Source organism: Chelonia mydas, chromosome 2, assembly GCF_015237465.2.
Source record: "Chelonia mydas isolate rCheMyd1 chromosome 2, rCheMyd1.pri.v2, whole genome shotgun sequence".
NCBI classification, from domain to species: domain Eukaryota; kingdom Metazoa; phylum Chordata; order Testudines; family Cheloniidae; genus Chelonia; species Chelonia mydas.
The window spans coordinates 89,223,694-90,377,126 of NC_057850.1; the positions used below are offsets into that span (position 1 = coordinate 89,223,694).

General features: G+C 42.7%; 6 protein-coding genes across 22 annotated transcripts; 4 read left to right on the forward strand and 2 right to left on the reverse strand.

Annotated features, from left to right (window-relative positions):
- Nucleotides 1-8,982: 8,982 nt before the first annotated feature.
- Nucleotides 8,983-216,748, forward strand: LOC102929707 (centrosomal protein of 192 kDa). The gene is made up of 56 exons (XM_043538822.1): nt 8,983-9,365; nt 11,650-11,700; nt 13,570-13,716; nt 15,368-15,579; nt 17,785-17,883; nt 19,292-19,432; nt 19,799-19,956; nt 20,773-20,923; nt 24,206-24,393; nt 30,731-30,910; nt 31,842-31,917; nt 33,893-34,081; nt 36,864-36,989; nt 44,722-44,879; nt 52,667-52,716; nt 53,819-53,951; nt 61,290-61,444; nt 73,764-73,910; nt 74,187-74,331; nt 77,461-77,651; nt 80,879-81,239; nt 81,885-82,049; nt 85,024-85,088; nt 85,183-85,386; nt 86,615-86,741; nt 98,176-98,306; nt 103,326-104,415; nt 104,514-104,640; nt 106,124-106,298; nt 109,639-110,536; nt 113,240-113,388; nt 115,699-115,929; nt 118,949-119,074; nt 119,520-119,663; nt 120,263-120,326; nt 120,686-120,825; nt 120,932-121,024; nt 133,293-133,411; nt 139,537-139,713; nt 144,214-144,304; nt 144,807-144,983; nt 146,189-146,449; nt 146,707-146,828; nt 151,326-151,435; nt 160,756-160,906; nt 175,554-175,726; nt 176,107-176,230; nt 184,023-184,128; nt 191,708-191,909; nt 194,747-194,826; nt 195,477-195,572; nt 198,510-198,629; nt 205,548-205,669; nt 207,050-207,173; nt 207,748-207,806; nt 216,238-216,748. Exons 1-56 carry the CDS (start codon nt 9,255-9,257, stop codon nt 216,374-216,376), a joined length of 9,651 nt encoding a protein of 3,216 aa, XP_043394757.1. The 5' UTR covers nt 8,983-9,254; the 3' UTR covers nt 216,377-216,748.
- Nucleotides 216,749-259,541: 42,793 nt separating this feature from the next.
- On the forward strand, nt 259,542-695,081 carry LDLRAD4 (low density lipoprotein receptor class A domain containing 4). 4 transcript variants are annotated; one of them, XM_027826292.3, is made up of 6 exons: nt 259,542-259,917; nt 432,094-432,555; nt 489,861-490,001; nt 671,995-672,149; nt 684,342-684,395; nt 685,737-695,081. In XM_027826292.3, exons 2-6 carry the CDS (start codon nt 432,516-432,518, stop codon nt 686,277-686,279), a joined length of 933 nt encoding a protein of 310 aa, XP_027682093.1. In that variant the 5' UTR covers nt 259,542-259,917; nt 432,094-432,515; the 3' UTR covers nt 686,280-695,081. The 4 variants fall into 4 exon arrangements, with proteins under 4 accessions (XP_027682093.1, XP_037748821.1, XP_007063919.2 ...); XM_037892893.2 differs by having other exon boundaries at nt 259,542-259,744; XM_007063857.4 differs by lacking the exons at nt 259,542-259,917; nt 432,094-432,555; nt 489,861-490,001 and adding an exon at nt 667,940-669,048.
- A 15,677-nt stretch (nt 695,082-710,758) lies between these two features.
- Nucleotides 710,759-742,896, reverse strand: FAM210A (family with sequence similarity 210 member A). 4 transcript variants are annotated; one of them, XM_043539912.1, is made up of 6 exons: nt 742,469-742,798; nt 738,473-738,509; nt 731,615-731,805; nt 717,709-718,200; nt 714,593-714,704; nt 710,759-711,895 (listed from the first exon to the last, which is right to left on the reverse strand). In XM_043539912.1, exons 4-6 carry the CDS (start codon nt 718,167-718,169, stop codon nt 711,596-711,598), a joined length of 873 nt encoding a protein of 290 aa, XP_043395847.1. In that variant the 5' UTR covers nt 718,170-718,200; nt 731,615-731,805; nt 738,473-738,509; nt 742,469-742,798; the 3' UTR covers nt 710,759-711,595. The 4 variants fall into 4 exon arrangements, with proteins under 4 accessions (XP_043395847.1, XP_007063922.1, XP_043395848.1 ...); XM_007063860.4 differs by lacking the exon at nt 738,473-738,509; XM_043539913.1 differs by lacking the exon at nt 738,473-738,509 and having other exon boundaries at nt 729,629-731,805.
- On the forward strand, nt 742,806-767,426 carry RNMT (RNA guanine-7 methyltransferase). 10 transcript variants are annotated; one of them, XR_005224370.1, is made up of 12 exons: nt 742,822-742,889; nt 743,935-744,039; nt 744,204-744,501; nt 745,735-745,870; nt 747,897-748,019; nt 752,630-752,745; nt 755,397-755,578; nt 756,230-756,394; nt 759,980-760,097; nt 762,124-762,287; nt 762,820-762,921; nt 763,688-763,723. XR_005224370.1 is itself a non-coding variant. In XM_007063861.4 (12 exons), exons 3-12 carry the CDS (start codon nt 744,268-744,270, stop codon nt 766,847-766,849), a joined length of 1,248 nt encoding a protein of 415 aa, XP_007063923.1. In that variant the 5' UTR covers nt 742,822-742,889; nt 743,935-744,039; nt 744,204-744,267; the 3' UTR covers nt 766,850-767,426. The 10 variants fall into 10 exon arrangements, 9 of the variants coding, with proteins under 9 accessions (XP_043395844.1, XP_007063923.1, XP_043395842.1 ...); XM_007063861.4 differs by lacking the exon at nt 762,124-762,287 and adding an exon at nt 766,812-767,426 and having other exon boundaries at nt 763,688-763,721; XM_043539907.1 differs by lacking the exons at nt 742,822-742,889; nt 762,124-762,287 and adding exons at nt 742,906-743,035; nt 766,812-767,426 and having other exon boundaries at nt 763,688-763,721.
- A 45,582-nt stretch (nt 767,427-813,008) lies between these two features.
- MC5R (melanocortin 5 receptor) lies at nt 813,009-820,051 on the forward strand. 2 transcript variants are annotated; one of them, XM_043539914.1, is made up of 3 exons: nt 813,009-813,792; nt 814,799-814,871; nt 816,451-820,040. In XM_043539914.1, exon 3 carries the CDS (start codon nt 816,534-816,536, stop codon nt 817,509-817,511), a length of 978 nt encoding a protein of 325 aa, XP_043395849.1. In that variant the 5' UTR covers nt 813,009-813,792; nt 814,799-814,871; nt 816,451-816,533; the 3' UTR covers nt 817,512-820,040. The 2 variants fall into 2 exon arrangements, with proteins under 2 accessions (XP_043395849.1, XP_037747551.1); XM_037891623.2 differs by lacking the exons at nt 813,009-813,792; nt 814,799-814,871 and adding an exon at nt 815,105-815,489 and having other exon boundaries at nt 816,451-820,051.
- A 54,244-nt stretch (nt 820,052-874,295) lies between these two features.
- On the reverse strand, nt 874,296-876,193 carry MC2R (melanocortin 2 receptor). The gene is made up of 2 exons (XM_007063864.4): nt 875,241-876,193; nt 874,296 (listed from the first exon to the last, which is right to left on the reverse strand). Coding segments are annotated over exons 1-2 (954 nt in total).
- Nucleotides 876,194-1,153,433: the final 277,240 nt, after the last annotated feature.

The window sequence follows — 1,153,433 nt, forward strand, 5'->3', positions numbered from 1 at the left end:
CTTGCAGCTTCCTAAAGAGGCCAATGTTCCGAAAGATGTGAGTGTCATGCACCTTTCTGGGCCAGCCTGCGTTAATGTCAATGAAACGCCCATGGTGATCCACAAGTGCCTGGAGAACCATAGACAAATACCCCTTCCGATTAATGTACTCGGAGGATAGGTGGGCTGGTGCCAGAATTGGAATGTGTGTGCCATCTATCGCCCCTCCGCAGTTAGGGAAACCCATTTGTGCAAAGCTATCCACAATGTCATGCACGTTACCCGGAGTCACAGTTCTTCTGAGCAGGATGCGATTAATGGTCCTGCAAACTTGCATCAACATGATTCCAACGGTCGACTTCCCCACTCCAAACTGGTTAGTGACCGATCGGTAGCTGTCTGGAGTTTCCAGCTTCCAGGTTGCAATAGCCACCCGCTTCTCCACCGGCAGGGCAGCTCTCAATCTCGTGTCCTTGTGCCGCAGGGTGGGGGTGAGCTCATCACAAAGTCCCCCAAAAGTGGCTTTTCTCATCCGAAAGTTCTGCAGCCACGGCTTGTCATCCCAGACTTGCATGCCGACTTGCATCCCACCACCCAGTGCTTGTTTCCCGAGCCCGGCGTTCCATGGTGGTGAGCATGTCCATGAATGCCACAAGCAAACTCATGTCATATGCATTACTCAAGTCGATATCATTGTCGGAGCCCTCACTGTCACTTTGGATCATAAGGAATAACTCAACTGCCAAACAGGACATGCTGGCGAGACTTGTAGGCATCTTCTCAGCAGTTTGGGCTCCATTCCTGCAGACTGAAAGGGAAGACAGCGCACGCAGTACAAAAAACGTTGAAAGATGGCACCAAATGTGGACAGAAGCACAGGGATAGCTGGGATGCTAACTGATGTATCACAGGGCGTTGGGACAGGTCCCAGAATGCCCCGCACCCCTTGCACCCTTCCCACAACCCACAGCGCCAGAATGGGAAGAGGTGCCCTGTGGGATAGCTGCCCACAATGCACTGCTCCCAATGCCGCTGCAAGTGCCACAAATGTGGCCACACCAGTGCGCTTTTTTCTGTCAGTGTGGACAGACTGCAGCGCTTTCCCTACTGCGCTCTCCGAAGGTGGGTTTAACTCAAAGCACTCTACATCTGCAAGTATAGCCATGCCCTTAAAATGCTACTGTGGCTCAGCTGCAGCGCTGCAACTGCACTGCTGTAGCGCTTCATTGTAGACACTCACTACAGCAACAAGAGGGGTTCTCTTGTTGCTGTAGATAATCTACCTCCCCAAGAGCTAGCTTGATGTAAGAATTTTTCTGTCGACCTACCACTGTCTATACCGGGGGTTAGGTTGGTTTTACTACGTCACTCCAGGTGTGGATTTTTCGCACTCACTAGCAACGTAGCTGGGTTGACTTAACTTTTTAATTTAGGTGTGGCCTCCGACATCTTCTCTTGAATATCCTGCTGCTAGCTCAGAGTAAATATGTCAAACAATGAAGTATTTATCTCTTTTCCAAAACCCTTATCTTCCATTCTCCATAACTATCAATGATGTTACCATCCTCCCTACCCTTCTAGCTCACAACCTAGTATAACGGTTTTAAACTTTCTCCTTCTCCCCCAACATTGTCACTATCACTAATTTATGCTGTTTTATTCGACAAAACAAGTCAGAAACCCGATCGTTTCACCTCTCCTACCACCAACACTTGTCCATGTTTTCATCATCTTGTGTCTTGACATCTGTACCCTCCTCCTTTCTGTTTTCTGTGTTTCATACTCCTCCAATCCATCCGAAACTCAGCTGCATAATGTATCTACCTCACCTATAGCTCTGACCCCATTCAGCCCATTTGCAAATTCCTTCACTTGTTTCCTCTCACATTCTGCATCAAATGCAAGTTCTTTGTCTTTGCCTTTAAAACCTGCCACAACTTAGCCCCGTCTATATCTAGACCTAGAGGTTGGTCTCGTGTTCTGATGATGGGCGATCACGTGTTACTGAGTATGATCATCTTCCATGAGAGTTATGGGACCTCAGGTGGCTAATAAGACCAATCCTTGAACCACAGGTTCTATTACAATGAGAGCAGATGTTTTCAGGCTCAGCAGGAGGCTGTTGACCATGACTGGAATCCAGTCTCTCCTTCGTCCTGCGCCTCTTGTCCTTTTCAGCTTGTCGACGAGCAAGTTCAAAATGCAGGGGAGCATCATGTAGGACTTTACTCCATTTTAAGTGATCCTGGGCAAGTGTCTCCCAAGTGTTAATGTCAATATTACACTTTTTTAGATTGTCCTTCAGCAAGTCCTTATAACGCTTCCGTTGTCCACCCATGTTACGGTGCCCTTCTTTCAGCTGAGAGAACAGGACCTGTTTTGGGAGGTGATGGTCTGGCATCTGGACAGTGTGACCAGTCCAGTGGAATTGCTGACGGATGATCATTGCCTCGATACTGGAGGTCTCTCCCTCTTCCAGAACACTAATATTGGTGCACCTGTCTTCCCATTTGATCTTCAGAATCTTACAAAGGCAACGTTGATGGTGCCTCTCAAGGACTTTCAAGTGGTGTCTATAGGTTGTCCAAGTTTTGGACACATACAACAGTACTGGGAGAATAACAGCTTGATAAACAAGAAGCTTGGTGTGTGTTCGAATGTCGTGATCTTCAAAAACCCTGTGCCGTAAACAAGAAAAGCTACACTGGCACAGCTCAGGCGATGTTGAATTTCTGCATCAATATCTGCCTTGGATGAAAGATGACTTCCAAGGTAGAGGAAATGATCGACATTCTCCAGTGCCACTCAGTGGTGAGCTGGAGCCAGTTCGCACTGGTTCGCTGGAACCGGTTGTTAAATTTAGAAGCCCTTTTAGAACCGGTTGTCCTGGTTGGTTTCACTCTTAATATCAAGAAGACTAAAGTGCTCTATCAGCCTTCTCCAAATGAAGTATTACATGCCCCATCTATCAAAATAAATGGAGTGGCACCAGTGATGAGCTGCCAAAATCTTAACAATCCCTCTTCACCCCACGAGGGGGTCGTGGCCCGCCCCCGCCCCCGCCCCCCGGGACTCCTGCCCCATCCAATCCCCCATGTTCCTTGACGCCCTCCCCCCCGGGACCCCTGCCCTGTCCACCCCTGTCCCCTGACTGCCCCCAGATCCGGGCTGGAGGGTCTCGTGGCCCACCGTAGTGGCACCATAGCATCGGCAGACACATTCAAGATAGTTTGGAGATCTTTTTCAGAGTGGGCAAAGATTGTGTTATCAGCATACTGAAGTTCCACAATAGATGTTGTGGAGATCTTACTCTTGGCTTTCAGCCTGCTAAGCCTGAACAGCTTTCCGTCCATTCTGTAAATGATTTCAACACCAGCTGTAAACTTCCCAGCAATTAGGTAAAGAATGACGGCAATAAAAAACGCAAACATGGTTGGAGTGATGATACAGCCCTGTTTGACTCCTGTTTGTACTTTGAAAGGTTCACTCTGGGAGCCAGTGCTGCTCAGAACAGTTGCTTTCATGTTATCATGAAGCAATTTTAGGACATTGATGTATTTACTGTATCAGGACATCCAATCTTAGAAAGTACAGTCCAGAGGGCAAAGCTATTCACTGAATCAAAGGCTTTAGTTAGATCAATAAAAGCCATGTACAGTGGTCAGTTTTGCTCGCGACACTTTTCTTGCAGCTGCCGTGCTGTGAAGATCATATCCACAGTTCCACGACATGGTTGGAAACCACTATGTGACTCCGGTAAAATTTCTTCTGATGGGGCAGAAGTCGGGTTGCAAGGATCCATGTCAGAACTTTGCCTGCAATGGCTGGGAGGGAGATATCATGATAATTTCCACAATCCACTTTATCCCCTTTCTTGAAGAGGGTGACAGTCAGGGCATCCCTCATTTCACTCGGTATCTCCTCCTTTATCCAAATTTTAAGGAGATGAGAATGGCATTTCGTGCTTGGCAGAATGACATAAATTGTAATATAAAGAGAGAAGTCCATGCCAAGGTGAGGCTGGAAGTCCAACGTAAAACCAGAGAACTCAACAACAAATGGTGGACTGAGAAAGCACAAGAACTCCAACATCTCACAGATATCCACAATACATGTGGTTTCTTTGTGCCACCAAGGCTGTTAATGGGCCAATTTGCCATGGTATGAATCCTCGTCGCTCTAACGACGGAACCACACTTCTGAAGGACAACAAAGCCATCAATTCTCGCTGGAAAGAACATTTTGAAGATCTCCTTAACTGTAATTCTATGGTTGCAGATGAAGTCCTTGAGCAAATCCCTCAAAGGCCATTTAGGGATGAGCTCAGAGACCCTCCCAATTTGTATGAGGTACACAATGCCACCAAGCAGATGAAGAACAACAAGGCAGCAGGTCTAGATGGGATCCCCGCTGAAATCTTTAAAGACGGTGGACCAGAGCTAATTTGGCAGCTTTACCTGCTTATCCTTCTCATGATCTAGACTAGAGCACAATATTACCATGGGCTGATGAGACAATCACCATCACAGAGCATACAGAAGTCACAGCAGAATCAAGCCAGTGGTCCAACAGGGCCAGACAATATGAAACCTAAAGAGAAAACAAAAGTGAATTATAAACTGATGCACTGAGAATTCCTCTTAACCTGCTTATTAGGTACATTAAATATGCATTGCCATAACAGAGTGTTTTGTAGATTGAATTTTGTCAATAATCACCTACTGCCATCTAGTGTTATATAATATCCACATATAATTTATATTTTATAAATATAATTAAAGTTACCTTTTAATGTTGTAAATAGGCTTGTATAAAAACACAAAGGGTGACATTCCCCTGGTGCAGAAGACAAGACGATAAATGTACAGCTTTCAGTATTGTCAGGAAAACATCCCAGATTTCCCATGAAATTCTATCCTGGTATTTAAACAGAATGGTAATACTGTTTTTTTCTAATCTAACTTTGAGTCATTAATGTGAGTAGATTCAGTTAGACATTATTTGGTATTCATTATTTTGTGCTTTTGTATGATCCATTCATAATTTTATACAGCTGTTGGTTTGTTTGTGTGCAGTTGTGAAACTCAATCAGCAACATCCATTGACATCTTTTTTTTTTTGTAAAGATATTTCTGTGGGGAAGGGTGTAGGCTTTTTTAGGTTCACCAGAGGCCTATAAGACCCAACAGAACAGATCCAAACTTGGAGCAGTCCATTTGTCCAGAACCATCAAAAAGGTTGTTTAAATCTATAGCATGGTAGAAAAATTACTGGTTATAACTAGGGGACTGGACACTTGGTGGCTTATTTAGTCTGAGTTTATTGCACACACCAGGAGCGCCTTCCATTCCTCCATAAAGTTTGCAAATTACACAAAAATTGGGAGAAGCGTTAAAAAATGAAAAGGATATATCACTGATTCAGAGCAGTGTGGATGGCTTGGTAAACTGGGTGCAAGCAAACAATATGCATTTTAATATGGCTAAATGTGAATCTATATATATATAGGAATTAAGAATATAGGCCATAATTACAGGATGGGGGACCCTATCTTGGGAAGCAGCAACTCTGAAAAAGATTTGGGGATCATGGTGAATAATCATCTGAACATGAGCTGACAATGTGACACTGGCCAACAGAGCCAATGTGATCCTGAGACGCATAAAACGGGGGAATTTCAAATAGGAGTAGAGGGGTTATTTTACCTCTGTATTTGGCACTGGTGCTACTGCTGCTGGAATACTGTATCCAGTTCTAGTGCCCACAGTTCAAGAAAGATGTTGATAAATTGTAGAGGATTCAGAGAAGAGCTACACGTATGATAAATGGATTAGAAAATATGCCTTATAGAGATAAACCTAAGGAACTCAATCTATTTAGCTTAATAGACAGTTAAGGGTGACTTAATTACAGTTGATAAGTACCTATATGGGGAACAATTATTTAATAATGGGTTCTTCAGTTTAGCAATTAAAGGTATAATACCATCTAATGGCTAGGAAGTGAAGCTAGACAATTCAGACTGGAAATAAGGTGTACACTTCTGTCAGTGAGGGTAATTAACCATTTGAACAACTTACTGAGGGTCATGGTGGAATCTCCATTACAGGAAATTTTGAAATTAAGATTGTATGTTTTTCTAAATTGATGTGTGTACGAATTCTTTTGGGATAGTTACAGCTTGTGTTACACAGGTCAGGCCAGATGATTACAATTGTCACTTCTGGTCTTGGACTAGAGGAACATCATTCACCCCAAGCTCCATGTGCCACCCTTCCATCCTCCTTTATTTCGGGGGCTCTCTGCAACTTGTCCCACCCCCTTCCTCAAGACTTGGGCTTTGTGTGGCCCCCATTTTTCCCCCCCTTATAGCAGAATCCCCCATTCTTCCCATCCTATCAACGGTTGTGTGCATATCCACATTACTCCTACACCATTATTCTGCTTTCTGTCAGGTGATAAATAATTCAGCATGTCAGCATATGAAACTCTGTTGTGAGGATGAGAAGATATGAGGAGTTATGCTAGAAAACAGTAACTGGTGTTCTCAATCTGTTCTTTGAGCTAGACTATTGCAAGTGCTTAAATCCTGTTGTCCTAATTCAGGGGTTCTCAAACTGGGGGTGGGGACCCCTCAGGGGTCACAAGGTTATTACATGTGGGGTCACGAGCTGTCAGCCTCCACCCCAAACCCCACTTTGCCTCCAGCATTTATAATGGTGTTAAATATGTAAAGAAGTGTTTTTAATTGAAAAGGGGAGTCACACTCAGAGGCTTGCTATGTGAAAGGAGTCACCAGTACAAAAGCTTGAGAACCACTGTGCTAATCAGAGGACAGGGGCTCCATGTGTCCACCACTTTTCCCCTTTCAGTTTTCCAGTGGCCCCCCAAATCAATGGGATTCTGACCATTGATACTTTGAACAATTCCTGACCATTTGGAATTGGTCAGACGTGGTGCTAAAAAGTCACCGCATTACAGACAATTACTGCGGTGTCTAAGGCCTTCGGGAGCTAGGCCACTTATATTAACAACAATAAGCTTTGAGATGGAAGATGCATCCTTGGGCTGGTGCCTGGGCAAGGGTCAGTGGCGACACAACCCTGGTGTGAATGTAATGGGCCACATCCACCCTGATTGAATTGGCCTCATTAGCCCTACAAAAAGCAATTTTCCCTCTATTGATATTCACCCCTTCTTGTCAGCTGTTGGGAATGGGCCACATCAACCCTGATTGAACTGGCCTCTTTAGCACTGACCCCCCCACTTGGTAAGGCAACTACCATCTTTTCATGTGCTGTATATTTATACCTGCCTACTGTATTTTTCATTCCATGCATCTGATGAAGTGAGTTATAGCCAGTGGTGCAAGTAGAAATAATTTCTTGCTGGTACTGCACTCATGGGAGGAACATGGGGGGGGGGGGGGGGGACACGAGACCCTCCATGTGACTGCTCCCCACCCCGGGGCCCTCACGCACTCCCTGTCCCCTCCGACATGCCTTACCTGTCTAAAATTTTACAACTGCATCTGTTTAACAGATGCAGTTGTAAAATGATGCTTTGGGCCCCTGGAGCCATCGGTACTTCCTGGGTTTAATGGAAAAGAGGCATAGAACTGTGTGTGCCATGTGCATCTTGACAGAACTTTAGCCAAATTGTTTTATTATTTTCCGCAACATGATATACAGGATGGGCAATCAAAATCAGCCTGGCAGAATGTGCATGAGAACTGTCTCTGGACAGATAAGCAACTGATCAAAATCACATTCTTTTATCTCTTCAGGCCAAATCCTGTTCCCATTGAAATAAAAAAAAAGTTTTGCTGTTGAGTTCAATGGGAACAGGCTTTGACATTTGGAGAGGAAAGAACAAAACCACTCAAGCAAGGGCTATCTTGCTTATACCACAGATCTCAAAGGCTGCTGACTTGTATGAGAAAATCAGACGATATCTGATCTTTGTCCATTGCAAGGGACAAATCAGCAATCAATGAGGCTAGAACAGTCTGTGTACCATATCAAACTCATAAGTCCATCTGCAAAGGATCAAGGAAATATGAAGGCTCCAGATTACCCTGAAGTCCTCAGTCCCTTGGTTAGAATGCTTCCATCAGTCTATGTTCATAGTCCCAAGCAGGTGTGGACAAGCTGTGGCTCTGGAGCCACATGCGGCTCTTCGGAAGATAATATGCGTCTCTTTGTACAGGCAGGGACTCCAGGGCTGGAGCTACCGGCACCAACTTTCCAATGTGCTGTGGGGGGCGGTGCTCACTGCTCAACCCCTAGCTCTGCCCCAGGCCCTGCCCCCACTCCACCCCTTCCCACCCCCTCCTCTGAGCCTGCCATGCCCTTGCTCCTCCCCCCGTGCCCCCCCCCAGCCTCCTGCACCCCACAAAACAACTGATTGGGAGGGAGGGGGAGGCGCTGATTGGCAGGACTGCCCGTGAGTGAGAAGCGCTGGGAGAGGGGTGGGGAGGGGAGCTGTTTGGGGGCTGCTGACATATTACTGTGGCTCTTCGGCAATGTACATTGGTAAATTCTGGCTCCTTCTCAGGCCCAGGTTGGCCACCCCTGGTCCAGAGGCTTGAGCAGGAATCAAAACCTACCTTTTAAACACCTTCCGTCCCCGCACCGCTCCTCTCTTGAGGACTCCTGGCCACTTTAACAGCACAATACATACGCTAACAAGCTTTAAAAAAGGGTTTGTTTGAGTTTGTTAGCATATGTAGTGTGCCGTGAAACCCATATAAAGAATGAATGCCCTCCCTAGCCACATTCTGCGCCTCTAAAGACTGAGTGCAGCTCCGGCCCGCCGCGGGGGCTAGCGTCTCCAAGTCCTTCCAGTACCCCGTACCCGCTAAAACCCTCTTGCTGGTACTGCGTACGGGAGGGTACCCCCCTACTTGCACTCCTGGTGCTAGCCCACGAACGCTTGTGCCAAACAAATGTGTTAGTCCCTAAGGGCCCACAAGGCCTCCTCGTGGTGTTTACCTTAGACCCGCGCAGCCGCAGTAGGAGGCGGCGGGGCAGGGCCACGTTGCGCTCGCGCAGATTCCCAAGGGCTTGGCAACAGCCTTCCCTGCGCCGCGCGCGACGCCTCGGCTCGCCCCTGGTGGAGCTTGAGGGACGCTCCCTGGTGCGCACGCGCTGGGAGCAGATGCACGCGCGAGCCACCCTCGCTCTGTCGCGGGGCTGAGAGCGAGGCGCGCTTGCCCCGCGCCAGGGGAAGCCGTAGCGGCGCGCTCGGAGGGAAGCCGCCGCCCAGGCCGGGGGATGTTCGTGGCGCGCAGCATCGCGGCCGATCACCGCGACCTCATCCACGATGTCTCCTTCGACTTCCACGGGCGGCGCATGGCGACCTGCTCCAGCGACCAGAGCGTCAAGGTGCGGGGGCCCCGCCGCTGCGTTCCTGCCGGGCGTCAGGGCGCGCCAGCCGCTCAGTCCCGGGGAGGGCGGGAAGCGGGGCTCCGGGCGGCGGGCGGGAAGCACCAGGCTCAGCCGTGCCGTGGGAGCTCCCCCCTCGTGTGCGGCGCTGAGGAGCGGCCAGGACTGGGCCGCCACGCGTTCCCAGTGCGGCGAGATCGCTTCTGCCGCCCTGGGCCGGGCCTGCCGCTCCCCGCCACGGCCTCCGCGGGGAGGTGCCCAGCGTTGGTGTTTTGTTCGTCTCCTCCTGGCAGCTCTCTCAGAGCCACGGTGAGGGGGGCAGCCAGCCACCCTTTAACCCCTGGCACGTGTGTCGCGCACCAACTAACTAGCGAGCCCTTAGTCCTGGTCAAAGCGTCAAAGGCAGCCGGTGTGAGAGTCTGCGGGCAAAAGAAAGGTAGTGTCCGAGCACCTTACTGGGTTATCACCAGAGCAGTGAGGAGGGTCCGAGTTTTGTTGTAATTACTGTAATAAGTAAACGTAAGAATTGTCAATTGTTAAAACTAAGAAATCAAATACACAAGTCAAGAAATGCCAAGTAGTCAGGGTTTTCCTGCCCAGGTTTAGCCACAGTGCACTAAGATGCTGTATTCTATTTGCGATTTTCTACCTTGCTGTAATATATTATGAATGATACATATTATTACACATACCATAAAATATACACTATAAAAAAGACTAAGTTTTACGCTTTGCAGAGGAAACAAGAATAGAAAATATTTTGCATGTTGTTGTGTTCATATTGCTTTTGGAACTGTCAACTTTTGGCATTTCCTGACTTGCAAATACGTGATTTTTCAGGCTTTCTTTTATATAGTTAAGATTAACATATTGCATTTACATTTATTCTTTTTAAAGAAAAGAAAATGTTAACAGGTTCCTGTAGAGGATGGATGTGACAGTAAACTTAACTTTTCTATATTGTTTGGAAGATTTAATAGTACTACTATTACTACTATAGTGTGATTTAAAATTAAGCTGAGGTAACATAAAATAATGAGTTAAATGTTCTATCATGTATGCTCAGACAGGTACTTTTATAATTCCCACAATTTCAAAAAACTACTCAACTTTCACATTTAATTTGCTTTTTTCTCCCTAAGTGAGGATTAAAATCATGGCAAATTGGAAATGTATAGTATCAGTTGCTTTTAAGTTATGTGAAGTTAATGGAATGCTGGTCAAAGTCTTGAAGTCATATGCTTTTGCTGCTCAAAAATAACTTGACCAGTTTACCTCAAACTTAAAAAAACAACCAACCTTTAATCTGAGAACAAGTTTGTAAAACTTCTGCCTGAAGAAAATGCGCTTGAGAAAGTTACAGGTGATTGATAAAAGTGGGAAATATGCTTGAGAATAGAACAGGGTTCTCAAACTGGGGGTCGGGATCTCTCAGGGGTCGCAAGGGTTATTACATGGGGGGTCATGAGCTGTCAGCCTCCAACCCAAACCCCGCTTTGCCTCCAGCATTTATAATGGTGTTAAATATATTAAAAAGTGTTTTTAATTTATAAAGGGGGGGGGGGTCGCACTCAGAGGCTTGCTATGTGAAAAGGGTCACCAGTACAAAAGTTTGAGAACCACTGGAATAGAAGGTTTAGCTCTAGAGTTCGTTGCGTGAACACTAAAATATTACTTTCCATTTATAATAGTACCTTTTTATCAATATTAAGCTACAACTTTCAGCACTGTATTTGGAATGCTAAGATTTTACTATTTAAAGGTTTTGTTTACAGTTATATAGTTATCTTTCTGCTTGGACACAGTGGAACATTTTGGATTTTTCTTTGCACAAAGTAGCCTTACAGTAGTAACCTTTAATTATAATATAATTTTACACACATGAAGGCAGTCATAATTTCACATCTTAGTTATTATAAGCTTTTACCCTGAGTGTAACAGAGTATGAAACTAAGATTTTTTGGAATTCTCATGCTCTTCGCAGATTAAGATGAAGTGAGCAGGCTGTGTACCTTTATTAATAAATTCTTTCATACAAAAATAAATAAGGCAACTATTTTTCAAATGGCTTTTATGACCTTAGTCCTGCAACTGCCTCCATGTAGATACAAGGGTATGTAGGAATGGGCAGGGTTTTCAGGGGGAAAAGGTTACTACATGGTATATGTGGATTGTGCCTCTGTGTACAAGGGCTGTCTTGTAAGCTTTGCTTACCTTCCATTTCTTGCAGGAAGAAAATGCTTAGATTAACAAAGTATATGATTGCATTTTGGTTTCTTAATAGGTTTGGGACAAAAGTGAAAATGGGGATTGGCATTGTACTGCCAGCTGGAAGGTAAGGATTATTATTTCAGTATAACTATGAATGATTATGCCAGTATTTGTCAGTAAATCATTTTACTGAAGTATTTGCTGGCTCATAGTTTTGTATAATAGAAACTCTCTGATTATCATCTTGCTAATCTGCAAATCCAGTTGTTCTCATTTTAAAAAGTCCACCAGTCTCACCCCACTTCTCAAAGTTTTAAAGAGCAGAGGCTGTAGTGAGGTCTTTTACTATAGACTTTATTACATTTACAGATATGTTTAGTAAATGTGCAGTAACTTCAGGAGCCAGAAGGGAGAAAATACAATAGAGAGTTTTGGTTATTGTTGCTCAGACTTTGCAGTGTGTCGCTGGGACTATTTTCTAGTTCAGGGGAGGGCAAACTATGGCCTGCGGGCCGGATTGCCAGCCCTGTGGCGCAGCAGGGCTCAGTCAGGCTCTCTGGCCCCGCGCCGCTCCTGGAAGCGGCCGGCACCATGTCCCTGTGGTCCCTGGGGCCGGAGGGGGTGGGGGCAGAGGGTTCAGCGCGCTGCCCTCGCCTGCAGGTACCTCCCTCTGCAGCTCCCATTGGCCGGGAACGGGGAACCGTGGGGGCAGTGCATGGAGCCCTCTGGCCACCTGCCCGGGCTGTAGGGATGTGGTGCTGGCCATTTCTGGGAGCGGCGGGGGGCTTAGGCAGTCAGGGAGCCTGCCTTAGCCCTGTTGTGCGCCGCTGCCACCCTGCAGCTGCTCAGGGTAAGTGGTGCCGGGCCGGAGGCCACACCCTGCACCCCTGCCGCACCTCTCCTGCACCCTGAGCCCTCTGCCACACCCTGCACCCCTCCTGCATCCCAACCCCCTGCCTTGAGCCCCCACCTGGACCTCCTCCCGCACCTCTACCCCAGCCCTATATTCATGGCCCTGCATGCAATTTTCCCACCCAGATGTGGCCCTTAGGCCAAAAAGTTTGCCTACCCCTGTTCTAGTCTCATTATGGGACATGAAAATGAAAGTGGCAAGAAGTTTTTTTATCAACTGTTATAGGTAGAGAGCCCTGCGGAGATACAAAATTTATCTCCGCATCCAATCTGCAAAAATGGTCTGCGGGTGTCCGCATCCACAGATGTATTGCAGATATCCATGGATTTGAAGGGGTCTAGTATTAGGACATGACTTTTCCGTATTTTTTTCCTGAGAAGAGCTTCTCAGTGAGGCCAATCCACATAGTTACACAAGAGTACTGAGGTGGTCAACTTTTGAGTTGTACTGTAGTTTGTATAATAGGAATTAGTGTATCAAAATCTTGTAATTCTAAAGTTGGAAATCCAAATGAAGCTTTTGGAGTCCTTTCCTCTTAAGAAAAGAAGTAGGTAGCCAGAGAGACTTGAAAAAGGAGCAGCAGGCAGGAAGTAAAATCAGCTGTATTCAGTATGGACTTTGGAGAAGTGCCCATGAAGCCAGAGATGATGGCAGCAGCATATGGCAGTTTAAAATATAGCTTTAATTTCTATGTTAAGACGTATTCTTTAGCTTCTTAACCACTTCTTCAAATTTAGGGGTATAGTAGTAATTTCTAAACTTGAGAAATAAACCCATATACTTTATTGGTTAACTTATAGTAGTTAATCTTACCAGGTATTATGGAATTTTGAACATGGTTTTCAATAAGTAGTGTAGCTGATGTAGAATTTGGAGCCTTGTAAGTGAGGATTCACTTCAAAGAAGTACTCTAAAAGCCTTTTAGATTTGTTACTTTTTGCTTTTATAGCTGTAATTTCTTACCTCCCTAGAAAACTTGATAGTACTTAAAAATAAGATATTAACTTTAAATTTCCCATGATTCCAAGTGAAATACGCATTCTGTAGACTACAATGTTTTTGTTTTTTTTTATTTCCCAGACACACAGTGGGTCCGTGTGGCGTGTGACATGGGCTCATCCTGAGTTTGGACAGGTCCTGGCCTCCTGCTCTTTTGACAGAACTGCTGTAGTGTGGGAAGAGATAGTGGGAGAGTCGAATGATAAACTTCGAGGGCAGAGTCACTGGGTGAGACCTGAAATGTTGTTGTTAGTTTTGAGACGCACATACTTTAATTCTCCTATATTTTATGCCTCATCTATTGATTGTTAAGTATTAAGGACCACAGACTTCAGCTGCTAAAACTCCAGAATTAAATAGAGGACTGAACTTGGCTAAATTAGAAATTGTTCCAAACTGCAAGTTATTGTAATCTGGTGGGAGTTTTCTTTTCTTCAACCCATTTTCGATTCCCAAATAGAGCTAGAGAGAGTGTGTCCTTTTCTATGGAGCTTTTCTGTTAATATAAAATAATAGTCATTTATTTGACAGTTTCCCTTGTTAATTTAGGATTGTACTTTGTCTAGGCTCGTTTTAAATGACTGGCATGGTTTACAGCATGCAACCTGACAAATAGATGTCGCTGTTAAGTGTTTCCTAACATCAAGCGAAAATGTTTCCTTTTGTCAACTTCATTATAGAGTGATGTCTGCAGCTCTAAATTTGCAACCTTTTTATATTATACATTTTACTTTGGTATCCCCTCTCTCTGTTCAAAAAATATCCACTGAGGAAAAAGTGTTTACCTCAAAATTCTAATGTTCCGTATTGCGCAGTAGACCCTTTCTATGCAGCAGGAATCCCAGAATTATGTAGGACTGTTCCCACCTACCCCCACACTCAGTGCAGCATGTAACAATAAGTATGGTATCCTTTATTATGATATTCAGCCCATTTTAGGCTGTTACCAATTTTATCGTGCAAAATTTTTGTATTGAAAATGTATAATTACACTAAATATGATGGGTGGGGATAAAGTTGAAGGTTTGACTTCTGCACAGGGGATATTTATGGCTTTTGGCACTCAAAAACAGGGGTGGAAGCTGATTTTGGTGGTTTTTTGGTGCACAGGAAACAGGCTTTGATACAGGTAAGGAAATGTATCTCTGTGTGCATGCATATGCTCTCTCATCTTTTTGGCAGAAGGGGTGATTACTCTAAATATGGGGGAAGGAATTGAAATTTCTCATCCCAATAAACCTTAACAAATTATCTGCCCCACTGTAGCTACCTGAAACTATCTCCAAGAACAAAGTAATATATTATCTTGATGTTTCTGCTGAAATGATCAACAGTGAAATAGTTAACAATATTGATATTTGAAAGCATCATCATTAGGCCTCAGAGTCAACATATGAACAGAGCATTTCACGTCTCCCGGACATATGGTTTCAAGATGTCTGCAAATTCAGGCATATATACTTGTCAGTGCCCATTTGTTCCACATTTTCAAGATTGTTTCCAAACTTAGAGCTTGACGGTATTTGCTGGCCTACATACGTAGTTTGTACACTGATTTAACTATTTGGTTAGAAACTGGTTTTGGTAAACTTACCAAATCAAGCTATATCAATATTAATACTTTTATATGGATATAACTGTGCCCACAATAGATTGGACTAATTTAACTGTATGTGTTTCTTAACCAGTATAGTTACACTGGTGCTGAAGGTGTCTGTAGGCAAGCCGTTAGGGATTTTTAAGATGAAACTCTAGACCTTGGAGCACTAGTATATGACAATTTATATGGCCACATAATTGCATCCTAAACTGGTGACTAAATAATTGATGGACGCTCAGAAGCATTTTTTTCTTTAACGATTACTGCGTTTACTTTCAGGTAAAAAGGACCACTCTGGTAGACAGTAGGACATCTGTTACAGATGTGAAGTTTGCTCCCAAGCATATGGGTCTTATGTTAGCAACCTGTTCGGCAGATGGCGTAGTGAGGATATATGAAGCTCCAGATGTTATGAATCTCAGTCAGTGGTCACTGCAGCATGAAATCTCATGTAAGCTAAGCTGCAGTTGCATTTCTTGGAATCCATCAAGGTAAGTTATACAGCATCACTTAAACAGGTTTAAAGAATGAATGGAAGAAAAGTCCAAAGATTAGTTTGTCTAAAACTTATTAATGCAGAAAAAATACAAAAGATTTTGTCAGGTCTAGAAGAAAACTTTACTAAAGACTTTGACCTAGTTTGGTTGGATCAAATCATAAGTGTCTGAGAGTTTGAGAATGAATGATAATTGTGGGGGTGGGGGAGTAGTGACCTCTACATTAAGCTTGCCTAATTTTGTTATAAAGGATTCTTGAGAGCTTTCTTTGAGAAACTCTCCTTTGTTGTTTTCAGCAGGCCGTTGATATTTAACAGGAGGAATCTGTCTGGGCTACAGAAGTCTTTTCTTTGTTTCATGAAACAGCATTCAGATTTGCCTGAGATACAGTGTTAAATATTACCATTTCCTTTCTGTCACTTGTGTTCTTCAGGAAAATGTTATAAGACTTCCCAAGTCACTGAACATTGAGGCCAGGTTGATGCTACTGCTAAAGCAGTAACACATGCTGAACAGGGAATACCCAGTGACCTGTCAAAGCGGCCTTTGGGGAAGGAGGGGAACTTAAAAGAGACGTGGTCTGGGCTCACTCCGTAAACCCTATATGGCCCCATGGGGGAAGCGGCTCCTCCATCTCTTAGGGAGGGACGGAATGGAAGACAGGATGGGTCCCTACCAGGCTACCCCTAGACCCAGTGCATGACACCAGTCTCCTCTGGGGGGGAAACACTTGGGACAAGAGTTCCCCCAACACCAGGATTGGGGCAAGGGGACACAGACAGGGCTACAGTTCCTTGGATTTTTCACCTTTGGACCTGGCAACCCACCCCTTCTTTTGAGACACTAGTCTTCTCCTGGAGACAGCGAATGTGTTTAGCTCACATAGTAGTAATCTGTGCTTCAGTACTGAAGGTTCAGGTTCAGACATTCCTGATTAATTATGTGAGGTGGAAGCTGTTAAAAGTTATACAGTTTATTTTACCTTTGACTTTACTTAAAAACACTAAGAAATTACACATCAAATTAGTAGTTAAAAATGTTATTTAGGTTGCAAAGACAAACACTTGCAAGTTAGGAAATGCCCAATTTATGATTACAACCCCAATTCTATCTCCATGTGTATTTGCATTTGTCATAAATATAAAGGGAAGGGTAACTACCTTTCTGTATACAGTGCTATAAAATCCCTCCTGGCCAGAGGCAAAACCCTTTCACCTGTAAAGGGTTAAGAAGCTAAGGTAACCTCACTGGCACCTGACCCAAAATGACCAATGAGGGGACAAGATACTTTCAAATCTTGAGTGGGGGGTGGAACAAAGGATCTATCTGGTGATGCTTTTGCTGGGAACAGATCAGGAATGCAGCCTTTCAACTCCTGTTTAGTAAGTAAGTAATCTAGCTAGAACATGCCTTAGATTTCCTTTCGTTTAATGGCTGGTAAAATAAGCTGTGCTGGATGGAATGTATATTCCTGTTTTTGTGTCTTTTTGTAACTTAAGGTTTTGCCTAGAGGGATTCTCTATGTTTTGAATCTGATTACCCTATAAGGTATTTACCATCCTGATTTTACAGAGGTGATTCTTTTATCTTTTCTTTAATTAAAATTCTTTTAAGAACCTGATTGATTTTTCATTGTTCTTAAGATCCAAGGGTTTGGTCTGTGTTCACCTGTACAAATTGGTGAGGATTCTTATCAAGCCTTCCCCAGGAAAGGGAGTATAGGGCTTGGGGGTATATTTTGGGGGAAGACGTCTCCAAGTGGGCTCTTTCCCTGTTCTTTGTTTAAAATGCTTGGTGGTGGCAGCATACGGTTCAAGGACAGGGCAAAGTTTGTACCTTGGGGAAGCTATTTAACCTAAGCTGGTAAGAATAAGCTTAGGGGGTCTTTCATGCAGGTCCCCACATCTGTACCCTAGAGTTCAGAGTGGGGAAGGAACCTTGGCAGCATTATATGATAGTCTTCAGTTTCATGCTGTTTTTTCCACAGTCTCACTCACTGAGGAGGATGGTCATTCTGGGGGACAGAATGATGGTTGCATGGCCAGCTGAAAATCTGCCATTTCTTAACTTTCGAGTGCTTGACTTTGCAATCTAATTAACATTTTTAATTTTTTAAATCTGTAATACTTAAAATAGCTTAAATTGTGTTACGCATGATAGTAATTTGTAAATATAATGGCACTTATTTTTCACTTGTAGCTCTCGAGCTCATTCTCCGATGATAGCAGTAGGAAGTGATGACAACAGTCCAAATATACTGGCTAAGGTTCAGATTTATGAATACAATGAAAACACCAGGTAAACTAAGGAATTAACCTATACAGTAGAACTTCAGAGTTACAAACTGACCAGTCAACCACACAGGTCCTTTGGAACCAGAGGTACAGGATCAGGCAGCAGCAGAAACCAAAAGAAAAAAAAAAGCAAATACAGTACTGTTAAAAGTAAACTACTAATAAAATGGAAAGCCTTTTTCTTCTGCATTGTAGAGTTTCAAAGCTGTATTAAGTTAATGTTCAGTTGCAAACTTTTGAAAGAACGACCATAACGCTTTGTTCAGAGTTACAACACATTTATGAACGGCCTCCATTCCCGAGGTGTTCGTAACTCTGAGGTTGTACTGTATAATCTTTATAATGGATTTAGAATGGCTATTTGCTGGTTTATAACAACATGGTGATTAAATAATTCTTACTATTGTGAATGGATAGAAGTATAAAATATACTTTTGAGTAATAAAACATGTACATTGTGAGAAGTTTGAAATGATGTTTGAAATACTGCCTCATTGTAGTTGCTGCATATATTCCTGTATCATGGAATGGGTAGAAGGAGAAGAATCTCAGAATGTTGGCTGATGTTGTATATCATGGTTATGGACCATGGCTAGTGGTGCCACTCCGAACACACAAACCCAATGAGTGTCGCTAGGATTTTCACGCAGAGCTCTGAGGCCCCAGTCCTGTGGCCCCAGTCCTGCAAAGATTTACTTAATGTGCTTAAAGTTAGGCATATATATATATATATAACTCTTAGCAGGATTGGGGCCAAGGTTGGTACAGTCCAATGTGCATTGTGCTTGAATACCATTTTTTAAATGCTAATATGAACAATGATTGTTACTCCATGACCTTTTAAAAAATTTATTTACATGTAAAATATTTTCAAAGTTGATGGTAGAAAATCCTGTGAATCATCAGCATTCTTTGAAATCTATTAAGAAAGCATTAGATTTGTTAAATTTATGCACTCCAGTAAGAAAATGCACAGATGTGCATATGAAACCTTAATTTTATGATAAACTATTTAATTATGTGATCACATTAGAATCCTGCTTTATTCAGTGTGCCTGTTGAATAGTGCATGAGGCAGGAAAATTCTGAGGATTCATACCTCATTCTGGGCCAGATTCTGTCTGCAATGACAGTAGAGCAAATCTAATATAATTTACTCTGATAAAGCAGAATTGGACCGTAGTACAAAAGATGCTTATTATATAGCAAATGAGGCAGACAATTGAACACAGATTACATGAATTAAAAGATATTAATTTGTAACTATAAAATTAATAATTTTTCTTTTAAATTTATATTTGATTGCTGGACCCTTCTCTGTACAGTAATTCCCTCTGTCTACTCCATTTATTTGCATCACTGGCTATGATGTCAGCACTCATCAAACGAATAACCTGTCTGTTGCTCCTCAGGAAGTATGCAAAAGCAGAAACTCTTATGACAGTCACTGATCCTGTACATGATATTTCATTTGCTCCGAACCTGGGAAGATCCTTCCATATTTTAGCTGTAGCTACCAAAGATGTTCGAATTTTCACACTGAAACCTGTAAGGTGAGCTTTTGAAGCAGATTTCTTAACATGAAAGCATATAGTTGTGTAGTCTTAGGCTAATATGCTCTGGAGATCAAACAAAACATTATCAGTACTTAATACTTTAATAAGCCTATCCAGAAAGGGTTGCTCTTAGCAGTCTATTAAAGGCAACCAATGAACTAGCACAACAAAATTTTCTTTCACCATCATTTATTATTGCTTGTTTGAGAAAATATTGTCACAAACCTTCTTGGAAAACATAGCTCCCCTTTGTTGTTGCACATTCAAGACAATTTGTATTTTCTTTGGTCAGAATTAGTAATGTTTGTTGTCTTAAAATACAGATGCATGTAGAAATTTTTACCTGCTTTTTTTTCTTAACAGGAAAGAATTGACTTCTTCTGGAGGACTAACAAAATTTGAAATTCAGATAGTAGCTCAGTTTGATAATCACAATTCCCAGGTCTGGCGAGTGAGTTGGAACATTACAGGCACAGTGCTTGCATCATCTGGTGATGATGGCTGTGTTAGACTATGGAAAGGTAAGAGTTCTGTGGGGCACAAGTTAAGCTATTTTAGGTTGCTTTGTCAATGCTGAAAGATTAAAGATTGACCTGTACTTATGGGAAAACTTAATTGTTTTCTGGAATGCAAGTTCCTTTGAATTGGTTCGTGGACTGTAAGACTTTCTATTGCTGCATGCATTTGGAAAAGAAAATAAATCTTTTGTTTGCTGGCCCTCAGAGGGCACTTGCTTTGTTTGATTTAGAATACGGTAATAGCCAACAGAACTTGTCTTCTGAATTGTTCAGTTTGTTCTAACTAAGGTAGAAGAAGTTAATGTGACCTTTTATCTCATGAACATGTCTACTGCAGTCAAGAATAAATGTGAGATGTATACAAAACTCTAAAATACCAAAGTTACAATTTCTGTCTTCGCCTGATGGCAGAAGAGTGAAAAATCTACAATCCCCAGATCCTGCTCAGGGAACAGTACAGATACTTAATCTTTAATGTGTCCAACTAATACTTTGTAATGTTATCAGTACTAACATTTTTGTATGTAATTACTTACAGGAAGGTTGAACTTTACAACTTTGTATTTTACTGATTTACTGTACAGTGGAGTTTTCAAGCTTAATAAAGAGGAAATTGCAAAAAATAGTGTGGGAAGAGAATGTCAACAGTTAAAGAGCAAGATCCTCAGCTGTCTTAAATTGTCTCCTCTGACTTTGGTGGCACTTCACTGACTTACACCAGCTGAGAATCTGTCCAAAATGTTGTAACCTTATCAAATGTTCTTGGAGATTAGGGATGGAATTAAAAACTATTTTTTTTTTTTTTTGGTGATTTTGCAGCTAATTACATGGACAACTGGAAGTGTACTGGTATACTGAAAGGTAACGGAAGTCCAGTCAATGGTAGTGCTCAGCAGGGAATGTTTAATGCTTCTCTAGGTTCAGCCAATACAAGCCTACAGAATTCATTAAATGGATCAGCTGTTGGCAGGTAGGCTAATTTATACATAGTGTATTCAAAATTCCTAGAGTCTATCTTTTGTGTACCTATTTCACTCTTAGTTTCACTCAGTTCTGATGTGTCTCTTCTGGTTTTTAGGTGTGGTAATACTTGTTTTTTATTATTGCCCTAGTGTTTTTTCCTGTTATGCTAAAATTTAGAAAAGTGCTTACTAAATTCTTTAATTTTGCATTTGTAAGGCAATCACAGATTCCAGCATATAGCAGGTACCCTTTTTCAGGGCTCTGTGTACTCTGCAGCACAATGGGACCAAATTCCACAGCAGAAATTTCCAAATTATTCAGCAAACATTATTTTATACTATCATTGTGAAATAACTTTCATTTCCATTCTTATGCAAATACAACTGTGGTTCATAGTTCAAAATATTCATTCACATAAAATTCAGTAATTATTTTTATGGCGATTATTTTTGAGGATGGGTATCTTTCCTGTGCTCTCCAGGTGGCCTGGCTCCACAACCCAAGCCTTGGCTCCCGCGATGTTGTCCAGGAGGCCCAGCTCAGAAGCTCCTTCCCTTGTGTGTACGAGGGAAGGGGGAAGCTTGTAGCCGGCTTCAGCGGGTTATCTCCCTGATTTCCCAAGTGTCGGCTGCTACTCTGCTATCCTGGCAGCCCAGCTGGCCAGCCTATGCTTCTGGCTCCTCCTTCTCTTGGCTGTAAGCTGAACTCCAGCTCTGGCCCTCAATGGAACAGTGCAGGGATCATGCACTATAACCTAATTAACTCTCCTTTGTGGGGAAAGCTAGAGAGCCAAGAGGCAGCTGCAGACCAAATCCCAGGAGGACAGGAAGACAAAAGTCAGCTGGTTGCAGCAAAAATGTTGAACTCGATATCATCTTGCAAAAATGCTGTATTCTACAGCTGTGGAATTGTAGACTCCACAGGGCCCTGACTGTGGTGGATGGGACAGTTTACACCTCTTAGAGCTATTGTTTCAGGCTCTCGGCAGACTCAGGCAGCCACCACTTCATTGATATGTTTCCAAGGTTATCTCCACAATTCTAAGGACTAGAAACATACTTTTTAAAAAAAGAGAAATGTAAGATTCTTGTTCACAATTCTGCAGCAGGGGTGAATTCCACTGTGAAGTCTACGGCCATGGAATCTCTGACTATACTGGGTCCTGTCCTTTATGATAGAGCCTTACTGTGTGAGAAAGTATTTACCTACCTATTTTGCTTTGTGATTACATTGGTTTGAAAGTTAGTGTAAAAATCATAGCTATAATGTGCTTTAGTGGATTTTAAGTTTAAAACAAAGCTTATATTAACTATTGACCAAATTGGATTGGACCACCATTAGATTGCTTTTTAGGCTGATTTTCAATGCACTGTACATTTAAGCAGCTAAGGGACAGTTAAACTATAATAAGATTTCAATCTTTGGAAAATCAAATTTATCAGAATAAGTACATCATACCACTTATGCTTTCCAAACTGTGGGTTAGTGATAAAAATAGTTTTGGAATGATTGAAACATGAAAATAAATAACTAGAAAACACTCAGTAGTGCTGTGTTCTTATTGTGCTGATAACCACGTGTGCCTAGATTTGTGATGCATTTTCCCTTCTCCATTTGTATTATGTCCTTTTTAACAGAAAACAGAGCTGATATCAACCTAACTGGAGTAACTTTGCTGTTTTGCTGCTTGTTGCATGCACACAGGAATGGAAAGAGAACTTTTTTCCCCTCCCCAACGCCGTTTGACCTCTCCCAAGACACCAGCAGCTTGATAACTACTAAACGCAATTCAAAAGGCCTTTTAAAAAATACACTGTATACCTTTTTGTACTAGCCATTGCAGTTTGACACTGTTGCAACTTCTGAAAGAAAGAAATAACTGGAGAGGGTTCTTGTTGAGACAGATTTCCACAAAAATAGGTTCTCTCCCTCCCCTCCCTCCGAGAAAGCTCATGAAACTAATGGACTAGTATATGGGTTAAGAGGATTTGTTGTCCTTAGCTGGGGTGTGAGGAGGGAAAAGACTGCTTAATGACCATTAAAGTCAATTAATTTTCATTAAAATTGTTTTGAGTGTTGATTTGTTTTCCATTTTGTAGTGTTCAGATATATAATTGATTCCTAAACATTACAGCTTTGTAATTACTTTGTAATATACTGAAACTGTTAATCTTAAAGGAATAAGAGAACAGTGTGATTTGACAACTGTACAGATAATAGCTTAAATTAGTGTGGTGTTACAAAACATTTCTTTGAAATGAAGCAAGTGCTGTCATTCTTTCTTCAGGCTCGCTAAAAATACTTTTTTCTGATATGTGCTTGTATGTTCCTGTGGTGTAATTCCAGGGCGTAGTTATGATTCCCTCTGAGCACAACATTCTGAAATTGACAGTAATCTAGAAAGCACACAAATTCAGATCAACATGCATCTTCAAATATGGATTGTCCCAGGATTTTATTAATTACTTGGCCATGCCATTCTGTAAATATTCTCAGAGCAAAAAGTAAGACAGATAATGTCTACAAATATTTTAATAGTTCTATTAAAATGCATAAATGTTACGGGTAAGTCTTAATAGAAGTTGGCAAAACAATTGCATGAAATGGCATACTCAGCATTGTGTTGAACAGAAATCTTAAGCTTGTTCTGAGGTTTCTACAGAAATATGTAAATACATACAAAGATTGTATTTAATTGAAAAAAGTAGTCCTTCCTTGTAAATGTATATTGTGATATCTAAGTATTATAAAAACAATCTCATGTTTTTACATCTGTTCTAGAAACTTGCAGTAAAATTGATCTGAGTTGGATGCAAATGCAGCATGTGTACTTGCATAATATTTAATGTCTGCCTGGTGTTGCAAATGAAGCATTATTAAAGTCTCTGTTAATAAGTTGCATGAAATTCTAGGAGAACTGTGTGCATCAAAGATGTTGATAGCTGTGTTAGAAAATCCTTTTAATTTACAAAGTAACTTGTTTCTGTATTTATGCATATTAGGAATGTATTTATAATAATCTTTTTTTATGAGGCTTTCAGTGGAAAAGAGTATACTTTAAGGAAAAAAAGAACAGTTTCCAGACTTGTTCAATCAATCTTGTTTTGAATGAGGGCCTTGATTTCTGCTGTTACGTTTCATTGGTTTTGGCATGGATATACTGAAGCTTTTTTTTTCCAACATGTCTTTTCTCCCCTTTGGTTCTCCTTGTATTTACTACTTTTCTCTTTTTCTTCTGTTTTTTTTTGTTTTTTATTTTGGTGTTTTGTTCCTGTCTTAATTGTTTCAGGTATTTCTTTCCCCCTCTGGATTCCCCACGGGCTGGATCGAGATGGTCCAGTTATGCCCAGCTCCTACCTCCTCCTCCTCTGATAGAGCACTCTTGCGATGCTGACACTGCCAACCTCCAGTATCCTCACCCAAGCAGACGATATATCTCTCAGCCTCTTAACCTTTTACCTGAGAACGAAGGGGTTTAATATACATATTTAAAATAAATCCTAAAGGGCCTTATTCAGATGCTTGTAAATGCTTCAGTTTTTGGCTGCTTTCATTTTTCACTTTTCCTCCAAAAGATTTTCAAAAATCAGGGCTTTCTTGCATGTTTTGCAAACACCACAGTATTTGGAACCTAATGTTTGTGCTTGTGCATCAAAGGGATATTAGCTCTATTGTTTTGTATCCTTTGATGAACTATGACTACACACAAGCAGCATTAACTGTGAGCTCTCTCTCTCTCTCTCTATATATATATAGAGAGAGAGGGCTGACTTTAAAGTGCCTATCTAATAGTAGGGGGGTTTTTGTATTCTGTTTATTGTGGTGGTGAGTTTGTTATACAATATATCACATTGATAAATGTGTCATCAAAGTTCAACATGCCTTCAAGAAACTGTTCTAGAGCTATAAAAGATAATGGGAATTGACATCTAAAATAAAAGAAAATATTCTTGTATATACTACAGTAGAAGTTTAATTAGGCGTGTTTGGTCACTTAAAATTTTCCACCTCATTGCATAAAATAAATTTTATAATTAGGTAGATCAATTAAACTTATTTTAAAAGATTTGTATTTGCTTTTTTTATCAAAAGGAATACTATTATGATAAAAGAGCCTTTCTGATGCAAATATCTAATCTAATACATACTTATAGTGGGGCACATGTGGGTGAATTAAGCAACTTTTTCTTCAGATGGCTTAAAACTCAAATTTAGGGTATTGTTTCCTTTAAATACATACTAACAGCCAAATCTTGTTTAAAAATAAGACAGCTTGCTGATTGTGACTACTATAGTTGAGTGACCACCAAAAGTCTTGTCTGGTACACTTTCACTGGCTTATGATATATAAAGAACTGAAAGTAAGTTTTTTTTCCCCCCCTCGTTTTTAAATTGGAAATGCAGGTTTTGTATGAAATTACATCAAAAGGGGCCAAATGTGTGAAAGGTAAGGAAGTGAGAGGGGAACTTTTTAAAATGATTGTCACTGACTTTTGTATACTCAGTGATAAGCATTTTACATCACAGATGTCTTAAGATTCAATGCCTCCTGCCCTTTCAGTTGAGGTCCAAGGCACTGATACACCTCCTCAGAGCCCCTGCTGTGTTCACGAGCAAAAGAACAGCGGACTTGGTGTTGCCATTCCCAATATCGAAGATTTTTTAAAAAGCAGAAAAAAAAGTTAGACCTTTGTGCTAAATACATAAAATGGTCCAAGCCCAATTGCTCAAAAATCAATAACAGATTATCTTTAAGACTGCAAAACAGTTGCTGTTCTACCCCTTATTTTAACATACTACAACTTTACACAAGATTTGAATTGAAATTTTCCAATATTCTGCAACACTCAAGGACATGCTTTAACAGTGTGAGAGTATTCCCATTCACTTCAGAGGGTCTGCTCCCCTTTTAAAGTTAACCACGTGCAGAAGTGTTGGTAGAATTGAGAACTGCTTGAAGTTGACTGCTTTTTGTTCTATTTTAAGTTACAGCTTCTGGTTACTGTCCTGAGAGTGAGGAGTAAAAAGCTTGTGCAGTGCGCAGTTGGGAAAAACAAACAAAACCCCAAAACACTTCTCTTTGCCCAACCAGTATTCAGTGTTACATCTTTATGATAACTGAAATGCCTGAATGTCAGAGTTTAAAGTGTGGTGTGTAAGTTAACCTTTATGATTATTTTTAAAATAAAGTATAAACATTTGAAAATGCAGGACTAAAAATGTGCACTAGAATAACGTTTTCTGTCATCTCATACTTTCAGTGTAGATGTGTATGCACAGGTGCTTGTGCAGCTATTTGGTATAATGAATTTACAAGCTCAGCTGCTGAAGCAAGAGAAGATTGTTCCACATGGCATGGGTTGTTTAAAAAAGAATTTCTACACAAACAAAGGCAGAATAACTGTAGTGAAAGAGTGAATCCAGATGATTTGTGGTGGTTGTGGATCATTGTATCCACGCAACTCTGGGTATTTTTTAAATAGCTACGCAGCATTTTCGGCAGATATCCCATGCTGAAGTGGCTCCAATCCAAATGCATTTATGAGGAAGGGTCACTGCCCCTTTTCCCCCATGCAGCAGCAGGTAGCCATATTGTAGCAGGACAGTCCCCCCCAAGTGCAAGGTTTATGCTTAGGGGAATTTTGTGCCCTAAAATGAAAAATTCTACACAAAATATTTAAAAATTAATACACTATAATCATGGCAGCTTGTTATTTTGGGAATTTATTTCAAAATACTTGTCAGCAAGTATATAACAATACAAAGTCAATGAAGGTTTTCTGACAAATAAGGTTCCTTAATAGGCATACTAATACAGAACTCTGCATAATTCATTTAAACTACCCTACAGGAACTTATTTCCGGCACCCCTCAGAAGCAGTGCAAAGGCTTGGGGGAGTTGGGGATAATGGAGTAGCTGAGGAAGAGGGAAGTAATTGCTAGGAAAGAGCCTAGGAGTGAACCTGGAGGGCTGTTAGGTGTCGATAGGAGAAGCAGGGAACCGGGTTTTTTGGGGGGAGAAGGCTTGTTAAGGACGGGGGGAGCCTCCCCTAGGCCGCCCCCCTGGCTGACCCCGTCTCTCCTATTCAGTCAGGCACATCTGCCTGTGTCCCCATGTGCCCCTGTACCCCCACTCAACCACCTCTCCTTCCTGTCCCAGTGTGTCCCTGCACCTCCCTCTCCCCATGTGTTTGTGCACCCGCACTTAGCCACCCTTCTCCCCCTATCCTCATGTGTTGCTGCACCCCCATGTACCTCTCCATCTCCCTGTATCCTTGCACTTCTACACCTCTGGCTTAATGCTGTCACCCTTCTAGCTGCTGTGCCCCCACCCCAGACTGTAACCACCCAGCAGACCTGTATGCCCCATTTTCCTGGTAACCCATGTCTCCTTACCTGGCCCCAAAAGCAGGGCGCAGTGAGGAAAGCAGCTTCTCCATGGCTGGCTGCTCTGACCCAGAGCAGACTGCTGTCTTTTCTGGTACCACAGCAGCCCCTGGTGGTCAAAAGGTGTAATTGCAGTACATCCCAGGCAGAATGTATTTCCGGGGGGCCTTAATTCTCTGTGTGTGCAGTGTCAAGGAGTAAAGTTGCTACTGCTGTCAGCACAGGTGGAATGGCCACATCACCTCAGTGCTACAGTATGGGGCTGTGGCTATGGCCTCTAACAGGGGTGGGCAAACTTTTTGGCCCAAGGGCCACATCGGGATATGGAAATTGTGTGGTGGGCCATGAATGCTCATGAAATTGGGGGTTAGGGAGCGGGAGGGGGTGAGGGTACTGGGGATGAGGGGTTGGGGAAGCAGGAGCATGTTCTGGGCTGGGACCGAGGGGTTTAGAGGGCAGGAGGGGGATCAGGGCTGGGGCAGGGGTGCAGGCTCCGGGCGGTGCTTACCTCAAGCAGCTCCCCGGAGCAGCGGCATGTTTCCCCTCTGGCTCCTAAGTGGAGGCACAGCCAGGCAGCTGTGCTTGCTGCCCCCTCCGCTGGCGCTGCCCCTACAGCTCCCATTGGCTGCGGTTCCTGGCCAATGGGAGCTGCGGGGGTGGGGCTTCGGGCAGGGGCAGCATGCAGAGTCCCCTGGCTGCCCCTACGCGTAGGAGCTGGAGGGGGCACATGCTTCTGCTTCCAGGAGCCGTGCGGAGCGGAGCAAGTCCCCGGCTGGCGCACCGGAGGGAGCAAGCCCTGGTCCCTTCTCCCCAACGGGATCTTGAGGGCTGGATTAAAATGTCTGGAGGGAGGGATGTGGCCCCTGGGCCGTAGTTTGCCCACCCTGACCTATAGTGTGTAAGAGCAGAAGGGGTGAGTGCGAGTAAGGTAGTCGATAGCGGAGACTGTGTTCTTCCAAAACTATAGTAACTTCCAAGGATAAGCTTTTTTCTCTCTTGTCCTAAATGGTATTTTGCGTGCACTTCATACGTAATGGCTGCAGAGGCTGCTTCTTATGTGAGTTGCACCTTCTCTTCTCAGTTCTCTTAGTGTTGCTTAATTTTTGAGTGTTTTGTATTAATTTAGTCCTAAAAATACGATATTCAGGTTACTGATCTAGTCCAAGAAGCACTTTCTGGTGGTACACAGAAAGTTGGCTGCTCACAGGGTGCTGGCTCTTGTTTTCAGCTAAGAGAAATTAAAGTAGAAGGAGGGGGAAATGAAATGACCAAAAGTAAACAGTGAGGTTTATTTTCTTTAAAAAAAAGACAAAACACATGGAACTGAGACAAATAAAAATAGGGTAAGTACTTTTGAAATACTATTTTTCTATGTAATTGCTGTAGCAGCCAGTCAGACGTTATGTCCTTATGAAGAAGAGGGAAATGTCAGGGAATGGAAAATTAGAGCCAAAGTGTTCGTGAAAAAATTGGTCTAGTAACATAGGGCGTGCATTATGAAAAAGGTGGGGAACCACTCAACTAGTAGCATCTGCCTACCTCACAGCTCCATGATCTGTTATTCTAGTATAGATTCTCAACCTGTTCCAGACTGTAACCCCAAGAACATTTGGAATTACCCTCCCTTCTAACTCTCAAGAAAAGGATGGTGGATAGGACATCCCATGCCCCCCAATCCAGTTTTGTAAATATGTTCTTGTATGTTTGTACTATTAATGCCCAGTACTGGAGGGAATGCCAGGCTTATGATTGTACAGTCATGTTGTCCATTAAAGCATGTGGCCTATAGAAGATAAGCTCTAACTCTAGTACTAACACAAAAACATAAATAAGTCATGGCAAATAGGTGCTCAGAGGAACCTACAAAACAGAATTCAAAACCTGACATGAAATTTTCCTTTAAAATATAACTTTGGGAAGAGAAAAGCCTTAATCTAAAACAGGAACGCTAAAGGAAAGACTTCAACTAGTATTTTTTTGACAAAAAAGAGAACCTGTTGACGATTGTGCTTCTGGGATTCATTACCTATGTATGGTAGCCACTGAACTAGTAGCAATTTTTCATTATCTTGGGTATTTTTTAGAGCTTCTACGGTTTTATTTAGGCACTTGTCCAAAAGTCATCTTATTTTCCTACCTATATGAGGAAGTACTGCTATTCCGTATTTTCCATTAACAATCCACCAGTCACACTTTTTCCTCAAAAGAAGCTGTATTTATAGCTCTCCAGCATGAGAGTCGCTATTCTAGCCAATGAATAATGTATGTTAGAAATATCTCCTTTAAAAGCCTTGGAAGTTTAATTATCTGTATTTTGATAGTAATGAAACATTAATGTGCACACAATAAGGTATTTGAAACATTTATCTCATAACTTTTTTTTACTGTTAATTCAGTGTTAATGCAAAATAAACGTATTGCAGGCTCAGGGTCTCAGATAAGATGTTTTTGCGTGGTTGTTCTATGCATACTGTTGAATTGTGTGTGGAAATTTGTTTTTTTTTTTTAACTTTTAGATCACAATCAGGTATGCCGGGTAGCCATCTGCAGTGTGTGTGAATTCTGGCCCATCTCATGATTCAGACCGTATCTATGACAGGTTTCAGAGTAGCAGCCGTGTTAGTCTGTGTCCGCAAAAAGAAAAGGAGTATTTGTGGCACCTTAGAGACTAACAAATTTATCTGACCATAAGTGAGCTCACGAAAGCTTATGCTCAAATAAATTTGTTAGTCTCTAAGGTGCCACAAGTCCTCCTTTTCTTGTTGCCGTATCTGTGGTATCCCAAAACAGCTATTTCACACAACTGGGTCACTAATGCAGCAGGTGCAGCTAGACAGCTCTAGAAGTGTATTTAGTTAAGTACCATGTGTCATAACAACTGCTCCCAGCAGGAACTCAAAGGCTGTCCATAGGGCACCCTGCCTTATGCTTCGCATGCTAGGCTCTCAGGGAACGCAGTGTGGTAAGGCCTCCCGCTTGACCTCAGCCTTCACAGGAAGGCGCACATTGCTTCTGAGGAGCCCTTGCGCGCGAAGATGGGTGGGCCCAACTCTCTCCCTCCCTCCCACCGCCCCGACGGGCTGGGCTGGGTGTCACTCATAGCAGCTGGGGGCGGGGTTAGTGACGTCATGCCTCTCTCCCCCAATCACAAATCCAGTCCCGGCTTTTATTTTTATCCTGAGCTGCCTAATGCCGATGGCCAGCTCCCGCTTTTTTTTTTTTTTTCCCGGTTCCTTTGGCCTAGCCCCCAGACTAGCACGCGCAGCCTTGCGCTGCGAATGCGCGCCCCCCGAAGGGAGAGAAAGAGTCGCAGGGGCTGGTGGGAGCGTGCGCGCGCGCCCTGGGCGGGTCTCGCGCTACAGCCGTTCTCGCGCACAAATCCGGCGGAGCGGCTGTTTCCTCCGCCTTCTGCGCTGGGGCTGGTGAGTGAACGAGCGAGCGCGGCGTTTGTGGGGGGAAGCGGAGCGACGGTTTGAAGTTGTGGCGGTTGGGTGGCCGGGGTGCTCCTGTCTCCGTTTCTGTCCGTGTGGGGGGAGGTGCCGGTGTCGGGTCCTGGCTGCTTCCTGCTCCCCCGCCCCAGGCACACGCGGCAGGGCCGGGCACTCAGGTGCGTGGGGGGAGGAGGGGGCGTGAGGCTCGCTCTCTGTCTCGCTCCCCAGCCGTCCGGGGGAAGCTGTGCCCCGGACCCCGCGGGGCGCCCCGCAGGGAGGCTCCTGTCCGAGCTCCGCAGAACTCCCGTGTCCCTGCCCCACTGCCCGGGGCTGTCTCTGGGGCTGGCGGCGTGAGGGAGGGGTGGAAGGCCGGACTCGGTTGCAGCCTGTGGCTGGCTGTTGAATGGGCAAAGTGATACGAACTAACCCAGGAAAGGGCGCCCTTATTCTGGGCTGAGCGTGTCCGCACGGGGAGCGGTACCGGTGTGAGCCTCCTGGGGTCATTGGGCTGGGCAGATGAGTCCTCACTCTAGCTCAAAGGTAGGCAAACATTTTGGCCCAAGGGCCACATCTGGGTATGGAAATTGTATGGCGGGCCATGAACGCTCATGACATTGGGGCTGGGGTGCAGGCTCTCGGTGGCATTTACCTCAAGCAGCTCCTGGAAGCAGCAGCATGTTCCCGCTTTGGCTCCTATGCAGAGGTGTGGCCAGGTGGCTCTGTGCACTGCCTTGCCTGCAGGTGCTGCCCTTGCAGCTTCCATTGGCCAGGAACTGCAGGCAATGGGAGCTGCAGCAGTGTTCTGCAGAGCCAGTTGGCTGTAACACCATGTAGGAGCAGGAGGGGGGAACATGCCACTGATTTTGGGAGCCGTGCGGCGCAGCCCCTGACCCATCTCTCCAGCTGCAGCGCAGCAAGCCCCAGTACCCAGTGGGAACTTGAGGGCTTGATTAAATAGGCTGGCAGGCTAAATGTGGCCTGCGGGCCGTAGTTTGCCCTCCCCTGCTCCATACCCTACCCCGTCCCCTGTACAAGGAGCTTCTGATTCAGCAGGTTTAATGACATCTAAGGAAGGTGATGCTTTACATAGGTTGTTTTTTTTTTTAGGCTCCATCGGGTGCTTGAGGCCTGTAGATACAGGAAGATGCTGTCTGCTCCAAGCAACTTTACAAGCTAAATACAGGTCAGGCACCTGAGGGCTCTAACTTTTAGGAGTTAATGTCTCTTAAAAAAAAAAAAAAAAAAAGTCTTGATCTGTGCCTTCTTGTTCAAAATACTGAGGAAGAAGTTCAAATGAGTTTGTAGATATAGTTGTGCTTATGTCAGTAAAGGATATGGTCAGTGTATTGTCTATTTTTTTATCGGAAGCAAACAGGGAGCTGTAACAAATTACTTACGTTATTGTAAATACAGTTGATTTGCTCTTGTATTCAGATGTTCCTTAATCAGGATGAGTTCTGCTGTCAAACAGTCTCTTCTGGGGCACCTGTCACAGTCTAGTAAATTTACTATCAGTTGCTCTTGATGTTTTGAGATCATCCTACTTAGAAAGTACAAGCTGACTTCTTGTCCCACCATGCTGCTTTTTGGTAGTAGTAAAATTGATGTTTAGTGGCTTCCCAGTTAAACTTCAGTACCTATTCCAGTGCCAGAATGTGATCCTGTTGGGTGATAGTTATTTTCTTAACTTAAATAACAGGGGCTGGTTGTACAACTCAGGGTGTTTTCTCTGTGCACCTTGAAAAAAATCACCAGTCTTACTCTTTTATTGATTTTTTTTTTTAAAGACTTTATTAATATGGTGTTGAAGATCTTGGATGGAGTGCGGTGAACAGTGAAGGAGATAAAGTAAAAAGCTAGTTTCCTTGTGCTTCTAATTGGGTATTCTAAATGTTTTATTTTAGTGGATGTGAATCTGAAAATTTCTGAAATTGAGTTTAAATCTCCCAAACGCTTAGGTAAAGCACACTTTAAATAACATGCCTGAAACTTTAAGGTGAATGTTTTCAGCTCCCTTGTTGAATTTTTATGAGGGGCTTTTCCGCAAAGGTGACATTGATTATAAAAAGTAATAGTGAAACTGTTTATATTCAGAGCTGTCAAATGCATGTTTTCACTAGCATTCTGTAACTCATTTCAGTTCTGACAATGTTGTGTATTAACGACAGTAGGTATAAAATTTAAACAAATGTGACTTTTTAAAAACAGTGGTTTTATTTGGATTTGGAAGTCAATTGGCTTGAAGACTAACAAATGGATAAAATGTCCGTTGGTTTTTTTAGTGAAAGCCAAGGAAGCATACTGTCAGCTTAGATTTTTCTGATTTTATTTTGAGTCAGTGTTAGAACATTTGGACTCAACCACTGGTTTAAAGAATACATTTTTTGCTATACATGCAATATTTTAGCCAACTGTATATCTATGCTAGATTTTTTAAAAAATATATGAAGAGTATTGTTGCAGCTGGCAGTCAGCAAAACCACCTCCAGACCTTGTGTGTACTAGTGACTTTAGGGAAATCTAGCAGTTTAGCCCCCAGTGGTGCTAATAATAGTGTGGTCTGGTTACCAGTGATTTTGTCATTGTTTAACTTTGTGGTATAGATGACATGTTGGAGTAACACTGCTGACTTGATAAGCTTAAGCTAATGCTGTTCAAGTAACTACTGTTAGTACTAAGAAAAGGAGTACTTGTGGCACCTTAGAGACTAACCAATTTATTTGAGCATAAGCTTTTGTGAGCTACAGCTCTGCTCAAATAAATTGGTTAGTCTCTAAGGTGCCACAAGTACTCCTTTTCTTTTTGCGAATACAGACTTAACATGGCTGTTGCTCTGAATACGGTTAGTAGTGCTGGTGAAGCGTCAGTGCTAGTACAATGGAGGTAGATGGCTCTGAAATTGTTGCTTTTTAGGCCATGAATAATTAAGAACGGTAGTACGTAGTTCAGAATCAGGACTACTTTTGTGAAAGTCAGGTAACTGGACTTGGAGTCCTTCCATCCTGGTCTGTGAAAATAAAATCTTTCTATATTTGCAGTGTGAAGCATCTGGCTATGTTGTTTCCAATGGGAGTTTACGTGACTTTAGTGACCAGTGAATTCTTTGAGTATCATCTTGTTTGTTATGCTGAACTGACTTATTTCAATTCATTTTTAAGCAGTGTTCTATTGTATAGCAGCATGGAAGATTTCCGAAATATTGCAGATGAGACGTTTCCCAGCTTTTTGGGTAATTCACTGAACAGTAATACCAGTGGGATTTTGGAAAATGTCACCATTTCATCAAACCTTGGCTTACCTGTTGCAGCTTCAACTGTTGCCAGGAATAAAACCAGTTGTGACAACAGGTAAGACTGTCCTCATAATAGTCTTTCATAGCCTAAAATACACTTGCGTTATGGGGAAGAGTGGAGGTGTCTGATCTCCTCCAGAAGGATTCCTCTTACATGCTGTATGCTCAGAAAGCTGAAACTGGTTATTTGGATACTTCTGTAACATGGTGTGAATTTGTGATGTGCTGAAAAATGTTAGTATGTTGCTGAATGATCTTCTGATGACTGCTACAAAATGAGTGACAAGGTAGATGAGGTAATACCTTTTCTTGGATCAACTTCTGATGGTGAAAGAGACAAGTTTTAAAGCTACACAGAGCTCTTCTTCCATCTGGGAAAGGTATTCAGTGTGTCAAGTGGGCAGTTAACACCTCTGCAGTCATAGGACAAAAAAGGGGGGTTTTAAGGTTACAGATTGTTGTAATAATAAGCCATACATCCGGTGTCTTTAAGACCAATATTAATAGTCTCTAATGAAGTTATGGATTTAAGCTCCTTGGCTTGTCCTTTGAAGGCGTTTTGTACTTTTCCCAGACTTAAGAGCTCTGTGTATCCCAAAAGCTTGTCTCTTTCACAACAGAAGTTGGTTCTATAAAAGATATTACCTCATCTACCTTCTGCCTCTACTATCCAGGAAGTAATGCAGGTACAACACTGCATGCTATAAAATAAAGCATTTTGTCAAAGAAAACTTAAGTTGCCATGCTTCATTACAAAACGTTAACTTGGGATTTAGACTGGAGTTTTAAATGTATACTGAGTCAATATCCTTTGACATGAACAGTAATCTAACTCTGGAGAATCCTATATTTCTTGCACATAACATCAATAGTTATTAAATTTAGTAGTTATTCAGAGAATAATGGTTCTGTAAACCTTGAAACCAGAAAGATTAATTATGTACAATTAACTTACAGTAGTTTGAACCAATACTATAGTGGGAAAACAGTTAGGAGATACTTAAGCTACTGTTGTATTTTTGGTCACAATTATTGTTTTTGTTCAAGGTGACTATTACACTATACTGACTCAGTGGTTGGAACAAATTCTGATACCAAAGATAAAACCTGTGTAGTCGTGAGTAAAGCATATGATCCAACCTTAAAATTTAGCCAAATGGCACATAGTATCTGTTGCCTCCTCTATGGATGTAAAGTCAAACTGAGTTTGGGATCATTGGGCATTACTGCTTCCAGGAGAGTGTGATGTAGAGTCTGCAGAATTAAATTGTGTAGTTTTCCCATAATTCTCTTCTCCTGGAGTCTTTGTGTTGATCTATTATATTGTACTCCAGCCCAGTCTTGTTTGGCTCTTGGCTTCTGGCCCCATCTGTTTTTTTACCAGTGGGTTTATCTGAGATGTCAGACATCTGAGCTACATTACATTCCTTAAAAAGAAAAGGAGTACTTGTGGCACCTTAGAGACTAACCAATTTATTTGAGCATAAGCTTTCGTGAGCTACAGCTCACTTCATTGGATGCATTCAGTGGAAAATACAGTGGGGAGATTTATATACACACAGAACATGAAAAAATGGGTGTTGTCATACACACTGTAACGAGAGTGATCACTTAAGGTGAGCTGTTACCAGCGGGGGGGGGAACCTTTTGTAGTGATAGTCAAGTTGGGCCATTTCCAGCAGTTGACAAGAAACTCTGAGGAACGATGGTCGGGGGTGTGTGTAAATATGGGGAAATAGTTTTACTTTGTGTAATGACCCATCCACTCCCAGTCTTTATTCAAGCCTAAGGTAATTGTATCCAGTTGGCAAATTAATTCCAATTCAGCAGTGTCTCGTTGGAGTCTGTTTTTGAAGTTTTTTTGTTGAAGAATTGCAACTTTTAGGTCTGTAATCAAGTGACCGAAGAGATTGAAGTGTTCTCTGACTGGTTTTTGAGTGTTAGAATTCTTGACGTCTGATTTGTGTCCATTTATTCTTTTACGTAGAGACTGTCCAGTTTGACCAATGTACATGGCAGAGGGGCATTGCAATGTATATAAATCTCCCCACTGTATTTTCCACCGAATGCATCCGATGAAGTGAGCTGTAGCTCATGAAAGCTTATGCTCAGATAAATTTGTTAGTCTCTAAGGTGCCACAAGTACTCCTTTGCTTTTTGCGAATACAGACTAACACGGCTGCTACTCTGAAACCTAACATTACATTCCTTGCAACTATATGTGATAGCTTATGGACAGAATGCAAGTTCCTGTAGTATATTGACCCATTCCACCAGCTATTCCTTGGCTATGCAGCTGGCCATAATGATGGAGTATAAGAATTGTTAGTCTAGTGACTGAGAATTATCTGTAACTGGTTAATTGATTCCTATATCAGCCAGATATCTAGGTTGGCTCAAGAAGGTTATTTGAGAACACTTCTATCACAGTTTTATTTTCTTTAAACTATCAGAGTTGCTTATAGTGAACAGTTCTTTGTTGATCATTACAAGCCAATAACAGTCTAATAAAAGTAATTTTTTTGAGTTTAAATTTATAAAATGCAAAAATAAAAACTAAAAGGCTACACAGCATGAATTATGGATGGACTTGTATTAAATGAAACCACTTGTTTTTCTTGCCAAATAAGTACTCAGAGGAAATCAGAGTAGCCATTTAGCCTGATGAACCCCTGACTAAGCTGGGAATCCCTTTGCCATCCCTTTTTATATGGGATTGGATTCCTACAGTCCTTTTGTGGTACTCAAGTAATATTCAGATACTCTACAAAAAACAAGTTAAGAGTTGAAAAGATGCAAATTTGAGCAGTTAAAATGATTGGGCTTTTTTCCAACAGGCTTTCTGATATTCAAGCTTCTTATCTAGAAGAAGGGAGATTTTCACCGCCATCAGCATCTTGTCATAGTGGTCAGTCTGCTTCGGAGCCAAGGGGGAAGTTAGCTCTCAGCTTTCAGGGTGACTTGTAAGTGATATTGGTGTTTGATCCTTTTAAAAAAGATTAGAAAAATTACTTATAGCAAATTCTGTGTTATAATTGTACATATCAATGACTTTACTCTGAATTTTTTCTTTATGAAATAACGGGATTGGCTGCCGTTAAATGCTTTATTTTGCTCTGACCTACTTGTCAATAAAATTTGTAGAGTTTTTGATGATTCATTAGAATTTGTTGCTTAAATCCAAGATCTGACGAATATATTTTCTTTAAAAGGAATGTCTGAAGACGGTGAAGTTATTAGAGCTTAATTCTAGTTCAGTGGTTCTTTAAACTTTTTTCATTTGCTGGGTAACTTCATAAGGAGAACAAGAAGTTCCTCCAGTTTAATCACTTGTGCCCATTTCAAAACAGTTTTTGCTCTGGAGATATTTCCTTCCTTATAGTTTGTGCAAATATTTCAATTTATTCTTCTGTAGTCTTGCTACAGGATTCTATAAGCTTTCTAGGTAGAGCTCCAGTGCCATACATGTGAGGTTCATAGAGTAGTTTGTGAATTGGTAATCAATTAAGTTATAAGTGCAAGCACATATAGCTTTTACATATAGCTAAACTGTGTGAAGTGACTTCAGAAGAAATAGCTTACGAGTATCTTATCTAACGGTCAGTATTCTGCAGAACACAGGGAAGTGGGAGATCGCTGCTTCTTGATATCTTAACAAGAACTTATATGGGTTGTGAGCAGATTATAAAAGCCTCAATAGCAACTCCATGGTTGAGATGGAGTTTTTCACTTAAAGCAGGGATTCAACCTTTTAAGTGTGAAGAGGGTAATTTTGAAGAGTACATAATTTACTTTGAATACAGAATAAATTTTCTGAGAATTCAAAGTAAATCTCTTATTTAGTTTAAGAAATAAAATTAAAAATAGGCCTCTTGAGAAATTTGGTACTTTGTGTCAGACCTCTTTTTGCCCCGAATAATTGCAGTAACAGAATAATACAAATGCTATAGCAGCACAGCTGTAGTGTAGACACTTTTCACAGCAATGGAAAAACCTCTTGCATCACCATAATTAATCCACTCCTCCAACAGGTGGTAGTTAGGTTGGCTTTACCTTCTCTGACAGATGTGAATTTTTCACATCCCTGAGTGATGGAGCTAGATTAACTTAAATTTTAGGTGTAGATCAGGCATGAATTCTCTAAAATCCATATGGTTACTCATCGCACTAGGGTCCATATGGTAAGGGTCCATATGGTTACTTATCGCACTAGGGTCTCGGTTGCTTGAGAGTTACCCCACCACTAGCTCTTTGGGGAAAATCAGATTAAAATATTGTTAGCATAAGTTTGGTCCCCCAGTCCTAAAGCTCTTGCCCCAAACCAATTAGACTGTACATGTGCAGAGAGGCTAAGGGTTAAGCTAGTTATGATTTACAGGAGCTGAGTAGCTCCAGGAGGTATGTTTCAGCCATGGAACCTCAGCAACATCCAGGCACTGAGAGTTCAAATCCAACCCTATGTGTAGAAATCTGAAGGGTGGGGAAAAATCAGAGGCAGATTGTAGCAATATGGGATTTTTTTATTTTGGGGAATTGTATTCTGAGGACAGCAGAATATATAGAAGGCGCTGAAACTGCTTTTGGAAAAGAACAATTTGCACATGCAAATACTTGTTGGAAGAGGACAGTGATTGGAGGTGGAAGAGTAAGTGGGAATAGGAGGAGATGGGTTTAGGGTACAGTGCGGGGATGGGGGATAAATGGTGATGGGTGGATAGGAGAGGCTTGCGGGGGGTCAGGTGATGGAGGGGATGGGGTCAAGTGGAGTGGGAGGACACCTGAGGAGAGGAAAAGAGGGTGAGTTTTAGGGGGACTGGGAGAATAGAGGCAGGGGTCCCTGCCAGCAAGCATTACAGTCCTCTCCCATTTTGTGCTGGGATCTGGAAGTGGGGAGGAGAGCAAGGGGACTGCCTGTCTTTCTGTCTTTGTGCATGTGCCAGGCCCTGGGGGGCTGGGTGTCTAATCCCTCCATCGGCATTCTCTCTCAAGTGAGCTGATATATGGGGGACTCTCCCTTCCAGGGGTATCTGATCCCCTCTCCTTGCCTTGTGTATGGCAGGATTTTTAGAGGCCCCTGCCCATCTACAGGTGTCTGACCCCCTGGCAACTAGGGTCCTTACCTGCCATATGTGCCTGGGTCAGGAGAAGCCCTGCCATCTGGGTGTGAAGCTGAGAACTGGCATAAGTACCAAGAACATACTGCTGACACTGAGGCAAAGAGTTGAGAATAGGCATGCTTGATCCATATCACAGGCTCTCCAGTATTGGGTGAGGAGGGAATGGGAACACCTACTGACATGAATGGAACACTTTACGCATATTAGGGCTGTTATTTCAGGTGTATCCATCTACATCCAATGATCTCACTCAGCTGAGATTATCTTATTGAGATGAATGGGCCACTTAACACGGCTCAGGGCTTCTTACATTTTCAGGATTATCCATTGCTGGGGAATCTGCACACAGCAAAGCAGTTATTAATAATTAATTTTAATATATGTTATGGCTAAGGCCCTACTTAATTTGTGATACTGTGGAAATTACAGATCCTGCAATATTAAGCATCCTCTACAATTTTGTCAGCTGGGTGGCTGGTGGCCCGAGTCCCGCTGCTGGACTCGGACGGCTGGTGTCACGAATCCTGCTGCTGTCCCCGGGCATTAATGACTGTAATAAAGTTGCAGCAAAATATCTGGGTATCTACTCTTCCCCCCCCCGCCCCCCCCCCCCAAAAAAAAAAAAAAAAAAAAAGATTAGCAGGCATAACATGATGCTTGAGTGTTTAAATTGTCCCAGGAAGTTTTTCTTAAGCAAATAGGTCTTCTCTGGCTTTTCCAAATTTCTGTAGAATCTCAGAATTCTGTAGAACCTCAGAATTATGAACACTTCGGGACAGTTCCTAACTCTAAAATGTTTGTAATTGAACAAAATATTATGGTTCTTTCAGAAGTTTACAACTGAATATTGACTTAATACAGCTTTGAAACTTTACTATGCAGAAGAATAATGCTACTTTTAACCATCTTAATTTAAATGAAGCAGGCACAGAAACAGTTTCCTTACCATGTCAAATCTTTTTTTAAATTTTCCCTTCCTTTTTTTATTAGTTTACGTTTAACACAGTACTGTACTGTATCTGCTTTTTGGGGCGGGAGGGGGGGATCGTCTCTGCTGCTGCTTGATTGCGTACTTCCGGTTCCAAATTAAGTTGGTGATTGACTGGTCAGTTCATAATATTGGTATGTGTAACTCTGAAGTTCTACTGTAATAAATAACCGTTATTACTTTTCCATGATTTTCCATGTCTTGTCTGCAACTCAGCTGCAATTATTTGACAGTCATCCCACAATTCAAGTAGTGCCATAGTTATGGTAGAATGCCAGCTCTGCTACTCTTAAGATTGAGAAGTTTTTTTTCTGTTTAAAGGACAACGTTTCTAAATATTCCAAAATTCTAAGATGTATCCGAGTTGTCTTGAAATTTGCTGTGCCTTTGTTAGTTAGTGATGCAAATTTGAAATCATTTGAGCAAGAGGTTCCTGAGATGGAGGAACAGTGTGTTTTGTTTGTTTTGTTTTTAAGTTCACAGATTCTCCAGACTTGCTTTGTGAATACCTGGCTTCTAAGATGCTAATTACTTAATGAGACAGGAACAGGAGGATGAGCTGGAAATCATGTTGGTGTGTGTGTTTTGAGGGAAATAGTGGGAGGAGAGACCAGTCTTCCTTAGTATACTTAGTTAGTTAGTTAGTATACTTAGTAAGTTACTAAGTAACTATACTTAGTTACTGTAACCATGAGGTAATAAAACTGTCCCATTCTTGGGATGTAGACTATGTCTGAGACTTCTCTTATTGGCTCTGTTAGCAGTTACAGACTCCAGAAATTTTAAAGCCTGACCATTATCTCCATTTCAGTACAACAGAGCATACAGAGATAGGGGGAATCACATAACAGGGTGGCCTACTGAAGAGAACAATCAAAGAAACCTGGGCTCTATTGCTGGCTCTGCCACTCTACTTCTGGGTAACTTTGGCCAAGTCACTTCACCTCTGTGCCTCAGTTTCTCCATCTCTAAGGGGAAAGTTTCCTTTTTTTGAGATCTACTGATGAAAGACTGCGTTGTAAGAACTAGATGTTATCATTGTCCACAGGACCATCTGATCTGCACACCTAGGTGATAATTATAACTGCCTAGATTACCACCAACTACGCCCAGTAACAGTTCTTTCTGTTTTTTTTTTTTTTTTTGTTTTTTGTTTTTAACATAACCAGACCTTAGTAATTCACCCTTATGGTTGCCTGGTGATAGCTCATTCCTTTCCAGAACATAAAATTCAGCAAGACTCAAAAGTTGTGAAAACCAGGGAATACGAAGTTAACGTATGCTCCCACAAAACTTTAACTGCCTTCTTTTGAGCAGTGTCCTAGTATGTCTATAACACATACTTGCTCTCTGCCTTTGCTCTCTCCTAACAGGAGCCCCTTACACTCATACCTCCTTTCAGTCCTACACATCTATTACATTTTACAATTCCATCAATCCCTCTTACAACCATATGATTCCCAGTGGCTATTCCTAGGTGCAAGAGGGGGCACAGCCTGGGCATGTTCTGTAACTCTGTATTTCCTGGGTTTCACAAGTTTATTTTGCTGAACTCTGCAAAGAGCACAAGCTATCACCAGTCAACTTTAACTTGGCATTCACAAATGTTTTTGCCATTTAATAAAAACTTGCTCAGATCTTGTGCATAGGTTACGTTTGAGTAGTTTTCTACAAGGTTTTAATGGTCATTTTCTCCCCTCACCCCTTCAGGTTTTAACTGAAGAAGAATTAACTCAGCTCTGTAGTGACACCATGCCAAAACATATGATGATGATTAAAGCATTTTAGTGTTTGTGGAGTCAAAATAGATGAAGTAGGTTTTCAAAGACAAAGCAGACATCAACATTTTTTGATTCATGGTTTTGTGGTACGGCAGAATTAAGCCTTTCGCTGAAGGAAAAAAGACCATTAATCCTTGTAAAGAAAAGAAAATCAAATGTATCCTATTCATAAGATTTCAGTGAGTTTTAAGAGTATATGGGAAGCTTGAAGAATCTGACATGGTGGAGTTTGGGGTGCCCTAATTGCGTTTTCATACATTAACATGTTTGGATTTCTTTTAAGTTTCCTGATTTTTATAATGGTTTGCTTTGTGAGAATTACAATATCCCTGTTTATGTAGCATCACATAAGTTATTAACTCTCCAACCTTAACTCCATTTTAGCAATGATTGACTGAGACTATTAATAGTACCTTAAATAGGGTCACAAACGTAAGCGTGGTGTAAACAGAGTTGTACCAATTTAACTAAACTTGTGTCTTAAGCTAGTTGAGAACCTTGTGTTGGTTTGAATTTGGCTTCTATTGGTTTAGCTCACATTGGTTCAGAGTTAAACTGCTGCAAATCAGGCTCACACAGGTAGAAGGATTTGCACTGGTTTAAAATCTATTTTAGTTAATCCTGGTGCAACTTCTATCTGTAGAGAAGGCCATACATTGTTACAGTTTTCAGTTTCATCGTAAGTACAGTTAATTGCCTAGGAAGTACCTCAAATAGGTTTTTCTATACTCTGACAAAAATAATGTGTATAATGTTTCATCAGTACAACAGGTGTAGTGCCATTACTGGTAGAAATAGCGGAAGCAGTAGCATAGGTGGGTATAGTATGTGTACCAACTCATTTTATAATCTTGCTCAGAGTATTATTAAATACAACTGTGGTAAAAATGCAGAGACCTATCTGTGCTACAGCTTCTACCGTTTACTCCTGGGGGAAAGTCTGAGTGACTGCGCCTGTAGAATATGCCCACCTCCCCCACATATTTACTGTGATTCTGTGCAGAAAATGGCAGGGAAACAAAGGGAAACGGCATGGGTGGGGGGCCGGAGCGGGACGACCACCGACACAGTTTTTTGGGGGGGATTGTTCCCCCAAACAGAGGTGAGGCATGGGGGGGCTCACGGGGTTATGTGCCGCTGGCCTCTCCCTCCCTGCCCATTTCTGCAAGCGCAGAGCTGCCCAGCTGAAGGAGGCTGTGTCTGGGCTCCCCTGACTCTCCAGCTGAACGCTGCCTCCTGGGTCGTAGTGCCAGTCCAGTTCCCCTTCTGTGTGCTGGGAGCCTTCCTGCTTTCTGTGCAAAAGTGAGTGCCCGCAGTGGGAGAAATGAGGAAAGGAGGTGTGGGGGGAAGGAGGTGGGGTGGAACAGGGCAAAGGGAGGGGAAAGTGGGAGTAAAGGGAGGGGGATGGACATGAAAAGGGAATAGGGGAATCGCGGGGAAGAAGCGGGAGCTCAGTATGCAGTGTCATTTTGGCAGCAGCTGGAGCTCCCACATTAAGCAGGTCTATCAAGCCTTCACCCTGACAAGCCCTATCCCCTATACCTGGACCCCTCTGAGCGCCCCACACCAAGACCCCTATCCCACTGATCCCCCAATCAGCTGCACCCGGACCTCCACCCCATCAAACCCCACTCCCCCAGCACCCTGACCCCCCATTGAGCGCCCCAAACCCATATCTCCCTGCTGAGCCCATCTTCCCACACCCAGACCCCGTTGCTGAGTACCAACCACCTTCACCTGGATCCCCCTGCAGAGTCCCATTGCGTCTGCACCTGGAACCCCCAACGAGCCCTGTGCATTCAGAGCCACCTGCACTGAGTTGCCCGCACCCAGATTGCACCACACAGAAACCTCTCACTCCATACCTGGATCCCCCCCACGCTAAGCCCCTCCAAACTTGGATCCTGCTGGGTTGAGCCTGCCCACCCACACCTGGTGTGCCTGGCGCAGAGGGGCAGGGCCCTGGTGTGTTTCTGGAGCAGGCCCAGCCTTTGCACAGGGTCAGGTGCAGCCTCACTGCCAAGTCCCTGTACCGGAGGGAAGTGGGGACTTCAGGGTGATCGCCCACATCAATACAGCCAGTGGCCTATGCTCCCCACTGCCATGTTGGAGCCACATTTATTTGACAAATAAAATTTGCAGAATTTTAAAATATGCACATTTTTTATTTTTTTGCGTATAATTTTTAGTGTTTTGGTGCAGAATTCCCTCAGGAGTAACCGTTGATGCCACTGGTGGAGGTGCAGTAGTGGTGATTTGTGTGCACTTTGACTGGTGTAGACAAGACCTAGGCCTAAAGGCTTCTACCTGACAACCAGAAGCAAGAGGGTAATTTGAAATTGGGGTAGGAGAATGTTATTTAAACCTTAGATTAAAACGTAATACTATATCTGAAAGACTAAAGGAATAAATACCTCTTTATTTTAATTATTTTGAGCATTTAACAGTGTTTTGTATAGCCAGTCTTTTCACACAGCAACAGTAAAGAGAAACACTTGTAATACATTTTCCTATTTGTCAAAACCACAGATGATTAGCGGGAGCTCAGTGACAAGTAGTACCTTGAACTACTTCTTTGGAAGTGATTAGATTTTTAAAGTTGAGTGTTCTTTTAATAGGTAGCAGATATTTCTTGCCATTTTAGAATAATCTGTAAATCTGTCAGGACTAGGTTAGTCAGCAGTGTTTGTACTCGGGGTATAAAGGAAATAAAGACACACTTATATGTCCACAAAGTAAGAGAAATTGTATACTGATTGTGATCAAACTTTGGCTTAAGTAAAGTGTCACGAAAATTATTTTTTTCTAGGGGAGTTACTACACTAATTACAGAAGCTCATCCTGTTTCTGATGGCTTGAAAGAGTCCAACTTAATACAGAGAGGGCACAACCAGAATGCCATCGCTGAGTGTTCAAGTCTCAGTCAAGATACTTCGTCTGACATATTACCAATTGAATACTTGGAAGGTATTTAACTTTTAGAATCTCTTGCACTTAGTGGTCCAGTGTACTTACACCTTTGTTATGGTGTATTTAGTTTTGGTATAACATAAATAAGAATAGCTCTTCTCTACTGGCAATCTTTTAAGTGACTTGTAGAGAATGGAAATTGAAGTAGTCTTTGGTCTGGGACTTGTTATATTAAGTCTAAATCTGTGGTAAAAAGACAAAGCAACTCTAGGGAGCCAGTGACAAATCTAAGGTCTGATGTCTTACAAACAAATGAACTAGAAACAAATCCTGAACACTACTGGGGAAAATTGTGGGTTTCAGTATTCCAGTGGTATAAGTCACGTATTTATCAGGTATGAAACCACAAAATCATATATTTTTATTAGCATGTTTCCTTTTTCCTCTTCCACTCTGACCTGAATTCAGTGACCATTACCTTCAGTTGCACTGACTTCGGGATCTTGCTTTATATTGTCTAAAAGCATTTAGTGTAGTTCTTCGAGTGATTGCTCATGTGTATTCCACAATAGGTGTGCGTGCTCACCATGTGCACCGGTGCTGGAAGTTTTCCCCCTAGCAGTACCTGTATGGGGAGCACCCCAGCGACCCCTGGAGTGGCGCTGGCCTGGCGCGCTATAAGGGGAGCTGCGTGCTCACCTCACCCTCAGTTCCTTCTTGCCGCCAGTGAAGGTGCGTTGGAACTACTCTGCTCCAGCTTTGCTGTAGCTCATCCCCAGAACTGTTCGTTCATTCAGTGTTAGTACCTGTAGTTAGTTAGCTGTTTAGTTAGTCAGTGAGCCCGGGCCGGGGCATTCCCTGCGTCCCAGGGTTTAAGTCATGTGGCTCTTGTAGGCATTCTGTGCCAAGAAGTGACCCGCACATAGACTGTGCTGTTCGGGAGAAACCCATATCAGCGAAAGGTGCAAGATTTTCAAGTCGTTTAAGCCTCTGACCAAAACAGAAAGGGACATTAGGCTCCGGGCCATCCTGATGGAGTCGGCGCTGACCCCAACTCCGGCACGCTGCTCCTAACTGGTGCCCAGCTCCGCAGCGTCGGTACACAGCGACCCTCTGATGCCATCGACCAGTCGGCACTGCTCCCCGTCCACGCCAAGAGGGCCAGGAAGATTCCCTCTTTGCAGTGGCACTGAGGGAAGTCTGGGACAGAGGCTAGGCCCATGTCGGGCAGTCCTTGATTCCCACCGGGCCCCAGACCTCTGACTCACGTTGAGTGGAGTAGCCCAGCCCCTTCAGAACAGGCCTCTCCAGATGTCCGGATGCCATCCATGCCTGAAGCCTCCCAGGCGGCCCGGGACGTTATGTTCATGCCTGTGCCCGGAGCGCTGCTGATGTCGGCCCCACGCTCCAGAGGCAAGCTGCCGCTGGGATCTATGCAGTCGCCTCCGGCCCAGTACCAGTCTCGGTCGAGGGTTCCTGACGCCGTTCACCGCCCAGCGACCGTTCGGGGCAGAGTCCACGTGGATTGCCCTCAATGCCGACCAGACTGTCTGTCTGGATACCATCCATCTGGCACTCTAGGCATCGCTCGTCCTCAAAAAGTGAATATTGACGGGACCGCGGCAGGCGTCGCCAATGGTCCTAGCCTCAGAGAGGGTACCGGAGTCGGTCACGGCCGTTGTCAATGCCATTCCTGCTCGGACTCCCTCTCCAAGTCTCCGCCAAGATATCGCAGCCCTGGGCGTTGATTGCCAGCATCTCGCTGTTGCGGGTCCGCCCATCAAGGCCATTTGCGGAGCAGCGGTTACCGTAGGTACCGGTCCTCCACGTCGAGATCGCGGTCCCGTGGCCGATGTGGATCCTGGCACCGCCGCTCCTCCTGGTCCAGAAACAGCAGCAGACCTTACGCCAGCCCAACTTCCATTCGTAGCTGTCCTTCGATTGGCCAGGCCAGCCAACCAGAACAGCTGGCCCTGCTGGTGCCAAGGCAGGTGCAGTGGCACTGAGCATTGTGGTTGGCCCAATGGTACCAGTGGGCACCGTGGCCTCCGGCGCAGCCCCTGGTGGGAGCTCGCTCGGTGGCCGGAGCTTCGGAAGTACCGTCGGCCTCCCTCTCCAGACACCTGAGAAAGGAGTTGGTGGGACGTACGTCCTCTGCACCGTGCCTGGAGTCTGACCAGGTGGTGGACTCTCCGGTGCTGGCTGATACCCAGAGCACAGCATTGACCTCCTCACCCCACCCGGAGGAGGTGATTGCAGCTCCACCCCTCCGCCCCACAGGAGGACTTCAGGGCCCATCAAGAACTCTTAGAGGGTGGCAGCAAGGCTCCACCTCCAGGCAGAGGAGATGGAGGAGCCTTCAGACTTCCTGTTCAATGTGCTGTCCCCGTCAGCACCGGGTAGGGTGGCCTTGCCACCCCATGAGGGGGTGGCTAAGATTTCAAATGCCCTGTGGCAAATACCGGCCTTGTTGGCCCCCATCTCTGAGAAGGCGGAATGCAAGTACTTTATATCCACTAAGGGGCATGAGTATTTGTATACCCACCCGGCGCCCAACTCCCTTGTGGTTGAGTCGGTCAACCACAGGGAACGGCAGGGTCAGCCAGCCCCGACCCCCAAAGAACAAAGACGCTCAGAGACTGGACTTCTTCAGAAGGAAAATTTATTCGGCTTCGAGCTTCCAGTTATGAGTGGCAAACCATCAGGCTCTCCTGGGCTGGTATGAATTCAGTCTGTTAGGCTCCCTGCCCAAGTTTGAGGACTCCCTCCAGGAGCGTGGTAGGAAGGAATTCAAGGTGCTAGGGCGTCCCTGCAGGCAACCTCAGATGCTGCAGACACGGCCGCCCGATCCATGGCCTCCACAGTGTGAATGAGACGGGCATCATGGCTCCTGCTCTCTGGGCTGTCCAGTGAGGCGCAGTGAGACTGGTACGTTACCCTCGATCTACAGGACGCATACTTCAACATCCATGTATTCGGGGGGCCCAGGTGCTTCCTCCATTTTGTGGTGGGACAGAATCACTACCAATTAACGGTCCTCCCGTTTGGTCTGTCCCCTGCTCCCAGGGTGTTTACAAAATGCCTGTCAGTGGTAGTGGCCTACCTCAGACGGCGGCGGTTCCAGATATTTCCCTATCTGGACGATTGGCTTGTCAAGGGCACCTCCCGGTTGCAGGTGAGGGATGATGTAGCGCTCCTCCTGTCCACGTGCACCGCCTTGGGCCTGTTGGTAAACAACACCAAGTGCATGTTAGTCCCTGTCCAAAGCATAGAGTTTATCGGGGCGCTCCTGGACACAGCATTGGCCAGGGCCTGTGTCCAGACAGATTTGAGACCCTGAAAGGTCTCATCGACTTGATCACAAGGTTCCCCGTGACAACTGCCAGGGTTTTTCTGCAGCTCTTGGGTCACATGTCGGCGTGCATGTACGTGGTCTGTCATGCCAGACTCAGGATGAGATCCCTCCAGCTCTGGTTGGCCTCGAAGTTTTCCCAGGCCACGGACAGGATGGACAAGGGCCTCACCATGCCGGACTCTGTGATCACCTCCCTATGGTGGTGGTCTGCCCCAAACAACAGGCTCCAAAGGGTCCCGTTCAGGGATAGGGCCCCGTCGTTAGAGTTGGCGTCCGATGCGTTGGACCTGGCTTGGGGGGGCCCATGTGGCGAACTTTCAGACTCAAGGCCTGTGGTTGGTTCAAGACCTGACCCTACATATAAATGTCAAGGAGCTCAGGGTGGTGCGGCTGGCATGTATGGCCTTCCGCTCGCACCTGGAAGGCAAGGTAGTCAGGGTCCTCACGGGCAACATGGCCTTGATGTTCTATATCAACAGGCAAGGCAGGGCCTGATCCTCTGCCCTCTGCCACGAAGCCCTAGAGCTGTGGGACTTCTGTATAGCCCACAACATCCATCTGGGCAACACCTACCGGGCACCCGGAACAAGAGGGCGGATGCTTGAGCAGGAACTTTTCCTTGCAACACGAGTGGTCCCTCCATCTGGAAGTGTCCCACCAGCTCTTGCGAAGGTAGGGAACTCCCCAGATGGACCTATTTGCGACTCGGCAGAACCAGCGATGCCCCCGATTCTGTTCCAGGTGGGACCTGGGGAGGGGTGCTATCTCTGATTCCTTTATCCTGTCCTGGTCAGGCCGGCTTTTCTATACCTTTCCCCCGTTCCCTCTAATCAGCAGAGTCCTGGAGAAGATAAAGATGGACAAGGCCTGGGTCCTCCGGTGTGGCCCAGGCAGCATTGGTATGGGACCCTAATGGGCCTGGCGGTAGCTCTGTCGTGGCCGTTGCCGCTCTGCGTGGACCTTCTCTCTCAGGACCAGGGCTGCCTCCTCCATCCCAACCTAACGGCTCTTCACCTCATGGCGTGGCTGCTTAGTGGTTAGGTGGAAAGGAAAGGATGTGCTCAGAACAGGTTCAGCACGTCCTCCTCGATAGTAGACGGCCCTCCACTCACCGCGCTTATTTGGCAAAGTGGTCCCGGTTTTCTAGGTGGGCGGCAGACCAGGGTATCGCCCCTGTGGCCACCCCGATCCAGCTTATCCTTGATTACCTGCTCCACCTGAGGGCCCAGGGCCTGGCGCCCTCGTCAGTCAAGGTGCACTTGGCAGCCATATCGGCCTTCCATCTGCCGGTGCAAGGGCACACAGTATTTTCCCATGCTATGACTGGCCGGTTCCCTAAGTGTTTGGACTGTCTTTTTCTGTATTCTAGACTCCCGGTCCCGCAGTGGGACCTAAACCTGGTGTTGGCTCGTCTCCTGGGGCCCCCATTTGAACCACTGGCCACATGCTCCTAGTCTCACCTCTCGTGGAAGGTGGCCTTCCTGGTTGCAATCATGTCGGCCAGGCGAGTCTTGGAGCTCAGGGCCCTGATCTCCAAGCCGCCGTACATGGTCTTTCATAAGGACGAGGTCCAGCTCCGCCCACACCCTGTGTTCCTACTGAAGGTGGTCTCCGCCTACCACATGGGTCGGGACATTTTTCTACTGTTCCTCTGCCCCAAGCCTCATGTGTCCAGTGAGGAGCGCTGTCTCCACATGCTCGATGTGCAGTGCGCTCTGGCTTTCTACCTCGAGCGGACTAAGCCATTCAGAAAGTCCTTGCAACTGTTTGTCGTCTCGGCTGAGCGTTCAAGGGGCCAGCCGATTTCCCTTCAGTGGCTTTCCAATTGGATCACTTCGTGCACCCGTTCCTGTTATGAGCAGGCGGGTGTCCCCTCACCACCCATTGTGAGGGCACACTCGACTCAGGTGCAGGCCTTGTCGGCTGCCTTCGTGGCCCACGTCCCCATCCAGGACATTTGTAGGGCTGCCATGTGGTCTTCGGTTCACACGTTCACCTAGCACTGTGCGATTGTCCCCCAAACCAGGGATGATGCCAGGTTTGGTAGGGCTGTCCTCTGTCCTGGAAACGTGTGAATGCCTACCCACCTCCAACAGATATAGCTTGGAATCACCTATTGTGGAATACACATGAGCAATCACTTGAAGAAAGGACAGTTAGCTTTTCCGTAACTGGTGTTCTTTGAAATGTGTTGCTCATGTCTATTCCACACCCCGCCCTCCTTCCCCTGTGTCGGAGTTGTCTGGCAAGAAGGAACTGAGGGTGGGGGTAGCGTGCAGCTCTCCTTATACCATGCCAGGCAGGCGCCACTCCAGGGGTCGCCGGGGGTGCTCCCCCCCACTACCGGTACTGCTAGGGGAAAAACTTCCAGTGCACGTGGCGAGCATGCACACCTATTGTGGAATAGACATGAGCAACACATCTCGAAAAACACCAGTTACGGGAAAGGTAACTCTTTTTTCAAATGACATGATACATTAATACCTAACTCCAGTGGTTTGAAATACCAGCTGCTAAAATCTTGCTGCCTTGAAATAAGAATAGAGTGTTAAGGGAAGTAAGATAGTAATAAGTAACCTGATCTTAAACTGTTGTCAGTATTTTGTTAAACTAGCTTTCCAATAGTTGAGTGCAAATATTAGGAAACCCCAGGGACTCCATAAAATGCTCTATTTGTACTTTGGTTCCCCGTCCAAATCCCACCCCCCCAAACCAAACAAAAACAAAAACCCACAAAAAAAACTGCAAGGAAATTTGCATTCCTCATAGCTGCTGAAGTTCTGTGGGGTACAAAGGGGTAACTTTAAATGGTTAGAAGTAAGGTAATTTTGTTTTGTAAACTACTAAAATATTTAGTTTAGAGCAGCAAGAAATGGTAGGCCAGCTCTTACTAGGAGCACTTTATCCCTATATTTTATGGTTTGATAAGGAGCTTCAGTGTTACTTCTCTTTGAAGTCCTTTTTGTGCTTTCAGTTGGTCTTTACAGTTAAAACTCCCATCAAATATTCTATATAAAGCGACCGTTACAACAACCAAGATAACATCCATTTTTCAATACCTAGTGTAAAAGAAATTGGCACAAAAGATGAAAGTAAGATAGTGTAAAATACAGACTTTTTTGAATTTATATAAACCCTTTTAGAGGTAAGTAGGGAAATTTTAGGGAGATCTTAGAGAAATTTGCTTGTTCTTGGACAGAAAGGAGAAACCTTCTGCAATTTCTTTAATCAGTCTGTTTTCTAACGTAACTAGAATATACACAGATATTGTTATATTTTCAGTGGGGCTGTCAAATGATTAAAAAAATTAATCATGATTAATTGCACTGTAAAACAATATTAATATTTTTAATAAATATTATTTTATGCATCCATAGTGAGATCTCGCTCCTATATTCCTGTTTCTCCATTCAATGGGAAATAGTAGCTAGTTGCTGTTCAAAAAAATATCAGACTGGAAAAGATGCATCCACTTTAGTGGCCTAATGAAATTAGAAAATAGTTCCTCTTGAACATAAAACAGATTTCTTGAGATGTCAGCAGTAGTCGTGGACTCAAATACCCATTCGTATTTTATAGGGAGACGTAACCATTGCAAAAATGCCAAGACAAATTTAACTTGTGTGTTTTTTTTGTTTTTGGAACCGGGAAGCTTGCAAAGTTAACTGTCCAGTATTCTTGAATTATTATATTAGGTGATACTAATGCTTTCCGGTAGCATCTTATGATCCACTAGGGCTTGAAACATTTTTGTAGACCAATAAGAATAAATTCTGGATTAGTGAATTTCATGTCAAGCTGTTGGTGGGAGTTTTTTGTTTTTGTTTTCTATTGCAGTGGTACCTAGAGATCCCACTTGGGGTTCAGGGCTCTAATGTGCTAGGTACTGTACAAAGACAAAAAGAAAGGACCCTCTGCTCACTAAGAGCTTAAAATACAGCAACTGAAACAATGTGTGGGTAATGTATGGAGGAAACACAAGGTAATTGTAAGTGTTGAAAGAAACAGTGTGGCTCAGTGGCTAGAACACAGCACTAAGACTCAAAAGACCTGTTGTTTCAGTGTCTGCCACCAACAGACTCTGATCTTCAGCACGTCACTTCAACCCTCTATTTCCCTCCCATCCTATCTTGTCTAAGTAGATTCTAAGACCTTGGAGCAGACATTCTCTTGTTCACTTTGTGCACTGCCACCCACCATGAAGCCCCAATTTCTACTGGGGTATTTTGATATTAGTGTAATAAAAATAATGATCAGAAATACATAATCCCATGAATGTGGATTTTGTCTTAAAGTAGCTTATTTTGTGGTACTGTAAAGTGTGCCTAATACTTGACAAACTAAATAACAAGTCCTTGCCCAAAGAAGCTTAGTCTGTTGAAGTTATAATTATTCCTTGTTCGCAAGGAAAGTGTGAATATACAAATTTAGTAGCCTAATATAGGAACAAATTCAAGGTGCTGTTAAATAACACACTTTTTTGTTACAGACTTGTCCACTGGAATATGTTCACTGCCACAAAGTAAAAAGGAAAACCAGGTAAATCTGTTCCACGTGCTGGGAAACAAAAGAACTCATTTAAAAAAAACAAACAAAAAAAACACCCCCAAAAAACCGTATTAACATAAATAAGGGGATAAGTTTTCTGTAGAGCGAAACAAACTCTACTGGCTTAGTGTCTTACCTTCTGTGTCCCTTAAATGTGTAACATCCTCCACATTACAACATAATGCAGAGTACTAAAGGCAGAAATAACTTGCTGCTGTCATTTTGCAGCTTTGCCAAATAATGGCTTGATGGCTTTCCCCTTGACTTCTGGAAAAAGGGATATTGATCTTGCAATGAGTTACCCAGATAATTTTATTTTTGTCCTAGGTGGTTTAATCTTTCATTTTAGAGGGGACTACTAATTGCCTTTAAACTCCTAAAAATTGATTCCTTATTCATAAGGCCCTATTTGAATTGCATCCAAGAAGTTTTGTAATTTCTGTAAGTTCTGTGTGTGTTGATAGTCTTACAAGTGGAATTAGAATGAATCATCTGCTTGTTATGGTGGTGTTGATATGATGTAAATGTATGTGTGTATGTAGATCTCAAAGGTATAGAATTTTAAAAATACTTTATTTTTAGTTAACTGGATTCAGCTGAAACAAAATTTCAAAACTAACATTTCAATAATTGTGTGAAGTTCCTCACATGCAGCAATTTCAATTGGGTTGGTGTATGAGGCCCACAGGGGCTGGAGTTTTGCTTTAACAGGTCATGAGCCTTGTTCAAGCAAGTCCTTCTGCATGCTTCAATGTAGGATATGGGAGTAACGGATCTTTTCCACATGGAAAACTTCAAGTGCTTAGCTTTCCCTCTAAAAATCTTTAAATATGGTTGAGTAAGCCTTTTCCTCTCTACTTTCCAAGCTCCTGTCTTCCTTGTACCTGTCTCTATTACTCTTTCTGGGAATGGCTGCAAGGAGAACACAAGGTGCCTCACAACCAGAACTCATGGTGAAAGAATGCAAAGAGAAGGAAGAGTTGTGGTCAAATTACTAAAGAAAGTGACTAACATATGAAGAAGCTGTTTTAACTACTGATTTATACAGTACTTGGGAACTCTTAAGCACTTACATGCTTTAATTTTTTCATAGATTGGTGCACCTGAACCTGGAGAAAAAATTTCACCTTCCACCAACTTAAGTGACCATTTCAGCACAAGTCTTTCAGGTTTCTTAGAAAATGAGAAACTGCTGTCTCTTGCAAGCCTAGAAGGAAATTCAACTGGTACAGTATATTATAATTTAACTTGTAGCATGTTTTCATGTATATTGGTTCCAGCAGAACTTTTTTAATTACATGAATCCACTCTCACTACTAATCCTGCATGAGAGGAGCATGAACTTTGATGGAAATGAAGTACCTCTAAAATTTAGAAGGCTAGATTTTTTTTTTTTTGAAGTAGTGCTTAAAATGAGTACCTAAACTTCTACAATTAAAGGTACCTTCCCAGAGACACTCTATGGTTGTTAAAATATTGGTGCATAGAGAATTCATTGCTAAACTTGGTGTTAATTGACATGATCTTAGCTAGTTAGAAGTTAAAAGCTGAACTGTACTCTGTTGGTGCTGTGAAACAAATACAAGTTTAAGGAGAAAAGCAGTCAACTTATGTAGAAACTAGCAACTCTGGGTAGGGAATACAACTAAAATTAGTTGTCTGTCGTGACAGAACAACTGAACATTTAAGCCTGAGTTGTAGACTTAGAAGTGTACGCTTGAAACCTTCTAGTTCTTTATTTCTGTTTGTGTGACTTCTAACCTTATTTGTATATTGCATAAAAAAAACGTTAAGAGAAAGTTACTTAAATTGCAGTGTCAGGAGTTTTAAATTTGCAAAAGTTCAATCAACCTTAATTCTATCATCCGTTCTGATATGCAATTAAAGACTTCCTTCATCTCAGCATCTCCCACAGTCCTTGAGGGATGGGCTGGTCTCCTCTCTCTGAAGTTCATGGAGGCAAATCAGAGTTTTAGAGTCGCATCGTCTGGCCACAGCTCCTGCTTGCTTCCAGTTTCTCTGCCTCTGGCAGCGTGCAGAAGGTGATTTTTACAGCTTTCATCTTCATATCTGCTGGCTCCCCTGGACTTCCAGGTATGGCAGAGCCGCCTAAAAAGCACTAAGTGAAATCCAAACAGTGCTCAGTTTGTGAGACTGCCCTCCCAGACTTGGCAGATGGTGAGTTCTGCCCAGCCTACACCCAGCATTCTGTCCCTGACTCTGTTCGGTCCCTTGCCTATTAGTCAGACTGGCACATGGGATCCTGTAAATGTAGAAGCAGCCACAACTCCGACACAGGAAAAACGGACCAGAAGTCTAGAGCCTCTCCCTGCTCTGGCCAAGGATGAGGAGGACCATGGTCTGCCAACTCAAGAGGAAAGTTCCAAGGGGCCACTGGAGAACACAAATGGCACATATGAGGGGTCACAATCCCCCTTTCCTCTCTTCCCCCCGCCCAGTCCTAAAATGGTTTCTGAGCGCTCTTGGAAAAGCAGGGTTCATCAGCTCTCTTCTCCTTCCCAATTTGGCCAGAAGGGTTCTGGAAGTGTTTCCCTCCCTCCCTGGGGATTGGGCAAATGGTCGCCTGCAGAGGATATTCTTCACATTAACCTCCTTGAACTCAGAACAGTCAGAAATGCTTGCGTTCACTTTCTTCCATTGATCAGAGGTATACAAACAAAAATCATGACAGACAACACCATGTGCACGTACTACATAAATTGTTGGGAGCGCGAGATCATCTGCCCTCTGTGCAGAAATGCTAAAGCTTTGGAATGGATGTATTTCCCAAATGTTCTAATATCAGTGACCTATCTACCAGGAGTGCAGAACACAGCAACGGACCATCTGAGTCGCAAGTTCTCACACGAGCACAGGTGGGAAATGAACCCAGCAGTACTTGACAACATATTCTGTCAATGGGGGATACAGATGATAGGCTTGTTTGCCACTTACCTGAACAAGAAATGCCTATGCTACTGTTCCAGGGCAGGCCTTTTACAGCACTCATTTGGGGATGCTCTCCTCCTTCCATGGAACGAGGTCCTTCTAAATGCCTTTCCCCCGTTCCCTCTGCTGTTGAAGGACCTGTTAAAAATTAAAAAGAGAAAAAGCAAATGTCCCACCTGGCACAGCTGGTGGTGTCCATGGATCCCTTTTCAACCCACTCCTTACCTCCTCTGGCGGAACGAAGGACGCAATCTTCATCCCAACCTGCAGATACTCCGGCTCAAGGCCTGATTCCAACACAGAGCTCCTGCTCTGAGGAGGTACAAGAAGTGTTACTACACAGTAGGAAATCAGCTACTTGTCAAATTTACCGACAAAAGTGGACCAGGTTTCAAGTTTGGTGCAATTCCCAGTCAAATTACCCTGGCATCTGCTACTCTCCCCATGGTTTTAGACAACAGACTGACTCACGAAATCAGGATTATCTCTCCATTCACTCAGTGTACATCTGGCAGCCATCTACAAATAGAGAGATACTATGTTTTCTCACACTCAACTACAAAGAGGTTGCTCAAGAGCATAGCAAACCTCTTTTCCCAACCCAGACATCCTACTCCAATATGGGACCTGAACTTAATTTTAAAGAGCCTGACTAGATCCTCCTTTGAACCTATGATCACTTGTTCACTCACACCCCTGTCAATGAAAACAGCATTTCTGGTCGCCATCACCTTGGTGAGGAGAATAGGGGAGATAGCGGCACTTATTGTGCACCCCCGTTTTAGTTTTCTTTAGTGACAAGGTTACTCTCAGGCCACACCCAAAGTTCATATCCTAGATGACCTCATCTTTTCACATAAACTAACCAGTTCACCTCCTGACCTTTTATCCTAAAGCTCACCGTGATAAGAGGCCATACTACACATGATCGGTGTTAGGAGAGCCCTGGCCTTCTGGATAAAAGGCTTTTAGGAAATCTCCTAAGCTCTTCCTTTCCATTGCAGATCCGGCTAAAAGTACGGCAGTATCAGCCAGAGGCTTTCCAAATGGGTCTCTTAATGTATTAAACGCTGCTATCAGGTTCGCAGTGTAGTACCTCCATCTGGAACTGCACACACTCAAGGAGATTGGTTGCCTCCTCGGTTGCCTTCCTCAAGAATGTCCCAACTTGAAAATCTGCAGAGCAGCCACTTGGGTGTCCATGCAGACCTTTGCATAACACAATGCAATTACTGGGAACTCTGCTTCTTACACTAGTTTTAGCTGTTCAGTATTATCCATAACAGGCTCAACTCGGAAGCCCCAAACTCCTATCTGGGTACTGCTCAGGAGTCACACTGGAGCACCCATAGGTATGTGTACCACTGGTTGAGAACTACTGGTGTACATCACCATAGTATCCAAAGCTTGCAAACATTCGCTTATCTTGATGGTTACCTTGTGAGATAGATCATTATTCCCATTGTACAAATGGGGAATTGAGACTTAGGGAGACAGAGGCCAGATTTTGCGAATGTCACCACTAATTGGAGGTCCTAAGTTGAGACACCTAGTGCCTGACTTTTCAAAGTACTTCAGCATTATATAGCACTAATGTTCAAAGTACTATACAAATATTAATTAATGGGTTAGTACAAGGGTCAGCAACCTATGGCATGCGTGCCAAAGACGGCATGCAAACCTATTTTTAATGGCACGCTGCTACCTGCTGGGTCCCAACCACCAGCCCTGCTCAACCCACTGCCGAACCCAGGCCGGGACCCCGGCAGGCAGCAGCGTGCCATTAAAAATCCTTCCTGCCCTGGCCTGCTCTTCTCCATGCCCCCGGCAGGGTGAAGAAGCTGGCTGCTGCTGCAGGGCAGGGGAGCTCCCCCCTCCCCCGCCTCTTCGCCCAGCGTGGTGGGTTCCTGCCCCTCCTCCTCTTCCTCCCTGCCACCGATCAGCTGATGGCCCTTACACAGGAGGGGGAGAAACGGAGCTGCAGTGCGCTTGCTGCTCTGGGGAGGAGGCAGAGAAGAGGTTGGGACGGGATCTTGGGGAAGGGGGGGTGGAATCAGGGCATATTTCCTCCAACCCCCTGCTGTGAGCCGCTCTGGCAGGGGGTTGAGAGCATCTCCACAACTCTAGCCCCCCAGCCCTCTGCCCTGACCCCTGAACCCCCCCATGCCCTGACTCCTGCACCCTCCTCACACACCCGCAGCCCCCTGCCCTGACTCTTGCACTCCCCACATTCCCACCCCCGCCCTGAGCACCAAATAGGAGCTCTTGCACCTCCCCACCCCCCACACACATTCCCACCTCCACTTCTCGCACCAAATGGGAACTGCCTAGGTAAGCACTCCACACCCAAATCTTCTGCCCCAACCCTGAGCCCCCTCCCTCATTCTAGCTCCTGACCAGATCCTGCACCCTAACCTTCAGCCTGCTCCTTCACCCACAGCCCTGTGCTCAGTGCACTCCCATCCTTCTCTCAGTGCAGAGAGAGGAAGAGAATGGGCTAGAACCAGGGAGAAGGTAGGTACCTACTCTATGTGGGCAGGGCCGGGATCCCAGATGGGCAGCAGGCTGAGAGGGGCCAGCAGCTGGGGCAGCAGGCTGAGAGGGGCCAGCAGCTGGGGCAGCAGGCTGAGAGGGGCCAGCAGCTGGGGCAGCAGGCTGAGAGGGGCCAGCAGCTGGGGCAGCAGGCTGAGAGGGGCCAGCAGCTGGGGCAGCAGGCTGAGAGGGGCCAGCAGCTGGGGCAGCAGGCTGAGAGGGGCCAGCAGCTGGGGCAGCAGGCTGAGAGGGGCCAGCAGCTGGGGCAGCAGGCTGAGAGGGGCCAGCAGCTGGGGCAGCAGGCTGAGAGGGGCCAGCAGCTGGGGCAGCAGGCTGAGAGGGGCCAGCAGCTGGGACCCCAAACTGGCAGCGGGCTGAGCCACTCAGCCCACTGCCAGTCTGGGGTTCTGGCTGCCAGCCCCTTGCCAGCTGGGTCCCGGCCACAGGCCTTGCTCAGCCTCCTGGTGGCCTAGATGAATGGAACCCCAGGCTGGCAGCAGGCTGAGCGGGCCAGCGGCGTAAGATCAGCATTTTAATTGAATTTTAAATGAAGCTTCTTAAACATTTTGAAAACCTAGTATACTTTACATAAAACAATAGTTTAGTTATATAATATATAGACTTTTAGAGAGTCTAAAAAGGTTAAAATGTATTACTGGCACGCGAAACCTTAAATTAAAGTGAATAAATGAAGACTCGGCACACCACTTCTGAAAGGTTGCCGACCCCTGGGTTAGTATATCCCCATTTTACAGATTGAGCAGGAATTGACAAAGGCAGTATGAACTTCCCCACAGCCACACAGGAGAGTCTGTGGCAGAGTGATTATTAGGACTTTGGACCTCTTGGCTCTCAACTCTAGGCTCATTCGTCTAGGCAATGTTGCTTTACTACCAAAGTTGCTGAGCATTCACATTTTGCATTTGACTTCATTTGTTGGTGTTTAGTGCTCAGCATTTCTGTGGATCAGGCCCCAGGCATCTCAAGTTGGCCATCCAGAAACAGAGGAACACACTATTAGAGGCCAACTGTGAAAAGCTTGGTTTAAGTGACTTGTCCAGCTTTATAGAAGTAGGGATAGAATACAATTCTCCAGGGAGGCATTCTACTGCTTATACATGAGACCATACTTTATTATCCTGCAATCCTTTGTCTTATTCACGGCACACTTTCCAACTTCTGCAGCAGATAAAACAGGGGTCCACAGGCCAAGGCCTCCTTTGACCAAAAGGGCTAATGTGATCTTTGGATATATAAATAGGGGAATCTTGAGTAGGAATAGAGAGGTTATTTTACCTCAGTATTTGGCACTGCTACTGGAATACTGTGTCCAATTCGGTGTCCACAATTCAAGAAGGATATTGATAAAATGGAGATGGCCCAGAGAAGAGCCACGAGAATGACTGAAGGGTTAGAAAACATAACTTTTAGTGACAAACAGATTGAGCTCTTTCAGCCTAACTTAACTAAGAAGGTTGAGGTGATTATGATTAGTCTTCAAGCACATACATGGGGAATAAATATTTGATAATGGGCTCTTCAATCAGCTGTTGTGATGGTCTCCATCGCTGACTACTTTTAAATCAAGATTGGATGCCTTTCTAAACGATATGCTTTAGAAATTATTTTGTAAGTTCTGTGGCCTGTTATACAGGAGGTCAAACAAGATCATAATGGACTCTTCTGACCTCAGAATCTATTAAGCTGTGAGACTACCCTGAGGACTGTCCATTCTGTTCACTGAATGAGAATGGCTCTGTGGGGAGTTTGGGGTGGGTGTGGAATGTAAGTAATGAGTAAAGACTAATGCATACGCACAAAGGGGCAGAGTTGGTTGTACGGCATTCCTAACTGTTTCCATTGTGAAGATAATTTTGCCAGAAAATCTCCAAAGTGTCCAAATCAATTTGAAGACAAATTTTCTTCCTTTCGTTTGAAAACAAACTCTTTGCTTAATATCTGTATGCAACTCCTTTAGGAGACTATCTTCTTAAGCATTTTTAGAAAAAATATAGTGTAGCATAAAATGTTCTCATGACTGCAATGAAATAAGAGCAAATCTTAGTGTTAATTTAATACTTAAAATATATTTTGCAACAGTTCTGAAAGTTGTACCTTTGTCATGCTTTAAGATACTGAGTTGCAGTTACAGTAGCAGACTATATTATCAGCTTTCTAGTAGGAGACCACCGAAGTGTAAAGGGCGTGGGTCTCTTAGGGTATGTCTGCACTGCAATTAGACACCCACGGCTGGCCTGTGCCAGCTGACTCAGGCTTGCGGGGCTTGGGCTGTTTAATTGCAGTGTAGCCGTTCAGGCTCGGGCTGCAGCCCAAGTTCTGAGACCCTTCCATCTTGCGGGGTCCTAGAGCCCAGGTTGCAGCTCAAGCCCAAAAGTCTATACTGGAACTAAACAACTCCTTAGCATAGGCTTTTTGGTTTGTGAGAGCATTTGAAATTTTAATTTTTCATCCTGATTCAGGAATAGGAAGAATTTCCAAAATTTTTGAGATAGGAAAACAAATTCTCTTAAATTGACAGATGTGCGGCTGTTGATCAAGTGTACTAGGTTTCAATTTTGACCATTTTTATTTTAAAAAAGGCTTTGTACTATAATTAGCTTACATTTCAAAATACTGTAAAAGTTTATAGTTCATTTTGTTTAGAAAATGTCAAAACATCTTGTTGAAACAACTTTGAAACTTTTTTCAAATTTTTTGAGTTGAGAAACTGATAACCAATCCCTTCCTGCAAAATTTTTGTTTTGACTAATTGGCATTTTTTAATGAAAAGACATTTTATCAAAAAAAAAAAAAATCCTGATTAGCTGTACTTCGCAGATCCAGGTCCAGTTGCTTGCTTCACCAGTTCTCTTGTGTAACATTTGGGTAAGTCATAGTCTCTTCGCCTCAGTTCTCTGTTGATAACATGGGGACAATAATAATTCCCTGCCTCATTATGGTGTTGTGATTTTCAGTACATTGGGTATTATGAGGTGCACTGATGCTATGGTAATAGGGATCATTTTTATCGCGTGCGCGGTATAGCAATGCAAACTTCGAATGCATTTTCTCTATATCAATAGATGAGGATATTGATGATGAAGAGTTCTATGACAACCAACTGGAAGCCTATTTCAAGCAGCTGGTGCCACCAGAAGTGCCAAGAGGTGATTGTGAAAGACAGCAACTTTCAGAATATAGTACAGCATTGAAGCTGTCTGAAAATAGATTAAAACAGGTAAGCCAAAGCCATAATTCCAGGCTCCCTATGCTTAAAGGTTTTTTAAATTTGTGTGGTAATTGACTGTTAGTCCTCTTTTAGTACATGTTAGGTTTTCATCTCTTCCAGCAGTCCAGACTTTTTCAGAAATAGTCCTTCATTAAAAGGAGGATTTGTCTTCAGGATATTAATGTAAAGGCCTAATACAAAAATATAAATTAATAGTTTTGTTCTAAATTTGTCTTGTTTCCTCCTCCATTTAGGTTTCCCTTCAAAAGAAAAAGATACAAAAGGGGCAAGCAGCCTGCTAGTCAGACTCTCCTGCTTCGCTTGCTTGCTTTCTTTTCCTAGTGCATAGAGCTAAGAGCAGATGCAGTAGTCAGTTATACTAGTTCCTGTGTACAGGATTGTGTCAGGGAAGGGGAGTTGACTCAGGCTATGGCTACACTAGAGAGCTTACAGCAGCGCAGCTGCACCAATGCAGCTGTGCCACTGTAGTTCTCTAGTGTAGCTGCTGAGCCAATGGGAGAAGCTCTCCTGCTGACATAGCGCTGTCCACTCCAGAGCTTGTGTGATAAATGAAGTGTGGGGAGGGAAGGGGTAGCTCCCTTTGATGGACAGCCAGCCAGTTAGCTGAGAGATCTTTCTTGGTAACTGTTCTCTACTTGCTTTACCTGTAAAAGGTTAAAAAGTCCCGCAGGTTTAAAAAAAAAAAAAAAAAAGTGGGCACCTGACCAAAAGAGCCAATGGGAAGGCTAGAACTTCTTAAAATTGGGAAAGAAACTTTCCCTTTGTCTGTTGTTCTCTCTGGGCTGAAGAGACAGGGTAGCAGGAACGCTGTGTAAAGTTTAAACCAGATATGAAAATAATTAGATCAGATCTAGAACTAATTTTAACAACCCAAATATGTAAGTAAATTAGGAATGTTTCGGAAGGCGCGATTAGGTTTATTTCTGTTTGTTTTTTAAGGATTGTGAACTCCTTTGTGCTAACCCCGGGTGTTTTTGTTTGCTTGTAACCTTTAAGCTAACTCCAAAGAAAGCTATTTTGGGTGCTTAATTTTTGGAATTTCTCTTTTAAAATCAAGCAAAAGCCTAAGTTCCAGATGTATTTTCTTCCTTTTTGTTTTTAATAAAATTTACCTTTTTTAAGAACAGGATTGGATTTTTGGTGTCCTAAGAGGCTTGTGCATGTTGTTTGATTTGCTGGTAGCAACAGCTAATTCTTCTTTGAGTGCTTGCTCATATCAATTCCAGTTGTGTGTGAGAGTGCATCGCATGCACGGCTGTCGGAAGTTTTTGCCTCGCAGCTACCCATTGGGCCGGCTATGGACCCCCCTGAAGTGGCGCCAGTATGGCGCTCTATGTACCACCTGCCGGCCCGACCTGCCCTTCAGTTCCTTCTTACCGCCAGTGACGGTTGTTGGAACAGTGGCTTCTTGCTTTGCCGACTAATCCCTAGCTCCTCTGTTATCTTCTGTAAATAGTTCGCTTTAATTAATTGTTAATCGTTAGTGGTTAGTCTTGCTATTTAGCAGGTTGGCATATTTAGCATCCGGCACACACCCCACTGGGGATGTAGGGCGTGCGTCTCAAGGCTTCAAACTCTGTAGTTGCTGTGCGAAGCCTATGCCCCTGGGTGACCCCCACGACTCCTATCTGTGGTATCTGGGAGAAGCCCACGGGTTGGACAAGTGTAAGATCTGCAAGGCTTTCAAACCTCACACCAGGAAGGAGAGGGGCATTCCTCTGAAGGAACTCCTAATGGAGTCAGTCCTCCATCCTCAGCAGGACCTGGCCCCGAGTGCTTCGGTGAGGAGCACTTCCCCTGCAGTCCCATCTACGGTGCCGAGAAAGGACCCGGCGCGCCAACCCAGGAGCCACCGCTTCCCCCAGGCTCCAAAAGCGTTCTCGCCGGCACCGCTTTCATTCCCCGGCTGCCTGCAAGAAACGGGCAAAGGGGAAATACTCCCCTCGGGTTGTTACTGCAACTGTACCCCTGGAAGTGAACAGTGCAAGGGACAGGCCTATGGCTGGCAGACCCTCGGGCTGCATACAGCCAACGCGGGCCCCATCTCTCCAGAGAGTCCTATTTTCCTGGACTCCCAGTGGCTGAATGTGGGGGAAGTTACGATGCCTTCCACCCTGGAAACCTTTGAAGCCACTAGGGACCTCATTGAGATGACAGCACCTAAGTCTCCGACTATGAGGGACAAGCCTCCACTCGCTCGGAGAATGGCACCATCCAGAGGCAAGCCTGCCATGTTCATAGAATCATAGACTTTGAGGTCAGAAGGGACCATTATGATCATCTAGTCTGATCTCCTGTGCAACGCAGGCCACAGAATCTCACCCATCCACTCCTGTAACAAGTCTCTAATCTATGTCTGAGCTATTGAAGTCAAATCAAATCGTGGTTTAAAGACCTCAAGGTGCAGAGAATCCTCCAGCAAGTGACCCGTGCCCTATGCTGCAGAGGAAGACAACCCCCCCCCCCCCCCCCCCCGGGCCTCTGCCAATCTGCCCTGGAGGAAAATTCCTTCCCGACCCCAAATATGGCAATCAGCTAAACCCTGAGCATGTGGGCAAGACTCACCAGCCAGACACCCAGGAGAGAATTCTCTATAATAACTCAGATCCCACCGCATTGAACGTCCCATCACAGGCCATTGGGCATATCTACTGCTAATAGTCGAAGATCAATTAATTGCCAAAATTAGGCTATCCCATCATATCATCCCTTCCATAAACTTATCAAGTTTTCTCTTGAAGCCAGATATGTCTTTTGCCCCACTGCTTCCCTTGAAAGGCTGTTCCAGAACTTCACTCCTCTGATGGTTAGAAACCTTCATCTAATTTCAAGTGTAAACTTCCTGATGGCCAGTTGATATCCATTTGTTCTTGTGTCCCCATTGCTACTGAGCTTAAATAATTCTTCTCCCTCCGTGGTATTTATCCCTCTGATATATTTATAGAGAGCAATCCTGTCTCCTCTCAGCCTTCTTTTGGTTAGGCTAAAGAAGCCAAGCTCTTTGAGTCTCCTTTCATAAAACAGGTTTTCCATTCCTTGGATCATCCTAGTAGCCCTTCTCTGTACCTGTTCCAGTTTGAATTAATCTTTCTTAAACATGGGAGACCAGAGCTGCACCCACTATTCTAGATGAGGTCTCACCAGTGCCTTGTATAACGGTACTGATACCTCGTTATCTCTACTTGAAATACCTCGCCTGATGCATCCCAAAACCGCATTAGGTTTTTGCACGGCCATATCACATTGGCGGCTCAGTCATCCTATGATCAACCAATACTTGGAGGTCCTTCTCCTCCTCTATTACTTCCAACTGATGCGTCCCCAGTTGATAACAGAAATTCTTGTTGTTAATCCCTAAATGCATGACCTTTCACTTTTCACTATTAAATTTCATCCTAGTACTATTACTCCAGTTTACAAGGTCATCCAGATCTTCCTGTAGGATATCCCGAACCTTCTCTGTATTGGCAATACCTCCCAGCTTTGTGTCATCCGCAAACTTTATTAGCACATTCCCGCTTTTTGTGCCAAGGCCAGTAATAAAAAGATTGGTCCCAAAACCGATCCCTGAGGAACTCCACTAGTAACCTCCTTCCAGCCTGACAGTTCACCTTTCGGTGTGATCCGTTGTAGTCTCCCCTTTAACCAATTCCTTATCCACCTTTCAATTTTCATATTGATCCCCATCTTTTCCAATTTAGCTAATAATTCCCCATGTGGAACCATATCAAATGCCTTACTGTAATCGAGGTAAATTAGATCCACTGCGTTTCCTTTGTCTAAAAAATCTGTTACTTTCTCAAAGAAGGAGATCAGGTTGGTTTGACACAATCTACCTTTTGTAAAACCATGTTGTATTTTGTCCCAATTACCATTGACCTCAATGTCCTTAACTACTTTCTCCTTCAAAAATTTTTCCAAGACCTTGCATACTACAGCTGTCAAACTAACAGGCCAGTAGTTACCCGGGTCAGTTTTTTTCCTTTCTTAAAAATAGAAACTGTTAGCAATTCTCCAGTCATACAGTACAACCCCTGAATTTACAGATTCATTAAAATTTTTTGCTAATGGGCTTGCAATTTCATGTGCCAGTTCCTTTAATATTCTTGGATGAAGATTATCTGGGCCCCCCTGATTTAGTCCCGTTAAGATGTTCTGACATTAATAAGGTAGCTTTCCTTGCTAATCCCTCCCGTCTTCCACTCCTTGTAGGCTTTCTGCTTTTTCTTAATCACCTTTCTAAGGTGCTTGCTCATCCATCTTGGTCTACAATTCCTGCCTATGAATTTTTTCCTCTTTCTTGAGTTGCAGGCTTCTGATAGTTTCTGCAACTTTGACCTGAAGTAATTCCAGGCCTCCTCCGCCTTTAGATCCACAGGTTCTTCAGTCCAATCCACTTCCCTAACTAATTTCCTTAATTTTTAAAGTTAGCTCTTTTGAAATCAAAAACCCTAGTCACAGATCTACTTTGGTTTATCCTTCCATTTAGTTTGAACTGAATTAGCTCATGATCGCTCGAACCAAGGTTGTCCCCTACAACCATTTCTTCTGTGAGGTCCTCACTACTCACCAAAACGAAATCTAAAATGGCATCCCCTCTTGTCGGTTCAGCAACTACGTGGTGAAGGAATCCATCAGCTGTTGCATCCATGAAAATCTGAGCCCTATTATTATTACTAGCACTCGTCCTCCAGTCTATATCTGGGAAGTTAGTCTCCCATGATCACACAATTCCCATTAGTATTTGCTTAATTCAAAAACATTAAAGAGGGCTCTATCCATATCCAGATCGGATCCCGGCAGTCTATAGCACACCCCAAGCACTATCCCAGGGGAGGCTTTAGTATCTTTCTTCCCCAACGTGATTTTTGCCCAGACAGACTCTCTTATCCATTTCATCACTTATTTTTTTACAGTCTGCCTCATCATTGATATACACTGCTACTCCACCACCTTTGCCTTTAATTCTGTGTTTTCTAAACAGCACATACCCTTCAATACCGGTGTCCAGTCATGACTACTATTCCACCATGTTTCTGTTATCCCTATAATATCTGGTTTCGCTTCCTGTGCCAGTAGCTCTAGTTCCTCCATTTTGTTCCCTAGGTTCTTCGCATTAGTGTACAAATACCTTAATTTTTGCTGTTTGGCCTCGCTCGCATTCTTCACCCAATTAGACACAGACGTTCTACTGCCAGCATCACCTATTAGACTGGTATGTACACTACCCTTCCTCCTTATATACAGTCTCCTACCCATGGCTGTATCCTTTCTTACTTCATTTTCTTCTCTCTCAATGTTAAAATCTGGCTTGGAGATTATGTGGACATCTCCCCATCAGCCACATGCTCTGAGTCCTGGCGCCAGTCAAGGTGGTCGTCAGCATACAGGTCATGGTCCCGTTCGAGATCCAGGTCTTGTTCTGTGACCTCGCAGCACCACTCCCGGCACCGGCCCCAGTCTGCACGCCACTCAGCTTCCAGGCATCGCATGGCTGACTGGCACTGCTCCACGTTGCGGCACCGTTCTTGATCGCGGCATCGTTCTACACCGCGACACCACTCTACATTGTGGCATGACTACGGTACCCATCCCGTCCATCGGACAGCCGCCACTCCCCCTCTCAGGAGGGTGTATCTCCAGTGCAGTCTTGCGCCGCTCCCCCTTGGCTGTCCCACTCAAGGTTGTCCTTTTGCTCAGGCAGGACATTGGGGGCATCTGAGGCACTCAGATCAGTGGGGAGTTTAAGGCAGGACGCCAATGGAGGACTTCAGCACCCCAATGGCCACCACAATGGCAGTTTTGGATCCCATGGACGTACCATCAGTCCCAGGGCGTCCCACCCGGAATCCTTCCACCACCCCAATCAGGACCTTGCCTCCCAGAGGAAACTCTGAGCCGCCCACCCCAGGATCTTTTGCAAAACCCGGCTCCAGCACCACATTCACCGACCACGGCTGCACCCAGTACCCATGAGGACCCAACCCTTAAGGAACAAGTGGTCACTATGGAAGCAACCCTGCTGGTGGTTTCCTCATAGTTGTCCCCTGATGAGGTAGTGGCAGGCACCTCAACATCTGGGCCACCACCCATGGATTATAGGGTGCTGCAGGACCTCCTCTGTCAAGTAGCCCTAAATATGAACCTTTAGGTGGAGGAAGTGGTAGAACAGGAGGATCCAAAGGTGGACATCTTGGCACCAGAGGGCCCCTCTAGGGTAGCTTTACTCATCATAAAGACCATCCAGTCCAATGCAAAGTCCATATGGCAAACTCCCGATACTTCCTCGTTCCCAAAGCGAAGGGGGGCCTCAGGCCTATTCTGGACCTGCGAAAACTCAACAAATTCATAGTCAGCTTGAAGTTCTGCATGGTCTCCCTGAGCACAATCATCCCTTTCCTAGACCTGGGAGGCTGGTATGCCACCCTCGATATGAATGACGCCTATTTTCACATATCCATCACGCCGGCTCACAGACAGTTCCTTCGCTTCGTAGCGAACAAGGTGCACTACCAGTTCACGGTCCTTCCACAGCACCTCGTGTCTTCACCAAGTGCATGGCAGTTGTAGCAGCTTTTCTCCTTTGCCGCCACAGACATGACTGGCTCCTCTGGGGCCGCTCCTGTCAGCAGGTGGAGAAACAGGTGAATATAGTCAGAGACACATTCTCCCATCTAGGTCTCATAATCAGTATCAGCAAATCCGTGGTCACTCCAACTCAAAGAATAGAGTTCATTTGAGCTGTCCTGGACATGACTCAAGCGAGAGCATTCCTGCCAGAGTTGCACCACCTGTTCCCCTCACAAATAATCAGCCTTTCCAGCTTTCCCAGCACTACAGCGAGGCAGTGTCTCAGGCTGCTAGGCCATATGGCGGCCTGTACATACGTGGTTCAACACGCCAGGCTGTCACTCAGGCCCTTGCAAGTGTGGCTCGCGTCACTGTATCGCCTGGGCTGCGACAGTCTGGACACAGTGTTAATTATCCCTCGGCATACCCTCGATTGGCTACAGTGGTGGCTGAATCCTCACGCAGTAGGCGCCGGAGTTCTTTTTCCACCCCCCCCAACCCACCCTGACCTTATTTACAGAAGCGTCCGTGTTGGGCTGGGGAGTGCACTTCGGGAGCTTAACAACTTGGGGCTTGTGGCAAGTAGAGGAACTGGCCCTACATATCAACATCAAAGAACTCAGGGTGATCTGCCTACCCTGCCAGGCATTCTTGCCTCGTTTGCAGGGCCATTGCATAGCGGTGATGCTGGACAACACCACGGCTATGTTTTATATAAACAAGCAAGGTGGAGCCCGCTTGTCTCCTCTCTGTCAGGAAGCCTTCCTACTATGGGAATTTTGCTTAGCCAACTCTATTCTCCTCCAGGTTTCGTAGCTGCCAGGCATTCAGAACGTGCTGGTGGACAGACTGAGCAGATGCTTCTTCACACACGAGTGGTCAATCTGCCACTCCATCTTCTGCAGTTAAGGGTTTCCCCAAATTGACCTGTTCGCCACACGGGCCAACAGGAAGTGCCCAACCGTTTGCTCCTTCAGGAGTCTCAGTCCAGGCTCGATAGCAGATGCATTCATGATCCCATGGAATGGGCAGCTGCTGTATGCCTTCCCGCCATTTCCACTGATCCACAAAGTGCTCCTCAAAATCCGCAGGGACAAGGCGGACATTATTTTGGTGGCTCCAGCTTGGCCTTGCCAGTACTGGTACCCCACCCTCATGGACTTATCGGTCCAACCGCCGATATGACTACCACTCCTTCCCGACCTCATTACGCAGGACCACGGTCTCCTGCTTCACCCAGACCTTCAGTCCCTCCACCTCACAGCCTGGAGAATCGGTGGCTAAATCAGGCAGAGCTTGCATGCTCGGATCAGGCAGGTACTCCAGGTACTTCTGGAAAGCTGCAAACCGTCTACTAGGGCCACATACAGGGTGAAATGGAAAAGATTCTCCAGCTGGTGTGCTCATAGGCAGGTTCTCCCATCTCAGTCCAGTATAGAAGGAACAGGGGCTTATCTCATGTACCTAGAGGACCAGTGTCTTGTATTTTGGTTCTCTCAAAAGTCCACTTCTTGGCCTCTCATCCAGGCGATTCTGGTTGTTCAGTGTTCGCTAATCCCATTGTGGGGTGTTTCTTGATACATCCCCCGATAAAGCACCCCATCCCGGCTTGGGACCTTAACCTAGTCCTCTACCACTCATGGATCCTCCCTTTGAGCCCATAGCTTTCTGTCCACCCCTTTACCTCTATTGGAAAAGAGCTTTTCTGGTGGCTATCACCTCGGCCCAACGTGTGTCTGAGCTGCGGGCCCTCACCTCCGAGCCCCCGTACATGATTTTTCACAAAGACAAGGTGCAACTTAGACCTCATCCAGCTTTCCTTCTCAAGGTGGTGTCCCATTTTCATATTAGCCAGGATATATTCCTGCCTGTCTTTTACCCAGAGCTGCACAACAGATCTCAGGAACAAAAACTGCACTTGCTGGATGTCAGGAGAGCGCTCACTTTCTACATTGAGTGAACAAGGCCGTTCCGAAAGACAACTCAGTTGTTTGTTGCAATAGCAGAACAGATGAAGGGATTACCATTCTCTTCCCAGCGGATCTCCTCCTGGATCACCTGTTATGACTTGGCAAAAGTTCCTCCACTTGCTATTACAGCTCACTTCACGAGGGCACAGGCCTCGTCGGCAGCCTTTCTAGCCCAAGTACCTCTCCAGGAAATCTGCAGGGCTGCAACATGGTCTTCTGTGCGTACTTTCACGTCTCACTACGCCATCGTTCGCCAATTCAGAAATGATGCGGTCTTTGGTAGAGCGGTACTACGGTCAGCAATTTCTTGATTCTGACCCCACCTCCTAGGTAAGGCTTGGGAGTCACCTAACTAGAATCGATATGAGCAAGCACTCGAAGAAGAAGAAAAGGCGGTTACTCACCTTTGTAACTGTTCTTCAAGTTCTCATATCTATTCCATTCCCCACACCTTCCCCTCTGTCGGAGTAGCCGGCAAGAAGAAACTGAAGGGGGGTCGGGTCGTATATAGAGCGCCATACTGGTGCCACTCCAGGGGGCTCCCAAGCCAGCCCGATGGGTAGCTGCTAGGGAAAAAACTTCTGACAGCTGTGCACGCAGTGCGCGTGCATACCTAACTGGAATAGATATGAGCAACACATCTCAAAGAACAACAGTTACAAAGGTAAATAGCCGTCTTTTTTCCTTTGTTTTCTTTCTCAGCTCTTCCTCAGAGGGAGTGTGTGAAAAAGGGCTTGAGGGTACCCCATAAGAAGGAATTCCCAAGTGCTGCTTCCTGGATCCAAGTGGGTTTTTTGCGTTTGGGTGGTGGCAGAGTTTACCAAGCCAAGGTCAGAGAAAAGCTGTAACCTTGGGAGTTTAATACAAGCCTGGAGTGGCAAGTATTAATTTTTAAAATTTTTGCAGGCCCCCACCTTCTGTACTCAAAATGACAGAGTGGGGGATTAAGCCTTGACAACTTAGGTCAGTGTAACTTTTATGTCGCTTGGGAGGTGGCTTATTCACACCGCTGAGTGACATAAGTTATACTGACATAAGTGACAGTGGTGTAGACACAGCCTTTCAGGGTTATGGGAAGTAGGTTGGGATAACTGGTGAGACATAAGCATGCCATTTCCAACAGGGTAGGGCATTGTCTTGGAGTGTAGGCTTTGCTTCACATTTTTTTCTTTTATATCATTCCTTCCTCTCTCTCCTTCTTTTGTGCATTTTCCTAGCCTCCTTCTTACCACTGGTGGGCACTAGTGGCAGAGAAGCCTGTGGGTTCAGTTCTGTTACTGCTGCTGTGTCTCCTAAAGAACAAAACTATAAGCATCCATGTCTAGATCTTTTTTTTTTTCCTGTGGGATGGCTCGGAACTTATAATCAGGGAAGGGGTTGTTCTCTGATGGACTTTTGCAAAAAAGTGATGTTAGTAGAAGATAAGCCTTTCCACGAGACTGTCTGAGCCTTCTAAATTTGCCTTTGCAATATGGACCAAGAATTAAGACTTCCTCAAAACCAAGTCCTTTGCTTAAATGAAAGGACTACATTTCTGAACAGCCCAGGCCTAAGTCCTTAAAGGCTTAATTTTATACTAAGATATGAATATATGAAATTGGATCATCTTGGTTAGCTTGATCTAATGCATTCTGAAATGTTACTGAGAACAGGGCAAGTTTTTAATTTAGCTAAACTGGACAAATTGAAGCCAACTTGCCAGTTCAGCATGTGCAGAAGTACAACTTGCGTTGGCTGTAGCAGTGTTTTAAATAGATCTTAGATTGATCAAGCTAGCTAAGGTGATCTAACATCATACCTTTTTGAGGCATTGTCTTGACTAGGATTTAGAGACTCAGTTTAGAGAGAGGTGTAACCATTTTTCTGTCTATTAGTCTTCTCTACAAATTCCTCATCCCATCCCAAATGCCTGTTTCAAGATAGTGAGAGATTTTTCATGCTAAGGGTTCAGGGTCCTCTGAAGACTTCTGGAAGAAGGAGCTCTTCAACTGTGACTAAGCAAATTTATAGTGGACTGCCAACTCTACTGTAGTTAAGGTTTAGACCAGCTTTCTGTTTAAAGCTCAATTCCTAGGTCCTTTAAAATCTACATGGTTGCTTGAATTGCCTTGAAATTTGATGTGCCCCATGGGGCCTGCAGGGTAGAGGTAATGATCCAAATAATTTCATCAGGGGATTCCGAAGATACAGCCTCTCGGGGAAAAAAAAGGCTTTTTTGAAGGCTCATGGTTTTTACCAGCGTATTTTTTTTAACAAGATAAGATTCAAACCAGAGCTGTGATCATTGCATCAGAGTCTCAGTTGCTTGAGAGTTACCCCCTAAGACTGCATGCCACCTACTAGCCCTTTAGAGAAGCAAAACTCACATGATTAGCAAAAGTTTAAGCATACCTAACACTTTTGAACTAAACTGCGTACGTTGAGCATGCATAGAGGCACAAGAGAGTTTGTAGCCTTGAAAGCTTCACAGAAGCTGGGGAGAGCTCAAGGGTCCTTTGTGTCAGTAATGTGGCACAGAGTTGGCCTTGCTAATGGGATTGTCAGCAGTGAGGTGTGGCATGAGAGCAGTCTGTGAATGACAGGTTAGTGGAAGTATAATGTTAAATGGAATCCTATAAGAGTGGGGGACTGTAAGATTTAACAAGTGTGCGCTTGTTTCTGGGGAGAAGGCTTAGTGTTTGAGTGTAGAACAGGTGTAGGCAGCTCCTGTTCAGTACAGCTTACCTAAAAATGGTAAAATAACTATTACTTTTAATCCCAGGAGTCTCTGGTGACTGTATGCCATTCAAACTAACATTGGGGAAATCAGTCAGGGCTTGCCTGATTTCTCTGAATGCAGAGGAAAATTTCCCTTACAGGAAGCTATCCTTCCTCTGAAACTACCTATTATCCATGAATTACTTGCCTTTATGACTTTAGTTTTGAATTTAACAGTCCCTGACAATGTCTCTTGTCTCATAGTAGTGGTTAAGCCTGTTTCCTATTCTTTCCATTTTCATCTTGGACAAAGTCTCCCATTCCATTTTTCCACATTTACCTTGGCTTGATATTTAAAGGTCTTCGAAGTAACTTAAGAACATTTTCATATTTTAAAGGGCTTTGAATCATTTGTTCAGTATATTGGGGGCCACAGGAAGGCCATTACAGTCTCCAAGTGCACATCTTCATGTTGTTTAAGACAGTATTTTGGACATCTCTCTACCCCCAGAAGGAGAAATCCCTTCTTGGGGGAATTAAAGGCTGCTCCAAGGAAGGGTGTGCACGCTACCTTACAGTAACTACAGAGCAGTCAACTGGCCCTATTTCACGTTTAATTATGTTGAATGTTGCTGCACTTGCTGATTCAGCATTTAGAATGACATTAATGTTAAATAGTTCTACTTAGGGTTCTGTGAGGATGGAATGGGAGTATTTGAAGACACTCAATTAGCAGACAAGCAAAAACCTTGCTGATCTACCAAGCCTTGTTCCACTGCTTTTCTAAAGTTTAAGGAAATGCATGTTTGTTTTTTTGCACAGTATTTTCGTATTATTTACCACATTAATCTGCAAGACCCTTAGCTAAAGAATCTTGTAATATTGTCTGCAGAAACTATTGTAGTTATAACATCAGATTATCATCAGGGATTATAACACGAAAGTGAACAGTGTACTTCTGGTCAAAGGAGGTACTTTTCTTCACACAATTCAATATTATGGAGGCAGTGACTGTTTAAGAATAATCAAATGTTGTTACTAGAGCTGAATTCTAAATGTTAATGTGTTAGGAGAATTTCCAAGTGCCTCACATTCACCAAGCTGCCACAGGAATGGATTCTGTAACTGCTAGTGATGAAGATTCACATGAATTGGAGAAAGCTGGATATCATGTACAAAGAGAACCATTCTTCTTGCCAAAAATGGTAAGACAACTGGTATGTACGACTGTTTGACGACTAAATCTTATTAAACTGTCTTCTTTGGTATCTAAATAACCTCCTTTGGAACCGAAGTCTGAAAGTAAGTTTGAAAGCTGATAAGTGACTAAGCTAACAGAGGGATAGTACTTTTCCTCATCAGAAAGTTTATTAAAATTGAATAACTCTTAATCTTAAATATTTGCACAACAAATGTTTTGTAAATGGTTTACTGTTAACTTGAACAACTCTGTAGATGTACCTGTTGTAGCTCTGCACCTATTTCTTCAACAGATAAGCGAAACTGACAAGCCAAGTTTTAGACCTGGACTAGAAGGCAGTAGTTCTGATGAGACTTCTGTTGGAACAGTCGCCAATAATTCCAAAATAGAATACAGTCAGTCTGCAGAGGATCAGGTTATTGGTTTACCGGTAACAGGTATGTGTATTTCACAGTTGTGTACTTCCTTTTGGTAAGTTTAGAGCTTATGTTCATAAATTGCTAATGCGCACTACTTAAAAACTTTGTCACAGGGAAGACACTAAAATTTAGTTGAGATTGCACTTCCTTTTCAACCCCCTTTTAAAAAAAAAAAAAAAAAAAAAAAAAAAAGCTAGGCAACTCTCCCCGAAAAATGAATACAGAAAATTAGTGTGACTACCTAAATCAAAATAAAAATGGATTGACCTCGATGTTACTCCATGTGTCTTGTAATTTAGAATCTTCCCAAAACAGTATTTTTACTAATTTAAAATGATAAACAGTTATGGTTCCAGAACTTCTCTGGTGATTAAGTACTCAGCTGTGTCCATCCACTTTTTGAGGCTGGGGAAAACAAAGCCCACAATGAGTAAACTTAGCAAACTGGGACAGTGATAGAGCACTCTTAAAGGTTGTTCATCCAAGAAGTCAAGTTATATAGAAGGTTTTGGAATTCAATTGGTGCTGGGCATTCTTGCTGGGAAGGAGATGGGGGTAAAAAAGCACAAAATGCACATATTTTCTTAAGGTTAGCTCTCAATAGTTCAGTTCCTATCCCTCATCTCAATCTTGTCTGGCAAAGTTTTTAGTTAGCAATTTAAGAACATTCAGATTCTGAATCTGAGGAATTATATCCCTTCCGTAAGTCTCTTGTTTTAGGGCTTGATTCAAAACACTCCTGTTAACTTAAGGGGCTTTGGATCAGAACAGAGTCCATTCATGGGTGGAGCAGCCATTTCTGCTGAGCTAATCTACTAAATCATTTTGGATGCCTGATAAGTGAAGGACTATTAGGCTGATCCGATGAAGGATACAGTGTTCATCTGGCCAAAGATGTCCGGTTTGATGCTGCTGTCAAGACAGTGGACTGATTTTTGGGGATCATTTCCTTTTCTCTCGTCCTTTTGGCAACTCCTTTCTTTTTTTGAGGCTGCACAGAGTGCAGTTACTACTGACCAATGGGTCTTGCATGTCCCTTCTAGATAACTTTCAAGTCAACTCCTTTGCCATCTCCTGTCTCTCTTCAGGGACGCCTCTCAGAATTGCCTGCTGCGTTCAGAGAGACTCTTCTTCTGTTGGGTGCAGAGGAGATGGTGCCTCGAGTTCTGCAGCAAGGGATTCTATTCCCATTACTTCATTATTCAGAAGAAGAAAGGAGGATGTTATCCTGTTCATTTGTCACTTCAGGCGTCAGATGTTCATCCTTTCTTCTATAATCCGCACTCTAGATCCCATGAATTTTCATGAGTCAGTTTGTAGATACTTCCATGCGTGCATTCGTTCAGCTAACAAATATCTGTTCTTCATGGTCAATGACCTTCACTATCAGTTCAGAATCGGACCATTTGGACTGTCAACATCTCCAAGGGTTTTTACAAAATCTCTCTTGGTGGTAGCAACTCACCTGAGGAGACAAGGCCTTTACTTGTACCCATATCTTGATAACAGGTTGATTCGGGGGCCACTGATCGCAGCAGGTCACAAAAGGAGGTTCAAATAGCTGTCCATCTATTCTCCTGGCTAGGCCTGAGGCTTAATACAGCCAAAATCCACCTTCACCCCATCCATTTTATAGTTTATATGGGTAGTGGTGGATGCCATAGCTGTAAAAACGTACCTTCCTCAAGGAAAGTTTTGCGCATTGTGTCATTTCACTTCACACCACTCTTCTCTGCCAAAAATCTCAGTGAAGAGTCTGCGTCAGTTTGCTGTGACACATGTTTTTGTGACTCCGTGTGCAAGGATGAGTCTCTACCCTCTTTAAGGATGGGTGAAATCTGTTTACCAGCTGATCAGGCACAGCATGGACTTACCTGTAGAGGTCCCACAAAAGTGCTGGAATCTCTGCTGTGGCGGACAGACCTTTAAAATATCTGCTATGGTGTAATGTGTTAATTCTCTCTCCCCCGCCCCTCAAACCCTTGTTACAGACTCATCCAAACAGGGCTGAGGCATCTAGACAACCTTTAAGTATAGGTCCTGTGGTCCAGGGTGGAGCACGTTGCATATAATCCTGCTAGAATTCAGGGCTATCCCTCATGCAGGGCATCACAACCCAAATCCTGATGAACAGTAGTGTGTTACAGAAACAGATGGAGTGAGATTGTCTCCCTTAAATCAGGAAGTGGTATTGGTCCATCCTTCATCTTCATCCTAATGGTCTTTCACTTACCAGGCATCCAAAATGATTTAGTGGATTAGCTCAGCAGATATGGCTGCGCCACCTATAAATGGAGTCTTGGAACTCGATCCTTGATCAGAACTTCCTAGAATGGTGGGTCCCCACCACCACAGATCTCTGTGTTGACTTTGGTAGCATAGTGTCCTATATTTTTGCTCCTGGGGAGAAGTCTGAGTTCTCTGGCAAATACATTCCTGATTCAGTCGGAGGAGAACTCCTATATGTTTCCTCCCATCTTGTTAAATCCCAGAATCCTGAGGAAAGTATGACAGGACAGGGGCCAGCTGATAGTTCTGGCATTGGTGCATCGGTTCCGGTACTCCAATGGGATGCTCCTGACACTCTCCCCCACTTCCAAACTTTCCAGGCATCATTTCTTAGAACCAGGGTTCTATCTGGACCAGGCAACTCTGTATCTAACAGCATGAAGACTAGCTGGCTGGCTGTTGACAGGAGCTGTTCCAAGCCAGTAAAGGACATTTTGACACAGTACAGGAAGGGTTCTAAAAGACTGACACAGAGCTAAGTGGAGGTTTTTTTCAGTGTGGTCCATTAAAAGATCTCTTCAACCCATGGATTCCTCTTTCCTTGTTACCTTGGACAATCTACTGTCTTTGAAGCACTCAGGTCTGTCTGTTAGCTCTATTGCAGTGCACTTACTGTCACCACATCATCCACCTTTTGAGGATCATTCAGTTTTTCCTGCCCCACTGTATTAGGGCTTCAGGTGGGTCTGCTTCATATGTTTCCACCAGTCAATGAGCCCTTTCTTTTCTAAGACTTGAATGTGGTGCTTCTATCATTGATATAACCTCTTTATTTAACCTATGTCATGTTCATTGTACCACCTTTCCATTAAGGCAGTGTTTTTAGTGGCTATTACTTTTATTTCTCTCATGCTGCAGGAAATGGTTGTGGCTTTGGAGATCTTGGTAGTGGAAATGAAGAAGCAGCTTTGGTACCATTATTTCCCCCTAACATGCAGAGTTTTGATACAGGGGGAATTGGAAGAAATATAACTGGAGAAAAAAATGAAGTCTTAGTCCAGGCTTCTTCCAAATATATAACTCTTGATGATATTCCTACTCACAATGAGGTAATAAAAGTTAGAGGAACTGCTTGTTGTACAACAAAGAAAAAATTCAAACTTTTTTGTGGTTGAATGCTTCCAATAAGTCTGTATTAAAATATTCTGTCTTAATTTTCTGAGGACTTATGTATTACCAATGTGTGGGGTCTTTTGCAATGCGTCTGCAACTCCAGGTGTCAATAAACATAGTATTTGGCTCTGTAGTGGGATGTGAAGCAGAAGGGCTATTGCTCCTCTAGCGACGAGCAGGGAGGAGATCTATACGTAGTCTATACAAACTCTTTGTCTTTCCCCCTCCTCCAAGACAGTGCCGAATGGGCTGATGTGTACAGATTTCTGAAACTGTACTTCTGGAGTCTTCCCTCTGCTCTAAGGACTGACTCAGAAGAGGGGAAGCAGAGTTGATTGAGACAGGTCCTCTTTTGGTGGCCATATAATAAAGACTAGTATATCTCCTACTCCTGAGGGCCTTCTATGCCAAAAAATTAAAAATCTGCACACACAAAATAAAAAATTCTGCGCACAATATTTTAAAATTCTGCAAATGTTGTTTGTCCAATAAATGTGGCATTGGGGAGCACAGGCCATTGCCTGCACAGAGGTGGAAGATGTCTGTGCAGTTCCCCCGGCACATGAACTCAGTGGTGAGACTGCATCCAACCCTGACACAGTGCAATAAATGGGCCTGCCCCAGAAACACCCAGGACCCTCCCCCTCTGTGCCAGGTGCACCAGGGTGGGCCGGCAGGGTCAGCAAGGAAGGATCAAAGTATGGAGGGGCTTGGTGTGGAGGGATCCAGATGTGGGTTGAGAGAGTTCTGTATGGGGCAGTTTGGTCCGTGTGGCTCAGTGGGGAATCTGGGTGCAGTGGGTGGGTCTGGATGCACAGGAGCTTGTTGGGGGGTTCTAGGTGCAACGGTAATTGGATTCCGCAGAGGGGTCCAGGTGAAGGTGGTTGGCGCTCAGTGGTGGGTAGGGAGAATCTGGTGTGTGGGAGGATAGAGCTTGGTGGAGGTGAGGGGGGTTAGGTGTGGGGGGGTCCAGGTCCTGGGGCTCGGTGTGGTGATCCAGGTGCAGCTGGTTGGGGCTTGGTGGGGTGTGATGGGGATCCTGGTGCGGGTGGCTTGTCGGGGTGGTTCAGGTACAAGGGGAGTGGGGCTCATCAGGGAGGGTTCTGAGTGCATGGGTGGGGTGAGGCTCAGTGGGAGGGTCTCAGTATGAGGGGGTCTGGATGCCTCGGGGTTGGGCAGATGGGGGAGCAGGTCCCTGTACAGTGATCCTTCCCCCTGAAGCTGAGGAGTGATGGGTGCAAGAAGCAGGGGGCAGGTGCGTGTGTTTTTGCAGAGCTTCCTGTAGCTGGGGGAGAAATCTGGGGGTGGGTCTGACCCGGCCCCAGGTGCCATGCAGGGGAAGAGGAAGTCCCATCCTCCCCAGCCCAGTTGGGACTAGCAGTTGAGCCCATCACAGGGTCGGAGCCATCAGCTGGGTGTTCCCCAGTCCCACCCCCTGCCCCATAGGGATTTACTTCTCTGCTGGCTGCCCTGGGCACCCGGAACATACTGGTGGGGAGGGTCGTATGACCAGTCTTGTGGCTTCCCTTTGCTTCCCTGTCAGTCATTTTTCTGCAGGGAAGCAAAGAGGTCTGCAGGGGACATAAATTCTGTGCATGCGCAGTGGTGCAAAATTCCCCCAGGAGTAATCTTCCTGGAGTATTTCAGGGTGGTTTCAAAATAGCTTTCCTAGAGTTTTCGTTGGCTCAAGCCCACTTCATCAGATGCATGCACTGGAAAACACAGTCAGAAGATAGACACACACACAAAACATGAAGAAATGGGGGTTGCCATACCAACTCTTAATGAGACCAATTGATTAAGGTGGGCTATTAGCAGGAGGAGGGGAAAAAAACCTTTTGTAGTGATAATCAGGATGGCCTATTTCAAACAGTTGACAGGAAGGTGTGTGTAACAGTAGGGGGAAAATTAGCATGGGGAAGTAGTTTTTAGTTAGTGTAATGACTCATCCATTCCAGTCTTTATTCAAGCCTAATTTAATGGTGTCCAGTTTGCAAATTAATTCCAATTCTTCAGTTTCTCGTTGGAGTCTATTTTTGAAATTTTTTTGTTGAATAATTGCGACTTTCAGGTCTGTAATTGAGTGTCCAGGGAGGCTGAAGTGTTCTCTGACTGGTTTTTGAATGTTATAATTTTTGATGTCTGATTTGTGTCCATTTATTTTTTTAAGTAGAGATTGTCCGGTTTGGCCAATGTACATGGGAGAGGGGCATTGTTGGCACATGATGGCATATATTACATTGGTAGAAGTGCAGGTAAACGAGCCTCTGATGGTGTGGCTGATGTGATTAGGTCCTATGATGGTGTCCCTTGAATAGATATGTGGATATAGTTGGCAGCGGGCTTTATTGCAAGGATAGGTTCCTGGGTTAGTGTTTTTGTTGTGTGGTGTGTGGTTGCTGGTGAGTATTTGCTTCAGGTTGGAGGGCTGTCTGTAAGCGAGGACGGGCCTATCTCACAAGATCTGTGAGAGTGAGGGATCGTCCTTCAGGATTGGTTGTAGATCTTTGATGTTGCGCTGGAGAGGTTTTAGTTGGGGGTTAAGGATGACGGCTAGTGGCGTTCTGTTACTTTCTTTGTTGGGCCTACCCTGTGGTAGGTGACTTCTGGGTACTCTTTTGGCTCTGTCCACTTGTTTCTTCACTTCAGCAGGTGGGTAGTCTTGAATAAAGACTGGGTGTGGATGAGTCATTACACTAACTAAAAGCTATTTCCCCATGGTAATTTTCCCCCTACTGTTACTCACACCTTCTTGTCAGCTGTTTGAAATGGGCCATCCTGATTATCACTACAAAAGTTTTTTTTCTCCTGCTGCTAATAGTCCACCTTAATGGATTGGACTCGTTAAGAGTTGGTATGGCAACCCCATTTTATCATGTTCTCTGTGTGTGTGCATGTACATATATCTATCTTCCGATTGTATTTTCCGCTGCATGCATCTGATGAAGTGGGCTTTAGCCCACGAAAGCTTATGCTCAAATAAATTTGTTAGTCTCTAAGGTGCCACAAGTACTCCTCGCTTTCTGCTGATACGGACTAGCACAGCTACTACTCTGAGACCTAATCTGTGTAAACTGGACTAGAATCTAACTAGAAACACTTGCTAGTTTTGTTTGTGTACAAAGTGCGAACTACTTCGTTAATAATTTTTTTTGTTCTTAAGGATGCCATGAATGGTGAAGATGTACTAGATTCCATCAGTCCTGCTGAATTCAAACTAAATTCATTATACTTTCAGCACATGGGCATCAATAAGACGGTGGTTGATCTCTCCAATGCCATTTTAGAGCAGAGAACACAATCTTCTAACTTGTGTCATGCTTTTTCATCTGAGGCTGAAGAAGTATTGCACTTGACAGATGGAGTATTTGTGTATGACACAGCTCCTCAAAGTCCTGTTAATGAAAATGTAGTTGTGACTGATACAAATCCAGCTGATGATTGTGAACTTGGTTTGGCTGATACTTACCTGTCTCCAACTGCTGGTGGTAGAGCAAATGAATATCAAGATACAACAGAGGAAGGTTAGTTGCTGTAGAAATAGTCCATTAGGGCAAATGAGACAAGATTAGTTTGTATGGTGAGGGAACTAAAATTGCAAGTTAAGCTTTTTCCTAAATATACCAGAAGCTTATAAGAAAAGATCTAAGGGTACGTCTACATGGGCAGGTAGCGATCGATCAGGGATGGATTTTATCGCGTCTAGTGTAGATGTGATAAATCGATCCCGATCGCTCTGCCGTCGACTCCTGTACTCCTCTGCATTGACAGACGGAAGTGGAGTCGATGGGGGAGCGGCGGCAGTCAACCCCATGCTGTGAGGTAAGTCAACCTAAGATACATCGACTTCAGCTATGTTATTGTTGTAGCTGAAGTTGTGTATCTTAGGTCGCTCTCCCTCCCCGCAACCCCCAGTGTAGACCAGGCCTAAGTCTAACTTAACTAGAAGAAATTTCTAGTTCAGTTTTGAATACTGTTGTTTATTGATATTTAATATATTAAATCACACAGTAAAGCTTAAATTGTGGAGTGTCGTACAGTTCATAAAAATGTTATTTCAATGACAGTAACTAATATAAATTACAAGTTAGAAAATGTAGCTAACCAGCAAACAAATTGCTAAAATTTAAGAGACTTTTTTTTTTGTACCCCTTTATCTTGATCTAAAGTAAATTCAGTATTTTATGGCCTGGATGACCCACCACAAAGTGTTGTCTATCAAAATGAAGAGGGAAAATGGGTGACTGATCTGGCATATTATACCTCATTTGATAAAGAGCAAGACATAAATCTTCCTGCAGACAATAAAATAAATGAAGACTTCGTAACCGCATGTAAGTAACCTTTTTTTCTTCTTCTGTTGACGACTCAGTTGCATATAATTAAGATTGCTTTCTTTCCTATACATGAACATAGGAATGATTGGTGCTAACGTGACCCCTGGTGTCAAGTATAAGCCTCTGGTCCTGGGAATTTATGGATTTTCCAAGAATGGATCATATGGTTAAGACTGTGTTTGTCATGGAGGTCACGGAAGTCACAGAATCCGTGACTTCCAGAGACCTCCGTGACATTCTCTGCTTTAGTCCCAGGGGCTGGAGGACTCTGGAGGTGACAGTAGGGTGACCAGATAGTAAGTGTGGAAAATCGGGATGCGGTGGGGGGGTAATTGGCACCTATATAAGAAAAAGCCCCAAATATCGGGACTGTCCCTATAAAATTGGGACATCTGGTCACACTAGGTGACAGCCAGTGGGGCCATGGCTGGGATCCGGTGACAGCAGTGACAAGTGACAGGGGGCCCCCTGCAAAGTTCCAGAGACAGGTGACAGACTCCTGAAGGGGTACACCTCAAGGTTCCAGTGACGGGTGACAGCCTCATGTGGAGGGAGAGGGATGCCTCAGCGATCAGCTAGGGTGTCCCGTTTTCTCTTTGGGAAATATGCTCACCCTGCAGCTCCCAGATGCCCTAGGCGGAAGGCAGAACCCCACAGATCCCAGCCACCATGGTGGTGGGAGAAACTATGGAGTCACAGCAGCAAAAGTCAGACAGGTCACGGCTTCTGTGAATTTTTGTTTGTTGCCTGTGACCTGGCCATGACTTCTACCAAAAATAACTAAGACAAAATCTTAGCCTTAGGTATGGCTAATGGCTTCTTTCCCATGTCTTCTCCCTCCATCCTCCAGTGAGGATTGTGGTTTAAAGGATCTGTTAACTCTTTCACAGATGTGTCTGATTACTGTTGTGTAAGTGAACTGAGACAGGATGTCCCAATGGTACAGGAGTGTAGAACAAAATTGCTTTTGGAAATTGGTCACTGCCATCCTATGATCCCACAGAGAGGCTATTATAGTCATTCTGTATCACCCTGTGGATATGGAAGTCTCCCAAAGCTACAGGAAACTCCCTTGTAAAATGTTTCTTCTCCCTTTTAACATCCATAGTTCTACGGGAAGCTGCATTTTCTGAACTGTATATATTCTAATTTCTTACTAAATGCTTTATTAAATATTTAAAGGTTGCAAAGTCAATTTCTAAGTTAGGAAAAAATCTTAATTGCTTTCCCTTTGAGTGTGCATGCATTCAGATGGTCTTAGTTATAGGAGTCCTTTTCCACAGGACACAACCCTTACTCACTTCCTGGGATATATGGTGCTCAGCAAATGAGGCTGACATTCACTGCTGCATCCTTATTCAGTGGATGGTCATATTTACTACGTGCCAGTCAAATGTTGAACTGAATGTGGAATATTTTATTTCTGCATGGGTATTCTTATTTTGGTCACCAGCAGAGTGAATGTAGTCTCACAAACCATTTATTTTTTATCATCACCTTGGTAATTAATAGAAGTAATATCCCTATTTTGCAGCCAGGAACAGAGTACAAACAGACTGGGCAGAAATGTAAGCATTCATTAACTTTGGGTGCGCAACTTGACCTCTAGGGGATGCTTTTTCCAAAGGTACTGAGCATTAGCAACTCCTATAAACTTCAGGGTTGAATGCTTAGCATTTCCGAAAGCAAGGTCCTAGATGTCTCAAGTGTTGTGCACGGAATTATAGGAACACAAAACTAACTCGAATCTTCAAAAGTAGTTGCTATAGTGACTTAATTTTTAGAAGTCTGTGGCAGAGCAAGGATAGGAGTTATCCTAGTTGCCAGTTCTGTACTTAACCACCAGATCATCTCCCTCCCCCCCCCGCCCGCCCGCACTACCTGGTGTTCCCCTTCTTCATTTACTAAACACCTTTCAACTTCTGCTTCAAATGAGTCAAGGGTCATGTGGAAAACAGCCTTACTTCACAACATAGCCCTGTAAAATTCTCAATTCATTCTGTACGCTGAATGAACAGGGTTGTTACATTGTGTGATCGTAGAATTAGAGACTGTATCATAATGTACATGTACAAGGAGACAAGTAAGCTTGCATGGTGACATTACGATAGACCTATGTTCTCAGTCACAACTGCTTATTGTAGGGACCAAAGCATTTATTATTTTGTAATAATAATAATAATGCAGTGTAATTCAAGCATGTACATCTAAAACATAAAGCTGTGTTAAATTTACCATATTGGTTATTGTATATGGGTGTTGCAAAAACTGGTACACTACAACTCTGAAATCCTTTAATTCATGGGAGGTATTTTAGAAGTTTGAAAATTTTTCATGGAGGATACATGGGTTTGAAAGTCAAAAGCTAGTTCAGAGGTCTGTTTGAGATAGTCTTCAACACTGTAGGGCCTATTGCTACAGACACTGTACCAAAAAAGTATTCGCAAAAAGAAAAGGAGTACTTGGGGCACCTTAGAGACTAACAAATTTATTTGAGCATAAGCTTTCGTGAGCTACAGCTCACTTCATCGGATGCTCAGGAAAGCTTATGCTCAAATAAATTTGTTAGTCTCTAAGGTGCCACAAGTACTCCTTTTCTTTTTGCGAATACAGATCAACATGGCTGCTTCTCTGAAACCTGTCAAAAGTATTGACAGCTATGGCTTTTTTGCTGCCAGGAGGACTAAATTACATCTAAAATGAAAGCTTAATTTTTTACACTTAAGGAGTAGGGGCTATATTTGCAAAGGTATTCAAAGCAGGGGCTTCTGTAAATCCCCAACTTGCATCTTTGTGTGTCTATATACCTTTGTAAATCTGGCCCTTGCTGCCTTGTATGCATAGTTACACATGCTTTAGTATAAAGAATCTGTCATTGACTTGGAAAAATGCTGCAAACTTAGAAATTTTAATTTCAAATCAGTTTTATATCAATGGCTATGTTGTAGTTAATTATTTTCATTTTTTAAAGCTGAAGCAATAGCTAAGATTGCACAAGATCAAGAAGAATTTGAGAGGGATCACAGGTTTTTGCAGGTTAGTGACTTTATAAAAAGTTAACTTTCTGAGAACTGCAGAAGGGTGATCTACTTATTCTGAACAACTTTCAAAATGATTTTTTCATTCACAGGAAGAGAAAATAGACACGCACAATACATCTGAAATAGAGGATACATCATGGAAATCTGCCAATAACTATAACCTGCTGAGAGCGTCCCATACAACATCTGATCTTAGTAAAGATGCTAGCTACTTACGTTTGTCTTTGGGGGAGTTCTTTGGTCAGAGATCAGAAGCTCTTGGCTGTCTTGGCGGAGGCACTGATGTGAGAAGGGTATGTGGCTGACTAGCATTTTAATGCAAAGAACTGAAGGAAAGGACAAGAGGAACATAGCTGGAACTCTTGTTCTTCTATTGCATTTGTAGCTAATGCTTCCAGAAGAGTCTGATCTTCTAGACTAATCCAGTTGCTAGTGATACTCTGTTCTAGCATGTGAGAGATATTGGATGAGTTTTGTTCCCCAGGTTGGGAGTTATTAGAGAGCGGGTATAGGGCATGCCTTGTGTTTATTTAAGGGGCCACTTTGACTACCAGTGGGTTTCAATTTCCACCTTTTGAAGAAGTGATATTGTACATTGGGCTATAGCAGCAGTGGGCAAAATATGTTCCCACGGTCCGCATCTGGCCCATCTAACGTTTCTGTCCGGCCTCCTCTGCCCCCTCGCGATCTCAAAGTCTGGGCCACCAAAAGTCCCACTACACAGTGGGGTGCTCAAGCAGGCTACCTGCCTGTCACGGCCTCACGCCGCTCCCGGAAGTGGCTGGCTGCTGCTGACATACCTCTGCGTGTCCCTGGCGGGTGGCAAGGCGGCTCCGCGCACTGCCCCTGCCCTCAGCACTGTCCTCAAAGCTCCCATTGGCCAGAAACTGGCCAATAGGAGCTGTGAGGGCGGTGCTAGCAGGTATGGGCAGCGCACGGAGACCTGCTGCTCCACTTTCCCCCTGAGAGGTGTGCAGAGATGCTTTTGGGAGTGATGTGGGCCACGGCATGCACGCAGCCTGCCTGAACCCTGCTATGCCACCGGTTGGGAGTCTCCTGTGGTAAGTGCCTCCCAGCTAGAGCCTGCACCTTGCACCCCCTCCTGCACCCAAACTCCCTCCCAGACACTGCAACTCCTCCTGCACCCCAACCCCCAGCCCGGAGCCCCCTCCTGCACTCAAACTCCCTCCCAGACCCTGCACCCCCTCCATTAATAAAGTAGAAATGTGTGGCCTCTGATAACTTCCCAAAATTTGTGGAGTGGCCCTCCTGTGAAAATTATTGCCCACCCCTGGGCTATAGTATGTAGTAAAAGTAGGCCAGATACAGAGCATTATTGGAGGTCTGTGGCGATTATCCTCTTTTGGGATAGAGTGAGAAAAATCTGTTTAAACAAAAATGTTTTAACAATGAGAAAAATTATGTAGTGTTTTTTTTGTATGCTACCTAAACACTCTAGAGACAATTTTTAGGATGTTATAATACTTACTGAGGAAAAAATCACTGACTTATTTTTTACAGCCATCTTTTGGTTATCATATTACATCTCCAGAGAAAAGGCAACCTGTAGCTTTGTTAAGGCAGTCTGATGCATCAAGAGGCAACTCTGAGCAAGAGCGTTCACAGATTTCTGATACGTTTTTTCCAGGTACTATAAAATGGGTAAAATAGCAGGATCAATTTAGAGAATTGGTAGCTATATGTGAATATTCCTAACCATTAAAATTAGTGAAGACTGTTATGAATGGACTGTCAAAGGGGGCAATCACTGAAATGTTTTTCACCAATAGTTATTTTCTTTTCTAAGATTAAAGAACATAAAATCTTTATAAGGACTACATAAGGTTCTAATGCCTGAGAGAAAATTGATTTGTTCTGGCCATCTCAGCATCTGTCAGGAACACTGGAAAATTGCAGGAAATTACATTTTCAAGTCTTGCGGATCACTTTGGGACACTTAACACTTATTTAGCCTATTCCTAGTTAAATACTATTTACACAACAACATCTACATGTCTACTTTTGTACAGGAATACAAGACTAGGTCCCTACCTGGAGAGACAGTAGACATTGGGTGGGCAAGGTAAGGGTGAGGGTCATAACCTAGAACTTGCAGTAATTTGTTTACTTCAATTTTTTGACGTGTTGGGAAGAACAAGCTTTTGCTTGTGAGTAGAGGGTAAAAGTTGTGGGGGTAGAAGATTTCTGTGAACCTACTCTGGACGTCACCCTTAAAGGAAAAAAATCCCATAATTCGCTTATCTAATAAAATAGATTATTGTTGTCTGGGGCGCAGAGTGGGGAGTCAGGCATCTCAGGTTCCCTCCTCACTGCAGAATTAAGGTCCCAGAGACCTACGCTGTTAAAGCTCGGGAGGAAAAGCCTCCAGAATCTTCAAGAAGTTATACTCTTTTTTTGTCATGGTGCAGCACTCAAACTTCCTCTTAATACTTCCCTCTGCAGCCCCTCTCACCAGGAGCAGCACAAAGTCAGCCAAAAACATATCTCCTCTCAGGAAGACAATACCCTTTTGGAATCCCACCATAAAGGTGAGGAACCCAATAAACAACACGCCCACACTCTCCGAAATTGCTTGAGAAAATGACCAGGAGAATCATAGTAGCTATTGAAATCATGAAAGTGAATCAAAACTAAAGAAAACAATTGTGGACTTGATTATTCCCTTCCATGCCTCGTTGGAATAAGTCTTATAGGAAGAGAGGAAAATTCTAAGTGAAGGAAAGAGACTGCCAAAAAGCCCTGAAATTTGAACATATCCAGGAATAAACTCCATGTTGTTGGTGGCATCTGTTTTTGTCATTCACAAGATATGGCGGTCTCCCTTGCAGCAATTACTAACCCAAAGAACCTCTGACCAAAAGATCAAGAGCACGCTATAAAAGGACTTGAAAGCATCCTCTATCTCTCTCAAAGCGGTGCTGGCTACAATACTCTTTGGGAGGTCCACTAACAGGGCGTCTGTTCTGGTGCGTTGACCTCAAAACCCACAGACATGTGCACCAATGAAAAGCTCCAATATCAGACTTTTCGACAACATGAATTTTTTTTGATGATGGTTCTAAGGATGTCATGCTCTCTGCAACAAGAGCTGTGGTGTCCCCAGTACTATCATCAAGTGACAGCTCTGGCTTCCACGTTGGAGAGCAAACAACTATTCTAAACTAATTCTGTACCTTATAGGAGGGCCGTTTGAGGGGAAAACTGGCGAAAGTACACATCTAGAGTCCACCAGCTTGAATTAATAAATTTCAACTGCCCTAAATTATCAGGTTCAGAAACCTACCTCTGACTTCTTTAAAGTGCCTTATGGGGATTTAGCATGTGTGTTATAATGAAGTAAACTTTGTAGCAATTAGGCCTACTTTACAGTAACAAATCCTGTTACTTGCTGTGTAGGATTTGAAATAGATTAAGTACCATACATGAATATCTCCACCCCCAAACAACTCTGATTTCCTCTTAATCCACAAGGCCTAGTACTGTGAGCTGTCTGCCAGCGAACATGAGAAATAACACGGTTCACTAATCTAAAACGTTCGTCACTTTTCTTTTTTCAGTGAAACTTACTTTCTGTTGCACAGCTTCTCATTCATTCATTGTGCTAATGCTGTGACCTGTGGAATTGGGGTCCAGTGTTGTTTCTGGAGGCTCCAGGACTAAGTTCTGCCCTTCAGTTCAGGAACCCAGATTTTCTGTTCTGGCAGTGGAACAAGTTGGTCAGTTTCTCCTGACCATTTTGTTCTAAAAGTTTTATTTTTATTTGTTTCATGAAATTGCGATTTACAATCTTCCTTCTCCTCCTTTTTCTGGATTGGATAAATAGTACGTGCATCGGATCTGCTGCTGCAGTGCCTCCCTGCTGGACTCCTTTGTGCTCATTCAGGCATGGCAGCGCTGTCCTGCGAACACCTGGCTTAAATTCAAGTGGTATTCCTATGTGAAACAGCATTTACAGGCTCTACAATGGGTGAATTATGCCCTGCCTGTTCCCTGCCAGCCAACACTGGTGTAGGGCTATGTTGGACTGGCACATTGTGGGCCCACCCTGGCCTGAAGAACTGCAACTCCAACACAAAAAAGGTGTTCCCTGACTGGCTGAAGTTCTTGCTTCAAGTTCTACAGGTACAGTGTGGATTCTTGGGTATCTAGCAAGCACAAAACACCTTCTGGGCCAGTGGAGAACTAGGAGGAGGACTTGAACTCCCTCTTTTTTGTATCCTTTATGTGAACTGTCTTGAAAGTTAGTCTTCTCTACCCAGGACTTTATTTCCATGGTCACAGAAAAGTTTTGACTTGCTATTTCTTGCTTTTGGAAGGGATATAAATACTTAAGCCTCAATTATAAGCCAACCTCCAATGGGAGATAGAAGGAGACTTCCTCTGTGAGTATTGTAATTTCTCACACTGTGATTCTTGCACCTTCTACTGATGCAGTTAGTACTGATCACTGTCAGACAGAACAATGGACTTGATGAACCACTAGCCATGTTCGTGGGTTTTGCTTTTATTTTAATTTTTTTAAGTGAGAGACTGATGTGTTGAAATGAACTAAAATGATGTATACTATGAATCTGAGCCTTGGTGACTTTTCAGGAGTTAGTGAGGCAGGTTGTGCCTTCTCTTTTTTCCTCCTTCCTTCTTGATGGCAGGAGAGGAAGTAGTCTGGTCCAGGCCCAACATACACACCTTCTCTATCAAAGGACTTTTGGGTCAAATATCAACACATTCTTAAACACCATTACGGACAAAGATTGAAGCCCCAGCTGGCTACTGCCCAGAAGGCTCTTCAACGCAGGAAAAGTAGCTAAAATTCTCACTCTTTTCAAATGCAAAGGCTAAAACCAACCTTCCTTTTTTCTTGGACAGTAGCAGGATTTTTAATATGCTTTTCTGGCTATACGTCTAGCTGAAAGGAACATCAGGAAGATCTGACAAGACAAAGCTCATGGGACGTTAATAGCTTTAACTTGAATGTCCTTTTTAATTCTCCCTTGGTCATGGTTTCAGTATCTCCAGTTTGGCTTCCAATTCTACCAGATGATTTTGCTCTTACAAACAATTAATTCTGTGGTTCGATCTGAAACCACTGTAGTGGCATGCACAGTGATTTGAGTTTAGGCATTGAGTCACCTTAGGAAGTTCAAGATAATTCTTTTGCATAGTTAAAAGCCTTCAACAACAAAAATCTTGAGGTGCAAGTTTTTATTGCAGATGTTCTGTTGATTTCCATAGTTCCTTTCATTTGGGTTTTACTCAGTTTGGTTGTCTTTCAATGCTGGTTGAAGCATGTCTGAATATTGGCTTTTCAGTTGGAGCTGTACCCGTCTCTTTCCAGTGCATGGTTCTTCCATCTTTTTACTACTCCTTTTGTGAAGAGAGATTTTTGAATGATCTTGTCTTGTGAACCAGCACCTTCTTGGGACACAGACTTGGAAACCAAACAACTGCCTTTGAGCTGTTAGCTAATAGAAGTGTTTTCCTATGCTTTTAAAAAAATTGTATTCTTAGAGCAGAGGTTTGAGAAGGAATTTGAAGGTAGATAATGTAGCTTTGTGGATGTTTACAGGACGTACCTCCCAAGTGTGTGGGGTAGCATGGGAGAAAACAGGAAGCTGCTTGTTTGTAGGAGGCTGCATCATGGACTGATCAGAAGCGAGCATTGACAGTTTGATAGCAAATGAGAGATATGGTGGGGATTGACTGGGAAGGGCCTAGAAAATGAATACAAGTAGCTTGTGTTTGATGTAATATAGAAATGAGGGAAGGGAGTGGAGGGATTCAAAAGAGGGGTGGAATAGTCAAAGCACCAGGTTAGGAAAATGATCTTTGTTGCAGCGTTCTGAATGGATATGAGATGGGTAAGATTGGATTTGTCATGTTCATGGAGAAGGACATTTTAGTAATCAAGATGCAAGATAAGAATTTGGGTAAGAGCTATTTAGCTGTGTAGATAGGAAAGGCCATGTCTAAAGGATTTCAGTCAGAATTGGCAAGATACAGACAGGACACAGGACCTAGAGAGACGTCAGTTGAAGATGGCAATGTCTGAGTAATAGGCAGGATGATGGTGTCCACAATGATCGAGAGGAGGTAACAGGCAGGGTTTTGGGGACAAGATTAGGAGCTGTTTTAGTGCAATGTTGAGCTTAAGCTGACAGTTAGGAATCCATGAGGAGATGTCTGAGAGACCGACCAAGAATTTATATTGTGCAGAAGGTGACAGATCTGAAGCAGCGAGTCAGATCAGTGAATTGTCCACACAGAAATGGTAATTGAACTTGTGGTTGCAATATTACTCAAGGGTAAGGTGTAGAAGGAGAAGAGAAAGTGACCGCGGACAGAGCCCTGTGAAACCTCCAAGGAAAGCTGGAGGATGAGGAGGGTCATCCAATGCTCGTGCTAGGGAACGATTGGAGAGAGGGAGAACCGGGACAAAGATTTCAAGAAGAGCATGATCAGTGTTGTTGAAGGCAGCTGACAGGTCAGCGAGGATGAAGAACTGGTTCTGAGCTTTAGCTAGGAAGAAGTCATTAGTGGTTTTTGGTAAGTGGTTTCTGTGGAGTGCAGGAAGTGGAGGCTGGATTGGAGAACGTCTAGGATGGAACTGCAAGAGAGCAGCTCCAGATAGTGATTGTAGATTGCGTATTCAATGAGCTTAGATATCAAAGGAAGGTGTGGTGGTAGTTGGAGAGGCAAGTGGAGTCCAAGGTGGGATTTTAAGATGAGAGAGACTAGAACATGCCTGTATTATGAGGGGAAAGAGCCAGAGGAAAACAAGAGCTTAAGGAGAACAGTAAGGGAGGGGATATGAGAGGGCACAAGGGAGATCTCGAAATGGGGTGAGGTCACTGCGGGCAGTGAAGGGGTTAGGGTAGGGGAGCAGACTGACTTCTGCATCCATGATGGGAGAAGAGAGAGTTGGAGGAGGAGGAGAAGGAGAGGCAAGCTGAGGAGAGGGGGGAATGTTTTGTCAGTTTTCTTTTGGAAGATATACGTGAGATCCTGTTAGGAGAGAAAAGTGCAAGCAGGAGGAGTAGAGGGTCTGAGGAAGGAGTCAAAAGGTGGCTGGGTGTGCTGTTTCTCAGGGTACCCAGAATGAGATTCACTTTGTTGCCACCTGCCTCCAGTGTGAGGTGTTGTCTCTGTAACACAACCAGACTGTCAGCCACTAAAGCACTCTCCTCTGGGCTATAACAGTCCTGCCTTTACCCTGCAGATTAAGAATAGATGCACCCTTGTGGACGCTACTTAAGTGTTCTTCTGTGATATTCAGCCCCGATCATTGGATAGCCACAGAAATCCCATATCTTCCATTCCCAAAGGAGCCATGCATCCCAATTTTACCTTAGTCCAGTGCTGCTGTGTCTCACACACCAGTTGAGTTCAATTTTAGTAAAACAAAAGAAAAGTTATTTGAGAAAGAATAGAGATTCAAGTGAAAGCGAGTGTGAATGATGGAAACACAGTTATGTACAAAACAAAATCATAAAACTAGGGCCTATACTTATTAATAGTTACCTTTCCTATCTCCTAAAGTAGATTCTCACCCCAAAGTTCAGTCTTTTGCAATGTTTGCTAGCTCAAAGGAGCTAGGAGCACAGCTTCTTTCATGAAGCACCCTGGCGTTATCAAGATACCTTCTCGGTGAGTGGCTCCAGGGGGTCTTTCTCCATCCTATGATATACTGAATCCGTGTTCTGTCTTCATTCACAGACAGGGCAGTCCCCTTGCTGTCAGATCAATCACTTCCATGTCATTTTCACATCCAAGTGGTTCTGATGTTTATGGTTTGTCTTTGATGGTTTTCCATTGACATTTCTGGGTTGGTGAAAAGGTAAACAATTGAACACCACATTATGTAATCAGCTAGTCAGGGAGGGTTGACAATTCCCTCCTACCTGAATGGGCCATCAACAAGACTTATTATTCCCTGATGACTTACTTTCACTCCAGTATTATAGGGCATAACTTTCAACATAGTTATATTATTGTATACACATCTCACAATGATGAGTATCAGTAAGTTACAAAACTTCAGTAGAGACCTCACATGCTGCCCTTTATGGATGAATACCATGACAGTGGTGCTTTGGGTGTAGTGAGTTTGTCAGATCTGAGATAGGAGTTACTTCCAAAGAACAGTGAACCCTTTGCCAGTTGGCACCAATGGGCCTCTGTGCCAAACTGGTATTGTGTGGTAAGTTTCAATTAAATTGGAGAAATAAAGTTGTTTAGCAGGGAAGATAGCAGAACTGAGGGAGGAGAGAACAAATTTGTAGTGTAAGTCAGTTGGATGTTGGGATGCTCTGCAGTGTGAGAGCAGGATCATAGGAAGCAGATGGGGGTGAGCTAGGATTGGCAAGTTTGCATCTTGTGATGCGGGAGAGGGGCAAGAGTCAGGGGTGGAGGAGAGAAGCATGCAGAGACTCAACAATCCTGTTAAGGGAGGAGAGAGCTGAGAGAAGACACAAGAAAGTAATCAATACTGGTGGACTTGAAATCATGGAAAGGCAGAGTGACAGGTTGTGAGGAAGGGATGGGGCTGATGAGCAATGCTGAACGAGACCAAGTGATGGTCAGAAAAGGTAAATTCTGTAACAGAGAGAGAACACAATGGTTGGTGAAGAACCAGCCAAGTGAACAGCCTTCTTAGTGAGCATGGGAATTGAATGAGGATTGCAGGTTGAATGGAGAGATGAGGGTGAGAAAGTGAGTAGCGAAGCGGTTGAATGAAAGTTGGTGTTCCTGAGGGTTACTGTGGGAGATGGGAGAGGAAAAGAGAGCCAGGTGTTAATCAGAGGATGGATGATGTGGAGAAGTTGGATGGATGCTAGATGAGAGCAAAATGGAGGGTGAGAGGAGTTGCACTTTTTCAAAAGAGGAGAAAAAATGAGAAGGGAAAGGAGTTGGGGGGGAGGTGTTGGACTTGGATTGGAAGAGAAACCCAGCACCCCCACCACAGCCTGATCTGGGGTGCGAGGGGGAAAGAAAGGAATGTGATGCTTCCCAGGAGTATCTAGGGTTGTGAGGCATCTTGCCACCAGCCACAGGCAACACAAGCAGCCCCTCTCGGTCTATGCAGGCCCTGCTCTCTCTCTCTCCAGGTTAGTGATAGGCACACACTAACCACCAAGCTCTCCAAGTATCTCCCTAGAGCAGGGGTTCCCAGTGTGGTGCCCACGGGCGCCATGGCACCTGCTGGAGCATTGTTGTGCACCCGCAGGACACCCCGCTGCCGAAATGCCGCCGAGAAGCGTTGCTGTTTCTTGGCGGCATTTTGGTGGCGATGCTTCTTACCGCTGCTACTTGCTTGTGGCAGCATTTCAGCAGCGGGATGTTTGGCGCCTGCCAGAGTCTTTCACAAGAAAGGTTGGGGACCACTGCCAAAGAGTGTCTGGCCCCTGTTCCACTGGATACTCTCAATATTTACCGATTCACTGCTTCCAAAGAAGCTATAAAAACCAGTTTACAGGTTACACCTCAGATCACAGCTCCACTAAACACAACACTATGATGTGTTTGTAGTGAAAACAAATAAGCTTATTAACAAAGTATAGAGATTCCTGTGATGGCAAGTAGAAAGGGTTACATGTAAAACGAAATCACTCTCATTCTGGTGCCTAGACTGTATTAGACATGAGAGTATCTTGTTAATTAAGTATTGCTCACCAGTGCTTTTCAGCCCGGCAGGCTGTGTGATCTCTTTTTTATGAAACAAGACATAGAATCAGAAGTGTAGGACTGGAAGGGACCTCAATAGGTCATCTAGTCTGGCTCCCTGCACTCAAAGCAGGACTACATAATAACTAGACCATTCCTGATAGGTGGTTGTTTAACCTCTGTTCTTAAAAACCCCCCAGTGACAGAGATTCTACAATGTCCCTAGGCAATTTGTTCCAGTTCTTAACTACTCTTACAGTTAGCAAGCTTTTCCTAATGTCCAAACTAACCCTCCCTGCTGCAATTTAAGCCAGTTGCTTCTTGTCCTATCTTCAGAGGTTAACAAGAACTATTTTTCACCCTCCTCCTTGTTACAACCTGTTATATTACTAAAACTGTGTTATGTCCTCAGTCTTCTCCATACCAAACAAACCCAATTTTTTTTCAATCTTTCCTCATATGTCATGTTTTCTAGACCTTTAATTATTTTTGTTGCTGTCCTCTGGACTTTGTCCTATTTGTCCATATCTTTCCTGAATTGTAGCACCCAGAGCTGGACACAATACTCCAGTTGAGGCTTTATCAGCATGGAGAAGAGCGAAAGAATTACTTCTCATGTCTTGCTTACAACACTCCTGCTAATACATCCCAGAATATTTGCTTTTTTTTGCAACTGTTGACTCATATTTAGCTTGTGGTCCAGTACGACCCCCAGATCCCTTTCCGCAGTACTCCTTCCTAGGCAGTCATTTCCCATTTTGTATGTGTGCAACAGATTGTTCCTTCCTAAGTAGATTACTTTGCATTTGTCCTTTGTGAATTTCATCCTGTTTACTTCAGACCATTTCTTCAATTTGTCCAGATCATTTTGAATTTTAATGCTATCTTCCAAAGCACTTGCAATCCCACTCCGCTTGGTATTGTCCGCAAACTTTATAAGTGTACTCTCTGCCATTATCTGAATCATTTATTAAAATATTGAGAAGAACCAGGACCGATCCCAGTGGGACTGCACTCGATATGTCCTTCTAGCTTGAGTGTGAGCCACTAATATCTATTCTCTGGAAATGGTTTTCCAACCAGTTATGCTCCCAGTTGTATAGTAGCACCATCTAGGCTGTATTTCCCTAGTTTTGTTTGAGACGGTCATGCGAGACAGTATCAAAAACCTTACTAAAGTCAAGATATACTTCAACTACCGCTTCCCCCCACCCAAAAGGCTTGTTATCCTGTCAAAAAACACTATTAGATTGGTTTGATGATATTTCTTCTTGATAAATCCATGTTGACTGTTACGTATCTTATTATCTTCTAGGTGTTTGCAAATTGATTGCTTGATTATTTGCTCCATTATCTTTCCGGGTACTGAAGTTAAGCTCACTGGTCTGTAATTCCCTGGGTTGTCCTTATTCCCCTTATGATAGATGGGCACTGTATTTGCCCTCTTGTAGTCCTCTGGAATCTCTTCTGTATTCCATGAGTTTTTGAAGATAATTCCTAATGGCTCAGATATCTCCTCGGTCGGTTCCTGGAGTATTCGAGGATGTATTTCATCAGGCCTTGCTGGCTTGAAGACATCTAATTTGTCTAGGTAATTTTTAACTTGTTCTTTCCCTATTTTAGCCTCAGATCCTACCTCGTTTTCACTGGTGTTCAGTAGGTTAGCTGTCAAGTCATTACTAACCTTTTTGGTGAAAACTGAAACAAAAAAGTCATTTAGCATTTCTGCCACTTCCACATTTTTCTGTTATTGTTTCCCCTTCCAATTGAGTAAATGGCCTGTCCTGTCGTTGGTTTTCCTCTCGCTTCTAATGTTTCTAGAATGTTTCATTGTTACCCTTTGTGTTTAGCAAGTTTAATCTCATTTTGTGCCTTGATCATTCTAATTTTGTCCCTACATGCTTGTGGTGTTTATATTCATCCTTCATAATTTGATCTCGTTTCTACTTTCTGTATGACTTCCTTTTGAGTTTCAAATTGAGCATCTCCTAGTTAAGCCAGGGTGGTCTCTTGCCTTACTTCCTATCTTTTGTACACAGTGGGATAGTTTGCTCTTGTGCCATTAATAATGTGTCTTTAAAAAACTGCTAGCTCTCTTGAGCTGTTTTTTCCCTTAGACTTGCTTCCCATGGGATCTTACCTACCAACTCCCCAAGTTTGCTGAAGTCTGCTTTCTTGAAATCCATTATCTGCGTCATTCTGTTTTTCTTCCTACCATTCCTTAGAATCATGAACTCTATCATTTCATGATCACTTTGACCCAAGCTGCCTTTCACTTTCAAGTTCTCAACCAGTTCCTCCTATTTGTCAAAATCAAATCTAAAAGAGCCCCCCACCCCCTCCCAATTGCTTTCTGCACCTTCTGAAATAAAAAAAATTTCCAATAGACTTCAAGAACTTGTTGGATAATCTGTCTCCTGCCATCAGCTTGTTTCCTAGGTGAAAGAAGCTGTTTCCTTGTGTTACCTGATATACCAGACCAATCCTTTGATCTTACCCATAAAGATAATACCTTTGTGCTGATTTTTCCTGTAGGTTTCCTTGTAGATTTCACCATCTGGCACCTGGTATCTGGCTTGGTATGCAAATAGGCATCTATTGTATGTCATACAATACACACATGACCAGACAAATAACTGCAAGAGAAGTGTAGAGAGATGGGTGTGAAGCTAGGGATGGTGGCACCGGAGGGGTGGAGGTTCTGGTGAGAATGGTTGTGGCAGGGAGAGAGGATGGGGATGGAGGGAAGGGCGGGGTTGGGACAAATGGCTCCAAAGGTGAGGAGAAGGCAGAAGAGGAGTGTGGATGTAAGCTCTGGATTAATGCTGGTGGAAGGAAGGGTTGATGCTATGGGGAGAGTGGCAAATGGGTGAGAGGAAAAAAATAAATTTGATAAATGCTGTGTAAGTTATGTTTTTGTAACCCCCATCAGGAAGTTTGCTGCCTTTCCCTTGCACTCGATGAAGTGAGCTGTAGCTCACGAAAGCTTATGCTCAAATAAATTGGTTAGTCTCTAAGGTACCACAAGTACTCCTTTTCTTTTTGCGAATACAGACTAACACGGCTGTTACTCTGAAATCTTTCCCTTCTGAGGAGGAGGAAAAGTGAGCAGCAGAGTTCTGGCATTGGTACATTGTGGGCAGGGGGGGACCCAGGAGTTGATCTCTTCGGGTGCTTTCGCAGCCCCTCTCATGAAGCTGGAGTTTGTAAAAAGGGCTGTTGCCCCAACAGGCCTCACTGTTTGGATTTGCAAAGGAAGATACGAGGTCCTAATGATCACTGCTTTTAGCGGAACTTGAGGGGTGGGATGGGGTGGGGTGGGCACATCCCAAGAATATGGGTATTTAAACAGTCAGTTTATCAGTAACTACTACTTACCCTCTTTTTCTCTGTTTTTATAGAAGTCATAGAAGTGCACACAAAGGAACATCCAGACTCTGTGTCAGCCACATTCACTGTTGATGAAATGGAGACTACAGCGGGAATAAATAAAAGCATAAATATGCAAACTGCTACTGAAAGTAAAATAGAGGTATCTTCATGTATTTATAATATGAAAGTATAAGAAAAACTCAATTCATCTGAGGTGTGATTATTAATTAAAATTAATAAGGTATCAAATGTGAGCTTTCACAATGAGCCATTGCCTTTTTTCTTTCTGTAAAGTAGATCATGTCAGATGATGCTGATCTGCTCTAGAACAGCAACAATCTCTGACTCGGTTCAGGATCCTTTCATATTAAAGAAGCTGCCTCTTGATCGCCATCTTTCTTCCACTCCCGAACTATCTGAGATTTCTTAGTATGTTGACTCTTTGGTGGATGGGGAAACAGTCTTTAGTCTTTAGATAGTCTCTGCTATCTAGAGCTTGAGTTTCAAAATTGAAAGGCATGTCTTGCCTCAAATACATTTTCTAAAGAAAACTGTGGTCATTAGCAGCTCAGCAAAGTTGTTTTGGCGTTTAGCAATGCAAAACCAAAATAAGTTTGATCTTGAAAATAGCTAACTTTGTATTTGTTAATCTCGGTGCTCTTACCGTTTAATCTGGTGAGGCAAGATTTATCTCCCCCTGTACGTAGAAACGGTCACCCGGTGGAATTGGTGTATTAGGAATTGAATCGTCCTGTTGACAACTTACCTTCCGAGAGTTCAGGGTGTGTTGGCGGACACTTTCATCAGGCATTTCACCATTGATCATGAGTGGGAGCTGCATGATTTGGTAGTGAGTAGTATCTTTGCTCAGTAGGGACCTCCCTTCTGGGTTCTGTTAGTCTCCCAAATGAATAGGAAATGCAACAACTACTGTTCCAGGGAAGCTCTAGGTCTAAACTCTCGAGGCAATGCTCTCCTTCTTCCCTGGTCAGGACAGCTGAAATAGGCCTCTCTTCCTTTACTGCTCCTATTGTGAGTTCTATAGAAATTTGACAGAGCAGGGACAAGTCATCCTCATCACTCAATTGTCCCAGGCAATTTTGGTTCCCAGTTCTCCTTTTAATATCATTTCATCCTTCAATCAGCATCCAGTCCTTTTGCAATCTCTTGATGCGGGGAAGGACAGGATCAGGCAGCCTGACCCTAAGATGTTTAATCTCATGGCTTGGTTTTTGAATGGGTATCAACCTTAGAATATTCCGGCTCTGAAGCTGTATAAAGGTAGAAAACATTCCAATAGGAAATGCTGTTCAGCTGAGTGGAAGTGGCCACAGCTGAAACGTGTATCTCCTGAGTCAGCAGATAGCACAAAGTAAGGTGAATATGTTCTTTCTCTCAAGATGACTGGGCTGTCCTTCAGTTCTGTATGAGTCCACCTGGCAGCAATCAGGGTGTGCTGCCCACCATGTGATGGATTTGCACCCAGTCCAGTAAGGGGTTGTCACTGACTGCCCTGTAATGATGGGTGCTTCTGTGCTATGCAGATTTGGCGTACATCCCTGACACCAGCAGTCTGCTGACGGTACAGTGACCTCACTTTGGCTTCCATCAGGCTTTTTATTCCTTGCAGAGTGACACCAGTAGTCCTTCTAGTCCTGAGTCTCGCCAAAATCATCTCCCCTTTAGTGTCCAGTCCTTCACTGGACCCTCACAGAAGTTATCCAGTTTACTGTTTCCAAAGAGACAGAATGCATTATATATCCATTCCTGTTAATTTGGCTGCAGACCCACAATTTGGTTTAATACACAGCACTGAGATGGCTTTGTAATAAAACAAAAATAAGTGTATTAACAAAGAACGTAGGTTTAAGTGATTACAAGGAAGAGTGAAAGAGGGAGGAAAGGTTACAAGTAAAACAAAACATGTTTTCTAGTGACTAAATCTTAATTCTAGCAAGTTACAATACTTAAGCAGTTTCCTTACTTACATCGTTATCAGCATCCCTCCTACTCTAGACCAGAGGACCCAACTTTCATTGATATGAAGGATGCTGCACCCTTCATCCCCTCAGTGATGGATGACAAAATGGCTTTTTGCCTTTGCTGATACCTTCCCAGATCATTGACCCTGTTTCAAGAGATAAGAAGGCTTCCTGGGGGTGCAGTCTCCATCCCCCATTGATATTAAGTGGTCATTTTCCCCCCACTTGTTTACCTGATGGCTTTGTTGACCTTGCATGTAAATGTGCTTTTCATAGTCTCTGGTCACACTTTGCTTAATTTACATTGGAGACAGTCAAACCTGCCAAACAACATTCCTTTGTCTGGGATAGGCTAGGCTTAGGCATTGCCTGTCAGACACTTTAAGACCATATTTCCAGCACACAGCTATAATTCTTTATACACCACCCATATATACATAACACAGTATTAATAATGACCAGCATATTATCAGTTTGCATATGAAACATTACATGATGCCTTTTTAGATAGAGATTATGAGAGCAGTGAGTTGGGGCAATGAGTGTATGGGGCCTGCTTCAAGTTATGTTGTGGTGTGCCCTTTGCCAGTTTGCAGAGGGGCTACCTGCGTCACATACTTATCAATGAAAGTTGCATTCCTTTTGGCCTCACCGCAGCCAGAAGTGTAGGTGAGCTTGGAACCCTAATGATGGATTCACCATCCATTCGATTAGGACAAAGTCTCATTATGACTACATCTGAATTTCACCCCCAATGTACTTTCGGAGTTCTGCTTAAACCAGTCAGTTCGCTTACCTGTGTCTTTTTTCTGAAACCACATGGATCTGAGGAGGAGAAGAGACTTTCATTTCCTCCTGAAGTAATGTAATGAGCATTGGCTTTTTACCTAAACAGGTCAGAATCAATCAGAAAATCACCTAGACTGTTTTGTGCCATAGCAGAACAACTCTAAGGTCAAGCTGTATCTTCCCAGAGGCTCTTTAAATGGATCTCTGGCTATTTCCTACTTTGCTGCCAGCTGTAACATCTTTCTCCCCTTACCTGGTAAGGGCTCATTCTATAAGAGCAGAAGCAACATCAGGGTCATTGCTTCAGGATATAGCTTTACTTGATGATTTCAAGGCAGCTATGTGGAGTTCCATCCACACATTCATAAGACATTATGCTCTTGTACTGGACTTATCTACTGACTCATCCTTTGGGACAGGGGTCTGTCAAAAAGTTCTGCTGCCTGCATCCTGCCACCCTTCTCCTACTTTAATACTGCTTCAGCCACCCACAGTGTAATTATACATAGGAAACAGCACTCAAAGAAGAGAAAGGTACTTACCTTACAGTAACTGGAGATTCTTCGAGATGTGTGGTCCCTGTCTGTATTCCACTACCCACATCCTTCCCCTATGCCTCCAGTCATTCCTGAATTCACTGTAGAGAAGGTACTGGAGAGGCAGTTGGTCTACTCTGCCCTTTATACTGTGTTTGAGGCATGAGGAGAGCAAGGGTGCACCTGTGGACCAGTGGACACTGCTTGCAAGAATTCTCTGTTTCCAGGTACTTGAAGTGAATATGCACCTACAATGGAATACAGACAATGACCACTCACTTCCCAAGAACCTCCAGTTACTATAAGGTAAGTAACTTTCTTTCAGGCAGGACAAGAAGTATAAAAAGGCCTGATGGTGAGTAGTATGTATTCAGAAATTGGCTTCAGTTAGGGCTCTCTCTTTTTATCCAGAGATTATCTCTCTTTATCATGTTTGTAGCCTCTCCCCTCTTCCTTGTAAACTGGCATGTTTCTGTCCCAGTCTCCATTATCTTAGTCCCGGTTTCTTATGTTGAATTCATAGGAGGCACAGAGAGGATGTTCTTTAACTGTGATGGCTTCTGTACTAATTCTTATAAAACTTGCCGGCTCGTTGCTTTCATTAGCTCTTCTCTAGACGCTTTCTGAAACTCTTGTGAAGTATGGATCTAACTTCCTATGGTATTGATTTTTATAAACAAACTAAATAATGTTTTTGCCTTATAATATATTCCAAGTTATTTACAAGTCACTTGAAAAAATTATAACACTCCTCTAGGCAGTGATGAGCTTCCAAAATCTTAACAACGGGTTCCCTCCTCACCCCACGAGAGGGCTGTTGCCCACCCCTGTCCCTCAGGATCCCTGCCCCATCCACCCCCCTCCCCTGTCCCCTGACTGCCCCCAGAACTGGGCAGGAGGGTCTTGTGGGCCACCGTAGTGGGTGCCCACCCCTAGGAGCCAGAGGCACCTGCTGGGGGGCGAGGTGGGGAGTCCCGGAGGTGCAAACCTGGGGCAGCTCCCAGAAAGCATCCGGCAGGTCCCTCTGGCTCCTAGGGGCGGGGGAGCATAGCTGGGGGGAGCAGGCCACTTAGGCACCGACTCCATGGGTGCTCCAGTCCTGGAGCACCCAAGGGGAAAATTTGGTGGGTGCAGAGCACCCCGCGCCCGGCCCCAGCTCATATCCACTCCGCCTCCTCCCCTGAATGCACCACCCTGCTCTGCTTCCCCCCACCAGTTCCCGCAAATCAGCTGTTCAGTGGGAAGCCGGGGAGGGCTGAGAAGCAGGTGGCGGCTTCCTGCTCAGGCTGAGGGTGGCGGAGGTGAGCTGGGGTGGGGAGCGGTACCCCTGCCTCCCCCTCCTCCCGTGCCCCCCCCCCCCCCCCGAGTTACCTGCTGCGGCGCTGGCGGCCCTCCTCCCGCCCCCCTGCCCCAGCTCATCTCCGCTTCCCTGGGCCTGAGCTGGAAGCCGCGGCCTGCTTCTCAGCCTGCCGTGACTTTGTGTGCGAACAACTGATTTGCGGGAAGCCGGGGGGGGGGGCGGAGAAGCAGAGTGGGGCAGCGTGTTCAGGAGAGGAGGTGGAGGCGAGCTGGGGCCGGGGGTAGGGTGGGGAGCTGCTGGTGGGTTCTCTGCACCCACCAAATTTTCCCCTTGGGCGCTCCAGGGCTGGAGCACCCATGGAGTCGACGCCTAAGGCACCACTTTTGGCCGGTTAAATTTAGAAGCCCTTTTAGAACCGGTTGCCCCTCGTGGAACAACCGGTTCTAAAAGGGTTTCTAAATTTAACAACCAGTTCTAACTAACCGGTGCGACTGTGCCTGTAGGAGGCTAAGGCTGAGTTATTTTTAACTAAAACTTGGGTTAAGCTTGTATTTAACTTTATTTCATTTTAGGAAAGACTCGATAAGAGCAAATTTGAAGACAAGCTGCCTGATTTCACAGATCCTATCCTGAGCATAAGCACAATTGCTTCAGCTATTGCTAATGCATCTGCTAGTGCTGATCCTTTCCAATTAGCTGCTATGATAATGGCGCTTTCAAATAAAAGTAGAGAGAAACCCTTCCTCCCTGAAGCTGGTAAAGATACAGACCTCTCCTTTATTAATCAGCCTTTATCCAGCAATGAAGAAAAGCATAATGCTTTTAATATGGAGAAATATCTTAAAAAGACTGAAGCGGCTGGGCATGAAAGTGAGCCTGAAAACTTTACAAGATCTGATGTATCTGTCCACGACCTTATTTGGGATAGCTCTTTACCGTATACACACAAAAGTCAAGATACTCAGGCAGCAGACTTGCTAAATAGTAATCTTCTTACGAAGCAACAAGGAGGGAAATGGTTTCTGGACTTTACGGAAAGCTTTTATGAAGAAAATGGCACCCAGGATTCCTCTTGTGCATCTAACTTTCCTGAGAATAGAAAGAAAACTGTAAACAGGGCTGAGCCTTCAGAAAAATCATCTGATTTGATAACTGGTAAACATCCACAGCCAAAGAGAACTAGCCTTACTTCAAATGTACTAGAGACAGAAAAGATATCTAGTGAAAATGAGACACAAGGATTTTTGAAAGTTCCTGCAACAGAAAAGGAGATGGTGTATATAGGCAAGGGTGCTTCATTAAAGCAATTTGCTAGCCAAACCAATAGCCTCACAAACTCACATATTAACTATTCCAATGAAAATAAAGAAACAGCTCATCGGGTGATGAACAACATTGTTCCTAGATCAAGTAATGACTCAGTGAAGAGAGCAACTACAGAAAGCACAGTGTCAACCAACAGCTTAAAACTTGTCCAGCAGCCTAGTATTCCGTTACCTATAAGTCATACCAAAGCAAAATCTACACAGAAACTGAGCAAAGATGAAGAGAGACAAGGTGGAAACATGCAAAAAAGAATCAGGGAGGCTAGTGCTACTTGCAATAATTTTGTAAAACACGTGACTTTTGAAAAGCCTTCTGTGACTTCCCCGAAAAGTATTGGTAAGTAAATGTATAGCCTCAATCCATTTCCTAAATGGCCCGTTTTGAAAATAATCTTGTTACTTTAATTGTGCTTAAAGGGATTATTCTGTTAACAGATCAGAAACCCACGTCTTCTGAATGTGATTTACAGTCTTCAGAGGATGAACAATATAGCTTCAGACCCTCAACTTCACCACTAATTCATTCTTCTCCCAGCGAAGTTTCTGGAACAACTCTTTCAGGGTAAACTTTTTTGATGGGGGAGTGGGGAACTAACATTTCTATATACCTCTATTTTGAAATGCCTACCTGAAAAGGTAATGCCTGAACTCAATTTATTGTAGGATCTTGTTTCAGTAATGTCTAACTCTAGTATCCCTCAGTTATAAGTATCGGTAGTTTTTTTTTTTCAAATATGCAAGTGACAGGAGCCTTGAGCAATAGTTGGCTTCATGTATTTCCCTGCTGGTTTGAGCAGAAGATCTCTGCTTCAGATACCAGCTTTAATTGTTTTGTGGCATTGAGATGAATGTGGCAGTTCACACTTCTCACAGGTATTTTTTTCTAGGCTAACTCAAGCAGACATCACTGGATTGGTTGTAGTTTGTGGGCTTTTAAAGTTTTATTTGCAACCATAAGGGCTGGAAGTTTTTTTTTTGTTTTTTTTTTTTTTTTTAATGACAGCTCAGGTTCTAACAATTGTGAAATTTAATTGGGATTGTAGGCCTGGACCTGTAATACCGATGTTTAATTTGGCCCTGGTGAATATATAGTCGTAAATTAATATCCTGACTCATAGCTCATGATGATAAATGGAACATGGCCCCCTCAACAAAACAAGTATGACAGCTTTACCCTAATTTTCATGTTTTCAGTTACTCTTAAACAGTAACTTTTATTTAGAATTAAAATGTTGTACATGCTGTTAATTTTCAGAATTATGGGGCATGCAGCTTTCTTCCAGAAGCTAGTACACAATTTTGGATGAATAATCTATTTTATGCTGCTTATGTATTACAAGATGTAAAATGTATAGCTTTGGGGTATCTTGATAAATAATAGTATGATAAAATTATAGGTGACTCCTATATATATATAAAAGCTTTCATAGTTGCCCCTCCCTTGAACTCTGGAAGGGTGTTCTCCATGCAGAAAATGTACATTTTGGGTGTGAAGTAAAAAGAGATGTTGGATGCTCTTTGGGAAAAATATCTACTTCTGTTGATCTGGATGTTGAGAAACGCCATATGGTGTTAAACATAACTCAAGAAATACAAACCTGCTTACAGTGAAGCCCTCTTCATGCCATAGCAGTTGACTTTTTAGTTTTAGATTCTTAAACCATTTCCATAACTATAGTATCAGTGCGCCCAAGCTTCAGTTTTATGGCTCAAGAAGTGTCCTTGGCACCCCAAATGAAGATCGTATTGAAATTGGGGAATTGTGCATACATATCCAAGGACAGATTTTGGACTGTTAACAGAAATCATAAGAAACAGAAGTTTTACTATTCAGAATCCTAGTGTTGATTTAGGTATCTTTTGGTGGTTGACCTATCCAGTTATTTTTCAACAGTAAATAGTCTACAGATTTAATTGAACAAAGCAGCTAATTAAGATAATTGAATACCTAAAAAAGTGGTTTCTAACATTTAAATTTTGATTTTGGTGGGGATGAAGTGCGAACATACAAGTTAATATTGACATACTTTGCATTTCCTCCTCAGATCTGAAGCGGATTCTCCTTGCACAGCACCTTCTTTTCAGAGATCTGCCTGTAATGATAGTACCTTAACTCAGTCAGTATGCTCAAATCCTAGCATGAGTCGACTGACGTATGTCTCTGCAACTGATAATACCCTTAAGAATATAGCCATCACACCTAGTGCAGCGAGACATGAGGTAAGATAATCTTGATCTCTATCATGTATGTACAAGTATTGTTAAAAAAAAATCATTAAATTGTCTTTGAAATACTGAACATTTTTATGACTGTCTGCAGTTTAACGTTTGACAGGAGCTTTAAAATATAACTTGAATGAAAAGTTTGTGGCAATTTTTATTTAAGTGAATAGTTACTTTTTACGGAATCAATTTATCTTTAAAATTGCCTTGTTGAAAGAGTTGCCCTTTTTTTGCCTCTACATTCATTAAAGGAAACGTGAGGCTTTTCCAGTTTTTTTTTTTTTTTTTTTTTACACTGGGGAAATATTCAGGTCTTGACTTACCTGTTGGGTGCCCTTCTGAGAGTGGAAAACATGAGAAGAGCACAAAAGACTAAACCCTGAGCAGTTAAATGCGGAAGGTATTTTAGTTATTGTCTGAAATTGTTTTTGCTAATATCTATTTAATTCAAACTCTTACAAACACTTTGGGTAGATGTACACTGCGGTAAACCCCATGACACTGACTCTCTGAGCCCAGGTCAGATGACTCAGAGTCCTGGGGCTCAGGCTGTAGGGCTAGACAATTGCAGTGTAGACATTTGGGCTTGGGCTGCAGCGTGGGCTCTGAAACCCTACCCCCTCGTGGGGTCTCCAGAGCCCAGACTCTAGCTTGAGCCTGAAGGTCTACACTGTAATTTTACAGCCACCATGAGCCTGTCTCAGCTGATCTGGGCCAGCTGTGGCCATACTGCTGGGCCTTGATTGTAATGTAAACATACCTATAGAAGAGAAGTTCGGAGATTTAACACCCCAGCTTTTTCAGTTGAAGACTGAGGATGCTCCAACTGTAGTTTTCTAATCCTTTGAAAAAATCTACGAAACCAGAAGAAAATTATTTTTTAACTTTAAAAAACATTAAACAGCTTTTTAAAAATAAAAACAAAACACAACAAAAAATCAGATTTTCATATGAGTTATAAAGGCAAAACACACTTCCCCATTTGCAGGTTAACTTTGATACAGTTTCTTATTTCTTGAGTCTTTGAGCCTCTGTATGTGGGCACTACATTGAGCAAATGATGCATTGGCAGTGTTTCACAGCACAGTTTTGATTTATGTTAGACTTTTCTCTTAAATGTAAACTCTCTTCCATGTGTTTCCATAATTCTATCCTTAAACCACTGTTCAGTAAAATCAGCTCATCTTATCTGTGAGCAAGCATGCTTTTCAAGTGACTGCCCCAACAAAATGAGTTATTTTAGTCCTTACCTCCTGGACTCTTGAAAGTATCAAAGTATTCAGTCAACACTACGGCATGAGAAACATTGATCTTGGTTGTAATTTTGAATTTTTATCTAGTGTTCATCATGCTAAGGTCCACAGATATGCAACAATGGGTACTTCACCCTGTTCATAGCATGGGAGCAGAACCAGCCAGACAACAGAGGAATGCCTCACCTCCTGAAATTTTTGCCACTTCTATTTGTCTCCAAGGCAGGCTTATCCAATCCTCTCAGCTATAGAGCTTTTCTGATAGATGCCATACGTTGACTTCAAATTTCTAGCTAACAATTCGGCTAATTTGTAATCATGTCCCAGGCCTGTACTTGGCTCTTAGGAAGTGTTTCCTCCCTGCTCAGTTCTCTCTTCTCAGTCCTTCTCTGGCTGGTGCTGCTTCAGGGTGAGAGCTAAGCTGAGAGCCAAAGATAAAAGGAAAAGTCTGTGTCCCCTTGCTCTTCCTCTTCTTATCAAGTGTCTCATTGAAGCTTGGCCTTCTCTGTGGGCAAAATATAGCTTCCATTTAGAAGCCTGGTTTAGGCAGGGTCACTCTAACCCCATCTCCTGGCCAAGAAGGGAGTTTGGCAGGGTTAGAAAAGCCAACTTCAATGCAAGCAGCGCATTTGCCCCATCTTTGAAGGGATTGATGCCAAAGGGCAGCACACCAGATGGAAGATTCCAAAATCCCTGGAGCCCACACCAGCAGTCATGCTCTTGATTGCAAAGCTCAATTGCCTCCTCCCCTCTCTTATCAGGCTGTGGTGGACAACAGTGGACGGAGCATGAGCACTGCCAGCACCAGAAAGTACAGTAAGGGATTTTTGGGTCCAGCTATCTACTTGCTGACACCTCTGTCAGAAGTCTCCCAGGGGTCCTTACTCATATTCCAAGATGGGGGCTTAATATTCAGTTAAGGTGGAAGTGGCCTATACTCAACAGTTGACAAAAAGGGGAGAAGAACTTGAATATTCAACCCTTCTTATCAACCGTTGAGAATAGGCCACTTCCACCTTAACTGAATTGGCCTCGATAGCAGTGACCCCACCGCACCACTTAGTAAGGCAATTCCCATCTTTTCATGTGCTGTAATATTTATACTGCTTACTGTTAGTGTCTAAGGTGCCACAAGGAACTAGTTGTTTTTGCTGATACAGACTAACATGGGCTACCCCTCTGAAAAGTGATCATCCAGAGTCAGATAAAAAACTGACATTTAAAGGTTCAGGTTTATTTAGTTAGGGGAACCCATCCCTTGCTCTACAGTAGAAGAAACTTTGGGATATTTATTAATTAATTTATTTATTTTTATTTAATTAATTTAGAAATGCAGTTAGCACAATATATACTTTAGGAAAGTGGGATGGAGTTACACTAGCCATGGAAGCTAACTTAACTGGTGGGAACTTGAGGAAGTGGGGCATTCCTCAGCAACTTACAGGTGTAGTTCTGTCCCCAAGTTCGAAGCAGGTGGAAGCACCTACTGTAATTGATCTGTGGACCTTATTACTAGAAGAAAGGGAACTTTCAGAAATTTGGTTAAACTTTATTCTGTCAAATGGCCCTGTACATCCTTCCAAGCAAAGATTCCTGATCCACTTTTTGGTATGTACCAATGTAAACCCTAATTGTTTTCCTATAATTAGGTTAGGCAGAATTCAATGTTTACTTTTTATAATTTTGATAGATAATATTAATGGTTATTTTAAGCTTTTCCTCTCCCCCTCAATTTTTATCTATTTTTAAATTTTCATAGTGGCAGGAAATTATGGTGAGGATATCAGACAATTATTTAATGACAGTAGATGATGATATTCAAAGTCAGCTTTATAACTGTTAAAACAGTGTCAACATCATATGTCAAAATATATAAAGTAAATATCCTTATACTCTAGTTTTCAAGCAGCATTTTTCTTTTTATGCCTATCCGTAAATTTTGATTTAGGGATGGAAATTTTTTTCATCAGTTTATGTACAGTGAAATTGACATTTACTGACCTTTACGGATAAAAATCTCATCCTTCCAAGCCTGCCTATAACTTGTAATATTAATGTGTGATATTTAACAACTTCTGTTCTAGAGTAATAATGCTAGTGAGTTGAGCACAACAATAATTCGAGCCAGTCCAACTCCATTAGTAGAACAGACTACTGAAAAACCTGAAGACTTCTCATGGCAAAGAAATAGAAGAGGAACATCATTAAACACTAGTCAGAGGAACGTGAATAAGAAATCAGAAGCAAGTGATTCTACAGGTACTAGCAACAAACTTGAAGATTCAGTACCTAACCATAAATTGTCCAGAGAGTGTTTGCCAAAAAGTGAAAATGAGTTTACATCTAGTCTTCCAAACACAACATCCAGTCAGAACGAAATGGGACATGTTAATCCAGCTTTACCAAGCAAGTCATGTGTCCTTCAGCCATTATCTGTTAATGTCGATACACCTGTAGCTTGGCAGGATTATACAAACAAAACAAAGAAGCCAGGATTATCCTCTTTAAATATGGTACCCGCATACAGTGCATTAGGTGTTTATATTCCATTAAATCAAAACACGTGTGGTGAACAGTATATTCCTATTTCAAGTTTCAAATCCCATGGATCTGCCTCTGAGACTCAGACAGAGTCTTCTGCAATTCCCACTCTACTTACTGGACGCTCACTTACAACAACAGCATTTGCTCAACAATACCTGGGAAACATTCAATCAAGTGGAAGTGTTGCTTTGCCTCAGTATGGTGGCAGCTGCACCGGTTGTTGTCTTCCAGCAGGACTTCCTTTTTCTAGCATCCCAGCAGGACACATTCAGAATTCAGTTACAGTAGGAATTCCTTTAGGTCCTGTTGGGCCTGGATTGTTGGGTACATCTTCCCTTTGTAATCCACACTCTGGTTCCTGGAACACGAATATTTTAAGTACAGAATCGCATATTGGGCAATCTAATGGAAGTAAACGGTGGGAGCCATCTGGGTTTGGTAAGTTTTTTTTTCTTTTCTAAATGTCATAATTTTGTTTAAAATACTGTTACTGATCAAAACAGTTTAAAATGGTAAATCATAAACTTAATGTACCCCAAGAAATAGAAACTTTGTATTTCACTGGTATACAGCTGCAGCTGTCATCTGGTTTGTTTCATATACACTGGTTTTATTCTTTCCCTCTTCATTTAATTTTTGTATTAAATCAACATTTACTTAAATAGTATCTCTGAGACTGATACACTGTTTTAGTCATTAGAAATACTAGGTCCTAGCATTCTTCTTTCTAGAGGATTTGGTAGGATCTTTAGGGAATGTGAGTGGTGACATGATGGAAGAAACCTGTACTGCAGTTCTTCCTGTTTCCAGCTGAGTGAGTCGGAGATGGTAAGTCACACGCCACCTAAAATCCAAGACTCTGCATTCTGTTCTACTCCCACAGGACATTAAAAGTGCTGTAGCTCTTGGGTTTTACCCTCACTTGCTGTCACTGCTCACCTCAGCCAAATATTTTCCTCTCCCTCAAGCAAAAAATAATTAAGTCCTGACATCCCCTTTTGAAGAAGAAAAAACTTTTGTCTTTCACTGTACTTTCTCCTTTGCTATTGAAAGCAGGAAATGGGAGCTCCTGACTTGGTTTTCGCATACCTTCTGTTGTTTCTTGTTTCTGACCTGGCTCCTCTCTTAAAGAGCATTAGAGGCACGTGAACACTCGACACTGAGGATATTTTAATCTCAAGCACTTCCATTGTTTTTGTATGTCTTTTTCTGGTTATGTGCTTTCTGAGATGAGATGACCGAAACTAAACTCAGTATTCAAGGTCAGGATGTGCCATTGATTTACCTCTGGCTCTGCAACCCTTGCAGAATTATTTACTTTAATACAAGCTAACATAGTGACACTTTTGACTGTTGCTCCTGAATTGAGTAAATATCTTAATTGAGCTTGTTCACAATCCCTTGGTCACCTTCCTGAATAGTTAGTTAAACTTACTAGCCATTGATATAACTAGTTCAGTCCGTTCCTTCCAAAGTCCATTATGTAAGTCTTAGGCAGATGCACAAAGTGTTGATACGTTCTGTTGTCCAGATTCCTGGCATTGTGAGGCTCTTCTAAAGATATTCTAATTCTGGTATGGAATTGGCTCACCTAAATTTTAACATCTCCGTAGTCACTCCCTTTTTCCATGAATTTAATTCATTTATACTGATCTTAGTATAGATCTCTACCTTAATGTTACATTAATGGTGCTCATTTAATTTAATTTTCCTTTTAAGAATGGGAGAATAAGGATAGATGGCTTCTAAATACAAGCATGTATTTCAGCTAAGGCAGCCCTAAAATAAAATTTATGGTTGTTGCAGGCATACAAAAAATGGCGATTTCAAACAATTTCAGACCTACTCAACTCGTAAACAGATTTAGTGTTAAGTTCTGTTGTAATAGGAGAGGTTTTTCAATTTAATGACACAAACCAGTGTTTAATTTATTTAGTGTTCTAGAACTTAGTTTAAAGAGTAGAAACCTAAAGTCAGCAGTCAGTTTTGTAATAAGTTATGACTTTAAGTAAATGAGCCTGTAAAGGAGTGGACTCACCCCTGCTGCTGGTCGTTGGGAATTAGCTCTTTTTTCCAACCTGGAGCTCCCTCTACAGGCCGGTGATCCACCCAGCTCTGGCCTTCATGTCCTTCACAGACGCTGGTGCCCCTTTCTCTGGGGTTCTGCCCCCTGACAGTACTCCCACACTCTGCCTCTGGGTCTCCCCTTCTTGGGGAACCCCAACCCACTATCCCCACCTTGCCTAAGTCTGGGCTACTGTCAGTCATCACCAAGCCCCCACTGCATGGGGCAGACTGCAGTATAAAGGCCAGTCATCATAGGCAAGGGGGTTGGGACCTGTTGCCTTCCTCTGCCTCCCAGTACCTCTATGGGCCTTGGACCAGGCCCTACAGCCTGGGGAGTTGCCAACCTGGAGCGCCTCTGCTCAACCTGCTCCTTCCCCAACACTGCACCACCCTCAGTACGCTGTCAGGCAAGCAGCCAGGCCCTGCTCTCTCCCAGCCTGGAGAGAGACTGCTTGGGCCTCTGGCTCACAGCCTTTTTATACAGGCCAGTGGGTGCCTGATTGGGGCATGGCCCTGCTGCTGCTGCTGCTTCCCCAATCAGCCATCCCCAGCCACAGCCCTCTCTAGGGCTGCTTTTAACCCCTTCTATTTTAGGAGCAGGGTAGCTACCACGCTACAGAGCCTAATGAGTATTGTGATGCTGGATGCTTACAGAAACAGCACATTTCCTGTAAGGTGTACATAATGAAGCCCATAGTTACTATTTGATGCGAAACCTTAAACTGCATACAGTTCAGCTAGTACTGTTTTTTTTTGTTGGCTCGAGTAACTGTATTTGGCGCAGTTCTCTTAAACATCCTTGTTTTTAAGGACACTAGAATCTTGAATGCTTAACTAAAATGCTCAAGTTCAAGTTTATGGGGAAACATTCCCAGGAAATATCAGACCAGTGTTAGTAATGCTTGAAATGAGGGTGTATTTGTCAAGCCAGGTTATGAACTATTTTAACTCCATGACCAATTTGATAGTCTGGTTTAGTTACCTTTATCAGGGTGCTCATGATAAAAATTGTAGATAGATATATTAGTAGATATACTAATATTGGTAATTAATAGAGATGGTTTTCTTTCATAGGACATGTGAGAGTACCAGAAGAGCTGAAGTTCCCCAATGCTTGTTGTGTAGGAATTGCATCACAAACTAATCTTGGTATTTTTAATCCAACTGAACGATGGTTGCAGGTCAGCATTGGAATATTCAGTATTTCAATTAATGGAGAAAAGGTAAGCTTTTTCAGTATAGCTTTTAGTGTACAGTACAATATTTAAAATGCTAGGGACAGTGACTATAGAGTCCTATGAACTCTTAAACTCTTTCTAAACTCGTCCCCTCCTGCAGTTTTAATGCATCAAAAATTTAAACTCCATTCCTTTCCTGCTATTATGACTCAAATTCCAGTGGAAAAAAAGTTTTGTGGTTGGCTTCTTCCACACTAGTTGGTGCTTATTTTTTTTCCTTCTCTTAGCATGTAGCCTCTACTACATTAGTAGCTTCTTATCAGCTATGCACTCATGATCCCAACTTAAATCCCTGCATGGTAGGTGGTGCAAACATCTACCTACCAAACTCACCAGAAATTTGTTGCCACGTCTACAAAGGTTGATATCTCTGGGGTGAAACTTCCAAAACATCTCACTGATGGTACTTTAAGAAGAAGAGGCTGCATAAGCCCAAACATCAAGAAGGCGAGATCTTTGACACTGAGAGAGAAAAATATGAGATGATAACAACGCAAGGCAGACCAGAAGACAGTGGACTTGCAAATCCTGTCAATAATCAAGAAGGTGCCTCAGCTCTGTGGCTACCTGCGTTCTGTATTTTCTCTCTCCAATGGAGTTTAGCCTCACAAATTGGTGTTCTAAATTTTCTGAAAACACATTAAAATTGGGGAAAAAACTGGAGGGGGAAAAAAAACAAAACAAAAAACAAAAGCTGGCTGATACTTAGTACAGCTTTAACATTTGAAACCAGAACTGGTAAATATTTACATTGAGTTTTATGTAGCAGCTTACTCTTCTTGTGTACTCTGCTCTGGAACAGCCTTAAGATTTTTTTACTGTGTAAGCTATATTACTTCGTTTTGTAAAACTAGTTCTTCATGTACAAAGTCTATAGGAGTAGTGGAGAACAAACACAAATATGTTCATGTTGCAGGAAACTGAGGATGTAAAACATTCCTTCTTCTACAGTAACTCCTCTCTTAATGTTGTAGTTATGTTCCTGAAAAATGTGACTTTAAGCGAAACAATGTTAAGCGAATCCAGTTTCCCCATAAGAATTAATGTAAATGCGGGCATTAGGTTCCAGGGAAATTTTTTTCACCGGACAAAAGACAATATTTTTTTATAAATATATAATACACATACACAGTATAAGTTTCAAACAATTTAATACTATACACAGCAATGATTGTGAAGCTTGGTTGAGGTGGTAAAGTAAGAGGGTGGAGTATTTCCCAGGTAAGGCCTTACTGCTAAACGATGAACTGGCATTCGGCTGAGCCCTCAAGGGTTAACACGTTGTTAATGTAGCCTCACATTCTACAAGGCAGCACAAATGGAGGGAGGGGAGACAGCATGGCAGACGGACACACACCCTATGTGTGGGGGGGAGAGAGAGATGTGCATTGCCCCTTTAAGTACGCTGACACAACATTCTAAGTACATTGCCTTTAAAAAGATCAGGAAGGTGAGATAGCAGCTGCGGCCAGCTCTCTCTGTCCTGAGCTCTGTTGTGTCTCCCTCCTGCTCTATATGGAGAAGGGGTAAGCGGGGGGGGGCAGCAGTAGGGGGAAATGGGGACACCCTCACATTAGTCCCCCTCTTCCCCCCCTCCCCTGTACAGCAAGCAGGAGGCTCCTAGGAGCAGCTCCAAGGCAGAGGGCAGGAGCAGCACATGGCAGTGTGGGGAGGAACAGCTAAACTGCTGGAAATTGGTAGCCTGCTGGGCAGCTGCTGCACAGGCAACTTAGGGGAATGGGGAGCTGATGCGGGGCTGCCGGTCCACCCTGGTTCCAAGCCCCCACCAGCTAGCTCCAACGGGCTGCTCTTCCTGCAAGCGGTGGACAAAGCAGGTGGCTGCCAAACAACATAAGGGAGCATTGCACAACTTTAAACGAGCATGTTCCCTAATTGATCAGCAACGTAACAATGAAACAACTTTAACTGGGACGACTTTAAGTGAGGAGTTACTGTACTTGTTCTATACAGTCTTGTGTATATTACAATAAGCTACAGGCCCTGAGCAGGCCAGTGATCTTGGTTCTGTACAAACTGGGGGAAGGATTTTTCCAAAAACTGAAAATATAAAATTCAACTGATGCAACAGTTGGATGAGACAGACACATGGGGAAACGGGCAGGAGAAGGTAACATTAAAACCATTAAGCAAAAACATGATCAACAGGTATCAGTTTACCACCTACCAAGCCGTTGTTAGATAGCTTTGTGGGCATCATCTTAGAGGTAAGTCTTAAGGGTGGAATACTTAGCCTTTTTTTACTTTTGCAGAAACTAACAAGGCTTATTTTTTTAGATGGATCCTCTGAAATATCAGTGTCTAGTGTTCAAGAACAAAACCATCATAGGACCTCATTCTACAGAAGAGCTGAAAATACTTTTCTTACCTTGTCATCCTGGAATCTTCCAGTGTGTCCTCAGTATTTCATCTTGGCCGGTTTCTGCAGATACTGAGACAATAGTCCAGGCAGAAGCTTTGGCAACTAGGGTAGTTTTGACAGCAGTTGCTGAAAATCCTAATCTCAAGGTAAGAAGCAGTTTGTTATATTGAACTGGTGTATTCTTATGTGTTTGCTTTTTCTAAATAGTTAAAAACTATTTGGAGAGCTCAAGATTACTTTATTTTGAAAAGAGATGAGGATACTTCATGTAAATGACAAGGTACCCGAGGTATAACCTTTAACCCAAGATACTTAGCAAAATTTATTTGCGGAAGGGCCCCTATATGGGGCATTGGAGACTACTGCTTCATGGGTAATTGGCATTTTGCCTATGCTAAGGGATGGTGCACAGTTTCTCATTTCCTTTAGTCTTAATAGTTGGGTGGCTAAATATGAGGAATAAGTAAGTTTTCTTATTTGAGTAATTGTCCACAGAGATCCTCCTTTGGTGCACATACTCTGTTTGTGAGATTGGATTTTTTTGGCCGTGTGTGTGTGTGTGTGTGTGTGTGTGAGAGAGAGAGAACCATTCTTGTGCCGTGGATGCTCATATGCTCCTCCACTTGGGCCCTTTACCCTTCATCAAGCTGGTCGGTGGTTTCTACTAACTTCTGAAGAAAACACTTGATCTAACCATTCATTCCTGTCTGTTCAATGCTGGTTAAAACAAGGAGGCAAGCCTGGTTTTGAAAACAGAAAAACCTATTCTGGAGTCTCAACTGTGGCAAATTCTTGCTGTCTCAGGAGCTGATCAATTTGTCCTCGGTTCTACGCTGTCACTGAAGTGTTCCTGTTGGAGTCTTTGTGAATTTGAGTGAGCAAGTCAGTTCCTTGACCCAGTTAAATTGTCACAAAATGGGTGACGTTTCTGGTTCTGTGATTCCAGTCCTAATGCCATGGGCATGCTTTCAAATATAGCTGCTCCAGCTTTGTATACTTGCCTGTTGGTCATGCTGCTCAAAGCTCTCTTGCCTGTCTCTGGAGTTACTAGTTCTCTTTTCCTCACCTGTTGCTTGGAAATTAAGTTTGTAACCAGGAATAGTCTTTGGTTGCCACCATCACTCAGATTGGAGGGTAGTCATGACTAATTCGTTGCTTGGGGTACAATTCCATTGTGGCGTAAGTATGCTGATCAGGAGAATGTTCTGCTGCTTACTAGGAGTCATTTGTTAGTTACAACTTGCGTCTTAAACTAGGGAGAAGCCAAACACTGTCATATATTAATCAGGAACCAAAGAGCAGGGGATAGCGACAGAGGCTTGTTTAGTACTTTGTAAGCAAAGATCTGTTTTGTGTTTCTCTGAGCCAACTCTTCTGCCGAGGTTTTGAAATCCAGGATACAAGCAGCTGAGCTGTGGCTAGTACCACCTGGAAAAATGTGAAAAGACACAACTTCAGCACTCTCCTGTCTTTCTGCAGTGGGGAACTTCAAGGTGGATAAAAGCTTTCAAGTAAAATGTGGAGAGGATGGGGTGAGAATGAGAGGCAAGCTGCAGACTTTGCTGGCCCCTGAAAAACCTCTGATTCCCTCCTTGACTTTGACTTCCTGTGTTTGCCTTCAAAGATAAAATCTGAATAGAATCATCCTGTGGTAACCCTAGATACCCACAAAGGGCCGTGGTTTGCTGGAAATGCTAAATCTCTATGGATACAAACTTACCCTTTCTGGTCTTCCCATCCTCCCCAGCTATACCTTTTTTATGTCATCAAAAAGATAGAAATCACTTAAGCAAAAAGATAATTCTTGATGTTGAAAAATTTTTGAGCAGGTTTTTACTGTGCTCATAGATAGGAAGTCTAAAACTGCATATTTCGTTCTTGGTAACCTTCAGAATCTGGTGAATAGATTCAAATACCACATTTAAGATGATTGTTTTACAGGATTGTATGGATAAAGGCTTAGGGTCCAAGTGGCAATGCATGTTCTTCAAAGGGCCTGAAGCAGAGCTTTATGTTATGAGTCCTCATTCAGAAGTGACTTATCTTGCAAAGTGTATACTCTGGTCTCCTTTGGTCATGCATTCTAGTTCTTAAATCATCCTGTCATGTTCTCTTTGAACTCTTGAGAGATTCTCCGATATCTGCTTCATTCATGTCTATTTCCTTAATCAGAGTGGGGAGTTACAAACACTCTACCTATTTCATCAGGATGTGGAACGTGTTTGATCACTATTTCATTTCCGGGTAGTACTTTTCAAAATATTCACAAATGTGAGCATTGTCAGTCTCATTCATTAGAGAGCTTTTCTTTATCCTGTCTGCACCTTCTGATTGGAAGACTTCTTACCATGATCTGTACTGCACAGAATGACTCTAAGGAATTCTGTTGAAATAGCAATTATTTCTTATGTATCTTTTCAGCTTCTCAGAGATGGATAGCATCTCTTTATTGAAATAAAGGTTTTAAGGTCACTAATGGGTAGCTATTCAAAATGTAAGTGTACATTAATAAGTTAACAAAAATCAAAATTTACTCTTCTGTGAATACCTCAGTGCAGCATGTAACTTGGTTCAGTTCTTGATATTACCAGTACGTGAACATTATACGTATCCTTTCATTCCTGTTTAACAATCTTTTTAGCAGCCTATGAACAAACGTTCTTAGTGTAGTTCTCAGAAGGTTCAATTTTTGTTTTTTCCCTCAAACTGTCCTCCTGAGATCTCACCTGTAAATCAAGTGAATCTTGAAGAAAGGATAATAAGTTTTTGATTAAATAAGCTGATTTCATGAAGTGTTTATATCAGACAAAACACACTTCTAAAATTAAACATCAGGTTTGTGTTCTCCGTGAGATGTGAATTCTGCATTTTTACTGAGCTGCTTCCACAATGCTGCTGTTAAATTCCTGTGTCCTGATGCCCAGCCTGTTCCACTACTGCTGGCCTTGTGTGCTTTACCCTGCCTACCCCATAGAAATAGATTCAGGCTCAAAGTGTGGGAGACAGTCCATCGGATGGTGCTGCTTGTTGGTGTCAAAGCCAACTTCTCACTTCTGACAGCAGGGGAACTCCGTTGTATTGCTGGGTGCAGGGAAGCAGAGAGGTAATGTAGAAAAGCATGGTCCTTCCCTCAAATTTATAAAGGCTATATCTGTCTAATATCAGGTGGAAGCAGGAAAGACAGATGGTCTAGATTTTGGTGACCTGTCATCTGGCAGCTGGAAGGCTCTCCCACTAAAACTAATCAACAAGACACATGCTTCTGTGCCCATCAGACTTATTATCAAAGCAGTAAGTACATTAAGTTATATATATCTAAAGGTGGAATCAGAGGACTGGAAGGGACCTCGAGAGGTCATCTAGTCCAATCCCCTGCACTCATGGCAGGACTAAGTGTTATCTAGACCATCCCTGACAGGTGTTTGTCTAACCTGCTCTTAAAAATCTCCAAATGATGGAATAAACTTTTCTGTAACACTAATTCTAGTAATCAGTGTTGATAAGGATGAACTTGTCATGGGAGAAGCATATTTTTAATGTATCTGTTATGGCTTTTTTCCTGTATTGCTAGGATATGTTTTCATAGAAGGATAATTTTGAATGATCAGTTCTATGACACCCTCAAAGGCTATACCCATACCTAGAGATGTGTCCTCAAAACTTCCATGTCTATAAATTACTTTTGAAAATATGGAGCTTAATATTTTATTTTTAAAAAGTGGTTTCATTATGACAGAATGCTGTAGCGTGGCGTTGTTTCACATTTTCCAAGGAACCAGTTAATACTTCTATTGAATGTTCACCTCAGACTGATGCAATCTCTCAGCTAGCAGCTCCGTCAGTTGTAAACCATGTGATACATGCAAGTTATGATGGACAAGTAAGTAGCTCATAGCAATATTAGTTTTTGCAATTGTTTCTCTAAAATGATTCTAGTTACAGATAACTGAATTCATACTAACTGTTTGTATGAAGGGTAGTGATGTGATCAATATTGTTTTCTTGTTGAGTTCATTTTGGTTTTCTGGTAGTGGGAGTGATCAGCCGGTAGTTTAACTGTAAGAGCGTTTTTGGGTGGTGGAGAGGGTAGGTAACTTTTTTATCTTCATAATTTAAAATATTAACTAAAAATCAAACTACTGGGATTTTCCAAGAAAGCGGATTCAAGATTATTCAGCGCTTTTACTTTACTGTTTAATTCCCTCTTACACTCCAGGTATGCTAAGGGAAACCTGGATAGCTTCTCTGTATATTAGCTCACTTTAACTAAGAAACTATTTTTGTAACCTATAAAAGGAGCCTTCATAGTAAAACGCTCTTTGGTTGTTTTGTCTTAGAAACACTGCTTTTCCGGATTTGAGTCTAGACATTTAAAGCTTCAGTATAATGAATGTCTTGTTCACACTGTCTATTGGACAGCTTAACAGTTGAAATTTTCAGTAGATGTGTGTAAAGTATCAAATATATTCCTTTTTTCAGGATCCTGAAAGCTTAGTAGTGTGGGTCCTGTTCCATGCACCAAAGAAACAAATCTCTCTTTCAGGTATAGTAGTTTGACTTCCATTGTAACTACTTTTGTGTGTTACAAGTTTCCTTTAGGACTAAAAGGATAAGTCACTAACGTAGATGAAACATTTCAGTAGCTTTTTTGCTCTGGTGCCCTAATCTGTGCACGTCCATCCTGGCATTGACAGATCAGTTTTAATACTTGAATATTGTGAAATTAAATACTCAAAATAAAAGTGCAGTTCTAACTTAAGTAATTAAGGCCCCCATTACCATAATAACCACTTCAAAATAAAATATTGAGCTTCAAGTTGGTTTTTAGTTCAGACATCAAACTTTAAGAATTTTGCAGGTAAAAAATGCTTGACACTCTTGTTGAATTTAAAATCCTTCTAGATATCTTGGGTCCAGCAGATGAGTTCTTAGCAAGAGTTGATGTAGAGGTTGACAGTCCAGGGCCTACTAGTGTGATAAAAAGTATTCCCCTCAGAGCAAGAGCTGGAACAGCTAGGATACATGCTCCGAAGGACTTACAGGTATGCTACAAAAAATTATAAATTAAGTATACTTTAGCTTCTTTGTTTTTGGTAGTTCTGCATTCTTTGTTGTAAAATACAACCACTTTTTTTGTTTGTTTTTAAGGCCATGTGTTTGTCTGCTAGTGTGGGTTCTTCAGCCAAGCAGCAGCTGCCTTTAAAGAATGCTGGAAATATTGAAGTCTATTTAAAAATTAAGGTAGGGAGACTTCTTACTTTTCTAAATAGTGGTCTTAAAATCATTGGTTTTGTGCTGCCCACATTGCATTGAAATTAGAGCTGGCCTCTGGAAGCCCCACAAACCTTGCAGTCCGGCTGTCTCTCTGGTTTTTTGGAGGGTCTGTAGCTGGCAAGGGTGTCCTCCATATTATTATTTTTTTAAGTAAAGTTTCCTGCCGCTTTGTTAGAAGAAGCCTTGAAAATTAAATCAGTCACTAGGGTTGGAAGTTTATTGTAGTGGTTTTTGTTCCCTGAAAGTCATAGGCTATTCAGTCACTTCTATAATTGCGTATGCGTGGCTTTGTGAGTATGTCAGTACTAAACAGCGAATTTTGTGAGTTTGCAGCTGTAGGTGGTACAGCTCTGGAGGTGGTACAGAGGCTCTGCGTGTCCAGTGCAGGGTTGATTCACTGCATCACACAATCAGGACTCTGAGTTGGGCCGGGCAGCCACGATTAGGAACTCCGGCCCTCTGGTTGGAGCGGAACAAGTGAAAAGTCTGTAGCTCTTAGCCTCCTGACTGGGGCTGACAATAACATGGCCCTCGGGCGAGGCAGAGCAAACAAAAACTTATCTCAGCGATCCCTGACGGTAATGCATAGTGGCAAGTGCAGGGTGGGGATAAGGGCAGGGCAACCTGGTCCAACCCAGGGCCCTAAGAAGCCGATGATCACCTTATTAAGGGTCAAGTGGCGGCTCCCAATGTGTTCCCTGCATCACTTCCTACCCTTAAGTCTCCTGCAGGGTTGTCCTCCACAGGCCGTGGCTTGGCATCTCTGTTTGCCTCTGTCAATAGGGGATCTCCCATAGTGTAGCCAGGGATACCCTACTTTGCAGTCTGGAGATGTGACAGTACTTCAGAAGGAGTTGGCAGTGCATGTCCATTCTCCTCCTCAACCAGCTCAGACTGGAGAGAGCTGCTTCCTTTTATACGCTCCCTCCACCAGAATCATGTGCAGCAATGTTGAGGGTCATGGCCACTTGGGCCTACAGTGAGTGATGAACTCCTGCTTGCCCAGTCCGGGGTTGATACACCCCGTCACACCACTCACACTATGCTTCAAGTTTCTTCCCCAGTTAGTTTCTGCAAGTGAGTCTGCTTTTTTTGCTCAGCACCCAGTATAGTCTCTCAGTATAGAAGGTGGGTTATCTACAGTAGTTGCATGAAACAGTGTGGAGTAAATGTGGGATTGAACAAAGGTTTCCTTCATTCTTATTCGTATTCAAATATTGACTTATGGCTTTGATCAAATCATTTAAGTTTTCTCTATCTCAAGTACAAGGGATAATAGCTTTAACTAGTCATCCAAATAACTCTCCAATAATGTGCAGTGGATATCTCTTTGGAGATGAGAGCTTGGGGAGAAAACCTAAGGGCAGAACAAAAGTGGATTCAGGAAAGGAAAAACAGTAATACTAGAGCAAGCTAAGAGTTGGACCATCTAGTATGGGATGAATATGAAAGAATAAGGGAATGGGGATGTTGATCTAAAAGAGAATAGAAGCAATAGGCAATGGAATATTGACATAGAGGCAGAATGAGTGACATGGAAGAGAGAATTTAAATAAAAAACAACAAAACCCACCATAAAATTGTTTGTTTGTGCTTTCCTGGTAGATGTCCAATATCTCCTTTCTGAAAGAAAGGGGTGGAATGTCTATCTTGAGCACACTACTATTTTTATTTCAGTTTATGTACATTAACACAAAAATATTTAAATATCCCAAAGTGGTATTATAGCAAGAGATGGCTACCTTCATATGATCCAAAGATAATCAGACCTTCATGTAGATCCAAAGATAATAAGACCTCTTTAAAGCCGATGTGTGCCAAGTAATCTTTCAGGCTCAACAGAAGGATTGAATAAGACCCCTTTTTGTAGTAAGAACAGCTGTATGCTATGGAGCTACCACTCAAGGCACTAGGCAACATAGCAGGTCAGAGCTAAGCTATATGGAGTGAGTCGTTTTCTCAGTTAGACACGGTCTAGAAGATTTAATTGCACTGCATATGTTTTGGAGTCAGAAAAGCATGTAGAAGGAGTTGAGCATGATGCTGAGAGGAATTAGAGAGAGAGCTTTGTGGGTGCAGAACTTGCTGGATGGTAGACTTGGATTACTGAGCAAGAAAGCTGCCTGCTAGGTTTTTTTCCTACTTCACTGAAGGAGACCGAACTTTGTATATATTTTTTGTAAATGAGCAAGATTGCAGTAAGAATATATGTCTCATATCACTGATGTATTCTTATAATGGAAATAATCCTAAATATTAGCCAGCTTTGTGGGTCGAAAAGGCAACACTGTACTAGATTGTTAAATTAGCTGTCACGTTAAAATTGTTAATATTACTAGCTACACAAGATTATAATTAAATTGCAGAAAGACTTGATAAATAACCCAAAATAAGCGTGCACACATCTCTCCAGAAAACAGGAATTCTGTAGCCCTCAGACTATATGAGCTTACTTGGAGAATTACCCTTTGAAATGCTTTCAGCATTTTGGCAATTATCTATAAAGCTATAGGGTTCCAATTCTATGCTAAACACCCGCTGGCAGCAAAAAGTCGGTCTTCCCTTCTTTCCTGTCATGAGTCAGTTGATGATGCATTTGGATGTACCTCAAATAATTACTTCAGATTTTTTATTAAAATCCTGAGGCGGTCCTGGACAGGCATTGGTGGTTTTGTGGGGGGAAAGTTTTTATAGACCAATCCTACATATCAAGACTACTGGACCTAGTAGAAATGCTGCTGTGATATAGATTTTTAGTATTCCCAGCGTGCTAAAGCCCAGGCTGAAAAAGGTTACAAACAAAGCCTTGTGTTCTCTGTAGCAAGTTGTGATGAGGTTTTTAGGTTCTATGAAATGGTCTTGCAGAAGACAGAAAATTTTCATTTAATTGAAGGAAAAATAGTAAAAATGTAACTGAATAATCATCCCCCTATTTGTTATAGCTTTCAGCTGAACAGTCCTTTAAGATTAATGGAGTGGGTTCATGTCTTTTACAGCTATTTTTTCAGGCTGTCTACAAACTCAAGAAGACAGCACTGCATTAACTTAAATTTGGTTCAGGTTTTCTTCAGCAATGGTTAGAAACATTTTTTTTTTCTTTTTAAATGGAAACATGATTTCTGGAGCACAGCTTTGTGATGAGGTAGTTCTGTGGCAAATTCTGTGGCCCTGGGACTTCAGAATGCATGGGTCTCTGATTAGAACACTTGCTGTCAACTGTTGATAAATAACTTTTAAAACAAATCTGCCAAGAAATAGAACACTTGACTAGTTAATATACTGACCAATCTAGATACAAGAACTAAAATGAAGGCCCAGAGAAATTAATCACTACTTAACCTAACATTTCTAACTTGTAGATATTCTTCCAACTCAGTACAATTGAGTTGTCTTTGATATACACTGGAGGCAGCTGAAAATGTATCTATGGGGTATGAGTTTGGCTGTGCCTCAAACGGTCTCAGACCATATTCCCTGCCTCCAACCAGCTAAACAAAGCAGTGTCTCTGCTCTCTTACTTGCACTCGTCCTGGTTCTTAAAGCCATTCTAAAGCTGTAGTAATGAATCTAGTTCTCTTCTTCTAGCCTTCCTTTCCTTGGTTCTCTGGAGACCAATTTAAAACAACAAAGATCTTTCCCAGAATAAGACATCTATTATGTTCCCCGTTTTTCGTGCTTTCCTATCCCATGGCAGAGCTGGTCAAGTAGAGCAGGCAAATGGCCAGAGGATTCTCTCCATGTGATAAAGATCCTCTGAGGAGCCACAGAAGGGGAGCTGTGCCACATCTGCTCCTAGCCTGTGAACCCTGGCTTTGCCAGGTGAAGGGTTTAGAGCCTATACAATTTTGGGGGCTCCTACATTTCCCCATATTGGTTGTTCCAGCAGGACCTCTGCAAGGATAGATTGGTTCTTCTCAACAGGCAGCCAGGACCATGTTTCTAAATTAGGGATTCATCAGAGGTGAATGTTCCCCTTCTCTGAGCAGTACTGGCTTCATCACGTCACAAGGGTTCCTTGTCAAATCTTGGAGAGTAATAGTCTCTTGACAAAAAGACTAGAATTCCTGATGACTCCCATTCCTCCCAGAGGATGGTTTGGACTCCCTCAGGGATGTGCTCCTTGCATGTGATTTTTAGAAAACTCATCGGACAAGGAGCATAGGCATTTAAGGCCCCTCTCCACAGGCTAAAACTCAAAAATAGCACTATCTAGGAAGAGGGACTGAATCTCAGCTGGGAGACAGAATCTTCCCTTTAACTCACATAAGGCTGGAAATCGAAGGAGGAGAAGTTATTTCAGATCTTCATCCTCTATAATTAGCTTCAATTCTTACCCGAAAAAGTTTTCAGATTACAATAACCCTAAACTAGACAAGTATCATAGAATCATAGAATATCAGGGTTGGAAGGACACTCAGGAGGTCATCTAGTCCAACCCCCCGCTCAAAGCAGGACCAGTCCCCAACTAAATCACCCCAGCCAGGGCTTTGTCAAGCCTGACCTTAAAAATATCTAAGGAAGGAGATTCCACCACCTCCCTAGGAAACACATTCCAGTGTTTCACCACCCTCCCAGTGAAAAAGTTTTTCCTAATATCCAACCTAAACCTCCCCCGCTGCAACTTGAGACCATTACTCCTTTTTCTGTCATCTGCTACCACTGAGAAGATTCTAGATCCATCCTCTTTGGAACCCCCCTTTCAGGTAGTTGAAAGCAGCTATCAAATCCCTCCTCATTCTTCTCTTCCATAGACTAAACAATCCCAGTTCCCTTAGCCTCTCCTCATAAGTCATGTGTTCCAGTCCCCTAATCATTTTTGTTGCCCTCCGCTGGACTCTTTCCAATTTTTCCACATCCTTCTTGTAGTGTGGGGCCCAAAACTGGACACACTACTCCAGATGAGGCCTCACCAGTGTCGAATAGAGGGGAACGATCACGTCCCTCAATCTGCTGGCAATGCCCCTACTTATACATCCCAAAATGTCATTGGCCTTCTTGGCAGCAAGGGCACACTGTTGACTCATATCCAGCTTCTCGTCCACTGTAACCCCTAGGGCCTTTTCTGCAGAACTGCTGCCGAGCCATTCGGTCCCTAGTCTGTAGCGGTGCATGGGATTCTTCCGTCCTAAGTGCAGAACTCTGCACTTGTCCTTGTTGAACCTCATCAGATTGCTTTTGGCCCAATCCTCTAATTTGTGTAGGGCCCTCTGTATCCTATCCCTACCCTCCAGCGTATCTACCTCTCCTCCCAGTTTAGTGTCATCTGCAAACTTGCTGAGGGTCCACACCATCCTCCAGATCATTAATGAAGATATTAAACAAAACCGGCCTGAGGATCGACCCTTGGGGCACTCCACTTGATACCAGCTGCCAGCTAGACATGGAGCCATTGATCACTACCCAATGAGCCCGACAATCTAGCCAACTTTCTTTCCACCTTGTAGTGCATCCATCTAGCCCATACTTCTTTAACTTGCTGGCAAGAATACTGTGGGAGACCGTGTCAAAAGCTTTGCTAAAGTCAAGGAACAACACGTCCACCGCTTTCCCCTCATCCACAGAGCCAGTTATCTCGTCATAGAAGGCAATTTGATTAGTCAGGCATGATTTGCCCTTGGTGAATCCATGCTGACTGTTCCTGATCACTTTCCTCTCCTCTAAGTACTTCAGAATTGATTCCTTGAGGACCTGCTCCTTGATTTTTCCAGGGACTGAGGTGAGGCTGACTGGCCTGTAGTTCCCAGGATCCTCCTCCTTCCCTTTTTTAAACATGGGCACTACATTAGCCTTTTTCCAGTCGTCCGGGACTTCCCCCGATCGCCATGAGTTTTCAAAGATAATGGCCAACGGCTCTGCAATCACATCCGCCAACTTCTTTAGCACTCTCGGATGCAGCGCATCCGGCCCCATGGACTTGTGCTCGTCCAGCTTTTCTAAATAGTCCCGAACCACTTCTTTCTCCACAGAGGGCTGGTCATCTCCTCCCCATGCTGTGCTGCCCAGTGCCGTAGTCAGAGAGCTGACCTTGTTTGTGAAGACAGAGGCAAAAAAAGCATTGAGTACATTAGCTTTTTCCACATCCTCTGTCACTAGGTTGCCTCCCTCATTCAGTAAGGGGCCCACACTTCCCTTGACTTTCTTCTTGTTGCTAACATACCTGAAGAAACCCTTCTTGTTACTCTTAACATCTGTTGCTAGCTGCAACTCCAGGTGTGATTTGGCCTTCCTAATTTCACTCGTGCATGCCCGAGCAATATTTTTATACTCTTCCCTGGTCATTTGTCCAATCTTCCACTTCTTGTGAGCTTCTTTTTTGTGTTTAAGATCAGCAAGGATTTCACTGTGAAGCCAAGCTGGTCGCCTGCCATATTTGCTATTCTTTCTACACATCGGGATGGTTTGTCCCTGTAACCTCAATAAAGATTCTTTAAAAAGAAGAGAGGTGGTTCTTTGAGTGATTGCTTATATCAGTTCCAGTTAGGTGTGTGTGTACTGCATGCATGGCAGCTGGAAGGTTTTTCGCCAACAGTACCCGTTGGGTTGGTCTGGGCGCCCCCTGGGGTCACACCTTCATGGTGCTGAATATAAGGCCCTGCCAACCCGCCACCACTTCAGTTCCTTCTTACAGCCTGTGATGATTAGCGGAAATGCTCAGAGCTCTTGCTTTGCAAGCGCAACTTCTCCAGTAGTTCGAACTCTTGTCCTGTAAATAGGTAGGTTTATAGCAGTATAGTTTAGTATAGTGCTAGATAAGTTTCAGTTGGGTGTAACCCCCTCCTTTTACCCCTTTTTCCCTGGTACCAGGGAATGCTTCGATCCACAGTGTGTGGCAAGTCTATGCCAAGAAGTGACCCCCGCCACTTCCTGCTTTAAGTGTTTGTGGGAAAGCCACCAGAAAGAATGCTGCAAGATGTGCAGAGGATTTCATCTGAGAGGGATCAGTGCCTCAAGATCCTGCTAATGGAGGCTGCTCTACATCCTCACTTGGACCCTAGCTCAGTGGAGCTGACGCCGAGCACCTCAGCATCTGTGCACAGTGTGCCAGCACTGACAAGGCATGAGTCGGTGCCGAGGAAGGACTCTGCCAGAGACCTTTGGCACCGGCAGGGTTCCCCGCATAAGCGTTCAGCACAGGGCAGTGGGCAGCACCATTCTCAATCCCCTGTTCCCCACAGGAAGAGGACACCCAAAAGGGGCTGCTCCCTCAAGCCCAGACTGGTGCAGGAGCCCACCACCATGAGATCTGTGTTGGGCCACGGGAGTTCGGCTCCACTGACAAAGGTCACATCGACTCCTGCCCCAGCACAGGAACAGTCGAGTCCAGGCTCCCAGCACTCCTCTCTCTGGGAGGACCACGATCTCCAGCTGCCTTCCACGCCGGAGGCAGTCGAGGCCGCCAACAACCTCATTGCCTCTGCAGCACCACCTTCCCCTCCTAGATGAGACAGGACACCGAACTTGGTTTCAGCGGCACCCGTGAGACCCTCTGTGCTGTCCAGAAGCAAACCTGCAATGGTACTACACCAGTTGCCATCTCCTTGGTACCAGTCACCTGTACAATCCACCACTGGATCAATAGGGGAGTGGCACTGGTCTCAAAGTTCCAGGCACCACTCCCCGGCACTGCGGGGCATCGCTCCTCCGTGGTCCTTGTATAGTGAGTGCTTGGAGTTGGAAGCAGACTCCCACAGGTCCAGGAGGAGCCGTTGATCCAGGTCTGACAGATGCAAGCAACAGGAGACTCATCCAGTGCCGTGGCCTGTCGGTGGCGGGCCCCTAATCAGTGGCCATTCTGGACCCCCTGGACATTCCGCCACGGCTAGAGCCAGAGGTCCTACTCTAGGTCGGTGTCAGTGGCCTTAGCTTCATAGGTGCCTCTGGCACCTATCCAGGGGCAGGACCTAGCGTTGGCTGCACCAACACCTCCGGCACCCACTGCACCACTACCAACATCAACCGCGCCGAAATACTAGGTGCTGCATGATCCCCTTGGTGCCATGGGCAGGGAACAGGACCTGGAGGAGAGTGGGGTGTGCCAGCAGCTGCTGAGGAGGGCGGTGCAGAACCTGGGGATCCAGGTGGAGGTCGTCATCGAGACATCAGACCCCATGGTGGACATTCTTGCCCTTTCTGATCCCTCCCGAATTGCCTTGCCATTTATCAAAACAATTCAAGGTACCACCAAGTTGCTGTGGCAAACCTCTGCTTCTTTACCACCATTAGCAAAGAGGAACAAACAGAAATACTTCCTTCCCTCTAAGGGGTTCGAGCACCTTATCACATGTTTCCCGCTAGACGCCTTAGTCGTATCAGTGGCTAATTAACGGGAGTGCCAAGGCTATCAGAGACCCTTCCTGAAAAACCGGGAGGCTGAAAAGCTGGACTTCTTTGGAAGAAAATCTATTGAACGGGGAGACTCCAGCTCCGAATTTCTATTCACCAGACTGTTCTCAGTAGATACAGCTAAAAGTCCTGCCGAGCAATGGCAAAATTTATGGAGCTGTTGCCGCAAGACTCCAGGGCAGAGCTCTTCTCCTTGGTAGAGGAGGGCAAGCTCATTGCCTGGGCTTCGCTGCAGGCAGCCCTCAACGTGGTGGATTCGTCCACTCACACTATGGCCTCTGGGGTAGCTATGAGAAGGAGCTCTTGGCTGCAGGTCTCAGGTGTACCATTTGAGGTCCAACAAACCATCCAGGACCTCCATTTTGGGAGCTCGACCCTCTTTTTCAGAAAGAACGGACTTGCAGCTTCACAGCCTCAAGGATTCGAGGGCCACCTTCAAATCCGTTGGCCTGCACGCTCCCGCTACCTAATGGAGGCATTTCAAGCCGCAGCCCCCACCTTGTTTTTACCACCCTCAGAACAGGCAGGATTTTTCTTGGCGGCAGAACAGAAATAACAGGAAAAGACCTCACTCTTCCTCAGCCCAGGGCTCTGGGCAGGTGAAACAATCCTCTGGCCAGAAGAAATTTTGAAGGTGCGACTGGGGGCGACGCACCAGTCCGAACTGCAGATCCATCCCACCTCTCCTTTTTGTGCTGACTGTCCCGTTTCTGCCCTAACTGGGCCTGTATTACATCGGATCGCGGGGTACTCCGCATGGTAGAAAGGGGGTATGCCTTCCAGTTCTCCCTGCCTTCCAACCCCTTCCCCGTCCCTCTTCAGGGACCTTTCTCGCGAGCAACTCCTTGTGCAGGAGGTGCACTCGCTCCTAACTGAAGGCAGCGGAAAAGGCTCCTCAGGAGCTGAAGGGGAAGGGTTTCTATTCACGGTATTTCCTAATACCAAAAAACAAAGGCGGCCTAAAGCCCATCCTAGACCTGTGAAATCTCAACAAGTTCATGAAGAAACTGAAGTTCCGCATGGTCTCTTTGGCCTCCGTTATCCCTTTCTTGGATCTGGGGGACTGGTATGCCACCCTGGATTTGAAGGACGCTTACACACAAAGTACCTCAGGTTCATGGTGAATCACACTCATCAGTTCATTATCCTACTGTTCAGCCTGTCAGTGGCTCCTTGAGTGTTTACCAAGTGCATTGCAGTCATGGCTGTGTTCCTACGCAAGTGCCAGGGGCAGGTGTTCCCGTACCTCTACAACTGGCTAATCAAGGGCTGCTACAGGGTGCAAGTGGAGACACAAGTGAGCATCATGCGGTCTACTTTCGATGACCGGGGCCTTCTACTGAAGGTACAGAAGTCAGTTCTGTCCCCCGTTCAGCGGATAGTTTATAGGGGCGGTATTGGACTCTAAACAGGGGAGAGCGTATCTCCCAGAGTCGCACTTCCGGTCCCTGTGCAACATACGAAGTCTCAGGTAGTTCCTCATTAGAAATTACACGTTTTTCCAAGGCCACAGAATCTTGAGAGACAAGGATTTGTTGTGACTTATTTGCTGTCCATCTTCAACCTCTTCAAAATATTTAACAACTTAAGTCATGACTGAAGAAAGTGTCTTTGACCATTGTTTATGAAATCCAGGAGGCTGTTGGTAAGAGCCATGGTAGCAAATTCAGTGGCTAGTTTTAAATCAAATCCTGGGCAGAGCATAATTAAAACAAATCCATGTTTGAGAAGGCTGTAGGCAAATCTTATTAATTGTGAAGTTTCTTAGGTAGTAGTTGAAAATATGGACAAGACAAAGTATTTGCTCGCTACTCCTGACAAGCGTAAAAATTAAAAGCCCTCATACAGGAGCGAAAGATTAATACTCACAGCAATAGGTGCGTGAGAGATGAGATGTAAGCATGGAACTCCAGAGGGAAACAGATCATGAAATGAGCCCAATTTTGTCAGTAAGTGTATACAGTCAGTCTAACAGCAATCAAGCTTGCCCGCACCTGGAAATAGATCTAGCCTACAATTCATAGACTGTACTAAACTCAGCAAGTAGGTACAGGAGAGTGTAGTGGGATTATTCTGGAATTTCAGGCTCCTCCACATCTGATCTTAATTTCCCTTCCAAACTTCAGGTATTCTGAGAAGCATCAAACTATTGTGAAATAAGTTACACACCACCTGGAATGAGGGAAATACAGACTGCCCTTCAATGTGAAAGATACTCAGGACTGTATCGCTAGCATTACCAAAAATCTCAGTTGGGAATTGGCCCCATATACTGGCCACTGAAAAAGCACCAGAAAGAGACAGTCCCTGATTTGAAGGGCTTAAAATCTCAAGACTCCATATTTTTCATAAAATAAAGATCTGAGGAATGCAAGTGGTCATACACTAAATAGGTCAAAGGCAACAAAATGTAAGGAGACTGTAGCTTCCAGAACTATTACAATCTCTCCAGGAGACTTCCTGATATTAGATCTGGTAGAAACTTCTCCATATACCCGCCATATTTTACTACCAGAAGTTACTTCAGTTTGTCTTTGGAAGTAGCTACTAGCAATACAAAATGCTGCTCTTCAGCCTGTCTGCTTCCCTCTTTTCCCTCAGTGTTCATGAAGGTATTGGTAATAGGCTGAAGAGTATAGAGAATTCTAAATGTTCATTCCTATCAAGCATCACTCGAAATGTTAGATGAGGTGACTTGAAAGACCCTTTCTGTGCTTTAAGCACAGGGGATTATGGTGAATTTTAAAAAGTTCCAGAGCAAATCATACTTTACGGATAAAACAGAGGGAGGGTCAATCTTCCTGAAACAACAGAAATTTGTTAAGATCTGGACACTAATCTCCATGATGTCTGTCCTCCATCCAGTCCTGGCTGTAGTTCCGAGGTAACTTCTGTAAGATTACTCCATGGACGGGGGGCCTCCTAGATATTTCTTGAAGGCTCAGAACTGCGCTGTAAAAGATGCTGAAGAAAGAGAGGGCAATTTCCACTGTCTAGTCACCTGGTTGGTTGAAGCATGAAGCCAACCTTCTAGTAGATCTTCCCTTCACAGACTGGATTCCAAAAAATACTGACCATAAATGCTTAGCTTTCTGGGTTGGAAATGTACTTGGTGCACCATAAGTTACAGAGAATGTGATCAGGGTCAGAGATTTCAGCACACTGCTGTCTGAGATGAGCAGTCAGACCGGCTTTTCTGGTCTTTCAGGATCACCTGAGAGGATTATGATTCTGGTCCAACTGGGAAAACAAATTGGAAGGAGGCACAAGAAGCTCAAGCGTAAACAACAGAGCAATGCATTCTCTCCTAGCTTCTATCAGGGTAATCCATATTAAAGTGCCAGTGAAAATCAGAGCAGCCTAGTTGAGCTTTCAGACACCTTGGAATGGTCCCTGAACCAGGAGTGTTTTCTGGCTGATATCACAGGAACTAAGCCACTCTATCTGCAGCCAATCAAAATGCTCACCTTTCCCCCACTACTTATGTTTCCATATTGCTTGCTATGTTCCAATCCTATATGAGTGCACAGAAGTCTGGATCCGTAAAGTAAAACTTACCTGACGTCATTTTGTGGAGTTACTTCTTCCCAATCAACTCCACCCAGAATGTTCTCTGGGTTCCTCTACAGTGGCCTCTTCATTGTCTGTGTATGTCATTAGCGTAGTTGAATAAGAAATTTCTATTTAAGAAGTTTATATTTAGTTTGCTAACATAGGGTTTCTGCACAGCGTTGGAACTATTATTTAGTGCAGGATTGTTGGCCGTTTTGGGAATTTCCCATGTATGTGTCTAGGCTGCCTCTGATATATGTACTGAAAGAGACGCATAACACATCATATCAGACTGGAGGGGATTACTCCTAAAAAAGTAAATTTGTTTTTGTATCTTTAGACATCAGGTCAAGACAACTGCATTTCTGTTGAACCTGAGGATCTCTTCCTTATGCCTGGAGAAGAGCAAGACGTGGCAGTCCTATTTTCTCCAAAGGATTTAAAAACCAGTAGTGAAAGGTAAGGGTATAATCTGCTTGATGATCAGTTATTTAAAACAGAGGTTCTCAATCTGGGGGTTGTGAACAGATGTTAAAGGGTCCCACATAATTTCATATAATTCAGAGTAAGGGATTTTTATCAGGATTTGCCAGCCTCCCAAGTACCTTGTATTTATTGCAATTTTTTTTGTCATTTAGCTTCTTAGGTGTTCAAGGATTGATTCTAAGCATTTTAAATGTGTCTACTAGACTGGGAGCAGAGGGTGGGGGAAAAATAGTGTGATCCTCTTTTCTCCTGGTTTTATTTCCTGAATGCAGAGATCTTTGCTCTCCAGTTAGTTCTCCAGTTCCTTTGGAAAGTCTGATTCCTGGTAATTTTTCTACAAGTGTCCACTGTATATACCCACTGTTGGGCACGTCAACTGGTGCAGTGTGGATGGTGGAATCTTCTGGTGGCAGCGCTTGTTAGAGTGTTCATGTGCCCCTTCCAATCTTTCCTGTCAGCGGTGTAGCATGTTTTGAGGGCATGGCCAAAGAAGGGGGCATGGCACCAGTTGCCTCCTCGGTGACTTGCAGGCACCACAACAAAAGGAAATGTACCCCTCCAAATTACAAGGATTGATAGCTAAAACTAGTGCCTTCTATTTTTGTAGATTAGTTTTAGGATGTTAGTTTAGCTAAGATAGTTAGTTAGATATTTACCTGGCATAATATCGTGGCAGAACTGAACTTGAAAAAGCCCGGATTTAAAAGGTGTACATCATGCTCAGCGGTCTTCCCAGCATCCTATAATCATGTCCAGTGCCTGAAATCTTAGGAGAAAAACATTCTCCTTCACATTATACTATTTACAGCATATTTACTTCTCGGGCCCATAAAGAGAGACAGAAAAGACTTCCATGTGCTTTTGTTATAAGAGGCTTTGTCAGCCAAACCTCTGGGGCCATATATAGCTATAGGATGCGAGGGTAAGGCTCGGACATTTGTAGGGACAAAATCAGGAAAGCCAAGGCAAAGCATGAGTTACAGTTGGCAAAGAAATGCTAGAGACAACAGGAAGGGGTTCTTCAAATATGTCAGACAAAAAAGAAAGATCAAGGACATTGTGGGTCCACTGCTCAATGGAGGTGAGCTGGTAACGGAAGATTATAGTAAGGCAGAGCTGCTCAATGAATGCCTACTTTGCTTCGGTCTTCTTTTTAAAAAAAAAAAAAAAAAAAGTGACCAGATGACTAACAAAGTTACCATAGACAGTAAAGGAGAAGAGATGCAGATTGGGATAAGTAAAGAACACATCAGAGATCTTCTGACCAATCTGAATTAATTCAGATCAGTGGGGCCAGACGCTAATTACCTGAGGGTACTGAAGGAATTAGTTGAGGAAATCTCAGAGCCGCTGATAATAACTTGTACAAACTCATGCAGGACAGGAGAGATCCCAGAAGATGAGAAGGGCTAACTTTAAAAAGGGGAAAAAGGAGGAGCTGGGAAACTATAGGTCAGCCTAACTTCGATACCTGGGAAGCTACTAGAGCAGAGGTGGGCAAACTACGGCCTGCGGGACTGTCCTGCCCGGCCCCTGAGCTCCTGGCCTGGGAGGCTAGCCACCAGCCCCTCCCCTGCTGTCCCCCCTTCCCCCGCTTATGCCGCTGCGTGGGCAGTGCTCTCGGCTGCAGGGCTGCCTGCTCATGCAGGGCAGTGCGGCAGTGTGTCTAGCTCCAGCCGGGTGGCACGGCAGCCAGACATGCTGCTCTGAGTGGCATGGTAAGGGGGCTGGGGCCGGATAAGGGGCAGAGGGTCCTGGGGGGGCAGTTAGGGGACAGGGGGCGGTTGGATGGGGTGGAGGTTCGGGGGGAGGGCAGTCGGGACGGGGAACGGAGTGCTTGGATAGGGCAGAGGTTCTGGGGGGGGCAGTCAGGGGATGGGGAGCGGGGTGGGGGTTTAGATAGGGAGTGGGGTCCTGGGGGACGGTTGGGGGCGGTCAGGGGACAAGGAGCAGGGTGGGGTTGGATGGGTTGGGGATTTTAGGGGGGCAGACAGGGGGCGGGAAGTGGGAGGGGGTGGATAGGGGCAGGGGCCAGGCTGTTCGGGGAGGCACAGCCTTCCCTACCCGGCCCTCCATACAGTTTTACACCCCAATGCGGCCCTCAGGCCAAAAAGTTTGCCCACCCCTGTACTAGAGCAATGTTTTTTCTATCTTAATCCAAACGAAGGAGAAACTAGGGCATTCTTTGAAGCTTAATGGACCTTCAAAATATATTTAGACATAGAAGAAACAGTCCAGGGAATGGATTCCCTTCTTGTTCTCTTCCAAGATTAGAAGAGGCCTCAGGAAGTCCCGATGAAGTCCATTTATGGGCAAATGGATCAGGTTCTTAAAAGGCTGCAGAAGATCTCTCTCCAATAAGATTTAAAGCTAATTCCTTTAGAGCGACAGGCTAGAGAAAGGGAGGTATCTGTGGCCAAATTAGCAAAGCTGCTTTCTGGCACTTATTGCGCATGAGTGTGCCCTTTGACTACGAAGTGCTCAAGGCTTTTGTGAGATACTTTTTCTTCAGGACAGTGTGTGCAGGGGTCAGAGATTCCCGATTCCCATAACTCTCCTTTAGCCGCTCACTTCGATGTCAGTTTCAAGTCTTTTTCCGTAGATTGATAGATTCTAAGGCCAGATGGGACAATTGTGATAATCTAGTCTGACATCCTATATAATATGGGCCATAGAACTTCCTCAGAATAATTCCTTTTGAACCAGAGCATATCTTGAGTTAAAAATTGTCAGTGATGAAGAATCCACCAAGACCCTTGGTAACTTGTTCCAATGGTTAATTACTGTTAAAAATTTACATCTTATTTCTAGTCATAATTTGTCTAACCTCAACTAACTTTTGCATATGCATGGTGCTCACTTAATAAGCAGCTATTCAATATTTTTCTCGTGTTTGTTTAGTGTGTGACCTTCTGCCTTACTTACTGCACGCTATTCAAACCCTGCTCGAGAGACAGAATTCATTTCCTCATGGGCTTTTCTGTGGTGCTCATCAGTATAGTATTCAAGTGCATCACAACATGAATTTATTTTCACAACATAACTTGCATATTAAGGGGGAATTATCCTCATTTTACAAGGTGGGAAGTGAGACACAGAATCAAGTCAAAAGTAGTCACGAATTTTAGTGTCCAATTTGAGACATTTAAGACCTTATTTTTCAAGGTACTTAGATTGAATTTAATTGCAGCTGTGAGTGCTCACCTCTTCTGCAGTCTCAAGTCAGGGACTCATAGAATAAGGAGTGTAATTAGTGGCCTTCTCTGAGAAGTTTTGTGTAAGTAACTGATACTTCCAGGGGGTATTCAGTGTTGTGAGGGCTCCTCGCTACTATCTGCCTATAGCATGAGGAGGCCTTGTCTGAGCATGCCAGGGGTCAGCTCCCCGATGCCGCAGGCTACACAAATACTCCCCTCTCACCTGCGCAGGCTTAGCTGTCCCTCAGCAGTAGGGTGACCAAATTTCCCAAAGTGAACATTGCATTGGGCTGGCCTGAGGGATTTCCTCCCATCCCCCCCAGCAAGGCTGGCACAAGGGTCGCCCCATCTCCTCCTCCTCCTACCCCCCGCAGGGCTGGCTCGAGCGGGTCCCCCACCGTGGCACTGCTGAACACACCCCTGAACTTTCCTCCATGTCCTCTTAGAGGGGTGCGCCCCACTTTTTTGGCAAAACTGGGCCTTGATCGTCAGTTGGCAAGAGCAATCCAGACAAATGCCCAGTTTTGCCAAAAAACTCAGGATGACCAGGACAGGGCATAAAAAGGGGACTGTCCTGGCCAAATGGGACATATATGATAACCATACTCAGCAGGTGAACAATAGGTATGCTACAATCTATGAGTGCTTTGAGCTTCCCACTTGAGTGTCCAGCCCCTGTTACACTGGACACTTGCAGAATTCACAGATAAGGTGTTCGCAAAAGAACATAATTTTTAGTATGTATACATGACTCTTTACATATTATCCATACATACATTTCACAATGGTTGATATTCACTTGGACATAAGCTTTCATTAGAGGTCCTACATGACATTTTTTGACAAACTGTTATGTAGGGTCCAAACCCAAAAGATCCCTCTAAACCCTCTTTGTGCCTGTGCAGTGTGCTAGTTGGCACCAAGAGGTCCCTGGATCACAATGGCTTATTTCGTATCACGTAAGAAATCTGTGGCAGAGGAAGGTATACAATCTACTTCTTCAGTGGAGAATTCAGCTGTCTTAACCATAAAACCGTCTTTTCTCTTTCTGCACTTCGCTGCCTTGTTTACTACACACCTTCCAATTTCAGCAACAAATGAGGCAGGTGTCCTACCGACAACAGCCTACTTCACAACACAGCCCTCATTTCATCCCTGGAATACTGTTCATCTTGTTCATAGAATGAAGCAGAGGGAAGGGAGGGGAAGTATGTGGTCATGGAATTAGACGGTATAATAATGCATATGCACAAGAGAGCTGAATTAAGGTAGCGTAGACAACCATAATTTTAACACTTCCAAAGTGCTTGACTTTTCAACCTTACAGTTCTTTGAATGTAGGGTTTTGTGTGTAATTTCCATGGTGTTTAAAAAAGCAAACATAATAACCACATTCCATCATGTGGTATATTGAGACCCACATGGTTCATCAGCAGGGTTGGATTTAGATCTGTGCTATAGATTCCTGCCACTTGAGCTAATGGAATTAATTATAGGAATAGTAAATTGTTATTTTCTGTGGACCAACACTAGAGGGAGATGGGACACTGTGCCAGTGTATTTCCCAGATGCTATTTGCTGACAGCAGAGGAATGGTGAGACTAGGGAATCTTGAGTTTCATTCCAGGCTTTGGATGGGAGTGTGCTCTAGTAGTCAGACACTTTCTGTGTCTTTGCACCCCCCCCCCCCCCCAAAAAAAAAAAAGCTTGACCCATCTGCCCATCTCCTTCAGTGTGCCCCTGATCCATCTGCCCATCTCCTTCAGTGTGCCCCTGATCCATCTGCCCATCTCCTTCAGTGTGCCCCTGATCCAGTCCTTTCTGTTCCCTCTCTCTGGCTCTTCCTCTCAGTCTCAACTGAGGCTTCCTATACAGTAATTCATAGTCTCACTCCTCTGGACTCCTCACTAGTCTCCCCATCCCCCAGCTCCTTGTTCCCAGTATTGGTTAGGATGTCGGGGGAGAACTGGCATTGCCTGCTGTTTATGTAATCTGTCTTCCCCCCACCAGTTGGTTCCCAATCCCAGTCTATTTACCCAACTAGTCCAAGGCTTCCCCCAGCTCCTTGTCCTATATCTTCCCCCCATGGCTCCCACTCCTTGTTTCCTTGACCAGCTAGTTCCAGTTCCTTCACCCCAACCAGTTTCACATGCTCCTCCCTTCGGTCCCAGATCCTTGTCCCAGTCTACTTCCTCTGCTGTGCTCAGCCCAACGTCCAGGTCTTGTCATCTTTATATTCAAATAAGGCAGTTTTCTCCTCCATGCTGCCTGGGCCAAAGTGCGTGGACGGTTAGTGAGAGCACAGGAGAGAAAGGGTCTCAGTTCTAGTGCCTTGGCCCACAGCAGTAATTGCTGGGAAAGTCCTGCTCAGCCCTGGGCTTTCCAAGCATGGACAGAATCTTAGGGAAATCTAACTGTGGAGCTCTAGCAGGTCTTTACTGGGTATGTGCAAGTTAAAGTTTTTTTTTGTTTTTTGAAGGCTTGTAACTTGGCCGAATTTGAGTGGATTTTCACGTGGATGACAAAAGCATATCCCTGACATGCTGTACACCCCCTGGATAAATTTGAAGTCTGATTCAAAGCATGGGGTACTAGTGTCTCTCAAAGAAAAGGTTGCCAAAAATTTTAGATGCACAAAACAGTATTTTCCCCAACATTGTTTTTGGAAATGGCACATTTGTTTGAAATTTTCCATGATGAGGGTGTCTCAAACAATTTAAAGTTTGGCGATTGAAAATAGGGTCTTACATTGGGAGTGGTTACCCAACACTTTTTGGATGGAGCAACTTGCCTTGCCTAAAATAAATACTGTGGGTAAGTTATATACAACTAATTTACGTGACCATTTGCATGATGAAATCCCATGCTTATCAGCTGACTTTCAGGATTTTCTACTTGTAGTATCTTGAAAATCCTTGTGTTGCCATCTGGACCTCAGTATGAAGTGGTGATAAAAGGTGAGGTGAATATTTTGGGAAACAGACCACTGGCAACGACTTCCTGCTACTCAGACATTCCACCCATTCTCTCCAATAAGCAGTTCATGGCATGGGGAGGGGTTACACTCGGAAGAACAGTGTAAGTACCAGCAGTTCAGTTCTTCACATTTAATGTCCCATTAATATTGAAATGCACTTCTTTGCAGAGTAAATTTTTTTGCTATGCTTGCATTTAGAGACTGAAAATGCGATGATAGACTGGTTTTATTAAATGTCTTCCTAAGTTCATGTACCTAATGTTGAGCGTACATTACGTATATAAACCTTTTACTTTTTGTGCAGGAAATCTTTGGAGACTTGAACTGTAATCTTAACTTTCTGATGGCAGTGACTGAAAAAATATATTCTTTTCTCTAAAACTAGTTCAGGAAACTAGTTCAAACAGTTCTATAGTATTAGGAACACGTCCAAAGTATCTTGTTGGAAAATTGTGAACGTATACATTGTTTTGATATCAAGCAGCCACCAGCAGTAATAGTTTGCTATAAATATGGATCACTTTAAAAGCCCTGTTTTTTAGATTTTAAGACCAGAAGGAACTACTGTGAATGTCTAGTATGATCTGTATGACAAGCCATAGGAACTAACCTGAATCAATTCCAATCTTGATGTTAAAATTTCTATTGATGGTGAATCCATCACAACCTTTAGGAAGTTGTTCCAATGGCTAATTACTCTTATTAAAAACTTGTGCCTTATTTCTAATTTGAATTTGTGTAGCTTCAAATTCCAGCCATTAGATCTTATTATACCTATGTCTTCTAGTTTTGAAGAGCCCTCCGTTGCCAAATTTCTGTTCCCCACTTAGATACTTACAGACTGTGATCAAATCACACCATGACATTCTGTTTAGGCTTGCTGGATGAGATCTACTCCAATTCAGGATTAAACGTTTCTTTTAGCTTTTATTATGCTTGTTTTATCACCTCTTAATTATACATACATGGAATAACAGATTCAGAAGGAAAAGTAAATGATCAAGTTACTTTCCAGAGGGACAGGGCAACTCTTTTCACATCTCTGATCTCTTCAATGTCCCTTTATTCTTCCCCTATATCTTCTCCACTCTTATTGTCAATCCTCTACCTTTTATCCTCTGTTCTGTACCTTTATGCAGCTACCTCATCTGTGTTCTAATGAAAACATTTTCATGCATAAATTCCAATAACTAACCTAATCTACAACATTTTTGCTTATCCTCCTAAATTTTACTTTTTTCTCTCTGGTTCCCAACACATTTGTCCTTGCTATCACCCCCATTGGCTCCATCCAGTTCTTATCTTAAAATAGTTGTTTTTACTGGTCTGTTTTTGTGGCCTGGCATTTTTACTTGTTAGCTTTTCTTGTTAGGAAAGTGTGTGCGCACATGATTTATTGCAAAGCTAATAGCTCTCTCTTGACTCTCTGCTTTACCTTGCTATCTGCATAGCCAAGATTTTACAAATAAAGCACACAAACCACTTTTCTGATTTAAAAACACTCTTAGCAAAATCTGAAGTGCTATGTCAGTAGAAACATTCAAAAAGCAAAAAAAATTTTCTTATTTACAAATTCATTTCTCTCACATTGAATATATATTCAACTAACATGATTCATTACACAGTTCTCTAACAAGCTAATAAGATTGATATCCTTGAGTTTGTTACTATAAGGCTTGTCTTCTGATCCTTTAATCAGTCTCATAGCTCTTCTCTGAGCTCTCCCTCTAGGTTTTTTGATACCCTTGAATTTTGGACCCCAGAACTGGACACCCATTGCTGAATACAAAGGTAATGTAACTTTCATACTAGATATTGCTCTGTTAATACATCCAAGGATCACATTAGTCCTATAGCTACAGTGTCACACTGGGAACTCATGGTCAGCTGATTATCCACCATGACGCCCAACTTCTCTTCAGTGCCACCACTTACTAGGATATTCTCCCAACGTGTAAATATGGCCTATGTTCTTTGTTCCTAGATGCATGACTACATTTGGCTATATTGAAACGCATATTGCTTCCATGTACCCTGCTTATCAAGCAGTCCAAAGCACTCTATATCAGTGACTTGTCCTTTTCATTATTTACTGCTCCCCTAGTCTGTATCAGCTGCAAAGTTTATCCATGACTTTTATTTTCTTCCTGGTTAAATGATAAAAATGTTAAGTAGGTGTAGGACCAAGAGCGAGTCCCTCCAGGACCACACTGGAAACACCCACTTGATTTCAATTTCCAATTATGTTTTGAGACTATCAGGCAATTTTTAATCCATGTAATGTGTGCCAGATTGATTTTGTATCGTTGTTTTCTTAATCGAAGTGTTGGTACAGTATCAAGTCAGAGAATTTAGAGGTCGAAGTATATTACATAACCATACTTGTAATCTCATTTTTAAAAAAGTCAAGTTAATTTGTTAAGGTCTATTTTCTATAACATGCTGGATTGGCATAATGTTAGCCTCTTTTAATACTTTATTAATATAGAGTCATGTATCAGCTGACACTTTTGCATGGGATCAATGTCAGACCTATAATTTCCTGTATCATCCCATTTTCTTCTTTTTTTTTTAATATTGGTGCAACGTTAGCTTTCTTCCAATATTCCCAGACTGATTGAAAATTGACATTAATGGTCCAGCTAGCTCTTTTAAAACTCTCTGAAAGTTATCCACGCCTGATGATTGTAAAACTATCTGTCTTCAATAGCTGATGTTCAATATCATCCCGAATTATCGTTTAAATGGAAAGTATTTCATCACTATAAGATATGAAAACATCATCTGCCTTTTTTCCAAATCTAGAACAAAACTTACCAAACTCTTATGCCGCCTTTGAATTATTGACCATTCTGCAGTTTCTATCTAGACCAACATCGTTAGGATCCTTTTGTTCCTAATAAACTTAAATTGCTGTTGGCCAAAGATTTCTCAGTGTCTCCTTTAGCTTCCCTTATCATTTTTCTATATTTCCTAGCTTCTAGTTTATATTCATTGCTATCAACTACCTATTTTTTCTGTTTAATATTGCTTTTTTAACTTTTATAGCTGCTTTCACTATCCTTCAAAATCAGGCTGATTTTTTTGAAACCAGGATAGCCCTCTTTCCCTATTGTGGGATCGTAGCTTTATGAGCATCTAGTAAAATGTTAAATAGTTTCCAATTATCATTTTAAAGTGATCCATATCTATTTCAAAATATTAATGCTGATGGCTTTTTTCCTAGAAAAAATATTTTATTTTGCTTTTTTGTTTTAATTTCCAGTTAGGGTAACTTTTAAATATATTAGTTGGTGAATATGTATAGTTCTTTTTAGAAAAGTGTGTTTTCAGGTACTTCATTGCTGATGTTTATATACACACACACACACTCTCTCTCTAAACTAGTGTATTACCCTGATGTGAATCAAGTAAAAAACTTTATTTAGAATGTCTTAATAAAATGAGCTTTATGAAAGGATTCATGTGGTCGGCTATGAAATATTGCAGTTGTGCAGGTATCTAGTGCTGATTCACAGGCTAGAAATATAGTTCACCATTTAAAGTTTTATAATTGCCTCTTTCAAGTATTAGACGCTAACATGGTGATTCTTATATAAAATGTTTCATTAGATGAAAGGTAAAACTAGTAAAGAGCTCTTTTGAAGGTTATTACAGCATTTACATGTTAGCATATGTTTTAAGCTCTCGTAACTTAAAAAGCAACTCTTATTGTATTCCTTCTTGAAATTTTGTCTTTTCGGCAATGTGTAGTCTAGGATTTAAAAGTGTGATGTTAATATATATTGGGATGGAGATAGCCTTGTAATATAGATCTTGTATTCCACTCAAGGCAGGTTCTTGGACGGACCCCTTGTTTTCAATCACTCAAAACTTCATTTTCTGGGAAATATCACAAATCCCGTGAAATAATATCACAAATGCAATGGACATGTTAAGAACATAAGAATGGCCATACTCGGTCAGACCAATTGCTCATTTAGGCCAGTATCCTGTATTCCAGCAGTGGCCAGTGCCAAGTTCTTGTGGAGGAATGAACAGAACAGGGCAGTTATTGAATGATCCATCCCCTATCATCCAGTTCTTGCTTCTGGGAGTCACAGGTTTTGAGGACGGACCATTCCTCTAATGTTAACTGCTAATTGTCTAATCTGAGGCCTTGAAAAAGCTGCACGAGGTCAATTTAAATTGGTTGTTTAACTGATGCATAAAATGTGTGTTTTAAATTTACATAAGCCTGGTTTAAGGTGAAAGTGTCTGTTCAGCCTTTTGAACCCCATTTCACTTCAATCTGTTTAAATAACACATTTTGTTAAAGAGGTAAAGACACCAGCCCCCAATTATGCCCTTTGGAGAGGAAGCAGTAATGTAACAACTTTCTCCAAAAGAATGTAGCAGGGTATAAATAAGTGTAACAAAGAGGAATGCTATTTGCATCTAATTGGCCTGCAGATAGCAGTCACTTCTGCAGCAGGTAGAACTTCAGTCCCTCTGGCTTGGTTTGAGGGGTGAGGGTCAGAACCACTATTATCCCTTTAACACGAATAAACATGTGTTTAAATAAATCCTGTGTCACTGAAACTATCCTAAATATTTTTCAGTCAACAGAAACTAACTCTAAGAAATAACTCTCCATCTGCAACTCAGCATTTACGACTTTTGATAAGAGGTCAAGATCAGAACTGCTTTCAGGTTAGCGTAATGCAAACTTCAGTAACACTTTTAATCGACTTTATAAGAAAAGTCTTTATTTTCGTAAAACTCCAAAACTCTGCTTGTCTAATATTTAAGCTTGAGATGGCATTTTATCTAAAAATGTTTGCTCACACAGGTAGCCTCATTAGAGAATCTGAATTTACATTAAGGGATCATATTTCAAGAGTCATATGTGAATCAGTTTCAGTACAAACAGTAATATTCTTGAGTTCATTCTAAAACAGCAGGCTGATCCATCTCCATTTTAGAGGATGGGTTAAGTCCTTTCAATTCTCTTTGGTGCCGGTCTCTCTGAAATAGTCAGTTTGACGTACTGTAAGACAGATGTTAGAGGCTGCCATCTCAAGTGTCTGCCTTCACTGTCAATTTCAGGTTTAGTTAGTTTGAAACTCAGTTTAACTTTATAAACTTTTTTGAATTAATAGTGAAATATTGTTGCTGGTTTTTATTGCACTCAATCATTTTATTTTTTTTATAGTTGAGAAATACATTTGGTATGGAAGAGCGGTTGACTAGTAATCAGGAGCTCAAAATCCGCCCAAGAGACGATACCAATATCTTCTTGATGTTTTCACCCACACATGTAGCTTGCATGTTAGCAAAGCTTGAAATCAAACAGTTGGGGATTCAGTCACAACCAGGAGTTAAATTTACTGTAAGAGTCCTGACTTAATTTCTGATATTTCTAGTGAGTTTGCTCCTGGCTTCTCCCTTCCTGGGGAGGCAGAGGGTGGCAGGCAGCAGCAGTGGGTGTGTGGGAGGCTTGTGTGCGGGAGTGCTGCGGGGAGGCCTAGGAGGTGAGTAGGCTCCTGACACTCCCTGAGAGGTGAGGAAGGGGTGAAACGGGCCTCACTCACCCTTCTGTGTGAACCCCTGAGAGGCTGGGGGTGCAGGCAAGCACTCTTCCCAGGTGTCTGGGGAGACAGCATGGAGCTAGCAGGAGCTGGTGTGGAGAAGGGAGAGTGCGTGGGGGAGGCTGAATGCTGAAAGGAAGGATACATGGCCAAAGGGAGTGTGGGTGGGGGGGTTGGGGTGACTTGCCTCTTGCCTCCCCCAAGTCTAGGTGAAGTGGTGTTGTTTTATGATTTTAGCAGCTGGAGTCTGGGCTCTAGGACCCTGCAGGACCTGGGACCCTCCTATCCTGCAGGGTCCTGAAGCTCGGGCTCTAACCCAAGCCCAGAGGTCTACACAGAAATGAAACATCTCCACAAGCCCGAGTCAGCTGGCCAGCCACAGGTTTTTCTTTGTTGTGTAGACATACCCTTAAGGCCTGAGAGCTCACAATATACAACTGAAAAGGCGATGCGTGTTGTCCCCACTTATCTACATGGTAGGGTAACATGCACCATAGGGGTGTAATTTCTGAAGCATGCTAATGTGTTGTGTATGTATTGTTCTGTGTAGACCCTACCAGTGCTCCTTAAAAGTTCCTTAATGGGCTTTAACATAGTTTTGTGCTATATTAAAATGCACCAGGAAACACTCAGTTTTAGCAGGGTTTACCCAGACTGCTGGATATGCTTTACACAGGTTTATATTGTACCAACATGTTAGTGCAGTTCAGAAATCACATCCCCATACTGCACATTACCCCATCATGTAGGCAAGCCCTCAGATGTTCTTGCAACTGTTAGAAGGATGTTAACAGAATTTTAAACAGTCTGAGGTAAAATACAATAAAAGTAATTTAAACTTAATGTCACTTTGAAAAGGTCTATTTTCAGTGCATCACATTTAAAGCTTTTTCATGGGTCCCTCCCTTAACTATTAGGATTCTTTGCATACCTTTGTCTCTAACAAAACAGTTTTATGAAAGCTACTTTCTTAAAATGTTAGCTGAATTACTATTTTTATTTTCAGATACCTTTGTCTGGATATGGGGGAACAAGCAATGTAATTTTAGAAAACGTTAAAAAACTGTCTGACAGTTACATGGTAACACTGAATGAATTATTGCCTGATAAATTGAGAGAAGTTTCTTTCCTCATAAGAAATATGGGCTCTCGAGCTGCCTATGTTAAAGCACTATGCTTTAGGGACCTTCAGTCAAAAGCTGTCATGGATCCTAAAGCGATGATTGTTTCTCCAGAGAAATTTGTACTTAAGGAAGGAACACAAGAGGTAAGTGTAAAAGCACAATTCAACACAAGTTGTATTCATGTAAATGAAGCTGACATATCCAGCTATTGTATATGACCTGTAAAATGTGTGTAAATTCTCCAATTGAACTGTATTCAAGTTTATGAAATCCAGAAGACTAAACTAACTTGGTGTTACAGCACATTTGATTGGTAAAATAAAGTGAGGGTCAAACTTAATACTAATTTCAAGGAAAAAACTTTGAAAATTCAAGTATTTAAAGACTTTCTTTCAATCAGGTGGTTACAGTAACATGTAATTGTGTGGAAAGGGAAGAAATGTTACATAAAACAAGCACGTCGTTATTATCTACAATATGCTTCTTTTGTGGAGATGAAGTTTCCAGGCAACAGTATCGCAGGTAGGGTTGAATTTACTACTCTGAAATAGTCAGCTGTTTTATTACAAGTATGTGAAAAGTCAAATGTAAAGTACCACATGTGGTTTCTACAGCTTCTAGAAGGATAACATTAATATCCTTGCTGATAGAACAGAAGAATGAAATGTTCTCTTTGGCAACTTACACTTTCTAAAATTATGAAGCCTCATTAAGTCTTCCACTAGCATACTTTGAATTTGTGTTACTCTAGTATCAGAAGAGAGATTCTACCTTTTTATTCCTAATATGCTTTGCTCTTAATTTTATGTAGCTTTTACTTAAATTTAAAAAAATTAAGAACTCTTGAGGGGAAGAGTCTAGATGTTACATTTTTTTATATTAGTCTTCAATGAGACCCTCACCTTGGCTTGCTCATATGTACTCTTATGTGTGGAAAGGGTTAGGGATGTGTGTATATGCACAAATATCCTCTAGGATATCCTCTAGGATATTTAGGCATTCACACTTCAGAGGTTATTCAAGTGTGCGCAATGGATCTGAGGTATAAATATTTAATTGTAATAAGATGAAAACCAGCCACTCTACTTTTAATAAGCTACGTTTAAGGAGCACTTTTGCTGTATCTAGCACACGTGATCTGATCATATATTGAAGTTGCAAAATAAGTATCAAAACACCAAACCATTTGTCACTCAGAACATTCAGTCCAAGTTTTCCAAAAATGGATTCCAAAATTAGTGAATATAGACTTCTTATGGGGGAGTTGGCTGGGCTTTAGGTTGACTGACTGATATTCACCCATGCCTTGCAAAGTTCTGGAAGACATAGCTCATTGAAATAAATGATCCTTCCGTAAATCAACTTTGTTTCAAAAGCTAAGTTTTCCTGTTTGTGCACCAGCTATCGGAGGCCATAGGGCAGTTCTATGGAACACCACTACACAGGTCAGAGTTGCTGCTTACATTTACCCCAGGACTCATCAGGTCTGGGATCCTGACCTGGAGGGAGGAAATATACAAAGCAAACACTTTTTCCAATTTTAAAATTTTATTAATGAAACTAAGTAAACAACATCATAAAATAAAATACATATAAATTTTTGATTAAGTTTATATCAAACCAATCAAACAGTACCAAATAAACCAGCAGTTCCTTGTAAGTTTCTATGTAATAACTTAGCTTATCAAGACTGCCCCCAAAGTAACAGGGCATGATCAGTCTCACTGCCACTCAATTATATTTAGGTTCCAGCCAACTAGTTGGTACAGTCATAGAGCATCAAATCACTTCCAGGTTGAAGCTAATGTTGAGACTACAGCTCTGATGCCAATTAATGTAGGCATCCCAAATTATATAGGTGGTTAGGTAAGGATTAATATCTTCACTCTCATCCCCAAACATAGAGGGTTACATGCAACATTCCAATACAATTTAAAATGACACAGCAGGTTATATTTGAAATTCAAATAAATTTAGGTGAAAACATGATTTTTTCCTGATTAAACATACACCATCTAACCCATGAAATAGATGCATGTGTGATCTTTTAGACAGCAAGGCAGGTTAACTTAGGAACTATTTGATAGGCACTTTTCTCAGATGAATTCTGTTGGTTCTAGCCATCCACACGCGCTCACTACCAGCCATCTGCCAGAGTTAAAAACAAGTGCAGGAATGTTGAAGTAGAGGCATCCCTCTACTAATACCTAGAAAACAAAATAAATTTGAGAAGTTGATACTTAGAAAGGATGGGTTTTTACACTAGTGGCTACATTCAGCTTCAGGAAACTGGTACATGGTTGAAAAGATTAGTTGGCGCTTTCATTGGCTTAGATGTTGTAATGTGAATGGACTCACCGGCTAGCTGGAGGCTGCTTGCTTGTAGATGTCAAACCTCAAATGTTGCCTGTTGATAGTCTAATCCCTTGGTAGCCAGCCAGCAGGGTGGCGGAAGCACAGGGTCTCTGTTGTGCATGGTGGCATTGCTTAGCCAGAGGCCAGAAGTCAGTGACTGCAGCAGTAGCCATTGGAGGCACGTAAGCAAGCCAACAAGTAAAGTCATCTTCCTTTCATTCAGTTTTTGAAGATGGTGGCCTAACTTGGTTCTCATGCTTGGAACTACTCCTCAGAAGTCGCATAGCGAATCAGAATGGGGGGACTCGCTTGATGTCATTGACATGGGGGCTTCATTAATTCACATGTATGTAAACCAAGAACTTTCCCATTCCAGTAATTTCATGCTCAAAGTCCATGAATCCAAAAATATATCCAGTCAGCAGGTCTTTAGGTTTTTGTGACATTTGAGTTTTAGGTCAATCAGCCTACCAAAGTCCTGAATTAAGATAATTAAAAAATTTAAAACTAGCAAATATTCCTAAGCCATGCTCATATAGGTACATTTACTAGTCTATAGACAGATAACTTCCCCATGTGTTTTGATACTCAGTGACTCAACTTTAAATAATATTTTTGACGCACAAAGGTTGGGTGAAAGGTTAGACTTTTAACTCCGAGCAAAATCTGTCTTCCTCCTAAAATCACAATTTTGGGGTTCAGTTTTTATATGCAAGCCTAAATCCATATTGGTATCCCTAGGTAACTAAATAGGTGGCCTAACTTTCAAAAGTGACTTCAGAAGGACTTGTTAGCACTTGTCAAAATCAGATTGAATCAGTTAAGCCTCATGGCTACAGCACTTGCCGATGAAGGACTGCCACTGGAAACACCCTCAGAGAATGGGGCGATAAATGGCCACACCACACTAACATTACATCTACTTTGAAGACACTATTTGTGAAACTCTGACTTTGTAGAAATCCAGGGAAAAATTAACATTTTAGAATAGACTTATAAATTCCTGAAGCCCAGATTGTAACAACCATGTGAATCCCCTTCAGACTTCAGATTTTTGGAGTGCTAACATCTTACTCACTCTGAAGATGGAAGCATTGTGTGGTACCATAGACTACTTATTTAAAATTAAAACAGTGTGGGAGCGGGCAAGTTCTTCAGAAATTCATTTAACTGAACCAGCAGTGAAAATAAAAAATATCAGACTGTCTCAGTGCACTAGTTCCTACATCATGGAGCAGTAGAACAGATATTTCTTGGATGAGGTATGCTCATAAAAACTGTCAAATCACTGAAGAAAGTTACAGGTTTGGTGTATTCAAGAAAGAGAATCAAGGTTGTTTTGGTGGTAGACTTCTTTTTTCCATCCCACTGAGGTGTACTTTTTGTGACTGGTTGGGTCACAGAGACCCCCTTGGGACTGCCACCTGATGTGTTGAGACTACCTCTGAGCCCGTTTTCCCTGGCAGCTTGGGACTTCAGTACCCTTTCTTGTTGAGCCAGACATGCTAGCCTGCTGCAAACATAGACCCAGGTCTGAACCAAGTCCCCCAAAAGCTGCAGGCTTCATTGAAAACAGCTTAAGAAGTGCTCCTGTCTCCAACACCCAAACGCCCAGCTCCCAATGGTGTCCAAACCCCAAATAAATCCGTTTTACTCTGTATAAAGCTTATACAGGGTAAACGCATAAATTGCGTGATCTCTATAACACTGATAGAGAGAGATGCACAGCTCTTTGCTCCCCCAGGAATTACTTACTTACTCTGGGTTAATTTATAAGCAAAAAGTGGTTTTATTACGTATAAAAAGTAGGATTTAAGTGGTTCCAAGTAATAACAGACAGAACAAAGTAAATTACCAAGCAAAATAAAACAAAAACACGTAAGTCTAAGCCAAATACAGTAGGAAACCAAATGCAGGTAAATCTCACCCTCAGGGCTGTTCCAATAAGCTTCTTTAACAGACTAGACTCCTTCCTAGTCTGGGTCCAGCAGTCACTTGTTCCCCTGTAGTTACTGTCCTTTGTTCCAGTTTCTTTCAGGCATCTCTTTGGGGTGGAGAAGCTGTATTTTTGAGCCATCTGAAGACAAAATGGAGGGGTTTCCAGGGTCTTATATAGTCTCTCTTGTGGCTGGAAACCCCTTTGTTCTCCTGTGTAAAATCCCCTCAACGAGATGGAGTTTTCAGTCACCTGAGCAAGTCACATGCCTATGAATGATTCAGCTTTTTGCAGGCCGACGCCATTGTTTACATGTTAGTTTGGACGTTCCCAGAAAAGCTCAGATGTGGATTGGCATCTCCCAAAGTCCATTATCAATTAAATATGTGTTGACTGGGCACTTACTGAGAATAGTCCTTTTCTCAAGAAACCCACCAAACGCTTCACTGAGGCTACTTAGAATCAAACAAATACATAGCCAATATTCATAACTTCACATACAAAAATGATACACACATACAGCATAATCATAACCAGCAAACTATAACCTTCCCATAGACACCCCACTTGGGCTCCTCTGTATAAGAACTGGTGCAACCGTAGGACCCTGGTTGCAACAATGATCTGTACGGTCACAGTTTGTCAATAACGTCACACTTTTGTCTTAGCCTAAGTGGTAAAAATGAGTGGGGATCCCAAATACATTTTTCTGATATTTCTCTTAACAGAGCTGTGCTGTATAAACCAGAGGCAGCAAAACAAATACTCCCTGAAAACAGCATGCTGAGAAACATTACATTTGATGAAGAATTTCAAGGGGAACAGCTAGTGACTGAAGGTAAACATGTAACTTCTGAGAAAGTACCATTACAAATATTTATTCCTTAAATGTTTGTTCTAGACATCACTCCTAATAAAATATTTCTGTGCAATATTTGGTAAATACAGAATAGAAATCCTGATTTGTACAAAATTTACCTCCTGTTATTCCTACCCAGACCTGCTTATTTTTATCTACCCATTATGTGGGTTTTTTGGTTGCAAGCTCTTTGTGGCAAGGACAGTTATTTGTTGAGCTTGTACAGTAAGCTCATGGCAAAACAGGACTCAGACTTGGTTGACGATGAGGCAGTATTGCATTATAAATGTTAAATAATTGTTTCAGTAGCTTCTTCCTCTCATTGCTGCTTCAAAAATATTATATTCAGACACTTCTTCAATGCAAATGTCACTTAATTTTACAAAGATCAGAATAAATTCACTTTAAGAAGTGACCATTTTATAGTTTCTAAGGAACATCTTTTTGAAGTAGTGCAAAAATTACTTTTCCCAAACAAGAAGTATTTCAAGCAGTGCCTTTTCTTTCTCTCCTTTGTACCATGAAGGAATTTATTATCCAGATTAAGTAAGTCTACTTCTGCCTCTGAGGCTGTCCTTTTTTTGTGAGTTGGTGAAAAGCCTCAATATCTCATATGAACAAAGAAAAATTTCATATTAAATGCCAAAAACTTAATTATTTACTTACTGAGCACTGAAAGTGTTAAATAGTATTCAGGCACACACAGAAATTATGTTGCTTAAGGATTTACAGGTGAATATAATTTAGACTGATTCTTTCCCCATGTATTCTTTCCTATAAAATGTTTGCTTTGTCTTTACAACAACAAAAGAAGTGAGGCTTGAAAGCTTGTCTCTCTCACCCCAACAGAGGTTAGTCCAATAACAGATATTACCTCACCCACCTTGTCTCTCTAATATCCTGGGACCAACAAGCCAAAAACAATGTAATATTGGTGAAGCATTCATGGTATGTTGAGCACCTTAGAAAAATTCATGAGGAAATTAATTATTATTAAGGCTGCCAAGTGATTAAAAAAATTAATTGCGATTAATTGTGCCGTTAATAGAATACCATTTATTTAAATATTTTTGGATGTTTTCTGTGTTTTCAAATATATGGGTTTCAATTACAGCACAGAGTACCAAGTGTATAGTGCTCACTTTATTTTTTATTAAAGTATTTGCACTGTAGAAAAACCAAAAGAAATAGTACTTTTCATTCACCTAATACAAGTTCTGTAGTGAAATCTCTTTATCGTGAAAGTTGAACTTACAGATGTAGAATTATATACAAAAAAACTGCATTCAAAAATAAAACAATGTAAAACTTTAGAGCCTGCAAGTTCACTCTGTCCTACTTCTTATTCAGCCAATCGCTCAGACAAACAAGTTTGTTTACATTTGCAGGAGATAATGCTGCCCACTTCTTATTTACAATGTCACGTGAAAGTGAGAACAGGCATTCACATGGCACTGTTGTAGCCGGCATTGCAAGATATTTATGTGCCAGATGCGCTAAAGATTCATATGTCCCTTCATGCTTCAACCACTGTTCCAGAGGACATGCGTCCCTGCTCATGATGGGTTCTGCTTGATAACAATCCAAAGCAGTGCAGACTTTTGTTTGTTTTCATTATCTGAGTCAAACACGTTTGTTTTCATTATCTGAGTCAGATGCCACTAGCAGAAGGTTGATTTTCTTTTTTTGGTGGTTCGGGTTCTGTAGTTTCTGCATCGGAGTGTTGCTCTTCTAAGACTACTGAAAGCATGCTCCACACCTTGTCCCTCTCAGTTTGGAAGGCATGTCAGATTCTTAAACCTTTGGTCGAGTGCTGTAGTTATCTTTAGAAATCTCATATTGGTACCTTCTTTGCGTTTTGTGAAATCTGCAGGGAAAGTATTCTTAAAATGAACAATATGTGCTGGGTCATCATCCGAGACTGCTATAACATGAAATATATGGCACAATGTGGGTAAAACAGAGCAGGGGATATATACAATTCTCCCCACAGGAGTTCAGTCACAAATTTAATTAACGCATTCTTTTTTTGTAATGAGCGTCATCAGCATGGAAGCATGTCCTCTGGATTGGTGGCCGAAGCATGAAGGGGCATACGAATGTTTAGCATATCTGGCACATAAATACCTTACAATGCCAGCTTCAAAAGTGCCCTGCATATGCCTGTTCTCACTTTCTGGTGATCTTGTAAATAAGAGGGCAGCATTATCTGCTGTAAATGTAAACAAACTTGTTTGCCTTAAAACTGGCTGGACAAGAAATAGGACTGAGTGAACTTGTTGGCGTGAAGTTTTACGTTGTTTTGGTTTTGAGTGCAGTTATGTAACAAACAATCTACATTTGTCAATTGCACTTTCATGACCGAGATTGCACTACAGTACTGTACTTTTATGTGGTGAATTGAAAATACTATTCCTTTTATCATTTTTACAGTGCAAATATTTGTAATAACAATAATATAAACTTTGATTTCAATTACAACACAGAATACAACATATATGAAAATGTAGGAGAAACATCCAAAATATTTAATAAATTTCAATTGGTGTTCTGTTTAACATTGCAATTAAAACTGATTAATTGCAATTAATGTTTTTTTTCACGATTACTTTTTTTAGTTAATTGCGTGAGTTAACTGCAGTTAATCGACAACCCTAATTATTATATATTTAGTGCAGGGGTTGGATGGTGTGCAGTAAATAAAGCCAGTGGCTACATATTCAATGAGGAGAATAAAAACAAATTCTGAATAGCCAGTCATTCGGTAACTATAGTCCATTTGTGTACTGAATGAGGCAGAGGTCCTGTGGAAAAAATAGTGTGATCATGTAATTAGAGAATGTGTCATTATGCGGATGTACAATGGGAGCAAACTAAAGTTGCCTGGACATCCTTAGTTCTACCTTTTTCTAACTTTTTGATGCTTTACTAAACCTCTTCTAACATAGTTTTCTGTAAGTAATTATTACATACATTGACTTATTAAATCTGTAACTTCTCTCCAAGGTGCAATACTAGCACTTCTGAGACACTATCTAGTAGTCGCATTTAAATGGCATTTCTTGTTCCGAAAGATTCCCAACTGCTTTATGAAATGTGTACATACTACATACTGGATCTTCAGAGGCATTAGGTGGCAAGGGAAGGCTGTGCTTCCTGACTGCTATAAATAGATATTTTAAAATTCAGTAGTTTTCAACTTGTGGTCCATGGAGTCCTAGGGGTCTGCAGACTGTCTAAGGGGTCCACAAAGTATTGTCGGTACCATAGAACAGTGGTTTTCAACCTGTGGTCTGCAGACCCCGGGGGTCCTCAGACTATGCTGAAGATTTCCAAAGGGGTCTGTACCTCCATTAAAAAATTTTTTAGGGGTGAAATGAAAAAACATTGAAAACCATTGTTTTAGTTGGTTTCTGTGTGTCAGGTAAAATTGACATTTACCAACAACTAACAAATTAAATCAATACCTGCCAAGCCTAACACCACCAATTAAATATCAGCATTAACTAGTTAAGTGGTGATCACTTCAGGAAATAAAAATGGGGAAGAGTGAAGAAGTGACACAGACTGTATGGGAGGGATGGGTTTGGAACTGAGATTTTTGCAGGTAGAAAAATGCAGCAGGAGGGAGATGTCAGGAAAGAGGGAGAGAAATAAAAGGGAGAATAGGATGAAGGGGGGTAGAAATAGTGTTATTTCTAAGACTGACCATATTTTCTGGCTAAGTGGTGCTAAATATGCCAGCTGCAGAACAAATAGCACAATTCAGTTAGCATAAAAGCCAGATTCTGCCCTTGATCGTTTTATAAACTTTCCGTTGACATCAGTGAGTTACATGATGAGCTGGAAATCCAAATTAAATTTGATACTCCACAGAATGTGTGGCACTCTTGATCCAAGTATTCTTAATCTGAAGCGTAGGTGCTATACAAACAGTAATAATCATCCTTTCTAGCTACTGTGCAGCAGAGCCAATAATATACATTGACCTGTGTTGTTTATAGTAAGAAAGTACATATCCTGTGAGAAGTTTCTGTTCATTTTCTTCTTTGAGTGATGATCCCTATTCCCTACATGAATACCCGTGTGCACATTGTCCCTCCTTTTGGAGATTTTTAGTAAGCACTGTCCATTGGCGCAAACATGCGTTGTTGTCCTTGTGCTCCAAACAGAGGGTATGGACTGACGGCTCTCTGGTTTCCAGTCTTCCATGCCAGTTGATCCCTCATAGTGGCACTACTGGGGACCTTGGGATCCTACCCTAGGCATTTGGAATGGGTACATGAGCCTTATTTACCATCTCCTTGCCAACCCTGACTGGTCCCATCAGAGGATGAAGGTGAAATGGAGCTGATGGTTCTGACTGCTTTGGGAGAGGTTTCATCATCTTGCCCTGGATGAGGTGGTTACCCCTGACAATTTCAGGAACTGTGTCAGAAACTCTTACACGGAGTGGTGTCTCAGCTGCAGATACAGTTTGAAGTTCAGGAGCTCCAACATAGATTGCTGGACATTTTGCAGCCCTCAGCCTTTTGGATCTAGCAAAAAAACTGTGGCACATTCCCACTTCTTGTGCTCCCACCCTGAAGAAGGCTGAGAAGCGCTATTTTGCCCCATCCAAGGGGGGAGAGTTTCTATTCTCGCACCCACTGCCTAACTCCTTGGTGGTACAAGTGGCCACTGAGAGGTGAAGGCTGCAACACTCCAAAACTGTTCCCTCAGACAAAGGTCCAAATGGCTTGGTCTCCTGAGAAGAAAGGTAGTCTTTCATCTCACTCCAGTTTGGTATTTCAGATTACGTGACTCTTCTAGCTCAATATGATTTCACCAGTTATACTAAGCTTTTAAGTTTTAAAGACAAGCTTCCTCGGGAAAATAGACCCTGCTTCCATTTCTTAATTGATGAGGGCAAATTGGTGGCCAAGGCTTACCTTCAAGTGTTCTTCCATTTGGGCTAGCTACAGCACAGAGAGTCTTTACAAAAGGGTTGTTTTTTTTTTTTTTCAGTGATGGCAGCTTGGATGAAAAGAAATGGGTTTACAGTCTTCCCATATCTTGATGACTGGCTTCTAATGAGCAGGTCATATGAGGAAGTCCAGTTGGCAATCTGTTTCTGCTTTGCCTCTTTACTTCTATAGGAGTTTAACCATGAGAAGTCTGCTTTGAGCCCCCACAAGGTCCATAAACTTCATAGGAGTGAACTTGGACTCAGCTACAGCAAGAGGCGAACTATCTATGGAGAGATTCCATGCCATGCAGGCTTTCATAAACCAGGTCACCCTCAGGCCCCAGACTTCAGTTAGAACATGCCTGTTTCTCCTAGGCCACGTAGCCTCATGCACACATGTGATGCTGTTTGCCAGGCTCCATTTCCGTTGTCTGAAAACCTAGCTTCTGTCTGTCTACTCACCAGAGGAGTGCAATATCCATGCCATACTGATAGTTCAATCCAAGGTTCTGGGCTCTTTCAGCTGGTGGACAAAGCTGAAGACTGTTTGAGTGGGGATCCTTTTCCTCACATAGACACCCAAGGCAGGCATCTTTACTGATGTCTGCCTGTTAGGTTGAGTAGCTCATATGGATGATTGTTCTGCACAAGGCATCTGGACCCCCTCGGGAGTCCAGAATACATATCAATTTACTAGAAGTGAGCAGTCTGGGCCTGCAATGGCTTCTTCCCACTTATCCAATCCTGGCATATCCAAATAATGCTGTACAAAATGACAACTGTCTTCAGTATAAAGAAGCAGGAGGGAACAAGATTCCTCCCTCTTTGTATGGAGTCAGTCAACCTTTGGACCTGTAGTATCCACCATGACATAAAACTTTCAGCAGCATATTTATCAGGTGTGTAGAACTGCCTAGTAGACATTCTCAATAGGCATTTTTCCACAGATCATGAATGGGAGATTGACAATTCAGTCCTGGATGAGGTCTTCACCCAGTCTTGGGACCTTTTTGCCTCACAGCTTAACAGGCAACTTCCCCTATACTGCTTGAGAGGAGCTCTAGGCAGAGGCTCAAAGGGAAATGCCCTTCTGCTAACGTGGAAGGATCACCTCAAGTATCCCATCCCATTAATAGCACAGGTCCTACAGAAAATTTATGACAGAGCTTGAGTCATCCTTACACCCAACTGGCCAAGACAGTTCTGGTTCATGTATTTACTGTAGTTCTTGAAGTGAGTGCACATGTGTTTTCTGGTTATAGTATGAGCGTGCCCATGCACAATCATCAGAAATTTTTCCCTTAGTAATATCTGTTGGGGTGGCTTGAGCACCTTCTGCTACTGCACATCCCTGTGTGCCAGTGTGACGAAGTGGGACTGTTCTTAATGTTCTCTCTGATTACTGTGTGAGTGCCTCCGTTTCCCCTATGCATTTCTTAAGTATCTCTGTGGTGGGATAAGGGTGTGTGATTGTTGCAGGGCCCTAGAGGGCCAGTGTCTGTACAGAGAGTGGCCGACACCCTGTCTCCTGGCAACTGATGGTCTGGGCCCCTCCCCTGCAAGGTGCCAACTGACAGTGTTGGAGAACCAAGAGATCAGGCAGCCTCCTGGCCCAGGAAAGAGACAAAGGCCAGAGGACGGGTGGGAGAGTTTCAGTTTGGCGTTGGCTGTGGAAATGGAGGGAGGCCCAACCTGTACCTACAAGCTCTGCTTTAGACCGTGTTCCTGTCATCTAATAAACCTTTTGTTTTACTGGCTGGCTGAGAGTCACGTCTGACTGCGGAATTGAGAGCCCCGCCTGTGCAGACTTGCTTTGGGAAGCGCACTGTGGGCCGGGGATGCTGAATGCTCTGAGGTCAGACCCAGGAAGGTCAAAGCTGTGGAAGCTTCTTGCCCTGGAGACAGTCTGCTCTGAGAGAGGAGGCTCCCCCAGTCCTGACTGGCTTCGTATTGAGTAGTTCCCGAGCATTGCCCGGTGACTCCATGACAGCCAGTATAAAGGGCTCCGCTGCCTCTAAACTCATTCAGTTCCTCCTTATCGCCTGTGATGGTTGTTGAAATTGCTTGGCTTGCCTTAACAAGTGCTCTCTGTGTTCATATAACTGTTGCATGAGATGTGTTGCACATGTCCATTCCACAGCCCTCCCTCCTACACCTCTGCATTGGAGTTGTCTGGCAAGAAGGAACTGAGGAGCCTTGGGGGGCTGGGCCCTTTATATCCATGCATGCGGCAACAGGGGTGCTCGAGCTGCCCAATATGTACCACTGAGAAAAATTTCCAATGACTGCGTGCCCGCATGCTCACACCAAAGGTGGAATGGACATGTGCAACACATTTCAAAGAAAACATTTAGGGAAAATTAGTAACTTTTTTCTCAGCTTGTCCGCCCATAAGCATTCACCCATTTCCAGACCACCGAACACAAGCAAACCTTCAGACATCTCAGCCCAGAATCACTGCATTTCAGGAACTAGTATTTGGATGGGCATCAGATGTAGAGTGTTAATGTTCCAAAACGGTGCAATCCATTGTCAATCAAAGTAGGAAAGAGTCTACCAGGAGATGTTCTTCAGCTAAATGGAAGCATTTCTTCTCTTGGGCTCAATGACGCCAGTTATTTCCAGAATCTGCTGGGAGCCTTGCTATTCTGGAATATATACTTACTGTTAAGACACTGAGTCTCTCTTAGTTCCCGTTGGGTTCATTTGGCAGCAGTCGGTGCTTTTCCTTCCCCCTGTTGACAACCACACTATTTTTTACTCATCCTGCGACAACTAAATTTTTGAATGGCCGCCTTCAATCCTTCCCACCTTCGGTGGTGAAGCTCACATCCCAGTGGGACCTTCGTTCTTTTGTCTCATCAGACCTCACTTGCAGCCTTCTGTACCACGTATTTCAATGAAAGTTGCTTTCCTATTCACCATAACCTCAGAGGTTTATTGCAGGAGTGGGTGGGTGAGATTCTGTGGCCTGCATTGTGCAGGAGGTCAGACTAGATGATCATAATGATCCCTTCTGAACTTAATATCTAGGTACCTGTGTATCAGCCAGAAGAGCCAGTGAGCTGGGAACACTCATGGCAGACCCCCCACATACCACCTTCCAAAAAGAAAAGGTTTCATTGTGCCCTGACCTGAAACTCATCTTAAAGGTACCTTTAGAGGTTCACATCCACTTACAATTTTTCTTCTGAAACTATACTTCTGATGAAGAGAGGAGGCTTCATTCTCTGGGCATCTGAAGGGCACTGGCCTTTTATTTACAAAACAAAGGTGATTAGAAAGACACCTAAACGGTTTGTTTGTTTCCATAGCAGCGAGGTCATGTGGTCAACCTATATCTGTGCAGAAACTTTTTATAATGGATCTCTGGTGATATCTTTTGCTACATCCCTCCACCAGAGCACAGGCAAGGTCTAATGGAGATATGTACAGTAGCTGTCTAGAGCTCCTTGCATGCTTCAAGAGACATTACACTTGGGTCTAGCTGTCTTCTACATATATACCTGTGCAGACAGCAGTATTACAGTCAGCTATCACTTCTGTGTCTTCGTACTCACCTCCTGTTTGACTACTGCTTGCTAATCTCCATGTGGAATACACATAGGGACCATCACTCAAAGAAGAAATGGAACTGGAGGTTCTTTGAGATGTGTAGTCTTTTATCTGTATTCCACTACCCTCCCTCCATACCCTCTGCTTCAGATTATAATCTGGATTTGCAGTGAAATAAGGAACTGGAGAAGCGCTGGTATACATTGCCCTTTATACCCTTGGTTTGGAGCATGAAGAAAATAGTTGTGCAAGTGTGTACCAACAGACACAGCTTAGTAAAAATCTCCAGACTCAGGTTAATGGTGAGCGGGTGTAGCCTCGAGTGGAATACTAATAAGGACCTCACATCTCGAAGACCTCCAGTTATGAGTAAGTAACCTCTATTTCATACATCATTTTACCTTTTACCTGCCAAAACTATTTTATTGTGACTGGTGAGCCTAAAATCATAGCATTGTAGCATGTGCATAAAAATGTAGAAGAAACTTAAATATTCTTAATACAACCTTTCAATCCAAATATGCAGAAGCACTATGGTAAGGCTCTCATTAGGTCCTCAGTTCATGTTGGCTCATGTCTGCAAGTTGGAAGCCAACCAAGACTTATTTTCCAAAAAATGAGTCTATTTTAGGTTCAGTAATGCAAACTATATTAGGTTACACAATCCATTTATTAGTTTATTATGGATATCTTTTCTGAAACTTCTAGCCTATCAATTCACAGTTACAATGCGTTATTGTTGTATGTTATCCTTTTTAGATTTTTTTCCTTTTAATCCTTCAAAATGTCTTTTTAGTGTATGACCTACCACAAAGGACAAATGACATTGAGCTTTTTTATGGAAATATGCGTAAAGTTATTCTTTCTGTGGTTGGAGATGCTGGAGAGTCCAGTTTTAAGAGGAATTGTCTTCAGCAGTCTGCAGGACATAGCTTGGAATCAGACAGGTAAAGTGAACATTAGATTTAATACATATAAAAATAATTATGATTTACTGCTAATTGAGGGGGTCACATTACCTTTCACATTAAAAGCTTGATAAGGCTTTTTAGAGGTAGTGGTGCTTGGGACAGTGACTTTGTCAGTGACAAAAACTAGATCAAAAGTTCAACTGTCTTTTCTTTGTACTTCCACTCCCTCGTTTCTCCATGTATTAGGAAGGGTTTCGGCAGTACTCTGAAAATGCTGTTTTCTGAGTTGACTATTACAATGAATCTTGTTTTTGCATTTTGATGTACATTCCGATAGAACTGTGATAACTAAAATTCTAAACTAATAAAAAGCTGATGATACACCCCTGCCTGCAATTTATGGATCTGTTCTGCTGCATTCTGTCAGCTGGCAAAGAGAATGTATTTTTTCAAAATAAAGTATGCCCCTTATCTGAGAGATTAAGGCTTGTTTGGGGGTAGCAGGGAGAAGCTAGCTGAAGTTTTGATGCCTCTGTGAGTAGAATAAACTTATTATGCGGAACTGATCAGCTATTACACTGACATATCCACCACACAAAGCCCTCAAAGATTGTGGAACCCATATTGCTTCCTTAAAGGAATAATAAGATCAATCCAGAAGTTAACTTTCCCTCAAACTGCTAGTATTCCAGTTCAGGGATCAGTTCTGTGAGGACTATGGAGCAGTTCTGTGGAATGCCATTATATATGTCAAAGTACATTTGTCCCTGTTTTCCTTCTCTCATGCCCAACAGTTAGCGACTGACAAACATTGTGGCACCACCTACCAGAAGCAATGAGGCAAAATATTTATCAGTCAAGTCTGATATATGTGTCAGTGTTCTCTTTTCTCTGCCTCCTAACCTGGAAGCATACCTTATACTTCAGTTCTCAACTGTTGATCTGTCTTTCCTAACCACCTATTCCACCTTCTGAACTTAATAGGGAAGAAAAGGGAAAAATCCAGTGAGTGTAGGAGTCTTCTGCTGCTGAGATCTGCTTCAAAGTTCTCTAGCCAGACAGGAGCCCTACAGGAGAGGGCAGAATATCATCCACTCTCTTCCTCCCTGTCTTCCTCAAAGGCTCTGAACCCCTGGGGACAGAGTGCTCTTAAGATTCAACTCTGTCTCCAAGAAGTGATGCTTGTCTTGTCTTCATGGCCTGGAAGCCAACTTTAGAGCTTCTGGTGCAGGTAAAGCTACTTGGGAGTCGCAGTCCAAATTTACAGACCCCTGGCAGGCTGCATTACACCAGGATAAACCCAATTGTGCAGGCCCTTCTTTACTTTCAGAAATTTTGTGCTTCATTGGCCTGGGCCAATCTTATTGGGTAAAATCTACACCCTTCTTCTGCTAAATGTTTGTGCCCCATCGCGCCCCGCCCCCCCCCCCCCCCCCCCCCCAAGTATCAAAAAGGCTGCCACCACAAGGGATACTGGAACTGACTGCTGCGTACTTCAGTATTTCAGACCCTCTCCATTTCTCCTCAGACCAGTTCCCTCTGGGGCTGCCACTGTCTAATATAATTCTGAAGCAGATTCTTCCTGTGTGTATGATATGCCACCTGCTACTGAAGTGCTGTCTCTACCTGTGAAGATTCTGGGAAGAGTGCTTCCTCTTTTTCAGGCTTGTCAGGTCCTTACTTTACCAATGATATCCATAAATGAAGTTGCAGAATGGCTTCTTTTTTCTGGCCTAGAGTAATTATTCCTTTATTATGTTATTGAGTAATGAAACAAAAGTTTGTCACGTGGTGGGGAGGGTCCTGCACCTGGCTGCAACTTTAGCCTCTGGGTATAAATTAGGTAGGATTTAAATTCTGCGCCTCTCAGAAATGCTGAGGTGGTCTTTCTCCCACTTGCTGCTAATTTCTCTCCAGATCAGGGCAGATTTGATACCTTCTAGACCCTGCTCCCTACTTTGTTTTCTATGCAGAGTCCTAAAACATCCAGCACAGCCCTGGGGATTTAAACCCTCCCAGTCCAAATCAATAAAGATTACTAGGTTGTCTGCCCTTTTTTTTTTTTTTTTTTTTTTTTTTTTTTTTTTTAAGGGCAATGTACTGGAGCTCTGGCCCCTATCCTGGATAATAGTACCAAGTCCTCCATCAGTGCTGTGTCTTTGAAATGTAGCAACAGGATGGCCATGGCCTGGGATACAAGGAGGAGTCCTCCATTCCAAAGCCTTGTTGCTGGTTTCCTGAGTGAAATCTCTGCTTCTTTGAGTGTTGATCCCTAAGTGTATTTCATTGAGGGTATGCATGTGCTCCATGTGCTTCAGACTGGAAGACTTCTGCTAATGATGTCTGTTTGTCCATGGTTGCAACCTCTCATGGTCTGAATTGAGGATTTAAGGTGTGGTATAGACTGAGTGCCTCTCCAGTTCCATTCACTGCTGTGTGGTCTGAGAGGGACTCCTCCATTGTCCACAGAGCTGATCCTGTAACTTCGAACCTGTAAACATTTCTCAAGAAATTTTATTACTTAAAACTAACCAGAACTAATATCTGTTGGTTTTTAGGGACCTCTTCCACTCATGGGCTGCCCCAGCCTGGATGGGATTCACATTATGCCCAGGTTCCCAGGGTTCGTGATGCATCTGGGGCAGGAGACAGTTCTTGGTCAGCAACAACCATCAAAGGTGCCTGTACTGCCTTGGAGAAGCTCATATTTTGGCTGGGTACAGTATCTGCCAGTCTTTTCCAAGCAGAACCTGGCAAGCATGGGAATTCAAACTTAGGATGCTCCACAAGGAGTATATTTTTATGAGGCCTCAGTCCGATCCAAAGTGGGCAGACCCCCTCTTCTCATCATGCAGAGGTGTTAAGGAATGTTCCATCTAGTACTGTCACCTCTGACACATGGGTGAGCAAAGTTAGAGCTAAGAAGACCTCTTCCCCAACTCACCATGAGGCTAGAAAGCCCTCTTAAAAAGCCTAAAGAAAAATCCACTTCCAGAGCCATGTAAATGAAAAGGGGTACTTCCCTGATATCCTTCTCAGCTGAGTGACTCTTCATGCTCTGTTCTGAGATTCAAGAGCCTATAAAGGACACAGTACCAACCCACGGGTTTTGAGGAGTCAGAGAGCCTTTTCATCGGCACCATTGACAGAGGAAGGACTGTCAATACCAAGAACGGAGTGTAACAAGCCAAGACCGGTACAACCACCTCTACCATCAAAGGATACATGAGAACTTCATGGACTGTTGGTACTGACACGAGCGCATAAGGAAACACCAGTGTCCAAGAACAGACAAATATACCACTCCTGAGGATATTTTTTGTCGTTCTGAACCCAGAATCCCCCCTTCTAATGGACCTGGTCTTTACAAGGATAATTTTAACACTAGCAGTCTGCAAACGCTACAAGAGAAACTGATATCTCATTCTAACTACTAGTTGCATTAGTGCTACGTAGACTGTACCAAGGGCACCACAAATGGAACTGGAACTCTCATTTTCCTCTTCAGGGGAATCTCTGACATGGAGATGGGACTGACATCACCCCACCAAGAGCTATAAGCCCAGACAGAGAAGTTAGAATGTCCTGGGCTCTGCCACAGCCTCATAATATGGGGTTCCCTTCCCTCACCCCAGGACTGTTGGTATCCTCTATGCCAGGGGTTCTCAAACTTAATTGCACTGCAACCCCCTTCTTACAACAAAAATTATTTCATGCCCCCAGGCGGGGGGATGGAAGCCTGAGCCCGCCCAAGTCCCACTACCCTTGGTGGTCCTGCAAGCCCCACAGCTCCAGGCAGGGGGGCCAAAGCTGAAGCTCAAGCGTTTCAACCCCGGGCAGGAGGCCTGCAACCTGAGTCCTGCCACCCAGGGATGAAGCCCTCATGTTTTGGCTTTGGCCCTGGGCAGTTGGATTCGGGCTTCAGCACTGGGCCCAGCAAGTCTAAGCCAGCCCCACTGACCCCATTCAGGGTCCCGACCCATAGTTTGAGAACTGCTGCTCTATGCCTTGGGGCCCTTCTCAACCTACGTTGGATCCCTCTCATTGGCCGTACTGGGGACTGTGGATAATATTCCAGAATTGGTACATGCTCATCAAGAGCCATCCATCCATCCATTCTCTGCCCTTCCCACCCAAGAGGTCAGCCAGAGCGCTCTCAGGAACTTGAGGAAAAGGTAGAGCCAGTTCCAGTGGTACTGCCAGTTCCAACAGGAGTATCTTCATCTCCTGATGAGGTGCTTGCCTCGTCATCTCCGCCAGTTGACCATAAACAGTTTCAAGATTTATTGAGGAGAGTTGCAGATGAGCTCTGGATTCCTCTGAAGGAAATTGAGGAGACACCCCACAAACGCTTGGATATGTTATAGAGTATGGGACCTAATAGAGTCGCACTCTGTTAACAAGGCCATGTTGAAGCCTGCCAAGATGAAGTGACATACTCCAGAGACATATGCACCGAGCCCCAAGAGGACAGACAAGAGGAGCTTTGTTCCAGCCAAGGGAGCAAAGTTTGTATTTGCTCATCTTGCCTTGAAATCTTTTTGGTTCAGACAGCCACTGACAGGATTAGGCAACCACTCCCAGGTCCACTCCTTCAGATGAAGAGGCCAAATGTGTACATACCTTCTTTGGAAGGAGAGTATTTGTCTTCCAGCCTGCATTCTGAATAGCTAATTACCAGGTCTTGCTAATGAGAGATGATGTTGTCAACTCTTTGAAAATTTCGGAATTTCAGGCCCTTATTGATGAGAATAGTCTGGCCAGAACATCTTTACAATTTTCATTTAGCACAATCCATACATCTGATGGCTTTTGGGATGCATTGTGAATCCTGGCTGCATTCTGCAGGATCCCTAGGGAGGTTCGTTCAACTGTAGTGGGTATGCCCTTTGATGGAAAATAACTTATTTAATGAAAAAAGTGAGTCTTTACACTCATTAAAGGACTCAAGAGCAACTGTATGCTCCCTAGGTTCATACACACTGTCACTGAAGAGGATGTAGCATAGCCATATAAACTGACACAATTACCACAAGTCGTCTGCCACCAGAGGGGCTATGATGCGACAGAGGGTGCAGACAGACTACCATAACGCTCCCCTTTCCTCTTTCTCCCTCATCTTCCTTTCAACCACAACCTCCAGCAAGAAGATTCTTTTGATGGGATTTCCAAGAGTTGCAAATGAGTTCAGATGCTATCTCGTTGTAACCCAGACATCCAGTTTGGTGGCTGCCTAGCCCATTTTTCCCATATTTTGTGGATGATAACTACAGACAAATGGGTCTTTGATATAATCCAGTTCAGCTACACCGTACAATTCATTTCCCATTCATTTTTCAAGGAACATTCACAAGAAGATGTTCATTCAAGAGGTAGACACGCTGCTTTAGTGGGAACCATAGAAATGATGCCACCCTCACAAGACTTCAACTTCCCTGTCTAAAAGCTTGGCTCAGGATAGTATACATTATGCCATTTTGGAGTTAACCAGCTTGTGTTACCACCTGCCCCGCCAATGCTGTGTGCCTTACATGTTATGCTGCTGTGGCTCACAGCCCTGACCCCAATATCCAGAATACAAGCATGCAGGTCACACTCTGGCTTCCACTTTTTCCAGTTACTTTTTTCAGGATGACCCCAACTCCCACCAGTCCCGCATTTTCCCCATAACCATCTGCCCTGTAGTGTGCAGCCCTTTGCTGAAGGCTTACAGAAATTGTTTGCTGCTCCCTTTAAAAAGACAGTGCCCCACAGCTCATTACCTTAACTCGATTAACAAACACTATTTTAATCGAAGCACTGAATTGCTTTATAGTAAAAGTAACCAAACTAAACAAAAGGTGATAGGTTTAAGTGATATCAAGTATAAGGAACAAAGATTGAAAGTGTTAAAAGCAAACAAAAGTAAAAAATACAATTCTAAGACTAAAACTTGATTTCAGCAAGTTACAGTCTTTGCCGAAGCATGTTTCTCACCTATACTCAACTCCCAGAGACTTCAGTACCCTTGGTAGAAGGATCCAGCATTCTGTGATTTCAAGAGCTCTGACCCCTTTAGTCCATCAAGTGATGGATGCCAAAATGGCTTTTTCTCTCTCCTTATATCTTACCAAAGTCCACTGACCCTTTAAGAGACAGGAAGGCTTCCTGGTGGTGCAGTTTCCATCCCCCATTGAAATTTTTAAACAATTGTCTGTCTTCATTTGCTCTTCTGATGAGCCTTTTTTTAATCCTGCATATAAATTTGCTTAATTTATATCGGACACACATTCAGACAGGTGGAACCACATCCTTTTATCTGGAGCTAACGTAGCTTAGGCATTGCTTGCCAAATACATTTTAAGAACATATTTCCAGACCATAAAGCCCTTTGTTTACTGGATATACATTCCCACAAGAATATTAGTGATCAATGATTTATTAGTTTTCTAGTGTATATTACATGCCACCTTTTGGGTATGTATCATGACAACAGCGTGCCAATTGGAACTAGTGTGTTCTTAGAGTTACAACATGCCAAATACACACACTATGGACAAGCTAATCACACTTCACCCTGGAGCGAGGGACTCTTTGGGTTGGTGGTAGTGCAGGGACAAGGTGTGCATAGGAGTTCCCTTCATCCCACCCTCACCACAGAAGACATGGATTAGATGCCTCCCTCATAGTATGCCCACAAGGAACATGGACACCCTAAGAGTCCAGGATGCATATAAATCTCCTAGAAGTGAGAGCTGTTCAAGAGGCCTGTGTGCAATTCTTATTGCTTATACAATCCCAACATATTCAGGTGATGTCAGACAAAATAAGTGTTTTACATCAGTAAGCGAGGGGGAGCAAGATCCATTCTCCTCTGCATAGAGTTGGTCAGTCTGTGGAATTAAGGTGATTTGGTGATGAATACACCATCAGCGATACACCACCTGGGGAATACGGAGTACATTAGCAGACAGCCTCAGTAGATACTTGTTGAGCAACCACAAATGAGAGATACCCGACTCTGTGGTAAAGACTATATTCAGGCAATGTCACAAGAAAACAGGAAATCCAAGATATATTGTTCCAGAGGAGTGTAGGGCTGGGACTCCAAAAGGAATTCCTTCCTAATCTTAATGTTCACACACCACCACCCCCAAGTTCCTCTCTTAACTCATGTCCTCATGATGAGGCAATGATCATTATCCTCATTGCTCCCAGGTGGCCTGAACAGTTCCTCAACCTTCTCCAGCTGTCAGAACAACCATACATCAGTCTCACACCTTTCCCAGATCTCTTGATACCAGATATGGGCCAAGATCAGACATCCCAATTCAGTGCCTCTTCATCTTGTGGGGTGATATTTGTACGGGCATTGAATGGACACAGGCATGTTTTGTTAATGGTTCAGGTCATCCTTAGCAGCAAGAAGGAATCCACCAGAATATGCTGTTCAGCTAAGTGGAAGCATTTTTCTGTTTTAGACCCAGAATCACCAGATGTCCCCAGAAGAATCAGACATTTCCAGTATCTTAGAGTGCCTGCTCACTCTGAAGTCTCTGGTCTTTCCCTTAGCTCCCTTTGAGTGCACTTGGTGGCAATTAGCCCCTGCTCCCCTCTGCAATAGACAACCATTTTATTTTTACCCACATCAGAACTGTGTAGTGAAATCCTTTCCTCCAGTAAATAAACTTGATCCAACATGGGACTTTCATTCGGTCCTCTCAGCATTAACGAAGCCGCTGTTTGAACCTTCAGTGACATGCTTCATCTCCCATCTCTCTATGAAGGTCACCTTTTTGGTAGCTAGCACATCAGCTAGAAAGGTCGGTGAATTGGGTGTCCTTATGAATGAACCACGGTACACTATTTTCTATGCTGACAAATGTATATTGAGATTACCCCCGAAATTCACCCCAAAATCCACTTGGATTTTCACCTAAACCAGGCTATATGTTATCATAGATCCAAAAGATCGGTACTGTGCTTCCAGCTTTGGAATAGTCTCTTAAAGGAATCCTTGTGATGTGCCCGATTCCCCAAGGGGAGCGGGTGGGGTGTCTCTTCCTTCAGGGTAGGCCATGCAGTCTTATTGCTTCTAACGACTGAACTGCTAAGTCTTCAACTCCTGCTTCACACTGTGAGCTCTGCTCAGTGAGCACAACTGAGAGACTCCTGGCAGAGATGTGTACATTCTTCAGGGACTAATGCACCCCAGCCAGTATTTGTAATGACTCCCCAAACAGTGTTTTCAAAACAGAATAGGATTTATTAGTCAAGAGGAACACAGCTTTGAAAATCCTTAGGTCAGCATACAGAAATGAAAGTTAAAGTCCATTCTGTTCAGCTCAGAGTAATTCACCAGCCAAGCTGTAGTGAACTCCATTTTCAGGAAAAAAGAAAAGGAGTACTTGTGGCACCTTAGAGACTAACCAATTTATTTGAGCATGAGCTTTCGTGAGCTACAGCTCACTTCATCGGATGCATCGAAGTGAGCTGTAGCTCACGAAAGCTCATGCTCAAATAAATTGGTTAGTCTCTAAGGTGCCACAAGTACTCCTTTTTCTTTTTGTGAATACAGACTAACACGGCTGTTACTCTGAAATCCATTTTCAGGCTGTCTCTCACTGGCACACTGACTTCCTTCCTTAGTCAGTTCCTACGTGAGAGAGGTCCCAGCCTCTTCTAGAAGCCAATACTTATTCCCTCCACCTCACACTCTGTCCTTTGTTCTCGAGCTGGAATCTTTGCTCATCTTTCCTGCTGAGTGTTTCAATCCATGAGTCATTGGAGCTTGCACTGTCTCTGGACACAGTGTTGATCTGGATTGGTTTCTGCCAGGTCCTTAAACTATGTTTATACAAGCACTTTTGTTGGTATAATTTATGTTGCTCACGGGTGTCAAAAAAACATCCCTCTAAGCGACATAAGTTACACCGACAGAAATGCCGGTGTAGACAGTACTACGTCGCCAGGACATGGGCTCTCCCGCTACTGCCATTCGGTGTGGTGGTTTAATTAGGTCAACAGAGAGCTCCCTCCTGTCGGCATAGAACAGCTAAATGATCAATCTTACAGTAGCACAGCTGCATCGGTACAGCTGTGCTGCTGTAAGTTCGCTAGTGTAGACATGTCCTTAATAAGTCTGTTCATTCCACCCAAACTGGTGGTTTTCATTTTTTCCCTAGTTTAGGCCATTCTTTGGAATAAATTGAAAAAGAAATAATAATCATAGACTTTAAGGTCAGAAGGGACCATTATGATCGTCTAGTCTGACCTCCTGCACAATGCAGGGCACAGAATCTCACTCCACCCACTCCTGTAACAATCCTCTAACCTATGTCTGAGTATTTAAGTCCTCAAATCGTGGTTTAAAGACTTCGAGGTGCTGAGAATCCTGCAGCAAGTGACCCGTGCCCCACGCTGCAGAGGAAGGCAAAAACCTCCAGGGCCTCTGCCAATCTGCCCTGGAGGAAAATTCCTTCCCAACCCCAGATATGGTGATCTGCTAAACCCTGAGCATGTGGGCAAGACTCACCAGCCAGACACCCAGGAAAGAATTCTCTATAGTAACTCAGATCCCATCCCATCACAGGCCATTGGGCATATCTACCGCTAATAGTCGAAGATCAATTAATTGCCAAAATTAGGCTATCCATTATATCATCTCCTCCATAAACTTATCAAGTTTTCTCTTGAAGCCAGATATGTCTTTTGCCCCCACCACTTCCCTTGAAAGGCTGTTCCAGAACTTCACTCTTCTGATGGTTAGAAACCTTCGTCTAATTTCAAGTGTAAACTTCCTTAGAATAGAATAGAATATCAGGGTTGGAAGGGACCTCAGGAGGTCATCTAGTCCAACCCCCTGCTCAAAGCAGGACCAATCCCTAACTAAATCATCCCAGCCAGGGATTTGTCAAGCCTGACCTTAAAAATATCTAAGGAAGGAGATTCCAACACCTTCCTAGGTATGGCTGGTTGATATCCATTTGTTCTTGTGCCCACATTGATACTGAGCTAAAATAATTCTTCTCTCTCCGTGGTATTTATCCCTCTGATATATTTATAGAGAGCAATTATATCTCCTCTCAGCCTTATTTTGGTTAGGCTAAACAAGCCAAGCTCTTTGAGTCTCCTTTCATAAGACAGGTTTTCCATTCCTCGGATTATCCTAGTAGCCCTTCTCTGTACCTGTTCCAGTTTGAATTCATCTTTCTTAAACATGGGAGACCAGAACTGCACACAATATTCGAGATGAGGTCTCACCAGTGCCTAGTATAATGGTACTGACACCTCTTTATCTCTACTGGAAATACCTCGCCTGATGCATCCCAAAACCACATTAGCTTTTTTCATGGTCATATCGCATTGGCGGCTCATAGTCATCCTGTGATCAACCAATACTGTGAGGTCCTTCTCCTCTTCTGTTACTTCCAAGTGATGCGTCCCCAGTTTATAACAGAAATTCTTGTTGTTAATCCCTAAATGCATGACCTTGCACTTTTCACTATTAAATCTCATCCTATTGCTATTACTCCAGTTTACAAGGTCATCCAGATCTTCCTGTATGATATCCTGGTCCTCTGTATTGGCAGTACCTTCCAGCTTTGTCATCCGCAAACTTTATTAGCACATTCCCGCTTTTTGTGCCAAGGTCAGTAATAAAAAGATTGGTCCCAAAACCGATCCCTGAGGAACTCCACTAGTAACCTCCTTCCAGTCTGACAGTTCACCTTTCAGTGTGACCCGTTGTAGTCTCCCCTTTAACCAGTTCCTTTTCTACCTTTCAGTTTTCATATTGATCCCCATCTTTTCCAATTTAGCTAATAATTCCCCATGTGGAACCATATCAAATGCCTTACTGTAATCGAGGTAAATTAGATCCACTGCGTTTCCTTTGTCTAAAAAATCTGTTACCTTCTCGAAGAAGGAGATCAGGTTGGTTTGACACGATCTACCTTTTGTAAAACCATGTTGTATTTTGTCCCAATTACCATTGACCTCAATGTCCTTAACTACTTTCTCCTACAAAAGTTTTTCCAAGACCTTGCATACTACAGCTGTCAAACTAACAGGCCTGTAGTTACCCAGGTCACTTTTTTTACCTTTCTTAAAAATAGGAACTATGTTAGCAATTCTCCAGTCATATGGTACAACCCCTGAGTTTACAGATTCATTAAATTTTTTTGCTAATGAGCTTGCAATTTCGTGTGCCAGTTCCTTTAATATTCTTGGATGAAGATTATCTGGGACCCATGATTGAGTCCCGTTAAGATGTTTAAGTTTGGCTTCTACCTCGTATGTGGTAATATCTACCTCCATATCCTCTTTCCCATTTGTCGTCCTACCATTATCCCTAAGCTCCTCATTGCCTCAGTCTTTAATGAGGCTAAAGTATTTGTTTAGATATTGGGCCATGCCTAGATTATTCTTAACCTCCACTCCGTCCTCAATGTTTAGCGGTCTCACTTCTTCTTTCTTTGTTTTCTTCTTCTTTATATGGCTATAGAACCTTTTACTATTGCTTTTAATTCCCTTTGCAAGGTCCAACTCTACATGGCTTTTGGTCTTTCTCACTTTATCCCTACATGTTCTGACCTCAATAAGGTAGCTTTCCTCGCTAATCTCTCCCATCTTCCACTCCTTGTAGGCTTTCTGCTTTTTCTTAATCACCTCTCTAAGGTGCTTGCTCATCCATCTTGGATAACAATTCCTGCCTAAGAATTTTTTCCCCTTTCTTGATGCAGGCTTCTGATAGTTTCTGCAACTTTGACTTGGAGTAATTCCAGGCCTCCTCCGCCTTTAGATCCACAGGTTCTTCAGTCCAATCCACTTCCCTAACTAATTTTCTTAATTTTTTAAAGTTAGCTCTTTTGAAATCAAAAACCCTAGTCACAGATCTATTTTTGTTTATCCTTCCATTTAGTTTGAAATGAATTAGCTCATGATCGCTCGAACCAAGGTTGTCCCCTACAACCATTTCTTCTGTGAGGTCCTCACTACTCACCAAAACCAAATCTAAAATGGCATCCCCTCTTGTCGGTTCAGCAACTACTTGGTGAAGGAATCCATCAGCTATCGCATCCAAGAAAATCTGAGCCCTATTATTATAATTACTAGCACTCGTCGTCCAGTCTATATCTGGGAAGTTATTCTCCCATGATCACAAAATTCCCATTAGTGTTTACTTAATTAAAAACATTAAAGAGGGCTCTATCCATATCCAGATCGGATCCCGGAAATCTATAGCACACCCCAAGCACTATCCCAGGGGAGGCTCTAGTAGTTTTTTCCTCAATGTGATTTTTGCCCAGACAGACTTTCATTCCATCACTTCCTATTTCTTTACAGTCTACCTCATCATTGATATATAATGCTGCTCTACCACCTTTGCCTTTATTTCTGTGTTTCCTAAACAGCACATACCCTTCAATACCTGTGTCGAGTCATGACTACTATTCCACCATGTTTCTGTTATCCCTATAATATCTGGTTTCACTTCTTGCACCAGTAGCTCTAGTTCCTCCATTTTGTTACTAGGCTCCTCACATTAGTGTACAAACATCTTAATTTTTGCTGTTTGTCCTTGTTCACATTCTACCACCAGTATCATCTATTAGACTGGTATGTACCCTACCCTTCCTCCTTATGTCCATTCTCCTACCCATGGCTGTATCCTTTCTTACTTCGTTTTCTTCCCTCTCAATGTTAAATCCGGTGTGGAGTTTACCTGGACATCTCCCAACCATCTCCCCCGAATTCCTAGTTTAAAGCTCTCTTGATCAGTTGTGCCATCCGCAATCCTAGAAGTCTATTTCCCTCCTTACTCAGGTGAAGTCCATCCTTAGAGAATAGTCCTCTGTCCATGAATGCTTCCCAGTCGCCATACATCCCAAAGACCTCCTTATAGCACCAGTGCCTGAGCCATTTGTTGAGCATCATAATCTTGTCACGCCTTTGTTGCTCTTCTCTAGGAACAGGCAGAATCCCACTGAAGATCACCTGAGCCTCAATTTCCTTAAGCGTCTTCCCCAGCCTGGCATAGTCTCCCTTGATACGTTCCAGTGAAAATCTAGCTGTATCATTTGTTCCCACATGAAAGACAATCAGTGGATTCTTTCCCGCTCCCATTAGGATCCTCTTTAGCCTGAGGTCCACATCCCCTATCTTAGCACCCGGCAAACAGCACACCCTTCTGTTCTCTGGATCAGCTCTTGTTACAGGCCTGTCTATTCTTCTCAGTAAGGAGTCCCCAATCACGTAGACCTGCCTTTTCCCCGGCGATGGTGTGATTCTCCAGTCTATCCCCTGTTCCCTCTGGCCACAAGTCCTCTCGATTCCTATTGTCCCTTGCAATCCTCTGCAACCCATCCCATATCCTGGGGCTCATATTTGGTGGTGTTATCTCCATTGACACTTGCCCTCTTCCAATAGGACTAGCTGCTCTTCTCTTTTTCCTTGCCCTCTCACCTTCAGTGACCACCTGCTGTGTCCCTTCATTTTCCAATTCCACGAACCTGTTCCTGAGCTCTGTTTCTCCTTCACTAGCCTGTCTATTCCTCTGCCTGGCTCTTAGTCATATGCTTCCACTGTCCACACAGTCTCCCCTGAGGGTCTTTGAATCAAAGATGAGTTTTGTGTTAACTAGCCTGTTTTATCTCCAGTGTCGCCATCTTTTGTTGTATCAGAGAAGGAATCATTTTGGAGTCAAGCAAACTATCTTACAGAAAGATTTAGAAGAGTTGTGGGTTTTTTTAAAGATCATAACAAGAGACAGATGAGAATCAAATCCAAAATAACTAGGTGGTTTAAAAATTGCATCCAAAAGCAAGCTAATCAGCTGCATCCAAAATCGTTATACCTTTTTGTAATAGGTATGACAACTCTCTAGGACCAAAGGATAGAAGTATCTTTTTTTTTAAAATTTTTTAATCACCTGATTACTTCCGCACATATTAATCTGGCAATGTCAACTATTTTTTTTTTGTGAACTTCTCTGCTGACATTTGTTGACCATGCTCCAAGCACAACTTTGAAGTATGCCCAGCTCATCTGGTTCCCTGCTTGCGACTTCTGCTATCAGAAATTTTTTCTGGGTGGGAAGTAAGATACATTAAGGGAAAATTACTTGCAAGTTGCATTTGTTTGTAGTTGTCCTCTTCTATCCTCTGTCTCTCTCTCCTGCCTTACCTCAGAGTGTTGCTTGGAGTTATGACCTCATTATCTAATACTTTGCTCTGGAAACGTCAAACTAGGGCGGGGGTGAGAAGTAGTAAGTTCAAAAGTCGACTTACTTCTGGTAGGAAGAGCTATTATGCTGTCAACAATTTATGTTGCTGGGCAAGATGTCAGGAGACTACTATGAAATTTAGAATTACCAACAAGTAATTTTCCCTCACCAGTTGCTAAAATGCAGCCTTCTCTCAGAATATCATTTGATACTTTTCAAACTTTATGTAAACTAAACTACCCACTGTCATATGCCAATTATATATGGCTACTGAATGGTTTCCTATTAATGGAAACTTCAATTGAAATTGAGGCCCTGGTAAACTGAGAATATGTATTAGTTTCAGATGCTAAAATCAGAAAATCAAATTAGTGCTCAAAAGAAAAACAAAATGTTGCCATGGTTAACTAACTTTGCATAAAGAAATTACTTTTGTCTGCAGTGAAAGCTTTTTCTTATTTCATTATTTCATTTCAGACTTGGAAGCTCTGAGACACATACCAACACAACTTTGGATGTTCTTCCAGTTAAAGGACCTCAGGGTCCCCCATTATCTTTAAATATTGACGACCCTGTTCAGAATAAATTGATTTCTCGAGAGACATGGGCTGTTCAGCCTGAACACTTAATTTTGACATCTCCTTCTATTAGTGAGTATTTTTTTAAGTTTGGATAAGTAAAATAACTGGTCTAACTAGTGAATGTTCCTAACCTACTGTAGTATGTAAGTTTGGCTTTGGTGATATCTTTCTATAGTTCTATTGAATTTCCTCACCAAATAGTCTGAGCTGTGGTTTTGGTTTGTCAGTTGAAGTTGCTTTCAGAATACCCTGAGTTACCAGAATGTGCCCTGAAACAGAGATTCTGAGATTAATTAATTTCTAAAATACACTCCATTGCCAGCAAGAAGAACCACCAAGGTACGAAGCATGACAGAGGGGCGTTAAATAGCAAACAGTTTCCTTCTTAATCAATGGAGCTGTCAGTTTTTGGTCTGCTGAACTAAAACATGTTTTGTATTGCACAATAGGTGGAACAGCAGAAACTGGACATATACAAATTATGAACAATTGTAATAGGTCATTGAAATTTGAACTTTCTTGGCCAGCTCATTGTCTTACAATAACACCTCAACATGGAGTTATTGAGCCGGAGTAAGTCTCTTTTCATTGTTCTTTTTCTACTATGAAAGATAAGTGGATTTTTGCAGATGGTACTGGATTTTTTGCTCTTCATTGAATCTGGTAAAAGTTTGATCTTTCATGAATATACATACCACATAGGCCCTAATATTAGATATTTTACTGTTATTTTTGGTGTTTGAACAATTAATCGTAATTGGAAATTAAAATTGGATATGATTTATCTAAAAGTCTTTGAGATCAGTTATATAATTTCTCACTAAGCACATACCACTATAGCTATGCCAGTATAACTCCACATGTGAACACATTTCTCGAATAAATGTGATTTTTATTTCAAGTATAATTGTATGGAGTAATTATACTAGAGTAAAGTCACTTATTCCAGAATAGTGTCCACACAATAAGTTACACCAACATAGATATATTGGTATATTATATTGCTATAGTTCTGCTGGTCAGTTTTCCAGTGTAAAAAGCCTCTCATGAAGGATCTTATCACTGGGTAGGATTGGAAAAGAGGGGTGCCTACTCATTAATGAGGCCATTCTGGACCCAGCTAGAACCACTTGGCAAATTCCAGCATTGATATTACCTACCTACAAGCAGATGGACAAAAAATATTATGTCCCAGCGTGGGAGAGCGTGATCATCTTCTGCCACCTTGCACCCAACTCCATCATGATGGATGCTGTTAATTCCTGCGGCTGACAACACCAGATGAGGTCCACTCCCTACAACAGGGACTAGAAGTGTTTGGACCTTTTCAGGAGGAAGGCGTACTCCTCGGCCATCCTTCAGTTTCAAATCGCCAACTACCAAGCCCTGATGACTAAATACGGCTACATAAACCATTAGAAACTGAGCAATTTTATTGAGAAGTCACCTGAATCACATTGCGACCAATTCAAGGCCATTGTTCAGGAGGGACTGTTAGTAGCAAAAGAACGCTACAGTCTGCCCTCGACACAGCAGCCAGGTCCATCTCCAGCAGTGGTGATGTGACATGAATCATGGTTCCATCTCTTGGGCTTCATGAAGGAGGTACAGTCAACCATCAAAGACATAACCTTTGAAAGCACTAATCTCTTTGTGGAAAAGACTGATGCCTCTCTTCACATGCTGAAAGATTCTCAAGCCACTCTCCATTCTCTTGGCATCTATATGCTGGGACAAAAGAGGAAGTTTAGTCCGCAGCCCCAGCACAAACCACGCACCTCCCATTATCTGGCTCAATGCTAATATGACCACAGGGGAAGAAGAATAAATTTTTGAGGCGTAAACAATCTGGCCTGCAACCTTCCTCATCCCAGCCATCCACGTCCAAGCACTAATTTTGATGTGTTGGTTGAGACATTGATAGACCACTCCCCCCCATTGCTACAACCGACCACTGCCATCCACCCATTTGGCCTCCATCCGGTAGAATTCTATGGCAGAATTCCACAGCACCTGGGAAAGCATAACGTTGGACCAATGGGTCCTAGCGATCATTCGCAATGGGTACTGTATCGATTTTGCCTCCCTGTCACTTGCATAACAGCCTTTCCCATCCTTCTTCAGGGACCCTTATCATAAAAGTTTACTATGGCAAGAGGTAGGTAGTCTCCTCCAGTTAAGGAGCTATAGAACTAGTACCTCAACATCTATAGTGCAAAGGGTTCTACTCGCTATTTCCTAATATCCAAGAGGAAGGGAGGTTGGAGACCCATACTAGACCTCAGAACTCTCAAGTTTGTCAAAGCTCAAAAATTCAAGATGGTCACTAGCAATGATCGTTCCAGCATTGGAATAGGGAGACTGGTTTTCAACCTTCAAGACACATGCTTTCATGTTTCAGTCCAACCAACTCTCAGACGATTTCTCAGATTCTCTCTGGGACAAGACAACTACCAGTACTCCCCTTGGGGCTGTCATTGGCCCCTAGAGTATTTTCAAGGTTCTTTCAGTAGTGGGGCCACACTTATGCTCCCAAGGGATCATGATTTACCCTTACCTGGATGATTACCTCCTTAGAGCCTGGTCTCTCCAGGAGACTCACCGAGTCATCAAAGCTGCAAGGTGCTTGTTTACAGACCTGGACTTACAGATCAATGACCAAAAATGAACCCTCATTCCAGTGCAACACTTGGAATTCATAGGGGCCGACCTCGAGTCGTTAGAGGCCAGAGCTCTCCTACCTCATCACAGATTTCTCTCCAGGGCCACACTTGGAGACCATTCGAAGTAGCCTGCAAATATCAACGAGACAGTGCCTCCAACTCTTGGGGCATATGGCAGCAACCACAACAATAATACCACATGCCAGGCTTCACATTTGATGCCTCCAGATGTGGTTCAGCTCAGTTTGCAGACTACAGAGGGACAGACTAGACAAACCCCTGTTACAACCCACCGGAATCAAGAACTCCTTAGACTGGTGGAAAGACCCAGCCACCATTTGCAAGGGGATTCCCTTCTCCCAAACCCCCCTGTCGTTGTTTCTCTGGTAGGGTGGAGTGCACATCTAAACAACCTCAAGACACAAGACAAGTGGTCACCCACAGGCATCTCTTCACACCAATCTCCTCAAACTAAGGGCATCAGGAATGCCTCGCCCACTTCCTCACACTGACCAAAGGATCGCACACAAAAGTCCTAACAGACGACGTAGCCTGTATGTACTGCATAAATCAACAAGGGGGAGTCAGGTCGCCCCTCCCTCGGTGAGGAGGTGATGAGACTATGGAACTGGTGTATCTCCCGTGACATTACACTGTCAGCAGCCTAGCCCCTGAGCACACAAAATTCAATAGCAGATAGTCTCAGTTGCAAATTCCCACACGACCACGAGTGGGAGCTAGAACCAAAAATACTACACTATCTATTCAGTTGATAGGGGATGCTGAACACAGACCTGTTTATCACTTACCTGAACAAGAAATGTCCACACTACTGTTCCAGAGCAGAGATAGGACAACACTGCCTGGGCGATGCTCTCATCTCCACTGGGACAGAAACATTCTCTATGCCTTTCCTCCATTTCCCCTACTGTTGAAGTCCTGCTGAAAATAAAGAGATGGAGCATGTCATGTACCCTTACCTGTCACAGCTCGCGATATGCCTGCCAATCTTTCCCAGCCACTCCGTACCTCTTCTTGCAGAACCAATGACATTCTCTTCATCCCAACCTGAGGATTCTCTGTCTCAAAGCATTGCTTCTTCTTAATTTCCAACATCTAGAAAGCTCCTGTTTTGAAGGAGGCACAAGAGGGGTTACTACACAGTAGAAAGTCCTCAACACGACACTTATCTGCAGAAATGGTCCAGGCTTTTGGATTTGGTGTACTTCCCAACAAATCTCCCCGACCTCTGCAACTCTTCCACATATCTTAAACTATGCAGTGACCCTAAAAAGACTGGGACTCTCTCTGAGTCCACCTAGCAGCTATAGCAGCCTTCCACCAACCAGTAGAGGGATACTCAGTGCTGTCACACCCAACCTCTAAAAGGTTCCTCGAGAATATAGTAAACCTTTTCCCACAACCTCGAGTGCCTTCTCCCACTTGGGACCTAAACCTGGTACAGTAACTCCTCACTTAAAGTCGTCCCGGTTAATGTTGTTACGTTGCTGACCTGTTAACGAACACGCTCATTTAAAGTTGCACAATGCTCCCTTATAACGTTGTTTGGCAGCCGCCTGCTTTGTCCACTGCTTGCAGGAAGAGCAGCCCATTGGAGCTAGCTGGTGGGGGCTTGCAATCAGGGTGGACCGGCAGCCCGGCTTATCAGCTTCCTGCTCCCCTAAGTTCTGTGTGCAGCAGCCACCCAGAAGGCTATTAACTGTTGGCAGTTCAGCTGTCCCTCCCCTCACTGCCATGTGCTGCTCCTGCCCTCTGCCTTGGAGCTTCTCCCAGGAGCATTCTGCTTGCTGTGCATGGGGGGGAAGAGAGGGGCAGGAGGACACCCTGACATTAGCCTTCCACTTATCCCATTTCTGTATAGCAGGGGGGACATGACAGGGCTCAGGACGGAGAGAGCGTGCTGGCAGCAGGGGCTGTCTCAACTGGCTGATCTACTTAAAAAGGCACTGCACTTAGAGTGGAGTCAGCGTATTTAAAGGGGTAATGCATGTCTCTCTTTCTCACACACACAGACACGGTGTGTGTCTCTGTCTGCCATGCTGTCTCCCCTCCCTCCATTTGTGCTGCCTCGTAGAGTGTGAGGCTACATTAACAATGTGTTAACCCTTGAGGGCTCAGCTGTTCTAGTTCATCATTTAACAGTAAGGAATTCCCTGGGAAATATTCCACCCTCTGACTTCACCACCTCAACCAAGCTTCACAACCATCTTTGCTGTGTACAGTATTAAATAAATATATAATATATTTAATTTAATATATAAATATATATAATATATATAAAAAAAAACCTTGTCCCAAAATATAATTCTTTTGTCTGGTGAGAAAAATTTCCCGGGAACCTAAACCCCACTGTTTACATTAATTCTTAGTCACATTTTTCAGGAACATAACTACAACATTAAGCAAGGAGTTACTGTATTGAAAAGACTGATTTGGCCTCCCTTCAAACCAATAGCCACATGTTTATTTAAATACATCTCAGTGAAAATGGCCTTCCTGATAGCAATCACCTTGGCAAGGAGAATAGGAGAAATACGGCTCCGATGGCACATTCCCTCCTACGCCCCACTATTCTTTTGGGACAAGGTTACACTCAGGCCACATCCAAAATTCATCCCTAAGGTAACCTCCCCATTCCACGTGAACCCATTGATCACCTTCCAATCTTCTACCCAAAGCCGTACTGTGACAACAGGGAGGCTATATTACACACACTAGATGTCAGGAGAGCCCTAGCCTTTTACCTGGATAGAAGAAGGCTTTCCTGAAGTCGCGTAAGCTTTTCGTTTTTGTTGTAGCAAGATCTAAGGGCTCAGCAACATCACCCCAGAGGCTCTCCAAATGGGTCTCAAACTGCATTAGACAATGTTATCAGGTTCACAACATGACCCCTCCAGGTAGTATTCGCACGTACTCCACAAGGTCTATCTCCTGATATGTCGCCGCCTTAGAAATCTGTAGAGCAGTGACATGGGCATCAGTCCACACCTTTGCAGAACAGTGTGCAATCATCCAGGACTCTGCCTCCAATACCATCTTTGGCTCCACAGTACTGTCATCTGTAACTGACCTAACTCCCAAGTCCCAGCCCTCCAGTGAGCATACTGTTCAGGAGTCGCCTACTGTGGAGAGCCCATAGGGATACTACTCGAAGGAATTACTCACCTTGCGCAATAGCCATGGTTCTTCGAGATGTGTCCTCCTATGGGTGCTCCACAACCCACATTCCTCCCCTCTACTTCAGAGTTCTTGTCAACGACTCTGAGATAGAGAAGGAATTGAGGGGGGTTAGCCTGCATGCGCTGACTAGCCTTGTGGCAGGGCAGAAGGAGAGGCAGCACATGTGTGGGCCTAGCAGACACTGCTACAGAAGTTCTTCAATCAGCAGCGCAGGGACGCAAGCTCTCCTACAGTGGCGCAACCACAGGGGACACCTCTCTAAGAACCATTGTTACTGCATAAGGTGAATAACTTCTTCATCTTAGAGAGAGATTAAAAGATACAGATAGTAGAAAATAATATACTGATGTTAGTGGGAGGCAACCAGAGGGTAGACAGTGTGTACATGGAAGAAATTAGGGAAAAGATGAATTTGGGACTTTCAGCAATAGGCTGGAGAGGAGGGTGTGTTTGAGGTGGGCTTGATGTGACAAGAATGGGAAAAGAATCGCCAGCACCAAAAGCATGGGAGGAAGAGGACAGCAAGGAAGGATGTGGAAGACTGAGGATATGATGGAAAGACTCTGTCAAGACAAGTTTGAAAAGAAAAGGACTGGAACCCATGCCATCAACTGGGAGTGACAAAGATTCACGGGCACCTTCAACTTCCTGTAAACAAGGTGAAGTACCTTTGAATTGAAGTTTCTCACATTAAAAGATCAAATTGTGGCAGACTTTAGTTTTAACTTTCAGACTCACATGACTGATTTGTTTCTATATTAAATTCTTCAAACACTGCTAGAGACGCATCCCAAATTAATTTCTGTGGGTTGGGTTTGGGGTTGTCCCAAAATGAACCATTCTGCCAATTTTTTTCTTAGTTCCATTTTTATCCCAACAGAGGTTTGCTCTACAAACTAGATGTCAAAGATCATAGACCCAACCTGGTTAGACTTTAGACTGTCCACTCAGCTATTAGCTTAATACCAACAAAATCCGTCTTCAAGACAGATTGTACTTCTCTTTGTTTGTTTGTATTCTGGCAGGGAAGTAGCTCAAGGTCATACATCTCATGCAGGATATTTGTAAAACAGCCACAAGTAATTCTCCACGTTCATTAATCTAGCATTTTGCATTTGCCTTGGGTCTTGTGTTCTGGTGTGTGAGATATTTCTGTATTACAAAATGTGATCAATTTCTTCAGCATCTAGGGAGGAAGGAAGACCAGCCACTCAGGCTCATCCATTTAATTCTGTTCTGCTGCATTGACATGGCTTGAAATTGTCTGCTGTTTCATTCTCCTGGGAGTCAGCCACCAAATGCAGGGCGGTGCCTACCTATAAATGTCTCCTGAACACTTAAGATATGTGAGACTGCCTCCAAAGTCCTCCTTGAGACACTCTAGAAAGATTTCCATAAGTCCAAATCAAGACCAGCCTGGAGTGCTTCAAAGGGTAAACTCTAAAAGTAATGGCCTGATTTCACCGTGGCTACTGAGTCCCAAGACACTGTCAGCACTGCAAGCATTCGAGCAAATCCAGAATTCCCTGTGTAATTTCATCTCCAAAATGCCTGATACACTCATGCTCAAAGTAGAAAGGTTCCTCAGATTTCAGATGCACTTGAAGCCTCAGCACTTTGTCAGTAGTACAGAGTTCTGGAGCATCTGATGAGGTGGAGTCTTCCAAAGAAGAGGTCAAGACTCAAAAGAATTGAAAAAGCGAGCACTTCTGACATATCGGTGCTCCTAACTTACTGCAGCTTTGTAACAAGATCTTTTTAATTCCAGCGTACTCCCTTTGTACCCTCTCTATGCATGTTCATAGTATAGAAAGCTAAATCGGAGTATCTGTGTGCTCTCTGATTTAGCCAAACTTTGTGTTGTTCTGAGGCCATGAAGTCCGCAATAGACTTCAAGGTATCTGCCCCTGCATTAGGATTGGTGGGAACCTTCAGTGCAATTGGAATGCTTTTATTTTCACCATAATCAGTGGCAACTGCAAGGAAAAGAAGAGGAAAGCTGGCTTTTATGTTGACTGGTTTAAAGGGTGTCTTAAATATTCCTTACCCAGGTCACTTTGCCCCAACAGTACAAACTAGAGCCCACAAGTCCTTAAGTCCTATTTTCAAGGAGTATGACAAAACTATCTTTTCTAGGGATTCTGGAACATATAGCCAGCTTCCTACTTTCTCCAAAGCAGACAGTGACAACTTTTACAACCATTGGCACTTACATTTAAGTGGAGTGTACATATATGCAGTTATCAAGGTTTTGAAACATACAGAGACCATAAATTGCAGTAATACATAGGATATAAATTTAGTACTAGGAATTATGTTTACCCACTGCATTAAGATCTAGAACTTTAAAGTCCTATATTTAACGTTCGCTCTTACTTAGATAGCGTTCAATGATTTTTATATGTCATGAGTTATGATGTGCAAAGAGAATTAACGGTATAGATTTTCAGTTTTGTATGTAGATATTATAGTTTTTACTGGCTTTTTTATCCTTTGTTTAGGACCAGTATCTTAATTCTTGTGAGTCCTAATCCATCACTTGCCACAAAGCCTTCAGTATTTCCTTGGAGTGGTCTAATTTATATACATTGTGACAATGGACAAAAGGTAAAAGTGGTTTTCTTAAAGATTCCATGAAGTCTTAATATAATTGTTGGTTACCATATTGCTAAAAGTCAGTTTAATTTTGGGACACTAATTCATTACTTTATCATTCCACTAAACTTACTTTTCCCATGAAAGTCTGTTCTATAAGCCTGTAAAGATAATTTTAAAACCCTTTGGGGATAAAACTATTCAAGTAGGAGTTTATTTAAATGTAAAAATAGGTTACTGATACTTAATGGGGAATATTTCATTTCATTGAATAGGTTAAAGCTATTGTTTTGGGATCCAAAGGTTCTTGGTTTGATAGGGGTTGTCAGTCTTTGAAGAAGAATGGTGGGCTCCTAAAATGGACTGAGTTATATCTAAAATTGCCACACACCTGTTAAGCACTTACACTTTTCTGTACTTTAATTTAGTATCTCAGCAAGTAGGAGATCTATAGTAGTTTGTTGCTAGACAAAGGTGGTGAGCACTTGCTTGTTTGGGGCCTGATTCAGCAAAACGTATCTAGCTTTCTGAAGCCTGCAGAACTGTAAAAAGCAATAGACTAGGTCTGTGGCAAGGAATATACAAACACCAGTCTTTTCTCGTCTACCTGCTTCTGTCCAAATACGTTTATTTCTGGCAATATCTGTTTTGAATTAAGGCATTTAAATGCAGAAATATTACTAAGGGAATAAAGTTTGCCACTGATTCCACTGATTTGTTAGTCTCTAAGGTGCCACAAGTACTCCTTTTCTTTTTGCGGATACAGACTAACACGGCTGCTACTCTGAAACCTACCACTGATTTAGTGTATTTAAAAGGTACAAGGTCTCTTGTGAATCTCAGTCAAAGATATTGACATCAGTCAGTACTACACCATTGAATTGGCTTGAGAGATTCCTGGAATATTTTATATAAATATGAAACAACACAAGAAAACTTCATGCGCTAATATTAATTAGGGAAGGCAAAAGTCCCCTTGCATTATCCAGTTCATCCTCCTGCCAAATATAGGATGGTTCCCTGTGCGGTGGTCTTTCTAGTGTTTTCCCAACTTGTTTAACATTACCAAGTGATGGGGGTTATGCTTCCTGTGGGAAAGTATTCCGCAATAGGAGTTCACTGTTTAGTGTTTACAATGCAGAGTTTGGTGTACAACAGATATGAACTCAAACCATTTAAAATTCTGATTGTAACGTTACAATTTAATAAATCTGATCAATGACAATATTTCCGTAGAAATATCTTGTATATGCTAATTAAAACTCTATCACTCATAAAATGAACCAGTCTCTTTAGGTATTACCACCTTTAGCTAACAAAAGTAATCAGATTTTGGATGTTTCTAAAAGCTTTGTCATGAGGTAGGGCCAGCTGATCACTAATGCCAAAACAATTTTTTTTATGTACTTCCAAAAAAAATTCATGGGTGCCCATCAAGTGCTTTGGATGCCATTTGGCACTAAACTAAAATACACAACAGAAAGAGTTAAAGTACTTCCTCGGGAAGTCACTTCTCTAAGAAATCATATACTAATTGAATTGAATTGACAACCTGTACCTCAGATTCTGAATAAAAGTTTGTGAAATAAAGATTTGACTACATTCTCACTGCCCGATATAATGTAGGGCCTTTTATAATGTATTTGTCCAAAGAGGCAAGGTAAAGTTACTAAGATTAAACTAGTGCAGTGCTGTCTCCTTAAAATCTGCAGACACACCGCTGACTGTAGCGTTTCTACAAGCTTCAAGAGAGCTTTATCAGATTTCACTGCTGTCTTTCAAATCCCTGTGGTCAGCAGTAAAACTTGAAAGAATCAGTTAAATTTCATCATGCTACATCATGGGAAAGCTAGAAGGAACAGCAGAGACAGCTACTGGAACTGTTTGTTGCAGAAGGAGACTCAAAAATGAAGGCTGTGGAAAGAGTAGTAGCAGAAACTTCACCTTGCAGCAGCCAGTGGGCTCTGCGAAGGAAAACAGAATAATGTTCTCCCTTCCAGCTGCCAGAGATGGCTAGATAGGCAGAGCTTCAGATTCTTCCCCTACTAGCTGGAAGCTGCTAGGAATTGTAGCAGCTGAAGGTGGGTTGGGTGTTGGCTTCTTGCTTTGGGCACTGCCTCTCAATGGCGGGGTACCCCATCTTTCATAGCTCTCTGTAGAGCTATGTCCTCCAGCTATTCGGTGTCTAGTAAAATTTCCAAATCAGTATTTTGGGTGCCTGGCTGAGGATGGGCAAGAGAAAAGTACAATTTAGAGACATTTTGGGAGAAGAAAGGTCGAGAATGGGGTAAGATGAGGAAGTGAGGAAATGGGTACCACAGAAATCAGCTCAAGATCTGCTATACTCTACTGCAGAAAAAACTGGGGTGAAGACAGGAAAGTTATAACAGAAACAATGGATGTAGCAAATAGGGTTTGCCCATTCAACTAACTTTAACTATATGGAAATTTGTTAATTTGCTTAAACACTATTTTGTGGCGTTTGACCTGCCAAACATGATTAAGCAAATAAATAATAGATTAATACTTGCGGAATTCAAATATAGTTTATGAATACTTTTTGTTATTTGACCAGCACTTACTACTATAGTGGGCCCATTTGAAGTTCATTCCAATTTTAGAGGTATTACCATTTCCAGCTACATTCCCCATTTTAAGTGTAGAGAATATCACTATAATCAGTAGAACCTCTAACCAGACTATACTTAAAGAATATTCAGAAGGCTGCATCGTTTGTTTTTTTAAAAAAACTACTATTGGTTAGAGGAAGGGGCACAGCCTCTTTGAAGTGGCATCACGTCACCAGTATTTTTCATCTTGCCTGCTAAGCTTAGTTCTCAGGCTAGTAGCTTTGGGGTAAATGCTTCCATCCTTGTTTGCGAAACATTCAGTTTACAATGCATACACCATTTTAAACTTTAAAAATGAGACCACATATCTTCAGAATTGTTTCTGGGCATCTGAAAGTGTTTCTGTCTCAAGTAAAAGGGTCCTTGTTTCTTTTAGGGGAGGAAGAATATAATCTGGTAAACTACGTAGGGAGCCACCTAATTGAAAATACTAGTATTTTGACACTGTAGTGGAATCATTTGTTTTCTAATATAAACCTTTCTACAGTCAAAAAACAAATACACATTAGAATTATCTTTCCTTCAAACTATTTTTCTTTAATGATTTACTTAGAGAAGATTTTTGAAACCAAGGATAAAGGATAGGATGGCGTATTCACTGACATGGGAAATATAAAATCAAATTAACCAGATTAAAAAAAGTATAGCACTGTCATCTCTAGAGAGAGAGAGAGAGAGGAAGAATAATGTGACTAAAAAGCTTTCCAAATTTATATTATTCAGCTCTTGTGACCGTGCTCACTCAAGAGTTTTCAGTTAAGAGTTTCATACTGGGACAATTTTAGTCCCTACATTAGTAGAAGAAACGTAATGATTCTGTGAGTGCTTGCATATGTCCATTACACAGTAGGTGTAGGTGTGTGTGTCTCATACATCAGCGTAGGAGAGTTTTCCCTAATGATACCCATAGACTCTTGTCATAAATATAAAGGGAAGGGTAAGCCCCTTTAAAATCCCTCCTGGCCAGAGCAAAAATCCTCTCACCTGTAAAGGGTTAAGAAGCTAAAGGTAACCTCGCGGGCACCTGACCAAAATGACCAATGAGGAGACAAGATACTTTCAAAAGCTGGGAGGAGGGAGAGAAACAAAGGATCTGTGTCTGTCGGTATGCTGCTTTTGCCGGGGATAGACCAGGAATGGAGCCTTAGAACTTTAGTAAGTAATCTAGCTAGGTATGTGTTAGATTATGATTTCTTTAAATGGCTGAGAAAAGAATTGTGCTGAATAGAATGACTGTTTCTGTCTGTGTGTCTTTTTTGTAACTTAAGGTTTTGCCTAGAGGAATTCTCTATGTTTCGAATCTAATTACCCTGTAAGGTATCTACCATCCTGATTTTACAGAGGTGATTCCTTTACTCCTATTTACTTCTATTTCTATTAAAAGTCTTCTTGTAAGAAAACCGAATGCTTTTTCATTGTTCTCAGATCCCAGGGTTTGGGTCTGAGGTCACCTATGCAAATTGGTGAGGATTTTTACCAAACTTTTCCCAGGAAGTGGGGTGCAAGGGTTGGGAGGATTTGGGGGGGAAAGACGTGTCCAAACTACGTTTCCCAGTAAACCCAGTTAGAGTATGGTGGTGGCAGTGGATATTCCAAGGACAAAGGGTAAAATTAATTTGTACCTTGGGGAAGTTTTAACCTAAGCTGGTAAAAGTAAGCTTAGGAGGTTTTCATGCAGGTCCCCACATCTGTATCCTAGAGTTCAGAGTGGGGGAGGAACCTTGGCACTATTTGTCTCCTCTTGCTCTGTATCAAGTGTATAAAGGGTGGAGTCATTGTGCCCCGACTTCAGTTCCTTCTTACTTGGTCTGTAGTCAGGGTTCTGGGCTTACAAGTTGTTTAAGAGCTAAGTATCTTTCCTAATGGTTTTCTGGTCCTTCGGACATATATTTTTATTTTATTTCTTAGAAATCTCATTTTTGTTTTGCTTAGTTTAGGCTCAGTTGGGCCTCTGGGCCTTGCTGAGTACCAGCTGACTTAGTCATAGTCCTTCAGCTTTAAACCTCATTCTGTTGCTGGAAACCCACCCCATCAGTAACATTCATTCATGCTTTGTAAAATATTGGTGAGGGACGCATTTGAGACAGGTGTTCCATCTGCAGGGGCATTAAAACCAGAAGAAAAAAACAGACAGAAATTACTCCAGTGTCTCTCATGGGGGCTGCCTTAAGACTGGTGTCTGAGCCCCCTCGTTGTTTAGAAGGGGCTTTGAAGACTTTTTCCAAAGCACTCCCCCTACTTTGTCTACCACAAGAGGTAGAAGCTCACCATTGCTGGGTCTTTCTGAGAGACCCAGGGCTTCAGAGCAGTCTCACTCTGAAGAGGAAGTCAGAATCAGGTTAGTCAATGTCTCGAAGAATGCAATCCTCTGAAAGCCACTCCAGTATCTATGCTAAAGTGCATCCTTCCGGCTGCTCCCAGTGCGGGCTTATATGGTCTCTCCTGACCCTGAACCATTAACTCCAGTGCCCTCTCAAGGGGCCATCAAGTCTGGCTCTTGCTGCAGCTGAGGCACTGGATTGTTCTTTACTGATCTTAGCAGAACCACTACAGTTCTCAATACTGTGGTTAGAACCAATGCTGTGGTTAGAAATCTGTATCTCTCAGTGCTCAGTGGCAGTCCAGGATGTCCTACTTAATAGCAGGAAGCCCTTTACAAAGGCTGCTTGCATGAGTAAGTGGAAACAGTTCTCTTTCTAGGCAGCTTCCTGGAATCTGTCATCTTCCCTACATTGATTTAAGACATTTTAGTCTCTCTCTCTCTCTCTCACATCAATCAATTTATTTTATCCTTCAGCTCTCTTAAAGTTCCTTTGGCCACAATTTCAGCATTGCATCCTAAAATCAGTGGTAAAACTGAGTTCACCAATCCTGTCATGGCCAGATGACTTAACAGTCTAGAAAGATCAGAGGTGGGCAAACTACTGTCCGGCTGGCCCCGGCCCCTCCCCTGCTGTTCCCCCTCCCCCTGCAGCCTCAGCTGACTGTGCCGCCAGCGCAATGCTCCAGGCAGCGGGGCTGCGAGCTCCTGGGGTTGCACAGCTGCAGAGCCTGGCCTGACCCGGTGCTCTGTGCTGCGCAGTGGCATGGTTGGTTCCAGCCGGGCGGCGTGGCTGTAGCGCCACCAGCCACCGGTGCTCCAGGCAGCGTGGTAAGGGGGCAGGGAGCAGGGGGGGTTGGATAGAGGGCAGGGGAGTTCGGGGGGAGTGGTCAGGGGTCAGGGCGGTCAGAGGGTGGGGAACAGGGGTGTTGAATGGGGGCAGAGGTCCTAGGGGGGCAGTCAGGAAGGAGGGGGGGTTGGATGGGGTAGCCGGGGGGCAGCCAGGGGCAGGGGTTCCGGGGCCTGTCAGGGGACAGGGAGAAGGGGCGGTTGGATGGGGCAGGAGTCTTGGGGGGGCAGTCAGGAATGAGAGGAGGGGTTGGATGGGGCAGCGGGGGGTAGTCAGGGTACAGGGAGTGGGGGGGGTGGATGGGGAAGGGGTCCCAGGGGGCCGTCAGGGAAAGGGGGGGTTGGATGGGGCAGGAGTCCTGGGGGGTGGGTATCGGGGCGAGAAGCAGGGGCTGGGCCACAGCTGGTGAGGCACAGCCTCCCCTAACCGGCCCTCCATACAATTTCCAAAACCTGATGCGGCCCTCAGGCCAAAAAGTTTGCCCGCCCCTGAGATAGATTATACCCTCCTGTTTGTGGCCCAGTGCCCATTTGGGACTTCACATTTAGTGTTGTCTGTTCTTATGAGTTCCCCATTTCAAACCCTTAGCATCTCTTTTTGTTTCTGCATCTTTCACTGAAGTAGGCTTTCTGATGGTCATCGCTTCAGCCAGGAGAGAGAGGGAATTGCAGGCACTTGTCACGGATCCCCAGTACTGTTTTTTATATGGACAAAGTTCAGCTCAGACCTCATCCAAAATTTCTGTCAAAGGTGGTTTCAGATTTCCACCTTAATCTCTATACTTACCTGTTTTTTTTTCCTCTCAAAGCCACATCTTCACAAGGAGGAAGAAAAGCTGCACACCCTAAATGTGCATTGAGCTTTTGTCATTTTACCTCGACAGAACAAACCTTTCAGGGTCTACACCTAGTTGTTTGTTTCCTATGCAGAACACATGAAGGGACATCCAATTACGATTCAGACTCTCAAAATGGATTACCAGTTGCATCTTTTTTACATTGCAATGGGCAGGATGCTACCTGAAAAGTTGATGGCACGCACTACCAGGACATATGCAGCCTTGGCAGCATTAGTGGTACATGTCCCTATTATGGATATTTGGAGACTAGTGATGTCGTCTTCTGTCCAAACATTTATTGGTCACTGTGGTCTTAGGACTGCATCAGGAGGTGACACAAAGGTGGGAAAAGCAGTCTTGAAGTCCTTCCAATGAGCTTCTGAGACCCAACACGTTTGATAAGAGCTTCATAATCACCTACAATGTAATGGATATAACCAACCACTCGAAGAAAAGTTTACTCACCTTCTCATAACTTTTTCAAAATGTGTTGCATATGTCCATTACATGACCCACTCTCCTTCCCCAACACACTGGAGTCTACCTTCGGTTTTCGGTGCTAAGAAACTGAAGGGAGGGGTATGATAACATCACCCTTTATAACCTGGACATGGAGCACAAGGAGACAAGATAGGACAAAGCCACCCTGACAGTGTGAGGGAATATTCGCTGTTGATGTATGAGACGCACACACAACTGCAGAGTAATGGACATGTGCAATATATATCTCTAAAAACAACAGTTCTGAGAAGGTGAGTAACCATTTTTTCTATTTGTTAAAGTCATTGATACGTGGTTACTGCTTTTGTACCATTGAGACATGGTTTTGAGACGAAGGGCATGAGCAGAGCCTGTTGTTGGGATGTGTGTGGCTCAAAGTAAATAAGAACTAGCCCTTTGGATTGACTTGTAATATAACATTGTTCTTTTTTTACCCCAAAATTGTGCAAAAGTTCATTAAAGTTCAGATTCGAGAAGACATTGCCCAGGATGTATCTTCAGCCGGCTCAATATCTAAAAAACTTGATGTCCTTACGCCAGCATCTGAGTCTGTCATTCATATGATAAAACCACTTCCAAAGCTACCTTCAACAAACATTGAAATAAAGAACAGAACTATTATTTTTCCTGAAACAGGATTTGGTGAAAGCTCAGGTAATATCAATTATTCATAAAATTACCACTTCCACTAGCGTCAAATATTCAGCCTTTAAGTTTGCTACGTTGCAAGAATGAAAATAACTTATTTATCATTTTTATTCCTTTAGTTACTAGTATGACTAGTCAAACCCATTCTTTTGATGTAATTTCATGTAATGACAGTTTTGTCTGCAGAGCTCTTTTTTTTTTTTTAACACAATATAGCCACATAAATTTCTGATAGATTGTGTACAAACACCCCAATGTTGAGAAGTTTTGTAGATAATGTTTCTCTAAGAGGGCATTTGTGATAAATGAAGGGATGGGAGGGGGGTAGCTCCCTTTTATGGACGCCCAGCCAGCCAATTAGCTATAAAATTCCTCTAAGTACCTGTTCTCTATTTGCTTTACCTGTAAAGGGTTAACAAGCCCACAGGTAAAAGGAAAGGAGTGGGCACCTGACCAAAAGAGCCAATGGGTTCCCTTTGTCTGTGTGTTGTGGCTCTCTGGGGAAGAGCGGAACAGGGCAGCAATTATGCTGTGAGAAGCTTTAAGCCAGGTATGAAAAACCATCAGATCATACCTAGAGGTTGCTTATCTGAAACCCCAGATAGGTAAGTAAATTAGGGAATGTCTAGGAAGATGCGATTAGGTTTATTTCTTATTGGCTTGTGCACTCCTCTATGCTAACCCCAAATGCTTTTTGTTTTGCTTGTAACCTTTGAGCTGGACCTCAAGAAGGTTATTCTTGATGTTTAATTTTTGTAAGTTTTTTAAATCTAGCAAAAGCCTAAATTCCAGATGTATTTTTTCTTTTTGTTTTTAATAAAATTTACTTTTTTTAAGAACAGGATTGGATTTTTGGTATTCTAAGAGGTTTGTGCATATGTTTAATTAGGTGATGGCAACAGCTGATTTCCTCTTTCTTTCTCAGCTCTTCCCTGGAGGGGGACGCGGGGGGTGAAAGGACTTGAGGGTACCCCACAGGGAGGAATTCCCAAGTGTGCCTTCCTGGGTCCCAGTGGTGTCTTTTGGGGTTTGTTGTTTTTTTGTTTTGTTTTTTTTTGTTCTGTTTTTTTTGCACTTGGGTGGTGGCAGCATCTACCCATCCAGGGTCAGAGAGAAACTGTGACCATGGGAGTTTAATATCAGCCTGGAGTGGCCAGTATTAATTTATAGAATTCTTGTGGGCCCCCACCTTCTGCACTTGAAGTGCCAGAGTGGGGAATCATCCTTGACAATATTGTTGGTAATAAAGTAGATCTGTGAACCCTCAGTCCATTTCTATAAGTCCAAGAATGCTCAAAACTACAGTATTAAATCGCCTCGCCATAGGTATCTACTGAATTTTCATCAGTATCAGCCATTTGTTACAGCTAATAGATCAGGAGTTACATAGTGATGCATTAGCTTTATAGTTTACTGAATCATCATATTCCAAGAATTTTTTAGGCTTATTTGATCAATTCATTTTTTCCTATTATATTATTTTGAGGGAAAGCTATGTTGTTTGTGAAACTGAGATGGATATTCTCTTCCCATTCCTCCCCCTGTAATGTCTGCCTAGTGTAATATAAGCAGTTTAACTCCTTAAAGTGCTACCTGACGCAGAAGTGATTTTGAAGGTATTGTTATGAGCAATAGGTTTATTTGCCTGGGAAAGGTTCATGATATTTCAAGGTATGAAATGTGTTCCAAGATGTAACTTTGACCCATCATCTCCTGAGAATACCATCAGGTGATTATTCTTGACCTACTTCAGGTCAAAGTTAATGTTATTGTTTAATGGTCCACATTGAGTTTTCACCATGTTTGGCATTAGGGCTGTGTTGGAGACTTGGATACAGGTTTAACTCAAATAGCCCCAAAGTGAAGCTTCAGCAGTCACTATGTGCAGTGAGCATCAAAGCTTCAGTAGTTAAAATGCCAGTGCTGGAAGTTTTGATTCTGTTTTTCCCATGGTCTGAACTTAATGGAAAAGGCATCAGATGTCCAGGAGAAAATGGTAGGGTCAGACCTGACAAAGATGTAGAGAATGAGTTTGTAGTATTTATCACCAACTATGGCGGTGTCGTACCTTGGACAGTCAAATGCCATTGTTTGGGAAGGGGTCAGAAGTGCTTCTCTACTTGTGGGTTTTTTGGATCAGCTTATCCAGTAATATGTGGAGACATCTGCCCAGGTCTCAGTGCACTGAGTTTGGATTGTCTACATCTTGGTGAGCTGGTAAACCTAGCTGCCATTCACCATGCTGAGTTCTGTTTATAGCTACAGGTTTTCTAGCACAAACTAGCCACTGTCTTACCTAGCATCAGCCAAGTCTTGCATCAGCCAAGGTGCAAAGTCTGTAGATGCCAGATCTTCTTCATCTGATGAGCTAGATGCTTGAGTTGTCCCTTGCCAGTGATTTATACTCTGAAGATGGAGTTCATTAATTTACCATGAGAGGGTAGCTTGTACCATTCAGATTCAGTTGAGAAACGCCAGGGATGTCAAGGACAACTTTAGTTTGAGGCTTTAGGTCTTGTAGATGTGTCCATATGATCCTTCATTAGATGATGAAGAATAATAGGCGTAAATCCACATTCCAGATTAAACACAGCAGGCTGTTCAACCCCCAAGAATTTTGTAATAGAGGTTGATAAAATGTACAAAGCAGAATCGAGCAAAGCACGTTATTTGGCACTGAGATGTGAAGATTGTTCATGAGTTGTTACTACTCTTGTCAACAACACAAATATTTACTCTTCATCACTCTTTAAATAAAGATATAAAGACTCAAAAAGAGTTATAAAACACATATACTGAATTTCTCACTTCATGTTTACTAATCTGAGGCTTTTTTTTTTTAGAAAACTACCTTGAGATTGAAAATCATGGGAATGAAGATGTGAAGTGGCACTTATCATCTTTTGCCCCACCATATGTCAAGGTGAGTTAACATTTGGAAATAGTGTGTGTGTGTGTGTGTGTGAGAGATTTTCAACAGGCATTTTTAAAGGAGATGATACCTGTTAACTTACTCTTCAGATAATATTTCTCCTACCTTAAAAAATCTCTGTTAGGAAATATTTGTACTTGGGTAGCTAGATGACTTATTCATTGCTGTTCTTCTCTAGTTCAGTGGTCCCCAAACTCTGTGTGTGGTTAGTGGACAAGAAGTTGTCCATGGGACGCTACTGGATTTGTAGAGAGCTGGATGGTCACATGATGTTGGCTCTCATCGTCTCCCGCAGCTAGATTGCATTAAGAAATCAAACATACGTCATTTTCCTAATATTTTCTATGGTCAGTTGCTGTGGATGTGAGGGATAACATTTGATTGCCAGTGCGTGGGGGCTAGGCCCATGCAAGCATGAACTGGAGAGAAGGTGGTCCATGAGGCAATCTTAGATGTGACCCACACTATGAAAATACTTGAGAAAAAGCTAATGTACCACTTTTTCTATTATAAGTCATTAGACCATGATAGTTTTGTAAATATTTATAGAATGTTCTTCATTTGCTTGGATGCTTCTAGAACACTTTTTATGAAGCAGATTATTATATTTGATTTATGAAAACTTAATTACCCATTTGTAGGGCGTAGATGAAAGTGGAGATGTTTACAGGGCTACCTACACAGCTTTCAGATGTTCCCGTGTTTCTGGTACACTTGGAGCTCACGGAAAAGAAAAAGTAAGCTTTTTTTAGTGTTATGATGAATTTAAGCAGATGAATGCTGTCTTAACTGTAATGTAACTACCTACATGAAGCATACGCACTCTATGAAATATGACTTCTTTTCAGCTGGACTTCTTCAAAGTTGGAAATAGTTTAAACTGATCTAAACATCTATTTAAATGGTAATCCGAAATAGGGCCAGATGTACTTCATTTTCAGATGTATGAGAAAGGTCATTAGCATCCACTCATCAATATGTCTCTTCATGTAAACTCAATTGACAATACTAGAAAAATCCCTACAATACATACACTATATTTTGCATCTATGAAGCTATTTTCTTAGGAGAGCGACTTTTTTTTAACACTTTTTGAAGATGAAACATGTATAAGGAATCACTGAATATTTGTAAATTTTCTTTTAGCTTTAGACCTACTCATCAGTTGTAGTTTGTGAAGCTTTTTGAATAACATATGTGCAGTGATGCAGTTTTATAAAGCCTATGCTAAAAAACATTTTGATCTTTAAGTGTTGCAGCTGTTAATATAATGGAATAGAGCAGTGGTTTTCAACCAGGGGTCCGGGACCCCCTCGGGGGGCCGTGAGCAGGTTGCAGGGGGTCTGCCGTGCATGATGCCCCGTTGCGCAGGACTACAACCCGGGGCCCCAAGCCACCACCCGGGGCTAAAGTCGAAGCCTGAGCAACTTAACTTCGCCCCAGTGTGGAATGGGGCACTGAGCAGTTGCCCTGCTTACTACCCCCTAACACCAATCCTAGCTTTGCTATGCAGAAAAACAGTTGTGGCACAGCTGGGCCATGGAGTTTTTATAGCATATTGTGGGGGCCTCAGAAAGAAAAAGGTTGAGAACCCTTCAAAGAAAGAATGCTTTCAGGCTTCCCGATGATAGAAGCTATTGCAAATGTATGTGGTGAACTTAAAAGAATATATGCTTTGTACTGCTGGAAAGCTTATTGCTAGTCTGCTAGCGCTGAAAGCTAACATTTCAGGGGAATACCATTCTAAATGCAGAAGTTTCACCAGTTCAGCCTGAGACTTCATTTTAAATAGACTTCACAAAACTCATGCAGAAGACTGTGTGGACGCTTGCTTCAGTTAAAACCAGACTTATTTTGGTTTTATTTAAGTTAAATTGACTTGTGCACCAGTTTAACAAATTTGCGTTAAAATGATTAAGTCAAACTAGTTCACTTTTGACCTTGTCTTCACACAAACTTCCACCGATTTAGTTAAACCAAAATGAGTGTCCACACAAGTGTTTACAGTTTAAATGTCTTATTTTGGTTCAGCTTTAACTTGTTTGACTTAAGCTAAACTAAAACAAGTTACGCTTACAGTGCACTAGGAACTTCTAGTTCTCAGTAGCCGAGTCTATGCAGTCCGTTAGTATGTGCAGGCTAGTGCATTTTACCTTCATACCCCAGTTTGCTGTGTACACGGGTCCTTAGACTATGAGTACTCATACAGGGGTTTGCACCAGGTTAACTAAGTCTGTTTTAAATTAATGCTTTAGTTAAACTGATGCATTCTTCCACAGAGACTAGCCCTTTCTCATGTAGACAAGGTCTAAGGCTGTTCAAATGAAGTTGACTCGTACCCAATTCATTGTAATGCAGATTTAAATCACCTCTAACAAGTGTAGCACATTCACTCACAAGCAAGTTTTGAACTTAGGGAAGCTGAGCCAGTGTAACTTGGTGTGACAGGGTCCCTGGGTGCAACCTGGACTGCTGAGCCCTCTGTCCCACCAACCTGGGGTATCCTTCTCACACTGTGATGCTGTGGCAAGCCGCAAATCTCTGATAGGTACTGCACTTACGCACAGACGTCCATGGGTAAGGACACACCCAACTGAGTTACATGAATGCTTTCCCAGCCTTACATGAACCATCAATAGCTCCAGCCAATTTTCTCTAGCTCCCCAGTACTGTACCATCTTGCACTGGTCAGAAGCCTAGCCAATTCAAATTCATTACCCACTCCACCCTTCCCTTGATGTGGTGAGGAAACACACTAGCCTTTGTAAACTGAGCTGAGATTTCCCAAGTACTTCAACCAAAACACACTGTTTTAGGTAAAATATAAAACAGATTATTAACTACAGAAAGCTAGATTTTAAGTGATTATAAGTAGCAGGCATAGAGATCGGAGTTTGTAACTTAAGGTACAAAAATAAATTCACAGTTTAAATTCTATAAACTAAACAGGATTTGAATCAAGAAATGTCTCACCTTGGCAGATGGTACAAACAGGTCACAGATCCTCAATACACAGGCTGCGATTCTCTCAGCCTGGGACCACCCTCCGTCAGTTTAGAGTCTTTGTCCTCCAGATGTGTTTCCAGGTTTTGAGTTGTGGCAGGGAGTGACTCTAAGTGATGATGTCACTTCCCCTCTTTTTATAGTTTCTTCCAGCTTGCTGGAAAGATCTTTCCTGTGAGGTGGGTAGTCTTCCCTCATTGGTCAAGCAGTCTCCATTGTCTGTGTTCTCTCTGAGATAGTGGATTCTTTCCTTGATGGGTGTTGATGAGCCATTAACTGCTGTCTGGCTACTCCATTGTTGTACCTGAAAGGCTAGTTGTGGGTGTTCCCAACCTCAAAACATATTTCAGTCACACACACATAGCAAGACTTCATAATTTCACATACAGTGATAGGACATACAATCCAACAGGATAATAATCTTCAACAGATCAAGACTTTTAAAATGATACAAGGCATACTTTGTTGGAAACATATCATTACATGACGATGGTAAGTATGGAGGTTCCAGGGTGCTGCTTTGAGGTACAGTGTGTCACACTTAGTTTGTGAATTTAAACTGATATAGTTAAACCAGTACAAAATACTGCAATTTTTTCATGTAGACAAGGTTGTAGTGGTATATAAAAATCTAAGTAAACTTTCACTAACACTTTACCCTACCCTGGTAGGTTGCTATCATCTTTTTACCTAGGGATAGAGGAGACTATGCTCAATTTTGGGACCTTGAGTGTCACCCACTTGCAGAACCTCACATGAAACATAAACTAAGATTTCAACTTTCTGGAGTGGTAAGTATCTGAACACCATAAGCTAATGTTCAGTATTTGTCCACATCACTTGGCTAAAGTGGGATAAAATATATACATATATATCACACTTCAAGACTGTGTGCTATTTGTCCAAAACATATTATTAAGCACATAATTAAATTTTAGAGTAAATCTTTAATTGCAGGTAGTCTCAATTCTATTTTTCATAATCATTATTTTAAAAAGATATTACACACTTCTTGAGCAACATAGCAATTTGAAGGTTTATATAACCAAAATGTTACCTTACCCTAACTCTAGCATCTTCTTTTGCATTTACTGTTTTGAAGGGAATTATGAAATACTTATCCCTTCTGGTAACTACCTGTTTAGTAACAGATTTACCTCTTTTGTGGGGCTTTAAATCCATGGACTTGTATTAAATCACTCATAACTCCTGCAAAATAAGATTGTCTTAAAAAAAAGTAATGATACGCGTAAAAAATTGCATTAATTCAATATTACGGTTAATATTTAAAGATTCTAAGATCAGGAAAACGTGCGGCAGGCTAGTGCGCTATACATTCACACCCCAGTTTGCGCCACCTTTTGTGCATGCATACTTTGTTGTCTGTGATAATCCCCATAACATTAGGCAAAATGACAACACAGATTCTTAACAAATTTTCCAACTACAGTATTATAGCTGTGGAAGAAAAGTAGGGGTATGTGCTAAATGCATCGCACGGTCAGATCATAAACATAATTTGATGTTTCATAATTTTCTGTTAATCCCACTCTAGGATTGGTGCTCTGTTCTTGTTTGCCTTGGAAACATAACAAAGCAGTAAAATATTTAGGGGCACTTGCCTGTTGACTCGTGGATCCTAATATTCTAACTCTGATTTACATAAAGGTCCAATCCTTCCATCAAATTTAAGTTCTTATCCACTTGCCCATGAAGTGAGTCATGGACTAGTTCATCTGTCAGCATTTTTTGACACATTTGGTTTACTTAATTTAACTGGGTGAAAAAAATGTATTTAAATTATTTAAATTTTAGACCTCTTTGGTCTGTTTCCAGTATGAATGGTATGGAGAGGGTCAGGATTTAAGAGATGTACAGTCTGTGACCATAAGCCTTAGATTTAACTGTTTGTATAGAGATTTAATCATTTCCCTGAACCACTAGCTTCTGGATCTGAGGGTCACCTATCCGACTCCAACTACAGGGCAAGCCTTTTATATTGGAGGCTGCTTTGTTCTTCTGTGAGAAAACGGAGAATCATCAGCTCAGTTTCTTTCTGGAACTGAATATTTCTCTGAGCAATAGACCCAATTCTCTGGTAGTGTAAGGTGTAAGTTAGAGCTATTGCTCAATTCGAACATGCCGGGATTCGGGCAGTGTGAGATCGGGAAGCTGCAACCAGCATTCTTATGGCCTGTCCATCCCCCAGTTTGAGCTCATTCTATTGCATCCAACTGGACTTTGGGTAGGGTGGAGGATCGTACCCTGTGGGTTCAGTTGCAAAGGAGAAGGGTGTAGCCAGAGAACAGCTTGATACTTTAAACATGCCATGTATATATATAAAAAAAAAATGTAGCATTGGCTGTTGTACTTAAAAGGTTCTATGCTTTGGACCTTTTCTAGGACATGTAAACAAAGTTTTGGGACCTTCCTTTTAAGGGACAGGACTGCTTCAGTGCTAAGATTCCTTTCCTAGAAAAAGTTACCGCAATGCAAACCAAGTCAGCAATCTGGATTTCTCCTAGTTTATGTTAAAAGGTGGACCTATTAATTCCAGAGAAATGCAGTTCAGCTTAATACTCCTTTGTGCTGAAAAGATACTCAGACTCAGTCACCATAAATAATTAAGTGCCGTAGACTTTGCCCTGAAGTACTCATGGACTGATTCAGAGCTCTCAACCTTCAAGATATCCTATATCCATATCTCCAAAAGGAAATCGTGTGAGTGTAGAAACAAGTTGGGCGCCTGTTATTGGCTATTATCAATGCAAGGACTTGATGCGTAATTTAACTGGATCTCATGGATTTTAACAACTGTGCAGCTACCACAGCCAGTGTTCATTGTCTAGGGCTAGTATCTGTATTTGGTACATTTGTTCATAAAGGCCCCTAATTTGTTCATTAGGATCTTTCATGTTTTCTATTTCCTTCTGAAATATCTGTGTCTCAAGTGGACAAGTTAAACTTCATTTTTCAGGCTACATGAGCTGACTTTAGTAGGGTGTAACTTTAGGCTCAAAGGGTAGTTCAGCTTTTCTTCAAGATAAATCTGCATTTACAAATTTATATCATGATTGTCATACATCACCAAGAAAATCCAGTTAAGAACTGTTTTAGAATACTGTGATGGTGTATATACGTACCACTGTTTCTTGTGCTAGGCATAAGACAAGCACAGTGTCACTGGTAAGCAGTTATTGTCCAGTTGTTCATTCTAAATATACTAGCTCTTCCCCAAGTAGTTTGGGAAACATTGATGCAATGGCTGATTCCATCCATCATTTGAGGAATTCCTTTCATAAGGTTCCCCTCCCCCCCAAACTTCTGTTTTATAAAGATGCCGTTACGGAAAAATAAACACGTCTAGTTCAAAGCTTGTAGAAATCAAGAAAAGCCAAATTCCATAAAAGTGATCTAGAGCCTTGAGCAATTCCTTCAACTTTCAGAACGTTATTAGTGGTCAATAAAGCTGTTAGCCTTTATGAGCAACATAGCAGCCATGTATTATTACTGGTTATAAAGCAGTAAGGTGGGGCTTGTTCCCCTCAGTTTTCAAAGCAATCTGCCTCTGGGAAATAGTGTGTTCACAACCAGATCTTTCCATTAACTCTCCACCTCGCTCGGAAAGAACGTTCTTAGCAGCAAACGTGAGGTGTGTCAAGACCGCTTTGAAAAGATCTATGAAAGAGCTTAAAGTAGAATGGCTGTTTAATCAAATAGGGTCATTAGCCATACATCTGTTTGCACCACGGTCAACACAATTTCTGCTTCAGCTATTGAAGATCTTCCTTTTCTAGCAGATGTCTTTTTAATTAGGAAGAGAAGGCAAATGCAAGGTCATATCTAAGAAAAAAGAACATAGGTCACTTTTAAGATGACTGTATCCTGAAATACAGGGACTCTGAAAAGGGCTTAGGGGCTATGGTAGATATACAGCTAAATGTGAGTTCACAGCACAGTACAATGACCAAGAGGGCTAAAGCGATCCTTGGATATATGAAGGGGGGAATAAAAGGTGGAAGTACAGAGTACATCTCTGCATAGGGCATTAGTGGGACCATTACGGAAATAGTGGTCAGTTCTGATATCAGCACTTCAAAAACGTTGAAAAAACATATATAAATGTAAACCAAATGTATACCCATTCTTGGACAACATCCCAATCAGAGCCAGCGCCGCTTCCAGCAGCTCCCATTGGCCTGGAGCAGCGAACCGTGGCCAGTGGGAGCCGCGATCGGCCGAACCTGCGGACGCGGCAGGTAAAGAAACCAGCCGGCCCGCCAGGGGCTTTCCCTGCACAAGTGGCGGAACAAGTTTGGGAACCACTGTTCTAGAACAAACATTGTATGTATACCTTTATTTAGATGCCAGGCCATAAATGTACATTATGGTTTTAGAAATACATTAAACAAGTTAAGACATGGTCCTTGCCCCAAACACCTTACAACTTAAACTGAGTAGGGAAACATACAGAAATCACAGGGGAGTGGAGAAAGGAGATGAGAATTTAGACATTAAACCTTCTCCCCTAACACAAAGAGAAAAGATGTACAGCCATTTAGATGCCTGCTGCCTACCTAGCATAAGTGCATTAAAAATATTTTTTTCTTTTTAGAATTGCCATGTGTTCGTGTAATTTCATTTTTCTTTTCTTTAGTAACTGTTCAGTCTTGAATAATATTCACAATTAAATGTTACCCTAAGATTGCTAAAAAAAGGTAATGTACTTTCCATTTTTTAAAACTACATTTCAATGTTTTGCATTTTTGAGATAAAATAACTCAGTTAAGTAATGTTTGTTTTGTAACTAGCCATAAGTATTTAAGGCTATTGGGGACTATAAAGTCTCATTTTATTACTACTCTTGTCCTAATAAATTAGTGCTTTAAAATATTTGACCAGTCAATTGACCAGTTACTTTTTAGACCCATCAGAGGTAAGCTCTGTGGGGCAGGGACAGTGCCTTGGTTCATTTGGTCAGGTTTTTTGGTTTTCATTTCTGATTGGACGGTAAATAAAAATCCCAAAGATTAGTGATTTCAGCTACACTAGAGTTTCTCTAGGATGGTTTGGAGGGACAGTCTTATTAAGTACCCCAAAAAAATAGTTACCTCTCTCTAGTGACACTTGTTATGCAGATACATCAGATTCCTTGCACTGACTATCCCCAAGATTTAGCAGAATGCCTGGATTAGACAAACCTGTGGTGAATCCTACCTCCTTGCAATGATATTTACCAGTGCCCTTGTGGCACATTTCAAAATGACTGCACATAATTCTTTTTTTGTCAGTCATGTCCTGCTTTTCTGATAATTACTTCTGAAAGACTGATGAGCAACTATATTAACAGAAGTCAGTTCTGCTTCTATAAGGACAATTTTGTCCTCGCATCTTGAGAAACACTTCTGCCAAAGGTGTATGCATCTTTTTAATCTTCCCAGGAGATGAATACGATCATTTTTTCTATCTTCAGTATCCTTAGAAAAATTGTCATAACAGGATGGTCGTAGAACTCTAGAAGATGTATTGATCATATGGAGTACATGCATCTATCGTATTACTCCTGGGGGAATTCTGCACCACTGCGGATGCACAGAAATTTGTCCCGCGCAGATTTCTTTGTTTCCCCGCAGAAAAATGACTTTCTGACAGGGAAGCAAAGGGAAGCCAAAAGAGGCGTCATGCGACCCTCCACAGCAGTATGTTTCGGGTGCCCAGGGCAGCTGGCAGAGGTAAATTACTGTGGGGCAGGGGGTGGGACTGGGGAAGACCCAACTGGTGGGTCCTACCCTGCGCCAGGCTCAGCTGCTAGTCTTGGGTGGGCTGGGGAGGACGGGACTTCCTCTTCCCCTGCACAACATCCGGGGTCAGACCCACTCCCAGATTTCTCCTCCAGCTTCAGGAAGCTCTGCAAACCTCCAGCCCATGCGCTTCCTGTACCCATCGCTCCTCAGCTGCAGGGGAAGGGATCCCTGTATAGGGAGCTGCTCTCACATCCATCCAGACCCTCTTGCCGAGCCACCCTTCTTCCCCCTGATAAACCCCCCCCTGCACCTGGACCACCCTGATGAGACACCTGCACTCAGATGCTCACCCCACCAAGCTCCAACTAACTGTATCTGGATCCCCAACCCACTGAGCACCATTGCCCCAGCATCTGGACCACCCACTGAGCCCTCCACACCTGGACCCCCCTGACAAGCTCTATCTCTCCACACCCAGGCCCCCCGTGCTGAGCCCCAACCACCTTCACCTGGACCCCCCTGCAGAATCCCATTACTGTTGCACCCAGAACCCCCCAACAAGCCCCTGTGCATCCAGTTCCCCCTGCACCCTGATCCACCACTGAGGTGCCTGCACCCAGATTGCCCCACACAGAGCCCTCTCAACCCACACCTGGATCCCTCCACACTAAGCCCCTCTACATTTGAATCCTGCCTTGCTGAGCCTGCCAGATGCAGGCAAGCACACAGGGACAGGAGCCTGGGGTGTTTCTGAGGCAGTCCTTGGGCTTCAGAGTAGCTGCTGACAAGGTATATGCCAAGCAATGCAGAACTTAATATCCGGAAAACCATTCCTTTGAGGGAGTCTAGGCTCGACGTGCAAGGTCCCAGGAGGAATTGTGGGCCAGAAATATTTTTATGTCAGAGAATTTTCATAACCATGCCATGATCCTCATACAGTTCATTATTAAACTCTGCAAAATAGGTTTCTGTTCCTCTATGAAGACCACCTCTTACTGGAAAATACTATATGGTTATGGCTTGCTTTCCAAATTAGAAATCTCTCACGTTATGTAAGAATGCATATTTCTATCTATCCTACTGTAATAATGTTGGCTTTATCCTTTCCATCCCTGCTGCTTTGTTTCATTGATCACTGTTTGCCATTTGTAGAGTATGAGGGGAGAAACTGCAGCAGAATAGAAAATTCTTAGCACAATCTCCTCTGTTAGCAGCTTTTCTCTTCATTCTAACCACGCGGGTGGCTTGTTGCAGGACCAGAATGATAACTTGTAATATTTGGAAATTTTTGCTCTAAAGGGCAAATCATACACATGTTGCGTTAATTTTAATACAATTTCAGGTTCTTGGTTTTGTATTAACCAACTATTCTTTCAATGCTGTAAAGACACTAACTTTTCTGGTGGCCAGACTTGACGGGTGGGGCTTCAAGGAACAACTTCTAAATTCCATAGGGAAAAACCATGGCCTGTTTGTAGCGAATGAGGAAAGTTGCTCACAAAGAATTAATATTAAGAAATCCATTCATTTACCACAACCCTCATAATTTGCCTGGAGAGGTAAAATTTCATGTCGTGGCTAAGATGATAAATAGTTCATCGAGAGGCTGAAGCCTCTTAAGAAGTAATCTCATTTGTACTCCGTGATGAGACGTTCCACAGGGAAACCTACTGTCTAAATGGATCCGTTACCGACAATCTTGGAATAGTTTACTGCTGTGAAGTGGTTTAAGAGGCATGCAAGCATGGAATATGATTCCTGCAGAGGCAATGTATTTCAAAGAACAATAAATAAATTCCCTTCTTCTAAAATATTGTAAAACTGCGGCACAAACCATGAGCTAATATTTTCAATAAAGCAAAAACACTATTCAGGTTGAGCAATATTTTGGGAACGATGTAAATGTTGTCACTTAATGTTTAACTTTATTCCAAATATTAACTGTAGGGTTTTTCTTACCAATAGGGTGCTAAAACAGAAAATGAAGCTGTAAATGCAAAACTTTCCACATGTGCCCTAATAAAAACTGAAATTCCAGTTATGCCGAGAAGAAGAGCTGGCTCTGAAGCTTCTGCGCTTAAAACTGGGTAAGTATATTTTTAGTTTAAAAAAAAAAAAAACGTAAATAGTTGAGAACACTTGTGTGGCAGACCTCTTCTATGATTCTTAGCCTTTCACCACTCATAAGCAAACTTGCCATATTTTCATTAGTTCAAAACTAGTTATATGTGTGGTTGTGATTTGCTACTGTGGGACAACTGGTGCAGGCATTTGAATCACTTTGAAGTGTGAAACCTTTTAATGCACTCTTCGCCAGCACCATCATTATCTAGTGATTTCTAATAAGATGAGTTTTCGCAATATTTGTCTAGCTTTCTCCTTTGTTCCTTTCCCTTTTTGCCAATCGGGGCTTGTCTACATGGTGCATTAATCCTAACTAGATGGGTGTAAATTATAGTGGGCACTAATGTGTTGCATGCTAATTGGCTCGTGTGGGCCCTGCTGGCACACACTAAATGTTCCCTAGTGCACATTAATGTACTACTGTTTGAAATGGACCACATGGGCCAGTTAGCGCACAACGTGCTAATGCACGCTACCATTTATATCCCTCTATTTTGGATTAATTCACCATGTTGATGAGCCCTCGGTGTTTGTTCTCCCTCTTTAGTTTTCCCAGGCTCTTGGAAGTATTTCTGTTCCTGTTCTCATCTGGAGTTAGTTACAAGAGCCCAGGATGTTTCCAAAACCCTTCACATATTTAGATAAGTGCAAATCTTCACCAATGGAATCCAGTTGCCCTTGGTTTGCTATTCCAGAGCAGTCCCTCCATTTGTGATCTGCATGTCTGGTTTGAGCTTGGTGCAGTTTTGCTGCTTTTCTCAGTCAATTACCCAGAGTTGAAAGTAGCATTTGACTCCTAATTGGGTTTTAGGCCTGGACGTATTTCTCACACAGGCCTTTCCCTCAAAAATATGATTTTCCCCAAGATCACTGTACTAATTTTTCCCTGTCATCGTCCAACCTTCAAAGATTGAAATGGTAGATGTGAAACACTTCCTTTTTATGGGGGTGAACTGATCCCTGGTGCACATATGGAAATGTTCATCTCCTAGGTCTCCAGTGAAGCATATGGGCACAATTCAAGGCTGTGAAAGTATAAAGTAAATTATTCTGATTACTACTTCACCACAGTACTCCTCTAAATTGTAATCTCTTAATTAACTGAAAGTGCAAAATAGTAATCCAAAAAGCCTTTAGAGTGGCACAGTACTGCTTTAAAACTGACAGAATCTTACAGCCCAATATCTTGTAAGAACAAATTACCTTTGACTTTCCAGTGGTTCTGAATGTATTTCTGTTTTGGAACTGCTTTTCAAACCATTTGATAGGAAACTGTCGGTACATCCAGACCATGTAATATAAATAGGGAACTTAATGATTTAAACCTATTGTTTGAAAAACAGGCAAAATGAAGTAATTCGAGGAGTGTATGCCCGAGAAGATCAATATACCTTTCTACCAACCAGAGTTGGGGAATCAAGCACCTTAAAAGTCAATTTGCGAAATAATACTTTTATTACTCATATGGTAAGTTTTTGACACTTTAAATGTTTTGGATTTTGTAAATAAAGTTTAAAAATTGCACTTAATTGCTTGAACAATATCTAACCATTTTCTTTTCTGATATTTTCATTAACCTTTGATACTAAGAATTTTGTTTTAAGATGGTCTAATGCTCGGTGCGTTAATAGAAACTATTGGTTCCAAACTTCATACTCTAAATCTTTATATATTCAAAGAAAGTTCACTTTTATAGGCTTCTTACAACTTTTTAGTTTTTCTTTTGCTTGTTGACTCTTAATTATCAAGAGCTTTAAGGATCAAGAGTTTTCTGAATAGCATACTTAAACTATCACCTCTTTCAGCTGTTTTATAGGCTTATGGTTGTAGTCTAATTTTTAAAACTAATTTAATGTCTTAAGTCCTGCAGTGTGATTTTTTAACTTATTCATTATATATAAAGCTGGGTATGTTCCATTCTTAAATCTTGGCTTTTTCTTTAAAGTTATATCTAAGTCATGAGTTGTATTGAAGTGTGTGCTAAAATAGTGACAGTAGTGCTTGCCTGTTGTTTTTTAAAGTGTTTCATATTAATTTGCAGCTGAAGTTTGTAAATCCCAGAGAGCCTTTCCACATCAAGCACTCAAAATATTCTTTGAGGTGAGTTAAGTGTGTACTAAAATTTTACTCAGAAACATTAGAGGTTTCAAAACAAATCCAAGCTATTTTGTTAGGTAAAGCTCTATAACTAGTAAGGATATATCATGCTGAAATACAGACTTACAGTCCACTTTCGGACTTTAGAGTAACTTCAACATTTTGACCTTCTAGTTAAAATGTATATTTTTGCACAAATCTTAACCAGTCTCCCCATCTTAAAGATGAGAAAAGTGAGGCATAAAGCAACATCAGAGACAGTGGAACAGCCTGGATTAAACCCAGGTCTCCTGACACCTAGTCCAACATCCTGTCCTCTGATCCATGCTATAACACCAGATTGTACACCATTTTTTTTTTTTTGGCTGTCTTTTATCAAAATAGTGACCAGGATCAAACCTGTATAGCTAATGAGATCTGACAAGCTCAGTCTGAAGTGGTAAAACTGCAGGCAAAAAACAGGATGATTTAATAGCTCTTCAGAAAGACGACCGTGACCACCTCAGAGATCTACTTAAGTAGCTCAGAAACACCATAAAGTACATTGTCAGAAAGCTATTCATTGTATTTGCTGTGATATAGTGAGGATCAGATGCACTCTTACTTAAAGCAAAGATATAGACATGGTGTTTAAAGGTGGTAGAAAAAATTTTAACTCATGAATTGCATTTATTTTATTCTTTCGTTCAATAACCTCCTAGAAGTTTAGTTTTCCAACCAATTTTGATGCTTTTCCATTTGCAAATATTGTCTTTTTGTCTGAGTTTCTAGTTTTTCTTATTTACAGCATAAGTCAGCATAACTCTTTGGAAGAACCCTGCAGTTTCTGAACACAAAGCATTGCAGAACTTATTCTGGCTTAGGGTATGTCTACACTACGAAATTAGGTTGATTTTATAGAAGTCGATTTTTAGAAATCTATTTTATACAGTCAATTGTGTATGTCCCCACTAAGTGCATTAAGTCGGCAAAGTGCATCCTCGCTACCGTGGCTAGCATCGACTCATGGAGCGGTGTACTGTGGGAAGCTATCCCACAGTTCCCGCAGTCTCCGCTGCCCATTGGAATTCTGGGTTAAGCTCCCAATCCCTGATGGGGCAAAAACATTGTACCCAAAACCACCCGCTACATGTCGTCAGTCTCCCCTGCCTCCCTGAAAGCAACTGCAGACAATTATTTCATGCCTTTTTTCCTGGGTTACCCGTGCAGACACCATAGCATGGCAAGCATGGAGCCTGCTCAGCTCACTGCTGCTGTTGTGAGCATTGTAAACACCTCGCACATTATACTGCAGTATGTGCAGAACCTGGCTAAGAGACAGCAGCACGAGGACAATTGTGAGGAGGACATGGACAAAGACGTTCCTGAAAGCACGGGAAGTGGCAGTTGGGACATCGTGGCAGCAGTGGGGCTGATTCTGGGCCTGGCAAACAAGCACAGCCTGGTGGGACCGCATAGTCTTGCAGATGTGGGGTGATTCCCAGTGGCTGCAAAAGTTTCACATGCGTAAGGCCACTTTCCTGGAACTCTGAGTTGCTTTCCCCTGCCGTGAAGTGCAGGAATACCAAGATGAGAGCTGCCCTGATGGTTGAGAAGCAATTGGTGATAGCCCTGTGGAAGCTTGCAACGCCTGCCTGCTACTGGTCAGTCGGAAATCAATTTGGAGTAGGCAAATCTACTGTGGGGACTGCTGTGATTCAAGCAGCCAATGTTGTCACTGGTGATCTGCTATCAAGGGAGTGACTCTGGGAAATGTGCAAGTCATAGTGGATGGCTTTGCTGCAGTGGGTTTTCCTAACTGTGGTGGGGCGATAGACGGAACGCATATCCCTATCTTGGCACCGGACCACCTTGCCAACCAGTACATAAACCGCAAGGGGTACTTCTCAATGGGGCTGCAAGCACTGGTGGATCACAAGGGACGTTTCACCGACATCAACATGGGATGGCCGGGTAAGGTGCATAGGGCTTGCATCTTTAGGAACTCCAGGCTGTTTGAGTAGCTGCAAGAAGGGACTTACTTCCCAGACCAGAAAATTACTGTTAGGGATGTTGAAGTGCCAATAGTTATCCTTGGAGACCCAGCCTACCCCTTGCTCCCATGGCTCATGAAGCTATACACAGGCAGCCTGGACAGTAGTAAGGAGCAGTTCAACTATAGGCTGAGCAAGTGCAGAATGGTGGTAGAATGTGTCTTTGGACATTTAAAAGCTCGTTGGCGCTGTTTGCGGACTAGATTAGACCTCCGCGCAACCAATATTCCCATTGTTATTTACTGCTTGCTGTGTGCTTTATAATATCTGTGAGAGTAAGGGGAAGACATTTATGGCAGGGTGGGAGGTTGAGGCAAATTGCCTGACTGCCAATTTTGAACAGCCAGACACCAGGGCGATTAGAAGAGCACAGGTAGGCACGCTGCACATCAGAGAGGCTTTGAAAACCAGTTTTATGACTGGCCAGGCTACGGTGTGACAGTTGTGTGTGTGTTTCTCCTTGATGCAAACCCGCCCCCTTTGTTGATTTTAATTCCCTGTAAGCCAACCACCCTCCCCCCTTTGATCACAGCTAGCAAAGGAAATAAAGTCACTATTGTTTTGAAACCATGCATTCTTTCTTTATTAATTAAAAAAAAAAAAAAGGGAGATAATGGATAAGGTAGCCCGGGTGGGTACGGTGGGGTGGGGGAGGAGGGAAGGACAAGGGCACATTGCTTATTGTAGCCACAGTACAAATCAAAACTGTAGGGTAGGCGGTTATACAATGAATGCAGCAGCAGTCCTGTGCTCTTGTTGCCTGTCAGATGCCTGAGCATGTCCATTTGCTCCCCCATTAGCCTCAGCATTGCATCCTGCCTCTTCTCATCGCACTCACTTAATGCTTTCCTGGACTCTGCCACTGACAGCCTCTATGCATTCAGCTGTACGCTATCAGTGCAGGAGGACTGCATGAGCTCGGAAAACACGTCATCACAAGTGCGGTTTTTTCGCCTTCTAATCTGCGATAATCTCAGGGACAGAGATGATAGGGGGAGCATAGAAACATTTGCACCTGCAGGGGGATAAAAAGGGAAAGTCAAATTTAAGATGATACATTTCTGAGAACAAAAGGGAGACTCTTTCACAGTAAATCAAGCAATTCACAGCAGACAGCACATGTGCTTTAGGTACAAGGTCGCATTTTGCCTTTTATATTGAGCGCCTGCCAGTATTGTGACACATCACACTCGGCTGGGCAACAGAATTTGGTTTCCAGGCGGCCATGGTAAGCCAAAGGGTAGACGGGTTTGGCTTCTAACGCCTTCGTAACATGTGGGAATGTTTTCAAACTGCAGCGTTCTCCTTTCCCATAGCAAGCAATGCCGGTTGGGTTTGCCATTTAAAAGGAGGGGCTGTGATTTTCGGGTGGATGTGCAGCACACACCTCCCCCCGCTTCTCCACGTGGCTATTTGGGATGATCTCTTCACCCCTCCCCCCGCTGCTTAGCTATGGGATGATCCCTTTTAGCCAAGTGCAAACTGCCCAGCATGAACGGGGTCCTTTTACTGTTCCCTTACAAAAATTCCCCTATTTCAACCAGGTGACCATGAATGATATCACTCTCTGCTGAGGCTAACACAGAAAGATAAAGACCAAAAGTTGCTTGAATGTGACCAAAACCCAGGATTATTCGCTGCCATGCTTTGTGCTGCAGTGATTCGAGACTACTGCTACAGGCTTGGCATGGTAAAGTGTCCTACCGTGGAGGACGAAATAAGGCAGCGCTCTCCAGAAACCTTCTGTAAAGGCTTTAAGTACCTCCAGGAGAACTTCATGGAGATGTTCCTAGAGGATTCCCACTCCATCCCCAGACACGTTAACAGACTTTTCCAGTAGCGTACTGGCTGCGAATGCATCCCAAGTCTTCACAGCAAATCAAACATTAAACACTATTGCTTTTAAACCCTGTACTGTAGTTACAAATGTGCACTCACCAGAGGTGCCTTTTCCGCCTTCAGGGTTGGGGATCCCGCCTTGGGAGGGTATTGGCTCCAGGGTGATGAAAAGGTCCTGGCTGCCGGGGAGAACATATTCACCGCTTTCCTGCTGTGCATTCGCCGCCTCCTTCTCCTCATCCACAAAATTCTCCATGTTGCATGAGACTCCCCACCCTTGCAGGTGTCCATGGACAGTGGTGGGGCAGTGGTAAGGTTGCCCCCCAGAATGCCATGCAGCTGATCATAGAAGCAGCATATATGGGGCTCTGACCCAGAGCGACCGTTTGCCTCCTGTGTCTTTTGGTAGGCTTGCCTGTGCGTGTGTCCCTGTTGTAGCCTCTGTCCATCATGCCCTGTGCGTTTTTATATATATATATATATATAAGCATTTCTTCTTTTTGATCGGAGTTCGGCCTGCACAGATTCTTCTCCCCATACAACAATCAGATCCAGTGTCTCCTGTTAACTCCATGCTGGAGCTTGTTTGCAATTCTGGGGGGACTGCATGGTCACCTGTGCTGCTGAGCTTGCCATGCTGACCAAACAGGAAATGAAATTCAAAAGGTCCCAGGGCTTTTCCTGTGTACCTGGCTAGGGCATCGGAGTTGAAAGCGTTGTCCAGAGCGGTCACATTGGAGCACTCTGAGATAGCTCCTGGAGGTCAATAACGTTGATTTGCATCCGCACTACCCCAAATTCGACCCAGCAAGGTAGATTTTAGCGCTACTCTCCTCGCCGGGGGGAGTACAGAAGTCGATCTTAAGAGCCCTTTAGGTCGACGGAACGGGGTTGCTTGTGTAGATGCATCCATTATAAAATCGACCTAACACAGCTAAATTTGACCTAATCCTGTAGTGTAGACCAGAGTATGGATGCCCTTTTAAAAAAAAATACTTGTAGGAAACTCCTTAATTGTCCCATAAACCTTTTTTTAATAGAAAGCAAGTTAATATTTTATTTAGTGTTGGCTTATATGTTTTAAGTGCTTCTGTATGGAAGCTAGTCAGTTAAATTAGATTACTTCCCAGTACCATATCCAATTAATGTTAAATGGTAATTGCATAGCAAACTGCATTTGCTGAAAGTGGGACTGTAAGGCTTGATTAAGAAAATATAATAGAATGTGTGTTCTTACATCTACTCTTCAGACCAAGAAGTGTCACACTGTGAAACAATCATACATTGTAGTGATATGATTTTTTTTTAAAGAACAATTTGTAGAAGCAACAGTGTATCCTATGTGAACAGTCTTTCAAATGTTAAATATGGCAACAAAATTTCAGGGTTTTGTTTAACGTACCAGTGTTTGATTTTTCCGGGTGCAGTTGTGAGCTTGGTTTTCTTCAACTGGCCATGTGTGTGCACATAGAAAAAGTTCAGCTGTACTGATCTTTACTACACTCAGTCTAATTTAAGTTAGCTACCAATGTAATCCAAATGCAAAATCTTGGTATAAAATTGAAATGAGAAGAGAGGCAATTTTTATTCTTTTCACCCAAACAAGGCAGAGCACAAATTTTTTTAATTGACTGTAGGGTATTCATTTGGCTAATAGAGGATGTAAGAACTGATGAGGAAAGGAAGGAAGAACCTCTGACCAGAAATTAAATTCATAAGAAGAACTTTCAAGAAGGGGCTCACAAATATCTTAGATCTATGCTGCAAAGTGAATATTTTGAAGATCCCCTTGAGGTCATCTTGTTAAACATTTGGATAGCATAGTAAAGCATTAACTTGACTCCTTTTATTGGTTAGATAATTCTCAAGTGTAAAATAACAAGGATCTTTTAATCGTCCATGATTTTCACATTTGACCGTTGTATTTAAATTTTATTCCTAGAGGTATGGAGTATGATGGTTTGTGGGAGAGGAAGACACGAAGACCATTAAATATATATCAAATAGAATCTGCCAGCCAATCAAATTGCTGGGCAGTAGACACACATTTAATAGGAGAAACCAACTTATGCTCACGAACTAGTTTAATCCTTTATTTTTGTGTTCCAATATTGCTTACTGTGAAAAGTGTCTGTATCAGTTATCACAGTTACAACAACATTACATAGTTATCACTCTTGGTATTCTGAGCAGAGTGTCACTATACCTTGTCATCTAGAACATTGTTCCTCAATGTAAAGGGGTTCACAGGTGTACCTCCTGGTGGCCAGGTGTGGCATAGCAGCTGTCTTTCCCTCTGGCACCCCCTGCTGATAGTCCTTCTGGAGCTGCGGTGGTCTCTCTTCCATAACTCCGCCCTCTGGCCAGGTCATGATATTTATGTCTGTCCCTTTCAATGTAACAAAGTTCAACAAACAAAAGTCCAATAGATAATTCCAAGACCTTGTGTCAGATCTCTGGCACCTGACTCTGGGCTTGTGCCATTTTGCCAGCTGCTGGTAGGGGGAACCTAGGCACTCCGTACACACTGGGTTCCAGCCCAGGGACCCTATAGTGAGCAGCCAGGGTCTGCACAGTTCCACCCCTTATTGCTGTTTCCCTGGTCTTCCTCCTTTCCAGCCTCTCTTCCCTGCAACTTCTTTGGTTTGACCCTTGGGGGGTAGGAAGTCAGGGCTTATTCACCCCTCTGGGTTCCCTCCTTACCACCTCGCTGTTCCCAGAGAATGACTACAGACTCTGTCCCTGCAGCCCTCTTATACTAACTAGCCTGCTCCTGCCCAGCTGGGCTTCTTGTTCCAATTGTTTCCTAACAAAAAAGGAGTCAGGAGCATGGAGACCCATCCCGGATCTGAGATCAACTGATTAGTCTCAAAATAAATTCCAAGTGATATCTGACTAATTCTACCTCTTTAGAAAAGTTGTGTGTGCAGGACCTTAAGGATGCTTGCATTCATTATGATGCAGTAGTAGTATACCTGAATTTCATCAAACTTGCACTCTAACAAAAAAAACCTTAACATGATCTTGACCTTGGCAGAGTTGAGGCACAATAACTTTGCAAATGCATGAAATATGTGACAGACTTATAACGGATTTAAAAGCATGAGGTGTTACTGTTACGTTTTTTGAGTTAAAGCATGAGTTTGAAGTTGGGGTATCTATTGCTTTTGGATATCTGGAGATGAAAGTGAAAACCTTATGGAGGGTTGTAGTGTGTTGTGTGGTAGGCAATGTGAAGGTGGAAAGAAATGCACAAGTCTTTCCCCTTATTTTCAGCCTTTTAACATTTTGTGTGTATGGAGTGTTTCCAGCTGCAATCTCAATTGTCAGTAAATGTAGTTGGTTGGCTAACATAAGACTAAATCACAGCTGTGAGAAGTAATACATAGTGCTAATACTCTATCTGTAGATCTAAAAGCATTTTACAAATGCTGATGAAGTATCTTCACCTGGATCAGTAAACTGAAGCACAAAGGTTGACTTGCTGAAGGTTGTATAATAAATCTGTGTCAAAGGTGGGGAATAGAACCCAGATCTATGCTCTAATCACACAGTTCAGTGAATTAAGTGTTTTTTGTTTGGTTTGTAAACTGGGGTTATACCAAAACGTACTTGTAGCGGCAGATGTAGGCAGAAAGGGTATTTGGACTCTGTTAGGACAATTAACTGATGAACAGAGATTCTCTAGAGGGGATCAAAATATTTCAGCAGTAGGATGCTAAAATCATTAGTGTTCTGTAGCATCCTAACTAGAGAGGGGGAAATATAGCTTGAACAAGAGCAGCATAAGAGCTTCCATGTAAAGGGAAAGATTGAATTGGTAGAGAAGAAGGTAGGTGAAAGGTGAGAATAAGGAAGAAATGGGTTTAGACTGACATAGGATTAAGTGGATGAGAGCACAGACAGCTGTGGGGGTGTATGAGGGGAGAAAACTGCACAGATGATAGAGATGAAACTCAAAAGAGAGTAAAGAATGGTCTATACTGCTAGATGGTGACTTTGTGAATTTAATCTTTTAAGAGTTTTACATCAAACTGCTACATTCAAGTTCTCATTCCTCTTTTTTTTTTCAAGATCCCTATTGCTTTGCTTATGTTATGTAGTAAACCAGGTCTTGATGATGATGCAAAATGTCTAATTATGTGAATTCCTTCTATATGATGCCTTTTAAATTAAATTTTCTGTTTTTGTGATCAGTGGATGTACATATGAAGTTTGTTTGCAAAATTCTTTCTAAACTAAAAGCAGGCAATATTATTGCTTTTTAATAAGGCTTCCAAACTGTCAATAATATAGCAGAGATAGAGAACAGTTTTTCTTCAGATAAGCCAGCAACAGTAGCTATCCAAGTATTGTAGTATTTTGACTGGCTGATAGGACAGCTGTAACTTCATATTTCTAACACTTAACACCAGTAGTGTGAACTTTAAAAAAGATAACTCAAGGGTATCTCCAGGTCTCTTCTCAGAAAGCATAATAAACTGGAAAAATATTTGTATGCCTAGCAAGATTTGGTTTGTAGCATTAGTGACATTAATAACTAACTAATCTCCTTTTTACAGATCCCAGCATTATATCAACCTGCCAGTCCAGTTCAAGCCAAAGTCAGCAGGCAGATTCGAAGGTCTGTTGGTTGTGCACATAGACAAATATGGCAGTCTTGGTATTCGATTACTTGGTGAAGCTCATGCAAAAGAGTAATTGGAGAGCAGCTTTATTAATAATCCAGACTAAATTATTGAAGTATTGGTGTAATATTTTCCTTACTAATTTACTAATTTTTTGTACATTATGATGCTACTTTTATGTAAAATCTTTTGTAAGTTAAATTGAGGTGCTTGTGAAAACAAAGATTCATTTGTTAAACATTCTAAAATGAGGGTAAATCACTTTGTATGCTTAAAATTATCATGTTCTAGCTTATATTTCTGCACCTTTTTATACGGGAGATAAGTGTTCTATTTTTTTTCATTAATTATGATTTGCTAAATACAGATTATTTATTTTAAATTTAGTTAATTCAGAAATAAATTTGTAATTCATACTTTTTAATAAACTTATTTTTCACGTGAATTATGTTAATGTCTTGAGTTTTTTAGAGTACCCATCACTGTAGTTTCCAAATATCATATAGCTTAAATCCAAAATTGTCATTAATCCCCACAGCAATTTCACTTATATTGATATTGGATCCTTCATAAGATACTTACACAAACATACAAAATCTCAAATTGAGGGGGACTCCCATCTATATGCAGTTTAAGAGCGAGCAAATATCAACAATTGAGGACTAAAAATTTGGAATATGAAAAAAAACCTCTGAAGATATCTAGTACGGTGCCCCTTAACAGCTCTAGTACAATTATATCCCAGGTATGCAGTTCCCTTAAGCATCATAAAGATATTAAACCTAAATACCCCTGCTGGGCTATACAGGATTAATTACATGGCACTTAAACTCAGGAATATAAATCTGTCAAAGGTTTTGATGTACTGTCCTTCTGGGAGCTGTACTATAAAATCTGGGGGGAAAACCAAAACAAATTATTTGTTATGAAGGCTAGATTATTTTTTCCTGACCTGGTGGTGAGTCACTGTACAGCAATGTAATACTTCAGTTGCTTAGAACACTTACATAACAGTACATCAAAACAATCTGTATACATGTTTTATAAGGGTCCGGCTAAAATATTTACAAATAAATAATACCTTGCTGCTTCCGTGCAATTTGGTTTTGCTATTGATGCTAAATTGGCACCCTATAGAATGAAGTTCTCTAGCCACAGAAATAGCATGGCATATGCAGTAATGTGTTCAAGTTTCTTCATGCTGCCCTTCAGCTGTGCCTCAACCTTGAGCTGAGTAATTACCTCTTAAAGGCTTTGTTTACACCTTTTTTCCTCATAGAATTTCCCACCACTGCTACAACTAATTCAGCTGTGCCCATAGGAGTTTTAAGATAGACATGGTGGCCACTGGGCTCCAAGGGCCTACTGGCATTTTAAGTACTGTTGTTCAACCCTATTAAGTTACCTGTTTATATAAGCAGTCCCTCTGGTTGATCTTCAGTGATAGGAAGCTTTTATTTATGGAAAAACACTATTGTAGCCACAGCTTTGGGGTGCGAGGACAACTCACCCTTTTGTCTTGTAAGTCCCTATGCCTGAAGAAATACAGCAACAGAATGTTGGCTTGACCTTTTAGAGCTAGTGGCTGGACTCAACAGCAGTCCTGAGTTTTTCAAGCAGTCTTAAATGTTTTGATTGCAACCCTTGGATGAGGCATTGAGATCCAGTCTGGCTGAACAGATTCCATCTAAAAAAGTTACTTCCCATAAGCACTGCAGCTGCATTAGTTGAGCTGGGGGTCCTAACTCCATTTTATAATACAGTGCCTTATATTGGGATATCTCCCAAAAGCCCCTTCTCCCAGCATCTGTGATGGGCATCATGGGCAATGTGCTTGAGGGATTCAGAATACAATGCTGCAACCATATTTGTAAGACTTATCAAAATGATTCTGTTCTTAAAGTACTTGCTTGAAGTGTTCGTTCCACTATAGGTGTGTACTCACCCCAAACACAGTCGCTGGAAATTTTTCCCTCATTGGTACTCGTCAAGGCTGCTCGAATGCCATCTAGTGCTGCGCATTCATAGTGCCAGTATAAAAGCCCAGCCCAGCCCACCCCACAACCATCGGTTTCTTCTTACTGCCCGTGACAGTCGCTGGAACTGTTCCCTTGCTACGGCAAGCTTCTCAATGGTCTTTGTTTTTCTCCATTGTTATAGTTAGTAGTTCTAAATAGATATTTAGTTCTTTCAGTCAGTATAGTTTATATATCTCTCTGTTAATTAACAGAGTTTTGTCTGCCTCCAGTGCTGAGGCATGCTTCGGTCACCAGGCTTCCATCCCTGTACCTCCTTCAACAAGGCCATGCTTCTGAGTGACCCACACTGCAGCTTCCTGAAGTGCTTGGATGAGGCTTACATAAGGGACCACTGCCAGATTTGCAGGGATTTTAATCCACGTATGAAGAAGGACCGGGAGGCCAAGCTAAAGTTTTTGCTTATGGAGGCGGCACTGTGACCTTCCTCTGAGCTGAGCTGGTCGGACTCTACACTGAGTACCTCTGCATCGGTAAGGAGCATGTCTCCTATTGTATGAGAATTTTGGCACTGTTTGCCATCCCCAGTGCCAACGAAGCGGCACAAGAAGCAGTTGCCCAAGAAGGGATGTTCCCCGAATGCCAAAAAGAGCCAGGAATGGGGAGCAGAGTAGGGTGTGACCTAAGTCAGGCCACTCCTCTGCCTCGACATCGCAGCAATCAGCACCCTTGACTCTGGCCCGTACACAGGCACTGTTGAATCCAGTACCAGACGAGCTGTTGGCCTGTGAGGAACAACATAGTACCAGTGATATTGCGGTGCCATCCACGCAAGAGGCGTTTGCTGCTGCCAGAGACCTGCTTTCGCTGTCGATCATTGGCAGTACAGGAGTCGATGGCATTAGTGCCAGCGGGCAGGAGGGAGCACGTGGCCCCCTGTTACCGTTTGGTTTCAGGCTCCACGGTACCATTGAAGGGGAAACTGCCCATGCCACAAGCTTCCCACCTCAGCACCAGTCTCCGGCACTGATGGGAAGCATGCCTCCATGGTCAACGGAGGGAGGCCTCCTCATCTGAATTGGAGGTTGGGTTGTACTCTGTCATCTGAGGAATCGACCCTGCTACTCCTCCAGTCATCCCTATCCAGCTGTGGACCCAGGCACAGGAATGGCATTGAGTGCTTGGCGTAAAGGTCACTAGCCTATGCCAATGCAATGGCCCTTCTGGAACCAGTGAGGGTTTCCCCCAATTCCAGGGCCCCATTTTAGGTGCTCCTATTAGTTGGCTTCTGAGAGAAGGGCACCTCTGTCTCATTGGGCAGCACCCAATCTGGACTTTGGTACCAAGCCCAGTGCCGAGTTTCAGGAACCAGCTCTGTGGGATCCTGTCAGCTCAGAAGGAGAGGAGGAGTTCTCTCACCGGGTGCCAGCCTCCTCTTCCTCCCTGAACGAGGCTGTCCAGGGCGGGCGTGTCACATTTGTGTATTAGCACTTATGCACATTGTCAATATTTGGTTGCTTGCCTTCATATGTTATATTTAAATGGGACCACTGTTTAGTTCAGGGGTTCTCGCAACAAATTTTTGGGTGGCCTCAGAGTGCAACCACCAACTCTTTCTGGTGGCTGCTCTGACAGTTTTTCCTAAAATACTTAATTAACTTTAGGAAAAACCAATAAATATGCACATATCCATGTCCAAATCATTGTAATTTATTTACATAGGGTTTTTTTGCAGACTCAATTAAAAATAATGTACAGCTGTCTCTATTCTTTACTGGACCTAAACAGAATAAAAACACAAATAAGGTGCTTTGCATGTTTTCCTTCAATATCACTTTTCATAGCAGACTTACTCAGCCCTGGCAAGCTGGGGGGCAAATTAAGCCTGGATGGGGAGAGGGCAGGGGAGATGGGGAAGGGGAGCCTAGGGCCCTGGTGCACGGATGGGGACTGGAGGAGGTAGCAGGGGCCAGGGGCAACGTACAAGGGGTGAGACTGGGGCCCTGTGGCTGGGGGATGGAGCACGACCAGAGCCTGCCAGGGCTGAAGCCTGAGCCCCGCTAGCCCCAGGAAGGTGGAGAACTCAAGTTGGCCACCTACTCTGACAGTGTTTGTAGCTCCAGAAGGGGACAGGGACCAGACCTGGCCATAGGGGAGAGTTACTTCCCACCCATCATCACCTAGGAGGCTCTGGCCACAAGAAAAGAGCCTGGTTCCCGCATTTGTGAAACACAGGTTTAGTTTGGCTCTTCCTCACTAGCTCTTACCTGTATTTTATCAGTTTCTTTCCTGTCCTCTTTATTATGATATAGAGTTCCCCCTTTAATAAACTCATCCCGAAGGCACATCTCTGTCTGAACCATGTGCTCCTCCACACCTGTTGGCTTTCCCCCAGTCCTTAGTTTAAAAAATCCTCTACAACCTTTTTAATTTTACATGCCAATAGTCTGGTTCTACTTTGGTTTAGATGAAGTTTATCCTTTATAGGCCACTCCTTCCACAAAGGTTCCCCAGTTCCTAATAAACCTAAATCCCTCCTCCCTACACCATCTCATCCACTTAGGGTGACCAGATGTCCCAATTTTATGGGGACAGTCCCGATTTTTGGGTCTTTTTCTTATATCGGCTCCTATTACCCCCCACCCCTGTCCTGATTTTTCACCCCACCCCTGTCTGGTCACCCTACATCCACTCATTGTAGTTCTGCCTGCCTTACTGCCCCACCGCCACAACTGGAAGCACTTCCGAGAATGCTACCCTGGAGATCCTGGCCTTTAATCTCTTACCTAGCAGCCTAAACGTGGCCTCTGGGACCCCCTCCTACTTTTCCATATGTCATTGGTACTTATGTGTTCCACACCATCAGCTCCTCCCCAGCACTGCCTAGACATCTTGTGAGATCCATTACCTTTGTACCCAACAGGCAGTTTACTATATGCAATTCTACCAGTCATCACAAACTCCACTACCTGTATTTCTAATAATTAAATCCCTCTCCCACTATTTCCTGTCTCTTCCTAGTAAGTGGGGTACCTGCTCCCAGAGCGCTAGCCTCAGTGCGAGGGGATATCATAACATTATTGGGAAGGTAGGTCCCAACTATGGGATCACTTTCCTCCACTCCAGTTTGATATTCTCCTGTTCTGAGACTTTCATCCTCAACAGCTAAGGGGCTGTCGGACAGGAAGGGGGATCACTCTAGTATGTCCTTGAAAGTCTCTTCTACGTTCCCTTTGCTCCGCAAATTCTGCAGCTCTGGCCTCCAGATCCCATACTCTTGTCTCTGAGGGCCGAGAGTTGTTTGCACCATAAGGACACATGGCACCGATCCACGAGGCAAATAAGTACATATTACACTCAGTGCAACAAACTGGGTAGCTCCCACCTTGCTGCTGATCTTCTCCATGCATTTTTACTCTTGGGGCTTTTTTATTTAGCCTAAGTTTAGGGTATGTATATTTGGTGTACTGATTACTTGGGTTCTGGCCTCTCCAAGCTATTCTTTTCATCAAGGAGTATCACTAATGAGCTACACAGTGCCTAGCACCTCCAAAGGGATTTTAGTCACTGGTGCAGCCTCTCTGATGACCAGGCTTGGAAGTTAAGGTTTAGATCTGGATAAGCCTTTAGATTTTAAATGAAGACTTTAAAATGGTTGGCCTATAAGATGCTAAGCTCCTACATACTTAATGTCTTTTTTTTCTTTCCTTTATCTAAAGAATATTTTTCTTCCCTATTGCTGGGTGAAACTCAAACTGAGAGGACTGACTACACAAAGTGCTGTCAAACCATATCAAGTAGACACACTGGATAAAATCTTTCCCCTCTAATCTCGTTATTTATAGTAACCTTGGTATTACTTGTAAAATATTAGGTAAAAGTATGTAAAGAAATGCATTTTTTTAAAGCTGACTACCTCACTAATTCTGAGGCTGTATCTTTGCTCTAGGTCCATCTAATCAGAACACTGGTATATCATCATTATTCAACATTGGAACATTTTCACATCATTGACTGCAAATCGATACAATACATTACACATACCTCCTTCAGTGTGTTTTGGAGATTGCGTTGCCTTGGCATCTGTAACCAATTAATGTTGAAGACATGGTAAAGATGCATATCAAGGCCTGGATCTCCAGAAAACAGGTGTAATTTTATGGAGAATTAAACTACAGCTTTGTGTTTCTCTCTCTCTCTCTAGGTATAAATCTGGCAAATGAAATAGGTTGGTTCTTTGCCTCATAGTAGAGGCAGAGTGCCATTTCTGAGCTGTGAAGGGTTAGGATGTGAGAGGCTGATGCTTTGCTGTGAATGTTTGGGGAGACCTAAAAGAATGTTTGTGGCTCACATGAGGCAATCAGGAGATGGTTTTTATATCTCTACATGCAATATGTGAGGGGTTGTAGCAACTATTGTAGATGTAGGTAAGGTTTGAATTGAATAGTAGTGTTCTTTGAGTGCTTGCTCATGTCCATTCCACATTAGGGGTGTGTGCTCACCACATGTACCAGTGCTAGAAGTTTTTTCCTCAGCAGTATCCATAGGGGAGCAGCTCTGGCACCCTCTGGAGTGGCACCTGCATGGCACGGTATAAGGGGCGCCACCAGCTACCCCCACCCTCATTTCCTTCTTGCCGCCAGTGATGGTGCATGGAACGTTCGCTGCTCTTACTAGCATTGTTTAGGTTTCATTCATACATACTAGAGTTCTTGTAAAGTTAGTGTACATAGTTAGTAATCGAGTTAGTTAGCCCTTAGCAGTAGTTAGTTTTGTTAGTCCCATTGGGGACTTAGCCAGGGGATGGGGCATGCCCCGGTTCCCCAGGCTTTAAGCCCTGTGATCACTGCAAACGGCCTGTAGCAGATTGCTGACTCACTGGCACAGTGCCTACTGCTGGTCGTCCAGGAATTGGCTCTCTCAGCCCTGGAGCGCCCTCTTTGGGTCAGTGTCTCGCTCTCTGTTGCCTACCCCTCTGCAGTCCCTTTATCTCCACCACATATAGGCCCCACATCCCTCCCAGACCACGATGCCCCTTACCTCGGGGTGCTACCGCACTCTCCTGAGCCCACTTCGCCTCAGTGACCCACTGCCAGTCTTCAACTAACCCCTTTTACTCAGGGACAAACTGCACTCATCATTGGCTAGGGGGTTGGACCTGCTGCCTTTCCCTGCAGCCCCAGTACCTCCTTCAAGCTTCCTGTCAGGCCTCAGTCTGGGAAGTCGCCAAGCCTGAGCTCCTCAGCACTGCGCTGTTGAAGGTACCCTGTGCTACCAGGCAGCCGGGTCCTTCCCACCCCAAGGCTGGAGTGAGACTCTGTCTCCTAGCTCACAGACCTTTTTATACCAGCCCTATTGGGCCTGGATTGGCTGCTATCTGCCTTCCCCTGATTGGCTTCTTGGGGCAGCCCTTTCTTCCCGCAGCGGGATGCTCACCCCGCTACACGGCCCTTGCCTGTGAGCAATCGGCACAGCAGCTGTCTCAGGTGACTACGACTTTAATATGTGGCCGCGGCCAAGTTCGAGAATGCCCTCCCAGAAGGTTCCTGTAAAGAATTCTGGGCGATCCTCAACGAGGGCACAGCTGCTGCCAGAGTGGCCCTTAAAGCAGCATCGGACGCTGCAGACTCCACCGCCTGCACCATGGCATCCGCCATCTCCATGCAGCAAGCTTCCTGGCTGCTCCTATCTGGGTTGTCCTCTGAGGCTCAGCAGTCGATTCAGGCCCGGTTTGTGGGCAGACGGACAAGAAGTTACGTGGGCTGAAGGACTCCCAAACCACCCTAAAAACCTTGGGGCTCTGTGTTCTGGGCCCAGCACATAAGCAGTTCAAACCGCAACTTCCCCAGGGGCAAGGGAGCCAGCCCCGGCAGGACCAGCCGCACTAAAAGCCCAAGGGCTACAGATGGCGCACAAGACACCCGCCCCAACCCTCTGCCTAGTCGGACTCAACCCGCTCCAAGCAAAGAGCTAAAAAGTCATTCTGAAGGTGCAGCGGGGGAGATCTACCAGTCTGTGTCCTGGATCCAATTGTCCCACCTTTTTTGCAACTGCCTTTCCTTTTTCCTCACAGCATGGTCGGCGATAACAGGACCGCTGGGTCATCAGTACCATAGCGCATGGCTACACCCTCCAATTTATTTCCACTCCCCTCTCCCCATCCCTCTTCAGGGACCCTTCTCACAAGAAACTTCCCAAGCAGGAGGTTCAGGGGATCTTGCAGCTGGGAGGAGGTCCCAACTCCTTACTGGAACAAGTGTTTCTATTCCCGGTATTTTCTGATCCCAAAGGCCCAGGGTGGTCTGCATCCCATCCTGGACCTGCGAGACCTCAACAGATATCTAAGGAAGCTAAAGTTTCGCATGGTCTCCCTGGCCTCCATTATCTCCTCCCTGGATCCGGGAGACTGGTATGCCGCCCTCGACCTGAAAGATGCATACTTTCATGTAGCAATCTTCCCAGGACACAGATGCTTTCTCTGTTTTATGGTTGGCTCAGCCCACTACCAGTTTGCAGTCCTTCCATTAGGCCTGGCTACAGCACCAAGGGTGTTCACCAAGTGTATAGCAGTAGTCGCGGCCTACCTCAGGCATTGGGGTATCCAGATTTACCCGTACCTCGACAACTGACTGGTCAAAGGCAGCTCCAAGGCTCAGGTTCCAACACGACGTCACTATACTGCAAGCCACATGCCGCTCCTTGGGACTATTGATCAACCAAGAAAAGTCCACATTAGTTCCAGTTCAAAGGACAGAATTCATTGTGGCTGTGCTTGACTTGACCTGGGCGAGAGCATTTCTGCTGTTAGACAGGTTTCAGGCCCTCACAGACCTCATCATAGAAGTGTTCGCGTTTCCCTTGACAATGGCCGGAGTGTGCCTGCGCCTGCTGGGCCACAAGGCAGCTTGCACATACGTGGTCCGCCATGCCAGGCTCCACATGCAGCCCCTGCAGCAATGGCTGGCATCGACCTATTCCCAATGCAGGGACCACCGGGAAAAGATAGTAACCATTCCTCCAGCAGTTCTCTCCGTGCTGTGGTGGTGGACCGATCGTGAGAATGTCCTGGAAGCCATCCTGCTCCATCTGCCGAGCTAGTGTCAGATGCTTCAGACCTCGGTTGGAGGGGGTGCACCTCGGACATCTCCAGACCAGAGAATGTGGACCCCAGAGAAGACAATGTTACACATAAACATAAAGGAGCTCAGAACAGTCCGGTTGGCCTGCGGGGTCTTCCTGCCGTACCTGTTGGGCACAGTGGTGAGAGTCCTGACAGACAATACGGCCTCTATGTTCTACATCAACAGGCAAGGAGGAGCGCACTCGTCAGCTCTCTGTCAAGAGGCACTCCATCTCTGGGACTTCTGCATTGACCATGGCATCCATCTGGAAGCTGGTCACCTCCCCGGCATCAGGAATGCCCTAGCAGATCATCTCAGCAGGGACTTCTTTCACCACAAGTGGTCGCTCCACCCGGACGTAGCCTGCATGATCTTCCAGAGGTGGGGAACTCCCCAGGTAGATCTGTTTGCCACCAAGCAAAACAGAAAGTGCCATCAGTTTTTCTCCCGGCAGAGCCTGAGCAAGGGCTCCCTCTCCGATGCCTTCCTCCTGTCGTGAGCCGAGGATCTGATGTACGCATTCCCTCTGATCCCTCTGGTCAGTCAGGTCCTCCTAGTAAAGATCAAGAGGGACAAGGCACACGTTATTGTAATCACCCCTTTGGGACCTCGTCAGCACTGGTTCAGCATGCTCATGAACATGCTGGTGGCCCCTCCCTGGCCCCTTCTCTACCACCCGAACCTGCTGTCACAGGATCACAGTCGGCTCCTACACCCCAACTTCGAGTCTCTACCCCTCTCGGCGTGGATGCTTCATGGTTGAATCTGGAGGAGCATACCTGCTTGGAGGCAATCCAGATTTACGGAAAGGCTTGGTACGCTACTCCTTGGAAGTAGGAAGCCATCCATGAGACTAACTTACCTGGCTAAGTGGACAAGGTTTTCCCATTGGGTGTCAGAGCGCAGCATTTCTCCCTCACGTTCTTCAGTGCAGTCCATCTTGGACTACTTACTACAGCTCAGGAACCAGGGTCTGGTGCATTCTTCCGTTAGAGTGCATCTTGCGGCCATCTCTGCATTCCACCAGCCGATCCAAGGTCAGACGGTCTTTTCTCACGACATGACTGTCAGGTTCCTGAGGGGCCTCGAGAGGCTTTACCCACAGGTACGGGCCCCTGTCCTGCAGTGGGATCTTAACCCAGTCCTCTCCAGGCTCACCAGCCTGCCTTTTGAGCCGCTGGGCTCCTGCTCCCATTCCTACTTGTCCTGGAAGGTCGCTTTCCTGTTTGTGGTGACGTTGGCAAGACGAGTCTCAGAGATTAAGGCCTTGACATTGGACCTGCCTTACACAGGGTTTTGTAAGGACAAGGTTCAGCTGCGGCCCCATCCAGCCTTCCTACCGAAGGTGGTATCTTCCTTCCATGTGAGCCAGGATGAATTCCTGACTGTATTCCAAGCCACACGAGTGTTGAGGAGAGGCGTCTGCACACACTGGATGTCTGGAGGGCCTTGGCATTTTTATTTGGAGCGTACCAAGCCTTTCCGTAAATCGACCCAGCTCTTCATCGCTATGGCGGATAGGATGAAGGGCCTTCTGGTTTCTTTGCAGAGGATTTCCAACTGGATCACCTCTTCCATAAAGACCTGTTATGAGCTGGCAAAGGTCCTGCTCATCATCGGCCAGAGCACAGGCGTCTCCAGCAGCCGCCTTTGGCACACATTCCCATCAAGGACATCTGTAGAGCCTCAACATGGTCCTCTGTCCACACGTTCATGTCTCATTATACCATCACTCAGAAGGCCAGAGAGGATGCTGGGTTTGGCAGAGCTGTATTACAATCTGCGTAGCTGTGAACTTCTACCTGCCTCCACGGGAACTGTTGGGAGTCACCTAATGTGGAATGGACATGAGCAAGCACTCGAAGAAAAGACAGTTACCTTTTCCGTAATTGGTGTTCTTTGAGATGTGTTGCTTGAGTCCATTCCACAACCCGTCGTCCTCCCCACTGTCGGAGTTTCCGGCAAGAAGGAACTGAGGGTGGGGGGAGCCAGTGGCGCCCCTTATACCACTCCCCTATGGATACTGCTGAGGGAAAAACTTCCGACACCGGTGCATGTGGTGAGCACACACACCTAATGAGGGATGACATGAGCAACACATCTCGAAGATCACCAGTTATGGAAAGGTAACTGTCTTTTTCTGGTGGATATGAAAATGGTCAGACATTTGATACAGAGTTAGAGTTGTTCCTGGAACCTTAACTGAATATCCTGGTTTTCAAAAACAGCTATGTTGTTCTAAAGTTTTAAATTAAACTCAAAGAGTAATAAGGCAGAGCAGAGTTCATGGCCTACTTACTCCCCTGTCTGTGTAAATATGGTGTATGTCTTTAAATCTTTATGTAAGATGCTGAATATTTGGGAGTACTGCCCATTTGCTTATGGTGATGTCTAATATGTTTGGTGTAAAGTCCTGGTGAGGCAACAGTAAGTGACTAAAAATCTCATTGTGGAGGTCAGTGCTGGTCTTGCTGACTTCCAAACCACATTTGCAAGTTAACAAGTAAAGCTATGTTTATTCCAGTTATCAGCCTGTAAACTCAGTTTGGGATTGAAAAGTAGGTCTGGGTTCTTCCAAGCTTTCACATCATCTTAATAAAGATTCTGATATCAGAATATAGCAACAGATCTGTTGATGCATGACCCACAACAGATTGCAGTTCACTATTCCATAGCAGAGTTGGCTGTATAGTACTAACAAACATATATATGTACATATTACTTGCAGCATGCACTAGGACTGCATAGAGTTAAAAGGAGAGAAAAGGTAGGTGAGGTAATATCTTTTATTGGACCAACTTCTGTTGGTGGAAGTTACAAGCTTTCAAGCTTCAAAGAGCCCTCCTTCAAGTCTGGGCAAGGAAATCAGTGTGTCCAAGAGCTTGTCTACATTTGGAACACTACAGTGATACAGCTTCAGCTGCACTGCTGTCACTCTTCAGCGTAGACACGACCTACACCAATGGGAGGAGTTCATTTGTCAGTGGAGATAATCCACCTTCTTGAGAAGCGGTAGCTAGGTTGACGGATGAAAATTCGTCAACCTAGCGCTCTCTGTGCAGGAATTGAGATTGGCTTTTTCACACCCCTGAATGAGGTAGCTGGGTTGATCTAATTTTCTATTGTAGACCAGCCCTCAGATAAATACAAGTTGAGGTACATGGTTAAACACAAGGGGTTTACAGCGCTGTAAGAGACCACTAAAAAAGGAGATGGCAATTAAGGGTTAGCTGGCAGTGCAGTGAGTTACAAATCGTTGTAACAAGCCATAAAGCCAGTGTCTAAGTCAAGTCCATTGTTTTTAGCTTCTAGCAGAGTTATGAATGTAAGTTCCCAGGCTTGTCTTCTGAAGGTGTGCAGGTTCCCTTTAAGGATAAGGTGCATTTTTACACAGGCATTTTTTATTTTAAATATTCCTTAAGGATTTCACAAGCTTAATGTAATGCCATGCTGAATTCCATAATACTAGTTTGAACACCTTTAGTATTGCCAACCGCAAATGTTCAAAAATCATGAGATTGGCTTTAAAATCACGAGATTAAGTACATGTAATAATTTTGGTGGTCTTTTTGTTTGCCTTTAGGGTGCACTGGTGTCACATGTTGAAGCTTTCTCCACAGCTATGAGGGCTAGAAATTTACTCTTTCTTTAAGAATGAAGGCTGAAATCATCACATCTCCACTTGACTCTAGGACTTGGGGCTTTAAGGAAAACAATTCTCATGAGAAAATCATGAAACTTGACAACACTGCACCTTACATGCAGCAGAAGAATTTCAATGACATACAGTAGAACCTCAGAGTTAGGAACTGACCAGTCAACCATACACCCCATTTGGAACCGGAAGCATGCAATCAGGCAGCAGCAGATACCCCCGCAAAAAAACAAATACTGTACAGTACCATGTTAAACATAACTTAAAAAAAAATTAAAAAAAGATTTGACAAGGTGAGGAAACTGTTTCTGTGCTTGTTTCATTTAAATTAAGATAGTTAAAAGCAGCATTTTTCTTCTGTCTACTAAAGTTACAAAGCTCTATTAAGTCAAAGTCCCAATGGTGGGTAGGTAAACCCAGGCCTGTCCTCTACTCTGGGTTCCAGCTCAGGGATCCTACAACATGCAGCCAAGGTCTGCTTAGTCCCCCACCCCGAACCTTGCTGCTTACTCCCTGGGCTGCTTCCTACCCTGGCCCTCCCCCATCTCTGGGGTTTGCTGGCCTCTGTACTCCCTTTTCGCAGGGAGCAACCATGGTCTGCTTCTCCCTATAGCCCTCAAAAATGCCTCTCTTCTCCCAGGCAAACTCCCTGCATCCCCCTTTCTGTTATCAGCTCCCTGGCTTTATTAGAAACCCCGACTCTTGCACTGAATGCATCCGATGAAGTGAGCTGTAGCTCACGAAAGCTTATGCTCAAATAAATTTGTTAGTCTCTAAGGTGCCACAAGTACTCCTTTTCTTCCTCCCACACAGGCAGGCTTCCCCTAATCAGGGCTTTCCTCTCAGTCTTCAGCCTAATAGGTTAATTGGCCCATCTGGCCTCCATTAACCCCTTCAGGGCAAGTATTGGGTGGACACCCATAACAGGGGCAGAGACAGCAGAAACATGGGTTTTTTTTAAAAATTGAACCTGTCTGGCTTCTGCTATGCTCCACAGTGCAGAGCAAGAAAAATTCTAGGATGCACACTGCTCAACAGGGAAGCGAAGGACCACGGGATACTCTTAGTGAAGGCCACATGCTTAGTACACAGCAAACCCCTGCCATGTGTACATAATTATGTAACCTGAAAGAGGCACAGTTATCCCTTGTGTATGCTATTAGTGCGGCTTATATACTGCGAGTTAAATAATGTGCTTCTAATCAATCCAGTTTAAACCCCCATGTAAAAAAGCCCTTACTCACTTTTACTCTCTATAGGCTGAGTTGTGATATGCTTACTCATGTTGCATAACACCTTACTCCACCTGTAGTCCTGCTGATTTCAAGGAGACTTCTTGTGAAGCAAGTAGCTATGCAACATGAGTAAGGGTATAAGTCTACCATTTAAGTAGTACCTTATTCCATCAGTAGTCCCACTCAAATCAGTGGAGTCCCACTCTATTCATGGAGTAAGGCTAGCAGAATCTGGCCTATAACTTGTTTTTCAGTATTTTTTTTTCCTCTCAAGATCTAATTTGAAGAAAAACTTTGCAAAGAAGCTTTCATAAGATGTGATTCAGTGTAGCACAAATATTCTTCTGGGGTTTTATAATCGTTCCTAACACATTCCTGGCAATACATTTAAACTTTCTGAAAAGGGTTGTATTCCACTGTAAATGGTTATCTGGTATTCACAACACAAAATAAGCATTTGAATATTTATTGTGAGCAGGTTGCATTTTGCAGAGAACACACAAAGATCTCTTACCACAATTATCTTGTTCCAGCTTTAATATATTAGCTGTCACCTCTTTAACGGATCTTGTGAGAAAGGAAAGTTTCTTTCTTTTACTCTTTTTCCCCCTGAACGCAATTACCACCTCATTCACAGCTCTTTGTGTCCACCTAATCTCTCTGATTATGTCTCTGACACCATCACAATACTACATGACTGACATACCTGACAGCTCTGACTAGCGACAGAACACTCACAATGAAAACCAGCTCTAGGCAGGATGAGTGTTACCTACCGCTAGCCTTGCAGAACAAACATGGAAGGAAGGTAAAAAAGGGGTGGAGGCATTTCAAGACTAGTCTAACCCCAACTGATTTTTTTTTCCCTTTTAATGTTAGAGCCAAATAGCATTGACGAGAACAGTCTCTTTGTACATACCTACCTAATGAACACATTGTTGAATGAACACAAAGAATGCCCATTAGTATTTTAATTTTGAATTCATAGAGTGGAAAATGCATGTTTGGAGATCTGACTTACAATTAGGCCTTGATGAACCATTTTGTCTTCCCCCTGGCCCTTTTACGTTCCTACATGACAACTCCCAGCTGGAGCTCAACTGCCAGGTTTAGGCAGGTGGTAACGCATTACAGCCTGCAAAGAATGCTGCACCTGAGTACACCATTCTGCCATAGCAGGCTGTCCCGCCGTGCAGTTTCGGTTGAAAAGAACGGTTTCAGAATGCGGCCAATCTGAGCCATAAATAAATATAAAATGGCTGCAATAAAGAGCTCACTAACAAAGTAACACATACTAATGAGGAACAAATATAAAGAGACAAAGCACAAAACACTTTGTAAAATATTCTAAACAAGTTTTGTCCTTTCTAATCCATCCACCGCTTGTTCCAGTAAAAGAAATTCAAACAAATCTGACTTAGTCAATGGTCAAAATTTTCAAATGTAGATATCTAAAGGTTAGTCTCCTACACCTATATTTAGGGCTCCAGGATTTAGAGATTCTCAGCACCTTTTAAAATCATGCTACATCTCAAATATAAATTTAAAAGCCTAACTTTTGACTCCCACATGTAATTTAACATGTATGTAAATTATTATAAATTTCACAACTGTCCATTTAAGAACTCCTCAGGCACTCAAAAACAAAATAAAATCCACAACCTTTAAAAAAAATACCCTGATGACGACTCTGTGACTGAAATGTGGGCTACTGACAGCTCTCCTGCTCATGTGTTACTGTAGAACCTCAGAGTTACGAACACCTCAGGAATGGAAGTGGTTTGTACCTCCTGAAATATTTGTAACTCGTTGTAAAACGTTTTGGTTGTTCTTTCAAAAATTTACAAAAATTTTAGAAGTGCCACTGGTGGGGCAGTAAAAAGGAAGATTGCTGGGGTCACTGTGCGAGTGACAGAGAACGTGAAGGACTGTACCCTGGAAAGGGGGAACGGTGGGTGACCTGGCCAGAGGGCTGAGTCATGAAGAGGATGCTGCAGTTCCTGGAGTGAGAGAGGGGCTGCAGACCCAAAGGAGAGAGGGAGTGAGGGCGTGGGAAGAGGCGTTGACCTTGTGGATCTAATCCCTAGAACGGCCACGAGGAGACACCAGACTAGTGGTGAGTGGATCACCCCATCATAGCCCCAGGCTTCCTCTCTGGGCAGGCTAGCACCACGTGCAAATTGCTGTCGACCAACATGCATAGGCGCCGACTCCATGGGTGCTCTGCACCCACCGGCAGCCAAGCTCTCCTCCCCTTCCCCCCTGCTTCACCTCACCTCTGCCACCTCTCCTGAGCGCGCTGCATCCACGCTTCTCCCCCTAGCTCCAAGCGCTTGCTGCTGCTAAACAGCTGTTTTGTGGTGTAACAATATGGGGTGGGGAGGGAGAAGCGGGAACACAGTGCACCCAGAGATTTGGGGAAGGAGTCCAATAAGGTCAGGGAGGAGGCGGAGTTGGGGCGGGGACTTTGGGGAAGGGGTTGGAATGGGGGCAGGGCGGAGCTGGGGGAAGAGGGGGATTGAGCACCCTCCGGCGCCAGCAGAAGTTGGCGCCTATGCCAACATGAATGCAACAATGCTCCATGCCACTGGGCTGGCAACTGAAAATACACAGAGGCTGTTTGGGCTGTATTTCATCCCTCAAAGCCGGTCAATTTGGTTTTGGACTTTGCCTCCTGACCAGAGCATGTGGCAACAAAAGCAGCTCTTCCAGTGGCAGAAGGGTCTTCAGCCACAGGGCTGGAGCACAGATGGAAAAATTTTGGTGTGTGCTTAGCACCCGCTGGCAGCCAGTTCCCCCCTCCCCCACTGGTACCTTCTGTCTGCTGGCGGCCCCGCTGATCAACTCCTCCCCCTCCCTCCCAGCGCCTCCCGCCCACTGCAGATCAGATGTTCTGCGGTGTGCAGTCGGGGAGGTGGAGGAGTGGGGATGGGGCACGCTGGAGGGAGGGGGCGGGATGAGGAGGGGGCGGGGCAGGGCAGGGGTGTGGACTTGGGGGAAGGGGTGGAGTGGGGGCAGAGCCTGGGGTGGAGCGGGAGTGGGGCCTTGGGGGAAGGGGTGGAGTGGGGTTGGGGCTGAGCAGGGGTTGAGCACCCCTGGGGCAAGGAGGAAGCCGGCATCTGTGTCTACAGCAGTAGGAGAGGAAGTGGAACAAGGACAGGTAAGAGGACACTGAGAAACTGATAGTAGTAGAAGTGTTCTGCATCCCAGCATCTCCCACAGTTCCTGAAATCTGGACTGCTTTCCTCACCCTGCAGCTCACGGAGATGGATCTGCATTTTGGTGCCATGGCTCTGGCCACAGCTTCTCTGCTCCTTTTTTGCAGCCGAATTCTCTGCCTCTGCGGCACCATATGGTCGCTGGCTCTATTGCTCTCGTCTACCTTCTGTCTCCAATGGCTTTTTTTTTTTTAAATACATTTGGGGTAACAGTGAGCAGTGTTCTCTTCTCTAGCCCTATCTTTCTCACTGTGTTGGTTTTTAGTCTGGTGACTGGACCCACCTAGAGTTTCCACTGCAGTTGCTTTCCTGCTGGTTCTTCTGCACCTTTTCTGGATAGCAGAGCAGCCTGAAAAGCACCTTAATCTAAACAGTGCTCCATCTGTGATGCAGCTTTCCTGGGCATAGCAATTGTGCCCAGCCTGCAATCCCTCACTCTGTAAGGTCTCAGGGTTATGCGTTGGACAGGCCTGTGGGATCTCCTGTACACCAGATCAGCGGCAATTTCAATATGCAGAAAAGGATCAGGAATCTCTGAGCAGAGAAGGGTGAGGCTCCAAAGATGAGGAGGACCCCAGCCAGCCAACTACAGGGGCACAAATCCCCCACCCCCCCAAAAACTCTTAAAGTGGGTCCAGATTGCACTGGAAAAAAAGAAGCAGGGCTCGTTAACTGTGCCTCTCCTTCCCAGATTGGGCCGGAGGGCTCTGGCAGCATATCCCCTCCCCTTCCCTGTGGGAATGGGACCTAGCAGGCAAGTACTCAGAGAGCTCATGAGAGGACTTCGGGCCCTCAGGAAGGATAGCCACAAAAAGCCTCACCAGAACTCCTATGCTCTCAAAGCATGCCGAAAGGAAAAAAGGGAATGAAAAAGCACAGACAATCCAGGAGGTACGAGTCCTCTGACTTCTCTTCCTCTCCCTCCTCCACTGAGGATGGTGAATTGTTGGACTCTGAATCTGAACAGGACCAGGGACAAACTAAACAAAGATTTCCCCACACACACACACCCCCCAAGAAAGTTGAGGCCATGTGTGCAGCAAGGTGTTGTCTCCACTATTCAGATTCAACCCAAACAGACACCTGAAAATAAGATCCAGAGTAAATTCCTGCCCTCTGTGAGAGTGAGGGATCATTCTTCAAGATAGGTGGTAGATCTTTGATGATGCACTGGAGAGATTTTAGTTGGGGGCTGAAGGTGACGGCTAGTGCTGTTCTGTATCAAGTGTTCTTAAAACTACAATACCCACCTGCTGAAGTGAAGAAACAGATTGACAGAGCCAGAAGAATACCCAGAAGTCACCTACTCCAGGACAGGCCCAACAAAGAAAATAACAGAACGCCACTAGCCGTCACCTTCAGCACCCAACTAAAACCTCTCTAGCACATCATCAAATATCTACAACCTATTCTGAAGGACGATCCCTCACTCTCTCAGATCTTGGGAGACAGGCCAGTCCTCGCTTACAGACAGCCCCCCAACCTGAAGCAAATACTCACCAGCAACCACATACCACACAACAAAAACACTAACCCAGGAACCTATCCTTGCAACAAACCCCGTTGCCAACTCTGTCCACATATCTATTCAAGGGACACCATCATAGGACTGAATCACATCAGCCACACCGTAAGAGGCTCGTTCACGGCACATCTACCAATGTGATATATGCCATCATGTGCCAACAATGCCCTTCTGCCATGTAAATTGGCCAGACTGGACAATCTCTATGCAAAAGAATAAATGGACACAAATCAGACGTCAAGAATTATAACATTCAAAAACCAAGACGTCAAGAATTATAACATTTGGAGAACACTTCAACCTCCCTGGTCACTCAATTTCAGACCTAAAAGTCACAAATCTCCAATAAAAAAACTTCAAAAACAGACTCCAACAAGAAACTGAAGAATTGGAATTAATTTGCAAACTGGACACCATTAAATTAAGCTTGAATAAAGACTGGGAGTGGATGGATCATTACACAAAGTAAAAACTATTTCCCCATGCTAATTTTTTCCCCCTACTATTACTCTCACCTTTTTGTCAACTGTTTGAAATGGGCCATCCTGATTATCACTACAAGTTTTTTTTCTCCTGCTAATAGCCCACCTTAATTGATTGGTCTTGTTACAATTGGTATGGCAACACCCATTTTTTCATGTTCTCTGTGTATATATATCTTCCTACTGTATTTTCTGATGCATCTGATGAAGTGGGTTTTAGCCCACGAAAACTTATGCCCAAATCAATTTGTTAGTCTCTAAGGTGCCACAAGTACTTCTTGTTTTGTTTTGTTTTTTGCCTCACACTTTAGTTCACTTTGAAAGACGATTCCAGAGTTTGCGATAAATACAGAATTAGTGTGCTGTAATGAATTGTCATGTGTACACAAACATTTTCAAAACTGTTTAACTTGACTTCGGGCAATGAAAATGATTAGGGAGCTGGGGCACGTGATTTATGAGGAGAGGCTGAGGGAACTGTGCTTATTCAGTCTGCAAAAGAGAAAAGTGAGGGGGGATTTGATAGCAGCCTTCAACTACCTGAAGGGAGGTTCCAAAGAGGGTGGAGCTAGGCTGTTCTCAGTGGTGGTAGATGACAGAACAAGGAGCAATGGTCTCAAGTTGCGGTGGGGGAGGTCTAGGCTGGATATTAGGAAACACTATTTCACTAGGAGGGTGGTGAAGCATTGGAAAGGGTTACTTGGGGAGATGGTGGAATCTCCATCCCTAGAGGTTTCTATGGCCCAGTTGGACAAAGCACTGGCTGGGATGATTTAGCTGGTGTTGCTCCTGCTTTGAGCAGGGGGTTGGACTAGATGACCTCCTGAGGTTTCTTCCAACCCTAATCTTCTATGATTCTATATCTACATGTAAACCACTCCAGCAGCATGATTGTGTAGTTGTAGTGCTTCAGTGAAAACACCGCCTGCGCTGACAGGAGGGGTTCTCCCATCGGTATAGGTCATCCGCCTCTCCAAGAGGCACTAGCTAGGCCGACAGAAGAATGCTCCTGTCAGCGTAGCACTGTTTAGGTTAGGGGTTACGTCAGTTTAACTCCATCACTCAGGGGTATGGATTTTTCACACCCCTGAATGACGTAGTTATATCAATCTAATTTCCTAGTGTAGACCAGGCCTTAGTTTGGTTTTACCCCACCCTGTGCAGATAAGCCTTGTTAGGTGAGAATCTGTTCCTAAACATGTATTGCATCTCTTGTTGCCCCATTTGCCACTGGAAAATATTAATGAGCCAAATCCTGTTCAAATTCCATTAGCATCAGTGGAGCTACACCCAGCAGGGATAAATTTTGCACAGTGCCTTACTAGGATTTTAATATTGGCTCAAGCGAAAACAAAATAAAGACCCAATCCTGCAGTTCGGGAAATTTGCAGAGTAAAGGCTTTTACTCAAGGTCCCACTGGCGTTGATGGGCACTTTAGCTGCACAAGAATACAAATTGAGGCCCTGACATTTCATACCTTTGCTGTCTTTTCTAAACAAATTTTAAAAATTCCCTTTCTTCTCTCCCTCCTTATCCTCAACATTCTGATCAGTATTCCTTTCCAGTGTAAAACAGGAGGTCAGGGCTAGCAACATCAGATTTTAATATTAAAAATGCCTGCTGACTGTTTCACATATAAGAGGACATTTTGGGTATTTTCTTTTCAGTTTTCTCTGAATATTAATGGTTGAAGTAGTGGTGTTCCAGATCATCTACCTTGTCTTAGCTATACTGATTGATGCTGAAATGGTGTGAGAAATGTCTTCTCAAAGGCAGAGTGAGAGATTTGACAGGTTGCCATTGTAATGATTTTGTAAGCATTTTTTAGACAGCTGAGCCACCATGTGTTGGTTTGATTGATTGACCAGTTTGATCCTTTGATACAGGTAAAAGCATTTTGATGCAGATTAATTCATGCTGTGTTTACAGAGGTTACCCTTCCCTTTCTGAAGCTGCTCAGTATGGTTTTATAAAAAAAACACAAAAGAAAGCCATGTTCCCGGCTATTCACAAAATAGTTTTTTTCTTCTAAACTGAGCCTTTGGGCACATTGAAGCTTGACAAATTCAGTTTCTTACATTTTCATCACAAAACCTTATCAGTCTTTTAAAAGTTTTCTTCTTTATTTTTGAAGTTGGCATTTTTTAAAAAAGTTCCTGGTCACTAGAGCCATGCGAGTTTCAAAACCACACACAGTTTCAATGGAGCTGTGTGAACCTGCTTCAAAATCTGTGCAAGTTTTCCAAGCTTTTATGCTCTCGTATGGTTTACAGACAAAAACCTACAGGGGTCCCATTTAAAGACTCCTAGCAGCTAAAAGATAGGGGGAAAATGGCTTTTTCTAAACTGAAGTACCCTCTTATGAGTGCATTAAAAGCAATTTTGTTTGCTTTCCACTTTCAAAATGCTTCAAGCAGCCAAAGGTGCCATGTTAGAAAATGACTCATGGGCACGAGAGAAACTGATTCTTTGAAAATCTGTTCATAATATAGGATGATGGCAAGACAAGTGGGACTTCAGTGTTCAGAGAGAAATCTTTGTGTCTTCAGACTGAGGATTTTTCTTCTATTTATTCAATAATCTGTTGAGATGTTCTCCATCTTTACCCTGAAGGTTGTTTACAGCAATGGCATGAAAGCATTGTGAAAATCAGTTCAGAGTCTCAATATGTTTGCTCATATGGATACTGTCAGAGTGAGGAGACAACAAGGGCCTCCAAGGAAAGGAGAGAGAAGGGGACTCAGTGGGGATCAGATCTAATCAACCATTGCATCTAAGTTCCAAGGGATGTAATGGCCTTTTCTCTCTTCAGATAACCACGAGGGCTGCTGTTTATCATTCTCTGCAGAGCACACTCTTTGGGCTGAGCACACTCCAAACCCTGCAATGTTGGGGCTTTTTATTTAATTTTTTAAGATTGATTTCAGTATCTAAATATATTGGACTGGTTCCTCAGCTTCAAATGAGGAACATTTGGTGTAAGACAGATTCTTTTCTTTATGCGCATCACTAGTTCCCAGGCAGTTTCTAAAAACAAAACATGATAGAGGCTCAAAACAACACTAGGTCTGAACATTCCTGAACTTTGGAAAAGTTTTAATTCTGTTCGAGGAGGAGCAGCTACCAGTGCAGAGTAGCAGCAGAATGCAGAGGGTACTTTCCTGCCCCCTACTTGCATGGAATTTTTGCAGAGTCCACCATCCTGGTTCCAGGCACCCATGTAAAAATACATAGATGTTGAGGGCAGGACCAAGCATCACCAGGGCAAATTAGGATGGTCAGTACAGTTTTGGGAATGTTCAAGATGTTTGCAAAACTGATCAAATGAGGCATGCTTCAGCTACTCCCCAGAGATGAAGGATCTGTGTAAGATGATTTGAAGAACTTCAACCCTTAACATGGTATTTAAGTGGCACAGACGATCTTATGCAGCCCTTTACTTGGGTGGATTCCACCTTGAGTTTAGAATGGCGTAGTTTATGGATGCAGAATAAAACAAGTGACTGAGTATAGTAAAATTCACATCTTGAAGTGCTCATGATTATGTCTGGAACATGAAAAGAGCGTTCAAATGACTGTTAGTTTGAGTATGTATTCAGTGTTGTAGCCATGTCCTGGGATATTAGTGAGACAAGGTGGATGAAGTAATATCTTTTATTGGACTAATTTACATGAGAGAGACAAGCTTTTGAGCTTACACCCCCCACAATAAACCTTTCAGGATCCTTGGGTCCTACACATGACTATCACCATATGTGGTGTACCTCATCCAGTGCACTAAATGCCCTAATAGCAACTATGTGGGTGAAACGAGACAATCACTACGCTCTCGAATGAACTCACACAGGAACATGATAAAAGGTCATCTAGTCCAACCCCCTGCTCAAAGCAGGACCAATCCCCAACTAAATCATCCCAGCCAGAGCTTTGTCAAGCCTGACTTAAAAACTTCAAAGGAAGGAGATTCCACCACCTCCCTAGGTAACACATTCCAGTGCTTCACCACCTGCCTAGTGAAAAATTTTTTCCTAATATCCAACCTAAACCTTCCCCACTGCAACTTGAGACCATTACTCCTTGTTCTGTCATCTGCTACCACTGAGAACAGTCTAGATCCATCCTCTTTGGAACCCCCTTTCAGGTAGTTGAAAGCTATCAAAGCTATCAAATCCCCCCTCCTTCTTCTCTTCTGCAGACTAAACAATCCCAGTTCCCTCAGCCTCTCCTCATAACTTATGTGTTCCAGTCCCCTAATCATTTTTGTTGCCCTCCGCTGGACTCTTTCCAATTTTTCCACATCCTTCTTGTAGTGTGGGGCCCAAAACGGGACACAGTACTTCAGATGAGGCCTCACCAATGTCGAATAGAGAGGAACGATCACATCCCTGGATCTGCGGGCAATGCCCCTACTTATACATCACAAAATGCCATTGGCCTTCTTGGCAACAAGGGCACACTGTTGACTCATATCCAGCTTCTCGTCCACTGTAACCCCTAGGTCCTTTTCTGCAGAACTGCTGCCGAGCCATTCGGTCCCTAGTCTGTAGCGGTGCATGGGATTCTTCTGTTCTAAGTGCAGGACTCTGCACTTGTCCTTGTTGAACCTCATCAGATTGCTTTTGACCCAATCCTCTAATTTGTGTAGGGCCCTCTGTATCCTATCCCTACCCTCCTGCGTATCTACCTCTCTTCCCAATTTAGTGTCATCTGCAAACTTGCAGAGGGTGCAATCCACACCATCCTCCAGATCATTTATGAAGATATTGAACAAAACTGGACCCTGGACTGACCCTTGGGGCACTCCACTTGATACCGGCTACCAACTAGACATGGAGCCATTGATCACTACCCGTTGAGCCTGACAATCTAGCCAGCTTTCTATCCACCTTATAGTCCATTCATCCAGCCCATACTTCTTTAACTTGCTGGCAAGAACACTGTGGGATACTGTGTCAAAAGCTTTGCTAAAGTCAAGGAATAACATGTCCACTACTTTCCCCTCATCCACAGGGGAGCCAGTTATTTCATCATAGAAGGCAATTAGATTAGTCAGGCATGATTTGCCCTTGGTGAATCCATGCTGACTGTTCCTGATCACTTTCCTCTCCTCTAAGTACTTCAGAATTGATTCCTTGAGGACCTGCTCCATGATTTTTCCAGGGACTGAGGTGAAGCTGACTGGCCTGTAGTTCCCTGGATCCTCCTCCTTCCCTTTTTTTAAAGATGGACACTACATTAGCCTTTTTCCAGTCATCGAGGACCTCCCCCGATCGCCATGAGTTTTCAAAGATAATGGTCAATGGCTCTGCAATCACATCCGCCAACTCCTTTAGCACTCTCGGATGCAGCGCATCCAGCCCCATGGACTTGTGCTTGTCCAGCTTTTCTAAATAGTCCCGAACCACTTCTTTCTCCACAGAGGGCTGGTCACCTCCTCCCCATGCTGTGATGCCCAGCGCAGCAGTCTGGGAGCTGACCTTGTTTGTGAAGACAGAGGCAAAAAAAGCATTGAGTACATTAGCTTTTGTTAGGGGGCTTATTCCTTCACCCACTTACTTCCCTGGTCCTTCTCACGTGAACAGAGAGCAACAATACCCGAAGTCCAAAGGTGCAAACAATTTGATGTTTATTGGGATGAACTTCCAGCAAGCATGATTCCAGTTTCCTTCCTTAGTGTCCCCCTTCCCAGCTCTGACACCACAGAGCCTGACCTGTAGCCCTGTTCCCATTCCTGCCCTTAGCTAAACATGATTCCAATTTCCCTACCCCCATTCCCCCCCACACACACATCCTGATTGACTGCAGACTATATAGTAAAACTTGAGTTCTGCTTAGCTATACCTTAACCAATCATTTTACTGAAATTTAACTAACCAATCCTAACATATTGTAACCTGATTATTTAACCAATTATATCCCATCACCTTAATTAGTTTACACCCAGCAAAATTAATTATACAGCAGACAGAAACAATCACAGAACCAGACAGCGATTATACAGACAAACAATAGGGAAATGGGGACTACAGTGATAGAACAAACACAGAAATGAGGATTTCACATCCCAGCTATTGATAAGTGAGTTCTTACAAGACAGGATGCTATCAAACTAAGTTTACAGCCCAATAACACCTTATTTCAATGTGACTAGTTTGGAATGTGAGGATGTGACCGTTTGCTTCCCAGCTTATGGCTGCCTCTGTTGCTTAGCCAAAGGCCTTAGCCTAAGAACAGGGCCTCAGACTGTCACAGTAAGAGAAGGCTCTTACACCGGCAGACAGTGACTTTGATTCTTTCTTTTATACCTTTATAACTAGCTAAGTGATAAGAATACACCTAAATTCTTAGAGTATAGGCCTTTACAGACAGGCCTGAATATCTATATCCTAACAGCTTTTTCCACATCCTCTGTCACTAGGTTGCCTCCCTCATTCAGTAAGGGGCCCACACTTCCCTTGACTTTCTTCTTGTTGCTAACATACCTGAAGAAACCCTTCTTGTTACTCTTAACATCCCTCGCTAGCTGCAACTCCAGGTGTGCCTTTAGCCTTCCTGATTCCACTCCTGCATGCCCGAGCAATATTTATATACTCATCCCTGGTCATTTGTCCAATCTTCCACTTCTTGTAAGCTTCTTTTTTGTGTTTAAGATCAGCAAGGATTTCACTGTTAAGCCAAGCTGGTCGCCTGCCATATTTACTATTCTTTCTACACATCGGGATGCTTTATCCCTGTAAACTCAATAAGGATTCTTAAAATACAGCCAGCTCTCCTGGACTCCTTTTTCCCCTCATGTTATATCATGTGGGGATCCTGCCCACAGCATGAACTGTGTTGTGTCTCCATCATTCTTAACAGACTCATTAACACTCACCGGTGTGCTCCTTGGTGGAGACCCAATGGAGACTCAGATTTCAGAGGTGCTTTCACATGAGTTCACCTCCCAGGTGGGAGGCAAGAAGGCACCTTGCTCCTTCCTCCAGCTGGTCACTGTTCGCTCTGGCCACTGTTGTTTGTTGTGCTACTGTTCACTCCATCACTCTGTTGCCAATGGCCCTGCGCTGTCACCTTCTGCTGCCACCTGCCACTGTGACCCCTGCTAGTTTGTCTCTTGAGGTTCCACCCAGCTCTCAGTGATTTCAGCTGAGCTCTCAGTGGGGGAACCTCGCTGCTAGTGCAGACTGGGCCCTCTCTTCCACAGAAACACTCTCCCACAGCAGGTCTAAGCACTTAGACCTGATTTCAGCTGTAGTGGTCACTTAACAAAACAAAAGACTATCTATGGAGCCTAATCAGCTCTGTCTTTAAACAGTGGAGAGGGGCAGGTCAAATAGTACTTGTGACTCAGATAGACTATCAAACAAAACACCTGTCCCCACCCTCTCTCTTGATGCCCTCAATCAGCACAGGCTAAGTACAGTTCTACTACCCTTTGCTCATACAATAAGAACAACAACATTTCATCCCCCCCAACCCCCACATTGAAGTGATTTGTAACCCAACCCCAGCCAAAATCTATCACTTGGGCAAAGCAGCTCTGTTTGCTGAACATCTAGGTAGATTAGGTGTGAATGTAAATACAATCTGGTCCTGAAGTCTTTCCCCCCAGCTCATCACTAGCTGTCAGGGATAGCTCATTTAGATTTTGCTTACAAATCATAATTTGAAGTTATTAGGTTGGCCAATGTTACTGAAATGAATGCACTGACATTGTCATAAAAAACAGCTGTATAAGGAAGCTAGTCTATGTTGATACTTTTCAAATCTATTATACTTTTTCAGATAGACATATTTTATCATACACTGTATATGCTTTTAAAGTGTGTATTAATGTTTCAATTTCAATTCAAATTTCCAAACTATCACTAAATTGGCAACACTGCATGTAACTAGTTCACAAAACTGGGGAGGGTAGGGAAATCCCTGCACGAAATATCATGAAATGAACAGACATTGGATTTATGGCTTATTACAACAGTCTATAACCCACTAACAACTCCTCCCCAGCTGCTTCCCCCACACTTTCCTCTCTATGACTGTAGGGGTGTTAATGCAACACTTCACCTTGAGTGGTCCCTTGAAATATGTGTTAACTACTTATGCTAAACAATCTGTTCCACCTTGGGTTTAGCTGTGACACTCTAAGTTTCACAGACCTGAAGTAGAGCTCTGTGTAAGCTTGTCTTGCTCACCAACAGAAGTTGGTCAAATAAAAGATATTACCTCACCCACCTTGTGTCTCTGTTAGTTTTGGTGTAAGAGAGAATGAGACAGACGCAGGTAAGAGAGTTGAGAGGGTTACTAAGGCTCTGTCTACACTAACACTTTCATCTGTCGGGGGTGTGAAAAACACACACCCACGACCGACATAAGTTTCACCCACAGAAGCACCAGTGTGGACAGCGCTACATCAGTGGAAGACCATAGCTACTGCCACTTGTTGGGGGTGGTTTAATTATGCCGGTGGCAGAGAGCTCTCCCGCCTGCATAAAGTGGCTACACAGGAGACCTTACAGTGGCGCAGCTGGGGTGGTACAGCTGTGCCACTGTAAGGTCCGTAGCATAGACATAGCCCTAGGTCGTCTTCATGCACTGTGAGAGTCCAAGTATCTTTTGAAAGAAAAAGTAATTTGGGAGGAGATTTTGCATACTTGTACTTCATGCATCCGATGAAGTGAGCTGTAGCTCACGAAAGCTTATGCTCAAATAAATTGGTTAGTCTCTAAGGTGACACAAGTACTCCTTTTCTTTTTGCGAATACAGACTAACACGGCTGCTACTCTGAAACCTTGTACTTCTTGGACACTTAGCAGGGCAGGGAGAGTGATGGTAGATTAAGAAGAAGATGCTTCCCCTGTTCCTTCTGCTTCTCAGTAGATGGCGTTAGCAGAACAGATATATAATTATACTAATACGGTTTTCTTAATGAGTTCTACACATTGTAGAAAATAACCTCTCTTTGATCATATTAAGGCCATGACTATACAAGAAAGTTATAGCCAAAGGTGTGATTTGAAACCAATTTAGTTAAATTGGTGCAAACACGCTGTGTGGACTCTTATTTCAATTTAGGTTCAGCTGATTAGAAATCTGTTTCAGATAAACCCAAATAAGCCACTCTGAAACTGAATTTGACTTAGTCATGAATGACATTGTGATAAAAAATAGCATTATATAAAATCTATGTAGCCCATGTTAAGAAACTAGTTTACTAATAGATTTTGAAAATAATTGTAAATGGGACTTCTCAGCCAATGTTTCTAGTGGAGTTCTTCAGGCCCAATGTTATTCAATATCTTTATGAAAAATCTGGAAAAAAATATAAAACCATTACTGGTAAAATTTGAAGATGACACAAAAATTGATGGAGTAGCAAACGATGACCAGCCAATCTGGATTGCTCGAAAAGTGGGTTGATTTGAATACTTTGCACATTAATGCGCTAAATGGAAGTTGTTAATCTAGGATCAAAATATGTAGGTCATACTTATAAAATTGGGAGATTTGCTGGGAAATGACTGCATCCTGGAAAGCAGTAATTCCGAAACTACCTTACAGGTATAGCGATAACCAATTGGCCATGAGCTCCCAGTTCAATGCTGTAGCTAAGAAGGCAAATGCAATCCTTTGACAGAGAAGCAGGGGAATATCAAGTAGAAGTAGGAAGGTGGTGTTATTTCTTTATACATAATTAATGAGACCATTACTAGAATACCATGACCAATTCTGGTTGTCTACACTTCAAAAAGGATTTTGACCAATTGAAAAGAACAGACCAGAGCTACAAGGACAATTAGTGATCTGGAAAATATAAAGATTAAAAGAGCTCAATCTATTTAGTTATCCAAGAGAACATTAAGAGGCGATTTGATCATGGCCTACAAGCTCCTCTGGGGGAAAGAGTTTTCTGATAGTAATCTTTCTCTTTTATCTAGTAACAAAAGGCATAACAATACCCAATAACTGGAAGTGGAAACTAGAGAAATTCATACTAGAAATAAGATGAAAATTTTTAACAATGAGGATAATTAATGACTGGAACATTTTATCTAAGGATGTGGTAGATTCTCCATCACTTTTTAAATTCAACCCTGGATATATTTTTAAAAGCTATGTTATAGCTCAAACAAATTTTGGGTTTGATGCAGAAATTTATTGGATGAAGTTCTGTGGCCTGTGTTATGCAGAAGGTCAGACTGAATGATCATAATGATCCCTTCTGGCCTTAAAATTGATGAAGTTAAAGTGACCACACAAAGGTTTGTGCCAATTTACCAACATCCGTTTAAAATCACACCTTTAACTGGTGCAGCTTTCTCATGTAGATCAGCCCTGAGTTCTGTGTATCACAATGGTAGCTCACAGGTATATATTTTTCTCTTTGCTCCCTCCTGGCTGGCTAGTCACAGTCACTTTTGCTCACAGAGTTTATACCCATAGAAATGAACGATGAATAGAATATCTAGATGGAAAAATGTGAGTGTTCTATCTGACCTGGTCTTCGGTAAGATGGAAAAGACTAAGGACCTGATCCTGCATTTGTTTGCACAAGCATGGAGCTCTAACTAAAGTCACTGAGTGTGTGTTATAGGCACAAGGAATGCAGAATTTCCAGTGTTCGTAACTCACTGACAGAACACGGTGATGCAGTTTACACAGTGATGTAGATTAATTCAGGTTTCCTGAATTTCAGACTCTCAAAGAACTTAAGGTAACCACTATATTATAGGTTGCTGATGTGATGATGATTCTGTTTTTTAAAATGGTTCAGATTGTTAATGTCAATCCAAGAACGATAACTGGAAATCAATTTAGAACCAGTGGATGGAGAAAACTTCCTCTCTCTGCTGTATCCCATCTACTTATCTGCTCGTCCAGTGTTCATTTCTGTGGGTCAAATTCTAGGAGGAAAAAATGGCTGGAACTAGTGTTACCAGATTTAAAAAAAAAAAAAAAAAGTATTAGGCAATTAGCCTAAATAGCTCCATATATTGTACCTCTTTTTCAGACCCTATTGAAGAGAACACAGCAGGAGGCTCAAACACAAGCCTTTAATATATACAATAAAGGAGGTTTTGTTTAGGTGCATTTCTATTTGTGCCCACAGAAAACGAAGTCTACAGTCCCTTTTTGAGAGGGAGTTCTGGGAGCCCATAGAAGGCAAGCAGTAGGTTACCTGGCTTTAGAGGCTCCTGCACGGTTGGGCCTGGGGGATGGTTGAATGTTGTCTGCACACTCTGTTCAGCATTGGCCTAGTGCTGATTTTGCTTTCTCTCTCATTGTTTGGGATTCAGTTAGCCCATCCCCTTCCTTTTTTCTATTGTTGAAGCAATTTAATAAACATCTTTTTGGACCCTTCAGATCCACCTTTTGGAGTGATGTTTTTTCCTCAGCTGAGGCAGTGCAAAGCCCCAGCCTCCCTCTGACGATTAATGGGACAATTCTATCAGAATGAGGTCATGTCTTTTGCTCAAAATAATGGAGACCTTTCATGAACAAAGAGAGCTTTATTTCAATCATTTAAAATAAAGTATTATTTTACACAGTGGAGCTGGGTACTTGCTCAAATTTGGGCAGGCACAGATGAGAGATGAAGGAGAATTCAGGCAATGTATAGGAGCAGGGAGAGCTCTTACAGTGTCTGTCAAAACACAGTAAGCAAAACCTCCTGCTGACTGCCCTGAGGACCATCCATTGATTTATCAGGCAAATTGGAGTTTAGACAAATCTAATACCCCCTAGGAATCAAGAAATTTCAGCACATTATTTGCTAGTAACACAAAATGCCAGATCCTGCTTTCCCAACTTCCATGGGAGTTTAACCTGGGCAGAGTTTGCATATACAGTTCAAACTGTACAAATGGCCACCCCTGCACTTTGTAAGCCTACTTCTAGTCCTAGATTAATTGTAAATTACAAATGATCGGCAGATAGCAACTTGGAAGTGTTTTGCTTTTGATTCAATGTGGAATATTCTAAATATTGTACAGTTGTATAATGCCTTCCATTAAAAGATCTCAAAGCACACAAAATAAAAATTTAGTGCTGCCTCTATCGGTGGGTGGTCTGGACACACTGCTCTCTGGCAGCAGCTGTGCAGCCATTGGTTGGATACTCCATGCAACTGTTGAAGGGTTCTATGCTATATTACTTCATGCTAAGATTTCCATGTGGTTGTCAGGGTGCGATGCTAGGAATAGCTCTGTGGAGAGCAGTCCCTTCCTTGCTCAATCCCTTCTTGCCCCCAATCCCCAGTTCAGGGGGGCCGATGTGTAGGGGTGTGCCCACTTCCCTAGTGAACCTCTGAGGTCCCTGGAGGAAGAGCCTCACTGCATGTGGAATGATCTAGGTTTTGATGTTCCTGCCTCTCATTGTTTCAGGATAATAAACGACTCTACGTCCAATGGCAAACCAATAAGTGAGCTTCAATATAAAAACAAAAAGGATCAGGAAAATAAATAAAATCTAAAAATTAAAGTGACCTATGCACAAGGGTGGGGGAGGTGATTAAAAGGCTCCTAGGACAGCAACATTGAGTGGGGGAAAAAAGCAGTAAGAAAGGAATTCAGGATGAGTCAGCAAGAGAGAAATAACATAATGATTTTGTTTTGAGACGCTGTCTGAGCAACAGCAGAAACTGTCTTTTCAGCCATGGAATATATTTGGTCACAGCAACAATGACGCAAACTGAACTGCTGTAGCCAGCAGCCAGCTTCTTTTGCTTACATCTCTGGACGCTAGAGCAGCTGCTAGATACAGTCCTGGGCTGTGTTTAGGCCTGGTGGTGCCCAAACTTGGCTCCTAGACATGAAGGGAAGTCAGCCACTATTCATGTGATAGCATATGTAAGTGGAACCTTCTTGTCGGTTGTGTAATGTATCCAATCTCTTCATCTCCATTTTAATTGTCTCCCTTGTAACAGCCTTCAAATCTGGAATGTTCAATTAAAGCAAAGGAAAATAATTAAAAAGACTTGGTCTGGAAATAAAAAGGAACAAGAAGGGATTGGTCACTGGGCACGCTCTAGCTTTCTCTTTTGGCAGACCTTAGGGGCAGGACTCTGGGAAATTTCTTTATGTATGGTTCTAGATTACCATGGTTATATTTATTTTTTTCAGCACTGATATGTGATTTATATTGCACAAGATACACAATAAAGATTATCTTTACCCCTTGAACAGTTTACATTCTGGTGGACAGAAATGAAGAAGAGGGGGAAAGCATTGTGAAACCCTGCAGAAGAATAACAGAGTAGCTTTAAAAAGAAAAAAAGATTGGAGAAGCAAATCATTAGGAGGGATTCGATAGCAGGAAGGGTGGCTGGCTGAACTGATCCAAAATGGGGGTTCCTTGAGTAGGAGGCAGCAGGGAAAAAAAAAAAAAAGAGCACAAGGGAAAGATAATCTTCTTGTTTGAGACACACCTCTAGTATATACCCTCCAAAGGTGAGTATCACCCTTTCACATGTAACTTTAGCGCCCTCATGGCCAAGCTGGTGTCTGCTCTGCAGGCAGCTACAGCCAAGAAAAGGTGCGTGCAAGAATTCAGCAGGGAAAGTCCCTTCCACCTCAGGGGTACCTGTTCCAACCCCCCTGGAGTGAACACGCACAAACACCAGATGAGTACAATGAATATAGGAATGGGAAATATTTAGTTACAGAGGAATGAATGGAGAAAAACAAGAGTGGGAGTGATAAAACAGGGTTACATTCAACACAACGACCCACAGGCCCAGTGGTAACACAGTCAGAAAGTACAGACACAGAGCAATACGTCTGCACCCAGAGTTCAGGAATCCTGGGCAAAGTTCCAGTCTGGTGGTGAGTCTTGGATGCTCCTGGTCATCTTCAGCACCAGTGAATTTTTCCCACAAACCCTTCTGGTGCCCTCTTCTGACACTCTCCGCAAAGGCGCACATAGTACCAACCTCCCGACTTAGCTAGCTAACAGCCTCCTTCTTATTCTCAATGCAAAATCACAAGCCCCAGCACTCACAGACCCATACAGCACAGGGAAGACGGTGTACTAGGTCCAGCTCCGGTTTGTCCTTCTTGGGTGATTCCTCCTTGGCACCATGCTCCTCCTGGCTCCTGCCCAGGTCGGCCACTCTGTCCCTCCCTGGCTTTGGGCAGGTTCTCGGCTGCTTCGCTATGTGAGGGCCTTCTCCAAAACAGCACTTCGTCTTCTGGAACAATCAGCACCTCCTCCCTTTAGGACAAAGATTTAAAGGGGCCAGGCTCTCTAAACCCCAAAGGAATTAGACGTGTAAGATTATCATAAAAGTTATGGACTCATGGCTTAATTTATGTGGGAACAAGGGTAAAAACAATGCCCGTTATTAAATAATGATTGTCTATAGATAGATGGCAGAAAGGAATTTTCTTTGTAAAATGGGCCTGATCCTACTGTGATTGAAGTCAGTGGGAGTTTTGTCATGGACTTAGTAGAAGTAGGATCAGACCCAATGCTACTTACATCAATTTTCATCTTGAAAGTGCTTTACAAGTGTTAACTAATTCTTTCCTCTTCACTCAAGTTAAGACTGCATGACAGAATTTGTAACTAAGAATGTACTTCTGGCTAGCTCTTTTATAGTTTAATACTTTATGGTGTATAGTGATTTATAGTTTAACATTTTAAAATAAAAACCTGAAAAATAATGAGCAAACCTGAATCTTCTGACATGGTGAATTGTATTAACATTAACTCTAATTACATTAACTATTTTCTTGTCAGGTCACTTAATCATTAAAAATAACCAAGATTTGCCTCTATGACCAGATGACATTTACATTCCTGGCTGGACACAGTGGCACTGTAGTCATTCATAATAGTATCACAGTAGTGTCCCTGGATACATAATCATACACTGGGAGCTCTGTGCATTGCTCAGCTATTGCTGCCACATCTTGAATGGAAAGTACTTAAAGGCATTTCTGGGACGGTTTCAATCTTCTAGTTTAATGTCAAAGCTCCATAAATATCAGAGGGAACTCTCCAGAACACAGCAATTCTTTGAACATCAATAGCAAGATATGTAGAAACAATCTTATTTATAGACTGGCTGTGTATGCTAATATTTGATGATTAATTTTAAGAATGCCCAAATTTGCACCATAGATAAGATGAAAGCTTAATTAATAGCAGTGACAACAGCTTCTGTGTGGTCCCGTGGATCGAGCACTGGGGTAGGAACTAGGAGAACTGGCTTAAATCCCTAGCTCTGTCCCCTGATATGCAGTGTACCATCAGGCAAGTCACATAACCTCTTTGTGATTCAGTTTCCTTGTTTGTCATATGGAGACAATAATATTTACGCTCTACATAAAGCAATATGAGATCTTTGGATGAAAAGCAGTATATAATATTTTAAAAAATTCTAAAATCTTGACTCTCTGACAGTAGAGGAAACCAAATTGGCTTTTTTTGCAGAACCGAAAGCAGGGTCATATTCCATTTGTAAAATGAGCAAAACAGAGTAACTGTCATTCTGTGTTGCTATATGAAATTGTTAAGGCAGTGTCCAAAGCCTTGACTTAATGTAGAAGGTTGAGGAACAACATTTTATCATCATTATTTAAAATAGGTACTGGCCTAAAAAGAAACAAGTTTTGTGAGTTTATTTTGCTAATCAGAAAGACTATGTTGTCTGTTGTTATACAAAATAGGCTATATCCTGTCCTGGTCAACCCTCTTTCATGTGCATTTCCCAAAGCGGACAGTAGATTCTTAGAGAGAGAACATAGGTGAGCCAGTATCTTTTATTGGACCAACTTCTGATTCTTACCTATTTTGCAAAGTGGGATCTTTTTGCATACTGAAATGAAAAGTTTGCTGTCTAGTTTGTAAACTAGGCAACCAGTTGTTGGAATACCCTGGAGGATGTTGGTGGTGACTTTTTCTTTTTAATCCAGTAGTATGTCCGAGTAATAAAATAATAATTAATTAATAAAGTATCATTTGTTAAGTCTGACATTTCAAACACATGTTAGTCAGGAAATTCAATCTGGAATTAAGGTTGAGCATTTAAAAAATATATAAAAACAGTGTCAAAGGAGTAAAAATTCTGTGTTAGATTTCTATCTGGCCAGCTATTCCGCTTGATTAGACCCAGACCCTATGCACAGTCCCATTGACTTCAAAGTGAAGGGGCTTGGCTCTGTGGGTTAGTGCATAAAATCAGGGCCTATGTTTGGAAAACTAGCTACCTATCTTTGTAACAAAAACAGAGGGGATAGCTAAGCTAAGACTCTCACATTTCAGCTTTGTTTCCTTATATCTGATAGTCAAAGAAACCTGAATATTGCCAAACCATTACATAAAAGTTCTGTATCCCTTTGCCATCATCCTAAGTCACAAAGGGATACAGAACTTTTCACTTTTGGTCACTGGTTGGAATCTAGCCTAGGTTGGTAGTGATTGAAAGTTTTCCTATATATGAAAGCTTTGTGACAGTTTGTGATCTGTCTGATTCCAGTCAGTCAGTTTCCCATAGTTTCTAGCAGCAAGTTTCCACATCATAAAACGATCACAACCGGCATCTTTATTGGCTATCTTTTGAGAGGCCAGGTATTGACCCGACATACAGATGACTCCTCGTTGCTAGTGGAGTTCCTTTCAGGTTAGCCTTGGGGCCTATATTGATGGTGTGGTGTGAGGAATCTTGCACTACTGCTGCCTATGCTGTAACAGTTCTTTGACTATCTGAAGACTTGTAATCAGGCACCTTTCACAAGTGCCAAATTCACTAATATTTTTGCATTGTTTTATGAGAAATTTCACTCTGATTCGGAACATGATTGCAACCATAGGTACAGAATGAGTGTGTGACAGATTACTATCATGTCTTTCCAAGGTGAAGGGCCATAGGGAATGCAATACTCCTATAACAGCTAGTTCAGGGATCGGCAACCTTTGTCACGCAGCCCGCCAGGGTAAGCCCCCTGGTGGGCTGGGCCGGTTTGTTTACCTGCCATGTCCGCAGGTTCGGCCGATTGCAGCTCCCACTGGCCGCGGTTTGCCACTCCGGGCCAATGGGGGCTGCGGGAAGCGGTGCAGGATGAGGGATGTGCTGGTCCCATTGGCCTGTGGGAGCTGCGATCGGCCGAACCTGCGGACGCGGCAGGTAAACACACCAGCCCGGCCAGCTAGGGGGCTTACCCTGGTGGGCTGCGTGCCAAAGGTTGCCGATCCCTGAGCTAGTTGTTAAGAGTTACATTCCTGATCCAGATGATTATCACCTTCCCTAATTATGTTCTTTCCAATGTTTTTTTGTCTCTAAGCTTATTAAATCAAAAGAATTGGTGCTGTACATTGATATAAAAATGTTAGCTCATTATTAAAAGTTGGGAATTCAACACTGATATTCACAGAGCTCTCACACCTAGTTTACATTCTCACTCTGCATTTTACTTGCTGTGAAAGCCTATGGTTTGTTTTTGTTACATCCTAACATGACACGACAACTAAAACATGTCTTGCAGATTTGTATGATTATCTAAAGCTGGGATTGACATCCAGTGGAGAAGTCTTCAGGTGTGTGGGTGAAATTGGCAGAGGAACTGCCCAGAACAGAACGCATGTGTGAGTGACAATAGAAACAACAAACTAGTCGCTGTAATTTCAGTGAATGAGCAAGGTTCCTCTATGGTGTGTTATAAAAAGGCTGTGGGTCCCTAAATCTAATACATAGGAATGAGAAGGGAAATTTAAACACCAGAATATTATAGTTCATTTTTCTTATGCTCTCTAGTCTACATACACATTTACTTTTTCCCCATTTTCTGAAACTTATTGCCTATTTTAATCAGACATATTAGATGGTGATTTTCAGTGTAATACTACAATTCCTTATGACATAATGGAATACCATTCCAATAGCTTGATCCTGCAATCTGATCCACATGGGCAGACCCTTGTACCTGGATGGAACCCTGATGGGGTCAATAGAATGTGCATGAGTGCAGATGTCCAACCACATGGATCAGATTGCAGGATTAGTGTGCAAGATAACAGTTTAGGCCTTGATCCTGCAATGGAGGTCTGTGCATATTCAGAGGTCCACATAGCATTGCCACTTGCCAGGTTTCTAGTTTTTGACTGGAACGCCCAATCAAAAAGGGACCCTGGTCATTAAAAGTCCAGTTGGTGCTGGGCTGGCAGGCTCCCTACTTGGCTCCATGTGGCTCCCCAGAAGAGGCGCCATGTCCCTTGGCTCCTAGGTGGAGGGATGACTATGGGGGTTCCTTGAGTTGCCCCCGCCCCGAGCACCTGCTTCACAACTCCCATTGGCCTGGGGCACTGCCTGCAGGCGGAGGTAGCGCGCAGAGACGCCTGGCCGTACCTCTGCCTAGGAGCCGAGGGACATGTCGTTGCTTGCAGGGAGCTGCCCAGGGCCACACCCCAAAACCCCTCCCACATCCTATCTCCCTCGAGCCCTGACCCCATTCTGTGCCCCAAACCATAGCCCTGAGCCCCCTCCTGCACCCAAATTTCCTTCCAGAGCCCACACCCTGAAATCCTCCTGCACCCCAACCCTCTGCCCCAGCTCAGAACTCCCTCCCACACTCCAAAACCCTCTGCCTCAGCCTGGAGCCCCCTCCTGCACCCCAAACCCCTCATCCCTGGCCTCACCCCAGAGCCTGGAACCCTCACCATCCCTGCACCCCAACCTCCTGCCCCAGCCTAGATCCCCCCTCCAGCACCCTGAACTCCTCATTTCTGGCTGCACTCCCAGCCCAGAGCCTATACCCCTTCCCACACTCCAACCCCCTGCCTCAGCCTGGAGACTCCACAAACACTCCGAACCACTCAGCCCCAACCCCACAGCCCAGAGCCCCCACCTGAACCCTAAACCCCTCATCCCAACCCCACCCCAGAGGCTGCACCCCCAGCTGACACCCTCACCCCCTCCCACACCTCAACCTCCTGCCCCAGCTGGTGAAAATGAGTGAGTGAGGGAGGGTGGGGGAGAGCAAGTGACGGGGGGGGGGGGTGGAAGGGGGGCAGAGCCTCAGACAAGTGGCGGGGCCAGGGCCTGAGGGAAGGGGGCAGGACAAGGGTGTTTGGGTTTTGTGCCATTAGAAAGTTGGTCTACACAGCTGAGACTTGTTTGATTCATCCAGCTGCATATGGTATGGTCTCCCTGAACCATTCATTAAGGGGTGGGGGAAATAACTGTTTGCACCAGCAACAGGGAGCAGTTCTGTACTGCTTCCTCCTCTATTGTCAGTGGGGAGACTGCTTATCTCCTCCTGCTGCAGAGACCATACGGGTTTGAGGGTGTAGTTGGCCCTTCTTAGTGGCCTGTCAGGGTTCCTTCCCCACTCTGAACTCTAGGGTATAGATGTGGGGACCTCCATGAAAACCTCCTAAGCTTACTTTTACCAGCTTAGGTTAAAACTTCCCCAAGGTACAAACTATTTTACCCTTTGCCCTTGGACTTCCACTGCCACCACCAAACGTTTATCTGGGTTTATTTTATTAGGAAAGCGTTGTTTGGAAACGTCTTTCCCCCAAAAATCCTCCCAACCCTTGCACCCCACTTCCTGGGGAAAAGTTTGGTAAAAATCCTCACCAATTTGCATAGGTGACCACAGACCCAAACCCTTGGATCTTAAGAACAATGAAAAAAGTATTCAGGTCTTACAAGAAGAATTTTAATAGAAGAAACAGTAAATAAGAAGTAACAATAAAAAGAATCACCTCTGTAACATCAGGATTGTAAATACCTTACAGGGTAATTAGATTCAAAACATAGAGAATCCTCTAGGCAAAACCTTAAGTTACAAAAAGACACACAGACAGGAATATCCATTCTATTCAGCACAACTTACTTTCTCAGCCATTTAAAGAAATCATAATCTAACACATATCTAGCTAGATTACTTACTAAGTTCTAAGACTCTATTCCTGTTCTGTCCCCAACAAAAGCTTCACACAGACAGACTCTTTGTTTTCCCCTCCCCCCAGCTTTTGAAAGTATCTTGTCTCCTCATTGGTCTTTTTGGTCAGGTGCCAGTGAGGTTATCCTAGCTTCTTAACCCTTTACAGGTGAGAGGATTTTTCCTCTGGCCAGGAGGGATTTTAAAGGGGTTTACCCTTCCCTTTATATTTATGACATGGCCTCTGGACAACATTAGGTGAAGAGTAATCCACCCACAGATGCCAGAAGGGGACAGCAGGCCAGCAGTCTTTTTCTGCAAGATAGCACCAGGAAAAGATGATCGGCAGTATTTGGGGGAAAGGTCTGTCATTATGGCCCTCCAGGCAGTAAGCCACATGCAGGGAGAAGAGGTTGTGTGGCCTGCTGGGGTAAAATAGTTAAGATGAGCACCCAAATTCCAAACCTAAAATTCTCCTAGTGATAGATTTAGATGTAGTTTTGTTATGGCTAGAGTGGTTTGCAACATGCTTTTACTTGTAGTTTAGCTGTAGTGAGACTGGTTTGGTATGTGCTCCTGTACATAATTTAGCTATGTTTGTGCTGTGGTTTCTGTGTTTTGAATTGGATCTCCCTTGAACTCGTAGTGTTACAGATCATAAGAATCAGTAATACTTAGAATATATTGCTTGTGGTTTCCTGGCTGGAAACAGGCCAAGTCATCTACTCCCACACCATAACAGTAACCAAAACCAACATCCATTATGTCCTCAGTCTCAAACTCACTCCTCTGACTCCAACTACCTGAAATACTAGCCTCCTTGATTGTCTCGCCTCATAGGAGCCTGTTGCATCCTTTGCCTTGTAGGGGCAAAGGGGCTTTCAGTGGCAGGATCAGCACTGGGCCCAGAGGAGGTGCCTAACTAGTAGTGAGTATTAGCTGTTTTCTCTCCAGACCTTAGACACATTGACCACCCACATCACCTTCCATAAGGCACCAGCAGGATGGACCTCTGTATTCCACACTGCAGCCAGAGCTCATGATCCTCCAGTGTATTTTTGCAGTGAGGGAACAGGGATTGACACAAAGAAGAGCAGTCTTCTTTTTTGTGTGAATCCCTGCTTCCACGCTGCAAAAATATCTAGTAACAGCTGTTCTCTTTCCAGGTGCTAACATCACAGTGTCTCAAGAATGGACTTCTGTTTTGTCTACTTCTCTGGGTATTCCATTCTCATTCTCCTGGCATATGCCAATGAAAACAACGTATTATCAGTGCATGTGTGACTGTCCCTGTATTGCTCCTTTCCCAATCTTCCTTGCAGAAGCCCAAATTGCCAAAAGAAGCCTGCCATCATACTTTCGTGTGAAATTTGAAATGCATATAAACCTTTGAGTCAAAAGTAGACTTTGGTCTGGTAAACCATCCTGGGTCCATAACATTTTTCAAATAGGAAAATTTCACTGGCTCAAAAGTTAACTCCAAAAAAAAAAAAGGATGAAAAATGTGTGACACTGTGAAAATGTATTTGCATATTTCTCTCAACCTCATACTCTAGCCTTTTCTGTGAAAAGTTAGAAAGAAGGAAAAGGATGAAAGAAGTTAAAAACATTAGAAAAATACCAGTATTTTAAGTGTTCATTAGCTATAAATAATACTTATAAAGTGTGTGTTAGGGCTAAATGAGCAGTTTGGGTGATTGCTGAACCAAAGGAGTCATTTGACAACCTACTTGGCTTAACCAAATTGTGTGAGTTTGGCATGATAGAGATTCAGTAAAGTAGTGGCACAAATTCCCTCGAGTTGTAACAGTGGTAAAAGGCAAAAGTCATTGCCAGAATACGGGGCGGGGGGGTTGTTTCCATTCACCTTTGCTGAATGTTGTGGTTATAGCATGAACTCAAACTTGTTTTCATTCATCCACCCCTAGATATTAATCAAATAGGGCCATATTGTACTCTTGGTTACACTGGTGCATCTGAGAGTGTAATCTGGCCCATTACTGAATGTCTAATATATGACATCAGTTTATGCCTGCCCATACCTGCTAAAGATACATGAGAAGTGTTGCTATTCATTGTGTACTTATCAGGATGGAGATTGGTTTTCTGTGTGATGGCAAGCAGAAATAGCCCACTTTTCCCTATATCCTGTCTCCTTTTTTAAGAAGCAAAATCCCTCAGCAATCTGACCTCTGCTCCAGAATCTGTACATGGGGATAATCTGTTAGAGGGTGGGTGATTTGTTATGTTTCAAGAATTTTTCTTTGGATTAAAGAAGTGCCTGTGGGGACTTGGTAAAATTCCGTGACAGAAGTGAAGGACTTTAAACACAATCTGCATTTCTTTCTCTTTGCAATGGCATTGAGGAGGATAGGGCTGAGGATAGTCTGTGCTTGGGAGTGTAGAACTCTTGACCTTCAGCTCCAAAATACAGAGGCATCTATTTAGAGGACTTAAAACTGGAGCTCTGCCAATTTGAGCCAGTAGGGGAAGCATTGAGTGAGCAAGGTGTCTCAACCTTTTCCATAGGAAGGGCAGGGTAGTTGTGACCTTCTGGTTACTGTTTGAGACCTCCAGGTTGAAAATCCATGGTGATATCAGATTGATTGATGCAATCTACCTTCTCTGGGCTACCTAACACTCCTATTGCTCCTTGCTCTATTTCATCCAAAATATGAATGTTAAAATTATCTTTGTCAGTGTCAATCTGACCCTGTATGCCCCTTTCTTGGATTCCCTCTACTAGTTCACATTTTCCATCTAGTTCAAACTGCTTGCATTACTCTCAAGACCTGCATAACTGTTAGGTATCAGGCATTGTCTTTTCTGCATGGCAGCCAGGCCCCTTTCCTTTATTTATAATTCTGGCCTGGATGCTCTGTTCATCTGCATCTCCCACAATAATTTGTGTGCCTCTTACCATTATGCTATGTAGGTATGGAAAGCCTTCTCAATTCTGATCTGCCAAATCACTATCCTTGGTGCATCCCACTCTAGCCTTACAACTCACATCTTAAACAATACCTACAAAAAGGGGAAGCAGAAAAATCAAGCAACAAAACAAAGCAAGCAAGAAAACACAAAACAAAAAAAGCAAAAGCAAAGCAAACAAAACACAGCCCCACAAATAAAAACAAACAAAAATTCCCCTAAACACATTTGAACCATCGGAAATGCACACAGTAATCTTACAGTTGTAACTCTTGTCATTCTTCACCATCTCCATTTGTTACTATTTGCTCCCCGCCCCACACAGTACGTCTTATCTAAAATTATCCAGTAGACTAATTGCAGGGAAGGAACTTGGGGAACTACACCCTGGGTGGGGAAGGGCAATTGAGTGGGTCATGTGCTTTGGCAAGAAAAGGGGATTTGGTATGGAGGGTGGCCTTCTTTTAGGGAGGAGAAACGTCATATTAAGCAATTAAGAGGATTTTTGTTGACAGGGGGAGGTTATCTATGAAAATTTCCATGCTTAACAAGCATAGGCACAAAGGACAGCAGCATTAGCTGCCGGTGGCACGTCAAGCATGCGATGACCCCACTTTATGGAAGTAGTGCAGGATGGAGCAGAGGTACAAATAAGGGTGAATCAACATTTGAGCCACTGTAGTGCTGGTCACTGCATTTGGGAGGTAAGGCCCAAGAGGCTATCAGCAGAGCCGGGAAAGGGCATGTGGGACCTTTGACAGCAGAGAGTTTCATCGCTCTCCTTACAGTGTGTATGGCAGCACCCATTGTTTCATGTTCTCTGTGTATATAAATCTCCCCACGGTATTTTCCACCGCATGCATCCGATGAAGTGAGCTGTAGCCCAGGAAAGCTTATGCGCTAATAAATTTGTTAGTCTCACAGGTGCCGCAAGGAGGCCTGTTCTTTTTTCGCAGTCTGTAACACCCTTCCAAGCACTGAGGCATGGACACCGGTTTGGACCCCCCGTGCAGTGCCAAGCCCTGCCCTGGCCTGATGTGAGGGCAGGTCCCAATAAATCCCCTCTTCCGGATCGCGGCGCCCGGCCTGGAGGGTGGCCCCCGCCTGTGGCCCATCCCGCCCAGCAGATGTCAGTGTGGCCTGTGAATACCGGCGGCGGGGCTGGGCAGGAAGCTTCCCCTCCCCCCGCAGCTTGCTTCCTTCCCCGTCTCTCCGGCTGCCTGTCACCGGGAGCCAGACAGGCAGCAGCCAGGGGAGGCGGGGGAAGGAGGCGAGCCTGGGAATGAGCTGGAGGCAGAGCCGGGCTGAGCGCACGCAGAGCCGCCGCTGGAGACAGACAGCGGGAGGCGGCCGGCGCTGCCTGGGCTCTGCCTGAGACACCCCCCGCGCCGGGGCGGCAGGGCTCGGAGAGGCGGTGAGTGGCAGCGCCTGCCCGGGCATTTCTCCCCTTCGCTCGGCGGCCGCCTCGGGGCTGGAGCCGGCGCTGCTGCTCCCGGGGATGCAGCTCGGCGGGAGCCCCTGTGAGCCGGGGAGTTGCTGCAGCAGCCAGAAAGTGCCTGGGAAAGTGCGGGGAGGCCCACGTTTAAGGTCCGCGGCTCTTAAAGAGACAAGCCCCAGGTTGCTGTGGAAAGGTGGCTTCCCTGTGACCCGCGCGTGTGTGCCCGTGGGTGGGGGGCGCACCGCATGTGGGTGGGTAGCCAGCCTGCCGCTCCAGCCGCCTGCGGACACACCTGGGTGTGCGCACGGGGAGAGAGGGCTGGGTTCCGGCTTTTTAGCCCGGGTGAGTGTGCAGGAGCTGCCGGTCGTTTGCACTGGCTCGGCGCTGCCTTCCCGGGGTTGCGGCGACCCAGCCTGCTGGGAGAGTGGGCTCTGGAGGAGGTGTCTCTGGGGCTGGAGCGCAAGCGGCAAAGGGGACTAAACGGTTGCCCTGTGCGCCCCTTTGTTGTTCGTGTTACCTTGTCAGTGGGGGCTTAGTTTGCGTGGGAAGGAATGACCGGCTGTAAGGTGAACATGGCTTTTAAATCAAAGGCGATGATGATATTCCACCTTTTAGTTGGATTTTTTTTTGGGAGGGGGGTCATCCTTGCAAAACTCTGACACAGTTGTCTGGAGGGTTTTGTCTACGCGTGTGGAATCACCGTCTTTCACTCCTCCCTCCAGCGTGTTTGTGTTCTTCATCCTTGAAGGGAAATCTGGAAATGTATCGTGCATCTGTTTGTCTTGCTTTGTGGGCTGAATGGATTGGTTTGGTTTGGGATGCTGCATGCAGATGAGGGGGGGACTTATTGGGGTGCTTCAGCATAGGTCACTATAAAGGTGGCTTCACTGAAGCTTTTCAGAGAAGAGAACAGGCTTCAAAACTAGAGTTATATTATCCAATCTGCTCTCTGTCAGCATGTTCCTTCAGGAGGGTACTTAAAATATTCATACAAAATGTAAGGATTATTCATCTGTTGCTATGAAGAGTTAATTTTACCTAGCACAGTGAGGTAATATTAAATGGCAGGTCTGCTACATCAATCCTGTGCTGCCCTGAAGAAGAAAGATTATAACAGAGGTGTCTGTACTGTAAAGAAAACTGTTCAACAGACCCATGCAGACAACTTTTACCGGATGGAAGGGAGCAGATAAGCATTTGCTTGTATCTGTTGAACTCATGGAAAATAGACTCCTATTGACTGAAATCTGTTTGTTTGTTTTCTTTTCCACCTATTAGCACAAGTCTAATGTAGCCTTCTCTGTATCTCTGATCTACCTTGATGGCATTGAGTAGGGTAGTGGTTCTTCAACTTTTGTTCTGGTGACCCCTTTCACACAGCAAGCCTCTGAGTGCGATCCCCCTTATAAATTAAAAACACTTTTTTTATATTTAACACTAATATGAATGCTGGAGGCGAAGTGGGATTTGGGAATGGAGGCTGACCGCTCACGACCCCCCATATAAAAACTGTGTGACCCTTTGAGGGGTCACGACCCCCAGATTGAGAACCCCTGGAGTAGGAACATCAGAAGTTTATGGCATGAACTGGGAAGCTAATTTTGCTGTTATATGTGAATGTATGTATAATATTCATATAATAGTTGCTGAGAAATTTAAATGGATAAAATACATATTTTAGTTATTTTCTTTTGAACCTCACGATGGAATAAACAGGAAACAGGCAAAACCAGAAAAGAACTTCCCTGTGTTCAGTGGTCTTAAACTGTACATCTATGATGATGTGTGGTCTAAATTGAGGATTTTTCTGTAATGTTCAAGGTTGAGCAAAATGTATTCTTTTATGTGTAACTGGTGGTGATTGTGCATGACAGTAAAATCAGGTAAGTAATTTTATATGATACTGAAAAGGGCATTTGGAATTATAAATGTATAATTTTAGAATGCCTAGAGTAATATTTTTTTCAATTAGGACAGAGTCATATTTAATTAGAAAGGATCTGTTTTAAAAAGACTTAATTTTTTTAAAGTGCTTATGCAAGGAAAAGGTGCATCGCATAAAGGTGTAGAGAAAAATATATGCAGGATCTCATTTCTCAGGTTAGCCAACAGGTCAGAAGTATTTCAGCAATAAGAAAGCAGAGGGACAGTTACTGGTAGTTATACAGCAATCTAAAAAGAATAGACTTCAGGGAAAGTTGATGAACTAATATGATGGATAACTACAATAACATTTGCTGCTGGGAAATGTTTTTCTGCATTAGAGTTTTCAAACCCTAAGTGTCTTTAATTGGACAGAGTTTTGTTTTGCCCCCACTTGCTAATTTATTTTCTAGGATAACATTCTAATGGCTTTGCATTTCATAGCAGTCCAAAATTGGTTTAAATAAAATGATATTCGTTTTGATGCACTGCTAAGTGGAGCTCTCTGGTGATGGTGCAGGCTGCCACTAGCAAGCATGCAGACACTGTAGCTTCATCTTGTTAGAAATAAAAGGGACTCTTTTGCTGGAAAGACATTGAGGGGAGACAGTCTATTAACTGATGAATGTCCCCACTTCACTGCCAGCTGAAATAGTGACAAAATGTTCTCCACATCTATATCTGTACTGGTGATGCAGCACTGAGTATTGAGTTACTCTGAGTATGCCACAAAGTCAGTAGTAAGAGAATTTTAACTGCAGTGTGTCAAATATATATCTACACATGTGTATATACATAAAATACATCTTTATATGTTCTGTGTTTTTGGCTATGTATTAAATTCTGCCACGTGAGTACGTGAAGATTGCTATTGCACGTACATAATGCATCTCAGTGTGTTCTCTTTCAGCAACCTGAGGTGCCCATACAAAGCTAAATGATGATAAATGTAAGACACACAATGAGTTAACAATGTAAGATCAGTCCATTGGCTTGCATTAATTGAAACATTCCAGGCTCTGACACAATTTTTGATGGATGAAGTTGAGTCTATGTTTCAGTGTCTTGGACATATAAGAATATTTGGGGAAACAAGAAGAAAATTGGATTCCAGGATAAGATACAACTGTCCAAACTTTTTGGGAGGCTTAATGTTTATCAGTAAAAATATTACTGGAAAATCTTGAAATAACTCATCCTTTCATCATTTTGAGGGAGCTAAACAGAGTTATGTGCAGTTCCTTATAGGTAAGATCTTTCAGATGAGACCTTAAAAGCTGAGTTATTGTCTTTTGTGTGTGTAAATTAAAAGTGCCATGACATTCTTGGAAAAGTTTTTTTGCCCCAGTTTGCTTGACCAGAATTCCATTCCTTCCTTTTCCTTAGCTGTTGTACAACATGCTCTGTTGTGTCTATCTGTCTGGCTCCTGCCCTTTACCCAAGAAGTGGCAGCACTCAAGTGGTGCTGTATATGAACAGGCCTTTGGTATCCCTTCAGGATGTAGAATGCTGTCTGAATGTAAAAAATTACTATGAAAATCATCCTAGATTTTAAAAAACACTTCCTATTCAGTGTAAACTTTAAGAGAAATGCACAATTTTAAAGAGTTACGCACTTTTACATTCCATATGTTAACATGAAATGCTATTGCATTTTATTTTTTGCCCGATGATTAGCCTTGGAAAAGTTTTACGCTAGCTGAAGTTGCTTGTAATTCAGAACAACTTTATGCATATACGTATGAGCATGCCTGTCAATAACAGAAAGGGACTCTATACACTTCTAGGAGATTTTAGTGCAGTCTTTTTGCAGGTTTGGTGTGCATAACTGCTGAATTCTTCAATGGCGCCCTGCCAGCACCAGCTGCTTGTTAAAGGAACTTGTGCCAGTACATTGGTGCATCAGTTGTTGAGAATCCACTCCCTCAGTGTAAACATTCATACACATTTTTCTATTACCCAGCTGGTGACTGTTTCTAAAAATAGCTGTCTTGCCTGGCACATTGAGACCTGGAAGCAGTCTGCTAAGGTAGTTACCCCTCTGGACACAATGGGAAATTCTGAGTTAATTTGGTTTGTAATTTTGTAGATCCTTGGGTGACCTGCTCACTGTCGAGGGGAGATTACATCTTGGAGTTCTGCCATTCATTCAGCAAACTCTTGCCCAAACCAGAATTATACAGAGAACAAAGTAATTGATGGCCAGTATATAGCAATGTCTTCAGTGCTACTGAGGAGAGGTACCAAGGGACTTGCCCTGCAGCCCTTAGTTTAGTAGTCCCATTGAAGTTAATGGGACTATTCAGGTAAGTACCTCTGGCTTAGTAGGACTGCAGGATCTGGCTCAAAGCACAATGAAGCAGGAGAAGTTAAAGTAAATGAGATAAATGTATGGTTCATGGATTTACTTTTTCCCGTGTGTTGTACACAAAAAAATGAATGTTCCAATAAAGAGCAGTTAAAATTTCTTTCAGTTGTGCTACACATATGAAAGAAAAATGTCAACACTTCATTTTAGTGTCTTATTTGCTGACTACCAAACCCTACAGACAATTGTATATGTATGTAGATTAAAGAAGATTATATGTTGAGTACAAAATCATTAGTTTTTTGTGGCCTAAACATCTTTGTGTATAATATATATATATGCATTTAGTAAAATGCTTCACTAGTATAGGCACTGATTGGGGATACTGTAGGTAGTGTATTTTGTTAGTTACTTTTCATGTCAATAACTTAGTTAGGCACAGGAAATATGCAGGCACCTGTAATATCTTTAATTACCGGAGTAATACTGTGCAAGTTTCTTCTTCCTAATTAAGATAAGGAAATGAAAATTAATCTTTTTGTGTGTGCTATGATGGATCTCAATATTGTTCACATCTGGATTCCTTTCTTTGAAATCCTATTAAAAATGGCACTTTGGCTTTTAAAATTGTATTTGTGAGGCACTTTCTTTCCACCGAGCTTGTTTTTCAGATGGAGGGCTTGGAAATGACAAAGAATCTAAATGTAATTTCTCTTAAGATTGGCAACTGAGAGCTTTCCCGGATGAAATAATTTTGCACTGTGCCAAATGGTTGACTTTTCTAGAATAAAAACTCTAAAGGGTAATGCGAAAAGTCCTCTGGTTAATATATTGGCATTCCCAGAACCCACTAAAACTCAGGCAGGTTGCCAGACACCACTTAATGAGGATGCAGAATGTCTGGCACAAATCCACATGAACAACAGCAAAGAAGTTTGGGGGTGGGAGTGTGTATGTGGTGGGAGGAGGGGCGGGGAAGCTGCGTGCCCACACCCATTATTAATTTTTAATTACTGTATTTTGCAGTTAAGCTTCACAGAAATCCTCTCCACCAGATTCTGAAAGCTTTGTATGCACAAAAATGTGGACGTGTAAAATTAAAATAACCCTGGTTTGTGGCAGAACTGGTATAGGGATTATTTTGTGAGGGGTTTCTTATGTGGGTTTTTTTTTCTTTTTTGGTCAGTGGGGAGGGCATGGAAGAAGAATGGGAGATGATAGCTATTTTATGAAGTTTTGTTGTTTGCTAAAACAGAAAAGCATTTAAGAAACTCTGTCTGTCAGACAGTTTGTGACAGTGCAAGTCAGTGCTTGCCAAGAACCAGGCAGACAGACTGTTAAAGTTACATGACGGGGATAAATAAATTACTGCTGTCTGAAAGACACACAGTCACTGCAAACCTGTGATGTGCCCTTGCTTGCGGTGGTTGTGTTTGCTTACGTTTTGCCTCATGGCAAGTCTTCTGCTCTCTGATGAGAACTGTGTGACTTGGTTCAGAAATACATATAATTTGGTTGTAACAGTTCAGTAAATATATCCATCCTATATTTTGTAGCTGTTTTTTAGGATTCTGATCCCAAGTTTGAACCTTCCTCACATGAGCTTCACTCTGCCTTACGTAAAGCAGCACCCATTTCTATTTGTAGGCTTGTTCTGGATAAAACTAAATTATGTCCTCTTTACATCTTGAGCTCCTGGCATTTTTGACATGATTATGTAATACAGATAGACCTGTGAGTGTTTAGGTGTATATGTCCCAGAATGAACCAATAGAGGGAGAGGGAAATGCGTGGGGAGTACTGAGACAGTTGTGTGGAGCTCTTTGTTGGTGGTATAATGTACTTTGATCTCTGCCAATGTAGATTTCTAGTTGGCTATGTGACAGGTGCAGCAAGTACTCCTGGAGGAATTCTGTGCCAAAAAATTAAAAATTCTGCACACAATATTTTAAAATTTTGCATATTTTATTTGTCTAAATTATGCAATATAATCACACCAATTTCAATTATTTAGGTAATTTATTTAAACTACAATACAGTGGATGGAGAAAGGGAGTGGGGAGCACTGGAGAAAATCCCCAAATCCCCTTTGTCTAATAGTAATGTAGTTAGATTTGACCCTTTATTTCTAGTTATTAGTCAAGGAATATATGTAGCCATATGCTCATATTACGTCATAGGCAACTGAAGAGCAAGTGAGGGATGGGGAATCACATCACAATTTATATTGGCTACTGACCATCTCCAGAAAGGTCAGTAATAAACAGTTCATGAAGCGCATTTTGATACGAAAATTTTTCAGTCAAAAAATTTAGACCAGTTCTCATCACTAAAGCATCATAAGCATTTGTCAGGCCATATTGTCATTTACAATAAGGCTCCTTTACACCATTCTGGCAATGTAAAGGAGCCTTAACTCTTTTATACCTGTTTTATACTCCTGGGGGAAGTCACTAAGAACAATGGAAACAATTCACTAAGCAGGCAGGCTGCTACATTCTGCTCTGCCGGAGGGGACAGAGCCTGCCTCACACCAACCTCCTTAGAAACACCCTGAAGCCTTGTCCCTCCACGCCGGATATGCTGTAATAGTAAGTGAGAGGGACAAAGTCTCGTTTGCTCGCTCACGTGCCCACCCCCACCTCCCAGCAGTGATTGACATCTCCCCATGCATGCAAGCCCGCCTAGCCCCGCCCCCCCAGTGGTAATTTACATCTCTGCAGGCTACTCCAAGTGCCCAAACCAATGTGCCTGCACTACCAGGGAGGGGTGCATGACCACTTTTGTGGCTTCCCTTTGCTTCCCTATCAGAAGTAATTTTTCTGCAGGGAAGCAAAGAAATCTGCCGGGAACATGAATTCTGTACGTGCACAGTGGTTCAGAATTCTCCCATGAGTAAACAAGCTTCATGGTCTCATCTTAGTAGTGGTGGACATTGTGCCAAAATTTCCAAATCAACCATTCATTTAGGACCAGTTCCAAATAAGAGGGGCAATATATCATAGAAAAGAGACAGCAACATTCTGTTGCAGATGAGAATGAAGATGTATTGGGATAGTACTTGCAGTCCATTCATTATGGTTGGCACCAGCTAGTGACGTGTTTCTTTCATGTTAAATAGATTAATTTAATTTTAAATAAAAGAAGTGAAAATATCACAGTATTTTATAACATAGCCCAAAGTCGACCTTTCAAAAACAGTAAAGATGAAACCTTGAATTTGCTATTGTGTATGTAAAATACCAGGTGCAGGCATTACATCTTATACTTTTCCCATCTCCTGCATAATTTTCTGACATTAATATTTCACTTTGACTGTAACGCTTTCTAGTCTGTATGTTGCTCTAAGGTTGTCTATGTTTTTTTTAGTAAGGTTTAGTGTGGTCTGAACATTTGTGTCTGGCTGAAGATCCTTGCAGCTGAATAGTTCTATCACAATTCTAGGACTATGAACATGAAATCTGTTTGGTTATGATCTTGGAGCAGAATATGAAGTTCTTATGAAGCGTTAGAATAATTGTGAACTTATAAATAGAGTAAATGCCCTAAACTTTCCCAGCAGGAGAACAGAATGTCCTCCTTATGAGGAATTCTATGTTTATTCATACTCCTAAAGTTAGCGATGTTTCACTGGTCTAGTGACTATCTGAGCATCACATTGTTATATTCTGATATAAGGTTACCGTATCTTGTTTTTCATCTTCATTTGGTGTCCATCATTATGATACTTATTGTAACAACTTTTTAATTTTAAAAATAGAATTCCCACCCTGCTGGGTTCCAAAGGATGTTAGAATGAAAGTGTGTGTGTAGGGTGGAGGGGTATTAAGTAACCTCTTTTTATTGCGTAGCTGTGTTGAAATGGTTACAGTTTTGGTTTCTCATACCTAAAAACTATTCGCATTCTTCTGTTTCATGAAGGGACGCTCTGTGACTGAGACACAAGAAAGATATTGCAGAGCAGTCTATTCAACACCTCTCCTCTACCAGTAAGACTGGAGTGAAGCTGTTATAGTGTATGCATTAATTAAAGAATGAGCCATTTTGACTTATGACATGTAAACTCCTGTAAAAGTTGCCTGTCTTTTTTCTGACACCTAGAGCAAGGATTAGTATGAAAGTATGCATTTGTGCGCCCTCACCAGTAGGGTTAGGTAAAGCTATTCTATGGGATTTCCTGAATGTAGATGTTTTTGTTTAAAAGAGAGGACATGTTCAGATCTAAATGCTACTGTTACAGCTAGCACTTACTGCTCTCATTTAACCACAAGTTATTTTGTTCAATATGTTCACTTCCATAGCGGGGGAGAAGAATTCCTTCCACTGCAGAAAGTATTCTTCAGTGAAATTCTATGTTCCGTGCTATGCAGACTAGCAGATTGTAATGGTCCTTTTTGCTCTTAAAGTATCTTAAATCGATGAAACCTTTGTTGGCATTTTCAGCAGAGGCAATAGTCTGTCAAGAGTGACTTCACGGCCTCATCTCTTTTAGCTTAGAATTGAAGAACGTTTTGGGTAGTGGCTGGTGTGGCTTGTGCTGTGCCTGATTTGATTTCCAGAGTTGTCAAGCTGACACCTGTCATGAGAATTGAAATTCACAAACGCTTTTTAAAAAACAAAGTTTTGTTTTGTTTTAGTTTTTGTGCTGCTCTTCCACACATCATCCTAACAGATGCCTGGCCTCCCAGGATTTGACTAGTGTTAAGCAAAATGAAACTGAATATTTGCAGAACTTAGGTGGAGGAGACATGCAGTTCTTTGCCACTCCAAACAAGTGACTATGGACATGTTTCTGGTCTGCCTCAGTGAGGAACAATTGCTGATGCACAGGTGTTCATATGAGAGCTTTTTTTCTTCAAAAGTTGCATGGGAGAAAATGTAATAGAGAAAAGAAAGAGTCTTTACAAACTGCTCTTCCCGCAGTGTCCAATGCATAATGTTGTGTGAGTGTGTGTGTGTAAGTGAGAGAGAGATGTGTTGGGTTTTACCCTCAGTCCAATACCCAGCCAGCTGTAGAGTCTAGTAAGGTGGGGCTTGTGCCTCCTCCCTTTCCCACAGGCTCTGTGTTAACTTCTGACAAGACCTACAGGCAGAAGATAAAGCCCCTGCCAGTTCCCATACTATTCCCCCCAAGGTGCATCTCAGGTGAGTTCGTATGTTCCTGTCAGGCTCTCATGGCTTCCAATTAGTGCTTTTTCTTCCCCATTGTTTTTTCAATCCAGAGTTAACCTAAACAAGACATTCAGTGAGTCCAAGCTTCCACCACCTAGTGTCCCTTTCCACCCCTTCATTTACCCCTCACCCTGTCAACCTAACTACAGTAAACCCAGGCATACATCCCTGTGGGATTCAGAGGAAGAAGGGAAAATGTCATAATCTTCTTTGGTGTCCGACTCTGAACTTGTCTCTCTGAGGAGTTTTTTTGAATGCAAAGGCCAGGGCATGAGCCACTTAGAGTAGTAGTCAAGCATTACGCTTGTCTGAGGATTCTGTAACACCTACTGCCTTCCCAAAAAGAAAAGAGATTTCTGTACTGTTTCCTATTAGAGGAAAGGATTGATGTTTTGGGCAAAATGCGTATAAGCTCTGCAAGGAGGAAAAAGAACTGGGTCTCCTTGCCAAAAACCATCCCTATACTGCAGGGTGCTCTAAGATACGTTGTGTTTCCTTACATGGAGCATCTTCTTCTCTATGTAACCATCTGACAAGAAGATAGCTTCTGTCTTAACAAAATACATAATCTAAGGGTTTGGGAGCAGCTTTAATTTGTTTTTGTCACAAGAGCTCTTATTATCTCATTTAAGGATGTTGAGAAGGTGCTAGCCTCCCTTGAGAGGAGGAGAAAGAGACAAATTGGATCATGTCACTTTAGCTACTGCTTTTCTAGCTGACACCTCTTTATATTTGCTAAACCCATGGGCAGTGGAGCAGTAGCTGATAAACCTCCTTGGACACTGAGTTTAGGAACAACCTAAATCTCCTCTCCCTACTACTCTGAGTAAGTATACTTTTTGGGGTGGCCTATATAAAATAGTTTTAAAGCAGGGAATTTTTTTTTTTTAACTCTATACAAGTTCAGATATTTCCAAGATTGGCCAGTCCATTTCTGCTTAAAAGTTGAAAAACTTCTTTAGAAGATCATACCAGCCTCATAGATCTTCCCAGTTTGTGACTTGGTGAGCTACAGTATATATTGAAGGGACAAGAGACGATGCTTGGGAGGTCCCCCTTCCAGTATTTGCAGTTTCTGACTTCCTGCATTTGCTACACTCTGACTCCCCTAAACTTGTTCTCGTGTAGTCTGGATGGGTAGTTTTACTATTTTCTCAGAGTGGGGGAAAAAAACTATCCAACAAATGGGTTCTTGCTGTTTTTTTCAGAGAGTTACTACATAAAATTTACCTCAGTTTTCCTCATTTCAATAAATGTGTCCCTGAACCCTGCCAAAAGTCATACTTATAAGCAAGTGTGTCCCATTCCTCCTAGATATTTGTGCTAGTCTTCCTGTCCCTTCTGAGAAGTTAGATGAAGACATTTACTCTCTAGTGCTGAAGGATATAGAAGCCTCAGAAGTCTTGCATTTGAAATGGTTAAACTGCTTTTTTAGAAATACAAGAAATTCCAGATAGAATCTCTTTGTTCTCAGTAGCAGCTGTACAACAGAGAACTTTTAGCATCTACAGATCTGAAAGGTGCCTCGCTTTCATAATACCTATTTCAGCATCTTATCATAAATATTTAAGATTCAAGATCACCCAGTCCTTTCAGTTTTCACCAAGCTCTTCTAGCACAACTCCATGAATGTTCTCCTAGAATCTGATTGTAGCAGCCGCCACCTCTAATAGGGAGGCTTTCTGTTCTGTCATATTTATACAATTGCTAAAAGTGAAATTTATTTCATAGACCCGTGTTGTGATTCAAAAAAATGTGCTCCCTTCTTTCATTGTAGGGATTTATAATAAGACGTCAAGAGAGAACTAATCCACCTGGGAGCTTGCGTCAGTGCTTGGGAGAGCTATATGTGACTGCTTCAGACAAGGCTTCAGAAAATGGTTCCACTAGCAACCAAGGTGCCCTCACAGACCCATCCATCTGCCAGACAGTCCTGCAACTCATTGGCTTAATGACTTCTGTCTTTGATTTGATGTCTCTTCACAGCAGAGCTCCACTTTCCTCCCTGTAAGTGGTCTCACAAATTTCACGCTTTGGAGAAGAAACTCTCCATTCTGGAGAACGTCAGGAAGTCTGTTCTCTGGTCAACCCAACCTGCTCATCTTCTCCAGGGAGCTGGGCTCCCCGGTCCTGATGAGACTACTGTTAATGATACTCTCGTCGTCTTGGATAGGGAGCTTGTGCAAACTAGGCGTCTGGGTAGAGAAAGGCTCAATAGATTGCACATGAAACAGGTCTGACCTCACAAGCAGGTAGAATCCAGTCAAGCTGCTACGACTTAAAGTTTTATTTTAGCACACAGAGCTGTACGAGGATTTGCTGCAACAGCAGTTGGAAATCTAATTTGCATAACGGTGTATAAACTAGATGCTTACAAATTTCACCTTATTGCTTAATGGAAATGCTTGTCAGACTATTGAGGTGTCCATGGCCTGCAGTGTGTGTGTATGTGTGTGTGTATATATAGTATAGATATTTGTATTCTTAGATGACCCTGTAGAGTTAAGAGCTACAGGAATTATGTGCTGTGGGGAGATAAATCCTGTAAACTTCAGATGGTGCTTGTACTTTTTGTGGTAAAATTGTGCCCATTGGGACCAGCTGTCACAGGATCAATCAATCCTTTTTTCCAGCCTCTCTCTCTCTCTTTCTTTGTTTATTTTTAGGCTAAAGGGGCTAAGTCTCTGTTGCAAAGTCTAGGCTGATCTCTGATTTCTAATCCTTCCACCAGCCAAACAGTCGAGCTGAGAAGAGAGAAAAACTGCTCTCGGTAGCAGTACAGCTTGATTCTTTATTGTGATGATCAATATGTAAGGGCTGTGCTGCCTCAACAAGTCTACTGGAAACATAGAAACCTGGAGGATAAAACATTTTATTTTATTAATGGTAATTATATGAGTAAATCTGTTCCTGTACTTTGAGCAGAGGTAATTCTGTCTCTAATACTTAAAAAAAAAAATTGTACAGCAGAAAAATAGTAACATAAATCTGAATGAAGATATAAGCAGTGAGTCAGTCCTGGAAAAGAATCGATGTGCAAGGACTCTTACTCCGGTGTAGTTTCATTGATTTCAGTGGGATTCTGTGTGGGTGTAAGAGCCCTTCCTGCTTGAATCAGTTTGCAGAATTCAAGGTTTAGGACAGTAACCTGCAGGGGATGAGAGATAAGAAGCACAGAAAGTGAGTTTAGCTCTTTCCTGTGGGCTGGAGATAGTCTTAGCGCGATATTTTTAGGTAGAGGAAATGTGGGTTGTGGTGAATGCAGATTGGAGTAGGAGGGGGAACTCTCGTAGCATCAAGCATGGAAGAGGGGAGCTCCACTTAACAAAGCTAAAGAAGAGGAGGGGCAGTTGTTCTCCCCTCTCTCTTAGTTTAAAGTCTGATTATATGAAGGGGAAAGGGTGCTAGGGACTTCTAAAAGAACACTTTTGACTCTAATGTTTGGCTGTCAAAGTCTTCATTTCAAGACTTGAGCATGGTTTTTTTTCCTACTTTCTGAAAAGCTTCTATGAAGGCAGTAGCTTTGTCAAGCTGAAAAACCCCTAGCACTGTAGAGAGGGGATAGGACGAAAACATAGAATGGGTGCAGAGGGTGTAGAGTGACTAAAAGCCAGTTTACTAAAGGCTCAGAAGATGAGTGCTGAAAAAGAGAGAGGTTTATGGCAACTCCTGTGGTAGGTAGGAGGAAAGATTATCTACACTAGCGTGGCTGGAAGCTACTGTGGGTGTGCAATGAAGTTGGGATGCTGTGTTTGAAGCAATCCCTGCTATTTTATTTCCTTAAGGTGTGTTCTTTTAAAGGGCGTCTATATGATTCTATATTCTCTTGCCGTGTACTTCCTGTGAAGTTTTCCAGTTGGAGGAATTCTTCAATGATATGTGCTAAATATATATAGTTTTTCTTCATTGCTTTTAGCATAATAATACTATCTGGTGCCAAAGAACCACTGCTAATCCTCCTGCTCCATATTGTATAGCAGCATGGAGTACCTTGTTTTGCTTGGTCTCACCAGTATGCAACTTTGTGTAGCCGTACCTGGTCGCCACTGATGAGTTAAGATACCTTCACCGACAACTAGAGCTAAGGGGGAACTGGATTTTTCATTTCATGGGAAAATCCACATTTTTGAATTTTTTCCATTCCAAAATGGAACAAAACTTATTTTTTTAAAAATTCCCCACAAAATTAAATTCTTAAACCAGTTTCATTTGGGGTTGATCTGATTTGACTCTTGTTTTCCACTTTATATTATAATTTATAATATAAAAAAGGTTGAAATAAAAACAATTTTGAAACAAAAAATCAAAATGTTCCAATGTCGGAAATTTTGACCTTATCAAAACAAGCTTTTTCAGTTGTGTTGAAATGGACAAGGTTCCGTGAAACTTTTGACAAAATCCACTTTTGACAAATCTGCATTTTCTAGGGAAAAAGGTTCTAATGGAAAATTTCCAACCAGCTCTACCTAGAACTCTTGTGTTTTGTGGGCTTTTCTCAACCTCTGTTATTTTAACTTTATTTGTTTAAGATCTTTCACTTCTTTGCAATCTTCCCTTCTAGCTCAATGCAACTTTACTTCAGTTATATCTGGTCTCCTCCATGGGAGTCAGTCACTAAGCCCCTTTATTTCTGATTAATTTCTTGACAAATTGCTTCCTTTTCACAGTTGTTTTACCACACAAGATCTTCTGTGGGCCTGCTAGTCTGTCTGCCTGATGAAATTCTCTGCTGTTGAATATGGTTACTCTGCCTTGGTTATCAGTTGTTTTAACCTCCTTGTTACTACTTTCAATTGCAGGTATATTTGACTATCCACACATCATATATTAGTTTACCTGTTGCAACAGACTCTCCTGTTTCATTTATCTACTACTAATTCTACATGGTTGGTTGTTTCCATAGTCTGGAGAAGACTTGGGTGAAACATAATCAATCTATTTGAATTTGTTCTCTTGTTTGTAAGGTGGGCTTAATTACAAGCTAAAACTACCTTTAGTTTCTTAAGAGCATAGAACTGGAGATATCAAATCACTGATCCATTTAGCCAGGTGCCCTTCCCCTAACAGTGGCCATTATCGGATGTTTCACATGTGAACTTCCTACTATATGATGCTCCTGTCCATTTACTCAAAGGTGCTGATTTAGGAGGGAAGATTACCTTCCTGAATCTCCTCTCCTTCCCCTTGCCATTTAGCATGTGATTTAATAATCCTTATCATTATTGAAGTTGATTTCAGCTAAACAAAATTTGTTACACACAGGATATGCAGACAGTGCTCTTATCTGGAGTGAATTTTCAGCATGAGGTATGCAGTTAAATCCTGAGGCACTAGTTGAAATTTTAGGTCACTCTCCTTAATTTATGACACTTCTTAGGAGAGAAAAAAGAGGTAATGCTATTTGCTAACATGGGACAGTCATCAACCTTGCTGCTTAGCGTCTTTTTTGTTTGGTATTGTTTTGTATTACAACCTTCATGCAATTTATGTGTAGTTTTTTTTTAAAAAGTCGTCTTCTGCTTTGAAAGACAAACATTCTTATATGAAAGTGTATACGCTTGTTTTGTGTATGCAATAGATTTGAATGGTTCTGTCAGAGCCGACTGGATTACTGTGTTATTGTACATTTGTACTGCATTAACTGTGCTAAATGTTTAACAGGCAATATGTTTAGGGCCTGTACTATGACATTAATAGTGAAACAGCCAATAGTGAATTACTGCACTAGGGTTCTGAACAACTGAAAAAGGGAGAATATAATATAAAGTGTAACTATTGGCTGCATGAGTTGGCCGGAATAATCAGCTCACCTTTTTATGTCTGTTTAGCAGTCTACTGGCTGACACAGCATCATTTTTGTTTGAAGGTTTTTATAACAAAGTAAATGACGTGCTACAGGGCACAGTTGTTTTCTGAACATCACTTTTAGAGTTGGAACCGTAGGCTGCTGGATAAACAAGTTATGTTCTAATTAGGTATGTCTGTTTTCAGCAAAATGATGTCAGAATGTAAAACCATCAGATTAATTAGGGCTGGATTAAAGCAGCATAAGTGTGTCATTGTGCAATTTCCTCCGCAGTAATGGTTTATATGCTTGGTACTATGAACATGTTCTCTTTGTAGTGGATTCTAATATCTAAACTGTATCAGTAAATGTATTCACCTAAATTTGGGTTATTGCAGACTATGTACTGTATGTATTTTATGATTTTTAAATCGGATTTTGTACTTTTTTGATCATCTAAGCACTACACCCAGATGGACAGACATTCTTTCCTTAACCTGTGTATTATATAATTTTAATATTAGCTTTAATAAAATTTTAATACCTGTTCTTATCAAAACGTATCTCAAAGTTATCCAGGAGAAAATTGGTATATATTGTAAAATGTAGTTTGTTAACTAAAAACAATTAAATTCCCCAGGAGATGTTTCTATACATCTGTTTTCTCTTAAACATTTAGAAAAAGAGAGAGGCATAACCACGTATATTGGTAATTTTGGGTATCATTATTTTTTTGTCATTTTGAGTTTAAAGATGCTGTAGAGGGTAATAACAAATAGAAAACAAAATGAGTTTCTAACTTTTTTGGGGGCATGTTTCAAAAGTTCATGAATGTTTGAAATGTGATGTGAGCTAATTGCAAAAATAAATACGAAATTTGAAAGATTCTGAAGTCAGTTTTGTATAACTGTTGAGATTTTTGCAAGTGTCGGTATGCTCTAAATTGTAGCTGTATATTCAAACATCTTTTCTCCTCACTCCCCACCCTTGCTTCTCAAACATTCAGTAGGAAACAGTGATTCTGTCTGGGGACTCCTCTATATTGCTGTTGCCAACTTTTCCCCATTCTCTACTACTCCAGCTTCCGTTCCTCAGTTCCATCTTTCCAATAAAATTTTTGCACAAACATTAAGGACAAAGTTATGAGTCTGCTCACACAATCACACAAGTGGTAAAGGGGCATGATGAGACCATTACTTCTGTGACAGGGTGGACTAGGCCCTGTGGACCCCTGCTGGAGGCCTTGCAGCCCTGACACATCCCAGAAAAGGACAGTGGAGAGGATCCGCCAAGCTGCCTAGAGAGGCTGTCTGGGGCTCAGCTAATCAGGAAAGAGGCTGCAAGGAGCAGCCAATCAGGGCCCAACAGGTCCATTTAAAAGGAACTGCAGGGAGAGAGAGAGTTCAGTCTGCTGGCAGGGCCTGTGGGAGTCTGAGAATCGCTCCTGGCTGGCTACTGGGACTAAGCAGGAAGTTACTTGTGGGGACTGAGGGCATGAGGAAGGAGCTTCTGGCTGGCTGCTGGGACTCAACTAAGATGGGCTAAGGGGAAGTGGCCCAGAGAAATGAAGAGCAGCAATTAGTAAAGGGACACAGCATGAGGGTGCTATAGAATCATAGGACTGGAAGGGACCTCGAGAGGTCATTTAGTCCAGTCCCCTGCACTCATGGCAGGACTATCTAGACCGTCCCTGACGTGCTTGTCTATCCTCCTCTTAAAAATCTCCAGTGATGAAGATTCCGCAACCTCCCTAAGCAATTTTTTCCAGTGCTTAACCACCCTGACGGTTAGGAAGTTTTTCCTAATGTCCAGCCTCAACCACCCTTGCTGCTATTTAAGCCCATTGCTTCTTGTCCTATCCTCAGAGGTTAAGGAGAACAATTTTTCTTCCTCATCCTTGTAACAACCTTCTATGTACCTGAAAACCGTTATCATGTCCCCTCTGTCTTCTCTTCTCCAGACTAAGAAAACCAATTTTTTCAATCTTCCCTCATAGGTCATGTTTTCTAGATCTTTAGTAATTTTTGTTGCTCTTCTCTGGACTTTCTCCAGTTTGTCCACATCTTTCGTGAAATGTGATGCCCAGAACTGAACACAATACTCCAGATGAGGCCTAATCTGCGTGGAGTAGAGCAGAAGTATTGCTTGTCATATCTTGCTTACAACAACACTCCTGCTAATACATCCGGGAATGACGTTTGCTTCTTTTGCAACAGTGTTACACTGTTGAATCATATTTAGCTTGTGATCCACTATGACCCCCATATTCCTTTCTGTACTACTCCTTCCCAGGCAGTTATTTCCCATTTTGTAGTGTGCAACTGATTGTTTCTTCCTAAATGGAGCACTTTGCATTTGTCCTCATTGAATTTCATCCTGTTTACTTCAGACCATTTCTCCAATGTTTCCAGATTATTTTGAATTTTAATCCTATCCTCCAAAGCACTTGCAACCCCTCCAAGCTTGGTATTGTCCACAAACTTTATAAGTGTATTTTCTATGCCATTATCTAAATCATTGATTAAAATATTGAACAGAAACGGACCCACAACTGATCCCTGCGGAACCCTACTTGATATGCCCTTCCAGCTGGACTGTGAACCACTGGTAACTACTCTCTGGGAATGGTTTTCCAACCAGTTTTGCACCTATCTTATAGTAGCTCCATCTAGGTCAGAGGCGGGCAAACTTTTTGGGCTGAGGGCCACACCGGGTTTCCCGCGGGCCGTAGTTTGCCCACCTCTGATCTAGGTTGTATTTTTCTAGTTTGTTTTTTAGAAGGTCATGCAAGCCCGTTTCAAAAGCCGTACTAAAGTCAAGATCTATAACATCCACCGCTTCACCCCCATCAAAGAAAGCTATTAGGTTGGTTTGATATGCTTTGATCTTGATAAATCCATGCTCACTGTTACTTATCACTAGAGCTCCATGTTTGTCACAGAGGTTGTGGAAGTCATGGATTCTGTGACTTTCTGTGACCTGTGTGACTTCTGCAGTAGCCAGTGTGGCTGACCCCAGGGCCACCCAAGCAGTTTGCTCCAGGGCCAGCTGCTCAGGTAGCTGCTGGGACAGCCACAACAGCCACTCCTGGGAAGCTGGTGCTGCTGGCCTCTGGTGTCCCCTCCCAGCAGCAGCTCCCTAGATGCCCTCCCCGCAGCGGTCCCCGCTCCCCCTCCAGATTTAATCACAGGTATTTTTAATATGTCATGGACAGGTCACGGGCCATGAATTTTTTTTTTATTGCTCGTGACCTGTCCATGCTTTTACTAAATATACTTGTGACTAAATCGTAGCCTTGCTTGTCACCTTATTATCTTCTAGGTGGTTGCAAATTGCTTGCTTAATTATTCGCTCCATTATCTTTCCAGGTACTGAAGTTAAGCTGACTCGTCTATAATTCTCTGGGTTGTCCTTATTTCCCTAGTTTTATAAACTTGCACTATATTTGTCCTTTTCCAGTCCTCTGGAATCTCTCCTGTATTCTATGACTTTTCAAAGATAATCGCTAATGCCTCAGATATCTCCTCAGTCATCTCCTTGACTTGAAGACATCTAACTTGTCTAGGTAATTTTTAACTTGTTCTTTCCCTATTTTAACCTCTGATCCTACCTCATCTTCAGTGGCATTCACTATGTTAGATATCCAATCGCTACTTCCCTTTTTGGTGAAAACTGAAACAAGAAAGTCATTTAGCACTTCTGCCATTTCCACATTTTCAGTTATTGTTTCCCCCTTCCATTGAGTAATGGGCCTACCCTGTCCTTGGTTTTCCTCTTGCTTCTGATGTACTTGTAGAATGTTTTCTTGTTATCCTTTATCTCTCTAGCTAGTTTAATCTCATTTTGTGCCGTGGCCTTTCTAATTTTTTCCCTGCATACTTGTGTTATTTGTTTACATAATTTGTAATTTTACCTAGTTTCTACTTTTTGTAGGATTCTTTTTTGATTTTTAGATCATTGAAGATCTCCTGGTTAAGCCAGGGTGGTCTCTTGCCATACTTCCTGTCTTTCCTATGCAGTGGGATAATTTGCTCTTGTGTCTTTAATAATGTCTCTTTGAAAAACTGCCAGCGCTCTTGAACTGGTTTTCCCTTAGCCTTGCCTTATACTTAAAGGGTTACTGAGTTGAGACCCGGAGCAATGGGTGGGACTGGGTCCCCCACTACTACCACCAGCCACTGGCGGGGAGTGGCTACACCCTAAGGAAGGGAATCAGAACTGTGGCACCCTAGGGAAGGGGGCTGCCCAGGGACTGCTCAGCGGGAAGCTGTGGTCAGAGAACGGAGTCCAAGAGGGATGGCTCAGCAGGAAGGCTGGGGTCATTGAGGATGCAAGTAGAGGGAAGGAGTCCCCAGGGAAGAAGCCCTTAGGGCACTGCTCAATTCCAGAGTAGGACCCTTGCTACCTAGCTGGACCAAGCAAGGGTACTGTGATGGGCACTGTTGGATTGGTTAAAGACTAAGTGCAGAGAGGGCTACAGAAAGATGAACCAACTGAGGGGGTATTGCGACAGGCTCCCGTTGGACTAATTAAGGGCCTGGGAGGGCTGCCGGATATTGAGGACATTTTTGGACTCCGGAAGGGGTTTGTTTGTTTTGCACATGGACTGTGTGTGACTCGTCTGGAAGGCTGGGTCACTGAAGATCCGTCTGACAAGTGCAGCAGCCGAGAGGGGGCACCATGAGCGGGAAAAAAACCAGCAAGCATGCACACACTAGACCAGGGGGTACTCATGAGAGGTGGCTCCTACTCTGTTACAAATTCCCTGTCTGGGATACTTGTGTAACCAAACCTTGCAGAGGGGGAAGAGTACGAGCCATCAGCGTGGAGGGGGAGGTTGTGCCAGGAAAAAGGCTGGCTCAGTTTACTTCCCCCATGGAGCAAATGTAAGCAGGGTCTCAATTGTGTCTGAATCACAAATTGGTGCCTACTTTGCTCCTAAAGCAGCAATTAAGGTTCACTGCCAGGTGCCAATCCAGCCCTAAGTTTATACATACTTATTTATGAAGAAGGCCAGATTCCAGACTGACAGTACTTATTACATTGGGAGAGAGAGAGAGAGAGAGATGGAAATAATCTTCTATTTTTAAATTTAATTTGGACAAAAACACATTAATTTGAAAAAGGCACCATAAAGGCCTTTTTGTGAGTTGATCCTTAGTTTATTATCTTCTATTTCTAACAGACAAAAATGTAGACTTATTGAACTTGATTCTTCAGGAGTTCTGTGCAGAGAGGGCTTGTAGGCCTAGGGCCTGCTGCCATCAACCGTGTTTACTTGGAAGAATATAAAGATGACAGTGCAGACTTTCCTAGCTACACTTAGAACAGATCCCACTTCTATAATTAAGGGCCGAATCCTGCAATCAGAGCCACGCAGGCAAACTGCTCTACCATTGGCTTCAGTGGGGCACTAGGATCTGCTCACATGGGTCCAGTTGCAGGATCAGGACCTAAACTTTGTTTATTGTCACGTTTCTTCTAGCTTTCTGTATTCTCACAGCAGCAAAGTGTTTTGTGTAATGCTTTCCAAACAGTAAATACTCTGTGTCTTTATTGGTTGACACAAAACAAAATTCACTCCTCACTTCAAGAGGATTTTTTTTCCATGTCATGTTCCTTTAAAATGTGCTAGGAGAATTGTAAATGTGCTTTAAATGTTCAGTTTTCAATTCCCAATAAAAGGTTCTCTCTCCTTTTTTTTTTTTTTTTTATATGAGCGAATTCACATCAAAGTCATTCAGTGAGGGAAAATCATCACACTTCTTATTCTGTCGATAAATTGTTAACAATCTGCCATAAATTTAAGCTGACGTGTGCCTATTTCACACTGAAAGGAAAAAGCAAAATATGCAAAAAGGTGCCTCCCAATGTGAACCTACATAGTTGAAGTGAAATAAACATATGCCACCGAGAAAGAGGATATGTTCAAACCTGAAATCGTTTTGTTTTCATATCTATGTACAAGGAAGAAAGAATATGTATAAAACTTATTGTATATGTCTACACATTTGACAAATTGGTCCTGATGTCAGTGGGTGTTCTTATACTGTACTCTTCGAGATCAGGGTTTGGTGTTTAGAAAGTAAGAAAATGTTAGATAGGTTAAGACTGTTAACTGCCATCCAAAATAGACTGCTGTATTTTAGATAGTAAGAAAAATACTTTTATAGCTGGAATTAAAAAAAAGGATGTCTAGGAGGAATCTGGCAATCCGATGCTGTAGTTATGTGGTCTCATGATTTGCTGCATTTGCAAAGGAGAAGCCAACAGTTCAACTTTTGCAATGCCTGCAGTTCTGTAGAATTTGAATAAATCTTTTGCCAGATGTAAAAAATGATGGTTTATTTATAGTTGGTTTTGAAAATGGAAAACCCTTCCTTTTCTTTTCTAATGCTATCTAAACAGTGACATTCGTACAGAGTATGAGACAATATCACTTATTACTCAGCGTTGGGAATAAAAGAACATTCTGAACATTTGAAACTTGGTTTTCTTGTCAAGCAAAAAAAGTTCTGTCGGTCAAATGCTGAAAACATATTTTTGTTTTAAATTTAATTTTTACAGAACCGTTTTGACTCATTGTGAAAGATGTCCCAATAAACTACGGTGCTACCAGTTTGTTTTTAGTTCCAAAACCAAAAGAGTGACCCCCTCCTTAAACTTTAAATAAGAGGTGAAAATAGTAATAATGACCCAGATAGGTATTGGTCTGCCTAATCCTATGGTATGCATAAGAACTTCTGGGAATGTGACTGTAGTTTTACCCATCAGTGACGGTGGTACTATTGAGGGCAGACTAAGCATTCCATCTAGATGTTACTGTAACACAGCAAGGCAGAGCCACAATAGCTTGGCCACGTACTGAAAATCACCTGTAAAATAAAACAATCATACTTGAAAGAGAAAGGGGTAGGAAGCTAAAGGATTCAAATTCAGAGTTTGCCTGCTGTCTTGGCTGGGGTGAGGAACTATTCTCACATCCCTTCTCCTTTACAGTGGTTCAGGGAATGATCCTTTCTATCCTCTAAATACAAGGTAGGTGAAAGTGCCTGTTGCTCCATGGGAATGCTTCCGACTTCTCCAGACAGTTTTCCCAGTTATCCCTGTGTGTACTGTACTGCAGAGGTAATTCCCAGTCCTCTCCCCCTTGAATGCCCAGGTACTGTTCTAAACATGCTGTGGATTAATTGTGGACTGTTTTAGTTTAAAAAAAAAAAAAAAAAAAAAAAAAAAAGTAGACTTTCTGCTACAAACTGGGTTAGTGGAAGAGTTAGTGGGTTAGTGCAGATTCTCCCAACTTAACATTGCTCACCTTATCCCCCTCAGCAAAAATTAGTGTTTGATTATAAGAGCTGACATAGGGATTTATGATGCAGTTACTTGATGTTAGATGATGGCATCTGGGACTTGCAATTTGATTGCATTTGCTTTCTCTAAATTAAAATGAGAACAGATGTAGGCAACAAAGGGATATAAGGTGAAGGAAACAAATATATTTAAGAATGCTACTAATTTGTGCTTCTCAGCTTTTCTTTAATGGATAGTTGCCACCATATCTCTGGTTTCAGAGTAGCAGCCGTGTTAGTCTGTATGCGCAAAAAGAAAAGGAGGACTTGTGGCACCTTCTGTCATAGAATCATAGAATATCAGGGTTGGAAGGGACCTCAGGAGGTCATCTAGTCCAACCCCCTACTCAAAGCAGGACCAATCCCCAACTAAATCGTCCCAGCCAGGGCTTGTCAAGCCTGACCTTAAAACCTTTAAGGAAGGAGAGTCCACCACCTCCCTAGGTAACCCATTCCAGTGCTTCAGCACCTTCCCAGTAAAAAGTTTTTCCTAATGTCCAACCTAAACCTCCCCCAATGCAACTTGAGACCTTTACTCCTCGTTCTGTCATCTGCTACCACTGAGAACAGTCTAGTTCCATCCTCTTTGGAACCCCCTTTCAGGTAGTTGAAAGCAGCTATCAAATCCCCCCTCGTTCTTCTCTTCTGCAGACTAAATAATCCCAATTCCCTCAGCCTCTCCTCTTAAGTCATGTGCTCCAGCCCCCTAATCATTTTTGTTGCCCTCCACTGGACTCTTTCCAATTTTTCCACTTCCTTCTTGTAGTTTGGGGCCCAAAACTGGACTCAGTACTCCAGATGAGGCCTCACCAATGCCGAATAGAGGGAAATGATAACGTCCCTTGATCTGCTGGCCGTGCTCCTACTTATACAACCCAAAATGCCATTAGCCTTCTTGGCAACAAGATATAAGCTGTTGACTTATATCCATCTTCTCGTCCTCCGTAACCCCTAGGGCCTTTTCTGCAGAACTGCTGCCTAGCCACTCAGTCCCTAGTCTATAGCAGTGCATGGGATTCTTCCGTCCTAAGTGCAGGACTCTGCACTTGTCCTTGTTGAACCTCATCAGATTGCTTTTGGCCCAATCCTCTAATTTGTGTAGGGCCTTCTGTATCCTATCCTTACCCTCCAGCGTATCTACCTCTCTTTCCAATTTAGTGTCATCTGCAAACTTGCTGAGGGTGCAATCCACGCCATCTTCCAGATCATTAATGAAGATATTGAACAAAACGGGCCCCAGGCCCAACCCTTGGGGCATTCTGCTTGGTACTGGCTGCCAAATAGACATGGAGCCATTGATCATTACCCGTTGACCCCGACGATCTAGCCAGCTTTCTATCCACCTTATAGTGCATTCATCCAGCCCATACTTCTTTAACTTGCTGGCAAGAATACTGTGGGAGACCGTGTCAAAAGCTTTGCTAAAGTCAGGGAATAACACATCCACTGCTTTCCCCTCATCCACAGAGCCATTTATCTCGTCAGAGAAGACAATTAGGTTAGTCAGGCATGACTTGCCTTTGGTGAATCCATGCTGACTGTTCCTGATCACTTTCCTCTCCTCTAAGTGCTTCAGAATTGATTCCTTGAGGACCTGCTCCATGATTTTTTTGGGGACTGAGGTGAGGCTGACTGGCCTGTAGTTCTCTGGATCCTCCTTCTTCCCTTTTTTAAAGATTGGCACTACATTAGCCTTTTTCCAGTCATCGAGGACCTCCCCCGATCGCCATGAGTTTTCAAAGATAATGGCCAATGGCTCTGCAATCACATCGCCAACTTCTTTTGCACCCTTGGATGCAGTGCGTCCAGCCCCATGGACTTGTGCATGTCCTGTTTTCCTAAATAGTCCCGAACCACTTCTTTCTCCACAGAGGGCTGGTCACCTCCTCCACATACTGTCTGGCCTAGTGCAGTAGTCTGGGAGCTGACCTTGTTTGTGAAAACAGAGGAAAAAAAACCATTGAGTACATTAGCTTTTTCCACATCCTCTGTCACTAGGTTGCCTCCCCCATTCAGTAAGGGGCCCATACTTTCCTTGACCACCTTCTTGTTACTAACATACCTGAAGAAATGGTATGTTAGCAATCTTCTTAAAGTTACTTCTTGTTACTCTTCAGCACATCCCTTCCTAGCTGCAACTCCAAGTGTGATTTGGCCTTCTTGATTTCACTCCTGCATGCCTGAGCAATATTTTTATACTCCTTCCTGGTCATTTGTCCAAGCTTCTACTTCTTTTAAGCTTTTTTTTTGTGTTTAAGATCAGCAAGGATTTCACTGTTAAGCCAAGCTGGTCGCCTGCCATAATTACTATTCTTTCTGCACATCAGGATGGTTTGTTCCTGCAACCTCAATAAGGATTCTTTAAAATACAGCCAGCTCTCCTAGACTCCTTTCCCCCTCATGTTATTCTCCCAGGGGATCCTGCCCATCAGTTCCCTGAGGGAGTCAAAGTCTGCTTTTCTGAAGTCCAGGGTCCGTATTCTGCTGCTCTCCTTTCTTCCCTGTGTCAGGATGCTGAACTCGACCATCTCATGGTCACTGCCTCCCAGGTTCTCATCCACTTTTGCTTCCCCTACTAATTCTTCACTGTTTGTGAGCAGCAGGTCAAGAAGAGCTGTGCCCCTTGTTGATTCCTCCAGTACTTGCACCAGGAAATTGTCCCCTACGCTTTCCAAAAACTTCCTGGATTGTTTGTGCACTGCTGTATTGCTCTTCCAGCAGATATCGGCATGATTGATGTTCCCCATGAGAACCAAGGCCTGTGATCTAGTAACTTTTGCTAGTTGCCTGAAGAAAGCCTCATCCACCTCATCCCCTTGGTCTGGTGGTCTATAGCAGACTCCCACCACAGCATCACCCTTGTTGCCCACACTTCTAAACTTAATTCAGAGACTCTCAGGTTTTTCTGCAGTTTCATACTGGAGCTCTGAGCAGTCATACTGCTCTCTTACATACAATGCAACTCCCCCACCTTTTCTGTCCTGCCTGTCCTTCCTGAACAGTTTATATCCATCCATGACAGTACTTCAGTCACGTGAGTTATCCAACCAAATCTCTGTTGTTCCGATCACATCATAATTCCTTGGCTGTGCCAGGACTTCCAGTTCTCCCTGCTTGTTTCCCAGGCTTCTTGCATTTGTGTTATAGGCACTTAAGATAACTCGCTGATCGTCCTGCTTTCTCAGTATGAGGCAGGAGTCCTCCCCTCTTGCGTTCTCCTGCTTGTGCTTCCTCCTGGTATCTCACTTCCCCACTTAACTCAGGGCTTTGGTCTCCTTCCCCCACTGAACCTAGACTGAGAACAGTGCCCACTTATGTTCTAATGAATCAGTATTAATTTTTATGAGTCGAGATGAATTACAGGTATTAATTATTTGACAGTCCAAGAAAGTTGCTGGTTATCCAAATGAGTTTTCAACAGCCAGTTCAAGCAGATAACTTTTTATCTGGCTATTTAAAGTCTAACTTTACTTTTAAAAAAGTTTTTCTTTTTCTTTATTTTTTTTTAATAAAGAGAAGCTAAAAGAAGGCATAGTTAAGCCAAGATGTGACTTTAGCCTACTTGGTGGCTACAGAAAAGCTAAACCTGAAGCTGACAGTGTCCTGAAATCCTCGTGCCTCATGGCTACATAGTAAGCTTGTGAATTATAGAACTTGTGCATGTCTCATGTTGCACCAGGTTTATTACTAGAATGAAAATATCACACAGTCAAAAGAGAAGGGCATCTTTTGTACATTAGCTTTCCCTCACAGCATCAACCTTGACCTACCTAATTCCTGGAAGCATGTTCTTTTTGGTTGCTGCTGCATGTGATGTATTCACTAAATAATGCCGGCATGTTTGTCTATGCTCCATTTCACTGCTAGTATGAAATGTACTTCATTGTAAGGCATTTATGATTTTTTGGGGGGTAAAGAATGTTCTTGTTTTCTTCTTGCGCCACATTGCAAAAAAATACAATCACTAACTGTTTCCATGCCTGGGTATGGGAGTCTCTTGAGGTACGAAGCCATCAGTTAGATTCTATATATTACATTCTTTCCACCACCATGTACAAGGCATTTTACTTACATACCATTCAAATTTGTTGATGCTAATTGATCCTAACTGATGCTCAATTGTTTTAGGTGGACCTTGAATCTTGCAGTCTCTTCCAAATATTCATGCGATCTTTTACAAATATGCACAAGCATCTAATCCATTTAATCATTGTTCTGACAGCATCCTGACCCTATCACAGTGAGACACAGTGCATTTCCTGGGTACATACAAGGCCAATCTGACAAACTTTTGATATTGACTTCATGACATTCTGCTTTCAGATAAAGTGGCATTTTGTAGAGCTGTTGTCTTGACAACTAAATTCCAACTAATAATAGAAAACTGAAGAAAAATGTGCTCTGAAAGTCCAAATTTGCCATACTTTCTTGAAAAATAATTCAGATTTACTTTTGAATGTAGAGCTGGTTGCAAAAAGGTTGGGACATATATATAAACTTTATTAATTGTTTCTGTACGTTTTTTTTTAAATTTCACCATAGTAGCTTAATTTTATAGCAAATTTTTTTGTTTAGTTTTATTTGCATTGGAAGAATGTTCTGTGCCTTTTGTCCGTAAGGGAAACTCTCCCTTTCTTTACACTGGAATGGCTGCTCCATACATCTGTGGGTATGTGTTTAGTGAGTTAAAATATAAGTATGTAGGACAGGTTGATTTAGAATCATAAATGCCAATGATAAGTACAAGTGCTGGTCTGGGGGAGTTCCAGCTGAAACTCAGAGAACAAGAATGCATTGCTGTCTTCAATGAGCCACTGTATGCGTGTGTGAGAGAGAAAACAGGAACCGGTTTAGTCATAGTACATAATCCATACTTGGTGTAACCCTTTTGATCTCCAAACAGTTACTCATGGTGTATCAATACTCAAAAATGGCAATTGATGATGATATTTGAAGAAACCAAATGAATCAGTGATAACCAGAGCCACTTTGAAACAAGATGGTTAACACTTAACATTCTGCAGTAGAAGTCTTTTTTCCTTTCCTTTTCTCCTCTACTTTTTCCCTCAGCACATTCTAAGATGACAGCTGAAGTATCTTCTTTTGCAATAGTTGAGATTGGATATGGTGCCACAATGGTATGTAATGTGATAACCATTCCCTTGGTCACTTGACGTTACCTACCATAATGCAGTGAATTTGGAGAAAGACAAAATGTTCTAGTTTTATGAATTTTTCCAAATTTATAGGCAGGGCTGGTAGCATCACATATTATTAAGATTGTCTGACATTTCCCATTAACAGAGACTGTTTTCCAGTTGCTTATAACTTTGCCAAATGTTAACCATTCAGCCTGAAATTTTCCATTCTTAATGTCTACCTCAGGCGGAAGTATTCTGGAAAATTTCAGTCAGAATGGTTCATCAGTTTCCAAGAATGAGGCTTGGGAATAATACATTGAAAAAACAATGTTAAAAAAATGTCTGGCAATCTTTTCTTTGGGAAATTGTAGGGGCCCCTTATGGCTTTGGAGCAGGGACTTCGGATTTGGTAGGGGGATGGCCCTTGTGTCTGGGAAGTGCCTTTTGCTTTGCATGTGAAAACTGGCCCAATTTTGGCCAAGTTATAAATCTGAAAAATTGCAGTTAGAATTTCAGAGATTTTAGCTGGTAAGCTCTGAAGGTTCCCTCCCTGAGCATACTTGAGCCTCTTACAGCTCCTCGTGCTGACCAGACTGAGCACAGATTGCACAGAGGGACTGAGCATGCTCCGATCTAGAATTACCTGGGTATAGCCAGACATTGCCTGTACTGGCTACTTCTAGCTGCTGTGGGCTGGGGTGGTAGAGCCAGGTTCTAAAACTAAGAGCAGGGAGCCTGTCTCTCCTGTGTTCTCATTGACATCCCTGGTTGGCACCCAGGCAGCATTGAGATTGGGACTGGAGGGTAAGGAAAGTGAAACTGTGACTGGGTGGGCAAGGAGATTAGGAGTAGGAGCCTGTCTATGTGTCTGTAGGAGAGATACAAATTGGACAAGATGCCAGAATGGGGGGACTGGGATGAGAAGCCTGATTTATGGAGACTGGGACTCTGTAGACAAGGAGGGCGGGACTGGGCCAAGGAGTCAGGTGTGGGTAAGACAGGACAGGAACAGGTTGAAGGGGATGGGGCAGAAGAGATTGTGCTGGGGGGAGAATGGCAGCTGTCTTGTGCTGTCTAGAGTATACTCCCTTCCAGGACCTGGAATGGAACCCAAGATTCCTGAGGCTCACCATTCCTCTGCTATCAGCCGCTATCTGTGAAATCTTCTGGCAGCGTATCCCATCCCCCTCTAGTGCTGGGCCACATAGACAATAACAATCTACTACTGCTGTCAATTACACCGCTAGCTCATCCAGCAGAGGTATGGATGGTGGCTCTAATGGTTCCAACTCAGCTGATGACCCATGTGCATGTCAGTATGATGCCACATGATGCAATTTGTTTTTCTCAGGGCTTGTCTACACTACTGCACGAGGTCAATCTAAGATACACAACTTCAGCTATGTGAATAGCGTAGCTGAAGTCAGCATACTTAGATCTACTTACTGTGGTGTCTTCACTGCGGTAAGTTGACAGCTGATGCTCTCCCATTGACTCTGCTTCCACTCCTCGTTCTGGTGAAGAATCGGAGTCAACGGGAGAGCACTCAGCGTTTGATTTATCATGTCTATACTAGACACAATAAATCGACCCCTGCTGCATCGATTGCTGCCCGCTGATGCGGCGGGTAGTGTAGACAAGCCCTCAGTTTGCTTTTGAAACAACCTAGGAAATTGAACACAAAAAGCTTAATTCAAAGAATATTATTAAGGTTGTAAAGTCAAGCACCCAAAATTTATGATGATGTCGTCAATTATACAATCACATGGTATTTCCATAGGATCCCTGTCCAGTGTACAGATGGACCTGCTCTAGGTGTGCATCAGGGTTGTAAAGGAGACTGTTGTCTGTAGGACCCCTGGTTCAATTGTTGCAGACATTGGAAGGTGCATAGTGAATGAGGCAGAGGACTGCAGTAAGGGAAAAGCATCTCATGGTTAAGACATTAATGTAAACCAACATATTGATACAGGAAAACCCAATGACCCAGTGTAGCTACACAGGGGCTATCCTACTAACCAGATCACATGCAATATTCATAAAATTATTACAGATCAGTATTTCTAGATTGTTCTATAGCAGCCTCTACACCTGCTACAGACAATTAGTGACCACAGGTGGTTTAAGCGAGTTGACTAGCATCACACAGTACCCTAGGGGAGCATTCAAAATGTCTTAACCATGAGATGCTTCAGACATTTTGAATGCTCCCCTAGAGAGTTGGATGCTGCCTCTGCCTAGGGTTATATTGGTTTATAACCCTATCCCTGCCTCTGTCACAGAGGTCCTGTGTGATGCTAGTCAAGTCACTTAAACCACCTGTGGTCACTAATTGTCTGTAGCAGGTGTAGAGGCTGCTACAGAACAATGTAGAAATACTGATCTGTAAAAATTTTATGAATATTGCATGTGATCTGGTTAGTAAGATAGCCCCTGTGTAGCTATATTGGGTCATTGGGCTTTCCTGTATGAGTATGTTGGTTTACATTAATAGTGGGTTTTGGAAAAACAAGCAGGAAGGCAACACAGTATTTCTAAATAAGCAGCCTCCCAAAACGCAGTAGGGGCAATTACAAGACCATGGCCTAGCTATTTGTGCCGAAGATGCTCCTTCTAGGTTTTGGCCATAGTTGCACAGCTGTTTTGCCAAGGCTGGCAGTCTAGAGATCAGAGGGACACTAAATGGTTAAAAAGATTCTCTGGAGTGATGGGTGTGGGGAGTTGTCAAACAGCACTGCAGGAATGGCTGAAGCAGTTGGTACCTCCCGAGATTTTTAGTGGATGGTAAGCCTTAAGGTAGACAGGCATAGGCTGGCATATACTATAGCTATTAGGCTTGGGCCTGTTGAGGTAATCACAAGCCCAAATCTGAAAGTGGGAGAATTGGCACCTTGAGAGAGGTGACGGGATATCAGGTGCAGTTAGCCCGATAACTGATAGCGTGTTTCTCATTTTCTGCATGCCTAACTTGAGATCTGGGGGTAGGATGGGGTGGTGGTGGTGTTTGATTTGCAGAAGTGCTGAGGGTCACACAGCTGCAACTGAAGTCAGTGGGACCTCTGCTTTGAATGTGCCAAGTGCTGTCTCTGAAAAATCACGTTCCTGGTATCTCAAATTGGGCGCCTAAAATTAATGGATCCTTTTGACCTTAATCTCTCTATGCATTAGTTCCCCTTCTGCAAAATAGGGATAATAACACCCCCTGCACTGACAGGGGTTTTGTGAAGATAAATTAATTATTGTTTGTGAATCACTCAGATGTAGTGATAGGTGCCATAGAAAAACCCATGAGGAAAATAATAATTTTATCTTCAGAGAAAGGTTTGAATATTGTTTAGTAAAATAAGTCATGGGGACCACACATTAAACAAAGAGGAGAAAACCAAATACTGAATAGCTGCTTATTAAACTATCAATCTTGTTCACTGAAAGAGGCAGGGGTCCTGTGAAAAAAATAGTATGTGATCATGTATTTAAAGACTGTATCATAATGTATACACACTAGGCAGCCAAACTCTGGCTCCATTGGCAACCTTAATTCTGGGCTTTCCTATCTTTTGAATGATTGACTTTGCAACCTTAAAGTTCCGTGAACATAGTTTTTTGAGTGTAATATGGACTTCAGTTATGAACTTTGCCGAAAAAGTAGGATAATAATGATTTGATGAAGAAGTATGACAACCTCTGAACATGAAGACAAGAACCAAGCCTGCCCAGTTTCTAATTGAGCATTGAACTGTACTCCATAGACCCTAAACATACAGGGGCAGATCCTCAGTTGGTGTAAATTGTCATAGCTCCTTTTGCCTTAAAAGTTGGGCCTGTTTTCATTGTTTTTTCTCCTTCCGTATGTTTTGAAGTACATCTTGAATTATTTGGCAGTGTTCTGAAAATTAGTAAAATCAACATTAAAAAAACCCCCAAACTGCCCCTGCTCACACTAGGTGGCACTGTTCAGTTTCACCACATTTTAGCTTGTTCTTCAGTGGTTCAATTTCTGTCCATTTCAGTGGAAAGACCAAGGTACATGCTTTGTCACAGTGCATCCTCAGTGAAGCTGAACAGCTCTTCAGCATTTTCTACTGTGGTAATATTTAATCTCAAAGAAGGGCTTAGATAAGTCCTCAAGAGATGCTTAGTTATACCACTCATTCTGATGAGAAACCCATGACGTTTTGGCTCAGTATTAAATTGATTCTCAAAGTGTAAGTTATTTTGGAGAAGAAACTGAAATGCACAGACAAAGACAAGATACAGGAATTCATATTAGAAGTCACTTAGGAACAGACTATTCAGTTGCTGCGAAGAAGACCTGTAGGATCCTAAGCTAAATCAAAATGGGCTATTTGAGTAGAGAAAGGAAATTGTTATACCACAGTGAAAAGTCCCATGTTGAACATCTTTATGTGGGGGTGTAAATTGGGGTGAGGAGCTTGTATAAATTGGTGTAAACAAGTTCAATCTTGCAACTCAGTCTGTGGTTTTGAGTTAGGGATTTAATAGAGGTACTTACTACATCCATTAAATGCTCAGGAGGAGAGAATATTTGTGTTTAAAAATATCTATACTAATTTATATTAGTATTATATTGGAACTTGGATAAAAATCCTCTGTAAGTGAGGTAACTGTACTGCAGAATCTTTGTGCTCAGACACGTATTGGCAAAGGGTCTCCTGTTTTTTTGCAACATCTCTCACCTCATACCTGACAAACATCCACAAAGAGTTACATATAAGGTGCATGTACTGAAAGCTCATACCTTGTCAAGATTCATAATCATTATGAGATGTATGCACAGGTGATGTTGAAGGAATAATGTATTTATACTGAAGGCATTCTATTTATATTTTAAAAATGGTGTGTATGACAGTTCTCGGGGTACCCAGGACTAACAGGTGAAATGACATCTGACCCACTCTGCCTTCTAACTAAAAATAAGTGACCAATATAAAATCCAACCTGTTTCTCTTCCCTGGCTCAGGAGGGATTTTAAATAACAGGTTTTCCTTGTGTCCATTTGATAAGATCCACGTGTGTGGTGTGGATTTGCAGAGACCCTGGCCTGCAAATTTCCTCATTATAGCAAGTCAGGCTGGGGGGATGGACCATCCAGTGTGAGAGGTGCCCACTGGTAGAATCTCTCAGGAGGCAGGTGGGAGAGCTACAGGGAGAGGTGGCTAGGCTGCGGAGCATCTGTGCAGAGGAGGAATTAATTGAAAATATACATATGGAGATCTCCAAGTTTGAGGAAGCAATCCAGCTGAAGAGGACTGCAGTAGTACCACCAGGGGAGAATGAAACTGGTCCTTCACAGGGAGGAATTGGGTGACTGGTTACTTCCGGCAGCAGGCAGTGCTCCACCCCTGCTCCCAATCCACTGCCTATAGAGATAAAAAAAGGTATCCTTCCTTGGCGATGAGGGAGGATCGTGGCCACCATTCCCAAGAGGAAACAAGGAGTGGTGGTGGTCAGTGACTCCCTTCTAAGGCAAATGGATGCATCCATCCGCAAGCCTGACCTAGCATCCCAGGAGCTGTGCTGCCTGCCAGGGACCCATATCCGAGACATTATGGAAGGATTGTCTAGGATCATCCGGCCCTCTGACTACTACTCCAGGCTACTCATCCATGAGGGTATTAGTGATACTGCAAAATATAACCCATGGCAGATCAGAAGTGACTTCAGGGCTCTGGGAGTGAGGCTGAAGTAGTTGGGGGCGCAGGTGGTGTTTTCTTTGATCCTTCCTGTCAAGGGTAGGGGCCCAGGCAGAGACAGACACATCCTAGAGATAAATGCATGGCTGCGTGGATGGTGTTCCAAGGAGGGCTTTGGCTTCTTCAACCATGGGATCCTGTTCCAAGAAGGACTGCTGAGCAGAGATGGGGTCCACCTTCTCATGTAAGGGCAAAAGTATCTTTGGATACAGACTGGCTAACCTAGTGAGACAGGCTTTAAACTAGGTTTGTTAGGGGCAGGAGCCAAAAGCCCACAGGTAAGTCCAAAACATGGAGCTCTCGGTGAAGGATCAGAATCTGGGGGGAACATGGGAAATTGCAGCATGGATAAAGGACAAACAAGAAGAGAATATAGAGGAGAAATCAAATGAACATCTTCGATGTCTGGTTTCAGAGTGGTAGCGGTGTTAGTCTGTATCAGCAAAAAGAATGAGGAGTGCTTGTGGCACCTTAGAGACTAACAAATTTATTTGGGCATAAGCTTTCGAGGGCTAAAACCCACTTCATCGGATGCATGCAGTGGAAAATACAGTAGGAAGGTCTATATACACAGAGAACAGGAAAAAATGGGTGTTGCCATACCAACTATAACGAGACTAATCAATTAAGGTGGGCTGTTATCAGCAGGAGAAAAAAAACTTTTGTAGTGATAATCAGGATGGCCCATTTCCAACAGCTGACAAGAAGATGTGAGTAACAGGAGAGGAAAAAAATAGCATGGGGAAATAGTTTTTACTTTGTGTAATGACCCATCCACTCCCAGTCTTTATACTTGTATAAAGTGCATTAAAATTGAAACTTTTTCAAATAACTTCAAATGGATTCCAGTGAAATATGATTTGAATACTGTATCATATACCAATTGTAAGGAGAAAATATATTTTATACATACACGTATATGAGGGGTGCATGTGTGTGTGCACACACACTCGGTAGAGCTGGCAGTGCCATCTATAATTAAAGTTGCCAGACGCTTTTCAATTGCTTATAACTTTGCCAAACTTTTAACTATTTGAGCTGAAATTTTTCAAGTTAGGTGTGTGCCTCAGGCTGAATTTTTCTGGGGGGGAAGTTTCAGCTAAAACAGCTCAGCTTTTACTGCGGGTGAGGTTAGAAAAAAAATTGTTTGGCTTCTGTTTAAAAAACATGTTCTTACAACTGCTTTGAAAAGCTCCATGATGTCTCCAGGGTGTGGAGAAAGGACTTGAAATTTGGCAAGGGTGAACGTGTGTATATGTGTCATTATGGTGTCAGGGAGGATGCTCCTTTTGCCATCTCTGTAAAAATTAGTCAAAGCTGTAAGCCTCTGGGGAGGAGGAACACTCTCAATTCATACTTAGTAGAAATTTGTTATAATTTAGAAACATAGTGTGTGATCATGTAATTAAAAACTTTGTGTCATAATGCAGTGGTTCCCAACTTTTTTATACGGTGATCCAGTAGCTGCATTTGGTCTTTTTTGGGCAACGACTATTACTTCTGTTTCTCTCCCCTCCTGCCCCCACCTGGTTTCCCAGCCGTCCAGCTCCCTGCTCAGCTCCCACTGCCCTCTCACTCTTGCTTCCCTAGTCCTGGCCCCTCCTGCAGCCATGGCTGGCCGTGATGTCTCTGTGACCGGCCTGTGATTGCTGCCAGGCTGTTGACAGTCTGTTCATTGGCTCCGGCCATTTCCTCCAAGCTGCCGCTGCCCAGATCTTGCTCCCCGGGCTGCTGCCTGCTGCCCAGGGAAAGTGAGTGTACAGGATGGTGGAGCACTTCCAGGAAACATGCATGGTGGAGACAGGCTGCTTCCTCAGTGCTGCTGCTACTGCCTGCAGGAGGCGAGGAGGCGAAGGAGTGCCTTTGGGGCATATGCACGAAGAGGCTGAATTAAGGTGGTATAGGCATCTCACTTTTGAGTGATTTTGTAATTTTCATATTCTTTTACTGTAGTTTTTAAAAATGTAATATATTATTGTAGAGAAGAGCACTCCACACTTAAAGCAAAAAGTACAACTTCTTGTTTCAGAGTACAAGGAAACCTCATTTAGATGCAAATTCGCTGTGTACGAAAGAAGTTTGTTGGCCGTGGGTCAGTGTTTTCAGAGTGCCATTGACAAGACTGACTTGAAATAAAAATCACCATCCTGGCAACTATAACCAGCTCTTTTTGGTCATTTGAATAAGACTGTGGAGAAAGTAGAGCAGGGGTGGCCAGCCTGAGCCTGAGAAGGAGCCAGAATTTACCAATGTACATTGCCAAAGAGCCACGGTAATACGTCAGCAGCCCCCCATCAGCTCCCCCATCCCGCTCACAGCACCTCCCACCCACCAGCAGCCCCGCCAATCAGTGCCCCCGCTCCCTCCCCGCACCTCAGGGAGATCAGATCAGCTGTTTTGTGGCGTGCAGGAGGCTCTGGAGGAGTGGGGGAGGAGAGAGGGCGTGGCAGGCTCAGAGGACGGGGCGGGAAGGGGATGGAGTGAGGGAAGGGCCTACGGTAGAGCCAGTGGTTGAGCAGTGAGCACCCCCTGGCACATTGGAAAGTGGGTACCTGTAGTTCCAGCCCCAAAGTTGGTGTCTATACAAGGAGCCGCATGGGGCTCCGGAGCCACAGGTTGGCCACCCCTGAAGTAGAGCTCCTATTTTGAATATTTCAGATATACCAGATTATGGTCACTTTCCATCAGAATGGGAGATAAATTTTTATCCTACTATGCCATGTGTAGCTATTAAATAGACAAGGATCAAAAACACTTGCAGAAACAGCATGAGTACTTTTCTCATATTTTGCTCTGAAAAATTCTCACTGAATAAAAACTAAGAGGGAGAAATGATTTCTCAACTTCTGGTTAAAGTATTAAATAGATACTTGCTGAACAGTGTGAATTTGATATTATGTTTAAATAACATCTTCCTAGTAGGTTGGCTTGCAGTCTACATAGTTAGGTAATACAATTATGCCTGTTCTCTGAGCTTAGTCTCATGTACAGTACCAGAAGAAATTAGAAAACTCATTTGCTCATGGCTGGTCTACACTGGAAACTTACATCAACTTAGCAATTTTTCATGCCTCTCGATGGCATGAAAAATCTAGACCACCGAGACACATGGCTATGGTGACTTAACCTCTGCTGTAGACAGTGCTAGGTCGATGAATGAATTGGGGAGGTGGATTTACCACAAAGTGAGAACCTACCACATCACTGTAGTGAGTGTCTACACTGAAGCAGAGTTTGAAGGGTAGTCATAGCCTTAGAAAAGTTCTCTCCAGGGAATCCTGGCCTCTGAATGCATTTACAAAATGGCAGAAGGTATCAATGGAATTTATAAACAAAATTTTAAGTAGTCCAGAATTATACCAGTCCTCTTTCCAAGTATATGCAGTTTGCCATTTCCCCTTTAGTATTCTATCACTGGTAGGTCACTTCAAACTTGTGTGTTCCCACTACAAGTAAACTGGGCTTTTTTTAGACTTTCCCCATAACAAACTCCTTAGAAAACATTTCTGCCTTTAATGCAAGCTCTCCAGGTCAATAATCTTTCCTGTGATAAGGTGTCTTAACACCTCAATATCTGCTTAAGAGTTAAACAGAATCTACATTAGCAATACCACCTCATTTTCACATTCTGTTTTTATTCTAATGCATTCCAATAGCCCATTAGCTTTTTTTTTTTAAATTGCTGTCACAACAGCGTTCCCATTCAGACGAAGCTGTATATGATGAATTGCATAAGACAAGAACATTCATACTGTACAGCATGTGCAGTCTAAAGAATGCAAGATGCATGCTTTTCACTCTGTTTATCTCAACATGCTTTCACTCTTCCTACTGTTCCCAAGTCCCTTTCCCCTACTGCTTTGCCATGCACTATGTATGCTAGCAACACCATGAATTAGATTGGAATTCCAGACTCTAAAGTGCTCTGTACTGCCACTTCAGAAAAAAAGTAAAAAGCTCCGAGTCAAGGGGAAGTGGCAGGAAAGTGCAGAGTAGTATCAGGAGTGAGAGAGGAACTACTGTTTAAGGCAAGGGACTAGAGAAGAGAAGAAGAAATGGGGGAGTAATGGATAGATCTCAAAGAACAGTGGAGATGATTTGTGAAAAAGCTGAACCGAATGGGTGGTAGGGGGAGAAGCTCGTCTGAGAGCAAGTGATGGACAAAAGATGTACCAGCTTGGAAAAGCAACACATGAGAATAACAGATTATTGTAAAGAATGTACACAGCACTACAAAAGCATGTCCAAAAACCAAACATTGAGAGTTCTATCCGTTTTAGTTGTTTTAATTTTTTATAATCTATTAGGAACACTGACGAATCAAGGAACTGGGAATGGGATATATAGTGTCTTTCCTTCAGTTTACTCATTCAAATCCAGCCCAGATCTGAAAGTTGTTACCTTGTGATGGCTATGTAGTGACCTATCTAAAATGCCCTTTGTGAACTTAGGGCTTGTCTACATGATGCGTTATTCTGCACCAGCGTGTCATGCACTAATTGCCCTGTGTGAACCCTGTTGAAGCGCACTAAAAGTTCCCTAGAGCACATTAATTTAGTCTTGTTTCATCAGGCTAGCAGCTTGAGTTCAACCCCAAGCTCACCTATAAGTTTTCACTCAAGCTGCTATATTGAGTGAAGAGTTGATGTACCATATCTTCATAGTGTCTCTGTACAAGGGCAAAGGAACTTGCATGAGTGTGGCAACTACAGGCTGATCTTGTTGTTACTGGTCCCTGGTAAAGTCTTTGCAGCTGCTCCTAACAGACATAGTTGTCCACAGCAATCAGGTTTCATTGTTGGGCAGATGACAAGGGTCCTTACTCCAGCTTCTGGCTGAGCTACACTGAGAATTTAACCTCCTGCTTCATGTGGAGTATATGACCTCAAAGTGGCTTTTGATTCAGTCAGCTGGTCAGCATGGGCTTGCACTGAAAGGAGATGGTGTTCCAGATGTTCTGCTAAATCTGGCATGCAATCTTAATACTGGTATTGGTGTATGTCAAGGTTCCTTCCCCACTCTGAACTCTAGGGTACAGATGTGGGGACCTGCATGAAAGACCCCCTAAGCTTATTCTTACCAGCTTAGGTTAAATAGCTTCCCCAAGGTACAAACTTTGCCTTGTCATTGAACCGTATGCTGCCACCACCAAGAGTTTTAAACAAAGAACAGGGAAAGAGCCACTTGGAGATGTCTTCTCCCAAAATATCCCCCCAAGCCCTACACCCCCTTTACTGGGGAAGGCTTGATAAAAATCCTCACCAATTTGTACAGGTGAACACAGACCCAAACCCTTGGATCTTAAGAACAATGAAAAATCCATCAGGTTCTTAAAAGAAGAATTTTAATTAAAGAAAAGGTAAAAGAATCACCTCTGTAAAATCAGGATGGTAAATACCTTACAGGGTAATCAGATTCAAAACGAAGAGAATCCCTCTAGGCAAAACCTTAAGTTACAAAAAGACACAAAAACGGGAATATACATTCCATTCAGCACAGCATATTTTACCAGCCATTAAACAAAAGGAAATCTAACGCATTTCTAGCTAGATTACTTACTAACTTTACAGAAGTTCTGAGTCTGCTTTCCTGATCTGTTCCCGGCAAAAGCATCACACAAACAGACAGACCCTTTGTCGTGCCCCCCCCCCCCTTGATTTGAAAGTATCTTGTCTCCTCATTTTGGTCGGGTGCCAGCGAGGTTACCTTAGCTTCTTAACCCTTTACAGGTGAAAGGGTTTTGCCTCTGGCCAGGAGGGATTTTATAGCACTGTATACAGAAAGGTGGTTACCCTTCGCTTTATTTTTATGACAGTGTAAGAGTGTTTGTTGGTGTTCCCCACAACCTTAGGTGTGCAGACATGCATTCTCACCCTGGCTATTCTGTTGAGCTATCAACTGACTATTAGTAAGGCTACGTTTTAGTCACAGGTACTTTTAGTAAAAGTCATGGACAGGTCATGGGCAGTAAACAAAAATTCACGGCCTGTGACCTGTTCATTACTTTTACTATATACCCCTAAATAAAACTTGGGAGGGTGTGTGTGTGTGTGTGGGTGCTCTGGAGGGTGTGGTCTGGGGCTGCTGCTGGTGTTGGGGGAGGTAGCCCAGGACCCTGCTGGTGCTGGGGGAGGGGCGAGTAGCGGCGTGTGGCCCCGGATCCCTGCTGGTGCTGGGGCAGGGGAGAGGGTTGCTGGGGCTCGCAGGGGCTCCCTACCCAGCTCCACGAGTCCCTGCAGCTCCTAGGTGGCGGAGGTGCAAGGGGGTTCCACGCGCTGATTCCACCACAAGCTCTGGCAGTGCAGCTCCTATTGGCTGGAAACTGCAGCCAATGGGAGCTGTGGGGGCAGGGCCTGCGGGTGTGGGCAGTGCGCGGAGCCCCCTGGCCCTGTCTCCACCTAGTTGCTGCAAGGACATGCCAGTGGGAGCCAGGAAGCCCCCCACACTGAGGTAAGTGCCTCCCCCCTGTACCCCTCTATCCCCTGCCCCAGCCCTCTCCCCCACACCCAAACTGCTGCTGCTGGCCCAGGGGCTGTCCAGCTTGGGCAACCCCTGAGCCAGCACCAACCGCTGCAGAAGTCATGGAGGTCACGGAAAGTCATGGAATCCATGACTTCCGTGGCCTCCGTGAGAGGCTCACAGCCTTAGCTATTAGGACTTGCCATTCCTCACATCAGATTCAAGGTTGATCAAGTGACTTCTTGTTGTCATTTCTTCTGCATCTCACAGAAGAATACAACTCCTAAAGAGAAATTATCCTTGAAATTTGAGCAAAAGTGGTGACTGGAAAGAATAGCATATACTGTGTTGAACTCTGCACAACTTGTAGGGAGACAGCTTCTTTGACACCAGGGAAGATTCTTAGGCATTCTCTTGTGAGTTTTCCCTTGGTTGCTCATTTTTCTGAGCAATCGCCATGTTACACCACTCTGATTCAGAATTAGTATCCTCTTTGACATCTGAGCTAGTTCTCTGAGCTTTCCCTTGAATCTTTACCCAGAAGGTTTCTTTTTTGGCAGTCATTTCTTCAGACAGTATTAAATTTTTTTCAAGGGTTGTAATAAGAATAGAGTTGTCATATGCATTATGGAGGAAAATGGTAGCAAAAAGATGAAATAAAAAGGTAAATGCTGCGAGTGTATTACCAAGAGTTAGACCCTGAAGAAAATAAAACTTGACTGGCTGAGTTTATTTTGTATGTTTCAATGCATTTTGCTTTGCCCCTAAGCATATTGGACTCTGATTTGGCCTGGTTCTTGTTTTTAACTTTGCTGGGATGACTTTCAGGTGCAGTTTTTCCAGCTGTTACTTATTTTTCCCCCCAATACATTATAAGTTTCAAAACACCAATTATTGGGGCATATTCCTTCTAAATCACATTTCACAGGTCTAGTTAAGCGCCCCATCTTTGCCACCAACCAGACTTCTGGGAGGGGATCCAGCTACCGAATAAGTGCTTTAAACCTCTGGAACTGAACAGAGACCAAGCGCTGTCTCTGTCCTGGAGCATCTAGGCACATTTTTGGGGTGCAAACCTTCTGTCTAGCTTCCCCTCCTGAGAACTCAAACTTCACAATCCACTTACCTAGCCAGTAGGACATGTACTGGCCTTCCAGACTCTCTTATAGGTTTCATACCTAGAACTCCAGCGGTGTTCACATGTTAACTCTTCGAGCACCTGTACATGTGACACAATATACACACAGACTTTGCATGGGACTCCAACCCACCCTTGTTCCTTACTGAATCGCACGAGAAAAACACAGGTCTATTAAAAAAAACAAAACTAAAAAACCCCGAAAACCTATAGGCATGCCTCAGTTTCCTCATCACTCCAGAGCATTCTTTTGGGGTGGGGTCAGAGTCTCCAGGGACTGTCCAGAGTCCTTCTCTGGCAGCGCTTGTCTTCTCAGCCATGGGAGCCTCTCTAGACCATCCTGGTTGGTCTGTGCCCTTCTTCTCTACTGCCCAAAGCTTCTTTTCTTGTCCTCGTGAATCTCACTAGTTTTTATGTCCCACTGAAACCTGTTTCCTTTGTTCTCTTTCTGGTGGTTTTCACTCTCTCTATTTCCCTAGCCCCATGCTTCAGACAACTTCCTTAGCATCTTCAGTGCTTGGTCAAATACAGTGGTTAAGGTTAACATCTCTCCATTGTCTGGCCCGGACACAGCCCTTGTGTATGTCGATTCCTACTGTGCTGACAGCAAGGTATACACTGATAGAGCAATTTTCATAGTAACAACTTCATAATAACAACCAGAAATCACAAGTTGTACAGACAAATTCCCCAAGCCACATCCTTGTGCAGCACATTAATTTCTTCATGAATACTTCAAAGTTAGTAATGTTGCATCAATCCTATGTACTTCTCAGCTTCATCCTTTAGAAATAGCCTCTTCATATTTTGAATAGTAGTTATTAAATTAGTATCTAAGTAATTAAAATCTCATATATTCGTACATATGGTTGCCTTCTAGGCAATCTCTGACCTATCAGAGTTTTTTCCTGATTGATTTTACCAGACCTGTGTGGGTATGGCTTCTGAGGAAGAACAGATAGTACAGTGACTATCGATTTATTAACCATGTAATTATGGTGGGTTAGCAGTGACTCCATAGTTTAATATTGCACTAAGCTTTGACTTAGAGATTCAAATCCCTCTATTTTGCAGTTCAGTAATTTAATTTAGTTTCCAAATTTACCAATTGCTGTTCAGAAGACGACAAAATATTTTGTTTCTTTGGTTTTATGCATAAAATAAGTCTTCATTTTTAAAGAGAAAACAATAACAAAATCAGTTGCATCCGATGAAGTGAGCTGTAGCTCACGAAAGCTTATGCTCAAATAAATTGGTTAGTCTCTAAGGTGCCACAAGTACTCCTTTTCTTTTTGAAAATCAGTTTTGTAATTCAACATCGATAACACTCCCTTTTTTGCCTCACTATTGCTCGCTGAATCACCCTAGCCACCACAAAGCAAAAACTTCTCTCACTCACATATGCACGTGTACCCACAGTCATAATATCTTAGACATACGACACTTTTGAAATCTGAACACAGAGGTCAAAAATTATTCCCTGTCTTTGTCATAACAGTTGTTACTTATGCTAAGGGAAGTCAGCACATATGTCAGTATATATCAATGGGAGTTTCACATTAATATTGGGAATCCTTTTGGGTTTCAAGGTGAGCAGACTGCAATCCCATATGATTATGAATTGTTAAAAGTAGTGGCTTTACAGTCTCCCTCTCTCTTAAAAATAACTTGTTAAATATGGAGGCGGGTATGTGTTTGTGAGGGAGTGTGTGTGTGTGAGCGTGCGCGCGAAGGACTGGAAGAGCCCACATGCCAGTGAACATTGTGAAAAGTTTACTTTTGTTGGTCTCACACTATCTTTCTGCACAGATTAATAATCTACGTCTGATGTGAAGGTTGGGAGAGGTACAGAGGTTTCAAAGCCTGTGAAAAGTCAGTGTCTGCTTGGTAATACTCCTACCATCTGCGGTGCTGGAACAACGTACAAACATTGGTCTTGAAAGCCTCTTAGAAATGAGGTGAAAGGACAGCTGCTGTGTGTGCACTCGGGATGGAAGGGATAGTTGACATAAAGAATAAATTGGGTGGAAAGGATCAATATGAGGCATAGTTCAGGTACTACAGCTTCTAGTAAATGTGTGATCATTTATAACATCTGCTAAGTGAAAATATTAGTATGGTTAAAGTTGAATAGTCATTTCACTGAAAGTGCAATTATTTGGAAAATGTTATGCATCCTATCTTACATTTGACATGAACAAACACATTCCTCTGTCAGAATGAAGGGAAAATTGTATGTGTAAGAATTTGCTAAGTGCAAATTTTGAAATATGTTTTCTGACAATAGTTTATTTTCATTTCTGTGTACACACTAGTCTAGTCCCATTTAAGATGCAACTGCCATAAAATGTGACTGAGATTGCTATGTTTGGGAAGAGCAGGGATTGCAATATAGAAAAATAAATGTATAATAAAATAGTAGTATCTGGTAGTCATGGTTTTATTTACACTTGCTAGAATTTATTAGAAGAATATACAATATTTCTGGCGTGGAGAGAGACCAGATGTTTTTCTAGATTTTCTCTGAGGCACACCTGCAGCTGGTGTAAGTTGTCATACCTGTATTGAAGTCAAAAACTCCACTGAAGACAATAAAGCTGTGACAGATTGTACCAGCTGAGAACCTGCCTCTCCATCTCTTATTCCTTACTTGGTGCTATTGGTACATTTGGTTAGGTGGTATTGGAAATAAACACATCAATTAGTTTTCAGTCAGATTTTTTTTTGTGCTTAGAAATAGGTCCGTGAGTTCCAGATGAAGAGCCCCAATCACCGAATAACCGGGTCCTGTTTTTCTTCTGTACTTTCTGTCTGTATGCTGCTATTGTTGTTTTTCTTTTTATCCTGCTCCACAGGCCTCATCCTGCATCCTTTGGAGTCAGTGGCAATCACCCATTGACTCAACTTGGTGCAGGACTGTGCCCATGTTTAATTAGGGAGATGGGATTCTGGCACTGGAGGTAAATATTTACTGGGGAACACCAATTAAGGTGAAAGTCAGGGTGCAGCAGACTTCAAGTGCAGAGTTCCCTTCACATACAATAGCATTAGATGTTCATGGATGAACAGTATGGTATGTTTTAATAGTAATTATTTAGTAATGTTTCAGATTATTAGCATTTAAAAATATGCTCATAGGGAAACTTAAGACAAGGGCCACTAGGAGGTGAAAACTGTTAGTAAATGAGACATTACAGATAAACCACTAGCCAAAGGTTTAGCTGGACATTCCTCTAGATAACTGTTTTTTGTCAAAGTTTTTGAACTGAAAAATGGCTAATTCTGCATTCTAACCAATATAATTTCCTGTTGATTTATTCCCAAGAAAGGATAAACTTTGCAGAAAACTCCTAATATGCAAGAGTCAATTGGGGCAGAGGGGGAATTATATTGAACTAATTCCTGATAAATATTTCAAAACAAAGTCATCCTTAATGACAAGTGTCCTTTGAGGATGACCTATGATTACAACCCACGGTTTTGCTGTCACTTAAGCTAGAGGGGACATGTGTAACTGTCTTGCTCAGTTGATGGGATTGGATGGATGATTGAATGATGAGACCGCAGGCCAGGTCTTTAGCTTGTCAACTTGTATCTAATTCAGAATGATAGTGTGCATGCAAGGCAAGTATCTCTGTTCTGTCATACCTATGCTTCTAGCCAGAGCCCTCAGTGTGTGTGAATGCTGTACGTATTCCAGTACCGACCACCAGGGATTGAGGTATAGAGACATCCATCAGCTCAAAATAAATTAAAAGCTTTACAGTTATTGTATACATTTTACTTGTTTTTCATCATTTTTGTGTAAAATGAACTTGAAACAAATGTTCTCTATGAGCAAAAAATGCTTTAAAAAATCTGTAGACTCTCTGATAATATAATCCTTCTGGTTTTTAGGACATAAATTTGCAGCACTCCTTTAAAATTCCCCTGAGCTGTTTGATTTTATCTTTCATTTTCCTCATTATTCTCTCCCCCATTTCTGCCGTTTGCCCTCTTCTGCTCTTTAACATACACAATAGAAGCTGGGAATTGTGTGGCTACTAGTAATAATAAAAGAGACATCATCACCCTTAACTCATTGCTTGGAAATTACTAGATTTCACATGGTTTCTGGTACAGCTAATTTTTTGTTGATTTTAAAATCAGTTTTCCTATTTTATTTAATATGTCTCTTCCTTTTTGCCAGGTGAAGAACCCACTCAAACAAAAGGGGAAACTGACTGAGTAAACCTAAAGTGTTGTCAAATGAACAACAGCTAAAAAAAGAAAAGAAAAAGACAAAAATGGATAAGTTTTTGCTATCTTTATTACAGTAATTTCAAATATTAGTAGGTTTGAAAAAAATCAGATGAAACTGTGTGATCTTTTTAAAGTTGGTATCACTTAAGGTGAATGCTTATTTAGTTATTTTTTATAACGTCGTCAAATGTGTGTGTGTTTTAACTGATCAGTTAACTCCACCTTCCCTTCACTTGAATTTTATCTGAAATGGTTATATAAATTGTCTTGGTTTTCTCAGAGAATCAAAGAACTCTGTTTTCTTGTCTAAACTCCCTGTTCTCATTTTTTCTTTTAATGGGTTAAAAAAGCATCTCTTTGTCTAAAATATCAAAAGTTTCACAGGTAGAATATTACAGGCAAAATGCTCCATTTCTATAAATTTATCCATAGTTGTTTTTTGTGTTGTTGTAGTTGTAAATTTCTTTCTTTTCAGAGGTTGTTTTTGTTTCTCTCTCCCATTAGTGTTTACCCCATGATTGTCTCAATTTCTTTGACCCGAAACTACTTTCTCCCTTCCACTGTCTATTTTATTGGCTTACCCACTAGTTGTGTCTCAGGTGTCATTCTCCAGACAGTGGGAGAAGGCAGCAGTTTGTTTGTTTTTCCTGTGCTGGGATCTGGTGAGTGGTATTTTAACGCCATCAGGCAATACACAAGAGTCGGCGAGTATTCAGAAACAGGGTGTGAAGTTGATGGCATTAGTATTGAGTCCTTTTAAAAAAACCCAAAAATGAATATTAGCTCTGTGGCAAGTCTAACCATGCTGCACATGCAAAGTTTCTGTCTTAGGGCATGTCTATGCTGCCCAACAGTCCTGGCTACCGGGGTGTAAATAATAATGTGCACCAAAGTGCTGTACTGTAATTGCCCCATGTGGATGCTGCAGGTGTGAATTAAAAGGATCCTAGTTCTCATTAGTGTCATTGAAGAAGACTATGTTAATGTGAACTATAGGAACCTTTTAGTTTTTGCCCACAGTATCCATGCAGGGGAGTTACAGCACAGTGCTTCAGAGCGCACCGGTATTTGCACTCCCATAGTCTGAACTGAGGGGCGCTGTAGACATGCCTGTAGTCTCAGGAGGCCTGTTTATTCACCAGTACCGGGGAGTTTATGTAAATGGCATCTCCTGCTCACCCGAAGGAGAATTAAACCCTTTGTAATTGTAGTGTTGCTCCGAATCATTAGACTTAAATTTTCTGCGCTTTGTTTTCCAATAAATATGTTCTGATTTTCAGTAAATCACTTGTATTATTGGTTCAACACAGAATATAAGGGTTTTATTTATAGACAGCAAGTATATATTATAGAATATAATTTGTTTTACTGGATCAGTAAATAAATAATAATACACAAAAAGTTTTGGGTCTGAAAACATGAATAACATGTTACATTGTATTGTTTTCTCAGTATCCTTCTCAACGTGTGATGCAGCTACAATTTTATTTCTGGTAGGTTCGCTTTTACTTTACTTTTCTAGGAAGCATATTTGTTTTCCTTTCTTAGAAATCAGAACTGAAGGGTCTTAGTTGTCGGTAAAAACCAATTTATAAACCAGAGGACCCTGACATAGACTAGTGAAAATCCTGCGACATTCAGAAAGACCAGACAAGTTAACCTGCAACAGGAATACCATTTTGTTTTGAATTTTTCTCTTGAGAACTATCAAAACTAAGGAAATTCCCAGACAAAAATGTGTTTAGTTGGCATAAAGGTTATATCAACAACTTAAGCTTAAATCTTAAAATTAACATTGTAAGGTTGCAAAGATACTAGAAAGTTGGGAAAATAAGTTAAATTAATACTTTGTTTTAATATAACCTTAACTCTGAATAGAAGTCCCTGTTAACTGGGATACCCTCCACATAAAGTATTAACAGGTGACCCCTATCACACAATGTCGCAGATAGCTTATTACTTGAACGTTGTATACTTAGGTTACTTGGACTTACCTACATGGACAGTGTGTTTGACTTGGTGGATGGGAACATCTTAAACTTTCTGTACTTTTGCAATTTGCATATAGATTTTAAGAAGCCTGCAGGAATGTTTATCAGTAGTTTATGTAATGGGATATACACACTCCACTGGGGGTTTACAACCACTAGTGGGATCATTGTGGATAACTAAAAGTAATGCTGTTATTAAATTTCCTTTGGCTGGCAGGAGGGAGAGAAAGTACAAGGGTTTATAAGAAGAATAAGACATGAGAAGTTGGCATGTTCCACTAACAAGACAGCAGCACCTTGAGGAAATGTTTCATCATATAGCTGGAATTTATGTAGTGTATGAATGTTGAATAAATAATTAGTACAGTGTATCAAGTATGGAACAGTGTAGTGGAAGGTTTGTCACTGATGTGCAGGTATAACATTGTCTTGTGTATTTCGGTGAAAGGTGATTGGGGAGTTGGGACAGAGAGTTATTGGGAGTTAAGGTTGTTTACGGTATCTTAACTCTGCATTTCTGTACTTCCAACATTTTTAAAGAAAGTATTTTAAAATCCCAGTGTTCTGTCACCTTGTTATTTTTTATTTTAAGGTATTGACATTTATTTACAGCTTCGAAGTATATAAGAGAAGTGTGTTTTCAGGGACCCTATGTTGAATAAGTTTTGTTTGAGTGCATTGCTCTTAAGGTGCTTTTATTTTGTTAGGTTTCAGAGTAACAGTCGTGTTAGTCTGTATTCGCAAAAAGAAAAGGAGTACTTGTGGCACCTTAGAGACTAACCAATTTATTTGAGCATAAGCTTTCGTGAGCTACAGCTCACTTCATCGGATGCAAGTGAGCTGTAGCTCACGAAAGCTTATGCTCAAATAAATTGGTTAGTCTCTAAGGTGCCACAAGTACTCCTTTTCTTTTTATTTTGTTAGTCATGTTGTTTTGTTTGCATCCTAACCAGCTGGTACTGGATGTCTAACAACACAAGTAAATAGTTTCTTAATTAGGAGATTAGACTGTTACCCGTACTAGGGCTGTACTAGGACCTATGGTATGGTATGGATCTTTGTTTCTAGAATCATTTAGAACTTCAAAAAATTATTTTGTACAATTATTGACCAACTCAAAGTTTAAATAGGAGGTCAGAGAGAGAGAGACCACCTAGAAAGTCCATTAGTAATCTTTGTACCTTGATTTATATTCTTCTTAACAAAGATTAAGCAATTTATTGAGTTTGAAAAATGAGATACCAGGATGATGACGATGATGATTTAGTATCTTTGTATTCAGCATCTAACAGCGTGCCAGTCACTTCATATAAAAAATAAGAAGACATGCTCTGTATAGTTTGATTGTTTAACCTATTTTGTTACTTGGTTCACTTCCCTCTGGGATAACAGACTTATACCTGCAGTTTACTTGGCAGATTTAGGAAGGTTGTCAATTTTATTTAACTTAGTCTTATCAGCACATTATCATTATTTGTATTACTGTAGTCTTTTATCATGAGCTTGTATCCTGTTATCATACTAACGGGTGGAAGAAGAATCTCAAAAATCTGTCTTTTTTTCAGGGTGCCTTTGAGGACCTGATGATTGGATTTTAGTTTCCAGATTTTTCTGATACATAAACAAATGTGCTACTTTTCTTAGCCAATTTTGAGTTCTTTGAAACAATTAACTACAAAGCTCTACTTTATTTCCTTCTAACTTTTCATGAAATGTGCACTACTTCCCAAAAATGCTGATTGCTGGAGAAATAGTCCATTCTTCCACTGAGAGCAGGCCTGTCTAAGCATGTCCCAATTTCTGAATTTCTAGAAATTAAAATTAAGAATTCTTTGTAATTAAATGTGAGTAATTGCAATGATGTGGGACGTTGTGGTAATCGAAAGGTGGGGGCACAGTAGTGTCTTTTTGTTGACTTCTCCATTAAATCCTTTCTAGAGCTCCTTAGAAGAACTTTCTTTCCAGCAGTTGCTTTCAGAGCTAGTGGCAGTGCTGTGTTCAAGTTGGGCAGCGAGGGATAATATTGGAATTTGCATCCTAAACTGCTCTTTGTCAAGGCCAGATAGATTAGGGCTGTAGCCAGCTCTGACCAGGCATTGTCATTTGTACCCAGAGGCAGCAGAGTACACTCTTGTTCTCCACACTGATCAGGGTTGGTTTTCTAGATTAAAAAACAACAGGTTCTTAGATACCATTAAACTTCTTTCCTGCTCATCTGTCATGGCTGGACTTTGCATTTTTTTGGTAGCTCAGTGAAGCAACTTGTCACAATCTCCCTCTCCCACTCACCTGACATTCCTTTTTCCTTCTCAAAATACTGAATCCCGTTCTTCCCATTGTACATTAATGTAAGTCCTGACCACCACCAATTTAGTTTTTATAAATAAATACATGTCCTTATTTTACAAAAAATTTTCCCCCAAATCCAGGGGCGTGTGGCTATATTTTTAGGGATCCCAAAGTCCACTTCTTGTTGGCTGTGGGGGGATTGTGAGTAACCTCTGCTCTGTAAGAAACATCAGTAACCAGTAGGGCTGTCAAGGGATTACAAAAATTAATTGCGATTAATTGCACCATTAAACACTAATAAAATACCATTTATTTAAATATTTTTGGATGTTTTCTACATTTTCAAATATATTGATTGTAATTACAACACAATACAAAATGTACAGTGCTCACTTTATATTTATTTTTGATTACAAATATTTGCACTGTGGAAAAACAAAAGAAATAGTATTTTTCAGTTCACCTAATACAAATACTGTAGTGCAATCTCTTTATCATGAAAGTTGATCTTACAAATGTAGAATTATGTACAAAAAATAACTGCATTCAAAAATAAAACAAAGTAAAACTTTAAGGCCTACAAGTCCATTCAGTCCTACTTCTTGTTCAGCCAGTCGTTCAGACAAACAAGTTTGTTTACATTTGCAGGAGATAATGCTGCCCGCTTCTTGTTTACAATGTAACCTGAAAGTGAGAACAGGGGTTTGCCTGGCATTGTTGTAGCCGGCATCGCAAGATATTTACGTGCCAGATGCTTCGACCACCATTCCAGAGGACATGCGTCTATGCTGACGACGGATTCTGCTTGATAACGATCCAAAGCAGTGCGGACCGATGCATGTTCATTTTCATCATCTGAGTCAGATGCCACCAGCAGAAGGTTGATTTTCTTTTTTGGTGGTTCGGGTTCTGTAGTTTCTGCATCAGAGTGTTGTTCTTTTAAGACTTCTGAAAGCATGCTCCACACTTCATCCGTCTCAGGTTTTGGAAGGCACTTCAGATTCTTAAACCTTGGATCGAGTGCTGTAGCTATCTTTAGAAATCTGATATTGGAACCTTCTTTGTGTTTTGTCAAATCTGCAGTGAAAATGTTCTTAAATCAAACAACATATACTGAGTCATCATCCGAGACTACCATAACACAAAATATATGGCAGAATGCGGGTCAAACCTTGGAGGAGAATTGTATGTCTCCTGCTTCATGGAAGCATGTCCTCTGGATTGGTGGTCAAAGCATGAAGAGGCATATGAATGTTTAGCATATCTGGCACATAAATACCTTGCAATGCTGGCTACAAAAGTGCCATGTGAATGCCTGTTCTCACTTTCAGGTTACAGTGTAAATAAGAAGCAGGCAGCATTTTCCCCCGTAAATGTAAACAAACTTGTTTCTCTTAGTAATTAGCTGAACAAGAAGGAGGACTGAGCGGACTTGTAGGTTCTAAAGTTTTACATTGTGTTGTTATGGAGTGCAGTTATGTAACAAAAAAATTCTACATTTGTAAGTTGCACTTTCATGACAAAGAAAGTGCACTACAGTACTTGTATGAGGTGAATTGCAAAATGCTATTTTTTTTGTTTGTCATTTTTTACAAGTATTTGTAATCAAAAGTAATATAAAGTGAGCACTGTACACTTTGTATTCTGTGTTGTAATTGAAATCAATATGTTTGAAAATGTAGAAAGCATCCAAAAATATTTAATACATTTCAAATTGGTATTCTATTGTTTAACAGTGTGATTAAAACTGCGATTAATCGTGATTAATTTTTTTAATCGCGATTAATTTTTTTCAGTTAATCGCATGAGTTAACTGTGATTAACCGACAGCTGTTTAACCTTGGTGATGAGTTTGCATTGGTTTATGTTTTCCAGGCTATCTTTGAAAAAAAAGCTGCCAAGTTTTATGCAACTCCATATGTTCAAGTAATTATGCAGATTATTTAATGAGCTAGTGTACATACCTGCAAATAATGTGCATAACACAATTCTGTTTTTTAAACTGTGCGTATTTAGTGCCGGTGAAAGCCATTGCCTTGACAATCCCCATGAATAAAGTCTTCAGCTTATCTGCAGTTTGAGCTTTCCACAAACGTTGTCCTTCCAGCATGTTACAACGCTGATCAGGAAGTACCTCCCTGTGCAATTTTAATTCAGCCCCCTTGTACTTATGCATTACGATAGGCTTTAATTACATTATTATTATTTAGTAACAAGATAGTATGTATTGTGAATTCCACATGGATGGTCAGCAGGGTTTGAACCCAGGGTCTTTGTATCTAAGACACAGACCTCTTCCTGTTGAGCTGTAGGGACAAAGGGAATTGGAAGCAGGCTTTTATCCTTTATGGGTACGTTTACACAGCAGTTAAACACCTGCAGCTGGCCTAGGTCAGCTTACTTGGGCTCATGGGACTTGGGTTGCGGGGCTGTAAAATTGCTATGTAGATGTTTGTGCTTGGGCTGGGGCACTCCCCTCTTGTACAGTCTTTTATTCCAGTGTAGACATGCCCTGTGTGGGCTAGCCCCTTGTAGTAAATGTAACACACAGTTAGCAAAGCGTCAACAACTATTTGTGAGACAGCAGTGCAGTGTTGGGAATGAAGGTTTTTGGATTCTATTCCGAGCTGTGAGAGCAGAGTATGATCTGCTGGTTAGCAGTGGTTACCGACAGGAGAGTCAAGATCACGTAGCTGGCATATAGGCATTCTGAAAACCAGAGAGACTGAGCAAATTAGACTTTCTTCGATCATATTGTTGTGAGTTCATGAGTCCGGAGTTCTGTTCACAGCTCTGAGCTGACCCTGTGTCACCTTTCGTAAACTGGAAGGAATAATGCCTACATGGCGTTATGACAGAGATGTAGTTTGCTTACTCTAAAATATATTGATTTAACTGTAGCGAACTGAAAAGCATCCACACCACTTGTTAGGGCACTTTTGTTGTTAATCATTGTATTCACACCGTTCAGCGTTAGTTCAAAGTGACCCCTCAACATTCTTGGCAGATATCCCATGATGCACTGTTCCATCACACTGCTCTATGCCCTGGCTTTTTGTGTGGTACATTCTGGCATGCATACCAGAAACTAAAGAAATTGTGGGACTTGGGATCAAACTAACAAACTCCCACAAATGATAGTTGCCTGCTGCCTGGAGAAGGGGACACTATTAATTAGAGGAGATGAGATCAAAGACTAGGGTCTCCTAGCTTCAAGCTTAGTCTGCTTCTCCTAGACCAGGGGTGGGCAAACTTTTTGGCCCAAAGGTCACAACAGGGACTAGAAATTGTATGGCGGGCCATGAATGCTCACAAAATTGGGGTTGGGGTGTGGGAGGGGGTGAGGGTAAGGGCTGTGGTTGGGGATGCGGGCTCCAGGGTGGGGCCAGAAATGAGGAGTTCAGGATGTGGGAGGCTCTGGGCTGGGGGATGAGGACTCTGGCTGGGGGTGCGGGCTCTGGGGTGGGGCTGGGGATGAGGAGTTCGGCATGTTAGGAGGGTGCTCCCGGCTGGGATGATGGGTTCGGAGGGCAGAAGAGTGATAAGGGCTGGGGCAGGGGGTTGGGGTGCAGGCTCTGTCTGGGGGGTGCGGGTTCTGGGATGGGGCTGGGGATGAGGGGTATGGAGTGCAGGAGGGTGCTCTGGGCTGGGATCGAGGGGTTCAGAGGGCTGGAGGGGGATCAGGGCTGGGGCAGGGGGTTGGGGCACGGGGAGAGGCTCAGGTGTGCAGGCAGGCATATGCAGTTAGGCATATGCAGAATACGCAGCTGCATAGGGCACCACGTAATTTCGGGCACCAAATTTTGTGGTGCCCTAGGCATGCTGCGTATGCGGCACTGGCTCCAGCAGCCAGCCCCATCCCCCGGCCAGCCCCCCTGCTCTGCCGCCGTCCTGCTCCCATTCGACCCCTTCCCCCAAAGCCCCACCCCGCCCCACCCCTTCCCACCCCTGCTCTGCCCCCCCCCCCCCATTCCATCCCCTCTCCCAAGCTCCCTCCCCCGAGTGACATGGCCCATGGGATTAATGGGGGTACTGGAGCTGGCAGAAGGGGTTGGGCCCGACCCCTCACTCACCAGCGGTGGCGGCCCCAGCCTGCTCCGCTTGGCCAGCTCCCAGCTGTGTTGCTCCAATTCCCGCCGCCACTGGTGAGTGCGGGCATGGGCCTGACTCCTCCCTTCAAGTCCTCTCCCCAAGCGACAGGGCTGGGAGCTGGGGGAGCGGAGTGCGCTGGGGCCAGGTCGCTCTGCTTCCCGCTGCTACCAGTGAGTATGGAGGGGTGGGCCCGACTCCTGTTGCTGGTGCCAGGCCTCCCGCTAATCCCCCGCGCTGCCCTCGGCCTCCCTGCCCTGCTGCTGCCCTCCACAGCTCCTGCCCCCGCGGCCCTGCAGCCCTTGAGCACTGCCCCCCACCAGAGCGATCACTCCCCCCGCAGGGGGCGTGCAGGTGCTCGGGCTGCGTCGGGCACCACCATAGCTAGGGAGGGCCCTGGGTGCAGCGCTTACCTCAAGTGGCTCACGAAAGCAGTGGCATGTCCCTTCTCCGGCTCCTACGCGGAGGCGCGTTCAGGCGGCTCTGCATGCTACCCCGTCCACAGGCACCACCCCTGCAGCTCCCATTGGCTGTGGTTCCCAGCCAATGGGAGCGGGGGGGCACTTGGGGTGGGGGCAGCATGTAGAGTAGAGCCCCCTGCCTGCCCCTACGCTTAGGAGCTGGAGTGGGGCCATGCCGCTGCTTCCGGGAGCTGTGTGGAGCAGCTCCTGACCCTGCTCCCCGGCTGGAGTGGGCTTCACAGTCTCAAAGGCCAGTTCTACATGTGAGTTTCCTCTACTAGAATATTAGATACCGCATTGCTTCTAGTTAGTATTTTTTTTGTTTCAGTTTAGTGCTGTTGCTCATTATACTGTGTTGTCACTGTGTATGTGGAAGACTATCCCATACAATTTACCTTAATCTCCAGTTCAGCTTCTGCTGCAATCCAGAATCATTGAAGACCACTTGCAATTTTCATGCATTCGTTCTCTCTCTCCCTCAACTGCCTTTTTAATCTTTTAGCTGCACTAGTTTTTTGAAGGCTAAGGCACAGTACAAAGGAAATACAATGTGTTCAGAAGCTAGGCACAATTTTGCTTTAATAAAGATTCGTAGCCAAGTTAATGGTTTGGAAGTATTTTCATGAGAAACTGCTTCAGCTGAAAGTTACTAAAACCAAATTCCTTAAAAATAACTGGGAACTCCAGTTTATAATAAGGTCATTGTTGGCAGCCTTAAGTTTAAAAACTTTCCACAGCTTCAAGGAGGGGAGGGAAGAATTATAGAACAGTGTGGTTTGGTGGCTCTGTGCGTGCATGTGTGTGTGTATCTCTCTTTCTCTTTTTTTAAATAAAGAAATTAACATTCGGACTTGATCCCCTATGACTGATTCCCCTCCTTCCAACTTTTTACCCTGTATTCTGGATAAGAGAGACGTTATGAGGAATGGGCTGGGGAGGTACACTGGATTCATTTTTTTTCTTCCTGATTAAAATTGGTTCCACAGAATGGAAATTTGGCAACCTGTATGGAAACTAAGCAAATCTGTTTACAGAGTTCTCTGCCTCTTAGTATAACGAAATCGACAAGAATGAGGATAGGCTGAGCAGCATCAAATCAAGGTTTTAATGATGAAGCCACATTGTGCTGGATTTTGAATTTAGTTTCTTGTTCTTTTATCCTGTCAAAATACAGTTATGTGTCTTGCATTGTGGTGCTAGTATATTATGCAAACAAAAACACCCTCACAGCTCAGGTTGCTATCCGTTCTCTCTAAAACTTGAGACTTAGTTTTCAGGGTAACATGCTTGGCAGAATGAACCTGGGACCAGTGATGTGGAAGCACCTGTGGGGGTGGTCCATGTACTTCTGTAACAGCAGATCTTATGGGGGAGTCATTGGCAGAGTGCTGGTGTAAATATAAGGGCCAGGTTGTGGTTGGCCCTAATGCAACTGCACAGGGGACTAAAGTGGAGGCATCTCCCTCTCCCTGACTTCCTTGATCAACAATCTTAAGTCCCTCTAGGTCTGGGTGGGAGGAGCCTGGACCATGCAGAACAGTAGCCCCACATACTCCCGGAGCAGGTAAGCAGGGAGTGGACAGGTAGGGTGTGAAGTGGGGGAGCTAGGTCTGCACCCCCATCAACTTGCTGGCTATTGGAGTTGAACCAGTGGAAGGAGTTTGGTACCTCTGGAAAGGACTGAAGTAAACTACTCCTCCTCAGGAACAAGGAGAGAGGTGGGGAGGAATTGTGACTGAGTCACACTTTTCTGGGGTGCTGCAGCAACATGGAGCATCAAACATAGTTAACTTAAAAAAATCAAGTTTATTTTTCATTATTTATGCTGTTTGTTTACTCTTTGTACTTTAGCTTGGCTATTAGAAGAACAAATAAGGGCTTGACTTTACTGTAGAATTAACCCAACCTCTTACCTGTGTGTTGCCCCTCTCTTGTCTTCTGTCCACACATGCAATCCATTGGCCAAGTTTGGTGGCACTTTAAACCCTGGCTAGTTGGCCCATGAGGGGCTATAGGCTACAGCCTGAATGCTGCTTACCCTTGGAATGGTAACCTGCCCACTTTGTAGTGAAGACACAGGCTAAACCACTTGAGTGTTGATAGTCCTCAAACACCTTCCTACAGTCCTCCCCCCCCCCCCCGCCCCCAATGCGCCCAGATCCAGAAGGACAGACAAGTTCTCTCACAATTTACTGGAAAAGAATCATAGAGCGTCTTGGCTTACTGAAACACAAAGAACCATGTGATATGCCCCCACAAATCCTAGTCACAAACACAGGGGAGCACAGCACCCATGTGTCTGCGGCAGCTCAACTGGTTTTGCAGTTGTTGCTTCTCAGACTCAAATTAGGTTAATCTGGGTGCTCAGAACTACGTGCTGATCACCGAGGTTAACTCTGCCATGAAGACTTATCCTTAGTCTGCTTCCCTTCTGTTTTGAGTCTGTTTCACTTTCTTGTTCGGGCAGACTAGCACAGTATGTGGGTTGTAAACACAACAAGGGAATGTTTTAATCCCAAATGAAAACACTTTTTAAATTGAAATTTTAAAAGTAATTAAAAGATTTCTGTTAGGATTTGTAAATGTTGATCTTTATCTGACCCTCTCTAAACATTATTCTTTTGAATGTCAGAGAAGTTTGAGACACACAAAGGATAAGTTATTTGCTCAATCAGGAAAGGCAGGAGTTCTATCACTCCTCTACTCTAATCAATCTGCATTCAGGCATTTTCTTTTCTCCTGAAAAAACACTGATTTACAGGTCTGCTTCAGAATGCTGACATGTATTTCGTGAGTTGTGTATGTGGTGTTCCCTGCCTTGCCTTTCCAAAGATAACTTGCACCATCCGTGGCACGTATGTGGAGTTTTAAATTGTCCACATCCACCACTGCTTTTTGATAAAGAGAAAAAAACGCCTTGGAGTTCTCCTGTGCTTGTTCCTCAAGGAAATCCCCTTTCTAACTTCCTAACATCTCCTAATCTGAGTTGATAGTCTAGATCAGTGTTTCCCAATAACCGGTCCGTGGACTGGTGCCGTTCCCTGAGATCTCCCTGACACAGAATAGGAAGGCAGCAAGCTGATCCTTGGTATCAAAAAGGGTGAGAAATACTGGTCGAGATGATTAAATTGATTTCTCTGCACTATTTTCTGTCAGTCTATTAATTTAACACTATTTAATCACAGTCTCTTTCAGTCATGAGCTATAGTTTTAAAAACATCCTGTAAATACTGTAGCCTGAATTCCAATCAGTCTCTCACTAGTATTTTCCAGACTCCCAGATAGATGTGACACAGGCCTGTCTCCCAGGTAAGGGAAGTGAAATGTCTAATATCTTTAGCTGACCCAGATGTATTTTATGTGTTGCCGATTGTGTCTAACTTTTAAACAGTATTGTAAAACAGTAACCTGTTTTAAAAGTAGAAAAACTGAAAACTGCTATTAAAAGCCACCTGGTATCCTTACTACTTCAAGTTCTCAGGCAAACTTTCTTTCTTGCAGGTACTGTCCCTGCTGCTCTGTATCCTTATCTTCTCCCCAAATGCATTAAATCCTTATGTTTGTGTGCTCAAAGTGGTCATTCAGAATCTCAGTCTGTAGCTGCCTGATTCAGAACCGCAAGGGGTAGGGAAGCACCAAAGCATCAATATTTATCTTGAAGTTGGGCAGGTATGTCTAGCAGGTTTGCAATACCAGAAGGAAACGAATCATGCTTCACTCCTAATCACAACAACTCAAGTGTTTGCAGTGACTACTAACCCCTTCTAGGGGTTCCCATCTCAGATCTTTATTTCAGTAAAGTTATTAGTTTAAGTGGCCTCTACCACTTCTGATACAGAAGCATCAGAAAGTGTGTACTAGCAAGGGATTCTGCTTTCTTTTTTAGTGATGTGTCATGCTTTCAGAGGGAGTGCAGTGATTCATATTCAACCAAGCCAGGCAATCTTCATGTTTGATTTGCAAATATTTGCCTTGTTGGTGTCATGTTATACATTTGTGAAATTTCTTGAGGGAAGAGACTAAGACCATGTCTACACTTATAAGCTTACAGTGGCACAGCTGTGTTCCCCTCTCTTATTATTACACGTATGCCAGAACTGACAAATATATTTTGCAATATCAGGGTTTTCTGTAGATTTCTCCTTCAGTTTCAGGATGGACTTTTTCCCCCCTCTCCCCAGTAGCCAGTTACTCCCTGCAGGGAGCAGTGATGTGAGCATGCCACTGAGAAATGACATGGCTTCCCTGAACTGGTAAAATGTCTTTACTTGGTATAAAAAAAAAAAAAAGATTATGGAGGTGGTTACTAGGCAGGGGTTCTCTGCTGTTCCCTTTATGCAGAAATGGCTTCTAAAGCATGTGTTTACCTCAGTTGCACACGTAGCACAGTTGCATTAAAATGTTCTGATTTCAGTGGCCTCTCTGAGCCATAATTTTGAGGTGGGGCATTATAATCCTCCTCAGCTTCACACACCTTCACTAAGGGCAGTTTTGAAATTGCCCCTTAGTCATGAAGCGTGGCTGCTGTACTCTTCAATGCATTGCAGAGGCACCGTTTCTGAAGTGCCCCTGCTCTGGAGCCTCCCACTGGGATATACGCTGCAGAGTTTGGGGTACTTAAGTGGCTTTTCTTGCATGGAGCTTTCCTGTAGAGAGAAGGAAGCTCTTCAACAGCAGCTTTGGTGGCCACTGATGGAACTGCACCTACAGCAGCTGTTCCACCACAAGACCTAAATTGGGAGCAGGCTGGTCACAAGAGCACAAGCAGCCACTGCAAAAATGTTGGATGAGCAGGGACTAGTGGAGTGATTTTTGTCCCAAAGTTGGTGGAGGGTTAAGGAGTTGGCTCCACAGAGGAGCTCAGTTCCCTTCCTCCTGAAAAGCCACTAGCATCACCATATCCTACACTGATACCGTAAGTGTGCGCATCTGCCTGTGTGATCATTATGTCTGTGTATAGTGCTATTCATCCCCTTCCTCTCCTAGTGTCTCCGTAGCACCCTGTGGCCCTCCAGCACCATCACAAGAGGACCTAATAGGCCCGCTTGCAGTCTCACCAGGGAACCCTGGGACTAGGGTGACCAGACAGCAAAGTGAAAAATTGGGACGGGGGTGGGGGGTGTAATAGAAGCCTATATAAAAAAAAGACCCAAAAATCGGGACTGTCCCTATAAAATTGGGACATCTGGTCACCCTACCTGGGACTGACTGGACATGGAGACTGAATTCCCATTTTTAGCCCTAGAAGCAGGTCCCTGCGTGTCAGTATTGTGTGTTTGCAGGCCGGTGGGGAAGCTTGCAGTGCTGCTTCTTGTGCTTCAGCTTTTCTGTCAGACGATTTAACTCTCCAACACCTCACTTGAGCAAGAAAATCAACTTCAGCGTGGAAACCTCTCTTGCTCACTCCTGACGAAGGATGTATTCCAGTAGGGCTCATTTTCCTCCCTGCAGGGACTCAGAATCTCTAGTAATCCCTACTGGGATTGTAAGAATTTCATCCTATTCTAGTCTGGGCTGCCATTTTCTGCTGTAGAAAACCTCTCCCTCATACAGTGTTGTTTCTCCGTTGGCTGCTGAAAGGGTTGATGATCTTTCCAGTACCTCAATACTGGGTATGATACTTTTCTGCACTGGTGCGTAGTATTCACCTCTTAAATGGGAAACTGTAAACTCATGATGCTCCTGGAGGCTCCAGATTCAAAGCATGATAATTCATGGTGTCCTGACAGTGTGAGAGTCCCAAAATTTAACAGGAGCCAGGGTCTCCTGCATGGTAAATTGTTGTGCTAATAGAAGATCCATTTATTTCCTAATTAATCAAAAAGAGTGTGCTTTTTATTTCAGCCATCTGGCTGGAGAGCATGTTGTTTAGCTACTTGCTTACAAATTGGAGCCACACAGGAAAAAAGATGTTTCAGCTCCTGTTTTGGCTTGTTTTTTTCTGGATTGACATAGTCTAAGGTGTGTTAAAACATATACTCATCACTGTAGTTCTTGTTTCTCAATTGCTGCAAGAATCCTTATTAAACCATTTTCTGAAAAAAAAATGGTATTGGCAATCTAACTGCTCACTGTCGTCTGTTTCATTCCACTAAGTTAATTGTAATTCATCGATGTGTTGTTGCTCTCATGCATTTTGGAGGTATTCTAGGCTACTGAGTTGTGTGTTTTCCTTGGGAGGGAGTAGATAATTCTGCTGTTATATGTCTTTTTGATTACTGTTGAAAATACAGTGTATTTTTCATATAATTTGTTGTTCAGTTGGCCACCTTTTTCTGTCCCTTCATGGTGACATTAAGGCATCACATTCTGTGTTCTCCAAAAGTCCCCTTAACATGCTGTCTCTTTGGAGGCTGCATTGTTCTTGTGGAATAAGTTCCAAGGAGCAGACTGTCCTATGTGATGTTTACTGTAGTTCTGCCTTGCAGCCAGCAGATTTTAGTACAAACTTGCCTGGGGGTGGCCTTGTCCTATTTTCCTCTTAGATGGTTCTGGCATTTATAAAGCTGGGGAGATCGTGCTTCTGAATTTTCCAGTCTGAAGAGCTCGAGCCAAAACAGCAGGGAGGACAGCAAACCTGCACGTTGTTTGGCTTAAGGCAGCTGGGCCTGTTTTTATTTTGAGCCTAGAGCGATGGCAGATTTTCTTGGGTTTGGTGTGGAGGAGGGGGAAACAGGGGGAGTGAGTTTGGATGAGCAGAGCAGAGTAATTTAATCTCTGTTGCTTTGAAAGACTGGGTCTGTTTCTCCCTAGCCCCTCTTCTCATATCCCCTATTGAGTTAAGCTAGCAAACCTTGAATTGTTTTTATTCCATGTTTAAAGATTTTGCTCACGTGAGTTATGACTTGCATTTAAGTTTCCAATTAGAGAGTGGGGTAGAGTTAACTTTGTTTTATATACTATATTAACATACCATTTCATAGCAACAAGCTCTCTTTGTCTCTGGTACCAGGGAGCTGCAGCTTTGACCTTATAATTAGAGAGGGGTAGCTATTACATAGTTTTTAGTGGTATTTGATAAGCTCTCATCAAATTGTGTTTTTTTTAACTAATTAGGTTCTTGTTCGTTTCTGCCCATTATAATCTTTGCTGTGCTGATGACTTTGAGGAATGAACATTAGAAATATCCCCACTGAACCACAGAATGGAAGTTTGATAAATATGAGAAACTCTTTTGATAGCTTGGCCTCAGTCTAAGAGGAGAGTAGTTGTCTATAAACACATTCTCAACAGCCTTCCTCTCTGAGTGAAGTTTCCCATGGAAATAGAGACTGCACTGCAGCTGCCCTTTACGTACATTAGTTGTATAGCTATTAATAGATGGTTCGCTAGAGTTTTGCATAAATATATATATGAAAAATTTTAGCTGCCTCCCAAAGTGACTTGTTTCCTAGGGGCATGGTTTCTGCACATAGCTGTGTACGCTTCACAGGCTTCTTTATGGGAATCTTACTGAAGAGCCAGTGAGTGCTTGAGAGTATAAGCCATGGTGATTCTTTATGTTCCCAGTGTGTTTTAGGGAAATACAAGCAAATGCTCCCTCAGATGTGCATTTATGTCTTTTGAAGACACTAAACACCATATAATTTAAGTGCTAATTAAGTAATATTGAAAGTAGTAATAGTTCTCTAAAGTTACCAGTGTACTGAGTTCCTACTCTTGGGTCTCCAGTAGTGTGAGACAAGCCAGTGACAAATATTAACACATCTGATCATGCCTAGTGGAAAATGAGAAAACCAAAGTCATTCCTTTCCCCCCTCATTGTGACATGTTTTCCCTCTATGTTGTTTGCCTCATTGCTTCTCTGTCCTGATGCATGAGGGTCTTCATACTGGCTGATATAATAGGTTCTACTCTAATAGGTTCTACTCTAGTTTTGCTACAGACTGTACTGTAGGAGTAATGTAGCTGGTGCCACCTGAGGAAACTGAGTTTACTAACTTTGAGCAAGGGTTGATCAATAAGAACTTTTGAAACTGGCAACACAGGATGATTTCACTCTCCTTCCCATACTTCAACCCACTTCCAACACTTTGGAATCCTCTCAGACAGTTAGTGACACATGCTACCAAAAACCATGTTTTATCGCAAAGAGAAGATTATTTGGGTCTAAAGAAGGGAAAGGTAATGGGGGAAGGTTGCCAGTCAGAGCAGGGTGCGGGGATGCGCTTCAAACTAGTGGTTTCATATTGAGATGGAATGAGCCACCTGAAATTTCATGTCATGGAATTCATATGTTTAGTTTTTCTTGGCTGAGGGGAGAGAACACGATAGTCTGGGTGACTAGGCTAAGGAGGAACTGAATGTTGGAGATATACTGATTTCAGGGTCATTACCAGCAAATTGAGATGGGAGTATTATCTAAGCAAGTGGTTAAACTGTACCATGTTTGCTTTCCTACAGTCTTTTTCTACCTGCCCTAGTAGGTGGTGAGACAGCAGATTTTGTTTTGTTTAACTTTTTACTTTAATTCACATTCTTTAATTTCACATTCTTAATTAAGTACTCCTTAGAACTAAGAAATCAATCCAGTCAGTTCCTTGTTGGTATTAAGCTGGTGCATAACCAAATGCCCTTGAAAGTCACTTGGGTAATAGTAAATGAACCACTGGTCTATGAGTTCAGTTTTTTTAAACAGTTGTAGGAATCACCATATTTGGTGGCCTTCTTGAGCCTGAAGTAAGGTGGTGAGTCATTTTCCATTAGATGCATCCTGATCACCTGAACCTTATTAAATTGGAGGCTTAAGATTTAATTAGATACTAACTCTGGATAGAAGCAGCCAGCCTGGATGCAACACTGTGGTAGAAAAAAAGCCTATTAAATCATTAACATTTTTGTTTGTTTGGAATGAGAGCTATTTGATTTTTTTTTTTAATACCAAGTAAAGTTTGGACTTTTTATTGGAATTAGGTATGTGCTAAACTTTGTTTTTTTGTGTCTTATTAATTTGGTTATTATGAAACCCAAAGCACATAAAATCACGAACTCTTCCCTGGTTGCCCATTGGGTTCTGTCTCCAAAATACATTATGCTCAGTCCTCTTGAGACTGACTAAAAGTGCATGGTCTGTGGGCAATGAAGTGTAGTTGCATCATCCAAATTACAGAGCTTTGGGAAAATGTGTTCAAGTTCCAGCCATACAAAAATCACTAGAGGTTAGGGAGGACCTTGCTATTTGACAAACGCAGCCTTGGCCAATCTCCTCTGGAATTCTAAGAGGGTTTTCCAGCTAGACAGTCATTTTTTCCCCCATTGTCTTGGTATGGCTGATCACTCAAGAGTGACATATGGTAGAAACATGCTCCAAGGGACAAATCTTCTGGATGGCGCACAGCACCACGCAAGATAGACAGATGGTGGCTTATTCAACCTTGGAAAGTAGTTTAATCCTACATATTGGCAAGGCCTGGGTGCTGAGAGAGACGCACACACATACACAAGCCTGTGGAATCTGAGGCAAAGCTTTTATGAGTTTACTTGCAAACCACTTAGCTCTAAAAGCAGTAGCAGCACTGAGCTGATAAAATACAGCATAAATATCTGTGAAATTGTATATTGCAGTATACCAAAGGAAGGAAAGGTCTGAATGCAATTTTCACTAAAATCACAAAGTTGAAGGATAGTATAGAAATCAAATTTACTTAACTTTCCACACCTTCCCCTGGACTAAAAAAGCAAATGTTAATGGAGCAAATTGACTTAAGTAATTGGCTTATTCATTAAGTTCTGTAATTTTCATTGTTCACATAGTTGAAACTTTTGTTGGGAGAAGAGGCTTTTTTATATTTTTTCAGACCTTTGTCTAAATTTCAAAAGCTTTGCTGGTTTTGTGACGTGCGATTCCCCTGCAAAACACAAACAGTTCATACTTTGTGTATTTTAAAAAATATTTAGAAAATTTTAAAGATTGACAAAGCAGTGTAAGCACAACTTCTCAAATGCAAAATTAGATTTGTAATAGAAAACCTAAGCTCCATTTTAAATATTTGAAAGCAAACAAGCCTCTTACTTTTATTAATATTAAATCATCTTTGCGTAGGAGAGAGTTAAAAGGGGCAGATAATATTCTGAATGGAAAAACTGGTCACTTCATGTCATCATAGGTGCTGGAACTGGGGGTGCTACCGCACCCCCTGGCTTGAAGTGGTTTCCATCATATCCAGAGTTTACAGTTTGATTCAATGGTTCTCAGCACCCCTACTATAACATTGTTTAAAGTGCCTAGAAAAGGATGCAACTGGAATCTTTCTGAAAACTATGCAATGAGTAAGTAGCAGTGTGGGTCTTTCTGATGTTCTTGTGGGAATATGAGTATAAGATAGACGACCTAAATTCATGCCAGTAACACTTCAAATAATATTATCAGGGTCTTGTATATAAGATGTATAAAAATTTATGCACATACAGACACGGCATAATTATATTTAAAGCTGGTTGGGATTATTTTTTTAAATGCTTTTTTTGGAAAATGTCCACTATTTGAAACGGAAACTTCTTAGGCCATGTCTACACTACCCGCCGGATTGGCGGGTAGTGATCGATCTTTCGGGGATCAATTTATTGCGTCTAGTGTACGCGATACCACGGAGAGAGGTGGAAGCGGAGTCGATGGGGGAGCGGCGGCCGTCGATCCCGTGCCGCAAGGACGCAAAGTAAGTGATTCTAAGTCGATCTAAGATACATCGACTTCAGCTACACTATTCTCGTAGCTGAAGTTGCATATCTTAGATCGATCCCCCCCAGTGTAGACTAGGCCTTAGGTTTAGGATGGAATTTCTGTGGAGAGGTACACCCACCTTGAATAGGCAGTAGCCCAGAAGTCAGGGCACTCACATGGGATGTGGGAGACCTGGATGAAAGTCCTTGCTCTGAACTAAGGGTGTTAGTGTTAAGTGGAAAGGCAATCCCTGGTGTCAAGGTGGTAAAGATAGAGGGGCACACAGTGTTTGTGGATGGGAAGATTTACCTTTTGATAAATTTCCTCATCCTCATTTTATTCCTCTTGCTGCATACCGTTGCACAAGTCAATGTGACACCAAATCATTGCATAACCTCAAGACTGATGAAGACTGCCACAGAACTGATGCCTCCCCCATGTTACTTTGAGCCACTTTAAGCATTGTGTCTAGGACCCCATCCTTTAAAAGCTGTAAAAGTTAAACTCGATCCATGCCCATATGCACAGATAGTGAAATGAATGCAGCAGCAGGTAGGCAGAATACTCTCTGCTTGTCCCTTACAGTAATTAGGTCAATGCATCCTGTACAAACTGCAGGGGAGGAATCAACTTTGTTTGGCAGCCCATGACACCTCAGGACAGGAGTCCAGCCTTGATGTCACAAAGCATACCTCATGATCTTTCAAGAATCAAGCAAGAGGGAGAGCAAGCAAGTGAGCTGCAGTGTGATGACATTATTTAAATGTTTCAAATCCATAGCTGATACCTGATCCTTTTAAAACTGGTCCTTGACCCAGATCTACAGTTAAACTCATGACCACTTTAGATAGCTGAAGCCTTGTGTACGCTAATTACTGTGGAGTTATTTGAAGGGACTCCATAGTTAGGTTGTGTTGAGATATAAATTAGGAATAAAATCTCCTGTTTCACACTTCAGTGACTGAATTTAGTCTCCGTTGATTGCTGCTGACCCCAGGACGCTCTCAGCAAACGTCTTGTGTGGCTGAAGAAGCACAAGAACTGTAAAATGTACCACTCATTGGGTCAGTAATCTGGTGATACAGAGGGGTAGGAAGTAAAAACTGTCTAGTTCTTGGGTGTCTTGCGTGTTTTACCCTCCGTGAGAGTTAAACTGTAGAAGTAGCAGCTCTATTAATTTAGTGTCAGTTTATTTTAAACAGTGGTTTGAAAATGAGGCCGTGCAGGTTGAGGTTTCCTTGTATAGGTGATGTAAACAGCCGTTTAAATATGGGTACAGATGAAAACTGCTGTGATCATTTCTATCCTTCAGTCTTTCTTCCTCCCTCCCTCCCCCTCTGTCTCTCTTGCTCTCTCTAGTTTAACACAGTTGAACAGCACTGAAGTGTAAAATGTGCTTTTGCCAAGGTCAGTTTCTTGTGATTACTTGCCTGTGGCAACTGATGCCAGTTATAACAGACTGAGTCTCAGCAGTCCACAAAGTCACATTGGTGCTTATGCAGAGGACAGCCAGTCTGGGTTATAGTAACTGTAGTTTGGAATGGCTTGTAATGCTGCTGAATTTCAGCAAATTTATTTAACTCTTCATGACTAGCCTGGGCCTGCCTCATGGCCTGGAATCTGTTTTATCTACGAGATGGACAGTCCTGCTCTACAGAAGCCCTTAAAGAAGCTTTTGAGTAGACAAGAGTGATTTCAATCATTTGTTTAAATAGTGGGCTGCCTCATATTCCAGGTACTCTTCATAAAAGAAGATGGACTGTAATAGAGCATCACCATGAACCGAGATGTCTGTTTTGGGGGTTGTATGGAGGATTTTGTGGTTGGCTTGCTTCTTGAGAAAGTCATATTTAGTACTGCTGCATTAAAAACATAAAAGGGGGAAGAATGGAAAAATCCATGTTTAGCAGATGTAAATGGACAAAAGCATTTTATAAAGATTCATTCAAAGCCTTCAGAAACCAGCTGCTGATTAGAGGAGCGTTTAAAAAAAACATTAAGACTCTCTCTCTTTTCTAAAACTTAGATTTAGTCCCGGAGCATCAAATCTTGTGTTCAAAAGCTGGTAATTGGTATGACTGGTATAACGGAGGCAGTAACATTGACTCCCCCAAGGAAAGAGAGTCTCTATTAGGGTTGGAATAAGAATCCCTGGATCCAAGTCTACTGCACACAACACTGGGCTTTGCCTCTCTTCCACCACTTTCATTCCCTTACTTAATGTCTGACTGAGCCCCTTCTGAAGGAATTTTACACCTAGAATAACAGAGCACAGTATTCCTTTGTTAGTTTCCTCACCTATAAACATGCACATCAACATTTAATTTAATTGTAAAAGTAATCACTTCTGTAGGAAGCATCTAATCCCATGGTTTTGTGAGATCGATTGAGGTGATCTATCTATAGCGGAAGATTGACTGTTGGGACCACTTATTAGAAGTTTAGAGTATGGGATGTAGGGATGGGACTGGAGATGAACTTCTGGTTGTTTGACATCTACATCCTGATTTTGATTTTGTGGCTTAAAATCCATCTGTAGTTGAAAGATGTACACTTTCTCAGCTATACATTCAATTCACTCTGCAACTGTGTTTCTATGTATCACCATCTTCAATTTCTCTCTTGGGTTTGATGTTGGATTTTGAATGACTGCAGGTCACAAGTAAATTAGTGAGTCAGTAATTTAAGGCCTTGATCCTGCAAACACATATTCACAGAAGTATGCATATGGGCATGAGTAGTCCTATTGAATTCATTGAAACTACTTACATGTGTAAAGCTGCTTATGTGCTTAGATATTTTCCGGTTCAGAACCTTAATGACACCCCCAGCTTTGTCTTGTGTCACAATCAGTTATTTTACCTGAGATGTTCACTTCTTTTTTGGTCACAGAGCAATCAAGACTTTAATGTATTCTGCTCTTTCTGGTTCTCTGTCTCATGTACAAACCTGTTTTTGAATTTAACTGTTACCTCAGTATTGCAGCCCAAAATGGTAATGTATTTTAGGGGTTACACTTACTTTTTAAACTAACCCATAGGTGCTGGAATTAGGGGTGCTTAAAGTGATTTCCATCATATATAGGGTAACAGTTTGGTTCAATGGCTCGCAGTATCCCTGAACTAACCCCTTACTCTTGCCCTAGTTCTTAATTTATTGGAAACCTGTAAAACATATAAATAAAATATCAACAATTTTTCCCTCAGCCCTTCCGACAAAAACTTAAAAACCCAGATTCTTAGCTGGAGCTATGATGTGTTATCCTATCTGAGGATCTGTCTTTGCACTTTTTAGAGGGGAAGGCTTTTGGAAATGTTTATTTTTTCACCAAAGGGAAAACTTCAGGTCATGGTGAAAATAATAATAATTAATAAACTATTTAGAGATATGGGGAACTGAGAAATCCACGCCACTGAAGCACCTTATGAAGGGTTCCATGTTTTCCCATCTAACATTATTGTTTAGGCTTTAAAATAAAAAAATTATTGAGGAAAATGCATTTTTTCCTTTCTTTTCTGCAGTCTATTGAAAGCAGTAAGATTAACCTTTTTTACAAGTACAGTAGGAGCAAGTTTTTATCTGACACCCTCACGTAGTTTTTCATAGCCTACTTGGCTCTAAAATTGCCAGAACATCAGCTGCAGCCCCAAGTAGTGTATTTGTACTAGTGTATTTCACTGATCCAGCTCTCGAAGGAAGCTCCATCAAGAAACCACAGTAAAGTAGTTTGGAAACATCTACCAGTTTGTATCCTCAAGCCATATAGTTTTAATTTTCCTAGTGAATAACGTGGAAATGAAAAGATCAGTTTGTTTACTGTGTACAGCAACAACTCTCCTCTGTTTTGTGAATAGCTGCTGCTTATTCTGCTTGTGTTGAGGGCAGTGGAAAGACACCATCAGAGTATTTGGTCCCAGTGCAGAAGATACTGGGAAATCAGACCTGCAGGGCCAGGTGTAAAACAGGCATTGGCAGGAGGGAGAGGAAGAAGAACCCAGCTGTTTGGTCCAGACTATGAGCTATGTTGGCTTGTGGGATTAGTAAATGCCTAACACCCATCACCCCATGTTTTAGGAAGCTGAAAAGGAATATTTAGGGAATCTCTCTATTTTTCTATGTACTTTGTTTTGGGAAGGAAAGTTTATTTTCAAGCTTCCAAAGAGTTTTTAATAAACAATAGCTTTCTACCGCAGCTGTGATGGAGCAAAATCCAGGTTCTTCTTTTACATACCAAAACAGCAAAGTCTAGTGATAACAGCATAGGATTAGGATCCAAAGTTTTGATCACATTTTAATCCTCTGACAGTGAATCATTGCACAGCCTTGGGCAATCATGTAACTGTGCCTTAGTTTTGGCATAGGAGTAATAAAATTTATCTGTTTTACAGGGGTGTTGTGAAGATTAATTATCTGTTCATTAAATTAGCTAAGTATTGTTTTTATTTATGTACCATCATTACTGATCATGTGACTGTACATTATTTCTGAGGAGATAGCAAAATGAGCGCACAGAATAAAAGGTGACTGACTCTGATTAAAAAAACTAAACAAAGCAGATGTTCATTTATGTGTCTGTTGGTGATTGTTGTTTGTGTGTGTTCAGCTGTTTGGGAATCCAAGGTCATTGCCCACTTCAGCCTCCAGGTTTCACCTACTTGGATAGAGTGTTTGAAAATCTTCCTTAACTTCCTGTTTGAACTGAGAATGTCAAGTAAATGGCACATACTGCAAATCCAGTTGACTTTTTGTTTAAAAATGCATAATTATGTTCCATGGTACCTACACTATATTATGAACATTAGGTAAACTGAAAATTGTTAGCAATGTCATGATTGGCTATGTTTAAAAAACAACTAAATAAGAGATGATATGTGGAATGCTACATACAGTTGAGTTGTTTCTTAGAAAGAGAGCGTCTTTCTGATTTTAGTAATGAACTTCTAATTTTTGTTTGTTCAACCAGTTGACATTAAAATTAGTTTTTCTGTAGCTATTGGGAGGACTGTTAAGAATCTCCATGGTCATATTGTTAAATATACTCTGTGCGATTTTGCGATCTGTAAATGCTCTGGTACTATGAACTAGAATGAAGATTATAGGCCATACTTTTACTACCTTCTTTTTATGAACATACATAAAATATGACACGAGAGATGGTTAACTACATATTCAAAATTAAAGTCACACAGTTACTCTACATTCAGTTCTACACTTTTTGTAAGTAAAATAAGTCTTTAAGACAGGTTTATCTCTTATGTTGTTCATGGGCTTTTCCATTTCTCTAGAACTGAATCTGAAGCAAAGACTTATGAATCATATTTTAGATGCCACTCCTACAGCTCTTATAGTATAGCTTGACTCATCAGTAATTTTCTTATGGCATGATTTGGGAAAAATGCCGTGAACTCTGATTGAGACAAGGTTGGTCCACTCTTTCACCAACAGAATTTGGACCAATAAAAGATATTACCTCATCCACTAGTCTCTCTCATATCCTGGGACAAACATGACTACAACAACACTGCAGACGTGAAGTGTGACTGTTAATTCTTAATTCTCCCCTTCCCACTTTACATTAATTATCATGACTTGGGGAATGACTCATCTGCGTGAGATAACACTTCTTTCTCAATTATCTGCAAGTAATCCACAAAATTGATGTATCATTTGAACAATGATGGAGGTGGACAAGTTAGTGTCTTGTAGTCTGAAGCGTGTATTTTTTCAGTATGATATTTGAGGACTTGAACTCCACGACTCCTGTCCACTCACGTTGCCAAATTCCTACAGCCTATGCTGAACATTTTACATCTTAAGTGAAATGAAGCATCTTAAAATAAAAGACCGTAAACAATTTATGATATCAGAGTTGTTATAGATTATACAGTAACTAGAAAAAGGAGATATGTGACTCTGGTATGTAGTACTGTCTCTCTGCATGCTTGTACTGTATCTGAGCAAACATACCATTTATAAAATGCTCAGACTCATATTAACAATTAATTTGTATCTTATTTCTGCCTGAGAGTGATTTCAAGCTGTTCAGTCTCCTGCAAAAGTGTCAGCATGTTACCACTCATTTAAATTGAAGTGTCTTTAACTCTGAATTTCCTGGTGCGTGTGAGAATAAATCGGACAACTACATTATTCTCATCAGTTTGGGCCAAATATTGGCCTCCAGATACACTGAGATGATGTCTCAGTGAAAGAGCTTCAGGAAAGTTATAAAGATGAGATGAGAAAATTTCAATTATATTTACCACTAGGCACATAACCAATCTCCCTCACACAGAGATTGGAGACAGTTAGCTGTTGCATGTTGTCAGGTTTCTATTCTTTTCAAACTGACTGACACACAACTATCCTGCCCAGCAATTTTTAAAGGAAAGGAAAACAAACTTTTTTTCTCAGAATCTCTGATTTCCACTGTCTGCTGGACTCATCTAACTGTTCTCATGGTTATGCAACAGATTAGATCACTAAAAAACACAGAGCCTAATGATGCAGTGCACTCCACTTGTGGAAGGACTAAGGATTTCAAAGGAAGGTAGTGTGTGTGAAGCAGCTTCACCAGAAAGCCCAGAAGGATCAAAGCATATGTAAGAAAAATAATAAAAAAGGATTGGTTACCCGGAAGAAATAGCCTGAAAATAAAACAAATCCTAATGAACTATCTTGAAGTTAAGGATATTTATTTTAGCTTTAGGAACATTCGATGCTGGAACAGATCAGAGATTTTCAAGGAAGATGTGTGAAACTCTTAAGATTTTATTTTGCATACACTTGGCATCGGTACTTTGAGTATTATGCAAAATATTGATATCTAGAAATAGGTTTGTTGCACAGAATTTCATTTAGTTTCATTATTTGTTTCTGGATTTAATTATTTGGGAATCTTGAGAGACTTTCTTTAATAAACACATCAGTTTTTCACAATTTTACGCAAATAAAATGTTTTTAAACTGCATCAGTGGAAAAATTACTTGAAAGAAAGAAAAAAATTTATGTCGTTGATGCATTATGATTCTATAAAGTTTTTACAGTTGCTTTAAAGGCTTATATTTTTCTAAACTGAATAAATACAAAGTTTTTAAAAATTCACAATAAAAATTTCCTTTCAACATAACACCAAATATCTCATTGCATGGAACCACCTAACTGAAGTGAAAACCTCATTTGTGGTGTTATCTTACTTCAAATTCCCAGAATTAAGATCTGTTTACCATTTTTGTAATGCTCAAAGTCTGGGTTACATAATGGAATAAAGAATACCAAAATGTCAGGTTTTAAATCAGCCCTTTTCACTATGACATGTTCAAATTTTCTTTTGAAGCTTCAGATCCTGAATGTTTTTGTCTTCTTTACAATAGGAATAAAAACTGAACATTTAAATCATATTTTGGGCTTTGGATTTGTATGCAGAGTTTGAATTTGGGACTAATTTAGCAGGGGTTATAAAGGAAATGTTGACAATCTTAACTATAATATTGCTAGTGAAAGCTGCTATAACATATAGAACATTAAGTAAGGGGAAGCCACATGACTTCATCTCATGTAGGGACCTTTATAATATTGTTTCATTCCATATGCTATGATCCTGTGATTTACCTGAACATCGCTTCCTGGGTTTTATGATAGGTAATATGATTGTAACATGTTTTCTTACTTATCTATCCAAACTGGCAGAAGAAGTCAGGAAGGTAACAGGGGAGATGTAATATATCTACTCTCTTACTATCACCCTTGTTTTTTGTCCAGTTCTATAAACTTTATTCCAGCATGAATAATAGTGCCTATGTCTGTTAGGCATGCAGTTGGTTTGATGATTGGCATGTGTATAGTGTGTTTCTTATACTGTGAATCCTAAGAAGTATCCTAAGGCAGAATGTAATTTATAACCCTTGGTGGAGAATGATTAAAATGCAATACCCATGATAAAGTCCATAGAATTCTTTGTATAACCATGAGTATTTGAATGATTATTTAACAAGGAATGTGGACACACCGGTATTGGCGCGCTCTCTCTTCACCTTTCCTTCTTTTGCTAGGAAGATTGCTCTATTAAATATATTTACAAAGTGATAGTCTCTTTAAAATGTATGTTCTGTCAGTGAGAATATGGGAACTGGTACTCAAGAGTCCCAGCTTCTACTCCCATCTCTATCACTGCCTTGCCCTATGTGGTAGTGTCTCAGTTTCCCTTGTTTATATTTCCTTAGGAGCGAAAGGGGGCAGACAATGGTGGTAGTTTTTATAGGTCTAAATAGCACCACAGATATGCACTGTATTTTATAAAACCAAGACAGAGTCCTTGCCGTGAATTTTTATGTTGTCTGGATGCAAGTCTCCACACAATAGTATAGTTGTCCCTGACATAGATAAAAGATGGTTTCAATTTGCCATGTGAACAGGAACTTTAACTGTTTTCCTGAACTGTGTATGTGTTAGCATGGCTTGGGAACATGGTTAAGGCTCTGTCTGCAGTACACAGAAGTTGGAACCATGCTTGAACCGTGCATATCAAAGTACCCAATTATGGTTCCACTTCCCTGGCCTGAAGCAGCTGGGAGCAGCCATTCCAGGGAAAGCTCCCATATCTCAGGGCTAGCACATGCTCAGTCACACTGTGGAGATGGTAGATGTGTAATCCTGTCACATGTAGGAGCTATGAGGTCCATGGCTTATGTATACTCTGGTTGGCACTATGAGAGGCTCAAGCAGGCTCAGTGAGGATGGAATTTGCTGAGATTTTAGTTAAGCTCTAGCAAGTGCCTACTGAGCATGTGTGAATTGCAGTTTTTCAGAGGCTTACAATGTGACTGAATTTGGAAGGACTTTCACAGGGTCAGCAAACGGCACATGCCTGACATAAAGCCCACCCACTACCAAGCTTTAAAAAAAAAGTCATTAGAATTTTTTTAACATTGTGTTTGTGGAAACAGCTGAACCATTTTGGCTGAAACTTTCAAAAAGAAATTAGCCTGAGGCAGACACCCAGCATGGAAGATTTCACTCCCCATGGTTAAAGTTTTGTCAAAGTTATAAGCAACTGAGAACAGGTTCTTAAAATGGGAAGGATTAGGCAACCTGAATAAATGGCAGTGCCACCAGTCTTGCCTGTAATACAGAGAAAGTTCATCTGGAGATGTTTGCTACCTGACATTTTAGAAAATATATAGTAAAAAAACGAAATACAGGCACAACATTTCAAGTTGCGTGACTACATCCTTCCCAGTTGGCTAGGATGAAATCTTCACCCCACTGAAGTCAGTGGGAGTTTTGCCATTGACTTCAGTGATGTCACGATTCCCCTCCCCCACAGTATTTCATGTAGTAAAAGGCAAAAAGTTTTGGTTTTTGTTTTGTTTTCATTTTGGCTGAAGAGGTAGAGACCTTTACATGGGAAGAATGCATTGTACCTGTCTTCTTGCTACTTCACCCTCTCTGGTAAAAACCTTTCGTAAATGTGCTTTTTGTTTTTTGTATTGTTTGCTGCCTTAGCTTCTTCTAAGGCAGTGTTCCCCAAACTTGGGACGCACCTGCGGACGCGGCAGGTAAACACACCGGCCCAGCCCGCCAGGGGCTTTCCCTAAACAAGCGGCATCCCAAGTTTGGGAAACGCTGTTGTAAGGGAAGGATTTATCTGCTGTTCTGACACAGTTTGAATCCTGTGTGTCACTAGCTTTGAAAATCTGAACTGTTTCTTCTTGTCAGATTTCTTTTTAGATGGTATAACATCACATTACATGATAGCTAGTTGTGTATACAGTAAACAAGTCAATTAAATATCATCTCTTCCCTTGGTTGTATTTCTATTCCAGTTAAGTTATACATGTTTGTGTTGCTTTGTTAAACATAGTGATCTGCTCACTACACTTATGAACAACTGTATAGTTCGCCTTAAACTCTTGTTTATAGTTATAGTGTTTCTTACTTTGCTGTCAGAATGAGAGCAATTTGTTGGTGACACAGTGGAGAGAAATCATGCAGGCATTGATCATAGATCCTGCAGGAGAAGAGCCATTCACAAGTCTTTAAATAATCATAATAATGATGTTTTGGATGTGTTCAACATCCATCTAATCTGTATTGTACTGCTGTCTGTCGTCCTCTTCCATGTAAAATAGATTGGCAACAGTGAAGTTCCTGATGGACTTCATGGGGGCTCCAGTTCTTCTCCCTTTTTGGGTCTTAGAAAGCTCTGCTTTGGATAGGTTTTTGTTTTTTCTTTGTTTGTTAGGTTACTTTTGGTGGAGGGAGGAGTTGGTGCTGAAAATGCCATTCTTTGATTGCCATGTTAAAGCTTTAAGAAAGGAAGATTTTTGCACCATTTCCTAAAGGTGGTCAGATTCTAAATTTGCTAACCTCCTATGGAAGTTTGTTTCATAACTGCATCGCTTTGACCGAGAATCTTTATCCTGGCTCTTCAGTGCTTCTAGGCTTTGTGATTTTCATTGTTCTAATAGGAAGGAGGGAAAGCTCTGATTTTTTTTCACTGGATGAGGTGCTGGTCACAATAAGAGATTAGTACACCCTAATGTCCGCTCCTAGGGTGAAGACTGGATCTGATGATGACCCCATGTTTTCTGGGTACCATGGTGGCACCCTTGGTATTGTCTATCTGGAAGATGAGGCAGCCAAGGGATCTGGGGGATTCCATTGTGTTGGTGGGCAGTATGTCTGTTTAGTTCCTGAAGAACATTGGCAGGGTTTCCCTTTGAGGTCAGTACATTACTAGGAGTCCTAGATTCTTATTCTTCTTTGCTTCACAAGTCAAATAGATGGATTCAATTGTTTTTGTTTCTAGGCTGGAGCAATATTCTGTATCTGAGAAAGGACTACAATTCTGATTCTGTTTTTCTTTGTTCTGGTTCGTTCAGCCGTCTTTCTCAGTTTGTGTTATATTGAATATCCTGGGGGGACTAACTGTGCTAGGGTCTGGTTCAAAGTGGCAATTGAACCAGGAGAGGCTGGGACCTGTAGCCAAGCTAGACATAGGAGCCCTGAGAATCCTTGCAACCCCCTCCCCCGTGCGGCCAGAGGAGCCCTGGGCCAGCTGGAGCCTGGAACGCCTCCCCCCAGATCTGTTCGGAGAAGCCCCCGGCTGGCCGGAGCCCCCACAGCCATGCCTCCCCTCTTCAGACCCCAAGCCGCTCTGCGAAAAGGCAGGTTCTGAGATGGCTGAGGAGGTGGTATGTGTTACTTAGTGTCCAGGGAGATTACAAATGAACCCAGGAAGCTGAATAGCACATACTGCCTCCTCAGCCACCCCGGAACCTGCAAGGGGCATAATAAAAAGCAAAAATTTTCCCCACCAAACCTGCAACCGGATCCCGTGGCAGCAGCTGCGCTGGGGAGGCAGAGCCTCCCCTGGCCTATTATATCCGCCCCCTATGACGCTAGATCACGAATAGTGCTATTTTTTTTTGACAGCTGACCTTGCAGTTTGCAGAAGGATCTCTGGGTTGCATCATTGTCTTTATCTGACTTTGCTTATTAGGCACTTAGTTTTAGCTGCCAGCTTTTGGACTGATTATATTGTGTAGTGTAGATCCTTTCAAGCAGTGGTTCTCAACCAGGGGTACACAGAGGTATTCCAGGGCATACATCAATTCATCTAGATATTTGCCTAGTTTTACAGCAGGCTACATAAAAAGCACTAGCAAAGTCAGTAGAAACTAAAATTTCATAGAGACAATGACTTGTTTATACTTCTCTATATACTACCCACTGAAATGTAAGTACAATTTTTTTATTCCAATTGATTTATATTAATATGATAAAATGAGAAAATAAGCAATTTTTCAGTAAGAGCGTTCTGTGAGACGTTCGTATTTTTATATCTGTTTTTGTAAGCAAGTAGTTTTTAAGTGAGGTGAAACTTGGGATGAGGTGTAGTTTTTAAGTGAGGTGAAACAAGACAAATCAGACTCCTGAAGGGGCTACAATATTCTGGAAAGGTTGAGACCCACTGCTTTAAACGAGCTGGTGTTTCATTTCTTCAAATTTCAAGGGTCTGGCAGTGCTGTACTGTAGTACATATGTTTCCATGATGGTGCTTATATGGGCCCAGCTGACGAAAGTTGGTGCTGGCCTAGTGTATTGTGATGTAAGGAGCATTTCTTTCTTCCCCTTTTATTTATGTTTAAATCGCCTGTTTGACGTCTGTAAGTGGCAAAAGTTTGAAGGCTCTCTGGTGCTGTGCAGAGTTGGGGTGTGGAACTGAGATGGGAACCTCATTTGCTGGATAATGGCTGGAGTAGTGGGCAGAGACAGCTTCTCCCTCATAAGGTGAAGGACTTTGAACCCTCCTCCTCCATTTTAAAGTGGGGGCACCCAAGTCCCACTCACCAATTACCTCTGAAACTGGAGAACATGTTTTAAAGGCTCTCAGCTCTTCTGAAGAGAGCTCTTCTGAACCCTTCTTAGAAGGGGATGAGCAGAGTACCTTTCAGGGTAGGATCTCATAGTGCTTCACAAAGACTGATGAATAAAGTGTTTCCATTTAACAGATGAAGAAACGGAGGTATAAAAAAGTAGTGACTAAAAGGTCACACTGTAACATGGGTTCAGAGTTGGGAATAGAATCCAGGTCTTTTGACTCTTTCTGTCACCTTCGCTAATCGCTTCCCAGCTGTAAAAATATAAACATCATTCTACTTGCGGTTGAACTTAAGATACAGCCTAGTGATACGACTGATAAATTATTTCTTGAACAGGTGGCATATGATTTCTAAGCAGAGCAGGGTTCCCCTTTTTTCCTTAGTAGCTGTATTTTGTTGAGCATTGCAAACCAAAGCTTTTGAACTCTTAAAGGCTAAATGCTGGAGCTTCTTGTGTGTAATCATGAGAGAGCTGACGGATACACCTTGTCAAAGTGATAGCTGTTATAGAGTCTAAAAGGATAGTGATATATTGGTAAGGTTCTGTCACTGGGTCTTGCCCAAATTGTGAAATTTTCAATTGTGTGACCTTTTCCAGTTTAATTAATGTAAATCTGGAAGGCACAATACTCCCATGATTGTAAAAGACAAGACTGTTCATGTATATTACTAAACAACGTCTCTAAATTCATATTGAAATCTACTAATTCACTGCAGGATTTAAAAAATGAAATTTATTTTTAAAGGAAGCTAATCTAAAGAAACTAATCCACATCTGTATTTCTGACATCATCAATACCTCACTGATCTATTTGCTGCTAGTAAGTCAGCTGTTATATATTTGATTTGTATAACAAAAACTTGCAAGTATCAACACTAGCATTTACATAGGAAAAGGAAAAAGACAGCAATCTGATCATGCAGAAGATGAAAAACGCTTCTTACAGCAAATTTCAAGCCCAGTTAAGAATTTTGTAGTCAAATGTACAAATGAAAACTGAACTTCAGATTCATACACTTTTCAGCTCTTGTTTGTGGAGAAAAGGAAGCAGTGGGAAAATGCTTAGGATTCAACATGTGTACTTAATTATCATTGGATATCAATTTGTTTATACAAAACTTTGGATAAAGAAGTTCTTGTCTATTATGCCACCAGCTGTGAAAATGTGTCTGTTTACTAAGGGATACAAGATGTTTGTCTGTTATCCTATCAGTGGGCTCTCCAAGTTTTCGGCTTCTAATAGCTTCTAATAGCTATTGTCAATATATGCCCCTTTGCTTCAGTTTTTCACAAAGATTCAAAGTCCTGAAGAGACAATTTTGATCATCTAGTCTGACCGCTTGTATAACACAGGCCATAGAACTGCCTAGGAATTGTAGGAAATTGGTAAGGGAAGCAAAGAATCACAAGGCGAAATCTATGGCCAGCAGAGATAAGGACAATAGGTAATAGTTTTTTACGTTTATTAGGAACAAACAGAATCCTATAATTTTTTTGGGCCATTACTTAATGGAAATGGTAGAATTATCAATAATGATGCAGAGAAGTGAAATGATCAATAAATATTTCTGTTCTGTATTTGGGGAAAAAACAGATGATAAAGTTATACCATATAATATCACTCTTTCCAGTTTACTGCTAACCTGGGAGAAGGTTAAACATTTAGACAATTTTTAAATCATTGGGTCCAAATAATTTGCATTCAGTAGTTTTAAAAATGCTGGCTGAGGAGCTGGTATGTCTTAAGACCAGTAGATGTATATGTCTCTTGTTGCCTTCAGAATAAAAGAGGAGGCACAAAGGTCATAACTGTGTTGGGGACACATGGATGCTGGTGGACATTGTAAGATGCAGAGCAGTTGCAAACTCTGCATTTTGCTGTGTTTGACCTTGATTTGATTTGAAGTTTTAGATAAGATCAGAACAAATCCGATTATTCCCTGTTGGGTTATGAGATCCTATTTCCAGAACCAGGTAGATTCTGTTGCATGGCATGTTCTACCTGTGCTTGCTTTGAGGCAATTATCCTTGCCCAGTAGACCTAAACAAATTAAAATATCAAAACCTTAATAATTAATTTTAACCTTAGTGAAAGATCCATAATACAATATATAGTACTTACCTGTTTGGAAAAATAATTTCTCACACTTATTGACACTAGTACAGCATAAAAATGATCATAGTTGGTGTGGTCAAAGAGCCTTTTATGCATTAAGGCTACCAGATATGACTAATCCATAGTTTGAGCCACTGGAGCAACTATGACACAATCTGTCCAAACTCACTTTTCTTAATCTTCCCAACACAAATACTTCCAAATACTTTCCTGATATGTGAGAAAGTAGCAGAATCAGTGTTTACCTTCTCCACTAAATATTTTCTTTCCTACCCTACAGGGATATTACAGTGCTCAACTCATTAAATTTTTAAAGTGCTTTGAGATTTTCCAGTGGAAAGTAATGTATAACTGCTAAGTACTGATATCCATCCAGTTACACTTTCCTTGCCAAATGCCTTGAAATCCAAACTGATGATAGAATCATAGGACTGGAAGGGACCTTGAGAGGTCTTCTGGTCTAGTCCCTTGCACTCAAGGCAGGACTAAGTATTAGCTAGACTATCCCTGACTGGTATTTGTCTAACCTGCCCTTAAAAACCTCCAATGAGGGAGATTCCACAATTTCCCTAGGCAATTTATTCCAGTGCTTAACTATCCAGACAGCTAGGAAGTTTTTGTCCAATGTCCAATCTAAACCTCCCTTGCTGCAATTTAAGCCTATTGCTTCTTGTCTTACCCTCAGAGGTTAACAAGAACAATTTTTCTTCCTCCTCCTTGTACTTTTTATGTACCTGAAAACTGTTTTATGTACTTGAAAACTGTTATCATGTTCCCTCTGTCTTCTCTTCTCCTGAGTAAACAAACCCAATTTTTTCAATCTTCCCTTATAGGTCACGTTTTCTAGACCTTTAATCATTTTTGTTCGTCTTCTCTGGACTTTCTCCAATTTGTCTACATCTTTCCTGAAATGTGGTGCCCAGAACTGGACACAGTACTTCAGTTGATGCCTAATCAGCACAGAGTAGAGCGGAAGAATTACTTCTTGTCTTGCTTACAGCGCTCCTGCTAATGCATCCCAGAATGATGCTTGTTTTGTTTTTTTTTGCAACAGTATTATACGGTTGACTCATATTTAGCTTGTGATCCACTATGACCTCAAGGTCCCCTTCTGCAGTACTCCTTCCTAGGCAGTTCTTTCCCATTTTGTGGGTGTACAACTGATTGTTCCTTCCTAAGTGGAATACTTTGCATTTGTCCTTATTGAGTTTCATCCTATTTACTTCAGACCATTTCTCCAGTTTGTTCAGATCATTTTGAATTTTAATCCTATCTTCCAAGCTTGGTATTGTCTGCAAACTTTATAAGTGTACTCCTTATGCCATTATCTAAATCATTTATGAAGATATTGAATAGAACAAGACCCAGGATCAATCTCTGCGGGATTGGAAAAAAAATGGGGATCAAAAGAGTGCTTTTGTGAATTAATATGGATTGTTAATATGGCTTCCTTCAAATATCATGGGAAATTACCACTTTCTGCAGAGTCTGTGCTAACTTTTAACAGACGTTAGAGTAAAAGGTTTTAAAGAACTTGTTACAAACAGGTATACAAATATCTCCACTCTTTCAGAGAACTATGGATTGAATAAACAAGCAGTGTGGGTGGACAGCAACATAAAGGAAGAGATGCTGCAAGCATCAATTATTTCCTTTCCTTTAGTGATAAACTACCTTTTTCAAAGTCCCTCTTGCCAGGGCAGTCTGGAAATGATACAAGAGATGGACTGTATCCATCCTTTTATATTGACTTTTTTTGTAAGTTTCTGTTAGAAATTTGGAATTCTGTCACAACTGTCATAAATCAAAAACAAAACCAAAGGAAATGTGTGTTTGTGTAACTATATGCCAATTTGTTCAATGGTTTATAAACTGGAAAAAAAAATAGGGAGAACAATTAGTGGAGGGAAGAATCTTAAAAAGAATTTTGTCTTCTCTTCCTTGGTGGTGGGTAGGCAGTATAACTTTGGGGTCCAGAACTAATGTGGAAGGTTAAAGAAATAATCGGATAAGCACAAATTCAATCTATAATATAACTGTCTCTTTATAGTTTATGACAAGACCAGGCTTGTCTAATATTATGAGACCAGCATGGCTACAACAATACTGCAAATACTGCAAAATGGAAGATATTGAATTTTGCTGTGTGAAATGGAAACTCCACAACATGAAGAAAAAGGAAGCAAAACTTAACAGTGACATCTACTTTCTGAGCAAATCCAAGAAACAAATCATTATCCATAGAGGACTCACCATCTATAAACCTCTGACCACTACATACAATTTGAAATATGCTGAAAAGCTTTGCAGAAAAACTGAGGAACCATCTCACACATTTCACATACTCCAGAAACAGGAAATTATCACATAGTCCTACACACTGGAAAGGAACAATCCGGAAGCCTACCAGGAGATCATGCTAGAAAGCCAAATAACTATCAGACAAACCTGATGACACCCATTCAACACAAAATAAAAAGTGGAACCAACTACAACTCCACAACTCACAGAACTTCATCTCTGGCACCACGACCCGCTATCTGCGCACTACATGACACCCCAGCATCGTGAATTTATCAGGAATATCCCTAATTGGAGATGAATTATCTCTACTCTCCAAGGGATTGAACTTTTGCCCCACCACAGAACCTGATAGCATGCTTACATATGGAGAACTAGAACAATTCTTTTGCCAACTCTACCTCAAAGTATTCTTTCACAACCGTGACACCCCCACCCACAACTACTATGACGCCACTGATGGTCATAAGTAAAAAGAATCATCTGAGTGGACACTCCACAGTGGATGCAGCCACACACTTGATCATTAAATTGTTTGCTTCAGGAAAATAAATGACTGTTAAATCCTTAACAAACATCACATCCAGACAATCTCTGTTCTGCCATCTGGGCACGTAGTCTCACTAAGGGCAGTGACATTGATGTTATATCTCGCAAGCTCCCTGGTGACGATAGCAGTTCTTCTTTCCGGTTATACATTATTTTTGTTATCCATCAGGGTGCGAACATTCCATGTAGCAAAAGTCACTTTCTTTTTATAGCTTCGACTGCAGGCAGAGTGATCCCGCTGGACACGGTAATCCAGCCAGGAGTGGTTGTGAGAGCCTAGGTTTAGGGCACCTTTTTTAGCCCTCTCCCCTTGCAGGGTGAGCAGAGCAGATCCTAAAGAGGACTGCTCAGTTGCTATAGTAGTTGCCGAATTGCACCCCTGTCTCAGTCCAGGTGCCAGACGACCATCTAACTACCATTGCCTATGTGCAGATTCATGGCTGGGGACTGCCAGATTCACTAATCCTGTCCCAATCACCACTAGTCCGTCACTGCAGGGCTTCGAAAATTGGAAAGATGTTATTTCCCATGGTAGAAGCCTATGCTTGATTTCTTTTAAAGCGACCACATGATCATGACAAACTGAAGGACTGGTGCCCAGTGGCAGGGAAAGTCTGAGATGACTGGAGATCTCCAACTTGCTGCAGCCTTCATCTGCTTTCACAGCCATTGAGATCCAAAGTCCCTCTTCCACTTGATCCATCATTGAGGACTTGGGGGGGATTCGACCGTGCTTTGTCTGGGACCTCCCCTCAGACCTGTTTGCCTTGGGAGACCCTACTGGGAGCATGATGCTCCCGACAGCATAGTTCTGAGGATCATTGGAACACACAAGCCCTTTCACCAGAACAAGGTAATGGTCCCCGAAGAAGTCAACTGAGAGAAGAAGGTGGAGGCTACATTTTTTTTCTAAAAAGGAAAATCTGCAAAGAACAGGGGCATTCATGGTGTCGGTTTTGCAATTAGGAATACGTTTGTCAGTCAGCTTACAGAATTTCCTGTAGGAATCAATGAACGTCTTATGGCTCTTCGTCTTAAGCTCAGCAACGATCAGTTTGCTGCTGTCATCAGTGCATATGCCCCAACGCTCGATGCTGTTGAGGATATCAAGGAACAGTTGTATACAGATCTTGACAGAGTCTTGACCAACATTCTCAAGGAGGACAAGATCATTCTCCTCTGAGATTTTAATGCTACAGTTGGTCATGAGTCAGATCTCTGGAATGGCACTATTGGAAACGGAGGAGTAGGTAAGGCCAACTCCAACGGCATCCTCCTTCTGAGCAAATGTGTAGAACATGGCCTGCTCATCACTTTAGACAAAGTGAGAAGTATAAGAACACATGGAGACACCCTCGCTCCAGGCATTGGCACCTTCTTGACTATGTTGTTGTTGTTAGAGCTCAAAATCAGAAGGATGTCCGCATCATGAGGGTCATGCGTGGAACTGATGACTGTTGGACAGACCTTCACCTTGTTAGATCTGTCATGAATTTCCAGATCGCCTCAAGGCATCGCAAGCAGGCAAAATCAGTATGAAAGAAATTCAACATCAAGTTCCTTGAAGATATAGTGACTCCAGAAAAACTTCAGCAGCCTCTCCAAGAGAGTTTTGCTGCTATGCCTACAGCTGATGATAATGAAAATTTCTGGAAGGATTTAAAGACTGCCATTTTTTCAGCATGTGCTGAGTCCATTGGCTGTGTCACCTGCCATCACCAACATTGGTTCGATGAGAATGATGCTGAGATTCAGGGCCTGTTCGACCAGAAAAGAAAAGCTCATTGCATATGGCAAAACAACATATTACATCAGAAGAAGAAAGAGTCATATAAGCAATTCAAGTCTGAAGCCCAAAGGAAAATCCGTGACATCAAAAATAAGTGGTGGTGAGAAAAGGCCAAGGAAATTGAGCTTTATGCTGATAAACATGACATGACGAGCTTTTTCAGGCAATAAGGGCCATTTACGTTCCATGCTCCTGTGTTCCCACACTACTCCGACCGCAAGAAGGGTTGACGTATTTTAAGGACAGCGAAGCCAGATGGAAGGAGCATTTTGAGTTACTTCTGAACTAAGTCAACTGTCTCTGATGCCACTATCGAATCTATTCCTCAACGACATGAAAGAAAATCTCTTGCTGACCTTCCTCCCCCTCGAAGAAGTAACACAAGCCATTATGCAAACTAAGAACAACAAGGCAGCAGAACCAGATGGCATACCAGCTGAAGTCTACAAATTTGGAGGTGAAGAACTGGAAAGGAAGCTCCACAAACTTTTTCTTCATATCTGGTATAATGAGAAGATTCCGGACGACTTGAGAATTGCCAACATTGTTACAATCTTTACGAAAGGAGATAAGTTGGAGTGTGGAAATTATCAATGCATTGCCTTGCTATCCACAGCAGGGAAAATTCTTGCCCCTGTCCTCTTAAACCTATTAGTTCCCCTTGCTGAGGAAATATTGCCGGAATCTCAGTGTGGTTTTAGAGCATCCCGTGGGACAACCAATGATCTTTGTTGCCCACGAAATCCAGGAAAAGTCTTGGGAGCAAAACCAGGATCTGTACATGGCCTTCATTGATTTGACAAAGGCCTTTGACTCCGTCAATCACGAAGCCCTGTGGAAGGTGCCGGCCAGATTTGGCTGCCCTCCAAAGGTCCTAAAGCTTCTCCATGAGCAGATGACTGTTTTAGTTCTCTTTAATGGCCTTTAGATGGATCCTTTCGCCATCAAAACTGGGGTTAAGCAAGGATGCATTATTGTCCCAACCCTGTTCTCCATCTATTTAGCAGTCATTTTAGTCCTTGTTAAAGACCGCCTCCTCAGTGGAGTTGATATTCAATACAGAATAGATGGCTTTTTAATCTTTGACGTCTCAACTTGAAGTCTAAAGTCCTCAGGGCGTCTATTACTGATCTTTAGTATGCTGATGGATCTACCATCCTCGCGCACACTGAGAATGACCTTCAGTACACACTGGATTTTTTTGCACAAGCTTACCGAAGCACGGGACTCTCACTCAATATTGAGAACACTAAAGTTCTCTATCAGCCTACTTCAGGCCTTGCATATGACCCACCACAAATCACTGTTGAGGGATAGACTTTGGAGACAGTCAAGTACTTTTGCTACCTCGGTAGCCAACTTTCTCAAAATGCAAAAATCGACAGTGAGATCCAGCACAGGATCCAGTGCGCAAGTGCTTCCTTTGAGAAATTACTCCAACACGTTTTCATGGATAGTGACCTGTGGCAGGACACCAAGATCCAGGTCTATAAGACAATTGTTATTCATACACTCCTTTATGGATGCGAAACCTAGGTGACCTATCAACAGCATTTCAAGAGTTGGGAGAGGTACCACCAACGCTGCCTCTTGAAGATCCTTCGCATCAGGGATGATCACTGCACTAAGGCCAGCATCCTCACTGAAGCCAATGTCACCAGCACTGAAGGAATGAGTCTCATGCACCAACTCCGCGGGGCTGGACAGTGTGTGTAGATGCCAGACTCTCGCCTCCCAAAACGAGTCCTCTACTCTTAGTTCACCCATGGTGAGAGATCCTGAGGTGGTCAGAGGAAACTCTAGAAAGACATACTGAAAGTGTATCTCAGGAAAACTGATGTGGACATCACAAGCTGGAAGGAGCAAGTCACCAACTGACCCCACATTCTCCATCAAGTAGTGGCCCACTTCGAGGAGAAGCGCATTGCCCTCAAAGCTGAAAAGAGAGAGAAGGAAGGAAAAAGAAATAACTTTTTCCTAGCAGGCAACTGGGCCAACAGGAAACGTCTGTACTTACTGCAGGTGGATCTGTGGTTCCAGGATCAGATTCCTTAGTCCTCTCAGGACCTATATGTAAATCCGTTGTAGAGATCATCCTTGAATCGAGGGATCACCGATGATAATGATGATGACAGCCCCTGAAATCCAACCACCAGATAATGATCAGACCAGCAGACAAAAGGAGTACCATCGTTTTTCTCAACCATCATTAATATGTCAATGAGCTCAATCGACAATGCTGTGATACCATCTACTATAAAGACCTCAAAGAAGACCCCTCACACCACAGTTCACCCAGGAATTTGGGATCCTATCAAATCCTTCCCCACATAACTCCAAGAGAAACTCTAAAACCTCATTCCCCATGAACCCACATCAGAGATATTCGACATGCTTCCCAGATACACAAACACAGGAACCGATGTAGACCCATCATATCTGGCCATGTCACTTTTATGGTGGACTTTGAGGACTCAAAGAAACCATCCTCAGACCACTCACTGCAAAAGGGCCAGCTTCCTTCAGGACACAACCAACTTCCTCCAGAAACTCAGCAATGTTAACATCCTTGCTTAGAACACCATCCTTGTCACCATGGATGTCACCTCCATCCCTTGCAATGATGGCATCACTGCCTGCATGAGATATTTACAAAACAATGGACAACACTCAAATATCCACCCCAAACACATTACTAAACTTATCCATTTCATCTTCACCCATAACAATTTTACATTCAACAACAAACACTCTGCCCAAATCATGGGAACAGACATGGGTACTAGGATGGTTCCCCAATATCCCAACGTCTTCATGGGTCATCTTGAGGAAGAATTTCTGGACAAATATTCCTAAGATACATCAATGATATTTTCATCCTCTGGACAGATGATCGAAACTCCCTCATATAGATTTCCACCACAATTTCAACCACCACTATCCATCCATTACAGTTTTTCTAAAACACTTCCATGCCAACATCAATTTCCTGGACACCACAATCAGCTTCAGTAATGGAACCCTGTAGACAACTCTGTACAAGAAACCCCTGGATCACCACACTTATCTTCACAGATCCAGTAATCACTCCAAACGCCAAGAAATCTGTTTTATACAGCCAGGCCCTCAGATACCACAGAATATGCCCTGAGAAGAAAGTCCAGCATATATACCTTAACACACTTAAAAGTGCCTTCACCAAACAAGGACACTCCACCAGAGCAGGAGATTGCATCACAGAATGGATCATCCAAAGACTCCACGAGAACCTGCTTCAATATAGGGGAAGAAACCCTCCTACTGCATACGCCTAGTGGTCTCCTACCACCCCAGTTACACAATTACAGCCCATACTCAATGGGAACCAGATACTGAAAGAAATCTTTCCCAGCCCCCTTCTTCTGGTTTTCGACAAGCCCCCAACCTTGCCAAGCTCATCATCAGAAGCAGGACCCACCAACTCAGAGGCACCAGAGCCTGCTGTAACAACAGATGCAAAAGCTGGAGACATATCTCTGCTCCTACAATGATCAATACCACCCACAACACACCTTTCGAGATCCTTGGGTCCTTCATACGCCTATTGCAACATGTGATGTATCTCATTCAGTACACTAAATGCCCCAATAACAACTATGTGGGTGAAACCAGACAATCACTACACTCTTGAATGAACTCACACAGAATAATGATAAAAGACAAAAACCAAAAAGACCGGATCACCTGTGGGTGAATGCTTTTCACAAAACGATCACTCCACCTTTCACTCCTCCTCATCAAAGGAAACTTGCAGAACACCTTCAAAAGACAAGTCTGGAAGCTTAAATTCATAAATTTGTTAGACACTGAATTTATGGCTTACTACAACAATCTATAACTCATTAACCCCTCTTTTTTGCCACTTTACCTTGAATTATCCCTTAGAATATGTGCTAACTACATATGATAAACAATCTGTTCCACCTTGTATTTAGCTGTGTCACTCTGAGTACCTTTTCCAGACCTGAAGAAGAGCTCTGTGTAAGCTTGAAAGCTTCTCTCTCACCAACAGAAGTTGGCCCAGTAAAAGAGACTACCTCACACATCTTATCATGCTGATGAAAACATTCTATGGATTTTATAACGGATTTCGATGTTTATACATGCAAACCAAGTATTTTATGTTTTAGATAGGAAGAACAAGAGTCTTATGCTTTATATCTGTAGGAGAGAGCACTGCCTTAAACATGGTTTCATATTTATTATGCATACTGCATAGTGGATAGTCTCATTTTATGTAACTACATTTGATTTCTAATGTGAAGAAATGTTTTAAAAATGGTTCATTTGCTTAGCTATTAGCTATTCAGAAAATGTCACAAATATCTTTTGATATTTCAGGATTTTTATATTTCAGGATGTATTTTAGTTTAACTAAATTCTTCTGTATTTCATTGACAACAGGGCTTGAGGCAGGGTTTCAGACATATGTTTTAAAGTTTTTGTGACTTTGGCATTGTGTAGTTGAATAAACAATTTCCATTTGAAGTGTAAAAAGGTCAGAACCAATGAGGTTCCTGCACACTAGCAAACTGATCTACTGTTATAGCATAAACTAATCTAAAAAAACTGACAAGAAAGAAGACTTCTTTGCTGTGGAGGATTTCCTTTAACATACAGACTCAATTAGCATTAGCTGAGGAAGGTCATTTTTTAGTCCTTAAGTTGTGATCTTGATTTGAAACTAGAGCTCAGTTAGTATCGTGTGTAAAATGATGATCTCTTGTGGGACTCGAGCAATACTACTGTGTACTGTAGCTTAAGATAACATGGTTGCCCTTGGTAGTTAGATGTTGCATTGCTTAAATATATTTCTCATGCTTCTCACTTAACAGTCCAGAAGGAATAAGTCAATCTCTTGCATGTTCAAGTGCCAGAACAGCCAATCACAGGTTGAGATTTGTATGCCCCTGGAAGTATCCAGGTCCCTGCATGATGGTTTTTCTCTAGTCTCTGCTCTGCTTTTCTTCAGACAGTCTGACCTAGCTACTGTTTGAACCTGTCTCCAGTGGTATCTTGATTGGTGAATCTCTGTCTTTCACCTCATGGAAGAATTTGTTTGGATTGCCTTACACAAATGATAGCTCACCTTCATAGAGCTTAAAGCTAGAAGGAACCATTTGATAATCTAGTTCGACTTTCTGTATCACACAGGCCACTAAATTTCACCCCTGCATTGAGCCCAATACATTTCACCAAGTAACCCCTATACTGAGACTAATAAGTTGTGTTTAAAGTATATCTTACAGACAGATATCCAGTCTTGATTTGAAAACACCAAGAGATAGAGAATCCACCACTTCCCTTGGTAGTTTGTTTTGTTTCAGCGGTCAGTCACCCTCAGAATGCCCTGTGGTACCAAGTCAAATGCCTTTACAGAAGTCTAAGTATATGAGATCTATGTTGTTCCCTTTATCAAACAAACTTTTAATCTTATCAAAGAATGAAATCAGGTTGGTTTGACCAGACCTGTTTTCCATAAAGCCATGTTGACAATAATTCCTATATTTTGATTCTTTATCAGTTGAAGCCTGTCAGCTTTTCTATTATTTTTCCAGGAGTGATGTCAGTCTAACCAGCCGATTGTTACCTGGGTCATCCTGGATATAAATAACACAGTTGCTCTCAGTAAGAGCTCCTGGCTGCTGTGCACTCTGGAAAATCTGGCCACTTATTTGGGTGCCTAAGTGGAAAGAGATGGTTTTGGGTTCTTTGGAAAATGAGGCCCAAATTGCCCAAACTACTCGATATCATTTAATCACAATCAGTGCAGAAGTTAGTATAACTACTTGATTTTCAAAAAGACTGGGTTAAGTGCCAGGCAAGGCATGTTTTGCTATATAAATGGAATAAAGCAGCAAAATGTTTGGTAACTGTTTGGGCCTACAAGTCTATAGTCACCTGCTGTATATACAGGTACCAGAACCGAGCCAGCCCCGGGGGTAAGTATCAGTCCTTAAATGACTGACCTGGTTTCTAATGTTAGAACACTCCAAAGTGAGGGGGCAGAATACAGTCATGTTAGTTAATGACTTGGCCTTCATATGTCTATACATTTTTTTCTATCCTCTGTGTATCCCTATCCAAAGGCTATCATCTAGCAAACTTTGTATAGCAACTGTTTATGCTTTCAAATCATATCACATATGGCCCAGGTACTGCCTAGTACATTTTAACCATAGGAAGGTATGGATCATCTCTGTACCTCAGTAGTTGTTAATAAAAGCAGCTTCTTTTTCTGCAGCACAGCAAAATATCTCCAGGTCTCTGAAGTTTTTCCACGGTTTGATGAGCATGCTCAGCTCTCTACAGAGAATCTTTCTTGTCACTAGCACTATGGCGGAGAAAGTATTTCCTTCTTCGGAAAGACCCCTGAAATAAAACAAATCATATGCCACTGCTAATGGAAGTCATCAACATCTTCTACAGAGAGCAAAACTGACAACCTTCCTGAAAAATTGCAGTACTCTGCCTGATCTCAGAAAGCCAACACTCATTGTGGATAACCTCTTCAGCTACTATCACATATTTCAAACCTTCCAGAAATAGCAATGAAAAAGCTCTAGCATGTGGTAGCTGCCAACTTCCTGGATGCTTTGTAGTCTGGCTTCAGATGTAGTAAGGAGAGAGCTTTTTCCACTTTTTTTCAGCTTCCACCTAGTGGGGTTCGGTGAAATAGAACCTGTGAATAACCGAAGAAGAAAAATTTGGTCATGTTCCACAAGAGTCTTCCAGTGCACTGAAAGATTACTTACTATTGGCAATAGATGGAGGTCATGTCTCAAAGCTTATATTACTTGACCTCTGTGTAGCATTTGACACAGTCAGTCACGGTGTATTGCTGACTGTCTTGTATGATATAGATGATGTTGCACTGTGGTGGCTCCAGTCATTACTCTCTAACAGGAGCCAGAGATGGCAGTGGGCAACTGTTCCTGTTTTCCTCCCAAATTCTCAGCAGTGGAGTCCCAGAAAGATTTGTCCTGTGCTCTCCTCTTCAATATCTACATAGACCAGTTGGTTAGGTGGTGAATCAATAGGAACTCTACTACCAACAATATGTTGATGACACCCAGCTATATAGCTCCTTTTGGAGACTCAGTATGAGCCAGTAAATCAGACACTGGACTGTAAGCCAGGAGACTTGTGTTCTGTTCTAGGATCTGCCTCTGACCTGTGCTGTTGGGTGAAATCACTGTCCAATTGGATCAGTCTGTAAATTATTATTATTATTTCTCATGGGGGAGACTAAAAGCCTTGCAGTAAGGATTGAAGTCACGTTGTGCTAGGCACTGTAAAAACACAGATGTAGATGTGACCTCCGACCCGAGGAGCTTACCGTCTTGAAAGACAAATGACATAAGGTTATGAGGAGAGGGAACTGACAGAATATATACAGATTCTATATTATAAAATCCTAAACCTACCCATCATCTCGTCTGTTGGGAGTTCTCTTGACAATGTCAGCCAAAGAGCATCACGAGAAGGGGGAGAGTAGTGGCAGCATGGAAAAAAGTCATTTTGGTTGGAGGGTCAAGACTGGCTGTTAGCAGAGCAGAGAAGCTGGAAGGACAGGATAGAAGGCAAATGAATAAACAGGTAGGAGTAGAATTGTGAAGAGGCTTGAAGGAGAGGACAAAAATTATTCAACAAAATGTGTATCTATAACATGTCATATAACTTCTTAATTTAATATAGCAAGAAAAATAAGAAATCCATTATTGTGTACTCCAATCTCCGTCACTCTTCAGAAAAGATTAGACTGAATCAACACTTTAACTGCACAAGAAATTGTATAGCATCATCTCTAATCCTGTTTATTAAAGAATGCAGCCTGGGTTAGTGGTGCAGGACATGAGGCTGAAAGATTTATTCTTGGCTCTGACATTAACTGGCTGTGTGGCCTTGGGAAAGTCACTTAACCTGTGTGTTTGTTTCCCAATCTGTAAAACGAGGCTAATACTTCTCTCTGAGATGCTGTGAGACTTACTGTTTGCAAAGTGTTTTGAAGACGTATTTTTTAAAATTATTTTTAACATATATTTATCAAAAACTGTCTTGAAAATTTCATATTCTCCTGGAAACCTACTGTGACAAAGCCAGACCTGACAGTTCCGGAAGGGTGGTTGAAGGCAGGTGTATGGTTAAAGCCCTTTTTCCCTATGAATTGAAAGAGGTTACCTCAGGTTAATGATGGACAACTGAGTCTAATTAAGGGCAGGCAGCCTGTGACCTTTGAAAACTTCTTACAGCGAGTGGGATGTGGAAGGAGAAACAAGCTACGGAAGGATTGTGTGCAGCCAGGGGAAAAGGCTTCTCTGAGGTAAAGAGCTGTTTTTCCCTGAAAAGAAGAAATTGTGTGTTTATTTCTGTCTGGGGAGGGGGTCTTGGCTGCCAGTGTAGCTGGGCCAAGAGTGGGTTAGAGAGGGTGACTGGCGATTGGTAGCCATCATAAGATGAGACCGTACTCCAGTGGGAGTTAGGAAACTTATTTGCCTTGTTTTTGCTTAAAGAAGCCCTTGGGCCAACCCTAAGACCTAACCTGTACGTATTGTAAATAAACTAGTGTGAAGTATTAAACTTCTGATTTACTCCAGGCCCCTTCAATGTCAGAAGGAAAAATGCGGAGCCCTGATGTGATGAAAGAGGTGCATTGTCACACTACATACAGGCCAACTGGCTCCTGTGATTTTGATCTTTAATAGAAAACAAAAAACCTGTAGCCATCAGCTGTTTTTAGATGCAGACTAGTGATTAGCCTGCAGTTGGTAATTCATAGCTGTCTCAAGCACTGGTTGTTTCCTTATTCCAGTGCTGAATATTAGGAGATGAGGTTTATCTCACTTGGAAATGTTGCTTTGTCAAGACCTCCAAAATGTCATCATGAGATTAATCGCCTTTCTAGCAAAAGTTCACCAGACCTGGCATTTCCATTGCAACTGTTGATTTTAAGCAGGGTGCTCTTTAGAACAAAGCTTCACCTTGATAGACTAGAGCGTAATGATACTTCATTTCAAAGAAAACTGTTCTATCATTTAGAGCTGCAAGGACCCATGTGGCATTGGGGGAGAAGGTGTTAAAGAACAGAGAATTTTGTTTCATTAAGAAATCTTACACTTTCCTTATATGTTTCTAGGTTTAGCTTTCTATTTCTGTCTCCACTGGGGAGAGATTTTTCATTTTATAAATCAGGCTTCAGAGAGGATAATGATAATACAAATAAATAATCATAATAAAAATTACTGTGTTCCTATATAATTATAGTTAAGGCTACATTTTAGTCACTTTTTTTTCCCAATAAAAGTCATGGAGAGGTTACAGGCAGCAAACATAAATTCACAGCCCATGACCTCTCCATGACTTTTACTAAATATTACCTGACTAAAACTTGGGGGTTGGGGTGGGGGCTGGAGAGTGGCTCAGAGTGGTGGTCCTGGGGGGCTGCCGTGGATGCCTGGGGGGCACAGCTTGGGGGGGTACTCAGCCCGGGGGTGTGTGCTGGGGGTCGGGTTCCCTACCCAGCTCCTGGGAAGCGGTGACCTCTAGCTCCTAGCTCCACGTGCTGCCTCCGCTCCGCCCCAAGCTCCAGTTCTGCCGCTCCCATTGGCTGGGAACTGCGGCCAGTGGGAGCTGGGGGTGGTGCCTGCAGGCAGAAGCAGCATGTGAAGCAAGGAGCTGAGGGAGGGGAGTTCCTGTTGCCCTTCTGGGGAGCACCCCCAGGTAAGCACCGTCCTGCACCCCAGTTCCTATTAAATGTTCTTCCTGCTTAATGCTGTCAACTACCAGCCTGAACTTGTGATTGTGCTTCCAACTCATCTCTGCTTTTCCAAATGATACTGAAGTTTACCTAAATTAATAAAGCACTTAAGTGCACATACTTTAGTTCTTTCCTAGATCAGGGCCATAGTTATTAGGCCTTGGATCTTTTTGTGTAATTAAATTAAGTTGATGAAAACTTCTTCAGTGGTTACTTAACTTGCTTTTTGCGTTTACCTTAGAGTTCCAATATATAACAGCAGCCCACACCACGTTGATGCCGTTTTCCATTAACAGCATATTAAAAAGGAGTGTCTGTGAGGAATATCCTTGGAAGATGAAGAGTTTGCGTGTTTTAGGGAGAGGTGTTTGTTCTACAAGGCCTAATTACAATGCAGTAGTTGAAACTAAACTGAAATTCTTTAGAGAGAGATTCATTGAAGGCAAAGTATTTTGCCAAAAGAGGTTTGTCTGTAGAATTTTTCTTTTGTTTTATTCAGGCTTACAATTGCCTACTTTAAACAACTGGTTCTTTCTTTAATTCTGTATATTTTTATTCATACAATCCAGTGCAGAATTTGATATTTCATAGTATTAACCAGGAGGAACTATGAGCGCTCAGTTATAGGATGGTATACAAAGTTCCTATTGAATGTTCTTCCTGCTTAATGCTGTCAACTACCAGCCTGAGAAGAATTGCGTTCATTTCTGTTAGTAACTGCATATATTTCTGTTGGTCTGACAGAATACAAGTAAAATGTTGTCCTCTTGGAAATTATTTAAAGTGAATTTAGTCTGTCTGTGATTTTGAAGATTTGTAAGGCTGTTTGGCAATAAACTGAGGAAAGAAAAGCATATTTTCCTCTGTTTTAATAGATGCAAAAAGAGTTACTTGTCTGTTTCATAAAAACGCAATCTGTAACACCGGAGTCGGGATTCATCATCTTAACATATAAATTTGGTTTTGTTAAATCAAGAAGTCTAGATTTTTGTTGTTTGTTTCATTAAGACTTTTGCAAAACACTTAAACCTTTCTTAGTTGGTCTTCTAAAATATTCCTCTGCTTTGAAGAATGTATGAAACATATAGGCCAAAAGATGGATTCTGTAAAAATACGTTGTTACAGTACTGAACACCAGTAGAAATATTTCCATGAAATGCTTTGTATTTCAAAAGAAAATTTAGTAGAAATATTGTAGTGCATTTTTACTGAGTGCTGTATCTTAATGTATAGAAATCTTCCCATAATTGCAGAGCCTGCTGGATTGTAACTGCATAACCCCCTGTTCATAGATTCATAGATATTTAGGTCAGAAGGGACCATTATGATCATCTAGTCTGACCTCCTGCACAACGCAGGCCACAGAATTTCACCCACCACTCCTGCAAAAAACCTCACCTATGTCTGGGCTATTGAAGTCCTCAAATTGTGGTTTAGGAGAATCCTCCAGCAAGTGACCCGTGCCCCATGCTACAGAGGAAGGTGAAAAACCTCCAGGGCCTCTTCCAATCTGCCCTGGAGGAAAATTCCTTCCCGACCCCAAATATGGCGATCAGCTAAACCCTGAGCATATGGGCAAGATTCACTAGCCAGATACTACAGAAAATTCTTTCCTGGGTAACTCAGATCCCACCCCATCTGATATCCCATCACAGGCCATTGGGCCTATTTACCGTGAATATTTAATTACCAAAACCATGTTATCCCATCATACCATCTCCTCCATAAACTTATCGAGTTTAATGTTAAAGCCAGATAGATCTTTTGCTCTCACTGCTTCCCTTGGAAGGCTATTCCAAAACTTCACTCCTCTGATGGTTAGAAACCTTTGTCTAATTTCAAGTCTAAACTTCCTATTACAACTAGGCAGCACAAGACCCAAATATTTTTTACCTTATGTCTAAAATTTTCAGTTATTGCATCATCCACTTGGCAAATTCATATTTTAATGACATGGTACAACATGTGGTGACTTTCATTTTTCTCTAGATCACTGATTTTCTACAGTACTTAGTCTCCTACACCCAGCCATCCAGACCATCAGTTTTTGCTGGTAGCAAGTCTAACTTCTCCTCAAACAAGGACAACAGTTACCTGCAATTTGTTCAATTTAGCATGAAGGAATTCCAGCAAATCCTGCAGTGACCTTGTTGGGTGTGGAAAAGAAAACACAAGTTGGTATCTTACCTTTGATAACTTGATTTTTCTTTCATGGAGTCTGAAATCCTATATGCATTTTTCTACCACTTGCCATTACAATGAATGCTATCCAGGAGTCTTCCTAGTGTCCTGCCACCCTCTGTTCTGACGTCAGTGTCTGGACAAGTAACCACCCAACAGAAAATGTGGTCAGAACATCTGTGTGCAGAAGCGGGCTTGGAGCATTGAGAAAACAACATTGTCTCTCATTGTGATACAGTTATAATGCACTTCAGTTGACAAGCTGTAGTAATATTATTTGATATAGTCTTTTTAAGAAAGAGAGATGGGTATTGAAAGGGTGCATATTTTTTATGGGAGAGAAAGGAAATACTAGTCAAAAATGAATCTCTGATCCATCTAAATAAATTGTCTCAGAGATGGGGTTTGAGAACCATCAGTACACAACCTCATGCTCTAATACAGAGTGGAATTTGTATATGTGACCATGTTATGGCAAAATATAGTCTTGATTTGTTGAAGGTGGAGTGACAGCTACCGAGGTGGTCACTTATGGTGAAAACTAACCTCCTTCAGGTATGTTTCAGCTGCTCAGTTTTTTCCAAGCAGAATTACTGCAGTAGAGGATAATGCCTATAGATTGAAGAAAAAAGCAAATAATTTCCCAAGCCTGACCTCAGCAAGAAACCTCTTCCTTCCCCTAAGCCAGCTATGATACAAATGACATAAATTTTCTCCACATGTCCCAGTTGTATTCAAGCGGATTCTGATAGAGGTTTGAAGCAGTAATCAGATACGTTTCCTCCAGAGAAGTGGGACTGAATTTCACCTTGTTCTTTTCAAAATGTTTTCTTTTGGCTAGACAGTTGAGTTATATTTGTTTGGTTTTTCTCTCCACAGGATGCCTGCTAGTGAAGGGTGACATTGTTGGTTGTACATTCCAGCATTTAATTTTTTGGATCAGTGACCCATAGCTCCCTTTGTTGGTATTTTTTGGGAAGGGAATAGATCAGTGTTAGTGCTTTGTCTAATGTATTAAGTAAAATCCTTCACCCCTTACCATCAAACCTTAAAGATACAGACTCAGAACAAAGAAGATGGAACATTAACTTACAATATTTATTTTTAAATTGATGAATGCAGATTAAAGTATGCCTCTTTCCAGTGAAAGGGGAAACCTTATCCAGAATTTTAGTGTAAACATCATTCTTTGGCTGTGGAATGAAGTACAATGTATTGTATTATGGTTTACTGATGGAGATGACTTTAAAGAAGAGTTGACCTTGACACTGAGGGCTTGGTCAGAGTAATTCATTCCCTGGGGTAGCATCTCTGTGCAGCCAATGGCACCGTGCCAGGGTACAGCTGGCTCAGTTAGCTTTGTTGATCCCATTTGTGATGTGAAGCAGTTCTGATTTGTTTAACATCTTGTAAAGCAACTATGAGTACATACTAGGTGTGTCCCTGGAAAATTCAAAGCAGGAATTTAAAGCAGAATGAGAGAGCAGGTCTCAGAATTCTTCTTACTATTCAGCCATTTTGGTTATCTCTGTGATTTGCCCAAAAGGTTAAAAAACTGTTGCCCTGTGTTTTCAATGAGGGGAACTCAGTGGTCTTTCACATTGGCACTAATGAAGAAGGTCCAAGTCTTTCTTTAAGACAGTCTCTCCTGGGTTTCAGAAAATGTTAAAGGCAGGTGGACATTTACAGCTAGAGGACAGATACAGGAAAGGGGAGAGACAGTATCTTAAAGTTTAAATAGTTCAGTATGTTTTGTAATACAGGTGTGAGGAGAAGCAATTCTTTGGCTGCGGTGATTGAAAATTATATCTTTAAGTAGAGTCAAAGAAGATTTCTTAAATCATATTAACGCAAGTTACAGTAGAACCTTAAAGATATGAACACCAGAGTTACGGACTGACCAGTCAACCAGACACCATGTGAAACCGGAAGTAACCAATCAGGCAGCAGCAGAGACAAAAAAAAAATCAATAAAAAATAAAAAGCAAACACTCTACTGTAGCTGTATTGCATCTTAAAGGTAGGCATATCTGGGCTGCCTGTCCCCACCCCATGCGTGGGGCAGCCACTTACAGCAAGATGCTAGGGCTGCCACCCAAGGCATCTGGAGTTTTCACCCCTCCCACTCCTCACTCTTCCCTGGCCAGGAGCGGGAGAGAGGGGGTGCAGTTTTTACCCCCCTCCCCCAACCGGGAGGGGAACACAATGTTTACATACAGATACATATGGTGTCCGGAGGGGGACAAGCTCGCAAACTGATGCTTGGGGCTGAGTAGGGTGCTTTGGAGCCCGAACTGCACTTTGTTCAGAGTTATGAACATTTCAGAGTTATGGACAACCTCCATTCCCGAGGTGTCTGTTACTCTGAGGTTCTACTGTACATAACTAATTATATAGCCTCCACCGCTCTGACCCTAGAACACCTGCTGTAATCTCAAATTGCTGCTTTGTTAGTTGAGCCGTCTTATGTATGCAGGCAGACTTGAGAATACAAGGGGGAGTCCCCTGCTCAGATAGTAGGGCTCAGTGACCACCAAAAACGTGGCGAGAAGAAGGCTAGACTGTGGTTAAGAAGAAATGGATTCATTGGCTGGCTCTGCCACCAACTTCCTTTTTGACCCTGGACAGTTCACTTAATTTTTCTGTTTCTTGGTTTCTCATCTACGAAACAGGAATGTCAAGGTTCCTTCCCCACTCTGAACTCTAGGGTTCAGATGTGGGGACCTGCATGAAAGACCCCCTAACCTAAGCTTATTCTTACCAGCTTAGGTTAAATGCTGCCACCACCAAAGTGTTACACAAAGAACAGGGGAAGTGCCCACTTGGAAACGTCTCCCCCCCCAAAATATCCCCCCAAGCACTACACCCCCTTTTCTGGGGAAAGCTTGATAAAAATCCTCACCAATTTGCATAGGTGAACACAGACCCAAACCCTTGGACCTTAAGAACAATGAAAAAGCAATCAGGTTCTTAAAAGAGAATTTTAATTAAAGAAAAAGTAAAAGAATCACCTCTGTAAAATCAGGATGGTAAATACCTTACAGGGTAATCAGATTCAAAACATAGGAAATCCATCTAGGCAAAACCTTAAGTTACAAAAAAACACAAAAACAGGAATATACATTCCATCCAGCACAGCTTATTTTATCAGCCATTTAAACAAAACAGAATCTAATGCATATCTAACTAGATTGCTTATTAGCCCTTTACAGGAGTTCTGACCTGCATTGCTGCTCAGGTCCCGGCAAAAGCAAGACACAGACAGACAGACCTCTTTGTTCCCCCCCCCCCCCCCAGCTTTGAAAGTATCTTGTCTCCTCATTGGTCATTTTGGTCAGGTGCCAGCGAGGTTATCTTAGCTTCTTAACTCTTTACAGGTGAAAGGGTTTTTCCTCTGTCCAGGAGGGATTTAAAGGTGTTTACCCTTCCCTTTATATTTATGACACGGAATAATAATACTCTTCTCACTCAGTCTTCGGGCCTGATTCGCTCCTTTTGTTATCCTTATGTTAACTCCATTGACTTCAATGGGGTTTACTTCTGATTTCCTACAGGTGTAAGTGAGATGAGAATCAGGTTCTTGATCATCTTGTTCATTTAGGTTGTAAGTGCTGTGGGACCCCAGAAGCTGCCTCTTACTGATGTGTTCAGCACCTTTATAATGGGGCCTCTGGGTGCTATTGTAATGCAAATAATAAAGAGAGGGAAGTCAAGATTATTCGCTCTTCAGAATATAAAGCTACCAGCAAATCTGCGAGTGTGGGGGTTGGGGTAAGCATTTTCATTATTAAAATACTTTGGGAGTGAGTATCTATAAAGGATTCTCTAGTTTATATAAAGGTATTAGGTATTATATGATGCTGATGATAGAGTCTTAGTTACATAAGAAAGCTTCCAGATGTCAGTGAGAACTTCAGTGGGTTTTTTTCCACACTTCAGGTTTCTCCTGCAATGAAAGGCCATTGCAGTCTGGAGTGTTCCTCCTCTAGATATGCTAATACACTGTGAAAGTGCACATCATGCCTGGATGTGCCCTGTTGATAAAATACTGCCTGGAGATCTCTCAAAGTGCTAATGTGTCAAAGTGCCCACAAGCACAGGGTGAACGTTACTACTTTCTAAAGGTCGTGTCTGTTGAAGTTAGCTTGTACACTGTCTTTGTGCAAACAGTGATTCTACTTTACAAAAATAGGGAAGCTTTTTTTTTAGCTGAAAATCTAGGGATTAATAAGAAAAATCAATATAGCTGATAACGTGTCTCTTAATTTGAGACAAAGTGGATGAGGTAATATCTTTTATTGGACCAACTTTTGTTGATGAGAGAGTCAAGCTTATACAGAGCTCTTCTTCAGATCTCTTAACTTGGACAGTGTTGCAGAAAATCCAATCATTAAAGCTCAAAGTCAATTGATTTGAAAACTGGTTCACAGAATTAGCACAGTTATCTGATTTGAAGTCTGATCTGTCACAATATTACCAAAAAAGTTTTTATGTTGCCTCCTGAGGCAGTTCTCTCTTTCCCTTTTCCTATCTTCCTCCTTCCCATTCCCAGTCTGTCTTGTTCATTTGCTATAACTTTTAAAGAGAAATAATTTTTTACTTTTGCAGTAATGATAGTCAACCGCAATGCATAACAATTTCCAAAGAATTATTAGTTACTCTTATAAGAGGCTGAGAATTTTTAAATAGCATAAAATACAATTGGAATCTCTTATTTATTTTTTCTGTGTTTCATTTTGCAGCAGCATGCAGATGTGCATCTTCTGGAGTTTTATTCTAAGATTAGTGTTTGATGCTTTGGTGAAATCTCTTTCCCATTATGCATTTAGTTAATACCAATTATGCAATCTTTTACGCATTGTTATTGTATCATTTATTTTTATCTACACAAATAGTAATGCATGTACTATTAAAATATTATTTGAAATGACTTAATTTTAAAAATGTATGTGTTGTATGTATATGGATCTGGAAACAGTTTTAAATTAGTTTTAAAACAAATACACACATAGTAAAGCTAACAGAAATCTTTACAGGACTTTTGGGTGGTAGTACCATATATCAGGCCTGTCAACTATTTTTAGTATCTCTTCAGACATTTGTTTTTATAGATAACCACTTGTCCTGTACTTTCCCTTTTTGTTTATAAAGTGTGTGTCTGTCTTGAACATACAGACTGTTGTACTTTAAACCCATGTATACCTTAGTCCATTCTTTGTGATTTAGCTGCACATTTCTTATCTAGAGCAGCAGACGCTGCTGTTTATTGAGGAAAAGCTTTATCATCTATTCCTGCAGTTATGGGACTATGGGCTTAAAAGATTTACTAAGAGGAAATTCTCTTCCTCCTTGTTTTGTTTCCTCCTCTTGCCCATTCTGAAGAGCTGCTCTGTGGTACTGATTAGGTAGACTTCCTTTGTTTCATCATAGTAGCCTAACTGGTTCTCTAAATTGGTGTTATTTAGAGAGGCATATTGAACCTATTGAATGGATATGTTTAATTACTGCTCCTCCCTCTCCCCATTTGGCTAATACTTTTATTTCTAGGCATTTAGAGAATCAGGCATATTTTTAAGGGAAGTATATTTTTCAAACATACCCTTTGTCAGTCTGCTCTTTTGGTGAAGCTTATCTGTATTCATAGGGAACTGTCCCTGTAAGCTAAGAAAGTTGTCCTGGGTCAGCTGCTGTTTCTTCCATTCCTGGTACTTATTGAAGACTAATGAGCTGATACCATTTCTTTGGTATAAGTGGAACTGTTGACATCTTACGTCTATTCTAGAAATGCTACAGTGGCACACGACACTACTCACAACAACAAAAATCACTTGAAGATATGAGTGGATGATGAACAGAGGCATAAATGTGGAGAAGACCTGTTTGTTTAACTGAAAAATGTGGCCTGAGTGTAGCACATATTTTAACGAGTTGTTAAATGTCTCAATGTTGAAATAATTTGACATTGTAAAATGTTTAAATTTTTAACTAAAAAGTAAAACAAGTCTGACATTAGTTTATAATATAAGTACATGAAGGGCTTTGCTAGGAATCTCAACAGCAGACTGGTTGGTATAGTGATAGAATTTTGTTATGAAGTCCTTGGTTAATGCAACACTGGGCAAACTACTTGGCGTAACTAGATGTTTGGAACCAAAAAATGCAGTTTTATTTGCTGAGCTTAATAAAAAAGAATATCCAATGTGTGAACAAAGCCAAGGGGAAAATAAAAAAGGAGACAATAAAACCTGTTCTTTTTTTTTCTAGTGTATGAGTGATGAAATGGTATGAGTTTATATGTGTATATTAAAAAAAAAATTGAGATGGCTGTGTTTAGGAAGATGGTGTAGTTTTTCTGCCTTTATGATGCCTAAGGCTGCTCACGTGATTCTAGCAAGGTAGGACACGTAGGATGACAGTGTCATGGAGTAGCACTTTCACCTTTTATACCAAACAAAACATATTTTGACTTATTGAAAAGTAGGACAATCCTACTGAAAGTAGGACATCTGGCCACACTAAGCTGCCTCCAGGAAAACTTTGTCAGTGGTAGCAGAATCCAAGTTCTCAATGACTCTTCCATATTATCACATCAAGCTGTCTGACTCCTTGACTGCCTGTATTTTTATTCTTCTGCATTTATGCAACTTCCTCTTTTCATCACAGTTTTCAGTCATTCAGTGCTAATTTTGTGTGCATACCTGGCAAGTAACCCTCTTTCTTCCCTAAATATTATGATTCTGGTAGTCAGGGAAATGAAATACGTCTTTATTTTTAACTGTATCGAATTTCAGCTGTTGAGGAGTCTTTTCTCTGTGTGTCACTTATATAAAGCCTCTCAGATAATTTGGTTATGGTAGTGTACAATGTAAACTGGTGGTGTAATCTGACAGAAAATTAGACAGCAGGTTATTAAGGATGCGTTTATAAGGGTTAATACATATTGATGCTTTAATAAATGGTTAATAGATTGTTGGAATAAAATAGGTTTCTAATAACCATCTTTAAACCTTTTTACTGATATCCTTATAACACAAGCTACTTGTGTCTGTAATGTGCTTATAACCTCATATATTAACCATTATAAATGGAACCTTAATATGAAGTGTGACTGACAGCAGTAATCAGCCAGCATTTTTGAGAAGGAAGGAACACCATAGCTTTGGTACGTCATTATGTCCTAGGCTTCTGATGTTTATTAAAAGTTGTTACCTTAAGCTGATTCGTCCCCCTCCATGATGAAGTGGGATTTTTTTGTAATATTTTTATGAAGTCTGTGTGTGCCTCAGTTTCCTTTGGTACTTTGCATTGCTACCCAGAGGGGGCAAAAGAGTTAAGTATGCTCTTGGGGCAGAACAGGAGACATGAGGTGTCCCCTCACTGTCTGGGGTGCAATGAATACTTGTTAAGGAACTGGCTTGGAACCTGCTGAAACCAACCCATGTCAATGGAGAATCCGAAATGGACAATGGGGAGCCCCAATGACAAGAATGTTCTCACCTGACAAATAAGGAAAAAAGAGCCAAGACCCCAGCTCAAGAACAAAGGAAAATATGTCAGGTGGCAGGATTAAATGTGGCCCTCTGGAGAGACACAAAGTGCTCAGCTTGGACTGACAAAGGGACAGAGAGACCGAGCTTGAACTGGAGTCCATAGCAGCTTGGCCAGATGGACTATGTCTTAACTTTTATTTGCTAACTTAAGGACTTCCGATGTTGTAGTCCAGTTGACTAATATACCCTATTTTGTTTTGAAAAGGCTGCTGTGTGTCTGCATATATTTGCTGATGTGAATTGATCACTGAATCATGTAAAATTCTCCGACTAGAAGTCTATCGCAGTTGACCTTGCAGGGCAGAACTCAGAGGGCGAACAGGAGATTTGGAGCCCAGGAGCTCAGTCCTGAAGGTGTTGAGTCTACAACGCCTATCCTGAAGGAAGAGTGGAGCCCTTTAGGGATCTTCCACCCTGAAAGGTTCCTTTAAGAGACTGTTTAAAAGTTGGGACTTAGCACAGATCCAGTGGATCCGTAATACTGCTGCCAAAGATTGGAATGATGCAAGTCACCTTTACAAAGTCAAATCTTTGGCTTGGGGTGGTGGTTAGGGGGAAGAGTCAAACCCAACAAATATAGTTAGGAAAAGACTTCAACTCTACAATTAGAGAATCAGGTTCTGCTTCACACCTTACATTAGCAAAGCCCCACTCCTGCAAGCTACTCTGCAGGGGAGACCTCTGCCCCTGCATACAATTGCATTGATCACATTGGGGTTGTGTGCAGGTTTTGGAGGTCTGTTTACAGAAAGAGACGAGTGAGGGGGGATTTGATAGTAGCCTTCAACTACCTAAAGGGGGGTTCCAAAGAGGATGGAGCTAGGCTGTTCTCAGTGGTGGCAGATGACAGAACAAGAAGCAAGGGTTTCAAGTTGCAGTGGGGAAGGTCTAGGTTGGATATTAGGAAACACTGTTTCACTAGGAGGGTGGTGAAGCACTGGAATGGGTTACCTAGGGAGGTGGTGGAATCTCCATCCTTAGAGGTTTTTATGACCCGGCTCGACGAAGCCCTAGCTGGGATGATTTAGTTGGTGTTGGTCCTGCTTTGAGCAGGGGGTTGGACTAGATGACCTCCTGAGGTCTCTTCCAACCCTGATATTCTGTGATTCTGTGAAAGATTGCAGGAGTAGTGGGACCCAAGGCCAGCAACTTTTAATTTGCACTATGTTGAACTTTCCTTCCCTCCAGAAACATCCCTAGTATGGATTTCTCCCAGACTTGAGGGCCTGGGTGTAGAGCCTTGTCTTACCTCAGGCATTCTTTGACTTCCCAATAACCATTTTTATAGCTCCTCTCCATAGCACCTGGTCAAAGGGTGAGAAAAGGGAAGCTAGACTTAATACCTTGCTTACTGTAGTCCTGGTATTGCCACTGCATCCTGTCGCAGAAAATTTTCCATTGTGTTGCAGGCTAAAAGGTTAGCCCGCTCATTGATTTTAAGTATGAGGTAGAGAACCTGGAACTATGAGTACAGAATTTAAGAATTTTCCCATCTCTGTAGGCTTTTGGGGTTTTATTGTTCAAAGGCTTGACTTTGGGAAGGTGAGTTGCGTTAGTTCATTGTTTGGTCAGAAAAAATCCAATAAGTTTACAGTAGCAATGTTGAATTGAATATATTAATAAGAAGTCTAATATATAATAGCAAGAGGAGCTTGATGATAAAACATGAGACGGTTCTTGAATGGTAGATTGCAGAGGGATTTAGTCTCTGAACTAAGAGGAAGTTATAACTTAATTCTGTTTTAATTTATGGATGGTACAAATTACTATTTGTCTAGTTAAGAATAAGTAAATTCTGCATTTGAGAAGGTAAAGGGATTTATTATATAAGAAAGAGGGTTGCTCCCCATCCTCCTGGGTTTGCTGCTGCATAGGTAGAACCTGCAGTGAAAACATGACATCTTTAACAGTGTAATATTTTACTGTCCACATACTGATATTTTTATAAGAAGAGCATTATGGTGGCTCCCACAGGACCCAATGAGGCTGTTTACCACTTTTATAAATGAAAGAAAAGGAAACAATCAAGTATGACAGAATCAGACTTTGTCATTGATGATTTTCAAGTGTGGCTGGATTAATAGTAATGTAATTTAAAAAGAAAATCGTGGCATTTGACCTATATTTAAATAACCCCTCCAAACGTGTGGTGGTGATTCCTCAATATATTCCCTACATGTGCCACCCCATCCCACTTCGTTGTATCAAGTGACTCCATTTCCTCCTTCAGGTCCACCCATCAAATAATTTCTTCCATGTAATCATCTGTCAACTGATGGAGTGACTAGAAAAAATTAAAGGCAGAGATGCAGCCAGCAAGATTTTCTACAAAGGATAACATTTTATATCCAGAAACCAAAACAAGTTAACATGAACAACAAAAGAGTAACAGAAAACTTTAGCTTAAGGTTCAGTCTGAGTCTGTGAGACCAGGTTTGCTTTTTCTGCAGGCATACTCCCTTCTGTCTCCTGTTTAGCCAGTTCATAGCTCTTCTCTTGAGCCACCTGTGCATGAGACGTGAAAAGCTGAGCTGCCTCCGGGATCTGCTCCCTATTCAAAAAAATAGGCAGTGATCAGGGGTTCTAGAAAAATTTGTACAGTTGAGGTGCTGAGAGCCATTGACCCAAACTGTAAACCCTGTATGTGATGGAAACCGCTTCAAGCCAGGGGGTACTGCCACACCCCGAGTTCCAGCACCTGTGGCTGTGACTGAAGAAAGGTGAAGAATAAAATGTGGCTCCTTTTACAGGATTTTGGTGTTTTGTTGCTTACACAATGTATGCTCAGATACTGTGGTCATGTGACTTAGAAATCCAGGTAATAATACGTTGGTTGTGAAGGAAGTAATCTCCCAACACTTCCTTAGGCCGGAAATTGTTACTGCATGTGTGTGTTGTGTCTATTGTAGATTGTAAGTTCTTGGGGGGCAATGACCTTTTTTAATGTGATTTGTAAAGGATTTACTATTCCAATTTAATGTAGTATATTGATACAATTGTTTAAAATTTAATTAGCATTTAGGCTACAGTAAGCTATTGTAAAGGAATTGGAACTTATTTATAAAATATCCAGGATAAGAAATGTTTTTTTAAAGGTATTTTAAAATGGGAGCATTGAAATTAGTATGAAAATTTCCACATTCGTATAGATTTGAGCAGGAATCCTGAAAACTTTAGTTTGGGCCCAACTTCAGTGATAAGTTTGTGTTTTACCTCAGATATTCCTCTGTGTAGCTGTGAATCCAGAACAGAAGAAACAAAATGAAACAGATTGTAAATAAGGGAAACTGAACAATGTATTTTCGCTTTGTCCAAGTTGAATGACATTTTTAAAAAATGATAAATGGTAGAAGGGAAAGTAAATTTTAAAGATATTTCAGTTTCAAAAGTCTTGGATATTACTAACAGTGTAGATGAAGGTTATTTTTAGACCATGATTTTACTTTTAGTGTCATTTCGATTGGTCAAATACTGTTTTGCGAACCTCAGCTGTTCAAAAATTATGAGTCAAGACCCCAAAACCATGAAATAAAGTAAGTCTGTCTTTGAGCATTCATGTTTCCTGTTTTCAAGATTTTGTCTGTAAGCATGAGGGCTGGAAATTTTGCAAGTAGGAACCTTAGCAGTTGTTATACTCAGTGTTGCTATCTCACAATTCTCAAAAATCAAAAGGCAAACAACCCCCCTCAAATGTACTATTAAAAATGTGGGGAGGAAGGGTGGGAGATGGCTAACTCATGATTTTTGAGTCCCTGTGGTTGACAATACCCTAGGTCAGACCAGTGGTCCATCTAGTTTACTATCTTGTATCCAACAGAGGACATTGTCCAGTCACACCAGAAGAAAGATGGAAGGCAATGAATGTTGTTTAATTTGGCCACAACTTTATTCACTTAAAATATCTGGGAGTATCCAGCAACAAAATTGTACAGTGCAGGTCCTCCTTCTTTCCTTAGTCATTTCCAAATAATCCCCACCCAGGACCCAGCCATCCCATGGCTGGGACCCTGCTACCCTGCCCTTGCATGAGGTGAAAGTAGGGATGCCAGGTGTCTGGTTTTTTTACTGGAATGCCCGATTGAAAAGGGACCTGGCGGCTCCGGTCAGCACGGCCGACTGGGCCATTAAAAGTCTAGTTGGCGGTGCTGCGGATCTAAGGCAGGCTAGTCTCTACCTGTCCTGGCACCACACTGTGCCCCAGAAACAGCCAGCAGGTCCGCTGCTAGGCATGGGGGCCATGGGGCTCCATGTGCTGCCCCAGCACTGGCTCCGCACTCCCATTGGCCTGGCCCCCCCACCTAGGAGCCGGACCTGTTGGTCACTTCCAGGGTGCAGCGTGGTGCCAGGACAGGCGGGAGCCTGCCTTAGCCCTGATATGCTGCTGACTGGGAGCCAACCAAGGTAAGTCCACGCCCCAACCCTGAGCCCCAACCCCCTGCCCCATCACTGAGCCCTCCCCCAAACCTGGAGCCCCCTCCTGCACCCCAAACCCCTGCCTCAACCCACAGCCCCATCCCGCACTCCGAATCCCTCAGCCCCACCCCCCCAGCCTGGACCCCCTTCTTGCATCCCAAATCCTTATCCCCAGAGCCCACACTCCAACTCTCTGCCCCAGCCCGAAACCCCCTTCTGCACTCTGAACCCCTCATTTCTGGCCCCACCCCAGAACCTGCACTCCCAGTTAGAGCCCTCTTCCCCAGCCCAGTGAAAGTGAGTGAGGGTGAGGGGGATTGAGCCATCTATGGAGGAGGAATGTAGTGAGTGGGGGGGTGGGGCCTTGGGGAAGAGGCGGGGCTAGGATTTTCAGTTTTATGCAGTTAGAAAGTTGGCAACCCTTGGTGAAAGAGGGCTATAAAAAGAGAATGTTCAGCTCCCCGCTGTCCCAGACGTAGGAGCCCAAACCCACTTCCTCAGCTCCCTCAAGGGATACTTTCTGTCAAACCTTTTCCAATCCATTTTCTCCAATAACCATATCCCCTCCATGCTGAGTATGTGCACTGGACATCTGCCACACTTTTTATGTATTAAGTTGCGACATTATAACCTAACCCCCTATTTCACTCCACCAGGTCCCAGACCAGCTGTGGTGGTGGTGGTGGTGGGAACCCACCTTGCCTTGGCCAGTCTGGCAGTGAGGGAAAAAATCCTTCCGAGCCCTTAAACATCCCTTTTCTTCCAGCTAGCTGCACAAAGACACCCCCCCCTCCCCGAAGGCTGAAGTGGGCACATTTTATTAGATGCTCACTACTTTGTAGTGGAGAATCGGTTTTCAAATGATTGTGGAAAGTTTTAGTGGTTATCATCACGTTTGTTTACTTTGAAAAGATAAGATTTCAGAGAAAATGGTACGGCACTGTCTGGAATTCTTAGTCATTGCAATTCCACGGAGAATATTGATTAGTTCTTAGAGGCTGCAGAGGACTCACTATCTCTTTTCATTGTAGAATGCTGATGAAATCACCAATATGTAAGGTTTGTGCTCCTTTTTGTTGTTGCAGTCTGTCAAAATTGACTACCCAAATCACCATGGTGTCTTGCTAGCTAACTTCTGCATTTCACGTGTTCCTTTTTCAGTAAAGCTGAGGATTCTTTCATGGAGGGACTACATAGGTGGGAAGGGGAAAGAGAGGGAATTTTTAAAATCCATAAGCATTTGTTTTGCTCCTGATATGGATAAAGATGAGTCTGGGAGATTTTACTTTTTTGATTATTTTTGTTCAATGTGGAACAAAGATTAAAAGAGAATTTATGACCCCAAAGTGTTTACAGTCTGAAAGAAAACATTCTAGACTGGGATGTCCAACTCATTTCATATGGTAGCCCTGATCTGATACCCTGCCACTAGGCATGGACCACATTCAGCAAAAGTTATTAAAATATAAAAGCCACGTTGGTAATTGCTTAAATTTATTTTAGATTTTAGGGACTGTGAGTGGTGCAATAGGCATTCACCCTTTGACTTATTTGAAATTTCCTTTTCTTTGACTTGCCAGGCTGGGCTATCTACTCTCCAGCTGGTGGGTAAACACTCTCCCATGCCATTTCCCCTTGCCCGGTTATGTGTCAGCTTCCACCAGACTTATGCATCTCCAGCACCTCTTAAAAGCAATCAAGTGGTTCTACACCTGTATGCAAGGTTTTTGCTGGATTGCTACATGAAGTCTAGACTATCGGGGTATGATTTGTAGAGTCCAGCAGTATGTTGCACTCTAACTACCCAATGTGGACCCTGCTGGTGTGCACTAAATGTTCCTTGTGTGCACTGATGATGTCCTCTTTGAAACTGCATCAGTGCACACTAGCAGAGTCTATTCAGGGAGCTAAAGCGCAGCACCCTGGGATGCTATACAAATCACACCCCTGTACTGCAGACTGTGGGGTTGTGTAGACAAGTCAAAGATTAATGGAAAGTCCATGAGTCTGATGAAACCCGGCCCACAGACTGTATGTTTGGCACCCCGGTTCTATAGGATAAATTCTGCTCTCGGATATGTGAGTTCAGTAGTCAATGGGAAATGGACATGTGTATCTGAGGGCAGAACTTGTCACTAAAGAATAGAGGAAGTGTCAGAAACAAAATTTAAAACTACGACCCAGCTAACTTTCATTTCCTGTTCCATATCCATATTTTAAAACTTGGGACTTTTGCTGTATTTAATTGGGGGGAGGCGAGAAAATGATGGTTAGAAAGTACAGAAATGCCTATTGTTTGTTGTAAGGTACCTTATTTCTACTCGGTGACTAAGCTTTCCAGACCCATTGAAAAGTCTTAATGGTATGTGGCTTTCAATACGTTTTCATCCTTAACTAAAACAACACAGCTCTTTTTATAAAAAAAAAAAAAAAGCTTCATTTCATTACCTGCTCTGAGTGCTAAGCATGTTCTGTGTGTATATCAAACAAAATGTCAATTTAAAAGGCTCCCTGAGAGTTTCTGATGGAGTGGTGATGGGAAGTATATTTGTGCAGACCTGTATAAAACCACAAAGCCAATTATCTACTAGACACCTGCACTATGAAGAATGCCAGCAGTGATTTTATATTCTTAAATAGTGAACTGCAGTGTCCAGTAAACTAAAATTTCCAAATCTGTAAAAGCTGAGTTACGTTAAGCTTGTATAAATGTGATAAGAAGATTCCTTTTTCTTATTCATGGGATTTTAAAAAAGTAAATTACCATGGGGAAAAAGTAATGTATGATAAATTATTGTAACTTTTCATTTGCATGCACTAAAAAAGGAAAGGGAATACATTTTGGAAATTGCATGCTTTTCATGAATCTCACAAGCTCAAAGTAGTACAGAATTTGAGACACCTGCTGATTATTCTACCACAACAGTCAAACACACATACATTTACTTTTGGTTCAACTTCAGTAACTTACAGAGTTAGCAGAATCTAATATGGAGCTTTGGTAGTCATTGTGGTCTAATAAGTAGCAATATGCACTTAAAGAAATGCATTTAGTTTTTGTTTAATATATTCTGCTGGGGTTGAGAATAAATTCTACTAAGGCTGTCGATTAATTGCAGTTAGTTCACGCGATTAACTCAAAAAAATTAATCATGATTAAAAACATTAATCACTATTAATCACAGTTTTAATCGCACTGTTAAACAATAGAATACCAATTGAAATTTATTAAATATTTTGAATGTTTTTCTACATTTTCATATATATTGTATTCTGTGTTGTAATTGAAATCAAAGTATAGTTTTATTACAAATATTTGCATTGTAAAAAATGATAAAAGAAATAGTATTTTTCAATTCACCGCATACAAGTACTGTATTGCAATCTCTTTGTTGTGAAAGTGCAATTTACAAATGTAGATTTTGTTGTTCTTACATAACTGAACTCAAAACCAAAACAATATAAAACTTCAGAGCCTACAAGTCCACTCAGCCCTACTTCTTGTTCAGCCAATCACTAAGATAAACAAGTTTGTTTACATTTACAGGATAAAATACTGCCCTCTTTGTATTTACATGTCACCAGAAAGTGAGAACAGGCATTTGCAGGGCACTTTTGTAGCCGGCATTGCAAGGAATTTTCATGCCAGACATGCTAAACATTCGTATGCTCCTTCATGCTTCGGCCACTGTTCCAGTGGACATGCTTCCATGCTGATGATGCTCGTTAAAATAAAATGTGTTAATCAAATTTGTGACTGAACTCCGAGGGGAGAATTGTATGTCCCCTTTCTGGTTTAGCCTCATTCTGCCATATATTTCCTGTTGCAGCAGTCTCAGATGATGACCCAGCACATTTTGTTCATTTTAAAAACACTTTCCCTGCAGATTTCACAAAACGCAAACAAGGTACCAATGTGAGATTTCTAAAGATAGCTACGGCACTCGACCCAAAGTTTAAGAATCTACCTGCCTTCCAAAATCTGAGAGGGACAAAGTGTGGAGCATGCTTCGGAAGTCTTAAAAGAGCAACACTCCGATGCGGAAACTACAGAACCCGAACCACCAAAAAAGAAAATCAACCTTCTGCTGGTGGCATCTTATTCAGATTATGAAAATGGACATGCATTGGTCCACACTCTTTTGGATTGTTATCGAGCAGAACCCGTCATCAGCATGGAAGCATGTCCCCTGGAATGGCAGCTGAAGCATGAAGGAACATATGAATCTTTAGCCCATCTGGCACGTAAATATCTTGCAACACTGGCTACAATAGTGCCCTAAGAACTCCTGTTCTCACTATCAGATGACATTGTAAACAAGAAGTAGGCAGCATTATGTCCTGCAAATGTAAACAAACTTGTTTGTCTGAGCAATTGGCTGAAGAAGGACTGAGTGTACTTTTAGGTTCTAAAATTTTACATTGTTTTATTTTTGAATGTAGTTTTTTGTACATAATTCTACATTTGTAAGTTCAACTTTCATGATAAAGAGATTGCACTACAGTACTTGTATGAGGTGAATTGAAAAATGCTATTTCTTGTGGTTTTTTACAGTGCAAATACCTTGTGATCAAAAATAAATATAAAGTTAGCACTGTATACTTTGTATTCTGTGTTGTAATTGAAATCAATATATTAGAAAATGTAGAAAACATCCAAAAATATTTAAATACATGATACCCTATTATTGTTTAACCATGTGATTAATCATGCGATTAATCATGCGATTAATTTTTTTAAATCACTTGACAGTCCTAACTTCTACATATATCAGCTGTCACAAATATCAGTCCTTAAATCTGCTGCTTTGGAACCTACTGTTACTGTGTATTGGGTCCAGTATCATGAACCCAAAACATTCAAAATTCATGTCAGAAACTACTTCCCCTTTCTCTCCAATCATGAGACTTTTAAAATAATACATTTTGTATTTTTTTTTTATTTGCCTTCTTGTTTTTGAGCCTCTAGGCTTCATTTTTTTCCAGCTTTTCTCCAGAACTTTGATGGCTAAAAACCATTTTTTTAAAAAGAAATCTGAGGTTCTCAGGTTATTACCTGACTCCAAGATCTGGTGCATTAAGAAAAACACCAAATATTGTTAAGACTCATGATAAAGTTGCAAGAGTTGGTAAAACTGAATTGGGTCCCAATTTGATTGATCAGAAATGTAAAAGGAAAATGAATGAGAAGGAAGAAGAGCTTGTTTCAGCTACGTTTACTTCCAGATTTGATACTTTCATGATAAGCGTAATAGATGAACAGATTACAATTGTTAGGCATATCATACGGTGGTGAAATGCTCATTGTCACAGTATATGGATAGAGCATAATACAAATGATCTGTGCAATACTCTTCTTTTGTCTGTGTTGTCAATTATTTTTTTGCTTATTTTAACTACCCAGTCTCTAAAACCTTATTGGTACCCTTTGCAGCCTGTCTCACACCACCAAGAAGACCAAACATTTCCCTCTATAAACAGCTACTAAAATTTTTAATATAGGTAATGCAGTTCCCTCTCACCCACATCAGATAGCATTTGGAAGAGCTAAAACTGAGGCCAGGAGAGGTTAAGGCTAACATTTTCAAAGTATTTGCTAATTTTGGGTGCCCAGCTTGAGAGACAAAGGCTCTGAGTTTGAGGGAAGTGGCACCTTCAGCTCACATTGTCTCCAGTTGGAATTGTCCGGCTTGGTAACTATGAACTTCAAGCTAAAATGTCTCAAGTTGGGTGCCTAAAATTGGTAACCACTTATGCAAATTTGGGCTTAAATACTTGCCCAAAGTCAAATAAATCTGTCAAAATCAGAACTCAGATTTCTGGATGCCCTGTTCTGTGCTTTAGGGCCAAAACCATCTTCCTCCACCCTGCACAAACCGTTTTCCATGCAGGTAAGCCAGGAGCTCCTTATCCAAGGCTGAACTAAACATTTGTCATTCTACATAAACTTTCTTAATTTGTAATACTCTTAAATTGAATTTTAATAGTTGAGATTATTCCTAAATATTTTATTTGTTGCATCATCTTTTCTGTCTTATTTATTCAATCCAGTTTAATATTTGAAATTGGTCTGATAATATTATTTATAAAGAAACCAACATCACAACAGTATGGCATGGGCCACAAATCAGTCACACAGGAGAAACATAATAAAACTTGTAAACAGTTATTGAAAAAAAAACCATTCTCAAAACTTTAAAGAAGGAACAAGTGAGATGAGTACCAATAAATAAATAGGAAGAAGGGGAAAGGTAACAAGGGGCCAACAGTGATAATAAAGCTGCTCCTTTGGAAAAAATAATTAAAAGTTTTAGTAAATGCAGGGCATGAAATAGGATGCCCTGGAGTATGAGAATAAGGTACAGTGTGTGACTCAGACACAGGGCTCAGTTTGTGGCTGCGTTATGCTAGTGTAACTCCACTGAGATCAGTTAATTTACAGTCATAAATCTGTAGTAAACCAGGGCTGAATCAGGCCCTGTGAGTTCATAGGGCTGCTAATTTAAAGACTGTTCCTGCTTCCATTCAGTCAGTATGAACTTTCCCAATACAAAGCTTCCTCCACTCCCTTTACTTTTTGTGGGAGTGGAGAATCTAGCCCTTACTGAAGTCTTTCTCTGGGATCCAGCGGTGCATAGACAATCCAGGAAGTTTTTGGAAAATGTAGGGGACAATTTCCTGGTGCAAGTGCTGGAGGAGCCAACTGGGGGGAGCTTTTCTTGACCTGCTGCTCACAAACCTGGAAGAATTAGTAGGGGAAGCAAAAGTGGATGGGAATCTGGGAGGCAGTGACCATGAGTTGGTCGAGTTCAGGATCCTGACACAGGGAAGAAAAGTAAGCAGCAGAATATGGACCCTGGACTTCAGGAAAGCAGACTTCGACTCCCTCAGGGAACTGATGGGTAGGATCCCCTGGGAGAATAACATGAGGGGGAAAGGAGTCCAGGAGAGCTGGCTGTATTTCAAGGAATCCCTATTGAGGTTACAGGGACAAACCATCCCGATGTGTCGAAAGAATAGTAAATATGGCAGGCTACTAGCTTGGCTTAACGGTGAAATCCTTGCGGATCTTAAACATAAAAAAGAAGCTTACAAGAAGTGGAAGATTGGACAGATGACCAGGGAAGAGTATAAAAATATTGCTCGGGCATGTAGGAATGAAATCAGGAGGGCCAAATCACACCTGGAGCTGCAGCTAGCAAGAGATGTTAAGAGTAACAAGAAGGGTTTCTTCAGGTATGTTGGCAACAAGAAGAAAGCCAAGGAAAGTGTGGGCCCCTTACTGAGTGAGGGAGGCAACCTAGTGACAGAGGATGTGGAAAAAGCTAATGTACTCAATGCTTTCTTTGCCTCTGTCTTCACGAACAAGGTCAGCTCCCAGACTGCTGTGCTGGGCAACACAGCATGGGGAGTAGGTGGCCAGCCCTCTGTGGAGAAAGAGGTGGTTTGGGACTATTTAGAAAAGCTGGACGTGCACAAGTCCATGGGGCTGGATGCGTTGCATCCGAGAGTGCTAAAGGAATTGGCGGCTGTGATTGCAGAGCCATTGGGCATTATCTTTGAAAACTCGTGGCGAACAGGGGAAGTCCCGGATGACTGGAAAAAGGCTAATGTAGTGCTAATCTTTAAAAAAGGGAAGAAGGAGGATCCTGGGAACTACAGGCCAGTCAGCCTCACCTCAGTCCCTGGAAAAATCATGGAGCAGGTCCTCAAGGAATCTATCCTGAAGCACTTACACGAGAGGGAAGTGATCAGGAACAGTCAGCATGGATTCACCAAGGGAAGGTCATGCCTGACTAATCTAATCGCCTTCTGTGATGAGATTACTGGTTCTGTGGATGAAGGGAAAGCAGTGGATGTATTGTTTCTTGACTTTAGCAAAGCTTTTGACACGGTCTCCCACAGTATTCTTGCCAGCAAGTTAAAGAAGTATGGGCTGGATGAATGCACTATAAGGTGCATAGAAAGTTGGCTAGATTGTCGGGCTCAATGGGTAGTGATCAATGGCTCCATGTCTAGTTGGCAGCCGGTATCAAGTGGAGTGCCCCAAGGGTCGGTCCTGGGGCCGGTTTTGTTCAATATCTTCATAAATGATCTGGAGGATGGTGTGGATTGCACTCTCAGCAAATTTGTGGATGATACTAAACTAGGAGGAGTGGTAGATACGGTGGCAGGTAGGGATAGGATACAGAGGGACCTAGACAAATTGGAGGATTGGGCCAAAAGAAATCTGATGAGGCTCAACAAGGATAAGTGCAGGGTCCTGCACTTAAGACGGAAGAATCCAATCCACCGCTACAGACCAGGGACCGAATGGCTAGGCAGCAGTTCTGCGGAAAAGGCCCTAGGGGTGACAGTGGACGAGAAGCTGGATATGAGTCAACAGTGTGCCCTTGTTGCCAAGAAGGCCAATGGCATTTTGTGATGTATAAGTAGGGGCATAGCGAGCAGATCGAGGGACGTGATCGTTCCCCTCCATTCGACATTGGTGAGGCCTCATCTGGAGTACTGTGTCCAGTTTTGGGCCCCACACTACAAGAAGGATGTGGATAAATTGGAGAGAGTCCAGCGAAGGGCAACAAAAATGATTAGGGGTCTGGAACACATGACTTATGAGGAGAGGCTGAGGGAACTGGGATTGTTTAGTCTGCAGAAGAGAAGAATGAGGGGGGGATTTGATAGCTGCTTTCAACTACCTGAGAGGTGGTTCCAAAGAGGATGGTTCTAGACTATTCTCAGTGGTAGAAGATGACAGGACAAGGAGTAATGGTCTCAAGTTGCAGTGAGGGAGGTTTAGGTTGGATATTAGGAAAAACTTTTTCACTAGGAGGGTGGTGAAACACTGGAATGCGTTACCTAGGGAGGTGGTAGAATCTCCTTCCTTAGAAGTTTTTAAGGTCAGGCTTGAGAAAGCCCTGGCTGGGATGATTTAATTGGGGATTGGTCCTGCTTTCAGCCGGGGGTTGGACTAGATGACCTCCCTGAGGTCCCTTCCAACCCTGGTATTCTATGATTCTATCCCTGATGAGGGAGTGGCAGAATAAAGGTGTAGCAGTGGAGAAACCCAGCTTTCTTTCTGTCACAAGAAAAGTGACCTGATGCTTATTGTTATCTGTAATATCATCCATCTTACAAATATAAAACCAGTTTTCCCTGAACACAGAATTCTTGCTGGAAATAGTTAATTCTTAGCTACTTCAAAATAAGCCTTTAGAACAAGCAAATGTATTGATGTGAATCCAGCTAAGTGTAGCAGCCAAGCAGCACAAAATTCTTCCCTTTCACTCAGTTCTACCCCCCAACTCCTGCCCAAAACACTGTTAGGATTTGTCTGCATATTTTAAAGATTTCCTTTTAAACTGCAGTAATATGGCTTACGCACAGCTGGAAATTGGTTAAATTGGTTTCAACTGCCACCTGCCTTTCAGATCACCTGGGACTAAAATCTCTGCTTGTGACAAAGTACAATGGAAAGTTAGATGGGGCTGTGGGTGGGCTGTGAAACAAAAATAATTAACTTCAAACTGCTGAACTTAGCTAACTTGGGTTGACAGTGTCCTGTTAAGACCGCAATGCAAAGCAACCCCAAGCTTAATAGACTGGCGGAAACTTGCGTTTTCCTGTAGTTTCCCTCAGCTTTCAAACCTTTATATTTATTTACTAGTAGCTTCATCTGTTATAATGACAAGCAGGCCTGCACTGGGAAGGTAGCTGTTTATACCATATACATTGCAAGAGTTAAAGAAAAAAGTATATTAAACTTGCTCAGTTGACTAGTATTGCACTGTGTGTTGCACTATAAACTCAAGACCTGACACTCAATAAGCGACAACTGAGTGCACTGCATTATTGTTGTGTTACAGTGTTTAATAACAGCAGTCTTAGTTACCTGGCATTGGCATGTATTAGTGAAGAAATTACTTGTTTGCTTTCCCAGATGGAAGTAAAGTGCTGGTGTCTTAGCATGTGCCAGTGAGTTTCAGGAAGTGGTTTAATAAAATAAGTAACTAGGGGGAAAAGTTGGTTCAAAACACTTTATGGCAGCACGAACAGGTGGTGTCAGTATCATACGAACAGTTGGCTGATTTGATATTGGCTGTGATGTTTTTCCTCCAACAAAGAACTTTCCATGAAATCCATTGACTGCATTACTTCTCAGTGGCCACAAGTTCTTCAGTACCAGAGCTTGACAAAATATATGTCAGTGCTCTCACAGCCCCAGGATAATGCACAGTTGCTAGTGGGATTTAAAGTATTCACAGGTGCCGTAATATTCTACACTTATTTCTCTGGTGACTTTATGACACTGAAATTAAGCATTTTTTCCCTTTTCATCAATAAGCCATTTGCAGAACTGTAAAGGTTACCCATCTAGTATGTGTATGTGTGGGATGGAATGGAGTTTATTCCTCAAAATATACCTGGATGAGGTGGGAGAATCTAATTTCATGGACAAAGCCATGAAAGAAAAAAGGTTTGAGGGCATCTAATCTACAGAAAATCATGGTTCATTCTTTTGCATGTACCCAAGTTACTGGACAGTTAATTTTCTGTACTGCAGAAGCTTTTTTCATGATTATTTCTACTTAGAAAACAATTATTTCTGTTCCCTGGTTGGAATATTGTAATTCTTAGTCACCAGAGCCGAAACCTCACTGTCAAGCTGTCTATTTACAGGCCTCTTTGTGGGAGAACACAACTTATTCTGAGAAATATAGGTTGAAAAATAGGATTTTTATAGGGCTGTCGATTAATCACAGTTAACTCATGCAATTCACTCAAAAATGTAATGGCGATTTAAAAAATTAATTGTGATTAATTGCAGTTTTAATTACACTGTTAAATAGAATATCAATTGAAATTTATTAAATATTTTTGGATGTTTTTCTACATTTTCAAATATATTGGTTTCAAGTACAACACAGAATACAAAAGGTACAGTGCTCACTTTATATTATTATTTCTGATGACAAATATTTGCACTGTAAAAATGATAAACAAAAGAAATAGTATTTTTCAGTTCACCTCATACAATTACTGTAGTGTAATCTCTTTATCATGAAAGTGCAACTTACAATTGTAGGGTTTTTTTTTTGTTACATAACTGCATTCAAAAACAAAACAATGTAAAACTTTAGAGCCTACAAATCCACTCAGTCCTACTTGTTGTTCAGGCAATTGCATAGAGAAACAAGTTTGTTTACATTTACGGGAGATAATGCTGCCTGCGTCTTGATTACAATGTCACCTGAAAGTGAGAACAGGCATTCATATGGCACTTCTCTAGCTGGCATTGCAAGGTCTTTAGGTGCCAGATATGCTAAACATGTGTATACCCCTTCATGCTTTGGCCACCATTCCAGAGGACATGCTTCCATGCTGATGATGCTCATTAAAAAAAAATGCGTTAATTAAATTTGTGACTGAACTCCTTGGGGAGAATTGTAGGTCTCCTGCTCTGTTTTACCCTCATTCTGCCATATATTTCCTGTTATAGCAGTCTCGGATGATGGCCCAGCACATGTTCATTTTAAGAACACTTTCACTGCAGATTTGACAAAACACAAAGAAGGTACCAATGTGAGATTTCTAAAGATAGCTACGGCACTCGACAGAATCTATCTGCCTTCCAAAATCTGAGAGGGACAAAGTGTGGAGCATTCTTTCAGAAGTCTTAAAAGAGCAACATTTTCAGATGCAGAAACTACACAACCCAAACGACCAGAAAAGAAAATCAACCTTCTGCTGGTGACATCTGACTCAGATGATGAAAATGAACATGCATTGGTCTGCACTGCTTTGGACCGTTATCAAGCAGAACCCATCATCAGCATGGATGCAGGTCCTCTGGAATGGTGGTTGAAGCATGAAGGGACATATGAATTCTTAGCCCATCTGGCACGTAAATATCTTGTGACGACAGCTACAACAGTGCCCTGGGAACGCCTGTTCTCACTTTCAGGTGACATTGTAAACAAGAAGCGGGCAGCATTATGTCCAGCAAATGTAAACAAACTTGTTTGTCTGAGCAACTGACAGAACAAGAAGTAGGACTGAGTGGACTTGTAGGCTCTAAAGTTTCCAGGCGTTAGGCCATGGCACTAGTCTTATTTTTGCCTGTTGAGGTGACTTTGGATTTTCACTGAAAGTGGGTGGACTATGACAGTTCTTGTGTTTATGTCCACAACCAGTCTGAGATTCTATTGCGGGCTGGCTGTGCATGTGGGGCTGGAGATAACCTCTGAGAAAGCTAAGGTGGATAAATTGATAGGAGAGTGTGACTGAGGCACAGGTGAGGGAAACTTTTATGTTTCCCTGTGAGTGCTCCACCCCTACTCTGCCCCGAGTCCCCGCCCTCGCTGGACCCCCTGCCCACCTCTGTGCCCCCTCTTTCCCTCTAGCACTTCCAGCCAGCCACTCAGTGATCAGCGACCAGCCCTGGGGGCCCTGCCAAATAGCTGATCGGTGGCGAGCCCCGGCCAGAACCTGTGTGGCTGGTGGGTGCTCAGCGCTCCCTATTTTTTTCCATGGGTGCTTGAGCCCCCCTGATCACCTATGGAGTTGGCGCCTATGGACACAGGCATCAGTTGCTGCCAAGTGATGGGGCACAGGGGATGCATAGGGTTTTACAGAGATTCATAAAGCGCTGCAAGGATTTGGGGTGAGCAATATTCTACAAGACATGAGAGTATCTTGTTAATAAGTTTAGGCTCTAGAATGCGAGTTATGATTTTACTTTATGTGTAACCATTTGTTTCCAACACTTCTTGCTATCACTTCAATCTGTGTGCTTTGTTAAATACATTTATATTTGATTTCACTATAAACGTATTTAAATGTTGTGTGTTAAGTAGAGGAGTGATCTGAAGTGGATCTGGTAAGCAGGGATGTACTGTTTTTTTGAAAGCAGTAAATCTGTGAATACTGTGAGTGTCCAGTGGACCAGGGGCTGGACACTCCAAGGAGTCACTCAGAGGTCTCAAGTGATTGGGACACTCCAACCAATAACTTGTGGTGTGACAGTGGGGCCTACAAGGCCTAGAGGGGAATGCTTGTGTTGCCCGTGGCCGGTGGAGTTGGGGAACTGACCTGTGGCAGGCACAGACCAGGCTTCCTCACGCTAAGGTCAGGTGGTAACAAGGTGCGTGATCGTCCTGGTACCTCCGGGGAGTGTCACAGAAGGCTATGCCATTTTATCAGAGGTAGTCTCCAAAGACTGAGCCTTATATGTCTGTCAGTCCCTCCTGGAAGCCCTCATGTCTGGAAGTCTATACATTAACAGAATGCCCAAGTTAGTCTTGTTTCTAGACTCTCAAATTAATTGGCTTCAATAAAAGGGTCTGTTTCAAGTGAGCCTCTTTTTGGATTTGAGCTGAGCTGGGAACAGCACAGAATGGCTATTTTGCCTCCTGATTTGTCTTCTCTGGCTCTGTGGAGTACAGAGTATCATAAAGGTACAATGTGAGTCAGTGCTGGGCGTGAAGAGTCATTTAGCCAGGTTTCCATGATGCACATGTGTCAGGTGACTCATTTGTGATAAAACTGTAACGGGTGAAGGGATTATTCACCATATGTTTTTTGTTGAATAGCATTTGGCTAAAATCTTGCTGAGGTTCCCTGTAGGGAGGAGGAGGGAATGGGGGAGGGCATAGTTGACCTAATTGCCCTTGGTGGTGAACTCGTGGAGTACCAGATTCCTAGAGAATAACAAGTCTACTCCTCTCTCTGGAGTTCAGATTATGATGTGGGTTTGTGACAGCAAAATCTATGACAGTACTACTCTCGTGTAGCCTATGGATAGGGCTATAGATAATTTACTTATCTAATCTTATCCTCTGGGGTTTACTTGGGCATCTTAAGCACCTACTTGGAATTTAAATCTTACTTTGGTAACCCTGACACCTTCAGCAAGTTTTATGTTATGTGTTTATGTTCTCGAATTATTGCACTTAACAGACATGTAGCAAGCTCTCTATTCCAATCCCTGCCATCCTGTTGCAGTGTGGACGTTTGTTGGCATCTGCTGGAGAAGTTGCTATAATGTTGTCATCACTATTCATCTTTTGTATTCAGAGACAAAAAGAGTGATCGTCTCTGAGAGATGGCGTTGCTCAGTCTGAATTGTCCTCCTTGGAGGACAAAAGGATGGAGAGCAATTTCCAGAGTATTCTGTGATTGGCAATGATACATCAGTTGTGGCTTATGCTACAGTTTCTTCCGCTAGTATGTGTCTTATTGCCTCAGGCACTTGGATAGGTCTCTCTCTCCTGGGCTAGAACAGTTGTTTTTCTATTCTGATATACCTCCAGAGAGGCAGATGTGCAGTTCTCTAGGCTCTGATCTAGCTGCAGCTGTAAGGAATGGAAATTAAATGTCTCTGTGGGTTTTTGTTTTCCAACTTTACCATGACTGTAACATTGGCGTGTAAAGATAATATATTTAGAGATTCTCTATTTATCAGTTTCCTTATTATCCCTATTCAAGGTATCAAAGACTCAGAACACTTACTACTATAAATTTTTATTTGTACAACTTCAGAAGGGACCATATCATGGTTCTGTGCTCATAGTCCTATTTGAAATCCAAATACTACTTGACTCTTGCAAGCACGTCTTTTTCTGACACTCACTGGTGTTCAGTAGAAAGTGACATGAACAACTGTCAGTCCTCCTAAATTTTATCTCCGAAGAAATAGTCTGCCCTTTGCCTCCTCTTCAGTTCTCTCTCTGATTGACCTTCTAAAACTGTGTGATTGGTGCAGCATTTGAAGGCAGTGTAAAAATGAGCTGTCTAGTGGTGTCAGTGTTTGCTTATGGAAGCTGGTTTGTTCCAGGCATTGTACAGCAGGTGCTCTTCATGTAACCACCGTGTGTCTTGTTGGTGTTTTTTGGAGTAGATCATAAACGTAGGAACAAGAATATTTACAATGAAGTACAGAATCTCATTGAATTAATTCTGAACTAAACAAAATTCAGCATTTTATGGTAAAGCATGGGAAAGGGGCAGGGACTGTCTTTTGTTCTATTCATTTTGTTTGTGCAGCATCTAGTATTTATGGGGTCCTGCTTCACAACTAAGGCCGCCAGGCTGCTGTGTTTGGGTCCCAACATATTAGAACCATATGTTCTTAAGCTTCCCTTCTTCTGAGTAGATTGCAGCACTGTCTCTTTCTTTGGCCTCTCTGGTGTACTTCATAGGCATAGGCTCTCTGTCTGTTGCCCCTTCACAGAAATGGGACTTTGCAGTCCAGTTCCTTTAGGCCACCAGTACCAGTGCTGACCCCTCAGGTTCTCCCTTGTGGGCATTCTAAGTTTATGTTACAGTTCAACTCTTCAGGGGCATGTGATGGGTGAAGTAAACAAGCACACAGGCTTTGCAGAGGTACCTAAACCAAATTACTCTTCACATTAGATAGCACAAAAGTTATACAGAGCCAAATAAAATGAAATCCTCCATGCATTTCCCTGCCTCATTGTCCTCCCCATTCTGGAGCATTCTTGGGGCTTAGGTCAGAGTCCTTTGGGTTCCCAGGCTTCTATTCCTGCAGTTCATGGCTTCTCCTTGGACTCATGAAGTCTCTTTCTAGGTTGACTTTTTTTGATCTTCACTGGTCCCACAGGCAGAATAGTTCCCTATGCTAGGAAGCCATGCCCTTTTGTTCCTACCTTTTGCCCCAACTTCCTTTGTGTCCCCTAAGTGTAGAAGTCCTACCACCAACACCTGATTCATTTTTTCTCCTTCTGGGGAAATCCACTGCTCCAAACCACCTCCCTGCAGACAAATTTGGGTGAACTGTTTTCCCAGCTCAGGCATCCTCCTCAGCATACCTGTTGTTTGGTGGTCAGAGTACAGTTATTAACATTAATGGCTCTCCATTGTCCAGGGTCTAGACAATATTTGACACAGCCATAACAGCACATGGTTGACTCCACACATACAGAGACATCTAATAATACAGTAATTTCTTAATCCACCAGAATTCATAAATTGCACATAGACAGATTCCACAAATCATCTCTGTGTTGGTATATGACATGTCTCAAGTTGAAGAAACAGTGAGTATAATTCAAGGCAGTGTTCTTTCTTCCATCATTTTAGTCTGGCAAATGTTAATGGAAGCTGTGGTCTTCTACAGAATATTACTCTCAATAGTTTTGAAGTTACAGCATGGAATTCAAAAGCTTTCCACTGATATATTCCTGAATCTCTATGAAATTTTTGGCTCTAGGCTTTTAACAGAACTGATGTCGTCTTATAAGAGTCTCTAATAATTGTGGTTGATGATCGGGTCATTTTTTTATTTCATTCATGCCATAGAGGACATTAAAATGCTTTAATTCATGTATGGCTGTAGTTTCATTTTTAGAGGTTGTATAACTTGCCTTTGTTCTTCTTCTGTCTCCGCTGTCCTGTTTGGTGCTTTACCTTGAAAAAATGTGTGAGAAGTGAAAGAATTCAGTCAATACCTATTTCATGTAATGGATTCCAGGTTATATTTGAGGATTGAACTATGGCAAGGGATGATGTTACATGACAAATGAAGAATGGACCAATAAAAATTAAAACAAAGGAAGCATGTGTCAAAGATTCAAAATGAGATTCCTCATGTGTCTGGCATCAAGACAACAGGCTCTCTGTCTGTTGCCCCTTCATAGAAATGGGACCTTGCAGCCCAGCTGCTCTAGGCCACCAGGAACAGTGGTCATTGAGCATCCACCAGTACCAGTAAATGAGCTGCTTGTTTAAAAACTGGTGTAGACACTGAACAGAGCAGCATGATGAAACTCATGATACTTGTCAGTTCAGCTGAGTGAGAAATTAGTGTGTATTTTTTTAACCTCCTTAGAAAAATCGGTGACTTCTACCTAAATGTATCAATTTCCACATAATCTCTGAAAAAGCCCATAATGTTAATTCTATAATACAGATATTATTTGTATCTCAGAACCCCCCAGGAATTGCTATTGCATTATTTTTAAACCTAGATTTAACAAAAATCAGGTTAGCCTATCTACGTTTTTAATCAGGATTCAATAAAGCAGCTCAGGAGCAGTTCTTCTACATGCTATTCTGTTCTCATCCCTCTATTTCAATGTGCAGCAGATTTTGGTGCTCACAATGACCCCCGTACTGAGTTTGAGGGATGGATGCATTTTGCCAACCCACTCTGACAGTCAGTGTTAAAAATGTGTGCCACTGATCTTCTTGTTGACCAGCAGCATGACATCATCAACCCAGACCACAGCTGAAATGCCTCCCAGCCACATGTGGGAATATTTCAGTACACAGAGTGGCAGAAAGTGAGAGAGAGATTATTTGTTCCTTTGTTGTTCTTGGACTGAAAGTTGGCTTGCAATAGGATGACAGAATAGAAATGGGGAATAATGTCCCAAATTCGTCAGTGGCACTTTCGTTATTTCAGCAGTTCCAGAAAGGTAAAAGGGCCATCAAATAATATCTTAAGTGATGTGGGTGGGGTGAGGTGGGGAGAGCGAGGCTGGTTTTAGGGCCAGACAAGCTGGCTGCCAGCTTCCAAGGAATACTGATCTACTGGGTCACTTAGAAAGAAAAGGAGTACTTGTGGCACCTTAGAGACTAACCAGTTTATTTGAGCATGAGCTTTCGTGAGCTACAGCTCACTTCATCGGATGCATAGCATGAAGTGAGCTGTAGCTCACGAAAGCTCATGCTCAAATAAACTGGTTAGTCTCTAAGGTGCCACAAGTACTCCTTTTCTTTTTACGAATACAGACTAACACGGCTGTTACTCTGAAATGTGTCACTTAGGTTTTTCTTTTTTCTTGCTCTGCTCTGATTGGCCACCCTTTTTTATTCTCCCCTCTGATTGGCTGGCTGTGTGGTTTTTTTTCCCATCCCTCTGTTCCAGTTCTGTTCTGTCCCAGCTGAAAATGTTTTCCCCCTTAGCTGATAAAGCAACGAACGCAGCTTCTGGTGGGGGAGAAAGGAACAATTAACACATGTAGTTCTGTTTGAAACAGGACTACATTAATGCATACTAGGGAACTTTTAGTATGCGCCAGTAGTGTCCACATGGGCCAGTTAGTGTGCAACTCACTAGTGTGAACTAAAATGTTCCCCCTTCTGGTGCAAACTAAAGCACTGTTTAGACAAGCCCACACACCAGACCCCCTTGGTTCAATCTCTGTTAAGTACAGTACTCTGCCGTTAAAAAGTCTCATCTCCAGGATGGTTAAGCCCATTGTGAAGTGCACATGCTTCTAGTGTTTGAACATGGTAAATTTCTGATGGGCTGCATGAGAAAGGTTGAGTAAACAAGCTTGTTCATCCTTACCTAAAACCATATCCAGCCATGTGTTACAGCTCAAGGCTAGCCATACCTTTGATCCCTCTCTAGTCTTTCTGAGTGCACCCTTTCAGGTGACTGGTTCTGCATCTTCATGTCTCTCAAGGTGGAATACTCAGTTCTCCCACTCAGACTGGATCTCCAGGTTACAGCACCCTCTGCCAGTTGTCATTACACAGCAGACCCAAATGTGTTCGGCTCCTGCAAGTCATGCTTTGAAGAGCTGTGACCACTGGTTAATACAGTGACCCAAAACAAAGTATTATTTAATCATAACTGTAAAAGCAAAGCATAACTAGAGAAAAGGGGCTAAACACAATGAACAGTCTACATGTATATCAGTCATATCTAAAAGCCTATCTTATCCCACACACGGCAACCTCTGGGGAGTGGGATTCAGTCTGTACCCCAGCAGTCTCTGCCTGTCTTTCTCCTGTTGTTCAGGGGTTCTCCTTTTATCTTTTCCAAAAGTTCTTTGTTCCAATTTCCCACCAGGATTCCCTCTTCTCTAATTACAAGCCCGACTGTTGAACTCAGTATGTGTGTAGGTAAATGTCACCACAAATGCCCCCTGCACAGACCTTTATGTATTAGTAAATGGGGCTATCTGAAGCTGTGGTCCACTTTCCTATGCATGTAGAATTTAACCCCTGTTTGTATGAACTCTTTGAAGTAATATAGTAAACAACACAATAACAATCAGACAAAGGGAACATATAATAGTAATAAAACATTGCAGGCAGATTCCACGTCCTTCATAGCATGTACTGAAATAGAAGGGAACTATATGATTCAGAGCTTGGAAATGTTTGTTGTAATAGGCAGGATGGACATGAAATGATGAGCTGTGAGTTTTCCTTCGTGCTGTAGTTGTGTTGGCAATTACATTTTTGGAGTCCTCCCTTGTGTGTGCTCAGTTTTCTCTTGGAACATGATCATTACAGAACTGAGTTGCCATCTGTATATTGGCATAAACGCAAAGTACAGTTAGTTCTAATGCGCAAGAACTTTTTAAAATGTGTCCTCTCCCAGTTAAAAAAAGAAGCATGTTTTAGAGTCAGAACAGGGAAAACAGCATGTGAAGTGGATGCTAGGTTGAAAAAATATATTAAAAAATTAAATTAACACAGGTTGGAAGAAGAAATGAAGAAAAGGTGGTTGAATCATCAAATTGATGAAAATTACGAACTCCTTGACATATATCAAGGATTGATTAGGAGAAGAGTCTGCTCAATGGGGAAAGAAAACATCAAGATGGTAAATATAATAAATTACTGTGGAATAAAATTTAGCATTTATTTGTGTTAAAGACCGATTTATTCTGGCTGCCATTATGAAAATTACTTAAGGAGGAGAAAGATTTCTGAATATAAACTTGTAGGGAGCTTTAATGCCTCAGGAGAAAGAGTTTAATTGGAAAAATGATTTTTTAAGAATTATTATTATTATTATTATTATTATTTATTAATATTTTGCTGGTATGAGAGCTTGGTTCATCCTTTGAAAAAAATCATAATGCTGATAACCTGAATACTCCAGTATACTTAATGTGTTAACCATAAATGCTAAAAGGCATGTCCCTCCAGACTACCAAAACCATTAAAGATGAGAAAAGGGCTAAAGTTAGGTCGTTGAATGTGTATATTCTAGTACAAAGCCCAAAAGGAAATCAGGGTCAGATCCTTAACACTTAATACCGAGAGCCTGTAACTCCTGTTGGAACCAGGACTAGTGCTCAACATCAGGCCACTAATGTAAATTAAAATACTGATTTTTCCTGATAGTGCAAATTAGCAAGATTCAACTGACTTGAGATCTCTCACAGATTACTGAATTCTGTGAAATAACAAGTAAAACAAGCATGACAAACAAAGATCACTGCATAACAAAATGTACTTTGCTCGTTTATTTTAACAAGTGTACTTTAGTTTTAACTGGATTTAGGCCTGAATTTAAAACCTGAGTCCCAAACCCCGAAATATTAATTGGGATCTGGACTCCATATCTTAGGTACAACTTCATTTTATATTAGAAGAATACATCATAACACAGTATGTTGTTATTTATTTGTATTACAGTAGTGCCTAGCAGCTAAGGCCCCATGGTACTAGGCACCACACAAACACATTAAAAAGAGACAATCCCTGCTCAAAAGAGTTGCTAATAAGTTTGTTGTATATTTTGGAAGCTGTTATTTTTTATTTTTTTGAGTGGTACAAGTGTGCTCAGTGCTGAACAGAACAGAGAAAGGAGACAAGGTCTGAGCCCAGAGGCACAGAAATGAGAGAAAAAGGCAAAGAAAATCTGTGTTATCTTTTTCTCTCTCTCTGCTTCTTTTCTCTCATAACACTTGAATAGAATATGGTGTCTTCTGTATGAGACTCTCCCTGTAATGAATCATGCTTCAGAACACTCCAGTGAGGTAGATATTATTCCCATTTTACGGATCAGACAATGGAGCGGAGAGTATATGTAATGCAGTCTTTGACAGAGCCAGGAAGAGAACAGTCCTGATTGCCAGTAACGTGCTTTGACCACAAAGCCATGCTTCCTGTGTTAATAACATGCGATCTCACTATCTATCTCTTTTAAAGCTTTGCTGAGACCACAGGGTTTTGGATTTTTTTGTGAGATTTATGAGATGTATGCATTAGTGAAATAAAAAATAGCAAGTTTCTCCTGTAGTTTAAAAAACACATAATAAAAAGAGGCTTCAGAAAGTCTGAGACAAATCATGGTACGCATCATGTTGAAGGAATTTTGGGAGTCTTCAGTAAGTGCAGTTATGTGTTTTTAGCCATCACATTATCCTTGCATTAGTTTTGGCTTAGGAACCTTATTTTTATTAAGTGTTTTAACAGCTGACAGTGGTTACGTGAGTTCTCTCTTTCAGACTAACGTATATAGAAGTGATAGTGATAGTGCAGTCAAATTAAAATCATTATTTAGTTATGCTTTCGGAGATTTTATTTATAATCGAGATGAGCCTAAACTCATCAAAATTCAGATCTGGATTCATATTCCGATTATCCAGTAGTTCAGGCTTTTGCTTTGAGCCCATCTCTCCTTCATATCAGAAATAATATTTTATACATGAGCAGTGCAAAGGAGCCTAATGCTTTACAACAAGCCAAAGAAGGCAGAGTTCCTGCCCCAAGAAACTTGCTGCTAAAATGGACTGACAGTACAATTCCAAATGTTTAAGCCAACATTTTCAAAAGTGGCTACTGATTGTGGATGCCCTAAAGGTTTGGTGTTCGACCTGAGATATGTTGGGCCTGTTTTTAAGGCTGAACACCCATAGCCCTCAGTGACTTCATTTGGAGTTGTGCGTATTCAGCACATCTGAAAATTGTTCACAGGGTATCTCTGCTGAGGTCCCCAAAACTGGTGGACACTCTTAAAATCTGGGCTGTAATAGGCTGGATTGATCAAAGGGCTGGTGTCAAAGCAGTGCAGGCATAGCATTTTAATATAATCAGGGCATAATGCTATTGCATTGGTAGGTTATGGTTGAAAGGTTTAATGATATCCAGTTAAAATATTTCTCATTCTAAAAAACAATAAACTTTCGAATAAACACCACAGTACGATGTCTTTTATTAAGTGGAGTTTTAAAACATTACATCACTGGACTGTTGAAACTGCCTATCAGTACCTGGAGCTGCTAAATTATTTCATGCATTATTCTTTTGAAAAAAGTTTGTATTCTCAACTGGAAATGATCTCCTTGAGTAGAGACAAGTTTTTTAAATACAAGTCCCAGTCATTTTTATCCGCTTTAAATTTTAAAAAGGACACTCAAGAATGTTGGGGGATGTGTCACATTCTCCAATTTTTTTAAATAGTTTGTAATCTGTTGGAGAATTTCCTGATGCTGTTGGACTTCAGTGGGAGTTTTGCCTGATTAAAAACATCAGAGTTTTGCCTGAATTTGTTAGCAAAAATGACATCTACTTATTTGCTGATATTAGTTGAAATAGCCATCATAGTATTTGTAGTACTTGTCAAAACAGTGTGTCTAGATTCTCAGCCAGTGCAAATCAGTGTATCTCTATGGATTTCAATGCAACTGTGTTGATACACAGTAGCTGAGAGCCTGACCAGTGGGTTTTGTGGTTTTTTTCCCCCCAGTTGTTGTGCTTTCAGTGCTGGTCCTGAAAATCCATTTAAGTTAGCACTGTTCACAGAACTATGTTGACAGCATTGCTAATGATGATGTGCACAAGCAAGGAAGCAGACTAATGAGGGTTTTAAAAACATTGTCGTATCGTATAGTAACTGCAATGTAAACATATAATACTGAGAGGTAATCAGATACCTTGTCAGGCTAAAGGATTTTACTGATTACTTTAACTTTCCCTGGCACTCCAAGAATTCTTCTCCCAAATATGAGCATGGATATCCTTGTGCCCATAACGCTGTTGTTCTTAGTGTGAAACTCATGGTGGCCTAAAACATAAGCTGTAATTATTAGTTAACTTTCTTATCTAGCAATCAGTAATTCGTAATATGTTACTTTTTTCAAATACTCTTTCTGATCATTTCTTGCTGCTACAGTAACAGTTTGCATCAATTATTTCTGGTGCTTTCTTGTAACTTCCTTCTTGTAGGGGAATTTTTTAAAAGTTTTGCTGACTTCACATTTGTCACTCATGTTGTAGTTGCCAGGAAATGAGAGGGATACTTGTTGAGTTGTACTGTGCTTGATTCCCCCCAGCACTAAATCAAATGCTACATTCATAATCCTCAAATACTATTGAAAGAAGAATAATTTCTAGGTCTTTGAATTTTTTTTTAAAAGTAACAAATTCCTCCTGTAGGAGGAGATGGGGTAGGACCTGTACCGCCCATCTCTCAAAAAGTGAGAGAGTACACAGAGCACCCTATGATTCTCTTTTCCTAACTGCTAATGCCTAGTTCAGTGGAGAAGAATCTTTGAAGAATTTTTGTGTCAGTGTTTTCCCTGAGATTTTAAGACTGCAATAGAATTAAATTGTCTTCAAACATTTTACAATTTAATAAAGAAAGAGTATGCTGCTTTAAAGTTTGGATTGAGATTTTAAGTGCACCAAACTCAGGAAACAGAAAAATATAGTGCATACAGTAACCACTTGCACATATGCAATGTTCTGTATTGTTGCATATGAAAGTTCAGTTTAATTCTTTACTGCTCATGTGTAATGTGACTGAGTAACCATTGTAGTGAGAACCTTAAGTTTTAAAATTCCTGATATGTGTGTTTAAAATCTCATCCAGAACTTTGCATTCAAATAGATTTTCAATTTTATTTTCGTCTCTTAAAATACATTCAACTGGAGCTGCAAGCTGTACATTTTTAAAAAGTCTATGGAAAGTAGTTGATTTAAGAAACTGTTAATGGCTCTTGATTCTTTCACCACGAGGTCACTGGTATGAATTTAAACCTGTTTGTCAATGACCAAAAATCATTATTGTCTGAAGGCTGTTCAGTGATCTATGTGAAACAAATTTGGTCTTGTCCAGTTTCTACTGGACAGGTGTCCATATCACAAAATCTCTACCAGAGCTGGCAGTAGCTGTCAGCCTTGTTGGAAATTCTAGCAAAGGAGACAAGATTTAAATATGTGCATGGAGTTTGAATTATCTTTTTACCCCTAGAAATAGTTTTTCCAGATCTGGAATGAGGATGGACCATGTGGGAAGCACTTGCACTGTTGCTGCCTGTGATACCTGAAGAAGAGATCTGTGTAAGCTTGAAGCTCGTATCTTTCACCAACAGAAGTTGGACCAGTAAAAGATATTACCTCACCCACCTTGTCTCTCTAATACATCTGTTCTACTGATGAACAGAGAACTTCATTCTGAAGTGACAGTTCATTTACCCTGCATCAACACTACACTGAATTTCTTTTTATGAATATTTGAGGGAGTTACTCCCTTATTGCTTAGTCAACTAAATTGAAACACTGTGTCCATAGCAAATGTTATCTATTAAAATCAATTCATTTGACATCTTCAACTGCAGTAAAAGCTTCAGAATACATTAATGGTTACAAAACTTTTTATGTTCAGACAAAACAGATGCCTAAATGGATTTTACCAGACTTTCCAAACAGACTTACATTAGGGGTGAGAATTGTTTTGAAAGAAGAGAGGCCAGAAAGGATTCTTTTTCTTGATTTGAAAAGATGACTAAAAATAAAGGCTGAGGGTACTCATTGAGTACTCTAAGTCTTAAAAATATTTAGGACAGAATATTAATTTGAAGGGTTACTTTTTCAGACTGAATTTGGGAAAGGCAACAAGCATGGAAGGCTTAGTGATTTAAAAAAACAAAAACAAAAAAACACATTCTTTGAACTGTAATAAGGTTTGTATTGTGTCTTTGGAATTACTTACTACTTAGCTGTGAAACCAAAATGACTCCCAAGAGAGAAATCCTGGCCCTGTTGAAGTCAATGGCAAAACTCGCATTGACTTCAGCATTTCACCCAGTGTTAAATTTTTCCCTCCCCAATTTTTAAGAGAGAGATTATTTGATGATCTAACGGAAAAAGAAAATGGCTCTTGCTCAATGTTTTTCCATTTATTTTATATCCTTGTTAAAATCAAATTCATGTGTATAAGTTTCACCAAAATAAACGGATCTTTGTTTGGATTTCTGTGGTCTACATTACTATGTCCAAACCAGACTCAGTTTGCCTCCTGAAGATAAATTGTGCTTATGAATGTTATCAGCAATTAGAGAGACAGGGTAGGTGAGGTAATATCTTTTATTGGACCAACTTCTGTTGGTGAGAAAGACAAGCTTTTGAGCCCCACCAGGTATGTCTACACAGAAATGTAAGCCCAACCTGGAGCCTGAGCTCAAGCCTAGCGCCTGTTGCGTGCACCCACCAACTGTGCTAACCTAGGGCTCAAACCCAGGGTCCCAGGCCCCTGCAGTGCTGAAGGGTCTGAGCCCATGTTAATTTAGGACTTACTACTTTCTTGTGTGCATGCAGCCCCAGCTTGACCCAGAAGTACTCTGGATGTATCCCAGAGTGCCTTGGAACAACTTTCTTAGTCCTCTCTATGCCGACAAGCTGGGAGTGCAGCCACACCTCCCTTTGCAAATGGCAGCAGTTCACATCAGTGTTAACTCATTGTCTGCTGATGACCGGTCTGCAAGCGGACTATCAGAACTTGCAGGGTTTTCAATGGAGACCAGTCAGAATACGTTTTTGTAAAGAGAGCTACTTCTTGGTCACAAGAGCACAGCCGGATTTTGGTGCATGCTGCCCAGGCTCACCTGTACTCGCAGCCCCAGGGGGCCCTGGCAGCAAGGGTCAGAGGCTAGAGTGGGGGCTAGGTGGCTGCCCTGCAAGGAGGGGGAGTGGCAGAGCTCCTGGCTCAGCACGGTTGAGGAAGGATGACCCTAACACTCCAGCTGCTCCCCCTTCCCTGCTCGGCACTGGCCTGTGGCTGAGTATGGAGGGGACGATGCCCGGGCAGCATACACTGTCAGGGCAGTGAATAGGAGCTAGCCCCAAAACCTCCCTGCAGCGTCCTGTGGTGGCAGCTCTGGCTCCTCCTCATTGCTGCAGGGAGCAAAGCTGTGCTGAGTTGAGAGCTATTCTGCTTCCCCGCCCTGCAGGTCAGCCGCTTAGTCCCCGCTCTGCTCTCTGTCCCTTGCTCTGGGACCCCTCCTGCCTCCCTGGGGCTGTGTGTGCAGAGGTGCCCAGGCATGGTGCACTGTAAGCGAGAGCCAGCCACAAAACATTACACAGCGTCCTGGGGATTCCTTATTTCTGCCTCCCAGAATGTGGCGGGGGCAGGGATAAAGGATCACCCTGCACCCCAAACCCTGGGGATGCACTTCACTGCTCCACAGCCGGCAGCAGCCAGGGGAAGGGAGTGTTTTTCCTCTGAAACCTACAGTTTACGTCAAACTTCAAAACAAACAGACAAAAATAAATAAAAAAACAAACCAAACGAGACCACCTTCATCCAACACCCCATTTTCAAAATGAAGAATTGCAACATTTCATTGTAATAGTTTGACAGCTCTGGAGGCTAATGTCCTCATTATCCTCAGACCAGGTGCACATGGGTATCTTCCTGCCATGGGATTCAGCCTAGAGGTGGAGAGCCCAATTCTCAGACTAGATGGTAATTCAGTATAAAGGCCTTCTCAAACTGCACTCATTCTACTGAGACAGCCACCAAAGGAGCTAATTATGCTGTTGATGTGCTCATGTGCTCCTTATGGGCACTGTCACAGTTAGGAAACAGGGTGGGCAATAGAGTTTTCCCACAGTGCAACACATTCGTAGGGGTAGAGTGTTGACACCAGGGGACGGGGGTGCTAGGCACTCTGGGATAGGGTTACTTTGACTTGGGTCCATGCATTGCAATGTGGATGCCAGAGCCCTAGGTTTGAGCATGGGTCAGAAAATCATTAACCAAGGGTTAAAATGCAATGTTGAGATTTATCTAAATCAAAAGCTCATAAAAAGCCCAGGGTTCCCTGACATGGATCAGCTGACCTGAGTCCCACTAACCCTGGGCTTACATTGCTGTGTAGACTTACCCACAGAGCTCTTCTTCAGGTCAGAGAAAGATACTCCCAGCATCACAGCTAAATGAAAGGTGGAACAGATTGTTTAGCATAAGTAGTTAGTATTTGTTCGTTAATATCTCTGCAGTTACAGGACAAAAAGAGGGGGTTAGTGGGTTGTTGTAATAAGCTATACGTTCAGTGTCTGACCACACCATATTAGCAATTATTGACATTCATAGCTTTACTCAAATATTCCCCTAAGAAGTCATGTCCTTGCTTTACATACAGAGAATTACTTTGAAATAGTGGAATGGGTGTTCATGACTAAAAAATTGTAAAGACTATAAGCTGAATCCTAAATATTGTAAATATTGACATTGCCCGTGGTACTAAGAGCCTGAATTTTAACACACACAAATTATTCTGGTGGGTTTTTTGTTTAATTCCAAGAGACTGGACAGCATGCCTTTTGCCTTTTACATTTCATTTGTATTATTATACTGTAACTTATTCAAAGACCTTTCAAATTAGAGGATGCTGCCTCCACTGATCTCTGAGTATTGTGGATGAAGAATGGTATCAACTGTGATATTAGTATATCAACACAATAATCTAAATAATATAAGCGAAGGGTAAATTGCAGTTAGATTGTTATATTGGTGAGGTCCATCAAGACCTTCTGTTTCTGTGGCCTTGTCTACACTACAAAATTAAGTCGACCTAAGTTAGGTCAATGTTCATGTCCACACTGTGCCCTCTCTGTCGGTGGTGCACTTCCACCAACTTAACTGTGTTGGACATTGTGGGGGCATTGATAGCTGGACCACCTCTTGGGGGGGTGGGGCTGACAGGGCTCCAGCTATAAGTCCCATGCGGGGCTGACAGTTCAGGCTGTTGGCCCCGGGGCATGGGGCTCCAGCTGTGAGCCCCATACGGGGCTAACACCCAACAGGCGATGTAAGTAATGCAGTGTCTATACAGTCACTGTATCACCCTAACTACCTCAATCTAAGTGCTACGCCTCTTATGGAGTTGGAGGTATTAGGTCAGTGTAGTGGGTGACTTACATTGGCGGGAGCAACGTTATAGTGTAGACGCTTACAGAGTTAGGTCAACTTAAGCTGCCTTATGTTTACCTAACTCTGTAGGGTAGACCAAGCCTAAGCTCTCATGCGTAAGGCTCCCCTAGGGTAGTCTGAATACGACTCATTTTACTTACATTGGAGGGACTGAGATGACCCGTCTAGAATCTGAATTTGTGATTCCAGGGAGTGTGTTCCACATCTGGTGCTTAGTCCATGTAACAGAGTATGGTGGCTCCTTTAAAGGGGAAGCCCTGCTACCTGGGGTCACTAGGTCATGGACCTTTAAGGAAAGAGAATTGCAAGTGTCATCTTCTTAGTATGTGCCCAGTAAGGGGGAAGGGAGCGGGCAGAAGGCCTGAAAATTGCTGGGAGAGGCCTGCAGGGAGATTCTCAAGCCAGAGAAACTTGGCCAGGTTGTGGTGAAGCCATATAGGAAGTGGCTTGGAAAGGAGTGAAGCAAGGGTTTGATTGAAGGGAGTATGCTGCCTCAGAGTCTGTGAGCTCCAGGTCAGAACCTAGAGTTGGGAGAGGTACCTAGGTTCCCTTACATCCCAACTGTGCCCAGGAAGTGACAAGTTAATACCCTGCTGGAAGAGAAAAAGGACGATTATATTCTCTCTTTGCTCTCCCAATGAGGAACAGAAAGGACTTCTGAGCCCAGAGAGAGCAGAGGGAGAGACTGTGTTGTTTTGGGGACTTCTGTATTCTTTTGTCCCCTGTAAGGGGAAGGCCTCTAATAAGAGGTGTAGCTGGAACACTAAATCTTGTCTCTACCTTCTGCCAGCTGGAGACAGCAGACCACTTGTTGTCAGAGGGAAAACTGAGGTAGATGCAGGATCAGATGCGGGAGAGGTAAGAGACTTCATTACTGTCCACTAAGTTGTACCCTTCCGTTTGGGAAAGTGGTTCCTCATGCAGGGATGTCCTATAATCTCTTTTTACAAAGGCATTTTTCCAGATATTGTTTTTACACAGTTTGTGTATAATATGTATTGTAATGCATTTTGGCTTTATTCATTTTCCCCCTTTCCATCTATCTGTACTGCTTGCATTTTCATAAATTATCGAAACAGATTTCATCAACCCATAAAAGATCACACTCTTCAAGATTTAATTTTATTTAACAACTAATGTACTGTGTATGAAGATATCAGCGAATAATTCAGTTTTTGGAGGCAAATATTAAAGTACATGGCTTATTCCCTACAGTTTATTTTGGATTTCACATAGTGTTTTATGTTAGCTAGGATTTCACCTAATCTAGTATTTTTAGACTAGAACCTTGAACTTCCTTTTTATTTTCCCAGACAATTTAAGGAGTTTTCTACTATACTTTTTAGTGCTAAAATTCGTCTTTTATGAAAGTAAGCATCTGTGGTTTGACCATATGTTAGAGATAACAAGAAGTCATCATTCATGTGATTGATGAGAAAGTTTCTGAATTTTTCATCCAGGTTAGCTTGAAGGAATTTTGGGATAAATTGGCTCCATTGATGTTCTTTCAGTTGAGGCGATGAAGGTACACGCTAAACTTAAATCTGTTAATAGGTCATTTGCTTTAAGTAAACAAGGGTCTAACACACTGAAATAGATTTACTTAGTGGTGGTGTTTAATCCCGGCAAGCAGATGTAGCTTCTGCTGCTGCTTTTCTCTTTTTGGTTACAACTTACCATGTAGATATGATTTATTTGTTGCTTACATTCCTCATTTACAGTCTTATTTTTTTAAAATTTGGCTTAGTTATAACATCTAAGGTCTGATCCAGCAGAGTTTACGCAGGCAAAATGCCAGTTGAAGTCAGTGTGAGCTGAGACTGTAAGTGACTTTGGGTCTTGCCTTCCCACTAATGGGCTTTGACAGGTTTTTATTTTCATCTAGAAAAGTTCCTCTTTGAAAATGTTGGCTTTGTAAGGTGGGAAGGTCTTTTGTGTTGGGACATCTTTGTTATTTAAGGGAAGGAAAGGAAGCTAGCAGGGAACTCTTCCCTTCCTACTTCTTCTTGAGTCACCATTTCTGTCAGACACTGACTATACTCTTCAGGAAAGCACTTTTTTTAAAAAAACCCGTATAATTTCTTTCCCACTTAACGTCTACATAGCTCTGCTTCCTCCCCACACCATCACTTTCACCAGAGACCAAGTGATTGGGTGGGAGCTGTTTGGGATGCAGGGGTCTGGGTGAGGAGTTATTTCCTGGCTGTGGATGGGTGGTTGTGGTCAGGAGAAGCTCAAGGGTGTAAAAGTAGAGGGCAGGGGAAAGCATGAATGTTTCTCTCCCTTCTCCACTGGATGAATCTCTTCCTTTTCACAGCAGTAGGACTCTGTGCCAAATCCCACAAGAGATTGAGTAGAGAATGCAGGGAGGCACTAGTGCTTCTCCCTGATTTACTCTTGGGCTCCTCTGGAGTGTTCTTGAGCTTTCCCTGATCCTCCCTCACTCAAATGTAAGCATTCAAATTCACTAGAGTGAATAGCAACAGATGATGCTGTCAATGGGGTGGCAATTTCCTGGACAAACCTTATTGAATTAAGTTTAAGCATTTTAGGGGCTCATTGTATTAAAAATGCAAATGCTTGTGTGCTATTGTGGGATTGTATGTAACTTGTCTAGGAGACATGAAGGTAATGTAATGTAAGCCTAGAGAAATGTTCTTCAAAGGACTCTTTTTAAAAAAAAATCGAACAGTGGGCTAAGACAAGAAGTGTTAGTTGAGTAGGTTTTCTAGGAAATACTTGGGAAAAGGGTTGTTCTGAGCCAACATGGTTATGAACTGGTAACCACAGAAAAACCCCTTGATGTGGTTTGAAGGAGTCATCACCTACCAGAGCCGTTGTTGGAGTGGGGGTGATCTCTGGTAAAGCTTAATAGCATGTGTGTAGGTTCTTTTATTGTTTTAATATGTTTTCTCTGTAATGTTTTCACCCTAAGAATAAATCTGTGTGTTTAGAAAGAGCTGTGTGGTAACTTAACTGTGGCAGTTACAATGTTTACCATTTCTGAGGAGGTAAGTAAAGCAGGCCTGCTTAGGCAGTCTAATTTCACTGGGGAGTTCACAGTGGAGACAGGGAGCTGTGCAGCCTGGCAATATCCCGGACAGGAGAGAGAGAGACATGGGTGTCTGCCAAGAGAGGTGACAGCTGGGAAGCTGGAAGCCTCAGAGTGGGCACCATTGCTGGACCATGGGGGGGAGTACAGAGGCAGTTGCTCTCCTCTGTGATAATACCACAGTGATATCTTCATATTTCTGAGGTCCATGGATCCATTACAATGGGTATCTTCAGCCTGCTCGCAGCTTGGGGGCAAAACCAGACCTGACACAGAATTTTTTTCCCCTATTCTCCTATTCATATCCTAAGTATAGGAGAAAACTTAGGTATCATTGTAATAGTTGGTAAATGCTGACTTTTTTAATGGTTGCTGCGCTGTAAGTGTTGTAAAAATATTTACTAAGTTGTTTAAAAACCTGGTAAATAGTATAGTTCCTCAGCCTGAAACATTGTGATTAGAGGATGCATTGTACTGAAATCCCATTTTAAGAATAATTAAAAAAAAACCAAAACACCCCAACCCTGCTAATGTGACTCTGGTGTGTTGCTTGTTATGGAAAGTGCCGTTGGGAAAATTCTTTTGAAGTTTTGCAGTTCTGCTCATGCTATCTAGAGTTTCTGACAGGAATGTACCTTCTAACTCTTAGACATTCTTTTAATATGAAGGAGGAAATGTGCCAGATTATAAAAATGGGAATATCATGTAAAAGAGGCATTATTTTAAATTGGTAGCCACATATATTTATAGTTTTCTGTGACTTTATTACTACATTTTTGGATTGCACTTTCTGGGTTTCTTAGTAAAAGTTTTATTAGCATCATTATTGGTAATAGCATTATTATTGTATATAGAACTCTTTCCTCTGATTTCTGTATTGGTCTTCAAAGCATTCCCAGGTGAGGAGTGGAATAAACATGCAAAATGTACATATACATACAGAGTATAATGAATATACATGTGGGGCTGGGAGCACCGACTATTACTAAGATTGCCCTGTACTTCCCATAATAATATTCTGTTTTCAGCTACATATAACTTTGCAAAATTTGAACCATTTGGGTAGAAATTTTCCATACCAGGTGTCCGCCTCAGGGTGCATTTTCTTTTTTTGGAAATTTGACCCAAAAAGATTTAGCCATTTCCAAGAACAAGGCTACGGAAAAATACCCATGTTAAAAAAAATTCTGGTCATCTTTTCTTTGAAATGCTCTAGCCATCCCCATGCTTTGGAGCAGGGACTTAACATTTGCCAAAGGGATTGCGGGGCAGCAGGCCTTTCTATCAGGGATTTATTTTTGCTCTCCTCGTGAAAATCTGCTCAAATTTGGCCAAGCTATAAGCTTCTGAAAAACTCTAGTTTGCACATCTCAGGTTTTAGCAGCTAAATTTCCCAAAGATTCTATCCTCACTGAGCATGCTTCAGCCTAGAGCCGATAGGACTTTTGCTGTAATCATGGGTCAGGACTGCTGTGGGTTGCTCTAGGTCTGGGCCCTGGAACTGAGAGCAGGATGCCTGTCTCTATCCTTCACTCTCAGTCCCCCGCGGTGAGGCCCATGCAATGTGGAGGAGGAAGCTGCCTGAGTCGCATGCAGAATGGAGAAGAGCTGAACCTGCAGGGAGGGGATAGATTGGGACAAGGAAGCCTGGGGTGGTTGTGAGGGCCACTGGCAGCTGGTGGCACAGAGGGAGGGGGAGGCAAAGACTTTCTGGGCAAGGAGGTTCAGACTGGAAACCAGTGAGGTGGAGGAAGGAATTGGGGAGAGGGAAGACAAATCTGTTGAGGAGCCAGGATGAAGGACTGGGATGGCTATTGGTATAGAAATAAAAAAATCACACCCCTTAATCGTCATTGCTATACTGGCAATAGTTTCTAGTGTAGATCTGGCCTCAATCTGTGTGTGTATCTCTTTCCCCTCTGTATTTGTGGATGTATATACACCTTCCCTCAAATAGCAGGGTCCTATATCATGTACAACTATATATTTTATCATCAATTACTTGACCTGCACTGCAAAGTAATTAAGTAGCCAGGGAGGAGGGGGAACCCTGGATTTATTTGTTCTGAGCCAAAGTGGTTATGAACTGGTAACCACAGAAAAACCCCTTGATGGGGTTTGAAGGAGTCATCACCTACCAGAGCCCTTGTTTGAGTGCGGGTGATCTCTGGTAAAGCTTAATAGCATGTGTGCTGGTTCTTTTATTGTTTTAATATGTTTTCTCTGTAATGTTTTTACGTTAAGAATAAATCTGCGTGTTTAGAAAGAGCTGTGTGGTAACTTAACTATGGCAATTAAAGGCTTATCCCACTCCAGAGATGAATCACTGCATTCTACACCAGTTGTGAAAATTCCAGTTTTATTATTTATTTTTTTCCAGGGGTGCTCACAAAGTGCTAGGTGGTTTGCATGCTTAAATGCCGTTAATTTCAATTACAGCTTGATCAAACTGCTGGTGCTTGATCGTGTCAATTAGAACCTGTATAGAAAATAGCAAATTATAACTAGGGTTAGCCAGGAGTGCCAGTGTTTGCTTCAGTGAAGGAAAGAGAATGATGAATGGGTGCACGGTTGTAACTAGATGTCTCCAGGGAGCATGAGGCCCTGGCGGTAATTGTTTCAGTTGTGTCACTTTGAGCTGCTGTGTCTGTCTCTCTCTATGTATATGCGTGTGTATGTATCTATATAAAATGAATAGCCTCTCAATGCTTGGTGGAGAATGAAATAGCAGAAGATGGGTTGGCATTAAAGAGGAGAGTCATAGTGCAGAATAAGGCATGAGAGTTACCAGTGCCCTTGTCAATGATGGACAAGATAAACTAAGTCTTTGCATTGGCGAAGTAAAAATAATAATAATTTAAAAATCCTTTAGTTCATGAAGCTGGTATAGGCAATGTAGTTATAATAATAAACAAGTTTATTTTATGTAACATCTTTCTCACTATACCAATGTTTAGCAAATGCTTCAGTGATACAATTTAGATATCAAGCTAAACAATAAATAATAACATAATGGAAAAGAAATCTGTAAATTCCAGGCACAATGAATGATTTCATGGTTATGGGTTTTATTTGTTTTTTAATTGTGTGTATTGGGAGCGTTAGCCTGGATCCTCAGCTTTCCCTTCCCCCCCACCCCCAAAAAGCAGATCCAGCTGTGATATAGTAATATTTCATTGACATAATATGGCTGTTTTTGTTCCAGTTGCTTGTATCATGGTATTGGCAGTATATCTAATGAAGGAGAGGTAAACATTTCGGTAAGAAAAAAGCTCATGACTTTGCTGGTGCTATTGTTTAACAGGACTGCAAATTTAACCAAACGATAATAAATTGCCAATAATAACTGAAAGTCAGTATCCTCTGATGGCTGTTCAGTGGCCTGTGTGATCCTAATCCAGTTCTCAGTGGGCACATTGACAAGACAGTTCAGGATGTTGCACTGCGGCTGCCCATGTTGTAACCTGTTCCATGAGTAAACAACAGACTTCAAACTCCAGGGGTGTTATTCATACATGCACATATACTTAAAGAGAACAAAATGGATTTTAAAATGGGGTGGCTATATTTCAGTCAGCTGTTTTAAACAGAAGTTTTGACACTAAGTAGTGTGTCAAGAAAGAAAGAAAGACGTCCTGAACCTTCAGAATTTGCAGACTTAAATTACAATTGTAGTAGCTTTTATATTTATTTTGTACATGTTTACTTTTTTTTATGGTTAAATTTGTAACTTTTTTCCTATTCACCCCCATCACACAGAAGACCTTGCTGAGTTACATTGATCTCAGCATTATTGTTTTGGTAATTTTTTGCAAAACCTTAAAGTGAGTTTTGTCCCAAAGAAGTAAACAGTTTCCATGTTAGTGCCTTAGTTCTGTTTAATCCAACATGTACCTTGTGTGTATATGAATATATTTCTGGGACAGGGTTTGTTTCACACTATATGTTTGTATATGCTTATTATTACAGTGAGGCCCACATCGTGGTTGGGGGTTGGGCTCTAGGTAGTATATTCTCATACAAACAATGGTTTAATAAAAGTCTTCAATGGAATAAAATGTGCCATTGGAGGCTGTATTTGAGTTTCTTTGGCCTCTTGTGATTCAAAGAGTCTGCAGAATGTGAAGCTGTCTTTGCTTATCTGGTGAATAATCAAACTATGGATGGGTTTTGGACACATTACAATACAGGAACATTTTTCAGAAAAATGTACAGAAGAATTCATAGTTGTTTTATTTGTTATTTTAATTTAGCTGATTTAATATTTTTAAAGGATGGCTTGCAATGAACATGCACTTAAGAAAAGGGGGAGAAACTAAGTTTCCTGTTTCCTCCTGCCCCTGGATGGAGGCTTACTCCAGCTGCGAACACTAGTAACATCTGTATAAAATGCTAGTTCATTGCTTGAGTGCTTCAGCATGGTTGAATTAATATCTTGTCATTTTGTCTGCTAAAATCTTTTTAAAGTACAATTTTGTGGCTAATATCATGCAGCTGAGTAATAGAGGAAAAAGCAGATATTTGCAAGAGACTTCTAGCTGGAAACTTGGGTTGAATTGCATATCCTATACTGTTTGGAAAGGTGTGATACGTCGGTAGTTTTCCAGAATGATAGTGTCACTGAAAATAATTAGCCCCGTAGGCCAAAATTTTTCATATTTCTCTTCAAAGCATCTACACTATTTTATTAATCTTATCATTCAAACAGATTTCTTTAGAGCTTCAATCTTGCCATGAAAATAGGCCCCAGCCCTACAATGAGTTCCACTTGGCTTAGGGGGCATCCTAGAGCGCATTCCTTGTGAGTTCAGGGCTTTTGACATGTTGGAAGTACTGTATATACTCGATCATAAGCCGGTTCGTTTATAAGCTAACCCCCCCAAGATGGATAAGTAAAAATGGAAAATTTTTATGACCCATTCATAAGTCGACCCTATAATTCCAGGGTCGGCAAACTTTGGCTCCTGGCCCATCAGGATATGCTGCTGGCAGGCCGAGACGGTTTGTTTACCTCGAGTGTCCGCAGGCATGGAGGTAAACCTAAGTAAACAAAGTGTCCCAGCCTGCCAGCTGCTTACCCTGACGGGCCGGGACAGCAACTGGTGGGGAAATTTTTTGGGGGGGAGAAGCTGGGGGTCAGGAGAGTAACCCCTGTGACCCCCCATATGACCCCACCCCTAGCCCAGGACCCCCACACTCTTCCCATCTTATCCCTTCCCACCTTAGCTGCGGAGGGCCGGGGAGGATGTCTCTGACCTGGCTGGAGCTGCTCTGGCAGCCTGGGTGGTGCAGCTGCAGAGTGCTCCAGCGGGCAGGGCTGGGCGGTGTGGCCACAGCATGCCAGCCCCGGAGCTGCAGCTGCTTCAGAGGTGGGGAAGAGAGCAGCGTGGCCAGAAGCGGAGAGACTCTGGCCCCGCCTCTTCCCTTCTGGCTCTGCTGGCTGTGCTGCCTCTCCTTGCCCCCTCTTTTGCGGGGAGGGGCTGTGTCCCACCTCTCCCTCTCTATACCCGTTCAAAAGCCGACCCCCTTCTCTGATGCTTCCCTTTTTTACTAAAAAATTCAGCTTATGAACAAGTATATACGGTAATTTTGTTTTGGAATTGTAAAGTTATAGTGCTTAAAAACTGCATATTACAAATACAGAAGATGTGAATTTACACTATACCAGGGGTCTCAAACTCAAATGACGGTGAGGGCCACATGAGGACTAGTATATTGGCCTGAGGGCTGCACCACTGACTACCCCCTGTCTGCTGCCCCGGCCCCACCCCCACTCCACCCCTTCCATGAGGCCCTGCCCCTGGCCCACCTCTTCCCACAACTTCCCTGCCCCCATTCCAACCCCTTTCCTGAAATCCCCACCCCAACTCTGCCCCCTCCTTGCCCCCAGGAGGTGCAAGAGGGGTGCAGGGTGCGGCAGGGGGCTCAGGGCAGGGGGTTGTGGCGCAAGAGGGGTGCGGAGTGTGTCAGGGGGCTCAGGGCAGCGGTCAGGGTGCAGGGTGTGGCAGGCAGCTTAGGGCAGGGGGCTGGGGTTGGGGTGCAGGAGGGGTACGGGGTGCAGCAGGGGGCTCAGGGCAGGGAGTTGGGGTGCAGGTGGTGTGCAGGGTGCGGCAGGGGTCTCAGGGCAGGGGGTTCGGCTGCAGGAGGGGTTCAGGGGGCAGGCCCGGCCTGGCGCGGTGCAGCGCGTACTGGGGGGCAGGGCAGGCTCCCCGCCTGCCTGCCAGCCCTGCCCCAGTGCTGCTCCGGGAAGCGGCCGGGACCTGTTGGCGGGAGGGAGGCTCACAGGGGTGTGTGTGTTGCCCTGGCCGCTCCTCCAGGTACCTCCCCCAAAGCTCCTTAGCTGGGAACGGGGAACCGCGGCCAATGGGAGCTTTGGGGGAGGTACCTGGAGGAGTGGCCAGGGCAACACACAGACTCCTGTGCCCCTGCCCCAGGTCCTGGCCGCTTCCCGGAGTGGCGTGGGGGCAGGGCAGGCAGGCGGGGAGCCGCCCTGCTCCCAGTGTGCGCCGGGCTGGAGCCACTCTAGGTAAACGCTGGAGGGGCGGGGGTGCAATGGGGAGCTGGCAGGCTGCAGCAAATAACCCCTCAGGCCGCGAGTTTGAGACCCCTGCACTACACTATGCTACAGAAGTCCAGGTAGAGACAAAAAGAGGCAGTATGGCCTAGTGGATGATAAAGCACGGGACTAGGACTGAGTCGACTTGGTTTCTATTCGTGGCTCTGCCACCTGCATGCTGGGTGAGCTTGAGCAACAAACCTCCCCTTCTGTGTCTCAGTTTCTCCATCTGTAAAATGGGAATAATGATACTGACCTCCTTTGTAAAGTGCTCCGAGATAGAGTGGAAAAGAGGTGGGTGGTATTAGTATACTACACTTCCTTCACATGTTGCTCACTGAAATAAACATTCATTTATTGTATTTTCATTTTTAAAAACTAGGAAATGAATTACAAAGAACTTGCTTGTGGATTGTTATGTTTTTGAATTTTTAGCATACAAAAGGCAAGTGGTTTAGAATTATATTTCATACAGTAACTGAGACTGGATTGCATTGCACATATAAATTAAGTCATTAACACTATATATATTATTAAAAATCCTACATGTGTGCAAAGGGGCTGAGCTGTAGTGTCTGCGGGAACCAAAACCTTTGAGGTTACTAAATACTGTGTTTAAAATCTCAGTCTTCATCGTTACATTAACTCAGGGTTTTGTGCTGACTGTGACCATGAACACAAGACTTTCAGTGGTATTGCTGCTGACATGGGAAGTGAAGCACCTGAAAAGAAGTCTGAACAGTGGGAATAACCACTGAGAGCAGTCATTTTAGCGAGGTGTAGTTGGCTTAAACTACACTTAATCCAAATCTAAATGTAAAGTGCTGCTGCTGCTGGGTGTGATGTCCGCAGCAGGAATCAAACCCAGATCTCTAGTTTTAAAAGTTAGAGCCTCTACTGCCTGAGCTAGAAGACCTATCCCTGTTATCTAAAAGCCAGTAGAAAACTCATAAACCTCTCTGTGTGCCCAGCCACTGGAGAGGGACAGAGAGAGACACTTCAAAAGTGTGGGATATGTGACAAAATGCTAAACTGTATAATACTGTTCAGCCAGTAGGTTGCACTGTGTGTAAAATGCCTTATTTAAATGAATCATAGACATACCTGGAAGAGCAGTAAAGGATCTTATGATGAACACATCTAGTGTGTATGAGCAAGCACTGTAGCTAGTCAATACCTGGTACAGGAGCATGACATGGTGTCAGGAGTAAACTTAGAACAGAAACAGAAGGAAAACAGCAACAAAGGTTGCAGACCCAAGGAACTTCAACATGCCACTCTTCAGTGTCCCAGAGAACTTCAGCTTTGACAAATCTTCCCAATGGGCAGACTGGAAGCAGTATTTTGCAAAATTTCAAATTGAAAACAAATTCCACAAAGGACCTGGAAATGTACAGATATCTTCCCTAATTTATGCTTTGGCTAGGGCTCTACCAAATTCACAGTCCATTTTGGTCAATTTCATGGTCACAGGATTTTAAAAATCATAAATGTAATGATTTCATATATTTAAATCTGAAATTTCACCGTGTTGTAACTGTAGGGATCCTGAAGGGGATTGTTGGTGGTGGGGGGTTTTGTTTGTGCAAAATTATTGTAGGGATGTTGTGGTATTGCCACCTTTATTTCTGTGCTGCCTTCAGACCTGTGTGGCCAGAGAGCAGCGGCTGCTGGCCGGGTGCCCAGCTCTGAAAGCAGGGCTGCTGCCAGCAGCAGTACAGAAGTAAGGATGGTATGGGATGGTATTGCTATGCTTACTTCTGTGTTGCTGCTGGTGGGGCGCTGCCTTCAGAGCTGGGTGTCTGGCCAGCAGCCACTGTTCTCTGGCCACTTAGCTCTGAAAGCAGCGCAGAAGTATGGGTGGCAATACTGCAATTCCCCTGCAATAACCTTGCGACCTCCCCCCACAACCTCCTTTTGGGTTGGGACCCCAAGTTTGAGAAGCGCTGGTCTGTCCCATGAAATCTTTATAGTATAGGGTAAAATAAACACAAAAGACCAGATTTCATGGTCCATGACACGTTTTTCATGGCCGTGAATTTGGTAGGACCCTAGCTATGGAGAAGCAGGCAGAGAATATCTTTAAATCCTTTGACATTACTGAAGACAGTCACAAAGAGGACTATGAAAGGGTTCTGGCTATGTTTGATGCATACTTCATACCTCAGAAACATGTGGTTTATGAAAGAGCATGTTTTCACCAGAGAATTCAAGAATGAGGGGAAATTTTGAATGTTTTATAAGAGTTCAGCATACATTGGCTGAAAACTGTGATTTGGGGAATGGAAAATATGAGAGACAGGCTGCTTATTGGTTAACTAGATAAAAGCCTTTCAAAGCAGCTACAATTGAAGAGAGATTTAACCCTAGCCAAAGCTATACAGACAGCAAAAGAGTCAGAATTAGTCAAGAAACAGAACAAAAGCAGGGGCAACTGAAAAACCTAAAACTAACTTAGAAGGTATAAACAGACATGAGTGTTAGAAGTCATTATCATAAAACCCCTGAGACAAGCAGAGAGAACTAAAAAGAGCAAATTCTATCCTACATGCGGAAAAAGTCATATCCCAAAAAATTATGCATGTCCAGCCAAAGGCGCACAGTGTAATACATGTGTGAAATATGGCCATTTTGCAATTGTTCCCACACCAGAGCAGTCAGAGAGTTGACTCATATTACAGACTATCAAGAGCTATTGTTTCTGGGATATATCACTTGTGATGACATAGAGCCTGCCTGGAGAGTGAAAATGAATATTCATGGAAAGACTGACTATTGACTTTAAAATTGACTCAGGAGCTGACATCACAGGCATCTCAGAAGGGACTTACAATCACCTTTACCTTCCCAGAGCTGAAGTCACCTGACGCAGCTCTGACTAACGCTGGAGGTATTCTAAACCACCAGTTCACCACAGAAACAACGTGCAAAGACAAAAGCTATGCATTCAGAGTGTATGTGATCAAAGGATCACAGACCAACAGTCTTCTTAGGCACAGCATGGCAACCATGATGGGCATAGTGGAAGAAAGGTGGAAGAACTCAATGGAATATTTGGTGAAACTGGACTTAGGAAAGGAGTTCCAGTATAAATAATCTTAAGAGAAGATGCGGAACCATAAGTATGCATACACCTTGCAGGATTCCTTTTCCATTACTTCATAAAGTGGAAACTGAGGTAAAAAGAATGGAGGAAACTAGCATCATGGAGAAAAATCTCTGAGCCCACAGCATGTTGTGTCACAATGGTACCAATTATAAAGAAAAATAGAAAAATACAAATCTGTGTGGATCTTAAGACTTAATGAAGCTGTTGTGAAAGAAAAATATATTCTCCCAACAAGGATGACTTCCTCCCCAAAGTGAAAGTAGCTACAGTACTCTACAAGCTGGATGTCTCAAGTGGATTCTAGCAAATTCCTTTAGCCAAAGAAAGTGCTAAACTGACTACATTTCTCACAGCCTTTGGGAGATTTTGCTTTCAAATATTACTTTTTGGGATTAATGCTACACCTGAATTTTTCCAAAGAAAGATGGCAGAATTATTAACAAACACAAATGGAGTTGTAGTATTCATGGACAATATTCTAATACATGGATCTTCAATGGAAGAGCACAACAAAACTCTCAGTGAAATCCTGAGCCTAATCAGTCAGTCTGGACTGATGCTAAACAAGGAAAAACAGATTCCTAGCCCTGAGAAAGTAAAAGCAATTTAAGAATTGAATACCCCAACTCATAGAATCATAGACTTTAAGGTCAGAAGGGACGATTATGATCGCCTAGTCTGACCTCCTGTACAACGCAGGACACAATCTCACTCACCCACTCCTGTAACAACCCCCTAACCTATCTCTGAGCTATTGAAGTCCTCAAACCATGGTTTAAAGACTTCAAGGTGTAGAGAATCCTCCAGCAAGTGACTCATGCCCCACGCTGCAGAGGAAGGTGAACCCCCCCCCTCCCCCCGGTCTCCCCAGGGCCTCTGCCAATCTGCCCTGGAGGAAAATTTCTTCCTAACCCCAACTATGGCGATCAGCTAAACCCTGAGCATGTGGGCAAGACTCACCAGCCAGACACCCTGGAAATAATTCTCTATCGTAACTCAGATCCCACCCCATCTAACATTCCATCACAGGCCATTGGGCATATCTACCGCTAATAGTCAAAGATCAATTAATTGCCAAAATTAGGCTATTCCATTATACCATCCCCTCCATAAACTTATCTAGCTTAGTCTTGAAGCCAGATGTGTCTTTTGCCCCCACTGTTCCCCTTGGAAAGCTGTTCCAGAACTTCACTCCTCTGATGGTTAGAAACCTTTGTCTAATTTCAAGTGTAAACTTCCTGATGGCCAGTTGATATCCATTTGTTCTTGTGTCCCATTGGTACTGAGCTTAAATAATTCCTCTCCCTCCCTAGTATTTATCCCTCTGATATATTTATAGAGAGCAGTCGTATCTCCCCTCAGCCTTCTTTTGGTTAGGCTAAAGAAGCCAAGCTCTTTGAGTCTCCTTTCCTAAGACAGCTTTTCCATTCCTCAGATCATCCTAGTATCCCTTCTCTGTACCTGTTCTAGTTTGAATTCATCCTTCTTAAACCTGGGAGACCAGAACTGCACACAATGTTCCAGATGAGGTCTCACCAGTGCCTTGTATAACGGTACTAACACCTCCTTTTCTGTACTGGAAATACCTTGCCTGATGCATCCGCAGACTGCATTAGCTTTTTTCACAGCCATATCACATTGGCAGCTCATCGTCATCCTGTAATCAACCAATACTCGGAGGTCCTTCTCCTCCTCTGTTACTTCCAACTGATGCACCCCCAGTTTATAACAGAAATTCTTGTTATTAATCCCTAAATGCATGACCTTGCACTTTTCACTACTAAAAAAGCCCTTGAGGAATTCCACCATGATTTCAACAATTTCCATCCCACCATCAACCTCAGCCTGGTCCAGTCCACACAAGAGATCCACTTCCTGGACACTACAGTGCTAATAAACAATGGTCACATAAACACCACCCTATACCGGAAACCTACTGACCGCTATTCCTACCTACATGCCTCCAGCTTTCACCCTGACCACACCACACGATCCATCGTCTACAGCCAAGCTCTGCGATACAACCGCATTTGCTCCAATCCCTCAGACAGAGACAGACACCTACAAGATCTCTATCAAGCATTCTTACAACTACAATACCCACCTGCGGAAGTGAAGAAACAGATTGATAGAGCCAGAAGAGTTCCCAGAAGTCACCTACTACAGGACAGGCCTAACAAAGAAAATAACAGAACGCCACTAGCTGTCACCTTCAGCCCCCAACTAAAACCCCTCCAACGCATTATTAAGGATCTACAACCTATCCTGAAGGATGACCCAACACTCTCACAAATCTTGGGAGACAGGCCAGTCCTTGCCTACAGACAACCCCCCAACCTGAAGCGAATACTCACCAACAACCACATACCACACAACAGAACCACTAACCCAGGAACCTATCCTTGCAACAAAGCCCGTTGCCAACTGTGCCCACATATCTATTCAGGGGACACCATCACAGGGCCTAATAACATCAGCCACACTATCAGAGGCTCGTTCACCTGCACATCCACCAATGTGATATATGCCATCATGTGCCAGCAATGCCCCTCTGCCATGTACATTGGTCAAACTGGACAGTCTCTACGTAAAAGAATAAATGGACACAAATCAGATGTCAAGAATTATAACATTCATAAACCAGTTGGAGAACACTTCAATCTCTCTGGTCACGCAATCAGAGACATGAAGGTCGCTATCTTACAACAAAAAAACTTCAAATCCAGAGTCCAGCGAGAAACTGCTGAATTGGAATTCATTTGCAAATTGGATACTATTAATTTAGGCTTAAATAGAGACTGGGAGTGGCTAAGTCATTATGCAAGGTAGCCTATTTCCCCTTGTTTTTTCCTCCCCCCCCCCAGACGTTCTGGTTAAACTTGTATTTATGCTGGAAGTGGCCCACCTTGATTGCCATGCACAGTGTGGGGAGAGTGGTCAGTTTGGATGAGCTATTGCCAGCAGGAGAGTGAGTTTGTGTGTGTGTGTTTGGGGGGGGGGGTGAGAAAACCTGGATTTGTGCTGGAAATGGCCCACCTTGATTATCATGCACATTGTAGGGGGAGTGGTCACTTCGGATGAGCTATTACCAGCAGGAGAGTGAGTTTGTGTGAGTATGGGGGTGGGGGAGTGAGAAAACCTGGATTTGTGCTGGAAATGGCCCACTTTGATTTTCATGCAGGTTGTAGGGAGAGTGGTCACTTTGGATAGGCTATTACCAGCAGGAGAGTGAGTTTGTGTGTGTGGTTTTTGAAGGGGGGTGAGGGGGTGAGAGAACCTGGATTTCTGCAGGAAATGGCCCACATTGATTATCATATGCATTGTGAAGACAGTGGTCACTTTGGATGGGCTATTACCAGCAAGAGAGTGAGTTTGTTTGTGGGAGGGCGGAGGGTGAGAAAACCTGGATTTGTGCTGGAAATGGCCCAACTTGATGATCACTTTAGATAAGCTATTACCAGCAGGAGAGTGGGGTGGGAGGAGGCATTGTTTCATGGTGTCTGTGTATAAAATGTCTTGTGCGATTTCCACAGCATGCATCCGATGAAGTGAGCTGTAGCTCACGAAAGCTCATGCTCAAATAAATTGGTTAGTCTCTAAGGTGCCACAAGTCCTCCTTTTCTTTTTGCGAATACAGACTAACACGGCTGTTACTCTGTATCCTATTACTATTACTCCAGTTTACAAGGTCATCCAGATCTTCCTGTATTAGCAGTACCTCCCAGCTTTGTGTCATCTGCAAACTTTATTAGCACATTCCCGCTTTCTGTGCCAAGGTCAGTAATAAAAAGATTAAATAAGATTGGTCCCAAAACCAATCCCTGAGGAACTCCACTAGTAACCTCCTTCCAGCCTGACAGTGCACCTTTCAGTATGACCCATTGTAGTTTCCCCTTTAACCAATTCCTTATCCACCTTTCAATTTTCATATTGATCCCCATCTTTTCCAATTTAGCTAATAATTCCCCATGTGGAACCATATCAAATGCCTTACTGTAATCGAGGTAAATTAGATCCACTGCGTTTCCTTTGTCTAAAAAATCTGTTACTTTCTCAAAGAAGGAGATCAGGTTGGTTTGACACGATCTACCTTTTGTAAAACCATGTTGTATTTTGTCCCAATTACCATTGACCTCAATGTCCTTAACTACTTTCTTCTTCAGACTTTTTTCCAAGACCTTGCATACTACAGCTGTCAAACTAACAGGCCAGTAGTTACCCAGGTCACTTTTTTTCCCTTTCTTAAAAATAGGAACTATGTTAGCAATTCTTCAGTCATATGGTACAACCCCTAAGTTTACAAATTCATTAAAATTTTTTGCTAATGGGCTTGCAATTTCATGTGCTAGTTCCTTTAATATTCTTGGATGAATATTATCTGGGCCCTGCGATTTAGTCCCATTAAGATGTTTAAATTTCGCTTCTACGTTGGATATGGCAATATCTACCTCCATATCCTCATTCCCATTTGTCGTCCTACCATTGTCCCTAAGCTCCTCATTAGCCTCATTAAACACTAAGGCAAAGTATTTGTTTAGATATTAGGCCATGCCTAGGTTATCCTTAACCTCCACTCCATCCTCAGTGTTTAGCAGTCCCCACTTCTTCTTTCTTTGTTTTCCTCTTATTTATATGGCTATAAACCCTTTTACTATTGGTTTTAATTCCCTTTGCAAGGTCCAACTCTACATGGCTTTTGGCCTTTCTCACTTTATCCCTACATGTTCTGACCTCAGTAAGGTAGCTTTCCTTGCTGATCCCTCCCATCTTCCACTCCTTGTAGGCTTTCTGCTTTTTCTTAATCACCTCTCTGAGATGCTTGCTCATCCATCTTGGTCTACAACTCCTGCCTATGAGTTTTTTCCCCTTTCTTGGGATGCAGGCTTCTGATAGTTTCTGCAAGTTTGACTTGAAGTAATTCCAGGCCTCCTCCGCCTTTAGATCCACAAGTTCTTCAGTCCAATCCACTTCCCTAACTAATTTCCTTAATTTTTTAAAGTTAGCCCTTTTGAAATCAAAAACCCTAGTCACAGATCTATTTTTGTTTATCCTTCCATTTAGTCTGAACTGGATTCGCTCATGATTGCTTGAACCAAGTTTGTCCCCTACAACCATTTCTTCTTCTTCAACTAATGTAATGGGATGGTAAATTACCTTGATCAATATCTACAAGACCTTTCTATAGTGACAGAACCACTGAATGAACAGTTAAAGTGCAATACATCTTGTGTATGAGGGCCAAATTAAAAAGGAATGATCTCAACAGCTCTAGTTCTCAAATACTGTAATATGAACAAACCCACAATAGTCCGTGCAGACACAAGCTATGGCCTAGGTTGTGTACTGTGGCAACAACATGGCTCTGAGTGGAAGCAAGTTGCATTTTGTTCTTGCAGATTTACAGAAGCAGAAAAATGATATGCACAGATTGAAAAGGAGTTCCTGGCAAGTGTATGGGCACATGAGAGCTTTTAAAGATACCTGTGTGGACTGGATTCATTTACACTTATAATAGACCATAAGTTGCTTGTAACCCTTATCAAGGGAAAAGGTCTGGATCAAGCACTTCTGAGATGCCAGCGTCTATGCTGAGGTCAATTCAATATTCCCAATTGCAAAAATATGTTCCTAGGAGAAAACTGGTAGTAGTAAAAAGAAAAGGAGGACTTGTGGCACCTTAGAGACGAACCAATTTATTTGAGCATGAGCTTTCGTGAGCTACAGCTCACTTCATCGGATGCATACTGTGGAAATCGCAGAAGACAGTATATACACAGACACCATGAAACAATACCTCCTCCCACCCCACTCTCCTGCTGGTAATAGCTTATCTAAAGTGATCGTCAAGTTGGGCCATTTCCAGCACAAATCCAGGTTTTCTCCCCCCCCCCCCCCCCCCCAGACAAACTCACTCTCTTGCTGGTAATAGCCCATCCAAAGTGACCACTGTCTTCACAATGTGTATGATAATCAAGGTGGGCCATTTCCTGCAGAAATCCAGGTTCTCTGTCTGTGTATATAATGTCTTCTGCGATTTCCACAGTATGCATCCGATGAAGTGAGCTGTAGCTCACGAAAGCTCATGCTCAAATAAATTGGTTAGTCTCTAAGGTGCCACAAGTCCTCCTTTTTTTTTTTGCGAATACAGACTAACACGGCTGTTACTCTGAAACCTGGTAGTAGTAGACATTGTGAGCTTGAAGATGATGCAAAGGCATACGTGGATGCATACAGACCAGTGTCAGAAACAAGACTACTCCTAGTTACAAACAGCAACTTCAACAGACACACAACTTGAGGAAGTTCTAAGTTACATTAGGGGTGGCTGGCCCAAGTATCTAAAGGACACTAAGAAAGTGACCAAAGTGTACCTTGTGGTGCATGGACAATGAAGTGAGTCAGCTAGATTCATGATCAAAGACAATTGCACCATAATTCCAAACAAAATGAGAGAAGAAATTCTAAACTTCATCCATTAAAGATATCAAGGATTAACTAAATGCTGTAATGGGTCAACCGGTCAGTGTGGTGGCCGTGCATCAATAAGGACATGAAGAATAAAGTATCTGCATGTGAACGTTGCAGAACTAACAGACCAACACAACACAAAGAGCCTTTAATAACAACACATCTACCAGACAGATTTTGGAAGAGACTAGCTGCAGATCTGGAACGGGTCCCATATGAGGAGAGGTTAAAGAGGCTAGAACTTTTTCAGCTTGGAAAAGAGGAGACTAAGGGGGGATATGATAGAGTGTGGTGAGTGGTGTGGAGAAAGTGAATAAGGAAAAGTTGTTTGTTTGTTCCCATAATATAAGAACTAGGGGCCACCAAATTAAATTAATGGGTAGCAGGTATAAAACCAATAAAAGGAAGTTCTTCTTCGCTCAGCGCACAGTCAACCTGTGGAACTCCTTGCCTGAGGAGGTTTTGAAGGCTAGGACTATAACAGGGTTTAAAAGAGAACTGGATAAATTCATGGAGGTTAAGTCCATTAATGGCTATTAGCCAGGATGGGTAAGGAATGGTGTCCCTAGCCTCTGTTTGTCAGAGGGTGGAGATGGATGGCAGGAGAAAGATCACTTGATCATTACCTGTTAGGTTCACTCCCTCTAGGTCACTGGCATTGGCCACTGTCGGTAGACAGGATACTGGGCTGGATGGACCTTTGGCCTGACCCAGTATGGCCATTCTTATGTTCTCATGATTTATGTGAATTCAGAGGACCTCATTTCCTGGTCATTGTGGACTGTTTTTTCAAGTATGTAGAAATAATGTACTTCAAAGCAATAACAGGTTGCAGTGTTATCGACATACTAAAGTGCACTTTTGTGCCCTTCAGTATTCCATTACAACTAGTGATGGATAACGGACCACAATTCACTGCAGCAGAATTTAAGTCATTCCAAACAAAATGTGATTTTGATCATATTACTAGCAGCCCACATTACCCATAAGCAAATGGAGAGGCTGAGAAAGCTGTACAGACAGCCAAGAAAATCCTATGGCAGGAAGATCCATTCCTTTCTGAGTTACAGATCAACACCAATAGAGGCTATTGCATATAGTCCAGCACAACTCCTGATGGGAAGACACCTCAGAATTACTATTCCAACTTTCCAAAGTGGTGAGACATGAAGAGAGCAGCCAGATTGGAGAAAAAGGCTAATAGTTTATGAACACTTTTTACAACAGACATCACTCAATAAGAGAAATGCAAGGTCTAGAACCCGGTGACGATGTTCATGTCAAATTGTATGAAGAAAAGGATGGACAACTCCTGCTGTCATAAAGAAAAAGAATTCATTTGTGATTGAGACTGACAGGGGAGAGTTCAACAGAAGCTGTTGACATCTACAGTTTGTTACTCTGAAAGAACAACCAACAGACCAAACCCTACAGATGGCAGACACAGAACAAGAAGAAGAAGATTAAAGGATTCCAAACCAACCACAGTCAATTGTTGCAACTAGTGGACAGCCAGATAATAAAGTGTTGCACATTCAGATTGTGCAATTTTGAAAATCAGTATGATTCAGAGACAATTAACAGATTGATCCATACTGAACTTCAAAGACTGTGTAATAGTGTAAATATTGTATGTGGTTGGAATGTAGAATTAAAGGGGGAGATGGAATGGAATGCTAAACTGTTGTATACTATTCAGCTACTAGGTGGCACTGTGTGTGTAAAATACCTTATTTAAACAAACCTCAGACACACCTGGCAGAGCATTAAAGCACCTCATTATGAACACATCTGGTGGGTATAAGAATGCTCCATGACCAGTCCATATCTGGTACAGGAACCTGACAGGTTACAGTAAAAAATGTTTTTTGGAGATATTTGGTACTTCCTGTTTTTTTTTAAGTTGTTTTGTTTGCCAGTTTAATAAACTTGAGGGTTCAGCAAAAAGCAGTGGGAGAAAGACTGAAAAGTATCAAAATGAAATCCCTAGATAGGCAGTAAGAGCCAGATTCTGGCATGGTCACACTGAGTAGTAATTTACTCCTGTAAAAAAAAATTAGACTATTAACCGAATAAGGTTCAATTTTTTAATGAATGCAGTCAGACTCCTGCACCCACAGTGGACTGCCTTAGTTTTAGCAACATGGCTCTGCTACTGTACCTCCTTCACTAGAAGACCTTCTGTAATAAGAAAGACCATGATATCACTGGGAGGACTGGTTACATGATGTATAGAATCATAGGACTGGAAGAGACCTTGAGAGGTCATCTAGTCCAGTCCCCTACACTCATGGCAGGAGTATTATTTAAGTATTATTTAGACCCCCCCTGTCAGGTGCTTGTCTAACCTAGTCTTAAAAATCTCCAATGATGGAGATTCCACAGCCTCCCTGGCAATTTATTCCGGTGCTTAACCATCCTGACAGGAAGTTTTTCCTAATGTCCAACCTAAATCTCCCTTGCTGCAATTTAAGCCCATTGCTTCTAGTCCTATCCTCAGAGGTAAAGAAAAACAATTTTTCTCCCTCCTCCTCCTCCTTGTAATAACCTTTTACATACTTGAAAACTGTTATCACGTCCCCCCTCAGTCTTCTCTTTTCCAGATTAAACAAACCAGTTTGTTTTCACTCTTCCCTCATAGGTCATGTTTTCTAAACCTTTGATCATTTTTGTTGCTCTTCTCTGGATTCTCTCCAATTTGTCCACATTCTTTCTGAAATGTGGCACCCAGAGCTGGACACAATGCTCCAGTTGAGGCCTAATCAGCATGGAGTATAGAGGAAGAATTGCTTCTCGTTTCTTGCTTACAACACTCCAGCTAATACATCCCAGAATGTATTAGCTGGAGTGTTGTAAGGGAGTGCGAGATGTGGGAGGGGGCTCAGGGAAGGGGGTTGGGGTGCAGGAGGGGGTGCACAGTGTGGGAGGGGTCTCAGGGCAGTGATGCAGGGAGGGGTGCAGGGTGCGGGAGGGGACTCAGGGCAGAGGATTGGGGTGCAGGGTGCAGGCAGGGGTTCAGGGTGCGGGCTCTGGCCTGGTGCCATTTACCTGGAGTGGCTCCGGGGTGGCAGCGGCATCCGGAGCCAGGGCAGGCTGCCTGCCTGCCCTGTCCCTGGCCCCGCGCTGCTCCGCTTCGGGAAGCGGCCAGCACCACGTCCCTGTGGCCCCTGAGGGAGAAGGGGCAGAGGGCTGAGCACGCTGCCCTTGCCTGTGGGTACCTCCCCTGAAGCTCCCATTGGCTGCAGTTCCCCGTTTGGGGGAGGTACCCACAGGCAAGAGCAGCGTGCGGAGCCCTCTGCCCCCTCTCACCCAGGGGCCGCAGGGACATGGTGTTGGTTGCTGAGCGGAGCGGGGCCCGCGGCGACACGGGGGTGGCAATCCCACGGGCCAGATCCAAAGCCCTGAGGGGCCGGATCCGGTCCATAATTTGCTCACCCCTGCTCTATGTCATTATCTAAATCACTGATGAAGATATTTAACAGAACCGGACCCAGAACTGATCGCTCCGGGACCCCACTCGGTATGTCCTTCCAGCATGACTGTGAACCGCTGATAGCTACTCTCTGGGAACGGTTTTCCAACCAGTTTTACACCCACCTTATAGAAGCTCCATCTAGGTTGCATTTCCCTAGTTTGTTTGTGAGAAGGTCATGCGAGACAGTATCAAAGGTTTTACTAAAGTCAAGATATACCACTTCTACCGTTTACCCCCATCCACAAGGCTTGTTACCCTGTCAGAGAAAGCTATGAGGTTGGTTTGACATGATTTGTTTTTGACAAATCCATGCTGACTGTCACTTATCACCTTATTATCTTCTAGATGTTTGCAAATTGATTGCTTAATTATTTGCTCCATTATCTTTCTGGGTACAAAAGTTAAGCTGACTGGTCTTTCTGATGATTTGCAGTTTTTCTCCAGCATTCCCTCTATTTAATTTCTGTGGTAAATAGTGCCAATATATAACTCTGTGTTGTTAATGCTCTGTGTAGCAGAGGGAACTCTCCTACATCAGTCTCAGTGCACCTTGGGGGAATGGCTTGCATTGTCAGGGACTGCAGCTCTCTAATGCAGGTTAATGCAGCTGGGATGTTTCCTTCTTTCCCTTGTGTTTCCTGTAACTAGATTTGTCTCTTGCAGTGAGAAATACTAAAATAGGGCTCAGTGACAGTCCCCTGCTGTCTGCACAGAAAAAGCACTCCATTTACTTGAAACATTTTCATATTGGAGATTAGCAAAGGAGAAGATAGCCTTCCCTTTTCTCTCATGCATTTGTCCTTCGTTGTTTTATCAATAAGTCAAACTTCCTTCCACCCTCCTTAGCTGTGAGGTTAGTGACACAGAGGGCAGTGACCCTTTATTAGAAAACATTCCACAACAACTGAAGATGATTTATTGAAGGCCACTAAGTAAAACTTCTGTTGACACTTAAATTGGGTGAAAAAACTTATTCTGCCCACAGTAAATATGTCTGTGCATTATGATTGATGATAGGTAAATGGCCATGTAATAGAAAGATACGCTATTGCTGAATGAAGGATCTAGTGCTTTTTGTGTGTGAATATCATCAGTTTCTTCTAACCCATGGTTGCAGTATTTCTGTTTGTAACTCTGACTCTTCAATTACATAGCTATCCATAAATTACGTTTGTGTGGGCCCATTCCTTTGCCAGAGAACAAACAGCAGACTTTTTCCATGTTACCAGTTAGGCTGGGCATGTAGGACCATACATGCAACTTATGGACATATAAAAGTAAACATAATGTTGTAATCCAGATGAGAACAGCAAGAAACACAAACCAGAGACAGGGTTGTCAGTTATCCATAAATTTATGGACAATTGTAGAAGAAAAGAGAGCAAGGAACTGCACATCTTAAAAAAAAAACAACAAAATAGCCTAATTCTTGACCATAAAAATAGTAATTTTAGACCCTTTTCTGCAAAGTGTATTTTCCCTCTTGTGGCCTTTAATGAATTGATAAGAGAAAGTATTGTTAAAGTTGAACTGCTACCATACTTATTTTAAACAAAAGTGATATGCTATTCACAATGCTTTAATTTTAAAATAAGATACATGAGCATGGAAACAAATATATCAAAATGGTTTTAGAGAATGACCTAGGGTATTATTTATTAATATTATTTATTTATTAATTAAAAGTTATCAATAAAAAATTGGGTGTCAATTTAAAAAATAAAAATATCCAGGTGGTTGGTGAATTGTTTGGCATTGTAGCTGTCCAAAACCTCTGACTGAACTACATTTGAAAAGAGAGTGTCAGCTTGCTATGTCCTGCTCACCTTCCTTACATTAGTAGTGCAGAAGAGCTGATTTTAATGGGGTTGTTTGGATGCAGCCGAGAACAGAGTTTAGTCCCTTGTCTCTATACTATTGCTTTACAATTACATAAATAAATACATTACACACCAAATTGTCCTCTGAGACCAGAAAAAGCGCTAGTCTCTTTGTTTTTGGCATATTAAGTGACTCTGAATTAGGGCAGAATACTCTGTGCTGCTTGCTGAGAAAAAGGGTTTTACCTGATTATCTTTGGATATTGTTTCCACCTACTATATTTGTGTTTTGCGCATGTGGAATTGTTTTGTTGTCAGATACTGTTTCTGAAATGCCAAGAGGTAAAGGGGAGCATTGGTGGTTGGCAGCAGGAATGACTCCATGTGGAAGAGCCTGCTGGGCATGGGAGAACAATATGGTTGATCTATACTTAAATAAAAAAGAGTGGTATCAGGGGTGATTTTTAGAACACAAGAAGAGCAAGTCACTTGACATTTACAACAGGATTGGTTCATCTGAGAGCTAAATAAATATCGGTGGAAAAGCCCTATGGAATTTGACCTACATTTTAAAAGTGAGTCATGATTTTGTGTGCCTTGATTTTTGGGTGCCCAACATAAAGTGCCTTTAGGGCCTGATTTTCATAAGTTCTGTGTACCTGCCCTATCAAAATGATGCTTTTTAAGGTAGGTCAATTTGGGCACCTACTGTTAATCATTTTTTTTAACCTATCCTTTTGGCTCTTTTAACATCAGTGTGTTTGGCAGACTGGTGTGGTTTTTATTAAATACAAGCTTGAATTCCAAGTGTCAAGAAGATGTGTTTTCCTACCCCCCCACCCCGTTCCTCAGACCTTCTTGTTAAACCCTGGATTTGTGCTGGAAATGGCCCACCTTGATTATCATACACATTGTAAGGAGAGTGATCACTTTAGATAAGCTATTACCAGCAGGAGAGTGGGGTGCGGGGAGAGAAAACATTTTGTAGTGATAAACACCCATTTTTTCATGGTCTGTGTGTATAAAAACATCCTCACTGTATTTTCTACTTTATGCATCCGATGAAGTGAGCTGTAGCTCACGAAAGCTTATGCTCAAATAAATTGGTTAGTCTCTAAGGTGCCACAAGTACTCCTTTTCTTTTTGAGAAGATGTGTGTAGATTCCATTTGTGGCTTAAAACTAGCAGCCATTCCCCCTTCAAGTTTTGCCTGTCATTCTCTCTGTCTGATCTGTTTTACTAATTTGGCCTCCATTACCTGACCACTTCACAATATTGCATGTATAAGGAAGTAGTAGTCTACTAATTTTACCAATGGGGAACAGAAACTAAGTGGCTTCTTAAAGGTTATACTGGAGGTCTTCAGCAGAACAGGAAATTGAAGCTGAGTTTGCCAAGCATTAGGTGGGGGTGCTTAACCACTGGAGGATCCTTTTTAAAAGTTAAAATTCAAAGTAAATTTTAGTCAGTAGTACCCAGGATGGTAATTATTGATTCAGGACAGCATTTAAGCAAGAACTTAAGTCCCATTGACTTCAGTGCTTGTAGTTAAGCACATCCTTAAGTGCTGTCCTGAAAAGGAATGCTTTCCTGAACTGGGGCCTAGATTAGCTAGGACTACAGCAGTCCTGACTCCAGCAGAATACCCATTGACTTGAGTGAAAGCTTTGCTGAATTACTTGTACTAGTTTGACCACTTCCTAGGTGTATAATGCAGAAGACGGTGTTTATTCAAGTAGATGGTCTATCAAGAGCAGAAGGATGGTATTGTGGTTAAGACACTGAATTGGGACGCAGGAGGAATGCCAGTTTTGGGCATATCATTTAATCTCTCTGTTCCTTAGTTCCTGGTCTATAAAAATGGAGATGATAATACTTACTTTCTCCCACCATGTTTTTGTTTTGCCTATTTGGATTGCAGATTCTTTGGGACACTGACTTTATTTTATTATGTATTGGTGTAGTACCTAGCAAAACAGGACCTTGATCTCAGTTGTGGCTTTTAAGTGCTACCTTAGTACAATTAATGATGATAAACAAGGTTTATATTTTTATTGTTCCATATAAAAACATTATTGCTTAAACCAAATGTCAAAACTGATGGAATACAGATCAGCAAACTTGTGGCTTTTTCACATATAGAGAACCCAGGACAATCCTTTAGTAGAGGTTTTTGTGATTTCTTGCAATAAATATTAGTTCTGGATAAAATGGGTATAATATAATTTATTTGTCTTTGTCAATTTGCTGAAGTGGATTTCTCCAGTAGATGATCAAACATAACCAAGGGTAAATAAATGCAAACCTTCTCTTATGTCACAAGAAGCTTACTCATATAACTCTTATTTTTGGAGGCTGCCACTACTGTATTGCAGGAAGACATAGTTTCCTATGTTACTAACAATGGTTCCAGGAATACCCTACAGCTGATATGCCTCATCAATGTCTGGTTTGCTTGTCTAGATAATGTTCTATTTGCACTTCTTTATCTAGCGCACAGACAGACGACTACTTGACTACTAAGACACTGTAGATATATCAAATGAATTATTTCAGCATGGTTTGATTTGCAGGACAAACTAGAACTGGATTTACATAGTAATTCATATAAAATACTAGGAGGCCTTTCCCCTAAGTTCCTTGCACTCCTGAACAGCTGCTGCTCACAACAGATGAACTTTCACAGCACTGACTGATCCAGCCTTCCAGGAAGATTTGAAACTCTATCAGTGTTTTCTCAAGATAGAAGGTGCTCATTAAACAATTTCATACATGGTTAAGTCTTTTACATATGAGCTTTTTTCTTTACTAAGGGCCCAGTTATGTAAAATGCTAAGTGCCTCTTCAGAGGTGCTGAGCACCCTCAGTTCCCATCAAAAAGTGAATAGCACGATTGGGCCTTGTATTTAACTACAGCAAAGACAGTACCTCATTTCCCTTATGTCTTTGACTTCATCATTGCCTGACCTATTAAACATCAACATATTTTGTATTACAGCTGACGTAAATATAGTGTTCTCATCTGCATCCTGAAAGCATTTGCTAATGTGTGCATCTTGTTGTGCCTTTGCAATCAAATCAAATAATTCTACAGAAGTTAAATGACTTCCTTGGCTGACTCTTCAAGCTAACCTCTGTATCTGCAGAGTCCCATGCGGAGTTAGTCACACAATTCCCATTAAAGTTCTTCGTAGTGTTGAGTGAGAGTGGCTGTGTAGCTCTCAAGATTTTGGTTTGAGTTGAGGACACAATCTATGTCTTTAGGTCCCCGTGGTTCCCAGAAAAGCTATTGAGCTCAAATGTGTTGCTTTTTAAAAAGAACTTAAATAAAACTTTACTTAGGTTCAGAGACAGACTCATCTCTATGAGCATGCTGTGTGTGTGTGTGTGTGTGTGTGTGTGAGAGAGAGAGAGAGAGAGAGAGAGAAACTCTATCAATGTGTGTATTGTGTGGGCACGTATGTATGGAAATATTGGCTGTTGTAACCAGTTCTGTGGGAGGGGTTCCTTCCAGCTGTGGACTCTCTCCCCTGTGCACCCAAAAGGCGTTGTCTCATGTTTGATTATCTGGCAGATGACCACCCCAGGGTCTCCCAGGAGGTTTATGGTTGACATAACTACCATCTGCTGCAAGAAGGAAGCACTGCCAACTTGCCTCTCCTATAAAAGGTTTGTCAGTTGAGAGAGAACAAATGGCTTACAAACTTGTTTTATAGCAAAGGGCTAGGAGGTAATGGAGAAACCAGGAAGGTAATTTGGAGCCAGAAGGGTAGAAATTGGGAAGTCTATGAGGTAAAATATTTGGAAAGACCATTCATTTTCTAATTTTCTTGGGTCAGTGAGTACACTTTTCTGTGTGGATATTGGAATTAGTGATGAACTAAGTGGCTGAAATATTTAGCTGCTGAGATAGCCCTGGCTAAAGTTACACATTGTGCAGGTTATTTTTGTGCTGCTGCTTTTGTTGAGATGAAGGGAGGCAGGGAAGGTACTTTCTGTAGGAGCAGCACAGATGTAAGGTGGAGAGGAGAGAAATATTAATTTCTTCTTCCACTTTGCTTCTTTGGGAGCATTCCTGACAACAGCAAAATTTATCACTTGTGCTGTTCCTCCACTGTGTCCCACCCAAGAGGCACAGCAGAGTGAAACAAATAGGAATCATGTCAGCTTCACTTTGCTTCTCCTGCTGATGTAGGTAACCAAGTGCTGTGAGCAGGTGCCACACTCCTGATTCTCCTGTGGAGACATGGGGGCAGGAGGAACTAAATTGGAGGTGTAGCAGGATACTGTAATCTTGTGCTATATGTGAACCCTTTGTCTCTAGCAGGTACTGTATTTGTAATGTAAAACATCTGAACAGAAGTCAAAACTTGTGGTACCTACATCACAGTCTACTTTTTCTTGCATATAGGTACTCAGCTATTTGTCGGTAACAGAGGACTATGATTTTACTTTGGCCATTAAATAAGAATGTGGAAAGGCTTTCAGATGCTGTTCCTCAATGTTAAAATAACAAATTAGATATTGTTAGACTCATTCCTAAAATATCACTTTCTTCCATCCACTCTAATTTATGTGCCTACCAGTCTTCTGCAAATTCAGAAACTGTCCAGACCAAGAGAATTTTGGAAGGGGTTGCTTTTGCCAAAGGTAAATCGAAATTGAATCATGTTGCTATAATGTTTAGTGTTAATTTTTTTGGAAAATAAAACAGTTATCTCCGTGATCTCTCTGGGTTCATAGCCTAATGTGATTGAGGACTTTTTCTCCTGTGAATTGCTTAGAGCCAACAAATTAAGGCCAGAATCATTGTGATCATCTCTACAACACAGGCCATAGAATTTGTTCCAGTAGTTACTGCATTAAGCCCAATAATTTGTGGTTCAGATTACATTGATATTTTCATTTTCAGTGGTTCACCTCAAATCCAATTGGTTACATTTTTCTTTAGAACGCTGAAAATTTCAAAGAAATGAAAATACTGGATTCCAAAGCTTGATTCCCAGTCCTCAGCATTCTTTGAGAGTACTGTAGAGACCACGTGCTTGAGAGTGCTGGAGAGACATCGGCCTCTCCTACAAATTGAGGAATGGTGTTGAGGAGCTCCAGAGGATGATGATCATGATTGCACACATTTCTAAAGCTTCCATCATTGGTATTATGTCACCCTCAGCCAAAAAATGGTTGCCTCCCAGGTTGTATGGAAATGTAAGGCTCTTTAGGATGAAGGCCCTGTCACGGGGTCCACGTGACAGGTGGTGCCTCCTTCTGGCCCCTCTGGGAATTAGCTCCTTACAGGTCTGAGGCCCTCTTCTGCTGTTTGCTGCACGCCCTGCTCCTGCTCTCTCTGTGGCCCCTCGCTCGCTCTGGGCGCTGTAGCTGCCTCTTTGTGACTTGGCCCTCCGGCCAGGTCACTATTTGTGTTTCCCCTTTCAGGGGGTATCCAAGTCTTTCCTGACAAATGAGCTCGGGCTGTCTTCCCATATACTGCCCAGCAAGTGCCATTTCCTCAGTGGCTGGTTGGGGAACCCAGGCTCATCCTCTACTCTGGGTGCCAGTTCAGGGGCCCTTTCTTCAGCAGCAAAGATCCATTCCCTTCTGGTCCTTACTGTCCTTCCCTGAGCCTCTTCCATATCCTGTCCCGCTTTTGCCAACCTTACAACTCCCTTCTCCCAGTGAGTGACTGCAACCTATTCCCTGCAGCCCCTACCTGCTCTCAGCTTCTGGGCTTTATACAGGCCCTGTCTGTGTCTCCACAGGTAAACTTTCCCTAATTAGGGCCTCTCAGCCTTAATTCTCCCAACCTACAGCCTAATAAGTTAATTGGCCCATCTGGCCTGTATTAAGCCCTTCAGGGTGAGTGTGGGGTGAGCACCCCATCACAGGCCCGAAACCACAATTATTTTGCTTTCAGAATGAATGAGAGGAATATGATGTGGAGGGCTGGCCTTATGGATGGGCGACGTGGACAACCGCCCAGGGTACTATGGTCAGGGGGCACTGTGGTCAAGAGGCAAGCATCGGGGTAGGCCTGGCATGCGAGGCTGCGGAACGGAGCTTAGGGCGATGGGTGGGGAGAGGCAGCAGTGATGGGGGTGAGGGGTGGGGAGTGAGGAGCCTGGGGAGTCAGCTGGGGCTGGGGGAATGGGTGGGGACCCTGGGGAGGCAGCAGGGGTTAGGGGTGCCAAAATACAAGTTCGCCCAGGGCACCATTTTCCCTTAGGCAGCCCTGATTAGGTGTGCTTGCTGGTGTTAGGAATTGCATAGAATATTGATTGATTTCTGTAGGTAATATGCATGAATAAATCATTGAAAGGACTACTATAATTGAAATATTCTAAGCTACATGATTTACTAGTGACTGCTTAATTTGGTGTGGGGAGACGCTCAAAGGATTTGTTTTACCGCATTGCTTATTTCCCAGATGGCTTCTTGGACTCAGCTTCACCCAAAAGAAAATAACTGTGATATAAATAACTTTCACCCAAGCAATTTTTAAAAAAAGAAAAGCAACTTGGCCCTGTGAAGAGCTCCACTGGCAGCACATGGTTGGAATTTGGGGTGAATCTTGGTCTCTTATTTTCCAAACTTGAAGTGGCTTGGAATGCCACAGATCATTTTCTTGAAAGGGCGGGAAAGAGGACGCTTCATACGTTACTCTGGGAACTTCTCTTCCTTGCCTAGACCCATCTTCTCACCCCAGCCAACCCAAAAAGAGCATGACTGGATCTGGAGGGAGCTGGTTTTCTTGTCTAGAAGGACAGGTCACCTCAGTGCAGGGCTTTTTGTAATAAAGGGAGGAAATTGGCGATTTCAGAGCACCCTACTTCCTGAACAAGCTAATGATATCCCAAAGGATCTCAAACTGTGTGGGTACACATACACCCAATACATACAGTAGGAATCATGTCACCCATCATTGATGTTATGTAGTAGGGTGGAATGCAGCAGCTGTTTAATAGTGCACAGCAGTGCTACACAACAGTTTAGGACACGTAGTGAAGAGCACCAGAAGCATTTGAAACTGTGTGTGTGTTGGGTGCAGTGGTGGTGGTGAAATGAGATAGGCATAATGTAACCACCTGACTATAAACTTGGCTTGCATACCTTCTCTTGTGAAAAATGTCATGAGATCTTTAATGCGCATAAGTGGTCTCATCTGAAAGGTGGCATGTCCTGAGGCCTGGTACTCCATTAACAGCATGCTCAGGCACTGACACAACACTAGCTCACAAAGAAAAGAAATTTTACATAAGAGCCAGAGAAGTAACAAAGGATCACACAGAAAAATACATACCTTACTATCTAACAAAGGAGACTGTGTAACTGGTAAATATTTATGTCAGACTGAGAAATCCCAAGGGAGAAACAAAAGCAGAGCTTAAAATATTAAAGACTGCTTTCAGAGACAGCAAAATATAACCTACAAAACTCTGTGTGATTGCTCAGGAGAATGAAGAAGTAAGCAGGACTGATGAAGACATATATGTATAAATTGTAGGCAGTTTATATATGTTTACATTCTGATAGTTTCAGTCGCTTCAGCACATCTTTAAAATCCTTTGTGGTATTTTATAAAATGTATACCAATCCTTCCAACCAAATCACTATTATAAATATAAGGATATTAAGATATAGTGGAGATAGGCCTTGATTAAACAAAGTATTTAAGCATGTGCCTATCCACTTGAGTAGTGTCACTGGCTTCAGTAGGGTTATTCAAATACTTGAATTTAGGCAAGTGTTTAAATACCTTGCTGGATCAGGGCCATAGTGCTCTTGAAAGCTGCCAAACTGACAGTCATAGCTTTGTCATCTCTTTATCCACAGAACCCAAAAGGCAACTAATGGACAAGCTTTCCTACACTTCTCTGTCAATATGCCACAAGGAGTAGGTATTAGGATAGTTCAGCCCCTCTGTCCTTAAACTCTCCTTGCCCGCTGGTGAAACTACCAACAAGAGAACTGATCCTTGGCCCAGGTTAAATTAAATCACAACCATGCAATTAATTTCTTACATTTTTCAAAAGTATAAATGTATGGGCTTTCATTGTAGCTGTTCCTGGTATAGATTTAAAAACATCTTAGCTAAGTATTTACTCTTTTTTTGGACATCACGTGCAAATGGCTATCACAGGAGATACTGCCCACAACTCTGATCTTTCTGAGAATACAATCAACTGGCTCTCACTGCATATCTATCACCAAGGGAACAGCACACAGCCAGAGAAACAGACAATACTCAGTGGAAGGAAATGTGGGGGGGGGGGGAACCCTGCAATATTTACTTTTTAAATATATTTTGAATTAAGATGTTACAAAGGTATCAGTATTGGAAAAATACGGTTGCACTTCTTGTTTGAGTATGACCCACTGAGGATTGGCTTCAACAATTGTACAGTGTGTAAATATTATTACAGGATTTAAATCCACTCACTACTGCTGCCACTTTTCTCTCTCATTTCCATTTTTGTTAAACTGGTCTGCTGGTGGTGTTTGGCAAACACTGGCAGAAGAGAAGAAGATAGCAAGGGATAAAGAAGGAGGAGTAGGTAAATCTAGCATGAGACTCTCTAACTGACTTTACTATTCTATACAGTGTGTTGAGCAGTGAAAATATTTTCCATATTCGCTGTGTATGGAAATGGCATGGTCTTTCTCTGATCTTCCAATCATTAACAAATTTGAGCAGAGTGGAGAGGACAGAAGCAAAGGGATATAGTTTCCCTCTTCCTTAGTCAGTGTCTCCTGGGCTTCAATCATGGGAGGCATAAGTAGCTAGAAATCTTTAAAACACCAACATTTTTTTAAAACAATGTTTTCTTTTGCTTCTGAGACTAGCATAACAGCACAGTAGTGTAAGTGGAAGCAGAACTAGAAGCAGAATTCCTGTAGGAATTGGAATGGAGATGATAGATGGAGCAAAATATAGTCATTGTATCATGGATGTGGTTTTGCATCTGATCAATATAATGGAGCCTGAGCCTCATTGAGGCTCCTAGGGGCTATTATAACATTAATAATAACTTGGGATTTACAATAATAGTGATAGTGTGTCTCCAATTGTTACTGATCTTTTTTTTAAAATATTGTCAAACTCCTTTTAGAAAGTTAGTTTAAAATCTATGGGCCAGCTAGTATAAATTGGTATAGCTGAGGACCTGGCCTACTGTTTCTAAAAGGAGTTTGATAACTAGGTTCTGGCCCGTGTGTGTGTGTGTGTATACACAATCATGTATTTAGAAAATAAAGAAAAATCTCCTGCTATTTAAGTACAAGTTCAGTTTTTACTAAAATGTTTCCATGCAATTCCAGTGACTATCTCTTAATTGTAAACTCAAGTAAATCACTGACTTACTTTAGTAGCATAAAATACCATATTATAAAAATCATAGGAAATTTGCCGTTTTGATGGTTGGCTGCCGTATAGGACAGAATGAATTACATTCAGCATTTGAAAGCATTGGAAATCTGAGCGATCAAAAGAATTTATACCAACTCTAAAACAGAGTTTTAAAATGCTGAAGTTGATTTCTAGCAGTGGTTTTGGCCCTGCAGACTGCCAGAACGATGCATCCTTCCCCAAAATGGTTTTCCAGAGCACTGTAATCCTCTCTTACAGCACCCCTGCTAGTTCAGTACTGAGTCTCTTGAGGGAAGCTTATTGTGTACCAAGTGAGATTATGGTTTTGTGATATCAAGATATGTCCCTGAGATATCAGAAGTTTTCTTTATTTGTCACCTAAGTTAAGACTTTAAGCCAGAACTCCAATGGTGAAAGTTTAATGCACTAGCTATGCTGCATACAAGTCTTATTACACTATGTCATACAACTCCATAAACACTCCAGCTGAAGAAGTAAGGGATGCTGAACAAGCCTATTTGGAACAATTACTAAATAGCTTTGGTGTCTTGACTGATTGCATTGATAATGTTGCCCCTTGCCTCTCTAGTTTGAATATGAGTACTTAGCCAGCCAACCTGCCATCCCTCTTTACCCCTAGGCTGTGTCTTGATGGACAGAAAGGATATGTTTTTCAAACGTGTTGTCTTAACACGATGAAAAAGTCCATTGAGACTCAGGCTAATCCATTTGCAGGCTATGGTGTCGCCTGGGTGGGGTGGGTGGTCAACTGAGCATTAAGCTAACTCCACGGAGCTAACAGAACAAACAGACCCTTTTTGCCTATCAAGATAGGGCCTTAATGATGAACCTGAGGACCAGCTGCCCATGCACTGGTGCCCTTTGCAGCATAAGGTGCTCCAAAAGGCACAACTACACAGGGCCACTCAGGAAGGCTAAAGTGAATCAACTAAAGGTGTGAAGTCAGTACCCATAAATTATTAAGTGCTTGAAATTGTGTGTATGCCTCCTTGGAAGAGGAGTTAAAGTTAAAGTGATCTAAAGCCAGCCATTTGACTGCTGAATGTGAACCTGGCAGAGCTGGGCAGGGGATTAGCGCACTTTAATATATGCTCATTGACATCACACCTTTAGTTGAGTCAGTATAACTTTCCTGAGTATCCTTGTGCAGGTAAGTCCAAAGAGAGTGTCAGAATCTCCTGTATAGTTCAGTACCATCCAGGATATTAAACCTTATGCTACAAGGTTTAAGCAGATCCCCTGAAGTAGTTGGTGGTGGCCACTGACAGAGACAATATATTGGACTAGCAGGACCTGGGGTCTGATCCAGTATGACCATTCCTATGTTCCTGTGGAGGCTCTTATCGGATCAGACAGCTCCGCATTGAGCGTGTCCTTCAAGTAGGAAATTGTGCACCAGAGGTTGCTGCATGGAAGGAAGGAAGCTAAACCATCAATGGGTGGATTGAGGGAGGGATGATTATAGTGGACCCCACTTCCAAGCCTCCTTCAGCAGTCGGCTTTCCTGTACCCCACAGCAATAAGTGCCTGAACCAGAGAATGTCTCAGATACTGAAACATTACTTCATCCCTCTGGACTAATCTTGTTCCCAAAATGCACAAAATACTTCCCTGGCTGCCAAAACCATCCCATATGCACCCTACTGGTGTCCCCATAATGAGACTAAATGTATGTCCTTGTTGAAATAGTCTGGTCACCCTCCTACTTAACATGTATAGTCATTCACAGATGCCTGTTCCTTAATTCTCCTCGAGAGAATAACAAGTACTGGGGAGAAGTTCAGCCCCCTTTGTCCTCAGGGATTCTCAACCTTTTTCTTTCTGAGGGTCCCCCAACATGCTATAAAAACTCCACCGGCCACCAGTGCCACAGTAACTGGTTTTCTGCATATAAAAGCCAGGGCCAGTGTTAGGGGATAGCAAGCAGGGCAGTTGCCTGGGGTCCCATGTAATGGGGGCCCCTGCAAAGCTACATTGTTCAGGCTTCAGCTGCAGCCCTGGGTGGTGGGGCACAGGGCCCTGGACTTCAAATATGGTGGGGCTTCGGCTTTCTGCCCTGGGCCCCAGCAAGTCTAACGCTGTCCCTCTTGGCGGACCCCTTAAAACCTGATCACAGCCCGCCAGGGACCCCTGGTTGAGAATCACTGCTCTATAACCTTTTTTTAACCTTGCTAAGCATCTAGGTAGCATCTTCTGTGCTTCAACTAAGATTCTGAACAAGTACTTAACAGCACCTGTAGCAAAGGGATTTTAACCATGGAAGACAGTTGTTAGATGCACACACGCAGGTTCACAGTCTGCAGTACTCTGCATTTTACTCAAGAAAAGAAGGGAAGCAGCTTTATAAAATGCTGCTAACCTCATTGTGGTTGTGAATAGGCTAGACTTGAGATCCTTAAGTGTTTTTCCTTTTCCCTTTTAACTGCAATTTTGTTATTGTACTGCTGCCCCCATCTCTACTAAATATGGCTTTTGAAATGTAAATCATATCATGTTCTCAGCGATGCATCTGACACCCTCAGCACTGTTTCTCTTTGCACTTCAAAGAGCTGTGCGGTCACACTTTGCATCTCAGCAAAATCACAATATTTGCCTTCTGAAGATCTCCTTTAATGTGTACAATCAATCTCTGATCATGTGTTTTGGGGTTTTTTTGTTCCCCGGAGTCTATTAATATTAATGTTTCTAGAGGTCATCAGGAAACATAATCTCTTCTTTTTTTAATTTCTCAGTGAGTGCGCCTGAAGGGGGAGAGAAGCACAAGAGAGACAAGACAATTGAACATCACAAGTGGCTCAGTCCCAAAAAAATGATGTTGGATGAACAGTGGATTAGAACTAAATTTTAAAAAGGAAATACAATCTCAGTGTGACAATTGTCTTCACTTTCAAATTCATGATGGCCAAAATCCACTGGCTGGACGGCTGAGGTGAGCGTCGTACGTTTGCTGTTTGGGCTCAGTGCATATCCCTTGTACCTACGGCTCAAAGGACCTGGGAGCAGGTGGGAATTGGATGATGCCAAATGCGGGAATGGGGAGACAAATGGACTGTGACAAGCTAAGATGGAAGTGACTTGACAGCTTCAAGCCTCGCAGTTGCCTCTAGTAAGGACAGGTTAAGATTGGAATCACAAGCTTCACTGGGAGAGCAGTATGCAGGAAGCTGGTTTTCAGGCCACAAATGCTTTCACAGGTAAGGACCTTTGTTGCTATCATTAAACTAATAATTTCTGGGCTGATTACTGTTGTTTGGGAAAATAAGTGGCATAAATATGTGGCAGTAGACAGCACTTGTGGTGAGCATTACATTCATTGAAATAAATAATTCAACTCTTATAAGATAACAGAGACTAACGCAGCTTTTGGTTCAGTTATTTTAAGTTCTTTGAAATTGATGGCTGCGTGCCTTCGGAAGGGAGCCCCCAAACTTCGCTGATCCAAGTGTTTCACTGACAACTTGCCAGAGGCAGGAGGGGCCACCTAAATTGCATAAAATGTAGCAGATTACAGCTGCTCTTATTTTTAATATGGAAGTGAGTCCTGGAGAGACTACAGGTCACAACAGGCAAAGTGCCCTGTCTCGTCTCAAACAGAGCTGCTGCATATTGAATTTTGTAGTCTCCATGAGCTGTATCTCCATATGCAAGTGATGTCCATGGGCTGAATTTGCCACATGATTGTCATTTGGGCCATTCTTGCTTTAGTTAGGTATTTAGCCTTTAGTTCAAATTTATTTTCCTGTAGGTGTGTTGGAAACAAAATAAAAAAGCAAATAAGGCTGTACTTTCTTCTCAAGAAATCTTCTAGTGAAAAGTCCATTAGAAATTCCATTTTAATCTTTCTGCATGTCTCTCTTGATTTCTAAGGGGGGTGCGGTGGGGTGGGCAATAGACCCTGTTGCTTTGTTCCGAGCCTACTGGCCAACTGAGAACCAGCAGGAACTGGCTGAAAATTCTACTGGAATTTCTGTGTCTTTAGAAGAATTTAGATAATGGTCTTGTACCACAGCACAAATTAAGTATAGGACATGTAACGTGCATTTTTCCCATTTTTAAATCAGGTGACGAATTACTGAATTTTTGTTGTTATTATTTTTTGGATACATATACCCAAGAAAGAATATTTTCCCTGTTTCAGAGCTACTTTCATCAATGTTCCTGGCTGGACTGGTAACTTTTCCTAGGACGGAAAAATAAAGGTTTTTCCAAGGGCAGAATCCCAATTGTCCTTTCTGGTGGCAGCTTCCTCAGCACAGACATGTTTCCCACTCTTTCTTGCCTGAATTTGAGAGTAACCCTAAATCCAGTTATTTTTATATTGAAGAAACACGATACTAGGGTTTAAAGCTTTCTCTAAATGAGGTTATGTTGTATTGTAGTGTGGTGTGCAATGTTCACTCTGTCTCATAAGGGATTACCCTTTCTTCCTCAAAACAAAAAACTATACTCTTAAGGAGATGCCCTTACCTAAAGGCATTAGGGGACTCCTCCATAGTGAAGAGTTACTAAAGTGTTTAAATACGTTTATAGGTATATATGCATACACCATAGTTTCAGGTGACTTGTAAAGGAACCAAGTTGAAAACTCATCCCTTTATGTTATGACAAGGAGAAAAACATATTTTCTTCAAACTTGTTTCAAACTACTTTCTGCATTTGCTTCCTTGTTGTTATTTCAGTACAATATCTAGAGATAAACAATGACATTCAGTGGACAGCTTGTGAGTTAACTGCATGGGTAGGTGAGTGTTCCTTAGAGAAATGCCCAGGAATGCATTTAAAGACATTTTTATTTTAGTTTAACAGTTGCAGTCAAAATGTAATGTTAGCAGTGTACTATTGCTCCCACAACCCACACTTACTTCAATGATGGGAGTGGAGGTTTAGCCTCACAACAAAGTAATACAATGATATTCTGCAGTTAGTGTAGTCTGTAGTGAGGGGGAGGGTGTGAGCGTATGAAAAAGGCAGTTATTTGCCTCATTAGCATTTATATGTACAATAAAGAAGCTTTGAAATATGTGTCAGTGTTGAGCCTAGCAGTACTAAGGGAGAACAACTATAGCTACAAGGAGACTAATAAACACTTTCACTTTACAGCTGAATTAAGTGTTGGTGAAAGGAACCTTGGAAGACATTATGCTTCTGTTTATCCATTATGGTACATCAAGGCTCACCAGCTCACCAAAAGGTTTTAACCCTGAGCCTGGAAGGCCTACTGTTAAGACTAAGAGGGTAGTTCAGTCCAGTCTCCATGCTCATTTTGTTGGGACAGCTGTCAAGGCTGCCAAACTATAATTTATGTATTTGTTTGGTGATGTGATCACTTGTCCCTAAGAAATGGACTGAAGTAATTAAATCATTTCACATAGATAACCCAATAGCATCTGATAGTAACAGCTTTTTGTCTGTACTTACTATGTACTGATCTGAATGGCTGACTTAGAGGTGAAAAGCTCAGTATCCCATTACCAGTTCCCTGAATTATCTAGTCCCTCAACAGAGAGTAGTCTTTATATAAATCTGCAACCCACTGTCCATTACCATTTCTTCTACTCAATAAGAATAATTGATAAGAAACAGATTCAGTTTATTATATGTTCACAGTTTTAATACCATTTTTACTGGAGCAGCATTTAGTTATGCCCTTCCCCCCCCACCCCTCCTCCATGATTTTGTTGAATGCACAGCTTTCATTGAAACTTTCTTCTTGTGTGATATTCTCTGTGGATAGAGACATAATAGATAAAAATAAGTAAATAGTATAGAAATGCTTGAGTGTTAAAGGAATATATTACCCATTCTGCTCTGTCCAACTATCTCAGCATTCTCAGGGTACTATAAGAACCACAATACTACATATATATGTAATGACAGCTTTTAATGGCAATTAAAGTTAGGTCAAAGTGAGAACCATTTATCCAATTACCTCTGAAATTTGGGAATCTGGATAAACACGACCCAGAGCCAAACCACTCCTGATATTGTCTTTACAAAACTTGACACAACTTTTGCAAAAACAAAGCCAGACTTTTCCTCATCTCTAAATATGTAGTTAACCTTTTTGAGGTAAATGCTGGAGGTAGCCATCTTTCTCAAAAGTCAAGTCATTGGCAGCTCAGTGTAAAACAATATAAGCATTTTTCAAATCTGTTCTAGTAAATAAAATATAATAGCACTAAAGATACTATTAAAGGGAGTTGGAAATTCATTTATAGATTGACACTGGGCTACCACTCTGCCATTGTCACAAATTTACATGACTTTCTAGCAAGATGGCCACCACTGGTGGTAGGCTCAGATATCCAACTATAATGAAAAAACTATTTTTGAAAAACACTACTTGAATGTACAGTAGAACATTCACTCTCCTTTCTGTGGCAGGCATGTTTGCATCTGCCTCATTAGGTCAGTCTGACCTTCCTGGGTACTCAGGAATTGCTTGTACAATCACAATTCTGTAGCCTTTATTTTAATTTTGAATTGATTAATAGTTCTGTGGTAAAGCACAGTGAGTCTGGCTCCTGTGCGGCCACAGTTTTAAGATTAATAGCGTAGAAATCACCCTTAGATTTGGAGGCTCTAGGAACACATGAAGAACAAAGACCGTGACCACATGCACAATCATAGGTAAGAAGTTTTTTCTGTATTATAAGTTTTACTAAGCAGATAATTAGGGTTACAATCTCACATTTGGGTATAAAACCTGAGAGGCCATTTCACATATCCAAAGATGCTATATAGATTCTAGTGGATTTCTCAACAGGTAGTTGTCGTAGAAGGATGGTTCCAACTTGGGTTGTCCCAATGAGGTCTTCCCTCCAGGTGTTCCCACTTTATCCCAGCCAGAGCACCTCTTTTATCTTGTTGTTCTGACCATGCCTAACACCTTATGCACATGCATGAGGGTTCCAACCCTCCTTTTTCTTATCTGTACTTACACACCCCAGGAATTTTGGAAGTGCTCCACTTTCTATAGGCCATTCTCTTAGTTCACCTTTTTCTTATTAGCATTTAAGTCAACCTGTTTCCAGGGCAACCTGTGCTCAGAACAGAACTTTTCATGATGTTACAGTCAGGTGTCTTGTGGTCTATTTTTCCATAACATCACCTATTGGCACATTCTTTGTAGTAATCTTGTGGCTTTCATGGCATAGGGTCAGTCTTAGGTCACTCACTCATATCAAGTCTCCTTAAGCCTGAGTCCTAGTGTGGCTAAGCTGAAATCTTACAGGCCTTAGCCTGTAGGCCTTACATTACTGTCTTGTTTTACTTATATACCTAATACACACTCATCGCTCCTATATACTTGTCAACCTTATATCCTATAGTCCTATCCTACTTATATCTATTCATTTCACATTGATTATATATGACATAACATATGAGTTTACCATGACAATAACATATTTCAGTGATAAAATGAACTAACTGGATACAATCCCCCGTTTGTGAATTTTTAAGATTAGTGTGTCAGAGACAAGTCTCTCACTGCCTCTTAATTCTTGGGAGATACTGATTGTATTTTGTTAATGCCCCTTAGCACGCAGATAATAGTAGATTGCATTCTGCTATAGTTATTAAATATTTGATTTGTAGATGTGTTATATGTTGAGCTCTGATAGTATTCTCTGCACTTCAGTATGCAGAAGAATACATGATCCCTGCCCCAAGAGCTTACAATCTAAGTATATTGCACTCAGTAAGATTGAGAAAAACATAGTGAAATGAAACTAGTTTAAATATGGTAACGTATATTGCACAGGTCTATTTCTCAGGCTTAAATACTTTAAAATAATTGCTGTCATTACAGATAAGAAAGCTACTCATAAAGCTATTCAGCAATGACAGTGCCATATGATAGTGATAATTGTCAATTACAGCATTGTTAGATTTAAATCAATCTACCCTGGAATCTTCTAATCAATTACTGAACAAATATTGACTTTAGTAAGCTGTATTTTCCATATACAAATAGCCATTCATTTCATACAGATGGAGAATTTTATATTTTCAGTGGACCCCTTTATAGATTTTGATTCAGACAGCAGAATGTGTACTGAATACTTATTGCCAGAAGGGACCATTCTGATCATCTAGTTTGACCTCCTGTATAATACAGGCCATAGAACTTCCCCAAAATAATTCCTAGGGCATATCTTTTAGAAGAACATCCAATCATGACTTCAGAATTGTCAGTGATGGAGAGAGCCCACCGTGACCCTTGGTAAATTATTCCAATGGTTAATTACTCTCACCGTTCAATATTCATGCTTTATTTCCATTTTGAATTTGTCTAGCTTCAGCTTTCAGTCATTGGATCATATTATACCTTTCTGTGCTCCATTGAAGAGCACATTAGATATATTTCAATTTTTTTATCACAGTAAAAAGGGTGGATTTTCTTGACTGAGCAAAATGAATGCAGTGTTCTTCAAGTAAAACTCAGAAAATTAAAAAGGATACTTTAAAATGAAAATTGACTGTAAAAATGCCATTGTATTTGTAGTTTCTCCCTAATTAAACATGATTATTCATTTTATAAGGAAAAAAAGATGGGATATGGAAGTCCAGCTGTGTTCTTGCTGGTTCATGCATGATTACTAATGATGAAGATTTTGCATTTTGAATGTAGCAATTCATTTGATAATGCATGAGCCAGAAAAGAAGCCATTGCACATTGGCTCTGAGTGGCTGACAGGAGTAACAAGCAGTTACACAAGCAGATAATACACAAGAAACAGATGTGTTATGCAAGAAGATGCTATTTGAACATGTCAGTGCTCTTACCCTACCTGCACTGTAGTTAGTTCATCCTCAAATTTTGGGGCTGAACTATAATCAAGATCCACTGGGTAAGTAATATCCTCTGGCTTCTAAATACCTGCTTTTTAAAATGAATCAATCTTCCCCCAAAAAGTCAGAGAGAGGAAAGAAGCCACTTGTGATGCCTTGAATAAAACCCATGCTGGAGAGTTAAGAGTGCAGGAACAACTCTGGGCCCAAGAAACCATACCTGGACTGGCTTACTAGGCATGCTCCAATTGGAGAGACTTAAAAGAGGGTGATTTCAGCACAGAATGGAGGTAGACGGGGAGGAGCAGACATGCACTTGTTGCTGAAGAGGGATTATGGCAGGAAGGCATTGCCAGGGGAGGTCTGCAGCACAGAGCCGAGACTCCTTACCCTGCTGCGACCCCTGGACTAGGTCGCCAGGGACAACCATCAGCCACTATGCGCCACAAGAGGAGGGGCACAGCACTAGGAAGAGGCCCAGGGAAAAGTAGAGTTGCCAACTTTCTAACTGCACAGAACTGAACACTCTTGATCTGCCCCCTGCCCTGAGGCTGCCCCCCTGCCCACACCCCTTCTCTGAGGCCCCATCCCCTCTCACTCCATTCCCCCCTCCTTCCGTCACTCACTCTCACCCACCCTCACTCACTTTCACTGGGCTGGGGCAGGTGATTGGGGTATGGGAGGGGGTGAGGGCTCCGGCTGGGGGTACGGGCTCTGGTGTGGGGCCAGAAATGAGGCGTTCAGGGTGTGGGAGGGGGCTCCAGGCTGGGGTAGGGGGTTAGGGTGCGGGAGGGGGTGCGGGCTCTGGGGTGAGGTCAGAAATGAGGGGTTCAGAGTATGGGAGGGGGTATGGGAGGGGGCTCTGGGCTGAGGTAGGGGGTTAGGGTGCAGGAGGGGGTGAGGGATCTGGGATGGGGCCAGAAATGAGGGGTTCAGGGTTCTGGGAGGGGGCTTCAGGCTGGGGCAGGAGTGTGGGAGGGGGTGTGGGCTCTGGCTGCGGGTGTGGGCTTTGGGGTGGAGTACCTGGCCAGTAGGAAATGTGGAGATGGCGCTAGGGGCGGGGTTAGTACATGGAGCCCCCGTGGCTGCCCCGTGCTGAGGAGCCGGACATGCTGGCCGCTTCTGGGAGCCGCGTGGAGCCAGGACAGGCAGGACAGGATATTGCTGACAATGTCGATGATGACAGTGACCATGCTGATTCAGAAACATGGAGGTAACCAAAACAAAGACAATGTTAATATAGTAAAGTAAGCACAGCCAGAAACAGTTGGTGGCTGCCAAAGGGGAATTGGCTGGAAAACCCATTTAATTTTCAAGCTTCTAAGAGAGTTAAAAAGTGAAGCATAAAACCAAAAGCAAAAATAAGATAAAACTGTTAAAGTACTTTCCTGTGTCCTTTTTAAAGCTGAAGCTGATGCATCATGTTTATTACATCTTTGGTTAATTGGGTGGAGGCAAGAAAAATATGGGAAAGCAGATCCCTAGTCTCAGTGCAGTAATGCAAATGAAGAATGCTAGGCCAAATTCTGCTTTCACAAATGCAACTCCTATTAAATTGGTAGGGTTTGGTCAAAAGTCTAATATTTTGCTGCTTGGTTTCAGTCAGACCATTTGACGTAATACAGTTTTTTTTTCTTAATTGCCATTAAATAAAGAAAAAGAAACTTTCAATGGAAACATACACAACTATGTTGTTATGCTATTTTATGTATTCATAAGCTGTAGAAATGCCTATAATCGTATAAGATAATTATTTACATTTTCTGAGATCTTGTGGGGTCTGTGGAGGTATCAATATATTACCCCATTATTTTTCAGTGAGCACTAGAATAGGTCAAATTACACATCGATTAATTGCTTGCCAGTTATAATTGTTCTTAAACCAAAGCTTTCTTGTGGGTAGGCACATAAAAATCCCTCTGTTAGCTAGTGGTTCCCCTCAGCCTTCTTCTATTGTATTCCACACAAGTTCCAGTGGGCTAAAATTTGCCCCATTCCTGGGGTTTGGCTTTATTTATAAAAGGCACTCCTAGTGAAACAATATAAAATCCAGGCCAAGTCTTCTCCCCAGGCTTGGCTTACTCCCAGGTTTCCTCCCCCAAGGACTTCCTAGCTCAGGGTTGAGGTTTTCCCTCGAAGGAACTTCCCTTTTCGCAGTGGACTATCGAATCATCAGCAGCAATGAGTAAGCAACATTTACTCAAGTTTCTAGCATCACTTGGGTAATTTACAAACACTGCCAGCTTGTTACCTGCACTCAGAACGATTCCATTTTATTAGGGAAAGAAAGAAAAGGTACACGTATATCTTTACAAACCTTCATTCTTTTAGATATTGGTCCTTTTCAAGACAGGTTTGTATCCAGTGGAAACTGCTGAGTTTTAAAATAGGGGGCAGGTTGGCCAGGAGGAATTGGCTGTCTCTGAAGCATAGCCCACAACCAGGCTCTACCTAGTTAACAACAAAACAACAACAAAGATTGCACCCGAAATATGATCACTCCTCTTCTTTCCTGATATTTAAGTTGTCATAATTAGACTTTAGAGCTTACTCAACCCCAGTGCTCTGATACTCTGGTAATGAGTGCGGTATAAAAACCTAATAGAACAGATGTGAGTAAATGAGACAACGTATACTTCTTAGCTGTTATTTCAAGCTGTCTGTAGACTCAGACAGTCGTAACTGCTCTCAGTTCACATTCCTAAAGTTATGTTCACAGCCACAAGGGCTAGAGACTTACTTTTTAAATGAGAATTTTGAGCTGGATTCTCCAGTTTGCTGAGCCTATTTTGTATAAACAAAATGGCCTGGAAACAGCATTGGGGAGAAACCCTTGTGTAGGGAAACTGACTACTTGCAGAAAGTTGGCAGAGGCAGCAAGGCTGCCTCTTGTGCCAGCTGCCTCATATCCCAATGTGAGGGGGCACGTTAAAGGTGTTAACAGGAAGGAGTGTGGTCCAGTGGAACTCCACTACACCTGACCTCCCTGCACCCCATCTCCAGAAGGTATATGGTGGAAGTTACAGTAGTTTCCTTGCTTCTCCAGCTTCTGACTGGGTCAAGCGGTTGAAGATCAGGAAGTTTCAATCAGCTCCTTGCAGCTGTTCTAAGTACCTAAAAATGTAAGTTTGTCATGTGACTCATTCAGTACAACACTGCCATGGTAACAGGTAACAATTGTCTAAATAAAACCAGAGCAAAAATAAATCAAGAAGGTAGTAAATCTTAGAGAGCAGATGCTGTATAAGAAAGAACAGAGAAACATAAGGGATGTGAGAACTGGCCATGGACTCTTTGATTCTGAACTTGTTCTCATTTTGTCCTAATGTTTTCTGTCCAGTTTTGAATCCTCTTTGGAGGAAGGTAAACCATTCTTTGTGTCTGTGATGTTCCCATTTTCTACACTACAAAGGCACTCCATTTTGATTTAAGGGCGGGAATAGAGGGAGCTTTGTTAAGTAAAGAGGAATTCCACATTTTAAAGATGAACCCAGCCAAGAATGGTACACCGCCGGATCTTCAATCAGAGCTTCTGAGAGTGAGATTGTACCTGTTGACAACTGGTGAAACAGCTTAGTTGCTTATGACTCTGTGTGTGCGCGCGCGTGTGTGTGTATGCATACTGTGGTAGTGGGAGAGGGAGCACTACAAATAGGACAAGGTGGTAGCTTCAGAAAAGCATGGAAGACTTGTTTGGGATATGACCGGTTAAGAAATTGTCTGTTTATCCTGGAGGCTTAGGCTATATAAACCTGTAATTTATACTGGCTGAAGATGAATTTACAGACTGGCTGTGTATTCAGTCAGTCCTTGATTTAAATGGAAAAATTGGAGATTGTGGATGACTCACTATATTTTTCCCCCTTCTGAGACTTATTATACTTGATTTGTTTATTTCAAAAGAAATGCTCCATATGCTCAGTTACAAATATCCGCTCCCAATTGCTCAGAGCAAGAATTTTGAGAGGCATGTGATCTGCCAAGATAGTGGCAGAATAATAGTAAAAACTTCTCTGTGGTTAATTCAAGAGATTGGTAGTACCTATAAAGAAATAGGTTTCTTTTGTGGAGGAATGTAATGTTCTTGCCAAACATAATATTGTTTTTAGAAGCTATTATACTCTTGTCTGTGTGGTGCAGAAAGCAGGGTATACTATACCATTAAAAGCAGGAAGTGTGACTCCAGAAGATGCATCTTTCAGAGTATTTCTATAGTTTGGGAGTGGAAAAAGTCATTCAACATGAATTCTCAGTCGGTTTTGCACAATCTCTCAAGTGTGCTGCATTTGTAAAACCATACTATGCAATCTAATGATATAAATGGGAAGGGTTAGCACCATCTCCTGAGTACCATTGTTGTTGTTTGTATTGCAGTAGTTCCAAGGGTACCCAGTTGACTTCAGGGCCCCTTTCCTCCGTACAAGCAAATACTAAAAGACAGCCCTTGTCTGAGAGTTTACAATCTAAATAGATAAAATAGACAGGAAGGGAGATCAAAACTGGGAGGAAGGAAATATTATTATCCTAAGTTTACCAATGAGGAAATGATGCACAGAGGGATATTAAATTACTTGCCTAGGATTAGACAGGAGGTCTTGGAGAGCTGAAAACTGAACCCCAGATCTCCTGAGTCCCAATCCAGTGCCTTAACCACAAGTAATAATCTATTTTTTTTAATATCTGGGTCAGCATCACCACACCACTTTCTTTCACTTTTATCCTTGTTCACCCTGTCTCCTATGAAGGGTAAAAAGCCCTCACTCAATAGTTGTTTGTTTGTTTGTTTGAAAGATGAGCTATTTCATAGGATAGACTTAATTTTTTTCTGCAGTTTTGGAATTCAAGGACATATATTGATATATGGCAGAAATGTTGAAGAAGAAATTTAACTTTGAGTACTTCTTAAATCAACAAGATAGAAGAGTGTGCATATCGGGCTGGGATGATGGGAGGTTTCGGGTTTATTGTGGAAGTAAAAGCAAAAATAAATATTCAATAATTGAATTCAGTAGTAAATAAATAGAATATCATGTGGCTTGGATTGTGGTGTTAAGATTATTGTTCCTAGGATCAATTTTTTAGATACCTATAATAATCCTAACTGGCATTAACTGCTGTGTCATCCATAAATCTAGGTTGTGAGGAGAATGTGATTTGGGGATGGAGGATTGCATAAGGGTTATTTAGTATATTACTTTTTTAGTGCTTAAAAAAACCCCAATTATTTAATTGCTAACTAGAGAATGGAATTACTTGTCCTGGTGCCAAGGGGGAATAAAATTTATTCCATGTGGAAATAAAATTTAGTAAGACATGGAAATAAAACTGTTTGCATGAACATCACTTCCTTTCTCCAACAGATGGAAATTTTTCTAGAAATGTAAAATAATTTCACCAGGTTTGTGGTTTAATTCCCTTTATTAGTTGATTTTGTTTAGAATAAGGCTACCGTGTGGACCAGTATCTTTGAAATTAGTGATTGCAGCATAAAGTGAGTGACAGGGCAACATATTGGTTTTGTTGCTTTCTTCACATGGACCACATGGAACATTTTAAAACTTATTTCTAAGGCCCCCTCACAAGGGCTGTGCATGAATACTATAGATATGTGCATTACAAATTATGATCAGGAATCTGCTAACTTTACTCTGCAAATAGGCCCTTTTTCAATCGAAGGGGATACTTTTGAAGTAAGGTACTAATGAGTAACAGTGGCAGAATCATACCTCGCTGTCACCTTAGTAAAGATTAAAGGTCTCAGGAAAAACTAATCCTGTTTACCATCTTCTTGGAGAAAACCATGTCATAGAAGTGGGGCAAAAGTTCAGTTTATGTAGGACGAGAGAGAAAGGAGACAGAGATTATTTATGTTGCATCATTAGTGTATAGTTACTTTTACAAGAGGTGAAGTATGCCAAATAGATAACAGACTCCTGCGCCAAAGTGCTAACTGTCTAACGTGAAGGTCAAGTACAAAACACAGAAGCAACCATGGAATGTTGCACAGTGTCTATTGCTGAAATGCTTCATGGATATAGATGGGGTCTGTTCTTTGGAAAAGAGGGAAAAAGGTGGGCAGACATCAGTTGATAGGCTGTTCCAAGTATGTGGGCTGGTTAAAAAGAAGATGACACAAACTTTGAAGAGGGTAAAAGAGACAAAATAATGTGTTGGCAGAGTACAGGGAATGGGAAAGCTAGTAGCAGAAGAAGAGGGTAGAGAGAACTTTGAAAGTGAGGAGAAACTTGTGCTTAGTGGACTTCCTAACTTGATCTTTATTGGTCCAGATGCTAATGTTTTTATTTTTTTAAAGGCATTATGCATCTATGGCTTTTGGGTGTTAAAAATAAAAAAAAATTAATTCAGGTTTTTCACGCTAGAGTTGCAACTCATGCACCACCTCAGATTGCCAAGTGATGAACATCTGTAGAAGTAACTATCACCACAGGACATGAATTGCTTTCATGAAACTTTTAGGGGGCTTTGTGTGTGTGTGTGTGTGTATATGTTCTTATTAGTCATTCTAAGGGTGTAAAGAAGCAGATATCCTCTTCACCCTAGTTGCTTGTCCTTCTTTCCCTGCAAAACATGTCTCCTTAAAGATGGTGTTTACTTAATTCCACAGCAGCCATGAGTCCCAGTGTTTCCACCATTCCTTCCATTCTTGCTCTAAGCTGTATCTCCCATTAAAGCATCTTACTTTCAGTTGGGAGCGTAGGTGAGGCTCACTCTCAAGACCATAAATCTGGTGCAGATTGTACATATCAACATAAGGGGTTTAAAACTTGTCTTGTGATTATATTTTCAAAGGACTCCATCTAGCTCCTATTGAAGTCAATAAGAGTCTTAGTCAGTAAGTGCATATAATCTTTGTGTCACTTCTTCTTCAAGTGCTTGCTCATATGAATTCCAATTAGGTGTGCGTGTGCCGCGTGCATGGCCATCGGAGAATTTTTACCCTAGTAACGCTTGGTCATCGTCGTTGAGACCCAGGTCCAGATCCAGGCGCCGGTCCAGGTCCCAGCACCAATCAAGGTCCAGACACCGCTCCTCAGCATCGCGGCACTGTTCTTCTCCATCTTGGCACCAATCTCCAGCTTCGTGGTACCAATCAGTTGACGTGTTTCGTTGACGTGATTTGGTGCAGACCCCCTCAGCACCACCATGGTCATCGCATTCCGCCTCTCACTCATCACGGTCTGAAGCAGGGTCACGCTTCTCAGACCGCCACCCCTCGGATGATGGCTGTCTGGGCTCAGGGGCGGATCAGTGGTAGGCGCAAGAACAGGGGCCCGCTCAAGGGTCCACCCAGTGGCCCTTTTGGACACCCTGGGCATACCACCAGGCCCAGGGTGCTCCCTCTGAGGCTTCTCGCTCGGCCTTGTCTGAGCCGTGAGCGCCTGAAGCCTCTGCCAACCGTCCTGCTCCCGGAGGCATGGAGACGGTGGCATCATCCTTACAGGTGCCAGCTCCTCTTCCTCCAGCTCCCGGCCCAAACACTGAGGTCGCGGGACTGGAGCAGCAGGGCACAGCTCAGCAAGAGGCCCCGGATGATCCTCTCCCTCCTGTGGCATCCATCCTTCGCCCGATGAGGCTGTGGCAGGGACTGCTATATCCGCCCCCCCACCCCAATAGACCTCCGCGCCCACCAGGTACTCTTGCGCAGGGTGGTACGGAACATGAACCTGCAAGCAAAGGAAAGCAAAGGAGGTAGCTGAGGTGGAGAACCCTGTGGTTGACATTTTGTCCACAGAGGCTCCTTCCAGGGTGGCCTTACCACTTATCCGGACCATTCAAACCACAGCCAGAACAATCTGGCAAACACCCGCCTCTGCTAAGGGGGCGGAGCAGAAGTATTTCGTTCCCTCCAAGGGATATGCCTTCTCTACACTCACCCACAGCCCTGTTCACTGGTGGTGCCCTCAGTAAATGAGAAGGAGCGTCATGGTCAGCAAGCTCCGGCACCTAAATTGAAAGAGGCCGAGCGCCTCAATTTATTTGGGCGCAAAGTCTACTCCTCAGGGGGGCTCCAGCTCCGGACTGCGAACCAGGAGGCTCTCCTGAGCTGATACAATTTTAACTCTTGGAACTCCATGATGAAGTTCAAGGAACTGGTTCCTCCAGAGTCCAGAGAAGAGTTTGGGGCTCTGGTAGAGGAGGGCAAAACGGTCGCGCGAACTGCTTTGCAGGCCTCATTGGACACCGCGGACTCTGCCACTCGGACCCTGTTTTCAGGGATAGCAATGAGGCACATTTCTAGGCTGTGAGCTTCTGTCTTACCACCAGAGCTTCAGCAAACTTTGCAGGATCTCCCCTTTGATGGAAAGGGCCTGTTCTCAGACAAGACAGACTCAAGGCTTCAAAGCCTCAAAGACTCTAGGGCCATAATGTGTTCGCTGGGGATGCACAGACCATCTACCCTGTGGAAACCATTTAAACCGCAGCCTCAACGCTCCTACCCTCCTCTCAGCTGAGGCAGGACTTCTATAGGAGATGGGGGGCGCGGTGGCAGGAGAAAACCCTCCAACCACCAATCTGGCGAGGCCCAAGCTCCTTCCAAGCCCTCGGTGGGTCCCAAAGAAAACTTTTGAAGGGACGCCTGAGGACGGTGTACCAGACCTTACTCAGGATCCTACCCCATTCTTGAATTGTTTATCCTGTTTCCACCGTGCCTGATCCCTCATAACCATGGACCGTTGTGTTCTTTGCATGGTGGAAAGGGGATACACTCTCCAATTTTCATTCTCCCACCCCCACCTCCCCTCCCCATCCCTCTTCAGGGATCCCTCTCACGAGCAACTCCTTATCCAGAAGGTGCAGTTGCTCCTTGCCATGGGGGCGATCAAGGAGGTTCCAAGGGAGCTAAGGGGCAGGGCGTTCTACTCCCATTACTTCCTAATCCCCAAGGCAAAGGGCAGACTTTGGCCTATCCTGGACTTGCGCGGACTCAACAAATTCATGGTAAATTTGAAATTCCGCATGGTCTCCTTGGGCACCATTATACCTTCCCTGGATCCTGGAGACTGGTACGCCGCCCTCAACATGAAGGACGCGTATTTCCACATTGTGATTCATCCAGCTCACAGACGCTTCCTCCGCTTTGTTGTCAACCGTGAACATTATCAGTTCACGGTCCTTCCCTTCGGCATCTCCACGGCCCCCGGATGTTCACCAAACGTATGGCGGTAGTGGCAGCCTTCCTTCATCGATGACGGATATAGATATATCCGTGTCTTGATGACTGGCTCATCCGAGGGCGTACCAAAGAGCAGGTGCAGGCTCACCTTCAATTCGTCACAGACATGTTTGAACGGTTAGGCATCCTACTCAACGTGGCGAAGTCAATGATAGAGTCGACCCAGAGGATAGAATTTATCGGGGCGGTCCGAGACTCTGTGTGGGCTCGAGCCCTCCTTCCAGATGCTTTGTCAGGCCTCATCAGGAGCCTTCAAAGCTTCCCAACCTTGACAGCAAGAGCGTGCTTGAGTCTTCTAGGACATATGGCTTCCTGCACATACGTGACCAGACGTGCCAGACTACAGCTCTGCCCTCTTCAAGCCTGGATGGCATCGGTCTACCGCCCAGGTTGAGATAGCCTGAACCTGGTGGTCACCGTTCCGGACAGGGTCCTGGCCTCCCTCCAGTGGTGGTTAGACCCAAGGGCAGTATGCGGAGAAGTCCCCTTCCACACCCCTCAGCCTTCCTCGTCACGGACACGTCAGCCCTGGGATGGGGCGCCCGCCTTGGGGACATCCAGACACAAGGTCTATGGGCCCCGTCCGATCTCTCTCTCCATATCAACATACAGGAGCTGATGGCGGTGCGTCTTGCATGCCAAGCCTTCTGGGAGCGGTTGCATGGTCGTTGCGTGGTGGTCCTCACAGACAACACCACGGCCATGTTCTACATCAACAAGCAAGGGGGGGCTCGTTCCTCCCCCCTCTGTCAAGAGGCCATTCGACTGTGGGAATGCTGCATAGCCCACTCCATTCACCTGGTGGCGTCGTTTCTCCGAGGGGTCCAGAGCACATTAGCGGACCACCTCAGCAGGTCCTTCCAATCCCAGAAGTGGTCGCTCCGTCCCGATGTCATCCACTCCATCTTCCTAAAGTGGGTGTTTCCCCAGGTTGACCTGTTTGCCTCGCGCGCAACCGGAAATGCCTGGCGTTTTTGCTCCCTCCAGGGCCGCTCCCCGGGCTCTTTCACAGGCGCCTTCCTACTCCCGTGGATGAGCAGGTTGTTTTATGCCTTCCTGCCATTTCCCCTTGTACACAAGGTCCTGCTCAAGGTGCGCAGGGACAGATTACAACTGATTCTGGTCGCCCCGGCATGGCCCAGACAGCACTGGTACACCATGCTGTTGGAGATCTCGGTGGACGCCCCGGTTCCGCTGCCTCTTTTTCCGGACCTGATCACTCAGGATCATGGCCACCTCTGTCACCCCTAACTACGATCCCTCCACCTCATGGCGTGGATTCTGCATGGCTGAGCTACTCTGAGCTACTCTGTTCTCATTTGGTACAGCAGGTTTTGTTGGGCAGCAGAAAACCTTCCACTCTGGCCACATATATGGCTAAATGGAAGCGATGTGCATGCTGGTGCACTCACTGCAGCACGCCCCCCCTCCAGGCATCCGTGCCTCTCATTTCGGACTATGACCTGAGCCTGAAACAGCAGGGCCTGGCGATATCATCCATCAGGGTTCACCTGGTGGCCATTTCGGCTTTCCACCCGGGAGCGAATGGCCAATCTGTCTTCGCCAACCCCATAGTCAGTAGGTTCCTTAAGGGCCTGGACTGTCTACCAACAGGTTTGACAGCCAATCCCCACGTCGGACCTGAACCTGGTCCTCTCCAGGCTTATGGGGGCCCTGTTCGAGCCCTTGGCCACCTGTTCCCTCCTATACCTTTCTTGGAAAATGGCTTTCCTTGTCGCTATCACGTCGGCAAGGCGTGTATCCGAGCTCAAAGCTCTTACCTCAGAACCACCATACACGATCTTCCAAAAGGACAAGGTGCAGCTACGACCTCACCCAGCCTTTCTTCCCAAGGTGGTATTGACCTTTCATATCAACCAGGACATTTTCCTCCCGTTTTTTTACCCAAAACTGCACGCTACTCATCAGGAACTACGGCTACACTCCCTAGATGTTCGTAGTGCCCTGGCCTTCTACGTTGAGCGTACAAAGCTGTTCAGGAAAACGACCCAGCTCTTCATCGCGGTGGCGGAACGGATGAAGGGCCTCCCGGTCTCATCCCAGCGGATCTCCTCTTGAATCACTTCCTGTATCTGTGCTTGCTATGATCTGGTCTGTGTTCCGATCCCGCCCCTCGCCGCTCACTCTACAAGGGTCCAGGCCTCGTCGGCAGCTTTCCTGGCCCAGGTCCCAATCCAGGAGATCTGCAGAGCTGCTACTTGGTCTTCAGTACATACTTTTACCTCTCACTATGCCAACAAGCCAGAGACGATGCAGCGTTTGGTAGAGCAGTCCTACAATCCACGGTACTTCACTCCGACCCCACCACCTAGGTAAGGCTTGGGAGTCACCTAATTGGAATCGATATAAGCAAGCACTCGATGAAAAGACGGTTACTCATCTTTGTAACTGTTGTTCTTTGAGATGTGTTGCTCATATCCATTCCAAACCTGCCCTCCTTCTCCTCTGTCGGAGTAGCTGGCAAGAAGGAACTGAGGAGCGCTGGGTCGGCTGGGGTATATATCCAGCGCCATGAAGGTGCCACTCCGGGGGCTCCACAGCCGACCCACCGGGTGTTGTTAGGGTAAAAATTATCTGACGGCTGTGCACGCGGCGCGCACACACCTAATTGGAATGGATATGAGCAACACATCTTGAAGAACAACCGTTACAAAGGTGCATAACCATCTTTTACAGTTGTTGTACTACATGTAAATTTATCCCTTTCACAAAAAGATCTTGAGAATTTTAATGGAGGTTTTGCATTTTAAATGTGCTATTAGAAGCTGCTTGTATGATCTAGTATATTTGGACATCTAATTTTTAAAATGCTCTGGCCTTTTTTAGCGTTTTTTTTTCTTCTCTTTACAAATAGGAGTCGTGATTTAATTTTTTTGTATTACGTACAAGTTTCTCTTTAAAGTCAGACCCAATACATGTGTTATTTCCTATGTTATTGCCTTATAAATAGTGTTTGTTTATAGTACACAATATAGGCAGTCATTGTATAAATAGTACAAGAAGACCCATTTTTAATATGACTTGCTCAATGGTTAGAAGCAGTTATTTTGGCTAGATGCATCTGCCAAAAGTATACAACTCCATAAATATGTCTAGTACATTTTAAATGGAATGTTTCAAGTTCTGCTACATGATTAAAAAGAATTTTATTCAGCTGTGGTACAAGGAAAAAGATACATCACTGCTGTAACCCATATTGAGAAAGACATTTGTTATATATTCTCTAGTGCTGTACAAGTATTCTAATGTATTGCTGGTGACACCCTTCTACCGCTGTTGACCTAGATGGCTAAATAATTTCTTGTAAAATGAGGAAGTAGACCAGTTCCTTCCCTCCCTGTCACTCTGTTATTTTCCATTTATTCTGCAATTCCGTTAAATGTTAATACTGCTCTTCTTTTATTTTTTTTCTTTCTGTCAGTTTTTAGAATTTAAGTAGAATCCATAAGAAGTTACAGATGAAAACTGCATAGATTCAATTGGATTTCTGTATTCAAAACAGATAATAGTCATTTGAGTTCCGCTGTCAGTTTTTGTATGCATGTCAGAAAAATCCAAACAAAGCTGAAACCACAAACTCAAAATAGCAAATAGGGTTTATATTAAAATAAGAAATTAAAAGAAAAGCCAAAGAAAAACAAAAAGAGGAGAGGAGACTAACAAAGGATCAAACAAAACTAACAGCAATAGAAAAATTGGACATCAGAACACAGTTGTGACATAGTTTTGTCATTCTCTTTTTAATAGCAACACCAGTAGCTTGTTGTGCCCCAAACAGATTCCTTACAAAATGAGATGATTCTGGGGTACTGCTTTATATAGCAGAGATGCTGAAATTTGGAGAGATTTCACTACACTAGCCTGGATCACTTTTATCTGACTGCAGTTACAAGATAATTTTTTTTGACCATGTACAATATATTTTTACTCCATTTTATTCTGTTTTACTTTTTCTGTGTTAGACAGGTATTTGCTGATTCAATTTTACTTAATGACTTCTGGTGATGTTGGAAGTTTAACCGTGTGTCTGATCTCATGCATTGGACCAGCTGTTCACATCACATAGCCTCATAACTGACAAGGGCAGTTCCCTTTGCTGTGAAATATTTGAAATCCAGCCACATGTCCCTGTGTTTGTAATGTTATCAAGCTGTAACTGAGGATACACACTTTTTTTACAGCTTGAGCTGGAGTTATATTTTGCTATTTCTCTTTTGATTGACTAGGTTCCTTTTTTAAATTTCAGTAGCCTCAACATTTTCAGGAAGGAGTTGTCCCTTCCCACTCTGTTTCTAGCTCACGGGGCTGTCTGATCCACCCAATGACTTAAGCTCAAAATGTATTAGGGTGCCAACCAGATAAGGTATTTGAGCCTATGATTTGCCCTTTTAGTTTATTCCTTTCCAATCTCTCCTCCTGCTGCAGATTTCATACCTCACTGGTACACAAGTGGCCAATCATTTGCAATGCCACTATCCACTTGTAGCTTGATCTGATATTCCTTAAGCAGATCACCTTGGCTTCAGTAGCAGAGAAATACAGGATTTGGCCCTTTAAAAGATGTTCCCACCCCCCACCCCGGGGGAACAGCTCCATCAGTTTCTTCTGGAAACCAATCTATGTTGATACCTTCTTTGCAGTATTTACAGTCAGTCTCTGTGACTTTAGAGATAGAGGCCTCCTCATGATTCCCAATTCCTCTGATGAGACCTAAGCCTTTAAAGTTCTTTACATTTCCAACATCCTGAGTCCCTGAACATTTTTAGGACTAACAAAAGAGGATGAAAGTGAGTCAACACAGTAAGAGAGAGAAAGGTTCCTCTCAAAGGAGTCCTGCAAGTATTTTAGCATTCCCTAAACCTTCTCACTTATTCTCTGGTACCAGGATTCAGAACATAAAAGCCTTTGGATAAAAACACTATCACTTCGGGAAAGAGTATGGCTTTTGGGATGTACCTGCTCTGATGAGTAAGGGGATATGAGGGTATTTCTTTGCAGGCTACCCACATTGTGGGTTACAGCACATAGGATGGAGGGGGGAAGACCAGCCTCCGTCACATCACACCTCCTCCCGTGAAGGTAGACGGGGTACAGGAAGAGCCTTAACTTGCTCATCCCAGTGTGCCATCTGGTGCAGCTTGAGCTGGTGCAGAGGGGGAAGGAATCTGCTGCTGCCACCCTTTACCTGGTGCAGATTACTTCTCCTTAGAACAAAGAGAGAACCAGGGTCTGAATTGTGACTCTGAGTCACAATTTGATTCCTGGTCTTCTCCAACAGCAACTATAAATTTCCAACCTAACTCACTCTAAATTAAGTTTGTTTTTTAATTATTCAAAAGACGTAAAGCAGTTAAAGTATATTTTGTCAATGCATATAAAAATTTGTTTTTCAGTTTACCTAATTAGAAATATCCTGATATGTTGATAATTCTTAAACAATACTGTGTAATTGTAAATTCTATACACAAATTCTCAATTGTTAAAATAGCTTTTAAAAATGCTTTGAAGTACATTAAATAGTCAAAAGAGAAAATAAGAATCCTGTTTGAGAATAACACTTACTAAATAAACTTTTACATAAGGTATATGATCAGACAAGCCATTCAAAATATTCTCTAACAGTTATGTACATGTGTTTTGCTGAAAAACAACTTGAGACATATTGCAGTGATAAGATTATTAAAATGCATTTCTTATGAGACAAGAAAACTTACCGTATAAAAATTGTCATTAAAATATACTGTATCATTGTCAAATTAAATATACATTTAAAAAGTAATTGCAAGATATTTATGTTCTAATGTTATAGAAAGTTTGTAAGATATTATTTGAGAAATAGTATCTGAGCACATAGCTGAAGTTCTTTCGTAATACATAGGTGCAAGAGAGCAGCATTAAGGTTGTATGTCCAACGTTAATTTTGGTGTTTGCTGACTTTTGAATGCAACTTTGTCCTGTCAGTATGGTATCTGGATTTCACACAGTTGAGAGTGAAGTGCCGATTGTCGGTATAGTCACGTTAAAACCATAAAGCTCCAAGATTGGACCTGGAAGTGTATGGGCCGGCTGGGCTGGATTTGATTTAAATCAGTAATGTTGGTAAATGTCAGTTTCAGATGACACAGGGAAATGGATGAAAAAAATTCACTGGGAACAGTTGTTGGAAACCTCCTGCCCTTGTGCCTGCAGGGATTGGGTGTAACTGGCCCTCTGGCAAAGCAGGGAGCCCTTTGCGACTCCACAGACCCACTCCCTCATTCCTGTGACAGTGGAGCTGCAGGGGCCTCCCTCTGCTGCCTCAGGGCCAGTGACACCCAATCATGCAAGGTGCAGGGAAGGCTACGGTCCTGGCCCGGCAGAGCGGAGATCCCCAGCCAGGACTGCGAGGAGAGAAGATAACAACAAGCTCTTTCCTGGCTGCATGGGAGGCCGCTCTGCTGCTGAATGACTTTGTTCCTGGGCAGTAGCCATTCAGCAGTGGGGTGGCTTTCCCCAGGACTAAGAGCTCGTCATCTTCCTTGTTGCCCTGGTCAGAGGTCTTTGCTCTGCCCTGCCAGGACTATAGCCTTCCCTGCACATTGTGCCTGCAGAGGTCGGGTCTCACTGGCCCCACAGCGGAGCAGGATGCCTTCTGAAGCCCCGCTGTCATGGCCCCGCTCACTAAGTTACCAGACAGAAGTGTGGGAGCTGTCCTTGGGCAGTAAATGTTCACCAGCGCCCTGGGACTGGGGGCTCGTCTCTTCTTTGCAGTCTTAGCCGGAGGTCTCTGCTCTGCTGAGGCAGGACCGCAGCATCCCACACATCTTGCACCCCAGTGTCTTGGGCCCCTCAGCTGTGCGGAGAGCCCCTTGAAGCCCCGCTGTCCACGTTGCCCTACTCCTAACTCCAACCCTAACCACTCTTTAATTTCCTGCAATTATAAATAAAAAGTTAAAAATAAAAAAAAATCTTAAAAATAAAAATTGACATCAATTGTCAAAATTAGAAGAAAAATCGAATTCTGCCAGGCCTATGTCTGGGAGACTTAATAAAGTGAGGGTCTCATTCTCTCTGCCAGAAGCACAGGGTGTTTGTACGTTTATTGACCTGCTCCCAAAACACTAGACAGCAGTATGGAACACTTGAGGTATGTATTTATTATTAGTAGGCAAAATCCAAAAAATACATATTTGAGTTTCACCGTTGAACCATGCTTCAATACAGGCTTTATTCAATCCGTCATCATGGTCATTACTTATTAGTATTACTTATATACTTCTCTTGAGGTCAGAGAGTCTCAAGGAGCTTTGCATGTCTCAGTTAGGCCTTAACCTTTTGAGGTACAGACAGTAATATTGCATCTTATTTTACATATGGATAATCTGGAAAAACAGTTATCTGAGACCACGCAGCAGGTTAATGGCAGAAATAGGAAGGGAGTCGGGGAGTCCTAACTCCCATTCCTGTGCTTGAAGTGTTGGACCATATACCCTCTCTCTTTCTCTATGATTTTGTAAAGTTACTCTGTCTGGAACTGAACTGAGACCTCCAGAGAGCTGTCACATATAAGTATTTTGTTCACAAGTGAGTAAGTCCATGTTCAGACTAGGACTCTCCCATTTTCAGTCCCTTGTGCCACTTTGTCCCTGTGATGGTGTTTGCAAACCCCACACTAAGGCTGAGGCAGAGAAAGGCTGGAGCAGTAAAGGAAAGCTCGGACCCCAGGCACTAGTGCCAGGCATGCTCCTGGGGAAAGAGTGCTCCAGCAGGGGGGAGGAGAGAAGCCATTCCCAGGAAGAGCACCACCATGAGGCAGGAGGAGAAGAAGCTGTTACCAAGGAGGTCTGGCTATGAGTCTTTTCTCCCCTTCTTTGTCACATCACCCCACAGGTAGGAGAACAAAATACCCCTCGCTACACCAGATTCCCCTACACCTAGCCCAGGCATCAGCAGGACTTGGGGGTTACCAACAAGGAAACTGACCCAGCTGAATCCCATTCAGGTGTTCCCAGACACACTGAACTAAAAGAGATACTGGAGCAGCAGGGCCTGACCACTAGACCCACTGATTGAACATACACCCTTGCCACAGTCCCCTAAGAAGAAATGTTTAATAATAAAAAAATATACTTGTTCCCATGGTAACATCTTTTATGGGGAGGATGGGGGTACAATGAATTAATATCTAAGCAGGCTGGAAACAATCTCTGAAATTAGAGTTGCAAGAACAGCATATGTTAAATCTCCCAGTTTTCATAAAGATCCATCGGCAGTAGATTTAGAAATGTCAGTTTTAGAGATGAGTCTGAGCTGCAAAATTTAGATCAGTTTGAAAATTTCCACAAATTTCAAGGGGATTTAGATTCCATATTTCAATTCCAGCCTCTCTCCAATAAATTATAATCCACAATGATGTTATCAAATAATATTGTTAATAATAATTGCACAGCTTTTATTTTATGTAAACTTTTTACATGGATGTGCTGAGCAGAGTGAATATAGTTTCTGTAGTACACTTGTATATAATGTGTTTTATTTCCCTGTTGGCCTTGCAAAACTGCCATGAAAATTTACTACTCTAGGCACAAAAATTCTTCACCCTCCCTCTACTATAGTGCTTGATAATTACCAAAATATTCTTTTACTGACTCATCAAAAAAATTGCTTGTCCCAGATGAGTGGGCGATAGACTTTTGATAGGCTGATTTACTACTTAGATTGGTCTTAGCCCTAGAAAAATGTTGTTTGCATGGCTTTCTCTGTTAAAAAGATATAGAAACTCACTTTCATAAGATATCAGGGGCTAACGGCAGTGTTATATTTGTTTAAAGTTTTACATTAGTGGTGCTACAAGAGCAATGTCTTTGTGACATAAGAAAAGAAAGAAAAGGAGACTGTCTTCTTCACGTCAGCTGGAGATGGGACAGAGAGCAAGCTGACGTGAAGAAGACAGTCTTCCTTGCCACTGCAGATGATACAGCATGCATCAGGATTTTGCTTAATGTGGAAGTTGTTCTCCTTGAATACCGAATCTGCCAGCTCAGTAAATTCTAGACATGCTTAATTATCCTGCTCATTTTCCTGGAATAGGGGAACTAGGAGAGGCACCTGGATACTTAACGCTCAGCAAATATATCTGCACGAGTTAGTAGGGCTCTTGGAGAGGAAAATCCTTTCCATCAGCCTTCTGTGCATATTGCTCAGTTGGAGCTTTGGGAATATCAATCGGGACAGCACTGGAGTGCAGTCACAGAAATGGACAGTTTCTGTGTAAAGATACAGTCTCACCTGGCCTACTGAAAACTGGTTGTGAAGAGAAATATTATCACCAGAATGTTCAGAATTGAGGGCAAAATGTCAAATAAAAGTGGATTTGAGCCCTTGACCTTTTGATGCTAATGATGGAATTGGAAATAAAATATAATGACTGTTCATTATAAGTGGTAGTTTAAGTCAAGAGCTACTGCCCACTGCTCTCTTGTAAGTCTCCCAAATTTATCCCTCACTGTCATATTGTGGAATAGAATAATAAACAAAAGATACTATCTTGATTACTGAAGCTGAATTCTATCACTGGCTAATAACTTTTTATTGTTCTTCACTGAAGATCTTTTTGAAAGTATTGCATAGGGAGAAGCAGTAATGACCAAGTAATTCTTTCCTACTCTTGCCATAAGTTAGTAATATATTTAAAGCATACGTAGTTTCTTTCATCCTGAAGGATCCCAGAGTTCTTTAGATATTATATATGTCCTGGACCGGCATAGTTCTGCAGTCTCAGGAGTGGGAAGGCAACAGGTACGTGGATAACTGGCTCTAGCATGTCACATTGTAATACAGAGAAGGGTGCATAACAGCTATCCATTTTTACAGTTTCTAGTGTGAGCTTGCCTCATGCACAGGTAAGGACATTTCTTTATCTGAATACATGAATTAAATTGAAGTAGCTAGGGAAATTATCATTAGGGAGAGAAAAATCTTGTAAACTTGCATAAGGAACTTCTAATCATCCCTGATATTGGTCCTGCATGATTATAGTCAGTGGGAGCTTTGTCAATGACTTCAGTTGAGCATAGGGGCATGCCCTGACTGTATAAGGTAACTGAAAGAAAAAAGAATGTTGTGGATTATTCTTGTAGAACAGCATTCCACCTGGTTTCTCCACTAGGTGCCAGATCTGTTTCAAGAAATTAAAATAATCAATACAAAACTCCCCCAGCCAAGATTGCAATTCTGGTACAGATTAATATGACTATTTTTTTTTCATAGAAGACCATAAATAGAACATTTTGCACACAATTTGAACAAGTAAAGATAAGAGCAATTATGAGTCTGAGATTTAATAAAGGTTTAGTTTTACTTTAAGGTGGATGAATCTCTGAACTGAAGGGAATTTGGAAACTTGGAAATGGAAACCACTGAAACAGGACTCCTCAAAGGCTGTCTTCTGATAGAAATGCTTGTAGTGACCTTGTAGCTTGTCTCCATCCAGGATGCCTGTACAGATACCAGAAATGGATTCAGGCAAAGGAGGGATTCTTGTCAATAATAAAATAATGGGAATACTTGTGTCACTTTAGAGACTAACAAATTTATTAGAGCATAAGCTTTCGTGGGCTACAGCCCACTTCATTGGATACACAGAATGGAACATATAGTAAGAAGATATATATACATACATACAGAGAAGGTGGAAGTTGCCATACAAACTGTAAGAGGCTAATTAATTAAGATGAGCTACTATCAGCAGGAGAAAAAAACTTTTGATAATCACTACAAAAGTTTTCTTCTCCTGCTGATAATAGCTCATCTTAATTAATTAGCCTCTTACAGTTTGTATGGCAACTTCCACCTTCTCTGTATGTATGTGTGTGTGTATGTGTATATATATATATATATATATATATATCTTCTTACTATATGTTCCATTCTGTGTATCCGATGAGGTGGGCTGTAGCCCACAAAAGCTTATGCTCTAATAAATTTGTTAGTCTCCAAGGTGCCACAAGTACTCCTGTTCTTTTTACGGATACAGACTAACACGGCTGCTGCTCTGAAATAAAATAATAGTAAATGATGTATGGCTCCTAGTTCTTTGAACATTTTAAGGCATTATAATAATTTGCACTACTATTAGCACCTTTCATCTGAGGATATCTACACGTTTTACAAACCTTAGTTGAACTTCTTAACTCTGGCAGGTAGGTAGGTTGGTAGGGAGTATCCTCATTTTGAAGATGGCCTTCCTGAGCCACAGTTAACGAATTGACTTACCTAGTGTCATATAAGTTGGTGGCAGAACCACAAATAGGAATCAGAACTGTGGTGTCCTGATTCCAGTCTCCAGTACCCTGCTCTGCTACTACAAAACCCTCCTAGTCTAATAACACTTGACAGAGTAGAATACACAGAGTTCTTTTCTTCAGAAAGGTAAGGTAAGGTTACGTTGTAGTTCTGACCAGTTTTTAGCAAGGTGATCTTATGCTATCCATTTCTCTCTCTCTCATGTTTGCACATTCGTTATGAGAGCATCCTCAACTTGCAAATTACTACTTGCACTTTAATTATCCACAGTTGTGTCATCTCAGCCATGAAATAAACTGTAGCCTCTTAATGCCATTGCCATGAAAAGTTATGCATTAGCCGTCAAGGAGGTTTTTTTTAATATAATATATGTTGGATTATATTTATCTGTTAAGGAGGGAGAAGTTATTGATGTCTAAACTACAGGTATCAACTTTTGTTTGTTAGAATAGCTGGTCATACCAATAGGTTAGTATAAACTCTAGGGAGAGGTTTTCTTATATTTCCCTCTACAATTACCAAGAGCACGAATGGCATTCACCAGCTACCAACATGGCAAATCTGCCTCCCAGTAAATAGTAGATCTGTAGAATTCAGTCAGATCTCTCTTGCAACTTGCTCATTCTGCATGCACGATGTCAGAGCATAAAATGAAGTTGGAAAATATGGTGCAGTATAATATGAAAGGAGTGTTTCCTGTGTGGATTTGAAATATGTCTGTGATGCTGCACCCCATATTCTTCATAAAAATATTGTTATAACATGAATATGGCATAACTAAAATATGTTTTATGCAAGATAGGTCATCTAAGATATCATTGGAAAGGTTATGATTTGCTGAATGTAATCATCCATTTGTATGCATGTGTGAGTTCTGTATCTGAAGTTAGGAATATTAACTATGTAACAATTACAACTGTGTGGATACTTGGGGAATGCCCACCAGACATTAGGCAGTCAGCCTGAATGGTCCATTAGGAAAGACAATGGAATGGGTCTTTAAGGATGCTGGTCTCTGGTTCCTGGAGTTCCTTCCTCTGGATGTAACAAATAAACCTTTTCTCATGATTGCTTTAACACTGAAAGGTCATGTGATAATGGCACCTGGTACGGAGTACCACCTTGGACACTGCTGGTATTTTTCCACTGGAGACAATGGATTTCTGCCTTATGTAAATCCTATTTAAGTCTGGAAAGTGAGTCAATCATGGCTCTTCTCCATTGCCTCCAGGCCCAAGAAGAAAAACTGCTAAAAGCACCTGAAGAAACAAAGGAACTAAGCTGGGGAAAGGCAAGAGCTAAGTCCAGGCTGAGACGGGGTCTAGCCTCTAAAGAAAAATAACTGAAACTCTGAGCTGCAGAAGCTCTGCAACTTGCTTAAAACAACATTTAGGATGAAAAATTTCTATTTGTAACCTGTTTCTTTAGTGTATTGAGCTTAGTTTGCGTGTTTTGTTTTATTTGCTCAGTAATCTGCTTTGTTCTGTTTGCTATCCCTTATAATCACTTAAAATTTACCTTTTGTAGTTAATAAACTTATTTTTTGTTTACTCGAAAACCCAGTTTGCTGCCCCCCCCAGTTATGAATTGCACAAAGAGCTGTGCATATCTCCCTCCACACTGAGGGAGGGGGCGATTTTTATGAGCTTACACTATATAGATCTCTATACAGCGCAAGATAATATAATTTTGGGTTTACATTCCAAAGGCTGTGTGCACAGGAGAGCTGAGCATTCCCCTAGCTGAGCCCTCCCACAGAGAGCTAATCGCAGACTCTGTGATTTTTTTTTTTTAATATGGAGATACACCTATCTCATAGAGCTGGAAGGGACCTTGAAAGGTCATCGAGTCCAGTCCCCTGCTTTCACAGCAGAACCAAGTACCATCCCTTATTTTTGTCGCAGATCCCTAAATGGCCCCCTCAAGGATTGAACTCACATCCCCGGGTTTAGCAGGCCAATGCTCAAACCACTGAGCTATCCCTCCCCTTCTAGAGCTGGGTGTGTCACTGCCTGTGTGTGTGCTGGAAAGGGGTGTAAGAGCCTGTCACAGCAGCACAGAGTAAGGGAAACCCAGGCTGGTAGGACAGGTGGGCTCAGTTGGACCCCAGCACATCCGGTGGCATCCCAAAAAGGGGATCTAATGCATCACAATGTCTTTTCATTTTGTATGTTGTGAAGGATGATTTAATGTAGACAACACACACTTCTAAATAAGAACACTGTCCAGAACTGAGTATAAAGAATTGCTGTTTGAACTAGTCCTTGTTTACATTTCATACTGCAAACAAGGCATATTGATCTCAGTAGGTTATTACTGATTCCAATATTATTATATGATTTCACATCAGAACCAATGGCTTGTTTCCTAGTGATGTGTGGGAATTTTCAGAAACCAAATATTGTGTATATATAGTTAAGTATGCATTTTTATGTGACCTTAACAGAAATGATTTTCAAAATCCAGTAAAATTTAACAGTTGCTTTATCTTGGAAAACTGGCTCAGTAAAAAATATTTTAGTGTAATTTGTGTTGTGTGATCTGTTTAAAAGTTAATGCATGATAAGCAAAGACTTTTATGAGACTTTTAAATGTAGATTTTAAGTGTGTTAGATTGTGTGACACACCTCACAAATCTAGCACTTAGAACCCACAGGCGTGATTGAGTGCATGAACTTTGAGGTCAAAGGTGCCTGACTGAGCCAGGTCTACACTACAAACTTTTGGTGGCATAGCTATGTTGTTTGGGGTGTAAGGAGGTGTGATCCCTGCTTGACATAGCTGTGCTGACAAAAGCCCTTCGTATAGGCTCACTTACACTGGCAAATGCAGTTTTCCCAGTATAACTTATTTGTTTGGTGTGAGGCCGGAATAGGCTATACTGACGAAAACACAGTTTTGCTGGTAGAAGCTGTGTTCACATAGGAGCACTTTGCCGATGTTGTACAGCAATACAGGGAAAGTGCTCCTAGTGTAGACCTGGCTCAGGTCTATTCATGATCTTCATATAATATCTTCTACAGGAAACACTGTGGAAGAGTTTTACAAAAGGAAAGGTTTGGAATAATCAGTGTTTGAGTGCAGGGCCTGTATTTTTAGTGATCAAAGTACTGTAGAGCAGAATTGAACATTCTTTTCTCTGTGTGAGAGGAAGGATTGTGTGCTCAGAGATTTGGAAGATTCATGACAGTCCTACTTGTGAAATCTACTTTATTAAATAATAAATTAGAGTGATTTTATTTTCATATCTGAGGAGACCTAAATCATGATCCGAGAAAGGAGGTGGGGGATTTCCAGTGGCTCATGGGTACGATTGCACATGTCCTTGGAGGAGTTGGATCCATTCCAGAAACTGACCTCAAACAAGGCTACTTTTGTCGTTTGGGGAGGAACTTTTTTCAAACTTCCAAACAAAAGTTTTGTCTTTCAGTTTCCAGTATAGACAAAGCCTTAGTCTCTTGCGTTCAGCGTAAAAGCTTGATTTGTAATGAAGCCCAAATATAACTCACAATGTTCTTTTTTATAAACACTCTAGACCTCTGACTGATGATGTCTCTTGAGAAGGAATCCTGGATGTTAAATCACTTGTTTTATTTGTATTTTTAAAGTATTCACTTCTAAACACTTGGACTCTCTCGTTGGAGTCTGTTTTTGAAGTTTTTTTGTTGTAATATTGCGACTTTTAGGTCTGTAATCGAGTGACCAGAGAGATTGAAGTGTTCTCCGACTGGTTTTTGAATGTTATAATTCTTGATGTCTGATTTGTACCCAGAAGTTACCTACTACAGGATAGTCCCAACAAAGAAAATAACAGAACGCCACTAGCCATCACCTTCAGCCCCCAACTAAACCTCTCCAGCGCATCATCAAAGATCTACAACCTATCCTGAAGGACGACCCATCACTCTCACAGATCTTGGGAGATTAGCCAGTCCTTGCTTACAGACAGCCCCCCAACCTGAAGCAAATACTCGCCAGCAACCACACACCACACAACAAAAACGCTAATCCACGAACCTATCCTTGCAACAAAGCCCGTTGCCAACTGTGTCCACATATCTATTCAGGGGACACCATCATAGGGCCTAATCATATCAGCCACACTATCAGAGGCTCGTTCACCTGCACATCTACCAATGTGATATATGCGATCATGTGCCAGCATTACCTCTCTGCCATGTACATTGGCCAAACCGGACAGTCTCTACATAAAAGAATAAATGGACACAAATCAGTCATCAAAAATGATAACATTCAAAAACGAGTCGGAGAAAACTTCAATCTCTCTGGTCACTCGATTACAGACCTACAAGTCGCAATATTACAACAAAAAAACTTCAAAAACAGACTCCAATGAGAGACGGCTGAATTGAAATTAATTTGCAAACTGGAAACCATTAAATTAGGCTTGAATAAAGACTGGGAGTGGATGGGTCATTACACAAAATAGAACAATTTCCCCATGTTTATTTCCCGCCCCCCCCCCCCCCCCCCCCCCCCCCCCCCGTTCCTCAGATGTTCTTGTCAACTGCTGGAAATGGCCCACCTTGATTATCACTACAAAAGGTTGTTGTTGTTGTTTTTCTCTGCCGCTGGTAATAGCTCACCTTACCTGATCACTCTTGTTACAGTGTGTATGGTAACACCCATGGTTTCATCTTCTCTGTGTATATAAAATCTCCCCACTGTATTTTCCACTGCATGCATCCGATGAAGTGAACTGTAGCTAACGAAAGCTTATGCTCAAATAAATTTGTTAGTCTCTAAGGTGCCACAAGTATGCTTTTTTGCGGATACAGTCTAACACGGCTGCTACTCTGAAACTTCTAAACAGGATACCATTTTTGAGGACTTTGTACAACCCCTTCCCCTCAACTCAGTCATTGCTGGAGATCATAGTGTAACTTTATCATCCTCAGGCCAAGATGGAGTCTGCTCTGCAGGCAGCTCTGGGCAAGAGAAGGCGCACGCAGGAATGCAGCAGGAAACAATCCCTTCCACCCCAGGGGCACCTGTTCCAAACCCCCCAGAGTGAACACACCCACCCACAGGAAAAGTACAATGGATATAACAAAGGGAGATATTTATTTACAGAGGGATGAGAGGAGAAAAACAACAAGGGGAAATATTGGGGGAGCAGTAGAACAGGGTTGCATCCAAACCAAGATCCCACAGGCCCAGTGGTAGCACAGTCTGAAAGGGCAGACACTGAGCAGTGTGTCTGCACACAGGGTTTGGGAGGCCTGAGCAAAGTTCCAGTTCAGTGCTGAGTCTTGGGTGCTCCTGGTTGTCTTTGGTGCCAGTGAATTTTCCGCAACAAACCCCTCCGGTCCCCTCTTCTGCCGCTCTCTGCAAAGCCACACAGAGCGACCACCTCCCCACTTAGCTAGCTACAATCTCCCTCTTTATTCCCAGTTCAGAGTCATAAGCCCCAGTACTCACAGCCCCATGCAACTCTGGGTAGCAGTGATACTCGGTCCAGCTCCGGCCTCTCCTTCTCAGGCGATTCCTCCCTGGCACAGTGCTTCTCCTGGCTCCTGGCCTGGGGTGTCCCCAATTGGCCGCCCTGTCCTTCCCAGGCTTCAGACAGGTTCTCTGCTGCTTCACTTTGCGAAGCAGGCTGTGGCCCTTCTCTCTCTCTCTCTCTCTCCCTGCCTCCAGCTCCACCTGGAGTTTCCCTTCTTTCTCTCACTGCTCCCCCTCCTCCCTTAGGAAAAAGATTTAGAGGGGCCATGCTCTCTAAACCCCAAGGGGTTACAATAGCAACAGCAAACACTGATGTCTTTTAGATGCCTATGGTATTTCTTAATGTCTAAACATATTTTTTTAAACAGCATGGCTCTTGTTTGAGACATGTTATGGAACACACCATGAATCTATGACACATATTTTGTTTGTTTTGTTTTAGGAACTGACCTTTTTCACCATAATGGGTATTCCTGGGTTCCTTGTGTATTTGATTCCTGCAAATAAGAGAGTTGGAATATGAAGCTGATCTCAGTTTAATTAAAATGGTTTGGTAAAAATACAGAAGATTAGCACGATTCCTAAACAAGATACAAATAATCAGTTGGTCTGACATGTTCCAAACTACATCAGTTACAACTGAATTACAATTTAACTGACTTTGAGATATTGATGGTCTTGCTTATTTATTGCATTTCAGTGGATGATATGTTTTTGGTTTTTCTGTTGCAGCTATCACTTACAGTATTTTTTCTATTATTATTATTAGCTATTATTATTTAGCATTTAGACTGCGAACTCATCAGGGCAGTGGGTGATATTTATATTTGTGTCTTGTCCAAGGTGGAGCTCATTGCCAATGTTTGTTCAACAATAATCTTTCAATGAATTGCACAGAATGTCTGCTGATTAACTTGCAATGTTAAATATAACTCTAGAAAAGGAAACAGTTGTTACGACTGAGTAGGCATAGATATCTCTTTTTTGTTTGGTCTGCCATAATAGTCACCCAAAGTATGTGGTGCATGGGTAAGACATGACACAATCCAGTTCCGTATTAATCATGTTTTCATGTTCACTACTGAAAACATTTCTTAAAATCAGCACAGCTGTTTCTCTGGTATTTTTTATACAAAAAATCTGTATGAGTGAAGACATAGTCATCTCTGGTGTGTGTGGCATTATCTGTTTAGTCTATAAGCAGCTTGAGTAGGGCCTGTATCTTCTATGCCTTTTTCAGTGCCAAGTACACGGTTGACATTTAACCAATATTATATAATAATTACATTGAAGAGCCTACTTTCAAAAAATGTTATTTAGGTTGCAAAGTGAATCAGTCAAAAGTTAGAAAACACCAGATTTACAGTTTGCAAAGCATCCTTAATTCTGCCCCCGTGCATCCATCGTGGGCATTAAATGAGAGAGGATCCTGTGGAAAAAATAGTATGTGATCATGTAATTGAGGATGGTACCATTCAGTCGGGGCTCTCAACCTTTCCAGACTGCCATACCCCCTTTCAGGAGTCTGATTTGTCTTGCAAACCCCCAAGTTTCATCTCACTTAAAAACTATTTGTTTACAAAATCAGACATAAAAATACAAAAGTGTCACAGCCCACTGTTACTGAAAAATTGCGTACTTTCTCATTTTTACCATATAATTATAAAATAAATCAGTTGGAATATAAATATTATACTTACATTTCAATGTATAGAGCAGTATAAACAAGTCATTGTATGAAATTTTAGTTTTTGTACTGACTTTGCTAGTGCTTTTTATGTAGCCAGTTGTAAGACTAGGCAAATATCTAGATGAGTTGATGTACCCCCTGGATGACCTCTCTGTACCCCCAGGGGTATGTGTACCCCTGGTTCAGAACCACAGCCAGACAGCATACACACAAGGGAGTAGAGTTAAGGTTGTATATTGTGGGTCTTGGCAGCAAAGCCCCTTCTCCCTTTGTTACAATTGTTCTGGCTGCTCCCATGTGTCTTAGTACATTTTGTGCTGCTGATGCTGCTGCTTCTTCGGTGGTAGAATCCTCCCAGCTTCAGAGTGCTTGTATGTTTTTAGTTAGTTTGGAATGTTGCCAAAATTTTCCTGACGGCACAAGCAAGAAAAAGGAAGTGGTGATTTTTAACAGTTTATTTTTCAGCAAAAGCTGAACAGAATTTCCTGGGACAAAGAAAAGGCATTTTTGTAGCCTCTGGGCATTCCCCTGCAAAACCTCAAAAGCCGGCTGCAAACAGAAGAGGTTCTCAAAGAAAAGGTTGCAAAAAACTTTTTGTAGTAGAAAGTGTTAGTCAACGTAATCATTACCAGCGCTCCCTATACTGTGTTTTGACAATCAGGATCCAGACATCCCAGGGTGAAAACAGGGTTTGAACCCAAAAGAATAAGCAATTGAACGTTATATACTATAAAGGTGTATTGAGTAAGGTCTTTTATGAAAGCTGGTGACATACTGGTGATTAATGTCATTGTGAAATGTATGTATTGACACTACATGAGGGGAATTATGGACACCTACTGATATTATGCTTTAAAGTCTGTGACCAGACAGGACCGACAGTCGCTATCTACCTGTCTCCAATGTAATTTAAGAATGATGGAATCAAAACAGTGGAAGCCCCATTTACATACAAATTAGCAGGAGGATGGAAAGTCAACAGGAAAGGAAGAACGGCAGAGGTCTTCCTGACTGGGGACAAAAAATGAGTTTTGGGAAATAAAAACAGAAGCGAAAACCATTTTGGCATCCATTACTTAGGGGACATACGCAACAGCCTGCTGTTAATTCGTGAAAGCTTGATCTGGAGGGCTGAGGATGCTGGTAACTTGATGTAAGTAAGAAACCTGCTTAGGCAAAGATTGTAACTTGCTAAGTTTTAGTCACTAGAAAGTGTGTTTCATGTTAGTTTTGTTTGTACCCTAACCTTTCTCTTTTTCTCTTGCTTAGTATCACTGATCTCTGTTCTTTGCTAATAAACTTATTCTTATTTTCTTACAAAACCATCTCTGTGCTGTGTACTAAAGTGAAGTGAGTCTTCAGCTAACCTACCAGGTTGCTGTGCACTCTCTCTCTTTTTGGAGGCAGCAAATTTAATCATTTCTGTGAGAGGGTCTGGACGCTGCAGGAGGACAGACATCTCTGGAGACCTGAGCTTCACTAATTGTTACCTGCAAGACAAGGTTTAGATAGCAGAATAGACACAGAGCTTAGCAGCAGCAATGCTCTCACTCTTGGCAACGAGACAGGTAACACAGTGGCTCGCAATTCTCGGTGTCCTGAGCATGATGTACATATATATAAATGGGTGTATGTACATAGCTGCCATTTAGGAATTTTTGGGAGTGGATATTAAACATTAAAAATAAGGTATGGTTGCTTGATAGCTCAATATTTAATATATCTAAATAGTGGCAAGTAACACTGAGTATTTAAGGAAGGATCTCAAGATATAGATAGTGCAGTAGAATATTTAAAATATGCAGGCTGTTATTTCCTTTCCCTTACCACATGTCCTCAAATGGAACTGAGGGGGAAAAGAATCTATTTTCCGTATGGGAAAATCTGCTAAAAGGCTTAAACACTTTAAAAAAAAAAAATCCAGCAAGCCGATTCCTGGAATGATGGCTGTCAGTGGCAAAGTCAGTGAAAGAACACAGTGTGACTCATTTTTGAAAAAGAGTTAAATAACCAACGAACTGATATAATACCGTACTTGATTATAGGCTTGGTTGTCTCATCTGTAAACGGAAGGCCACTGACAGAATTGTACATGTCTGTTTTATGTATTGTTTTTCTTTTAATTTGTGTGAAGTGGTACTCAAACACAATGGCCAAAATTAAGCACTAGTTAGATAATTGTAGCCTTCTTAAAGAGAAATCACTCTCAAAGTACAGAGACTGACTGCAGTGAAGTCTGTACTGGATGAACATTTAAATCTTTACTCATATGGATTAAAGAATATATTCTACAGACATCTGTAACTAATCACATTCAAAGCTGCACTGTATGTAATAGAAACTTGGTATTAGTCACATTAGGGCACATTGCACAATTCAAATGCTTGGAGAAATGAAAAGAGACTACTCAACCCAGTTGTTTGAAATTCACTCCCTCATGAAAGCTGCCTAATCATTCTCCATCCTAAGGGTATGTCCTAAGGGTATTTCTTCACTAGCAACCTTAAAGCCTTGCTGCTGCAGTGCTTTACCTTGGCTGTGTAGCCGCAGCACCATCGCTGGGAGAGAGCTCTCTCAGCACTGTAAAAAAAACCACCCCCACGAGGGGAGTAGCTACCAGCTCTTGGAGTGCGGCTCCCAGCGCTGGTCCAGTGTCTACACTGCCACTTTACAGCGCTGAAACTTGCCGCGCTTGCGGGGGGCGTGTTTTTTCACAGCCCTGAGTGAGAAAGTTTCCATGCTGTAAAGTGGCAGTGTAGACAAGGCCTTTGTAAACTCATCTGTTGCTACAGCTACATAGACCCAGACAAATAACGTTAGCAATAGTTGAGTAATTCACTATCTTCTGAACAGCTACCCAAAACCCTGGAGAAACTGGCCAGGGTGCACTCTCTCTGTGTTTTATATTATGTGTAGGGAGGGACAAATTCTTAGCTGCACTTGTACGACCCCACTACCTGAAATGAAGTTACGTAGTTGTAAATGAGAGCCAAATTTAACCAAATGTTAAATGTTTATTTAATATTCAGATTCTTTTTTGCCCAAAAGACCCTCTGAACAAAGTCTGCTACAAATCTAGAGGCTACTGCTCTGTCCTAATCTGAAATCCTTTTCAGAACCACACCTGCAACTTGGCGATTTGTTTGTTAGGTGGAACGACATGATCTGCACTAGCCCAAGCCCAAAGAATGTGGTGCTCCCAGAGAAAGTATTTTACACCTGTAGTTTACTATGGAAACAAACCTTCTGACGTAGAACAAGGAACTGCCACAGTAACATTTCTCTCCTATTTATAGCCCCCTAATTGTGCACACACGCCTGATGACGTGAAAAGAATGTGAACCAGTCACTCCTTGATCTGCACAAGCTGGCAACTGACAAGAATGACCCTCATTTGTGTGACTTCATAGTAATGTAATTGTAAAGTTTAATAAGACAAAAAATCAATGAAAACAACTTTTAAAATTAGGGTTTAATAACGTAATGCTGGGGGTCTCACCGTTTTTCATGGGTTGGACCACACCGTAAAGTGTCTTATGGGTCACAACCTTCATTATAGGTTTCAGAGTAGCAGCCAGGTTAGTCTGTATTCGCAAAAAGAAAAGGAGTACTTGTGGCACCTTAGAGACTAACCAATTTATTATTGCTCTTCTTCTCCCATAACATTCAATAACATCCCTGTGGTAATGACAGCAATTGCTTGCATGGGAAAAATATTTAAGGCATTTTTAGCTATCTCTTCATGCAAAACTTTACAGCAGGAAATAAGGAGGAGGAGCCAGCATCCTACGGTCAGCCAGCTCCTGGTTGAGCCCTCAACATGTGCTCCACAGACCTCAGACCTTTTTCAATGTATTGTAGGAGAACTTGTGTGTCCTTCATGGGCCCCTGTGTGAAAGTGTTCTTAGCCCTCCATTTCAGTAAACTAGTGCTTTTTCAGCATGCTCTAGACTTCTGACAATGACCTCCTTACCAACTGGTAGCAAGGCATGGCTCCAGCTCAGGACAATGACCTATTCCAGCTGTTGGCATTAAAACAACTCTCTTTCTGGCAACAGCAGGTGAGTGCAGGGTGTGAGACACAGCGGAGGGCATTTCAGCAGCAGCTTATCACCCTGAAAAGGCAGTGGCATGCCTTGCTAAGGAGATCATGCAAGCTGCACACAGGTATGGAACAGTGGAGACACTTGGTACTGGTTTTAATTGCTGTGGGTTCCCCTTTGCTGACCAGCAGTTCTTGAGCAGAAATCCCACCACAAAGTGGTGGGACAACAGCATCATGGAGACCTGGGATGATCAGCAATGACTCCAAAACTTCTGTAGCTTCATGGACACCTTCAAGGAGCTGTGTGAGGAACTTGCCCTGACTTTACAAACAGGGAGGGTGGCCATACCAGTCCAGAAGCAGGTGCTATGGCCATCTGGAAGCTGGCTACGCCAGACTTCTACAGGTCAACAGCTAATCAGTTTGGCATTTGCAAGTCAAGGTCAGTCCTGTGGTGATGGAGGTTTGCAAGGCAATTATTGCTGTGGTGAAAATTTCTAATGTCCTTGAAATAGTAATGGGATTTGAGCGAATGGGCTTCCCAAACTATGCTGGGACTGTTGATGGCACATATGTGCCCCCTCCACTGCAAGGTGCATGTGAATATGTAAACTAAAAGGATGCTACTCGTTTGTTATTCTGGTCTGGGCTGACCTCAGAACAATGTTTCCTGAACATCAATGTGGTGTGATGCATGAACAGTGGGGGAGCTAGTAGGAGGCAGCTGCCCCCCTCAGCAGCCTTTAGGTGTATGTGTGGTGCCTGTCACATGGAGCTGGAGAATAAGTCCATTCCACATTCACTCAGAAATATTGGCTCTAGTCCACTGGACTGAGCCCAGTTCCCTGCTCCAGGTGTTACAACACAGTGCATGGGGTCACCTCCACCAATGACCCATTGCCCCCCTAATTGCAAAACCTGGCTCTGCCACTGTGCATGATGCTAGGTTATTCTGGTGATCTGGCATTTACATATTTGGGCAAAAAAGCATTTTAGTCCCTCCCAATAATATAGCTATTAGTGGGGTATCTGTGCCCACTTTACTTTATGACAGGTTTCAGAGTAGCAGCCATGTTAGTCTGTATCCTCAAAAAGAACAGGAGTACTTGTGGCACCTTAGAGACTAACAAATTTATTTGAGCACAAGCTTTCGTGGGCTACAGCCCACTTTATCGGATTAATTAATCTTCATTAATTAGCCTCTTACTCCACCTTTTCATGTTCTCTGTATACATCTATCTATCTATATATCGGATGCATAGAATGGAACACATAGTAAGAAGATAAAGTGGGCTGTAGCCCACGAAAGCTTGTGCTCAAATAAATTTGTTAGTCTCTAAGGTGCCACAAGTACTCCTGTTCTTTTTGAGGATACAGACTAACACGGCTGCTACTCTGAAACCTGTCATAAAGTTAAGTGGGCACAGATACTCCACTAATAGCTATATTATTGGGAGGGACTAAAAGGCTTTCTTGTCCAAATATGTAAATGCCAGATCACCAGAATAACCTGGCATCATGCACAGTGGCGGAGCCAGATTAATTAAGATTAATTAGCCTCTTACTCCACCTTTTCACGTTCTCTGTATGTATATATCTCTCTTCTTACTATATGTTCCATTCTATGCATCCGATGAAGTGAGCTGTAGCCTACGAAAGCTTATACTCAAATAAAATTTGTTAGTCTCTAAGGTGCCACAAGTACTCCTGTTCACTTTACTTTAGGAGACCCAGCCTAGCCTCTACGGCCCTGGCTCATGAAGCCATTTCCTGATTTCAGATTATCTGGCAGAAGAATGTTTAATTACATGCTGAAGAGCTGCAGGATGGTGGTGTGGCACAATGCAGGCTTCCCCTGTGCATTTCCTTGAGGTCAGGTGTGCTGTTGCTGGTGAGGCCTGCTTTGATTTCGCTTCCGCCAGAGTGTAAACAAGTTCAAATGGGCTTCTACTATTAAGAAGCACCCTCTTTGTAGGGTTCTCATTTATTTACCAGAAAGTCCACCACCACGTATAAACAAAAGCTTTGTCCCAGCTTCCTAGCTGAGAGACTGAGTCAATCCCAGGTGATCCCCCCTGAGTCCACGGCTTGCCTCCATTCAGGCTCTTCACCTGGGTACTCTTGGCTCAGGTTTACATCCTTGGAGTCATGTCTCCTGCTGCTGTCTGGATAGAGTCCTCCTCTGGAATCAGGGTTCATGGAAGTCTCTTAAAGGGCAGCTCTTCCCAAGAACAGTTTGTAGTTCCTGACAGGTCAGACTTCCTACCATTGTTTGGGGGCTTCCCCTGTTGAGGCCAAGCTCCCTTGGATGCCTGCCAACTGCAGCTCTCCCTACAGAATTCTTCCTGCTCTGCTAGGGTCCCCAGAGAGCTCCCTGCCTCCAGGCTGCCTGCCCTAGGAGCTCATTTTCTGCTTTACTCCACTCCTCAAGAGCTTCCTCTTTCCCAAGCAGTGCCTCCTTTAACTGAGCTTGGCTGAGCTGTGCTAGACTAGGTCCCGGTGCTTGTTTACTAATGAAACTGTTAATTGGCCACCTGGGGAGTCATTTACCCCCTGGTAGGCCTTAAGAAGGCCGTCACAGACAGACTGTGGCCCTGATTCCTCTTAAAGGGCCGGTAGTGGAATGTGCCAACAGAAAGCAAGATGGTACTGCCTTCTGACCTGTTCGGATGCCACTGTGTGTAATGCCATTCATGTTATTGCTGCATACTGCACAGTATATGTGAGGATAAGATAGAGAACTTTCACCAGGAGTGGATGTTGGTTTATGGGCCTGCAACCAGAATGTGCGCACTCTGATAAGAGGGACTTGGTCCAAAAGAGGGAGAGAACAAAACTATCACTAAACTATCTAAACTACTATATGCCACAAGAGGCCACAGCAATGGTTCCCTTAACCCACGCAGCAATAATGTTAATCTATCCAACTATACTCTTAGCCCAGCAGAAGAATCTGTCCTATCTCAGGGCCTCTCCTTCTGCCCCTTCGCCCCCACGAACATGATACAGTTCTGTGGTGACCTAGAATCCTATTTTCGACGTCTCCGACTCAAGGAATATTTCCAACACATCTCTGAACAACATACTAATCCACTGAGACCTTCCTATCAACACTACAAAAAGAAGGATTCTAGGTGGACTCCTCCTGAGGGTCGAAACAACAGTCTGGACTTCTACATAGAGTGCTTCTGCCGACGTGCACAGGCTGAAATTGTGGAAAAGCAGCATCACTTGCCCCATAACCTCAGTCGTGCAGAACACAATGCCATCCACAGCCTCAGAAACAACTCTGACATCATAATCAAAAAGGCTGACAAAGGAGGTGCTGTTGTCATCATGAATAGGTCAGAATATGAACAAGAGGCTGCTCGGCAGCTCTCCAACACCACTTTCTACAAGCCATTACCCTCTGACCCCACTGAGGGTTACCAAAAGAAACTACAGCATTTGCTCAAGAAACTCCCTGAAAAAGCACAAGAACAAATCCGCACAGACACACCCCTGGAACCCCGACCTGGGGTATTCTATCTGCTACCCAACATCCATAAACCTGGAAATCCTGGACGCCCCATCATCTCAGGCATTGGCACCCTGACAGCAGGATTGTCTGGCTATGTAGACTCCCTCCTCAGGCCCTATGCTACCAGCACTCCCAGCTATCTTCGAGACATCACTGACTTCCTGAGGAAACTACAATCCATCGGTGATCTTCCTGAAAACACCATCCTGGCCACTATGGATGTAGAAGTCCTCTACACCAACATTCCACACAAAGATGGACTACAAGCCGTCAGGAACACTATCCCCGATAATGTCACGGCAAACCTGGTGGCTGAACTTTGTGACTTTGTCCTCACCTATAACTATTTCACATTTGGGGACAATGTATACCTTCAAATCAGCGGCACTGCTATGGGTACCCGCATGGCCCCACAGTATGCCAACGTTTTTATGGCTGACTTAGAACAACGCTTCTTCAGCTCTCGTCCCCTAACGCCCCTACTCTACTTGCGCTATATTGATGACATCTTCATCATCTGTACCCATGGAAAAGAAGCCCTTGAGGAATTCCACCATGATTTCAACAATTTCCATCCCGCCATCAACCTCAGCCTGGACCAGTCCACACAAGAGATCCACTTCCTGGACACTACGGTGCTAATAAGCGATGGTCACATAAACACCACCCTATGCCGGAAACCTGCTGACCGCTATTCCTACCTACATTCCTCCAGCTTTCACCCAGACCACACCACACGATCCGCTGTCTACAGCCAAGCTCTACGATACAACCGCATTTGCTCCAACCCCTCAGACAGAGACAAACACTTACAAGATCTCTATCAAGCATTCTTACAACTACAGTACCCACCTGCTGAAGTGAAGAAACAGATTGACAGAGCCAGAAGAGTACCCAGAAGTCACCTACTACAGGACAGGCCCAACAAAGAAAATAACAGAATGCCGCTAGCCGTCACCTTCAGCCAACTAAAACCTCTCCAGCGCATCATCAAGGATCTACAACCTATCCTGAAGGATGACCCATCACTCTCACAAGTCTTGGGAGACAGGCCAGTCCTTGCCTACAGACAGCCCCCAACCTGAAGCAAATACTCACCAGCAACCACACCACAGAACCACTAACCCAAGAACCTATCCTTGCAACAAAGCCCGTTGCCAACTGTGTCCACATATCTATTCAGGGGACACCATCATAAGGCCTAATCACATCAGCCACAGTATCGGAGGCTTGTTCACCTGCACATCTACCAATGTGATATATGCCATCATGTACCAGCAATGCCCCTCTGCCATGTACATTGGTCAAACTGGACAGTCTCTACGTAAAAGAATAAATGGACACAAATCAGATGTCAAGAATTATAACATTCATAAACCAGTTGGAGAACACTTCAATCTCTCTGGTCACTCGATCTCTGACCTAAAAGTCGCAATATTACAACAAAAAGACTTCAAAAACAGACTCCAACGAGAGACTGCTGAATTGGAATTAATTTGCAAACTGGATACAATTAGCTTAGGCTTGAATAGAGACTGGGAGTGGATGAGTCATTACACAAAGTAAAACTATTTCCCCATGTCCCCCTCCCCCCCCCCCCCGGCTGTTCCTCAGACGTTCTAGTCAACTGCTGGAAATGGCCCACCTTGATTATCACTACAAAAGGTTGTTGTTGTTTTTCTTTGCCGCTGGTAATAGGTCACCTTACCTGATCACTCTCGTTACAGTGTGTATGGTAACACCCATTGTTTCATGTTCTCTGTGTATATAGATCTCCCCACTGTATTTTCCACTGAATGCATCCAATGAAGTGAGCTGTAGCTCATGAAAGCTTATGCTCAAATAAATTGGTTAGTCTCTAAGGTGCCACAGGTCCTCCTTTTCTTTTTGCTAAGACTAACACGGCTGCTGCTCTGAAACAGAACAAATAAGGTATGCCTTGGTGTGCCAACATCCTTACTTTGCAGTAGGAAATGTGACAATGTGATGTTATATGCAGTGTTATTGTAGCCGTGTCTGTCCCAGGATATTAGAGAGACAAGATGAGTGAGGTAATATCTTTTATCGGACCAACTTCTGTTGGTGAGAGAGACAAGCTTGTCTCTCTCACCAACAGAACTTGATCCAATAAATGAAAGTACCTCACCCACCTAGTCTCTCTAATGTGGAGTTACGTAGTTCATCTGAACGACATATAGCTCTTTATCTATTCTTAACCTGTGACTTTATTAAAAGCTTTGGTTTGAACTTCCTGTCTCCTTATTGTTTCCCAGGCGCACTCACAAATTGTGCTCCTTACTGACCTTACAGCAGGGGTCCACTAGAATCTTGGTGTGAGTCTCTGGCCGTCTAGTAACACAATGGGAAGCGGATTCCCCATTTGGCATCTCGGTTCAAGAGCTCTTCTAGTGCTGAGCAGGAATGTTGCAGGCTATGTAGAATGTAGGTTTTAAATTAGGGATGTAAAATTTTAATTGGTTAACCAATAAACTTGATGCTTATCGGTTTCAGTTAACGATTAAATTTGGCTGCTGCCCCACATGCCTGGAGTCCCGACTGCACAGGGCCAGCAGCCAGGATCCCGGGTGCACTGATATCCCAGGTGTGGGGGCAGCAGCCGGGATCCCAGGCACGGGGTGACGGTGGAGCGCTGCGTAAAATGTGGCAGTGCTGCAGCACCCTCCACCCTGCACCCGTAGTTCCCCAGTTAAATGTTTAACTGTTTAACCGATAGATTGTAATAGGTTACAGTGTTGCATTTTTTACGTGCTATTTACATCCCTAGTTTAAATGTGAGAGTTTTAGATTGATTTTAAGGGGAGTTGCAGGGGGGTCCAATGTAATAAACAAAGCTGTAACTTTTTAGTATCATGGATGATGCTAGAATAGCACAGCTAACTCTAAATATGTTGTTTCCAAAGAGGAGTCAGCAAGGTGGACTTTTGGGCAAAATTACATAATTGTTTTTAGACATTAATAGTAAAATGAGTGCTCCCAGTGTTGTTACAGGTATTTCTGCAGCATTCATCCCAGTAGCGTCTGGCTGCTTTATGGTAAACAACAAATGAAACAGAGAAAAATCTTGTCACCAATAAAGATAGCAATAACATTTCCCTCATTTGATCTTCCTGGAAATGGGCCCTCCCCCTTAGCATGACAAATCTGATTAATCAGGTAAACTTTATATGGTGCCCTTATGGCCTCCAAGCTCAGACTTTGTAGCATTGTCAGGAAAGGCAAGTTTGAGATGAGCCCCTCCAATGAGAACCCTCTGCTCTTCAGTCTAGAAAAGGTCCATGCAAGGAAACTGCTAATCTCAACTGCATGGAAGAGGTGGTCAGTTACCTTACCTTACTCCTTTCGTTCTGGTGGAGTACCAGAGTTGACCAGAGAGCGCTCTGCGGTTGATTTAGCAGGTCTTCACTAGACCACTAAATTGACCCCCGCTGCATCGATCGCAGCAGCGTCAATCCCCGGTAAGTGTAAACATGGCCCTAGTGTCCTGATGGACTCAAGAGGTGTGATTGCGGCATTCTGTACTTGCTTAACCTTCTGGGCAGTCCTCACGGGTAAGCAACTGCAGGGGACATTCATGGTTAACAATGGTAAGGTCTGTATTAGAGAAAAAAGATCACGGACTCCTAGCCAGCCATAGATAAAAACAGGTTCTATGGACAAAACTTGTCTTACGCCACCCCATTTTCAATTATCCCAAAGGTTTCTCGTGTAATTTTTTTCAATCTTTTAGTCAAGACAAACATAGCTGGGTGTCCAAGTTCTGCTAGCCTGGTGCTTTGTAGCTTAAGACACGTTTAGTCTCCTTCTATGATTAGTGGAAGTAATAGTAAACAGTTAAATAAAGCACGATGGGTCTTCTTAAGTTAAACATTCCACTATGCGGGATGCCTTAATAAGGTGGTTGAAAGGTAATCACTGAATGAGCAAGGAGTGTAAGAACTGAGAAAAGGCAGCAGTTGAATTTGAAGTACAAATGAAACTCTCTTTGGTCTTATGTCCTTCCTCAAATGAGTTTTTTAAGATTGTAAGCTCCTCCAGGCAGATGCAGTCTCTCACGCTGTGTTTGTACATTGTTCCATAAAAGCGCTGGGAGTGGGGAGGGAGTTACACTGCTTGGGGCCTCTGGATACTAACAAAACACAAATAATAACATTTGCTTAGGGTGATCAACTTTGAGTACAGCGGGGGTTGGCAACCTTTGGCCCACGGCCCGCCAGGGTAAGCCCCCTGGTGGGTTGGGCCGGTTTCTTTACCTGCCGCGTCCGCAGGTTCAGCCGATCGCAGCTCCCACTGGCTGCGGTTCGCCGCTCCAGGCCAATGGGGACTGTGGGAAGTGGCATGGGCCAAGGGATGTGCTGGTCGCCGCTTCCCACAGTGCCCATTGGCCTGGAGCGGCGAACCGCTGCCAGTGAGAGCCGTGATCGGCCAAATCTGCGGAAACGGCAGGTAAACAAACCGGCCCATGATCCCTGGAATACAGCTTCATCACTTACAGTTCTGCTACTTGTTCTACATAAGCCGATTATTTCTGATTTTTGTTCTGCTTGGCATCCTTTTTAGGAAGTGCCTTTTTGTTTTGTAAGATCTTTTTATCCCTGCCTTGCCTGCACCAATGGACTTTTGCTTATTAGATGGCAGCTTGCCATATTTCGTATTAACGAAAGCTTTTTTCCCAAATAAACATGTTCCTTGGTGTGTATGCTGCCGTCTATTTATGATTTACTTTCCATTATAAAGCTACAATCTATAATATTAAAAATAATACACAGCCAGATGTTTATCGGAGTTGGAACAGGGTTTTATTGTACTGAGTCTGGTATTTGTGGTTTATATTTCTTTAATCTCTAGTGAAGTGTGCTTCCTTCCCCCCCTCCCCTTCCCCCGCCTCTGGTACCCATATAGCAGTTGATGGTAATCTTGTGAATAGATTTTCTTTCAAACCTTCCAGTGTAGAAATGTGAAGAGATAGGAAGAACTCAATATCTCTTAATGGTGTTTCCTTTAAAAGCGAGTTCTTATTTGAGAAATTGGATCTAGATTGAGCAGGTGTCCTGGTTTACTGGGACTGTCCTAGTGGCTGGTTGATTCTAGTGAAACAAGATCACCCCCAAGCCCCTTACATTACACCTACAGAATATCTGGTCACCCGCTGCTGACTGCCTCTTTGCAGCAGCTGCTATTAACTTCAGTGGGCTTTGGGTTAGGCCTTTATATGGTTGTGTCCAAGTTACCGTGTTAAGATTTCATCATGTGTATTGCTGCTACACTTTGCCATAGCAGTTTTAGGCCAGCATAGTTTGCATACGATTGTATTCTTTTATTTGAGTGGATAGAATAGAATTATGCCCCAGGGGCAGATAACCATTTCAGATCTGTTAAATAAAGAGCTGTAACTGACATGCATCATAACACTGGTCTAAAACACCATCTTTTCCCCCCAATTAGATACTCCCCCCCCATTCCTCCTTTTTGGCCTGTGATTGGACTTATATTTATGAAAACAAACAGCATTTAGCTATAATTAAAAATTATACAGCCCCCCAGTAAATGGGATGGCAAAACAATAGTAATGCTGTTTATATGTGTGAAGTCAAGTGCAAGGGAAGTCTAAAAGCATTAAGTGTAATGCCAGGGTGGGATTGTCTGGTTGAATTGATACAGCAGGTGTAGATTAAGCATTAATTAAGCAGGTGTAAATAAAGCAGAACTTGCATTTCACAATTTATCATTCTGTAATCAGAATAGGTATCGCTATAGTTCCTGGGCCAAATTCTTCCCTGCTGTTGTTACTGAAATCTTACCTTTTGCATTTTATGATTTTTAAATTTTTTATTAAGTGTTCACAAGCTCCGAGCTGAATTAGTGGAGTATGTGTGTGCAATGTGTCTATCACACGCACACACACATCTGCCTTGAGTGTGAGATGTTATATACACATATTTTATACATAATTTAATAAACGTAAAATATATAAAATACATATACATAAAAATATGGAATTCACACAACAGTGATCTGTCCTCTATATCAGACATAAGGTCCCGTCATTAACAAATATGCTTGTTCAAAAAGAAAATGTTAACTAACAGTATATTGGCTAATGTTTTTTATAATTGTGTTCTAGGGAAAAATAACTAGACATCATTACAGAAAGATCTAATCTTTTAATCTTCAGCTGCTAGCATTTGCTAGCTTCAGGTTTAGCTAGAGAGAGATTCCTGTCTGACCAACCTACTGATGCCTCACTAATTGCCATTGAAAATGAAGAGGGGAAATCTGGTAGCCTTGGAAAGTTATTTATAAAAGAATGATCATGCTGGCTTGTGTTTAGAATCAGAACTCTTTCCCCCCTCCTTCTGTCTAGGCAAGCCATCACATTGAAAAGAGCTCTCTGGTGTGTTGTTAGGTACATTTGTCTAGTCTGGATTGGCCCAAGTTTCCCTGTCAGTTGAAGTCACTCCAAGTGGCTCCATACAGCTTTCTGTTCTTTTACTTACTAACACTCAGTCTTACAAAGCTCCATAATATATTATCTGCAGTGAGCTGGGTTTGGTCCATGTTGTTCTAAGATAAAATGTTCTGTCCTGTTTCTACTTATAGGGCACACTGTTTAAATGTGTGTTTGGTACACAAATTATTTTCGGCTTTTAATTTTAGTGTGCAAGTTGGAGGTTTTCTAATAATACACAGGTTGACTATGTGGAAATGTCTTGCCACATTTTGCTGAATTATTTAATTTATATAGGCTCTATCTTACATATCCGTGTTTATTGGGTTAACTTTCACTATGACTACTAAAAAGAAAAGGAGTACTTGTGGCACCTTAGAGACTAACCAGTTTATTTGAGCATGAGCTTTCGTGAGCTACAGCTCACTTCATCGGATGCATAGCATCCATAGCATGCATAGCATGCATAGCATCCGATGAAGTGAGCTGTAGCTCACGAAAGCTCATGCTCAAATAAACTGGTTAGTCTCTAAGGTGCCACAAGTACTCCTTTTCTTTTTACGAATACAGACTAACACGGCTGTTACTCTGAAAACTATGACTACTGTGTATGAAGTCTATGTAGATATGTGTGTACATGTGTATCGATGATCCCTCTCTTTCCCCCCTTTCCCTCTCCTGGTTTCCCTTAAAAGAGGACATAGCAAACTATAACAACTTTGGAAAACGATATTATACATCCAAGCAAGGTCTTCTGGCATCTATAATTTCCTGTGAGGGATAGTAGTTTTAGGGCATTGACTGTGCTGTTTCACATTATCCTTATGTAGCTAATAGAAAACCCCTTTTGGAGAGGGATCAGTGGTCTGATTTGGTAACCCACCCAAAGGGGCCATGGTGGAGATGAGGGAAAGGCTAGCCAGTGTCGCCTTGAAGAATTCAGGAAGAGCGTGGCATCCCGACAAGCTTTTTTTCAGAAGACAGCAGTGTTGAGTGGCTGGGGGAAGGAGGATGTAAGCATAAATCTCACAACAATAGCTAGCTGTTCCTGTGGATTTGTCAGCATTTTTAGTTTAGTTATCAGATGTGAATTTGGATCTGCCAGAGATGGGATAAAAATACAAACACTGAATTCTTACTTAGGCTGACCTGGCAGCATCCACATGCCAATCTCTAGTAATGCATTAATTGGTTAGTTAATATAACACACTTTGAAAATTGGAAAGAAGTACTGCGTATTAATGTGTACTAGTTTATTTACTGTTTGTAATCCTTGCTGAAATGCCACATATGGTGGCAGTTAATGTAAAGCAAATTAATGATTGGCTTTAATTGATTTGAACTGCTGTCATGCTTGAGTTTTTTATCTTGGGGGGAGGTGTAAAAAGTCTCATTAAATTTCAGAATGAAGACATTAAAAGTGTAAGCCCAAAGTAGCAGTCCAGATATGCTAACCTCCAGCAATGTTGTGTTTGATATTGACCAAGCAGAAGTGGTGTATCTCTTAGCAAGATGTTCATTTGCATTTTTATGTTAGTTTTTATAGAATTTTCCCCACAGTTTCTGTTGCACTTTTCAGTTAAAATATCTGCAGAATCTGAACCATTTAGAATGTACTTTTCTGCTCTTGCAATCTGCCAGAGTAGCTTTTCTCCCCTGTTGTCACAGTTATGTATGGTACTACATTGGTGAACTTGTTATAGAAATGAGTTCCAAACTGCTGCAACTAGAAATTGTTAATATTGAAACAGATCTTTTAATTGCCTTTGCAAATATGCAGATAGTGATACTCTTAGTTTCAAAAGATTGTTCTGTTTAGCTATGACTTTATAAGAACTACTTTAGTGGGGGGAAAAAAGATAACCAAGCCCTCAAATTGTTCTTTACTCTTGAACAATAGGGCAGGAAGAGAAAAATATTTCCTTGCACAATTTGTGCAATCAAAATATTATGGAGTAAGAGTGAAATAAAATTAAAGCTAAATCGTGAGGACCTTATTTAGGCAAAATGCCTAGTGATTTACTGGAGTAAGGACCTCAAGATTTGAGCCAATGTAAATAAAATGTAAAAATCTAAGTGCAAAGTAAGTTGGTGAGTTTCTTTAGTAACATTTCCATACAGTACCACCACATGCTTGCTATAGTATGTCCAAAAAAAGTGTTCAGTACTCTTGATGTAATATAGCCCCCCAAACCACTTAAATTTATGCAGAAAGTTCAGTAGGAAAAGTTATTATCATTCTCTTCTCACCATTCATACTTCCCCTTCTTTGCTCTGACCATTGTTATCTTTCATACCAGACATATGGGCAAATGCCATGCTCTGGAGCTGTTTGAAGTGCTCTGTAGGGATGTGATTATTGTTCCTGCGGTGTCTGTTCACAGTGGGTCGAATGCAAGCCGCATTGAGGTCAATGTAAAGACTCCATTTGACTTCACTGGTAGTTGGTTACGGTCCCATATCATTAGTGAGAGGGATCACAGATCACTTCGCAGTTACGCAGAATCAGAATTTTGGCTATTCCAGATTTTAACCCAGGGAAGCCTTGCGTACTGAAAAAATCCACTTAAAATAAAATACTTTTGCAAGTTTCTTAAATTGATATTAAAGAGACTCTTCCATTTCAGTCCTGCTACTTTCCTTTTGATTACATATGAATGCCTGGAATCAGAATACCCCAGAAGAATATTGCCAGAATTCTGAAAGACTGATTCTTTTGAATTATATCTTTGTTTAGAAATAGATACTTCCTATCTCCTGTGAGATAAATCTAGAGAATATTTGCCAGGGAAATTGGCCTAGTGAGGAAGCCTAATGCAATCATATGAATAGAAAAAAGTATTTTTTTACATTAAAATTTAAATATTTACTATTGGGCTTCATTCCTTGGTAATTTTTCCTCTTTTGCCTGAAAACAAAACATTTAAACATTTAGTATGAGAATCGTGTGGTGGCTATGGAGGAAAGAATTGTATTCATAGCCATTTAAATGTCTGAAAAATAAATGACTGTTGAGACAACAGAATGGCTCTCTACTTTTCCAGAAAGGACAAGAAAAACAATTCCAAGGAGGCCCTAAGACAGTCCTGAAATGTGTTTTGTACAGTGGTTGAAAATCTTGTAAGTGCTATTGCTGTGAAATAATAGGACATTATAACCTGGCAGAAATAGTAAGTGTAGAGCTTAAAGGAGAAAATACTATTAAACGTTTACAGTGTCTGGGGTCTGTTTGGCTTCAGGGCAATGGAATTTTCATTATCAACATGAGGAATCGTGGTGCATCCTTAGTATTCACAAACACTGCTCAAGGATAGATTGATACAGTTTGAGAAATAAGCCAAGTGATCTCGAGGGCACCCACTCTCGGCTCCCGGCTCCTCAGCTGTCACCTCTCTTGGGCAGAGACCCTTGTCTCTCTCTCTCCTGACTGGGTTTTTTTCAGGCTGCACAGTTCCCTGCCTACACTGTGAGTTCCCCAGCAAGCCAGACAGCCTAAAGGGCCAGTGTCTGCACTTTCATTTTCTCTCCTGAGGTATGAACACCATAAACCCCTGCATTTATTAATTATCACACAGCCCTTTCTAAGCAAGCACATTTATTCTTTAGGTGAAAGCCTTACAGAGAAAATATATTAAAAACAATCAAAGAATGTATATGCATGCTAATAAGCTTACCAGAGATCACCGCCAACTCCAACAAGGTCTCTGGCAGTGTTCAGTCCTTCGAACCTCACTAAAAGTTTTTCTGTGGTTACAAGTTCTCTCCTCAGGGCATAGCTTCAAAAGGTTGGGTTTGGTGGTGGGAATTTGCATTTTCCTCCCTCCAGGTGTTTCCTAGGAAACCCACATAACTTTGTCCCAGAATTTCCTTCTTGTTTGGCACAGTATTTAAAATAGTCCTTTGAAGCTCATAACACTTCCCAGGGTTTAATTTACCTGGGTAACAGATACCGCCTCCTCAGCCACCCCGGAACCTGCATGGGGCATAGCAAAAGCTCAGATTCTTCTTCCGGAAGAGAGAAGAAGAAACGCGCTTTTGCATTTTCACAGCTTGGGGTCTGCGGAGGGGAGGTGTGGCTGCAGGGGCTCCAGCCAGCCTGGGGCTCCTCTGAGCAGGTGGGGGGGTTAGGGTTCTGCCTGGCCTGGGGCTCCTCTGGCTGCATGGGGGAGGGGGTCTTGGGCTGCAAGGGGTCTCACGGCTTCAGCCACGGATGGAGTCCAGGGGTCTCGGGCTGTGGGGTGGAAGGAGGTCTTGGGGCTCTGGCTGTGGGTGTGTGTGCAGGGGGTATCTGGGCTCCAACCATGGAGAGGGGAGGGGGTCTTGGGCTACAAGGGGCACAGGGGTCTCAGGGCTTGGGCCTGGGGGTGCAGGGCGTCTCGGGGCTCCAGCCATGTGGGGAGGGGTGGGCATAAGGGGCAGAGCCAGGGGCTAGCCTCCCTGAAGTGGGGCTCTACCCGCTGCCCATGACGCTCGGCTTTTTTTTAACCTTTTCTCATAGGTTAGGTTTTCTAAACCTTTTATCATTTTGTTGCCATCCTCTAGATTCTCTTCAGTTTAGTAGAATTTAGAAATAAGCCAAGTTTAGTAGAATTCAGAAGAATTAGTAGGGGAAGCTAAAGTGGATGGGAACCTGGGAAGCAGTGACCATGAGATGGTCGAGTTCAGCATCCTGACACAGGGAAGAAAGGAGAGCAGCAGAATACGGACCCTGGACTTCAGAAAAGCAGACTTTGACTCCCTCAGGGAACTGATGGGCAGGATCCCCTGGGAGAATAACATGAGGGGGAAAGGAGTCCAGGAGAGCTGGCTGTATTTTAAAGAATCCTTATTGAGGTTACAGGGACAAACCATCCTGATGTGTAGAAAGAATAGTAAATATGGCAGAGGACCAGCTTGGCTTAACAGTGAAATCCTTGTTGATCTTAAACACAGAAAAGAAGCTTACAAGAAGTGGAAGATTGGACAAATGACCAGGGAAGAGTATAAAAATGTTGCTTGGGCATGCAGGAGTGAAATCAGGAAGGCCAAATCACACCTGGAGTTGCAGCTAGCGAGGGATGTTAAGAGTAACAAGAAGGATTTCTTCAGGTATGTTAGCAACAAGAAGAAAGTCAAGGAAAGTGTGGGCCCCTTACTGAATGAGGGAGGCAACCTAGTGACAGGTTTCAGAGTAACAGCCGTGTTAGTCTGTATTCGCAAAAAGAAAAGGAGTACTTGTGGCACCTTAGAGACTAACCAATTTATTTGAGCATAAGCTTTCGTGAGCTACAGCTCACTTGAAAAAGCTAATGTACTCAATGCTTTTTTTGCCTCTGTCTTCACGAACAAGGTCAGCTCCCAGACTACTGCACTGGGCAGCACAGCATGGGGAGGAGGTGACCAGCCCTCTGTGGAGAAAGAAGTGGTTCGGGACTATTTAGAAAAGGTGGACGAGCACAAGTCCATGGGGCCGGATGCGCTGCATCCGAGAGTGCTAAAGGAGTTGGTGGATGTGATTGCAGAGCCATTGGCCATTATCTTTGAAAACTCATGGCGATTGGGGGAAGTCCCGGACGACTGGAAAAAGGCTAATGTAGTGCCCATCTTTAAAAAAGGGAAGAAGGAGGATCCTGGGAAGTACAGGCCAGTCAGCCTCACCTCAGTCCCTGGAAAAATCATGGAGCAGGTCCTCAAGGAATCAATTCTGAAGCACTTAGAGGAGAGGAAAGTGATCAGGAACAGTTAGCATGGATTCACCAAGGGCAAGTCATGCCTGGCTAATCAAATTGCCTTCTATGACGAAATAACTGGCTCTGTGGATGAGGGGAAAAGTCACGTGTTGTTCCTTGACTTTAGCAAAGCTTTTGACACAGTCTCCCACAGTATTTTTGCCAGCAAGTTAAAGAAGTATGGGCTGGATGAATGGACTATAAGGTAGATAGAAAGTTGGCTAGATTGTCGGGCTCAATGGGTAGTGATCAATGGATCCATGTCTAGTTGGCAGCCGGTATCAAATGGAGTGCCCCAAGGGTCGGTCCTCAGGCCGGTTTTGTTCAATATCTTCATAAATGATCTGGAGGATGGTGTGGATTGCACTCTCAGCAAGTTTGCAGATGACACTAAACTGGAAGTAGAGGTAGATACGCTGGAGGGTAGGGATAGGATACCGAGGGCCCTAGACAAATTAGAGGATTGGGCCAAAAGAAATCTGATGAGGTTCAACAAGGACAAGTGCAGAGTCCTGCACTTAGGACGGAAGAATCCCATGCACCGCTACAGACTAGGGACCGAATGGCTCGGCAGCAGTTCTGCAGAAAAGGCCCTAGGGGTTACAGTGGACGAGAAGCTGGATATGAGTCAATAGTGTGCCCTTGTTGCCAAGAAGGCCAATGGCATTTTGGGATGTATAAGTAGGGGCATTGCCAGCAGCTTGAGGGATGTGATCATTCCCCTCTATTCGACATTGGTGAGGCCTCATCTGGAGTAGTGTGTCCAGTTTTGGGCCCCACACTACAAGAAGGATGTGGAAAAATTGGAAAGAGTCCAGCGGAGGGCAACAAAAATGATTAGGGGACTGGAACACATGAGTTATGAGGAGAGTCTGAGGGAACTGGGATTGTTTAGTCTGTGGAAGAGAAGAATGAGGAGGGATTTGATAGCTGCTTTCAACTACCTGAAAGGGGGTTCCAAAGAGGATGGATCTAGACTGTTCTCAGTGGTAGCAGATGACAGAACAAAGAGTAATGGTCTCAAGTTGCAGTGGGGGAGGTTTAGGTTGGATATTAGGAAAAACTTTTTCACTATGCAGGTGGTGAAACACTGGAATGTGTTACCTAGGGAGGTGGTGGAATCTCCTTCCTTAGAAGTTTTTAACGTCAGGCTTGACAAAACCCTGGCTGGGATGATTTAGTTGGGGATTGGTCCTGCTTTGAGCAGGGGGTTGGACTAGATGACCTCCTGAGGTCCCTTCCAACCCTGATATTCTATGTTTCTATGATTCTATCCACATCTTTCCTGAAGGGTGGCACCCAGAATTGGACACAGTACTCCAGCTGAGGCCTCACCGGTGCCAAACAAAGTGGGACAGTTACCTCCTGTGTCTTACATATGACACTCCTGTCAGTATATCCCAGAATGATATTAGCCTTTTTCGCACCTGCATCACATTGTTTACTCATATTCAGTTTGTGATCGAGAACAGTCTCGGATCCTTTTCAGCAGTACTACTACCTAGCCTGTTATTCCTCATTTTGTAGTTGTGCATGCGATTTTTCCTTCCTATATGTGGTACTGTGCACTTAGAATCATAGAATATCAGGGTTGGAAGGGACCTCAGGAGGTCATCTAGTCCAACCCCCTGCTCAAAGCAGGACCAATCCCCAATTTTTGCCCCAGATCCCTAAATGGCCCCCTGAAGGATTGAACTCACAACCCTGGGTTTACCAGGCCAATGCTCAAACCACTGAGCTATCCCTCCCCCCAGACAATAACTTCTCTTTATTGAATTTAATCTTGTTAATTTCTGTTGATTTCCATCATTTTGAATTCTAATCTTGTGTTGCCCCCGCCCCCTCCAGCTTGGTGTCATCGGCAGATTTTGTAAATATACCTTCCACTCCACTATCCAAGTCATTAATGAAAATATTGAATAGTACTGGATCAAGGACTGACTGCTGTGGGACCCCACTACATATGCCCTCCCAGTTAGACAGTAAACCATTGATAACTAATCGGAGTACAATTTTTCAACTGGTTGTGCACCCACTTTATAGTAATTTCATTTAGACCACAGTTCCCTAGTTTGCTTCTGAGAATGTCATCTGGGACTTTGTCAAAACCCTTACTAAAATCAAAATGTATCCCATCTACTTCTTCCCCCTCATCCACTAGGCCAATAAACTGTCAAAGAAGGAAATAAGGCTGGTCTGGCATGATTTGTTCTTGACAAACCCATGCTAGGCTATTCCTTAGAACCCTATTGTCTTCTTGGTGCACACAACTGGCTTATTTCATTATTTTGTTCCAGGATCTTTCCAGATATTGAAGTTAGGCTGACTGGTCTATAATTTCCTGGGTCCTCTTTGTTTCCCTTTTTAAAGTTAGGTACTATGTTTTCCCTTCTCCAGCCTTCTGGAACATCACCTATCCTCCAGGAGTGATCACAGATACTTGCTAACAGTTCCAAGATTGCTTCAGCTAGCTCCTTAAGTATCCTAGGGTGAATTTCATCAGGACCTGCTGACTTGAACGCATCTAATTTATCTAAGTATTCTCTAATCTGGTCTTTCCCTGTTTTGGCTTGCATTTCTCCCCCCTTGCTGTCAATATTAATGAGTATCTGGTCATAATTAACCTTTTAGTGAAGACTGAAGCCAAAAGCCATGGGAAGACGTAGCCAGAATAGGGATGGATACTGAATGCCCCTAAAGGTGATCCTCTACATCATACATGTAGGATGGATGATGTGGGGAAGCGCTTGGACAGTCATTGCTTGTGCTGGCACTGCTCCTGCTACGTGTTCTTTGAGTAGATGAAGGATTTCAGTCTCCAGGGCTGTTAGCCTGTCATCTTTCACAACGAAGAGATTTACGCCCTGGCTTCACTTGCACTCTCGTACTAGTAAAGAGAAAGGCAGAGGGATAAATAGGAACTTGAGGAAGAAAAGTTTTGTCCCTAAGCTTTACAGAAATTTGAGGCATAGATCTTCCATTGTTAGAAGAACCTGGTGAAAAAGTAGAGAGTAGCCAGACTCCTGGGTAAACCCCATTGATTAGTGAGAAAATCTTTCTCTTCCTTTGCACACTTCCACAGTTGAGATTAGCAGAGGCACTTGAGTAGGAACTGCCTCAGTATAAATGAGAGGAGGCTGGCTGGCAGGATGTTCTCTGTCAGAGGTCCTTGATTTTGTAACTCACTCCCCCTGCGTGGTCTGCAGAGCTGATATGTGTTAACTTTCCGGGCATACTGCAAACACCATCTTTCCCATTTTGTTAGGGCTATATTTGTGGATGGTAGCAAGAGTTTGCAGGAGCAAGCCTTTGAGGAGGATGGAATATATAGAGATCCTTCATGTAGACTCTTGACTGAATTGTGTCCTTAGAAGTGTGTGTACATCTGCTCTGGATTTCAGTGGGAATTGCATACAACTTCATGAGAGTAGAATTTAGTCCTAACTGGTCTAATCTTAATTTGATGAGTGGGGCCTTAGTGGTATAACCCTCAGTAGCATTACTGGAAGCTATGTATATATAGATATAGATAGATGGATAGGTTTTGATGTCATTATCTATTTATCTATGAACATTAAGGTTACAAACAACATTACAAAAGAACATTAAGGTTGCAAAGAACATTAAGGTTACAAGGGCAAGCACTGAAAAATTAGGCTAAGCCAATATTAAGATTGGCTTCTTGAGTGTATGCATTGTGACACAGTCTTTAAATACATGATCACATATTAATTTTTCCTCAGAATTCCTGCATCATTCAGGGGAAGTCATCTGTTTCTGTGTAGTAAAACAGAATTTAGGAATCTAGAACCCCCTGCTCTACACCTTCATGGTAAATTGAAGAAGTTTTGGAAACTTACTAATATGATATGTAACCGTTGCAAAGCAGTAGGGGCATCTGGGAGTTCAAAGTGCAGACAGTGAATTCCTGATCATAACTAGCTAGGAAACTGGCAGTTGGGAAGGTGAGTAAGGGAATAACTTTACAGGGCTGGACAGGACTCATGGAGATTATCGACTACTCTATCTCTTTAAAAGTTGATACCGTTTTACATCATGCAAGTCTGAAACCTGGTGGTATAAAATGTAACTGGTACAATTGATCATTATTCACTATTTACAGTTATTAAGCCAGGACTATATTGTGTGATTTAGCAAAAGAATGAGAATGGCACATCCACTAGTATAGCCTCTGCCTGAAACTAAATTTGTTTCAGTAATTGTAATATCTGCCATTATAGCAGCATTGTACAATGAAAGAGAAAAGTAAGCACTGATTACATGACAGTTTTTGTTGTGCTTTTTCAGAGTGCAAATTCACCTGCACCAGTGGTAAATGCTTGTATCTTGGTTCGCTGATTTGTAACCAACAGAACGACTGTGGGGATAACAGCGATGAGGAGAACTGTCTACTTGTAACAGAGCATCCACCTCCAGGCATCTTCAGCTGTAAGTACTTAATTTACCCTTTGCGTATGTCTATTGTGCACACTGTCACTTCAGAATTTACTTTTATGGTTGACAGTTTGGTTTACAGTATGTTTTGGGAAGGTGCTGGATGAAATGGGAATTAAAGGTTGTTTTTCTTCACCAACAGTTAACTTGTAATTTGCTTTCTCTAAGCAATAGCTTCCTTCATTCAGGAAGTTTCTAACTCTGGAAAGTGATGGTATCTTTTTTTCGGTCCTGCAGCTATTCACATGACGGTGAGCTCTTATGGGACATACAAGGTTATTGCTAGTTGAGAAAGTTTGTTTCGAAAATATACAATCTGCATTCATTTATTTTACCACATTCCTAGAAAAAATAAATGTTATGTCGATTTCCAGAGCTTAATTTGGTTGCATGTACAAATTGTGTTTTCTGCAATAGTTGTCCCTGTTAAATAAGTTTATTTTTATTCTAAAAGCAGCGCTTGCTTTCTGACAGGACTGAGTTTATGTGCTTGTTTGTGCATCTGTGTAAAATATTTTAATTTCCTATTCTTTGAAATATAATATTCTCTTTGCACAGAATGATAGAAATTCATTGGCATCTGTGTATATTTCACATTGACCGGTGTACACTAAGATGTGGTCTTAATGCTTTTTCATATTTTGGCATTGAAAATTGTTTGGCTGTAAATCTATTGTGCATACAGAGCCATTCCATTTTCAACACCCATTACAGAAAGCTTCCTATACCCCAGTGGAATGGGGCAGCTAGCACATTTTCTTAATAGTTTGGTCCTGTTATACAGTACTGGTTAAGCCATTTCAACTCAGATTGAGAGGATTGATTTTTCAATCATTTTATTAAACAAACAACTCTTTCCACATGCCAGATTCTAACTACCATGTACAGACTGCAGTGGCCGGTGGAAATCAGATGGTTATATGTGCTACTTGGTATGCTTCTGCAAATCCAAGTGTTGGAGTGTTTAAAATTACGTCATAACTTGGACAAGTATTAGGGTTGCCAGGAGTCTGGTTTTCGACCAGAACGCCTGGTTGAAAAGGGGCATTGGCTGCCGTCAGCACTGCCGACGGGGCTATTAAAAGTCCAGTCAGCAGTACTGCAGGGGCTAAGGCAGGCTAGTCCCTACCTGTCCTGGCACTGCGCGGCACCCCGGAAGGGCTCCGCGCATTGCCCCCACCTCAAGAACCGGCTCCTCACTCCCATTGGCTGGGAACTGTGGCCCAAATGCTTTGGTACATGGTATGCAAGATGCCACTACTCTTTCTGTGCCATACTGCTGCAGTTGTAATCATCCTTGCTCTACATGGCATGGAGGAGCTGGCAGGCTCCATGAAGGCTCCATGACACTGGAATTTGCTGCCTCCTTGATCTCTCAGATCCAGGATCTGTTAACTTTCTGGTCATACTTTAAGGCCTGTTCCTTTTCCCAGGCATTTGGAGGAAGGGGGTTTGTAAGAGGGAGCATTTCATTCATTGCTATGGGTGTCGTGAAGGGGGTTAACTGTTTATTTACCTATAGTGGAATGGACAGTGCATTTTTTCTTATACTGGATATTATGAGGTTGTCAGTTTTAATTGTTGTAAGGACTCCTAGAGCTCAGGATGGGAGCCTGTTATAAAGAAGCATCTGTTTTAAATAAAAAGAATAAGTAAATAAAATATATGGGGAAATAATAGTCTCAATGGTGAACCAAGGAGAAAAAGATAAAAGCCAACAGTCAAAATAGTAGTTATAAACAGTGCTCAAACTAATTGGGATTGGTGGTATTTGTCATCTACTGGCCATTAAGTATGTTCTTATATTATTCAAATTAGTACCAGTGGTGTTATGTAACAGAAGATTATTCTGAATAAGGCAGTAGATCTAGTAGTCTGTTAGCTTTCCAGCTTAGGAAACTAGCTTCTAAAATAGTTGTTAAATTGAAGTCCCCAAGCTCTAAAGAGATGACATTTTGAATTAAGGGAGTTTTTGCATGTTTTTGCACAGGTTTTTAATAGGAACCCCTACCAGATGTTGTGTGGGCTTGAAATGACCTAACAGCTAATATCTGTAGTGGCCCCCATATCAGTGACTGAATGGTAATAAAAGTAACACCACTGCTCACCAGAGGTGTTTTCAAACAGAGATTTATACCATTGGTATCACTATGTCACCTGGATCTTTTGGTTGATATGCACCACCTTCCAGAGAATACACAGGAAATATCACTGAATATGCATATATGCTGGAAATCTCTGTCTTGGTCTAAAAGTTCCAGCAGGATTGACCTCCTCTTTTTCTCTTGGAGTCACTTTGTCTTTTGGTGGTGTCACCTGGCACTAAAAAGTGCTAATGACTTCCCACTGCTATATTGTATTTAAAAGTGACCCTTCTCTTTTTGTTCTTTCTTTCTCTACAAACTATGTATATCTGACTTCACAATAATGCTAAATTAACACAGCTATGAAGGTTCTGCTTGAATTTGTTTAAACACTCTGTACCTTGATAGGGGGAGGGATAGCTCAGTGATTTGAGCATTGGCCTGCTAAACCCAGGGTTGAAAGTTCAATCCTTGAGGGGGCCATTTAGGGATCTGGGACAAAAATGGGAGATTGGTCCTGCTTTGAGCAGGGGGTTGGACTAGATGACCTCCTGAGGTCCCTTCCAACCCTATTAATCTATGAATCTATCTATAATCCATGTTAGGATGTGCATTCCTTGGCTACTAGTGAATTTCTCATTCACCTGCTTGTCAATAGCCAAGCACTGAACACACTGTTTTTGCTTATTGCTTGATCTAGTTAAGTTATGTGAAAAGTGATAGAATGATTCTTTTGTGGAGTCTGTGATGCCTGGACTCAGTGATGGCAGAAAAGATTATTGCATTGTGCCTAAACATTTGTAATGGCATAGATCTGCTACCACGACCTGATGCCGTTGTGAACTCTACTGATTTGGTCTTTCCGGATACTGTTACTGACCTTTTTTTCATGGCCACCCATAATACTGAGAATAAATGAGTGCAAAATGGCAAAGACAGTGCTTTTCAGAACAAGGATCCAAGGAAAATTAAACATGACAGTACTAACCAGGACACTTATGGCAGCATATAGGGACCACAGCTGCAGTCCCTGTATCTGGTCAGACACAGGCTTTCCTGTGAAGGACATCCTATCTGGTGTGTGGGAAATATTTTTTGCTTAGCATGTCTAATTACCAATCATTATTATTATTAGCTATTTTTGTGGTTTGAAACTGCCCAATCCCAAAATTATTGTTGTTCCCTGCATTGCAAGTAACTTTAAGAGCAAAGGATTTAAAACTCATTAAATTTTATTTTACTCTTTTAACTAAAAGTCTTAGTTTTTGGATGAATCATCCACGTTTGCTTTACTCTGTATTAAAAGCCAAATTTTGTCCTTTATCTGCAGTTCCAAGGTTTTTTTTACCCTGTTACAGCCTTATGCCCAGCAAACAGCTACCTACTTAACGTTGCATGAGTCGTCCCACTTCAATGGGACAACTCACATATGAAAAGTTAAGCAAATATGTAAGTGTTTGCAGGATTGTGGCCTGATCACTTTTCCTCTGCTGATTTACCGGAAGAGTCTGTCTCCCTCTTGAGGGATTTGCCCCTGTACAGCTGTGAGAGACTGTAAGCCAATTAGGTCATATGTATACTAGAAAAAAATGTGTGTTTGGCTAACACGAGTTAAAATCCTAGTGCAGACAAAAAAAGTTGTAGTATTAATGCATGTTAGTTGGGGCAGGTAAATTCTAAGCAGCAAACATATTAAAACTACACCTTGCCTTGTCTACACTAGGGTTTTAACATATGTTAGTTAACGTGTGTTAAAATCCACTTTTTCTCCTAGTTAAAACTAGTGTGGTGCATGACTGTCCAACTAGCCTCCTAGAAAGCAGCCTCTGTCAACTTGAGGCAGCACAATTTATCATTTGTATTATTACTAACAGTAGTAGTACTTATTTATTACTCTGGTAATAGAGCACTTATCACATAGCAGCTATGTGCCTATTTAGAGGGCTAGCATACAATAATTACAGAAAACTGTGATAGGAAGAAGATGAAACCAAAGCTCCACTAAACTTGCACTGGATAAGAATGCAAATTCAGATTTTTCACCATTGCAGTCTTGGGCTCAGTAACGACTTGACATGCCTTGCAAAGTTACTGTACGCTTCCTTGTGTGAGACCTGTAAAATCAGGACTGTCTGAGGAATTTAACAACATGCCTGTTTCTACCAGGGCACAGTTCATTTGTCATAGTTTTTTCCAGTGTTTGTGCAGCATGTGATCCCCCTACCTTAGCCTGCCCGGGCTGCTAGGAAGCAATTAGATTTTGAAAGTGGCATAAGGAATGAAAAGGTTAAGGCTGCTGTCTCTTTGCAGCACACAGTACTGCAGCCAAGTGTAACTGAGAAGCATTGCATCTTCTAGAGATGCTCGAAATCTAATTCTTAGTTTGTCTGGTTGACTGTATAGCCTGTTTTCAGTGAAACTGGTTGTGTGAAGTGTTCTGTGTGTGCACATGGGCATGCTATTTAAACAAAATACTGACTTGCGTGAAAATGAGGTGAAGTATAAAATGAGGCAGAATGCATCTTCTCATGTCACATGAAATTTATGTACACATCAGGTGCATTAATGAGGTTGACACTTCATGACAGTTTGGGGTAGTAATGTCAGGGTTTACTGTGAAATCTTTATTTTCCTTGGTGAGGTAAATAAATATTACTTCCCCACACCTTTTGTGACAGCTGTGTACCTTGTAAAAATCTATAGGGGGGTTGAAGAATGATTCTGCTTTAAAAACAAGAAACTCAAACAAAGGGAAATATTTTGTTTCATAAAAAAATAGAGAGTGGTTCAGAAAGGCCTTTTGCAAGGCTCTCTTACTGTTTCACTGAATTTGTGCAGATAAAAACAACCTCTCAGATTTACATTTTGATTGTGTTTCTGCTTTCATGTGTGCCGGGCTGTCCCACTTCAGGTGAAATTTATCCATTTCTTTAAATATTTAGCAGTCTAGCGTAGATGTTAATGAAAGTCTGGCACTGCTATTTTGAGAATTGCAACAATGATAGTAATTTTCAGTGTCAGATTACTGCTTTGCAGAGGGAAAGGGAGATGGGAGGAGGAGAGAGAAAAAAGATTGTTTCACTTCTAATAGAGTTTGCCATCAGCCTGGCTGTGCCAGACAGATGGATCATGAATACTGTCTAGACGGTCTCTGCCTGAGTGGAGCTGTGGTCTCTAAGGACAATCAATGAGACGCCAGCTTAAGTAACTGGGGAAAGTCAGGACGAGCTCTCCTCTAATCAGATAGCAATCAATGCAGATCCTGCTTCACCAGGCTAGACACAAGGCCCTCTGTTACTGATAACAGGTCAATGCTGATTTTAGCTGAAACTTGTCTATTATTAGGCTTTAGAGGGAGAGAGAAAGAGGCATAGTATTTTAACGCTATTGATTCCAACTGTATATGTCAAGAGAATGATTTAATTCAGGAGTGTGGTACTTGGTAGGAATGGCGGATAGGGGGAAGCCGTCATATGGCTATAAAACACACACATCAACCTGTTTAGGTAGGGCCTGTATTTATTGATTGGTTTAGTCAGCGTATACACTTGGAAATACCCCTGCTGCTCACTTTCCCTCAGTTTGGTCCACTTGGTCAGGAAGCATTTTTTTTCTGGCCTTTTTTCCCTCCTTCCTACATTCAGATGATGTGATGTGGGGTATCCAGCCAGCTCTGCCCTCGCTTTGGTGTTGGGATGCTGTGCTAACCAGGGAAAGCCTCTGGGAGATGTTATTGAGCTTAATGCTCTTTAGTACTGTAAATTTTCGTTGCTTTGCTACTAAGTACCAGTCATTTCTTGCTAATTAAATAAATCTGTGTGAAGTAGAGCTAGAAGTGTATGCTTCTTAACCAGCAGAGTTATAACAATGGTTGGATTTAATGAATTTGGTATCTTATTGGAAATGGCCAGATGAATCTCTGGTGCATACATTGCAGAATTACCCACAGTGGTCTCAGTTCTGGTTTTCTGTATAAAACCAAATACTCAGTTTAATCTGTTGGTTTTTGTTTACTTTTAGAAAATCCATTTTGTTTTAATTCTTTAACCCCTGTCTTGTACCTTGAAATGCTAGAAGCTGTAAGCAAAGTGTTTATTTTTAAAATTGTTTATTCTCTGCAGATTTTGAAGTCCATCGAGAAAAAATTGCTGTTAATATAAATCTAAAGTTTGAATGAGCAAAGCATGATCTGATATTGGTATTTAAGTTCTGTATTTATTAAATTTTGTTTGTTTGTTTGGTTTGTTTTCAAAATATCAAGGGCTGTTTGCCTTTGTGTGGAGACATGGGGTGAAATCCTGGGTCAGTGTAGTCGATGGCAAAACCCCTGCAGACTTCAGTGGGACAAGAGTGCACCCACAGTTCTCTGGAACACTAAGGTGTTAAAAAGTGTGGCAAACATCCGGGCGGATTTTTAAAATAAGAGGCAATGTCTGGGATTTTTCGGATTTTTGCAGAGCAGGTGTTGCAGTTCAGAAAGAGCTGTCTCTGTGACCCGATTGGTCCCTCCCTTGCAGCTGCCAATATGCCCACCCAGGCTCCGGGGAGAGGAAGAGGCCCGCAGGGAGGCGCTGACTGATGGGCTGGCATTGCGTCCTGGGCTTGTGCCAGCTGCCCTGCTCTGTGACAGGGAGCAATACTGCCCCCCACCTCAAGAGTGAGGCTGCAGATACCCTCTCCAGCACTCCCCAAATATCACCTCCAGCACCCCAGTATACACACACCCCTCCAGCATCCCCCAAATGCCCCTTCCTACACCCTCCCAGTACACAAAACCCTTCCCAATCCCCAAATACCCCCTACCAGTACACACACCCTTCCAGCATCCCCCCCAAATATCCTCTCCAATATCCCCCAACTGTACCTCCCCCTCCCCCAAGCTCCTTCTCCCTCCACCTCTGGCAGTGGTCACTTTTTGGGAACCTGAAATATGGTAACCCTAGTATAAGAAAATACATAAATTGGAATAGAATGGAGAAACTGTGCTGTAATGTTAACTTCAGCCCACAGTACCACATGTTGGACATTGTTCTTTTAGAGATATTTGTTTGTAGAAGATTATGATTTAAAGATGCTCCGTCATAAGGGACAGTATTATGAACATGGGAATTTGAGATGTGTCCTGGAGGGAGAGGGTTGGGAACACGTCATGTCTGTGGGCAGCAGTTCACCAGAGACATTCTCCAGTTTGTTTTATTAAAGTTTTATTCCTTTCTCATTCACTGGTTTGTTATTTAATGAACCGCAAGATCATTACAATTCTCATCCCCATATATTTTCAGTTGCAGGGGAATTTGGCCATAGAATTTGGTAGAAGTTGTGTGGCTAAATGTCTGAACAATTTCTTAATATAATTTTCTAAAATATTTCAAATCTGACTTTTTTTCTCTCATTCATTCAAATATAACGATAACTGAATAACTCCTAATTATGAGCATTACATCTGTGCTGTGTTTGTACTTGGCTAACACAGGTATCTAGATGAGCAATCATAAATTTTGCGTCATTGGAAATCTCTAGATTGACTTCTCCAAAGCATGAAGCTTTTATAAACACTGCTTCTATTTTCATAATTGTTAAAGCATTACAGAGGTGGTCTTTTGAAGGGGCTTTTAAAAATAATGTGCAATAACAAGCCAAATAAACAACCCTCATCCCCTAACAGTACTACAGATTGTCTAATATTTGATAATTTTTTATTCTATGGACGTATGCGTGACCCAGTACCTCCAGAGACTCTTCATATTTTGATCAAATGAACAACTTTAATTTCTCTTAAGCAGAAACATGTCGCCCTAGGAAGCCATCCTCTAAAATTTACATTTTAGCCATTGGAACAACTTCCAAGGGTTGGGGTGAATTCTCCATCCCCTGGCAATTTCTAAATAAAGATCGGATGTTTTTCTAAAAAGATGTGCTCTGGTTCAAACAGGACCTATATCAGGGAAGTTCTATGGCCTGTGTTATGCAGGAGCCAAACTAGATGATCACAGTGATCCTTTCTGGCCTTTGAATCTCTTATTCTGTTTCAGTCAAAGATGGGACACTAGGTGGGGAGGGCTCTGAGTTACCATGGAGAATTCTTTCCCAGGTGTTTGGCTGGTGGGTCTTACACACATGCTTAGGGTGTAGTAGATCGCTCTGTTTGTGGTCGGGAAGGAATTTGCCCCCAGGTCAGTGTGGCAGAGACTCTGGGTTTTTTTTGCCTTCCTCTTCAGCATGGCGCAGGGTCACTTGGTGGCTTAAACTACTGTAAATGGTGAATTCTCTGTAACTTGAAGTCTTTAAATCATGATTTGAGGACTTAAGTAACACAGCCAGAGGTTAGGGGTCTTTTACAGGAGTGGGTGCAGCGAGGTTCTGTGGCCTGCAATGTGCGGGAGGTCAGATTGGATTATCATAATGGTCCCTTCTGGCTTTGAAGTGTATGAGTCTGATTCTATGAGACAAGTGTACAGTAGTTCACATTTAGGTTATTTGTGATAGTTTGTACTCTATTACTAAAGATTCTGTAGTATAATTTGTAAAAATAACGAAGTCTTAGTAATATGGTGACACCCGAAAGCCTCTATGGTTAAATCTTTGCTGAGGCTGCGAGGCATCTATTTTTTGGTGAAGACTAAAAGTGTATGGATGAGTGAAGTAATGAGATTCTACTTTCTCTGTGGGGTGTGTTTGCATGTGTGTGTGCATGCATGTGTATGTATATATGGAATTGCAAAGTGGAGACCACTGGAATAATGAAATTCCTTCAGAGAAGGATTTGTGAAATGGGGGGACCTCAAGCCATGAACTGCACACGTTCTTTCTTGTTTCCTGAGGACAGTCATCTTGGAGCTCATAGAAAGTGATGCATTTTGTTGGTTACAGCAGTCTGTGTTGTTTGGAAAATTATGTACAAATCTGTGCCCTCTTTAACCAAAATATATTGCCTTTGATACGAAGTAAGCCACCTGTTCTTCAGAGTCAGTGATAAAAACAAGAACAGACATGCCTTAAAAATCTAAGGCCTTACTCAGAAAAGCAGTTGAGCACACGCTTAAAGTTAAACGTGTGTAAGCACCATTCCTTAGACGTTTTCCTGAGACGTTTTCATGAATCTGGGTCTAATTGTTTCAGTATTTTTTTTTCATTATAAAAAGACTTGGTCCAAATAGGAGGAAAATATATAGGATAACAGGCTCTATGAAACTAAATATAGCTGTGGATGCTTCAGAATTTAAAGATAAGGATGAAATATAAATGTTAGTGGGTAGGGGTTTGGAATGGGCCCATGAAAATGTAGTGTAGCATATGTTCCCTTATGGTAGCAAGATCCAGTTAAAGCCTACCTAGTACTTTAAAATATTCCTTAAAAAGTGATGGTGTAGTGTAATAATGTCTGGTCAACTGAATCCCATGGAAGAACACTTCACTTCTGGGTATATAAAAAGTATAGGATATTTATCCTGGTCAGAGAATTTAGCGTTAAGGTGAAAGAAACACTGAGGGGGAGAAAAGTGCTCCATCTCTCTTGAATTTCATAGGCATAAGAGTGAAAGAAGATGGTTTTTAGGATCCACCATAGCAAAGGTCTCTCACAAATCAGCAGACATTGGCTCACACTGCTTCTTTCTGATTAAGCATCTAACGTTTCACATTCTGGCATTTTTTAATAGCAAAATTTGGATTTTTCTTCCTGTTAACATCTTATTGTTTTCTGAATAGTGGTGTTAAAAACTCAGAAACCTAAGGACCATAGCAGCCTCATACAGAATTATGCTATATTTAGTACTGGACCAAATTCACCCCCTACCCTGTCCCCCACATGAAAGCTGGATTTGAGTTTGGCCTATAAGGTTTAAATATAAAAAGCATAACTTGCAAAGATAGGGTCTGATCATGCACATGTAACTGCTTAGCACATCTCAGGATTAGGCGCCATGCATTATAAATATATAGAGTATACACACATTTATAGACACTATTTATTATTTAAGAAAAATGTCAGCAGTTGCATATTATAAAAAGATCTACAGCAGAGTCCCTATGAAATGCTAAGTGTGTTGGGTTTTTCCCATTTGTAATTAAAACAGAAGTAGAAATTACAATGTTACAATGTTGGGAATAAAATCAGGTTCTATAGAAATATTTTTCTTGATTCAGGGAATGCAATAATCGGGAATGCAGACCAGCTCTTCTTGAGCCACTGCCAGAGTAATGTAAAATAGTGATGATTCAGCAATGGTGATATTTTTTCTATAAATGTTAAGCTGTGTTGGATGCCTTATTCAAGATAAGCATCTTCTCCAAACAGCGAAACTGTTCAAGAAACTAGAGAGATGTATACCTGAGGGAACGGATGTTCTGGTAGTGCTTGCTTCACTCAGAACCTTTCCTTGTAGAATGTATTCGTCTAACAGATTGTTACAGTACCGATAAATTCATTCTTTCTTCCCTTCGCATTCTCCCTCAGACCCCTTTTTCCCTTCCAGTATTGCTGTGTAATAGGTTCGTAGAGGTGAGAGGGAATAATGACGCAGTATGTGAATACAGAGTCTGGCACCTAGTAACACCTTGATAGAAATAGAAAGCTGTGAACACAGTATTAAAATATGCTAACAAGCTGCAGGAACTAATGGGCTGAATTTTTACACTGCAGATGTTCTCCCAGCACTTGTGCTGAATGCAGTAACAAATGTGTGGAACTGATGATGATATTACTGTGTTCTTGGCAGTGCTGTTCTCTAAAATGATCTCTCGCTTCTTTACGTTTTGCTAAGGTTTAGAATGTTCTTCTCTATGGACTAAAATAAAGAATGTAAGTATATCTATCAGACAAATCTATACCTCTTAGTTTGCGGCAGTTTGCTTTCAGCTGACTGGAGGTAGTAGGTTATGACAAGTCAGATGAGTCTTGTTTGCGTAAAGTTATTTTTATTCAGCCATACAGTATTATATGTATATATTCAGTATTGTAGAGGTGCTGGTGAGGAGTTCTAGATCCTGTGTATGTTTATTAGGTCTCCTGCAACATTAAGGGTCAATGTTCTTGAAATCTTGCTCATTTGATGAGATAAAACTAAACCATATAGAAACATAATTGAGATTTACAAACAACCTTCTCCTATCTTTCACTATGCTAAGATTCTGTTTTCTTTTGGAAGGAAATTTTACTTAGAGGTTCATTTGTCCCACTCCAGCATCTCAGTCTGTCCATCCACGTCTCTCTTTCACTTTCAGTACTCAACAGAAAATAACAATAATCTCTGCCTCTCCTCCCTACCTTCCAACTCTTTTAATAACAAACAGTCTTGACTTGCTTCCAGTAGGTTCTGGCATTTCTGAAGAAATCTGTATTCATGCTGGCAAAAGATTTGCCAGATGCCACTTGGAATCATTACCTTTCTTTGCAGTCTTTTTCTTCTTTCTCCTTAAAGAGGTTTTTGTAAATAACAAAATGGAAGGCACGCATTGCTTTTCTTTGTCATATTCGGTAGCTTTTGTATTGAACCCCTGTTGTTTGCACTAGGATACTTACGGTACCAATGATCGGCCAGAGGGCTCTGGATATTAGTAGTAGATGATAGATTCCCTCCAGCAAGTGCATTTACAGTGTACCTACTGTACAAGGCTTTCCACCACGCCACCTTATACCAAACCTTTTAAAAGGTGTGAGGAAAATGAATTCCATTTGTGTCTACTAGAAAAGGAAGGGTAGGGCTGAGATGACATGAAGAATATGGATGGTCTTATGGACAGGGTGTGGGTCTTGGTGTCAAGAAATCTGGGTTCTTTTCCTAGCTCTTTCACAGATTTCCTGAACGACCATGGGCAAATCATTTTAACCTCTTTTTGCCTTCATTTCCCTATTTTTCTTCCTTTCCCTACATCAGAGAGGTGTGGTCAGAATAAATTAATTTAAGTTCATAAGGCACTTGCAATGAGATGATGAGAAGCCACGGAGGTGCCACTAAATTCAGCTGAATATTTACAAGGATAATACGTGTGTGCTCGTGGATGTGTAGAGGAGTGCACTCATCACATGATGCTCCTTGTGGCTGGGTTTTGCAGAGCAGCTCATTTTTCATCTAGCTCCCCCTTCCAATAGCTGCTCCAGCCCTGCAGTGGTCTCACTTCTCATGATTTGGCTTTCTGGCCAGGTTACTTTATATTCTCTCCCTTTCCAGGGTATCACACGGACAGTCTCCCACTTCACAATGGTCCATCAGTATGATGTCTTCTGCCCATACAGGGTTCCTTTCCTGTTCCTCTTTTCTGTCAGAGTAATGTGGCCCCAGAGCCAAGGCCGGATTAACCATTTGTGGGCCTGGCACCAAATGTGTTTGTGGGCTCCCATGTAGTCGTTATGAGTCCCTTCTGAGTGTGGGCCCAGAGTGACAGCACCGTTGGCGCCATAGTAAATCTGGTACTCCTGGGATCGGGATTAAAACATTTATTCAAAAACAAAATAAGATATTTGAAACCACACTTGACTGAGACCTCCACTCAGCCCACAGAAAACAAACTGGGCTAACATCAATATACCCAGAATACTCTTGAATTTGGTTTACTTGTGTGAGAGGTTGTTTGTTTGTTAATTTTGTCTTTTTTGTTAAAATGCTCAGAACCTGCTTGGGGCTCTGCATCTCCCTACCACCATCCCCTCTACCCAAAGTTATGTTTTGTAAATACAATTTTGTTAGCTGGATTTTCTACTTTGGTACAGTAATGTTTACAAAACATTTTAAAAGTTAGTTTCTTTCACCTATTTGCCTCACTTCTTTCACCTCCTTTTGCCTCACTTCAAATGAAACAATAAAGTTACTGGGGTGGAGTGTGGGGAGGAAAATTGGTGGTGCCTATCTTTTGCAGGGAGAAAGGGACACACACACACACACACACACACACACACACACACACACACACACACACACACACACACACACACACACACACACACACACACACACACACACACACACACACACACACACACTCCCCTCCCCATCCCTCCTACTGTTCTTCCCCCACAGCTGACCTCCACCTTCACACAAGGGCTCTCCTCAATCTCCATGCTACTGCCCACTCCCCCCCACTTTCACCCCAGTGCTGTCACCTCCCTCCCTTCTACTGCCCCCCCACAGGAGCTCCTATCCCATGCCAGAGAGGGACGCGGCGGGATCAGTGCTGGGAACCCTCTCCCTGCACCATTTCCTTGCCTGGGATTTTTTGGTCCACTCCGCCCACTTCAACTGGGGCAGCTTGCAGTGTGGCACGAGGCATTCTGGGACTAGTAATGCAGCTGGCAGCTTAGGGGCCCAGCGGAACGCAGTGGCGCGCGAACTACAAACTCCCAGCACACCCCACAACAGCCAGTCCCTGTTGCGCCTGCGCACTGCACTCCCTGAGTTGCTGAGTGTTTCAGCCGGCGCTGGGAAGTTGCTCACTCTTCACATTGCAGGGCTGTGGCCAGGGTTGGATTAACCCTTTGTGGACCCCCAGGTAGTCATTATGGGCCCTTTCTAAGTGTGGGTCTGGCACCATGGTGCCACTGTAAACCTAGTACTGCCTTGTACTTCCCCCCGGAGTCTTTTAATCAAACTCAGAATTGAAATACAAACCACAACAACAACAACAAAAAAACCCTGTCTGCACCTTCCCCAGGATTGAATTTTTAGTCCATCCTGAGTCCTCCCCAGCTGTCAGTTCTTCTACAGTATGCTGGCTCAGAGGTTGCCTCCCTGGATTCTTGCCCCTGATCTGGATCCTCAACTCCAGTTTGCTCCCAAGGCCATTTGCGGGTGTGTTGGCCTTCTCTAAGGCCCATTAAGAGTCTTTTTTACTCCTGCTAGCTTCTCACATCAGGGCCAGGGTATTAACTTCTTCTTAAAGTTTCTCTACTACCCAAAGAGGAACTACAGCGTGCTTCCCCTGTCTCTTTGCAGCCCTCTTCTCTGGGCTTCTTCTATTTAAAGAAACAACCCAGCTCCTCCCTAGCTGGGACTCATATTTAATTGGGCCTTAGGATCCAAGAAACAGAGTAGGATCAATCTTCATCATGGCAAAAAGTTAACAGCAAGGTGCCACAAAGATCCATACTAGGGTTGGTGGTGTTGAATATATTTTAGTAATTACCTGGAAAAGGGGTGAAAAGTGAGGTGGCAAAATTTGCAGATGACACAAAATTATTTAGGTTAGTCAGGTCAAAAGAGGGCTCTGAGGAACATCAAAATGATCTAACTATGGTAGGTGAATAGACAACACAATTTACGTTGGAGGGGAAAATGTCAACTAGTCATACATGTTATTGGGTTCTAAAATAACAGCTGAATGAAGACCTCTGCAGTCAAAAATGAAATAAAATGTTAGTATTAATAAGGCTCAGGATAGAGAGCAATATGGGAAGTATTATAATGTCTTTACATAAATCAGTGGTTCACCCTCATCTGGAATACTGTGTTCAGTACTGGTCATCTTTTCTCAGAAAATATGTTTATCTGGAAAGGGTTCAGAGAAGAGCAATAACAATGAAATGAATGAAAAAACTCTCATATGAAGAGGGACTGAAAAGACCAGGACTGTTACTTCATACAGTAGACAAATAAGAGGGGACATGATAAAAGTACACAAAATAATGAATGGTATGGAAAAGATAGACCAGGAACTTCTTTTCTCCTTGTCTCATAATCTAAAAATAAAGGGGCAGTCAATTGAATTGACTAGTGGCAAATTCAACTTAGAAAATACTTTTTCATACAGCACATAATTAGACTCTTGAACTCATTACCACGTGATGTTGATAAGGGGAAGAACTCAAAAAGCTTTAAAGAATGGCATATTTATATAAATAACAAGAACAATAAAAGAAGAGTGGTTTAGATGGTATATAAAATCTCTTGCTTCAAGCCTTAAACTAATCTCTATTAGTGATTAGGATGAGCCTTTCATGGCAGGCAAATGAACACATCTGGCCTTGTTGTAGGATTTTTTGTACCTTTCTCTGAAGCATCTGGTGTTGGCCACTGTCAAAGAGGATACTGGACTGGATGGACCATAGGGCTGATCCACTATAGCAATTTCTATGTTCCTATCTGTAATGAGAAACCAAATCACCCGTTGATTATTTCAACAGAGTGTCTAAGAGTATGTCACTGTGATTAGATTCCCCATGTAAATAATTTACCCCCTGATAAATTTTAATATGAATTACACTTAAAATTAGAATTCTACTATACAGGCTAGAGAGAAACATAGACAAATCTAGACTTGTGAATCGTTATTTTTTTCAAAGCAGATGACAAGGTAGCTTGGCTGGAACACTGACTCATTTAACAGTGGGAATTGAGTTAGTTCTGTAAACTTGTTGGTGTTGCCTACCACATACCAAGTGTCAGCTTTGGGGAGGGTGTCTAGCAGGATGTAGAACCACAGGGGGAGAGAACAGGCTGACATGACATGTGTATTAGGAATTGCTGAGGGTTGTTAGTCTAAGTAGGAAGGGTTTGCAGTTAAAAATACTAGAACACATATCTGCATTTGATCCTCTGAAGCTTCTTCCAGCCCTTCTGCCTCTGGTAGCTCTCTTAGTTAATAACCGACGGTTCAGAAACATGCACTATATGACCGTTCTAACACACATTCCTGTAATCAGCATATAGATGTTTAAATTAAAATTAAAACAAACAATATACAGCAACGCCAGTACTATCTCTTTCCCCCAATAGGTGATATCAACAGTTTCTCCATTTATTGCAGCACAGACAACTGAGTAATTGGAACTTAAAAGAGGGTGTGAGAGAGAGAGAGAGTCATCAGGCAAATATTTGATATTTTGTTGATAATTAATTGCCTGAATAGTGAACAATATCGGTAAGAACATAACATACTGGGTCAGATCAATGGTCCATCTAACCCAGTATCCTGTCTTCCAGTAGTGGCCAGTGCCAAATGCTTCAGAGGGAATGAACAAAACAGGGCAATTTATCGACTGATCCATCCCTTGTCGTCCAGTCCCAGCTTCAGCAGTCTGAGGTTTAGGAACTCCAAGAGCATGGGGCTGCATCTCTGACCATCTTGGCTAATAGCCATTGATGGACCTGGCCTCCATTAACTTATCTAATTCGTTTTTGAACCTGGTTATACTTTTGGCCTCACAACATCCTCTGGCAAAAAGTTCCACAGGTTGACTGTGCTTTGTTGGAGTACTTCCTTATGTTTGTTTTAAACCTCCTGCTTATTAATTTCATTGGGTGACCGCTGGTTCTTGTGTTATGTGAAGGAGTAAATAATGTTTCACTTTGTTCATATCATTCATAATTTTATAGACGTCTATCCTATCCCCCCTTAGTTGTCTGTTTTCTAAACTGAACAGTCAGTCTTTTTAATCTCTCCTCATATGGAAGCTGTTCCATACCCCCAATCATTTTTGTTATCCTTCTCTGTGTCTTTTCCAATTCTAATACGTCTTTTTTGAGATGAGGTGATCAGAACGGCACCCAGTGTTCAAGATGTGGGTATACCATGGAAAGTTGGCATTATGATATTTTCTTTCTGTCTGTCTGTCTATCTATCTATCCTTTTCCTAATGGGTTCCTAACATTGTTGGGTTTTTTTTAACTGCATCTGCACATTGAGCAGATGTTTTCAGAAAACTGTCCACAATGACTCCCAAGATCTCTTTCGTGAATGGTAACAGCTAATTTAGCACCCATAAGTTTTCTGTATAATTGGGATTATTTTTTCCAGTGTGCATTACTTTGCACTTATCCGCATTGAATTTCATCTGACATTCTGTTGCCTGGTCACCCAGTTTTGTGAGATCCCTTAGTAACTCTTTGCAGTCAGTTGTGGAACTTAACTATCTTGAGTAACTTTGTATCCTCTGCAAACTTGGCCATGTTATTGTTTACTCCCTTTTCCAGATGATTTATGAATATTTTGAACAGCACAAGTCCCAGTACAATCCTTGGGGGGCCCCGCTATTTGCCTCTTTACATTCTGAAAACTGATCATTTATTCCTACCCTTTGTTTCGTATGTTTTAACCAGTTACTGATCCATAAGAGGACCTCTTATCCCATGCCTACTTACTTTGCTTATGAGTCTTTGCTGTGGGATCTTGTCAGAGGCTTTCTTAAAGCCTAAGTACATTATATCCAGAGGATCACCCTTGTCCACATGCTTGTCGGCACCTTCAAAGAATTCTAGTAGATTGGCGAGGCATGATTTCCCTTTACTAAAGCCATATTGATTCTTCCCCAACATATTGTGTTCATCTGTGTGTCTGATAATTCTGTTCTTTACTACAGTTTCAGCCAATTTGCTCGGTACTAAATATAGGGTTAATGGGCTGTAATTGCCAGGATCACCTCTGGAGCCTTTTTAAAAAAAAATGGTGTCACATTAGCTATCTTCAAATTATCTGGTAGAGAGACTCATTTAAGCAATAGGTTACATGCCATAGTTAGTAGTTCTGCAGTTTCATATTTGAATTTCTTCAGAACTCTTGGGTGAATACATTCTGGTCCTCGTGACTTTTCCCATTTAATTTATCAGTTTGTTCAAAAACTTCCTCTATTGATGCCTCAATCTGGGACAGTTCCTCAGATTTGTCACCTAAAAAGAATGGCTCAGGTGTGGGAATCTCCCTCACATCCTCTGCAGGGAAGACAGATGCAAAACATTCATATAGTGTCTCTCCAAAGGCCTTGTCTGTCTTGAGTGCTACTGTAGCACCTTGGTCATCCAGTGGCCCCACTGATTGTTTGGGAGGCTTCCTGCTTCTGATGTACTTTAAAACATTTTTCCTGTTGGTTTTTGTGTATTTTGCTAGCTGATCTTCAAATTCTTTTTTAGCTTTTCTAATTATACTTGTACACTTGACGTGCCAGAGTTTATGCTCCTTTCTATTTGCCTCAGTAGGATTTGACTTCCAGTTTTTAAAGGATGCCTTTTTTTGCTGTTAACTGCCTATTCTATTCTGCTGTTTAGCCAAGGCAGAATTTTTTTGGTCCTTTTACTGTTTTTTCTTTACATTTGGGGTATACAGTTAGTTTGAGCCTCTGTTATGCTGTTTTTAAGTAATTTCCATGCCGTTTGCAGGCATTTCACTCTTGTGACTGTTAATTTCCTTTTAATCTCCATTTAACTAGTATCCTCATTTTTGTGTAGTTCATCTTTTTGAAGTTAAATGCCACTGTGGTGGGTTTGTTTGGTGTTTTCCCCCATATAAGGATATTAAATTTAGTCATGGTATGATGATTATTACTGAGCACTTCAGTTATAGTAACCTCTTGGACCAGATACTGTGCTCCACTAGACTAAATCAAGAATTGTAGATTCAAGGACAAGCTGCTCCAAGAAACAGTGATTAATGGTGTCTAGAAGTGGTATTCATGCTCAATTAAATGCAATGTTTTGTTTGCCTGACCTACCTAATCCCTACAGTTCACCATAACTAAAGTGGCTTAAATGAAAAATATTAAGAAGGATAATTAATTTAGAATTTTTAGAATGTTTTGATTTCAAAGAATAAATTCCTTGTTGCAGATGAATGTAAATCCAGGTGCCATCAGTATTTAGAACTCATGAAGAGGGTTGACATTAGAGATGTAACTTGACTCATTCATTTAGATCCATGTATACTAATGTATCACAAATAGCTCCTGTTTTATTTTAAATGCTACAGCATTCATTCCCAACATATCTTTTTCAGTTAAACTGTCAGCAGAGAATAGCCAGATTCTAAATTGCCATAAATTTGGTGAAAGTAAATGATAGTGTTACCTGCATGATCAATGACTCAATGGGAAACTTTATTGCAACTCATGTAAAATTTCCCATTTCCCAATATTATCTCTAAATATTGAAATACTAAATATCAGAATTTCCAGTTGACTGCTTTCCATAGTAAAATTGTTTCTAAAACACCACTTTCTTTTTTTGTACCGCAATCCAGATACGTGCACTTTCAACTCCTGCCCGTTATGTAGGAGCGTGAATTAATAAACAGTACAATTAGTTGTACCAAAATGTTCATAGGTTATTTGTCATTATGTGCTGTATTCCAGTTAGAGATCATGTATAGCTCAGAAAATATGACTCAGGATATTTGTTACCAAAAAATAAAAGTAGAGAAGGCTTTTTCTTTGATGGCTTTCTCTATTTATGAAATGTTTCTCACTCTTTCCTGAAATGACTTCCTCTTTCTTGATGCTTCACCCTGGAAGGAAGCTTGTAAATTACAAGAGAGCTTTTAATCTTTTTTCCCAAGTGATTGGGGAAATTGAATATCTCCCTTTCTTTCTCCCCACAATTTGTGGGTTTACTTTGTAGAATACAAATGAGATATTTACCGGGTATAAAAAAAGAGAGAGCACCGTATACAAATGGTGCTTTGGAGCTCTCTCAGTTTGCAAGACTAATCTGAGTAAACACAACTCTTTCTCCATATTACCTGAAACACTTCAGTTGGTTGTTTGGTTGCGTTTTCTGCTATGACTTCATAAGTCGGTGCTTACCACAGCTAATAACTCTGCACAGAGGTATTTATGCACAATAGCAATAGGAACAGATTTCAGAGATCTTTGAGCTGCTTTTATAGGTACAGAGGATCTAATCAAACACACACAGAGAGAAATTCTACCTTCACAGAAATACAGTTCAAACCTCTGAAGTAGCTGTGCAACCCACACTATGTACTTATGTATTTAATTAATAATTTGTAGCAAGGGGAAGTAAAACATATAGCAACTTCTAAAACTGAAACCACAGCAGGGGGATTTAGGTAGGCAGAATGCAGTTATCCACATGGCAAGACTCAGAAACGTACCAAGTGATTTTTTTTAATGGCCACAAATGGTCAGGACACCGTTTTTATGTCTCACCACTTGTGCCTCGTGCCGTTATTCATTATAGATAGTTATAATTGTCAACATTTAAATTTTTTTTCCAGAGGTGATTTTCCAAATAAGCCTGATCAACTGCGGGCCACCAGCTGCCAGAGAGCTGCCTACGCATTCTAGTATATTTTAGGTGGCTAAAAATATAAAAGATATTAACTATCTGGTTCTTAATAACCATGCAATTTTCAGGCTTTTCTTACATATCTACTATTCCATCACATTCAAAATTTACTAAATTTTGTATTTTCTCTTTCATATTGTGTATTGTGATATTGCATCATTACATGATAGTCCATTATTGTTTAAAAAAAAGGGGGGGGGAGGGAACCCCCCAGAAAACAAAGAAAAGGCACAGTTTCAGCTACTTTTGGGCATGGAAGAAAACTTGTGATGGAGGCCAAAAGCTGAGACTGTGTCATGCCCAGAATGGGTGGTTGCAAGCATGGTTGTTAAAATTCCACATAAACTACATTACAAATGGCTTACTTTTAAGAAATGGCTTCCTATTCCAGATGGTCCTGTATTCACAATAATTTTGTCAGTGAAAAACCTATGAAAGGTGCATTGTTCTTCAGCACAGTAATGTACAGTATTTTGGCTGCAAATCTCTATGAGGGTCCATGTGAAAACTCACTGACTACCAAAATTGATATATTTAATTGAAGTGACAGCAGCTGCAAATATACAATCTAATCCTGTTCAGATGAACTGATATAGTTTATAGCAGTATCACTGTTTGAAAATCATAGCATGAACTTTGCTTCTTCCTTAGCAGAGGGCTAGAACATACAGACACCATTTAAAACTATTCTGATGTACACATGGGTAAGTGTGCAAGCCAGCACTTGCAGCTTTTCAGCAGTAGTTATGTTTCTTTCTTCGGATGATTGCATAAGATGGCTTGCAGTTATTTGTGTCCTGCAGGGGTGAACAAAGTGTAGCCCCCTGAGTTCTACAGCTCAGCCCATGGTCATCCTCATTTCATAAAGGAAATGCCATCCAAGGAAACTTGTGCCTAGTATACATAGCTGCATCTCTGTTTGAGTAGCCTCCACTGCAATTATTTGCGGGGCCTTGTAGCCCTCAGCCATACCATATTAAAGATGAGTGTAGCTGAAACCTGCTGTATTTCAAGTACATATGGCTCTTGGGCTCATGGCAAATTGCCAATGCAGCCCTCACATGGCCAAATATTAGGTACTCCAGTGTAGCAGTAGCTATAACAATACAGTGTACCACTTTTCATTCAATACATGATCTGTCTGTACAACACCGAGCACAGTGGGCCCAATCTGGTTGTGGCCTCTAGGAGGTATCTCAGTATAAATGTTTATTAATCATCATAATATATTTTAAACATATTTTCCATCTTTGTGTTCTTGTGTGGCCCCCATCACCTCTGAATGCCTGAGAAGTATTTAGGAAATAATTCTCTCCATGCCCCTATGAGGTGGGAAAGAATTATACCCATTTCACAGATGGAGGACTGAGGCTGAGAGATTGACTTGTCCACGATCACACAGGAGACTGTGGCACAACTGGGACTTGAATCCTGAGTCCCAGACCAGTTATCCCTTATCCACAAGAACAGCTTTCCCCTTTACAAAGGTGGGTGGTATCCCATTTTACAGATGGGGATGCTGAGGCACAAAGTGGTTGTGACTTGTCCAAGGTGACAGTGAGCCAGTGGTAGAATTAAGAATGCAGCTCAAATTTCCTGCTATTAGCCCCTTACTTTATGAGTACTAAATAAAATAACTAAATACCTAGAGTACTCACAATTTTTTTTTTAAAAAAAAACCTCTTGATATGATTCAATGTATTTTAAACCTACTGTATAATATATTAGGTTGCCTGGCAGCATGGATACCCAAAGGCAATTATTTGTTACAATTCCCTCTGTCCACTGTTCCTAACTTTTTCATGCCTTCAATTATTTTAACAGATTTAGTCAAACAGAAAGGTAGGGGTTTTGTTTTGTTTTCAAGAGCAGTCTGCAGCCACACTGCTGAGAGAGTGACTTTTTAATGTGGGTGCTCAAATTAAATATAATTTGTGATTGGTAGCATAAGGGAGGTTTCCTTTAAAATGCCTTTAGGTGTAGACATTTAGTAATACACAAATTGTATATATTGAACAAATACATACTCAGGTGAACTCCAGGGTAGATGAGAAGAATGCAATGATTTGATTACAGTGGAGCACTGATGCAGTATCTATCAATGAATTGCTGTATTTTTGACACCCAGAACAGACACTGGGTGGAGTGCATCTGAGTGTGTGGAAAATAAATTGAGCATGGCTGTATCAATTCTGAGGAGCTGAATTCTTGGTTTTAGACATAAGTGCCTAGCTTCGGCAAATTGGATATCTGTCACTGAAACATAAGTGCTGTTTCTACTGCTGAAGAAAGCAGTAAAAAGGACTCGTTAGATTATGCCTGATCTCTGTTCATTTAAATCAACACCAAGACTAGAGCTAGCTGGTGGTCTGCCTCTTTTCACTTGCTCCCTTCCGTCTTTTGATGCCTTGCCTTCTAAAATCCTTTTAACCAAATCAGTTCACTTCCTTCTGTTCAAAATACTGATGCTACAAGGTCCACTGAAATTTGGAAATTTGACAGTTTTTGCCTTCCTCATTTTCATTCAGGCTCTTGCAGGGGGGATGTCCAACAAGCAAGACAGATAAAAGAAGTAATTTAGGCTTAGATTTCAGATAAAAGAATCAAAGTTGGTGAAACTTTCCAGTATAACAGTGTATCTTCTATTCTTCACTGCAAAATGTATTAGAATATAAGCAAAGAAATATTCAATGGAGAATCATCTGGATCTTTACCCGTGCCGTGTATTATAAGCCAAGTTTGAGAGAAATTGAGAATTTAATGAAAAATTCACCTGACATTCCTCTCCCACCCTAGAAATTGTTTAGTCTTATTGCCAGTCTTAATGCTGGGTTATCAAGGGCAAGTTCATGGTTCAGGACTATCAGTAAAATGTATTTTAAAAAGACATACCAGGTCAGCAGGCCATATTAAGCCAAAGTGTTAATTTACTTCAAAGCTTAATTCTCTAATTAGCAGTGTTTCTTCACAAAAGTGCTTCAAACGTAGGAAATAGTGTATAATTTCTGTGGAAAGAGAAGCTTAATGAAAAGCTCTGAAGAATATAATCAAAAATTATAGAACTATATCAGATAGTAAAACAAAACAAACAAGCAAAACCCTTGGCTACATACTAGGGTTATAATTCTCTATGAAGCGCTAAACTTTTTAGAATAATTTCTTTGGATCTCTACTGGCTTTATCCCTATTCAAGTTTACAGAACTTTTCCACAGAAGAAGATAATTTAACATTTTCCTAAATGCCTAATATTAAGTGGGGCATTTTCCTACAGGTCAAATGTTACAGTAATCTAAAAGAGAAAGGGAGTTTGTCTAAAATGAACTCTCATGGAAACTTGGTTTGTTGTTAGGTATTTTCTCAGAAGCTGCGTACATTGTTAGCATAGTCTAGAATAATATTCATAGACATAGATGTTAATTAAGCTGAGCAATCAAAAGAGAAAGGAGGCATTTTAAAAAAAAGCATCAGATAAAATTTCTTTTAGTGAGTGATTTCAACTTTTTCATTTGCAGACCCCTACCAAATTTCGAATGGAGGTGTGAACCCCTTTGGAAATCTTAGACATAGTCTGCGGGTTCCCAGGGGTCTGTGGACCACAGGTTGAAAACTACTGCTTTAAGGCACAGGACAGTACAGTGAAAAAACAAATACTAGTATAATAGAGTAATTGCTCATAGCCAGATAGGACAAAATTTTCAAAAGCAACTTATACATTTGTAGTCTCATCTTTTTGGGCTCCTGACATCTTGGTGGATATTGCTCTCCCAATTTTCTCACATAATTACTAGTTGCATGCAAAATCCAGGCTCAGAACTGGTGTGCAAAATCTGTGCCGATTTAGAGACAGGCTTTGGGCCACTGTCTACCACCATTGCTCATGACGGACCAAGTTCATTCTACTGTCACTTCAGTGCGACACCAGGATGACTCTGGCTTAATGGAATTTAAAGCCTGAATTTCAGAAATACTGTGAGCACCTGCATTCCCGTTTACTTGAATTGGATTTATGGCTGCTCAGCATCTCTGAAGATCAGGCCCTCAGTCTCCTGGATCTGTGTTGGCTCCATGGTCTCCCAGTCAGCAATTAACTCCAGAAGTCCCAACTCCTTTTCATTCACTTGGGAGTGAGGACAACATAATTTGTTTGGATGCAAAATAAGAAGCCTCACCTTCTTCATTTGGAAGTGTCTCCTCAGCAAGTCGCTGGTGCAGTTATTTTTTTGCCCAAAGCAAAAACACAGGAGTATAGGAGAGAGCAGAAATAGAGCACCAGAAGACAAAGCCAACTATTGAAGAGTGACTGCCAAACACTTACAATAGCTTTCAGAGACTGCAAAGAATAAAAAACAAACATACTCAAGAAAAATAAAGGTATGGGGGGGAAATCTCAACAGCTCCTGCAGTAGGTATTGAAGCAACACTTTCTCATTACCAAATGGAACCCCGCAGTATAAAGCTCAGGCGTGTTAACAGCATAAGAGAAGACCCCAAATCCAGCAGTGCAGATTCAGGAACTGATCATGAAACGGAATTCATGGTGTACACTGTGAAAGAGCCAGGCAAGCTGTAGATGAAGGAATGCTCAAATTTACCTGGCAGGGGGTCATACAAAGCCTATTCTGTGGATAACTAAAGGAATTTCATGTCAGGGCTCAGAATCTAGTATGAGAATTGAATTGTCTGTCTGTTTGTAAAAAGAAAAGGAGTACTTGTGGCACCTTAGAGACTAACAAATTTCTTTATTTATTTATTATGCTCAAATAAATTTGTTAGTCTCTAAGGTGCCACAAGTACTCCTTTTCTTTCTGTGGATACAGACTAACACAGCTGCTACTCTGAAACCTGTCTGTCTGTGTCTCTCTCTCTTATACCCGCCCACCCACAACAGAAAGTCAGCAGCACCCTAAGTTAATGGGACAAAATGGCTGATGTGCATCTGTAAAGAAGAAAATAAGTCAATGTCAAAAATAAGTGTCAGAGGACCTGCCACTCATAATAGGCAGAGCTATAGAAGAAAGTTGAAAGAAAATTTTGAGAATACAGAAGAAAATATAATATACATTTACAGTATCACAAATACAAATTAAATCAGCAGATCTATTAGGTTGCAACTTTATAATTACACAGAGATAACAGATAAATCAGGAGCTTATCATTTTGAGAACATTCTATGGGCTATAAAATTAGTTTTTCTAGCTTTAAACATTGCAAATGAACTTTATCAGTAAGAACCATTGGTTCGGTAGGTTGCTTCAGCTTTACATATGAAGAAGGTATGTCATTATGTTGTAATGTGCTTTTGTTAAACTAGTGATACTCAGACCTCAGTAGTTCAGGAGCAAAATTAGCCATCAACATTACCCGAAATAGTCTCAGTAGTGTGAATTCATTGTTTCATTTACTATAGTATTATATATTCATATTTAAACAGTATGACAGGGGAAATATTTAGTTTTTAAATATCTATCTATCTATTTAGAATTCTCACAGCAAAATGACTGATCAAGTATTATTATTATATCAACTGAAATTGGTTAATAACAGTAAAAGCATCCTGATTGGTTAATAACTTAGATTAGTTAATAAGTAAATCACACAGTGCTTCAATATCATGTGCTGCAAAGAGCTGCAGGAGACACATTAAAGGACCAGTTGTGAACGTGAGCCTCAGTCTGAGTATCACTGTGCGAGACTAATATTTAAAGACATGAAGTTGGAGGGTCTGCAGTCTATATGTTAACTTTAGTGCTACCACAGTCTCCCAGAATGTCTTTTGGACATACTATTATTATGGCATAAGAAAAAAATTCCCTTTTATACTGGATACTGCCGGGTGAAAGTCTGCATTAATAGGAGTATACCCAGTATTTGAAACTGTATTTTAGAATCAGATTTCTTTGCTATGATGAATGGGTGAATGTTTTAAGTTTAGATGCATAATAGTAATAGGAAGGTCACATACACATTTCAGAATTATTGAGGACCAGTCATGAGATTTCTTCCCACTCAGAGGAAATTATAAAGCAGAATAGTACATTAAATTGTAAGGTACTTGTTTAGGAGGACTAATTAAAAAAACTACATAGCATTTTTAGATGCTACTACAGAAATTATAATTAAACCACTTGAATCATTTGCATCTGATTGTAGAAAACACTTTGTAAGCAGATTTTTATACTTTTTTAGAATCTGAGGTTAAGGTGAGGCAGGAAGGAAATCTGGGAAATGAATTTTCTGAGGGCGGGGAAAAAAGATAAGTCATACATAAATATAACCTCCCCAGACACTGACTTTGTACTGGGATACATGACCTTAAGCTAAAATTAATAAAGCTTAAGGCCATGTCTACACACGCAGTTGTACAGTATAGCTGTGTTGCTGCATGTCTGGTGAAGACGCTCTATGCCAACAGGAGAGAGTTCTCCTGCTGGCATAAAAAAACACTCTGCACATACTGCTGATGAAAGAATTCTGAAACGATGCAAACAGCAAATCCTGCAGTCTTAAAGGGTTTTTATAAATAAGCAAGTTGGCTCTATTTCCTGATTTCCTGCACCTGGTTATGAAACAATAGACAATACAACTGGGACTGTATAATATAACCTTCCAACATTTTGAGGTATGTTATAAATAACTTACTTGTGAGCCAGAATGTGATTAATGTATTCTTCCTATTAAAATTTTTCTCACATAAATCAAATATTTTTGGCCATGAAAATTTGTTTAAGTACAACAGTTATTTGTGGGTTGATATTCTGCCCTGGATTTAATGAAAATGGTGATTCTGACAATCATCTATTTGCTCAGTTTTCTCCTTTTTGGATACGGGACTTTCAGCATTCCCCATTTTGTCTTTTCTTACGCTTTCACTGCTCACCTTTCGAAACTATAACATTATGGATATGCTCCCTCTGAGATAGATGGGATGGATATGGGTACCTGTGTGGAGCATATTTGGTTCTGTCCTCCCCACCTCTAAGTGCTTAATTCACCACTACAGCATCGTACTCAGCCCATGCTGGCCTAGAGATTGAGGGATGAATTCAGGATCACCCTTCTCCTCTCTGGTTTCTCACACATTAGCTTCATGACATTAGTTTGTCACTAAACTACTATTCGAGCAGTAAACAATTTAATAAACTTTCCAATCTAGTGGTTCAGTCTTTTTTTTTTTTCTGGAAGAAAGCTGCAAATGACAGCTGAAAGTTTGGAAAATGTACACACTGTTCTGTATTACTTGTCTGAGTCAAATTTATTATTGGCTGCAGGCTGCAGTGTTTTTTCACTGGACCAGTAATAGTATCTGTCCCTTTGAAACAGAAGGATTTAAAGTCAATGGGAGGGAAAAGTGGATTTTGTGTCCTCTTACTTCAGATAGCTCTTTACTTTTCCCAATGCTTTCACTTAGAGACCTCTTTTGCTCCAGGGGTGAGGAAACAGTCACACAATCTGCTTGATAGATATGACAGTTGCTGAAGAAATTATTTCAGATTGGTTCCTGCACCTCCCCTTTCCTCAGTCTGAGGGATTAAGTGAGTTTATGCATTGACAATCTAATCTTACGTAGAAATAACATCTAAGAGAAGATGATGTGAAGTTAAATAATTCAAGGATTCTTAGATTCAGGTGGCTAAAATGAATGAAATACAGTCATCTTAGCATCTGAATGTTTTCAATATTAATTTTACACGGCCTTCCTCTGGAATGAGTGAATTAGAATTCATTACATTTTCTCTAATACAACTTTTTCTTCACTGGGGATTTTCCCTGACTGCAGCCATCAGTGGCAAGCCATGAGTGTAGCAGTACCAATACAAACCTTTAATATAGATAGGTAAAGCTGCTATTTGCACCAGCAAAGCTTATCTCTGGAAGCAGGATAAACTGATATGTACTGTGGTTTATAGCAAGTTCATCCTGTCTACACCAGTGCAGCTGTGCTGGTTGGTGATATCTGAAATTGGGACAAATCTCCAGCATAGATCATGCCTACATTAAAACTGTCTTTTTGAAGCCCCAGTTCCTCCTCTCCTCACACCCCCTTGTCAGCAGTTCTCTCCTTCTGTGCCCAATGGGAGGAGAATTGAGCCCTGCTTTCTATTACTGTACTGGTGGGAGTTCTGTTGGAGGAGAAGGTATTTGTAGGTATTTGTATTGGTATTTATAGAGGCTTGTAGGGGCAGTGTGCTGGGAGAGAAGCTGAGCCCTGATTAGGGGGCGGGGCTTCTCTGACTAGGGGTCCTATAAAGGTAGCCAGTCAATCAGGCAGCGGCACAGACAGCTGCAGCGGCACAGGAGCCAGCAAACAGGTGTAAACAGGGGAGTTTGTAAGGTGCATTCGGGGGGAAGAATAAGAGCCAGGCAAAGGAACAGACAGGCTAGTGAAGGGAGTGTGTGGTGTTCTGGCAGTGTTGTTGTGTTCACTGGGGGTTTGTTTTGCTGTGAGCAGTGGTGTTTTGGTTTGGTTTGTGTTTCCCAGACTAACAGGACCTAGGTGAGAAGGCTATGACAGACACAGAGGCAGCAGTGGTAGTGGCCCAAGTAGTGGAAGACACAATGAAGATGACTGGACGTAGAAGCTGTGGCATGTACATGATCCTGGAGGGGGTACCCGAAGAGAGTTTCGTCTGCATGAAGTGCCGCCTGATAGAGCTCAAGGAAGAGAAGATCCGACGATTGGAGATGCAGGTGGAGATTCTGGTTGAGTTTAGAAGGGGGTTCGAGCGGATGATGGAGCAAAGACATGAGGAGGCTGAAGGGAAAAGCTCAGACTTGCAGACAGAAGCAGGACCAAAGAATTCTGAGGGGATACTGCTGGGTGAGGAAAGTGGACAGTGGAAGCATGTGACTAAGAGAACCAGGCAGAGGAAAAGATGGGCTAGTGAAGGAGAAACAGAGCTCAGGAACAGGTTTGCGGAGTTGGAAAATGAAGAAGGGGCACAGGCGGTGGTCACTGAAGGTGAGAGGGCAAGGAAGAAGAAGAGAAGAGCAGATAGTCGTACAGGAAGAGGGCAAGAGTCAATGGAGATAACACCAAATATGAGCCCCAGGAGGATACAGGATGGGTTGCAGAGGATTGCAAGGGACAATAGGAATCCGAGAGGACTTGTGGCCAGATGGAATTCTCCAGTATAGACTGGAGAATTGCACCATCGCCAGGAAAAGGCAGGTCTACGTGAATCGGGATTCATTACTGAGAAGACTAGACAGGCCTGCAACAAGAGCTGATCCAGAGGACAGAAGGGTGTGCTGTCTGCTGGGTGCTAAGGTATGGGATGTGGACCTGAGGCTGAAGAGGATCTTAACGGGAGTGGGAAAGAATCCATTGATTATCCTTAATGTGGGAACAAATGATACGGCTAGATTCTCGCTGGAACGTATCATGGGAGGCTATGTCAGGCTGGGGAAGACGCTTAAGGAAATCGAGGCTCAGGTGATCTTCAGTGGGATTCTGCCTGTTCCTAGAGAAGGGCAACAAAGGTGTGACAAGATTATGATGCTCAACAGATGGCTCAGGTAGTGGTGCTATAAGGAGGGCTTTGGGATGTATCGCGACTGGGAAGCATTCATAGATAGAGGACTGTTCTCTCAGGATGGACTTCACCTGAGTAAGGAGGGAAATAGACTTCTAGGATTGTGGATGGCACAACTGATCAAGAGAGCTTTAAACTAGGAATTCAGGGGAAATGGTTGGGAGATGTCCAGGTAAGCTCCATGCCAGATTTTCTCTTTGAGACGGAAGAAAACGAAGTTAGAAAGGATACAGCCGTGGGTAGAAGAATGGACATATGGCGGAAGGGCAGTGTACATACCAACCTAATAGGTAATATTGGCAGTAGAATGTCTATGCCCAATCGGGTAAAGAATGTGAGCGAAGCCAAACGGCAAAAATTAAGATGTTGGTACACTTATGCGAGGAGCCTAGGTAACAAAATGGAGGAACTAGAGCTACTGGCGCAGGAAGCGAAACCAGATATTATAGGGATGACAGAAACATGGTGGAATAGTAGTCATGACTGGAGTACGGGTATTGAAGGTATGTGCTGTATAGGAAAGACAGAAATAAAGGCAAAGGTGGTGGAATAGCATTGTATATCAATGATGAGGTAGACTGTAAAGAAATAGGAAGTGATGGAATGGATAAGACAGAGTCTGTCTGGGCAAAAATCACATTGGGGAAGAAAGATACTAAAGCCTTCCCTGGGATAGTGCTTGGGGTGTGCTATAGACTACCGGGACCTCATTTGGATAGGGATAGAGCCCTCTTTAATGTTTTTAAAGAAGTAAATAGTAATGGGAATTGTGTGATCATGGGAGACTTTAACTTCCCAGATATAGACTGGAGGACAAGTGCGAGTAATAATAATAGGGCTCAGATTTTCCTGGATGCGATAACTGATGGATTTCTTCACCAAGTAGTTGCTGAACCAACAAGAGGGGATGCCATTTTAGATTTGGTGAGTAATGAGGACCTCATAGAAGAAATGGTTGTAGGGGACAACCTTGGTTCGAGCAATCATGAGCTAATTTAGTTCAAACTAAATGGAAGGATAAACAAAAATAGATCTGTGGCTAGGGTTTTTGATTTCAAAAGAGCTAACTTTAAAAAATTAAGGGAATTAGTTAGGGAAGTGGATTGGACTGAAGAACTTGTGGATCTAAAGGCGGAGGAGGCCTGGAATTACTTCAAGTCAAACTTGCAGAAACTATCAGAAGCCTGCATCCCAAGAAAGGGGAAAAAATTCATAGGCAGGAGTTGTAGACCAAGACGGATGAGCAAGCATCTCAGAGAGGTGATTAAGAAAAAGCAGAAAGCCTACAAGGAGTGGAAGATGGGAGGGATCAGCAAGGAAAGCTACCTTACTGAGATCAGAACATGTAGGGATAAAGTGAGAAAGGCCAAAAGCCATGTAGAGTTGGACCTTGCAAAGGGCATTAAAAGCAACAGTAACAGGTTCTATAGCCATATAAATAAGAAGAAGTGGGACCGCTTAACATTGAGGATGGAGTGGAGGTTAAGGATAATCTAGGCATGGCCCAATATCTAAACAAATACTTTGCCTTAGACTTTAATGAGGCTCATGAGGAGCTTAGGGATAATGGTAGGACGACAAATGGGAATGAGGATATGGAGATAGATATTACCACATCCGAGGTAGAAGCCAAACTCGAACAGTTTAATGGGACTAAATTGGGGGCCCCAGATAATCTACATCCAAGAATATTAAAAGAACTGGCATATGAAACTGCAAGTCCATTAGCAAGAATTTTTAATCAATCTGTAAACTCAGGGGTTGTACCGTATGACTGGAGAATTGCTAACATTCCTATTTTTAAGAAAGGTAAAAAAAGCGATTCGGGTAACTACAGGCCTTTTAGTTTGACATCTATAGTATGCAAGGTCTTGGAAAAAATTTTGAAGGAGAAAGTAGTTAAGGATATTGCGGTCAATGGTAATTGGGGCAAAATACAACATGACTTTCCAAAAGGTAGATCGTGTCAAACCAACCTGATCTCCTTCTTTGAGAAGGTAACAGATTTTTTAGACAAAGGGAACTCAGTGGATCTAATTTACCTCGATTTCAGTAAGGCATTTGATATGGTTCCACATGGAGAATTATTAGCTAAATTGGAAAAGATAGGGATCAATATGAAAACTGAAAGGTGGATAAGGAACTAGTTAAAGGAGAGACTACAGCGGGTCACACTGAAAGGTGCACTGTCAGGCTGGAAGGAGGTTACTAGTGGAGTTCCTTAGGGATTGGTTTTGGGACCAATCTTACTTAATCTTTTCATTATTGACTTTGGCACAAAAAGCGGGAATGTGCTAATAAAGTTTGCGGATGACACAAAGCTAGGAGGTATTGCCAATACAGAGAAGGACCGAGATATCATACAGGAAGATCTGGATGACTTGGAGTAATAGTAATAGGATGAAATTTAATAGTGAAAAGTGCAAGGTCATACATTTAGGGATTAACAACAAGAATTTCTGTTATAAACTGGGGACACATCACTTGGAAGTAACAGAGGAGGAGAAGGACCTTAGAGTATTGGTTGATCACAGGATGACTATGAGCCGCCAATGTGATATGGCCGTGAAAAAAGCTAATGTGGTCTTGGGATGTGTCAAGCAAAGTATTTCCAGTAGAGATAAGGAGGTGTTAGTACTGTTATACAAGGCACTGGTGAGACCTCATCTGGAATATTGTGTGCAGTTCTGGTCTCTGTGGCAAATTGCCGGCACTACTATGATGGGTCTTGCACTTTCTTCTTGGTGGGGATTCAGGGCACCGTTTCGTGCCCCTGAACTGGGGTATTAACTGCCCCACTAGTGTCCTAGAGGAGGGGAGTGGAGAGGGAGGGACCCGGGCCCGCCAGCTACTCTGGGTCCCAGCCCAGGGGCCCTAGGGATAGTGGTAAGCCACTAGAACTAGCGGTTCCTTCCCCTGGGCTACTTCCCTCTCCTGCCCTTCAGCTTGTGGGGCTTCCTGCCCTCCCTCTGCACAAACCAGGTGTCCCTATACTTAGGGTCTTGGTCTTCTTAGCCCACCACAGCACTTCTCCAAACTCTCCTCTGCTTCCCTTCAAACTGCTCTTTGCTCCAGTGCCAATCTACTCTGCTTCAACTCCTCCAAACTGCTCTCTGCTCCAACACCAATCCACTCTGCTTCAACTCCTCCAAACTTCTCTCTGCTCCAACACCAATCCACTCTGCTGCAAATCCTCCTCTTGTCTGATTGAAGTAGGGAGTTTTTATCATGTGACTGGCTTCAGGTGCTTTAATTGGCTTCAGGTGCTTTAATTAATTTATAGCAAACTTTCTTCCATCTACAGGGAAGAAGGCTCCCTTCTAACACTCTCCTGCTGCCCTCTGGCCTGGGATTTCCTTCTTTTTGCCCCTGCTTCAGTTCCCTCCCCCCCCCCGACCAGGCCAGATGCTTTTTCTTTGTTTTGTTTTGTTTTTTGCTGTTTTTCTTTGCTGCCGTTTGAGTGCTGGTCGGCCGCCAGCTTGCCTGCCAGCCCCGCCCCCACCACGCCTGCCCTCGGACGCTGCTATTGCTTCAGCTGCAACCCCCGGAGGATGGGGGGAGGACTGCCGACCCGCTCCCCGGAGGAGGGGAGTGGACGCCCCCAGACCCAACCGTTTTGCTGTTCGTTTGTGGGCCTGTAATTAATCGACAGGTTATTTTTTTCTTCTTATCTGCTTGGCATTTTTGGAATGCTCCACAAAGCCCGGGAGAGAAGACAGCCGAGAAAGACATCACCCAGGGAAGCTACAAATCATCGTGGAGGGGGCCATAAGACTGAGTAACTTTTGAACTGTACTGTTATGTGGGGGGAGTTTGACTGTGTCTTAACTGCGTTTGTAGGGGCACAGGGGGTGTGGCACGGAGCTGCCCCCCGATTCATCGGTGCCCCCTCCAACAGTACTACAACCGTCATGGCCCCCCTGCCTTCCGTCCTTGCTGGCAACTTGCCGTCTGCCTCTAGACTCAACTGCTTGCCCTGAATTCCATTGTCCGGACCAGATACAACAGCCGACCAAACAAGACTCTTTGGACAAACGCGCGTGGGTCCACGTCCCCGCCTCCCCCTCCCTCCGCGGACTACCCACCCCACAGGTTTGCCCCTATTACCTGACCCCAACTCCTGTTTCATTCCCCTGTCCAGTCTGACCCATTTACCCACCCCCCCCCCGCCGCCTGCAGCCCAACAGGGAGAAGTGGTTAATCTGCTTCCCCCTCCCGCCTCCTCCTTCTGGTGTCTCCCCGTCTCTCCCTGTTCACGATGGCGAGGAATGAGAGGGGTGAGGCCCCTCTAACAACCTCAGTTGCCCCTCCCCCACCTACCCCCCTGCCCAACCCCCAAGCTTCCCCCCTCACCACTGCTGCCAAAACACCTGCCACCGCCCCCGCTGGGGCATTGGCAGCCGGAGGCACCGGGGCGACTATTGCCGCTGCTACGCCCACCGCCCCCCCAGATTCTAGGAAAGCCCCCCCGGTTAGCCGGAAAGGCCAGGGTGCGAAGAAGGGGAAGGGCCCCGCCACAACCACCAGGTCCTCCATGGCAGGGGCTGCCCCCACCGCTGTGGCCTCGTCATCGACCATGGCGTCCCTCCCCGCTGTTCCCTCCACCAGCTTTGCGAGCGTCCCTCCCCCGGCCCCCAGGGTGTATGCCCGGGCAGTGGCAGCCCCCGCTCGCCGCCTTGTCATCTCGCCCACCCACCGCCTCCGCTACCATCGATAGCGGCCGGGGCCCCTTTCCCACCATGACCAGGAAGCATGGCGTCCGTTGCCTCCTGGTGCCCGCCTTGCCCCACGTGGAGACATACGTGCGGGAGTTGGCGAGGGTGGTAGGACCCACGGCTATTGTGGCGGCCTCCAAAATGTACGGGAAGGTCGTCTTTCTCTTAGCATCGGAGGCTGCCGCCCAGGAGGCGGTGGAGAAGGGCCTGGCGGTGGGTGGGTGGTTGTCCCCCTGGAGCCTCTAGAAGACCTGGGTGTCCACCTAGTCCTGACCTCCATCCCTCCTTTTCTACCCAATGCCGCCCTGTTACCCACTCTCTCCACCCTGGGGAAACCCGTTTCTGTCATCAGCCCTCTCCCGTTGGGCTGCAAGGACCCCACCCTCCGTCACGTCCTTTCGTTCCGCCGGCACGTGCAGCTTCTACTGCCACCAGCGGCGCGTGACGGAGAGGCGCTCGAGGGGTCCTTCCTAGTCCCCTACCAGGGAGCCCGCTATCGGGTCTGCTATTCCACAGGAGAGGCCCGGTGCTACCTCTGCCGATCAGCGGGGCATGTCCGAAAAGACTGCCCCTTGGCCCGGCGGGGAGGGGCACCCGAGACCCGGCAGGACATCGGCTCCGTCGTTGCCGATGCCCCTGGCTCCTGACATCTGAAACCACCTTTCCTCCTGCTCGATCCACCGCTGCTCCTGCCCGGGCCCAAGAGACACCTCCCCTACAACGCCCAGACGAGCGAGGGAGCCCTGCCCTTGCTGTTAACAATCCAGCAGAGCCTATGGAGGAGGGTGCAGCAAAGATATTACCGGGCATAGGAGAGGGCTCGCCCCAAGGAGAACCGCCCCCCCATGTTGCCTCACGTTACCCGCCGAGCCCCTGAACCGTCGCCTCTGCCCCCCCCCCGACACGACCCCTGCTAAACAGCCCCCAGACTATGCTATGGAGGGCTGGACCCTAGTCCAGGGAAAGCGAGGCAAGCGGAAGGCTCAAGCTCCGCTGCACCCATCCGATGCGGAGGCCCCCCGGAAGACCAGGAAGGGAGGCACTGACACTGAGCCTTCCGCTATGCTCACGAGTGAGATCCATCCGCCGGTGTCAGGAGGGGAAGACAAAATAGCACTGGAAGGTAGAATCTCCCCTCCACGGGAGACCCTCCCCTCCGAGACCCCTGAGGAAGCCCCTTCTGCCCGAATATCACCCGAACCTCCCGCGAACCCCGAAGCAACGTTCGTAGCGGGTGCCAGAGGGGTGACCCTCGGGGTGGTGGAAGGTGACCTGTCCTCCATGTATGAGGAGATCGAGGCCCTAGGTTTGACCCCAGTCACCCAGGGAGAAGATGACCTACTGCGAGCCGGCCTCGATCTGGGCAGCCTCACCCCAGTCCCCCTTTCCCCATGCTCCCTCCCCCTAACCGCCTTCCCGGGCGGGCACCCTACAGAAGGTGGTCCACCACCTGATGCCGTGGCTGCCAAATCCACCACAGAGCCTGCGCCTAGCATCACTGGGAGCCCCCTCCCCCCCCTTAACCCTCGAATCTGCTCGGGAGGCGCCACCTTTCAGCTGTTTGCCTCTCGAAGCCCAGAGCCTCGCCCCTGCCCCCACCCCCACCCCCACCCCTGTCCCTGCCCAATCCACCTCCTCCTGCAATGCTATTGCCGCCCCTGGGGTTATTTCTTTCCCGTTTTTTGCGGATTCCCCCCAAAGAGCAGCCTTTGCATTTTCCTGCCGCGACCCATTAGGAGCTGCAATTTTCCCTCCGCCATCCCCTTCTACCCCAAGGCTTGAGACGGACCTAATAACTTTAGCCTGTCAGACACCCCGTCGGTGGTCTGCACCTGCCTGCCCACCTCAGCGGATCACGAGGCTGCACCAAGAGCCCCACCAGGGAATAACCCGGAAATCGCAACCCCACCCCCCCATGAGCTGCGAAAAGCGTTGAGAGTTTTTAAAAGACATCCGCGGCTCCCACAACAGGGTACAGCTAGCTCTCCAGCTATGGGGGGACTTTGATCAAATCCTCCAGGCCACAAGGGCCCTTATAAAGGAGGGTAGAGGGAAAGGAAGGCACGGTGCCGCGGCCTACGGGCGGGCCCGCAGCTTCTGTGACGATTTACTCACTTACGGGATGGGTCACGGATTGTTGCTCGACCCACCAGGGGCCGCGAACACCCCCGCCAACAAGGAACCCCCACCCCCCCAGCCCTCCGCATGACGCCTCTCATTATTGCAACTTTGAACACCTTCGGGAAGGGGGGTAGTCTGTGGTTTTCCTGAGGAGACCCATACGGATCCGACCGCCGAGGACAGCTGGCGGCTGGAGTGGGGAGACGGGGTCTACTTTAGCCACTTCACGATTCGACAAGCTGGAGTGGCGACCCTGTTCTCCCCCAACCTACGGCCCGAGGTGCTAGGGGTCACTGAGGCCGTGCCGGGCCACCTGCTGCATCTCCGAGTCCGTATGGAGAGGCTCGTGGCCAACTTCATTAACATCTATGCCCCGACAACGAGGCCGAAGCGGCCGCAATTCTATCAGCAAGTGTCTGACTTCGTCAGCATCCTAGATTCTCACGAGTGCTTAGTCCTGGGAGGGGACTTTAACACCACCCTCAAGGAACAGGACCGCTCAGGGGCCGAGCTGAGCCCGGCCGCTGCGAACATTCTCCGAGAAATAGTAGAACATCACTCCCTAGTAGACGTCTGGCGTGACCACCACCCAGATGACACTTCCACGTTCACCTTTGTCCGGGTGGAGGCCCATCGGTCACACCACTCTCGGTTGGACTGTATTTATTTATCCCGTTTCCATCTTTCAGAGGCCCACTCCTCCAACATTCGGCCAGCCCCATTTTCTGACCATCATCTAGCCACCATAACAGCCTCCCTCCGTGCAGAGGGGCCGGGACCAGCCTACTGGCGCTTTAACAATAGCCTGTTGGAGGATGAGGGCTTCGTGATGTCCTTCCGGGAGTTTTGGCTGGCCTGGCGAGAGCAGTGGCATGCCTTTCCCTCAGCGCGGCGATGGTGGGATCTAGGGAAGGTGCGCGCCAAGCTCTTCTGCCGTGACTACACCCGGGGCACCAGCCGACGGAGAAATGCAGGGATAGAGCAGTTGGAACGGGAGGTCTTAGAGATGGAGAGGCGTCTGGCCGCCAGCCCCGAGGACCCGTTCCTCTGTGGAGCGTGCCGGGAGAAGCGGGAGGAGCTCCGGGCCCTCGAGGACCATTGGGCCCGAGGCACCTTTGTTCGATCCCACATCTGCCTCCTTCGGGAGATGGATCGTGGCTCCCGTTTCTTCTACGCCCTGGAGAAAATGAGGGGGGCCAAGAAACACATCACCTGCCTTCTAGCAGAAGACGGCACCCCCCTCACAGATCCGGTGGAGATGTGTGGGAGGGCCCGTGACTTCTACACAAGCCTTTTCTCCCCGGATCCGACCGATCCTGGTGCTTGCAGGGTGCTCTGGGAGGAACTCCCCACGGTCAGCGTGGGCGACCGAGACCGACTGGAGCTGTCTCTCACCCTGGCCGAGTTCTCAGAAGCCCTCCGTCGCATGCCCACCAATAAATCTCCGGGCATGGACGGGCTGACCATGGAGTTCTACTGCGCGTTCTGGGACATCCTCGGCCCAGACCTAGCCACTGTCTGGGCTGAGTCTTTGCAGGGCGGGGTCCTCCCTCTGTCGTGCAAGCGAGCGGTGCTCGCCTTATTGCCGAAGAAGGGGGACCTCCGCGATTTATGAAACTGGCGTCCCGTCTCGCTCCTTAGCACGGACTACAAAATTGTAGTGAAAGCAATCTTGACGCGGCTAGGGTCCATGATGGTGGACGTGATCCACCCAGACCAGACCTATACTGTCCCGGGCCGCAGCATTTTTGACAACCTATTTCTAGTCCGAGACCTTTTGGAACTCGGGCGTAGAGACGGTCTGTCGTTCACCCTCCTGTCTCTTGATCAGGAGAAGGCGTTCGATAGAGTGGACCACGGGTACCTCCTGGGCACTCTGCAGGTGTTTGGATTCGGACCTCAGTTTGTGAGTTTTCTCCGGGTGCTGTACGCTTCCACGGAGTGTCTGGTTAGGCTCAACTGGACCCTGACCGAATCGGTCAGCTTCGGGCGAGGAGTATGGCAAGGGTGCCCCCTCTTGGGCCAGCTGTACGCTCTGGCAATCGAGCCCTTCCTCTGTCTCCTCCGAAGGAGGTTGACAGGATTGGTGCTACGGGAGCCAGAGCTGCGGCTGGTCCTGTCAGCGTACGCCGATGACGTGCTCCTCGTGGTCCAGGACCCGGGCGACTTGGCGTGGGTGGAGGCTTGCCAGGCCATCTATTCGGCAGCCTCCTCCGCCCGAGTCAACTGGGTCAAGAGCTCTGGCTTGGCGGTGGGGGACTGGCGGCGGGTGAGCTCCCTTCCACCCGCGCTTCAGACCATTTGGTGGAGCGCGGGTCCACTGCTCTACCTAGGCGTTTACCTTTCTGCCACGCACCCTTCTCCGCTGGAGAACTGGCAAAATTTAGAAGGCGGGGTGATAGAGCGGCTCCGGAAATGGACGAGGCTACTCCGATGTCTCTCCCTCCCAGGGAGAGCACTGGTGCTTAACCAACTAGTCCTGTCCACGCTCTGGTATCGGCTCAACACCCTGGTCCCGGCCCCGGGTTTCCTGACCAACCTCCGGACATCGATTCTAGAGTTCTTTTGGTCAGGAATGCACTGGGCCCCTGTTGGGGTTCTTCATCTACCCCTGAAGGAAGGAGGGCAGGGCCTGAAGTGTCTGCACACTCAGGTCCGTGTCTTCCGCCTCCAGGCCCTGCAGAGTCTCCTTTATAGCGCAGGTAGTTCGACGTGGAGCATACTGACGCACGCCTTCCTGCGCCGCTTCCAAGGGCTCTGATACAACCGGCAGCTCTTTTATCTTTGTCCGAGAGGTTTTCCGTGAGACCTCTCCGGGCTGCCGATCTTCTACCAGGACCTCTTCCAGACCTGGAAACTGTTTTCAATGACCAGGTCCGTGGCGGCCGCCGTGGGAGCAGATCTCCTCATGGAGCCCCTGCTACACAACCCCAAGCTCCATGTACAGGTGGCGGAGTCCCGCTCGGTGCGCCAGAGTTTGGTCCTGGCGAAAGTCACGAGAGTCGGAGACCTCCTGGACTACGACCGGGGAGACTGGCTGGATCCCCTGACGCTTGCTCGGCGCATGGGGCTCTCCAGACCTCATACCCCCCGGCGCGTACTTCAGGAGGTGAAGGCCGCCTTGACGTCTGCTGCTCGGGCTTATCTCAACCGAGCCCTGCGCGAGGGCGCACCCCGCCCACACTCTACCCCAGGCCCACTGGACCTTTCAGTTGGTCCCCTACCCCGTAGATCCCAACAAACCCCTCACCCTTTCACTGCGAGCTGGCTGCATGAACTGCAGCTGGTCAGCTTCCAAATCGTGCCACGGAAATATCTATACACGCTCACGCTTCACGCCCACACCCTGGTGTCCCGCCCCGATACAAAGTGGCGGGACCTCCTGCCACCTTTAGAGGGTGAGCAACCCCGGTGGGCCAGCCTGTATTCCACCTTGGTCCCGAGGCCCGTTGGGGACATTAGTTGGCCGCTCCTTCACGGAGCTGTGAGCACAGGCGTGGTTTTGACACGGTTCACCCCCATCCCAGATACTTGCCCTTTTTGCAACGTGAGGGAAACCCTGGCGCACATATATTTAGAGTGTGCCAGGCTGCAGCCCCTTTTTCGGCTCCTCACGAATATTTTATTACGCTTTTGGCTACACTTTTCCCCTCACCTTTTTATCTACACACTCCCCATCCATGGCCCCACAAAATCGCGAGATCTCCTGGTTAACCTCCTCCTAGCCCTAGCTAAAATAGCCATTTATAAAACCAGAGAGGGGAGGTTGGCTAATGAAGCGTCCTGTGATTGTAGGGCCGTTTTCCGATCCTCAGTACATTCACGTATCCGGGCAGAGTTCCTCTGGGCGGCATCCACCGACTCCCTTGACGCCTTCGAGGAGCGGTGGGCGCTGTCCGAGGTTCTCTGCTCGGTGACCCCGTCCGGTTCCCTCCATCTGACCCTTTGATTGAGGGGAAGAGCGAGAGGCCACAGCCGTTGCCGCTGTGGATACCATCATCACTGTCACCTAGGAGGGGTCCTATCACACATGGGTGTACGTCCCCCCCCCACCCCTAAACCGTCACCCAGCAGCCATGCCCATCTTGTCGGGCACTCTCAGGAGAAGGATAATCGGTGACAGTGGGCGTGGCACTAGGTAACTCGAGGGGGTGGAAGACCATGAGTGTCCAGGAAGCCCCCCTGCTCTAGGCCACCAGGTAACTCAGGAGGGTGGAAGACCATGAGTGTCGAGGAAGCCCCCCTGCTCTGGGCCCAGGCTAGCCTGAACACTTCTCCCTCCTGAAGGCTGCTGTGTTATACCTTGTGTTTGCTTTTGTTTTGTTGCATAGTTTTGCTTTATTCTTTTTGGTGATTCTTTGTAAGTGTTACACAAATAAAATTCTTTTCTGCTTCAAAAAAAAAAAACAAAAAACCACTCTCCAGCTGCTGCCCTCTGGCCATGCTGTGTCACATCTTCCATGTTTAAGAAGGATGAATTCAAACTGGAACAGGTACAGAGAAGGGCTACTAGGATGATCCGAGGAATGGAAAACCTGTCTTATGAATGGAGACTCAAAGAGCTTGGCTTCTTTAGCCTAACCAAAAGAAGGCTGAGAGAGGAAATATGATTGCTCTCTATAAATATATCAGAGGGATAGATACCACGGAGGGAGAACTATTATTTAAGCTCAGTACCAATGTGGACACAAGAACAAATGGATATCAACTGGCCATCAGGAAGTTTAGACTTGAAATTAGACGAAGGTTTCTAACCATCAGAGGAGTGAAGTTCTGGAACACCCTTCCAAGGGAAGTGGTGGGGGCAAAAGACATATCTGGCTTCAAGACTAAACTTGATAAGTTTATGGAGGAGATGATATTTTGGGATAGCCTAATTTTGGCAATTAATTGATCTTCGACTATTAGCGGTAGATATGCCCAATGGCCTGTGATGGGATGTTAGATGGGGTGGGATCTGAGTTGCTACAGAGAATTCCTTCCAGGGTGTCTGGCTGGTGAGTCTTGCCCTCATGCTCAGGGTTTAGCTGATCGCCATATTTGGGGTTGGGAAGGAATTTTCCCCCAGGGCAGATTTGCAGAGGCCGTGGGCGTTTTTCGCCTTCCTCTGCAGCGTGGGGCACGGGTCACTTGCTGGAGGATTCTCTGCACCTTGAAGTCTTTAAACCACGATTTGAGGACTTCAGTATCTCAGACATAGGTTAGGGGTTTGTGACAGGAGTGGGTGGGTGAGATTCTGTGGCCTGCGTTGTGCAGGAGGTCAGAGTAGACGATCATAATGGTTCCTTCTGACCTTAAAGTCTATGGTTCTACTGAAATAGTGAAGGAAAAGATGAATGTTTGTCAGGAAGTCATACTTTAGTTGTTTCCTGAAGACCGTTCCCCTGAGGTGATCCCTAAATCTGTTACTGAAGAAAACTTGGAATTTCATAGAATTTTGGAGAGAGTTTTGGTTTTAGTCCAGACTGGTTACTAATTTTCCTGACAAGCAAAATTGTTCAGCTGTCAGGAAGACTAGCATCTATTATGAATGAGTCTGGGAATAATGGCCTAGTAGTTTGCTCATCATGGTTGAAAAGTGTTTTAAATTGTCAATAGCAGGTTGATCATAAACATTTGTTTACAAAACCTGTGAGGCTACTGGGACATTAATTCTCAAAGCAATTTACAGATAGCTGGATATTAGGCTGGTGGATGGAGGAGGGATTTTTCAGAGGAAAAGCTTGTAGCTGTGAGCTAGAGTGATGACATCCATGCATAAAATGAAACATACAGTGGACCTTCTCATTTCAGCTATGGCATCCTCAGGCAGGAGGCTCTCTTCCTGCATCCTCTAAACAGTTTTTTGATTTTACTTCTTTTTGGTCTTGGAAATTAATTACTCACTGTTTGCTACCTTACAATGGTAAATGGATCCATTTATACAGGCGCAAGTGTGTTATAAAGAGAGAAACAGAAAATGAACCTGTACCTTTTTTCCCCTTTTTTGTCCCTATGATTGACCTCACTCCCTGTTGTCAATGGACTATGGACTCATGGTTCTCTCTCGCAAGAATTAGTGCAGCTTCTAATCATTGTTCTGACTTTCAAGGATGACCTTTACTCCTTGACACTTATACTTATAGAGATTTTTTTTTAATTTCTCAAATTCTCTTTACTTCTTGGTCAAGAAAACCTATGAGGAAAGGTTAAAAACCTGGCAATTCTTCAGATATGTAAGGACTGTTATAAAGAGGATGGTGATCAATTGTTTTCCATAACCTCTGAAGGTAAGACAAGAGGTAATCTGCAACAAGGGAGATTTAGGTTACATATAAGGGAAAACTTTGTAACTATAAGGATAGTTAAGTACTGGAATGGGTTATCAAGGGAGGCTGTGGAATCCCCATCACTGGAGGTTTTTAGACAAATTACTGTCAGGAATGGTCTAAGTATACTTTATCCTGCCTCAGCACAGGGGGATGGACTAGATGACCTTACGAAGTCCCTTCTGGCCCTACGTTTCTGATTCTATGAGTCTGAGTTTCTGTTTGCTATTCTAGTGGGACTACCGTAAGAGAGGTCATTGGTCAATTCGTATAGGAAAACAAATGATTGGAAATAAACTGTACATTTTCATTGCCAGCATAACACAGACCTTAGAAATTTGCTAGCTTTATAAATTAATTGCAGTTATTTTTACATTAAAATCCAAGACAAATTTGTGTATTTTTTCTTAACATAGTGGGAATTTTATGATACGGGATTGGGGGTGGGGGCGGGAGGAGGCTGCCTTTCAGTCTCTAGAGACCTGAATTTAAACTGTGCATAGGTAAAAAAGGTAAAATGAGTTTGGTGGCCTCAAGCTAGCTTACAGTTGTCCCAATACTACTACCTGAGTTATTGTCATTCTTCGTAGCCCAGGATAAAAATAATAGCTAAGGGCTAAGGTACTGAGTGAAATATCTTGCATAGCACCTGTGTCTAGTGCCAACCAGTGGGATCAGATTTACCTTTGGAGCCTAGTCCTGCACTAGCAAAGTAAATCGCAGTAGAATTGGACCCATAATGAGCACTCAAATTCACAGAAAATGTAAGCAAAACAAAAATCCCTCAAAGCAACCATCTGCTATTATTTTGAAAGTTTCTGTAAAGGGAAGATATTATCTTTTCCTTTTGTTTGCACAGCATGATATTATTTCTAATCTCTCTCATGTTCGGAGAAAAAGATCTAATTTGCTATTTGTAGTACCAATGCTTGTATTGCTATTTGCATAGCTCCATAGCTGACAATTGCTCACTTGCTTTTATAATGGAAACTGTTTCACATGGGTGTTGTAAAGTCATCTCCACTGCCATTTAAGTAAATGTTCTTATAGCAGGGGCTGATATAAAATAAATGTTAACATGTTGTATTGAGAAGGTGGTAATCACTGATGGCCTAATACCCGTTTTACTATACTTAATTACATTATCATTTCAATGCAAACATCTTAACTTGAACTATTAGTTTAATCCCTTAATTTCCTTTTTCATTTGGTTTGCAATGGCTAATAGACTTGGTCTTGTTAGAGAAAGTCACTAGACAAATTAATGAAATACAGAGTTACAGCGTAGATGTGGGGTGGGCAAACTTTTTGAGCTGAGAGCCACATCTGGGTATGGAAATTGTATGGCGGGCCATGAATGCTCACGAAATTGGGGGTTAGGGTGTGGGAGGGGGTGAGGGCTCTGGCTGGGGGTGCGGGCTTTGGGGTGGGGCCAGAAATGAGGTGTTCTGGATGCGGGAAGGGGCTCAGGGCTGGAGTAGGAGGTTGGGATGTGAGCTCTGGGTGGGGCTGGGGATGAGGGGTTGGGGGTGCAGGAGGTGCTCCTGGCTGGGACCGAGAGGTTTGGAGGGTAGGAGGGGGATCAGGGGTGGGGCAGGGGGGTTGGGGTATGGGAGTGGGTCAGGGGTGCAGCTCCGGGCGGCACTTACCTCAAGCAACTCCCGGAAGCAGCAGCATGTCCCCATTCCGGCTTTTATGCAGGGGCATGGCCAGGCAGCTCTGCATACTGCCCCGTCTGCAAGCGCTGCCCCTGCAGCTTCCATTGGCCACAGTTCCTGGTCAATGGGAGCTGCGGAGGCAGCGCTTAGGGCAGGACAGCGTGCGGAGCCCCCTGGCTGCCCCTACATGTAGGAGCTGGAGTGGGGACATGCTGCTGCTTCCAGGAGCCGCGCGGAGTGGGGCAAGCCCCAGACCCAGCTCCCCAGCTGGAGCGCCGGAGCGGGGAAAGCCCTGGACTCTGCTCCACCGTGGGAGCTTGAGGGCTGGACTGAAACGTCTGAAGGGCCAGATGCAGCCCCCGGGCCATAGTTTGCCCACCCTTGGTGTAGATAGGTCAGCATGACTATCTCAAAGCACTTTACAAAGAAGGTCAGCATGACAATCCATATTTTACAGATGAGGAAAATGAGGCACAAAAATGTGAAGTGTCTTGCCCAAGATCACCCAGAGGGCCAATGGCAGAGCTGGGAATAGAACTCAGGTCTCCTGAGTCCAGTCCAGTGCTGTATCCAGTAGGACTCACTATCCAACTGTACAACTGCTAGAGCTCGTTGAAATTTTTGATTAAAAAAATTTCCTCCCAAGAAAATGCGGTTTTGTTGAAAATGAAACATAGTTTTAAAAGTACTGCTGGAAAAATTTGGAGCAAAACATAGTTTTGTTTCAAATTGAATTTCATGTTTCATTTTGGTTTTCAAAACAGAGAACAGTTTATTTTTAAGCTTTTTTCACTTTTTCCAGTTGAAAAGACGGCCAGGGCAGGGGGCGGAGGGGAACCCTTCTGAAAACTAAAGGCCAAGTTGTTTTTGATTTTCTAAGACGAGAACAACATAATTTTATTTTGTTTTGAATGTTTGGCAAAAAAATTTTTTTAAAAATCAATGTTTCACAGAAAAAATGTTGATATTTTTTCAACCAGCTCTAACTACTACATTAGGTACAGTACCCAAATATATCTTTGTTTGGAGGAGTTTGCTGCTTAAACTATTTGCAGTTCATTGAATCTGAAATAGCTTTTTGAGGTTTGAAGTAGAGCTAGTCCCAGTGGCTGGATTCTGTGAACTGTTATACGGATTATTTTAGAAGAAGTTTGTGACAAAGGTCCAGTATCACCAGGAGTGCAATGGGAGAGGGAGACATGAAGGAGGTGGAACAGAGTCCACAGATGCAGGGAAAGAGTAAGAAAGTCTGAAAAATATAACCTCAAGGCCTCCATTTGTCACCTTTTGAAGGGTCTTTTTTCCTAATGAAAACTGAGCTAATCTAAAATTTGACTTTTGGATATATATCCCTGCAGGAATGGATTTTGGCATGTAGTTTTGCCTGTATTAGGAGTGCTGAAATAATTTTAACCAATGCTAATTACTCGTCAATAAAATTGAGTTTCTGTAGTTGTTTAAAAAAACATATAGGAGTGAAACTAGTTGCATTTCATAGTCCAGGGCTGACTATTTTTGTGGGGAAGGTTTGGCACTTAGATACCAAGATGATAAGCAGCTTGTATCTAAACAGTACCGTGGCCCTTTGTGTTACCCAGATGTGGACAGTCATCACCTGGTCCACTTTACTTGAATGTTCAGCACCTTACCCTTATACTTTGTCTTCCCCTTTAGACTGTAAACTCTACAGTCAGTGACTGTGCCCTTTGTCCAGTGCATGGTGCATTGTGGGCTCTGCTGTGAATAAATAATAAATGAGATAGCTGTGTGTGAGAAGAGTGGTGAGGGAGTGGGGTAGAACTTACCGATAACCAATCAGACATCTTATTATCTGTTAGCTGTTATTGACTGAACAATAATAATAACAGTACTCACGTGGGGTTAGAAGGAGTAAATTAGTATGATCTAGTGAATCTGACTGGATTGAGTCAATGGCATCAACAGGTGAACAATTGACAGCCTGCAGGTCACTGCCGGGGAGTTACTCATCCTCTGCTCCACTTAATCTGTGGCTCACGGTGATGAAGTGCTTACATGATACAATCTCCCTGTGGAGGCACTAATAATTAGCCTGGGATACTGACTGCTGCTATTGACTAACCTCTTCCTTGTGGAAGCAGTTCTATCCGTGCTGTGAGGAATCACATAGGGATAAATCACAGCAGTCCCCTGACTCTGTGGTGAGGAGCATTGAGCCTTGAAGGTTGGAATAGTAAATACACAACTTAATGAGATTGAGAAAACTGTTGGTTAAAGAGATGATAGTCAGAGTAGGAACTGAAAAAGCATTTTTTTTCAAACAGTGATGCAAAGGGATTTGAGATGCTTGAGGCAAACAGAACCAGGAGATGGGGAGATATGTCAGGTCCATAAAACAGTGATATCATCAGTGAGGTTTTACTGTATTTGAGTTTGCTAAACTAAAGGAATGTGAGGAGCAAAGAAGGAACTGGTTCTTGTGTAGCAAGGGAAAATAAATTTCATGGTGCACAGAAATGATTGGGAGAGCAAAAATCTCACCTGCCTTAAAGATATTAAATTCATTGTGCTGAGACTTTTGGATCCCCAAAATATTGGAGTTATTAGTTTTATTATAAAGATAAAAACTGTGAAACAACAAAGCAAAAGTGATGCAGTAGTCATTTAAAATAAAAAATACTTGCATTGCTAAGCTCCCCTACAAAAAACCTTTCTCTGAGAAAGTGGGTACATGTAACAGACCGGAAAAAGAACTCTGTGTAAGCTTGAAGGCTTGCCTCTCTCACCAACAGAAGTTAGTCCAGTAAAAGACATTACCTCACCCGCCTTGTCTCTCTAATATCCTGGGACCATCATGGCTACAATAACATTGCAAAAAAGCAATTGTGTAGTCACATGTGAGACTTTTTTTCCAAAACTGCTGTCTGTGCCAGTCTTCTCCATTCTAGAGCATAGACAACGAAGCAAAATTAGAACATGAAGCAATCATACACACTGTACACGGTTGCACTTAGTTCACGGGAGCACAGGAACAATCAAGATTTTGGCCAGATTCTACCTTTAAATCTGGACTTCAGGGGCTGAAGAGTATGCATTAGCACTCTGCTTCCATTTTCTGCATGTTAATTTATGTTTTCTACTAGAAGGATGAACTTGAAAAAGAACTTGAAAAAAATAACCCCAACTATACATACAATATGTTGGGGGCTAATTTAGCTACAGCCAATCAGGAGAAAGGTCTTGGAGTCATCGTGGATAGTTCTCTGAAGACATCCACGTGCAGCGGCAGTCAAAAAAACAAACAGGATATTAGGAATCATTAAAAAAGGGATAGAAAATAAGACAGAGAATATCTTATTGCCCTTATATAAATCCATGGTACGCCCACATCTTGAATACTGCATACAGATGTGGTCCCTTCATCTCAAAAAAGATATACTGGCATTGGAAAAGGTTCAGAAAAGGGCATTTAAAATGATTAGGGGTTCAGAACGGGTCCCATATGAGGAGAGATTAAAGAGGCTAGGACTTTTCAGCTTGGAAAAGAGGAGACTAAGGGGGGATATGATAGAGGTATATAAAATCATGAGTGGTGTGGAGAAAGTGAATAAGGAAAAGTTATTTACTTATTCCCCTAATATAAGAACTAGGGGCCACCAAATGAAATTAATGGGTGGCAGGTTTAAAACCAATAAAAGGAAGTTCTTCTTCACTCAGCGCACAGTCAACCTGTGGAACTCCTTGCCTGGGGAGGTTGTGAAGACTAGGACTATAACAGGGTTTAAAAGAGAACTGGATACATTCATGGAGGTTAAGTCCATTAATGGCTGTTAGCCAGGATGTCTAAGGAATGGTGTCCCTAGCCTCTGTTTGTCAGAGGGTGGAGATGGATGGCAGGAGAGAGATCACTAGATCATTACCTGTTAGGTTCACTCCCTCTGTGGCACCTGGCATTGGCCACTGTCTGTAGACAAGACACTGGACTGGATGGACGTTTGATCTGACCCAGTATGGCCATTCTTATGTTCTTTGTGATTTAAATACAAGATTAAGAGTCAGCTCTTAATGCCAAACTGACTGGTCTGGAGACTGAAGTTCTCTGCATATCCACATAACAGTGTTGCCAACTCTCATGATTTTATCATGAGCCTCAAGATTCTTGGTGTTTTTCTTAAAGCCCCACCTGTTGGAGTCAAGACAGTTCATGAAAGTTTCAGCTTTGAGTCTTAAAATATATGTTTCTAGACTTCATAGTTGCAGGACAAAAACAGGAGGCACGTTCACCCTAAAGGCTTAGAAACCAGAAGGAAAATAATAACTTACAATTTATTATTTAAAAAACACATGATTTTGAGGGCCTGACTTACGATTTTTGAACTCTTGGGGTTGGCAGTGCTGTAACAAACATGTCATATAGGCAATAATATGGCAAGTTTATCCTGCCCTAGCCTCTGAAGTGACCCCCACTCATGCTTTAGGGGTAAGAGCTCAGTTATTTCTCCATGCCACTAAACTCTTGGCTTCTCCACTGAGAATGCCAGTAAGGGTGCCTGTTGTGATGATGGTTTTATGGTGTGGACACTTGTTCACTAGGCTCTGGACTGAGATCGGTAACTCATTTCATATAAGCTATTGAACAGCCATCCAATGGCAACAAGTTACAGTCACTGTTCAGGCTACTGTTGACATAAGAGGTGAAAAGCTGCATATCTTATTTTTAATCTGCTGAGCCCTCCAGCCCTCCATGGTTCATATCTTTTAAACTAAATGGCCAGCTGTTTTGTTGTTGTTGTTTTTTGTCTAAAAGTGGAATAGTTAAGGGCTGTTAGTCATTTCTTTAGCTACAGTTTTTTTAAGTACGTCTGCCCATGTTTCCCTTCAGCCCCATGCATCAGCAGTATTCTAGCCACTGTGCTACTGCAGAATCGCTGGTGATAATATCCCAATATCTCTAGTCATCATTTTAGCAGCGTGTGCACCTGCTTCGGGATACAAGGTTGTTTGGGCTTGTTTAATGGCACATCTACACTAGAGAGTTTACAGTGGTGCAGCTGTATTGCTGTAAGCTCTCTCTCATGCAGCCACTCTATGCCGTTGGCTTAAAGTGGCTCCCATTGGCTTATCTTCTCCAGCCCCCACAAGCAGCAGAAGCTATGTCGGTGGGAAAAGCTCTCCTGCCGACAGAGCGCTGTCCACACCGGCGCTTGCATCGGTGTAACTTATGTCACTCAGGGGGTGATTTACTCACATCCCTGTACGACATAAGTTATTCCAACATAAACTTAGTGTAGATATAGCTGTAGTTTAATTTCCTTCCTGAGGAAGAGTATCTTTTCATCCTTAACAGACAGATTATTAAAATCAGACCCACAACACTTGTGGTCATTGCAATTTGGAATTGGTGATGGAATTGAACTAGAATATTTGATCAGATAAGGCATACATTCTCTCTCACACATACCCTCTTTTTTGTGCGTGTGGGCTTGGCTAAGCAGATAGGAAGAGTTCCATAGCAAAGAATGAAGTTTTATTTAACAAGTACTGTTTTATTCACTCATTATTGGTAGCTCTCTCACTTTGAAGTGTATTCTGCTTGTCACTAGCTTGTTTCTGTAGCCAGCGTCCGCCTCGATTTGCAGAAGTCAGACTGATCAGAATACTTTATTGCAGTGGTTCTCAAACTTTTTTTTTCACGGACCACTTGAAAATTGCTGAGGGTCTCGGCGGGCCACTTTTAATGATCTTTCAAAATGTAGTTTGTACCATTAGCTCACTGTTGTAAAGCGCTTTGGATAAAAGCATTATATTAAAAAAACCCTTAATAATAATTAACGTTTTTTTGGTTCTACAAATAGAAGCACACAACTCATATTTTAATATCAGTAGTCTTACCTTTCTAATGTGATGGATGTGTCCTCTCTCCCCCGCCACAGAGCTGAGGCTGAGAAGGAGGGGGCTTTCTCGCTGGCAGCTGCAGCCCTGGAGCTGGGGAAAGTTGCCTCTTTCTCTGGCCGCTGCAGCCCTACACGTCCCAAGTTTCCCCCACCCCCTCTTCTCTCCCTATTGCCCCCTCCCACTTTACCCTCTATTCCCCCCAAGGCTACCACCTCACCTTACATGTGCCTCTTCTCCAGGCAGCTAATTAGTGGAGCCCTGCCTGCATGGCTCGACTAATTAGGTGGTGACCCTTCATTCTCTCGTGTGCAGCTGCCCAGGTACGCACCTTAGAGGGAACTATCCACAGACCACAGTTTGAGAATCTCAGCTCTATTGTTCATTTCTGATTCCTCTCCTGACTCACTGACAGATACAATGTGAACTCTGCCTTGTCTTCTGGAGCAGATCATGTTGGCAGTCACATCAAAGGGAAAGAAGCTAGGAGAGTAGTTGTTAGTTAGACTTTTACAAACTCCTGATTTTTCTTTAAAGGATAGAGTGCTTTCTTCTCCCCCTGATTAAAACTCCTTCAGCCTTCCTCTGGCCCTTCAGAATATTCTCAGACCAGCAGAGTTACCCAATTTAGATCAGTCTTCTGAATCTCCATGCTGTTGGCCAAATGATTTTGGCTGATTCTCTAGAGTTGCAAAGGTATTTGTAAATGTTCTGCTTGTTGTAATAAATTAATTACTTCAGATCAGATTTGGCTACTGAAACACCATTACCCACATGTTCCAACACTTTTAACAGGTCATAACCCTAAAGAAAAAAAGCAAAGCTCTAAGCTGCATTAGAGTAAAAGATTAGAACTTTATGGTGACTTGGGGTCCACTGTGGGGTCAATCAGTAGGAGATAGAACCTCAAAATGTTGAACTATTGGCCACAGTTTGAAAATCATTTTCAAGGAAAAGGATGCTGTTTATATATTTGTACACATTATTTCCCCTTTTTATTCGCTGAATAAAATATCCTCCTCATCCCTTCCTTGTCCCTTTGCCAAAATCCTTTATAGCAGTTCCCACTGGTAACAGCAAAGTTGATCAATTGCAGACTTCCCTGCTGTTGAACTCAGCTAACAAGCCATTCATAACTACAACAGACATTTTTTTAAAAGCTCTAATCTCTAATGGCTCCTTAAAGGAACCAGTTGCTTTGGTTTCCTTGAGTTGTAAAGGATATTTTTCAGAAGCCTATTTGCCTATAAGGGATGTTTCTTATTGTGAAAAATACTCCAACTTACACAATACTGTTTTCCTCTTTTGTATTTGTGCACTGTATCTGCACATTTGCATCCTTGTCCTCACAATTAATGTTATGTTTCCGTACCTGGGCAGGCAATTCTGGCTCAAATGAGACCTCGGAGATGCTCGGTGATCTGGGTTTGCTGCCTTTATATAAAATTTTCTTAAATAGAACAACTACTAGGATAGGTGGTAGGACAAGAATTACCAGTCCATGGCAGCCATTACTAAGTAATGAGCCTTTGTCTCACTTCACTAGCCATATTGCTTTAAGCAAGTCTTTTAATGCCAGATCCTCTTTTAATGCCAGAACTATTATGAAAAATGTTATTTTAGTCTGCCTAGTTAAGGTATTGTAATGAGAGCACACTACCACATGTTTTTGTTAATTCTTTCTTGTATTAAAGTTAAGGATGCTTAAGTAGTGTGATTATAGCATCCAGAAGAATTATACCATTTTTGTCTGTCAGAGAATCTGAAAATGGGGAGGATATTTTATATAAAATGTGTGTACTTTATCTTTTCTTTCTTTTATTCCCCTTTCTCACATTCATTTTCTGTAATGATCCAGAAGTTGTTTTCTATTTGCTCTTCAGAAGTGACTGAGAAGTATTGATTTTTTTTTTCTGTGCTTGTATGACACATCAACCCTTAGGAAATATCCCTGAAGTAAGAGATTAAATCCCAGCAACTAGATTTTAACCCTCTTCAACCTCAAATCACACAGTTAACTGCCCTGTCTCTAAAAAAGTAAACTAGAGGAAAAGCTACTACTGAGCACAAACCATTATGCTTCTGCATTCCTCTAACTCTGAGGCAGCTCCTGGGAGGTGCCTCCCACCTCTAACCCCCATTGAAACTGGTGATGTAGAAGGGAACGCCTCCGTCATCCATTAAAAGATTAAAGCTTGTATAACTGAAGTCAAAAGGAATTACAAGTGCTTGGTACCTCGCAGAATTGCGCCTACCGGGGCTGAACGTGAAAAAGACTTCTGTGTCTGTTACTTAATTCCCTGGGATGTGTGAAGCACCCTGAGTAGCTTTTTTTTTTTTCTTGATGTATCTTTTATATAAATTTATGTTGACATCGCCATTGCTTTTCTGAGGATGTGCGTTCCATGCTAAAGCAACATGACTTCTTCTCCAGAGAGCCACAAACATACCTGCCTAGCTAATTATGAGAACAAATAGTCTGTCATTGATTTAAAAGAAACTTGAAAGGTTGCTGATGGTATTTGACAAATCACCAGAGACAGTGCAGCGCGAGTTGCATAAACCCAAATGCTATAAAGGCACAGTTTGCTAGGTTGTCTTTAAAATACTATGATTCTGTTGTTTCACTCCGGTGAGATGCTCTTTATTGTACTCCTCCTCAGACTTCCACCTAGTGCTGCACCTGCCTTGGATTTGTGGGAGTTTTTGATTCTCCTATGAGTAAATTCTATAAGAGGGTGTTTCATTTTTTAAGAGACGGGGTGAATCCTATAAAGCATTTAAGAATTATCTACCTTTTTTGAGCTGTCATCAAAGGCCAGTGCAGTGTGTCTCTTTATTTCTATCCATGGAATTTAAGATAGCCAGAATAAATGTTTTTCTTCTGGCTCAGCCACAACCTCTACATCAGCAATTTATATCTTCAGTGCTGTGTTAACTCGAGCCCTTGCTCGGGTATTGCCTCTGCCTCCCTCTTGTCCATCTCACTCTCGTTTAAAACCCAGGCTAACAGGCCCAGATGTGAGGGTGCAGAAGTGCCATTTTCATTCTCTCCGCTAACCCACGCACTTTGCAGTGAGGGTGCAGGCTAAATCACTCAACTGCTGATAGTCCTCCAGTACCACCCCACAGTTTCTCTTATCACCAGGGGACAGACAAGTTTTCCCATAATTCACTGTGAAAGTATCAGAGCAGCTCAGTCTACTGCAGCAAAAAGAACCATTGGGATTTTCCCCCAGAAGTCCAAGCGACACATGTGGGTGAGTGCAGCACCAATGAGGACACATTAACTCAGGTGTGGCTTTGCAGCGTAGCTGCTCAGACCTGGGTGCCGCTCACATGAGTTAATTCTGCAGTGAAGACATACCCTTAGATGGTTTAAATTTTTTTTCCTTTTGAATTTAGCACCAGTGCCAGAGGTGTTTTTCCACATCGTAGAACTTAGTGCAATGAATTTCTCTGTAACTTCCATTTTTTAAACTATTTTCAGTTTATAAGTTACTGTGGCCTTTCCGATACCTCAGCAACTCTTTCATCTTTCTTTCTGCACTGAGTGCGGTTTTAGTTCCATTACCTTTTATTATTAGCTCAAGGAAGGCACACAGAAATTCTAACATGGGGTCAGACTGAAATCCCTGGGGAAAAAAATGTTTTGTAATGGTTTTTCCTCACAAGTAAAAATAAGGTTTTTGTGCTGTGACTCAGCTTTGTCAAATTAACTTTTTTTTCCCTCCAATCTGAGAGAGCAGAAGCACAGCTCTGTATTGTTATGCGCTCAGCTAGAGCAATTATATGCAGTGACACTGAGCGCTCCACACTGTAGCGATGTTCTTTCACAAGCTGCTAAAAGTAGTCTGTCTTAAAAACATCTAAAACTGAATTTAAATAGCCTTATTCTTTTTTGTTCTCTGCGGTTTTTCGCACTAAAAGTTTTTTTTTTTCCTTCAAAGGAGGTAAAGCAAACCTTCTCCCTTATTCCAGTCATGAGGAATAGTGGTGGGAAAGTGTCTACTCTAAATTGCTCACCCCCCAAAAACTCATATATGAAAAGCAATGGGATGACCTTTCACAGCTCATTCTTTCCCAATAGGACCAGATATCTGGATAGGGCAGCTTCATTCAGTCAGAGTCTTGAGGTAAGGAGGAGGGAAAGCCTCTCAAAGCTTTACTATTACTACCCTGCACTGAAAAAGACAAAACTTTTTTCTCCACCAAAGAGAAGTCTGTGAGCTTTATTTTGAATCATCCCTTAACAATTTTCAAAAAAATAACGTTTTTTAGGTTTGCTTTACCTTCTGTGGGGAGGGAGGCTGTTGTGACTTGGACACAGGAAGCCATAAGCATATCTTTCCTGTTTTAGGGGAATGTGAGAGAGAATCAGTAGTACAAGGTCACTCCTACTTATAATGCGGTGCGTGTTCCTGGGGCACCCCTCTTGACTCGTGGGGATGTCAGTGAGCGTGGATGTTTGAGAAATGTCCCAAATGAAGTCTATATGTGTGCAAGGGACAGTACCTGCTAACTCGCAAAGTGAGGAATGTGCATTAGGAGGGACGTTTAATCAGGAGGGTATGCACTTTGGCTCTCTAGAGGGAGTTGGGAACACTTTGTGGGAAAGCAGGAAGGGTTGTGTGTGATGGAGGTTAAATGGGAAGATGCCTCTGTGCGGGAGAGCACACTACTAGCAGCCTCCATAATGTGATCCTGTTTCTGGAGAGAATGTGTGTGTAAAGAGAAGCTGGCTAGGCCTCGCCTGTCCTTAGAAAGAGCAGAGTCTGGGGTGCACATCACCTCACATGCTTCTTGTTAGTTCAGTTGAATTGTTTTTGGGGGTGTTTTTTCTTTTATAGAGCCCTTGTCCCTTTGGGCATTGGTCACATCCTTGACCACGTCTCTCCTGCTCCCAAACAGCTACTGTGACAACAGATACCCAGACTAAAAATGTTTGCCATAACTCATAAGTCAAAGTGCTTTCAGTCCCAGAATAGAGGAGACTGCAGGCAGACTTCATTACACAGTATTCATAACACAAACAAGCTTGCGATTATGTCATAGCAACAAGTGCTATGCTTACATGTAAGTTTGATTCAGATCTCTAGGAGTGGAAGACCTCTGTGTCCAAAATATCACAGCAACCTACTTCTCTGAAAGAGTGCCCTACATAATTTTAGAAATTAGATATGACACAAATAGAGTAGGCCATCTGGTGTCTTTTGCTGTCCTGGTGGGATATTCCTGGGGCCACAGAAAGGTCTCTCTTCTTGGTAGGTGATGACAGCTTATTGTTAGTTGTTGATATGAGAAGAGATACTTGTTTTTTGATGATATGAAGACAATGGAATCAGAGGACTGATTATTTTGTAAAACCTAGTGTCTTTTGCAAACATCAGTTTTTGTGGGTCTGATCCTGCAAGGTGCTGAGTGACTCCTGAGAGATTGTGGACATCCCTACCGTTCTTTGAGTGATTGCACTTACCTTCTACTTCAGGTATGCTTTCCTAAGGGAAACAGGGATGCAAGTATTTTTGTACCTGGGCAAATGGCCTGTACAAGATAGGTCCAAGAGCCAAGCAGACCTAAGGCTAGTCAAGATACAGCCCCTCTTCAGTGTTCTGGGTATGTTGATCAACAAGAACAAGTCATTCTTCTCCCCAGTTATAGGGACAGTCTTGGATTCTACAGTTGCCAGGGTTTCTTACCTCAAGCCAGATTCCAGACAATGTTAACCATTTCCACAGACTTAAAAGCCCATTCAACCACAACTGTAAGGTGGTTCTTCTGGGGCACATGGCCTCCTGCACCTATGCAGTTCAGCATGCCAGACTTCAACTCAGAAATGTTCAGGACTGCTTAAAATCAGTGTACTCCCTGGTTTGTCACCATTGGACATGTTCATTTAGGTGCTCATAGGAGTGCTAGCCTCTTTGGACTGGTGGATGAATGCAACCAATGTGTATATGGCAGTTCTCTTTGCCTCTCCCCTAATCACACTACTTCTGGTTATGGACACTTCTTCTCTAGGCAATCTAAAAATTCAAGGTATGTGGCCATAGCAAGATTTAGCTTTCTACATAAACATCAGGAGTTAAGGGCTATTCATCTGGCCTATGGGGCTTTTCTCCCTCACATCAAGGGAAAGATTCTGCATATCCTCAGGGCCAACACTGTGGCAATGTTGTATGAGAACAGACAGGGAGGGGCCAGGTCGGACAGTTTCTGACAAGCTTTGGGAGTTGTTCATCACCAACGCAATTCACCTCAAAGCATCCCTTCTTCCCAGGATTCACAACAGTTTGACAGGTTGGCTAAGCAGATCTGTCAGCTGAGATCGTGAGTAGTTTCTCAGGTCAGATATCATGAGACTCATTTTTCAAACTGTCATCTGTCTAGGAATATTACAATCAGTACGTTACATTTTAGGCTGCTGACAAAAATATAATCTTGATTACCTTTAAAAAAAACTCACCATAACAGGAAGTGCTAACTCTTTTGTCAATGGCAGGTCAGTCAGGGGTCTCTGACAGACTCTTTCCTGCTGTCTTGGAGAGAGAGTCTGCTATATTCCTACTCTCCCATTCCACTCATTCCCATGGTGTTGACTAAGCTCAAGCAGCATCAAGCTTGCACTATTCTCATAGCACCAGCTTGGCCAAGCCAGCATTGGTTTTCCAGTCTGCAGAGCCTCTGCATCAGGGCTCCTTTGACACTAACCACAGAACCAGCCTGATCTTCCCGACCATGGTCAATTTCTGAATCCCACCCCATCTGCTCTCTATCTTTCCACCTGGATGCTCCATATTTAATGTCTCAGGAGGCAGAGTGTTTGGGGAACATACAAAACATCCTCCTGAATAGCAGAAAGCCTTGTACTAGATCTGTTTACCAGTTGAAATGGAAACAGTTCTCCTTGTGGTCATAGCAGAAAGATGTTTTGCTGTGCGGGCATGTTTTGGATTACTTGTGATACCTGAAACAACAAGGCCAATCTATTAGTTCCATTCACGTTCACCTGACAGCTATCTCTGCTTTCCACTCTCTAATTGCTGGCCACTCAGTATTCAGAATCCAGTGTCAGTTAGATTTTTATAGGGTCTGAACAGTTTATATCCCTAGTGATAGATCCTATTTCTCCCTGGGACTTGAATCTGGTGTTAGCAGTGTTGATGGGTCCACCCTTTGAACCAATAGTATCTATCCATGAAAGTAGCGTTTTTGGTAAATGTTACCCTGTGAGAAATTACAAGTGTTGGTAGCTGACTATCCTTACACAATCTTGTATAACGACAATGTTTACTTACATCTGCACCTGAATTTTGTGACTAAAATAGTGTTGGAATTCTACGTCAATCAAGGAATAGACTCACCGACTTTCTTTCCTAAGGATGAAGAGAGAATCCATACTTTCGATATCAGAATGGTGTTAGCTTTTTACTTGGACAGAACCAGATCGTTTAGATTGTCATCCCAATTGTTCATAGCAGTTGCAGACAGGATGAAGGTGTCACAGTTCAGGACAGCTGCACCTGCACTCCCCCTCTATCATCCAGCAAGGGCACCACCTTCCCTGGCCGTCTCCTCTCTTAGGTGGAGACACGGGTCTCTGTCCCTCCAGACCAGGGTATCTCCAGGCTGAACAGTTCCCTACCTTCACTGTGTTATTCCTAGCAAAAATTCTGCCTAAGCAGGCCTGCTTACTCTGTCTTCAGAAACTAATAAAAAAGTTGTTTCCGAGTAGCAGCCATGTTAGTCTGTATTCGCAAAAAGAAAAGGAGTACTTGTGGCACCTTAGAGACTAACAAATTTATTTTGTAAATGCCCACAGTTATAAGGTACCATACAACACTTCCTGTGCAAGCCTATTTTTTCTTAAGGTAAAAGTACTGCAGAGAAAAAACTTATTAAAAACAATAAAAAAACCTATACACATGCGATCACCCCAACCCTAACATGGGCTCTGGCAGGAGCTATCCTTCCAAACCTCACCCAAAGGGGTTCCTTGTGGTTTCAAGTTCATTCAGCTTCAGCTCAGAATATGTACCCTGTCTTATGGGGCCTCAGTAGACTGAGTCCTTCTAACCCTTCCCTAAGGACTTGAGGCCCTCCACGGACCAGAGATCCTGTCCATTTGCTTGATACAGAAGGTGGCCCTAAGCCTGTTTAAAACCGGGCTATGTATTCAAAAACTCTTTCTGTGTCTATGTGTCCCTGGAGAATCCAGTTTGAATTAGTATATGCGAACCTTTTCCAGGGAGAGGCTGGTGGCAACTTCAAAGGGCTGATAACCGGAGGAATTACATTAGCATACCCAAAGTTACATACAGTCTCACAATGACACAGAAAAAATTGCATGTTTAGTACAACGGACCCCAAAGGTATTGAACTTAATTCAGTCATATTCATCTTAATTCCATCAGGTTTGTCCAACCTAGTGCAGGATATTGTCATGTCTGTCACAAAAGAGCCTTCCAGTCTCAATGCAGAGGAACTTGTCATGGAGTTCGTCCTGCATACTTTTGTGCTATGACATTGACATCATAACCCTGCCAAGCAGGGTAGTAGCATGCTCTGCAAAATCTCTAGTAACTTTTGGAGCATATTCAACTAAAGTGCCTATAACAGACAGTTGTAGCTCTCCAGTTTGTTCATCAGCACACACCTTTACAACCGCTGCTGCTGTATCTCAGCATTCCAGAGATGTTGTCAAGTTCACACACACAGTTCTTCAGTCATTGTTCAGGTACACTCTGAAACCCACATCTAGTTTGAATTGCTTGTTAGTCACCTGAAGTGGAATAGACATGTGCAGTCACTTGAAGAAGAAAACTGTTGTCCTTCAAGACATGTTGCACATGTCCATTCCACGAGCTACCTTCCTTCCTCTCCATATTGTAGTCTGTCTAGTAAGAAGGAAATGAGGTTGGGGCAGGGGGTGGCTCCAGCCTTTACACCATTGTGCAGCAGCACAAGGCAGCAGAGGGTATATGCGCTGCCCCAAAGGATATCACTAAAGGAAAAAATCTCCAACTCTAGTTCACTGGGCATGCACACACCTGAAATGGAATGGACATGAGCAACACATCTCAAAGAACAACAGTTACAGAACAGTTTAGTAACCACTTTTTACCACTGAAACTCCCTGAAGATTATTAGATAAATCTAATCGTTATTTAAATAGGTAGGCACTTCTCATTATTTAATGCAGAGACTGAGTTTCTCAAGTACAGTCATACAGATTTTAGATATAGTGTTCTCACAACAGTATCATTTATTATTCCTGTGTTCTCTCCCCTAACAAATTGTAGATGCAATAAGTTGGAAGTTATTTGTTGTTGCTTAATTGTTATATAATAAGCAAAAGAATGACAGATGGTGACACAAGAAGAGAAAATCTCTGATATTTCTCCATATCCAATGCTGGACAAAATTATGATTTTTTTCAAGTAAATACTTTTGTTGGATTTTAGGTAAGCAAATAGTTAATCCAAAGAAGAGGCAATGCCGCATCCAAGAAAGAAAGGAGAACTGGAAGTGGGAAAACAGAAGAGAGGAAAGGTATAAGAACATAAAAATGGCCATACTGGGTAAGATCAATAGTTCATCTATCCCAGCATCCCGTCTTCTGACAGTGGCCGTTGCCAGAGGCTTCAGAGGGAATGAACAGAACAGGGCAATTTATTGAATGATCCATCGCCTAACATGCAGCCCCAGCTTCTGGCAGTCAGAGGTTTAGGGACACCCAGAGCATGGGGTTGTGTCCCTGACCATCTTGGCTAATAGCCATCGATGGACCCATCTTCCATGAATTTATCTAATTCTTTTTTGACCCTATTTATACTTTTGGCCTTTACAACATCCCCTGGCAACGAGTTCCATGAGCTGACTGTGCACAATGTGAAGAAGTACTTTCATATGTTTGTTTTAAACCTGCTGCCTATTAATTTCATTGAGTGACCCCTGGTTCTTGTGTTATGTGAATGAGTAAATAACACTTCGCTATTCATTTTTCTACACCCTTCATGATTTTATAGACCTTTATCGTATTCCCCCCTTAGTTTTCTGTTTTCTAAGCTGATCAGTCCCAGTCTTTTTAATCTCACCTCATATGGAAACTGTTCCATACCCCCAATCATTTCTGTTGCCCTTCTCTGTACCTTTTCCAATTCTAATATATCTTTTTTGAGATGGGGTGACCAGAATTGTACACCGTATTTAAGGTGTGAGCATACCATGGATTTATATACTAGCATTCTGATGTTTTCTGTTTTATTATCTTTCCGTTTTCTAATTATTCCTAACATCCCATTAGCATTTTTGACTGCTCTTGCACATTGAGCGGATGTTTTCATAATACTGTCCACAATGTTGCCCTCTTTCTTGAGGGGTAATGACTAATTTTGACCCCATCATTTTGTATATATAGTTGGGATTATGTTTTCCAATGTGTATTACTTTGCATTTTTCAACATTGAATTTCATCTGTCATTTTGTTACCCAGTTTTGTGAGATCCCTTTTTAATTCTTAGCAGTCAGCTTTGGATTTAATTACCTTGAGTAATTTTTTATTGTCTGCCAATTTTGCCACCTCATGGTCTACCCCTTTTCCCAGATCATTTATGAATATGTTAACAGCACTGGTCCCAATATAGATCCAATATATACCCCTCTCCCCAGTGAAAACTGAACGTTTATTCCAACCTTCAGGCAGAAGTGAGAAAGACTGAAAGAGAGAAAGTTTGGCCTTGGAACACTTCATAAAGCCTTTCCTGGTATTCTTACTGAAAATATATATTTAATCAGGGGTTAGGCAGGGCTCCTCTGCGTCAGTGTATTGAAGTGAGTCAAACATATGAATGTTGCTAAAGGTCAGGCACAGCCACAGCTTCATAATTACAGTAGAGGTGGTACTGGATGCAACAGGTGGTGATGGCAGTGTGGTGTCTCTCCATAGACAGGTTGTTCCCTGTGTGGATGGGAAGACACAGAGAGAAAAATACCACTGAGGTAACTGGAAGCATGAAATATGTACTTGCCATTGGCTGGAGTCTCTGGCACAAAAATTATAACTCAGCAGGTACCTGTGAATGTCAGTTGCAATTGTAACAGGCAACAAAGGAGATTTTTTTTTTTAAATGGGTTACCTTAAAATCTAGCCCTTCTGTAGCCTGGAACTTCTGAATCACTTGCTCCTTTTAGAACTGCAAGTGGCTTTACTCATGCCGTCCTTATTAAATATAATATTTCTTATTCTGTAGTAACTTGGCTAATTGATGGTATCCCTACGCTCCTGTTATGTAATCTCCCTTTTTGGGGAAAGGTGAAAGTATAGAAAGAGTATAATGAGCAGTTGTTTATCAATGAATATTGTAAAGAAAGCATGCTCTGTAAATAAATAAATAAGAAAATCCCTCCCCATCTCCTTTTATTTCAGCTTGTTTAACTTTGTATAAAGGAATTTCCCATAATTGAGATGTGGGGGGAAAGCCTTTAGTCTATGGTAGCTTTTCCGAATTTTAATTGACTTTGGTATCTGTATGGTCTGGAAGTTTGCTGTGATACTCTCTCATACACAATAATATTAGCTCCCAATGTATTTTTTTTGAGCTTGAGACCTGCCTGGTCTGCACACAGATTTTGTTTCTATTTCGATTAGGGGTGTGATATAGCTATACCGGTACAAGACCTAGTTTGGACACAGTTACACTGGTGTAAAGGTGCCTTACACCAGTATCATTTATTCCCTTGCTGTTAGGGAATAACTATACCAATATATAACACTTATATATTGGTGTAACTGTGTCCACACTAGTTAAACCCCTTTATATGAGTTTTTTGTTAAAGCAGTACAATTTTTGTGTGTAGACAAGGCCTGAGATTACAATACACTGCATGATCCTTTGAATGGGAATACAGTTTATATGTGTGTCTAGAGTTTCTTCCAAATGAGTGCTGGGCATGAAAATATTATGTTCATTGTACGCTCTCCCCTTCTCTCCCCGTTCCTAGCCAGTTTAAACTATTACACAGAGTGCTCACTACTCACGAATTGGCATCCCTTGAAATGTATTTTGTGTTTATTAGGTGACATCAGTGAGGATAATCTCATTTGGCTTTTAACTATAAGGTAAATATTTAATGACCTTCGGATGATCTCTTCACACAACAGTATGTACTGCCAGCTACTTGATGTTGATGGTGATACTGTTTCTGGCATGGTCTCCAAAGTGATAATCCTTGTTGTTGTTAGGGTGACCAGATCGCAAGAGTGAAATATCAGGACACATTGGGCGGGGGGGAAGGAGGGGAGAGACAGACACAGGTGCACAGCCTCCACCGGAGCCAGAGGCACACTGGTCGCCTGGCCCTGTGCTACCAACATGCCCCTTCCTGTTGGGGGTGGGCCCATGCTGCGCCACACAGTTCCCCTGCCCAGCGCCCCCTGGATCCACTATGCCCAGAGGCCCCCCCACAACCCTTCCACCACAAATGCACAGTGCTATGCACACACACCCCGCCCAGTGCCCCCTTGCCCACAGCCCCACCACAGCTGCCCAGCACCCCACACAGAACCCCCCACTCACTAGTTTCCCCAATACACACAGATTTCCCCTCCCTCCCTTCCTCCCTTCCAGTGCCCTTCCCCACAGCCCCGACATCACAACTACACACAGACCCCCCGGTGCCCTGACACACACAGATCTCCCACACTTCCCAGCAGCCCCCTTCAGGCCCCCACTGTCTAGCAGAGCCCCCACACCCTAAGAGCCAGAGGGACCTGCCAGGGGGCGAGGTGGGGAATCCTGGCGGTGCTTACCTGAGGCAGCTCCTGTCCCGGGAAGCATCCGGCAGGCAGGTCCCTCTGGCTCCTAGGGTCGCGGGTTGGGTCGGGTGGGGGGGGGGGGCGGAGGGCTCTCTGCCCGCTCCCGGCACCTGCAAGCCCCGCCCCTGGAGCACGCGGCGCTCCTGCCAGTGGGCGGGCACCAGGAGCTGCCCCAGGAAGCGGTGAGCGGCAGCACTGCGGCGGCAATCTGGATGGTCTCGATATTGGGACAAAGGGCGTCCGGCCAGCGTAAGGTCGGGATGCAGGACAAGTCCCCTAAAATTGGGACTGTCCCGATAAAATCAAGACGTCTGGTCACCCTAGTTGTTTTGAAGTCTGTGTGTTATTGATGACAGGATTATTTTCATCTACTGCCTGGTCCAGGAGACACTTGCTGCTCAGAAACACCTGCTTATTGCCATGCTTTGTTTGTTGTTTTGTTTCTTTTTATTAGGGTTAGAGTTTGGACGTGAAAAGCACCATTATATTAAGCAGGTGACACCAGTCTGAGTCTTCAGTTTAATCTTTTCTCAAGGTTACGGTTAAAATAAACTGCAGTGCAAGTGATGCAGCTGCTATGCTGTTTCGAATGTGCAGTCTGGATGGCTTTTGAAGGGTGTTTGTAAATGGACTGACACCTTAACCCAATTTCTGCACACAGACTCTGAGTTAGTGTCTAAATTCACCCCTTCCTGTGTTTTGACTTACTTGTTAACTTATAATGGTAACATCATAAACCTCAGAATAAGCTTCATCTCTAAACTTGGCTGTTCTAAAGATTACTCTCCAGAACCCTTAATTTCTACCCTGCTTAAATCCTGTTTGGACCCACCTGCCAACAATTAGCGGTAATTGTCTGGAATACAAGATTCTTCACCTGCAATCTAAGGTGACACAATTGAAGAACCATGCATTCTTATACAGGCCCTTAGGCTTTGTCTGCACTGGAAGTTACCCTGGTCACAGCTATTGGTGTACCTGTACTGGTGCAAAACCCTAGTGTAGACTGTCAAAGCTATTATTTACACTGGTGGAGCTTACCTGTGCTTGAAAGTGGGGTAAGCTACATTGGTGAAAATAGCATCTTGGCCTGCCTATGTTAGAGGTAGAACCAGTAATGCTACACTGATGGGTGTATCTGCGTTAAATCTTCACTGCAAATAAAGCCTTAGAGACTTCCATGATATTCCAGGAGTTTTTATTTTAAGACACCAGTTTTACGGGATATTGGACTTCATATCCCATGTTTTGAAGTTTTGCTGCCATTTAACCTTTTTGATGAGGAAATACATACTTACGTATGCATTCTCGAAGCCGTATCTAGTCAGTGTGTTGAAAAGTACTCCGATTTAAAAACTAATGTCACTGCAATTAAGTCTCCTTGAAGAATATTTTGAGGGTGGATTCATAATGTGAGTTAACAACGTGTAGTTGTAATGATTAAATATCTCTGAAGGTTGGAATCTGTTTTGTTGAGTACACTGTGCGAAGATTCTGGGCAGTGGCACCAGATTTTTGATTTTATAGATTGCTATTAAGTTTGTCTTAATTGTTTACTGCATTTCTGTACTTTACTAATATGAATAATTTATCAAGATATCACGCTGTTTCTGACCACATGTTCACAATGGTCTATAACATGGCTAATAAAGGCAGAGAAGCTCCCAGACATGCAGTGGAAGAATGCTGTTCATTAAAGAGCCTTTGGGGAGAGATTGTTTAATGCTACAAATAGTCATGGCAGCTGTGTAGAAACTGTGAGATATATAGCATAGATTAATCTGTTCACATATTATTTAAACTGCAAAAACCAATTACATGCAGTAAGAAAAAAGCATTTGGGTGCATGTTGCCCATGAAGAAGCCATGATATTGGTTAAATCATGAATGATCATTTATTTAACCGAGATCAGGGATTGGCAACCTTTGGCACATGGCCCACCACGGTAAGCCCCCTGGCGGGCCGGGCCGGTTTGTTTACCTGCCACGTCCGCAGGTTCGGCCGATTGCAGCTCCCACTGGCTGCAGTTCGCCGCTCCAGGCCAACTGGGGCTGCGGGAAGCGGTGCGGGCCAAGGGATATGCTGGCCGCTGCTTCCCGCAGCCCCCATTGGCCTGGAGCGGCGAATCGCGGCCAATGGGAGCTGCGATTGACTGAACCTCCAGACGCGGCAGGTAAACAAACCGGCCCAGCCCGCCAGGGGGCTTACTCTGGCGAGCTGAGTGCCAAAGGTTGCTGATCCCTGACCTAGATTATAAACTCTTTGGGGCAGAGTCTGTCTTTTTTAATACGTATTTGTACAATATCTAGCACAACTGGGCCTTCGATTCCAGACTGAAGCCCTTTGGTGCTATCATAATACAACTACATAATTTATTGTTCATTCGTTGAGAAAAGAGGAAAGAGTTTCTGTTTGTGTTAAATGCTCCTTAAAGCACAAAAGATTTAGAAGTTAGGTGCTCCAGCTAAGTGTTGGGTTTTTGTCCCTCTCCTCCTTACTTTGTAGGCAATGGGGTGGTGTTTTCAGTAGAGAGTGAGCAGTGCTTTGGTTTGCTAGGGCTGGAAAGGTTTGCCTTTTTAATAATGCTGTATTTACATATGAACCTATGGCAGAAATACAATAATCCTGGATTATAATTTTTCTGCAAGTTCTACTTCCTTTATTTCCATTGAGTTTATAACTTGGAATGTAAGCGGTCTGGGGCTATGCTTTGTGAATACATTAACTGGAAAATTGGCCTGTGCGCAGAAGAAGATATTTGAGCTGAATTCTCTGGACAGGCCAAGGAACACTCGGGGCAAGTCTGGAGAGGACAAAGGTAGGGCTGCTGGGCTATGGCTTCACGCAGGTTAACACAAGAATTAAGGCTGTTGCTTCTTGCACTAGCTGCGAGAGGTTCCAAGGGTCTGTTAAGAAGATTAGCCAGATGAAGGGGTGCCCCCTAACATTTTGTTTGCCTATTTTATATGCACGCTTCTCTGGATACCCCATCTCTTTATCTGATCAGTACAAATGGCTACCTGACAAAGTTCCTGATTCCTGTTAGGTAAGTGGTGTTGCTTGTCATGTATTACAGCAGAGGTCTGATGGCTTCAAACAATAAGACATGTTGCTATTGTCCCAAGATTATAAGTGCAAGTGTCTTTCAGCTGTGATTACTGGGATGCTGTCTTCCATGCCATCTGATATCTCTTAATCTTTCCCATGTTAGGAGGACATTTCGCTGCAGACATTACCTAGCAACAAAAATAGTTTGAGTCAGTTGGGGGAGAGAAGCAGGAGAATTTTTAATGAATCATGCTGAGGTGATGCATTGTGGTTTTAAAAATGAGAAAGGAAAGGCAAGATTAAATATTGACATTTGCTATATTCCAACTGTGTTACCTTTCAGTTTGTCTGGCATAAAAGCATATATTCAATGAAACCAGGAAATAAAACCTTTGTCTAAATTCTCTTGTACGCCCCAAGCTGAAAAGGTTTAATGATTCATTATCCAGTGTTGCTCCAGCTGTAGCTGTCTGTATACTCCAAAGTATAAGCCACTCAAGCCCCTACAAATACTTTTGTAAGGGCTAGGGGTATTTCAGTGCCAAAGATTACACAACATACTGTATCCAATGAAAAGTTCTATTTTAAATACAAATTTTAATGATACCTTTGAGTTTCATAAAATGGTTTTAATAAATAGATGTGGGTAGTAGTGAGCAACCTGAAAATGTACCCTAAGCCTACAGAAAACTAGACATGCTGTTCTTAACAAGTAACTTTCAATGCATTTGCAGGGTAGTTATAGTAGGTGGAAGCTCTGAAGGGGTATGACTTGTTTTTAGGCAAATGTAGTAAGAAACTGTAACTTCACAAGGCTAAGCCGCTGAAGCAAATCCTCAAGGTAGCACATTTTCTTGATGTGAATTTCATAAGCTGAGTTAGGCACAGGATTGTAATGAGGGTGATACCATGACCTAATTGTGAAAATATAAATAGTCTGTACACGTATGAGAGAAGAATAAGGTGAGAAAAGAGAGGAAAAGGTGCTGTTGCATGCTGAAATACTTTGACATTAAAATTATACTACTCCTGTAATATTAGTGAATTTTCCACCATGATGGTGTTATCCGACTTAGAGGTGATAACTTGGGAATGAGTATTTACCATAAACTAGCCTAAAATCTGGAAAAATGTCAGAAGTGGGTGTTGGTAAGAGTTTGAAATCTTAATTCACTTTTTCATATGATTCTTACTATTTTGAAGTAGAGCCAAATAAGTTATTTTTGTCTTGCTGGAGCTGTTACTTCAAAGTCGTTTCTTATCACTGTGGACATAAGACAAGATTTATACTGGGTGAGTATTTGTTAATATCTGTCTATATAGTTCATTAAGTGGAGATGAATAAGAGGTGGTTCTATAGATGGAATTATGCAATCAGAGAAATGGTTAACATAATCTGATATTGAATTCTATAAAATTGATTTTTTCAAGAAAAAGAAGCTCAAGAAAATACAGTGGATGTACCTTTTAGATCAGAGTTGTCAATGGTACAGTGTTAAAAATCTACTGACAAGGGAAATTCTAAATCATAGAATCATAGACTATCAGGGTTGGAAGGGACCTCAGGAGGTCATCTAGTCCAACCCCCTGCTCAAAGCAAGAACAATCCCTGATTTTTGCCCCTGATCCCTAAATGGCTCCCTCAAGGATTGAGCTCACAACCCTCCGTTTAGCAGGCCAATGCTCAAACCACTGAGCTATCCCTCCCCCCAGTATTTTATGTTTACCACACTCATTTTCAGTCATCAGATGGTTTTCTATTCATCAGCCTGAGAAACAATTTTAGGTATGCAACTTACAAGGAGCTTGCCCATTTGTCTTATATAGGAAGTTTAGTTTTAGAGTGTCTGTAAAGTACAAGATAGAATAACGAACCTGAAAAAATACTGCTTTTCTCTGGAGAGCAGGGATTGCTAAGGGATGATGTAGTTTAGAGCAAATTTTGAAGTTGTGCATTCATTTTTCCCAACTCTGTCTTCGTTAAACTAGGTCTCAGAATTGGTGAAGTATCCTTGAAAGTGATTGTAGAATACCTTGCCTCGTGTAATAACTGTGGTTGATAGCTAACAGGTATCAGAAGCACCGTTGTTTCACACGGATTAGCTTTGAGCTAATATTTGCAGTGTCTGTTTCTGCTCAGCTACTAACAGTAGGGCAGAGGAAAGGGAAGAGCCAGTTATATATGGCAGAGAAGCAAGCAACTGTTCCTTATTTTCTTGTTCATAAAAGTAGCTCTGGAAGTCCTTGTAGCCCTAGTGATAGATGCAAAGGATCCATATCAAATCCAGAACCTTGTTCCTGGACTTCTGGAGTTTGGGAACATCTCAAAGATGCCAGAACAACATCTTGTCAACAGGAGGGTGTAGTGAGTAAATGGGTACTGTAACATAGGGCAAAACTTTTACATAGTCTCAGCATTAATCAGGGAATAGGCTTTTGGGTGAAGTGGAATAAATACAGGATGCTTTCTTTTTAAAGGCTTGATTTTCAGAGAGGTTGAGCACATACAAATTCTATTAGAGCAGAGGTGGGCAAACTACGGCCCGCAGGCCACATCCGGCCGGCGGGACCGTCCTGCCTGGCCCTTGAGCTCCTGGCCGGGGAGGCTAGCCCCCGGCCCCTCCCCTGCTGTCCTTCCTCCCCCCGCAGCCTCAGCGCGCTGCGCCGCCGGCACTCTGGCCCACCGTTCCTGCCATTCTGAGCAGTGTGGTAAGGGGGCGGGGAGGGGTTGGATAAGGGGTGGGTGGTTCCAGGGGGCAGTCAAGGAGCAGGGGTTCTTGGATGGGGTGGAGATTTGGGGGGGGCGGTCAGGGGATGGGGAGCACGGGGGTTGGATGGGGGTGGGGTCCCGGGGACAGTTAGGGGCGAGGGTGTGGATAGGATTCGGGGCAGTCAGGGGACAGGGAGTAGAAGGGGTTGGATAGGGGGTGAGGTCCCGGGGGGCAATCAGGGGGCAGGGGTGTGGATAGGGGTTGGGGCAGTCAGGGGACTGGGAGCAGGGGGTTGGATAGGGGGTAGGGTTCCGGGGGGCAGTTAGGGGCAGGGATCCCAGGAGGGGGCGGTCAGGGGACAAGGAGCGGGGTGGGAGGGTTGCATGGATCGGGGGTTCTGAGGGGGGCAGTCAGGGGGCGGGAAGTGGGAGGAGGCAGATGGGGGCGGGGTCCAGGTTGTTTGGGGAGGCACAGCTTTCCCTACCTGGCCCTCCATAAAGTTTCGCACCCCGATGTGGCCCTCGGGCCAAAAAGTTTTCCCACCTCTGTACTAGAGTCAATAGAGCTAAAAAGTGCTGATACAAAATATCACTGTTGTTTTTCTCCTTGCTCATGTAAGTTTGATGCAGTCTGGCCTGAGATGCTGGCATGGCAGTATTGCTGAAGACTGAATCGTAAGATAAGCAGTGTAGGAATCTGAACCACAATCCAGGTTATCATTTTTACCTAGCAGTCTTTTCAGTCTCACAATAAGCACCACGGGCTTTGCTTGCTATGGCTGGAATTGGAAAAAGTTCCATTAGGGAATCTCTCTTCCCCTCTTTCTCTTCCCCCCGACCTTGCTATTGGGGTATGGGAGAATTTGGCATCAAGCAGAAGTAATGACACTTGTCACTACTTGAGGGGGGATTTTGAGTATTTCATCAGCAGAAGGGAGGGAAGGAGAAAAAGTTCACATCAGCCTGGAGAGATAAGTGAGGTTTGTTGACTGACCCTTGTGACAGACGCCTTTAATATACCCAGCTGCCAAAACCCTCTTGAGCTTCCTCTGTTGTCAGAGTTCTTCTTGCCCCCTTAGTGCCCCCACCTAACCTCCTTTTCTAGATAACTAAACCTTTCCTCAGTAGTGACAGATGCCCCAATTTTCTTCTCCAGCTGCTGAAACCCACCCTGAATTCCCCAGCAGTGACAAGCACACGGATTTCTTTTCCTTTCCTCGCAGGGGCAAAGGTTTGATTTCTCTCCTGGTTGATACAACCATCTCAGTTCATCCCAGTAGTCAGAGTGCCTAACCACACCTTGGTCCCTCCACTTCCATGGGCTATAAAGTCTTCCTAAAAGGCAAACAAGGTCTCACATAAAATACTTTGTGCCCTGCTTTCTTCTCTCCTCTCTGTCTCTCTTCACAGCTGGGAACTCTAAAGGCAATGTTTGGGGTCAATTTGACCTCTCCCACTGCAGTATGTTAGCACATGATCACACTAGCTCATGGGCAGAGCTCTTATTTGTCTTTTCCTCCTTTATTTATTTTTATTTTTTTGCAGTGATATACAGCTAACATTAGTCTGTCAGCAAAGGAATATGCTAAACTTTGTAAACATGTCAGAATAATTTTGAACAACTGTTAAATAACTTGGTCATCCTGAAGATCAAGTGTTGCAATAGGCATTCTTGCTGCAGCCTTGATTTCTTTTTCTCTTGTTATCAGATGTGGCAACCAGTCTGCAGGGTAGAGCGTAATGTGGACAAAGGATTTGGGGATGAGGGGGTGCTCTTTCTTACTGAAATAGAGAGGAAGTGTGTCAAGGGCACAAGACTTAATTATTATCAACCTGTCATAGACCTGCCATTAGGAAGCAGATGTTTCTGAATATTGCGTATTGGTGCCATTATGCCTTAACACTGGAATTAATTAAAACAATCCTAATATTTTACAGTTAATTTAGTATCCTTGGTGAAAGGTGCTGAACTGACTGTCCTAAAGATTGAAACCTGCTGTTTTTCTTCAGACCAGGCGCAGAAGTTTGCATGGAGGTGTGTCAGTGGCATGGTAGTGTGTTGTGATCCAACAATCACCGTCACACTCTTGGGGGCCATTTACACCCTGAGTACAGGCAGCACTAGCCTAACAATAGAAACAAAAAAAATGTAATACAAAATATTGGAAAAATCATTTCCACACCTTTCCTGCCAGACCTGACTTCAGTTTCATTTTTACCTGCCATGTCCCAGATTGCTCTTGCAGCGTCAGAAGACATCACTTGACATCTGAAGCAATGTAAGGAGCAGCGTTCAATATCTTGGCTTTAATTGCTGATTATATCAAGCCGGTGACTCAAGTATTGGCAGGTAAAAAAAATCCTTTTGGTTTGCCTTTATGATCACGAGTAACTCTGAGCATGGTGGCTTCATCGTAGCCTCTGTTTATTCCCAATAGGGGGAGATTTTTCCTTATGTGTTGTGACATATCAGGGTACAATTCCTACTAATGCCATTGGGCTGGGCATGGTAAGCAGAGGAAAGACACGTGCAGACCCCTAGCTGGTGCATGGACTTGCACCAGAACGAGGCCATGAACTGAGACCCCTGATTGGAGGTGATGCGTTCTGGAAGACCATGGCGGCTTTTATGTAATCTATATATTAGACTACATGGCTAATTTATAGCTGGGCTGTCTCTTCACCAGAGGGGAGACCTGTGCAGGGAATGAACTGGGCCATTTTGGTAACGTGGTCCATGACTGCCAAACCTGTTATAAATTTGTTGTTCTCTGGTAATTCTACAATGAAGTCTATGGCAGTCACTACCCAGTGTTGAGGTGAGGGTCCTTTCTGCCCGTTGTCAAATAGCACTGACCTAGCTTGGAAGAAGACCTCCCAGTTCTACAGTGCTGGGCTGTCGCACTCCGAGAAGAAGGTGGCCCAGTCTAATGCTTCCCTGGACAGCAGGCTCACCTTTGCATGATTGGTAGTGTAGGACTAAGAATACATCATGAAAAGGAGGCAGCACGGGTTTACAAAACCCTGGAATTGCTGGCAATTACCATCAAACCGTTCTGGCAGATGTACTGGGGAACAGGGCTGCGTGAGCCATGTCTGGAGTGCAGCATTTTCAGCATGGAGCTGTCTGACTTGCTTCTGTAATAGCAAGGAGCTATTATTCTGTGGTATGGTTCTCTGAAGTTATTTTGACAATCTGGGCCTGCAGGGCTTGGTTGTCCGCCTGAAGGCAGGCGGCCCGCTTAAGCATGTCCCGTGCTCCCAAAGGATTAGCCAGTCCATTCTGCAGGCACCAGGCCTACTCCTGTGGCCTGGGTGGGCCATTCAAACTGTCACAACCGGCACATGGGCAGTCTGACCTAGTAGACAGAGCGGCAGTCGGGAGCTGATACCAGGAGATCAGAGTCTGAGATATGCCAGAGAATACACCTAGAGTGTGTTGTCAGGAGATAGGCAGGGTCAGGTCACCAGGAGGTCAGTTAGGCGGGAGGAGAATGTAGCACAAGGGAAGCAGGCTTCAGCAGGGAAAACGCAGTTGCATGGACAACGACCTATTCCTGTGCACAGTTTAAATACCAGCAATCAGGACCGCCAGCATTCTGCCAATCAAATCCCAGGATTGGAGTCCTTTGTTGGAATTCAGCTTCCAGTTCTGGTGACTTTTAACAGGTCACTGGGTTGCAGGTCAGAATTTACTGGCTCCTATGACCCTTGTGGACAAAGGTTGAAGACCCACAGTCCCTGAGATTACCAGACTAAACAGTTGCTGGATTCCTGCCTAGCAAGATGCTGTTTCAGACAGATGTCTCTGGTTATTCTTCTGCCTCAGTCAGATTCCTTTGGCACACACTATACCAGATACAGGGGCATGTGGAAGGTCTCTGTTTCAGTAGGTTCCTGCAGCTGCAATGCTTGCCACAATAACTGCCTGGAAGCGGGCAGTTCCTCTTGTTCCTTTTCTGCCTCCCCCACAAGGAAGGTGACAGTCTCTCCATCTCCCTGAGTCACTGCAAAGGAGGGGATTAGCGCAAGTCATGACGGAAGTGCATGAATATAACCAGGTGGAAAGTCTGTATCATCCCTTCCCTACAGTACGCTTGGTTGAACCCATCAGAAAGTAGTACCCTGCTTTCATGAGTGCAATAATATATCTAAAATATTAAATCTGGCAACATCGAAATATGTGATAATTTTTTCAACTGGATTGGTAGCGGCAGAACAAAATGGAAAGCCGCAATTTGAGAAGAGAAAGCCTGTTCTCAAAGCAAACAGGAAAAATATATATCCAAGACCTTGAGTACTGTCTTACGTACAGGAATATACATTGCCTCCCATCATGGAGGTACATGCTAGGAGATTTTTGGACATATCATATACTCACATATCTATTAGAATCAAGGGTAAAAAAGATAGATGCAACCATGACATCCACTCCCCCGACTTTAAAGCTGCACTACAGTTTAAAATCGATATATTGTTTTGCCATTTGAGAGGTGAATGGTGGGAAAAGGAACAGTCCTTTTATTCCTATTTCTTTTCCATATGCAATGGATTGTTAGAAAAGATGTTAATCATATTGTCACCTTTAATGCAGAGCAGATTACTTCTGACTTCTGAATGTAACCAGTGACTCAGTATTTCATCCCACATATTACATCTGATCCTACATTTATATGTTTGTGTGTGTAATAGGAAAAAACTAAAATAAATGACTATGGATAGTTTTTAGGTGATGGGGCATGACTCATAGTTTCTGCTCCTGCAGGGGCCTGACTAATCAAGGGGAAAAAAACAAAAGAAAATTAGAGCTAAAGGCAGTTTGTAGCCACAGTAATTTAATGTTGAATAAAACCAACATTGAGTATTCGTTTAAACGTCATTGTAAGGTATTCTCTTCTAAATAAATCTTTACTGATGTCTCTACCCCTGGAAGGTTGTCAGGTGAGCCTGTTATAGAGATCAGTGTGCATCAGATTCTTATTGCCAAACAAGCTGTAAAGCTACAAAACAGATAATCAAAAATAGACAATGGAACGGTTTGGCAGAGGTTTTTTGTTTTGTTTTAAGAAGGACTTTTTGCATATATGGTGATTTTATATATAGATATAATATAGTTGTAAATTCAGCAGCCATTTAAATTTTTTTAAAAAAGGTCTAGCTCCCCTCAGTCATCCTGATAATACTTTACATTTTGCATCTTCAAAGCCTTTTGCAGACATTAACTCACAGCACTCCTGGGAGATTAGCCAAGTGTATATTATTCCCATTTCACTGATGGGAGACTGATTCATAGAGGTTATGACAAGGCCACAGGGGGAGTCCAGAAATCAGGACCAGAATTTGGGAGATCCTGGTGCCCAGTCCTGTGCTTAAACAAGACCATGTCCCTCTCCCTCATGGAGCAGGTTTGACACTTATGGGCCAGCTCTGTCACAGAAGAATTCAGACTTTCATATTCTGTCACTCGTTTAATTTGTCTCCTCATATTATCCACAGTCTTCCATACTCCTGACTTCCTTAAAACATCTCCTGAATTTTGTAGCTCCTGGAGTGTTCCTGAAGCTGCTAGGTAGACAAGTTGTCTCCTGCTTCTCATTAGTGCCATCTCTGGCTCGTCCACTTTCTGCTCTGCATGAGTCTGTCATATTGTGAAGAGTGTGAAGACAGAAGAACTTGGACATAAAAAGGGTGGGTTTTTTTCCCTTCTTGCTTAGCAGTGTTTTGTGAAGAAAGATCTCTGTCCTGGGTCTTTTGTTTTTGGCGGTATGGGTAGAGGAGACATCACTGAGCAGGGACTAGTGGGGCTGCATTAAAGTGTGTGTGTGTGTGTGTGTGTGTGTATGTGTCCGTCTGTGCATGCCCACGTGCATGGGAAGAAATTATGGAGGGCCCTAGTGCTGCCATAATGAGGTAAAAGGCATTTCCCAGTGTTCCAATAATGGGAGTGAGGAGATTAAATACATGTAGTGATGGAAGTGTAGTGACTGCCCAGTACCATAGCATTGGGATAGGGAAGACGACAAATGGGGATGAAGGAGCCCAACCCTACAATCATGGACGAAGGAGGGGAATGTAGTTAAGGAGCCTCTGCTGAGTAATGGGGAGAGAGATTGAAGGGGGAGGCTAATATTGCAATTATCATGCAGGAGGAAATTTGTAGAGGTCTACCTGACCCCATTACATGGTATGAGAAATCTTCCTGCCTCCCACATCCTCAGTCATAACAGGTATGTCTCCTGTGTATTCATATGGATGAAAATAATAACAATAATAAAACTGGTAGCAGAATCAAATTAATATGGTCTCCTGCAGGAGAAATATTTACCCGATGTGTCCTGCCAGTTAGAGAGATTGGCATTAAACCTAGACATTACCTCATCTTCCTGGGCAGACAGCCTATTTCTATGCTAAGCAAGTCTGCAGGAGTGAACAACTGAATACCTGCCTGATTAGCTGTGCAGCAGCAGATCCTGGTTGGAAGCGATTTCCCTTAGCGCTTTTTCTCTCTTGCGCTCTCTCTCTCTCTCTGCAAGGTTTGTCACTATGCGTTATCAAACTGTTTTTCATCTTGAAGGGCACATCGCTGGGAAGATTTTCCAGACAGGTGTGCAAGTATAAATGCTGATCCAAATCAGAAAGGTCAAGATGAACAGAAGGAAGAAAAGTAAAGTGTTTGTGTCCCTCCCTCCCTTTCTCTCTGCATGTATCAGTGCCAACTAGGTGAAAATGGATTAATGAGGAAGGGAGAGATAAGTACAAGGATGGTGCTATAAAAAGGAAATTTTGTTTTTTGAGTGTAGAGGAAGGTTCCGTTCTGAAAACTTTAATTGTCTGCCACTGATAATATCTTTAGCTTTGTTCTTGGGTGACAAATTTTAGGATTCCATGTTAGCATAATTCTAATAGTTGGCACTTGTTTAGTCCTCTCTATCTGAGGATCTCAAAGTGCTTTGCAGCCCTTAAAGAATTAAGCCTCATAATACGCCTTTGGGACAGTTAAGAGCAACAGTAAGGAGCATTGTTGAGCATGCTGTGTCTCAGGCACCCCTGAATCATTCTGCCCTGAGAAGACAGAATGGCTCAGGATCCCTCTGCTTGGCTGTTCTGTTTACCTCTCTGCATGGCTCAGGACAGAATTTTGCCTCAAGAGACTGACCAAGTGATTCAGTGATGTATCCTAGTGATTCAGTGATGTACTTAGGAGCATGACTCCTCATCCCCTGCTGCTGTCACTAGACCACTGGTAACTTTGTCTGGTAAATAGAGTATCTACAGGTGTATAACGTAGGACATATATTTTCATTTAATAATGATACAAAGCTGACCACCTCCACATTTTTTCCTCATTTGGATTCATTTGTCTAATGAAGATTATGTAAGCTAGGTGAGCTCTAGGGAATGTCACAGTAACATTGAGTCCTTTGTTTTTCACCTCTCTCTTTTTGGGATTTAGAAATCTAAAACAGTTAGCATATGGATGGTACTTCTCCAGTAGGAAATGTCTTACCCATTTTTCAGCAGTGAAAATGGGTCTAAACGTCAGCGTGTGCCATTGCTGAAAAAGGGATAAGAAATATCCTAATGGAGAAATGACCCAAGAGGCTTACACTGTCCATCATCCACCCTGCCAACAATTGACATTCATTTCCCTTTACCCATTCAACCCTGCTAACCAAGCAGGTGATAAGGTAACTTGTTCCCTTCTTCACATCAGATACTGGTCTAGATTCTGTGAGAGCAAGTCACTGAATTTCTCCCTGTGCCAGGAGGGTCATGTCGGGTTGGAAACACAGGGCCCAAAGAGAGCACATCTGCACCACCAGAGTGTTCCCCTCCAATAAAGGAATTTTCTTCTGGTTCCACCTCAGGAGTGGCACAAAAGAGCCGGAAATTGATTAGAGAATTCAGCCTATGTTTTTCAGTGAAAACAACAAAAACATTGTACAATAGGTACTGATTCTCCATTCACTCTTTATATAGTGTGGCATACCAGCGTACAAGCCAGACTAATGAGCGGCTGTGGCTCCCCTTTCCTCAGAGGTGGATTTGCAGTAAAACACAGGGTGCCCTGCCACCGGGCCCCCCAACGACAGGGGGTCCCAGGGCCGGGCAGCTGCCAGGGCAGAAGTTTGGTCCTGCCGGCTCCTGGGGCTCCTGCTGCAGGCTCCACACCCACTGGGAGCCAAGCTCCCCCCTCCTCCACCTCTTCCCTGCCTCCTCTCCCGAGCGTGTCATGTTCCTGCTGCTCCCTCTCCCTCCCAGCTCTTCCCCCGCCGCCAGCGCTCAGTTTGCTCGGGAGGGAGCGGGAGAAGCATGGCTGCAGCGCGCTCAGGGGAGGAGGTGGAGAAGAGACAGGGGTGGGGCCTTGGGGAAGGGGGTGGAATGGGGTAGGGTGGAGAAAAGGCGGGGCCCCAGCACTCCCCTACACATACCCCCCCCCGCTGTGAGCCGCTCAGGCCAGGGGGCTGGGAGTACCCTCAAAACCCCAACCCACAGCCCTCTGCCCTATCCCCAGCCCCCTGCCCTCCCTGATTCCCTGACTCCTGCACCCCCCCACATCCCCAGCCCCCCACACCCCATGCCCTGACTCCTGCACCCCCCCACATCCCCATCCCCACTCTGAGCACCAAATGGGAGTTCCTGCACACACACCCCCCACATTCCCACCTGCACCCCTCGCATCAAATGGGAGCTGCCCCAGGTAAGTGCTCCACATCCCAACCTCCTGCCCCAACCCTGAGCCCCCTCCTGCATCCTAACTCCTGGCCAGACCCTACACCCCAGCCTGCTCCTTTTGCCCTCCAGTGATTAAGGTTATATTTGTAAATTGGTTTCTGATCTCTTCTGCCTAATTCCATTCAAAAAATTTATTTGGGTGGAGGGATGAATTGGTATAACACCTTAAACTGATGTTAAGTTAGGCAATTGCAAAGGTGTGTGAGAAGCTTGTAAGATCCAACTTAACATTATTACTTTGCTTACACCACAGGACTTAGATATATTTACAATGAAAACAAGAATAAGTTCATTATCAAAGAATAGAGATTCAAGCAATAGTGAGTAGCAGTAGTAGAAACAAATGGTTACCTATAAAAACAAAAACAAAAAAAAAAACCCGTTCTAAAGCCAAAACTTAACTAACAAGTTACTCGCTTGTCTAAAGAAGTTTATCTCACCCAAAGTTCTCTCCAGCATTGTCAACCAAGCCTGGTTAAGACCCCATTTTCATGAAGCAAAATCTCTGTCCTTTTGCTTTCTCAGGGTGCCTGTGTGTCCCCTTTGTCCCCCCAGGTATACTCAAGCAAACTTTTGGTGTACACCTCAAGATCAGATTCTCTAGCCTTGCTATGTTTCTTTGCCTGTTAGTTCTTTTCTCAAGTTCTCTCTTACAGTCCTTAATTTCCATTCAGTTCAGACTTCTGATAGGGACCCACTGCAAATGAGACAATACTCAATTTACATGTAAACAGCTAGATAGAGAGACATCTCCTATCTGACGATATAGACTTTAAGCACATATTTTCAGTCTATGTAACTCCTTAATAGTATATGTACATACATTTCACAATAATACTGATGACCAGTGTGACTCCAGCTTTCATTTGAGACCTCACACGACATTCTTTGGTGAATCAGAATGTATATATCAGAATCAGCAGATTCCTGTAACCCCCCCTGCACCTCTTTGGCAGCTGGCATTAAGAGGTTTGTGGGTCACGGCATACAGAACTAATTAACACACAACCAACAAACAAGGGGCAGATCCTCAGTTGGTGTAAAATGTCATAGCTCCAGAGAATTTACACTGGCTGAGGATTTGCCCCAAATGTCCATTTTATTTTTGTTGCCGAACTATTTGAAATACTAAAGATTCATGATGTTACTTTATGTATCTTTGGATTTTTCTTAGTCTTTACTCTGTGTACCTGGAACAAATATTTAAGAAAAGATTAAACTACATGAATATTAAAGGATCAGATCTTGAGAAAGAGAATAAGTAATGAGAAGAACACATTCTGTAAACCTTTTTAATTTATGGAAACATATTAGTGAAATATATTCTCTTTTCCTGTCTCTCTCACACTCTCTCTCTCTCTCTCTCTCTCTTTTTGAGTGCCATCCATGTTTATACCTGTTTTAATAACACAAACAGTAAGCACTTGCAAGGGGACTTTAATGAACTACTAGTGGTGGTGCTTCTGGATTATATAGTATTATACAGTATTTGGGAAGAGGAAGAAGAGATTTGTGTTGTGTTAAGCTTCAGTTGTCTAGATTTCCAAGTTCTGGACATTGTAAAGTGTGTGTGTGTTGGAAACCTGAGAGTGAGGGAACGAACTTTAGGGTAATGGACTGACGAGCTTTTCTCGTATTTCTTGACTGTGTAAAGCTCTTTGCTCCTTACATGAATAACAGTACAAATATGCAGCTATAGGAATAACATTTGTGGAATAGGACTGGTTTAACAGGGATAATAACTAGGAGGGCGCATACTTCATAGCTTTTACAGACCGAGCTTATTGCACACGCCACGGGCTTCTTGCATTCCTCCATTTTCCCCTGCCTTCACAAGCTCCCTGCTTGCCACCTCCCCATCCCTTACCCTCTGTGTGCCCCCATTCCTCTTGCTCTCCATACCAGGGTCACCCATTCTCCCCCGTGGCTAGAGCTTTGTGTCAGCCCCTAACTCCCTCCACCATGTCCGGGACTATAGGCACATACCCATTTCCCCTCACCTCACCACCATCATTCTTCCTTCTGTCTGATTGATTAACTCATTCAGGGTGTCAACATGTTAAACTCTATTGGGAGGAAGAGCAGGACTTCTGTTATGCTGAAAGGCATTAATTGTTGCCATCAACCAGTTGTCTCATCTATAGACAATTGCAGAGTTGTTTGAAACTGTAGCTATGCTGATCAAATGGCAGGGGCTCTATTTGTCACCCATTTTTCCCTTCTTGGTTTTCTGATTTCTCCCCCAAATCAGTAGGGTTCTAGCTATTGATGCTTAGAACATTCTCTGAAATTTTGGAATTGTTTGGATGTAGGGGGAAACATTATCGTGTTACAAATAGACAGACAAATGCAGCAATGCTGTTGGGTTGAGTGTAAAGACCTTCACAAACTCAACCAATAATGACTGACATTTTTGTAGTCCCCACCATCTGAGGATCGTGAAGTGATTTACAGACATTACTAAGGGGATGGCTACACTGCCCATGTTACAGTGTGGCCGCGGCAGCCAGGGGAGAGCTCTTCTGACAATAAATAATAACCACCCTGAATGAGCAGCGGTAGCTTTATCTATACTTTATCTATAGCTCTGTCTATACTGGCGCTTTACAGCGCTAAAATTTTTATTGCTCAGGAGAGTGTTTTTTCACACCCCTGAACGACTAAAGTTTTAGCCCTGAAAGTGGCAGTCTAGACACAGCCTAACTTAGGCATCACAACAGTGCTGCTGGATAAAGTAATTATTATCCCCCCCACCCCTTTTCTTCTTCTTGCAAACAGAGAAACTGTTACATAATGAGATTAGGGGCCTTGCCCATTGTTTCACAGGAAATCTGTGGCAGTGTCAAGGTTAGAATCCACATCTCCTGACTTCCAGTCTTGTGCTTTAACCATTAGACTATACATGAACTTTCTTTGGTTCTGATATGAAAACTGATAAACATATAATACAGAACAGAGGATAAAAGATAGTCATACTGCAACAGAAGCCTTGTTTCCAAGATATCTGATTTTTTTATTGTTGTACAGTGATCAAAGGAAAGGTTTGAACCTGAAGCAATTGTTTTAGAAATATGACAATATAAAACTTCTGACACATTAGGTTGGCAGGGCTATACAGTAGAGGCAACTCTGAAGTGCCAGGTTTTACTATCAGGTAATTCAACCAGCTGTCTAGGTGATGGCTTATATCTATTTAATGTAAGGACCACATTATCTCTGAAACATTTGCTCTAAAACTGCTTAAGCACCCGTTTATACACACAAAACCCATACTGGCTTGCACAAATTGGTATTTTCAAATTTAAATTGGATGTCTAGACATGCAATTACCCACTCTCTGCATGGAAAATCTGTTTGTTTGTGAAGAATATGTCCCTGTAAGTCCTTTCTGTGATGCTGCTCAGTATAATAATAATAAAATATGTATAGAGAACTCTTTACAAAAAGTCCATGGGGATTTCAGAATCCAAACATAATATAAAGCGGCATCAAACAGGTATATCTTCAGTTTTGACTGAAAAACTAAAATGGTTTCTGCCTCTGAATAAAGATAAGGAGCAGACTTCATAGCATCTCATTTAGCAGAAATGCTAAATAGCATAATATTTAGCAGAAATGCTAAATACTATAGCCCCAAATGTCTGAAATTATACTAAGTGTACAGCTCTTAGAAGTGTTTCTGTTTTGTGAGGGCTTTCCTTGAGTTTGTTAAAAATATTTTGATTCCTGAAATTCTCAGCACACCAGGGATGAGAGCAGAGCATTATTTAATTTGCACCTTGCTGTTCAAAGCTGAAGAACAAGGCTTTCTAAATTGCCTGGTGTTGAGGTGTTGGAGATTGTTCTCTCAGTTATACTCACAAAGGTGTAATATGCTTGGATGACTAAAGCAGCTAAAGCAGTAAAAATGTGAATTATCTTTATTACTGAAATTCCACAGCAGGTTAGATGATTTATTTTAGGATGGGCTGGAAGCTTTTATATTCAGTGCCTTCCCTTCTTCATTTGCTCATCACAGCAGAATCTAAATCACATAGCTATAGTGTCACAAAAGCACATTATCACACACAATTCCCCTGTGTAATCTAGTGACCCATCATCCCTCCCATGGTGTGGCCTCGATGCTGATGGGAACAAGGTGAGAACTCTTGCTACTAACAAGAAGGAATCCTAGTTTTCCATGATAAAAAACCCCCAAATTCTCCTATAAAAAAAATCTGTGTCTTTCCATGATTAAAATGAAACGCTGAACTTTAGTTTCCCTATCCATAATAGATCTAGGTATCAGTTGAAAACAATATTTTATTGATATATTTACAGTTGTAAAATGCTGGAATGATCCAGTCACAATGCATTGTTTCTTAACTGTTGTCAATGGCCCTGCTGTTTCAGTCTCTTGTTTTTGTTTCTTTTCATTCAGTTTATGTTTAGCATTTTCCATGTGTTCTACAAATGTCTGCCTTCAAATGTAATCTACAGCCTTGCTGTCTACAGTACAGAACAGCACATCAGTGTGAAATCTGGTCCTTGCCAAACTCAGTAACACAGGCTTTAGGCCTGTTTTTTAAAGTTTTCGGCATCTTTTCATGACTTTAACTCATGTCTGGAGACTGAAGCGAAATCTGAGATGCATTAAACTTAAAACACAAATCCCTATATGCTCTTGGGTAACCTCTATACGCTGGGAGCAGTTTATTGGATTCGCTATGTAAATTTTGAAGCACATTCAAAAATCAACCACAAGAGGGGGAGATTGTGCACCTTGAATAAGTGACACTGGTACTTTCAGTAAAATTTAGTTAATAGGATATGTTTTATTTTTTCAAAAAATGTAGAAACGAAAGATGCTCTGTAAAAATGCAAATTCTGCGGTTTTCCATGGCAAATGGATTTCTAGGATCCTTGCTAACAAGTATCAGGAATGATTAGATGCATCTTGCACATGAAGTGCCTTCAGGAATGTTAGTGGGAAGTGTTACTCCCTTAACTGGATACATTTTGTTTTTGAGGAGGAAAAGGAAAAGAATCCCACCAGGAGGAAGGCCCAGTGTGGGACTGTAATTTATCTGTATCTAATCAAATCCTGATTTTTCTGCAAGATAACTCTGGAAGGCAGAATCACAATTTTAGGGCAAGATATGCAGGCTCCATTCACAGTGATAATTTAAAGCTATGTTAAGTATCTCTAACACACTGTAATGATAAAATGTTTTAAAGGAGGCACTCCAAGACCAATCACTGGTTTAAATATGACCTTCAACTGAGCAACCAAAGAGGTAGCCTTGCTGTCCATCGTACCCAGACTGAGCATGAATAAAAAATTATGGTAACCATCCCTGCCTGGATCGACTTGACCCAACAATTGATAATGTTCATTGATACTGACGAGTGTAGTTTTCCAAAAGACAAAAAGAAAAGGAATACTTGTGGCACTTTAGAGACTAACCAATTTATTTGAGCATAAGCTTTCGTGAGCTACAGCTCACTTCATCGGATGCATAAAGTGGAAAATACAGTGAGGATGTTTTATACACACAGACTATGAAAAAATGGGTGTTTATCACTTCAAAAGGTTTTCTCTCCCCCCACCCCACTCTCCTCCTGGTAATAGCTTGTCTAAAGTGTGGGCCCCTTACTGAATGAGGGAGGCAACCTCGTGACACAGGATGTGGAAAAAGCTAATGTACTCAATGCTTTTTTTGCCTCTGTCTTCACGAACAAGGTCAGCTCCCAGACTACTGCACTGGGCAGCACAGCATGGGGAGGAGGTGACCAGCCCTCTGTGGAGAAAGAAGTGGTTCGGGACTATTTAGAAAAGGTGGATGAGCACTAGTCCTTGGGGCCGGATGCGTTGCATCCGAGAGTGCTAAAGGAGTTGGCGGATGTGATTGCAGAGCCATTGGCCATTATCTTTGAAAACTCATGGCGATCGGGGGAGGTCCCAGATGACTGGAAAAAGTCTAATGTAGTGCCCATCTTTAAAAAAGGGAAGAAGGAGGATCCTGGGAAGTACAGGCCAGTCAGCCTCACCTCAGTCCCTGGAAAAATCATGGAGCAGGTCCTCAAGGAATCAGTTCTGAAGCACTTAGAGGAGAGGAAAGTGATCAGGAACAGTCAGCATGGATTCACCAAGGGCAAGTCATGCCTGACTAATCTAATTGCCTTCTATGACGAGATAACTGGCTCTGTGGATGAAGGGAAAGCAGTGGACGTGTTGTTCCTTGACTTTAGCAAAGCTTTTGACACGGTCTCCCACAGTAATCTTGCCAGCAAGTTAAAGAAGTATGGGCTGGATGAATGCACTATAAGGTGGATAGAAAGCTGGCTAGATTGTTGGGCTCGACGGGTAGTGATCAATGGCTCCATGTCTAGTTGGCAGCCGGTATCAAGTGGAGTGCCCCAGGTGTCGGTCCTGGGGCCGGTTTTGTTCAATATCTTCATAAATGATCTGGAGGATGGTGTGGATTGCACCCTCAGCAAGTTTGCAGATGACACTAAATTGGGAGGAGTGGTAGATACGCTGGAGGGTAGGGATAGGATACAGAGGGACCTAGACAAATTGGAGGATTGGGCCAAAAGAAATCTGATGAGGTTCAACAAGGACAAGTGCAGAGTCCTGCACTTAGGACGGAAGAATCCCATGCACCGCTACAGACTAAGGACTGAATGGCTTGGCAGCAGTTCAGCAGAAAAGGACCTAGGGGTTACAGTGGACGAGAAGTTGGATATGAGTCAACAGTGTGCCCTTGTTGCCAAGAAGGCCAGTGGCATTTTGGGATGTATAAGTAGGGGCATTGCCAGCAGCTCGAGGGACGTGATCGTTCCCCTCTATTCGACATTGGTGAGGCCTCACCTGGAGTAGTGTGTCCAGTTTTGGGCCCCACACTACAAGAAGGATGTGAAAAAATTGGAAAGAGTCTAGCGGAGGGCAACAAAAATGATTAGGGGACTGGAACACATGACTTATGAGGAGAGGCTGAGGGAACTGGGGATGTTTAGTCTACGGAAGAGAAGAATGAGGTGGGATTTGATAGCTGCTTTCAACTACCTGAAAGGGGGTTCCAAAGAGGACGGCTCTAGACTGTTCTCAGTGGTAGCAGATGACAGAACAAGGAGTAATGGTCTCAAGTTGCAGTGGGGGAGATTTAGGTTGGATATTAGGAAAAACTTTTTCAGTAGGAGGGTGGTGAAACACTGGAATGCGTTACCTAGGGAGGTGGTGGAATCTCCTTCCCTAGAAGTTTTTAAGGTCAGGCTTGACAAAGCCCTGGCTGGGATGATTTAGTCGGGGATCGGTCCTGCTTTGAGCAGGGGGTTGGACTAGATGACCTCCTGAGGTCCCTTTCAACCCTGATATTGTATGATTCTATGAAAGTGATCACTCTCCTTACAATGTGTATGATAATCAAGGTGGGCCATTTCCAGCACAAATCCAGGGTTTAACAAGAACATCTGAGGAACGGGCGGTGGGGGGGGGGGGGTAGGAAAAAACAAAATAGAGTGCTTCTGCCGACGTGCACAGGCTGAAATTGTGGAAAAGCAGCATCACTTGCCCCATAACCTCAGTCGTGCAGAACACAATGCCATCCACAGTCTCAGAAACAACTCTGACATCATAATCAAAAAGGCTGACAAAGGAGGTGCTGTTGTCATCATGAATAGGTCGGAATATGAACAAGAGGCTCCTCGGCAGCTCTCCAACACCACTTTCTACAAGTCATTACCCTCTGATCCCACTGAGGGTTACCAAAAGAAACTACAGAATTCGCTCAAGAAACTCCCTGAAAAAGCACAAGATCAAATCCGCACAGACACACCCCTGGAACCCCGACCTGGGATATTCTGTCTACTACCCAAGATCCATAAACCTGGAAATCCTGGGCGCCCCATCATCTCAGGCATTGGCACCCTGACAGCAGGATTGTCTGGTTATGTAGACTCCCTCCTCAGGCCCTACGCTACCAGCACTCCCAGCTATCTTCGAGACACCACTGACTTCCTAAGGAAACTACAATCCATTGGTGATCTTCCTGAAAATACCATCCTGGCCACTATGGATGTAGAAGCCCTCTACACTAACATTCCACACAAAGATAGACTGCAAGCCATCAGGAACACTATCCCCGATAATGTTACGGCAAACCTGGTGGCTGAACTTTGTGACTTTGTCCTCACCCATAACTATTTCACATTTGGGGACAATGTGTACCTTCAAATCAGCGGCACTGCTATGTGTACCCGCATGGCCCCACGGTATGCCAACATTTTTAGGGCTGACTTAGAACAACGCTTCCTCAGCTCTCGTCCCCTAACGCCCCTACTGTACTTGCGCTATCTTGATGACATCTTCATCATCTGGACCCATGGAAAAGAAGCCCTTGAGGAATTCCACCATGATTTCAACAATTTCCATCCCGCCATCAACCTCAGCCTGGACCAGTCCACACAAGAGATCCACTTCCTGGACACTACGGTGCTAATAAGCGATGGTCACATAAATACCACCCTATACCAGAAACCTACTGACCGCTATTCCTACCTACATGCCTCCAGCTTTCACCCAGACCACACCACACGATCCATTGTCTACAGCCAAGCTCTACGATACAACCGCATTTGCTCCAACCCCTCAGACAGAGACAAACACCTACAAGATCTCTATCAAGCATTCTTACAACTACAATACCCACCTGCTGAAGTGAAGAAACAGATTGACAGAGCCAGAAGAGTACCCAGAAGTCACCTACTACAGGACAGGCCCAACAAAGAAAATAACAGAACGCCACTAGCTGTCACCTTCAGCCCCCAACTAAAACCTGCGATATTACAACAGAAAAACTTCAAAACCAGACTCCAGCGAGAGACTGGTGAATTGGAATTCATTTGCAAATTGGATACAATTAACTTGAATTAACTTGAATAGAGACTGGGAGTGGCTAAGTCATTATGCAAGGTAACCTATTTCCCCTCGTTTTTTCCTACCCCCCCCCCCGCCACTGTTCCTCAGACGTTCTTGTTAAACCCTGAATTTGTGCTGGAAATGGCCCACCTTGATTATCATACACATTGTAAGGAGAGTGATCACTTTAGATAAGCTATTACCAGCAGGAGAGTGGGGTGGGGGGAGAGAAAACCTTTTGAAGTGGTAAACACCCATTTTTTTCATGGTCCGTGTGTATAAAACATCCTCACTGCATTTTCCACTTTATGCATCTGATGAAGTGAGCTGTAGCTCACGAAAGCTTATGCTCAAATAAATTGGTTAGTCTCTAAGGTGCCGCAAGTACTCCTTTTCTTTTTGCGAATACAGACTAACACGGCTGCTCGTCTGAAACCTTCCAAAAGAAAGTAATAGCTGTGACTTCTGAGGGGGATGAAGGGAAGCTGACCTCCTTTTGTATTCTTGTAGGCATCAAAACATACAGAGATGTGGCTTGTGAACTAAGGATGGGTAGAATACAAGAGTGAAGAAGGTGTGACAATACATAAGTCTAAACCTTTCTCTTCTATGGGTTTTCTCTTAGTTGAGATGGCATTTGGGGAAGATTGCCTCATTTTTAGGCCTTTATTTCAAAACAGTCTTTTAATCTCAATTGAAAGGAAATTTCTGAAGATCTTTTCTGTTGACCAAATGCGTGGATATCATAATCTGAGAAAGCTTATGCTCAAATAAATTGGTTAGTCTCTAAGGTGCCACAAGTACTCCTTTTATTTTTGCGAATACATACTAACACAGCTGCTACTCTGATACCTGTTGATGATTACTGATGTGTACAATTCAGCATCTACTTCAAAAATGCATTGCACAATACTTTGGGCTCTGTTATCATCTATAATTATGATTATTAAGTCGTGTTGGCTTTGCCTGTCTGATGGTTTCCCTTGGCTTATCTTGTTCCTCAACAAAATTTATTTTTACTTCGGAGGATGCTGAATGTGATTTACTCACTCAAGAATTCTGTGAACTGCAGTATAATTAGAAAGTAAATTGATTTGTGTGTGTCTTGTGAATGTGTGATTTGTAATTCCTTATTTTGTTTTTAGTTTGCTTGTTTTTAAATCTAGTAAAGTACATTCAGTCTATCCTGTACTTTGCAAGTACCAGTGAAGGCTTTCAGAATCATACGTGTAGAAGAAATTGATTTGCAGCGCATTTTTGCAGCAGCAGTCAGCAGTTTTCCTTTACACTGAAATATATTATTTTGTCTATGGACAAAGATACAGTAAATTCCGCTGCATGGTGATCCTATAGTATGAGAAATGTACTATGAAACTAGAATATATAGAAAAAAACTGTTCTAAAAGATAGGCCTACGGTGCAAGAGCACTGCACCGAGATTTCATTCGGAAATTCCAAGGATTGGAAGTGACTGCTAGGTCAAAAGGTCAGGTATATGGAAGTATGTTTATTGCTTGATGCAAAAAAAGTTACATTGGAATTAAGGTTGAGAATATACATAATTAATTTCAAAGGTAAAAAATTATAGAAATATTGAAATTATCCTAAGAAAAAAATAATTTAAAAATGTAGGAAACTCAGTTAATGTTAAACCTATAAGAAATCCACACAGTCTTAATTCTCCTCTAGTGGCACCATACAATAAACATACAATTATGATTAAGGCATTTTATTGTTTGTGGTCCCACATTAGATTAATTCATTCTTAAAGGGAGATCAATTATGCTTTATTATCAATTTATGGCAGCACTCTGCCCTGTAGTTAAGGTTTCTTAATTTTCTTAACTGAGCATTTACATGTCTGAAAATGTTTTGATTACTTTAAATTTTAACCTTCTCTCTGAAGTTCCTGGGTTTACAAAGGTTGTTTTGGTGATAATGACAACATTCTTGTAATGTTTTTTCACTCTTAAATTACTGATATGTTCTCTCAACCTTAACTCCAGTTAAGTACCTATTTTTGTCTGGAAATGCACATACATAACAATAGGCAATCAGGAGTGGTGGAAGCACCCTAAAATTAGAGGGGCCACAGGTGCCCAAACTGTGGTCCCACCTTGCCCATGCTGCCCCCCCCAAAGCACTACCCCTTCTCCCCAAGCCCCCGCATTCTCATCCCCCCTCTTCCGCCGAGGCCTCTCTCCCACGCTGCCTCTTCCCCCCAAGGCCCTACCCTCTACTCACTCCTCTTTGCCCCCTGCCCCTTCACTCCCCCGCCCCATTCCTGCACCTCTGGACTGTATAAATGAAAAACGGGGTGAGTTGGAAAAAGAATTTGAACATTATCTCTGAAGTTCTTTGCTTCTGCCAGCTTGTATCTGAGTCTAAATGTTATACCAATGTAGGATTTTTTAAGATTTTATGTCCTGTGGGTGTTTTTTTGTTTTGTTTTTTAAGGTGACATTAAAAAGTAAACAATCCCAATGTGAGTGTGTGAAATATCTCTGTGTATGTTTTCTCCATTTATATTAATGAATCCTTTGCCACTATTAAGATTTCAGTAATATTGTGTTAGTCACTATTTGTTGATGAAGAGAATTAGGGATGCCTTAATGTGCATTTGGGGAATAGAATGCCTTAAATTAAGATTGCTACAGTATAAAATGTGTTTGCAATTTTGCAGTGGTTAACAAATGTAACAATTTATGAAGACATATTAAGGCCATTCAGGGCAGTGAGGACAGATGTTATTTGTTGATTTTTATGGTTTTGAATTTTTTCTTTTCAAGACAAGGGAAAGGATAAATACATTAACAACAAGGAAACTACACCTATAAGATAAAATACCAATAAAACTGTTCCATATTTCATTTAATCATATTTAACTTAATCATTTCTAGACACAGGGTAACAGTGGCAGGGCTTTTCTGATGACCTACCATGTTAGCTGATGTTAAAACCCTCCCTAAAGCTGTCAAAGTTCTGCTGACTCAGGGAGCCAGGTGTGGTTTGTTAAAAATATTCTTGCGTCTAGCATTACAAAGGAACTGTATAGTGGGTCAGGATATGGCCCAAAGGGTCCATCAGAGAAGGCATATATCATAATGTAACATATCTGAAATGAAACACAAAATGGCAGCTGCCCCTCCAGCAGGAAGGAGACATCTCTGCATTTAAAGTTGCAGTACAGAGAAAGGAGAATATTTTCTCCTTTCAAGTCATCCACCAGCTGTCATCCTCCACCCCGTTTAACAAGGGTTTGAATTCAGCCAGACTAGTCTGACGAGCAATATTTAAAACATTTTAAAGTGAAAATGGGTCCCTTTCATCCCCAAATAGTTCTTTGACCATGATACTTCATGTATTTTTCATGAAACTGGACCATTCGATATATATAAAATGCAAAAACCTTAAGGCTTTGGATCCTGATCTGAATTTTTACTCTCACCTTTGCTTGTGTTATATTGGGTTTCAACAACCTTATTTTGAATTCCGTGATTATCCTTTGTAACTGTTTATTGTAATTTTCAGGCAATTGCAACAGTAGATTACTGAATAAATAGTCTGATTGTGGTGCAACAACCATTTAAGTGATCTCTATGCAAAGCAACATATAGTGAGTGCAGGGACTTTATGTAATTTAATGCTTGTGTACATAATGGGGCAGATTTTTCAATTTGCTTATTTCCCTTTGTACCCCTGGAGTGGCACATAAGGTGCGAGAACTGGCCAACCCTTAGTCCTAGTTAGGGACAACTTTGGCATGAGAGCATCCCAAACAGGTATAGAACCAAGGCAGTCAGCTTCCATGCCAGCCTCCCCGCAGCCCTGGACATAGGAGGCCTTATGGGGTATGTTGGAGGTATAGAGAGTGCATTGCATTCCAGCTGTCCTCAGCTGGTACCTTGGAAATTGTTGCAAGCTGGTACATGCTAAAGCAGTCCCCAGATTGCTCTAAGCTACCTAGAGCTGGGCAGATAATCAGGGAGCAGATGTCTCCTTGGTTATCCTCCCTTTCGGTTGTGCCAAGCAGGAACTCTTCACTGCAGAGAATCTCTCCCATTGTCTTTAATCACCGAGTAACCTGTACCAACCATATCATCCACTGTTCTGTTCAGATACTGTTCTTTAGTCACTGAAATAACTCTTGAGGCGCAGTTACATATGGGTGTATCATTGTTAGAATTTTTTATTCACAAATTCAGAAAACTTAGCTACTAACAACATTAAAATGACCTGTGAGTAACAGCAGCACTCTGTGAGCATAAGATAATTATTTATATACTGTATTTCTCATGTTAGTTGCTTTTATTCATGCTTTGTCTACAAATTGCTGTTGCCACAAGTTCTAAAGCCCAAATAAATAAAGAAGAGACAGTGAGCAATTTTGTCTAATGCCTTGAATGGTGGGGAACAGGTACCATTTCACAAAGCAGATTCTTCTGGGTTAGGGTAAAGAAGATAAACATGTCAATAAAATTAGATCAAAATGTGTAGATAATAAGAATATTGAACCAATTACTCCACTCCACTCTTTCAAAAGCCCTTTCATTATCTAGCAACAGAGCTATGACATACAGTCACCTCCAATATCAAATGGAATCATGCTTTTACATTTGTTTTTGGTTTCTTATCTTTTACAAAGACCAACTCCCTTACTTTCACTTAATTTGGTATTAAGGCTATTTTGTTCTTTGGCATACATCTTAAACTCCACTTGTATTGTGAAACTGGAAGATAATTCTCATGATGATCTGTCTATCTAGGTTCATACACTGCATCCACCAACATGGTATCTAAGCACCTTCACATGGGTCCCAGTCCTATCAAAGAAATGACAGCTTTATACAGACTGATTGCAAAAATCTGTTTTTTCTCCGCTTCCTCTGATGCTGCCTGTAAAATTGGAGCCACCTGTTCTTGATGGGCTTTATAGAACTCGGCAACCCCTCATCATCTGGCACTTTTCCAGTATTTAAGGACTTAATTGCCTCACTGGTTTCCATCTTCTAAAAGCCTTTTCTCTTTATTAGTAATAGATGCTATGTCAAGTCCATCCTGGCAAATATGCTAGCAAATTTGAGTAATTATCACAATCAGATGTGTATAATTTGAAAAAAATGCATGAGTTGCTGGCTATATGAACAGTCACAGCTAATGATCTGTCATCTTAAATGTGCTCTTAGGCCTATTTCTGTGGGCCTGGTGGGTTTTATGCCGAGTTGACAGTAACTTCCTAGCTTGTTCCCCACATTTGCTCTGCCTTGGTCTGTTTCAGGTACCTCTTTATAGAATACTAGATCAAGATGATATTTAACTTATGCCAAATTAATCTGTATGTGGCAGTTTGTAATTTTCCATTAAAAACTGTATTTTGGTCTCACATTCTTCAGTGTAATCTTTTCCCTTTTATTTTTATTAAGTTTATATGCAAAACCCTATGTATGTCTTACAAGGTGCCCTTGCATTTTATGCCCTGAAATCAAAGATTATGATTTTTTTTTTCAACATTAACAAATTCCTTCCTGGAAAAAGCCACAGTCTACATTGAGGGAGGGTAACAAGAGTTAAAGTGACCGCAGTTTGTACAAAAAAGTTCCTAACGATAGATGGGTGCATTTTAAAACATATAAATAAATAATAAAGTTCCTGCAAGTCTCCAGGAACAGAGGTGCTCTGGTACTGATAACACAAAATATAGGGCTGTCAGAAACGTGGAAGACAGTACAACTAGGTGCAAGAAAGAGATGTATTTCCTCGAGTCAACAAAGATGATTCTTTTTAAATAGAATTTTACCTTATTTTGTGATAGTCATGTGTGAGGTCTTGACATCTGGAGTCTGGTCATTTCCAGTATAACTGATGTGTACCTACCCAAGCTAAACATGAACCCACAAATCTTGAAGTTTTAAAAACCAGAGGAGGCAATCCAATTCTTGGTCTCAGAATGCAAACTCATTAACTTCTTTCTGTCACGCACCCTCTGTTTACACTCTTGCTCACTTTTTCTTTCTTCAGGTGGCTGGTTATGGGATGGTGTGGCAGCTTCAGATGAGCTTGCGCTGTCTCTTGGCCAGAGGGTGAGTGCAGTGTCTGTGCAGAGCGTGTGCATCTGTACAAATATGTAGTGAGAGACAGCCCCTGTACTGCCGAGCTTATAGTCTAAATGGACAATGCAAACAAATGTGGGAAAGGGTGAGTGGTTTCTCCATTTTACAGATGGGGAACTGAGGCAGAGGGTGAGCAGGTTACATGAATTCTATGGAAAGGCTGGAAAGTTAACCCAGATCACTTGAGCCCCAGTCCAGGATCTTAACCACAAGATCATCCTTCCACTCAAAGGGATAGAAGGGAGGAGCTTGGATACCTGGAACTCAAAATTGCTGAAAAAAATGTGCAGAAAATGAAGGAGATTGTTTTGGAATTGAAAACAAGATCGACAATCATTTCATTACTCTAAGAAGAGAGTTGAGTATGTAAATGCTTGTCTTCTGCAGTCTCCTGTAGCAGTGAAGTTATGGCCCGGTGCCTGCTTTGCAGCAACAGTGGCCTTTCAAGAAGAGTTGGAGAATTTCAGATTTATTCCCTGTGGACTCCAGGCAGAATGCTACCCCAGAATGAAATAATGAAAACTGCCTTTAAAACATAGATGGACTATGATTATTGAAAGCTACCTGGAAGTTCTGCTCTTTTTTAAAGAAGGTCATCCACGTGTGAAAAACGATATGTACATCAAGACTTTGACAGACAAAAAGACAGGTGCTGTATGGCATAGTACTTATGAAAAGCCTTGTAGGAAGTTTGACTGCTTCAGAGATGAGATCACAAAGCTGATGTAAATAATACATGCTGCTAAGATGAAATCTATCAAGTTGTTTTGTGAAGTGTGTTCTTTATATTTCTGTGCCAAGAAGCAGGAGTAGAACGGACAGCCATTGCAATATTAAACACAGTGAGAAAATGAACCTCCAGATCAATAAAGATTTCTTTTTCTTTCAAACATGGGTGAGATGCATCAAAACACATGTACAGCAGATAATCTGCTGATGTTACATCTTGCTCACAAACATCACACATAATTTCATTACATATACTTTAGTAACATTATATATGTGGGGAAAAAACAACCCACATGAGTAAAAATTTTGAAGAATTTGGGCCTGATTCTGATCTCTCTCACATCATTATAAATCATGAATAACCAAGTTGAAAGTCAGCAGAATTATTCGCATGTGAAATCAGATGCAAAATCAGAATCAGGTCCTCAAGAACTAACTTTTAAAAAGTGACTATTGCTTTTTGGTGCCCAACTTAACACACTTTAAAAAGGGGTATCTTTGTACTCATCTGCAAAGTGTCTTGCATGCTGTTGATGATATATCGTAGAAGATGAAGGAAGTTGTATCTTTGTTTAACTCATACATGGAATATGACCTCCCAGAAGGTATCTCAAATAATGTCATGGTTACCTAGTACCATTTTAATATGACCATAGTGCACACTTAGTCCCTTTTTATTTTAAACCAGAAATGTCATTATTTCTGAACTTATCCAAACTTGACATCCAAGACAGAACAGCAATTTTCTTTTAGTTTCGTAGCAATGTATCTCCAGTGCAGTCAGTTTGGAACCTAATTTGTAGCGCTACTGTAGTCCCAGCAATGCGGAGATGCAGAATCAGTATAACCATGTTGAAACACCATATGTAGCAGAACGTAGTTGAAAGAGGATGCGGGTTAAGGACCATTAGCAAACACAAGTGGCCTCCAGTTCAGTGGACCTAGTAACTATGTAGCTTTATGAGTATTCTATTATGCTGTGCATGGTACTTTTACTACCTTTCATTGTAACCAAATAGATCTCTCAGTTTTCCATTAAGAAACAATAGACTTCTTTCTAGTGCAGCTGCTGGAGATGAAATATTGAAATAACTCACAATGTTTTATTTTGTAGTTGGGTCTGCAGAAATATATGCAGTTGCAAAGAGAAGCCTGTGAAGCCTCAAATAAACAAACAAAAAGCAGCATCAGCTTTTGGTAGATTTCCTGATTTGCCCTGTGCTTGCAAGGAGGGGAATGACTGCTTTAGCTGTCTTAAGTGAAGGAAGAGAAACGCTTTTGTCACACAAATTCTTAGGATTTATCCCTAGGCTATATATTGTGAATTTAGGATCATGTACATATAAACATTTGTTGCCAACCCAGAAAAGGATCCTCCAGTGAGAACTTTGGATTAATGTAATGGACAGAAAATAAGCACGTGGCGATCTTTGGAGGATTGCACATTTCAACCAAGGAGCTATTCTGATAACATTTATCTTCTTGTCATGTCTAACCAGCTTTGACAGTATGCCTTTGATGTTCACAAGTAAATACCATGTATTTTTCATGTATAACAATTAAGATCAGTGTCCTACCAAAGCTTCTGTTAACTGATCCTCCCTCCCCACTTTCTCCCATATCATTCATATTTTATCTAAGTAGATGCAGGGCTTAACTATGTCACTATGTTTTGAGATTGGCTGCCCTGAAAAACCCAGGCATTTCTGGCTCGGTTTAAATGTTTGCCAGCTCATTATGTTGTATCAGCTTGCTGTATTTGATTATACACAGAAAACTGTGTCATAGGTCATGATTAAATTGACAAAAAGAGAAAAAAAGAAAAAAAGACTGAACTCAGATTTAGAGCAGACTGCAGGAATTGCAATAGTAGTTCAGGCCCCAGCTCTAGATGTGTAATCCTTCATTTACCTAATGTGGGATGATCTGTCCCTCTCCCCCACATTAGGTCTCATCCTGGCATCTAATAATCAGAGATTAGTTTAAACCCTGAAGTAAGAGGTTTAATTTCCCTTCTCAAATTTTTTGTTAGTGTTATTTATTATAAATCTGGATAGCCGTGTTATCCATATAGATGTCCAGTCCCTTTTTTAATTTTGCTGAATTCTTGGTCTCAAAGGCTTACTGTGGTAGTGAGTTCCATAGTCTAATTATACATGTGTAAAATTTTTTCCCTTTTTCATAGTAACTGAAACACCATTCTTAACCTGTTGGATTGTGCTGATTTATATCTTCACTCTCCACTTCATTATCCAGGTCATTAATGAAAATACTGAATAGTATAGATATATAGAATAGAATAGAATAGACCCCACTAGATATGCCTGCCCAGTTTGACAGAGAACCACTGATGATTACTCTTTAAGTATGATCTTTCAACCAGTTGTGCACCCACCAATAAGTAATTTCATCAAGACCACTTTTCTCTAATTTGCTTACAAGAATGTCATGTTGGGACTGTGTCAAAAGCCTTACTGAAATCAAGATAGATCATATTTACAGCTTCCCCCATCCAGTTGGCCAGTAACCCCGTCAAAGAAGGATATTAGGTTGGTTTGGCATGACTTGTTCTTGACAAATCCATGCCGGCCATTCCTTATTACCCTATTAGCCTCTATGTGCTTACAAATTGATTGTTTAATCATTTGTTCCAGTATCTTTCCAGGTAGTGAAGTTAAGCTGCTTGTCTATAATTCCTTCAGTCCTCCTTGTTCACCTTTTTCAATATAGGTATTTTTTTTGCCCAGTCTTCTGGGACTTCACCCATCCTCCATGAGTTCTCGAAGGTAATTGCAACGGTTGCTTCAGCTAGTTCCTTACATACACTAGGGTGAATTTCAGCAGGCCATGCTGACTTGAATACATCCAACTTATCTATATATTCTTTAACTTGTTCTTTCCCTATTTTAGCTTCCATTCCTTCCCCCTTGCTGGTATTAACTGTGTTGAGTATCTGGTCCCACTTAACCTTTTTGGTGAAGACTGAAGCAAAATATGCATTTAACATCTCAGCCTTCTTAATGGCATCACTAATATTTTTTGTAAGATTCCTTTTTAATTTTCAGGTCATTGAAGAGCTCCTGATGGAGTCATATTGGCCTCTTACTTTTCTTCCTATTTTTCCTTTGCATCAGAACCTCCTAGTCTGAATGTGTTAATTGTTTGAACGTTCATTGAATGAGTCACATTTTATTTTGGAAAGTTTGGTACATTTTAAATTAAACCTTTATTTAAATTCTCCATGCATTTTTGGTTTGTTTTAGTTTATGCAGAATGTATTTTTAACCGAATGAATGAAAGTTCTGAATAGTTTTACAAATTTTGGAGAGATGAACAATAAATTGGAAAGTTATCTTTAACTAAAAGCAAAAACGAAAAGAGGACTACAAATCCGCCTGTGTTTTGCATGGTTTGATTTGTAATTCTGAATGACTTTTGTGCAGTAAGTTCAGTAGGGAAATGCAACAGGTATTGGTTGGGAGTTCCCAGAGATGGAATGGGGTTTTCTTTTAGTTTTTTTCTTTTTGTTATTTGCGCATCTGCCACCTCAGTTATAGAGAAACTAAGCTGGTTTCTCCTTCCATTCAGTATTTGTAGAGTGGCTTCTTTATGGAGAGGTGTGTGGGGATGGAAGGGGGTTGAGAAAGGGTTATTCCTATTCACATCTGATGGAGCTCAGCAGCTCCTAAGCTACAGGATCGTGCAGGGGGTAGCTATTTCCGTTATACCCCAGTGATTAGCCACAGTGGCTGAGCCGAAGGAATTCCCCTGCCTTGCTCTTTCCTTCCTTTGTGCCATGGTTACTGTCACGAGTAGTCGCAGCTCCTCTGTGCTGTGGATGTTATGCTGCTCTGTTTGGTGCTGTTTCCTGACCGAGCACACTCAGAACAGACATTTAAAAAAACAAACAATCCAAACTCCAAGTGGGAGACTTAGGACACGTCTACACTAGCGAGCGTACAATGACATAGCTGTCCTGATGCAGATGCACTGCTGTGAGATCGCTTGTGTAGCTGCTCTATGTCGACGAGAGAGAGCTCTTCCGTTGACATAATAAAACTACCTTCACGAGTGGCAGCAGCTATGACGGCGGGAGAAGCTTTCCCATCGACATAATGCTGTCAACGCCCACACTTCTGTTGGTGTAACTTATGTTGCCCAGGGTGTTTTTCTTTTAAATTCAAATACATGGTTTGATTTTTCCATCTCTCTTGGAAATGGAAAAACAGGGATGTGCATAGGTGTGGTTGACGGGGGGTGAGGGGGATAAATGCAGCAAAAGTGGAAGTGATAGTTAATCATAGCATTATATCTGTATTAACTTTGTCTGACCTACTTGAAGGAGGAAAGTATGTTGCCGTTCAGCCTACTTGGTGATTGATGATAGCCCTCCCCTGCTACTGCTTCTAAGGCCAATCCCCAGCCCCTCTTCCCTGCTAGAGTGCTCACGCAGTGTGTACATTGTAGTTTTGCTCTGCATGTGGGGGTTCGGTGACGGCACAATGCTGCAACCTCCCTAGCATAGCAGCAATAACAGACCTCACTGTAACTTCTACAAGCTCCTATGTCTCCTGCTCCTAAAGCTGCTGCACCTCGGTTGCTGATTCCCACTATCCAGCACTGGGCTAGAACTCACAACTTGCAGTTGTACCTCTCCTCTTTGTCATTTTTCTATGAATCCCACCGCCAACCTCTGGCCAGCCCATGTATTGCCCTTGTTGTGCTGCCATTAGTTGATTGATTTGTGAAGGCATGAGGAAAATTTTGCATTTGCTTTGTTGTGAGCCTCTCAAGTGCAAGACAGTAATGATAGTTTTCTGCACTACACCAACCCTGCCTTCAGTTCTTTCATTTATATTGAGGAACGAAGACTCACTTAGTTGGAATTAATTTTAAGACAGTTTTTAAAATCTCAAGTATTGCCAACGCCAAATGTTCAAAAATCATGAGATTGGCCCAAAAATCACGAGATTTTTTCAGAAATAAATATTGCATTCCTCTTCGTTGCCTTCTAGTTTTTGAGCCTTTAGGGTGCACTCTGGTCACGATTTCAAGCTTTTCTCTGCACCATGAAGTGTACTAGAAATATATATATATATATTTTTTTGCAAATGAAAGCTGAGATTCTCGGGTAATCACTTGTCACTAGGAGCTACAGTTTAAGTAAAACATAAAATATTATGAGACTTGCAATAAAATTGTAAGTGTTGGCAAAACTGACTGTCTCTCCTTACATAGCAGGACTTTGCTATGCTTTAGATGTTTCAGTTAGACATTTAAAATAAAATCTTCCATTTAAACAGTTAACGCAGCTTGCAACATAGCCCTGATATTACAAGGTTCACAGAGATTCCAACTTGCTTTCCTATGTGACCCAGACATCCTGTCCCTTAAAATGTACCAGACAGACAACAGTTTACTGAGAAATAGCTGCACTTTTCCCAGACTCTGGTGTTCAGCTTTATTAACAAATATGTAGCTGGGGTAATGTCACAATGGATATTTACTTGTACCTCTTGTCCAAACATCATATTTGTATGGTATTTAAATAAAGGAACCTTGTTGCAGGCTCATTTTTGCTGCTTTCCCTCTATTACTTGTTCAGGAAAATTTTAAGGGACTTGCTTACAGCTTAAGAGTCAGATATTTGATTGAAGTACAATGAAAGTCTGAATATTAGTATGATTTATTCTTATTGATCTTATGGTATCACTTAGAGGTCCGTACTGAGATCAGGGTCCCTTCTAGGTGTGTATGGACACACAGTGTGAGAGAGTTCCTGACCCCAAAATGTTTACTCTCTAAATCAGAGGTGGGCAAACTACGACCTGTGGGCCACATCCGGCCCGCGGGACCCTCCTGCCCTGTCCCAGGAGGCTAGCCTCCAGTCCTTCCCCTGCTGTTCCCCGCCGGTGCAATGCTCTGGGCAGCAGGGTTGCGAGCTCCTGGGGCAGCACAGCTGCAGAGCCCAGCCTGACCCGGTGCTCTGTGGTGCGTGGCTGTAGCACCGCCAGCCACTGGTGCTCCAGGCAGCATGGTAGGGGGGCAGGGAGCGGAGGAGGCGGGGGTTGGATAGAGGGCAGTGGAGTTCGAGGGGGTGGTCAGGGGCGGGGGGGGCGGTCAGAGGGCGGGAAACAGGGGGGTTGAATGGGGGCCGGGGTCCCTGGGGGGCAGTCAGGAAGGAGAGGGGGTATTGGATGGGGTGGCGGGGGGCAGTCAGGGGCAGGGGTTCCGGGGGCGGTCAGGGGACAGGGAGAAGGGGCGGTTGGATGGGGCAGGGGTCCGGGGGGGCAGTCAGGAATGAGAGGAGGGGTTGGATGGGGCGGTGGGGGGCAGTCAGGGGTGGGGGGTCTGGGGCCGGTCAGGGGACAGGGGGTGGTGGATGGGGCAGGAGTCCCAGGGGGGCCATCAGAGGACAGGGAACCAGGGGGTTGGATGGGGTAAGAGTCCTGGGGGGGCCATCGGGGGTGAGAAGCGGGGGGGCCAGGCTGCTGTTTGGGGAGGCACAGCCTCCCCTAACCAGCCCTCCATGCAATTTTGGAAACCCGATGTGGCCCTCAGGCCAAAAAGTTTGCCCGCCCCTGCTCTAAATAGAGAAGACAGAGGCAGAGGGAGGTGAAGTGACTTGCATGCAGTCGCACAGCACCTTAGTGGCAGAGCCAGGATTAAAAACCTCCTTCATCCCAGTTGAGTGCTCTATTCACTAGAGTAGGATATTCAAACTTTATCATAGTTTTGACAGATATGACAATTTCCTGCCATATCTTGGGGAGACCTTATTGAATTAAGTTTGTGTCTTTGGGGGTCCATTGTATAAAATAAATGGGTTATGTATTATTGTGGGCCCGGATTATATGTAACCTCTTGAGTGGGGAGATGAGAGAGATGTGAGACCTGGGGGTTCAAAGGACTGTATTGAACAATGTGCCAGGAACAAAAGTGTTAAGTTACTTTCCTCAGGATATCTAGGGAGAGGTAAATGCAAATTCCCCACCTAGGATTATGTAAAAAACTAAGCCTTTTGAAACTGCTCTCTGAGGAGTGGGCCATTGTCTGCTGATTACCTGTTACATGAGGTCCATATCAAAGGCCCAAACCATATACCGGAAAGACTGAACTATTCTGGTTCTGAATCTGAGCCAGTTATGAACTTGTAACCATAGTGGAAATCCAGTTGTGGGTTTTGAAGTACTGACACCTACCAGAGCTGGAGGTTGATGTTGTAGTGACTTTTTTGGTAAGCTTTTTAGCATGGGTATAGGTTATTTTATTGTTTTTAATACATTTTCTCTGTAATGCTTTCCCCTTAAGAATAAATGTGCTTGTTTAGAAAGAGCTGTGTGGTAACTTTTTACTGTGAGCAGTACATTAGGCATAGCCCTTGGAGAGAAAGCAAAGTGTAGACACTGGCCTTTTAAGCAGTCTGGCTTGCTGAGAATATCACAGTCTAGGCAAGGAACTGGTGCAGCCTTTAAAGATCCTGTAGCCAGGAGGGAAAGAGATGACAGCTGAGCAGCCAGGAGCCTAGACTTAGTGCCATCGAGGGACCACGAGGGGGGAATACAGGTGCAGTTACCCTGGATCCATGACAGTAGAAAAAAAGAAAAACAAAAAATAATTGCACTTCCCCATAGTTTACTAAGGCAGCACAAAGAAGTGAAAATCCTATACTCTGCAAGAATAGAAGTAATAAAGTAAAAAGGCTTTGATCAAAAATGTTGTTATAATGAGAGTGTAAGTGTCAAAAATACTAATTTTCTTTCATAAAGCACCTTTCATGTTATCTCCCAGTTCTGTTAAAAAAAGAGTACAATTTGCAACAATTAAAATAAAACTGGTGAGATCAACTGCAGAAGTGATGTTTAGGGCTAAAAGGAATGGTGCCAGCCTGTAAAGAAGCAGGATGTGAGTACATTAGTGTAAGTAGCTGGGTCCACTCACTGGGAACGGCCTGTATTGTAGGCTTGCTTGATTTACAGTCAGAGCACCCAGTGCAGGAATGCCTGTAGCCCAAAGACCCCATGCACTGGAGTACACATCAGATGCGCTCTCACCGTTAGCCTGCCTGCCTCTCTCTAGGTACCGTTGTGGCCCCATCATTGCGCTGCCTGATGCACCAAAGAGGGCAGTGCAGCTGACAGGCAAGGTGGCTGCCACTGAGGCCTGTTGTGATGGCGGCAAGGGTTGGTCCCTAAACAAGGAGGGCCCTGGCATCTGTGTCTGGCTTGTGTCCACGACAGATGCTCCGACTGCATGGCAAAGCAGGGCAGGTCTGTCTCCCAGTGTGCCCGGCGCTGCTGTTCTAGGTGGACACTCCACTGCTGGGGATCGGTGGATGAATGGACCCTGACATACTTGCACACTGTGCCACCAGTAAGTAAGTAAAGTTATTGCATTTGTAAACTTGCATCACAGCTAATGCCCAAAAGGATTGTTAGGCCCTTAACAAAGATGGTGTCTGCGGCTTTTTGACGCTTCGTGTCTCTCGTTCCATGGGCCCTGCTTTGCCATGTAGCCTTGCCGTGTACAGGGCAGTGAGTCCCACTGGCTTCATCCCAGTGGCCCTATGGTCAATTTAACTCTTGCAGGACAGGAGCTGGTGTTGCTGTTGAATATGCTTGGAGGGGGGCAATGCAAAAAATAATGGGGGAGCAGGAGGAGGGAGAGCTATGTGAGGGGTTTCAGTATTGGAGGCGGGAGGAGAGGGGATGGGAGTTGGAGGAGGGCAGAGGGGTTGATGGCGGAGCCCTGGCTGAGCTGGAGAGTGAAGACCAGTGGCATGGGAGGCCCTGTGATGCTGATGGGAAGATGAGGAAAGAGGTGAACCTCTGCACTGCTGCTGCCTGGGCAAGCTGGGGAGCAGAGTACTGGGTAGAGTGGGAGAGCTCCTGCAAGCTGCTCCCCCATGTGTCCGCACACCCCTGGCCTGCCCCATCTCAGAGTTGCTCCCCCAGGTGGAGGACTGACTCCCTCTATCCCACCCCCAGGCTCAGCGTAGCTTTGGATCTGCTCTGCCAGCATTCTTGAGCAAAAGACAGGCTACTATTGCCTCCCCTGGGACATGCCCATACCTCCCCATGGAGGCACACCCCATAGTTGGAGAACCTCTGCACTAGAAAACTCTGCCTCCTTAACTTTAAAAAGTTATTCGCTGCCTGGTAACTTCATTCTGATTTTGAGAGAACACACCATGTCAAATGGCACATTTACTGAATCTTTCCTCATGTCTGCTTACCATAGGGCAACTGAAACATCCTTACAGTGTATACTGAGTGGCTCTTGCAGCTCCAGGGGCAGAGTGAAAGTTATGGGGTAGGGCTGTGATAGGTACCAGATAAGGCATTGTATTTCCTGGTTTTCAAAGGGTAAGTATAGGTGCACTTGACATTCTGGAAGAGTAAGAGACACTGCCGGTCAACCTTAGCTCTGCATTAATGAAGTGTTTGGACAGTGATTTTCCCTTGCTACTGCCCCACTATAATCATTAGGAGCTTGAGTTGGTGCTTCCTTGCTCTGAATTATTTTAATATAAGTATCAGGAACCACTGAATCCAATTGGCTTGTATGACATTCATCATCTTTTTTTTTAAAAAGAAAAAAAGATGATGGACATCAGGAAAAGCCGGTATGTGTCTCATTTTATGATTGGAAAGACCCTATAATTTTATGTTTGGAAAGACCCTATAATAAGAATCATGGTAGCAACACAAAACATTCTTTTTGATGCTCATGCAAGTGTTTGTTTTTAAAATGACCTCTTTTTCATTGTGGTATTTCTTTAGTAAGTTCGATGGAATATACAGATATGGTTGCCTTCTGAGTCCAAAGTGCTGAAACTAACATGGCGCTAATAGCGTGGAAGGTACTACAGAAGAAGTATGGATTAAACCAGAAACAATTAAAGGTTTTTATGACGGAATGTTTCATTACTTGTCTTATCTTCCCTAAAGTTGAGTTGGGTTTGCGTTTTAAAATAAACAAATGTTAAATAAATCACACTGATTATTATGTTCTTTTAAAGAAAGATTGGATAGTTAGATGCTGGTATTTGTAGATAACTAGATCAGTCTGAGAGATATAATGAGCTGGAGAGCATGTATATTTTTTTCTGAAAAAAAAAAAAAAAAAAAACCAACCCAGTCCTTTCAAACATGTCCTTTAAAGCCTTTCTTCTCTTCAGATACACTCATAACTAACACACTTTCTGAAAGGTAGTCAATCCTGGTTGAAAGCTGGAGATGTGTTTATGCTGTAGGTTGTTAAATATATTTACAGTCTTTTCTGGGAGCTCAATGGGGATTCTGCTGTGGTTATTTATTAGTCTGCTGCAGCAGCTGCTGGTTGAAATTAAAGAAAATCGATCCATGTGATTTGCAGAAACATTAGAAATTGCTTCATATTATAATGAGTGGTAGGAAAGCCAATTTGAGTGAAGCCCAACACCTGTTGTTAGTTACAGTATGTCAAAAGAAGTGCCTAGTGTGAAATATACAGTTAATCAGTGTCAGTGGACCAACTGTTTTTAAGACATAAAAACACTTTTGATGACTGAACTCATAGTTTGTATTTCTTTTGTCACTTCTTGAGCTGCCCGCAGAAACCTAAGAAGAGGTCTCCCCTAAAAACCTCGTGGAATTTCCTATTCAGCACTCCGTACTCAGCAAAACCCCCACTAACTTCCATGGCAGATTTGCCAGTGTAAGGAATTTTGAATAGGGTCTTCAGTGAAGGGGTCAGGGTAAAACAGACCCAGCTGCTGACTCCTGTGGTTGCTGGACTTTGCCAGCTTTTCTGCTAATAACTACAAGAGACACTCTATTGTTTTAGACTAATGGGAACCTTACCATTTTTCTCCCTGTGATTCTTGTGGCTGGTTGATAGGAAGAATAAAGCACCTACATGAATTAAGGCACCTGCACGTAAACTTGGGACTTTGATAACAGGAAGCCTAAACAGTTTAGAGAAGTAGTTTCTGAGCCAATAGAGAGGGTGGGTGTAAAAATATCATGGTGGGTGGGTGTGTATGTGATCAGTTTTGTAGAGCAGGGACTCTGTACCACATTTTATTTTAGGCTACTTATAGAAATACATGGTTGTAGATCATCCGTTGTCTTCAGTAAAATCTTTCAACAATAAAGACACATACGGAACGACTCACTGGTGAAGTCCAGGTGGCTTCAGCAGGTCACTGATCGTCTTCCTCTGTAATATTAAGCTCATCTCCCTTATTCTGCCAAAAGAGGCATTAATTAGACATACTACAAACATTTATGGTTGTGATAATGGATGGCAGATGAGCCATCAGTGGGAGTGTGGATTAGTGGTTTGCACAGGACACTGGGTATGTCTCAGGTGGTCTTCATTTTATTCCTGGCTCTGTTAACACCTCAGTGTTTGACCTTGGCAAGTCACTGAACTGTTCTGTACCTCAGTTTCTTCATCTGTGAAATAAATATAACAATGCTTCCCTCCTTTGCAGAGGTGTGTGGTGGAGCCTGAGGAAAAAGTGCTCTGAGATCTCTGGGTGAAAGGTCGCTAGTAGGTGTGCAAACGATTGCATTTTTGGATAGGCACCACATCAGCCTTTTCCTTTCCACTAATTTTACCACAAAAGCTAGTTTGGGTTGGCACATACTCTATCTCCATATCCTAAAATAATGTGCAGCTTGAAACTGTAGCAGCTATAGTTTAAGAACTCACAAATAGGCGTTTCCCAGATATTTACCTCTTTGAAGATTCAGTAAGGCCTGATCTTTTCTTTTTTATTCTGACCGCACAAGGAGCTTTTATATTTTCCCAGCTATTTTTGTCTCCAGTTGTTACATGGTTGTTTCTGATCCAAATGGATTTAATGCTGTTGGGGTAGTGCAAAGAGTTGAACAAGTTTGAAAAATGCTAAATGTAGTCAGGCAGGCTGCAGTCATTCTGTCTTTCTCTTATTTTGAGAACTAGAGAGAGTTTAGAGCCCCATGAACTGTAAACATAGTGTCATTCCTCTGTAGGTTTTTGCAACAACATGAAAGTCCCGACTGGTGGTTTTGGCCCATTTTACTGAAACCTTGCTGGTGTAGAACCTACTAGGCCATATATCTTTTGTTCTCATGTAGTTCCAACAAGAACAAAAGTTTGAGATACAAATACTAATTCAGGCTGGTTTTAGAAGTTGTACTTGGCAGCTGAAGTGGAAAAGTGGTTTGCTTCTCTCCATGGCATTGCTTGATTGCGTATGTGTAGAATGAGTCTTTTAAGGACAGCTGATGAAGCATACTAGTTCTTTAGGGCTGCAGTGCTTTGTTAGCACATGACCAGATCCTGGTCACCACAGACTTTTGGAACTGAAGGTGCAGAGAAGCAGAGATAACCCACCACATGCAAGTTCAAGTCAAAAATGACAGTACACACTGCACTGTTGTCAGTGGAGGAATGCCCTCTATACTTATCCACCTTTAAAGAAAGTCTTCTAAATCATTATATTTTGCCAAAATGACTCCTCAACTGACGCATCTAAATATCTCAATTCTCCAGATTTTATAATCCTAGAAATTAGAATTGGAAAAAATTTATTAGATAACCTTGATCATCTCCTTGCAATGCAGGAGTGTTCCCTATAGTATATCTCAAATGCTTTGTCCAGTCCTTTTTTTTAAAGACTCAAGCAGATTTCATTTTATTATGGATAATTGTATGCTCCTTTAGTTCCCTAAACAACTCATTTTCTTCCTAGGTCCTTGTGCCTTTCAAATGCTTGCAGACAATTATAAAGTCTCCCTAACCTAATATTATCTTTCCTCAAACATCAGTCCCCCTAATCCCATAATAATTGTTTTGCTTTTCTCTGAAAGTCTCCAATTTGTAGACATTTTTCTGGGATTCAAACGCCTTTAACTGTTCAGTGTTCTATCTGTGGCTGCTCTATAGAAATGCTTACCTCCCTGCTTTGTGACATGGTGCTTTTGTATTTGCAGCCCAAAACGTCACTGCCTCATCATACCTTAAGCTTGTTGTATCCAGTTGATTGTGCTCTGTCACCCCTAGATGTCAGTGTTGTCAACTCTTTCTATTTTATTGAGTGTCTTGTGATAATTATTTACGCCTGGGGGTATTTTGTGCCAAAAAATTAAAAATTATGCGCACAATATTTTAAAATTCTGCAAATGTTATTTTTCAAATAAATGTGGAGGCTCCAGCATGGCATTGGGGAGCACAGGCCACTGGCTGCACAGAGGTGGGAGATCACTGTGCAGCTCCCCCCACCGCGGGACACAGACTCAGCAATGAGGCTGCACCCAACCCTGGCACAGTGTGAGGATGGGGTCTGCCCCAAAAACACCCCAGCGCCCTGCCCCTCCGTGCCAGGGGCACCAGGTGTGGGTAGGCATGCTCAGCAAGGCAGGATCCAAGTATGGAGGGGCTTAATGTGGGGGGGGATCCAGGTGTGGGTTGAGAGGGTTCTGTGTGGGGTAATCTGGGTGCGGTGGCTCAGTGGGGGATCTGAATATGGGGGGATCTGGATGCACGGGGCTTATTGGGGGATTCTGTGTGCAACGGTAATGGGACTCTGCAGAGGGGTCCAGGTGAAGGTGGTTGGGGCTCAGCAGGGGGGAGTCTGGATGTGGGGGGATAGAGCTTAGTGGGGTGGTCTTGGTGTGGGGGGCTCAGCAGGGGGTCCAGCTGGGGGACTGGGGCTCGGCAGGGCGGGGATCCAGGTGCAGGCGGCTCGGCAGGGTGGTCCAGCTGCAGGGGGAATGGGGCTCGTCAAGGGAGGTTCTGGGTGTGTGTGGGAGGCTGAAGCTCGGCGGGAGGGTCTGGGTATGAATAGGTCTGGAAGCATGGGGGTTGGGCGGATGGGGGAGCAGCTCCCCGTACAGAGATCCCTCCCCCTGCAGCTGAGGAGGGATGGGTGCAGGAAGTGTGGGGTTGGGGGAGAGTTTGCAGAGCTTTCTACAACCAGGGGAAAAATCTGGGGGTGGGTCTGACACGGCCCCAGATGCTGTGCAAGGGAAGAGGAAGTCCCATCCTCCCCAGCCCAGCCGGAACTAGCAGCTGAGCGCAGCACTGGGTAGAAGCCACCAGCTGGGTCTTCCCCAGTCCCACCCCCTGTCCCACAGTGATTTACCTCTCTGCAGTCTGCCCTGGGCACCCGAAACATACTGCCGGGGAGGGTCTCGTGCCTGCTCTTGTGGCTTCCCTTTGCTTCCCCATCAGAAAGTCATTTTTCTATAGGGAAGCAAAGAAATCTGCGGCGGACATAGTCTGTGCATGTTCAGTGGTGCAGAATTTCCCCAGGAGTAATAATTGGTGTTTTTCTTAAACTTGCTTCCAGAGTCTAGTGAGGACATGGGAATCTTACCTTTCATTTAAAAAAGTTAGCTTCTAACCCTCATTGTTCCAAAGAAAAGCTTGAAAATGTGATTGTTAGAAGCTCAGAAACTGATACAGATACATTTTTGGTTCTTTTCATTTTAATAAAATCTCATAACTTTTAAGCCAATCTCATGGTTTTGGGGGGAGGGTCTGACTTACGATTTTTGAACACGTGGGATTGGCCCCACTGTGAAATACTTTTCATACTAATGCATTCCAAGTGTCTCTCTCTCATTAAATACCTGGTGTGTTTTTAATTACGTTTATTTCAATTTCAACATACAGACATAAAACTAATGGTTACTCCAGGCTCTAGTCACTTTATTGAACGGTTACAACACAATCAAATTAAGACAGAGGGTAGGTCTAAACATATGGCATCCTGTGGAATATAGACACTGCATACCCAGTTAGCGTTGGTATACATAGCAGTGTAGATGGTGAGGCATGGCTTAGGCGAGTACAGTAAAGCAGTACCCTACATGCCTGAACCCTAGGGTTTATACCCAACTTGGCTGTCTTTGCATCCAAGCAATACGTCCTGTGTCTACACTGCTGTTTTTAGCAGAGTCGTGTCTGCATGTAGCCACAGACTGCAGTGTGTGGACACAGCCTGCCTTTCTCTGTGGCATGTAGCTACATGTACCCTGCATGCTGCATAAGTGTAGACAAGGTCATAAATAGCAATAAGAAACATCCTTTTACTTCGTGGCCTTACTGATAGCTTGTCTAGGTCTCATTAATATTTCTCCAGCTTGGGTGTTTACAGACATATTGGATACATGTTCAGAGAGTCATTAGTGGGCTGCTTACCTCCACTTTCCATTCACTACTAACGTTATTAAATGAAACCGAACCTCACGCAGATTCTTGTAGCATCCCACTGGAAGACTTCCCCTCCTCTCCCTACTGAGAAATTCTTTGGTCATAGTTGTTCCTGGAATGCTATCAGTCCAATAAAATAGATCTTACAGTTAGTAGTTTTGCATTTGTGGTTAACATTGGGAAATCCTAACTGCTGACAAAACTCCACTGGACTCCAGTGGGAACAGGATTAGGCTTGTAATAGCCAATAGAAGTCTGTAGGGATTTCCTTTCAAGACCTGTAGGAATCTACAGAATTTTGTACCTAGAATGTGCAGAATTTCAGTAGCAGTTTTTTTTCTCTGTGTTCTGTTTCACTTGCCCCATGTTTTATTATGGAAGTCTCCAAATTAGCTACGTTTATACTAACAGGAACCAAATGTTATAATAGTCAGTCAGTGGTGAAACTATTCAAACTCTGGCAAAAACGCTGCTGATTTTTGTTAAATAACAGAATTTTGTTGATTGGTAATTTGACCACTTTGTTCCTTAAAAAGGAGCTGCCAGTTTTATAATGTGTGTTTCAGAAGTGTGAGAGAAATATCAGTATCATATTTGCTGTCTACACCCAACATGAATATTTATCTTGTCTTTACTAAAAATGTGTATATTCTTATAATTATTATTGGAATCAACTAAGCTAGCTCTGGTCACACATTTAATTTTATGTTAATTTTTATGTTTGCACATGACCCTCCCAGTTCAAAAGAATATCAGACACCACTGTTCCTGGAATACATGGAGAAAACAGATTCCAATCGAACATCCATTCAAACAAAAGGACTTGCCAAATATGTCATGCACAGTAGACAAGGATATTTTCTGAATATATTAGATCCTCTCCCACAGAGCTAAATGGCTGATCAGAGGTCATGATTCCTTAAAACAATAGTAACTTAGGCAGTATATCTGGTTTGGTAAAAAACACATGTGATTCCAAACCTTAAGCATGTTTGCATTGGTTCCAATCAAAAATTTAGTCATCCAACTCTGCCAGTAAGTAAGTGCATATGGAAAATATAGCCCATAATTATTTAAATGTATGCAAAATAGTGAGTACCAAAAGGGTGGCAGAGTGAAGCCCAAAGTGAAGTATGGCTCCATTGTATGCACATTTTCCATGACTGAAAGAGAGGAAGGAGAGAGTTACCTTACTGTAGTGTAGGAAGAAGCATAGCGTTGGCATTACTCTTCAGTGTGCTTTGCCAGTAGACTTACAAAGATTTTTTTGCATTTGTTCCAGTGAAAGTCCATGGCAGTTTTTGTTTTTTTTTAGGGACAGTGGCAGAAATGATGTGGGAACAAATTGAGAAATAAGAGGCTTAATGATGTGCTTTGCTCTTGCTTTTGAAATTGATGTTTAAAATGCTGGATTGAGAAGACTGGAGAATCTGTCAAACAAATAGTTTTACCTCAAAAGCAAGCAAACAAATTCCTCTCCTCCCCTGCTGCCCAGCTCTGTAGTTACCCTTTAATGAGAAACATGTTTTCATATGGGACTTTTGGGGGGGAGGGGCAGGTAGGAAGGAAGAGTACTACAGAATCTTCTCCTTCTTATTCCCTTGACAGAAAAGGCTCCCTGGGGTTAAGAATGGTGCTAGAGTTCAGTGAGTAACTAAGCTGTCTGTTGTTGTGTTTATTATTAATTTGTTATAGCAGCACCTGGAGCCTCCAAACAGGATTAGGGGACTGTTGTCAGGTGCTGTACAAGCATAGAGAGGGGGAAAAAAGCCGTTTCTTTCCCCAGTGAGCCAAACCTTTCTTTCAGCATACCTCTTTCTGTTTTTATACAGGTGTATACTTTTTTACCCTAGGATGCAGGGGATGAACTTCTAAATGCAAATTCCTTATCCTCTTTCCTTCAGTCTTTTCTACCCTATCCTCTGTATGAAGTCCAAGAGCCATTCTAGCTAAAAGGAGTTGGATCTACATATCTTAGGAGTCTGATCAGTGCTGCTTCTGAGCCAGAGGAACCCCTATAGAGTGGTATGAAGCTTTTTCTCCACCAGGGGTTGAACAAACTGACTTGGTAATGTTCCTAACCCAGGAGCCGGTGATTAAGCTAGAATCTCTAACTCTGATTCCCACACGAGGTAGCCATTTGGATGGCCAATTTGGATCTGTTTTTAAGAGATGAATAAGAGTTGCTTTTTTCAGCTGGCTACATCTTTTGAGCACAAAGTATTTCCTTCGCCATTTGTGGAGTGAGCCGCCCACCCATTTACCCAGCATATGTAGGAAGGTTTCTGAGATTTGTGGCAGTCTCTTGACATCAGAATAGTGTGGCTGTTCAATTCACATTGCAGGAAAATCTGACATAGAAGGCTCAATGATTGCAGAAAAGTCTAGGGAGATTGGACAAATATTTGATTCATGTTGCTCAGATCAGCTAAAAAGTAGAAGTTTTAAGACATTTTAGAAGGACGTTTTTTCAAACCTCACCAAAATCTTTGATCTCACTGTTCACAACTTGTTTTGTTGATCTCCCCATTTGGCCTGTACATGAACGTATCATTTGCCACTTTGATTATGTCTCAGTGACATTTGATCTGCATACAGTTCATCCTGTCTGTGGCGGGATAGCTCTACTCACTGCTGGACAACGCCACCTACAGGCTGTTCTGGGGTTTAGCTCAGTCAGGCTGATGCTCCTTCTAGCAGTTATCCCATCAGTTTTTTCTCTTCAGTCCCTCTCTCGCTCTCAGGAGCCGCAACTATCCAGCCCTTTGGCCAGGTCACTGTTGTGGTTTCCCCTTCTGCGGTGGTGGGGGCTGCATAAAGGTTCCTTCTCTCCAACAGTCTCAGGCAGTCTTCTGCTTCACTGCCTCATAGCACCACTCCCACACTGGCTAGCAGGGGAACCTGGGCCCACCCTCTACTCCGGGTTTCGGCTCAGGGACCCTCTATACCTTAGAGGTTTTTAAGGTCAGGCTTGACAAAGCCCTGGCTGGGATGATTTAACTGGGACTTGGTCCTGCTTTGAGCAGGGGGTTGGACTAGATGACCTTCTGGGGTCCCTTCCAACCCTGATATTCTATGATTCTATGATTCTATACAGCAGCCAAGGTCCATTTCCTGCAGCTTGCTGTCTTTCCCTGAGCCACTTCCATACCTCCTGGCCCTCCCCACTCCTCTGGGTTTGCCAGTCTCTTCACTCCCTCCTCCCAAGGAGTAACTTTAGGCAACTCATCTCTGCAGCTCCCCAAACACTTCTTCCTCTTCCCACAGAGGGACTGCAACCTTTCCCAGCCACCCCTTCTGTTGCTAGCCTCCTGGCTTATATAGGCCCCACCTGTTCCTGCACAGGGGAGCCGCCTCTCTCTAATTAGCTGCCTCCATCCTAACGCTCCCCCATATGCAACCTAATTAGATGTTTAAGCTCTTGCAGGGCCAGTGTTCAGAGCTCACCCCATCACACTGTCAAAGAAATTTTATTTTCTGATGCTGTATTGCTGGTGCAGTTAAATACACTCCTGCATGGCAAATGGGTTGGAAAAGGATTCCTAAAAGCTCTATTGTGACAGCCTTTGTTTTTACTTAGTCCTACAGAGAAATAAACAGTCTTTGTGTTCTAATGCATGTGTTAAAAACACACACATGCAATGGAGTGAGTTTGCCCGCACAGTGGAGGGGGATGGACAAAGACCTTCTGCCAAAGTCTCCAGCATTTCCTTTGGTGCTTTCTGCTCTCTGTGACTTTCTTCTGGTTCCCCAGCAATCTGATCCTCCCCTGTGTTCCTCCACATTTTTGTGCCAGCAGCGGCTTTTGGCTTATGTTTTTGGTTTCCAGTAACTGCTCCTCTGTTCTCCCTCCTCCACAAATCCTCTTGGGATTAGTGCCCTGTTGTGGTAGGAGCTGTGTGCCCTGAGATCTTGCAATCTAAAAATGAGCCTAATGGTGTCTAGATAAGAACATAATATTTAGTACTTGTGCTTTCCATCTCCACAGCATCCATCCGACATTAACTGGTTAACATACTTGGCCAGCTGTTGGTATTTACCTTTTTGTGCAAGCGAAATTACTGTTTCGCTTTATTACCTCATGTGGCTATCGTTATGGCATTGTACAAAGGGCTGGTGAAGACATACCCACACTTGTCTAGAGTATAATTTTGCCCTGAGTCTTAACCCTGTGTCCTGAGGCTCTCTCTCTAACCTGAGTAGTTGAGATTGGACTCTTTTTTTTGGCCTCTGGTCTCTAGAAGCTGTTACTCCCATGGCTGCCCAAGACTGCTGCTTCTCTTGTTACTTTGCAGAAGAACTTAACTCTTTCTTGTCCTGGTATCTATAAGCAGGGAAGCAGCCAACATGACAGAAGCTCCAGCTCAGCATGCTTCTGGAGGAGGGAGAGGAAAAGTATCAGTTGGAGCAGACAAAGTGGTAGGAATCCATAGAGGAGGAGAAGGACGAGCAGATGTGCCTTCTATCCAGCTCTTGTTTATTCCCTCAATTCTTTCACTCTTCGATGTACGATCTTTTTGTCTGGCTATCACTCTTCTTTGCTTCTCCCTTGGCAAAGTGGCTAATTTTGTTAAGTGAGAGTTGCCTACATATAGACTTGCGTCGATTTAATTAAACGGATGCAAATTCCTATGTGGACATGCTTATTTCAGTTTGACTGGCTTATTTGGTTTCATCTTAGGTCTGTTCCTAATTGATTCATGTTAAAATGATACAAGCCTGCTGTCAGCTGAAATAAGAGTGTCCACATATCCTTTTGCGCCACTTTAAGCTGCATATAAGCTGTACTGAAAGGTCAGTTGATGCAGTAGGTCATCTGTGTGTGTCTTTACACCGAATCAGCTGTGCCTTGGAACTCAAACCCGATATTATTAACAAGTGTGTGGAAAAACAGTTGTGAAACATGACCCTAGAACATAAGAATGGCTACACTGGGTCAGACCAAAGGTCTGTCTAGCCCAGTATCCTGTCTTCTGACAGTGACAAGTGCCAGGTGCTCCAGAGGGAATGAACAGAACAGGTAATCATCAAGTGATCCATCCCCTGTTGCCCATTCCCAGCTTCTGATAAACAGAGGCTAGGGATACCATCCCTGCCTATCCTGGCTAATAGCCATTGGTGGATCTATCTTCCATGAATTTATCTACTTCTTTTTTGAACCCCATTATAGTCTTGGCGTTCACAACATCCTCTGGCAAAGACTTCCACGGGTTGACTGTGCGTTGTATGAAGAAATATTTCCTTTTGTTTGTTTTAAACCTGCTGCCTATTAATTTCATTTGGTGACCCCTAGTTCGTGTGTTATGAGGAGTAAATAACACTTCCTTATTTACTTTCTCCACACCAGTCATGATTTTATAGACCTCTATCATATCCTCCCTTAGTTGTCTCTTTTCTAAGATGAAAAGGCCTAGTCTTATTAATCTCGCCTCATACTGAAGCTGTTCCATACCCCTAATCATTTTTGTTGCCCTTTTCTGAACCTTTAGCATCTCAATCGCCAGTGGCCCCACTGGTTGTTTAGCAGGGTTCCTGCTTCTGCTGTACTTAAAATTATTTTTGCTATTACTTTTTGACTCTTTGGCTAGCTGTTCCTCAAATTCTTTTTTGGCCTTCCTAATTATATTTTTACACTTCACTTGCAAGAGTTTATGCTCCTTTCTATTTGCCTCACTAGAATTTAACTTCCACTTTTTAAAGGATGCTTTTTTGCCTCTCACTGCTTCTTTTACTTTGTTGTTTAGCCACGGTGGCTCTTTTTTGCTTCTCTTACTATGTTTTTTAATTTGGGGTATACATTTAAGTTGAGCCTCTACTATGGTGTCTTTAAAAAGTTTCCATGCATCTTGCAGGGATTTTACTTTTCGTGCTGTACCTTTTATTTTCTGTTTAACTAACCTCCTCATTTTTGTATAGTTCTCCTTTCTGAAATTAAATGCTACAGTGTTGGGCCGCTGTGGTGTTCTCCCCACCACAGGGATGTTAAATTTAATTATATTAGGGTCACTATTACCAAGAGGTCCAGCTATATTCACCTCTTGGACCAGATCCTGTGCTCCACTTAGGACTAAATCAAGAATTGCCTCTCCTCCTCTGGGTTCCAGAACTAGCTGCTCCAAGAAACAGTCATTTAAGGTGTCAAGAAACTTTATCTCTGCATCCTGTCCTGAGGTGACATGTTCCCAATCAATATGGGGATAGCTGAAATCCCCCATTATTATTGAGTTTTTTATTTTAATAGCCTCTCTAATCTCCCTGAGCATTTCATAGTCACTATCACTATCCTTGTCGGGTGGCTGGTAATATATCCCTGCTGCTATATTCTTATTATTCGAGCATGGAATTACTATCCATAGAGATTCTATGGTACAGTTTGGTTCATTTAAGATTTTTACTTCATTTAATTCTACGTTTTCTTTCACATATAGTGCCACTCCCCCACCATCATGACCTATTCTGTCCTTCCGATATATTTTGTACTCTGGTATTATTGTGTCCCATTGATTATCCTCATTCCACCAAGTTTCTGTGATGTCTATTATATCAATATCCTTATTTAATATGAGGCACTCTAGTTCACCCATCTTATTATTTAGACTTCTAGCATTGGTATATAAGCACTTCAAAAACTTGTCACTTTTTATCTGTCTGCCATTACATGATGTAATTGAATGGGATTTTTTTTCATTTGACTCTTTCTCATCAGATCCTACATGTATTTTATCATCTTCCATCCTCTCCTCCTTATTAGGACACAGGGAATCTCCATTAATAGATCCTCCCCTAAGGGATGTCGATGTCCGAACCATGTGCACCTCTGCAACGGTCAGCTTTCCCCCAGCCCTTAGTTTAAAAACTGCTCTATGACCTGTTCAATTTTAAGTGCCAGCAATTTATTCCATTTTGGTTTAGGTGGAGCCCATCCTTCCTGTACAGGCTCCCCCCTTTCCCAAATGTTTCTCCAGTTCCTAATAAATTTAAACCCTTCCTTCCTACACCATCACCTCATCCACACATTGAGACCCCGTGGTTCTGCCTGTCTAACTAGCCCTGTGTGTGGAACTGGAAGCATTTCAGAGAATGCTACCATAGAGGTCCTGGACTTCAATCTCTTACCTAGCAGCCTAAATTTGGCCTCCAGGATCTCTTTCCTATCCTTCCTTATGTCATTGGTACCTACATGTACCACGACCCTAGAAGAAAAGTAGTTGACAACTTTTTTTTTAAAAAAAAGTTTGTTGCTGGCCTAGTTTACACCATAGTTTTGGTTAGAGCTCAAGGGAGTTTATAAGAAATTTCTTTATGCAGAGCTTAATTAGTGTGCAAAACAGACTACCAAAGGTAGCAGATAAATCCACAACTAGAGAAAATATTCCCACAAAAGGTTTAGATCAGCATTTAGAAGAAACAAATAACATTAGTGTATATGTACAGCTACAGATCTGGACAGACCTTAATACATACACTGCTTGTTTTTGGTGAAGAGCTTTCATTATGCATCTGAGCTATGTTGTAGGTGTGATGAACAGAAATTTGATATGAGAGGGCTCTTCAGTGTAGCAGACTAAGGCAGTGAAAGTACCTGGCTGGATGTTGAAGATAGACAAATTCAGACTAGAAATAGGGTATAAACTTTTAACAATGAGGGTAATTAACCACTGAAGCAACTTACCACGGGGTTATGGTAGATTCCCCATCACTGGAATTCTTTAATCAAGTTTGGATGTTTTCTAAAACATGTGCTCTGATCCAACCACAACTATTGGGTTTGAAATACAAATTAATTCAGAGAAGTCTTGTGGCCTTTTTTGTGTAGGACGTCCTACTAGATGACCATAGAGGTTTTTTCTGACCCTAAAATCTGTGAATAGAGCCAAAGCCTGTCCTTGTGGCAGCACATCAGCGTAGTGAAGATAACCACACACTCTGGCAAGTATGTTATCTGCACAAGGAATCCTATCCATGCAAGCCAGGAATTGACAAGACTGGGTTCTGCAACATGCTGTCAGATGCATGCATATGCTGATCTTGACCTGCTGCCAGTGACTACTTGCTGCTGATGACAGTGTTGGGTAACATGGTGTATGGACATGCCCCTCTTCTATGAGACTAGAACCACTTTGGGACACAGTGCTCAGCATTGCATGTTACTTGGCTGTCTTTCTTATCAGTTCTTGTGTCCCAATGAAGTATTCTGCCGAACCGCTTACTCACCAGAGCCGCAGAGGTCAGAAATTAGCCCCAAGAATTGGTGATCTCTTTAGTCATTCACTGGGCTATCCAAGAGGGGAAAACACAGAGCAAGAGTGTGGCTTCTTGTTGACGATCAAACATACACCCCTAGTTCTGCAGTCACTTAGGTGCAATCTTAAAAGATACTGAGCACCTTCTGCAAACTGCTGAGCACCATCCATTCTAGCTGGAACGAAAGAGGGGTGAGAGCTTTCCACCCCATGTAGATTTCAGCCTTCTGTATGCAATCCCATTGTTGTCAATGGCAGTTTTGCCTGTGAAGAACAGTATGAGGATGTACAATAAAAAAATGTGGTCTACAAACAGCCCCCACCATGTATGAACTCCATCCACGTACTCATGTGGGTCTGAAGTTTTCATGTTGAGAACAGAACATACATATTTTCAAAAATGCATCAGCATCTCTACATTCTGTCATGAAAGAGTCTCCCGTGGTAACTGTAAGCATGGGGAGAGTGTTGGGATGTTATGGTCCTTCCCTCTGTATCTTTACTCTCTTGTTAATGCTCCCTCGGCTCTGTTGCAGGATTCATGCATTCTCAACCCTGGTCTCCTTTCCCTATCTCCCAACTTTTTTTTATGTGGCTAAAACTCTGAAGTGTCTTTACGTAGAATCATAGAATATCATGGTTGGAAGGGACCTCAGGAGGTCATCTAGTCCAACCCCCTGCTCAAAGCAGGACCAATACCCAACTAACTCATCCCAGCCAGGGCTTTGTCAAGCCTGACCTTAAAAACTTCTAAGGAAGGAGATTCCACCACCTCCCTAGGTAATGCATTCCAGTGTTTCACCACTCTCCTAGTGAAAAAGTTTTTCCTAATATCCAACCTAAACCTCCCCCACTGCAACTTGAGACCATTACTCCTTGTCCTGTCATCTGCTGCCACTGAGAACAGTCTAGATCCATCCTCTTTGGAACCCCCTTTCAGGTAGTTGAAAGCATCTATCAAATCCCCCCTCATTCTTCTCTTCTGCAGACTGAACAATCCCAGTTCCCTCAGCCTCTCCTCATAAGTCATGTGTTCCAGTCCCCTAATCATTTTTGTTGCCCTCCGCTAGACTCTTTCCAATTTTTCCACATCCTTCTTGTAGTGTGGGGCCCAAAACTGGACACAGTACTCCAGATGAGGTCTTACCAATGTCAAATAGAGGAGAACAATCACGTCCCTCGATCTGCTGGCAATGCTCCTACTTATACATCCCAAAATGCCATTGGCTTTCTTGGCAACAAGGGCACACTGTTGACTCGTATCCAGCTTCTCGTCCACTGTAACCCCTAGGTCCTTTTCTGCAGAACTGCTGCCTAGCCATTCGGTCCCTAGTCTGTAGCAGTGCATGGGATTCTTCCGTCCTAAGCGCAGGACTCTGCACTTGTCCTTGTTGAACCTCATCAGATTTCTTTTGGCCCAGTCCTCTAATTTGTCTAGGGCCCTCTGTATCCTATCTTTACCCTCCAGTGTATCTACCTCTCCTCCCAGTTTAGTGTCATCTACAAACTTGCTGAGGGTGCAATCCACACCATCCTGCAGATCATTTATGAAGATATTGAACAAAACCGGCCCGAGGACTGACCCTTGGGGCACTCCACTTGATACCGGCTGCCAACTAGACATGGAGCCATTGATCACTACCCGTTGAGCCCGACAATCTAGCCAACTTTCTATCCACCTTATAGTCCATTCATCCAGCCCATATTTCTTTAACTTGCTGGCAAGAATACTGTGGGAGACCGTGTCAAAAGCTTTGCTAAAGCTTGTTCAAGGTTCAATGTTCAAGGTATCTCACCAAAATAAATTCAGACACTTTTAGAAGAACAGTTTCACTTTATTTCATAAATTAATGGTGCTGTGCACTGTATGATGGTTCAAAGCCTCACATTAGGGGAAAGGGAGAGAGAGGTGTTCTGTCTAGCTGCAATAACATTATGATGTTTCTGAAAAGCTGTACAAAGATGAGAAATATTTGCATGTCGGCACAGGGGGAGGTACCATGCAAGTGTCTAATTTGTGACGCTCCCTGCTGGCTGTTTTTAACGCTCTGTTGAGTTTATTAAACATTCTTAATAAGAAATTGGAGTTTTGTTTAGGGCAAAAACCATAATAGAAACAGCAGTCTTCATTCCTCAGATTACTAAAGTATATACAGTTTGGGAAAGGAAACACTTGATAGCTGATACAGTAAGTTGTATTGTTCTAGGTATAAACAAAATGAAAGTGAATTGGTTTCTACACAGAATGCTAGTCATCTCTGTGTGTGTTCATATATATATGTGTGTGTGTGTGTGTGTAATAGATTATAAATTTTAATTGCACAAAGTATATTATTCTATATATACAGAATGTATGTGGGGTGATATTTATGTCATGAAGCTCAGAGCCATGTGATGTGTTATTAATGTTCTTTATCCCTAATCAACTTCAGACAGCTGTATTTGTGGGAAAAATTCATTATAAACATTTTCTTCTTCACTCCCCAAATGTGGAATTTTCCTGAAAACTCTCCCCACTCAAAGCCTAGAAGGCTCAAGGATAAGTCCTGGACCAGACAGTGACAGGTTTTCTATACATAAAAATAACTGCTGATATCTTGCAGCCCTGGGATTTTTATCCCATTGGGGAGATTCACAGCTTAGCACAGGCAGACTCAGTACTTGCTTTTAGCTCAGGAAGGATCCAAATTACTGGATTTTAAGGATGTGACACTTTTAGTTATACAGAAGTTACTTTAGATCATTATTAGCTGTTTTAATAGCTCGTTCTGACTTCTGCCTGGTCATATGATAACCTTAGCACCTGCCTTTATAGGGGGAGACAGAAGAATATTCTCAATCAAGTACTGTATTTTAAAACTCGCTAAAACATTGCTCACATCATTTTTTGGTAACATATATGGCCTATGCAGAGTACAGGATGAGGTGGTATACAGATTTATCTATGCTTATTTGGGATGGTCTGTAAAATGTACTCATGGTTTTGCTACTTCTAAGTAATGTTTCCATCCTAAGCTCATTCTGGTAAAACCTTTACACCCCATCATTTATTCCAGACACATACAGTTTGTGTTTCAGTTCTCGGAATAGACTAAATATTTTGCTGGAGATAATTTCCTTCACTTTAAAAGGACTTCAGTAGAAAAGCAATAATATCACAAAGTGTCCATATGCTATAAATAAGGTGTAAAATTCCACATTAAAGATGTGTATATATTACAAGCGCCTTCAGAGCAGTGTGAAATATAATTAGAACCTTCTTCTGAAGCATGAAGTTATGAGTAAATACATGATCTTTTTTGCTTGGAGTGAGGTGGAAATACATTTTTCAGGACATCCTTCAAAATATTTAAATTCATTACATCTGACTTCCCAGTCGCACTTGTGTGACTTGATACTTGCTCTTTGTCATCTTCTCCCCCGGTGGCCCATAAGGCTTATGCCTCTGTGTCGACAAAACAAGAGCCATAAGATAATTATGATTAAGAAAAGTGTAATTGGAAATAGGTTTTAAAAACAAAAGGAAGAAGAAAAATAATGGATAATTATATGTATGTAATTTAAATGACATGGTATGATGTATGCTGTGGTGTTTTCCAGACCAGATCACATCAGTTGATAAAGGCAGAACCAAACAGTTCTGACCAGTCAGGAGGTTCAATTACCTTTAATTCACTTTGTCCAAAGTGTCTTATCGCAGTTTTAGATAGATGCCTTTGAAAAAATGTTTTTAATTTATTAAAATAATTTTAAATATATTAGTGTCAATCTATTATAATGAAATAAAACAATTCTGTGGGCTTTGTGTCCACTCTTCCCCCCCTTAATACTCATTCAAGTGCAGCTGGAAACATAATTCTTCTATTTGAGATGGCTGATTTGGTGCGTAAAGACTAATAATTTTCTCTCTTGTTTACTTCCTCCCATCTCCCTGGGTCTTGTATCATAGCGTACGTTTATCAGCCAAGAAGGATTTGGATATGGCTCCCTCTGGAGAGGAGTAATGAGTGCTGTGCCCAATACTGGTCACAAGCACTCACTTTGACTGTAACAATAATACTCCTGCTCTTTGATGTTAAGAGTTTAAAATAATGGTTCATTGTGTGGAAGATGTTCCCATTCTACAGATGGGTAAACCGAGAAATGGAGAAGTTCAGTGACTCGTACAGTGAGTTTTTGGGGGAACAAAGAAGGAACTCAGTAATCTTGACTCTCCAATTTCCTGCTTATTAATACTGCCATGTCTGATGAGGCTCAATAAACAGAAAATAGTTCTGAGCAACCCTGCTGTGGGTATTATGATGTATCATGACTTCTGTTGACCGATTGCATTTTAGAATATTGATTTTTAAACTCTCAGTTATTTGAACAATATACAAAGAGACAGAAATTGGGCAGAACTGTGTGCACATGATAATTGCTAATAGAATTTTATTCCTTTGTGTTATAATTTCTTATGTGACTTGCAGCAATTTACATCAAATGAAATGTTTGAACTTTTCTTTTTACCTGAATCAGTGCTTAAGTTAGTGTGGAGCTCATAATAACATTTGTAGTAATGCAGAGGCAGTGTGTAAAAGGTTCTAGAACTGATGTCCTCAGACTGTGGTCTGTTCAGGGCTGGCTTAATCACGTGCTGTTGGCTTTCATCTCAGTGTCCAGCCACTGCTTTAAAAGGCTAAAATACATTCATTACTTTCCTTATATTTTCCATGCAAGCAGTTGCTGTAGTTGCCACACGGATGAGACATGATGACAAGTGAGAGGGGAGATAGTCTGTGACACAGCTTCTCTGTTAAGATGTGGTTAGCTCTATGAATTGAGCCGGTCAAAAATTTTCTGACAGAACCTTCTTTCCTTTTGGAAAACACCTATTTGTTGAAGTCAAAATGTTCTGCCAGGTCATGTCAGTTTTGACTAAACCTTCGAGGAAAACAGTGAGGATTCTGATAGAGACTTTCCTAGTTTTTTGCCAGCTCATTTGCCTGCCCAGGTTTCAAGGGGCTCAGGGTCCCTAGCTCTGGGGCAGCCCACTAGACAGCCTGCCTTGGGGCCAGGTGCCCCAGGGCTTCCAGGTTGCCCAAGCACTCTGGCAGATCTCCTGGAAGGTTGCCATGGAGCCAGAACTCGCAGGCTCCTGGGGAGCCTGGAAGCCAGGAGAGCATATTTAATTTTGCAAACGCCAGAATGTTAGCACTGTAGAGACCTTTTTCTGTTTCGAAGAGGAAATAAAGTGGACTTCCAGTTCCACAAAATATTTCAAGATTGCAGATTTTTGTCCCAATTTGGGATTACATTTTTTTGAAAACCTTGACATTTTGCATGGAACGGAGAGTCCCTTCCCCACTGTATCTATAAAGAAGGTTGGTCTAGCAAACTATAAGCTAGCCTGTTCATTTTTTCCATACTGTATGGAATTTAAATGGATTTTGGGGTAAACAAGTAGAGTCCATTCTTTACTGTCTGATACTATGGTATGGATGGTTTTTTCCAGTTTGCCAGTAATGAACTAGACATGTTCATGTAGTATAAATACATCTAGTCATGATTTTCATTTTAAAAAACTATTGTTAAGTCCAATTCTGAATATGTTGTGAAAATGTACAGAGTTCTTTAAAAATATGTTTGGTTTTTATTAGTAAACAAAAGCAAGAATAATATGGAGTGATGGAATGATTCAGGATGGCCTATATATAGAGTTCCTCTTACATATTTTTTTCTTCTGATTCTCTGGGGAAAAATAGAAGAAAGGTATTAGGTTGATATTATAGTCATAGTAAATTGGTTCCCTTTGCAATTTTAAACTAGCAGAGTCCATGCAGCTCTGCAACACCAGTGCATTGTTTTGAGACAGACAGAAATAAACAAACACAAAGAATTATAGCTAGAGACCAGCTGTGTATCACTTAGCAACATCAATATTTTTGTGCACAAATAAAGGTCTCCTACTTGGTGCATGTTGAAAGTAAGTGTGTGTGGAGGGGGGTGGGGGGTTAACATTATCTGCAGAAGGATTGGTTTGTTGATGACTAGTCAGTACTTAATTTGGCAGTCTAGACACTTCAGTCAGAGAGAGTGAAAGGCAGATGTCTGAAAACGTGAGAAGAGATTTTAAGGGACTCAGGGATCTTTAAAGTAATTCTACATCAAACCTGTAAACATATTTTTTCATTTTAAAAGTACAATGATTTATTGAAATTCATGACCATAGGATTTAGATCTTTTTAAAAAACTAAAATACTTATTGGCAAATTTTTGGTGACTGGGATATACAAATAGACAAAGCGTCCTTGGGGACCACATGCCAGCACACGGTAGTAAATATAACGAATGGCTGGCTGTCTTTCTAAAAATGTGAATTCTTAATGTATAAGAATGAATTAGAACATTTTAAAAATAAAGTGTCTGAGTTTTAAATGTTCATTTATTTGATGTTTAAGCACAGCCAAAAATACACAGGAATGTCATCGCACAGAGCATAATTTTAGTGAAAATGGAATTTACCAACCAGCTACATTTTCTTTAAAATCCTTGTGTGCGTGTGCATGCTTGTATGCACTCTTACGTGTAAGATAGGCTCAGTCCTGCAGGGTGCTGACCAACCTCAATGTCCATTCATTTCAATCAGAGTTGAGAGCTCTCAGCATTTTACAGGACGGAGTCCCAAATTTGCAAAATGCTAGTATTTACATTTTTTACTACATGCAGATATAATGGGACAAATTTTTCAGCAGTGCCTTATGTGTGTTTGTGCAAATGAGGTAGTCAATCACCCCAGTTCCGATTCGCATGAACAACTGCTGAATATTTGTATTGTGGGTGAATGTTTAGAAGCCACAGATAGAAAAAAGGGCCCCATATATATAAATGTAAAATATTTCAGTAAATCTCCATACTTTCTTTTGTCATAATGAAAGTCTAGAGCTCCTTGCATCCTTCAGTGGGTCAGAACTTACCTTTTGAACAGTTAATTAGGTGGGAAAATGTTATTTGATTAACCTGAATGATATTTTTTCTGTATAACATTATTTGGAATGTTAGCACTCAAGAGAACTTTTAATATCCTCTGGAGATCTGCTTAACTTTCTTTGTTTTTAATTATTAAGTCCTAAAATCAGAAAGCCGCAACCACCCGAACCAGCCCTTAGTCATCCCTCTCATTTCATTGTCTCTTTTTTCTTTCCTTTTAAACTTTGTCTAAATTACCTCTGATTAACCATCTTGATGTTCAATGACCTGTTGAATGCAGCATCAGATAAATTGTAGATCTGCAGTCTAGCACTGCAGAAATGGGCTTCTGCAGCAAATCAATGTCTAGACTTCAATTGAGTCACCCAGCAGGGTACCCTCTCTCCCTTAATAATCCAAAAAAGGAGTTGTCTTTCCTTGGGGAAGGTAGATTTGTTAATTTTTGGTTGAATATTCTTAGTTGAATACTCTCACTGTCTGTGTCCATTTCCCAGGAAGAGAGGGGACCTTGGTGTCCTGTTTCCGGAGGCATACAATGATTACTGCAAATCATAATAATTATTCATGTGTATCCTTCCTGTGCAGCACTTTAAGTATGTGAGAGAAACATTTACTGTTTTGAGTTGGAAGTTATTCTAGCGGCATGACTACACTTGAAATGAGGTTACAGATCCTGACAAAAAATACATCTCTGAGATAGGTCCAAGACAAGCCCGCCAGTGAGGGGGATAATTAATTAATTGGAACATGCCACCTTAACATCTTGTTACAAACTACTGAAATTTCAGCATCAGGCAATGACAGATTCAGAGCTTTGTGGAGATTGCTTCATGCCCTCAAGTCACATTGATTCTTCTGTGGTGGCTCCCATCAGTCCTGGACAAGCAATGCACCAGGTTGCTCTAATCACAGAAAAATCCATAGGAAGGGGCTTTATAGTTTTCCTCAGAAGCTTCTCTCCACCTTCCTCCAGCAGGTTTGTCCCTACACAGAACTGGCAGTGGATTCAGACCCCAAACAGGGGTTCCTTAATGTTTTCTCCATATTCCTTGCTTTTTTAGTCAAGATCTGTGTTGCTGATGGGTCCACCTGCAGCCCCATAGAGTGTATCTAGATTAGGATAAAGGTGTTTTGAAAAACATTTTAAACCCTAACATAGACAGGGCAACTTTGTTTCGACATGACATTTTGACTGATTGAAGTGAACCTGCTTGGGTTGCTTAGGGTTCTCATGAACCAGCTCTATTCAAATTCAAATACAATTTGCCCATGTCTGTGCTAGGATTTTAAGAAGTGCTAGTTGCAGTGCTGCTAGCTCTTGTGATTTTATCGCAAGCGTCAGGGTATTTTATGTGTTTTTAGAAGTCCCAGAATCTCTGTGCTGTCATTTATTTAAAAAAAGGTAAGTTCTTTTTAGGGCGATGGTCCCTATATGGATTCCATACCTGGGTGGGCGTGCATGCACTAGCCATCATAGTAACAGAAGGGGTTTATCTCCAGGACTTTTAAAACATCTGAGTTTTGCAGTACTATAGTTAAAACATGTTAGCTGCCATTGCTAGCTCGTTTTTTAAAAAGCACCTTTTATCGTAATCTAGACATATCCTTACAGAGGAGTCAAACTGCATGGCTGGCGGTTCCTTCAGCTTCGGTACAAACTAAGCTTAGATATATTAGGGGTGATCTGTCTCCCATAGGCTCTAAGAAGTTAATTCTCTTGCATATATTCATGGAGCATTCAATTAAAAGATAGTGGCTGAGTACTTTGTACACAGCCAGAAAGGCTAAAAGGTGATATCCTCCTGTTTTCTGAGCTTTTAGGATGTGTGATGTGAAAAGACGCTTCTTTTTTTTTAGAGCAGTTATTGACACCTTTGAATCTTTGTATTTGTATTGCTTTGTGTTTCATCTGAAATGGCAGTGCTAGCATTTGACTTATAAAAGTGTGGTTTTGAATGGTTTCCGTGGCTTTATGAGTGGTTGGACAGGGTATATTATTTAGTTTGATTAAACAGAGTAGTTAACTGAACCTCTGCTTTTAACTGGTCAGCCCTCTAATGTTTGTATTTCCCTATTTGCCACACTGGGAGTATATTTTATTTTAGTAGGACAGTGCCTTTTAGCAGATCTTTCATTTCTGTATTGGTTGGTAAACATAAAATGTGCTCCCTTATCAGATCCTTTAACCAAGTATTCTATTAAGTGAGCGCAACAAAATTATTTAATTCCCGTTCCCTCCTTTCTTTTTCCTTCTTGTCTGTAGTGTTCCCAGCTATGGAGTAGCCAGGATTTAATTTCTGTCAGAAATGATACTGCTTCAGTCTTGTCTCTGTACCTCTCCGCAGGGAGGTTGGAGGGTGGCTATCCTCGGGTTGGTCTGGACTTGGTCCAGCATTTAGTGAGAATACAAATCCCCTGGCAAGTAGATACCTTTTCTGCAGTAAGATTGTCTTTATGCTGTGTGTGTATCAGGGAGCTTATGGTAAATTTACATTTGCATTGAAATATTCTTTCTTAAAGGTATCCAATCTCTTGCTCTTCTAAAAGTGTAATAAATGTTCTAATTCTCTTTTTCTTTTTAACAAGAGAAATGTGTGGATATGGTTGACTCAGGGCCTTGCCACAGGAGTTAAGGAGCTTATTGCAACTGCTTGATGGGAACAAAAGTTTTGATTGTCAAGGTTTTTGCTCAGGTTTAGCAAATTAGCTTTTGTGAGAGTTGGATTCTAAATCTCCCTTATTTTGTAGTGTGTGTGGAGTGGGGGAGAATAGTTGAGCTTTCCTTTGCATCCTTCCTGAATCCATGGTCAGGTGGAATTTGTCCAGAGTCTCCACATCAGCTGTCACGGTGTAGATATTTGTACCACTGAATCTAAACATTAGAGCCTGGTTCAAACAGGTGCTGAGGTGATTTCCATCAGCATACACCCTAGAGCACGGTTGCTGGATGTTGGAAAGTCCAATGGGGTCCTTGTGGCATAAGGTGCCGACTACCTTCACTCCAGTAGAGGGCTTATGAGCAACCAGCATACCCTCGTTTGGGAAAGGGTGTGGTCAATGTGTCCTGAGGATGTGCTCATTCAGTACATCACTGCTGCATCCTCTGCAAAACTCCTTGCTGTGCATCCTAGTGTTGGTAGAGGTGGTTGAGAATTTTTCGGTGAAACATTTTTCCCCTGAAAGTCCTGCTTTGTCAAAACTGAAACTTTTTGCAGAAATGTATGGGTTTGGACTAAAATTTCTCAGGTCCAGGATGGAATTTCTGGTCAGAGAGAGAGAGAGAGACCCAACCCAGAATAGCCAATATCCCAGTGGAACTCCCAAATATACCGGACCCTCGCTAGAATACACATCTATATAATGTGAATTTGGATATAATGCGGTCGCGGCCATGGATCCCAAATTTCAGTACAGTACAATTTTTTTGAATATAGACGTGATAAATTGTCCGCTGAGCACTCTCCTGTCGACTCCTGCCACCAGAATGAGGAGCGCAAGCGCAGTCGACAGGAGAGCATCAGCTAGTCACATAGCTGAAGTTGTGTATCTTAGATCGACCCTGCGCGGTAGTGTAGATAAGCCCTAAGACGATTGCTGTAGGCCTAGAACGCCATTCATGTAATAAAATAGGCCTAATAATAATAATAATAATAGGCCTAGAATGCCAGTAATGTAATAAAAATTTACAGGTACAGTACTGTATTTATCTTTAGAAAGATGTCAAAAATGTCGGGCAAAAGGAAGGCTTACTCGGTGCAGGAGAAATTGGATGCTATCGAACTACTTAGAAATGGCGAAACCCAGGCAAAGATTAGCCATGATATTGGCATTAACAAGTCCACCTTTCGTGGATGGCTAAAGAATGCTGACAAGCTCGGAATTTACATTCGTAACCTGGATGAAGAGCATGGCCTTCAAAGAAAATGAGCCTGTTTAGCAAATGATGCCAATCTTGATTCTGCGGTGTACATGTGGTTTGTGCAAGAACAGCAGAAAGGCATTCCGATCTCCGGTCCACTTATAGCCATGCAAGCAGAAAAATTCGACCGGGAACTTAATGGCGAATTCAGCAATTTTAAGGTGAGTTCGGGTTGGCTATGGCGATTTCAGAAAAGACATGGAATCTCTCAGATTTCGGGAGAAAAATGCTCTGCTGACGACGACGATGCGCAATCGTACCCTGCGAAGCTGAGGGAAATTTTACAGGCAGAGGGTTACTCGGAGGAACAGGTTTACAATGCAGACAAAACAGGAATTTATTATAAAATGTTGCCCGATAAAAACCCTGGCTGTCAGAACAGATGAACGTAAGAAAGAAGGATATAAACAGGCAAAAGATAGCCTTACTTTATTGTTTTGTGTGAAAGCAACAGGCAAGCATAAATTAAAACCATTGTGCATTGGAAAGTCTCGCATGCCTCGGTGCTTTCATCACGTAAATGTGAATTGCCTGCCATTTTCATACAAGAACTCCAAAAATTCCTGGATGACCAGAGAGATTTTTGAACAATGGTTCTTCACTGAATTTGTCCCTTCATTGCGAAAACGTTTGCGGGCAAAACGCTCAGAAGAAAAGGTCGTTCTTTTGCTAGACAACTGTCCAGCTCATCCTGTGGCTGAAAGACTCAGAACCCATGACGGTAAAATATGGGTTGAATACTTACCTTAAAACACGACTTCCAAAATCCAGCTGCTTGATCAAGGTGTTATCGCCATTTTTAAGCAGCACTGTCAACGGAACTTGATACAACAAAGATAGAAAGCGAGTTGTCTGTCACCAATTTTCTGAGGAAGTTGACAATAAAAGACTTCTTTTACATTGGCAGCAATTCCTGGAATTTATTACACACTGAAACGATAAACCGCTGTTGGATGGTGGGACTGAGAGAGTCGTTTGGCCACCCGCTCCCGGAAGAAAATGAAGAAAGCAGATCACAGTCTGACGAGGAATTTGACTTCGAGGGATTTACAGAGGAGGAAGTTGGAAGAACAGACATGGAGTGGATGCAGGAGCTGTGCCAGCAACTGTCCAGGCTTGGGGTAATTGTTCTGCCACAAAATATTGAGTCCTGGATAAGAGGCAACGATGAAGCAGAAGAATTTTGTCCCGTTGCTGAAAGTCTAACGGATGACCAAATTCTTCAGGCAGTACGACCAAACAACATTCCAGAAGCTGAAGAATTGGCCTTCGCCGTGGAAGAAGAAAAGGAAGATGAAGTGGAAGTCGTTCCAACGTCAACTGCGACCGTAGCTGGCTTAGAGACTGTTTTGAGATGGTTTGAGACGCAAGACGTTGAGCCTATAAAAATTATGCAGCTATGTAGTCTTTTGCAGTTTGCTAAGGGGAAGCAGCACAGCAGCAAGAAGCAAAAGCAACTCACCGACTTTTTAAAGAAAAGCTAGACTAGTTTATTGTAATGTCTACTTTAAATCTCTAATAAAGCAACACTTTTTTTCTCGTTTATTGTTTCCTTCAAGTAGGAGTTTATTTTCTAAGGTTTTTCTATACTTTATGGATGTGACATTTACTGTATACAGTAATTTTATTTTAACTAGGTCCCCGCTATAACACGGTACTTGGCATGGATCCCAAATCCTGCGTTCTAGCGAGGGTTCGGTGTATGGGGGAGACAGGTTCAAGTCCCTGCTCTCCCTGATTTGGACAGGGACTTGACCCTGGGTCACCCACATTCCAGATGAGTATCCCAACTATTGGGCTATAGAGTCAGTCTCTCTCTCCCAGCCCTCCACCCCCCCCCCCATCCTGGAATATTCAATTATGTATACAAAGTGGAACAGTTTCAACAGGAGAGAGAGAGAGAGAGAGAGAGACTCTAGAGGCTGTGGGATGGGATATGGGAAAAGTGGGTTCAAGTCCCCCTTCTGACTGATTCAGAGGTAATGGGTCTTCCAAATCCCAGGGAGTGTCCTAAACACCGGGCTATTGGTAGTTCTGGGTTGGAGTCTCTCTCTCTCTCTCTTTCTCTCTCTCTCTCTTGCCCCTGACCTGGAAAGCTTTTGAAAGTTCTGAGTTTCATTCTGCATAAAACCAGAAATAAATGGCAAAACCTCAGTTTTTTTGTGCGAAACAGAATTCTTGTTTTCCAGGCAGCCCTAGTTGCTAGCACAGACTTCACCTTTTGCCAGCCATGGTGAATCTGGACTGAGGCTAGGTAGCAGGACAACAGGAAGGAAGAAAATGCCAAATACATATTAGCAATTAGGTTTAATTCCCTGTTTAGACATTCTGGGCCTGAATCCCATTTATTAAAAACCCCTTTACTGTGCTCTGGCAATATATATGGGCTTTGAAGTTATTGTAATTTAGTGACGTAAGGGGTCCTTAGTGTAAATGAGAATCAGACCCTCTGAATCCAAGTTTTATATTCATGCTGTTCAAAAAATAGTCTATAATCTTTAGCTTTATATGGAGAAACTCTAGGCCTGCAGACAGGCTTACAGCTGTATATTTAAAAGATCCAGATAGTTCAGTATACTGTAGCTAATGCTGATTGCTGACATAATAATGCATCTAAAAAAATCAGCTGAATCAAACTTCCCTATACATAAAACGGTCTGTTGATTGCATTGTTGTCACTCCCTTAACAACCATCACCACGTTTTGTTTTCACGTCATACAACTCCTATCTATTCAAGGCTTGTTGTAATGCTTCCAGAAAAAGAAACTAAAGCTCAATGAAGGACAAGTCATGGCTCTTGCTGACAAAGATTTTTATTGTATGAACTCTTTTTTGCCAATAGGTGCCACTGTAGTGGAAGGAAAATAGTAGTAAATGATTATGAAGGGAGTGTGTGTGTGTGTGTGTGTGTGTGTCCGTCCCCAATAGTACCTACCTTTCTTATATAGCCCTCGAAAGCTTATGCTGTAATACATTTGTTAGTCTCTAAGGTGCCACAAGTACTCCTGTTCTTTTTGCAGATACAGACGAACACGGCTGCTACTCTGAAACCTTTCTTATATATTTTTTGTCATCAGCAGAAGTGTAAAAACCTAAACCCCTCAGTATATACCGCATAACAGAATTTTTTTTTTATTGCATAAGTATCAGAATTTTGCAAAAAGAAAAGGAGGACTTGTGGCACCTTAGAGACTAACAAATTTATTTGAGCATAAGCTTTCGTGAGCTACAGCTCATTTCATCCGATGAAGTGAGCTGTAGCTCACAAAAGCTTATGCTCAAATAAATTTGTTAGTCTCTAAGGTGCCACAAGTCCTCCTTTTCTTTTTTGCGAATACAGACTAACACAGCTGCTACTCTGAAACCTATCAGAATTTTGTCACCTGCAGAAAATTTACACATCCTACGTGATGTCATTGATTAATATCTGAGTAATCTAGATCAGTGGTTCTCAACTTGTTTTATACTGTAACCTTATATTAAAGGAGAAAAAAGGTTTGCGGACCCACCCCTCCTATCTGGCCATAATAAAAGAGAGGGTCACTGCAATCACTGTTTGTGATTCTCCTGGGTATGTTTAAGAAAAGATAGCTTAATGTCACTCTGTCTGCCCTCCCTCCCAAAAAAGCCCCCCTAAAATCCCCAAAAGCTCCTCCAAGCTTTGCTTAAACTCTACATTTTCCGCAATTTGAAAAAAATAAATGAAATTTTGGAATTAAACGTCTTTTTTCCTAATAATAATAATAGTGGTTGTTATTTTGGTAGCACCCAAAGGTTCCAAAGTGGACAGAGGACCCCATTGTACTAGGCATTTTACAATCATCTAGGATGACACAGTCCGTCTTCTGAAGAGCTTAAAATCTAAAGAGACAAGACAATCAAACTGTATATTTGCTTATATGTTGTTACAGGCAGACAACATGTAAGCAAAATGTCACTAGTATGTATCTTTGTTAGTTACATTTTCATCTTTGCTGACTTAAGGTGACACTTTTCCATCCTGCCTGCTTTGCAGATGATTTATTTTGGTTTTAACTGTTTCACTACTTAATTAGCATCGGCCCAGAGTACTTTTTCATATGTACTCTGGGGGTTCTGAAATTATCCTGAGTTCCTGCTTCCCCTGTCCTACAGCTCCTGCTGCTGCCCCAAGTGCCTCTCCCTGGGAGACAGGGGCCTTTACAGATTCTCCCTATATATACTGGGGGCTGAGTGGGGCAGAGAGTCAATTGCTCACCCCTTGTAATGCTGCCTACCCGATCCTAAAGAGCTCCTCTCCAGCTGTGGAGGAGTCAGGGTGCTTTCTCTGGAACCCGGCAGAGGCAGATTAGGGGTTTGTGGGGCCCTGGGCCAGAGCAAGCTGGGGCCCCTCCCCACCCCTTTTGTGTGCAGTCCCCCGGTGCTCCTGCTGGGGAGTGGGGTGGGGCATGGGGGGCTTGCCCTGCTGCTCCTGCCCAGCGCTTCTGCTGGGGAGGAGGTTCGGAGTGCGGGGGCATCCCCTGCCCCTGGCAGGAGCACCGATGAGCAGAGCGGGGCAAGCGCCCACGCCCCGACCCTGGGCAGACAGAGCAGGTCAATGTGCCGGGGCCCAGTTGGCCCAGTGGCTAATCTGCCACTGGGACCCGTTCTCCCTTAGAGCATGTCTAGACTAGAAAAATAGGTTGTGTTTTAACATAAGTTAACCGGCAAGTTTAATTAGTCCAGTTTAAGTGGGATCTTTGACCAGTGTAGGGAGGGCAAGTTGTGTTTAAAAGCCTGTTAGAGGATCATGGTCAACCCTATTGATGGTGTATGGGCTTGGGAAGTTTTGACTTCTGTACGTGAGTAGAGGACCTCATTCTCCATGAATGTTAGCCCAGCTCTTGATTGTCAGAGCTGCTATACACTTGCTAGTCCCAGAGGAGTCACCAGGACATAGAAGTGCTCAGCACTCTGGAAAGTCAGGCCATTACTTGTTAGAGATTTATCTTCTTTAAAAGCATGCAAGTGTGTGAATAGTAAAATGTGATAGGACATGTGTGTCTGATCATAGCTCAAGCAAGCATGCCCATTAAAAGTTAACAGCAGGCACTCCGCAGCTTCGGTTAAGAGATGACAAAATGTGTGTGGTCTGGTTGTAGTTTCTTGTGGAGGGGCCTTTTCTCTGTACCTCACAGAAGATTCATGTTGTCTTCCAACTTTGACTTATTGTTCAATTAACTAAATTAAGATAATTTTGAGCCTGTCTTTTTTTTTTTAACCAAAGTGAAAATGCCAAAAGATTATCACTTCTGCCAATTTGTAGCATGTGTGTGTCGCAGGGGGAGGGGAAGGGAGTACTCTCCAGAGTTTTATATATTGAGTTGAAAACAATAGGAGTTGCTGGTACGGAGCACTTCTAAAAATCTGGCCCCTTAATTCCTAAATGGAAGCTGAGTCCTTTTGAAAATGTGGACAAAATTTTGGGTGCTAAGCACTTCTGAAAACGTGGCCCATCATAGTGAAATATTGAATATCACCACTTTGAAAAAGTTAAGTCATTACAAGATACAAGTCCAGGCAGCCACAAGGGCATTGTAGGCAATTGCACAGGGACCTGGACAGGGAGTCAGGAGGCATAGTTTCTGTTCCCAGCTCAGCCACTGACTTGCTGTGTGATGTTGGGAGAATCACTTCACCTCTGCATACTTGCTTCCCCTTTGTCTGCCTGAAGTATTTAGTCTGTAAGCTCTTTAATGCAGGAATTGTCTCTTGTTATGTGTTTGTACAACGGCCTGGCACAATAAGGCCTCAGTATTAGTTAGGACTTGTTGGTGCTACTGTAATACAAATAGTAAATAATAGTAATAGGAGTATGTGCTTTATATACTTAGCTTTATGTAAAAACATTGTGCCACTGGACTATTAAAAAAAACTTCTTCAACTTTGTGTGCGTATGTAGAAGTATTGTTACATTTTAAGGTCAAAACAACTATCTTCCTCATATTCTTTCTACACTTGACAGGCTGCATCATCAACTTTTACAGGATGGTAAGAAGACTGGCTTCAGCACTAATCCTTGTGGCATCACACCAGCTGGATACATTCCTCTTTGTTTACAGTCCTTCAGACAGTTTTCCACCCATTTGACGAAGCTCCACGCTCAGATCCAGGCCATTCTCACTATTAGCTTGTCTACATTAGCATCAGATGTTGTAGCAGCAGATTCTTTCCCCCATCCTTTTACTTTTCATTTCCATGGCTGTTTATTGTCAAAGATCCGAGTTAAAGTGTTGACGGTGAAGATACGGAAGTTTAACATGTTAATACGTTCCGTGTGTCTCCATTCATCAGTTCATAATATCCTATATAATTAGTCTATCAGGGACTAATAGTACTTATATATTCTTATATAGCATTTTACATCCATAAATCTTAAAGTGTCTTTACAAAGAGAGGTAAATATCATTGTTCCCATTTTACTGAATGGGAAGCTGGTCACAGAGGTGAAGTGACTTGTGCAAGATAGGTAGGTTATACAGAGCTTTATATAGAAGGTTGCTGACAGAGACAGGATCTGTTCCTAGTCTCCCCCAGCTTCTAGTTCCATTTCCCATCCTTTAGACCAGTGATTCTCAAAGCTGGTCCACCGCTTGTTCAGGGAAAGCCCCTGGCGGGCTGAACCGATTTCTTTACCTGCCGCGTCCGCAGGTTTGGCCAATCGCGGCTCCCATTGGCCGCGGTTCGCCGTTCCAGGCCAATGGGGGCTGTGGGAAGGGCGGCCAGCACATCCCTTGGCCCGCGCCACTTCCCGCAGCCCCCATTGGCCTGGAGCGGTGAACCGCGGCCAGTGGGAGCCGCGATTGGCCGAATGCAGACACGGCAGGTAAACAAATCGGTCCCGCCCACCAGGGGCTTTCCCTGAACAAGCGGCGGACCGGCTTTGAGAACCACTGCTTTAGACCATGCTGCCTATCAACTAAAACTAGTATACGGTATTTTCATCCCTATTATGCTTGATGTCTAAACTGGTAAAAGTTTAGGTTAAAGTTTAGCGTGTTTAAGCAAGAGTTTAACAACAGGAGATTGTCTTGTGCCTTACCTGAACTCCAAAACTGAGTCTTATTGGAGCCTGATTTCATTCTCTCTAGTTCATGCTTTGCTTCCTTAACAAATTGTATCTGTGACTCCCGTAATTAGCTGTAGAGATATCTACTACGGAGTACCGAGGTATCAATGAATATCTACCACATTCCCCCTTCCATTGCTTATAATTTCAGCTAGTCATCTTCTATAGCTTCCACACTTCCGGTTTATTCATACTAAGCTATTGTGGCCAGTGGTCAGTTTTGTCTTCTTCATCTAATTTACCTGGCAACAAAGATTAATGTCAGTTCTCTCAGTACGTCACTGGTGTTAGTGAGGGTCCTCAAGAGTGAAGAAGACCTAAGCATGGTATGGTTTCCATGCAGTATAAGTAGGGTTTCAGTACACATATGCTATTGAAGTCTCAAAGTTTTTGAAAATCTTTTTCATTTTTTTAATAAGCTCTCTTCCAACTTAATCTCATCCCACATGCAGCTGAAGCACACTACTGACTAATCTCATTTGCTGAACTTGTTTATTAAACCAATTCATTGAATTGTCCCCTGATGCTGGGGATAATAAATGAAGGTGACTCAGATACAGCTGAATAATATCGAGAAGCTGAAAGTGGGAATAAAATTGTGTAGAGTAAATGGTAGATGTTTGAGCAAGTACCGATGCAAAAGAACTGTTACTCACCGAGCTAAAAACAGCATGTGTCTTTGATACAGCACCAACAGGGCTGACCCATCAGTCTGTTGGTGCCCTGTGTTGGCAGTGGGCCCTCTTATGATCTTGATCATGGATTTCTCACATCTGATACGCAGTCAGTATTTCAGTCTCTTTTTAGTCACTTCCACCAGTCTTTGCTGTGCTTTCTGGCCTTAGGGAGAGTCTTACAAGACTTCTTGACATCGCCAAAGGCTAGAAGTCTTCATCTGTCTAATACTGTTTAAAAGATGGCATCATAGGCTTGTTTACACAATGTTGTTTGGTTTTTTGTTGTTTCCCCCCCCCGCACAAATGTCCCACTTTGGGGACATTTTATTACTACCGGTGGCAACAAAGATATAGACAAGACACTGGCAGCCATCCGCCTTTTCAGCTGTGTACTGGGCTCTGATCAGGGATCAGCTAAAGCTATTTATGTTAGTGCTCCCAGTGTTGCTACCACCAGCATGGTTCCTAGTTCCAAATGTACAGTAGACACAGGCCATGCCTGATAGATAGGCATATTGACTGTAAATTGTCATATTCCACCTATGTTCACGCAGAGCTCCCACTGACGTTAATGGAAGTTACACAAATGCTTTGGGGGAAGAATGGCTCTGGAGTTAGTACTTTGAACATTTTGGGACTCCAGAATTTTGGTGCACACAGTAATTGCTCATTTTCTTTTCTTAAAGTTAGCCCTGCAGGTCAATGATAAATAATCATAATTTTCATATATAAAACAAATTTCATCCTGAAGTATCCCAAAGTGTTTTTTACATATGGCAGCTTCTGTGTGGACGTCACAATAGTACAGCAATCAAGCACAGAAAAGAGAAATTTTGGCCAAGAAAACTAGGCCAAACTCCCACGTATGTGAAAAGAACCATGAGATCTTTCTTGTCTGTGCAGAACGGAGAGTACCTGCCTCAAAAGTCAGGAAATGGAACATTAAGGTTGTATGTGTAACCCACACACCTCCTGGGTGTGGTGTTGTGTCCTATCTAGTGGCACCGAGACCACTTAGAGAGAGCGAGAGAGAGAAAACGAGTCTGCTCCACATTCTTTTAGCTCATGCGGTAGAGGCTCATGCACTAAGCTCCAGAGGGCCCAGGTTTGATCCTGCCCAACCACGACCGGGGTCTGTCAGCATTACAAGTGGGGGCTCGGCCAGGATTTCAACTGGGAAGTCTCTGAAGCTTGGGACACACTTCCTTAGCTAGGGGAAGTATGTAACCCAAACACCTTCTGGGTGTGATGTTCTGTCACATGTAGTGGCCCTGAGATACTTAGAGAGACAGAAAGATAAAATGAGTGCTCTACAGCCTGAGCGAAGAGTCAGTTGACTTTTAGCTCATGCGGTAGATGCTCATGCACTAAGCTCCAGAGGCCCCAGGTTCAATCCCGCCTGCCGACGACCAGGGTCTGTTGGTTTTACATATACACAACCAAATTCTGTCGTCTTGTGTGTAGGCATTATAGTATTGTTATTAAATAACCAAATACTATTTCCCACTTATACGGTGTGTCCTGCCAATTTTATCTAAAATTTTAGATGCAGATGTATACCATAGTATCTTGAAATATTTCCCCATCCTTTTCTGCTTACACTAGTTCAATCATAATAATTATTCTACAGAGCTCTGTTGACTTAGGCCTGTGAAGTGCTGAGCACTCACAAGTGCCCTTAGTTGTCTTGTCGGACAAGTGATAATTTTATCAGAAACCAGATACTGTACGTTGTTTTCCAGCATCACCACAGCTTTTCTTAGGTGTGATACAGAGGATGAGACAATTCACTACAAAGCTAATTTACATGCACCCACATGTGTAGTTCATCTTTTAGGTACAGTTAAGCTTATTTAGCTGCAAATTTATATGAACTATATATGCCACAAATTTTCACTATTACTGTTTGTTGTATGTTTAATCTGTAGTAAATTGACAATAAAGTTTTTCTGTACTTTGTCATACAATTTACTTTTATGGATACTGCTTATCAGACATACAAGGAGTAAGTAATACACGCTGCTGAAAGATGCTATGTGTGTATCTAAGATTGTAGAAGAAAAGGTGTGATATTTATTCATTCATGAGGATTACTTGAGAAATCCTATTTGATCGTAATATTAAAGTTTATTGTAATTCATACTCATATGGGGCCAGAGTTAAGGCTACAAATGCAACCATAACATTGTCATTTCCTGGCAAATGTGGAAGCATGAAGCCTTAATGTTCTCTTGACATTGTGTTTTTTTCCCTAATGGAATTTGCTAGGTTTTCTAAAAAAAAAGTTAGGGGAAAAAAAATCCATAACACAGAAATATTTTTCCTGGTAATGGTTTGAAGGCAGGAACTCTCTCTCTCACACATGTATACTCACAATTTCATGCACCCAGGGCTGTTAACAAATGGTAAACTAATGTGAATGTTGTAAGTTTAAAACTTAATAAAATATCCACCCACAACTGAATATTTTTACTATTTCAGTGACTTCTGCATTAGTTTTATTATGCTCTTAAATTTATTTTGTTCTTAAATAAGCTAAATGGTATCTCTTCTCTCCCCTCAAAATTGTCTCTGCTCTGAGCTGGGCCCTTATAAATGATCTGAACTTGTGGAAGTGGCAGCGGGGGGAACTTTCGGAAACATTTAGCTGCCAAGTTTCCTGTGCTGTGATCTTAAAATAAACCAGACTGGGAAAAGAGGGGAGGACTTTCACCAACTGCTGCACTGCATGTCAGGACTGTTTTTACTTGATCTGTATTGGCTGGCAAGGTTCTTTGTGAGAAGAAGAAAGAAACTCACCCCCACCCGTTTCCTCTTTTCAGTCTATTTTGGGACTGCCGTGAAGTTCACAGTGTACTTTCTCATCCAGAGCAGCACTTTTTTTTTTATTTTTTATTTTTGTAGACTCTTTCTGGTAAATCATGTTTTTATCTTTGGGGAAGGGCAGGGGGGAGTGACCTGTGGTTTGAATGGCCTATTATTGTTCTCCGTGTGTGCATATGTTTTAAGAACACATTCACAGTCCCATTAAAGGTTGGTATCTTTTTGCTGATCGAGTCCATATTCAGACTTTGAAGCCTGGTGGATTTACATAAATAGCACCCACTAATGCTGTGGGGTGTGTTAGTGTCCATTAAAAAAGAAAGAAAGAAAAGTAGTCATCACACCTAACGAAGAGCTAGTTCTGGGCAGAGCATTAGGAACTTCAGGGATTTGTTTAATATTCAGGCTACATATTCCGAAATAGTCTGTGCATGTTTGAAAAGTCACTGCACAAACTTGCATCATTGTCCCATTTTTGTAGTGACCAGGGGCCTGATTCTGATGTTTTTACACTGCTGTAGCTCACTGAGTTCAGTTAAGTTATTGCTGATTTAACACCACTGTAAGAGACATCAGAATCACATGCTTGGTGTTTTGCAGGCAAATTCTCTAGGTATCAATAGGAGAACAGACCTATGAATGGTCTTGACTTTATGAAATAGACACTTAAAGTAAAACATCCAAAGCAGAAATCCTCCTAAAGGTGACCTGCAAAGGTGGATCGTCTGATGGGTTTTCATATTAAAAAAGGAAAAGGAGGAGAGGAGAGGAAATTTCTGCCTTTTTTTTTTTTAAATCTTTTTTTCAACAGAAAATCAGGTCTTATCTACCCTGGGAGCCTCTTTGGTGACTGGAATGCTAATGAATATATGACATCACTCAAAGCTGAGTGAGAAGAGAAGGGCTGCTTGGTTTTGTTAACATCTGTTTAATTCCTGTGATTAATAAATACCTGGTTGAAAAATTGGCTTTGTTAAAGTTTCAGCATCCCTGACCTTTCAGTTAAGCGGTGAGAGTTCATAATACCCTGTGGCACCCCCTCCACCCCCCATTAAAAATGTCAGAGAAGGCCTGATTAGACATTCCTGATATTTGTAAAAAAATCAATTAATTTTAAAAAGTAGTACATCATAGTAAAACAGCTGAAGCAGGGGTGCTGGAACAGTTTTTATAGTGGGGGTGCTGAGAGCCATTGAACCGAATTATAAACCCTGTATATGATGGAAACCATTTCAAAACCCAGGTGCGTCAGCACCCCCCGCACCTCTAGTTCCAGCACCTAGGAACTGTAGTGTCCTAAAAATAGTTTTCAGGCCATCTTTAGTAGAGAATTCCTTATTATCAGGCGTGATGGAGAATGTTGAGATTTCATGGCTCCTCTCCATTTTACAGCTAGCTAGCTATCTTGAATTGTTGATTCTACATATATTTGGATTCAAAGAAGTGGTGAGGATAACAGCACATCTATGTGTGTGTGCACAAAACAGCAGATTTCTGATAACCTTTAAACTGGGGTTGTTGTACACATGCACTCAGCAACAGCAGGTGATATTGACACACTAATTTTTAAATCTTTTGCACCATTTTGCCTATGAATGTAATTTCATATGACATGGAAAATAACTAGTTTGGCATCTTTCCTGGAAGATTCAGTTTCTCTATTGTTTTTACTTTAGTTCCACCCCACCTTTTTGATCAGGCTTCAATGCACTTGGAAAAAAGTTTTAATTCTAAATTCAAGTGTGGCATCCTTAGTTTTGCTTAGTCTGTATCAAAACCTTAGACAAAAAGTCCATGTTTTACTATTAATACATGAGAATATTTTGCAGCTGTAGTGAGTTGGAACCAGTCCTGATAGCACATTCATCACATCTGTGTCCTTCTGGTTCTTTTATCTCATCCCTTTCCCCTCCCTTCCCCAAGCTGAGGCACATTGCCTAGAACATCTTATTACTTTCATTATGGTGGCAGCCCTCCAAGCTTCTCTTACTAGTCCTCCTGTGACCTGAGGGGTTAACGTAGCTCAGAATGGAGGGTTGTTTGTTTTTTTTTTACAGTATCATAGCTTGTTTTTCCTACAAAAATGTGGTGCTGTGTTTTGCAGATGTGATTCTTAGCCGGCAGATTAAGGTTCTTGTGAGCACCGTAAATAACATATTTTCTGTCACAGTCCTTTCGTTGTCCCTTATGTCCCAGGATCCTGTTCTGTACTTTCTTCCCTAAAGAACACAGAGAGGTCTAAGGGAACCCCTGGGAAAACTCAGGGAGCTGATGGAAAAGAAAAACAGACAATGGGCTTTCCAGACCTGTCTTTCCCAATTGGTTATTTGGGCAGGCAGGAGTGGAACTAAAGCCAAAGATGTTATATAAAATTAAGCTGCCTTGAAAGAAAGTACTCATTTTTTGCCCCTGTGATTTTGTTCACAATTCTGCTGTATAATGTCTTCCTTCTAACCTCCACACCAAAGGAACTATACTATTGTAAAATGATATTTTGCTTTCGTGGTGGTTTAATTCTTTCGAGGTAGCTAATCTACCCCTGAGGTCCGTCACACTTAGAGTGCCACTAAACAAGCTTAGAAACAAATACATATCAATATTTCTCGTCAACGTATTTGTTTCTAGGCACTCTCGGGAGTGGGGAGGGGGTAGATCACGGGATCAGATTGGCAGCAGGGTGCAGGAGGAGAAAGGAAAAGTGTGCATAAAACTACATGCATGATCCTGGAATTTCTTTGTGATGTGGGGAGGGAAACTTCCTACTTTAATGATCCCAAGTACAGACAGTATATCCCAGCTGATGCTGTTTTATGTGAGGGGTTATTGTAAGCAGCTGAAGCATACAGAGTCATAGATTCTGGGATGCATCAACATCTCAGCCAGTGTCAGTCTGAGAGCAGGACCTTCTCTAATTCAGGCACTGTTCCAGGGTGCACGGGATAAAACAGGATTACATATTTACAGCCACAACAGCCTGTTGCTAGAGCTTGCTACCACTGAGCAATAGTTCCTATTTGTAGTAGCTGGGTCATGGCACTGGCATAAGCTGCTTCACACAGCTGGGCCATGCCAGCGCCAGATATGAGTCTCATGGCATAAGCTGACCCCAGCTGTGCTGAGAGGCTCATTCTTTTCTCCGTTTGTTGTCAGCAGCGTGAAAGGGGGTTACTAATACAGACCATTGCGCACGCACATTCACACACACACACACACACACACACACACACACACACACATTCTGCAAATACAAACTTCTTCTCAGTGTGGAAAGGGAGTGATTGTAAAGGTTTCTTGTTAAACACCTGCAGTTGTGCAAGCTGCATATTTTGTTCTCCATAAGGGACTGAAGGGGTTCGGGTGGGTGTGGGGAGAGGAAATCTGTGTTTTCCATTTCATTTCCTCTAAGGGTAGAACTGTTTTGTGCATTGAGATCATACAAGCTGAATGCTTTTCCGATGGGTATCATTTTGTTTTAGTTGGAAATACTGAAACAGTACAAGTTACAGAGGTCAGTAACTAGGGCACTACTGTGTATTTATTTGTAACATATCTAGTTGAAAAGGTCAGTAATTCAGGTTTTCTAAAAGTTAATCAAAAAGTTGCTGTAAGGTATATGAATGTGTGTGTATTATATGCATACTCTTCACAACGACTTCGTACATTTATAATACTTTCCAGAGTGTCTTGGGTATTTTTTTTCAATTGTTAGTCAGAAAAAGGCCTTTGTCTTACAAGTGTAAGAGTCTCTGATTCACAATCATCAAATAGCATAGCAAACTGGCCCTTTTTTTTTTTTTTTTTTTTCATATTTTTGAAGGTAGATAGGAGTTTCTATCTCCAATCTGTTCTTTTAACATTTGAATCAAAACTTCATTCACAGGGTTATCCTTTTGATCCAGTAACTAAAGTTACAGCAGTAGTATATAAACTACATACAACAATGCAAATAAGGAATGTTAGCTAGTATTACATTGGCCAACAACAGGGGGGGACAAAACAGGGGAACCTTGGGGTCGGGAGTTATTTTATTGTGTTTTACATCAGCAGTGCTATTCCAATTTACATCACCTCAGGATCTGGCCTAGAGCAGTATTGCCAACATCCAAGCTTTCAAAAATCAGGAGATTGGCTTAAAAAGCATGAGATTTAAAAAATAATGAGGTTCTTTTGTCTTCTGGGTTTTGAACCTTTGGGATATACTGAGGACTTTCAAGCTTTTCTTTGCAGCCATGAGGGCCAGAAACTACTTGTTTTTAAAGGAAAGCTGAGATTCTTAAGAAATAACATGACTCCCGGACCTGGGGTTTTAAGAAAAATGGCAAATATCATGATGTTCATGGCAAAAGTACTCCTGCATGAGTACAGGTTGCAAAACTGTGTTCATAGTGCCAAGGAAGCCAAACAAATAGAATAGTATATTGCTATCATTAAGAACCATAATCCAATGGCCTTATCTGGCAATTGGGAGTAGTAGGTGCTAAGCACCTTGCAGGATCAGTCAAGGAATGACAAAGGATTTTGAATGGGTATGGGAGAGCTCGTGTTACAACAGAGAGAAATCATAAGATAAGCTTAGTGTTAGGCTATGTCTACACTACAGCTTCTGTTGGCATAACTTATGTCACTCAGGGGTGTGAATAACCCCCCCCCCCCCAGCAACATAAGTTACACTGTCATAAGCGCAGGTGTGTACGCTCTATGTCGGCCGGAGAGCTTCTCCCACCGACATAGCTACCACCACTTACAGAGGTGGTTTTATTTAGGGTTGCCAATTTTCGAAAACTGGATACCCCTGCTCTGCCCCATCCCCTTAAAGCTCCACCCTCTGCTTCACCCCCTCCCCCAAGGCCCTGCCCTCTCCTCTCCCCCCCTTTCCCCACCCTGCACCCAGCCCTGGCACCACCACACTCTCCCCACCCTACCAGTTACTGGAGTGCGGGGGAGGCTTTCTCCATAAGCCACTCACTCAACCCATACAACAAGTCTTTGGAGGAGCTGGGACTAGAACCCAAGAGTCCTGACTTCCAGCCCCCACTGCTCTAACCCACTAGCCCCCACTCACCTCCCAGAGCCAGGGATAGAACCCAGGAGTCCTGGCTCCAAGACCCCCTCCCCCAACCACAAAACACCATTCTCCTCTCTTAGCCAGGAATAAAGCTCAGGAGCCCTGTGTCCCAGCCCCCTGCTTTAACCCACTATCCCCCACTCCCCTCCGCTCCCTGAGCCAGGGAGAGAACCCAGGTGTACTGGCTCCCAGCTCCTCCAGGCCCCCAATGCCGAGGCAAGGGACCGTCCCAAACATGCCCAGGCATCCCTTGCCTGTCTGGGTCCATGGAACTGGGGGCAGGGGGCTACTCGCTTCCCTCTGAGGAACTTGCCCCATTGTTTTTGCCATCCCCACCTCCCCCGACAGCCGCAACCCATACACCCTGGCTGGCTCCAAAAAATTTACATGGATATATTGGTTCTCCCCACTTCTCCCAAGGGGCTTAATGAGCCTCCGCTCCTGATTCCTCTGCACCCTATGGTGATGGGCTCTTGGGGCCATGGCTCCCAGGCTACGAGTTCCCACGGAGCGGTGCCGGAGGTGGCCAGGCTCCTACCTGGTTGGTGATCTCACCATGCTTGGAGCTGGGATTAGCAGCCCTGCCTGGCCCTTCAGGGGTAAGCGGTCCCGTACCGAGCCTGGGCCCCTCTTCAGTCAGCAGGGGGTGAGTGGAGCAGAGCCAGGGCTGCTTTCTGAACGGCCCTTCTCCTGACATTCATGCCCCGCAGGTAGTGGGGCTGCCCCCTTCCTTCCTTCAGGCTCTCTGGAGTACTTGGAGCTTGCCCTCCCCTTGTCTGCTCTGCTTGCAGTGCCCGTGCAAACCTGCGGGCGCTCCCCATCCCCAAGCCAGCCCCTTCCTCAGCTGAAGCCACTTCCCCGAGCTGCATGAGGCCCCCTGTAGCCACCACTGAGGCGCTCCGTCAGCAGCTGAGCAGCTGCTGGTCTTCCCACCCTCTTGGCGGGGAGGCTGATCACAGTTATTCTGGTAACTGGACTTTTAGTGTCCGATCAGCACTGCTGACTGGACACTGCCAGGTCCCCTTTTCAACCGGACTTTCTGGGTCAAAAACCAGATACCTGGCAAGCCTAGTTTATTATGCTGACAGGAGAGCTCTCTTCCGTCGGCAATAGTGTCTTCACCAGATGCGCTGCAGTGGTGTAGGTGTAGACATGCCCTTAGACACACATCTAGTTAGTTCCAAGTTATCTTTATTTTAAAAATATTAAAATGTGGAATAATGTCAAAAATGAAGGGTGGAGTTGAAGTAGTTGCATGAGTAAGGTTTGCAGGACTGGGCCTGATCTTCTTTTCGTTGAAATAAACAGGATTCTTGCCAGTAACATCAGTGGGAGCAGGAACTGGGGCAGCAAGGGAAAGGAAAACTGACTAGACTATTTTCATTGCCCATTCTGAGAGAAAGGGAAAAGGCAAACAAGCAGCATAGATCATGGAAAATAAATTAATATTTTTGAATGACATGTTTCTGCTAATATAGGTAAGGACATGCATTTTAAAAGAAATATATACATTTAATTCTGTCCGTCTCCGCCTCAGTGGCCAAGAAACATGACTTCCATCACTTCCTCTGGGAGATGGGTCCACAGTGTAACGTGATATTTCCCAGAATGTGGGGCACAAAGGACTAGCTAGGAGATGTGGCAGATATGTATACTAAGAGTATGTCTTCACTACACAGTTACCCTAAGCTCTTTACCTGAGTTTTAGCCCAACTTCCCCACCATACTCACAGATAAACCCTCTGACCCTGGTTTGGAATTTTGTTAACCCCAGCTACCTTATCTGGGCTGGGGGAGGTTAGAGCCCAGATGCTGCTTTAACTCTAACTCTAACTAGAACCTGCCCACTTTACAGTGAGGACACAAGCAAAATCACTTGAGTGCTGATAGTACTCCAATTTCCTCCCATAATTGCCCCCGAAGGACAGACAAGTTCTCCCAGAATTGACTGGGGGAAAAAAATCCTAGAGCCTCAGCACAAAGAAGTATGGACTGTGCCCCCCAAGACACACATGGATAAATGCAGAAACAGTCAGGATACAGAAGTGCAGGAGAGCTTTGCTGCGGGAATCTGGACTAGGCTAACCTGGGTGCTCAGACCTTGATGTCAATCGCTGGCATTAACTGTGCAATGATGACATACCATGGTTAGGCCTTTAACAACCCATGGTAGGCCTGTGTTTAAGGTGTGTGTTTTGGGAGGAGGGGTGATTGGTTTAATTTTCTGCAAAGAGGAACAATGTTAATTTTCAAAAGCTTGGGTAACACTGGTCTACTACATATCACTGTGGGAATTTTTCCTTATTATTCAGCTTACATTTTTCTTTTTTACAAAATTTTTCCTATTACTCCTCCTCATTTTACTCCCTTCTGTCAAATTGTTCTCTGCAGATTTTAGCTGATGATGGCATTCCTATTACTCCTTCAACTTTTCATTTTTCAAGAGACAGTTTAAAATGATCACCTGGAATTACTTTTAGAAGTATTGTGTATTATAGAAGAAATAGGTCAGTCAATTAATAATTGCTGTTTTTTTTAAATCACATTATAAACAGTTTTATTATCATTAGAATACATGCCAGGTATATGTGTAATTTAGCTCATGAGAAGGGCAATGGGTTGTTTTAGAGGGAGGGAATAAACAAACTTTCTGTATTCAGTTGTGATGGTAGAGCTAAGAAGAATAAAAGCACATGTAATTATCTCCTAAAAAATCTGATTTCTGGTGAGATCTCAGGAATTCCACTTTCAAGACAATCACAGCTCTATGAAGTATGGAAAAAATGGTAAACAGGGAGGGGGCAAATTTTGCAGATGATACAAAACTACTCAAGATAGTTAAGTTCAAAGTGGACTTCAAAGAGTTACAAAGGGATCTCACAACACTGGGTGACTGGGCAACAAAATGGCAGATGAAATTCATTGTTGATAAATGCAAAGTAATGCACATTGGAAAACATAATCCAATCCACACATATAAAATGATGGGGTTTAAATTAGCTGTTACTGCTCAAGAAAGAGATCTTGGAGTCATTTTGGATAGTTCTCCGAAAACATCCACTCAATGTGCAGCAGCAGTCAAAAAAGCGAACAGAATGTTGGGAATCATTGGGAAGAGATAGATTGTAAGACAGAAAATATCATATTGCCTCTACATAAATTCATGGTATGCCCTCATCTTGAATACTGTGTGAGCCCCGTGGGTGCTCGACCCTACCCTTCCCCACCCTGGCCCTGCGCCTGCACCACTCTCGCCCCGCCCCAATTCCACCCCCTTCCCCCAAGTCCCTGCCCCTGCCCCGCCTCTTTACCACCTCCTCCCCTGAGCACACCATGTCCCCACTCCTTCCCCTCCCTCCCGGAAAGTCCTAAGCGCTGCCAAACAGCTGTTAAGTGGCGGGCAGGAAGCCCTGGGAGGGGGAGGAGCAGGGATGCTGCGCTCAGGGGAGAAGGAGGGGCTGGGGGCAGGGGGAGCTTGGCTGCCAGTGGGTGCAGAGCACCCACTAATTTTTCCCTGTGGGTGCTCCAACCCCGCAGAACCCATGGAGTCGGTGCCTATGGATGTGATTGCCCCATCTCAAGATATATTGGAATTGGAAAAGGTATAGAAAAGGGCAACAAAAATTATTAGGGGTATGGAACAGCGTCCATATGAGGAGACATTAATAAGACTGGGACTTTTCAGCTTGAAAAAGGGACGACTAAGGGGCGATATGGTAGAGGTCTAAAAATCATGACTGGTGTGGAGAAAGTAAGTAAGGAAGTTTTAGAGTAGCAGCCACGTTAGTCTGTATTCGCAAAAAGAAAAGGAGTACTAGTGGCACCTTAGAGACTAACCCATTTATTTGAGCATAAGCTTTCGTGAGCTACAGCTAAGTGAGCTGTAGCTCACGAAAGCTTATGCTCAAATTGGTTAGTCTCTAAGGTGCCACTAGTACTCCTTTTCTTTTTGTAAATAAGGAAGTGTTATTTACTCCTTCTCATAACACAAGAACTAGGGTTCACCAAATGAAATTAATAGGCAGCAGGTTTAAAACAAACAAAAGAAAGTATTTCTTCATACAAACCTGTGGAACTCTTTGCCAAAGGATGTTGTGAAGCTGAAGACTGTAACAGGGTTCAAAAAAGAAATAGACAAGTTCACGGAGGAATGGCTATTAGCTAGGATGGCTATTAGCTAGGATAGACAGGGATGGTGTCCTCAGACTCTGTTTGCCAGAAACTGGGAATGGTTGACAGGAGAGGGATCACTGGATGATTACCTGTTTTGTTCATCCCCTCTGAAGCACTGGACACTGTCAGCAGACAAGATTCTGGGCTAGATGGACCACTGGTCCATTGAAAATTGTTCAGTTCTGTAATAGGAGACTTAGCATACTGCAAATACAATTCATTGTCTGATTTGAAAAAAGGATTTTCACAAAAATATTTGCCAATTTGCCTCTTTTGTCACTGTCAGCTAGTGGGCCACATAGTGAGCAGTACTTTACAGTAATTGCTCATCTGAAATCGTATGTTTTCATGTTGCCTAGAGAGTTCTTCAGATATCAAGTATGCAGACACTGATAATACTGATACTGTACTGATGATGATCTCAAAGGTGAAAAATTATATACTGTGTTTCCCCAAATCATAATACAAACTATATGTTTTTACTGGGAAAATATCCCTCTACTGCTCCAACAGTGTTAATTTTGTTATACCCTTAAAAAGTGTAAGGTGTTTTTTCAAATTTTAATCCTACCACAAATGATCTCAGCATCAGTCTGTGTGATTTAAAATTGTGTGAACTTTTATCTACGTAGTAAGCCATAATGGCTGTGATAGAGGTACTGACTTGAATTTACAAAGGAAGGAGGAAAGACCCCATTTGTGACTTGTTTGTTGTACTTTAAAGGACAGAATTGCTTGAAAGTTTCAATATGGATGGTTAAAATGAAACAGAAAATCATTTTTTTATATGCAGAGGAACATGCCACATAGACAGCTGTGCTCTACCAACCAAATCCCTCAGCACCCCAACTGAGTAGTTTTGCATGGAGCAACTTTCATAAACTCCTAGATAAAACGGGGGTAACACAGTGTGCTGATGCAGCTCTCAAGGTTTTAAAGTTTTCCAGGATCTTTTCTTCCCTTTTATCTTCCATGCCACATAGCTGAGATGATCATCTGGCCCTATAAAAATGTACTCTCCTCAGAGCTCAAGAGTCAGGTGAGAATCCCACAATTCTTAAGTTACCACATGTATTTGATCCTTTAGCAGGGGTTTTAGGCTAAGTTGTAAAGTACTTTATACCTGATCCAATGCCTGTTGAAATCAATGGGAGTTTTTCCATGACCTTCAGTGGGTATTGGATCAAGTTCTTTGAGAAGTGCAAAATATTATATTATTATTTTATTTAGCTATGAACATCAGACTGCCTCATCTGGATCCTAATATGTTTCCAGACTGCTTGGTCTAGGAGGCATTTATAAATTAAATTGTATAACTACTCTACAATAGCTGAAAAGTGATGGCCAACTGAAATATAGTGCTCTTATATCAGATGCTTTATTGTATTTAATGTAAGTAATTTTATTTAATTACTTTTAAGAACCCAATAATATGTGAAAGATTTAGATTCATTTTACAAATTGGTCATCCTTCATGGCCTGTACTCAAGTTTAAATTGGCTTCCACTGAAATTAAAGCATAATTTCCATTATATGAATTTCATTTTAAAGGCTGTTATATGTGAGTTTTATTTACATAGTGTGATATCTTATGTTACTTTTACCTATTTGCTCAGGAGGGTTGACTCCTAGGCCTTTCAAGCATTTCTAAAAGGGCGCTTGCAACTAAATCTTTTCCTTTTTTAAAAGTCCTTCTTCCCAGACAGTGTTGCCATTAGATCTCTGATTACTTTCTACTACAGCATCTGCTATTGTAAAGAAAAAATCTTTGAAATCTTTTATTATCAGATGCACCTTGTACCAAATTGGCTCTGTCTTGTTTACAGTCCTGTTCTCAGGGTAAAGTCAACATATAGTCCCAGTCTGCTCCAGAGGAACTCTCAGCACCTAATGGAGGGAAAATTCTTGTGGGAGCAGTCCAAATGATACATAAACAGTGACTTACATTGGACTTTAAAGGAAAGAAGCCAGCTGACATTAATTTGGTCCTCATAAAAGTGAGAAACTGGTATGTATGTGGGCAGGCACAGTGCATCTTAATATATGTTCCATTCTATGCATCCGATGAAGTGGGCTGTAGCCCACGAAAGCTTATGCTCTAATAAATTTGTTAGTCTCTAAGGTGCCACATGTACTCCTGTTCTTTTTAAGGATACAGACGAACACGGCTGCTACTCTGAAACCTTCTATACACAGTAGCAATGCCCCAAATCCTAATCTGTGATACCCTTCTATAGGTTGGTGGGTTAACTTGCTTGCCACTGTGTCAAAACAAAGCTCCCAACAGTGGCAGAATTTCAATCCTTTTCTTCAGGGATGTGTTTGTTGTACAAAACTAAAACAGCCCACCACAAATCAAGAGAGAGAAACCAAGTCCTACTGCCTGGCCCTTCTAAAGCCTCTTCCTTATAAGGCTGCAGCCCATACAACAGGCATCTCCAGCCAGGTCTTCCATCTAGCTAGAGTGGAGGGCCCCCTTCTAGAGCTTTTTCCCTGTCCCTGTGTCTCCAGCAAGGGCCTTCCTGCTCCCTGCAGGTCTCTCTTTTCCTAACTGAACAGCTTTCTGGCCTCTTATTTGAGGACCAGGTGACTTGCAGAGCTATCACCTGATCCCTGGCCTCAAATCCATCTCCTTGGATGCAGTTAATTTGTCATAGATGGGGCTAAACTGCTTTTAATGCACAAGTGTACACAGCTGAGCAAACCCTTTGGAAAATACAGTAACTTACTCCTCCCTTTTTATCAGCTCCTCTTTCTTCACCCTCTTTCTGGCCGGTATGCTTTCTAGAAGTAGCAAGTTATCATAAGAAATAATTAATACAAGATATCCTAACAAATCTTTCAACTTCTCTCTTTGCTGTTGTGTATGATGGGCAGACATTTATATTCCATTTATATTCTAGCACAAACCTATACAGTCCTTTCTGTTTCTGAGGCAGCTATCACCTTGGCATTTATTGGTAAGCACTAATTTCCTAAAAACTCATAACCAGCTTATTAATGATATCCTGTTCTAATTATTTAATTTTGTTACTCCTGGTTGAGCATATGTTCATATTATTGAAGAATGGATATTTCTGTGGTTAATGTGTAGGACTGGAAGTCAGTAAACCCAAGTTTTATTCCTGGCTCTGCCACAGATTTCCTGGGGGACCTTTAGCAAGTCACTTAACCTCTCTGTCCCTTGGTTTGTCCATCTGTAAAATGGGTATAATCATATCTACTTGAAAGGGTTGTTTTGTGGTTAAATTCCTTAATGTTTGGAAAGGCTTTGGGTTTCCTCAGGTGTAAGGTGCTATAGAAATACAAAGCATTGTTATTTTTATGAATACTGATTACAATTAGCCTAATCATAGTTAAGTAATTATCATCGAATACTTGCTGTGTCTAATATTCAGATTATTATTTTATACAGCTGGAGATGAAGTGAATATTTTCTAATAGGTTTAACATTACTGCTTTTTGGGGGAAATGTATCAAGGCAGGAATAGGGGTCAGTTATCAGAGCTACACATTTTACTTTTACAAGTAGCATCCCATTTCTGACTGCTGTATTTCTGGATCAGTCATACAATTGATGGAGACTCCCTGCCATTCCACCTTTAAGGAGACAGTGTAATGATTATAGTTGCTAGCAGGGAGTTAGAACAGCACTGTATGGTAATGATCCATAACACTTCATTTTACAGCTGTGTTCCTGTGTTGTTTGGACCATCACTGTAAAATATTTTGGTATCTTTTATTTTATAAGTGAGGGAACAGTGTCAGCCTGTCTACACTAGAATGATCTATCTACTTAATTATGCTGCTCTCGTCTCTGTAGTATCATATGATGAAAGACATGGCACTGCCTTTCTGACTTACTAAATTTGTACGTTAGTCACTGTCTTAGGGAGATAGTGACTGTTCCTCACCTCCCCACCCTAGTTATAATCTTTTAATTGGGTCTAATGTGGGTAAGGAAGGCTAATGACTGGGACCCTTTGGCTCCTAAATGGAAATAATAATTCCATAAACATTATGGCCTGGTTTTGTCTTATTAGCCTGGTAGCATGTACATTCAGTTATTTTTGGCACCTTCCCCTCCCCCCATCTTACTGTTACAGTATGGTGAATTGTGTAATTTTAATAAGATTAAAGATATTTGCATTTTAAGGTGTTCAGGGTATTAGCTAGTTGTGTGTCAGTTTAATCTGTCTGAGCTGGCTATAATCACCTCCCATAAAGGTTAGAGGGTTCAAGAATATTTACCTTGCAGAACTGAGAGTCTAGACATGTCTGGAGTGGTCCTTAATTTTCAAGCTTTGTCTGAGATTTATGCCAACAGAAGAATGACACATAGAAAAGGTGACAGAGGCAGTAGATACAAAGTTCTTAACAAATCATTTGTGTAAGCTGTGTGTGATAGTGTGCCTGTGTCCGTGTGTGTGTGTGTGTGTGTGTGTATAGCAAAAGGAACAATCCATGGTGAAGATTAGGGTTGCCAGGTGTTCAGTTACCTGGTCAAAAAGGGACCCTGGCAGCTCCAGTCAGCTCCGCTGACCTGGCCATTAAAAGTCCGGTTGGCTCCCAGCTGGCCGGCTCCCTAAATGGCTCCGTGTGGCTCCGAGGAAGCAACCAGCATGTCCCTCCGGCTCCTAGGCATAGGGGCGGCCATAGGGGCTCTGTGCTCTGTCACCACCCCTAGCACTTGCTCCACAGCCTGCAGGCGGGAGCAGTGCGCTGAACCCCCAAGCCTCCTAGGAACCGGAGAGACATGATGCCGCTTCCTGGGAGCCACCTGAGGTAAGCGCCACCCAGAGCCTGCACCCCTCATCCTCTCCTGCACTCGGAACCCCTCAGCCCTAGCCCAGAGTCCCCTGCTGCACCCCAAATCCCTCATCACCAGCTCCAGCCCAGAGCCCGGAGCTCTCACACTCTCCCCTCCCCCGGCATCCCAACCCCTTACCCTAGCCCCCTCCCACACTCCGAACCCCTTGACCCCTCCTGCACCCCAAATCCCTCATCATCGGCCTCTGCCCAGAGCTCACACCCCCAGCCAGAGCCTTCACCTCCTTCCGCACCCCAAACCCCTGTCCCAGCTTGGTGAAAATGAGCGAGTGAGTGAGGAGAAAATGAGCAAATGGGGGAGAGCGAGCAATAGAGGGAGGGGGAGATGGAGTGAGCAGGGAAGGGTGCAGGGCAGGGGTGTTTGGTTTTCTGCTATTCAAAAGTTGGCAACTTTAGTGAAGATCTGTACTGTGCATTACACAATTGTGATTTGTTACGGAAAAGTACCGTCAAATGACTGACCCTGAAACCTTAAACTCGAGCAAAGAACTGGACTCAGAGATCTGGGTCCTGTTCCTGACTCTGCTGCTGACTCATCATGACCCCTAGGTATGTCATTTAACAGTTCTGTGCCTCAGCTTTCCCCATCTACAAATTAGGAATGATAATACATGACTATCCCTCCTGGGTGCTGAGGCTTAAGTAATAGGTGTTTGTAAGGCGAAAGGAGCAATGGAAGTGCAAAATATTATTATAAAAGGAGAAACTAAAGGGATAAATAAAATATTCACTGAAGTTATTACTTATCTATAATACTCTACCATGTTTTCCTTTATATGTTTGGAGTGTTGTGAATACTCTTTGAATCAGCTGAAGACAGTGGAAATAATCCATGCCCCACTGCTTTGGAACAAAAGCATTTTCCCAGAGATTACTCTTCTCAAGGGGAAGAGGTCTTGAAACAGGCAGAATGTTTGTATATTGCACATATACCAAAAACTCTTCTTAGAACATCACTTCATTTAATGGGTTTTAACAGCAATGCTAGGGTCGCCCTATTCTTTTTGTGGTTTGGCATATGATGTTGTATGTATCTTACGGGCTTCTGCTGAGAATGGGCCATATCCACCCTGATTGAATTGGCCTCGTTAGCACCGACCCCCCACTCGGTAAGGCAACTCCCATCTTTTCATGTGCTGTGTATTTATACCTGCCTACTGTATTTTTTACTCCATGCATCTGATGAAGTGGGTTATAGCCCATGAAAGCTTATGCCCAAATAAATTTGTTAGTCTCTAAGGTACCGCAAGGACTCCTCATTGTAATATTATCACTTTCTTTTGGAGACCACGTATTCCCTGCCCAAGGAGCTCAAAATGTAGGTAAGGAGCAACAGTTGGCTGAAGAAAACTGGGTGGTAGAACTAAGGGCTGGTCTACACTACTGCGGTAAATCGATCTAACTTACGCAACTTCAGTTACGTGAATAACATAACTGAAGTTGAAGTAGTTAGATCCACTTACCATGGTGGCGACACTGCACTATGTCGACAGGAGAGCATCTCCCATCGACTTCTCTTACTCTTCTTGGGGAGGTGGAATATACAGATTGATGGCAGAGTGCTCTGCCATTGATTAGCGTGTCTTCACCAGACCCGCTAAATTGACATTCGCTGCATCAATTGCAGCAGTGCCAATCTACTGGTAAGTGTAGACATGCCGAAAGTAACACCAACACAGTTCCCTTTGCGGCTTTCCCAGAGGGGAAGGTGTGCAGGACATGGCCATTCACTCCTGCAAGATACTGTGAGTAAATTCACAGTGTTGCCAACTCTAATGATTTTATCATAGTTCTATTATACTTGGAGGTTTTCTTAAAGCTGCAGTTTCTGGAGTCATGTGAATACAAGAAAATCTCACCTTTAATTAAAAAATAAAAGTAAATTTCTAGTCTTCTTTATCAGAAAGAAGCTTGAAAACATGACCAGAGTAAACACTAAAGGCTTAAAAACCAGAAGGCTAAATAAGAACACATTTAAAAAAAAAAACAGAATTTTTTTTGGGGGGGGGCATGCGGTGGCTGACTTTTTTTTTTTTTTTACATTTGGAGTTGGCAAGACTGGAATTTTCAAACCCCATGGATGGTCAGTAGGACCAAAGGGCAGCAAGGATATTCCAGATAGGGTGAGTATGGAAGATGTGAGGAGGACCAATTTATTTCCTCATTTATTCAGGCAGTGTTAGCAGTAAGTTGTTTGGTTTTATATATTTAATATTGGTTTTAATGTTTTCCCTTATGCATCTATAGATAGTGTTCGTGTGTCCTTGTTTCTTTGCCTTTGTTGTTAGTGTATGCAAATTCATCCTTTGTTTTACCCTTCCCTAGTGACCTGTTACATTTAGTTATAAAGATATGTAGAAAGGAAATAATTATACTAAACTTTGATCTGCCCTTCAAATCACACTATGATTAAACCTACGCATAAGGGGAGCAGTGTGTGTTTGTTCCTCTACCTTAAGCAACAAACCTTAAAGCAGAAGTCCCCAATATGTGGGGCTTGCCCCCTTAGGGGGGCACAGAGGAACATTTGCGGGGGTGTGGCTGAGGCCCAGGCCAGCCCCCATGGGGGGGCGGGGAGGGAGCACCACCCAGCTCCAGTCCTGGCCCCAGTTGCCAGCCCCACGCCAGGGATACTCTTCCAGCTGCGGCTGGTGGCCCCACATCCGGGACACCAGCTGCCATCCCTGTTCCCGGGGCTCCGCTTCCAGATGCAGCTGGTAGCCCCATGCCTGGGGCACAAGCTGCTGGCATTGGCCCCCAGCCCAGGCTCTGCTCCTGCCCTGCCCCCAGCTATGGCCCCAACTTCAGTCCCATTACTCCTGTCTGTGTCCCCCCCTCCCAGAGCCATGGCTCCACTCCTGGCTCTGGGGGTGGGGGCAGGAGCAGACAGGGATAAAGAGGAGAGCAATGTAAAAAGTTTGGGGACCACTGCCTTAATGAGTGGAGAGGAGGTAGGATGAATTTTTGCATTACTGTCTTAGGTACCATCTTTTTACAGATGGATTCTGTGTAGAGACTTCTTTTATGGGAACCATTTAGATGTCAATACATAAGAACAACAGAGTGAATTAAAATGCTGTAAGGATTCTTCAGTTGGAATTCATAGAGTATAAGACCACTAGATCATAGAGTATAAGGCCACTGTATGTCACAGACCATTACTTTTCACCCAGTTACCCTGTACTGAAACAAAAAATCCCTTGCTTTGATGCATTTTAAACTAAAACTTAATTTAATGCAGGTTTTTGTGTAATTTACTGGTGGCTTTTTCAGACTAATACTTCACACTGACATTGCATGGTGTTGTGGCTCTTAGAGGCCCCAGTCAGTACCCCACTGTGCTAGCTGCTGTACAAACACACCAACAAAAAGACAATCCCTGCCCCAAAGAGCGTTTAAAAAAAAAAAAGCAATTTTCAAATGATTTGAAGCTGCTGGGAAAGTATATAAACAAAAATTATAACAGAAAACCAAAATATAGTTCCCCGTTCAAGGTCTGCATTGCCTAGAAGGAAATCAGCTACTTTGGGAAATGAAACTAAAAATTAAGCAGCTGTATAACTTTGTTTTTCCAACTGCTGATGGTTTTAGAAGACTGGGTTTAGGTAACATGACTACAGCATTTGCTGTACTAATCCTTCCAGTTCCTGTAATTTTACTTGAGTTGAACTTGGAGGTTGATTGCATAGAAAAACATTAGCATCAGATACTGACCAGCCTTTGAACATATGCAGTTATGTATTGGGTTTTGAGACACTACAAATACAGGTAAAAGCAAAGAATTGTCACTAGGAAGTAATCCCTTCCCTCCAATAAAAGCTTGGACTCTTTCACGAGTTTCTTTTGTTGTTTGACAGGAAAAGAAGGGCAGGGCATTTGGAATTTTTAAAAAATTGTTGCTTGTGTCTGCTCTGATCCTACTAGGCCTCACAAATTGATCAGGGTCTGGCCATGTGCCATAAATGCTTGGACTGGAGACTCCCCAGTGCTTCAGGGAGTGGTACTGCCAATTCTGTAGATGGTGCTCTTTCTGCCCCTTATATGTGGGGAAGGTCTTTCTTACTGTCGAAATCCCTAAATCCACCAACTTGTCCTCTCTTGAATCCCTCTCTAAGGGTTACCTGTGCTGTTGTAACACCGACAGACACTGGTGGTCGGGATCAAACCTGGCGCCTCTGGAGCTTAATGCATGAGCCATTACGCATGGGACAGAACACCACACCCAGAAGGTGTGTGGGTTACACTATGGTGCCTGAAAATCCTCCCATCTAAATAGTGGTTAGGCAGGTGGGGAGCTGAATGAACCAATTATTGTGCACAATGTGACAGTTTTATTCTTGCCTCATCCTCTTTTCCCCACACTAACTTTTAATTTTTACTTCAACCTGTTGGGTTTTGTCATGATCCTAGACTGTGAGATTTCTGAGACAGTCAGACTGTCTTTTTTATTCATACAGTGCCTAGCCCACTGCAGCCATGATTCTTGAATGACCCTGTAATATAAATGAATAATAATAATGAACTGATTGCCCCAGCATATTGTTAACAAGCATAGGATTTGCCATCATCCTTTGGATCAGGCATGAAAGTGAGGTCCTTGAGGATTAAAGATCCCATAGCAGTTTTTGTAAGGATTATTTAACCTTGATTTCCTGGACCCAGTTTGACCTGAGTATTTTTGTTCTTCTTACCTTAATTCTTTATTCATTTCCTTCCCTGAGCCATTGTGTTGCCCTGCTGTGTGATAACATCCGCTGTGTTCCATATCCTCTGATGAGGGACATTATAGAAATGTAAAGCATCAGCATTATTATTTATTATACAAAATGTATCTGTCATAAAATGCCTGTGAAAGATGGAAATGTTCATTTTAGTTTTCTGAATCTGCTGGGTTGGAAACTAAATGTAAATCGGGGTAATGTATATCCCTTTCTGTTGTGTTTTGCCTCTAGCAGCTTTTAAGATCACAAATGTACATTTTTAATGGCCAAATATAACGTTCACAGGGAGACATTCTGCCCCAATTGTTTCATTAGAGAATTGACTTACTAGAGACTGCTTTTAAGGAGTCATGTCTGTGGCTAACCAAGGTATTGTCCCTTAAAAATATGTATAAATAAGAAGAGCAGTTTAAAATGTTTTCTTTCTATCCAAACTGCTGAGTTTTAGTTGCAACATGAAATAAAATGAAGAGGTTATGTTACAGGGCTATGCACACATTTATTTCTTTCCTGAAACCAGTATTTTCAGTCAGTGCTATCCCAGAGGTGCATGAGAGCTTTGCTAACGGGTAACCCTGAGGCTGAATTTTAACAATTATTTTACAATGAATAACTCTGATGTACACTCTGTGTGTGTGTGTGTGTGTGCGCGCGCGTGTGTGTTTGTGTGTGTGTGTAAAATATATAGATATGATATTATTAATGGGTTACTGCCACAATTAATTAATTACCTTTGTCTCACTTTTTAAGCTGAGTATTGCTGTGTTTTTTGTATTTAAATATCCCTTGTGGCACAGATCTGAAGCAAATAGAAAACCAGCATCCGTCTTTCTCTCCTTTTTTCCATGGTCATTAATTACAGGTGGTTCCATTTTGCGTGGTATTCTGGACTGGGTGCATAGGTGATTGCTATGTTGATGCTTATACGTTAGTGCTCTGCTGTTCCTGTACGCCAGGGTCGATGCCTACCTGCTGCCTCCCTTTGGCAATACCACTGTGTTTTATGCAGCTCTACTGCATTTTCTCTTTACAGATATACTTAATGTTTTAATTTTTGAGGCTTCTTTTTATGGAGATCTCAAAGGTGGAGATCATTCAGCTGCATAAAGAAACCAGATATCATCCAGCTATAAAATTGCATTGTGTAACATAAGCTTTTGTTTTGTCTACTGTTAATTTTCTGTTCCTTTTTTTCTAAAGTTTGTCCAGCAACCTGAAATAGGTAATTTTAAGTCTGTGGTTTCTATTGGCTTCTAATTTCCCAGTGGATAAAAATATATATCACAAGCATAACCCAAAAGTGTGTGGGCACCGGTGTGGGGGGTGGTGAATTTTCCTGCTCTCGGGGCATTTGTGGGATTTGAGTGGCTGTTGTATTTATTTATAAGGAGAAAAAGGGGCAGGATTCTTCCATTCTCTGCTACCAAGTGTGCCAAGTACCATTTTAAGGACTTTACTTAAAGTCTTTGTATGTCTTTGCATGATCTAATTGGTTCCAGTTACTGCCCTAGGGTGAGAAGTAACTAGTGCAGTCAATTATTTCATACTAATGTTCACTCTGATCAATCTATTAATTATTACAAAGAGGGGGAGAAATGAAAACCTGTGTGGATAAACATTCACGATATGTCCTAAAGAGAGAGGTTAGAAAATTCAAAGGTAAGATGACATTGTTAAGGCTCCAAAGTCTAAAATTAGATACAGACTTTGTTTTGCACGCAGGCTTATAGGCATCACATTTTGTCCCTTAGGGTCGCCTGCTCCATGACTAGGGAGACTGCTGACACTTACAAGAATTCTGCTCTCTGAGAATAGGATTCTTGTGATTTGCTATGCTTTGCCTAGTCACAAGGAGGGAACAGAGGAATGGCATGACATGCAGGTTTACGTCAAGTGTAGATGTGTAAAGCTCAGCTGGGAGTGCTCAGTCGTAGCTGTAGACCAGGCTGTGTCAATTAAACCTGCTCTGAGCAGAGTTAGACAACATCGTACTTAAAACTACAGAATCCCATGAGCAGCAGGGCTTCCAATACTGTGAAGAGCAATGGAGCTGAAAAGTTAACAGTCATGGGAATTTTTTTTAAAGTTTCTTGGTGTATGTAGGCAAGGTGTGAGAGACAATACTCTACATGTTTACTATATCTATAGAGTGTTAAGTGAGATGGAGATGGGGAATTGTCAGTTATAGTGGGGATCAAAAATAGTGTCTATGATCAGGTGATCTGTGTGGATTGGACTTGACATAAAGTCTGCCTACAATGTGGATTTTACTACATCACTTATTATTCCTGACCCTGGGAGAAAGCAGAGAGATACCTGACGTGGCTTTGCGTTATGTAGCCACCCAGATTAGGAATGAACAGTAATGACAAGTGGATGCTGGGAATCACGTCCCAAGCACAGTGTGTAACAGTTCCCTGGGTGAATTGTACCCACTGCTCAGAGGTACCTGATGGGTTCTGCTTACACCAGGGGTCTCAAACTCAAATCACCAGTAGGGCCACGTGAGGACTAGTACACTGGCCCAAGGGCCACATCACTGACACCCCCTACCCCTGCTGCCCCTGGCCCTGCCCCCACTCCACCCCTTCCCCGCCCCCATTCCAACCTCTTCCCCAAATCCCCGCCCCACCCTACCTATTCTCTGCCTTCTCCCCTGAACGCACAGCTCCCTGCTCCTCCCCCCTCCCTGCTGGAAAGCGCTAGGCACTCCCAAACAGCTGTTTGGTGGCGGGAAGTGCCTGGAGGTAGGCAGAGAAGCGGGGACGCGGCACACTGGGGAGACGGGGAGGGGAGATAGGAGGCCCACAAGAAATAACTCCGGGGGGGGGGGGCGGCGAAGGAGGGGGCACAGGGAGCTTGGAGGGCCACAGGAAATAACCCCGGAGGCCATGTGTTTGAGACCTCTGGCTTACACTTTGGCAGTGTTTGTATAGCTTGTCATGCCAATAAAGCCTCATTGAGTGGAAATGAAAAAATTGTGTTAGAACGTAGTTTAGTCTTGCCTGTATGGATGGAATAAAAAACCATGTTAGAAGTTTGTTGTGTCACTGTGCTACAGTCCAGTCAGCTAACACGGTTCTGTAACTTCATTATGCGTGCTTGGGTTCTGTCCTTGCAAGAAGACCAAATGGTATTGTGACACGGACCAGGCACTATTGTTATAACTAAGGCTACGTTTCAGTCACGGGTGTTTTTAGTAAAAGTCATGGACAGGTCACGGGTAGTAAACAAAAATTCATGGCCTGTGACCTGTCCGCGACTTGTACTATATATCCCTGACTAAATCTTGGGTGCTGGGCAGGGGGGCTCGGGGTGCTGCGGGTGCTCTGGGGGTGGCCCAAGAGTGCCAGCAAGCAGCCCGTGGGTGCCAAGGGTGCTTGGGGAGGGTACGCGGCCTGGGGGTGCCAAGGGTGCTCTGGGGTGGCGGGGCCCAGGATCCCTGTGGGTGATGGGGTGAGGGGGCCAGGCGGCAGCACGCAGCCCAGGATCCGCACCAGGGCTGGGGGGGGCCTTCTGGCAGCAGCCCAGGCCCCCGCTGCTGCAGAGTGAGGGGGTGCAGCGGCCCAAGACTGCCCCAGCAGCGGCCGGTGCGGCTGGCCCAGGGGCTGCCCAAGCTGCTCAGGCAGCCCTGGAGCCAGTCTCACTGGCTGCTGCAGAAGTCATGGAGGTCCCGCAAAGTCATGGAATCCATGACCTCCGTGACAGAGTCGCAGCCTTAGCTATAACGCAGTAATCCAACATGGTAAATTTGTGATGCTGCTAGTGTTGTGCTGTTAAATCATGTCTATGCTGCTAGTTTTAAAATGGATTTGGGAATCAGGGTTGCCAAACCTCCAGGATTGTCCTGGAGTCTCCAGGAATTAAAGATTTATCTTTAATTAAAGATTATGTCATGTGATGAAACCTCCAGGAACGCATCCAGCCAAAATTGGCAACCGTATAAATCCGTCTGTTTTTAAAAGTGGTTAATGCCCTCTTTGCATCCACACTGTGAAGTCTGCAAAGCACAGTACAAAGTTGTGTTGAATCTTGCAGGGTGGAGTCTTAAACTGCAGGAACAATGTCTGAGACTGCAGGAACAATGTCTGAGAATCTCTCAGAATTCCAGAGGGGTGGGCGAATGTACAAACCAGGTTTTGACATAGTTAGGGTTTATTTTTCAGCTAATGTGGACAGAGCTGAGTAGGCCAATACCCTTGGAGAATGTAGAGTTTTGTATTCTTTATTTTGCCTCTCCCTGCCTTTCTGTTCCCTCCTTCCCCTCAGGGGAAACAATGGGTTATACAGTTTCACCTCTTAATCCTCTTTGACTGGACTTTAATTTCAGCTGAGTGCTACCTATCATATTATAGAAGGGGGAGGTGCTGAGGATAATACTACAGTAAGGGCCTTATGATTGTCTCCTGATTCATTGTGTTGTAAGGATAAGTCATCACTGTTTGCTCAAATCCCTATGAGTTTTTCTCTAAAATGAAGTGATTAACTTCTGTTGTAAACTTCCTCTTGTCTAGGGCACCCGAGCTTTATGCTGAGTTTGACAGCATTCAAGATATCCTGCCCACATAGGCTATTAGGTTCTGCTTATCCTTTGGTTCCACTGCCTGGTGAAATATGAGATAACGGGGAAAGAGCTTATCTTACATGCGTCTGAACTGACAAATATGGCAGCCCTTTCAGTAAAAAGGCTAATGCAGACGAGGCCTTTTCCCTGGATGGAATAAGAATGAGCCCCGTACTTGTCTTGTCCCATTGGCAATGGTCAGATGCATACAACGTGATTTCCATAGCATCCAGACAGCCAGAGTATCTAATAGCTACCTGTCTAGTCAATACATCAGCTTTGCTGGAGCAGAGAGCTGGAGTTTGTTATTGAGACTCATTTCTAATGCATCGGGAACAAATCTTTTTACCACCCCTCTTTATTCCAGAGGAAACATCATAAGCTGCATGAATTTATTTACTTCAATGACGAATAACTGTGTCAGTCGCCTTTTTTTCCCAAATAAGATATTTCTCTAAAATTTCTTTAGGATTTAATTTGCATAGCTTTAGGCAGGAGAGGAGGGAAAGGGGGAGAGAGTTGAATTTGTTAATTTTTTGAATGTTACTGTTAGGCTAGCTTTAATTTTTGTCTCTGGATTGAAATGTGAGATAAGGCGATCCAGCTATGTTCCCATCTAGGGCCTGGCAGGGCTGAGTGTGTGTGTATATGAGGGGTGGGCAGAGCCCCAGGGGATGGAGAAGTAGCTGGATCCCCATTGGACCAGGCTGGATCCCCCTGTCCCATGCACTGGGAAAACGGGGCCTCTTCAGGGCAGGACTGGGTCTGGCTCCAAGTATTGGGGACTGTCCCCATGGTTGGGGAGTGGGAGCAGGGGGCTGGGCACTGGGATGCCATTTCTTCTGGCACCCTACTCTAAGGTGTTAACCCTTTCCCTGCCAGCACCATTGTCCTTGTCTGGGTCAGACCCCTCGGAAATGCAAGAAACCTCCTGTGGGAAGTGGCTGAACCAGAAGGAACTATTTAGTAAACCAGATGGTTTTTGCCCTAAAGTTATGTACTGGGTCATGACAGACCATCAAGGTTTACAAATTGATCCCAAGACCACAAAGGTTGAGAACCATTGGACTAGATGACCTTCAAAGTCTCTTCCAGTCCTATATTTCTATTATTCTATTGTTTTTGTGCACACTTGTGCACACACACACACACACACACACACACACACACTGTGGCAAGAGGGTATTTTTCATTTTTCCTCAACTCTAGAAACAAGCTGCAGAGGTTTTGCTCAAACTCTCCAGACTGAGAAGAGATGAAACATGGGAAATTTCATCCTCAAAGATTGAATGTTTCAGAAAGATAGGAGTGTGTGAAAATGGGATTGTTATGGAACCTGTTATTGTGACCCTAATCGGATAGCTACCCTAACACTTGAAACAATTTCCTGCAAGCAAGGAATCTTTCCTCTCCTCCTTCAAATCCCTTTCTGAAACCCATTTCTTTCATGAAGACTTTCTAGGTTTATTCTCCCAAATGATATATCATTGCTTTGATATCTACAGATGAAAAGGCTTGTGGAAGCCCTATTATCATTGCTATCTGAATTAGACTCTGAATTCGTCATTCCTTCTCTTAGTTTTGGTAAAAAATCATGTTCACTTAAAGCATTCGCCAAATATTAAACTTCATCAACAGCAGGCCTATGTGACAGGTGCATTTAAAGAGATTTATGATCACTTTCACCATTTGGCAGGCAATTGCTTTTTATTATTTTCAGATTTTTATTTAAAAATAGATTCATGTCACCTGGCAGCGGCTGGGCTGGCTTACTCCATGAGTAAAGTCCACCACCCAGTGGCAGAACTTGCTGTGTGTGTACATTATAAAGCAGAGGCAAGACAGGTTTCTACTGATGCAAAGGCAACCCCTTTTACCAGGAAGCATGCCCTCTTCTAATCCTACCTCATCTGGAAGTCACTCTTGGGTACATCTCATTTATGCACAATGAATACAGTGTTTACTTAAAGGAGCTCTCTTTTATTAGGTGTTTGGGCAGGCTAGAGTGTATTATCATCAGCCCTCTGTTTAAGAGAAGTGCCTATAAGACTATGACAAGTCCACCAGTAAACGGGGGAGTGTGGGTCCTGTCTATCAGTTTCAGATTTATTTTTAAAATCCATTAAGTTACTAGCCCATATGTTGTGAAGAAAAGCTTCAAAATGTGAAACAAATGTAAGGAAAATGCTTTTCTGGATCTGAGTTTGCAGGCCGCCTGAAATGGAGAACAGTGAACTTCATCAGGCTTGGTTTCAATGCGCAGGCTAAGCAGTCAGGCTGTGTGCATAGGAGTTCCTCCAAAGCTGGAGACAAGAATCCTCACTACTACACAGCAGTAGCTACCACTCCAACTTCAGTGATGCTCTGGCTATTTCAGCTTTGGTGCTCTACAATGCTTGCCTACCATGGGATCCACCGAACCCACATTAAATCTCCACTGTGCCCTGGGCCAGTCTGATTCACATTCATACACTCCTCCCTGCATGGGCTCCCTAAATTCCCTTCACAATGCAAGGCAGGGCTGGGCAAAGTTTTTGCTCTGGGCTGGGACCGAGGGGTTCAGAGGGCGGGACAGGGATCAGGGCTGGGGCAGGGGGTTGGGGCCTGTGTGTGTGTGTGGTGGCTTAGGGGTGCAGGCTCCATGCGGCACTTACTTCAAGTGGCACCCGGAAACAGCAGCATGTTCCCCACCCGGCTCCTATGCGGAGGCGTGGCCAGGCGTCTCTGCGCGCTGCCCTGTCCGCAGGTGCCACCCCTGCAGCTCCCATTGACCGTGGTTCCCAGCCAACGGGAGCTGCAGGGACCTCTCTTGGGGCAGGGGCCCCCCTGGCTGCCCCTACGCATAGGAGCTGGAGGAGGGACATGCCGCTTCTTCCGGGAGTCGTGTGGACCGACCCCTCACCCTGCTCCCCGGCTGGAGCTCCGGAGCAGGGGAAGCCCCAGACCCCACTCTGCAGTGGGAGCTCGAGGGCTGGATTTAAATGGCTGCCAGGCCAGATCCGGTCTGCGGGCCATACTTTGCTCACCCCTGAAGCAAGGAAACCCCCGTGGCTGATTAATAAGCGGATAGTCCATGGCTACAGAAGTAGGACTAAGATTTACCCCTAAAAGACAGATAAACTGTCTCCGTTCATCTCAATGGGTTTGACTCTGAAGCTTCTCTGTGTGTCCCATTGTCTGAATTCATTTTACCACTAAATATTGGTACATGTCTGGAATGGTCAAGCAGTTTCACCCATCCATCTCTCACCCCTTCTGTACAAATGCACCAGGATTTGGTGACCAGTACAATAATTCTAGCTACTGACGTACTGTATGTATAATTTGTGAAGGGACGATTGCATAGGGGGGAGTGGCTAGAGTTAATTGTGTGTGTACTCTGCTGTACTATTGAAAAATAGTTTTTTCACTCTGGTGGCTGTGATCTGCTCTATTTTATGTAAATTAGGTGTGGCCCTCAAGGTTGCTAGGATGGTTCGCCATTGAGCAATATTTGGTCATCCCTCCCCTAGAAGCTAAGCCAGTTTTGACATGCTGCTTTAATGTTTTCTGGCTGCAATATAGAAAGACTTAGAAATCTTTTGTTGTCATCACACATAGCAGTGAAGCATTCTCTCTCTCTCAGACACACATTATTAAATTTGTTGTACATAGACTGCGATCTCATTTCTCCTTTGCGGTAAGAACCGACAAGTCAGTGATGGCTCGGTGCTGTATGTCCTATCTGTTCTTGTTGTATTTGTGTGTATCAGGAAGTGCTGGTTTTGGCATGTTTTGCACTTGGCACACAGAGTGGTGAAACTTCAGATTTGTATTCGTGATAAAGTTCAGGAAAGAAAAAATTGTGGCAGGTGTTTCCTAGTTTCTTAGCTGCACTGAAAAATTTAAATATGATATGGCATGCTATGAATGAGTCAGTTTAAACAGCACACAAATTAACATTCCAATAAGACTGAAAAATATCAACTATCTTGTTAACTGTAGAAATCACATGGTCCAAATATTATATTGCCAAACTATGTTTTCTGCCTTACAAAAGCAAGTGATGAATCTTATGAGTTTATACTAGCTTTATACAAGATGAAAAGGTAGCGTCCTATGCATTATTATGTAACCTAGCAGCTCCTGCAAAGTAGGAGTCGTTTCCATGGTTATTATTCTTAAGGGGAAAATCTCATATATTCTGTATGGGGAAGAGTTTCAAAGGGCAGTTGGGTGCCCAGCTCCCAGTGAAAGCCAAAGGTTTGACTGGGTCCTTTCAAAATCCTGGCCTAAATCTATTTTGTTTGAAAGCTTTCTCCCTTTTCCACCCCATTTAGTGAAAATGTTGCTTGAATTTCCACTGGTGGTATGCTGAAGGCGGACAGCACAAGTGGAGTAAAGTTCATTTGTAGAACTTTGATCTGACCCTGTTGATACTGCGCCTCTGCTTAATAAAGGTTAATAAAGACATCCTTTTGTGTACCCTTCTGCCATACTGACAATTTAAATTAGAAACAAGAATCTAGCTTTGCTTCTGGAATCTGATCAGTGAAATGCATGACAGCTTTGCTTATGTAAGACTGTAGGAAAAGGATCTCCATTTTCACATGTTCCTCAAGCCTCATCCCTTTCATCAGCTTTACTCTTAGGTAAGAGGGACCGCATGGTACTATTTAGAAGCTCATGTAGCAGAAAGGTAGCAGCAAAGCCTTGTGAGGCACTTCTCCCTGCTCCAAGAGGTGAGCATGCTACCTCTGTTGTGCTCTCAGTTCAGGCCTAGGAAAGAAAGTCTAGCTCCTGAAACCAGACTTGCAGTGTTGCCAACGCTCATGATTTTATTGTGAGCCTGGTGATATTTTGTGTTTTTCTTAAAGCATCAGCTGTTGGAATAAAGAGACTGCTTGAGTATCTGAGCTGAAAAATGTGACTCAATTGCACCCTAAAGGCTCAGAAACCAGAAGGCAAATAAAAAGAACCTGATATTTGGGTTTTTTTAAGCTAAGCTTAAGATTTCGGGGGGCCTGACTTGTGATTTTTTATGCTCGGGGGTGGCAATACTGTTAACGCTGGCCTGTTCCATGGTAATGTGGATTCTAACAATGACAAAGGCTATCATCAGGTCGAATATCTCATCCTGATCTCAATGGGATACTTGGTTGGAGTGCGACTGAGATGAATCCATTGTCTGTACTAGTTCAATTTTCCTAAACAGAGACCACCATTCAGGCCTGTACTCTCTGCTGTTTTATATTTGTTTGTGAGTGGACAATACTGTGTGTGCGATTTTATATATAAACAGTAATTCTTTTATTCAGGGCTGCACAAGCAAAAGACAATGTGCTTTATCTGCTTACTTTGAAAGTACAAGATAAGAAAGGGCCTTATTTTGCTAAATAGCTCTACAGAATTTAGTGATGGCAGTCATTACTAGGGAGCAACATGTTATATTTATGGTAGTGGGACAAAAATGTGGATGTTTACAGGGACTGGTGAGTTTCCCGGTACTTTCCAGTGGTGGCTCATAGGCTTTTGCACCCACTTGCAGCAGTAACTTTGGAGTAACCTGGTCTGTCATGAGGTCGCCGTAAAAATGGCCCTATTGCATGCATGCTGTTGTGAGGCAGATGTGGAATTCATGTGAATCAGCACTCTCCCACCAGACAGACAGAAACAGAGTCCACAACTTTTAGGAAACAAATATCCCATTCATTAGCTCAGCTCCTTTTGGATAAATCATTACTACTGTAAACCATCCATTATAACAAGGGAAAGAAATTTCACAATGTAAATAAAACAAATTACTGTGGCAGAGCAGTTTGTGTTTCATTGTAATGTCTAATGGCATATTTCTCATAAATAGATTTTCCCCCAGTCAGACCCATCACATCTATGATACATGTGGGCTCCATTAACCTGCACACACCAGAGGTATTCCTAGACTTATTTCCTCCCCAGCAGTGCAATGCGGTTCTGCTGTATCGGGTGGTTACCTAGGGTTAGTCCACTTTTTGTGCATGTATCCAGACAGTTTGTATGCAAGTGTTGCCAGAGAAACAACAGTAGAATCACAGACTAAGGGCCTGGAATATCACTCATTGATCCAGTCTGTCATACCACTTATGGATCCAGTCATCAGTATGAATGCAATTCCTTTTATACCTCTTTAAGTATTAAAAATAGCTGAGGATGGGATTCGTGGATTTTGAAAAAATCTGATTCTACTACCATTGATCAGACTGTGCATTTGTATTGATTTCCCCCCTTCTCCCTTTTGGACAGCATTTTCCCCATGCTCCTGCTTTTAGCTTTCAAGAGTGGGCCTGAGAAAATACTCTTTATGACTTTACTAGATGCAAGCAGTACTCCCGCTTAGCTATTCTTGTCTCCGTGTGTGTGTGGCCCTCCTGTGTGGACCTCCATGCATGCATAGCGGGCTGAGGGTTGCTGTACAGATCTGAGGAAAATGCTGACCCCAGCCTTTGGATTGTGGTATGCTCACCTGTCATTGAGAAATGAGCAGATTGAACTCTTCTAATGAATCTTTAACAGCCAGGCTTGGTCTGTTATGACTCTGATGCTTAAGTACAGTCATAAACATATGCTATATTTGTCCTGCAGGAATCTTCAAAGTGTTTTTGAAGCAAATGGCTTCTATAGTAGTTATTTGCTGTCTGAAGTCTACTGCCACCTTTTAAACTTAAATACACTTTGTTTTCAGATGCTCAGTGTGATGGGCTGGACCCCCTGGGATGTCACCTGGTGTGCTGGGACACCGCTGAGTCAGACTATTCTGCCAGCCTGGGCCCCCTTTTACCTGGTCTTGCTGGGCTAGGCTCCCCTGCCTATTCCAGCCAAGCACACAGGCAGGGCCACACCCAGCTCTCAGAGAGACAGAGAGCCGCTCTGAGAAGGCTCAGCTTCAGGGGCTTGCCACAGCACCCAGCTGTTCACCCCCTCCCCTTGGAGTACAAACCCAAACTTATATGAAATTCGCCTCTTCCCTCAATGTGGAGGAGGGTGTACACAGCTGCTCGCCCCACGGCACCCCACTTAGAAATCACATAAACTGGGTTATATTGTAAACCAGAAATACATTTGTTAACTATAAGAGGTTTTATTTTATTTTAAGTAGTTAAGGAGGTAGCAGACAGAACAAGACAGATTATTAAGAAAATAAAACAGAGCATGGAAATTAAACTTAATACACTAAAGAAACTGGTTACATGTGAGTTCTCTCCGTAAATGTGGTTCTGATAATCTTCTTCACAGGCCAGATGTCCTTCCAGGTTGGGCCCAGTTCTTTCCCGCAGTTCAGTCTTAGTTGTTCCAGCAGTCATCTTGGGTGGGGTAGCAGGGGAGAACTGACGACCAGGATTACCTCACTCCCCACCCTTAAATGTGATTTGCATAAGGCGGGAGTCCTTCTTTTCCTAGTTTGACCCTCCTTCCCTTACAGTGGAAAGTTACAAGAAGTCCCAGGTAATGTTTTAGTATCAGGTGTCAAGACCACCTGACTCTGTAGGGCCCTTGTAGCCATTTTTCATGGCTGACCCACAGGAAGACTACGATCTTTTACAGTCCATTGTCCTTGCTGATGGGCCATCTGCCCTGTCTGGCTTTTCCATTGTTGTACCTGAAGTGTTGGCAGGGGGTGTCACCCAAAGTAACATAGCTGAAATACAGATACATAGTCAATATTCCTCATTTCAGATACAGAAATGATACATGCATACAAATAGGATAATCACATTCAGTAAATCATAACCTTTCCAATGATATCTCACATGAGCCATCTTGCATAAAGTATATCTCAGTTATGTCATATTCATATCATAAGCATATTTTCATAAAGAATATGAAATGACACATCACACTTAGCTTGTAACATAGAAGACCTGGCAAATCAGTAACTCCTCCTCTTTTCTCATTTAGCTATCTTATGTGCTTGCCTCCCAGGATTTTTTGACCAGTCTAAAATGACTTCGGAGAAGAAATTTTAAAAATGCTATTTCACTGCAGCTTTCTCATCCCTTTCCCTCTCCATTCCAAGATCACATGCTTAACTTGCGTATACAATGAATCATGAGATGGAAGTACTGATCTGGGCCCCAACCAAGCCTTCAAGGCACTAAAGAGCTTGAAGTTCTGGGAGTCATGAGCACAATCCTTGAGAATAAAATTCTAGGATGATCTATAATTGCTAGGATGATCCCATCACCTGCTTCTGAAGCTTTAGTACATGCTAATTATCAGCAGTCTGAAAGCTTAGTTATTCTGTTTTGGGGCTACTAGGGATTTTTGCAGATTTTAGGCTTGGGTTTGTTGTGAATTAGTCAAGACTTGAAGTTAGAAAGACTGATTTCCCTTTATAGAATTGAGGAAAGGGTGGAGGAATCTTTTGCACTTTACATATAATCACACTGACTGACATACAGTAGTCAATCATATGCAGTCCTATGGTCTAAATAAGATAACTGAATTCCATACATTTTTAAAAACAGCCGTTCCCTTTTTACCAGTTTAAAGTTTTCCTTGGAGAGAGAAAATATGATAAATTCATTGGAGAATCAGGAGTTTTGGATTCTATTTCCAGCTCTGCTGTTGTCTTGCTGTGTGACTTATAGCAAATCACTTAATTTCTCTGTGTCTGTTTTTCCTTTCTGTGGGGAATATAATACAGTATTGAATTCACAGGTTTATTATGAGAACTATAGGCTATGTCTTCACTGCAAAACAAAAGTATGTTTTAACCCTGAGCTAGCAAACTCAAGTTAGTTAGCTTGATGTAAAAGCCTAGTAGCGACAAGATGCAGTTAGTGTTTACCTCAGCGTAACTAATTGAAGTCAACACTGCATCTGCGGTTTACCTTGACTAGCTGCAGTAAAAACCACCTGTGTGCCCTGTCTGCACTAGGAATTTACACTGAGTTAGATATCTCAGTTCAAAATACTCCTCTTTTAGCAGTGAAGACATAGCCAAAGTTTGGCTTTTCCTCTCTGAGCTATTCTGAAACAGACAAGGGGAAGTTCTCTGAGCCATTTTGCCTCCACTGGACAGGACGGTTCAGGTGGATCTGTGAGGGTAGTGTGTTCAGTAGGGCTGTCTCCACAGTTGGCATTTTCTTACAGTCTCCAGCCGCTGTGGTACCACCCGCACTGTCCCACTGGTGCTAACAGTAATGGAAGCACTACTGTAGGCAAGTCGCAGGAATTTTTATCACCTGTGTCAATGAATGCTGTTCAGAGCAGATCGAGATGATTAAAACACTGGCAGCCTGTGTATATACTTAGCTCTTCTGCAGTCAGACCCACTGGTGGTAGTGCAGCAGTGGGAGATTTACAAGAAATACTAGTAAAGCTGAGGCCTCCTAGTTCTTGTTGCTACTGTACAATGGGGCAGTGTACACGATGTAAGCCTCTGCTTCCAGTTACCAGCCAGCACTGGTAGATAGGCGGAGCCCTGAAATCTGGCCACATCCCCAAGCCTTAATACCCAGAACTGATAATATTGGTATACCATATAATTTCAGTAAGAAAACTATCTCCTCCTACTAATATTTTCAATCTCTGATTTTAATCCTGGTTTCACACCTTCATGTGTGTTGCAATGTTAAAAAACCTAGTTTAGCATGTAAGCGTGTTCTATGTAAAGATTCTCAAAGAAGGTCTGTGCATTGTCCAGCTCTGTGAAACCTTTCAATTAATGTTGTTTGATAATGTTTGATAAAATATTTTGATAACGTGTTAATTTGCGATCAGTTTCTCACCATTGTCTCTCTCTGGCTGCCAGATAGTTTGCTCGCAATGCGGGATGATGCAAGTGAATAAAGTACCTGGCATGAGACTCACTGAAGTCCCAAAGGGTCTTCTTTTAGTGAAGCAGTGAATATTCCGTTTTGTGTGTAAAATAATGTTAATGGCTTATTTAGCAACATGTATTTCAAACGCCTGGCTTTTAGTTTTCTTTTGAGGGAGGATTCTTGCATATGCAGACATTCTAGCACCCGCTACTAATTCTGTCTACCTCTCTCTATTCACTCTCGTCTAAGTTATTTCCATGGAAGGATAATATATTATGTGATCTCTCAGGTTTTTAATGTATCTCTTGATTCATCTCTTATAGTTACTTCTTGAATGGGCTGTAGAAAAACTTACGGCTGAATCCATCCCTTACTGGCTGGAGCCACTCTGGGAGTGGTGGGAATTTGGGGGAAGGTTGAGCAGTGCCATTGTGTTCCTGTGAACTGAACTATTAAGTTCACAAACCAAATCATAGAAGATCAGCACAACTCTGTCATGACTTGCATAGCACAGCATTGCATTTATTGTCAGGACAAGTGTCTGAAGAACACAATTTTTTCCTTTTCATTCTTTATTATTATTATTACTATTGTTCTTTCTTGAGTTCAGTCTGGCCTTTCCTGATAATTATACATCCTGCTTCTACAACTGATGATTAGATTAGCTAATCAAACAGGCAAAAAGCAGTGAAATATGATCAAAATAAAGGGCGGAAGGAGTTGTGCTATTTTCAGTACAGATGATTTGGTTCTTGAGGTTTTAATGGAATTAAATGGAGGATTGAATTAGCCAATGATTGAATTTAGTGGAAGTCACTGTATACCGGTGTTTAACATAACAGATCCCTGCACAGAATTTTGATTCTCAACCACCCCTTTAGGGATGTTTTCATAGTCTGAATAGCCCTGGGCAAATTATCACAATCAAACTTACAGCAGCTTTTTCATGCACACAGTTTCTCATTCCATGTGCATCTATACTAGGAAATTCCTTACCTATTTTTCAGCAATGGCATGGCTGCACCATTGTTACCAGAAGTGCAAGCTCTAGTGTGGACAGAGTGCAGGTATTTTTCCACCAAATCATCTAATCCTGCTTACGTGACAGTGGTAAAATGCCTGTGCCCAGCCTGAGCTAGCATTAGTAGAACTACAGAGGTGCAAGTTCAATAGTAAATATCCCCAAAATTGACAGTGTATACACAGCTAGGGACACTCTTGAGCCAGGCAGATATGAAATGTGGGTTGGTTTTACAGTGTCATGCCCCAGTTTGACTACTTGATTACAGGAAAACAAACCACCACCTGTATGGTCTGCACATGGGCCATGTGGGCTTTGTGACTGTGGATCAAGCACACCTTTGTTTATCTAGGAAACATGGTTTGGAGGCAGCTCTTTAATTGAGGCTTGAAATGAGTAATGTTTTTTTAAATCAAAAATCAATTTTCACAGTTTTTCCTAGAAATGTAGACCAAAGAACAGCTTTAGTGGCAAGTTAATTTAGATGTCTGTGCACTCTCTCTCTCCTGCTTTAAATTCCTCCTTCAAACTCACTTCTTCAGGCTTCTGTCACTAATATCACACTCGTGCTATCTGTTCACTTTCCCCTAATCACATTGAAACAAAAATAAAATAAATATTAAAAAGCAAGACATACAAGTGCCGCAAGTCTGAATACCTTATAAATGAGAAGAGCAGTTTTTCCTTTCCCCATAATATGGGGATTTCTCTGTATCTTATGTGTGAACTCCAGGGCCAGATTTACCAGAGTTGGTGCACGGAAGTGGGAATCCACCACAGAGAAGGGCGGATCGAGTTGCCTGTTAGAAAGGGAAGTTTAGGTGATTACCGGGACTTTAGATGACTCGCAACCAGAGGCTACCATGTACCCTTCTCAGTCAGTTCTGCCAGCCTCCTGAGATGAACCAATCTCCTATAGCTCACTTTAGATGGACATGTTTCTTGCCGTCTCCAACACACAAGCTTACCTCCCCTGGTTGGAGATCCTACAGCGTGGGTCTTCCACCAGGCTGTACATCACAGAAAGATGGCATAGGCCATGGAGTGAATTTGTCCACTTGTCTTTTTAATGGACTGTAAATCACAGTGAACACTTATGGTGCTATGTAAATAATAATACTTTCATTGTGCCGGTCTAATTTGGCTTTCTGTGCTCAAGTGTGTGTTAGATATTTCACAGCACAAATGAGGTAAAGTTCACCCCAGTGCAGAGGCTTATCATGAGTCTTATGCACTATGTACTTTTTCTACTTAAGCCCTCAACATAGGGGTGAATTTCCACCATGGTGAATAACACCATTTTATACCAACTTTTGCACTTTAGCAAATACTGTTTACTTTTTACAAGCTTTATTAAATTTTACAAAGCATAAAAATAAGAACAGATTAGAGAGGTGTCAAGACATGAGCCACAATAAACCATGTCCCCACAGGACCTAAGTAAAGAGACTAAGAATTGGTAGCAAATATCAAGTAAGCTATTTGCCTGTAGGATTCCAAATGTTGAGAAATGAAACTGTTTTGTTATACTTGAGTATAATATCACTCATGTTTGTAAATGAAGAAGACAGTTTCCAATCTTGTGGGTTCCATGAGGGATTTTTGCATAGGCAACGCGAGTCTTTCGTTTGGGAATGCTACTTCCAGGAGCGCTAAACGCTCCCCAGAAGTGTGGGGAGGACGGGGGGGCATCGGCACCCAGACTGTGGCCCTGCCCCCTGCTCCACCCCTCCCCCTGATGCCCCACCCCTACTCCCCTCTTCCCCTGAGGCCCCACCCACCACTCCCTCCTCTCCACATCCTACCCCCTGTCACTTGCCCTTAAGGGGAGGGGCGGAGTGGGGGTGAGGCCATGATCTGGGCAGCTGTGGCCCCCTCACTTCTAAAGAGCTTCTGGCACTCCTGCTCCCAGGCAAAGGCAGCAGGCCAGTGCACCTCTAAAGGGAGGTGATCTGCATTTGGCATTTGCCCCCTGTATCGCCAGCCTTCTTTATTTAGGGGAGGCTTACCCTCCCCAGGCCTCTTACATGCACAGCTCTTGGATTTTTTTAAGGTATGACTGAGTGGAGAGATAGATCAGTCAACACTTTCTTTACAACCTCAGTGACATCATACTGGGTTAATTAGGTTTTGCGTTTGTCATTTAACATACTAGACTTATAATGGTTCTTTGAGGAACATTGTGATTCAATATGCTAAAGCCTACTTGATAGGGTTGCCAACTGTCTACTTACACAAACCCAAACACCCTTACCTCACGCCCTGCCCTGAGGCCCCATCCTTTCTCTGAGGCCCCACCCCACTCACTCTATCTTCCCTCCCTCCATTGCTCACTCTCCCCAACCCTCACTCTCTTTCAATGGGCTGGGGCATGGGGTTGGGGTGCAGGCTCTGGGCTGGGGCCAAGAGGTTCGGAGTGTGGGAGGGTGCTCTGGGCTGAGCCTGGAGCAGGGGTTTGGGGTGCAGAAGGAGGTGCAGGGTGCAAGCTCTGAGAGGGATTTTGGATGCTGGAGGGGCCTCCAGGCTGGGGCAGGAGGTTGGAGTGCAGGAGGGGTGAGGGGTGTGGGTTTTGGCTAGGTGGTGCTTACCTCGGGCGGCTCCCGGGTGGCGGTGCTGCGGGACTAAGGCAGGCTCCCTGCTTGCCTTGGCCCCGCGCAGCTCCCAGAAGTGGCCGGCATATCCCTGCGGCCCCGGGGGAGGGGTCAAGGGGCTCCGCGTGCTGCCCATGCCTGCTGGCATGGCCCCCGCAGCTCCCACTGGCTGCAGTTCCCAGCCAATGGGAGCCGTGGAGTTGATGATCGGGGCACGGGCTGCGCATGGAGACCCCTGCCCACCCCAGGGCCACAGGGATGTGCCAGCTGCTTCCGGGATCAGTGCGGGGCCAGGGCAGGTAGGGAGCCTGCCTTAGCCCTGCTGCACTGCTGGACTTTTAGCAACCTAAAATCTCCTGGTTTGGCTTCAGTAGCCTCTGGAAGATAAAGCCCAATTCCAGGAGACTCCCAGCAAAACTGGGAGGGTTGGCAACCCTACTACTTGAGGGCACTTTCACCGGAACACATGTTCTAGTTATACAGCTCACTACAGACTCTTCTTTCAAATAAAGGGAATGGTAGGACATAGTATGTCCACCAAGCCTCTCTTACAAAATGTCTATTGCTAGCTAATCAGTTGTTTGTTGCCCCTAATGGCTCAGAACACAGAAACACTTACTTCAAGATTCTTTAATATATAGGTCATTAACACAATATTATTCTGAGGAACTTCTTGAAGATCTGGTTACACCACTTATGGATACAATATGCTATAACGGTTTGTCATGTGGGTGGTGCGTGCACATGCACAATAACATTTAATTAAAATAATGTTTTTGGGGGGAGTACAATATTTAATGCATAGATGAAACTGACATATCAGGCTTTCTGCACACCTAATTGTCACCATGACAAAAGCCGTTATTCTGTACTGGAAGAGAAACCCTTCAAACATGAGACACAAACATTCAAAGCAGTTTCTTCAGTTGTAGGAGAGCAAAGGGAGGAAGCATTTGAAACTGCCAAATAATTTTATTTCCCACTTATTTTTTTAAACCAAGTTTCTCTGAAATCAACTTTGTCATTTTAAAATTTAAGTCCAGAGATGATATTTTGTGTGGCAAGTTTCAACGCAGAGAAATTTTTTATAGCTGAATTGTAAATCCCGGGACAGGAATTCATAATGGCAATGCTGATTGACCTTAATAGTAGCTGTTAACAGGCACAGATGACCCACAAAAGGAAAGACCACACAACAAAACCATGCAACAAGCATATATAAAATGTATAGGTCAATCTATAGAATTAATTCTTTAAAGCCAGTGATAAGACTCTGAACTTTAAGTTGACCTGTGCTATATTACTTCCCTCTATTACTACTGCTGTAGCTCATTACTGTTAGCAATGCTGCAGTTGATAATATTCAAGTTGGACAGCAGTTCATGAGTATATGTTTTAAAACCTATTCTAACGTTCCATTAACCTCTCAGGAGACTATTTTATATGATCCATTACCATTATGCCCTCTCCCGCCCCCCAAATGCGGTGTTTGGGGTGTGGATGTATATATAGTCTAAGCAAGATGAATCCTTGGCATTCTTAAAGTAATAAATCACAAATTCACATTCTGCAATGCATAACCAACCCACAACTATTTTACTTAAGTTGTGTGTGTGTTCAGGTGCATTGCTGGATCAGGGCCATAGGGCTGGCAGTATTGAATATCAGCACTTACAAAAAAATATAGTGCTAACAAACTACAAATCCAGGCAATCAGAGAGGCATTATGGTCAGGAGACCTGTTCTGTTCCTACTGGATAGGAGACCTGTTCTATTCTCAGTCCCACTGACCTTCTGTGTGACTTTGAGCAAGTCGCTTCATTTCTCTGTGCCTGTTTCCCCTCGCACTCTTGTCTGTCTTGTCTGTTTGGATTGTGAGATGGTCAGGCAGGGATAGTCTCATGCTTATGTGTTTGAACAGTGTCTAGCAGGATGGAGAACCAGTCTCGGTGCATCGATCTGGTCAGTATTGCAAGAGAAATAAATAGTATTACTAATGGGAGGAAGGAGGACTGACCAAACTGGCTATGCAGACATATTTAGGGGCTCTGTAAGCATTTTTAAAAATAATGAGCTGAAAAGCTACTGGAGGACAATCATATGCCAGCCTATATATCTGCCAGGGGTGAAACACTGTTACTAAATATTAACTATAGGTGTTCACATACAAACAGTACTGAGAACAAGCCATGCCAGTAACTTGTTAAAAATGGAATGTGTATAGAAACTACTATTCTTCCCTCTCTCCCACTCCTTTAAATTTGGAAAGCGGATGAGTACATTTAATTTACAAAGGTCAGATCCAGTATGGCTACTCCGGTATTCAAAACTAAAAATGGAAAATAACTTTTTATTTTAGCTACAAAACAATTCTCATGATGGTTGTCCTTTGGCAATATTACACCAGGATATTTCCCTATTTTTTTGTAAGCCATAATTACACTATGACTCTCCCTACAACATAACATAACAAGATTGCAGCTAGTTTCTAAAGGTGTCTTCTATGTGGCTCTGTACCTGTCAGCCCTGGAAAAGCATGGGATAAATACGTTTGGTGATAAATGTTTTCATTGATACCTTTTAAGTCTATTGGAATGAGCTGGACAGTCTGGATGGATAAAGAGGAAAAATAGCAAATATATTGCTTAAATGAGTGTATTCTTTTTTCAACAGCTGGCATGTATAAATTTAGAACCACTCAGAATATACAAGGGAAAAGTGTTGATAAATCAGAAATAATAAAATGTCTGAATAGAATGTAATAAGTATCATACCCAATGTCAATTAAAACAATTTTTGTTAACATTATTTCACTTGAGAAGGTTCAGAGAAAAGAACTGTATTGTTCACAGAGTGTGATTTGGAGGGAAGATTAGCAGTACGGTGCTTTTATCTCCATCCAGGCTTTGACTATGCTTATGTTAGTAGCATACAGTAGAAAACTCTGTGTGTGTGTGTGTGAGAGAGAGAGAGAGGGAGCGCGTGTTTCTAGTGTGCTTATGACATCCTCAGTTTCCAATGCGGAGCTTAGTTAAAAGAGCATGTGTTAGCAACTCCCAATAGTTGGAGACCTCTGGCAAAGAGTGAGACAGAGGGAGGGAGCATTAGCAGTCTTGACTAAAGTAGTGAGTGCAGTGTTCTGGGCATGGAATGACGCATGTATTGTGTTGGATCAGAAATGCGGAAGAATTAGAAGCCTCTAAGTGTCAACTAGTCTTGGTTTAAAGAGCAAAGCAGCATAGCTACGAAGCTGTTATCTGTGTGGTGCTGGTAAGATATACAACCTTCTTTGACTTCTCTCTCTCGCTCGCTCATTTTCTTCCCTTCCTCCCTCCCATTTTCCTCCCCTCAAGGCGTACATAGCACAAGGCTTTTGACAGGGATCAAGGGGGAAACAATTTGGTTGGCCTTTACAGATTTTCTTTTTCTTTAATTTTTTTTAAAATCCTTTTTTGTTTTATGTTTAGTCTGAAGCAAAAAGATTGTACTAGTCAGAGTTGAAATGCTAGCTCTTTTCTTGTCTCTGTCTGTGTGTGTGTGTGTGTGTGTGAATACACACGCAGTCTATGTATGTACATTTTTGAGTAAACAAGAGTAAAAGTCCATTTCAGCTGGCCTGAAGATATGAGGCCTTGGAGAGACTATCTATTTCCACAACAGCCCCAAGTTCCTGTTACATTACATGTTGCTCTCTGCTGATGGCAGTTGATAATTGGTAGCCACAGTCTGTGGTCGGAGTGCAGCATTTTGTCTAGCACCTGGGCTGGGCCCTGCTGATATACAGTGGAGTGAGAGAGAGACACACACACACAGACAGAAAATAAGCTAGCTGTAACTGTGCAACTCTGAGTGAGCGGCCTCAAGGGGATATTGCCTCACTGCATGGAACTTACCTGAGGCTGACTGGTGATGCTGTGTGTGCTGGGGGGTTCACAGAAAGGCTTGAATCCCTGTTCCAGAGGACACGATTATGTCCAGTGAACAGCGTAACAGTACAGCGTTGAAGGATGCTCAGTTAAAAGACCTGTTATTGCAAAAAGGTACTCCAGTTTCTGGTTGTATTTTTTAAATATTTATTTAATTTATGCATGAATCAGATTATTGTAAATTTGATCTCTGACTTCTATCTGATCTGCCAAGTTACAGTATTGCTGTATCAGAGCTACTCTTATGAGCAGACATGTATACATAGAAGGGAGCCTATTATATATGCACACAGTTGTTTGTACAACTGTCTCTTTAGGAAAATGGTCCAGGCATTTCTACCCACTTGAATATAAATAAGCTACTGTATCCCCTTTTCTAGTCTTAATTTATTCTCATAGGAAAGTGTTTTCAATAAATACACAATAGCCTTTTTTGCTGCATATTTGTGAAGTAAAAAAAATAAATTCCCCTGGAAAAACTGTATTACTGATCTTGTCTTCTTTATGCCTGTGTGTGCGTAAGTAGATATAATTTTTTCCATGCTCAATTTTTGAAAACCAGCTTTACTAGGGGATGTGGGTTGTGGTGGTTAGGAGGAGGTGCCTCTCACGTTTGCCGTTAACTAAGGAGCCTGGGTGGGGTGGGAGGGTATGTGATATGACTGTATGTTGGCATATATCAGAAACTGCACTAATTGCCTTGAGTTGTGTCAATAAATGTGGACTACTTGTGCTATTGTCCTTTTTCTTCTGTTCTAATAACTAGCAGGGGGACAAATTGGGTACAGGAAAGGATTAAATATCTCCCCTCCCCCCGCTCTTTGAAAATAAATTGCTACCCTTGAAAATCTAATGGGGTGTTTTCTTATGCTCTGTTTTTCATTTTTGCGTCATAAAGCCAAATTTGGAAAGAGTTTGTGTGTACATGCTGTAATAGAATACACTGGTTTTATTATATGTGACCATATTTTGATTGTATTTTTTTATTTGTAAGTCTCTCAAATGCATCAGATCCTGAAACATTTATTGAGAGAAAGGAGGTATTGCCCTTTCATAGAAATACTGGGCCCTTGATAAATTTGGAAGACTCAGCCCTTGGCAGATATAGAACTAAAATGTCATTCCAGTGATCTCTACATTCTAGGAAAGTCTAAATCAACATTACTCGTTTTGCATGTTGCCCTTTAGCAAGAATTTCCACAGTAAATATATAGGCAAAAAAAAAAAAAGTTGTGAGTATGGAGATGCTCAAAAATCTAGCCTTTATATATTCTGTAGTATAACAATTGTCTTCTGTGTCAAGTTTGTAACCTGCAATTGTGACCTATGGCAAATTGACCTTATCCTAAAACACATACGTAATGTCTGTGTTCCATGCTTTTAGACGTTTTAGCTATCAGTACAATGACCTGAGAAAAAACTGACAAACTGATTGTTGTATGTGGAGTTCTTAGTAGGAGTAATGGGAGGGCATAAAAGACTGAAGAATGAAAGTGTGTGTAGGAGTTGATTGTGTTATTAATGAATGGTCTATACTTAACTGAAAAGAAAAAATAAATTAAAAATGTAATTGCATTGTGAAAAGAGCTTTTAATCTTGGAATAATTTCAGTTACACCTACTGTGATTAGCAATGAAATTAAGCTGGTAGACTTTTGTTTGTATGCCCTTGTTCATTGATAACTTCTGACAAGTAACAAAACGTTGTAGCACAGGCAGATATAGCAGCTATTATTACATGCCAGCACTGGCAACCTTGTAGTATGGTTGCCTCTTTGCATTTCTTGAAGGTTTGTGATGGTTTTGTTTGGAAGAGATTTTAGAAGCTAAAAAGCATGGTTTGCTTTCATTTGCAATAAAGGACATTTTGAAGAATACATATAGCAATCCTCTTTTCAGTCAACTTTTAAAAATCACCCTGGAAAAGAAAAATATAAAAGGAAAAAAGTCCCCTTTTTTTCCCCAGTGTATTTACATTTCTGCTTTTTAACTTCGTTAGCTTCTTTTTTGCCTGGCTAAGATTTCTAAAATTGGGAGCCTAAATTTGGGCTCTGAATCCATATTTAGGCATCTTACGAGATGGTGTCATTTTTCAGAAGTGCTCTTCTCCCTTTTTACCTATGTGGCAGCCAAAGATGTGCTCCCATAGACTAGACATTCTCTTTGAAGACTAGAGCATCCCTTGTGAGTGATGCACTGTTTCCATAGAAATGTAAGCGAATGCGTAACTCCGAAGGGCAAATTCTTCCCTTAGACACACCCATGCTGCTCCAGGAAAGCCAGTGGGGTTGCATGGGTGTAAGTGAGGGAAATTTTTGCCTCTAAATAACAATTTTTTGGTGGTATAAGATAGTCTTTTGCCAAAATGGCAGACTTTGTAATGTTTACATTATAAATAGCATCATTTCCTCAATTGTGTCTGTGCTGGCTTTCATTTTTAACCATGCTGGACTTTGTGTTAGTTTGAGGTACCAGAACTCAGTAACTCAAGGTAAAATCCTACCGAAGACCAGGCACTTTGTAGTTTTCATATGAGTTCGCAGATTGAGGCTTTCCTTTAACTCTTTCGGTTACGTTCTATCAGCTGCAAATTGTTAGCATGGCTGAGATACTGGAAACAAAGTCTTGATTCCTCTCTCTGCAGTATCAGCTCTGATGCTGCTGGAGATCCCAGAATTGTCCTCACACTGTAGGGTGTTAATAAAAATAGCCTTTCCCACTGGGATCACTATATTTTCCAAAGGACTGTGTCTTCTTCTTCTTCTTCGGGAAGAATTACCTTTGTGGAGGGTGCAGTGAGAGTGCATCATGAAGTGTCTCTTAACCTTTGATTTGCAGCTACTCAATGGCCTAAACTCTGTTAGTGCTTAAATGTGCTCTCTGCATTCTGGTTGGGGTGCAGAGTTCTTGACAAAACTGATATTTTAATTCATTTAAAAATGGCCATCAATAAATAGCTTGAGACAGTTGTCGTGAGACACTGAATGTTTGCAGAGTGTTGTTGTGGAAAACAAATGTTCTGTGTCCAGACTGATGGTTTTTCTCCCTTTTATTGTTTCAGCTGAACTGGAGTTTGTTCAGATAATCATTATAATCGTGGTGATAACTGTTATGGTGATAGTGATCATCTGCCTTTTGAACCATTACAAACTCTCAACACGCTCTTTCATCAACCGACAGAGCCAAAACAGGAGGCAGGAAGAAACTTTGCAGCCGGTAAGTCCAACCCCCTTCATCCCATCCTCCTCCTCCTCTTTCATGCTGGTCTCTTTCAGGGCTTAAAGATACATGAAGTTCTGATTATAGGCAGCCATGCAAAAAACTTCTGGCGTCAGTTTTATTATTCTCTGTTAGTGAGTTAGTTTTTTTGCCATTGTGTGTATTAATGAAAAAAAGAATCAGTGCACGATTTTAGAATTTCACTGCACGGCTGTTTTTAGGCACTGCTCTGTTTTATATAGCAGCTTTTTCGTGCTTCATATTTGTCTGGTGGTGCCAGAATGTGAAAGCCCTGACTACTGCTTCTACTGCACGTTTTTAGTAAATTTTCACCGTATGGAAGGTGTTGCAGTGATGACCTGGGAAGATTTGTCATTTCCTGTTTATCCTTAGAATAGATACAGCAGAGGAAGCAGCAGCGTTAGCTCCTTACCAGCTACTGGGGAGAATGTGAAAAGCCTGACATTTTTCTCTCAGCTAATTCCCTTCCATTCCCAGGCTTGTCTCTGCTATCTGGAGGGGGGAGAGGCATCAAACAAATGTCTTAAATCAGGAAAATGATATATCCCCCAATTGAGGAGAGTCGTGACATTGGTGGGGCCCAGTAACTGAGTAAATGCCTTTTTGTAGTTCCTCTGGGCTCTCCCTTTCCCCCTTATTCTGTTTAATGTCATTTTCACAGTTGCAGCACATGTGGCAGCCGTGCCATCGAGGGTCCAGAGATGTTGCAGGCAGTCCCTATTAATGCCCCTCATGTTTCCGGTGTCCATTAAAGGCAATGGCAAAACTCCCATTGACTTCAGTGGGGCTAGAATTTTATGCCAAGAGTTTGATACTTAGACCAAAGGTCCCACATGTAACCCTAAGGTCTCTCTTCTCTCTTCTAGAGCACCTCCTAATGGTGAAAGGAGAGCTTGCTACCTGTGCCCATTGAGCTCTTTCAGCTCAGGTTGGCAGCAAGAATGCCATTTATGATGATAGTTTTTGTGATAAAGACATCATACCCCCTTAGGAACTGGGTTGAAACCACAGCCTTATTTCACATGCCATTGAACATCCAGTGTCCATCAGATGATGATGACTTTCAACCACTACTGCATTGGGCTGGTTTCAAACCACTGACTAGAGGTGTATCTCCTTTCCAATCGACTGAGCCACCCAAGAACTTGCTTCTTTTTTACATCTGTTTGTAACGTGATTATACATTTGATCCAAAGGGAAAAAACTTGTATAAAGTCCCAGTTTTATATTTTTGAGTGAAGTTAGTACTTATGGAAATGACGGATGAATTACGCTAGTTAGGGTTAGACACAGTGCTAGCATTCTCACTCCCCACCAGTACCAGCCCCTGCTGTTCTGGTGGTGGGCCTCTTCTGAGCAGAGAGAGACACTGTCTCAACTTGTGTAGTGATTTTGTATTTGTAGGTGAATGGGGACTAAGCTTGACACTGTCAAACGGGTGACCTAAGTCAGCATTGACCCACTGTTCCACCTGGCCCTCTCACTCATGGTGTCATTTTAAAACAATGTAGTAAGTCCCTAGTAAATTCTTCTTTGGTAGGACAAATCACATTCTTTATTTTTTTGCAGATGTTTTTGGTTCTGAGGGGGCTATTTTATATCCTATAGCCTAGGCAAACAGATGCTATAAGCATCTCAAAATATATTCCCTGCCAACACACACATTACAATGTTAGTGTCATGAAATGACAACGTAGTCCTGAAAGACACAGTGCAAAATATGGCAAACTTATAGTCCCTGGAGTTCTTCTTTACAGACCACCTACATTCTGTTGGTATCTGGGGATCTATTTGTTCTTGCACCTAAGAGAAGGAGGAGAGAAACTGTCTTATTGAGAGTAAATGATGTAGACGTTCCCTCTCCCAAGGTACCTCCAGAATATTGTATTGTAACAGGGTTAAAACAAAATCAGAGGTATTAAAACTTTTCGCTCACATACCTCTTACTGTCTGGAGAAATCATTTAGACTAACTTGAGGATTTTTCTTAAATGGACACCATGAACTTAAACTTTTTCAGACAGAAGTATGATTGTTTACCTACAATTGCTAGAAGTACCCCGGAAATAACTAGAGGAGGTTAAGAAATATTTTTTTATCTCCCCCTTGTTTTAATGCAGAGTGCTGTCAAATGCATACAATAGTCCATTTCAAGATTTCCCTTTTATAGTCAATATCCCCTGTTGTTTGAGTGGGTCTTGGTCATAGGAACTATGGAGAGAAAAACATGTTTTTGTAAATAAGAAAATTTAATTTGGTACTGCGGAGAGAGGAGCAGGTATCATGCCTGAAACAATTTTTAACTCATTTTTAAAATAATAACTAAATTTCTGTTTGATGGAACCCTTTTAAATAATGATAATCCCAGTCCAGTGGCTGGGAAGAGTTAAGAAACTCTCTGGGATGGGGTTGCCATCACTATTGTTCATTTGGGTTTCTATTCAGCCAAGAACTTTATTTCAAATGATTTTTCCATTTTTGTAGGGCACAACAGGTGATGCTACGGGGATGGTCCCTAACTAAGGCCTGATCCAAAGCTCACTGAGTCAACAGAAACACTCCCATTGACTTCCTTGGGCTTTGGATCAGATCCAAGGTTGATCCTGCAAACACTTGCGGTATGTCTATGTTGCAATCTAAGCCTAGGATTCAAACTGAGGCTCAAGACTAAACTCCCTTCCATCTACACACAAATTGCGCTAACCCAGATCTCGGACCCAAAGTCCGAGGACCCCACGGCGGTGGAGGGTCTGAGTCAAGCTGGGACCCAGGGTTCAAGCCCTGTTGCTTTGCACTATAGACACAGCCCCACTAGCTTCATGCTCTAGGAATCCGCCAAAAGTATCCCACAATCCCCTGGGCCGACTTCCTTTGTTCTCTGGACAGTCAAGTTTTTCCACACTGCACCACAAACAAAGGGCTAGAGCAGCCATATTTTGGAAGGGCACTAGGAAATCTGGGATATGGGTGGTTGGACACCGGTCCACATAATGCAGTGTAAATGCTGGAGCCCCAGGTTGGGATCCAGAGTTTAACAAATTACAAGTTTTTTGTACAAACAAGTTACAAATGAATGTAGATGCTCAAGCACTAGGTTAACAAACCCTGGGTCTGCTAACTTGAGTTCTACTAACCCTGGGCTTATACTGTAGTGCAGACGTATCCTTAGGCACATGTCTATAAAACTGGAAAGAATTTCCAATAGAAACAGTTACATTAAAAGCAATAAACATTCCCCTGCAATGTTCACAGTCCAGGCAGTGAAGGATTGTGCCAGTTCATGAAAACCAGAAAATGCACTATTGTGTGAACCAACTTGGAAAATGAGTGGTCTGTTTTCATTGTCTAAACAGTGTGAAATGCACAAGGTAAATAAACAGCTTCAATGATGAAAAGTAACAGAAGTCGCGTAGATTTTTTTTTTTTAATTCTGTATATAGGTTTTCAACCTGGCAGTGTCCCTTTAAGTATTTTGCAGGTCTTGTTCTCTTTCAATTGATGATGGTAACTGGGTTCTCTGTCATGGGAGCAATGATGAAGGTATTCAGACAGAGAACGGATTTAGAATACTTACTGACTACTAATTGCTAAAGGAAGTGCACATCACTCTGGCTCAGCCCTTTGCTGTTTCTGAGCAGTGGTAACTGAAAAGAGTGGCAGTTCAGTATTTTCATAGAAGAATTACTTTTAAAAATAAAATGCAAGTGGTCATTTCTCTGTTTCAATGAACTTTGTCCAATTTCTGCTGTTGCTTCCTTACATCCAGGCAATCCTATTAACTTCATTGAGATTGCACAGATGTAACTGCAGGCAGAATCTTAGCCCCTTTTGTTTTAATTTGAATTCTATACACTGGACAGCTCTGCCAGGATTTTCATATGAGTTCATATTTGCATAAGTCTTAGATTTGCTCCTTTTATCACAACCAGTCCTGGTGCTGCTAATGTCTGAACTGTAGCTAGATCACACAGGTTTATGGTGCCACAAAGACTGGAAACCCAGATAGCTCATGTGTTTTATTCAGGTCTTTCCAAAAAAAAAACACGATTGAAATTAACAGATTAAAACTCCTCCTTCTGGTATTGCCAGCCTCAGGTGTTTAAAAATCATGAGATTGGCTTGAAAGTCATTGGATCTTTTTTAAAAAAATACATTTCAGGTTATTTTTATTTGCCTTCTGATTTTGAAGTCTTTACAGAGAGAATGCACTTGCTTCATGTTTTCAAGATTTTCTTTGCAAACTTGAGGGCCAGAAACTTACTTATTTTAATTGGAATTCTCGTACAATCTCTTGATTCATGCAGTTGGGCATTAAAAATAACACCAAATATCACCAGGTTTGCAATAGGATCACAAGAGTTGTCAATGCTGACAAGCCCGGCTTTTCAAAGGGCAAAAAGGGACTAGTCCTGAAAATGTCAGTGGCTCTTTAAAAGAACATGCTGATAACTGACTGTCTCTCAGTGTTCAAGCTGAAATGCGCTTTCCTGTGTACCCATCAATTCTCTGCTTTCTTTTCTTTTGTCTTACTCTTCTCCAGCCTTTCCTCTACTCGCTTTAATTTTTAAATTGTCTTGATTTAAGGTGCTGAAAACATCACATGTATCTAAACCAGACTCACAGATATGTGATTTTTCCATAGCAGTTTTGCTTCAGGCAGATGTTTAAGGTTCTACTACATAACCAATGTTGCTATCTGCCAGGGTGGCTAAAAACACTGTTCTTCAGTGTAGATGGAACCTAACCATGATTTCAAATCATAATAGAAATAACACAAGCTTTCATATGATTTTAGGGACAGAGTTAGATCCCACCTGTGCTGCAGGGTTATACTGTGTTGAGGGACAGCCATGTTGTAAATGGGCTCCTTGACATGGTTGGATTTGTGTTGTACAGGTGACCTAAAACGGCAAGGTAGTACTTAATTGTACAGACATTATGATTAACAAAACATTAAATGTTGCCCCCTGCTGGCCAACCCATAGTGGAATAAGCAGTGCTTGGATACAAAATCAAAGGTGAAGTAGCTAAGGTATATAAAGGCAACTGAGTGGGAAGGCAAATGTTATAGTGTGTACCATCCTGTGGGAAGGAAATTAGTGCTCACGCAGCCAGGAGCAAGCCCAATGCTGTTTCGCTAGCAGAGTGCCATCAGCCAGCTTCATACTCTGTAACATCTCATGTGCTGCTGACTGCTTCCATCAGCAGTACAGGGATTCTCAGAACACAGCTGTATGGTGGCCTTTTAGGGGTACACCAGCCTAAGGTGCAGCTGACATATCTTTGGATCTAAATTATGGAACAGAGAATTGTGGATCGATGTCCTGTGAGAATTGAAATTTCAGCCTTCTTGGTAAATCAAAATGATTCCATGAGAATGTAACCAGAGACACTGGCTCAGGGTGGCAACCCTACTCTCCTATCTGCAAGGCCAGGAACTAAATATAAATGTTCCCCTCTGGTGGTTAACCCATAGTGGAATAAGCAGCATTGTCAGTGGGGACATTGGGAGAAAGTTGATTTTGAAAATGACATGTGAGAGGACATTTTGCAAACTTCTGACATTCCAGTGGTGATTTCTCTCTCTCTCTCTCTCTCTCTGCACCACTGATCTAAAATGGACATGTAAAGAGTTCTGAACACTTTCACTGCCCCAGGCCCACTCCTGGCAGCAAAAAATCCCTTGCAGAATGCCATAGGAGACATGCACCATGCAAGACACTCGCAAATGATTGGCCCCAGCATCGCTGCTTCCAATCTCTGTGGGAGGGATCTCTGTTACAGTCAGCCAGCTTTCAGTAGTATGTATATTGATAATGCCTATCTGGTACTCTGAGATACTATTCCAGGAAAGCCGTTGTGAAAGTACTGTGCTCTTCCTGAATTTAGCTGGAACAGGCAATTCAGGAGAAAAGCAACAAACAGCAGTCCTGGCCTGTGTGGCATGACGATGGCAACAACAAAAGGAACTGTTAAATAATATGAAAATTCCAGGGATTGGCTTGGTGATGTCGAACTTTGGCTTCGATTGATCCCCTTTAAATTGTATTTCCTTTTTTTATTGCATTAGCATTACTAGTTCTATCCACTGCTGGCAGCCCAGCATTACCTATTTTTCCTTCCATTGTTTTAACTTTAGAAATAAAAGAAACCCAGTGGGAATAAGTTCCCAAATAACAGCCACAAGAAATAAGTACCAACACTATAATTTTATCACCAGAGCATGGCAATGTAGTTCACCCTCACTGCCCTCTTTATTAACCCTTGTGCGCAGGGTTAGCCTTGCAGTTTGCAGTATCTCAGTTGTCAGGAGGGGATTGGACATGTATTGCCTTTGCTCTCTGATTGCTGCTGGAGTGCAGGGGGATTGGCTCATCTATGCTTCTCCTCAAAATTTCCTGCCAGAAGGGACTCTGATTTGAATTGGTCTGAGCTGCCTTTCTCCCTCATCCATAAGGTGGAAGGAACTGGGTCTTGTATGCCACCTTCTCTAGTCCCACTGTCCGAAAGAGGGCTCTAGCCCATGAGTTGATAAGCAGAGATAGCCAGTTATGGGAAATTGTTTGGTGATTTTGTGATACGAGTAAATATAAAGCCACAACAATTTGTTTAAAAAGTTACTCATTTATTGGAGTGTTCTGGCCATTATTGTTTGAAGCCTACCCTAATAAAGGCACAGCATCTCCTTTAACGGGGGCAGCATAGTCCAGGGTCAAGGAGCAAGGAACTCCTGGATTCTAATCTGCCACTGACTCAATGAGGGGCCTTGAGGAAGTCATTTCTTATTCTTCAAATGCAAAGTGAGGATAATAATATTCACTCACATTAAGGGACGACTTGAAGGTTAGCTAATGCTTGTACAGTGAAGTCCAAGGATGTAAAAGCTTTAAGTGTATTCATGGCCATTATTTCTGCTAGCTGTAGCTAGTCAGAAGACAAGTATAAATGCAGTTCTTTCCCTGATTAATTTTCCCCTTACCATCCCAGTACCCTGTCTCTTTGTCATTGCACAGCCTTGTGCAAAACACCATCACTGTGCTTGCACTTAGGAAACAGGATTTCTAAGGGAGAGAGAAATCTTGCTGTAACGTTTGCTTGTTCTACTGGGGCATACAAGTTTTGCTTTGCTTATGTTTTAAAGGGGAAGTGTTGGTGATCATTAAAAAATATGACAGTCTGTGCCTCCAAAGAAGAAATAGATTGTGGCGAGAACTAGTGTGTGTTGGCTAACCCTAAAAACAGTCAGACTGAGGCTCTAACTCCAACCTGTTACTGCCACCTAGGGTCAAAATTAAAAACTACACTCAGAAAAATTTAATCTGCAAAAAGTGTGGCTGCACAGTTTGGGTGGGAGGAAGGAATAGGAATCTTAGGCCATCTCTAAACTGCACTTCCGTTGTTAAAACTTTTGTCGCTCAGGGGTGTGAAAAACACACCCCTGAACGACAAAACTTTTAATGACAAAAAGTGCTGGTATGGACAGCGCTGTGGCAGTGGGAGATGCTCTCCCAGCGCTGAAGCTACTGCCCCTCGTTGGGGGTGTGGTTTTATTTTGTCGCCGGGAGAGTTCTCTCTTGACGACAAAGAGTGGCCACACTGCGCACCATAAAATGGCGCGGCTGCAGCAGCACAGCCAGGCCGTTGTGAGGTGCACAGTGTAGACACAGCCTTAGTTTCAGAAAGAAAGGAGTGCTTTGACTTATCAGCGGTCACGATTGTCTGTACATATGATATGCCTTTCTACTGTAAGCATACTAACACAACATTTTCAAAATATATTCTGCTGGGAACATGGCTCTAGACTTTGGGGTAATGGTGGGGGCTTCCAGCCTGAGGCCTTTTTGCTTGGGTTTCTTCTCCTAATTTAAACTCCTATTTCTCTCTCCCACGCTCTTTGCTAATGGAGGCAAGTCCATCCCAGTGCCCTCATGTCATGTGCATTGAAGGGAACAGCATTAGCTATACCTGATGGAGCAAACTTTCACTGGCATCCAAGGGTAGTGATGATAAGCCATGAGAAAGTACAGTACTGAACTGAAATCAGGGTTCTAGTTCCGGTTGTCTGCCAGACTTGCTGCGTAATTGGAAAACACCCATAATGCATGACAGAAAGAGAGTATCTCAGACAGATCAGCCCGGAAACTTAAAAGTGGGGTATAGGGGGATAGTCTATTTCAATTATATCGAAGCAAACCCAGAGTAAATATAGAATTTCTGCAGTCCCAGCGGTAACTGGCAAACAAACTAATAAAAACCCCACCAACAAAACAGAAACAAAAATCCTTCAGAAGTTTCCAAAGTGACAGAGGATTTGATGCAATTGGTTGAGAATGTCGATGAGTTTAAAGGGAGTTTTTCTTCAGTCTCACTAGAAATATTCCTTTTTGAAATGTGGAGCCAGTCAGATATTTTTGCTTCATTGTAGTCTCTGAATTTTTATTAATCATAATTTTGTGCTTCTAATTTACCTTGGTTTAATTAAAAAATATTGAAGACATTGCACCTCTTCCAACAAATTCCTGCCCTCCTCTCCCTATTTGTTGATTTGTTGACTTTAAACTGAGGAAGCTGGGCGACTTTGGAGGCATCAGGAAACAAAATATGTAAAAATGGCCTTGAAAAGTCACCTGCCTGATAAATCTCTTTGTGAAATACAAAACAAGGAAATTATTGTATGAAGCATATGCAATATCACAAGCTCTAAACCTTGACTATTATCTTTACTTTAAGACCTTTTAGTGTGAATACAATAAGCTTTATCAACTGCCATTATTCTTTCAGGACCTAAATCTAAAGCTTCTCTCCATAAATTAGTACCAAAAGCAGGAATATACCCATGAGAAGACCTAGCTGGAACGCTAAGGTTTTTACTTCTAATATTTTTTAATTATTAGTTTAGCATGAAGAGACATATCATCTTCCATCCCAAAATCTAATACTCTTTGAAAAGAATCAAATGTAGAGCTCAATATATAAGATTGTTCTTCCTAAGTATATATCTTGAAGCCCAGTTCGGCAATGCCCATCATCTACCATACTAGGGAGAAAAATTTAAGGGAGCATACTCTCCCAGCTGTGCCTTGATAGCATAATAATTAATGTAGAAACCACATCTTTTAAAAACATCATTGAACAGCAACCCTTCAGTTAGAATATTCAAACCCCACAACATCCTAAGAGTCACAAATGCCATAGCCCAACCTAGCAACACATGGTAAAAGAACTGAGCCAGGAGGCAGTCCCTCTGGAGGCAAACTTCTTGTAACTAACCCTTCCCACCCCTGGCCAGCAACATGGAGCTGAGTCTTGGCTGGTGGAGTAGCAGGAGCTGGTGCCAGGACTGAGAGGCATCCACTGCTTTATTTAAGTCTAAAAATCACAACTCCTTTATTTTAAAAAAATAACTGGTGAATTATTCGGAAAGGGAAAGTAGTTATTGGTTATACCTAGTGATCAACTGATGAGTGAAAATAAGTTAAGAGCCATAGTTGTTTTTTTTTTAGTATTGAATTACTATATCTCAGTATATTGATTGATAGAGAAATAGCGAGAGAGAGTGAGAGACTACAAGTACAATACTATCAAATCTTTATCTTATTTTAAATGGTGCAACTTCAGATTCCAGGAAAGGAGATAAAGGAGATCTCTGGCTGGCAGCCAGTAGCTGAGAGTGAGAACTCGTCTGCACTCTTCAACTGCTGGCTATCAGGTGAAATCCACAAGTATGAGGGTAAGGAGAGTATAAGGAAAAACTTCTTTAACATGTTCCCTTTGATAGATGAAATAATTTCAAGGATGGCAAAGTGGCTGAAAAGATCTAACTTGGTATCAGATACCTGTGCAGCCAGAGCTGCCTTTGGCCAAATACATGCCTCCTTTCATAATGGAGATAAGTTTCTTTTTAGAGTAAGGGGAAAACCCAAACAACGTTTATGGCATCTCAGTCCCTGATGCAGCAAAGCATGTAAGTATATTAAGCCCTACATTTTAAACTAAAAAAAGTTTAATTAATTTAGGAAATCCGCATCCAACCCCTCATCCCCCACTGTAAGAGCGAGAACCTAACAAACTGAAGTGTACTTAATAAGAGGGGTGAGAAGCATTCAGTGCTTGATATTAAATACAAATATCAAAAACAAGATTTTTGTTTGTAAAACCTTACAATATCTTTCAAATATATGAAATCTAATAAAATTATAAAGAAGACTGTATACATCCATTTATTTCTCTCTTGTTTTTTCTCTCTCTCATTTTTCCTCCCCTCCCCCATTCTCATTTCTATCTTTTTCACTTTTTTCTGTTCTCTTCCCCTTTTCCCATTTTGACACCTTTCCTCCTTTTTTGCATTTTGTTTGTTCAGTGTCACAAAATTTGTTTCTAATGGTTCTTGTGGGGCAGCATATCTCTTTCTGCATCTCCAGGATGTTCTTACACATGGAATAGCTGCGGATTGCAGTGCAAATTTACTAACATCCTTCTCACTTTCTCCCTGCATCCACGTGATTAGCCTTAGGGCTTGTCTACATGGAAAAGTCGTATCAGTATAATTATATTGGTGCAGATAAATTAGTACAAGTTATACTAGTATAATTCCCTGCACTGCATGGACACTCTTATTCTGGATAAGAGTGGACTTTTCCGATTTGGCTTAAAATGCTTGCAAAACGATATACGCTAAACTGGAAAAATACAATAAGAATGTCCATCCAGGGAGTTAAACCACTATAGTTATACCAGTGTAAATTCATACCTTACCTTATACTGGTATAACTTCCCCTATAGATAAACTCTTATTCAGCCCTGGGTGTAGAAGGAACATGACTCAGTGCTATGTGCTAGCCCAGGAGACTATCCTTGTCTTACCCCTTCTTCCCTGACAGAGTTCCCCCTCACTATTCAAACTATCTGCCAGTGCTCTTTCTTTCTTTCTTTCTTTCTTTCTTTCTTTCTTTCTTTCTTTCTTTCTTTCTTGTAGGGATTAGGAAAGCAGGTACACATTTCTCACATTGGAAAAGGCTCAAAATGAGCAATGGGAAACTGAGGCAGAACAGCTCCTGCAAAGTGAATAAACGTGCCATAAATTACCAGGGAATGAACTGAAGAAGAGAGTATGTAAATGAGCTCCAGGGATTTCTACATAGAGGAGGATTGAGGGGCATGGTGAAAAAGCAGGAAGGTGAAATTTACAATAAACCCAAAAGGGAAAAATGGCTTTTTGCTGTTACTGGCGTTTCTTATATTTGTATCATGACAGAACTTGACTTAGTTCCAAGAAAGTTATCATAACGGAGATGCTTTCAGCAAAGCCAATTACTTCGTAGAAATAACATTTTTATTTTGCCACATTTCAATTGAATTTCTGTGCTTTACAGCTTCTCTTGTCCCTTTTGGATTTATCTTAAAGCTGTATTCCTTTCAGCTGTGATAGTTTCAAGTAAAATAAAGCCATTAAGGTAGTTATTGCTGCTCTGAAAAGAAAAATGTAATGAAATAACAATATACCTTAAGCTCTTTTCCCTTATTGACATGTTCTTATGTTTTGTTCGTGCTTTCATTCTGCCCTTAATGTTCTAAAGTGTCAAAAATGCATTAGTAGCATAAGAAAGAAAATCCTTAGCAGGGAGATGGCTGAGGATAGGGATTGAGGAATGGAAATTGGTGGGTGAAACCTTGCTTACCCTGAATGGTCATACTTGTACACTACTCTACCCTTGGGTTGGCCAAAGAGATCCTCAGAATATTATTTCACGGGGGAAGAGTGTATGTGGAGAGAGAGAGCGAGACTAACCAATGAGATCATGAATGTTAGAGTCTGTTGGGGACCATTTGAGTCTTGTGCAGTAGCCCATAGTATTGCAAGAAAGGTAAGGAAAGTCACGTGAAATTCAAGGAAAACAGGCGAATGTGCAAGCTTGTACTAAATGGAAAAAAGCAAATTTTAAAGATGGTTTAGGTTGAATGTCGCACTTATGTTTGCTCTCTGTGGTTCTGGCTAAGTTCTGGGTTCAGATTTCAACAGCAAAAGAAGTGATAGGTTACTTTTTAATAATGCTTCTTTTGATGAATGTAGCCAATTGATAAAAGCTGATTGTTCTGAAAAGTTCTCTTAAGTTGAAATAAAAATTAGGCAAGAAGTTAATATTCTCCTCTGTTTTCTTTCTCCTGCTAGGAAGGGTGCTTGTGGCCTTCAGACAGCTCAGTGTCACGACAAGGTGCTTCAGAGGTAATGTTTAATTTCTTGGTAGCCTTCAATGATTTGCTTTACTGCTTCTAACATACATTTCACCTCCCTCAAAAAACACTGTTTGGTTGACTTGCCTACAAGTTGGTTAATGAAGTCTTTTAAATTTAGATCAAAAGAGTAAAACAATAATTTAATAACTTTAGGTCCGAGAGGTTCTGGGTGCCCACAACTTCTATTGACTAGATAATATGAATCATTATCTTTAAATTTCAGAGTAACAGCCGTGTTAGTCTGTATTCGTAAAAAGAAAAGGAGTACTTGTGGCACCTTAGAGACTAACCAGTTTATTTGAGCATGAGCTTTCGTGAGCTCATGCTCAAATAAACTGGTTAGTCTCTAAGGTGCCACAAGTACTCCTTTTCTTTTTATCTTTAAATTGTAAGTCCACGCATGATCTCTATGAAATCAATAGGATTCTGCACTGGAGCAAGGAATTTGGACCCCGGCTAAGCATTGAGGTCGAAGGAAAAAGGTGACGTTTTCTCATGGTGAGAGTGTGAGATGTCTTGGACATTTTTCAGTTCAGTTAAAATGACCATCTGGATTCCTCTACAAAGCAAGATTTTAATCTGTGTAGGAAGAAAGGCTCTCATTGGCCAAAAATCAATGTTGGGATATTTTCTTAGGTTCTCAACTAATTTATTTCGGGGGTGGAAACAGAAATAACTTTTCTGGAATGTTTTATCTTTAAAGAAGTAGAATCTCTTCCCCCTCCCCCCCTGCCCCCCCCCCGGGTGAACATTTTTATCATTTTTATAACTTGACAAGGAGGTGGGGGATTAAAACCCTTTAGGGAACCCTCTTCATTTTTAAAGCCATTCACAAATTACTTCTTCTGGATTTTTACCCCACCTCCGACTCACACCACCACTGTTGGGTGTGTGTCTCCATGCTGCAATCATAGGGTGCAATTGCAGCTTGTGTAGATATCCCCGAGCTAGCTTTGGTCTAGCTATCTCAGGTACCAGAATAGTGAAGCTGCAGCAGTATGAGTTTCAGCACAGGCTAGCAGCGCAAGTAATTATCCAGAGCTCCGGGCAAGCTTGTATAGTCCGTGCTGCAGCAAGTGCTGCTGAAGCTTCATTGCTCTGGTGCCCAAACTAGCTAGATTAAAGCTATCTTGGGTATGTCTCCATGAGCTGCAATCATGCCTGTGACTGTGTGCATCTGACTTGTTTAATCTGTGTCTGAGCTAACTTGTCAACTCCCTGAGGCAGTGACCATTTTCTCTTTGTTGGCCCTTGATAACTAATTAATACCCATAATGTTTTGCTGGGTGATGCTTGGAAGTGGATTCACAGCTCCCTCTTACCTTTTCAGATCATGTATGCCCCAAGGTCCAGGGACAGGTTTACCGCTCCATCATTCATGCAGCGGGACCGTTTCAGTCGCTTCCAGCCAACCTACCCTTACATGCAGCACGAGATTGACCTTCCTCCGACCATCTCCCTCTCTGATGGAGAAGAACCACCACCATACCAAGGGCCATGCATGCTGCAGCTCCGGGACCCAGAACAGCAGATGGAACTCAATCGAGAGTCTGTCAGGGCACCACCCAACAGAACCATTTTTGACAGTGACTTGATAGACATTTCAACGTACAATGGGGGCCCATGCCCACCAAGCAGCAATTCGGGCATAAGTGCAACCAACTATAGCAGTAATGGAAGGATGGAAGGACCACCCCCAACATACAGTGAGGTCATGGGTAATTACCCAGGCTCCTCTTTTTTCCATCACCAGCACAACAATGCGCCTCCTTCATCACAGAGGGGGAGCAGACTTCAGTTTCAGCAGAACAATTCAGAGAGCACAATAGTCCCTATTAAAGGCAAAGACAGGAAACCAGGAAACCTTGTCTAAGTTACTTTCCCAGGTGCACTTGAACTGAAGACAAGAGAATCAAACAGGAATGTGGAGGAAAATTCCCACATTCCTGTGCACAATGTTGTTAAGTTACACGTGGTACAATGTAGTAAAACCAAACGTGCAAACCAGTTCGTTCTGATTCATTTCAGGGGAATTGCATGCAAAGTGGATTGAGATAATACAAACTTCCATTCGGTTTGGCCATGAGCAGTGTTTTGGGGGAAAATATATATTATTTTTTTTAAATAAACTATTTGAATTATTTAATTCTAAAAGGAAACTTAGCACAGAAATTAGGCTTGTACAGCCTGTTTTATATTAACTGAATGGCAGAAAGAAGAAAATGAGAAGAAAGTTTTGCTAGGTAAATGGGGGAAGAATCGGCCAGTTTGCTTTTTTCTCCCAAGGTGTGGAATTTTTTTTATATGAATCAAAATTCCTGTTTTGTGTGCCAAGGTGTAAAGTTGAGAAATTAGATGAATGCAAGGAGTTAATTTGTGTTGTGAAAAATGTGTTTTAAAAAGTTGCACTATCTTAATGTTTTAAAAAATATATATATGAGGGAACTGTTTTACGTGAAGTTCTTCTATATGTTGTCTTTTCAAAACCTGTGGAATAATGATTAGACCCCAGGAGTAATCTGGAGGAGTTTGCCCCACCTGGTATTTGTCACTGAAAGGGGATTGTTGAATTTAGCCTAACACCTATTGACTTACATAATCAGGCAATACAGGGACACTTAACATGTTGTTATCTTTGCAGTAATTTGCATTAAAATAACAGTGCATCAATGAAGTGTCTTGGAGACTTTTGGATGGAAGTAAGCAAACATGAAATTCCAGCATTTCACATCACTTAGGTTGTTTTAGCTATTATACAGTTTAGGCCATTTGTTTCATTAAAAGCAAAACAAAATCCCAGATATACTAATTTATATTAATTATTAACAAAGCACTGTAATTTTTTTTCTCCTTTTCACAATGCAGTATCGTTAATACGTAAGGTTTTAGAGATGTTGTCTTCAGTGTAGCCTGAAATATATTTAGTCACATATCCTGACATTATGCAATAAATTGTTTAAAAATGCAAGGTGGTTCTGTCCCGTCCCCCCAGAATGCAGTTAAAATATGTGACTCTTTCTTGTGCATTTACTGTCCAATTTCTATTTAAATTCTGTACTGGAGAATTTTACGCTAATCCTGTTTACGCAAGTGGACATCAGTAACCATACCCCCTCCTATGCAGTTTCTGCAACACGTGATACTTTTTACAGTGCTAGTGATATTGGCAATGGTTTCTGCAGCATTAGAAAGCCATTGGAAGTGACTTGGAAACCCTGGTTAATCTCACTGTAAGCCATTAGCCTTTTCGTATGGGCCTGATCCCACAAACCCTTACTCATGCACGTAATCCCATTGAGCCCAATGGGACTAGGCACATGGGTAAAGATTACTCACGTGTGTGTGTTTGTGTGTAGGATCTGGCCCTATTTTTGTAATTCTGGTCTTAAAGTAATTGGAAGATATGTGTCTGCCTGACGAATGTTGCTTAGGGTTTTGCTTTCTTTCCATGGTTAGCTTCTGTGCCGAAGCTAATGTAAGATTTGGAAGTCAATTGAACAATGGAGGTAGTGACTTCAAGAGCACACAGAAAAAGCACAACATGCACTTAAAATGCATTTTGGAAATGGACTTTAAAAGAAAAAAAGAATCTTTAGAGTCTTAGTTGTAATATTCCTAATATATATGCGTAGTAGAGTTTTCACTGTAAGGTCTCACTTTTTCTATGGTCTTAAGCCTAGTGCTTTGTTAACAGCAGCAACCAACGAGTGCATCAAATGCACTGCAGAAAAGTACTGTATTGTACAGCACCTGTTCCGATTGCTGGAGATTGGATTTCTGTGTGACTTCTATATACTACAGGGCTTGATTGAAACATTGATTACTGAAGCGAATCTTTGATCTATGCAGAGTTTTAATGCCAAAACAGCGTGTGTGTATGCATGTGTGTGTTCATTTTATGGGTCTCTGTATAGATAACTTCCTTAGTGAGGTGACTTTGTACTATTGTAGCTTGATGAATATTGGAATAACTATATTCTGAACAGACAGCCCCATTTATAACCGATCAGAATCTGCTTGTTTCTTGATCTGAATTGTCCCTGGTAATGCAAAGTGAACCCTTTTTATTTATGTAGCTATATTTGAAGAGAGAAGTAGGAGACTGGATTTAGCACAGCCCCCAGCACAGATGTTTGTGGGATGACTGACTAGCTGTCTGTCGATTATAGCTCTTGCCTTTTATAGTTTCTGGGAGTAATACATCTTGGAATTAGGAATTTACAGATGACCTGCAGGTTTAGGCCAGAGGCAGTATCCACAATTTAAGTCACTTCAGGGAGTTTGTTGCTATTAAAGGTGAGCAGAAGTATGTTGTTGCCTAGATCAGGATTATTCAGCCCTGAGACATCTAGGTCAGAGAACAAATGGAAATCAATTGTCATTCTGTCAGGGAACCACTGGGCCAGGAGAAGGGCAGGTGAACAGTCCTGGGCTTTGGACCATTTGAATACAAGCTGTCCTACTGCTCTGCAGATCTCATTAAGGCCACATCTATTGACTTCAAAGCCACCTCTTGGGAACGTATCTTCTTTGAGGATAACCCTTTACCATCTTTCCACCCTCGTGTCCCAGTGTGTTGGTGTAACTCCCATGAACATTGATGGATGTGATGCATGCACATACAGAAGAAAACACCTACCAAAGTGGTCTGTTAGGTTTCCTTGAACTAGGGTTACAAACGCTGCAGAAGAAGTAACACATTTTCTCCACTCTGCAAAAAGCAATTTTTAGACTTCATTCTGATTATATCTTAATGAATGCTAGTAATCTCTGAGGTGGATTCTGCCAACAATATTACAAAGGAGTGCTCTTTCTTTCTTTCTGCTCATAGAGAACACGCCAGTACTGTTAGAACTGAACTCCGAAAGAGAAAATAAGAAAAAATGATATCAAACAAGAAGTCGCTGTCAATCTGTTCAGGCTCAAAAATGGGCATTCTCTCAAGGGAGGTAAATTCTACACAGCAATTCTGGAGGATTCTCTGTAAAAAGACTCAGGACCATATTCTAAACCGTCCTAGCCACCCAAATGTAATTTTTAAACTATTAAATTGATATATGTTCTACAGATTATCACATGGGTAAAACTCCACATACATGGTTCATTTGTGTGTGTGTGTGTCCATGTAAGTATATTATATATAAAATACACACAAATATACCACATATGTAGAGGTTTTTATCCTCTGACTGCCTCACTTACCCTCTGCCCAACAACCTATCTTCCCCAAGATTTATTCAAATACTCCACATTTCTGAGCAACTTCAAACAGCTGTTACTTTAAAAAAAATTAATCTGTCAGAAACAGATATTCCCTCCTCCTCCTCTCTCCACCTCAAATGTAGAATTCCTCCCCAAAATTACCCTGTTCCAAGGCCCAGGCTGGACAAGTTTCAGCTGTTGGACTGGTGTCAGCTTTTCTAGTTAGAAAAATGTCTAATCTTCAGTGTATGTTGCCTGGCGGTCTTACAGGGCTAGGAAAGGAAGAGGGGATTACAAACTTCCCAGTGGGATACATATCACTTCTAGCCCTGGAATTACAGAAAAATCTCTCGAGCCTATTTTTAGAGGTTTGCCTGGCTCCTTCTGAGCACGGCGCAGTTGGCCTCCTGGTATGTGAGACACCTGACTTTAAGGTATGAATGAGAGATGAAAAATAGTCCCAATAAAAATGTTAAAAGCTCTCTCAAGTATTCTTAAGATAGCATTTCTGTAAGATGTATGGCATATAGAGAATACATGATACTGTGATGTGATAGGAAGGTTTGGTCATCATTAGTTTGGGGTGATTTCTGTACGCCCCACTCATGGCTTTGTCACTCATGAGGAATGCATCTAACTCAAACTCATGCTGATAACATTTTACCACACCGTTGTTCACTCTCTGTATGTGAGAAAACACGCACACGTTCTGTGTATGTAGTCATGATCAACAGAATAACTTTCTTTCTTTTTGTTTCTGCAACCATGGAATTAATTGGAACCGTGCAATGAATTGCATTTATTTTGCACCTTTGTCCTCATTTTCATTCTGCCCACTAATCCATCCCAGTTGGAGCTACTTCTGATGTTCCAAATCGCAAAACTACTAGTGTCAAATGAAAAAGAGCCTTCCACTAAAATTTTTCCCATAACTGTGGCTTGGGTGAAAATGGGGATTGAAATGACACTGCTGCAAGAATAGCACAGTTCACTAGGAAAAAAGCTTTAGCCCAGTGAAGAACTCAAAGTGCAGGCTTTTTAGTGTTCTCCTGTAGGAAGCATTCATTTCTAGCCCTGACAGAGAGTGTGTCATGGAACCTTAAAACTGACACCTGCATTTGTGAGAAATGTTTGAAGGTTTTAAAAATGTTTTATAACTAACATTTCTCTGACTCTGAGGCCTGCACACTCATGGTAACTAAGGCAACCTGGCTTTACAGGCAAGGACTACAAGAAAATAAGCAATCAAAATACACACACTCTAAAATTGTTCTTAAAAATCTTTTAAGCAGGAGGAATAAACAAAACACCTGCTGGTGTGTTCAAAAGGATTAATTGGGATTTGGATATTTGGGATTTTCCCAGAAACTCTCATAGCTCCCTGCCTGGGACTCATGCCATACGTGACCATTGTGTGTGTGTGTGTGTGTGTTTGCCAACACAGACGTGCACACCTTCTCTCTATCTGTTCTAGTTATCCAGATATTAGTTATTATTCTATAACCAACTTCCAGGGATGCTGCATGGTTTTATTTTATGTCATAAGCCAGTTTAAAATGTTCCTTTCCTGCTATAGTAAACTATTTTGAATCCTACTGTTGAACATGGCTCTGTTACATGCCTGGGCAGTGGCAGGTAACCACTCAAAAGGTTGAAAGTGTGAGGAGCACCTGCTCTCTTCCCTCGCCCTTTGAATAATGTACAGTACCCTGCTTCAACCAGTTGCCCAGGTTCCCAACTCTGACATGGAGCACTGGTGCATCTTCCATCCAACAGCTCTCCTCTTTAGGATGCTTTTGACAGCAGTCCTCATATCTTGGGGACTGCCCTGCAGGAGACCGCTTGTACTGAGGTACTGCAGTGAAAAGGATTTTTAAAACTACAGAAGCACATTGTTTCTAATAAGCCTATGTGGTACTAACAAGGGACCCACGTTTGAAAGTGGGCTCAGATGAAGCTTTGCTTTAGGTTACTTTTGTTTGCTGTTTCATTTAAGGGCTGTTGTAAGAATCTTGTGAAATATGGTTGGCCTTTCCCGTTTTGTACATGCCCCAAAACTAACCCCAAATGTCTCACTTTTGTTTTAACCCCCTCCCTCTCCCAAGGAGGCACTGTCATAGAATTGTTTAACATCTATAGGGGCCCTTATAGCAGCATTTCACATGTAAAAAACCCTTGTGGGGATTTGTCTGAGTTACATCATTTCAGCTGAACTTTCAGAGTTTTGTTCTAATTTCTCTTTACTTGCTATGTTTCCTTTTTAAATTACAATTGACACTTCTCTTTATGGGGTCCCACTTTACAATCCAGACCAAGGCCCACCTACGAATGTTGGCTCAGGCCTGGTCTGGACTTAGCAGTTTTGCTGGCATAGCAGTGTTGCTCGGGATGTGATCCCCACCCCCTTGACTAACATAGTACATCAGCAAAAGCCCAAATGTAAATACAGTTAAACAAGTTGCACAAAAGTCCTTTTGCTAGTCTAGCATACTCCATTCGGGGAACTGGTATAAGCTGCATCTCCACCACCGGGGATTTGCCAGTATATAGGTATTCGCAAAAAGAAATGGAGTACTTGTGGCACCTTAGAGACTAACAAATTTATTTGAGCATAAGCTTTCGTGAGCTACAGCTCACTTCATCGGATGCATTCAGTGGAAAATACAGTTGGGAGATTTATATACATAGAGAACATGAAACAATGGGTGTTACCATACACACTGTACGGAGAGTGATCACTTAAGGTGAGAGATTACCAGCAGGAGAGCTGGGGGGGGGGGGAAACCTTTTGTAGTGATAATCAAGGTGGGCCATTTCCAGCAGTTGAGCAAACCCTTCCATGTGTAAGCAAGGCTCAGTATAGATGAAGTGCTTTATCCAAACAGTAAATAGCACCAATGCAAAATTTAGAAGCTGATTAATGCTTTGTAAATCAGCCACAAATATTTTGCTTTAATACATTTAAAGGCCACTAACACCTCATTTGCAATCATTCACTCTACATTTCTCTGCTCCCAAAGCAAAGCAGGGAAGGTTGAGCTTGGTTTGTACTGAAAATGTCAAAACCTCTCCTTCTGGCTGTACTTCTGCCTTGGCATATTTTGTGTTACAGCTCGAGAATAAATACAAGCAAAGCTAGCATCGCTTTAGTGCTAAAATATTGTACCTTTTTGTGTTTAAAACGGAGAGAAACAAACAAAAATAGGTTTCAGAGTAACAGCCGTGTTAGTCTGTATTCGTAAAAAGAAAAGGAGTACTTGTGGCAAACAAAAATACTTCCCCCGCCCCCCAAGGAACCCCGCCCTGTGTGTGATTTATTGCCAGAGAGGCCTGTGTCTCATTTCTTTGCTGTCTTCCTGCTGCTGCTGCTTTAAATGGTTTGCTATGTGAGTTTTCTGATACCACAGGGTATGTGATCGCGTGGGTGACAGAGTTGTCGTTTTCTTCATTCTTTCTCGCCTCAGTTTGTGCTTGTCTGTCTGCTGTGGTAGGGGTATTAATAAATAAATAAATGTATACATATCTATTCGATATAATTTTGAGGAGGTTTGCATGTTAGTAGTTTGTAAGCAACTAAGGGGCCTCGTGTTCAGGTCTGAGCAGATAGGAATCCGCTTGCACTCGAGGGGCCGGATCCGAAGCTCATTGAAGTCAATGGAAAGACTCCCACTGATTTCAGTGGACTTTGGCTCAAGTCCTATGCTCCCACCTTTGTTGTGCCTCACTTAAAATGGTGCTTCTTCAGTTGTCTGTCTCTTCTTCTGAGTTTTATTTGTAAGGTGCTGTATATAACTTGAATATATTATGCACATATCCTACCCAATGGGTAGAACAAACAAACAAAAAAAAAGACATTGTTAATACTGTAAGATAATGTATAGATGATACCAATTTTAACACAAAAAATGGCATCCAATTTGTGAATGCCTACTTTCGTGCTTGGTCCTCTTTTGTAAGAAAATTTGCGAATGTATGCATACAAATGACAAAAAGTCTATGTATTTTATTTTCCTATTAAATATCAATATAATATCATAAGGGAAAAGCAGAGTTTGAACAAATCACTTTTGACCAGCTTGTATATAGCAACTGGTTGTTTGATGCATCTTTGCGATGACGGTCATTCTTTTTGTGTGTGTCACTTTAAGGAAAAAGAAAAACAAAACAAACAAACCTTCACAGCTTTAACTTTGCAACTAGATACTTCTCTTCTTTGTTGTCACCTTGTTTTTGCTGAGCTGAACCAGTATTAGCTACTTCTTCTCCAGCAGATATTTTATTTATACCCTCAGTTACCTTATTTACCTAAAGATGAGTTAAAAACCTAGAACTTTTTATCCAAACCCAATGACGCTGTATGGGCCTTGGCTAAATTGATCGAAACTGACCCTGCAAAAATCAAAAGTAGGCCAACAGAGTTTTTCAAAAACAAAAACAGTCCTTGTGTTGCACCTATATCTGATACACAACCTTCCCATTCTATACTCTGAAGGCTTGTCTGCATTCAGGATTCAGCAATCAGTGTAGCTGCAGTGGTACAAACCCCAGGTATAATAGACAAGGAAAGCTGTAATTTACGCTGTTTGATCTTACCCCTGATTGAAATGGGAGCATATTGAAGTGGTTCAATATTCAACTTTCCTTGTTCACACTGAGGTTTGCAGCACTGCTGGACCAGTGATAGCTGAACTGGGGCTAATAATGAGTATAGACAAGGCCTAAACCCATCCAAGCCCAGTGAGCAGTGGTGTAAGGCCAGGTCTACACTTAAAACTTTTGCAAGTATAATGATGTCTATTCGGCGTGTGACTTACTTTATTTTTATGACATTTTATACCAGCAAAAGCCCAAGTGTAGACACAGTTATACAGGCACAAAAATCCTTTTGCTGGTATCCATTTTGTTGTTCAGGAAATTGATATAAGCTTTTGCCAGCATAACCTTCGTCTACACTTGCTGATATGGTTATATCTGTATGGCAAACCATTTTTCAGGTAGACAAGACCTAAGCTTTCGATTTTGAGGATGGGGTGGGAGTCAATTTATTTTTAAGGCTGACGAGCAAGAAAAGCCTTTTGTAGTTTGACCGGCGCTTTGTTGTGCATGGCAAGGCCCTCTGGACAGTTTGCTCCTCCAGTCTTTCCACACTTTTGGTTGTCCATGTACACTCTTGGCGTGGCTTGTTAGGTAAAGCGAATACCTCAGGAAAACAAACACAAAGTTTGAGTTTAGAATTGCAGATAGGGAACTTATTTTTCTAAACTGCTTGTTTTAAATAGTCTGGGAACGTAGATGATATAAAAGTTAACTGTCAAAGACTGAATAATCCGCTAACGAATGGCTACTTTTTTATACTTGTCAGGCTTTAACCACAAGCATAACATAGCAATGTATTGGAATGTGTTTGAGGTGGCGTTTTTGTTGGTTTTCAGATATCTAGCTAAATGCTACACTAAAACTCAGGGGGCCTCATCTAAAGCCAGCTGAAGACAATGGTAAGACTCCCATTGATTTCAAGGGGCTTTGGATCAGGTCCATAGCACTCAAGAATTTACTTTGTCCTTTTATTGGCCTATCATGGCTTCTCTCTCTATTGACCTGAAACTTCAGCTATCCATTTGTCTCTAAATATCTTTTAAAGAAACCATCACAGCAGTCCTGTACCTGACTAGTGATCACGGTTGTTTTGTTTTGTTTTAAAGAACTGTGTAGGTTTTGTGGCCAGTTCCTCCTCATGCCCTTGCAAGTAGCTTTGTCCATCCCTTTCTGTATATTGTGCTGTGCTAGCCAGTAAGCAGGTAACATATCTGAATCTGCCTACTTTATGGTTGTCGTTTGTTAACTTGTTCATTGTTTATCAGGCACAAAGTTTTGCAAATAGGTCTTGCTGGCCATTTCCACATTTCTATTTGCACTGCAGTAGAACGTGTGTGTCTGGAAAAAAATCTCGACTACGAAGAACATTTACAAAGTAAACCTTGTGCAGGGGGAGCCTAGAGTATGATTTACAATAGCAAACCTTGCATACTGAGTGGACCAAACAGGATGATGTCTCCCTTAAAAGTAACTAATCTCCTTTGAAGCTGCAGTGAAAAGATTAGAAAATCTATGAAGTGTAACCATAGCTCTGTGTTCACACTTCCCATTTACTACAACGCGCAGCAGGCATCCATGATTTAAAAAGAACTATGATCTGAAGTTATGAGAGCCCAAGGCATCTTACTGCTGGACAGCAAAAATAAAACACAAAACTCATTAAGCTTAATATCCTTTAACAAAACAACCGTTTCTTTACTCGCAGTACAAAGGCTTGCTAAGCATTGCCAAGAAATTTGTCTTTTGTGGCTCTCAACTATCTAGTGCCTCTGTGTCAGAGTGTTTCATGATGGTGTGTACATTGATCAAGCTATTATACCTAGAATTTATCATCAGATTAATGCCTGTTTTCAGAGCTTTGACCATTTTTGTTGTTTATTGCTAGTTATTATTTTACAGCCTAATATGCTTTATTGCTGTATGGTTTTGTTTTTTTTTGGTGATTCTAACTTTGTGGCTTTCAGGATCACATTTTTCAACACGTCTGTCTGGATTTTTGTCCATTTTGTTTCACGTTATTCCGAAATATGTACAGCACTATCCACAATATTTAATCCTTCATTTAAATTTTATTGTTGTAAAAACAGGTCTATTAAAAGAAAAAGTCTTTTTACAACTGTATTGGAACTTCTCAGTAGCTGTTTATGTGAAGCTGTGACAAACCTGGCTTGCTTTAAAGACTTTTTTATTTTCCTTTAACACAATCAACCTGTTGCTTATTTTCCAACATAACTCCCAGTTATATACAGGAGAAGAAGAATTCATCTGTTGTGTATCTGCCTCTTTTAATTGAGCAAATGGTGATGTCCTAGTTTTTAGACCTAAGGTCTGTTATTGCAATACTTTTAAAGAAAGATGTTGCTCTAAGTGCTGTTGTTAGTTTTAAATACAGATTTTATGCTTGTTCTTAATATGCTCTGGTCAAACCATAGCACAAAATTATTAAAAATCATGAAATAACATTTGTCTCCTGATGAATTTGTTTTCTCCTCAAACCGAGGGAGTAAAGTGAAAGGGGGTAACATCAAACTGATCCACTATGGCAGCCTTTGCTCAACCAGACGTATCCACCTTTTTTCCTCCCACAGTTAATGACTGTCCTAGGAAACGGATTGTTTCCGACTCCTGATTATTAGGGAATCTTGGAGAATTGAATTAGTTGGTTCTTAAATTCTAAATAAGTGAAGTACTAAAAGGAAACCCTTATAAAGACAGATAATCTCTTCATTTAAACTACCTAGACTTCCTTTTTAATGGGGGTCTCATCTGAAGGATTAGTTATTGGCCATTGCTTGGGGCATGATACCAGGATTGATGAACCTGTGGTCTGACCCAGTGTAGTAAATACTATATTCCCCAAACCCCGGAGTTAAAAAAGGTTGAATAAAAAACTAATTTACAGGATACAGTTCATTTGTCCTGGAAAAACACAGATCCTCTTTGTCCATTGATTTAAATTAAATCAATCTTGTCACGAGATGGAGGAGGGTGGCGGGAGGAGGGGATACACTGGGCTCAAAAGAGATGAGCTGAAATGATCCTTGAAAATCTTTGTGAAACAAGTCTTAACAAGATAGCTTGAAATGTGCCCATCAATGGTATTTTAAGATGCCTTTCACCTTGGTGCTGAAGAGTCAAACAAAATTATGAAGAACGAAAATCCCCCCAAACATGGGCTGTTCTCTTTATTCCAGGTTTCAAGGCACAAGTATTACACAGTGAGCTTTTTGTTTAACATTATTCCTGGGGAAAAGTTGTATCCCACATTTTGACCTGATCTCAGGATTGCTGGAGTCTGAGGTCTTCCAACTTAGTTTCATTGCTGGATTGTGGGTGCTTAGAATGCTGTGCTGCTCAAAGCCTGTCAACCTAAACCTTGGTTTTTCTCTCTCTTCCTGTGGAGGATGAGGCAGCCAGGTCTCACTCCGTTAAGGGCTTTGTACATAGGGACCAGGACTTTGATTTCTGTTCTAAAATAGAGGAGGAGCCAATGGAGTGAAGTATTTGCTGCTCTATACTGTGGTATATCTGGTCATGCGTTCAAATGACTTGATTATTGAAACCTTGAGTGTATGCTTATTGACAAACAACAAACCCTATCACTAATTTACTACCATTTTCCCTTTTTCTCTGGCTCCCTCAGTATGTTAACCGCCAGCGTTTCAATTCCTGTCGTACCAGTTCAATTCAAGGATGCAACTGGAAAAAAATAAGGTAGTTCCTCCCCGTGACAGATATTGTAACCACATGCGATAGCTCTGGAGACCATATTGTATGAAGCTTGTCTATCACTGTGGATTCAGGGATTGTTTGCCACTCCAGGGGCTGGGGAGGGGAGTTATCACAGCTCCATGGTAACAGATACTGCTGGCAACAGACTGTTCATAGCGCTTGGGGAGAAAGTGCAACACACAGACTGGCTGGGGATGTCGCAGTGGCTGGCAGGGAGCTGTGCGTTCTTAAACCCCCCCAGTCAGAAGGGTGTGGGACAAGTGGCCCTGCCCAGAGACAGGTGGTGGCTGGAGACCTGAGACCTGACTGGGCACTCCTGGAGTGGGCCATGGAGCAGGGGAGTACAGAGGCAGGTACAGAGGCAGGTATAGTTTTTTCGAAGTTCTCCAAATCTCTGAGCCTCTGCTCCTGTTCTACCCATTGAGTCAAGCACTCTCTGGAAACTGTCATTTAATTCATCTGTTTTTAATTATAATTGTATTTGTTTTATCATATGACATTCGGCTTGTGGTTTAATATCTTTGTCTATGGATTGCTACCCCAAACTAGCTATAAATGGGCTGTCTCATAGCAGTAGGAGCGCTTTCCTGCTACATGATGAATACAGCATCTGCCACAGTCTTGTAAAACCTTCAGGTCTTGCTTTCAGGCTCCCAGTTGTATTGATCTACATTATAACCATCGTATTTTTAACATTCTAACCCCCTTTTCTTCCAAAGATCAGTGTATAATGAGATGGCATCTCGCAGACACAAATTAATCAGTCCTCACTCACTATCACAGATTTGATCTGTGGTGCTTTGAGTGAGTTGTAATTAAAATGCTGTTGAATCCTCTCCTAATACATGCCCATTTGCACTTTCACAACAGCCCTCTTTTCTTCTGGCTCCCTATTGTGCCAGTTTTAAAGAACCCTAGCTCTGGGCATTATAAATACTTGCATGATTTTTATTTTATTCGGTTAAATCAGCCCTTCAAATCTTCTCCAGTCTACCAGCCAAATGATTGCTTCAGCCAATGTGTCCATTTCAGGCTAACGTCTTCACCAGTTGTACTCAATGGTGGCCAGACTATGTCCAACTGAAAACCACACTGCCAGGAGCCCGGAGAACGCACCTACTATTTAAAATGGAGCAGACTCGCTTATCATTAGCGGGGGGGGGGGGGGGGGGAAGGGCGGGTGAAGATGGCCCGTGGAAGGTACACGTTCCCACCATACGATGCATCAGTTGAATACTAAGATGTTGTACCCATAACAGTTTCCATTCACGGATCTCAAAGCACTTTCCGAACTAACTCCACCTCACAGCAGCCTGCACAGTAGGTGCCAGCTCCTCTTTTACAGCTGGGGAGACAGGCAGAGGCATCAGGCAATGCTAGGAACAGACCTCCACATCCTCCTGACGCTGAGTCCCCTATTCTTTAACTATTAGACTGCTTGCCTCGTTGTGTTACTACTGTAATAAAAATCACTGTACCGCAGAGAAGTTGCTGCCTTGTACTGCACTCGTTTTCTTTCTCCCACTGAGATTCCCAGGATATTAGGCAAGCAGCCAGGATGTAGCCACATCTTATTGAGAGAAAATGGTGTTTTCCTGACAGAAGGCTAAGCTCCACCCTGGAGCTCCAGAAGCTTCCCCGAATGCCAACTCCAGCTCACGCCAGATTAAATTAACATTTCCAGACACTGCATTGATTGGCAGTGTAGTGAGTAGAAAATTCTCATTTAATCTAGCTCTCAGTGTGCCATAGAGCTAGTTTCAGACAGCTTGACCTACATTTTACCCCACAGAAAAGGAAGCACTTAGGGAAAATAAACCTACTTTTCACAGTGGTGTGGATTTTGCTCAACCTTATTCCATGTGTGTATGTGTGCGTGCACCTATGTATGGTTTTCGTATCAGTCTGTAACTGACCCAGGTTTGCTTTACTCAGCAGTGGCAAAGTTATTAGTCCATAGTAAGTTTAAATACCCTTTAAAAGGGAAACATTTTGATGTGTATAGCACTTTGATTGGGTCTAGAGCAGCAGAAAAATGTCAGGGGCTGGTTATTATATGACTATAGTCTGAGCATCACTAATGCTTTTCAATTTGCCTAGATCTATACAACTTTGCAGCTCAGTCCATGTTGATAGGGAGGGGATTTTTGTCAATGTGCTGAAGAGAAACTTTTTGTTAAGGCCCTACTCAGACCGTCATTATAGAGCCAGATGGGACTATTGGGAATCATCCAGTCTGGCTTCTTTTATAACACAGGCAAGAGGACTTCCCTGAAGCAATTCCTATTGGAACCAGAACAGATCTTTCAGAAAAACATCTAAAAAATTAAAAAATTTGATTAAAATTTGATTAAAAAATTTCCAGTGATAGAAAATCCACCACAGCCCTAGCTAAGTTGTTCCAATGGTTAATTACCCTCACTGTTAAAAATGTGCACTTTATTTCCAGTCTGAATTTGTCTAGCTTCAGTTTCCAGCCATTGGATCTTGTTATGCCTTTCTCTGTTTGATTGAAGAGCCCTTTATTACCAAATTTCTATTCCCTATGTAGACACTTAGAAACTGTGATCAAGTCACCCCTGAACCTTCTCTTTCAGCCAGACAGATGTAGCTCCTTGAGTCTATTCTCTGTAAGGCATGTTTCCCAAGCCGTTAATATTCTCAGGACTCTTCTCTGAACCTTCACCAATTTATCAACATCCTTCTGGAACTGGGGACACCAGAACTGGACATAGCATTCCAGTAAAGGTTGCACCAGTGACAAAACCAGAGGTAATTTAACCTCCCTACTCCTACTTGATATTTCCCTGTTTACACATTGCAGGGTCACAATGGCCCTTTTGGCCACAGCGATCCACCATTATTACCTTTCCCTCCCCCAAGTCCTTTGTAGAGTCACTACTTTCCACGATATAGTCACTTATCCTGTAAATACGGCCCACATTGTTGGCGGGGACTCGTAAGGAGAACTTAGGCATTGCAGGACTCAGGCTTCCTTCACAATGCATGAGGACAGTCGGGTTCCTAAAAATGGGATTCTTAGAAGCCAGTAAGCTGAGTGGGGAGCCACCTCAGTTACCAGTAGGAAATGCTCTGAGGGGTGTGGATTAAGCCCTGTCCCTCCAAGGGATTTAAGTGGCTAACTCTGGCACCTCCCTCCTCTCGATGTTCACAGATGTAAACCCTCTCCTGGAGTTAGGTGTCTAAGCCAGGTCAGTCATTTTTCAAGAAAAACGAGGAGGAGGTGACACCTGCCCCTGATGACCTTTAGCCCAGTGGTAGGAGCACTCCCTCAAGGTTATAGGGGAAATGAGTTTAAAGCCCCTGTCTGCCTGATGTGGATCAGGAACTCGAAGTGCGGTCTTGCCCAGACCCCAGGAATACAGGCTGTTCTGGGGTGGTCTTGCGCACTCTCTCCTGCTGGAGCTGTACCACTGTGTATAAATAATTAAATACACACTGGGCCAGAGAGAGTGTGTGACTACAGCTTGGCGACTAGGGCACTCACCTGGGACATGGGAGGCCCAGGTTCCAGGGCCCCTGCTCTAATATTTAAGTATTTATACAAAGTGGAACAGAGACTGAGACATCCCCCCCAGAATACCGCATAGCCTCGTGGTCAGGGCACTCTCCTGAGAGGGGGAAGACACACATCAGGGGGAAATTGAACCAGGCTCTCCTATACCCTGGGTGTGTGCTCTAACCACCCAACTAAAGGTTGTAAGGGTGGGGGCACCTCCTCCTCCATCATCTGTGTAGTTTTAGACGTGTTTAGAGCAGGCCTACTGGGTTAGGCCTATAAGACAAGGTAGGCAAGAAAACATCTTAGTCTTTGGGTCCCTGCTCCTTGTTCTTGCACATGACTTTACATTTGACCATTTATCTGCAAACTCTGTCTGTGATAATTCTATTTTCTTTTAGATCACTGATAAAAATTGTGAAGATATAGGTAGGAACTGAGAACCTGAGCCAAGTGGCTCTTAACTATATTGACGAGATTACCTTTGCCCTCCGAGTGACTTGACCCATGTTGCAATTTGAAAAAATAAACCAGTTCTTTGTACTTGTTAATGGATTTTATTAAAAAGAACAAGCAAATAAATGTAAAATTGAGCAAACATAACCCTGACTAAACTACTACATTTTAACTACAAATGGAACAATACAAGGTAGTAACTGAGATTTAATCAATGGGTTTATATATCAAATCACCCATTCAATACCACATGTAATCAAACCAAATGAACCATGAGGTTGACTCAAAAAAGGATTGCTCTTGTTAATCCTGCTTTGGGAGAAAGGAGAAGCCAGTTTCCTTCACTCTAGACTTCAGCCAGCAGTGCACTTCCAGACTCTTCTGCCTTCTCTTCCTCCACCTGCAGGACAGGAAGGGTCTCTCAGAAGATCACTTGGATATTCTTCTTCAGCACACTGAAATCATCTATAATCTGAAAGGTATCCCACGACACCTCACGGATTATTTATGTGTGAAGTAAATCTGGTTACTTTGGCCCATATATCCTGTAAATGAAAGGCTGAGATAATTACACTAAGCCTAAATATTTGTTGTTGTTTTTTAGCAGTCACTGGTACAATATAGGTGACATGCAGCAGTTGAAATCTCAGTGAGTGATGTGTTTATACATATTCAGTACTATATATGAGTGATAACTTCATAATCCACTCATGGCTTTATCCTTTACAAAAAAGAAAATATAATGTTCTAAATAATCTTGTATATTCTACGTATACCATGCTATGCCTATACATAAGAAAATAATGTCAGATATAGCCATATCTCAAAAGCCACTTTTGATCTCATGCAAAATTATGCTGCAAAAGGGAAGGATCATTAGGTATGTAAATATTCACCATCTGACAGTAGTGTTGACAAAATAATGTGCTCATCAATGGTAGAACTTTACACTTTTGTGAATGAACTATGCACCCATAATGTACATGTTTATGCACCAGCAGTTTAGTTAGTTATGTACAGAGTGTCTGTGTGCGTGACACTCATTATGCAGGTACGTGTAAATGTATATGCCTAAATGCAGCATCCCAGACACTAACTGCAGAAAGATCCTATATTTCTCGGAAGTACTGTAGTAGTGACAACATAGAGTTCTCACAAGCTACTTCCTGTGCAAAACTGTAGTGGTCTTCTTCATGCATAGTTTGCGTCCTGTCTTAATTTGCACTGATTCTCTAATGTAAACCATGTCAAGAAGTAAATCTTTCTACTCCTGACTAACCCGGACTATAGTTTAAGTTTTGAAGTTATCAGTAAAGGAGACAAAACAAGATGTTTGAAAGCTTCTCCTTAAGAATTAAAGCAATAATGGCATGGCCACAATGTGTATTTTATTATAATGATTGTGTTAGCTTGAATGTTTTAAACACCTGCCTGTCTGAGGAAGAGACATCCTAAATGAGTGTTACACAGTGCATTGGTGGTGTACTAGAGTATGGGGCTGGATCCTACCACATGCTGAGTGCCAAAAATCAATGGGAGCTGACAGTGTTCAACAGCTCTCAGCATTGGGTCTCTTCAGTACCATTACGCTATAAAATTATCTCTGCTCTATAAGTTTCCTTCCTTTCCTGTTCTCTTAGGAAGCAACTGCATAAATAAACTATGAAAAATCTTTCATTTATCTTCCTCTGGAATTCTTCGTGCCTGAAAAAAAGCAAAGAAACCTCATTTTCCCAAAATGACTCTGTGTTGCCTGTACATTTTTCTCCCCTATGATTGTCCAATCAACTCATCAGAATAAAAAACAAACTTAATGTTACATACTGCCCTGCAGGCTTATGAAATCAAGATGTATTCTTTCTACTTAAAGGATCATCGTCATCAAAACAGCCAGATAATTGCCAGGGGATAATTATGATTCTGTAATTATTATTGTTGCTGACAGTAAATGATGTACGAGGAAGAATACAGCTTGATTTTCTAACCTGAGCCCCCCCCCCAGAGGAGACACAGACAATCAGAAAACTTGTTTTGACTAGAACACTGAACAAACTTGACAGAGAAGTTACAAAAGGAAAAAACACTTGCATACTCTCTACCAAGCTGAAGGCGATTCTACTGCATTTAAAGGCTGCACCTCAGTGGCCAATAATCTGGGCAATGAAAAACGAAAAGTAGAAGGAATAGGCTTTTTTTGTTTTCTTTTAATAAAATACAAGATTTTAAGTACTTAAAAGTTCACATGATAACAAGCAAGAGCCTTTTATAAAATGGTTTTTAGCAATCTGTGCAAACATGACTGGCTTTCAGTGATGTAATACCAATTATACAATACTTATACACTGCCCTGCTCTGTCTCTTCCCTCCTTAATACACTTTCTCTATTTAATACGGCTTCTCTATTTAGATGATCACTAAAATTATTGCCTCCTTGGTGAAGATGCATCAAAGGCTGGATTTTTTCCCCCAGCCACTGCTGGTGCCTTGATAAACAATTTTTTCAATAGAGACCGAAGGGAGGACCCTCCAACGACATTCACATTCTTCGGTTGAACTGCCAAAATCACTTCTTGCTCTGGAACTCTAGCCGTAAGGGTTAGCCTCTCCTAAAGTGGGCTATCAAATGATGTGTTTGTAATGGTCTTGCACAAAGAAATGTTAGTTTAGGCATTTTAAAAACAAGATCAACTTGATTAAACATGAACCAGTGGGCTGCAACTTGTCAGGCTTTAATATCCCAATGGAGGCAAGCCTTTTGTTTTGTTTTTTCAAGGAATATTAATTTTTCCACCCTTTCTTACACTAAACACGCAATTAAAATCAGTTCTCTGTTTTGGGGCTACTGAACTAAGGAGGCAGCTACTAGGTGTCTGTAAATGTGAGTCTGTTTCCTGTTTGTACTAGTTGTAAATATAGCTCATCAGAACCAATGCACCAGCTCGTAATATTGCCAATAATAATGAAACACCACTGAAACTGCATTTATAACATTTTTCTTTTTACAATAGGTGTCTGAAAGAATGGAGGTACAGATGCTATAAAGTGATTTAAATAACACCGCTCATGTGCCTGTGGCCAAAGAAAAGAGCACACAAAAATATAAAATACAGCATCAGTTCTTTAGCCCAGATAATATGGTCCCCATGTTCACTTTCAGGTTTCAATTGTAGGGAGATGAAATCAATGCCCATTTGAGAAGAAAGGAAGTTAATTTGGGTATAAAATAAGCAACAACAGCTACAGCAGCTGCACTGAGCTAGTGAAATAAATGAAAATGAAATGGGACGGGGAGGGGAAGGAGGAGGAGAACACAAAACAGGAGAGCTATCAGCATTATCGTTTCAGTAGTTGGAAGCCAAAGAAAAAAGACCCTCTGTACCAGTATTTTACTTAACCTTTTACCAGTTATGGTTAATCCCTTATAACTATTATCTGTAATCTGGATCTAGTAATTGCAATGTTTTTTTCCTTCAGGGCCTCCAGACCATTTTACTGCAACTATTGTTTGCATTTTTTTGCTTAAGAGCCACGGGCACCCTTCCTTTCCCAAGATTTATGATGTCTATTTAAGCCACTCTGTCAGGCATGGCTGCTTTGAGTTAGACATCTCGACAAGTGGCCTGCATTTCAGAAATGCTGAGCACCACTGAACTCTCACATTAGAAGCTTTGGAGTAGTAGATCTTCACTGCAGAGTTAATGCAAGTGTTTGGCACCTGGGTTCGCCTAATCTGGGTGTGAGCATCCACACTGCAAAGCCATACTTGAGTTAATGTGTCTACATGGTGCTGCATGCAGGTGGGTCACTAGGCCTTTGGGGTGTGTGTATAAAATGGTCACTTATCTGTATTGTAACAGTTGTTCTTTAAGCTGTGGGCGCAGATGAGTAGTCCACTCCAGTGTGTGTGTGCCCGAGCCAGAAACAGTTTCTGCTGCAGTAGCCGTCAGGGCAGTGCACACACCGTGCATCGCCTTGTGGCCCCTCCCAAGGGACTATAAGGGAGCACCGCCCTGTTTCCCCTCCCCCCAGCCCCTTCACACCAGCATGGCCTCCAACGCATTTGCAGAGGGGCTGGAGGGTGGGGTATTTGTGACATGTGGATGCAGACAAGTCACAGTACAGGTAAGTAACTTGTTTTTTCTTTGAATGGATGCAGATGTCTATTGCATTCAGGTGAGTCACAAGCAGCATTGTAGGCAATGGGACTTGGAGGCTATTTAAAGAGTGACTGAAATATGACCTTGCCAAAGTTTGCATCGTCCCTTGAAGCTGTTCCATTCAGTCATCATTATGCCACGGCATTATGGAGGGCCAAGTAGCAGCCCTGCAAATGTACAGGATAAGTACATCATTCAGAAAATCTATATACGTTGCTTGAGCGCTCTTCAAGGGTGCAGAAAGACATGGCAGAGGAGATGTATTGGCCAAACCATAAGCAGCAGTAACAAAAGATAGGATTCATCTGGAGCAGTGGTTCTAAATCCGTGGGCTGCTTGTGGCCCAATCAGAACACAGCTGCAGCCCATGTGACATCCTCAGGGCCATACAGGTAGTATATGTATTGGGTGGATGCGGCCCACATAACAGAGGGAGCTGCGTATGCGGCCCACAATGGTAAATAGATTGAGAATCACTGACCTAGAGCCTGCCTGGCCCGTCAGCCTACCCGCATAAAATCAAGGAGGCTGGCTAAATTACTTAACCATGTCTACAGGCAAGGCCCTTCTTAATCCAAGGTATGTAAACACTCTTCTTGCTGACCAGCCTGCGCTTTCAGAAAGAACAGGGGTGGGTACATTGTCTGATTGAAGTGAAGCCTGACACCACTTAATTTAAAAACTTTGGGTGAGGCCCCAAAGCTACCTTGTCCTTAAAAAACCCCAAGATGTGATGACAATAGGAAAGGTCATTTTCTGAGAAAAAATATTACTAAGCGCAAGTAGCCAAAAAGTTCAACTGGATGGCCCATGAAAGCAGCTAACACTATTAAGCTCCCAAAGTGGAACTGATGCTTTTGCAGGTGGATACAGGTGAGTAGGTCCCTGGAAAAACACTGTTCTCTCATAAACAACGGGGTGAATGGCAGAAATGGATGCCAGGTCACCCTTCAGGGAACCGAAGAAAAGGCCAGACAATTTCAGACACTGGAATTATTCCAAAACACCCTTGCTACTCACTCTCATAGGCTGAGTCTCTTGAGCGGAAGCCTGAAGTAGAAAAATGCTTCCACTTACCTAAAGGTGGCCCTAGTTGATTAGCGTGGGCCGTTGGGGGCCTGGATGTAGGACCGACCCATGATGCTGTGAGAGCTGATCTGGGCGAGGCTGTAGAAGTTCCACTGAGAGGCTGCAAAGTTCTGACTAGCTTTGACCAAGCCCAGGTAATTAGAATAATCTTAGTGTGATCCTGCTTACTTTGAAGATGACTTGCAGGATCAATGGAATTAGGGGAAAGGTATACTCTAGGCCTTATCTCCATTTCAACAATCAGCCAGCACTGAAGCCAAACAGTTCTTGTCTTTTGTAGCAAACAGGTCAACTGATGTGATGCCCCCCTACCAGGAAAATAGATCTCAATTTTTTCCAGAGTATTCTAGCATCTGTTTCACTAACACCATACAGGAAGGTAAAAATCACTTTCCTACACCTGTTCACTACTCCTCTACTTATACATTCATGGATTTCATTAGTCCTGTTTGCCACAGCATAATCCTGGGTGCACACATTGTTGCTTGTCTACTATGACCTCTAGATCCAGTCACTGCTTTCCATGATAGTCTCTGCTCCCGCCATCCATTTAGCTTTTTAAAAAAGACATTGTTTGAACGTGCCTAGCTTACCACGTGCTCTAGATGGCTCTGTCTGAGTGCCCTCGCCTCATCATTACTTACACTTCTTTGTATTATCCACAACTTTTATCAGCAGTGCTTTTATATTTACTTCCAGCTCACTGACTACTACTGGCAGGCCTACTACCAAACCTGGTTGTATCCCACTAGAAACACTGTCAGTCACTATTGCTGCTTTATTGATGACTAATTTTGAGGTATGTCAGTTAGCCAGGTCTTAATCCAGTGAATGTGCATTGCAATGATAGTGTTATATCATTGCTGAGTCTGTTTTTCAAATGCATGAGTAGGAAGATAGCTGGCCTGCAGGTTTTGTTTTTTTTAAAAGTACATAATTATGTCCAGCAATTACACTGTTCAAAGCTGTCAAAGGGAAAATTTAATTTTTAATAAAACAAAGCGTGGCCATAGCACTTTATCCTGTGCCCCAAAGATCTGTAGAATCATAGAATATCAGGGTTGGAAGGGAGCTCAGGAGGTTACCTAGTCCAACCCCCAGCTCAAAGCAGGCCTAATCCCCAACTAAATCATCCCAGCTAGGGCTTTGTCAAGTCTCACCTTAAAAACCTCTAAGGAAGGAGATTCCACCACCTCCCTAGGTAACTCATTCCAGTGCTTCCCCACCCTCCTAGTGAAAAAGTTTTTCCTAATAGCCAACCTAAACCTCCCCCATTGCAACTTGAGACCATTTCTCCTTGTTCTGTCATCTGCTATCACTGAGAACAGTCTAGACCCATCCTCTTTGGAACCCCCTTTCAGGTAGTTGAAAGCACCTATCAAATTCCCCCCTCATTCTTCTCTTCTACAGACTAAATAATCCCAGTTCCCTCAGCTTCTCCTCATAAATCATGTGTTCCAGCCGTCCGCTGGACTCGTTCCAATTTTTTTCACATCTTTCGTATGGGGCCCAAAACTGGACACTACTCCAGCTGAGGCCTCACCAATGCCGAATAGAGGGGAATGATCACATCCCTCGATCTGCTGGCCATGTTCCTCACACAACTGCTGTGAGGTAGATACTATTTGATTACTGCATTGTCACCTTTATATAGCTGGTGAAGCCGAGATTAAGGATTTCATCCTACACTCTTAATGGGTGCTTTGCCATTGACTACAACGGGGGCAAGATCAAGCCCTAATGGTATGTGTACACTGCAATGTAAGACTAAGGTCTCGGTGTTTGTAAGCCTGGCCTTGAGCATTCATACTGTGTACTGACCCTATCGTTAGAATTTCTGGACCCAGTTCCCCTCCCTACACTCAGCTGTCTACACTATGCAGAGCTGAGTCAAGCCAGCATACCTAGGCTTCCTAGCACCCTCCCCAGCTGTAGCCCCGCTAGCCATATTTGTGGTACATTGTGGGAAAACTTGACTGTCTAGCCCGTGGCACTTAGCTGGAAATTGTCACAGGCCACCAACACATGCTGCCAAGTCATCTTTTGGGTCTGCACGTTTCCAGACCCTGAAGCCAGCAACATGGAGAAGACACCCTTTGAAGAACTTGTTTGGCTTAGGCTGTCACACCAGTTTCAGGGAACAGGCAGCGCTTCCATGAAGCACTAGTGGACATTTCAGCAGTGTTTTCTGGCCTACCAAAGGCACCCGTTGGACGAAGGGGATAATGATACAGGCATGGCAGACTCCCACTGGCTCATGCTGCTGGTGACAGCTAGTGGTGGCCAGTATGTAGACTGCTCCTTCTGGAGCAGGGCCACAAGCACAGGCTGGTGGGATCACATAGTCAAGCAGACATGGGATGACCAAAAATGACTTGTAACTTTTGGTGATGAAAGTTACATCCCTGGAGCTTTGTGAGCCACTTACCCCAAGTTTCCAGTATCAACACATGCATGAGAGCCAACATGCCACTCCAGAAGCAGATTGCTATAACCCTCAGGGAATGTGCTACCCCAGACTGGTACAAAGCCACTGCTAACCAGGCTGGTGTTTGAAAAATCAACTGGTGGCAGAGGTTTGTCACAATCAGGTACCTGCTTTACCCACAGGTGGTGGACAAAAACAGTATCCCTGATGGAATTGCTGGTTTTGAGAATGGAGTTCCAAGCTGTGCTGGGGCCACTGATGTGCCCACAGTTTGCCCTCCTCAAAGAGCACATGAGGACAAACTGCAAAGGGTCCTACTCCATTGTTATGCAGGCCCCTGTGGAACACAGAAGCTCATTTATGGACGACAATGTGGTCTGTACTGGAAAAGTTCATGATACCTGAGTTTTCTGCCAGTTGGGAGTCTACCTTCATGGATAGGCTGGGACACTTGTCCCACCAAATAACATTGTCATAAATGGAGTTACTGTCCCCTCTGTTATTCTAGGGGACTCTGCTTTGCCTTGGCACAAGAAGGTTTAAATTACACTCTAAGCAGACATAGAATGGTGGCTGAATGTGTTTGGCAGATTGAAATCATGACAGCACTGTTTACAGAACACTTATATTACCAAAACCATAAAACAAAGCAAGAGAGAGCTGTCATTGGATTAAACTAGAGCTGCTCTTTGCTCCTTGACCCCCAGTCAATCCTGCAACATTGCTCTCTTTTCTTCTCCCCCTAAAAAACAAACCTTTGTGAAAGAAGTAGTGGAGGCCATCTTCTTGCTCCAAAGTGATACTTTTAACAGAAATAATGGAGAAGCCCACACCAAACAGAAAAAATTCACTCCCCTCTCTTGCTTCGATATAGATTTTGGCCAAATGAGTCATGAAATGATGGTGCCTCGATAGTCAGATTTTATGCAGTTGCAGCAACAGACCTGGTATGATGTTCAGGAACAGTGCATAAACCCTTACTCCAATGAACAATTTTAGGTTAATCTGAAACCAGAAGAGTGTGTAGGGGAACTCGTTTTAAGCATCTGATAGGATTCCTGCTTGTTTGTGTTATCAGTCCTAATGACATCCGTGAAAATTCTCATGTAAGTGTGCAACATTTGGGCCCACCACTATATTTTTAAAAATTATCACTATATTCCATCAGTAGGTGCAGACTTATCTCCCTTTAATTTTTATTTTATTATTGAAAGCTAGTACAAAGCGGAACACCTTCAGTAAATTACAGCATAATTCTGGATGAAAATGAACCAGTTATGCTTTAGTCCATATGCAGTTACAGTCAGAACATTTTATTCAATCCTATAACATTCTCAATTGTAATTCAACTTTATATAAAAACAAAAGCATACATGGCTACTGTAATTAACTCATCTTACTATAATTTTCAGTTGAAAGGCTTTTGAAAGTTTAAAGACACCATTTTTTAAAACAAAGATCCAGATCCCCAACTTGCGTAAGCTGTTTTAACTCAACTGAAGCCAGTGTAGCTATGAGATTTTACGCTAGTTAAGGATCTGGCCCATTAGTTCATTCACTTGCAGCATCAGTGGTAAGGGTTTGCCTCAGAGTGGAGATGGCAGTGGTTAGAGAGAGATCACTGCATATATAATATATGACTGAAAAGGAGAGGACTCCTTTCTCTCAAAAAGAAATCTGTATTCCCAGGCAATGGAGGAACCAGTCTGACACAATGCTGGTTCCCAGCTGACGGCCAGAATAATATTGTGGATCTTAGAGAAGCATCTCGACTTACAAAAAACTGACCACCACTGTTGCCATTGCACATATGAATTTTTAATACTCGATTCATTTTCTCTTTTTTTTTCTTTTTAAAAGAACTTTAGCATTAAAGAATTTACAGAAATCTTTAATCCTTCGAACACTGATATTCTCCACCCAGCCAAATGAAAGCAGAAAGTCCATATCCAGATGCTCCAAAGGGTTAAATTGCATAATTTTTTGCACAACCTAAGCTGACCATTTTCTTATTCTTTTCTTTTTTTAAATGAAACTTTATCTTTGGTTTCTTGTATTTTTTCTGTTATTCTATCCTTTGTTTCTTCCATCTTCTCTGTTATTCTATCCTTTGTTTCTTCCATTTTTTCACTAATCATGTCCCTGGTTTCCTCCATTTTCCCTGAGAGACGCTCTTTTGTTTCTTCCATTCTATCCTGTAGGTATTCCGTTACCGGAGGGGGCGTGGACATGTAGCCATGCTTACGAAGATACTTGACAGTAATGGATGTTCCTCCTAAAGTTACAGTGTATCTGGCAGGAGTTGCAATCTTAAAGGAAACCAAAAAAAGTATCAAAATTATGTGTAAATGGGATCGGATATTCTTTACAAAATTTCTCCATTTTTGTAAAAAGCTTATATTGGTCAACTCCAACTTTTAATAAAAGGAGCCCCAAGTTATAAGGAAATAAATTAACTCATTCTGAAGGGAATTCTTCAGAAAGGCACTTTCTCTCTCACATACACACACTTTCATTTGAAGTATCCCAAGTATTACAGGTTTGAAGAGATATACCAATGAGGCATAACTGCATGCACCCCTGAGATGTATCATTTCTGGGATGAAATGCAGCAGCTGTTTAACATCACAACCAGTTTGCCCAACAAAGCCCACACCGGTACTTTGTTGGTGAAACTTTCTGGTCAGAGGTGTGTTTTTTCACCCTCTGACAGAAAAGTTTTACTGACAAAAGTACCAGTGTAGACAAAGCTATAGTGAAAACAAGGTCTAAATGAACCCTCTGGATTGTGCTGTCTAATCTCTCATCCTTTATTGCTCCTTTTCTTCTCCTACCCAAATCTTTGTTCCCAGCTCTGATCTCCACATAATGATATATCATCATGAAATAAAAGTGGGAGGACAAATACTAATTTCTAATTCAGCGAGGGCTGAAGGTTTGGCAGCTCTTTAGCTACTTATAAATACTCTCTGCATCTGTCTCTCACTTTAAAATAATCTCACTTTGGTTAATTGCTCCTTATTGGAAAATACTAAACAATGGTATAAGACTTGACAGAAGCTTTGAAGGCCAGTCACTTTTACTACAGGCTAGACACTGGTGTGGAATAAGACAGATAGGTTTTCTGTTTGGGCTTAAGAAGTCATAATTTGTCTTGTTATTGGCAGTCACTGCACCCAGAAAGAAAAGAGCAAGTTCCTAAAAATATTTTAAATACCATTTAAACAAAACAAAAATAAAAGAAAGCAAATGGCAAGCAGCCACCAGGATGATCTGATAACCCAGCACGCAAAGTAGGACTGAAAGAATCTGTTTCATTACAAGAAAATGCACAAAACAAATATTTTAAAGGTGATGTAAGATTAAATGCCAATTCATTTTTCATAAAGTTTACAATAGCAAAGATAAGTTAGTACTGAACGTAAACTGTATTTTCTACTGTTTTCTAGCAACAAAGCAGAATCAGTCCTAGTCTGCATCAAACCAGGCCCCTGATTATGTATAATTAAAAGGGACTCCTGCTTACTGAATAGAATTATCAAACCAGTGGCAACTGTTTATAAAAATTGTTTAGAAAATCCCTTTAATACTTATACATTCTATACTACCTTCTGGGATTCTATGACATCTAGCCTCTAGCTAATGGTTAAATGAAACCCTCTTGTTAAAAAGGGTATTTACTTTACAGGGAAATATTAACCCAATATCCAAAAACGAAGAATACTGGGAGAACTTGGCAGTTACCCCACAACGTGAGCATCTACAGTGGGGGCAGGAAATGTAACGGGAAGGGATAAAGTTGGTCAAATTAATATTCTCTTCCAAAAAGCAAAGATCCTCAGAAAAGATTACTAGCACACAATTTTAGATTATAAATTCTTTGGGGGCAGGAATTATTTTTGAAATATGTCTGCACAAGTGACTAGCAAAATGGGGCCTGGATGTGGTTGGCCTCAAGACACCACCACCTGATGTTAAATAATAAGTCAACTCTGAGTAGGTACAGGGCCAGATTTTCATAATGTCACCTGCATTTATGAAAATGTCACCTGCATTTATGGACCTAGATAGGAGATGAGTATTTTTAAAAACATGGCCCTTAAATTTACATCAGGCTTGATCCTACTGCCCTCCATTTCAATGGGAGCAGGATTGGACTCAATGCAAGAAATGTACATATACTTGGCACAGCCAAATCTCCGGACAATAGTACGCATATGTACTATATACCAATCCAAGAATAGGTTGTGTTTATTATAAAATCTTTATATTTTAAATGCATACATCCATTGACTTTCTATAGGCACCAGTATACTAAACTGTTTAAATTGGAAAGTGTCTGTGCCTTTACTTCATCATCACTTTACTTAGGATAAAAGTTAGATACGTAACTAGTAAAGTGCATTAAAACAATCAATCAGATATATGCACAACAAAAGGACAACGTATCACAAATAAAGATGTTAATACTTAGCTCTTGTACAATGCTTTACATGTTCAAAGCACCGTACAAACAGATTTTGGATATTTTTTTCTGGATTTAGATCTACAAAATCTGATCTTTAAGTACTGTATTAGGGCAATTGGACAATTAAATCCCAACTAAGTCAGTGACGAAAGCATAAGTACTAAAGGAAAACAGTCAGTAGAAAAAAAAATTGCACTGTCACCTGAAGAACTCAAAGCATTTAAACTGTCACTCTCTGGCTCTGTGAGTTACGTATGGGTATTACAGAGGTATTACACTGGATTGTCACTACTTCTAGGGAACACCAAACAGCCATTCAACAACAACAAAAAAAAAAACAGTTTAGGAATATTTTCTTGTGATGTAAAGGTGCTATGATGACCCTTTTAACCTGAGTAATGTGAATATTTAGGTTTAAAACATTCATTTTAAAAAGTCTAAATCATTAGAGGGAGAACAGTGCTAATTTTTTCTGATCTAATAGAATTATTTAGACCACTGGGCGACGTCAGAACCAATTAACTATAACGGTACCTACCTTATACATTGCATACGCAGTTAGTGCATATCCACTCTGAGAGTTTTTCAGAATGCTTACAATGCTTTCTGGTACGCCAATGAACTCTAGGAAAGGAACGACATTCACTCCTCTATCAAAGAAAAAAAGATATACATAAAAATAGGATTATGTTTGAAAGGATCATTAAAACTTGTAAATTGTACTAAAAAAATCATTCCTCTTCATTATTAGATTTAATGGTAAAAAGTTATATTTCAAAATGGTAGTTTCATTCAGCAAAGCACTTCTTACTCTAAGCAACATGCTTGTTTTTAAACAGATTTTCTGGTATGTTTGTATTACATGTAAACAAATAAGATTTTTACATTATTTTAAGAAATGAAAGTAATAAATTATACCTGATGGTTTGAGATACAACTGCTTAATCAAACTGCATCTGTCCCTATTTAGAATATTTGGAGGTAAGCAGATACACTGGTGCAAAGACAAAAAGTCATATTGATATAAACTGTGAAGGCTCTGTTCGTATGAGAACTGAGAACCAGCTTCAATCTAAGTGCTGGTCTTCACTAAGTGCTGGTCATCACAATCGATGCAGCAGGGATCAATTTAGCGGGTTGAGTGAAGACCTACTAAATCGACGGCAGAACGCTCTCTAGTCGACCCGGGTACTCCAGCTCTCCAAGAAGAGTAAGGGAAGTTGACCAGAGAGCGTCTCCCGTCGACGCAGTGCAGTGAAGACATCAGGGTAAGTCGACCTAAGCTATGTTGACTCCAGCTATGTTTTCACGTAGCTGGAGTAGCGTAACTTAGGTCAACTTACCCCCACAGTGAAGACAAGCCTTAAGAGATGGAGACAGAGAACACAATGTACTTGTTTGTTTTAAGATTAATTTGCAGCCTACCCTCATAATGAGGTATCCTGGTTCCAGTCCCTCACATTTCCTCTCCAGAGGCATTAAACCAGTGGTGGGCAACCTGTGGCCCGTGGGCCGCATACAGCCTATCAGGGTAATCTGATTGCGGGCTGCGAGACATTTTGCTGACGTTGACCATCCGCAGGCACGGCCCCCTGCAGCTCCAGTGGCCACGGTTCGCCGTTCCCGGCCAATGGGAGTATATGCAATTAGTTATACAAGAAATGGATTCTCCGATATTTAGAACTATTGTTCTAACATTTAGTTTTGCCAGTGTCACTGAAAGCCTTAAATTACCTGTACAGGATGTTCTATACGTAGTATGCTATCATAATCAGCAAAATTTTCAACTTCTCTAAACTATTTTGCGTTTTAGTCCTTATTCTGTGCATTATCAGTATCAGAAGGAATAAATACAGTACTGGAAATAGTGTGTTACCAAACTCTTGCTCTAGAAAAGAAAGTGGCTTTTTACAGTGTTAAACATTAAAATGTTAACTACTAAGTATTAGAAGACTCAGATTAGAAAACTAAGATGGGCCTAAATATGTTGACACTGCCCCTTTTAAATTTGTTGATAAATAATTTCAGACTTGAATAATTTAGCCCTATGCAACTATTATTCATGATCCAACTTACTTTTCACCTCAAGAAGGTTCTGCTTTTCTAGTATGATATATTGAGGCTCTGCTTCTCACTAGTTTCTAATTAAATGTTTTCATCTGTGTCCATTTGTCAAACGTTTGTTTTAACTGCTAACTAAAGACTCAGACAAAACTAGCTACACTTTACTCAGTCTAAAATGTCTGGATGTGAGCATCAACTTAGATCCATCCAAAGCAAAATATTTTAATAGCTTGGGACCTTTATTACTCTGAGATGGGCTAAATTTAGAATGACATTTGGATCTATAGCTCCTAGAAAGGGCAATTATGCCAGCTGGTTAGAGTAACTAAAACAAACACTTGTGTCATAATGCATTCTGATGTCAAAGGCCCATCCTTCCAGCCATAAACTATCATTGTTTCATGTCTTCTATTATTAAATATGCAACATGCACAGTCCAGAGATAAACAATTACTCAAATTCAACAAAAGTCACAGACTAATAAAACCTCCCTCTAATCTAAACTGATCTTGTAGCTGACATGAATATTGCTTATTCCAATCAAGGTGAGTTTCCAAAACAGAAACACACCATTGTAAGTCTTTGGGATCCAGCAATTTCACATTAGATCTAGTGTGGCTAGATGAGAGTAGACGTTGTGGAGCGTTGATACATTAGTTTTATTACAAATACTAACAAGAAAAACAGAAAAAGCAGGATGATTGATGGTATCCAGAGCTCATATGCAAACATGTATGTATGTCTGGCAGTCTGTTCAAATGATGTCCAGACCTGAAATAGCATGGGCATTGCAAATAAGGATTGGAGTGTATTAGTAAGTGCTGCATACTCCATGCACACCTGACACTCCCAGTGCTTTTGTGAGGGTCCAAAAAAGAAAAGAATTAGTTTAAATAAAACCCCAGAAACAAAGCGTCACCATACGATACATTTTCATTCACCACATTGTTTTGGAGAAGTATGGGGAGAGAGATGACAACTAACCTCAGTGATAAAACTAATTTCTTGGGAGGAATAGAAGCAAATGACACATTTTCTTAAGTTTCTACTAATGGGTCTAACCTAGACCACCAAACACCTGGTGAAACTGGAAGTTTTGGTTCCCAGTTCCTACTGGAGGATAGAAGATAAAGAAGATAGTAAAGGATCAAAGAATTCTTCAAAGGCTTTGTGTCCCAGTCACAAAAAGCTTCTGAACACAAAGATGGGGGGTGGGAGGGAACTACATTTAAAAGGTATCATGTGAAATGGCTGGCCTTGTGGCTTAGCAGACAGCGCAACCATACAGGGAGACCTGAGGTGGAGCAGGGGGTTGAGCACCCCCTGCGCCCGGAGAAAGCCGGCACCTATGATGTGTGCATTGTTTTATTTTGGTGACAATTACATTCCTTCCAAATGAAAATAAAGTATTTGGTATAGACAGACTTTCATTAACAATCTTGGGCTTTAGTAAGACATGGAGTCTCCTTTTCCTGATGGAGTAAGTTGGGTAATTTCTGACACATAATAAGATCCATATTGCAGATGGTCTTATATATATTTGTCTCAGATTAACAGCAATAATGACCTTGTAACAAATCAGTAACTTACTTCATGGCTGCGTAGTAAAAGGATCCAAACCATACACTGGAAGTCAACAGATGCACTGGAATCATAACTTTTCCATACTGTTTAAAAGTTCTCTTGAACCTCTGAAAGAGACTAATTGATTTGTCTTGTAATGGATCAGGCTCTAAAGAACTTGATTCTACAGGGGTCCCCTGGGGTATATCACTAGCTGGTTTCAAAGGGTTTTCTTCCTTTTGTTCTTTGTGGCGAGTGCCTTCTGGTTGGGATGAAAATACATCCAATGACTTTCCTTCCTTTGAGAGACACAGTGTAGCAGATGCATGGAGACACTGTTTTTCAGGGCCCAATGCCAAAACGACTTTGCATCCAGTCTGAGGCAAGACTGGCTTCCCATTTAAGTGTTGAAGGAAACCAGTGCGACGTGGTACCAAACATGTCCGATGTGCCAGCTGAAACACAGTCTGTATTAAATTCCTTTGCATTCTGATGACTGGTGAGAACTTGCTACAGTTCCTAGGGAAAGCAAACAAGAAAAAAGTTGATTTCTCTAAATTAAGAATGGCCATAATAATGGTATTTCAAAAGATTAATCTGCAACTTCTTCAATGTGACTTTAAAATCTGAGGATACTTTCAAGGGTTAGAAGAATAAAAAAGTATCATACTAAAGCGGTTAGCAACTAAAGCGGTTTCCTTCTTTACTCAAGAAACTGAAAAGTTTTGCAGTTATTACCCAAATCATCTTAATGCTCATGCATTTAATATTCTGAAAAAAGTGTGCTGTTAAATTATCTTTCTCACACTGAAAATGCTCATGCTAATGCTTTATGTGTAACAGAGTGATCCTTTTAGCTGACATAAATATATCACAGCCTCACTAATTTGCTCTAATGACTGTATGGCGCGCTTTGTTAGAATGAAGAAAACAATTAAAACTATAGTGATACTGGATCAAATAATGTATTGATAATGGAATTTAGTTTTAATAATCTACATTACTTTGTACTAAAACAGTAAAAATTATTTTTTGTTTTTGTTAAACCAATGACATTTTCGTAATTCCAGACCTAACAATGGAATGCTGCTGTTGAATCTGTGCTGAGAAGTGGTGTGTGTCACTGTTGGATTTCAATTAACATGATGAAGTATTAGTAGTTACACGGTAATTCAGAATTTTTCTCTCAAAAATATTATAATGCAATGAAATTTTTTGAACTATATATAACCCAGATGAACTTTGCATTTTAAATGCCTAGTGAGTATTTCTGAAAGTTCAATAGGACCAGCTAACAGCTCCCCCCTCTCCACACACAAAACAAACATGCAGATAATTTCAAATAGTACACATAGATTCCAACGTCATGTTATTCACAAAAATTGCAAGTTTTAGGGCAATAAGTGAAATTTTAACTATTTCCTTTCATTTACATAATGTAGCATGTTATAGCCCAGCTGAATGGGGACCTCTACCTTAATTTTGCTTAGATTAACGCTGGTTAAGTCAGTTGCTGCTCCACTTACCTTTCAAATCTGCCTTTGATAGCACTTAGAATTTTAAATCCCATGAACAGTCTAAATCCACATTAGAAAACCAGTGGCATTTAATTGTACATCACTGTCTCCCTTTAGATTTGACTTGTTTAAAAAAAACCCAACCAACCAACCAAAAAAACCCACCCAACTTTGGCTGTATTCTGTATTTGGTAGTTGAGGTGCAAAGTTAACTTCTTTAGCTTGCTAAGAAAGACTTCATGATGTAAATGGAAGACTTGGTAGCACACAAAAAATTGGGCATGGGCCTTTTGCTACTGTATGGGTGTATAATAGAATGAAAGACTTGGAAGGTTCTTGACCCTAGAAATACAATTCTTGTGTAAACTAAAGACTCTGATGAATAGAGAATCAGGGAAACAGACATTACAAGACTGCAATTTAAGAGGGGAAAGGATTTTTCGTCAATCTGAGGGTTGTCTACACAGGAATGGTTTACTCAGGGGACACACTTATTCTGGTACAAGAGTGGCTTTTTTCAGTAGGGTTTAAAGTTTATCCCAGGCGACATAAGCTAAACTTTAAAAAAAAAAAAAAAAAGGCATTCATATTGGAATACTGTCTACATGTTTTCTCGCCTTTTGCAGTATACACAGGTATAATTAAACCATAAGAGTAAGTCCCCACTGCTTTCTCTAAAGAAGCTGTGACTTCCCTGTGTGAATCATAGCATCCACAAAACACTGTGCTTTTCCTTAAAAAGTGCACAGCATTCTGGGCAGGTATCCCAGGAACGTTCTGCTGCTAATATCAAACCATTATACATTGTTTCTCCTGGTGGATTATGGGATACCTTCTGAAATTCTGGGCCGCAGGGTCAAACTCCTATGATTCCTTCCATAATATTGCAAAATTCATCTGCTTATCGCTAGCCAATACCATTTTCAAAACTGTTGGTTTCAAACAAATTTTATAAACTGCTCTCAGGCAGCATGGAGGAAGCACTACTGAGCACCGTGATCTTGACCATCCTACATACAGGATGCTCCTGATATACTGGCCAACACTCATGTCTGTGGCAAAACAGACAGACCACCACCACAATACTGTACAGAAACAGCTATTGGAGGAGGCCGACAATGAAATTGGGCAGCTATTTCTACATATTTTCTTAGGCTGGTGTCACAGAGTAGAGTGCCACTTCTGGGTTCAGCTAATGATCACTAACTGGTAGGACAGGACACTGCTGCAGACCTAGGATGTTTGGCTGCAGAACTTTAGGATATGGAAGGCTGCTCTCTTGGAAAACTGTGCAAAGCTCGTCCTGGAGTTGCAGTGGTGAAATACCAACGAGGCCCACTCAGTGTGCAGAAGCATGTGGTCATTGCCATTGGGAAGCTTGCAATGCCCAGCTGCTACCAGTCAGTAACTAACCAGTCTAGTTGGTAGATCAACTTTCAGGATTGTTGGTCATGGCGGTACACATTGTTGGCTGTGAGGGTGCTGCTGTCCTGGGTCATTAAGCTTGGCAATGCACAGGAGGTTAGTGACGACTTTTGAAACTTTGGGGATCCCAAATTATATAGACGCCATTGATGGACCCATGCGTCCCTGATGCCAGGATATGTAGAAATTCACCTCTGGTTTAGGCAATGAAAAAATGGAACTTTTGCTCCCAAAACTACTATAAACACGTATGGTGTCAGGGTTGTCTGGGAGAATCTGCTTACTTTCTGCTTCTCTGGCTTATCAAGCCTTTTGCTAAACACATGGTGTGACAGGTTGGATCACAGAAACCCCCCTGGCGCTGCCAACTGAGGTGCCAAGACTACTTCTGCCCCTGCTTTCCCTGCCAGCTTGGGACTCCAGAGCCCTGCCTTGTGCCAGACACGCTTGCAGGCCACACAGACCCAGGTCTGAACCATGTCCCACAAACTTCAAGCTTAACTGAAAGCAGCTTAAGAAGCGTTCCTATCTTTAACACTCAGATGCCCAACTCCCAATGGGGTCCAAACCCCAAATAAATCCGTTTTGCCCTGTATATGAGTTTAGCCTGTATAAGCTTTAAATTGTTTACCCTCTGTAACACTGACAGAGAGATATGCACAGCTGTTTGTCCCCCCAGGTATTAATACATACTCTGGGTTAAATAATAAGTAAAAAGTGATTTTATTAAATACAGAAAGTAGGATTTAAGTGATTCCAAGTAGTAACAGACAGAACAAAGTGAATTACCAAGCAAAATAAAATGGAACACGCAAGCCTAAGCCTAATACAGTAATAAAACTGAATACAGATAAAATCTCACCCTCAGAGATGTTTCAATAAGTTGCTTTCACAGACTGGATGCCTTCCTAGTCTGGGCACAATCCTTTCCCCTGGTACAGCCCTTGTTCCAGCTCAAGTGGAAGCTAGGGGACTTCTCATGACTGCAGGCCCCTTTGTTCTGTTCCACCCCCTTATATATCTTTTGCATAAAGCGGGAATTCTTTGTCCCTCTCTTGGTTTCCACCCCTCCTTTTAAATGGAAACCAAGAGAGGGACAAAGAATTCCCGCCTTATGAATTCCCATCCAAGAGAGGGACAAAGAATTCCTGCCTTATGAATTCCCATCCTCAGTCAATTGTCCTAGTTGATGGGAGCCATCAAAATTCCAAACCACCATTAATGGCCCACACTTCGCATAATTACAACAGGCCCTCAGTTTTATTTCGTATTTCTAGTTTCAGATACAAGAATGACACATACATACAAATAGGATGACCACACTCAGTAGATTGGGGTCCCCAACACGGTGCCCGCGGGCGCAATGGCGCCCACTGGGGCAGTTGTGTGCGCCCGCAGGACACTGCACCACCGGAATGCCGCCGCCGAGCGCAGCCAGTGGAGAACCGCCTGCTGAAATGCCACCGAGAAGCACTGCCGTTTCTCAGCGGCATTTCGGCGGGGACGCTTCTTTCAGCTGCCACTTCTCGGCGGCATTTCAGCGGCGGGGTGTCTGGGAATAGGAATGTGCTATTCCCGCAGAAAGGTTGGGGACCACTGCAGTAGATTATAAGTTTTGTAATGATACCTTACAAGAGGCCTTTTGCATGAAGCACAATTACATTATATTCACACTCATTAGCATATTTTCCTAAAATCATATAGAGTGCAACGTCACACATGGATAGGAGAAAGAACTGTTTAACTATAACCTGAGTAGCTGCAGAATGACTACGGAGCATTTGGAAGACTGAAAGAAAGGTTAACGTATCTCATGACAAAGCCAGGGGCTTCTGAGAGATATCTGTCTTCTATCATAGGTGCTTCTGTGTTTTCCACATCTGAGAGCAAGGGAGAGAGCCTCATCAATGGGTGGGAAGTGAAGAGACTTCTGAGAGGTTATGACCTGCTAGAGAGGACGCCTCTATCCAATTCCCCCATGTGAGACAGGAAATCACTGTGCTTGTACTTAGACCGCATGGTATAGGGAAGGAAAATGAAAGTAATGTAATTTAATAAATAAAGTGTATACAATGTAGCATAGACTCTGAATTGATTTTATTAGGAACTGATGTTAGGGAAAGTTGTGTCTAAGTGAATTTTTCAACCTAGGGCAACTTAAAACATGAATAATTTGACTGGGGGGGGGGTGGAACGGGCTGGAAGGACCAAGTGTAAACTTAAAAAAAAAAAAAAAAAGGTTACTCACCTTCTTGTAACTGTTTTTCTTTGAGATGTGTTGCTCATATCCATTCCAATTAGGTGTGCGCACGCTGTGCACACAGTTCGCTGAAAGAGTTTTCCCCTAGCAGCACGGGTCAGCTCTGAAGCCCCCTGGAGTCGCGCCTTCAGGGCGCTGCATATAGGGCCCTGACGACCCGCCGCCTCTCCAGTTCCTTCTTGCCGGATACTCCGACAGAGGGGAAGGCGGGTGGGTTTGGACTGGATATGAGCAACACGTCTCAAAGAACAAGATTTAAGAGAAGGTGAGTAACCGTTTTTCTTCTTCGAGTGCTTGCTCATATCGATTCCAATTAGGTGACTCCCAAGCCTTACCAGGAGGTGGGGTCGGAGTTTATGGAATCGCTGATTGAAGCTCAGTCCTGCCTAACACTGCATCATCCCTGGAGTGCTGGCTTAATATGAAGTGAAGGTGTGGACCAAAGACCACATAGCTGCTCTACATATCACCTGGATTGGTACCTGGGCCAGGAAGGCCACCAAAGAAACCTGAGCTCTAGTGGAGTGTGCAGTCAAAGTGGGGGCAGGGACCTTAGTGAGGTCGTAACAAACTCGGATACAGGCTGTGATCCACGACGATATCCTTTGTGTGGACACTGGGAGGCCTTTCATCCTGTCTGCCACAGGAACAAACAGCTGGTTCGACTTACGGAATGGCTTAGTTTGTTCATTGTAAAAAGCCAATGCATGGCGCACATCCAGGAAATGGAGCCCCTGCTCATGGCTATTGGCATGGGGTTTCAGGAAAAAGACCTGAAGGAATATGTCTTGATTGGCATGGAAACTCAAGACCAGCCTCGGAAGGAACACCGGGTGGGGTCACAGTTGCACCTTATCTTTGTAGAAAATGGTATACAGAGGGTCAGATGTGAGAGCCTTGAGCTTGGACGCCCTTCTGGCTGATGTTATTGCAACCAAAAAGGCCACCTTGTAGGAAAGGTAGAGGAGTGAGCACGTAGCTAGGGGCTCGAACGGGGGTCCCATCAGCCTTGAGAGTACCAAGTTAAGGTCCCAAGCGGCAGTGTGCCGGCGAATATGAGAATATAATCTGTCTAACCACTTGAGGAACTGCCGCACCGATTAGTTAGTGAAGATGGTGCGTCCATGCTCTCCTGGGTGAAAAGCTGAGATGCAGCCCGGTGAACCTTTATCAAGGAGCGAGACAAGCCGTGCTGTTTCAACTTTAGGAGGTAGTTAAAAGGGGACTGATAAAGATAAAGGGGACTGACAATTGTGTTGGAGTGATACGACTCTGCAAGCATCAAATCGTGAATCTCTTCCACTTGGCTAGGTAAGTTGGTCTGGTTGAAGGCTTTCTGCTACCCAGAAGAACCCCTCTAACGGGGTCTGAGCATGTAAGCTCTAGCGGGTTCAACCACGCAGCTTCCAAGTCATGAGGTTGAGAGACTTGAGATTGGGGTGTCGAAGCCTTCCGTGGTGTTGAGTGATGAGGTCCGGAACTAGTGGTAGAGTGATTGGAGTGTCCACCAATAGCTCCAGTAGCGTGGTGTACCAATGCTGATGTGGCCAGGCTGGTGCCACCAGGATCACTGAGGTTCCGTTGCTCCAGATCTTGAGGAGGATCTTGTGAACCAGCGGTATAGGAGGGAATGTGCAAAAGAGGTAGTCCTTCCATGGGAGAAGAAACATGTCTGCCACGAACCCGGGCTGTGGTTCAGGAAGGAGCAGAATTGTAGGCACTTCCTGTTGCCCCTTGTGGCAAACAGATCGATCTGGGGAACTCCCCACTGCTGGAAGATATGGTTTATCACATCTGGAGGGATAGACCACTCATGGTTGTGGAAAGACCTGCTGAGGTGGTCTGCTAGTTCGTTCTGCGACCCTGGAAGATAGGACACTTCCAAAAGTATGGAGTGTGCTATGCAGAACTCCCAGAGCTCGAAGGCTTCCTAACACAGAAGAGGGGAGTATGCTCCTCCCATCTGTTGATATAAAACATCGCTGTGGTATTGTCTGTCAGGACCGATATGCACTTGCCCTCCAGGAGAGGCCAAAAAGCCTGACATGCCAGCAGGAACGCCCTGAGCTCCCTTACATTGATGTGAAGCATCAGTTCCTCCTGAGACCAGAGGACTTCAGTTCTGTGCTCCCTAAGGTGTGCCCTCCACCCCACGGTCGAGGCATCAGTGGTCAGACATTGGGATGGGCGGGATTTGGAAAACGTGACCCCTGCGCCCACCAAGTGTGGGTCGAACCACCAGTGAAGAGACTTGAGCACGTCCGGTGGAAGACTAACCACCATGTCTAGACTGTGCCTATTTGGCCAATACACCGATGCCAGCCAAGCTTGGAGAGGTCTGAGTCTGAGCCTCGCCTGTTGCACTACATACGTGCAAGATGCCATGTGACCTAGGAGTTTTAAGCAACTCCTTACTATGTATAGGGAATCGTTTGAGGTCCTGTATGATGTCATGAATGGCCTGAAAGCAGGATTGGGGTAGGAACACTCTGGCCTATGCTGAGTCTAGCGTTGCCCCAATGAACTCTATTCTCTGAGTAGGGGTGAGCATTGACTTTTGACTATTTAAGGGGAGGCTCAATGTATTGAAGGTGGATCTTATGAGGAAGACCTGTTGATCCACTTGTGTTCTGGACTGGCCCTTGACTAGCCGGTCATCTAGGTAAGAAAATACCTGAACCTGCCTTTTCTGCGGAAAAGCGGCCACAACTGACATACATTTGGTAAACACCCGAGGTGCCGATGATAGGCCGAACAGTAGTACTGTGAATTGGTAGTGGGAACTCCCGACTATAAACCTTAAGAAGCGCCTGTGGGGCGGGATTATGGAAATGTGGAAATATGCATCCTTCAAATTGAGGGCAGCATACCAATCTCCTGGATCCAGAGATGGGATGATAGTGGCCAAAGAGACCATTCAAAACTTTAGTTTCTTCATGAACTTGTTGAGATTGCGCAGGTGCAAGATGGGTCTGAGGCCCCCTTTTACTTTCAGTATTAGGAAATACCGCGGAGTAAAACCCCTTTCCCCTGAGCTCCGGCGGAACCTCCTCCACAGCCCCTGCTGATAGGAAGGTTTGTACCTCCTGAACGAGAAGTTGCTCTTGAGAGGGGTCCCTGAAGAGGGGCGGGGAAGGGAGGTCAGGAAAACTGGAGAGAATATCCTATCTCTACCGTGCGAAGTACCCAACGGTCTGAGGTGATTTGGGACCACGCTTGATAAAAATGGGACAGATGTTCCGAAAACCGGAAAGAAGGAGCCAGTTGAGAGGTTGGTATAACGCCCTCAGAAGCATCCTCAAAATGTCAGCCTAGGGCCTGGTGGCTGTCTGGACGACCCAGACCCCCTGTTATTTGTGGGTTGGCGATGGCAGTTCTGGTTTCTGGGACGCCTACGGTTCTTGTCCCGCCTAAACTGCCTCTGGTATGGTAGTGTTGTGGGCGGAGGCCTAAACTGCCTGTGCTGGGTGGCAGGGGTGTGCAGACCCAGCGATCTTAGAGTGGCTCAGGAGCCTTTCAGACTGTGGAGTCTCGAGTCCGTTTTCTCCGAAAATAACGCGGCCTCCTCGAATGGTACGTCCTGAATTGTCTGTTGGACCTCCCCAGGGAGGCATGAGGCCTGCAGCCATGAGCAACAGCGCATTGCGATGCCCAAAGCCATAGTCCACATTGCAGAGTCCGCTGAGTCTAATGCTGCTTGCAGCAACATCCTGGCGACCGTCTTGTCCTCATCCACAAGAGTCGAGAATTCCGGCTTAGAATCTGGTGGGACAAGGTCCAAGAAGTTGGACATTGTGTTCCAAGACTATGTATATCGGCTAAGGATCACCTGCTGGTTTGCAATCCGAAGCTGGAGCCCTCTGGTGGAGTATATCTTCCGCCCAAAGAGGTCCAGCTTCTTTGCATCCTTAGCTCAAGGGGTAGGTCCATGCTTTTCCCTCACATTAACAGTCGCCACTCCCCAGTCCAGTGTGGGGTGGGTAAACAAGTATTCCTTGGAGAGTACAAAGTACTTTCTCTTGACTCCCTTAGCTCTAGGAGCCAGAGAGGATGGTGTTTGCCACAGGGTTTTTGTGTTCTCCTGAATGGTCTTTATCAGGGGAAGGGCCACCCTGGTGGGTCCTGCCAGGGATAAAATGTCTACCATTGGGTCTGACACCTAGGTGAACTCCTCCATCTGTACCCTGAGGTTCTGAGCGATCTGCTTTAGAAGTTCAAGGTGGGCTCTGCTGTCGGGAAGGGGGGGCTCCTCCCGAGGATGTCCCTGCTACCGCCTCATTTGGAAACGATGCGGAGGAGCCCAGAATATGGGAGGGGCCCTCCTGCCATTCCAGCTCCTCAAAATGCTTCACTCTGCCCCCAAGTCAGAGTCTACTTCGGTGCTGGACTCTGCTGCGGTGATAGTACTGTCCATGGTACTAAGTGTAGCCACGGTGCCAGGTCCAGTGCCGGATCTGTTGTCAGTGCCAGGCGCGGTACCAATCGTGGCACTGGCAACGGTGGCTGATGCCCGGGAGAAATCCCTGGCCCTAGACGCAGTTCTTCTCTTGGATGTGACAGAAAGGGATGTATTGAGGCGGACCCCTGGGACTGGTGGTAAGCCCATGGGGTCCAGAAAGGCCACTGGGTTGGCATCTGAGCTGGTACCTTCCATTGTGGTGGCCACAGTACCAGAGGAAAGGTTTGGGTCATCCCCGCTGACTGGGAGTGCTAGTGGCTATGATGCTGGTTTCTCTGGGACACACGGGTGTCAGTATCCGATGTGGACTCTAATGAGTCCACGTGCATGGCCCATTGTGGTGCCGTGCCTGTCGGTGACAGGGATCAGTGCCGGGGCAACGTAGATTATTGCCGAGTCATAGCTGGCTTGCCCCTGGACTTCACCGGTGACCTCTGAGTCGTTTGGGGACTTGGGAGTGGTGCTGTGACACCATGGTCGGGGGAGTGCGGGCCTCTCAATGTTATCAGGTTCTGCACTGCCTCATAAGTCTCGGGTGTGGAAGAAAGGTCCAAATCCGCCACCTGGGTCTCCTCCGGTGGCACTGGACTCATCAGTCCCTTCCGTGGGCCCAGAGTCGACGGTGGCCGTTGAGCTGGAGGACAGGTGCAGTCTCCCTCCCTTGGGTTCACGTTCCTGTGCGCGAGAATGGGAGCGCCCTCTATCAGTCTTCCTGTGCTGCTTCTTCGGAGCAGGAGACTGTGAGCGGTGCCGAGATTGATCCCGTGCAATGTTCAGTGCTGGGGAACGCTGGTGCCGAAGGTCTCTGACCCCAGAGTCTTTCCTCGGCACTTTCTGGACCGCAGCCAGTGCGCTGCGCGCCGACGCTCAGGAGCCCGGTGCTGCGTCCATGGTGCTCGACTCAGACTGAGGGCGGAGAACAGCTTCCAATTCGTAGCAACTTTAGTCTGTGATCCCTCTCCTCCTTCGTGCGGGGGCAAAAGCTTCTACAGATCTTGCACCTGTCTGTTTGATGGGACTCCCCCAAGCACTTTAAGCAAGCTGAGTGTGGGTCGCCCTTTGGCATAGGCTTCTGGCAAACCTCGCACGGCTAAAACTCCTGGGTCCGAGGAATGCCCCAGGCCTGGGAGAGGGACCCCCCAGTACCCCAAGTCCACATATCTAACTAACAAACAATTTTTAAACTATCTTTAACTATTTACAGGAAATACACTAGAGGATCGCTTGTTGAAGATGAGAGACAAAATGTTCTGACTGCCACTGATGGTAAGAAGGAACTGGAGAGGCAGCGGGTTGGCAGGGCCATGAAGGCGCGGCTCTAGGGGGCTCCAGAGCCGACCCGATGGGTGCTGCTAGGGGAAAAGCCTTCCAGAAAACTGTGCATGTGGTACGCACACACCTAACTGGAATCGATATGAGCAAGCACTCAAAGAAGAATAAATAAAATGGTGCAGAAATAGCCAAAAGGACAGAATCAACTTGTATGTATAGATGGGATCACAAAAATAAGAAGGTGGGATTGTAACTGTTCTCCTTATCTTCAGGGGTAGAATGATGTGGGAACTGTCTATCCTTTGCAGTTGGAGGTGTGAAAAGGGAATCTCAAATTTGCTGTATTCTCAATAGGATTAATTAGGTTAAGGTGTTGTCCATGTGAGCACAGCATAACAAAGTCCTCCAGCTAATTTATCTGCTTCTGCGTCATATTTGACATCCTTTTCTGCAAGTCTATTTCTCCGTCCAACTGGTCCATACACTCTCGACAGCTCCTCAGCATGTTCCTAGTTGTCCTTTCTCACTTGTTCTTCTCCTGCTGCATAAATCCTCTAACCACAAGTGGCCAATTTACCTTGTTAAAATTTTAGATGTTTGAAAATTCTAAAATCTAAAACAGCTCAGAGCAGTGACTAAGTTATGGTCTTTTATGTGTTTCTTACTGGTTCACTTCTTTTTTTTTATTTTTCTACAACCAACCACTTTGGATGACTGTCTTAACATTTTTCTATGGCACTGCCTGAGTCAAGTTGCAAGGAGAAAGTAGGGAAGCACATTTTGATTTAGGGATAAAACAGTAAGAATTTTTGGAAAAAAAGATGCTCTTAGTAGTTTAATTTTCCAACTTGGATGCCACCTTGAGTGCAGAGGCTGCAGAAAAGCCAAGTAAGCAGAGGACAAACCAGCTGCCATGCCATGACAGTGCAAACCCAGCATCCAGAAGACAGGTTTTCAAATCCCACAAATAGGCACAACGAGACAGCTAATTGTAATACAGCACTTTATACTTACTGGATGAGGATGCCTTGTCATTCTGTCGCTCTGGCTGGGTCTCAGGTGGTGTCTCCAAATGGATCTCTGGATGGCAGTAAGGCATACCAAAGAGATCGTGTTGTCCAGGGAAATTTTCTCCTGCGTGGGATCCAGTTTCCTATGCGGTTTCTGAAGGCATGTCTGCCTCATTGTGGGCCATGGCCAAACTGTCCAACATATATTGAGTTTTGTGGCGGCCTCTCGAGCAAAAAATCCAGTCCAGCACACATATTGGGAGCAATATGACAGGTGTTTTTTCTCTTTGACATTTTTGTAGCTCTGTCACAAGACCAAGACCAAGGCTTTGGCACAGTGCTGGCACGTGTTCTGGGAGTACCGCTTTTCCTGCATTTACGCTGCTAAATTTGCATTCCAGTGACTACCGGAAGGATGAGACTGAACTTGTTCCTCTCTCTAGAGCAGTGGTTTTCAACCTTTCATTTGCAGACCCCTAAAAAATTTCAAATGGAGGTACGGACCTCTTTGAAAATCTTACGATAGTCTGTGGAGCCCCAGGGGTCCGCGGACCAACAGTTGAAAACCACTGCTCTAGAAAGTAAGGAAGTCCAGGATCTCCTGATGAGACAAGCAGATGTGCTTGTGTGTATGCCATCATTTAAACCAGGGATGGAGAGAGAGAGAGAGAGTGTCTTGAGAGGACTCCAAAGCAGCAGAGACTGCTCAGGTAACCAGACAGGCCAATCCAGATGTGAAACAATGCAGTGTGGGATAGCTGTTAGAGGGCTACCCGTAGAAGTACTGGTAATTCAAAATGGGGATGCATCCACATAAATCTTATAGCAGTATAACACTCATTCCGAAATAGAATTATGTCACATCCAAAGTGGATTAATTATAGCAGGATAAAACACAAAATGAAACAAAAAGATAATTCATGTGTGGATGCAAGGCAGTTTACACCAATAAAATCTAAAGATATACCAAAAATATTCCCATGTAGATGAGGCCTAAGAGCGTTTATCTGGGGAGTGGGGAAGTATATCAGTATAACTACGCTGGTTTAAATTCACACTTTAGGTTAGACCAAAAAAAAATCTTTCCTGGGTATCAAGGCCTGATTAAAACTATTTTTCATTTGTGTTTGTTAAAATGTAAATAACACTTCAATTACAGCATAACAGAGTTCCCAATTCAAATTCATGAGCCTGTACCCTTCATGTCCTGCTGTGAAACCAGGGAAGTCTACGCTTGACACTTACGATATTTCTAAGGGTTTTTTTTGGGGGAGGTGTGTGCGAGTGTAATATTACATATCTTTTATATGTTAAAGAATCAAAACAGGGCAAACCCAGTTTTAAAAAGTCCTTTATAGCAGAGGTTTTCAAACTGTGGTCCATAGACCACCAGTGGTCTGCGAGCTTCATTCAGGTGGTCTGCAGACAGTTCCCTCTAAGGTGTGTGCCTTGGCAGCTGACACAAGACCATGAAGGGCCACCCACCTAATTAGTGGAGCCGCACAGGCGTGGCTCCACTAATTAGGAGCCTGGACCCTGGAGAGGACACACATGTAAGGTGATGAGGTGGTGAGCTTGGGGGGAAATAGCGGGGTGGGGGCAGTGGGGTGAGAAGAGGGGGTAGGGTGAATTTGGGATGTGTAGGGCTGCGGCGGCCAGAAAAAGAGGCGACTTTCCCCAGCTCCAGGGCTGCGGTTGCCGGGGAGAGACCCCCCTCCTTCCCAGCCCCAGCTCAGGGGTTGCCATGGTGGGGGAGAGAGGGCACATCCATGGCATTTGAAAGGTAAAACTACTGACATGAAAATATGAGTTATGTGCTTTTACCTGTAGAACAAAAAAAAGTTAATTTTATCCAAAGCGCTTTACAATAGTTAGCTAATGGTACAAACAACATTTGGAAAGATCATTAAGTGGTCCGCCAAGACCCTCAGCAATTTTCAAGTGGTCCGCGGAAAAAATACAGTTTGAGAACCACTGCTTTATAGGTTACCTTTACTGTAAGATGGGTGTACAACCAGAGACACTGCACTCGGAGTAGTTACTGATGGGGTCCTGCAGGATCCAGTACTATTCAATATTTTCATTAATGACTTGGATAACGGAGTGTATTATATCCTTATAAAATTTGCAGATGATAGGGTTGCAAGTACTTTGGAAGACAGGATTAGAATTCAAAATGACCTAGACAAAGTGGAGAATTAGTCTGAAATCAACAATTAAATAATGTCAAAAGCACAGTTCTACACTTAGGAAGCAAAACCAAGTGCACAGACACAAAAAGGGGAATAACTCAGGGGTGACCAACCTGAGCCTGAGAAGGAGCCAGAATTTACCAATGTACATTGCCAAAGAGCCATAGTAATATGTCAGCAGCCCCCCATCAGCTCCCCGACCCCGCTCCCAGCACCTCCCACCCCCTGAAGCCCCGCCCATCAGCTCCTCCCCCTCCTTCCCTTCACCTCCCGATCAGCGGTTTCATGGCATGCAGGAGGCTCTGGGGGGAAGGCGATGGGAAGGGGTGGAGTGGAGGCAGGGCCTGTGGCAGAGCCAGGGGTTGAGCGGTGAGCACCCCCAGGCACATTGGAAAGTTGGCGCCTGTAGCTCCAGCCCCGGAGTCGGTGCCTGTACAAGGAGATGCATATTAACTTCTGAAGAGCTGCATGTGGCTCCGGAGCCACAGGTTGGCCACCCCTGGAATAACTGGTAGGGAATATTACTTCTTCAAAGCAGGGGTGGCCAACCTCAGCCTGAGAAGGAGCCAGAATTTACCAATGTACATTGCCAAAGAGCCACAGTAATATGTCAGGAGCTCCCCTATCAGCTCCCGCCAGCCCCACTCCCTCTCTCCCCCCGCACCTCCCAATCAGCTGTTTGCGGCATGCACGAGGCTCGGGGCCGGGGGGGGGAAGGGGAGAAGCAAAGGCATGGCAGGTTCAGGGGAGGGCATGGGAAGGGGTGGGCCTGTTGAAGAGCCAAGGGTTGAGCAGTGAGCACCCCCTGGCACACTGGAAAGTTGGTGCCTGTAGCTCCAGCCCTGGGGTCAGTGCCTCTACAAGGAGCCGCATATTAGCTTCTGAAGAGCCACATGTGGCTCCGGAGCCACAGGTTGGCCACCCCTGGCTTCAAAGGATCTGGGAGTTATTGTGGATCACAAACCAATTATGAGCCAACAGTATGTATAGCTGTGAAAAATACATCTGGTATATATTAACAGAGGTGTCATACGTAAGACAGGAGCTAACTGTCCCACTCTACTCAGCAATGGTGAGGCCTTAGCTGGAGTATTGTGTCCAGTTGTAGGCACCACACTTTAGGAAAAATGTGGACAAACTGGAGGGCAACAAAAATAATAGAAGTGTTAGAAAATGTGACCCATGAAGAAAAGTTAAAAAACTGGGTATGTTTAGCCTTGAGAAAAGGCCTGATAAGTCTCCAATTATGTTAAGGACTGTTATAAATAGGACAGTGATCAACTGTCCTCCACATCCACTGAAGGTAAGACAAGAAGTAATCAGCTTAATCTGCACCAAGGGAGATTTAGGTTAGATGTTAGGAAAAACTTTCTAACTGCATGGATAGTTAAGCATTGGAATAGGCTTCCAAAGGAGGCTGTGAAATTCCCATCATTGGAGATTTTTAAGAACAGGTTAGACAAACACTTTAACTTTCCAGCGATCCTAACATACAAACATGCAAACAAAAGTCTAAGATGTGACTTCCCCACATTCATTTGCAAAGTCTAGTGGTGCCCCACAGAAGTGTTCAAAAATATTTAGGAAGACTTCTACTAATACAATATTTTCGCCAAAACAGCTTAATGCTAACATGAAAACAAGATTTTAAAGAACTTAAATTCATCCCTTTCTGCTGCTTATTGCCAGCAGAATTATACCACCACTCTCACCAACAAAAGAGACATCCAGTTTTTCTTGTAAATATCCCTCTATAGAAGTGGAAAGAATAATTAGGTTTAAAAAAAAAACAAACACTTTTAAAAGCATTTTCTTTAATGCAATGTTTTCCTCTTTTTTCCATGAAGTATCAGTAAGTCTTTAACTGGGTATTAATCTATAATCTTAAATATGACAGTGTTGACTATTCTGCTAAGTGATTTAACTAGGAAAATCCAGCAACTGTGTTTGTCCAAGGCAGCTGGACATACCCGGTACAGTCATACATTCTTGTACAGGGTCCCCAAACTGTAGTACATGAGCTTGCCGAGAAGTGAATTGATAGAACACCAGTTTTTTAAGGTGGTGGTATGTTAACCAATAAAGTTTGGGAACCTCTGTAATGTGAACCACATTCAATAGGAAACCGTTGCACATTCCAGCAGCAGTGAAGGATAATGTGCCACAATCTTAAACCATATTTATACTACACAGTTTTGTAGGCAAAAGGCAACTTTGCTGGCAAAACCGTGAAGGTATACATACTGGACTGCTACTTTTTCGGGGCAAAATTCTGCTATTTTGCCAACAAAATAAAACCACCTCAATGAGAGGCATAACGCTTTTTGCGGCAAAGTTAAAGTGATGAACGTCAGCGTCTACTTTGACAATTTGTTATGTTGCCATAACAGGCCTCTCCCAGTAGCCCACAATGCCCATCAAGAGTGATGTCTCTGCTCACTGTTTTGATCTCGGCTGCCCTGCACAGAGCTACACAGACATGTGCCCCTCTCCTTTCAAAGCTCCGGGAAGTTCTGACAGCTGAGCATGCTGCTCTGTCCCACAGCAAAGTGCAAATCATTAATGTGGAATCCTACTCTCTCCAGCACTAGGAACCCAGCAGCAGGCAGGCTGCTGCTGCAGGGAGGGAGGGGAGAGTGGACTGCTGCTCAGTGCACAACCAGGGAGAGAGGTGGGGGCTGATGTATGGGGGATGTTCCCCTCCTCCACCTTAAGACTGGCTGCTTCCAGTTGCTGTCTGAAGTTAAAGAGACAGCATGCCGACACACTCACTCTGTCCCAACGCATGCAGTGTTCTCTCACATATACACTCCCCTTCCCCAATTCCCCAACACACACACACACAGTCTCTCCCGCACACAGAAACATACACACTCCGTCACACACTCTTCCCCTGCACTCCACTCCCGCTTCAGTTGAAATGTAGCTAGCAATCTAGTAGGATGCTCATGGAACAATGGGATTGAGAAATCTGCATCACCTGACACTGTACTTACCCCATGTGGCACTGCAAACCCTTCCCAAAGCACACTGCTGCCAGTTGCACAGGAGGATAGCTACCCACAGTGCACTGCTCTCAGTGTCGATGTAAGAGCTGCTAGTGTGGATGCACTCTGCCAAGACAAGGGGCATAGTGTGGACATGCAACTGTGGTTTAATGAAAGTAGCGGCTGTATGTCAGCATAAACTTTTGTCAACAAAACTCTGTAGTGTAGACAAGGCCTTATTCTCTGTGGTATTTCCACTTGTGGCCGTGTCTTCACTGGCACTTCTAAATCTCCCACCACTGCGCTGCACTGGTGCGGCTCCCGTGGTACTAGCACTAACAGAGGCTGGTCACCAACTTTTTTACATTATTGTATCTAACCTTGCTTTGCTTGGTCACAACATAGTTTAAATCTGCAGACAGATGGGATTTAGCTAGATCACAGAACCATAATAAAGCCTTGGACAAGTTAAGTCTATGTCTAGATTTTAATATTCACTGCTGTAACCGAGTCTGTTGACAAAGCAGTATTTATAGTGTAGACAGACCTTAAGTAGAATAGGAAACAGCTTTTCTTAAAGATCTTCAAGTGTTAGCGATTGAACTAAAGGGTATTAGAAAGTATATAAGTAGAAGAGCTGTATTTTATATCTGTGTATTCAGTTAAAGACGTGGGATGTTAAACAGTAGGTTTGTACTTACTTAAAAAGCATTTCAATTACTCTTTAAACTGATGTGCAGTTTAGCTAATCTGCATCTAACTAGAAGTGACAGAAATACTCCCACCCCCGCCTTTACTTTGACAGGAGTCAGAGATCTGAAGTTTTACATTGTACTTAGTCCTACCTTTTAACATCACACTAAATTAAATCTCTACAGCTTCTTAAAACATACAAAACTCTTTATAGCTCTTTCTAGGCTGTTACATTTCTGCACCCTACTGCAGACACTGCTTCAATTACTTTTCTATTGGATGGTGCTAATTCCAACTCCATAGCAACCGCTCAACTATCCCTGCTCTGTAATACTGAGCAGCTATGCTGGGCTCTTTCCTTTAGAAGTTTTGTTCTGCCCTCTACTGAATTCTTACAGAATTACGCTTGAACTTCAGAATGTATTGCAATCAACTATTAGCATTGTATTCATGTCCCCTTACCACGTTATATTTATTCAAAAAATACCACTTTCAGAAAAATTGGTTACTGCCTTTTCTTTCAACAGGTCCCCCGGGCTGTTTGTGCTCTTCCCATGGGTTAAGTAAAAACTACCTAAGAAATAGATCCATAAACCAATAAATTGCCTTTTAAATTATATCTGATTTATATTTCATAGAATATCAGAGTTGGAAGGGACCTCAGGAGGTCATCTAGTCCAACCCCCTGCTCAAAGCAGGACCAATCCCTAATTTTTGCCGCACATCCCTAAATGGCCCCCTCAAGGACTGAACTCTCAATCCTGGGTTTAGCAGGCCAATGCTCAAACCACTGAGCTATCTCTCCCCCACAACTAAAACCCCACGGTATTGTATCTGATCAGAGAGTTAGTATATAGGAGAGGTGACTGTAAATAAGGCTGTATTACAGTATTAATATAATTCATAGATTCATAGATGTTTAGGTCAGAAGGGACCATTATGATCATCTAGTCTGACCTCCTGCACAACGCAGGCCACAGAATTTCACCCACTGCTCCATAATCACTTTATGGCTTTAATTTTGTCTTGTTACTTGGCTTTGCAGAGACTTTCTACCGCAAATGATGAAATAGTAGAGGTTCTATCGTCCAAGCACCAGGTGCTGCCTGCCTTGCAATTCATCAGGGATGTTGGAGGACATCACAGTGTTTCTGCCCGCAAGTTCCTTGATGCAGCAAAGCAGGCAGATAACATGCTTTTTTATACCATATTCAGGTTCTTTGAACAAAGAAATCAGAGGCTACGAGAGAACCCTAATTTCACCCCAGGTAAAAGGATGGTATCAAATGGAATTACTGAGTTAGTATCTGCCTTTCTTTAATGTAAATGTGTGGTCGAGTTAGCAGTGGCTTCCAGTTCAGCAGGTTGGGGCCTGGTTAGTGAAGATTACCCCCACTGGCTCAAGACAGCTAAAATGTTTGTGCTAACATGGAGGTGACCAACCTGTGGCTCCAGAGCCACATGCAGCTCCTTGTATAGGCACCAACTCCAGGGCTGGAGTTACAGGTGCCAACTTTCCAATGTGCTGGGGGGTGCTCAACCTCTAGCTGCCCCCCCCAGCCTCCTGCACACCATGAAACAGCTGGTCAGGAGGTGCTGATCAGCAGAGCTGCCAGTGGGTGGGAGGCAGCTGATGTATTACTGTGGATCTTGGCAATGTACATTAGTAAATTCTGGCTCCTTCTCAGGCTCACCACACCTGTGCTAACATCATCTGGTTTGATTGTGAAGAGGGCTAGAGATGGCATGCCCCCAGGGTCAACGTTGGCGGTGGAAGTTAATTGTTAGCTCTCAAGGGGGAGAGATGCAGGGCCATAGTTCTAACTAGTAGTATCTGTATGTGGTCTGCCTTATCCCCACAATGTATAAAATGATTCCAGTTATAGATGAAACGTCTAAGCTGTAGTAACAAGCACTCTAACCCTGAATATAATTAGTTTCAAAATATGCTGCACTGTCAAAGGCAAACAACTTTACCTTTTATATTAAAAATTAAAGACTGATGCTTACATTTGACTAGTGCTGGAAGAATAATGTCTTGATTAGGATCAAAGCTGTGTGTGTTCACTAGAGCTCTTAAACATGTTAGCTAATTCCTGTAAAGCATTTGGGCTTGACTAGGCTCTCAGTCTTGTCTACTACGCAAAGAAAACGTGCTAAAGATTTCATTACCTTACTGACATGGACATGTTTAGCTTGACCACCAACAGCTGCTAGAACTCCAACTTGCCCTGGCTACAGTAAAGTTACTTGGGGGGGGGGGGGGGGAAACGTTCCTACTGTACACATTCCTGTAGCACTAGTTGGCTTCTAACACTGGCAAGATTTAGGTTACTATGAGACTGATTCACACCAGCCTTTCATCAGGTGTTTAAAACTCATGACACTTCCCTTGAGGCAAAGAAAGAGGCCTGAAAGGACAGATGTCATTACTTGTAATTTAGCAGATAATTTTGTAACTTGAATGAGTGGCAGGAGTCTAATCATAAATGGGTGTCCAAATAAGTCAAAAAATGAGTTAATTTATAAAAAGGACAGTGTTTAACATGCTGTTTTAGCTGCAGCGTAGCCATAGTAGGCGAGTGTGCACCTCCCAACCCAAGTAGAGCACTGAACTAAAAATAGCGAGGGGTACATTGCCACATCACCTCATCACCCAAGTGCAGACCCAGGGCCTCAGTCACACTTGTGCTCAAGCTGCAGTACAGACATCCCTTAAGACAGCAGCTACTACTTAGAACTTCAGCAAACATTCTCTGTATTACATACATGTGTTGCTTTCTTTGTCAGTGCACACAGCCAAGTTACACATCAAGGTATAAACAAACAGCCTCTAAGTTTATTAAAACATTTAAGTTGTGCCCTTCCCCCAATATCAAGTTTACAAAAGTGTGCATACAGAAGAACCTTTCAAAATAATTAGTTAAGTGAACATTCTCAACCAAAACTTTTAACTGCATAAAAAAATTGACTTACACCATCCCTGCTGTCTCATTCCTCTTGTGTGAAATCACTTGAACATGAGATAGAATTATGGATTAGTGAACAACACAATTTTGGACTCACAAGGTAACACTCTCAACCTAAACCCAAAACAAAGGACGATCCGTTTCCATTTAACTACTTTAATACTTCCCTTCCCAGTTATTGCAAAATTTGTGCTGCATACGCCTCTAGCCTAGAAGAACTATACCCAGATCTTGCAGTTTTCACTACAGGCAATCTTACAGTCGCACCATTAAAAACAGAAGAAGCTAACACAAATGTCCACTTAAGGCTATTCAGCTGACAGGCCTTAAAAGGGAAGTTCACTTTAAAAATAGTAGCTGCTTCTAATGAAAAAAAGCTAAAAACATAAGCAAGTAAAGCAAAAACCACTTCCATGTAGGAAAAACCTAAACACCAGTATTGATGCAGTTGATTTTGTTCTGAATTTTAGTGTCACCGCACCGATGTTAGGGACAATATAATAGGATTTTGTGCTAACTAAGCCTTTTGTCCTGTCTTGTAGGAGAACGTTGTGAAGAACAGGTCACCTTCTTCAAGCATATTTTTGGAGAACATGCTCTCATGAAGCCTACCCCTTTCTGAAAGTGTACTGTTTTCATACAAAATGTATAATTTATCGCATTTAAGTAATGAGATTTTGAACTACAAATTTTATAATAAAAGTACATACAGACCATTGTGGCAAATATTACTAAAAATATTACACAACCTCTGGAGTGATGGCTTGTTTTTCCCCTAAAAATAAAGCCAAAGAATTGCACTGAGTTGCATTTATAGCCAATTATTGGAGGTTCAATATAGCCCAAAATTTGCTTTATTTGTTTTTGTTTTGGGGGCTTAACTGAGCAATAAGTCCTCTTTGAGCTAAAACTTAAGCATGCACTGAACGGTGTTCTTGTGAGGAATCATGAAATGGGCAGAAGGTGTGATGAGGCATAACTTGTGAGAATTGAGAAAAACATTGAAGGTGGGGAGTGATTGGGTACAGAACTGTTTGTAGAAGAGTAAAGAGTATCTCCTTGAAATTCAGAGAATAAAGAGGTCACAAATTATTATTTGCATTGAAGTAGCACCTAGAAGCCCCAACCACAGCAACTGTTAGCAATTGCTAATACTCTAAATAGACAAAACAGGTAGAGTGAGAGAAAGATGATTAGAGGGGACCCTCCAGTCAGAGTATCTGCTTTTATCATAATTTTCTTAGTTAAAGTCTGAGACAAAAGTCTATTGGAAATGTTTTCAGTGGGTCAGCTACATCAGGAAGCCACCACTATAGTGAATCATCAAGATTCTAGCTAGACCAGGGGTCTCAAATGACCACAAGGGCCACATGAGGACTTTTTCACTAGGAGAGTGGTGAAACACTGGAATGCATTACCTAGGGAGGTGTTGGAATCTCCTTCCTTAGAAGTTTTAAAGGTCAGGATTGACAAAGCCCTGGCTGGGATGATTTAGTTGGGTATTGGTCCTGCTTTGAGCAGGGGGTTGGACTAGATGACCTCCTGAGGTCCCTTCCAACCTGATATTCTATGATTCTATGCTAATTTCTAAGAGTTGTGAACTGCCCCTGTTCACCTCAACAGGACTTTAATTCAGATGCCATATGATAGATATTAACATTAACTACTTCACTGTTGATCAAAACATGTAAGAGGAACAATCAAATCACGAATATGAGCAAAGTCTGCTGTGACATTTTATTTTGACTCCACAGGAAGGTGGTGCTTGGGTGTGTCACCACCACTCCCTCCTCCTCAATTTGATGCGTGGAGCCTATAAAACAAAGGGTGAGAGTGGATCTCAGGGGACAGGTATGGGGGAGGAGATGTATCCATACCCCATCAAGAGAAAGTGAGAGCATCTCTTCTTTGGCTATGTCTACGCTACGGACCTCACTGCAACACCGCTGTACCACTGCATCTGCACCGCTTTAAGGTCTCCCATGTAGCCGCTCTACACCAGCAAAAGAGAGCTCTCCCACCAGCATAATTAAACCATGCCCAATGAACGGCGGTAGCTATGCTGGCAGGAGAGCATCTCCCACTGACATAGAGCTGTCCACACTGGTGCTTTTGTCAGTGAAACTTATGTCGGTCAGGGGTGTGTTTTTTTACAAACAAAAGTGCTAGTGTAGACAAAGCCTCTGAAGTGTTAACTTGGGTGATTGTGTCTGATCACCTGGTTGGCCTACTGTGGGTTACAGCTGTCACACTTGCAAAGCCATACTTGAGCTGCTGCATTCACACTAGTGTAAGGTGTTAGAGATTCTGGGGTCACAACTCATGGTTCTTAGTGCTTCAGTAACTGACCTGCTCTATGGTTCACTCCTAGAGTTGTGAGAGAACTTGTTTATGCTCCTGGATATATAGGGAATTGTGAGAAGGCACTGAAGGACTACCAGCAGTGGCACTCCAGAACTTTAGCCTATATCCACACCGTAAAGTGGGCAAGTTACCAGCCTCAGTATAAGCAGCACTCAGATTATAGCAGGGGTCTCAAACACGCAGTCTGTGGAGTTATTTCCTGTGGCCCCCAAGCTCCTCTCACCCGCCACCCTCCTTCCCCACCAGCGCGCCGCGTCTCCAATCCTCTGCCTACCTCCAGGTGCTTCCTGCCGCCAAACAGCTGTTTGGCAGCACTTAGCGCTTTCCAGGGGGAGGGGAGCTATTCGCTCAGGAGAGGAGGTAGAGAAGAGGCGGGACAGTGGTGGGGATTTGGGGAAGGGGTTGGAATAGGGGCAGGGAGGGGGTGGAGTTGGGGTGGGGACCTTGGGGAAGGGGTGGGAAGAGGAAGGGCAAGGGCAGGGACTCATGGAAGGGATGGAGTGGGGGCAGGGCTGGAGGCAAGGGGTGGGGCGCTTTTGTATCTTTATATGAAAAGGTGTTGGTGATATGGCCCTCGGGCCAATGTACTAGTCCTCGTGGTGATCTGAGTTAGAGATCCCTAGATTATAGTCTATAGCCCCACATGGGCCCATTTAGCTCAGACTGAAAGCACCAAATTCATGGAGCTTTGTGCATGTTTGATGACAAGAATCATGTTAACAACTAAGAGCAAGAGCTCAGGTTAATTATGCAACAAAGGCACACAGAGACCAGCAAGGAATCCCATTCCCACTGAGAGAAGGCATCGAGCCCTATCAAGGGGGAACCAAGCCTACAGGTGTATTTGCAGCCCCACGAGGCATCTTTAGTCTACTACGAATGAACGTTATATCATTTTGGTGTCTTGCATGTGGTCATTAGCAGACATCTGATGGGAGTTCCCCAGAGCAACTTTGGAACAAAAGTTGACACAAAGTTCCCTATCTGATTTGATTTCAGTCAGCTACTTTCTGCTTTGGTCCCAGGATGACTAGGGAGGTTGGATGAGGCAAGGTGGGAGCAAAGAAAACCCCAAACACTCGGTAGGCAGGTTCCTGCTGCCTCCTTGCACGCACACACACACACAAGCAGGGAGCGGAACATGGGAGGAGGAGAACCTGAAAGAGGAAGAGGATTTCTCAAATCTGAGGCTCCCGTCCTCGCCTGAAAAGGACTCTCTCTACTTGCATTAGCTGAAGCCACATCCTACGAACTTAGAAATTATTCACATAAAAAGCATGCTACACGGACGCAACACGTTCGCAGAGAAAGCAGCTACAGGAGAGTATGAAGAGGCAAGGCCCACCCAGGCTGGTTTCCCGGAGGGAACGGAAACAGGCTGGGGCGAGCACAGCTCAGATGGCAAAGGCACTTTTTACACAGCCGCCTCCGCTGGTGGGGCCTGCTCGAAGCGCAGCAGGCGGGAGGCCCCCGGCGGCGCGCAGCCAGTCTCCTCCCCGCACCGCCGGGGCCGAAGCGCAGTCTCGGGGGGCGGGCGCAGGTCAGGCTGCCCGGGGTCACGCCCCTCGCTCCCCGCCGACCCGGGACCCCCGAGCCCCACGCACCCCCCGCCCTGCCGGCAGAACGCGGGGGTCGGTACCTTGCGCTCAGGCCGCTGCTCCATAAGGCCGGAGCCAGAGGGTCACACTCGGGGGGGAGGGGGCAGCGCTGGGACTTGATTACAGCGGCCTCGCCCTGCCTCCAAGCAACGTGTTTGTACTAAGCTGCTCCCCAGACCCCCACCACCTGCAGGCCCGATTGTTCGCACTGCGCATGCTCCGCTACAAGGCCTTCTGGGGACTGTAGTCCTGGAAATCGTCAGCCTGCTGCCTCCGCAGACAATTCCTTCCCTTCAGATGCGCTCTAGACTGGAGAGGACTCACGTAAGCGCGTGCGCAATTGGTGCCCCACTGCGGGTCTCTCATCCTCCTTCTCCCCCCCCCCACCGGATATGACATAAACAACTCAATGCATTCTCTGTGCGTCATTTCCGCAAACAGAATGGCGAAAAGCCTGGATTGGTGAGCGCTGCGCAGAGCCTCAGGCCGGTTCCTCGGTCCTGAGGAGCCGCGTGTGGATGGGGGCTACTGGCCGGGCTCGCAGCATGGAGCGCGAAGCGTCCCTTCAGAAAACAGCTTTCGTGCGCCCGCGGCGTCTCCGCGGCTCGGTCATTTGCTTTCCGCAGAGCGGGAAGTTTGGGGGCGGGGCCGACGCTCACATTCCCGCGCGCGCCGCAGGGGAGGAGATAGGGCGCAGGGTTGCGCGCGCGCTGCGGAGGAAGGGGGCGGGGCAAAGTGGCGCAGTGAGGGCGAGGAGTCGCAGTCGCTTGTTCGGTGGGACGCCGAAGAGGGAGGTGCGCGAGGGCGCTGTTGCCGGGGGACGGGGTAGGGCTCGCGCTCGCGTCGGGGTGGGCCGAAGGGGAGGAGCTTGGCCCTGGCGTGGCGGGAGAGGAGGAGCTGTTCCATCCTCGTCGCCCCGCCCCTTTCGAGGTTGTCGGGTGCGGGGGTGGGGGGCGCGTGGTTCCCGAAGGTGACCTCCCGAGAGTTTCGTCTGCCGGTCGGGGGGTCACGGGAGAGGGGGGTGGGGGTGAGTGTGTCACAGACCGGGGCGTCTGACTCCCCGCGGGGGGGCGGGTCTTTGGCGCCCGGAGCCCCGCCCTAGTTCCCCTTTTGCTGCCGCGGGCCTAGGCTTTGCGCCCGCTCACGCCAGCCGGCCGTGCGCGAGGCCGGTACCCGCGCGTGAGACTCCCCGAGTGTAGCTGGGACCGGGCCAGAACGCGGGGGGGCGGGGCGGCGTCGCGTCACCTGGCTGCCTTGGGCCTAGGTAGCCGACCAGAGCCGGGGGTCCGGAGCGAGACCCTGTGGCCCTCGCTACCCAGTGGATGCGCTGATGGTCTCTTCGGGCTTTAGTCTCTGGAAAAAGTCAGCTTGAAATCTAGTTTGCTGGGGAAAGGCGTGTCTGGCCCTTACCTGGGCTGGACAGGCCCCTGACCTTTCTGCCAGCCCTTGCTTTTGATCCCCTTATTTTCCTAACTTTAATTTTTTTCCCCTCTCTTTTGTGTGACAGAATCACACTAACAGGAGAGCTGCTCAGGTGAAACAGTGAAGCTAGCTGTAACAGAGTCCTGTCAAATGCACAAAATAAACTGGAACAGAGAGACACACTCATATGGTAACTTGGGTGCTATCTGTGTTAAACCCAATTGAATACATTTAAAATGTTACTTTTTAATCTGCTGCCCTCTTTTGACTAATCAAAAGCACTAGGTATGATGGGGCTTTTATAATGTAAGGGAGAACAAGTGTAAACTGAAAGTCATCTCACTTTTCTGACAGAATTTATTGATGAAAAAAACATTGATTCCTGTTTGATCAAGCAACAAGAAGAATAACCTGCAACATGTCTGATTCGAGCAGGGTTGAAGAACAAGAGTTAGAAAAGAGCTTAGTTGAGGAAGCAGATAGAACAACATCTAAAGCTTCAGAGGCAGAATCTGCTGTCAGTTCGGATGACAATAATACAACTTCAGGTAAAGGGTATTGTGCTGGAAATGAAAAGGAAGATGTTAGTGACCATGAGGACAGCACATCAAAAAAGAGAAAATCAGAATTTGAAGATCATCCTAGAAAAGTGGTGAGTATTATCTGTTTTCAGTTATGTCTGAACAGTGGGCTGGGATTAAAATCTTTGTTTCAAGGTGTGGGTTTAGAGAAGTTTATTGATTCTTAAAGTATTTATACCAAGCATTTTTACAGTGTATGTTTATAAGATTTTAGCAGCTAGTGTCTCATGATCCACTTAACATAAAAATTAATTTTAGCATCTGCTGCTATTGTCTGAAAACTGTATAAAGAATTATCTTGGAACTGAAGGAACTGGGAAGAAAGGTGGTAATTAGAATGATGAGACTTTAAATCGGGGTGGGCAAACTACGGCCCACGGGCCGGATCCAGCACACGAGCTGTTTTAATCCTGCCCTCAAGTTCCTGCTGGGGAGCAGGATCTGGGGCTCCGGCTCCAGCTGGCAGTTGGATTAAATGAACAGTGCATATGTATCTGTTCTTGATCTACACTTAAAAAGGGTTTCTGAGGTTAAGCTACATTTCTAGGTTGATCTTGCTACGTGGTTCAGGACTGTAAAAAAATTTTGCACTCTGTGTGATGTACTTAGTTCAACCGATCTCCCTATGTAGAGGTGGCTGTTAGAGTTGAAGTAGCTGTTAGAGAAATGGATTATCTGTCTTGATGGAAAAGTCACTTCCTTTGATGTAGGAAGCATCTACACTACCGTGCTACAGCAGCTGTAATTTAGACATAACCTGAGGCTGTGAATTCAAAATGGGTTTCTGATACTAAACTTCTTTTAAGTTCTAGTTTGGAATAACTTTTGGAGACTGTACATACAGCCCTTAAATCCATGGCTTCACTGGGATGAAATTGATTCTTTCAGTGAACACTGGGAATAGCATTCAAGAAGTTAAACCATCTTTCTGCAGTGAAGAGATGCCTTGAATCACTGAGCAGGAACCACTTTGGCCAGTTCTCTTTGTACAGTGTCTAGCACAGTGGGATCCTGGTCTATGACTAGGGCTCTTAGGTGCTCCAGCAATACTGCTACTAATAAATAATAATAATAATGGTGTTAGGTATTAAATAGAGTCCTCCTCTTTGGTTGGAATTAAGGAACTCAGGACAGTGATCGAGGGAGGAGTTGGGAAATATTCTTTTGTAAATGAAGCCAGTAAACTTTGCCATTACTTCTGATGTGTTTTAAAAACCTGTGCTCAACATGAGTCTTTTTAATTAAAAACACTGAAGTGTGTTCACACTTTCTCGTTTGATTCTCTTATTTTCCATTGTGTATAGCATTTGGAAGAAGGGCATGGACAAACTGTAGCTGCACATTACAATGAACTTCAAGAAGTTGGACTAGAAAAACGTAGCCAGAGTCGCATTTTCTTCCTCAGAAATTTTAATAACTGGATGAAGAGTCTTCTCATTGGTATGACTCCTTTATTGCTTACTTTTGTCCTCACTTGAAAAGTTAGTCACTATACTACTTTATTGCAGTGTATCTTATTTTCTTTGGTTACATTCAAATATGTCCTGTGGTCATCACAAAACAATCATGGTGGTGTTAAGACTGCAGCTAAATGTTTTCTGCTTTCTCGTGTTCAGTACAATGTATCTTTACTCAGAGGAAATTGTTTTGGTTCAGCTCTTTTAAAATTTGATTGCAAGCTTTCAAGGCATTGATCTTTCTTCCTATGTGCTTTTATGCATCTAGCACAATGGGAGTCCCAGTTCTGATAAGACTCTCTTACATCTATGGTCATGCCAAATGTTGTTGTTGGTGTTGTTTAAAACATTAAACACCAGCTGACGCTTCTGAAAACTTGATATATATTAAGTTTAGAAGCTAATCTGCTTGTTGTAGTTTCCCCACTACCTCTGCCCTCCCCCACAAGGAACATGTGCATGCAAACAGAACCTTTGTTTCTCAGAAGTTAATCTGTTCTTGTAAAATGTCCTCTAGAAGTCCTAATATTTCATTTTTTATTAGCTTTTCCTTTAGAGGTATTATTACTTCAGATGCAGAATAATTTTATACTATGTATATTTTTAGCATTTGAAGACAGTGATGTGTCAGAGTATAAAGGGAAACAGTAAATGTACTTGCTGTATGATCAATAATTTTTAAAAGTATAGAAAAACTACAAAATATTAGAGGGAAAAGAAAATGCAGTAACTTTCAAAAGTGAGCCTGGTACTTCCTTTCCCATAAATCTACCTTTAAACTTGAGTAAAGTAAAGGAACAAATACTAAGAGAAATCAATAAATAAAGAATAGTAGAGCCATGGGAAATAAATGCCAGGGATTTATAAAGAAAAGATTTTTCCAGGGAAAACTTGATAGCATTTGTCTTAGCACTAAAAAAATTAGTGGATGAAAGCAGTGAGAAGTGGTAATTAGATTATTATAAAGCATTTGATGTAGTGTCTCTTGAAATCTTACTGAGAATTAATTTAAATCTGTTTGGGTACATGCTCTATAACATAGATTAAAAACTGTCCAAAAGACCCTGAACAAAGGGTAAGAAGTAGTGAAGTATCAAGTTGAGGAGGGGAGGGGTCTGCAGGTGTGCCAAAAGGAACGTTGTACATTGGGCCTAGGTTTAATTAATAACTTTGTGAATGCACTGGGAATAAAACTAGCATTAAAGGAATTTGCATAAGATGCTAACACCAGTTAGGGCAGAGAAATAATATAGGGTCCTAGACAGAGTAATACAAGGGATAAAAAGCAACAAAATAAAATTCCCCTTTCAAAAATGCAAGCTAACACATATGGGATAAAAAATACTCTTTGGAAAGGAGAGTCCTTATAATGCTTACTAAAACTTAGACTGGGTAGTGAAGAGCAAATCTAATGTGTAAATTTGCAATATGATGGCAGCCAAAAAAAAAACTACTATATTCTGTCACCATTTGCCACTCTCCACCCGTTTCTGATTTGGACTGCAGTAGTGTTTTTAGACCCACTAGGGTAGCTCATCACTTCTTTAATTAAAGAATGCTCTCTCATGCTCATAATTCATACCCAGCCTCATTCTGGATGAGATTCCTTTTGTATTTTATCAGTCCTGCTTCTTAATCACCTCTGGGCTCAGTGTTAAGCAAAGCAATACACTGCTTTTTTCTGTCTATAAAACACCCCTTCCTTCCCAAGGCTTGGCTTAGGCTGCACACACAACATTCAGCCCAGGAAGCGTTCATTCCTTTTTTCCCCTCCAAATCTTTTATGAGATTGATAAAACGTGTATTTAAAGAAAACCACTCTCTTAAAAAAAAAAAACACACTTCAGGAAAAGAAGTATACAGAACTCGAATCAAACCGTTTTTTTATGAACTCTAATGTAGTCTTCAAATGAATTTTGAAATTCTGAAATATCAGACTTTGGTGCTTTAGGGAACTTTGTACAATGAAAGAGGCTTTATCAGTTGAATGTGTGCTTTCTCTTTTTCAGGTGAATTTATAGAAAAGGTACGACGTAAGAAGCGAGATATCACTGTGTTGGATCTGGGATGTGGCAAAGGTGGAGACCTGCTTAAATGGAAAAAAGGCAAAATCAGTAAACTTGTGTGCACAGGTAAGAAGGCAGAGTAACTTTCTAGAGACAGTACAAAAGGTTCTGTGGAAATGTATGTATGTATCATGAACACCACACTTCGCTTTTTTTCTTTCTGGATATGTCAAAAAATGCCATGCTTGCTGTGAAGGAACTTCATTTCCGTGCTCTGCCCTGGTTTTTTTTATCATGTTCATTTTATCATGGTTCCTGGTTAAACTGTTAGCATAAATAGAGGGGAAAATCCCTAGTGTTCCTATCCAGTTATCATTAATTTTATCTTTTATCTCATAAATACAAAGTGAATGTTGGGAATCGAGTAAAAATGTTTGTTTAAAATCTCCATGAAAAACTGAGTATATATTTATACTGCAGTTAAAAACCCACAGGCTCAGGCTAAAGAACTGTTTAATTGTAGCATAGACGTTTGGACTTGGGCTGCAGACCGGATTCCAGGACCCTGTGAGGTGGGAGGGTCCCAGAGCTTGGGCTGTAGCCTGAGCCCAGACTTCTCCCCGTAATTAAATGGCCCCTTAGCCTGAGCCTCACGAGCCCAAGCCAGTTGCAACAGGCCAGCTATGGGTGTTTAATTGCAGTGTAGATGGTGACTAAGGGTGTCTGCACTACTTAATTGCAGAATCAAATTAATCAACCATTAATTACAGAATTAATAATACAAAGTTGTATAATCTTGATCTTCAATTTGCATTCCAGTTACTGGAGCATTTTATCAAGGAGGTTTTAAAAGAAGATACTGGCAATATAGCACTGCAAAACAGGTGCAATGGTGTTATCCTGAAAACTATCCTTATGATGGAAAAAGAATTTAGATTCTGAGAAAAATTACAATGCAAGGGAAAAGACTGATTTTTATTTTATCAGTTTATTGTGATATCTGTCACAGGGTTGGAATTGCCTTTGCTGCAGAATTAGCTATGAGGAGTAGTTGGGATCTGACTGACTGAACCCTTGCTTCATTCCTTTTACCATATCTAAATAGTATTTTTGTTTAAATCTGATATATTTTAAAGAATTCTGTATAGTAACAGTCTTTTATTAATAGTTATGTATTTTATAAAGAGGGGGAAATTATTCTTGATATATTGAGGACCACAGTTATTTTCTACACTCATTGGGTGTTTTTGGCCATTTGCATGTTCAGTTAGCTGATTTATGTACACACTTCCTATAATGGTATAAACCAGTTACACAATTGCACACTAAGGGTACGTCTACAGTACGAAATTATTTAGAAATTATTATATTCGAATTTTCGGAAGCTGTTTTATACATTCAGTCTTCTGTGTCCCCACTAAAGCGCGTGAATTCGGCAGATTGCGTCCACAGTACCAAGGCTAGCATCGAATGTCGGAGCGGTGCACTGTGGATAGCTATCCCACAGTTCCTGCAGTCCCCGCCACCCATTGGAATTCTGGGTTAAGCTCCCAGTGCATGATGGGGCAAAAACATTCTTGCGGGTGTTTCTGGGTGTGTGTTGTCAGAAAGCTATGGCAGACAATCGTTTCACACCTTTTTGGCGTGCAGACGCCATACTGCTTTTAGTAGACGGTGCACTGATGCTCTCCTGATACTATGAATCCACCTCTCCAACTCAACTCTGCTCGGCCATCGTGAACCGAGCAACACAGCTTCCGCCGCCAACTCTGCTCTCCCGCTATTGCCATGCTTCTGAGCTTCTCCATGTTGTCTGTCCTGGGCTCCCACCTCCGCAGAAGCCACAGAAGACAACCATTTTCAGCCTTTGTTTGGCTACCATGAACCAAACAGCACAGCTTCCACTGCCATTCTGCTCTCCTACGTTTCGCACCCTTTTTCGAGGATTACCCATGCAGGTGCCATAGCCATGGAGCCTGATCAGATCTTGGCTGCAGTTTTGACCATTGTAAATACCTCGCGCATTATCCAGCACTATGTGCAGTACCTGCAAAACTGGGCAAGGAAGCGATGACAGCACGATTACTATAGTGATGAGGTTGTGGACACAGATGACACTGCATGTGGCGATTGGGAGATCATGGTGCTGTTGGGCCAGGTTCGTGCTGTGGAACGCCGTTTCTGGGCCCGGGAAACGAGCACAGACTGGTGGGACCGCATAGTGTTGCAGGTATGGGATGATTCCCAGTGGCTGAGAAACTTTCGCATGCGTAGGGCCACTCTCATGGAACTTTGTGATTTGCTGTCCCCTGCCCTGAAGCGCAAAGACACCAAAATGAGAGCAGCCCTCACAGTTGAGAAGCGAGTGGCTATAGCCCTGTGGAAGCTTGCAACCTCCCGACAGCTACTGGTCAGTCGGGAATCAGTTTGGAGTGGGGAAATCTACTGTGGGGGCTGCTGTGCTGCAAGTAGCCAACACAGTCATTGACCAGCTGCTATCAAGGGTAGTGACTTTGGGAAATGTGCAGGCCATTGTGGATGGCTTTAATGCGCTGGGGTTCCCTAACTGCGGCGGGGTGATTCATGGAATGCATATCCCTATCTTGGTCCTGGAACACCGGGGCGGCCAGTACATAAACCGCAAAGGGTACTTTTCCATGGTGCTGCAAGCACTGGTGGATCACAAGGGATGTTTCACCGACGTCAACATGGGATGGCCGGGAAAGGTGCTTGATGCTCTCATCTTCAGGAACTCTGGTCTGTTTGAACAGCTACAGGAAGGAACTTACTTCCCAGACCAGAGAATTACTGTTGGGGATGTTGAAATGCCTATAGTTATCCTCGGGGACCCAGCCTACCCCTAATGCTATGGCTCATGAAGCGTCCCGTTCCCCCCCCCCCCCCCGGGCAGGGCTCCAATGAGACTCTGAGCAGGGATGAGGCCTTTAAACTAAACATGAACAGTCCAGCGCGACTGGGTTCCCCCCCCACCACTGCGTGGCTTCGATCAAGCTCTCACTCACCAGAAGTGCCTTCTCCAGGGTCATGGTCTGGGAGCATGCTTTGGGAGTAGGGGGAGGCTATTCGCTCCAGCGTTAAGAATAGTTCCTGGCTAGGGGGGACAACAGATTCCCCACTTGCCGCCTGTGCACTGTCCTCCAGAAACTCATCCTCCTCGCTCCGTGCTACTACCCCCTTGCAGGTGTCCATGGGTAGTGGTGTCGTCACCCCCTATAATTGCATGCAGCTCATGGTAGAAGCGGCATGTATGGGCTGTGACCCAGAGCGTCCGTTCGCCTCCCTGGCTTTTTGGTACGCTTGCCTGAGCTCCTTGATTTTTTTTGTACGACACTGTTCTGTGTCCCTGGAGTAGCCTCTTTCTGTCATGGCCCTGGAGACTTTAGCATACGTATTTGTGTTCCTTTTTTTTTTTTTTTTTTGGAACGTAGTTCTGCCATAACAGATTCGTCTCCCCAACATGCAGTGAGATCCAGTACCTCCTGTTTGGACCATGCTGGAGCTCGTCTGCGAATCCGGGACTGCGTGGTTGCCTGTGATGGTGGACTCTGCATAGTCGCCTGTGATGGTGGACTGTGCTGATGGTCACCTGTGCTGATGGTGACCAAACAGGAAATTCAAAAGTTCCTGGGGCTTTTACTGCCTACCTGGCTAGTGCATCAGAGTTCAGAGTGTTGTCCAGAGTGGTCACAAGGGAGCATTCTGGGATAGCTCCCAGAGGCCAATATCGTCGAATTGCGTCCACAGTACCTGTAACCCAGAACTGCGATCTTGATTTTAGCGCTACTCCACTTGCTGAGGTGGGAGTACAGAATTTGGAGTAAAGAGTCCTTTAAATCGAAAAAACTGGTTTGGTCATGTGGACGGAACCAGTTTTATTCTGAGGTAACTCGTCTAATTCCGAAATAACCGCGTACTGTAGACCAGGCTTAATAGTATTGAAAACTGTCTCATTGTCCTCATTACTTGGTCAGCAGTTATGCCTGTGGTGTTCACATCTCTTAGGTGTAGTCTACACTAGAAAAATTTCTTTCTGCTGACAGGGAGGGTATGTCTATTAGAAACACTACAGTGGTTTCTATATCAGGGCTTAGATCAACTTAAATTTCATGCCATGCGTGATGTAATTTTCAGAGCCCTGAGCTACTTTGTAGCATAGATCAGCCCTGAATTTCCTCAGTAATTTCAACTAAGTGCCTTTTATTTGCACGTGTAAAGAAAGAGAAACCTTCTTCAGTAGCACTTCAGAAACCCACAGAGTTGAACCGTAACCATCCATGTCAACAGTGTGTTATTTTTTTTTTCTGGTCTAGACAAGGCCTTAGAACTGTTTAGAGCTCTCTACAAATTCTTGAAGACAGCACTGCATCATTTTTATATCCGTCAGTCTCTTCACATTGTGAAGGTTTCCACTACAACTGTAAGGGCTAGAAATTTTTTTTATTAAAGCTTACAGTAAAATACAAATTCCACAGAATGTATCGGGGCTAGAATACAATTAAGTGTGTTTAGTTTGGCTTTTTTCCATTTTTAGTACCAAGTATGTGTGTAACAAGTTAGTGTACCTAGTTCCTTGTAGTCCGCATAAGTATAAATAAAACTTCATAATGGAGCACATCTACTGAAAACCAGCTTTTACTCATACTATGGTATCTGCTCTCACTCCAGTCATATCTATCTGAAGAGAAGTTTGTGTATGCAGTTTATTTTTTTTATAGATATTGCTGAAGTTTCCATGCAACAGTGTCAACAGCGGTATGCTGACATGAAAGCCCGATGTCGTTCTAATGAATACATTTTCAATGCAGAATTTATAACAGCCGATAGTTCCAAGGTACAGTTGTTCTGCTTTATATATTCCTAGTGTCGTAACTAGTTTCTTGGCATTCTTATTTGAATAAATGTTGGAAGTCATTAGAGTAAAAGTTCAGGAGTGTTTCAAGGAGAGAAGACTTTAAGGTTGAATTGTTACACTAAAGCAAGGGTGGGCAAATTTTTTGGCCCAGGGACCACACCTGGGTATAGAAATGGTATGGTGGGCCATGAATGCCCATGAAATTGGGGGTTGGGGTGTGGGAGGGGGTGAGGGCTCTGGGGTGGGGCCAGAAATGAGTTCAGGGTGTGAGAGAGGGCTCCAAGCTGGGGCAGGGGGTTGGGTTGCAGGGGGGAGGGGGAGGGCTCTGGCTGGGGGTGCAGGCTCTGTGGTTGAGTTGGGGATGAGGGGGTTGGGATGCAGAAGGGTCCTCGGGGCTGGGACCGAGGGGTTCAGAGGATGGGAGGGGGAATCAGGGCTGGAGTGGGGGGTGTGTGTGTCGGGGGTGCAGGTTCCAGCTGAGCGTACGGGCTCTAGGGTGGGGGTGAGGGGTTTGGGGTGCAGGAGGGTGGGACCGAGGGGTTGAGAGGGTATGAGGCAGATCAGGGCAGAGGGTTGGGGTGGGGGGGCGTTGGCTCAGGGGTGCAGGCTACATGCAGCGCTTACCTCAAGTGGTTCCCGGAAACAGTGGCATGTCCCCCCCCCCATTCGGCTCCTACACAGAGGCGGGGTCAGGCAGCTCTGCTGTGTTTTTCCCGTCTGCAGGCACTGCCCCTGCAGCTGCCATTGACCCGGTTCCTGGTCAACGGGAGCCGTGGGGACCTCGCTTGGGGAGGGGGCCATGTGCAGAGCCCCCTGGCTGCCCCTACACATAAGAGCTGGATGGGGGACATGCTGCCGCTTCTGGGAGCTGTGCGGAGCGGCCCCTGACCCTGATCCCTGGCTGGAGCTCCGGAGCGGGGCAAGCCCCAGACCCTGCTCCCCAGCAGGAGCTCGAGGGCCGGATTTAAATGGCTGGCAGATGGGATCCGGCCCGTGGGCTGTAGTTTGCCCACCCCTGCACTAAAGGCTTGCCTATATGGAAACTTAATGTGTGGCAAGATGGGGGTGTAAATGTACAGTGCACCAGTTGGCTATGTGGACTCTGCTGCCTCACACTCATTCCATAGTGCACCTTGGCCACTTAGCACACAGCAGGTTAGTGTGCTGTAGATTTTACACCCTAGCTTGCTATACACTGAGGGCAGGTCTTCAGTACCCGCCAGTCTGCAATAAATCGATCCCCGAACGCGCTCCCCCTTGACTGCGGAACTCCAGCTCGCGAGAGGCGGAAGCGGAGTCGACGGGGGAGCGGTAGCGGTCGCCTCGCCGCCGTCCTCACGGCCAGGTAAGTTGACCTAAGATATGCCGACTTCAGCTATGCTGTTTGCATAGCCGAAGTTGCGTATCTTAGATCGACCTCTCCCCCTAGTGTAGACCAGGGCTGAGTCTCTATGTAGAAAAGCCCTAAATTAATCATTAGAACTATATATATAAGTTAACAAGCAGTTGCTTATAAAATAAAAGATTAAACTAGTTCGACAAACTCTTTCGTTGTTTTGTAATGTACTCTTGAAAGGCTGAATACATCTTTCATCTACCAAAGGTGTCCTTTCAATTTCCTCACTAACTCACTAACCAAATTTTGCTAATTGTTGCTACATAGCCACTAGGGAAGTTATAAAACTTTGTGTTGATGGGCCTGTGTTCTTTCCGACCCCCAGAACAAATGTGGAAGACTTTCTAACTTTATTTAGTCCTCTTGCTCCTAAATGACTCTTAATGCTACTGAAATGCAGCGTATTAGGTGAAGTTTTCTAATAGCATTTTTATTTTCCATATTGCTTATTTTTAAAACTTATTTTGATAACTTTTCACAGCTTTGGTCTCTTGTAGCAGGGCCTGTGGAAAGACCAGTCTGACTCAAATTTCAAGGGCTCAGTCTAACAATCACAGGTTAATTGGGTCAGTGGGGAAAGGGTGTGCATGCAATAAAATCACGTGATCAAAAATGATGAAAATTTTAGATGATACCTTGATTTTTTTTAACCTAGTAAATTGTATTTCAAAGATTAAAAAGCAGCTAATCTATTCTTTCAAAACTGAAGTCACTTATCTTGCTGTTTTTATTTAAAAAGCACAAAAACATGTACAAATATCTACAAATTTTGTAAACCGAAAATTCGTTTTAATAAAATTTGCCATAATTCACTTGCAACTGAACTTTCAACAACAATACTAGAATTTATTTTGGAAACTAAAAGTTGTAACTTAATAGCCACGTTATTTTGGCTTCTGAAATTTGATGAGCCAGTTAATTCACAGATTTTTTTTTTTTTAAAGTGAGAAAAATTACAATTTTAAAGTGATGTATAAATATATTCTGGTGGCTATGGAATGCAGTATATGGTTTAAGTAGAAATGGGCTTTCTTATTTCATCTTATTTCTCCTTCTACCAAGCAGTAGTTCATGCCTGAATTTGCTGAGGGCAGAGGGAAATAAATTTTACTATTTTTCTTTCAAGTACTTGTATTCTAGGATTGGCATGCATTGCTGGAAGATTAACACAAACCACTTTTTTGTTTCTGCAGCCTTTGGTATATGTCTCATAACTCTTTTTAATCCATTTCAGGAACTTCTGTCTGACAGTTACAGTGATCCACATATGTGCTTTGACATATGCAGCTGTCAATTTGTTTACCATTACTCATTTGAGACATATGAGCAGGCTGACATGATGCTTAAAAATGCTTGCGGGAATCTCTGTCCTGGAGGGTATTTTATTGGCACAACTCCAAATAGCTTTGAGCTTGTGTAAGTGCTATTCATTCTATTAATTTTTAAAATTGTATGAAATGTTATCAGATTTAAAGGAGGGTCACTCTTTGGGTGCCCTTGATGTATTTTACAGCAAAATCTTTCCAGCTGAGGGCCTGTGTTGCCTACTTGCTAGGAGAGTCAGACGTATAGTAACTTGAATAAAATGGAGCAGATTGCACCCACCCTCATCTTTAGGGAGGTATGCCCTAAGGGTACTACACTTCCTAGCACGTAATGCTTCTGTATTGATTTAATTGGTGACAAAACAAGTACAATGTGGGCTGTAGCTGCAAGCTTCCTCTGACACCTTTGAATCTGCCTACTTCTAACCCTGACCTGCCTCTACAGGATAAAAGAGAGTTCAGTTTCCATGGTTATCTAATTCTTAACCCCTTTGAATGTTATCTTCAGACTGTTGAAATTTGAATAAAAACTTTTTCATTCCCATGTTTTTATATTAGTCTTAATTGATGGTTAAATTTATTAAGGGAGACAGTGTGGTGCAGAGACTAGGGCACTGGAATGGACTGTGTCCTTCTGTGACCTTGTCGAAGGTCCCTGCACCTCTCTTTAGTTTCTTTATCTGAAAAATGGTGGTAATAGCTTATTTATCATTTATTACTCTTTTTATATATCTTTATATAGAAAACGACTTGAAGCTTCAGAAACTGATTCATTTGGGAATGATGTGTACACGGTACAGTTTCAGAAGAAGGGGGAGTATCCCCTGTTTGGCTGCAAGTATGACTTTAACTTGGAAGGAGTTGTTGATGTCCCTGAGTTCTTGGTTTATTTTCCTTTACTGATAGAGTAAGTTTACTTTTGACTTCATTATGTAATCAAATTTTGAAGAATTGTATGAGCACATGTCTAGCAGAAATCTACCACCAGGCATTACTGTAATATCAGGTTATGCTCCTTAAAACGTTTTATTAGTATTCTCTCAAATCTGGTTCATATTTGGTGTATGGGTAGCGAACATTCTTGGAATAAAATATCTGTCTTCAGATTCTAAGTGGTAGCCCCAAATTAAGATGCTGGTGTAAAACAGTGTTTCAGAGTCTTGATCAGATAGCTAAAACTTTATATTTTTATGGTATTTGTAAATTGGTCATGCTGTGCTGCCAGCTATTTTAAGGCCTCCATGGTTTTTAACCAGGACCCTACCAATTCCAGTTGTGGCTCAGAATGAACTCCTTTCCCCTGCTGCTGTTTCTTAAAAAGCTAAGAAACTTGGGGAGAAATCCTAGCTTCGTTGAAGTCAGTATAAAACTGTTTCACTCATTAGGGGTAGGATTTCACCCCTCAGGGAGCATTTCTGCTCTGAAAAGTGTCACTAAAAAGGCACCATCTTACTGAACAGATCTTCTGCCTATGTGATATATGTGGATAAAATAAAAAAAAATTGCTACTGTTAGGCTCGTAGAGCCAACATATCTAAGAATGCTGGGGATTCTGTTTAACCTTGTTAGCCTATTGATATAATTGCTTACTAAAGCACAACTAGTTGCAGGCAATAGGGTTGCATGGGAGTCAATGAAGGCATAGTCTGTCCTACAGAAACTTTATTATTGGGGATAATTGTGAAATGGGATATAATCCAGGTTGGCTCTTTCGGGCCATCTTATTAAATCATAATGAAGCTAAAGAAGGTAAAAACCCAATTTTTTCTTCTCTGAAATAGTATATACTCCAGCAGTGTTTCTCAACTTTTTGATACCAGGAACTGACTTCCTGTCTTCCTAAACTGTGTCAGTGAAATCTCAGGGACCCAGGAGGCTTCCACAGACTGGTGGTTGAAAAACAGTGCTCTATAGTATGTGTTTGGGGATATATAAATATGCATCTAGCTAAAAAATCTCACTTTCAGCTAACTTGGTGTGTGTGTGTGTGGGGGGGGTATTTATATATACACACAAAATGAATTTTAATTAACAGTTGTTTCATTATGTATGAAACAGATTTTTTTAAAAAATCTAACACTAAAGTTTCAAAAATTGACAAAAGACAATGTGACCTTCCTCTGTCCTCAGATTGCCTTTTCTTCCCACATTCTCTTCTTTCTCCTTTGTCTCCTCCTGTAACATCTCCACTTTGTGTACTGAACCCATCCCATCTCCTGATCTCCCTCACAACCATACTTATCTCCTCCCACTTTTTCTCCTTAACCTCTTGCTCTTTCTGCTCATAATACAAGCATGCTTCAACCTCTCCCATCTTAAACCTAAAAAAAATAAAACATGCCACACTTGACACCATTTGTCTCTCCAACTATTGTCCCATCTCCCTTTCGTGTTTGAGGGCTTGTCTACACTTACTGGAGGAGGACGCGTGGCGATTGATGTGTTGGTGGTTGATTTAGCGGGTCTAGTGAAGACCCACTAAACCGACCACAGATCGCTCTCCCGTTGACTTCTGTACTCCACCTGAACGAGAAGTGCGAGGGGAGTCGACGAGAGAGCGTCTCCCGTCGACATAGTGTACTGTGGACCCCCCAGTAAGTGGATCTAAGTATGTTTACTTCAGCTACATTACTTAGATCGATCTCCCCCCGTAGCGTAGACAAGGCCTAAGCTAATCGAAAATGTTATCTACAATTGCGGTCAGTAGTTTCTCTCCTCCAGTTCCATCCCAGACTCTCTCCAGTCTAATAGCTGCCCCTTGCACTCCACTGAAAAGGCTCTTGCCAAAGTCTTCAATGATGATTTCCTAGGCGAAGCTCAGAACCAGTACTCTTCATCCTCCACCTGTCAGTGGCCTTTGCACCATCAATCATGCTCTTCCTGTCCCTTGATTTTTGTTACTCTGTCCTCTTCTGATTCTTTTCCTACTTCTTTAATTGCTCCTTCAGGAAGTCCTTCAGTGTGTCCACCTTACCCTCCCCACCAACTTTGTCTGGCTTCCACAAGGCTCTGTCATTGGTCTCTTTCTCTTCTTTCTTTACAGTTTGGATAATCTCATCTGCAGCACAAACTCAGCTATTCTCTCTATGGAGACAGCTCTCAGATCGATCTCTTCCCTCCGGACCGTCATCCTTTTGTCCAAAATGAAATCTTGGCCTCTGTCTTATGAATATCTAACTGTCATCTGAAGCACAACCATCTTGCTTGTTGCCTGTGCCCATAATTAGTGCTTCATCTTTAACTCAGACTTTTCTAGATCATTGGATCCAGGCTCTATCTCAGTCTTATAGATTCTCTTACCTGTAAAATACAGCCTTTCCTGTCCATCCACACAGCTTGTCCAGGTTCTCACCATCTCGTGTCTCCATTACTGCAACATTCTTTTTTCTAGCCTTGACAGATGCGATCTTGCCCACTCCTATCCATTTAGAATGCTGTTGCAAAGGATATTATTCTAGCCCACTGCCTTGACCACGTAACTTCTCTCTTTGCATCACTTCACTGGCTTCCCTTTCTCATATCAAACATTAGATGTTTGTGTTCACTTTCAAGGCCCTTCATGGCCTATCCCTACCCTGTCAGTCATCTATCATTTACTATTGAAATGTCAGGTCCTGCTGATTGGCCAGTAATGCCAGCCTTCATTGCCCACTTGTTAATTTCTTAAATGAACACCTTCATTCTTGGGAGGAGATCCATGTAAACACCCACAAAGCTGCCTCATTATTCTTAAAATGCCTTCTTACAGGTCTCGTCTTTGCAGTGATGCCTCAAACTTGACAACAGTTAGGCTGCTGGTATGCTAATACTAGTTCCTATTATGGTGACCAATATTGTCTCATTGTTTCCTAGTATTCCCTGTCTGTCTATCTGTTGTTTCTTGTCTTATACTTTGATTGGGGAAGGGACTCTCTTTTTCTTCTCTCTGTACTGAGCGTAGTACAATGGAGTCCTGGTCCATAATGAGGGCTCCTAGGCATTATGGTAATACAAATAAACTAATAATTAGGGAAAAGGCCCCTGATACCTATAGGCCCAGCCCCAGTATTAGGTTCTGTTAGTATAGACCTGTGCAGAATCCCATTTAAGTTGATAAAACTCTTCATGGGTTCAAAGGGTCATAGTAGCTGATTTTGATGCAGGAACATAATGCAAAAAAAAAAAAAAGTTTTAGACTGCAAATTCAGATTTTCATTAAAACTTTGGTGTTTCAGGGAAATATAAATTGCTCTGTCCAAGTCAGAAATATTTATACCCAGGTTTAGAGCAGAGAATTTTTGATATTATAACTCCTTGAAAATGGATATTTGATGGCAATGTGGACTTTTCCAGCCTTTCTAATAAAAGCCATAAATATATAAACTTAGAGATTGCAGTCCTACTGAAGACCATATGGTGTCCCTGTGTTCAAAACTATCAACTGTGATAAACTCAGGCTTTTGTTGCTTTAAAAATATCTCTACAATAATTTTTGGATCACTTATTTTCACAGAATGGCAAAAAAATATGGCATGAAACTAGTCTACAAAATGACATTTCGGGAATTCTATGAAGAAAAGATTAAGGATGAGGAAAATAAAATGCTGTTAAAACGAATGCAGGCTTTGGAGGTAAATATAAAAATGCTGATTTTTAAAAAAAAAATCATTCTTTCATTTAAATAGTGTTTTGCATCTTGCTGGGGTTGATCTACTTTAGCAATAGCTTTGGGCAGTAAATTATGACTAGTATTCAAGTGCTGGCATTGTAGGAGCCAAATAGTTCCTATGGCATGCTGCTGAAAGCAGTTAATCTTCTAAATTTTGTAGGTAAATAAAATACTAATAAGTATTTTCTGTTGAGAACAAGTTTTTATATTAGGTTACTAGGCAACTGTGCACATTATACTTGTATTTTCCATTTACCAGGTTTAACACACTTGTGCTTTGTATTGAATTGGCTCATCTGTGTGTGTGTATTTGTATTTGTAATATCTGGTGCTATATAATTAACTGTTCATTGTAAAGAGTGGTTCAATGCTCCCTTATAAACAAGAGTAAGAAATGGAATAGAAGGACTTGCTGTTGCCTGTTATAGAATTACCTTTTTTATATGCAAGAAACCGGTTAGAAAACAGAACAAGAATTGAATTAGGTATATAAAAATACTTTGTATATACAGGACAATTATACTTTTAAATGTAAATCCATAACTAGCCTTATCCAGCAGTAATCTTTTACCCTCAACGTCTCACTTATACTTTTGGTTCCCCCAAGGGACACGTACTGTGTGTCTCTTCTGCAGCTTCAGGCAGTTTTCCAAACCCGGAGAGGTTAGCATTATACACACACTCCTGACTATGGTTGACCTTGCTTACATTGCAGTAAAACTAAAGGGCCTTGTCTCCACTATGTTTATACAGCAGAATAGCTAAGCAGCATTAATTACACCATGATAAAAGTACACCTTTTTGTGGTTAGTGAAGACCTAGCCATAATCTGTCAGGAGAGAATTTGCTTAAACCGGAAGAGCAGAAAGCTTAGGGTGAGCAGAATGAAGAGCAAGAGTTGAGAATAAGAGGAAACAAGATTAAAGATGTATAAACAGGGACAAAGATGAGCTGAAAACTGAAGACAAGGATAGGAGGTTAATTTTGCAAGGAAGCTAATGAAAGGATTCAAGGATGGGGAAAGGGATCGGAGTAGAGAGAAGAATATGGGTTTGCCACAGTATTTTGGATTAACTATCAAAGTGAAAAGGATGCTACAATATTTGAGGTCAAAAGCAAGGTTTTAGCAATGGCAGCATCAAGAAAGGACAAACATTGGAGATGTAAATACTATATAAATTATAGTGTGTTACAGATGCAATATAAATTTTTGTGATGGCTTGTGTGAAATGATGATAGTTTGTTATGGGTTCGTAGACTTTTTTTTTAACATGATGACTGATGCCCATCCAAGTTGACAGCCGTGATAGCATACTAGACAAAGCCCTGGTCTACACTACAGAGTTAGGTTGACGTAAGGCAGCTTACAGCAACTTAACTCTATAAACATCTACACTAAAATGTCACTCCTGCTGATGTAACTTGCCTGCTATGATGACTTAACTCCACCTCTGCAAGAGGGATAGCGCTTAGGTTGATGTAGTTAGGTTGACACAGTGTCAGTGTAGACACTGCATTACTTATGTCTATTGTTGCCGTTCAACAATGCCCCAGACCAACAGTAAATCGGTGCAAGTGCTACTGGTGAGGCCACACACCTCCGACACAAGGAATGTAGTGTGGACTTGCAAAAGCGATTTAATTACTGCAGTGGCTGTATGTCGACGTAACATAGGTTGACATAGCTTTGTACTGTAGATGTACCTTTTCTAGCATTGGGCCTTTATGGGTAATTCATGTGCTGATATAGAAGCTTCCCTTTCAGAACAGGACTATGGTGTGTTGCCCTGGCAGTGTGCAGGAACTTGTATTGGTACCTGTCCTACAGCTAAACTGTAAATAGGTAAAAATCACTCTCTGGTATCTAGACTCTTTCACAAGTACTAAATCTATTTTAAAAATCTAATAGGTAACTTTGTTTAAAATGATAGCTGTGTCATGTCTCATTTTTTGATGTTTTGAACATTCATCTATTTTTATAACTTCAGAATTGCATAGGACTTCATTTCCAGTACTTGGAGCAAACAGTTCAGGAGCCACTTCAATCTTGCCAGTTCTACCCTATTACAAAACAGTGATGGGACAGTCTTACAATAGTGAATGTGATCGATAAGCTCTATAGATCGAGATACATATCTATCACTTTTCTGCAGTAAGTGCTCGTCAATTCTGGTTCACTGTTTGAAGTAATTAAATAGGATTTTGTATGAATCTGCCTGAGCATAAAAATTGGTTTAAATTTTTTTTCCCCAGAAAATAAATAATGAGACTAAATTTTCAGACTTGGCTATCTAATGGTAGGCATCAAAATAACTAACTGCAGATTGACTTTTTTCATAGGTATTGAGTTCCCTTTAAGGCCTCTTTTAGGGTATGCCTACAGTGTAATTGAAAACCCATGGCTGGCTTGTTCCAGCTGACTTGCGCTTGTGGAACTCAGGCTAAGGGGCTGTTTCATTGTGGTGTAGATGTTTGGGCTTGAGCCTGGGCTCCAGCCTGAGCCTGAATGTCTACACTGCAATTAAACAGCCCCTTAGCCTGAACCCCATAAGCCCAAGTCAGATGGCACAAGCCTATTTTCAATTGCAGTGTAGGCCTACCCTTATTTAGGAGACAACTTTTTTGGTTCACATGTTTCTTGGCTAGATTTTTTTTTTTAATATAGTAACTTGTCTTTTCTTCAGCCATATCCTGCAAATGATAATTCCAAACTTGTCTCCGATAAACCTGATGATTATGAGCATGCAGAAAAGCTCATGAAAGATGGCAAACCAAAGTTACCTCTGGTAAGTCTCCTTCCCCCACGCCCCCAAGTGATAGAATCTTGTCAGAAGCAAAGTGTGCTCAGTGATACCTAGGGTCTAGTCTTGCAAACACTTAGGCATTTGCTTAACTTTATATAGATGAAGAATTACATTGACTTCAATGGAATTAAAATAAAGTACATAGCTAAGTGTTCAGAAAATCAGGGTCTTAGTAGCTAATTTATTAAATGACATATGCAATTTTATAAAAATCAATGTTAAAATTTAGATGGAAAACCTACTATGTTCTTCAAAGAAACAACTATAGTTTAGAATGACGAATACACTCTCTTCCACGAGAGACCTGACGTTTAATTGTCCTTCACAGTAAAGGGTAGCATATCCATGTAGAATGTAAGTCATAGGTTGAAACATTCTTCCCTTTAGACTGAGATTATTTTTCAAGCACTTGTTTATCCACTCTTATTGATATATTTAAATAAAGGTCTGATCTTTGTAGTAAAAATGTAGTGATAGTGTAACATAAAACCCTATATCAAGGGGGAAAACTTGAATAAAAGAGTTAGCTAAACTATTCTCTCAAACCTGCAGAGGACTGAAAAAGAAATGCCCTTAGTAGTAGTTGATAGGTTAATTTATCACCTAGGTAAAGAAAAAGCTGCTTGGTTTCCTCAACTAATATTTTTGTTACTAACTGCTTAAACTATTCATGATTTAGGGGAATGTTTGATTTATATTTCATCATACTCCATTTGTGATATGTGCCTTATTGTCAATTTCTTTAAAGGGAACCTTGAGTAAATCTGAATGGGAAGCAACAAGTAAGTACTATTTGCAAAGTTCGAATACTAGTGCTTACCAAAACTGTTTAATAAATAACATGACTTCCTTGGACATTGTGCATGATTATGACAATTAAACAGATACTTTCAAACTTGGTGACCTAAAGTTAAGCACTAAATAAAAGGTACCCATTTTTGTTTGTGTTCAATAGCTTTGAAAATCAGATTCCTTTTTATTTAGGTGCTTAAATATGGATTTAGTTCCCTATAACTGCGTTTCAATGTGAATATAATTAAGTGAAGCAGTTTACAATGCTCAAAACTTTGAGGAATAAATGCATAGTTTGGGAGAAGACTTTTTATGGACCAAAGATGGAATGGAAACTCTGAAGACCGATGGATTTAGTCTTACCTTGTACCTCAGTTTAGCACAGGTTTTTTTTTCTGATCGTGCAGTAAAATTTTAATAAAATAGAAGCTTTGCCTTTTTGAGGTGAATTAAAGAACCAAGTAAAAATTAGCAAGCAATTATCAAGCAAACCCGATTATTTTCTTGAGGGCTGTTGATATCGCATATTGCTTTTCTCAGTAGTCGGTATACTTCTTACACAAACAGTTTAGGAATAAATGATCAATCTGAGGGTGACTCAGGATACAATCTGTGATGTGTAGGGTTTTTTAAATAATACAACTTTGTTACATACATTCTAAATGTTTTTACAGAGGTCATTAAAATTTTGTGATTTAGAAAATCTTCAAAGATTGATTTTTTTTCCTTCTGAAATGCTTTCCAAAGAAGAAAAGAAGTTGGTTGGAAAAAATATATTTCCTTCCGAGAGACACAGTTTTCATATAACTTATGGAAGACAAAAAGCCATATGCTGTCAGGTTAATGTTCTTCCAGAGTTTGGTACGTGTTGGCATCCTCAGAAGCGTGTTTAAAAAAAAAAAAAAAAAAAAAGTCCCTATTTATCACATGAGTTTTCATACAGTCTTGGGTCACGGTTTTTCTCATATGGAGCAGGTGACTTAATTTTCTTCAAATAATTCTTTACTCTTTAGTGCTTTGGTTGTACAACCCAAACTGATGTTCTCTTACTTTGACTGTCTCCTTTTTAGATAACATACATCAGTCCAGTTGTAAAGGGAAAACATGGATAACTCTTATAATTTCTTTTCAGTAACAATTATAATCTCATAAATATGGGTTTTCACATTTTTGTAAAGTAATTGTTTCTCTCTTTCCGTTAGAGAGAGATTGAGGAATAGTGCCTATAAGGAGTAGGATGTAGTCAGAGCTTGATCAAATTAAAAAGAATAACATTTTGTTTCACTGCTGGAAAAGGCATTCAGGCTTACTGTATAGATTGAGCAACCTTCTAGCAATGACTCATCTTATCATAAACAAATACATTTGATGCCAACTGGAAGCCCATAATGACTATCAAATCGGATTCTGTTTGGTCTTGCAGCACTTTCTGACACAATAAATGAAGTCTCTGCTACTATAAAACATAAGGATCTCCACAGGTTTCACTGTCCCATATAGCTTTCTTCGATTACATGCCAAATTAAATATTTCTGAGGAGTGTCACTCTAGTCGAGACTGCACTGAAGGTACATCTTGCAGTTGACAAAATGCTAGCTAGCAGCTGTAAAGTCCTGCTCCTACTCAGCAGTATGTTTTCAGATCTTGCTTTTTTAAAATTAGCAAACTTCAATTCTTCTTATCTTTTGGATTTTAGTCAGATTTCATTATTTTTAATTGTACAGAGTTGAACATACAAACTTAATTCTGTCCCACTATATATAAATAAGTCTTTACATTTAGGGTTGTGTATTACCTTATGTGCACCTATAAATCTAAGAAATTGTGATCGTGAATTTAAAGACTGCCCCTCATACATAAAGGGGGAGCAGAGTTAAGGTGGCATGTCAAGCACTCTGGTAATGAAATGTGAATGTTTAACTGCAATTAACGTTGCATGAAGCTGGGGGTGAGCAAACTAGGGTCTGACAGCCGTTTTTAATCCTGCCCTCGAACTCCCATTGAGGGGCAGGGTCTTAGGCTTGCTGTGGTCCAGCCAGGGAGCAGGGTCGGGGGCCACTCTTTTTGCAGCTCCTGGAAGCAGCGGCATGTCCCACCTCCAGCCCCTATGCATAGGGGCAGCCAGGGAGCTCTGCTCTGCATGCTGCCCCCACTCCAAGCACTGCCCCCGCAGCTCCCATAGGCTGGGAACTGTGGCAAATGGGAGTTGCAGGGGCAGTGCTTGGAGTGGGGGCAGCATGTGGATCAGAGTCACTTGGCCGCGCCTCTGTGTAGGAGCTGGAGGGGGGGACCTGCTGCTGTTTCCAGGAGCCGCTTAAGGTAAGTGCTACCCAGCGCCTGCACCCCTGAGCCACTCCCCCGTGTCCCAGCCCTCTGCCCCAGCCCTGATCCTCCTCCCACCCTCCGAACCCCTCGGTCCCAGCCCGGAGGACCCTCTGACACCCCAAGGCCCTCATCCCCAGAGCCCGCACCCCCAGTCGGAGCCCTCACCCACACCCCTGCCCCACCCTGGAGCTCCCTCCTGCACCCCAAACTCCTCATTTCTGGCCCCATCCCAGAGCCCACACTCCAAGCCAGAGTCCTCACCCCTTCCCGAACCCCAACCCCCAATTTTGTGAGCATTCATGGTCCACCATATAATTTCTATACCCAGATGAGGCCCTCAGGCCAAAAAGTTTGCCCACGCCTGCATTAAGCAGATAATAGTATGTTACTAACTGCATTTAAAATACTTTTTTATTATTACTTTGTATTTCATTCTAGATTCATATTTTATATCTTAAATTTGGGGTCACGCTTTCAGAAGAAATCCAACCCAGCCTCTTAAATACAAAAACATGTTTGAATGGAGACGTGGGTTTTTGCATACAAAAAGTTGCAGGTGCAAGACTAAAAGTTGCTTTTAAAAATTTGCTGTAATAAGAAATGGTAATTGATGGGGTAGCCATTGGTGCAGTTTCTTTTAATAAATAGAATTTGTTCTGCAACAGCTTAGGAGAGAGGGAAATGTTTGTCTTTATGTTTGAAACCTTTGGAGAGCAAGAAGTAATGCAAATTTTAAATACTCTCTTCTTTCATAGGTATTTACTTGGTTTTTGCGTTTGAAAAGCAACAGTGAAAAGAACAGTACTGGAAGTAGCAAGAAGAGATTGCATCCTGGTACAAGTTGGAGTGATGTAAAACCATTGTGGCGACTATTTTTTTATGTTTATTTTTTAATTATTAGAAGTGTGCAGGACACTACCAAAAACTAGGGCAAGCTCATGAATCTGAGTTATAGTTGCCTGTCTGCGACAGATGGACTTTTGTGTATATAGAAGATTGTCTGAACCTGGCTTTTTAAACATTTTTCAGTAATCTGCATGCTGTCAGAAATACCATTTGAACTCCACAGCGCTCTTATTTCCAGTAAGCAGTTTGTTAGTCAAGTTTGTTCAGGTGACCAAGAGCCTGGTCCTGTACCCACTGAAGTCAATGGAAGGACTTCCAGTGATTGCAGTGATGTAGGATCAGGGCCTAAGAGCACTGTACAGCAAGGCTCAGATCGATTCACAATGCAGTACTTCAACAGTATTAAATTGTATTGAAGTTGTAGTTTATGTAGAAAGGTCCCAAACTGTTCTTGTTTTTTGTGATCACTGATATGTAGTGTCATTACGTGGTATCTTCAAGATTAAATGGATTTATGTTCTGTACAACTGAATGTGCTGAAAATATTGTTAGATGCCTTAAGAACTGAATTTCTGTCATTTTTAATGTTCTGCAGATTATCTGCAAACAGGTAGCAGCCCCTAAATTTAGATTGCCTAACACTTTCAATTATAAAAGACTCCTGTGACTTTTTTTCTCTTAGAAGCTTTAACACCTTTCTTGTTTGTGGCAGTTATTTGAAACTTGGCAGGGACAAAGCCTGGGGGCTAAAGACATGCTTTCCACTCCTTCTGCGAAACGTTATTCAGGTTTGGCTGAGTTGATAATTATTTTCAACAGTTTATTTCCCTTCCCTTGTGCTGCTGAGAAAAATTTTGGCAGCATATCAAAATAACAAACAGTAGCTTTCTAAAGAGCTGGGCTTATGCTTCACTGGGAATACCTGGGATTTGACTGAGCAACTACAGTAGTGGGCACGGGAAGCTTCCCCCCAATGGCATATAGCACTAATGATCACTTCCCCCACCTTGGGATAAAGCCCTTCTGAGCTGCCAGCTAATGAAGTCTTATAGTTCAGTTGGTACAAATATGTACTGCAGTGTTGAAGGTTTAGGGTTCAAACCCTGCTGTTACATGGTATGGGAGGTTGTTACGGTTCTACCTAATAGAACTTGATTGAATACCTTTAAAATAAAAAGCAAAAAAAACAAACCCAAAACAAAAAAACCCCTAAAATTACATGCCTAAAACAATCAAACGAACATTACTTAGGTTGCAACGTCAAGCACTCAAAATTTAGGAAATGTCAGATTTACAGTTTCCTGGGCATTCTTAGTAATGTGATCATATACTTTCTACGTGACCCTTGCCTCATTCGCTGCATAAGATGGAAGCACAAAGAAGAAGAGTTAAGTTGCCCAGGCAACTGTAAATTGCTTGGTTGTAATGATGCAACTCAATTGATTATAATGCCACTGCTTTGGTGTAAATGAAGCTCCTTCCAGATTAAGTGTCGTCTATGGCTACATCTACACTACAGCCGGGTTTGACCCTCTGAGATCGATCCACCGGCGGTCAGTTTAGCGGGTCTAGTGAAGACCCACCAGAGTGACAGCCGATCGCTCTCCAGTTGACCCCTGTACTCCACCCCTGACGAGACGAGTAAGGTAAGTCGACGGGAGAGTTTCTCCCATTTACCCTCTGTGGTGTAGACCCCTCGGTAACTCAGCGTAAGGTATGTCGACTCCAGCTACGTTATTTGCTTAGTGTAGGTCGACTTACTGCGGTAGTATAGACATAGCCTATGTTGTAGCTAAGGAATTTCTAAATGTGAGAACTCTTAAGTGTTTTATGGAACCCCATAGAAACATGAAATCTAGGTCAGGTAAATCACTGCTTATATCAAGTTGTGTTTGAAAATGCTGTGTGTCCTTGTGAAAGTCCCCTTTTGCAATTTAAGTTACTGAATTTAAAAGAATGCAGAATTATAGTTTGGGCTGAAAAAATTTGAAAAGAGGTGCTGGGGAAGAACTGGGAGTTGCTGGACAAAGAAACTGCAACAAGGAGTAGGGTAGGGGAGGTCACAATGTTTGGGAGCCAGTGGGGATGGAGATCTTGAGCAGGAAGAAGGAGAGAGAGATTGGGAAGTGAGTGAACTGGACCGGGCTGGGCAAGTAGACTGGGATCAGAAGCCTGAGGAGTGGAGATCAGGACAGTGAGTCAGTAGTGGAATAGAGACAGACCTGGGACAGGTTCAAGGGGAGAAGAGGTCAGGCTTGCAGGGGGTAATTGCAGAAGTCTATGCTCACTAGAGAACACTTCCTTCCAGTGCCTAGCCTAGTACCCAAGATCTGAGTCTTGCCATTTCTCTGATACCAGAGATCTGTGAAACCTAGAGATGGTGAGAAAAATTCATTAAAACAATTATCAGAAAAAGCTGTTCTGAGGAAAAAATGGAATTTTTCATGAAATTGTATCAATTCTGATGAAAAGTCTCAAACTTTCAGAATGAATTTTTTTTTTTTTTAGTTTTTAGCTTTAATTTTATTTTGGAATGCAGTTTTAGTAAATTAAAAAAATTTGAGCAGCTTCTACTTATACTGATTTGAAACATCTTCTTTTATAAATCAATGTCTTTTATTTGTGTTATAATGAAATAGCTTGACATTTTGACTGTGATTTAAAAAAAACCTTGTTTTTAAAAAACACTACATTTCACAAGGTTTTGTTCCAAAACAAATTCAAAACTGAATTTTTTTAAATGAAATTTTCAGAACTTCCATTTCTCAAGAAATTTCTAATTGAAATTTTTGTTCTGATTGGAATGAAAACAAATTTGGAAAGGTCAGTTTCCCACAAAACAAATTGAGTTTCACCTAGCTCTACTGAAGGCCACTGGGAAAGAGTCCTGTATCACTCTAGTGCTGGTTCACATATTGAATAATGACCCTACTGTTGCTGTCACGTACCCTGTTAGCTCAAGCGTCAAGCTAGCTCCCTGGATGGGAAAATAAAAACTTTTCCAGCTGTTGATTTGTTCATGTTTAGAACATGCCAGAAGCTGACAATTCCAGAGTAATGCACAACCTCCCTTTGCAAACTGTACCCACCGCCTATAATGTGTCTCCAGATATCTACCATACTTTCTGTAATTATGGAGTGTGGAATAGTCCACGCTAGTAGCCATACAGGGTAACACAACTGGAGAGAAATGTATTGACTGAGTCCCTGTCATAGTGTGCCTGGACTTAGAAGAAGAAATAGACTTTCTATCCCCAGGAATGTAAAGTGTCCAGAATGGCACAAAACCAGTAGATAGCTGAGCGGGGAAGAAAGTGTCATTTCAAACAAAGTATGTAATAAGCAGTGTCATGTAGGCCATCTTACTGGAAGTCTAATGGTACATTTTTGAGCAGGAGCTATTTTAAGGTCTCTGGAAGGATTAAATAATCTCCACTTTTTCGGTCACTTGCAAGAACCAAACTACCATATCTGCAGATTGGACTACTTTCTGAAACTCCCTGGCTTCCCTTGTGTGTTTCAGTTTTCCATCACTTACCTTTCTACTCTAAATATACTGGTAAGTTACATTTTTGAGGTATGGGGGGAGAATCCTCTGCAAATTTAGGATTTGAAATATCTCCAATTTCTCTTTTGGGGTGGGGAATATACTCTGTACCTTTATCTTTGTAACTCCACTGTTCTGTTGATGAGAAACTTCAATTCACTCCTCATGAATTACCTCTGTTTTTACTTTTCCAGAGGCAGAAACATTTAAAGAACAAATTGTTACCTAAACTAATTGTTCTTGATGACTTATTAGGTAAATCCATATTGGCAGACCTAAGTAGTTTAAGTTGAAACTTGTGAGGGGAAAAAAATGTCAAGGGTGTATTGCACACTGCCTATGGAAGTGTAACAGCAATGACAACAATTAGTTGCTAATTAAAGCAGGTTTATCTGGCAGTCTCACTGCTGAAATGTTTTATAGTTTCAATGCTGAATGATTATTGTACTAAAGAATAATTGTGAGTTTTAAATACTGTTTAAGAGGAGCTAGTTTTTGAAAATTAGATAACTGCGCGCGCACACACGCACACATACACATAATTTGGGTGTGAATGTGTAATTACCACGTTTGCAAATTAGGTATGTGATTACATGCTTTAACTGTCCAAATATCTGCCCCAAGCTTTATGGGAGTGTACTGCACAATCTTTGAGCCAAATTGTGTCCCTTTAATCAGTCAAGACATTCACTGGCTCAGACAGCAGTTTTGCCCTCTGAGGCTTCAGAATTTGGTCCTTTTGTTACTGAATGGAAAGAATCTGGTATTTAAGATTAATGCTGCTGTTACTAATTTGGGTTTTAAGGTAAACTCCTGCCGCAAAATATTTGCATTGCAGCTATGACACTGATTAAGTGTTCTCTCATAATAAACTCATTTTCAGGTTTTTAACTATCTGAAAATGTACCCAACCTTATTCTTAGCTCCAGGATGAACTTCTGGGGCAAGATTAGAAGACATCCATTTGGCAATTTTTGAAATATGCAAATATAAAGGTCTCAAGGGTTATATACAGACCAGCTAAGAGAATGTTCAAGTGCATTTTTTTGCCCTTACATACTTCTTTTTAGTACTACAGGCCCAGTCTACACACACACAAATTGCACTGACTCAACTTAATCCCTTTCTAAATCTGTTTCCTTAAAATTGGTGCAGTCCCCCTTCACAGGCATTTTGAATCAGTTTGAGAGGTTAATACTGAAGAATTCAACATGTACAAATGTTCCTAAGCTACTGCGAAGCTAAATATCTCTGGCCTGTTGCTAGAATTATAGCTTAGATATATAGAGCCCTGTATGGATACAAAATTTGTATCTGGGTCCAATCCAAGATCTGCAAAAATAGTCCGGGGATATAAAGCAGATATCCGCAGTTTTCAGGGCTCTAGATACAAAATTTATAGCTGCATCTTATCCACATAAATAGCCCCATCTGCAGATTTGCAGGGCTCTACAGATCTAGACTTTAAATATTGGTTACACCCCATGATGTGTAATTCAGCCTACCCACTCTGATAGCATGATTGTTGGGGTTTGTGGGGAGAGAATGGTTGCCATGACACCTGTGTACCAGTCTGTGTTGACTTATGGCCACTGGGTCTGTGTAATGGCTGATCCAGTGGCCATGCCTTCCCTAGCCTATCCCAACTTGCTTTTGATGGCCTACTTCTTCAGAGCCCAGTTCTGCAGTGTACAGCTGTTGTGTGGTGGGCTTATTCTGCCGAACAGTGGTTCTGCTATAATGGTGGCTTTAGTCCTGTGCATCAGGAAAAATTTCATCCCTTTGAAAATAACCTCTTAAGATGCTGCTGGGTGGAGACCTGATCTGTACAGTCATGTACCAGCACCTTTTTAAGAACATAAGAACGGCCATACTGGGTCAGACCAAAGGTCCATCCAGCCCAGCTTCCTGTCTACCGTCAGTGGCCATTGCCAGGTACCCCAGAGGAAGTGAACCTAACACGTAATGATCTAGTGATCTCTCTCCTGCCATCCATCTCCACCCTCTGACAGACAGACAGGCTAGGGACACCATTCCTTACCCATCCTGGCTAATAGCCATTAATGGACTTTAACCTCCATGCATTTATTTAGTTGTCTTTTAAACCCTGTTATAGTCCTAGCCTTCACAACCTCCTCAGGCAAGGAGTTCCACAGGTTGACTGTGCGCTGAGTGAAGAACTTCCTTTTATTGTTTTAAACCTGCTACCCATTAATTTCATTTGGTGGCCCCTAGTTCTTATATTATGGGAACAAGTAAATAACTTTTCCTTATTCACTTTCTTCACACCACTCATGGTTTTATATACGTCTATCATATCCCCCCTTAGTCTCCTCTTTTCCAAGCTGAAAAGTCCTAGCCTCTTTAATCTCTCCTCGTATGGGACCTGTTCCAAACCCCTCATCATTTTAATTGCCCTTTTCTGTACCTTTTCTAATGCCAGTATATTTTTTTTGAGATGAGGGGACCACATCTGTACGCAGTATTCAAAGTAGATTTTATTAAAAGATGTCATAATAACAGTGCTACAGAGTGACGAAGACTTGTATTCACAAAACAGGTACATCGCTATCCATGGCAATTTATGCTAATTTGTCACCATTTCAATATAATTCAACTTTAAAATGTAGAGATCGCCTCTTGTGAGTATTTTTGTCTTCCTGTCCTCTGCTGAGGCTACCAAAATAGGTGCCAATTGTGGTAGAGAGTTTTGTGATATAGATACCTGTCCCTTCTCTACATTTTTTATGTAGAAAAATGATAATTTATGCTAGAAAGTTACATCCTAAAATTCAAAGTTGCAGTTTTTGCAGAAACTGTAACTCAATCTTATTGTTAATAGACCAGTCAGTAAAACAATGGCTTATGAGCTTCATTTTTCAAGGTGCTGAGCATTTTGGCTCTGATCGCACGAAGCACTTAAACATGTGCCTACCTTTCAAGCATCTGAAGTTATTGGACTACTCAGTCTTAAATATAAGCAAGTGCTTAATTGGAAGATTGCTGTATTGAATTTTTCTGGTATAAAATACTTTTTATGAAAACGGTGTAGGATGTGAAATAACCCTCTTACAGTATTTGAATAGCTAGTTTACATAAAGGATATGTCAGTCCTTTGATTGAAATGAGGTTTTTTTCAGAATCTTATTCCATATAACCAAGCATTACCCTATCTGAAGTACACATTTATTAAAAGCGGAGTAATTAGCATATGCTCGCTACAAATATAGTTTAGCAATCACAAAGACTTAAATGGTTACTTTGGGGAACATCGATGCTGGGATGGAAACAAATCTAAAACAGCTGGAAAGTAGTCAAGTGGTTGATAATGAATCCTCTTTGTAAGCTACTTAATGCCAAAATAATTCTGTGGGGGGGAGAAAAGCCTAAAATCTTTATTTGTTAAGATCACCATCATAGATTTATTATCCTATTTGGCACATCTTTTTGCTATTTAGAGGTAGAATGAAAATACCAGGAAGAATATAACTGTATAACTATATAATTGTAGGTTTAGGATTTTCTGGTAGTACACAAGTATCTTCTTAATAGATGCTGATATCCAACACTTATGTGGTATCTTAAACGTCATAATTTTTTTACTTTACGCTCTCTTTCAATAATTAGTTGAAGTTTAGTTTCAAATAAAGGTGTATTTGTTAGAACTAAGAGTCAACCAGGAGAGAAGATATTTGCAAAAACCTCATATATTCAGAAGACAATTTGAGCCTCAGGAAAGGGGATAAACTTTTAATTCCCTGAAACTAAACTAGGACCCAAGACAGCCCATATTATTCTCACTACTAATTTCATAAAAATGTCTTCAGGTTACTTTGAAGTCTCAAGTCCTTGCCTAGACTCTTCCAGGTTTCTGAATTTTGCAGTCGTAGGGCATAATTCCCTGCTGTTTTGCATTTTGTGTAGTTGTTTGCTTAAAATGGTAAACTGGGATTTTTTTCTAACAAATTGTAAATTCATTGAAAAATGCATTTTTCAGAGTACTGAAGCTGTTCCAAAATTTGGGTAATAGTCTGGGCCAAAGAAAGGAATTTTTTTTTAAATAAGTCAAACCAATTCATTTTGCCAACTTTTTTAAATATTTTGACTTTTTTTGTTTTGAAATATAGCTACATTTAGTGTAAAATAAAAAAGTGAAATGCCTGACGACAAAACTGGGGGGAAAAAAAAAAGTTTCACTTATAGTTCTTTTCAGTTTTTAATCCTAAACTTTTGCTTCCAGACTTTCATTTCAGGAAGAAAAACGTAAGTTTCATTATAAAGGAATCTTTTTATTATTTTTCAATTCAGCCCTCAACTGAAAAATCAATTATTCACTCAGCGTTATTGCCTGGTGAAAGTAGGTGAGAAAATAATCAAATCAAAATGGTAATATTTTACACTCACTTTATATTGATGTGAATGATTTACACAATGTGCAGGGCACCAGTGAATGAGTTCCCCAGAGTCCAATCCTTCCTCAATCCTGCATTAGTTCTTGGCTCCGAATCCTGAATTCTTCACACCGCCATCTTCAAATAAAGTCTACTTAGCTGGTGATTCTAACTGGCTGCTGGACAACTCATCTCAAGTTCCCTTCTCAGTTCATGCTATTTCTTTCACTGTCAAATTGGACAAAAGTTGCTCTAACTTATGCTAAAGTACAAAAACTTTTTAAATAGGTGCATCAAGTAATAAACTCAAAGCCCTTTTTGTTAGCGGCTATATAAAATGTATCTTACAAATAAAATCAAATTATTACAAAATCAAAACATTCAAAAATCAATCAACATTATCACTAAATCTGAGTCCAAGCAAACTTGCTCTGCAGTGCTATCTAGTGGCAATAAGGGGCATCACATTTTCAGAATAATTTACAGGAAGCTACTTTGTTCAGTTCTTTCCTTAAGGCAGCTTTTCGTTTCTAGGGTGAACAATGGATTACTTCTCAGTCCACTGTTTTTGAGGATTGTCACTGTTGAGCTTGGCTGTTAGATTTGTTGCCTGCATCTTATAAATCAAGGGAGCCATAAATGAGCCGAACAAATAGCTCAACAGTAATTTCAGTGCTGGAAACTGTTGACGTCCTTGTTTTAACAGCTCCTAGTCAACCGTGAATGAGAAGCAAAGGGGTGGAGCCATTAACTGATAACCTGAGTTGACAATGTAACAGTTATGGGCTGTATAGGAATGATAGATTTAATATTTCCTGCATCAAATAGAACAGTATTAAAATAACAGGAAAAAAAATCCATGGTATTGTTGACACTGGTTGGCTCAGAGAGCTGGTAATGGGTTATGGAGACTTTCACTTAAGTGACTAGACTGAATTGGGTTCACTTTAGTTGTAACTGGGTGTTCTGTGGTTTGTCACTATTATTTATAGCCTGGTAACACTTCTGTGTGCTAGATACTGTAAAAATATGGGAAGGTACAGTTCCTGTCCCAAAGAGCTTACATTTGAATGCACCGATCCTGCAAATTGCTCTGCATGCATGGACCTTTGCCTTCTCTAGGGCTGTGAATGGGAACAGGATCCTGCCCAAATGTAGCAGCTTACAGGATCAGTGCCTGACAAAGATGAACTGACATTTTATTGTAATTAAACAGTCTCTGCTCTTTAGAATAGAGAAACACCATTCTAAAGAGCAGTGGTGTTCTTTAAGCATTTTTTAAAAGGGTACTTTAAAAAATGATGGCTCATCTTATAGACCCGCATCATAAACTGCCTAGCACAGCAGGAGAAAATAAGTAGGTGCATTAGCCTTCATGGCCAGAATTCACATGCTACTAGACCAAATGGACTATTACTCAAAACTCCCAGGGCAGAAGGATGGCGAGTTGGCAAAAAGAGGGTGTTAGAGGATGGGGGATAAGTCTCTCCTGTTGAAGCCAGTGCACTATGGCCCAGTGACTATTTAAATAATTATACACAGGGGAACAGTCATTGGGCCAGAGAGAGAATGACTGTGTAGTCCAGTGGTTAGGGCACCAAACTAGGAGGTGGAAGGCCCCAGTCCCTCCAACCATTTTTTTTGTTATTTATCCACGGTGCACACATCCCTCTCCTCAGCATCTTTCAATGACTAGCTTAGGCAACTCCTTGTTTAGCATGTTGGCTGTTGTGAATTGCATTCTTAGACCCCGTCTCTCACCGTTCATTGTATAGAGAGCATAGGTGCCTAACTTGGCTTTGTGTTGTTCCTGTGATATTCTAGACAACTAATCGGTGTCTAAATCCCTTCGTAGATCCCAGTTCAAGTTCTTCCAGCCAAAGAGACACAGCGCTCTCTTTTTAAATTTTCTTTAGACCTAAACAAACCCATCTATCAACATGACTCAGCAAATATCCGTAGCCTTAATACACATTTAGCTTAGCACCTGAGTGACTGAATTTTAGGTCTCATCTTCACCACAAAATTTTATTGTGGCTGAACACAACTGTGAGCAAGAAGCCCAGGTTTTGGCCCTAGATCAGTACCAGGAGTTCTGTAAATCAGAATTCTTGTCATTTAAATAACACTTTAATCCTAATAATTTAAAGAGCTCCTGTCCACCTTTAATTTTCACAGCACTCCTCTGATGCAAATATTTTATATACATTTTATAGATGAGTAATCTAAAATGCATAGAAGTGCTCTGAATTATCCAGCCTTACTGAACAAGTCAGTGACAGAGCCAAAAAAAATCAAAATGTTGTGACTCCCTGTTCTCTGATTACATACGCTTTCAGCCCCTCTGGCTGGTGGTATTTTAATTCTATGTGCAGTTTGAACACAATTTCTTCCTATGCTCTGAAAGACAGCAATTTAAACAAAGACAACAACTAAAGACAGCCCCCTTGTGGCTATGATTCTCTTTCACTGCACTTCATTTATTCTGAGCTAAATAAGTACGATTAAAGTGCACTTTTTTAGTACAGTAAAACTCTTTATGAAAATCATTTCTGAGTACAGCAAATCAGTAAAAACATTTTCTAGAGACTGGAAGCCTTAAGTTCAAATTAAAGAACATAGTTTTAAAGCTGTAGCAATGGAGGGAGAGACTTTAAAGAAGTTTAAAATAATTTTGTATGACCCAGTCTTCTTGATCTACATATGAAAGGGATTCTGTACTAATGCTGACTATACAAATATATATAATTTTTTTCTGAAAAATTTTGAAATTCTGTTTTGTCCTGAGTTGGGACTGAGGTGTTGTTTTTTTTTTTAAACTGGAAAAATAAAAATTTTGGATTTTTTTTGGACTAACCAAAATGTTCCCAAAAACCTTGTTCTGGGGCAATCCGAACATTTCATTACCTTTTTTAACATTTTACATTTTTAAAACTATAAAATGTAATAATTTAATTTAAAAACAAAACAAAAAGATCAAAATTTTCAATTCCAACAACTTCAAACCAAGATATTTCAACATTTTCCAATGCTTCGTTTCAATTTTTTCCCCCAGAAATGAAATTTTCACCAAAATTGCCATAATGTTCAGTTTTCAATGAAGTGGGGGGTTCAGATGGGCTGGAGGAGGCTATTTTGGTGGCTCTCAGCCTGCATGCAACTGGCAAGTGAGTATCCCCAGTTAATCTGAATAAACAGTCTCTTTAGTGGTTTATAATCTCTGGAATAGTGATATTTGCATGTAGCTGGCAAGTGAGTGGCCCATGAGGAGGTTGGCATATTGGGGAGCCATCCTAGTACCCATGGCTGTTCCCATGGTTTGGACAAAGTCTTTGTTTGTTGAGGGGTGTTAACAGGATACTTCACTTTGAATGGTCCCTGGAAATACTGGTTAACTGCTTATGCTAAACAGTCTGTTCTACTTTGTATTTAGCTGTGCCACACTGAAAATGCCAGACCTGAAGAAAAGCTCTTTGAAAGCTTGTCTCTCTCAGCGACAGAAGTTGGTCCAATAAAAGACATTACCTCACCCACCTTGTCTCTCTAATATCCTGGGACTGACACGGCTACAACTATGCTGTATCAGACTAGTATGAGCATGTATTAAACAATGACTAGACATAAAAGAAATCCCCATGGGAATCCTAATGGAAACATATATATGTGTGATGATTAATGAGGGTAGATTCCTTATTAGCGGGCTATGATTCAAGGTGAGCTGTTGTCATGAACTACCAAAATAAAGCTCAAGCATCTGTAAGATATCGGGTCTCCAAGACATTCTATAGACAGAAGAGCCACTTATTTATGGTCACTTTTTCTAAAGGTAGTGAATATTCTTTGAAAGTAAACCATAGACCAGTCAACACTGCTGTCATTAAGGAATACTAATAAGACATGGCAAGCTATACATTTTTGGACAATTGTACATACAATTCATTTAATGACATAAGGCAGAAATCCGTCACTTTAATCAGGCAGATCACCAACACGTACAATTACAGAGAATGATTTGATAAGACTGATTAGTTTTGTTGGCTATTGATATTACTAGGGAAGTGCAAACTGAGTCAGCAAGAGTGACCTGGGGGACCTGGCTATATTGCTAACTTGATCAGAAGCTGATTTGTAAAGTGCAGCTTCACCGTTCTATGGCACTTGGGTACCACTGCATCACAGAAAAAGGATTTGTTCAGTTTAATTCTGTAGTTGTCTTTTTCTAGATATTATAAGATAATTAACTCATCTTACTGATTGACTAATACACCCACTCTGATTGTACCAAATGTCAGTAGTTGTCTGCCAGGCAATCATTTACTTGTCTTATACCTTTGTGCTTCAGTGAACTAATTTGTATTCATCTACAATGCTGATACAATGACGTGAATGTATAATTCCATCTGAGTCTTTTGTTAGGGTAAAAACAATGAGGAGTCATTGTGGCACCTTAGACTAACAGTTTTATTTCGGCATAAGCTTTCGTGGGCTAAAACCCACTTAATCAGATTCTTGGAGTGAAAAATACAGTAAGCAGAATATATATTATAGCACATGAAAAGATGGGAGTTTCCTTACCAAGTGAGGGGTCAGTGCTCACAAGCCAGTTCAGTTAAGGTGGAAGTGGCCTATTCTCAACAGTTGACAAGAAATGGTGAATACCAAGGGAGGGAAAATTACTTTTGTAGTGCTAATGAGGCCAATGCAATCAAGGTGACCCACTTCCAACAGTTGACAAGAAGGTGTGAGTAAAATTACTTTTTGCAGTGACTCATCCACTCAGTCTTTATTCAGGCCTAATTTAATGGTGTCCAGTTTGCAAATTAATTCCAGTTCTGCAGTTTCTCGTTGGAGTCTGTTGTTGAAGAATTGCCACTTTTAAGTCTGTTATTGAGTGTCCAGGGAGATGGAAGTGTTTTCCTACTGTTTTTTGAATATTACAATTCTTGCTATCTGATTTGTGTCCATTTATTCTTTTGCGTAGAGACTGTCTGGTTTGGCCAATATACATGGCAGAGGGGCATTGCTGGCACATGATGGCATATATCACATTGGTAGATGTGCAGGTGAACGAGCCCCTGATGGTGTGGCTGATGTGGTTAGGTCCTATGATGGTGTCCCTTGAATAGATATGCGGACATATCTATGTTAAGGTGACATTCTCTCCATTGTCCAAAAACCAAACCAACTCTAATACTTCCCTTGTTTTTGTCCTGCCATGGGATAGTTGTGTGACTCCTGTAAAGTATGGGACAATGTCCCTAAATGCAAGGTAGGTCCAAGCAAATCTGAGATCTCCAGTGCGGCTATTTGATTGAAGGTCCGTTGGTACAAGGGGGAAAATTCAGTGTGACTTGCCCACACCTTTGCCTCAAACTCCTCAGTCAGCTGGCTTGGGCAGTAGGTGTTCCATATAGCTGGTCAGAAAGAGGAGCAGGGGCGAAAGGAAGTCTCTTTGCCTGAAAATTTTTCATCAACATTTTCCATCAAGTTCTGGCGTTCAGTTTCTGTAGGCTGTGGGGTAAATCATAAATGTGTCCGTGCTATAGTCTGTTTTTGAAGGCATTTAGGTGATGGAGAGTTCCATTAAACAGTGGGTGAAATCTGTGGTGTGCCCCAGGGAGGGTCACTATAAAGGTCGAGGAGACATTTAGATCCACCAGGAATCTCAAGCTATTATCACTGAAGCACTCCGGTGGTTTGTATTTTCAAGCTGTGCCTCGTGGATGGGACACCCATTACACTACCTGCCCTTTGGGTGTAGGTTTGATGGCACTAGCCAAAACAGTCCTTTTAGAAAATACATAAATCCAAACAGCTGAGGAGGTGTCAGCAGCTTGGAGTAATATGGGAGTTTATTTCTTTAACATTCTGTGTATAACATTGTCTATGATCTCAGATTCAAGAGGCAGCATTTCTTATGTCAGAAATTGACAGTAACATGGGTTGTGTGGAGCAGAAGTAAATGTAGGTCTAACATAAGCAACATGCCTGGTAATTAAGCAACTAAGAAATATCACTCTTGGGCAACACATAAACTGTAGTATTTCTGGTCCGGTGGGCTGTAAGATTATGGACATCTTGCAGTGGATTTGTGCCAGAGTATTGCTTGAACTTTTTATCTCCAAGCCTGACTGTATGTTTTCTAGTTAATACATTATTTTGCTCTAAAAAAGATAGTTTGAAGACAGTCCAGGATATCTCATATTCATGCTAATTTGAAAATTAAAATATGGCGCAAAAATGGAATAAAATATTCTGAAGTATCAGATCAGAAGAGAGGAAAGTGCACTGTGGGTCAAAAAGCCAAAATGGGGCAGACTTAGCCTGCTGCTTGATTAGTCAACATGGCTGCAAGTTTTGGTTAAAAAAAAATTCCTTGATATGGAAACCAGCTAATATTAGTTTTCTCTACTCACCATAACAAGACAGAATATAAAGCCAGTTAATACAGCATTTTATTTGTAAATTTTATGTTATTGCAGCTCTGCTTATACTGTATACTATTTGCCGAACAAAAATAAATGACATGAAGAGTGTCAAGAGCATGGCAGACTGTCCTGGGTCACTGAACTAACCATACAACCTTTAACTTCTGGGAGCCCTACAACCCAGTCTTGTTTTATCACAGGTGACTAGATGCTTTCATTCTACTTCCTGTATATGCCATAAGTCCACCATGTAACTTGCAAGAGCTGGCCCTCTCTTCTTAAGATGTCAATGGGATTAAGGGTTCAATCCAACTGCTGTTGACATCAAGGGGAATTTTCTCATTCTGTGGCCAGAATCAGTTCCTGCTGAGTACCAGGGGCTGCAGTACCACAAATTAGGACGGAAGTGCATTGGCACAACTGTCCGGGCAAGCTGCAGTGCCATGCCTGGCTCAGTCCAGCTGCTGCTTAGTTCCTCATTTTTGTGGCCTTTAAATTAAATCACAAATGATGTAGAAGTCATTTTATTTTGTTAACAATCCATTTTCCTTCTGATGGCTGCAGTCCCTCCTTCTAGATAAAGGAATCAAAATGGCTTCAGCTTCCCTTTTGAGGACCTTGTGTCGGCTCAGCCAATCAGGACACCTGAAGGAATATCCTCTGACTTCAGCCTTCTAGTCACAGGTGTTGATTTTTATTTCTTTGGTATCCCCCCCTTCTCTGTCCCAAGGCTCCACCCCACTCTGCCACTTCCCCTGAGGCCCGCCCTCGTTCCGCCTCTTCCCACCCCATCTCCTCCCCTGAGTGAGGCCCTCCGCCCATCCGCCGCTCGCTGCTCTCCGCCCTCCCCCAGTGCCTCCTGCCAGCTGCCAAACAGCTGATCGGCAGCCCTGCTGAACAGCTGTGGCTGGTGGGTGCTGACCACCCATTAATTTTTTTTTTTTTCCCGTGTGCGCTTGAGCCCTGGAGCACCCACAGAGTCGGTGTCTGATTCGAATCCCACTATGTAATCAGTCCCAATTTGTAACTGAAAATGTTGCATGAAAATCTGTCCCAGAGTGTTCATAGGCACCTGAACACAGTGAACGTTTCACTGACATGAAAAATTTCATTGAAAACACACTGTGTGTTTGTGGAAGTTTCATGGACTCAAAAAAAAAAAAAAAAAAAAAAGGGGGGGGGGGGCGGGGGGGAATTTTCAAACTTATCAGATATTTTGCACGGTTCTATCAGTATGGACCATGGTGTCAGGCATTTCCTAAGAATTAATCAGACTGACTGAGTGTAATGACTCTTTACTGCATTTTGGGCCATTAACTCCCCTCCCCTCCAGTCATTAGTCTGCAGGGAAGGTCCCATGCCTCCATTAGAATGCAGCAGTTACAATTTTTGTGTGGCCAGGAGTGCCACTGCAGCTCATATCACAGCTTTTAGAATTCAATCAGAAACGAACAGAATAAGCAGCACAACCCCCCACACAATTCCAAAACAAACTGGTTTGTGCTGTCACAGAAGGAACCCTCAGGGAAGGCAAAAGGCAGCCCACAAATGTCAAGTTATACAATTTTAGTCACAGCAGTGGTACACACAGGCAGGTGTGTTGGCAGGCGGATGCTATCAGAATAAAATGTTTTATTCAGTGAGTCCAGAACCTTGGTTGTGGAGGGACAATACCTCCTTGAGCTACAGAGATAATATATTTATTTGCTCAAATAAATTTGTTAGTCTCTAAGGTGCCACGAGTACTCCTTTTCTTTTTGCGGATACAGACTAACACGGCTGCTACTCTGAAACCAGAGATAATGACTTCTGACATCACAAATGTTGTAATGACTTCACCTTTCAAAGAAATGAAGTCACCCCTGCGATGAAGAGTGGCAGGCAGCTGCACAGTGATGTGGAGAGGGGAAATGTAGTTCAGGGACTGCAGAGAAAACTGCTATGTTTACCAAAACAGTACTACCAGATCTTTTATTTTTTTTTCCTCTGAAAAAATGACATTGGGGGATTCTATGCTTACTGCAGCTCGTTGGCTTTCATAAAATTTTCTCCGTTTATAAAATGACAGTTTTTTTTCCTAACTACTAACCCTGAAAACTTACTCTGAGCTCTAAAAGGCACATGGAGTAATTTCTTCCTCAGACATCATCAGCTGTAATAAAGATTCTGCAGGCCAATGTAACCTTCAGTTACATCTGCGTAGGGTTGCAAATGGGGTTGCATAGGTGTCCCTGCAGAATCCTTAATACTGGTGATTGATGTAAGAGCTGAATGTATGAAATAAGAGAACTTAACTATTAGATCCCAGGCTGAGTTTGTAGGGCTGGCAATTAGAAAACCCCCATGTTGTTACTTACAAACTGAGCAAATTGGATATGGAATCAGTAAAGCAAAATATAGCAGGAAGCCCTGTAGCTACTTTTACAGTTACATTTCAGAGTAAAAGTGCCCTGTAAAGTCTGTTCAACACAGACACTCACAGTTTTAAAGGTCTGGTTGGAAAGACCACATACAGTTCACTGCACAGCAATTAGGAAGGAAAGTGTGAGTGACTGCTGCTCATATTTGAACCAGTAGTTCTAGGAAGTCTAACTATAGTTCTCTAAATTCAGTGCTAAGGCCACAAAGCCCTCTCTCTCCAGTATTACAGTAAGTATCACTTTGAAACAGACCAGTGTAGCCAAAATATAGGATGTCTGCTTTGTCCTTTAAATGTAATGCATTTTATCCATGAAACTGTAGGCTAACAGAATCATTTTGAATTTTTTTATTCTAAGCAATGTAACTCCTGTGTGTGGAATTAAAGTTGTGGTGTTATCTTATATAGAGTGGACCACTTTTTGATGCACCTAATGCTTATATTTAACTATTAAAACAAAGTCATCTGGTTAAATTACAGTGCGGTGCATAGATGCTATACTGCTAACCTCTTTTGCCCATAACTTAAACTCCATAACCTCATGATAATTAGCTTGCTGTTATTATGGAGGGAGCCTCCTCATTTGTCAACATGTTGGATTTCTATCATTTTAGAAAGGTAACTTATGTGGTGCAGGGACCCAGCAAAAAGTGGAGTTCTTTGGTGCGAAAATGGATGAGGACTACTGTACCTTCACTTATGTAACTTACATATTATAATTATTCTTTTATTATTTATACTGTAGTAGCATCTAAGAGCCTCAATAACAGATCAGGCCACTGTGCCAGATGCTGTTCAAACACATAACAGAGACAGTCCCTGTCCCAAAGAGCTTACAATCTAAGTATAAGATGAGACAACAGCTGGGGAGCACAAGGTAATAATCAGATAAAGCTGTACCTTCACAGTCTACAGTAGCAATTGAGAAACATCTACAGAAAATACAGTAAAATTACACTACAAAGTTCAAAGGTCAAGATTTCAAAAAGGACTAGTGATTTTAGGTGCCACTATTTTTAGGTACCTAATTTGGAACAACTGAAAGAGATATGATTTTCAAAAGGCTCAGCACATTCTGAAAATCAGGCCCCTTTCTGATGGGCTCCCAAAAACACTAGTAATTTTTTAAGAACTTGGCCAAAATGTAGAAAACATATATAAGTCCCTGTGATAAGCTACTGTCATGACTTGTATCCATTAGTTCTAGCAGATAGTTATAATACTGATCAGAACACACACACACACACACACACACACACACACACAGAGAGAGAGAGAGATATTACCAGATATGCCGTGGTCTCTCTCCTCACCATTCTAGTTGAAATTAACATCAGGTTACATAACTATATCAAGCAGAAAACCTACCTCTCTATATTGTAATGTAGCAATAAAATGAGAGAATTCTATAACTGATGTGTAGTACATACAATAATTATCATGGTCTGCTCCACTGCATGTACACAGCATGGCTTGTTGCCCTCTTGCAACACAATTAAACACGTGGTAAAATTCAGTTTACAGCTGCATTGTTTTAAGTTCAAACATTCTATGACTATATGGGTGTGTCAAAGTTTGACTCAGACTCACAATTTATCAGACCACTCTGTTTTATTAGCAAAGCTGCTCTGCTAATACATTTAGAAGTGAGCCCCCCGAGTGGGGCTTGTCTCTTAATTTATACAGTTTTTTGGAGAACAAGTTACAGAGAAGTTACAGACAAAAGAAGAAAGATTTTAGTCACCACCCTTCGAGATCCCTGAAACTAGTCACGTATCTTCAATTACCTGCCACCCTTAACAGTCTCCTTTAACAGCTTCCAGTTAACTTAACTAATTGCCCTTCACACCTTCCATTCTGATGCCTGCTTCTTAGATGTGCTGGCTCTATCTTAATTGCTTCTCCATTCAAAAGCTAACTGTCCCTACCTGTGCTCCCTCAGATACTTTGTAACATGTTTTGGGATGCCCTCTCATATACAATGTATCCAGCATGTCCCCTTATACAATGTTATACTTCCACAATGCCCCCTTTTGGTCAAGGCTACGCCCATGATCAATGACTTACTGGATTCCATACATCAATCGTTCTTTTTCATTACTATCACTGGTGACATTTAACAACATTAGATTAGCACTCTGGTTAGGGGTAACCTGATAGATGGTGTGTCTTGTGCAGTTTTGGATACAACAGGAAATCAATTGAAAACACACAAAGATTATTAGAATTCCAAATAGGATAGTCAGGATTCCTTGAAACAACCAGTTTCCCAGACTAGAGAAATTGAATAAGTTACTTACCCATTTCCACAAGGAACTTGGTTCTTCGTGGGGAAGGTATGCAGTTTGCTCCAGATGGCTAGCATGATTTATTACCTCATTAGTATTATCAGGTATGTATACACAGCATTCTGTTCCAATTAGAGCACAGGTCCCTCCTTTGGCTGCCAGTATTATATCTAATGCCCGACGGTTTTGGAGGGCCACTTGTCGGACCGCTCCTGCTTCTTTGGCTAGAGCTTTTAAGCTCTCTCCTGTTTCATTGGCCGTGATCTCAACCACCGCTTGTAACCTTTTTGCATTACCCCCCCCCCCACTGGGACTAAAGAAATGCCAACAGCTTCTTCCCAAGTTAGGGGGCTTATGTTATCCACATACCATTTAGCATCTGGCAAGTCCCTCCTTTTTCGCCTGAAATTACGGAGGCGATTTCGTGGGAGGGATTGAAGCACCCGGAATTGTGGGAAAAGCTGAGCAGGATAACAGCTACCTGACCAATTTGCTGGTAACACAGTGTAAGCATTTTCCCCACAAACCCAGTGATGTCCCATTAAAGCTGGGAAGGGTTGACTGCAACCCTTTGACATGTAAGAATTTACGAAGGAGGAATAGTATCCCCCAAAGGGCGCAGGATGATTTTCATTGGGAGAAGAGGTAGCATTCACATGACATTTGTAGATGGTGCTGTTTTTCTCAGGGAGGCTGTAGGGGGAGCAAGAGACTGAATCTTTGGTTTGATCCCAGGTTGAGAGGAAGTTTATCTTTCCATACCCGGTTCGCCATTCTCCAACCTTGTTTGAATAGTCCCATACACCATGGGACACGATGTATTGGAGACAGCTGCTCCTCCCTAGATTCAGCCCTGTCCCATTACACACCCAGCACCAGTGGCCCTTTCCTTTCACCACACTTATAAGTTTAGGAACATATGTTTTTCCCAGCCCCCAAGTGTCATTTTCCTTCCATGTCCTTTTAAGTGGTAGGGTTCTCCAGCAAGCTCTGAGGAATTCAAAGGGACTGCCATGGTGGGGATACTAGCTTGTGAGTGAGCTGGGATGTGGCTGCAGACCCAGCAATTAGAAATATTCAGGATCTGGGCTATCTGCACCTGTTGTTGGATGAAAGAATTGTCACTGTCACTCTGGATTCCCCAGACCCTCAGGACACAGTAGCTGAGGATTAAGCTCCTTAAAGGACACATGTTGGAAGCAGGACCCTTTCTGGTTCTGACAACCCCTTTCGAGGGAACCGCAGTCACGGTTTTACGTCCACCAGGCAGCAGGCGCTAGGCTCACTACTGCTTCTTGTTTGTTGGGTCCTGCTGTCTGCTTACCCTCTGCTTCTGGCAACCCTTACGAGAGCGCAGATTGTAAGGTATTGCAGGCTGTTCCTCTTTGTCTTCTGGGGTTGAAGCTGGTTCTGCATGGTCTTGCAGAGGTGCTTGGTCCCCTTGAGGTGGCGCTGGCTTACACTGTGAGGCGTGGATCCATGCAGTGATGCCGGATAATTTCACGGCTGTCTGGGTGGTGAGCAGTACCTGGTATGGACCCTTCCACCGGGGTTCCAAGGCATGCTTCCGAAGGTGGTGCCGCAGGTAGACCCAATCACCAGGCTCAAGAGTGTGACAGGCAGCAGAGGTGGGTTCCGTCGGCCAAGCTGCTCGCACCTGCGAATGGAAGGAGCTCACAGCTTGCATTAACCCTTTGCAGTACTGGAGGAGCGTGCTGTGAGTTAGGTTTAGGTTTAGGTCTGGGGTAATAGTAGCCATTGTTCGCATAGGGCGTCCCATGATGATTTCAAATGGACTCAATTTGTGTCTCTGGGATGGGGATGACCGAATTTCCATAAGGGCCAGTGGTAAAGCAGCTGGCCAGTTTAACCCTGTGGAACTACAGATTTTTGCCAGCTTATTTTTAAGCACACCATTTCGCCTTTCAACTGCCCCTGCACTCTGTGGATGGTAAGGGCAGTGCAACAGGTGGGTGACATGTAATACCTGGTTTAGATGTTGAACAATTTTTCCAGTAAAATGTGTTCCCCGGTCACTAGACAAAGTGGCAGGAATTCCCTCGGTAGGGATAATGTGGTTTAACAGACATTTTGCAACGGACAATGAATCAGCTTTGCGACAGGGAAAGGCTTCAATCCAACCCGAAAACAGACATATTATAACTAAAATGAATTCATATTTCTGACACTTTGGCATTTGTACAAAATCAAGTTGCCAGTGTAGGAAAGGTGCTTGAGGCAAACCCCGGAACCCTTGTGTTACTTTTACAGATTTGCCTGCATTGTGGCTTTGACAAGTAACACAAGCGGCACAGTGGCAGGTTGCAAAGGAGCTGAAATGGGGAGCCCACCACCTCGCCTTACTCATAGCAGAGACCATCCCTTCCTTGCCGACATGCGAAACACCATGTAGCAGGGCGGCTAGAGACGGGTAGAGTGAGAGGGGGGCTACAAAGGTACCAGTGTGCGATCACCAAAGGGAATCAGAATGCAAAGAGCAACCCAAAGACCGGAGTGGAGAGGGAAGTTTCAGACAGCAGGGAGGCTACAGAATCACATAAGGAAGACTGAGGGATTTGCAGATAGACACCATCTGGGGAGCAGTAAATAGAACAGCCAAGTTTGCATAGCAAGTCCCGTCTCAGAAGGTTTGCAGGGGTGGAATCAGAGAGGAGGAATGCATGCTCCTCAGAGAGGGGACCGACCTGAACAGACAAAGGTTTTGAGAGGGGAAAAGAGGTAGGGATCCCTGTAATGCCAACAGCAGACACAGATTTTCCAGATCGGGGAACCTCAGGCAAGTCAGTGGTGTGGATTGTAGAAAGAGAAGCTCCAGTATCAACAAGGAAAGGGGGAGAGAGATCATTTACAGTCAGGACACATTCTCCAGTAGGGGACAGAGGTAATAAGGGAGCTAAAACTCTGTGAGGTTCCCCAGCATCCCGTCATTGTTGGGGTGAAAAATAGGGTTGGGGATCAGCTGGAGGAACCAGCGGGGGGTTCACTTGATTTCCCATACAATTATTAGGTCGTCTTGGACACTCTTTTTTCCCGTGTCCAGGCTGTTTACAGTAGTTACAAACCCCAGTTAATCCAGCCCCCCGCCCCCTTCCGCAACCCTGTCCCTGTCCCTGGTGTGGTCTGCTTAGTCCTGAATAATGCTGTATCTGCAGAGCCATTAACTTTTGGAAGGACTGTTCCTCCTTTCCTTTTAAAGTGCGGTGGCAATGCTCTGCTACTGCCAGCAATTTGTCCATGGGTTCAGTCTCCCATCCCACACTGATTCGTTTTAACATGCTGCCTGTGGCAGGGAGAAGACCATCAACAAATGCATGTGCCAAGGCCCCCTGCCCATTTACATCGGACTCTTGTATTCCTGAATGTTGTAGGAAAATATCAGTTAGCCGGGACCTATAGTTGCCTGGGCTTTCTCCTTGCCCTTGCTTACAGCAACGTATTGCTGTCCTGTTTGTTTTAGGAGACCGCACTTTGGGAATGGCTTGATGCAGGCGCTTCCAAAGAGCCATACACCGGTCTCTGTATGCTGAATCTGGGCCAGTACTTTTTATGGTTGAGTGGCGTGCCTCAGCTGGCCAGTCTGCGGCAGCCAACCATTTTTCATAATAACTGGCAGGAGCTAACAATTTACACAGTTGGAGGAGATCTGTCTCAGAGGGTTCATAGGTTTCACAGATTAACAGAAACTCCTCAGCAAATTTGACAGAGTTTTCCTGTGGTTTGGGAAAACTTTTAACTATAGATAAAAGTTCCGTACGAGTCCAGGGCTTATAATCCCATATGGACTCACTTTCTCCCATCTTAAGGACTCGTAAGGGTGCCACAACAGTTTGATCAGAGTCTCTCATTAACCTCCCATCAGGTTCTCTTTTCCAAGAAGAGATGTCAAGAGAATCTTTGCAGTCTGCTTTGGATTTCTTCTTCATAATATTTTGCAGAGCTGCGAGGCCAATGAGGGTATCTTCTTCACTTTCATTATCTGTAGTCACTGAAGATTTTTCCTTTTCTGATTTCTTATTTGTGCAGGAGTATGGTGGGGGTCGGGTTTGATCCGGATCATTGCACAGGACTGGGCAAAGGGGAGTGCTGGGACTAGTGGTGGGAGAGACTGCATCCAATTGAACTGTTAGTTTTTTGATAGAACTTTTAAGAGAGGTGAGTTTTGACTCAGTCCATCTACGATTTGCCTCTTCCCACTGCTGCATGAAGCAGTCTACTTCTCCTCTCTCCAATTTGGTTTTTGGGAGGACGAGTTTGCTTTTTAAAGCGTCCACTCGATCCTTGTCCCAAGAACCTAACAGTGGCCACTATAATTTGGGGTTCTCTAGAGCTAATTTGGACCATTTTTCAAGAAACCTACAAGAGTCCAGACACCTTCTAAAATACATAAAATAAGCTGAAGTTCCCTTAGGAACTGTTCTACCTTAGACTTCTGATTACCCATCCAGGAGGACTTCACACAGCACTCACACAAGAAGGAAATTCGGGCTCAGCAGAGTGGTACCTGGTGCAACACACAGAAAGGAGCCCACAGGCTACTGCCTCAACTGCCCTTGGTTTCACACCAGGGGTAATACCCAAGGCGTGGTGTGGCTGCAGCTGTGCAGATTCCACTTATTCAGACCGTGGGGATGGGGACCCCTTGGTCAGCCAGTTTCTGGACAGAGATGGCTCCCAGATTCACACACACACCACGGGGAAGACGGATAGACACAAAGACAAGACAGTCCTCAAACCGGTTAAAGCACAAAAATAATAATTATCTAAGACGTCTGATTCCAGAAGCTGGATCCAAAGACCCCTACCCGAACAGAGTGGGAACCAACAAGTTCAATGGCGTAGACTGCGCTGCTGCTGTGTACCTTTCTGTCTTGTGGAGGATCGCTTGGACTAAGCGTCCAGGCGCCGGCTGCCACGATCGTCCTGCAAGGCAGTCAGGGATCACACAGCCTCAGTGAAGCCGCTTGCCATCTCGGTGGAACCTCCAAATTGTCAAAGTTTGACTCAGACTCACAATTTATCAGACCAGTCTGTTTTATTAGCAAAGCTGCTCTGCTAATACATTTAGAAGTGAGCCCCCCGAGTGGGGCTTGTGTCTCTTAATTTATACAGTTTTTTGGAGAACAAGTTACAGAGAAGTTACAGACAAAAGAAGAAGAAAGATTTTAGTCACCATCCTTGGAGATCCCTGAAACCAGTCACGTATCTTCAATTACCTGCCACCCTTAACAGTCTCCTTTAACAGCTTCCAGTTAACTTAACTAATTGCCCTTCACACCTTCCATTCTGATGCCTGCTTCTTAGACGTGCTGGCTCTATCTTAATTGCTTCTCCATTCAAAAGCTAACTGTCCCTACCTGTGCTCCCTCAGATACTTTGTAACATGTTTTGGCATGCCCTCTCATATACAATGTATCCAGCATGTTCCCTTATACAACGTTATACTTCCACAGGTGTAATAGTGTATCCCTGTGCAAGAGCTTCTAAGGGAGTGATGTTAGCAGAAAAGGCTGCTTATTCATCAAATGGAAAAGTCACACGTGTAACAATGGTTGGTCAAGTTCTGCTCACCTCATTATGCATTGGTGCAGTGATCTATTCAGTTGCTTATTTGGTATTGGTTTAATACAGAGTCTCTTTACAGAGGAGTTTGCAAGTTCTTTGATGGGTGGCAATATGAGCTTAGTGCTGGCTTTAGTGGTGCAGGCGGTGAGTGAGAGTCCAGGGGTTTGCAGTGAAGTGCTTACGATCAAATTGGTCCTCACGTTTACACCATGTGTTGCCTGATCTTTAGATTATGTATTAATTATATCGATTACTTAAGAATTCCCAGTTATCACTTTGAGGGTTGACCGGTTCTTGCCCCAAGATCAGACCCAGTATTATTCAAATTATTGTATAATTGGGAACCCTGATGTGCACAGTTGCAACACTCACACTGTAGAAACTCTTTTATATTTACAAATATAGTTTATTAGTACGTTTATCACAGTAAAAAACACCACAATTTAGTAAGATAGAGATACTACAGAATGTACATCTGCACATCCATATACTCACCCCATCTCCTGTTGAACAACCTGAAATGTTAGCCATCATCTTCCTCATCACCACTACCTTCCCTATCATCACCGGTGGCCATCACTCTTGCACCTCCCAACGACTACATCTCTCTTGCCCACCGCCCCCAGGCTGCGATGCCACTTTTATAATATGTTACATTGATGCCAGATTGATTTCAGAAAAGAGCAGGAGTTCTCTGAAAAGTAAAGGAACAGAGTGTTAAGACTTCAGGCACAGTTTATATCAAGATATTTGTACCCATTAACTGAGGACAGCAAACATCCTAAGGACACATTCACCCTGGCTTTTCTTCAGATAGGGAGAGTAGATATAAATAGAATGAACTGGACTCCACTTCCTTTAGTGCTAGTGAATGTCTTCAGAAAACTTGACTTCAACTAGGGCTGTCTACACACAGAAATGGTACTGCTTTAATAATGCTGGTATAGTTAAAATGGAAAAACCCTTCTGGGATGGACATACTTACAGATATATAAAGATGCTTATGTCAGTATATTCTTATTCCTGGATGGGAACGGGAACTAACTGTACTGACATAAGGCACCTTTATACTCATATAATTAGGGCCACACAAGGGGTTGTACTAGTATATAATCGAGACCAGGCCATAATTGCCAACCACCACTTCACAAATAGCCTGCAGAAGTGCACGTGCAATTACTAGCTTACCTCTGCTTCACCATCTTTAGGTAATCCTCCACATCCCACTTTGCATTTGCACTTCTCCCAAGTTGGCAGAACAACTACCCCCTGGCCACCTCCCTTACAGCCCAGCCCAGCCCAGGGGTCCTACACAAATGGGGAAGATTGTGAAAACATCTTATCAACTCCAAGATAACCCAACTGTGGGAAGAGCCTATGGGAATGGAATGCTAAAACTGAGGAAAAAAGCAACATTTTATCACTAGGCATGGAAACTCAAATTTTGACTATAACTAGTTGTCCTCCTCACCCTGAGATGTTGAGGTGACCATGGACAGGAGTGTTATCACTGAGTGACCATCTGTCCAATCTACATAGGAAGAAAAGGAGCTCATGAGATGACATGTGCAAGGAACTCTTATGCACAGCTGAAGAGAAGGATTAAAAGATGGAGAAGTGGAAGGAAGGGTTCCTGAAGCTTGACAAAGTGGAGAGAGAAAAAGACAGGGAAATGACTAGCTCCTCACACACTCAGCTGCTAGGGATGATGGAGAGGTTAATAGCCTTCCTGGAGAACATAGTGGCTCTCTGGTGAAGGACAATGCCACACCCCACAATATCCCTTGCAGCCCTGTACCTCTGAGGCTACTGTGTTCTGGGATATACCATTCACTGCAACAACTCCCCAGACAGGTCCTTTTGTAACTAACAAAGAAAATGGGAGTTCCCCTTAAGTCCCTCACCTGAGTTGCAGAGAACAGTTCTGAACATGCTCCATGCACACACTTGTGATCTTAAAAGCACAAACTTGCTCCACCTTATAACTCTTGGTTTTTAATGGGTTTCTAAGTCTGCACATTGTTATGTGTGTACAATTTTTAAAAATTGCTCACAAAGTTGAAATTGGTATATTTATTATTGTTTATTATAAATTCATTGAAAATGTCTTCGCAGTCATGGTTCCATGTCTAGAACAATTAATGAAAATGCCCTCCAAGCACTAAATTCATTAACCAATTAGCGAAAGTGCCCACCTTTGCTGCACCTTTACATACACTATAATAAATTGTTTAACCAGAACTATGAAAAAGTCCCCACATAAATTATACAAGAATCTCCACATGTTGCATGATAAAAGTTTTGCAGCACTGCACATACACATTCATATATGTGCAGTAATCCTGATTGAAGCCTTATACAAAAGCATGTACTTTTTTCACAAGTGACTCTTACCCTTATAGTAGGAGCATAGTACCTCCCTAACTCTGTGTCCCTAAGTAGTTCCAGCACTTTGTAGAGGTATCTTCTCTGGCTGTTCAAAACATACAGCAAGTCTGGCATCCTCCTCCTCCTCCCATCCATCTGCAAGGCTCTCCTTGCTCTCACAAAGCTTGTACAGCAAGCAGCTACCTTAAAATGTGCATACTTCTCATCAGTCTCCAGCCTCAACATCCAACTCCTCCATCTATGTTTTGCTCTCCTAAATGCTATTGTTATTTAGCAGCTACTCAGGGTATAAGTTAAACTGTTCCTTTCTCCCATGTTATTGTCCATTAAAAGGCTGCATAAGCCAGGGAAGCAGAGGATAAGCTGGGTCTCCCAGAATGAGTGGAAGAATGGCAACGCCATCAATGTCCATAGAGACCACAGGAGCAAAAGTTTTATTTCACATTGCAGAAAAGAGTCCAGAGTTTCTAAAGATCCTGGCACCATGGACCTTTCTAGACCACTCTCATTAATATTCTGCTCAGGCATTCAGCTGGCTCCCATCATGGTCACTAGGCAACCCAGCAAGCTCAGCTGGGCCCAATGAGCCTTCTCCAAATGGCTGTGCTTCCTGACTGGGCAGGTGAGCCAGCAGACAGCAGTCTACCTGAGCCTTGCAGCAGCAGCACAATGGCTGCTCAGTGCATACCATACCCAGAGCTGTGCGAGCCCTGCTCCTGCCTCCAGTCCTGCTCCAGCCTGCTTCCAGTTCATGTTCCAACCTTGACCCCTGTCTGATCCAGTCTAGTCTTTGCCTCCCAATTCCCACTCTGGTTCTGACCCTTGGCTTGGCACCTCAACTTTGATCCCAGCTTCAAATCAGCCTAGTATCTGACTCCTGGATCTATACTGACCAGTATGCTGAACTGCCACCATAACCACCAGACACGACCCTGCTCCACCCACTAGATAGGCCATCCATGCCCAAGCAGCTAGCTGTAGGGAGGGCATAGGCTTAATGATGTGGAGATCCCTTCTATAATGACCACAGTGGCAGCCCAGCTCACCCTTGTGGACTTAGTTGGGGCCTTACAGGACCTGGTAACCCAGGTTGCCATATTTAAAGAACAGAATGCAGTCCTGCAGGCCCAATAAATGCAGGCCTAGGCTGCCACACTTTAAGACAGGAAAGCCACCCTTCAGGCCCCCTGACCCTCACACCTATTGCCTGTGAGCTCAAGATTTTCCTGTCATGCCAAATGCTGGGGGTTCTTGAATCATTGTTGTCTGCTGTTCATACTGAGGCCTCTATCATACCCCATGGACCCGTCCTTAATAGGACTTGTGATTAGTCTGCTGACCGAAGAGGGTCAGGCATGAACATGAGCTTCTCCACTATTGAAGGAGTCTACCCATCTGCTCAAACTCTTTAAGGAATTTGTCCAGGCAATGACTGGCATTTTTGATGACCCTATCAGAGCTTACACTGCAGAAGCTGTGTCCAATCCCTCTGGCAGGGGTCCTGGTATGTGGCCAGATACGCAGCTGAGTGTTGATGCCAGGCAGCAGATACCCATTGGAATGAGGCCATGCAACAACATCATTTCCAGCAAGGACTCAGTGATCCTATTAAAGACGAATTAGCTTGGATGGATTCTCAGCCTAGTCTGAGGCCCTGATCATTCTGTGCAATAGGACTGATGACTGGCTAACAGAACAATGCTAGGAAAAGAGGTGCAGCACTCAACCTTAATCAAATCCAACTCTTCTGTTGCATGCAATTCTGGGTAATCTACCAGAACCCGAGCAAGTTTGACCCCACCTCTCTGCCAATGAAAAGAACCAGCACAAGGCTTGAGGACTGACATTTTGTAGCCAGATGCCCAGTCAAGAACTGGAACACCTTTCCAGGTCAGGAAATGCTAGGACCCAGCCCCAGTAGTGAGGTCAGGGCTGAATCTATACTTCACTCCGCCCTGCCGTGAGTCACTCTGCCACAGCTCTGCCAGAATCCTGACAACTCCTAACCAGCACACCACTGCACTTCCTCTTCCTCTCCATCTCCAGGACGACACAATGCTCAATGACCACTTGGAGGCACTGGTCAATTTAGGCATATGCAGTAACTTCATCAACCAAGAAATTGTCAAATGTCATTGGATTCCTACCCTCTGCAAAGACTCCCCCAAGCTCACTAAGACCATCGACAGCTCACTCCTCTTTTCAATGTCCATCACGTATCAGTGCCTTTGGAGGTCATCACGAGTGGTGGCCACTGGGAAATTATCCAGTTCAGGGTGATCTATGTCCTGCATTAGCCAGTCATCCTCAGTGCCCTTTACCTCATCACCTACGACCCCTTAATCTACTGGCAATCAAGGACAGTGCTCTTCTTCTCCCTGTGGTGCCTGCAAGAATGGCTCCTGAGCCCCCATCCGTGGTTAATAGAAGTCTGTGATAGAAGTCTGTGGTGTGATCCAAACCCCAAGAGAAATAAACAGTGGGCCCAGCCACACCTAAGCATCCTCTCAAATACTGGAAATTCACCCAGGTGTTGGACAAACAGAAGGTGGACACCCTACCATCCCACTGCAATTATGACTGCCCTATCGAATTCCACCAGGGTACAGAGGTTCCCTTTGGACACATTTATGCTCTTTCTGAGCCTGAGCAACTACAGGCCCTCTGGAAGTACCTAGAGGAAAACCTATGGAAGGGATTTATTTGTCCCTCCCCCTCCCCAGATGGCACCCATATATTATTTGTTCATAAGAAGGATGGAACTCTCTGAAATTGTGTCGATTACCAGGCATTAAATCAACTCACAGTATGCAATTGCTATTCCCTTCCTCTTATCAGTGAGCTCCTGGAGAGACTCCAATCAGCCTGAGTCTTCATGAAATCAGACCTCTGTGGAGCATATAACTTAGTCAGAATCTGGCAGAGGTATGATGGTGTATTGACCCAGATATAGTCATTTGGAATATTTGGTCATGCCATTTGCCCTCTGTAACACTTCTGCTACCTTCCAACATTTTATGTATGATGTCCCCAGGGAGATCCTTGAGCAGTACATTGTCATCTCATCTCTGAAAACGAAGAGCTTCATGACCCCCATGTACATATTGTTCTAGATTGGTTTTGCCAGAATCAACTCTATGCCAAGCCTGACAAATGTGAATTTGACAAGGACCCTGTGGAATTTTTGGATTATGTCATCTCCCTGGCCGGGCTTACTGTAGACCCTCACAAAGTAGCAGTGATCAAAGATTGGAAGGCACCCTCAAATGTGTAAGGGGTATAGTGATTCCTGGGCTTTGTAAACATTTACAGATGATTCACAGAACAAGGGGTTCTCCAGTCTGGTCATTGCCTTAATGTCCCTCCTTAAGAAGGAAGCCAGATTCACCTGATCTGCTGATGTGCAGGCTTCATTTGATCACCTGAAAGGAGCCTTCGTACTGCCTCCTATCCTAACTCATCCACACTCCACTCAGGTCTTCATCACTGAAACTGATGCCTCAGACATTGTAATAGGTGCAGTTCTTTCCCACTTCGCAGGTCCCTGTAAGGTACTTCGCCCCTGTGCCTTTTTCTCTTGGAAACTGACTTTCACAGAGAAAAACTATGACATATGGGATAAGGAACTCCTGAACTTAAGGTTTGCCTTCAAGGAATGGTAGCATCTCCTTGAAAGGGCCTGCACCCCTGGCCAACTTTGGGTTGATCACAAAAACCTAGAGCACCTACACACAGCCTGATGGTTAAACCAATGCCAGATCCGAAGGGCATTTTCTCGATCCAGATTCAATTTCACAGTCACTTATCATCCAGGGACTGATAATGGGAAGGCAGACGCTCTGTCTTGCAAGGACAAGCAGCACAAAGTAAAGAAGGAAGCTCTTACCACTGTTATCAAACCCTCCCATTTCATCCGCAGGATGGGCAAGGGCCAGCTGATGACTGCCATCCACTCTCTGCCAATCTGTGGTGCCAATCTGCCAGTACCTGGAAAACCCTGGCGCCTCCCCAGGATTAAGCTTCTGTCTATAGCAAGGCCTCCTCTACTATAGGGGGATGGTCTTTACATTTCTGAAGGGGACCCCCAGCTCCAAGTATTGAGATTGTGCCACAACTCCCCCATGGCAGGACATTTTGGCTAGTTTAAGATTGGGAATTTGATTTCCAGATATTTTGGGTGGTCAACCTTTTGAAAAGACACAAAGGACTATATTAAGATTTGTGATAGCTGCAGCACAGTAAAAACACTACACATGAGACCAGTGGGCCTTCTCCGGCTCCTTCCCACGCTCTTGATCCACCCTCTTGATGAACTTCAATGTGGAGCTCCTAAGGGTGTTGGGAGTGAAGGCATATTTAGGCCTGACAGAAGCCTGCTGTAGATTTTAAGAGTCTGTTCTGATAACATTTAACAGAGTAAGCATAAGTAGAACTGTGTACGTGTAAGAAATTGCAGAGTAATCATGTTTGTGAGAACAAGAAAAGATAAAGTAACTAAAAAGCTAGAAAAGACCAGTTTGAACAAACACTAAACCTTTACTGACAGCAGAGGAGAGTTAACACAGAAAGGAGAGACTAATACATATGTATAAGAAAAGATAATAAAAAGTTACAAATAAGTTTGCTTAACAAAGGGCAGTTGAAGCTGTATTGTTCAGTGCTGGATTCAACGGTGATGAGATTGTCCTGATAAGCTTCCCGCTTGTAAGTAATTGCTCACTGAGTGTTTTGCCTTAATAAATATTTGTTAGCCTATCTGCTGAGTAAGTGAACCATAATCCAACAAAGGGCATTCAGTGGTACTGACAGTTATGGACCTTCTGAGAAAAATGGCTCATTTCATTCCCTGCTGTATCCTTCCATCAGCCCATGAACAGCACATCTCTTTGTAACCCTTCTGCCCGTCAGAGTTGGCAGCAACAAGGGCCGGGTTCAATATCTAGGGGATCCATTCCAATAACACAATGCAAACCGGCTCGAGCCCCCACCCAGTGACCTGGGACAAATATATACCACCCCCGCTGGGCGCCTCCAAGAGGCAATACTTCCCCTCTCGCAAGCACATAGGCTGAGTGTAGCAAAAAGCCTTTTAATAACAGAGAGAAACAATGTGGCATTATGTTGGGGAAACACCACCAACAGGATTCATAACACAACCCATGAGCAAAAAAAAAAAACCCACCCCAAGCAAATTGGGGCATGCCCCTTTCCCTTTGGTTCTTGAGTCCAGCAACCCCAAATCACCCAAAGTCCCAAAAGTCCAATGACCCAAAAGTCTCTGTCCCTGGTCAGGGCAGCCCCAGAGTTCAAAAGTTCATCTGCACAGTGTTACTCCCCAGTCTGGCTAAAATGTGCCTGTGTGTGGGGGAAAGGGGTAAGGGGTACCATACGTGTCCTGAAGCTGACTGCCCCACAGGGCTCTGCTCTGCTACGCTGTCTCACGAACGGCTCCGCTCTGCACAGCTCGCCGTCTCACGAACACACCGCTGTCTCACGAACGGCTCCGCTCCACCACAACCGGCTCCACTCTGCACAGCTCGCCGTCTCACGAACAGCTCTGCTCAGCTCACCGTCTCACAAACACACCACCGTCTCACGAACAGCTCCGCTCTGCACAGCTCACCTCGCCATCTCACGAACACTCTGCCAGCCTAGCCATGAACAGCACTACTGCACTCTGGATCTTCCGGCTCCCCACTACTTGACACAGCTCTCAGTGATTTCAGCTCATAGTAGTGGGAGCCTTAGTGCTGGTGCACCATAAGGCCAAAGTGAATGCAGCACAGTACCTGTAGCAAGACTCTTAATAGACCCCAAAATTAGCTCTGACATTCCACAGTGGAGAGAGACAGAGGTGCAATGGGTGCTTCGGGCCCTCACAAAGGGGCCCACACCACCAGGTACTAATACCTGTCTCAAGTCTCTCTCCCTTCTCAGAGTTTTGGAACCCATGTCCCTTGCCTAGCGAGTGCTACTCAGTTGATGGTGAGTCCCTCCATCATAACAAAAGGCCAAGTACCAGTTCCAAGCACAGTTCCCATAATCAGGGTAATAACAATTTACTCTTCCTGCCCCAATAACAAAGACACTGGGGATCCCACAACAGCCAAAGTGATCATTTGGGCAGTTATGGCCTCATTCTAGGCGGGGTGGGTGTGCCTATGCAAATTGAGATCAGCCCCTGAAGTTCTTTTCCACAACTTGCCACACCTCACCACCAGATGTCAGGGTGGAGCCCATCCTGACTCTGCTTACACATATCATAGAATCATAGAATATCAGGGTTGGAAGGGACCTCAGGAGGTTATCTAGTCCAACCCCCTGCTCAAAGCAGGACCAATCCCCAACTAAATCATCCCAGCCAGGGCTTTGTCAAGCCTGACCTTAAAAACTTCTAAGGAAGGAGATTCTACCGCCTCCCTAGGTAACACATTCCAGTGTTTCACCACCCTCCTAGTAAAAAAAGTTTTTCCTAATATCTAACCTAAACCTCCCCCATATCTTCTGTTACCACAGCATGCCATAACAGATCATTTCTGATAGGAGTGCCCACTTAACCTCACAGTTCTGGGAGGAATTCCTTTGATTTTTCAGTACCAAGCCCCTCATTTCAGCTGCCTACCACCCTGAGATTGGTGGCCAGACTCATAGGTCAATCAGACACTGTAACAGCATGTCTGCTGCTTCTTGAATTTTCACCAACATAATTGGGTCCCCCTATTATGACTGGTTGAATTCACTTACAATAAAGCAACCTATGCCTCCACCCAGCAAAGCTCCCACAAACTTTGGTTTCGCCCCCAGTTTCACCCTGAACTATCAGAAAACCCCTTGATTCTGGTAATCACAGACCTGGTCCTTCATCTCCAACAAATTCCTCAAGTGCTCCCAGAGCAGGGCTGGGCAAAATTTTTGGGCCGAGGGCCACATCTGGGTATGGAAATTGTATGGTGGGCCATGAATGCTCATGAAATTGGGGGTTGGGGTGCAGGAGTGGGTGAGGGCTCCGGCTGGGGGTGTGGCCTCTGGGGTGGGGCTGAGGGCAAGGGGTTGGGAGTGCAGGAGGGTGCTCCGGGCTGGGCCTGAGGAGTTCAGAGGGCAGGAGGGGGATCAGGGCTGGGGCAGGGGGTTGGGGTACAGGAGGGGGTCAGGGGTGTAGGCTCCGGGCAGTGCTTCCCTCAAGCAGCTCCCGGAAGCAGCGGCATGTGCCCACTCCGGCACCTATGCAGAGGCACGGCCAGGTGATTCCCGGCCAATGGGAGCTGCAGGGGTGACGCTTGGAGTAGGGGCAGCATGCGGAGCGGAGCCCCCTAGCTGCCCCTATGTGTAGGAGCCAGAGGGGGACATATCGCTGCTTCTGGGAGCCGTGGGTTGCCATGGCATGCGTGGAGCGGGGCAAGCCCTTGACCCCGCTCCCTGGCTGGAGCGCTGGAGTGGGGCAAGCCCTAGACCCTGCTCCCCACCGGCAGCTCGAGGGCCAGATTAAAATGTCTGAAGAGCCGGATGCGGACCCCCGGGCCGTAGTTTGCCCATCCCTGTCCCAGAGCATTTTGCTGCTGCACAGGAGTCTTATAAAGAGCTATGCCGATCAACACCAGCAAGTCACCCCGGACTTAAACGTAGGTGATAAGGTGTGGCTCTCTGCCCAGAACTTGCAGTCAACCTATCCCTCTGTCAAACTCCATGTAGCTCTGCCCCTTTCAGATGACCCAGAAAATAAGTCCAGTGACTTTCAAACTCCAGCTCCCGGAGTCCCTCAAGGTCCACCTTGTCTCCCTTCTCAAACCATTCATCAACAACCCTCTTCTGCCGGTTGGATGGATTCACCACTGCCACACAAAATGGTCCGGGGCAGGAAGAATATGAGGTCCATCAAATCCCTAATTCCTAGTGGGTTGGGGTAAATTCCAATACCTAGCAGATTGGAAGGGGGTATGGAAGAGAGGAGCCATCTTGGGAGTCTGTAGAAAACATCCATGCCCCTGTCTTTTTACAGGAATTTTACCAGCAATATCATGACAAACCAGGACCAAGGTCCCATAGAAGGACCCCTAAACCAGTGGGTACAGTCAGGAGCACAGCTGGCTCCCAGTCTGGTTGTTACACAACCTAGGAAGCTCAGCTGGGCCCAATGAGCCATCTTCAAATGGCAGTTCTTTCTGATTGGGCAGGAGAGCCTGTGGCCTGCTACTTGAGCCTTGCAGTAGCAGCTGCACAGTGACTTCTCTGTGTGTACAACGCCTGCACCTGCACCTGCTCTGCTTCCAGTTCTTGTTCCCACCTCATTCCAGCCTTGACTCCTGTCTGCTCCAGTCTAGTCTTTACCTCCATGCCCTGCTCCCAATCCTGATTTCAGTTCAGATCTTTGACTTGGCTCCTCAACCCTGATCCCAGCTTCACCCTCACCCCGGTACCTGATTTCTGACTCCTATGCTCTCCACTACTCTGAACTGTCACTGCAATCACTAGACGAGGTCCTGCTCCACTCATACTGCTGATAGCCTGCTATCTTACCATTTATGACCCTTCCACAGTGATCTACCGGGTTTTGCAGCACCATGGAGAAATACTCCTTTCTGTTTATAAACTCTCAGACTTGATGTAAGGGCAAAAAGTAGGCATATGGGTTTTACCAATAATTCCCCTATAATTCCGGAACCCCAACCATTCCAAACCATTGACAGTCTTCTCTGTATTGCCCAGTCTTATGCCCCAGTGTGACATAAATTTCTTGAGAGCAGTGCACACCTCCATGACCACATCCCTGACAGTTGCTCTATCCACATCAAATTAGTTAGCTACTGATTGGTAGCAACTGGGGTTCGTGAGTTTCTAGTCACATGCCTCTCCACGCTGAGGGCACTTTCATGTTGGTGTTCCCCTGCTGTAGCTCTAGGTTAGCTCTGCACAGCTTTCTAGGAAAGTGGCCTAAAGATCTGTTGCCACAGCTGGTCATCCCAAGTCCGCTGCATTAGCTTGTCCCACCTCTAGAGCCCCAAAGCAGTGTTCCTGCTCCAGATCTTCTAGGAGAAGTGTCTGCTCAATTTTTAGCCTCCTCTTCTTCAGGTACCCTTATCACCTTGGTTCTGAAGTCACTGCATGACTTTAAATATGCTTTCAGCAGCAGCAATCAGTTCATATTCATCACCATGAGGCTTGCAGTACTCGCTAATTTCCTTCATGCTGCCTGACAGTGCTTTGAAAATGGTGCTGGCTCGCAAAAGCCAGCGGGATGATAGGATGAAAGGAGAGGCATCATGGGAATTATGTAATTTGACCCCCAGAAGTTCTTTGCCTTCCAGTAGGCACCCCACGACACACACTGTGAAAAATCCCACAATGCATACGCCACAGAGCAATACACCATGGGATGTCCGACCATAATGCTTATTTCAAAACATCACTGTGCTGTGTGATTGTGATGATACGAGGCAAAAGTACCTTTAATAACGGGACAAACAATGCAATGTGCGTCCACTGATTGTGCTACAGTAGTTGTGGATCACTTAACATGGATACACAAAAAAACTTGGATAACACAGTACTGCATTAAAGTTAACACTTTCAAATTTGCGTATCTAAACCTGGCCTTTTAAAGCACACTGGTGAAAGTAGTCTAATTATCAGAAGTCTGGAGCACCAGTAACTCCCAGTGCAGTCAGTGGAAGCCATGTGTACTCAGTATCTGAAAATTCATTTACTTCTATTAAGGTGCCTTTGTAAAGAATAGGTGCCTAACTTTAAGTTTTGAAGATTATACTAAACTAATAATTACAGTACAGATTTGGAATATATAGAAGGGCTATGTGACATATAGGCAAAGAACATAGTCATAAGACAGAACCTGAAGAAAAAATACATTTTCATTGAACAATATAAAATGATTCCTATAGCCAAGGAGCGATACTGGAGTAAAAGTAGTTAAGTGTATTACAACCAAGCAAATAGGGTAGATCTGCACTGGCTTCCGTTAAAGTTGTACACTACATCAGTTAGGATTAGCATCAACTAACACCCAAATCCACAAGTGTAACAAGCTCTTTTTAACATTCATCTCTTCTGGGGGATATGCTATAGTATTCACCAATAAGTCATGCTGTCATGAATAAAGTAATATGCAACTTCCCTTTTACATCTTGCAGATATACTATAAAGGAGTGAAAAAAATCTATTTCCCATCCAGCTCCACTCCTGCCTGTACTGGATTTAGACAGTACTGCATTTTAATGTATTTTTGCTCACAACTAAGTTATTTTTGAAAGTGTACTTACTGTTATCCTTTGTAATAGTAATTTCATAATTTACAAATGCACTGAATAACTGCTACGGATTAGAACACACATACTACAGTAATACACTCCCAGGAGCCATAACTGAATACTCCTCTACATGTACTGTATGCTCCAGAGCATGTCTTTGACCTGGTTCGTATTTCACATCCTGAATCCCACATAACAATTGTACACTAATGTAAGGGAGTGTACAATTGTTATATATATATATATATATATATATATATATATATATATAAATAAAATTTACAGTGTGTCTCCTCCTCTCTTTAACCATCTAAAGCAATCTTTCCTATTCATTCTCAATTTTAAAACACAATGCACATCCACTGGCCGTCTTCACAGTAAAGAATCATACATGTTTCAAAAAGGGTCATTGTGAGGTGCTGTTCAGGAAGGAGTTTTTGGCAGACCTAGTTAATCATCGTTTGAAAAAATAATGTATGAAGAGGGGTTAACTATGGCCTTTCCTGCCCCCTCTGTTCTTGTGGAAGCAGTCCCAGAAGAAACAGGGTTTTGGAGTGGCTTCCTGCTGCCTCGAGTGTCACCACCTTGTTTGAAGGAAATATGGAAGCAGTCAAATCTCCTCTTTCACAGCTGCTGCCCCCACCTCACTGCTGTCCTATTGCAAGAGGTGTGGGCATCATGAGGTGGTTGGAATGGCTCCCAGTCCTGGTGGGAGGAGAGGTGAGTGGCCACAGCAAGCCCAGCCAGCTCTTCCACTGCTGCTGTTCCATTTCCTTTTTTAATTGTGGCCATCTGTGCACCTTGGGCCTATCCCTAGAGAAGGTAGTGGTAAACTCCTGCTGATTTCAGTGACAGTAAGATGGCCCTTACACTCCTGGAGTAAAGGATCAAGCTCTTTCTCCAGAGAAGATCAACTACATTCTCTTTGTGATGTGCGGAGAGCCTCCTCCCGCTCCAACGGCATGGAACAAGAATCCAAAGGCTGACTCAAAGGCTGAGTGTGTGACCTGGCATTGCACTACTGGACGACCGCCAAACCATCTAGTCTGGTGACTGATTTCTTGTAATCAATTGGTCTACCCAGAGTATTAAAAAGAACAGTGAAAGCTATTGTAAATGCAGTTAAGCTGCGATGTAAGGAACATTATCAAGGGTAAACAGAATGCACAGAGGAATTTATAAATGGGAAGATTAGGAGAATTAAAAAGAAGACAAAGTAATAAACAAACAATTAGTGGACTAAAAGAAAATAACCAGCACTGAAAAGAGCACAGTATCTACACTGTTATTGGAAAGTTTATAAACAATGAAAAGAAATGATTTCCCTTAGGAATCTGATTTCCAGGTGCTGCAGACAAAGGATTAGAAATTATGCAGAAAGCACAAGAAAGGTAAAACATGTCATACATCAGAAGTACTAAAGAAACTTCAAGATGAGAACCCTATATCCTTCTCTTTAGGCCATGGGATCAGAACTATGAGATTGCCCTGGAAACACAAACCATGCTAGTTACAACAGAAAGCTTTGTTTGAGAACTGTGTTAGAGCCTTATTATGAAACTGTGCTAACTAGCACCATTTACACAGCTGAATCAACTGTGTTTAACCACTGTGCTTGAGCTGTTGCTGATAGAAAGAGTTATAAACACAGTTGGATAGTCCCAAACTATGTTAAACTGTAAAAGTCTATGTTATTTAACCCTGTTAAAACACAAATTGGAACAATTTAATTTTGCTGGCCCAACTGATGTTATTTAAATAAACTGTTTGGGCCACATGCTTAAGTGCATTTGTTAGGCTAGGTTGTTTCAGTTGTGTAGACAAGGCTGGACTACCTACCAGGTTAGTCTCTAGCACGATTCTCAGGAAAAATTCCTGTCCATAATGGTTAAGGAAGACATGCTTGAATCCTGACCTCAACAGGATTAAACCATATTGTGCAACCAACATGGTTCTGATACCAGTGTGGATAGTACCTTAGTACTTAGGCTTGGAATTAGAGCTGGGTGCAATATTTTGGGGTTGAAACTGTTTTTTTTTTCCAGTTAAAAATGCAGATTCAGTAACATCAAAATGTTTTCGAATTCGTCTCACTTTTGCTGAATTTGTTGGAAAAAAAATCTGAACAAGTTGAAACAAAAGATTTTAATTAGGGCTGTCAAGCGATAAAAAAAATTAATCATGATTAATCGTGCTGTTAAAAATAATAGAATACCATTTATTTAAATATTTTTGGATGTTTTCTACATTTTCAATTTTCATTTCAATTATAACACATAATACAAAATATACACTGCTCACTTTATGTTTATTTTTATTGCAAATATTTGCACTCTAAAAAACAAAAGATATAGTATTTTTCAATTCCCCTAATACAAATACTGTAGTGCAATCTCTTTATCATGAAAGTTGAACTTACAAATGTTGAATTATGTACAAAAAATAACTGCATTCAAAAATAAAATGATGTAAAACTTTAGCGCCTACAAGTCCACTCAGTCCTACATCAGCCAGTTGCTCAGACAAACCAGTTTGGTTACAATTTGCAGGAGATAATGCTGCCTGCTTCTCGTTTACAGTGTCACCTGAAAGTGAGAACAGGCGTGTCAAGGTTCCTCCCCCACTCTGAACTCTAGGGTACAGATGTGGGGACCTGCATGAAAAACCTCCTAAGCTTATCTTTACCAGCTTAGGTCAAAACTTCCCCAAGGTACAGAATATTCCACCCTTTGTCCTTGGATTGGCCGCTACCACCACCAAACAAATACTGGTTACTGGGGAAGAGCTGTTTGGACACGTCTTTCCCCCCAAAATACTTCCCAAAACCTTGCACCCCACTTTCTGGACAAGGTTTGGTAAAAAGCCTCACCAATTTGCCTAGGTGACTACAGACCCAGACCCTTGGATCCTAAGAACAATGAACAATCCTCCCAACACTTGCACCCCCCCTTTCCTGGGAAATGTTGGATAAAAAGCCTCACCAATTTGCATAGGTGACCACAGACCCAAACCCTTGGATCTGAGAACACTGAAAAAGCATTCAGTTTTCTTACAAGAAGACTTTTAATAAAAATAGAAGTAATTAGAAATAAGAAATCCCCCCTGTAAAATCAGGATGGCAGATACCTTACAGGGTAATTAGATTCAAAACATAGAGAACCCCTCTAGGCAAAACCTTAAGTTACAAAAAAGATACACAGACAGAAATAGTTATTCTATTCAGCACAATTCTTTTCTCAGCCATTTAAAGAAATCATAATCTAACACGTACCTAGCTAGATTACTTACTAAAAGTTCTAAGACTCCATTCCTGGTCTATCCCCGGCAAAGACAGAATATAGACAGACACACAGACTCTTTGTTTCTCTCCCTCCTCCCAGCTTTTGAAAGTATCTTGTCTCCTCATTGGTCATTTTGGTCAGGTGCCAGCGAGGTTACCTTTAGCTTCTTAACCCTTTACAGGTGAGAGGAGCTTTCCCCTGGCCAAGAGGGATTTCAAAGGGGTTTACCCTTCCCTTTATTTTTATGACAAGGCGTTTGAACGGCACTGTTGTAGCTGGTATTGCAAGATCTTTACGTGCCAGATGTGCTTAAGATTCATATGTCCCTTCATGCTTCAACCACCATTCCAGAGGACGTGTGTCCATGCTGATGATGGGTTCTGCTTGATAACGATCCAAAGCAGAGCAGACTGATGTATGTTAATTTTCATCATCTGAGTCAGATGCCACCAGCAGAAGGTTGATTTTCTTTTTTTGGTGGTTCGGGTTCTGTAGTTTCCGCATCTTAGCGTTGCTCTTTTAAGACTTCTGAAAGCAAGCTCCACACCTCGTCCCTCTCAGATTTTGGACGGCACTTCAGATTCTTAAACCTTGGGTTGATTTGTAGCTATTTTTAGAAATCTCACATTGGTACCTTCTTTGTGTTTTGTCAAATCTGCTGTGAAAGTGTTCTTAAAATGAACTTGTGCTGGGTCATCATCTGAGACTGCTATAACATGGAATATATGGCAGAATGTGGGTAAAACAGAACAGGAGACATACAATACTCCACCAAGGAGTTCAGTCACAAATTTAATTAACACTTTTTATTTTTAACAAGCATCATCAGCATGGAAACATGTACTCTGGAATGGTAGCTGAAGCATGAATGGGCATACAAATGTTTAGCATGTCTGGCACATAAATACCTTCCAACACCAGCTACAAAAGTGCCAAGTGAATGCCTGTTCTCACTTTCAGGTGACATTTCAGAGTAAATGTAAACAAACTTGTTTGTCTGAGCGATTGGCTGAACAAGAAGTAGGACTGAGTGGACTTGTAGGCTCTGAAGTTTTACATTGTTTGTTTTGTTCAGTTATGTAACAAAAAATCTATATTTGTATGTTGCACTTTCATGATTATACTACAGTACCTGTATGAGGTGAATTGAAAAATAGTATTTCTTTTGTTTATCATTTTTACAGTGCAAATATTTGTAATAAAAATAATAATATAAAGTGAGCACTGTACACTTGGTATTCTGTGTTGTAATTGAAATCAATATATTTGAAAATGTAGAAAAATATCCAAAAATATTTAATACATTTCCATTGGTATTCTATTGTTTAACAGTGCGATTAATTGCGATTAATTTTTTTGAGTTAATTGCGTGAGTTAACTGCAATTAATCGACAGCCCTAATTTTAATTTTTCAGTTTGAAATGACTTCATTTTGAAATTCCCTTCATATTTACGATTTAAAAATAATTAAAAAATAGAAATGAAAACCAAACATTTTGTTTTGGGTCAAGTGAAACATTTGGTTTGGCCTGAAACAATTCTTTTCCTGAAAAATTTTCTGAAAAATTTCATTTGTAGTTTGACCTGAAACATTTTTTTTATTTTTGTCAGAATTGCCAACAAACCGAAATAGCTTTTATTCACACAGCTCTAGCTGTCACTCTCAGAAGTGTGCCCACTCCCCCAAAAAGAAGTTTGTCTTGGAAGGATTTTAGAATGGGACAATTAGCCACAGAGATATGAAATACCTTTTTTTCTGGATTTTGTTCTTGTGGAGAACATCGGTACAGATGACTAATTGTGAGTAGTGGTGAGCAGGGGCGGCAGGTTTGTACAATTTTTGGTGGTGCCCAGAACAGGTCCAAGTCCTGCTCCCCACACACTTGCCTAAGGCTCTGGGAGGGAGTTTGGGTGCAGGAGTGCGGGCTCTGGGATGGAGTTTGGGTGCTGGGTGCAGGCTCTGGGCTGAGGAAGGGGATTGGGGTGCAGGAGGAGGTGTGGGCTCTGGGAGGGAGTTTGGGTGCAGGAGGGGGTTTGGGTGCAGGCTCTGGGAGGGAGTTCGGGTGCTGGGTGCAGGCTCTGGTATGGGATGGGGTTGGGGTGCATGAGGGGGTGCAGAAGGGGACTTGGGGTGCTGGATGCGGTTCCTGGATGCGGGAGAGGGTTTGGGACAATTTTTGGTGGTGCCCAGAACAGGTCCAAGTCCCGCTCCCCCACACTTGCCTAAGGCTCTGGGAGGGAGTTTGGGTGCAGGAGGTTTGCGGTGCAGGTTCTGGAAGGAAGTTTGGGTGCAGGAGTGCGGGCTCTGGGATGGAGTTTGGGTGCTGGGTGCAGGCTCTGGGCTGGGGAAGGGGATTGGGGTGCAGGGGGGTGTGGGCTCTGGAAGGGAGTTTGGGTGCAGGAGGGGGTTTGGGTGCAGGCTCTGGGAGGGAGTTCGAGTGCTGGGTGCAGGCTCTGGTATGGGATGGGGTTGGGGTGCATGAGGGGGTGCAGAAGGGGACTTGGGGTGCAGGATGCGGGAGGGGGTTCCTGGATGCGGGAGGGGGCTTGGGTGCTGGGTGCGAGCTCTGGGCTGGGACAGATGGTGCGGGAAGGGGAGCGGAGCTTAGGGCTGGGCCGGGGATGAAGATTTTGGGGTGCAACAGGCAGGCTGCCCTGGGGCTGGGGGCCAGAGAGCAGGACTCCCCCAAGCCCTTTCCCCGCCGGCAGCAGCGAGCTCCAGAGGAGGGGGAGGGCCTCCCTCCCTAGTTTGACACTCACGCAAGCCCCCTCCCCCCCCAGCTGCTGCTCAGGAGGTCCAGCCAGGATAAGCCCTTCCCCACCCTTGGAGACGACTCGGAGTCGCCTGCCAGGAAGGGGGTGAGGCTGCCATGCACCTCCTCCCCTCCTCCCTCCATGGGCGCAACAACTGCCTCAGCCTGCCCCCGGCACCGCTCCCTTGTAACTGGCAGTGGCTGGCGAGGGAGCGCAGGGCGGAACTGCAAGGGGCAGCTGCCTGGTGCCCAGGGCAGGCAAGGACACTCAGGGGAGGTGCATGGGGGCGGCAGGCGGGGCCAGGAGATGCTCTGGGGGAGGCGCGCAGGGGTGGCAGGCGGGGTCAGGGGAGAGACCCGGCCCCGAACACTGGTGGAGCTGGGCTCCCGGGCCCTGCATATGCTGGAGCCCGGGCACCACAGGCCCATATAACTCGCTGCCCCTGGTGGTGAGCTGGCTGTCACTACAGCACCTTCCCTCCATTCATGTCTTCTGATATAATAACATCGAATCCCAAGTTGGAGAATAACCTTGATATTGTTACTTGAATATACACACAGGTGAAACATGTTTTGATGTTGCAAGATCATTAAGGGTGGCATGAGCCAGAGAATTATCATGATATGGGCTTTTGAAAAGTAAATAAGGATCCTCCCACTCCTGAGTGAGGCCTTTGCCAGCACTTTGCCTTGAATTGTGTTGGTGTGTCAGTTCTAGAGAAAGTTCAAGGGGTTCCTATTTGGAGCAGCTTCTAAGGGCCTGTTCCTGCTTCTGTTCTTGTAATTGCCAAAATTCCCATTGGTCACAAGTGGGAAACAGGAGCGGGAGCAGGTAAAATCATTCCCAGAGGAGCCTCATGAATCCACGCTCAAAAACACAATGAATCAAACCTCCTTGGGGGCAGTGACATGTTGTCTTCTATATTTGTACTGTGCCTAACACAGTGCGGCCTGATCCTGAGTAGAACCTACGGACACTACCACAGTGTAAACAATTATAGCGCTAAAGAAAGTTCCTGCTGTGCATCATAAAGAAACACATTGATTTAATTCAAAATTAATAAAGAATTCCTTGTGATCTAGATCTAAAATAACTGTCATTTCACTATATTGTCATTTGTGGTACATTGCGATGAAAACACACACAGTGACATAACATGCCCCATTTGATATTGCAATACAGTTTGTGCTTAGTCCAGTATTGCTGTTAATTCTTTAAGAAAACTGACATATTGAATAAAAATATGCATTTTTAAATTGCTGTGCACTGTGGAAAAAGAACTGGTGAACTGCTGGCTAAGGGAGGCAAAGCTTTTCACGTCACGCAACTCTGGTACCAACTGCTCAGGTTCAAATCTGGCACCAACTGCTAGTTGATTAGTGGCTTATGTGGAATAAGTTGATGGTCTGAGTGCTGATTCCAGCAGGTTTTGTGCTGATTTGATTTAGACAACTAAATAACAGTCTTAGCACAGAGGCAAAAGACTGAGGGCAAAATCCAAATAGGCTGACCAGATGTCCCAATTTTATAGGGACAGTCCCGATATTTGGGGCTTTGTCTTATATAGGTGCCTATTACCCCCCCATCCCCTGTCCTGATTTTTCACACTGGCTGTCTGGTCACCCTAGATCCAAAGCCCACAGAAAGTAAGGAAAGACTCCCACTGATTCACAAGTCTTTAGATCAGGCCCAAAATGAACACAAAGGACTAGAGGAGAGCCCTAGGTTAAGCTAGTTGATCCTTGCGGGGAAATATATAGTTCTCAATGACTTTTCTTGTTCTGTGGGTAGAGGCTGTCAGTCAGTCAGTTGGGCAAGCAATACATTTACTCAAAAAAATAAATAAAGCTCCATAGATGTAAAGCTTCATAGCTTATTTTTGCTTTTCAGTGATGTGCAGTAAGTATTTGGAGATATCAGATAGAAAGCTATAAATATCTTCCTAACTACTGACTTGTCTGGCAGGCTGATAAATGTCTGTTTGCTAAGGTTTAAAGTACATCTGACATAAACAAAAATTGTGCTGTCACTTGAGGTCTTTGTTGTGGTTTCATTCAAAATGTCATTTTTTCAAGACCTGCAGTAAAATCCTATAAATGCTGGCAGAACAATGGAACAGTTGGGTTTTATTTTTTCCATCACTGCATGTTTTGTTCAAATAACAGTAACAAAGAAAAATATAACTTATTTGGAGAGCTGAATATTTATTGGCCAAACAATCATATCACAATAGGATAGGAATAATTTGAATAACACTGTTGAGAGAAAAGGAGAACTTGTGGCACCTTAGAGATTAACAAATTTATTTGAGCATAAACTTTCGTGAGCTACAGCTCACTTCATCAGATCCGATGAAGTGAGCTGTAGCTCACGAAAGCTTATGCTCAAATAAATTTGTTAGTCTCTAAGGTGCCACAAATACTCCTTTTCTTTTTGAGGATATAGACTAACATGGCTGCTACTCTGAAACTGTTGAGAGAGAATGATTTGTCTTTCTTTTATCATAGAGTGAGTGGAGCAGTTGTAAGGGCTAGATTCTCTTCTTAGACAATTTTTTCATGCTTTCTTGCCATCTAATCCAGGGCAGAAGTTGGGCCTAACACTATAAATTGTGCCATGTAGACACAACCAGATGTAGGGAGTAGTGCAGAAATGACACTGCTCCATGGAAAGCAACTGTACCTCAAAGGCACCATGCTTCCCAGGGCCCCATAGATGTTCTGGGGTGTGTGTCTGAAATTTGGGATACACCTTTTTGTGCAGCATACCTTTCCATATGCAGCCACACAGCTGGCTAGTGCTTGAGGGAGGAGAAAAGGGAGTCCTGGTTCTGCCTGCTTCTTCCCTTCCACATGTTTCCAGAGAGAAGATTATGAGGTGCAACACCCATGCAGGGGATCTGATTCTGGGGAGGTGTTACATGGCGTTTGCAACGCAAGAAGCTGGTCAATTCTTATTTCCCCCAGTCCAGTTCTAGATTTCAAACACCAGTTCAAGAGTCATCAGATCTGCTGCCCAGTAGAAAAATAGACTTTTGCAAAATTCAGGCCTATTAGCAGGATTAGATTTCAAACATCCTCCAAAGTTTAAGGGTGTTTAAATCTGGAGTCTTGGTTCAGGTCCAGTTTCCAGCAAACACTTTTCATCTAGAAGAGGGTGTTTAACATTATTGCTATTTCTTGTTGGTTGTTTATACAGGACTGAAAGTGTACATGGCACTTTAGAGTGGCAGAGGCGGTAAGGTGCCTGCCCAGATAAGTTTGCCGTCTCACTCAGATGGATACAATGCAGGAAATGTTTTACTTGGAGTACTTAACGAGTTCTTGTTCTATTAGAGAATGACTGGGAGATTATGTGGATGTAAATGCTGCTTATTTTGCTGTTCTGATTAAGTTCATTAGTAGTATTAACTATTATTGTATAATAAATACCTCACACGCATTTTTGTGTCTTGAAGGAATCTAAGGGACAAGCCCCTGCCCTGTGTGGATTTGCTAGTGGGAGCAGCACTTAGTTGTAGAGAGGGGGAGTCAGTTCTCCTGCATGCTACGGGTAGATCTACAGGTCAGTATGTTAATGTTGGATAGGGGTGTGATTTTTTTAATAACATTTTTATATACTAGTAAAAGCCCTAGTGTAGACATGGTTATACCAGCAAAAGCTTTTGCTGGTATAGCTTAGTTCGGTCAGGGAACTGGTGAACTCTACTGATAGAATCACTCTTTTGCCAGTATAAGCTGCATCCCACTAGAAGGGTTTGCCAGTATAGCTGTCCCTGTATGACTACAACGGCAAACCTTGTCTAGCACAGACTAGACATTTTCTAGTGGAACGTTTTTCATCTTCACTAATGCTGGTTTGTTGAAATCAAAATGTCCTGGGTGACCATGCCAATTCTGACAAAATTCAGGAATAAGCCAGGCAGGTTTCCAGTGTATCCCTGCCTGCCAGGCTGATTTCAAAACCTGCCTTGTTTCCTTTTAGCTCACCTGCCTGGCTTCTCAGCAGCCTGACTGGAATGGGGAGCCTGGAAGCCTGCGAGCCCTGGTTTATGGCTCTTTGGCAGACCAGGCTCCCAGGTCTTTCAAGGTCCCCAGCTTCAGAGTAGCCTGGCAGGTCGGCTCCCAAGGCTCCCAGCTCCTCAGCAGCCCAGAAGCCCTGGGAGCTCCCTCTCCCAGACGCCTCAAGCTATGGGTTGTCAGGGCTCTGGGCAGCTTGGGAAGCCATAGAAAGGTTGAAATGAAATGTGTTGACTTCTGGGAACTGCTAAATTTAGACCTGCAGCCTGAGCCCTGTGAGCCTAAGTCAACTGATCCAGGCTCTGAGACTTGGTTTTTCTGTGCAGTGTCAACATACCCTTAGTCACAAACCTGACCCACCAGTCTATGTTTCATGCACAGGACAGAGTTCCTGCCTAGCCTAGGTCATCCTGTCCTGCCCTTGTGGGCTAGTTTCTGCTAGTGCCCATCTGGCACTCCTCCATTTGATCCCCCAGCTTGGAGGGGATCCTACTAGTAGAGGAAGGCTTAGTGTGTTCTTCTTTTATTTCTTTTTGCAGTTCTGTTTAAAGACAGTGTGGCTCTTTGTCTGTTGAAGATCAAGTGCCACTGACAGTGCATATAAGGCAAATGGTAGGTGTTAATAAAAATAAATAAATAAATAAAAGCTACCACAAAGTTCTGTTATTGTGATCTCACCAATTTTAGATCGATGAATTCAGTGGAGACTTGTTTTCAATCAATACTAAAAATGATAGGGAAAGAAAAATAGAACAAGTGCATAAGTGTAAGAAAACAAGCCAAGCAAACATGCCAGTTATTTACCATTATATATATATATATATATATATATATATATATATATATAAAAAGTTTGGGAGTGAATTCTGGATCACAAACAGCTGCCAATAAAAAAATAAAAGTTGAAGTGCTCTACAAGTGTGAGCCACTAGGTGGTGGTAAAAACCCAAGCCTTCAGTAATGACATATTTGGGAAGAGAAGTTGGAGGCAAAGAAGGGGGTAGAGGAGGAGTCAGAGATTGAGCACTGAAGTCATTAACTCTCTGAGACTATATAAGGACAGTTGCAGGGTAAGTAGTTTATACCTGGGCAGCCTTGGCTCTATGAATTTGAACATTCTTTTTTCATTTAGCCCTTGAGGATGGACAGGCAGGAGAGCTGAAACTTGTGACAGCTAGAGGGAAAGAATACAGGATATGAAGAGAAATAGGATCTGAAGGAACAGTCCTGGTAAATAAGTACAACTGCTTCTTAATTGTATAGGAAATGTTACCTTTTAAAATGGAGAGTAGTTTATCTTAAAAACCTTTGAATTTTATTTGCACTGACTGACAGCAAGCTAAATATGTTCTGCTTATTAGGAATTTTATTGCTTATGACATTCCTCTCAAAATATTCCCATTAGTAGGAAAAAAAGCCTTGATTAAAATACCCATAATTTGAATAGAATACCTGTGGCTTTCCTGACAGAAATTCCCTTGTGATTTTAGTGGGCAAGTTAAAATATTTAAATCTTAATTACAAGAGAATAAAACAATGTGAAACCTGAAATATATAGATTTGTCTTTTTTAATGGTTTAAAACAGTATTATTAAGCTGAGCATGTTAGTTCGGAGCAGATAAGCTGTTTATATCACAAGTTATGCAAATTTAAGAAGTACAAAGGTCAGGAAAAATATTTCAATCTTTTGCTTAAAAGGCTCAGTCATTAATTCTTTCAGGAATTCAAATTTTATCTAAGTATGATCAGATGAGAGGATACAGTCTGATCTCAGTTATGAATAGTGCATTCATATGGGTTTTAAGGCTGCCAGGATTGAGACACCTGTCAGATACTATTTGTTGTTCTGTAGGAATTTAGCTGAAAATGTTCAGTGTTCACCAGAATTTCCAGATAAAATGTGCTAGCTTCAGGGAAAGACAATCAACACTGGAGAACGAGCAGAAGTCTGAGAAGAAAGAAAAAAGAAGGGGAATAAATCTCTCTATTAGTTTGTGATTTGAATTTCCCTCTGGAAGAATAGCTGGAAAAGCTCTGTGAATCTATGACAGGTTAACTTAGAATAAATATAGAATGTGGAGCAGTCGTGGGCTGGATATACTAAGTTAAATAGAAATATTTTATTCCATTTGATATTTGCTTTGTCAATTCCTTCCTGTTTTTGTCTTGTTGTCATATTTTTTTTGGCAGGGATTCTTGCCTTTCTGGAAAATGCATTTACCACCCTGCTTTACAAGTCCTTTGGAAAGAAGAGAGCATATTTGCCTCCAGAGATGAACTCATCCTATCAGCTACACATTCCAGAACTTAACTTGAGTACTTTTGGCAGCAACTTTACGGTGCCTACTGTCAAGAACAAGTCGTCACCATGTGAGCAAGTGGTCATAGCAGTGGAGGTGTTTCTAATCCTGGGCATTATAAGCCTCCTTGAAAATATCTTGGTCATCTGTGCAATAGTTAAGAACAAGAACTTGCACTCGCCTATGTATTTCTTTGTGTGCAGTTTAGCAGTAGCTGACATGCTGGTCAGTGTTTCTAACGCTTGGGAGACCATAACGATATATTTAATAAACAATAAGCATCTAATTATTGAAGATGCTTTTGTACAACATATAGACAATGTTTTTGATTCAATGATCTGCATATCTGTGGTGGCTTCCATGTGCAGTTTGCTGGCTATAGCAGTGGACAGGTATGTCACAATTTTCTACGCCCTGCGTTATCACAACATCATGACAGTGAAAAGATCAGGGCTTATCATTGCATGCATATGGACATTTTGCACTGGCTGTGGCATTATCTTCATTCTTTATTATGAATCAACTTACGTTATCATTTGTCTCATCACAATGTTTTTCACCATGTTATTCCTCATGGTCTCTCTGTACATACATATGTTCCTCCTGGCTCGTACTCATGTCAAGAGAATAGCTGCTTTGCCTGGATACAATTCTGTCCATCAAAGGACCAGCATGAAGGGGGCCATCACTCTGACCATGCTACTAGGCATCTTCATTGTTTGTTGGGCTCCATTTTTTCTCCACCTCATCCTGATGATTTCTTGCCCTCAGAACCTCTACTGTGTTTGCTTTATGTCTCACTTCAACATGTACCTCATCCTCATCATGTGTAACTCAGTGATCGATCCCTTGATCTACGCCTTTCGTAGCCAGGAAATGCGGAAGACCTTCAAAGAGATTATTTGTTGCTATAGCCTGAGAACGGCCTGTGGGTTGCCGAGCAAGTATTAGGAAAATGCATTTTTGAATGCGGAAACCAAGATGCAACATTACTATTTATCAGGAAAATCATGCATCAAAATTGTTAGCATCTTCTTTCCCTATTTCTGCTGAAGGGACTATAAAATGTCTTTCCACCTTATACTTGTAATGAGGATCATATTTTTATGGAAATTAGAAAGCTGTTTTTCTAGTTTGATGTTATTTGGTCTATTGTCCCCTCCATACACACCTATAACTCTAACTGGCATTAATAGTTAGCATATGCATGTGAATCAAGAGAATAATAGAACACTTGGGGCCAGATTCAAGCCAGGTATCTTATAAAAGTAACAGTAATTTCATCCTTCCCCCCACTTTGATTTTTACGGGCAGAGTGCATAAATATGTACATGTGAGTAGGATATCCCTATTTACCTCACTGCCAAATGCAGTAAGCATTAACTAACACACAACCAATAGTTGGGTTTCTAGTTACATTTTCTTTGGGTACAACATGGCTCATTGTGGCTGTCCGGTGCGAGAATAGACAGGTTTCCTGTCAATTTCTCCATTGACATAAAACCAGAAGAATAACTGTGTTTAGCATGAAGTGAAAAATATAATCTGTAAACTTCAGCATCCATATGCCTCAACCAACACAATTATGAACAAGAATTTATATATGTATATACACACACACATTTTTGTATCCCAATCATGATTGTTGCAGTCACAAAATACATACTGCACAAGAGGTCAATGTAATTGCAACATTTCCCAGTATTGAGCATAGTATTTTGTGGCACTTATCTGTATTTGTTCCAGTGTTCCTATTACTGTATATCTAGGCAAAGGTGTACCACATGCTGATTTTAAGGCTGCAGTGGTTCATCTTAAAGGCAGCGCAGATATCGTTTTTTCTGGGCCCTGAAATGAGTACAGCATCTTTGGCTTCAAGGTAGACAAAGGTAACCCATGTAACATTTTATGGAGGGGGTTTGGCCAATGAGCATGTCAGATGCAGCAGGAAGATTGTCAGGTGAGGGTGGCTTTGGGGCACTTATTATTGAAGAAATTAGAGCGTACATCTTTCACGATGGGTATTACACAAAGCAGGGATGGTTGTCAAGGCATGCTGCAGGTAGGCTGTCAGCAAAAGATGGCTCCCAGGAACATGTTTATATAGGCCTAAGCCAGCATCTGATATGCTTTTCTCTTTACCGAGAGGCTGCCATTTTCATAAAATACAGCAACCCTCTTATATTTTGTATGAGCAATTTGCATCCTGTTGTGTTCTCTCCAAAATTGTCTTTTGTAACAGTTATGTAATGTGAAGAATATTGGATTTGGTCACAGAGGAAGAAAGTACAATCAATTAGCCACAAAATATTCTAATTTCTCTTCCAAGGAATGATACAGATGTCTACAGAATGTCCTCCCAAATGCTGGATTTTTGCATTTAGATATAAAATATATAAAAACTCATAGAGGAAACAGTTTCATACTGATTACACATCTGAAATGCAAGTTAGCTCACAAGAGTAAATTATTCCTTTCCAAAGTCAAGAGGTTACTCTCGTTAAATTGTCTCCAGTGAACCTGTTTCAAGGCCTTAACCAAAGCCCATTAAAGCCAGAGAAAGGACTCCCATTATCCCAACTGATTTTAGATTAGGTCCTTAGATCGTAGCATATTGTAGAAAAAAATCTTGGATGTTTTATTATAAATGTCAATTTTTTTCCTCCAAACTCAGCACCTTATGCAGAGCTAACCTCAAAAACACAGAAATCCAGAGATCCACACTGTTAGGAGGACAGCTGAATATCTTCATGCCTACATTTTCAATGTGGAGATTTGTGGTATTATGATAGGCTATTATCAGCCTTCCTGACTTGTACCTTTTTCTTGCTCTGCAGTGGAGATTGGATGGTAAAGCTTTGGACTTGTGTTTGGAAAGTAGACAAGTTTACAAAATGAGGGCCATATACTGCCCTTGATCTGCATTCTCAGCTCCCATTTATGTGAGTGGGCATTTCACTCACAGTTGAGAGACCTGAGTACAGAATTTTAGTACACCAATTGTATTAGGAACTCACCAATACTTGAGGGGCCAGATTCTTCCCTCAGTTACACCTGAGAATGGGATTTTACATTGTCAGAATTTTGCTTTAAGGTGAAGTTCACTCCAGTGCAGAGTTCACCACTTAAATCCCACTTTACGTAGCATGGATAGCCACTCTGCACTGGGGTGAATTTCACTCTAGCTAGGGTGAAAATGAGACAGTACCCTTAATTTCCAGCAACATAATTAAAGGCACAACATGTCTTCAAATCACTATGTAAATAAACCATGAAATCCTCATTAGGTAATTCAGTTTGAAGATATATATGTGTATATGTATATGAGGTCATATTGTAAATAATTGTAAATCCGTAAATAGGAAACCAATACTGTAAAAGCTTTGGATATTTTCTTGAATTGTACATTACCTCATATTTTTTTTTGCTCTGGAATTTTATTTGATGTAAAAAGATAAGCATCTGAGGTAATTATTAAAGTGGACAGTTGGAAAACCCATTTGTTGTTGAATATTCATCGTAATGTAGTCTCTAGAGTTTATTTGGAAAATTGTCGGTATTTTTGGGGTATTACTTCAAGTGGTAAATTGCAAACAGAATTCCTGGGGAAGGGAATATTACATGCCACGGTTTCAAGGTTTCAGTTTAAACTGGTATTTGGTGATGAAAGCCTTATAAAAGAAGTTACAGACTAACCAAGAGATATTTAAATGTATTTGCTCCTGCAGCTGTTGACATCATCTTCTTTACCCATCATTGTCAGCTTTACATGGGGAAGGGGGAGCTCTGGCATGACACTGGTTGCACAGGGTGGAAACTGCTCCCATCTGAATGGAAAAATATGCCACAATAGTGGCCCTGATTCCCTGTTCTGTCACACCAGTTTCCGTGGAATCATGCCAGTGTAACTAGTATAACAGAGTGGCAAATTAGGCCCAGTGTTTATTGGTCATCGTGATTCACACTATTAAAACTAATGCTAAATAAATGAATACATAGATACCACCATACATACGCCTCATATTCAACAACTGAATGAAAACAAATGTACTATGCTTTTGTTTTTACTAGAATCTGATGAGGAAAAAAAGTGGGTATTCTGATTGTTTCTGGCAGTCGTCATTATTGAGTTTTAATTAAAAGTTGGAACCTTCATGCCAGTAGCCTCAAGAGAAAACCACAAGAAAATTAGCCACTGGGTTCTGCTCTCAGCAGCCCACCAATCCATGATACCACCCTTGCTCATGCTGTCATACAGTTGTGTTTCAACAGAGGGTCTGTCCACCAGGAAGGCACATGCATAATGACTCTGTAATAGAGCTGAATGTTAACCAAGAAAAACAGCCCTACCTTTGAAGGGTATATTTGATCACTAGTTCTTTGCCAATCCACTAAAAGGCCACTTCACTTTTGACCTGGTGGTGGTAAGATCTCAAAAAGTTATCCTCTGATGTTTAATTTATTTTTTCCTCTAACCTTAAACACAACAGATATGACCACTATTATTTGCTGTATTGGATGTTTCCCTTTTCCCCATGTCAAAAACCAAGAAAGAACAAGAAGGGAAAACTTGTTTTGTTCTGTGTGGACACCAGTAGTGTTCTATTATGAGTCATTACTATACATCTCATTTATTCTGCATTCATACCTATTGAAAGTAGATGCAACTTCAATAGGAGTCACAGGGGCAACTGATGTAAAGGGATAGTGTCAGTTACACATCCAGCGGTCAAAAGGAACTAGGAGAGTATTAGAAAATTGAGTCACAGAGCTGCACCATAACTCTGCCCAGCAAAGCTGAGTTTTGGAATCCTTGATCCATAGGGCTGCTGGAGGATGGTTCCTCCCCGTATAACATAAAGGAGCCCCATGGCTGCTGTAAGTTCTGTTGGCTGCAGTGGACTCCAAGAGGCGTGTTGTTGTTGGCATTCCAATAGTGTGTCTGGGCATTCCAGCCATGACCCCCATCATGCTCCCTGTGCTGGCTCTATGGCACTTGAAGATTTCCCTATGCCCTACACACCGTGGTTGGTCTCATTGACTTGAAGGAGGTACCAACATGAGTAAGGCATGCACAGTTAGGCCCCAAGTCAGACATTATCTGTCAGATAAAGGAATCCATCTATCTGCTCATTTAGCATTATCAAACTCTTCTCACTAATAGAACTGAATGAATAAATGATTTTTCAGTTCAGTGGCTGAAACAAAAAAAAATAAAATAAAAAAATCAGCTACTTTCAAACTGAAACTGATTTTTTTTTTCTCTCACCAAAATGAAAAACTAAAAACCAATTCCCTTTGGGTCAAACAAAACTTTTGGTTCCACCTGAAATTAATTTTTTTTGTTTCATTTTATTATGTTTTCAGGTGTTCTTTACCCCTTACATTATTTTAAACAATTAACAAAATGAAAAGTCAAAACATTTTGTTTTGAAAAATGAAAAACAAACTTTTGACTGTATTTTTTCCCCCATTTTTTATTCAGCCAACACTATTAGCCAAATTCCACTCCAATTCGCAAGTAGTTTTGGTTGCCTTGAAACTGCATTTTTCAGCAAATTTACTATTCGACTGAAAATTTTTGCCCATCTCTACCTACCGGTGACAGTACAGGTACACCCTCAACTGGACTTTCATACCAAGTTTAAACTGATTCTGTAGTGACTCTCTGGAAGGGGAATGTCAGAGGGTAACTAGCGTTGGCCTTTTATGAGGGAAGAGGCCAGTGACTGGTCAGTTGACCTCCTTTTAGGCTTCAAAGAGGGCAGCTGGGCCCCAGAGGGGGTGGTCCCTAAATGGGAGACAAGAAGCAGGAGCAGAGATTTGCTCTGGGAGAAACCTGAAGAGAACAGAAAGCTCTGCATGTCCTCCCTGGAAAGAGGGAGAAATTTCCAGGAAGCCAGCAGAGGGAGAAGCATGCTGACCTTTCTGAGCCTGAGAAGGCTGGAGAGGGCTGAGAGCAGCAGGGGGAGAGGGCTGATAGCTCTCTGAGCCAGAGTGCTGATGGAGGGCCAGAGAGGGCTAAAGGCTGGGCTGAGAGGCTGGAGCTGCAGAGAGCCTGAGCATAGTGTGAGATGCTGGGGCTGTACATTGATGAACTATTGAGGGTTTTCTTTGTGATGCACAGGGAGCACAGGCGCCAACTTTTGTTGGCGCCAGTGGGTGCTCGCGCCCCCCTGGCCCTGCCCAGACTCTGTCCCCTCCCTGCCCCTATTGGACCCCTCCCCAAATCCCATCCAGCCCTGCCTCTTCCCCGAGTGTGCCGTGTTCCTCCACCCCCTTCCCTCCCAGTGCTTGCCGCACGAAACAGCTGTTTTGCGGCGCAAGCTCTGGGAGGGAGGGGGGAGAAGCAGGACGCGGCGGCGCGCTTAGGGGAGGAGGCGGAGGTGGAACAGAGGCGGAGGTGAGCTGAGGTGGGGGGCAGGCCGGGGAGCTGCTGGTGGGTGCAGAGCTCCCCGTGGGAGTTGGCGCCTATGACAGGGAGGGTTGCCAGGTTTGGTTGAACATATTCCTGGAGGTTTCATCACATGACATGATCTTTCATTAAAGATTAATCTTTAATTCTTGGCGACTCCAGGACAATCCTGGCTACCCTATAAAGGGTTGGTAGTAAAGGGCTTATTTATACCCATAAAGACTGTTTGGACTATTTCTGGGAACCACTGAAAGGCAAATTGAGGCAAGCACATAGGTTGTGGACTGGTGTGGCTGCTGCAGGAGGGCACTCTAGGTGGGAGCTTGCCCTATAACAGGGAGGAATACATGAAAAATTAGAACAAAACAATGGAAAATTTAGACTCTCAGGATTTGTAAAATGCTACAGCTTGCCTCCCTGAGAGCTTTCAGAGGTGCCAACTACAGCTGGTGAACCATTTAAGTCTGAATAATTGCATGAAGTTATCATGTTCTAGTGAATTTAAGGAGTAATTAATACATGTGTGATAGAAATTTGATTTATAAACATGTTTAGATAATGGATGGATTTACAGGTATTCAGTGTTGCCCAAGTTCAGTCCTTAGGACCAGATTTCACAGTTAGATTCACATTGACACAGAAGCCTGACCTATGGGGAATATGGGCCTTTAGATGTTAAGCCAATTATGGCAGGAACAATGTCTTTTTTCTATGGCATATATTATAGAGTGTCCAGCACACTTATTGTACCCAGTAAATAATTAGTCTAGCCATGTCATTTTAAGTAAATCACGGGACTATATTGAGAGTGAATTGCAAATGTGTGCAGTTTAATGAGAAGGGGTTTGTGGAGGAAGTTCACGTCAGGACTATCTTACCTGAGACAAGACTGGCATACAGACAGGCCGAGAACCAAAGACCCAGTGGATAACTGAATGAAGGAAATAGGAAATGCAATATTAGTCCCATGAAGCCTTCATACTGTGAACCTTTGGATGGGAAAGCAAGGAATATGAAGAACATAGTGTTTATAGTCAATGACACATTGCTGAAAATGTCAGTTTGAAAATAATATTGATAACAAGTAACTGAATAGAATAATGAAAGGTGAAATAGTCAGACAGGAAAAGGAAAGGAAAGGAGAGAACCTGGAAATACAGATATTTTAAAATGATAAAGGATAAATAAATAAATAATATTCAATCAAATGTTAAAGAATGAGATGTGCTAGTGCTGGAGGAAAATCAGATTTGAAGGGTGTACAGTACATAGAAAATCAAAGAGAATTTATATAATTCCTAAACAGTATTACTTATTGACTGATATCTTACCACAGCCCTGAGAAGAAAACCCTGAAATTGATATAGAATCAGACCCAGAACCACACCTTTAACTAGATAGGTATATTAATAGAGCAATATTCTATCTAAAAACCTTCCATTGATTTCGGTGGGTTTTGGATTAGGCCCTAACAGTATTTCCGTTATGTACTGCATAACACTATAGTGCCACAAATGATGGCAAAAGATTTAGTAGAGATTATGTATCTAATTCCATATAATTTTGTTGTATTTAACTATGACTTAACTTTCCCCCAAAGTTACCCAATTGCTAATTGAGATCGAACCACAGCTGACATTTAAATTCAACCATATTTTAGTTTTGTGCCAAAAAAAATCTGAATTCAATTTTCTTTTTGAAAGTGTCACATTTCAGGGGCATGTACTCCCCTGTTTGTCCAGGGCACTTTTGTCAAGTGACAGGCCTGTCTCTACCTGCACTTCTCCGATAGTGGAACTCACCCCACGTTAGGTTGGATCACCAGGCTACATCACTCCTCGTTCCCACAGTCCCATCATGCTAACAGGGTGAGTGATGCCTGAGACCCCTTTGCAGTCCCTCTTGACTGTACCACTCAGGTGACAGGTTCCGCTTCTTCACTGCTCTCCGGGTGGAACTCTGTGGTTCTACCAGTCTCACAATGGATCCCAGGGTAGCAGCCTACCTGTTTCTAACCATGTTAACACAACAGGCCCACCTGTATTTTGCACCTGTAAGAAATGTCCCTCTGGCAGCCCGTGACCAGGAATTGATTAAAATGACTCAAAAACAGCTTCTTCAAAACAAACATATTGTTTATTCTCTCTCAAAGGTACATAACATTCAGAAAGAAGGGTTAAAACAACAATAGTCATTAGGCATTTGGTTTCACCTAAAATGTATCCCTTCCTGGCAAGTTTTGGTAGTTTCCACTTAACCCAGCTACCTCTGTCCCTGGGCAGGGAAAGACATAGAATATCAGGGTTGGAAGGGACCTCAGGAGATCATCGAGTCCAACCCCCTGCTCAAAGCAGGACCAATCCCCAATTTTTGCTCTAGATCCCTAAATGACCTCCTCAAGGATTGAACTCACAACCCTGGGTTTAGCAGGCCAATGCTCAAACCACTGAGCTATCCCTCCCCCTCACAGACAGTCCCCCCTGCAGCTTTCTCTTCTCTCTGTCTCTCCTCCTGAGCAGCAGCTGCCATTTCACACCCCCTTCCACTCTAGGCTCGAGGGTCTTTAATATTTAATGCTTTTTTGATTCTAGGCTCAGTCCTGGGAAAAATTAACCTGCTGGCCTGGTTGGATCCAGGCAGGTGGACATTTCCCATTCAATAGCTTCCCCATTGTTTCCTCAAGAACCTTGGTATTCTCTCTGGCAATAGCTCATCTTTTCATTGTTTCATTTTCTGTTTGTTTACCTTACAGCCTTCTTTGATTTAACTCCAGGCAGGCACACAGGATAATATCAAACAGGGAAACTGAGGTGCACATGATAGTCATAAAAATAATACAGATAACCCCTTCATTTTGCATGAAGTACAAAATATATATATATTTTTTGGCTTTCCTAAATCAGAAATGGCTGTACAGATTTTTTTCTCAAATTTTCCCCAACACAAAACTTACCACTAGATAAAGGTCAAGAATGAGAAACTTCAATACAAAAGGACTTAAAAAAGGATCTGAGCATCTAAAAGAGTAATTCAGACTGTATTCATACTGATTTGCAACCTTAATTCCTCCTAATGACATGCAACAACTTGTCCTGGTAGATCAGAAGAAGTTTGGATTTGCATTATTTCTTAAATTATAAGTAAACGCTAATCAATTAAGAATTACTTATAGTTATTAATAATGTCTCTCATGTTCGGTAAGTTGGACACTATGCTGTGTTGGCGTAAGCTGCCTCAGTGCCTCATGGGAACTGTAGTTTGGGTGCCTCACACTCCCATTCCCTCTGTGAGCTGGGCCTGCTGTTTGGACTACATCTCCCACAAAGCACTGCTCTCTCCCTTCTGATTGATCGGCTGTAGTGCATTATGACCAGCATGCATCATAGGAGACATAGTCCACCCAGGCAGCCCAGCCTCCGGAGGACTTAGGAATGTCAAAATGTTTGGACGTTTCCAAATAGAAATTTTGAAAAATTTGTGATCTCTGAAAAATTTGGATATTTTGACTTTTTATCCTGATTTGGGATGAAAACAAATTTTGAAATATTGGAATTTCCCACAGTGAAAGTCCCAATTTTTGACCAGCTCTAATTTTAATGATATTTAACATTTCTATAGCACCTTCCATCTGAGGATTTCAAAGTGTTTTGTCAACATTAATGAATTAAATCTCACAATATTACTCTGAAATAGTATAGTAAATATAAGACTACCATTTTACAGGGTAGGAGAATGGCGACAGAGAGGTTCAACTGGCATTTTCAAAACTGGATAATTATTACTGGCACCATTGATTTAGGTGTTAACTTTAGGAACCTATGTTTAACAAATTATTGGTCTGAGGGCTGGTCTACACTGGAAAATAGATTGACCCATCTACGTTACTCGGGGTGAGAAAAATCCAGACGACTGAATGATGTAGTTAAACTGGCCTAAATCCTCATGTAGACAGCGCTAGATTGACAGAAGAATTCTTCCATCAGACAACATAGATCAAGATAGATTGCATCTACACTTCAGGGCTACAGCAGTGCAGCTGCAACTGTGTTGCTGTAGCATTTCAAGTGTAGACAAGCCCTGAGTCTGTAATCTGGGTCTCCTTTTTGGAAGCAAGCAGCACTTCTTCAAAGTGAAACATCCAGAAAAAGCTGTTTTTAATAAGGTTAAGTAGCCATACAGAATACAACCCAATACACAAAATACAATACAATACACAAAATACAAAAAATCGTGAAGTAGCTAAGGTCACTACATTGAAAGAACTTAAATGAAATATACTTGACATAATGCTTAAATCTATAAAAGAGAATGCAGTATAAGAGAGATGGAGTAGGACACTATGATTTGCAAAATATGAAAGGCTAGACTGGCTTTTCTAACTTGTTTAAGAAAAAATTGCATAGTTCTCTGACATTCTGAGCTTGCTTAATGAATCTCAAGTCCTCAGAAACTCCCTTTTAATTCTCAGGAGTGTTTACTGAAGAGAGATCAAATACAACCCAGTTTCCTTACTGCTGAACTTAGACAACTACAGCCAATAGGATTTTATGGTTCAGCATTTCACAGTCAGCTATACATATTTGCATATTAACAACAGACTTAGCTGATGCTCAGCCAAGACTTTACTAGACCGGAATTTTTTTCTCATAAGCCAATCTGGTGACCATTAAAAATATACACTGTGAATATTCTGTGCTAGAGCATAGTTTTAGGGCTTTTCTATAGATTTTTTGCTTTGCAATGCTTTCAACAGAATGTTAGGCTTCCTTTAAATATAAAGTTTCCAGCCCTTCTGGTTACTAAGAAAACCTTCTCAACATGGAGTGCTACAGAGTCATGTTGTTGAATTCACCGACCCAGTGGAAAAATAGCTCGACAAAGAATGACCTGCTCCATTCATCTCAATATGAACCCTTAAGGTTTTTTTATTGTCAGCTATGTCAAGATGATCACTTTAACAACGACATCTGGCCTATGTAGTTGGAGTAATTTGAAAGGATGGTTGTCCTAGAAAGGAATATGTACAAATTGCTCTTGTGGGGATTTGAAAGGACAGCAGCAATCTATGAACATGATCTATTATCCAAGTGCATTGGCAAAGCCACAAATAAGCCAGGGACAGATGAAACAGAAGCTTCTTGTGCCACCTTCCTCTTCCTGGGATTTTCTAAGCGTAGGCAGAGTTATTTCTTTCTCATGAAATATACGGGAGAGTAAAAATTAGAGGATTTTGATAGACAAAAAATCCATATTTTTATAATATTTAGGCAAAACGTATGGCTTTTTTATAATACAGAATTTATTTTTCTTGTTTATTATAAGATTCAGATACATGGATTTACTTTTACTCAGACTGTAATCACAAGTTTAAATTCTAAACATTCATATTTCCAAACATTTCTTTTATTAAAAACTTGTTTTCTAGCTACCAGCTAAGTCACATTAGTGTCATAGGTTGCTGAAGGCATTAGGTACATTGCTGATTACTCATCTATGATCCTCCTTTTTTGATAGTTTCCTACTGCTCATGCTGCAGTTGAAGCAATCTTTTACCACAACTGCAATGATGTCATTTCCAGTTTGAGTTTTCCACTAATCTACCACCCCAGGATTACAGCGGTAGGGTTTCATCAAGAACTCAAGATAGAAATAATTGTGGCTTCCCATGACAGACAGCTATTAAGGTGTTTGTATCTTTTGGCAGCAAGAAATCCTGAACTGCAGAAACTGCACTATACTTACGATAAGTTCCATGAATGTCTCCTGCAGAATAAAGTGACTGTGGATGAAAACTATGAAGTCCACTTAAATATAATTTTAATAAGGCTACCTGTCTTCTTTGATCAATGGCCAGGTGTACTAGGCCCTCTTTTAATTTGTGGGCTTAAAGATTAGCAGATCAGCACCCACTTGTTTTAGGTCCTACTCTGGCACATTACTTAAGCATGTGCTTAACTTTAAACATGCAGATAGTCCCAATGAAATCAGTGGGTCTACTCACATACTTGAAGTTAAGCACAGGAGTGAAGTGGTCTGCTAGAATGTTCAGAACCTTGAAGGATGATGTCAGTTAGCTCTTTAATTCTGTTAGGTATAATCAGTCTGGGCCTCTTCTTATGACACATTGCTATGGAGGGAACATGAATAGAAGATGAAGCTTAGGCAGGGTTGAGGATGTAGCTAATAGCCTGAAATCTGAATTCTGCAGCCAAGTGAGTTGGAACTTGTGGATTTCCTTTGCTAGTGTCATAGTTGTATTAATGTGTTGAACTGCTCTGGTAGGTACTTTTGCTGAAATCTGCGTGTTAACAAAATGGGGGCAGAAGTTATGGCCTTGAGGAAGAAAATTTCTAGGTGAGAGTCTATGTCCTGTATTAGTCAGGAGATCAGACTAGGTGATCCTCATAGTCTCTCTGGCCTTAAAGATCTGTGGATAAAATTCTTTGAAAGCATTATAGAGGGTTCATTTCTTATTCCCGAGGAATGTAGATAGCTCTCGTCAGCCAAGATGGTCATATACCACACCCTGGCCCACAATCACCAACATTTACAAGTGTGCAGGTTCATGCCAGGAGTATTCAGGAGACTACCTTGAAATCTTTTATTTTAATCCTTTTTGTAACAGCTTTAGTCATTGAGCAGAAACAGTACCATGTGAATTAGGGGAGCAGTTACATACCCCAAATGTAGAATAGTCAAAAACATAACAGAAGTGAATATGTTGTTCTTGAACTATAGGTTGAAATATGTTTGCACAAAATGTTCATAGAACAAGTTCAAATACTGAGGATAAAAATCAGAATATGTTGGTGGACATTTCATGGTTTATTCACAAACAAGGGCTAAATTCAATGAATACATTAAATGTTAATCTTTTTTCACTTATGGACAAACATGCTTCCAAAACATAGGTGTTGGAAGCACACTTAATTTCAGTTCTTATTTGACTTGCTTAACCTCATATGAATTGACTCATTAACCTAATTTAACCATATAGTTTAAAACAAGAATCTTTAATCTTTATTCCTTGCCTAGTTTCCATTTTTTAGTTAGACGTGTGTACAGGTTCTCAAATTTCCTTTGCCGCATAAGGGGCCAGATAACTCACTGTGTTGAGCTGCCTCTCAGCACAGCAGAGAGCCTTTAGGAATAACCAGCTCCTTGATTCTCTGCCCAGCCTGGCACAGCTTAGAACAGCATAGGATGAAGTAAGGCAGGGATCTGACCCAACGGCTTTAATAATAAAATGATTGGCAAGCTTAAAGGGATGTCATGAATTCTCATACACTGGGTGGTGAGGTGGGAAGGAAGAACCACTGACAAATTCATCGTGAATGATATTCCAGGCATCCTCCAAGAGTATTTTCTTTTCCATAGCCAAAATGGAAGATGAAGTAAGGATAGCTGTAGAGGTCCTGATTCTCCTGCCAATGAAGTCAGTGGAATGATGCCAGTTATACACTAGTATGAGAGGTGTGTATAGGCTGAGAGGAATATCCGCTGATCAACACTCATTGGAGAGAGTATTTTTCCCTTTTACCTAATCATTTTAAGATCTGTTTCTTCAGGACTCTTGCCTACAGCAATATTAAATATCAGCCACTCTGTTAATTAGTTTTAGAAAATGATAAATAACTGCTGGTCTAATGAATTTACAAGTTAATTAATGAAAATAGCTTGATCCTTCATTTCTCACACACAGATTCTCATTGCGGGCTGCGGCTTTTGGGGGTAGCCTCGCAACAAAATTAAGAGAGCTAAAAACAACACTACCACTTGCTTGAATTTGCTTGGCACTTTGCATATCTTAGGGAAAAGAAAACGTATTTTGCCCATGTTCTTGGCTTTTTGTTCTGGAAAGTCATGTTAATGTCTTGTATGAATTCTGTGGGCCTGGCTAGGCATGGGTAACTGGCCATGGGAGAGACTGCCTTCCTTGGGAGTCAGAAGTAGGAAACCTGGAAACAAGGTCTGTGCTAAGATGGGTCAATCACCTAAGAGACCGAATGCCCAACAGTGGGCAAGATAAGCCTTGAATGTAAGATGAGGTAAAGAGTAGGTTGAGGATGGAGAGAGCAGGCTGTCCACGGATTGTTTCCGACAAAATAATCAAGCCAATACCAGAGTGGGTGATGTAATTTATAGTAAAGCAATGTGTGTTGTGATACAGCATGGCCAGAGGGCAGCAGGAGAGTGTTTTTTTTTTTTGAAGCAAAAAAGGTGTTTTTATTTGCATAACACACTTACAAAACAAAAACAACAGCATATGCAATGTGTAACACAGCAACCAATCACAATTGTTTTCTCATTAGCTTCAGGGGAGGGAAGTGTTCAAGCTTGCCTGGGCCCAGGGCGGGGGGCTTCCTCGACTCACATGGTCTTCCACCTTCCAAGTTACCTGGTGGCCCAGAGCGAGGGGGCTTCATTGACTCTCAAGGTCTGCCACCCCCTCGAGTTACCTGGCGCCACGCCCAAGTGTCACCAACAATTCCCTCCTCTGAATGCACCTAACAAGAGGGGCAGGCTGTGGGGTGGACAATCTGGGGGGGGGCATGTGCATCCACGTGTGAAAGGACCCCTCTAAGGTGGTGGTGTCCACAGCAGCAATGGCTGGGGCTGGGGTCCCTTACTCTCTCCCCCAATCAAAGGGTCAAACAAAGGGAACCGGACGGGGACACTGAGCAGAGAACCTCGGACAGCACCCACCGCTCCTCAAAAGCATCAAGGGAGTTGGTGGATGCCGCCCAGAGGAACTCCGCCGGATACGTGAACGGACCAAGGATCGGAAAATGGCCCCACAGTCACAGGAAACTCCATCGGCCAACCTCCTCTCTCTGGTTTTATAGATGGCCGTTTTAGCCAGGGCCAGGAGGAGGTTAACTAGGAGATCCCACGACTTTGTGAGGCCACGGATGGGGAGTGCATAAATAAAAAGGTGAGGGGAAAAATGCAACCAAAACGTAATAAAAGATTTGTGAGGAGCCGGAACAGGGGCTGCAGCCTGGCACACTCCAAATATACGTGCAGCAGGGTTTCCCTCACACTGCAAAAGGGACAAGTATCTGGGATGGGGTTGAACCGCGCCAAGTACGTGCCCATGCTCACAGCTCTGTGAAGGAGCCGCCAACTGATGTCCCCGACGGGCCTCGGAACCAAGGTGGAATATAGGCTGGCCCACCGGGGCTTCTCAGCCTCCAAAGGTGGCAGAAGGTCTCGCCACTTTGTGCCGGGGTGGGACACTAGGGTGAGGGCGTGGAGGGTGTGGAGCACAAGTGTGTATAGATGTTTCCTTGGCGCGGTTTGGAAGCATATCGGCTGCAGTTCATGCAGCCGGCTCGCCATAAAGGGGTGAGGGGGTCGATTGGGTCTATGGGGCTGGGGTCCAATTAAAAGGTCCGGTGGGCCTGAGGTAGAGGGTGGGTGGGGCGTGCCCTTGAGCAGGACCTGATCGAGGTAAGCTCTAGCAGCGGGCGGCAAAGCGGCCTTCACCTCCTGAAGTACGCGCCGGGGGGTACAAGGTCTGGAGAGCCCCATGCGCCGGGCGAGCATCAGGGGATCCAGCCAGTCTCCCCTGTTATAGTCCAGGAGGTCTCCAACTCTCGTGACTTCTGCCAGGATCAAGCTCTGGCGCACCGAGCGGCACTCCGCCACCTGCACATGGAGCTGGGGGTTGTGTAGCAGGGGCTCCGCGAGGAGATCTGCCCCCTCAGTGGCCGCCATGGACCTGGTCATTAAAAACTGTTTCCAAGTCCGGAGGAGGTCCTGGTAGAAGACCGGCAGCCCGGAGAGGTCTCACGGAAGACCTCCTGGATAGAGATAAAAGAGCTGCCAGTCGTATCGGAGCCCTCAGATGCGGCGCAGGATGGCGTGCACCAGTGTGCTCCATGCCGAACTGCCTGCACCATAGAGGAGCCTCTGCAGGGCCTGGAGGCGGAAGACACGGACCTGAGTGTGTAGACACTTCAGGCCTTGTCCTCCTTCCTTCAGGGGTAGATGAAGAACCCCTACAGGGGCCCAGTGCGTTCCTGACCAAAAGAACCCCAGAATCGATGTCCGGAGGTTGGTCAGGAAACCCGGGGCCGGGACCAGGTTGTTGAGCCTGTACCAGAGCGTGGACAGGACTAGTTGGTTAAGCACCAGCGCTCTCCCTCGGAGGGAGAGACATTGGAGTAGCCTCGTCCATTTCCGGAGCCGCTCTATCACCCCGCCTTCTAAATTTTGCCAGTTCTCCAGCGGAGAAGGGTGCGTGGCAGAAAGGTAAACGCCTAGGTAGAGCAGCGGGCCCGCGCTCCACCGGATGGTCTGAAGCGCGGGTGGGAGGGAGCTCGCCTGCCTCCAGTCCCCCACCGCCAAGCCAGAGCTCGACCCAGTTGACTTGGGCGGAGGAGGCTGCCGAATAGATGGCCTGGCAAGCCTCCACCCGCGCCAAGTCCCCCGGGTCCTGGACCATGAGGAGCACGTCATCGGCGTACGCCGACAGGACCAGCCGCAGCTCCGGCTCCTGCAGTACCAACCCCATCAACCTCCTGCAGAGGAGACAGAGGAAGGGCTCGATCGCCAAAGCGTACAGCTGGCCTGAGAGGGGGTACCCCTGCCGTACTCCTCGCCCGAAGCTGACCGGTTCGGTCAGGGTCCAGTTGAGCCTAACCAGACACTCCGCGGAAGCTACAGCACCTGGAGAAAACTCACAAACTGAGGTCCGAATCCAAACGCCTGCAGAGTGCCCAGGAGATACCCATGATCCACTCTATTGAATGCCTTCTCCTGATCAAGAGACAGGAGGGCGAAGGACAGACCATCTCTACGCCCGAGTTCCAAAAGATCTCGGACTAGAAATAGGTTGTCAAAAATGCTGCGACCCGGGACAGTATAGGTCTGGTCTGGGTGGATCACGTCCGCCATCACAGACCCTAGCCGCAGCAAGATTGCTTTCGCTACGATTTTGTAATCCGTGCTAAGGAGCGAGACGGGACGCCAATTTCGTAACTTGCGGAGGTCCACCTTCTTCGGCAATAAGGCGAGCACCGCTCGCCTGCACGACAGAGGGAGGACCCCGCCCTGCAAAGACTCAGCCCCGACAGTGGCTAGGTCTGGGCCGAGGATGTCCCAGAACGTGCAGTAGAACTCCATGGTCAGCCCGTCCATGCCCGGAGATTTATTGGTGGGCATGCGACGGCCAGGGTGAGAGGCAGCTCTAGTCGGTCTTGGTCGCCCACGCTGACCGTGGGGAGTTCCTCCCAGAGCACCCTGCAAGCGCCAGGATCGGTCGGATCCGGGGAGAAAAGGCTTGTGTAGAAGTCACGGGCTCTCCCACACATCTCCACTGGATCCGTGAGTGGGGCGCCGTCTTCTGCTAGAAGGCAGGTGACGTGTTTCTTGGCCCCCCTCATTTTCTCCAGGGCGTAGAAGAAACGGGAGCCGCGATCCATCTCCCGAAGGAGGCGGATGCGGGATCGAACAAAGGCACCTCGGGCCCAATGGTCCTCGAGGGCCCGGAGCTCCTCCCGCTTCTCCCGGCACGCTCCGCAGAGGAACGGGTCCTTGGGGCTGGCGGCCAGACGCCTCTCCATCTCTAAGACCTCCCATTTCAACTGCTCTATCCCTGCATTTCTCCGTCGGCTGTAGTGTAGTCACGGCAGAGGAGCTTGGCGCGCACCTTCCCTAGATCCCACCATCGCCGCGCCGAGGGAAAGGCACGCCACTGCTCTCGCCAGGCCAGCCAAAACTCCCGGAAGGACGTCACGAAGCCCTCATCCTCCAACAGGCTGTTGTTAAAGTGCCAATAGGCTGGTCCCGGCCTCTCTGCATGGAGGGAGGCCGTTATGGTGGCTAGATGATGGTTGGAAAATGGGGCTGGCCGAATGTTGGAGGAGTGGGCCTGTGAAAGATGGAAACGGGATAAATAAATACAGTCCAACCGAGAGTGGTGTGACCGATGGGCCTCCACCCGGACAAAGGTGAACGTGGAAGTGTCATCTGGGTGGTGGTCACGCCAGACGTCTACTAGGGAGTGATGTTCAACTATTTCTTGGAGAATGTTCGCAGTGGCCGGGCTCAGCTCTGCCCCTGAGCGGTCCTGTTCCTCGAGGGTGGTGTTAAAGTCCCCTCCCAGGACGAAGCACTCGTGAGAATCTAGGGTGCTGAGGAAGTCGGACACCCGCTGATAGAATGGCGGCCGCTTCGGGCTCGTTGCCGGGGCATAGATGTTGACGAGGTTGACCATGAGCCCCTCCATACGGACTCGGAGATGCAGCAGGTGGCCCGGCACAGCCTCAGTGACCCCTAGCACCTTGGGCCGTAGGTTGGGGGAGAACAGGGTCGCCACTCCAGCTTGTCGAATTGTGAAGTGGCTGAAGTAGACTCCGTCCCCCCACTCCAGCCGCCAGCTGTCCTCGGCGGTCGGATCCGTATGTGTCTCCTGCAGGAAAACCACAGAGTACCCCCCTTCCCGAAGGTAAGAGAGCACCTGGGACCTGCGGAGAGCCATCCTACAGCCCCTGGTGTTCAAGGTTGCAATAATGAGGGGCGTCATGCGGAGGGCTGGGGGGTGGGGGTTCCTTGTTGGTGGGGGTGTTTGCAGCCCCTGGCGGGTCGCGCAACAATCCGTGACCCATCCCATAAGTGAGTAAATCGTCACAGAAGCTGTGGGCCCGCCCGTAGGCCACGGCACCGTGCCTTCCTTTCCCTTTACCCTCCTTTATAAGGGCCTTTGTGGCCTGGAGGATTTGATCAAAGTCCCCCCATAGCTGGAGAGCTAGCTGTACCCTGTTGCGGGAGCCACGGATGTCTTCTAAAAACTGTCGCAATGCTTTTCGCAGCTCATGGGGGGTTGGGGTTGTGATTTCCGGGTTATTCCCTGGTGGGGCTCTTGGTGCAGCCTCATGGTCTGCTGAGGCGGGCAGGCAGGGTGCAGACCACCGATGGGGCATCTGACAGGCTAAAGTTATTAGGTCCGTCTCAAGCCTTGAGGTAGAAGGGGATGGCGGAGGGAAAATTGCAGCTCCTAATGGGTCGTGGCAGGAAAATGCAAAGGCTGCTCCTTGGGGGGAATCCGCAAAAAATGGGAAGGAAATAACCCCAGGGACAGCAATAGCATTGCAGGAGGAGGTGGATTGGGCAGGGACAGGGGTGGGGGCGGGGGCAGAGGCGAGGCTCTGGGCTTCGGTAGGCAAGCAGCTGAGAGGTGGTGCCTCCCGAACAGATTCGAGGGTTAAGGGGGTGGGGAGGGTGCTCCCACTGATGCTAGGCGCAGGCTCTGTGGTGGATTTGGCAGCCATGGCCTCAGGTGGTGGACCACCTTCTGCAGGGTGCTCGCCCGGGAAGGCGGTTAGGGGGAGGGAGCATCGGGAAAGGGGGACTGGGGTAAGGTTGCCCAGATTGAGGCCAGCCGGCGGTAGGTCATTCTCTCCCTGGGTGACCGGGGTCAAACCTAGGGCCTCGATCTCCTCATACACAGAGGAGAGGTCGTCTTCTGCCACCCTGGGGGGCTCCCCTCTGGCACCCACTACGACGGTCGCTTCGGGGTTCACGGGGGGTTCGGGTGATATTCGGGCAGAAGGGGCTTCCTCAGGGGTCTCGGAGGGGAGGGTCTCCCGTGGAGGGGAGATTCTACCTTCCAGTGCTATTTTGTCTTCCCCTCCCGACACCGGCAGATGGATCTCGCTCATGGGCATAGCGGAAGGCTCAGTGTCAGTGCCTCCCTTCCTGGTCTTCTGGGGGGCCTCCGCATCGGATGGGTGCAGCGGAGCTTGAGCCTTCCGCTTGCCCGCTTTCCCTGGACTAGGGTCCAGCCCTCCATAGCATCTTCTGGGGGCTGGTTAGCAGGTGTCGTGTCGGGGGGCAGAGGCGATGGTTCAGGGGCTCGGGGGGGTAATGGTGAGGCAACATGAGGGGGGGCGGTTCTCCTTGGGGCGGGCCCTCTCCTATGCCCGATAATATCTTTGCTGCACCCTCCTCCATAGGCTCTGCTGGATTGTTAACAGCAAAGGCGGGGCTCCCTCGCTCGTTTGGGCGTTGCAGGGGAGGTGTCTCTTGGGCCCGGGCAGGAGCAGCGGTGGATCGAGCAGGAGGAGAGGTGGTTTCAGATGTTGGGTGGCCAGGGGCGTTGGCAACGACGGAGCCGATGTCCTGCCGGTCTCGGGGGTCTCGGGTGCCCCTCCCCGCCGGGCCAAGGGGCAGTCTCTTCGGACATGCCCCACTGATCGGCAGAGGTAGCACCAGGCCTCTCCTGTGGAATAGTAGACCCAATAGCGGGCTCCCTGGTAGGGGACTAGGAAGGACCCCTCGAGCACCTCTCCGTCACGCGCCGCCGGTAGAAGCTGCACTTGCCGGCGGAACGAAAGGACGTGACGGAGGGTGGGGTCCTTGCAGCCCAACGGGAGAGGGCTGATGACAGAAACAGGTTTCCCCAGGGCGGAGAGAGTGGGTAACAGGGCGGCATTGGGTAGAAAAGGAGGGATGGAGGTCAGGACTAGGTGGACACCCAGGTCTTCTAGCGGCTCCAGGGGGACAACCACCCACCCCCCACCAGGCCCTTCTCCACCGCCTCCTGGGCGGCAGCCTCTGATGCTAAGAAAAAGACGACCTTCCCGTACATTTTGGAGGCCGCCACAATAGCCGTGGGTCCTACCACCCTCGCCAAAAACCTGATAAAAACCACTCCTGCACGTATGTCTCCACGTGGGGCAAGGTGGGCACCAGGAGGCAACGGACGCCATGCTTCCTGGTCATGGTGGGAAAGGGGCCCCAGCCGCTATTGATGGCAGTGGAGGCGGTGGGTGGGCGAGATGACGAGGCGGCGGGCGGGGGCTGCCACCGCCCGGGCATACGCCCTGGGGGCCGGGGGAGGGACACTCGCAGAGCTGGTGGAGGGAACAGCGGGGAGGGACGCCATGGTCGATGATGAGGCCACAGCGGTGAGGGCAGCCTCTGCCATGGAGGGCTTGGTGGTTGTGGTGGGGCCCTTCCCCTTCTTCGCACCCTGGCCTTTCCGGCTAACTGGGGGGGCTTTCCTAGAATCTGGGGGGGCGGTGGGTGTAGCAGCGGTAATAGTCGCCCCGGTGCCTCCAGCTGCCGATGCCCCAGCGGGGGTGGTGGCCAGTGTTTTGGCAGTAGTGGTGGGGAGGGGGGCTTGGGGGTTGGGCAGGGGGGTAGGTAGGGGAGGGGCAACTGAGGTTGTTGGAGGGGCCTCACCCCTCTCATTCCCCTAATTCCCCGCCATTGTGAGCAGGGAGAGACGGGAAGACACCAGAAGGAGGAGGGGGAAACAGAATAACCACTTCTCCCTATTGGGCTGCAGGCGGGGGGGGGCAAATGGGTCGGACTGGACAGGGGAAGGAAACAGGAGTTAGGATCAGGTAGTAGGGGCAAACTGCGGGGTGGGGGGGGGGGAACGCAGACGCACGCGCGTTTATCCAAAGAGTCTCATTTGGTCGGCTGTTGTGTCTGGTCCGGATAATGGAATTCAAAGCAAGCAGTTGAGGCTAGAGGCAGACGGCAGGTTGCCAGCAGGGACGGACGGCGGGGGGGCCGTGACGGTTGTAGTAGTGTTGGGGGGGCACCGATGGATCGGGGGCAGCTTCGTGCCACACCCCCTGTGCCCCTACAAACGCAGTTAAGACACAGTCAAACTCCCCCCACACGAGAGTATAGTTCTAAAGTTACTCAGTCTTACGGCCCCCCTCCACGATGATTTGTAGCTTCCCTGGGTGATGTCTCTGTCAGCTGTCTTCTCTCCCAGTCTTTGTGGAGCATTCCAAAAAAGCCAAGCAAAGACAAGAAGACGATTAATTGCGGGTCCACGAACAAACAGCAAAACGGTTGGGTCTGGGGATGTCCACTCCCCTCCTCCGGGGAGCGGGTCGGCAGTCCTCCCCCCTCCTCCGGGGGTTGCAGCTGAAGCAATAGCAGCGTCCTAGGGCAGGCGTGGGGGGGCTGGCAGGCAAGCTGGCAGCCGACCAGCACTCGAACGGCAGCAAAAAAAAACAAACAGCAAAAAAACAAAACAAAACGAAGAAAAAGCGTCTGGCCCGGTCGCGGGGGGGGCGGGGCGCTGGAACTAAAGCAGGGGCAAAAAGCAAGGAAAGCCCAGGCCAGAGGGCAGCAGGAGAGGGCTAGAAGGGAGCCTTCTTCCCTGGAGAGGGAAGAAGGTTTGCTGTAGATTAGAGCACCTGAAGCCAATTAGAGCACCTGATAAAAACCCCCTGCTTCAATCAGACAGGAGGAGGAGTAGTTGAAGTAGAGTGGATTGATGTTGGAGCAGTTTGGAGGGAAGCAGAGGAGAGTTTGGAGAAGTGCTGTGGTGGGCTAAGAAGACCAAGACCCTATGTAAAGGGACACCTGGTTTGTGCTGAGGGAGGGCAGGAAGCCCCACAAGCTGAAGGGCAGGAGAGGGAAGTAGCCCAGGGGAAGGAACCGCTAGTTTAAGTGGTTTATCGCTATCCCTAGGGCCCCTGGACTGGAACCCGGAGTAGACTGTGGGCCCAGGTCCCTCCCTCTCCACTCCCCTCCACTAGGACACTAGTGGAGCAGTTAATACCCCAGTTCAGGGGCAAGAAATGGTGCCCTGAACGCGCCCCCCCCCCCGAGAAGATAAAGCGTGAGACCCATCATAGTAGTGCCGGCAATTTGCCACAGTGTGTGTGTCTGTAAGCATATGTAAAGGAAGAGGTTTTCTGTGTAACTTTGGATTTGGGATATACCCTGCATCCACCCTCTGCGTATGAGTCTGATCAGTGTTGCTTTGCAGAATGCCAAATAAAGATACCTGAGTGACAAAATCTGGAGCTGAACTGAGATCTTGGGAAGCCAAGTGGAAAGAGGTCTCAGAGGGAATCCCAAGAAATTGCTTTATTTTTCACTGATCTCAGTTATTCTGCATTTTCTGGGCAGCTAATGACCAGAAAGATATTGACAAATTTGAGAGAGTTCAGAGAAGAGCAAACAAACACGATCAGTGGAACGGAGACATTGATTTAGGAACTAAATCCAGAGTTAACTAAGTGGAGTCTGGCTAAGCAGTAACTAAGGGGGTGAGAAGGGAGACTGGGACCTTAATCTACAAATCCAGATGCCAAGGAGGGGAAGGACTAATTAAGAATTGTACTACAGCTAAGAGAAATGGCAGGTCCAATTCAGACATTGCTGCCTAACTTGTAGCTGCAGAGGGGGCACACAGAACATTGAGGTCTGCTCCAGCAGGGCAGGTTGAAACATTTACTGTGATGTTTACTGCCCACGCAGCAAGTGCACGACGCCAAGTACAAGCATTGGCTAAATGAGAGATTTGTGGCAAGAACTGTGGGCACCCAGGCCAAGATTTTCATACGTGACTAACAATTTTGTGTTCCTCAGTATTTGGGTGCCCAACTTGGAGAAAGCTTAAAGGAGGGTTGATTTTCAAAAAGTGAAATATGTACCTTGCCTTCTGACTTTATGATTTCCAGGTTGGACTATTGTAACTCATCATGCCTAGAGATGAGCATTGCCTACATTAAAAAGCTTCATTGATTTCAGAATTGACAGCTTGCCAGTTAAGCAATAGCTGCCAAAGCACAATACCCCAGAGCTCTGCTTCTCATAGAATACAGTGTCAAACTCAAGATCCTGGTATTAATTTTCCAGGCAAGATTCCTTGGAAGCACTTTACTCTTTGTGACGAGAGTCTCCTTTGACAGCACAGGATCGTTGAAGTTTTCAACCTCAAGGGAGAAGTATGCAAGAGCAGGAAGCAGGGCCTTCTTGGAAATAAGGCCAAAGCTTTGGAATTCAGTACTGGAGAAGATAGTGAAATTGAGGTCATTCCTGCCTTCAGAGTGAAGTGAAAAAAAACACCTCATTTCACCTCAGCTTTCCAATGGCTGCAACTAAAAACAGCAAAGAACAAAGGGGGAGGACAAAGAGGTGAAGACAAAGAGGAAAGAAAGAACAGACATTATAAGACGACAAAATGTGGCCTTGGGGAAAGAGGGAGGAAAATTAAATTGCTGGCTTATTGTGATTGTACTTCCGGAGGTGCTCAGATTCTGTGGTGAAGGGAGTCTTTATCAATATCTACATAGGTAGAAAGCAAAATAGTCTTCTGCAGGAGCTTTGGAATCTGTTGCTTGGGTGACTTATTTAAAATTAGACTAGAGAAGCACTAGTAAAATGAACAAGAGGCTTAATCTTGCAATGGCGGGAAAATAGACCAGATAGCCTACAGTAATAGGTCTTTTCCATCTAACATTTGTCAGTTTATGATTTCATGGTATATCTGATGACTGTCTCTGTATTACTCTGTTACTTAATTTAGTCCAGTATATAATTTAATAACCATAGAGTAAAGTCTATCTGGGTCATTATATGGCTCATACACTATTAAAATCAGAAAAAAAAAAACTGTGAACCTTTTGAAAAGAGGTAGGTATGAAAGATTTTTTCTTGATGTAGAAACATGCTGTTCAGTTACTAGTAGGAACTCTGATGTGTAGCATTAAACTGAAAATACATTTGAAAGGTGGTGGTTATACAGCGTTATGTCTTGCGCAAACAAGGCATGTCAAGTTTTATGAAGTCAATCGTGATTTTATACCACGTACAATTAGTCAAGCTTTCTAGGAGTCTCTGAATGAATTTAAAATGCTTAGCCTCTTGATTTTTTTTATTTAGTTTACATTTTATAGAAAGTAAAAATAGACCTTCACTGCTGCACCACTAAAATGGAAGGATAGATTTTCTGAAAGGGTGGATTATGCTACTCTGAATGATCTCTTTAATGACTGGTAATAGTGTCAGTAAATGAATTCTGTCTCTTTTGGATAATTCTGTTTCAGTGATTAGCTAGAATTTGCAAAATATTTCTTAGGAGGAACTAATTTAAAACTCACCTCAAAGAACTGCTTTCTAAGAAGAATGTCACTGAATTGAAATTCAGTTGTACTAAATAGCAAGAACTTGAACGAGGCAAAGTATGAACAACTTTTGTACAAACTTCGTTGCTGTAGAGTTCCACTAATGTTTCTCAGCCCTGATTTGCAACAACTATGCTATTCTAGTCTTGGATGTCTCTAACTGTCAACTGATCATGCCAAATTGAATAAATCATGCCATTCTTAAATTCCATTTAACACACTGGAGTATTTGTCTCTACTGCACCGGCACTTGAGTGTCTTGCCTCGGATTCATTCTCTTGGCAAATTAGGAATCTTAGGGCATCCCCAGTGGTGTACACAGCAGGAAGTCAGAACAGAAATCAACTTCCTGCTAGAGCTAGTTAAATAGCAGATTTTTCAGTTTGCTGGCTATTCACCCCTTCTTGCCACTATCCCCCAATCACTTTAGGGTTAAACCACAAACAAGATTTTTCAAAATTTCCAGCAAAAGACAAAATGTTTGAGCTCAAACTAAATATTTTGACAAAAGTCAAAAGATGTTTTGATTTTGATCAGTTTTAAACATTTGTTTAATGAAAGTAAAGGAAATTTTGAAACAAAATGGTCACAGTAAGCTGAAAAATGTAGAAGTTCCGTTTCAAAAGTCCTAAAAAAAGAGTTGAATTTTTAAAGTCACCCTCCCCCCCCCAACCCAATCAAATCAAATGTGGTGAAACCAACATGAATTCACAAACCCTTTTGGTGTCACCAACTTTGCATTTTTGCCAAAAAAGTTTTGTAAGAAAAAATTTGCCCAGCTCTATTCCTGGCTTCTTCTCTTCAATTTTTGACTTCTAGTTTGTAGAAAAAGTTAAGACATAGCAAATACAGGTACCCACATTCTGGATCAGCAGATGTATGGCCTGATCTAGTGCTCATTGAAGTAAATGGAAAGTCTTATAATGCAAGCACCGGTATGTTTACATAGAACAGGATTATATTGTCCTTTATATAATGCATTTTTGCAGATGCTTTCATTCATATATACACAGGGTATAACACTTGTTGGTAAGATAACAGTGGTCCTGGAACTAAGGGTGCTGCCATACCCTCTGGCTTGAAGTAATAACAAACACCAAATACATGGTTTCCATATCAGCACCCCCACTATAAAAGTCATTCCAGCACACTGGTAAGATAAAGATTGCACTGTTAGCACCAAAGAGTAAGTCTATGTTGCTTATACAATCTTATCTCTGCCCCTTCCTGCATTGCACAATATTGTATTTCTTGAATTGAGAAATAGCATAAAATCTGTAATTTAAGACTAGGTAAAAATTTCAAAAGCATTTAAGTGGTTTAGGCACCCAAGTTCCATTTTCATAATTAACTTAGATATATAGGAGCCTAATTATTATTGAAAGTCAAATCAAACTTTTGGTCCGACAAATATTCCAGCCAATTTTGTTTCCCTTTCATTGGTTCTGTTTGCCACCTCTTTCAGATGTGAAAAGTTGGTTTTAGTTTTTGCTTTGATTTTTTTATTTCTACACATAGGTGACATTTGCCATAACCAAAGCCACAGATAAAGACTGTGAGAGCATCAAACAGTTACATCAGTAGAGTAGTGATTCACAGCTTGCAGGCTTTCATAAAAGGAGCAACCTTGCCCTCTAGCTGGGAAACATATGGTGCATTAACCTAAGTTTCATGCCAATATGTTTTTCTAAAGCATATTTTCTAATGGCAACTAAGACAGAGAAAGTAACTGCTGAGGACAAATTCAACTGCAGGAAATATGAGTAACACAGGCCACTAACAGCACGACACTCTGCTCTCCCACAGATTCCCCATGGAAACCCATTTCAAATTCAGAACCTGTGGCTGAACTCTCAGGCCTGGTCTATGCTAGAAAATTAGGTTGGCATAACTACATCACTCAGGAGTGAGAAAAATCTATACCTCGGAGCAGCATAGTTAAGCTGATGTAGACCACACTAGGTAGACGGAAGACTACCCCTGGAGGAGATGGATTACCTACACCGATGAGAGAACCACTCTCATTGGTTTAGGTCGTGTCTACACTGAAGTGGCAGAGCTGCAGCAGTGCAACTGTTCCGCTGTAGCATTTTAAGTGTAGACAAACCCTCAGTCAAAGGGAGGCTGATACAGACAAATATGAACTTGGGAAGCTGAACAAAATGTTGCTATAAACAAGATTGAAACAGTTACTTAGGGAAACTCCTGGTGCCCTTATACAGAGTTCTCAAGTGAACCACACATATGTACCACATTCGAGTTCATGTGGCTTCCCTGTCTCACTGCTCTGCAGGGTGGTTAAGCACTGGAATAAATTGCCTGGGGAGGTTGTGGAATCTCCGTCAGTGGAGGTTTTTAAAAGCAGGTTAGACAAACATATGTCAGGAATGGTCTAGATAATACTTAGTCCTGCCATGAGTGGAGGGGACTGGGCTAGATGATCTCTCGAGGTCCCTTCCAGTCCTATGATTCTAGAGCAATTTTCTGAGACAAGGAGCAGCTGGCAAAGGTGAGGGGCAGAGAAGACTCCCCTTGAGTAGTTCTGGCCTCCTGAAGTGGTACGAGGAACAGAGAGGCCTGTGAGGAAGGAAACAGTTGCTCAAGAGATAACAGTAGGTTTTGGGTGTAGGGGCACCATTTTTCCATAGGAGGATAGAAGGAGAATGGAGCACAGTTGCCTCAACTGCTGGGGTCTTTATGCTCCCTCCACCTCACTACCTTCCTGTGAAAAACCTGTCAGCAGAGCCCGATCTTTCCTTCCTCTATTCAAACACTAGTTCTTGTTCCTCCTGAACAGCTCTGCTCCTTACCTCACGGGCCTGTGTGTTCCTTGGCTGTCCCACAGGCGGTCATGGTGCTGTATTCATTGAAAGGTGACAGCCTAGGCAAGGATCACCTTTCTCCAGCTTACCCTTCTCCCTCTAGCAGTGCACAAGAAACCCATGTCAGGGCCCTTTTCTGAATCCCCCAGCAGCCTGGACTGGGTCCCAGGCTTCAACAGATTACAAACACTGGTTTAATTAATTCAAAAAATGAGAACACATGCTTACTGATGGACTTGATAGTTAAACTAAGTTTATAATCTGTTATGGTGGGACATGCAACATTTGAGTAATTTGTCACAGTTCAATGCCTTGAGTCTCCCACTGGCAGGTGTCAAGGTTGAGAGGGATGCCACTTAACTTCCTTGGGCAGTGAGCATGGCTCTCTGTTCTGTACAGAGCTCTCCTCAGCCTTGATTTGCTCGGGCATGCTTCTCCCCTCCCACACCCAGAACAAAGGGCCTCATTAGAGTTGTGAGCCTCCCTCTTTTCAGGGGGCTGTGCTTCTATTGATGGTTGTGGTGAGTTTTGCTCAGAATGGTTGATTGAGCATTGTAACTCTTCAGCGGCACGTGGGTTCATAATGAGGTCAAATATTGTAGGATGGTGACCCTGCTTTACTTACTAGGGTGCTATAGAAAAATGTTAATGGCTAAATAATTAGGCATATCTGCGGCTGAAAGGCACTTCAAACCCACTCACTTGTGTGTGGTGTGTGGTAATATCCAGGGACACTGGATATTACCCACATTGATCATCCATCCGGAAGATACAAGCTCTGTTTTGTTAAATTAACAGCTGTGAATGGCACACGTAATTGGGACATCAATCATTTGTTTTTTACTCTGGGCTCAATCCTAAACTTGACTGCATGCTCGGGCTGGAGAGCATGAGGAACTCTGCTTCTTTCTGTTGCAGGCTAACTGCATTGCCAGACTCTGTCTAGGAGAGAGGGATAGCCAGTGGATAGCTTCTCCTGTGCAGATAGATGGGCAGAGATTTGACCCCATTCCCAGTGGGGCAATCAGCCCAGCTCAGCCAGTTGGCACCGCTAGAGCCATGGGGAAAACAGTGACTCTGGGGCACACATACTACCGCTTACTTAGGGTGAGTAGCAGTGTGACAATCCAGACCTCTGGTTTTGTTTTTCAGAACCACTGAGTGCTAGTCCAGCCCTAGGATTTGTAGTCTAGAAGTATGTGAAGCAGTTCCAAGTTGAAGTTTCATATTTATCCTAGTACCCCTGCCTGAGGTGACAGTTTTCATTAGCAATAGGAAGAAATGGAAATATGAACTGTGACAAAGCTCTGTCCTTGCCTCTGTGGGTCCCGCGTTTCCTGGCGGATTTTTCTAGCCTCAGGCTCACTGTGACCCTCCACGTAACCCTTCTCTCTAGAGACAATGGTCACAGTCTACTGAGCCATTTTCATCATAAGCCAGCAAGGGAGGTGAGGAGAAGTTATCCTTCCTTGCACAGTCTCTGTTGTCTCCCAGTCTCAGTGATTAATCAGGGGGCAAAGGTGGTGGGGCCTGGGCCCACCCTCTACTCCAGGCTCCAGCCCAGGACCCTAATAGTATCAGCTATGGTAGCTGACCTTTTAGAAACATGACATGTACAATTCCCTGGGCTACTTCCCCCAGGGCAGTCCTCACTTCCTCAAGCTCTACTTCATCCTTACCTCATGGCCTCCTTCCTTGTGCCCGATATGGTGTGTACTACTCAGTCTCTCCAACAGCGCAACTTCCTCCCACAGCTCCTGACATGCACACCCACCTGACTGACTGGGAGGCTTTTAACTAGTTTCAGCCAGCCCCTGATTGGCTTCAGGTGTCCCAATCAAACTAGCATTCTCCCTACCTTCTGGAAAGTTCTTAATTGGCCCCAGGTGTCTTAATTGACCTGGACCAGCTGCCATTTCACTTATCCTGGTACCAGGGATTTGTTTAGCCTGGAGCTAATATATCTATCTCCCACTACTTTTCTATAGCCATCTGGCTTTGCCCCGTCACAGAACATACAATGGCATTTTGACAGGATAGAACAGACTTGGATTATTCTTGTGTAGTCTGATGAGTCTATAATGAGACAGGTCTTCTAATGGGAAAGTGATACACCTGCTTGCAAGTGTGTGACACAAATGCTGGTGCAAAAGTGTAGTGAAATTCTAGGTAGCCCATTCAATTCCTTCTTTTGCTTTTATCCCTCTGGAACTGAATGCTAGTATTTATCTTTACAGAGTACCAACAGTCTGTCCCACAGAATGCTCAATTACTCACTGTAGCTAGCCACAAAAAAAAGCTAAAGCTTGCTTCCCTGTCAGCACCGATCTCTAACTGTATCTCTGTGTGAGGGGGCTAATCAGGAAGCAGTCCAGCTCTTTATAATACTAACACAAACAAAACTGTAGTCAGGTTTGTTTTTCTGCTTTCATCAAAACCTTTAGTTACATAACTGCTAAGGTTGGCAGGGCTCTGCTAATCAACCTTTGTCCCCAGGACTGCCAGTTCCCTTTTACTGTTTTCACTAGATTTGCAAAATTAATGTTTGCCACTTGCCTAATGTAGAGGAAAATATGCTATTTGCACAGGTTTGGGGCAAAATGATTTTAATTTCAACCTCAGGCTTTTTATAAAAGCAGAAGATGGCTTTTGCCAGCAGAAAAAAAATAATTTCTTTGCAGAAATTTGTTTGACTTAACTGGGGAAGAGGTGAATTTGCAACTAAAGCAAATATATGCAGAATCAAGACTTCGTTCAGAAAGTAGAATTTCATCATTTTCAGGAAGTATTAACATTAATTATAATAATTGCATTTGCTGAAAAAAAAGATACAAAATGGCAGAGGCTCAGCTACCAGGGTGATGAGCATAGTACAAATATCTGGACTCAATCTGACTTCACTGGACAGACAAATAGATATCAAATCAGTAAATACTCAGGAAGTGAAAAAGCTAGTATGCTGAAGAGTGCCACTCACCATCGGTGCACCCTCTCATAGCTCGGTGTGACTCAGCAGGCTTTTAACTTGTCTAGTGCCCCATACTGTCAGTGCGTCCAGTCCTGCAGTGGTCTTTTTTTTCCTCCATAACTCAGCCCTCCTTAAGTCCACCTCTTCAGGGCTAACAGAACATCCAGCAAACAGGAGTCCAAATGCTTTACAAAAATGTTTTCAATTTTGGGCCCCATGGTCCTCACACCTTTTCCTCAGGGCTGTCTGCCATTCTTATCCCTTTCTCAGGCCCTCACACCATCTCATCAGCAGCTGGTAGGAGAACCTAGGCCCTCCCACTACACCAAGTTCTGGTTTAGGGATCTATAACCAGCAGCCAAGGTCTGTTCTACTTCCTTGCTACCACCTCTCAACTTCTTCATACCCAGCATCTCTCGGGTTTTCTGCCCCACAACATCTCTACATTCACCCTTCTTTCAGGGCAAGGGCTCTCAGGGCTCTCCCCTAGAAACTCCTAACAAACTCCAAAACCATATTATATAAACATAAACACATGTCTACCCTCCTTGTTCTTGACCTTATATCCTTCTCAACTTTCCTCTCCCCAGAGGTCCAGATCCTGCCATTTTGACATGGTGTTCCTATCAGAGCCTCCTCCCACTCTGGTAGCTGCTCTCTCTTTGCCCTAGCCTCCTACTAGATTTCTCTACTGGGCTGCTTCCTTGATTCTGCTGGTCTCTCTAATCCCAGTGTGCAAGTTCCTCCCTCCAGGCCCCTTCTGCTGTAAACTACCTCTATTTACAGTCCTCTTCAAGCCCCTCCTTAGCTGGGCTTCATCATTTAAGCCTGGACCATGCTCCAGGTGAAGCCTGATATGCTAATTGGCCTCTCAGGCCAACATTAACTGATTGCATGCCTGTGTGGGGTATGCACCCCATCACAGGCCCTCTCAGAGGTCTAGAGAGGCCTGGGCCACTTCCAGCTTTTGAGGCCCCTAGCCATAATAAAAATAAAAAATTAAAAAACATGAAAACAAAATAAGACACCAAAAAGAGTGAGACATAATTTGAATATTGTTTTATTTAACAAATGCTTTTCTAGCTTTTTTCTGTGCAAATGCACTAATTATGGAGGAAAAAAATCTAGCTTTCGTGTGTGTAAAAACAAGCTGCGAAACTTATCAAGTGCCAAAAAATTAACAAGTGTCTAAATTTGAGGCCTCCTTTGAGCTTGAGGCCCAGGCCAAATGGCCCTCCTATTCCCCTCTGATTGGCCCTGCCCCATCACATAGTAGTTTTCTGCTGGCTTTGGCTAGAGGGAGATTTAATGAATCCCAGGATAGTGGAACTGAAGAGTTTTTTTTTGTTTTGCTGAGAGACAAATAACTTATTCCCCAGGTGATCTCTCCCTCCCTTTCCCTATCTTTATTAGTGAGCCAGTCTGTGATCATTTCCTTAATTGTTAGGAAAATTGATTGTTTCCTAATTAAGATTTCATGAATGTCACTTGGCTAATTACCATGATTGGTTTACTTCTACTTGCATAAAGGCATGCTGCTGAAAACTGTGATAAGGAATTTCTAGAGCTCAGGATAAAGACAATTTAATTACACAATTTAGAGCCACAGGCAATAATTAGTGAAAGAAACAGGCCTATGGTGACATGGTGAGAGGCATAAAATTATGTGCTTCTTGAGGTGCAACCTGTGTGTTTTTCTCTGCTCCACCAAACCAAATGTTTTCATAACTAATGACTACACGGCTTGTGAATCCATCCTCCCGTATCCAAAGGCCCCTATTCATGGAGGCTCAGCAGTAATTATGGGTTACTCTCTGGTAAATAAGTTAAAACATTGTTCAGAAAGCCTATAACAAAGGGAGATGTGGAATTAAAGGGCATAGGTAAGGGATAGATGACAGCAATTTTCAGACTCTCCAGCCTGTTCTATGGTCAGCAATTCTCCTTCTAGTACTGACTTAAAAGTTTCTCATTTATCTAATAATCCAGTACATTGGTAGTGTCCCTAGGTTATAATAAAATATTGTACCCAGAAAGTTCAGATTCTCCCACTCTGCATTTTGACTCTTATTTCAACATTTGGACCAAGTAATTCGTTAGACCTAGTGCTGACTTCCCATAACCATCATGTTTCTTGACCTCACTATCAAAGCCTTGGACATCATTTCCAACTTCACATGTCCGCTCTTATTTCTTGTTTACTTCCTCCTCTAAACGTACTCTTCTTCTGCAAAGTCTTAGCAATGCCTTCTAAAGAGTCCTACAGCACCTTGAAGTCTTACCAGTACCTGATGTACCATGGTTCTCATCTGTTTTGTTTATGCCTGCATTGCCTACTGTAGCTTGTAAGCATCTTTGGGCATTCAGCATCTCTTTGTTTGTTCTTTGTCAGTTAATTTATCATGTTCTTGAGGTAACGGCACCTCTCTTTGGTCTCAGGTCTCTAGCTGTCACATTTCTTGAGGCAGAGTCCCATGACTCTCTCCGCCAGGTATTTAAGCTGTGCTTCCTTCTGCAATTCACTGTGATCACTTTAGCACAGTGGTTCTTGAACTTTTGTACTGGTGATTCCTTTCACATAGCAAGCCTCTGTGTGTGACCCCCCTTTTAAATTAAAATTTTTTTTTACATATTTACATACATTTTACATACCTTTATAAATGCTGGAGGCAAAGTGGGGTTTGGGGTGGAGGCTGACAGGACCCCCTATGTAATAATCTCATGACCCTCTGAGGGGTCCCGACCCCCAGTTTGAGAACCCCTGCTTTAGCAGGTCTGACTTTAGTTCAGCACTGGCAGTCCTGCTTTCTTTGGGGCAATGACAGGGTTAACCAGTGATCCGTCAGCCTTCATAAAGAAAAGCATTATTTATTCTGAACAAAAGCATTTAAAAAAAAAATCTATAAAACAATCAGCTTACATGCATGTCTGACTTACCAGGTGTCATCCATCTGCCACATGGAGACCCTGGCAGGTTTCAAGGTACTTCAAATCCTCAAAGATGTGTCCCTCTCGATACAGTCTCTTTCTCCCCATGTCAGGGGGTCACTTCTATAAATCTGTAGTTCTTTGTTTGCCAGCTTCCCAAACTAAGTTAAACCAGTATGTAAAATTTCACCCAACAGGTTGAGGCCTCTCTGGACTTGTTACTTGCCTAAGGATTTGCGCTAGTTACCCCTGAGAGATTTTAGTTCCTGCAAGAACCTCCTATGACTCCCCTACAGAGCCATAATATAATCCCTAATCCATAAATATACATACAATAATTATAATGTTAATATGTAATCCTTCTGCTAGGTGTTGTTGGCAGCAATGAAGGTCAGGTTCAGTTATCTAGGGATTCCTTCTGAAAATTTAAACACCGTCTCAAACTACCATCCAGAAACCTGGGAAAATTAAATTACCTCCCCTGGGTGCCCCAACATGCAGTACTTCCCCATTCATAGGCACTGAGTTTACAGGTTTAAAAGAAAGAACTTTATTGGAAGGGAAAAGGAGGACAAGGAATCAACTTGAGAAAGCCAGAAATTAATAAGTTAGTTACCAATATCTATTAGGTAGTTCCCTTCCTCCCTTGTGGTTGTCTTAACAATAGCCCCAACCTCAATCCTCCTCTTGCAGTTGTGAATGGCTGGTGCCTTCTAGTCCCTTCCATCCTCCCCAGCTTCCCCACTTGTCCAGGGTTGGAGGAGTCCAAGAATTCTACCAGGTCAGTCTCCAGCTCCTAAGAGAAGTGTTGCCTTAGGTGCTCTGGGGGCTGTGTCACCTGAAGTGATTTCACCTTTGAGTGATAGGTAGGGAGCCCACATTGGAACCCATCAGGTAGACTACTGCTCTCTGTGGCTTCAGAGCAAGCCACCCAGCCCTCTCACCTGCCTCAGTTTAGCTGTGTCCATCCCCTCAAAGCCATCCCCTGTCTCAAAGCTACTTCTGTGCTGAGTTTTTGGTATATAGGGCTCTTTACAGCATTTCTCTTCAGCCTTGTCCAGGCTTCCTTATCCAGCTGTGCCTGACTGTTGTCTCAGTCAGAGTGCCTGAAGTGAGGGGCCACATTTGGTGCAGCTCTTATCCTTTCATTTCCCAACAGGGTGAATAGCAGTTTAGAGCCCCCAAACTCAAAAAAACATAATTGTATTTTAATCAAACTATCAAATACTGTCACAAACTGTCACAACTGTATTTTAATCTAACTGTCACATGACCCATTCAATCATTTCCCCTTGTTCACCAATATGTTGGCAGCTCCTTCCACCATGGAGCCTCTGCCCATCTGGAGTCCTCAAGCAGCTCTGGGCCACTCTTTTCCTTATTCAGCCACAGATGCTAACAGTGAACTCTCTACTCTATAGGGCTTCAGGCCACAGGGCATACAGAGTATTCCATGTGTCCATAACATCTCTCACAATGGTCACGAAATGGGAATTAGGACTGCAGTATTTCTTACCATTTTACTGGTGCTATGAATATTGTAAATCATTTTTAAAAGCCTAGGACAAAGGATGTAAAATGCCTGCCCCTCCCTTTCCCCTCCTCCCCCAAGCCACTCACTCTTACCCATTTCTTAACAAATGAGCACCTCTAAGATTTCTTGTGGATAATATTCAGTGGGTTGTTTTTTTCAGTCTGGCTGATGAATGGTGGCTATTTCTGCTTTATTATTCTGGTTGTGAAACTACATTGGCTTCAAACACTGAATCCTCCCTAAAGCTTTATTAATATGTGTGATCTTGCTTCTAAAACCGCAAAGGAAAAAAATAATTCTGTGTGTTGCCAGATTTTCTAACAGATCTCTTCCTTTCTTTCCTTCATTCTGGCAAGTGATATAGATTGCTGATCTTAATGCTACAGCAAGCCAACCGTGTTGGTGGCTCTGGGTCCAAATTTCATGCAATCTATTGCAACACTTCTTAGTTGTCCATGTGCTTATAAATTATTAATATAGCACCATGTAACTGCATTTCACCTTACAGAACAAATATAAATGAATTGTTTGCGTAGAAGAATTTGTGATTTAATAGCTCAATCCTTTGGAGAAACTTGTGGAATGGGGAAGGAAATCTCTGCAAGATTCACCTTGCAGTTTTCTTCCTAATCATTCCATGGCTGGGGTATGTCTCCCCTAGATCAGGTCATGGGGATGGCCCTCAAACCCACATACTCCAGGCCTCCTCCTTCAAAGAGAACCTAGCAGAGATTCCCTCCCCATCCCACAGCCTTCGCCATTAAGTCAAAAATGACCAGCCACCAAGGTTCAGGCGCTAGCCTCTCAATCTGACCTTATCCCCAGTCTCATACAGAGATGCAGGAAAGAAGAATAATTCCCCCCACTGGTGGAAGTCTATGGACTGTGGTATGGAGTAGGGCAGACTAGATTATTATACTGGTTCCTTCTGGCCTGAATCTATGAATTTCCATGAGAGAGTGGTTACAGGGTCAACTTGGGAGACAGGCTGCATCCAGGTGATTACTGTTCAAGAAGTTTCATTTTAGTAGTGCTATAGTTTGTTTATATCGTGACAAAGTTCCAAGCCTGTATTGGTGGGTCCCGCCAGAAGCTCACTAAGGCCCTCAATATGACCTCTCTTTCTCAGTATAGCAGCAAAGGTCACAGCTTATTGAGCTACTTTCATCACAGGCCAGTATGGGAGGTGGGAAGGTGGAATACCCACAGTCTCTGTTGCTCCTTAGAGCTCAGTAGGTGCAGTCTGATCTCCTGCCTGGACCAAAGTCTGCTTCCCCTCTCAAGGGGATCTCTGTAGAGCATGGGGGGAAGAGCGGGAACCCGGGTCCGCCGTCTACTCCAGGTTCCAGCCCAGGGACCCTAATGGTAGCAGCTGTTGGCGGCTTTCCCTTCACCACTGATGCTGCTTTGATTCCCTGGGCCACTTCCCTGTGGTCCCCTTTTCCTAGCTTCAGCCTTACCTCAGGATTCAGCAGTGCTTCCTCTCCTCCAGCTCCTTTCACCTGAGCTTCCCTCAAGGGAACTGGAAAGGAGAGCTTTTAAGCAGTATGGGTGAGACCTTGATTAGTTCCAGCTGTCTCCATTAGCCTAATGGCCTTAACTGACCCTTTGCCAGTTAATTGGGGTCAGGTGCTGGCATTAGCCTAATGACCTTAACTGGTTAATTGGCATCAGGTGTCTTGATTGGCCTGGAATAGCCTTTGTTTGGCTATCTTGGGAACAGGGACCTGCTCATTCTGAGGCTGATCTACCTGCCTTCTACTACTCTCTCATATCCTTCTGGTCTGAGTCTGTCACAATAGGTAACATTGAGGAAGTTGGTCTTGAGGAGGGACTTAATAAAACAGAGGAAAGAGGTATGGCAAATGGTGGCAGAAAAAGAGTTCTGAGCGGAAGGGATTGTGTGAAAGGAGCCAGGTCGAAGCAAGCAGTCCAGGTGCTTGGACGGTGTGAAGGGGTCATGGAGAGAGCAAAAGGAGACAAGGGCAGAGAGGTTTGAGGTTGCTAAGTGGTGGTGGGGCTCAGAGGTAAGATTGAGGAGCTTTAATTTGAGGAATACTAGGATGGATCATAGAAAGGGCATCCTAGCATTTGAGCAAGAAAGATGCTTTTTCTGCCGAGCATTCATTAAATCCTGTTTTGGAAGTGCCGACCGAGGCTCAGTGCACTGCTGTGGTTGATGGGCTGTTCAATGAAATCCTGCTCCTGCTTTAGAGAACCTTAGAGGAATGTGCATATGTACACAACATCGTCTATGTTGCTATCCCCTTGTGGATGCCCCATCTCAAGAGCATTCCATTACCTTAGCAGCTGTGAATGGCACATAGATTTGGGATGAGGAGACAATTATTTTACTCTAATTTTCTCATTTTTCAGAGTGGTCTTGTTCTCCAGTTGCAGAAATGTGGCTGCTTGAACTTGCGGTTCCTGTACAGTACATTCATTATCAAATGATATGTAATATCTGCTAGAGAGAGTACACAGAGTTATTCTTTTAAGATAAAGCTTCTGATGTTTCTGCTCAGTAAACAAGTAAATAGAAGTGTATATTTCTCTATATCTATATGAAATGAAGGCAGCAACATGTGATCATAAGGGAAAAATGGCTGAAGCCAACTGTGTGTGGCTATAAGGTGAATAGAAAGCTGGCTAAATTGTCGGGCTCAGTGGGTAGTGATCAATGGCTCTATGTCTAGTTGGCCACCGGTATCAAGCAGAGTGCCCAGGAGTCAGTCCTGGGGCCGGTTTTGTTCAACATCTTCATTAATGATCTGGATGATGGGATGGAATGCACCCTCAGAAAGTTAATGGATGACACTAAGCTGGGCGGAGAGGTAGATATGCAGGAGGGTTGGGCTAGTGTCCAGAGTGACCTAGACAAATTGGAGGATTGGGCCAAAAGAAATCTGATGAGGTTCAACAAGGATCCAGACTGTTGGCACTTAACATTAAAAAGGCTGCAGAGCAGTTTTTAAATTAAGAGATGGGGGAAAGCAGACTGCTGCAGAGGCGCCTGTGGATTGGACAGAGACTACTCTTAGAGGAGAGTCTATTGATAGAGATTCTCTAGGTTTTAGTCAGGAGGAGGGGATGAAAGAGGATAAAGTATGGGCCAGGTCAGACAAGAAACATTCACATAAAGAATCTGACACATAAGAAAAGGGCAGACAAATAAACAGTGACAAGTTTTTAAAGTGCTTGTACACAAATGCTAGAAGTCTAAATAATAAGGTGGGTGAACTAGAGTGCCTTGTGTTAAAGGAGGATATTGATATAATAGGCACCACAGAAACCTGGTAGAGTGAGGACAATCAATGGGACACAATCATTCCGGGGTACAAAATATATTGGAAGGACAGAACAGGTCATGCAGGGTGGTGGTGGTGGGAGTGGCACTATATGTGAAAGAAAATGTAGAATCAAGTGATCTATTCCTGAGTGGAGCGCAGGATCTGGTCCAAGAGGTAACTGAAACAGGACCGCTTGGGAATAGTGACCATAATATAATAACATTTAACATTCCTGTGGTGGGCAGAACACCTCAACAGCCCAACACTGTGGCATTTAATTTCAGAAAGGGGTACTATGCAAAAATGAGGAGGTTAGAAACAGAAATTTAAAGGGACAGTGACTAGAGTGAAATCCCTGAAAGCTGCATGGACACTTTTCAAAGACACCATACTAGAGGCTCAACTTAAATGTATACCCCGAATTAAAAAACACTGTAAAAGAACTAAAAAGGAGCCACCATGGCTTAGCTATCATGTAAAAGAAGCAGTGAGATATAAAAAGGCATCTTTTAAAAAGTGGAAGTCAAATCCTAGTGAGGTAAATAGAAAGGAGCATAAACACTGCCAAATTAAATGTAAAAATGTAATAAGAAAAGCCAAAAAGGAGTTGGAAGAACAGCTAGCCAAAAACTCAAAAGGTAATAACAAAATGTTTTTACAGGACGTCAGAAGCCTGCTAAACAACCAGTGGGGCCCCTGGATGATCGAGATCCAAAAGGAGCACTTAAAGATGATCAAGTCATTGCGGAGGAACTAAATGAATTCTTTGCTTCAGTCTTCATGGCTGAGGATGTTAGGGAGATTCCCAAACCTGAGCCGTCTTTTGTAGGTGACAAATCTGAGGAATTGTCACAGATTGAAGTGTCACTAGAGGAGGTTTTGAAATTAATTGAGAAACTTAACAATAACAAGTCACCAGGACAAGATGGCATTCACCCAAGAGTTCTGAAAGAACTCAAATGTGAAATTGTGGAGCTATTAACTATGGTTTGTAACCTGTCCTTTAAATCAGCTACTGTACCCAATGACTGGAAGATAGCTAATGTAACGCCAATATTTAAGAAGGGCTCTAGAGGTGATCCTGGCAATTACAGGCTGGTAAGTCTAACGTCCGTACCGGGCAAACTAGTTGAGACAATAGTAAAGAATAAAATTGTCAGAGACATCAAAGAACATAAACTGTTGCGCAAAAGTCAACAGGGTTTCTGTAAATGGAGATTGTGTATTACTAATCTATTAGAGTTCTTTCAGGGGGTCAACAAATATGTGGACAAGGGGGATCCAGTGGACATAGTGTACTTAGATTTCCAGAAAGCCTTTGACAAGGTCCCTCACCAAAGTCTCTTACATAGATTAAGTTGTCATGGGATAAGAGGGAAGATCCTTTCATGGATTGAGAACTGGTTAAAAGACAGGGAACAAAGGGTAGGAATAAATGGTAAATTTTCAGAATGGAGAGGGGTAACTAGTGGTGTTCCCCAAGGGTCAGACCTAGGACCAATCCTTTCAACTTATTCATAAATGATCTGGAGAAAGGGGTAAACAGTGAGGTGGCAAAGTTTGCAGATGATACTAAACTGCTCAAGATAGTTAAGACCAAAGCAGACTGTGAAAAACTTCAAAAGATCTCACAAAACTAAGTGATTGGGCAACAAAATGGCAAATGAAATTTAATGTGGATAAACGTAAAGTAATGCACATTGGAAAAAATAACCCCAACTATACATACAATATGATGGGGGCTAATTTAGCTACAACTAATCAGGAGAAAGATCTTGGAGTCATCATGGATAGTTCTCTGAAGACATCCACGCAGTGTGCGGCGGCAGTCAAAAAAGCAAACGGGATGTTAGGAATCATTAAAAAAAGGATAGAGAATAAGACAGAGCATATCATATTGCCCTTATATAAATCCATGGTACACCCAACATCTTGAATACTGCGTACAAATGTGGTCCCCTCATCTCAAAAAAATATACTGGCATTAGAAAAGGTTCAGAAAAGAGCAACTAAACTGAGCAGGGGTTCAGAACGGGTCCCATATGAGGAGAGATTAAAGAGGCTAGGACTTTTCAGCTTGGAAAAGAGGAGACTAAGGGGGGATATGATAGAGGTATATAAAATCATGAGTGCTGTGGAGAAAGTGAATAAGGAAAAGTTATTTACTTGTTCCCATAATATAAGAACTAGGGGCCACCAAATGAAATTAATGGGTAGCAGGTTTAAAACCAATAAAAGGAAGTTCTTTTTCACTCAGCGCACAGTCAACCTGTGGAACTCTTTGCCTGAGGAGGTTGTGAAGGCTAGGACTATAACCGGGTTTAAAAGAGAACTGGTGGCAGATGGTCTCAAGTTGCAGTGGGGGAGGTCTAGGTTGGATAGTAGGAAAAACTGTTTCATGAGAAAGGTGGTGAAGAACTGGAATGGGTTACCTAGGGAAGTGGTGGAATTTCCATCCTTAGAGGTTTTTAAGGCCTGGGCTGACAAAGCCCTAACTAGGATGATTTAGTTGGAGTTGGTCCTGCTTTGAGCAGGGGACTAGATGACTTCCTGAGGTCCCTTCTAACCCTAATCTTTTATGATTCTATGATACAGTTAAGAGATCTATGCGTATATTATAGGTAATTTGCTTCCTCATGAAAAACTGCTTGAAACCCCATAATTTGAAGGTGCCACTCCTTCTCTAGTCTCAGCTTCAATGTTCTATTGCAGCAGCTCTCAAATGAAGAGCTCTCAAAATGCTACCTGTAGAGATTGTATCTTAAGTTATTTTAAAGGGGAAGCAATTAAAATAAAGCACAGCACTACACAAGAGACCACTATTGCTACTGCATCACTACAGCAGCATCAAATAGTAAAGACAGTTACTAAATCTTGGTGGAAAACCCAGGTGATTTAAACAAGTGCCTGGAAACAGCAAGTATGAAATAAATTAATTGACTAGGATGCAAATTATAGTTAATAGTTTTCTGCCTTCACCCTCCCGCCTCACATACAGTATTCAGGGATGAACTAGGAATGGGTTTTGGTTTGGAGACAAGGCCAAGTCAGAAGGGATTATGCAGCTCTAAGGGATTAGGTCATTACCGGTCCTCCTTCATGTCATCTTTGGAGAGGCTTCCCCCACTCACTAGACTTTAGCAGCTGTTCCATGCAACTGGGAGAGCCTTTACAAAAAGAGTGCAAGCTTCTTTGCTCTCTCTCTCCCATGGACCCACAGAGAGGCCATTTACACCTTCACTCCCAGGCACCCATAGCTACAATCTGGCCCTTAGTGTAGACATACCTTTTGTGTCCATCTAGTCTTGTCTTTGCTTTTTGACTTTGTTATTTGTGTTTTAATTTTCTTCAAGAGTAAGTTGTCAGCTGTGTAACCCTTACAGTAGTTTTATGTGTTGAAATTACTGCAATTATTTACATAAACCAAACAATCGTGGAGGTACTCTCGACCACTGAAGCCAACTGTAGGCGTGGGCAATTATGAAATCCTCTCCACTCACCCCACTGTTAATGTTAATCAAACATTGGTGTCACTCAGACCCTTAACCTAAGAGTTAGCTCATGATTTTATTCTTCCTCTTGCCCCAGACATACAGACAAGAGCTTCAAAAATCTTGCTGCTTCTTTCTCCCTGGCACAACTTGAAATCAAAAGTTTTGTGGGAGGGAGGGCATGGCACAGGGAAAGGAGCTCAGAACCTCTGGAAATTCATGCCTTCTGTGTCTAAAGCTGGGCTTCCAAAAACTGACACACCCAAAATCAAGGTACTTCTTACAGCTTTTAAGGCCAGAAGAAACTATTATGATGATCTTATCTGACCCCCTGTATAACACAACTTCAAACTGTAATTTCTGCCTCATTTCCATATCTTGTGGTTGAACTAGAGTATATTTTTACAAAGACATTCAACCTTGATTTAAAGAATTAAGGTGATGGAGAATCCACCACATCCTTTGGTAAGTTGTTCCACTGTTAATTACTCTAAATACATAATTGTACCGTATATCTAGCCTGAATCTAGCTAGCTTCAGCTACCAGCCATTGGCTCTCATAATGCCTATGTCTGCTAGATTAAAGAGCCCTCTGTCATCAGAAATCTTCTCCTCATATTGGTACATGTAGGCCACTATCAAGTCATCTCAACCTTCTCTTTGATAGGCTGGTTAGACAGCTTCCTAAGTCTCTCACTGTAAAGCAGGTTTTCCAGATCGTGAATTATTCTTGTAGCTCTTTCCTGAACATTATCCAATTTTTCAATATCGTTATTGAAGTGCTGACATGAGCAATTCTATATACAGAGATAATTCCACTTCCCTACTGCTACTTGATATTCTGACATGAATATTTGGCCCTAGATATTTCAGAGGACATCACTTCTGTCCTCAGAGTTACATGAACTAAATGGGAGACTGCTTTTCAAAAATCAGGCCCTGCGTCAGCAACAAAATATATAATATGAGGAAATGAAATAACAAAATAAAAACAAATTCTTCAGATATTCTTCAAAAGCCTCTGTGAATTCTATGGATATAATTTAACATACTTATATTTTTTTCTCCTTTTCATATGTTATTTTTGTTCTTTACTGAAATTCTGTAAATAACCTAACAGCAAATAGAAAAATAATCTGAAATAAACTGCATTTTTAGGGATGCAGCATTGAGTCACATGACCTTCAATCTAGCTAATGGTATAACAATATGACATCTTGGCTAACAAAGCTTAATTGAAAAAATGTAAGACTCAAAACCAGAGAGGATAATGAACAAACCTTGATCATACCATACAGAGTGAAAAAAAAAAAAGAAGCTCTGGACCAAGAAATAGAATAAAGCTTCAGAGGGGCCAGCTGGGAAAAGAATAGACACAAATGCATTGTAAGAGATTTGGGAAGACAATTGTAAAGGGCAGAGAAAAACTCCTATTGTAGATAGGGGAAAGGGGGAAAAATCAGAGAAAAATACAAAAGACAGCATACCATAATAGCCTGCAGCTGCTGAAAGTCTGGGGAAAAAGTCTGTAAGAATAGTCAGGACTTCAGCTAACTCACAAGTTGATGGGCTTGAACCAAAAACCTGCCACTGAACTCTCCTACATTGAGCTGTTTTCACTTTACATCCAAATAGCCCAGCTTCAACCCATTTCTAGTTTTTAATTAAAAAAATGTTGTGACAGGAGTTGTGTCAAAGGGTGCTCAGGACTGACGTATGCCCTTTGTGTTGTGGGTCTGGCCATTTTGCTCCTACTCCTGTTTCTCATAGCTGCACTTCTGCTGCTGAAAGATGGCACTGCTTGAATGGAGCTAACATTCCATCCACACCCTGCTTTTCCTACCAAGATCTAAATTCCGCACCAGCTCAGTTCCTATTCTTCCACATTACCTGTCCTGAGAAACTAGATGCTCACCACTAAACGTCTGCCTGTTCCAACCCAGAGGTGGCTGCATTTTGGTAATGGTGACGTGGTTCATATGCACCTACGGGCTCTGATCCTGCACATAGATGCAGAGCTGAGAGCAATTGTGTGTAGAAGCATAGTATGTTAGAGATGCACTAAAGGGTGGCTAGCACACTAGATTTCTCTAATGAAGATGAGGCCTCAGTATAACAATGCTGAACTTTTTGGAGCAGAAACCTACAAATAAGACAGTCTCCTAGTTCACTGCAGAAAAGCCAAGAATATCTCAGATACACAAATTGACGGCTTCTGTGCTCTCCAGGGTTGTATTATCCAGAGCTGAAAAAAGACAATGAATGAAGGGATTAATCAATGAACAGTAAAGAATTTTCTCAACCTGAATCTGGTATGAAGAAATGCTTCTAAAAAACTCTCATAGTCATTTTGACATTTCTTTACCTCTGGCACAAAAATATTAACAAAGAAAGTATCATTAATGGAAAACATGTACTTCAGACCTTCTGAGTCTTATTTCTGAATTTTATTCTGGGAAACAATTTCACAACATTCCCAGGTGGTAAGAAAGATTCTTTATACCAAAGCTTTTGTCATTCTAATTACATCAGCATGGGCCAGGAGCGAGAGCAGTTTTAATTCAAATAGCCATGGAAGATCCCTCCTCCTTCCCCTCCTCTTTACCATCTTCCTTCTTCAAGGGAGCATTAGCCATCCCATCCTCCAAATCCGCAAGTTGATGGGCTGGGTTTTGAAACGTTAACCACAAGCAATTTGAAATCTTTCAGTACAGCTGTGGCTATCTTAATTCAGTCTAGGAGGAATTCCTCTTCAAGTGTTTACTGTAACAGTTCAGACATTCCAAAGAATGCCCTGACACTTTCTACCATCTGGTTACAAACTGGACCCCCTCGCTGGTGAGCAGCCCTGCTCTGCAGGCTGATGCGGGGGAGGGATTGTGGTCTTGCTGTCTCCCCCACCTTGGTACATGATTTATTCTCCAGAAATAGCAAGAGCCAAATTCTTGTTGAGAGAGGCTGCTCTTGCACAGATCGTGTGTGTGCGCGGTGGGGAAGGGAGACTGCTGTGAAGAACAGACAGCTTGCATCACACTCTTCTCCCCCTCCTGTGCACAAGAGCAGAGCACAACCTAGCCTGTTTGGTATTTTAAAAGAGCTTTCAGCTGGTACTGTAAATATATGCTGCCAGGACCATGCTTATTTAGCACTTGAGTATTTCTAATTTTAGAACCTGCTCTATGCTGCTTTGCATTTCATTTACACCTGTTTAAAATGTGTGTAACATTACAAGAAGTATAAGTCAGGGTAGAGTCAAACTCCCCTAGTCCTCTTTCATGTTATTGCCCTTTAGCCACTCCTCCTATTAAAGGTCTATTCTTTTTAAAAATCAGAACAAAACTGTTGAACAGGCTGTCTTACATTAGTAAAACTATCACAGTAGGCAATTTTAATGTACAGGCGAAAATGAATTATGATAACTCAATAGCAGTGAGTCTAATGTACATTAATGTAATTAGGTTGTAGGATGGTTATAAAACACTCTACACAGTCCATTATTAGACTAGTCACAGGGACCTCATCATTTGGATTTCAAATGAACATGCAGTCATTTGAATGTTAGGATTATTAGGCTTTTTATTTTTTTTTTGCAATTCTGATATTTTATTCAGCTCGATTTTAATAATGTTAGGATAAAGACACGTTATATTAACAGGGAGCAGGTTTTGAAGAGACATTTGTATAGTGATCACTGATGAATCATTTTGAAATAACTGAATATACTCCAAAGGTGAGGGGAATTAAAAAAAAATACGAGAACCTACATGTGTGCTAATAAGCTTAACAGGCATCCCACCCTACATATCTTATTTTTGGCTACAAGTTCCTCAGTGCTTCAGCTCATAACAAGCACAGAGTCTTCTGAGGCCTCAGTAGGCCAAGTTCTTCCAATCCTCACCTAAGAATTGGGGCCCTATGTAGAACAAGGGTCCTGTTGCTTTGCTGGATCAGGAAGGAGGCCCTGAGTCAGTTTAAAAACTAGGCTTTTATCCCAAAGCCCTCTTTGTCTATTGTTCTGTGGAGAATTCAGTTTGAACTAGGATATGTGTGTCTCCCCATGGGGGTTGCTTCAAAGGCTGATAATGGAGAAAGTTCATTAGCAACCACCATCCCTCCTAAAAAAGGTACATACAATGCCACAACACCACATGCACAATTACATTTTTAATACAACTTACCCCAAAGGTATTAACTCTAATCCAATACAATTATAGTTCATAAGGTTTGTTCAGCATATTATCAGTCTGTCACAGTGAGGAATAGCTATTGTGCTTTAAATTCACACCCTAACTTAGTTCATACTAACTTCTCTGTGTAGACAAGCTCTAAGCTGTAGATATCTATGTACTGCTGTAGATATCTTGTAAGGTGCTGATCACTTTATTTATAAATACTACATAGATCACGGATTGGCAACCTTTGGCACACGGCCCGGCAGAGTAAGCCCCCTGGTGGGCCGGGCTGGTTTGTTTACCTGCCACGTCCGCAGGTTCGGCCGATTGCAGCTCCCACTGGCCGTGGTTCGCTGTCCCAAGCCAATGGGGGCTGCGGGAAGCAGCGGTCAGCACATCAATTTTGGAATTGAACAGATGTGGCATTCAAAAGGTGTTGTGTTACATACAGACACACAGTGAAATGCTGTTGAGTGCCACGTAGGCCAATGAAGAATGAATGGAATGATGCAACAGTTAAAAGAAAGATCCAGATATTGGAATTTAGGAATTGGGTTTTAGTACTGGACATTGGGGAGCTGAATATGAAATTACACTGATGGTAACAGTAAGTATATTATGTAATTACACTTGGAGGTCTAACCTATTGGTGCCTGACTCGCATTGTTGAATAACTCAGAAAATCAGCTCTTGAAATTCTGTACTCACATATGGACTAACCAATTCTGAAAGCTAAAGAGTGATACATTGTGCCATGAGCTGGAGTTCAAGATCTTGATGTTAGATCAATATTTTGTGGGGACTCGGGGACAAAGATGCCTTTAAGAAGCCGGCTTGAACTGAATGTTCTCCAGACTGGTAACACACGTCATCCTCCTTGAATAAGGAACTCACAAGAGTTTTGTGTTCTATAAAAGTGATGCTTCAACAGAAGCAATGTCAAAGCACTGTTGAATAATGAATACATAATGTCTTGATGGATGGCTGTCTACTCTCATTATTTCAGAGCAGGAGGTCTTGTAGTACAAACACTAGCTTAGCAGGGTGAACTCATTGTCTGAATTTATAGCACCTGAAGGACAATTCAAAACTGACTCAAAATATGTTTTTAAAGAGTATTATTTTATTGAAGTGCAGATGAATAGTAGTGAAGCAATCACTTCCTCGAGTCTTGTCCGCTAAATAGCAAGCAGAGAATCCACTGGCTTTCTAACATAAATCACTAAAGCTTGTGAATATAACCCTAATGCAGCAATAACTATTAAAATATTAATTAGGTTTCATGTTAAATTGGTGATTTCAAACCCTCTTCTTTATTATTTTCCCCCCTGCAAGTTAAGTGTAGGTGACTTCATATAAAAGACCTGATCCAAGATTTTTTCAAAAACAGGAATCTAAAGTTAGGCTCCTAAATCAATATTTTGGCACCTAAATAAGTGGCCTGTTTTTCAAAAGTAGCGACGTGAATAGCAGCTGAAGATATTCAGCACTTTTGAAAATCAGGCCACTTATTTAGGTGCCAAAATATTGATTTGGGAGCCTACACTGAAGCTCTTCTATTTGAAAATCTTGGTTCTGGATTCTAATCACAAATCAATTACAGCTAGATTGGTTGTGTGTTTTTCCTTCCAGTTTGTAAAGTGTAGCCTGGCCAATTTGAAGATGAAATAGAACTACTTATCCAGGTCTATCCTTTGGGTAGCCACAGCTTGCTGACTGTTCCAAGGGAGTATGTTCCCCATTCTTTGCCTTTCGCTATAGATTTTGATCTGGTTCATCTGGCTACAGTCACACGTTCGGTCCCCATGCATAAAGTTAAACACAAACAAAAAACAATGGCTGGGCTCTTTTTATTTTGTTATTAAATATTATTTGTATCTGATAGCATCCAAGATATGCTGGGTGCCTTCCCAACAAAGACAAAGCATAATCCTAAATCTCAAGCTGTTTACACTCTGTCTAAAGGCAGGCAGACAGACAAAAAGACCGTTGTTGGGGGTCTGTGTACAGTATCTGAATAGAGTGGTCAAAGTAGTATTTGGCGCCATCTTGGGCTTGATGATCTACATCAGAATGACAAAAGTGGGGGGTACAAGAGGGATCTAAACATGGGGTGTGTGTGTGTGTTCTTATGAATTAATCACAAGTGATGCAATTTCTAAGTAAAATTAAGCCTGATGCATGATCTCGTGATGGAACTCTCAGATGTCAGGATTTTTTTTTCCCATCTGGCTGAAAAAATCTTTGCAGGTTTCTGTTGCGGTAGTTAAGGCTAAGTTCTTTCCCCACTTTTCTTTGAGACAGAAATGGAGAAGGTACTACAAAGCATTAAGCCATCTATAAGTAATTCCTACCAACTGTCTTTTTTTAAAATATTTTTTAACATGCTCTTCTAAAGGTGAGATAGTTGAAACAGACCAATTGTCCCCAATCCTTGCATGAATCCTTGAGCATAGTCACTGAAAGAAGGAACTGTGAGAGCTGGTATTTGTTACTCATGTAATTGAAAAGCGGCCAGTCTATCATCTTGTAATCCTTTTTCTATGCAAATTTTCTTAAACCTAGGATTGGAGTTGGCCTAGGGTTGTCTCATTGTGGTACAAAAAGAGAATAGTAAGATTGGATGCTGTAATCGTCTTAACATGTTGTAGGATGTCCTGTGTAGATGCAAAGCTTGGATTTTGCCTTAAAGGTGTGGGTAGCCTCTTTGGGTACATAAAAGAAGAGAGGGAACCAAATGGCATAACTAAGCATTTTTCAATTTCAAACCAGGCCAGTTTGTATACAGAGCTACTAGAGGAGAACCTTCTCACAATAGGACACATTTGGAATGCTAGATAATATAGATACAAATCTGGCAACCCCATACCGCCAGGATTTTTTAAGGGTCTTGTGTGACAAGTGCGGTTGTTTTTTATCCCATACAAATTGCATGATACGCCTATTTATTAGAGCAAAGAGTGAGGGAAAGACCTGGAAAAGCAATAGGCTAACAATAGAAGTCATTCTTGGGCAGATATTCATTTTCGCTATTCCTATTCTCCTCAGTAAGGATAGAGGGAGGAAATACCATTTCTCTACATCCTTGGAAATTGCTTTTAACATATACAGTCCATATTTATAGAAACATTTCTGGGAAGATTAGGACAAATTTTAACACCTAAGTAAGTTATTTTCTTGCATATTTGAAATGGAAAATGCTGAAACTGAGAAGGATCTGGTCTTTTGGATATATTCATTGCTTGTGATTTATTCCAGTTATTGCTAAAACCAGAGATCTTTCAGAAAATGTCAACTACATTCAGTAATGATGGGATTGATGAGGATGGATTCTTCAATAGTACAAAAATTGTCATCAGCATATACAATGAATGTGTATGCTTTCCTGTTTATAGTCACACCTGCAATGGCCGAGTCCTGATGTATGTACATTGCCAGTGGCTCAAGAGAGAGATTAAAAAGGAGGGGTGAGAAGGGACAGCCCTGACCCTCTTTACCTTGAACAGTGGGAGAAATAATTAGATTAGTTGATAGTGAAGCAAGGAGAGAGTTGTATAATAGACTAACCAATTCAGGAATGTTGGCCCAAATCTCATTATTTTTTTTAAAGACCTCCATTAGGTAAGGCCATACAATTCTATCAAATGCCTTCTTGCAGCTAGAGATAAAGCTCTGGAGGGAACATGTGACATCTGAGCTTGCTGGATCAAGTGAGTGATATTTCTCATATTATCAGCAGCCAATCATCCTTTAAGGAAAGCAAGCTGATGAGTGTGTATAATTGATGGGATGAGGGTGTTCAATTCTGTCACTAACATCTTGCAATCTGTGTTTAATAGAGATATCGGACGGAAGTCACCACAACTGCAATCATCTTTGTTTTTTTTGAATATTAATTAAAGCAATTCTCATGTCATCAGACACGGTTCCTTTTTGGAATTTTTCAGTGAAGATCTTTGAAAGCACAGAAGTCAACTAATTACAAAATGTTTTGTAGAAATCTGCTGGAAAGCTATCCATCCCATGTCCCTTGCTGGAATTCATATTTTTTATAACCTTATGTGTTGTGAAAGCTTTGTCCATAAACAGCACTTGTTCTGAAATTAGGATATTAAAAGGTAGGCCTTCAATGGAATTATCAAACTTAATAGAGTTAAATTGGTTGTCTGATTTGTATAAAGCTTAACAGAATTGCTTAAATTGATTATTTATATCTATTGGTTCAAGGATGCCACTGCCATCTTGTAATAAAGAAGAAATACTGTTGTGACCTAGTTCCATCTTAAATCTTCTGGCAAGTAGTTTACCTGCTTTATCTATCCAGTCAGAATATCTTTGTTTGACCTCGAGTGTAAATTCTACTTGGCTGGATAGACCTGGACAGACCTTGATGAAGAGGAGGGGAATGCAGATGAGGAGATCACCAAGAAGTGGGACAAAGTAACAGCAATTTATAAACAGAGCAGTGAAGCCTGTCTAGGCTACAGGCAGAAGAGAAGGAAGGAGTGGATTACACCCAGCACATGGAACGCCGTAGAAACCAGACGAGCCCTGAAGAAAAAGGTTTTAGACACAAAATCCCAGAAGCTAAAGGACAAATACCCCGAGCAGTATAGCAAGGCACACCAGGAGGTCAAACGCCTTGTGAGAGCGGACAAATGGCATTATATTGATAATCTGGCAACACAAGCAGAGGATGCAGCTGCTCGTGGTGAACAAGGAACTGCCTACAAAATGACGCGGCTTATCAGTGGTAAACAGCAGACACCAGCAAACACTCTCATTAGGAAGAAAAAAGGACACCTACTAACAACCAAAAAAGAACAAGAAATGTGCTGGACAGAGCATTTCAAAGAATTGCTGAACAGGGAGCCAACTAAAGAGGAAGCAAACATCCAGGAGGCAGAAGAAGATCTTGATATCAACACAGACATCCCAACTAAGGAAGAGATCATTCAAGCCATCAAATCCTTAAAAAATGGGAAAGCTCCCGGCAAGGATAAATTGAATGCTGAATTGTTCAAGGTAAATCCTAAATTAGCAGCATCTATACTGGCCCCTCTATTTACATCAGTCTGGAAAAGGGAAAAAGTGCCAGATGAGTGGACCAATGGGGTTATAGTAAAGATACCAAAGAAAGGAACTCTCAGTGATTGTAATAACTGGTGTGGTATCACACTTTTATCTGTGCCAAGCAAAGTATTGTGTAAGATCATAGTCCAGCATATATCAGAGGCAGTTGATAGCATTCTCAGAAAACAGCAAGCTGGTTTTCCTAAAGGACATGGATGCACAGACCAGATCTTCACTCTATGAAACATAATAGAACAGTGCTTGGAATGGCAATGGCAATTCCACATAAGGCTTTCGATAGCATTCACAGACCAGCCTATGGTGTATTCTGCAGGCATATGGAATTCCCTTCCGTATAATCAACATAATCAAAAGCTTCTATTTCAACTTTACATGCAGTGTTGATCACAGTGAGCTCAGTTTTGAAGTCAAAACAGGAGTACGCCAGGGGTGCGTCATGTCTGCAATCCTCTTCCACATTGCCATCGACTGGGTAATGTGGCGTACAACAGAAGACATGCCAAGAGGCATTAAATGGACACTCTTCTCATTCCTTGAAGATCTGGACGTCACAGATGATGTCGCTCTCCTATCATATACCCAACATCATATACAAGAAAAAACAACTCGACTCAACACATTCAGCCAGCAAATTGTACTGAAAACCAACCTCAATAAGACAGATATCATGACCTTTAATATTGCCTCACCATCACCAGTAAGGATAGAGGATTATGTTCTGACCAATGTAGAAACATTCACATACTTGGGCATCAGCATCAGCCAGGTTGGTGCAACAAGTCAGGACATTCAAACCTAAATCAATAAAGCCAGGAACACCTTCAAAAGCTTAAATACAGTCTGGAAATCATCAAAATACAACACCAAAACCAAACTCAAGATTTATCAGAGCTGCGTACTTTCAAGTTTATAGTGCAGAATGCTGAGGAATGAGAAAGTATGACATGTCCAAACTGTCTTCATTCCATACAACCTGCCTCAGAAAAATCCTCTGTATCTTTTGGCCCAGAACAATCTCAAAAGAAGATCTATTGACACAGTACAGCCAAGAGGATCTGAGCACCATCATTGCCAGGAGGCATTGGAGATGGATCGGTCATGTGCTTTGGATGGAAACTGATTCCATCACCAGAGTAGCAATAAGATGGACACCTGAAGGCAAGCGAAAATGAGGCTGCCCGAAAACAACATGGCAAAGAGCTGTGGAAGCCGAGCTGAAAAACCTGGGGCACAGCTGGGGAACCATTGAAAGACTTACCAGAAACAGACAAGAGTGGAGCTTTGTCACTGCCCTAAACGCCAGAGGTGTAATAGGAACATGATGATGATGATGATGGCTAAGCATTCATTATATTTATATTTGGTGTTGATTAGAGAACGTGGGAGGTTTTCATTATCTGGGTCAGTCTTGTGCGTTCTCTACAACTCATCTATTTTCTTGGCTAGAGCCTAGTAACATGAGTAATTCTTTCTTCTTTTGGGAGGCATATTTTATGCATTCATCCCTTTCAGTACCTTTCAGAGCTTCCTAGAAGTTGGTATTTGAGGTAACTGAGTGCTTAATTTCTTGTATGAAGTTAGAGATGACTGAATCAACTGTGGAACAAAAGTGTGCATTTTTAGTGGCAGTGTTCAGCTTCCAACTAGGAGACTTTAATGAGGTGTAACCAGTGTCTATCGTAAGTATAACTGGAGCATGATCTGAAATTCATGTATTATCAATAATTGCTTCTAGGCATGTTGGAATCAGTTCTGAAGACAAGAAAAAAGTCAGTTCTGGAGTAAGATGAATGTACGGTAGAGAAATATGTACAGCCATGCTCCTTGGCGTGTCCAAGTCTCTCTATACCTTTTAAACCAAGTTCTTTCTTTAATAATGAGGGTTGGTCTATAGTACTTTGAGAGCTGGGTTTCATGTAATTGGGTTTGTCCAGATGTCTTTCTAGTGTGGTATTCTGATCACCTCCCAGAATTACAGGAATTTTTTTTATTAGAAAGAATGTCTGCAATGTCTTTGGAAAATTCAGAATGACCTCCACCTAGATTGTAAATGCTTCCTAGAATGAAGCTTTTTGAGTTGAAACGGACTTCAAGAGGAACACATCTTCCTTCAGGATGAGAGCGAGACTGTATACATTGAAAAGTTATTCTTTTATGAATTAAGATGGATGTGCTGAGGCTTTTAGAATTCAATGATGAATGATACACGGTACCTACCCACATTGTCTTGATTCTATCTGCATCTATTTCTGCTAGATGAGACTCCTGCGATAAAGCTATTTGACACTTTTTTGATCTGAGGTGTCTCAGGATTTTTATTCTTTTGGAAGGTTAAGTCCCCTCACATTCCAGGAGCACATTCTAAGAAAAATCATGGCATAGTTTTAAAAGATCACCTTATTCTAAAGACACATTTCCCCATTGATATTGTAAAAATCACACCTCTAGGACATGGTCCGTATTTATGTATATTATATATTGGTTAGTTTTGAATGATTTATGTCTTCAATTGGGCCTTTTTAGGGTGTCAGGTATATAAAAAGACTTATAGTTAAATATCATGTGTCTTCCAAAGTATAAGAGAAAACAAAACAAAAATAAAATATTTAAAACAATCCAGTGTGGGCACATTCAGATCCCTGATGGCTTCAACTCCATCTGCTCCTCCCCTCCCTATGTTATCTAATAATAGTCTAAACATCTCTAAACACAACTGTATTTTAAGTCAGATATTAGTCTGTAAATACCTTTGGGTTTTCCAAGAACACACATAATATATTCCGACATGCACAAGTTTTTATGAATACATGCAGAAGTTTTCATGTATACATACATACACATATGTATATCATATCCATACAGACTCATAACATGGAAATTTACAATTGATTTGACAAAATCAAATATAAATTAGCACAAAATCTAAATATGAAAAATAAATTTCTTATTCATAGTATGTCAAATGCCCTGCAAGAATTGAATAACTAGTGCTATTTAAGATTTAGGTTCTGGTCTACTTTACACGTCAAGAGAATTTACTGTTCCAAGAGACTTGTGGTTACCATAACACAATCCACCAGCGGCTGAGCTAGTGAAGAGATTCTGTCTAGCAGTGCAAGTTGTGTTGATTTGTGCAGATAATCCTTCAATCAGTAGATGGTGCTCTGTCCCCCAGCTTAGTGTTAAACCTTTGCACTGCAGTGGTATGCAAATGATGTTACTGCTCAGTTCCAAAGGAGATCAAGAGAAGAATTCAGCTTAGCTGGTTATCTGCTAGGCGTTGGAAGATTATATAAGTGAATATTACCATATTTCAAGATACACAGGAAAACAAACCCATTTTTAAACTTGCTGAGGTATGCATTTTATGATAAAAAACCCCATCCTGCTATTTTTGGTCAAACCTGGTCTTAGTCTTTGAAGTGTCTGCCAAGCTTCAGAGGAGGTTTTGCAAAATCTTCTCAAGTCTGCTAAATCCATTGTGAAGGTGGATGGGTACTCGCTGGATCTGATGTTGGTCTCCCTCAGGATTTGCTTTATGCCATTGAATGCAGGCCTCTTTTTTTGAGCTTAGCTGAGAAGTCAGGAAAAAGAGAAACTTTATGGCCTTTGTACATAACGGTTTCAGCTTTTCTGGCAGCTTCCATTAACCTTACTTAAACATTGAACTTCAGCAGCTTGAAGATGATGGGTCTGGACTTGTCAGACTCCAGTCTTCTAGTAAAAGGTATTTGATGAGCCCTTTCAATATTAAATGGGGGCTGCTGGAGATCCAAATTAAATATGTCAGGGAGCAATTTCTGAAGAAAGCTAATGATATCCTTCTCCTCTAGACCCTCACCAATGCCAGTACATAGTTCCTGTTCATGATAAAGGCTTTATCCTGACACTTGTAAGCTCAGCAGTAAGATACTATACAGACAAGCAGGAGGAGCCACTTTCAGTGGGCTCCTGATGTGTGTGTGTGTGTGTGTGTGTGTGTGTGTGTGTTGTTTCTGTGGAATCTGATACTTGGGACAGACTTCATCCATTCTCTTCTAATGGGGAATTCGCTGTAGTCTCAGCTTCCAAAGCCACATTATCAGTTTTTGTGGGCAGCCAAGCTGAGATGTTAGCTCTCTAATGGATCATCTGAGAAGGTATATGTCAATATTGCCCCAATGTGTAAGCACTAGCAGCAGTGACCATGGGTATGCTAAGACAGGAGCAGTAAAAAGACTCTTTTCAAATCTAAAACCACTAAATCATACTCTGTTGACCGCTGAAATGGTTTTCCCTTTCTTGCTCAACCTATGCAATAGTTCCGCAAGATTGGCAACCCCCCCAAATTAACCTTCTATTATACAAAACTCGGCATATCTGAGAGTGTCTGTGGAAGTAGCCAGTTCTGCAAAGCCTCCATTGGTAGATGTAGCAAAAGTTCAAAGGTTTTAGCATGCACTAAGATATCATAACAATCAGGCTGAGAGGCACTCCATGCAATATCTGCTCCATAACCTCTCAAACGTGGCCAGCACATTGCACAAGCCATTCCTTCAGATTGTCACAGGCCTTGCCCTACTGTGAAAGCAGTTTTCCCCTGTCTTTTGCCTCTGCTTTCACTTGTCAATACCCACTTTTAATATACAGTATGGAAAACCAGACCAAACCCATTACAGCATCTAGGGTATCATCTATTCATGGTAATAGAATCTGATACTGCTATGTGGACTATAGAAAATTAAATCATTTTAAAGGATTCTTATCTATCTTTTTTTTTCTTCATCAGAACTATGGGTGAGACCCAAGGTTTTGTAGCCAATTTGTTTACATACCAGAATTTAACTAAACTGCTTCCCTTAATTTTTTCATTATTGCCAATTTCCCTTGTTTTACAAACCAAATTTAACAATTTTTCCAACTGTTCAAGAATGTCATGAACCACATTAGGATTCCCTTTTCCATCATACATATTAGATATAAATCTGTACTCACAAGGCTCCTGGTGGATCCCACTAGTGGCTGCTGCTTTTTCTGTTGGTCTGCTGCAAGGAAAGGTTCAAGGTCTGAGACAAATCTTACAGCCCAAGGGTCTTTGGCTTCCTTTCTCTGATCTTGATCTTCAAGTCCCAATCCAAGTGTGTATCTATAAATTAGCTCATCACTGATTTTTGCAGATATGCCAGGAGTACAGGTTCCCTCAGTTCCTCTGCCACTTCTTTCCTTCTCCTTCTAGCTCTTAGCTGTGTCCTGGCCATCTCAGATTGATGGCTACCTCTGAACTGCATATCAAGAGCTTGTACCAGATATGGATCAAGTAATCTCTTTTCTAGGGGTAAGTTCTGCAGTGATGGGCCACTTCGTGCCTGGAACCCTGCCTTTTGTCCATCTCCCCAGCATTCATTTAGGCTATGGTGCTGAACTGAGCCAAATAAGCCCCTTTTAGAGAACTGTGCCCCTTCTCAAATAATACAAAATCCTACTATCTATGAGGGGAATCCAATCTCTTCTGTCTGGGCCTACATGGGTTACAAACAGGTTAGATGTTGTAAATGTCCTGTCTTACACAGGTTTTGTGGCTGGTCTGATTCCCTATCCAGGTAGATGACTTCCACTATGGTCTGTGATTCTTTGAATTCCTGCTCCAGATGATTTTTTAGCTCCTTAAGTTCTTGCTGCAACTGATCTCTGTTAGCAAGTTCCAAGTTGGCCAAAGCTTTCTAGGTCACCATTATTTCCTGGTCCAAGGTAGTGAGGTTGCTGGTCATCTCACTGATCCAGTTTACCAGTCCAAACAGAGAGTTTTGTGGTTGGGCTTCCAAATTTGCCTGGATGCTTTTTGGCTGCTGCCCCAACAATAATTTTATCTTTGACTGCAGGTAATCTCTCAGTCACTTCTGGGAAACCTCCAGATATTTCTTTAATTCCTTTTGTGAAATCTCTAGCTTTTGCTTAATTCTTGTTTTTGGTCTTGTTTTAATTCCATATGGTCACCTTTGATTTCTGTGAGCACCTCTCATTTGTTCCAGTTTACTTCAACTGGAATACCAGCTCACAATTTCCCTTCATAGAGACTTTATCCCACTACTGACACCAGAGTTATCCCTTTAGCTCAAATAGATAGCCAATATTTGGGGCCTTGCTGTGTTCTTTCTATTAGGAGGAGAAACTGATTACATGAATCATGTATTTCTTTGGTGCAATCTTGTTTATTTATAAAGAATGCACATAAAGTCCAGTTAGTCTGAAAGAAGGGTGATTAGTACACCTATCAGCTTTAACCAGGTCTGACGGTTAAAGTGATGACAGCCATTAACGCCCTCCAGAATAACAGTATTATAGTGATGTGACTGTGACACTATACTTCAGTTAACAATTTAATAACACATGTAATCTTAATCCCTGTTTCCAATTACTATATTTGTCTAAAAATGTCTTTTGGATCAAAAATATTTGCTGCTTGGAGTCAGCCTCCAAATTACATTTTTGACACTTAAAAAAACCTTGCTTGTCTCTTTTTAAATTAGGTATATGTAAAAACAAGAAAATCAAACCAACCAACACCTAACCACATCTGTATGTATTGGTTCACAATAAATATTTTCTTATTCTGAAAACATAATAATAAAGCAGGTTAGAAAAAAATTTAAAGTTAATTTCCCAATTAGGTCACCAGAAGAGTTTTATAATATTTTCTCCTTGAATTGAAAGCACTGATTCAATATTCAGTGGCCTAAACTCTGTGGTGCATCTCCAAATACTGTACAGGAGTTACTGCAGGGTTGAATTTAGCCTTGTACATTTTCTCAGTTAAGCAGTTGGTTAAGATTTTAATTACTTTTAAGATGGAACAAAGGCTCTCCATTCCCATGATCTTCCTGGTAGCCCTTCTCTGCACCTGTTCCAGGTTGAATTCATAGTCCTACTGAGGTCAGTGGGACTACCCAAAGTGTATTAAGGTAAGAACATGTGAAAGTTTTTTGCAGAATTCTGGTCTTAGTTAGTGTCTATAATTCTGAACATCATTCTTACCATCATTCTTACTGCAAGGCACTGTAGACTTAATTTTACAAACGTTTTTCAAATTTGGTACTCACTAATTCCAGTCTGATCTGGTGCAACAGAACATCTTCTTCAATGTACTCCGTAATTCTGGACTTCGGAACGCATAAATCATAGGGTCAATGATGCCATTGCACAAGATGAGTGTAGCATTCACATGGAAAACGGACATGTAACAAGCACAGTAAGGGTTAAGTGGGCAAAACTTCATGAGGAGGATGTGAAGAAGAAAGGGTCCCCAACAGCAAAGGAAAACACCAAAGAAAATAGTTAATGTAATAGCTCCTTTCAAGTTAACTCTCTGGGGAACTGCACTGGTAGGCAGTGAAGCGATCTTTTTGGCATGAGATCGTGCAAGCAGGAACATGTGGATATAGAGGCATAATATAAAAATTAACATAAAAGGAAACAGAATAGTGAAGGAAATGACTGTAGCTGTTTCATGGGAGAAGATGGTCATAGCAATGCCACTCCCCGCACAGAATGCCCAAATTACTGCCAAAATGATTAAAGCACGATTCAGTGTCATGATGTTATGATACTGTAATGCAAAAAATATAGTTATGTATCGGTCAGCTGCAATGGCTAACAAGCTGAAAACTGATCCCAGCAAAGACAGAACAAATAAAGAATCCATGACATCATCCATCTTGGTCTCAAAGTCTCCACGAGGTGTCAGATACCCCATTTTGCACAAGATGATCAAGATGTTCTCCAAAGTTTTGTACAGACTGACCAACATATCTGAAACTGATAAACTACAGATAAACAAGTACATGGGCAAGTGGAGATTCTTATTCTTGATCACAGCTATAAGGACAAGTAGGTTCTCCAGTATTCCAGCAATGGCAATTGTGAAAAAGACTTCTTCTGGTACTACAACTTGGGTGCAGTCACTGTTCATGGAGAGATTACTGGTATTTTCAAATGAAGGAACACGTGTCTGCCCTAGGAGTCTCATTATTTGAGAAGCACTATCAGGCCTCATTTCTTCCTCTTGTAGAAAAATGTGTGATTACTCAGGCGTGACTGAGAAACCGACCTGTCTTTTGGATAATCTTTTCTGTGGTGAAGCCTTTCTGGTTCTATCTTGAGCAACTGTAAGACTTAAGCGAGTTGTATTCAGCCACCTATGATAAAATGTAGAGAAAAGTAAGTGACAGGAAAATTAATACATCTGTGTGTCAAAATTAGATATTTTGAAGTTCAACCTATGAATTTACTGTGATGGAATGAACATTTTTCATCAGTAAATTGGTTTGGACAAAGTAAAAGTTGTCCTGAGCCTCAGCCCAAACCTCAAAGGAAAATGAAATGTTAATTCCTTTTTAGGCTGACTAAAGATAAGTATATTTCCCTTCTTATTTGGCCTCCTACATTTGCTGAAATCGATCCCTGAATGTCTGGCAATGTTTACTTGCCTAGCTGCTTACTTTGAATAATTTTGGCACTTCTCACAAGATTGACAACATTATAAGAAACAAACTAGATAAATGCCAACTGAAGCTGATGTGTAGGGCAAGAACATATTTACCTTCACACTTGTTTTGAGGCGATGCGTGGGGAGGCATGTGGGGTCAAATGCCCCTCACCCCCCAGATTTGCTGCCTGGCTTGTATTGAGCATGCTCACACAGACTGAGCATGCTCAGTAACACTGCTGAAGCCAGCTGCTCTCACTCTGCCCCACCACTGTCAGCAGGCATGGATCATCTCTGCTTTTTCATATATATAACATATGAAAACTTGTAAATATTTTTCATTGGCACATTAGAGATTATTTAACTGGTGGAGCTGTCTGAGGCCACTTTTCAAGTAAATTGAAATGTTCTTCTGATTTGGCAAACATAACAATAATTTAGGTTCAGATCCAAAGGAAATTCTTGAACAAATTCAGCCCAAATACTGAAAGCTTTGCTTCAGTGTACTTGATGTTCTTTTTTCATTATGACCTCGATCCAATCCCCATTAAAGTCAACAGGGTTAATTTGGGGAATGGGAAAAATGCAGAATAAAAAACCTGAATTTCATATTTCTCCTTCTGAATACTTTTTTTTCCCAATTTTTTTCTTCATTAAAAATAATTGTAACCCAAACAATGACATGTGCTAGGGATCTGCCACACTTACTGAACCTTAAATGATATCTGCTCAAACTGGTATGGGAACAGGCCTGTCTGCCATTGTCCTGAAGTTTTCTGTTGTTACTTAGAGGTTGTGGAGAAAAAAGCCCCGTGTAAAGCCAGGTTCTCAAACTTTTCCTAGGGTGGACTGCATCTTAATGGAGCTAGTGTCTGATGGACCAACCTCTTCCCAGTAGAGAGCATCCCATGGACCACCATTACTACTTGCAATCACATAACTTTCTGATGTCAGTACAGTAATTGGTACCAGAAGGGCTTATGGTCTAAATAAACAAGACAGGCCATGGGAAGGGTTATAACACACAAGCAGAGCAAAGAATGTGATGGCAGCAAACCTCATCTTTGTGTTGCAATTTTTTTGGGGGGGTGGGTTTACTTAGGAGTGGATCAGGTAACTGGAATGAAAAGGGGAGGGGAGGAAGTTGAAGGGGACATGGCAAGGGAGAACAAGGTAAGAGGAGCAAGCTGAGGTGAAGAGACTGTGAGGGAGTGGGAGGGTTGTGGCAACAGGACAGGGAAATTCCAGCCAAAACTGTAGAAAGTTCTATGAATGTCCCAGCATCTCTGCTTTGGCTGCTTCTGTCTACAGGCTGGAGGGTCTGGTTGGCGCCTCTTTGCAGTTTTTCCCCACGGCCATGTGGCGGAGTTGGGGAAGGGAGGCACCACCTAGGTCCTAGTGCCCCCAAAGTATGTGTGTGGGATCTCTCCTGCATAGTCCTGGGTCCAGGAGTGGTTCAGGCTGGGCCCTATTTTACTTTTTGCCCCTCAGTCCCTGATTTGGATACTTCTACCCCTCATGGCTAGAGTAGCTCCTCTCTGCAGTTTCCTCCCAAGCTGATATGAGGACAGGATGGGGAGGCACCACTGGGTCCTAGTGCTCCTCTTTTTCAAACCACTTTGGTAGCTTAAGGCACATTTACACTGTCAAAGGGGCATAAAGGAGCCTTTGCATAACTGAGAATCATGACCCAGGGCTTGGTCCTTTGAGGTGCTGATCACTCTTACTGGCCTCAATAGGAATTGAAGGCTCTCAGCACTACACAGGATTGAGCCCTTAAACATAATGCAGGGCTCCCTTTGTGTAAATCCCTGTAGATCTGGCCAGAAAATATCATTTTCTGTGCACTACAATTGCACTGAAGAGACTGTAGCACTTGGACATTCCAGGAACTCATCAGTTCTGTCCTTGAGTTTTTATTGAATAGAGCTTTAGTTCATTAGACTAAAAAAAGAAAAAAGTTTTAAATTCGCTCATTTTCCTTGTCTTCTACTTCCAGGTAAGATGTAGTTTCAGCTCAGATCTATAATGCATATAATGATAAACCCTTGAGACGCATTGAATAAACTGTATTCCTTAAACTTTGATCACTTCTTAGCTTTCTTTGCCATATTTGAATCATTGATATAAAACCTTTGCACTCCAGGCTAGAGAGAGGGCAACTATAATTACTCTCTAAACCCTTGGCTATACATGATACACTGAAAACTGAATGGGTATTGATTTTTCTTGGGTTCTCTTGGACTGCACAAAATGACTATGATAAACTCACCAATAAGGCAGAAATGATGGATTTACATCAGGCTTGCAGATTTTGTTTATTTTAGAAAAAAATGCCACCTATTAGGATAGAAAGGTGATAAGTTGCATTTTTAGAGATACTGTGGTGTTAGCCTTGGTGGAATTCTAAATGATTAAGTCTATCTCCTTGATCCAGAAACCACTGCCCCTGTAAAAGCTTTTGTCACTAGAGCAGGTTACGCATTTCCAGCATTTCAGTCCTGAAACTACTCCATTTAATTCAGTGGCAAAACTCCCATTGACTTTGATGGGAGCAGAATGAGGAGCTTCATCATCAAGTCTCATTGGAAGTCTGTTCACTTTATTTTCTACCTCTAAAAATAGACAGTAGAGAAATAATGACTCCATTCAGAGATGGTTTTGCAAGCTGAGTTTGATTGGTTCCATGTAGTGCTGCTTAAAGCACACTTCAGACTATTTGCAGATGACAGCGCAACTCCTAAGTCTGAGATACTTTACTGCTCCCTTTTGTAATAAAAATATATTTTACAAAAATTATGGCAAATTACCTTTTCCCTTGTTTCCAGTTTTCCAATGGCATTTGATTATGTGCCATGCCAGTTAAAAGCACTGTTAAAGAGTTTTTTAAAGATATCAGGCAAGTGAGCAGAGGATTATCTAATGTATTTTCATCAGCATATAACTAATTGCATTCTTGAAAGTGTAGGGAAAGGGCACTGTAATATTCAGGCAAGTAGAAAGGATGTGAAATTAGTAAAGCCTTGTCTTCTCTGTGGGTCAGGACTATGATAGCCCTGGGTGAACGTGCAACTGGGTGAGGAAGAGAGCAAGGCATTTCTCCACTGCCTTGCACCTTCTATAGTCACTCACCCCTGTACAAAGTGAGTACATACAGGGAAATTCATTGCTGTGCTTGTGCATGGAAAAAAGTGGGGCAGCTTTGTACCTCCTTTATTCAGTGGTACTGGGGTCTTTAGCAGCTTTGCCTAGCCCCAGCACCAGCAGGCTAGGCAAAGCTGCCCCAATTTACTTTTTTGCGGCAGTGACCCTTATGGGAGATGTTTATGAATTACTTCAGCTGTTTTGGTTTCTGCAGAGATACTCACAGTACTGTGTAATTTATGGTTTCAGAGTAACAGCCGAGTTAGTCTGTATTTGCAAAAAGAAAAGGAGGACTTATGGCACCTTAGAGACTAACCAATTTAAGTGAGCTGTAGCTCACGAAAGCTTATGCTCAAATAAATTGGTTAGTCTCTAAGGTGCCACAAGTCCTCCTTTTCTTTTTGTGTAATTTATGTATTTCAGACATGCAATGCAACTTATATGTGCCAACTTCTCTATGGCAGATGTTCATCTCTGTTGAACAGAGCACCATACAGACATTTTACTGACTACAGGTTACATGTTTAACAACAAAAAGCTCCAGAAGTATTGGAAGAGTTTTTAGCAAAGAATCTGGACAAAATGAAGGACTTGCAAAGTATACAGTTAAAGAACATATTTTTTAAAAAATGTACACATGCCTCCACATAAACCCTGCTGCCTTCTTTTCTTCATAGAATATCAAATTTGAAATACCCCAAGCAAACATATTCTGTTTCTTCAATAAAGTGAATAAACTCTGCCCAAAGAGACCCCAGTCTCCTAAATAGAAAGTTTATAAATGTTCAAGGTACCATTGATTTTTAGTCAGCAAACAGTGAACAAATGCACGAAGGCAGCTAGACTTTACAGAGACATCATCACATCACAGCCCAGGGCAGTTTTCTCAATATGACACTAGCGAGGCTATACGTAGAACATTACATACAACTCTGGGCATTTCAATAGTTGCTGAAAACTGCATGGAAATGAAAGAAGAGCAACAAAAATGATCAAGGAAAGATTAAATGAACTAAATATATCTTATCTGCCTGCAAGTATTTGAAGTGTGTAATATCAGATGCCAAGGCCAGGAGGAACTACTGTGATCATCTAGTCTGACCTCCTGTATAACTCAGACCACAGAACTTCCCCAAAATAATTCCTAGAGGATATCATTTAGGGAAACATCCAATCTTGATTTAAAAAATTGTCCGTGATGGAGAATCACTGGTAAAATTGTTCCAACAGTTAATACTCTAACCATTAAGAATGTATGCCTTATTTCCAGTCTGACTTTGTCTAGCTTCAGCTTCCCACCATTGGATCATATTATATCTTTCTCTGCTAGATTGAAGAGACCATTGTTAAATATTTGTTCCCCATGTAGATACTTAAAGACTGTAATTAAGTCAGCCAGTCTCTTTGTTAAGCTAAATAGACAGACTCTCAGAGCTCAGTCATCATAAGGAATGTTTTCTAATCCTTTATCCATTCTTGGGCCTCTTCTCTGAACCTCTCCAGTTTATCAATATCCTTCTTGAATTGTGGGCACCACAACTGGACAGAATATTACAGCAGCCATCACAGCAGTGCCAAATATAGAGGTAAAATACCTTCCCTATCCCTACTCAAGATTCCCCTGTTTATGCACCCAGGATTGCATTAGCAAATTAGCAAAGAAGCACACTAAGGGTATGTCTAAGCCTAGGGCTAGTGGGATTTGAGTCAGCTGACTAGTATCAGGGAACCCTGGGCTTGAGCCTCTACACTGCATTTTAACCCTAGGTTAATGATTTTCTGATCCATGCTCAAACCTAGCTTCTAGCATCCACACTGCAGTGCATAGACCCAAGTCAAAGTAACCCTATCCCAGAGTGTCTAGCACCCCCATCCCCATCTAATCTGGGAATTGGGCTCTCCACCTCTAGGCTGAGTCCCATAGCAGGAAGATGCCCAGGTGCACCTGGTCTGAGGATAATGAGGACATCAGTCTCCAGGGCTGTCAAACTATTACAATGAAACTTTGCAATTCTTCATTTTGAAAATGGGGTGTTGGATGAAGGTGGTTTTTTTTAAGCTGTTTGGTCCCACTGCCCTCTGTCCCTCTCTAGCCCCCCATCCTTGGGGCTGCGCATGCAGGGGCATCTGGGCAGCATGCACTATCAGGGCAGCGAGTAGGAGCCAGCCCCAAACCCTCCTTGCAGCCTCTTGTGGTGGCAGTTCCAGCTCCTCCTTGCTGCTGCATGGAGCTTGCCCAGAGCAGGGAGCAAAGCTGACAGGCAGAAGGGAGCTCCTAGCTGCCAGGATGTTGAGATCCATGTCAGGCTGATAGGCCTATAATTACATGGGTCACTCCATTTACCCTTTTAAAAACTGGCACAAAATTAGCTCTCTTTTACTCTTTTGGAACTTCCCCCACATTCCAAGACATTTAAAAGCAATATTAACAGTCCAGGTAACTCCTCACCCAACTCTCTTAAAACTCTTGAATACAAGGTACATTTGTTAGCAAATATTACCTCTTTTCCCCCTCCTTCTTGTAAATTAAATTCATTTGCATTTTAACTATTCTCCCAGAATCTTAGGATATTAGCAAAGTGCATTTGCAGTCTAAGGCCCAGAGTGTTGGTTCTCAACCTGATTTGTACTCAGGAATTTTTGTGTGATTGAATGTTGCTCTTTATCTAGCTATCCTCAGCATCTCTGGGTCTGTGGGAATATAGAGGTCTAGGAAAAAGACCCCTCAAACTAATAAAGAGTATCAACGGAAGTATAGTATATACAAGATGGGGTGATTGATAAGGGGCACTTATGATTTAAGTATGTTCTATGACTGATAAGAATTGCTTGTTATTGCAGATGTTTTCTGTAATGGATGAAATAAAGATCCACCTGAAAGATGTTTAACTCAGTAAGAATTGCCTGCTGTCACAGCTGTTAATAAGAAGATTGGATTAGAATTCCCTTTAGTGTGTTGCTCATGTAACCTAAAAATAGCATAAAAGAAACTTCATAAATAGTTAGGGAAAATTAAAGTGTCAAAAACAGAACACATAGTAAAATTAAATCAAGGGAAAGGATTTTTCCCTCCAACAAGGAGTTTCTTCGTCTCATACCTTATAAAAGGAAAGAGGGTTGGACAGTTAGGTTGGGAATGAACACTGTCAGCATTCTATCAGGTACAGAAGAAGGGACTAAACTACCTTCTCTTCATACATGGTCTGTCTTCTTTCTGTATGGTCCTATACTAATCTGAGTGTCAAATAACTGGCTCAAATGGAATTATTTAATCAAAGATTAACAATCTTGAATCATTATTAACTTCAAGCATGCAATATACTAATTTAAAAATGTCTAACTTTAATAGCTGCTGTTCAACATCCTCTTGAGATACTAGCGGGATGGAAAGTATCATCATATGATATGACTACGTGATGTTCCCCTCTCCCCCAAATACAGAACAGAAATATATGTGGAACACTTCTGCCTTTTCTGGATTATTAGTGGTAGTTCTACCACTTCCAGCTAGTAATGGACCAATAACCTTGTCATGATTCTTTTTGTTCTATTATATTAAAAAAAAACAACCCTCCTGACTGTCCTTAACTCTGCTGGCCACAGATTCCTCTTCATATCCCTTTGCTTCCCTTATCAATTTTATACAATTCCTAATGTTTGATATATATTTATTACTGTCAGCTTTCCCTTTCTCCCATTTATTTTATATACTTTTTAAAAAAATAGTTGCCTTCACTTCCCCTGTAACCCAGCTCAGTTTTTTAATCCATATGGCCTTCTTCCTAAACTATGGCTTTTTGGACATTTAATAAGGTGTTTTTCAATGGTTCCCAATTATCAGTGACATTTTTCTGACTAAATTCTTCCACCAAGCTAATTTAGCTCAGTTGCTTTCAGCCTTTTGAATTTGGTCCTAGTAAGGCACCAAGTATTTATATATTACTGGTCTGGACTTCATTGTGCTTGGACACTATAATTTTGATGCTCACTTGTACCTAAGCTACCATTAATTTTTAGTTCTGTGATTATTAGACCTTGTCCTAACAGATGAAGAGGAACTAAAGAATTCCCCTGTGTTGGCTGTAACACTTTGACTTAGGAAGTTTTCACTTATAATGTTTAGAAATTCCGAGGATGTTTTAATACTGGCAACATGAGACCTCCAGCATGTGTCACTCAAGTCATAGAGGGAAAGGAATTCTTTAGGGTGTTTCCAAAGGAAATAATGAATAGTAAAATGACAGTGAGAAACATAAGATTTAGGCTGAAAGAACAAAACAAAGACAACCCCAAAACTCAACCCTTAGGAAACATTTCCTAGTTGTAGACAACCCTCTTAAGCAAAATGATGAGGTGCCCTTTTTCTCCAGTCATGTAAAGTTAAATTGGACTCTTGAGAATATATAATTTCTCAATTCTAATTTCTGTGATTCTGTAATATTCTGTAAAATGTGTAGAACAAAAGTTGCTTAGGGTGCTTGATTTTTAGTGAGTCATAAGCACAAACTGTTTACAAAGTCACCACCCCCTGTGTATGCACAAACTCATACGTAAATCTAGGGGTATGAGCAATCCATGAGCGATGAAGAATTTACTGTGACAAACATTTGAGCTATGGATTGTGAAAGTCTGACAGCACTATTGACTGGATGACTTTTTTCTGCATATGAAATCCACACTCTGAAGGACATTTGTCATCCAGGGCCAAAGATTGACTAGTTCAGAGACCAGTGGTAGGTATTTTAGAGCTATAAGTGTTCCAACAACCACATTAAGTGAGGTTGCCTGAAACAAGGGAGTAACATGGAGTTTTCCTCTGATCATTCCATTGATGGGGGTGAAGTGAAATTCCCTCCAATCCCTGCCATAAAATGAGCAGGGTTTTGATCCCCAGACTCTGAGGATTTCCCCCTCCCCCCCCCCATCCAGTCAGGTTAAAGATACAAGGTGATGGGAGTCTTCAGGAATACTGGGTCAGATTCTTTACTGGCATAAATCACCATAGTTCCATTGACTTCGGGATCAGCTTGATCAATAGAGCTGTTGATATACACTAGCAGAGGATTGGGCCCAGTTTCTATGGGAACACTCATTAATTCTCTGTGAGAGCTGAAAGTGACTTGCAGGATCCTGCAAAAAACCCTGATTCATTTTCAATTAGAAACTCATGGCGTAAAAGTCTTCACACTTTCCTCACAGCTGCTGCTACTGCCTTCTTAGTGAGTGACATATTAATGAATTTATTACCAATCAATTGTATTTTGTAGAAACAACCTTATTGTAATGAGAATCCTGCAATCCAAGTTACAATTACTGTGTAATGATGCCCTAAGATTTGGGGCCACATCCTTACTTGGCATAAATCAATGTCCCTCCACTAAAGTCAACTTGTTGCCAACCTGTACCAATTTACATGAGCTAAGTATCAGGGCCTTTATTAAAACTGCAACAAAGTGAATCTTATTTGTAACTGTTCAAGCTTCTGTTATTGTCTTCCAAACATTACAGTCTGCTTCTTTCTTACCTAACTACAGAATATATGAATTTAAAGACAGATAAATGTAACTTTTCCAAGGAATAAAAAATAATGATGAATTTGAGTCCATGACAAATAGTCCTCTGGATTAACTGTAAAAAAACAAAACAAAAAACAAAAACAAAAACAAAAAACCCACCAATCAAAAAGGCCTTCAAGTGACATCTCTGTTTGACGACACTGTTCTATTTTTATTCCTTGCAGCAATGCTGCTGGCATAAACCTGTTATAAACAAGCATCAAGGAAATCTGTTGTACAGAAGGATATTAACCATTCTTTGGTAGGAGAATTCAGATGCAGAAAATTTCCTTCCAGTTTGTTGCCCTAGGAATGCTGCTCTCCTGCTCTCTAATTTTTAGGGACCATCAACATTATTCTAACATTGAACTAAAAGATGCAAATAAATCAATAGTTAAAAATAAGTGAAATAATTAAAATAATGTTTTGAACTACTTAAGGGGCTTTCCTCTGACTAAAGAGAAAAAAAATCTTATATTTGGAGAAGAAAAAGATTTGATTTCAATGTTACAGGAATTCTATCTTGAGTAACCTGAATATGTGAAATCTAAATCAGTATGAAATTAGAATACTAAGAGCCCAACTGGATGTATAAATGGAAAAAAAAACCCAAATAAATCAGATCCATGCTAGCAGACAACAGTAGCAAAAAAGGAGTTTTGCAATGGAGTTTTCCAGCTGAAGGAGGAGCAATTAAGTGACCCTTGGAGTAAATTAGTTGTCTGCTCATTGCTTGCCATGTGCCTGTTGTATTGTCTGTTTTGGGGGAGGGAAGGCTGTGGGCTGAGCTTAGTGCCTGCTGGGCAAGACTGAGAAGCTTCCTAACAAGGCTCTAGTTTGCCATCCTTTGATCAAGGGGAAAGGGCTAACTCAGATAGAACAGAGGTTTAAAAAGCCACCTCCTAAGAAATGAGAGAACTAGCAAACAGAAACAACAAGCAGGGAATTTTGTTAGGGAGTGGGAGAGCCAGATACACCTAACAAACATTTTCTAAACTTAGGCCTGTAACAACCCCAACCACCCAAAAAACCCTCCAAACCAAAAACACCTGCAAGAGTAAAAATAATGCAGGCAGAAGTCCAGAGTGGGGACGATCCAGTTGATTGCACTGGGTGCAGCATGTAGGTGGATAGAGGGTGTATGTGTGTATGTGGTACAACCAACTCATGGCCTTCAGAGATCAAGTACTTGCTCTTGAGACCAGAGTGGCTGAACTGGAAGAGCTAAGGGAAACAGGGAGGTACATAGACAAGCCTTTCGGGAACAGAGTAGAGTGCTTCCACCCCCAGTCAGACAGCCTTGTGTTATTGTGGAGGTGGAGGAGGAGGAGAGTCTTGGAGAAGCAGACCATCAAGCTGGAGCAGAGGGAAATGATCCCAGATGATGTGATGGTATCCTCCCATACTAAAGGATACCCCTCTGTGGGAGGGGACCCTTGCTATTAGAAAGAGACAAGTAATAGTAATGGGGGGATATGATTAAAAATCTAGATAGTTGGGTTTATGATTACTGGGAGAATCTCATGGTGAATTGCCTGCCAGGTGCAAAGGTTATGGTCCTCTTGAGACATCTAGGTAGACTTATGTGCCATGCTGGGGAGGAGTCTGTGGTCATGGTATATGTTGTAGCAATGACAAAGGGAAAGGTAAGAGAGGTCCTGAAGGCCAAGATTGAAGCTGCTGGATAAGAGATTAAAGTCCAGGACCTGCACAGTAGCATTCTCTTTGGTAGGATATTGACTATCCCCTTTAATAAATCCTTCATTAAACGGTGTCTGTCTGAACCATGTGCTTTCCCCCCAAATTCTTAGTTTAAGAACTCCTCTATGACCTTTTTGGTTTCATTTTGGCTTAGGTGGATCCCATTCTTCCTGTACAGGCGCCACCTTTCCCGAAAGGTTCCCCAGTTCCTAATAAACCTAAATCCCTCCTCCAACACAGTTGTCTTATCCATGCATTCAGACCCTACAGTTCTGCCTAATTGCCTGGCCCTGCTCATGGAACTGGAAGTTTTTCATAGAATCCCGGCAATTACAGGTCAGTAAACCTAACTTCAGTACCAGGCCAGCTGGTTGAAACAATAATAAAGAACAGAATCAGATATACAGAGGAACACAAAAGGGTCACCACTCCTTTTGTAAAGGGAAATAATGCCTCACCTATCTACTAGAATTGTTTGAGGATGCCAACAAGCAGGTGGAAAAGGGTTATCCACTGGCTTACTTACACTTTTGGAAAGCCTTTGACAAGGTTCCTCTCCAAAGACTCTGAAGCAAACTAAGCAGTCATGAATTAAGAGGGAAAGTCCTTTCAGGCATCAGTAATGGGTTAAAAGACAAAACAAAGGGTAGGAATAAAATGATCAGTTTTCACAGTGACAGTACTTCTTATTGGTCTCCTTAATTTCAATCACACCAAGTAAGGAAATACTCAGCATGCGTAAGGGTGGGAGAATCTGTCTATTCTAAGTTACAAGTAATTCTGCTTTGTCCCTCAGATTGCCTACCTGATATAGGAGATAAGATTTTTTTCCCCTTTAATCATTGTGTTTCAGTGAGAACAATTGCTTTACAAGATTATCTGCTGTACATGGTATTAGGAAAGAGGTGAGGATATAGATCTAGACATTTATTAATGGGTTAAACTATCCCCTTAATGTGTATCTTCTATAATTTTGATATTCACCCCAGTGCAGAGGGTTTTCACTGGACCCTGTGTGCCATTTAAATCCCACTTAAGCCATTAACTTGGGTCTTAAATGGGAATAAAGTGATGCACAGGGCCTTGTGCAGGCTCTTCAGATGGGAGTGAATTAAGATTTAAAAGCTTTCCCCATTTTATTTTCACTCTGAACATACATGTACTACATTTATTTATTAATTTTTTAAATAGGATAAAGGTTGTCATTAGTTAAACACACTCCACTGAATATTTTCTACAGTCCTTTAGCACTAACAACTCCCTATGGGCAAGAGGAACCCCCAAGAGGAAATTATGATTTCTTTAACATATTTTAACTGGTGGAAACCATTTTAAGTCTTACTGTTCTGCATTGGTAGAGACATTTACACCTCCATGCACTAAAAATCCAAAAACATCAAAAAATGGGAGTAGACTGCCACTTCTCATGGGAAAACCTGTGGGAGGGGATTGGGAGAAGGAGAGAAGTTCTTCAGGGTGACCCTGTCTGGGGATGAAGGGTAAAAAGGAAAAGAGAAGGGGGTTCAGCTCCAACCCCTGCAGGCCCATAAAAATCTGCATTGATCTTGGAGTACCAGCTAGAGAAATCTATGTGAAGGCCCCATGTCTGCTTGCCTGTCAGAACATCTCGAGTGGATCCAGTTCTGACAGGGTGTGCCCTATAGGCAGAGGTACCTGAAATCCCTGTGAAGGAAGCATTCCAGAGCATCAGGAGAGGTCTGCTCAGATGCTCTGAGGGTCCATGCACTCCCTGCTGCTTCCAGCCTGCCTCCTTCCCATGTAAAGATCTTGGACCACATGGAGAGCCCAGGGAAGGGGAAGTGACCGGTACTCTCATTTCTGCACAGGCAAGGACAGATCTTTGTTAGAAAGGTCTACTTCACATGTGGATGTGGTAGACTAATGAGGGATTTCTAATTCTGGTTGAAAGACAAATGGAGATGGGTGAACAAGTGTTTTAGCCCCATACACTGCAATAGAGGATTAAATAATTCCATTTACTCTGCACCAAATCCTTAGAAGAGAATAATTGTGAGATGAGAAATTTCATGGATTATTAAAAAGTCAGAACTTTCATTCCACAACTCATATTACATCTCTCACTCTATGTTTTCCAGACAGACTTTGCAGGGTGTAAGATAGTTGTAGTAAATCCCACTTACCTTGATCCAGAGACAGCTTTCGAGTCAGTGTGATGGTATTGCCGGGAGCAAGATTACTTATTAAGGAACTGAAATCAACACAGCCCTTGCACAAGGAAGAGACTGGAACATCTAAATCAGAGAGAAGGACAGCTGTCTTGTTATCACAACCTTGAGCTAGGGTCATTTTAAAACAAGTCATCCACTTTCTGTGGAAAGTCTTTTTTTTTTTTTTAAAGCACTCAGACTAAAAGGAAACACTCTAAAGTGAAGCAGCCAGACTAGACTGTTCCCAGTCTTTCTGAAAGAGATACATTTAGTGGAACAAATAACAAGGAATCTACAGCAGGCTATGTTGTTTATTACAAATAGTATTTCAAGTTTCTAGTAAATTCCTGTGCTGTTGTAGGCAGGGCTATCCCTGGAGGGTGGTGCGGGGCCCGGGAAATAGGTTCCGAGTCTCTATCTGCCAGGAGGGTGTGGGGCCCGGGACATAGGCTCCGAGTTTCTATGTGCCGGGGGGTGCTCCCCCACAGCTCCGCCCAGGCCCTACCCTCACACCACCCCTTCACCCAAGGCCCCACCCTGCCTCTTCCCATCCCTGCTCCACCCCTCTTTTCCTGCCCAGTTCTGCCCCCTCCTCTGCCTCCCCCCACCAGCACCTCCAGATGCTGAGAAACAGCTGATCAGCTGTAGGCGCTGGGTGGGAGGGAGAGGCGTTGATAGGCGGGGGGGGATGTTAGTAGGGGGGCTCCTCCTCGTCCCGCCCAGCCCGCCTCCTGCCTCACCACCCCGCCCACTTTAGTCACTTTATATTATTATTTTTGATTATAAAAATATTACAGCAGGACCAGATGGTATTCACCCAAGAGTTCTGAAGAAACACAAATATGAAATTGTAGAACTGGTGGTATGTAACACAGTCACTTTATATTATTATTTTTTATTACAAATATTTGCACTGTAAAAAACAAAAGAAATAGTATTTTTCAATTCACCTAATACAAATACTGTAGTGCAATCTCTTTATCATGAAAGTTGAATTTACAAATGTAGAATTATGTACAAAAAAATAATGTCCCTTCATGCTTCAACCACTGTTCCAGAGGACATGCATCCATGCCAATGACAGATTCTGCTCGATAATGATCCAACGCATGTTCATTTTCATTATCTGAGTCAGATGCCACCAGCAGAAGGTTGATTTTCTTTTTTGGTGATTCAGGTTCTGAAATTTCCTCATCAGAGTGTTGCTCTTTTAAGACTTCTGAACGCATGCTCCACACCTCGTCCCTCTCAGATTTTGGACGGCACTTCAGATTCTTAAACCCTGGGTTGATTTGTAGCTATTTTTAGAAATCTCACATTGGTACCTTCTTTGTGTTTTGTCAAATCTGCTGTGAAAGTGTTCCTAAAATGAACATGTGCTGGGTCATCATCCGAGGCTGCTATAACAGGAAATATATGGCAGAATGTGGGTAAAACAGAGCAGGAGACATGCAATTCTCCCCCAAGGAGTTCAGTCACAAATTTAATTAACACTTTTTTTTTTCACAAGCATCATCAGCATGGAAGCATGTCTTCTGGAATGGTGACCGAAGCATGAAGGGGCATATGAATGTTTAGCATGTCTGGCACCTAAATACGTTGCAATGTCAGCTACAAAAGTTGCCATGCACATGCCTGTTCTCACTTTCAGACAACATTGTAAATAATAAGTGGGCAGCATTATCTCCTGTAAATGTAAACAAACTTGTTTTTCTGGGTGATTGGCTGAACAAGAGGTAGGACTGAATGGACTTGTAGGCTCTAAAGTTTTGCATTGTTTTGTTTTTGAGTGCAGTTATGTAACAAAAAAATCTACAACTGTAAGTTGCACTTTCATGATAAAGAGATTGCACTATGGTACTTGTATGAGGTGAACTGAAAAATACTATTTCTTTTATTTGTCATTTTTACAGTGCAAATATTTGTAATAAAAATAATAATATAAAGTTAGCACTGTATACTTTGTATTCTGTGTTGTAATTGAAATCAATATATTTGAAAATGTAGAAAAACATCCAAAAATATTTAATAAATTTCAATTGGTATTCTATTGTTTAACAGTGTGATTAAAAGTGCGATTAATCGTGATTAATTTTTTAAATTGCAATTAATTTTTTGGAGTTAATCGTGTGAGTTAACTGCGATTAATCGACAGCCCTAAAATAAACGCATTTAAAACAAGATGAGATAGAAGAAATCAAAAAGAACTATCTGATTTAGGGCCTGATCTGGAGAATTACTGAACACTTGCTGTGCAGTTGACTTGAGTGGGAATTGCAGAGGCTAGCCACCTCTCAGGTTCTGGCCCTAAGCAATGGGTAAGTGATGCTATGATAAAATTCTCACAGAACTTTCCAGCTGTTTCTGTGGGCACAGGGATGAAAGGAAATCGGAAGCTCAGGAAATGAAGGGATCGATTCTGGAAGCTGCTGAAGCCTAGATCCTCAAAGCGATTTAGGTGCCTAATTTCCAGTATTTGTGTATTGAAAACTGTAAAAGTTACAAGCTGACACTTTAAATCCTAAAGGTTTTCCCTGGTTCTGACTGCAGGCTAGGGGGCTTTGATGCAAGTGATTGATCAGAACAGCGTGCAGTCAGTCTACAGTAAGATGACATGAGTTGTGCCTCTATTTTAGAAAGCAGCTTGCTTCTCTCCCTCTGTTTTGGGTTCTTGTGTGCTTTCATTCTGAGGATCTGATCCCGAGTGCCCCCAGAGAGGAGATCAGTTCCTCATAAGATCAGGCCTGGGAAAAAAAGACAAACACCTGCTCACACAACATTACATCTTACTTTGGTGGAACATGTCTGGTACCTTCACTTGAATATATTTGCTTACTATGTGTAGTGAGGGTGGGGAAAGGAGAGAGAACACTGCAGTGAACGATCAGTAGGGTAGAGATAGCAGTTTCACTAAAAATCACTTTTTAAAATTAATTTTACTATATAAAACAAATGCAACGAAGAACATTAAATGAAAGAGCATTTGACATAGCTTGAAATAAACAAAGGACGGTCTTTTGCCAAGCTTTATACAAATATATGCCACATACTTATTGCAGCATGAAACTTAACCAGATATATCTTTAGTTTGAAAGATTGAGAGGACAGAATCATAGGAGAGACATGAGCAAAAAGTCATCTACAAATATCCCATGATAATTTAACAACTCTGAGCTTATAAAATAGACCAAATGTAACATTTGCAAGTCTTTAAACGTTTCAATCTAATTTTGTAACTCCAAACATCACTATATTTTAATTCCAAATGGCACTTCAGGAGACAGCCAGTGACCGTGCAATGTGCAAAGACAGAAGGCAGTAAAATAACATGTTTATATTAGCAGAGAAATATAGAACTGCTAGCAACAGAAAGCTTTGTTCATGGACCATTGTTGAATGAATGACTGATCCATCGCAAAGTGGTTCTCAACAAGAGGACCACAAGAAAAGGAGATCACCAATGGACCACCAAAATGTGAGTGCTGTTTGTTTCCTCAGCACCTACAGTTTTCCCAACAATCAGAGATATACTGACTGATATACACCTCTAATATATCAAGGAGTATTAAACAATTATAGGTACCTATATTGTATAGTCCACACCCTGAGGTAGTGTACATCAGCATAACTCCATTGACTTCAATGGAGGATCTGGCCATATATCCGCTTCTTGGGTTAAAAAGGTACACATAAATATACAATCTCTTCTCTGCCCCATCTCTAGATCTGAACATAGGAAGATAGGACTGGATGGTATCTCGTGGGTGCTTGAGTTCAGTCCAGTTCTGTTGCAACCAAATCCATCATAGAAGCCCTTTCATAGGTTTATCAGGCTCCATAGATAAGTTAGGTTGTTTGCTTCTACTACTCCTGTTGGAAGACTGCACCAGAATCGTACCTCTCTGATGATTAGAAACTTTCTTCAAATTTCCTGCCAAAATGGCCCATTTATGAACATTTGTTCTTGTGCAAACATTGTCCTTTTGCTTAAATAGCTCTACGCCCTCCTTGGTGTTTATCCCCCGATGTATTTATACAGAGGAATCATATCCTCTCTCAGCCTTCGTTTTACTAGGCTAAACAAGCCAAGCTCTTTTAGTCTCCTCTCTTCAGAATGGCTTTTCATTTTCCTGATCATCCCAATAGCTTTTTCTGCACCTGTTTCAGTTTGAGTTCATCTTTTTTGAACAAACAATGTTCACTGGAGCTAGGTCATTAGTTAATGCAAAGGATCAGAGAGGAGGCTTTTTTTTCAGCAGAAGGAAGGCTAACTGAATTCCTTGGAAATTCTAAGTGTATGAAAAGTTGCAATTGTATTTTTAATAATCTGGTATCTTTATGGGGAAAAAACCCCTTTATCTTTCCAGTTGCTCTGCGACTTAATATATATGGAAGGGGGTGGGGCAGGTGAAGGAGGAAGACAATCAAGGTTTTATTAGAGCTAATGAATATACATCAGGGGATGACTTCACTTGAACAGTTACAGCAAGAATGAATTTAGCCATTCACTTGATCAGAGTTACGGTAAGAATGAATGTGGCCATTTTGTTCAGAGATTCCAGGTTTTTTCTGTGCTCTATATGAAATGTGGAATGTATGATGAGTGACAGGATGCATTTGAACCCTACTGAGTGTTTTTGTAAGAAAGCAGGGTATAGACAGAAACCAAGGTATACTTTCACTTTGCCAGCTCTTGACTGATTCCCAGGGACCCATCTATTAATGTACTGTGCAGCAAGTGATCAGAAATATATAGTAATTAGGGCTGTCAATGGCAGTTAACTCACATGATTAACTCAAAAAAATTAATCGGGATTAAAAAAATTAATCTTGATGAATCACACTTATAACAATAGAATACCAATTGAAATTTATTAAATATTTTTGTATGTTTTTCTACATTTTCAATATTGATTTCAATTACAACATAGAATACAAAGTGCACAATGCTCACTTTATATTATTATTTTTTATTACAAATATTTGCACTGTAAAAATGATAAAAGAAATAATATTTTTCAGTTCACCTCATACAAATACTGAAGTGCAATCTCTTTATTGTGAAAGTGTAACTTACAAATGCATATTATTTTTGGTTACATAACTGCACTCAAAAACAAAACAGTGTAAAACTTTAGAGCCTACAAGTACACTCACTCCTACTTATTCTGCCAGTTGCTAAGAGAAACTGCTGCCTGTTTCTTATTTACAACGTCACCTGAAAGTTAGAACAGGCGTTCGCATGGCACTTTTGTAGCCAATGTTTACATGCCAGTTATGCTAAACATTCATATGCCCCTTCCATGCTTCGGCCACCATTTCAGAGGACATGCTTCCATGCTGATGATGCTCGTTAAAAAAATAATGCGTCAATTACATTTGTGACTGTACTCCTTGAAGGTGTGGAGCATGCTTTAAGAAGAATTAAAAGAGCAACACTCCAATGTGGAAACTTCAGAACCTGAACCACCAAAAAAGAAAATCAACCTTCTGCTGGTGGCATCTGACTCAAATGATGAAAATGAACACGTGTCAGTCCTCACTGCTTTGGATCGTTATCAAGCAGAACCCATCATCAGCATGGAAGTATGTCCTCTGGAATGGTGGCCAAAGCATCAAGAGACACATGAATCTTTAGTGCATCTGGCATGTAAATATCTTGCAACGCCAGCTACAACAATGCCATGTGAAAGCCTGTTTTCACTGTCAGGTGACATTGTAAACAAGAAGCAGGCAGCATTATCTCCTGAAAATTGTAACCAACCTTGTTTGTCTGAGTGATTGGCTGACCAAGAAGTAGGACTGAGTGGACTTGTAGGCTCTAAAGTTTTACATTGTTTTATTTTTGAATGCAGTTTTTTTGTACATAATTCTACATTTGTAAGTTCAACTTTCATGATAAAGAGATTGTACTACAGTGCTTGTATGAGGTGAATTGAAAAATAATTTTTTTTTGTTTTTTACAGTGCAAATATTTGTAATAAAAATAAATATAAAGTGAGAACTGCACACTTTGTATTCTGTGTTGTAATTGAAATTAATATATTTGAAAATGTAGTATACATCCAAAAATATTTAAAATAAATGGTATTCTATTGTTAACAGCGCGATTAATCTCAATTAATTTGATTAATTGCTTGACAGCCCTAATAGTAATAGCTCCAAATCTTTGGGAAAGTTAACCTACCATTAATCTCAAATGCTTGCAAAGCTAGCAAAGAGAGCCTTGTTATTTTCCTATTTCAAATAGAGGTCACAAATGATGTTCTGGATTTCTCTTGCTACCTCGGGGAGAAAATTACAGAGAAGAATATGGAACAATGACAGTAAGCTCAAGAGACAAATCATCTTTAAAGATGAGACAGAGCTGAACAATAACATTCCCCGTCGCCAATTAACTAACTTCTTGAAGGATTTTATAAGCTCTAGATAAACATAATGAATAAAGATTTGAGAAAACTACTGTACATTGACCATCAGGCAGCAAAACTCATCCCAACAAACTGCTGAACCTTGAAGATGAGAGAAGTCTATAAGTAAGCCTGAATCTGAGTGAAAAAGTAATTTTAAGGCTCTATAAAGCTGAATAGAAACACAAATCATTTGTTACACTAAGGGTGAAATTTAACCCATTTCAGAACCTCGTACTATTTCTAAAGGCACAAAGACTATGTTGTGGGATTTTGCACCACACCCCCATATTTTCACTCAGTGTGAGGAAACAGGGTAAATCAAATTCTCTGCTCCTGTTTGGGTGTAACCCTTTTTGCCACATGAAGTTTAAGTAAACTATTCAGAACTGTGGGTGGGCTGAGGAAGTGAAATCCACACCTCAGTCAGGGCCAGGGAGCAGGTGTCTCACCTGTGGGCTGGGGCAGCAGCTACAGGCATAGTGAGATCCAATGGCTAGAAGCAGAAGGTAGACAAAATAATACTAGAAATAACAGTGAGAGTAATTAACTACTGGAACAGCTTACCTAGGGACTTTACTTGAAGTCTTTAAATCAAGACTGGATAGCTTTTTAAAAAAGAGTTGCTATAACTCAAACAGAAGTTATGGGCTTTATGCAGAAATTACTTTGTGAGGTTCTTTGGCTTGTGTTATACAGGAGTTCAGACTAGATGGTCCCTTTTGGCATTAAAATCTATGACTTTCTTATCATTTGCATTTGTATTAAGGCCAATGAATCCACACAAACATAGATCCCATGCCCTTCTCCCGGTCGGCCCCTAACAAACCCTCCATACAATTCTACATTATGTGGGGCTGGCATAGAGATGAGGACTTTGGTGTGGGAGACTGGGACTTGGAAACTGGAGGAGGAGACTAGGACTGACAGTGCAAGGAGACAGGAACAAGAAGCCTGAGATGAGTAGCATGAGGATGGGAGTGGGACAGGGAGAAGCGGAGAGAGTGGAGCCACAGGACCAGCTGGAAGGGATAGGGACAGAACAGGTCAGGCTTGAGATGTGGAACGGGGAAGAAGGGTCTGTGACCACTCTTCTCCGGAACCTGGAGTGGGACCCAAGATTCTTGAGTCTCTTTTTTCCTCTCCTTTCAGCAAATATCTGTGAAACCTACTGGCAAAGAGCATCTGTGTCTCATCCCCCTCTAGTGCTGGTCCACACAGAGGATGAAAACCTACTACTGTTATCAGTTACTCCATTAACTCAAGTGGCAGATCTGTGATGCAGATCTAACGGTTCCAACTCTGCTGATAAACTATAGGGATGTTAATGTGGTTTAACAAGATGGAATTTCTATTACTTCAGTTTGATTGAAAAAAAACCTAGCAAATTACACACAAAATCTTTTGTTAAAAGTATGAGAACATGTAATTAAAGACTGTATCATAATGCGTACACATGAGGGGGCTGAAATATGGTTATATGGGTGACCTTAATTCTAGCATTTCCTAACTTCTGAGTGCTTGGCTTTGCTAAATTAATGTTTTTAGTTTATTTTTTGCATGCAATATGACTATTCGGTGCCAAAAAAATTAAAAAATATTTAAGAAGAAAAATTGCATCGTGCTTTTGCCCTAAAGGATTGATATCACAAAGACGGAGAAGTAATACAATTGTATTGATCAGCGATGGGAATTAGAAATTACTGGGCTTTCTTCTTATGAAGATTTAATATATGAAATCAATACGAAGTCAGGAGAATTTAAATCATTATGTAAGAAGTATAATCATATCTTAAAGAAACAGCAGAGGTAGAGTCAAGGGGGGTTACATTTTTCTTAAATGTGAGTGCTAGATGGACCGGCAGACTGCCGTCTTCTGTGTTTGCCAGGTCATGGATCACTTGATGATAACCTGTCTGTTCATTCCCTTTGGGGCTCCTGCCTTTGGCCACTGTCAGAGGACAGGATACTGGGCTTGATGGACCTTTGGTCTGACCCAGTATGGCCGTTCTTATGTTCTTCCTTTCTCTCCTGTTTATTGGTTGTTTCTCCTTCCCCCTCCTCTTCCTTTGTTTTTGCCCCTTTCATATTTAAGTGTCAAAGGCATCTTTGTGGAACATTCTGAGTATACCAGACCAGACTATGAGGATAAATCAAATAGATATTTACTACACAATTATCTGGATGGTCAGATCCATTTTTCAAAATGAATAAAAAGTTAAAATTAAATTATAGCATTCATTAATAACACTGAAGATTTGTTAATCTCAAATTATAAACACATCTTCTATTGAGAAGTACTTTTTCTGTCAGCCTCTCCCGCCCCTTTATTCAAATCCCTCTTCAAAGCTCACTTTTTTTTTTGTTTTAAAAAGCTTGCTTCCTGTCACTAATCTCAGTTTTGGAATACTGACAACAAAATATTAGAGCAGACTGAAATGTTCAAACAAGTGTTTTCATTGAAAAAGTGGCCATTATTCAAAAATGAACATTGTAATGAAATATTAATGATTTTTTACCTGAACTTTTATCAAAACAGTTACCAATTTTTTCAGTAATATCTTTCACTATGTTTTCAGTAAAAATTGTGAAAATTAGGTCTAGGGTATCTCAAAACAAAACACCCAAATCTGTGGCCACTTTTGAAAATTGCAATTATTAGGGTTCAGGATATAGATCTGGGGTTTACTGCTGGACATCAATGCACTGACATCCAATACTTGTCATAATTCTGTGTCTCTGTGCAGAAATGTTTAATTTCATATTTTTTTCTTTTACCACCATTTCTTTCCAGTAGGCATTAGAGTGCCATGAGCTCCTAGGAAAATCTTTTCCTCTACTAAGAGGTGGTAGCTCTCCTGTACTGAATACTGTTACTGTGAGACAAGATAACCCTTTCTAAGAAAGTGTTAATAATTGTTACTGCTATTCCTGCATTCTGAGAGCACAGATATATTGGGCATTAAACTCAGAAGGTTTAGTAATTCCTAAGAGTAGAATTGTACACTGCTTTCTTACTGAGACACTACTTAGAAGAGAAAGAACTTTCAAGGGGAATTTAAGAATGGGTTATAAAAGGAAGATGTTCCTTTGTGTACTAATCATAGAATCATAGAATATCAGGGTTGGAAGTGGCCTCAGAAGGTCATCTAGTCCAACCCCCTGCTCAAAGCAGGACCAATCCCCAATTAAATCATCCCAGCCAGGGCTTTGTCAAGCCTGACCTTAAAAACTTCTAAGGAAGGAGATTCTACCACCTCCCTAGGTAACACATTCCAGTGTTTCACCACCCTCTTGATGAAAAAGTGTTTCCTAATATCCAGCCTAAACCTCCCCCACTGCAACTTGAGACCACTACTCCTTGTCCTGTCCTCTTCTACCACTGAGAATAGTCTAGAACCATCCTCTCTGGAACCACCTCTCAGGTAGTTGAAAGTAGCTATCAAATCCCCCCTCATTCTTCTCTTCTGCAGACTAAACAATCCCAGTTCCCTCAGCCTCTCCTTATAAGTCATGTCTTCCAGACCCCTAATGATTTTTGTTGCCCTTCGCTGGACTCTCTCCAATTTATCCACATCCTTCTTGTAGTGTGGGGCCCAAAACTGGACACAGTACTCCAGATGAGATCTCACCAATGTCGAATAGAGGGGAACGATCACGTCCCTCGATCTGCTCGCTATGCCCCTACTTATACATCCCAAAATGCCATTGGCCTTCTTGGCAACAAGGGCACACTGCTGACTCATATCCAGCTTCTCGTCCACTGTAATCCTTAGGTCCTTTTCCGCAGAACTGCTGCCTAGCCATTCGGTCCCTAGTCTGTAGCAGTGCATTGGGTTCTTCCGTCCTAAGTGCAGGACCCTGCACTTATCCTTATTGAACCTCATCAGATTTCTTTTGGCCCAATCCTCCAATTTGTCTAGGTCCCGCTGTATCCTATCCCTGCCCTCCAGCGTATCATCCACAAATCTGCTGAGGGTGCAATCCACACCATCCTCCAGATCATTTATGAAGATATTGAACAAAACCGGCCCCAGGACCGACCCCTGGGGCACTCCACTTGACACCGGCTGCCAACTAGACATGGAGCCATTGATCACTACCCATTGAGCCCGACAATCTAGCCAACTTTCTACCCACCTTATAGTGCATTCATCCAGCCCATACTTCTTTAACTTGCTGACAAGAATACTGTGGGAGACTGTGTCAAAAGCTTTGCTAAAGTCAAGAAACAATACATCCACTGCTTTCCCTTCATCCACAGAACCAGTAATCTCATCATAGAAGGCGATTAGATTAGTCAGGCATGACCTACCCTTGGTGAATCCATGCTAACTGTTCCTGATCACTTTCCTCTCATTTAAGTGCTTCAGGATTGATTCTTTGAGGACCTGCTCCATGATTTTTCGAGGGACTGAGGTGAGGCTGACTGGCCTGTAGTTCCCAGGATCTTCCTTCTTGCTTTTTTAAAGATTGGCACTACATTAGCCTTTTTCCAGTCATCTGGGACTTCCCCCGTTCGCCACGAGTTTTCAAAGATAATGGCCAATGGCTCTGCAATCACAGCCGCCAATTCCTTTAGCACTCTCGGATGCAACTCGTCCGGCCCCATGGACTTGTGCACGTCCAGCTTTTCTAAATAGTCCCTAACCACCTCTTTCTCCACTGAGGGCTGGCCATCTACTCCCCATGCTGTGATGCCCAGCGCAGCAGTCTGGGAGCTGACCTTGTTCGTGAAGACAGAGGCAAAAAAAGCATTGAGTACATTAGCTTTTTCCACATCCTCTGTCACTAGGTTGCCTCCCTCATTCAGTAAGGGGCCTACACTTTCCTTGGCTTTCTTCTTGTTGCCAACATACCTGAAGAAACCCTTCTTGTTACTCTTGACATCTCTTGCTAGCTGCAGCTCCAGGTGTGATTTGGCCCTCCTGATTTCATTCCTACATGCCCGAGCAATATTTTTATACTCTTCCCTGGTCATATGTCCAACCTTCCACTTCTTGTAAACTTCTTTTTTATGTTTAAGATCCGCTAGGATTTCACCGTTAAGCCAAGCTGGTCGCCTGCCATATTTACTATTCTTTCAAGTCATCGGGAAGGTTTGTCCCTGTAACCTCAACAGGGATTCCTTGAAATACAGCCAGCTCTCCTGGACTCCTTTCCCCTTCATGTTAGTCCCCCAGGGGATCCTACCCATCCGTTCCCTGAGGGAGTCGAGGTCTGCTTTCCTGAAGTCCAGGGTCCGTATCCTGCTGCTTACCTTTCTTCCCTGCGTCAGGATCCTGAACTCAACCAACTCATGGTCACTGCCTCCCAGATTCCCATCCACTTTTGCTTCCCCCACTAATTCTTCCCGGTTTGTGAGCAGCAGGTCAAGAAAAGCTCCCCCCCTAGTTGGCTCCTCTAGCACTTGCACCAGGAAATTGTCCCCTACGCTTTTCAAAAACTTCCTGGATTGTCTATGCACCGCTGTATTGCTCTCCCAGCAGATATCAGGAAAATTAATCAATGTTTGCTGAGGAGCAAGTTGTGATACCTCTGGTATAAAACATAGTTTCTTAAAAGCAGGGCTCAAAGAATGAACATTTAACAAAAAGAAATCGACTAAGTATGATGTCCTCTCTTTATCCAAGGAAGTCATTTCATTTTGCAAAGATAACATTATCCTTCCCACACATACCTGTTGTTTTTATGTTTGAACTCTGTTTTACCACATGAAAAGGAGCCAGTTGTTGAAGAGAGGAGCCTCTTTGCCCAATCCTGGAAACTCTTCCTCATGCAAATAGTCCTTGGCCACATGCATAGTCCAACTGATTTCAGTGAGAATACTTGGGAATACATGCATTAGCAATACATAGGATCGGGCCTTACATGAGTGGCACCACAATAAGGTGGATGTTTCTGGAAAAAGCCTGATTGGGTAAATAGCACCTCACATGCACTAGATCACACTCTACTCATATGAAAATTTGTCTGTTTCTGAATCAATCTAGACAAACCAGAGGGACTTCAGAGAAAAGCAGCAAAAATAATTCAGGGACTAAAGAGACTAATATAAGATTAGAAAAACCTAAATATGTATGTGAATAACTTTGACTGAATGGGGAAATGATGACAAGTTACAAGTATCTGAAGATTGTAAGGAGTGATAAGGGAAAGGGATTATTTGACCCATGTGATAACATTGAATAAAAAACAACGCAGGATAAATATCAAGCATCGTTTTGAGATCTATTAGAGGGGTAATAGTCTAAGACATGAGTGGGCAAAGTTGTTGGCCTGAAGGCCACATCTGGGAAGAGAAATAGTATGGCGGGCCATGAATGCTCACAAAATTGGGTTTGAGGTGCGGGAGGGGGTGAGGGCTCTGGTTGGGGGTGCAGGCTCTGGGGTGGGGCTGGGGATGAGAGGTTTGGGGTGCAGGAAGGTGCTCTGGGCTGGGATCGAGGGTTTGGAGAGCGGGAGGAAGATTAGGGCTGGGGCAGGGGGTTTGGGCATGGGGAGAGGCTCAGCGGTGCAGGCTCTAAGCAGTGCTTACCTCAAGCAGGACCCGGAAGCAGTGGCATGTCCCTTCTCTGGCTCCTATGCAGAGGCATGGCCAGGTGGTTCTGCACACTGCCCCGGCCACAGGCACCGCCCCTGCAGCTCCCATTGGAGCACCGGAGGGGGCATTGGAGCCTGTAGGAGCCAGAGTGGGGCCATGCTGTGGCTTCCGGGAGCCACATGGTGCAGCCCCTAACTCTGTTCCCCCGCTGTGAAAGAGCCAGAGCAGGGCCATGCCACGACTTCCAGGAGCTCCGTGGTGCGGCTCCCGACCCAGTGCCATAGCTGGAGCGCCAGAGTGGGGCAAGCCCCTGACCCTGCTCCCCAGTGGAAGCCTGCGGGTGGGCTTAAAATGGCTAGTTTGCCCACTCCTGGTCTAAGAGATAAGGTGGAAACTCTAATGGTGGAACAATTTAAAACTGGACTGTACAAGACACTGGGGAAGATATAGGGAATAAACATACACTGGCCCATGAGGGATGGATTAAGTACCCAATCCTGCACAACTGAAGTCATTGACTGATTTCAGTGGGTGCAGGGGCAAGTCTTAAATGGCCAATTGAGCCAGATTTCTGAGGGGTGAGCCCTTGCTTTCATCAGTAAAATGGCTAATTGTAGAAAGGCTGGGATGGATTAAAAATCTGACACAGTCCAAATCGGTGGTGGGCAACCTGCAGCCCGTAGGTTGCCCGCCACTGCTCCAAATCCAATCTAATCAAAGCATTCTCACCCCCCTTCACCTTGAGTCCCAAGTCCTGCCCTCTACCCATTTCTGAAACAGTCAGATCTTTAGAGCATCCTAGTTAGTAAAGCTGGTGAAAACACAGAATTTCAGTTGTCATTCTGAAGTTTTTTTTTCATTCCAGTTTGGATCAGAATAGAAATTTGACAGCTTCCCATGAAAGGGAAACTCCCAAAAAGTTTCATTTAAAAAATATGGTTTCAGGAACACTCCCCTGGCTTTCAGGCTCCTCAGCAGCCCCTCCTAGAGCAGTTGGTTCCCTGATTCCTAAGGCAGCTGGGGTGGCTGGGGAGTTGGGGAGGTCAGGGAACCAGCCCTGGCTTCCAAGCTCCCTGCCAGGTGGCCTGCCACACAGCCAGAGAGCCCCAGCGCCCTTCCTCTGCTGCAAGATTGAAGTTTTCTCTCAGAAGATTTTGATCTTGTGGAAACTGTATTTTCCATTGGGTAACCATTCAGGCAGGAAACTCCTGTTAGACTATCACTTAGCTATTCATAAACTGCCATTTCATATAACAAATGATTTTTGATTTAAATGCGTTACATAAGCCTCAAACATTTGCACAGAATAAAGACGGGTCTGCAAAGTATGGGAGACTTATTTCCAAATTAAATCAGTGGCTGATAGAATCCTTTTCAAATTTATTGTGTACATTTTCCATGAAGAAAGCCTTTTAAATTGAGTGTGCTTCTTTCTGAGCTTTCTTTGTTAGGTGTTTGGGAGAAGAGATTGAATGCTTATTGTATTAACACAAGCTAACAATTAAAAGTACAAAAATGAATAAGACTATAACGCTAATCACAGGAACTAGTGTTATTAAAAAGTATTTTTAGGTATGTCGAGGCAGAAAAATCATCTGTCATTGTAAGGAGATCCATCTCTACTGATGTACCAGAAGAGACTCTGACTCTTTACTATAGCTTGCATGCACTAAAAATCTTGAACCTCAGAGGCCCCAATTCTGTTCTCAGTGGCTGCACTGGGATTGCTTGAGTGTAACAATGGGAAGAATTTGGTTGCAAGGGTGATCTTTTAGGTTAAGGCATGCTTCTCTGTTATTCTGCTAGCTCCTGGCTCTCCCTTTGTACAAGGACTGGTGAGGTAGATTGAAAGGAGCTTAAGTCAAGATCAGGAAGCCACCCCTGCTGTGCAAGATGTGTAACGTGGCTTACCTGAACATTAAATAAAGCAATCACGTGCATTTGATACTAAAAACTCTGAGTTAGCTCTGCAAAGGAAGCTATGGGTGCACCTTCCATTTAGAGTGAGCAAGAACAACTCAGGATGAGTAAGAACACACTCTGAGAAGAGAAGCCTACTGTGGCCCACGAACCTCTTCATGCCAACTGATAAGGGGCTTAAGGGCAGTCCATAAATTACATATTGCATTAGGGGGTCAGTGGATCCTTAAGTTTGCATGTTTGTTTCAGTGTTACAAGGGGTGGGTAGGTCTTGAAATGTCATAAAAAATGTGTTACATAATTTATGGACAGCCCCTTACATGAATCTCCTGATTCTGCTATGAACATTCTGGTTTGTCACAGAACGTTATGTGAGGTCTTAAATGAAAGCTGGTGTCACTCTGGTTGTTAATACCATTGTGAAATGTGTAGACAGATATTATGTAAGGAGATATGTATATATGTACTGAAAATATGTTTTTAATGTCTGCATCAAGGTATTAGTCATGAGCAAAGGTGAAAACAGGTTTTCTGCCAGATAGATGGATAGACATCTCCTATCTGTTAACATGTAGATTTAGTATGGTCTTGTTTACAGTGGATCCTCTACCACCAGTCTGGTCTGAATGCCAAGGAGAGATTGTGGGGATTTCAAAAAGAAAATAAAAACAGTAGTTGGGAGCAGGTGGGTGCACTTTAAAGGTTTATTTGACTACAGTTGGGTGCAGAGAAGACATCTAGGAACGCTCTTATTCCTTTAGTGAAGAAAACCATTTTTGCTTCAAGACAAAGGGGTCTCAAGCAGGCTTGATTGAAAACACTGAAGAGAACTTTGTGTGAGATAATCTTCTTGAGATGAGAAAATGTGTTATGATTTTGTTTTACCCACTTGTAACCACTTGTTTCCAATATTCTGACTCACTCTCACTTGAATATCTTCTTTGATAAACTTATTCTTGTTTTCACTATAAATTTATCTAAGTGGTGATCCTGAGCTGAATCTTACAAGCTGGTGTGTACTGTACCTTTGGGAACAGCAGGCCTGGTAATTCTGTGAGTGTTCAGTGGATAAAGGGTTGGACACTACAGGGAATGCTCTGAGATTGTGAGTTGGTGGGTGCCTCTTGCTACTTGTACAGAGAGAGTGAGGCATGCAGAGACCTGGAAGGCAGTGCTAGTGTTGCCAGAGGCTGTTGGTTTTAGGGAGCTGATCCACACAGGCAGAGACAAGATTGCTTCACACTAAGGGCCTCAGAACCCTGGGAATCTCTGGGGAGCCTCACCCCTACAACCTAAAAAATAAAAGCTTTTCAGTATCACTCCTGATATCCAATACTCCTACTATAATACCCATGTAAGTGCAGGAAGCTTTGCTAGAGTATCAAAGACACTGCACACAATTAGTACATAACAAAATCAAAAAAGCAACCAAACAAAACCCCCAAGGGCATGGATGTTGCAAAAATCCTGTAAAATGAAATTTGGTTTTTGGCTAACTACTTTAAGCTAGTTATCACTTCAAGATCAGAGAAGGCTTTGCTCATATAGATCTTTAACAATTATTGAGGATTTAGCCTGGTAGGTTTTTTTCCTTCTTTAATTGCTGTGATCTCTGAAAAACATTTCAAGTCCAGTCAGGCAAGCATGTCAGTTTAGGGAATGAAGTCTGAAAAACTTTGCCTTTTCTCTTTGAAATTTTTTGTGATCATATTAGCCATTTTCAAGTTTTATACAGATTATACAGGATGATCTTTCTAGAGTGGCATTTGTGTACAATGTCCATACTCTGCTTAGCAATTACACCCTGGAAGGCAAATGAATGGTATTTCAGAGTGTAAAGTACACTGGGAGATGACCACCTTTGTCTCTTACCTTTCCTCTTTTAAGTAGCTACTATCTAATTAATTTCTAACTCATAGTGGAAAGTGAAGCAGAACATTCTATCACATTTGTAGTGTTTCCCTGGGACTCCATCATATACATTATTTGAATACTTTATTCTTCTGACTAAATACCTTTTCCATAAACAAATGGGTATTTCAGAGTGGTAGCCGTGTTAGTCTGTATCAGCAAAAAGAACAAGGAGTACTTGTGGCACCTTAGAGACTAACAAATTTATTTGGGCATAAGCTTTTGTGGGCTAAAACCCACTTCATTGGATGCATGCAGTGGAAAATACAGTAGGAAGATATATATACACAGATATATATGGACACAAATCAGACGTCAAGAATTATAACATTCAAAAACCAGTCGGAGAACACTTCAACGTCCCTGGTCACTCAATTACAGACCTAAAAGTCGCAATACCCCAAGAGAAAAACTTCAAAAACAGACTCCAATGAGAAACTGCAGAATTGGAATTAATTTGCAAACTGGACACCATTAAATTAGGCTTGAATAAAGACCGGGAGTGGATGGGTCATTACACAAAGTAAAAACTATTTCCCCATCCTAATTTTTCCCCTACTGTTACTCACACCTTCTTGTCAACTGTTGGAAATGGGCCATCCTGATTATCACTACAAAAGTTTTTTTTTCCTCCTGCTGATAATAGCCCACCTTAATTGATTAGTCTCATTATAGTTGGTATGGCAACACCCATTTTTTCATGTTCTCTGTATATATATATATATATATATATATATATATTCCTACTGTATTTTCCACTGCATGCATCTGATGAAGTGGGTTTTAGCCCACGGAAGCTTATGCTCAAATAAATTTGTTAGTCAACTGGGTATTTGTCATTCAAAACTGAAAAGCCTCTTATGTTGTACCTTTGTCATTCTTAGTCGTGGCAGGTATTGAGAATTGGTGAAAAATTTGAAAGGGTTTGTACCAGTAGATTGGGCTTTTGAATCCACAGTAGTCAGTACAAGTGGTATCTGTGCTCACTTGGCATTTTCAAAAATGAGTGCAATTGTTTTAATTTGGGTTCAAATTAAATGCCAGAGGGCATTTATCTCAGCAGCACATGGAGGAGGAATAAGAGTGGAGAGTTTGATCTGAGCCATTTGTTAACAGTTTCTTTTAATTTCTGTCATGTGTGTAGATATCAAAATATAATAATTAAGGTGTTTTAAGCAACAGGATTGTAGTACAAGGCGTTATTAAGATAAGAATGATATAGAAAGACAGTGGAAAAGGAGGAAGAAAGATGATGTTCTATCTAGGTATTTGTATGGCCTCCATCACTTTAGTGTCTGAGAATCTCACTGTCTAACATATTTATCATCACAATACCCCTGCAAGGGAGGGAAGTGTTATTCCCTCTATTCTACAAATGGAGAACTGAGGCATGGCCAGATTAAGGCCCAGCTCCACAAAGGTATTTAGGTGCCTAAATTTCAGGCCCCACTGAAATCCACAAAAATGCCTGCTTGGCTGCTGCCTAAGCCTGTAAGTGCCTAAACTCACTCAGCACCTAATTTTTCTCAGAGACCTAGGGAACTCTTACTAAGTTTCTGCCTCTGGTCATGTGCACTGTTGTTTCAGTCTAGGCATCTGGATGCGTAAATCCCACTGCAATCCAAACGGAGGGAAGTAAGGAGGTCTTCAGCTTATCTCACCTGTGCAGCCCAATCCAGTCGGTGTGCTTGGAGGCCACCTACTGCATCAGGTCCTGTTCGAACTGTGGCCAGAGGAGGAGAAGGGAGCGGTGGCAGTGCCCAATTTACAAGACTTTTTGCCTACTTGTTAAAGCACTTGCCTAGAAAAGTACTTGAACAGGGGTTCCCCCATACCTCTCTGAGTCCTCTAAGCACTAAGCTAGAGGATATTCCCTGGGTCTCCTACCTAACTGTGGTGTTTAGATGTTGCTTGTAATTATTAGAATTGGGAGCACTGGCTGTTGGCAGTCTGAAAGGACAGGAAACAGGAAGGAGGGGGGAGGAGTTGAAGAGCCTGAGGGAGAGCTACTGAGGGTGCAGCAGCAGCTTGGAAAAGAGGTTTCCACTTTAAAAAATAAAGTCCTGTTGAAGTTTGTTAGTACCTTGCCTGGCTACTACAACACTAACCAGTAGGCTACAACCTCATTCTCACTCTCTGGCCCAGTGACTCTACAGCTAGAGTCCAGTCCCCCTGCTCTTTAGTTATTTATCCAAGACTATCCCCTGGCTTAATAGTTAGAAAACTCAGGTGCGGGAAACCCTTGTTCAAATCCTCTCTGCCCTTCAGGCAGCATGAGAAATTGAACCTAGGTCTCCTACATCCCATGGAGTGCTCTAAGCACTGGGCTAAAATTTACAGGTCTGCCACTGCCACCAACTCCTTTTTCGGCCATTTTGTATGGAGTGAGGCAAGTATTTAACTCATTCTCACAAGAAACAACTGATGTGCCTAAGCCTCCTGACGCCAGGAGAAGGGTTTCTGGTTGTGGATTGTTGGCAGACAGAACTGCCTCCCTGCAACCTGGATTTGAGTGCCTAACACCCTGAGAGAGGAGGGACTTAGGACACACCCCTCTTGTCAGCTTTTCCTATTGGTTAGATTAGGCAGCTCTCCGCCTACCAAGCTGGCTTTTGTGCATTGCATTCTAAGTCACCTATCTCTCGCCATTGTACAGGGAGTCTTGGTGCCTAACCCAGGCTTTGTAGATCACAGTGTTATCCCAGTGATTTTCTAGGTGCTGCAACACTTTGAGTTATCACACGTAAGTCCCTTTGTGGATCTGGGCCAGACTAATTTGTCCATGGCCACACCGGGAGGCTGTGGCAGAATATGGAACCAGATACAGGTCTTCTGAGTCCCAGGCCAGTGTCCTGAGCCCCTGGGGTGGTGCAGCTCTGTTTGACCTCCAACATGGGCCTATGCCAATTAGCCCAATCTAGGAATGATGTAGCTGATCAAGTAGGAAATCAAAAGTGCAATAGGAACTGCACCGTTAAGATATAACTTCAGAGAAAGTATTTTCTCCACCAGCAACATTACATAAAGTCTTGAAAAATTAAATATGTGATGCTTCTGCTCAAAGATGGATGAGTAACCATTGTCAGGATGAATGTTTTTATCTCCCCATTAGGCAAACTAATCCAGAGTCCCATCTCCTTGATTATGGTAGTTTGTCTTTGATGCTTTGAATTACAGTTAAATGAAGCCACCCACTTTACTATGTTCTGCTCAGAAAATATTTAGTGCCTTGAGTCCCTTTCAGTGCTTTAACTGATTCTGTCTCATCCTTATATCACTCAGATCTCCTAAGTGTCATGTGCCTTCTAATGGAACGCAGAAGAGCTTGCTTTTTATTCTGGAGAGAAGCTCCATAATTATATTAAGCTTGAAAGGATGGAGCCATTCAAAAAGTGAGAATGAACAGGATTCCTACAATCGACGCAGCCTCTGCACTGACTCTGAGAAAAGCTGCTATTTAGAGTTAGTTATTAATCATGGTGGGTACACACTGATTTGATTATGGGATGTCAGGCTACTGTGAGAAGCAAAAAAATATATGGCCATAATGAATGGCCCCTAATTAAATACAGTGGTATGTTAATCTGAATTTTAAAAACATTTTAATTAGCTGTGATGAGAGCTATGTGAGACATACAAGCTCTTTTAAGGAAGTTATGTGGTCAAACTAAAAGTGTATTTTACTTGGTTTTGTGGGACATGATCCAGGTTTAATATTCCGATCCTGCAAGCACTTTGTATGCATAAGCTTTGAAGTCAGACTGGGGCCTGATTTATAAACAAATGTCATTTTCTGGTTATGAGACTTGTGGTACAGGGGGTGCCCGGTATAAGTCTCCTCCTTATCCCTCGTTTCGCATATCTGTCGCTCATCAATAGGGGAACATGTTCCGATTCACGTCAGTCCCAATGTGCATATCCGTTGCTTCACCTTTTGCATGGCTTTTCTTTAGGTGCTTCCCCTGGTGTTCAGGAGGTGCTGGGAGGGCGCGGGAGAAGTGGGGACGGAAGGAAGGGGCGGACCTGGGAGGGAAGAGGCGAGGCCGGGTGAGGGGGGGCAGGAAGAGGTGGGATGGGCCATTATTCCTTATGGGGAAAAATTCCCCGGTATCTTTGTTGCAGTATTCATTTCTCTTTTCAGGAATGCAACCCCGACGTATACCGGGGACCCCCCGTAGATGAGGAGCTCAATATGTTGTTCACTATTTGGTGCAGCAAATAAAAAGTGATTTTAAAAAAAAAAAGCTGTGAGATAACCAGGCAGTGTATCAACGAGACGAACAGCTGGCAAAAATGAGCTCCCTGTGGAATATGTTTGGTGTCTTTCTCTACATTTATAAACTTTTGTGAACCCAACCATTCAGCAAGTTCTAAGTAAATGATCACATCCTAGTGATGAAGAAATTTCAAGAGTATTTCCAAATCTGCCTGTACTTAGTTTATGGATATTTTATAAAAATATTCCAGAAGTAGTCTACAGAATAACGTCACCTATACTTAAGCTATCTTGCATGTATTTAAGGAAAGTTAATTTAAGTTATTTAAGGAAAGTAATTGTACATAGTTGAAAATTGAAATATGGAAGCCTTTGCTGCACCTGCAAAATGTGCATGTAGGTTTTTTGTATAGAAGTACATTTGCACAAGAGATGGCTATTTGTATGCATGGAATGGGTAATTTCAGGCCTAGCTTCCCATTTGCACACAAATTTATTTATTTTCCATAGTAAATTTTTCTTTTTCAGGATTTTCAGTTCCTTGGAAAAAACTTTGTTTGTTCTGAATGAACCAATTTTTTTAAATTTTGAAATTTCTCACAAACCCCAACTTTTGGCCAGCTCCAGGAGTACTACCAGCAAATTTAACAGAGCAGTCCATTCCTCCCCCCCGCCCCGGTGCCCCCCAGGCTGGAGTTTCTGAAGACTAGGTTAGAGAGAGAGATGCATGTATCTCTAGTCAGTTGTAAACTGGCAGGGTGCAGGGGCTGGTTAGAAAGGGCTAGGACAGCTAAGACAATTATTTTGCGTTAACTACAAGTGTGGCCATCTTCAGTTTCACATCCAGAGGGTACCCTTGGATGAGTTTTTGTACATGACTGAGGAGGCAGCCAACTACAATGGCCAGACCCAATGTATTACTAAGGGCAAATGAAAAGATGGAGATTTTTACTGAGTGTTGGACAATCCCTTAAATAAGGGAATAGGGTTTCCTTGAAGGGGGCCATTGGATGCCCGAGCTAGACCTGAAAGTTGACTGGGGAGCAGTGGGTCTGTGGGCTCTACCAGGGCAAGCAGTGTGTACTGGATCTGGGAGGTAATATGGAGTAGCTGTAGGGGCTCTTTCCCATCCCAGTGGCAGTGACTGCACACAAGAAGGAAGTCAGGAGCGAAAGAGGTGATTCTGAAGTAAAAGTGAAGTATTGGACCATGTTGATAACTGCCAGTTCAAGTGTGCTAGCTTGACCAGAGTTAGTGAACACACCTCTAACTGAGCTGGAAGTTACACCTCCAGCTCAAATGTAGCTGTATCCTCAGGATGTGACGGATGGAATTTGAAAGCTGGTGCTGGGACCAACAGAGGAGCCTATCTGAGTACTGCTTGACCCAAGGAACATTGGTTCTTGACCAGTTTTATGTCTATGCAAAACAATTAGCACCTTGCACATTCAGGTATATAATGGAGGAATTTACTCAACTCCACTTGAGGGCAGGGGCGAGCTCTCTCAGTATTTGACAGTACAATCTGTGGCGTTATGGATAGTGAGGGGTGGTCTCTATCAGGCTAATAAGGGGTTCAGCAAGGAAGGATTCAGCTAAGGCTTTGGAATTTATAGCTCTGCAATCAGGAGGAAGAGAGCTGACACCCTGACTCAGAGTATCAAAAACCCCCAAGATGAGTCAATTTGTCCAGTCAAAGCAGCACAGACTTGTCTAGTCTTAAGGCTGCTGGTTGCAGGCCCTATTACATCGTCATGGAGAAGGCGGTTACCTCAAAAAAGGAAATTCCCATTTATGGTAATGTCAGAGTGTATACTGAGATTCCCCTGGTGGAGTGGGATTCCATTCAACACCACTGAATAAGAGCCCAACAGGTTATGCCTATCAGTGGTGGCAATTGAATGAATACCAAGTTATGGGGGCTTCTACTGGGGAGGCTAATTCTGTAGAGATGAAGCAAACAAGCTGGTGCCTCCTTGTGGCTGGTGTTCAGTGCAAGTACTTAGCATAGGGGGCTAACTCCTTGATATACCAGAGCTGGAAGTAGACTTTAGGGGAAGGAATATCCTGAAGAAGCTGGGGAAATCGGGTTGGGAATCCCAACGTATGGTACAGCGAGGAGACAGCTTCCCAGCAGGTCCTTAACTTTCATCAGGAAAGGGTGTTGGTGTCCCAGCAGTAGGATGGGACCAGATTTAGAGAGGGCTGATGGCTGTTCTCCCTAAATAGGTGGAAAAGAGTGAGAAACGAATGACGACCTGCACTGCCCAAGTTATTGCTGGGGGTATTTCCCAGTGAGTTAGGTTTATAAATCTGTGGCCTAATTAAGCCACATTCCTCACATCTTGTTTTGATCCCGCATATCTGGGACAAAGAGTATTGTGTTGTGTTCTTCTTTCCCTCTTGGGGTTACAAAGTATAATCTTCAAGATACCTTAGAGCTTTTCTTCTCCCCCCCTCCCTGATATATACATCATAAATCATCATTTACTGTGGGAAGAGAGAGGGAGGAAAATGAAGAGAAAATTAAAGACAGAAAACTAAGGGAATATTGAAGAAGAGGGAAATAGACTCACATTATGTCAACTGTAGTTAAGACAAACAACATTTTCATTACTATGCATTTATATTGATTCTTTCACAAGAGTCCCAGTGCACTGAAAGAAATCCAATTAGCAGCTAAGAAAAGCAAACCACAGCAAATAAATACCTGTTTATTGTAACCTGCATTGCTGAGTCAGACACGGGTCACATAGCAGTCAGTCAGAGAGCTGGTTCCTCAATAAGAGAGCATAATTACACAAATCTCAAGGTTATAGATACAGCCAACTCTGCCCTCAGTGGGCAAACCTGCAAATAAATTAGTATAAAAGTTTAGTCAGACATGCTGGACCATAAACCCTGAGGTCAGTTCATGGAAGTGAATGAACTTACAAATCAATATGAAGTGTAAGAGGTGGCCAATGTAAACATTTTAAAATAGTACCAACCCAGCTAAAACTAGACAGAATCTGAGACTTTTTATAAGCTAAATCCTATGATTAATGATCAGGAAGTCTTGCCAAAGGATAATTACAATGAGCCAACCTTGAAACAACATAGGCACTAGCCCTCTTCTCAAGATCATTCTTACTAAGCAGAGCTCTCACTCTGGTGATTTTTGTAAGTGATAACAAAGGACATTCTAGTCACTGTCTGGAAATATTTATTCCTTGACAACCCAGAAGTTTCTGCAACCCACTGGCACTGAAGTCAAAAGGGTATTCTCATGGAATTTTGATGTTATTTCTGCTTCATGTAACAGTCAACTGCTTCACCTAAGACTAATTCTTAATAAGAAATTCCATTGGAATTGATTTTTAATAGTAAATTAACATTAATATGTGTAAATAAATAAGCTCAGTTTTTCAAAGCCAACAGCAACACTGCTAATGATAAGTATTTCTCCAAGATCTAACTCCTACATATTCAGATACACAGAACTAGCAAGACGGTTTTCAATAGCATCATCTAATGATTGCCAATAATGTCAGTATTCTCTTTCAAACCCTCTAGTATTTACATTATAGTCCATAAAATCAGATACTTTTGTCACAGTTCGTAAGTGCCACATACTAGAGGGGCCCTTCTATGTTTTAACAATTAAATTTGTATTGTTCACGGTGTCCTCAATATTGCATCCTGAATCAGATGGGAGAGGATGACTCACATGAGTAAGGCTTGGTCCCTTTATGTGGAACGATTTACCTTTCAAATGAGTAATTCAGATTTAACCAATATTGAAGTCAATTGGTCTGAGTTTTCTACTAAATAACCATTGTCCTCAAGGGATTTATAGCTCCATTGCTTATTTTCTTCAGTGCTTCGTTAATCCCTGACTCAGCTATAATGCTATTGATCCAAGCCTCATTTTCCAGGCAGACTAAATTTATCCCTTTCCAATATTTTTAAAGCTTTCTGCCGCCTGCCTTCCTTACAAGGTACAACAGTCCATAGAGAACTTTTAAAAGCTATTCTTGCTCTTGTTCCTTGATTAATCATTTTAATTTTAAATCCTGCTGTCAGTCCGCCCTTTGTCGTCTGACAAGAACAGAGTAACTCTGGCTAGATTGAAAGGGATCACTTTCTCAAAAAGGGAGGTAATTGCTGGGGAAGCTGTTTAGGGAAGCCAAACTGGCACACAGACATCCACTGGTGTGATGGAAGAATTTAGGCCTATGTAGGCCACCACCACAGGATGGTAGGGCTTCAGGTAAGCTAGACATGTGTGTAGACTTTTTTAAAGTCTTCTGTCTAAAATGTTTTTTCCCTACTGTTACATACACTCCCTGTTAGAATCCTGAAACAAAGAACCACAGGGTTCTGAATTCAGTTGGACCTGCTGGATAAGCAGTGATAATATACAGGGCACTGTAGCCCTGGACCTGGTTTAAGAGAGGGAAAAATACAGAATTCCACCCCAGGAGAGCTAAAAGCACAATTTCTGCGAGGGTCTCAGAGACCAGAAAGGGGTCAGAGGTACAGATAACCCTGTGGCCATGACAGGGACAGGACCATCTTGGTGGCATGCATACATGGATTATATTTATTTTCTTCTCCCTTGCCATCATGACGCACTAGAAGAGAAAACCATTTCTCTTCCGCTGTTGTCGTCTCATAAGTGATCCTCTCCCACAGTTCCCTATGGATAATTACTATAATAGGAGGTTTTCAAGCTGTTTCAGAAATCTTATGGCCACTTCCCCACCTATTTACCATTCATTACAGGACCAGTTCTCACGTCATTTATGATTACAGGACATCAATAGTTACTTACATGGAAAAATACTAGGAAAGTTCCTATTTAATGTTTGTTTAGCTTCATTATTGTGTATTAGCAAGAATTGCTTGGGACGTGTTTTTTATTCTGTGAAAGACTGACTAAAGCAAAGTTTGTCAATTTTTGTATTGACAAATGCAGAAGTGGCCTTTTTGATGAAAAATTGATTTGTCAAAAAAGGAGCAATTTTTTTTGTTCAGCTCTAGTTGTAGCTTCTGGGTAACAGCCTTACTACCCCAGAGCACCTCTTTGCGGCTTTTTCTAACAGTTTCCTGAATTCAGGACTTGGCCCTTTGGCTAGATTCCTCAGAAGTCTCATCCCTTCCAAAGCAGTGTCTAGAAAATAAACGTTGTTTCAGGTTCCAAATAGCCTATAGCAGCATTAAAGCAAATGTGGCAAAACCCAGAATGTCCTCTACTCCTCCTGGGTCTTCCCCTCAGTCCCAGGCTCAGCAAATAATCATAAAATCCACTGGACCTCTCTAACCCCTGCTGGGTTTGAGGTTTTAGCTTCTCTTTCTCCTCACTCTGACTCTCCTTCCATTTCTCAGGACATTCACTTGCAGGGCTACTTCCCTTGAGTCCTATCTCTTCTTGAGAGCTAGTCCTGGCTTCTATAGCTATACTCTTCCTCCCCAGGTCTTTGGCCAGTCTCTCCTCCCAGGAGAGGGCTTCTCCCTTTGGCTATCCTAGTCCTTCACTCTTTTAAGTACCTCCCTCAACCTGTCCATACCCTCCCCAGGTGTAAGAGATCAGTTCAGTCAAATCTTCCAACTGGTTATTAAGCACCTTTTGAAAACTGACTTTTCTGACCAGCCCCAATCTAGGTTAATTTCCTCCTCTCCCCTCCTTCAGGTGATGGGCCAGGGCCCTTCAATGGCCTAATCAACCTGGGACAATCTAGAAGCAGGGAGGCAGATTTTCATGGACTACACTGTCGCCCATAGAGCAGTTTAGGAATCATCACAATGTAACTTTCCTACTTACAGAGGTCCCCATTTCTTTATCTCTTCCTTAATTAAATGGAGACGTACAAGATGATACAATTGTATTTTTATATTTAATTTACATGTCTTTGCAGGTGTATTAATTCCCTCCATATCTCATGAGACAGTATTAAGCCCTGTGCCTGCATGATGCATATCTCCTTCAGTATGTATAAGGAGGATCAGAGCATAAAATACTGAATCCTCAAACATTCATGTATCTGTACAATTGAAACTCTACACTACATTTCCCCCCCACTCCTGCAACTTCTCACCTCTCACCTGACCAGCCTCCAGCATTCCTCCCTCTTGACATTTGTTTAAAGAAAACAAGCTGGATGACTGAAAAGACCAGAACTTTGGCACTTGTGAGTAATGCAGCCATCCCAAACTCATGCTAATAAAACCTCTCTATACCACACAATCTAACCTCTGTGTCTAGACAGTATATATAAAAACCCCATTTTCAATTAAGTGTATCTGTGGTGGGTCATATCACCTGACACATTCATTCTGGAAAGCTGCTTTAGCCTATGTTTGAAGTATCCAGAGCAGAAGAGAAAGAGAGAGAGGAGAAAAAAAAGAATGAACTTTGCTCTTCGTAATGCCTAAAAAAGACTGGTCTCCTGTTCACCTAAGTATAAGACTAAAACCATCCAAAAAACAGTGGAGGGGGAATTTATTGTAAAGGCTATCCAGGACTACTAGTTTGCTTTTAATCAACTTCCTAATAAAAAGCCAAAGTAGATCTATTGCAATCCATCACCCGATAACTCTACAAGGAAATTACCTGATTTTTTACTATGGTTATTCATAGAATCATAGAATCATAGAATATCAGGTTGAAAGGGACCTCAGGAGGTCATCTAGTCCAACCCCCTGCTCAAAGCAGGACCAATCCCCAATTAAATCATCCCAGCCAGGGCTTTGTCAAGCCTGACCTTAAGGAAGGAGATTCCACCACCTCCCTAGGTAACGCATTCCAGTGTTTCACCACTCTCCTAGTGAAAATTTTTTTCCTAATATCCAACCTAAACCTCCCCCACTGCAACTTGAGACCATTGCTCCTTGTTCTGTCATCTGCTACCACTGAGAACAGTCTAGATCCATCCTCTTTGGAACCCCCTTTCAGGTAGTTGAAAGCAGCTATCAAATCCCCCCTCATTCTTCTCTTCTGCAGACTAAACAATCCCAGTTCCCTCAGCCTCTCCTCATAACTCGTGTTCCAGTCTCCTCATCATTTTTGTTGCCCTCCGCTGGACATTTTCCAATTTTTCCACATCCTTCTTGTAGTGTGGGGCCCAAAACTGGACACACTACTCCAGATGAGGCCACACCAATGTCAAATAGAGGGGCATGATCACGTCCCTCGATCTGCTGGCAATGCCCCTACTTATACAGCCCCAAATGCCATTGGCCTTCTTGGCAACAAGGGCACACTGTTGACTCATATCCAGCTTCTCGTCCACTGTAATCCTTAGGTCCTTTTCTGCAGAACTGCTGCCTAGCCATTTGGTCCCTAGTCTGTAGCGGTGCATGGGATTCTTCTGTCCTAAGTGCAGGACTCTGCAGTTGTCCTTGTTGAACCTCATCAGATTTCTTTTGGCCCAATCCTCTAATTTGTCTAGGGCCCTCTGTATCCTATCCCTACCCTCCAGCGTATCTACCTCTCCTCCCAGTTTAGTGTCATCTGCAAACTTGCTGAGAGTGCAATCCACACCATCCTCCAGATCATTTATGAAGATATTGAACAAAACCAGCCCGAGGACTGACCCTTGGGGCACTCCACTTGATACCAGCTGCCAATTAGACATGGAGCCATTGATCACTACCCATTGAGCCCGACAATCTAGCCAACTTTCTATCCACCTTAAAGTCCATTCATCCAGCCCATACTTCTTTAACTTGCTGGCAAGAATACTGTGGGAGACCGTGTCAAAAGCTTTGCTAAAGTCAAGGAACAACATGTCCACTGCTTTCCCCTCATCCACAGAGCCAGTTATCTCGTCATAGAAGGCAATTTGATTAGTCAAGCATGACTTTCCCTGGGTGAATCCATGCTGACTGTTCCTGATCACTTTCCTTTCCTCTAAGTGCTTCAGAATTGATTCCTTGAGGACCTGCTCCATGATTTTTCGAGGGACTGAGGTGAGGCTGACTGGCCTGTAGTTCCCCGGATCCTCTTTCTTCCCTTTTTTAAAGATGGGCACTACATTAGCCTTTTCCCTGTAGTCCGGGACTTCCCCCGATCGCCATGAGTTTTCAAAGATAATGGCCAATGGCTCTGCAATCACATCCACCAACTCTTTTAGCACTCTCGAATGCACCGCATCTGGCCCCGTGGACTTGTGCTCGTCCAGCTTTTCTAAATCTTCCCGAACCACTTATTTCTCCACAGAGGGCTGGTCACCTCCTCCCCATGCTGCGCTGCCCAGTGCAGTAGTCTGGGAGCTAACCTTGTTTGTGAAGACAGAGGCAAAAAAAGCATTGAGTACATTAGCTTTTTCCACATCCTCTGTCACTAGGTTGCCTCCCTCATTCAGTAAGGGGCCCACACTTCCCTTGACTTTCTTCTTGTTGCTAACATACCTGAAGAAACCCTTCTTGTTACTCTTAACATCTCTTGCTAGCTGCAACTCCAGGTGTGATTTGGCCTTCCTGATTTCACTCCTGCATGCCTGAGCAATATTTTTATACTCTTCCCTGGTCATTTGTCCAATCTTCCACTTCTTGTAAGCTTCTTTTTTGTGTCTAAGATCAGCAAGGATTTCACTGTTAAGCCAAGCTGGTCGCCTGCCATATTTACTATTCTTTCTACACATTGGGATGGTTTGTCCCTGTAACCTCAATAAGCTCTCCTGGACTCCTTTCCCCATCATGTTATTCTCCCAGGGGATCCTGCACATCAGTTCCCTGAAGGAGTCAAAGTCTGCTTTTCTGAAGTCCAGGGTCCATATTCTGCTGCTCTCCTTTCTTCCCTGTGCCAGGATCCTGAACTCGACCATCTCATGGTCACTGACTCCCAGGTTCCCATCCACTTTTGCTTCCCCTACTAATTCTTCCCGGTTTGTGAGCAGCAGGTCAAGAAGAGCTCCGCCCCTAGTTGGTTCCTCCAGCACTTGCACTTGCACTTGCACCAGGAAATTGTCCCCTACACTTTCCAAAAACTTCCTGGATTGTCTGTGCACCGCTGTATTGCTCTCCCAGCAGATATAAGGGTGATTGAAGTCTCCCATGAGAACCAGGGCCTGCGATCTAGTAACTTCCGTGAGTTGCCAGAAGAAAGCCTCGTCCACCTCATCCCCCTGGTTATTGACTCTCAGTGGATTGATTATAACAAAATAATTGGCTAGCTCCACTAAAGATAGTGGGGCAACATTGGAGTAAAACTAATCTTAATGAGATGGTAAGAAATTAGTTACCATATTGTTCCAATCATATTATACATTTCCATTGAGTATGATCTATAGAGATTTAAGAATATCATTAGCAGCAATGGAAGAAAGGAGGGTGCTTATAGATCTTCTGATCTGAATTATTCCAATTCACTCCCTAAAGATAGTGAGTTTGTAAACATTTAAAACTTTTTGATCATTCAACATTGGTGTTTAATTGAATGCTTGTATGTTTTTGTATTTATCTGAGATTGCCCTGTGTTGAATTAAACTTTGCCCTGACTAAAGCTTGTAGAGGAGCTTTTGACAGAAGAGTTTTCTACTGAATAATATAGTTTCATTTAAATCAAAACATTTCACACCAATGGGATTTTGATTAAATTTCTCAGTGAGAAAAAGACACGTGTTTCATTTTGGCATAAAAATGTTTTGATTCAATAGTATCAGTTTGTTCTACTTATGTTAAAATATTATTTATTACATATTTTAAATTAGACAATATAAATCAAAAGGACATCTAAGTGAGCTATCAGAAAAAGTGTTTTGATGGGTCAGAATTGAAATTTTAGCTTTTCATTCCATTTGAAAATAAAAAGAAATTGAAGTGTGAGACTTTTCAGTTTCTGATCAGCTCTAGTCTTTATATGTTGTTGGGCACTTTGGTAGCAAGTGTGTCCAGCGGTAAGGCTAGGGCATTTTGCTACTGACCTTCTGTATCCTGTATTCCTCACTGCATGGGGAGGCTGCACACAGCTGAAACTGATACTTGGACTTGCTGCGGGTGAAAAAAAAGTCCTTTTCACAAAACAATAAAAGTTGCTTATACAGGGAGGCTTTGTACCTCCAGTACTTGCTTGTACAGTTCCAAGGCTGCCTGATAAAGAACAGCTCCTTCCTCCAGCCCACCTCACTCAATTCTTTTATCCATGTTAATTCATCCATGGGGTGGCAGCAGGGTGCTGTTTGCCCCTTCACGCAGCATTGTGAATAAGAGACTAAACTCAAAATGTAAGAAAATTGCATAACATAACTGTAGGCCTTCACTCTTTATTGATTCGCTTGTGGGAGTCTGGAGAACTTCTTAGCATCCAACAGAGAAGGAGACATAAAGAAATAATTAACAATTCTTTGTGTAGCAACTGACAATGCAAACATTTGGGTTTTCTTTCTCTGCTCACTTCTACACTGAAGAAACATTTGTTACAAGTGTCAGTACTACCCTGATAGATTGTGTCCTTAATCAGTGTTTGTTCTAGCAAACAAATAAATCTGTTCAGATAAGGTGATGGAGCTGGGCCACTGGATTCTGTTGTCAAAGTAGGAAGCCTAGTATAATATGATTTCTGTCTTTACCAGTGGCATTGACTACTAGCTCCAGGCTCATGTTAGAAATCAAAGATGTTCTTCTTGGCCCCTTCCAACTTTTCACTTTTGCTTTCTTTCATCCTGTCTCCTTGTTTTTCATCCTTTCGTCTCCCTCTTCTGCCCCTTAATAGATTTACATACATTAAGTCCAGACTTCATTTGGTAGAATAGAACAAAGGGGGATGTTATAACATTACATTTACATGGCATATGACCTAGTAATAATATTTGCTCTAATTTTATGAAAATTAGTGAAATGCTAATGTAATTGTCTTCACTTACCTATAACCTTTTACTATTGCATTACATTATGTATACCTTGTACTTAATTGACCCTAGATCAAAAATGTATAATTAACTTGATGTATAAACTGCATGAAAACTAATGAATGATACCTGTATTGTTTTCACTTATCTATCCCTATTAGAATGTAATGGCAGGCAATTGCATTATGTATGTCATGGCAACTAAATTATTTGTGAATGCAAAAGAAGTAAAAGGCTAACTTGAAAGCAAGGGTCATTAAGTTCAACAATGGGTATAGAGGCTGTCAGCTAAATTTCTTTGAGCAAGGATCAATCAATACTGGTTTAAGGGAATGATCCTGCACCTCTGAACTGTTTTGGATTCTAACAGGGTGGAATACTGAACAAGTGGACAGAGATCCCCAAAGGTATTTTGTATTGAAAGAGACTTATGGAAATCTGGCAGATCACCACATCTCTGCTATCGTTTTGGACTTACATTACCAAGTGAGTCAAAGTTTGTATTTTGCCTGCTTTAACCTCTCAATAACTCATTTCTTTACTTAGCTAGTAAGTCTTTAGGTAGTTTACTAGAGAAATTGGCTGTCAGCGTTGTCTTTGATGTGAGATCCAGAGTATCCATTGACTTGGGGTAAGTGACTGACTCCTTGAGGTTGGAAGAACCTAGTGTCAGGTGATTTTTGGGTCTAATAACCTTTCATCACAAAGTCCAGTTTGTCTGGGTGGCAAAGTAGGGGCTGGGGAGCCAAAGGGGAACTGTGGCTCCATGGTAAGAGTAATATAGTAATCTAGGAGTGCACTTTTGTTATTGGTGTGGTGAAAACTAACTATAGAATATACCACCAGTTTGGGGTGTGTGCCCTGTTCCCTGACAGTCTGACCTGAGATTGGCACTCTCAGTTGTAGGCCATACCAGAGAGCGTGACAAGGGTGATGAAGAGAAAGATGTTGCAAATGAAAGTGTAAGAAACAAGCAGGGATGAACAATATTTTTGCCCCTTTTCAGACCAAGTATCTAGTCAAAGTTCAGGGCCCTGGGGATGTTCCAGTTTGGGGTAGAAAGTACAGAGCCATTAGAGATGTCTCAGTTTCCATATTTAGAGCATTAAACTGGTTCTTAGGCCTAAATAGGGATCTGAGCCTCTATGTTTGCTCATCCAAATTGAGGTACCTACATTTAAAAACTGGGGTTACAGAGTTCAAGTATGTCAGATACCTAATTTACTTTATTCACTAGATCCTTTCTTTCTGTCCAGTTTTACACATTTCAGCTACAAAAATTGCAAACCGTACTTCAGTTTCTTCCCTTATCTTCCTGCATGGAACGCCCAGGGAATTTGTAGTGACTTGGATAATCCAAATCTCATCAATATCTACAATTTTGGTTCGGTTCATGTAATTATTTGTTTTTACAAGAAAACTGTTTCTTCCTAATCTGCCCTTTCTCTGGTTTGACCAAGAGCTGAATAAACAGATTTTCCTGTTTGCTGGCAATGCTGAAAAAAGTAGTTTTGGGTCTAACCAAAAAGAAGTTTTGAAAATTTGATGAAATTTGGCAAGTCAAGAAGTATAATTGTTTAGCGTCAAGTGAATTGTTTCATTTTGATTGTAAAGCATTTAACACTTTTGAAGTGTTTTAAAATAAAATTGAAGGAAGTTTCAAAACAAGGAAGGAAGTTCTGAAGTTTTTTGAAGTCTATTTTGAGGAGAAAATTGAAGTGTTTTGACTTTTTGCCCTCCCTGCCTTCCACATGAACAATTTAGTGGAACTGAGGAGAATTTGCAAGACATTTCAGTGTCATCCAATGTGCATTTCCCTCCCTCAGAAGAGTTTTGGCTGAAAAAGTTCACCTAGCTCTAACTTGGACAGTATATGCTTTTTTTCTAATTATGCCAGCAGCATAGGGTCTCCTCTGCACATTAGGTACTAGTACTAACTGCTTTTTCACTCCTGGTTTTTTCCTATGTTGTATTTGGCCTTCAATTCATTTAATTTGTTTATTTTTTCCTTAATCACAGCCAACTAAACATTGGCGTTATTTTTACTGTACAGTGCCATACACTAACTATAGATACCAGGGGTGAAATCCTGGCCCTATTAAAGTCAATGGCAAAACTCCTATTAACTTCAATAGAGCTTTGATCTCACCCCATATTTTTAGATTTTTCACATTTCATTAGTATTTTTCCAACAGCTGACAAAGGTTCTTCTTGCCTTTAGAAAAGTTATTACAAGAATATTTTCTCCATTTTAACATTTCATTTTTACATCCAGTTGTGTGTTCCTTCATGTAACTGAACAGCTGCTGTTGGATGGTTAACTTTCGTGATGAACAAATGCATAGAAGAACTGTAATATTTTGAAATAATAGAATGCTTTCATAACTCATCATTAAGTTCATCCCAATGCTTCTACAGCACTATGGCCCTGATTTTTAAAAGGTATTTAGGCATTGTGGAACTCAGCATTGCAATGCCTAACTGATTTAGGAGCTTAAATGTCATTTAGAGAAGATGAAAGGTCATTCAATCCACAGAGAGTCAAAGGAGCCAGTTTTACTTAATGTCATTAAATTCTTTGTATGAGGCTTCTTTGTTTGTTTTTGCTTTCTCCCTCTGTCCATGGCTCCCCTTTTAGACTGCTATGTACGGGATGAAACCTTGTTATGGGTTGAGTTAATGCCCCATTGAGATTGATAGGTGTGAATGCACCCTTCAGTTAACATAACTGTAGGATAAGCCCCCACCTAAGACACGAGAATTATGTGAACCCACTGATGTAATACACCCCTGTATTCACACTGACCTCACTATTGTAATTATCTTTGTACAAGGTATGCCTTGTAAGGTACCATTTAAAAACTCAATTTGTTGGTCAGTATTATCCTGATAAAATGTGTGGCAATACTGTATATGAAGTTCTAAGAGCCTCCTGTATGATGGTATTAACACATTCTAAACCCCACAGCCCTGCCCATGCAGAAGTGGGCAAACAGGTCTGTGCTAAAAAAAGGAATGTGTGCTTTTCTTAATTTGCATTTAAGCAGTGAGCAGTCATCAAGCAGGAAGGGGAAACAAAGAAAGGTCAAAAGAGGTGAAAAAATACTCAGCAGAGAACATCCTTCTACATAGACTGTCTCCTGGTTTTCAGATGGAAGTGTTTTTCAAAAGGGGGACTGAAACAATAAAAAAGGAGGGGAAAGTACACCAAGAGACCCTCTCTCCCCCTGCCCATCAATTCTCTGCACTTGAGGAGAAAAAGGAAACTAGCTGCTGGACTCTTAGGGGGATGGGGGAGGGGTAGGGTCCTGACCTGGAGAGTTTGGTCAGTAATCTTGCTGGAAGCATGTGGTAAGAAATTTTGCTTGACTCTAATACAGTTTAAGTTAAAATGCTTTCTAGTGCCTCTATGTTTCTTTAACTATTTCTGACTTTTATACTTCATTACTTGTACTCATTTAAAGTCTCTTTGTCATTAATAAACTTGTTTTATCTAATCCAGCGTGTTCAAGTTGAAGTATCTGGGTAACTCCATTTAAGGTAATAAATTGGCATATTATTCCCTTAAAGGAATAACAAACTTATTATATTTGAACTCTCCAGGAGAGGGTTGGGCAGTACAAAACATATATTTTGGGGGGAAGTCCAGGACTGGGAGTGCGTCAGGGTCACTGTGCAGTATAACCAAGGCTCTGAGAGCCAGGGTGTGACTGGCAGGCTGCAGCTACACAAACATCTGTGAAAGGCCTGCATGCAGGTGGCTGGTTGTGAGCAGTTGAGGTTGGAGGCTACAATAGCAAGGCATTGCAAGGCAACCCAGCTTACAGGGCAGAGATGACAGCCCCCACTGGTCTAGATTGTACTCTGGTGTGTCAACCCACTTAGGAGCTTTTGCTGGGTATTGTTTTGCATAAGGTTGTATGTCTGAGGGAAAGCAGAATAAACAAACTGAGAAATAGAGAAAGGCAGAGGCAAAACCCAAGAAAGCCAAGCAGTAACCTGTCAGCACAAGTGTGATCCTGGGAAAAGATGGCGAGCTGTTGGGTCTGTTGGCTAAAAGGCTTGGGGCTATACATTAAGAAGTTGCTCCTTTTGTTTTCGATGCCTTCTGTTTTCAAAGACAGGACTTTGTACAGTCTTTGTGAATTAAAAAACCTGCATGGAAGAAATACCTATCACCAATTTCTACTCCCAGCTGGAGCATCCCGACAGCCTCAGGCTTTGACTTGCTGCTTTGGTCAAAAAGGGGCAATGCTGGTATCAAGGTTGGGATCCAGTTTCCAAGGAGAGGGGTTGAGAATCTGGTATTCCTGTTGAACCAAGATGGAACACATAACTGAGGTACTTGCAGAAATCACAAGTGGCCAGCAGGAATTAAAACAAGACCTAGAATGGGGGCTAGAGACTTCACAAAAGCGTTTAAGCTCGGACTTGCAGGCGGAGTTGAGCAAGTGCCCAGACAGATTAGGAAACCCAACTGCAACACATCCAGGATAACATGGTAAAACAGGCTGAGGAGAGGACCAGCAATATGACTGCCATAGACCAGAATTTTTTAATGAAATAGTGGACATCACGCAATTGTTAGCTACCTTAGAACTTGCTAACAGGGATAATCTGCCATAAGGATTTAGGGATCTGAATTTTCAGCTCCAAAAGGAAATCAAAGGGTCTCAGACCACAGTGGAATTCAGCCACCTGTATGAGGAATTATGCAAGTCCTCTGGCTGGCTGAAGACCAGATATTTACAATAGTTTTCTACCCTGTTTGTAACCCACACAGTCCAAGAGGGGAGAAGTTGGGCTGCCCCAACTCAAATGATGGAATGAGGGGAAAAACTCTTTGGGAGCCTTACTTGGAGTAACTCAATGCTATAGCTCAAATGAAATGGTTGGAAAGAGGGACAGAAATGGGGGTTTCTAGCCGCCAACGTGGGTGGTCCATCTGTCTTCTGCAGAACGTATCCCCCAGAAAAGACAGTGAGTTATCCAGATCTGGTACAAGCCTTTGACACATGGTTTGAAGCTAGCCATCAGTCTGAACTGGCCAGGGCAGAGTTAAGAGCTAGAAAGGAACTAAAGAGAAGAAACCCATCCTGAACTTGCAGATCACATCTGGAGCCTTGTACTCCTGGCATACACAGATACCACTGAGGCCTTCCAGGATAGACTGACAATGGACCAGTTTATAGATGCTCAGCAAAAATAATCCAAAGTCACTCCAAGAGGCTGTAGAATTTGCCTCAGAACTTGAATCTTTTCTTGAAGCAGTGCACCAGAAGAGAAAGCAGCTGCTAGTGGTAATCATGGAATCTGATTGCCATGAGCCCTGTGTCTGATATGTATGATGAAAGACAGGATTCTAATCCGTTCATGACCGTATTGATCAAACAGATCAGATGAGTCCAATTTTTAAAACAAGGGAAATTAGTAATAAAAAAGTTAAGGGAAACAGTTCAGCTAAATGCTAGTACTGTGACAAAGTTGACCACAAAGAGAAGAATTGTTAAAAGTTTAAGGTAGGCTGATACAGGCTGTTGCAATTGTCTACTGAAAGCCTCTCCCCCAGTTGGGGAAATGGGGGTACACCAAGCTGAGGGGACAAAACTTAGTGGAGGTCCCACATCTTTTGTTTATGCTTGGGCAGTTGAACAATGAGAGTTTGGCTATTGAGTGTGTAACAGAATCTGCAGAAAGTACAGCAGAGATTAACAGGCTCAAATATAACAGCAATTAGCACAGACATGCTAAAAAGGCTAGGGAATTGGGGATCCAAAAAAACGGGGCAAGGGCCCTGCTAGCTGCTCAAGTTCTTGTAGATCTGAAACAAAAACTGATCCCTGTTTGCTGAATATTGCTGACAAGCAGCAAAGAGCAAAAAAGGAAACCATTTCAGTGGTCAGTAGGATGAGAGTCAGCATCTTCAGAGTTGAGAAAGGCTCTTGGGACAGCTTCTGTCTTAGCCTCTCCTTGCTTCAAAACACTTTCCATGTTTGTCATAGAAGTGCATGCTTACAGTTTGGGGGAGGGCAGAATTGCAGCTTTGCACCCTCTCTCCTCCTCTCCAAAGCTGAGAACATAGCTTTGGAAGTTGACCCTGGAAAAGTTGTTACAGAGATGAATTTCCCCATTCCAACAGAATGGGCAAGGTCTGTATCAGCCAGTTAATGCCACAGAAATAGACATTTCTCAGGGGCTGAGGAATAAACAAAACCGCATCAAATAAATACCTGATTATCACCAATTTCTGCTCCCAGAAGGAATATCCTGAAGGCCCCAAACTTTGACTAGCTGCTTGGGTCAAAGAGGAGCAATACTTCCTATATTTTGCTCAATATCTCTGAGTAGGCTGGCCCTGTGCAAGGGATCCTACTGTGGCCCTTATTCAACAAAGCACTTTGGCATATGCTTAACTTTAGGCATGAGTAGTCCCATTGGCTTCAGTGGGACTATTTGTGTACTTAAAGCTGCAGCATGTGCTTGAGTGCTTTGCTGGGTGAGAGCTTATGACTTATGCCTCAGTTAAGCAATGTAAAGCCATTGGAAATAGTCTAGAAATTGAATGAGAATTCAAGTTACTTGTGCTTTCCCTTCAGCTATCAGTCAGATGTTTTAGGTCTAAGGGATTTTCTTACCACCTCTGCTCTAATCTATTTTCTGCATTGGTTGGTCATGTGAACTCTTTCCTGGCTTGATGCCTTACGTTGTTCAATGTAAACAAAAAGCAGCAAAAGCGGGCATTTTGACCTAACAGTGTTATGTAGCAGTGTTGTTGAAATAAAGCACAGAATGGAGTCAGAGAAATGATGTACACTGAGTCTGTCTAAACTAAATGAACCCCCCCTGTTGATTAGAGGTTTCTCTTGGGGTCCTGCTGTGGTCATAGAACAGAACAAAAAGAATGGCAGAACACACAGGAGATGCAAAGGAGGGTGCATATATGCATCACTGTTTTTTTGGTAGAATTCGGTTGTGACCCCTTGCACATATTTCTTCTTTAAAGAGCTCATGGTAAGTTGCTTATGAGTTGCAGTGCATACTAACCAGCACCATCATTATGTTATTGTCAAGTATCTGAAGAAGTGGTGTTTTACCCACGAAAGCTTATGCCCAAATAAATCTGTTAGTCTTTAAGGTGCCACCAGACTCCTTACTGTTATTGTCTTCACTTACCTATAACCTGTTGTTTACTATCACATTACAATGGCCATCAGCAACATTTTACTTTCAAGGTTGGAGTTTCCTTCCCCACGTTTTTCCTTGAGCCTCTTTTTCCTCCCTCTGCCTTTTTTCCCTAAAAATGATATAACTTAAACAGCCAGGAGAGATTTACCTGTACAACATTTTAATGCGATTGTAACAGCAAGCTAAAACAAAGTGCCTCAGTAGATTGATTCTGGTCAAAAGATTGCCAGATCTCAGAGCGGGTAATATGGCACACCGGGGGTTTCCCAGAAACTAAACTGCAAGCAGAGACAAGACACATATCTGCTAGCCTCTGCTAGCTTTCCTGCTCTGTTCCTGATTGTGTTTGCCTTAAGAAAACAAAGACTTGAACTTGAACAAACCGAGGAGCTACCACCAAAAACTCATTAAGTCAGATGCAAAGATGGGATTTTGCATAAAGAACATTTAAAGCCCTTTGCATGGCAGTCTTTGAAATGTTGTTTCCTTTAAGAATACTCTAAAGAGATAGTGTGGTGGTGGTAGGGATTTGAGAAATAAGGAAGACTGTTTAATTGAGTTTGAGATGTTTTAAACTGTTTTTTTTAATATATATATTTGAAGCAATGCTCTAAAGAGTTTGTTAGGTATTGTACAAACAAGTGAAACAAAGCAGCTGACAAGAGAACTCTGAACCCAGATTACTATTAATGTAGCAGTGGGGAAAAAAAGAACTGATAGAACAAATCTTTAAAAATAACATCCTAAAACCCCTATCTGATCCTTACAACAGATTATTTTACAGTGCCCATAACTGTAGTATCCGAATGCCTTTTTAAAATAATGCCTGAATGCCTGTGAGCTGTACAGCACCTAACACGCCGTGTGTGCTACTGGAAACAAATTATAATTGTGCTCCAAAAGTGACATTGCTTTAGATGCGAATTTTCAGTTTGATATTCTGGCATGTTCCTAAAAAAACCCCCAAAACAAATAATATTTAGTATTTGCCATTGCTATTATTTCTTAAAAGAGAATTATTACGCCTGTCAGCTAATGAGCGTAATGAATTCTTGTGGTGTTGATGACATGAGTGGGCGCTTACATCTCCCCTTAACTATCATTTTGCTAGTTTGAACACACCCACTTCTCTTAACCATTCCATTTAGGCTGTCCTGCGAACTGTGTCTCATTTATCAATCAACTTACTTTAATATGGGGTTCTCCAAAAATGAGTTATGGCTGCATTGTAGCGATGGAGGAGCACACAGCAGCTCAAGTTAACTGATGAATTTGGCCATAACTACTTTACACTAGATAGATGTCAAAAAATGAAAATGAACAACAGCTCAATGAAGAAAGGACATAATTTTCTTTGGCATATTTGGCCACCATTTCCATTCTAGGAAATCTTTTATCACTGTATTATCTAACGGCCAAGAAAATTAATGTTTTTTTACCATGAGATAAATTAATCCCTTGACAGATGCAAGTCCATCCACATATTCAGCAATTAGTAGACTCAAATGAACTCTTTGCAGCATCCACTGCTAAGTAAATTATACACCATCTGTTTACACAGTGCACACAACGCAATGCTCAATTTATAATTACAAAGATCTTACGGATGTAGCCGAAATAATTTCCAAATAAGTTGTCTTTTCCAGAGATCATTGACTAAATGTCTATGGGAACGAATATATTATTTCCTAACTGGTGAGAAAAGAAAAACAAACAAAGAACAGTTGTTTTGGTTTGGCATGGCTTATGGTATATGGTGTTTCTTCAAAGTACAGTGCTATTCATTTAGTGAATATCCATCCATTCATCCATCGTGTGCCAAAGGTAAAAAATCCTCCCATTCCAGCCGAGATACTAGGTCTAGTCTTTCTTTCCAGCAGGCACAGACAGGAATAATGCTGAACTTCAATGTCCCTGCTTTTATTATAAAGTTCTTGTTGGCTGTCAAGTTCCAGCTGTTCAGTAGGTGGAAACTGTCAGCTGGCTGTCACGTTATTTTTCTCTGTCCCCAGCAGCTATTTGGGGTTGAAATACAATTTGTATTTTAAAATTTCACCCACAGGGACCACTGGGCAGAACCATCTGTAGGACAGGGGAAAGCACTCTGTCTGCCAGTCAGTGGCTATTACTCCTTCCCCTTCCAAGAAAGTGGCCCGCAGTCTACTTGACAGACAGTGGCTCCTACTGAGAATTCTTCTGCAATAGAGAGACATTCACATCCCCCAACTGTATGAATCCATTGGTTCCAAAGGCATTTAATCCCTAAGCGGCCTTTGAAATGGATGCAGGGATCCCACCAGCTCACAGGTGTTAATGGCTCATCTGTGACTAGACTGACTGTCAGTGTATATGTTCAGTGCCTCCCTGACTCTGGCTGCTAGCACGGGGCAGGGCTCACTATTCCCCTGGCTACTAGACTGCATTGGGATTCCTACCACTGCTCCATAGGCAAAGCTCCTCCTCCCTCTCTGCAAATACACATGCTCAATGTGCCTCTTCCTGTGGCATGTTCTTGTGCTTTTCCTGTAACTGCTTCTAGCAGCTGAGAATAAACTGTCACCTCAGAGCACAAGACAGCGAATACTAGATAGGGAGAGACTCATTCACTGGCGACACTGAGCAACAAATAAATAATATTTCCTCAGATTCAGGGCCTATGGAGGGAAGCTCCGAGGCAGTGTGGATGGTCTAATTTCCATAGAAGAAAGCTCAGAAGAGTCACTAGTGCAAAGCAAACATCCCTGGCTTAATTGGCCAACTGGGGATTCCTGCGGCATAGGGGACTTCTTGGGTGGCAAAAGATGGATATGCTAATTATATGATAACCCTCCCCGTTCCCCCAACCCTGAAGTCAGGACACGTTGGAGTATGTCCAGAGTAGCAGGATGTTGCCAAAGCACTAGTGTTCTCCAGTGATTCCCAGGTTGCCAGAATACTCTCTTAGGCCAGGTGCAATTTGGAGCAATCCTGAGGCTGTTCTAAGTTGCATTCACGACCAAAATGGCCACTGACCAACCCCAGCAGAAGAACCTACCAGTACGAGGAGAACTGACTGACAAGAAGCCAGTGGAGAGTGTAATGAAATTGGATTGAGTGGAACAGTTTTAAAAGCCACTTGAACTTTGTCCACAGGTTCTTTAGATAATCTCTGTGTAGGCCACCAGTACATCTGTAATCGCTCGCTACTGCTGTGGAAGTCCCCCTTTTTGTCAGCTTCCATGGAACAATATTGGAAAACGCAATTTTTCACCTGTTAATCAGGTTTCTCCAAATTCTCCTAAACCAACACAGAGATTCCACTTATATTAAAGTTAGCTGTAGTTGTTCATAGCAATTTGGGGATTTTCACTGTTAATGAAGTTAAAATTTTGTACTAGATTTACTCACTTAGCCCTGACAGCCAGTAAGCTCCCCACAGTACAGAATAGAAGCAAGAGGAAGACCAAGGACAGGGTAGGCCCATTATTCAATGAGGGGGAAAAATAACAGAAAATGTGGAAATGGCAGAGGTGCTTAATGACTTCTCTGTTTCAGTTTTCACCAAGAAGATTGATGGTAATTGGACATCTATTATAGTGAATACCATTGAAAATGAGATAGGATCAGAAGAGGCTAAAATAGGGAAAGAACAAGTTAAAAATTACTAGACAAATTAGATGTCTTCAAATCACCAGGGCCTGATGAAATGCACCCCAGAATACTCAAGGAGCTGACTGAGGAGATATCTGAGCAATTAGTAATTATCTTTGAAAAGTCACTGAGTATGGGAGAGATTCCAGAAGACTGGAAAAGGGCAAATACAAAAAGGGAAATAAGGACAACCCAGGGAATTACAGACCAGTCGGCTTCACTTCTGTACCCAGAAAGATAATGGAGCAAATAATTAAGCAATAGATTTGCAAACATCTCGAAGATAATAAGGTATAATAAGTAACAGTCAGCATGGATTTGTCAAGAACAAATCGTGTCAAACCAATCTGATAGCTTTCTTTGACAGGGTAACAAGCCTTGTGGATGGGGGAAAGTAGTAGACGTGGTATAGCTTGACTTTAATAAAGCTTTTGATGCTGTCTCACATGACCTTCTCATAAACAAACTGGGGAAATGCACTCTAGATGGAGCTACTATAAAGTGGGTGCAAAACTGGTTGGAAAACTGTTGCCAGAGAGTAGTTATCAGTGGTTCACAGTCATGTTGGAAGGACATAATGAGTGAGGTCCCACAGGGATCTGTTCTGGTTCTGGATCTGTTTAATATCTTCATCAGTGATTTAGATAATGGCATAGAGAATACACTTACAAAGTTTTAGTGTATTTTAAGTGTATTCTAACTGTATTACTACTTACAAAGTTTAAGTGTATTTTAAGTGTATTCTAAGTGTATTACTAATACACTTAGTCTTCTCTTTTTCAGCCTAAACAAACCCACTTTTTTCAATCTTCCCTCATAGGTCAGGTTTTCTAAACCTTTAATCAAGCTGGGAGGGGTTGCAAGTGCTTTGGATGGTGGGATTAAAATTCAAAATGATCTGGACAAATGGTCTGAAGTAAATAGGATGAAAAAGATCTGGAGAAATGCTCTGAAGTAAATAGGATGAAATTCAGTAAGGACAAATGTAAAGTACTCCATTTAGAAAGGACCAATCAGTTGCACACATACAAAATGGGGGTCATAATGGACCACAAGCTAAATATGAGTGAACAGTGTAACGCCGTTGCAAAAAAGGCGAACATCATTCTGGGATGTATTAGCAGGAGTGTTGTAAGCAAAACACAAGAAGTAATTCTTCCACTCTACTCTGTGCTGATTAGGCCTCAACTGGAGTATTGTGTCCAGTTCTGGGAGCCACATTTCAGGAATGATGTAGACAAATTAGACAGAGTCCAGAGAAGAGTGACAAAAATGATTAAAGGTTTAGAAAACCTGACCTATGAGGGAAGATTGAAAAAACTGGGTTTGTTTAGGCTGAAAAAGAGAAGACTAAGTGGTACATGACAACAGTTTTCAAGTATGTAAAAGGTTGTTACAAGGGGGAGGGAGAAAAATTGTTTTTCTTAACCTCCGAGGGTAGGACAAGAAGCAATGAGTTTAAATTGCAGCAAGGGAGGTTTAGGCTGGATATTAGGAAAAACTTCCTAACTGTCAGGGTGGTTAAGCACTGGAATAAATTGCCTAGGGAGGCTGTGGAATCTCCATCATTAGAGATTTTTAAGAGCAGGTTAGACAAACACCTGTCAGGGATGATCTAGATAATACTTAGTCCTGCCATGAGTGTATGGGACTGGACTAGATGACCTCTCAAGGTCCCTTTCAGTCCTATGATTTTATAATATTGGACTGCTGATTTTTTCCCCTGTCTCTGCTTGTTAGACAGGAACACCACATACACTATTTGGGCTGATATAGAGAGGCTTAGAGATGGTTTAGTGATTAGCATTACCTTTTCTAACATGGCAGCTGGAGCAGTAGTACATTTAGCTTCAATGGGCATGTCTCATTTCCACTCTGATAACAGTTTATCAGTGAATAACAATTTATCAGTGTTTTATTAATTTTCAATGGCAGAAATGTAATAAATGATAGGTCTGATCTACACTACAGAGTTAGGCTGACACAAGGCAGCTTGCATCAGCCTAACTATGTATGTAAGTGTCTACACTAAAATTTCACTCCCTCCAACATAACTCACCCCCTATGCCAACTTAATAACCCCACCTCCTTGAGAGGTATAGCATTTCGGTCATTGTAGTTAGGTTGATGCATTGTCAGTGTAGACGCTGTGTTACTTATGTCGACTGTTAGTGGCCTCCCGAAGGTGTCCCACAATGCCTCACTTTGACTGCTCTGGTGACCATTCTGAACTGTGCTGCCATTGGCCAGGTACACAGGAAGCTGCTCTCCTTTAAAACCCTGTGAATTTTTGAAATTGTATTTCCTGTTTTCCTGGCTTGGAGAGCTCACCTAGCAACTCTTGAGCACACCTAACAACTGCCCAGCTGACCACGCTGGCTCCATGCTGCAGACGCGCTCCTGCCTGCAGTACACAGGAGGTGTTGGACCTCCTGCGTCTGTGGGGAGAAGAGGCTGTGCAGGCACATTACTGTCCTCCAGCAGCTGTCCCACAATGCCCCACACTGACCACTCTGGTCACCATTGTGAACTCTGCTACCCAGGAATCACAGGGATCAGAAGTCCCCCTTCTCCTTTAAAGTCCTGTAATTATTGGAAATTCCTTTCCCTGATTGCCTGATGTGGTAAGCACACCTAGCAGGTCTCCAGTGTATGTAAATGTATTTGGTTTTGAATTGCCTTTTTTTGGCACAGATTTTGTCACAGAATAAAATTCTGTTATTTGGAACATAATTCATCTTTATTAGTTCACAACATACATTGCCCGGTGCTCAGGAGTTTGGAAAGTGATCAATTACCTGTTACTTCAGGGTATCACACAACTTATAAGATCATTCCCAAACAAAATTAATAGGTCGGTGTTCCTAAAGATGTAAGAGTCATGCTCCTTCCCTCACCAAATCACACTGATGTCATCGAAGCATTCCTGCTGATCCACCAGCGCTTGCACAACCATAGAAAAGTAGCCCTTTTTGTTGGTGTGCTCAGGGGCAAGGTGGGATATGGGTACTGTCTATTGCTTCACCTCAGTTCAGGAACCCCATACCTGCAAAGCCATCCACTATGTCCTGCACATTGCTGAGAATCACACTCCTGCATAGCAGGAGGTGATTAATGGCCCTGCACACTTGCATCACAATGGCCCCCATAGTGGATTTCCTGAGTCCTGATTGATTCCCAACTGACTGGTTGCAATGTAGCATTGCAAGTTTCTACCATGTGATTGCTATTCACTTCTCCACTGTCAGTGCAGCTCTCATTTTGGTGTCCCTGCATGGGAGGGCTGGATTGAACTCAGCACCCAGATCCAGGAATGTGAGCTTGTGCATCTGAAAATTCTGTAGCCACTGCTCATTATCCCAAACCTGCATTATGATGCGGTCCCTCCAGTCAGTGCTTGTTTCTTGGGCACAGAACTGGCACTCCACCATCTGCAGCTGCTCTGTGAACTCCACCAACAACCGTGAATTGGTTCTCACTATGTCCCACAGCAATCTGTCCTCCAAGGAATTGTCATGTTCCCTGTATCTCTTCTTGCAGCTCTGCAAATACTGCAGGATTGTGCACCCTGCACTTGCAATGCCCATGACAAAAGTGCAGAGCTGTGCAGAGTCCATGCTTCCCCCCGTCAGAGATGGTGGAGAGCCAGATGTGTCAGTTTGACAAAAATGCGCAAAATTATGGGCTATAGATGACATTATGGGATGGAGACTGTTGCAAACTGGGAAGTTGACCCCAAGCTCCCAGTCATCCCTGCATAAATTGTTTTGGCCCCATCATGCCCTGCCAAAACTTCCCAAAAGACGGTATGCTGGACAGTGACGAGTTGCAAAGTGGGATAGAAACCCATTCTGAATTGCACTCTGCATTGATACAAGCAGTTGTGGTGAGTATGTGTCCTGCTGACAGAAGGAGCCAAGTGTGCACGTACAGAGGTGATGTGTTAACTGTGACGGCTGTATGCTGATGTAACTTGAGTCGACATAAGTTTTTAGTGTAGACATGGCCTGAGATAGACGGGTGTGATGAGGAGTGATCCCCGACTGACGTAGCCGTGCTGGCAATAATGTGCTTCAGCCATTATAGCTTATTTCGCTCATAATCTATACCAGTTTTGCCAGTATAAGCTGCGTCTATACTAGGAATGCTTTGCTGTTATAGTATACCAGTACAGCTATACAGGGAATGCTCTCTTAGTATAGAGCTGGCCCACACGATCATTTTCGGGAACCATTTGGGTACTTCACCAATAATCCTGTCACACATCCCATACATAGAACTGAGAAGGGAACACGTTGGGCCGGGCTTTCTGTTGCCATCAGCACCACTGTCTGAAACACGAGTCTCTTGTAAGTGTCATCACAAAGAACAATGTTAATGTGGAAGAATAATACAACTGGCAATTATGAGCAAAGTAATATTCAATACTCACCGGTACTAACTGTAGGAATTTCATTGTGCATTAAACATTTAACATTTTTCTCTTTACAAATTATATCTTTGGGTGACAGATCAGCTAATCTGACCATGATTCAGATGTGATATAAAGTAGAATTAATGTTAGCAGTTACAGAATTTCATAAACGGAGTGATTTCAGGATGACACCTTTAAACAAGATAATTACCATCCCAAAGCATGATTATTAAGGCCAGCACAAGAGGTAGGCAGCCTTGATGTGGGGTATGTGTATGTGTGCGCACAAACACCCCTCCCCGTTTAGGGTCATAAAATGCAAAGGTAGAACAGGAAAACAGGAACTGTAACTGTTGGGCTACAGCACTGACTACAGTCCAGGATGAATTAGGGGACAGACTCATTTTGGGACTGGGAGGTCTGGGATGATGACGGACCATGCACATCAAAGCAATCTGAAATATATAATAGGCCTGTGAAGTAAAGAGTACATGTGTGATTTTAAATAGATTTAGTCCATTCAACTTTGTGCATACACACTGTTAAATTGATGTCAAGTGGGTTATATTGATTTAGTTTGTGCCTGTAATTTAGGCCTAATTTACAGAGTTTTTGTACTCATATAATTATTGTGGTTGGGGGTATGATTTGTTACCAGAAAGTTAGACCAGCACAACAGCTGGTATGGACACAGTTATACGAATATAAAAGGTGCCTTATAACCATCTTTATACTAGTATCACTGCGTCCACACAAGGGGGATTTAACTATAATGGTACAGTTAAAGTAGTACTACTTGTGTGTATGGACAAGCATTTACATGCACAAGCTAAACTGATATAGACCAGATTTAAACGGATATAAGGGTGTTCACACAGCACTGGATTTTTGCACTAAATCAGTTGTTAAAGAAATTTAAGTTAAGCAGTGTAACTTACATGTGTAAACAAGACCTGAGAAGGAGGTGTCCCTGACAAGCTCAGTGGTCAACTGTGTCAATGGGAAGATGGTAGAGGGGAGAAAGCACTATCTACACAAGTAAGACAGTTATATATAACTAATACTGTTCCTACCTAGCTTAACTATCACTGTGTATATAAGATTAGTTATGTTAAACAGACGGTGCATCTGATTCTCCAGCCTTTGATTTTTATGAAAAACTGGTGTAACATATTGGAAAATTAGGCCCAGTTTCTTTTATTTTAATCTGATTTCCTCTCTATTCATGCATAATTAGCTAATGCATCACAATGTGGGATTGGGCCTTAGAGCAAAATAGGTGTATTTTGACCATTTTGGCTAAGGTGGGACAAAATAAACGTCAACATTTATTTAAGGATGTTGACACCAAGGATGGGGATTGATTTCTGTAGGATGGTACAATGGGCAATACCTATAAGTAATGGGATACAATTAAGAAAAGAAATACTTAGGGGGAGATTTTTGAAAGTGCTCTGTGTTGGCCTAATTCTATTCCATTTCAGTCAATGGGAACAGAGTTAGGCCAATGCTGGTGGATTTCATCCCAAGCTAAGGAACTAATCTTACCCTTATTTCTCTTGTTCTTCATGTTCTCTATGTAGAGATTTCTGGAATTATTTTTCATGAGAAAGGAAAGTTTATTATTACATTAACTCAAAAAGAAACATGTATTGACTAGGAATATTTCTGAATAAAAACAGCTTCATTTTTATTAACATCATAACATCACACTTCTGGCATTGGTCCATCTTCAAATACGATTGATCATGGTATTTATTTTCCATTAAATCTGACTGGTACTTTTTGATTCGCATTTTCTTCTTATTTAATTTTCTTTTTAGTCAGAAAGATTGTCATTGTAAAGCACAGAGACGAATTTGTGAGAGAATTATCCCTGAGGTAACTGCACTTCTCACCCTGCCTCCTTGAGACCTTAGACATGCCTAGACATCTGGCCTCTAGCCATCACCTTTTTTGGGACGGAGTCCCGCGACTCTCTGCCTCTAGGCTGGGAATTTAGGCTGCAATTCCTCCTGCAATTTCCACTGTGATCACCATAGCAGGTCTGACGTTAGTTTAGTCTTCTCTCCTGGTCTCTCAGGGGAATGACAAGTTTAACCAGTGACCAGCCAGCCTTCATAAAGCAAAGTATTATTTTTTCTGAACAAAAGCATTACAGAGTAATATATCTTAAAAACAATAAACAGTTTATTTGCAGGTCTAGATTTCCAGGCAGTCCTTCCACATGGAGATCTGATAGGATTACAGTACTTCAGGATTATTCCACAGGGTCTTCCACTCTTGGCCACAGTCTCTTGTCAGTTATTTAACTGAGTGAGGGTGGCCTGCATTCCTATGCCAGGCTTGTCACTTTATACATTTTCAGTTTTGTTTTCTAGGCTTCTTCACCCAGGTCAAACCAGACTATGCAATTTGCCTCAGCAGGCGAGATTTCTCCAGACTTGCTACCTGCGTAGGGATTTGCATTAATTACTCCCCAGTGGGTTTAGTTTCTGTAAGAAACCTTGTAACTCCTCCATTCAGTCAGGAATACAATCACTAATCCATAAAGATAGATAGAGCATTTATAAAGTTGCTACAACAATAGTTTTTGAATATTCCATATGCCCACAGCATCTGTCACATTTTACTCTTTCATAAATAAATGGGACTACTTGTGGAATAAGGAACTACTCAATATGAGTACATCTGGTCCTTAATGAACAGGGATCTGAAAGTGAATATTCTTTAAAAAAAATTTTTTATTAATGCAAAGTTACAATAAAATGTTGACATACAACATTGTACATTAACAACGCAGGATCAGGTTAATATTCAAAGAACCTGACTAAGGATTCTAGCTTGCTGGTTGGGGGGCCCTCCTTCTTTGCGTACACTAAAAAGGGTTACTAAATTTCTAAATACTAGCCTCTATTTGGCATTTCTGTTGTGTACATACGTGCTTTGAAAGCTTTTCTAGTGCAAGGACAGTTCATATTTTACTATACCACAATTCCATAGGAGGAAGGGTCACATTTTTTCAATAATGTGCAATAGAAAATCTAGCTAACAGTTAAAAATTTGTCATTCTGTTTAAAATGTAGATCCTGTACTGGTGCATTAAGTAAGCAGGTCAGGAGAGCTCTAGGAAGCCGGCTTTTCTCCCCAAACTAATTCCTGGACAAAACCACCCCTCCAACAGAGTGCCTCCCTCATAACAAAAATATGATGGATCTTAACTGGAATCAAATGCCAGCTGTATATTAAATTTGTTTTTAAATGAGCTACACAATTTGAAGCAGTATATTCGCTTACTCATATAGACATTCACTCATCCAACAAATTTCTTTGTTTAAAACCCTCTCCCATCTTTTCATCTGGATTGTTTTAACATATTTTTCAATCAAAATTATATGTATCTTAGAAATCAATCCTTCTAGCTTGCTCCTGGATCATTTCCTCAAATGTGGTTAAAGATCTAAATAGAGTTGCCTCAATTCCAGATTTCACAATAAAATATTTGACTTGTAAATACTGAAAATGCAGGATCTTTATATAATTTACATTATTACGTATCTCTTGGAATGATTTCAATTCAGGACCCAGCAGAAGCTGCCCAAATTGAGTAATCTTAGCTTTTGAGTAATAGTCACTTTGATATTTCCTGACTGATAATGAAAATAGGTAAGGGGCAGGGCCTTGGAGACAGGAATTTGGAAAATTTGTCCAAAGCTGTTAAGGTGATCTGAATGATTCTTTTTCGATTATCTAAATTTCTCTTTAACCCAACAATTACTATAAATAGCTATATTTGGGTTCCAGTCTTGTTCAAGTTTACCCAGTGTTTGGATGGTCTATTGTTAACCCAACTGATCACAGTATTTTAATTGTGATTCATAATAATAAGTCAAATTAGGGAAAGCTAGACCATCCCATTTTGTAGGTTCATACAGAACTTTAGAGCTCTCCCTTGGTCTTTTATGTTTCCATATGAATTTTAATAGCATATCCTGCCATATTTTTAATGTCAGGTCAGGGATAGCAACAGGGATGCACTGAAACAAAAATAACTTTGGGAAGACATTCATCTCTACTGAGGCTACTCTGCCTAGCCAAGAAATTTCATACTTGTTTCATTCCCCCAAGTCTTTTATTATTTTGTTCCACATTGGAGGGTAATTTGTCTTAAGGAGATTTTTGTTTATCTGCAATATTTATTCCTAAATATTTTAGAGATTCCTTTAAACATGTGTAATTGACAACAGTTTGTTTTGACCCTTTGGGGAATATTAATTCCTAAAATTTCAGATTTATCAAATCATTTTACAGTCTGCCCAAATTCCAAAGTCAATTGTTCTACCATTTTTAACAAGGTTTCTGGCTCCTGCAAATATAACAAGACATAGTATACAAAGCTACAATGTGTTCCAATTCAGATGGCACTTTGCTGCCCTCTATCAAAGTGCTGTTTCTCACATTTGTTGCAAATGCCTCAATTGCCAAAGCAACCCTGTCTTGTATTCCGAGACCAGGGGTTGGCAAACTACAGCCCGTGCCTGCGGGACTGCCCCCCATAGTGCCGCAGGCCCTGTACCAGCACCACATCCCTGGGGCCCCGGGGGGCGGGCGGCACAGAGGGCTCCATGTGTTGACCTTGCCTCCAGGCACCGCCCCCCGCAGCTCCCATTGGCAGGGAACGGGGAACCCGAACCCCTCCTGCACCCCACACCCAACTCCCTGCTCTAAGCCCTCTGCCTGCACCTCACACCCCTCCTGCACCCGAACTCTCTGCCCTGAGTCCCCTGTCACGCTGCACCACAACCCTCTGCCCTGAGCTCCCTCCTGCAGTCCGTACCCCTTCTGCACCCCAACCCCCTTCCCTGAGCCCCCTCATACACCCTGCCCTCCTCTGCCCCAATCCCTTGCCCTGAGCCCGTTCCTGCACACTGCATCCCCTCCCACACCCTGCCCTCCCTCCCACACCCCAAGCCCCTGCCCCAGCCCTTCATACAATTTCCCCACCCAGATGTGGCCCTTGGCCCAAAAAGTTTGCCCACCCCTGTCCTAGACAAAATTAAAAGGAGGGGATTGATGACCATTAACCAAAGCAAATGGATCAGCTAATAGGCCCCTATAAAACTGATTTCCAAAACCAAACCTCACCAAAATCTGTCTGAGGTACTCTCCAGCTGGTCAGAGGCTTTCTCACAGTCCAAAGAAAGCAGTGCACAGGAAGAACTGCTAGATTTAACATTATAGTTCAGAGTTCTTCTGGTACTATCAGATACATACCTGCTAGTGCTGAACCCAGTTCAGTCAGGGTGAATATTTTTGTGAAAGATAACACTCAGTCTGTTTGCTAGTACCGTGGTATACATTTTCGCATCTACATTACTTAAAGCAATAGGTCTGTATGATGCAGACTCTGTAAGATCGTTTCCTTGTTTAGGAATGACCACGATTTTTGCTTCTTTCCATGAATCTGAAATCTCATTTCCCTGCAATATACCATTAAACAATTCAGTTAAAATATGGACCAATGATTGCTTTAGAGCTTTAGAATACTCTCCAGGACACCCATTGGGACCTGGCGCATTACTGGATTTTAAATTCTTAATTACAGCTGCTTCTTTACCAATTCACTTATCAGTAGCTGCCACATAATCCTCTGAAAGCTGTGGTAGTTTCACACATCCTCAAATATCTATTTATAAATTCAGGATTTGGATGTTCTGAAATGTACAAAGTATGGAAAAAGTTAGGAATGGAGATCTGTTTGATGCCAATTACTAAGTCTGCCTTTTTATTTCTAATCAGAGGGATGTCTGATTTATCCTGTTTCTTTTTTAACTTTCTGGCTAAAAGTCTATCAGCTTTATTGCCCTTTTCATAATATTGTTTACTATATCTAAATATTTGCTCAGCCTTATTGTTTTGTAATAAGTTACTCTCTCCTCTTATCTCAATTGTTTTCTTATATACTCTTTTAGATCCACTAGGTTTAGGTCTACATTTCAAAAAAGAAAGTCCTTTAACCAAACTTTCTTCATCAGGAGCTCTCATCTTTTTGAGATATGATGTTTTATTTATAAGGATCCTCCCCATTTCCACCTTTCCTGCTTCCCAGAGAACACTTTTATTGATCCCTTCCCTACCATTTTCTTGTAATATAGTTCTGAAATTTGTTCCCAGCTCTTGAATTCTAAGAGGATCATATAATAAAGCTCTAGTCAACCACCAGACCCCTCTTCCCACCCTCTCCAACCAAGTCCCAATATTTGAATCTAATATATGCATGGACAGGATCAGACCAAGTTATAACTCCCAGAGTAGCTTTTCTGAATAATTTAGCCAAGGTCCTAGAAAAAGTCATATCAATCCTGGAATAAGATTCATGAGTAGAAGAAGAATATGTATAATCCCTGGCATCTGGATTTATCTCCCACCAAACATCCATCATCATTTTCTAAGTGATGCAACACATTTGCCTTTGCTCCCCTCAAACGCCCTTCGTGTACTCCCAATAGATCAAAAGTAGATTTAAGCACTTCTTTAAAATTCCTCCCCGAATAATAGCCCTTTCCCTAAGGCTTCTTAAAGCCCTGAAAAACTGATTAAAAAAAAAAAGAACCTTACCCTTGATTCGGAGCATATACTTTGGCTAAGGTGAGACATTTACCTTTCAAAGACCCCTTAATTAAAATATACCTGTACTCTATATCTATGAGTTGTGCTGAAATAATAAAAGGAAAATGTTTGTCAAAGAATATTACTACCCCTCTTGCACTGGATTGCCCTGGAAAGACATATGGTAGCTGGATCCAGGAAGTATTCAGGTATTTATCATCATTTTTCTTCAAGTGTGTTTTCTGTAACTAGATTACATTAGGAAAATCCTTTTTCAGTGAGCAGAATACCCTTTTCTTGTTTGTTGAACTGTTCATGCCCTTAATATTAACAGTAATCACACTAATAAACTCCCCCATGTGTACAAAGTCTGGTCCTGCCCAGTATATTACCCTTTGCTAAAAGCAGCTAGATCCCCATGCCGCTTGCTAGGTCTCCATTACATTTGCACTTGTTCTTTAAATAAGACATTTTGGATGGAGTTCCTATCATACACACAGTAATTTTAAGACGCCCACACACATTTTGCTTTTTCCTTTTTTTAACAGCTATATTGTTGGTCCCTGATCCTGAGTCCGGTTTACTATAATTTTTTAAACTTCTGAGCCCTAACTTTTTTATTAGTATAATATTTTCTATTAAATTCATATAACAGTATTTAACTTCTGTTTCTGTTTTCTTCACCTGTATACTTCCCTCCTTCCTCCCTTCTCATTCCCCCATTATCATCTGGTCTCTTCTAGCAGTGGGATCTCCTTACTTCCTTCATGGGTGTGTTAGTTCCCGGAAGGGTGTGGGGGGTGTTCTTCCTCCTTTTATTGTTGAGACCCACCAAGCCTTATCGAATCTTGTGAAACAACTGTATAATATTGGATTTTCTGAGGTTATTATGCTATCTTTGAGTTCACTTTTTAGAAAAAGTTTCCACCATCAGTGACCATTCAGAAACATTACAAAATATATATCTCTAAAGTCCAACGTACTTCTGTAGGGGAGATCTGGGTCTCCTGATAAAGTGATAGAATAGTTATTTTTTTATTGTAATGTCTTTGCCTATGAACTAATCTTGTTCTTCTGGATCTGGACTGTTTCTTCTGCTCTCATTTCTGTCCTGTTGTCTTGATGATGCACCTTTTTGAGCTATTTGGGCTGTCTTTGATCTCATTGATTCCCAATGATTTATTGGTGACCTGTAGGACTGATACCTTTCATCCTGTTCAGAATGTCATTGAGCTGATTCACCTATTCCCTGTTAGAGATGAAAAGGATGAGCAGGTGGATTAAGTAAATGGGCTTCTATATTGCTGTACTTGTTCCCCTTGACCCAATTATTGAGTACACAGTGAGTTACTTACCTCACACTCTTTTATCTAAATTAATATGTAAATACCCATATTTACTACAACACCCCCATAATCCTTATTTCATAATATGAATGCCCATATAATGAATACTAATAGCTATATACAGAATATAATTATACCCACCCCTGTTTACTGTTTACAGCATTAAGCATATTATACAGACATTTTACCTTGAAGATACATTTTTTTGCAGTAATTGTAGCCACAAGTTCCCTTAATCAGCAGTTCACAGGGGAGGGAGGAAGGGGCCATGACCCTGAGCTCGTTTATGTAGCTGGGAAATGGGGGGTGGGGGAGGGGAGAGAGATAACACTTCTTCACACAAAGGGTATCCCTCAGACAACCACATTCCTTATGCAGCTGCAATGCTTATCTATCCTTAACAAGCAGAAGGGAAGGGAGTGGGATAGCACTTTATCTATCAAGTGAAGAGACAGTGCCTGCCTGTGCCTTCCTCCCTAATACCATGCTAGTGGTTACGCAGGTCTTTACTTAACCCTTACATACCCCAACACTCCCGTGTCCATAAGTACCTGTACATCTTCTTCTGGATCTTAGATAGACAGATATTTGTCCTTCCACATGTAAGCAGAGTCAGGATGAGCTCTACCCTGACATCTGGTGGTGAGTCATGGTGGGTTGTGGAAAAGAACTTCAGGGGCTGATCTCATTTGCATAGGCACACCCACCCCGCCTAGATGGTCACTTTGGCTGCTGTAGGAGCCCCAGTTTCTCTGTTATTGGGGCAGGAATAAACTGTTATTATCCTGATTATGTGAATCAAGGACAGTGGAACTGTACTTGACCTTTTGTTATGATGGAGGGACTCACCATCAACTAAGCAGCACTTGCTAGGCAAGGGTCATGGGTTCCAAAACCCAGTAAATGGAGAGAGGCTGGGGATAGGTATTAATACCTGGTGGTATGGGCTCTTGGGTGAGGGTCTTACATGCTACTTGTACTTTCTCCTCTCTCCACTGTGGAATATCAGAGCTAATTTTGATTCCATTAGGAGTCTAGTTACAGGCTGCTGAGCTAAATTCACTTTGGGCCAATAGTGTATCAGCACTGAGGCTCCCCTACTACAAGCTGAAATTACAAAAGAGCTAAACTTACTAAGAGCTGAAATCACTGAGTGTCATGTTAAGTAGTGGGGGAGCCTGAAGATATAGTGGGGAGCAGTTTGTGGGACAGCTGGCAGAGCACAGCAGCTCTTGGAGCAGAGCAGTTCACAAGACAGCTGGAGCGGCTCATGGGTTGGCTGGTGGAGCGGAGCAGTTTGTGGGATGCCTGGAGCAGCTCACGGGGGCAGCTGGCAGAGCGGAGCAATTTGTGGGACTACTGGTGGAGTGGAGCAGAGTCCCATGGAGAGGTGGGGCAATTGGCTTTGGACCATGTAAGGTGCCCCCTTAACCCCCCCCCCCATCTCCACCCAGGTTGGGAGGTAAAACTCTGCAGATAAACTTTCAAACTCTGGGGCTGCACTGACCAGGGACAGAGACTTTTAGGTTGTTGGACTTTGGGTTGCTGGACTTAAGAACCAAAGGGAAAGGACACACCCCAATTTGCTTGGGGTGGGTTTTTTGCTCATGGGTTGTGTTATGAATCCTGTTGGTGGTGTTTCCCCAACATAATGCCACATTGTTTCTCTCTGTTATTAAAAGGTTTTTGCTACACTCAGACTCTGTGATTGCGAGAGGGGAAGTATTGTCTCTTGGAGGCGCCCAGCAGGGGGTGGTATATATTTGTCACAGGTCACTGGGTGGGGGCTCGAGCCGTTTTTGAATTGTGTTGTTGGAATGGAACCCCTAGATACTGAACCCGCCAACTCTGATGGGCAGAAGGGTTACAAACATAAAGGACAATTTAAATGGGAATCCCCCTTTGTAGCTTATCTTGTTCTTTCTAAGAATTGTGGTCATCTGGCAGAGTTCTCTTCACTTGCTAAGGGTTGAGGTTGCCAGATCTGGGGAAATTTGTATGGGCTTGTGTGGGTGGGTGTCATAAATATAAAGGGAAGGATAAACACCTTTAAAATTCCTCCTGGCCAGGGGAAAAACCCTTTCACCTATAAAGGGTTAAGAAGCTAGGATAACCTCGCTGGCACCTGACCAAAATGACCAACGAGGAGACAAGATACTTAAAAAGCTGGGGGGGGGGGCAGGGAAGAAACAAAGGGTCTCTCTGTTGCTTTTGCCAGGAACAGAAAAGGAATGGAGTCTTAGAACTTAGTAAGTAATCTGGCTAGATATGCGTTAGATTCTGTTTTGTTTAAATGGCTGAGAAAATAAGCTGTGCTGAATGGAATGTATATTCCTGTTTTTGTGTCTTTTTGTAACTTAAGGTTTTGCCTAGAAGGATTCTCTAGGTTTTGAATCTGATTACCCTGTAAGGTATTTACCATCCTGATTTTACAGAGGTGATTCTTTTATTTTTTCTTCAATTAAAGTTCTTCTTTTAAGAACCTGATTGCTTTTTCATTGTTCTTAAGATCCAGGGGTTTGGGTCTGTGTTCACCTATGCAAATTGGTGAGGATTTTTAATCAAGCCTTCCCCAGGAAAGGGGGTGTAGGGTTTGGGAGGATTTTGGGGGGAAAGACATTTCCAAGCAGGCTCTTTCCCTGTTATATATTTGTTAGACGCTTGGTGGTGGCAGCAATAAAGTCCAAGGGCAAAAGGTAAAATAGTTTGTACCTTGGGGAAGTTTTAACCTAAGCTGGTAAAAATAAGCTTAGGGGGTTTTAATGCAAGTCCTCACATCTGTACCCTAGAGTTCAGAGTGGGGAAGAAACCTTGACAGTGGGTGTGTCAATGCCACAGCACCCACTCTGGCCAGGCCTTGCACCAGAGTTCACTCAGTCTGGCAGGATGGTCAGTTGGTGCCTCTTTCTTGAGTCCTGCTGGGGTGTGCAGGTTCCCTTCTTATTTCTGGCAGAGTCAGCTGGTTCTGGGGCTCCAGGGTCTGGAAACCCCCTCAGTTCTTAAGTCTCTCAGGGGGCTGGTAGGGGAATTCAGGATTGTCCACTCCACTGGGTTCCAGCTCAGAGCCCCTAAGTAGGGTTGCCAACCCTCCAGGATTGGCCTGGAGTATCCAGGAATTAAAGATTATGTCATGTGATGAAATCTCCAGGAATAATCCAACCAAAATTGGTAAACCTAGCCCTAAGTCAGACAGCAGAATCAGAACTCAACAAATCCAGGTGTTCCCTGAGCTCCTTCCTACCTCCCCTGGTTTTTGTAGGCTTCTCAGCCTGCTGGTCTGGTTGTCCCTTCTCAAGGTGCTGTCTCTGAGCAACTTCTCAGCAGCTTGCTGGCAGGAGTTCCCTTCTCCAACCTTTTTGTTCCTCTGGCAGCCACTCTGCCTCCCAGCTCTTTTATCCTCCCAGCTGCTGTGAGGCTGCCAATCAGCAGTGTCCGACACTACCTGTATTATCCCCTCAGTTGTTGGGCCAGCCTGGGGTATATACCTCCCATGACAGCTGCTTAAGAATCATTAATGGTTCAGCTCTCTCCCTCATTATTTTACCCTTATCGTAACAGTTTTTTAGCTGGCCATCTCTTGGTCTGGAGCCTGCTGTGGGCTGGGGAAAAGGGATTCTTTCATCTAGATTCATAATGCCGTCCCATTGCTCATTTAATCCTTCTTCCATGGCTGGTATTTTCCCATTCATCTCATTCATTTCATTTTTTTAATATCTTTAAGCCTGGAACTCTTCCCTCATCTCCTTATACACCTTATTGATTTCTAACAGCAGGCCCTTCAGGTCAGCCTTAGTGACTGGTGCTTCTCTACCTGCCTCTATAGTTTGTTTGCTGGAGGGGGAGTAACTCTTTTTTTTGTGGCTGTGTCTTTGTTTTGAAGAGGACAGATCTTTATATTTTGTTCCTTTTCCAGACATCTAGACCTTCTTGTCTTTCCTCCTTGCTTGTTGTGGGCCTCTCTCATGGTGGCTGCTGCAACACTTACATAAGAATGGCAATATTGGGTCAGACCAAAGATCCATCTAGTCAGGTATACTGTCTTCAAACAATGGCCAATGCCAGGTGCCCCAGAAGGAATGAACAGAGCAGGTAATCATCAAGTGATCCATCTCCTCTTGCTCATACCCAGCTTCTGTTCGCTGACCTTTCCAAAATGGCCACTGACGCACTTCATCCCCCAGTCACAACAGTACAATTTTAAACAATCTCGTTTCACTCACCCACTGTCTCTTTAGAGGATAATGACATCTCCAAGCTTCCAGAGTAATCTTCTCCCTAGAGGCTGCTCTCTGGAAGTGGGATCTGTCAGCTCTTTTGAGCCTTCCTTTTTTCTTTTCAAAGGTGGCTCCATGGGTGGGCTATTCATATTTAGGACACAGATCTGTGGGTTCAGGCTGGGTTGGTTCTTTTTACCTTCTTCTATTGCTTTCATTTATTCCCCCTTTATTGCAGAAAGCTAGATTAAGCCACCATCTTATTTGCTGGGTTAGCTCAGGTCCCCAGAATATTATTTTTATAATGCACTGTTCAACGTGGGGACACTTTTTTCCTCTTCAAGCCACAAAATTACAGATTTTTCTGTATTAGCATTAAGACAAGAATACATACTAGACAGTGACATCAGCAACGCAGAAATCTAATTTCAGGCTCTTCCAGAACAATGTCTAAATCATCTCTATATAAAGATGCTCTGTGATTTTTCTTCCCAGTCTGCATCCCATTAATACTCACTGCATGTTCTTTGCAAAACTGCATCAGAAGCTAAATATATTTTGCACATCAAAGTGGGAGCAAGGTATATTCCATCTTCATTCCCCTTACAAAAGTCTGGCAACCAAATTCCATTAGTAGTTAAGTTTTGCTTTGAGTGAAGTGTAAATCAGCTTTACCCAAGAGATGAAATACTGGTTAAGTGGAACTCATAGGAAATTCTATTCATCTTGTCTAAATACTTTTTTGAGTACTTTTCAAATAAGCTGCTAGTGATGCTGTAAGACACTCATCATATAATAATAGGGGAGAACAAAGCCGGCTCCTTCCAGCTAGCTTGAATTGAAGAGATGTTAAAAACGTTGCTTCTGAAATAGTATTTTACACGGCCTCTAAATGTTTTATGAAGCTGCGTTTTTCTCCACTGTTCTGACATACGTCCATCATTGGTGTCAGCAGCACAAACACCAGTAGAGCTGGTGATATGAGTGGACGGGCCAGGCTAAAAAGGGTGTATTCACAGTAAAATGTTCAAATCTGCAGGCTATTATTTAATTATAAATTTAAGGCTTTAAGGCTGTACTGTGACTCACTGTCAGCTCAATCAAAATTAACAAATATTTCCCTAAAGTATCCGGACCTAAGGGTTCTGGAATTTTGAAAGAGCTGATCTGTTTTTGAAAAGTGTCTGAATAAAACTGGCACATTCTTATTCAACACATCTTCTCCCTTCACGTATTCAGAGTTACACAAAGCTGGAGTGCCATAGCCCTAACCCAATCGCATAGTGGAGTAACTCCCTTCCTCCCCCGCCCCGTTTGACCCTGCTCAGATTGTGATTTTGGCTGTGGGGTGGAGAGCAGGGAATGCTTGCTAGATTGTCCCCGTCAGTAAGTGGGCAGAGAAAGAGGTGCAACAGTGAGCTGCCTTTAGCTCAATGAAGATTGTGAAGTAACATCCCAGAGGACTGCTCTGTTCCTGACTAAAATAAGTCTTTACAGGCTTTTACGCTTGATAAGCCTGCAGAACCAACCCAGCTCTGAAATAGTTAGCCGGATTATTGTTAATTATTATAATAATTATTTGTACAGTATAACTGTAGCACCTAGAAGCCCCAGTTGTGGACCAGGATTCCGTTATGCTAGGTGCTGTACAAATGCAGAACAAAAAAAGACAGTCCCTGCCCCCAGGAGCTTACAATCTAAGCATAACATATGATACAACAGATAGATATGGACAGATGGTTTGAAATGTTTTGCAGCACTTTTGAAAAATGCCTGAAGACATTACAGTTCAGTAACTTTGATTTTTATAAAAGAACAGCAGGACAAATTGTTATCGAATCAATCCTTAGTTCCAAAGTGAAAGGCTGGAAGTAATACTACATTAACATTTCAAACAGTTTTTAACCAGGAATAAACTACAAGTTACACTATGAAAGGTGCCAAAAACCAAACCTGCACTCAATATTTAATTTAACCTCTGAAAAATTAGTTATTGAGAAACTTGTTAAGCCTGAGAGCTTACCCTTCTTCCCAAAGAAGCTTACTCCCAATCCCCTTTCCTTTAATATTCCTTTTCCATTACATTTTTACAACATGCTGCATATCATCCCAGAAATAATAAAATAAAGTAGGAAAATCCCATCCTTGTTATGCAGGCTACATATAAGCTGTGGACTCCATTTGGTCCAAGAGACTTCTAGGAACATCCAGCTTTCCTTTATGCATAAGACAAGTAGATTTACCCCATGGGCACACTTCTATTAAAGGAAGCCACTCAACCACACCACACACCCTCTATTCATCTTCTCATCTCACTAAATGGAATTCACATCCTTCAGTCTCATATCAATATCTATGATACAAAAGACCAGGCTGTAACTGGCCCTTATGAGGGACTGCAAAGAAGGACATAAGGAAATTCTTTCTTCTTGCGACTTACCATGCAGGAGCCTTCCCTCTTAAATTTAATTCTTGGACATATTCGTGATCTCTGGAAATTACCTGGTAACTAGGAGGCATTGTTCCAACATGCAGCTTTGGTTGTTAAAAAATTAATTCTGCAAAAATGGAAAAGTCTCCCACCGAAATACTGATGCCTGGTTCAGTGATATGGCTGACCTCTCAGCTAACGCATGACTGGTCTTCTGCAGAAAGGGAATGCCTGAAAAATTCAAAGCAATTTGGGCCGACATTTTAGAGGTCTAAGTAGGATTTAATAACAAGTAATAACAGACAGAACACAGTTAATTACCAGGCAAAATAAAACAAAACACGCAAGTCTAAGCCTAATGCAGTAGGAAACTAAATGCAGGTAAATCTCACCCTCAGAGATGTTCCAATAAGCTTCTTTGACAGACTAGACTCCTTCCTAGTCTGGGTCCAGCAATCACTCACACCCCCTTAGTTACTGTCTTTTGTTCCAGTTTCTTTCAGGCATCTCTTTGTGGTGGAGAGGCTATCTCTTGAGCCAGATGAAGACAACATGGAGGGGTTTCCAGGGGCTTATATAGTCTCTCTCTTGTGGGTGGAAACCCCTCTCTCCCCCTGTGTAGAATCACAGCTATAAATTGGAGTTTTGGTGTCACATGGGCAAGTCACATGTCCATGCATGACTCAGTTCTCTAAAGGCTGAGCTATTGCCCACATGTTAGCCCGAATGTTCCCAGGAAAGCTCAGATGTGGATTGGCATCTATCAAGGTCCATTGTTAGTCAAGTACTCCCAATTACTTGAATAACCCCTTCACACTATGTTGACCAACCTTAGGTGCTTTCTACAGCAAACACTTTAAATACAAGCATAGAGCCAACGCACATAACTTCAGATATAAAAATGATACATGCATACGAACAGGATGAATACATGCAGTAGAACGAAAAGGAGTACTTGTGGCACCTGTTAGAGACGAACAAATTTATTTGAGCATAAGCTTTTGTGAGCTACACCTTATGCTCAAATAAATTTGTTCGTCTCTAAGGTGCCACAAGTACTCCTTTTCTTTTTGCAAATACAGACTAACACGGCTGCTACTCTGAAACCTGTTATTTTGCAATGCAGTAGAATATAACCTTTGCAAAGATATGTTACATGGCATATCTGGCATATCTAGCATAAAACATATTCCAGTTATGTCATATTTACACTCATAAGCATATTTCTATAAAGCATTATGTTGTGCAATTTCACACAAGGAACAAGATATTTTTGGTTAAATGAGACATTTTTCTACAGAGGATATGTGTCGTGGCCAGCAAACCTACTTAACAGAACTAAAACAAGTTTTGAACATCTGATCATTTTTACAATTATGCCAAAGCAAAGATTAAAGATAGTTCTAGAGGTATCCAGCTTTCCCTCCTATTTTATTCATTTTCTTATTTCCTTGGTGCACTGTTTATGGAGAATACATTCTATGATCCATGCTGGTCTTTTAGAGTACTGAGAATAGCTGCCAGGTAACATTTGTTCATCCCAGGTTTTGGATTTGACTAGAGAGTCTGAATTATATACAAATGGAGAAGCTGCATGTTGTGTTCTGCAAGCTGTCGGATTAAAGCAGTGGTTTGTGGAATCTTACACTCTACACCATGTTTGTGGGATTCATTCAAGAAGCTCCTAATCAGTTAGGACTCACCACTTTGTATTCTCATTCCTACGGACTTATCCAACTGGCTGCGTATGTTACAACATGGGCTACAGAGACCTGCACAGACAGGTGACTCTGAATGAGTGTATGCTCCTTCCCAAAGTGCCCATGGCTTCAGCACTCTGTTTACCTCTGAAGTTTTTCTGACACGCTTTCCCACCCTGTGTTTGCTTCAGGCTCATTCCACAAGCACTTTCTTTCTGACTGATAATGATAAAAAACATTTTTATGCACATAGTGCCCAGAGTAATAAATAACAGGATTTGGGGGCTCCGCAGTGAGATTTTGTACCACACTAACTTGCCTATAGTACCTGTTGACCATGGAGCACAGTTATCATTGCAGATGACCTTGAAGATTAAGCCTGTTTAACTCCTTTCCTGAAGTGAATGCTATATGGTATTCCTGATTATCATCTGGTTCTTTAACTTTGTTCCAGCACCCCTGTGTATTTCTGTCTTCCAACTCACACAAACAATGCTGAGGGGGTGCTGAGAAGCATTGAACCAAACTGTAAACCCTTTTATATGATTGAAAACACTTCAAGCAAAGGGGTGCGGCAGCATCCTCTGCACTCCTACTTCCATCACCTGTGGAAATATGATGTAAATGAAAGGACTAGATAGCAGAGGGAATTGAAGATAAGATGTAGAATCTTTCATCACAAGATTGTTGTTGTTAAACCCAATTAGTATAACACTTTCACGGTGGAATTTTCAAAAGTACTCAGTGTCGACCTAACTCTTTGCTCCTGGGAAATTCTGTGCCAACAAATTAAAAATTCTGCACATAATATTTTAAAATTCTGCATATTTTATTTGTCAAAATAAAACAATATAATCACACCAGTTTCAATTATTTTGGTAGTTTATTTCAAAATACCTGTCAGCAAATATGTCTGTAACAACACAGACAACAAAAAAGATATAGGAAATGTTTTTTTGACAAATAGATTCCTTACTAGGCATATTAATATAGAACTCTGAGTAATAATTCATTTAAACTACACTACGGAAAAGTATTTCCTGCACCCCTCAGAAGAAGTGCAAAGGCTTGGGGGAGTCACGGTAATGGAGGAGCTGAGGGAGAGGGAAATAATTGCTGGGAAGGAGCCTGGGTGTCAACTTGGAGGGTTGTTGGGTGGGAGAAGTATGGAACATGTTTATTTCTTGGGCTGGGAGGGATTGTCAGGGAGCCTCTACCATGCAGACCCTGGCTGACCCCTAGATTCTCTCATTCAGTCAGGCACATTTGCCCTTGTCCCCATGTGTCCTTGCACCCCCACTCAGCCACTCTTCCTCCCCCCATCCCCATATGTACCTGAATTCTCACTTCTCCATGTGTCCCTGCCCCCTACTCAGCCACCTCCTCCTCCCCTCATCCCCATGTGTCCCTGCACCCCCTCCCCCAGTGGCCCTGAACTCTGACTCAGCCACCCTGTCCCCCCATCCCCATGAGGCCCTGTGTTCTTACTCAACCACCTCCTCCCCCATGTGTCCCTGCACTCCCTCCTCCATGTGTCCCTGCAGCAGGTAGGCCTGCTCCGGCCCAGGGGAAGCTGTTCTCTGTTCTGTTCATCCACAGTGGCCCCTGGTGGATGAAAGGAGTAACTGCAGCACCTTTCTGGCAGAATGTATTTTATGTGGAAAAAAATTCTGCACAGCACATGAATTCTGCGCTTGGTGCAGAATTCTCCCAGAAGTAGACTCTGCTCCCATTGAAGTCTATGGGATCAGAACTAGATCAATGCTGAGGGTTTCTGAAAAAATCCCAAACTTTGTCTTTCAGGTTGTGATTGTTTTTCAGAAGCCTTTTATCTGATGTCTGTTCCATACTGTATATGAACTAAATTGTTTGACTCAGCATATGAGGTGTTCATGTAATAAAATGGCCACATGTTCAGAAATCTGGCCAGCAGTTAATACAGACCAGAACTAGGTGCCCCCTGAAGATGCTACTGCGAAGTTGCATGGGGCTCCATCTAATGGCAGCATGAGAGCTAAGGTGCTATAGAGGATGGGGAAACCAGGGTCAGAACTCAGAGGCAGCAGGACTTGCCTCCAAAGATCTGATATGTCCCTTTACTGAGGATACTAAGGACTGGTAGGGTAAAGAGGATCATCTTTATGTCTTGCTGACATGGCAAGCTGCTTTGTAATGTTTCCACTATTTCCACAGTTGCTAGAATGTTGTATCACCCTCCAACCAATCTGCCACATTCAAATGGTCCCAAATCCCTCCCCCTTCAGGGGATGATTCACAGGAACCTCTGTGGAGGGAACTTTATGGAGTTTTTCTGCTCCTCTGAGCTCCTCCAATGGGATTCTTCATTGGAGCTGGTGATTTTACCCAGTGTGAGTGGGAAAATGTTTTCAGAGCACACACATTTAAACACATTGTCCACAAACATCTATGGGAACAACACTGATGTGGTAGCTTTGTATTACATTGCCATGGGTGGTTTCCACTATGACTCTAGGATTATTACACCCATAGTGAGAAGCTTTAAGCACGCAGCAAGTTTATTTCTGTATAAATAGGTTCCTAACAGCCTTTCATGCCTAAGTCCTACTGTGGAGAAATTCACAACAGTGTGACAGTGATGGCAGCCTTAGAGGCCTCCAGAGGCCTCACTCTCCTGGCCACGTAGTGTAAAATGTACAAAACATTGGAAATGAAAAAATAAACAAATTCTGGGTCCAATCTGTGAGTGCAGCTAAAATCTGTTTGGTGCAGGACTTGATGGGACAGATGGGGGCAAAAGGGCTATGCCCCATCATTATACTCTAACAATTCTTGGGACTGACCCTGGGCTGGTTCAGTCCTTAGTGGAATTTAGAATGGCCATAGGGCTGCCATAGCCTGTGCAGGCTAATAATGCCTCTTTGTCCCTCAGGGCAATTATACTGGCTGGAGATAAACAGAATCCTAAGGTGTTGTGGCTATGTTTCCTCGTCAGCCACACCCTCGACACACTGCAGTAAAATTCAGCTGCCTGGTTAAGGTAGCTTTATTGACCCTTTGCATTGATACTAAATTATGTATTGTATTAAGTGGAAAATGGGGGGCATGGATCAACATTCATGTTGCACTCCCTGTCAGTACCCAGCCTGGGCCGGGGAAGCTAATGATCCAACCAGTGGACCAAATTCAGACCAAATTTGGTGATGAATCCTGGTCACGTTGTAGAACTGATGAAAGAAATTGTAAAGTTTACGAATGAAACAACATTCATTCATAAAACCAGTTACCCCAAGAACTGGCTAATTGACAATTAAGATGCTTGTTAAGAGCCATAGCTGTTCAGCCTGCTGCCCTTGTAAATTTCACTTTCAATCCAATTGCTGCTTAAATCACTGAAACTTGCACTGTTTCAACATTGTAACTTCTGCTCACTGTTTGCCATTCATTATACTTGTCTACATTGTAGCTTCTGTTCACTCTTTGCCTCTCCTTACACTTGTCCATATTGTAACTCAAACTCCATTTTAAAATGCTCACTCCATTTTGTAAAAGCCTGCTGCAACCTTCATTTTGCAAAACCCTGCTGTAATCTTATTAGTTTAGTTTAGATGTGTGAATGAGGTATGTATGGATGATGGAATCAACCTCCAGCCCCAGCCCGTCATGATGAAATAAAATGTAAACACCAATGGTTGAAGATACAGACAACAGCCCTGACAAAGTAAGAAGAGTCCACCCTAAAAAGAAAAGAACAAAGGTACAATTAAAGGAACATCAAAGCTGGGTCTGAGACTGAAAGGCATGTCTGCAATTGACGGGTGATCAATCACACCAAACCCAGAGGCAGTGTGACACAGCAAGACCTAGAGACTCTGGATTCAAACTAAAGCCTATGAAAAGGATGGGTGAGATGGAAGATTTTTGGGTAACGTTCTGCTGCCAACATGGGAGGGCATCAGTGCGTGCCCGACAGAGACCCAGCCCTTCCTTGTACCTGGCTTTCCTGGCCAGTTAGCTGTCACAAGCTACGAACCCAAGCTGTGAACCCAAGCCACAGACTCAAGCTATGTTCAGGACTGGTAACTATCCAGCAGCTGCAAAACATTTAATCTCTGTGTGTGTGTGTGTGTATATACATAGATATTAGATATTGGTTATTGGTCATAAATCAAATGTGTTATCATAATAAACGTGGCATCTTGTCTTGTCCCCTGAAACAATCCTGTGTAGTTTTGTCTGCATAACAACGTGTCACCTGAGGCATGTTGCTCATAAGCTAAGAAGCAGCAATTAAGTGCAAAAAGGAGTATTTTCTGTAAGTCTTTATATTTAATATTACATAAAACCATAAAATGTTTATCTAGGCAGAACTCTTTATAGTGCTGGACTAGATAAGTACAAGTATTTTAGTAAGCTCCAGAAGATGTCAGAGTGTTGATTTTTAATTTTCATAAAAGATGCAAACACAAAGCATGATCAATTTCGGTGTATGTGTTTATGTGTGACATTCATAAGCAATTTTTATAGCTAATAAAGCCTATGCTAGGATTTGCCTTATGCCTTTCATTATGTTCATTTTCTGATGAATTTTCAGTGGGATAGTTATAATTCATTGTTTGCTTCTCTAATTGAATAGGTCCAAAGAGAAGACACTGATTAATAATTAGATTTCAGCTAGCATTCAACACTCTGAAGCACAGTCAGGCATACTTTTCTCAAATCTTCTCTTTTTAAACTATAATTAGCAGTATGCGGCATGAAGGTGATACAACATTCTGGTGACTGTGTGGAACTAGTGGAAATATTGAAAAGCTACTTACCACTTCAGCAAGACATAAAGATGATCCTTTTTACTTTCAAATTTTAGTGCTTCAGGTTAAGCACCTCCATCCATATTTATGCCAGAAATATAAGATACTGTATCTGTGCCCCACTAAAGAGCTGAATTAAAGAGCAGGAAGATAATTGGAAAGTTTCCCATTGTCTTCAGTGAGTTTTGGATTAAGCTGTAAATACCCTGGATCCATGCATTTCCATGGTCTCATATTCCCCTGTCAAATAACATGTAAAATCTTATGAAGTGTAGACTGTTTATAGGATGGATGATCTAATGCTTCAAAGCAGGTTAGCTGGTGTGGGGTGATCACATGCTAGAGACACCACCAGGTATAATTTTTGGGGCTGCAGTACCCATTTGTGCCAAGGTGGAGCCATTGACTATTCCATACCAGGAGCATTTCCAGGCCATCTCCCTCCTGGCAGGTGCATTATTTGGTTGGTGCACTTGAATCCACTTGAGCCTCCTTTAAAATTTATGCCTGTTGTTGCAGACTCAGGTACCCAGTTTGGTGGCACAAAACCTTGGTATAGCCAGCCCAGTACTTCTCTCTCATGTCCTCATTCTCAAAATGTTTATATAGTATTTTAAGGAGATTGTTCATATTGATATAATTACTTGGTATGTGTTTGGTTTATGAATGAAGAGGCTGGTATCTTAAGGTCAGCAGTTAGCTCAGTCATTTTCAGTAGCTATTACTCTTGGAGATATTTTCTTGATTCATCATCTCCATTTGAATTCCATGTCATGCACATGCTTGCTTTTCTACAGTATGGAGGAAACCCCACTTCAATGGCTGAGGGTCCCAGGACTGCAAAACCAAGATGGGACAATGGGGACATTATTGGAGGGGGCTCTGAAGAGTATCCCTTCCTCCTTGTCCCTCTTCTCAGTATGCAGCCAAGTTACATAGGATAAACACTTAGCTGAGGATTTGTTCCTGTGTGTGAGAGAGATTTGTCTGTATCTAGAAATTCTTACAGATTCCTAATGACTAATCTCTTAATGCCATTTCTATTGAGAAGATGGATGTAGAATCATAACTGCTGCCTACTCACTCACTCCAGTAATTAAGATTTAAAAACTAACTATGGAGCTCTCCCCTTTCAGGATATAACAGAGTATCAGAGAAATTAATTTTGTAGCATGACACCTTATTACAGTGTTTACCTTTCTGCACCCAAAACTGACTTAGGGCGTGTCTATAATACCTCACAGTTTGGGCTCTGGAGGAGTGAATTGCAGTGTGCACCAAAGTATGGTGGTGTAACTTCCCTGTCTGAATGCTGTCAGTGCGAACTTAAAGGTCTCTAGTTTGCACTAATGTTCAGGACTACATTAATAGTTTGGGACTACTGCCACTAGTCTACTAGCCCAGACTGTGAAGAAAAAAAACAGGAACAATTTTCTTAACTGCTCAGTTTAAAAAAAAATAACCGACAGCACTTTCTCAGGATATTGGGTAATATCCCTTTTGAGCAGTATCTGACAGTATCTTTATGGTTTCCACCTTTGCCCTCCAATTCCTCATTTGCTTATTGCATCCACCTGTTTTCTGACAGAAACTAGAACATAAATTCTTAGATGTGGAAGCTGACATTTAAATGAGTGTGTGTATGACGTGTATGTCTTTACTGGGACCCCAAATCTTGATTGTGTCTTTTAGATGCCACCCCAGTACAAATAACAATTTTACACAAAGATAAAGACAATCCCCCAAATAAAAGTGTTATGAAGGGTTTTAAAAGCATTTTACATAACTGTACAATATATTTAGTCAAATACTATTAATCATCTCTGTAGTGCCTTGTGTGTGTACAGTGCTTTACAATTCAAAACAATGAGAGTTCCCTGCACCAAGAAGTTGAAGATATATCTACCCTGCATTGTCAGCCCAAGGTTTGAACTCAATCTTGCACCCAGTAAAGTCCATGGGAGTTTTCCACTGATTATGGCAGGAAGCCAGGCCATAAAACTGCAGACAGGCAAAAAACAGACAAAAGGTCCATTTATTGAATGGAGATAGTGAAACAGACAGACAATTCTAGAAATTACTTTGAAAAAGATGGGTTTAGAATGTATTCTTATTTAGTAAATATTTCTTTAACAATCTAGGGGCAGATTTTCAGAGGCACAAATGGCTTGCAATGGGATTTAGGCACCTAACTGCCAATTGTACCTATGAAAATCTCTCCCATACAGAATAGCTAACCATGAGTAAAGTCTTTGATTTTGTAAAGTGTTTTGCGAGAGAGAGAGACTTGACTTGAGATTAAATAAAGTTGCATTGTTTTGTTGCTGTACACAAGGAAACACCATCACTGAGTATTATTGTGTCATTTATATCCCTCTAAATTCAATGAATATAATCTCTTCATGTTCCATCTGATAATGCTACATAGTGGGAAAAGCAGAAGACAGCAGAATAATGGAAGAAGATTGATCCTAGTAGGCTACTTTCTTTTTCTGTGTAACACTCTAGATCAGTGGTGGGCAACCTGTGGCCGATCAAGGTAATCCGCTGGCTGGCTGTGAGACAGTGTTTACATTAACAGTCCTCAGGCACGGCTGCCCACAGCTCCCACTGGCTATGATTTGCTGTTCCCAGCCAATGGGAGCTGTGGGAAGCAGTGGCCATATCCTTTTGCTTTTACAATCTTCCCTTTGGCTTACATTAGTGGTGCTCAATGGCGATCAGTTGCAGCCATCGACAGTTGTTTTTACTTGCTTTGGGTAATGTTCTTATGGCTCTGTGGAAGACCCTCTGTAGCTGTGGCTGGAAGGACTGCCATTTTCTGTGCATCATCTCTTTAGCAATCCCATAAGTAATCTACTCAAATGTTAGTACTAGTGGAGACACCATTAATTTTTATGTATAGACGTTGAACCTCCTTTCTGCAATGGGCTGGTGGCTCTGGAAAAGGGCTCAGGTGCACAGGCCTACTAGAGCAATCCTGCTGGGGCTGAAGGGGTTTGGAAACTGCTGGGAGGGAATGTGGATAGCTCTGGCAGTTTCTTCAAGATTCATCTCAGGTAATCCACAGATGTGGGGGGCCTGAACCAACCTGCTTATTCCTTGGGAGAAGAACTCTGACCGCCAAAGAAATGATTCAGAGGAAACTCAATGAGAATAGTTTTGTGGAGTCTCCAGTATTCTTTGTGGATTTGCTGCCATGATTGAGATGATGACATATTGTGATGGGGCAAGGTCAGATGGCTATAGAAAAGTATTGGGAGACAAATATATTCGCCCCAGGCTAAACAAATCTCTGTTGCCAGGATAAGTAAATGGCAACTGCTCCAGGTCAATTAAGACACCGGGGGCCAATTAAGATCTTTCCAGAAGGCAGGGAAGATAGTTGGGTTGATTGGGACACCTGAAGCCAATTAGGGGCTGGCTGAAACTAGTTAAAAGCCTCCCAGTTAGTCAGTTGGCCATGCATGTCAGGAGCTATAGGAGGAAGCTGTGCTGTTGGAGGAACAAACCATATCAGGCTCAAGGAAGGAGGCCCTGAGGTAACGGTGAAGGAGATATTGAATGGGGGCTGCTGTGGGGAAGTGGCCCAGGGAATTGTATACATCCTGTTTCCATAGCTGCTACTATTAGGGTCTCTGGGCTGGAGTCCGGAGTAGAGGGCGGGCCTGGGCTTCCCCCTTCCCTCCCCGATTAATCACTGAGAGTGGGAGACAACAGAGACTGTGCGAGGGAGGGTTGCTTCTCCTCACCTCCCTTGCTGGCTTATGATGAAAATGGCTCAGTAGGCTGTGACCCTTGCCTCTAGAGAGAGAAGGGCTATGTGGAAGGTCACAGTGAGCCTCTGAGGCTAGCGTAATCCACCAGGAAGCGCAGGACCCACTGAGACAAGGTTGGAGCTCTGCCGCAATAGATTATTGATTTTAATTTTATTTTATACTTGTACGCTAATAATTCCTGTAATGGTAGCCTATTAAAAATACCTTTTGCCTGTTTCTATTAAAAATCCATGTCTTGTGGTTTGATATGCAAAACTAATATAAAAAATAGATCAAGATGTGTCAACATTTCCTTTACAAAATACTATTTTTCAGGGGTTTCTATATTACATAGTCAAGATACCCCTTGGGTATGATGTTCCTTTCAGTTGCACCAGTACAAATCCACTGACACGACAAGTAAGAGCTGGATGAAGTATTTATAAAATATCATTTATTCAAGGAATTTCACTTTTGTATAATTCACAGACAGATTATAGAGTCTCAAGTGTACTTATTAGAAACTATTTGCAACTTTCTTCAGCAAATAATTTCTGAAAATTTGTGAACATATGCATGATGTAAATCACTAACCTAAGGCATGCAGTGTACTTTCTAGTGCCTGATTAGATGACTTAGGCAAATAATGGAGTGCAAACTGTGAAATGTTTTCTGGTTTGATCTTCTCCAGAACTCCAGGAGGGCTGTGGCATTCTCCGAATGCATGAAACATACAATCCGCTCTCAATATTTTTACTCTTGCTTTGTTGCTTTACTAGTTTATTATGAACTTATTTTATTCTTCATTGTTTTTAAATGCACAAATTATTCTGTCTGGAGAATCCAAATCTGATCTAATTGTCCTTGTGGCTGTCAATTTAAATATTCTCAGCACTGCCAAGATGGCACCAACTGGCATAATAAAAATGGGATACAACTGTGTGGTTTACCTTGGTTCCTGAGTCTCTGTGCTTGTAACTCAGGGAGAGGTATGCTGTCCCTGTAGGGTGACCAGACGGCAAGTGTGAAAAATCTGGACAGGGGGTGGGCAGTAATAGGAGCCTATATAAAAAAAAGACCCAAAAATTGGGACTGTCCCTATAAAATCGGGACATCTGGTCACCCTATGTCCCTGAGAAGAAGGGGGACAAGGGCAACCCCAGAGTCTGCTGGGTGACCCAGAGAGAAAGAGGAGAGACACTATTTTGAGCAATAGGGGTGCCTGTTGGCTCAGGGGGGTGATAGCAAGTATGCCTGGCTGGCTACCAGCACACCTGCTCGGAGGAGGAGCAGTGTCTGAGAGAAAGGAGTGGGGCAGAGTCAAATGACTAAGAAGTAAAAGCCCAGGAAAAGGGGATAGCTGGGCCAATAGGAAATAATATGCCCACCTCTGGGAGCACTGTGAGAGGGGGAGAAGCTAGTCTGGAACAGTCTGGAGCCAGCCACTGAAAGGTAAGGACTTGGTATGTGCTGAGCTCCTGAGTCCCAGGCCTGCATGCAGGGTTCCCCCTGAGAACTGGCCTCTCGGTACCTGGAAGTAATATCCCTAAGTTTGGCCCTTTCCTCTTTCAAGGTAACGCTGAGAGTATAGAACTTTTTTGGGAGAGCTCCCTCCCCAGCCAAACTGAGTTAGCCCTTCAGTTCCTAGGTAAACTCACTTCCCACGTGCTCAGTGCTGCTCTTGCTGTTTGCCCAGGGCTACCTGCCTGCTGTGACTGTATCTGAGCGCTAAGGTCGGAAATCTGAGTTAGGGTTTTTAGTAAAGTTATTATAATTTTCACTTTGAGCCCCGCATTCCTTTGTGGTGAAGGGAAATCTTGGGAACGGAAGCAGTCTGATTCCTGGATGAAGAGGACGCCTGCCAGCTGAGATCGTCAGCACCTCTGCAGGAGTCCAGATTCATTCCTGAACCTGAAGATCATTTTCAGAATTCAGAGTGCACCAACTTTTAGCAAGGGAAATTGTTTGGGAGACCCCGCACTCCATAAACAGTCTCCTAAAGCCAGGGGGTAAGAGTCTGGGGATTTCATTACCAGCTCCCTATTAAACCTGTGGAGGGACTTACCATCTGATCCCACATGTAAGTCTTTTGGGATGAATTGAACCAGGTCAGTCAAATTGGCGATTAGTGCACAAAATATATCATTACAGGCCATCCAGGGTATGCTTGTGCGTACCAATGGGACATTACATTTTATTCCTGCTCTATCAGGTCACATCACTGGGGAAATTCATGGATATTACTGTGGTCACCAGTGACCCTGAGAATAGTGTTTTACTCTGTTATATTTACTTTCCGTTTAATATAATGACTACGTTGAATATATTGTTTGTGTTATTTCTTGGAAGTCTCCAACTATCTGAAAAGTAAGTGTGGATTACCCTGTGGTTAGAATTTTTCTTCCAAGCTGCCCTAGTGAGAAGGGTGGAGACACCACCAGCTAAATTCATTTGAGAAGAAAATAAGGAAGTTACACCCTGCTGAGCTAGAGCCGGGATCCAGAAGAACCCAGGCTTGTCCATCAAAACCAATAAGGAGATTGGCACTTAAGGAGTTAACTGGGTGAAAAGACATGCTGCAACTGCACTTACCTCTTTCAGTAAGATTGAAACATTTTCTTTGGAATACAGGCCATTAAATATAGTAGGACCCGTATCTGTCTTATTCCATCATCCAGTGACATGAGGATTGCCTTCTGTGGCTACAGACCCATTCTTCAAGAAGGATTGTGGTTGACCATCATCATTCTTCTCTTTATTTGGGCAAGATTCACAAGGGGGACTTAGGCAACTAAGTCCAACATTTAGGCACCACAAAACTATCATGCAGCTGCTGCCTAATACCATGCTGATGTTTCTCTGGTAACATCTCCTAGCTTCTCCTGGGGGGCACGCACAAAGCTGCCTGAGTCCCAACAGTGCTGAGCTGCTCGGTACCTAATTCCTGCCTAAGACCTGGCAGGAGTCACTAACTAGACATTTCCCTGCTTATCTTGACTGCAGTGCCTGATCTGCTAGGCATGCTCAGAACATGCCTAATTCACAGAGAAGATAACCAGGAGGAGAAAGTGGCAGTGGATAGAACACTCATGTGGGAGACATGGGTTCAAATCCCTGCTCCAAACCAGCCGGAGTGAGGATTTGAACCTGGGTCTCTCACATCCCAGGTGAGTGCTCTAATCCCCTTCTCCTCATTTTTTTTTTATAACAAGAAAGGGTTGACCGGATTTAGATGCCTAACTCCAGGAGAGGGGAGGAAGGCTGTGAATCCTGAGCTGAGTTAGATGTCTCCCTCCAGCAATTAGGGACCTAATTCCCTTTGAAGGGTGGGCTAAGGCCTCATCCCTCACCTCAGATTCCTACTGGCTAGTTTAGATGACTCCCTGCTCAGTATGCTAGCTTTTGTGAATCCCTTTTTAAGGTGCTTACCTCTTCCCATGCATTGTATGGGGAGCCCAAACACCTAACTAGAGTTGTGAATTCCTCTAAGTGGCAGGGTGCCTAAGAGTTAGGTGTTGCACAAGTCCCCTTTGTGGTTACCTTCTCCAAAGCCACCTCTTTGCTACCAGGGAGGTCTTTTGATAATCTGATCAGATGATGAGCTGCGAACTAACTGTTAATTAAAACACTTTTGAGTTGGAAACTTTGCTTCCTTACTTATTTTTCTAGAATATGACAATTATTGTTTGTGTTTCAGAAGTGAAAAGCAAAGATGAGACGTGTTCCATCTCCAGTTACTAAGGGTGGCATTGTTGATGATGTATAGTAGTTGTTACAAAAGCTCTTATTCATCAGTTCAGAACTGTCACCACAAATGCACACTATTAACAGTGGCTTACTCTTCACAGGATATGTTTCAAATTGACTGACAGACACATTTGAATGGAGGTGGCTTATTACAGTTATTAACTCAGATAAATTAAGATTGATTCAAAATGTGAAACCTAATTAAAAGCAACAACGCAAAACTCTTTCCCACTTGGTTTAATATAATGCTACATTGCAACTTGCTTCTCTGCTCTTTTCATTCACTGAGAGGCACAGTTTTTATTTGAGGCTGCTGAAACAACAGCGGTGCCTGAAAGCGCCTTTGCTGAAAGAAGAAAACGACAGTCTTGTGAATAGAGGATAATGTACTGTGCATTGGTTAGGGAAGAATTTTGGTCACAGAAATTGGTTGCTATTGGAACAGGTTGAATAATTTGCCAATTCTTTGCTGGATGAATTCTACTTTCTTTTTCTGTTCACAAATTGTCCATGAGCAGATCAAGTTTTTCTCTAAATTATTCACTGTTTGAAGCCAAATTGACTTTTCCTCCAAAACACTCTCACTCCTCACATTCCCTGTCATGCTGACCCTATGAGGGCCAATTCCATATCCTTCCTACCTTCTCCTGCACATCCACATCATGCCCACATTTGTGCCACTTATTCCCCTACAGCATTTCTAAAATCTATCTCTTTTCTTTTCTGTCTTGCCAGCCAAAAGTCCATGTCCTCATGATCTCCTGTCTTTATGATTGTAACCTGGCCTCCCTCACTGCACATTGCCTCCTTACAGTGCATACCAAATGCAGCTGCTGAGTTCATCTTCCTTGACCATTGCTCTGACCACACTTTTCCCTCTATAACTTCTTCTGTTGGAGCCCCCGTTTCACCACACCAAATTCATGCTTCTTGTGGACCTTTAAGGCCCTTCATAACTTAGCCTCTTCCTGCTTGTCCGTTTATCTGTCATGTTGTACCCTGCCTCTTCTGTTTTGCCAATAATGCCAATCTTGGCCATCCAGTCATCAGCCTCTCACACAAATATCTCTGCATCAGATTCTGCACTGGCCTTTATGCAGGTGTTCTCTCCCTGAACTAATCTATAAGGAAGGCCAATACTGTTTCCTCCTTTAAGCATTTCCTGAAGACTCACCTCTGCCATGACGCCTACAAGAAATCAGCCACTATTATGGCTTGAGGAGTAGATGGAGACAGTCGGCACTTATTTTAAAGTATTTGAAGGTGGATAATGAGGCTGCTTGCAGATAATCTGGGGAGAAAGCCTGAAGATATTTGAAAATTTAACAAGTGGGCAGTGGAGACTGGCATCACTTGTCAATCATAAGCAATTTTTCACTGCTCAGGAGCAAATGAGAGATGCTAGGTAGATAGAAAAGGGAAGTGCCAATGGAGGTATTCAAAGTGAGGAATGATGTGAGCAAAGCAATGGGCTAAGAAGATGATTTTAGCAGCAGCATTCTCAATGGATATGATCAGGGAATGACTGCATTTGTCATGGCCAGAGAGAAAGATGTTCATCAAGATGAGAGATTATGAGAGCCTGGCTGAGAGTTTTAGTTGTATGGATGGATAGGGAAGGCATTATCTAGGTACTGTGCAACACACAGTAAGGGACAGTCTCTTACCTGAAAAGCTAAATATGCATAGAAAAAATGGGAGGGGAAAAAAAGGCACAGAAAAATGAAGAGCAAAGTCATTCAGTATGTCAATGGCAGAACAGGGAATAGAACCCAAGCCTCCTGACTCCCAGCCTAGGCCCAAAGTAACTCTTAGAATCAGGTTTCTGGTGTGAATAGTGACGTCTATGAATTTAAGTCACTTTCTGCAAATACTATCCAATAATTTCTTAAAATGTTCTGTTTCAGTGAATTTGTTTTCTAGAAAACCCATTAACTGGAACATTAGTGGAAAATAAATATAAAAGGAGTGCTGGTCACAGTAAGAAAATCCATTTAAAATTAAATATCGTAAGGTGGTGGTAAGTTTTTACTAGTGTCGAGGAGCTGTGAGGAGGATTTTGTAGCCTGCTACAATATGTATTATAACCCTGTATAGGCTCTTAGGGCAAATCCTGGGATAGGTGCATTTTAATAAATAAAATCTATTATATGAATGTCCAGTTGGCTTTTCAACCCAAGCATTCAACAATGTCAGTCTTTTAGAAATAACTTCTAATATTCATTACTTTTCCTTCAATGATGGCTGAATGGTATCAAATCTCTTATGGACAAGATCAACCCTTTAAAGGCTGATTTCACTTTAGAAGTCCCACCTTAAAGTCTGAAAGGAGGTGGGAGGAAGTGTAGTAGCAACCATATAAAGAGGATTTAGTAGCAGTCCCCTTTGGAGTTTGCTAGCTCCTAGAATACTGAACTGAACCTCTAGGGGTCCTACCCTCTGGACTAGAGCAATAATGACTCCAGACCTTCCAGACACCATTTCCCAGCCTGGTTAGCATCCAGGGTGTCAGACTATCTAGAGTAGCTCACAACCGTGGATGTCAACCTCAGGACAGACTGTCAAAACACAGGGCACAAACTGGTTGTGTGCTCTATACTTAGATTTTACCAACCAAGTGTCAAGCATGAACTCCTCAAACACTATAACAGCTTAGCATGGAATCACAGACAGTCCCCTTTGGTACTCTGATCTATTTTGTCACATAGGCAAGACTGCCTTTGTGACAGATGGTCCCTTACCCCAAAAATCACCATAATATTCAAGTTAATTCCAGTCCTGAAGGACCAGTCACTTACCCCAAGACAATTGTACCTTAGATCTTTCACCAGAGATAATGCTTGTAGCCAATCCTATAATAAACTAACTAAAGAATTATTAATTCGGAAAAAGACATAAGAGAGTTAGTTACCCCAGGTTAAAACAGATTAACATACACACACAAGTGAGATACAGGTAAGAGTAATGCTATGATATGCAAACTCTATATTTCTGTTTGGGCTAACCAAAACCAAGCGCTTGGAGATCCCTTGCTTATGGTTAGAAATATTGCCGTCGCCAAACTACAAGCAGCATAGTGATAACAATTTCTCCTGAACGGGGATTTTTATTCTCTTCCTTTCGAGTTAAACCTGTAATTGGATGGGTGTTTGTGCATGTCTCCTCTGATGTCTATCGACCTTCTTTTGCCGGGCAGGAGATGACACCTCTTGTGCGGAAGTATTATTTCACACTTGGTAATGCTTTTTCCCTGACTGTGGGCATTTCCACTTTCTTAGCAAACACTTTTGTAGTTACAAAGCAAATACTTCAATATTACTGTACAGCATAGGATACAGATATTCTAAGTGACATTAATGGCTGCAGCAACTTCTAAGCATTTGGTAAAGTCTAAACACTAAAGACATTCTTGTAAACTTAACATCTAATTTAACAATGCTAACACACAGGCGAGCTAGACTGGATTCCAGCTATGCATTTCTCAGTGTTCAGTGAGGCTCAGGGGCCTTGGCATAAGCTGGTCTGCCAGCATCACACAAGGCAGGGACAGAATAGACTGAAAACTCCTACAAAAGCCAGTGGGGAGCTTCAGATGGAGTGATTTACATAGACAGTTTGCTGGGCCAGTGAGGAGCCAGGACTGCACAGTCCCTCAGTAAGAGGGGAAAGGCTACATCAGAGACAGGGGCATTAGATTTGGTTTCACTTTTGGGCTGCTTGAGATGGAGCTGGGAGAGGAGCAGTGCAGCTCCCACTCCCTACACATATGGGGACTTTGAGCTATTATGGGACTTAGCATGTGATCGGGGAATGCCAGCCCTGCAGAGACTGGCGATCAGGGAGACAGAGAACCAACCTCATGCTGGCTGCTGACAGCTAGCCAAAACCTCCACAGGACTGCAGCCCATGGAGCCAGGAGAGGACCTTGGCCCACTTGGGTGAAGATACCATAAAGGAACCCTTTTCTTTTTGTTAAGTCAGCTGACATTCACAGCACTGGAGCACTCAACGCAGGACTTATTCTCGTGTCCCATCTGCCTGGAATGATGCTGGGGAGGCAGCCAGGGGTTTGTGTCCAGTGGTAAATGCGTGGAGCCAGGGAATTTATTATATTGTTGATGTTTTAGTTAATATTAATCCTTTCCTTGCCTGTAGTCCTTGTTTCCTGTCCCCAGGGAAGTCCCCTCTTCTTTTGGAGTTTGGCACTTCATTGGTCAGGGCTTGTATTAATGTATGGTGTTCATGTATTGGGTTATATTTCTTGTGAATAGAGTAGTAGTATTAGTGATTTTACCAAGGTACAGCCACCCAGAAAGTACAGAAAGGAGTCATAGATTCATAGAATAGATTCATAGAATATCAGAGTTGGAAGGGACCTCAGGAGGTCATCTAGTCCAACCCCCTGCTCAAAGCAGGACCAATCCCCAATTTTGCCCCAGAACCCTAAATGGCCCCCTCAAGGATTGAACTCTCAACCCTGGGTTTAGCACGCCAATGCTCAAACCACTGAGCTATCCCTCCCCGAGTCATCTTGGGTGGAGTCACCAGGTGCCAGAATAAAGAATGCAGGATTCAACCCATGCAAGGAGGGGGCCGGGGGAAGCCACACCAATCAGTAAGCACCAGAGAAGGGGTGTGAGCCTCGCCTTGTGGAAGGGGGCTACATAGCTTTAACTGATAACCTTTGAGATACTGTGGAAATGTTCCACAAATGTTGGAAAACATCAGTTTCACTGTACACATACAAACCAACGAACAAACATCTTCACAGATAATAATCAAAATTTACGGATAGGCAAAGAAATAAAAATGTTGAATGAGAACTTATTAGAGTTTGATTTAAGTGTATTTACTCTGTATATTTTTGACATGTGATATTAACAATTTGTGTTTTAATGGTTACAAAGCTTGAATTTTTTGAATCTCAATGTCTACTATCATTAAATGATATTGTCTGACCTCCCATTGTCTGTCCCCCCCACAGTCTCCTGAAACTGTGAAAATTAAAGAGATTAAAAATAAAATGCTTAAAAACAAACATTGATATTAGTTAAAATTATAAAAAAATAAAAATAAAATTCTTCCAAGCCTAGATATAAGGGTAAACATCGTCTACTTGTTTGTCTGTGTGATGGGATGTACCAGGCACCTTGAGGCCCCTGTTGGAGGCCTCATGGTCCTACCACACCCCACACAGAAAAGGAGCAGTGAGGGTGGGTCCTCCAGGCCTGCCTAGAAAGGTTGCAGGGAAGCAGCCAATCAGAGCCCAGCAGGCTCAGTTAAAAAGAGCTGCAGGGCCTGAGTAGATCAGTTGCTGGCTAGGACCAGAGGAGTAAGGAAGGTGCTGGTTGCTGGAGCGCAAGAGAGAACCGGAAGACAGGTTCTGGTGACACTGGCATTTTTTAAGGAAGAACTTCAGCCCTGAGGTAAGGGTGAAGAGGAAGGGACTATGTGGGAAGTGGTCTAGGAACAGCAGCAGCAGTGGAGTTAAAGGAAGCAGCATGTGGCTACTATTTGTAGGGTCCCTGGTTGAGAGCTGGAGTAGTAGGTGGGCCTCAGTTCCCCCACCAACCACTGGAAAAGTGGCCTAAGACCTGAGAAGGCTTGTTTAGAGGCCTAAGTAAAGGGCAGGACTTAGAGATTTCAGGGAGAAAGTTCTGGGTGCACTGGGCAGACAGGGACTTAAAGTTAGCTAAGAAGGAGCTGAGGACTGAGCCTAGAGACAGGGCTGAAGATATTACCATGGGCACAGGGACAGGTCCTGTTGGACCTTTTATCCAGGTTGACTGTGTGTGACTTGACTGGAGGGCTGAGCCACTGAAGACCCACCTGACAAGGGCAACAGCTGACAGGGGGCACCTTAAAGAAAGTGCAGGTTCGTACCCACCCAACAGGAGGACCTCACAATAGGTGAGTGTCCCCTCTCACAACTTGTATAGTCTGGTCTTGTCTACTGAGTATTTGCCTACGTGTTATATTCATATATTAGCTTTTGGTCTGGTGATGTGTGAGATTTCTATTTCAGTATTTTAACTGGGCAACTGTGATATAAAAGGAAGTTAAGAGACCATATACCCCTGCGTAAGTCTCAAGTAATTTTTTATCATGTAAAATATGTACTCCTTTGTGTGTCTATGAAAATACACTCTCTCTTAGGAGCACAGAAATTGCCTCTTGGCTCTAACCGGTTTACCTCTTTTGTCTCTATAATGGCCAGTACCAAATATTTCAGAGTAAGGTAGAAGAATCCCCATAATGGACAATTATGAGAGAACTTGCTCCCAGGAGAGTGTTTTTTTTTTTTAAACTAGCCCTCATTAGTTAGTGTTTGCCTTATGTCCTGAAGCATGAGAGGAAGGGGGAAAAATATATTTCCGACTTGATCAGTTACTACTGAATTTACTAGGAATGTTTTCCCAATGACTTCAGTGGGAATTACAGTTTATGGGCCTGGTCCATCTTAATGTTCTCATTAGGCATATAAATATCTAATCTTTTTTAATCTTGCTAGCTCTTGGTTTTGATGGATTAACTATGCATTGCAAAAAAAGTATTTCCTTTTCAGCTTAACATTGTTTAGCATGACTGGAAAGGTGCACTGATCAACCTTCACTGTACTTTTCCTTATTTTGTATATAGTCTGGGAGCATGTGTAACTAATGGGAGCAAGTTAATGATAGAAAGGTAAGGAAAGGGTTATTTGATTAGTAAAAATCTACAGAAACCTAATTTCAATGGTGTCACCTTCTGTGGCATGTCAGGGGAGACTTACTGTCCTTCCCCTAGTTCCCAGCTTTGGTTGGAGGAAGTTTTGATTTGAGTGTTGTCAGAAATGGGTCAAGTTGGAGAGGAAGTACACTGAGTATCAAGAAAAAGTTGAAGATGCAGGAACAAGTGCCAGCTGTCAGTGAGACTTGCCTTATACTAGGTCCCATGACATGCATTTTGAGAACATTTGCTGCTTCTGCAGTAAGCCGGAAGCCTGAAAGGACCCATTAAGCACAGTTTTAACACACAAGACAGGTGAGAAACTCTATGAAGTGGTTACTCTTAGCGAGAACATTGCATGGAAAGTAAAGCCAGTGCATTGACCCTAAAGGTGCCCACGCATACAGCATTGCATACCGCATGGAGTGCTACTTCAAGAATGTATGTAACACATTGGGTCAAAATACAAAAGCAACAGAAACAAATACTGAGTTTACTACTGCAAAATGTGTGACTCAGCTGGAGTTCATAAATTGTCTCTCAGAGGCCCTAATGGATGGGAAAGTGGTGTCACTAGCTAATGCAAAACCTAAGTACAGAGAAATATGTACTTTGAATGGTACTGATGAGGAACAAATGCTTAGCAGAAAGGCTCTTAAAGCACTTACTGAAAATGAACTGTGGGATACGGATGTAATTTATGTCTTCCCCAGAAATACCAAAGTACTATCTAGACTCAGTAAGGGCTGTTAAATGCCAAGAAGGGACAATTTTAAAGCTACAGAATGAGCTTACTCACACTGGCAATCCATTTGCATATGGTGGACTGGAAATCATTAATATAATGACAAAAGCAGTCTTAGCGATGAGATAGGCGGTGCGGGGTGTGTGTGGGAAGAGGCGGGGTGGGGCCTTGGGGGAAGAGGTGGAGTAAGGGTGGGGCCTGGGACAGAGCTGGTGGTCGATCACCCCCTGGCACATTGGAAAGTCGGCGCCTGTGAGACTTGCATGAAGGCTTCAGAACCCAAAGAATTATCCAAGGCTTCATCAGTCTATGGACTCTAATCAAAAAGAACAGACTAAAGCTGTGCTTGAATGCAAAGAAGGAAGTCAGAGTGAAGGTGGCAGGGATTATTACAGAGCTAACTGCAGACAGGTCATTGTTTGCTCATCTCCTGGTCATGTCCAGATCTCAGTGTGATGATCTACGTGAGGCTCTGGGAAAGTGAGTTCTTGGTTGTACGATGACCAATGTTTGAATGCAACAGAACAAGGCATATGTGCCAGGTGAAAAGCTAACTAATGAACACCTTGCATAGCCTTCCTAAGCCAGCATCTACTGACAATGTGACTCCTACCTTATGCCAGCAGAAGCCTTTCAGTGTAGCAATCATAAATGGTATGGCTGAGGTACAAGCTCTCAACAAACTGTTAACACTTGCCAAGATTTGGCTGAACACTTCATTATGGGGCTACAGGAAAAAATACTGGACCTGTGATGAAGTCTACGTTGTATCTGACATGTGTGCAGAGGAATCCATTTAAAATATTACCAGAGAGAAGAGACTCCACAGTATTGCCCCTGTCCAATTCAAAATCATTGACTCCATGATCATCTTCAATGTCACAGTGAAGAAGGTACTTGTCTCATACTTGTACAGAGGATGAGTTAACTGCATATCTTGGAGGAAAAACACTCCAGCATGCGAAGAATTGCTCAAAGAATTTTATTGTAACATGGTGTCATGAGGTTTCTGCCTCGCACTGTTCAGTGTAGTTTCTTCATAGCTTCCATGAGTCTGACACTAAAATTATCTTGCATGTCATCAATGCCACAGAGAGGTGCTACTGAACGTCAGATTTTTTGCACAAGACACAGATGTTCCGGTGCTCTCTGCGAGATGTTACCCAAGCCTTCCACAGGATTGAATCTTGGTGCCTGCTACTACGGAACAGAATTGCTGTATATCCCTCAGATGTGTTCCTATCACTCAGACCATTAAAAGCCACTGTACTTTCAGGGTTCCATGCTCTTTCAGAGTACGACGCTACTGGAAGGTTGGCCGGGAAGACCAAATTATTATACTGAAAGGCATTTAATTCAGCCTCTGAAGACTCTCTCTTGTTGCTCTGAAGGTGCTCTGAACAGCTGGGACAGTCACCAATGAGGTCATAAATGCACTGGAGGCATTCGTATGCCAAATTTACCATTTGAAGACCAACATTGCTACACTTGCAGAGCTATGTATGTGGATGATTTCCAAGAAGCAGACAAATGGGGGAAAAAATTGCCACTGACAAGGGATGTATGTATACTTGCTATCAAAATGACAAATAGTCAAGAAATGGAATGGCTCTGGGATGATTGAGTGCATCCAAAACTCCCCTCCGCTACTGGGCATGGATTGGTCTAGGAGGATGGACTGATCACACCAGTTGTGCGTGGAATACTATGAGCTCCCAGATCTGTCCTTCAGCTAATCAAATGCTTGTGTGCAAAAGCCAAATGCTCACCATGCAGCAAATGTCTGGCCAGCAGCCTGCCTGGTACCGAGATGGGAGAGTGCAGCGGGTGAGGATCAGTGACATGTCTAGCAGTGATGCCCTAGATGGAGATGACACTGACTTTAATGAATAAATGTTTTCAGTCCTCTATATCAAGGCTAACTTCCCTAGGATTACCAAACATCACTTGTCCTTTTTTTTTTTTTAACGTAAGTAATCTATCCCTGTGCTAAGGCATAATTTAAAATGTTGACTTTTAAACACAATGTTCTAGTTTTATCATGTTTGGTGCCATTGTGTTAATGGGAGAAATGCCTTTTGACTGATACTTAACTTGACCCATTTCTGACAACACTGGATTATGAAAATTTCCACAGTCGGAGGACATGGAGCTTAGCATAGCAAGTCTGTCCATCCCCCCCGCCACACCACAGAGGATGATACCATTGAAGTTATGATTCTCTAATTTTTTTTAGAAATCAAATTACACCTCCCTAATTACCATTCTATCACTAAGTTGCCCATGGAATGAGATTTTACTACATTAGGCTCCCAGATTAATAGCTTTATCACTGACCCTTATTTGTCTCCTCTCTAAATCAAACAGTGCTAACATTTCAGTTTCCTCTCCCATGAAGAGGTTCAGATAACCCCTCTCAGTCACATTTATCCTGATATCAATTAACTGAATTGTTTTACAGTGTGTGTGATTTTTAAACTTCATAATATCAGCCATGTTGCTGACAGTCTGGAAAATGCCAGTACTGTAAATAGTTAAGGATAAAGATAATACAGTAGGTCCTTTTAGATGTACTCTGAAGCATACTGAAGTTACATCAGCCTACCTATTGATTTAAGAACTCAACTTTCACTGGTCTTAGAATGAAATAAAATGAGAAGTGATGGAGGGGGAAAAAAAAGAAAATGTTGTATATCCCTCTGAGATGTTGAGTAGAGTAGGGAAGCCTCCTTTCAGCAATACATATAAATGCACTTGTACACCCACTTTCAGTAACTGTTTATGAAAATATTCCAAATAGCTATATGTATATTATGGTTAGCGTTTTTTAGATTTTTGCTTCGAGATCAACACAGTGGGGCCAGTCCTCCAGATTAGCCAAGCTGCACTCAGTGCAGGACCTGAAAAGGGGTGAGGGTGGAATAAAGGTGGTCTTATGCCACCATTATGTTCCTGATTCTGTGGACAAGAGAATCTGGGGTGCTGGTTCGGCCGCGTGCAAATTCAGACAGCATCAGGGCAGCTCTAATTTGGCTGGCAATGCCCCCCCCAGGAGGTATAATACAGGGGAATCACCAGAACACAAGGTGCAGTGGCCATGTCCCCTGCCTCCCCCAATATGTGCCCTATGCTTGAGAGAATGGGGGAGGGAGGGTTAAGGGCATAGAGCTGGCTACTTCCAGCCCCTTTGTGCTACCAGAGTGGCACAAAGGAACAGAATAAGGACTGGGATTGAGTCCAAAAATGGTATGAGAAATTAGGACATATTCTCTTTGCATTTCCAGCAAAGTTCAGGGAATGGGCAGCATACTGATGTGTCTGTTTTCTTAGCTCACCAAAACTGAGTTCTGTGACATTTATTAGACTATTCTAGGTGGGGCTGATAACACTGTCTATTATTAAGATTGCCCGGCACATCCCAGTATAAAACCTATTTTCAGTAGCTTATAACTTTGCCAAACTTTACTGTTTGGGTGGATGTTTTCCTTGCTTGAGGTCTGCCTCAGGCTGAATTAGTTTGGAAAAGGTCAGCCAAAACAGTTTAGCTATTTGCAAGCATGAGGGAAAAATACATTTATTTTTAGCAATGTTAAAAAATTCTTGACCTTTTTCTTTGAAATGCTCTAGTTTTCATATGCTGTGGAGAAGGGATATGAAATTTGGCTGGGGGTTGCCTTTGAGTCCAAGATACTGTTCCTATGAAGATTTGGCCAAGTTATAAGCCTCTGAAAAGTTAGTTTGTACATTCAGTAGAGACTTTGATTTTTAGCTAAATTCCCTGATGATGCCATTTGAATTGGGCATGCTGAAGCTCAGAGCTAAGCAGAACTTTCCCTGCAATTGCAGTTCTGAGCTGCTGCATCTGGGTTCAGGTCAGAGTCCAGGCATTTGAACGGAAAGCAGGAAGCCTATCCCTTCTGTGCTCTCAATAATCCCCTGCTGGGCCTAGGTAGCGAGGAGGAGGAAGCTGCCCAGCTCAATGCAGAGGGGACAAGAGGCCAGGGGACCTGCTTTTGGGGGCAGAGGGGAGTAGTATATTGGGACAAGGAGCAGGGTGTACTTGGCAAAAAAATATGAACCTATGTGACTAATGCCTAGGCACAAGGGGGCCGAATTATGGTTGAACAGGTAACCTTAATTCTGGCACTTTCATGTGCTTGACTTTGCAACCTTAATAATGTTCTTTTAAGGTAGCTTTTTTTGTCTGTAATTGTAATTATGCTTGAGAAGGCACTTTAAAACTTTAGAGGATAAAATTCTTGATTATCATACTAGTTACTACTTCAATCCTTTTCCTTCTAGAGTACATCTTCATTCAGTTTCCAACTATCTATATCTGTAATGATGTTGATGATACCACCTTTTATGATGATCACAATTATTTTTGAGAAGCACCTTTCTTTATTTGTTCCTATTCCTTCCTCTGCATTTTTTTCACAGCTTTGATGTGCTGAGTGGAATTGTCCTCTAGTGATGTGCGACTTATAGCTTTTTTTTTTCCTCCTGACTCTGCCTATTCAGAATGTCCTTGCAAAAACACCAGGGGTATGTAAGATTAATTCTCAGACTGATAATTTCATCCTGTTTTCAGCACATGCAAGGTGTCATATTTCCAGTTACTCTACTGAGATCTCAATGAAGCAGCATAATATTTTCTGCTGATAATACGTATTAAAACATACAAGTGATTTCAGGAATGTTAGCTTAATTATCCTAACTTGTTTCAACACATCTGATAAGAGTGAGAGGCTTTTTAATAGTGCCCTCAGGGGCATGAACAGCTGGATGCTGAGGCTGCTCTAACTTCTGCTGGTGGCTAATTTGTCCCCTGGTCAACTCCAGAATAGGAGAAGTACAGAGGTAGAATAAAATCATCTTTGTCTTCCCCCAAACCCAAGAGTACGATACCAAGCTGAGTTTGGACACCCCTGAGAACTGGGCCCTGATTCTCCAGTTACTCTTCATTTACACTCTGAATTAAGTTGAAGCCCACAGAGTTAGTGGTGTGAAACGAGAATCAGACCCAAAGGGTATGATCTTATTGGACAAAAACAACCTTGTATGTCAATTTGTCCTGATCTCTCAATTCTAAATTGCTTATGCCTATCTGTTACTTATGTTCCTTTTCATGGCATACAGTCTTTACAAATTGAAAATCTGATCCTAAATTCTAATTTTACACTGAATGTGCTGAGTTGGGTCTTGCTGTTGAGCATCTTATGTGTAGCTGTGCAACAGGGGACACTATCTGTAATGCAGTTTACTCCGTTAGTTGCGCACGCTAGATAGGGTGTAGTTGGGAAGTTACATCCAACAGAGATTTTTCTAAGGGGTGAACATAAGCAAGAGTGCAGAGCCAAAGTTTTGCACCAGAAATTGTACTGGACAACGCTTACAGTAGAGGATCACCACGCCCCAGCTTCTCTGCATTGACGCATTAGATCAGCCACACTACCACTGGTAGCTGCAACAGACAAACAGGCAGTCACTTTTTCCCATCAGCAGGGGGAGCCGTCTCCCCTTTTTATTGAGGCTGGACAAGCAGAGGGTCCCAAAACTTTTTACAGTTGTAATCCAGAGTCAAAGTCTGGATATAGCCAGAAATGACTGGCTTGGGTAATGGAGGACAATAGCAGAGTCAACTCGGAGACAAAATGAAGTGTCTAGCCCTTAGGCAAATGAAACCTTCCAGTGTAACTAGTGCAGTGATGCCTGAAACAAGTGACCGACGCAGTCATGTCTGGGCACCAAGAAGCCAGAGTGCAGAAAGGGGTGAACTCCCCATTTTAAACACCAGTGGTTTTAGGTGTGTTCTGCATATTATGGTCTCACACTTGCTAGAGTGACCTAAGCAGAGACACATCCGAAGCACCCCCTTGAGTAAAGAACCACGTGTGGCTGGCTCAGTAACGGCTTCCTGTCCTGCTCCCAGCCAACATAGAGGCCACAAAACACAAGGCCTGCTGGAAATGGTGCAGGCTTTTGCCATGCAGCCAGCAGAGTGGAGCCGACAGGGAAGCAGCCCCACAGCCAGTATGGGAAAGGAGGCGTCTGGAAAGAAACCTGCGGCGCACACACAGCAGCCACTCACTTAGCAGACATTTACATTTGCCTGGCACTCCAGTGGGAACATCTCACACAGGGACCAAACTCACTCTCAAGGAGGTTATGAAAAGAGACAAGAGACCCACAGGCGTAGTGATCTTGGTTATTTTGCCTGCCTTTGCAGGGTATGGGTATGGGTCACTTGCCACTAATATCTGGGTATATCTCACTTAATACATTCCCTGCCACCTTGTTTTTTGCTGATACAGACTAACACAGCTACCACTCTGAAACCTGTTATTAAATAATTATCTGACTCCCCTCAGGCTTCAACCCCCTCAGGCTTCAACCCCCTCATAATTTCCCACAACTGTGATCAATAATTATTTTAAGAACCTTTCAAAGAACACCGATATCTGTCAAAATGATCAAAAAATAAAAATCAAATTCTGCTAAGCATACACATGTTAGAAAAAGGGAGTAATGTGATTTAGATAAGTGTCAAGTCTTTATTCACACCAAGAAACTGGGTAGTGTCCTTAAAGAGATCATTATCACCTGACAGAACAAGTTGCGAACTTGAACTTGAACTTTCAAAACTTTCATGGTCTCCCAGACCATTAGAGGAAAACCAGCTGAAGTAATTCCTCACAAATATTCAGAACATACAATGAACACAACAGGTGGGAAAGAGTGTAATTAGACTAGCATAGCTTTGATGCTCAACATTTTACCCTGTACATATTAATTATGACTTCAGTCACTGTCTGTTAAAATGTTTGTATTAGACTTTTATACCTAACATCAATAACCAGCAATATAGATATCCTGCTTGTACATAATGAAAAACTACAGACTTTTGGGACTTGATGTTCAAGTGTGTACAGAAATGTGCAGAATAGACACTAACTAAATGTACATCTAAATACCAAGATTGTGAAGGCAAACTGAATACAGTAGAAAACTATTTTACAAACCAATCTGGGATTGAGGTATTAATAAAATTGACAAGTTCATAAAATTGAACATCTTAAAATTACAATTTGTACCATGCATAAGTTGCATTATGGTGCACTGCATTTGCCATATTGTGCTTCAAATCACCGCAAAGTAATTTCCAATGCACTGAAAGCACCGGAACATGAAGGGATGTTGATTTGTTCTTCAGTGACATCACTTTTATTTTCATGTTTGGGGGGGGGGGGGGATGGTTTGTATAACTGGTTATTTGTAGGATTGGTGTTTGTGAAACTGAGGTTCTACTCTATTTCTATTTGTAATTCACAAATATCTGGTTAACATATGCAACGGTGGCAACACTATATATGTAGAGCTGAACATATATAGACTGAACAATTAGACTTTTTTAGCAGTTTCTGCAGTGGCTGATAATACTGTACTGAACAGATCATGATACCTAGTTCAGCACTTGAAATGTCACATACTTAACAAAGCCAGCTGTATTTTACCACAGTATAACAGACATCTGAGATGGGGGAGGGGAGGAAAAAGTCAACTAGTTCAACTCTAGACCTCTTCAGGATTGTTCCCTTCTGCTGATTTTTTTTTAGTGGCTCTGCCCAGCTTATTTGTTTAAATGTCTCCATCGAGGGAACTTCCCCCTCCCTTCCCCCAGTCTTAGGAAGCTATTCCATAGCCTAAACTTAAGAGATTTTCCCTTATTCAAGCCTAATTTTTTTCTTATCTTCATATCACTCCATTACTCATACTCATACCACCTTAATTAATTCCTCTCCACCATTCGATTTAGATTCTCTCCCTGATATAGATGCTTTTGCTGTTCTGGTGGCATAAAGAGGCCATAAATGGGATAGAATAATAGAATATCAGGGTTGGTAGGAACCTCAAAATATATCTCCCCCAAAATAATAGTTCCCTGGTGTAGGGGAGAGACTTCAGATGCTAGTGCAACAGAATTCAAGTGCTACAGAGCTCAAATAACTGGCTCTTTATGCTAACCCTCTTCTGACTAGAGTGACCAGTTGTCCCAATTTTTATAGGGACAGCCCTGATTTTTAGGCCTTTTTCTTGTATAGACTCTTATTACCCACCAACCCCTGTCCCGATTTTTCACATTCGCTATCTGGTCACCCTACTCCTGACTCTGGTGTATTAGTAGGTGGAACATATTGCCTGCAACATTGTTGTGCCCTGATGATTCTCAGCTGCAGGATGACCCTTTCGTGGCCACAGCCAGCCAGAACAGATCAGATCTGCCTCATAACTGCTCTAATCTACATCAGGGCCAGGACTGGTATAGTCCAGGGATCAGAGAGCAATAGCTGGGTCCTTTGTAGCTATCCTTGCCCAGATACACTTACTGAACACAAAGGATTTAGCATGTAGCTAGCTTCCTGTGGCTCTCACTAATGCTGTTTAATCACACCTCCAGATCATTAGTGTAAATGTTAATTAAGACTGGACCTGTCATTGAACCTTGCAACAAGATATCACCTCCCTGCAACTTGCTACACTGCTGTTTATCATTAATCTTTTCCTGTCCCTTCAAACTGTTTTCAGCCCAGAGGACAATTCTGACATCTATGTGCATTTGAACTAATTTTGTGAGAAGAATTTCATGCGACGCTGTGAAAATGTTAGTAAAATTACAATATATTGCGACTATTGCATTCCTGTCATCCACTAGTTCTGTAACTGTCCAAACCATTCTGACACCTTGGGCAAGTCACTGAACCAAACAACAAAAAATGTTTCCTCCACGTAAATGGGCATATTAATAATGACATCCTACACGGGATGTTAGACATCTGATCTGAGATCTTCAGAAGGAAAGTGAAAAAGCAATGAGATCATATAAGATGAAACAAAGAGGCAAAGTTAAGTTATAAGATTCAGCAAGGACAAATGCAAAATAAGTTACAACGAAATTTCCCTACTTTGTACTTAGTGAAGCTGTAAACCACATAATCTGAAGATGAAATATGGTGGTCTCAATCTACTTCTCAGCAAATATTTAATTGCAGGGTGTCATAGTGAAGTCCCTTATTACTAAAACTTCATTACTTTTATAAGTTATACTTCATATATTTGTTGGCATATTTGGATGCTATGGCCTAAAGAATATTAAAATGCAAGTCTCAATTAAATGAATAATGTGCATTTAATTACCTAAATAGTGAGAATAATGCAACTGATTTCACCCATTTGGACTTCTATCCTGTTATGAGCGCCACATAGGCAGACCCTTGTGTCTGTGTAAAGCCCCACTGAAGTATTCACATAGTATGATAAAAGCATCATAGAAATACCTATGACGTTATCTGATTAAACTATGACAATGTAGATCATTGTAGCTACCACTGTTATATAATTGCAACAAATCTTGTACAAAAAGTGGCATGTAAGATGTCTATGGAAAGGTTATGATTCGCTAAATATGATTATGCTATTTGCATGCATGTATCATTTTTGTATCTGAAGTTATGAGTATTGGCTCTATATACATGTATTTCTAATGTGTTTGCTTCTGAGAAACACCAACAAGATGTTTAGCCAGCATATTGTGAAGGAATTATTCAAGTTAAGTGGCTCATCAAAAGGACATTTAACTCACAATGGAAGACGCCCATCTACACTGAATGGACTGTCCTGTGAATGTTCTGTCAGGGGTATAGGTAATGGCTTCTTCTGTTCCTAAGTGGAATCACGCAGGGATATGTGACTTGCCCGTGTGACTCCAAACTCCATCTTTTACCTGTAATTTTCCACTAGTTGTGCTGAGGGCTTTGTTTAAACAATGGATTTCCCTCTACATGGCAGAAGCTATAAAAGGCCCTGGAAACATCTCCATGTTGCCTCTTTCCTGCTCAAGCCTCTGGACTAGGGGTTGGCAAACTATGGACTGTGGGCTACATCTGGCTCACCGGCCATTTTAATCCAGCCCTTGAGATCCTGCTGGGGAGTGGGGTCTGGGGCTTGCCCTGCTCCAACGTTCCAGCCAGGGAGCAGGGTCGGGGCTGCTCCGCGTTGCTTCTGGAAGCAGCAGCATGTCCCCCCTCCAGCTCCTATGTGTAGGGGCAGCCAGGGGGCTCTGCTCCACATGCTGCCCCCGCCCCAAGCACCACACCCACAGCTCCCGTTAGCCAGGAACCATGGCCAATGGGAGCAGCAGGGTCAGCGCTGGTGGATGGGGAAGCCTGCAGCAGAGCTACCTGGCTGCACCTCCACACAGGAGCCGGAGCGGGGACATGCTGCTGCTTCCAGGAGTCACTTGAGGTAGGCGCTGCCCAGAGCCTGCACCCCTCAGCCCCACTCCAGAGCATGCATCTGTAGACAGAGCCCTTGCCCCCTCCCGCAGCTCAACCCCAGTTTCACGAACATTCATGGTACGATCTGAGTTGTATATTGACCTTGGTATGTGGCTGGCCCTTTGGGATCAGAAAAACCCTTTGTTTGATGAAACTGGTTTTAAATAACCACTCATTTTTAAGTCTAGTGTTTTTGGTGGTGATTAGAGGACTGGAATACCTAAGGAAACTGCTTTTCTGATGACTTGATAGCCAGTGTGGTGAAACAGAAGTTTACTTTTGTTGCTGGTTTGGTATATCTCATGGGAGAATAACCACCAGTCTTGGGGATTGTCTGCCCTGTTTCTCAGTAGTGTACCCTGAATTTGGTGTTTTCAGTTGTGACCCACTGAGGCACAGTTACAATACCCATAATTAAATTAAGGATTTTGTATTCAGTTCCAGGTTAGGATAGTGTGTGTTAAATAAACTCTGGGGCCACACATTGAAGGAGGATAAAAGAAATATTGAATAACTAACTATTCAGTGAATGAGGCTTGAGTCTCGTGGGTAGGGGGAGAAAGGACATGATACTTAGAGCTGGTTGAAACTCTGAATTTCCAGTTTGAGAAATGTTGACATTTAAAAATTTATTTTTATTCTGATTTGGAACAAAGACAGATATTTTCCAAATTTCCAGCTTGTGGGAAATGTTGTAAAGTTTCAGATTTTCGAATTTCAAATTTTCATTTTGAATTTTTCATGTGCATATTTTTTGTTTTCCGTAAACAAAAGCAAACAATAATCAGGATCATTGGGACATCAAATGATAATGGGGGGAAAAATTAAGAACTTGCTGTAAAATGCACAATGTGTTGATTGCAGTACTGTATCTCCTCATACAGATATGCACAAAGGTTACCTGGAACTCACCATATGGTCAAACTAAAAATCAGTAAAAGACATACAAGGTCACTGTTGGATGTTAGTCTATAGAAGTGCTGAATGTGGCAGTGATTATGAACTACTAATGACAGACTGAGATTAAAGTCCAAGAAAAAGATGGGTGCAGATGGAGCCAAATTTGATCTTGAAAATGCTGTAAGAATTGGAGGAAAAATTTAAGCAACTGGTTCAAATCAAAGTTTGCTGTAAGACAAGAAGGCATGGAATCGCCATCACTTGTCAGCATAGTCTTAAATTGGACATTAAGAACAGTAGATAAATTGGAGGGCATGTCTTTGGGTGATCTAGAGTTTAGGCAGATGACATTGTACAACTGGTAGACATGTTTGAATTGATTATGGTACTCATCACTACCTTGGAAAATTGGGGTGTGGTTGATCTGGACTTACAATAAATGCCAAGATGTTGAAGCGGTAGTATCTTGGAAAAGGGACTATGTTGAAATGTGGCAGAGGTGAAATGGTAGAACAAGTAAAATTGTATGTGGAACTAAGACGTTTGATCTGTGCTGCTGATTCCATCAAGGATGAGGTTAAAAAGAGATGTGCTTTAGCTACAAGTGCAGCACAGATGTTGATGAATTATGGACGGATTAAAAACCATTACATTTGGTACCAAAGTGAAAGCATATCAAACCAGTGTATTAACCGCATTACTCTGTCCAGAAGCAGCTGCATTAAATGAAACAGACATCAGAAGGCTGGACAGAGTAGAGATGACAGTTAGAATAATAGAATATGAGGATTGGAAGGGACCTCAGGAGGTCATCTAGTCCAACCCCCTGCTCAAAGCAGGACCAATCCCCAACTAAATCATCCCAGCCAGGGCTTTGTCAAGCCTGACCTGAAAAATCTCCTTTAAGGAAGGAGATTCCCTCACCTCCCTAGGTAACCCATTCCAGTGCTTCACCACCCTCCTAGTGAAAGTTTTTTTTTTTTTCCCTAATATCCAACCTAAACCTTCCCCACTGCAACTTGAGACTATTATTCCTTGTTCTGTCATCTGCTATGACTGAGAACAGTCTAGATCCATCCTCTTTTGGAACCCCCTTTCAGGTAGTTGAAAGCAGCTATCAAATCCCCCCTCATTTTTCTCTTCCGCAGACTAAATAATCCCAGTTCCCTCAGCCTCTCCTCATAAGTCATGTGCTCCAGCCCCCTAATAATTTTTGTTGCCTTCCACTGGATTCTTTCCAATTTTTCCACATCCTTCTTGTAGTGTGGGGCCCAAAACTGGACACAGTACTCCAGATGAGGCCTCACCAATGCCGAATAGAGGGGAACAATCATGTCCCTTGATCTGCTGGCAATGCTCCTGCTTATACAGCCTAAAATGCCATTAGCCTTCTTGGCAACAAGGGCACACTGACTCATATCCAGCTTCTCATCCACCATCACCCCTAGGTCCTTTTTCTGCAGAAAGGCTGCCTAGCCATTCAGTCCCTAGTCTGTAGCGGTGCATGGGATTCTTCCGTCCTAAGTGCAGGACTTTGCACTTGTCCTTGTTGAACCTCATCAGATTTGTTTTAGGTCTCTCTGTAACCTATCCCTACCCTCCAGCATATCTACCACTCCTCCCAGTTTAGTGTCATCTGCTAACTTGCTGAGGGTGCAATCCACGCCATCCTCCAGATCATTAATGAAGATATTGAACAAAACTGGCCCCAGGACCCATCCTTGGGGCACTCCGCTTGATACCAGCTGCCAACTAGACATGGAGCCATTGATCACTACCCGTTGAGCCCAATGATTTAACCAGATTTTTATCGACTTTATAATCCATTCATCCAGCCCATACTACTTTAACTTGCTGGCAAGAATACTGTGGGAGACCATATCAAAAGCTTTGCTAAAGTCAAGGAATAACATGTCCACTGCTTCCCCTCGTCCACAGAGCCAGTTATCTCATCATAGAAGGTAATTAGGTTAGTCAGGCATGACTTGCCTTTGGTGAATCCATGCTGACTGTTCCTGATCACTTTCCTCCACAGTTCTTCAGAAGACAGCAAATGTAAAGTGGAATATTGTAAGACAAATGAAGAAATCAGAGTCTGATGTGAAATCAGGGTACTGCATTAGCTGCAACTGAAGAGATTATAATGATGGGAACACTGCAGAAGACAAACAGATGATTGCATTATTTTTTTTGGCATCCTAATGCAACCAATGTCAGTCAGACATCAAGGCCAATACCTGACTAGATGGTGGGACATTATAGCAGAGATGTGACCAGGCTGGGCTTAATGGAGCAACAAGCCACTGACAGAAATGAATAATGGTGCTGTACTGATCCCCATGTCTGTAAAGATGCTTTGAGATAAAAAGCAAGAAAGAATGTGATTTTTTTTTTTACATGGTCTGTAATAGTAGTAATATTATGTGCTCTTCTAATATGCACTACTGACTATGTTATGCACTACTACTCCTGATATGTCTTGAAATAATGTAAAAATAACAAAACTATAAGTGAAAAAAATCCGTAAAATAACATTTGAAATGAAATTTTAAAGTTTGGAAACAAAATACACTGAAATCCAAAACAAAACTTTCCAAAACATTTTTAAATTAAACTTTTTTTTCATGGAAATTTTAATCAAAATACATGTTTTGAACAGCTGCACTAACATTTTAATGGAAAATTTCTGAACAGCTCTAATCATAATACATAATATCAGCATGAGGGCTGAAAGAAAGTTGTATAGGTAAGCGTAATTCTGACATTTCCTAACTTTGAGTTATTGAGTTTGCAATCTTAACATTCTCTTAGTGTAGTATTTCAGATGTAATATTGTAATACATTGTACATAATTTTGTCAGGAGTTGTTGTGGTGCCATTAAAAGCAACTAAATATCAAGGCTCTAAAGTTGAGACACCCCGCAAAATGTATTCATAGGAAAATTTCTCAGGAGGTTTCTTTGTAACGATACAGAAACAAAACTGGACTTTAAATGAAAAAAAAAGTTGACATTAAAGAATCATCAGGTTTTCCATAACTCATCCTTCCCTTTCTAATAGATTAAGGGTAGCACAGAACATCATTGTATACAAATGCACAAAGCCTTGGAAACAAGCAGGGAGAACTGGAGGTCCTGGTGATGTCAAGGAATTATGATGTCATTGGAATAACAGAGACTTGGTGGGATAACTCACATGACTGGAGTACTGTCATGGATGGTTATAAACTGTTCAGGAAGGACAGGCAGGGCAGAAAAGGTGGTGGAGTAGCACTGTATGTAAGGGAGCAGTATGACTGCTCAGAGCTCCGGTATGAAACTGCAGAAAAACCTGAGTGTCTATGGATTAAGTTTAGAAGTGTGAGCAACAAGAGTGATGTAGTGGTGGGAGTCTGCTATAGACCACCGGACCAGGGGGATGAGGTGGATGAGGCTTTCTTCCGGCAACTCGCAGAAGCTACTAGATTGCACGCCCTGGTTCTCATGGGTGACTTTAATTTTCCTGATATTTGCTGGGAGAGCAATACAGCGGTGCATAGACAATCCAGGAAGTTTTTGGAAAGCGTAGGGGACAATTTCCTGGTGCAAGTGCTAGACGAGCCAACTAGGGGGGGGGAGCTTTTCTTGACCTGCTGCTCACAAACAGGGAAGAATTAGTGGGGGAAGCAAAAGTGGACGGGAATCTGGGAGGCAGTGACCATGAGTTGGTTGAGTTCAGGATCCTGACGCAGGGAAGAAAGGTAAGCAGCAGGATATGGACCCTGGACTTCAGGAAAGCAGACTTCGACTCCCTCAGGGAGCGGATGGGTAGGATCCCCTGGGGGACTAACATGAAGGGGAAAGGAGTCCAGGAGAGCTGGCTGTATTTCAAGGAATCCCTGTTGAGGTTACAGGGACAAACCATCCCGATGAGTCGAAAGAATAGTAAATATGGCAGGCGACCAGCTTGGCTTAACGGTGAAATCCTAGCGGATCTTAAACATAAAAAAGAAGCTTACAAGAAGTGGAAGGTTGGACATACGACCAGGGAAGAGTATAAAAATATTGCTCAGGCATGTAGGAATGAAATCAGGAGGGCCAAATCGCACCTGGAGCTGCAGTTAGCAAGAGATGTCAAGAGTAACAAGAAGGGTTTCTTCAGGTATGTTGGCAACAAGAAGAAAGCCAAGGAAAGTGTGGGCCCCTTACTGAATGAGGGAGGCAACCTAGTGACAGAGGATGTGGAAAAAGCTAATGTGCTCAATGCTTTTTTTTGCCTCTGTCTTCACTAACAAGGACAGCTCCCAGACTGCTGCGCTGGGCATCGCAACATGGGGAGTAGATGGCCAGCCCTCTGTGGAGAAAGAGGTGGTTAGGGACTATTTAGAAAAGCTAGACGTGCACAAGTCCATGGGGCCGGACGAGTTGCATCCGAGAGTGCTAAAGGAATTGGCGGCTGTGATTGCAGAGCCATTGGCCATTATCTTTGAAAACTCGTGGCGAACGGGGGAAGTCCCAGATGACTGGAAAAAGGCTAATGTAGTGCCAATCTTTAAAAAAGGGAAGAAGGAGGATCCTGGGAACTACAGGCCAGTCAGCCTCACCTCAGTCCCCGGAAAAATCATGGAGCAGGTCCTCAAGGAATCAATCCTGAATCACTTACACGAGAGGAAAGTGATCAGGAACAGTCAGCATGGATTCACCAAGGGTAGGTCATGCCTGACTAATCTAATCGCCTTCTATGATGAGATTACTGATTCTGTGGATGAACGGAAAGCAGTGGATGTATTGTTTCTTGACTTTAGCAAAGCTTTTGACACGGTCTCCCACAGTATTCTTGTCAGCAAGTTAAAGAAGTATGGGCTGGATGAATGCACTATAAGGTGGGTAGAAAGCTGGCTAGATTGTCGGGCTCAATGGGTAGTGATCAATGGCTCCATGTCTAGTTGGCAGCCGGTGTCAAGTGGAGTGCCCCAGGGGTCGGTCCTGGGGCCGGTTTTGTTCAAGATCTTCATAAATGATCTGGAGGATGGTGTGGATTGCACTCTCAGCAAATTTGCGGATGATACTAAACTGGGAGGAGTGGTAGATACGCTGGAGGGCAGGGATAGGATACAGAGGGACCTAGACAAATTGGAGGATTGGGCCAAAAGAAACCTGATGCGGTTCAATAAGGATAAGTGCAGGGTCCTGCACTTAGGACGGAAGAACCCAATGCACAGCTACAGACTAGGGACCGAATGGCTAGGCAGCAGTTCTGCGGAAAAGGACCTAGGGGTTACAGTGGACAAGAAGCTGGATATGAGTCAGCAGTGTGCCCTTGTTGCCAAGAAGGCCAATGGCATTTTGGGATGTATAAGTAGGGGCATAGCGAGCAGATCGAGGGACGTGATCGTTCCCCTCTATTCGACATTGGTGAGGCCTCATCTGGAGTACTGTGTCCAGTTTTGGGCCCCACACTACAAGAAGGACGTGGACAAATTGGAGAGAGTCCAGCGAAGGGCAACAAAAATGATTAGGGGGCTGGAGCACATGACTTATGAGGAGAGGCTGAGGGAACTGGGATTATTTAGTCTGCGGAAGAGAAGAATGAGGGGGGATTTGATAGCTGCTTTCAACTACCTGAGAGGTGGTTCCAGAGAGGATGGTTCTAGACTATTCTCAGTGGTAGAGGAGGACAGAACAAGGAGTAATGGTCTCAAGTTGCAGTGGGGGAGGTTTAGGTTGGATATTAGGAAAAACTTTTTCACTAAGAGGGTGGTGAAACACTGGAATGCGTTACCTAGGGAGGTGGTAGAATCTCCTTCCTTGGAAGTTTTTAAGGTCAGGCTTGACAAAGCCTTGGCTGGGATGACTTGATTGGGGATTGGTCCTGCTTTGAGCAGGGGGTTGGACTAGATGACCTCCTGAGGTCCCTTCCAACCCTGATATTCTATGATTCTATGATCATATAGTGACTTATTAACAATTCTTCATTTTATATGCCAATGTTATGGTAAGATTAAAAGCTTTGATAGCTATATTTTTAATTATTTGTAATAATGTATAGTGCATGAATACAGATGAGGTAACGCTTAGGCCAAGTCCTTTCTGGCATAAGTGTGGTTTTGCCGGTTGTTTTTTTTTTTTTTTTTTTTTACACAAAACTGCTAATTTGCTGAAAATGTTATTGCTGACAAAACAAAGGTAACATGTTGAGTTAGAAGATGTAAGTAAAAGATACACAAACATGAAACCCCTCTTTTTCTGGGAAGACCCAGGGCTGGGTAACAAAAACATGACCCAGAAACTGCAAACCCAGCAGGAAAAATACATAAATTGGGTAACTGGCGCTTGCACATGTGTAGTATATGGGTTACCAAAAATTGAAAGGGTTGATGTGCTAAAGGCCAACTGGATAAGGATTAAATATGTAATATAGAAATATATACAAAAACCCTAAATGAACATGAGCCCAAACTGGCGAAACATCAATTAGAAACTGAAGGACCAGGCCGAAGGATCAAAGAAGGCAATGAGTATCATGGAAGGTGCTTCCTGATGTCAGAGAATGTGGTAACTTGGGCCCATTTACCAATTCTGTCTTGTCTGTTATCTGTATGGCATAAATGTATGTCCAGACACTATTTGTGACAATTATGTCTGAAATTGTTTAATGGCAAAAACTGATTAAGCCTAAATTGGGTGGACTTGTGACTGTTTCCCAACTTTTTACCCAGAACTGATTTACATGCTTGTCAAATCTCAGAGGTACAATGAGATCATTAAAACCTGCAGTATTGACCACAGAAATGGCCAACAGATCCCAAAGAGAGCTCTATTTGACACTGTACTTTCAGAAATTACATCTTAGTGCTACAGTTCAAGATGCCTGTGGAGGTACAGGTTAAGTTTATCCAGGGGGACCTGCAGGTAATAAATCCATCAGAAAATATTCATTTCTAAAATGTCTACTTACAAGGAACAATACCCATGAGTAAAAGTGAATCAATTCATTTTTTTTCTTGTAGAACTGAAAACCTTATGCACTATCAAAGACACCGATCATTGTTTTTCTACAAGGAATGGGTTCACAAGAAAATAATCCCATTCAGTAAAGCACACAGCTAGGTTATGAACTAATTAAAATGTGAGGCTCATTCAGCAAAGACCAATAACATTTAATAACAGGTAGCTTGATTAGGCAAATGCAGAATCTGCCAACAGTGAGTTCTTGGCAAGCTCAGAGCTCCCACTCTGTATAAGGACTGAAGACGGGGCCCTGAAGTTTTCAGATATTTCGACGTATGGGCCAAGTGTCAGCAGTGCTCAGCGCTCACAAATTGCATTGATGGCAATGGGAGTTGAATTGTCTCAACAACTTTGAAAAGCCTGGCCATACTACTAATAATCAGCATTACAGTAGTGCCAGGAGACGCTGATCAGGGCTTCACTGTACTTTGGACTATAAGTAAATCCTCGGATAATCAGGGTTCTGACACCCCAAAGGGATAACAGAAGGTTTAACTCTGCCTCCCACCCCCACAATAGGCAGCTAAATCAACTGATTGGCTACAATGTTACTTTACTGTAAAAATATATATTAGTAAAGTCTTAAAGCTTGTAATGTGCTAAATTTCATCATCATAAGATATGTATACAGGCTATGATTACAAATTTATACATATAGAGAATTTGTGCTCATAAACTTCAGCTCCATCTTACAGCAGGGTGGTGGGTGATCAGGCAGGGATAGGCACCTTCCAAGCCAGATATTTACACAAAAACAGACTCAAGTAATGATCCAGTGTACAACCCATGAAAAAAACTATGATGGGCCGTTAGAGTTAATGGCAAGATATTGAGACTAGTGGGGATTTACTCACTTTGAATATCCGTAGTGATTTGAAGGGGGAAAAAAAAACTGCAAACCCTTTTGAAATTGAAGGGGTTTGATGTGAAATCCATCTAGAAACCAACGGACTGCCCCTGACAGGAAGCTGCCCATGAAAGGCTGGAGCCCCTTTACAGGTAGGGAGTATGCTAGAAACTGTTCAAAGGCAATAGGTAATTTGTACTGGAAAAAGGAATGTATCTAATATGGAAGTGTAAAGCCTGAGCTTGCATCTTAATGTTTGTTTTCTGGGTAACTTGTATATGTATACTTTCCATTACTATTTCATCTTTGGATCTGGAGTTTTTCTATTAAACTGTTTATTTTTATATCCCAAGCAGGTCTCTGTTGTGCAAACTATGTGGAGTGTGTGCGCCAAAGTGAACTGATAACTGAGGGGCTGGTTTCATGCCTTTGGGGGGTGATGAACATGAGGAAATGGTCTGAGTGTCTGGTAATTAAGAACTTGAGGGGTATGGATTTGGGGAGACTCAGAACTGGAAGGGATGTTGGTGTCACCCTGCAAGGAGTAACTAGGCTGGTGAGAACCAGGGTAAGGCCTTATCCTTGTGGGCGGGCTACTGGTCTCAGGGCTCTGGACCATAGCTGCACAGCACCAAGGCACCCTGAAGATACAGGGCAGGTAGTGACAGAACTCTTTACCAGTCTGGGTGATCCCCAAAACATCACAAATCCATTTATTTATGTCTGAATATTGGTGACATCATAGCAGAATTTTCAGAAGCAATCCTTTTAACTTTGAGCACTCAGCAGCTGACCTTCCAGTGATCTGCTGCACATCATCCATCCTTCTTGCTGGTCATCTCCTACTATGATGACCCTCCACCATTCCTTCCATAATAACTGTCTCAAGGTTATTTCCATCTCTATGCCTAACGTAACTAAAGTACGTAAGTCTGTGTTTTGATTTCCAACATCAGGATCTGCTTCTCTTCAATAATATTCCTAACATAGACATTTATCTTTTTCCCATCCAGCAGATATGCAGAAATCTTGCCCAGCACCACATTTCAAAAGTTTCAAATTTTTTTTCTTGTCAGCAGCATTAACTTAGGACAATACATAAAATAGACAGACAGTCCCTGCCCAAAATGGAGAAATGTTGATAGACACAGAGGCCCACAAAATCTGTCAGAAGAAAGATGGGACAAGATCAGACCAGCAGTTACTCTCCTGAGAAGGTGTCCCAGGACATCAGTAGGCACCCTTTTGAGCATTCTAGAGATGATCACATCCTGCACAAAGACAGTGCCCTGGGAAACCATGTATATAAGGATTCTCCAGTTTCCTGTTGTTCCCAGAAGGAAACATGAGAAAATGGCAGGGAAGGAACATTCTGGTCACTTGTGTTGAAATCCCTGGTTGATAAGTCCAGAGAGATCTCAGAGAGGGATGGTCAGGGCAGAGCAAGAGAGGTGTATCATAACTGATGCCAGTCTAGAAGGATGGGCAGCATTCTCCAAGAAGTCGGTGGCTCAGGACATAGGCCTTCTCTGAAAGAAAAAGGATACATTTTCTAGAGCTGAGGGCAATAAAGTATGCTCTTCAGCAACTGGCCCTAGTGTTGCCAGACTGTCATATGTTGTAATGACAGACATGTTAGTCATGGTGTATGTAAACCATTAGGAGGATATGGGGGTCAAGGGATCTACAAAATGCATCATCATTGCGTTAGGTAGAGGCACATCTATGGCACCAGCAAAGCAGAGGCTGATTGACTAGGCAGAAGGAAAAAAAATCAGTCAGGTGGAATGGAGTCTTCATAATTAATTCTTCCAATTGAGCATCAAAAATTTTGGAGTTCTTATTCTGGATGTATTTGCATCTAAGGCAAACCAGAAAGTTCACCCGTACTTGGCAGGAAAAAGGGAGCCAGGACCCCGAGGCATAGATGCCCTGTAGGTCAAATGGGCAAAGGTCTTACTTTGTGCTTTTCCCTCAGGGCCCATCATCACCAGGGTAATACATGAAATTAGAAAGGAGGAAGCAGAAGTGATATTAGTGTCCCTCACTGGCACAGGGAGCCTTGGTTTATCAACCTTGTGAACATGTCAGTGGAATCACCATTGCTCCTGAATCTGAGGCCAGATTTGTTATCCCAGGATCCAAGCCAGTTAAAATCTAGTAGCTTGGAATTTGAAAGAAAGTTTCTAGAATGCAAGGGTTATGCTGCTGCTCTCACTGACACTCGGTTAGCATCTAGGGGAAAAAAGTCAGACAGGGCTTAATTAAGGATCTAGTCTAAATTCAAAACTTTGTGTAGACAGAGACATATTCAATGTCATGTAGCCAAAGTCTCATGTTCTGGAGATTTCAGAAGATGTTTCTGACATTTCTGCACTGGCCGCAATTTTGAGTGTATCCAGAAAATCTGTGTATTTCGCATATACCTCACTTCATTAGAGAAGTTCGGCTATTGCGTCCTCCTAAACAGCATAGAGCTCAGTCTTGGGATTTGAACGTTGTGCTCAGTGACTTAACGCACACCTTTGAACCAATGAAGTCCTTTTACTTGACTATCAAAATGACTTGTTTGAGCACTCTCTCTTCAGGAAGAAGAGAGAGCTGGGCGATTTTGTTGGGAGATTTGTCAAGTGATCCATCTTGGTGTGTCTTTCACAAAGCTAAAGTGGTTTTGAGAACAGATCCCACCTTATTCCAAAAGTGAATTCAATGTTTTCATCGAGCACAACCGATCTCATTGCCTTTTTTTTGTTCAAATCCTTCTCACCTAAGGGAGAAGCTATGGCATTTGCTGGATGTAAGGTGAGCCTTAAAATCTTACCTGTAAAGAACTGAGAGCATAAGAAAAAGAGACTTCCCGGTCAGTTTCAGCAAAGGGGGAAAAAAAGAGGTGCTAAAGCATCTAAATTATCAGTGTCACAATGGGTATGCTGGTGCTTTGCTGAGGTGTAGAGAGCTAAAGGACTCCAAACTTCAGTGTTCGCAGTGGTAGCATCGTGGTCTGAGAAAGGGCAGGCCCCTTATGAGGAAATCTAAAACTGCAACTTGGTCATCCCTGCAAACATTTACCAAGTGTGACAAAGTTCCTGCTCTACCTTGGTGGGTCTTGCGCTTATTGGCGGATTTGCTCGCCTTGGAGCTTCACGGCAGCCCTCAACTTGGCCATTTTTCTGAACTCACAGTCCAGGTCGACTCCTCCTGTGTCTGACCAGGAGTTGAGAGGATTTGGGGGGAACCCAGGCCCACCCTCTACTTTGGGTTCCAGCCCAGGGCCCTGTGGAATGCAGCTGTCTAGAATGCCTCCTGGAACTGCTGTGCGACAGCTACAACTCCCTGGGCTACTTCCCCATGGCCTCCTCCCAACACCTTCTTTATCCTCACATAGGACCTTCCTCCTGGTGTCTGATAGTGCTTGTACACCTCAGTCCTCCAACAGTCCGCTTTCTCACTCTCATCTCCTAGTGCCTCTTGCTCCCAGCTCCTCACACACACACCACAAACTGAAGTGAGCTCCTTTTTAAAACCCAGGTGCCCTGATTAGCCTGCCTTAATTGATTTCTAGCAGCTTCTTGATTGGCTGCAGGTGTTCTAATCAGCCTGTCTTAATTGTCTCCAGAAGGTTCCTGATTGTTCTGGAACCGCCCCTGTTACCTTACACAGGGAAAAGGGACCTACTTAGCCTGGGGCTAATATATCTGCCTTCTATTACTCTCCTATAGCCCTCTGGCCTGACCCTGTCACACAAGTTTTACAAGACAGATGATCTTCAGCCAATGCAGCCTTTCATAGGCAGGTCCTGCACACTGTAGTGATTTCTTAGAGTAAGGGAATCCTGTCTCTCAGTGACATTATTTTGTTCCTGTCAAGGTTCCTCCCCCACTCTGAACTCTAGGGTACGGATGTGGGGACCTGCATGAAAAAAACCTCCTAAGCTTATCTTTACCAGCTTAGGTCAAAACTTCCCCAAGGTACAAAATATTCCACCCTTTGTCCTTGGATTGGCCGCTACCACCACCAAACAAATACTGGTTACTGGGGAAGAGCTGTTTGGACACGTCTTTCCCCCCAAAATACTTCCCAAAACCTTGCACCCCACTTCCTGGACAAGGTTTGGTAAAAAGCCTCACCAATTTGCCTAGGTGACTACAGACCCAGACCCTTGGATCTTAAGAACAATGAACAATCCTCCCAACACTTGCACTCCCCCTTTCCAGGGAAATGTTGGATAAAAAGCCTCACCAATTTGCATAGGTGACCACAGACCCAAACCCTTGGATCTGAGAACAATGAAAAAGCATTCAGTTTTCTTACAAGAAGACTTTTAATAGAAATAGAAGTAAATAGAAATAAAAAAAAATCCCCCCTGTAAAATCAGGATGGTAAATACTTTACAGGGTAATTAGATTCAAAACATAGAGAACCCCTCTAGGCAAAACCTTAAGTTACAAAAAAGATACACAGACAGAAATAGTTATTCTATTCAGCACAATTCTTTTCTCAGCCATTTAAAGAAATCATAATCTAACACGTACCTAGCTAGATTACTTACTAAAAGTTCTAAGGCTTCATTCCTGGTCTATCCCCGGCAAAGACAAAATATAGACAGACCCACATACCCTTTGTTTCTCTCCCTCCTCCCAGCTTTTGAAATTATCTTGTCTCCTCATTGGTCATTTTGGTCAGGTGCCAGCGAGGTTACCTTTAGCTTCTTAACCCTTTACAGGTGAGAGGAGATTTCCTCTGGCCAGGAGGGATTTTACAGGGGTTTACCCTTCCCTTTATATTTATGACACGCCCCCCAAATCTCAGCTAGGGTGAAACACTGGCTGGGATTTCTTCCTGGAGCTCTAGGAAAAACAGAGTTAATAAGACACATGCATCTCTAAATATACTACCAAGTACATAAAGACTAACAATATTTTCTACATCTCAAGGACGATTTTAACCAGTTGATTCTGGGAAACTTTCACGGGAGAGTGCATCAGCCACTTTGTTAGAAGCTCCTGAGATGTGTTGGATGTCAAAATCAAAATCTTGGAGAGCTAAACTCCACCGAAGAAGTTTTTTGCTATTTTCTTTGACCGTGTGAAGCCACTTCAGTGCAGCATGGTCGGTTTGCAGGTGGAAACGCCGTCCCCAAACATATGGGCGTAGCTTTTCCAGAGCGTAGACAATGGCGTAACATTCTTTTTCAGTGACTGACCAGTGGCTTTCCCTCTCAGACAGTTTTTTGCTGAGAAACACTACAGGGTGGAATTCTTGATCAGGTCCTTTCTGCATTAAAACTGCTCCCACACCACGCTCGGACGCATCTGTGGTTACTAGGAACGGTTTGTCAAAGTCTGGGGCCCTTAGTACAGGGTCAGACATGAGTGTCGCTTTAAGCTTGTTAAAGGCCTTCTGACACTTTTCGGTCCACTGAACCGCATTTGGCTGTTTCTTTTTGGTTAGGTCTGTCAGTGGGGCGGCGATTTGGCTGTAGTGCGGTACAAATCGTCGGTAATAACCGGCCAAGCCTAAGAAGGATTGAACCTGTTTCTTTGACTTTGGGACAGGCCACTTTTGGATAGCATCCACTTTGGCCTGTAGGGGGCTGATAGTTCCTTGACCTACCTGGTGTCCAAGGTAAGTCACTCTGTTTAGGCCTATTTGACACTTCTTAGCCTTAACAGTTAGTCCTGCCTCCCTTATGCGCTCAAGGACTTTTTGTAGATGTTCCAGGTGGTCTGCCCAGGAATCCGAAAATATGGCCACATCGTCAAGGTAGGCGACTGCATATTCTCCTAATCCCGCTAGGAGACCATCTACAAGTCTTTGGAAGGTGGCGGGTGCATTTCGCAGCCCGAAAGGGAGTACATTAAATTCATACAGCCCGAGATGTGTGGTGAAGGCTGACCTTTCCTTGGCAGATTCATCTAGCGGTACCTGCCAGTACCCCTTGGTTAAGTCCAAGGTAGAGATGAACTGGGCCCGTCCCAGTTTCTCTAATAGTTCATCTGTGCGTGGCATTGGATAGTTGTCTGGGCGAGTTACAGCATTTAGCTTACGGTAGTCCACGCAAAAACGTATTTCCCCATCTGGTTTGGGAACTAGAACCACTGGAGATGCCCATGCACTTTCAGAGGGGCGGATTACACCCATCTGTAACATATCCCGGATCTCCCGTTCTATAGCAGTTTTAGCTTGAGGAGACACCCGGTAAGGTTGGACTCTAATTGGGCGAGCATTACCTGTGTCAATGGAGTGGTATGCCCGTTCAGTCAGTCCTGGGGTGGCTGAGAACGTTGGCGCGTAGCTAGTGCACAGCTCCTGGATCTGCTGTCGCTGCATACGCCCAAGGGTCATGGAGAGGTTCACCTCTTCCACACCACCAGCACATTTCCCTTCGTAGTAGACACCTTCAGGCCACTCAGCGTCGTCTCCTCCCTGGGCTGTAAACTGACAAACCTTTAATTCTCTGGAATAAAAGGGCTTTAGAGAATTAATATGGTACACCTTAGGCTTTCGGTTGGAGGTGGGGAATGCTATGAGATAATTAACAGCTCCCAGGCGCTCCTGGACCGTGAATGGCCCTTCCCACGATGCTTCCATTTTATGGGCCTGGAGCGCCTTTAAGACCATGACCTGGTCCCCTACTTTGAAGGAACGCTCTCTGGCATGTTTATCATACCAGGCTTTTTGCTCTTTTTGAGCATCCTGTAAGTTTTCTTTAGCAAGGGCTAAAGAGGTTCGGAGGGTGTTTTGTAGGTTGGTTACAAAGTCCAGAATGTTAGTTCCTGGAGAAGGTGTAAATCCCTCCCATTGCTGCTTCACCAACTGCAATGGCCCCTTAACCTCACGGCCATATACAAGTTCAAATGGGGAAAACCCTAAACTGGGGTGTGGTACAGCTCTGTAGGCAAAGAGCAACTGCTGCAACACTAGGTCCCAATCATTGGAGTGCTCATTTACGAATTTACGTATCATGGCCCCCAAAGTTCCATTAAACTTCTCCACCATGCCATTTGTTTGATGGTGGTAAGGAGTGGCAACCAAGTGATTTACCCCATGAGCTTCCCAAAGGTTTTTCATAGTTCCTGCCAGGAAATTAGTCCCTGCATCTGTGAGGATGTCGGAGGGCCAACCTACCCTGGCAAAAATGTCTGCTAGTGCCTGGCACACACTTTTAGCCCTGGTGTTGCTTAGAGCTACTGCTTCCGGCCATCGGGTGGCAAAATCCATGAAAGTCAGTATGTACTGCTTTCCTCTGGGTGTCTTTTTCGGAAAAGGACCCAGAATATCCACAGCTACTCGCTGAAATGGAACTTCAATGATGGGGAGTGGCTGGAGAGGGGCTTTGACCTGGTCTTGGGGCTTTCCCACTCTTTGGCACACCTCACAAGACTGGACATAGGTAGAAACATCCTTGCCCATTCCCTCCCAGTGGAATGACCCCCCCAAACGGTCTTTGGTCCTGTTCACCCCAGCATGGCCACTAGGGTGATCATGGGCTAAGCTCAAGAGCTTGGCCCGGTATTTAGTTGGAACTACCAACTGTCTCTGAGGATGCCAGTCTTCCTGGTGTCCACCAGAAAGAGTTTCCTTGTATAAAAGTCCTCTTTCTACAACAAACCTGGATCGATTAGAAGAGCTGAGAGGCGGTGGGTGGCTCCGTGCCGCCGTCCAAGCTCTCTGGAGGCTTTCATCTGCTTCCTGTTCGGTCTGGAACTGTTCCCTTGATGCTGGAGACATCAGTTCCTTATTGGATTGTGGACCTAGGCTTGGTCCCTCTGGAAGCGATATAGGGGATGGGGCTGTTTCTGTTGACTGTGAACCGCTCTCCGCTGGTGAACTATGTTGGGATTCAGGCTCCGGCTGAGCCTCTTGTGTCGGGTTATCGGCTGCTGTCGGTTCAGGGTCGGTGGGGCCCTCTGGTGTTGAGGTTGCAAGTACTGGATTCAGTGCTGGCAATGGGTCTGGTGTTGGTTGTTCGGCTGGTTCCGGTTCTGGGACTGGTTCCGTCTGGGTCTCTGGGACTGGATCCACTACTGCTGTTGCAGACATTGGTCTGGGGTCCGGATCCATCACCTCTGACCGGGTCCTGATAGAAGTTTCCGGAACAGAGCTAGGCCTCACGGCTTGGTTAGCCTGGCTGCGGGTGACCGTTCCCACCCTCTTGGCCTGCTTCACATGATTGGCCAAGTCTTCCCCCAACAGCATGGGGATGGGATAATCATCATAGACTGCAAAAGTCCACGTTCCGGACCAGCCCTTGTACTGGACAGGCAACTTGGCTGTAGGCAAATCGAAAGAGTTGGACTTGAAGGGTTGAATCGTCACTTGGATCTCTGGGTTGATTAAATTGGGGTCCACTAAGGAAGCATGGATAGCTGACACTTGTGCTCCGGTGTCCCTCCACGCGGTGACCTTCTTCCCGCCCACACTCACAGTTTCCCTCCGCTCCAAGGGTATCTGGGAGGTATCTGGGCCTGTGGACCTCTGGTGCGATTCCGGTGCAATGAACTGTAATCTGTTGGGGTTCTTGGGGCAGTTGGCCTTTACATGCCCCAGCTCGTTACATTTAAAACATCGTCCAGCTGACTGGTCACTGGGGCGAGGAGGGTTGCTGGAGAACGGGGTGGAGGGACGATAAGGGGTCTGGAGGGTTCTTTGGGAGGTAGGTGGGGCTTTGGGCAGCCCCCGGTAATAGGGTGTGGTCTGGGGTTGTCCCTTCTGGTCTCCGCTCCAACTGCGACCAGTTTTCTTCTTCTCTGCCACCTCCACCCATCTGGCTCCAATCTCTCCTGCCTCGATTACAGTTTTGGGCTTCCCATCTAGGATGTATCTTTCTATTTCCTCAGGAACACCCTCTAAGAATTGTTCCATTTGCATTAGGAAGGGCAAATTTACTGGAGATTCAACACTTGCTCCGGATATCCAGGCCTCCCAATGCTTCACAATGTGGTAGGCATGTCGGGTAAATGACACATCTGGTTTCCACCTTAGGGCTCTGAACCTCCGACGAGACTGCTCGGGTGTTATCCCCATTCTGACTCTCGCCTTGGATTTAAACAGTTCATACTTGTTCATGTGTTCTTTAGGCATTTCAGCTGCCACCTCAGCTAAGGGTCCACTGAGCTGCGGCCTCAGCTCTACCATGTATTGGTCAGTAGAGATGTTGTACCCAAGGCAGGCCCTTTCGAAGTTTTCTAGGAAGGCCTCAGTATCATCGCCTGCTTTGTAGGTGGGGAACTTTCTGGGATGGGAAGTGGTACTTGGAGAAGGATAGCTAGGGTTTGTTGGGATATTCTCCTGAGCCTTTATCTTCTCTATCTCCTCCACATACTTCCTCTCTTTTTCCTTCTCCTCCAGTTCTTTGTCCCTTGCTTCCATAGCTCTCCTGTGAGCAGCCGCTTGGTGTTGTTCTGCCTCTTTCGCTGCCTCTTTCGCTGCCTCCCTTTCTTGTTCCTTCTCCTCCTTCTTCAGCCGCATGAGTTCTATCTGTCTTTCATGTTCCCTTTGTCTTTCCTCAGCCTGAAATCTGGCTAATTCCAGCCGTAGTCGAGCCGCAGATTTTGTCATTCTAACCTCTCTGTTTTTAACTAACTTTACACCCGAGGTTTAGAAATAAACAAAAAAAAAACTTGGCTGTAAAATTTTGCTGTGCTGGAATAGAATACCTATTCTCTGATAGTGATTGTCAGCCTACAAAAAAAAAAAAGACAATTCCCTTGTCTCTGCTCTGGGCCCAAATCAAAGCAAAAACTTCCAGCTACTTTGAAACCTGTTTACCCAGCCCAAAGAAAAACCAAGTTTCCTTTTTAAACTTGTGCTCCTTGTAAAAAATCAAAATCCAAAAAAAAAACCCTTGCCACTTTTGTCTCCAGGCAAATGGGTAGAACACCCCCCCTTCTATTTACTTTTAGGGAAAAAAAAAAAAACTCTGGGTTGGAAGACTGTGAATTTCCCTGCAGGAGTTAAGTACCCTGCCTCCAGGCAAAGAAAACCTGCAATTCACAAAGATAATCCCCTTTTGTCTCTGCTTGGCCACAAAGCAGAGAAAAAAACAAGCTGCTTTCAGTTTCAGCTGCTTCTGGACTTCCTTTCCAAAGGAAAGAAAAAAAAAATCTCCTTTTTTAAAATCTGTATTTCTAGTTCAAAAAAAAAATCTCAACTGGATCTCAAAATGATTTCAGGTTAATCCCACCACTCTGCCACCATGTCAAGGTTCCTCCCCCACTCTGAACTCTAGGGTACAGATGTGGGGACCTGCATGAAAAAAACCTCCTAAGCTTATCTTTACCAGCTTAGGTCAAAACTTCCCCAAGGTACAAAATATTCCACCCTTTGTCCTTGGATTGGCCGCTACCACCACCAAACAAATACTGGTTACTGGGGAAGAGCTGTTTGGACACGTCTTTCCCCCCAAAATACTTCCCAAAACCTTGCACCCCACTTCCTGGACAAGGTTTGGTAAAAAGCCTCACCAATTTGCCTAGGTGACTACAGACCCAGACCCTTGGATCTTAAGAACAATGAACAATCCTCCCAACACTTGCACTCCCCCTTTCCAGGGAAATGTTGGATAAAAAGCCTCACCAATTTGCATAGGTGACCACAGACCCAAACCCTTGGATCTGAGAACAATGAAAAAGCATTCAGTTTTCTTACAAGAAGACTTTTAATAGAAATAGAAGTAAATAGAAATAAAAAAAATCCCCCCTGTAAAATCAGGATGGTAAATACTTTACAGGGTAATTAGATTCAAAACATAGAGAACCCCTCTAGGCAAAACCTTAAGTTACAAAAAAGATACACAGACAGAAATAGTTATTCTATTCAGCACAATTCTTTTCTCAGCCATTTAAAGAAATCATAATCTAACACGTACCTAGCTAGATTACTTACTAAAAGTTCTAAGGCTTCATTCCTGGTCTATCCCCGGCAAAGACAAAATATAGACAGACCCACATACCCTTTGTTTCTCTCCCTCCTCCCAGCTTTTGAAATTATCTTGTCTCCTCATTGGTCATTTTGGTCAGGTGCCAGCGAGGTTACCTTTAGCTTCTTAACCCTTTACAGGTGAGAGGAGATTTCCTCTGGCCAGGAGGGATTTTACAGGGGTTTACCCTTCCCTTTATATTTATGACACGCCCCCCAAATCTCAGCTAGGGTGAAACACTGGCTGGGATTTCTTCCTGGAGCTCTAGGAAAAACAGAGTTAATAAGACACATGCATCTCTAAATATACTACCAAGTACATAAAGACTAACAATATTTTCTACATCTCAAGGACGATTTTAACCAGTTGATTCTGGGAAACTTTCACGGGAGAGTGCATCAGCCACTTTGTTAGAAGCTCCTGAGATGTGTTGGATGTCAAAATCAAAATCTTGGAGAGCTAAACTCCACCGAAGAAGTTTTTTGCTATTTTCTTTGACCGTGTGAAGCCACTTCAGTGCAGCATGGTCGGTTTGCAGGTGGAAACGCCGTCCCCAAACATATGGGCGTAGCTTTTCCAGAGCGTAGACAATGGCGTAACATTCTTTTTCAGTGACTGACCAGTGGCTTTCCCTCTCAGACAGTTTTTTGCTGAGAAACACTACAGGGTGGAATTCTTGATCAGGTCCTTTCTGCATTAAAACTGCTCCCACACCACGCTCGGACGCATCTGTGGTTACTAGGAACGGTTTGTCAAAGTCTGGGGCCCTTAGTACAGGGTCAGACATGAGTGTCGCTTTAAGCTTGTTAAAGGCCTTCTGACACTTTTCGGTCCACTGAACCGCATTTGGCTGTTTCTTTTTGGTTAGGTCTGTCAGTGGGGCGGCGATTTGGCTGTAGTGCGGTACAAATCGTCGGTAATAACCGGCCAAGCCTAAGAAGGATTGAACCTGTTTCTTTGACTTTGGGACAGGCCACTTTTGGATAGCATCCACTTTGGCCTGTAGGGGGCTGATAGTTCCTTGACCTACCTGGTGTCCAAGGTAAGTCACTCTGTTTAGGCCTATTTGACACTTCTTAGCCTTAACAGTTAGTCCTGCCTCCCTTATGCGCTCAAGGACTTTTTGTAGATGTTCCAGGTGGTCTGCCCAGGAATCCGAAAATATGGCCACATCGTCAAGGTAGGCGACTGCATATTCTCCTAATCCCGCTAGGAGACCATCTACAAGTCTTTGGAAGGTGGCGGGTGCATTTCGCAGCCCGAAAGGGAGTACATTAAATTCATACAGCCCGAGATGTGTGGTGAAGGCTGACCTTTCCTTGGCAGATTCATCTAGCGGTACCTGCCAGTACCCCTTGGTTAAGTCCAAGGTAGAGATGAACTGGGCCCGTCCCAGTTTCTCTAATAGTTCATCTGTGCGTGGCATTGGATAGTTGTCTGGGCGAGTTACAGCATTTAGCTTACGGTAGTCCACGCAAAAACGTATTTCCCCATCTGGTTTGGGAACTAGAACCACTGGAGATGCCCATGCACTTTCAGAGGGGCGGATTACACCCATCTGTAACATATCCCGGATCTCCCGTTCTATAGCAGTTTTAGCTTGAGGAGACACCCGGTAAGGTTGGACTCTAATTGGGCGAGCATTACCTGTGTCAATGGAGTGGTATGCCCGTTCAGTCAGTCCTGGGGTGGCTGAGAACGTTGGCGCGTAGCTAGTGCACAGCTCCTGGATCTGCTGTCGCTGCATACGCCCAAGGGTCATGGAGAGGTTCACCTCTTCCACACCACCAGCACATTTCCCTTCGTAGTAGACACCTTCAGGCCACTCAGCGTCGTCTCCTCCCTGGGCTGTAAACTGACAAACCTTTAATTCTCTGGAATAAAAGGGCTTTAGAGAATTAATATGGTACACCTTAGGCTTTCGGTTGGAGGTGGGGAATGCTATGAGATAATTAACAGCTCCCAGGCGCTCCTGGACCGTGAATGGCCCTTCCCACGATGCTTCCATTTTATGGGCCTGGAGCGCCTTTAAGACCATGACCTGGTCCCCTACTTTGAAGGAACGCTCTCTGGCATGTTTATCATACCAGGCTTTTTGCTCTTTTTGAGCATCCTGTAAGTTTTCTTTAGCAAGGGCTAAAGAGGTTCGGAGGGTGTTTTGTAGGTTGGTTACAAAGTCCAGAATGTTAGTTCCTGGAGAAGGTGTAAATCCCTCCCATTGCTGCTTCACCAACTGCAATGGCCCCTTAACCTCACGGCCATATACAAGTTCAAATGGGGAAAACCCTAAACTGGGGTGTGGTACAGCTCTGTAGGCAAAGAGCAACTGCTGCAACACTAGGTCCCAATCATTGGAGTGCTCATTTACGAATTTACGTATCATGGCCCCCAAAGTTCCATTAAACTTCTCCACCATGCCATTTGTTTGATGGTGGTAAGGAGTGGCAACCAAGTGATTTACCCCATGAGCTTCCCAAAGGTTTTTCATAGTTCCTGCCAGGAAATTAGTCCCTGCATCTGTGAGGATGTCGGAGGGCCAACCTACCCTGGCAAAAATGTCTGCTAGTGCCTGGCACACACTTTTAGCCCTGGTGTTGCTTAGAGCTACTGCTTCCGGCCATCGGGTGGCAAAATCCATGAAAGTCAGTATGTACTGCTTTCCTCTGGGTGTCTTTTTCGGAAAAGGACCCAGAATATCCACAGCTACTCGCTGAAATGGAACTTCAATGATGGGGAGTGGCTGGAGAGGGGCTTTGACCTGGTCTTGGGGCTTTCCCACTCTTTGGCACACCTCACAAGACTGGACATAGGTAGAAACATCCTTGCCCATTCCCTCCCAGTGGAATGACCCCCCCAAACGGTCTTTGGTCCTGTTCACCCCAGCATGGCCACTAGGGTGATCATGGGCTAAGCTCAAGAGCTTGGCCCGGTATTTAGTTGGAACTACCAACTGTCTCTGAGGATGCCAGTCTTCCTGGTGTCCACCAGAAAGAGTTTCCTTGTATAAAAGTCCTCTTTCTACAACAAACCTGGATCGATTAGAAGAGCTGAGAGGCGGTGGGTGGCTCCGTGCCGCCGTCCAAGCTCTCTGGAGGCTTTCATCTGCTTCCTGTTCGGTCTGGAACTGTTCCCTTGATGCTGGAGACATCAGTTCCTTATTGGATTGTGGACCTAGGCTTGGTCCCTCTGGAAGCGATATAGGGGATGGGGCTGTTTCTGTTGACTGTGAACCGCTCTCCGCTGGTGAACTATGTTGGGATTCAGGCTCCGGCTGAGCCTCTTGTGTCGGGTTATCGGCTGCTGTCGGTTCAGGGTCGGTGGGGCCCTCTGGTGTTGAGGTTGCAAGTACTGGATTCAGTGCTGGCAATGGGTCTGGTGTTGGTTGTTCGGCTGGTTCCGGTTCTGGGACTGGTTCCGTCTGGGTCTCTGGGACTGGATCCACTACTGCTGTTGCAGACATTGGTCTGGGGTCCGGATCCATCACCTCTGACCGGGTCCTGATAGAAGTTTCCGGAACAGAGCTAGGCCTCACGGCTTGGTTAGCCTGGCTGCGGGTGACCGTTCCCACCCTCTTGGCCTGCTTCACATGATTGGCCAAGTCTTCCCCCAACAGCATGGGGATGGGATAATCATCATAGACTGCAAAAGTCCACGTTCCGGACCAGCCCTTGTACTGGACAGGCAACTTGGCTGTAGGCAAATCGAAAGAGTTGGACTTGAAGGGTTGAATCGTCACTTGGATCTCTGGGTTGATTAAATTGGGGTCCACTAAGGAAGCATGGATAGCTGACACTTGTGCTCCGGTGTCCCTCCACGCGGTGACCTTCTTCCCGCCCACACTCACAGTTTCCCTCCGCTCCAAGGGTATCTGGGAGGTATCTGGGCCTGTGGACCTCTGGTGCGATTCCGGTGCAATGAACTGTAATCTGTTGGGGTTCTTGGGGCAGTTGGCCTTTACATGCCCCAGCTCGTTACATTTAAAACATCGTCCAGCTGACTGGTCACTGGGGCGAGGAGGGTTGCTGGAGAACGGGGTGGAGGGACGATAAGGGGTCTGGAGGGTTCTTTGGGAGGTAGGTGGGGCTTTGGGCAGCCCCCGGTAATAGGGTGTGGTCTGGGGTTGTCCCTTCTGGTCTCACTCCACCTGCGACCAGTTTTCTTCTTCTCTGCCACCTCTACCCATCTGGCTCCAATCTCTCCTGCCTCGATTACAGTTTTGGGCTTCCCATCTAGGATGTATCTTTCTATTTCCTCAGGAACACCCTCTAAGAATTGTTCCATTTGCATTAGGAAGGGCAAATTTACTGGAGATTCAACACTTGCTCCGGATATCCAGGCCTCCCAATGCTTCACAATGTGGTAGGCATGTCGGGTAAATGACACATCTGGTTTCCACCTTAGGGCTCTGAACCTCCGACGAGACTGCTCGGGTGTTATCCCCATTCTGACTCTCGCCTTGGATTTAAACAGTTCATACTTGTTCATGTGTTCTTTAGGCATTTCAGCTGCCACCTCAGCTAAGGGTCCACTGAGCTGCGGCCTCAGCTCTACCATGTATTGGTCAGTAGAGATGTTGTACCCAAGGCAGGCCCTTTCGAAGTTTTCTAGGAAGGCCTCAGTATCATCGCCTGCTTTGTAGGTGGGGAACTTTCTGGGATGGGAAGTGGTACTTGGAGAAGGATAGCTAGGGTTTGTTGGGATATTCTCCTGAGCCTTTATCTTCTCTATCTCCTCCACATACTTCCTCTCTTTTTCCTTCTCCTCCAGTTCTTTGTCCCTTGCTTCCATAGCTCTCCTGTGAGCAGCCGCTTGGTGTTGTTCTGCCTCTTTCGCTGCCTCTTTCGCTGCCTCCCTTTCTTGTTCCTTCTCCTCCTTCTTCAGCCGCATGAGTTCTATCTGTCTTTCATGTTCCCTTTGTCTTTCCTCAGCCTGAAATCTGGCTAATTCCAGCCGTAGTCGAGCCGCAGATTTTGTCATTCTAACCTCTCTGTTTTTAACTAACTTTACACCCGAGGTTTAGAAATAAACAAAAAAAAAACTTGGCTGTAAAATTTTGCTGTGCTGGAATAGAATACCTATTCTCTGATAGTGATTGTCAGCCTACAAAAAAAAAAAAGACAATTCCCTTGTCTCTGCTCTGGGCCCAAATCAAAGCAAAAACTTCCAGCTACTTTGAAACCTGTTTACCCAGCCCAAAGAAAAACCAAGTTTCCTTTTTAAACTTGTGCTCCTTGTAAAAAATCAAAATCCAAAAAAAAAACCCTTGCCACTTTTGTCTCCAGGCAAATGGGTAGAACACCCCCCCTTCTATTTACTTTTAGGGAAAAAAAAAAACTCTGGGTTGGAAGACTGTGAATTTCCCTGCAGGAGTTAAGTACCCTGCCTCCAGGCAAAGAAAACCTGCAATTCACAAAGATAATCCCCTTTTGTCTCTGCTTGGCCACAAAGCAGAGAAAAAAACAAGCTGCTTTCAGTTTCAGCTGCTTCTGGACTTCCTTTCCAAAGGAAAGAAAAAAAAAATCTCCTTTTTTAAAATCTGTATTTCTAGTTCAAAAAAAAATCTCAACTGGATCTCAAAATGATTTCAGGTTAATCCCACCACTCTGCCACCATGTCAAGGTTCCTCCCCCACTCTGAACTCTAGGGTACAGATGTGGGGACCTGCATGAAAAAAACCTCCTAAGCTTATCTTTACCAGCTTAGGTCAAAACTTCCCCAAGGTACAAAATATTCCACCCTTTGTCCTTGGATTGGCCGCTACCACCACCAAACAAATACTGGTTACTGGGGAAGAGCTGTTTGGACACGTCTTTCCCCCCAAAATACTTCCCAAAACCTTGCACCCCACTTCCTGGACAAGGTTTGGTAAAAAGCCTCACCAATTTGCCTAGGTGACTACAGACCCAGACCCTTGGATCTTAAGAACAATGAACAATCCTCCCAACACTTGCACTCCCCCTTTCCAGGGAAATGTTGGATAAAAAGCCTCACCAATTTGCATAGGTGACCACAGACCCAAACCCTTGGATCTGAGAACAATGAAAAAGCATTCAGTTTTCTTACAAGAAGACTTTTAATAGAAATAGAAGTAAATAGAAATAAAAAAAAATCCCCCCTGTAAAATCAGGATGGTAAATACTTTACAGGGTAATTAGATTCAAAACATAGAGAACCCCTCTAGGCAAAACCTTAAGTTACAAAAAAGATACACAGACAGAAATAGTTATTCTATTCAGCACAATTCTTTTCTCAGCCATTTAAAGAAATCATAATCTAACACGTACCTAGCTAGATTACTTACTAAAAGTTCTAAGGCTTCATTCCTGGTCTATCCCCGGCAAAGACAAAATATAGACAGACCCACATACCCTTTGTTTCTCTCCCTCCTCCCAGCTTTTTAAATTATCTTGTCTCCTCATTGGTCATTTTGGTCAGGTGCCAGCGAGGTTACCTTTAGCTTCTTAACCCTTTACAGGTGAGAGGAGATTTCCTCTGGCCAGGAGGGATTTTACAGGGGTTTACCCTTCCCTTTATATTTATGACAGTTCCCTACCTAGGAATTTTGTGACTGTCGAGAAAAATCTCTCAGAGGATCTGTGGACCTATCCTTGAGACAGAATGGAAGAATTTGTGGTTGCTTACCGGAAAATTTTCCCCTCTTCAAAGGGACAGGTCCACAGATTGGGCCGTCCATTAAAAAGGATGTTTTTTATGGTTAAAGTTCACTGCGGTAGTTAACTTTTTCTTGTTGTTCATAATGTTCTCTTGCTGAGTATTATTTTTGCAAGGTGCTGATGCAGGATGAGGTTAATTTTCTGTTTCACGGTCTGGAAGGGTAAGCTTTGGAAACATCTCAAAACTGAGGGGGTCTCCAGGAGATGGGGGCTAATCCCTCATGAGACATCCAATTAATTTTGATTCTGCTCCCTATAGCTGCAGACAGGTGAGGACCCTGGGAACAATCTACACACTGAGGATCTGTGGATGTATCCCTTTGAAGAAGGGAAAATTTTCAGGGAAAACAAGCCCAAATTCTCCCTCTAGACAGCATTTCTCTGTCCTTGGTTTTAAGTCAGTTGTAACACACTTTCCCTATATTTCTTTTCATTTCTGTTTTAAATTTTCTTCCTAACACCTTTTCCTTTTAGTGTTTCATCACATCTGATCTCTGTTTCTGATCTTGGCATTGTGGTTATATTTTCTATTTTGTTTCTTTATTTGAAAACGTTTTCCCTCAGTTTTTTAATCTTTCCCTTTTAATTAGATTTTCATCCTGCCACCCATCTCCCCGGCCCCATTTTCCTTTGTTCAGTTCCATCCTTTTGTCTCTGTATACCTTTTAGAATTTTTTGGTCCCCTTACAGTTCGTTATTCTTCTCAAAAATGAAATGCAGAGGAAGAAGAATTCTGTAGTGGTCACAGCACAGATAAGATCTGTCACGTATACAAAACCTTGCCTGAATCAGGGAAAGTGATTTATTCTTCTTTGCATTCAAACCCAGGAAGTTTGAAATTGCTTTCCTCCGATCCTGTACATTTCTGTTGTGGATTAAACCATTGGTCCATATAATTCAGCAATGTTCAGCTTTAGAGAAAGGCAACATCCCTGCCCTATAATACGCATGACAATTATGCAATGTTAAACATGGCGGTAGTGGGAAAGAATTTCTTTTTGGTCCCCTGATTTATCTTCTCATGCCCTGAAGTAAGAAGTTTAATTATTCATATCAATTTAAGTTGAAAAACTACAAATGTTAGCAACAGAGATGAGTCCAAGCAGCAGGCTGAAGATCTAGAATTCCTTCTGGGGTTTTTGGATCCAGGGTTTTGATCAGACTGTTATATAGAAAGAAACCAGCCAGGAAATTCAAATCTTGATCTTGGTTCAAATTCGGGACTCTGCTCACAAGTTCAGCTAAGGAGTTTGGGCTTTTGGTTCAAGCCCATCTTTCAGTATTAGTGCTCGCAGTGTTTGGATTAGTAGTTTCCTAACTTTGACTGCACTATAAAGGCAGTGTAAACTACTTCTAAATTTACCACACTTTAATCTCCAGAATGTATGTTGCAGTAAAATATTGCTATGAACTTCAGTTGATTAGGTTGTTGCTTTGAGAAAACAAACGAGGGCATAGCCACCTTAGAAAAAAGGTTGTCATTGATCAAAGCAGTCCATAGGACCAGCACTATATCTTGGTTTCCAACATGCTATCAGGCTATGAAAATAGCAGCATATGGGATACGAACACAACTTGGTGAAAAATGAGCGTGTTTGCCTAACTACAGGAGGCACACTTTTCCAGCATGCCAATGTTCCTTTTTGGGCTATGGATTATGGCACAAATCATGCAGCAAAGAGCTTAAACATACTGTAGCTAAGAATAAAAGACTGGTATTGTTTCACATCTCCAGTGAAATGAAACAGAACCCTGAGAGCTAATCTCTTCTTAGTTTCTGATGCATCAAAATAACATGCTAGTTTAGTAATTTCACATGGTAAATCCTATTTCTATGCCATTCAGAATCCACATGTTCACTCACCTGTGTGTAAAATGTGAGAGGAGAATAGGCATAATTAGCATCCCCAAGATGTTATCACTAGGAATATTTTAACAGCCTTTTCTTCTCACATCAAAAGTCACCCACCATTGACTACAATAGACAACCTTTACCACCAGAAATGTACAGGTTATCCAGTTCAAACTACAAATTGGAAGTGACTCACACAAAAGTGCTATTCAATGAGAAATTAATAAGTGAAAGTTATTAATTTGACAGTCATGAAATGTCACACACTCATCAGTTCACAGGTGTCAGAGTTTCCTTTCTTTTTCTAAGCACCAATACTACTTTACACTAGATGGTAGGAAACCAATCTCTTGAATGCATTTAGTAGAATGCCAACAAAACTTTAAAAAGTGGCTAGGAGAATGATGAATTACTTGAGCTAAAATTAGAATTTTTAAAAGGCATCCTCCAGTTCCAGACAGTTCACTGGTCTTTCACAGGAAAGACTCGTTCTACTGTGCTGTCATGGTAACATGAATCTTTAATCAAATAAGCATTAACTGCTGAGTTATAAGTCAATATCTTTCTCCTCACAGGAAGTAACAAAGTGGAACAGGGTTGAATCCATTTTATCATAGAAAAGTTCAAACAATTCCCTGGACTAGTCCATGTCAGTTTCATGACAGATCTGCTTTCAAATCAATACCACCTACATGATTTGGGAGACACTATGTTCCAAGATTTGTGTGTTTGGAAGAGAAGCTTATTTGCTATGCATACTTCCTATTTACTGGGTAAGTAGCATATAAAAATCTCTCCTTATAGCTGTATATCTATGTGGCGGTGTTGTATGTAGGCTACGTTCTTCAGAATTTGATGTTTCCTACTTTTTAACAGAGTGAGAAAATATTTTTTATCTCACTCACAAATATGCTAGATGCTTCAGAGAAAATAAGTCCCTTCCCTAAAAAGTTTACAGTCCAAGGTCCCAGTTTTGCAAATGGATGCGTTGGCAAAGGGAACTGAATGCATGTGAAGTCCCACTCAAAGCACAGGGTGTAGCTGAGAAGTATGATTCCCAAAGTGGGCTGACAGGCTCGTGCTAGCTCAGCTTCAGATAGTGTGCTAAAAATATCAGTGTGGATGTTGTGGCCCAAATGGCAGCATGGGCTAGCTGCCTGTGCTTGGACCCAGGTGGTTAGAGAGGAGGACTTGGGTAGCTAGTCCAAGCTGCTGGCCGTGCTGCAACATCCCCACTAATTTTTTTTAGCTTGCTAGTTTGAGGTGAGCCAGCATGAGTCTGTCTACCTGTGCTGGGAGTCCCATCTCCCAGCTGCAATGTAGACATACCCACAGGAGATTGTGTTCGGCAATCTACTTGCAGAAATGGGGAGTAAATGATGGACTTAGTAGACAAGTGAAGTTATAATATGCACTAGGAATGAGGAAAGGGTGTGGAGAAAGGAGGATTATAGATTACAGAAACAAAATTGTCTGCTTTCTCATTCCTATAACTCAGTCATTTAAACAAACATAGTCCACTGTATACAGCAAGTCCAAACACCTGGGGTGAAATCCTGGCCCCACTGAAGTCACTGGCTAAACTTCCACTGATTTTAATAGGGCTTCAACTGGATTTCAGTCCTAGGTAGTTTCCTGGTTCTGTGATTGATCTGTTGTAGGACTTTGGGCACAGCGCTCTGTGTTTCAGTGACAGCATTTATCTAGCTTCTGAGTTCCTTGTTTTCAGTACTGGAAGCAGAACACTCCTCAGTGGGGATGAGGGAACTGCCACAAAAGCAAACCTATTTCATGGGGTGTCTGTAGAGAGATCAATTAGATTTTATTTTGGCTGTGTGTAGGCAGGAGCTGTGCCTTTGTTCAGGAAGTTCGTTTTTTATTTTCTCAGTTTTTCTTTTTTTTTTAAGACAGTGCTACAAAAATACATGAAAACAAAATACCTGTCCATTATTTCTACCACCATCCTTAAACTAGAGGTCAGTATGGAGAAGGTGATAAGATAAATAATGTAACAGATGCTATTATAAAAGCTGTCCCCCTTATTAAAGTAAATAGGGGAAGATTTCTCATTCTCAGTGAAGTGTCACTGAGGGTAGAAATTCTTCCAAAGATACTGCAAGACACCAATTAAAAAGTCAGGAAAAAATGTAGGCTGGCTGCAGTTTATATATATTTTTTTCTTTTTCTCAAAGAGAATTTTCTCACATCTCTGCATATGTAAAATTCTATTTACTTAATATGGGATATTCTGTGTGCCCAGTCACTCAGATCAAACTATTTCTGGCTTCAAAATTATGCTTAAATCTTGTATAAAAATAAGAACATTCATACGCTGCAAACTTTCACAAGCATTGCTATGAGCAGCACTGAGTTTCTATTCATGCATGGAGTGAGAGAGTCACTTTATGTCAGTAATCGAGGAAGAGAGATTTGGGGTTTTCCCCAGGAATCCTAATTTACGGTAGTTTCATCCTGCATAGCTCAGACTGATTTTTGAGGTCCCATGAAGGCAGTTTGCTGCTTCTCTATCAGGGTGCACCTGTGATTACCTGATGGAGGTGTGGCTATTGAAATGAATCAGGTGACTCATTTCTATAGGGCACTGATAGTTAATGATGGTCCTGACCCTATTGAACTGCTTAGTATTTTATATTTGTACAATCAGCTTAGAACTCGACCAGTTTAACATTTCAAGCTTCAACAAAACTTGATGCACTTAAAATGGCTAAAATGTGCTTCATTTTGCTTTTACAAATATAACAGTTTAAGGAGCTCAGTCTGGTGAGGACAGAGGTGAAAGTAAGCTGGTCTGGTACGGAGTACCAGTTTAAAAAAGGATGCAGTAGTGTACCGGCAAATAAGTGGAGCATTCAGTACTGGCTTACTTTCACCTCTTTTGGCTGCAGAACAAAAAGTTCAAACTCAAAGCCAATAAAAGCTTGGAAAGGGAAAACTCACTCTCACGTTTGTTTGTTTCTCCCCCTCTCCTCCTCCAGCCAGGCTGCCTACACGGCTAGGCTCCCCGTTCCCCCAACTCTCCCACTCAGCAGGGGCTCCCCTCTAGCTTGTAGCAGGGAGTAGAGGGACTGGCTGAGGGAGAAGCCTCCCCAGGTAGCCTGCTGCCTGCATAGGAACAGTTTAAACTTGTTGCTCTCTCCCTGGTTCAGACTGGGATTCGGGGCTATTTTGGCATCCTTGTTAATTTCATTCACAGTTGTCAGTGTGTGTGTGTGTGTGTGGTGGAAGGTGAGATGAAGGCAGGGGCAGAATACAATAGGCATTTTACTGCACAGCTTAAATCCAGAGCTAATAAAAGCCACTGGAAAAGTTTTTAAACTGTTCCTATTTTTTTGAGATATTTTACTCTGGGCCCCATATTTGCTAGAAGTGTTTTTAATCTTCAAATTGAATTGTCAAGCAAATCACACTGAGCCAACTGCTAAGGTCAAATTGCTCTTGGTACTAGTCTAAATTATAAATTCCCTTACAATTCCCTTTCAACTGTTAATTTTTGAGCTAGTCAGAACATGTCAATTCCTTGAGAATAGTGGGCTGAATTCAGCCCTAGAAGCAGCAAGAAACAACTCCCAGTGACTTAAAAAAAGAAGTTTCCTTCATTTACAGTAGCCAAACTCAGCCCTGGTTTATCTACATTTATAGCGCCAGATCCTGAAACCGCACGAGTAACTTTACTCACACGGGCAGTTCCATTGTCTCCAATAAAACTCATCAGATGAGCAGAGTTACTAAAACGCATAAGCTTTCGCAGGCTCAGGGCCACAGAGAACAGAGACAATTTTTGTTTAATTAAGCTCCTAGAAAGTTCACCTGAAATATTTTTTATTAGATCTGTATTGCTCATCTTTAATAATTCTACAAATACACAGACAGTATAATGAAAAATTTAAAAGGCCTGCATCAAAATAATCCAGTGAACATAATTAAAGCATAATTTTAGACACAACAAATCCTGCATCTTGGCAGGGGGTTAGACTAGATCAGTGGTCCCCAACCTTTCTTGTGGGAATAGCATATTACTATTCCCAGAAGACTGTGGTGGGTGCTGGACACCCCGCCGCCGAAATGCCCCCACCAAGAAGCGGCAGCTGGCTGCCAAGAAACGGCAACGCTTCTTGACGGCATTTCGGCAGCGGGGTGTCCTGCGGGCGCACAAAAATGCCCCGGCGGGCGCCATGGCACCCGCGGGCACTGCACTGGGGACCCCTGGGCGAGATGATCCTTGCAGTCCCTTCTGACCCTAGGGTTCTATGATTCCATGAAAGCATAAAATGGCATGCAAGGAACACCTTGAGCTACTGGAATCTCTAGTACTTGACAGGTTTCAGAGTAGCAGTCGTGTTATTCTGTATTCGCAAAAAGAAAAGGAGTACTTGTGGCACCTTAGAGACTAACAAATTTATTTGAAGCAATCTGAATTCTGTAGCTCATGAAAGCTTATGCTCAAATAAATTTGTTAGTCTCTAAGGTGCCACAAGTACTCCTTTTCTTTCCAGTACTTGAATGGGGTTCTCTCTGTGCACTGGGGTGGTTTGCAAGTTTAGGATTTATCCTGTGAGGCCTGTCTGTCTCACAATTTCTAATTGTGTTTTGACATCAACTAACCCAAATTCAAATTGTAGCCTGGACCAAAGAACAAACATTCTTTCATCCTTTTCTCTTTCTGCACCAGAGACACATGCCTCCTCCTCAGACTCAAGAATAGAACAATTCTGCCTTGCCTTCATTATGGCCCTTGTTTGGGCCTCTTCCCCATTTCATGTCAGAGCCTTTTGCCTAGTTATTCTTGACCTCTGACTCCTACCACCAGAACCCATGCCTCTTCCCTATTCAACAGTGCTTCTTTGGGGTTTAATTTGGATCTAAAAGTACATGGTCTCTTTATCCCATTGTGAATATAATTAGGTAATTATGTACAGGGACCATTCAGTTCTGCAAAAACTAACTCTCTACTCACAGTTCTGCAGGGTGGGAACTTGCTGCTTTATTCAACTGCAACATTACAGTGTGTGTGTGTGTGTGTGGCGGGAAGGGGGAGGCAGGAGGGGGAAGGGAGGGATGCCCACTTACAAAACTGGAAGTCAGAGGGTGGAGAGGGGGCTCCATCCTACAATATTTTAGGTAACCAAGTTAACACTATCAAGACCACTTTGCTACTCGTAAGAAGATACTCAGAATAAAAATGAAACAATAGGAAATTTTTACAAGTACTTTATAGTAAAAGAAACAAATGTAATCTAGTTAGTGAGTGAGGTTAATTGACTTCTCAGTACTCATAGAATTGTAGGGAAACAACCTAATGTCTTGTCAGTTTTAGCAGTAATCAGCAACTCTTAGCACTCTGTATTGACCTGTTCATCCATAGAACTCAAAGCACTTTACAAAGATAGGGAAACATTGTTATTAAAAGTGCATTCCTTAAAAAATGACCCTCCCACACTCTGTAGACTGTTTCTCTATTTCTTAACTATTCTACAATGACCAAAATATCATAGTAGGAAATATAGCTGATTACTGCATATTTCTCAGTTCACTAGGCCAGTGTCTCTCTGGGGGCGGGTGACCAAACATTACTCTGATACTTAAGGAAATATCGAGGACGCCAGCAAAAATACATGGGTAGCCTCAGTGTCTCTTCAGGGAGAGAAGAAAACCATTTGCAGCTGTTTGGTATGTCACACAAGAAGTCTGATAACTTTCAAGGCCAGATCCACAAAGGCATCTAGTGAATTTAGGCACTGAGTGGGCTAGGGGGCAGCTGCTTCCTAACCCTGTCAGCGCCTAAATTCACTAGGTGCCTAAATTTTCACTTTAAGAGTTCCCTAAACACCTAAGTTTCTGCCTTTGGCACATAATGCCTCAGGGAGGCACCCTAGCAAATAAACTGTGACTCAGGGTAGGGTCTCCTCAGCCTACCTCCCAGCCCTTTCTGAGTCCTACCAGCCCACTCCCCCGCAAGGGGGACAGAGGGTGCAGAAAGGTAGTGGTCTCTGCTCATGAGGGCCACAAGGTCTGACATCGGCCCATGAGGACCACAAGGTCTCACCCTAGCTCATGATTCCAAGGCCCCTCAGCAAAATCTCAGGTCTTTTACCTCTGGGAACCATTCATTTTATCCTTTTAACCGCACTAGAAATTGGCCAGAGTTTAGGCGGCCTCATGATTACCAATAGTTTCCGCAGTGTAATTTTCTTTGCCCCTTTGAGAGCCCGTATCAGTGTCTTGACCAATTCCAACATTGGTGCAGATAATCTATAAACACCCCAAACTGCACCCACTTCAATGTCCAGGTAATGTTATGACTTTGGGCAGAGTCTTTTTTTTTTTTTTTAAATGATGAGAAGGAATCCCAAGGCACTTAGCTGGGTTCTGGAATGCCTGAGGCAAGTACTTGCTGTTGTCCGTCCCTAGTCCTCCTGCAGATAAGAAGTCAGTGAGATTCTGCACGAGACTGGCCTACATCAGAAAACAGTGCACTATCACTCACTTCAACATGGAAGTGACTCTTTTGTAAGCAGCACATGACACCACGCACCCCAGGGGGATGGCTTTATCAAAATAGTAATGGCCTTCAAACTGAAAACCAAGTTAAAGTCTGAGATGCGCTGGACGCAATTGGAATGCTGACTTTATGTCACATTTAGCTAAAGTCATCCCAGGGCCACGCTCCTTGACCATGGCTACCGCTGCATCAAATTAGGAGTATCTCACTGAACACAGCTGGGTGGTCAATCTACTGATGACTCACCACCATTTGCAAAGAAAACTGTCCCAGCCATAGTCCTGGCTCCTGCCCAGCTGTGTCACTTATCCCACAACTATTATCCATGTTGGTTGCAGGCCACTGGTCCTCATCCAGTCTCCATTCCTATGAAGACTGAACACATTCTTCCCCATGAGGCAACAATCCCAGGCTCATAGTTCCCCAGCAAAGCTCCCCAAATGAACCATCACCCACCTCTGAGGCCACTACTCTCAGTGCCTTCAGTAGGGCAGGGCTGGGTCCCTCCTATGCCCATGCTGTGGACTACCTATGTCCAGCTGGCCACCCCAAGGGCAGGGGGGAGGGACTGGGCACTCCGCCTGGCACTCTCAGAGCAGCTCCTGAATTGGGCACCTGCAAGGCCATTAGACATACCCATAGTCAGAGATGAAAGTAAGCTGGCATGGTCTGGTACGCCGTGCCGCACCGGACTGGCTTCCCCAGGCCGGCGATTTAAAGGGTCTGGGGCTCCCCACAGCGGCCGGAGCCCTGGGCCCTTTAAATTGCCACCCAAGCCTTGCTGCCGGAGCCCTGGGCCCGGAGCTACTGCAGCGGAGCCCTGGGCCCTTTAAATCTCTGCCTGAGCCCTGCGGTAGCAGCGGCAGCGGGGAGCCCCTGGGGCTCCAGCAGTGATTTAAAGGGCCCAGGACGCCGCTACAGTAGTGATGGCCAGAGCCCTGGGCCCTTTAAATCACTCCTGAGCCCTGGGGCTCCTAGCCGCCTCTGCAACTAGTAGCCCTGGGGGTGATTTAAAGGGCTGGGGGCTCAGCTGCTGCTACCACAGCCGGAGCCCTGGGGCCTTTAAATCTTGATTTAAAGGGCTGCTGCTACGGCAGCTGGTGCCCTGGGACCTTTAAATGGCATTTAAAAGCTCTGCCTCTTCTGGTTGAAGCCACACCTCTTCCGGTTGAGACCACGCCCCCTGGTCAGGACTCCGGCGTACCGGTGAATCCTTTAAGATACTTTTACCCCTGCCCATAGTTGAAGCCCCACAAGCCCTTCCTTTCACCCCACCTGAAGCAGGCAGAGGAAGAGGGGTGCACTCCTGTGACAGCCATGGCAACAGACCACTCAGCTCCAGCAGGGCTGCCCAGGGCTGCCTATTCAGCAGCAGCATGACGTGACCCTCAGCCATTGCCCCGGCAAGCATTTAAATGTGAATACCATTTCTGTTTCTCAAATGCTTAAGATGCATAAGCTTCTTCTGAGATGTATATTTGCAAATATTTTGTATCAAAATGCAAGCCTTCGTACACTAACTGATATCGTTCCTATCTGAACAGTAAGATGCTTTATGTGCAAATATAGCAAGGTCATTTGATGCTAAACTAAGCAATGTCAGAAGCCATTTAACTATAGAGTATTTATATTAATGGGGAATTAATTAATTACTGGCATGCACAAGCAAACCCTCACCCAACTCCAGAAGACAAGAATCATCTCTAAAAAATTGTTATCAGAATCAACAACTTTTTAATTATTTAAGCTTAAAGACTTTATAAGAGTTATTTAATTTAAAAAGACTTTGCAGAAATATATATATTTGGAAAAAGAGTGTTTGCACATTTTTGAAGACAGAACTTCATTTTCTGTCAAACCAAGAAAAGTGAAACAATCTCAGAAAATGGACTAAATAAGAAGAGAATTAAACTAATTTTGAAAGTTCTCATGTTTTCCCACCACAGGAAAAAACAAAGGCAAATAAAGGCAGACTGCATAGTCAGGAGCTGAAGATGTCACCTAAGTAAACCCTGAAAGCATGGAGACAATGAAAGAGTGACAGCAACCCACTTTGAATTTAAACAAGAATGGCACAGGTGTGTTTTCTTATAATTTCATGGAGATAGGAAGGAGAAGAATACCAACCCCCCCCCCCCCCAAACCCTCTGAAGTGAAGCACACCGCAACTCATTCTATTCCTCTTTACAAGGAAGCTGCTGCAGCCAGCTAAGAAAAACAGAGAAGACTCAAAAAGAAACCAACCCCCAGGAAAACCTGTCCAAAACTTCCACATGGCTTAGTTAGTGAGAGAAGACTAATTTAGACAAGGGATTTGATTTAAAATTCTTGTAATGATTTAATTGGGATATGAAAGTACTGTTTCACTTAAAATATTAACACTTTCTCCTGTTAATTAATAAGTGGTTAGACCGTGTATTCCTGGAGAGGAGACAGGGGCTAAACATTAGTACACAGAGAAACAGTGAGATTTAATTGGATTTAAGATTCTTAATATTCATAATTAGCTTGTCTCAAGACAGCTCCTTAAATGGCTTCTTCTAAGTAACTGAAATATTTTCTTCAATTTCATATGATTTAGTTAAGATTGCTTACTTTGCCCAGTTATAAACTATCTGATTATTAACAACCAACAGGATCCAACTTTCCAAAGTTCTTTTGCTCAGCTATAAACCTTAGTATATCTTAGATTTCTAAAGCAGCTAGCATCACAATAATTTTGGGAAATAAGACCCTGGTGTCAACTTTGCAAGAGAAAAGTCGCAGGTTCACTTTCAAGGGTGTAATCTCTGTTAAAAGCTCTCCAGAGAGAGGCGTACAGAAGAGATTGTAACTGAAGTAACCAGTTTATCATTTGTGTCGGTTTAATATTTTCTTTTCATTTCTTTGATACTGAAATAGCCATGGCTAGCAATTGTGATAGTTTTACTTGGTCTTGATCATGGTCTTTCCAAAGGTATATAGTGGAACCCCTCTGACTAAAATAGCAGAAGTCATACCACTGGGTTGGCAGTAAGAGAAACAATTAGTAAGAGCTGGCCTGTCATTTCATGTTTCTCTAAACTAAATATTTTTAGTAGCTTTTAAAATAAAATTACTTGGTGTCCAACCATTAAAATTACCCTTTCCTGCCTCACAGTTCCCTGTTGAGAAAGTTCGACCAATTTAAGTGCTCCCTTATGCTCCAGTAGACTGGGTGAAGTGGGCCTATTTTACCCCATTTTATGCATTGGTGTGCAACTAATCACATGAGTAGGCCCATGGTGAGCAACTGGATCACAATCTGATCTGGAATATTTTTAGTAGTGTCACAGCAGTTTAGCGTCATACTGAAACAAAGGAAAGTTTTGTCAAATGAAGGAACTTCAGATTTGATTAAACAAGGAGCATTCAATCCAAAACCAAAATGTTATGAACATAAAGAAACTCTTTTGATCTTTAAATTGTTCATACTACAGGAATTTTATGTTAAAATCTTCTCCTTTGTCCCCAGGGTCTTCAGTCTACCAATCAGGAAAACTCTGAACGAGTCTGGCTTTGCTTAATGAGCAAGTCACTTGCTGCCATATCGGAAGACTGCCTAATTAGCAGTTCCAAGATCCCTTCAAATTAATTTAGCCTTTTCAGACACTCATGTGATTCATAGTAGCAAAGAACAAATTATTCCATTTTAAATGTAATCTGATTCAGTAGCTCCTGGTACCAGACATTTTGTCAGAAGTGACTTTTCCAAGGAATATCACTTTACTAGCTGCATTAGCAAGACAACCTTCATTTTAATGAGAAAAAAGACACTTATAGTACTTGGGAAATCTGCTCTCTGGCCTCTTTCTTTGCTTTCCAAACTCATATACAATGACAGTGACAAAACACATGTAATTACAAGCTTTAAAAAATGGGTCTTGTTGAGAATTACAGTTTTACAGTTAATACTTTTGCAAATCTGAGTAATTAGGCACCATGAAGAACTGTTAAAAGAAAATACAGAATACATAGACCAATAACATCTAGTTATCAATTAACATGTATCAATTAAAATTAATATTTTACAGGAAGATTCTGTTTTGCAAAATTATTTTGCAAAAGGGACCATGTAATTTAAAAATGAAACCACTGTATTCAATCAGTACTTTCAAATGTTTACAAACATGCCCTGTTGAGCCATGGAGCTTTGGATGGCTTTTTTTTGTAAACTCTGTCACTTATGGAAAATTCACATTTAAAGAACTGTGTGTTGAATTTCCATAATCACCATTATTATATGGTTATGTAATCTTAAAACTTTATTGATGTTCATCCAATAAGTGCAATTTCTCAAAGATGACATTTACTCAAAGCAAGATTGCACATCAGAGGGATGGATAGATATTAAAATGTGACTCAGCAAGGTGATGTACTTTCAAAGTGCCTATGAGTCATGCCATTATTTATCCAGATGGATCTCAAAACATGGGCCTAGAAGTCAGTGCCATAAAAATGTATCCTAAAATCACCATGTAGTGTTCAATGAGAGGATAACTCTTGTTGTATTTACACTTTAATCTGTTGAGTATCAGGGCTATGGGTATGTTTACACTTGGAGCTAGGGGGTGTGATTCTCAGCTTGAGGAGACATACTCATGCTAGCTCTGATCTAGCAGTGCACTGAAAATAGCATAGCTGCAGCAGTGCAAGTGGTGGGAGGGTCTAACCACGAGTACCTGTCCAAGATGGTAGGCATGTACTTAGGGCAGCTAACTCCCCTGTTGATTGTGCTGCTGTGGCTATGGTCTATTTTTAGCATGCTAATTCTGGCCGAGCTAGCGGAGATATGTCTCCTTTGAGCTGAGACTCACACCCCTGGCTCCAAGTGTAGACATATGCTGGGAGGCAGGAAAGCAGAAATAGGAACTGCAAGAGTAATGCTGCAACAGTTTTGAGCTGCACTAGAGTTTTAGTCCTTGTTTTTCTGCAAAAGAACTATTGCTCAAAAGGTAGAGAAATATGCCCCTCTGGCTGAAACCTTGAGACCTAAGTGTTACCAGGTCCAGACACACACACTGGTCTTCGGAGCCTTAGGCGCATGGGACTCCAGTAACAAGCGAGTGCTGAGAGAATGCTGAATTGGTCAACACTACGCTCGGCTGATGCGGCAACGCATGGTGTCTGACACCATCAGGTGGTTGAAGGACAACTACATAGAACACATCACAAGTCACTGGCAAAACCAGGAGGGATGAGCTGGAGTGCTGATGAAAAGTGCAGTCAGGAAAGTAACTGAAATACTTTCCTCATGGATTGTATTTTCTAAATGGACAACCAACCTAATTCTCAGTTACTGAGGGACAATCTCCACTCATTGATATATTTTGCTTTCCTCAACCAAATCTCTGTACAACTTTTCATGAGTGATGTACCCGAGTATTTGGATTCTAATATCTAAACTGTATTTGCATTCTAATATCTAAACTGTAAATCTATTCACTTAAATTTGAGTTATTGCTTATTATGTACTCTATGTATCATATGACTTTTAAAAATTAACTTTATATTTGTGGATAATCTAAGCACTATACCCAGATGTACAGGTACTCTTTTCCCAACCCATGTATTATATAATTTTTTGAACATTAGCTTTAATAAAAATTTTAAATCTGATAAAGGGCTTTTTTGTTGTAAGAACCCAAAATGTGCCCCTTCCTCCTGTGCCTGACATATCCAGAAGTGTACATCCTAGAGTGCAATGTTTAACAATCTCCAGATATTTGTTTACATTCAGTGGTATGAAATAATCCACTACTGCAGTCCCTCTGATTGAGCCAAAGCCACTATGCTCACTTTTGCCCCTGGGAGAGTTTTAATATGGGTTAAAATGCCAGTAATGCATCATGACACTTTACGTTACCTTCACATCAGATACAAAGAGCAACATCCCAGCTATCTAAGGGTACATGTACATTTTGAGATGTACTATCTCTGATCAAGCTAGCGTGCTAAGAACAGAGCGTAGCTGTGGCATCACGAGTAGCGGGGGAGCTAGTGCCCCAAGTCTGATCCTGTCCAAGATGCTAGGCATGTACTCAGGGTGGCTAGCCCTTCCTGCTGCTTGCATGGCCACAGCTATGCCCTATTCTCAAAACAGAGCTAGCACAGGTATGTCTCCTTGATCTGGGAATTACACCTCCAGCTCGAAGCATAGACATACCTAAGAGCTTCATGCAATGAGCAAATGGATGAAGAACAACTGGCTGAAGCTGTATGTGCAAAGGCTATGGTCACATTTTCGGCCACAGTTTTGGAATAGCCACAAACTTCTTTCAGAAAGCACATGAAAGTGAAGAACATCAATACTACTTTCAAGTATATCTGAACAAAATTCAAGGGAACTCAAGACACAGCTTAGGCTGAGTGTACACTACAGACTTGTTCCCGCCGATGTACTACTGTGTCCTATTACACCAACATAATAACTCCACCTCCGCGAGAGGCATAGGGCTTATGTTGGTGTAGTTAGGGCAATGCAGTGTCTGTGTAGACTCTGTGGTACTTACATTGGCTGTTGGCTGGAGCCATGAAACAGACAAGAAAGCTGGGATGTCACCGGGGCGAGTGGAGGGCTACAGCTAGAGCCTGACTGCCCCTGGGCTCCCTGCTCCCAGCCAGGCTGTGCCTGCTCTACTCCCCACTCAGAGCTTGGCTGCCCCCTGGCTCACTGCTCCTGGCTCCCAGTCCAGCTATTGCCTGGGCTGCCCGTTCTCTGCTGCCAGCTGCTCTGCTGACCAGAAGCTCCTGGCTCCCCGCGGGGAGTCCTGTTACTGCCCAGAGGCTCCTGGCTCCCCACTGCATAGAGTTTGGCTTCCGCCTGGGCTTTCAGTTCCTCACTGCAGCTGGGAGCTGGTAGCCACAGGGTGCAGCTTGGCTGGGAGTGGGGAACCGGGTGGGTGCAAGCCAGAAGCTGTCCAGAGGCACCCTGCTCCCTGCAAGGAACCTGGCAGCTGCCTGGCGTCTCCCAGGAGCTGGGTGTGGAGTTCTCAGGTGGGGGTTTGGCTGCTGTGGAGAGTTGAGAGCCCGGGGGACAGCTGAACTCCCAGCAGCAGGGAGTCAAGAACCTGGAGGCAGCCGGGCAGGGAGCTGTGTGTGGAGCTGAGAGCCCAGACTCTCAGCCCAGTACTGGGTTTATAATGGGGCCAAAGGCGCCATGGCACTGGGCCCACACACAGCAGGGGCCACTCCACTCCCTAGCCCACCTACCACTATGGGAATGCTGGTCATTGCACAACATCATAGCTATCATCAACAATGAAGTGAGCTGTAGCTCATGAAAGCTTATGCTCAAATAAATTTGTTAGTCTCTAAGGTGCCACAAGTACTCCTGTTCTTTTTGCGAATACAGACTAACACGGCTGCTACTCTGAAATCTGTGAAGAGTTCATCAAACTCATGGCTAACATGGCTAAAGCAGGACACCGTGGATGAGCTAAAATTGACTGAGTATTTTCCTTCAGTGTTGATTCCACACCAGATATTAGCCGTACTGATCAGCTGACATTTACTGTGCATTATATGCTGAATAACTGCACACCTGTAGAACGCTGCTGCAGAGCCATGCACTGATGCAATTACATTTTTTGGATTTGTCCAAAAACTGTATGTTTTTTTCTCAGGTTCAACTTATCGCTGGGACCTGTTGTGAGATTCTCTGAAAGAGGAGACATCTGAGGCCAGGAACAGAGAACTTCTCCCAAAGCGCCTCAGTGACACAAGGTGGTCAGCTCGAGCGGATGCACTTTGCAGTTTATCATGCAACTAGAAAAGCTATAAATCCGTGCTTCAGGCTTTTGAAGACACTGTGCAGAACAGTGAAAAACGAGCAGAGGCAAACTCATTAGCTGAAACCGTGGATCAGTTGGAGACTGCATTTATGACAACTTTTTGGAGTAGTATTCTTACAAGACTAAACAAAACACGTGAACAATACAAGTCTGCAGTCTGAAACAATGGACTTAGACACAGCTGTGATGCTGCTGAAGTCACTATCTGAGTTTGTGGCAGCAAAACAGAATAGTTTTGAGGAATACCATGAATCTGCAATGTCTTTAAGTTCTACAGCTAACTTTCAGGTAAAGTGGCAATGTCATCCAAAGCGTATGGCTGATTATTAGTGAAGAACCTGCTGTTGTGCTGACGGGACGAGAAGTTCAAAACTGAACCATAATTGATTCACTTGTCAGCCATCTCAACAGAAGAATTACCGCATATTCAGAAATAAACAACTATTTCTGTTTTTTAACAGGTGACCTTGACAGTACTGCTGATAAAGAGTCTCTCAGAAAATTAATTGAATTCTATTGAAGAGATCTTTGAAGAGTCAGTGCGGGCTCACTTGTAAAGCAGCTTGCCTCCAAGCCATTATCACGAGCTCTGCCTACACCGCTGCAAATGCTGACCATAATGAACATGCATAATTTGCAAACAGCCTTTCCAAATGTCTTTTTTGCACTATGCATTTACCTGACACTACCAGTCTCAAACTGCAGTGGTGAAAGGTCTTTGTCACATTTAAAAAGGATAAAAAGTGCTTTACGTGCTACAATGGTTCAAGAAAGACTTAACAGTCTTACTCCGTTATCCATTGAATCTGAGATGGTAAACTCTATAGACTTCTCTAGTTTAATTGAAACTTTTGCTGCAGCAAAGACAGGTCGAAAAATCTGAAGAAAAATTTTCATACATTTTATTTATAGCATCATTCTTCATACTAGTCTTGCATCAGATAAGTAATTTGTATATTACATAGCCAGCATTAATGTGAGTAACTTACTCAACCAAACCACTTTGTGTAGCTATTGTTAATAAAACCTGTGCAGCTATGTGCTGTGTCACAGACAATTTCTGTGTCGATCTCCTGTCTTTTACAATCATTCCCCAGGGGGGCCACAAATATGTTTGGCGCTGGGCCCACAAAAAGTTAATCCGGCCCTGTCTCAGCCCCCCACACTGCCCCTCTTAAGTTGGTGGAAGTGTTCCTGGTGAGGATGCGCACCACTGTCAGAAGGGTAGTGTGTGGACATGAACCACCGCAGTTCAGTGGCTGTAAGTCGACCTAACACAGGTCAATGTACAGTTTCCAGTGTAGACATGCCTTTAGTGATAGTGACTCAGTCCAACTGATACAATTTGTTTGTCAGTGGTTCTGACTGTGATCTTACATACACCAATGTAATTCATGAGCAGCTCCACATAGGTCAGAGGTGTTAGCTCAGTGTAAAACGGATGACAGAGATCAGAATCAAGTTCACTGTGTTTACGACATACCTGTGCCTTACGGGGTTTTCTGATTAATCTATAATATGTCACTCTGGGATAAAACTGGACTCTGTGGTCTAGATGTAAAAAACACAGATAGCAAGTCATTTTGGCTAGATAGCATGTGTAATGCAAGCACGCAGATTGTTTTTCCCCCCCAAGAACTTAATTGCTGTAGGAATACTGTGTTTTTTTTTCAAAAACACAAGGCTGGAAAAACTATTGTATTTCCTGCTTCCCAGTCTGATGTTAATATAACACTGAAAATTGTGGTGCAAGACTGAACCTAATAGAACTGCCAGGATGTCCTCTGTATCCTCTCCTTGCAAGGAGATATCCAGCTAGAGAAGGACAGTCTCCTGCATTCCTGGAGGATGACATCATATCCTGAGAATTCAAGACAGTCAGAAGAGAAGTAGCCAAATATCTTAAAAGGGCAAAACAAATCCCTTAATAAAGCTGAAAGTTCAGGCAGCCTATTCCCTCCTTCATAGGGCTGTTTATTCTTGTTCTGTATTCATATTTCTTTCCTGTTATATGTTGCTCTTTAATGAAGAGTTGGATAAAATTTTTATCATCCCTCTTTACAAAAGGAGAAGTCGTTTTAGTTGTGGCTATTTACAGCCTCTATTCATGGAGGCCACTAGGGGGCATATAGCAAGCGAGGAAGAGTCTGTGTAAAAAGGAAATAAATCAGGCAATCACCCTAACCACAGTGTGCTGGGTCTCTCTCTCTCTCTCTCCCTCTCTCTCTCTCTCTCATATCTGCAAAAGTAAATGCACAGCAAGTTTATCTGGCAGAGTGTGTTACAAGAAGGAACAATATAAACAAGCTAACAAAATTAATATAAGTGGTAATAGCATATTCTGTTTCATCTTCCTTTGCAAAATGAGAATCTTTCTGATACTATTTACTGTCATAACAATCATGAATAATATTCAGCCTTCTTGATCATCAGGGATCCTAGAAATCCATTTGCCATGGAAAAATGTGGAATTTGCGTTTTTACAGAGACTCTTTAGTTTTTACATTTTGTGAAAAAATAAAAACATATACAGTACAACCCTATTTATTTGATCTAATTGGGACCGGGGCCAGATCAGATAATCAAAAATTCAGATAACCAGGAGAATGGGCAGGGCTTGGGCTGTCATCTTAAAAATGGTAAATATACCAATAAAACATTGTGTTCAACTCATATCTATATAGAGTGTGGGTAGGGAAACTAAAGTTCACTGTTTCATTTTAAATCACGGAAAAATGCAGATTTTTTTATGTTTGTTTATTGGGGAATTTTTTTTATCACGGAAAACTAGGGTCCCTGGTGATCATGCCAAGTGGAATGTATAAACTTGAAAAAAATAGTTTGGCGCAGTGGCTGTGTGTTTGTCTGTTTGTACAATCCATAGCATGTATTAGCACAACCATAATAATAAAAAAGTGGGGGAAAACTAAATTCTTACTATCAAAGATTGACTTTTAGACTATGTTCACGGATGTAAGATTTATGGTGTTTCAACAGTGATGTTGCTGCTGCTTGTTGCTTTAGCAGTGCACAGGTTGTGAAGGAACCAGTAAAAACAAGGAAAGAAAAGAATGTAGGCAGTCATATTGCTTCCTTTGTTTTATGAAAGTGATTGTGATAATTCCATCACAGTTTCTAGTGACGATGTCTCTGTCCATAATCACTAATGTGATAATGGCTGCAAATTTACGGAGCAGAAAAAATGAACCTAGATGTGTTGTACTTACTTGGACAGCGCAAATAATCTGCGGTGAGCTGAATATGTGTATATTCAGCAATTGCCTGATGGGAGGATGGAGGTGAAGGCCAACAGATTGCAGTGGTTTTATGGAACCCAAAAAGAAAGGCACAAAAATGTACAAAATATGGCGAGTGGGTAGTCTAACTACCTTACATAATCAGTTGCTAAAACTAAATTGATACCCACCCATCAGGAGGGCATCCGTGGCACAGAAAATTAAGACGGACTGCTTAGTGTGTAGCAGGCCATCAGCACTATAAAATCAGTTTGTTTTACAATGAATGGCTCGAAAGCCACAAAACATACTCTGTTTTCATCAAACAAGAAGCAAAATTTAGGCTACATGCCACTGCTTAACTTAGTTGCCCTCCCATTCCCACGCATGAATCCTCACAGGTTTCTTCTCATGCACGTACACTTAGAAGTAAGTAGTTCTGCTTAACACTTATCTGTGCAAGAAATGAAGTGCATCAGGCCACAGTATAGATGTTTTCACTTCATCTTTTGCTTGATTCTGAGGGGCTGTTTAAATAAACACTGACTAATCTTCAGATTACAGGTGTACTGAGTGCAGGTGTAAGTCTCCAGGGTAACATACACTCATGTGCTTCCTTTTCAGTAGCAGGTTTAGAAGTTTGTTTTGCTGCATATAACTTCCTTGCTTATGCCACCTCATGATTGCATTGTTTGTTGTTATGATGCAATTGAATGTCTCTCAACTGAGTTCCTGAAAACAATAATGTACTAAAATTAATGGTCTTTTGTCCAATTCTCATTTGTAAAAACTGTTTTCCAAATATCTACTCTGGGTAAAATGTTCAAAAGACCCAAGTCACTTTAAGAACTTTTTGAAGTTCCATTCTCAAAAGTGTCTGAGACTTAGGTTCCTAAGTGCCTAACACCCTTTTGAAAATGGGACTGAGGTACTTTTGAAAATGTTATCCTTTACTTAGTCAGAATCAAAATGAAAAGCTCTGAAATCAAAACCATTGCCGGCTTAGCATATATGAAAGCCTTCCCTCATTGCTAAAGATATTAGCATGTTTTGCATTATCTGACATGAGTTGCTAATTGTGCACAGTTGGCAGCAGTTGACTAATAAGTTTAGCAAAGATTCAACTCTATGGTAATTAGCGTCTCCTACAGCAACACAACCCACATCTCTAAATGTTGACGATAGCTTTCCTCTCTACCAGCAGATGTGGCTGGAGTACTTACATAATCATTCTATAATGGGGACTTAAATCAGATACATCTTAAATGATCACATGCGTCTCCATAGATTGTTACAAATATGGTACTGAATTAGTGTGACAGAATTGTGGCACTATAGTGGTTTTTCGTGAAGGAAAAATGGTTATAGATACACTTTTGCAAAATAAAGTACAAACATCATTTTGGGATTGGCAAACACATCCACTAGGAAAAATTGCTGCCACCTTTCCTTCTACTACGAGAAGCATAACACAAACTCTAGATGTTCTTTGTACTGAAACAGCAAAGCACCGGGGTATTTTCCCAAAGAAAACTGATGTATGAAGTTAATGGAGTGCACCAGCAAGGTAAATATGGCTGTCTCTCTGTATGGGTATGTCTACACTGCAGTGTAAAGACTAGTGTTAGTACGACTCACTTCAGCAGACCCTGGATTAGAGAAGCCAATGCTTGAGCATCTACACTGATTGTCAGCCTAAGGTTAAGCATTTTCTAACCTGAGCTCAAACCTGGGGTTCTGGTGTCCATTCTGCAGCACACAGACCCGAGTCAAACCAATCATATCACAGACTCCCTAGTGCCTTCCTGACAAGTGGCTGCTCTAGTCCTTTGACATGGTGCAGTGTGGAAAACCTTGACTGTCTGCCCTGCATGTTACAGGAAGTTTGACCAGCCCACTAAGCCCTGGTCTACACTAGGAGTTGAGGTTGAATTTAGCAGCATTAAATCGATTTATCCCTGCACCCGTCCACACGACGAAGCCCTTTTTTCGACTTAAAGGGCTCTTAAAATCGATTTCCTTACTCCACCCCTGACAAGGGGATTAGCACTGAAATTGGCCTTGCCGGGTCGAATTTGGGGTACTGTGGATGCAATTAGACGGTATTGGCCTCCGGGAGCTATCCCAGAGTGCTCCATTGTGACCGCTCTGGACAGTACTCTCAACTCAGATGCACTGGCCAGGTAGACAGGAAAAGAACCGTGAACTTTTGAATCTCATTTCCTGTTTGGCCAGTGTGGTAAGCTGCAGGTGACCATGCAGAGCTCATCAGCAGAGGTGATCATGATGGAGTCCCAGAATCACAAAAGAGCTCCAGCATGGACCGAATGGGAAGTACGGGATCTGATCGCTGTATGGGGAGAGGAATCCATGCTATCAGAACTACATTCCAGTTTTCGAAATGCCAAAACATTTGTCAAAATCTCCCAGGGCATGAAGGACAGAGGCCATAACAGGGACCCAAAGCAGTGCCGCGTGAAACTTAAGGAGCTGAGGCAAGCCTACCAGAAAACCAGAGAGGCGAATGGCCACTCCGGGTCAGAGCCCAAAACATGCCACTTCTGTGATGAGCTGCATGCCATTTTAGGGGATTCAGCCACCACTACCCCAGCTGTGTTGTTTGACTCCTTCAATGGAGATGGAGGCAACACGGAAGCAGGTTTTGGGGATGAGGAAGATGATGATGATGAGGTTGTAGATAGCTTACAGCAAGCAAGCGGAGAAACCGGTTTTCCCGACAGCCAGGAACTGTTTCTTACCCTGGACCTGGAGCTAGTACACCCTGAACCCACCCAAGGCTGCCTCCCAGACCCGCCAGGCGGAGAAGGGACCTCTGGTGAGTGTACCTTTTAAAATACTATACATGGTTTAAAAGCAAGCATGTTTAATGATTAATTTGCCCTGGCGTTCGTGGCTCTCCTGGATATACTTCCAAAGCCTTTGCAAAAGGTTTCTGGGGAGGGCAGCCTTATTCCATCCACCATGGTAGGACACTTTACCACTCCAGGCCAGTAGCACGTACTCGGGAATCATTGTAGAACAAAGCATTGCAATGTATGTTTGCTGGCGTTCAAACAACATCCCTTCTTTATCTCTCTGTGTTATCCTCAGGAGAGTGATTCATTCATGGTCACCTGGTTGAAATAAGGTGCTTTTCTTAAGGGGACATTCAGAGGTGCCCGTTCCTGCTGGGCTGTTTGCCTGTGGCTGAACAGAAATGTTTCCCGCTGTTAGCCACGGGGAGGGGGGAGGATGGAGGGGCTAGCCACATGCTGGGGGGAGGCAAAAGGCGACCTTGGAACGAAAGCACATGTTCTATATATGTAATGTTAACAGCAAGGTTTACCATGAAAGAGTGTACCCATTGTTCTATAAAATGTGTCTTTTTAAATACCACTGTCCCTTTTTTTTCCTCCTGCATGTGTTTCAATGATCACAGGATCTTCTCCTTCCCAGAGGCTAGCGAAGATTAGAAGGTGAAAAAAATGCACTCGTGATGAAATGTTCTCTGAGCTCATGCTGTCCTCCCACACTGACAGAGCACAGACGAATGTGTGGAGGCAGACAATGTCAGAGTGCAGGAAAGCACAAAATGACCAGGAGGAGAGGTGGTGGGCTGAAGAGAGGGCTGAAGCTAAAAGGTGGCAGCAGCGTGATGAGAGAAGGCAGGATTCAATGCTGAGGCTGCTGGAGGATCAAACTAATATGCTCCAGCGTATGGTTGAGCTGCAGAAAAGGCAGCAGGAGCACAGACCGCCGCTACAGCCCCTGTATAATCAACCGCCCTCCTCCCCAAGTTCCATAGCCTCCTCACCCAGATGCCCAAGAACGCGGTGGGGGGGCCTCCGGCCACCCAGCCACTCCACCCCAGAGGATTGCCCAAGCAACAGAAGGCTGGCATTCAATAAGTTTTAAAGTTTTAAACTTTTAAAGTGCTGTGTGGCCTTGTCCTTCCCTCCTCCACCACCCCTCCTGGGCTACCTTGATAGTTATCCCCCTATTTGTGTGATGAATTAATAAAGAATGCATGAATGTGAAGCAACAATGACTTTATTGCCTCTGCAAGTGGTGATCGAAGGGAGGAGTGGAGGGTGGTTAGCTTACAGGGAAGTAGAGTGAACCAAGGGGAGGGGGATTTCATCAAGGAGAAACAAACAGAACTTTCACACCGTAGCCTGGCCAGTCATGAAACTGGTTTTCAAAGCTTCTCTGATGCGCACCGCGCCCTCCTGTGCTCTTCTAACTGCCCTGGTGTCTGGCTGTGCGTAACCAGCAGCCAGGCGATTTGCCTCAACCTCCCACCCTGCCATAAACGTCTCCCCCTTACTCTCACAGATATTGTGGAGGGCACAGCAAGCAGTAATAACAGTGGGAATTTTGGTTTCGCTGAGGTCTAACTGAGTCAGTAAACTGCGCCAGCGTGCTTTTAAATGTCCAAATGCACATTCTACCACCATTCTGCACTTGCTCAGCCTGTAGCTGAACAGTTCCTGACTACTGTCCAGGCTGCCTGTGTACGGCCTCATGAGCCATGGCATTAAGGGTTAGGCTGGGTCCCCAAGGATAACTATAGGCATTTCAACATCCCCAATGGTTATTTTCTGGTCTGGGAATAAAGTCCCTTCCTGCAGCTTTTGAAACACACCAGAGTTCCTGAAGATGCGAACGTCATGTACCTTTCCCTGTCATCCCACGTTGATGTTGGTGAAACATCCCTTGTGATCCACCAGTGCTTGCAGCACCATTGAAAAGTACCCCTTGTGGTTTATGTACTCGCTGGCTTGGTGCTCTGGTGCCAAGATAGGGATATGGGTTCTGTCTATGGCCCCACCACAGTTAGGGAATCCCATTGCAGCAAAGCCATCCACTATGACCTGCACATTTCCCAGGGTCACTACCCTTGATATCAGCAGATCTTTGATTGCGTTGGCTGCTTGCATCACAGCAGCCCCCACAGTAGATTTGCCCACTCCAAATTGATTCCCGACTGACCAGTAGCTGTCTGGCGTTGCAAGCTTCCACAGGGCTATTGCCACTCACTTCTCAACTGTGACGGCTGCTCTCATCTTTGTATTCTTGTGCCTCAGGGCAGGGGAAAGCAAGTCACAAAGTTCCATGAAAGTGCCCTTACGCATGCGAAAGTTTCGCAGCCATTGGGAATCGTCCCAGACCTGCAACACTATGCGGTCCCACCAGTCTGTGCTTGTTTCCCGAGCCCAGAATCAGCGTTCCACCGCATGAGCCTGCCCCATGAGCACCATGATGCCCACATTGCCAGAGCCCGTGCTTTGAGAGAAGTCTGTGGCCATGTCCTCATCACTCTCGTCACCGTGCTGACGTCACCTACTCGCCCGGTTTCGCTTTGCCAGGTTCTGGTGCTGCATATACTGCTGGATAATGCGTGTGGTGTTTAATGTGCTCCTAATTGCCAAAATGATCTGAGCAGGCTCCATGCTTGCTGCGGTATGGCATCTGCACAGAAAAAAGGCACGGAACGATTGTCTGCCGTTGCCCTGATGAAGGGTGTTAGGGGGCTTATTCCTTCACCCACTTACATCCCTGGTCCTTCTCGCATGAACAGAGAGCAACAATACCCGAAGTCCAAAGGTGCAAACAATTCGATGTTTATTGGAGTGAACTTCCAGCAAGCCATGATTCTAGTTTCCTTCCTTAGTGTTCCCCTTCCCAGCTCTGACACCACAGAGCCTTACACCTGTGTCCCTGTTCCCATTCCTGCCCTTAGCCAAACATGATTCCAATTTCCCCACCCCCATTCCCTGTTCCCATTTCCCCCACACACACTCACCCACTCACTTCCTAATTGACTGCAGACTATATAGTAAAACTTCAGTTCTGCTTAGCTATACCTTAACCAATCATTTTCCTGAAATTTAACTAACCAATCCTAACATATTGTAACGTGATTATGTAACCAGTTATATCCCACCACCTTAATTAGTTTACACCCAGCAAAATTAATTATACAGCAGACAGGAACAATCACAGAACCAGACAGAGATTATACAGACAAACAATAGCAAAGTGGGAACTATAATGGCAAAACAATAAAAAAGTGAGGATTTCACATCCTAGCTATTGATAAGTGAGTTCTTGCCAGACAGGATGCTATCAAACTAAGTTTCCTTTTACATTTTCTAGGCACTTCCCTTTCTCTGGAGGCGATAGGCATTATCAGGACAGGATTGTATTCCTAACAGCCCAATAGCACCTTATTTCAATGTGACTAGTTTGGAATGTGAGGATGTGACCGGTTGCTTCCCAGCTTATGGCTGCCTCTGCTGCTTAGCCAAAGGCCTTAGCCTAAGAACAGGGCCCCAGACTGTCACAGTAAGAGAAGGACCTTACACCGGCAGACAGTGATTTTGATTCTTTCTTTTATACCTCTATAACTAGCCAAGTGATAAGAATACACCTAAATTCTTAGAGTACAGGCCTTTACCGACAAGCCTGAATATCTATATCCTAACAGAAGGAGGGGCAACTGATGACATGGCTTACAGAGTTGGCTTACAGGGAATTAAAATCAACAAAGGGGGTGGCTTTGCGAGAAACTGAATAGCTCCCTCAAGGATAGAACTCAAAACCTCAAGGATAGAACTCAAAACGGGTTTAGCAGACCGTTGATTTCACAGAGGGAGAGAGGGAGGAGAAAATGAATACAAAACAAATCAGGTCTATTTCTTGTTTTGAGCCACTTCATCTATCTTTATGCATCTTGCTGGCAGCAGACTGTGCAGTACGACTGCTAGCCATCGTCATCTCCTGGGTGCTTGGCAGAAGACGGTGCAGTATGATTACTGGCCATTGTCTTCTGCTAGCTGCAGATTAAAAGACAGTGCACTGCCGGTAGGACTCAATCGCCATGAGACGAAACAAGGGAAATGACCTGGCTGAGTCACTCCCATGTTTGCCCAGGTGCCCGGTTAAAAGAGCACCCAGGACTACGTCGACGACGGCTACCAGTCATACTGCCCTGTCTGCTGCCAAAAGGCAATAAACTGCTGCTGAGTAGCAATGCAGTACCATGTCTGCCAGCACCCAGGAGACATACGGTGATGGTTAGCTGAGGCGGGCTCCATGCTTGCCGTGGTATGGCGTCTGCACAGGTAACTCAAGAAAAAAGGCGCAAAACGATTGTCTGCCCTTGCTTTCACGGAGGGAGGGAGGGAACGGAGGCCTGACGATATGTACCCAGAACCACCCGCAACAATGTTTTAGCCCCATCAGGCTCTGGGATTTCCACCCAGAATTCAAATGGGTGGCAGAGACTGCGGGAACTGTGGGATAGCTACCCACAGTGCAACGCTCCGGAAGTCGACGGTTGCCTCGGTACTGTGGACACACACTGCCGACTACATGCACTTAGAGCACTTGTGTGGGGACACACACAATTGACTGTATAAAAACGCTTTCTACAAAACTGACTTCTATAAATTCAACCTAATTTCGTAGTGTAGACATACCCTAACACAGCCTGATGAGCTGTCACTTTGCTCTGTGTGCTCTCAGTTACTGCAGCTAGTAACGTGACAGAGGCACCATTTGAAGAACTGCTCTCACTTGTGTTTTCACTCCTGTTTCAGGAAATGGGCACAGCTTCTGTGAGACACTGGTGGAATCTCAGTGGCATTTTCTGACCCACTGAAGGTTTGACAAAGCCTATACTGAAGCAGAAGGAGGAGGAGTATCTAGGCATGGCAGACTCACACTGGCTGATGCTCTTTATGACATTTGGTATAGCCACTGATGCAGGGCCGGTGCAAGGAGGTTTTGCGCCCTCGGCAAAACTTCCACCTTGCGCTGCCCCCCCACCTGCCCTGCAGCAGCTCCCCGCCGCCCCCTCTCCACGGCCCGGGGAGCCCCCACCTGCAGCAGCTCCCCGCCGCCCCCTCTCTCCCTCCCTCCCCTCAGCCCAGGGAGCCCCCCCGTGGCAGCTTCCTGCCGCCCCCTTCCTCCCTCCCCTCGGCCCAGGGAGCCCCCCCTGTGGCAGCTTCCTGCCGCCCCCTCCCTCCCTCTCCTTGGCCCAGGGAGCTGCGTGCAGCAGCTCCCTGCCCCAGCTCACCTATACTCTGTCTCCTCCCCGAGCGCACCGCCGCTTCTCCCTCCTCCCAGGCTTGCGGCGCCAATCAGCTGTTTGGCGCGCAAGCCTGGGAGGGAATAAAGCAGAGCAGGGTGGTGTTCAGGGGAGGAGGCAGAGCAGAGGTGAACTGGGGCAGGGAGTGGTTCCCCTGTGCACCACCCCTCCCCGTTACTTGCTGCAGGCGGCCCTCCCCGCGCCCCCCCTGCCCCAGCTTACCTCCACTCCACCACCGCCCCCAACCACTTGGTGCCCTAGGCGACCACCTAGTTCGCCTAGTGGTTGCACCGGCCCTGCACTGATGCCCTCTACATAGTCCGGTGCTTCTGGAGCAGTGCTACAAGCACAGACTGGTGGGCCCACATGGCATTGCAGATGTGGGATTGTCACACCCCAAGGCCCCCTCCCTCAGGGAGTCCCCTGGGAAGGCAGATCAGCATTGCATATTGCTAATGCTGTTGCTCGCATCACAAAGCATTTTAGGGAGGGTCAGAGGTGTATGAGTGGGGAGTGGAAGTTTCCTTTGCAGGTACGAGAGGCTGGTGGGGCAGGGAAAGAAGAAAAGCAGAGAACAGAGAACAGGTTAATTCAACACTGGAGCTAGCAAGCTCAGTCCAAAGATAAGAAGCTGATTCCAGCTCAAGGCCAGCTGCTACCTGCCAAGACAGAAAAGGGGAAAGTCCAACTGCCCCCCCCCCCCCCCGGACCAGCCATGAGAAAGGAGAGTTGTTGAACAAAATGCAGGGGCTGGGAAAAGGAGCAAGATGGCGAAGGCCAGCCAGGAACAAACAGAACTGTCTCCTGGCCCTGAAACCAGGTGTTTTGGGAAAGGGAAAGAGACCACAGAAAGCCATTTTGGACTGGCACAAAGAGCACCAGGAACAGAGGTCACGGAATGGAACACCCCCAAAGGAGCCCAGGACTTAAAACCCTCCTGAGAGCTGCAGAAACTCGGAGAGCACAGAAGATCCTTGGATGGCCTGGGCCCAGGACAGCACTCCCCCACCCTTCTTCTGAAGTTACACTCAGACTTGGCCAGTCTGGGTCATGCGTGTTTGAATATGAAAGTGGGTTAGGGCTTGGGGCATTAACGCATTCTTTCTTCCCCTGAGTGACGTGGGAGCATTCCCAACCCTCTCTGCTGTTATTTTATTATTTTATTAATAAAGCTTTAAAATTTAGACACTTGGTGTGCCTCGTCATCTCCTCCCCAAAAAGATCCTGTTGCCCCAGCCTGATCATCTGTGGCCCCAGGCAGATTGGTAGCAAAAATCTGTCACAGGATGCCCAGCAGTGAGTCCAGAACTTTCATATGAATAAAGCTACATTTCTGGTGCTTTGTGAACAGCTTGCCCTGACCCTTTAGTGTAAAGACACACACATGAGGGCTGCCATGCTGGTCCAGAAGTGTGTTGCTATAAACATCTGAAGGCTGGCTACCCCAGACTGCCACATGACCGTTGCCAGGCAGTTTGATGGTGGGAAGTCACTTTGCATAAAGTGGTGGCAGAGGTTTCTGAGGCAGTCAGGCATGTGGTTTACCCTAAAGTGGCGGACATAAAAGATATTCCTGGCTTTCAGAGCCTGGGGTTTCCAAATTGTGCTGGGGCCACTGATGGGATTCATGCCCATTCTACCTTCCTCAAGGTGCATGAGTTCCTAAACTGCAAGGGGCACTATTCCATTGTTATGCAGGCCCTAGTGGACCACAGAGGTTTATTTATGACTGTTGATGTGGGTTGCACTGGAAAAGTTCATGATGCCAGGGTTTTTTCCCTGCTCGGGGGGTCTACATTCACAGACAGGCAGGGACACTATTCCCACCAAATGACAGTTTCATAAACAGCATTACTGTCCCCGTGGTTATTCTGGGGGACCCTTTTGTCTTAGCTTATGAAACCATACCCTGATATCAGAGGCCCTGGCAAAGCTGGTTCAATTACACACTCAGCAGGTTTAGATTGGTTGTTGAATGTGCTCTTGGCAGATTGAAATCCCATTGTAGATGCCTACAGACCCATTTGGATTCCAGTGTCATCAATGCTGTGTGCATGACTGTGGCATGCTGTGTTCTTCACAATCTTTGTAAAGCCAGAGGTGATCCATTCTCCCTCCCCACCCCCCCAAATTGACCTATGACAGTGAGGGGCTGCTGAATCTGCACCCTCAGCCAGAAAGTGCAGCTACCACAGCTGGAGCTGGATCCACCTGGGCAATGGACATCAGAGATGCTTTGTGCCCCCACCTTATGAATTTGTATGGCCCAATGGAAGAAGGAAAATAGTACCTTTATGAATGGGCTTGTAGGGGGTGGGGGAAGGGGCTGATTGATAGTGGGGGTTTCAGTGCTTCACCTCCTCAGTGGTGGGAGGGTTTATTGATATGCACTGTACTTAGGAATGACCAGACTGCTTATCACATGTGGAGGGAGCTAATTCACAGTATGGATTGATGTAGCTAACAGTATTGCAAAATAGTGCTTGCTTACTAATTCCCAGTTGTCTCAAAGGATGTGTTTTTGTGTTTCAAATAATAAAGGTAATGTACAATATGATGCAGTGATATTTCTTGATGAAATAAAGAACTTTATCTATAAACACATATTAGAAAAGTACAACATTCACCCATTGCCAGTCAGGCCAGATGCCATTACTACACCAAAACATCAGGTTCAAAAAGAAAAAGTGTATGAACAAGTGCAAATGGTGAAACAATGTACAAAATAGACCCCCCCCACACACCATTTCACGTCTCCTGGCCTCCGTTCTCCTTTCCCTTCCTTCCACATATGTTGTGCACTTGGTGCCGGGGGAGAGTAGTGGAGGCATCCAGGGGAGATGGGGTTAATATGGAGGACTGCATGGGACAAAGTTGTCATGCCCAGCTGCTCATAGGGCTTGACTGCATGGACCACCCAGCCATAAAGTTTTTTAAGCTGTTTCTGGACTGAATCCCAGGGTACCATGGAGGGGAACCATGATGTGGGTGATGCATCATGAGCCAGTACTCTTGCAGCCCTTGCAGCCAGTATTGATATCAGCTGCTCAAACGGTCCTCTCTGCTGAGCTCTGTCCTCCTCTCTTAGCTGCCTTTCATATTCCAGGAACTGTGAAGCAAGTGCCCTCTCCTGTGCTGCAACCCTGTCCTCAAGCTATGCAGCCGACCTCAGCCTTTCCTCTTGCCTCTCACCATGCCTTTTCTCTAGCCATAAGACCATCTATCTGTGGTATTGGACCTGCTTGTTGGCCCTGTCCAGAACCTCAACCATAAGTTCATCACAGAAACGCTTCCTCTTGGAATGGTCCATGAAGGTCCATTGGCCCAGGCTTCTGCTACAGTGTAGGTGAGGTATGTGGAGGTATGACAGCCTGTAGAGATCAAGAAGCCTGCAATTGGACAAGACACAGGGGGTTATTTTCTCAAATAGCTCAGTGCAGGAGCACAGAAAAAAATGTGTGGAATTTCAAGGACCTAAAATGTTACTTTTCCAAACTGAACTTTAATATATTGTGAGAGTGTAACCCTTCTGCCCATCAGAGCTGGCAGCAACAAGGGCCGGGTTCAATATCTAGGGGATCCATTCCAATAACAAAATGCAAACCGGCTCGAGCCCCCACCCAGTGACCTGGGACAAATATATACCACCCCCCTGGGCGCCTCCAAGAGGCAATACTTCCCCTCTCGCAAGCACATAGTCTGAGTGTAGCAAAAAGCCTTTTAATAACAGAGAGAAATAATGTGGCATTATGTTGGGGAAACACCACCAACAGGATTCATAACACAACCCATGAGCAAAAAAAACCACCCCAAGCAAATTGGGGCATGCCCCTTTCCCTCGGGTTCTTGAGTCCCAGCACCCAAACGTCTCTTGAGTCCAGCAATCCACAAATCACCCAAAGTCCAAAAGGTCCAGCCCCAGAGTTCAAAAGTTCATCTGCATAGTGTTACTCCCCCAGTCTGGCTAAAATGTGCCTGTGTGGGGAGGAAAGGGGTAAGGGGCACCTTACGTGTCCTGAAGCTGACTGCCCCACAGGGCTATGCTCTGCTACGCTGTCTCACGAACGGCTCTGCTCCACCACGAACGGCTCCGCTTTGCACAGCTCGCCGTCTCACGAACACGCCGCTGTCTCACGAACGGCTCCGCTCCACCACGACCGGCTCCGCTCTGCACAGCTCGCCGTCTCACGAACAGCTCTGCTCAGCTCGCCGTCTCACGAACACGCCGCTGTCTCACGAACGGCTCCGCTCCACCACGACCGGCTCTGCTCTGCACAGCTCGCTGTCTCACGAACAGCTCTGCTCAGCTCGCTGTCTCACGAACGGCTCCGCTCTGCACAGCTTGCCGTCTCACGAACAGCTCTGCTCAGCTCAGCTCGCCGTCTCACGAACACACCGCTGTCTCACGGACGGCTCCGCTCCACCACGACCGGCTCTGCTCGCTGTCTCACGAACGGCTCCGCTCTGCACAGCTCACCGTCTCACAAACAGCACCACTGCAGTCTAGATCTTCCGGCTCCCCACTACTTGACACAGCTCTCAGTGATTTCAGCTCTCAGTGATTTCAGCTCATAGTAGTGGGGGCCTTAGTGCTGGTGCACCATAAGGCCAAAGTGAATGCAGCACAGTACCTGTAGCAAGACTCTTAATAGACCCAAAATTAGCTCTGACATTCCACAGTGGAGAGAGACAGAGGTGCAATTGGTGCTTCAGGCCCTCACAAAGGGGCCCACACCACCAGGTACTAATACCTGTCTCAAGTCTCTCTCCATTCACACAGTTTTGGAACCCATGACCCTTGCCTAGCGAGTGCTACTTAGTTGATGGTGAGTCCCTCCATCATAGCAAAAGGCCAAGTACAGTTCCAAGCACAGTTCCCCTAATCAGGGTAATAACAATTTATTCTTCCTGCCCCAATAACAGAGACACTGGGGATCCCACAGCAGCCGAAGTGACCATTTGGGCAGCTATGGCCTCAGTCTAGGCGGGGTGGGTGTGCCTATGCAAATGAGATCAGCCCCTGAAGTTTTTTTTTCACAACTTGCCACACCTCACCACCAGATGTCAGGGTGGAGCTCATCCTGACACTGCTTACATCAGGAATACTTCAGAGCACAGAAGCTCCCCGGACACAGCTGGGTTAACTGAAGCAAAAGAAGTGCAGAGGCACTGGTAAGTTAAAAAAAAATCAAAGCTGTTTTTTTCTTTTTCTAAAAGTTGCAGAACAATTTGGGGTCATGGTGGCAGTCAGCAGCCATGCTACAAAAAGTTTCTCTACCATTTCAGGCCTTCCACATTTTGGAGGACATAACAATTCTTGTGGTGCCCAACTTGCAAAGGGAGATGTTATTCCAAGCTTCTAGTAGGAAACCAGCAGTGTATGCAGCAAAGTATTCAAATGTATGGTGACTGATCAGCACATTTATGAATGGAGAGGACTGGGTCAGCTATGGAAGTGGCTCTGGAAAATATGCCCTTCTCCGAAATGTGACTACCTATTTGGAGTTCCTGCTATAGGAAGAGTTTGGAGCTAACAGCACCCAGGATTGGGTCAGAATTCATGAGGGAATCAATAGGATGCTGTGTTAGCTTCCACATGGCTTAGCATGTTATGACTGCATGCAAACACACATAAATCCACTGCCCTTCCCCTTCCCCCTCCCCCTCCGAGCATATTTCTGGACAAAATTTCAAACCCCAGTTGTATTTGGTTTCATAGAAGCAGCCGTGTTAGTCTGTATTTGCAAAAAAAAAAAGAAGTACGTGTGGCACCTTAGAGACTAACCGAAGTGAGCTGTAGCTCACGAAAGCTTATGCTCAAATAAATTTGTTAGTCTCTAAGGTGCCACAAGTACTCCTTTTCTTTTTGTTTCCAGACAGTTCATTACACAGTTGGGTGGTTACAGAGTGACGTATTTACAGGCCTGGCAATATAAGGTTATCGTTTTAAAGAAATAGGAATGTTCTAGCAAAAATCTGTGCCTTTCCAGTAAAAATTCATTTTCAAGGTATTTTTACTGTTTGCATTTCCCAGTCACCATTGTAAATTCCATGTGGTGGGGTGAGGCTGGGAGGCTGCCAAGGCATTGGCATACAATCCACCATTAGCTGATACCTGTGGTACCTTGGGCTTGTAATAACTTTTGCATTGGTTCATACAATGGAAATCCCTCCTATTCCTATGTTAATAAACATTAAATTGGATCCAGAACCATGCCAGGTTCCAGAGTGACTTCTGTTCCTTTCATGTCTGCTGATAGTTCTGTGGCAGGCCATTCCTCAAGGGAAAGGAATCAAAAATCTCCTCAGGTTCAAACACTCCAGCCTTGTAGTGTCCTATGACGCTGGGTCTGAGCCTGAGAGATTTCTGTCGTACATGGAAGGGGGATTTGGCCACAGGCCTGAATCTGAGCCTGGGCTTGTACTGCAGTGTAGACATACCCTGTCTTGCCTTTGTGACGGTGCCCCCCATAAGGCTTTGTGGAAATATGCTTATGAATGTATATATATATATATGACATAACTGGAATATGTGTTATGTTACATACGCAATGTAACATATCTCTGTGAAGGTTATGATCTACTGAATCTATTCATCCTATTTGTATGCATGTATCATTTTTGTATTCGAAGATATGAATATTGGCTGTGGACTTGCTTGATTTCTAAGTAGCCTTAGTAAGCATTTGGTCAGCTTCTTGAGAAAGGAATGTGAAAGTTAAATGCCCAATCAAGAAGCACTTAACAGACAATGGATCTTGAAGACACCAATCCACATCTGAGCTTTCCCAGGAATGTGGCTTGGCTGGTAAGAAACTCAGTCATACATGGACATGTGACTTGCCCACGTGACTCCAAAACTCCATCTTGGAGCTGGACTTAGGAGAGAAGAGGGGGTCTCCATCCACAAGAGAAAGTCTATTTAACCCCTCCATTTGGTCTTCAGCTGGCTAAAGAGAGAGCCTCTGCACCCCCAACAATATCTAAAAGAAACTGGAATGAAGGACAGTAACTACAGGGGGTGTGAGTGATTGCTGGATCCAGACTAGAAGGAGACTAGTCTGTAAAAGGAAGCTTACTGGGTGAGGTTTTTATCTGATTCAGTTTTCTTAGACATAGTGTTCTATTTTATTTTGCTTGGTAATTCACTTTGTTCTGTCTGTTACTCCTTGGAACCACTTAAATCCTACTTTCTGTATTTTATAAGATCACTTTTTACTTATTAATTAACCCAGAGTATGTATTAATATCTGGGGGGCAAACAGCTGTGCATATCTCTCTATCAGTGTTATAGAGGGCGAACAATTTATGAGTTTACCCTGTATAAGATTTATACAGGGTAAAATGGATTTATTTGGGGTTTGGACTCCATTGGGAGTTGGGCATCTGAGTGTCAAAGACAGGAAACTTAAGTTGCTTTCAGTTAAGTCTGTAGCTTTGGGGCATGTGGTTCAGACCCTGGGTCTGTGCTGGAGCAGACTGTTGCATCTGGTTCAGCAAGACAGGGTGCAGGAGTCCCAAGCTGCAGGGAAAGCAGGGGCAGAAGTAGTCTTGGCACATTAGTTGGCAGTCCCAAGGGGGTTTCTGTGATCCAACCCGTCACAACCTTGTTGTTTTATTCTTGAGATGATGCACTCCACACAGTCAGCCCTAGTCATGGTTCAAGGTTCTCAGTACTATTTGATAAGCATGTTGTCATTAAAGTCCTATCTAAAAAATGGGTGGCTGAAGCTCTGCCTCATTTTCTCTGGTCTCTTGGGCATTCACCTTAATGCTGGACTACTCCAGCTCATCTATATCTGTATATCAGCTGATCACCGTCTTCACCACATTGTCCTCAATGCCACTTCTACTGGAATTATCCGATATGTCTTTCTCCCCTCACATAATGTTTATTTCAGTATCATCCTTTATGCTATCAGCAAGTTCCTGCTCTTCGTTCTTAAGTGTCCACCTTCTCAGTAACACAAAGAAATACATCTGAAACAACTTTATTGATTTTCCATATGTTAGAAAGCAATTCAGAGCTGACCTCCTTGCCTCAGCTTACATTCAAGGACACCCAGCTTACACTCAAGGACACTCAGCTTACATTCAAGGACACCCAGCTGCTCTATGTCCTTTCTGCTCCCTCTTCTCAGCTAAGGCAGGGCCGGTGCAAGGATATTTTGCACCGTAGGTGAAACTTCCACCTTGCGCCCCTCCTTCCCCTCCCCCCCCCCAGAGCAGCGCTTATTATAAACTTTCAAAAATGAATACTGCATAATGTGGCATTGTTCATTAGAATTAATGCAGATTCGGCTTGAAAATTTATTAATTTCATTAGTCTACATATTTAATGAAAATAAATGAATAACCTGACTGTGTTGATATTGTTATTGTTTTCACTTTGCACAACATAGCATGGATCTTAAAATAAATCATATACATTATACACAATACACTGTCACAGAGTAACACGTTATAATTTAGAATTTATTTTTCCGCACTTTCAGTTTAGCAAATTTAGAAACAAGTTCCTCCAAGTCAATGCTGCGAGCAATGTCATGTTCTATTGACAAGGTAGATAGCTCAACAAGTCTTTGTTGCAACCTTGATGTTCGCATGTTTGTTTTTATCAACTGGAGCTTCGAGAAGCTTCGCTCACCACTGGCCACAGAAACTGGGAGAGTCAAGAGGATGCGAAGAGCAATAACTGTATTGGGGACACTATCTGTCAGCTTATTTTTCCATATGAAGTTCAATACATCTTGTGGTGATGCACTCTTTTGGACTCGTCTTGCAATAGCTTGCAATTCATTGCACAAGTCAAAGGCATCGATATCTTTGGATTCACCATGTTGCAAAGCTTGCTCCACATTCAAGCAATGTTCCATAATTTGCTTTGATGTTGTATTTTGCAAACTGTAAATATCATATAGGAAGCCAAATACTGAACTAATTTGCTGCATCAATATGAATATTTCTTCAGCTGAACATATTGCTCTGTCGATTACTGCAAAATAAAAGTTCACTTCGAATTTTTCTTTCAGATTATAAATAAGTTCGTCATCTGCTTCATATATGAACTGCTTCCTCTTTTTTCTAATATAAATTGGATCTGGTTCAAAAAGTGCTGGTACATCCAACTCCTCCACAAGTTCACCTGCATCTACCAATGTTTTCTCAAAGTCTGTGTCACTTCTGCAGCCCACAAGAAACTTCTTGGTTTCTCCAAGTTGATTAATGGTGTCACGTATGTCGAATTCTTTCGCCTGAAGTTGTTTGCTAGTCATGTTGATCTCAAACAATATGTCATACCAAACAACGAGAGAAACAAGAAACTTGAAACTAGAAATGGCTTTTGCAAGATCCTTTCCATCAACTCGTGACGTATTGCCAGATGATCCTGTTAGAGTAGTGTCATCATGGATCTCTGTCGAAGAAGGCTGTTGCCTCCAAGCAACGCTTTGCAGCATCATCAACAACCAAACAATCAATGTGTCTGTATTCACACTGTCAGTCTTGGCAGGACCATCCTGGGATGGATGGAGAGACTCAGCTAGGAAGTACTGCAGGTCCCTGCTTGCCCTACACTCCTCTCCCTCACCAATATCACATAGTTGGAGCCAATCAATCGCTATTTGCATTTGAAGACATTAGTGCAGCTCTACATTTCCCTTTAGCCCTGATCTCTCTTTGGGGCACCGTGTCTCTCTGGCTTTGTCCTTCTCTCCCCACCTGGGTCCCAGTTTGCAGAAAGCCCCAGCCCAGGGCAGCTCCGACCGTTCCCCTGCTGACAGAGGCTGGGGCAGGGAGAGGGGCACCAGGGCAGCTCAGCTCTGTGGGCTGCCGTCCCCTCCAGTGGTCCCAACTGTGGGGAAGAACTTACCTTGGCCAATGCACCGGTGTCCTCTTCCTCCGCCGGGCTGCAGAGCAAGGCTCTTTTGTTCTTCGGGGGGGAGGAGGGGTGAACAAGCTCTCCGTGCCCCCCGCTGGGGCTGAGCGTGGAGGCTGAGCCGAGGCAGCCGCCTGTTTCCTTGCTAAGCCCCGCTGCCGCCAGGCTCGCTTTTTGGCACCCCCAAATTTTGACACCGTAGATGGCCGCCTAGTTCGCCTAGTGGTTACACCAGTTCTGATCTAAGGGTATGTCTACATGTGTAGGCATACTGAGCTAGTGCTAATGCAGGTAGCATGGGTCCAATGGCAGTGATGCTGTGGCAACATGAGCTTCAGTGCAGGTTGGACAAGCCTGCCTGGCACTCTGGTGCAACAGCTTCATTGCTATTGGTATCTGTGCTAGCTAGAGTACGTCTACATGTGCTGCAATCACACTTCCAGTTGCAGTGTAGACCTATCGTAACACAGATCTTCTTTTCTGTCTGGTCACATAATCTCATCTCAGTTGGGTGAGCCCCTTCCAATCCATATTGCCTGTCTCTCCTGACCAGAGAAAGTTTATTTTAATCCTCTACCATGTCTTTGCACCACTGCTGTTTGTAATTTTATTCCTGGGGGAATTCTGTGCCACTCTGCATGTGCATATTTCATGTGCCATCCATATTTATAATTTTTTTTGCATAAAATAGCTTCTGCTGGAAAGTTACTGAAAAGTTGCCACAGTTCCACCTTTTTCACACCAGAGGGTGCTGTGGTGCTAGAACAGAGCAGCCACTCCTGTCCAGCACAGGAGACAGGGGATATGGGGAGATAGTGTGGGGTGCTGGACGGGTCAGTCAGGGGCTCATAAGGACTAGTAGGGAAGGACAGACTGGGCCAGGGGCTAACTGGAAGTGGAGGTGCAGGGCCATATGAGCAGAGGGGGTGTGTGCAGAGGGAAGAGGGATGGCTGAGCGGGGGCACAGAGACATATGGAGACAGGGGGTTCAGGGACACATGGAGATGAGGGGAGGGGGCTGACTGAGGGGGTGCAGGAACACACGGACAGAGGAGGAGGGGGTGCAGAGCTACATGGAGAAAGCGGGGCAGGGACACATGGGGAGAGGAGCAGATGTGCCTGACTGAATGGGAGAGGCTAGGGTCAGCCACGGTCTGCATGGGGGACCCTCTCTAACAATCTGTCCCCGCCCCCCACCCCTCAAAAATCCCCACTGTTCCATACTTCCCCCACCCCTACACAACAACCCTTCAAGTTCATACCCAGGCTCCTTCCTTGCAATTACTTCCCTCTCCCTCAGGACCTCCATTATCCCTGACTCCTCTAAGTCTTTGCACTGCTTCTGAGGGGTGTGGGAAATACGGTTCTGTATTGTAGTTTACATGAATTATTTCTCAGAGTTCTGTATTAATATGCCTAGTAAGGAATCTATTTGTCAAAAAGCATTTCCTGAATCTTTTTTTGTTGTCTGTATTGTTACAGACATACTTGCTGACAGGTATTTTGTAATAAATTACCAAAATAACTGAAACTGGTGTGATTATAGTGTGTTATTATGATGAATAAAATATGCAGAACTTTGCAGAATTTTAAATATTGTGTGCAGAATTTTTTATTTTTTGGCACAAATTCCCCCAGGAGTATCATAGAATCATAGAATCATAGAATATCAGGGTTGGAAGGGACCTCAGGAGGTCATCTAGTCCAACCCCCTGCTCAAAGCAGGACCAATCCCCAATCAAATTATCCCAGCCAAGGCTTTGTCAAGCCTGACCTTAAAAACTTCCAAGGAAGGAGATTCTACCACCTCCCTAGGTAACGCATTCCAGTGTTTCACCACCCTCTTAGTGAAAAAGTTTTTCCTAATATCCAACCTAAACCTCCCCCACTGCAACTTGAGACCATTACTCCTTGTCCTGTCCTCTTCTACCACTGAGAATAGTCTAGAACCATCCTCTCTGGAACCACCTCTCAGGTAGTTGAAAGCAGCTATCAAATCCCCCCTCATTCTTCTCTTCCGCAGACTAAACAATCCCAGTTCCCTCAGCCTCTCCTCATAAGTCATGTGTTCCAGACCCCTAATCATTTTTGTTGCCCTTCGCTGGACTCTCTCCAATTTATCCACGTCCTTCTTGTAGTGTGGGGCCCAAAACTGGACACAGTACTCCAGATGAGGCCTCACCAATGTCGAATAGAGGGGAATGATCACGTCCCTCGATCTGCTCGCTATGCCCCTACTTATACATCCCAAAATGCCATAATAGTAACATAGTAAATAATTTTTATCAGACTACTGTCTTAAATGTCTTAGTTAATTCTAATTACATTGGGATATATAATTTACACAAGTGATTATTCTGATTAATTTGATTGTGATACAAAACATAAGCTAGCATGGTTCAAAGATTCAGATGGCTGGGTGTAAATACATGTGTGTATATAATGTATACGTATCCACCATGAGTACATTAGCTTGTGACTGTTTTCAGCTTGGCCCATAACTGCAGATCATTTCAGTGGTATGCAGATATGTTATGTATTAAACTTGGGAGTGTGTGTGTGCGCATGTGTGTTGTGTGTGTTTTATGAACAAAACATCATTAACTATGAGCATCTTCATACATTATTAAAAAAATTGAAAATCTTCATTTCTAATTACAGGCTCTCCTGTAAAATAACATTTTTACATTAAAAGGAGAACAGAAGTTAACAAGAAGAATTTTATTTTAGTGATTCAACAGACTGAGCCTTAAAAGCTTTAATTTCCCCAAACGCTGCCTGAAGGCAAGTGCTGAAGGAACTGGCAAGGAGATGGTTTTTTTTATTTTTATTTTTTATTCAGAGCTGCGTGCAGCCTTGGTGTTTGTGTTCTCAGTGCCCTCTTGAAGCAGCTTTTGCCCAGAAATGTGCATTTTGTACTGCCCAGCATGCTCCAGGACAATACAAGCTCATATAAAGTCCATAATTTATTAATAGAAAATGATATGCACAAATCTTGTTATCCCAAATGGAGTTTCCCAAACACTTCAGTCCAAACACACTGGTTTAGATAAAACAATGAAATAAATTTATTAACTACAGAAAGATAGATTTTGAGTGACTACAAGTAATGAGGCTATAGTGGGGCAGCTGCCCCACTTTGGTGTGGAAGGGTGTAAAGCAAGCCAGAGAGGCTGCGCAGAGCCTCAGCCAATCATGAAAAGGCTTATTGGGAGCCAGTGATGAACGGGGCTAAGTCAGACTGCAGTTTGCCCTTGGAGGAAGGGGCTAGACTGAGGACCGCAGCACCCTCTGGTGTGAAAAAGGTGGAACTGTGGCAACTTTTCAGTAACTTTCCAGCAGAAGCTATTTTATGCAAAAAAAATTATAAATATGGATGGCACATGAAATATGCACATGCAGAGTGGCACAGAATTCCCCCAGGAATAAAATTACAAACAGCAGTGGTGCAAAGACATGGTAGAGGATTAAAATAAACTTTCTCTGGTCAAGAGAGACAGGCAATATGGATTGGAAGGGGCTCACCCAACTGAGATGAGATTATGTGACCAGACAGAAAAGAAGATCTGTGTTACGATAGGTCTACACTGCAACTGGAAGTGTGATTGCAGCACATGTAGACGTACTCTAGCTAGCACAGATACCAATAGCAATGAAGCTGTTGCACCAGAGTGCCAGGCAGGCTTGTCCAACCTGCACTGAAGCTCATGTTGCCACAGCATCACTGCCATTGGACCCATGCTACCTGCATTAGCACTAGCTCAGTATGCCTACACATGTAGACATACCCTTAGATCAGAACTGGTGTAACCACTAGGCGAACTAGGCGGCCATCTACGGTGTCAAAATTTGGGGGTGCCAAAAAGCGAGCCTGGCGGCAGCGGGGCTTAGCAAGGAAACAGGCGGCTGCCTCGGCTCAGCCTCCACGCTCAGCCCCAGCGGGGGGCACGGAGAGCTTGTTCACCCCTCCTCCCCCCCGAAGAACAAAAGAGCCTTGCTCTGCAGCCCGGCGGAGGAAGAGGACACCGGTGCATTGGCCAAGGTAAGTTCTTCCCCACAGTTGGGACCACTGGAGGGGACGGCAGCCCACAGAGCTGAGCTGCCCTGGTGCCCCTCTCCCTGCCCCAGCCTCTGTCAGCAGGGGAACGGTCGGAGCTGCCCTGGGCTGGGGCTTTCTGCAAACTGGGACCCAGGTGGGGAGAGAAGGACAAAGCCAGAGAGACACGGTGCCCCAAAGAGAGATCAGGGCTAAAGGGAAATGTAGAGCTGCACTAATGTCTTCAAATGCAAATAGCGATTGACTGGCTCCAACTATGTGGTATTGGTGAGGGAGAGGAGTGTAGGCCAAGCAGGGACCTGCAGTACTTCCCAGTATGGTCCTGCCAAGACTGACAGTGTGAATACAGACACATTGATTGTTTGGTTGTTGATGATGCTGCAAAGCGTTGCTTGGAGGCAACAGCCTTCTTCGACAGAGATCTATGATGACACTACGCTAACAGGATCATCTGGCAATACGTCACGAGTTGATGGAAAGGATCTTGCAAAAGCCATTTCTAGTTTCAAGTTTCTTGTTTCTCTCATTGTTTGGTATGACATATTGTTTGAGATCAACATGACTAGCAAACAACTTCAGGCGAAAGAATTCGACATACGTGACACCATTAATCAACTTGGAGAAACCAAGAAGTTTCTTGTGGGCTGCAGAAGTGACACAGACTTTGAGAAAACATTGGTAGATGCAGGTGAACTTGCGGAGGAGTTGGATGTACCGGCACTTTTTGAACCAGATCCAATCCATATTAGAAAAAAGAGGAAGCAGTTCATATATGAAGCAGATGATGAACCTATCTCTAATGGCTGGATCCTTACAGGAGTGCTTGTCTCCAGGGCTGGTAGGTCCTTGGCTGACCTGTAGTACTCTTGTGCCTGCTTTCGCTGATTGTTGGCCATCTCCTCTGTCTGGTGTTTCCGTCCTTCTGGCTGCAACAGGTCTCCCCTTCTTGGTAACAGGGTTCGGGTCCTTCATGACACCAGTGCCTGTGCTAGACTGTTTTGGCACCCCAGTGATGGGATATTCCTGTGTGCCAAAAATGCTAACAAGGGGTTTGAAATGAGAAGAAACAGCCTTGTCGGACAGTCTCTTGAGCTGTTTTTACAGCTGATTCCACCTTTCTATTACTCTGTAGGCATGTTGGGAAGGAGGTGTGCTGGTCAGACATTTGGAGTTGGGGCTGAAGACCTATTTGAGTATTTACTTGTTGGACTGTAACCCCAGAAGGTTTAAATTGTGATCTGGCTGAAGGGCCAAGTCATGGGGAGAGGTGGACCACCAGAGGACCAGAGCAGTCATTGTTAGGGGGGTGCCAAATGGGAACACCAAATGCCACACCCAGCCACAAGCAGGTGCTCAAATGACGAGTCACCCTTCTTCACAATTAATAATTTTTTGCATCCCTGTAGTACTCAGAGGGCCAAACTGCTAGGAACAGAACAAATACACAGACAGTTCTGGCCTTAAACTTTTTGATCTTATGATTAGTGCTATGTGGGAACTGGGATTTCCATTTCATAGAAAATTTTCATGATTTCAAAATTAGTTTCTATTCAGAACTGGAACAAAAAATATAAAGTTCTGAAATTTTCTACAAAATGAAATTCCCATGGACAGTTTTGAAATTGATGAAATGGCAGATTCCAAAGGAAAATTGTTCCATCGGAAAAATATTCAACCAGCTACTTATGACATAATACCCACTGGCCACTGATGGAAAAAGAAACATGATCTTCCCTCTGTATCAATGAGCAAAAATATTGCATTCTTGAAGCTCTCATTCTATCAGTTTCTGAAACTCTGAATTAGAAAAACAGCAAAGGAATAAAAAGCTAGGTCCCCTCCCAACCCCCCATATGCCTCTTAACAAACAACATATAAATTAGCAGTTAGTAGTTTAGTTAACGTTCACGTGCCAGCCTAGAATCCACACAAACAACATTTCCTTTCATTAGCGAGAAATACAGTAGGACTCTACTGACCCTAGCCCTGAAGTCATTCTAACAAGTATAATAGCTAAACAATTTAAGGATAACAAAGCCAAAAGAATAGCCTCTCTGAATCTTGTCTCCTTCTTACACAGCCTGGCAAAGAATCATACATGCAAGAGAAGACAGAGTTTGAGACCATGTCTGTCCAGTATGTTTCACTTTGTGGGTTTCTGTGATCTGTATAATCTGGAGGTAAGATGTATTTTTGATACTGAGACTCTAGAAAGAGGGTAAAGATTATTGTATTTAAGAGCCTCTGATCAATATTGTAGATATGCAAATTCTTCCTCTTGTGGCCCACATCCAAAGTATTAATAATATTCAGACTGTAAAGTGGAGGAGTTAGTGCAGGCTACTTGATTTCCACAGAGATTGGATTTACAAAAATCTCTGCATGCAACAGAAGGTATAGGACAGCTTATTTTTTTCACCTGCGTCATCAAATCAGCATGCAGGTCATTTGGCTCCAAAACAACATTCTCTTTACAGGGTTTATTGTCAGGGTGCTTTTTTTAGCAGGTCCTTAGAATACCACCTGCTGTTTTAACTTATGCAATTTATACCTATTTCATACTTATGCATAACTATATTTTTGGCTGTTTTAGGAAGCTTTACAGCTGTGAATAAAATCCTTTGATAACAGCGATGTCTGTTTTGTTTCTAGTTTACAGATGTAATTGTTTATATTCCAGTAGTGCCTAGAAGCCCCTTTGAGGACCCCTTAGTGCTAGATAATGTATTTGAAGAGCTTACAATTGCACTTTCCCCACTTGTGTCCTGATCCCATGGCTACTGAAGTCAATGAGAGTCTTTCCAATGGCCTCAAAGGCTATTGAGTCCTGTTATACCAGAGTTTACCTTTTTCCTGTGAAAGATATGGTATTTGGGATATTTTGTGAATTGCACACTCTTTGTATAAGTGGAGTTGCTGTGTGACATGTCACTTGCATCTTTAATATACTGTTAGTAACAAAAACCATGAACTCAGGCAATCTCTGATAACAGTGATAGTACATATAGTACTAGCAGTACATATAGTGTGTGTCACTCTGTACCTAACTTTCTATGTATCTTCTTCAGTCACTACATGAGGAAGAGAGCTACACCCTGGTGCATGATGCTCTGATGGCAACGCATAGGATCCATATAACTTTAAAGATCATGGCCATTCATCACCAATAAAGTAAGGAAAAGTAGTCTGAATTCTAGAGACCATTTTGCAGAAATTAAAGCAGATTTAAATGCAGTTCAGCAATTTTAACGTAGGATGACAACCAAGCAGCAGATTCTGAAGATTGCACCACCAGTGCTGAAGAGGATATTAACACTTTATTGCAAGAGAACCAAAGTTGTTCTTTTTTTCTATCTTTGAGACAAAGTAGGAGAACTCAAGAACTACCACTGATGTTCAACCTGAGAATTACTGGAACACCTGAATGCACAAAAATGTGACTTAAAAAAAAAAGAAAAAAGAAAATTAAGTTTCAAAAACAGCTTTTCAAACAAGATGACTCCCTTTTTATTTCTCCTCTGATTGTTGAGCACACCTAGCGCCTAAGCCAAGGATGGTTTCCAAAGCAATCCAAGTGAAAGCCTCATCATCTTCCATAACAAAAGGATCTTATTAAAAGCCTCCAGTGATATGGAAGAACTATTCTTCAATCATAGCAAAATTTCCTGTTTCAAAGTTTTAGTGTGGAACTTTTCAGAATAATATAGTATTTCAATGGCCCAGGAAGCAGTTAACAAGTAGTGGGATATGCATGCTGGGCTGCAAACTGCTCATTGACAAGTAAAACTGCTCAGAACAAAGACTGTACTATATAAAACAGCCATGGATTTACTAGAAGGTAGATAGGTGGTCCTTCTTCAGATGAACCCCTCTCTGAAGATTCCTTGTGTGGTCGATACAAAAGTAGGCATCTTTTCTAAATTATTATCCCTGCAAACTTTAATTACCTGTCTTTGTTGAGACAAAAGGAAAAACAAACAACTCCTTCCCACACACATATTCTCCTCATTATTATTTCCATTCAGCAACTATGCTTCTGAGTCACTTTAAACTGGTTCCAAATACAGAGTATTTCTAGACAGTACAGCTTTTTTTTAAAACAGACAAACTGTACTGGGACCCAGGACTCTAACATGGTCACTGGCCATGGCATTATTTTATTTCTCCAGTTTTACCTGACTGCTTGTTAATAGTCAACCTCCTTTGTGATTACTTGTATTCTGTTTAATTTATAATTGGAAACCAAGCAGACGTCTAGAGCTAAGAAGCTTGCACTATTGCACTATTAGCAGATGACAGAACAAGGAGTAATGGTCTCAAGTTGCAGTGGGGGAGCTTTAGGTTGGATATTAGGAAAAACTTTTTCACTAGGAGGGTGGTGAAGCACTGGAATGCGTTACGTAGGGTGGTGGTGGAATCTCCTTCCTTAGAAGTTTTTAAGGTCAGGCTTGACAAAGCCCTGGCTGGGATGATTTAATTGGGGATCGGTCCTGCTTTGAGCAGGGGGTTGGACTAGATGACCTCCTGAGGTCCCTTCCAACCCTGATATTCTGTGATTCTATGATTCTATTGCTTGAAAACTCTCCTCTAGCAATCTGAGTCACTCTTTCTATGGTATTTGTCCACAATTGCTCTCTTTCATTTTTGTTTTTAAGGGTATGCACCTACTGATATTTAAGTCAATGATAAAATTTCCTGACTTTAGTGGGAGCAGGATTAGGGCCTTAATTATTTTTGATAGTTTTTCTTTTTTGTACTCAGTGGAATATTTCTCATTAGAATGCATTTCTCAAGAGAGATATTTTTCCTCTCTCAAAATGCTGTCAAGCATTGTCTTGTGTGTAATGGATCCTTGGAGATTTTTAAGAGCCGGTTAGACAAACACCAGTCAGGGATGGTCTAGATAACACTTAGTCCTGCCATGAGTGCAGGGGACTGGACTAGATGACCTCTTGAGGTCCCTTCCAGGCCTACAATTCTATATTACTTCTCATTTACATAGAGGTGTGGGTCCAGTTGCTGCTGTGTGAAGTTACTTTAAAAACCTTAGATGAAGCTTAATTACAGCTGGCTTGTGTAATTTGTAGTGAACCACTCAGGATTCAGGTCTCTCAGGAAAGAAGGCACAAGATGAGCATTCAGCTCAGTCTGAATCTGTTTGATCTGAATCAATTTAAAAAAAAACAACATTTAGGCCAAAATTATCAAATCTGCATGCCTAAAGTTAGGCTCCTAAATTTATGGTTTGGCACCTAAATATGTGGCCTGATTTTCAAAAGTGCTGATTTAGGTACCTAAATCTAGATATAGGAGCCTAATTTTAAGCATCCAGGTTTGAAAATTTTAGCCACAGTTCACATTAGGCAGTCTCAGAATCATAACATAATGTCAGATCGATAATAATACATCATCTCATGAGGATAGCACTCTCATATTGGAAAAAATGAATGTCTGTTCTTATCTTTGTAATTCTTCGGTTTGACCCTATTCCCACTGGAATCAGTGGAAAGACTCCCAATCACTTCAATCATAGCTCGATCTGCCCTTAGGCCCAGATTCACAAAGGGACTTAGACTTTATGACAGCTAACTTTTAGGTGCCAGAAAAATCATTGGAACAACAGTCTGATCCACAAAGCCTGAGTGAGGTGCCAAGGCTCGTTATACAACGCATGGGGAGAGAGAGGTGCCTAGGAATGCGATCCACAGAATCCAGCACACTAGGTGGGGAGCTGCCTAAAACAGCCAATGGGAGATACTGATGAGAGGGGTGTGTCTTAAGCCCTGCCCCTCTCACAAAGATCAGAACCTATCTCTGCTTCCAATCCACAACGGGGAACCCTGGTCTTCAGGCAGCTTAGTCAACTGAGTAGTTTTTTGTGAGAATGAGTTAGGCAGACATGTAACTCCCCACAAAACTCAGAGGAAGAGGAGGAGGAGCTCCCTCACAACTTTTAGCCCAGTGGTTAGGTTACTCATCTGGGACATGGGAGACCCCTTATTCAAATTCCTCCTAATCAGAAAGAGAGAGGAATTGAATAGCAGTTCCCCACTTTTCCTGGATGGGCAACTGAGGGAAGACTGCAAGAAATAGGGCAGACAATTCCCCCCCATCCCGCCCCCGGTGGTCTTTTCCATAATTAGAGTTACCCAACCAGTAACAAAAGAGCTTCTGTAGTACCACACTGGTTAACCAGAAGCCAAACATGGTCCCCTTTAGGTATTCCAGCCCTTAGCTGCCATCCAGGTAACCAAATCTAATTGAATGGGAGGTTATTGAAAGCCCATTTCACCATGTGAGGTTCTTTCTAATCCCAAAGGATCAGACAAATTCATACTGACCTGGGGATCTCAGATTTTACCCAAATATCACACTGTCAGCCAATCCTTGGTAAACTAACTGAAGAGTTATTAATAAAAGAAAAGAAGAGAGTTATAAATGGTTAATACATTATATACATACAAATGATTGCAAAGTCCTTATATCAGGTTTTTAGCAGTGATGGAATAGACTGCTGGCTTGTAAAGTTTGGTAACTTCCAAAGGATTGGAAGGTCCTCAGTCTATAGTTCAAGATGCTCCTTTTTGTTGTAAATCCACAGTCCAGAGAATTGCAGCAGTAAAGTAGGGTTGCCAACTTTCTAATCACACCAAACCAAACACCCTTGCTCTGCCCCTTCCCCGAGGCCGCACCCACGCTCACTACATTCCCCCTCCCTCCGTGGCTCGCTCTCCCCCACCCTCACTCACTTTCACAGGGCTACGGTAGTGGGTTGGTGTGCAGGAGGGGGTGAGGGCTCTAAACTGGGGGTGCGGGCTCCAGGGTGGAGCCAGAAATTAGGGGTTCGGGGTGTGGGAGGGGGCTCCGTGATGGGGCAGGAAGTTGGGCTGTGGGAGGGGGTGAGGGCTACGGCTGGAGGTGTGGGCTTTAGGGTGGGGTTGGGGATGAGTGATTTGGGGTACAGGACGGGGATCCAGGCTGGGAGGTGGGGCTCAGGGATTCAGAATGTGGGAGAGGGTTGTGAGTTGAGGCAGGGGGTTAGGGTGTAGGAGAGGGTACAGGCTCTGAGCTGAAGGTGCAGGCTCTGGGGTGGGGCCACGGATGAAGGGTTTGGGGTGCAGGAGGGAGCTCCAGGTTTGGTGGGGCAGGGGGTTGGGGCTTGGGGTTGGCGCTCAGGCTTACCTTGGGTGGCTCCAGGTCAGCAGTGCGGTGGGGCTAAGGCAGGCTCCCTGCATGTCCTGGCATCGCGCTGTGCCCTGGAAGTGGCCAGCAGGGCCGGCTCCTAGGTGGGTGGCAAGGAGGCTTTGCGTGCTGCTCTCACACGCAGGCACTGCCCCCCATCTCCCATTGGCCATGGCTCCTGGCCAATGGGAGAGCAGAGCTGGTGCTCGGAGGCAGCACGCGAAGCCCCGTGCCCCGCCCCCTGCCTAGGATCCAGACCTGCTGGTTTCAGATCCTGGACTTCAGAAAAGCAGACTTTGATTCCCTCAGGGAACTGATGGGCAGGATCCCATGAGAGGCTAATATGAGGGGGAAAGGAATCCAGGAGAGCTGGCTGTATTTTAAAGAAGCCTTATTGAGGGTGCAGGAACAAACCATCCTGATGTGCAGAAAGAATAGTAAATATGAGGAGCGACCAGCTTGGCTTAACAGAGAAATCTTCGGTGAGCTTAAACAGAAGAAGGAAGCTTACAAGAAGTGGAAACTTGGACAAATGACTAGGGAGGAGTATAAAAATATTGCTCGAGCATGCCGGGGTGTAATCAGGAAGACCAAAGCACAGTTGGAGTTGCAGCTAGCAAGGGATGTGAAGGGTAAGAAGAAGGGTTTCTACAGGTGTATTAGCAACAAGAAGGTTAGGGAAATTGTTGGACCCTTACTGAACGGGGGAGACAAATGATGTGGAAAAAGCTGAAGTACTCAATGCTTTTTTTGCCTCGATCTTCACAGACAAAGTCAGCTCCCAGACTGCTGCACTGGTTAGCTCAGTATGGGGAGGAGGTGAGCAGCCCTCAGTTGTGAAAGAACAGGTTAAGGACTATTTAAAAAAGCTGGAAATGAACAAGTCACTGGGTCTGGATCTAATGCATCTGAGGGTGCCGAGGGAGTTGGCTGATGTGATTGCAGAGTCATTGACCATTATCTTTGAAAACTCATGGCAACTGGGGGATGTCCTGGATGATTGGAAAAAGGCTAATATAGTGCCCATCTTTAAAAAAGGGAAGAAGGAGAATTCGGGGAACTACAGCCTCACCTCAGTCTCTGGAAAAATCATGGAGCAGGTCCTCAAGGAATCATTTTGAAGCATTTGGAGGAGAGGACGGTGATCAGGAACAGTCAACATGGATTCACCAAGGGCAGATCATGCCTGACCTGATTGCCTTCTATGATGAGATAACTGGCTCTGTGGATATGGGGAAAGCAGTGGACGTGCTATATCTTGACTTTAGCAAAGCTTTTGATACGGTCTCCCACAGTATTCTTGCCAGCAAGTTAAAAAAGTATGGATTGGATGGTTAGATTGTTGGGCTCAATGGATAGTGATCAGCAGCTCGATGTCTAGTTGGTAGCCGGTATCAAGGGAGTGCCCCAGAGGTCGGTCCTGGAGCCGGTTTTATTCAACATCTTCATTAATGATCTGACTGACTGGCTAAGCGGCAGTTCTCCAGAAAAGGACCTGGGAATTACAGTGGACGAGAAGCTGGATATGAGGCAACTGTGTGCTTTTGTTGCCAAGAAGGCTAACAGCAGAGGGGGAGGTCTAGGTTGGATATCAGGAAAAACTATTTCACTTGGAGGGTGGTGAAGCACTGGAATGGGTTATCTAGGGAGGTCGTGGAATCTCCATCTTTAGAGGTTTTTAAGGCCCGGTTTGACAAAGTCCTGGCTGGGATGATTTAGTTTGGATTGGTCCTGCTTTGAGCAGGGGGTTGGACTAAATGACCTCCTGTGGTCTCTTCCAACCCTAACCTTCTATGATTCTGTGACTAGCCTGCCTTAGCTGTGCAGCACCGCTGACCGGACATTTAATGGCCTGTTTGGCGGTGCTGATCGGCACTGCCAGAGTCCCTTTTCAACTGGGTGTTCTGGTGTAGCAGGGCTAAGGCAGGCTCCCTGCCTGTCCTGGTACCATGCTATGCCCCAGAAGCGGCCAGCAGCAGGTCTGGCTCCTAGGCGGGGGGCCAGAAGGATCTGCGCACTGCTCTCGCCTGCAGGCACCACCCCCCTATAGTAAAATGGCAAAATGGAGATGTCTCAGAGGTCTTTTATATCTTTTTCCATGTGCATGGAACTATACTGTCCCAAACAAAGCTCACAGCCCAGGTGCGTGGAAAGTTACTTGCCCAAGATGGCGTCTGAAACATAGGTGCCTAGGGAAGTTTTTCTTCAAAAACTTAGGCGCTGAGTGAACTTAGAAGCCTATGTACCTTTGTGGATCTGGGCCTTAGTGCTTTGAATTTTACAGGACATCAGTCTCCTAGGACTTCACATGGGGGCCACAGAGGAGAAGACCCAGGCTTCAGCAAACCTCATAAGATTCATAAGAGCTTGTACAGATAAAATGGCTCAGATTTCAGCAAGGCTATTGCTTTATTCACATAAAATTAAGTGAAGTGCTTCACTGGGTACGTTGCAAACCACATAGCTTCTATAAATCCTAATAATAAACTGCTAAGCCTTTTGCCTCTGTCCTTATTCAGCCCATAATGCAGCTCTTTCATAAACATGGAGCACCCTCAGGCTATCCGTATAATGCAGGTTCACAAAAAAAATATTGTAATATTTTACAGCTCTTATCATCAGGAGAGCCAGCACTTTCATATTCAACTCCATTTTTCTCAATGAACAGAAGGATAATGACAGTTGTTCTTTCAATCAAATAAAATGGTCTCAAAAGAAATCTCATATATGTTAATTTACAGTACACTCATTCCTTTTGTTACGATTCGCAGCTTACATTTGTAAGTAACACTTGTTCAGAACCAGCCATAATCTTAAACAAGGATTTCCATGGTGACAAGCTGCTGTTCCTTACAAATAACTGGCTCTGTTACAAATAATTGAGACCATAGCTCAGGCTATTGAACAGCATGGGTGCTAAATGATTAGGGCCTCATTCTGATTCAGAGCCTGTTTTTGCTCCTATTGAAAGCACATATAGTTCTGTCGGAGAAAAGACTTCAGTTTTTCAGTACAGCACCTGCTAGGTCGCTTGCGGTGGTTAAGGGCGAGACTCTGATCTGCCCAGGATGCAGGTGCAAAGGGATCAGGCATATAAGAAGGATCAGTCATTCCCCAGCCCACCCTATCCCTCCCTGCCAAATCCCATACTGCCCTGTAGAATAAAGTCAGCAGCAAACCAGGGAAGTGCAATCTGTGTGATCCTTGCAAACCACACTCTGAAATATCATGGCCTTATTTTAAATAGAAAGTTTCTCAACAGCCTTTGTTTCATTGCAGGAGATTCCAGAAACTGTTCCCTGAGACCATTTCTATCTTTTTTTCTTAATGAAATACATTTTACAATGAGTCATTCCTCATCAGCTTCCCTTCAGGAGGCTTTTGCTTTTAGACAAAAGTAAACTACCAATAGAGATAAAGAAGTACAGAGATATGGATTTCAAAGCACAATTACCATTTCAATTTGTGAAAAGAATACATTGTTTTTCAGAGGCAGTCACGTCCCTTCCGTTATGATGCTGTGAATTTATTCTTAATTTTATTTTGTCTTTAATGCTTTCATTTGGTTTTGTATTAATGTAAGTGAAACTGATGTTTAGACATCCATTGTTGATTAGAGAAGTGTAATGCATTTTGCTTTAGCACTAGAGCACTTGGTTCTGGACATACGGCTCTGAGGGGCCAAATTCTACTTCAGACAGTTGGAGGCAGCTCCCACCAAAGCAATGGGAAATTACAAGAACATATTCAACGGCAGATTATCTCTGAGCCCAAATCCTCAAGGGTATTTAGGCTCCTAATTTCCATTTATTTCAGTAGAAATTAGGATCCTAAATACCTTTGAGAATGTCTGCCTAAGTACTTATGTAAGTGTATATATGACTTTAGGGAAAATATATTCCCGAGGTCTGTTTGTGTAAGTGAGAAATGATAGATTAAGAATGCAAACACTGACTAGTAATGGGATGAAACTATGCACATGACGATTTAAGATAAATATCAGGAAACATTAACACGGATGGCTCTTAGATTGAGGAATAGCCCTCCCCCGCGAAGTGGTATATGTGTCCACTTTGGTTAGAAGGGGCTTCATTTTCAGAAGTGCAATTCATGCTGTGCTGGTCAGCATAAACTGGAAATTTTAGGGGTGAATATACCTACAATCAAAATGTACTATTTGAGACTATTTAAGCACTTTGAAACAGTCAAACACATTTGAATAGATATTAATTTGGACATTGACCACATATTCATGAACAATTTCTTTCTGCTCTAAGATCAACTTTAATAATAATCCACTTCACATACCTCCTAACAGGTGTATCTCTACTTCTATGTGTTAGAGGATAATGGGTGAGATCCTCAATGGAGCTATGTCAATTTGCACCAGCTGAGAAACTGGCCCAGCATATTTGAAATAGGTTTTATCACCAACAAATGAAATGTTGTGCATACAAAAATGTCACATGTATTTCAATTTTGTTTCTCATTTTTCTGCATCACTAGTTTTTGCATGCTGATTTTCCTGGGACATCAGCTTAAGAGAAAAAAAAACTGCATATAGAAAATCCTCAACAATGACCAGCCATTTCCTTAGCTCATGTGAAAATGGACTGCACTGGTTTTGTTACTTTAACATAACATGAGAGGAATTTTAGCTACAGTACATATTAGTCAGTTGGCTGGGTGCCAATGCATCATTGTATTTCTGTTGATATACACAACAGAAGTTTGGGTTTTGTACTCAGTTACCTGCCTCTGAGTTTCCATGAGACTTCTATACACCCTTTCAATTTATAAACTTTCTGAAATGTCCAGGTCCCTCATTCCCATAATGCAATTTCTGAGGTCTCTAATGTTGCTAATCCCACAGAGAATCTGAAATCTAATGGTGTGTCTGTGGCCATGTGGCACCACTCCATTTACATCTCTCGTGCCCTGGGGCTTCCTCTGGGAGGAGTGTTCCAGAGTACATTAAAGCCCTTTTCACTTGCACATGGCACCAGTGATATAGAACCACCAACTTGGAGTGTCAGCTCACACTTGTTATTGCCAGGGGCTGAACTACTTTTTCCTAGTAATGGGAGAATTCTTCTGTTTAGATCCTCATCTAAACTGAGCTGTGACTTTCTAACTGACAAACACCTTTACTTTCTTTTTCTTTCCACTTGTGGCTGAGCTAGGAATCACCTCTCTGATGATCTTTTGGCACTGCTGTTTCTGTTGGGGTGGGAATCATAGGATATGAAGCTTAACTGAATTTAAAATGAACAATAAATCACCCCAAACAATGTACATTTCTCCCCATACCCTAAGAGAACAGTTATGTACGTATAAAGTCAGATATACAGCAAGAAATTTTATATAAGTGATTTCCTATAGCAACCTTTTTATTAAAAATACATCTAACCTCTTCAGACTATTATAATCTTACTCCTATGTTACCTAAGGGACTTTCAAGGGCCTTGGGACATATATGAATGGAGCTATTGGCAAGGATCACTTGAAAATCCTGCATGTTCAGTGTGGGACCCAAGACCCATACAGTAACTGTTGTGTTTCAAAGAAATGTGTTTTACAATATCAGGCATGATATTATCTATCATGGCACTCTGATGAATATGCACAATGGTGGAGAACAATCTGTAACTTAACAGTGTGTAATGAATGGTCTTCTAGACAAAGAGCAGCTAGAGAGCAGACCATGATAAAGGATTGCTTAATTAGGATTCTATAATATGCAGAGGAGTTCAGTGCTCGAGCTTTCTCTGTACGTTTTAAAGTAAAATAAAGCTGTTTCACTTCTGTTTACTTTAAACTGCATATCTGACTCATTCATTTGGTGAAACCATGCCTCAGGATCTTCACAAAAGACTGTTGTTATTGGCAGTTCATAAGAGTTTGCACTTTTTACTTGTATTCCCTCAAATCTATTTGCAGTGTATTCAGTGCCGGCTCTCGGATTTTTGCCGCCCCAAACAAAAAAAATTGTTGGCCGCTCGGGCTTTTTTTGTGCCCCCCTCACCCACCCCAACTCTGCCCCTTCCCAACCCCTTCCCCAAATCCCTGGCCCTGCCTCCTCCCCCGGGCGTGCCGCATTTCCACCCCCCCCACACACATTGCTTCCTGCGGCTTCCCCCGCGCAACCCCTCGCCCTCGCTCCCCTCCACTCCGCTTGCTCCCCTGAACACGCCGCCACTCCGCTTCTCCCCCTCCCTCTCAGGCGAGGGAGAGGCAGCGCGCTCAGGAGAGCAGGCGGAGCGGAGGTGAGTGAGGGGGGGAGAGCGCAGAAAGTAATGGGGGGGGGGTAGAGGAACTGCTCCCCACCCCAGCTCGCCTCCGCTTCACTATCGCCGCCTCCCCCGAGTGCACCGCCCCTCGGCTTCTCCTCCCTCCCTCCCTCCCAGGCAAGAAACAGCTGTTTGGCGCGGCAAGCCTGGGGAGCAGGCGGAAGCGAGCTGGGGCCCATTTCTAGGGGCGGCATGGCCGGTGCCAGAATGCTGCCCCAAGAACTCTGCCGCCCCAAGCACCTGCTTGTTTTGCTGGTGCCTAGAGCCGGCCCTGAGTGTATTACATGCAAGTACTAGTACTCACCATAGCTTTATAAAGGAGCATTCTCCATTGCTTAATAAAACTGTATTTAAGAAAATATATGTTTACATATTCAGGCTTCTCTAATTATAATATTTCTACATCTTGTTTGAACATTCATCTTTAAATCATCTGTTTTGTATTCAAGGAAACAGAACCTATTCTATTGTCACTTCAGCTGTGTCAGACCAAAACTTGCCATTATTTTTTTAGGCAAATATAAAAGACATGTTAGTTCTGACTACCATTATATTTACAAGCAGAAGCTGACAATCTGTAGCCAAGGATACACTGTACACATTGACTGGGTAAATGCCATTTCTATTTATTCAGCTATTCTCACAGTAATTAAAGTAAACAGCCTGGTTTCATTACTGTTTCTTGTGCTGTCTTCCTTTAGAGAAATTAATTCTTAAATTTGCTCTTTATCATGTTCATAATTTAGATTTCACATTTGGGTTGAGGGAAGTGGTCCAGATGAAATAAGAATATTCCTTCTGTCTACACCTTTGCTCACAAGATAGATTAATCCTTTACTAGGAATGTCAAAAATAGATTAGCTGTTTTAAATTATATTTAAATTGTGTTCCTGCAGCTTCACTTTTGGAATTAGAATTGGAAGTATAACAATATTATGGGTCTCGTTCAATCCCCTCCCTCATGGCGGTGGGTATCGAAGGCCAGGGAAAGCTGAGCCTCCCCAAACAGCCTTGTGTGGCCTATCCATGCTCCATAGACCCTTTCATGCTTCCCAGTGCTGTACTGGAGCCCCAGGCTGTAAAAGGCATTCACTCAGGCTTATTCAATTTCTAGGGGTTGGTAAGCAGCTCAGAAGCTGCTGCATGCCTTCTCTGTCAGAGCTCTAATGCCTATTTCTGAGAGAAGACTTTGGCTGCCTGTAATTGGTCTTGTCTGTACTGCTTTCCTCATTTTGAGGAGGTCCTGATTGCTGTCACACTCTGTCACTTTAAGGTAACTGCCTGAGAAGAAGTACAGGAAATCCAATGAACTCTGCTTTGTGAGGAAAACAAGGACATGGAGACAGGGAGGAAGGAGGCAGGAAGGCAAATACATGGCTGGGAATGTCAGGAGCAGAAGGAGTCAGAATTTCTAAGGATTTATGTGACTGAAGCAGAAAGTTATGCAGTAAGGCATATTCAGGAAGGTTGATTCAGCAAAGCATTTCTCTTCCTGAGTCCCTGGCCACCAAAGCCCAGCCAACAGGGCTGGGAGAGGGGGCGTCTCTACCTGGCTGCCGCAGCCTGGAGCTGTGGACTGGGGGCAAGGGGCAGCTCTCCCCAGCTGCTGCAACCCGTGAGCTGGGGGAGAGGGGCATCTCTCCCCAGCCGCTTCATTCCTGCACACCCCAAACTCTCCGCCCCCAACTCACCCCACTACTCCCCCACCTACCCTCTATTCACCCTACCACCTCACCTTCTTACATGTGTGTCCTCTCCAGGGTCCAGGCACTTAATTAGTGGAGCCACGCCTGCGCAGTTCCACTAATTAGGTGCGCGACCCTTAATGCCCTGTTGTGCGGCCACCCAGGTGCACACCTTAGAGGGAACGCAGGTTATGATTTTGATCCATAAGCATTCAAGACCATTTTCTTCTGAGTTATTAGTGACTTGGAAACAGTTAATGCCATTTTTGACAGTGTTGCTTCCCTTTCCCTTTTGCCCATTCGATCGTTCCTAAATAGGTTATAACCATTGATTTTGAAATTCCAATTGTGTGAATCATCCCACCAAGTTTCAGTAATACCAACTAAATCAAATCTGTGCTCATAAACGATCAATTCCAGTTCCTCATTTGTTACCTAGGCTTCTAGCATTGCTGTATAGTCAATTTTCACGAAAGCTTATGCTCAAATAAATTTGTTAGTCTCTAAGGTGCCACAAGTCCTCCTTTTCTTTTTGTGGATACAGACTAACACGGCTGCTACTCTGAAACCAGTCTCAATATTGTGATTCTGTGCTGAGCGCAGTAAGGTAGTGGGGTGGGAATGGTGTTCCTGCACTTCTGAGCCCTTTTGACCTCACACACACTGTACGCGCAAGGTCATGCCACATGGAGAATGCCATTTTATATAGAAACATGCTGTGGGAAGAGGTGTGCACAAGGGGGGGGAAGCAGGGGCACTCCCAAATCTCTGTGTGTTCCTGCAGCCTGGAGAGGGAGGAAGAAGCAGGGCAGCTGACTTCGCCCCTCCCACACCTACAGCTGCAGCCTGCTGCTTCTCCTTCCCTGCTGTTGGGGGAGGGTCACACCAGCAGAGGGCATATCTTCCCTCTTTTTACCCTTCCCTTTTTGTTATTAGTTTAACTTCCTCCTGACTATTCTAGGCAGACTGTCCCTGAGGAGATTGGTTCTCCTTCTTCTGAGGTGGAGCCCATCAAAACTATACAGCCCCCTCTCCCTATAAAAGGTGGACCAATGTTCCACAAAACCAGAACCCGCTACTCTATACCAATAACCTCGCCACTGGTTCATTTCCAGGATCTTCTGCCTTCCTTCACTCACTGCATGAGACGGGAAGGCTCTCAGAGAAAATTGCTTGGACATTCTTCAGCATGCTTTGGAGTTCCCTGAAGTGATCTATTATCTGTGAGATATCCATCCATGCAGCATCATTAGTGTTGATATGAACCATTACCAATGGATCTTTGCCCCTCAACTTCAGCAGCCCATTCAGTTGTAGAGCTATGACTCGTGTCTTGCCTCTGGGAAGCAGTACACCATCCTGTTGTCTGCTTGTCCCTTGCAGAATGTTCTTTAGATTCTTCTGAATACTGAATCCCCAATAAGGATTGTTTGTCTTCCTTGGACAGTTGGAGAACTCTTTGCGGGCATGGTGGCTTTTCTTATACGTTGGGCCACGCTGCCATCGATAGGTATGTCCTGTACACCTCTCCATTCTCTTGGATCACCTGGATCTTTAAAGGTATCTTTCACAGTTTCCATGCTGAGGACCTGGTTTCCCAGTGTGCTTTAATACAATACTGTTTCAAAGAGCGCTAGCTTAAAGTGCCCCAGCAGAATCTACACAGACCAATAAATGTACATCATGTTAGTGTGCTTTCGAAATCAGACCCTCCATTGAGTGCACTAACCCAGCTTGTAGACAAGCCTTCAGTATACAAATGGCTTTCAGCAAATGAAGCCTTTGAGGAGGCAACAAGATTAAATCCATTCCGAGCTCCCCTGTGCACAGGAGAGCTATACAGCTTGCTCCCTCTCTGTGTCTGGCCTTCTCTTTGGGCTAGTGAAGAAAGGAGATGAAGCCATGGGCCTATCCTTCCCTATTTTGTAAGCAGTGCATGTCTAGGGGTGCCCAGAAGGAGCAGTACATGTTTTACTCTGAGCACAGGGACTGCTTTTGTCAATGGCCCTTTTGCATGGTGCTCTTTGCACTTTCCTTAATCAAGCTGCACAAGGGCAAAGAACAGTCTGCTTTCAGGAGAGACTCCATTAAGCGTGTATTAATTCCAGAGGGAGAGAATCCAAATGCATTCACTGTCTTTTGTTTAAGGCCAGCAATGTCACAACCATTTCAGTTTTTTCCGCATAGCAATCTGTGTCTCACATATAAAGGTCTAAAAAGCTGTGCAGTAACACAGAAACTTTCCTCCCTTGTGTGGAGAATGACCGTATTTATTTCACTAATTATGTAGCTGGATTAAAGTTTTGATTACACAGTAATTTACTGACAGCTCCTGTGAAACTGCAAGAGAACAATCTCCCTTCCCCATGCCTAAAACAGCTTCACTCCCTTCCCCATGCCCAAAACAGCAGCTTTACTGCTGATGAACTAATTAGATCTCAAGACGGCTTCCAGCCATTCAGTCCTTTGTGTGTAAGTGGACCACAGTGGAGAGAGACGGCCCTGAAGACACAAAGCTCACACTCTTAATGGAAGTAGAGATTAGTTTTTAAACCACACATGCAAAGTTTGGGGTCTAACAGTAGGCTGGTCTTCAAACTGTGGGCTTACGCAGAATATATACAGTTGTATCATAGATAGATGCATAATGTGTCTGTTACTACCAGGAACCAGCAGATATTTTTCTTTATGTCCTAACCCCAGCTCGTGAATATATAACTTAGTGAGGTGGGAGAGGTAAAACAGGGAAGATAAATTTTGGGTCTCAGTTGTATAACCGGGGAATATCTATTCATTATCAATTAGGGCATGTCTACACTGGCAAAATTACAGCACCGGCAGTTACAGCGCCGCTCAGAGAGCACAAAAGGAAAACCGCTGTTGTGTGTTCACACTGACAGCTGCCTGCTCAGTAGCGTGTTCACACTTGCGACACTTGCAGCGCTATTCGGAGCGGTGCACTCTGGGCAGCTATCCTACAGAACACTTCTTTCTCTTTTGCTGCTGAGACTTGTGGGAAGGCGGAGGCGGGTAGCGGGTCATCCTGGGTCCAGTCCCAATGTCCCATGATGCATTGCTTTGCATCCCAGTAATCCTTGTGCTTCCATCTGCATTTGGCACCATCTTTCAACTCTTCTGGGCTGCAGGAATGGATCCCAAACTGTTGACCAGTACGCTGCTCGCTCTGACCAACATGTCACAAGTGGCAGTGGAGTTATTCCTTAAATTATAAAGGCAAGAGGAGTGAGACAGTGATCTCTCCACACGTAGTAGCTACAACACAAGATTGCTTGTGGCATTCATGGAGGTGCTGACCACAGTGCACCGCCACTTTTGGGCTTGGGAAACAAGCACTGCGTGGTGGGATCGCATTGTCATGCACGTCTGGGATGATGAGCAGTGGCTGCAGAACTTTCACATGAGGAAAGCCACATTCATGGGACTGTGTGATGAGCTCGCCCCAGCCCTGCGGTGCAAGGACACGCGAATGAGAGCTGCTCTGCCATTGGAGAAGCGTGTGGTGATTGCACTGTGGAAGCTCTGGCTACTCCAGACTGCCACCGATCAGTCGCTAACCAGTTTGGAGCAGGAAAGTCGACCGTTGGAGTCGTGTTGATGGAAGTGTGCAGGGCCATTAATTGCATCCTGGTCTGAAAGACCGTGACTCTGGGCAACGTGTGTGATATTGTGGATGGCTTTGCACAAATGGGCTTCTCTAACTGAGGGGGGCGATAGATGGCACGCACATTCCAATTCTGGCACCAAACCACCTAGCCACCGAGTAAATTAATTGCAAGGGGTATTTCTCAACAGTTCTCCAGGCACTTGTGGATCACCCGGGGTGTTTCACAGACATTAACACAGGCTGGTCTGGAAAGGTGCATGACGCGCACATCTTTTGGAACACTGGTCTGTTCAAGAAACTGCAAGCAGGGACTTTCTTCCCGGACCAGAAGATCACTGTAGGGGAAGTTGAAATGCTCATTGTGATCCTGGGAGACGCTGCCTACCCCTTAATGCCGTGGCTTATGAAGCCATATACGGGACAACTTGACAGCAGCAAGAAGCGGTTCAACAACAGGCTGAACAAGTGCAGAATGTCTGTTGTGTATTTGGCTGTTTAAAAGCCTGCTGGTGATGCCTGTATGGGAAGCTGGACATGGCCAATGACAATATTCCTATGCTTATAGACGCGTGCTGTACGCTCCATAATATTTGTGAAGAGAAGGGTGAAAGCTTCACTCGGGGCTGGACTGCAGAGGCTCAGCGCCTGGAGGCTGACTGAACAGCCAGAGATCAGGGCTATTAGAGGGGCACAGTGCAGATAGGATCAGGGATGCCTTGAAGCAGCAATTTGAAGCTGAAAGCCACTAATATTTGTTGCTATGCTCGGAATTGCAGTGCTTGTAATGCTAAGAGGTGATTGGTGCACATGATGCAAGAAGGGGCCTTAACATAACTGCATATTGCTTTTTTGGCTAAATATTATGAAAGCAATCTGGTGGGTATAGTGAGTTTGTTAGGCCTCTCAGGAATTACAATTACAGAACAGTGAACCCTTTACTAGCTGGCACTGAGGGGTATTGCAATATGTTGTTTGATCTGTCTCTACACTCCTGTGCACAGAACAGAAATTAATGCTGAAAGGTACAAGACTATATGTACCATTGGACTCTTCTACCTTTCACACATACAGTGACATCAATAAGCAGTTGGGGAATTACTGTGCAATTGCTGAAGAACACTGCATCATTCATATCACTTTTGGATGTGCACAAGGGAACTTGTTTGATTTTTGTTCTGTTCATTTCCATGAACAGCGGTGTTCCTAAAAATGAGCTAACAAGTTATGGACCATGGCACATTACAAAGATTTCCCCAATTACCATTCTATACAAAAGGTTAACAATAAGGTCAGTGAGTGCATAACTTAATTTCATCAGCAATCTTACTGTACTGATGTCTCATTCTTACACCTCTGTGTATGTAGGAATTAGGCACAAGGTCAAATGTTATGTTCATGTTATTTGAGGGGCACAGTTCCTGAAATGTCCACATTAAAGAAATGTTTTTTATACCTAAAATCACACCTGTACAATGTTGACAGGAGAAAAAAGGCAGTGAAATAAAACCTACATTTTAATGACACTGTGAGATTAGATAGTCAATGTGTTCACATATAAATGGAACCAGTGCAAGAAATGCAATGTCTAACTTAATTGCATCTTGCATCGGACATAACAGTACCACATAAACACACGATATTGCCTTGATGTCCCACTGGCAGCAGCATATTTCTCAAGGGAACATATGAAGAACCCAACAACAAAACAATTCCAGATGAAATTTTATGTAAGAAGCAAGATATTAAAAACCAAATTAAACCCTTTTCAAACTACAAAACCAACAATAGTTAAATGCTCCCAAAATTTAATCTCTTTGAACAAATGACAAGAGGCAACGTCCAATCCATATATAAACAAAGTTATCAATTGCCCAGCCTCAGTCAGCCCCAACCCCACATCAGATGGCATCTGAGTATCTGGAATAGTTCCTTGCTGATCAGGAAATCTTGAGCTGATTTAGAAAATTCATAGTTCAAGTAGATGTCAGTCACCATGATGAGGAACTTCAGGTCAGATAGGATTTTCATGATGCGACAGAGATAGCTGTACAGTCATACAAAGCCTGTCTTAACTCTTAATTCTATCCTGGCAAACACAATATGGATGCACTGTAAATCCAGGTCTTCTGCTGTTGGTTGTGGGAGCAACATCCTAAATTGCATATGACACACCTACACCACCTCAATTGATCCTCCCTAGTTCATCTTGCACAGAGTACCTATCAAAGCTAGACAATCAATTGCCATGGTAGCCAGGAATCAAATGCAACAGCTATAAACTTTCTCATATGGGGGAGGTGCGAGGGAACAACCAAATGGATATATACAAATCAATATTGTCCTCTTCTGTGAGGAGTCTGATACCTGTACATTATTCAGCAATGCACTGTTTTTAGTTTGTTTTGTTTTGTTTTTGTTTTTGGTGTAGCTCAGCTTTAATTATCTGTGGTACCATAAATGGCTTACCTTTTTTCCTTTCTTGGTTTATGTGCATTTTATTTTATAATTTCTGATTGTCTCAGTATGCATCTATCTTCTTTAATTAATTATAATTCCTTAATTCTTGGTTTTGATCTTAGCATTTTTGGGAGGGATTCACAAGGGAGACTTAGGCACTGCATTGCTCCACATTGAACCCTTTCCTGGAGTTAGGCACCTATGCCAGCTCATAGGTGGTGGTTATTACATGGCTCAGGGTACAATCTGGACTGTTGGATTATTGCGCCCCTCCTTAACTCCCCAGTCTGGTATGCACTATGTCCTGCTTTGCTGTGTGAGCTGCCACTGTGCCCACTCACCCCAGCCTCTAGCCTGCAAGTCACCCCACAGACCAAATACTAGAGTGCTAAGCCCAGCCACTCTTGAATTACATATAGGGTGACACCTGCATATCCCTAGTCCGAGCCAGACACTGCAGAATTGTGCGTCTTACATTGTTCAAGACTCCCTTGATCAGAGCAGGCTCATTAATTAATTCATCATTTATCAAAGGGTATGAATATGCATCAGCCTTTGTAACCTGAGTAGATTCTCCAAATGTCAATCAAAACCACTCTGGTTTAGATAAAACATTACAATAAGTTTAATAACTACAGGAAGATAGATTTTAAGTGACTATAAGTAAGGCTGCGAGTTTATCACAGAGGTCACGGATTCCGTGACTTTGTGACCTCCGTGACTTCTGAAGTGGCCAGTACGCCTGGCTCAGGGGAAGCTCAGGCATCCCCTGTGTGAGGTGCACTGGCCAGTGCTGGGGAAGTCTAGGGCCACCATGCCCTCCTCCCCTACCTCCAGCAGCAGAGTATGGGTGTGGGAGGGGGCAGGGGGTTGGGGCACGGGACGGGGTGAGGTGGGCTCTGGCATTTCTTGCCTGGAAGCGGTGACAACCCCCTTGCATAGCTGATAGATAGAGGTGTGGCCAGGCAGCTCTGCGTGCTGCCTCCGCCTACAGGCACTGCCCCCACAGTTCCCATTGGTTGCAGTTCCTGGCCAATGAGAGCTGCAAAGCCAGCACTCTGGAAAGAGGCAGCACGCAGAGCTCCCTGGCCACGCCTCCACCTAGCAGCTGAGAGAGGGGGATGTCGCTGCTTCCAGGGAGCCCCCAGGTAAGCGCTGCCCAGAGCCTGCCTCACCCTGTCACATGCCCCAACCCCCTACCCCCTCCCACACCCAAACTCTGCTGCTGCAAGGGGCTGGGGGAGGCATGTAGCCAGGTAGAGAGCCTGCTGGCCCCACCAATCTCCGCCCCCCAGCACCAATGGGGGTCCTGGGCCATGTGCCAACCCCCGTGCCTCCCCCGCACCCAGGCAAGGCCCCGCCTCCCCCAAGTTTTAGTCATGGGTATTTTTAGTAAAAGTCATGGACAGGTCAGGGGCTGTGAATTTTTGTTTACTGCCCATGACCTGTCAGTGACTTTTACTAAAAATATCCATGACTAAAACTTAGCCTCAATTATAAGTGGTATAGACATAGACGATCAGAACTAGTTACAAAAAGAAATAAAAGATAAAAACTGTAAGCTGTTTCCTAAACTTTACCAGTCAAATTTGTAGCAATAAGGTTTCTCTTACCTAAAAGCCTACAGCAGTCTGTGCTAACTGGAAAGGTTTTCCAGTTAGGCCCCTCCCCACATTTCCAGTGGCGGCACATGACTCCTGCATTTGAGGAGGCTGGGCATGAGTGCCAGAAGCTCCCTAGAAGTGCGTGGGGGGGGGGGCCACTGGTGCCCAGACAGTGGCCCTGCTTCCTGCTCCATCCCAAGGCCCACCCCCCTTGGCTTCCTTCTCCTGAGGCCCAGCCCACACTCTACCCCCACTCCACCCCAGGTCTGGCCTGCTCCTCTGAGGCTCTGCCCTCCTGCTGCTTGCACCTCTCTGCCCTGAGGAGCGGGTGGGGTGGCTCTCAGGGGGAAGAGGCGGAGCAGGGGAGGAAAGAGGAGCAGTGTAGGCAGGGCCATGTGGGAAGAGGATGAGTGGGAGGGGAGCCTTGGCACGGAGCGCAGGTCAGGCTACTGCCCGGAAGCCCTTTCGGTGGCTGTGCTCCAAAGGCGGCGGGCCAGTGTGCCTCCCGAGGGAGATGCTCCGCAACCTGTTTGGGCAGTCTAAGCCTCCTCTGGCCTCTTATACCTGCCTCCCAGGCCTATGATGTTTCTCTCTTCCAAATGATCTTGTTGCTTGCAGTATAGATGGGGGAGGAGAGGTGGCCTGGTGATGTCACTGGCCCTTATTTTATGCTCTCCTCCAGGCACTTGAGGAAAATCCTTGCTGTGTCATGGCGTTAGGCAGCAACTGAGCTAAGGTTTTGTGAATGTCACTGGTGCTTAAATGTTGGACTTAGGTACCTAAGATGTCCTTGTGAATCCCACCCTGGGGATGAAAGAACAGCCTTCCTTTCTCTCCATTGTAACTGTAACACTCTTCTTTCCCCACTTCCTACCGCAGGGGAAGTGCTAGAGCCATTCAGAGATTCTGGGAAGGGAAAGGAGAGGCCACAAATACCTTGCTCGTTCTCCTCCCCCAAAATCCCACCTCTGTTCCTTTAGACGCTAGGTACTTTATGAAAAAGAGGGTATCACCCTTCTGATTTATTTGTTACTAAGAGTTTTGTAAATTTTTTGTATTAAGTCTAATTCCAGTTTTCTACTTTTTTTACCCCAAAATTTGAATTCTATTTGTTTAATATTGAACCTTTTTCTTTTAATGTGTTTTTTTAAAGCTGCTAACCCCATTCTTAGACATCACCTTAGGTAACCAGGCCAAAGGATTAGGGAAGAAAAGCATGATATTTAAAACTGCAGGCACAGTTGTTTCTTTGCTCATAAATCTTGGTAATTATTCCCACAAAAGTAATAGGAACAAGTTTTTATGTAGAAGTTGGTCTTTTTATACCTATAAGAAGTTTGTATTTGGATGGCAAGAATCACCCTTCTGAACATCCACAATGAACGGGCAATACAAAGCTCAGTCAAGGGTGTGCAGACAGGAAATGGCATGTATTATAAAAACAGGCCATGGCCAACTTTCTGGCACCTTTATTCATGCAGCAATAGTGAAAGTGGAGGTGAAGGTATAAGAATTTTTTTTTGAGGAATTGTTTTTTCAATTAAAAAAATGCCAGTTTCTCAGAATCAAAAACTCTTCATGAAACAGTTTCATAATTTTCCAACTCAAAAGAAGGTAGAGGAAAAAAAGTTTTGAAATTGTTGAAATGTTTTGTCATTTTGACAATTGAAAAATGAGAAATTCCACCACTCAGTTAAATGACTTTTCATTTCAATGTACACTAACTAGCCTGGAAAAAAGTCCCAGGGCCTCCACTTGCTCAGTGGTATGCCCTTCATCTCTGCTATTCTGATACTGGATCCCTGCCTCCAGCACCTCTGTTTCTTATTGTGGCAGGTCTAAATGAAGTTGGACCGTGATTGGAGATTTACCTTCTTGGAAGGTACACAACCAGCAGCTGTTTGCAGTGAGGCAGGACAGCATTTTCAAAATAAAATATTATCTGTTAGTCCATGTGAATACATTGTTCAGGGACATGATATTAAAATGGTAAAGCCAACCCTAAACGCAGAGCTCATTCCTAACCTATCAGTTTCCCCTTGCTTGGTTTGGGAGGGTTCTTCCTTGCACTGGCCAGGGGCCTGGAAGATCAACTGCATCCCTGGAGAAAATCTCCCTATCCCTCCCTCCAGCCCAAGCAACCAAGATTAGATTAGCCCTCTTATGCTGGGAGAACACCTAAAGCCTTTGTCTCAAGTCCTAGTCATGCTGTTTTCATGTGTACTGTTCCCTCTCCAAGTTCAGGTAGGGGAGGAGTTGTGGTCAGACAGGTATTGCCCATCCACACGCCAAGAATTCCCCTTGATTGGCAGTCATTAAAAGTTAATGGTCTGGTCATTAGTCTCCATTGTAACTCAGGAGTTGATTTGATAGCTCATTCATATCAACTCAAGTATGACTATAGCTGACCCACACCTAGTCCATTCATTGCTTATTTTCCCTGCTCCAAAGGAATGTCTCTGGAAAGTTAATCCTTCGACACGAAGTAGGTAGCAACACAAAAGTGAGTAGGTAAACTGAGTTACATCTAATTTTCATAAAAGACAGAAGTTTCCCACATTCTTCACAGTCTCCTAAAATGTGGGCCAGTTCAACAATGAACCATTGTGTCCTTCCTGAAGTATTAATTCTAGCAGCCTTCATGCAAATTAAAACCATCAGCTGAGGCTTTGAATGTGTGCTATTCAATCAAAAGCCAAACAATTCACCCAGCTAGGAGTCACTGCAAAGGGCAAATTATTAGCGGTTTCCTAATGAATGGCCATAAAAACAAGTTCAGTAATGAGCTATCTACAGAATAAAGAAGCCATGCTGACTATAGCTCTAAAAATAGGACACACATACAAAACCAATACGAAGGCGAACTGAAAAAATAACCAGTGAAAGCAAGATGCCATGTAATATCATCCAGGAACAGAAAATGTATGAAAACACATGTACAATTAGAAATGCCATTGAAAAGAAGCTTTTTTAAATAAAATGACTGCTAATGTTCTCCCCCTTGGGTTCTACTACTGAAAATACATTTGTCAAACAAAGAAGGGCTGGAATACTGGCTGCCAAGAACCCCGTACCACTTTGTTATACATTGTTAATAAGGTCCCTTCCTCAAGCTAGCTTATCACGCGCCATTCTCCCTGTGTCCAGGTTCCTCATTACTCAAAAAGGAAAACAAACAAACAAAAATTTTAGAAGGGCAACAAAACCAAAACCCTCGTCCTAAGTTAATTTTTTTCCTGTTTGGTGTCCCACTAGTTCCATGTTTTGGTTTCTGTCTATCGGACTGTAAGCATGGGCGTAGTTTGACTGCTATTTTTTGCGGGGGTGGGGGCAGCTCCAGCCAGGCCAATGGGGCCATGTGTGTGGGGGAGACACATTAGTCGGGGAGTCCCAGCTGCTGCTGCTGCTGCTGTTGTCCACTGTGGAGACCTGAATGCTGCAGCTTCTGCAGCTGGACTTGATGCTGCTGCTTCCCTGGTTCCTCCCGGGGCTGCTGCTGCTGCCGCCGCCAAGGGGATGCCTCAGGCTGAGCTCCCGCTGCCCCACTGCACCACACAGAGACACACAGCAGGGTGGGCTCCTCTGGGACCCCAAACAGGAGGCACCTCGGGGGAGTGGGAAGGGAGGAGGAAGTCAGGGGTCAAGGGGGCTGCTGGCATAGCCCATCCTCGTGCATTAAGTTAAATGCACCGAGCCTCGGCCCACTTGACCACAGCAACCCCCTGAACGCAGCGCCCCACTATGAGGCCTGCCCTGTTTGGGGGGGTTCCCCTGCCTTTCCCCAAAATGTCACTCATGAGTATGAATTCTTCCAGGTAGGGACTGGCTTCCTTTTGCCTCTTGTGAAGGACAAGGAGAAGAATACAGAAACTCCCCCCCAACCTCCGCCACCCACAAAATTTCCAGCTCTCCTCCTTAGGACTGGGTAATCTTGATAACTCATACTGGACCTCTTTCCTTGCCAAGGGAAGTTAAACACACAGGCTAAGTTTTCTCTTCATAATAGCTGAGGAGGACTGAGAGCAGGATATTAATTTTAATTAAATTGACTTGGCCTGTTAGGGCAAAGGAAGGGAGTATGGACTGTGGAAGTATGTATTCTAGGAGAGGAAGCATATTGGCTAGAAGATGCTGAATATTGACTTCAACGGGTATGTCTATACTATGAAATTAGGTCTATTTTGTAGAAGTCGATTTTTAGAATTCGATTTTATACTGTCGATTGCGTACGTCCACACTAAGCGCATTAGGTCGGCGGAGTACGTCCTCACTACTAGCATCGACTTACAGAGCGGTGCACTGTGGGTAGCTATCCCACACTTCCCGCAGTTTCTGCTGCCCATTGGAATTCTGGGTTAAGCTCCCAATGCCTGATGGGGCAAAAACTTTGTCGTGTATGGTTTTGGGTACATGTCGTCAGGCCCCCCTCCCTCCCTGACAGCAACAGCAGACAGTCATTTCACGCCTTTTTTCTGGGGTTCTGTCTGCTGGCCCCACTCAGCCCGCTGCCTGCCTGGATGATTGGAACCCCAGGCAGGCAGCGGGCTGAGCGGGGCTGGCGGACGGAGCCCCAGACTGGCAGCGGGCTGACCGGCTCAGCCTGCTGCTGGTCTGGGGCTCCGTCTGCCGGCTCCTGTCAGCCGGGGTCCCGGCTGCCAGCCCCGCTCAGCCCGCTGCCATGCTTGCCATACCACAGCAAGCATGGAGCCCGCTCAGCTCACCATCACCGTACGTCTCCTGGGTGCTGCTGGCAGACGCAGTACTGCATTGCTACAGAGCAGCAGCTCCTTGCCTTTTTGGCAGACGGTGCAGTAGGACTGATAGCCGTTGTACATCTCCTGGGTGCTCCTGGCAGACCTCGGTGAGGTTGATCAGGGGCGTTTGGACAGACATGGCTATCCTCCTCTTAGAGCACCGAATGGGAGTGACTCCAGGTCATTCTCTTCTTTAAGTTTCGTCTCATGGAGATTCAATCCTGCCTGGAATATCATGCGAGCTGGAGGCTTCTGCCTCAGGCTGCTCTCCCAGCCGGCAGCACTGCGCGGTCGCACCTACCCCAGCCTGCCCCTTGCTCCCATGGCTCATGAAGCCTGGACAGTAGTAAGGAGCAGTTCAACTTGTGGAATGACAAATCCAGAATGAAGGATTGCACTCTGTGGGCCACGTTAAGATTATTTCAGAGTCCTAGATAGTATTTAGTCCCTATAAAAGGCTTCATGAAAATTTCCCCCTGCCCCTAACAAAAATGTTAATTTATCAGAGCAGCTGAAAGAGTAAGGAATCTGGGACTATAACTTAGAGAGAGCTTCCATATTATTTAACTCATAATTGATATAATTCAAAGTAAAATTTCACATTGCAGTCTGTTCTAAGACTAAAAATGCAGGAGGGGAGTCAGAAAAAGGAACAGTGACCTGTTTCTGCCCGGTTTCAAACCGGGGACCTGTCATGTGAACATGATAACCACTACACTATGGAAACCCAACTTAAACATATCCTTCGTGTGGTCCCTATTATACTTTATGTAACATGTGGTTGTGTATTATTAATAGTTTGGTGTGTCACGGGGCTTCTCTTTTTTGCCATAGACTTTGCCGAATGCACAGGAATGTTTTCTCTAGCTACAGAAGCTACCTAATGCAATGTCTATATCTATGGCCTTCCTGCTCACAAAGCGGTCATGCCCCCGCCCAAGGCTGACACAGCGCGGAGTGCATGTGACACAGCGACCTGGCTCAGGCAGGATCGCTAGCGAGGCATAATACTTTTGCTGGTAAGCAAACACAGCAATTCTTTCCTGGCCTCCGCCACTGAATACCTCCATGCATTAAGCTGTGCCCTGTCAGTGCAGGAGAACTGCATGGGCTCAGAAAACATGTCATTGTGAGTGCGGTTTTTTCGCCTTCTAATCTGTGATAATCTCAGGGATGGAGATGATAGGGGGAGCATAGAAACATTCTGGGGAGACTGCATGGTCACCTGTGTTGCTGAGTGCTGCTGAGTTCGCCACGCTGGCTAAACCAGAAATGAAATTCAAAAGTTCCCAGGACTTTTCCTGTGGACCTGGCTAGTGCATCTGAGTTCAAAGTGCTGTCCAGAGCGGTCATAATGGAGCACTCTGGGATAGCTCCCGGAGGCCAATACCGTCGAATTGCATCCACATTACCCCAATTTCAACCTGCCAATGTCGATTTCAGGGCTAATCCCTCATTGGGGAGGAGAACAGAAATAGATTTTAAGAGCCCTTTAAGTTGACAAAAATGGCTTCGTTGTGTGGATGGGTGCAGGGTTAAATCAATCTAACACTGCTAAATTCAACCTAAACTCGTAGTGTAGACTAGGGCAACAATCTCACAGGACAGGGCCCTGTCAACAAGCTGAGTTCTTGTCTGAGTTAAGACAGGTCTACACTACAGACTTGCATCGTCTCAGTTTTGCCAATGCAGCTTCTCTGCTGTAGCACTTCTGATGAAGGTGCTGAAAGCCAATGGGAGAGAGCTTAATAAAGCCACCTCCACGAGAGGTGATAGTTTTGTTGGCGAGAGAAGCTCTCCCACCGACATAGCACTCTATACAGGGAGGGTTAAAGACAGTATAACTATGTTGCTCAGCGGTGTGGATTGAAGTAAGTGTAGACGTGGTATCAGTATTTAAAACCCAACCTTTCTTGGGTTTGGCTTTACCAGCAACGAAAACGACACTCACGGCTATGCATGATAAACATCCTCCCTAAACTTAGCCATTCCTAGGGCTTCCTGGCAAGACCACAGTGCTAACTCTTTAATTTCCTTTCTCTAAAGAGACTCTACCATCCTCATTATAACACCAACAGGGATAACTAGCTACAGCTCAGTGCCCACTTCTTTGGGCCCACACCTCTTCTCCCACAGAAGCCTCACTCCTTCCTAACACTTTCATCCTTTCTGTCATCTTCCTACTAAAAGAACCCAATCACTTGTTGCCATGCCTCCTTACCCATCATTTTGGGTGGGAGCCAAGATCAAGGGACACCAGGCATAACTTCCCTGTTTGCTGCTGTGTGCTTTTGGCTTCTTGAACCAGTCCTCCATGACAGTTCTCTTCTCTCTTTGACCCTTGTTAGCCTCTGGTCCCCCCACTTACTTTTGAAGAGGACTTGTCTCTTAGTCTGTATTTCTAGACTCTGATGCCACTACATTTTGAATTCACCTTCACTTTGGGATTGGGTATGTCTGAGTCCCTTGCACACTTGTGCATGTGAAAAAACAAAATAGAGGTAATGTGGTTTGGCAGGGCTCAGCTGGGGCCAATAACATAGCCATAAAAATAGTTTGAACCTCCAAACCTTTTGATGTTTGCCCATGAGCAGGAATATGCAACCACCCTTTTGGAAAAGTTATAAATAAATGGCTATCCAGTGAAATGTATCAGTTAGCTTCCGAAGATGGTACTTCTGGCAATAACTTAAGAAAATGGGAGAGCCTCTACCGCTGCAAAGAGTCCTGTGGGGAGTGATGTGATCAAGGAATGCTAACAACCTTAACCTCTTGCTGTCAGGTAGTGATGACCATTCAGTTTAGGAAGTTTATTTCACAGGCCTGTTTACCATAAATCATATTTTCTAAAGGGCACATTCTCCTCCTGATCTGTGTGCAGAACTCCAGGTAATGTCAACAGAAAATCTGGAGGTGATATGAGGAGATAACCTTGAATTTGGCAGTAAAAGAACAAAGGCCCCAATTCTTGAGTTCAACAAAGTTGTGCGTTGCGCAGAAACCAGAGGTTGTACACAGCCTTCGCATTCCTCCAGTCCCCAGGACTGCGACAGACTAGTTAGGACCCTAACATAAATTAAAGCAAACATAAACTGTTGTGACAGCTTGGAATTGCCAGAAGTGCACTGGGCTTTGGCTATGTTCCCAGTAAGTCTCTTATGCAGAGCCAGGTTTGATGGCTCTGCACCATCCAGGGATTCCCATACTCCAGGGAAATCCCCAGTTGCTCACTTAACCCAATTTTAAGGCTGGTTTGCATCGCCACAGCAGTGCCTTACCAGGTCTGAATATCTGATCCAATTTAAAACCCCTTTGCCCAGCACTGTTTACTATACTATATTTCAGGGATAAAGGCTAGAGGGTCACTGCATTGCCTTACTCTGTGTGGAAATGTTGCATGGTAATAATTTGCATTGAAATTATTTGTTTGCATTTTGAGGAGACCATTTCTGTTTCTGTTGATGCAAAACTTCAGGAAAATAAATCTATAGCAGTGGTTCTCACCCAGGGGTATGCGTACCCCTGCAGGTCTGCAGGGGTCTTCCCGGGGGTACATCAACTCATCTAGATATTTGCTTAGTTTTAAAACAGGCTACATGAAAGGTACTAGCGAAGTCAGTACAAGCTAAAATTTCATACAGACAAGGATTTATTTATACAGCTTTATATATTATATCAGTGTTTCTCAGCCGGGGGGTTGTGATTTATTTTATAATTATATGGCACTAAAAGTGAGGGGGAAAAGCAATTTTTCAGTAATAGTGTGCTGTGACACTTTTTTGTATTTTTATTTCTGAGTTTGTGAGCTAGTAGTTTTTAAGTGAAGTGAAACTTAGGGTATGCAAGACAAATCAGCCTCCTGAAAGGGGTACAGTAGTCTGGAAAGGTTGAGAACCATTGATATATAGCTTATTCTGTTCGCCTTCCCCCTCTCCCCACCCCGCTTTTCATCAGCAACATCTCAGGAAAATTCTGGAATTAATCCTTTCTTGTCAAGTCCTCTCATTCTGGATCAGAGGGACCCATTCATGTCTATCATTATCCCTCCATGTACTCTATAGAAGTCTTAATTAAAAATGCTCTTGCCTTTTTTTTAGGACACCAATTACTCATGGAAAAGAGCATGTGTTTGAACAAAGAGGTGTGAACACATCTTCAATGACTGCCCTTATGTCCAATAACAATAATGGGAATGTTTCCCTCAGGAAACAAGGTGGGGAACCCATAAAACAAAGCCGTTAAGAACCTAAGAAAATATGGCTAACATGCTAGATTCAAAGCAAATCAAACCCTTTTTCTTGGATTTGGAGTTTAATGAGAAGTAGAGAAAATCTCAGTTCTTCTTTCATAGATTTTAAACCCATAATTTCCAGTTGAGCTATAGTATCTCTTTGTACATATCTAGTGTTAATTTAAAGATTTCTAGTGATGATGAATCCATCACAACCCTTGGTAAGTTGTTCCAATGGTTAATTACCCTCACGGATGAAAATCTGCACCCTATTTCTCATTTGAATTTCTCTAGTTTCAGTTCCCAGCCACTGGATTTTGTTATTTTTTTTTATGATGTCTATTGTCAGAAGTTCCACATAGGATTTGTAGACTGTAACCAAGCCACCTCTGAACCTTTTGTTTAATAAGCTAAATTAATCAAGTTCTTAGTAGAGTATGTTGGGAATGTTCCTTTGGAATGATTTTCTCAAGGCAAATGTCTTTTTGCAAAAATCACAGTTTGCTTTGGGAATGTTTCCATTTTCTGACAGGAAAAATGAAAATGATGGCTCCCCAGCTACCCGCCTGGCACCAAAGGGTCTTGCCAATTTCATTTCCAGCAAGTGAAATTGACAAAAGCCTTCCAGGAGGGCCGCTGAGGCTATATGCCCTGACTGTCAGCTGCCCCACCCCCCAATCTGTCTCGGGGAGATGGAGGAAAAGAAAGCTTGGCTCCCACAGCCTTCTTGCCTCTTCCCTGGGAGCCAGAAAGGCAATGACATACCTCTCTGGCTGCCAGTGCTTGGAGGCCCTTGATCTCTGCCTCTCTGGCAGCTGGGCTGGAAGGCTCTTGACATTTTTGCTTTCTGCAGATTGACAAGAGCCCTCCAGGTTTCTTTGACAAGATCTGTTTTCTATCAAACCATTGTAATTATGCTACCATCTTTTAATTCTTTATTGCTTGTGTCTGTCCCATATCAGCCTTTTCATGATTTTGCCTGGGATCTATGTCAGGCTAATTGGCCTATAGTTCCTGGGTCATTCCATGTTCTCTTAAATATTGTCACAACATTAGCTTTTTTTTAAACACACACATCCACACCCTCACATCCATACCCCCGTCCCTCCCCTGGAACTTCCCCAGTGTTCCAAGATATTAAAACAACAACATTCATGGTTCTGAGAGGTCCTTGGCTCATTGAATACTCTTCAGTACAAGTTATCTGGTCCTGCAGATGTAAAAATATTTAACTTAAATAGTTGCTGTTTAACGTTCTTCCTACACACTGATGGAAGAGAAAGCATTTCATTATTACTGTCAGATTTAAATACATTGTCCTGCTTATTTCCAAATATGAACATATTAATTTGATATTTTTGCCTTTTCTCCATCACTACTTACCATTCTTGTCCAGTGTCTGACCTATATACTGCTAAGTTTTTGTTTGTTCCAGACATAGATAAAGAATTCCTTTGTGTCCTTAACTCTACTGGTCATAGATTTTTTACTGTTACATTATCAGCTATCTGCATTTCCTAACAACTAATTATATCTATCGATATCAATTTTATCTACATTACTTCTTTCATCTCTCCTCTTAACCAGAATACAAACAAACATACAAACCTCTTTTGTGAATGCAGAATTGTGGGGTTTTGGGGGCATCTAATAACAGGGAATCACTTACTCACATTTACATATTTCTTCCACCTCAGTTTTGTTCATAATTATTTTCAATGTCAGGAAAATTGCTTTTTAAAAGAACCAAACATCTATATTACCTGTTGGGACTATATTCTGTCTGCATATAGTTCAGTCATCAATTCATCTTCATCTGTCAGTACTACAAGTGGGTTGCACTACTTTTTGTGGTAAAAGTTAATTATAATTCTCAGTCAGGTCCTTCTGAATTGTCTATAATTCTAAAGCAGGTAATGATATCAAATGTAGTGTGCTATCACCACTCCATTTTTCATAAATAGGGTGTATCCAGAGTATTTAAGCTCCAAAAGACATTTGTGGGACAATTTGTTAATTTAGTGCAAATAGATTAAATACAAAACATTTGATATTGGTACTATGTTCCATAGACAGAAAAAATATTGAGTGAAACTAATGTAAATAGCCATTTTTGTCATCTCTGGAATACCCCTGTATTTACAGAGATTATGTCTCATCCATGGCAAACTTCCTATGGTGACTAAGAGGTTTATTTTGAAGTTCTGATGAACATTTTCTTAGCATGAACTCCCCATGGGCCTTCTGTATAGAACTGGCTTATAGCTCTTTGATGCACAGATGAGATAAATTGTTGGCTGAACATAAGAAGGGCCATACGGGGTCAGACCAATTGTCCATCTAGCCCTGTATCCTGTCTTTCAACAGTGGCCAGTGCCAGATGTCGAGGGCAATTATCAAGTGATCCAGCCTCTGTCATCCAGTGCCAGAGTCTGGTAGTCAGAGGCTTAGGGACACCCAGAACATGGGGTTGCATCCTGACCATCTTGGCTAATAGCCATTGATGGACCTATCCTCCATGAACCTATCCAGATGGTTGGTAATGTGAACATCCTGTATCACATTCTAAGTAAAACTGAAATAGCAACATGATGATTTTTGCCATAGAAAGGGTGTTGTTAAAATGCAGTGATTGCTCTACTTTTAACCTGAATCTGTCAAAAAGCCCTCGTACTGTCAAATTTATGCATTACACTGATGGAGACGCTGCTTCATTATAAATTATTTGTATAACAATTTGCATTCAAACAAGGTGCTAAGATGAGGTTTGTAGCATATATAAAAAACCAAACCCAAACCAGTAACAAAAATGTACAAACAGGGTGGGGGTGGAGGGAAAGTGTTTCAGTTGAACTAGATCCTGGCCCTGGTTTACATACAGGGCATGCTATTTTGGTATGGCCACATTTGCCAACTACATCCTTGGTCAACTGATACAAAGGACAAAATCAGACCCAGAAAACAAGAAGGAGAAAGGGAGACACACCCACTCTGATGACATGAAGCTGGTGTAGTGTAGCTTATGGAATGGAGGATGGGGTGTTTCCCGCTCCGAGCAACACTTGCAAAACCTCCTCCCCCATCTTGTCTTCGACTGGGAGATTACAGGAGCAATCTGAAATACCCCTTCATAGCTCCCACTGTGGGAAAAGAGAAGCTTGGGATGGGGCCTTATCTTAACTGTTAGAAGGCTCTCTTATTACTTGTTGATGATTGGAAAGAGGAGGGGACAAGGACACCCCATATCAGGACAAATCATGCCTGGCTATGCTCTTTGGCTGCTGGCTCCATTTTAGAGTAGTCAGCCAGGACAATGTCAACTGTTTTGGGATGCATAAGTCCATTCAGTCTCTCCAGGTCTTAGGAAGCCAGAGAATACTCTGCAGCTCTCCTCCTATATTCGGACAACACAGGGCATTGCATAGCACCAATTGCCATATTTGGCAGTTCTAAAGATAGGTGAAGTCACAGACTGGCAGATGGGATGGATGGCTACATTAAGTTTTATGCAGCACAGAATCTGTGAGAGAGTCCTCACTGATGGATCTCAGTCCTCTCATGGAGCTGCCGAGGACTAAGCGCTTTGTGCTGTTAGAACTATGATTTACCCATTGGTTTTTTTTCAGGACTATGTTCTTTGGGATATTTAGGTCTGAAATGGCTGAATTTGTGCCACAGCCATATCTAGCTTCAGAGAGTTACATCTTTATATTGTAGAGTAATTATGTCAACATTTTCCTGAAGCAAATTTATTACTGTAATCCTCTCTAGTAAGTCGCTGACTGAATTTGCAAATTCACTAGGTTAAATTTACTATAAATTTTAGTGAACATCTGCAATATATTTGTCATGAATGAACTATGTAATGAAATCAAACTGAGAATTTTAATGTATTTTTCATGTTCTAGGTATCCCACAGATCTCAATTTAGCTTTTGGGTAGTGCAAATATTTTGTAGGGAAATACCACAGACATTATTCACACAGCAATAAATAGGGCTGGTTTTAAGCAGCTCCTCAGGACTCTAAAAACTGATGTGTACTATTAGAATGATGCAAGTTTTTGCTTAACTAGAAAAGTATGCGAATGCTGGCTTTCCTGTGGTGCCTTTTGATCAAGGTCTGGCCCTGACCCCAATGCACATAGGCAGTGGGAGATTAGAACCTGGTTTATGATTGAAGAAATTTTGGCCAGGACACGAGGATACAATGTCTTTTTCTTTAGTTGTGGTGAGATTTAAACCCAAAGTAGTAGCCAACTAATAATGCTCATTTTCTATTAGGTAAATTTTTCAAAAGGAGCACCTCTTTGAAAATATAGCTACTGTAGTAATGATAAACGAATAATAAATGATTACATGCTGTTTATCATTAGCTTTACACACATAATGGAAAGGTGCCTTCCTTGTATTAGAGAAATATGTTTTAAATAAAGATAGACCAAATAACCTGACAAGATCAGGTTTAGGTTAGGTTAGACTCTGTTGCTTGGATGCTCCACCAGAGCTGAGATATATTTTACATAGGGGTAATTTTGCAACCTAATCTTTGGCCAGTTTTAAGTTGTTTTGCAATGCTTCTATGGTACAAGATGAGGACTGGCGCACTAGACAATAAAAAAAATCTAACAAAGGAGAAAGGATAAGAAAATATTACTTTTTCTGGAGGTACTTACAGCTTACAGTGCATGGAGACATTCTACTCTCTTATACTGGAGTAAATCTGAACTAACTTGAAAAATCAGTAGTACTTCTAGCTTAAACTGGAGTATCTGTGATCAAAATTAGACCCAGAATTTATAGCAGTCTCCTGTGACTGACTTATTGGTTACATTCCCAAATAATTGATTATTGAATTCAGGTCACTTGCCATGTACTGTTTTTCATGTTGATGAGTGTATTTTAGTTGCTTTCACCACCTGTTATGTGATGGCACCTGACCGATTAAATGAATCTGCTGTTTTGAACCTTCAGTCAGTCTCCAGTGAAAATGTGGCTAAGAAATCAGAGGGGGGAAAAACGCACATTGTCATGATAGCAGATTAACAGCCTACCTGAAAATATATTTTTTTTAAAAAGGCAAATAAGAGAATTAAAGGACAAAGTCTCTTTCTGGACTGGTGCAACTGGCTGAGGACAGAATTCAGCCGTACAGCTTCAGAACAGGAAATATTAAAAATTGACAGTATTACAAATATTTTAAAATAAACAAAATACTTTGAGAGCTATTGATGAAAAGCAACATGTATAATTCATTCTTATCCCCACGCAACTGATGGAAAAACTGAAGCAAAGGGGTTGTGCGATGTGCTTAATATCAGGCAATGGAGGTAATCAGGAAACAATCACAGGTTGATGGCCCTCCAGTGCAGTGCTCAAGCCTTTTGATCACAACTTCTTGTATAGAAGTAATGACTCATTAGGAAGACTTTCATGGAAGAAAAGTCATTAGTGCCTGTGAGCTATCTAACAAAATGACCCCACATAATAAGGCTGTTGAAGTATTAAAATAAATGCAGGGCCTCATCCAATACCCACTAAGTCACCGAGAATCTTTCTACTGATTTCAGTAATGTTAGATGAGGCCTGTAAAGAATTAGAAATCTCAGATTACTGCATATAATATTGCTGTACATGCACAGGTTAACACTAGAAATCAGAAGACTTTGGCTGAGGGTTTTGTTTTAAAGCAAATCAAGAGTTTACATTCTACACTTGCTAAGTAAAGTGTCTGAATTTGCTGCTGTAGAGGAGAAAAGGCTTAAATACACTTTGTTCTTTTTCCTAAAGAAAATATTTACAGGGACCCCCCCCAAAAAGAAAAGTGATTTGCTTTTTGGAGAACAACAAATAAGAAAGCCACATTGTTTTAAGCACAGTCTGTCTATGTAGTATTACTAGTTCTACAGAAAGTGCATTCTCTCAAATTCTAGTGCTTTAAATATAGAGAAATTATACCAACCGTGTGTCATACCTTAAGCATCTTTTCAAATACTTACGATATTCTTATTTAAATGAGTTACTTGCAATCATAGCATACCTGCTGGACAGTTATAATGTATAGCTAGTTTTGGAGCATCTACTTGTCATCCCATGATTTACAATTATAAGCTGTAGAAAGTACCTTGGCATGAATGCTCAACTTGTAAGACTTGGGTAGAAAATAAAATAAGGTGACGGTGCCTGTTGGCTGATGAAGGAAATTATTCTGATATTACAGTCTTTTGAAGAAAGAAAGTGGTACCAGTGAAGGTAATGAATCATTCAAAATACTTATTCATGACCTTGTGTATTCAGTAGATTTTTTGGAAAATGTGGAAATGTCACTTAAGTTGAGGCGCTTACCTCACAGCCAGAGAAGTCTGACTATATTGCTAATAAAGAAGCCAAAGGGGATTTCAACAGAAAAGCACGTACAGAAGAACCTCAGAATTATGAACAACAGAGTTAGGAACTGACTGGTCAACCACACACCTCATTTGAAACCGGAAGTATGCAATCAGGTAGTAGGAGACAAAAAACAAAATAAAATGAAAAAAGCAAATATAGTACACTACTGTGTTAGATGTAAACCACTAAACAAATAAAGGGACAGTTTAAAAAAAAGATTTGACAAGTTAAGGTCAACAGCACAGCAGGGCTAAGGCAGGCTCCCTGCCTGCCCTCGCTCCGCTCGACTCCCGGAAGTGGCCAGCTGCCCCCACCCCAAGCGCCAGCTCCACAGCTCCCACTGACTGGGAACCGTGGCCAATGGGAGCTGCGGAGGTGGCGCCTGTGGGCATGGGCAGCGCGCAGACCCCCTGGCCGCGCCTCTGCCTAGGATCCGGACATGCCAGCCACTTCCGGTAGCTGTCTGAGGTAAGTGCCACCCGGCCAGAGCCCAACCCCCTGCCCCAGGTCGGAACCACGTCCTGCATCCAAATTCCCTCCCAGAGCCTGCACCCCAACTCCTGGCCCCAGCCCTGAGCCCCCTCTCACATCCCAACTCCCTCCCATATCCCAAACACCTGCACCAGCCCTGAGCCCCGTCCTGCACTCTGAACCCCTCATCCCCAGCTCACAGCCCTCACACCCAGCCAGAGCCCTCACCCCTTCCCATACCCCACCCCCTGCCTCAGCCCAGAGCCCCCTCCTGCACCCTGAATCCCTCATTTCTGGCCCCACACCCCAGAGTCTGCACCCCCAGCCAGAGCCCTCATATCCCTCCATACCCCAGCTCCCTGCCCCAGCCTGGTGAAAGTGAGTGAGGGTGGGGGGGAGTGAGCGGCGGAGGGAGGGGGGCTGGAGTGAGCAGGGACAGGACCCCGGAGAAGGGACGGGGCGAGGATATTTGTTACATGCAGAAGACCTGCTGTACCTGCACAAAGACCCAGTGAAGTGAATTTTTGAAAAGATTTCAGAAAAAAAGTTTGCAACATTACCCTCTCCCATGCTTCTTATTTGCTACTTTTTTGTTCTCAAAACTTACATGCACAGTAACACATTTTCTGCACCTAATGATTACTGCTGAGCACCCCTCAGCTCTTGAATTTCACACTTTCCTATCCCTCAGACCTTTTCTCTACTTGCTTTGCCATGCTATATCTACTGTAACCTTTCTCCAGCCTGGCCATGCAGGTTATGCTGAAATGGAATAAGTGCTCTCTAATTATATGGATAATTGTGCATAAGACAATTCATGCCTCTGAGTGAATAGTTAAACTTTAAATTTCATTTTGGGCTTTTCCTGTCATCAATAAAGTGCTCATTTTGATCTTACTCTGTACCGCATTACCTCTGAATGCGAGGTAGCAATGAAATTTGCAATCCGGGACAACAAGTTGTTCTCTCAGAACAATGTCTTCAATGATTTATAACATAAATTGTGTTAAAAGCCTCAGAAGGTTGCATTGGCTGTGTAGGTTTTGTAGTACGCTCACTAAAGTGAGCAATAAAGAGCAGCTACCAATGGGGCCACTCCTAAGAGGGTGGTCAAAAAAACATAGTAGATCCTAAAGGCATCCCTACCTGCAGAGATGTGAAATGCTCCAAGTGTGAACTGTGAGCTTGCTGTAGAGAGTAAGGGACGGTGTTCTGAGAGATGCAGAAGAAAGGTAGCTGACAAGGCTCCACTCTCATAGCCTAAAAGAAGGGACGTCGAGGCCACACTTTATATTTCCTTCTGTGACCAGAGATTTTGCCTCAGTGCCCAAAATGCCTTACAACACTTTAAATTGAATATTTGCAGAAAAACCTCAGGAAAGGGTTTAAAATTTGGAAAAATTATAATTGGCTTAGTTAGACATAAAATGAATGGATCCTTTGGAATGCTTAGAATAGTAATTAGCTTTAGGGATAAATCTTTAATTAAATAAAAATTAAGAATAGTTTAAATTAGAAAATTTAGTAATGCAGGCTATAGGATGATGTAATATAGTGGGAAATCCCATTTCTAGGGCATAGAGGGGTCCATTGCATATGATGTAAAACTTCACTTCCTGTGATGCAATGGTAAATTCCACTTCCTGTGGGGAATGACTCAGCAAAATCCCAGAGAGATACATTGTAGCCCATAGGAATACATGGGACTTTCACACAGGAAGTAGCTAGGGTTCATCCAAAGGTCAGTTGAGAGAATCCCGTTGGGAGATAGGGACAATGCAATCAGGAAGTCAGGATTGCATCATGTCTGGTACATGTCTTAATTAGCATCTAATTAACATATGTTAATTCCTGGAAGCTGATTGGCTGAACTTGGGTGTGTCAACTCGATATACATGACATAAATTAGCATATGCAAATCCCTAAAAGCTGATTGGCTGAATAATGATAATAAATGATAGCTAACGAGCTGCAAATCATATAGAAAGGCGACAGCCAGCAGGCTAAAACCTTGTAGGGAACAGGGAGCTGAAGGAAAACGGAGTGCTGCAGGACACCTGGAAGGAGGAAGGCGCTAGGGTGACTAGATGTCCTGATTTTATAGGGACAGTCCCAATATTTGGGGCTTTGTCTTACATAGGTGCCTATTACCCCCCACCCCCGTCCTGATTTTTCACATTTGCTGTCTGGTCACCCTAGAAGGTGTTCACAAAGCTGCGACCATAACACCAGCAGAACCTCGCTAGGTGAGAAACTGCTTCACTAACAGCCATTGCATTGCAGCGAAGGCAGTGGCTATGGCGTTCCGAAACAACGCTTACTAGCATCAGACAACGCTCACTAGCGGCCACCACTCACAAAGCAGCTACTATGGCAGCAGCGCTGCAAGCCACAGCAACGGCTTCCGTAAGCAGCTAACGGCCTTTCCATCTTCCAAAGCAGCTACCACAGCACCGCACCCCACGCTCGCGCGCGTCGCTCCCACGCAGCTACAGCAGCAGCACCACAGAATTCTTGGGTCACCACGGCAACGACTCTTGTGAGTAGCCCAGGTAACAGCACTTTTACTGCAGCAGCAGCAGCCGCCGCCGCCCACCCAGGGTTCCAAGGTTGCCCCGGGCAATGGCCGCTGCTGTTACCCCGCCAGCAGGAGGTCACCGCCGCAGCCACCACAGCAGCTACCGATGGGTTTCCGTCTCAGCAGCAGCTTGCGGTGAACTCACCAGAGAACCTGCCCTCCCTACCTTTACCAATCTCAATCCCTAATTGAGACAGAGCAGAAGGACCTTGTAAGATGGTTCAGAGGGATTTTTAAGAAGGCTTCAGTAAGCCTTTAATTTTCCTCCAGTTCACATCCAATAGCATTTGTGTTTTGATTGTAAATAAAGCTGAATGCCTGAGTGAGATCTTCTCCGACCCATTTAGTAACCGCCAAGCCAGCGCTTACTAGGTGCTTAGTTTTAAGTATTTAATATTGAATGTTTCATTAATATATTGTTGTTGTTATAAGGTATAGAGTATTAAGTGAATTATTCTAATGTTATATTGTTATATGCCACAGAGTTAACTGAAATTGTTATTGTAGTGTTGCGTTTTTATTTGCTGCATCACTTCATTCCCTTCTTAACTGTAACCCTATTTTATCTATCTCTACTCTTTTACTGTAACCATCACTTCAAAATAAATATTACTTTTGTTTTCAAAGATTTACTGCTTGACTGTCTATTCTTGTTCAGAGGGCTCTATTCGTGTCCTTTCAAGGGGAAGTTAGCTAGCTGCACCTTTCCCTAGAAATTCTTTTAGGCAGGCCACAGCCTTAATTACTGGAATAGAGAAACTCACTGGTTCAATATAATTGATCTCAAATCTTCCTGTAACACTTCAACCTCATGTCCCATTCTGCCTTGAAACAATAAAGTATCCTAGATAGTTGCTTACCATGACCCTTACTTCCACAGGTCAGTGAGGTATTCTGCGGAGGACAGTGTCAGGCTGATGAGGGCCCATATATCCATAGGGGCTGTTTTCCCTGGTTTGACCTACTGCAGATATTCTCCAGTCTTTTCACATTGGTTATCTGTCTAGATACTTAAATGACCCCATCACCATAGTATCTGAAAAATCTGTACCAAGATTTCTTCCCATGTTCTTCTACTATATTGTATAGCAGCCAAAGTGTTTCCAGAAGAGCCAAGACATTACAAGAAATAAAATGAGGTATTTCCTTTCAAGGGTGATCCTAACCAAATGGAAATTCTTAAAACTCGATCTACTGGGTTCACCATCCTGGTGGAGTTGTGTGCAGCATTTAAGAACCATTTTTGTTTATTCTCCCTTCATCCTTGGAATAAGTTTTGCTGTCTTTAAATGATGCCGCCACCACCACCTAAATCCCAGTAAGATCAGGTGAAGAATCAGGACTGAAAGGCTGACACGCTCTCAATTTGCTCATTCGTTTATTTTGCCTCAGGTTAGCAACACTTTTTTTGACAATCACTTTCAACATTGCCTTACAAGCAGTTATATATATATGGCACCATTATGTCTAGTCAGACAAATTGTATTTGGTGTTCCAGGCCCCTTATTTTGAGTGTGAAGGTCCCCATCCTGCAATAGGATGAACATGGGGCGGGTACGTGTGTGTGTGTGTGTGGTTTCTGCAGTTTTGCAGAACTCTGCTGAGCTCAGTGGGGCAGTAGTCTGCCCATGCATCACCACTTTGGTGGACTGCGGCCTTAATTTCTAACCTATTCAAAAATTTGTTAGAAGGGTCCTAAGAGTTTGAGACTTTGGGAATTTTAGGAAGGTAAGTTGTATAGGAGCAATACTCGGTACTGTTTTTTCCTGGCTATATCCCGTCTTGACTTTCCCATACTGCAACAATTTCCTCCTTTTAGATTTTATTTGGGTACATACTATTAGTGCCACACATTTGAGGAGAATCCTATGCTGTAGTTTCCAAAAGCGGATCTGGGTGCTTCCCTGTGCTTGTGGTGACAGATCCCTTAGACTGAAATACCACAGTAACGACAGCCACAAGATATCCAGCTGTAGTTTGAGTGGGGAGAGGTGGATTATGTCACACAGCAATCTAATGCATGTAAAGTGTGGGTTATAGACCCAAACACTGTGAATGGCAAAGAGGCAAAAAAAGATTCAGCAGTAGAACTGTGTGAATAATATTTTTTTCTAGTTTACTGGCAATTCCCAAGAGGACAAAAAATCATGGGGTAAATGAGCATTCTAAAGTGATTTTGGATTTAAAAATAAAGTTAAAGGAAATCTTGGAACAATCATATTGAATTGAAATATCAAAACATTTTATTTTAACTTTTTAAAAAGGGGTTTCATTATTTTCTGAATTTTTTGTTCAATCAAGATAATTCAGCGAAATCACCACACATTTGTGAAGTGTCACTGAAACTAAAGCTGCATTTTTTTGCAGAAAAAAGTTGTTTGAAAATTTTTACCCAGCTGTATTTAAGGACCTTAACATACAGGGAAACATTTTAAATTTTAAGTCCCATAGTAACTGAAATAATTTAAAGTTACCAAAATTCCCATGGCAGTCTCATGACATTTCAGGTCCCAGTCAAAGTCTTTCAGAGCTGCAGAAAAACTTGTAACCCTCTGCCAGTCTTCTAGGCTAGATTGACACTGTTAAAGCTGGAGCAGGCTTTATATGAACCTAACCCCACCTCTAGTAGTCTCTGACCAATCAATATCTATCTGACTCAACATGTATCCTCTCATCTAGCAGCAAACACTGCAGCTCTTAACTTTCCCTCAATTTCAGGAAGGTTCAACCATCAGTATAATTTCCCCAAGGGAGACTTATTATCTCTGAAGAAAGGGAAAGCTGACCCCGTACAGCAAACGCTGCTGTTAGTTTCTACCTTCCCACTGCCTTGGCATTTAAAAGAAGTGAATACCAATTATCCATTCAGCCTTAACCTATCACCCCCTAGGCCACTTTATTCCTAGTAACGTATTACTGTCATACCATCCCATTCTATTCAAAGAAACACAGGGCCATTGCCTTTAGCAAGAGACAGCTACAGAAATGGAACATCCCCAGATCTGTCAGTCTGAAATTGTTACTATGATACAAAATAGCTTCTTTCCAATAATTGAAGTTTTCTACCAAGTTAAAGAATTTAGAGCATATTCTGGGTGATTTACAATATAAAAATGAATTAATCTGTGTGGAGAGCAGAATGAATACGAACTGAGACCAAACGTGGATCTGTGTATTCAGTTTCTCAATGACAAAATTGTTGCCCTCTAATGCAGCAATCATTTGAAAAAAAGAAAAATCTTGCCACAGACCTGGTCAAAATATTTATCATCCTATGATTGCTATAGTCTACTGTGCTGGGTGATATTCCCTGGTCTGTCCTTATTGCCCACAACTTGCATTTCTAATCAAGTCAGTGAAAGCCAAAAAGAGTCTTAGGTGAAAGCAGTGACAGGCCTTCATTTTTCTGCTAGCCTGACATTAAGAGCAGGGACTGAATTATTGATAGGCCAACACCCCCCACTCCCGCTTCAGAGAGAACACTACATCAATCAGAAAGGCCTCTGTAAACCAGCAGGTTTCTGACTATGGTTCCAATTTGAAAAATAGCCTTAGAGGAGATTTAGAATCATTGATGTGCTGCTTCCCTCTCAGGACTGCTGGCCAAAGATGAAGCAAAACTCAGATCTGAAGCGTAGGCATATTATGTTTTGCTGGCTGTAGAATGACAGAAATGACACGGAAATGCTGTGGATGTAGCCCGGTTATTAGGGTGATCTTTGTAGTGACTGTAACTGATGGACAACCTGTGTTGAACTTGGGGAAATAAAACAGAGAAGTAGAAGTGTTCTGTGTATGATAACCTTTTCAGGATAAAGAGTAGTGATCATGAAATATTAATATTAACATATGACATGACATTCCTGGATGTAATCCAGACTAGTGAGGGGCTGTGTCACCACCGACCCTGCAACCTGGGGTATCTCACAATGCCTTGCTGGTGTGGCTCCCAAGCTGGGCTCCTCATAAATAGCCAAACACCATGCAGGTTGCATCCTGAGTGTGTGTATAGCCACAGCCCTGGTGCAGCAATTTTGACCTCAGCAGCCTGTTAGCATAGACCAGCCACAATCTGGCTTCCAGCAGCCTTGCTTATGCAGGGTGACCCCCAAATACTCCCATGTTCCAGATTTCCTCCCACAAATGTGGGTTCTAAATTGTCTAGCCCTCACCTGGACAGTCCAGATATATTATGTCTATTGCCCCTCTAAGCGGATCAAGATACAACAGTTTTCCACCTTAAATAGAGTTACCCACATAGTTCATCATGCCGGATTAGGTTTGATTAAAGAATAAAACAAGTTTATTTAATGACAAAGAGGTTTTAAGTGAGTACAGTAATTAAAGCATTAAAGTCAGAAATGGTTACAAGAAAAATAAAAAGCTTCCTAGTACTAAACTTAACAAACTAGACCAGGATTCGGCAACCTTTGGCCCACGGCCTGCCAGGGTAAGCCTTGGGCCAGGCCAGTTTGTTTACCTGCTGCTTCCGCAGGTTTGGCTGATTGCAGCTCCCACTGGCCACGGTTCGCCGCTCCAGGCCAATGGGGTTTGCGGGAAGCACCGGCCGGCACATCCCTCGGCCCACGCCTCTTCCCGTTGCCCCTATTGGCCTGGAGCGATGGACTGCGGCCTGTGGGAGCCACGATTGGCCAAACCTGCAGATGCTGCAGGTAAACAAACCGGCCCGGCCCACCAGGGGGCTTACCCTGGCAGGCTACATGCCAAAGATTGTCTATCCCTGGACTAGACCTGGTTCAAGGTGAAATTCTTACCACAGGTTTTCAGTAGCATTGCTGACAAAATTTCAGGTCAGGATCTGCTCCCAATGTCCAACAGCTGTTTCTGTTGTCTTCTTAGGTAAAAAGAAAGTGATGGGGTATTTTGCCCCTCACTTTTATAGTTCAGTCACCCTTTCAAATGCATTTTCCCCTTGAGTGTCTCCTAGATAAAGTTCTTCCTAGCTGAGAGCAAGGAGACCTGGATATTACCACCATGATATTGCCCAGCAAGTTATTAGTTTTCAAATGATGCCTTACAAGGCATATTTTGTACAAAGATTGTTACCAATACAGTTTGTAGAGTGTGAATACAGGGTCGCATTCTGTCACACATGATTAAAGTGTGTAAATAAAGTCATCTACCAGATGTGACCATAAAGGAAAATTGGCTAAGATTTTCATAAGTGACTAGTCATTGTGTGTGTCAGCCATAGACATTTAAAGGTGCTCATTTTTTCAGACGGTAGGTGCTAAGCACTTTTTAAAAATTAGGCTCCTTTAAAGTGTCTCAGATTGGTTACCCAAAAATTCAAGCCTCCAAAATTACCATCTACTTTTGAAAGCCTAGGCCAATAGGAATATTATGGGGCAAAAGGAACCATCAAGTTGACACACCTAATTAGTAACTCAATAGAACTACAAATGCAGTAGGCACTCTGGGCTAGAATTCATCTGTAGCTTTCATTTCCAGTTAACACATTAGCTACATTATTTACAAATGTTAGAAATTCCAAGGTGATGAGCAAATTATATTAAAAACCATTAGCCACCTTAGAAGCATGATGGGAGATTTTAGCAGGTAAGTAATATCAATTTACTTCCCTTTCTCTTTACCTTCAGGTTTTGAGTTCCTACTTGCGACATGCAACTTGTCTAGTGTCCCATGCCTGCTTTCAGCTGCCAAGATTGGACCCCTTGACGAGCTTTAGCTGGAAAACAAGCGTTATGTTTTACAAAAAATTGAGGGGTTGACATTTGTTGAGGTTCTGCATTGGAACAAAAACTAGACCTTTCAAAATATTTCATGAAGTAGAGAGACCCAAGAATAGCCAGGACAATTACCTGCGATGCAGAAGTCTCTCGGTGTCTGATTTGGAGCAGGGACTTGAACTTGCTTGAAATCAGGCAGAGAAAGGACTTGAACGTGGGTCTCCCACATCACAGGTGAGTACCCCAACTAGGGGGCAAGTGGCTATTTTGAGGTGTCTTGTTTGACCAGAAATTCTATCCAGACCCGAGAAACCTTCCTAATGAATTTTTTATGAGATAGATACATTTTTGTGGAAAAGTTTGTTTAGTCAAATTGGCATTTTCTGACCTCCCCCCAGTCAAATCCAAAATAGCGTCAATAATTCCTCACCAGCTCTACTGTCAAAGCCTTCAGACTGGCTCAGAACAGTGTGGTCTAGTGGTGTGAGCACAGACCTATGATCCAAGTACACCTGATTTCTTATCCCAGCTCTGACATAGTATTTCTTTTGGCTTTGGCATATAACTTGCATTGGTTTTCCCACTCGTAAATTTGGATAGCAATATCTACTTTACCAGGGGTTTAGAAGTGTCATATGGGTATGTCTACACTATGAAATTAGGTCGATTTTATAGAAGTCGATTTTTAGAATTCAATTTTATACAGTCGATTGCGTATGTCCGACTAAGAGCATTAAGTCGGTGGAGTGCGTCCTCACTACCGTGGCTAACATCAACTTACAGAGTGGTGCACTATTATCCCACAGTTCCTGCAGTGTCTGCTGCCCATTGGAATTCTGGGTTAAGCTCCCAATACCTGATGGGGCAAAACTTTGTTGTGGGTGGTTTTGGGTACATGTCGTCAGGCCCCCACTCCCTCCCTCTGTGAAAGCAACGGCAGACAATTGTTTCGCTCCTTTTTCCTGGGGTCCCATCTGCCGGCCCCACTCAGCCCACTGTCTGCCTGGATGATTGGAACCCCAGGCAGGCAGCGGGCTGAGCGGGGCTGGCGGATGGAGCCCCAGACTGGCAGCGGGCTGAGCGGCTCAGTCTGCTGCCAGTCTGGGGCTCCGTCTGCTGGCTCCTGCCAGCTGGGGTCCCGGCTGCCAGTCCCGCTCAGCCCGCTACCATGCTTCCCATACCACGGCAAGCATGGAGCCCGCTCAGCTCACCGTCACCGCACGTCTCCTGGGTGCTGCTAGCAGACGCGGTACTGCATTGCTACAGAGCAGCAGCTCCTTGCCTTTGCAGTAGACGGTGCAGTAGGACTGATAGCCGTCATACATCTCCTGGGTGCTCCTGGCAGACCTCGGTGAGGTCAATCAGGGTGCCTGGACAGACATGGCTATCCTCCTCTTAGAGCACCGAATGGGAGTGATTCCAGGTCATTCTCTTCTTTAAGTTTCTTCTCATGGAGATTCAATCCTGCCTGGAATATCATGCGAGCTGGAGGCTTATATGAGAAAATAAAAATAAGTATTAAAATAAGTAAAAAAAGAAGGGAAAGCATTAGGACTCATATAAGTATTTCCCTCATTTCTCCCCCATGGTATAGACAAAGAAATTTACTTGGTACTCACCATTCTTATTGGCAATCCTTGATGCAAGATGGGCTCTCTTGAGCAGTTTTATATGCAGCAGGCTTATATGAGAAAATAAAAATAAGTATTAAAATAAGTAAAAAAAGAAGGGAAAGCATTAGGACTCATATAAGTATTTCCCTCATTTCTCCCCCATGGTATAGACAAAGAAATTTACTTGGTACTCACCATTCTTATTGGCAATCCTTGATGCAAGATGGGCTCTCTTGAGCAGTTTTATATGCAGCAGATTTTCCCAAACCTGGCATCTCTGTTTCCCCCTTCAATTAGGCACAGGTCTTCTTCTGAAGGTCTGTTCTCTTTCACTTTGTCATTAGCCCTTCTCCTGGGCTTTAATCAGTCCATTCTTCCACTTGTATGAGGGGGTGGTAGTTTCCTTTCACAGAATGGCAGAGTACAGGGATAATCCTATCCTACTCTCTATTGTGGGTTCCCAAGCCTATATAACTGGCCTGACTGTTCACAATCCAAGACTGCCCTGTTTTCTCTGTGCCAGGGCCGCTTCCTATATATTCCCAGCCTAGACTTCTTCACTGGCAATTTCCTCTCTGGGTAGCCTCCCACTCTTGACCTCTGACATCCTTAAAAGTGTAGTGTCAAAGAAACAAGAAGTCTGTTAAGGGTCCCTAAAATATATCAATTATCTGAGCAAATGGATTGGGAAAAGTCTGCTAATTGTGACACCTCCCCTCTGCCACACACACTTGAAAAGGAAGCATATTTAACATTTACACAGTATCTTGTGACTTAGCATTGAGTAAAATTCCCATAATTAAAGATTGGGGCATCACATACATATTAATGGCTTTAGTATATTCATGTGCTGTAATGGATCTCAGGGGTATGAAATTAGTTGTGGGTGCTGCACACTGCACTTCAGAGAGTTCATTCAATTCTAAGCACCCATTGTTCAGTTGTTCAAGAATTTCCTTCAAATTCCCCGGGAGTGAAATTTTCCATGCTTCTTCTCAACCTAGCGGTGAATGTTTTGAAAAATTGGTTAAGCAAAATTTAAGTTATTTATGCCTGGAAAGACACACTCTTCCCCATATGCTTCAGATCAGAAAATGTTTGCATGGTTTACTGAAAAATGGCTAGAAATCTAGAATCTAGAAAGATTAAGCTTGATTTGTTGTGTAGATCACACTGAGATTCAACTTTGAAGAAAACTGAGTCACTTTAAAGTTATGAGCACTTACAAGAAATCAGTAATTTTGTGCACATGCCGTGGAATTTTGCTTTCCATCCTTTGGATCAATCTGAGCTTTTGACGCCTGTCTCAGGGTTGGTATACCACATCATGGGGCTGTAAAAGGAAGAAAGCAGGGTTTGGGGGTTAGAAATCTATCCCCTGGTCAGTGACTTGGGCTCTGGGGCCAGAGTGCATAGAGCCACCCTTGCCCTCAGGGCAGCATGGCCTAAGTGGTGACTTCTACTTCCATGGACAAATATCAGGAGTAGCCGTGTTAGTCTGTGTCCACAAAAACAACAAGAAGTCTGGTGGCACCTTAAAGACCAACAGATTTACTTGGGCATAAGCTTTCATGGGTAAAAAATCCACTTCTTCAGATCCATGCATCAGATCCATGCATCTGAAGAAGTGGCTTTTTACCAACGAAAGCTTATGCCCAAATAAATCTGTTAGTCTTTAAAGTACTTCCATGGGCAGTGATTGCACCCAGTGATCAGTGTGGTGCAGGGTAGGGGGACCCAGGCCCACCCTACTCCACCGGGTCCCGACCCAGCACCTTGAGGAACCAATACTCCTGTGTTCAGGCTTGGTCTCTCTTGCTTCAACGGTCCTGTTCCCTAGCTCACTTCCTACCCTTACTTCCAGCGCTGGTGGTCTCCCAGCATCAGTGGCCTCTTCTCTGCCATTCTTGGTCATCGACTGAGTGTTTGCGGGTTTGTGGGTCATCGACTGAGTGCAGTTGGCCTCTGTAGCCAGAGGCTACAGCAACTTCCTGGTAGGAGCCTGCAACATGCATCTACTCTCCTCCTCAGTCAGCTCAGACTGAGCTGAGCTGCTTCTTTGTATATTCTTTCTCCAGCTGGAGCATGCCCAGCAAGGGCGAGGGGGCATGGCCTCTTCAGCCCACAGGGTGCAGTTAACCGTAGCTGAGCCAGGCCCCACCACAAGTCCATCTATTGTATTCGTATGGCTGTATATTGACTCCATCAGTTAAGGGCAACCTAGGTTGGGGGCAGCTCTAATAAGGACAGCAGCTTGAGAAATTATACGTAATAGTATAAAAAAGGATGGATACTTTACTGGTGTAAACTGGCAAAGCTGCACTATAGTCAATGGAGCTATACCTATATACAACAGCTGAGGAGCTGGCCTTATTTTAAGGCACATGCAGACTTAACTCTTTACTTCCTTACTTTGAGTACCTGTTTTTTCAACCTAAATATTGTATCAATGTGTGGTTATTTGCAAGGACTTTAAAAACTGGTCATTTGATTTTTTGGGGGGGTTCAGTCCTTTGGATTTTGCTCACAAAATGCCTAGGGCTAGATCCACAAAAAGATTTAGGTACCAAACTGCGACTTTAGGTGGCAAAGCCCAACATTTAGGTGCTACTGACATTTTCAAAACCACTTAGCCCTAACCCTGCCACCATATAATTCAGGGGTGAGCAAACTATAGCCCGCGGGCCGGCTGTTTTAATCTGGCTCTCGAGCTCCCGCTGGGGAGCAGGGTCTGGGGCTTGCCCCGTTCTGGCGCTTCAGCTGGGGACCAGGGTTGGGGGGCTGCTCTACGTGGCTCCCAGAAGCAGCGGCATGTCCCCCCTCCAGCTCCTATGTGTATGGGTCTGTTCCACACACTGCCCACCAAGCACTGTCCCCACAGCTCCCATTGGCCAGGAACCACGACCAATGGGAGCTGCAGGGCCGGCGCCTGCAGATGGGACAGCATGCAGCAGAGCCGCCCTGGCCATGCCTCCACACAAGAGCTGGAGAGGAGACATGCTGCTGCTTCTGGGAGCCTCTTGAGGTAAGCACTGCCTGGATACTGCATCCCTGAGCCACCCCCCCCCACCCTAACTCCTTGTCCCAGCCCTGATCCCCCTCCTGCCCTCCAAACCCCTCAGTCCCAGCCTGGAGCACCCTCCTACACCCCAAACCCTTCATCCTCACCCCACCCCAGAGCCTGCACCCCCAGCCAGAGCCCTCACCCCCCCCTCCCCAGCCTGGAGCCTCCTCCCGCACCCTGAACTCCTCATTTCTGGCCCCACCCCAGAGCCCTCCCCTCCCATACCCCAACCCCAATTTCATGAGCATTCATGGCCTGCCATATAATTTCTATACTCAGATGTGGCCCTCAGGCCAAAAAGTTTGCCCACCCCAATATAATTTCTGCCAGTAGGCATGAAAAAAACTATCCAAGTCCTGATGTCACCGAGTTGCTTGATGCCCTAGCTCACACCTGAGCCCAACAGGATTCTCAAGCTAGGAGTCCCTCCACCTATCACACCTGATCTGGTAGGTATGCTCAGCTACAGTGAGCAGGTCAGGAATATTTGGGATTGGCAGGCTGGCATATGTGCATCCAAATAGCCCAGTGGCTAGGGCACTCCCCTGGATGTGGGAGTCTCAGATTTGAAGCCCTACTCTGTCTGATGTGAGGCAAGAACCTGAACCTAGGTCTCTCATGTCTCAGGAGAGTAGTCTAATCACTGTGCTATTGGTTATATGGGGCACAGGTTTTTCATGAGAAAGGGCTAATTTGACTTAGAAGCCTAACTCCAGGAAGGGGATCATGGCTGAGAATCTTGCACAGATAGTTGGCTCCCTCTGCTCAGTCAGGTGCCTAAGTCCCTTTATGTATCTGAGCCCTAAACTCCATCCCTTTCCTCTGCTTTTCACACCCAGTTAGCTTAGGTGGCTTCCTGCTCAGCTCACTAGCTTCCATGGATACCTTTCTTAGGTACCTATCTCCCTCATACAGTGCATGGAGACCCTGGCTGTCTAATGTATGGCTCTTAACTCCACTGGGCAGTAGGGTGCCCAGAAGTTAAGTGTTGCAACACCTACATCCCCTTTATGACTCTAGCCCTTAGTTCTAATCTCACTTAAATCAATGGGAGTTTGGCCACAGATTTCACTGAGAGCAGGTTTGGACCTATAGTTTTTGACTGAATTTCAGAAGGCTAAAATACAGAAGGCTATTTGGAGCATATGCCAACCATTTTTCACACATCTGTCTGCCTTTTTCTCTTGTTCATTTATAGTCAGTTGTTGGTGTGTTGTAGGATGGGAACATCAGGAAAAGTATCTCCTCCATAGACCCACACAGATCCTGGCATTTAATGTGTGCTTTATGTAGCCGCATAACAAAACCAAGCAAGGGGCTGATTAAATCCCACCCACAGTTAAACTCCAGTTATTCATTCTGGATTGTGGAAATAGGAATATCTAACTTTCCAAAGGTGCACACTCCACTTACATGCAAAACAACATTATGCAACACTTGGAAAACCAGTACACATCTCCTGAGTAGCAACAATTGTGGAAAGTTCTGAGAATGTGAGACACATGAAGGCTCTGGTGCCTGCTTCATATTCACAGACAGGTAGGAGTTAAAATGAGCTTTTCCTGTACAATTAGCTGTAATAAAGACTCAGAAGTAGGGTTTAGATGATCGCCATATTTGGGGTTGGGAAGAAATTTTCCTCCAGGGCAGATTGGAAGAGGTTTTTCGCCTTCCTCTGTAGCATGGGGCACGGGTCACTTGCAGGAGGATTCTCTGCTCCTTGAAGTCTTTAAACTACGATTTGAGGACTTCAATAGCATAGATAAAGGTATGAGGGTTTTTTTTTTGTAGGAGTGGTGGGTGAAATTCTGTGGCCTGCGTTGTGCAGGAGGTCAGACTAGATGATCATAATGGTCCCTTCTGACCTAAATATCTATGAATCTATGAAACAACACAATCAAATTTGATCAAACACAGAATCACAGAATCATAGGACTGGAAGGGACCCCGAGAGGTCATCTAGTCCAGTCCCCTGCACTCATGGCAGGACTAAGTATTATCTAGATCTGACAGGTGTTTGTCTAACCTGCTCTTAAAAATCTCCAATGACGGAGATTCCACAACCTCCCTAGGCAATTTATTCCAGTGTTTAACCACCCTGACAGGAAGTTTTTCCTAATGTCCAGCCTAAACCTCCCTTGCTTCAATTTAAGCCCATTGCTTCTTGTTCTATCCTCAGAGGTTAAGAAGAACATTTTTTCTCCCTCCTCCTTGTAACAACATCACGCAGTGGAGACAGGGAAAAGAAAGAAATGAAAGCTAGCAGCAATCCATTGACATAAATACACACCCTCCAGAGGACTTAACAATCAGAAGGGAAAAAAGCCAATAGAGAAAGACATACTTGTAATGTATATAAAACCTTGAGTAGTAACATACCGGCAACAGAGAGAATTAAGAAGTTACCACATAATTTATACCACATAATTTATTTATGCCCAAATAAATGTGTTAGTCTCTAAGGTGCCACAAGGACTCCTCATTGTTTTTGCTGATACAGACTGACATGGCTACCACTCTGAAACACATAAAGATTGTTTGGACTCAGTGGTTCCCTTTTTTTCCTCTGTATATTTGTCTTTTTACCTAGCAAGCATGTGCATAGTTTGTATTAGCCTCTGTCTGATGACTGTTTATAGGAAGTAAGAATGTTGTAATCATAGATTGGCATTGAGAAAATTTCATCTAGAATTCTACGGTATGGCCCAGATTCTTCCCTGGTTTAACTCCATTGGAGTTAGTGGAATGACACCACTGGAGCTCATTTTGCTTTCACAGCAGTTTTTACACTGATTTCAATGAACTTACTCCTGACGTACACTGCGGGGTTTGGGGGGATAGGAGAGGGACAAGAAGAGCAGAGTCTGGGTCTCTGTGTTTGGAGGAGCAATAGGTAAATGTGGAGGTAGAGATGTTTGATTTTGATAAGCACCACTGAGTCTTGATGCCTTTTAAAGCAAAACCCTTGGATCTCAAGGTTTTCTTGTGAAAATGCAGATCCTTCCTTCTTCTGCTTGGGGTGGAATTATGGGCAAATGGCAGACACCACTAATCTGGTCAACTTAATATACCCTCTCTCTATGCACACACACATCATATAACCTATGACAGCTTATGTCTGCTTCAAGATGAGATATGATGTGGAGCTGTCAAATGGAATTCTTACATGGAAACAGGGATAGACAATAACACCATCATCATCATGATGTTAAAATGATCACTTTGAAATATTTGCATTCATTTCTGTTAGTTTAATAACTCTATGTATTATTTCAAAACATAACATTGGATTTCTTTGTGACCTCAAAGCATCACAACAATCTAAAAGGTGAAACAAAATCTAATAATAAATTTGTACTGGTATCACTGAAATGTAATAATGTTGGTTACATTTCTAGTCAACATCCATATCATTATCTTGTTCATTATTATGATCTCTGTCGAGAGTTACTACAGTCTTCATTGCCTTGGCATGTTGCAGGGAAGATTGTTCTGACTACAGACAATTGGTTGTGCAGCAACACCTACTGGTACAGGCACAAACAAGGTCTTGTAGTATCTCAGATGCCATTGGGCCCTTGAAGAATACAGGAAATAATTCATCATCCACATTTTTACATTCATGTTGCAATGATAGATCCAATATATGATTTACCTATGTGTTAAGACATCCAAATCTTTGTTTGCCAAGATGGTCCTGCAACGTGCTCTTCAAAACTGTCCTCACATGGTGGGAGTTTGGCCAGTGACTTGTCCTTTCTGATCGCTGGATTGAAGTGAAAGCAATTCAGTTCTTTGTGGGTTTCTTTTTTTTTCTCCCTGTGGTAACATAGCACTGCTACCAACTTCCTTGCTGCAGAAATTGTGGTTTTGCCCCCACTCTTTCCCAATTTGACATCTTTGAAGCAGTAAGCTCCCTTTGTCTAACAACATTAAACACAGATTTCATCCTCTTAATGAGTGTATAGGAGGAAGTATGTTGCAGAACTCAGAAGTGAGTGTGTCACAAATAGCATGTACAGGTAGGAAGTGACGCCCACCAGTTGTGCTTGTAATAGTGCCTGTTTCAATACGTGTGTTATCTACATGTTCCATTTTTGGACAGTAATGAACAGCAGGACCAAAACAACTGTATCAAGTTTACTAATTACTATGGTTCCTTTGACACCACGCAACACAAAAGCCATATTGGCACATACAGCATGTAGAGGAATCCTTGTGTCTACTTCTTCTTGAGTACTGTACAGGTCTCTTGGGCTTCTTCAACACTTCTACTTGGACTTTGCTACTTCACCTTTGAAAATGCCGCCAGCAAGAAGGAGTGTTTGTGGTGGGTGTGCTCCTACTCTCTCAGGTGCATGCTGAACCATATATTCAAAGAGGAATTTTACTGCTTGTTGGATGCCATGTTTAGGAACTTCACCAATCACCTGGCGTTTCTTGCATCCAACCTTAGATCCTGTTCAGTGCTGTCTTTCAGCAGCTTTCACAGAATTACTGTTGTCATGTTTGTCAAAGACTTAGATTACGAATTAACTTTGTCAAATCCTTTCAGGATTTGCCTCAAGTATTCTGTAGCTTATTCATCAAATGTGTGGAATTTGGCTCCAGCCATTATTTGTATAACAGCCATGGCATATCTACACTGTGGTTTCTTTGTTGCATGCTCTTAGCTCATGAATTCTTTCAGTCTGAGCTTCCAGTTGATGCCCTAATTCAACTTTATCTATTCTTCTCATTGTTTCATCAGCATGGAAGAGAGACATAGGCCTGTCATTGAAACATCATCTTGCATCTTGTTAACAGCAGGGCCCTGCAGAGAACAGTCTCTAAACTGATAGCTCCTGTGATTGTCCCTCCCTTGCCAAACTTAAATTTGGTCTTCTTGGCCATGTTAGCAAACAGATTTATTGAATGGGCTGAAGAAGCTACGTGTCCCATCAGAATCAAGTGAACCGCTCAGAAATCTCTCCATTTGTTCTTCATCAAAGTCTACTATTTTCAGTAGAAACTCTTGTATATCTGATGTTCCACGCAATCCAGTAGATATGTTGATAAACATCTCCGGATGTGATTCATGGTCAATTGCGTGTGTTGTTGAAGACAAATATTTTGCAGATCAAGTAAATTCAACAACATGTTTCAGAGGAAGAAATATTTCAAAAAGTCTTAAGCTGGCAAGCAATTTTTGTGCTTAATTCTGGAATCTGCTATTATCATTACAACAGTCTTATTCTGAAACAGTTTTGATATCCTTCTATGTCTCTGGACATAGGATTCAACAAAGCCCTATACACTTTGTTCTTTGATGTATGGCATGATGAAAGAAGATATTTCTTCCTTAGAAAAATGAAAGATATTCAGAGATCTAAAAAATGTACCAAAGTTACCTTTCTGTTATTAATAAGAACAGCCATACTGGGTCAGACCAATGGTCCATCTAGCCCAGTATCCTGTCTTCTGACAATGGCCAATGCCAGGTGCTTCAGAGGGAATGAACAGAACAGGCAATCATTGAGTGATCCACCCCTGTCATCCACTCCCAGCTTCTGGCAATGCAAGGCTAGGGATACCAAGAGAAGGGATCCCTGACCATCTTGGCTAATAACCACTGATGGGCCTACCCACCATTAATTTCATCTAGATCTTTTTTGAACCCCGTTATAGTTTTGGCCTTCACAACATCCGCTGGCAACCAATTCCACAGGTTGACTGTGCATTGTGTGAAGAAATACTTCCTTTTGTTTTTAAAATAGCTGCCTATTAATTTTATTGGATAATCCCTGGTTCTTGTGTTATAAGAAGGAGTAAATAAGACTTCCCTATTCACTTTCTCTACACGAGTCATGATTTTATAGACCTCTATCATAGGCTCTCTTATTCGACTCTTTTCCAAGCTGAAGAGTCCCAGTCTTTTTAATCTCACCTCATATGGAAGCTGTTCGATAATAATTTTTGTTGTTCTTCTCTGTACCTTTTCCAATTCTAATATATCTTTTTTGTGATGGGGTGACCAGAATTCATGCAGTTTCCATTTCCATTCCACTTCTTTCATTCTGTCGCTCTCTTGAAATGCCTTTGCAAATGCGAAGTCTTCTCTGCAGTGGAAGTGCAGCTGCCATTAATACGAATTGGTCTTAGGTACAGATCGCACAACTATATTTTGCTGGCTAAGATGGAAATTGGCAGCATGTGGCGGTTCAATGACAAGACAGAACACAGCTTTTAGCAAGCAAGCAGCTGGTCTCCGCTAACAGGCTTCTGCCTGTCAGCTTTTCACCTTCCCCTTTATTCTCTCTCTCCCCCCACGCATTACATTCTCCAACAGATAAAAGGAATACACTGGCTTTGTTTAACATTCTTATTTACCAATTTCTATCTACCGCATTCCTTGCTCTCGGGCCTTGAGCCCAGTCCTGGGAGGCTTCCCACGGTTCATGTCATTTGGGCAAGATTCCAAGGTTGATGCCCTTGAGAGGAGCTGTGTGCGCACAGGTCCAGCACAACACTCCGGGTGTGCCCTGAATGTTGCCAAGCGCATGAACCTTGTATGAATCCTATATCCCCTCCTTTTTTCTTTATTTGTGCTCGGCCATCTCATGGTAGCCATCAATTTGCTTTTGCAAGCCAATTAACTCCTGGACAGACAAGGTCATAACTCGTGGAGCCTGCCAGGGCGGGTCTCGACAAAGCCTTAACAAAAAGGAAATACATTGCACACAGCAACAGCAAAAAATAAGCTTAAAAAGGTAAAGTGTAATTGGCCGGGCCCCAATTAGCCATGCTAGAGTACTGGGAAGAGAGGTTCGAGTAAGCAGCGAGCATCATCTCATTCCCAATTTCCTCAGGGTGATGACATACTGGAATAAGGCATGTACCTAACAATTCTTCAGCTGCTACAAAATCAAATAAACAAAAGTGGGTAACATTTGCTATTGAAGCCAATCTTTCCTATAGGTTATATGTCATTTGGGCCCGTAATGGAGGAAGCGCTCCCGAGTCAACCCCTACAGGAAACAGCAGGCACAAAAGGCACACAATCAATACAGAATTAGCAGTAATTTGGGCGAGAATTGCCACAAACAAAGTCTCAGGAGTCTCTGGCTGTTGGTTTGCTGCCAGTCTTCGTTGAGCCGCGGCTACCAATGCTTTACTGCTCCCCATGTCACGGGCTGGCTTGGGACGCTATGTCTCCTCCGTCTCTGTCCCGTTGTTGTCGACCTGGGAGGAACCGCGTTCTCCTCCAAGGTCAGCTGAAACTCCGGTATGGGGTTCGACAGCCCCTGGTGCCACACCATGCTGTTTCAGTGCTGGTCGCACACACCGGGCCGGAACCCACAACGGTCCTGCAGGGAGAGACACAGCAGCATATCCCCGACCCCAAGTGATTAAAGGCACGGGGCCCAACCATTGCGGATCGGGCAGCTGACGGTAATAGACACACGGTCTTTCCAGTACCTCGGATTTGTGAAAATTCCGATCCGCGGGGGTCTGCTGATCTGCGTTCAGCGTTAAATTATTTAAAGTAAATAAAAGGATATGCATTTGTTGCTGAATGTCTCCTAAGGTTCGGAGACGCAGCTCCCCTTGTTTTAATTGTTTGTCGAGCAAGGTTTTTAGCGTGCGATTTGCACGGTCAACAATGGCTTGGCCTGTGGAATTATAAGGGATCCCGTGTTTAAGACGGACGTCCCATTGGGCACAAAAGGTGGAGAGTGCTGTGGAGCGATAGGCCGGGGCATTATCCGTTTTTATCTGGCTCGGGTGACCCATAACAGCAAAACAGGCTAGCAAATGGTGAATAACTTTGGGAGTGGCTTCCCCACGCTGTGGGGTTGCCCAAAGGAATCCCGAATAGGTATCAGTGAAAACATGTAAAAACAAATAGGGGTGGAATTGTGGCACGTGAGTGACATCCATTTGCCACAGCTGATTCGCTGCGGTACCTCTGGGGTTAACGGCATAAGAAAAGGTAGGGGCAGCAGCGGCACAGTGGGGGCAGGAACGAACAATAAAACGTGCATGATCAGCAGGAATGTGAAACTGTCGGGCCAAGACAGAGGCAGACTGATGAAAAAAGGAATGGCTTTCAATGGGGTCAGAAAAAAGGGAATTTACCTGACCACGTAACGCGCGATCGGCACGCGCATTGCCTTCAGTGAGTAGCCCAGGCAGAGGGGTATGACTGCGAATATGAGCAACAAAATAAGGGAAATTACGAGTGGTGAGAAAATACTGTAAGGACAAAAACAGGCGAAGAAGGTCCGCATCGACCTGAGGGGTAATGAGGGCAAGGGGTAAATGATCAATTACCTGATAAACATAATGCGTGTCCACGATCAATTTAAAGGGACAATCAGCAAAAAGTTGAAAGGCCAAAATAACAGCAGCTAGTTCCAAGGACTAGTAAAGCTCTCCAAGCGCTGTGCATGCAAATATTGTACAAGTGAATGAAGAGCTTTCAGCTTTTCTAGGGGGAGGGGCCACTGGTCAATCCATACGGGCTCTAAGGATTGCCATACCAATGGTAATGCGGATGGCAAGGTGGGTGAGGGAGGATTTTGGGCCATTATATATTAATATCGAGGGTGGTGTCCAGCTTTGTAAGTAAATCATGGCCCCAAATATTGAGGTGGACAGGGAGTACAAAAGGGCGGATTGTAGCAAGGGCACGGCCTCCTGGTTTAGAGACCGTGACCCAAGACAAACTTTGGTGCCCGGGTTTGCTACCCCCGATCCCCCACAACTCTTTAGAAGGAACTGTTGGCCAACCGACCGGCCACTCCGGATCACGAATCACCATAACGTCAGCTCCAGTGTCCACCAGCCCTGTAAAAGGAACATTATTTAAAAGAAGTGTTAACTGAGGTTTCGAGGGGCGGACCGACATTGTTAGAGCAACAAGTGGAGAGGACATGTTGTGAGACGGCAAGTGAGACAGCGTTGATCCAATGCCGCCTCCGCCCCGGGCTCGATCCTTTGTGGCTGGCACCTGATAGGGGACTAAAATCAATTGCGCAATTGACTGTCCACGCGGGAGCGACTGCGGAAGATGGGTCCACACCTGAACCTTAATAATGCTGGTGTAATCGGCGTCAATGATCCCTGGGATGACAAAAAAAACCCTGTTTCCCAGTGTGTGAGCGAGGGAGAACCAGACCCACAAATCCGTCAGGCAGAGGTCCCGTCACCTGCGTAGGTATGGCGCAGACCTCCCCCGGCAACTGAAAATCAGCATCCTCCTGCATAATCAAATCAAGCCCTGCACTTCCGGCAGTTGCCGCCCTCATGGAATCTATGGATTTTAAGGCAGAGGAACAGTTGTCTGAGTGGGAAACACCCCCGTTTGGCCCCGGTTCGGGGAGGACCCATCGTGCGGTTTCCCGACCCGCTACGACAGTGATTAGCCCAGTGATAGCCCTTCCGACACTTGGAGCACTTCTTTGAGGGGCGGGCGGGCGCCGTCGATGAGCGGCACTCCCGCTGAAAGTGACCCTCCTTACCGCAGCGGTAAAAACACTTCCCCTCCTTCCCGCTTTTCCGCAGGGCGGGGTCCAGAACCCCAGCTTTATGTGCTTGGGTTCCGATGTTTTGGCACGCCCGCAGTGTGTCCGACAGCTCTAGAATTCCAGAGGCTTTTTCGCATTTTCAACCGCCATTTTTAACAGGATCTCCTGAGCTGCCGCAGGGTTATCCACCTGTCGGAGGATAGCCTCCTGCAATCCATTGGTAAAATCCATAAAGGACTCTGATGCACCCTGACGGATACTGGCAAAGCTTTTGGTAGGCTTGCCTGAATCCGGGACCTTCCGGAAAGCATGCTGGGTGCAGGCGGAAATAATGGGGAAGACGGCCTGAGGGAGTTGAGACTGCATCTGAACAGTAGCAAACTGGCACTCCCCTGCCAACTGCTCATAAATGACACCTTGCTCTCTATATACCTGGGCTTGGCGTTCTGCCATCTGCCGATACTCACTAAGCCAAATAACATACTGACTGGGCGTCAGCATCATGCGCAACAGTGCCTTCCAATCTTCAGGGATCAGGGTGTACCCAGTACCTAGCCCTTCAATGAGACCACGTACATATGTGCTAGTGAGGCCGAACTCGCGAATCGCTTTCTTTACCTCTCTGATCACCGAGTAAGGCAAACTGACCCAGTTTGCAACCTGGTTGCCCTGGCCATCATCCTGCCAGGTCACCGGACAAACTGAGACGAGATCAGCCAGCTCCTCTGCTGTAATATCCGAGCGAGTCTTCGCTGCGTGAACCATTTGTTGCACCAGCGAAAGCCCCTGAGCAGACGCAGACGACCCCCCGGGGGGCCCCGGAGCATGGGGCCCCACAGGGGCATGGTAATCACACACCGGCTCCGGTGGGGAAGGCCAGGGAGGCGGTGGTAATAGAGGCACTGGGGGCGAAGCAGGGGGAGGGATGGTTGCAGGAGCGGACGGGGGTGGCAGGATCGGCATCCCCTCTGTTGGCGCGGGAGAGGGTCTTTCCGAGGTGACACACTGTGTCGCATCGCTAGGAGGGGGGATGGCTGCAGGAGCGGACGGGCGTGGCGAGATCACCAGCCTCGCGAGGGAGGGCCTGTCCGAGGTGACACGCTGTATCGCGTCGCGGCAGAGGTGCCAGGCATGTAAAGCCTGCACGGACACCCGAGGCTCTTTGTGCAATTGTCTGGCCCAACCGCTCCCAGTCCGCTAGCTTAAGGGTTCCGGCTTCAGGGTACCATGGGCATTGGGCACTCACCTCCTGTAGCAGGAGAGTGAGTTCTCAAGTGGGGCAGTCATGCTGAGCCTTACGCACCAAATACTGTAGCTCACTGAGGTGTTGCACTTGCAAAGCAGAGAGGGAGCTTCCCATACTTACCACAATGAAAAATACTCACCGGGATCCACGAAGCGGACGAGTGACGCGTCTGAAACCCTTGCCGGGCGAGGTGAGTGCTGAGGGCCCCACGTTGGGCGCCAGTTGTGGCGGTTCAATGACAAGACAGAACACAGCTTTTAGCAAGCAAGCGGCTGGTCTCCGCTAACAGGCTTCTGCCTGTCAGCTTTCCACCTTCCCCTTTATTCTCTCTCTCCCCCCGCGCATTACATTCTCCAACAGATAAAAGGAATACACTGGCTTTGTTTAACATTCTTATTTACCAATTTCTATCTACCGCATTCCTTGCTCTCGGGCCTTGAGCCCAGTCCTGGGAGGCTTCCCACGGTTCATGTCATTTGGACGAGATTCCAAGGTTGATGCCCTTGAGAGGAGCTGGGTGTGCACAGGTCCAGCACAACACTCCGGGTGTGCCCTGAATGTTGCCAAGCGCATGAACCTTGTATGAATCCTACAGCAGCAAGTATTGTAATTTTGAAGTATGAAAGCAACAGTTACTATAATTCATCTGCCTCTCAAAATAACATTTTTTTGTTCAGTAAAATAAGCAAGCCTGTAATAATGGCCCAAGAAGGATGACAAATAGCAGGTGTATTATGCAAATGAAATGAAGAACCAATTGATCTGTTTCACAAGTTATAACATTATCCACTGTTTTGTTTTTACAAAAACTGTAGACAAGGGCCCTGATTCTGCAAACCCTTAAGCACAGGCATAAGTGTACTTGTCAGTAGTCCTATTGACTTCAATACAAGTGCAGCACAACAGAATAGGATTGTGAATGAATTCCCACTATTTATAATCTAAAATACTGCATGAGGACTTCCAACTAGGCCTCATTGACTTCCACAAAACTAAGCACATGGGTAAAGTTACATATGTGCTTAAATGCTTGCAAGACAGGGCCAACCACCATCCTTACATTCAAAGAAACAGTAAAGATGACTCCTTCTAACCCTCTGGAGCCAGTAAATAACAACAACCAACAAAACCAATTTGAAAATATAATATGAATATTTGTAATGAAATTTTCTCAGGGAACCAAATAGTGAAACCCTTCTATGTGTGAATTCATTGACGAACATTTGCTGGAATTTCACAGAAGTTTCATAAGCTAGACAAAAGGCAAATTTCAATTACAACTTTGTTTTACAATGAATATTTCATCTAGCTTTAGGTGGTCCACACTACCATACATTTCAATGTTTTGGGAGAATCTGCTGTTCTGAGACCTAGTCTAGAAAACCTGGACTCTCCATCCCAGTTTCTCCCGTACACTCCCAATCTAATTGCCCAGTCATTCCAAGTTCTCCACATATCCAGCTCCTTGTCCCCAGTCTTCTTGCCTAGTCAGCCTCAGTTCTCCCCCTCCCAGCTCCTCATCCTATTTCACTCCCCCACTCGGGCCTCCAGTCACTTCCCACCCACACCAACATTGCCCATCTTTCCTGGCTCCCAGTCCCAATCTCACTCTATGGGCTCCTTGTCCAATCTTAACTCCCCTCCTACACCGCCCCATCTCCTAGGCCCAGTCTCTTTGCCCAACCAGTCCCAGTTCTCCTTTGCATCATGGGTCCTCATCAGATCTGACTCCCCTCCCCACTCATTTCCTTCCCCCTACCCCACTGGTTCTCAGTCCTGGTCCCCTTGCCAAGCCAGTCTCCTCCACTGGCTCCACATTTGGTCTTAGTTCCCCACCCGCAGGCCCAGTCTCCTTGAAAAACCTGTCACAGAGCTCCATCCCAGCTCTCAGTCTAAGTTCCCCTTTCCCACCTACCAGAATCCAGTCCCAGTTTCCTCTCCCACCTCCACTCCTTGTCCCAATTCCCCCCGCTTTTCCTCCCTCTGGTCTGACTCTTGCCTTGTCTGTGTTCTAATGAGGCAGCTTCTACCTTCATATTGCCTGGGCCCAGCAAAGTATCATTGAGATCACAGGAGAGACAGGCTCCCTGCTTTCATTTCAGGGACCTGGACCCAGAACACACAGTCCACAGAAGCCCAGAGCTGTAATTTCAGAGAAAGTTCTGCTCAGCCCTGGGCTGCAGTGCGCAAAGTGTGAAGGAAATCTGGGAATTTAGTTGCTTAAATCTAAGGAATTTCTACTGGGTACATGTGAACTGCAAGTTTTCAAAGGCTTATAACTTGGCCAAATTGGGCAGATTTTCACAGGGATGGCAAATACACAACCCAACACAAAGGTCAACCCCCATGAAATTTCAAGTCCCTTCTCTAAAGCATGGGGGTTGACCTCTAGAGCATTTCAAAGAAAAGGTCACAAGAATTTTTTAAGATGGGCAAACCAACATATTTTTCCTTAGCTTCTTTCTCAGAGATGGCCAGATTGTTTTGAATGATATTTTTCAAACAAATTTAGCCTGAAACAGACATCCAGCATGAGAAATTTAATTGCGAAGAGTTAAAGTTTGGTACAGTTATAAGCAACTAAAAACAGGGCCTTATAATGGGAAGTGCAAGGCACTTTAATAATAGGCAGTGCTTCTAGCCCCTTCTAGAAAAAAAATCTATTAACTTACTTTGGACAAATCATTTAATTATAATAATTGTATGGTGGTGTTTCATTATAGAAATGCCAAGTTATATAGATGTGTACAATGTGCCCAGCAGTTGATTATGATTTTTCATTGGGTTTGGTCCTGTATTAATAGCGTCTCTTGAATTGTTCTGTGACTATCAATCCAATTACTGAATATTCACACTACTTCAGGTTGTCTCAATGTTAATAAAAAGAATAGCGATATCTTCTTTGGCAAACACTGATTCAAAATCAAATGAGATTGCAGCCACATTATAATATTTTTGATTAGGATAATTAAGTTACTAAATCATTGTCTGTTAGGATTCTGGTTGATAATCAATTTTAAGACACCATGATTAGGGTGAATGAAATACAGAAACACATATTAAACTTTGTCAATACTTCCATATACATTTAGAATCTTCATTAACTTACTGATCACTGCATGTGTTATGTTTTTTATATAGCTTCAAACATACCACAGAAAAATGTTCTGGAATGCAGAAATATACAACCTACAATTCTATAACAAATGTCTGTATCTCCAGTTTGAATTTAGGACAAGGATAGTATTAGACACTAATCCTGCCCTGCACAAGGATGGACTAGCTGACCTATCTCTAATTTGTAATGATTGGAAACATAGGAATTATCATACCATACTTTAGCCATGCCACGGTTCGACAGGCTGGAGTGGTAATTCTGTTCTTCCCTGACCTGCGGCCTGAGGTGCTAGGGGTCGCCGAGGCCGTGCCGGGTCACCTGCTGCATCTCCAGGTCCGTATGGAGGGGCTCGTGGTTAACCTCGTTAACGTCTATGCCCCAACATCGGGCCCGGAGCGGCTGCAATTCTACCAGCGGGAGTCCGCCTTCCTCGGCACCTTAGATTCTCATGAGTGCCTGGTCCTGGGAGGGGACTTTAATACCACCCTTGAGGAACAGGACCGCTCGGGGACTGAGCAGAGCCCGGCTGCCGCGGATATCCTCTGGGAGATAGTCGAACATCACTCCCTAGTGGACATCTGGCCCGACCACCACCCGGATGACACTTCCACGTTCACCTTTGACCGGGTGGAATCCCATCGGTCGAGCCACTCCCGGTTGGACCTCATTTATTTATCACGCTTCCATCTCTCATGAGCCCACTCCTCCAGCATTCGGCTGGCCCCATTTTCTGACCATCATCTAGCCACCGTGACAGCCTCCCTCTGTGCAGAGAGGCCCGGGCCGGCCTATTGGCATTTTAACAACAGCCTGTTGGAGGATGAGGGCTTCGTGACGTCCTTCCGGGAATTCTGGCTGGCCTGGCAAGGGCAGCGGCTGCCTTTCCCTCGGCACGGCGATGGTGGGACCTGGGGAAGATGCGCGCCAGGCTTTTCTGCCTCGACTACACCCGGGGCACCAGCCGACGGAGAAATGCGGCGATAGAACAGTTGGAACTGGAGGTCTTAGAGCTGGAGAGGCGTCTGGCCGCCAGCCCAGAGGACCCACTCCTCTGCAGAGCGTGCCGGGAGAAGCGGAAGGAGCTCCAGGCCCTCGAGGACCATCGGGCCCTGGGCGCCTTTGTTCGATCCCGCATCCGCCTCCTTCGGGAGATGGCTCGCGGCTCCCGCTTCTTCTATGCCCTGGAGAAAACGAGGGGGGCCAAGAAACACGTCACCTGCCTCCTCGCAGAAGACGGCACCCCCCTCACGGAACCAGTGGAGATGTGCGGGAGGGCCCAAGCCTTCTACGCAAGTCTTTTCTCCCCAGATCCGACCGACCCTGGTGCTTCCAGAGTGCTTTGGGAGGAGCTCCCTATGGTCAGCGCGAGCGACTGAGACCGGCTAGAGTTGTCTCTCACTCAGGTCGAGTTCTCGGTAGCCCTCCGTCGTATGTCCACTAATAAGTTTCCAGGCATGGACGGGCTGACAGTGGAGTTCTACCGCATGTTTTGGGACGTCCTTGGCCCAGACCTAGTCACCGTCTGGGCCGAGTCTCTGCAGAGCGGGGTCCTCCCTCTTTCGTGCAGGCGAGCTGTGCTCGTCTTACTGCTGAAGAAGGGGGACCTCCGCGATTTACGAAATTGGCGTCCCATCTCGCTCCTTAGCACGGACTACAAAATCGTAGCGAAAGCAATCTCGCTGCGGCTAGGGTCTGTGCTGGTGGACGTGATCCACCCAGACCAGACCTACACCGTCCCGGACCGCAGTATCTTTGATAACCTATTTATGGTTCGGGACCTTTTGGAACTCGGGCGTAGAGACGGTCTGTCGTTCTCCCTCCTGTCCCTAGATTAGGAGAAGGCGTTCGATAGGGTGGACCACGGGTACCTCCTGAACACTCTGCTAGCATTTGGCTTCGGACCCCAGTTTGTGGGTTTTCTCCGAGTGCTGTACGCTTCCACAGAGTGTCTGGTTAAGCTCATCTGGACCCTGACCAAACTGGTTAGCTTCGGGCGAGGAGTACGGCAGGGGTGCCCCCCCTCGGGCCAGCTGTACGCTCTGGCGATCGAGCCCTTCCTTTGCCTCCTCCGCAGGAGGTTGACAGGGTTGGTGCTGCAGGAGCCAGAGCTGCGGCTGGTCCTGTCGGCGTACGCTGATGACGTGCTCCTTGTGGTCCAGGACTCGGGCGACTTGGTGCGGGTGGAGGCTTGCCAGGCCATCTATTCGGCAGCCTCCTCTGTCCTGGTCAGCTGGGTCAAGAGCTTTGGCTTGGCAGTAGGAGACTGGCGGCAGGCGAGCTCCCTCCCACCCGCGCTTCAGACCATTCAGTGGAGCGCGGGTCCGCTGCTCTACCTCGGCGTTTACCTTTCTGCCACGCATCCCTCTCCACCGGAGAACTGGGAAAATTTAGAGGGCGGGATGATAGAGCGGCTCCGGAAATGGATGGGACTACTCCAATGTCTCTCCCTTCATGGGAGAGCGCTGGTGCTTAATCAGCTAGTCCTGTCCAAGCTCTGGTACTGGCTCAACACCCTGGTCCCAGCCCCGGGTTTCCTGACCAACCTCCGGACATCGATTCTGGGGTTCTTTTGGTCAGGAATGCACTGGGCCCCTGTAGAGGTTCTTCATCTACCCCTGAAGGAAGGAGGACAGGGCCTGAAGTGTCTGCACACTCAGGTCTGTGTCTTCCGCCTCCAGGCCCTACAGAGGCTCCTTTATAGTGCAGGCAGTTCGGCGTGGAGCATACTGGTGCACGCCATCTTGCGCCGCATCCGAGGGCTCCGATATGACCAGCAGCTCTTTTATCGCTGTCCGGGAGGTCTTCCGCGAGACCTCTCCGGGCTGCCGGTCTTCTACCAGGACCTCCTCCGGACTTGGAAATGGTTTTTAACGACCAAGTCCGTGGCAGCCACCAAGGGGGCAGATCTCCTCGTGGAGCCCCTGCTACACAACCCCCAGCTCCGTGTGCAGGTGGCGGAGTCCCGCTCGGTGCGCCAGAGCTTGATCCTGGCAGAAGTCACGAGAGTCGGAGACCTCCTGGACTACAAGCGGGGAGACTGGCTGGATCCCCTGATGCTCGCAGCCGGTATGCTTCCAAACCGCACCAAGGAAACATCTATACACGCTCGTGCTCCACACCCTCACCCTAGTGTCCCGCCCCGACACAAAGTGGCGAGACCTTCTGCCACCTTTGGAGGGTGAGCAGCCCCGGTGGGCCAGCCTATATTCCACCTTGGTTCCAAGGCCCATCGGGGACATCAGTTGGCAGCTCCTTCACGGAGTTGTGAGCATGGGCACGTACTTGGTGCGGTTCAACCCCATCTCAGATACTTGTCCCTTTTGCGGTCTGAGGGAAACCCTGGCACACGTATATTTGGAGTGCACCAGGCTGCAGCACCTGTTCCCGCTCCTCACAAATCTTTTATTACTTTTTTGGTTGCATTTTTCCCCTCACCTTTTTATTTATGCACTCCCCATCCGTGGCCTCACAAAGTCGTGGGATCTCCTAGTTAACATCCTCCTGGCCCTGGCTAAAACAGCCATCTATAAAACCAGAGAGAGGAGGTTGGCCGATGGAGTTTCCTGTGACTGTGGGGCTGTTTTCTGATCCTTGGTGCGTTCACGTATCTGGGTGGAGTTCCTCTGGGCGGCGTCCACCGACTCCCTTGATGCTTTTGAGGGGTGGTGGGCGCTGTCCGAGGCTCTCTGCTCAGTGTCCCCGTCCGGTTCCCTTTGTTTTGACCCTTTGATTGGGGGAGAGAGTAAGGGACCCCAGCCCCAGCCATTGCTGCTGGGGACAACACCACCTTAGAGGGGTCCTTTCACATGTGGGCGCACGTGCCCCCCCCCGGGTTGTCCACCCCACAGCCTGCCCCTTTTGTTGGGTGCTTTCAGAGGAGGGAATTGTTGGTGACACTCGGGCGTGGCGCCAGGTAACTCGAGAGGGTGGCAGACCTTGAGAGTCGATGAAGCCCCCTCGCTCTGGACCACCAGGTAACCCGGAAGGGTGGAAGACCACGAAAGTCAGGGAAGCCCCCCGCTCTGGGCCCAGGCAAGCTTGAACACTTCCCTCCCCTGAAGCTAATGAGAAAACAATTTTGATTGGTTGCTGTGTTACACATTGCATATGCTGTTGTTTTGTTTTGTAAGTGTGTTATGCAAATAAAAAAAAAACACCTTTTTTTGCTTCAAAAAAAAAAATTACTCTCCTATAGCCATCTGGCCCGACCCTGTCACAGCAGAAAAACAAATGCTTATCTCTGTTCATGTGATTTTACTTTTGCTCACACAGAGTGGGCTTTTTGAGTGCTTCATAAACATTTCTAAACTGCAAGCTACTTGTACTTTCTTATTCTATATTTCAGTACTTCTTAATTCAATACTGTTAATAGATTCTAGGTAAAAACATTTGTTTTTTAAAAGAGCCATCTAGTGAAATTAATATGTTGGTTCAGCCTTGATAATTTATAGGGACCTTTTGAATAAGTTTAGTTTAGTACTTTTTTCTCTTCTCTCTATCGATATATTTCCAAAAAGCATACAGCAAACAAATGGATACCTTCAGACCTACTGGTCTTTCCCCTAATGTGAAAGAAAATGGACCACACAAAGTCAAGTTAGCACATATGAAATGGCTGAAAAACTGGCTGAAAGATTTCAAGGTAATTGTAAATGGGAAATCATCATCCAATGGAAATATGTGTAGTAAGGTTCCTCAGAAATCTGTTCTTGGTCATTGTTATTCAATATTTTTATCAGTAATCTGGAAGAAAATATAAAAGTAAAATATAAACTTATTGCTGGTAAAGTTTGCAGCTAACACATCAATTTGTAAAGTGGTAAATAATAAGAACAGTTCAGTTCTACAGAGTGATCTGGCTCACATGGCATGATGGGCTCAATTGAATAACAAGCCTTTTTATATAGCCAAATGCAAAGTTATATCTCTAAGCACAAAGACTGCAGGTCACACTTACAGTCTGACAGATAGTGTTCTGGAAAGCAGTGACTCTGAAAGGGACTTGGGATCATGGTGTATCAACTGAACATAAGCTTGTAGTGCAGTGCAGTGGCTAAGAGAGCAAACACAATTCTTGGTTGCATAAGCGGGGGAATATCAAGGAGAAGTAGGGAGGCAATATTACTCTGTGCAGCATTACTGAGACTAATACTAGACTACTAGGTCCACTTCTGTCCATATTTTGAAAAGGACATTGACAAATAGGAAAAGGTTCAGAAAAGAGCTATAAGAATGATGTGAGGTGTCACAGTCAGAGGCTAAAGAAGTTTCATCTATTTAGTTTATCCAAAAGAAATGTAAGAGTTGCTAACAGTCTGTGAACACCTACACGGGGAGAAAATTTCTGAAAGTGGCATGTTATTTAATCCAGCTAACAAAGGCATAATAATTGTAGGCTGAAGCTAGGTAAATATAGACTAGAAATAAGGTATACATTTTTAATAGTGAAGGTACTTAACCAAGGGAACAACTTACACAGGGCTATAGTGGAGTCTCTAAATCTAGATTGGGAGTCTTTTTAAAGATATGATCTAGCTCAGCCAGAAATTATTGGCTTGATGAAGGAATCATTTGATGAAATTCTGTGGTTTGTGTTATGCAGGGGGTCAAACTAGAGTATCATAATGGTTCCTTCTGGGCTTAAGACTAGGAAGCTACATAAGCTACAACAGTTTCTTTCCTACTAACAGTTTCCACAAACTATGACCACACTGGGGATACCTGTGGCTATCTAGGGCTTTTAACAGATAGGTTCAAACTAAAACCTTGGATCTGTACAGCACTGAACATTGGGAAATTATAGATCTGATCTCTGGGTTGGGCTTACTTACATTATTAGTTATTTATTCATTATTATTATTATTATTATTACATTTTGTAGCCATGTTTTGGTATTGGACTCCCTTTATACACATTCACACCATAAAGGACAGTCCCTGCACTTAAGACTTTCCAGTCTATAAGACAAGAGATGGCAGGTGGATGCAGCAAACAAATGGAGAAGCACAAAGTAACAAAAAAATGATTATGACTGAATGTAATAAGCAGCAGTTGCAGCACCCCTACGCCAATTTGCTGAGATCATCAGTACAGCAGAGAACCAAAACCAACAACTTGGTAATAAATTAATTAATAGTTGTATCCTTAAGTACCTTGTCCTTCTCCAGTTATACACTCATTGAAGCATTGGGTAATCTGGTACATGGGGAAAGCACGATAGACTATGATGCATCATTTACACATATAGGTAGTCTAGACAGTGTGGTCTCAGTGCAGAGGTACAGGACTCTCGCTCTTCATGTATTCATGGAATGGAGATCCCATGGACACATGCCCAGAGGCTGGGGTTTTTAAAGCTGCCTAAGGGCACTGGGTGTTTAAAACTCTTGGGCAGCTTTGAAAATCCAAGGCTGAATATCTAAAACTACTTTATGGATAATTTTCCACTGTCTTTGAGGCCACTCTTGCCTGAAAAGGAAGGTTGTAAACAATAAAGCATTCATTTGCTGATTCATACCCTTTCATCTGCTAATTTAAAGTAGGAGCAGAACCCTTATTATAGGATATCAATGAGATACGTAGACGCTTGCTAAACACACAGGTCTTTGGATCTAATGGAAGGGAGAGTGCTGTCATTTTTTTTATTAGGTCATTCACTTTTCCACATAAATGTTGAACTATAGGGCAGTGGCACGAAAGAGATGCCCTTCTCATTCCATAGCTGCTAAGGGGAAACAATGACTTAGTATTTTAGCTCTGTAAGACTAAGAAGGATAAAAAATCAAAATGGCATTGCATATAATTAGAATAAAAGTTGCAGTTAGCTGTAAGCAGTTATGTAGTCTCCTTCCCCTGTGTTTGTGACTAGGGCTGTGTGAATAACAGAGTCTTCCAGCTTGCTGGCAGTTCCGAAAAATAAAATAAAAAATTCATTTTGGATTGACTTGATAATTTTTTCAGTGAACTGACAAGTAAAAACAAATTTGTTTCAGGTTGAAAGAAATAGTTTTTTGACCTGAAATGAAACTTTCATTTAAATGTTGGGCACTTGTCCCCCACTGGTTTTTGTATTTTACAATGGTAGAACTGAAGGAAATTCCAACATAAAAAGCTGTTTGACATTGAAAATTTGAAACATTTCAAAATGATCAAAATGAAATATGTCGACTCTTTTGGAATTGTTTTTTACGGGGTTTTTTGCCAAAACAATTTTCCAAAATTGACACATTCACAAAATGTTTCAGTTGACTTGACTGTATTTTCTGCTAAAAAAGTTTCAGCTAAAAAATTTCACTCAGCTATATTTGTGACAAATGTTGCAATGTAAAAGTCAATTGTCTCAAGAAAGCCATAAGATCTAGAATACGGAAACAAGGATGGTTAACCTGTCACCCATTTTGAGGCCGGCAATTAAACAAAGAGTAGAAACTGAGACTGGAAACACACATCAAATAAAAATAACTGATCAATGAAAATATTACAAGGAAAAAAACCTTGAACATCACATGGAGAATATGAAACTACAAAACCCCACTGTGGACTAACACAGGAAAAATAAAATGATGGCTAGATCCTCAGGTAATGTAAATTGGATTAGTTCTACAGAACTCAATGGAGATATGTCAATTTGGGCCAGATTCTGGCCCAATCTCACTAAACGTTGATGTCCCTAGGTCTTGATTTCAGGTCTGAGAGTTCCCAGAGAGCCCTTTGGATCCTGGCCAACACCCAATGTCTGCTGAAACGTGGTGGGCTGAGGAGCTAGCAGGACTACAGCCTTTGTCAAGATGCTGCTCACGGGAACCCTGACTGGAGGATTGTCTGGCTCTACCATTAGATCCAGCCATGCTATTTAAGCCAGAAGGAGGCACAGGAAATAGTCTGAGCAACAAGGTGATTCCCTGTTGCTGCTGCATCGGACCCTGCTCCCTGCATTCTGTACCCAATCCTGTTCTTGATTCTTGCTCCACTCCTGACCTGCTCCTAGCTCATGCCTTGCTACTGACTTCACCACTAGTTCCCACCGTGATCTCCTTGCCTCTCCTCCTGTTCTCCTCCCTTATACCTTGCTTCCAACCACTGATTACCAAACCCGGATCTGACCCTGGCCCCTACTTCTGACTGCAACTCTGGCTTGATCCATAGCTCTGACATTTGGTATCTGACTCTGGCTCCGACCCTTAGCTTTGATTCATAACTCTGACTCAACCCCTGCCTCTTGTAATTGCTAATTGACTCTGAGCTGACCTTCAATTCTATTCCCTGACCTGGACTCCCGCTCTGACCACATCTGAGCCCCTAACACTAAAACCGAAATATTTTCATTTTCAGTTCACTAGGACCGGAAATCTTTTCTTTGTACATACAGCACTTCACTGATCAGCCACTCTTGTTTTAGCAAATTTTGTTAATTTCACTGAATAATCAGGAGTTACAGCAGTTCTGCGTTTGTTTGCTCAGAGGAGAAAATCAATATCTTTGCGTTAAATGCTCAGGCAAAAGTACATATATTTACAGTTCACTGATGCCCCCTTGTGGAAATAAATAGATAAGAACTTCTACATGTATACAGTATAAAATAACATAAATTTTCATGTAGGGCCAGATTCTGAAATTGTCACACACTTTGAGTAGCACCTTACCTCACAGGTAGTCTCACTGACTTTAATAGGACTTTATCTGGAATTAGATATATTCAGCATGAGTACAGGAATCAGAATTTGGTCCCAAGTTATTATTTCTACTCTCAGTGTACTACTATAGTTAACATACCTTAAGCAATCTCCTGTGTGACTGGCTTCTGCACTATTTAACTTTTCAGCACGTATGGCAGCTTGCAAGATTTTCTGTCTCAGACAACAATTTAATAGACTCTAGGGATTTACTGACTGAAGAATATTTTTTTCCAATAACTCCTGCTGCTATGACATATTAATAATGTCTATAGCAGGCATTCAACAAGAGAAGAGGACACAGGGTTATTGGAATAACGTAAAGGCAATAAAATAGTGAGTCATATAACCACATATAAAAACATTTTATGTCTCCCATAAATTGATCCAATCTAGTTATGACAGCCTATATGTTTACATTACAAAACCAGGATTTCTTGAAAGTTTCATATACTGGGCTATATGTTGTCTATAGTGTACAAAAATATCTACACTTTTTTCTAAAAATATTTAAAATATTAAAGTAGTGATATGAATTTCCCTTACTTTTACGTTCTATTCTCCCACCATTGTTTGAAGGGTTGTTCAAACATGACAGTGTCAGCTGCAAATCAGGCATATCTCCAGGACACATTTTATCATTGTGCCTTTTTTCAGCACATTTAATGTTTTTAAAAGTGCTGTTCTAGCCAGGAGATCAAGAGGTGAAGTACTTCTCCTGGGCTAAAAGTATGCTTCAGCCTAATAACTCCAGTCTGTGCATGTCTACATGTCACTATTCACTTCGGTCTTTCATGTGATCTTTCCTTCCATAGGCTACAACCACTACTCACACCCAGTAGCACTTAAAGTAGTCCCATTAGTTTCTCCTAAACTTTATAATACTACTTTCACCAAGGTCAAGGCACCTTTTTCCTCCCAGTCCACACAATGAATTCATCAGTCTTTTCTAGAACTGCCACCTCTATGTTGTGAATTCTTCACAAGGATCAAAATTCTCCCATGTGCAAAGAGGCTTATGCATGAAAATCCCATCCTTAACCTTCGAGACAGGACTGAAGTGTGATGACCCTCTGCACAGGGGTGAAAGTAATCCAATATGCAACCTTCTGCATATTGGAAGAGGAGGCAGAGCCAGAAGCTGAGTGTGTCATTTCATTTTCCCTGTATTGCAAGCTATTTACAGCAGGATGTTAGTATAATAGTTGGTTTCAGAGTAGCAGCCGTGTTAGTCTGTATTCGCAAAAAGAAAAGGAGTACTTGTGGCACCTTAGAGACTAACAAATTTATTTGAGCATAAGCTTTCGTGAGCTACAGCTCACTTCATCGGATGCACTCAGTGGAAAATACAGGGGGGTATTTATATACACACAGAACATGAAACAATGGGTGTTATCGTACACACTGTAAGGAGAGTGATCACTTAAGATGAGCTAATACCAGCAGGAGAGCGGGGGGTCGGGGGTGTGTGCGGAGAAAACCTTTTGTAGTGATAATCAAGGTGGGCCATTTCCAGCAGTTGACAAGAACGTCTGAGGAACAGTGTGGGGGGAGGGGCAGGGAGGTATAAACATGGGGAAATAGTTTTACTTTGTGTAATGATCAATCCACTCCCAGTCAAAAGCACAAGAACAAATCCACACAGACACACTCCTGGAACCCCGACCTGGGGTATTCTATCTGCTACCCAAGATACATAAACCTGGAAATCCTGGACACCCCATCATCTCAGGCATTGGCACCCTGATAGCAGGATTGTCTGGCTATGTAGACTCCCTCCTCAGGCCCTACGCTACCAGCACTCACAGCTATCTTCGAGACACCACTGACTTCCCGAGGAAAATACAATCCATCAATGATCTTCCTGAAAACACCATCCTGGCCACTATGGATGTAGAAGCCCTCTACACCAACATTCCACACAAAGATGGACAAGAAGCCATCAGGAACAGTATCCCCGATAATGTCACGGCAAACCTGGTGGATGAACTTTGTGACTTTGTCCTCACCCATAACTAATTCACATGTGGCGACAATGTATACCTTCAAACCAGCGGCACTGCTATGGGTACCCGCATGGCCTCACAGTATGCCAACATTTTTATGGCTGACTTAGAACAACGCTTCCTCAGCTCTCGTCCCCTAACGCCCCTACTCTACTTGCGCTATATTGATGACATCTTCATCATCTGGACCTATGGAAAAGAAGCCCTTGAGGAATTCCAGCACGATTTCAACAATTTCCATACCACCATCAACCTCAGCCTGGACCAGTCCACACAAGAGATCCACTTCCTGGACACTACGGTGCTAAGTAAGCGATGGTCACACAAACACCACCCTATACCGGAAACCTACTGACCACTATTCCTACCTACATGCCTCCAGCTTTCACCCAGACCACACCACACGGTCCATTGTCTACAGCCAAGCTCTACGATACAACCGCATTTGCTCCAACCCCTCAGACAGAGACAAACAGCTACAAGATCTCTATCAAGCATTCTTACAACTACAATACCCACCTGCTGAAGTGAAGAAACAGATTGACATAGCCAGAAGAGTACCCAGAAGTCACCTACTACAGGACAGACCCAACAAAGAAAATAACAGAACGCCACTAGCCTTCACCTTCAGCCCCCAACTAAAACCTCTCCAACGCATCATCAAGGATCTATAACCTATCCTGAAGGACAACCCATCACTCTCACAGATCTTGGGAGACAGGCCAGTCCTTGCTTACAGACAGCCCCCCAACCTGAAGCAAATACTCACCAGCAACCACATGCCACACAACAGAACCACTAACCCAGGAACCTATCCTTGCAACAAAGCCCGTTGCCAACTGTGCCCACATATCTATTCAGGGGACACCATCATAGGGCCTAATCACATCAGCCACACTATCAGAGGCTCGTTCACCTGCACATCTACCAATGTGATATATACCATCATGTGCCAGCAATGCCCCTCTGCCATGTACATTGGTTAAACTGGACAGTCTCTACGTAAAAGAATATATGGACACAAATCAGACGTCAAGAATTATAACATTCATAAACCAGTCAGAGAACACTTCAATCTCTCTGGTCACTCGATTACAGACCTAAAAGTCGCAATATTACAACAAAAAAACTTCAGAAACAGACTCCAACGAGAGACTGCTGAATTGGAATTAATTTGCAAACTGGATACAATTAACTTAGGCTTGAATAGAGACTGGGAGTGAATGGGTCATTACACAAAGTAAAACTATTTCCCCATGTTTATTCCCCCCCCCCCCCCTACTGTTCCTCAGACATTCTTGTCAACTGCTGGAAATGGCCCACCTTGATTATCACTACAAAAGGTTTTCTTCCCCCCTCTGCCCCCCCTGCTCTCCTGCTGGTATTAGCTCATCTTAAGTGATCACTCTCCTTACAGTGTGTATGATAACACCCATTGTTTCATGTTCTGTGTGTATATAAATCCCCCCCCCCCCCTGTATTTTCCACTGAATGCATCCGATGAAGTGAGCTGTAGCTCATGAAAGCTTATGCTCAAATAAATTTGTTAGTCTCTAAGGTGCCACAAGTACTCCTTTTCTTAGTATAATAGCTGTTATGCTGTCTGATATGGGACACAGCTAAGAGCACCAATCTCAGGTATAGGAGCCAGAAGACAGTTTTCACTCTATCACGAGAGTTGTTCAAATTGAGGAGAATCAATTTCCTTGAAGAAATGATATTCAAAGCATATTTTAATCCAGGTGACTTTATCCATCTGTGAGGACTTTATAATTAGTGACAGTGCTGGGAATGGCTGAGATGTCTTGCTTCTGTTTCCCTCTGTCTTACTGGCACTACTGTGTACTCTTCCATAATATTGCTGTTAGATAGCAGTTTACCAAATCAGGAAACTGCCACCATCAAGAAGTGCTTCTATATAGTTGTTAATGCTAGTCTCTGCTTTCTACTATTCCATATGAATGACTCAGTGACATTATTCATCATTTTAACGCAAGAGTTAGAGACAGTTAGAAGTAACAGCAATACACAATTAATTTGCACAACTACCATTTGCTAATGAATGTTTCACCCCACCAAGCGAGCTGCAATTTGCTTGATAAAATCATGGCGGTTTATATCTGACTGTTACTGGATGATGTCAGATATGTATCGGCTCAAATTACAGGTCTGCTTTCAAAGAGTACTAGGATAAAAAAGCACCACCGCAGTGTTTTCAGATCTTATTCCCAACTGTATGTTGAGTCACAGCTGCTGAGTTTAGTGGCTAAAAAGTTTATGTTGCATCTTACTCCTCTTAGCCCTGAAGAGCCAGCACAACTTAGGGCACGTCTTCACTGGAAAATTTTTTTTTTTAAAAAAGGCTGTTCTTAACTCTGGTTAGCTAACTTGGGTTAAAATAGCAGTAAAGAAAAGGCAACTCTGGTTTTAACTCAGGTTAGCAGTTCAACTTCAACCCCAGTCTCCTCAATAGGCTTGAGCTTGGGTTAGACTCCAGCTGGGAAGAACGGAAGCAGTCAAAATAGGGACTGCTACAGTAGGGGAGAAGGAGTTAAAATGGGGCCCAGCCGAGGCCCCTTTCCTTCCAGCCACCCCAGACTATGCTGGGGAGATCCCCTGCACACACGCTCTGGGGGTACTATGACTCAGGCTGTGCCTTCCCTGCATGTGGCCTTGGGGAAAAACTTCAGAAAGGAGCCAACCAGAGGGTCCAACCAGTCGCAGCAGCTGAAGCAGGGACCTTTTTCACCTTTCAGCATCCCAGTCAAAACTGCAGAGCGTTTTCCGACTTTCTCTGCCCTGGGCTGATTGTTTGAACCCACCCTTCTCCTTAGTCTCTGCACCTCAGCTTCATTCCATACCATCTTCTCCCCTGCCCTGTCCCCTTCCCATTTACTGATTTCCTCCCAAGTAAGCACTATTCCACTTCCCCTGAACCTCCTCCACCCAAAAAAATTATGGCACAAGGATAATGTTTGCTGCCATCACACTGTTTGCTCTGCTGGTGAGTTCTATCCCTTCACTCAACCCTGTGTCTGACTTGTCTATTTTGGATTATAGCCTGTTTGGGACATGGACCATCTCCTATTCTGTACATTGCCTAACACAATGTGGCCCCATTCTTGGCTGTGCCTTAGGCACTACTGAATTAAACAATAATAATAATGTTAACAGCTAACCCGAGTTAAGAATACCCCCTTTTTTGCAACGAAGAGTGAGCTGGATTCTCTTCTCTCTTGTGTGTCATACAATTCTGTTTACTAAATTTTGGTTACAGAACCAATGTTACATCTGTGAAAACCCACTGACAGGCACAGAGATGAACAGCTGTCATCCAGGGTATAATCTGCAGACAATGGGGGCTGCAAAGGTGTCACTGAGGCAGAATTTAGCCTGCAGCCTCTTTACTTATAAACTGAGCACATTTAATATGCAAGAGTAATTGACAGACATTAAAAATTGAACCACATGCTGTCATTTTGTAGACTAGAACTACACTTTACATAGATTGCCCAAATATTTCATCCATTTTTAAAGCCAATGAGATTGACACTTTTTTGACACTTTTTGCATTTCAGCCTGCTTTTAACTATGCAATAAACATTGTTTTGAAGACTTCTGTTGAAGCTTGCAGAGTCATCTTCTATTAATGTAGCAAACTTAATGCTAAGTTGTTTTGGTTACTGTTACCCAATTTTCCCAGGTTGATTTTTATTATTTATAAAGTGCTACAAGTATACACACACTTTATTGAAACTATATAGGACTTACAACCTCTCTCAGACAAATATGAATGCAAATAGCTCAGCGCAAGTAGACATAGACAAGGCTGATGAAACATTAATTTGGAAAGCTTGATAAGAATGATCTGAAGTCTGGAAAACCCGCCTTATTATGAAAGAGCTCAATCTATTTAGTTATCCAAAAGAAGGTTAAGACTAGAGGTGACTTGATTACCATATTCAAGTACATACATGGGGAAAAATTTTTTGTTAGTAAACAGCTCTTTAATTTAGGAGACAAATGTGTAACAAGATTGTATAGTTGGAAGCTGAAGCTAGACAAATTCAGACTAGAAATAAAGTACCAAAATCTAACAGTGAGGACACTCAACTACTAGAATAACTGATGTAGGGATGGCATGGATTCTCCCTCTCTTTAAGTCTTTACTTCAGGGCTGGATATCTTTTAAAAAGATATGCCATACATCAAACAGAAATTATGGACTTGATGCAGAAGTGACTGGGTCAGGTTTTATCGCCTGCGTTATGCAGGAGGTCACACTAGATGGTCACAATGGTTCCTTCTGGACTTAAAAATTTATGAATCTAAGCTACCAAGGAAATAGATGTAAAAAATATAAAGCAATGGATGGAATGTGCTTGGCATACAGACAGAAGAAGCCTGTTTGTAAGTTAAGGATTGGCATGAAGGGAAGAATGGGAGAACAACACAAAACGGTAGTTTGGAGAGTGCATGGAAGAACTTGGGGATCAAGGAGGAGCCCAGAAAAAAAATGAGAACAGTGATTTAGTTGGGGTAGAGTTGTCATGAGCCTTTATAATTAGGTTGAGGAGCTAGAATTGAATAGTGGCGAAGAGGGGAAGCCAGAGAAAGGATTGGCAGAGAGGCTGTGGTGGCTAGTGCACTGATTTCCCAGACCATGAAATAAAACAGTCAGACAGCCTTCAGTTAGTTATGGTCCCTTCTTCCCAGAAACACCTTTGTGAGAACTTATAAAGAGACCAAATAGAATAAAATCAGTAGTAACAAAATACAAACAACAACTGAATCCCTCAGTTTCCATGTACAGACCTCAAGGCAGGACTCCAACACACCCAGCTGTTTCCCCCTTGCTGCCACCCAGGCAGCCCTTTATATTTCCTTGGCTTTTGTAGGTCAAGGTTAATTGGCTGCCACATTAACCCTCTAGGATCTGGCATAGGGAGTGCCCTTGAACCCTGTCTCCACTCCTCCAACCCCGAGAGTGTGGCAGAGGGCACACACTGTGCCATCTACACTTGCCCCTTCCAGGGGAAAAAAACGTTTTTCCATGTGCTGTCCCAGGCCTATGGTGTGCTACAAAAGGGAATGGTGGCAGGGCTCCACACCAGTGTAGGCATCTGAAATTATTATCTTTTATAGTCAGCAGCCATTTATGCGTGTGTGGTTCATGGCCAGAGTGAAGGGCGCTCCCAGGAGGTAGTATTGTAATGACTCCATTCCCTCTTAACTGCAAAATTCTCTTTTTTCTGTCACAGAATTGTTTTTCCCTGTGGGGGAAACTTCCTACTGAGATATAGGCTGGGGTGTTCACCACCTTCCTCCACAGGCAATAAAATCAGCCCAAAGCCCACCTCACAGGTGTCAGTTTGTAGTCTGAATTCTTTCATACAGCCTGGGCTCAGCAACTCTGGTTCACTGCACAGGATGCACTTGACTGTGCCAAATCCATTGGCACAGGATTAGTGTCTACTGGCCCTTTCTCAGGGCCTTGTTCTTCAGGAGGTCCATTACAGGGGTGGTTACAGAGGAAAATCCAAGCACAAAGCTCCTATAGTACCCTGCTAACCCAGGAATGACTCACGTGCCCTTTGGCTGTAGGGATTGGAACATTTACCTTGCTGGCTAGGAGTTGTATTTGCCCATTCCCAGAGTATAACCCAAGTATTGTGAGCTATGCCCTAGCTTTCCTCTGGGCAGTAACCAGCTTAAATCACATTTATTTACAGCTAGGCTGTTTTCAGCCTACTGGAGAGATCTCACATTTTTATTAATAATAAACAGAGATCTGAGAGAAATAGAGAGTGTGAAATCCAATGCTGCACAACATAAACAGCAGCATAGAAGCCAACAGGCAGAATAGACAGGGGCTGTGGCAGCCCTTCCAGGCAAAATGGGATCTATTGTTCATTTTTGTAGCTAATCATAAACATTGGGAGTGCTCACCGTGTTTTTTGTTAGCGAGGCAAAGGGCAATTTTCTCCTTCCCCATATTGGCATAATTGACCAAAACCCAAATAATCTGTGCTGTACTATTGAAGGCACATCACTGCTTGGCAGTACAAACTAAAAAGAGAACATATCATGTGTACATTTCACCTATATACATTTTTACAAGTGAGATTCCACTGGGTAAGAAACTGAATGGAACAGAACAGTTGCAGTGGAGTTTGATTTTAATGATCACTGCGTGTAGTGATCATTTGTCTGCATGTTAAATTCCACAGACTGTTCTTATTGGTGCAAATGTTTGAACCTACCGTATGCTGGTTTTAAGTCTGATTGTTCAGTGGGACATGCAGTTCTGATTAGATTGGAAATAGTTTGATTCTCTTTGATGTTTTAATGGGTCAAATTCTATAGCCAGTTATGAAGAACCATTGCACTCAGAGGCCATAAAGTAACTGTGCAGAGAGAATTCAAGGAGTGTGTGGCCTTTGGACAATGGTACCTATGTAGAGTGCCTATCAACATAGGAGAGAGACAGACAAGTTTCCAGCCTTCTAATTCATGGTCCATGGTATAAAGCCTGACATGCAGACCTCTGCTCACTCTGACTGGCTCCCCATCAAATACCTCCATACCTATGACAGTAATGATCTCAAACACATTTCACCTGTTTGAGGTGACCTCCTGTGACATGTAGAGTCAGTTTTGTGGCTGGTGAGCATCTGGGGGCCTTAGCTGAGTGATCCAGAATGAAAGTTCCCATTGCAGCTAAAGATGAACGTACAAAGAGAAAAACTGCTGTTTCTGTCCGCTTCTGTAACACAGTAACCAAATGCAGATGGCAGTGATTTTAACTGGTGTTCTGAGCGGTAGCTTTATCACCAGAGAAAAAACAGTGAGGAAGATCGAAGTTCTTTATTCCAATTATTCTGAACTTGTGTTCAAATAATGTCCTAAAAATAGTCATGGGGAATAAATCTAAACTACCACTTGATGTCACCATTGCTCTGCCTATGCACAGCTGTTCCAGAAATCTTTATGACAATCATGGAAGATTTAAAAAGTTCAATTACAATACTTATTTAGAAAGCTGTTTTACAGGAAATATACATGAAATTTCAGCGAGCAGGTTTTACCCTACCCTGGGTATATGGGTGCTACACAACACACCAGAGGGCAGGATTCACAGAACTCATGACAGCAGAGAGTACAGTGATGTGGTGGTTTGTAGAAATGCAACATACTCACAGTCATCTCTTTACTGGGGAATCTGTAAGCAACCAGTAGGGGCAGATCTGCTTCTTACAAAAATTAATAAAATTAAACTGTACAAAGATTATTAAAGGAGAAAAATTCTAATGAAACATAAGTGCAGTATATACATCATATATTATACTGACATGCACTGTCTAGCTTTGGGGAAATGATATAGACGGGTTTCATCCTTAATTTATATCAATATTTCATCACCAGGCTTCCCTTTAACCAAAAAAAAAAAAAAAAAAAAGGTTCCTTTGAACGACTGAAAACCCCCCTTTAAAAAAAAACAAAACCCCAAATCACATATAAATTAACAGTATAAAAGTAATAAATTCAAATAGTATTGTGAACTCAAAACAATCAGCGTATTTCTAAAATACCAAACCCCACACATTCACACATCCTGGACATTTATTATCATTTTTATTTTCAGACTGCCTTACAAACATTTACTAATTAAACTTCATAAAAACATGTGAGATGGGTAATGATCATTACCACCATTTAACAGATGCAAAACAACTAAGGCATCTCCCCAAAGTTACAGAGAGTCAAGGTCAGAACCAGGACTAGATCTAAAAAATCGTGTCTCTCAGAGATACAATACATCAGAGTGTCAGAATAAACTAAGAGAGGGTAGAACAGAGACACACAAAAGTGGCATCAATAGAAGTTTCCCTTTTCCATTATGCACCCAAATTAGATATTGAAGACTTGGTCTATTGCCACAAGTGCTTGATTGCCATATTTCGCTTCCTCCAAGTCAGGTGTTCTTCTGATATTGATATTACTAAGGGCTCAGTTCATCATTTTCCTCAACAAATATACCAGTGGATTCTGGTTCTGAATCTATCAAGTTCAGTCAACACAAAATTAATAGGTCTCAAAAACTTTTTAAAATTATCTGAATTTAAGTGGCCCCAAGTCACGGAATGGCTGAGGAAGTAGACAGCTCATACAGTTTCCAACAAACCCATGTATTTTCTTCATTTTCAGTGGCTGGAATAAATCTGGTATGAATGCAGAGACTGGAAGAACAGAGCTATTAACTGAAATACAAAAAGGTAGAAAATACTGGGACTTTGGGTGAGATAGCAGAAAAAATATGCTTAAGGCCTGATTCTCATGTACACAAAGGCCCCTTTACAATGGAAAAGTTCTCCTGTGGTTGACAGCTAAGGACCTGATTCTCATTTACATTAATGTGAACAATGTAAAGAGGTCTTTATATAAGTAAGATACAGGTCTGTAGCCTTCAAACATAGGAGATTTTTTTACACTAGGCAGAGGGAGCAAAGTCACCTTTCTTGTTTTTGACTTTTCTGTCTCTAAATAGCTCTTCCATTTAGTGGCCAGCTTTTTGGTGAGATCAGCCTGGGAGAGTTATATGTAACACAACTGTGCCTTTGTCTATGCAATGAAGTTTTTCAATGGGGAATTTCTATTTTGGAGTTTGTGGTTCTCAGAAAAATAAATGTTTATAGTAACTATAAGGAATGAAGGAAACTAGGCCTTCCATTATCAAGCTACTTCAGCAGTGTTATTTTGGATTAGATAATTACTAACTTGAATCAGGATTCTACCAATGAAGGCCTCAGAAATCAATGCTTTTCCTGGAGTGAAACCTAAGTCTATTAGTGTCTGTGAAATTCTTGTTGGTGAGTTAGTATATATAAAGAGAAGTAATAATTTACTTCTTTCAATATTCTGTTAGGATATTAAGTGTAAGAGTAATGAAAAAAGATATACCAATTACTTACAAACATTTCAAAATGGATTACAAATGTACCACTCCCACACATAGCATTCATTCCTGTTCCAATTGAAAACAATGGCTGAACTCCCATTAGCTTCAATGGAAGCGGGACTGGGCTCATAAAATAAGGGTTATTAAGGTGCCAGTTGTCAGCTCAGATTATCTTATTCTTTTTCAAGCTGTTGCAACAGTATTTCCATCCCCAAGTGAAGAAACCATCATTGGGAATAGTTGCAATGAAGAGTGAAGCTAGGTGAATTGCACAGAAAGCAAATACAAAGGCAGCATGACCAAAGCAGAATCACTTGAAACTAAAAGTGATTCTGCTTTGGTCATGCTGCCTTTGTATTTGCCTTTCATGAACAGTCAAACAACTATTCTTTATTCTCATGAATGCTTGAAGAAAGCAAATAGCATTTCTAGAGCTGCGAGGAGAAAAGTGATTGTTTCACAGAGAAGTTTGATATTTCAAAATTTGGTTATGTTCTGATTCAGAACAATCCCCTTCCCCCCAAAATTTGAAATTCTCTGTGAAAGGGAAAGCCTGTGGGGTTCTGACTCAAACGCTCCATCTGGCTGGTTGCCCTAGAGTTGTGGACCCTGGAAGCCCTGGGGTCCCGGAGTCTGGGGAAGTTCACCTTGCTGGCTGCCCTGGGGCTGTGGACCCCGGAAATCCAAGCTCCTCAGCAGCCCACCAGATGGGCTGCCATGGAGACGAGCAAGTTTTGAACACTTCTATATTATTACCATAACATATTTATATGATGGTAGTACCCAAAGCCCCCAGCTGGGATTAAACCACCTTGTGATTGGTGTTGTCTGAATGAAGAAAAGAGACAAGCTCTGCCCTGAAGGGCTTACAGTCTAAAGACATAAACAGACAAAAGGTAGGGCATGTGAACACACAGGCACATGAGGATGGTTAAGAATTGGAACAGCTTTGTTAGTTATATGCATTGCAGCCTTGGGAAGTGAGTAGTAAAACAAGTCAGACAAGAACTTGACCACACTTTTCATAGCCCAGACACAACTGCTTTTTGAAGACTGTGATGATGCCAAAAAGTTACAGACGGATACATGAAGTGCACATAATATATTTCACATGGGAATGGGACATTCTCAGCACATTGGGGAGACAGTGATCCACAAGCCCCTCACAGTACCTTGCAAAAGATACAGTTAAATTATCCAGGCAAATACCTTACCACACCTAGGAACATGAATGCAATTACTTTTATATAAGGTATCAATTGCTCTTTCAGCATCCTACTGTTAAGCACATGCTGTAACCATGAGATGGTTGCTGTAGACTTAGATCATTTTGTGTAAAGCTGAGCCAAGCAAGCAAAAGATAAAGTATAGTGCTATTTTGTAGGATGTGGCCTAGGCTGCCACATTTATGCCTCATCAGATTCCCAAAATGATGACATAGCATTGGTTACATAAACTTAACACAGATTCAGTCGTTCCAGAGGTTGTTCTCCAGAGACAAAAATATGAAATCCTGCAGACAACAAAGCATCAGAACAAGCACATGTAAAAGAGCAAAAAAATACTGCTACTCTTTGGAGAACACAAGATTGCTGGTTCTCTCTTCTTTGCTTTCCATGTTCTCAGTGGCTGGGATAGCAGCAGAAAGTCCCCAAAAGAGTAATCAACAATAGCAACTATAGTCAACATGTTCAGAACAGTTGAGAGACCACCCGTAGATCCCTTTAACATATATGGGCACTAAAAGGACATTTGATGGAAGTTGGTTGAAGTGGAAAATAAGATCTGATTACCATGTAGTTGTCACTAGGATCACTAATGATAAGCAGAAATCAGGGACCTTGAAGAAGCAAGACATTTTTCATATACTTCAAAATCCAAGGGAAGACTTTAAAAGCCCTGGACAGACTTGATCAATATATTCAGCCTAAGAAGAATGTGACATCTGAGACTCATGTATTCTGTCAGGCACGCCAAAATCAAAATGTAACCATTGATTTGTTTGTCACCAGATTTTGCCAGCTTGCAAATTTTGTTGACTCTGAGATGCACACAGATGACATTATAAAGAGACCAAATAACTAAATGGTGAACTTCAAGAAAGGTACTTGTTTACGAAGAACATGACCTAATCCTTGCAATAGGACAAACTGAAAACCTCAGAGAGTAGCAAATATATCAAATGGGGTGCAATGCCACGCTACTAGATTACTATGTAGTGTCCTCCAAAAAGCAAGAGACAGGAGACTAATGTTAATCACTCACGGTCAAGTCAACGGGAATATTTCCAATTATTTTAAAGGGAGTTGGACTGGGCCTTTAATCTAGGTTTTCAATATCAATGAAAAGATTGTACATCATTTTATCAGATCAGTCTCAGACATCCAGTGACATGGGATTCCCACCTCCCTGTTCCCTCACCCCCATATGGCTATGAGTTAAGTGATTTCTTCAAGACCCATTAACAATCACTCATTGGAACAACTTACCTAGGGCTGTGGTAGATTCTCCATCTCAAAAATCTTTAAATCAAGATTAGCTATCTTTCCAACAGATATGCCGTGGCTCAAATACAAGTTATGGGTTTGACACAGAAATGGTTTGGTGAGGTTCTGTGTTCTGCAAGAAGTCAGACTATATGATCATAAAGATTCTTTCTGGCCTTAAAATCAATGAATAACCTGGAACAATAAAAATGTATTCAGTGTACAATTTGTAAATTCCAAAGAAGCAGGAATTTCCCACAGGTTATGCTCTTCAGAATCTAAGCTTTCATTTTGAAAAGAAAAGCTGTCACCCCTTCTGGTGACCTTTAGAATGTAGACTGCAATGCTGTCTTGAGTCTGCAGCCAGACTGACTGAAACAGCAGTGACATTTGTTTGCTTATGAGAAAAGCGGAGCATGTTAACTTCATCTTAAGTTAAATGGGAGGTGCAGATACTCAGCATCTCTCAAAATTGGGCCCCAAGAAATATCCAATTCATATAATTACCCAGGATAGGAAGACACCCCTGTCATCTCCAGATATTCCATTCATTTCAAAGGATTCTTGGTATTGGAGTAAAGCTTCAACATCTGAGTATGGTTTTTTAAATGAAATGATCCTCCAACTTTTTGGGAAAAAGTGGTGTTTGCAGTGCTACAGTTTAAATGTTGGACCCCAGAGCCTACGGAACTAAATGCATTTTCTTATCAAACTTGGACCAGCATTACTAGAGAGGTGGTAGCTCATTTAAAACAAACTATGCAAAATTTAAGGTGCTTCTGATGGGAATTACGTTTGTATTTGCCTATTTTATATTCATCTACCATCTAATTGTCCCATTGCCAAGTTTGCAGCCATCCTTTGGGAGTGCCTTACAATTCTCTGTTGTCCGCATAATCTATATAAATCTGGTGTTGGTTTCCTGTATCAGAGTTCAATCACTCATAACCACACAACATAACCATAATCATATACCCAGTGTTATCAGATATTAAAGCTCCTACAATTCTTTTTTTATATATATGTTACCCAAACTCCTTTCTGCATCTGAACCAAAAGTGTATTGTGTCTATAATATCTAGTGCTCTGTACCTATCAAACTGAAAAATTCTTAGGTTGTATCCATTGTGGGTGTCCAAATGAAGAAATGTTTGTAGTCAGAAATGGAATATGTATGATCTTTTACTCTAAACCTATGGAAAATTGTGTCCACAGAGGCTACTAACAAAGGATGCCTGCTTCTACAGATATGTGTTGTAATGAACAAGATGGTGTGCTAGATAAAGTGTACCTATAATCCAAATATGTTCTGTGATTGATAAGGGATATTTGTTATTGCAGATGTTTTTCTGTGGCTTATGAAATAATGACTCACTGAAAAATGTTTTTAATTTATTAGGAATTACTTGTTGCCACAGATGTTCTTAGTAATAATGACTGAGTTAGAAACCTCTCTAGCTTATCAATCATGTAAACGGAGATAATTTATGGAACTTCATTTATGGTATTAGGTAAATTAAGTTATCAAAAACAGAACACATAGTGGGATCAGTTATGGGAACATAGCTTCTCTTCTCCACAAAGGAATTTCTTTGTTTCATACCCGATAAAAGGGAAGAGTTTTTGGAAGCTAATTTGGAAGTGGAAACGGACAAGCTGCTATTGCTTCATCAGTTACAGAGCATTTGGCAAAATATGTTTTTATTTTCTATATTCTTTAATGTGCTGTATTAATCTTTGACTAATGATCTCTGATTAAATAATTCCAGTTAGACTGATTATCTGATATCTCATGTTATTAATATCATCACTATTAAACTGGGACACCCAACACCAGTCAAGATTAGGCTGGAAAAACTTGTTAGGCAGAAGCTACCACCTATTCCACTTGCTTACACCGGAGCTAGCACCATTCCCCTCACTTTTGATAATGAGTTTGAATTTTGCGTCACGTATCTTGTGTCTTGGATTTACTGTCTTTGCCAAATCCAAGCAGAATTGGACCTTGCAAAGGAAATTAAAACCAACAGTAAAAGGTTCTTTAGCCATATAAGTAAAAAGAAAACAAGGAATGAAAAAGTGGGACCATTAAGCACTGAGGATGGGGTGGAGGTCTCCCATGTTTAAGAAGGATGAATTCAAACTGGAAAAGGTGCAGAGGAGGGCTACTAGAATGATCAGAGGAATAGAGAACCTAACTTCTGAGAAGAGACTCAAAGACCTTGACTTGTTTTGCCTTACCAAAAGAAGGCTGAGGGGAGACATGACTGCTCTCTATAAATACATTAGAGGGATGAATATCAGGGAGGGAGAGAAGTTATTTAAATGAAGCATCAGTGAGGACACAAAACCAAATGGATATAAACTGGTCATCAACAAGTTTAGGCTTGAAATTAGATGAAAGTTTCTAACCATCAGAGGAGTGAAGTTCTGGAACAGCCTTCCAAGGGGAGAAGTGGCTTCAAGACTGAGCTTGATAAATTCATGGAGCAGATGGTATGATGAGACTGCCTACAATGACATGTAGCTGATCTGCAAGAGCTAATAGCAAATATCTCCATCAGCCAGTGATGGGCTGCTAGATGAGGAGGGCTCTGGGTTACGACAGAGAATTCTTTCCCAGGCATCTGGCTTGTGGGTCTTGCCCACATGCTCAGGGTCTAACTGATCACCATATTTCGGGTCAGGAAAGAAATTTCCCCCTGGGTCAGATTGGCAGAGACCTTGGGGTCAGGGGTTTACCTTCCTCTGCAACACGGGTCACGGGTCACTTTCAGGTTTAAATTAATGTAAATGGTGGATTCTCTGTACCCTGAAGTCATTAAAACATTATTTGAGGACTTCTGCTACTCATCCAATTTTCCTGTTTTTATGGGATTTCACACATTATCAGGAGAAAAATATTTTTAAACGAATAAAAACCAAAGAAACAAAAACAGGAAAGGGACTCAGGAGTGGGGGCGGTATCTGAAACTACTCTGAACTTGTTTTTTAAACCATGTCTAGTTTTCAAGTTGAGAGTGTCCCTTTAGGTTGTATTACCAATTTATGATTTGACACAATGTACTAATTTCTATATTAATGAATTTTCCCCAAACATTCATAAATCTGTTCACATGAGTCTTTTAAAATGAAATTAAAGCCTTGATCCTGCAGGGGAAATCTGCTAACATGGCACCTTAGGTCATCTCAGATGACTCAGTCAGTCCTTGTGGACATAAGGGAACCTGTTTCAGAATCAGGGCCTAAATGTGCTTAATACGAATCTTAGGTGCTTTACTCTTATGCTTTTTACAGCCCTTAATCCAGTCAAGTTATTTTATTCAAGAATTAAGAGACAAAGTGTAGTATATGAGTATATTACTCTAGGATTATGCTCAAAGTCCTAAACTTCAGTTTCTTTTAAAATTAAAATATCTCCTAACAATGAGAGAGGTGGGTAAAGCTGAAAACACTGTTTTATTAATTATTATTATTATTACTACTATTATTACAAAAAGCATGAATTCTAAACTAAAAATAGGAATGATGATTAACCTTTCAAATCTGCCAGAAATGATATGGGAGAGAGAACAGCGATTAGAAATAGCTGTGATAAAGTCAGCATCAAGACAAGTGGACCAGATTCATCTGAAAGAACAAAACATGTTTAAAAAAAAAGGAATGCAGTAAAGCACAATAGGATGCATTTGTTAAGGGAAAATTGCTAGAGGGGTCTAAATAATGAGGAGAGGTAAAATCTGATACTAGTGTAGTGCATGGTATTGTTACACTTTGTCTTTTAGATTTCTTGGAAACCAATCATTATGCTTTCTGGAACTGGATCAGTTACCTCCAAGGCAACTCACTGTACATGAAGAAAACCATTCTGAGAGTGGCTGCATTAGGAATACAGACAACCCTTTTCTATGCTAATCATTTCAATTCGACTATAGATTTTCCTGAAAGTTGTAGTTTTCCTTCCACCTTTCCATTGCATTTACATTTTATTCATTATTTCACAAATCCCATTAGTCGGAATTTTTTTTAAAAAGAAATGAATAGACATATTTGGGGAGACAAAATGCCTATTTTCTTTTGATAAGGTTTATAACTAGGTCAACATTTTTTTACAGCCTGGCTTGGTGATAGTGTTCTGCATTGTCACGGGGGAGACTAGCACTCAAATTCCTGACATATTTTCCTCAATCATGGAGCTGGGAGGGTCTCCATATGAATACCCAGCATCATGCTCAGCCTATGGGGAGAGTTTTGTGGTCCTCAAGGCTGATTTACCAGTCTGATTAAGGATCCCCATGGATGTGGGACTTCAAAAATGGCCATTGAAATGGAAAGATCCCAATGTTTCCTCTTTCAAAGAGACACCCCAAGGAAAAAAAAATAAGGTCCTGATCTAATTACCATGGAAGTCTTTCGGTAGATCCTCAATGGGAATTGGATCAGGGCCTGAATTAGAACACTTCTCCTAAGGTATGATTCACAAATGATCAGATTTGGGATCTGAATTGCTAGCACATATTTAGTTGTTGTCTATAAACCTGTCTTTTAGCATACAAAACTAAAATTCCTGTAACAACTTTGTTTTCCATGCTCCTGTACCTTTGGCTGTTCAGTAGAAACTAAACAGAACATTGTTCATTCCACATGTAATAATATGTTAAAAGTGGCTATGGTCAAAAAAGTGACAATGTAAAAAATTGTGCCTCCTTGCTCAACAGACCTGTGGGTTTGTGTTGCATCACATGCATTTCAATAACACTGAAATGGGTCCTCTTTCCCCAAGAGTTTGGTAGAATGTCACCCCATTGCTAGTTGTAACATATTATATTGCCTGACACATTGCTGTATGCTGCCGTAATTGAAAGCAATGCTGTGTCTAAACTAAAAAGGGATTACACCTTTCTGTAGATCTGACGAAATTCAGACAGAATCTTCTCATTCACATTAATTGCATCGATTAAAACACTTAGAAGGATCACAAATCATTAGCTGCATGAACCAGACTACTCGAAATATTTCTAAGTAATGCAGATCAACACATTTAGTCAAAATGTCCTGATAAAACAGCAGAAATGATGTACTGAAAACACTTCTTACAAAAAAAATCTTGCATAATAAATCACATCTAGTCTACAATAAAGTCATTAACCACAGTTCTGTTCTTCTTCTCTGAAGAATAAATCAGCCATAATGCAACTTATTTTAGGTCAGTTTGCACATAAAGTAGAAAGAAGATGAAGTGAATGTTGATTTGGAATGAAAGTAAACTCCTATTTCTATCATTATCCTTTAACAAGGTGCATATTTGTTGCAGTCCTAAATAAAATATAAAACCTAGCAAATGGGTCTATCTGAGAATCACTTCTTATGACCTACTTCTTATTTTATCTTCATCATAAAATATATACTTTACAAAACTCTCCGTTTTACGATAATTTTGGAAGTATGTAAATTCTCCAGCAAAAATAAAACATAGTTTTCATTTAGTTGTACAAGGTGAGCTCAGGAATATAGAATAATATTTTCTGTAAGAATGCATTGGTTTCACTATGAAATAAGGTTTCTTTGCTATCAGCCCTGGAGAAACGTATTGGTTTCAGTTAAAATGTATTGCCATGCTTTCACTAAAACATACAGACATTATAACACTGTATATTGGTTTCAGTAACAATGTATTCTTTCCAATGGATTCATGTGGCTTTCAGCAAGAATGTATTGATTTCATTAAAGTGTGCTGCTTGAGATAAACAAAAATTCAGTTAAAATGCATAGGTTTCTGTTAAAGTTCATTGACTGAAGTGAAGAACATTACACAATGTTGTTGGATAGCCTCAGGGTTTTTAAAACACTGGGTAGGAAAGTACATGTAAGTAATAGTGAAGGTTACTGAAAACAAAGCCTATTTTATAACATCTAAAGATGTAAATGTTCTAAAGTACATTAAATTTTATCTCCCTACCCCGTTTGTGTCATCTGCTAAGTGCACGGAGACATACCTGCACAGTAAGGATGACAGTCTTCACCCATCTGAATAGCCTTCTAACCAAGTGCAGGGCAAGTGTTTTTTTAACGTGTGCAGTAATCATTTGTTATCCCAAAACCAATTCTTAAAAGTTCATTTTAAATAAAGTTCAGCATTCCTTCACTTCCGAGATAACAGACTTTCTGACTTTCCAGCACTGCTTGTGTGTATACAGTAGGAAGAGCTCCAGCTTGTAGTATATTAAGTTACATAGTAAATAACATGTTTGCTTGCTATGTACATTTGTCAAGGACCACATTTTCAAAAGGGCAGATTCTCACCTCACTTATACCTTTTTTTCACCAGAGTAACCCGATTTACTTAATGGCGTAATTCCTGGTTTACATAAGAGAATGTGGTTTATAGTCTCTGTTGCATGCAAGAGACTGTTGCACAACAATCACACACTATCATTTTTGCACACTATTGATAGAATTTGCACACAAACTCTATTTACACACCTTTACTGAGCACAAATTGTGTCCAAATGAATCATAGCTTGTTTATATTTTATCATTTGTGAGCACGTCTCAGTAGACAATACAATTCACGTTACAGTGGTTTGTACTGTCAAGTATAGGCTGGGCTGTAGTTAATTTGAAAATTTGGCCCAACAGATTTAGGAGATCTGACTTAGTTCAGAACCCAAATGCTGGATTTTTATCTCAACTATCTAGTGTCTGAAAAATTGGGAAGATACCTTGAAAAAACAGGTTTTAGAGTACCAGCCATGTTAGTCTGTATCTGCTTTTCTTCCACTGCATGCATCTGATGAACTGAGCTGTAGCTCACGAAAGCTTATGCTCAAATAAATTTGTTAGTCTCTAAGGTGCCACAAGTACTCCTTTTCTTTTTTCTTGAGAAAACAGGATCTCTCTTGAGATTTTTATTTGCTTCATCCATTCAGGCTAGAAATACCATTGAGTTTGATTCTCTATTTTCTTGCACCAAATCTGTGCTATGCTTTTCTTCTTGTTAAAGCAATGGGAAGTGGCAATTAGAACCAAAGTATTTTATTGAACAACTGCATAACTAACACTGCAGAAACCAGAGCTTGCTGTTCAGGACAGCATGAAAATCACTCTGGGCTTGCCTTCACTGCAAAGTTAGCTCGAGTTATAACTCAAGAATTGCCCCTAACTTAAGTCCTGTCATAAAAACCCTTGAGTGTGGTGGCCCTTTTATGGGCCAATAAGGGGATATAAACTAAAGCTCAAGATCGTGTAACCCACACAAGTTCTGGGTGTGGTGTTCTGTCCCCTCTAGTGGCACCGAGACCACTTAAAGAGAGAGATAAAATGAGTCTGCTCTATAGCCTTAGCTAACAGCCAGTTGGCTTTTAACTCATGTGGTAGAGGCTCATGCATTGAGCTCCCAGGTTCAATCCTGCCCGCTGGCGACCGGGGTCTGTTGGCGTTACATTAGCACAGCTCATCAGCTGATAACATAACCACTCAGCTGTTTGGATGCAGGTTAGCTCTATTTAAGTGCCACTAATCCCCCAGTGCCATCCCATAATTTCCTCGTGTGTCCAGAAAGGGCAGACATGTTCTCCCGCAATACACAGAGAAAGAATGTATAGTGTGGCTCGCTTACTGCAGCACAAAGAATCATGGGATGTACCCCCAGGTGTCTTAGTATCATACACAAGTGAATGCAGTGCCAGCTCAAGCGTTATTTCTCAATGTGGCCACTCTCACTTGTTCACTTACTCAAGAGAAGTAATTCAGGATAACGCTGCAGTGAAGATATATGCTCTTTCCCTGCAGTGCAGGACCTCTGCTTCCAATATGCAGGGTAACATTTTGACCTCTGTGGGTATGTCTACACAACCCACAGAAGTGAGCCTCCCCACCCGGGCTGACCGTCTTGGGCTAGTGGGGATCGCGCTAGTGCTCTAAAAATAGCTGGGCAGACAGTACCTTAAGTTCTGGCTCAGGCTGGGGCTTTGACTCGAGCCTGGGGATGGGGGTTCACAGCCTGAGCCACATCTTCAAAGTGCTATCCACACAGCTACTTTTAGAGCATTAGTGCAAGCTCTGCTACCCCAAGGCTGGAAGGCTTGCTTCCGTGTGTTGTATAGACATACTAATAAGCCATATCCCCCTCATCCTTATGCAACAACAGCTGCTTCACACATGTTCAAAGTGGTTGTGAAACGCTACCATTTTGTTTTGGGAGTTTTGTACACTCACTTCACACAGCTGCAAATGACAACACAAAGTGCAAAACATCAGGCTCACGAGAAAAAGCCTTTGTGGTAGCAATCTGGCACTTTTACTCTCTGTCGCTAGTACACAAAAAATGATAATAAAAGGAAAAATGGTAACAGAAATCTTTAGAACCTCCCAGGGAGTTCAGTTCCGGTTTGGCTCAAAGTTCAGAGCATTTCTTATTTTATCCACATTGGCTTGCCTACGATAAAACAGCACACACTGCAAATGAAATCACATTACTTTAAAAGCTGCACATTTTATTATGGGTCCTTTATTAGGGACCTGGTCATACACCCTTTACGCATGCAAAGCTTCCCTAGACTTCAATTGAAGTTGTGCCCAAGTGAAGACAGGAGGATTAAGCCTGGCTATCATGCTGGGTGGTGCAGTACAGCTCCAAGAGTGGGGCCTGCTGGTAGATGTGGCTAGGTCCACAGGTAGTGAGCATACATGCAATACACATTAACAGGGTGCATACACTCTTCCATTCCAAACCAGCAACAGCATATGCCCTAACGAGCAGTACAGCTGCCCTACCTAATTTCAATTGTGTGTGCTGGGAATTATTCTGCTCCCTTTAACCCCAGAATGGCTCCTGTGAATAAGGAAATTATTCTACCCTAATATACTGGGATTGCTCCACCCACCACTGTAACTTACATGGACATCCAAAAGCCTTTTTCTTTCTCTGAATCTCACTTTTTGCCCTTCCTCCAAGACCTTTAAAATCCTCCTTTTCTCCAATGGTCCCATTACAATGTGCACCCGAGTGCAATTATGTATTTGTCTCTAACTAGGCTGTAGTTCCAGAGCACACACATGAATTCAGCAGCAGTTTACTGACTTAGCAGACATAGTTCTGGATCAAGTTATCTGTTGAGTGGATCTACATGGGAAAAGCCTGAAGAGTAAGATCTCAAGGAAGCAAGGAAACAGATAACTTATGGATGACTGGTAGGAGGGAAAGGGTGAGAAGGGTTTACTGGAAGTCAGAAAGAGACTTGTTGACAGGAAGAGGGTGGTAATTGGGGGCATTTATTCAAATTGTTAGATACCTCAGCAGCTTGCTCTTCATTCAGTTCTTATTTTGACCAACAGACTTCTAGTTCCTCTTGAAAAGAGATGACCCCATTCCTGCCCAAGGGGTTTCATGTATTCTCAAAGCCTTAGTCGCATCAACTTTGTTTTACACCGCGATACTACTGTGAATGGCTAGATTGGAGGTATTACTGTTAACATATCATGATGTTGCCAGACAAGTAAAGCTTCATGCTGTAGTAAAAGTGTTCCTGTTGCCTATTTGAAAAAATAATAGTTTTTGTCATGCTTTAATCTGCAGCTGCAAAGTGGAGGGGACCGATTACCCTACCCACCTTTCAGCTTGTCAACACGTTTATGCATTGCTGCTGATGTTCAGGATCAGCAACTCATTCATGTGAGAAAGTGAGCATTTTGCCAGTCAACTCAAGTGAGTGAGTGAGTCAGTCAACACGTGTTGCATTTAATTCTCAGTGCATGGGTTTTGTATATCACATTTGGGGGTGGAAAAGCTCAAGATATGATTTATAAGAGAAAAAACTAATTACACAGACAATGCTAGAGAAAGTCTACTTGTTATGTCAGTTGGTCTCAGTAGCAGAAGGAATACACAACATTAACATTTGTAGTAATAGAGCAAAAGCACTGAAACGAAAGGGCTCTGCTGATGGGGTGATTTCAAGCTCAATTTCTGACTACAACTTGGACCAATTGCCAGTTAGGTCATCGACTACATGAAGAATGTCCTAATGACAAACAAACAATTCACACCACAAGTGTTTCTAGGGTTCATTTGCTGCCAGTGTTGACCTGTACAATTCTATGCTTCACCCTGCCAAGCTTATTTTACTAACAGTTTTGGCTGAGCTAAACAGTTGGGCCGTATTTGTGGCTTATTTCCAGGCCATGCCTTAACTTTTTCTGATGAAGTAAGTTGAAAATTTCATCAGAGGCTGAACTTTTGCCCAATAAATTAAAAATGACGACTTGGTTCTTTATATATGGATCAGCTGAGTTAGAAGTCAAGCACAAGAGTATAATAAAACATGCAAGACGACATTCCCACAAAATACTATTGCCACACTGATTAACCTTTATTCACAATTCTATATTGGGCTAATAATCAGTTCACATTGCCTTATCAGCTCAGAATGAATAATATTTCTTCAGGTTGTCATGCACAAAGATGCACTTCACAGAAGCATCTCTATTCAGGAAAGCACTAAGTATTTACTTAACTTTAAGCATGCTTGTAAGTCCTGCTGAATGAGGATGGACGTAATCATGGGCTGAAGTGCTTTCTTGAAACAAGACTTAAATGCACATGGTCTCATCTACCCTAGCAGTCTTCTGGCTATTTGTCTGAAGGGCATGCCATCAATTTGGCATGGGAACCTTCAGAACTGTTTATGCAGATGGCATCCATCTTATTTCTGTAAATCAGGGTTGTGACACACCCAGGGTACAATCTAGACTGATGAACAGCTGTGTCACCTCAGCCCTCTGACCTGGGTTTCCCTTTACACTGCTTTGCTACTGCAGCCACCACTCCTGATCTGCTCTCATACAGCCTTCAGCAATTAAGTCACTCCCAGCTCTATTGTATGAGTGCTGCAGCCAGCCACTCTTGAATTACAGTGCAGGTTAACACCAGCACGTTCCCAGTCCCAGAAATGTGCATCTTATACTGTCCAGCCTTCCCCTGGACCATACAAGTTCATATAAAGTCCGTCAGAAGAAAGAGGATAAAATATATTGCATTACAATGCCTCTATATAAATGTAGGGTACATCTTTACCTTGAACACTGTGTTCAGTTTTGGTCACCTCATATTAGAAAGGACACCGACAAGGTATAAGGAAAGGCAATGACAATGATTAGAGATTTGTGGGAGAAGGAATAAGCTATATATGAGGGATTAAAAAGACTAGGAATAGTGAGCTGGAAAAGAAGAGAAGCCAGGATAGATATAGAAAAGCAAGACACTCTATAGAGAAAGCCATTCTCTATAGAGAAAGCCCCATTTCCTTTTGCCTGTAACACAAAACAAGAACACACTCGATGAAATTAAAAGACAACAAATTTTAAAAACCTTGCAACATGAAATGTATTTTGTAAAGCATAATTAACCTTATCAAGTTCATTGCCATAGGATGTTCTTGAAATAGCATAGCGTGATTCAGAACAGGATTAGCAATATGGTATATATGAATAAGAAGAGTATTTACCTATTCTAGGATATAGATAACAAGGCCTCTCCATCCACATGCTTCTGGGCATAAAATGATTACCATCTGGAGGCAGGAAGAGTTTCCCCCCTCAGGTATAAATTCGCACAATGGGCCAATTGTATTATGTAGGTTCATGTTTTCTTGTAAAGCATTCATCACTGAGCATTGCCAAGAATCAGGATATTACAGTAGATCTGTTCTGGTGCAGCATTTCCTAACTTCCTAATTCTTGTCTTCAAAGTCAGAGGATAAGGATTGTCATGACTGGTAAAAATCCCCAATGGGCCCTCTAGAGAGTCTCGGTATGGGAAATGGCAGCTGAGTCAACCTCAGAATAGGGAAAGACTTATAGGAGCAATAGGATGAAGTGTCCTTATCACTGGAAGCACCTTTCCAAACTCCAGTTCTGGGAATACAGGGTGGGGATAAACAAGAACCACACAGAGTACCAGAGTGGGTGGCAAATGGGAAACACTGGCCCCTGTAGGTCAATGGGAAAATGTCTTCAGTCTAAAGGCATAAATCTGTAGTCCTCACTTGGGCAAAACTCCCTCTGAAGAAAATGGGAGTAAGGGCTGCAGGCCTGGGTCTTTTTTTTTTTTTTAAAGCAAACCTCAGTAAAGTGAAAGCGCTTGATTGTTTTTTCTTTTTTCCTCAAGTGTTCACAGCTCATTTCTTTTTGCCATAAAGCTCTCTACTTTTAAATCCCCCCGGCTACCATTAAGATCTCCCTTGGCTGGAGAGTTTGGAGCGCTTTCAGCTAAAAAAAGTAAAATAAAATAACCCCTATGTTGTTAGGGGGTCCAAGCTTTGTAATGGAATAATTAACAACAATGCATTACTACTCATTACAGACCAGGCTCTCTTAAATATGGGATCAGTTAAATCTTGATTACACATCAACATCTCCTGTTTTTACCTGTCAGAGATGCAAGGACCTAAACATGTAACATTTCTACCACCTCTGTTAGCTACTTACTAAACAGAAGATATTTGGTACCGGAAAAAAATGGCCTGGTTTAAAATGCAGCTCCTTGAAAAAAAGGCTCTCTTTCCCTCCAGAACAGATTTTGATTGGAAAAGTGCTGTGTTTCAATTCTGAGAAATTGATCTGAAGGAATAATAGCTTAGTTGGATAAACTGTGGTAGACTTCTAGTCCCAGCAGTATTGGCAGGAGAGGGCAGAGACAGGTTAACAGTGCTGGATATTATTTATGGGAAAGTAATCTTTCTTGTTTTCTTTCAATTGAGAGAGAAAGAGAGGGAAAAAAAGGTTTCTCCGTTGTGATAACCAGTTTATTTAGTGATCAGAGCCCCTCATAAAACAATAAATCAAATTATGCATGGTGTGATTTCTCATCTTCAAAAGAATCTTTAAGTTCACATTAAGGATAACAAATTTAATTTAGTTAGTAATTAATAATCTGGTGTACATCTACCCACTTTCTCCAAGGATAGAATCATCACACATCATTCGGGTGTATAAAAATCTCAATAATGATTTCCAGTCCCATCCATCTTTCTCTAGATATGCATTTGTACTTGGATATGAAGAAAATATGCATACTTCATTCAACTTTAAAAAACTGTCTACGTTTTCTAGAATGGCCAGCGACTTTATGTGCCCAACCTGCGACGCCTTAATGGGGTCTGATTTTCTGAAATACTGAGCAATCAGCCTTTGAAAATCAGGTCCCTTTAAAGTATGTCAAGTAGAACATCAAAAAATTGATTCACTGTTCACTTTTGAAAATTTAAGCCTGCCTCTATTTATATAAATACTATGCAGTCTCTACGTAAGGGCTACTTTAATGGTCTCAAACCCATTATTCATCTGATACCAACTGCTGTTTGGAGGACTGTATGAAATGAATTCCTAGTATCTGTACCATAAAAACAAGAGGCATTTGTGTTAGTAAACTCAGTAGACAACCAAGGGATGGAAATGCAGACTGGCTACTGCCTCACCCCAAGCAGGGTTCCTTCAGCATGTGGTGGAGAAGGGGCAAGGAAACTTTTTAGCCTCTCTGGTTCTCAATCCAATACTTTCCATAAATACAAACTGACATTTTGAAAAAAAAAACATAGGTGTTAAGCAGCACAATAAAACTAATTTTTAATTTTTGAGGCACATAGTGATTCCACTGTGGCAGGCTCCGGGAAACACACAGTGGCGTGTAGTTTGCTGCTGCTCCTGTTCTCAGTTATTAGGCACTACCTTCCACCCAAACATGCTAGTTGGCCTGAGGGTGGGTATGCCACTTTTTCTTATGGCTGTGACATGGGCCCTTACGGAAAAGGCCTGTAAGGACCGGACTCTCAGTTGTGCTGTTCCTGCAGTTGGGACAGGGATGGGGGGCGTGGCGGAAGGGGGGAGCAAAGGTGACTTTAAGCCACTGTTGAGCTTCTCATATTCTGGGGCTGGATCTGCATGAACTTGTGGTGTAAATTAGTTCAGCCTCAGTGCTGCTCTATTTTATCCTTTGGTTCCCATGATCCTCAATCAGCCCTTATGTACAGATCTACACCGGGGAAACCCCCTGCACAGGAGTATTCACAGAATAATCTTCTACTGCCCCAACTCATCAATGTGTGGAGCAATAGTTTATTCTGATCTCAAGCTTCATTTACCAGAATGTGCCTAATATTTTGGAAACAGGCTTGTTATTCTGATAATAAATCAATAACACAACAAAAGGAGAAATCCTGGATAAATGCTAGAGTAAATCTTGCTGCTGATTTCATATTAAGATAGTATTTTACTATATCTTGTAATGCCTGGATTAGATATTACATATAGTAGGTCATGCTGGAAAAAGATTAACGAGACTATAACAAGGTGTCTGTTAAGTCATCAGGCATACAACTTCATAGTGATGATTATATTACAAAAGCTTTAACTGTAGGGTACAGGCTTACATGTAAGGTCTGTTTATCCATTTTTTCAAAAACATGTAAGATACCTAAGTAAATTCACACAACCTAAGTTTGTATACACTCCAAGAATTTGTCAATAAATTGGTTAGAATCGCAAAATAAAAAATGTGTTATTTGTATTCAAGGTTTGGTATTTGGTAAAGGGGAAAAAGAAATGCTGTTCCATGTTTTTCTTTCAGAAAGATTGCTTGACTATTATCAGGAATCACTCCATATATCAAATGCTGAGGACTAGGTCAGAATAAATATAAATATATATGCTTCACCAAATTAGATGTTTATGTTTTGATATTTTGATGGATAATTTCTCCATTTATTTTTAAGCATTTCTTAGATTTTTTTTATTTAAATTTTCAGTGTTGCACAAAATTATGGGTTAAACACTTTTCATTTTTTATCAGTTTAAATTTTCATAATTGCTGGGAATTATGGAGGGGGGAGAATCAGACAATTATTTATGACAGTAGACATCAACGTTCAAAAAGTTAAAGATTTATAACTGTTAAAACACAAACTGTCAACATCACATGTCAAAATATACAAAGTAAATATTCTTAAATCAATCTACTAAGTTATCAAAGCAGCATTTTTCTTTCGTCTATCTGTAAATTTAGATTCTCATCAAAAGAAATATTTTTTCATTGGTTTGTGTATGGTGAAATTTACATTTATCAATGTTTACTGATAAAAATCAAATCCTTCTAATCCTTTAAATAGACAAGAAATCTTCTTTGTGCTGCTGAACTACTTGCAGGATAATCATTCTTCTCTCTGCATAACAGACAATTGAGCAATTTAGCCAAAATTTTCAAACTTGGGTGTCTAAAATTAGTGGCTTTATTGTCAGAGGTACTTATCACCCATAAGTTTCATAGAGGCTTCTGACATAGGTGAGTTTCTTAC

What these genes read in the sequence shown, in the direction of transcription:
- LOC102929707 (XM_043538822.1), top strand. Translation starts at nt 9,255, where the DNA reads ATGTTCGTGGCGCGCAGCATCGCGGCCGATCACCGCGACCTCATCCAC. An exon ending in ACTTTACAAGCTAAATACAG is followed by an intron (nt 31,918 to 33,892) that starts GTCAGGCACCTG and finishes TTCATTTTTAAG; the next exon opens with CAGTGTTCTATTGTATAGCA. An exon ending in CTCAGCTTTCAGGGTGACTT is followed by an intron (nt 36,990 to 44,721) that starts GTAAGTGATATT and finishes ATTTTTTTCTAG; the next exon opens with GGGAGTTACTACACTAATTA.
- LDLRAD4 (XM_027826292.3), top strand. Translation starts at nt 432,516, where the DNA reads ATGCAGGAAGCTGGTTTTCAGGCCACAAATGCTTTCACAG. An exon ending in AGGAAGAAACTTTGCAGCCG is followed by an intron (nt 672,150 to 684,341) that starts GTAAGTCCAACC and finishes TTCTCCTGCTAG; the next exon opens with GAAGGGTGCTTGTGGCCTTC. An exon ending in CACGACAAGGTGCTTCAGAG is followed by an intron (nt 684,396 to 685,736) that starts GTAATGTTTAAT and finishes TTACCTTTTCAG; the next exon opens with ATCATGTATGCCCCAAGGTC.
- FAM210A (XM_037892895.2), bottom strand. Translation starts at nt 718,169, where the DNA reads ATGCAAAGGAATTTAATACAGACTGTGTTTCAGCTGGCACATCGGACA. An exon ending in TTTTACTACGCAGCCATGAA is followed by an intron (nt 714,705 to 717,708) that starts GTAAGTTACTGA and finishes TTTCTTTGATAG; the next exon opens with AGGAGTGAATGTCGTTCCTT. An exon ending in CTGCGTATGCAATGTATAAG is followed by an intron (nt 711,896 to 714,592) that starts GTAGGTACCGTT and finishes GTTTCCTTTAAG; the next exon opens with ATTGCAACTCCTGCCAGATA.
- RNMT (XM_043539909.1), top strand. Translation starts at nt 744,268, where the DNA reads ATGTCTGATTCGAGCAGGGTTGAAGAACAAGAGTTAGAAAAGAGCTTA. An exon ending in GATGAAGAGTCTTCTCATTG is followed by an intron (nt 745,871 to 747,896) that starts GTATGACTCCTT and finishes TCTCTTTTTCAG; the next exon opens with GTGAATTTATAGAAAAGGTA. An exon ending in TATTTTCCTTTACTGATAGA is followed by an intron (nt 756,395 to 759,979) that starts GTAAGTTTACTT and finishes TTATTTTCACAG; the next exon opens with AATGGCAAAAAAATATGGCA.
- MC5R (XM_043539914.1), top strand. Translation starts at nt 816,534, where the DNA reads ATGAACTCATCCTATCAGCTACACATTCCAGAACTTAACTTGAGTACT.
- MC2R (XM_007063864.4), bottom strand. Translation starts at nt 876,193, where the DNA reads ATGAGGCCTGATAGTGCTTCTCAAATAATGAGACTCCTAGGGCAGACA.